This window comes from Falco rusticolus, chromosome 3, assembly GCF_015220075.1.
Source record: "Falco rusticolus isolate bFalRus1 chromosome 3, bFalRus1.pri, whole genome shotgun sequence".
Taxonomy (NCBI): Eukaryota; Metazoa; Chordata; class Aves; order Falconiformes; family Falconidae; genus Falco; species Falco rusticolus.
The window spans coordinates 3,664,874-4,818,306 of NC_051189.1; the positions used below are offsets into that span (position 1 = coordinate 3,664,874).

At 39.7% G+C, this 1,153,433-nt stretch overlaps 4 protein-coding genes and 1 long non-coding RNA gene across 9 annotated transcripts; 1 reads left to right on the plus strand and 4 right to left on the minus strand.

Moving 5' to 3' along the window:
• Positions 1-51,258: 51,258 nt before the first annotated feature.
• On the minus strand, positions 51,259-136,106 carry KCNK9 (potassium two pore domain channel subfamily K member 9). The gene is made up of 2 exons (XM_037380968.1): positions 135,215-136,106; positions 51,259-52,568 (listed from the first exon to the last, which is right to left on the minus strand). Exons 1-2 carry the CDS (start codon positions 135,798-135,800, stop codon positions 51,727-51,729), a joined length of 1,428 nt encoding a protein of 475 aa, XP_037236865.1. The 5' UTR covers positions 135,801-136,106; the 3' UTR covers positions 51,259-51,726.
• A 31,693-nt stretch (positions 136,107-167,799) lies between these two features.
• On the minus strand, positions 167,800-194,020 carry LOC119143967. The gene is made up of 4 exons (XR_005102908.1): positions 193,893-194,020; positions 192,070-192,378; positions 189,949-190,098; positions 167,800-169,351 (listed from the first exon to the last, which is right to left on the minus strand). It is a non-coding gene; the product is annotated as an uncharacterized LOC119143967 (long non-coding RNA).
• An 8,047-nt stretch (positions 194,021-202,067) lies between these two features.
• TRAPPC9 (trafficking protein particle complex 9) lies at positions 202,068-710,606 on the minus strand. 5 transcript variants are annotated; one of them, XM_037379006.1, is made up of 23 exons: positions 710,548-710,606; positions 708,307-708,907; positions 696,653-696,798; positions 693,438-693,566; positions 689,330-689,356; positions 687,818-687,939; positions 685,378-685,503; positions 678,830-679,046; positions 676,127-676,270; positions 658,331-658,457; positions 650,639-650,784; positions 645,098-645,183; positions 634,652-634,778; positions 632,931-633,063; positions 626,685-626,848; positions 616,246-616,398; positions 602,274-602,398; positions 528,892-529,034; positions 518,161-518,271; positions 466,441-466,594; positions 455,622-455,712; positions 212,810-213,033; positions 202,068-205,258 (listed from the first exon to the last, which is right to left on the minus strand). In XM_037379006.1, exons 2-23 carry the CDS (start codon positions 708,888-708,890, stop codon positions 205,079-205,081), a joined length of 3,459 nt encoding a protein of 1,152 aa, XP_037234903.1. In that variant the 5' UTR covers positions 708,891-708,907; positions 710,548-710,606; the 3' UTR covers positions 202,068-205,078. The 5 variants fall into 5 exon arrangements, with proteins under 5 accessions (XP_037234903.1, XP_037234904.1, XP_037234905.1 ...); XM_037379007.1 differs by lacking the exon at positions 710,548-710,606 and adding an exon at positions 710,293-710,491; XM_037379008.1 differs by lacking the exon at positions 689,330-689,356.
• Positions 710,607-727,463: 16,857 nt separating this feature from the next.
• On the plus strand, positions 727,464-730,396 carry CHRAC1 (chromatin accessibility complex subunit 1). The gene is made up of 3 exons (XM_037381570.1): positions 727,464-727,620; positions 728,242-728,368; positions 729,334-730,396. Exons 1-3 carry the CDS (start codon positions 727,486-727,488, stop codon positions 729,477-729,479), a joined length of 408 nt encoding a protein of 135 aa, XP_037237467.1. The 5' UTR covers positions 727,464-727,485; the 3' UTR covers positions 729,480-730,396.
• A 6,257-nt stretch (positions 730,397-736,653) lies between these two features.
• AGO2 (argonaute RISC catalytic component 2) lies at positions 736,654-801,579 on the minus strand. Its single transcript, XM_037379047.1, is given in 20 exon segments — positions 736,654-749,974; positions 750,313-750,512; positions 751,340-751,441; positions 752,836-752,970; positions 754,126-754,320; positions 755,512-755,548; positions 755,550-755,599; positions 757,512-757,678; positions 759,628-759,812; positions 762,730-762,863; positions 764,618-764,740; positions 765,095-765,214; positions 765,417-765,564; positions 766,650-766,737; positions 769,237-769,371; positions 769,504-769,640; positions 770,991-771,172; positions 776,289-776,409; positions 780,354-780,549; positions 801,286-801,579. Coding segments are annotated over 20 exon segments (2,595 nt in total). The 5' UTR covers positions 801,317-801,579; the 3' UTR covers positions 736,654-749,865.
• Between the last annotated feature and the right edge of the window lie 351,854 nt (positions 801,580-1,153,433).

A 1,153,433-nucleotide genomic window follows, 5' to 3' on the forward strand; every position in this document is an offset into this window, starting at 1 on the left:
TAGTAATCTGAACACTGGGAAAAGTTTCAACTGTTATTTCTCTTTTATACTAAAATCTGGAGGTAGAAGCATGAGTGCTGGGGAAAGCCTCAGTGGAAGATATATGCTTCTTTGCCATTTTGGTTCTTTGGGTTTAATTCAGTTGCCCAAAAATAAGTGTGTAGTGACTTTTGAGATGCCAGCAGCATCCAAGATGGCTTCACAGGTATGCCACAGGACCTACAGGAAAGACAGTTTCAGGCAGGATGCTTTAGTGACTCTGAAGTGATCCTAGATGCCTTTAATCAGGCAACTAGATGGGCCTCCTTTCCTCCTAAGTCAAAAACAGGAGTATAATGGGGCACAATTTCAAGCTTAGCTTATCACATTTCCCAGGCTATTATCTACGGCATAGCTAGCAAGGAACAACCTGGCACGACTGAGAACCCACCGGTCCTCCGATTCCCATTTGCCCTTAACTTCTGCTGCTGAAGAGAAGGAGTAACAACTAGGTCTTTCAGAACACCTTGTCTATGTGTAGCCAGATGGGGTGAGATCTGAGCAAAGAAAACCCTGTATTCCGACAGATTGTCTTCCAGGTTTTTCAGGAGAAACTTTGGCCATCACAGATCCTTTTTTGGCTTGTAGGGGAAAACTGGCCAACAGAAGGATGTGGTCCTTTGATCTTGAAAGTAGGAGCAGTCAGGCAAAAAAAAAGTATAGCAGAAAACAAAGAGAGGTGCAGCAGTTAACCTATTCCCATACATAGGAGGGTCACAGTAAAGCTAAATATGCTTTCCTGCTGGGACTATTGCCATGAAAGGGCACTCAGAAGACCTGGTATTTGCCAGTGCTGCTCCTGATAGGCCCTCAGTGGTGTGTCAGTCACTCATGTTTACAAAGGCACTTGCGATGCTAAACATTTCTCATTAAGTCTAAATGTCTCTCTCTATAGGCTGCTTTACCACCGAACTATCACTTTCCCTGGTGCCTTTACATTAATACAGCAAAGATCTTTAGTCTTAACGTCTTACAACAGTGAAGAGACTGGTTTTTACTGTCAACAGAAGAGTTGACATCGAGGAACTTTACTGGACTTTTGCACATGCAATCGTAAGGAAAGATATTGCCCAATAAATAAAGAAAATTAATGGATGCTTTTAATTACATAACTGATCTGTCATTATATGGCAGGTTAGCCTTGGCTAAGGACCAGAATTCCACCCAGCTGCTCGCTCACCTTCAGCAGGACAGGGGAAGAAAATAGGATAAGAAACCTCATGACTAGAGATAAGGACATGGAGATCACTCACCAGTTACCACTGCGGGCAAGGGAGGATCAAACTAGGGAAAATTAATTTAAATTCTTGCCAATTAAAGTAAATCCAGAGAAACAATGACAACAATTGAAAAAACTTCCCCCTCAAATTCTTCCCAGTCCCAGCTGCTCCCCGGGCTCCCGGCCCCTGTCCCCCGGGCCGGGGCCGGGGCGGGTCTGGGCCGTGTGCCGGCCCGTGTGAGCCCCTCAGCCCCGCTCCTGCCTCCTGCCCCGTCTCCCTGCTCCAGCGCGGGCCCTGCCCCGGGCTGCAGCCCTTCAGGGACCCCCTGCTCCCGCCGGGGCTCTCCAGGGCCGCAGCTCCTGCAGGAAAGAGCCCCCAGCTGCGGCCTGGGGCCCTCCCCGGGCTGCAGGCTGGGGCTCTGCCCCGGCGGGGGCTCGCCAGGGCTGCAGGGGAGCCCTGCTCCGGGCCTGCGGCACCTCCTGCCCTCCTCCTGCTGCGGCCTGGGGCTGCCTCTGCTGCTGCTCCCCCCTCGGCTGCCTCCTCCTCTGCCTGGGCCGCCTGTGGCCCTTGCGGAAACCTGTTGCCCCCCTCCCCGGCGCCCCCGGCTTGGCTGAGGGGCTCAGCTGTGCCCTGCGGGGGGGCGCTGGGGCCGGCTGGGACCGGCTGGGGCCGGACCGGGGCAGCCCCGGCCTCGCCTCACACAGGCACCCAGCCCCGCTGCCAGCGCCTGGGTACGGACGCCCACTACACATGAGAAGAAATGTCTTAAACTAGGACTATGGCATTTCAAGCGTAAGGAGCATTGTATATCTGTTTTAGCTCATAAATCAATCACAAGAATATGATACTAGCTGAATAAATTGAAGGAAGATTACATAATTGGAGTAAATGTATATTTTGTGGATCTTACTGGAGATTCATAACTTGGGATATTTGAAGACATGTCTGCACGCAGGTTTAGCCTCACCTCTTCAAACTGTGGGCTCAGCTAGGTAACTGTAGCGGTTCCTTATTGAGTAGGCAGGTCAGAGTTGCAGAGCTCTGATGATCTTCAGCAGTTTAAGGACAACAAAAGCTGTTATGAGCCTAAAGCAAACATGAATAAGTACAAGTTCGCTTCGTAGCCAGGAAATAAGCCTGCCACTGTTCACTAACCCCACAAAGCCCATCACACGGGTATGGCAATGAAGCAAGGTGGGCAACTAGCACACAGCAGCTCCTGCTCTTCTGCATGTGGACAAAGGCTGCTTGAAGAAAGCAGCAAGGATCAGTCGTAACAGCTCAACTTGCTCCTCAGAGCAACTGTGAGTCAGATCTTTGATTTGTTTTACCCACTGTTTGTTTCCTGCTGTACCACTGGGGTTCCGTTGAGTTCAATGCATGACAAGTTGCTAAAGTAGTTCTCAAGTAGAGAAAAAGCAAGTTTAACACACTTTGAGAACAGTTTTCTGGTCCTCCTTATATCTGGAAGCCTTGTTTGAAGAGAGGTAATAGATTGGCAGAACACTTGAATACCATAGTTAGACAGGCTGGACATCATCAAGAAAGATAACAGATGCCGAATTCCCAAGGGAAAAAAAGGTAGCAATGAAGTAAATAACCCAGCAATGCCTCTTTCCTCCCTCACAGTTCTGACAACAAGGAGATTAGCTTTGATGGTTTTCAATTCCACAACACAACTGAAACACAAAGGAAACAACTCTCCTTCTCTGAAATTTATCACAGTACTCGCAAATTCTGCATCCTAGAAAGGGCAGGCTTCATCTGCCTGCTCTTTTATCTGTCTCCTGTGCAGCTATAGATGTAAATTCTGCTTTAAAAAAAAAAGTTCAAGATCTTGGATCTTGTACCTCAGCCAAGATTCGATGTACTTTTCAACATCAGCAAATTGGAAAATCTCAGCCTAAGTTGGAAGTTGAAATAAATGAGCTCAGAGACCTCTACCTCGGTGGGAGGATTTGTTTTGTCTTTTCTTCTTCTTGGCTGGTTGTGAGTATTATTTTTTTTCTGGGCTTTCTTGCCTCTTGCCTTACTCTGTCACAAACAAAATAAAAAAGCATTTCATGGTGCAGTCTGTTAAGAGACTGAGAAGAGGGCAAATTGACTGCCCAGTTGAAGGTATCACAAGTGGATACTTTCTAGTGAAAAAGGTGGGAAATATCCAATTGCCTCTGCAGATGCCAGATCCAAAGACCCATTTCCAGACAGAGAAGCCTGCTTGCGAACAGCTGCACTGTGAAGTCAAGAGCAGGCATTAAATTATACAAGACAGCCCATATTCCTATGGCTCCTCCCACGCTGTGCATTAACCTTCTCTGTTCAGTCAAGACCTCATAAAGGTTCAGTCAGCCACTGTGAGGTTCAGGATGGCAAATCCTATTTTGGTTTGTAGTTTTATAGTAGAAACCTTGCATCTGGGAAAAGAGCTCAGGGTCCTGGCAGAGGGGAAGGATTTTTCTGAAAAGTATCTATAAAAGCCAGGCATGAAAGCCAAGAGCACCCATGCTAGGAAATCAGAAGTACTGAAGAGAGATTAATCCTTCTCTTCTTCAGGATCTAAGTGTCTTAGCGCAACATGCATCTAAACCCTCAAGATAGGAGCTGCCTTTCAAAGAGACCACTGGAAGTGTAAGGATCTGCCCAGGATGTAGATGTGGTATGAAACCTCTAGCAATGCAAGCTGGGCCAGATCCTGATCACTTCATTTCCCTATCACCCAGTTTTTCTCAGTAAGATCTTGTCCCCATAACTGTTCCTCTCTTATGCAAGGTGAGGAACCCTGCCTGGAAGAGCAGCCAGGATTATGGAATTAATGCCAAGCTGGTCAATGTCAAAATCTTATCAACTGTTTCAGCAGTAAGAGGATATTTTTTGAAACTGGGGAAAAACACACATGAAAAACAAGCCATGGTAATGAATTTTAAGAAGTAATTTAATGCTACTCATAACAGGGGTGCATAATCTCTCACACTGATGAACAGTCTAATTAAGACTAATTTATGAATAATAATTCAATCTAAATAGGCTTTTGTGTGTATGCATGTGCATGTGTGTCTGTGCAAATGGTGAGACTGCCTCAGCACTTGGTAATCCTGTGAGTGTTTTGGCAAGGGTGCTAATGAACCATAAAGTACAGAGATCTAGTTGTCTGACAATGCTTCATAATAAGAACAGGAAATGAACTGTAAAAAAAGGACTGGATATGAATGCATTAAATGTTACTGGTTTTTTACACTACTATGAAAAGAGTGAGCCACCAGTGAATGGAATTGTACCAGGCAGCACTGGAGGTGTTTCAGATGCACTCTTTGATCAGTCATGCTCCTGAAGCAGAGAAGGTTTTGTTTGTTTTGCCTTAGTTCTAAGAAACAAACACCAAATTCCTTGTTGCAAGACTATTAAAAATATTTTTATCTGTCATAAAGCAAAAGCTATGAATTCCCTGAGAGGAGAAATACACAAAAATAAATCCCTCCTATCATTTGTTGTAAAGCAATGGTTGCAGACCCATCATCAAGTTTTTATATGTTTTGGTCTCTAGTTCTTATCTCTTAAACAAGTGTTTCTAAGCAGGATTAGATTTATATTGTTGATAATTTGTAAAGAAAGGAGGAACCAAAAGAAGAAAACGTGTTTTCCATTTCTTTGTTTCTTTTCAAGGAACACTCATTAAGAACTTTGCTGAGAGATTACATTGGTGTGATCAGTGTCCTTTTTTTCCACTTAGGCATAAGATGTATAAGCAGAATAACATATATAGCAGTAGAAGAGAAGAATTTCCTACTTTTTTCATAGAACACTGGAGAAACCACTAGTACAGTGCTGTGTGCAGTTTTCATGTCGACACTTAGAAAAAAATAATTCAAAAAAGCAGATGGTGCTTAGTGGAGAGCTGAAAGTTTTCTTTGGAGTCTGGCAAACATGCCATGTGTATAAGCAATTGGATGGACAGTTGCACTAAAAGAGTTGTAGTCAACAGCTTGATGTCCAAGTGGAGACCAGTGACAAGTGACGTTCCTCAGGGGTTGGTATTGGGACCGGCACTTTTTAACACCTTTGTCAGTGACATGGGCAGTGGGATTGAGTGTGCCCTCAGCAATTTTGCCAAGGACGCGAGCTGTGTGGTGTGGTTGACAAACTGGAGGGATGGGATGCCATCCAGAGGGACCTTGACAGCCTTGAGAGGTGGGACTGTGTGAACCTCATGAACTTCAACAGGGCCAAGTACAAGGTCCTAGACGTGGGTCAGGACAATCCCAAACACAAATACAGGCTGGGTGGACAATGGATTGAGAGCAGCACTGAGGAGAAAGACTTCAGCGTATTGGTTGAGGTGGAGTTCAGCATGACCTGGCAATGTCCGCTTGCAGTCCAGAAAGCTAAGTGTATCCTCAGCTGCATCAAAAAAAGTGTGGCCAGCAGGTCGAAGGAGGTCATTCTCCCCTACTACTCTATTTTGGTGAGGCCCTACCAGCAGTACTGTGTCCAGCTCTGGGGCCCCCCACATCAGAAGGACATGGAACATGTTGGAGTGGGTCCAGGGGAGAGTCATGAAGATGATCAGAGGGCTGGAGCACCTCTCCTATGAAGACAGGCTGAAAGAGTTGGGGTTGTTCAGCCTGGAGAAGAGAAGGCTCTGGGGAGACTTTATTAGAGCCTTCCAATATGTAAAGGGGTCTTAAAATAAAGATGTAGAGAGACTTTTTGCCAAAGCCTGTAGTGACAGGACAGAGGGTAACAGTTTTGAACTGAAAGAGGATAGATTTAGATTAGCTATTAGGAATAAATTCTTCACTATGAGCATGGTGAGACACTAAAGGAGGTTGCCCAGAGCAGCTGTGGATGCCCCATCCCTGGCAGTATTCAAGGCCAGGCTGGACGGGACTTGGAACAACCTGGTCTAGTGGAAGGTGTCCCTGCCCATAGATGAACTTAAGGTCCCTGCCAACCCAAACCATTCTATGATTCTATGCCAGGGATGTTTGATGGGAAGGTTAAGAGGCTACAAAATAATTCTCTATAGGGTCATCTAACCTGACCTCTGGTGAACAGTCTGGTCCCAAAGTCAGCTGGCTCAGGAATCAGGCTAGAGAATGCTGTGAAAACAAGTAATAAGGATTACCATTTGGAGCTGTGGTCTCCATCCTTATTCGTGAAGAAACTGCAACTGAAGAATTTCCTGCAGACTTTGAGAGTGGGAAATCTGGCCTTAATGCAGGGATAGAGGATGCTAATTGCTCACTACAGGGTCATATTTAGAAGTCACTGGTTTAGTGCAGCTTTGGTAAAACACAACAGGGATATTCTAAACCCAATGTGATGAGACAATACCAAGAAGTGCTAATAGCATGGTCCTTTTTTGTTCTTTTGTCCTCTGCTCAGGTGGGACCAAACCCCTATTGAGAAAGACATGTCTACAGCTATGGTAGAGGTCCACACTCTCCTTATAATCTAGTTCAATCTAGTCAGTACAGTGAATGGACTCAAAAGAGCAATTTGGCTGACCAATAAGTAAGTGGTTACTTTAGGACGAACTGATTTTCTCTTTTTGACTAAGTGAGCAATTCAGTTGCCAAAAAGTGTGTAGAGCCACTTGAAGCATTCTAGGATAACCGCACAAGACTGACAGATATGACATGGAGAAACACTGCAAGAGAACGTCTAGGGTGGTGGTGGTAGTCAGGAGAGGCTTCCATGCAGTTTAGACAGGAGTCACCATCCTTTCAACCCTGCTTCATATCAAAATCTCCCACCTTCTTTTTATAGTAACTTGGGACCATCCAGTCCTACCTTCTTCCACACAAACAACTTAGACCCTCTGGTCACGCCAGACTTCCTGTCCTTCAGCCATCAGTCTTCTAGCAATGTAAGTTGTCTATTTCCTCAAAAAAACCCCACGTTTCATCCCACCTTCTTGCAAAGTGGCTTCTGGTCATACTCAGTGCAAACATGCTCAAGACCCAGTCCAAAATCCAGCAAGGATTCCCTTGGCCCTTCACTCTTCCGACATCTGTCCAACCTCTCCTCACTTCATACTTTCACAGCCATCACAGAACTGCCAAGCTGAGCTTGCTCATAGCTGCAGAGGGGTAAAAACAGGTGGGAACGGGGAGCTTGTTGTGGGTTAACTGCTGTAAGCAGCTAAGCTCCACGCAGTCCTCACTCCCCTCCAGTGGGAGATAGGAGAAAGAATGAAAGGGTGAAAGTGAGAAAATTTGTGGGTTGAGATAAAGACAGCTCAATAGACAAACAGACAAAAGCTGTCTGCACAAGCAAAGCAATATAAGGAAATCATTCACTAATTCCCATCAGCAGGCAGATTTTCAGCTGTTTCCAGGAAAGCAGGGCTTCATCATGCATGATGGTGACTTAGGAAGATAAATGCTGTAACTCCAAATGTCACCCCTTCCTCCTTCTTCCCTCCAGCTTTTATGGCTGAGCATGACATCGTATGGTGTGGGATATCCCTTTGGTCAGTTGGGTTCAGCTGTGCTGGCAGTGTAACAGCTAAAACATTGGTGTGTCACCAGCACTGTTATCATCAGAACTCCAAAGCATAATGACATACGAGCTACTATGAAGAAAATTAACTCCATCCCAGCCAAAACCAGTACAAAGTAGAATAGGGAGGTTTCAGCCTATCTCCCCAAGTAAGTGTCACAGCTGTTTGATAGGTGTGGAAGAGGAAGAAGTTTTGAGAGAGGTAAACAGGAAAAAGGGGCAGTGCAAATACAAAAAACACATGGAATTCCATTAGTGAGGGCTCCTGCCAAAGGCTTCTACACATTTCTCAGAGCATGAGAAGGACCAAGCCCTTTGCTTGTAACTTAATGCTTGGGAGTCATTAGGCTAAAGAAACATCTATTAAGCTTTTGCTTGTTTCAAAAGGGTGATTAGGTAGCTTCTTAAAACCTTTTTTTAGCATTGTTTTCTATTATTTTACTTGGGGTTTTTTTTTTGCAGTGTCTGAGACTCAGGCAGCTCTATAAAGAGACTCAGACAAATACAATACTCTTATAAAACTGACTTCTCTCTACTTAGTCCTGTAGCTAGGGAGTTACTTTCTTATATAAAATCAATTACAACTTTTTTGAAAAACTGATTGACTCTTCCAAGTAATCATAAAGCAAGTTACTCAGATTTACTTCATTTCAAGCCACATTCTTCTTCACAGTTGCAGTAGAAGATGAGAAACAAGGGAAAGGCAATATATATCAACTGGTAATGCATTGTTCATACACAGTAGCTCATGATACTCAGAAGTAGCACCTAAAAATAGGCCACAGAATGGGGAGAGAGATAAATATATACATATACAGATATCCCTTTAAAGTTTCAGCAAAAATTATATTGCCATTTCAGACAATTAAGGGGCGGGGGGAGATGCACATACATAATTTCTGGACTCAGACTTACCAAAAGTAAAGAACAGCTGGATGCTGACGTGCTCATTTTTTGAGGGAAGCAAGAAAGAGACATGGGATGATGAGAAGATGTCGCAGTAAGAGACTGCAATGGCTGGTGAATGAATACCAGGTTGGAGTTACGTTGGATAAAGTGACAACCAGCTCATACCGTACCAACTCCAGTACAACACAAATACAGGGAATGGCCTGGTGCTCTGCTTTTCCTAAAGGGCTGCTGTTATTACTGGGAGGATAAAACAGTTTATAGGAAAGAAATTATTCTAGGGAGATGCTGACTGAAAGCATCTGCTCTTCTCATAAGGTATTGCTGCAAGTAACTGCCTGCTTTATAACCAAGCAAAGGAATTTGGTGAATATAGGTTTACATAAGGTTTACAAAAGCACATTAAGATGTGAGATAGGAACTTAGTATGATCTACAAAAGAGCCTAAGAAGGGAATTTTAGAAGATTAGACACACACCCTACTTAGGTCCTTTTGCAAGTGCTGTGCAGCACCCTTTTCCGTCTCTGTATGTAGAAATCCCTTAGGAATCTCCCCAGGCCTTAATCATACCCCTTTAAGTGAAGTTTGAACCTTGAATTTCGAGTTCCAAGCACAGAAATGAATCATGAGTGGAATTTTCCCTTCACTTTTCAGCTCCTCTCTAAGCCTTCCCTTCCCCCTCTCAGCATCTTCGGTGAAAGACTGTACTTGCAGAACAAAAAAAAGGCACCTTTTTTTTTTTTTTTTTTTTTTTTTCTGGAGGAAAACAAGCAAAAGTGAGCTGTCGAGGCAGGACTGCATGTGTTCACTGATCTGACACATTTTGACTGATCTTCCCTCTTTGTCCCTTGTGTTTCTGTCTCAGCCTTCTTTCTTTGTCCTCATCTTCCATTAAGATCAACAGAAAATTTCTTATCACACCCTAACTGTTACTTGCAAACAGCAAGCTTGGAAGGCTTAAACATTTTCCCTTAAATGCATGCATTGATTGTGGAAAAAGCAGGGTCCTTAGAAAGTGTCAGCAAAATTTCTGCTGTTTGAAGGAATGAGGTAGAGGGAAGAAGCAGATTTGAAGTAATTTAAAGTAAAACTAGGGAAGTAAATCTTCCATAGCTTTAAAGTAATTATTTCACTGTTTTCATGATGATTCTCTAGCACATTCACGCTCACCTCCATGCTTCACTTATCAGTAGTGTCCTGTCCACTTTCCTTGTGCTTGATGAGCTGCAATTTCAGCAGAATATTTTGCACAGATCGTCTAGGTCCACCTAAAACACTCAGTCTAGCAGGCACGCTCCATTCCAGGTTTTGGGCCAAATTTTTCCTGAGGTTGCTTCTTTTGGCTGGTAGTGACAGTTATGAGACTGAAAGCAGGAAAGCTGACACCCAGGCAGCCAAGAGGAGCAGAATGAACAAGAACCAGGCTATGAGTGGAAATGTGATGAGGCTCCTGAGGACTGTAAGGTAGGGGAAGGAAAGAGCACTGAGATGAGCAGCAGACAATGTTGGGGCAGTGCCACAGTCCCCAGAACAGCAAATACAATGCCCTGAGCTGTACCATTCCCCTCGCATCCTGCAGTTTGCTGTCTCCATCCCACTGCAAGTGGGACACAAGGGAAAGCATGCAGCCTACCTATCGCCACATCACAAGCCCCCACTGAACCTGCACAGGGGGATGCATGCTGGTCCTTGGCCATCCTACACTCCTAAAGGTGAATCTACCACTTCTCCTGTGAGACAGAGGAGTATTGCAAGAAATATGGCCTGAGGGCTCCTGGCAAATTACAAATGAAGTTCTCAGATTGACAAGTTTAGCTAAGTCTGTAAGAGACCCAGACACAATCTTGTGCTGGGAGAGAATGGCAATAAAAAGCAATCTTGCTTTTATATTGCTGAGCAGAGGCAGCAAGCATTTAAAGAAATGCTCAGCCAGCAAACTGAAACAGCAACAGCAAAACACTATATTTTTGTCAAAATTCAAACCACCTCAAGGAGTAAATTAACACTAACCATTTCTGAGCTCCTCACCCCATCAGAAATGACAGTGTTGCCATATTTATTGTTTCAGTAAGCTTCAATTGCTGGAACAAGGAGCCCTTAAAAGAAGCCAGGCAATTTCAAGATGTGGTGGTTGCAAGTGCGTTAGTTGTGCAGATTTGTAGTTCTTTGCCTGAACTATTTTTAGAGACCATAAGGATTACTCATCTATGTTTAACACTGCTAGAAAAAGTATCAGTCCAGTATATTTCAGACGTCAAGTCAGCAAAGGAAACTGGAAGCCATGAAGGAAGTACTGGGGACTGTTTCATACTCAGCTCAGTATTCCAATCTAGTATTTGATCCCGCTTAGTTCAGTGATCAGTGAGAATATTTCTTAGTTACACTTTGAAAGTTATTTTTATGTTATAATCTCTTTAGGAAAGTCTCAGCAGGTAAGACAGGTAAGTTATGATTGCATTCATGGTGGAGAAGGGTAAAACAAAGCCTTGAGGAACCACATCTTCAATGGCAGAATTGAGAATAAGGACTGATGTCCAAGTCTTCTGTCTGCAGGTGAACTTCACTAACTCCGCCTTCAAATTGCACTGTGGCCAAAATTGCTGGCTTGCCTGCCTGAGTGCAAGTTTCATGAAAGAAGGTCATTACATTATGGGGAAAGCTAATCCTGACAAATAGCCAGAGTTACTGCAGGAAGAGCAAGTGTCTGTCTGGGCTCCCTTTTCACCTTCACCTGAATGGAGGATCCTGCTTCCTTCCAAGAAGCACATCAACTTAGTGTTCCTGATTTTCTTACCTATTATGGTTCATTACTATGGCTACCAGTAACAAAAGTGGTCTGGGACACTTTTTAATCAACACACATATTATTTGAGTTCCTCAGTGAGTGTACTGATTTTGGCTAGGATAGAGTTAATTTTTCTTCATAGTGGTTCGCATGGTGACATGTTTTGTATTTCTGATGAAAACAGCGTTGATAACCCAGGGATATTTTAGATATTGCTGAGCAGTGTTTACACAGCATCAAGGCTTTTTCTGCTCCTCATGCTGACCTACCAGCGAGCAGGCTGGGGGTACACAAGATGTTGGGAGGGGACACAGCTGGGACAGCTGACCCTAACTGACCAATATTCCATATCATATGACATCATGCTCAGCAATGAAATTGCAGAGAAAAAGAAGGAAGGGAGGACATTGGGAGTTAAGGTGGTTTTCTTCCCAGGTAACTGTCACACACGATGAAGCCCAGCTTTCCTGGAAATGGCCAAAAATCTGTGTGCCAATGGGAAGCAGTGAATAAACTCCTTATATCGTTTCACTTGTGTGCGCAGCTGTTGCTTTACCTAATAAGCTGTTTTTATGTCAACCCACAAGTTTTCCCACTTTGGCCCTTCTACTTCTCTTCCCCATCGCACCCGAGGGGAGCTAGCAAATGACTGTGTGGTGCTCAACTGCCTACCATAGTTAACCCACCAGAGTGATCAAGAAATCTTGCAAAATATTGGTTGGGTGTGAAAAGTAAAAAAAAAACTCAGTGAGATGCAGCACACCATCCAGAACCTGATCTAGGTGGCCAAATATTTCATACCTCTGACTAAAATAGTACAGCCACTCCTTTGAACATGTTATGGTAAGAAGATACAGCTTTTGAAACACTGCAGCTCACTGTTTTTTTTTTTAATGAATGAAATATTCATTCATAATATGAACGTATGATTCCTTGTGTGTATGACTATGATAATAAATAATTTATCATTTATTTATTTTCAATTTACAAATTTTTATTTTATATAGTTTATTTAAATTAAAAATAAATTTATTTTTAATTTATATATTCTATAATATATAATTTCATATAAATTATTCATATAATAACATATAATACTTATATATAATAATTTATATAGCAGTTATATAAATGTATACAATTTTATATATATATATATATGTATAAACACTATGAAAAAATATTTTTTTTCAAACAAATCCTTCCACTTATCCCCAACATCCTTTTTGGTGTCTGGGATCCTACCCTCTGCCACCTCATTTAGAAACTAGTAGGCCCTTGACCGGGAAGCCAATGAGTGTAGGTCCCATGTCCTCAAGTTACATTCCTGTGTGAATTCTCCTAGTAGAAGTTATGCCAATGACCTTTCTGTCAGGGTATTACTAGTGTCCTTTATACTATACACATGGAAAATTGAGATCTGACATCTCAAAATCTGTTTATGGTTGGCTATCAGGTTAAAGTTTATAAGGCATTAGGGGATACTGACTACAAACAGCCAGCGTCTCCACACAACTACATATCCTACTGATTTCAGTATGAACTCAGACTAAAAATAAATGTGTCATGATTTCTACCCATTTCTACCCATTCTCTTCGTTCTAATTTAGAGAAACTATTTTTGTCAGGACACAGTTAGGACCTCACTAATATCCAAGATCCTCAGGGTATTATTTAGAGAAGGGTGACTATATTCATCTTCCCTGGAGGTCCAGACTCCCATGTAAGTCAATACACAGCTCTCAACTTATGTGATCATATTAATTAGTAGCAGTTAACCAAAAAGCCAATCCATGGGCCTAATGAGCCATGACTATTGTTCCGGATTGTGTGGAGACATGGACATGGGACAGGCACTTCTATTTCTGTTTCCAAACTTCGTCCAGCTTAGGTGCATTTTCCCTTAAAAAAAAAACCAACCAAAAACAAACAAACAAAACCAAAAACAAAACAACAAAAAAAGCAAATTTGTTTTACTGTGAATGCATAGTGCACTTTAATGAAGAAAGTATTAGGAGTCAGAGGCAGCTAACCAGCTGGCAATACTTCTCACAGAGAAATGAGTCTGTTCTCAGAAGGTTATGAGCTTGGCTTGAAATAACAGCTTTTGTGAAATGCTGACCTCTGTGCCCACAGGGGGACCTCCATTCACGCAAATTTTTCTTCACGACAGTGTGTGCTAAAATTATTTGATTTAATCTTCTCTCTTGTCTTTTCAGATGAAAGTTGAGAGTATCAAGTCTCTGCTGTTGCTTCTGGCAGCTGGGACTCTCTCTAAGAAAAATGTCAACTATTATGTGACTCACAACTATGTCACAAAAGTCCACAGGAATACCAGTGCCACCATTCCAGCCTGCTTTTTTAAGTAGCCATATCATTTTTGAAGATATTCAGAAGTTCTGTTTTCTCCCTGTGCCTCCATTTACACTAAATCAGGCTAAAACATGGACAAGATCATGCCATCCTGCAGCCAGTCTTTATGGTTTAGTCATCAGGTTCCCCCATAGCATGATTATGGTCCATGCTAACTAACATGGGCAGTGCCTGTGCCTGCTTCCCAGAACACTGCAGCCTAACCACTAAGGTCAGGATGCACCATAGACTAGACTGGTTCCAATACACAATTTGGACAAGAGGACTGGGAAGATTATTTAATCATATGCATTTAAGTTGTGCCATGCCATCTGCTCTCACAATGAGATGCCGAAGCACATTTTATTATCAGGGAAGACACAGCTCTCCAGCCCAAATACAGAAGGTGTTCAAGAAGGGACTAATTATTAGCTTTCCTAAAGCTTTTGATTGGGCAATATTCAGATTAATGATTTTCTTAATAAAAAGGCCCCTAAGTGTGTTCACTATCTTGTCAGAGAGCTGCCAATCTGAATCTTTGCTTTCATAGTCATCTTGTATCGTGCAGTTCTTGAAAGCTTCTTGTCGTATCGCATTACAATTCACAAGATCTTTTGAGATTTCAAAACTGTATTAGTACTAATCTCTCTCTCTCCCTCTCGCTCTCTTTCTCCCCTCACCTGTGCAGTTAGCCAGATGGTAACTAAGGCAACCTGGATTTATAGTGGGATGTGCAGACCATAAAATGTTTTATAACTCTCAAACTCATAATATTTCTGTAAGAAACTGTGGCATAAACAAACCAGGAGTATAAGAGCCACTCATGAATAATACAGCTGTCCTAAGCTTCACCATGAAAACTTTAATGGCTTTAACAGAATCTCCAAATCTCTCTCCAGATACAGACCTCACATCTCCCATCTCTAGAGACTGCCTATACTACAGTTTTTGGTAATGGCACCTCACTTTGCCTTCAAACCATGAGTTAATCTCCAGCTAGTTTATTTCCAAAATTCTAATTTAATAATGTCAAGCAAATGTCCTTGGAGGAATCAAATCTTCTTGCCATAAATATTAAAACCCATAAAATTTAGGATTTCATCCCACTCTTACCTAGTTATTGGACAAGACTTTTCCCAACAGTTTGATGTCTTGCATGGCAGTAACACTAAAAAATTGAGGTGGGATGTGTGGAAGGTGAGGAAGCCATCCCTGCAGGTATTCATACAGTGGTGGAAAATCTGGGTGAAACAGGTCTTACAAGCAGACTATGTCATTCCCATATCTTAAGGCGGTGGAGTATATACCCTGTTAACGCTACAAGGGCAGCGCCCAAAGTAAAGGAAGACAAATTAAATTCAGGAGCCACTTGAGGCAAAAAACCTCATTCTGTTCCTCTCCTCCTTACTGCAGCTTTTTTGAGACTTGTTTCAATATGGTTTATGTGCCGCAACCAGAGGAGCAGAAACAAAGCACGTTGTTTCCATTATGGGTCTGGACAATGTCAGCCTAGAAATGCTTGTCTTCCTTTCAGATTGCAAAAGAAAAGACGCAAAAGCAGTCAGGGAGCTGCCTGGGAAAGGTTATTCAAGGTTGTCCAGATTTGGAGAAAGGTATTGCTTTATAGCAAAATATTGCAATATAATCACAAGCTAATCCAGTGTCTGTCTGAAGCCTAGGCACTCACTGAGCTAAACTCAGCAGTGTCTGCAGGGGACTGCACTCAATAATGTGATGAGACCCTGATCTCCCGCTGAGCAGGTCCTCACACAGTCTGAGGCTGCCTGGATACAGCAAGGCACAAATTCAACCCCAGTCTCCAGAACTACCTCAGTCATTCTTCATCTGTCTGCTCCTGCCTCATATTGCTCTCCCTCTGCTTTATATTTACAGGGTCTTTATAGCCAAACATATTTGGTGTTGCCTTCCAATGTTAAACATTACTTTCTTTTCACAATACAGTTTTTGCATTTTTTTTTTGCCCTGAAGCAAATTCTTTTGAGAACTGCAGTTGGAGCAGTGCTAGGGCATGGCTGTTTAGAGAGACTTAGCCACAATTTATCTACTGCCCTTCCAGATTCTTCCAAGGGTCACTGTTGTTATCACAGGAGCTTGTACACCAGCAAGGGCCAGTTACCAGCAACATTTCCTCTCCCAGGATATGTTCCATCACGGAAATCATCCATCTGGTGACAGCAAGACCTGGTGCAGAGCATCAGGACACCATCACACTGAAGCCATCTTCCAAATGCTTGTCCACTGTAGCAGCAACAGCGCGTATATGCAGGTCTGCATGACTCCCATTAATGGATGAGAACATCATTTTGCAGAAAATACTAAAAAAAGCCTGTAATAAAGAAGCCTCCTGTTTTGATGAGTGTGACATAACCTTCCTATTCAAAAAACTCTTGGCTGAAGTTTGTTTGCAGAAACACCTGAGCCGAATAAGGCTTTGAGCTTTGAGACAACGATGTCACCAATGGTTTGATGACGAAGACTGCTGCTGTGATGCTCTGTGAACCAGGGAAATAAATCTCCTGGGATCAGGCACAGAAGTGAAGCCATAGAAGTCGCTTGAGAAATGGAGCAGTCAGTGGTGTAATGACTTGAAAGCTAGAGGATCATGCAAGCGATGATGTCTGTGCTACACACAAGGAATTCAATCCCTTCTCCCAAATTAAGGGCCCCTGACAGATTGTAACACTACATTCTGGACAGAGAGATATTGTGTGTCTGATGCCTAGACTTTTATTGAAGTCCAGGATTATGAACTGTAAGTCATTTAGCCCACTTTAGATAAGTATCACTTTCAAATCGGATTATAATTTGCAAAGGCACAACATGTTCAGGGCAAAACTGTGTCAGACACCAAGATAAGGATTCCAGGAGGCTCTGCTGCATGGTAGCTTTGCAGACAAGGAACCAGAGCATTGGGAACATCGTAGTAACACATGCACTGACAAAAGAGGCATTTTTTAATTCAGCTGGAGACAAAGGTGATTTATCAGACATCCCAAGGTTATCACTACAGAGAACTGGGGAAAACTGTGCCACATGCAGCTGTTTCTGGTTGCTTGTGGTGCTTTGGCACACATATGCATTATTAATGCTGCTATTGCTAAATCTTATTTTCCTTTGTGTTGTGTGAAAAGCTATGGCATTCACTGCTGTGCCAGTGACCATCCTTTGAACATATTTTCATTTCCCATTTTCCCACATGATGCATTTGTCTATGTCCAGCGAAACAAACAAACAGAAGAGCCGCCAGCTCTGACTCAGAGGGGTGCTGGGTGCCACAGGCAGCTTCCCAGAGGAAGCGAGTGTAAAAGTTTCTCTACCACGGTCTCAGGCATGCTTTGCCAGCTTCACAGAAAATCTGGAATTTAAATGAAGGAAATGCCGGTCTCCCTCCTGCCCCTGCTTCTCTCAGAGATGTCGATGGAGTGAGTCAGTGATGAGTTGCTGTTGCTGTGTCATCACTGCAATCATTTGGGAGAAGCCCGAGTCACAGGGAGAAGCTTAAGCCATCGAGTTACTCCTCACCAGAGTGCTAAGGCGGGCAGGGGAGGATGACATTCAGCAGTGGGCTCAGAAGTAATTCCCTAGTAGGATTAAGCTACTTTGAAGAGGAGGCTTCCCCTTCCCCTGGAGTTACTTCCCCGCCAAGCTTTGCATTGACCTGCAAGAGCTTAAAGTCATCCACAGCCTGCTAAGGAAGGAGAGTTTTGGCTACAGAGTTTTAGCCTTTGATGCCATTGAAGAAAAGGATAAAAGTGCACAGACCCACAACTGTGGTTCAGTTTTAGGTCCAGCTACGTGTGCGGACACAGGAAGATATTAGAAGATTTGGATCTAGTTATTGGTTCTGCCAGAGCTTTGAGTGAACTGGTTAAACCACTGACACCCAGTTTTTTCCTATCCATGCAGGCACTTCAAGCTATTGCTTAGGCTTTAAGAGCGTACTGAAAACCACTAATCAGGCCTCACCTAACCTATGTACCTGTCACAGATGAGTGGTTTACATTAAGTCACTTAAAGAGTCACCATCAAATGTATGAACAAAATAGTTTTTATAGGAATTTGTGGGAGTTTGACATTGCGAGGTTTGATGGCAATGTTCACTCTATTACTTACTACACAGATAAATCCAATTAAAATTAAGCTGGAGTGATTTACAGAGACTAAAAATGTAAAAGGGAAGGGGAGACCCTCCTGCTGGGTCACAAGGTTCAGAGTGGACCCCCTTGCTTTCTAAACTCTTGATAGAGATTAGTTGTGGCTAGATCCAATCCTAATCACAGACCTGGTGGACGGTTTATGTCTAAAGCATATAAGGAATATTCACAGTTTAAGGTTCATAGAATTTTAGCAGCACTCAATCATTGACTAATTTATAAAAGTGGCTTCACTATGGATTCAAAATAGTAATATTTATAAAATATTTATAATGAGGTACCTAAATCAATTCACACACACATGCACACAGACGCAAAGGAATAGATATATAGAGGTAAATGTGCAAAGATATACCTGTTAGAATTTGCAAGTTCATGAGCTCTGAGAGGTGTCCTGCTAGAGGGAGATGCTGTTCACAGCCTGCTGTGGTCCAGGGAAGCTCAGAGGCCCTCACTTAGGACCACTGTTTATAGGTTTGGAGATGGTTTGCTTTAGTCATCAGTAATCTTCCATCCTGGCCACAATCTGAGTTGGTAATTAATGGAAAATTTTTAAAATTCCATTGACAGTGCTATCGTACCCCTTAGAGTCATAATGAAGAGTGTTCCCAGGCTTGTTGAGGGATGTCTGAGGCTGTCAGGTGGTGATGTTGTTCAAAAAAGGAATTTTTCTGGTACAGTCAGTACAGTTTCCCACCTCAGCCATGCAAGAGTTGATAGTACAGTCAAGTGACGCGTAACTGTCCAACTCATTGCACAGAGGCTAAGGCCTAATGGGGATTCCTGAGATTGTAAAGCATCCCAGGGGAGAGGGTGAGATACACCACCACAGTACCTTGGGGACATAAGTTCCTTCAGAGACATGCTCAAAAAACCCCAGTATTTGTCCGCTAGCTTCTGCTGATGAGCCATTCCTAGAGCTAGCCCAAAGCAAGAGACAGGTGCCTGAGACCACATCTGTCGTGCTTACCTTATTGGTAGGTCTGAATTCTGGGTATGGCACTTATGCTTTAAAAGTTTTATGGTACAGGAACACTGGTGAATATTTAGGGGCTTGTGGTGTGTGAGAAAGGGCAGAAGAGAGGAAGATATTGTTGGCATTAACTGTATCTTTCTAAACTCTACATAGTTACGTTGTGGAGCAGGAGACTCCAGGTTGTCTCTTGGATTCCTAAGAGGAAATGCTCAAGGGATTGTTACCTGATTGAAGTTTTTTTCTTGGATTGTTTCTTCTTGACCCAAGTTCTATATTCTGGCACCTGCACTTAACTATTGAATTTTTCAAGGATCAAGCATTTCTCTTGATTTATGAGATGACAGAGAGTGACAAGCCTGACTAATCGCTATGTATCTCAGTCTATGACATCAAACTTTCAAAAAGGTCAAGGAGGAGCTGCAATGAGAGTCACTGTCCCTTAATAATTTTTACATGGAAGCTGAATTTATATTAGCCAGCCCCACTCACGGCAGCATGAATTCCTGCCTATATCTGAAAAGCACAGGTATCATGGCCTTCTGCCGCACCAGTAAAAAGATCAGGGTCCAGAAGCACAGATCCACTGTATTCAGTATTTCTTCCTACTGTCCCTGAGTAAAAACCCCTCCTGTTTCAGTTTGTTGTCTAAAGCCTTTTCCTTACATAGGGGTCACAGTCCTGAAGTTTCCTGAGCCATTGTAATTGGAGAAGAAGACACAACAGGGCTTACTGTGGTCCAGTCTCCCACTTCATGTAAGGGAAGTGCTAATCCTTAGCCTTGGGGTAGCATGAGGAGTCATTAACTCATGTTTACATAGTGCTAAGTATTAATTATTAAGTCAAGCTGCCACTGAAGGGAACAAAAGCCCTTGGCTTTCTGAATAATAGGGCAAGCACTTCTTGGAAGACTCCCACAGCCTATTTGACAGATGCGCAGTGTGACATGGCATGTGGGAAACTGCAACCATGTTTTCCTTTAAGTCACATAACTAATTAAACTCATGAGTTGGTTCAAGCTTCACTGAATAGGATGGTGCTTTGGGAGGAAAGTTTTGTGAATAGCTGAAGCTCTGAAGATGGGGATTTACTGATGAAAACTACCAAGACAATATCACTACTAATCAAATGGTGAGTATTTTTCTTTTAACAGATAAATATTTTTTTGTGCTAAAAGAAGGAGATGCACGAAGAAGTGAACATTTCCTTTTTATGAATGCTTATTGTATCAACAATACAGCAGCATGCAAACCCCAAATAAAATTAGGACTCCACTGAAAAAGTTATTAAGCAGTAACGTAAAAGACAGCCCCTCTTCAGTGAGACAGGTCAATGTCTTCTACTCTGTAGCTGAGGAGACCAGGGAGCACAGACCGTGGTTGTGGGTTTCCATTTGCTTCACAGATACTTGGTAACTTCATTGGTGGGTGCACCCCTGTCATGACCGAGAATATGCCATTAGACTAAAAGATAGTTTATTTTCTAAAGACTATCCTAAGTAACAGAAATGACTGGGACTGTGCCATACCTGTAGCCACTCTTTCTGCCCAGTTCTGGGTCCTTTAAACTGAAAACAGTAAGTGTCAGGGGCCAGACAAGATCCTGACCTGGCTGTTCTATGTATACACCACGTCTCAGCACAACAATTGGCCCAGAATACTGTAAGGGTCAATGTTTTACAAAACAAGAGTGTTTTTCAACTTGGAAACACAGGGAGCAGCCAGGTACCTGGCTATATGGGCATCATTTCTGCTCTGAAAATTGTAAATGACCTTCAGAGACATATCACTCATCCAGGTGAACATGGCCATGGTCACAATTTTATTAAACAACACTAGCTCCAAAGCAACACCCCAGGAAACCCCCACATGGATAAACCACAGCTGTCCAAGGTCAGATGCTGCTGGGGAGTCAGTGCTATTCTTTTTATTCTTGCCATGGAAGTTTTAGTGCTCAGGAAGAATGAGGGATATGTCATTATTATTATTCCTTGTTGCTTTTATCATTAGCACTACTAGGTATTCTGTATCACCTGTATTAGAAATAGTACTAGTAGTAGCAGCAGGAATAACAATAGTAACAAGAGTACTAGTCCTAGGAGCCATAGTCATGACTTCAGCTTTACTCTTACCTGAAAAATAAATCTGCTAAAGCATCTCTGTTTAGTAGCTCTGGCAAAAGCAGGCAAGTCTGGGGAGGTGGGCTTGCTGGCGATGCATGTCTACTTGAAACTAGTATGGCACCTGTAGCACATTTCCCAAAGGTACCAAGGCACTATTGGATGGCAACAGCACTTCGTCAGAGCTAACCTGGGCGGTACCAGAGCTGGAAAACAAAATGCACTCAAACAAGAGAGAAGCACAAGGAGATCCTCATTGAAAGCATACAGGCTCTGCTCAGATTTACTGTCACCAGTTAACTGGTTTTGTAAGGCAACCACTTATGTGTAACTGATAGGTAGTAAAAAGAATTATTTGATGATTATCCCATTGCCTTTCCATTACTGGCCTGACCTGATAAGAAGCAGCTCCCCGATCCATCACGGCTGTGACTGGGCTAACTGAACTCATTTTTCAGACCGCTATCAGCCAGCATTGGCTATTTTTACTCCTAGATTTATGGGGCAAATTCATCCCCTAAATTCAATTTTCTTTGATGAAAGAGATTTTTTTTTCATCCTTTCTCCATTGTCTGTGAGTAATGCTTTACCTTCTCTGTCCCAGGTGTAAGTCCCAGAGGGTTATCTGCACCTGTAGGGAGATTGCATTACCTTTCTATATTTCTTTTTAACTACTTAAGTTATTATTTTTAGACATAATGTTTTTCATTCAAATCTCACTGTAAGCTTCAGGAAATCCTAAAACAAGCTAGAATCTGTATTTATGTATTGAGATGGGGGGGTTTCCTCCTCCCCAATAGACCAAATAGATCAGCTGGTGATCTGTGAGTTTCTGTAGATGTAAAGACATTGGTCAGTCACACGCTGGAGGATGCTCACCATTCACTTGCATTACTGCTTCAGTTATCCATTAATACCTACAGCAGACTTGGATACTGCTATCTGTGTCAGGCACGTTGCATCAGTTTGAATAGCAGACTAAGAGTGCAAGTGCAAAAAGAACTCCTACAGAAAGGAAGGGAGTCCTCAGGAAAAAAATAATTAGATTTCCCAATAACTCAGGCACATACTTGATTGGAAACGTCCTGTTCCCCTCTGTCAGCCTGTAGGGTTGTTGCTGCAAGCCCATTGCCCAGAGCTGAGTTTGGCTCTTTGGTAGAAATGTAGACACCTCCTATTGCAACAGCTCAGTATCTATCTTGCAGAAGGGAGATAAACAAGTTGCAAATGCACAAGTCTGAGTGAGAGACATGGTACTGAGGACTCCTTGGACAATCTGTACTGCATTTTAGAGAACTAGGCCATGTCCTGGATATGTAAAAAATATTTTTTTGAGGCAGAAAGCCCAGCCCTGCCCAGAAAACACTCACTGAGGGAGCAAAATCCAACAAAGTCCAGACTTCTGCATCCCCAGACACCCAAAATCTGGCTTTGGATGTAACGTCTTGGCTTTTACTCATCCTTGCTTACATTGCTGCTTGAATTATTAAAGTAAACGGCTTTACCAATTTTGAGTTTCACATTTCACTCCTGTCAGGCAGCGAAACCTCAGCTGCTTCGGTAAGTTGGCAAGGCAAGCACTGAAGGTCAAACGTCTCTTCAAGCCCTCTTGGCACCACATAACAAGGCAGGGAAACTGAGAAGGGATGGTATCCAATACTGCCAACCCTGACATTCAAAAACCTGGAGCCAGACTCGACCCCAGGGAACAGACAGCCAAATCTCCTCTGCCATTGGCATGGGTGCAGGTCAGTTGAAACAAAGGGCCAGATCAGAAGGTCCTTCTAGAGACTTACAAAAACCGTGTCTGACCTAGAATTTGTGACTTGGAAGTTTCCTGACATCAAGGTATGCCTCTTTCCATTGAATCTGCAGCTAGTATTTAGGATCGATGGAGATCCTTTGCTCAGCACTGCTGGGTTAGATACAAGGGAACACAAGCATTGCCAAAGCCCTAGGAGATCTCCATTTGTCTCCTGCCTTTGGCACAGTATAGACATTCAAAACCAAAAGCCCAGGATTCCATGTAGTTTCAGGGGATGCCTGCAAGCGAGAGATTTAGTCCCTCAATTCTGAGTTTTCAACTGGTTGATTTTGCCTAGCCTTTTCCAACAAAGCAGTAGCTTTTGTCTTGATTTCAGATATCACAGCTGCTTTTAAGAGAACAAATCTCAAGACACACACCCCCCCCCCAGCAATAATTTCCTGCAATAACCAGGTCACTCCTACTTTCATAGCAGTTCTCAATTCCTGTTTATAAACCATGGACTTCATCCCTGAGTGGTGACCACCTGGCACAAAAGAGCTGTAATGCACTGACCCACCACCCCAGGCAACCACCCGTTATACCATGGCATTATAACTTCCTGCTGTACTGAAACATCCTAATTCCCGACCTTCAAATCCCACCCATACCAAGATCTGGCCACAAGATAGCCCTGATTTAAAACATCTACAGAAGTTATGTGTAATGTGCTGATTACCCTCCTGCACTCAGCACCAATTCGGTGGGGAAAGCGATGACTTTGAAAGCAGCTTGCAAGCAGCTTGCTTGCAGGAGCGAGGAGAAGAGCAGAACAATCTTGCTACAGAGCACAGGTAATTGTTAACTGATACCACACACTAAAATAAAAGCTTGAGATAAAGGCTTTGCAGTGATAAATGGTGCCTCCTTTTCCCTCACAAGGTGCCCCCAGCTCCTTGCTTGATGCCAGTCCCCCTCGGCCATCCTGCTGTATCTTCCCACCCAGCTTCTTCTCACTGTTCCTTCTGGCGTTCCTACTGCCATCATTCTATACCGTACCTTTCTCTGTGTTTGTGTGTCTGTCTTGTGACAGCCACTGGGAACTTCACTAGATGATACTCTTTAGGAAGCAGCAGCTGGATTTCCACCTTGGGTTTGTGTTTGTAGAACCAGTATACTCCTGTGGCAGCAGCTGCATGAAGAGCTCCTCTCCCTTGTTCCTTCTCCATCCTGGCAGTGCACAGCAAGGCTGTGTCATCCACCAAGGAGCTCCCCGACAGTGTCTCCCCGTGGGAAGGGTCCCCCTCAGCTGCACTGGCACTGACCTTCCCCCTCCCTTGGCAGACAGGTCTCCCAATAAGGGAATGCTTTCTGGGCCCTGGTACATCCCTCCCTTGTCTAACACTCCCACACCCCCAACCCCCCACCTCAGCTCATCACCTTATGTGCTCTCACCCACCACTCCCTGCATAAGAGATGGTGCCCCAGCCAGTCCTCAGCATCTCAGGTGCTCTGTTTCCCTGGGAGCTATTGTTCAACTGCATTAATCTCTCTGGCAGAACGTTTCTCTCACTACATGGATAGTCAGCTGCACAACCCCTGAGGACCATGGGAATTGATTTTACTATTCTGCAGGTGTGGACCTTTGCTAGGACTAATCCTCTGCATTACACTGATCTGTTTCTCACTGAATAGGCTTTGATTGATTAAGGATGTAACTGTTTCTCACACTACCACTAACCTTCTTAACCTTGGCATCAAGAAAAGTACCGATACACTCAGGGAAAGAGCTAAAAACCCAACAGCATATACCTCCATAATCGGGCCTGATAAGCCCAGCTGCTTTTGGTTTACTGGTAGCAATAGCTGCTACAAAACTGCACTATGAAAGAAGCAGGATTGTCTCTGTGGCAGGTGCTGCACTCACCTGGTGATGCTGGTTCTCAGGAAAATTGAAGTAAATTAACTGTAGCCTCCCCAAACCCAAACTATTCATGGGCTTGTAGCCCAAGCATCTGGGCTCTGGGCCAAGCAATTCTTCCAAGGGAAAGGACCATCTTCTCGGGACACAGCCTTAGTGGAATGAGTCTGTTCCTGCCACATCTGCCTGTTGCCTGTGTCTCTGCAGTGTTACCTTGGAGCTGTTGCAAACTCAGTGGTCTCAGCACAAAGCTCCTGGGTCTGCTGCACGTCAGACCTTCTGGCTTACCAGTGGCCATGAGAAAGATTCTCCTTGCTCCCAAGTACCATGCTGCCAGGCAGCCTGTGGGGTGTGATGGGATTCTCTTGGGATTTTCTGGGAACTGAGTGCTTTTGGAGTATCTCAGCAACTTTGTTTTAAGGACTGGAATGCCAAAAGGATGAAAAGACTTGGTATTAGCCCATTATCTCTAAACCACTTTAATTCAAGCTGGGCTAAGGTAACAGCAAATTGTAGTAATACAAGATAGAGTACGAACTGTAAGTATAGATAATACAGTTCACAGAGATGTTGCTATAAATATGCTACTTTCTAGTCTAGCAGGTTCCAAAGTTTCTTTCACACTCTGTGATTCAGCTAATAAGCTGAAAGATGCTCCTCAGCCTTCTCATTCAAGGACTCACACAACCCATTCACCATCTGGCTGCCTCACAAAAGGCAACCTATGCATAGAGCCCTTCGCTCTTTTAAATTCACAGTTTCTTCAGATCCAAAGATTTCCTTATCAGTCAAGAAAAGTGTTGCAGCATCCTATCCCCACACCATGGCCTGACCCTCCTAGCATTTGAAAGAGTAACGCCTTTTGGATATAGGCTAGTGCAATTTCTATTTGCCCAGATGGTTAATAATGATGTTTAATGAATATTCCTGTGGTCAGAGGATAAATTATTAAGTCACCGTATAAGAAAACTATCTTCCTCCCTGCAACAGCTGTAGTTAAATGCCACAGTGAAGCCTTGTTATTCATTTTCCACAGAGCCATATAAACCGACAACCACATTTTATCTAGCTAAATAAATGGTACTGATGCATGTGGCCTACTGCTGAATTTTGATCAAGACTATACTGGGCTGTTAAGGAATTTGTGATTAAATGATTCATGAATTCTGGTTTTGAGGGAAACCAGCAGAACCGTGCTAGTCCCACTCTACCCCAATCACACTGTATCCCAGTTGGTGAGGTTCTTTATGACAAACATGAGAATACCATTAGAAAAAATTGGGTCTGAAGAGAGACTCGGCCATGGAGTCTAACTGGCCAGAGACAGTTCTGTGAACGCTGGGTGCAGGGCAGACCGTTACCAGCCTTGGGGGCATTACTCCTTCTTCAGCACATAATTTGCCAATGGATACCTTCTTATCTCTCACTTCTTTTAAAGATTCTTTTTTCTCTGAAGTCTTGGACTTTACTGCCCTTTCCCATTTTCAAAAGCTCGTTTGTTTAATTTGTCAATAGGACTGTGCATCAGCTAGAAGAGTTTGCTCAGGGCTATGTCCATTCATGTTTTGAATACCTCCAGGGATGGAGACTTCACAAACTCTCTGAGCGACCTGTTCCAGAGTCTGTCTCCCCCCCTGCCCCCAGTCTCCCCCCTTCCAATAGAAATGTTTTCTTATATGTTTAAATGAAATCTCCTCTATTTAAATTTCTGTAATTTCCTTTTGTCCTATCACTGGGCACCACCGAGGACATCTTGGACATCACAGGATGGCTCCATCTTCTTTACTTCATTCCATCAGATATTAATACACATGGATAATATTCCCCTGAACTTTCTGTTCTTGAGTCCCAGGTCTCTCAGCCTCTCCCTGTATATCACATATTCCAGTACCTGAACCATCTTTGTGGCCCTTCACTGGACTCACTCCAGTATGCCCATGTCTCTCTTGTACTGAGGAGCCCAGCACCAGACGAGCACTCCTGATGGGTCTCACCAGCACTGGATAGCAGTGAAGGATCACCTCCCTTGATCTGCTGGCCCAGGAGGTTGTTGGCCTTTTTTCCTACAAGGGTGCATTGACAGCTCATGTGCAACTTGTCCACCAGGACACCTATGTATTTTTCTGCAAAGCTTCTTTCCAGCCACTTGCTCCCCCTCCTTTACTGGTGCCTGGGGTTATTCCTCCCCAGGGGTAGCACCTGGCATTTCACTTTCTTGAACTTCATTAAGTCCTGGCAGCCCATTTCTCCAGCCTGTTGAGGTCCCTCTGAAAGGCAGCACCACCCTCTGGTGTCTCAAATATGCTTCCCAATTTTGTATTGTGTACATAATATAGGACACCCAGAAATCTCATACAGGACATTTCAGTTCTACTCTTAGAGCTAGAAGAGTGAAAATCAGATATCACAGATAGTAACTTCAGGGGTCTAAGTTCCTTATTAGTTCTGGATCTGAGAACCGCTCTCCCTGTCATATCTTGTTATGCTCCACTGCCCACTGAGAAGACCATATTTAAATAGCCCTGGTGCATGCACTTTATTCCAGCCTCCCTGTGTGTTAATATTATTAATATTGATTTTCTGAGGTTTTTCAGCAGAGGTGGCACAGGGGTCTCTCTGTCTCATGCTTTCTGCACAGTACTCCACTCACACGTCATTGCTTTCGCAAATATGAAAGCTCCATCCCAGTTCTCCACATGCCACAAAAATTTACTAACAATGAATCTTGAAAACAAACCACCTTACAGCGCATGGTTTGGGTTTGGTTTTTTTTTTTTTGTTTCTGTGTGTTTTTTTTTTTTTTTAAATTATCTGTTTGGTTTTGCATTTGTCTCATTGGACTGACTTTACTGACTTAGGTTAATCTCTGCAAGGAGGCAGTGAGATTCTGCTTCTTCCCTTACAGCTGATCAGAGGACAGCACGAGTGCAGATGAGCACTTCTGTGAATCTAGGGCACATTTCTCTCCCGCCTCTGCCCTTTGCAGGAGCTCCACTAGAAGGACTTCATTAAGAATTCTTACTCACAGCAGCTTCAAGCCATCTGTTGCTACAGAAGAAAGTGTTTGTTGAAAGCATTTCTTTTCCTAAATGGTTACTGAACAGTTGGTGCTGTCTGGTGTTTGGGGTACTCCTGGAGGGTGGTCAGTGTTCAAATGGGACCTGTCTAGCCAAACACATTTAGTCGTGCTTTTTGCTAAAACATAGCCAGCCTCAGGATCTGGCCAGATCCCAGTGGATGGCAGTTGAATCTACAAATGCCTTTCCTGGAGTCAGAACAAGACTAATGCTCTTTCTGAATTTCTTCTCAACAACTAAAGTGGTCTCAACCAAATGATTTGCAGGTCATTGTCTGCCTCACAAACAGTGGTTTCTTTTGCAGCACAGGAGGCAGCATTGTTCCTGTATTAGAAGATGGGGCTGTGCCAAGAGGGTTTCTATCTCACTTTTCTGATGGGTTATTCTGCAGGCCAAGAATCTCTATTACACTCCCTGAGCTTTAGACCCATGGGGATCCTTTAGCCCTTCCTGTGATGGGTTAAAAGGCTAGTAGGACTTGAGAGCCCAGCTAGTGACTCCCTTTCTGGGAAGGCAGGCACAGATTTTACTTAAACTATTTACTAAAATCAATGCCATTGTTTGTTTTAGGATCCACTTTCAACAGAGAGCATTCACAGCTCTTTGTGTAAACCCTTACACAGAACCACTCAGAAGGTGGTGAGCATCACAACCACCTTTCCTTCAGGATTACCTAAAGAAGCAAACAAGCTCAGTGATCACAGTCACTGTTCAAAGCACAAACCAGTGGCTATTTCACAAGAGACTGATGGGAAAGCCACTGTACTGGACCTCTGTTAACAGAAGCAGTCACAGGGTGGCAGATGGAAAGGCTGGAAAAGAAGGGGAAGCAAGAGAAATACTGATGGTATGATCCTGAGAGAAACAAGGAGAAATGTGGTGTTGCACTGGTTGCAAAGAGGTTATGAACTGAGCAGAGACACTAATAACTGCTGTGTTTGGAGAAGTGGTAATCTATACATTCATGAGAAAAATTCAGAGATGCATATTTAGTCTAGAACCACTGTGTGTTACAGAAGCATACTTAGTCTATAATCAATCACTAATAAATATAGCAATAAAATAAGACTGAGTATAATAATAATAACAATGAAAATAATAAATTAAGTGCAGTAAGAACAAGAACAAAGGGTTAGGAGTACAGCAGACTTCTTGGGCCCCATATCAGGACAGTCTTTGACTTGCAGAACTCAGAAACTCAGCTACTCTTCCTTTTGGTAGCCAGCTCAGAGTTATTACAGAAGCTGACCTATCACTAAAGATGAATTTTTAGGGGTTGAGTAAGGTCTGATCCACTGACTTTACAGTGAGGAAAGAGCTACAGATGCCTTTACACAGTGCTGTGGAGATTTTCATTCACTCATTTGCCTTCACATTAACAGCAGAGACAGTGTTCCTGAAATCTTGCCCACTTGAAATCTCGGCCCAACTTAGAAACGGGAAAAAACAGATGGGTATGACCCATTTAAAGAATAAGCTTCAGGTTTACTGCATGTAGACTGGGGAAAAAAGAAAAGACATCTCTATTTCTTTCCCAAGCCACAGGCAACATCCTCTTCTTATCCTTGTCATTGTTAAAGATTCCTGAGCTTTCATGAACGCTGCTGGGGCAAACATGCACCTTAGAGGATAAAAACTACCATTAGAGGGAAGGGTGGTCTTACCTATAGGAACTGGTCTGGGATTGAGGAGGTTGTGAGTGTGTTTTCCAACTGTGTTCAACATGCATCCTTCAGAAATGTCATGTAATTTGTCGATTTGTAAAATAATTAATATACTTTTTTTTTTAGTCTTCATTTTGTCTTTTTTCCCCATCTAGATTTTAGTAAGGAGATACTTTTTCACTTAAGGGGTTAGGACTTCAATGCATGCTACTAATAACAACAACAACAGATTACTATGTATATTTCCACTGTTATTAGAGAAGGTAATCCAATGCCTGTTAAATCTCAGGTCCCCTGACTCTTTTAAGATACTCCACACCTTTCCCTGAATCAATAAGGCTGTACAAATTGATTTCCATCACATCCTGTTTCAGGCTTGAGGCTGCACTAGATTATCTTCTGAGGTCCCTTCCAAAGTGAACTATCATATGATCCTGTTATATTATTGTAATTGGTTAATGATGCTTGGGCTACACATTTTATTTGAAAAGGTAACTCATGGTCTGGCTGTGGTAGCATCAAAGTTCTCCAATTACTGAAGTAAATAGTAAATACAGAGCTCAGTCAAGTGCACTGTATTGTGTCAGTCAAGGGCAATACTAAAACTGAGGAGAAAGGAGCATTGGGGAAATTTGACTTACCTATTCGGTATAAGCAAAATCTATGAAATTGAAGAATGATCTGCAAAAGGATGCAACAAAAGGAGCATCATTTCAGTTTCTTTAAATACAGACTAGGCTGAACATACAGTGCAATAGGGAAAAGGCTTCTTGAAGTGCCTGTGACAGGCAATCATAAAATAAAAAAATAATTTATGCTGAAAGCAGAACTTGATCATCTAACCTCTGAATAAAGCAGAGGCACCTTCAAAGTTAGATCAAGCTGCTAAAGATCTTTTCCAAGCTGCAAAGCCTTTTCCAGCCAGGCTTTGATTATTTCAAGGTTAGTAGTGGGGCAACCTGTTCCAGGGTTTGACCATTGTCATTGTAATTCATTTTTCCCTGGTATCTAATAGGAATTTAACTTGCTGCAGCTTGTGTCTGTTGCTGCTCATCCTATTGCTGCACAGCTCCAGCTAGAGTCTGGCTCCATCTTCTCCATCACCACCTACACAATGTGGGAATGGTCCCATCTTTTTAATGGTACAGCTCTACTGAAAATCAATGGAGTTGCACTGGGCTAAAACAAAGGGACAAATCTAGCTTATCCTTCTGTGGATTCAGAGTGTTGAAATGTTCTCATCCTCAGTGTGATAATTCTTCAGTGTCCTGCGTCATTTCCTGTCTTGCTTTTCTTTACATGTGGATCTCAGCATTGCCTTTCATGATGCAGAGAAAAAGAACTATTTAATACCTCATATCCCAGCATCTACTCTTGGTACCTCACTGGGATATTGCCATGGAAACAGGGAAAGTTTGAAATAAAAGTGAATACTCTCGCTTTTCTTATTTTTCAGTAGGGACTTCAAAATTTACTGCAGTATAAAACAAGCCGTCTACCATCTGCTTATTGAAAATTGAATGCAAATGTTTCTTTTCTTTCTTTTGGAGCTATAAATCACTGCCACAGCATATCCCCTCAGAAGCATCCTTAGAGGTGCTGCATGAGTTCATGCAGCTTCCTGTCCAGAAGTTAAGTAGATGAGAAATATCTTTGTCCTTCAGCCATGGATGGCACAGATAAAGAACAGACTGAACCAAAATGGAAGGCAGCATGTACTGGAGATGAGCAGAGCCATGAAATCAGCTTCTGGAAGAGACTCTAGGCTGCATAAGTCACACTGCCTCCCAGCTATGTTTTGGGAAAGGTAATTTTTTACATATGATAGGGAAGTGTAGGAGAGTCTCCACAAATATACCAGCACCATTTTTTCCCTCTGTGGTCACTTTCTCTGTGAATCAATTGAGTCAGGCACCACTGAACTGGAGAGTCAAGTCCTCTGTTTGCAAAAGCAGCAGCACGAGCCCTGCAGCTGATGTGACTGTGAATTACTCGGACTACCTTCTAATAAGGGGCACCAGAGCATGGTTTTCAATAAAGTCGATGGAGATAAGTAGTTACAACATCTAAGTCAGCTAACTGGTGGAGGCAAGGGTTCTGTGTATGGCACCATTCCTCTCCACTGCCTGCTGAGAGCTGTAAAGGATCTCAGTCTCTCTTCAAGTTAAATGCCACAGCAGAGGCTTAAGTCCATATTAGGAGGTGGCTAGAAGGAAGCTCATTTCTTTTCACATCCTTGATCTCTCTCATTGTATTGACATTTCTGCTAAGGAAAACTTTTGGCATCATTTTGAATGCTGCTTTTATAACCCAGACCCTTGCCCATTAATGACCTGTGTCTTTGAGGTGGTGCATTGCTCTCTGCACTAGAATCGCTGTTGTACACAGGGAAATTCCCCCTGACTTGAGGAGATCATCCAGACCCACCACTAAGCCTCTGGCAGCTTCCCAGGGGACAGGCAAGATGCAGCAACACTGATGAGTGCAATGGTTCCTTTGCTCCTCAGTCCGTTCCCAAGTCAGTGGTCAAAGACCTTACATCTCTTTATGAATCTCCATGGAGCAGAGGAGAGGCTGACTTGCAAACGTCCTTATGTACAGGGTCACCTCTTTTTCTAGAAGCAGAGGGAAAAACCCAGCTCCCTCTTGCAGTCTGCTCAGCATATAATGCTGCTTTGTAGGCAACTCACGGGGCTACACCATTGCAGGGCCATCCATCTCCTGCATGACTTCGCCTTTCCCTGAGCTGTTACAGGGGAGAGCTGTTTGGGTAGCAGTTGCAACCAGATTGTGTTTTCTGTTGCTGTTGCTCTGGTAATCAGACAGCTACACTAATAATCTTGTCCTTACAACCCTGGCTCCTGCTTATCACAGCCTTCTTTGAGAATGAAAGCACTCTGTGCCCTGTTCACTCAGCCATCCGTCACTTCACCATCCTGAATGATTAATGTCTGCCTACCAGAGCCTGCAGGTCTCCCTAGAAGGCAGCGCAGTAACATGTATGATGTTTTGGGCCCATAGAAGGTGGGTATGAATGTGTGATCATTACCAGGGAAGTCCAGGGTGCTACAAAAATGTCCATGAGAGGCTGTGCTTTGCAGGAGATTTATTGTAAGTGTGCTTAGATTATACTTCATTTAAGCTTCCTTCTAATTCATGAACCTCAGGTCAAATCTTCCACCATGTCCATTTGGAGTGACAGATCTACTGTCTCTGGAGAAGTGTTGCTGATGTTGAGACTATGTTTAAGTAGCCATTGTGTCACTGCTGTTATATCTAAGGGACAAATCTTGATTCCAGGTGTCTCCTTCATGTTACGCTGATTCAAACATAGTCACACTCTTATTCAGGCCGGCCGGGGGGGCGGGTGCACCTCAGGAGGTCTCTGCTTCAAGTTCAAGTTGGGCCAACGCTAAAGTCAGACCAAGTTGTTTAGGGCTTTTTCCACCACCACTCAGGTGCTGTCTTGGGTTAACCATGGCTTAAAGGGACAAACTCTCACTCAGCTGCTCCCTCACTGCCACTCCTCAGCAAGGCAGAGTAGAAAAATAAGAACGTAAACCTTGTGGGTCAAGATTCAGGCAGGGAGATCACTTACCAGTTACTGTCGTGGGAAAAACAGGCTCAAACTGGGGAAAATTAATGTCTTGCCAATTAAATTTGAATGGTAAGAAACAAAAACACCTTCCCCCTCAAATTCTTCCACACCCCCACCCCTACCCCGGCTCCCGGCCCCTGTCCCCCGGGCCGGGGCGGGTCTGGGCCGTGTGCCGGCCCGTGTGAGCCCCTCAGCCCCGCTCCTGCCTCCTGCCCCGTCTCCCTGCTCCAGCGCGGGCCCTGCCCCGGGCTGCAGCCCTTCAGGGACCCCCTGCTCCCGCCGGGGCTCTCCAGGGCCGCAGCTCCTGCAGGAAAGAGCCCCCAGCTGCGGCCTGGGGCCCTCCCCGGGCTGCAGGCTGGGGCTCTGCCCCGGCGGGGGCTCGCCAGGGCTGCAGGGGAGCCCTGCTCCGGGCCTGCGGCACCTCCTGCCCTCCTCTGGGCACAGATACATAATACAGGTGCTGACTCTGACCTTCTGCACTGGACAGTTGCTCTCCTACCCTTTTCATTCCTGTGGTGCCTTCATTCCATGTGCCTTGCTTTTGTGGAGTAGGTTTTGAATGATGATCTTCACCACAGACAGCCCTAGGGTGGTGTTCCCTCACTCTCTGACACAGCAGCAGTAGGATATGGGTGGGTTTTTTCCCCATTAGTTCACGGTAACACTCCCAGAAGAATGGTGCATATTAGCATATTAGATTATGAACACTCACAAGGAGCAATTTGTCTCAGTGTTGTCTGTGTACAACACCAAATTGAATGGCTCCACTTTTGCTTGGCATTAAGCACAACTGCAGTCAAAATGACATGTAATCATTACAATAAGACCAAAGTAAGAATAGGAGGCATTTTCCCTAGTCTATCTGGGTCTGCCTTGAAAAGCTGTGTGTTTAAAATAACCTTAAAATCATAGAATATCTCAAGTTTGAAGGGACACATAAGGATCATTGGGTCCCACTCCCTGCCCCTTGCAGGACTACCTAAAACTAAACCATATGACTACGAGCATCATCCAGATGCTCCTTGCACTCTGACAGGTTTGGTGCCATGACCACTTCCCTGAGGAGCCTGTTTCAGTGACGGACCAGCCTCTCAGAACCTTTTCCTAATGTCCAATCTGAACTTACCCCGAGGCAACTTCATCCCATTCCCTCGTGTCCTGTTACTGGTCACCAGAGAGAGGAAATCAGCATCTCTTCCTCTGCTGCCCTTAACTCTGCTGGTTAATCGGGTGGTCTTGTTAACTATCTTTGGGCATCCCAAACTTGTTATGATCTAGTAGCATTTGAAATGGAAAGAGTGTTTCTGATCCTGACCAGAATGGGGTTTGAGCTGGCTTCCATGTGTCTTTGGATATAGGGGTATAGCAGTATCCTACAGAGACTTAACCAGAGTGGTGCAGGCCAGATGGCTCCTCAATAAATATGAGGTAGAAAAAAATGTATATTTGTCCAGAAACACACACTCCATCACAAATGACTGGAAAACTGCACACAGTATGACCATGGGCTGAGGAGAGGTCCAAGGGCAGGTTTTTCAGCTCACCTGTTACATGACAGCTTGTTAAGGCACTAACTTCATGATAGATTTGCACCCTTGTGCTATCTCTGTGGCGATGTGAAATCTGGAGAGCTCAGGAACACCTCCAGACCATTGCTTCTTTCAGCCGTTCCACTAAAGGCCCAGACACAAAAAAGGTGATGCTTTTTTTACTGCAGCTCAGGACTACAGAATCCTTCTGTCTCTGCAACTCCTACAGCCCTGGACCCTATCAGATTACCTCAAGGAGCACAGGGATGTAATGGCAAATTTGAAAACTCATCTGCTACAAGAAACTAGATGGTTTCTCAGTGGTGAGGACTTTTCTCCTGATAGCAACAAAGCATGAATTTAAATGATGAAAGGCAGGCAAAAATCATCTTGAAATTACCCAACTGCCATCGCCACAGACTGTGTTTGACATTCCACTTACCAGGTGGGCTCTCAGAGCTCTCCCTTTCACTAAAACAGCATCTGGTCAGCTATTGTTTTTGTTAGTGCATCTGCCAGACTTGATTGACTTGTCTGCATTTGGGAATCCTGACAAGACCATGTCTTGCGAAGCTGTGTTGGCTACAAGCTGTTGCAAGGAGGTGGAGAATGTCCGCAGGACAACAAACACAGCGTGATTTGTGTTCTAGATTTCTCTCTCTCTCTCCACCCCTCTCCCCTGGGAGAGAAGACACTAATCATTGCCTGTAACAGCACCGGGTGATTAATTTCAGTGATTTAGCACCTGGGGATTCACTTTCACACAGAGATCGATGGTTTGGATGTTTCCTACATTATTACCCTTAGAGCAATTACCTCCCACAGATACTTGCTCTTGTGCTAATGAGCCAGAGAAGCTATTAGCAACCACATCCACCATCTACATGTTTTATAGTGGCAGGAAGGCTCTTCCTTGGTGACCACATCTTCTGAGCAGGCAAATTTACATAAACGAAAAAGCCTTTTCTGCAGACATTTTGGGAAGGAAAATAAAAAAAAAAAAAGACAAATTGTATTAACACTAGGAAAAGAAGTATCATGAGAGTGAAATCAGAGCAAAGGAGTCGGTGGTGAGAACAGTGCTGAGGTTTACCTGCTCAGTGCGAGTAGCCCAGGCAGGAAGACAATACAGGTAGAACTAGCAAGGTGTTATAACTTTCTGGGTTGACTCAAATAAGAAAAGTTCAGTTCCAGTGTAGGCTATGCCTAGATTAAACTGCTTAGTGCAATGCTGAAAAATTGAGGTAAGTTCTCTTATTAAGTCTGTCTAGTTAAATAATTCAGATTCTATTAATTGCTCTTCTACCCTCTCCTTTCTTTTTCACCACACCTGTGTCCAGCCAAGTTCTATCGCAGTGATGCTGGCTTTTACACTACCACCCAACAGTTTGGTTCATATCCCACAGGCTCTTGCACCAAAATACAGATTAATTTAACCCATCAATACAAATATTCCTCTTGTTTGCCGCATATCAGATTTATTCTGAAATGCATATCAGAGTGAGCCAATATCAGATTTATTCTGAAATGCAGAAAATCATAGTCAGAGCCCATGGAGTGTGGGGAGGTCCAGACTAACAGGGAAATACAAGCTGGGATCACTTGTACTGTGCAGTGTTTCACAACAGCAACATGAGTCTAGAAAGGAAGAAGGTTGCCTTCTTGCTCCACCTCTGCTCCTTGTTTCCTTTTGCCTCTTGGGAAAATTATTTCAGTTCATACCTTCAGAGACAGACAGGGACACCATTCCCAAAGAAATCTTAGAGGAGCAGGGTGATTGTATGTCTTAGCAGCCCCTTTTTCATACATGAAATTTCTTACATTTTATGAAGCAGAAATAACAAAAGAAAAACACAGCAATAGCACTAAAGGTAAGCATCATCAAGACACATAACTCATAGTTTGAGATCAAGGTCCCTCGCATTGCAAGTTGGCCTCTTTTCCCCTCACTTCTGTGTACAACACAGCAAACCTCTGTCCTAAAACTCCACAGATGTGTCAGCACCTTGCAGTTTGTCTCTGCATCCCACTATTCAAAATGCAGCTTGTAGCACTCATCATACACTACAACAGTGAAACGCAAGATAAAAGCTGTTGCTCATGATGTGCTGTGTGGTGCAGGACACCAGAGGATGGTGCAAACTGTTCTTCCTTGCGTAAAAAACTGCCGGGTTTTGTCTGGAGGACACCAGATTAAGCTGACTATGGTATGACATATTGAGGAGATGCTCTTCCTGCCCTATGGCACCATCAGTCTAGTATTTCCTTTTTCACAGGTTCTCTCCAGCACGTAAGTGCGAAGTGGAAACGTGTCAAAGGTCAGGTCTGAAACTCTCTGTGATTAAGACGTACCCTGTGCTCCTTTATTCAAACCTAAGTCTATTGTCACAGCTGTGGGTTGTTCCTTTTGGAAATACCAAGTTCATTCATATGACCTGAACTTCCCATGTGAAAATGGAGTCTGTTGTGACACAAGACCATTAGTGTATAAGGTCTGTAGAAGCAATGTGGCTATCAAAGGGGTTTTTTTCTTCCCCTCAACCCTGTCTAGGAGGTAGAAGGGAAAGATTAACCTCTAGGTAGAGCCCATATTTTCTGAGGTGGTATAAGTCAGTAATTTCTACCTCTAGCATTTCCATCCTCTTAGAAACCAAGCAACACACTTCCACCTCAGCCAGACCTGGAACAAATAAATATAGTGCGAAGACAGGACAGCTCATCTGAATCCGTATCAAGTGTTAAAGCCAAGAGTTTCCATTAATAGCCATCATGGAAGGGGCACAGTACATTTCCTTCATCTATAGGAACATTTTCTTCCTTTCCTTCAGCCGTCAAAATTTCCCAGCAACAAAATGCTAGAGCCAAGGGTAGTCTGAATATAAGCAGCAACAACTCTTTTATACCTCCTCCAGTGGCTGAACTTGGGCTGGTACAGACTGCAGGTCTTCCAGAGCTTTTGTTTTCTGCCTTTTAATCAAGTAACAGTTTCTTCCTGGCTCTGAACATCCTAGAAATATCCCTTTCTTTTTTTCCTAAAAAAAACCCACCTTCTCTTTCTTTAATAATGGAAATAAAAATATTTCCTTCTCTCAGTTCTAAATGTTTTGGTTTCTGTTTAATTGGGTATTGCTTTGTCCTGGGAGAGTGAGAAAGCACAACAGGGAAGAGCTCATTTACCTTTTCTGTACTGTTCATTATTTTATACACTTCCCGTACAATTCCCTCATTTGTCCCCTCTCAAAAGTCACTGTTTTTACAACAGCCATGCTGAACTGAAGACATTGCCTTAGGTGAGAAAGATGCAGAGATTTGGTCACAGCATGATTACAGACACAAACCCATTCTCAGTGACTGAAATATTTTGTTTGCTGTCATCCAAGCAGTTGATGTGTAATGAGCAGGCTCTTGCATTTTGCTGCAGGATGCTTAATTTCTTTCATCCTCTGAGACAGGATCCAGGCACATGGCAGGAGCCAAACCTGGAAGAAACAAGCATCCTTGACTTTGATTCAGATTCATAAAGATACATATATACCTATAGAGGAAAGGTTGGAGGCTTTTCCTGCATTCCCCATCCCACTCCCCACCCACCCACCCCCCGCCCCCATCGAAATCTAACATTCCTGTGGTTGCTAAGGAAAGTTCAGCACACAAAGTCTTCTTCAGATTCTCCTGGGCATGCTGCTGCACTACCTGGAGCCCTTTACAATGTGGTCTTCTAGTCTGTATGATCGGCTGCTTAATTAATTACTCTAAAAGGGTTTTTTTTTGTTTGCAAAATGGGTGGATGGGGTTCAACAACACTTCACTTGTCTGTGCGTGCTGGGCAAATTGAGATGATAGATTATGCTGGCAAATACCACTCCAAAAAAAGAAAGAAATTGTTGATCTTAATTGCTAACAGAGATATTATCCGCTGCAAAACAGAAAATGCATGTGAGATTGTTGGATATATTTATCTCTGTTGTTAAAGCTGTTTTTCTCCTGTCTATGCCATAAGAACTCCTGTCTTCACTGTCAGAAAATGAAGTTTTTACAAGCATTTTTGTTGTTGTTTTAATGGAGGCCAAGGACTGCATATAGGGTGTATGTAACACCAGTTGTGTCCCAACACACGGGATATGTTGGCTCTTCACTCATTGGCGAGTCTCGTACACAGTGTATTGGGTCTGGCTGAGCCCCTTGGCAGCCCTCACGGTGCTGTGCTTGTACCGGGAGCTAGAAAGGTGGTGATAACACACCAGGGGTTTGGGTACTGCTGGGCAGGGCTCGTACAGCATCCAGGCTGGCTCTCAACATTCCCCACGTCCCCGCCCCAGTGGGCTGGGGATGGGCAAGTTCTTGGGAGGGGACATAGCCAGGACAGCTCACCCAAAGTGCCCGAGGGAATGTTCCATACCATATGATGTCTGCTCAGGTATAAAAGCTAAGAGAAAGGACGAGGAAGGGAGGGCATTTGTTATTTACAACTTCTGTCTTCTGGAGCAGCGGCTACATGCACTGAAGCCCGGCATCATCACCTGCTGATGCGAAGTAGAGAGTAACATCTTTTGTTTTCCTTTGCATCTGCATATGCGCTTTTTGCTATTGATTCATTAAACTGCCTTTATCTTAACCCACAATTTTTTTTTTTTTCATTTTATTTTCCCCTCACTAGTTCTGCTGAGGAGGGGAGTGATAGAGCGGCTTGGTGGTCACCTGGCATCCAGCCAAGGTCAGCCCAGCACACACCGCAAGAACAGATGAAGGTTATGACAACATGCTAATCTTACTCTCGTTAGAATACAGAACACTGACTTCTACCGAGTACTTTCTGCGTTAAGGCAACGGTTTCTTCCTGTAAGAGCACACAAGGTAGTTAGTCTCTGTTTTATCACTGTGTATCATGGCAAATTTTCTGCAACCTGTTTTTTATTATAATGGTTAACTATTCTCACTGTTCATGTAGACATTTTCTTTCATCAGCATTGCTGGAAGGGAATATAAAAACTCTCATTCTCTGTCAGCACGCTGCTGGGATCAGCTTCTGGCCACAGCATCATCAGGAGGAAAAGAAGAAAAAGAAAAAAAGAGGATTCTTCCTATTGGTAAGATGTTTCTCAAATATGAAATAATAGCTTTGGAAATTTTTGGAGTTCTTCAATGAGCAACAGTGTGTAGAAATCACATCGTAAGAACAAAGTAAGGTCCTGACTTCACTTGTGACTTACCTGGATGGTAACAACAGTACAACTTGCCCAACGCTCCATCCCAAATGAGAAATCATGCTTGTGCCTGACAGCACCACCTGCCAGCTACAATTGGCACTGAGACCCACTTCCCCTCTTTTGCTAGGAAGCACTAGATTAATAATTTTGTGAGCAAAACGCTGATCTCAAGTCAGGAGAAGTGACATTGTTCACATTGGTGTCCTAAGATCTTGCCCTTTAGCTCCACAAAGTTAAGGTGGGGGGAGTCTCAATAGCTAAGTCCAGTCCACCACACACTGACTCTGCTCTTATGCACCCCCTGAGCACTTTCCTTTTGCTTATTCTGTACTGTCATCTTATGGGAACAGCATGGTTTGGTGTTTGATTAAGGTTCATACTTCACTCTGCACGTACTTTTGTCAAAAAAGCTTTTATTGCAATGCAAAATATCTTCTGTATATGACATCTTTCTCCCCACCCCACCCCACCCCCAGCCCCCTTAAATGTAATGAGTAATCCTTTCTGGGTTTGTACATTGTGATTCTTGTGTGTATGTATGAATATATATACATATCTATATATCTATCAATCTATAGGTATTATATTAATACAATCATATATAAATCTGGACCTATATAATTTTATATATACACACATATCACTAGATATATGTGTGTATGTGCATATACATATATATACATTACATATACACTATATACACATATATGCACACACATACATATTGTATAATCATAAACATCTGTTGGTTGTCAAGGGACTTTTTTTTAACAAAATAAGTTCCATCAGTGGATTTTACTTCTGTAGTGCAATTTTACAGGAAGTTAACATTTCCACATTCAATATAAAAGAAACAATATACATTTGAAAACGTGCCATAGGATTTTTAATGAAAAAATTAGAAAAGTGCATTATTTTACAACACTACAGTAAATGATTCTTTTTTTTTTTTTCTCTGTAAAGACATTGTAAAATATATACAGGGTTGCTTAGTGCATTCATTACAAAAGAAAGATGCAATCCCTTGCATAAATTACATATTGTACAGGGGTTCGCTGTCTACTTGGACTTGTAAACATTTGTGTGATACAGTTTTCATTCTTTATGTAAGCTGCAATACATCTTATTTTCATTTGACTGTTGTTGCATTCTGACTCCAGTACGGCATTCTAAGGCCATGTGTGAAGGCATCCCCTCCCATTACGGAGAAGGCCAGAAAAAGAAATGAAAACACAAAAGAGTCTTTAATTTGGTTCTTTGTAATCAAGTTATCACTGTTTTAACAAATCACATCTTGATGCTTATGACCTGCTCTTTCTCCTTTGCTAGGACCAGCTCAACAACTATGTTGAAGTTAGAGGTCTGAAATGAGCAGAGCAAACAGCTTCCAGGAGGTAAATTCCCAGTGCAGTTTCCACAGCCAAGCAGCTCCTCTTTCTAGATGACTGTGCTCCTAACGCTCTGTGGGCTGCACAGAAAATGTATCAGCCAGGGTAGAAATTTAGAGAGTTTTGCTCTATCTCAGGCTGTTGAGGGCCTTTAGAATGCCGTCAATACACCATCGGTAAGTCCACATATGCACATTCAAAGAAGTACAAAAATGCACCAAAAAGTGTCAAGAGATCCAAAAGAGACATAGCATCAACACACACTCACAAACACACACATACACACACGCTTCTGTCTGAGCAGGAAGGCTCAGTCTCCAAAGTAGGAATCACAATTGAATTTCAACATGTATGTGTGTTTGGAAGAAATCCAAGAATTTCCATATAAACTCCTTAGGTCCCAAATTGAACACTTTTATCCCTGTTTCTCATAGATGAACAGTTTGTTGAAGTAAGAAATTGCACCTTGAAGAGACAGTATCCACATTCTTTTGGCCTACTGGAAACAACTTTTAAGCCCTCCTCCCATTTCCCATTGACCTATCCAGCTCCAAATAATTTCCTTTGCCATCATATCACTAGTATCAAAAGTTTTAGTCAATGCTTCTCAATGGCAACAAACAGCCACACAAATCTTAACAAGTCAAGGGAAGAGGAAAAAGAACACTTTTTTTTTTTTTCCTTCTTCTTCCACAGTTCACTCCTGACCTTGCCAAAGCCAAAAAAGAACAGATGGCTTACTGGTTGTATAGCATACTATAGGAAATTGATATTCTGTAAAAGAAAGATTAGGTTTGCATTCTAAAGAATAAGCCAGCCTCTTATAATTGCTGCTTATTAGTTAGTTGTTTGTAGTAGACAGGAGTCTTTCTGAAGCATATACTAGTCATTTTTTCATACAGGGTCAACCCACTAGTACTTATACTCAAACTAACTTTGTATGGATTAACCTAGAAGAGTGGTGCTCAGTGTGGTACCCAGGAAATTACTTAATAAAGCCAACTTCTAGGTTAACAGCCTTAAACCTGTTGTAACCTGGACACTGAGATCCCTCTCTTGTTATGCAGGTACCATACTTTCCTCCAGTATCTAAATAATATCCCAACTTATACAGGAAGTATCTGCCACAATGTAAATGCAGCTGAGCAGTCGAAAAGAAGGTAAACTGGCATGAGAGGATCACTAAGTCGTGTTGAGCGTACCAGTTGTGCTGGTCCATGGTGACCACACCAGACTCTGCTGCACTAATCTTCCCAGGAGAATAAAAATGGCACAATATAAGCAATGAAGAGGAATTTCCTATTGCTGCCTCTCATGGCAGTATCTCTCCATGTTGGGATTTGAAAAGACACGCTAAAAAACAGCAATATGGGCTCCATCTTTTCTAGAAGACATGTGTGACAGTAAGAAATTCTTAAAGAAAAAGAGAAGTCACATGGAAAGACAAGTCACCATAGCTATGCAACTGGGGTTTAGATGCTGAAAAACATGGAAGGAATGTACAGTGAGGATAAAAAACCCCCACAACAAGTGACTGTGTATTGCTGAAAGGATCTCACATGTAGGTCTTCGGTCCTGTGTTGCACTTGGCCAATCTTTGGGCAAAATGACCACTGCCAGAGCAACCAGAAGAATTTGCCCAGGTTCTGGTGGCCACAACCACGATGAATAGTTATGAGCTGCCCCACAGATCCATTTGGACGACCGACACAAAGACAATAATGAGATTTGCTCACTGCTGCATGCTTAACAAAAAGCTCCAACTCAGCCACATCACCATTCAGAAGGGGCTCTCAGAAGAGCTTCAAGTCAGAGAGATCAGAGAAATGTGCTAAGTACTTCAAAGGAAACATTACAAGAAATGGCTATGGAGCTATCTGAAGGATCTGTCACCAAAGTTCTATGTTTTGGTTCCTAAGGAGAATGCTGCCCTGAGCTCTTGCCCACTGTGCAAGATAGATATCAGCCCTGTCCCCCATCACTCTCACCCAGAGGCCAGGAAGAAATCGGATCTTTTGCTCTGCCTTTTTAAACCTTGCTCAGAGAGGGTTTGAGAGAGGGATATGCCATAGCATCAGTGTCCTCATCAATCCAGCTTGTGACACAGAAACTCAACTGTATCTTCCCCATTCCCCAGGTGGTCCAGATGTGTTTGGACACGTATCCGGCAACCCTTTCTCCTAGAACTATAATCCACCCCAGAGAGCACAGCTGAGGCACTTTGGCCATTTATACCAAATGGGTACCAGAACCATGCTCCATCCTAAAACAGAGCCCTTTGCTCACCCATCTGCATCACCCTATCTCTCTAAGACACAGAACTGGTTCTTTCCTCTACAGGTAAGACAAACTCAAGCACAAAGCCTATTTCCACAAAGACATTTAAGCACGTATTTAGTTCAGTGGGAATTAAAGAGGCTCACTGCATATATCAGATCTGAGCTAAAATCCTTTCCTCAGATACTCCCACGATCAGCTCCACTCCAAGTGCCAAGATGCTGCGTGTCAATAGGACAGCCATGGCATGACCCCCATGTCAGCAGTGATATTACCAAACAGGCCTTTTGGAAATCATTCTGTAGACTTGTGATTTCAGGCTCTGGGAAGCCAAAATCATTTACACACTCTACTTCAGCTAATCCAATTAAATACTGTTATCAGATTAATTAGCCTCTTAACAATAATTATGATTAAAGAGATGCATACCCATGGTGTAGGGAGAGCCAGCAATAATGAATTAGTGTTACTTCTCTAAAGATCAATTTTGATTATGTTTTGACATGTAGAAACTGTCCAAAAACAGTCAATACAAAGAGGTTTGTTTGCTATATTGTGACCTCCTGAACCCAGCTGGAGAAGCTTAGCATTTCCCACACATTTATATGGCACAGCTCTGGGAAGATGCTATCAAAGATGGGCCAGTATACCACAGTCTAGGTTGTTCTGAGCCACAGTACAGATTTGTTGCAGCCAGTAGGAGGGATGGTGTAACTGATCTTTTCCAAAGAATAGTAGATGCTCTAGAAGACACAATTTTCCCTGCCTGATACCAACACTGGTAATGTGGTCTCAGCAATGACAACCCATCCCACCACAAACCAGCCATGGTCCATTGTTCCCACACCTCCTGCCACTCCTGCTTGGGAGGACGCTGGCAGATGACTAGCAAATAGACTAAACCCAGAAGATCCATGGCTCTTCCTTAATTTGAAACCACAGCACAGACCTTACCAATGATCTACAGCCGATGAGCCAAACCACTGTGTCTCTTTGCCTGCTCATGTCATTTGTGCTGCCCTTTCTCCAAGTGGCCTTCTTCCAAATGAACACACTCCCAAATTCTCCTTGTAGGCTAATGCATTGCATCCTGGCCAGTGGTTCTCACCCGTGCAGGTTTGTGTACTTTGCATTTTCTATTTGATTCCCCCCATATTGTTTTTAATCAATCTGTAGATTTCCTTTGTCAGTAGTAATTAGAGTGGAACATTTCCTTCCCCAGGGTGCAGTTCTGTAGCATAACGCTTTTCATTAATAGATGAGGGGGGAAAGTACAGAATGTGGTGATCTTGGGTCTGAACATACGTCTATGAAATGGCAAGCTAATGAGTTAATGTCTGGGTAGGAAAGCAGGGAGGGCATATGGAGAAAGCTGGAGGGCTGCTGTCTGTGAAATGGATCTCTCTTCTAGCCTCAAGTATAGTGCTCTGGATACAGCAATTACTGCAAGCTGTTCCATAGACCAGATAAACAATGAATCAGAGCCAGGCTAGTGGTATCAGAACTCATGCATGAGGAAGATGCATTATAGAGCATAGTTTCAATTATTGTATTTGCTAGCTCCACTTGTGAACCAGCCAGCTATGATAAATGTTATCATGCTGTTGTTTGCTCTGCATTTCCCAAAGTGAACTAAAAGACCACACAGCTTGGAACTGTGAATATTAATTACAAATGAAATTTCAGCATTAATCTTTCTTTTTCCATTCCCTTCCCCCCTCCCAGTCTGTTCTGAGTGTTAATGTATGGCAGCACTTCTTACATTGTCAGAGAGCAAGGTGAGGGAGGGCTTTGGGGTATTTATTAATTACAATATTCACAGAAGGACAGAAGAATGAAGGCTGAAGGCTCCAGGGATAGTATTTCCAGCCTAAAATTAGCAGGCAGCTTTGGGTGACTGGATTCTACAAAGCAATATACAGTTGCATAAATTACACTGGTTGACTGTTGTCTTTAGGTCTTTCTGCTCTCCATTAGGTTTGGGAAAGTTTGCTCATGGTAAGCAGCAGTTGGAGACACTGATCGGGTATCTAGCAATAAATAGAAAAAGCCTGACATTCCAGTTTCATTAAAGGAGTATAAATCAGGAGTCAATGCGCTGCACCCAAATCAGGTTACCATATTGGAAACCTGTGCAAGAAAAAACTAGCCTTACAGCATTTACATTTCTCCATAGCTTACCAATTCACAGCGCTGTAAACCCACCAGCTTCACAAAATAGTCCGGCAAGAGCCATCTTAGCAGCTGTAATATCCACCTAGGTCATGTGCAGACCCAGCCATCACGCATTTCCCATGTCTGCATTCTCCAAGGACAAACTTTGTGGAGCTCCCAGTGTAATGGGGGGCACAAATGCTGAAAGCTCCTCAATTTGAAGCTTTATGTTGGACTTTTCCCCAGAAGGAATTATTGTTGAGTACATGTACATGAGTTGGAAATTTGTGCAGAGGAAATTACGGTTTGACTGGGAGTCAGTCAGGGGCTGTGAAGAAGCCTCTTTGGGGAAAAGGAAAAAATAAGAGTAACAATCACCAAACAATTTCCAATTAAATGAACGACTCAGAGCCAGTTTGAATAAGTTTAGCTTTAGTAAACCATGCAGTGGCTTCAGCGGAAGGTCCTGCCACTCCAAGCTTTAAAGAACAAAAGAGTTTGCTTACATCCTACTGAACCCTTGTACTTGGAAGCATCCATAAAGGAAACAGCATCACTAACAGAACAGATAACAGGGACTAGCACTGCTCAGGATGTGCTGGCTGAATAAAACCCTGGTTTCAATGAAGACAAGCAGCAAAAACCTGACTAGAGAATCAGGAACTCCATGAATCTCCTTATCAGCAGTAACCAGTGAAACACTATGGCATAGACCTTGACTAAGCAGAGGACAGTCAGCCTCCCAGACTGATTTTACCCAGATCAAAGCACAACAGTCTTCAGTATCACCTCACGGTGGGTTCAGTTGGAAATAACAGGATTTATTCCTACTATTGAGAACAATTTATTTCTTTCCAACTTTCTTTTTTCCTTCCTACTGCTTTTATAGGGGTGAAAGTTTCTTTGCCATGTTCATTATCTGCATCTTAAATAATTGAAAACTGTATTTTGGCACAAAGTACCATCAGTTTTCATGGTTTTAATTCAGCCACTGAGCTCCGATTAACTAGCATAAGACTCCCAGAGTGCCTTCCATCTATAATCAATTTCTCTGTGTCCAATGTCATTATTCCATTTGTTTCGATTTTGGTGTATCATTATGATGGTTAATTCTTTTCATATGCTATATCTTGCTGAAGTTCCCAAAATAAAGTTTGATATTAAAGGCAGGCTGGTCAGAAAGGCAGTATTTCTTTTTCAGTTCTGTGTTATGGATCTCCAGTTGATGAAAGTAGTGGTGGTGTGATTCTAATTGTAATTTGTGCAATACTCCAGTCCATAATAGTGTCTTGTTGAAATATGCATTAAAAAAGTCTATAACATTAGTGTAATGGACAGACTCCAACACATCTCTCTGATCTGGCTTCTTCATAAAGATATTAAATGACTGTCTTAATTAGATCCTAATATTAACAGGAATATTACATAAAGCTAAATGAGAACATAAACTTCAGCTGAAAGCTACCTCCCCACAAGCCCCTGCCCTCTGGTCTGGACACACCAAATTGTTCTGGAACATTGTTATTCTCCATCTTGGTTCCGCTGACTGCCCTTTTTTAAGCTTTTAGCAACAGATGATGCTTCCTGCCCCCAACCACACCCAACAAAAGCTTTCAAATCTGTCAGAGAATACAAGGAATTACCTTGCTCAGGTTTGATTCACAATAATCTTGATTACTGCCCTGGCATTTCTTCAATTGAAGCACTAGGAAATTAATGAGACAACTACAATACAGTAAATTGGCCATTTCCCTAATTTCTTTTTTTTTTTTAAATAACGTTGATCTTGTCCTAATAGGCTGTAATAGAGGACTTCAAGCAGAAGTCTATTGATGAAGGTCCCTGTACATCTTCTCCATTCATTAACAACCAAGAAGCTATTTTGGACCCTTGAAGTAACATCCAAACACCCCTTTTAAAGCTGTCCCACTATAGCCATCCTTATAAAGCATATATATATATATATGTACAAAGTTCTGGCAAAGCAGAGCCAGTTAGATCAGTCAGAATCTTCCTCACGCAGTAATGAAGACGAAGCAGAGACTTGTGCCTGCATTGTTCTATTAAGTTTCCCCTTTCGTTTCCATATCACAGCGTGCTCAGCCAAAGCTATTTTGGTGCTTCAGTGATCAAACTGATTTTTCCCTTTGATGATAATATGAAATATGATAGGATAATAGGGTTGTTATATAATCAAAGTCGACAGCAGGGAGCTAAATTTGTGTTGTTTTGATGAAGAGCACATTAGTGTGACATAAATAGACTAATCTGATTTATTATTATTATTTCTAATGCTTAATAATAGGGAAGAGTAGGGGAAATGAGACTCTGGGGAATAAGAGTGCATCACAAAGTGATAGCAGACGTCTGTGTGCTACGGAAACACAGGTTAGGCATTTTGGATACTAGGATGTCTTGTCATAGCAGCACTACTACTACCTGCTTCTAGCTGAGTTTCAAAAGAGCCAGTAGCAAGCAAGAGAGGTTGTGCGGAAAGAAATGTCTTAAGTGGAAGAAAACTAACGTTGTATCAGAGAAAATACCCTGTGAAAAGCAGTGTTGTGGGAAGAAAACTGGTATTCATGTAGGGCAATAAGAGGTCAGAGAGAGAGCAGACAAAAATCAGCTCACCTTTCACTGACTGATTTTTCATGTGTAACTGAAAAGCTGGGATTAACCTTGAACAAAAGCTTCCCTTTCACAATACTTTCTGTTCCAGTTCCAGACAGCTCAAGTCATTATTCACACATCACTCAAGAGCCACAAAAATCACCAAAGAGAGAGGTATATTTTGCCTGGCATACACATGAGAGTTCTTTTATTTGTGGCTGCTCACAAAGCAAGGTCCTGCAGGAGCTCATGCAAATGTCTGAACGTGTGCAGTCTTGCAAAGGGAACGTCTTGCCACTTCAGAATCTCATGTGTAACAAAAATACAGATTGGACAGAATTGCGGGTTCTTCAGGTGAAAAATAAAAATAAATAAGCATATTTTAAAATCCTAATGAATGCAGAAACAATTTAGCAAAATACTTTCCCATATACAAACTCCTTACAGCTTCTACACTTAAAAGTATGACTATGGACATCTACTCTGGCTCCTTTGTCTCGACATACATACATTTCTTCCACTACCTCTATAAACTTCAGCAAAGCTAAAGCAGAGCTCTTATAAAGCCATTGAGGTTTAATGCAAAGACTCTAAGTGGCAGATAACCCACAACATGCTGAGGTAAATTGTTCCTCTAGTTAAATACCCCATGTTATTAAAATCTACTACTCATTTATGGCTCTAGAGGGGAGATTTAGTAACAAATCAGCTATGGTATGTAACAGCTTTGAACTTCTGGAGTTCCACATAATTTATAGGACGTTTAAAGATTATTTTTGTATGCAGCAGAAATAGATTTTTCCTCCTTTCTTAAAGGAAAAAGGAAAAAAAAGCTCACCAATGTTTTATGAGATGTAACAGGTTTTTGATTTGTTTTTGTTTTGTTTTGGTTTTTTTTTGTCACAAAACTGTTGAAAGGTTTTGCTAAGTTCTGTTGCAGAAGTTCATTGCTAGGCAGACAGAATTTAACTCAAGTTCTGCAAAACCCCAAACTTTGCCTGCTTTTCTCAAGTGTCATATAGACCCAGCAGTTGTACACGATATAGATGCGTGTATTCCAGGCATACTTTTTCTTATCTCCTTAGCAGGAAAAGAAAGCTACATCTATTTGCACTTCTGAGATGCCTCAAGCAAAGACTATGAAAGTGAATTTGGACAGCACTGTGAAACCTATGGGCCACTCTTGTGGAACCCAGCTTCCAGGTGGTAGTCGCTGAGGTGGTTTAACACATCCTGAAACTGGTTTTCTAGGTGTGCTTGCTTCAGTACTTCTGCCACCAGCATTTGCCTTTGGACATGGTACCAGCAGCACAGCATTACAGCACCCAGCATGCTCTCCTACTGTGTTGAAGGATGTTATCCCCACACATTAGGCTGCAAAAGTCCACCCTCATCCATCCTCATTAAGAATCCTAAATTATTTCTTCATTAATCTTAGTGGAGGTTTTCATGCCACAGCAATTTATAATCCCAAAGGAAGTTGCATAGGGGAGTCAGAGTCATGGATACTCGCTTTCCATCTACTTACTGAAACACAGCTATGGAAATTAGGAGAACATGAACACATTTGATGATACAGCTAGTAATTTAAAGCCAGGGAGAAGAGAACAGAGGAGGAATGACATTCCTTATTTCTCCTTATTAAAGCTCTTTATAGATGCCTCTTTGAAAGGTTATCAGCATCCATCAGCGCACAGAGCTCAAGAGGTGGGGCTTGTGCAAACACACACCATCCAGTTTTAAGAAAAAAAAAAAAAAAGATTATTGCTTTTACACTGAGAGCACAAAATGATAGAATCAGCAGGATGTGATTAGTGCCAAAAAAAAGATGGGGTTTATATGGTGAATTAACATTAAAGGTGATTTAAAAGATAGGATTAAATTAGAGACAAAGTGCAGGTTTATAAAAGTCCCAGTCCTACCCTTGTCAAACCAAAGATAAATCTCCCAAAGCACTAAATCCCATGTAACAATTGCAAATTCCTGTTGTCTTAGAAGGGAGCTGGATTAGGCCTCTAAATCAGTCTGTAAAGTCTGTTTGGTCCAGATGAACAACCAAGAGATGGACAATCTCCAAGGAACAACTCTACTACATGGTCTTAACATGCTGCACTACAACTTGCCAAGGCAATCACTCCCAACGGTACCCTCCAAACACTGGAGTAAAACTGCTTTTGCCCATTACTGCTAAATCCATTTTGCCTTTCTGCCTGGCAAAAAAGCAGTATCACAGCTAATCTCACAAGTTCCCAGTGAGCCAAACACAAGATACTGTCCCTTGAATTCTTCCTGAGACCAACAAAGGCTTTCCATTATTTACAAATCAAAAGCATTTAGAGACAATCATCTTTATTTTTTTATTTAAAACAAGGAATGCCCTGTCACTATTATATAAGAAAAAATATACATCCACCTATTTATACCCATCCTAATCCAAGCATTCCAAAAAATATAATTCCTATTCATGCAGGTAATTGCTGCACAAATTAATAATAATAATAATAATAATAATAATAATAATAATAATAATAATAATAATAATAATAATAATAATAAATAATAATAATAATAATAATAATAATTTTATAAATAAAATAAAAATAACAAAATACACTCTGTAATTCCAACAATTGTCCCAATTTCTCTTAAAAATCCCACTTGTAAATTGTTGGAACAGTTGAAAATGATAAAAGTAAATATAGTTAAATCAATAGGATAACTTGCTTTTGATTATTAATTCCATTGCTATTTTTTCTTGTGTTTTTATTATGCATACCAGTTTTACAAAGTGCATGCTTTATTTTATTTTTTGTTTTTTAAATTTTGAACTGGCAAGCTAAAATGATCCATCTTTTCCTGCCTTTTTTAAATGTTAGTACAATCTAAAATCTAGCATTAAAAAATTTATCATGATACACCTGGTATATTGACTGCTTATGGCGCATGCTTGTTTTGGCAAAAAACAAAACTGGCTCCCCTCCCACCCTCCCCGTTCCGTTTGGAAGCAATCTAAAAGTTAAAAGCAGGCTCAACACAATTGCTTCAAGGGAAAAAAAAAATAATACCTGATGCTTTAATTTTTGTCACATGGCACTAGTTGTGGAATTGCACGCGCACCCACACGCACACGCACCCGACACGCACGCAAGCACACACGCATGCTGCAACCTGCTCGTGAGGAAAATAGTTTATTAGGTCAGGAGTGCCAGTGGCACATGAAGGCTCCCAGCTGTGTGTGCAACTTTGGATTTGGTACCCACTTCACGTCACCTTGAATCCTCTGACATCCACCGAGGGGGTAATGTAAGGCATACTTTGCTGGAACAGTAATAATCCATGCGTCATGCTCAAAAGCTGAGTCTCAGAGGAGGACTGGCTTTCGTTGCTCCCTTTGGCCTCGCTCCGTCTCACTCAAGGAACAAAAAACCCAAAACAATGGAAAAGAACTGGGGAAAACAAGGAAAGCAAAGAAGACAAATCCCTTTAAATGGACTTTCGCCTTTTCATCAGCCTGTGGTTATCTGTAAAGCTGTGCAACCCAGGTGAGATGGAGCTGACAGGAGATGGGAAAAGGCTGTTTTTCAATGTGCTTGGCGAGATCTCCTCTATCTTGTAAGAGATGGAGTGAAAGTACTGGGGGTTCAGCTTTGAGCTGAACGAATTTTGGTGGGACACCACCCGGCTGGTGTACTCGTGGGACCTGTAACACATGCAGGAACAAACTGACTGAAGGTCTGTTACTTCGGCCTTGTACCGTGGCCGACCATGCTGGGAGTCCTCTTGGATGTGGATAATCATGCTGTTGCGGTTCCCTGCCAGGGATGCCCGTTCCTCGGCATCCCGCCTCTCGTCCTCGCTGTTCATGGTTAAGAACCTGAGAACAACCAGATTTAGAAATGCCCCGATGACTGTCAACCCCACTAGAATGTACATAAAGCTAAAAGCCACGTAGAGAGGCTTCTTCTGAAGGGCCCCTTTGGTCTGCAGGGCCACATAGTCTCCAAACCCTATCGTAGTCAATGTTATAAAGCAGTAATAGTAAGCATGGAAAAAGCTCCATTCCTCATACTGGGAAAAGGCTGCTGCTCCAATGCAGAGTGTTCCCATGCAGGAGAAGAAACCCACAGTGACCATGTTTTCCATGGAGACCTCAGTGCTCCTCATCCCACAGCACTTTTTGATGCGTTTCAAGAGGTACTTGACAAAGGTGTTCATCCGCTCGCCCAAGCTCTGGAACATGACGAGTGTCAGTGGGATCCCCAGGACTGCGTAGAACATGCAAAAGGCCTTCCCCGCGTCCGTCCCTGGGGCAGCATGTCCATAACCTGGTGGGGGGAAGGAAAAGACAGGACAGTCAGCAAGGCAGGTGACGACCACAGCTTCTGCTTCACACAAGCCACGTGTATCGCAGAGACTGATGCTGCAGCCAGATCCAAAGCTACAGGAACATTGCAATCAGACAAGTCGTTTTATCTTCTCACTCATGTCCCGGACCTGAAGCAAATAGGACATGACAACAAAGGGTACACACAGGGGAGGGAAAGATGAAAGAATGGGCAATCCATCCTACTTCAAATAACTGTGCAGTCTCCTAAAGGAGATTGTATCACGTTCGTTCGCTACAGAAATTTCACGTCCATCCTGCATCACATGCAGTAGTGGGAACTTTGAAAATAGGTGGACTTTTCCACAGTATTTTTCACAGGAGTTGGTGTTGCCCTGTCCCAAAACCAGAGTATGCTGGTGGCATCCAAATTCTGTGTCTGCCGGCAGCATGGAGTTAACAACCACAGGCCCACCAACCAAAGAAATTCCTTTTCAAACTCTTCCATACTGAAAAAACCTTTTTCCTAGAGACCCTATGAAAGCCACTCACTGCTGGAACACCACAGGACTTTGGGGATTTAACGCTTGCTCCATCTTTAATTATTGACGAATAAGCAACTTACCAGCTTGTTTTATAGTTTTACAGCTTTTACAGCTAGTCTGGCAAAGGCAATTTCATCAGGATGTTAAACTAACCGAGGACAGAGGATGTAGCATGTTTCACAGCATAGTTTACAGACGGTAAAATCATGGTTAAGACTTTATTCTAAGTCAAACCATAAGGGGGGAGGGTTTATTTTGAAAATTTGAAAAAAATTATCTGAAATGTCACTTTTTCACATCACACTGCTTGAAAAATAAACATTTCTTGCAGCCGAGATTCTAAGTGACAGTACCAAAGTCTCCAAAATAGGATGGCTGGGACTCACCTGGCCGTGGTGTGCATTGACCATGTGGGTACCGCTATCTAGACTCCCCTTAGTCACTGAATAGCAATCTTGGGACAGAACTCTCAGCTCGAGATGAATATACCTAAATTGTGGTATCTACATGTGTGCTAGGTGTCCAAGCGCCCATTATAGTTGACAAAGATTTAATGAGACCAGGCAGTAGTGAGTTATTTAACTGACCAACCCAAGTCTACCTTATGACAAGATGAAACAACAGTACTGGCTCTTCCACTGAGTGTATTCGTTAGGTCCTCATTAGACTGCCCAGATGTCTCTTGGCAGCAGAAGAATTTAGACACCTACTGCACAAGGGACAACTACATGCAAACAGCCAAATGCAGGCACCTTGATCATGAGTAGAGCTCTGCCCTTAGTGACTAGCTCCAGTGTAGGTGCCTGCATTGTAGACACCAAAGGTTTAAATCAGCTTTCCAGAAAGAGGCACCTGGCATCGTTCTCCTGAGGAGACTCCTGAGATACCAGGATATCCATAGGGGGCTGGCAGATGAAACATGGGGTGTACAGCAGACCCATGCTTTTACAGATCAGAAGCTGGAGGCTGGACAGCACCTGAGACCTGACTGAGGCAGGACCATTCCCCTCCTACTTCCTCAGCCCTGCCCATCACCTTTGGACTCAGGTCATGGACCTGCTGCTCTGAATTTGCCTACTACCTTTTTTTTAAACTGTTCACACTGCCCACCTCCTCAGCCTCCTTTGGCAACAGATTCCAGAAGTTCACTATCTGCTGTGGTGAAAGGTACTTCATAATTTCAAGCAATCTCCTTGTTTCAGCTAGTGCTGCTTAGCTCTGGTATTAAAGTTCTACATTGACCATATCTACCACCTTCGCGACTTCAGCTAAACTCAGCTTTATCTCTGCTCTCAGTTTCCTCCTGTCTGAATCGGAGCCACAGCCTTTTTAGCTCATATAAGAGAAATCACATTCCCTTGATCATTTCAATCTCCTTCTCTGGACCTTATCTAGCTCTACCAAATAATTTTTGAGGTGTAGAATTCTTCATAGCCCTCAGAATGTGGGTGCACCAGAGTCTGCAGTATTGCTAGATCAAAAATAGGAACACCAGGCAACCTTCAACATGAAAAGCAACAGTGGACAAGGAAACTAAAATGAGAAAACCAGCAAGAATGCCCTCCAAAAAGCAACAGGTACTTCCTTAGCTCAGCTGCTAGCTGTTGGCAGATGGATGGGATGTCAAAAACAGTTTACAAAAGAAGCACATAACTCAAAATAGGAAGTTCTTTCCAGGTTACAAAACAAACAGAGATTCACCTGTTGCACTGGGCCAGCCAGCCTGTTCATCATAAAAAGCAGTTTCCAAATTACCTGGAAAGGGAAGTATCTTCAATAGATTGATGATGGGTTTGTTCCACCTGACTGTCCTTCAATAAAGGCTATAATTGCCTCTCATTACTAAGATCAGCTTTTGAACTACAGGGGTGTTAATTAAACCAGGGACATCTTTCCATTTTATAGCTTTAGTTACAGCTGATAAAGAGAACGAAAGCTTCAGAAAATGTGATTTTCCAGATGGTTGCAGAGACGGCAGCTGGTGGAAACAACTTTCACTTCAGGTTCTAAAGGAAATGGTTGGGGTGAAAAAAGATTTCTTTTGATATCACTATATCCCTCTCACTAAAGATATCCACTTTACTGACTGAAGACAGTTTAGGGAAATTATAAAACATTAATATTACATGCTTACACAGTATCTCGCAATTGATTTTTTAAGATTTGCCACAGACTTTGTAACTATCTTGGGACTCACAGCTCTCCCATAAGATAGAAATACATCCATATCCCTGTTTTACAGATAGGAAAGCACAGAGACCAGCAGGCTTTAATTTCTTTCCAATTCACATTAGTATATAGAACATCCAGAAATCCTGAATTCTGTTCTGCCCCCATCATACTTACTTCCCACGATATCGGATAAATGGTTTTTACCATGTTTTCACCTTGAAGCTGGGGTAAAGAAAGGATTTTATTCATGAAGCTGGAATAAGACTTTACAAGTAGATTCATGCATAGGGGATCAGAGTCATACATTTCTCCAGTACAGTATGGCTTTAAGGAATTGGCACCTTAGTCATTGCCTTCAATACTCTGAGAGGTTTCAGAATACACCAAAGAAAGACTCAACTCTCTGTTACTTTAGCATTACAGAATCTGTCCAGCAATACAGAGAGCAATGCAAAAAAAGCAAACTCCAGCAGTGCATGTTCTCTGAAATTCAGTATATCTCAAATTTAAAACAAACTACTATCTCCTTAACATCAGAGACCGCCTCCAGGAAAAATGAGGAGGTCAGTAATTGCCAGAGCAATCGGGATGCAGAGGATCATTAATGCCAGGAAACAGCCCTCTGCAGTGCATACGGTTAGTCTCCAAGTGTTGGGTTTTACCTTTACCAAGGAAAGGCAGAAGCCGAAAGAATTGCCTTGGTGGCAGATTTCAGCTACCAAAATTCAGCCAAACTTTCTCCACATGAATGCCACTGCCCTCTACCATATGAAGAGATGACTCCATGTAAGCCATAAGAAACACAAGGTTTAAAGAGAAAGGTTAGGCATGACGTTGGTATTTCTCTTCTGTGGTGAAGAAGAAAGATCAAACAGAAGACCTTAAAATTAAGCAAAGCAAATGCATCCCCTAACAAGCCATGGGACTGAGATAATAGTGAGAAAGGTATAGATGGAGCTTTACAATAGACCACACCTAGGTAAATACTACCTATGCTACTCTAGTATACTAACCAGTTTGCTGAGGTCCCACAATACAGAAACATGACCACAGCAAGCAGGTTTGTCTGATATTTAATAAGATGTAATTTGAATGATCAAGGACAGTCTAAATAACTTTCACCTTGATTGGAAGTTACGTCATTAGTACTCTCTCTCTCTCTCTCTCCCTCTCTCTGTCTCTCTCTCTCATAATACCTCCCAGCTGCTTAGCCTTTCAAGACAGAGCTCATCTGGGTTGGCACCAAGAATAGTTTGGCATGAGGAAATGTCATGTCTCAGAATGTTACTCCAATTCTGGACTGCAGAGCACCAATGCACTGCAAAAAGGTCTCCTCCCAGTTATTGAAGCGCTGGGCTACAGACATCAAGCAGAACTGCAGGAAGGTGTAGGCAAGGAAGGCAAAGGGTCAGACTGTAAGGGCTGACACCAAGTAAGTACTCATGTCCTCTCTGCCTTTGATTTTTCCAGGATTTGTCCATTCTCCAGTGAAAACTCTCAAAGAACATGTGCAACTATATGCAATTCTAGAAAAGAAGGGAATACTATGTTCTTATTTGCCAGAAAGTAGCTATGAAATTCTGGAGAAAACACATTCAGCCTCTTTCAAAGCTTGTTTTTCCATGGTGCCTTTCAGATGAAACACAGAAACTCCTCATTACCATCTATGTGAGATCCATTCAGGAGGAGAACCCAAATAGCTTTCTCTCACTTCTAAGGGGACATTTTGCTGGGGTACAAGGCCACAACCATAGCGTGCCGCGGAACACAGGGCACAGCTACCTGGAATCCAACAGCAACCACAAGCAGACAGCTGAGGAAGAGTATAGGAATAGTATAATTAAATGTGACATTTCCTGCAAGTATTCATGTACCCAGCTTCATCATTTGGAGCTCAGGGATTTCCAAAGTCAGATATGGTGTCAGGGGTTTTAGTAACACACAATGGATTTCTCTTCCACGAGCTTGAGCATTGTCCCTTGAAAGTGTATAAACTTTTAGCACCTGCAATATCCTGTGGCAAGAAGGTCCACAGAGCAACCATCTGTTCTTTAAAAAAATCACCATTGCTTCTTCACTTCTTTCCCATTACTATCATCTGATGTCCCCACCTCCTCTATAGAAAAGACCAGGAACAATCATGCCCTGTTCTTCTGTGTGTCACTCATGATTTTATAGACATTTTATTTTATCAACAAAAATGCTGTGCCTGCATTCAGGCCCCCAGCAAGTTTCTCTGGCATTGTATAGCCTCATGCGGACAGACCAGCTTGCTCAGATCTACATCAGTGATCTTTGCACCACGCTCAGCTGCAGGGTATAGACAGGCCCATAACGTCTGTCTTGTCCTCCAATACAAATTCTCTTGAATAACACTTTGCTTCTGGGGCAAAAAAGGTCTCAATAAACAACTTCATGCTATTGCAATGAAGCAGACTGCCCAGACTAAGTAAATCCATACCAAAAATAAAACATTATGGGAAAAAATGCTGAATACTTTCAGTGTGTGGCATCTACATAGTAACCACCCCAAGTACTACAAGGTAATACTTACTCTAGCAAACTGAACTGGGACAAGGGATGGATTCCAGCACCAACTCATGATTGTCCACACTCTTAAATCATTATCACAGATCCCATCCTGGCCTTACCCTGGAGCAACCAGCACTGTCCCAGGCAAAGTCCATGCCTGGTCCACCCATGGAGGTTAACACTGGCCAGGGACGACTGCAGCTAAGCACCACTCTGGGGTGGTACATGTGTTTAGCTGTTACTGGCATCCTCCATGCCATCTCTGCTGATCTCCATGTCTTAGAAAACATAGGTCCTGCTCTACTTAGTAGCACAGATGGAGCCCGCGTGGTGTAAAGCAAAAGGTGTTTTTCTACACTGGGCTCTGTCAGAGATTGGGAGAGGTTTGTCTCTAGATGTGCATTGGTAACAGGCCAAATATATGGCCATTGTTCAAAAAGAACAGTTAAATGTGGCAGTGGCAAGTTATTTATAGGTCACGTTCAGGCCAGTGTGTAGCTGCAGAGCAGCAAAGCCTCATTCACATTCAATGTACAACAGGTTTTAGATGTCTTGAATCTTGAAGCAAGACTGCGTTATTCATGAGGGACACTTTATTTCTCTCAGAAGTAGGCTTCTTCCCTCATTCATCTACACATCATTCATCCCCGTGATGGACATTTGGGCCTGGTCATCTCTGACAACAGCCTCCGGAAAGAAATGAACTACTCCATCCCTGCAATTCAAACCTTTCTTACTCATGCTGGCAGCAGCCCTGGCTGTGAGATAATGAAAAGAGGATAACGGCACCTGTTATGGGCAAGCATAATTCAGATTAAAACATCTTCCTGATGTCACACACTTCAGAGGTTCATCTACATCAGAGAAACTGCCACAAAAAACAGGCTGGCTCTCCCTGGATTTGCTGCTCCTGCTTTCAGCAGGGAGAAGAAACAACATGGCCTTCACAGTGCAGACGAAAGAGGTTTCGGTAGGGATCAGGGAGACAGTTCATCTAAATAACTGGTAGTAACTTGTTTACCAGGACAAAGGCATTATCCTGTGAAGGACATTTGAGAGCACATCATGGATGCTGCTTTACCTGCATGAACGCTGCCATGTAACTACACCAGTCTCCTGGCACACAAGCACTGCTGACTGCTCCCTCTTCTCTGTCCTACATGTCTGGGCTTTCCCTGAATCCTGCTGCCTTTCTCCCCAGACATCTCCAGGATCTCTTTTTCTTTCACTGATGATGATGTCCCTGCAGCACATCAACTGAATAATCTCTCTGAGTTTTGCACAGCTTCCCCTTTCATCCTCAAAGACATCCTCCCCTTCCATGGTCAAAAGACAGTCTCTAATGTCAGGTCCACATGTGACACATGGCTCCCTACGGGAACACACAGCAATATGAGAAGATGTCATCCTGTGTTGTGAAGACAGGGACATCATGTGAGAGGAAGAAGAATGTGCCAACCACAGGTGCAACCTCAGCTCTGAAGGTCAGCACAGCCTCTCACACCGGCTCATCCCTGGTCTGTTATGATTGCTTCCATGTCCTGACTGCAGAGATAAGGCTGTGTCACCCTGGAAATTACACTCGCTGCTTCCTATCCTGGGCAGCAAGGATTCAGCAGGCCTCCCTCACTTTATTCTCCCCACAGTCATTTTTTCTCATTGATCTTGGAACAAAACTTTCAAGATGTTCATGAAAAACAGCTTCAAAAGCAGCTCTGATCAGATAGGCAGGCACACACATATGCAGAAGCGGTGTGCAGCAGGGAAACGAGGGGGAGAAGAAACAGCTTCTCTCTGTGATCCACTCGTGAGGATGCAGCCAAAGCTCGTCTTGCAGATGCACCGTGAGTCAGGACAGATGGGTGCCTCAGCCCTGGAAATTACCCCCACTGCCACAATCTCTGAAGCTCACCAGGCACGCTGAATGTACTGCCTGTCAGCAAATGCAGTGCGTGACAGCCCAGAAGCAGACCTGAAGAACTCATCCACAATGACTGATAAGACTGATAACTACCGCCAAGCCAGCATGATGCCAACTCCTGTGCCACTCACCCCTCTGCCACATTTCCTCACTCCCTTCATTGGCCTGGTCTGCAGCCATCCCACATTACCTCCCGCCTTATGAAACCTGAACCTCCCAGTTTGGAGCACTACTGATAGCAATTTTTTCCTGTAGTTTCTCTTCCAGCCACACCAAGTTGCAGTAAATACCAGCATGGTGACTGCTTTGTGTTGCCCAAACTGCCTGTTGGCATAAATACCCACCCTTGACCATTATCAGATGTTGCTAAACCATATCCCGTTGGAAGATGCAACCATAAGAAAAGTACTGTATCAACTGTGCTTCGGTAACTGCTGAAGAACACAGCCCTGAATGCTTAAGCCATGATAAAGCAAGAACTGAGGCCATCAGCTGCAACAGCCTTCTGGGTAGTCCTCTTGTGGGTGTAGCTTGGGAAGACAGCATGTTTCTCATACTACCTTAAATTATAGGGATCCAATTTAGTGAAACACAGCCATGCACTGCCACGCTTATTTCTGATTCAGGGTAGGACTTAGGTTTGGCTGGTTTCATCTGGAGATCACATGCAATATGGTCAGATGTTCCCTGCAAGAAGTTGCCTCTCTTGAGGAGACTTCCTTTGGGTTCTTAGATGATCAAGGAAAATAATGTGTCCCAGTAAGGCTGTCAGTAAGGTCACCTCCATGGGATGTGTTGGAGAACTGTTTCAGAGGTTCTCAGACTGCTTAGATTTGGGCTTTCCTCCTCCATCCCTGCCTGGACTTCACCACCAGCATGTACAAGGGATGGCCTGTCATGTGTCTTGTTAGATGCCTACCTGGGATGGTGAGGGGACAAACTGATTCAATTCATTGGGGCAGAGTAGCTGGAAGTGCTACTTATACAGTCACGTACCATCAGGGGTGAGTGCCCTGCAGTTTTCACCCTCTCCACTGCCAAAGAGACCTGGGAGCTTCTCTGCTTTCCCTCAAAAAGACCTTTTCCTCCTGAATTTACACCCCAATGGGACACAGTTCCCCCATTTTGAGAGCTATTGCTTCTAACGTTAAAGTACAGATTTGGTCACAACATTTGGCCCTTTCAGATACCCACTGGGTTCCCACATGGAGGAGCAGGGCCCTTTCAGATACCCACTGGGTTCCCACATGGAGGAACAGGTTTACAAGTTTTAACCAAGCCATAAGAAACTTTTCTTTTTTGAATTAGTTCTGGGTTTATTCTCATTTCTTGATAAGAATGAGCCACCTATATCTATATCTCTGCCTATCTGTCTTTCCTCGCCAATAGCTTTGAAGTTGTTCACCAATTTCCACCACTTAGAAGAAGCTGTAATGCGAACTTGATAGCAATCTGTTTTGCTGGCCTTGCCATCTGGCCAACCTGTGAATTCACAGAAAAGGGCCCAAAACTCACCACACACAGCGAGCAGACTCAGCTGCAATGTGATCAGCTCTTCCTCTGGCCAGTTACAGGAAAGAAACAGGATCTGGGGGTCCTGCAAGGTGGGGTGGCACGCAGAGGCATGGGAGAGAACTGCAGGAATAAGATAACTCGTATTACAAGACAGCCCTTCATGGAATACTTATCTGCCTGTGAGGATGAGGAGGCAGATCAAGGTTCAAGAGAACTGGGGGATGTTTTGGAGTTCACAGAAAAACAGGCTTGACTGCTGCTGCTGCTTCTCAAGAAACTACTTGTTTCTAGCAAAAGGCAAAACCTGAAAAATGTTGTTTTAAAAAAAAAATATATTTGAGTTCTGCATTTGTTTGTGTTGGGTTTTTTTCTTTTGCATGTGAACCTTTTCCATTTTTTTCTGTGTAAAAATTACACTAGAAAGGGTTTTACTAAAAAAGTAAATGAGGGAGAGTGGAAATTTTCAAATGGCCTCATGAAACCACTGATAATCTTCCTGCTCATCTATATGACACAGAAGACCTGATTCTCTCTGACCTCCTCTTGTTGAACTTGGCCTCTACTTTTGCAGCTTGGGTAAGAGAAGTCTGTGATCACTGGCAATTATTTTAAAGAAGATGACAGAGCATCCAAGGTAAGTGCCACCTGGTGTATCACCCCCCAGGAAAGCAAGGATGCCAACACTTGCCAGTTAATCTTGTCCAGAGACAGAAACATTATCTCTACTCATCTCTGAGACTTCCTCTGCTTCAGAAAAGAGGCTGGGAAGAGGGAAGATGTTCCACCCCAGCACTATGAGGAGACTAGCTTTGAAAGCAGCAGCAATTTGGGCTGTGTTTCTAGTATACCATTTCCCAACTCCTCCTGAAACCAACAGCCCCTCTGTTCTGGCTTTCCAGCTGGGCAGTAGTTGACAGTTCCCTGGACTACAGCTGACCTTGGCCACCTATCTGAAGAAATCAACAGCAGTACAAATTGGCAGCCAGGCACATCACCAGGAGGGCCTGTGTGCATCACAGGGATGCAGCAAGACAGATCAGCCATCAAGCTGGATTCTTGTAACTGCAAGAAAAAAACACATCCGAAGTCCAAGGACAAGCAGGTTGACTGTCACTCTTTGGGTTCATACATCTTGGAAGCTTTGTGGTAAGCACCAAACGATCAGGTCTTCTGGAGCCTGCACACCACCAGCTCAACGTTAAAACCTCTGCATCTGGACCACACTGTGTTTTATATCTCTTTGGCACTGAGACACCTGACTGCACCAAGCCCTGTAGCACTTCTGAGTCAACATTTTCCCACTCCCTCTTTCTGACTGCTCCTGCACGCCTTTCCTCCCCTTCCTCCTCTCCGTTTTGTTCTCTGAAACAGTCAGGGGATTGACCTGAGGCTCACATCACATCTAGTCCCAAGACAAATCATGCCCAGAACAAGTTCTCAATCTGAAGCGAATCACAGCAGCCACTAGGAAAAGACTTATCAGGTCATGTTATCCATTCCCAGGGGCCGGCATATGATTGTTCCCTACAATATATTCTCCAGGGCTTTGTCCAGTTTTGTTTAAATGATTGAAATAACAGGGTTTCTGCTCTGTCCCTTAGGAAATTATTCCCTTGAGTAGCAGATCCAGCTATTAGGAAGGGTTTCTTTGACACACAACTTGTATTTTCCTGTTGCCTTTTATCACAAATGTTCTTTTATAGCCCTTAATCCAACACATCCCCTTTCACTCCATCATTACTTGGTCCTTTACACATCTTGGAGATAGTCACAGCTTCACCCCTTAGTCAACATTAGCTATAAACAGAGCTCTTTGGGGCAGAGTCCTGCAGCAAGGAAGAAAATGGGTGTTTTACAGCATAAACCTAAGATTCAGTTTTTAAATGTCTCTTAAGAAGCAGCAACTTATGTGATCAATTTTATTTCGTTTGTTTGAGATGCCTCTTGCTCTTCAGAAACTTCTAGGATCTTTGCTAGAGTTGTACACAATCCTTGCAGATGCAGGACCACGGCAGCAGGTTACCAGTTCCCTGGAGTGCAAAATATCCTCTTTGGGTACATAGGTCTGACTGGTCATCACCTTAACATTATGTCCTCATCATATAAAAAACTTTTCCTGATATTTCACTTCTTTACATCCTAAAGGCTCCTTCTACTGCAAATATGTGACTGCAGTAAGCACTGTTTTTCCTCAGTCCCCTCTATAAATGGCCTTCTTGGGCAATTTTGATTGTTTTCTGTAATTAATTTTGGTTGCTCCCAGTTTATTGGCAATGATCTGAGACCTCTCCATGAGGGGGCAAGATGAAGGGCTCACCACCTGCAAAGCTGGCAGGATGATCCAAACAGCACCTAAATGGATCAGGGAAAAATACATCAGGAAGAAGTGTAGGGGCCCACGTCCTAACAGAGGCCAAAAATGAACGGGTTTCTTCTTCCTTCACTACACTGTGATGACAGAAAAGGGGCATGAGACATTTCTGACTTCTCTTTGTTTGAAGGGTTAGTTCTTTTCAAATTAAAACTCCATCAGGCCTGAGCCTTCACAGGGTTAACAGGATTCTGCTCTCAGACCTGCTGAATGCCTGAGACAGCTCTCAGTCTGACACTGCCAGGATCTCAACAAAAAACCCTGCTCAAGAAACGTTACCAAAGGCCAGCATGCAGCAAAGTGGCTCAGATCATTAATGACGCAGTAACCATCCTCTGAACCTGTGATGTCATTATACACTGCAGTCCACAGAGTTGTTTGCAAGTCAGTGTGACATCAAAAGCTGTCCAAGCTGGTCTGGTAAAACACAGCACATCCGGCGAGAGACACGGGGTGACATTAAAGGACACGGTTCAGCTGTGTTTCCACTGAAGCAATTGCATTTTGCCTCTGTGACTCTCCTCTCTATGCAACTAAGAGACAGAAAAGCACAGACAACTTGCCATGAGTTTGCTCACATATCTGGTTTTATTTTGTGCTGTATCTACTGCAGATTGTTCCCATGTGGAAGAAAAAAAATAATATATATATTTCAAACTTTTAGAAAATACTAATAGACACATGGCATTTTGAGCAGATTCTCCTCTGCTGTTTGAGAAACCAGGGCTTCCCCAGCTAATAGGGGGAAGGGTTAGCAATTCCCACTGTGCTCAACTTCTGTCCCATCTGGTAAAACATGCCAGCAAACCAGTTAGGAGACACGATTTTTACTAATGCAGATAAAGTGGTACAAGCTCTGATCTAGACAAAATTATACAGATACAAAAGAGCTTCTTCCAGGGTAGTCTCTGTCTCGGCAGGTGAACATCAAGTGTGGAGGAGCCACACTTCCCTCTTCTTTGCTTCTCATTCTCTGTCCCTTCATGACCATGATAAGGATGGATACAAGTTTTCCTGCTTCTAGACCTTTGCAATCATAGACTTCTTTACATCAGTTACAGTATTTATCATACTCTTCTTTAAAGAAAAGCACTCCCAAACACATCTGACTGTGGCTGGCTGCAGTTTTGGCCAAGGCTATTTTCCCTGCAGACACTCTAATTTTGCAGCAGCTTTATTACCTGAAACCTGGCCTCAGTGATCTAAGCCCAAGCAAGTGCAGTCCATCATAATTTCCCCCATTACATCACATATAGACTGAGCAGTGATTCAACTGGATTTATAGATAGATTTCATCAAAGGGGTACATGCACTTCATTAAAAAATGAAAAGAAAAAAAAAAAAAGAAAAGCATTTTGCTCAAATGCTTTGGATTGTCTTTATTTTACCAATGTGCTCTTTTTCCCAAAACAGGCTTATGCTTGAAAATACAAGCAAAAAGAGATTTCTCAATTTTCCTTTACAAATTTTAAGCATGTTCTGTCCATTGTCTTTGAAAAACTGAAATAATTCAGCCAAAGCTGCTGTGAAGGAAGGAGTTCAGTTCTGATTGAGAAAGCATTTTTGGAAGTTGAAACCAAGAAAGTTAATGGAAATATATTGCCTAACTCTACTGTCCTGTTCAGTTTCCACTGAGCCAGTACTGACTTCGAGGTCCATTTATCCTTGCATTTTGAAGACAGAAGAGCTGAGCTAAAATGTGAATGTCAAAGTTTTGCAACATTGTTCAGAGCTGTATACAGGAGGAGTTGCTGAAATTGCAGTATCAGGGTAATTACACCGCTGGAGCTAGACCGGTCTAACCCACTGGGTTGGCACTTTCCTCATCCTTTTTTTTCTGATAGCAACTTGTATTTCAAAGTAAGCACACACTAGGAGCATAAAGATGGTTGGCACCTTTCCACACCAAGATGGAACCAGAAGTGTTTCTTGCGGAATGCTGTTCCAGCCAGCAGAAATTGTCCATGTTAAGTCAGGTGTTTTAGGAACTTGAGATTAAGAGATATTAAACCCAGAACTGGAGTGCACATTCAGTGAAAATCTCCTTCCTAAAAAGATGGAGGTCCACCTCAGTTAGGGCTTCCATCTCCACTAATCAAGCTGTAAGGCTGACCCTAAACTCTGCTCTTACAGCTAAAAGTCTTCCTATTCTCAATCCAAACTTGTTCATGGTCTGTTCATTCTCATAAAAATAAAGTCTTTAGCTCAAACAACAATCATCCCAGTTTGTCTTCCCTGCTCCCAGTAGAGATCAGCCATACCTCACCAGCCTGGTTTTATTTCCTAGGACGAATAAACCAGTCACTCCTTGTCTGTTGCATTAAGACAGTTTCCCTTTCATAGCATTTTGCACCTTTGCAGCTTGAACTCAATTTTCTTGTACGTCTACAACCCAAATTTGGATACAGAACCACAGAAATTCAATGCTCCATTAGTACAGACTTCAAACAGTATCTAATGCAATTTTAGACAGATCTTGTATACAGCACTGATACAAAACATGAAAAAAAGTACTGCATCCCAAACCTACCTGTCTTTGGGCCACAGTGCTAAAAATCCATGAGATCTTATTTTGTCTCACACTGTTCAGCCTGGAGAAGACTGAGAGGGGAATCTTACCAATGTCTACAAATATCTGAAGCGTGGCTGTCAAGAAGATGGGTCCAGGCTCTTTTCAGTGGTGCCCAGCGACAGGACAAGGGGCAACGGGCACAAACTGAAACACAGGTAGTTCCATCTGAGTCTGAGGAAAAACCTCTTTCCCTTGATGGTGACAGAGCCCTGGCACAGGCTGCCCAGAGAGGCTGTGGAGCCTCCTTCTCTGGAGACATTAAAAACCCACCTGGACACAATCATGTGCAACCTGCTCTAGGTGTACCTGCTTGAGCAGGGGGTGGGACTAGATGATCGCCAGGGGTCCCTTCCAACCTGGCCAATTCCGTGATTCTGTGATGAAAACAGAGTAATCTTTCTTGATGAGTATAAACTCACAGCACTAAGTACACACGAGTCCATGGTTTCACTAGAGATAAGAATTTGAGCTGAGCTCCATGTCAGCATTAAACAGATGGATGCTAAAAAGAAACTTTCCATACACTGCAAGCATCTTTCCAAAAAATGACCCATGAAAAGCAGGATGGGGTTCATGAGCACTACTGAGTCTTGAAGCTGACAGGCATATCCCAATTAGTTATTCTAAAAGTGGCTCGGCTTAATCTCCTCAATACATTTCCAGTTCCCAACAAATCTTTTTGCTGAGACTAGTCTGAGATCTTTCACCTCCTCTTTTATTTCTTTATTGTTTACAGACATCTACCTTTTCCACATCAGCCCTGATAAGCACATCGAGCAGCAAGATTGCAGAAGGCAGTAGAGTGAGACACCATTTAATGCACCTGACTAGGCATAATCAGAGCAATCCATCACTTCAGTTTTCTATTCCCAGCCAACAGGAATAGTCAAACTGAGTACAAAGAAATGGGAAGCCACTCACCAAAACTTCAAATCTCCACTCCTCACTATTTCTCTTTTGCTGGGTGGAAAACATTGTCCTACTATATTATTTTAATACCATAACCAGATGTTTTCCATTTTATTTCATCTCTGAACTCCTCCATACAATGTAGCTCCAGAAATCCAAGTGACAAAACACTTCATGTGTTATTTAAAACCGCCTTGGACAAAACCCTGGCTACCACCCTTCAGAACTATTCCTGTAGTGATTTAAGTCTCAGTTTCAGCTTCATTTACAAGCTTTGAAGCTTAGATAAATAAGGAGCAGCACTACTGAGGGTCCATGAGAGTTCCTGTCTATAAGACATAATGATCCTTCACTGCACTAACCAGTGCGATATCATTTCACACTCCTTAGTTTGGGATTGAAGTTGCAGACACATGCTCAATTTTGGACTCTCACTAAGGATCTTAGCACAGTTTTGTGGACGTTTCCTCAACTGCACATTTCTGGGAATCAATACATATATAAATATATATATATATATATATATATAATCACGGGGTGGGTTGACCTTGGTAGGCCACCAAGTCGCTCTCTCACTACACCTCCATCAAACAGGACAGGGGGAAAAGGTAGGATGGAAAAACTTGGGGCTCAAGATAAGGACCGAGAGATTGGTCAACAATTACCATCATGGGCAAAACAGTCTCAACTTTAGGAAAATTAATTTCATTTATTGCCAATTAGTAACAAAGTAGGATAGTGAGAAAGAAAGCAAAACTAAAAAGCCCTTCCAAACACCCCTTCCTTATTCCCAGGCTCAACTTCACGCTATCATTCCCAACTCTTCTATCTCCTCCTTCCCTCCCCATTCAGCACAGGGGGATGAGGAATGGGAGTTGTGGTCAGTCCATACCACTTCATCCCTGCAACTCCCTCCTCACGCCCTCTCCCTGCTCCAGCATGAGGTCCCTCCCCAGGATACAGTCCTTCACAAACCACTCCAGCGTGGGTCCTTCCCACCAGGTGCAGTTCTTCAGGAGCAGACTGCTCCAGTGTGGGTCCCCCATGGGTCACAAGCCCTGACAGAAAACCTGCTGCAGCCTGGGCTCCCCTCCACGGGCCACTGCTCCTGCCAGGAGTCTACTCCTGCATGCAAGGGCTGCAGCCTTCTCCAGGGCATATCCATGTACTCCAGCATGGGGCCCTCCATGGGTTGCAGGTGGGGATCTCCTCCACTGCCAGCCTCCATGGGCTGGGGTCACAGCCTGCCTCACCGTGGGCTGCACCACGGGCTGCCAGGGAATCTCTGCTCCAGCACCTGGAGCAGCTCCTGCCTCCTTCTGCCCCAACCTTGGTGTCTGCAGGGTTGTTTCTCTCACATATTCTCACTCTTCTGTGCACAGCACTTTTTACCCTTTCTTAAATATATCACAGAGATGCCACCAGCATTGCTGATGGGCTCAGCTTTGGCCAGCAGCAGGTCCATCCTGGAGCTGGCTGGAGCTGGCTCTGTCTGACATGGGGGCAGTTTCTGGTGTCTTCTCACAGAAGCCGCCCTTGCAGCTCCTGGTTACCAAAACCTTGCTGTGTAAACCCAATACAGAAAAATAGCTATTTTTTATTTGCTTGCTTGGTTGCTTTTAAGTCTCAGAAGTAACAATTCTACTTCCAGACTTGCTATCTCATTTGCTGATGGGTCTCATTTGCTTTGCAAAACCATAAGCAATCGGATGGAGCTTTTCAAGTGTTCACACTGAGGTTGAAGCTGATTCTGAGTCCTGAAGACTTCCCGACTTCCTAGCTGTGGAGCAGCAGCAGAATTATAAACGTGGCAGTTTTATTTATCTCTGCAGTTGATCAGCTCTCAGCTTGAAAGAACCTGTCCCAGGGAGAAGACTCCAGTAGGCATCAGCACATCTACTGGGTAACCAAATTGCTTTTCTTACTAGGCAGATAGGCGGTACATGTTCTAAAGACAGAGAAGCTTAAAATATCCTTCAAATGAAAAAAAAACAAACAACAAAACATCTTTTTTGACCAGACTGAAATCTTAGACATCTGTACTCACTAGCCTATTTCTCCCATCAGTTTCTTCGTATTTCATACCCTCTCCCTTCTTGTTGGCCATATCCATTCCTCTTCTTCCCCTGCTCCACGTATATGTCACTCCCATGCCATTCTCATGCCTTCGCCCTACTTGTTTTCATTTACTGTTGTCCCCTTTTTTGGTCCTATTTCTCTCCTTTATTGCCCACTTTCTTTCATTCCCATCTGCCCCTTCCTCATTCTCCTCTGTCTTGACTATGGCAAACTCCTGCCTCCCTAGGCAATGCACAACAGTTAAAAGAACTTTATAGCCTATAACCACCCTATACAACAGTTGTTCGATGGCCATAATTGCCAACTATAAACCATCAGCCTTATCTTTGCAGTCAAGATTAATTCTGGCGTGGTACATTATAAAATTAGCCATGCTTGGCAAAGCTGCTGGCCTTTAGTTTTCTCAAGAACACAATTAAATGGCATTTGCACAGCCTAGCTAGAGCTAAAGCTAAGAGGAGACAGACATCAAGAAGTTATTAGATTAGGAAGTAAAACAACTACTCCTTGGTTAGATCAAACGTTTGAACACATTATGTAATGTTTCAGAGGTAATACAGGCAAAATAAAACCTCTTAGGCACTTTTCCTCCTTCCCTCCCCCCTCCCCAGCCAAACCGGTGGGGAAGCACACATAATAATAGCAGATTAGGAAAATCACTACCAGGTCTCCAAACTTTGGGTCTGCTCAGAAGGTAACTTGGGCCAACACCAGCGAAAAGGTTAACTCGGCGGGGACTCTGGAGCATGCACACAGCTTGCCGTCTTTCCTAATTAAACACACACGCACACATCATAATCAGAGCTGCTCCCTCACCCCAGGGCTAGATCTTCGGCTTCTGTAAGTCAGCAGAATGCCCCAGAGGAGCCACTTTGAGTTATGTTGGCTAAAAATCCAGTCCCAGAGCCTCTGTGCGTAAAAGATAATGTGTTAGCATAACTGGTGAGTATCTGGGCTTAAAGAAGCCTTGCTTACATGCAGATTTTCACTGTGCAGATAGGCACTTGTATATACATCAGTAGCAACTCAAGCCTTACCGCCTCTTCAAATCAGCTTTTGATTAGCCACGAGCAATGCTCTGGAGCTGGTGTCCACAAGCTCCATCCTGCTGAGCCAGTCTCCCCCTCACTCAGGGATACGGCCCAAAGGAAACAAAATTGAATTTGCTGAGCATGCCCTACTTTGTCATCACGGAGGTCCTCCAAATCACTGCATTTGGCATGACTTTGGAAGAAAGCTATAAAACACAGAACAGTTTCAACCCACCACTCCCCCGCCCCCAACCTGTGATGTGGTTTGCTGACATGAATTGGAAAAGTTAAACATTTCTCCAGCCCCTTTTAAACCTCTTTGCCTTGTTAAAAGGTAAGCACTGATACCACTATTAGGAAATCAAGGATCCTAATGTGCTGCTTCTTTAGAGGAAGGGAGGTAAGAGACACTGGCTTTAGGATAAGATCTATAGTCTTTTGGAGTCTGTCAAGGCCAGGCATCCCAGGCATTCAAATCATTACACAGTGATAACGCGTCCTCTGGGAACTAGCTTCAACTTTTGACGACCCACACAAGTTTTACGTTTCTCCACCCATCCGCAGCCAGAGGAGCAGACTGCCTTAATTTACTGCTGTTTAAAAACAGACACTGGCCCTCAATTTATCTCCATCAAGAGAAAAAATACCGAGCTCCTCAAATTAAAAGCCCTGCAGGATTTTGCCTGTGCAAATGTGAGATGGAGATCTGACAATAAAAAAGACATTTCATTTGTCTTATTAGTGGCTGACTACTGTGGAAGGTGTTCAATCAATTAAACTGATCTTGGACTCCTGAATTATTGATAGAGAGAGCTGGATTACACTCTCAAATGCTTTTAGCTTAATTGCCCAACCCATCATTGCTTCATTTTCCTTTTCTTATGTATACAAACTTTTTTTGTTGTTTTGTTTTTTAACGATAGCTGCTTGCCAGCTTCTGACCCCGTTACTGTGTGCTGTTGCCAGCGCTGCCGATGCGGATCCAGCGCTGAAGCCTCGGTCAGGCAGCATTTGCAAGGTGCAGCAGGCAGGCAACATCAAGGTGGTGCCAGCATCCCCTAGAGACCAAGTGGAACTTGGGGAGGGGAGAACAGTGGCTTCCTGCTATGAGAGACATACGCAGGGGTGCCCCTCTTCCACCTTCCGTCCACTCTGTACGTGCTATAGCTCTCAGTCCCCTCCCATGCCTTTCTCTTCATACATCTGCTCCTCTTTGTTTTCTGCCCACTTTCCTTCCCTCCCCTCGCATGCAGAAATGCAATACAGCACAGATCTGGAGCTTGTCTTGGCCAGTGTACCATCTCCAGCACTATTCAGGTGCCCAAATGGCCCTTCTTATCCCATCCTGACAAACACAGTTCCCCCCAAACATTCTTAACTTTACCTTCTCATTACCTCAATAACTCCCAGCCTCTTCTTGTGTCCCTCTCATCATCATTTCTCAGCTCTTACACCCTCTCCCCCATTTCCCAGGCTGGACTCATCCTCTCCTTCCTCCACTTGTAGCCCAGAGTGGGCAGCTCTGTGTAAAAATCATGAGGATTTGGGAACACAAGCAAAATAGGTAAACACGGCCAACAGAGATAACAAGTATCATTGCGTGCAGGGCTTTGGGTAATCCAGCGTGCACTCATTTTAACTCTTGCTGATGTACCGGGACATTAGCAGAGACAAATTCACTGTATTTGAGCGTGCTCTGTGTTTTATAGACTAAGCACATCTTAAATGCCTTTAAAGGCAGTTCCCTGTGACTCTTTTGCAAGCTAACCTAAAGCAGGGAGAGAAGCGCAAATGGATTTATAAGGACATGGGAGCTATTTCACACTGAGAAAGGAAAAAGGGAAAAGAGAGAGGGGGGAGAAGAGCAAAATGAGATGCGAAAGGGTATGAAAAAGAGATGAAATGAGCAGAGTGGAGAGGTGAAAAAGAAAAAGGAGGATATGAAGAAAGATAAAGGAGAGAGAAAAATAGAAAGTGAGAAGGACTTGCCCATGGAAAATGGTAGATAGGCAACGTCAGTGCTCAGAAGAACAAGAACTCCTGGTTCCAGATGCGAAACAGAGTATTTTTGTGATAACAGGAACGTGATATGATCAGTACACAGTACTGGGGAATATGATCTGTGAAAGAAATAAAAGCTTTAATGGCCAAACTGCAGCACAGGTGAATAACACGGTAGCTCATAAGGATTTAAAAAATGAGATCACGTATATGACAGGATCCATCTGAACACAACTCATTTTCTGGGAAGCTGTTACAGATCTCTGCCATTGGATTCACACATGATGAGATCTCTGGGAAATTATTAGATAAGTAATACTGGGAAATGTGTAATTTTTTCAATTTTCTAGATGGCAAGTGGAGAATTACTTTACTAGCAATACTTCAGTCCTTTCAGGATGCAATAGGCAGTAGATTTCCCCCCCCCCCCCCCCCCGCCCCCCGAAACAGCATCAGAGCCGGCAAAAAGCAATTTTATTCTATACTTGGTTTACATCAACAGTGAAGACGCCACGGAAAATTGTTTGATCAATTGTTCACTATTACTGTTTAAATTAAAAAGAATGATAAGCAAAAGCAGGTATCCAAGTCCTTAATTTCCGAAGCACAATGGTGAAAAATTAAAAAGATTCGTAACTGGATCACTCAGTATGAAGAACGCAGGGATGATTAAAAAAGCACCTTGAGATTTCTCCATGACAAATGCACAGAGAACACCAGGATTAGATTACAGTAATGCTTATTGCAACAGATCTTGCAACTTACTGCAAGATAACAGTAATACATATTGCAAGGGAAGAATTGACAGGAACATTTAAAATGAGTGTAAGGAAAGAAGACAGCTAGGGAACAAGGGTAGGATGAGCCATCCATTGGAAGAATACGTTGCTTCCACTTTCAGCAGAAAGGAGGTTAATGATCAGGCAAAGTTGAGATAAGAGACCAGTAATTGGGATAGAGAACTGGTAACAAGTTCTGAACAACTCCTCGTGTCCTCAAATGTAGAAAACAAATATCCCTATGTCAGGAATAAATAAATAAATAAAGCAAAAATAAATTTGCAGGTGTGTTTCTTGTTGCACTCCAGTGAGATTAATTAATATGCCCCACAGGGAATCCCTCATGAAAATGAGGGATGCTGAAGGATTAAATAAGAAATGTCAACACATCGTGTGGGATGGGAGAAGCCTGGCCCAGAAAAGAGTTCATGGCTGTGTTTCATCACTGTTTTTAAAAAGATGTCTGTGGCAGTTTATAAGCAAGAGAAGCTTTTAGTACAATAACTGGTAAGCGAAGAAAAGTCAGAGTAAGAAGCAGCAAAGGCAGGGACAGAGATGCCCAGATCTCAGCCCGCTGTGGATGCAGGCAGGTGCCAGGGCAACTGGCAGAGGTGCCAAAGCCCTGCTGGAGAGAGGTCCCATCCCTGCAAGCACAGTGGAGCTGCTCACAGAGGGGCCGATCTTAATTAGTATTTCCTTTCCTGGGACAGAAGTGGGGTGCCAGTGATAAAAGCCAGCTAGGAAGTCATGAATACATCCGCAGTAAAGGAGGGGTCTGTAGCTGATACCTCCAAGAAGTAAAGTGGGAGCACTGGGAAGGTTTGCATGGTCACCAAGCACCCCTGACAATACAGGAGGTGAATGTCTTTTGGGGGTGTAGGCTGCCAGCCCCTTCGCAGGAGGCTGGGAGAGCTGAAACTCAAAGAAAATTGTATCCTGGAAAGGTTTCTGTCTCCCCGGACTCAGAGCAGGGACCCAGCCCCACTCACCCGTGCCACCCCAGCCCCCTCCAGCCTCTCATCAACCCGGGCGAGCGTAGCAGCAGGTCCCTGCCTTGCAAGGCTGATCCCCGTCCAGCATCCGGAGATCCGGAGCTGCCTTCCAGCAGGTCAGTGCTAGCAGAGACAAACTGTACGGAAAAGAGATGCTTTGCTTACACCGAAGCACCCTGGAGAATGATTTCATTCACAATAAATCTCCTTTCTTAGCAGTGGTGATCACAAGAGCCTGGGCTGTTCTTGCATTTAATTCCCCTAATTGACATTACTCCCAGTTTTCCATGTTTTAAGCACAGAACTGAGTCCACGTTTTCTTTCCTACTACTTTATTGTATCTGCCTGTTTAAACTTTCCTCTGCCCGAGCTTGCCACGACGCTAGGAAACATCCTGAGAGATCCAGTCTTACACTGCACTGTCCCTGGCCACTGTCTCGGGCCAAGAAATGTGCAGTGTCTTGGCCACCGAGACACCTTCCCACTCTCCAGAATGAGGTGCTACATAGCCCCGGGGAGCTGGAGCTGCTGAAAACATGGGGACGGTCCCAGCCTGAGCAGGTCCAGCCGCTGGCACCAGATCTGGTTTGGCCCCAGTCTTTCGTGTCCCCCTTCCAGCCCAAGGGCTGGCAAGACGCTGGTGCATGCTCAGGTCTCAGATTCCAGTGTGTTCCCAAGTCCATACCTTGCTCATGACAGAAAAGCAAAGAGATGCTAATTGCTGGGTCACCCTGAGTCCCAGGGGCCAGAACAGTCCCTGCGTTCTGGATTTGAGGTGCTCAGACATTAATTGAGTGGGAGCACAGTTGACCGTGGGAATAAAGGCATTTGAAATTATTTTGGCATAGTATATTAAGAGAGTGACAAAGGAGAACCTGAATGAATGAACACAAGTTTGGGTAAAAAAACATGCAAGTTGTTGTTTTTTTAATTGAGCTTTAAAGAAAATGAACCGCTTTCCCCAAAGTATCTTTCAGAAGTGAATATAATTCCCTTCTTACCTGCTCGGGGTTGAATCATTTTGTATCACGGCAAAGTCCATGCACAAATACACATCTTTTTAGCCTTTAACATGCAAACTGAAACTCTGATCTTGGCATAGCACTCCAGGGGAGGCCAGTAAAGGATTCTTTTGCAACTAGCAAACCCAGTTATAAAGCAGCATGATGTCACCACGTGGCAGTGCAGCCCCCCCCCCAACACCGCGGAGTTGTAATACTGAACACATGGAGTATTAGCACCCCAGACCCTCATATTCCCTCGCTTACCCTGAGAATCTGCAAAGAAGTAGCCTGATACAGAAGCAAACTCCTCTGGCATTGTACTCAAAATGTCAGTGCAGCCATGCAGGAGAGGTTTTCTTACACAGAGCTACTGCCAAGCATTTTCCAACACATTTCTTCATATTACTTAAGCTATTATGACCATGACCCAAGGCATTTCCCGGGGACCAGAGAACAGCCAAAAGTACCAAGTACACAGACCATTAACCCCAGACTGTTGTTACCTGCCAGCTTGAGCGTCACAGCGTACAAGTCCCCCTACATGCCCGGTCAGGGTCTCCAGCTGCTATCACACTATAGATAAACATTAGCAAAGCTCCTTTTGCACAAGCAAACATAAAGAAAAGGAGAGAAAAGGAAAAAAGAGAAAAAATAACCTAGCACACTCTGGCCCTTGTGGGAAAAACGAGGCATACCCAGTGGACTGGGACAGAGGAAATGGTGCAGAGATATCAGGACTTGGGGGAAGCTCCACTTTTCCTTTCAACACATCCTCTGCCCTCTCGCACCCCTGTGCATCACACTCCCAGGAGCCGGGGGAAGCAGGCTCGTGTCATGAATAGGAGCCACCTGGGACTGCGCTGTGCTGTGCTTCAGCTCGATAGTCCCTGTCACTGCAATGCCTGGAAGAGAAAGCCAAGTTTGATAAAGTCCCAAGGGCTGAGATGAGGTCTCCTACTGCTAGCCTTGGATTTTACACTCACCTTCAAACTAGGGGAGTGGAAATACCAGACAAGTGAATCTATTACCTGCACTGCTCAATGAGGCTTTTATGATATCCCCCGTCCTTCTCACAGAGATGCTTAGTGTACTCTGGGGTGTTGAGACACATTCGGTTCCCTTTCCAATTCCCTTTTATTCACCATCCATGTCCCAGCTGCTGTACACACAGACACTCTTCTTTCCACAAGCGAAGAGCCTTCCTCCCCAGCCCCTTCATAAAAATGCCTCCCATTGATCCCCGACTGGCTGCTCCAAACCTCATTAACACACCTGGGGTAGGAGCACAGCTTTTCAGCTTAGTCCTTCAGCTCCTCCATCACCTCAAACAACCTTGCACCTACTTGTACTAGAGTACCCAGTGTCTCCAGTAAACACTGCTTTCAGCCCCCTTTTCAACAGAGACATGGTTTATTGTCCCCTAAGTAGCCCTTCACAGTTCCCCTTCTCAATCAACACTGGGTAATGGTTTCCTAGGGACCATAACACTTAGCAGCACAGTAATTGAATGATATTATTAACAGCAGCAGCATCTGTGTTGTCTGTTTAATTAACTGGAGAGCAAATGAGGCCCTAAGAGTCATTAGTCTGATCCTTTACTGTTTTCCTAATGATGTGCAGCTTCTCTTATTTGATTATTGGCTAAGGATCCCCTTTACCAAAAAATGCACTTTCAATAATATAATAACAGAACAACTCTCTATACTCCTGAATAACATATATTACTTCTCTCAAGCTGCAGATTAGATAACTGCAAACTTCTACTCGAAATACTCCAAATATACCATCACTACTACTGCTTGAGTAGCATAAGGGAAATAGGAGACACCAGCCTACGTTTCAAGGAAAGAAAGAACAAAACTGCAATAAACATTGTGTTGGTGCGGAGCTGGTAGGTGACAAAAGCAAAGCTCACCCTGCTATCAACTGTGGGAGATCTGTAGGGGCTGGAGGAGGCAAGACCATCTTTAAAGACTGCTGGCCACCAAAGAAGAGCTACGCTAACACAGCACTGACGATCACAGCATTTCATCCCACCTCTCCACTGAAAAAGGGGTAAGGACCAAACAAGAGACATCCTTTCCATCCCCAGTTGGGCTGAGTTTATGGGCAGTCCAACAGCAGCAGTTCCCGTATCTCCACCTGAGAGCTTCTTGCACAGCTAGGACAGCCACTCTGCAGCAGCCCAAGCCTACTGTGCAAGCAGTCATGCAACCCTGTTGTCACACAGAAGCAGGAGTCAGATGTGGATGTGGAGTCATCACTCCCTCCATACCCATTCAGCAGCCGTCCCGGTCGGGTATTTGGGCTGAGGTTCATTGCTTGACAGCTTGTTATTGGCTTCTCTGCGAGGGGCATATGGAAATTTCCATGAAGATGATCCCAAATGCAGTTACTTAGCTTATCAGGAAGCACAGACAATTGGTGTTAACCAATTTAGAAAAAAATCCCATCTCAGACAGGAAGGAGATCTTGCAGTTTGCATGCCTAAGATATTTGCTCCTGTGAAGTCTGTAAGTTAAGTTAAGCAGTAAAGGGTGTCGTATATAGCTGTATACAGAGTTGGAGACATACCACTGTGTGTTATATTTCATCTTCAATGGCTAGTCCTGGAAGTCTTCGCACTGCATAGCTTTTGTTTAACCTAACCTTGTGGAGCTGGTTAACCCCCTGCTCTGCTAGCCGCGACACCAACCTCCGACCATCACACTGCAGCAGGTATCTGGGCTGCCAAGTGTATGCACGTCAAACCTGGCTTCGCCCCAGCGTCGTGCTAGTAGCTTTGTATGCTCATGGGCTCGGAGGCGCTGTCTGTGCAGGTACTAATCTGGAGTCCACTCTGCTCCAACATGGACTTTAGGTAAGAAAGATACCACCTCCTTCATCGTCACCAGTCAAGACTATACAGATTGAGAGGAAAGGCATGGCTCCGGGGTTTCGTTCAGGTTTAGAGGTGTGGTGCTTGGGTGGTACTTTTTTACTGACATTTATGGGTCTGGCAATCAACAGGAGATCTCTGAACATCAAGTCCATGTTTTTTGTTCTTTGTTCCAAGTCCCAAATGCATCTCACTACATAACATCATCAGTACCAAGAGGTCAAAGCATATGAACATGACACACTAGGACCAAGGCTGAGGCTTTGAGGGGAACTATGGAAGGAGAGCTCCCTGTAAGTCCATGATCTCAATGCAAAATCCTCTAGGAGTCATTACCAACTTACCTGAATCATCATTAAGGAGAAAAATAAACTCATTTTCTCCTGTGATGGCCTCATTCAGTTCAGTAGCATGTTTCATCAACCAGCTTCTGCTTGTACATATTAAATAAATGCAGAATGAAGAAAGAACAGGACTGGATCCTGGGGTTTTAAAGAGACTGGGGAAATGACTGTGTCTTGTATGTGATGCTAAGAATAAACAGGAAAATCAAACGAGCAAGGAAGGAAAAGAAGATTTAATGTCTCTTGCCACCACTGAACTTATCTGTCTCAGGACAAATTCATAACTGCTCCAAGATCTGCAGACTAAAAAGGGTTGTGGTTCTCTGGACATTTCTTTGGAGCTCCAGACTGACTCTTCACTAGACCAACTTCTTAGCTAGGAGTCCCCAGCTCCTTAACAATTACAGATGTCTCTGTCTCTGACTTCTTCACCTGGAGATTCCGGTACTTCTTCACAAGGGACTTATCTGTAATCCATGATTTGCTGCTGTTCCCTCCCTCCCTGGATTCTGGTGCAACAGCTGTTGGCTGCTGCCTGCTCAGTGCAAGGATGAAAAATAAATGAACACATGAACTTTTGAGGCTTCCCATAAATTTAAAATATAGCAGCTCCTTGATGCTGGGTATTAACAGGTATCATAAGCCAAGAAAGCTGCTGTTTCATGGATGAAGTTGCCAGTGTGATTGCTGAAAAGACCTCAGACATTTCCCCTTTTGGGTCTGGAGAATCAACAGCTTCAAGTATTTTTAAAAAGCATTTAAAAAAATCTCAAAACTTGTGATGTAAATCTGACAGGTACAATCTTTCTTGTGATTCAGCTGGGGAGTACCCCCACTCCAACAGACAGCTTCCAGCAGCACTTTGGTAACAGCAGGTTCCAGTACCGACCAGAAAAGGAAAAAGAGAGATGAGCTTCAGAGACGGTATGCTTTAGAGAAAAGCCTAAATGGTATGAAATAGTAATTTTCTTCAGGTCAACTGCTAACCAACTAACTGACTACAGAGTCTTGGACTTCCAAGTCTTCTCTTTACTGCCTCCATAAATTGGCAAAACTGGTGTTTGTCCACCAGTAAGTGAAAACGGTTGTGGGATCTCTGAACAGCAAGCACCGGACATAAAAACGACCCAATAAATCCTGCTGATTTGTGATTTCTCCCATAAGAGTCTTCCTTGGGAAAGCTGCTTGGGAAGCCATCCTACTGGGTTCTGCCAGCTCTTCTGGGCAAAATACCCCTGGGTCTTCACAACACAACTTCGCATGCATTCGTATCTCAACAGACTTGCTCACACACCATTCCTTTCTCCAGATGCTCGTTCGCCCTTATCCTGTCTGTGCACTCACCTAGTTACAAAATGTCAACTAAGTGCCACACATCCCCAGGGGAGGTTATTCTCTAAACTAACACATCTGACTGCAGATTTGCACCGTACTCAACCTGGATTTTAACCTTCCATAATTTCCCCCCATTACTGCTAAGTGCTATGCCCTTTGACTAAGCCAAATCATTCCTCTCTTTCATTGTTTTTTACACCTATTAAATTTTTGTAGCTAGGTAGCACAAGCCCATTTATTCATCCCTTGGACAAGCTCCCTAGATTAAGCTTCCACTAGTATTTTCTATTGCCTTCCCACTGCTTTTTGTTGCATTTCCTGGTAACCCACATGTGGGTTTTAGCAACAGCATAAAAAGGTTTGAGTATCTGCCCTTACTGAACCTATGACTGGGGGACTCCCCTTTCTTAATAGGGCACAACACCTTTGGCCTCTTCCTTTTTCTTCCCGGTGGCTGTACTGGTGATTGCTTCTGACCACTTTGTGCTTGCAGGAAGTGTTGCACATTTTATATCACGGCATGAAGCCATCTACTCATCTCCTAGCACCTACAGCACAGCTGGAGGTCACACCAAGGGTCCGGGGGGATTTGCATACACGCTGCAATCTCTGAGCTCATCTGTGTAGCATCTTTCCAGTTGCATTTTGCAAAGTTAAAGACTGAAGCATATAAAGAAAACAGGAAAGGAATAAACAGAGAAGAAATCCAGCTCTGTGGGAGGGATGCAGGAGAGGCCCCTAGGAAGGTGCATTCAAAGGAAGCCCCAGCTTTCTACCAAATAATGAAACAGGTGGCCATGTCACACACTGTGGAAGAGCCCAGCTACTGCCAACGGGCAATGCAGGGAACCAGAAATCTTGGCTCACGGTCTCTGCTCTCCACATGAAGCCACTGAGCAAAACTACATAATCCACTTACACACGAGTCTCATTTCATGATCTCTGGATGTAACAAGGTGGCAAGATCAATGGCCTCATTGCCCATATTTGAAAGGTGCATGGGGAAGAGCTGTCTGACTTGGTTTTAAAGGGTGTTCCTTGCTGCATTTGTTGAAAGTGGATGTAATTAAAATGAGGAGAGAGCAATCCCCAACACAAGAAATCCATCAGGCAACTCAAATGCTATACTGGAATCTGCAGGACCTTACTCAGCCGGAGGTTGAATTTTAGGTAATTGATTTCCAGAAAACTTGTTCTTTGCCAAAATAACTATGTCACTGGCTTTTGTAGTCAAATAGCTAATTCAGATTATTTGGCAGATCTTTTCTTGTACGTCTGTGGAAAGGGGGACCAGTAGGAAAAAACTGCCATGCTGATGCAGAGCAGGGCTCAGCACATGCACATGCCATCCTCCTCCCTAATGGTGACCGTGCCACAGGGTGTCACTTCGCATTCCTCACCTCACCAGAGCTCTGCCTGCCTGACAAGTTAGGGACAGTGCTCCTCGCCTTTTCTTGTTGTGAGGCGGAGATCCATGTCACATTCATTTTTGCCTCTGGCCATGTGGGGCACGGCTGTCACAGCCTGTCGAGCCCTTCATGCTCTGGCTTCTGGCAGTCTGATCTTCTCCAGCTCATCTGAAAGAGGGGCTCCAAACCAAGAGAGGACAAAGTCTGACCCAGGGTAGAGAAGGTCAGCCTATGGCATGCTACAGCTGGTGATGCTGTGCTGGAGGCTCCTGGGATGACACGGTGTCAGTTAGCCTCCTGTTTTCTTTGTCTTTCCAAGGAGAAATGACTGGCAAGGGATACCAGGGATGTTTTGATGGCTGATCCTGGTCTCTACTTTCTCCTGGCACGTTCTGGCTAGCAGGTTGGCCACCACTGGTTCCAAGTCTGTCCTGCACTTGTCCTATTTATCTTCTCCTGCCTGCCTCTTTCTTTCCCATCTGCCCTTCACTTTCCCTTCCCCTTTCCACAGCAAACTGTGCTCCTAGAGAGCTTTCCAGGAGCACAAGTGACTACTGTGAGCTTCCTGAGGTCATTGTGTGAAAGGTTTCAGCCCCTCCACGGTGCCGGTTAGCTGTGGCAGGAAAACTAGCCACCTCCAAAGACCAGGGCTGGCTCCTGCACCACCAGGCTTTATTGGCCACTGGGGCTGCATCAGGTAACCCAGAAGCTCCCCATGTGCAGAACACTGACTCAGACACTTTGGCATAGAACCTGCTGCTAAATACTGCCTTTTGAGCAGGCGATGGATCTGTTTTCCCAATACAAGTCTGCCACACACCAGGGATATTTCAAAAGGGCCACTATTCTGCTAGATGATCACAGTGAGCAGATTTCGCTACCCAAGGGGGCACTGACTCCTTGTTTTACATAACTTTTTCCTATAAAACAGGCAGTCTCAGCTTTTGCTGCTGGACATCCTGGTACAGCTCCCCTCATCTTCTTTCTGTGGCCAGCCAAAGACATCAGGAGAGATCAGGGTGGAGAAGGCCAGGGTAGAGGTACTTTCCTACCTTCCCTAACACCTCCTAAAAAACACTTCCAGCTCTGTGATAAGCAGAGGCAAGAATGACAGCCTTACAGCTACACATACTTACATAGCTATACAAATACATATAAACACATACATATGTATATATAGCTACAGATACTGTAGGAACCAGCCTTGCTGCCAGCATCCCTCTCAACCAAGACCTGACTGGTTTTGCAATGAGTTCAAAGTCTTTAGCAAAACATTTTGCTGCCCATATGGCCACCTCTGCACTTGGGCAGCTCTGAAGCAGAACCAAGGCTGTGCAGGGGTGAGCATCAATAGGAAATGAAGGAGCCTGCGAGCCTGCAGCAGAGTTCGGAGCAGAACCCTGATCCGACAGCTCTGCCGGCTTTTAAATCACACGACTATCTCCTTCTGCTCAGGCACAGCCTAACTGGTGACTAAGCTGGCTAGCCTTGCTTTTTGCCCATGTCCTGACTCCATATGACTGTCTCTTGCATATAGCAGTATGTCCCGTCCATTCAGCCAGCATGCAGATCGCCTCCCCTGTGGTAGATTTTATGCTGCTCTCAACAATGACTGCTGACCTCATTCAGATTTACCAAATCGTTTTGTAATGCTGAGTGCTCTTTACTTGGTAACCTCGCAGCCGTCTCAGCAGGAACAGGCTCAGGTCCTTAATCTTTGCTGATATACAAGTAATACTTTTGTAAGCTGAATGCAATGAGCCCCATTATCAGATACTGGCCACCAGGCTCTGTATAGCAGAGGGAATGTCTCTCTGTAAGTAAAGTAAAAAGCAATCGGTTTGCACATTAATTCCCCCAAAAACTTAGCTGTAAGTTACTACACCTCTCCGGCTCTACCCGCTTGGGTACTTGTTAGCACTTGCCTGAACCACATATCGCATCGAGGATGGCCATACAGCAACCCTCAGTGCTCAGCACTCTTGTCAAAATCTGCCAAATGTTGGTATTATCAGCCACGTGGGGCCACGCCATTTATACTATTGTATTAATCACTTGTATAGTAATGGTCCCCCAGGGGCCATGGGCATAAGCCAAGGCCCTTTAGGCCTGGGGTTTTGGTAGGCATTAGAGCATGGCATACTTTGGATTAAGACACACAAGTTGTGACTGGAACACCCTGACAGATGTTGGCAGGTAACAAAGAAATGACTACTTTTCAAAGCAGGAGAAATCTTTTCCTGCTTTAAGAAAAGTTGGGCCGACTACATCGGTCACCAAGGGCACGAACAGTGTGTGCAGAATCCTGACAATAGCCAGGCTTAAAAATCTAAGAAGGGTTTGGGGAGCAGTATCTCTGACGGGATGCTCAGCACACGACTAAGTTTGCCCTGGCTAACACACTCCCAACGCGTGGGTTTTGACTTTGATCAATGTTGTCACATGTCCGCAGGGAAGTAGAGACACACTATTCACACAATGGCACAGAATTACACGACATGGAAACAAGGTCAGGCCCTATGGGGTTCGAACCATGTGACCTCTCCTGAAACCTATGGAAGTCAAAATTTTGCACAAAACAGGAAAAAAGTGCAGTTCTGTTTCAGTATCACGCTTATAGTAGCACCATTATCTGATGGTTCAAAGAAGCTCTCGTTATGTAAAAACACTTCCATAGTGGCTAATCAATATTTTACCTGGCAGGGATGCCATCTTTCTTGATCTATGCAGAAAACATTTTATGCTCTGAAATTTGTAACGAGAAATGTTATTGCTGCCCTCAAAATTAGTCAGCTACAACTCTAAAAAGCTGGCCTCATCCACCAAGCAACAGGCTGCTCTGCATGCTCATCAGAAGAGGTAACAGGAGGTAACAGACTGATTTCAGCACCTACTGTGACAGGAGAATAACATTTAATTTCCCTGGCCCCTGATGAGCCAGATTTCTTCCCCTGTCATATAATCAGCAATAAATAACCCATCAATCCTTTCACCGGGTGGCCGGCTGCAGAACTGTTCAGTTTAACATATGCAATTTACTGTCCCCGTTGCATCATTTCACATTAGTCCACATTTAAATGATATTTTCCATTGAAAATCTCACTCAGAAAAAGAGTCGCACATCTCCCAAAATCTACATTAGCCACCACCACCAGTGACTCATCCCCCTGCAGCAAACCGAAACAACTTGTCCTGTATAATCCCTTACATCTCCCTTTCTTCGCACCCCTGCCCTTCTGGTTAACCATTTCACTGCTGCCCCTCTGGGTTAACTTTTTGGGTATTAGACTGAATTGCCTCTGCATACTGACTGACTGACTCATGCCAGCACGAGTCAAAATAAGGCAAATTGAGTATTTCAGGAGATGAAAGGAACACTGTCACCATGCACCCACTGCATCCACCAGCCCACTGTAGAAAGAGAGACACTGGACTTCTGAGGCCGGGAAGGCATCACTTTATCACTTGCACTTAGCAATCTAAACTTGGCAGTGCTGAGAGCAATGCAGATCCCCTGCCAGGCAACACACTGAATTTGCCTCTAATAACATTCTAATTCTATATCAAAATTAAATGTGACTTGACCACCTTCATGCCTGCAACAGTCAAGGACAAACTAGTGGCCGGCCAGCTCCGCCTGCCCCAGACACCTTCAGCAGATCACTCTTCTCACACAGCATTGAAGAAGGTGGCAAAGCACCCACGTTTTGCTGTAGGCATCAGATGCCTCCACCAGCCCCTCCAGCTCTCCCAGGGCAGAGCAAGGAGGCTGGGGAGGAGTGGGGAGATGTGTTCTCATTTTTGTGATGGGCATAAACTGCAAATAGCCTCCTGGAAGATGAGTACATTAGTGAAGCATGACTTACCAAGCAGGAGAAATGTTTCACTGAGACAAATCTATTGCCTCTGAACTCTTCCTGAGACTGAAGAAGCCAGCACCAGGAGCAGCTGTTCACACCAATATGTTTTCCACCTTTACCTCAGGTAACCTCCAGATCCTCACTGAATCTTGCTGGGGCTTTGAGAGGAGAGAGAACGTCAAGGCCAGGGCCAGTACACTGTGCTCTACATGATGGATCAGAGACTTCCAGTTTGCTTAAAGTAGTAATTTGATGATAAAAATCCTAACAATATCCTGCTCCCTTCAACCTTAATACGCTATAATCTTACTTAACACATTGGGGGGAAAAAAAAAGAAATTTCATAGTGAACAGGCACCAGAGGGAATGTGGGCTAGAAAAGGATATTACAGTATCACTTTGGAGAGCACCATAAATAAATCTTCACCCGAGATGGGTAGGCAGATCAGTGCAGCACTCCACACAAAATTGCACTGCTCTACAAGACAGTGACTCATCAACTTCTCCACTTCTCATAATCAGTCCAACCAGGTTTTCATTACAGCAAGGAAGAGAAGACAGAGAAGGGAACCATCTTCAAGCTTGGCTAGAAAATATGGCCTCGCTGCCAGAGCGGGGAGTTGGGACACATGGGTCCAGATCCTGCCTCCCTTGATCATCTTCTGATGGACAATGTGGATGCTCTCCAAAGGACAGTGCTTGTAGCCAAGGCATCCAGTGCTGGGCTCCCCAGTACAAGACAGACGTGGACATACTGGATCGAGTCCAGCAAAGAGCCATGAAGATGATTAAAGGGATGGGAGTATCTGTCACACAAGAGGAGGCTGAGAGAACAGGGACTGTTCAGCCTGGAGAAGAAAAGGCTCAGGGGGATCTTACCCATGTTTATAAATACCTGACAGGAGAATGTAAAGAAGATGGAGGTAGGCTCTTCTCAGTGGTGCCCACTGACAGGACAATGGGCACAAATTGGTGTGCAGGAAATGTCATTTAAAAATAAGGAACTTATTTACTGTGAGAGTGGTCAACACCAGAACAGGTCGCTCACAGAGATTGTGGAGTCTCTTTCCCTGGAGATATTCAACCCCCGCTGGATGTGGCCCTCAGCAACCGTGCTCTAGCTGACCCTGCTTGAGCTGGGGACTAGATGATCTCCAGATGTTCCTTCAAACCTCCACGATTCTGTGATTCAGTGAGTCTCACCCCAATTCATTGGCTGTTCAAGGACATTAATATCACCTGTATAATGGATTTAGCTGTTTATAAACTGATACACATTTAAATAGTTGATGGACCCCAGTAAAGGAAAAGGACCTGAGGCTGCTGGTGATGACTGGCTGAACATGAGCCAGCAGTGTGCCCAGGTGGCCAAGGAGGCCCATGGCATCCTGGCCTGTATCAGAAACAGTGTGGCCAGCATGGCCAGGGCAGTGATTGTCCCCCTGTACTGGGCACTGGTGAGGCCGCACCTCGAATCCTGTGTTCAGTTTTGGGCCCCTCACTGCAAGACAGACATTGAGGTGCTGGAGCGTGTCCAGAGCAGGGCAATGAGGCTGGTGAAGGGTCTGGAGCACAAGTCTTGTGAGAAGCAGCTGAGGGACCTGGGGATGTTTAGCCTGGAGAAGAGGAGGCTCAGGGGAGACCTCCTCACTCTCTACAGCTGCCTGAAAGGAGGTTGCAGGCAGGTGGGGCTCTTCTCCCAGGTAACAAGTGACAGGACAAGAGGAAATGGACTCGGGTTGTGCCAGGGGAGGTTTACATTGGATATTAGGAAAAATTGCTTCACTGAAAGTGTGGTCAAGCACTGGAACAGGCTGCCCGGGGACGTGTTTAAAAAACACATAGATCTGGTGCTGAGGGACATGGTTTAGCGATGGACTTGGTAGTCCTGGGTTAATGGTTGCTGCAAGACAGCGCTGCAAGAGGACTGATCTCAAAGGTCTTTCCCAACCTTAATGATTCTATAATTCTATGATTCTAAATGTAAAATCCAGGGTTTTTATTCAGGTGTCCCTAAGTTTCTGATCCAATGCCTAGCCATGTGCTGCCAAAGAACCTAGCTGCAGAGAGAGGTCAGATGTTCAGAGCTCATTTTATTTTTCTTAAAGAATGTAAATTCAATGTACGAATCAAAGGTCTCCAGTGAAGACCCATTAGTCCCTGTAGGGGTGTTCTCTAGAGGCTATCCATCTGGTAGATACCCTCTCAGACGACTCTCTCTCCCTGCTGGATTACAAATTGTCAAGGAATCCACATGAACACGTTCTATAGTGTCCATCACCATAGTAACCAGGCACTGTTCAGGTATACATATGGAAAGCCACAACCTCAGTGTATGTCATGGACTATTCTGATTTTCTACTGTAGTTATAGGATGTCGCCTGTATAAGATGACTGATAAGTGCACAGCCAGCCATGTAGATTCAAGACTCCCAAGACAACCTGTTTGTCCTCAATTTATTGCCAACTTGAGTTTGCTCACTCCTGCATACTTTCTAACAAATCTTTTCAGCATTTTGACTCTACAATACAAAGTTATTGGTTGGGTTTTATTTAGTCTCCTTCATCTTTTGGCTAATGATACCCACCATCTCCTTGTTGAACTGGAACTGGCTCCTTTGCTCCTTGCACTATTTGACATTGTTTCTCAGGTTTCAGCAGGAGTGCACAGACAGAACCAACCCTTTAGTTCTCATCCTTTGCAGACACCTCCACTCAGTTCCTCGGAATGCATTATTTGTTTTGCTTTGTTTTGCTTTGTTTCAAATAACCATTTCCCTTAAGACAAACATCACTATTTTGTCACTCCATAACCCTAGACAGGTTAACTGCATCTCTGTAGAGCCCAGGATAAGTGCGCGTTCTGCAGGTCTAAAGCCTGTTAGCATTTTGTTTTCCTAATTCTATTCTCTTCCCCTTGCCTAGAACAAAGAGACACCGAAGCCAGATCCAACCACCCTTTCCCTATTTGTCTTTTCCACTTCCTTTCCTCCCAAGCTGGGAACCTTCTGCAATTAGCCTCCCGACACATGAGCCAGAAAAAGGGGACACCAGGCAATCAGCCCCTTCATTGGCACCTCTTCTTCCTCAGAAGCAGTATTGACCCCAAGGCTCAGGAGGCTGCTCGGGATGAACCATTCCATAGGGATTACGGGGAAAGCTACAACAAGGGACAGCCGCACTGTTTATAAGCATTTGCCAGCTTAATGCCAGCTTCCCGGCAGGATGCCAGTGTGGCAAGTGAGTTTTGTGTTACTTCTGCTTCCCTTAAAATTTCCTTTGGATGAAGCGTTCTGTACTCACCACCTCCAACCAATGTGTGGCATTGTTTTACGGCAATCAGACAATAAACCAGAACTTAGCTGGAATAAATCCTCAGAGCTGTTGAGATCATGTAGTTATGCCAACCCACACCAGCTGAAGACACAGCTTAGATTTCAAGGTGCCCTTAAAAGCAATTTATACACTCCACATCTGGGGAAATGATAACCCTTTGATGAGCTGGAGAGTCATTAGGATGACACTGATGACTACAAAAACACTCATACATTGTGATGTTACCCCTCCACCATCTTATCTGGACACCTCCAAATGACTACCAATGATTATTATTTTTTAAATATTCCACACGCTGTTTCCTTCTCTTTTTTTTCCCCACAGCATTTCTTCTTTCTTGCCCACTTGCACCTTCCACTAAATAGATTAAAAATATGTGACCAGACAGGAGTATGTAACACAAAAACTGCTACTCTGGGCCTTGGTCCATGCTTTCCAGCAGAAGAATAGGGCAATTCATACTCAGGGAAGGAGAGCGCTACATGCAGCGATACATATCACTTGCTCTGAAAATAAGGTAGTTGATTTCCAAGGAACAGCATTTCTACGTGCAGAACAGCTATTTAAGGGTGTTCACAGGGGCTTTATGGTTGTCTCCAAGCTCCGGAGAACTCAACTCACGGCAAGTAAAGCACCTGGACTTCCAGGTGGGAGGATGCTAATCTAAACCTAATTTTAATACATTACAGCTCTCTATAATGTTTGCAGAACAGTTTTTCTGTAAGACAGCATGCACAGAATGAATGTTAGGGGACAGAATAGGAAGAATTTGTCCGTAAATGTCTGCCTTCTGCAATTCTAGGCCCCCATGCATTACTTAACCCACCACCCCCACAAAGAGTGTCTCTTGCGTCCTATAAGGTTACTTTGAGTCTTGCATGGCATCAGGTAGAGGATAATTTTCAGTCAAATTACCCCACTAACTCAGCATAGTTAAAGGTCATAGGCAGGACGAGAGCAGGAAGGGAGCAGACCCAGGTGGAGAACCTGCATGAACCCCAGGGACTGTAATCCCAGGCAAGGGGAACAGTGCTGCAAGAGGACTGAGAAAAGAACAGGGCATTGCCCAGGAATGAACCATCCCATGATTTACAAACTCCGTGCAGCATAGAGCAGCAAATGGAAAGCCAAGGAGCAGCTGCTGTTTAACTGCAGCAAACTCCTGCAAAATCAGCTGGGTTATCCCAAAGGATATGGGGAAGAAGGGCGAACATCCTGATACACAGATGCTGAAGGGGGCAGTTTCATATGACATCTCCAGAGGCAAATCCAGTTAAAAAAATTCCCATGCCCCCCATCACACATTCCTGACTGCCTGCCTTCATCCATTCTTTATCCTGGTGCCATATACATCACAGTTCATCTGTCCAGCACCCACGCTTTTAGAAGGATAAGTAAACAAATATGTTAAAAAACCCAAGTCAATCACACCATGAGACTTCACCATAAGCTACTTATCTTTTCCACAACTTTAAACACAGTCATATGATTTTTTTCAGCTAGTTACCACTTTCCTATAGCTTATCTATCAAAGGCTACCAGTTCCAGTGACCCAAGCACCAAGACCAACATCCAATCAACTCTGGACAGACTGGAAGGGCAGTAAGTTTCCCTACTCAGCTCTTGGTTTAGATGTTCACTTCCCTCGCTCCCCTTGTTTTTAAATATTGTCCATCTGGATCACCAGCTCTTCAGATGAGGGGCTTTTTCTTCACATCACCGTGAAACTTGCTTAACCTTCAGTAGGGGCATAAAGGGGTGCTCAAACTCACATTTCAGTCTGCAACATGAGGCCATATTCCCCCTATCTTCATGCAAGAGCAAACCATACAGTGACACAGAGCAAGATTTCAAATCCAGCGCTGCATCACCTCACTGCTGTCTGTGGGACAACCTTGAAAAATGACAGAAAAACCAAGATGAGCTCCTCGTGCTGGGTATTTAGTGCAAGCACACTGGAGGAGAAGGAAGCTTTGCATCCTTGGCAATGGACTTCTGGCACTTGGGCACTGCATGCTGGGACAAGCTCTCAATTCCTGGTGAAACACATTCCTGAAAGGGATAAAGGTTTTCTGTTGTTAATTCCATGCCTTCTTACTTCTGACTTACCAAAAATAAGTTGGTAAAATAACTACTGTGCCTGGTGGTCAGGGCATCCTATCGGAGAGGTATGAATAAAAGTGCCAGGAACTCCTGAGTGTAAACCTGTGTCCCTGAAGATGCGACTGAGTGTTCACAACTGCAATGCTCACAAACTTGAACTATGGGCACATCAGTGGGAAATCACATGAAATTGTGCCTCCTTGTGCTGCGGGGCTGCTGGCATGTTGATGCACACAGGCATTCTGAACATTCAGTTACCATATCATCTGCAGAGCCACAAGCATCTGTGTTTTTCCTTGGTAGCCCTTCTGCATTTTGAGCCCTGATGATAGCCGTTCAACTTGCCTTCTTTGGTCTTGTTGCAGCTCTAAGGACACAATCCGTGCTTTTTTTCATGTAAATTGGCAGGAAGAAAGAGTAGAAGGGCAGTACGGAAAGACCAATTATTAGCTGAAAGCATTACATTCCTGACAGTGAGAGCATGTGCACGTGTTGCACGTGTGTGACTGCCTATGTCTCCAGTCCAGCTCAGTTATGTCCCCTCTTTGAGTCCAAGCACTTCAAGACAGACGTCTCCAGCCAGATGCCTCCTGGCATTCCTCCACCAGCCCCACACAGTGCCTCCAGGACAAACTATACTCATGCATTTACTTTCAGACTTATTCAACAGGTTGACAGCGGCTTTATCACCAGTTAGCAAAGAAATACCAGTGCAGGGCAATGTGGTTCGATACGACCTCCCCTGGCTTGCCGTTGCTCAACTGCCTGCAGTTGAGTTGTGCTTCAGAGCTGTTCAAAGGCCAGGGGTATGATGCCAGTCACTGCCCAAGGTGTTTCCAGGGTGGTCCGTGATCGGTACAAAATCACTGCTTCTTGCCTGGTTCCAGAAACCCCCCAGAGGCGCAGCAGCATGGATTGCAAGGGGCAATTTCAAAGTGCCCCATCTCCCGGTGACCTATCGTGCGTGGATCACTGACATGGCCATGAAGGCTTATCGAGTCAGCACATGCCTAAGGAAGGGTCTGAGCCACACAGCCACACACATGCGTTAAATCTGCAGACAAAACCCATCCTGATGTGATTAAGGCTGAATGGCAGTGACTGCTTTTGACCAGACCCTTCTTTTTTTTTTCTAAGGTTTTAAAATTATACAGAAAATTTCCAAAGGGGATTTATTAAAAGGAGAGACCAATGCCTTTTAAAAATATATTGTAGGGCATTAGAAAGTCCTTATCATTACTAACACTCGGCACTAAGAGAATTATTCATTGGAAAGAAAAGAATGTGTTTGATTCATTTTAGAAATTACCCATGATTAAAGAGTACTATTTCTGGATCATTGTTGTTATGAATTTGTGTAACAGCCCTGAAGCAAAGCTCATTCCCCACAGAGCACCACGGAAGGACCTGACCTGTCCATAGCACACATGGGTGCTAACACTGAGCATGAAGCAATGAGACACAGTGACAAACAGGCAGGAGGAGAAGACAGCCTTGATGAAGGGAAAGCCAGAGTCAGTTGCTGGCATTGAATTTCTTCATGGTGTGGCTTGGACATTTTCTGTGCCTCAGGTCTCCAGTGCTAACTGCAGGATGGAGCACTTTGCCGTCTTCTCAAGCAATGGGGAGACGTGATCCCTGTATAATATTCACTCAGTGTTTTAAGCACTTCTTTAGCATCCATCTAGACCTGCCTTGTCCTATTTGCTACTTTTGTGGTTAAGAGCAATATCAACACTGCTGCAGAGAAAGGAGGTGAGGCAAGAGGACAGCAGATGACTTCTCAGCACCAGCTGGAGGACCCCAGTTGGCATGAGGCTGGGGCAGCAAGCACCATCATGGGCAAAACAGACGTATCAGGTGTCTTAGGTGGTCACATCTTAACATGCACATCAAATGGCTTCAGGAAAAAGGAGAATAATAGACAGCACATGTTCAGTCCTCCAACAACCCGTCCCCACCAACGACACAGGGAACTGACATCTCACCCACAGCAGCAGTCCCACCCATCAGCAAGCATCTCACAACTGCCTGGAGCTTGGTGTCCCTCCCACACCAGCATGTGCATGCACAGCAGCAGTGTGCCACACACTGCCAGCACACACAGGAGCGTCAGGTCACAAGCAATTTCTCAAGGCACTCTTCAACTTTGGAGGAACTCCACTTTGTACCCCTTCAGGAAAATGATCTGGAACTTTGCTGCCCAAGAGCTGGGATGAACAGACCTGCCCATGTTTCATTCCTGGGGTTCAAATGAGCTCAAAACCTGAGCCTGTGCCTGCATCAAGGCTGCTGGGTCTCTCCCAGCTGCAGTCACACGCAGGCAAAGCCTCCCACCCCTGCCGAAATCATTTCAGACTGGTTTGAGACACCACACACTGGGCACAGGCAACTTCTAGATAGCCTGACCTAGAGCCCAAAACTGTCGTCAAATCTGAACCATGCGCAGTTCAAAAGGAGGTAACCCACACTGCAACTGCTGCCACATGCAAGGGTTTTTTGTGTGAACAGGGTGGCATTTCCAAAGCCTGCCATCCCTTTCCATTCCCAGTTCGACATCAGTATGCGCACTGCATGTTCACAGCCCAGCACATTTTCTTTCCTTTACAGAATAAAATACTAGAGCCTTTAAGTACTAGAGCCTTACCTAAAAATACATATATCCATTTATATATGTAAGCATATATTACAAAAATATACAGTTGCCTCCACAAAACATTTCCCCTCCTGAGGTCCACAAACTGAAAATAGTTGTCATGCAGCCTCTGAACAATTCTCCTCTCTGAAACAAACTGCCTTTAGCTTTCTTTGTACGTCTCTGTCCTCATCACTTCATAAAAAGGATTAAAAGACTAAAAGCAAAACCAGAGAGTGGCAGACGAGCTCTTCCCTGTGAGTATTAACCCTGTAAAATACGTCAGTTCTAACTTATTCATCTTCGTTCCTGATGGATTAAACCCCATCACTTTCCCTTGTCACCGTACAGAGGAACAACACGCTGCTGATCACTCTCCTTTTTTTCCTATTTGCTCTACCATTCCTATTCTCAACAAAAGGGCGGTCTGGACTCAATACAGCAGGTGGTACAGATGAAGCATTAGTTCATTGGGTTATTATTAGCCACATCATTATTATTAGCCACAGATTCGTCCAGCCATTCCTTAACTCAGCTGAGCAGTCTTTTCACCGCTGCAAACCCCCACTGTGTACTGCGTGAATCCCTTCTTTCAGCTGTTGGCAATGATGTCCCAAGGTCTGGAGGGTTAAAATAAATGCAGAAATTATCAGCATGTATGAAGCATTAAAACAGTCCTTTCAAGCAGCATTGCCTTGTGCTTGGCTACATTGAAATTCATGTTGGCAGTTTTGGAGTTTTTTTAGGCCTTTATGGTGTTGCTTTTATTCCTTTCTAGTCTTCACGAACCTGATTCTGGGCAGACCTTGTTATTAACCTCTTCCCATGCTGAGAATTGCACTCTTAGCCCTCCTCTTTCTGTCCCTCCTCTTCATCACTGTTGAAGCTATGCCTCTGCTTTCCTTCTCCTTCTATAGACACCAAATCCTATTAACAGCTTCTTGTAAGGGGCTTTTTCAAAAACATCTTGAAAATCTAAATTAACTCTATTTACCAGTCCTCCTTTATCCGCTCTGCTGTTAATCTTTCCAAAGAAATTGAGAGGTTATTAACATTAGAGATATAACTTATTATTTGTATTCAAGTGCTGCAGCGTTCAAAGACATCAGCGAAGATTAGGTGGCAACGTGCTAAGCTCTGTCTACACTGAGTGAAAGTCCCCATCTCTGTTTGTTCATGATCTTAGTAGATACAGAAATGCCAGTGAAAAGAACAGTTCTTGCCTCATCTCTCGAAAATCTGAATGAAAGCATGCAGGATTTTGCCCTTAAAATCCATGGAGTTTTGCTACTTCCAACTTATACTTACCTTGGTGTTCTATCGCCTGTTTTTTAATTGATTTCTCAGTTATTCTTTCAGCAACTGAAATAAGACTGAGAAGTCTATAATTCTTTGGATCACCCACAGTTCATATTAGATAGATGGATACACTGGCCTCTCGCCAGTCCTCCCTAGTCAAAGTATTCATCATAAATAGTATTTATTATGAATACAGCCCCACTTCGGTTAGCAGAAAGTTTGGGTACCATCCTGATTTTCTTTAAATATACTGCTTGTTTATAAGCACTTGGCAAATAGACCTTAAGTTATTTGCAAACAATTTCCTTTGTCTCTTCACTTCTAATGGTTGGTTTCTAGTTGGTTCCCCATGCCCATGATCTTTTCTAACTGCTTTAATAGAGAAGCCCCACAGTACACTGGAAAATCATTGATCACTGATAAATTGATTTATCACCACTGGACCTTGAAGACTGGAAGATGCTTTCCCAGAGCCTTTGGGGCTGTCAGTATACTTGCAAACAGCATGAATTGGACCAAGTGAAGAGCAGATGAGTCAAGAGCTCAGTCACTAAAAGAACAACCACCTGTTTTAATTGCATTATTATTCTGTTTCTCCAGCTGGTTTTGACGCTAAACAGCATAGCTATGCATCTCCCATGTGATACTGAATTGCTTAGCTCTTTCAGGACACCTAGATTTTCCCCACTGCCCTGATGTGTGCTTCTCTTCTGCAACCTGGTCCCTAGGAGCAAAACCTGTGCCCAGCCAACTTCAGTGGGGTACAAGGGAGATGTGCCCGTAGCGTGCTCCTTACTGCACTGCAGCCTTCCAATCCCCATTTGTTCCAATGCCACGTTGATTTTGGCTCCCTCTCTCAGCCTCTGGGTTGCCCTTCCCCCTTTGATTATTCTATTGGCAAAGCATGAGCAAAGAAGGAAAAATTCTCCAAAACAGGATCCTGGATTACATGCAGCCTCTGTGGCAGGATAGTCTTTTAGTTGCTTTGATGTGATGCACTCACAGGGGAGCCATTATGTCAGAAATACTCTGGCTCACAGAGCTTTTCTTGTGGGAATAGTTCAATGGTACTCAGAAATTAAAACTCAGAAGAGGAAAGGGATTCCCGCCCACACATCTCTTCTCACCCTGACGCCCAAACCCCTTCCAATTCACTATGAACAGCTTTGGAGTGAAGATTGATGCAAACAAGTAATTGAACTCCTCTGCAGTCTGTTTATTGCCCATGATCGCCTCCCTTTCATCTTGATGGTCTAGTATTTAAAGTCATTGCAACTAGCCTGTAACTAGGAGGAAGGAGGTGAATCAACTGTTTATTAACCCAAGCAGGAAATGAATTTGAAAATGATGCATCACTTGGAAGCCCACAAAGCTTTATAAGAAGCCTGCTCACCTCCCCATGAATGAATCCAGTAGGAGGGGTCCCCAGCTCTATGGAAGGAGGAGCTATAGTTTCTGGCTGCCTTGCTACAAAACCACAAATCAGCAGTAGGAATGCTGTATTTCACATTCATCTTTATACATAAATTCACCAATAAATTGGGGAGCATATTACTGCCATCTATTTATTGTCACTGTAAAATTTGTGTGTGCAGAATGGAAAAAAAAACCCAACCACCTCAACAGTTGCGGACTTCATCTCAGGAAAACTGATGTTGTGCAGCTTCCCTCAGTACTTCCTTACGGAAAGCACAAAAGCCGAAGGGAAGGGGGAGAGAAAGAAATACGGAAGAAGAGGAAACACTTGGTCTTGTTTCCATGCTGTTCACTGTCCCACTAAATTCAAAAATCTTTCAGGCTCTGATTTATTACCATTTTATGTACCCAAGTTTTCCCCTGACTTCCAGCAGTAAAACCTTTGAGGTCTGCAGTCACATAGTTCAATGGAAGCCATGCAACCTATGCTTTTATTAGCCAACACTCAATCCACGTGTGTTAGGAGACTTTTCAGCTGGATTATCTCACATCTATCTGTTTGATTTACCTTGCAAATAGATACTGCATCTTTCACAAGTCAAACAGTTGGCTGACCACTACCAGGGCCGGAGACTGCTAATAAGACCCAAGCTGGCTTGGATTGTATCCTTTGTACCCATTTACCCCTTTGCCAAGCAGCACGGCCACAATCTCAAGTGCTACTGCCCTGCACACCAGCTGGAGGCCACCACCTTTTCAGTGCTGACAAGTGCAAGTTGCCAGGTGATGGACCCCAAAGCATCAGCTGGATTTGGCTTTTTCTGTCATGGCTCAATGATGCACAGGCGAGGCAGCACACGGCGGAGAGGGCTGCATCTCAGAGAGGTGGAAACAACCTGTGACTCCAAGAGCACATAAAGAGGCAGACCCAGAGATGTGAGACAAGGGATGGGTGGTGGGCAGGAAGAGGGCTCCCTAAGGGCCATAGCTCTGAAGACCCTGCTCAGGTTTTACTCCTCACTTACACTGTCTTTAAACTGGAAATCTAAGTAGTTATGTATGGGGCCAACTCTCCTCATCTCTCTCTCTCTCTGCGTTTGTATAAACAAGTTTAAATCAGATTAAGCTTAAAATAAGAGTGACATACTGTTGTCACCGGGGTTACAGCTCATGCAAGATCGTGGGTTGTTAAAGGAGTGAAATAGCACTCAGCCTTTCACTGGAGGATTTCCAACATTTTATAAACACCAGGCAATCCGACCTTCTGACATCGGCAAGAGAGTGAGCTGCTTTGGAGGGGGAGGAGAGTGCTTACACAACCATCACAGCAAGTCAGGATCAGAACCGGGAGAAAGACACGACTGAACTAATTTTTAGCTTGATTCTCCAACCAGTCTATCCTTTTTGGGACCAAGGTGTCAAGAGATTCCTAGTTTTCCATCGGCTATGTCACCCAGGGTTTATACAAGGCACAAGGTACTAAATCTGTACCCTCAGAACAACTTTTGGACACTTTATCTGTATCCTCAGAACAACTTTTGGACACTTTAGGTTATTATTCATCTGATGAAGCAGAGCTGGTGAGTCTTCCCTCCCTTCAGATAAAGAGAAGCATGCTCAGCAATTTTATGAAGAGGAAGTATCAACAAAGAGAAAGAAATGTTAAGGAGTTACAATGCCACTGCTATGCCAAAGAAACCCCTGCCTGATGTGGAATAGGAGATACTTGGGAACTTTCAGGATTAGATGTATTCTTCACATTTCCAGTGAAGCCCACAGCTGAGCGGGTCCAGCACAGAGACAGTTATCCTCCACCCTCCTGCCAGCCCCTCACTGAGACCTCGGCTCTGCATTTTCAGAACGAATGGATCAGACATCCAGCCATATTCAGGATGACACCGAGTGAGACGTAGAGATCAGCAGATCCTAGAAGAACGCTGCAGGGAAAGCAGACTGACCATCGGCACCCAGCTGCACTCTTCTGCAAAGGCACGGCATCTACCGCCTGGCAATGGCATGATGTACTTAAGGGACGAAGGTCAACATTCTGCAGTCTGACAGGGGCTCATGATGTTAGCTTGTGAATTTTTCATGGCCTATCCGCACCTCTATCAGCCACGCTTCACTGGCCTGGCCAGTATTAACCTCTCAATCTAGAAGGGATTTTTGTCTTTACTGTTGCCCTCCCTCCCATCAAAACTCATTTCCCATTATTCTACTGTGCTCCATGGTGCCATCAGTTCAGACCTCTCCAGGAGACATCAGTGGGCTTGCAGCTACGATGTAGCCCCTGCTGGGTTACCCACAACGTTGTGCGCCGCTTCAGTGGCACATAAGGTGAGTCAGACACGCTGTGCTGCTATTTCAGGTATTCTGCAAAGCTCCCAGCAAGCCCACCTGGGACAGAGGTTGAGAGTTTGCTGCTTCACCCCTCAGACAAGGACACTGCTTCTACCCAGCCCCGAGGTGCTGCAGGGAGCTCCTTCTGTCAGAGCCCGTTTATGGGAGCAAAGCACAGTGAAACATTACTTCACGGAGCCTGTACCTCAACGTCAGCCCACGCATCCTTGTCCCATAATCTGGGCTGGCTTCATGTTTCCAAGTGGAAAACTAGAAACTGAGATAGCCTCTACTAGAGACTTCTCCAACAAAGATACTGATGTGGTCATACAAATGTGGTTAGACGGACGCAATTCCTTCTCTACAGCACTTGAGTTCTATCCTTGGCAAGGGCTGCCAGGTGAGAAATGTGCTCTTCTTCCCATCCGGAATAGCCAAGATCTAGGTTTGATATAGGTTTTGGTGAAGTCAGATTCTAACTCAAGAAAGCAAAGTCCAGGCTGTGGCTCCTGAGTAGCACACAGGCGGAATAGCTCAAGAACCACTTGTGTCAGGATCAAGGCCAGGTGAGCCACAGCTTTTGGTAAGCTGAAGCCTTAGTTTTACGAAGAATCACAGAAGCACAGAATGGCTGAGGTGGGAAGGGACTTCAGGAGGTCATCCTGCCCCACCCTGCTGCAGGACCACCTACAGCCAGTTGCCCAGAACGATGTCTGGACAGCTTTTAAACATCTCCAAGGATGAAGACTCCACAACCTCCCCAGGCAACCTATGCCAGTGCTCAGTCACCCTCACAGTAATAGAAGTGTTTCCTGATGTTCAGATGCACCTTCCTGTGGTCCTGTCACTGGGAACCACTGAAAAGAGCCTGCCTCCATCCTCTTTGCACCCTCCCTTCAAGTATTTATATACATTGATGAGATTCCCCCTGAGCCTTTTCTTCAGGCTAAGTAGTCCCAGCTTTCTCAGCCTTTCCTCATAGGAGAGATGCTCCAGGACCTTAACCACCCTTGTGGTCCTTTGCTAGATTTCTACAGGATGTCCATGTCTCTCTCATACTGGGGAGCCCAGAACTGGGCACAGGACCCCTGAGAATACCCAGGACTCTTGAGACCAGGCCGATCAGATTACCCAGCAGAGTTAAATGAGCAACCGACCCTTAAGAAACCATCATCATCTCCAACTGTAAAGTATTCCTGAAACCTCCCATCCCTTCATCTCCCAGGGACAATGATACATCCCATGGCTCACAGGCTTTGCAGAACAATTTGGTATGTGAGTCAGAAGATTAGGAAAATCTGTCGTCCCTATCCTACAGTTTGAAGAGAAGTTGACGTTTCTGAGGCAGATCCAGGCATACTTGTGCTTTGCATTTACCAGTTGGTTAGAATCACTTTAATTTTGCTGTCTGAGACCTTGGCTCTGTTGTGGGTATCAATTCTTGTGCAGATGCTTCTTTTAAATAAAAGGGCACCCAAGGCATTGGCAAGGCTATAATTCTGTCATCTAACGTTTAAATCAAAATCAATCTTCCCATCTCTTCACTCATTAAACAAAAAGAAACTGAAAAGTCCTCAGGTTCTCCGGGTATCTAACCTAGGTGGGAGAAGGGAAAATCGTGAATGTCCTTGATTTCATGAATATCAGCTAACATTTTCCCTTCCAGTCTTGGCAAGCTTCCACCTACCCAAGCAGACAGCGATATGACTCTAATATTGAGCCCATCCACGGCACTTCCCGGAGCCACATGCAAGGCTGAACATATGGACTGGGTTCTGTTTTCACACTAGCACACATGAGGATTAACCTCACCAAGGTCGCAGAGAACCTCAGCTCCAGCAATAAGCTACATGCAGCACTATTTGATGCAGTACCTAAATCACCAGGAAGAATTAAAGCACAACAGGACCTCAGATCTCCTACTGGAGAGGTAATTCCTTCCCAGTGCCATTTTAGCATAAGAAGGAGTGAGGCATCCACAAGCTTCAGTCACACGCACCAGCCTGTTCATTTATGCACTAGAACTTGTGGTTCAAGTTTTGGTATGGATGAGGCTATGTCTTGTTTAGACACCTCTCATCTTGTCATGTCAGACAAATGCAAAAGAATTAAGACCCAGAACTGTGCAATGAAATTCCACAGCCTTGGGGCAAAATTTGGTATGCCATGACACTGGCTTTCACTTTTATCTGTGCAGAAGGTTGGTAAAATGCTGCCAAAACAGATCACCTCTATGATTTGTGTCACCTGTTTGCTTGTGTAAATGATGGTACAAGGTGAGAACCAGGTTGACACGCACTGATTTAGAAAGATTGCACAAAAGATGGGAAGCTGCTCACAAACCTTGCACTAATCAGCACCCCTCGGATTTATTAGTGTCTCTGAAGGGTCTAATTTTGGCTCACCTTCCATTTCACATTACCCTCTTTCCTGGAATCATAAAGCCTCCACGAATATTACCTATCACTCACCTCACAGCCACCTCCCCATATTTCATGCCTGGTTCTGTGCTTTCCTTCAACCCCAGGTAGTTCAAGGTTGAATTCTGTAATAATTCTTCTCTAGTTTAAATGCTTTGACACCTTAGGGTTGGTCTCAGGTTAGTTACATCTGAATGAAAATGTTTCGTACATGTTACAAAAAGGGAGGTTCTCTAAAAAAGAAAAGTGCAGTCTTTAGGAGATTTGAAGTTTGGGAGTATGTTAATGAACTGATCTGATACCAGGAGACCACTCTGAATTCCTGTTAATTCCATGGAAAGATTGTGTGATTACAAAAATAAGTATCTCTCTATAGTAAGTAACAAAAAACAGTACCTTACAGATTCCTGAAAGTTTCATTCACACTAATATCCTGCAGTTCTGATGCTTACCCAGATATCTGACCCTCTTGGGTTTGTCAAAGTGCTCTAAAGAGAGAGCTGGGGTTTTTTAAGAGATTTTCAATATTTCTTTCATCATTGAAAAAAAATAAAATAGAGATCCTAAACAAATGTATGCTATTTTGCAGGATGCAAATTGTCCTGTTCACAAAGCAGGCAAACCCCAGTCAGCTGATGACGCTCTGCATAAAGATCCCCTTCCACAGAAGCACATGTTTATATATCCCTAAAGATGTCACAGGGTCTCTGAGGCTCAGGAGTAAAGTCTCTGCCCATCTCCAGAGGAACACACGAACCCCCACTCCAGCAGTAGACTCCTGGCTGCTGAGGATGTCTTTGCCAAACCTACCAACAGCAACACAGGGCTGAAGGCATTTTTTAAAAGCCATTTTACCAGGTGTTGACTGTGCAGAAATCCAAGGGAATTGATTCCAAGTTACCAGTATAAGATTAGCCCCTTAAGATCTCCACAGTTAATCCTTACAGGGATGGACCAGCCAGGTACCTTTGGTCATAAGGAGGCTGAAAAATGGGTCTGAGACTCAAAACATGCTAGAGTTGGAGTATTTATTTATTCGGGAATAAAAGCCATGAGGTCCTACAACAAATCTCCAGTCTGCTCTGACATTAATACATGTGTCATCCTTACATTACTACAGAAAACAGATAAACTATTCTCTCTTGGCCCATCTCTCCCACACTGTTTCTTCTTACACTATTATATGGAGTAATCTTGCTATGACATTTCGACTGAGAGGCTGCAAATCTCACAATCTCTAGCTACAGAGTAAGAGCAATTAAAAAATGGCATTTCAGTTGCCCTGAATGTCTTTTTCACATGCCGAACAGAGAATAAAATAGTTTATTTGCTTGTGGGAAAGAACTCCAGTGAGGCAAACAGCCCCTTTCTCAGCATAAACTCTGCACTGAGCTGAGTCAGAGCTGGTCCTGGGTCACTATGGCCAGCATGCAGGGAAGGTAAGCATCAGGAGAATTTCTTTATGGCAGACTTTGCTTTCTGTCAGAAAAAGACCGAATTCAGCTTTGAGCCTTCCCTCAGAGCTCAATTAAATCAGCACAGCCTGAAGCAGCCGAGCTGCTCCATTTGCCTGTGAGTGTAGCTGTGACATCGTTAAAATCTCTTCAGCAACTGCTCTTGAAAAAGACCATGGCTGGCCTCAGATTACCAGGGAGGATCAGATGTGGGCCTAAGCCCTCTTTTGTACCAGCAGCCGGAGGGCTGAGATGGAGGAAGCCCCATCATATGGGTCATCTCACATTTTCTTGAAAAAGCTGGTCCAGATAAGCCTGATTGCACAGGTTTCTCCACTCAGAAGCCAAGCTGGAGCTCTTCAGAACAAATGCCAAACTGAAAGCTGGGGGAAGACTGGGGTAGGAAGGAAAGTTCTGGAGGAGATCTCTACAGAGCAATTTTGCAAACGATGGAGGTGGTTGGGGCAGCAACTGGTGCTGCTGAGCATGGCCAACCCCCAACCTCAGCCCTGTCTTCAAAGGACAATTAGTCCCAGCTTTAAGCTGAAACAGCCTCTGAAGACGCCTGTCACTGCTTACAGCCATGAAGCACTGCCAGAGGAACGGGCGCTGGGGACAGGATGGCAAAGCCACCTAAGTGGAGCAAGCGCCATTAACATGCAATCAAAATGGTTGGTAGCCACCTGGTAGAACCAGGCGTTCTCGCGTGGTAACTGGGCTTGGCTGCAACTTGCAGCATTACACCCATCCTGTCTTGCTAACACAGGCTTTGCTGATGCATATTCAATGGTTTCACCGTTTAATATGTAAAAATACGCCAGGCTAATAACTCAATGGCTGATAAACCCAGCTAAGCAGGACGTTGGAGTGAATTGTTCTGAACATTAGCTAATTTGCCACTAGCCAGTTCTTCCAGCAAAAAAAATGCATTATTGTGCACAAAAGCACTTAATCACTTGGGTTAACAGTTAGCACTTTTGGAGATATTTCTTCACTCCCACGGAACTGTACCAACATTAACTAAATGGTCCTCAGCAAGGATTCAGAAAGGGAGGCAGTGAGTATGTTGCAGCTAGAGGAGGAAACTGAGGCAGCAAATTTAAGCCAATTGCCCAGAATGACCCAACAAAACAAAGAAGGAGCAAAACTAAGATGATCTCCACCCCAAATCTACCCACTAAACTGGATTGTCAGGTCAGGGACTGACCTTTCAGGGAGATTTGTCTGTCCTCCTGAATGCTTCTAGGGAGAAAGATACAGGCCAGGACACCATGACTGTGGCTACGCTGGCAGTTCTGACTTCTCACGTGGCTTCCAGGAGAAAGCTCCTCCCTCCCACTTTTTTGAGCACTAGTTTAATTTTGCTGCAGGTACTGGAGGCTTTTGTAATAGGCAGGGACAGACTTCCTAAAGCACAGAGAAGCGCTAGCTGCCCCCAAGCAACTTCACTAGTCCTGTAGTCCCAAGAGAGGACTCCATGGGATGGAACCATAAGGCCTGGGAGGCTTCTTGAGCTAGACAGCTAGTGCTAACAAATGAAGACTATAAGGTAACAATGGATTAATCACACATTTGTGTTAGAAACAATGGTTATTATCCCTACAAACTGGGGGACAAAAGGCTGGAGAGCAGCCCTGCAGAATGAGATCTGCGGGTTTGGGTTGATGGCAAGTTGAATAGGAGTCAACAGTGTGCCCTGGCAGCCAAAAGGGCCAACTGTGTCCTGTGGCACATCAAGCACAGTGCTGAGAGCTGGTGGAGGGAGGTGACTGTCCCACTCTACATGGCACTATCTACATCTAGAGTATGTATATGTACACATCTAGAGTATGGTGTGCAGTTCTGGGCACCTCAATAGAAGAAGGACATCCAACAATTAGAGTGTGTCCAGAGGAAGGTGACCAAGGCAGTGAAAGGCCTTGAGGCCAAGATTTACAAGGAGTGGCTGAAGCCACTCCGTTTGTTCATCTTGGAGAAGAGAAGGCTGAGGGGTGACCTCATCACAGTCTGCAACTTCCTTAAGGAGGGCAGCAGAGGGGGAGGTGCTGATCTCCTCTCTCTGGTGGCCAGTGATAGGACATGAGGGAATGGGATGAAGTAGTGTCAGGGGAAGTTCAGACAGGACATAAGGAAAACGTTCTTCACTGAGAAGGTGGTTGGTTGCTGGAACAGGCTCCCCAGGGAAGTAGCCACAGCATCAAGCCTGTCAGAGTTCAAGGAGCATCTGGACAATGCTTGTAGTCATATGGTTTAGTCTTAGTCCTATGAGTCCTACAAGGAGCAAGGAGTTGGACTTGATGGTCCTCATGGGTCTCTTCTAACTTGAGATATTCTAGGATTCTATTCTATGATTCCATGATTCTATGTAAATGTAGGTACTTCTAGAACTACTGAACCCATATGTGCGACTGGTTCATACCAAGGGTTTGGAGTGGAAGTTAGAACTTAGTTGAACTGACTGATACTCTCACACTGACTGATACTCCTAGTTGAAAGAGCAAACAGCAAGTATTGTTTCAATTTTAAACATCTCATAATTTTCAACTAACCTTTTAGTAGCACCTTTGCTAGAAAAAAACCCCAACAAACCAACAAAAACCTTTGTTTCTCTTCACTAGGTTTCACTATCTCATTTCCTCTTTTCACCAAACATCATATTGCTGAAGATACTAAAAATAGTCTCTTATGGTTATGATAAAGTAGTGGCACTTCTGAATAGTCAAATCAAGGGAAAAAAGAAGAGAAATAAATCTGTTGATGAAAAGTTGAATGATTCAGACAAGGGAATTGATTAGTTGAGTCAATTCCATCAGAATGTGAATGTCACTGTTGTTCTTCAATTTCACTTTCATTTATTGAAACCTTATGGTCTGGAAAGTAAAAAAAAAAAAAAATAATCATTACCTTAACAAAATATCAACAGAGACCTAATTCTGTATCATTCCAGTGGAAATCTTTGGCCATCTTGAAAATGTTTTTTACTTTATACTTAAAGGAAATACTTTGGTGTACATTTTCTCATGACTTCTTGTACTAAAACTTCCTTGAGTTAGAAGCAGTGCACCTATCCAAAATACATGTATCTTCCTCGTTGTTTTATGCTTTTTTATAGTCTTATAAATGCAAAGTATAAAAGTAGCATTGCCTTATTCTGTTTTATGAAACATCTATTAACCAGGTTATAATAAGATTTGCATTTACTTACTGACACATCCAATGAGGTACAGGGGTTTTTATTTTCTAGGCGTTTCATAGTCAGTAAACAGGTCAAATTTAACTAGATACTGGCTAACAAACAGCACATTTTGAAAGTGATATTTTATTAAGAATGAGATCTACACATACTGAAAATATTTTACATGGTATCATTGCCTTTTTAATCTAACACAGCATTACTACTCATGGCATTCAGAGGATTTAGCCACCAGCTCTTTATTTCTTGTTTACACATCACTGCCTGAAAGCTTGTTAGTATTTTGTAATTTACCAAAAATTTTGAAATTATACTTTAAAGAAGAAAAAGAAAAGCACTCCAATTCCATACCCACTGACCTTCATGGTTACATAGAAGAAGGGAATTTTGTTGGTAAGAAATGTCAAACCAGCCAACCTCAGGTCTGGTCTGCTCCAGTAGATGTTTTATTGTAACAGGTACCAAAGCCTCTGGGATGTCCACTGGTATTATTCTGCTGCCCAGTAGCTTCAGTGACCGAATGTCCAGGGGAGCTGAACTGGTATCAAATGTAGTTGCTGAAGAACATGTTCCACTCTTTAGCACTCAAGCCATAAAGGAACAAAACAAAACAAAAATGCTACATAAATCCCATTGATTAAAAAAGCATAATGCCTAAAAATGTACCTCCTCTTTTCTCTCATGCTGATGGAGAACCTCCTGACAGCACCTTAGAGATTTACTCTGGGTGACACACACAGCATGGAGCAATCTCCACCACAAAACATCTTCTTGACACATGAAACAAGCAAATGTCCTGAGAACATTTTCACTGACAGGGTTACTCAGGGCTTGAGCTCCAGCTTCCCAAACGGTCTCACATTGGTTCCCACTCTGCTTCAAATCTGCAATAAAAAAGTTTGCTATCAAGTGATGAAACTCCTCACCAGACAAGAGGAAACCACCTCAAATGCTACTCCCTGCCCATTACAAGCAGTTAAGTGACTTGAATCACACTGGGTGAGTGATTTCAAGCCTGTGCTCAAGCAGGACGGATCCAGTCAGACTGCATAAAATGAAGAAGGAAATACGAGGGAATAATCCTTGGTAAGTACATAGCCCATTGTAAAAATCTAGCCCAGGTGCCAAGAAGAAATCCAATAGAAAATCCGTCAGTCTGCATGTCACAGCTGAATAAATAATAAATTTAAAGAGGAAAAGACTTTGTCTACAGAGAGTCAAGCGAAAAAAAAAAATAGAAGCTGAGAAAGGATAGTCAAAAAGCCACCATCCTGAAATGGGAACTCTCTACAAATAAATTGGCATCCCCGTAGCTCCCCAACTGCACTTCGCTTTCAGTTCACTGACTCACCAGACTTGGCCAAGGCCTTGCTGACAATGCAAAGATTTCTGTCTTCTCCTTCATCTCGGACAGGCTAATGAGACCATCCGAATGTCACCATCATGTTAACCAAACACTGTAACACTGGCTTGGGAGACGAGTACTGACAATTAGTATTTTTATATATAATATATATAATAAATTAGTATCTCTTCCTTTAATCCTTTGCACGAAACCCATGTAATTTGAAGACCCCCTACAAGATACAGGTTTAATGCCTGGACCTTCCCTCTCCCCCACCGCACCCACTCACAGGGTTGATCAAACAGTCCCTACACTACAGTCTAACTGTTGTTGCTGTTTTCTGCAGCTCATTTTTCTTCATCGCAACAACCCACCCTTTTGGGGAGGAAAGGCAGAGGAGTGGGATGGTAGGAGGAATCAATCCAAAATTCCCCAGCAAAATCAGAAGCAAAACACAAGCTTAATCAAGCACATCCCTCAAACCTGCAGAAGTCCTAAACAAGTCAGCCAGAAACAAGTGTTACCTAGAAACAGAAGACTGTGCTCCCAAAAAGTGGGAGTTTGGTTTGGCCGGGAACCCAGAGCCAATAGGAACATCCAATATGAGGATGTCCAAATGGTGCATGAGGCAAAGCCCAAGTATAACCACATCCTTTGAAGGACTATGCACAAGCATCCCTTCTGCCTTCTATACCCTCTCTTCAGTGATGGCTTGTACTAAAACAGCCACTCTAAATGAGAAGTGTTTGTACACTCTCAGCCATCTGCAAATCTCTTTTAGCCTGAAGTCACTATTAAAAAGCTAACAGCAAAAATAAAGCAGTTAAAATTGCTTAAAATAAAATTTGGAGGGTTTTCTTGCTTGATTTCTTTTTTTTTTTTTATCCCAGAGTCCACAACAGGCTTAATGACTGCTTGATCAGAGAGTACCTGGGGCTGTGGGGTTTTTTTTTTTTCGTTGCAGAAGGTGGTGGATGCCTTATTCTATAAACAAAATCCACCCGCAGGGAAGGGAAATTGGGGGGGGGGGGGGGGGGAAGGGACGTATTTCTGCTGAAGATCAGGATTGCTTTACTTACCTATGGCTTCCTTGGGGAAAGAAAAAAAGGGGAAAAGAGATGGAAAAATAAGAAAGGAGTGTTCCAAGGCTGGCGGGGAGCGGGGTGCCGGCATGCCTCTGGGGGGAGCTCGGGAACCGCCGCTCGCCCCCCCGGGCCGGCTCCGCTGCGCTGGCTGCTGCGAAACCGGGAGAGGAGGGAGAAGCAGCTTTCTCTCCCCTTCTGTCTCTCGTTTGAGAAACAAGCATCCTCTTCCCCTGGAAATTCAGTTTGGAAACGCAGGTATCTATTTCACAGCGCTTTGTCAGCTAGCTTGAAACCAAACAGAAAGACAAGGGCTGAGCAAACCCACACCAGGCTCTGCAACGTTGCTCTCAACAACAGTGTCTCTTTGGGGTGCTACCAGTTGTACCTGTGTCTAGAATCACACAGACGTGGGCTGGATCCCCGTCTGAGGCATCCCAGGCACTGCTGCAAGCACCAGCAGCGATGCTGAAGTTGGTGGCACGTTAGCTGCCAGCTCCTGTGTGATCTCTTAGAGCCTTAGGCATTTTGAACGGCTTCTGAATTAATTAATCTCTAAATCTTCTATCTTGGTTACTCAGCACCTGTCCCAGTTATCTCCATCAGTATTACCACTGAGGACTAGAGCAGTCTGTTTATATGCCTCAGTGAAACAACTCCTTGAACACCTCTTGCTCAGAAAAGCCTATAGGGAATATACGTTAAGCATCCCCTTACTCCACTGGGGAGGTGAATCTGTGACCCTCCTGTCCCCCATCCCCCTTGCCAGTCTGACTTCAGGTTTTTAGCTGTGATGGTCCTTTATGTTAAGTTAAGCTGAGCCTGGGAAAAGCCATGTTTCTGAAGAGCAGAGGGAAATACGAAGGCCGTGGGTCAGCATGTTGCTCCTCCATTTCAGCCTCAGTTACAGACGTGGGTTGTGGTTCCAGAAGTCCCCAGTTCAATATGGTATTTGCTGATGTAGTTGCACCAGTCTTGCATTCACGCGTTCATCAGGGAAGGCAAAATTAAAACTAAAATCATTGATGAAATATGACTGACGTGAACGTTTTGGTGAAAAAAGAAGAGGTGAAAAGCTCACCTGTGATTGCTTCTCCACACTCCCCAGCCTAGAAAGGCGGGATAACCAATTGTACGAGATAAGGAAATACAAAGAAAGGCACAAGAAATTATTTCAGTGTTGGAATGAACTGACTAAAAAGGGGAGATTTAAAAAGTCAAATAAATATATAGTTTGACTAAATCCAATCTATGGTGAGGACTTTATAACAGCCTGTAAATACTAGAAGGATGTGAACACTTTACTTGAGGCAGTAAAACTACCAAGAACTGAAGGAATTTATGAAAAGCAAAATGCAGACTAAAAATTAGGAGCTCACTCCAAACGTTGAGCCTATAGTCCATCGAGGAAAGCTATCCTTCCCAGAAAAAGCAAAGATTTTATTTAATACTGACATAGTCTCTCAGAATCGTCTGACATCTGCGAGGATTCAGCCAAAACCAGTGGAGGAACCTGCAGGCTGCAGCGTGCAGCCTCACACTAACTGCTTAACATAGCATGTTTGCAAATTGTAACGCTGCTGTTACAACTGATACTGTGCAATTTTTTTTAGCTGCTCTACACTATAAGGAGGAAAAAAACATCACTCCAGCTACAAAAGGAAGGAGCTGTGCTCTGCTCCTTGGTGACAGATCCCTCGTTGAAGGCTTTCCGTTCCTTTTCTCTAATATTCATCTAGATGGATTCCTGGTCCCTTGCTCTTGCCCCTATGATTCTCTGGAAGTGCAAGTGCTGGAAACAGTCACGAGGGGCCTGAAAACCATCACGGCTAGTTAGAGTACAGCTTTGCAGAAAAAGATCTGGGGGTGCTGGTGGACAGTAAGTTGAAGAGGAGTCACCGGTGTACCCTTGCAGCAACCACACCAGCTTGCATTAGTAAGAGCATAAGTGGCATAGAGGGCTGTATACCCAGAGCTGCACCACAAAATGAGAGGCAATAGTCACAAATTGCTGAGAGAGAAACTCAAGTTCAGTATCAAGGCAAAGATCTTTACAACAAACACCAAACAGGAGCAGAGAAGCTGTGCAATTTCCAGCTGGTTGAAAATCTGCCTTGGAGATGATCAAAATGCAACTGGACAAGGCTCTGACCTAACTCAGGACTCGGTCTGCTTTGGGGAGAGGCTCGGACTGATGACTGGGAGAGGTCCCTTCTTTCCTAAGCCATTCTGTGGTTCCATGTAAGGAGCTCACTTGAACCAAAACTGGGAGTGAAATCAAGAGCAAGAGCCCTCAGAAGCATAAAATGGATTTAGAGCTGCATCAGAAACTAATCACAGAAATCATTCTCCTTCTCCCCCTCTCCATAACACTGTTGAAGACTCAAACTGGCCCAGACATCCACCTAAAATCCCAGAGACACAAATGGAAATCTAATGCCCCCTTTGCATGCTCCCCTTTGGGAATCACTCTCTGAGCTGCTACCTTCACGACACAGCACATCCCAACCTACAGATTCTGTAATGTTCAAGTGGAAATCCACATGGCCCTCCAGAAAGAAGGGAAATATTGCATACATGGTTCTTCTCCACCACAACACAGGCACAAACACATCAGCTTTGCACCACTATGAACTTTAAATATGCGTGTGGGAACCAGGAGAAAAAAAAAGGTAGAAGTCCACAGTAACCACCACGCCAAAGTGAAAAGCAACCCCTTCTTTCTCAAGGTGGCCAAATCAGGTCTTCTGATTTTGTTTAGAGGGACTGGGTTTTACTCTTCTTAGCACAATAGGGTCACTGGAGTGGGGAATGAACTGGTATCTAAACTGGCTCACATATCGCCAGTAAAGCTGTTTCCCATGTGCTGATTGCAGGATATTACTGGAGGCGACAGTCATGAGGGAGAAAGCACTGTTTGATTTCCAGAACCCAGCTGAGTTTATATGGTTGGCAGCAGGAAAAAAAAAAAAGATGACTTGAAAATCAAGCAAACCCAGTCTAGAAGTCATTGAGGGGGAATAAACATGGAGTCCCAAGATGCCTTTTATAGAAGCACTTTACCATGGATAAACACACTTTGGAATGAGGCATTTTTCCAACTCTTGTCTTCTTTGTGTCAATGTTACGTTTCTACCAGGAATAAGGAGCTTCTTACAGCTTTTTTTTTGGCAGTTAGATAAGAACTGGCTTTTGCTAAGTGCCCTCATCCCCATCTCACCAGGGACATTTCTGAAGTCCTTACTGCTCGAAAGCCAACTAAGAGTAAATGACTCCATATCATAACCCAGTCCCAAACCATCAGAGGCGAACTGTCAGGCTCGTTCAGGTTGGCTGAGTCACAACATCATTGCTTTCGTCTTTGTGATGAATGTCAGGGATAAAACAAAAAGCACTACAGTTACATTATTCCTGCTCACAGGATACTGGAAAACATATAAGATGACTTTTGAATTGGCTAAAGCACAATCCTGGGCTCCCTGAAGTTTTTCATAACGAAGTTCCTACTTCAACAGCCCAGGGTATGTTCTGGGAGAGCCCTTATTTGCCCATCAGGTCCTGCCTGTCAGCTGCCTTCCCCGGTGTCCAGGATCCCTGTGACTGCATCCACAGCTTTTGAAACACTATACAGTTGTCTTAGGCTCCTTTCACAGTTGCCTGGCTTACAAGTGGCCAAAAAAGCTCACTTCCCCGAACAGCCATAATAATGTGACAGATATTTAGATTACCCTCTGGGGCTGCCCAGCAGTAACAACTCTTGCAGAGCACGGGGAGCAGTCACTCTCCTGCCAACAGCACATATCTGAAGTGAATTTGTAAGGACAGACCTGTCCCCATCACTTGAGCTGAACAAGACATTCACTCTTTACTCTTCCTTTCTGCCTGCTTAGATTTTACCGAGGGATGCAGATCTCAGGGCTCCCCTCTGAAGTTCCCACTGCATTTGCAGGGACATTCTAAGGAGCCTGCACTCACTTTAGGAGCAGAACTGATGCACTGGCATTGCGCTCAACTCAGCACTGGAGAGAGGGCTGTTGTGTTGACACACAGGACACCCAGCCTGATTCCCTTGCAGCAGTGGGGACAGACACTGAATATACAGTAATCTTCCTGTACTTTTAATTAAAATTGTCTGTCAATTCAGCTCTTGCTCCCTGCCTGGGAATATACCAGTTTCAGCATACAGCAATTTCTTAGGTGCAGGATAAAATTTCAGGTTGAAAAGCACCATCATTAGAGTGACACAGCTCCATTCAAGAAGGATTTGAATTCTGCTATCCCACCATCAAGCTCCCAGTAACACTATTTCCTTCCCTCTCTCTTGGACTTATTCTTCTTTATGCATCTTACTGAGCCATTAGCAGAGCAATAATATGAATTTCACCCAAGTCGCTATCTTTACTACCAGACTAGTCTGGTAGTCCATCCACCTCTGGAATGCTTGCTCTCTTTGGAACAATGGCAAGAACAAAGAAGGACCATCCCAGAAAAAGAGACTGATTTGAAAGCCAGGGGATACCCACACATATACCATCACAATTGTGGTGTTAAACCCAAGCAGCCACATTCTGCCACAGCACTATTACCACACTGCCACGGTCTTTATTACTCATGAATAAACAGTCACAGGGCAGGAAAAACATTACCCCGTGCTAGGATTAAATATTCTCAGTTGCCTGTGAAACCTGGAGCCCAGGTCTTTCTGAGAATTTTATGGATGCCTCAGACTACTGCCCAATTTTGGAAGCTATGGAATAGTTCAAACAAGCATTAATTGGCACTGGTTTAGAGCCATCACTGTTCACCTACCAGCAACAGTTCTGATATGTAACAGCTGCCTGTGTACAACCCTTCAGCATCAGATCCTGGGTAGAAATTCCATGAACTAGACATAACATGGGCTAAGGATCAAAAAGAGAGTAAAGGGGCAAGGGGCAGGAATAGCTTGAGATATGGGGGCGAACGGGGGGCAGGGGCTGGGGAGGGACGTAATACAAAGGGAGTGAGTCTGTCAGTGAATGCTAGAGCAAGGAAGAACAAGTAGGGGATGATTTGGTAGCCTATAAATCTGCAGAGCATAAGGCTACCTTTTTTCCAAGATTGGCTTAGGCCAACTTATTTCCTACTCTACGAACTACAGACCCTTTCCTTTCCCATTCATCTAGTAGGATGCCTTTCATGCTGTTTTATTCTAACCCCACCAGCCAGCACTAAGAATAACTGATTATAAGCTGCCTTTGTGAGTACTCTGTAATATGAGTTGGAGCTACTGTTAAATAAATGCCATTTATAGACAGTTTGTGGCCACATCAGGCAGTAGGCATTTCTCTGATACAGAAGAGCTTCCACCATGCTGGCATGCAGAAGACCACCACTACTACACAGCACACAATGGGGCATTTCTGATTCTACCTAATACCAACCAGCTCCACTGTTATAAACTAGCTGCTTCCTCACAGCTCAAAGCACTTTGTAGTGCAAGCAGTAACACAGTACAGTGACGAGTTGAGATGATAATTTAGGCTGCTGCTCCTTCTTAAGTGTCTGGATTTTTACAGACTGTCTACTTTAATTCCCTCTGCCCATTAAAACCTCTTTGGGCAGCACGAGCATGAATTTGTAAAAGAAAAAAAAGATAATCCAGGAATTGGGAGAACAATAACAGGTGCACACAGAAATTGCAATAACACTTTAGTTCATTGGATTTGAGTTGGGCTTTTAAAACCCCAGCAACATCTATATATTACGCACTGCACAAATGCAGTAAAAGACAAGGGAAGTATTCTTTCACAGTGTAGACTGCACATGTAGGGGAAGAGGGAGGCACTGTTACAGCCATTTCACTTGTAGGAAACTAAAACACAGTAAAATTAAGGGTATGAGCAGTAAGGTCTTTGGGCACCCAGAACAGAAGTATAGCAATGCATATGCGTTATGTGTCAAGTTCATGGACTAAAATTCAAAACTTTGTCTTAGGAGCTTGGGAAATGTGGCTGTCATGAATGGTGAAATATTTTACTTATATAAAAAATCCAGAATCTGTGCAAAGAACAAAAAACAGAGTCAAAGACTCCCTCATCTAATCACCATGCGGCAGCATCACCTGCTCCCTCTCTTCCACTCCATCTTGCCATATCTTTTTCTATAGAATGGCTCGTTTTTAACAGCACAGGTAGAAAGTGCTCTTTCCCTACCTCCTCTTGCTTCAAGTAACCTCTACCTATGGTCCTGGGGTTGCCTAAATGTGTGTTAGGTGTTGACGTGGTAAAAGAGGGGTGGTTCTGCACTTATGCAAAACTGCAACTGTTGTAACTGGAAGAGCTCAAAAATTCAGGGAAAAAAATAAACAAAACAGCAGAGGCATCAAAAGAGTACAGGTTAGGTCACTTGAGCACCAGAGAGAGCTAGCCCAAGACATGGAGACATATTATCTGCATCTCAAACCACCAGCAAGTACAAGGTCATGGCTTTATGGCAGATGGGAGCTGGGAAAGGGAACTTGGTGGGACATCCTCATGTTTCTGGGATCATATGCCCCAGTTCTGAACCCACGCTCCCAGAGAGCTGTGTCACCTTTTCCTGACCTATTCAATCCCCCAGGCTTGAATTAATATCGAATTTGATTGTGCTGTTGCATCCACAGCATCTCCCAGTCGAGCAGAAGTGTGAGCACGCCCCTTGCCCATGTCCTTCATGACTCCTGTAACTAATGCATTCCCCCTTTTCCCTCTCCCCTTTGCATTTCCATTGCAGCTGGTCACTTGCCACAACAGAGAAAAGCAGCACAGACAGCACACCAAAGAAGCCCAGAGCCTGTGACAAAGCAGTGCAGAAGTTAACACAGCCCCGAGATGCCAGTCAGTTCTGCTATCTCCAGACAAAAGCAACAAGGAACCAAATCACTGAGATATTTCCATTCCACTTTTGAATTTGCCTTGGGCACTACTGACTTTTCACAGACTCGCAGATTGCTCTCTCCCTTATCAGCACCAGGACTCATCTTTCCAAGCTAGTCTGCCCGGCTGCCTTTTTCAAGAATAACACCACTAAAGCAATTAACGTTTCCTTTTAAGTTTTTGAGTCAAGGTAAAAGCACTCAGCCTGCAGAGTGCTGCATTTATCAGAAAGGGCTGTTGTGCTTTTCAAGGGGCACAAGAGGATCGTTAAACAACTAAATACACCCAAACATAGCGACAGCTTTGTAAGTAATAACTTGCACAGTGAGGTCTGGAAGGCAGCACATAAACAAGACCAGATTGAGGGTCCTGGCAACGGACATCCTAAGAACAGATGAAGGAGGGCAGCAGCAAAGCCATGGATTTTCCACCTAGGAGGGGAGGAGGAAATTGTAACCTCCAGGCAGCACAAAATAACCTTCTATTTCTGAGCTGCTAAATTTGTTACAAGTCCTGAAGCTTTTTGCCTGTAACAAAACAAAGCCACAGTACAGGAAAGGTGAAGTGCTGTCCTACCACATCCCAGACACTATCCATGCTCCCAATACGCTTGGCAGGCTGGACCCAGGAGAGGTGCACATCAGCATGTCTACGCTATGACACGGGGATGGGCCACAGTCCTAACACAAGACAGCACTATGCCTTCTAGTCGGCCTCTTTTCAGCATGCTGAAAAGGTGATGCCACATGACAGGCGAAAGTAGTCACAGGGACGGCTACGAGTGTCTAACACATGGGGATCACGGGGACAGCCAACCCTACCCTCCACATGCAGGGCTGACAGGCCAGCAGCATGGCTCAGCACCAGCCCTGAAGGACCACAATCGAAAATGAGACACACTCCATCTCTGCAGAAGGTGCCAAGGCAGGTGGGATCATATGAGGAAGAGATGAAGAGCTTGGCATGAGCCCTGGAGGGGGCTGGGCGAGGGGGTGGCTTTGAGCAATGTAAAAACCTGGCTGCCAGAAGTTGGACTGCGATCCACCAACTCATTCCACACAGCTCCCCAAACAGACACACTTCCTTTTCTTAGAAGCACAGATGCCTATATATATTTAAATCACTGCTCTAGTCAGGGGTTGTACTAGCTGTAAATTTTGAAACTGGGGGGAGGGGGAAGGCACTGAAGATTCCAGTATGTAATTTTCTCTTTTTTGGCTTATTAGATTATACCCTTGTTTAAGAACTAACTGTTCTTTTACTTGGTGTCCTTTTGGCAACCATCTCTACCTAGCAATACGTGGGTGTGTGCACTCCCCCAAGTTCGCTTGTACTTGCATAGCAAGTTCAAATGAAATACAGCTCAGAAATTGTACTCTCGCAGTCCAGGAGCAGGAGTATTTAGAGCAATTAATCACTAAAATGAAGAAAAGGCAATGACTGGCACTGTAGAGGAAGCAAAAAAAAATGTTAACTCAGAACACTACTGAAACGTGCTCAAAATAGACAATCCGGGGAGGAAGCGGCACGTCTGCCTCAGCGTTACAATGACAGCAGCTGAACATCATGGCAGCTTGGGGTTGTGCTGCTCACACTCAAAATTCTTCTTCGGGGCGATGCAGCCAGGAGAATGGATTTGGCTGGCTCCTTCTTCCCCGAGGTAATTTTGCTCTCTTCATTCACTCTAGTAATAACGACAATATTTAGTACTCCCTGAGTGCGGTTTAACCTAGAGAACAGCTCCAGGATGGCTTACATGGCCCTGCCCCCCAACTGAGAACAGAAGCATCAGTGTATCTGCCACACATTTGTGCCAGCCACTTCCCTCCATAGAGGTCTGTTTCAAGATACCCAAAGCTGAAAGGTGTCGGCAAATCCAGCTGAAGTCATTAAGATGTATCTGGGCTTGGAAAACGAGGACTGCAGATTATTGATCGACAACCTGGCTTCAGTGCCATAGGTCTAGCATTTCTACTTGGACATTGCCTAACCCTGCTGAGGTATGACTGTTTCCACAGCCAAATGCCTCCGCAGATCAGGACAGTGGGAAGAGTTTTACGATGCTGCCACCAGAGTTTTAACCCCAAGGTTTGCTGAAAAGTGTGGGTAACCATTAAAAAGAGCTATTATGCTAATGAGGCTGACGTTAGAATGCTAAACCTAGTGCAGAGAGAACACAGAACTTGTAGGTTTAGGCTATACTGTGCTGGGATGCTTCAGTCCTGCCTATGCTGCAGCTTTGTGAGCTCTGTGAACCTCTTATGTTGTATCAGACCGTATTAAAGATAGCTGTGCAGTGCAAATAGCCTGGGAACGTATGGTAGTGCTTAACTCTGGAGGCTTAAAAAATAAAATATGTAGCTTCAGACTCTTTCAGAAAGAACAGTGCATCCTGCATGCAGATCCCCACAACACGCAAGGCATAAGGAAAGCCCTCAGCCTAGTACAATTACCACTGGCACCCCAGGGAAGGTAAATCAAGCTGTAACTGTTCTAAACAGCACTCACACAAGCTGTGATGTTCTATACCTGCAGGCCACCCCATTCAAGTAGGATATCCTCACCTATCTTGAAAAAAATAATCAAAGGAAACCAAGGTCAACACTTCTATTCTGAGCAGCACGGTACCTCAAGAACTTTATCCTTCCTTCTCTATTGACTTTTCTTTTGCCCACATCTTCAAGCTTTTCATGACCACACAGCCCTGCTCCATCTTTCCCAGTTCCCGTTTCTCATCACCCACTTCCCCATCTGCAATGCCATTTGTGCCAGCTGTGACTAGCATTTTTTGGTTTCTTTAGAAAATGTCTCCAGGCATTGTTTCTCACAGTACCTTGGACACAAAAGATGTCCCTGAACTAACCCACGAGGCCAGTATCTTTCTTGGGATAAATTCTTCAGCTGGTCAGTGATGGTGGCAACTGAGAGCAATTAGCAGAACATAGCATTATTCTTTTCATTATTTCCTCTCCTTCCATCCTATTACTTGTTGCACTTCTTTGCATCTTGTTTCAAAGCAACTTCTCCAATGTGGTGACTTACTGCTGTGTTTTACAGGTATTCATCAAACTCCTGTGAGTATCAACAGGAGTTGGTACCTCATGAGTCAGCATGCATAAAGAGCAGTTTTAACTTCTATGTACAATGTACAAGCAGACCAGTACCTACTGCAGCTTTCATTAGTACTTTATGTACTCAGGAGTAACAGGAGAGGAGAATCTTCCAAGGGAAGTTTGTGTGCCACGTAGCTGAAGAGGTGGATTACTGGAGTTACCAGGCACCTGTACGCCTTTTTTTTTTTTTTAAAACTGTCCTGAAAGGCATATTTTTCACATGTTCTTCAATGACTTCACACCCCAACCAACCTGTTTTCTAAACCCGTATTTGGCAGGTATGAGCTTACTTGGCTTGGAAGCTAGCCTCCTAAGTGTAAAAGCTACTTTTGAAAATGGAGCTTTAGCTCTGTGGTCTTCTAGACACTTTTTTGAAATTACCCTGAATTTCATGCTGGTACAGAGCCCAGTTCAGCAGGGCTTGAATCCAAGGACAGGACCAATCATCATGACTGGCTCTAAGTTTCAGCGAGTGGCAAATCAGAAGGAAATCAGCATCAAATGCAATTGCAGATATAGGTGTGCTATTGTCACTGCCAAGTGGTGAGGCACACAGTTCAGCACATAGCAATTCACCTTCTTCTCAGGTGGGTCTTACAATCTGTTCCGAGTACCACACCATCAGCAACCCACTTAGGAAGGCTAAATCTAGCAGAGGTATAGCTGCTGTATGTTGTGATTTTGGAGCAGATGCACACTTGCATCTTGAGGGCTTCAGAAGACAGCACACAGGCACTAAGGATAGGATTGCATGTAAGGTAGGCACCTCCACTGGGTCCTCCGTATCAATAGCCCCCAATCGTTTTGGAGGAACCCTCAAAGATGGTGTCTCTTCCTCACCTCTCCCATCTCATGCTAAAATCTAGTCCGTTACACCACTGCCTCCCTATTCACTCCTGAAACTCCCGTGTCCTTGTTACTTTGATGGATCAAAGCAAGGCCACCACTGACGGCCACTGCAATAATCCTGGTGTTGAAGACATCTCAGCTCACTGTTAGCTGAAACAAGAGATGGGTGAGAAACAGGTGGGACTATGTATGCAGCAGAGTAGGGGCTTCTGCCTACCCAGCCCTGACACAACCCTGCTGCTGTTATCATGGTCATGGCCACCAGCCAAACTGCAAGAGCTGGCCCCCGACTCCAGTTCTTGTTGCACTGGGACCAAAGGAGTACCAGCAGCTAAAGCTGCACCACCTCCACCTCCTGAGTGCTGCCACCTCTCCACCAGGCCCTTGTGCCCAGCATAACCTCCAGACACCTGGAGGAGACAAGCCCAAGCCTTGTGACAATGCTCACCTCCACCCATTCCAACACATGCTTAGTCCCTCTTAGGTTGACCGTTATTACCTCCTTTTCCCCAAACTGAGGGGAAGTTCTCAACAAAGTTTCCCAAATTAACGCCTTGCAGTCTCAGTGTATTGGTATGTTCTAACAAAAACATTTCATCCTCAGACCTCCAACCAACCCTGAAAGGGAGCTGTACTGATTTCAGAATGCATGTACTGCTTTTGAACTAGATATACAGAGTGCGTTGATGTTGGCAGATGTGCTCCACCCTTTTGCCCCTTGCTAAGACACATATTTGGGATTAGCAAGTGGACCCAGCCATCAATCCATTCTCCCTGGCCCTGTCTCACTTCTATTTCTTTTAATCCTCTGCTTTACTCCAAGAAAGGAAGACGGAGGAAATCTTCCGCTACCCCAGTGTCTGGCCCAGAGCTTGCTGGTCCCTTCCTAGGGTGCTCTGCAGTAAATAAAGCTTGCACAGTGACATGAAGATTGGAGGATGCTTTGCAGCTGAACAGAGATCTCTGTTCAAGCAAAAGTTGGTCCTTCATTAGATCAGCCCACGGGTGAAATGAAAGTGTGGTGACATTAGTAAACACCCTACCAGAAGCAAAGAAAAGACTGCAGACCCACAGATGAGTCACGAAATCTGTCTGTTCCAGTGCTCTAATTACATTGCTCATCCAAGAAAAGCCTCTTTTGGAGCCATTAGGTCAGAATCCGTTCTCTCCTAGCTGTAAATCCCTCATAACTCAGTGAAGTCAATCGATTCATATTGGTGTAAGCAAAATCAAGTGCAGTGCACTTGCACAGCCTTTGATCTTTCTGTCTCTCTCTGAACGCAAGCTCACAGAATGCCATTAAAGAGACAAGAAGCCCAGGCCCCCAGGTCTCGCACATGCTGCAGGCACTCTGAGCAGCAAGATGGACATCAAGCGCTACAGTTGAGAGGTGAAGGAGAAGCCAGAGAAGACACAAAAGCCTTCTTTCTCCCCTTCAAGATAAAAGGCTGTGGACCTTCCAGAGGACCTATGGACACTTGTAAAAGGGTTGGAGCATGTCACATTAAAAGCTTACGTACAAAAGAAAATAAATTATCTGTCTGTCTGTCTATCCATCTACATTTCAGGTAATACCATCTTTCTAATAGAAAAGCAAACACAATGAAGCCGATCTCCTGTGGCTTTCCAGCAGACTTAGTAAGCATGCATACCTTTCCTGCTACACAGAACTAAACACTAGAAGACTGAAGACCACCAAAACCAGACATTTCTGTTTCAGGAAATCACCTGAATGAAGGATTCCAAGAAATGGTCCGTTTTGTCTTTACAGATGTTTCCAGCTTCTTTCTCTTCTTCAAAGTCTCTACAAATGTGTTGTGCAGGAAAACTTTCCAGCCCCTCCTTGGCAAAGAGCTCTGCACTGTGAATGGAAGCAAAAGTCACCATTCAAAAGACACAGGATGTTCCTCCAACTTTATGTGTATTAGGCAACAAACTAAAGAATGGCCCTGGGTCACAGGAGCATTTCCTCTTCTTAAATCTAACACAACTTCCACTGAGACTGGTGTTGACACAGTCTTCTGGTTGGGAAGACCATCAACCACCTGCTTAGTCCGCAGTCCTGACTCTTTCTATCTGGATCAATAGGGACAGCAAGTTCTCAAAGGAATAAAAGAAGAAGGAATGCCTTCAACAGGCAAGAGCAGCTCAGCTTGAACAAATTCAATAAGGAAGCCCACAAGAATAGCTTGAATATTGCTGATAGTGTTGGAATACATGAAAAGTAAGGGAAGAAGGCCATGAGGCATCGACTGGAAAGCATAAGGACATTCCTCTGTCTAGGATTCCCTCCAAGCAGAATAGCAGCTGAGGAATATAAAGCTTTTAGAATGCAGAAAGCTGAAAGGTTGTCCCCTCTTGGATGTCCTGAACTTAACGTTTGTTCTTACGAAGTCATTTTTTAAGTCAGTGGAGATGACTCAGGAAAAAAAGAGCTTTTGAGGAGTAGTTTCTAACAATATTGTAACACCTATTTAATATATACCCATGCTAGATATATAAATGGGACCTTTTGGGGGGCTGGAAAACCTCTTCTGTTATTTAACATGAATCTCAGTTGGGCCTTCTATCCCAGACCCTGCATTTAATATACCATCTCCAAAATCTGAAATGAGGTCCTGTGGGTTATATGTTTTCCACAGCACTGAAATGTATGCAGTATGATGGAGACAAAGATATCTGTAATAGCTGATACGGAACTATATTGATTTTGTTGGTTATATGATGTTTATTTACTTTTTTAAGCCCTGTTTGAGAACATTTTCTGTTCCTTTCAGGCTACTGCCACATTTTCCATTGCTACAGGAGCTAATATTGATGCTACACCGTGTGTGTGTGTGCATTTGTTGGGTGAGTAGGAGGGGATGCTTCCTTCAAAATACAGGCTCTCCAGACCAGATTCTGCACACATTCATCTCAGTTCAAAGCCAACAAATACACCAAAACAACCAAGTTCCACAGTATTTACAGAGAGCAGCTGTGGTCAGAATCCCTCCCAGTCTGTCAGGATCCACCATTTTTGTCTGTTGGGAAAGACGTAGGTGGTCTCTCCCACTCCCTGTTGATGGAAGGGGGCGGGAATACAATACCACATGGGAATAAAAAAGCAGCTTTACGGTGAACTGATACATGAACAGGAATTAGCAGGGTGGTGGGAAGGGAATGAATCAGCCAGTCCCAGTGAAGACAAAGAAATTTTTCAGACACTACCCTGGATCTCACCCACTCAAGGCACAGCATCTTTTCTTGGCCCCTGTGATATATCACCTCTTCCCCTCACAAAAAAAAAAAAAAAAAAAAAAAAAGTATTGCATTATCAAGAAAACCTATAAAAATGACCCTGCCAGGAACAGATCAACCGACCCTACACTCAACCAGTGACGTACAGTCAGTTCATGGATGCCAAGTCAGCCCAAGGCATCTAGAATTGTTTGTATGTAAATGAAGCCCAGACCAACACTGAAGTATAGAAATTATGGAACTCAACCAATGTTTGGGCATATGCACTTCCAGAATTAGGGAAGTCTTCATCGAAGCTATGGAACATGAAGAAATATATGGTCATGATCCCTAAGGTTATTTCAAGAATGGCATGTATTTATCTCACTTTTATAATAAAAGACACAGACTTGAAGCCCCTGGAGGGGGAAGAAGGTTTTGAAACACAAAACTGGAGGCTGTACAAAGGCTTAGAGGGCTCTTCTGGAAAAAAAGTGCATTTGGGCTTAAAATCTGTGTAGTAAATTATCTGTTCTCCCCTTGGTGCAGGCAAGTAATTCCTCTCACTTTAATGGACAATTTTATGGCTGCTAATAACATTTGTAGCTAAGATAATGACAAGGATAATCAAATCCCATGCTTGAGGGCATAAACTGATGGCTGCGGGGGTTAGCAACGAAATCACCATCACCATATATTGCACAGGTGTATTATGGGATAGATTTCTTTCCTCCAAAGTAGAAAGGCATTGGTGTCTGCCAAGATAACAGATTGGATGATTGTCTGTGTTATGGAAATTGCTGGTTTGTATGCATGGGATTTAGGAAAAGAAGAGAAACCTCTTTGTTTCAGCATGACAGAATTTGTAACCCAAAATGCAAAATGAGCAAGGGTTGCAAGATGCATATTGATGTCTGTTCTAGCAGAACAGCTCTCTTAAAGGCAAGTTCAGCCTTGACCATACAGAAGTCCACTGCCAGATAGCAAATGTTGCTGTACCTTTAGTGCCATACTTGGAAACATCCACAGAGTGTATAATCCCAGAAGCTGAGGGCTGGGAGAAACCTCAATAAGCTATTCGACCTGTTTCAGGATGCTTAGATCCTCAGTCCATCACTTAGGGGTTACTCAATTCATCACTCAGTGCCTGTACAGCAGCTATCAGCCACCGACTCCTAGGAATGCATGGCTTGCATGGACCTCAATGGGTAACCTAATCCGTTCAGAGCTGAGGCAGGCTGAAGTATAGCAAGTTCATGTGTGTTGGACAACTGTTAAACCCATTCAGATAAATATCCTACTACTGGCAATTTGGAGGTTCCTTACAGATCATGTTACAGCTGTTTTCACAGCTGACAATGAACTGCAATGAACAATGAACAGCAATCTGCTGTGCTGAAGAGTAAACCTTGTGTATATAAGTAGGAAAAACTTATTGTCCTCTTTACAACAACCTTTCACTTATTGAAGACTCCCTTCGTATATTTCTTTTCCAGACTAAACAATCTCTGTCCACTTCACACTGAATACAAGTCAAGTCTTCTCCGAGCATTTTGATTTTTCTCTTCTTCTCAACACACTGTGTGCCCAAAACTGAACCCAGTTTTCATGTTGAAGCCTTACCAATACCAACCAAACAGAATAGCTGCCTTCTCTGACTTCCATCCAATGCTTGCTGGTTTTGAATGTCTCACACCACAGACTCCTATTTAGACTGCAGTCCACTTTATCAGCATGATGTTGCAGTACTTGCATCTAGTTAGTTCATATCATTTTTCTATGTGTGCATTTGATGTTTCCTTCTGCAGTGTAATACTTTGCACTTGTCTTTATTCAATTTCATCATATTGATTTCAGACCATTTCTCCAATTTATCAAAATCATTTTGTATTCTTCTCCCGCCCTCCAAAGTGCTAGCCAGCCCTCTCACAAGTAATATGTGTACTCTCTGTTCTATCAGCCAAGCCATTAATGGGAAAATTGAATAGTACCAACCACAAGACAGACCCTTGTAAGACTGTACATGTTATGTCCATCCAATTTGACAGAAAACTAATGATAAATATTTTTGCATTTTTTTATGCTGTTGTGAAATTATCTGGTGGCAGATTTAGCAGGACACAACGGGGTTTGTTTTTTCTGTCCCATTTACAACCACCTGCACATATGTGCACTGTGCACTATGCACATAAAAGTGTATGTGCTTTTCACATGTGCACATAGTCCAACACATGCACATAGACAAGTCCAGCCACAGTGCAACCTCTAGTCCACAGTGTGTGTGTGTATCCAGACCTTCCACCTACCTGTGGCAATTCAATCCAGTCTATGTTTTTCTACTGTAATTACGAGAACTAAATGGCATTATAATGCCACATATGCAATAAATGCCACAACCTAATGCTCCCTCACTATCAGCTACCTATTGAAAAACAACAACAAAAAACCAAAAAGAAAAAAAAAAACCAGAGAAGTCCAGCTTGAGTTACTCAAGAAAAATCTGTATTTGTTCCAGCTTGTCCCTTCTTATCCCCTAGGTACTTCCACACTGATTGTTTAACAGCTTGGTCAAATATCTTTCAGAGTATCAAATTTAGGTTGACTGAGCATTAACTAACTCCCCATGTTCTCTCCTGTCCCTTTTTTAAAGATAGGCAGCATGTTTGTTTTTCCCTGCAACAGCCACTGGTAGAGCTGTTCAAACAGCAGCCATAAAAAGCTGGTGACATTGCTGACAGTGAACAGTTGCTGCTTAAAGAAGAGGTTTGATTCTTATCCAGATATTCAGCTGGAGACAAAATAGTAGGATGCACTGATAATCCCTCAGGGAAGCAGGAACCTTCAGCAAAAAAGGACAAGATAAACTTAAATAGTTCCCAAGCAAGATCCAAGACAAACTTCAAACAGCCTGTCTGTGTACAGAACCATTAAAAATAAGGCAGGAGGAGGCTAGTCCATACCTTGCCGCAAGGCAGGACGGTAAGCATTGGTCATTCTTGGCAGATGCTTGTCTATCCTGTTCTTCAAGACCAGCAAAGAAGAGCCCACACCCTCCCCAGGCAATGTATTTCAGTGTTTCACTGGTATCATTGCTAGAAAGATATTTTTTTTCTCTCTCTGTGGCCACTGTAATGCTTCCTTGCCGATGTTTAACAGCTTTTCTTATTCACTGTACCTACTCAAGTTCTTCAGGAACAGACCATGGTTTTGATCAGATTTGAAAAGCTCCCCAGGCTGGATTCTTTTCAAAGAGATATGGAAATATTTTTTTAACTGCTCGTCACTCAACCTGCAGTCAGGTTTCAGCTAGTCATCCAAATCAGGACCACATATGCTCAACAGCCAGCAACTTCCACTGTGATACCTATTGCTAGGATGCTCGGAGCCAAGCTTGCATCCCATGCATCTACTTCTTCAGTACCACCAGCCTTTACTGTGGCCCATCTTGACAAAAGAAAAACCTCTTGAAACCTTTCAAAAGAAACCTGTGTCATACCAAAATGCCAGCAGCTGACCTGCCTACAGTCATAAGGTCTGACTTCAAACATCACACAACAGCAATGAAGTAAGGTTGAGGCTTTATGAAAACTTATCTCTGGTGTCCGTCCAACAAGTCAAACCAGAGCTGAATGCAACCCATACAGATTAAGATATCACAAGCAGTGGTAGGAAGGCTTCTAAACGAAAACATAATTGAGGGTGGATATTTGGGAAGAAAACAAAAATGAAGACATTCTGAATCATACCTAGTGCTTCTCAAGCATTAAAATAAACCTCTTGGATGTGCAGTACATTCATGAACTGACTTACAACACTGCTAATTTGCCTCTGTTGGCCTATGTTAGTAGGTATCAGCTTAAGGTGTTTCCTCTGACTGGCAGAGTGCACCCGTTAAGGCAAACACATTGCTACTAAAGTCTAATTGTTTTGAAAAGCACCCTTTAAATAGCAGGCCTTTTACTACTAGGCAGGATGTGTTTTAAGAGCAAGTCATGAGCTTAAGCCTTTGCTGCCAAACGACTGAATGATCATTTGTTTGTCAGAGAACATTACCAGAAAAGAATGCAAAAGCTGATAGGGCATCATGACTGAAGAACTACCATCTCCTTCCTGTTCTTGGGATGTTCATTCCCACATGAAACAGCAAGGGCAGGAGAAACTCTGAAGGAGAGAGTTTGAGAAGATCACTGAATTCCTAATGTATCAGTTGAAAGGTCAACTGAAGAATTCAGCTCAAATCACTGGGATTTCCAGGTGCTTCTGATGGCACAGATCCAGTGTCATTGTTTTAACTATCAGCTGCCTATAAGTAGCTTTATCTTATCTCTAACACACCTAAGTAATACTGGGGGTGGGGGGAGACTGCAATGATAACACATATTTGGTGTCCAGGAGCATACAAATTATACATCAGGGACTTTTATGGAGGATGTGGCAGAGCAATGGTGGGCAGATCCCTTCAAATGTTGGGAGAGACTCTCACTCCCCAAACATTGATCCCTGCACTTTAACATCCCAAAATATGTTTTTTTCCTCTTTGGCAGTCTAGGGCAATTCGGGTTTTTTGACAGTCTAGTATAGGTGACAATCCTGAATAATGCCGAAAGGGCATCCTTCTACCATTTCCAGTCCTCAGCAGAAAATACTATATGCATTATAATGTAGGGAACTCTTCTGAAACTCTGGTCTCTCTGGAAGCCCAAGAAGTTTCCAAAGACCAGAAAAACTGTGGGGGAGCACTGAGACTTCAAGTCACCTCTGCAAGTATGAGGTGTTTCTCTGCTGCAAGATTGTAATGGCAAGTTCAACTGTCTTTATTTCATGAACAGCTTCTAAACATTCCAGATGCAGTGTCTTATATGACTCAGTCTGTATGCAGAGCCTTATGGTCAGGGCTCCACATCCTTTCTGCTGCTGGAGATCATTTTATTGCAGGTTCCCTAGTTTCCAGAGCAAAGTTATCTAAAGGACCAAACTGCAGATTTTTAAAGATTATTACTGCCAATACACTATTTTCACTGAGCGAAGTCAGATCTGTTTCACCATACAGTCCAAACTTAACAGCTAACAGCAACTGTTCATCAGTTCAAGTAACAGAGGCCTAAACCTTTGAAACAAGAGTATTCAACATCTTTTCCTACTGTGTCTGGTCCTAAAAAGTTCCAGACGGGTGTGAAATGCAGCAAAGTGACAACTCAAAGCTCCACGTGGTCACAGGTTTGTTACAACGGTTAATTTCTGGTACGGTTGCCATAGCAATGGTCTGTGATGGTTTAAACATAGGAGGAGGACATCCTCTCTAGAGGACATCAAAAGAAAAGAGGGTGGAAGAAATAAAATATTCCATCTGCACCCAAAACACCTCTGTAATGAGTTAATAGTAGCATGCATTGGAAATTACTGACAGTGCCAATTGCCTTGGGAGCAGAACTCTTTTATTTCTACGGTCCCTTCAACATGTCAAGAATATCCCTAAATTGGGAGACTACGAACATTTCCTCGCAGCTAATCTCCTGCACTATACAATTAGAGAGAGCTGCTGCAGGTTTCATTCATCAATCTGTGCCCTAAAGCTCTCTGTGAAATTTTCCTGTCTGAGAAGGCTCATGCAGCTAGCAAAGGGAGCAATCTTCTTCGATGGGAGAGCAAGGAGACAATCATCTTCCCATCAGATACCTTTTAACCCCACCACTCGCCTGCTTTTCTCTGAAGCTCTTCTTTCTTGCTGGTGCATGGAATTGAAAGAACAATACAGTCTATTCCCTCCTAATCATCCTAGTAAGTAACAAACACATGAATCCTTAATAGAGGTATGTCTTTCACTGACATGCCCTAATTGTCTCCATAATGAAAGCAGTCAAGAAGGATACTGAACCCTTTAACCAACTAATGATTGCATAAGCCTCTTGTGACAATTGGCCATATATTGAAAACAAAAGGTGACTTAACTCCTTAAAAAGAAAAAAAAACCCAACCAAACAAACAAAAAACTGCTAAAACACTTAGGAGGTTCTTCCCCGAAATAGAAAAGAAGTTAAGTGTGTGTTACACTCTAAAACCAAAGGAAAGGTGTCCCAGTGGATCAGAAGAGGTTGGCTCAGAAGAGGTTGTTAACTGTCTGGCAGCAATGAATGAAAGCAAAATACATTAAAAAAAAAACAACATACCACCAAAACAAATAAATGGAACAAAAAGCATCAACATTCTTCCTCAAGGTGTTTCTGTGCTAAACGTTTAAGGTATGCAGTAGGCATGTAGTTAAATGTTTCACTTTCGATTAACAAAATAAAAATCAGTATAATTGCCAAAGGCAATGTACATTTTAGCTCCACAAACTCTGTTTGCTTCATTATATAAAAAAAAATGAAATCTGAAAACTGCTATTTCAGATACATTTCCAGGAGTTGGTCTGTTACAAAATATAGCTCCTTGTGTTATAGAATTCATGTCAAATTATGGCCTCATCCAAAACTACTGTGACTCTTAATATTCTCTCCATTATTTACAACAGATTTGTTGTAAATATTTGGGGGGTGGGGGTGTCTAAAATTCTTAACTCTTAGACCCACTCCCTTTAATCAAAGAAACTGCCGTTACTACAACACCACCAATACCAATGTTAGCTGTAGCTACTCAAGTCACAGACACCTGGTAGGGTATGGGTAACCTGGGAGAAGGACTCTACCCATACATTTTAACTCGAAGTCAGTAGATTCCATAGACTATAATGCAGAGAAGGTAATGAATTCAAATTAATTTGCATCTCAGCAACCTATGTATGTGAAATTTCGGAAGTAGTCCATGGCTTTACTCAAAAATACCCACAAGCCAAAATGAGCGGTATAGGCTGCTACACACACGAAACATTTGTTGCAAGTCCACAATAAACTCTTAGTTCAACTTAGATGCCACAAGGACTCTTACTGATTAGTTCTGCTTCACCAGCAAGAATCCTTGCCAGCATCTGTTACAGGGGATGGGGATATTTCATGCAGTCTTTATCTGGATCTAGCCAAGGATCTTCATTAAAATCCATAGAAACTGGGTAACTAAAAACCTAAAGGGCCTTTGACAGAAGACACATAGTAATAACAGAGATAATTACCCAGAACTGTCTATGGTGCTTCACGTAATAAAACTCCAGGTTCTGCTATTACTGTATTTCAGAAGACCTAAACTGCAGGAGTTTGCTAGTATCACCTTGAATTCATTATGGATGTCTGCCTTTGATTCGTCTTCACTATTTAATCTGGCTATAAACTAATGCCATGTGGTCTGCAAGAGAGAGAAGTGAGTTGTTTGGCAATTAGAAATAGTTCCCAACCTGAATCTTCAGAAAGCCATTTTATCTTTTTGTCTCTAAATTGAGGGTAATTTTTACACAGTGGTGTTGTGAAGATGAATCACCTAATGTCAGTAGAGCATTCTGAATATAAAGTGCTGTGGAACTCCAGCTCGAAGCCATCAGCATGGCTTTCAGCATTTATGAAGGAATATGCTCCAGCATTGAAGGAACTAAGCACCTCAACTCAGATTGCTTTCAAGGGAAGACAACAGCATTCTGGTCCTTGCTTTGATCCAGACCAGCAGTGTGTGTCCCAAAACCCATGGTGTCCAAAAGGCAAACTCCGTTACTCCATAGATCTTTAGATCAAGCCTCATAGTTTTGATGCTGTTGCCACAGAACACAAAGAGATTTTTATTCTTTATAGTTGAAGCTAACAGCTAAACTTCTTCCCTTACCCTTATTCTAGAACATCTCCTCTCCCTCCCAGTTCTGCCCTGTTAATTTCTGCTTGCCATCCTCGGTATCAGTAGGATCATTTTCTTCTTCAGTTAACTTCTTCCCCAAAAGACTCACCCACACCTCTAATGTTTAGCCTTGTCAGTGGGTAAACACAGATATTTCTATGCTGACACTTGCCAACGTACATAAATGGTTTTACTGCATAGAACAATAATAAATAAACAAAGTGCATATAGCAGAGAAAATGAAATTTCAAAGATCTTTGGTTTTCTTTCTCAAGAAAAAACAAGCTAGCCCAGGAACTATTACAGCTCAAAACGTGGAAAAAGGAAGATTCAGAAAATCATAGAACATATGGCTGATAAAGACTTCAAGAGGTCAACCAGTCCATCTTCCTCCCCAAAGGCAAAACCAGCTATAACGCAATCATTCCTGACTGATTTTTGTCTAAACTCTTTTTAAAACCCTCCAACAGTGGAGATTGCACAGGCTCCTTAGGCAGTATCTTCCAGCATGCAACCACCCTGACAGCTGGAAAGAGTTTCCTCATGCCTATCTAAATGTCACTCACTTCTAGTTAAAGAAATAACTTATGAATAGTTAGGAGGAAGTGAAAAAGCACCAAATCCTAAAAAACTACAAGACACTAATTTCTCAAGCCTGGTCACACTAAGGAAATCTGCTGACACCATTACCCAGCTGAGTGGTTAGAGGTTTCTTGACACTTCCCCAAAACTGTTTTTCAGACTTTTACTGGATATTGCATTTGCACTACCAGTAAGCCATACAGTGAGAAGCTGCAGTTCAGCATCAGTCTGAGCTGTATTTTTGCCTCGCTTATCAGTGATTTTTAAAAAGCTTTTGCTAATGTGCCTCTGGCAGGAATTTGAGGTATCATTGCGAAACCAGTTTTCAAGAACTCAAGAACCGTTTCTACGAACATGTGAGCAAAGTGGCCACAAAGTCCCCTCTGCGTTAGCAGAACACTATTTTGGATACTTTATTTTTTTTTTTTTAATCTCCATGAGACAAAGAATGTAGTGTGAAAAGGTCTTGTAGAATATTTTAGCAATGCAAGGGAGCAAAATCCTATGCACAATTCATCTTCATGCGGCTCACTGAAGCTGACCTCATCCTTGCCTGGGAGATACCCCCAACAGATATGCAAGTCCTGATCATCCAGTATTCTTCACTGAAGCTTCAGATGGTGTGAATGAATAGATTTATTACCATCTACAAGCATTCATATCACCAGAAAATCTTTCACTCTACTTTCACCTGAGTTTATTAATTAGAGTACCTTTAATTGACTCCGTGCTCATTTGGGTTTTTTTACATGAGATATGACCTTCATGGTCTGGGCAAGTCACGAATGCAGCAGTTAAGTGACTGAAGCATTGGTGTCTTGATTCTCTCTCTTTCTCTTTTCATGTCTTGTTTTCTTCTTTTCTTTTATTTCTTTCCATTGCAAATTGTTCATCTGTCATGATTCCCTACTCAAAGCTTTTCAGTGGACTGTCTTTAAATATTACTATCCATCAAAAACCAAGAGCGGACTCAAAACACCAGAGGCTGGTCTTAAAGGAGCAATACTGACAAAATAATTCACACATGAAAACATGTCTTTTTCCAACCCATATTACAGACTGCAACACTACCAGCCTGGTATTTTTATACCCATTTTATGGAAGGGTAAAGTGATGCAGAGGGGGATATAGAGACTTAACTACTGTCCTGAAATGGATTTAACCATGTGTTTGCTTAGTTCATTAATGAAGATTCAGAATCCCTGTCAGGTCAACATCTGCCAGAAGCACGCAATCTTCTCATCTGCATGTAGACAGCTCATGAGTGTTTAGCTGTTCTGTAACCAAACAACTGTCAATAGTTGATATTCCATCACCACTACAGGTATTGCACCATATTCTTTCGTCTGTGCTGACCAGCATAGTTCAGTCACTGCTTGCAGTACATTTGAATCCAAAAACAAAGGTCTAAAAGCTAGAAAAAGTGACTAGCAATTCAGAGCACACACTGTCTTAATTTTGCTCCCCTTACAGTCGCTTCTCAGGAAAAAAAAAATAAAAAAATCCTCAATCTGTTTGTTGTTTCAGTTCATTTTAGGGTGACATAAACAGCTTTTAGTTCTTTACATTCTGCACAAGCCTCCAGAAATATTCAGTGTTTACTCGAGCTCAGTGGTGTTAAATCAAGTATGACTATCACCCTTTAAGGCCTAAATGATGGAGCGATATCCATACCAGTAACACATTTTGACAGTGTTGACACCTGCTTACTTAGAAGCAGTTTACTCACTCTTATAAACCTGTAGAAATGGGCATTAAAACTTACTAGGAATCCTAGGAGTTAAGTTAACTTTTGTTTTCAAAAGCTGGTGTTTTCAGTCATGGTATCCAGCCTTTTGATGAACTCTGTGACCTATTTTACAGTGTATCTCACAGAAGACAAGTAGCTGGATGAAGAACTTGATTAAATCACTCTGTCATCATTTTGGCTGTGTAACTGGAAACGGCTGTGTAACTGGAAATGGATAGGAAATTATACTAGGTAACTCTGAAGTGAGAACAATCCCAAAATGAACTCAGCAACTGGTGAGAGCCAAGAACAGCTTATTAGTTCTTTTTGACCACCTAAAACTTTCACAGAATTAGAACATGGCAAAAACTTTGTGAAAGCTGGGTATTTTTCTTTTGCTAATGGATTTTTAAGAGCAGAGTGATGCTGTAGCACCTGCCATGGTTGATTTTTTGTTGTTGGGGGGAAAAAAAAAAAAAAAAAAGGGGAAAAAACCCCGAACAATCCAAACACCAACATTGCACCTGTGGAGCAGAAAACAATGTTGTGTCCCAAGTGGAAAAAACACTTTTTCCATTTACTTGCTCGGCCCTCGCTTCTTTGTTTGGTGCTGGGCTTGGCAAATGAGCAACAACCCCCTACCGCCCTCTAATAAAAGCCAAATGCTATGGATTAGAGGACCTTCCAGTTCCCACACACACCCACACCCCCACCACCCCCACCACCCCCCCGGGCTCTCCCGCAGCAGCCCGCTGCGGAGGCTGCCGCCGCGGGGGAGGGGGCGCGGAGGCGGCGGGCGGCGCTGTCCCTTCAGCACCACGGCCCGCCCCGGCCCGCCCCGCCCCCACCGCCTGCCGGACTACACCCCCACCCCCCTCCCCGGGAGGCGATAAGCGCCCTTGATCAAATGAAAGGCAGGCATGGTATTTCGAATCACCACGGCGAAGAGGTAATCGCTTCAGACACGTTGCTAGCACGGCAAAATCGAGAAGAACAATTAAGTTCCACATAAATTAGTCACCTATCATATGCATACTGCCAGACTTTGCGGGCTGCTGGCTCCTGTGGGGCTTCTCCGAAGAGCTGTGGAGGTAGCTGTAACTCCACAGCAGGCAATGAAGGTATTTATTCACTCTCTTGTAAAAATCAGCCCTGCGATGGTTAGTTAGATGCACTTTTGCTGGAGCACCTACTGACTACAGCCCGTTCACCAAAGCATATGCCACCGCATGGGCTGCTTGGAGTCTGCCTGGAAGGTTTCAGAGGGAGAAGGAAATGTGTGTGACAGCGTGCGCGCAGTCAGATTAAAAATAAGAACCACCACAAAAGACGAATATGAACATTTTAGATCACTGCCCTGTGCAAGAAACATAATCTCTTATTTTCCTGAGAACTTAAAACATGGAAGGTCCCCTCTGTGAACCAAATCATTTTAGGATAAATAAGAAAGTAAAGAAAAACCTTCCATGCTTGCTTTTACAGACTACCAGTATATCAGATAACACCACGAAGCTACTTTAGTACCAAAGAGATGATACACAAAATAGAAGTGCGTTTGGCAAGATGCAGAGAGTAACTATTAATAAACTTTGGAAAGACGGATCACATATCCTCCTGGAGCTGAGTTTCCTAAATGAACAATCGTTAAATAATGTCTGTCTTTCTGTGCCATTCTTTATTATCACTCTTTCTCCCAGTGGCTCCCCATTGCTATACACGTTCTAAATTTAAACAATTCTGACATCCCAAAGTGCCTCTGCCTACAGAAATGCCCGCTATCTGCTGCACGTTGAGCTGCTCCAAGCTTCCTAAACAAATCCCAGCTCTTTGCAGGAGAAAACGCTAAAGCTTCACAAGCAAGTTGCACTTGTTTCTAGGTAAAATACGAAGAAAACAGGAACTACCATAAAAGCAGCCTTTTCTACCTGTCACCAACCAAGCTTAGGAATGCAGAAAGTATTGCAGCTCCCTCTTAGCAGGAGTATCGGGACCTATGAGGCATGTGCATGGAAGCCCTGTGCTAATCCAGAGGGGTACGACAGTCCAGTATTCACTGTTGCACAAATAAATGACAAGAGACAGATCAAGGAAGGGAGAATCAGTGACCAAAAGGGGAAAGAGAGTTCTGACATGGTAATGAACATCAGGAAATCTAAATCATCGGCCAAAGTTACATGCTACTTTATATTCTGTAGCCTATTAATACATGCATTTTATATAAATACATCTAAGAACAGAAGAGGAAATTACCCCTTAGAAACCTTATCTTTGTGAGGGCAAACAGGCTCTATACTGTCAGATGGTCTTTCAAAGGAAATTTGGTACTGCCCCAGGTATAATATAGTCAAATACAAACCTAAGTAGTCGCTGCTCAAAGGGTAGCAGACAGCACGTTCTGCTGAAAACTGTCAGTATCTTCAGGTGGCAATGTGCAAATTTATTGTAACGAGCCCTAAATGGTAAAAAGATTGAGTCCTTCTGGATTAGACAGAGAGCTAGTCTTTCGTGTCCTGTCCGATATAAAGCACTATCAAACAGTCACTGAGCTACAGAGGTCTTTTTGGATCTCCCCAGATGTTAGGGGGGGGAACATCTAGAAGTGCTGGGAGAAGCACATTACCAACAGCCTCAGTAAATCCACCTTTAATGAATACAAAACCAGAAAGAACAAACCTGCTCATCAAGCCAAAGCCAGAGTTGTAGCACAGTTCCGTGCGCACTCTGCAGCCTCTAGTTATTGTGGTATTTATTTTTTAGAGCAGGGAAGCAAACTTTATATGAAACGCTCCACTTCAGCTGCAGGGAGCAGAGAAGTACGCAGTGACAGCCTGTGGCTGTGTCCACCAACTATCCCTCGACCATCCTGGGCAATGGTGTTTCTGGGAAGCTGGGCAGCACGGATGTGACAGCGGACATCATTTTACCTGTCAGACCGCATGCCCACAAAGAGGAGACACAGATTGTGACCTGTTGGCACATCAGACACTCCAGCTGCAATAAAAACTTCAGGAACACGTTGGGAATGCCCGGGAGAGGCCCAGCAATGGGACCACAGCTGTGGGAACGCACCACAGCCCTTGCCAACACCAAAACAAAGTTTGCAAAAGCAGGGTTACACTCGGCTGCATCAAGGGCTTTCCCAGCTGATCCTGTTCCCATGCCCTCATCGTCCCCATCCTCATCCAGCTGCCTTCTAAGTTTTCTTCATGTCTCTTCAGGAAAGGTGCAAGGAGGAGCATGGCAACAGGGTCTCCTTGTTCCTGAGGGCAACCCCAGGAGAGTGTCAACCTGCCTCTTCCCCCCCTCCTCACTGCCACCCAAGCCACAGCTTGATGGTGGCCCCCTGGCCAGCACCAGTCCCCCCAGCCAGGACAGCCCCTCTCCTCTCCAGTCCCACCCAGGGGACGAAGTGTCCATCTCCGGGGGAAGAGGTGTGGGACACCCCAAGTCCAACAAGTGCTGATGAAGAGCAATGAATTACATAACGCAGGAGGGAAGCAAAAAAAAATTCAACCGGCACTTAACCCTTTGCATGCTACCGGCCCCCTGCCCCTCTCCCTTTCTCCCAGCCAGGGGGGCTTTTGCCCCAGCCCCGGCCCTGACCTCAGAGGGCCTCCCCGAGGTGAGACACTCACCAATGGTCGTGATGACCGTGATGGCAAAGTAGAAAGAGCCGGCGAATTTCCACTGGACGCCGGCCCGGTGCGGCTCAGACTGCATGATCACCAACTCCAGCTGCCGGTAGTCCTCGCTGGTGATGTTGTACTTTCCCTTGAGCCGGATCTCCTCGGCTTTGAGTTTCTCCTCCTCCCGCATCTCGTTGTCGGACTCCAGGGCATCAAAGACGGCAGCCCCGACCAGCAGGTAGGTGAACGTGCAGATGATGAGGGACAGGGTCCGCACGTTCTGCCTCTTCATGGCCGCCAGCAAGGGGCGAGTGAGGGGACCATGTCCCCCCCTGGCCGCCCGGGGATCCGACAGGCCGCAGCAGCCGCAGCAGGGGGGCAGCTGCCGGGGGGGGTGGCGGCGCCCGCCGCCGCCGCTGCCGCTGCTCCGGGGCAGCTTGTGCTGCGGCGGCGGCCGCTCTCCGCCCGCCTGCTCGGGCTCCTGGGAGGAGGAGAGGCACAGGAGGCTGCTGGAGCGCCGGGACCAGGTGCCCTGGAGCCTGGAAACTCTGCGCAGGACCTGCCCAAACCAAGCCGTCCCAGTGCGCAGGGCCATCCAGGGCACCCCCGCTCCTCCCCAGCACCGAGGCCAGGGGCAGGGGGTCCCCGCCGCGGGAAGGGGGCGCTGGGCGGTGCCCCGCCGAGGGGCCGGCGGCCCCGGCCGGAGTCCTGTGGCGGGCGGGTCCCCCCGCGAAGTTGCCGCGGCGGCGCGGGGAAGGGTCCCCCACAGCCCGGGCGGGGCGCGGCGGGGAGGCGGAAGCCGCCGCCGTCCCAAGTTTCTTCAGGCGGCGCGGCGGAGCCGGGGGGGGCCGGGCGGCGGCAGCGCGCCCATCCGCGGGGGGAGGGGGGAGCCGCGCAGGGGGGCGAGGTGGCGGCGGGCGCCCGGGTCCCGGCCGTCGGGGGCGGCCCCGCGGGGGGGGGCCCGACCCGCCCCGGCCCCGGCTGCCTGGGGGAGCGGCGGCCGGGCGGGTCGGGACGGGCTGGGCGCTCTATTCCTTCCGCCGCGGTGCGAGGCGGGCGGCGGGGAGCCGGGCTGCTGCAGGTGGCCGCGGCGCGAGCAGCGGAGCGGCGTCCGGCGCGGCGAGGGCGGCGGCGGCGGCGGCGGTGTCAGGCGGCGGGCGGGGAGTTGGGGGCAGCATCCCCGGGCACGGCGGGCCGCGCCGCCGCTCCGGCGGGAGGCGGGGGCGCCGAGCCGCCGGCGTGGCCCTGGCGGCGGGGAGCCAGCGCCCCGCAGGAGCCGCGCCGAGCGGGAGGAGCGGCGCGGAGCCGCCCCGGCCGGCAGGCGGGGGAGGCGGGAGGGCAGCGAAGCAGGAGCCCGCCGGGCGAGCCGGCAGCCGCGGAGCACCTGCCCGGGGCAGCGGCGGGGCGGGACGGCGGCGGGCGCTGCCTGCGGCCGCGGGCTGCCAGGAGGAGCGAAAAAAAAAGCCGGCGGCTTCCCCGGGGAGAGAGCGGCCCGGGAGCGCGGGGAGGGGGCTCGGCCCCAGGCGGACACAAAGGGAGAGATGAGGAGAAAAATTGGAAAAAAAAAAGAAAAAGAAAAAAAAAAAGAGAAAAAAAAAAAGCTACTTTCACGGCTGCTCCCCCGGCGCTTGGGGCTGGGGCTGCTTTATTTAGGATGATTTTAGAACAAAGCCGTTAAGAAAAAGAGCAACCGTCCTCCTCCTCCTCCTTCTCCCGAGCTCTTGACATCATCTCGGGGAAAATCGAGCCCGCGCCCCTCAGCCATCGCCTGCGCGCGCGCGCCTGAGCGTGTGTGTGTGAGTGTGTGTGTGTCCGTGTGTCCCCGTGCCCGCTCCGGCGCTGGCACGGGAGGCGGGAGCTCGCCCCGGCCCGCTGCGGGGAGCGGGTTAACCCCGTCGGCGCCGCCCTGTCAGGGAGAAGCCGCGGAGCTCCCCCGGCGCGGCTCTTTCCCGCCTCCCCCGGGCTTGGCCACGCCCCGGCCGCCGAGCGGGGCCGGGCGGTGGCGGCGGGGCGGGGCGGGCTCCTGGCGTTCCCTCAGGGGCAGCCCCGGTGCGGCCGCCGCGGCCGGTGCCAACCGTCACGGCGAGTGCCGGCCGGGACAGGTGGCCTGGCCCTTCCCCCCACGGCCGGCGGCCCGACGGGGCTCTGCCGGCGGGGGCCAGCGGGGAGGGAGGGAGCGGCCGGAGCGGGCTGCGGCTCAGGTAGCGCTGCGCCCGCCCGGGCCCCGACGCCCCGCGCAGAGCTGGGCTCACGCACGGCCGCAGCCCCCCGCCCACAGCCCGGCTTCACAGGCCGCGGCCCCTACACACGCACACGGCCACACACCCCACAGCCACACACCCCACAGCCACACACACCCCACAGCCACACACACCCCACAGCCACACACCCCACAGCCACACACCCCACAGCCACACACACCCCACAGCCACACACACCACAGCAAAATACACCCCACAGTCACATAACACCCCACAGCCACACACCCCACAGCCACACACCCCACAGCCACACACACCACAGCCACACACACCACAGCCACACACCCCACAGCCACACACACCCCACAGCCACACACACCCCACAGCCACACACCCCACAGCCACACACACCACAGCAAAATACACCCCACAGTCACATAACACACCACAGCCACACACCCCACAGCCACACACACCACAGCCACACACACCACAGCCACACACACCCCACAGCCACACACACCCCACAGCCACACACCCCACAGCCACACACACCACAGCAAAATACACCCCACAGTCACATAACACACCACAGCCACACACACCACAGCCACACACACCACAGCCACACACACCACAGCAAAATACACCCCACAGCCACACACACCCCACAGCCACACACACCCCACAGCCACACACACCCCACAGCCACACACACCACAGCCACACACACCCCAGCCACACACCCCACAGCCACACACACCCCACAGCCACACACACCACAGCCACACACACCCCACAGCCACACACACCACAGCCACACACACCCCAGCCACACACCCCACAGCCACACACACCACAGCAAAATACACCCCACAGTCACATAACACCCCACAGGCACACACCCCACAGCCGCATACACCCCTTAGGCACACACACCCGCTCTAGGCACACACACCCCAGACACAGACACACCCCCACACACACACCCCACACACACACACTTCCCCCCACAGGCACACACCCCACACCGCGTACACCCCATAGGCACACACACCCCATAAGCACAGACGCACTATAGGCACATACCCCACAGCCACACGCACCCCACAGCCAGACACATCACAGCCACACACCACAGCCACACCCCGCACCACAGCCACACACGCCACAGCCACGTCACAGCCACACACACCACATAAGCACACACATCACAGACACATACCACAGATGCACACCCCACAGCCACACATACGCCCCACAGCCACACACACCCCACAGAGACACCACAGCCACAGCCCACAGCCACACACACCCTGTAGGCACACATCACAGCCACACACACCCAGCCACACACCCCCACAGCCACACATACACGCCACAGCCACACACGCACCCTAAAGCCACACCCCACTGCCACACACCCCAAAGCTGCACACCCCACATCTTCACATCACGTGCGCGCACACACGCGCACACACAGCTCTGCATGCCACAAATCCTCTCCCAGAGCCACACACACGTGCTGACCTCCACACACGACAGGCCCCCAAACACAACCCCACACACCACAGCCCTCTCATGGTCCCCAGCCAAAGACACCACAGCATCACACCCCCCAAAGCCCGCCACAAAACACACAGCCGCACACCTACTGCACAACTACCCCGCAGTCCCCCCCACCCCACAGCCCCCTCCCCGACCACCGCGCTTCCCCAGGCACGGGCATGCACACTGATGTGCACACACAACACAGGGCCATGTTCCCCACGGCTCGGAGGAGCCAGCCCTGCTCCCTGCAGCCCAGCCCTGTGTCTCCTGAGCCACCAGCCTGCTGGGGGGACCACGATCCCCTCAGCAGCTCCTGGCTCTTGTCAGCCCAAGGCTTCAGGCCAGGACCCTCACCGCATCCTGCCCAGCTCCTCCAGGCACACCTCTCTCCTGCTCCACCACCAGATTTTCGGCAGCAGGTGTTCCTGCAGGAGCCTGGGGCTGCTTTCGTGTGTGCCCGGACACCAGGCTGTCCCTTATGCTGTCACCTGGCCCGTGCTAACTGTAGGCCTCCTCCTCTCTTAGAGCTGAGATTTTCAACTGGGCTGCCTCTGCCTTCTCTGAGCCTCAGGTAACGTCCCCTCATTTTAGATCTTTCTGCAATACTGGAACCCCAGGGCTCATTACTGTCATCCTTCATCCCTAAAAGCAACTCACCCTCCTGACTACAAGTTGTCTAAGGCCTTTGGATGCCCTTTCTGAGATACACGGGGGCAATGGGAACCCGGTGCCTTGCAAATGGATCAAGAAGGCTGAGAGGGCAGCTTCTCCGAGACTGAAGCTCTCTGAAAGGTGTGCCTTAGGTTAAGCAGACAGAACAGGTCATAAAGCCCTTTGTGAAACTCTTGGACGCAGGGAGGAGGAGAAATTCATTTCATTAACTTCAACAAACAGGATTTCACCCAGGGCAAATTCTGCATCGCATCACCTGAGCATTACCAGAATCGTTAGAGCACTGCATGGAGCAGAAAGTCCTGCCTGCCAAAGGAAGCCTGTACATAACAGCAACAGGGGGAAGGAGGGGAAAGAAGGAGAAAAAAGGAAATATCTGGTTTCGATCAGCTCCTTAAAAATAGAAGTCTGATTACCATTGCCCATTTCTGATTCCCCAAGGGAGAGCAGAAGAAAAAGAAGAATCTATAAATAGTTTGCAACACAGAGAATCCTATAGCAAAGTTGCTGGGAAAGATCAATAGCATGATTCAAGGAGGGCTCCAAATTACATCTCAGGGGAGGGAGGTGCTGAACAGAATTGATAAATGAGTTGCAAATGCTGTGTGTGTTGTGTGTATCTAATTAACAGAGGGTGACTGGGATCAATAGCAACGAAGGAGCTGGTCTAAAAATAGCACTCAGGCACGGATTGCAACCTGCAGGCAACAGCTGGGATGGAAATGTCCCCTGTAGTAATTAACCTTTAGCTGGCAAGCGTTGGTTAGCGTGGGGTCAAAGCAGAGCCTGTGGGCAGCTGGGAAGGGATGAGGTCTCCGTGGGACTTCAGTGCAGTGAGTGGCATGACAGTCATGGAGGGTACAGGCACAGCCAGGAGCTTGCAGCCTTCCAGTGGTCAGTCTGCAGTGTCAAGCTGCGGATTGGTGTAGTGTTTGCTGGGAAAATATCTGAGTATTAGCATTTTGCTGGGGTTGTGGAATGGGAAATATTTGTAGTTCTGTGTACTTGCAAATATTTCAACATTGCTTTGAGGAAAAGACACAGTAATTTTTTAAACATCTATTTACGTCTACAAGAACTTGGGATTTTCTTCTTTTTTCCTAACCTTGCTGCCAAGAGAGTCTCCACCTCTCTGAGGACCAGTCTTTGCTCAACCAGACTCACCAGCAGAAGTCCGTATTTGAACCACAGAGCAAATAACGTCCAAAGGGAAGTGTCCTTCAATCCTTCCATCTACAGCAGAGTAGTCAGGAAAACTTCATGGAGAAGGATTGATGTTGGACGGGATGGTCTGTGGCTCAGCTCACAGGCTCTGCTGGAGCACCAGGCTGAGCTGGCATCACCCAGGTGAGAGGCAGAGACACATATACCCAGGAACAGAAAGTTTCTTGTCAGCCTGAGTGCAGGATTGGGACCTGGGGCGTATGGCATGATGGAAAGAAAAAGAAACAATAAAGGTGAAGAATCTAGAAAATATCTCTGTAAAGCTGGCATGGAAAGGGTTGGAGGGGTAAGGGATGAGTGAAGAGCTTTTCTTTCCTTCATATAGATGGAAGTGGCTAAAAAGATCTTTCCTGGCCTAAAGTTTTCTCCATAAGGTAAAAAAAAACCACAACCTCTTCTATTCTGTTGTAGACAGAGCTACTAAAGGACCAAACCTTGTTTAGTCATGAAAAGGAAGGTTAACTGCAAGCGTCACACATATCTTAGTTCCTCTCAGTTCAGTCTAACTTGAGGGAGAACAAGCAGGCTGCAAGATAGCCTTGAGCTGTGTAGGGGTTGCCCTGGCAGGAGTGCTAACCTAGTGTTTCACCTACTCTCTCCACAAAAAGCCAATGGGAGTTAGAAGTCTCACACATTCAAGATAAGAGTGTATGGGTGCTGTTATGTTATAGCAGCTTTCCAGTTTTACCTTCAGTTCCCTCTGCAACGCAGGCATGAGCTAGCTGCAAGGTAACTGGCTTCTGGGTTGCGTTTGTGGACCTCTCTAGTTGAACTGTCAGAGATGCTTCTTCACAGAGATTTAATGTCTCTCTCTGTGCAAGAAGGGGCTGCCAATCCATGAGCCACCTACCAGCTGAACCACAGGAGTCACAACAAACCAGATAAGGAAAAAACCCAGAAAAACAAATGAGAAACGTGATCAAAACTAGAAAGAAAAAGAGCTAACCTATTTATTTTTCTGTACAGGTTATCAAGAAACCATTATCCTTCTCTTGAAAAAATGGCATGAAGATGATCAGAACAGCAATTCTGGTTCAAGGCCAAAGTTCATTTAGCCCAGAAATCTCTCCTCCACAGAGGCTATAGCAGACATGAGGGAGAAATGCATACAAAACAAGTATGTGTGATTCTTTTGCAATTCCTTAAATCCTCTCCCAACTTCAGACTGTTTTAATTCAGAGGATTTTCTGAGCCTCCGTTAATTGCTTTTAGTGACCCATGACAGATCTTTCTCCCAATAACTTGTCCTCTCTTCCTGAATCCAGCAAAAATTTTTGCATCCTCAGCAAAACCTCTCCTCCTCCCCGAAGAAGTTCAGCAGATCCATTATGCAAAGCAAGAAGAGCACTGCCTTTTATTTGTTCACACCAGGCTTCCTTTGGTGGTCCCCAGCCCCTGCACTGGAAGAGAGAGCAAATTCTGCAATTTCTCTGTGCCACTCATGGTTTGGTAGAGACTTGGAAGTTCAAGAAGGTAGCCCCTGTCCCCCGTGCGGGGGTGTAATGTCACAGCTCTGCGTGGCTTTACCAGCTTCCTGCCATAGCAGTAACAGTAAGAGGCTCTGTGGGTACAGGCAAGCAAGGCAGAGGCATAGCCCTGGCTCACTTTGCCCTATAAATTGTTTTTGGCCCTTTTGGGTGTTTCTTTGAATTCCTACAATAAAAGTACCATACGAGGCATTGTCCTCTCCAGGGCTGTATGCCCTAAGGAAGCAGGAGATATGTATTGACACTTGATGGGTGTTGAAATTTGCTGTGGATGTTCTTTTGCGTGACAATAGGCAATTATTCGTGGAAGGTGGTCACACACAAGGAGTGGTTGTTGCCATGCTGTTTACATGAAAGGAGTGCTTCAGATTTGTAGCAATTCCAACACCTGGCGAGATTGGCAATGCGTAAGAAAAACATTGCAATTTCAGTGATTATGAATAGCTCACCAGAGATCCCCCATAAAAATTCTTCCTTGTAAGTCTGCAAAACTCGTTTATTAAATGATCTGACCGTGAATGAAGACTGTCCAGAATGCGGCCACAGCACCAAGGTGAATGTTGTAATTCTAAGAAGTGGGAAGTGGCTCAGTTTAAAAATGCAATGCCTGACTCAAAGCCTATCATTGCCGTATCTATCAGCTCTGGTGGCCTTTGCATCAGGCTGTTATCACGAACACAAAGATTATTGTGACAATTATTAGAGACTGGATTGTAAGGAGTGAAACTTCCCGTCAGCTTCATAAGCTGTCTTCATGTCCTTTGCTTCCGCCAGCTGTGTGCATTTGCACAGTCACTGAAGTGTTTGTGGACCATGGACTTCTTTGGCTGACTGCGGGAGGAAACCGAGCTCAGGTTACCAGGTGAATACACCTGTGTCCGTAGAGCTGTAGCTCCGGGAAAATGACGGAGGAGGGAACCTTCCCCGTGCAGCTCTGATTTTATTCTTTGTACCTTTTCCCCTTGATGTTCAAAGGAATGCTACCTCTATTGGATACACTCAGGCGTGTCTCAAATGATTCAACAGCCTTGCCTTCCTCAAGCAGTGTTTATGCAGAAGAAGGTAGAACAGCGGGCTGGTGCTTTAATTCTTGCCTCCATCCCCCCTGTGCCTGCAACATGACAGCCCTCTTGAAAGTAATCAGCAGTGACAGAAAACATGCATGAAAAGTCTCATTGACTTAGGGAGAGGGTGCTTGCGTGAAGCAAATTCACATGTGGGAGAAAAAAAAAAACCAGAATCAGACCTACACTTCACATTTTTCCCACACTCAAATTTCTTTTTTCAGGGAATTCACTAATATTAAATCCACCTAGGTGGCAGGAATGTGAGCATCTGGTCCAACCAAAATAGTCTCTTCTGTTCTATTTTTATATTCATGTATCATTTTTATTCTGCAGAGCTTGTGCATGGAAGAAAGGGTGAGTTCACTTCTCAGTATACAAGCCAAAGGTCTCTTCCAGAACTGCTGTGAGGATTTGGAAGATGTTTCACTCAAACACAGAATTTATATATAGGCACAAAGCTTTCATTAAACATGAGCAGCTAAGGGGACAGCATCAGTCACTGACAGTAATGTATGCACGTCTTGTAGGCACACTATAAAGGAACAAGCTGCCTTGGAGAAATTAATACAGCAAAGGTGTTGATTTTTGATGCTTTTTCACTGAATTGTCTCCGCCTAAGTTTCCTGAGCCGATGTGACTTCCAGATCTATTTGTAGATTACCAAATGCTCACAGGGTGACTGTCACTTTTGCATTTACTGCAGCTGATGCCTCAATGTAATATTTGATGCATACTTTAGATGACTACCTTACGTACTAAAACTGCTACTGAATAAGAATAAGTCTCTACGGAGAACCCTGGCAAAGTAGAAAGGAAGAGCCCTGTACTGGCACACCCTTCTCCATCATCACCAAAGGTAACTGAGCTGCAAAGATGCAGAGCGGGTCTCTCTCTGGAAGAGACATCTTTCTGTAGCAACGGGTGCTATATTTTAATGTAACAACTTCTGAATGAATTTGTAGAAGTGTGCATTTTGCTAAAATCATCAGTGAAGGAGGAACTTGATTGCTTAGGGGGCTTACTGGCTAGTGCAGTAAGTTACAACTGTTACCCATGGAATGCCACTGTCATGGAAAAATAGCAGCTATCATGAATATTTGCTGTGGAGTTGTTCTGTCCAGAAGAAAATACTCCATGTTGCTTGGAATATTTAAAATAAGGCTGAATAAAATGTGCTGATTTACGTTCCTTCTCTGTGTTGACTGCTTGAGCAGCAGGACCTAGCTTTTATCTCCTTTGAATAAATGGTTGATGTATACACATCCTTTTTATTTGGTAGAGATTGAGTGGGCTCTTCCACACCTCCTCCTATTTTTTTCCTGTTTGAGGATACATGAATACACTCACCCTTCAGATACCTCTGTAATTTTCAGAGTGCATTTTGTGCTAACATATTTTCTCTGGCCTCTATTCCCATCATTTATGACCTGACTGCCTCCCAGTAATGGAAAAACTTTTTCCAGCCAACATTTTCCTCCTGCATATACCATTTTTCAGGCAGGGAACAGAGAGATTTACCAAAACCATAGAGAAAGCCTGTGCCAGGTGGGGTAGCCAGCTGCAGCCTTAGCCTAGATCTTTTCACAAACGAAGACAGACATCCCGTGGCATGTCCCCACTGCTACCACTTGCATCTCCTGCAAACCTGTCTCCATAGTTCAAGGCCTGCATACTCCAGTCTAATCCCTGAATATTCCAATTGTGGGTGCAACTTGGGACTCTGCCTAGGACACACTAGGGCCAAGGAAGCCAATCTTGCAGAGCAAGTGGAAGAGCAGCATCTTCTTTCCTCTCCACAGGCATGCTGGCTGGAAGTGTCAGCTTTGTCTCACCAAAATCAGGCAGTGGTTGGACTAACTAGCAATTAAGAACTTGATGCTAAATTTTGTTATTATTGTATCTGACTGCGTTGAAATGGAAGTAAGACCGTAACAGTAGCTTAAATCTCAGCTAATTTAATTACATTTAGCTGTGCCAGAGCCTCTTACAGCTATTTTCCAAAATAAATTCCAACCTGTATATACACACAAGACTAAACTATTCCTTTGAAAGGAAGATTATAGTTTTACTTGTACAGATCAAGCAGGATATATACTCTAGTGAAAACCTTTCCTGAGAAACTCAGAGAGTCAGGGCAAAGGCAGTACCATCTTGTAGAAGGAATTTCCTACCATCTCATATTATCACTTAGTTTGAAACTGGAGGAGGGAGGGAAAATGAACCACTAATAACTGCCCAGCTTTAAAACCAATTTCCGTGGTCAAGACAGCCTGTAAATACACAATATGCTTTAAAAAGGATTGATGCTGAGGAAAGTGAGGTGCACATTTTCCTGCTATTGAAGTCAAATAAAGCTTTTAAATAGCTTCCATTTTCGAGAGTGTGTAAGAGCCTTCTGGCTGAAGACAAGGGATTTGATTCTCAGCTCTGTTACACGCATTTAAATCAGGAGTAACCCACTGAGAATTGACCTGGTGTACATTTGTTATGAGAAAAGAATAGGGCAAAGACTTGTATAAAAAAATTCTAACAAGGACATAAATTACGATGATTTACACTTTTGGGCCAGGAGTTGAGAGTCCTTTTAAAACCACAATTGATTGATGAAGCCTCACAACATGCCTGTGATTCAGTAAGTACTATACTCAGTTTGCAGATGGTTGCTCTGAAGCACAGCACTGTTATATGGTTACAAGCCCAACAAATGAATTAGTGGCAGAGCATGAACCAAATGCAGGTTGCTGTATCCTAACTATCATACAGCCGTGCCTTGGGACAGCGTTTCTTCCTTGTGGTTGCTCAGTACAGGCCAGTCTTCCTGAGTAAGCTTATAATAATACCTCAACAGACTGAGAATGTCTGTGGGTTTTGTCTCTCTTGGCTACCAAAAATTATGACTTGGCGTCATCATGGTGCTGCTGCCGTTATACCTGCATCACCCTGAGACCCGTGGCTTTGCTTAACAATCTACACTCCATTTAAGTCGCTGAGGTAGAAATTGAAAAACCATGCTTACTAATAAGTTTAGACATTCTCAGCTGCTCACTGTTATTAGTAAGGCCATCTTGAAGGGCCAGCAAAGACTAGGGATGGCTGCTACTGATGGCTCACAATGCACATGTGCGAGACAGAAAAGATCAGCGATAGGGGCAGAATGAAAGAAGAAGGTGAAGAGTATGACAGTGATGGTTGTCATGCAGGGGATCTAACCTAGACGGTGGGAAAAATCAGACTGGAAAGAAGGTGTGGGGGACTGAGTAAGGAAGTAGACAGAGAAATTAGGAGCTGAGGATGTGGAGCTAGGAGAGAGATGGTTGGTGCAATCATCCACTTGGCACTGGGCAGAAAAAGATTGCAGTCAGAACTACAGGAAATGTTTATCAATGTCCACTTCAGCTGTGTCTGCAGCTTTTTCAGCTGTCTGGAGACTCTGGCTGAATCCTCTTGGCATTTTTTCTTGAAAGCAACAAACTAAAGGAGGGAACAGATAGCACCCACATTTTAGTTTCCCCAGGGGGGCAGGTAGTCTTTCATGAAGCATTAAAAATCTAGGAGATTCTTGGGAAAGGCACGTTCTGTTCAGTGAAGTTAGCGCTTACCGGCAGAACAAACTGGGCTCTCAGACCCGAACTGTGCTTCCAACAGGCATCGTGCCTTGAAGATTTCTGAGCAATCTCTTGCTAAGGCTTTTTTCTTGCATGGACGTAACACTGCAGACTTTTGCCTATGCTTGCATGTCAAGCTGATGTTGTGAGAAAAAAAGAAAGAGCAAGAGCTCCACCAGCTCCTCAGTTTTATGATCCCAGCTTCCCTGAGTGCAGCTGGAGAATCCTTGCGTGTGCTGATAGCTGAGGGGCATTAATCCTAACGCACCTCCCCAAGAACCCTTCCTGCCATTCTCCTGAAAAGACTGCTTAGGACACACACACTGTTCAGGAAGGAAAATTGCCATTTAAATAGACTTTCCTCAGGATTAATTTTATATCCACAGTAAATGCACTTCCTTAATGCTAAACTATTGTGGCAAAGCATCTTTGCAAGTATCCACAGATGCCTGCTTGCAAAGCAGAGCTTTGCATAAGCTTAGTAGCGTTTCCCCATCAGCAAAGCAAGCTGTCTGATTGCAGCACACAGCTTTTGCCGTATAACCGCACTGCTCTTAGGACTTGGTGCCAGCATAGCTAGACAGTCACGGTTCACACCTCCTTACACCCCTGGGCAATGTCGTTCGGTTAGCGCTGGCCAAGTAGTGTGACTGGAGCTGGCCCTGGTTCGACAGCATGTGTGCTCAGGGCACCACTGAGCTCTTCCTCGCTGAACCTACTCTAAAGCCACATGAAATAATAAACAACAGTTACAGGTCAAAAGTCTATGAGAAAATGGCAAATGGTGTTTCTGGCCTGCTGAGTCAGGCAAAGGAGATGGGGAAGGAGGAGGCCGGGACATTTTGGTTTTCCTTTAACATCATGTCTTGGCAAGGATGGTAATTTCTGGCAGACTGAAAAGATGGGCAGATTGGAAAGTCCTGAAAAGGCCTGCTTTGGGCAGATTGAAAAGGCAGAAATTTGAGCCCTGAATATGAAGCTGCTTGATAGCTTCATAAGACCACTTACTATCAATCTCATCCTCTTAGCAACTGTATGAACAGCAGGGCATGCAATTGAATGTTTTTCATAGAAACGTTGTGAAATAAGCCGCACTCCATTTCCTGCTGCAGGCTTCCTTCAACAGTGAATGTCAGGTGTGCAAGATAAAACAGGGCCTGAGATCCAGTGCAGATTGTGGCACCTCCTGCATTTCGAATATATGTAGAGCTGCCTTTCCACAAGCTACACAAAACTGAATTCATCACACTTTCCAGCACACTGCTAAGTGAAACAGATATACTACTAATAGTTGAGGCTTCTTATAGCATCCTCATCTGTTATCACATCCTCCGCCATCGTCCAACTTCTACTCCCACCTTGCAGTTACTCTGGCCCTCGTGCTCTGTTTATCTTGCTCTTCCTCTCCTGACTCCATGCCTGTTTCCATGCTTCTCACTCTCCTGGATTCAGTTGGCCTGCTGACCCCAATGCCACCAGCTACACAAGTCCTCAGTAAAAATCACTTCTGCCATGACACAAGCCAAAAGCACCAGGCGCCCTTCGTGGAATGCCACTATATGTCTGTGTTTCTGGCTCTGCGTGGGGTGACTGTATGGCATGGTGCAACTCTGCCCTCCTCTGGGCCTCAGTTTCTTCACATATGGGAAGAAGAACCTATAACCTGATGCCATACCCAAACCTCACTCAGGGCAGGTGCTTGAGTCTCTGTGTCTTGAGGTCTAGTAAATCGAAGTCTGGGATTTGGTGGAAATGGCTGGTTTCACTGAGAGTTTGCATGAGCAGAGACTGAGAATGAAGGAAAAGGCATTTAGGATTTAGCCCAAAGCATCCATTATGAATATGTCATTAAATCCATCCTAGCACAACTTGTGTGGTTAAGGAATGGGGCAGGAGCCTGACCTGGAGCTAGATCTGAGGGACCTGAGGAGGCAGGGAGCATTTAATTCTGTGGAAGATCACTATTAACTGTCACGCTGTCATGATACTTTAGAAGAAAAGAGAGGGGATGATTACAGAGGAAGAGCAGGAGCCACAAAACATCACTTCTAGTTTTCAAAGCCTTCCCATAGCTTAGCAGAGCAAATGACAACAGAAGTTAAAATGGCACTTTCCAATTTTCCATTCTGTATTTCCATGCGATTCTTCTCTGGAACTGCAGTTAGGATATTTATTTCCCTGTCTTGTGTTTTTTTCAACACAGAACATGGAATCGTTTGGTAGCAGATAGAAAAACGTGGCTCTTATCTCCATATAAATACAAGAATGCATCCCTCTGCAGGACTAGACCCAGGTATATGTGATGCTCATAGCCACTATTACTCTATTACCCAAACGCCTTGCATTAATGTATTTCTCCTTGCATCACTTGAATGAGGAGAAATTCAGTGCTGAATTACTATCCTCATCTAACAGAGAACTGCATCTTAGAGAAATTACAGCATTGACCAGGGGCACACAGGAAATCTGGGCAGATCAGAAACCTCAATCAAAAGCGGCGCGGACACAAAGGCTGTAAGCAGGAGCCAAAGCTGCCTCCCCGTGTACCTCTGCCTAGTACCTGTGGGGACCAGCATTCCCTGGGACTGCTCCCTGGCCAGGCCCACACAAAGGAGATTGCAAACCACTCCACGATAATCTCAAATCCATACTGAAATCTTTAGCTGACAGGAATTGGAGAAAAAGCATAGCTTCAGAGCTGCCAACAATGTCATTTTACACCTGCTGAGAATCTGGCCCAATCCATTCACTGCATCCAATTACACAGACAGTAAACCACTAAAATTGTCAGATATTATATATCTTTAATATAAGATCAAAGCAGTCTTCTAGACTGTAAGATCTTGGGGAATTTCTCTCTACCGGATTGGTAAGAACAAAAAATTTTAATGTGAGGCAAGGATTCTCTTTTTACAGTATTGCTACTAAATTTACTAGAAATAGGCAATTTCCTTTGTGAGGAAACATGTTCTCATGAGAAATTACTTATGAACAAACTTTCTGCTGGCTCTGTATTTCCATCAGATACCATTCAGGAACTACTTGTGAAGATCCTGATTAACAGCAACTTTCCCAGATCCATGTAAAGTCTGCCTAGGGAATGACAGTACCAGACCCCAGCTCTTAAGGTGATTTTGACCTCCCAGCTTTTAGGAAAGGTATTGACACATCTCACTGCAGTTATCTAGGTCATAGATCTTCTTGATAAAGGCAAAAATTATTAAAAAAAAAAAAAAAAAAAAAAAAGCTTGGAAAATCTGGCTCTAGCATGAGGTACATAAAGCAGGAGTTGATCAACCATCAAACACAGCCAGCCTTCCCATAGCACCATGCCCGTCCAAGTGCTAAATGAGCACCGAACAAGTGAGTGACTAACATCCCTGCAAAGCCAGTAAATATTCTTACACCCCCTTTTCAAGACTGTATACCAGCATTTTGGCCCCCCAGTGACACCAATGGTAAAACTGCAGCATCACGAGTTCACTTGGGGAATTTAAATGTGAAGTCCGTGCACCTAACCAATGGCTAAAGCAAAAGAAGAAATCAGCTTGTGTACGAGGAGGTACTTTGGTGCCAGAATGCTTTGCAGTTGTAGTGCTTTGGTAATTCTGCTCTGCTTCTGGTAGCAAAGGGATTGTGTAGTCCCATTTTTCTTTCTTAGAAACCTGTTTTCTGTTAACATTGTTGTTTGCCTGTTACAGTTGTTAGGCTCTCACAATGAAAATATGGGTTTCTTTATTAAAAAGAAAAAAAAAAAAAGGCCATGTGCCTGCTTCCCTTCCTGTGTGAATCTGATCAAATTTAACTTTACAAATGCAGAAATAATTCCATTCAGAAGAGAATCCAGAGATATTGGGGTGTGTGTGATATCTGATACTTTGTTTCAGAGCTGCAGGAGATAGAGAGGCTCCATTTCCCAGCACCAAGACTCTTCATCTCTAACTAAAGAAGCACATGAAACCTTTTCAGAAAACTTCTCATCTCCAAGCCTGAAGGCTTTTCCATCCATCTCTGGCTCTAGGTCATGTCCTTCTAGTGTATTGTCAGCTTTCAGGTCGTCTCACCTTTTCATTCCTATTTTCCTTTGCACTTCCTCATTATCTCTCCTTCATTCTCAGCAATCTAGTCCTTGGTTTAGGTAAATGTCAACTTTTCTCTCTGCTGGCATGAAATGATATTTTAACATTTATGTTCTTGCTTTGCCTCAGCTCATAATTAAAATGATCAAATTAGCTATTTCATTAAAGTCAATGGCCAGACTGCTAACAGAACCCCTCTTTTAGTATAATTTAACATCAGCATACAGTGTAATGAAGGTACCCACCACTTAACATGTGTCAGTATCAGCTGGAATAGCTACCAGTTAGTTCTGAATGTAACTGAAATAATTTTACACCGCTGAGCTGGAAAACAATGTTTTACACCAGTTGCTGTAGTTTAAGTACCTGGGACCAAGTATTCCAGTGCCTCCACTCAACAATATCACACAGGTTGTCTTAGCTTCTGTTCCAGATGTCTGAATTCAGCACAACAGCCATCTGGCATGCATCAAGATTGCTTTAACCTACTTTTCATACCCTCCTTGTCCTAGTGGTGGCCCTTTGTGTGCTCATGCTGTTGGTTAAAACAGACTCAAAGTTCTCAATAGACATCCCACGGTCCATGAATAGCCAGCATGCAGCACTTCTCTGCCCGTGATCTCCTTTTCCCCCATGAGACCTATCACAAGTCTCCAAATATGAGACCTGGATAGAGCAGTTCATTTAAAATGACTGTATTGACTCAGTGCCCGGGAGAGATCCGTGAGGGTTATGGAAAGGCACTAAAACAGCTGTACTGTAATGAGAATGGGTCTGACTAGTGACACACGTGTGCCAAGAATTTCCTTGAAGGGCTAGGTTAGTGTACACAGGAGAATAAGAGCTTTGGTATTTAACAGTTGTTTTATTCTTTGCTTTTGTAAAAATGAATGACTTGATACTGGTATATTCTTTGCCTTTTCAGAAATTAACGACTTGGTACTGATAACAATAACTGAACCAAGTGTGCCTTCTGAGGGCTTTGGTATCCTTTTCTAAATGTGCCCCATAAAGAGTAAAGTTAATTTTACACAGATAAATCTGAATATTAATAGCCATACTGGGGTCTTGCTGGTCCCAGTGTGGGAAAGGAGAGCTGGGACAGTGAGCTGAGAAGCCCCTCAGACAGCTAAACTTGGTGTTCATACTGCCTTCAGGGGGATGGAAAACCACCACCCATATGCCCTAAACCTGCATTAGCAAACCTTGTCCCTCAAGGCTCCAACACCAGCCAGCAGGCAGTGTGCACCGCTCCACTGGTACCATTAAAGGCCATAATACTGTAAGTGTATATCCCCAATGTCTATGCTAATCTCATCTGAAAGATCCTCCCTGGCAATTACAATCATTACAATGACTGGTGTAAAGCACTCTGAATTTATCCTGCTATTATATTGCTTATAGTGTGGCCTATGGAGCGGATTTACTTCCCACAGATCAAATACACTGCAGTTTCAATGGGACGTGGTGGGGTTTTCTTCCCTTCCTGTGGTGTGCTATATGGGAATCTTTTAATGCCACGAAAGTGTTGCCAGATTGCAGGAAGTTATGCATATTTGAGACAGTTTATGTCAATACTGCCTGCACACACAAAAGTGGCAGTTGGGCTGAGTGCTGGGTGTTTTGGAGGGGAGAAGGAGCTAGTAAGAAACACTACAGACATAGAAACTATTGTATTTATTAAATATGCCATTGTTTATTCTTACGCTTTCATGTGTCTTATCTCAATGACATCTGTGCTGATGAACTTTGACATTAGAAGCTGGGTAATATCCCGATTATTAATTCTATAAGTAGTTCACCTTTGGACATCACCTTATACATCCAAATATTGTTTCCAGTGTTTCATATTTGCCCTTTTTAAAGCTGAAAACTTCATCAACCCCTAGTGGGTGCTTACGAAACAATGGAACAAGATTCTTCTCAGAGATGCACAGAGAAAAGACGAGAAGCAATGGACACAGGTTGTAGTGAGGGAAATTCCAGTTATTTGTAAGGAAACATTTTTCACAAGAAGAATAACTAAGCACTGGAACAGGTTACCCAGAGAGGCTGTGGCATCTCCATCCTTAGGTACGTTAAACTCAGCTGAAGGGGACCTCAAACAAACTGATCCAGCTTTGAAAATACCCTTGCTTTGAGCAGAAGGTTAAGCTAGGGACCTCCAGAGGTACTTTCCAATCTATAGTAAACCCTGCTTCTGAAATATATTTGTAAGAAAATGTTATTGTCCCTAGTGCTTAGGCAAAGAGCAATACTATTCATTTTAAATGGCATGAAAGATGGAACTGGAGGCTTCTGTGCTTGAACTCATGGGTTGCCTTCAGCTTTTGAGTTGAAGAGCTACCAGATTCTTTATGAATGACATCTTTTGGAAGGGAACATGAAATGCGCTTTGAAAAGCTTAAAAGAACAGCAAAATTTAACTGAATCAGTCAGCAGGCAGTCTCAGAATTTGTTTTTACAGCCGGTTTTCTAGAAGGCTTCACTCTGCAATTTCCTGCCATCCAGTGATGGAGAAGAAACAATCCGTGTAACATATGTGTGTAGTCAAAGCTGCTTGACCTTTGTCAATCATAAATTCATTAAAAAAGTTCATGATAGATGGAAACACAGTGGCAGAAATTGTTCGGCACATAATTACAATCATAGCCTATTCATGGACAGTTTGTGAACAGAAGAAAAAAAAAAGAAAGGTAATATTTATCACAGAAATTATTGATGGCAAATTACTCTCCCAACTCTGTCTGTTCCCTATACTCCATTAATGTTACCTTACCTCACAGCTTGGAGGAAGGAAGGCTAATATATTAGCCAGGCTACTGTATTAACTGTCACTCAACAAATGAGCAAATCATTATATTTGCAAACGCTGCAAGCAAATCACTGTAAGCAATCTCCAGGAACATGCACATTGACTTCACTCTCACGTAACTCTTGGCATGTCTGCAAATAGAACTGGCACTGTTTAATTTAAAGTTTGATTTATCATTACTTTTATGGTGGACACGTGTTCCTTTTTTTTTTTTTTCTTTTAGATAAAAGCTAAATACTTTTCATTCAGCGTAAATTTGCACAAATACCTATAATGGCGTCATTAGGGCATGAAGGCCTAAATAACAACCAAGTTAGCACCAAATCTATAAACAAGTCCGGTTTTGTATTTTAAATGCACCTGTTCTATGTAAGCTATGATTACATGAAGGCTTCAGATCCTACAAATGCTGTTACTCTGCCCTCCCCCAAAACTTGCGTAATGATGCCAAAAAGCATGAAGTTGTACTTTGGAACATACAGGATGTACTGTGATCTAAAAGAGAGCTCAAAATGGAAAAAAAACAAACAAACAAAAAAAAAACCAAAAAACAAAGGAACTCAAGAAGGCTGTTTCATTGAATATACAGCTCAGACAAACATCTGGATGTCAGCTCCTTTCAGCTGAATCTCCTTACAGGATCCTGGTTGTTCCTGGGCTTCATGACATTGTTGAACAGGGATGGGACTACCTGTGCAGGCTTTTCCTGCTTGCTCCTGAGCCCTGGAGGTGGAGAAAAAGAAAAGGCTTTGTTTGCTGTCTGGGTGCCAGGCTGCAGAGTGATTGTGCCTTAAAATGTAGTGAGGAAGCAATTAGCACTCAATCTGGCTCTCTGAGCTCACCTGCAAATCAGTTCTGTGCCCACCTGTCTGCAATGAGGGGCTGCCCAGAGCCTCCCACAGCTTAAGTGTGGGGGAAGAAGAGAGCTCCTCAGATGAGCATGGAGGGAGTAAACAGCCTGGTGGAGTGTGACCTGGCTGCAGAGGTGCTTTGTTGTGTGTAGGCATGTTCCAGAGCAGAGCTTGGGTGGGTAAGTGATTGTATATAACCATACAATAAAGGATCTTACTTGGTGTCTGTGCCTTTGTATGCTACAAATGGCCCTTGAACAGGGGCTTGAGAAATAAAAACTGCAACTCTGGTAGTGTAGCCAAGCTGATCCAGGGAAGATGGATATGCAAGTGCTCTCATCACCACTGCAGGATGGCAGGTGAGTGACTGGGAATCATGGGACAATCATTAATATGGGAATAGAAAAGTCATATGGATGTTTGGACTGGGAAAGCTGAAATTGCCCCCACCCACACATCCTGCATTTGGGGCAAAACAGACTGAGTTGTCACATTCTGGTGCATTGTCTGAAGTATACTACAGTGCCTTAGACCAGTACAGAAAGGAGGCTATGCGAAAAGGAGACACAGAGTTATTCAGTGCATTCCATGTTTGATACCAGGCAGGGTGACCAGCTGTGTGGGAGCAACTCCCGTATGAAGCTGTAAAAGAACTCAGATGCTCAGTTAAAGATTTTTGGACTCAAATTGGCATATCCTATGAGCTTGTATGCTGCCACTGCAGAAGGATATGTTATGACCTCATATGATTGTAAAGTGCTGTGCCCTATGGCACTTCCCTCTATGCAGTGTACAGTTTGGATAACAGCACCAGGACCAAGCTACTGCGCGGACAATGGATAATTTGATGAACATGAAAAATATAGATCGAGGGCCTTGGTGGATCCCTGCTCAGCTCATTTTACTAGGTCATCACAAACCTCCTGCCAATGACAAGTCAGAGAATAAGACAGAATAATGTGGATTTTCCAGCTGCTTCTTCCCTTGTACCTGGAATCGCTGCCGCACAAGCTTTAACCACATTGAATGAGTTAGGATGTTGGCTGGCCAAACAGACCAATGTGACTAGTCTGGCCCTTGAAAAATTATTGATATGAAAAATATTGATGTGTGGATTTGTTGTATTGCTAGGATTTTTGGTCATTGTTATAGATCTACTGTGTTTGATGAACCTGATGTGAGCCATGGCGCAGAGGGCTATCCATCAAGCTATGACAGTTCGAATTCACACAGCCTTAACCTTTATCCAATTTAACAAACAAAAAAAGGGGCAAATTGTAAGGGCTTTTTCTGAAACCTGTGCAGGCTTTTCCTGATTGCTCTTGAGTCCTGGATGCGGAGAAAAAGGCTTTGTTTGCTCTCTGGGTGCCAGGCTGCAGAGTGATTATACCTTAAAATGTAGTGAGGAAGCAATTAGCACTCAATCTGGCTCTCTGAGCTCACCTGCAAGTCAGTTCTGTGCCCACCTGCCTGCAATGAGGGGCTGCCCAGAGCCTCCCATAGCTTAAACCAGGGGTCCTCAAACTTTTAAACCAGGGGTCCTCAAACTTTTAAACCAGGGGTCCTCAAACTTTTTAACCAGGGGGCCGGCGCACGGATGAAGCCGCAGGCAGTCATCTGTGGCTGCTTGGTTTCCACCCCAACCCCCGGCGGGGGGGTGTCTGTAAATACCGGGGGTCAGATTGAGGACCCTGGGGGGCTGTATCCAGCCCGTGGGCTGTAGTTTGAGGACCCCTGGCTTAAATCCTGATCTGGGAAGAAGTAGACCTCCTCAAATGAGCATGGAGGGAGTAAACAGCTTGGTGGAATGTGAACTGGCTGCAGAGGTGCTTTGCTGCACAGAAGCATGTTCCAGGGCAGAACTTGGATGGGTAAGCAATTGTATATAACCAGCACTTACGGATGCAGTAAAGAATCTCACGTGGGGTCTGTGCCTTCATATGCCACAACTACCCACCATCTGGACAGCGGGGTCTTTGAATAAGCCTTTAGCTGAGCGCCAAAAATTGCAGCAAAATATCTATTAGACTGTGTTACATTGTGTCTATTAGACAAATGTTGTGAAGAATTCTGAAGGTTTCTAGGTGCATCTGGGACAACAGTTCTGTACTCAAATAGAAGTAAGCAGTTCTCTGACACCCTACCTGGTACTCCTAAACTGCATTTCTCATCAGTGGATCATCACTGTCCTATATTAGTTTCTTCTGATCCATGTTCCATGTTGAGATTCTCCTTCTCACAGCTAGATCCCCGCGTGAGTCCACTTGTTCTCATGAGGCAACAGCTTTTGCAGGTGGGACCCAATATTCTTCAGCTCATTATGCCATTCTTGACATTGGCCAGAAGTGGATTCCTAAGAAAGAGAGAGAACTGAGTCAGCATGTGCTGATATTTGCCCAGCTCTGTAAATTGTCATCTAGGAATTTCTGACCCAGGCATTGTTCCTATGTATTTAATAGTCCTTAGCAGATACTTTCTTCTATCAACCTGCCTAATCACTTCCTGAACCCATGTAAACTTTTAGCATCTACAGCATCCCATGGGAAGAAATTTCACAGCCTAATTATACGTTACACAAGGGACTGTATCCTCTTGTTTGCTCTGGACCTGCAAACTGCAGCCTACTAGTTGCATTATTATCTCCCAGTCCTTGTATTGAAAGAGGACATGAAGAAAACTTTTGTTTTCTCCATACCACTCAGGTTTTAAAAAGCCTCTTTAAGATTTCATCTCTTCTGTTCCCTTTTGAGGGAGTAGAATCTTAGTCTTTTAGCCATCCGTCACACAGTTGACCCTTGCTGTGTCACCCTTTCTATGCCTTTCAGTTCTGCTGGACGTTTTTGAAGTAGATGCAACACAACTCTATAGAGTCATCAGGATGCGAGCAGTGTAGAGATACACAGGTATGATAAAGTTCTCCCCTATGTTGTCAACTCCTTTTTCCAACATATGATTTGTATTTTGGACCCCTATAGAGCAGCATAGTTATATTTTCATGCAAAATATTATTCTACCCCCCAAACTTTGCTCCTAAGCGATAATAAACAACTGTTCTGCATGTGCTCAAACATCTAATTTTCACAGGCTAAGCACCTCCTGTTTGAGACTCACAAAAGTTCCTTCATTTAGTTCATCTGATCTTGACCCAGTGGTTGGTCTTGCGTGTTGATCCCACATGAGGTAGTAGATGCTGTCTTCTGTCCACTATGGTAGAGGACTGCTGCCTTTTTTGTAGCTACAGAACTCTGATAGTTCTCTAGGTAATAAAACATTTTGCTTGCATATAAAAGATGTGAGTCTCCAGAGGGGCTTAAATCTACTGGCACGTTGTACTGGAAAGGATGAAGCACCACCTGCAAAACGCACACAAATGTTCACCTGTGTAAACCAGAAACTTTCACTATTGCTTTCAATTGAGCATGTATATAAGTAAGGTTCTTACACACCTTCCCCCACGCAGACATGCACTGGGGAGAAGTGCAATTGCAAAATCTGAAATAAAATGAAATATGGATTCATAATGATTCAGTTTCTGGGAAATTTTTGCATGGCTTAGAATAGAAAGGGCAAAGACCAGCACCATCCATGAATGAATCAGAAAAACAGCAAATGTGCAAGCATCCAACCAGAGGTATGGCTGGGTCAAGTTTGTTTCTCTGATTGTCTCTTTGCCCACTGGTTACAATGAGAGTAAAAACATACATGAAAATTCAAAATCACACTAGTTTTTGAGAGGTAAAAAACAACAATAAGGCCGCCCAGGCTGAGTGACCAGGATGGAGCCCTGGGTGGTCTTGCACTGAGATACATCTGCCACTTTCTTCAGCTGTTCTGTTTAGGTCACTGCCTCATTTTTGTGAAGTGATGTTAAAAAGAACATGTGGTATAAGCAGTGATGGAATCACTGAACCATGAGGCAGGGTGGCCATCTGAGAACCCCTTCAGTTGCATGACTGCTATTAATGCAGCATTATTCTAAGAGTCATCTTTAAATGGATGGCACCACATTCCTCATAGCTTCTCTGAGCCCTTCAGTCTATGGAAAACAATCTTTATACCGTACTATAAAGACAGAATCCTTTAAAAGTTACAGCTTAAGCTCCGTATCCAGACAGGCATTTCCATGTTTTGCAAAGTTGTGGTATATGTAAGACTTGCCTAATCTTAATCCTATATATAAAGCACAGTGAAGCATGACCCAAGATTAATCTAAAGTGGCCAGACCAAAAGCGGAGCAAGAAATCTTCCTGATCTTCTTGAGTATGTGTGTGTACTGTTCTTCAAATCCAGTTTATGCTGGAGCACACAGGTTATGATCTAGCAGCCGTTCTGGATACAAATTTGCCTAAAAGTTTGGCCACTGACTGTGGGAAGTATGGCTGCTGGGCAGGTGGCTCCAGCCTAGGCCGTGCTGGCACTGGTAACTCTGGGATCAGAAAATGGGCAAAGTGAGTTCTCCAAATGCACATTTACTACATTAAAGGATGCTTTTTCTCCTAATGCTTTTGCAATACTTCACTTAGATTATGATTATGGATAGCAATGAGAGTGCCATGAACCACAGTATCACAGAGATTGTAGACCAGTCTTTCAACAGAAAGGTTTATGTTTTTCCAAAACACCTCACATCCATGAAATATTTCAAAATACTAGGCTTTCTGTCTACATCTGCTGAATGGAGAAATGAATCTGGTGAGCTGTGTCTGCCAAACCACTGAGCTGGCAAAGATTTTGCTGAAGACTTCAGCAATTTGCAGCTGGCCAAAGGCCTGTTATTTATCTAATTTACTGACAGCAGTTTTATTTTCTTCTTCAGGCATCAAGCTGAAGGATATTGTAATGTACTTGGGCTGTAGCCCCATGAAAGACAGCAAAGATTTGATGTGCTCATTCTATGTCTTCCCCAAAAGTTTTGACAACATTTTTCCACTTGCCCTAAAAGCAAACTGTTCTGGTAGATATAAATACTGAGTTAGCTGATTTATTGTATGCCTGTAGGTTCCTTCACAGGTCCTACAGGACATGGTGTCCTTGGGATTTCCATTGTGATCTGACAGGTAAAAGTACTTCAGAAATTCTGAATTCTGTGCACTGAGCTTAGCTGGATATTAGCCACTCAGAAGAAATTGAAGTCCTGGAAAACACAGGCAAATATCTCATCCAACTATTCAGAGTGCTTACTGAAGGCTGAAAGTCTGTTCATTTCTCTTTTCTGCCTGAGAAGAAGGACACTGGAGCCCACATCTGCTATCCATAAAAGCACCCTATCTCCTCCTCCCCATAAAAGCAACCTCATGACTTCTACCCTTTGGGTAAGGTGAAGGAGCAACTCCAGCCATCAGCTGTTGAAATTGTTCCACATTGCAATTAAAAAAAATTCTAAAATACAAAAAAAAAAAAAAAAAAAAAAAGAAGAAGAGAAAGAAAAAATCCAATCCAGATTCACTCAGCACAAAGACAAGAATGAAAATGAATCACCAATTGAGTGATGAGTGTATTCTGCTGGGAGGGAGAGAGTTTGAGGCTCCAGCTCCTCTTCAGAAGAATGTGTTTTATATATTTGTGTGATGGACACTTCATCTCACATCTCAAGGCTTCCCCACTCCAGCACTGCACCAATTACTTGCCAATCAGACTATCAGATTAGTACACACACTTTTTTTGGATACCACCTCTGGTTTCCATAGAAACTGTTTTAAGCCTCATCCTTTCTCAATTAGAACTTTTTATAATTTCTCCACCCTTATGAAATCGTTTGTGGTTCCCATGGTAATCACTGAAAATTCGTTATCTCCCAAGTACTGCTTCTTAATCAGAGGCTTCACCCGTAGCAATGTCCTGCTGGAGCAATAAAAGGTACAAAGTTCTAATCCTCTTTCTGAGCAAGAATTGTGTCCTTTGCTCACCCGTAAGGCCATGTACCACAAACCCATACTGAGCCTCTTCACTGTGACGTCAAGGTTTTGGTCACTGTAAGATTTCCTTATAGTCACAGAGCATGCTACAATGTCTCCATTTTATTGATTGCAAAGATGATGCACCCAGATTTACACTGATTTTGCCCAATATGGTTCCACAGGTCAAGTTATCGCAACAAAGCTTTTAGGAAAATTCAGATCCTCTTTGCTGAATTCAGCTTCTGTCCAGTTCCCTTTTCACTGGATCACAGTGCCATGCACTCTCGTACAAAACGGGTGCTAGCGGTCCAAATGCCCCATGTAAAATGCATTCATGTTCAGGTGTTTATAACACCACACAGTCAACGCAAACCAAATTTTTACACATATATATACCCACCCACACGTACACATGCTACATTTATAATGCATTTTATACACTTTCCTGCAAGCCTAGATAGTAATTTCCATCACTGTAAATATGTCAATTCATGATTATAGGTCCTACTACAGTTCCAGACTTCGAAGGCTTGCTTTGACACTAAATGCAGTGATGTAGCTGATCTCAGCCCATTTTTTTTCAAAAATCAGCCCACATTCCTCATCCTCTAAGACAGTACTCCTCTGCGTCCTGTTCTGTTCCTTTCATCAAAGTTCAGAAGCAAGGCTTGTAGATAGTATCCTCTGGCCTTTCTGACTCAACTCCAACATTTCAGCAACTTCTGTCTTTAGCCATGCGTGACACTACTAGTCACCCTTCCATTAAAATACTAGTTGTACTTGCCTCTTACAGCTGATTCTGGAGTTCTTCTGGTAATGAGAGATAAAAAACAAATTATTTTTCAAACTTCAATTTAATATCAAATACACGTATGTGCATACATCTTCTGGATGTACAAGTTGTCACTTGATAGAGTTAAATCCCATCCTCTCCTGTTCTAGTGCAGCCAGGAGTTCACCCAGGAGTTTCAAGTTGAGATGGGACTACTGTAATCAGCCATCATGATTTCTAGCCAGTAACTGCTGCACCGAGTTCCTCCTTCTTTGAAATAAACAATATCTTTTAGAAAGATACCTACTCATGACTGAAAAAATTAAAGTGAAAGAACACCATTTTTCCTCTACAGAACTGTCCCTAGTAGTTAGTTACTAGAGGTATGCTTTTTGTTTGCAGTAAAATGTGCCACATGACACATATCGATCCTATAGAAAATACTATCTTGTGCATCCCTATGTGTTCAATACTTTTTCTCCTGCTCCCTCAGCACAATATATCATCCCACCAAGACATCTCAGACATATCTTTTTTTTTTAGGGAGAACCTCACCGTGTCTTTCAAATGTGGAATATCTTTCTCAAAGAGACATTAATCCAGCATCTGAGCTAGTGGGTTATGATCTCAGATCTGGATATATATGTACCATTATGTACTGGAGATTGCATATGTGTTGGGACCTCTTTAAAAACAGGGCATGTCATCTGCAGTACTGCAGACGGGGTTTGTTGATGGAGAAAATGATAGATAGTTGACAACAACCTCATGCAGAATTGCTCCATTTTGTTCATCAGCTCAGGTTATTTCCATGCCCACAGAAAACCAAGGTTCATAGGCTGTTCACAGCCCATGTCAGAAGTTACTCTTTATGTTTCACAAGAAGATAAATTTTCAAGATGGGATACTAGCTGCCTACCAGAAAGCTCCTTCAACACTCTGTTCTCTCTGTGGTTGGCTACAGTCAGAGATTTCCCATCAGAGGGAATTGTAATTATCTTGGTCTATATAGCTGGTAGGCCTTAGGAACTGTTCATTAGTACTAAACAGGGTATCATTTTAAAGCCTTATATAGCATTTAAAAACAACAGAATCCTAGGGTTGTTAAGACACATCAGAATTTCAGAGAAAGTTCTGTAGACTTGTATTCAAATAGGGAAGGCATCTTGAAATATTTGACATTTTGGTGGCTCAAAAAGGTTAAGTGAATACCTGATAGTCATGTAACTAAACACTGGCATCCATTTGATAACCAAATAAAGGTATTTGGAACCTACAGCAGATCAAAGAGCAGCAAACCCATTTCATTTATATATTGAAAAGCCAATGGATGTCACTTGTGAACAAGCCTCAAAAGGAAACAAATTCCACAGAGGTTTGTTAGCAGCTTTATTAGACACAGACAGTAAGCCCAGCTTGGAAAGAAAATAAGAATAATAAATAAAATAGAATTATTTTAGTACTGTTCCAGAAAGTCAGTAACTCATCACAAAGAACAATTTTTTTTGCACAGAACATGAAAGCTGCAGGTGGGTTTCAGTTTGGTCTGGTGTCTCCCCACAGACAACACACCTTAAAGAAAGAGCACGCCTCTTAGAAAAAGGAATTAAGCTTCAAAAAAATGTCCCAGGCATTTTAAAGGCTCTCAAGACCAAACTATCTGCAATAGAGAGTTTGAATGCATTTATTGGTGTTCTGCCCCTGGGAGATGGGGAAGGGCTCTGTATACATGCTGCATGCTTGTGTGTGTATAAGTCTTACAGACAGTGATACAAGATCAGAATTACCTTTTCAATGGTCCTATTAGGTACAGCTTTGGGAAGATCCCTGTTAAAATGGGCCTCTTTATATAAAAGGGTGTGTGCCCTCCATAGCGTGATGTGCCTAGCGTGCTTCCATCAGCACAACAGTCCTGCTTCCATCCCACTGTGCATTAATTAGTTCTACCTCACCCAGCCTCAGCTTTACCCCCTCAGAAGTATTGCTCAGCCTGATGCCAACAGAAAACAAACAAGGAACTAGACATTAAGAAATCCAACTTTTAATTAACATCTCAAATTCCAATCGAGTGTTAGTTTCTTAAATTGCCTGTATTTAACAGTGTAAGCATTTTCTGGTCCCCCAGCAAGGTTTGGAAATAAGAACTGACAGAGGTGAATGATGCAGGAGAACATACACATCATTGACATGAAAAAAAGGATATTGCAGCTGTTGTTTACCTAGAGGTAAGTTTCTCCAAGCCTGAATTAACAAAATGACAATGCTCTGATTAGATTACCCTGTTAATTTTGCACTAAACCAATTTGTGGCTTTTTCTCAGGCTTTTTCCATGGAAAAATGTAGGCATCATAATACTTGCCTGGTACGCAGGATCCTAGGCATCTAAGATCCAAGACCCAGCAGCCAGTGCTGATTCCCTGTAGGACTGCACAGGGAGACTGGGTACTTCTGCATCCTTTTATTCATCCTTCCTTCACCCAGCACAGGCAGTAGGAGGGTTACTTTAGCTTCTCAAGAACTAGAAGTCTTGAAGTCCCCCAACTCCCCCTGAAGAAGCCACATACGTCCACCCCCCAAAAGACTTGAGCAGGGGTTTCTTTCCATTTCAGAGCAATGCTGCACCACTCACAGTTGTCATTTCTATGTCTTTTAACAGAGATGCTGGGATCAGTGCTCCCCTCAAAGTAAGAGGTATCTTGCCTATGCCTGTAACTCCAAGCTTCAGAAGGAGACATCTCCACCCCTTGTGTCAAAAGAAGAAAGGATCACAACTTCCATTGACCCATTGGGCAAAAGCACAAGAGGGCTACGGTCTGCTCTGCCTTCACAGGGAAAGGGGAGGTCTGGGTTCCTCTCATGGCTTCTGTGCTTGTTAAATGCAAAGTGTATGACCAGCCCTGGGAGGAGTATTGGAACCTAGGTCTTCTGCTTCCCAGATAAGGCAAGGAATTTAGGGTTTTTTTGTCTGGATCCCAGACGGACTTTGGTGCAGATTCCAGGAGCAGAGAACAAGAACAGAGGAGCACTTTAAGAACCTGAAAAAAATTGGTGTTGAATACTCACTGGTTGAATATGTGTATGTGTCTAGTGGGAGTCGAACACAGGGGTTTAAGCTTGTAATTGCTTTGACTCCTGCTTTTCATGTTCGTATTCTTACTGCCAGAGTCAACTCCTACTCTTTTCACTCTCCAATACTATCTTCTGAAGTCAGTGAGTCTGCTGAGAAAGCAGATAACCTTTTATCGAGATCAACATTTGAACTGGGTCACCTGCAGCCAACATGCAAGAAAGGGAGTAGGATTCCAATCACCAGTCTTAAGTCAGCTTGGGCTTCACAGGTCCTGTGAATTTCTCTAGCAGAAAACACATTTTCAGCAGATTCTGCATTGTCTCAGCTGCAGCTGTAGCTAGAATCCCAGTATTGCAAAGCTGGGGGTAAAATTTCAGTTCCGAGAATAAACAAGTGCATATATACTTCTGTATAGCATGAGAGATTCTGCTCAAAAATTGCACAGGTGACTTTATTTACATCTGTGTCAGTGAGGTCAGAATCTCATCCAGAACGTTCAGCTTTTTGTCTCGGGTAGCAAAAATGTTCACACTCTAACTAAATCTGTCTTATAAATCACCTTGACAGAACTCATAATTCAACATAATAGGGTTCTTTGCAGAAAGAATCGTCTCTCAGCTGATGCAAGGGGATGGACAAGATAACCTAAGAGAGTTTTATGTCTATGAAAAATTCAGTTCTTGACCCTTTTCTTATTCCTCTGTGACTCTACCCATTCAGGAGCAGTTATATCCTGAACATTAAGGAGATTTCTTTCCATTAGCTCCCCAGATCTCTTTGCTAGTCAATATGCTGCAGCATTCTCCTGGTTAACATATTCTGCCTTTATATTCTTTGCTCCAAGACTCATTATTCTACAGTTATCTGCACCAAAGTGAATTTGTCATCTTTTTGCCCAATTACTTAAATGATCTAAGACCTTTTGTGTCTAACTGCATTGTTCTTCATTATTTACCTCTCCTCGCCAATTGCTGGCACCCAGAAATCTTCCTTTCAATACTATCCAAGTCACGTCTATAAATGATAAAGCATTTAAAAAGCCATGGTATAACACTCACAGTGAAATGCCTTCTCACTTGAGATGTGGAAAACAAACACAGTTTCTGTATGTTTTACACATCTTAGTCTGATGCCTTCCTGTCACTCACTACCTGCAGCCTTCAGATGTAAAAAGCACATATTGAAGCTGCCAATGCAAACAATAATTTATGAGCTGACTATCTCAAAGGCCATAAATCAAAGGAATATTTTCCACCTAAGTGGACTCCCTAGGTTGGAAAATAACCTTATGAGTACATTGATGGCTGTGAGACTTAGTAATTATGCAGATTCTTTCTGCTGCCTCAATTGGCCGGGAACAAAGGAGATGTGGTCATTTTCCTCAGAGCTACGTTTTCCCACCTAGCTGGAGAGACCCCCTTCTCCTCACTGATATGGTATCTTCTGTGATAAAGTCATGCCGGTCAGGTCAAACTCTTCATCATTCTCAGGGTAACAGCTCTGTGTAAAGCTTCTGAGGGATGATTTTCACTGCACCAAGTGCCAGAAAGAAATGTTCAGAAGTTTTTCCAAAAACATGAATCAATGTCACTGGTTTGGGCTACCTTAATTGGACTATATTTAGCCACCCACCAACACCAGATCAGTGCAGAATCACTGCACTACACTTTAAGGGTATAAAGGTAGTAGCACAAACATTGGAGAAAGCAATAAGCCACTAGAAAAGCTAATCAAATAAAAAGTAAAACATCTGCCATTACAGCATCTTTGCTTCTTAGTTTGTTCCTCCTCCCCTGCCCTATAGTTATCCAATACAGAAGATCCTCTAACAAGCTCATTCCTAATTTCTTGCTCCAAAAATTCCCTTTCACATGTGGGTCACTGCATAGATGAATCAGTTGGTACAGCTACATCAGAAGATAACTTATTTCCCAGTTCACTTCTTGATCCTGGTCCCTAGGTTGTTCGCAAGGCATAAACAATTCACCTCAAGCTGGAGCTCACAAAGATGAGAGGCAGAGGAGGACTACTAGATCCTGTCTTCCCACCAGAGTAATGGTAGGAAAAGCTGAGAGCTACAGGAAAGCTGAGAGCTCACGTATTTCCTTGGTGGGTCTCTTTGGCTGTTTCTGCCCTAGACAGCAAGCAACTGGGATGATCAACCCGATGCTGGAACCTTGGAGTTTCTTGACCTGAAGACCAGTATCGAGTCTCATAAAAAACCTGATCAATCACAAGAAGCTCATCTAACTGGAGAACAGTATTTTCTAGATGGAAAGAAAATCCATCAGGCCACAAGGTACCTGAATTTGAAAACAGAGATACCTTCCTAATGTCTTTTCAAGAGAACCCGATTTACAGTCTTGAAAGATGTACTCAAGAAAGTTCCATCTCCATGGAACTTTCAGGACTGGTCTATATTGTGTTTTCCAGTGCCTTTTATAGTAGAAATTTTAGTATTTACCAGAGCCAAGTGGAGACTATCACCTTTCTACTACAGTAGTCAAGATGGGCATACTGGATTTGTCTACATTACAGTTATAGTTTGTATTCAGGATTTGGAAGTGAATTTCTCAGTCATACTTGCTGCACTTCCCTTCACGAAACAGAATTGCACATGAAATTTCTTTAATTTAGGATTAAACTAAACCAAAATATGTTGTCTGGGAATGCATCTAAGGCACCTGAGCCCCAAATGGTGATCCATGAAATCAGTTTACAGGTACATCGTTATAAAACCCTCCACCTTTGTACCGTGTGGGTGTCAGGTATTCAGCCAGGCTGCTCATTATTTTATTGCTATGCTAGCAATTTGGAACTGAATTCTTGTATTTCCCATGAAAACACACCCGTAAAGTGGTTGCCACCTCCTGCTGTTTTTCAGTTGAACATATAAAATCCCTGTCAGAAAAGACCACAGAGGACATGATGGTGTGAGGACTGTAAATAGTCTTGTGAACTTTGTGAAAAAGCTGCAAGAGGGATTAGAGAAGCATGTGACTAGTGGGGAAAAAGAGACAAAAAAAGGAAAAAGGGTTTGTAGGGAAATCAGATGGATACTGAAGGAATGAAGAAAAGTTTTGATGCATGAGGGAGCCTGAAAGTAGGGAGAACAGTAGCAAGAGCTACAGGAAAGACCAAAAGACAGGTAGGGGAGCAAGTCCTCTCTTGGCAGCCAGAGAAGAAGATACATTTTAAGGTAATTTCTGTTCTTTGTGAACAGACAAAGAGTTATTTTTACTTCCAAATGCACTGTCCTGTTCTGTGAGCGGACAGCACAGCCTTTCCATTTCAAAAGACAGGAAGAGTATAGCCTATCTTTCTTAGCCGGGCTCATTAGTTTTGGATTCCTGTTTCATAGACAGAAGAGAATGAGCAACATACACACAGAGACACGCACACAAACACCAGACTAACTCACCACAAGTTCTGGTTGCTTCGACCCTGCTCCTAGTCTTTTCTCTGCTCACACTGAGAATCACATTAAAATCAGGTTGCAAGGTCTTGCAGTGTAGAAGCCGTGTCATAGCTATTAGTTTTCTTGCCTTGAAACTCCTCAGCGCATTTTTTGCAGGTTGAAAAGTAACAAATAATTTTCACCTATACCGGTGAAGTCTGGGAGCAGGCAACAACTGTGATAGAGAAGAGTAGATGCTGGAGACACATCCTCCACTTGTGGTGACCAATACGTGAGATCTTTCACCATCTGTAGCAATCCATTTCAGTCTTAAGTCCTTCTTAAACCTCCAAGTATATGATGCCACCAGCGAAGGGCACCTCCAAATAAAATACATTAGTAGATATTTCCCATTCCTCCCTTGACACCCTGAACAAACTCATCAAAGCCATGATGATCATTCGCATCTTTACCAGTAGCAATATTAGAATGATGAACATTGTGAAGTTACTGATAAATCTGTTGAGGCTGCTGGAAACGCCATGCGTAGAACTGGCCAGTGCTCCTGAATCTTCAAGCCTTTCCATATGTTTTTTCAGGGCAAGATGTGGAGATACTGACGGGACTGTCAGACCCCAGTATCCATATGCAGCATCCATTCACAGCTGAAGGCTGCTTCCCTCCCAATGCTCCTAATGGAAAAAGGAATCAGGAGCAAAGCCCTCCCTCTTTCTTCTCCTCCTCCCTTTTGCAGTTAGGGCTGGAAGAACACGCAGCAGAGACATGCTGTATCCCATTAAGGGTTGTAGCAGTAAACAGACTCTTGAGCAACACCAGGGATTGTCATGTTCTCAAGTGCAGTAGCTAACAAACAGCCGAGAAGTTTCTGGATGAGCAGTTCACAGAGGCTGCAAGAGAGATTACCAGTTTCGTCAGGCTTCCCACCGTTTGTTGCCAGAGATCGCTGCTCCAAAGGTCTCACTACACTGCAGATGCTGCTTATTGAGAGCAGCTTCTAAGCACTGAAATGCAGAGAGATGACAATTCAGAGACTAGGAGAGCACAAGGCATATATCAGGAGACCAGGGAATTTGCTGGTTGTGTATCTGCATCCTCAGTCTCTCACAAAAGTACAGAACTGCCCATTTTTTACTGTCATCCTTAGCTGGTCTTTGGGAAGTATCTCTGTGGATTGACTGTCCTTTCCTCTTTCTTGGGTTCTTGGAGAGGAATGTCCAAGAACAGCTATTTCTCCTGCTGAGGGAGTAGATGCACAACTAACTCTAAAGGAACAGCAGTTCTAAAGGAACTTGCAGTTCTGCAAGCATTTCTCAGTCCAGCTTTTGCAGTGAAAGTAATTTCTTCTGGTGTCTGCAGATCTTGCTTTTCCTGCCTGTTGGAGAAGAGAGGATCACCCCCACACCTTGCTCTTCCTGGAACTCATACAGCAGTCAGAAGCTGTGGAAGGAAATGAAATTCATTTAGCAGGCTTGGGAGAAAGGAGAATGTAGAAGCTTGAGACAATATTGGTGCTTCACCGGTTTCTTCTGGAGTGCCATTTTAGCTTCTTGAGGACTAGGTAGTGTCCATCATGAAAACAAATAAGGCAGGGATGTTCAGTGCATATGCAAAGAGTGACTACCTGCTGGCTTTCCTGCTGTTAATAAGGCATAGCTGAGCTAATTTAACAAGGCTGTTAGACCAGACCATCAGCAGATTATGAGTCTGGGAAGTCCAGAGCCATGGTATAAACTTGAATGCTGCAACTGAAAGCTGAATTTGATTGTTGTATTCTGCCACCCGTTTGACATTTATTTTAACAGTAGTCAAACCCACTTGAGTTTATGCGAGTCCATTTCCTCCTGGAACTGCCTTCCATAATTATTCTCCAAATACTTAAATTCTTCACCTTTGTTCAAAATTACATGTATTTGTCGGAGGGAGTTTTTTTTAATCACAGAAATGTGTCTTTATTTTAAGATTTTTTTTCTCTTAATCCTTGCATAATAAAAACTTGCACTGGCACCTCACCCCACCTGGCTAGCTTGATTCTTTCATAGATTTGCAGTTCCTTTCTTCTTTTCCTTATTTCATCACAGAAGTTGAAATGGGCCTGAAATCCCTAGTAGCTTGAATTAATTTGGGAAGAACTAGTGTCAAAAAAATCCACGCAGAAATGATGCTAAAGAAATGTTCAGGAAAGTAATTTCTTCCTCTAAATATTTCATTATGACAGATTCCCAGGACATGTTACTGCTCAATCCCTACAGTACTAGACTAATCAGTACCTTCAGGAAAAATTAAACTCAACTAACTTTACCTGCCTGCAATGTAGATGTCTGCACCTGAGCTTTTAATCTCCCATGGAGAGCTACTGGTGTTCCCACAGAGAGCTCAGAGTTTAGGATAAATCTGACCAAAGATATGGTGAAACGTATCATATCCTGAGCTCCACTGACCATACGGATCAGCTCTGCATATCTATAAAGGAACTGTGGCTTTCTCAGGTGGAGGTGGCTGCACTGTAGATTAACACATCTAGTCATATGTATTTTACATAGTTGTACACCCAGTCCTGCCAGCAAGGAGGTATAGTGAGGGAATAGAGCACACTGAGGGTGGGTGGCATCAGTAAAATGTAACATGCAGGCTCCAATGTATCCCTTCTGAGTACGGGGAAACAGGTATTTCAGCAGCTCATAACTAAAATTGATGGGGATGAATTTTAATAGGTGTAGCAAAAGGCACATCCCTGGCACAAGGAGGATGTCATGTCTGCTATGGAACATCTGGATGCACAGCTTCCCGACAGATCTCAGGACCTGGGCAAAACAAGCAGTTTTTCCATTTCCTTGTTACATCTTACAGCCAAATAATCTTTGCTGATATTAAGGCATAGGATTTTTTTTGGAAAAAATTAATTTAAAAAAACCAAAACACTAACCAACCAACCAAAAAGTACCAGAAAGAAGTACCTCAGAAATAGGCAGACAGACTATTTCAGCCAAAGCAGTTATGTTATTCCATGATTGTATGAAAGTCTGGCAAAACTTTTGAAAAAAGGGGTCATGTAGAAGTGAAATGTTAGATAGTTTTATGGGCTGCACTGTCAGCTCTGACTATGCTTGTTCCCAAATAAAGACCCAACAAAGATTTAAAGCCTAACATAAAAACTACTTTAATTTGCTCCTTCATTTTAAGAGTAGGTTTTTCCATAGACAAGAGGTTAATAATAAGATACTGGAAAGGGTACAGAAGGTGATTGCATAGCTTAGATTAAAGCAAGATTCACTGGTACACAATCATTTGCTCCTGTAATTGCATTCAAGTATATCTGTATTTGATTGCCCAGGTTTTCTTTCGCAGCGCCTTTAAAATGTTGTTCCACTACCTGTGGTGAAGGTACCTATGGAATGAATGGGACTTGATGTTTTAAACCACCATGTACTGAGCAAATCACTAACAAGGGAGATTTAATACTGTTTCATTATGTGTTTAATGGGATAAAGATCATCAGAGGTTATCATAGTTAAGGGCCTTTCTTAGCCTGAAATAACGTAGTTTAAAAAATAAATAAATAACTTCTACTGTGGTAAAGCCAGCTTCTTTAAAGTCTGTGGGAGTCTTTACTTACAATTGAAGCCACCTAGGGAACTGCTGTCTATAGTTTTACTCAGCCCTGAAAAAACTTTTCATTTCAGGTTGGATAGGCAGGTGCTGTTCTCCAGCCCTGGGCACCTGGACCACTGCTGACTGCTGTAGCATTTGCTTTCTCAGTGCCTGCTTAAACTTCCTCCAGACCTTAACTGTTCCCTGATATTTCTTCATTCAAGACTCCCTGAGTTCTTGCTCCTGGTCTGATCGGAGGATGTGCCCGTATACATTACGTACACACCAGCTGGTGTCAGTAGGACCGATCTTGTATATAAGGCCTTTGACACGTGTGTAGGGGAGGCATGAGTGGGACGTATACAAAAGGTATCCAGAGATGTGGATGAAGAGCATAGCAAAGTTCCCCTGCTGGAGAGAAAGAAGAGGTCACCTCCATTTCTTTGAATCCATGCTTCATTAACCATGAATCTCATCACCTCCATGTCTTCAGTGTAGCCCCCATTCACCACCTCACTGACCTTGATTTTGAAAATGCTAGTAAGCTCTCCTGTGCCCCAAGAGGAGCAGCCCTATCTAGTGTCCTCTACACATCTATTTGCTACAGGCCTTGCCGGTATCAAAATAAGCAGGACTGCAGGGATCCTGATCCTTTGTGCTACTCTGCACGGCATTCAGTTGCACAGAATCATCCACAGATTCATCCCTCTTCATTGCGCAGAACTCATGAAAGCAGATGTGTCCGATTTACTTGGTTTTCCTCCAGAAGTGCATGCCTTTACACATCTTCTTTGTGCATGTCTTCTTTGATTGGCACCAGTCAGGAGGTGGGTGTCAGAAACAGTCAAGGGCCTTGAGTCAGCCTGCGTTACTAACTGAGCCTGGGAAGTTGTTACCTGTCTCGTAATGTTGTACCCAGTGATATTTTCCACAGTAATTAGTGAATATAAATTTTTCTTTTAAAAGGCTCATATTTTCAGAACTGACAGACCCAAAGCTTGGTATCTATTTATCAGCATTCAGTCTGTACCTGAGAGCAAGGGGACAGAGGTGTAGAAGGACACAGAGAGCTGGCAGATACATGACATCATGTTGACCACTATTAGGTTGAATTGAGCCACCAGTTCAGTGTACTATGGTGGAATGCCAAGAGGATCTGCAGCATGCAACCAAATGGCTTATTTTCAATTTTGAGCGGGGCAGGGGAAAAGTAATTATGGAGCTCCACAAGATCTGGGTGAGTTCTTGCCATTTTGTAAAGCTCTGTGATCTGGAAGGCTATGGAGGGAGCAGAGGGTTGAATGGATGGGCAACAGCAAGCAAAATGCAGCCTGAATAGGTAAAAGGTAACTGATGGAGGTGAACCTCCACTTCAGAAAGTTTAGCCCAAAATATGTCTTTGACTGTGTGAAAGAACTTCACAGAGCCAGAAGTATTTTTCCCCTTTAACATTTTTCTTTTAGTTAACATTATGCTGCTACTGTATTATTATCACAATTACGTTTTCCTCTTTCCCTCTCTCTCCTTCTCTCTCTTGCACACACGTACACAAAATCGATAGAAAGAAATATTGAAAACGTCCTATTTTGCCTCTTATTACAAAAAGACTTTTGCAGCAGCCAGAGGTTGTGGGGTTTACGATTAAGTGGCATTGCTAACTGTACCTAGACAGATAGGAACATGAAACACAACAAAAGGCTGAAAATTATAACTAAATTTAGGACTGTCTGAGCCTTGGTTTTTCAATTCTGAACCCCTTTTTGAGTCTCTCATGGCCAGTGAAACAAGTTAATAGGGCTAGAAAATGAAAAGCCCTTTTTCTGTTTTGTCTTTTAATAATTTAAGGGCACCTCCAGCAACCAAAACAAATATATTTATCATTGCACACAAAGCCTTTAGGCGTGAACTCTAAAGAGGCACATTAGTGTCAGTGCATCTGGTACACTGTCACTTTCCAGTTTAGCTTAACTCTTGCTTCTCCTTTGTTCCAGACACTTGTATCTGAAGAAATGCTGTCTGCTGCTGCTTCCCCACCCCCACCCCCCACCCCCGAGGAAATAAAGAAGTATATAAAATATACACTGGTGCAGACATCTTGGTAAAATTCAATAGTCTGGCTATGCAAAGGATCAGGTTCAACAATTATAATGGATGCACTTAACCTAAGACCTATAAGATAACAGTACTCTTTCACTCCTCAGAAGTCTGTTTGAGTGTGGGCAGGCTGGATTCATTCACAACAAAGAAAAACTGAAACAGGTGCACAACACAACATCCCCTTGAAGGAATTTTCTCAGATTAAGTGAAAGTAATCCGTGAAGGATTACAGCAGCAGCCATGTTGTAGACAACAGGACTGCAAGCTTCAAGCTGAAAGGAGTGAAAAGATACAGCAACACATAAGTATCCTTGTGTTCGATATCTCTTCAGAAGTCGTACTACATGCTGGAATTGCACCATGGGGATCAGCTTGGGACAATGTTTCTTCTACATCATTACATCCAGCAGCCCACTCTGGTTCATGAAGCAAGTCAAGTGAGCAGTAAACAGGAAAAATTACCACTCTGCATGTTAGTAAACAGTCTTGGAAAGGTGGATCGCTGAGTATCTGTAAACCCATTTTTACAGATGGGAAAATAAAGGCAGACCATCTGGGACAAGGTCATGTGGTAAGTCATCGCTCAAGGCAGACTGAGATGTCAGCGCTTTTGGCTCCCAGAGCCATGCTTTGACCAGTGAACCAAGCCCTCTCTTTCAGCAAGAAGTAAAATGTTAATGTCTGAAGAACGGGGTGAGTTTGTCTTGGCACATCAGCAACACAGCAGGTTAATCAGGGTAAAATCAGAGCGAGTTGCACTCCCAGAAGCCAAGAGAGGCTGAACTACAACTGCAGTCTTATGACAATCTGTAAGGGTCAGACTTGCTTGAAGCATCAGGGAGACCTCTGTTAGCTTGCCCAAGAGCGGGTATCTCATGGGGGACCAGTGTATCAGCATCCCCAGGGAATCACTCTCCCAAACACAGACTGATCTGCAGGGCAAAAAAATCACACCAAGCACATGCTTGTTTTTGTCCAATAGACATTTGTGAGCAAACTCAGCACAGTGCAGTCCTAGAGCCAGAACGTGCCTAGGAGGTCTGGTTTTCCTGTCTTTAGCCCTAGTTTCGGTAGTCAGTTCCCTTGGCTTCAGTGGCATCAGCCATTATTTACCTTACTGTGAAAGAAGCAGCAACACAGAGGAGGGTTTCAGTTTCCCATAGGAGCTCTTTCTTGGACGCTGTCTCGTAGCCAGGCAGAATTATCAATCTTTTCTCCTGAAAGCTCTCTTCTCAGGGCTGGAAATCCTGAGATGCTGAAGGTCAGGAGATTTAAGGTACATTGGCAGAACTCTGTATCTCCAGCTTGCATTATTCTGGGGGCTGGCCAATGCTATCACTATCTTGCCAAAAAGGAATAGCTATTATGGCATTGATTTTCTGCCACAAAAAAAACAGAAAGTGACTTCTAGTTAAATGCCACAGTAGAAAGTGCTCCAGCCTTTTACTGCAAAAAAAAGGGCTGTGCCTTGGTCTGTGATGGCTGAGACTGGCCCTAAAACCTTTTCAACACTAGTTCTGCACCCAGGAGTTAGAACAAACCAGTAGAAACAACTAGTATGGAAAGAACAGATTTTAGAAGTTGTGATGGATTGATCCCAAATACCAGGGACTCCCAGTGGCAGCAAAAATTGTTAGAAAGCTAATAAATTGTGTTGGAATGCTAACATTCAACAGTGGGTTCAGGTCTGTACACTACATCCATCATAGATGGATAGGGTTGCACCCCAGCAGTGATCTTCTTCAGTGTGTCTCCCTGTTGAAAAGAATTTTATCTGCATATTAACAAAAATCAGTCCAGTCCAGACTGCCCTAAACACTTCACCTTTGAACAATCAATCAAAACCCATAGCGAGAATAAACATCAGTCACTTAAGTAATTCCTAAGCTTTGTTGATTCTCCAGATCACTTGGCTTCAGAGAATATATTTTCTTACTGGATTTCTAGCACTCCCACTCTGGTTTGGGTAAGAATGTATATAATCTAAGCTTTTGGGTTTGGCATGGTTTTTTTTTTACCCCCCAGGGCTTGGCCAGAGCACAGGGAATGGAAAAGTAAGAAAGAGATGGAGAGAGAGACAGACTTGTCAGTACAACAGAGGAGATAGCTAACCTGTTCTGAACTTTAAATAATCATCTGCTTTAATTCAGTTTGAGCCATTGAGGATGTGAAGGATCATGTTTTATTCTTATTTCCACAGATTCAAAGAAATCAGAGATAGCTTAAGCTTACATTCTTTAAGCTGAAAATGAACCTGAATTCATTGTATCCAAAAGCAGCCTAATCCATTAAAAAAAGAAGAGATAATTAATTTCAAAATTCACAGTGAGTTCTGCTGTTTGCAGTTTGTGAATAACGTTGGACATGTGCCACAGAACAGAGAAAACATGAACACAAACAGCACTTTAATTCCCATTTAGAAGTTTAGAAGGGTGCTTCTGGGTGGCAGTGGAGGGGAGCTGAGCCTCTGTGGCCCAGCCAGTCCATGCCAGCAGCTGTCAAGGTACCATCTGCTGTGATTTTATTTTTAGTTCTAGTAGTATTATGCACATTTTCGCTCAAAGACTGAAACTAGTTAAATATTTGTTGCCAGTCCTGCTGCTGCTGCAGAGGGTTTCCAGCGTCACTGACTGCGGCCAGCTGGGGACCAGCGACCAGGTCTCCATGCATTAAATCCTGCCTACATGGACCAAGGTGCAGATGCCGAGTCCCTCCTAACAGAGCAATTAAAACATGCTGCCAAATGTCAGCATTGTCCCAGCCTTCACCAGCACATACACTTCTAAATCCAAGGATGCACTCTGGATTCTAATGATTTATAGAGATAATACAAGTAGAAGACCTGGCAAAGTTTTCCAAGAGCGAATGCTGGCTAATGCAGCATCTCCGTAGGGTGACAAATGAAGTAACCCTCTTTTAATTGCTGTTGTATTTAAGCTGATCTACTCAGACACCCAAGACAAGCTGTGTTATCTCAACTTCTTTTCCCTTCCAAATGAAATGCAGTTTTGATTCCACTTGCTGCAATGCTCGGTGTTCTCACACAGATACGGTTCTCGCAGTCTCCCTGGTGGTACTGGCAGCGTTTGCACGGGAGGATGAGTTCAGGTGCAGGCTAACCCTTGTGAATGACTATCTGCAACTAAAGACACACCTTCAAACCCCTCCATGCATCTGATCTCAAATGTATTTATGCTTTGTAGAGAGCTTCTTAGAAGATGGGAGGAGTTGGTACCCCCAACCCCAGCATCCCTGCACACTTGGGCTCTCAGTCCCATGAGTGTCCCGGTCTTGGTGGGTGAGATGCAGAGCCAGTAACTCCTGCAAGACAGAAATGAAGTGAGGCCAAGATCACAACCCAGCTCTGTGCAGCAGTCTCACACCTCCTTCATCCACAGATGTATTTCTCAGCCCCAGCTACAGAAGTTGACTCCTGAGCTCAGCCCGTACGTATGACTCATGCCCTTAACTCTAGAGGTTTTTAATTCAATCCCAGGTGTCCTAACCATTGCCCATCATTACCAATATATGTGAAACAGCTATATTAATCTAGTTACAACACATGAAGGCGGAACAGTCATTGCTCAGTAATGAATTACAGTCATGGAGATTTGAACATGGGGATTGGAAAGAAAATTAAAGTCAGGTTTCCTGTATGGCTCATTCTCCAGCCCAGCGTAGACTTAGACAGGAGAGAGATTTCTTTTTGTGCATTAATAGCAGGGGCACATCAAGCGCCTCTTCCCATCCACCATACCCTGGCTTGGATGGTGGTGACCACACGATGCCATTCAGGATTGGTGTTGGAATCTCCCCAGCTGCTGCTTGGCAGTGCCTATGGCACCAGTGTGCTTTTGTCACACAAATAAAGCATGGGCTACTGACTTCAGAAGTATTTCGATGCGAACCTAAGGATTTTGGTGAACTAAAGGCTCATTACAAAATCTGAGAAGGAAGTTGGCATCCTAAATTAAACATCATGGGTCCAACCTGGCCATTACAGAGAGCCCTGGTCCAGGAGGAATAAGGACATATTCGAGCAGCTAGTTGCCTTTATGAAAACAAAACAATTTACTGCTTTTTCTAGACCTCTGGAATAATGAGCAACACAATAATCTTATTAAAAAGGACTTTAAGGGCATGACCAGCTGCCTTCAGTGTCAAGCATGACAGCCCTTGGAAGTGCTTAGTCACACTTTAACTCCCGTTATTATTTTCAAGCCTGTTGTTTAAGTCAGACAGAAATGTGGCTTTTCATCACCCAGTGCTATATGCCGGCATGTTTGACCATACCCACCCCACAACAGCAGAAGGGCAAGAATTGCATCTTCCTTCTTTAATGCAGGAGACACAGACTGACAAAATTGGCTCAAGGTTTAACATTGCCTTCCAAACATCTATTCCCAGGGCCAGTTTTTGCACTGATGTCCCTTTGATCTGTTAGGTGGAGAACTATCCTGAAAAAAATTGCCTTTACTAACTATCACAGGACTCTGGAGCTGTAGGGACCAATAAAGCAGAGAGTTTTCTGGGGGATAAACACAGGGTGAAGGCACAAAAGAAAAAGGAGAGAGAAACTCTTGAACATGCCACTGAAGGGTGACAGTTCCTTTTCTAGATAGTGTCATACAGCCTTAGCCAAGGGCTATTCTTTTGATTTTACAAGGCTGAAGATGTAGGAATGAAGCCAATGGCTGACAGTACTAGAAAGGAGGAATAAGATACTGTATTAACGCACCCAAAATGGAGGGCTAGGTATGAGAAGGGCTTGTATTATATTTGTAAGTAACAGGCAAAACTTCGGTGTCACCATATGTTTAGAGTCTGTACTGGGTAAATCCCTTCTCCTCTGAAGGGTTTTGTTGCTTTAGAAACTAAAGGGGGGTGGGGTGGAAAGACACAGGATGGGGGGGGACGGACAAGAGGGAGCAGAGGCAAGGGGTGGAAAGAGATAGCCTAATTGATATGAAAGTCCAGAAAATCAGAAAAGGGGAAAAGTGGACGGAAAGAACTACTGGAATTTTTGGGGAAAAGAAATATATAAATATATAGCTAGATACAGCAGAGAGTTCTCAAAAATATTTGAAAAACAGCTTTTAAATTAGTGTTTTCACAGCTGCAGGCTACAGAGTTTATTGCTTGCAGTATGAAACCTAATGATGTGATGAAAACAAAAATCTGAAATCTCTTCCACACAGCCCTAGACGGACTGACAGCCCTAGAGATCAATGTCCATTATTAACTTGCTGACTTCCTGCACAGCAAGGCAGAGCATGAACTTCTCTGGTTCTTTTCAGATTTGGCTTAATTGGATCACCTACAGGATGAGAGGATAATTTAGCATGTAGGTCCAGCCACATCTTCATTGCACCCCTGAGCCTAGAACAAAGGCTCTGGTTAGGTTAGGAGGATGTGGGTATCTAAGCAGTGAGATGCCTGAGACTATCTGTCCATGTCTCAAAACCCTCTGATCACACCAGAGAGGGCAACCGATCCAGTCACTATTGATCTGAACTGTCTCCAAGATTGTGGCTTGAAAGTAAAATACCCATGTCAGACTCTTTTTGAAGGAATTCTAAGAAGATGTCAAAGGGAAAGGATCACACCTCTACCTCCATACCATTCTCCTTAGAGATTTAATCTAACCCTGCTGAAAGCAATGGGAGTTTTCCATAATTCCAGTTGGTGCAGTATCTAATTGATGTGGTCAGAGATGGGGTGGGGTCACAGACAACAGGTGATGCATTTCTCCCCCTGGTCATCACTCAGAAACTGTGTCCTTACACAAGCATCTCCACCAAAGTCTCCTACTGGGGTTTCCATCTAGAAAATTAACAAAGGCCTTGTTTTTCTTAACAAATTGGACTTCAAAAGAGTTTAAGCCATCATATGAAATTTCACAGAACTGAGTTCACTAAAGTAACAAGAAGAGCTATGAAGAGTTTAGACCATCATTTAGAGGGAATGAGACTATTCATGTTTAGACACTGGTTTCTCAAAGGAAGGAAAGAAGCAGCTCTGTCACCTCGGCAGTGAGAAAGCCAGGGTCATTTTTATCCCGTAACTGCACCACCACCACCACCACCACGATCCCCACCATGGTTCTGGTCTCTGGCTGCCCAAACAGACCTGCTAGCAGAAGCCTCCAGCCTGAGAGCCTCAGCTTTGCCTGGGTGGCCCCTGTGCATCAGTCAGTCCCTGCAGACCCTCTGGTCCCTTCTTTGGCAGCTACTGGTTTGAACCTATATTGAGCACAGCACCAGAGTAACGAGGCAGGAGTTGTCCATACTGCCGGCAACACTGTTATCTCACACAAATATCAGGAGTGAGGAAATGGCTGCTGGGTTTTTAATGGTCTGGCAGAAGCCTTGTTGATAACAATTTTTTACTTGGGTTTGCTGGAAATTACAGCCATCTCCTCTATTCAACTCTATTTCTCAGCCTCTTGCAATTCTGTGGGAAATAGTTTTGACGCAGCTTCGCTGGCTTTAGTGAAAAAGAATAATGAAAAAAAAGCAAATTTCTCAGTGTTGAACATGCCCTGCTCTCTCTTAAGCAGAATAAATGAGACTCTCTGGTTTCTTATCTCTCACTCTCCTGTGTTAATGTTTAGGATTTGGTACTAAGGAGACTGTCTCTGTGTCTCAGTTACGGCTTTGGATTTATTCACCTGATCCCAGCACACTCCTGGATCCCTGATGGCAACTGACTCACACAGACCTCATCAGCACCCTGTGGCATGGGGTACTCTCAAAGAGACGAGCAGATGAAATCCTGCTTCTATCATGTAGAGCTGAAGTCAGCGCGGTGGCGGCACACCCCGTTCCCCGCAGTGCATTCCCCACATCCCACGTTGGGCCAGGTGATGCTCCAGAAGCCTCTTAATCTCATGCAAGATGCAATATTTGCCTAAAATCCCCCACTGTAGCTGAGCCTGCGCTGGGCTCCTTCCCTGCTGCTAGAGTTTTCTGTGCCAATGTTAGCAGCTTTTTTTCCCAATGTTATTCTGTTCTTTGAAAAAAAACCAACCAAACCACAACCAAAAAATAGAGACCCTGGCTACGTACTGGTGTCTTGTTTGGTGCAAGAGCAGTCTCAGCTGAAGCTCGTATGAAGTCTCTCAGGGGCTGGAGACCCAGCTGGTTTGGATATGAGCTCCTCATTTGACTTAAGCAGACCCATGACACATTACACCAAGTGCCGCTCTGCTTTTGGGTATTTAACTCATTTCTTCTCTAGAAGTTGTTCTGGCCATCTCTTGAGATGAGATTTTTCCTTGCAAGATGTCCCTTACTTTGTGCTTCAGGGAGAACTAATTTCTACCCTCTGTTTTAATGACATCCAAAATGGCTGTAGGCACCTCCCACCACAAACGGAAAGAGCTGGTCTGTCCCGCACACACCTTAAAAGCTTCAGACAGACAGTGAAGAAAGAAAACTGCCTGGTAACGCTGTTACTGCAGGCAGTGCATCAGTGTGGTGGCCAGGATGCTTGGCAAAGGCAGGGAGCTCAGGGAGGGAATGGCCAAGCTCAAACATGACACCTGTGTGGCAGGTTTCAGTGGCATGAAGAGCAGTGCTGCTTTAGACCTGGCAGAGAGAAGCCAAAAGTCCTGCATCACCCATCTCAGCCAACAGTGCAGTGTGTGAGATATCCGTACTCTGTGAGATCTTCTTCCATTCAAGAAGCAGCTATGAACCAGGAGGAGCAGTCTGAGAGTTGAGTGCCTGCAAAACATCCACCTAGAACTGTTAATGCCATCCATAGGGTCCATGGGAATCACTGATAGGAGGTAGTATGAGAAGAGGATGAATTTCTGTATGGCTCCAGTGGAAAATGGAGAAGGAAAAAAATGTATGTTGGTGGGACGGCCAGGAAAGGCAGAAGACTGGGAGCGTGGTATCTTGGGGAAGGCGTGGAGGCAAGGAGTATGGGACACGTAAAGAAATCTACTTGGAGTGAGGCATTGCATTGCAAAGGTCCTTAGCTGATGCTGCGTGTCTACCATAGGTAAAAGCATCCAGAAGGTGGAAAGCAGGAATGGGATCACAGAAGAGGGCAAGGGAGTGGTGAAGAGGAAGGGATTCATCATGGAAAGCACATACGTAGCCATTTGCTCAGCAAGAAAATCTCAGCTAATGTTTAGGAAGCAAAGAGGAACCACTTCCAGGTGAAACAGTCTAGAAAACATTAGAATAACTGTCTCTGAACCAAATAGCTTTCCGAGAGACTGTGAATGACAGGACTCAACAAAAGGTTGATTTTTGTATGAATAAGTTCACCTTGTTGTAAGCTCCCAGGCTAAAACAACAGCTACTTTCAAGGCCTGTCAAATCCTCTCTCCTGTCCTCCAGCTAGCAGGCTCAACACAACATGTTTGAATGTCATCTCAGCCCGTGCAAAGCCAAAAACTGCCAAAGACCCTTTACTGTCTGTGGACCCCTGAACATCAACTGTCCCATTAAGCTTGACACAGTCAGGCTCTCTAATTTTAAAACTAGGTGCCACACAGCAGAGAAAAGTTGGGAACTCTTTGCCTTACCTTCTATGTTTCATCCAAGTTGCTTCTGCAGGCAGGGACAAACACCTCATGGGTGAAGCATCCTACCAGCTTCCAGGCATCATGTCCTGGATTCCAGTTCATTTCTTAACAGGGTTAAACTCAAACCATTATTAGGCAAACTGAATCCAACACACACATGTTGCCAGACAAATTGAATTTGCTTTCACTCAGTTAATTAGGATAAGCTTCCATTCTCACATAAACTGTTTTGCATTCATATGCAGGCGCGGTCTCCTCTTCTGCTTCCTGCAATTGCCAGCATTAGGCCAGCAGATTTTTAGGCATACACCTCCTGCCTTTTCTGTGGCTGATTCAAACCTACCTCCTGGTTCTCACAAGACTTTTTCTAGACTATGATACCTAACATCTGCCACAGAGGTTGTCATTGTCACATCTCGGCCCTTAAAAAAAAAAAAGCAAACAAAACAAAACAAAACCAAAACAAACCCAAAAACCACTCCCCCCCCCAAAAAAAAAACCAACCCCAACAACAAAAACCACCAAACCAAACCAAACCAAACCAAACCAAACAAAACACCCCCCCCCAAAAAAAAAAACACAGAACGTTATGGAAGAAGAAAACATCTTTCTTTTTTCACCTTGTCCCAAACAAACAAATTGCTTCATACCTCTTGTAGGCTAGCACAGATTAGCTCAGGAAATAAGAAACAAGCAGTGGGCTACAAAACATCCATCCCAGGGCTTGCTGGTGCTGTGATCACTAGCTAATCAAAAAAGAAAGATTGTTCTGTATTCTTGTACCCCCATCTCAGTAGCAGGGATAGCCACACATACCTGTCTTTCAATGTCCTTCGTTACATGCTAATGCAAAGGTCCACGTAAATATTATTATTTTATTATTCTTACCCAAAGATTCCTGTTTGCTGGATCCCAAGGGAGGCCCAAAGAGTGGTTGTTGAAAGAGGGGAGCTCAGCTCAGACTGACCACCTTTCTTTTTCAAATTTTAAACACCGTATCAGATTTTCACATTTTTCTTTCCCTTCTCTCCTACATTTTCTGTAGACCTGAAGTGCCATGTTGTTTCTTTCAGCTGCCCAAAGGTCTGCAGGATAAGGCCCTATTTCCTCATCTACCCTCATCAACTGAGCCCACTTTTAAGATAGATGCAAACACACAGGAGCCTAAAGCGCTGCAAAAGCTGAATCTTAATCAGAGATATTTGGTTATACCAAGGACCCAAGAACATCCTTACCTAGCGGCAACCTTTGTCTTTCAACTCCTCTTCCTTGTGTTTTCCTTTGAATCTGTTAAGTCCATGTGGCTTCTTAATCGAATCACCAAAAATGTGTTGAACAAAATAATCAGCTTGTGATTACATTTTAAGGGATAAATAGCACATGACCAGCATTAATCACTCAGTACACCCCGGGTGGGTGGCTGATTCCCAAGGACTTTCAATAAAATCCAGAAAGTGCTATATTTTTCCTTGATCGCAGTAGCCTTCAACTGAATCAAATGGAATTTTTTTCTTACGCCTAATTTGTTAACACTGCAGATCTCAGAATAGAATTGACAATGCTACTAATAACAACATTTTAAAGTTATTATCCTCACCAAAGTCCTATAAGATTTTATTAGTTAATGCAATTCCCCCAGACTCTAATGATAAAAGAGCACTTTTCAAATCATCTTACAGGCGTATCATTGCCATTACTGTACTTATTGGTTTCCTTAAATACCAAAATGTATCAAGGAGGAGAAAGAGATTGTTTTGGCAGTTAGATTTCCTACAAAATATTGTGCTAACCATGCTCTAGCATACCTCTAAGATTGATGGATTTAAATCTGGGGAGACAAAAGCAGGAAAGGTCAGGGGATGGGTTATTGCAAACTAGTTGGTGATCAATCCTGGCTGAAGACATGACTTTTTTGTTCACATACCACAGAAAAACCCAGCCCCCATTGCATTTTGTTGTGTTATGCTCACCGCTTGTCCCATTATGCAATGTAGTTTTAAGAAGGGCACCCTACAGATTGTGACTGCTTTACTAATATTCTCATCAAGCTGAAGCATTCAGTTGTTGCAGTGCAGTGGGTGTAGGGGGGATATAATCTTCAAAAATAGATCCTCAAGTCTTTTCTTAGATTGCAAAAAAAATTCTTAAAAAAAAAAAAAAGAAAAAAAGAAAAAGAAAAAGAAAGAAAGCCAAGCTACCACACACTCCCCCGTTCGTCTGAAAGTGATTTGTTGGCAAGAATAGAAGTTTGGTTTCCAAGGTACAGTGAAAGAGCATGGAGACGGCCTGAGGTATGGGATAAATATGCCATATTTCTCAGTTACAGAAGGTGCTGTAGCTAAGGGGAGATGCAGAGGGTGTACCAAGATGAAGCTGCTTGCCAAAAACGCCCGAGAGCATTTGTATGTAGTGCCTTGTGTTTGGAAGTGGAGTACAGGTATGACTCATCCTGCCGAGACATGCGTGCCAGCCGCTCTGCAGCATATGGCTGAGACACTGCAAGGCTAAGAAATCCTTTACAGCTTGCTCTACAAAATCCATGTGCCAGCTCCCCTTGCCTGGGGACAGGCTTCCTCCAGCTTTCACGGAAGGACCCGGTGGCACTTGCATTGCTCGTGATCCTTCAATGGACCTGAAGCCTGCAGGAGTTTCTGGTAGTGCTGGCACTTTTGCTGCAAAAATCAGTATTTAGAGGCCTGCGGTCCTGCAAGGCCCTTTCACAGCCTGCTGTCTCTCATTGCCTGCAGAAATGCAGCCAAAGCTGCCAAAGTCGGGTGTAGGTGAAAGAAACTCAGAGCCTTGGGGTAGCTGTGTCCTACAAAGCTCCTTGCAAGAGAAGGTGGATTTCATTCCACTTTGCAGAGACCAAACTTGATGGCTCTGAGGCTCCTGCTGAGCCCAGAGCAAAACACTAGAGGTTACAAGAGAAGGGTTTTGATGAGCAGCCATTCCCTGTGCCAAGATGCTTCCTAGGGGTCACAGCCCATGGTGGGATGGGTTTCACCAAGACAGGAGCCTTCTTAGAGCTGTTTTCCACTGAGGTGCCGGTTCTCCTGCTCAACCTGCTGACCAGAGGCTCTCAGATGACAAACCACTCTTTAGGGGCTGGGGTCAGGCCTGCCTGCTGTCACCGTTGCAGCTTGGTCTTCACCATTTCTCCATGCAGGGTCCTCTGTTTTGCTCCTGTAAGCCCAGCAGGCCCTAATGCTTGACTGCAAAGGGCATGCTGTACCTCCACAGGGTGGGTGGAGCTGAACTAGACTAATGAGCCAGAAAGGTGAGGTAAGAAAACAGCACAAGGTTTGGAGAGGAGACAGCAGTGTCCTTCAGGGTACCTTGTCTGCAGAAGCCCTGGGAGGGCTCCAGCACATGAAGTAAAGTCCAGATTAACTGTGTGATCGTTATTTCATACATCATGGAGCGACTAATTTTGTGACCCAGCTTTCCTTGCCCAGTCCTTTCTCCAGACACTGTTTTTAGCATAAAACAATTGCTTTGTCTATCAATCAATCAGCCTCATTGATGTTGAACCCTTACCTTCACTGGGCTATTACCTGCTAACTGATACATGATGATGCGTATTGGTCACTCCGTTATATCTCAACTTTTCACCTTCAGGAAGAAGAGATCTCAGTTCTTGAGATCCCTTGAGCAGAGAAGACCCTCACCCCACACTTCCCATGCCACAGCCCATGTGAGCTTCTGCTCCAGCTAGTGATGATATGAAGGCCAACAAAGGGCAAGTAGATGCCCAGTATACACCACAAAGAAAACATCCAGAAGACGCTCATATATCCTTACCCTGTGATAACCACAGGTATGTTTACATTCTTATTTACCCCATAAAAAATCCCAGCCCTGGACACTTTTCTTTTTTCAAGTGGTCCCAACTGGAAGCTTCTGTGATGGGGTGGAGAAAGACACCAGCTTTCTGTGTGTCCGCTCCAAGTGTGTTGTTACAGTCTGTGGGAATGATGGGGGAAGGATGAATAGGATGAAAGAAAACAAGACCCAGACATACCCCTATCTCAATAGCCTATGGGGTACCCAAAGCTTCTTTCAGGTTGTTTTGAATCGCACCTTGTAGGTCAATGAAAACAAGCAAAAAAAAAAACCCCACCAAACCCAGAGGTAAAACGCCAAACAGACTTTCTGTGCTTCCACCTAAAACCATAGCCCTGAAGTCCCCCAGCTCAGTGATGCCCTAGCCAGAGAGAGCCTAACCCAGATACTTTCCCGTTGGACTGGGACATCCATCCCACAAGTCCAGAGCATCTGCTGCCCCAGCATGCAAATCCTGGTCCTGCCAGAGACTCAGCACTGGCACAGGGAGGCACAGAAGCTCCTTGCAGGGCCAGTTCTGGGAGCAAGGTCAGAGTAGCCTTCACACAACACCTTGGGGAAGGCAGTTATAACCTATTTCTGGGTGCAGGCCATTATCCTTGTTACACCCTGGGCTTCGTCTCCCTCCAGCCCTACAAATCAGCTTTATCTTGCACCGGAGTCAGTTTTCAGAGAAAAGCTGGTGGAAGCCCATCACCTGTGGCTTTGGGCTTAGGCTACTAGCTTAAGACAAGCTCCCTACATTCCACAAAGGCCCACATCTCTCCATGTACTATGCAAGTGCTACTTGCTTCCCCTTCCCCACCTCTCGCTCTGGCTTATTTCAAATGATTTTAATATATTCCTCTCATTTGCCCCCCTCCTGTTAGTGTTACTGTAAGCCTTGCCACCTGAGGCTCACCCACGCTCAGGGCAGAAAAGGTATGGGCAGTTGTGATGGATGCCCCGCTCTGAGTGAGCGAGCAGCACTTTGGGTCAGGCATCACCGACAAGTACACCTGGCTGAAATCAGCCCTGCTGAGCAAGCCCTGAGGACTGTGCTAGGCTGCACCTTCTCAGGAGCTAAAGGAGTCCTGGGAATATCTTATCAGGAGCTAGCAGTACCAGACCAAGCTGGGACTAGACAAAACTAAAACTGCTGCAGCTGCACATCTGCACAAGCACCAAAGGTGGGGAGGTGACGACGAGACATACGCTGTGAAAACCTGCAGCTCCCCTGAGCCCACTGAGCATTCCTGCATGGCAGCGATCTCCCCCGTGAGCAGGGATGCTTCTCAAGGTTATGCCGTGAGGCTGAGAGACCCCTTACCCCGTGTCTGATATCTAGAATGAGGTAAACAGCCTAACGTTAGGTCTAAAAGTATATTGTAAGCTAGTGACACTTAGATCTATCCAGCTATAGCTTAATTATTAGAAGCGTAGTAAGTGTTTGAGTGTTTGACCAGTTTAAATAACTAAATCATTTCCTAAGCACCATCTAAATTATAATTTAAATCATTGTTAAATCATTGTCCGATCATTGTCAAACATTGTTAAATCACTGTTTAGCTAACATACAATTATTGCTTAATCACCGTTTGATTGCCATTTGATTTTCATTCAGTCACCAATTAGTCACCATTTGATCATCGTTTGATTGTTAATAAAACCCTTTTAGTTAACCCCATAATGATGACTTCTCTTAATAATTCACCTGTGACAGGAGCCTTAAGTGCAAGGCGAAGGGTCACATTAAGCAAGGCAGCTATGGCACGTTTAGCCCTAAGCCTCACATCTGTCCCCAGAGGTCACCACGCTGTTACACCACACTCCCTCCACGGAAGCCGAGTTGGAAATGTACATGATTCACAGATAGCATTTAACTGTTGGGTTATTTTCCTTTAATAAACCTTTCCTGAACCGGAGTATTTTTCCTTTCTGTGTCCCCACCCCTCATCCTGCTTCCACATATAAAGGCATTTCCCATCGCAGCCACAGGAATGCTCAATCACTGCACCAGAATTTCCTACAGCCTTCCCAGCGTTTGTCCTCTGAAATGCTGGAATGCGTATGAAAGCTTTCATACAGCTGAATTACTCACAGAAAAACTAGGAGCGGAGATCATTAAACTGTTGAAAAGTCAAGCAACGCACAGCTGGGTCAGCTCTTCTCCCTCTTCCCTGCCAACATTTAGCATCACTTCTGCAGGGTCAGGGGTGGGAGCAGAGGGGGAGCAGGGTGGGCAGTGCTGGGTTGAAGCAATGGGCTGTCTCCCTCCACTCAGCAAGCGCAAGTTTCATAACCCACAGGCTTTCGTTTGAAATCCCTAATTTCCGTGGCATGTTTATTGATTTGGGCAGCTAATGTATTGGGTAGGTTGAATAATTTATTAACTTTCAGGAGAGTCACATTGCATCCTGGTTATATAATTTAGGGTTTTGTCACAGAACTATACCTAGTTTGGGTATAAACCCATCTATTTTCTTTTTCCTTTTTTTCCTCCTAACAGGTATGATCACGGGTTACTCCTGGATGGAGGAATGTTATTGCTGCAAACCTGGACTGTGCTGGCTGTCTCACCTGGAGCATGGGGCGAAGCTGCAGCTCTGGTGACATGGTCGGTGCTGTCATTTGTGTTTCTCTCACTGGAAAGGTCCCACCCCAGCCCCATTTGTAGGTGGCAGGTGGTGGTCCCTGCTGTAAGCTGATAAGGGGACGAGGGATGACGCTGGGTGTTCTGGTGGCACTGCAGGACTGGCAGTGCCCACCTGGCCCATCAAAGGGGCTGTGGGACCTGGTGAGGGGTCAGTGCAGACAGTTCAGACTGTGCTGTACAGCTCCTGGGGGAAGCAGCAGCACTGCACTTCGGCAGGATTTATTTATTTATTTCTGTGATTTGACTTTTTCTTGCCCATAAAAGATCACTGCAAACGACGAGCTTTTAAATTAAAGGGAGTTAATGAAAGTGTACCTGGGATAACTATTACCAGAACCCTCGTACATTCAACAGTCGCATTAAGATGATTTCTTATTGTCTCTATATCCATTCCAGAGGCATGTTCTCGCTGTTACAGCCCTCCTGTGCACCATCACAGGTGCAGGTTTGCTGCCCAGCATGGCAGATAAAAAAAAGGCCAACTGTATTGCTACAGCCCTGACTTGGTTTTTCTTTTTTTGTTCCAAGACAGATGAGCTGGGGCTTACCAGGAACCCAGCTCAACATTTCCCTCGGATAAAGTATGTTCATGTATCCACATCCCCTGGGCATTCTTAATGCAAATGGAGATTTCACCTAGAATGAGAGATCTTTCTTTTGTTATAAGAATAGCAATGCAGTTTTTGGCTGAGAGTGTGCCGCCTTGTACAAAATGGTATCAAACAAGACAAAAATGGAATATTGTGTTGGTGTAGCCAAGGCTGATGCAGCCACTTCGGTCCCTGGAGTTGATCAGGCAGGGTTTACTAGCAAGGCAGGCCGTCCAAAATATATTTGGTGCATTGTCAGTCACAGGTAGCCCATGAAATCTGTATCTTCATACAGCAGCTGCTTCATTCCGATTGAAGCAAGCATTCACCCCTGAGCTCTTCTCTCTGATACAGCTGGGGGATTTTGCCACTGTTTGGGGTCTGGTTTATTTACCTCACCCAGTTACCAGCCACAAGGTGGGTCACAAGCCAGAGGCCAGGTTTGCGTCTCCCAGCTTCGCTTTGTTGGAGTGAGAAATGAGTGGCCGCTAATTTTTCCTGCTGGAGAGAAGATGCTGAGGCACAGAAAACCCTCTCCACTTCTCACTGCCACTGTCTGCTACGGACCAGGTGGCCTGATCCTGATCCGCCGATTGTTGCCAATTAGCATAACTGCTTGGGTTTGGGTTGTTGGGGGTATTCCTTTACTGAAAGGCTGGTCACACACCGGAACAGGCTTCCTAGAGACATGGTCGATACCCCATGCTTGTCAGTGTTTAAGAGGCATTTGGATAATTACCTTAATAACATGCTGTAACTTTTGGTCAGCTCTGAAGGCAGTTGGACTGGATGATTGTTGTAGGTCCCTTCCAACTGAAATTTCTATTCTGCTCTGTCCCATTCCGTTCTATTCCATTCCATTCCATCTTGGTTTTGTAGGACCTACAAGCTACGCAAGGTTCACAAAGTGAGGGAAGGGCACGTGGCTGGGCAACATGCTCCCTTGCTCGAGTCACTGGGGTTGGTACACACTGCAGCTGTCACTGCAGGGCTGGACCCCCTGTAGCTCCAGGGCCTTTTCTCTTGATGTGAATTTTAGTATCACCAAGATGCAGGCTTGAAAACAGTTGTCTTTGTATGTTCAGGTGGAAGTGAGAAATAGAGCTGCTGAAGTGTTTCCTCCTGGGAAAGACCGTGGAGTAAAATTAAACTTTGGGTCAAACTAAGCAAGGTTGTATCTACACATATGTGCAGCAGCTGCCTTGCACTACTGGGGTCTGCAGCGTGGTCTGAGGAAAGTTGTCCTCCTAGGCAGTCTGAATCTGCCCCCAGACGCCATCCACCTGGAAATACCAGCAATATCTGGGATGTCCCAAACACAGCAGAGAGACCTAGCCCACCACCACTGCTTTCGCTAAGCACCAGGCTGCCATGGAGCTGCGGGGAGCTGCGGGGAGCGAGGGCGGGGGGGGGGGGGGCGGGGCGGGGAGGGGCGGGAAGGGCTGTGGCAATCTGCAGTGCTAGGACCTGATGAGCCCTTTAGTGTTTGGAACAGGACCTGGGAACCACATCACCAACACCGAGCAGGGAGATGTGGCATTTAGCGAAGCTTTACTTCTTGCTGCATGGCAGCACTTCGCATTCAGTATTTTACATGTAGCACTGGGACTGTGTATAAAGACGTTGTCACTAAGCAACAAAACAAGGATTTTGCAGGAGATGTATAGTAAGGTGATACTAAATCTCCTTTCCTCCTCCCTCCTCTCCAATGCACTAAGGTCACTGGAACCAGAGTCTTGCCTGTGTGGTGGCTGGAAGCCATCGAGAGGACTGATAATTAAGGGAGAAGAGGGCAACAGTTATCGTGGGCTAATTCAAACCAGATGTGCCAGGTTTGATGGGAGAGCTCAGCCAGGCAGGGGTCTTATTCTCCTCCCAGTGCCTAATGTTGAAATAAGACAGGCAGCAGATCTGGGCAGGAGGTGGACAAGCCTTGAGCAGGTGGAGGATGCATTTGAAAACAGACAGGAGGACTTCACCCATGGCACAGACCCTGGGTCTCTCTCTGACAGCTCCAAACCCAGAAACGGAGTGTTAGGTCAAATGGAGAAAATGGTATGGTCTAGTTGCAGAAAAGTAACACAAAGAAGAGTAAGGGATTACCAAATAAACAAATCTGATGTCAGAAAAAATCCCTGGAATTAAAATTCCGAAGAGGCAGGGGTCAAAAGAGGTTTGCAGCCAGGCCTTACAGCAGTGGTAAGCAGGGCTGATGCAGGGGCTTTTTCAGTTTTGAATGCATACGTCTGCCTGGTCTGTGATCTGTGCCCATCATCATTGCTTTTTGCATTGCCACCAAAAGAACCAGCCAATGTCCCCAGCGCAATGAGCAGAGACAAGTTAAATCCCAGTAACGGTGATTGCGGCACATTTCCATTAGCGTCCTATATGTGTAAACAGATAGAGCATCACCTCCCAGCTGCCAAAACACTGCTGCCTTATCTACAGTGCAGCAAGGGGTGCGGGGAAAACAGAGAGGGAAAATATGACCACGTTCGTTCGATAACAGCTCAAAATGCCTCTCAGCTGAGGGTCTCATCAGAGCAGGTTTGCACAAAGCCAAGATAAAGCTGCAGCAGGTTTCCCTCTTCCCCTGGACATTTACATCGGTGGTCCCCAGGAGAGCTGTGTTTCCCCATCATGTGGCTCCTTGCTGACAAACCACGTGATGCCCTGCTCGCCCGGAAGGTCACCGTGCACCTGGCCGATGGTGTGCATAGTAGTGAAAAGGAAAAGTACTGGGAATGAGCCGCAGTCCTGGCATTTGTAGGTACAGCAGCGCTGAAAAGCCCACGTACAAACTTGCCCCCCATGGAACTGCACCCTGAATGAGGATGAAAATGGTTTTGCTGTTGCTCACCTCCAAAGAAATGAGGCTCCTGTGCTCGTGCTGATTGTCTGCAGAGGTGTCTCCCTGCGTCCTTTTAAACACGTTAGCTAACTTCATCCACATTTGGCAGGGCAGGGCAGGAGGATTTATCTCATCCGAATGCAGTGATCTGGTAAGTGGATGTCTCCATCTCAACTAATCACCTTGGCCTTTCTTTATAGCCCCTGGCAAAAATCAGGCATCACAGGTTGGAAACATGGCTCTTCTGATGCAGGATGGATGTTTCCTCACAGAGCTCCTTTCTCCCTGTGGATTTCCTAGTGAGCACAGATGGCTGCCCTGTAAATCACAACAGTTCACCATATTTATATCTAGTGGTTTTAAATCGAGGCTTGTGTTAACATCACCAATCCCTTCTGTTGTTTCTCCCAACAAAGTTTGTGTGACCCCAAACCCCAATATGGATTGATCACAAGCTTTAGAGGACATGATTTTATATCAAAACCAACAGCAACATTTGGAGAGCTATACAAAAGGTAGATTTACCCAGTATTTGTATTGACATTACCCCAAAGCATTTGCATGTATTTTGTTTTATTTTTGTGCTAAATTTAAATGCACATTATCCAAGGGCTTTGTTCTGACACCACACGGAAATGGCTAATATTGATATACAACTCAAATACTACAGACCAGGGCCGGGTCCCTGAAATGCCCCCCCTCAAGAGACTTGTAAAGACACAGCCCTGGCCAGGACTCCAGCCAAGTGTGGAAGGACAGGAGCATCTTGTATCTCTTCCACTAATAAAGAGTCTTGTGGGGCTCAGCATCCCAAGGCAGTGAGGGCTGGCATGGGACGGGCAGGCTTTAGAACTTTACAGCTTCCTCCAGGCTTTTGTTTACATTGCAGATGCCACGGTAGGGATGGAGAAACCTCTTACTTGGTCTGCCTTGTGCTGGGGGTCTGCAATGGTGGCATCTTCTCTGCTGGCATCTTCTGTGTAAGCATAACCCACCGCTGGCTGTAGGGTTTATTTTAATGATTCAAATTATCCTGTTCAAGTCTCATTTCATGGCTCTTCTGTCTTGCTCTTTAGTTACTTTACCTTAGCTCTTGTGCTTCCTCTGGGGATCTGCAGACTCCCTGGCTGGCAAGGTGACATTCTCCTGGGGTGACATCCTTCCTCATCCATGGAGCCAATACCCCCAACATACTCAAAACGTATTTGCAGGCAGAGGGGAGTGCGCATCCAAACGCTGCACTTGTTCCATGCACCTTTTTTAATTCTCAGGAGCCTGTGGCGACTCTCAAGCCAGAGGTGAGGGAAAGCAAAATCATTATTAAACTGGCAATACGAGAGGTATTTAATTTTTTTTTTGAATGAAAAAGAAGATGAAAGGCGAAAAGTTCCCTGTTTCACACTTCTTAAGGTCACACTTCATATTAAGGTTCCATTTATAAAGAACACATAAATGCTTAATACATGTTTAAGTGATTGATGAATCATTTATTGTATATTGCTATTGAACTGTTGGTCTCTAGAGCTGTGACTTAACCATCTATAATACCTGCAGCTGCCATATACACAGCCATCGATAATGTTGGAACACAAAGTATTTGTGTGCATAACGTGCTTTACCACATCTAACATTTATGAACGCTTTATAAACAATTTATAAATGAAATCTTAATACACAGCGTAACCTATTTTTAATGTCGTGGCAGTTACATAACCCATTTGGCCTTGATTCGGCTCAGTGAACTTCAGGCACCTTGCGGAGGTGTCTTGGCTTGTAGCCCTGTACAATTTTTCCCTGCATTTCTACCTCCCTTCCTCCCACTGCTTACTTACCCCTGTGCCGCCCTTCGAGCGCTGTATATGTGTCTGTGAGGGACACTGCAACCTCCAGGCTTCAACAGTCTCTGCAATGATTGAGCAGCGCATCACCGAAGGAGAACACTCCCAGGCCTTTTCTTTCCCCTTTTCAGCCCAGACCCACTGCACGGGTTCAGACTGGTGTGGCCACAGGAAGAGGTAAATCGGGCGAAGGGACGGGGAGGGAATGGCATCTGTGCTCTGGGTCTGAGCCCTTGGGAAAGGAGGTGGTAGGCAGATTCCTAAGTCGGACCATGGCATCACTTCAGCCATTGGTGGACTGCTCCGTAAGAACATGGACAGACTTTGGAGAGCAGAAGGACCCTGTCTCTGACACAGATGAGTGATGACATTCTCATAGCCATTAACAAGATGCTCATTGTTAAACCGTTGGCCTGATTTCTTTCTGGCAGTGTTTACATTGTTTTTTTCAAACTGAATACATGCTGAAAAGGGGCTGAAATTGCCCTTCCTCAGTCCTGGTATTAGAGTACGCTGGGCCATGGTGAATTCTTCTCTTCAGAGGATCCAGCCTCCCCTCATCACAAAAGTGGTGCTGCATTTCCTCATGGTTAACATATGCCTTCCCTTATGCCAAGTCATTTCTGAGCAGCTCCTGGGGAGTTCTCCTGTGGAAGTGGAGGGAAGGAGGCTGAAATGACATTGGCGCAACTGGTGCTGGTACCAGCTCTTGAAAGAGGAACACTTGGAAGAGCAACTGCAAGCAGGAGGTGGTTGAGCACTGTCTCGCCTAGTACGCAGCTACTGGGCCCAGCCTTTGGATATAATGTGCTTTCTAGAACAAGAAAGTCTATGCATTATGACATGCCTTCAAGGTTAATTACTGTGGTAGGTACAGATATACATTAAGCACATACTGGTCTGGAAGGATCTTCTGCACTCCCAGACTTTTATGTATCCCTCACATATTAAAATGACAGTACCAGATTTTGATGAGATGTCTTCCCTTTGTACCAGGGCTCCTGGGAGCCAGTGGTGATGGTTTGACCTCAAATTTGCAGGTTCAGATGCAGACTGTGCATTCAGACACAGGTTTAGCAAATCCCCCAGGCAGGTGTGTGACTGAATTAGCTATAATCAGTGGGTCCATTAATGTGCTTATTAGGCACACGCTTAGATATCTTGACGAATCAGGAACACAGGGACAATAAGTAATCAATGTATGTTAAATGACATGTCATCTACATACAGCACTAGTCCCATTGGTGTTGTGGAATCGATGCGTCATGAATGTGGTAGCCTAAGTATCACTCCAACAAGCAACACCAGATGGTAATAAAATAAACAAGGTCCCATTCAACTGAAATATCTCAAGGTGCTTTCAAGAGAGGATATGAGAGTCAAACTCCAGTTTAACAACTGAAATAGCATTTGAAGTAATATTTTTCCACAGTAGATGACTAAAGTGTTAGGAGGGCTCTGATGGAGATGCAGAGGAAGAGGGGGGAAAAAGAAAGGGACGTGTTGATCCTTTCTGTTGAGCCCAACCACAGAAAAACAGTGAGTGAAAGAATGGGAAAGATGATGTAAGAGATGAGAAACCAAGAGACAAAAAGATGCTAGACAACTCAAGGACCCTGACCTAAGCCCCAGAATGGTCTAACATGCAGAAGTAACCATGCATCATTAAACACTGGACGTGCATGTTGTTTAGATTTGCATGTCTTCTGTTATTAAGAAAAGACCATTAGTGTTTACAAACATCTGTAAAGCATGTAACTGTAGGAAAGCCTTCAAATCCCACCAATGCCCAAACAGCTGAATTGTAAGCCCAGAGCTCTAGAAGGCATGCTTAACATTCCAGGGAGCTGGCACACAGCACTGCTCTAGCGATGTAGTACAAGTGGGATGGATGGATGGATGGATGGATGGATGGATGGATGGATGGATGGATGGATGGTCCCATTGCAGTGTGACACCAAGTGCCCACACTCAGGAAGCGAGCCAGAGATTCCAAGGAAGGGAGAGTGCAGCTGGCTCTCACTAGGGAAAGCTTAAGAGCTTCTAGATTGGGAACCCAAACACAGGAGCCTCAGGACTCTTTGGCAGAAGGAGCTCCAACAAGGCTGGATGAGGAGATTGAGGCACGGACTCCTGAATTTGACCAGAAGACCCCTTATTAGTCCAAACCCCACGCTTATATATCCTTGTTTGTTGTTCACGTGCAACGTACTAAAATATCATTGGTTAATCAATACTGTTCATACACTTCTCGGCTACGTATAATTGGTTAATTACTAAGTTACAAACACACTGACCTTGCTGCATTTTTTTTCTCTCTTCTTTCCTGTCTCTGTGAGTTTCATGTTCTCAGCCAGCTGCTGATGTGGCATTGCGCATCCGCTCCAGCCTCGCTTCATATCCCGTTTGTCTTCCGGGCGTTCAGCCAACCTGATCTTACTTTCTTTCTTCTTTAGCCTTCAAGGTTCTTCACAGGCATCGTAGCCTCCAGCACCTGCCACAAAGCTCTCTACATTTCCCCCTTCTTTATTTTTAACAGAAACAACTTACAGGTTAAACTGCTTTTGAATCATAGATCTTATACAATTCAACATACAGGGAATAATCATCAATTAACTACAATTACCAATAACAACATTCCTCTGTGTATTGTAAGCTCCTGCAACCATCTGGTGATTCCCCATAACTTAAGAAGATTGCACAACCAATCTCCCGATAGTTCATGCTGTAAGTCCTTTGACGTGTCCTTCAATTTTTGTAACTGACTGTGAATCGACTCCAAATGAACCGAAAGGTTCATACAACACATTCCTTAGCGCTGTTCACTATAGGCTACTCTCTATTGTTCATGCTGTTTCCTTATCTTCTAGAGGTGAGATCACATTCCTCCTTTCTTTCTGTCTCATCCTAGTTTCTTCTCATACTCTCTCAAAGTTATTTAACTCTTTGCTGCAGGATATCAGCTGTACATAGTCAAAGCAAGGCCACAGCTGCACATTATCAATGTCAAAATAACCCACTGTCTCCATTCTGTACAATTTCCCCTTCTTGGGGTTTTTGTGTGTGGGGGGGTTTTTTGGTTTTGGTTTTTTTTTTCCCCCAAAAGGTTGCTTTAACACGTTATGGACTGTTCATTCCTCTTTTTTTTAATCATCACTTAATTACCAATTTTAGCCTTATTTTATGTGTACATTTGTACATTTCAATCAGGTTCACAAAATGTAAAACTTGTTATCAGCGCATTTCATACACAGGTCAACATATAGGTTTATGATTATTTATAAGAACATGCAATAAGCTATGGAACTTTTATGAAAATATTCCATCAGAAACTTCGAGTGAAATAAATGAGCATGAGAAATTGTGTTTAACTTGTAAATTCTATATATAAGCTGTTAAGAAACATTTTCTATCCTAAAAAAAAAGATAACACCTACTTAAAAGCTCATGAAATCTTGCACTTGGGTGAGTGTTCCACTGTGCCTCCATTCTAAAACATGGAAGTGGAAATCATGTAGAACAAAGTTTTACTTTAAATAATTGTTCAACTGTTATTGCTGCTTTTCAAAGAACCTGAAAGCACACAATGAAAACTCAGAATTAAACAAACAGCTGAACAGACATCTTTAGATTGTTGCTGGAATTAAATGTATAAAAGTTTCTCAAAATGTTCTGGTTGCTTTGTGTTGGTTGTTTGTTTTTATAGATACCTATATCTATATAACTATACACAAACAGGGAAATAAAAAGTTGCTTAAGAAAAAGGAAAGATAATAGTATACAGTATTTACAGCTTAGTCACTTTTTTTTTTTTTTTTTTTAATATATGCAACCAGAGACACTTTACCGTAACAGAGAAGCCCATATTTACATCTCTGAGCCCAGACACAAACTGCAGCTGCATCCACCAGCAGGCTCAGGGCAGAAATCATTCATGCAGTTACATAGCTATGTATCACTACAAGCATGCAGACACCTATCATCACTAGATAACCATGTTCATCTTTCCTACTCTCCTTCACAATACCTAGCTGTTCTCTCATCTCTTGTTAGGTCAGATATTCTCCATCTTCCTCTCCTCTATCTCTCTTCAGACATTCTCTATCCTCCTTTTTTTTTGCTTGTTAATTGTGATGAGGCAAAGGTTGTGTGTAGCTGGGTGACCATGACCTGATTTACGTTACGATCAACTAAATGCTGAATACAGGAAAAAAGGCATGGAAGATAGAAGGCAAACATCAATAAGGTGGTTAAAGTAATTATAATAAATCCTGCAATACTTTTGAGCCATGGCCTAAAGTTTCCCAGCCGTGAGAAGAGACCAAAGGCATCCCACTCCTGGCTCTGCTGCAGATCTTTGTTTAAGGCTTGTAAGTTGTGTATGGTTTTGTGGATCGATTCAGAGTGGTCACTCAGATTCACGTAACACATCCTATCAAAGTCTTCACACTCGTGTCCCTGTGCTAATAATAACAATCAATAGCAACTCGGTTCTGTAGCAACATATGATGGACAGAATCACCATCTGTTTAATAAGCCAGAAAAAAAAAAAGAAATACTATTTGTAGTATTACTTTCTTTAGCAAGCTAGCAGCCTAATTTACTAAGCAAGTTAAGAGCATGTACTATTCTTACAGATGAGATTAGAGAGGCAAAAATGTGTTATCTGCATTCCAGAACTCAGCCTGAGAGTTACAGTCTGCTGTGAGTTCTGCATTATAATCATTTGACACATGTTGGGGTTGTGATTGTGAAAGTTGCCCGTTTACAATTTTCATTGGCATTATCACAGCTAGTTGTTTTAAAAGCAACCCTCGAGCTTCCTCATGCTCAACTTGTTGTTGCAAAATATTCTGAAGCCAATCAATAAAGTTAGTATATGACTCTCTAGGACCCTGCAAGACTGTGGTGAGACTCCCGCATCCGGACTGCCTTAATTGCCATCTCCTTCATTTGCAAACAGTTGTCCCTGGGATACCTTGCCTGAGTCACAGAATCAACACAGTTGTTTTCTCCAGCGAACTGCTCATAGTTAACAGCAATTCCCCAATTAAGGTTTTCAATTAAGGCCACTACACATAGCTCACAAAAATCAGATAACCACATCATATACTGCATCAGAGTTAGTACCATACAAAGCAATGACTTCCAATCATGCAGTGTGAGTGTATAAGGCTCTGCCATCCCTTCAGGAAGGGACATAGCAAATGTACTATGAATCCTCCCCTCCCGCACTGCTTTGCTTAACTCTTTAACATCCTTGTATTGCACAGGCTGCCACTTTGGAGGTTGATTTGTCTGATAAAATACTGAACGTGCCATGGCAACTGCCAAATCCCCTTGCTTAAGCACTTCGCACTTGCATTCCTGCCACCAATCCCTCAGACCCCCTTTCACCCTCCCCGAAAATACAGTCAATGCATCGGGGGGAGAGGAAAAAGGTCTAGCTCCTTTTCTGGATCTACAGGGCCTGGATCAAAAGGTTTATCAGTGTTAATTGGAATCATTGTCCAAGTTGTCCTGTTCCCATGCTTGGTCCTGTGTTGTGAGGGTCGCTGCAATCAGTGACAGAAGCTTTGAGGGCAGAGGAGGTGTGGACAGAATCGCCATCATTGACAGTGTGTTGAGAAGAGTCGCGCTGTCGGTGGAATTTACAGCCTCCCCTGGTTTAGCACTTGCGCTGTTGGTGGAATTTACAGCTTCCCCTGGTTTGGCACTATTAGTAGAATTAGTCCACACTTGGTGAAGAGTAGGTAGAATTTGCCACCAAGATCCTAAATGCATTCCTGACGCAGAGTCCCCCTCCACGGCAGCATCATACAATCATCTGCTGACTGCTTGCCAGGCAGGAATTTCAAAGTGCCATCAGGTGGGAAGTCCAGCACTTTGTCACAGATCCATTCTAAGAGAGTCACTAGCTGCGGACCCATCATCACAATCTCTAATAAAGTTTGTGTGAAAGAATATGGTCCATTTTGCATTACAGTTTTCCATAGTTCCTTAATCATTTCCCAGTGAAACACCTGCTACTGGCCTGGGTGTCTATCTTGTAATATCACAGGAAACGCGTGCACTCCCTCTTTCGTACTTTCCAAGTGCACTCCTGCACTCTTCTTTAATCCCTCTCCCGATATCATTTTCATCATCGCTACTGCTTTCCTTATTAGCACTCTGCCGCACCAGTTGCTTCTTCCTTACTTTTGACTGTTCCTTTTTTAACTGCAAATCTTCCAATCTTAAATTTGACAAATTTTCATCTTGTCCATCCTCATCTGAGTCCTCCGACTCTGGTCCTTCTAGTTCATCAGGAAAATGCTCAATTTCAGCCTCAGCCTCACTCTCATTTGGCTCCGTCTGCCTGAGCAACATCTTGCTTTATTACACTGCCTTCCCGCCCCTTCTCAGTCTCTGACCGAGCCTCCTTTAGCAATACCTGCAGGCTGTTTTTCTGCACGCATCTCTTTCAAACTCTCGAGCACTAATCTCCAAGTAGTCATAACTTGGGTAGCAGTTAAATCTCCTCAAGATGCCTTTTCCCAAATTTGCTCTCTTGCTGACTCCCACATTCTAACATCAAATATTTGTGTTGAGGTAGCTGGGGGGGTGGGGGGGTGGCTTGGCTCTTTAACCAAGCTAGCAACAGTCTCAAATTACTTTTTGCATATAGAATTCCTCTTTTGTGCAAAATATGTTGAAGCATCCTTAATATACTTTTTTCCTCTGAAGACATATGGGATCCCATTTTCTAAAGTTTCTAAAGATTCTAAAGTTTCTAAGGTCTCTTAAAATTTCTTAAAATTTCTTAAAATTATTAAAGTCTCTAAAGGTTCTTGGCTGCTCATCTGTCACAACGCATACAGGTTTCTAAAGCTTCTTGATTGCTCGCCTGTCACAATGAGTACAGGTTTCTAAAGCTTCTTGAAATTTCTGCAAATATTTAAAATCTCTAAAGTTTCTTGGCTGCTCACCTGTCTCGATGCATACAGGTGTTATCCCCGGGGTTTAGGTTGTCCGCCTGGTCCAGCCGGCAAGACGATCATTCAGCCAAGACGCCTCCTCCGGAACGCAGCCCTCTTCCACAAGCGGTCGTTTTTATTGACCAGTTCCGTCCCTATTCTTCCAAGACTTTGGAACACCACCATAGGGGTCACCATTTGAGGAGGTTGAGGCACGGACTCCTGAATTTGACCAGAAGACCCCTTATTAGTCCAAACCCCACGCTTATATATCCTCGTTTGTTGTACATGCGAAACATACTAAAATATCATTGATTGATTAATCAATACTGTTCACACACTTCTCGGCTACATATAATTGGTTAATTACTAAGTTACAAACACACTGAACTTGTTGCATTTTTTTTTCTCTCTTCTTTCTTCTCTCTGTGAGTTTCATGTTCTCAGCCAGCTGCCGACGTGGCATCGCGCATCCGCTCCAGCCTCGCTTCATATCCCGTTTGTCTTCCGGGCGTTCAGCCAACCTGATTTTACCTATTTTCTTCTTTAGCCTTCAAGGTCCTTCACAGGCATTGCGGCCTCCAGCACCTGCCACAAAGCTCTCTACAGCTGGACCTCAGATGGTGCACACAAAACAAGTGCTTCCACTCTTCCCAGATGTATGACCTCTGTAAGGGTCCTCCTTCCAGCCTTTGAGCTCTTTTTGTAGAGGATGGAAAGGGTCATAGAGTCATATAATGGTTTGGGTCAGAAGGGACCGTTGAAGGTCATCTACTACAACTCCCCTGCAACAAGCAGGAACGTCTTCAACTAAATTAGGTTTCTCAGAGCCCCATTCAACCTGACCTTGAATGTTTCCAGGGATGAGGCACCTCTCTGGGCAACCTGTTCCAGTGTTTCACCACCCTCATCGGCAACATTAGGAAACTCAGGCATAAGTAACTTTTCACGTGAGTGCCTCTCTCTCCCCTCAGCTTACAATTAATGGACACTGACACAGGAACCACACTATGGAGTTCTTTCTGAGTTCACACACATCTTTCTGAGTTCATCTACAAACAGAAAGTTTTGAGTGAAGCTGAAATTTCAGTTCCAGGGACGAATACATCCTTTCAGAGACAGAATGCAGCATCAAGAGATATATTATTATTACTATCAGTAAAAACACACAAGAACATTATCAATAATTATAGACAAAAGAGACAGGCAGAGGTGTAAATAACACAAGATAAGTATTTATTTGGACAGTTAAATTTACACAACTTATGCTTCACCAATGCACACATATATTGGACCAATGTTTGCTCTCAGCAAGGGTGATTTAAATTACAAATGATTTAACTCAACCAAGTGGGATCATATCAGATATACATCTGTGTAACAATGCAGTTTGGCTTATCATGTTCAAAATAATAGCTGGGTAGTTGAGAGAAATAAAAACAAGTTTTCAGTTGCAGAAAAGGAGAGCAGATCAGGAAAGTATTATCCTTTTTTCAAGCACTGCAAGGACCAATCCTGACAGCACTCCCAGTGATACAGTACTCTCAAGTACTGTCCTCTCACCCTTCTCCAAATTACGCTGACACTTAAATATTCTCCTCCTGGACATGTCACAAATAATCCCCAGGAGGAAGAATTTCTTGTGTTTCATCTCTCTCACCAAGACAAGTAGAAGTGTGAGAAAATTGGGAAAGATATCACAACTGCCAAAAGCAACTAAGCATCAAAGTTGACAAAGGACAGAGTGGTCTACTATATAATGAACAGATTGACCATTAAGGGTCAGCTCACACATAAGAACTTATATTTATGAGCACATATGGCAGATTTATAATGGTGTATTGGAAACCTAGGAAATACGCAGCTTGCTTTTGTTATAGTAAAACCTGCTTACACTCCAACAGCTTCAGCAGGCTGTGGATCAGGATCCTTTGTAAGTAAAGGGCACAGGAATGTTGTATCCCAGGACAGGCTTCATAGAACAATAACATCCCATCTCAGAGAAAGCTCTCAAAAATAAAGTAGGAAATGATCCCTTAGCTAGGTAAGCTGAAACATCCTGACTGCAACAGTATTTTTGTTTCAAATGCAGTGTGGTCCTTACAAAGCCTTAGCTATATTCCTTTCATCTGCAGATTACCTGCTGGGAATACTGAATACAGCCCAATTTGGATTTTGCTGCAACAGTGTTGTGTAACATAGTACAGACACGCATGTCAAAAGCAAGCTTTTGTGAAGAACATTAAGTTGTTTAATTCCTGCTCTCCCAGGACCTTATTTCCCTGCATATATACCTACCTAGTGCAGCCTCATGTCACAACCAATTAACCACGTTCCACCAACACAAAAAACATGCCCAACTCAGCTTGCTGGACGCTCTTTCCATCGGTGTCAGTGGCCCAGAGCCACTGTGCAAATCTATGGAACAGTTTTCCTACTGGACATGGTTTGCTGGCACCTGAGAGAGCAGTACACCATTGCAAGTAAATCTTCAGCTGGCCTTAGATTTCCGTCATTTTAAGACTGAAGACTTCCACTCTGACATTTAAAGCTGTGTATAGAGCCACAGCTCAAGAGCAAACACTGATAAGATTGCCACAATACAGGTTTTCAGAGATAATACCCTGCATATCCTGGAAATATAGCTATCATGCTATAGCTATAGTTCCCTCAAATTAGAAATATATTTGGAATGAATACATTACAGTCATTTGCAAACATGCAATTAATTGAGTTTTGAGCACTGTAGTTCCTAGGGAAAACACCAGTCACATCTGTAAGTACCACTGGGCATGGTGCAGAGAGCCAGAATGAGCTACGTGTGCTGGTGCTCCACAGCATGAGCAGGATGGACCACATCAGGCATGAAGTGGTGTGCTCACATCTGGATGAAGCCTGAACAACCAAAAATTCTGCAAAGAGGTTGTGCACGTAGATTTAGCACATACAGAGCTAAGTGGAGCTAAGTGGAGCACCCCTGACACACCTTGGTGCATCCACCCCCAAAGGTATCCTACCACCAAATTTAAGAGCCGCAGGCTGTAACTTTAAGAAAAGATTGAGACAGGTTTGAAACATATGGTCCATGAAATAATATATTAATCATACAGCTAAGACATCTCCCTGCTTTATGTGGGGTCAATACGGGTCTCGCTATACAAAAACATTATTCTGAAAGACAACAGGCTAAATTTTCAGTACATTCATCAACTACTGTTATGGTCAGGAATTCCATGGCCTTAATTGCCTAATAATTAAACTTAAGCATTCTAAATAAAACAAAGGGGAAAAAAACCCAACCACATAATCAAGCCCAGTCTATTAGCACGAAAAATGTGATCAGATGCAGAAATGAAAAAAATCATGCAAAGTGATATTAAAGACCAGCTGATAAATTCTGGTGGCTCTTTAAGTGTCTGCAAATGTTTCAAGCGATTGTGATTGTATAAAACAGAATTGCAAAAGCCCAAATTCACAGGCAAGCCTTAGACAACCCAAAAGTTGCCTTATTTCCTTTCTCAAGGACAAAATTCTTTAGCTCTTTATTGCCTTACTTCCTTTCTTGTTCATAGACCTATCGAACAGTGACTCTACCAGGAACAAGTGCCACCGGGCTCAGGGGAGGAGGAGAATAACTGGAGGCACATTTGCTATTCTTACCTTCAGTAACACAGGAAAAAGCATCATTACCGCTATTTACCATCAAAGACACCAAATAGCAAAGAAATGAACAAGAACAAGCCTGTGAACAAATCTAAGACAGAAGTACACCTCAAGGGTACATGCCATGGGTCCAGCATAAGCCAGGAGGAATTTCATACAGATACACAATTCTTGTTGAAAAATGCTAAAACGGGATTATTCAAGTTGGAATTGAGACCTTCAAACACATGGTTAAATTCAGCTCTCTTAACAGTCCTCAAGACCCTTTCAAGCCCACTGATTATTAACAGAGCATATGAAAGTACAATGCACATATTAGCAGTTTCATAGGCTTTTTGGAAACAGAGGAAAACTCTAGAGCAGTTATAAACTCTCTCTCTCTCTCTCTGAAATTAGCTAAAGCAGCTGCCCAAATGACTGTCAGCCAATTCAGAAAGTGTTCAGCTGTTCCTCCAAAGTAGGGCCTGTGGCCTGAGGTTTGACAGAAACAAGCTGGGGTCAAGCAGAGGATGTGCCAAGCATTTCTGCGCACTGCGGTTAACCAAATAGCACACAGTATATTTACAGCTTAGTTTGTCCCATGGGCTCTGTAGCACGGATGTGGACACTAGGAAGGCAGAACCAGGAGAGAGGCAGTTCCTTGCTGCAGTTGTCTTCATGGAATTTGATATTCAAGTAGAAATCGCCTGTGTAGAGAAAGAGGAGTGCTCCAAAGTACACGGAGTCTTTGGTCGGCTTCACCTGGAAAAGAAAATGTGAAAATCAGTATTAATTATTAAGCCAGCAACAAACCCAAACAATTGTATTTTGCCATTCAGTAGCTCCTTCAAACAATCTCAAAGTACTCTAGATTCACATCTCAATATTGCCTTCACACAAAAAGGAGTAAAGATCTTGTCCCTGTTCTAGCAATGGTAAAACCAGAGCACTGAAAATTAAACCCTGTATTATTCTCTCACGCAGCAAAGCTGTGGCACAACTCTGACCAGAATAAAAGTTCTTTAGGAGCCACTGATTCCAGAACAGAGTTGGTTTAAGGCAGAGGTCACCCAAAAATATTTCCTTAGGCTGCATTTATCGACATCTCCATTAAAGGTCTAAATCGCGTCTCTGAACTCAGGCTAAACACATGGTCAAACACCACTTAACAACTTAGCAACAGCTAAATTCATCCCCACTTATAATTCAGACACAATCTGACTGCAAATTCTAATCAAGAATCTTTAATATTCACTATCATTATAATAATTGAGTTTAGCAAGAAAAACCCCACAAAAAGTATCCACCCTGATTTAACTTGTCCAAATTAAATACAGAGTTCACACTGTTTCTAGATTCGTATATTTCCCTTCCTCATAAAACCACTTATGATCCATATCTTTACAACAAATAATGTATCTTAGTCCATCATTTCAGCAAGACACTGAAGTAATTTCTAACTTTGACACCCCCACGACTGTTCAGCATGTGACAATGTTTGAATTAATATCTGCTTCCACAGGATGTTAAATCCAGTTTCAGGGTGCCTAGAATTGTGTTAAAGTTGCTGCAGATGCAAAACACATAATCGGCACAAAGCCGTTTCATTGGATGGAATTTATTCAAAAGCTTGTGAAAAGGCAACTTCACCTCAGCAGAAAAGACCCAATACACAGCACCTGATACTCCTCAGTACTGGTCTTCCCTCAGCTAAGACCATCTAAGAAGCCTTTCTGCTCTTCAGACCCTGAAACCACCAACTCAATATATATTCAAGGGGTCATCCCTACTTTAACAGGTGTGCCCGTGTGTATTTTCTTTTTTCCTTGAATATTCATTGGTAATGGGCCTTTCTTTGTCATCTCCAAACACCTCAGCGTCCATCATGTTGCAGAGTGCAGTGCTGATTCCCAGTGACAGTGTGACAGACCACTGGTCAGCCAAGCCGAGACCCAAACCCAACCACAACACAAAGTCTGGTGTTGGATCCAGAAGCCCTGAGATGCCCAGAGGTGCTGCGCTTGATTGGATTCAGGGGGAGAAAATCTTTGCAAGCAAAATCACTAGGAATTGATGGGATATTACCACTGGGAACAGTGAAGGGATGCAGCTAATCGGGATTCTTGCCCACCATAAAAATTTTGGTCATATGGTGAACTGGGACATCCACAATGGGGTATTAACTGGGAAAGTGTCTACGGACATCCTTTGCTGAAGGGCATCTTGTCATTGCATAGGCAGACCAGCACAAGGATGATGACTAGACTATGGTGGGGGAGAGGGGGGAGATGAACCACTAGGAAAAGTTTCCCAGGGTGTGAGGCACCTCAAGAACATGTCAGAGAGTTGAAAATCACCTGCCACCACCTCCAGTGAGTAAGGTTCTTTGTAGCTCTCAGATGTGAGGGGAGTGAACTGTTTGTTTCTGTTTTCTCCTGTTCTAGGGTTTTTTTGACTTTCATTGCTGGGTCCTTTAGCCAGCAGATGTGCACCCCGTACAGTCCCCTGGGGTATCAGGCTTCTCTGTTGAAGAGCTGCTGCTCCTGCACAAGGGCCTGGCTGTTCACAAGCAGCAGCAGCATCAGAGCTGACAAAGCTCAGGCTCCCCTTGGCTTTGGTGCTGGGCACTTTTGCTGACCTACAGCAAACTTGTATCAGCATCATATCATCCGCACGAATGATCAGAGCAGCCACAGCTGTTCTCCTGACCCCTGTCCTTGGCATCTCCCCTCCTAGCTGGGTACAAGTTCTTGCCCTCTGGCATTGCGTCTGGACATGCAGAACATCAAACAGCCTCCCCTCCTGCTTCCGTCCCCTCCTCCCAGGGCTGCCTGACTTATTTCTGCCTCACTGGAACTGATGCCGACATGCTTCCAGAGGAGGACAGAGGTAGGCCCCAATGCCAGCAATGGCTGGAGGAAAACAGCAAATGAAGGCTCCTCAGGACCCATATCTTTTTCAAGCTCCCAGTCTGTTTTTCCTAATCTAGCTGCACCACAAGGAAACCTCCAAAACAGCATTGATCAGAGCCCTTGGCAAGCAGGAAGGTGGCTTCAGAAACATCAGCACTCATTTCAGGTTCTTCCTACATGGTTGGTTGCTCCTCCTGCCTTTGCAGCACAAGTCTCTGCACCAGTCACCAGCTTCTACAGCACAAGCGAGTAGAGCCAGCGAGGCAGGTAGTGGGATGTGTCCTGTTCTGCCTGCATCCCATCTCCCTGTGTGCAGTACACACAGACCAAACAACCTGGTTCATGGTTCATGGTCTGGGGACTATCCAAATGTGTACGGCCACTTGTACAACCACTACTTTGATCAACACTTGTGGTCTGGGGAAGAAACAGAGAAGCAAAAGTAGCTTGAAACCTTTGCACTGTTGAGATGCAAGTGGCTCTGCACAAGTTACAAGAAGTAACTAACTTTGAAAAGTAACGCTGCCTTTCTAGTGGGGCTGCCTACAAACATTCCCAGATTACCACAAGTACATCAGCAGCAGACCAGTAAGAAAAGGGCCAGATCCAACCCAACTGGTATTCCAGGCACAGGGTTAATTTTGAGAATAAACCACCTACATTTCGGTGTCTGCACACTAGGTATCTGAGCTTCTTCTGCAGTAAGAAGACTTCTAGTCAATGCAGCCAGTGGAGCAAACAGAGAATGCTCTACCTAGCCAGCCCATAGAGTCAGGATATAGTTGCCTAAATGTAGGCACCTCATGACATTTGGGATGACCTAAGGCATAAAGACGTGTGCACAGGGCTGGCAAGATGTACAGGATGATTTACAGGACTTCTGGCAGGAGATGGAGGCCAGATGGGATACCCACAGCACCCAAATGATGGTAGACGCCTACTTTTAGGCAACTGAATCTCACCCCAGTGTCTGTGTAGTGTAAGCCAGGTTCTACTGGCTCCAGACTACGCCTCCATTGACTAATGGGAGCTTAGCTGGCCAGCGTCCATGGTGACACCTACACATTCAGATGTCTCAGCCTGCAACTGAATCCGCCCCAATGTCTGTAAAGTGGATATCCACATCTGAGCCAGCTGTTCAACACGCAGATTCATCTGATCAAATGTAGAATGAGGTAAAATGTCCCCTTAACACCATCAGCCCTGGCGACTGGCTCTCCGCTGCCTGGGAAGGGAGCAAGTGCAGGGTGACTTGTTCAGATGTGTACATAAGTCAGACGTTTTCTGCCACAGCTGACAGCACACACCCTCCCACTGATCGCAGTGCACGATCCAGCTAACCTCCCAGAAACATGAGGAACACACACTCGTGCCTGATCCAGATGAAATTTGTATCGTCACTCCATCTAGCAGCACACAGCTCTCGTAGTGTCAATGCCTAGATATGTGCTTATATGTTGTGCCAATCTGAGATGCTGTTGAATACATGCTTGCTGAGACAAGTCAGACTTGAAAAAGGTTTTACTAAAATTCCACCAAATCATGGAAACCAAAGACGGGAAGCTTCTATCCCAGGAAAAAAAACCAAACCAAAACCAACCAAAACCAAAACCAACCCAAAACCAAACAAACACTGAAGATTCAAGAAAAAAAACCGCCCACATTACTCCTAAAAGAAAAAGAACCCAAAACCCAAACCCAAACACACACTGAAGAATCAAGAAAAAAAAAATGCCCACATTACTCCTCTGTTCTACTGAGATAGAAGAAAAATTAAGTTTCTAGCTCCATTCTAATCCTTCCCTGATTCAGGCTACCATGTGGGACTGTGATTGCTTAGAACTAATTACTACTTATTTATACTGCTGTAGTACTTAGGGAGCTCAGTTGGAGATTAGGGCTAGTGCCAGCTACTGTTCGCTGCCCCAAAGAGTTTACAGTGCAAGTAGAACAGTGCCAAGAAAACTAATTTGTTCCAGATGGGCCACAGAGGACTTGCCAGAAGTGAGCAAATGTTCATCATAGCTTCTGAGCTGATTCAAAATGACCATCTACTAATGAATTTCTCCTCATCTCCCACTACCGATCACTTGAGCCAGTGCCTGATAACACACACAGGAAAAAAAAGCCCTGCTTGAGAATAGTAATGGCAAAAGCAGGAACAAGGAAAGATGAATTGCTGGTAGTTTCAGGACTCTCCCTAGAAGATAATTTTTTTGTTTTTAATTTGCTAAGAAGTAACTTTGTCCTATCAACCAATTAGTCAAAAAAAGAAACAAATTCCAATATCGGTAAGAACTAAGAACTTTTAATAATATGGCTAAAGCTAGACTTCAAGTTGTGAAGTGAGATAAAACATAAATCAGTGCAATGTATTTTTAATGGGTGGGGGTCCACCGTGTTATGTTTCAAAACTGTGCACTGAACAAAAATGTCTATTATCTAAATCATAACTGAGGAAGTCACTTTTTCTGATAAATACAGACATAGAAAGGTAAAGTTAACCAAACTGGAAGTTGTGCTTAAAACTAAAGATTTTACTTAATTTAAAATGCATGGAAATACCTCAATACACTTCATTTTTTTCAGTAGAAGATTTGCTTTTTGAAGTAGTATCTCCCAGCAGAGGCTTTGTGACACAAACCCAGACTTCTGCGTTGAATTGAAGCAAGAGCACAAAAAGGTGAAAAAGCCCTTATTATGTTACTTCCAAGATAATTCATCTAACCTGGACTTCAAACCGCAAGAGAGAGAAATACAAAATCGTATGACTTTACCTTTTAAACAAGTTCTATTTATACTGCAAAGCAGCATGTGCATGAAAATCCCTGTATATATCCCCTGTCTTCCAGATAGCAACAGAAACTGCTTTGAGACTTTTTAGTATGGAATCAAAAATAATTGTGATTTGCTGAGCATCAGGCTAAATATGAAACTAACATTTAGGAAAGCAGAGGGGGGTTGGGTTTCATTTGTTTTTTTTCCCAGAGAAATCACGTTCAGTTGAGCACCAATAATGTACTGTCTGCATCAGCATGACAACAGACCAGATTTTCAGGACATAAGAAGTATTTTCTCTTGCTCTAATATCTGATGCTCCCACTTGTTCTTGACCATACAGTACTCATACACCAACCATATGCTAGTTCTCCATCCTTCCTCCCACCCAGCTCGGCAGCGCAATAAATCATGTCACCACCTCCTTGCCAGTGTCAGTGTAAAGTCAGCCCAATTAGCTTAAACTGCTGACGAACGTTGTTTTGGCTAAACTGGCCAACTTTGCACAAAAACGAATGCTCACACCATCGCTCCCGCTGGGTCTGCTGGGGAAGCGGGGAACATCTTCCTGCAGAGGGGCTGAAAAAAGCAGCTGGGAAGTGGTAGCATCTCAAGCCACCTCCATTAAACAAGCAAAATAATCGTGTGCCCGGGACCTCAGTTTATGAAAATCGTGGGCACGTGTTTAACAGCTTTGACAGAGCAGCACTGAGTTAACCAGTGACCAGCAGCAAACCTAGTCCAGTGTCTCAGCTTTCATTTATAAAAAAGAGAAATTCTAAACCTTTCATCTCACCCAACCATGTGCTTCTTTGGTTTCTTAACCAGCATCTGTCTGAGTTTCTGGCAAACTCAGAGCATGAACACAATTCTAAGTATGTTCATTCTTCCCTGAAGCATCAAATGCACAAACCAGGACTTTCTTCTTGTCCCCAAAACAAGTGCGGCTTTCTGAAATCTTTTTTCCATTACTGAATTAGTTATTATGGGGGATGAAAGGGACTCTGGCCGCATTAGATACACTGTCTGAAGAATTTTCTTCCATGATCAGGGCTCTATGCCTCAAAGAAATATGACTAAGCATTTTCTGTGCGAGCCTATGTATGACAAGTATCAATACCACATACCATGAAATATAACACTTCTTGTCTAAGACTCGACATTTTCTTAATTTCACCTGTTTGGACGACGAGGCGGACAAATGGGAAAACAGTGCTATTTTTAACTTATTAGGGACCATGCTATTGGAAACATGTCACAATACTGAACAGCAGGGCAAAAGCGGGGACCGTAACGTATGAGAAAGCTGCCTGGGTAGGCATAAGCAATGTGAACTCCTGACTTTTTGCCCTGTAGGAGACTCAGTCAGAAGGTAAGAATACATCACACTGACATCCCCCTTTCCCCTCATTAGCCTGGAGGGTCAGGTCTTTCAGCAGCTGGGCATCCAAACACTGCCACTCCAACTAAGAATTCCACATTGTCAGAAAGAGAGTCAAAGCAAGCCATCTCTTGATTATTTCTGTTGACATATTTAAATTATTCAGCTGAGAATATAGTTAGCCCCCATTAAAATTCAAGTTGATGGTCTATTCCATGATCATTAGCTTTCTGAAATATTTTCTCCCCATGACGCATAATTGAAAAATATGCATGGGGACTATCCCTGTGGTTAACCTTTCATTTTTTTCATACTAAGGTTCACTTACATATTCCGTTTTGACAAGTACATTTTATTTGTGATCCGAAGAGCTGACCTAAGCAAAGGTGCTAAGCGCTATCCCAAACACTCACTATCTTCTTCATGTTTATTTCATAAGTTACCAGAAGTACTGCTTATTCCACTTTGCAGTACTGTCTGTCTGTTTTTCAGTCCTGATTTTTTTGTTGTTGCAATTTTTGGGGGAAGGGTATGGGAGAGAGTAGTGTTATCCATATTCTCAATGTCTTGCCTTAGAAGCAAAAAGCTCCTAGACTTGAATGTTCTAAAGAAGAAACTGAGATAAAAATCAAAATCTCAACTGTTGTAAAAAGGGACTTTTTCTGTCTCATTTTAAGCATGCTTTCTATTTTTCTTTATGGTTTTACAGAAGTATGCTAAGCGACAAGGAAATGAACCAGCTCGTCAGATCGGTCATTACATTTAACATTTTCTTTTTGCAGTCTGTTGCATTTCCTCAGGACCTGACTAAAACTGATTTGCAGTGTTCCTTGGCTCAGCCTGGGGAGTATTTCTTATGGACTAAAGAGAAAAAGTTACTTACAAACTATTACTGCAGGCTGCACTGGATGGCTCAAGGGACTGGCAATATGGTATTACGCATTTTATCTAGGTTACCCATTCATATTTTGTCAGATCTAGAGCAACCAAAAGTCACTGTCTCTGATACTTTACTAGTGGTTTACATGATAGGAAATTACAGTCTAAAACCATTGCAGAGAGATGATTCCATATCCTCAAACCTAGCAACACCTTTAGCAATAGCTGGATTTTTTTTTTTTAAATTTCCGAAATCATGGTGCTTTCCAAAAATTAATCTGCCTTAGAAAGCACAATGGAATACTGAAGTCCTTTTCTGCAAATTCATGTCATCCGGCATCACGACACATCTGATAGACATACCGAATCGATGTAGAAGGTGTTGGATCCCACAAAGGTGATAGCATCTTGCAGCTCGTAGTTGTGCACCCCGTTTTGGTAATCCTGGTAGGGCATCACGGTGAGAGCGAAGGGTCCCACGCTGTGTTTGCTCCAGTTGGTCAGCTTCACCTCCAGCGGGACAGGGTCTCCCACCGTGCAGTTCACCACGATATCGCAGTCACAAAGCTGGCCATCAACGAGGATATCTGCCAATCAAGAAAACAATTCCACGTTATGCTGGACCCCTGCTTTAGAAATCACATATAATCTTGATAGGAAACTTCACAAGAAAAAGTAACCCGCGTGAAACCAAGGGTGCTTGGCAGTTAACCAACTCGGCGGTGTCGTGTAGGGTGGTGTTGCAGGGAAACTGCTTGCAAAAACCAGCTCATAAAGGCCTGATATCTGCCCACAGCTGTTGACAGTGCAATGAAAAAAACCAATTACACTCTATCCACAGGCACCAGAAGAGAATCTTTTTAGCCGCCGGTGTTGAAGGCCAGACCCACAGACAACTTCTCCTGCAAATCAACAGCATCAGGTGAAGGGAAATACAGACAGGAATCATCAATACAAATGGTAGCTACACAGATCCAGGGCTGGATGGCCATGTTCACATGCTACAGCCACAATAAATCCTCCTGTATGGAGGTGACCTTTTGGAGCACGACAGCCACCGCCAGAATTTGCAATGTAATACATATATTAAAGTCCAGATTCTAAGGGAAAAAAAGGGATTTTAAAATTATACAGCAGTACTACGAGCTTGTTCACTCTTCGCACTTTAATTCATTCTAGGATTTCTATTTTTAACTTCCTGCTTTTCTTTCCCTTACTGGGATAGTAGAAAATATAAAGCCTCTACATTGGTTACTGCAGGGACAATGACAGCCGGAGTAATGTGTCCACTAACCTTGCCCATTTGCTTACACAGAACCCAAATGTTTCATTACCAACACGCTACAAAATTGCTAGTCCAATTGCCCGCTCTGAAAGGGTTCCCAGTTGTGCAGTATTACTGTATTTTTCAGATGAGGGTTATCTCTGATGCAGTATTAATACAGGAACATTTCTGTTTCACTATGGGTTCATGTTCAGAGATAAGAGAAAGCCCTGGGCACATGTAAGAAAGCATCCTCTGTGTGAATACCCATCCCCACAATCGCACATGCCCATGAGGCATTTCGATCGCTCCAGCTCCTCCTCAGTCTCTTGCCTTATGACATACAGCATATTATTCCTCTGCCAACAGCATCAGATTTACATTAGTAATATCCCCTCTTCAAGAAAAGGCACTATTTTTATGCTTCAGGAGCTTTCACAGAAAAAAACCCCAAACCAACCACCACCAAAGTAATTTTTATTTTTTTGTACTTATTTTTGTTTTGCTGCCTTAGACAAAAAACTACAAAATGATGCATGTTCTTGTTATGTCCTGGTGTGTTGCAAGCTGAACAAGCCTTGGCGCAGCAACTGGAGGAAAAAAAGAAAGCTAGTGCCAAAAAAGAAAGGCGTTCAGAAAGGGACATTTATCCCAGAGGTCAGGTCTGCAAAGCTGAGCTACCCAGATGAAAATCCCTCCTTGACCAAAGCTGCCCAAATGCAACAGCAAGTCCCAGATACAAGAGGCTTGGCAGAGGGAGCACAGAACAACCCTGCAGTGCTCAAGCTGCAGCTATCCCAAACCCGTGCTGGTCCCAGTTGGAATAGCTCTCGTGCCAAAACTTTCCTTTCCAAAGGAGATGCCCAGGTTTTTTGACAACGAGAGCACTGGTTGAGGCCACACCTGGAGTACTGTGTCCCGTTCTGGGCTTCTTAGTCCAAGAAAGGCACGGACATACTGGAGAGAGTCCAGTGAAGAGGATGAAGGGACCGGAGCATCTCTCCTATGAGGAAAGGCTGAGAGAGCTGGGACTGCTCAGCCTGGAGAACAGACGGCTCAGAGCAGATCTTCTAGATGCATAGAAATACCTGAAGGGAGGGTGCGAAGAAGGCAGAGGCAGGCTTTTTTCAGTGGTGCCCAGTGACAGCACCAGAAGCAATGGGCACAAACTGAACCACAGGAGGTTCCCTCTGAACATCAGGAATTATATATTTTTTTTACTGTGAGGGTGACCGAGCACTGGCACAGGCTGCCCAGGGAGGCTGTGCAGTCCTCATCCTTGGTAAGTGCTCTAGGTGGCCCTGCTTGAGCAGGGGATTGGACCAGATGACCTCCAGAGGTCCCTGCCAACCTCAACCATTCTGTGATTCTGTGAAAGCAAGTTATAACCTTCACTGCATTTTTAGGGAAGGGCTAGAAAACCTGTTTGGCGTTGGATTTGTTTTGCAATAGCACACTCTAATGTTGTGGGCTTTCCTGCCCTACATGATCAGATTGCTTCTTGCAGGATTGCCCTAAGATCATGGAGGTGAAGTAGTGGTTATAATGCTATCCCACTATCTGGGATTAACTGAGTTGAATTTTTCATGTGTGTGTATGGATAATCTTTATGCTTCCCAGCCTCCTGCCACAGAAGTGAAGTCCAGTTGCTTCCTTCAAAACAAATTGCATTTATATCAATTCATTACTTCGTATCAGTAAATATTTTCAAGCTTCTCCATGCAAGGTAAGTGTTTTCATTAAAAAAAAAAAAATATCTAAAAACTTTTTTTCCTGATTCTTCCAGCCAGCAGGTCTTACAGCTGCATGAACGGTTAGCTCCCCACACCAGCATGAACCTTCAGAAATACTCAGTAAGCTAAGTGGATGAATCTTTATTTCAAGCTGCTCGTCAATTTTTAGCTTTAAAATTCAGTGCTCTGCTGTAGGAATTGTAAATGAACCCTTTGCCCTCCGCCTCCACCTTTGTATCTAATAATAGCTCAGAGCATTGCTTCCTAATATTTTCATGTGAAAATAGAAAATCCAAACAAAAGGGAAGCAATTAAGCATGGCTTAACCAGATGAATTTTCTTTCATATTCAAAAAAAAAATTCAATTAATTTAAGATTGATTCAAAAGCGTGCGTGCGCACCTGTGCTTGTGTACATATTGAGAGATTATTTCCTTCCCTCCCAGCACACCCTTCCCTCTTGCAGTACTGAAGCCAAGGATCTCAATGAGATGTCAGATGAGAAAAAACACATGGCTGGCGTGCAAAATACTATGGAAAGGAGTGTTTAAAAACAGTCCCCTTTCATCAGAGAACAGCTTGGTTTGACAGGCAGTTTTACTCCCTTTCTGACACAGAAAACATCTCATGGACCATACGGATTTGCTTTAATATTTTCATCCATGAACAGAGGAAAAGCCATGTGTACAGGGTCCCATTTCTGCAGATTCAGCTCGCTCACACAGATGGCATATAAAAGCTGAGACTGCTCACACCACTGCTGTGAGAGTGAATCATTATTGGCTTCAGTATACAGGAGCTCTGAATCAGAAGATACAGTTGCTAGCACAGAAGACAGTGGTGGCCATACCTCCATCCCCCAAAGATCCAGATACAAGAGAAACACTGCTTCATGAAATTAGAAGGACCAAGTTTAATGCAAATAGCATATATAAATTACATAAAAAAGGTGGAAGCGTAAACTGGCTGTCAGGGCAAAAGGAGCATGAAGACCTAGCAATCTCTTTCTAAGTGAAAGTTAATTCCTTTTTTAAGTACTTTAATAAGCCAACAGAATGCTGCTTCCCCCCCGCCATTCCTGCTCACTTACCTACACACATCCACCGTGTTGGCAGCCCTGGGCGCCAGCATTACCCTGCACTCCTTGATAACCATGAAAAAAGGAAAGAGACAGTCTGTCACACACCCGTTCATGGCACAGGACCGCTCTATTTTATCCCTAGGACCTTCTCTATGTGATTATTATACTAAGGAGAAAATGTTCTCCAACAAATTTTGGAAAGCAGAGGATGAGGATGTTACAAGGCACCGAGAAAGGTGGCTGGAAAAGCCTTGCTTTTCCACTGATGGCTGTAGCCAAGCCTTTTAGGATGTCCATGAATTAATCTAGCTGGAAAAACTACTTCATGGCCCAGCTGATAGGTGATGCTCACTGACACCACAGGAAGTCTGGGAGACCATTATATGAAAATAACGTATCAGAATTCTTACTGTGTCTTTCTTTCAGGATCTGAAAACCGTCAACAAAAGAGAATGAACGTTATAACAGGAAGACAACCACTATTCCACAAGAAAAACATAATTTACCATCACCTGTCAGGTGCAGTTCTGCCTACATAACCCAAAGGAGCAGCTCTGAAATGAATACCAAACATTATTAACATCTTGTGTTATTTAGTCATACTAACACAGAGTAAGTTGTTCTTGCTACTTTGTCAAGTTTCGATGCGAGCACTCGCAACTCCTTGGCCCATCTATACGTCAAGAGTCCTGAGTCACAGCTAATCGCACTGCCGCACCCAACTCCCTCTTTGTCACTCTGGAAGTTTGATTTTGGAAAGCTGCATACAAATACATGTTTAATCTCAGTGGAAATGCATATGCCAGCAATGTTTACTCTCCTCACTCAAGTTTGGGTTGATTTTAAAAAAACATTGGCTGCAGAGGAAGGCAGGGTGTTTGTGCTCATCTTTACAGCGGGGGATGGAGAAATTTCCATTGGATGTTTGCTTTTAATCTGGCTCTTGAATCCCCACCTGATGCAGATGCACTAGCCCCTGCCATTCACTGCAGCAGGGAACACGGCTCAAGCAAACACCTCGCAGAGGCATGGCTTTGCACAAACAAGCAGGTCAACAAAACTCAAGGCAAGAGATGCCCAAATGAGCAAATACTTCTCACGTGAAAGGTACAAGAGATTTCAAGCCCAGAAACGCAAGCCTTGCTCTGCTGTACTGTGTTAGCTTGGATAATTTTAGCCAATCAACCATTTTTTATGCTATTAGAACTGTTCCGAAATGCTAGTCTTACCAAGGTCTGTGAACCAGAAGAGCTGCGGTCTGAGGAGGGGAAAAGAACATCAACAACGCTGATGGCTCCAGATAATGTCCATCAGGTACACTGATGGAGGAAAGCCAAAGAGCAAGAGCCCAAGCTGGAGTTGCTGCAGTGAAAGCCTCACAGAATGATTCAGTTTTTCTGTGTTCACCAAATCTAAACTGCTGATTAAAATGTCTGCCCAGGCCAGCTTTACTTCTAATTGCCATAAAAGAGCAAGGAAAGGGCCAACCATGCTGTCTGGATGAGCCTTTACACTCCTCCACCCCCACGCCCCGCCGCCCTCTTCTGCAAGAATGTTTGTTAAAGGATTTTGCAAGGAACTTAACAATGCAAAGCGAGTTTTTGGGGTTTTTTAAACCATTCTTTTAGAAATACGTTGAACAATTCTGTCTGTTTCTGATCTTACGTATTACACAGATGGAAGAAAGATCAGAATGGAGAAAAAACCTGTACTACAGGCAAACTCTATGTACAGAGCAAGCTGATCCTGCCTGTCTCCAGACAAGCAAGTTCCCTGTCCTTCCTCTTGCTGCAACGTCAGGTCAGCAACAATTTTAGCAGCCTGTAATTTGGGGTTCATTCAGCTGCTTAGGGGAGCTGGCAGGTAACATGTGGCGTTGTGCTGTGACAACAGGCTCCTTGAATTTTCCTGTGTATCTCCTCCAATATATGAACCTAAGCACTGTTTCCGTTTCCCCTCTTCCCACTTGTTCTCCTTCATGTAGATCAGTTCCCTTTCATTTTCTAAACCATTCATGCAAACTATTTACACATAGAGATATAGTATTGATTTCATTTGCTCGTCCATTACAAGGTACTGCAGAATTTTCAGAGCTGAATACTTCCATACAAAAGATATTTTTATGAATATAAAACCCGTGTTCCCTGTCACTCTCATCACGAAAGCGCTGAATGGTTATTTAATAACACAAGAGCCTCATAGCCATTTGCATAAAACCTTCTGCATGTGGTTTGGATCTGCTTCTCACACTAAATCTGAGCATCTTAACTTGGAATAACATCCTCATATTCATTCATTGTTCTACTGACACAATACCGAGGCAGATCCATCCCCTGCATAATTTCATTGCAGTCAATAGTAACAGAGCCCAGAGGTATACAGATGTTTGTATTGTAATGGGTTCAAATTACATGAATCTCTCCCCTTGCCAACCACGGCTAGTCCTGTCCTCGAAAGTGCCCTTATACTCACAGCCTGCTGAGCCAAGAGCTCTACGGACCTGAAGAGTGCAGCTCCTCTTTGGGTCAAGGCCTTTGGACAGGGATGAATAAAAAATACAGGAAAAGATAGGAACAAACTAGTGTGGCTTCCTGGAAGTATCAACAACCCAGAGACCTTCAGCTAACACAGGAGCACGAACCTGAAAACAGGAAAGTTGGCAGAGGATGGGATGACTGAACATGAATATAGGCTAGTAAAAGAGGCAACTGCTTTCACAAGACCTGTGAGCTGCTGGATTTCTGGCAGACTTCCCATTCCCAAACATTTTACAATTGAATTAAGGACACTTTATTCGCTCCAAAAGCAATTAAAAAGAAAAACACATTTAAAATATAGTTCTACAACAATAAGCAATTAGTCTTTGATAATTGTCTGTGTCTTCCTATTTAATCACTCTTTTGCAGTGGCCAGTATGCTGATGACAGATCCCGACTGGTCCGATTATTGTTCTTGCCAAATTGTTTCGAGTTTGTGTCTGTTCTTAACTCTGTGATGACAACGGACTGAGGATGCTGCAGCATCCCCATAGGACTTGCTTGGAAAAGGATTTTTCAACATTGTTCATTTGCACTGAGTAAGCTTTCTTCCTCCAAATCAGTATAATGTTTATGTCCAATTTTAATCTCAAAATCTATCCTTGGCAGACATGTGATCAGCGTTCAATTTCAGTGCTACTTATCTTGGCTGTAAATGTTTAGATGTAGCACAATCTTCTTCAATTAAGTCTGAATACCAGGGTCATGCTAGCTGAAAAGAGAAGTATGAACATGACCAGCGCTCTGGGGTTCAACTGCCTTCAACTTCCACTTGGTATCTTAAACCAGCAAACATGAATGCTCGTTAACCACAGATTTATTAAAGAAATGTATTAAAGTTTAACCTCTCTGGATTTGGTGGGAGTTATTTTGCACATGCTCTTTATGACAGACATTGCTCCTTCCCTGGGAAATTGCTGGCATACGGATGGCACCTGCTTGTCTGGTCTCTCCTGTGGCAGCCAAGATAACCTGTCATTTGGTGATTTGCCCAATTTGCTATCAAAGCGAAAATCTCTCCTGAGTTTGTACTGCTTGTGGCCAGTCCTAATCTAAATGCTCAAAGGCAGACCCCTAAAATTTTAAAGGTCTCAAAGCTCTTTTTTCCAGGGAGCCTGAGCTCCTTTTGACTTATTTTAAAATATTCTGTGACATAGCCCTAGCTTGCTTGAATAGTCTCATTTCTGAATGTGGGCCAACCCCTTTTTATCTATTCATCACAAGCAGGTTTGTGGAAGACTTCTTTTTATTATCTGCTACACAGCCAGCAGGTCAGGCTGGCATACAGTGTATGCCTGTGTTTTGAAATTTCACAATCCCAGGATTTGCATGTTATTTTAGGTTATTCAAAACCTTATTTTTATAGCTTGTCTGCAGCAGGTCTACTTTCAGAGCATTCTTACCCTGCCTTGTGGGGAAAAAAAAATATGAAAGGAAAAAAAAGGGGGAAAAAGCCCTATATTACATTTAAATAAAACTAATCCATACTACAATATATCATATAACGCTATTTTTTGTATACTGGCAGCTTTGTGCAAAACCGCTCCAGGTCATGAATACTGTGCCTTAACCTACAGCTTACTGAAAGAAAATCACCTTATTCCTCCCTGGTTGCACAGACTTAAAATTTTCTCCTTCTTTCTACCATTCTGCAATGACGGATGTGAGACAAACCTCTCCCTCCACAGAGGAAAATTTTCAAGGTCTCATGCAAACTTTGTGAGAGTTTCTGACTTGTGGCTGAAAAGTTAATGGTAAAAAAAGGAGCTTTTTGGAGCCCTTATGTGCTGGTTTGGGAATCTGATCTCAAAGCAGGTTCAGCCTAGACACTGCGTAGACTGCAGACCTCCAGGAAGTGCTACCTTCTCTAGAAATCAGTGATAAGGATGCTGATTGTGGCCCATTCCCTATGGAGACAGGAGTGAGCTAGCACATGGTCACAAAAGAAGTAACTTCGGCTTAACAGCAGAGACACAAAACTAGGCTCCTTTACTCAGTTCTGCTCAGGCAAAGTCAAATATGTGGATTTCACCACGCAATGTACTCACCTAAACTCTTACTGAATGTGGCAATATGGAAGTGGAAACTATTTTTCTGGACTTTCTACTGTTTCACATGGAAACAGTATTTTCTGCATTATCCATTCAACAGGCACACAGTGGTGCTCTGGTCTCTTACATCGATAAGGATCATACCTAACAGGTAGCTGTATTTTAAATCGCTAGTTAAACTACTCCTGTGTGTAGTATAATTGTCATATTTGAGGCCTGTACGATGAAATATGCGATGTACTGTCTGAAGCAGAAGGAACTCAAATGCAGGTGAGAAGAGAGGTGAGACAGCAGGTATCTCCCTGCTCAGATGTACAGAGACACAGGGGCAGGATGCTTGAAGAACGCAAAAAAAAGTGATCCTGATTATTTAAAGAAAAATGATGGGTACATGACCCATTTTTCATGCTTGTCTTAAAAAAGAACTGTGAAATATTGCATCCGATGTCCAGGCCGCAAGAATTTTCGTGTCCTTGTAGAGCAGCCAAAGCCTGGTACAAGATAATATATAACCTCCTATTAACAGGCAGGTAGATGATTTACCACGTTTCAGTAACTGTGTAAATATGAGCGCCAGGACACTGAGCCTCATGAGCCTCCTTTAGCCCAACCACGACTGAAACGTAATGAGCTGAGCTAAATGAGAGCTATTAAACAACTCCAGGTACAAACACTGCATCACAGCCCTTTATGTACAGGGAAGGTGTGACGTGTGGTTACTAGACTACGTGTGGCTAATGTCTACAGACCGGAGTTGCTCAAAAGCGGAGGTGCACATTAAAATGGACATACTCTTTATAAAGGTTGGTTTTTTTTTTTTTTATTTCAGTCACAGCATATTTCAGTCTAACAACTCTAGGTTGGTTTATTTACCAGTAGATTTAGTTCAGCTTTTACTGTTTTCCTTATACATGGTTAGTCTGTTCTGCCACTTCTGCATCAAGACATGAGACAGTAATCCAGGTAGATGTGACTTGGAAACTATTAAGCCTTACTGTGGTGCTACGACTTCTTCATCCTGATTGCATCCTTCTTCTACATTATGACTTGTCTCAAAATCTAATTTAAATTCACAAAAGAACTGCACTAATAGATATACATAGATGGAAGTTTTCAGTTATCCTCTGTGACAAGTCCATATTCTTCCTTGCTAGATAGGATACAAACATACAAGTAACAATCAAACTTACTGAAAACAATAAACCATTAGGCCTAGAGTCATCAAACCAAACAACTTTTGGCCCTCTTTGAGATCTTGCTGTTAATAATTTACTACTTGCTAAAACTGAACATGCTCAAAACCTAGCTCCTGAATTTTTCATTAAGTCCTTTCCATACCTGTCTTAATTTCAGAAATAAAATCAGACTCTTTTCTGCCAGTCTTGGCTCTCTCTTTGAACTTGATCTCCTCTCATTACTCACACCTCCAGTCTGTGCAAAGTTCTTTCTACAAAACTCCTTCAAACTTGACCTTTTCACTCTGCCTACATTGCCAAACCCTTGTCTAAGATCTAATTGGATTATAAGCCTTACACAATTAAAATCTCTTCATCTCTGCTTTTGACACCTCCAAACTAGTTCTATTCACTGAAGACCTTGCTTCAAAGATCGTCCTGTAGGTCTGTAACCTGGTTATGTACACGTGGCACCTTGCACAGACATTGTTCCCAGCTTGGCTGCTTCCTAGCTGTAGCAGGAGAGCTTAGCCCAGGCTAAATCCTCACATACTGACCCAACTTTTCCCCTGCAAGCTGAAACCTGTTGCTGAGGTCATGCACTAATACCCAAGCAACCTGCTACCTGATTGCTACAGAGGTGGCAAGTTGTGCTCACCGCTACCTATGGGCTACAACTTCTCTGCCAAACTACTTCTCTAGCAGTTTTTTGTAGTACTGTTTATCTAGTATAATACCCTAGTATCATACTGTTTTCTTGATTCCTCTTCCCTGCTTTTTTTTATATTAAATATATACTTCTATAGTGTATATATATATAAATACATACGTATGTACACACATACCTATGTGTATATATATAATACTAGACTATAAGCTCTTAGGAACAACAATACTTATGCTCCTAACAGCTTAGCAGAACAATCTGTCGGCACTTAGAACTACACAGACCTATTTGCCTGGGATTTCCAGCCAGCACTGCTACAGAATTAGAAACAATAAAATAAATAACCTTAAATAAATAATAATTAAAAATATATGTATACCTCAAACCTCCAGGCTATCTGGTGAGATCAGGAAGTTTTCCATATGGGGACACTGAGACGTATTAGGAAGGAGTTAACCTGTCCTGCGAAGAGCAGTCAGGAGTCTTCAGTGAGCAGAAATGAATGCATAAGCTACCCGATAGAACTGAGAAGGGAAGAAAACTTCCAGAAGATAGAGAAAAACATCTTAATTGCAAGCTTTCAAAACCCCTGTGCTGGCTAATAGAGGTAGCAAGTCCTTATGGGAATAAACCTTACACTAAACTGAAGGTAGAACCTGAGGATTTATAGGACATGCAGGAAGGGAGAGAAAGTATAAAAGGAAACTCAACCATAAAGAAAAGTAAATTGAAATAAAACCAATGCTATTTAAAGGAGAATTCTTTGGCAAAAGAGTTAAGTAAGAGCCTAGAAACCCTCTCTTCCCCATCACTGCATTTTGAGGGAATGAACACCCCAGGTATCAGCACGGTGAAGTGCAGAGAGGATGAAAACTTTGTGTTTAAATACAAGTACAAATTAAATACTGGGGGCAGGGGAAAAGAAAAGAAACACTGAGTTCAGCTAGAGAAAGTAAAATCAATCCTCTCCATGCCCAAGGCTGCGAGCCATGCCTTGGGCTCTACCTGTCAAGTGCTGCAAAGCATTCCCGAAAAACCCCTCTCCTCTAACTGGCCATTCGGGTGGCAAAACCTTCCCTTGCTCAAACCCTGCAACCGCACTCCAGCCGGCCAAGGCACTGGAAAAATGAGCGATGAGCAAGTGTCAAATTCGATCCCTTTATCTCTGGCTTTTAAAAGACAGATATTTTTTTTTTTTTTTTTAAAGCAAATCAGTGTAGTGCGGCAGCTGATTAGGCCTCTTTTCGAAGAAGAATTTTCACAAGGCTCTGTGTGCATACTGGCCAGGGCTATCAGCTCATCTACAGGGACAGTATTGAGGCTGCTCTACCTTCTAGAGACCCACAGATGCATAAGCAGAGAAGAGAAATTAACTCCTCACCCTCCACGGCAGGCACAGCAACACTGCATCATCTGACAAGCTCTCACTGGTACAATATTTCAACGCTTTATGTATTTTCAGATGACAGGTATATCCTTGATACACCTCAGTGGAATGCCTATGAAATGAAGAGCGGTTGTAAAGCATAGGAATTTGACAAAACTGAAGCTAAAAGTCTTCAAAATTCAATGTATGGAAAGACTTTATGGCTTCCTTAGTTGTACTTCTGAAGTCATGCATCACTTTGTGGATACCCATGTGAAGTGATCCTGACTGCACCTTGTTTCCTCCTACAAGGCACAAACAAAAAATCCTCCCAAACCCCATCACCTCTGTACCTGCAGGGACCAGATTTTTACCTTTATCAAAATCCATGGATTTACATTACCTAGGGATATGGCAAAAGGTATTTCATGGAGGTTTTATTTGGCGGTGCAGGAAAAAAGAGTTGCTTTTTTAAAAAAATAAAAACATTTTAATAAATTTTAATATTTTTTTAAAAATTAAAATGTTTTTTAAAAAAAAATAAAAAAGGAGGAAAGGAGAAAAATAGCTTTTGCTGGTTTGAATTGATCTGAGAAATGATGCTGCCCATTTCATATGAAAAGAAAACCTTCCTTGCAGTCTTCATACAAAGAGTGAGGGTGCATGTCAAGGGGTCCTGGTTGCCATCCCAGTCCCCCAAACAGCTGTGCCAAGGCAATAAATGTCTCCTGATGCCACCTACAGCATTCCTGCTGTTCGGGCGAGTACAGCCTCCAAACTGGGATATGGGATATGCTCCTTGGTGCTAACCTATCACACTTACACCCAAACCATGAGAGGTTTTTTATGTATTCTCATTATGTGAAACAGGAGAGGCCAGAGGATAATTTTGTCCTGATCCTTTCTTTCTAAACTGCTCAAAACTAAAGAAGTAAAGTTTTCAGTGCAGGGGATTTTTTTTTCCCCCTGAAATTTTCAGGTCTTTACAAAAGTTTGGACTATCCTTTTCCATATGTATTTTTGCAGTAAGAGAGCAAAGAAAAGCTTATGAGTTGGTTGGAAAGTATATAAAGCAAACAGTGTCATATAATGGAAACTGTTCCCAAGAGCATTTGTGATTTCAGCAAGTACAGGGCACTGGGAGTTAACCACTCTGTTATGTGGTTTGTCTTCTCCAGCATTAATTTTTGAAAAAGTCTATCATTTACGCACTTGCAATCCAAACAAAAGAACAAATTAAAAGAACTAAGCACACAAACCATGCTGGGCAACAGAGTGTCACAGCCAAACGTTGCCAGTAATCTATTATTCACATTGTATTATACGAACTGACCCAGAATTAACTATGGCTGCCCTCTCCTGGAAAACTCTCTAAAGCAAATGAAGTTCTCTCTCATCCGTTTCCACTAATGGCATTAGCATGCTTAGTGGCAAGACCACAGCAGAACATGACAACTGGATAAACAGCTACAAGGAAGCATTAACGAGTGACAACAGAATTGAACTGTTTTTTCCCCTAAAGGTCCTGAATAGATATTACAGGGCCCCTCGTAAACCAGAGTGTACAACTGAGCTCACTCAGAGAATACAAACCGTGTGGTTCCTGGCCGAATGTTTCAGAATGGGTGTCAAACGGCAGGGTGGGAGTAAGAAGAAAACAACTTGCAGTCACTCCCTGGAAGATCTTTGCATTGAGAGATCTGACCGTGAGCTTTAGGAAACTTCAGCTGGGAATCTCATCTCCCTTCAGGCTCACGGATCGGACACTTGCTACACGAGCCCATGCAGGGTCCCCAGGAGGGGACTCGGTGCTGGCACCAGACTCAGCAGACCACAATGCAAGAGCCTGCTGGTATGTGTTTGTGCACCTCCAGGGAGCACTTACTCACTCTTCAAATAAAGACAGTATTCCCAGATGATCTGAGAACGAATGAGGATGGGGCAAGGAGGAGGTAGCCACCTGTACTACATGCATGGGGAGAAGCAGAGGACATCCAGCCTGACCTGGCATTGGTGATTTAAAGAAGAGATACTTTTAAGGAAGGGAAAAGGTGCATCCAGTCTTCATAGATGTATAGTCAACAACATGTCCTGACCCATAGCCTCAGATGTTATTGCCGGAATACAGTACCAGTGCATGTGCCTATATAATCCTGTCCATAGCTATATAATCGTCCATTATATACCATTGATAGGCCTTTTCTCTGAAGACATTTCTTGCTTGAGCCTACTCACTAAGAATCTCTTAAAATCCTCTCTTGAGAAATGACAGACAGCATAAGACAGTGATTTGGGAAGCTCACTGGCCAAATCCGAGTTATTGCTTCTTCCATAAGGGTATCACTAAGTTGTATGTAGTGATAAGAGCACATAGTTACATTCTAATATTGTAGAAACATGATGAGATTTCATGAGATTTAGATTCCAAATTGATCAATAGAATATCCCTGATAAAAAGAAAAAAAATCAGAGGTGAAAAATTACTTTTTTTACAAGAGGTTTGACTTTGAAAAGGTTCTAAAAATGGCATCAGTCTTAAACATATATCAGAGTAGGATGATCTGTTAAAGTGAAGCATCTCACTGAAAATTATGAAAAGCATCTGAAATCTATAAAGTTAAATTTGAGCATTTTAGAAGCTCAGGAGTAAATATCTACAGATGTAGAACTTTGCTACCTTTTCTGTACTGTTTTCCTCTCTCTCCTCATTGTTCTCGACCATTTCTAAACATTTCTCATATTTGCCTCTGACAGCAACTACGGCATACCAGGCACCGTGTGAAAACAGGCAAAACCTCTGTCCTTAAATAATCACGTTGTCACGTAATGACCAGTGAAATCTCCATGTATGCAAAGAGCCCTTTCAGATGCCACATTCAATTTGCCTCAGTGAAAAGTAGCTGCAAGAGAAAACAGATGCTCCACAAAGAGTTTGCCAGCTGTTGAAGTGATATGCAACGTTAAGCACACTGAACTCCAACCATTCAACCTTTCAGAATAAAGGGAACTCACTCCCCATCCTAAAAACACTGAGCCAAGATCTTTGTTACTGTAAAATGCAATGAAGTAATGCTACTCTTAAGTTTCTCACACAAGTACAAAAGCAACAAAGCCACAAAACAAAACACCGAAAAATTACAGAAAAATACTGGAGAATTGTCTGGGACAGGGAAGATCAATTCCAGTTTTCTTTAATCACCTGAATCATACAAAACCCAGCTGTAGCATCCATCCTATTGGTTTCCCCATTTTATTTGCAGCTAGGCTCCATTTTTACATTCCAGAGCATGGCAACCTCAAGTTAAAAATGCTTTTTAAGAGCAAAGGTCCATTTCCTCTGACACTTCTTTAAGATCTAATGTAGATGAAAATCACTATCGTCTCTAAAAAGTAGGATGAAAAATCCAGTACAATTGTTAATTGCTTGGAAATCAGGCAAGTTTGACCTACTCTTACTTCATTTAAGTTTTTGTCTAAGAAAAGAAACCAGTATCTGTCACAGTGTGCTGACATTTGTTACTAACAACTATGTGAAAATCAACTTTTTGAAGGGTGACACTAGCCAGAAGTGAATATTCTCTCACATCAAAGAACAACTACCAGTAAAGACCAACAGGACATCTACTGGCACTTACCAGTTTTATTTATTTTGTAACATCTCAAAGTCATTCAGCAGAATGGACTGCTGTCTCTACCATCCCAAAGCACCTCATTAAATGAGTGAGTTAATCAAGTATAATCTGCTAATGAGAAAACATGATTAAAAAAGTTTAGAGAAGTGTGAACGAGGAAAAAAATCAACAGGGCAGTCAACTTCTTTCCAACCTAGGAACATGACTGTGGTTCATAAAATGCAAGCTGCAGTCTGGTTAACAAAATACATACTGTAGTTATGTCTTCTGTGAGTAAACAGTAATTAACCTCCTCAAAAGTTCATGGAGATACATTCTGATAGGGGTCCATGGAGGTAATTTCTGTCCTGCCTACAGTTTGATCGTCTAGAAAGGAAGGGTCTTCCAGCCTTACAACGCAGAAGTTACTACAAACACATGGCTACACACCCTGCATGGCTTTGGCATCTGGGCCTCCTGCTTTTCTTTATATTTGTTATTTGTACCCTGCTGAACTCATGATATGTATAATTATCTATTTACACATCCACTAGGTTTATCGAGAAATACATGTAATCACTCATTCCTGGTATCAGGTTCACAGATAGATACCTAATCGATTAACTGTTATGTGCTAGTAGCTATCTATGCATACAGCTACACTGTACGCTATTTACCATGATGGGTTCCTCTGCCCATTGCCCCACCTATTTGAGAGCTGCTGTAGCATCTCAAATCTTGGATGTTTTCATATATCCATTGTCCATCCCTGTTTACGGCTCACTAGGTACAGAATTTTCTTCCAATTTATGCTTGTCCAGAAGGGCTCCATCCCATGCCAAATAACAGCTTTTTCTATGCCTAGAAGTCTAGTTATATCTGCAGAATTTCTACTTGACCCTGAGATGGAAAAAAAGGCTGCATTTGCTCAGTCAGCCTTTCCCCTGCAAATACAGCAGCATTTCACACACATCTTTTCTCATGCATTGTGAATCCATGGAATCAATAACCGCAACAAGAAATCTAAATATTGGAAAGAAATCATGGTAAAATCACTTTGGGCAATCCATCTGACATCAGCACAAGGTTCATTTTCTTGCAGTCCTTTACTTACACAAACCTTTACTCTCTGGTCTGACCTGCCTGTCCATAACACTGAGCAACAATTTACCTTACCTAGACTTACCATCCTATCAAAACAGTGCTAAATACTTGAATCCTGTACGAGAATATGCATTTTCTGGGGACTCTTGGATCATTTGCAGGCACGGCTCTTATTGCTTGGCCATAGGGTGATTTGCCAGCAAAGCCAGCAAATGTCATTTCCATGACTGCCCACTTGCTGAGCCCTGGGTAGAATAAAAATATGGCACAGACTGTATGTCCTGAGACTTGGAATGCGACCTGCCGTCTTTGGCTCTGACAGCTGAGCAATTTCTGCAGGGCAGTCATATGAATGGCCTTTCTGTTGAGATTTCCAAAGGAGCACAATACAGCTGTTAATTAATAAAATAGCTTGCTTTTCTGCACATTGTTTATACTAATAAGCAGAGCTGCTACTATGATCGTTGCTTTTCAAGTTACCATACTGCCTTCCAGAAACAGACCTGCGGCAATGAAGATCACAGACACACTAAAAAATGAGTCCTAACACTTCTGAAGTAGTTCTTACTCAAAAAGATCACTCCAGTTAAGGGAAGGGAAAAATTTCTTTCTTCTCCAAAGACTAAAAATTTGTTTACTTGTCTGGTTGGTTTCTCTTACATTTCTCTCCTTTATCTTCACTACATCACTGTCACAGGTCTGTTAAACAGGCAGCACCCAAACGGATGCCTCAGAAATCATTCCCTACTTAAAGCTGGTATCACAACACACCAAGAATCAGTGATCACTACACATTAGACCGTTAATGGTCTCCAAGAAAACGACTCAAACCAGCTTAACTCAAGTGGCAAAAGAGCCTGGATTTATTTCCTGGGCCCCCATTTTGCTCATACTACAGTTTCTTCGGATCCTGCCCCTGCCTGCCTACTCTCCACTACAAAAAAAAAGTCACAGCTGCTACTTCTGATGGTCCTTACAGATGTGTTCCCATCTCCATCCATGGCCACAGCCTTATTCTCCGTCACACTCTGCCCTGTCACCAAGGTTGGTCTCAAATGCTCTTTTCAGCCTTCTCCTAAAATGCCAGCTACACACGTGATGGCCTCTCTACATGAGACCACTAGGTAGCAAAATGACCTTGCTCCTCACAGCGCTTCCAGGACACCACTTTTGGGGACACTACTAGAAGATAATGGCTTGGAAGGTGGCCAGAAGAAATGACCACTATTTCTTTTTCCTGCCATTGCACGTAGGCAGAGTCTTACCCAACCTTCTCTCCCCAGGCTCGCAGAGAGAGCATTTTGCTCGCTTGTTGCATCTGCCTCGACTTCAGTGGGGCAGCAGAGATTTCTGCACGTGTAGTCAGATGTTGATTCAGCATCACAGGTGCTCAGATCCCACCACATACAGGTGCTACCACATCACACTTTCATCATCGTAACACAAGTTCCCACTGAGAATCAAAGGCACATTTCTCATAGTAACTCTCAAAATTCACTTTTATCGTATCATTGAGGCCCTCATAGCCATTCAAGGAAGAGATCTCTTGCTCTGCGTTCTGCATTTTTTTGTCTCAACAATTTTATTAACAATGAAATTAATGAAAACAATGAGCCTTATTAGTTCTTTGGGTAGCAAGGCAGAGAGCAGTCATAGTGCTCCTTGCCCCAGCAGGGGAGAGATGGAGAAAAATCAAAGCTCTGGTGGCTTCTGGGCTCCATTGGAAAAAAGCTACAGATGTCTTTTGCAGTACAGCTTTCTCAGGTTATCGTAAATACAAATACAGCATACCTTCTTCTCTGTAAATTCTCTCCAGTCCCACTGAAGGAGCTGGATAAAGCAAAAGACAAGAAATAGCCAAAATTTAGATTGAAAAGAGAGCTAATCTCCAACTGTAAGTAAGTCTATGATTGCTCCACATATACCAATTCTTCTAATTTATCCAGTGTAGTTGCAACTTCAAAATGATGAGACTTTCACCATATTCTGTAAGAAATACCTCCACGATTCAGCAGTTCTTACTGTCAAGGCTCCTTAAGTTTCAGCCTGAATGTTTCCATCTTCATTTTATTCCATTAGTCTTAGTTATAGCCTATATTGCAGCCTCAAAATAATTCCACTCCTACATATCCTTCCAGTATTTCTAGCCTTCACTACCCTCTGGCATAGGAAGACATTAGAAAAATAACTAGAATAAATTAAAATTGTCAGAAAAACCAATGAATGCCAGATAATGTAAAAATAAATACAATTAGAGCAGTTAAAAATGGAGAAGGCCTATTAGATTACTGAATGCATCTCTGAATACAGGATGTCTTAAATTAATCTGATGTTAAATGTGATCTAAGCCAAAAGGTCAAGAAGAATCTTGCGTGTCTTCTTTAATTTAGAATTTCTTGGCCTTTATATAGTATGTCTCAAATTGCTAATACAGCAGCACCTGAAAGTGTGTTAATTTATTTCCCCAAAACTGAGTAATTTTTTTTTTTTTTTTTTTAAGAAAATGATGTGCATTGTCTTACAGCAAACTTATCCCCAATGTGAAGATCTTGGACAGGACTTAACTAAAGTTACCTGTCAAGCCTGTGCCTTCTGCAAACTGAGTGGAAAAGGAAATATCACTGTGCCTGCCTGCTGTCAGGTAGAACTGCTGCAGCCAACGTATTTGAACTGCAGTTTCAACAAACACACATGGGAATGCAGTACTGGAAGAATATTTGATTGTGTTTGTTTACCAACAGTTTTGATGCCAAGCAGCTTTGCCTGGCAAAAAAAAGAAAAATGATGGAATTTGATTTTTAATAATACCGCAACTCTGATAGGAACTGTGTTACAAGAAATACCATTTCAGGATATCAGAAGACAGATGGTCTAAATGAAACAGCAATACATCAAAATCTCGAATCTGTAAGTCTTGTGAAAGTTATTTTAAAGGGAACATAAACTTAAACACATAAACACATGTTCCAAAAGTCTGACCATGTAGCATGACTCTGACCACCAGCAGCCCCAGTTCAGTTAGGTTTTTTTTTTAGGTTTTTTTCTGATTATACCTGAATTAGTTCAAGATACAAGTAATCTCATTTTTTCAGCAGAGGACCCTCAAAGAAGAACAGTAAAGTTGCTCTTAAAATCTTAAACCAGTAAACCACAGTTAGTCTCCAAAATATCTAATAGGCTTCAGCCTCTTACCGTCTGTATTTAGTTTTAAACATTTCTTGACCGAAGAGCTGCTTTGAAATATCAGAGGTCTCAGTCTAGAATGATCTCTGTTTCTTTGAATGATCTTGATACGCAAATCTAGATCTAAGGAAGCACCTTCTTTGTAACCAAACTCTTCATTGTTGGCTCAATTAAAAATAGACTCAAGAGCAAGTCAGGCTCCTTAGCAACTTAAACAAATGGGAAAACCCACAGTCATGGCTAACCACTAGAGGAAAACCAAGGTGTCTTGTCTCTTTGGCAAATTTCCTTCCTTTATTTTACTACCAGCCTCTTATATGAGAGACATTTGCTGACATACGTCAATGATTTCAGTAAGGATACTCCCATTCTGCTCACAAGGCACAGAGGAACTATGGCTGAGTTCAGGTCTTCCCATTTGCCTTGTTCCTGGAAAACCTGAGGCATGGTGGGCTTCTAGTGCCAGGTTGGACCTTCCATCCTCCCTTTTGTATAAGCAGCACATAAGAAGACATTTCAGATTCATTTCTAAATATTCAAAGTGTGTAATGTAAAAACTTCACCTATCCTGACAGATTACAGGACATCCCACATCTAAACCACCTGACAGTATCAACAGTCAAGGAAAAAATCATTATGCTTTCCTTTATGTTTCTTTAGCACCTGGTTTAAGATGGTCATTGCTTTGGCGTCTTGCTTTTAAGACAGCATGGATAGCTAGCACTTGAATAACAATACTCTGGTTTTTAAAGATAAAACTAGGGTCTACAGCAACAATGATGATGGCTTTTACTTGGAGACTGCAATGTAAGAGGTCCGACGGATTTTGAAAAAGAAAAATCCTTATAATCATGATGATAAAAGTCTACAGTGTCCAGAATATCTTTAAAAAAAAGTTCTTTTTTTCAAGATGTGCCTGGCAGATTGTCGCAGGAAGCATATGCCCTGAACATGCATTCAAATACTCATCAATCTTTGGAAAGTCAAAGGGATCAAGTCAGATTTTCTGAATTTTAATGCAGGGCCAATTATTTTTGCAACCAACCTTTAAAACAGGACTGACAGGCATAATTTTGATATCATTTTCACTCTTTCTATTCTGATTTTACAAACAGTATCCTGAGTCATGGGCTGTGTTTAAGAAGCTGTGTTCGCTTTGCCACACACTGCAGGAAAACATCCTCATTTTTTTTGTCAGTGCAAGTTAACTGATTGTTATCTTTGTATCAAGGTGAGAACTTAAAAAGTCTCAAATACACATACGATCTGTCAGACTTTGGAAAGAATCTAACTGGCAAAACCAGATGGGAATGGCAAAGAGACCACAAAACACTGGGAAGAATCCAGCCACAAGCCTGTTTTATGGCAATATATTTCAGAATCTTGCAAATACTTATCTTTTTTGCTGGACAGACAGGTTGAATCAGGTTTTGTATTTTTTTAAAAAAAATATTTAAGTGAATTCTATCTGCAGAAAGGAAAAAAGAAAAAAAGCCCTGGTAATACGCAGAAACTCTGCCATCCTATATATCACAGTGGTTTCTGTCTGTGAGAAGTACCGTGTTGTTTGAAATTATTCCTAATCTTTCTTAAGAAAGAAAGATGACTGAATCACATTGCCAACACACCAAAGCAGAACTGTGCTGCTGATACACGTCTCTTTGTGCAGCATGCAACAGCTTTCCTCCGTTGTTAATATTGTATACACAGCCTTGGCAGGCTGAAATTGTGGTGAACAGAATGAATCCACTAAGCCCTGGAAATGACAGCAATGTTTTCTATCACCTGCTGGATAAAGAAAAGGTTACTTTCCTTCGGTGTCCTTCAGTAGCATTTTGTATTATTAAATGTTAGACCACAAGGACTGACAGGAGAGAAGCAGATGGTACCTGCCTTTCTCCTAACTTTTTGCCTGTTTTCCAGGGGATGGTTGCCTTTTCATCCTCCTCCTTGGCAAAGTAACGAGCTGAGTTTTGCTTGCCTGGGGCTCAGGCTTCAGAGTAATTTTTAGGTGTTACATGAAGGCACTAAGTAGCTCATCAAATGAAGGGTTTAATAACTAGCATGAACAGGGTACCTAACTATCACTCCAGACTTAGAAAGCCAGCCTTTGGTTTTTTGCCATCATAGCAGAAAAGCATAATCTGGTATAATTATTATTATTACTAAACACAGCTGTTAACATAAACCTAAATTATCTTCTTTTCCTGACTAACCTAGGGCTTGCTTTTCTCCAGCATTTTACCTGGCGACACATAAACACCGCCAAACACTTTATGGTCCTGTTTTAAGTAGTATTTTTAATTTTTAACCCCTTCTTTTAAGGATTAAGTGCACTTGTAGCCCTGTAAAGTAGAAAGCTGAATAAGAGTAACAAATCAAGCTGCATGGGGTCTGAGCGTCATGCAATGGGGAGAGCTCAAGGAAACCTTGTGCTGCAGAAAGGTGCCCCCTTCCCCCATAATGCCCAGGCACTGGGTTGCTGCAGGTTTTACATGGAAGACGTGAATCCATCACACTTTCACATGGAAGACATGAAGCTGATCAGCTGCAACTGTTTTCAAGAATCTACACATAAACGCACAATTTTCAAGGGAAACATGGGTGATAGATCATCTTTGGTCTACCTCAGCTTCGAGCTGGATGAAGAAAGTTTCACCCTCCCTCCTAATCTGCTTTGTAATGATGCTTGCAAAGAACTATTTATTCTTGCTCCAGCGGCCAGTGACAAAATAGCACAGGGAACACACAGCAGCAGCCAAAGGGAGGAGATCACAGCCCCCCAACAGGCAGCCTGTGGGTTTATCTCTGGGTAAGCGTCCCGTTCCTATCTCCAGAAAAAAGTCCTGTTCCCCTCCATTAAACAAAAAGGTGGAAAGGAGGTACTTTAAACACAAACAGCAGGACAAGCAGAATATTCCACCAACACCACCATGTTAGACAAAGGGCACTCTTCCCATTTTTCCCATCGCTTCTGACATTTGCCATGAACATTAACCCTGTCAGAGGAACACCCTCACTGTAAGTGCTTTCCAAACCTGACCACCCTGTTGTTCATTTTGACTAATAAAAATGAAAGCAAGCAGCACACGGGCTGTATCCAGACATTCTATACTGCTCACAAATTCCCCCGAATTAACATCTCATCTATAGCGCAATGGTCTAGAATTTTACAGCCCTCTAGCAGCGAAACAAGGCACTATTTAGAACATTTTGTAAAGTTATCTTTCATCAAAATAATGGTACGTTTGCCAATGGGTTTTCAGTCCCTAGATAAGTTTTATCCATCTGCCCCAAAACCCTACCTAAGTCTTCAGTTTTTTTAGCTGATCCTCACCTACACAGAAGTATAAAAAACTCCAGTTTGCTGCTGGCAAAACGATGAGACACAACTGAGTAGATTTCCAAACTATGGCAAATTTCAAGAAAGGGGGGGGGGGGGGACGGGGACGGGACACACGACACGAGAATCCCATTACTTTCTCCGTGGTGTGCTTCAAGAGCCACAGGGAGAAACTGGGGTTGCACAAGCACGGGCTGTACAACTCAATTACCGACATCAGAAGGCAACTCACATCCTCAGACAGCATCTCTGAGGTTTCGCCATGAATGCCACCTGATCTAATTAGGAAACACTCAGCATCTCTGTGGCAATTACTGAAGGAAATAATTATGACGTGACCGCTGTCTTCTTTCAGATGGAAAAGCAGCAGAAAATGCCAGGAAATGGAAGTTGGATGGGAGTTAATAAACCAGCCTGTGGCAAGAGTGGAGAGAAACGCTGGTTCCATGAGAAGGTGCAACTCTCCCAACTGGAAAACGAGGAACAACCAGCACATTGCAAGCCAAGGACCAACAGAAAAACAGTCCATTTAGTCATAAATGAGCCATAGACTTACCATCATAAAGCACAGCTTATGCTTGCAGACAGCTGCCTATCACAGTTTATTATAGGAAAAAAGCCTTTAATGGGTGCCACAGTTACAGTTCGTGGCTGCACTACTGTCACACATTTGCCCTCAAGAGACACCAGGTGACAACGTGTTAACAATCCTACACCTATTAATGTTATGAATTAAATTTCTTTCAACACAGGAAGCAATTTTAATTATCAAAAATACTTTGAAGTTCCCACAGGAGTTAGTCTGGTGGTTACAACAGGGAACTGGAAAGCAACACTCTTAATTGCAGCCCAAACCTTAATCGCTGATTTGCTGCAAGAATTTAATCATGCAGCTTAACTGCCCTGCCTCAGTTTACTGATGTGTATAATATTAACAAGAGGCTCTGGAGTAATCAAAACATGGCAGACACTTTGCAACACAATGAAGATGATCAGTATGGTACTTACGCAACACAGAGGTGCGAGTCTTAATTAATGTTTATAAAGTGCCTGAAGAACTTGAGAGAGCTGGCACCGAGGGAATACAAAGTATCATTACATTTATTTCGCAAAGAGGTATGAATATGTAATTATAATTTTATTACCCACGCAGATTTATATGGAGGGTTTGAGCACAAAAGAAATTAAACTTTTTGACACTTTCTCTGCAGCGCAGGTTCATTATCGGGGCAGTGTATCAAATGTAAGGGATTTAATAACTCACTTCACTCTTAAGATCAACTACAGAATCACACCCAAATCTTCGCTATCTTCAAGCAATGTATAAGTAAAAAGCTGCGTGTGACAAAAGCGTTTAAAAAGTTAGGCTTCTTATGTGGATGTTATAGCATCGCACAATCTGAATACTTTCAGAGCATTCATTTACTGTATGCTGTAATTTCCCCTGTATTTTGATTATCTTGACATTTTCTAATCATGAGAGTTATAAATTTTAAAATTATATGGCAGGCTTCATAGGCTGCAGATTCACACCCCAAATGAAGTTACTTTTTTTATTAAATGTTAAATCGCTTTTGTCCAAAAGGAGAATTGTATTTTGGCCAATTTTTGCTTTTTGAATGCTGCCACAGATTTTTTCTGGTAATGCAGCGGTCTGAGTGACAGCACAGCACAGATTTTTCTTTTCAAAAATCCTGGATAAATATTGACCGAAGATGCCAGTTCTGCCTTTCACCACTGAGGTGAATTAGTTTGGGCACAAACTACAGCAGGGTTTTTTTCCATATAGCGTCCAGTGTGACTCAAAAGTTTCTAAGCTGAGCTTAGAATTTGCACAGATTTTCTGTCTGAGCAGCTCTAGCATTCTCAGGCATTATAGCCAGGGTCTGAAATTTGGCTGGGGAGGTACAGTTACCTCCATGTTAAGCATGATGCTTTTCCTGCTCAACCCAAATTCCTGTAAATTACTAGCTTTGTAAAACAACGGATTCTGTATTCGTAGTCAAAGACTTTTTATCCAGACACCCTCTATGTTCTCTTTACTGAGCAGTCCCATTTCCAGCACCACAAGATAGGGAAGGTTTCCCTCCGAAGTTCCATGTGCAGTCCAAACCCTTCACTCCTATCAGATACACTCTTTACTAATAATCAACAGCCAGAAGGAGCAGTGTTGTTCCTAACTCACCACCTAGCAGCATTACGTTCAACGCTGTTACTTCCATAAACAAGGTAAGGGGTATATTTTTCAATCCAGCTTTCCCTAATTCTGAAACTTCAACATGCAAGTTTTGACGGTCTTTTGATCATTGTGTCCTTTCTTCAACTGCAAAAATAACATTTGCCAGAATAACTCGAGCAATTGGCTAATGAGATCTGTCCAACCCAAGACAAGACAAACTGACACCAACGCTTCCAGGTTTTACAAAGGACATGTTTACAAACACTTTCCAGCCATTATATCTCATCTCTAATAGCTCTGAACTGATGTATGAGGCAACTCTACAACTCCTTTGCTTTCAGGCAGATTTATGGCACAACTGAAAGCAATTAATTAGCATGACCAGACTACACATCTCCTAACCTTCAGTCTCTTTCAGAAACTATTTGACTAATAACAACATCAGTCTATAATACAGTTTCAGTTGTAAATTTTAAATTTTTATTTTAACTTTTGAAGTGAGAAAGCTTTCTTTATAGGTACCATTTGAAATAAGTTCTTTCTTTTTTCATAATTATTTCATTGCTTAATAATTAGACATAAAGCATTAAAAAAAGAAAATGTTACTGCATGCCCTGGCAAAGAAACACCCCAATGTGTGACTTCAGGCCTCTGTCCTCGATCCACAACTCATGCGTTGGGCAACTGTGTATAGGACTTCTCTGTTTTGACAGATATAATCTAAAGATGAAAACATATTCCAGGGCAGAAGGGTTTTGGCTTTGAAACCACTAACATCACAGGGAGGAATGTGACCACTATTAGCCCTAGTAGCGTGATATAAAGTTGGATTTGAAGCTCATTTTAACTCTCAGAAGGGAAAGGTGCATTTGTGTACACTGAAGTCTTACTCTCTGCCAAAATGGAAAATAAAGAAGGTGCAGATGTCAGGTGGATAACCAGGAATGAGATCTTCAACCATTACTCAGAAGGCAACACTTAGCAAATCTGCACTGAATACTAAGGGAGAGCTTAAGCTAAGATTAACACACTGATTTCAATGCTGAGAGTCACACAGACCCTTTCGGCAAACACATCTGAAATATTCTTCCTTAGCCATCTTTTTCAACAGAACCCAGGCTTAGTCAGGTTGACCTACAACACCTCCAGAAAGTCAATGTACTGAGAAATGTATTACTTCTACCCATCCATACATCTCCCCAAGGATCTTCTCAGAAAAAGAGGTCGCATTGCAAAGTCTTCTTTGTTTGTGGAGCTCATTTGTCCTGCATACATTTAAAGTGACCAAACTCTTTGTTTAGACACACACACAGTTTCTCTCAAAATACGGCTATCTCAGAAAACAAACAGCAAGGTGGGAAAAGAAAACAGGTTGTCACTGCTGTCTCTGCAGCAGCACTGCTCTGAATGAATTCCCTAAAATACTTAACCCACAGATAAAAGCTCTGATGGCAACATCATCACCCAAGACCTTCACAGAGACCAATATGTGATGACCAAATGGCTATAAACACAAAGAACTCAAAGTTAGATTGCTTTACAGTAATCCAATCACATCACTCTGTACTATAATACAACGCCTTGGAGAAATAAAAGAAGAAACAGACTATTTTTCATTATTTTATGGTAGATGCTATAGTGTCCTAGTAACAGAACCGTATCCTTAAACTAACTGCAAAGCTTACAGTGCTGAAGCCTCTCAAAGCTACTGCAACTATACATGTTTTATAGCACAGCAGAAATAACCTCCTCATTTTAAATTCTGTAAGAAGGGGAAGGTGGTTTAGAAATACATCCATTTATGTATTCATTTCTATTCTTGGCAATTTAACAAGCTCTACGCAGTGAAAAGAGGATCGTGGGTAATAGAAGAAATATCCTCTTATACGTATGAACCACCAGCAACATAAAGCATAAAAACATGCACCAGGCACCAACTCTAGTTTATTTGGATTCTGTAGGTCTCAGTATTACAGCCATAATGCTTCATGCTGACTTTGGATATACGTGCATGTGTCCTCTTCTAAATTCTAAAAGAAGCCTTTGAGGTAGTTTGCTGTGCAATAACAGCAAGGATCCATACCTTTCATGGCTTGGTTCTCCAGTCAGACTGAAAAAGCTTTATGAAGGAAGGAAGTACCATTAGCCCTACTTAATAACGAGAAACAGGCACAGAGGGGTGAAACACCTTGCTTACAATTACACTGTACGCCAAAGATATAGGTGGGAATAGGACCCCCAAACTCCACAGCTCTGTCCACTGTGATGCACTTTAGTAACAAATTCCTTTGAACACACCTAAGAAAAAACTGTTTCCAAACTTCACAAAAGCGAAAGAACAACTTTACTTGCAGCTGGGCAAAAGAACCCTACTCAGTTTTCTGTAGAAGAATGTCACTTTCTAAGGTTTGTTTTCTTTCTTTCATAGTTTATTCCCTTTCAGCAGAGCAACCAACAGACTCATCACTCCTTCAAAGCTGCTTTCTTTTTCCCACACTGGCATTAGCTAGATAGATAATTCTTCTCTCCCCTTCAATAGGGAAGGGTGAATTGTACTAGAGCTGTTTGGCATAGGTTTAGGATACTATTTGCTATGTCTCTGTAAATAGCTGCAGTTCAATAGAGTTTCTATTTTTATATCTATACTTTCAAAACAACACAGTAATAAATAATAATGGATTTTCTAGGAATCAAGCAAGTGGAGACAAGGAAACACTGTCCTGTGCAAAACAGACTTCATGGCATGAGGCTGACAAGAAGAAAAAGAGAAAGAGATGAAAACCTGACATCAACATGAAGAGGAGGAACAGAGAGGGTGCAAGAGTGGAGACCCTGACATGATCTTGCAAATGAAGGCCAAAGGGGATGGTACAGAGACTAGAGGGGAAAAGGAAGTGGTAAGTCTCTGTCAGTGACAGAGTAGTGGAAGAATGAAAAACAAGCAAGCAAGAAGACAACCTTGCTGGTCTTTGCATCAACATTGGCTAGATCTTGCCATTGGAGAAAGAAGTGGTAGGAGGGGCCTGTAGGCACGAGTTTACACACAAGCAATATGCACTACATACAAGCGGAGGGAACAGACCAGGCATGCCAGTCAGACAATAGCTACAGTTTTGCTGCAAACTGGCAGCATGCTAACAGCGCCGGCCAAAGCTATGATACACAATTTCATATTACTTCATTGCTAGTGATCCTGAGCCCCAGAGGCAGAACATGGGAATGGGCCTCCTCGTTTGGCACTGCAGAAAAGAACTGATCCTATTTATATGTAAGGCAGCTCTGAAGCACTTGGCAACCACTTTTTTTAATTACAGCTGCTCTGGTCAAGTCTTTGGCCATCTAATCTACCACTTAACATGCTCCTGACTGACTGCAGGTAAGTTGGATGAATTCCTGGGTCTAAAGAAATTTTGTTACCAGGGCTGTCTTCAGTGCAAAACATGCCTTTCTTCAGTTAGTACTATGTTTAGTGTGTGATACTGACTTTCCCTTTGTTACGGTGTCTGATTTAAACAAACAGCTTCCTTTCCTGCATTCCTTGAATGGTCTCTAAACCATTCCTGTAGGTGCTAAACTTGCTTTTCTTAAACTATGTTTAATTACATACAACATATGAATTACTGGAATTGAGCACTTAGCAAATGACCTGTATTGAATATAATTTTTTATTGAAATACATGAATTTGTTATTCATTTTATACTGTTCTTTTCAGAAGAGATGTTGCTTTAACAGTAACACCAGCTATTCTCTGACAATGAACCTGTGAAATCTTTTCTCCAGCTTGAGCTGAAATCCAGATGTTTACCATTCAGCATCTGCCTGGTCATTCTCTTTTTGCTTTCCTTCCTGCATCCTGCAAGGACATCACATCACTTCATCTCTACAAACTGTACCAAAATCCTGTGGTCTATCCTGCCTTTGGAAGATTTCCAAATCTTTCAGAAAGCAGATTGCAGTGTACCACTAATTGCAGTTAAAAAGAGTAGATTGCTCAAGTAGCTGTTATTTATACATTTGACATTCTTAAACATACACTTCTAATACCTACAGAGTTTCAACAAAGCGTCAGTGAAGACTAAACCTGCACTTAGTTTTTTATCCCTGTAATTTGCAGGTCAGCCTTGTGGTTTCTTTTATTGCCAATAATTAAGCAATTCAAGGTAGAGTATTTCACTCACAAAAATTTACATTGCTCTAAGCAAATATGCTCTGGGAAAGCTGTGCTGCAAACCATTCCCATTTGTTGTCTCTTCCTGTAAATTCCAAGCACACCCCCAGAAAGCAGGTACCTTGCTCCTCACTGCTGTGTGCTGCTTCACTGATGCAAAAGAAAAGAAGGGATGTGGTTTCTCACAGAGCTGAAGAATCACTCAGGCTGATAGGGAACTCTGAGGATCATCTAGTTCAACCCCTGCTCAAAGCAGGGTCAGCCAGAGCAGGCTGCCCAGGGCCACGTCCAGCCAGGTTTGAATAGCCGCAAGGATGGAGAGTCCACAGCCTCCCTCAGCAGCCCACGCCAGTTTTCAGACAGTCATTGCAAGAAAGTTTTCTTATGCTTAAATGGCATTTTCTGAACTTCAACTTGTGCCCATTGCCTCTTTTCCTTTCGCTGAGAAGTCTGTCTCTGTCTCTACATCCTCCGGTCAAATATTTCTACATATGGGTAAGATCCTCTGAGCCTTGTCTTCTCTGGGATGGCTTCTTCCCCTTGTCTGAAGAAGGCCTCATCTCCTTCTCCCTAATCTGGTGGCTTGCGGCAAACACCCTCCACAGCATCACCTTCATTGGTCTGCTCTCTGAGCATGACCCATCAGTGCCCAGCTGGCTCATCACCAAGGCAGACTTCCACGCATTCCCTCTCCACTCTCATGTAAAGTGCAAAACCTGCTGTGGACCTCACTGTCCTCCTCTGTCGTTCCTATGATGCTTTGGCCCCACTTGGTCAGGCAGATCCTGTCTCTTTGTAGCCATCATTGATCCCCGAAGAAGATCCCATAGTTACAGAAGCCAGACTTGTTGACACCAGCTGTGCAACTATTTGCTGACCTACAGGGTCTGTCCACTCCTTCTCTGGCCCCCTCCCGCAAAGGCGAAAACCATCCGGGCCATTTGTCCTCAGCGATGACCGGTGAAACTATGTAGCCACACTTGATACGCTCCAGGTTTCCTTGACGGCATTGTTGGTGCTCAGGGGGAAGCAGATGACAGCCCAATGGCTGGACAGGCCTAATCATCTTGTCTACAACATCCCAGATCTAAGCCACTGGTAAGGAGAAAATGTCCCTAGAGAGCAGGTCAGATTGACAGATGGGGATTTCACCCCACCCCACCCCAGGAAAGAGCAACCCATTACTATCTGCCTGCCTTCTCTGGCTCAAATGCTTCACGGGACAGAGCTCCCAGCCCCCATCCACACCCAGGGAGCTGAAGCTCTTCTGTAGCTGCAGATCTGCAGGTGGAGCAGGAACCTCCTTCCAGAGGCCAAAAGTCACAGGTTTCTGCCTTTGCCATCATGGAAGTCTTCATTTCTGATTTGATAAGCACAGACTGCCAGCACATCCTTCCATACAGCTGTGGGTTCAGGCTTTTGTACCTTCAGGGTCATGGAGAAGAAGGTCCATTTCTTTCTGGACCACTTCTGCACCTGCTGCTGCATCTGGGACCTACTTTTAGGCCAGCAGCTATACAGGCTTCTCCACAGCATCTGCTGAAAGAGTGCTTGATGTTCCCTAACTAGGAGTCAGCTGGAAAAAAAGAAGCTCTAGAAGCGCCTTCTGATCAGGAATAGCTGGCAGAGCTCATCAGAAGCTCCTAGAGCCCGCTGGAAGACAGGCCTCCTGTAGCTCTCCTTTCCCAGCTGCAGCTGGCACCCTGAAAATCCCTTATGAGTTCCCAGGAGTCCTCTCACAGCCCTAGAAGTTCCCAGGAGATACCAAAGGAAAGCACCGAAACTGCTCGTCTGTTGGCTGCCTCTTTCAGCTGTGCTCACCTCATGAGTTCACTACAACCCTGATGACTGCCACGAACCACAGCAGCGTGTGCTCACAGCCCGCTTTTATTTGTGGAAGTACAGAGTACAGCTCTGCGGAGAAACAATACATAAGCTACCAAGCAGAACTTCTTAAGCTGCAATGAGAAAAGAGCTGCTAAACTCTAGCTCATCACTGGCCCAAACAATATAAATCGACATTTCATGGGAAATACTGCAAATCTCTTCATTTACATTATCCACTTTTCTCTGATGCCTTGATTTTCCTGTGTAACCAACAGCTGTTACAAATTTTTATGGGAAAAATAATATATTTTATTATTTTTTATGGGAAATAATATAATGATTTTTTAAAAAATGCAATAGGAGAAATAGCAAAACAATAATAAGTTTGCAAGGTTGAAATTATCTGATGTCCAGCTTTGAAATGCAAACTCACAAACATTAAGGGAGCACTATGGTAAATCAACAAGGCATTACACAAAACTCTGCAAATGAGGTACTGATTTGAAGCAGCACTAGAGAGGAGAGTATCTGAAACTTCTCATGAGATACATAATGCTGGCAGACAGACAACTGATTTCTGTTCTCTAACGCTGACATAAGGTAAGATACTTTCTCATTTGTTTGGAAAGAAAACACTTGAAGTTGTTCTTGTAACAATAGTTCGTTACTCTTCGAGGACTATAGGAAAAAGTAGAGATTGATGCTTTGCAGTGCTTTATTTATACATTTTTGCAGGAATGCAGAAATACTAATTCTCATCCCTCTGTCTTCCCATTTATAAACCAAAAAAATAATTCCAAGGGTACTGGTTGACCACAACTTTTTCTTGTGGTTGACTGAGTCAACATCAGCTTGTTTTGCGAAAAGGAGTCTTAAGGGGGGGACTCTAATCTCCTACCACTACCCCAAGGGGGGTTGTAAAGATTATGGAGGGAAACGCTTCTCAATCATGGGCAAGCGGCCCCAAGCTGGAGGCGCAGACTGGATGTCAGGAAAAGATTCTTCTCTTGCAGAATAGTGCAGTGCTGGAAACGGTCATCCAGGGCAGCCGTCAAATTTCCAGCTGCAGAGGTACTTGAGCCTTGCCCAGGCAAAGCTGACCTAATACAGTTTGGTGCTTTGAGAAGGAGGCAGGACTCCAGCAGCCCCTTCCTTCCAAGGGACATTTCTAGCTTTTATGATATGGGCTTGGTGGTACCTGCAAAGGTTTCTGCCCAGACTGGGCAAACATAATCTGCCAGACATAATCCCAGATGAGGCAGACAGCTGCCTGACCCGGTATTTTAATCCCTGCATTCTGGCTCCCACGTCACATTTATGTCCAAGACCCGATTTGCAAATTCAGCTGAGGACATAGGGCAGCACAGAGCAGATGGAACAGCACGTTATGACCTCAGAGTTGTATTTCTCCTCATGAACTGACTGACTTGAGAAAGCAAGTCACAATGTCAGGCTCTCCAAGATGCTAAAGCAGAAATCAAAGTTAGCATACAAAAACGTCAAGTGAAGGATGTTCTTGTGCTTTGTTGTCAGCCAGTGAGTTCAGTGGGAAACATCTAGCTGCCCATGTTGGGAAGTTGTTGAGGAGAGAACCTGAAAGTCTTACTTAATACTTCACATATTTAATTGGTCTCGTCCACACTTAACAGTAAACACAGCATGTATCCACACAGTGCATGAACTGATGTCTGAAATACCAGCCATTACATACACTGGGTTGAGAAAATGTAATTTTAGCTTGCCTGGAAGAGATTAACTGTCCATTTTACACTCCCAGGCAGGTTGCTGACCCAGTTGGTAAGGAAAAGAAGACAAACAGGACTCCAATGAGGTTTTTGAGCTCTGACTCTGTGTAACATAAGATGTCTTTTACTTACCACCACCTTTCACAAAAAATCCCCAAAACTTCCATGTAAAATCAATGCCAAAAGTCCTTATGGCTTCTTGACAACACCCTCGGGCTTGATAACAACTCAAAACAAGAAAGAGCTTTTTGATTGTCCTTTGTTTCGCTGTTTGACAAGGTTGGCTTTTTCTGCCTGGAAAGTGAGATCAGCTGCACTGTGAATGCCACTCATTTTTTTTTTTTTTTTTTTTTTGAAAGAAGTTCAGTACTCTTTCTTAATGATGGTCAAGGCTTGGATACACACCATCTGCCCACAGGCTCATTCCAGAGGTAGATTGCTGTTGCCACAAGTCCCTCAGCTGCAGCTGAACATGTTTGAAACTTTCTGATTCACCCCACCCCATTTACACTTGGGAGAATCAGAAGAAGTCTTGTTACATACTTCATTAAAAAACAGGCAGGTATTTTGTGCCTATCTGAAGCAATGTGAGATTGAGAGACTGACAGCATTAATTTTCTTGACCTCGGGGCCCCACTCCAAGAAAAAAAACAACCACTAAACAGATGAGGTTTGCTCGGGGTTTGGCATAAGCTCAGGGACTATCTCAGATAGAGCTACCCAACATCAGGCCAAGTGAATTCCACCCTAAACATTGCTTAATTCTTGGGTAGAGTAATCAACAGTACTTTGCTCATATTCTTTAAGACTCAGAGTATTAGTCAGGCAAAACCCACTGAGCCATTAAAAAAGCCACCCACTGACTGCCAAATTATTTTTTTTTTTCAGTCAAGAGGCTAAAATCATCTTTGGTAGAGATATGCAAGAGAATGGTGTAATACAGGTTTTCTTCTACAATGTTCTTAGCTTTTCCTACACTTCTGAGCTGAAGCATCCTCATTTCTCCCCTTTTCTTTATTCTTAGCCTCCTCTCCTAATTGCACAAGTATTTTATTCACCCATTAAACTCATTAGGCATTATTGTACAGAACTCTAAGCACAACATACCAGACAAAGACGGTGTGTGGGGGTGGGACCAAACAAGGAAGAGTGAGCATAACGGACCCACATGGGACAACAAAAATCTGTCTGTAATTATTATTAATGCTAAAATTTTATAGCACGACAGTGAGTTAAAATAAAAATACAGTGACAACAAGCATGCAAAAGAACCTTGATAACAAGCAACCATATTAAAAAGATAAAGAACAACAGTTAACATGTGATTCCTGATAAATTCGCTTGCCTAAATCACCATTCCAGGTAAACACCACCCTATGTGCAGTTACGTGGCCTTTCCTGCTACAGGCTGCAGTGCTGCCCTGTTCACTGCACTTCTTCTGTTTTAAGGTTCCTCACTGAACACCTAGAATTTTCCCATTGTGCATGACCATAAATCCTTGCTCAAATATGTAGGGGCACTGGAGGAACCACCATTACTTTCTGTTTTCTCCTAACATTTCCCCCTTAAATTTTACCTTAAAGTAAACCAGATTTTCATGTTCTTCCAGTTATTAAATTAGGAAATCAGAGCCAAGCAATATGCACACTTCCATCCTTTTAGGTCCTCAGCTGTTTCAACAGCCTTTTTTAGTTAAACAGTACAAGAACTTACTTCCATTCCTCAATTCAGGGCTCTATTCAGAATAATCTGCTCCCAGTAGCTAACTTAGGTATCATGACTGCTTTTCTCCACTGACAGTACAGCCAGCCGGGTCTGGCAGTGCTAGATTGTAGGTGGCCTGAATCACTGATCACTTTCTCAAATTCAGATGCTAAAGATAGGCTTCTGTAAAAAAACAGTCTGAATATGGCCCCGCATCTCTGCCAGTTTTTCTCCTGTGATTTGTGTTTGCCCAGCTCTGAACCTCTCAAAATCTCATCAAAGATGCTGCAAGAAATGCTCAGCACTCCAGCGTCTCTTTCCTGGAACTTGTACCATAACCGTGTCTCTGCTTCACAATTTCTCTCCCTCCTTATCAGTGCTTCCCTTAATTTGTATTATGTAATCCCTATTTGGAAATTATTTGTAGATCCTGTTTATTTTCTGTTTATTACAGCTTACAGGCTACTGCTTAGAACAGGGCTGGTGTTGCACTAAGTGTCACTGACCACGTAATCCAAGTGCCCTCCAACATGACAAATAGATTCTCTCATTCAAGCCACGATCTCCACTTGCTTAAGACCTTTTTCTCTTTTAGCATGTCTTCAAATTTTCCTGTTTTAGTTGAGTTCACTATTAATTCATCTGCTTTCTATTTACCAGACTTCGCTGCAGTCAGAGCAAATGTAATCCACTGAAAAGACATGAAATTTGGACTGAAATACAAAGGGCTGCGAGAATTTTAGCGCTTGATACTGCCAGCCTTTATTCTAAGAAGTAACCTTTATTTATAAAAAAGGTCACCTTTGAATGAGTAGCAACAATGTTTATTAAGAATTTGTAGGACTGAACCTTACAAATGCAATTTTTTGCAGGTTATTTAGAGAGAAAAAAGACAAACAGCCGATCAGATTTAGACACCTGTTTAAAGGCAACTCTGCAAATTGTCTGGAGACCAAAATAGATTATTAGCAGGAAATAAAGTTTTCTTAATATTGAATCTGATCAGGCCCTACTGAAAAGCAATGGAATTTTGTCCCAGACTTTCATGCAAGAGGGACTTAGCACATTTACTCTGCCAAAGTCCTGGCAGCATATACAAAAGCAAAGCTACAGCAACTGTCAAGGAGAAAGCTCAATTTGGATAAACCTTAAATTTCAATATAAATGCATACACGCTGGAGAAAGAAAGAAACATGGGAAGATACAAATGTCAGATTTGAGTGGCTGAATGCACCAGTGGAAACATTCAGCTTTCTACATGATCCACAAATTACCAAACCTAAGGGAAAGCAAAGAAAACCCATAATATTTAGGTCCAGAAGAGCATGGTTCCATGCAGAAATGTTCACAGGGGAAGAGTTGGTGCTTCTGTTAGTGATGCTATTTTCATTTTAGTGTCTTCAAACAAAAATATCAGAATACTTTACCAACGTCAATTAAGACTCAGAATGCTTCTGGGACACACATCCTTATTACACCCATTTTTACAGACTACAATGACACAGAGTTTGACTCATTAAAGGCCAGAAAATGAGTCAGCAAAGAAAAAGAACCCAAAAGCCTCAATCATCCACCGTCTGTGATAACCACCGAAAAACCTCTCTCTCCTCCGTCATTAGTCAGTCTTGGGAATAAAGTCACTTATCTGAAACATAAAACTATTCCACACTTAATGTTTGCCTTTTTTGTATGTTTGTTTTTCACTATGATTGCCTCCTAACATTTCCCAGCCTTGCACACAGACTGATGCACTTAATTTTGACAGACAGAAAATCCCTCTTAAATCTGCTGCAGTGTTTATACTGGGATGTATAAAAACGACTTTGTGAAACCGAGTCTCAAAATAGAAAAAGAGATTAAAAATATTTTGCACATGAAGACTTCTCTAGGCTATGAGAGAAAGAGAAGAATATTACAAACCTTACCCTCTTTCTCCTGATCGCCTAAAGGGGCCCCTACAGAAGAACTATTATCTTTAATCTTATGCTCTCTTTTCAGCACGTATTTTATTTTCTTCTCTCTGCTAACAATACCCTGGCCTCTTAATAGCTCCTGAGTTCACCTCCTAAAAAGATATTCCAGGATAAGACCGCTCTGTATTAGATTTGCAAAGGTTTAGAAACAGCTTGGATCCTCTCTGTGCTAACAAACACTTAGTGGTAAATGCCTTCTCAAAGAGAGTATTGCAGCAGTGATTTGGTCAGCATATGAGCCAGTTTGCTTAACAAGCATGAACCTCCCCGGCCTGCCAGTATTACCGCAAAATAGAATCATTTCCCTAAATGGTTTCATTAAAGGGACATTGTGAGGCTGAATAGGAGATATTGAATGAAAATGGACAGAGTGAATTTCTAGTCGTGCCAAACCAGTCTGTGGCATCAGTCACAAAGGTTTCACTGAAAAAAAAAAAAATGCCTCTCTTGCTTCATTCGGAGATGAACACATTTGCAATGATTCTGAAAGATTCGCTGCCACAGCCACTGTAGCTATACAGCCCTTATCAGCCACGATCGAGCCAATTTATCAGAAGAACCCAGGATGAGTTATTGTCTGACAACGCCAAGACTTACATTTGCTGTGGAAAATCATAATCATCCTGTTGCTTCAAACACTTCCAGTTGAATTGCCACCCCAACTTATCCATCCCAAACAAAGCCATGAGAGGAATATCAAGAAGGAAGAGTGAGCCATGCAGAGCAACGACAGCCTCTCCTCGAAGGGTCGTCACACCAAGCTGCTTAGAAGGTAACAACAAATTCTGCATTTTAATGAAAACCAGGAAGAGGAGGTCCAGGAGAGCACCGTGTGAGACAGCTGTTGCAATTTTCATTGTACAACGATGGCTGAGCACAAACTGAGCCTCCCATCTTTTGGGATTTTTCAGCTTTCTCTGGAAGGTGGGAGGATTCTCCTGAGGGAATTCCACCTACGCAGTAATTGAACATGGGCCATGGGCACTAGGATTGTTCTTGCTTCTTTTTCTGCCTGCAGCCCACATTTGAATTTCTGGAAGACTGAAACATATACCCCTATTGTCTTCAGGCTGGTAATAGTGCAGCTGAGTGACACTTGGCAGCCTGTGACAAAAAGAGTTGATGATCTATCCTTAATTTCTAATGAATCTATATGTGCATTTCCACACAAGAGAGTGCTTTAGTCAGGTACAATATACTTCTTCCTCAGACCCGTCCCACAAAATAAGTGCTACTACAATATTTTCTGAATCTAAGGCACAATACGGTACTAATATAATCATTCCCAGCAATAGGATTCACGTCCTCAACTGCAGCCATGTAAAAGCTCTCTAAGTACATGGAGATAAATACACTTCCAAAGGTGTCTCTGTTCTACTTAGCTTGGGCAGTTCTTGCAGGATGGAAAGAATTGCCCTGAAACTACTCATTTCACCCCACTGACAGTGGACAGAGCCTGGACTTTCAGGCCATTCAAACTAAGGAGATAAACATCACCTATAGGGTACAGGAGAGATGATTATGCACAAACTCCTACGGTCACAACTTTACAGTAGTTTTCAGTGGGATGCCTTTTTATTGTTATCAAAACTCTGAAGGCGCATTTCTAATGCCAAACCCATTTTCAGATAACACGGGCATAAAACCAGCTGAGAGGCATGTAGGTTGCAAGTGTAGGTGGGGTTTCTGTAATTCATCTTGTTTCACATCCACTGTAAAGATAAATAGCAATGCACAGCGACACTGCTGGTACTTGTTTACCTTGCTGCTGACTTAGGGCTTATTGGTCAAGAGAAATCAATGACATGAAGTTAGACTTCCACATAAGTAGTAATGAATGCAAAAATAAAATAAGGACAAGCAGATCTAAACTTTCAATGGCCTAGGGAAAATGACTAGTTTAGCAAATGTTTGATGTGATGCACAAATTCCTTTAAAAAAAGGGGGGGGAAAAAAAAAAGAAAGAAACAAAGAAAAAGAGCAAGCAAGCAAGAAGAAAGGCTGCCTTACTTCCCTGAACTCTCAGCCACCTTTCCCTCCAGCTTTCTCTATAATACAGAGCCAACATGCATCTCTGTCAAATCAGCCTACGTGGTCACACTGTAAGCTACTGTCCTCCAACCTGGACCCTGAAACAAAACTGAGAGACCAATAAATCATGTTACAAAAGGGAATCTCAAAGACCACATAGTTGGCTCTTTTTCCCCTCGTCTTTTGATTTCCCAGTGTCTTTTCCTTTTTTTTTTTTTTTTTTTTTCCCTGGCCCTACGTGATTGCTTCTTGCAAAGCCATTTGGTAGATCAAAAAAGCTCATACACAAAGACAATTAATCCTCATCATCCTTAGTGTGACTCGTACTAACCAATTAAATTTAAAATAATTTTCTTCATGAGACAGGATTGGATCAAACCCTGAGATTAGAAAGTGACTGAACTTTCCAGAAGGTCACTCACAGTGAGTTTTCCTGATATTAAAGAGTTTCAGTGTACGACCTCAAATATCTATTGATGGAATCCATGCATTCCAAATATTGACTAAACCTTCCAATTACTGTGGTAGGGATGGCTTTTCGGTAGGCTTGATTCTGGTGCTGCTCGCAATAATAATATATGTGTGCAACTTCTTTACATCTGTGTAGTTAATAAACTAACAGAGCCAGGCCATTCATTCACTGTGTCTGCTTATCTGGAGATCAATTTTGATAATAGACTGTGGTCTTAGCAACAGGACAAATGTTTCAAGGTGGATAAAATATGGGAAAAAAACCCCAAACAAACTAACAAGTGGCTACAGCATAGTCGGGGTGGAAGAAGAACCAGTCCTCGCAGAGGATTTTAACTGTCCTAGGCGGGAAACTTTAGCTACAGGGCCTATTCACAAAGTATAGAAAAACAGTACCTTGTGAAAATAAAAACAAATTGGTATATCCGACCAAATGCTTCACTTCTATGCTTAACAGATAATCATCAACACTAAAAATACATCAGAAAAAAGGCACTCTTGATACCTAAAGGTTTCTCACTCTCTCACTTCCATAGAAAACCTTTCAGTGGAGTCTCTGCTGTGATGACAATCCCATGTACAGAGGACTTAAATCTCCAGGGTTTTCAAGACAACAGTCTTAACCAAGACTACATTTCTTACTGCTGTGCAAATCATTGCCACCGTGGCAAAAAAAAAAAAAAAAAAAACCCAACCAAATTTATCTCTGGGCAAATATTCAAAACTTTTTGCTGTAATGTAACTTTTTTTTCCTTATCTGAAATAAGTTGTTCAGAGGCTGGTCAGAGTAGACAGTACCATGTTCCTTACTCCCAGCCCTGCGGTCCCAAATTTTAGATGCAATTACTCCAGTCAGCACTCTGGAAGTGAGAGGATAGTCAGACAGAAAATTTCAGTAAAACAAATTAAAAAGTGGATGATATTTACCAAAAAACAATTTGACAAACATGGTTCCGAGGCAATTTCACACATTGCTCTCCAGGATCCAGGGTTCTCTGTACCATGTTTTATGCAACTGCAGCTGAATGCCTTTTGCTTAGTGTGAAGTGCCCAATTTAGTTCACATGAGTTAGTTTGCCTCCTATATCAATATCTGCCAATGTTTTAGCATAAAAAGAAATGAGGATGTTAGGACTTTTTTTTTTTTTTCTTTTTTCTTTTTATGGAATCTGGTTGGCTATTGTGAAAATGCTAGGGCAGTTGTTTATATCCATTTTGCATTTAGTCTAAATTAGCCTTTTAGAATTAAAAATACCCTAGATTTCCCCCGTCTATCATTTTCTCCTTTCTGAGCTGATGGAAATTGCAATCAGAACACTGTTAACCTCCAACAAATTAAATATTGGGAGAATATATTAAGCTGAATACAAAAACCAGATAGACTTTAGATGAGTTGTAAAAGGCAAGAAACAAACTGGAATAAAAGATAGTTGGAAGGAAAAGTAAGATTGGTTTGTAAGGCTGAAATCTGATTTAGGCCCCGCACTCACTGGAAAAGACTGCAGGATGTAGGCCTTGCAGTATAACACAAAAAAAGGTAAGACTTAACATCAAAATAATAGTTTCAATTTCAACTTGTGTGGGCACAAGTAAATTTAGAAAATGTTATGCCTTCACAGTGGTAAATTAGTGCACTTTGCCCACACACATCTTTTTTTAAAAAAGTGACAAAGTGATCCAGAACAATATTTCCCTTTTGCAATGGCAAGTCATGGAGCCAGGTGTAAAGCTTTAAAGCTCTGGATTCTCAGCCCTGTGTTTAGACCCCAGAATTAAATGACATAATCTCTTTTTTTCATTTTCTTAAATGCAACTTTGAAAGTATCTACTACCTCAGGGTGCCCTGTTTTGTATTGTCACAGACAGAAAATTTTTGTAGGTTATCTGCTTTTAACCCCTTGCTCTGAACTCAAAGCCTGGTTGAGGCAAGACTACAAAATAGGACTGAGCCAGAAAATAATTATTGATAATCAGAGAGTTTCCTGCTTCCATTTGGGATACAAGAACAGCAATGACAGCCTTTTGCATGGCACTTCATTATCTACCCTTCCATTTTTGGTCTGAATCTGTATACAACGAACGCAATTTAAAGATAATTGAAAATCTGTAATCAACGAAAGATCACTGAAAATCTGGTTATCTTTCACCAAAAACATTTCAGAATACTTCCAAGAGGTGAAACCCATGACGGCAAGTCCTGAGGTTTAGCCAATACTTTCATTGACAATTTAAGTTGTAGGGCAGGGCAGGGAAAAATCTAAAAAATAAAGGAAAACTGATTCAAGCTAAAAGGTGCAACTGGTGATTTGGAGCACATGAAATAAAATGAAATGGGATTTTGATACTCAGCCCAAAAATGAGTAAAATGCAATTAATCGAAGATGAGGACAGAATATTTATCTTCCAGCAAGAGAACTCAAATGTAAATATCTAGTGGCTAAAAAAAAACCACCAAAAAACCCCCACCCAAAAACCTGGCTTAGGGACCAGCAGCTCCAGGAAGGCTCTCTGCTAGCAGATCGGATCATTAGGCACAAAAATACAGCAAAATACCTACACATCCCTGGTGAGCTGGGCTAACGGACGCAGGGAATCCAGGGGGGCACTGCTCCGCTGCGTGCAGCATTGCTGCATTTCACCACAAACACCCGGGATGGGTTTGGCCCACACTTTGAGACTCAGGACAGGTCAGTGGGAAAAATGTTCACAAGATGGGAACAAGAAGGGTAAGAAGCTTTCACCTCACCAAGAAAAAACCCAGAGGGAGTGTTTTTACTTACGCTAGAAAATGGAAAAAGGGTGCAAGTGGGAAGCGTGGTAGCCAGCTCCTGCACAGAAAGGTTTTTAAACAGAATGGGACTGGAGACCTCAACAGGGCTCAAACATTCAACATGAATCTTGTGTTTATTACATCTTGAATGTCTGTTTCAGGTAGATTGTATTTAAATCTAAGTTCTCAGAGAGACATAAATTCCCGCTTCTCATATAAATTTTTAATGCACTTCCATTATTAAACCAAATTTTATTCCAAGGAGCTTTGACTCTAAAATTAATCAAAAGATTTTTGCCTTACTCCAGATGAAGCAAACACAGAATTCCAAGAGCCTAACACAGAAACTGGACTTCTAAAAATAGACTGTGCAGAGCGTGATTTGCTGTAAGTCGAGTGGGTAGGTCACATATCACTTCTTTCTTGGCTGATCAGCATCGGTCAGGTGCTGCTTGAAAGGCAGACCAAGAGGGAAAGTAAATAGATTGATTCAGCACAGAGCTCAGAAACACACACTGATATGACAAGAGATAGCAGAAACTCCACAAAATAGAGTGATATCTCTATACATTTGAAAACAAGAGTTTGAGGTTGATTCCCCCCTCCCCCCGCCTGTTTATCACTCTGCATCCAAGTGCTAAAAATAAAACTTGTTATTTATGAATAGGTGGGACCCAGATCTACAACCAAAACAAAAATATAGCATAAAACATCTCTCTTGGTCTTCCCAATTTGAGCAAATTAATTCCTGTCAACAGCACAGACATTCTGCATGAGCAAAAAGAACAGGAGCTACAGCTGGGAACATAAAACCTAATGGCCTGTGCCCAAGGTCTCCCCTCTGTGCTGGAGGCGAAGCTCAGCAGAAGACCATGGAAGGGAGTTTCTGGTTTTGGAGACCCAGCATTGAGGCAGAAATGTTCAGCACAACAGCACACAGATGCTTTGGCACAAGTCAACGAAAGGATAATGATCTATGGGAGGTAACGGTGGGGCACAAAAAGGTGTTTGCAGATGCACAGCAGTCGTCTGCGTGTTCCTCCTGTCTGTGGGGCTACACAGAGCCACTGCTCACATTTGAGCGCCACATGCTATGGATTTTGTTGAAAACCAGTTTAAAAACGCTATCCCAATCCTCTTTTGCAATGCCTGTTTGGTGCGTGACGAATAGTGCAGAAATACCTCAATAAAGAGCAAGATACCTTTAGTGAGATCATCTCTCTCCCTGATAGGAAGAGGAATTTGGTGCAAAAATCAATCTTCTCCTTAATTGTTTGTATTAATAAAAAGGCTGACACATCAAAAAATTTACTTGGCTTCTCAGACATTACCCTCAGGTTACAGCCTTCAGCACAGTGCCCAGCAGAACACTTTGAAGTTTCCACAGAGGGGTTCAAATCCTGCTTGTGGGGACCAGTCCCAAAGGCTGTGGGGATGCAGCAGGTCCAGGCACCTGGCATTCAACCACTGACCTTCACTCACTGCTCTCGCATCCTTTTCCTTCAACCACATACTCAAAAAGGCCAGAGTCATCCTTCAATGCACTATTTCAGAAGTGGAGAGGGGGGAAAAAGAACATTCATAACCTACCCATTGAAGGTGTGTTCCACAAATGTTCTTTTGTGAGACTGAGAGTAAAAGGGAGACTAAAACTGTCCATGGATTTTACTTTAGTCTTACATCAGGAATATATAACACCCTCTGTCTGACTCCATTTTGGCTAGACGAGTCTGGCTTTCCTCAACATATGAGACAGTACTGGAGTGAGATCACGTGCCTGGTTCAGTTCCAGCTTCAATCCAAAATTGCTCTTGACACAAAACCAGAGAAAACTTGGCAGCAGCATCTCCCAAACTTGGGTTCAGTCCCGAGCAAAATTCCAAATGAAACACAAGGTCCCAAATCTGCATGGAGCAAACCAAAGAAAACGCTGGCACCGATGCTGGCAAAACTAGCGGCCAAGTTTTGCTGATATCCACACAGTGCTTCTCTTTCAGCTGCCCACAAAGAACTAATACTGCCTTATGCAGGCTATTTGCCCTATAATTGGTTCCTAAAACCAATGAGAGGAATGTCAAGGAAAGGAAAACTGCTGTCAGTTCTCATGGCAGATGTGTCCATGGGCCATCACCCCCGAGACCACTGCACACAGAAGTCGGAGCAAACTTGTACTGGGTAGTGCTAAAATTCCCAGTAATGAGAAACAAAAGGGAAATCTCAGGCATGACTAAGTATTTGATCCCATCAAAAGAAAGAGCTGAATTTTAGCCTGTGAGGATGGGAGTGACCACTTCGCATATTGTCTCTACTTATGAAATAGGATTGGGGGCTAATCTTTCCTGAGCATTTCCTGCGTGATCAGGCTAAAATCACTTAAACCACGACATCTTTGCTCACATCAAGTAGGATGTTTATGCACAGTGCGTCTACAAAGAGGTCGAAACAACGCTCTGAATGAGTAAGGATGCCAGAACTGCCTCGATGCTTTCCGTGATTCAGCCCTCGCTCCTCCCCGAGATGTAAGGCAGGACTGGTACACACCGAAGTCAAAACAGCGTCTTGCATGCCTAAGTGCCACAAAACTGTTGCACGGGTGATGCTGTACAGACACTAAATAAGCCTATGACAAGCTTTTTCCTCAAATACACATGCATTTTCATTAGTCTAAACTAAACGGTGACCAGAGGACGGAGTCAGACCTCTGCAGACAAGCACGCAGGAGGATGATGCTGTTAGTGCAGTGGCTTACAGATTGGGAGGAAATTTTTCATTCCCTAGAAGTGGGCAGAGAATCAATAGCTCATTTTTCATGTTACGGTTATTATGCCCAGTGCTCCACGGGTATTGTGTTATATACAGCCTCTATAGCAACGGCTTAGACTCCTCGCTCCTGTTTGCTCTGTCAGTGGCAATAATTGCAAAAATCCCCACGGCTCAGGAGCGTTTAGCTCCGATGGGGAAATACAATTGTGGACCCAGTAAAAGTAAAATAATAGCCAAAGAGAGCACCACATAAATATGAAAACAACTGTAGCACAACACCTTTCCAGTTCCATTAGAGTGATTACCCCAGCGGCAATGCAGCTCCTCAAAAAAGCATGCAGTAAATGGTGACTTTTTTATTAAAAGTGCCTTTCACCATCCACAAGAATTGCTCCTGAGCATTGTAGCAACATCACAACACTGCATACGCTGCTGAGACTCTGCTTGTAGACATCCCCCACGTTCCTTGAGCTGCAGGTTTAGAAAAGTTGATGAGGACCTGGAGTGTGACTCTCCCCTCCCAGGCTCACCTTGAGGCCAGCGCAGGAAAACCTCATCTCTGTATCACAGTTTTCAGCTTCTGTCAATCTGTGAGTGCAAAATGGATATACTGTGACTATACAGCGGGGGGCTGAGGGGAGGGAACAGGCTGGGGTAAACTTGACAACATCCTCTACCTTTAACACATTTCTGTCTACCTGAAGTGAAGCAGAGGACTTGCACTTTGCTCAGGGAAGGCCTGTGAATATATCTCTTTTGTGTGCAAGAGTAAAACGTGGCTCTGAAATATGCGGTGATTACATAGAAACTGTAAAGTACAGTAAGGTACTTGCCACTCTGGTGTATACCCTATATGTACTTGCCACTCTAGTGTATACCTGTATAGGGTATAGTCTACCTTACAAGTACAGCATCAGCATAAATATTAAAAATAACACTAGTAATAGTAACTGGGAATGCAGAGCTATAGTGAAAAGCAATACCTGAAGTTGGTGGCAGCAAGAACAAATATTGTCCGGTGATACACACCAACCTGTGGATCCCCCAGACCACAGTACACAACAGAAAAGTCATTATTTTGGTTTGCAAAAAGCCAGAGCCTCAGAACTGACAGCTAAGAGAAGTGTACAGGAGCAGCAGAGCTGAAAGCAAGCAGGCAATTAAATGCCCCCTTAATGGGATTGTCTTTCAGGTAAGTGAGACAGGGAGTTGAGTGTAAAATGGCTGTTTGGTGGCAAAGTCTTCAAGCCAGGTTAAGAATCATGGAATCATAGAGAAGTTTGGGTTGGAAGGGACCTTTGAAGGTCTTCTACTCCCCCCCTCCTGCAATGGTCAGGGACATCTTCAACTAGATCGGGTTGCCCACAGCCCCATCCAACTTGACCTTGAATGTTTCTAGGGATGGGGCATCTACCACTTCTCTGGGTAATCTGAAAAAAAAAAAATAATTACAAAAGCTTGTGTCAAGGGCTGACTCTCAACAGATTGCAGCAAGGGAGCTGCTCTGCTACATACAAAACCCTGGCCCACAACCAGGTCATCTACAAATGATTTAGCACTGAGCACGCTGCGATTATATGGTAGGTGACTGGGGAGAGCTGACATTGCATCTGCCCTCCCCGCTAGTCTGGACCATGAGTGGTGCTCCACACAGGGTCTGCCAGCACAGCGTGGGGGGGGCGGCTATCGTGAGCCCGCCAAGGCTCCGGTGGCTCTGCAGTATGGGTACATCTAGGTGGGATTCTCACTTCGAGCCGTTCAGTCATAAACCCGCAGAGGGTAGCCTCGCGCCAGTGGCTCCTCAGCCAAGCGCACGCACCAGGGGTCTGAACCTGCGGTTCCTCTCGTCCTGAGCAGGACTATTATTGCAGCAACATGTCATCAGTAGGGCACAACCAGCCTGTCTCATGCCGGTCTAATTGCAGATCATGTTCCCTGTTGGCGGGTGAACAATCCAATGTTTGGTGAATTCTCCTTCACAATGATATGAAGAGCCGACATCGAAGGATCAAAAAGCGATGTTGCTATGAACGCTTGGCCACCACAAGCCAATTATCCCTGTGGTAACTTTTCTGACACCTCCTGCTTAAACCCAAAAAGCCAGAAGGATCAGAAGGCCCCGCTTTCACGGTCTGTGTTCATACTGAAAATCAAGATCAAGTGAGCTTTGCCCTTCTCCTCCACAGGAGGTTTCCCATGATCCCTGAGTTTGCCTTAGGACACCTGCGGGATGCTGGTACCCTGCAGGGACAATGACAGGATATACTGACACAGCACACCCCTTTACCTTCCATTTCTAACTTCTGCAAAAGTTCCTTTGAGAGCTTGTGTAGCAAATACAAGTTATTTATTAAACTAGCAACCTTAAATTAGCAACTGTAAAATTCCAAAATTTCCTATCTCTACAAAACACACATATTCAATATTCTCATATATATCCCTAGGTGTAAAGAAAATAAGAATATTTCATTTTCACCCAGAGAAACAGTAGCAGGCTTGGAGCTAGGCCTAACAAACCTTTGCAGCCTACATGAAATTTGTCTCATTGTGTTTGCAGGAACACAGAAAACTGTTTCACCAAATTCCTTTGAGGAGAAACAAAAAAACCACTGGTGACTGAACAGCAGAATAAGAATGAGAAAACTGGCTGGACTCCCATGTTCATTTTCTCCTGACTGTGCAAGAAAAAGGTCTATCAATAAAACTGAAAGATAAAAATTGATAGGATAAAGCAGCACACACAGACTCTAATTCAATTAACCTGGAGAACTTCCTGCCAAGAGTTTCAAATCACAGCTGATTTTCCTGTGAATTAATATAGTTTTTACCATATCACACCCTAGATTTGAAATGTCAGAGTAGTTTATAGCACCAAAGAGTAAACTGATGGTTGTCTGGGCAAAAAACGGCAACAATATTCTACCACCATTAAATAGTAATTGCCTTATATGTGTTTTCCCTCTGCTACAGATATTCCGCTTTGGCTGTTGCTGGAGCAATACCAATTTGGTCCTGAAAAGATGCTCTAGTATTTGCTTTATACAAGTGACTTAAACAGGGGTATGCATATAAATAAAGGATATCAGAGGAAAGGTTTGCAGGCTCAGGAGCCGAGTGGCCAGATTTAGGACCAGCCTGTGCTGAAGTGGTAACGCGCCTGCTCAACCAGGTTGTGCAGCTGCACTGTATATGGCAGGCAGTGAAGGGGGCTGAAACGCCAAATTTCATTAAGATTCTCCAGCAACTGCTGCAAAAGGAATTAGCATGAGAAGCAGAGCACAAAGCTATCAGAAGAACGCTGCACAAGTGAATAGAAATTGAAGAAAAATGAGCTCCTTGTGAAATATTGCAATCACTTCTTTAAGCAATAAAGAGATGGTTTGTTAAATAATAGACTAGAACAACTCCAATAAAATAAAAATTGTCAAAGTACCCTTTTAAAAGTTGCTACACAATCTTCTAATTTTGCTTTCATTAGTAAACAGTAACAGATGATCAGATTTTGTCATAGTCTTGTCTAGACAATATCTTACCAGCATTTGAATATATTAGAAAATGAAAGAATACCAGAAGAAGAAAATTTAATATAATCACCACTTTTTGAAAATAGTTTGTGCCGAACATTCACTTAATATAGCTCAAATAAAGTGAGAAACACATCAAGGATGGAGAGACTGTTTCCTATTTAAGACCAGATACAAACAGCTTGTCCTAACCATCTCTTTGGCATCCACTTCCCTTCCCTGGGTGTTGAACCAAATGAGCAAAAATAATTGGGCCAAAAGAAATGGCACGTTATTGCCTGACCAGGAGCCTCAGCCTTAATTAGCCCAAGGATGACCTGGCTTCACCAGCCACGAACTTTGAATTCTTTCCCACAAACACTTCACAGAAAGAGAATGAAAGGACAGAAACAGAGAAACAAAATTTGCACTAAATTGTGTCTCATTGCCACGTAGCCTAATGTGCTTAAATCTGCTCTCCCCGCAGCCAACGAGTTGGCCACTACATCTTCAGAACCACAGTGCACGCTCAGGAAATTCATCCTCCTCGCTCCCCCGAAGCACCCCCGATGTGATGTGCTGCAGCAGCCACTCCCTTGTACAGTGCCCTCCCGCGCGTGCACAGAGGATATGTTTTCCTGTAACCAGAAGAAAAAAATGCCCAGGTTCCTGCAAAAGCTATGCTCACTGTCCCGTGTCCTGCACCATCACTCCTGCAACTGGCACAGCTCCCACCCAGTCTCTTGTGACCCCTTCAAGGGTACAAGAAACCCTCTTTGGCCTGTTGAGGTATTCACCTGTGCCAACTTGTAGGAACATAATTACTTTTTGAGATTTCTGTCCCATTTCAAATAGTGTTGAAATCAACCAGTGTCTTGAAAAATTACTGGAGACAGGCATACCGACAGCATTGCAGACACTGATTTCCTCTAGGAAAATAAGTTGTTTATTTTAGGAAATAAAGCTAAAACCCAGCTTCCTGCCTATATTGCCAGATAGAAGTCCCCCTTCCTTAACTCCATGTGTCTCCAGCTCTGTCTCCAGCAATCCTAACTTACATCCAAGGTAAAGAAACAAGCCACAGTCTTACTTACATCAATCATTAACACAAGAGCGGTGGATAATGCAAGTGCACACCATACATGTATCTGTCATTAGGACCGCAGATATTCTTTGGCTTTTTTTAAATTCTCAATCAGCAGAGAAACAAGTCACAGTTTTGAAGAAAAATCTGCTACATTGGAGACTTTCTCAAAACCTTTTACTACTGATTACAGAAAAGGTTGGTGTCATTTTCTCAACTAGTCTTGACTCTGTTGGGCACGGACTTGAAAGACAAAATGGAAGAAAAATTAAACACCACCTGGGTCACCAAATTTGCTCCGGGAACTGACATTAGAGCCTACTTTCATTTATTTGATATTGGAAAGGTGCTCCGCTCTAGCAAAGGCAGAATGACACCCAGTGGCAGAGGTTAAACCTACAGAAATTAGATTAGGAAAAGAAAGATGAATCATAGGGGTGGTTGATTTTTGAAGGACATGGAAAATTCAAAGCAAAATCTGATATCCTTCTGAAAATCTTGTAGTGCATCAACCAGAATTTACTGGGTGCAGCACAGAAATCTCAAAGTGAAGTAGTAGCATCTGTAATATTTAGGGACAGGATGACCACAGCAATTTTCTTTCAAACCTTTCAATCATCAGATCTGTGAAAAGAAGGGAGCGAAAAGAAATAGGATGCCTTAAAGGAGAAAGCTATTCTGGTGAAAGACCCTGGCACTGGTTCTGCAAAGAAATTTCACATGCAGTTTTTATTCCTAGTAGCTCCTTGATGTTTCTTGAAAATAGGGCACGACCAATTCCAGACCTCCCTGTGTCTCAGCACACAATGCCAGCGATACTATTGAGCACATAGTGCCACAGCAGAACTCTGAAAACCTGCATTTGGTTTAGAGCCATGCCACTGGTATTGCTGGGCCAACTGGTGGCTCACTCGTGCTTTGGCTTCACCGCTCATCAAGCGCAAAGATTGACCCTGATGTCTTCTGTTTAGTACTTCAAGTTCTACTGCTGAAAAATATTCTACTACAGCGATGTTACTGTTAACCCAGGAAACTTTTTCATCAGTTAATTGTAAATCTTCAATACAAAAGATAACACTGTCATTTTTCCTAAAATAATAGACTCATACTATAGCAGATATCTGCTTTAGAAATGACATACCTTAATCAAGTGGAGGCAAACCCCTTTGAAATGAGAACAAAATGCTCTCCTTTTTTTTTGTTTTTTGATTGCCAAATTCTTTCAATGCTTTTCTTTTACTCCTCTGCTGAAATCCAGAATTTCAAAAATTCCAAATTACGTACCTCCAGTTTTATCAATGGGTGCTTTGGATTTTTGTTTGAAAGACTGCTTACTTGCCACCCCCTCCTCCAAAGAGAATATAAAAGACTTCTTCTGCATTGATAATCTACATGTCAATAGTTAGGAACGCATTTCAGGGAAGGTCAGATGGCACATAACTTACTGGGAACCACTCTGCAGGATTGCAAGCAAAGTTACAGTAATGTCCTTTCAACAGGACAAATAACATCTCCATTCACTACGAGCCAATCCTGTCATGTTGCCTTACTTTAATTAGCCCTTTCATAACACAATATTCATGTGGAAATTGGGCTAAAAATACCCCCTGCCAAGGTGACTGAAGAAATGAAGTTGAAAACTTTATTTTGCATATTTTAAGATCAGGCTTTGTCCTGAAAAAATGTAGCATATTAGTTGAGTTTCATGTGGGGAAGGGAGAATGAAAGCAAAGGGAGGGAAGGGGGAGACAGGCCAGGAGCTATCACCTCTCCATCAATGATTAACCAGCCCAGGCTAAAGCTAACATGATCTTCCTGTGTTCCTCAGAAGCAGAGCACTGTTATTTAGCATCTTCGATTACATTAAAGCCATAAAAATTAAAAAGCCAGATGTTGGGCTTGGATGCTGGAGCACAACCGCTCAGCAGCATCCACAAAAATATAGGAAACTAAGTCAGCCCTTTGAACTGGTCCCAGGTGCAGAGGTGGACAGACACGGCACACACATGCTTTCCTAGGAGAAGACAATATGGCTTGTGGGGATGGGCAGAAGGGAGGTGGATTTCCTCTACCTGCAATTGTCACAGCAGAAGTCAACTGTCTAGGAAGGTGTTGTTAGGAAGAAGAAAAAGTTATCTCAGTCTGTTTGAAAAAGATGTTTATAAAGGAAAGAGAGAAGCATTGACTTTGTCTATCAGCCACACACGGCCATGGCATTACATGGTCTCAGAGCTACTCCCTCAACAGGTCTCCTTCTTAGCTTGCTCAGTTTACAAATCAAAACAAGGTATTTCATGTTGTTCAGCCACCAACCTCAGCCTGGTGCACCAGAAGATCAGCTGGTGACCTTTCCCCACCAGTAGCCCATCCTCATCCCTGCACTGAGGAGCCCAGAAACACAGCCGAGCTGGCGACCACACTGCTGATACGGGAAGCCGAGTGGGCACGCAGCTTGATCTTCCGCTCTCGTAATGGCTGCACCATGCTGACAGCAATGCAAATTTGTATCTGTCAGTTTATTAAATTGATCTAAGTACAAAGAATCACAGGCGACTGAGGCTGTGATAAGGAGAGAGCAGTTTTCCAGACCAGACCCGCACGATGAAGATGTCCCCCTTCTTTTTCCCCAAACCCTTCAATTAAATGCACATGATCTTTTGGCAATGTAACTCATCCGAGGCTCAGCATGCTCATCTTCCACAGGCAGAAGGACACATCAATATTATGCAGACCAGGACCAGTACTGGCAGATCCACACCAGTGGTGATGTGAAGTTTTGAGCTGGTTTTCGAAAGGGCCTTTTGTCTAGAGTAACGGCAGCAGTGCTTTTGACTTTCTGCAGCTGAACAGAAACAGATGAGGGGCAACAGCAAGCCTATTAGGACAAACCTGAATATCACGTTGCATGCAAAAAATTACAAGAATGATCATTTTCTGCCTTTTTGTGTAATAATTCTAGTCTACTACATTGCCATAAAAACCAGCAAAGAACATTCTCACTCAAAAAAACCCCAACAAACCACCCTGACACTAAGAATTGATCTTCCTCTTTTTAAAGGGAAAAAAGAGCCCCTCCTTGCTATAGCCGTTTTCCCTTTCCCATGTGTAAAAAGAAGCTACCTGACCATAGCGGAGAGCTGCTACTGATTCTGAACTTTTCACGAGCGGTGACAAGGGATGTCCTCAGGGGTCAGTACTGGAGCCGGTACAGTTTCCCGTCTTCACCTGGCTGATGGGATGCAATGTGCTCTCGGGAAGTTTGCAGATAACCCCGAAGTGGGGAGGGAGAGCTGTCAGGATACTGAAGGATTTTGCTGTTTAGAGGGACATTCAGAAGCTGGAAGAATGGGCTGCCAGAAACTGCATAAGCAAAGTCCTGCATTTGGGAAGGAACAATCTCAGTACAGGTGCCCAGGCAGTAACAACAGCTAAACATACGCTCATTTGCCTTCCTGAGAGTGCAGTCTGCAAGTCAATCACAAGTGATTATTCCCCTCTGCTCACCTGCCTCACCTGGAATACCATGTCCACTTTTGGGACTCCCCCAGTACAACAGAGATGCTGACAAACTGGACCGAATTCATATGGTTGGGGACCAGAGCACAACATGGATGTGGAAAGACTAAACAAATTGGGAGAGGAGGGTCAGGAGGCTTTTGACCATCAATATCCCTACATAAAGGGAGCTTACAGAGAAAGGTAGGGTCTGATCTTCTCAGAGGTGCACAGCAGAAGGACAAGAGGCAATGGTTACAAGTTACAGTGAAGGAAACCTTGATGAGAGGAACGGAACAAAACCATCCACGCTAGAAGAAAGCGTGGACTCTCCATCCTTGGAGATTTGCAAAACTTGATGGAGGCAGCTCTGAGCAATCTGACCTAACTGTGAGATTAGGCTCCCTTTGAGCAGGGGGTAGGACTACATGGCTTCCAGAAGTCCCTTCCTACTCCAAATTTTTTGTGATGCTCAATATCTAGGTCTGTACTCATGCACTCCTTTTTTTGTGATGGCTGTTACAGGAAAAGGCAGGCAAAGGAGTCAGGTTTCCATCATTCCTCTTTTCAAGGAGACAGAGATGGGGGTGCAGCTTACACTTGTCACAACTTATCCACACCTTTAAGCACTCCAGAAATGGAGGGATAGGAGAAATCCTAACCTAACTTAAAACCTAAAACCTTCTTGTTAGAGAAGAGATGAAGTGGCCTCCCTTTCTTCTGGCTTGAAGAGAAAGAGTGTCTTCAGCTCCCACGCAGCCAGGGGACCTCAGTATGACCAAAAGCAGCGGCTTTGTTGTGACTCTGTTCCCAGTTTTACTCTTGGGGAAGTGAGAAACAAAACACAGTGGGCAACAGAGAGCACACAGAAAATTATAGACCCTCTGTTCTTCGTAACAGCAGTTCGTCTGGAGTTAGATTAATTCCTTTAAACCATTCAAGAGAAAAGTATAATTCTGGAAATAGTCACTGGTAAGTACAGAGCAGACTGCGCTCTGGCGATCGGGAGGATAACAAATGAAAGGTTGTTGCCCCTTCTCCTAAGACTACCAGTTCAGACAGTAATTTGGGTGGCAAAAGTAAAATTCCTTTCCCTTTTTTTCACCAGACAGTCACTCGCATACCAGAAGAATAGCACTTATTTTATTTGGGGCTTTTAAAAAGTTCCTGAGGCATTAAGGTGATCAATGAAATACAAAATCAGAAAGGGAAATAAATAAATAAATTAATTAATAATAAAAACCCCCAACAATTTTAGTACCTTGCAGCATCGATCCTCAAAACTTGAAAGGAAGTGAGAAGCAGCTGAATTGAGTGTTGGCCATTTCTTTGCAATACTTTTCATACCGGGATCACAGAACATGTTTCATTTTTATGAAAGACACGTCCTTAGCAAAGAGGCATAGCTGAATGTCTGTATTTTTTGATCCAAATTTAGCAACTGGAATTTTTACAGAATATATCATGCTGTAGAGCACCGTATATATAGGTCTTTGACAACGGGATCTCTACTAAAAAGCTTCTGAAAAGGCAGTCTGAAAACAGTAATAAGGAAACAAACACAACTTCATAATAACAGAGCACCTGAAAAGCACCCAGAGGAATGCTCTATCTATATAGGTAGCAGAAAACTGAAAGGAAATCAAAGTATAAAAATGAAATGAAGCACTTCTATTTGTTTGGGTTTGTTTGGTTGGGTTTTTTTTATTTATTGCATGCATGCAATCTATCATAACTCTTTTACTGACTTTAACTGGTGAGTCAGAGAAGTGTCATTGTTCTATTGACTAATCCGCCTGGACCATCAAAACAGCTTTAGCGCTGCTATTCACTTATTTCATTAAGTGATGGATTAGTTGCGGCATTGCATTCCTCTCCCCTCCTCACCCCTTCTTTTTCTTTTTGTTTGTTTGGGGTTTTGTTAAGGTGTTCCAGGACACAGAGCTTTCATTCAAACCACAGAAATTCTTTGGCTTTTCACCTGTGAAAAGACACTTCTGATAACTCATCTCCCTACCAGTAATATCAAAGTGAGCTGGAAATTCAGGAAGAAAGGTAACAGGAAGATTTTTAATGATCTCCTCTAAAACTTTAAGACTACAACTAGACATGTAGTTCTCAATAACTGATGTTGTAGCAACAATAATGTCTTTACAATGCTTGGGTGAACCGATGCAATTAAAAAAGGGCAAAAGCACAAATGCAATTCCTTCTCCTGTGCACTATTTCCTTGCCTGTACTCATACAAAAAGTGTGACGACTTTCATTTAAATTGAAGGATTAACAAGACCATGGAAGAAGTATTTGTAACTAAGGAGAAAGGATTTGAGAAGGCAAACCAGCCACCATCAATCTTAAAACTCTAGTTGACCCCAGTTACACATGCAGTCCTTGTTGACACTCCTTTATTTCAGAGTTAAAAGGACTCATCCTCTTGCTAACATGATCAGACAGGAAAGTTTATATCAAAGCTATAAAAAGTAATGACAATTTAAGAAAACAGAGGCCTATTAATTTTTCTACAAGCTAAAATAGGTCTTTGAAGTGCAACCCAAAATTAGACACAGTAGGCAAAACTTCAATCCCTAGCGCTCTGGGCCCCTACAACATGTCCAGAATATTAAGAAAAGCATCCCAGAATCTTAAAAACAGAGAAGTTGCTGCCCGTGCAGGGGAAAAACTGGCAATGCTGGATTCAAAAAAGGGGGAGAAAAAAGAAAACCTCTATTCCTGAAATGAAATTTTAGAAATCAAATTTTTTTCTTCTCTGTTTCCTGCAAAAGGCCATCATCTTCCTCTCTTGGCAGCCTTATCACCGTGACATTTCACTCCTGCCCTGAAGGCTATCTTTTTAATATCTTGGTAAACCTGGACGGGAAACATACAACAAGCAAAACACTCCAAAATAGAGGCACTTCTGCTTCAGTAAGTACTTCAAGGATATATAAACTGCAAAAAATATCTCTTATTTCCAAGGCCAAAGGTATTTATAGAGCACTATCAGTGTGTCGGGAATCTGGTTCCTACACAGTAAAAGAAAACTAAACAATGACCGTTTGATTGACTACTGCACATGTTGTGAATGAGAATATCGTTATTAATACAACTAAACCCACCATTTCAAAATACACCAATAGTGGCCAATCCCTTGGAGTCTTTGAACACAGCCTGACATTTAATTAGGGATTCCAGGATATGGTAGGAGAGGCTTCCCAAGCAAGCATTAAATTAAATGATTGGTTAGGAACATATTTTAGTATCACTATGAAATAATATGCTGATCCCACCCACCTATAATGAACAGCAAAACAACTTTTTAAAAAATATATAGAAGAGATTTTCATTCTCATCCTCATTTTTCCTGCAGTGAGGATTTGAATATGATTTTTCTCATCTAATAATGGTTCCTTCGGTTCCTCCTCTTCCATGTGACAAGACAGAGTTGAAAGTCTCTTGTCTAAAAATTTTGTGCTGCATTTGCTGCAAAAGACACCAAATTAGCTGTATTCAGTTAGGCTCCATTTCTTGTGTAGCTTTTCTTTTGAAGAAGACCCTGGCTATGATTAACGGGCAAGCAGAATGCGGATTACTACTTTAGAGGCATTTTAAGGGGAAAAAAGATCAGCTTTTGACATTGAAACACTGGTCTAGTCATAAAGTGTATTTAAAAAATAAACAACTGGGGAAAAGACACAATGCAAAACCTCAAGGTCTTTAACACACTCAAGACTTCTAACTCCTCACTTTCATCTTTTCTGATCTGTTCAGTAGCAGCAAGCGCCTTGTGTGGTCCCTTCTGCTCAAGTGTGCTTGACAAGACGACTGTCAAGTTTAAAATGACTTCTTTTAAAAGATAACTTTAAAAATAATTCATTCCTACAAATCACGGGGACAGCCAGGGAAAAGAAGCAGGAAAGGAAAGGGGGAGAATTTACCACCCTGCATGCTCATAAAACCGATACTTTGAAGCAGCAGGACAGTAAATTTCTCCAATTTCTCCACTCGCGTTACCCTGTAGTGCAGAGCACCAGGCTCACGAAGCCAACCAGAGTTATAAACCCTGAGACCTCTTCAGCTTCCCCTCAAGCTGAAACCAGGACAACTACTTACCTGGCACTGTGGCTCCTCTAATCCAAGACACATCAGCCTAAAATCAACGTGGCACACCAGGCCATTCCTACCCAGTGCTGACAGTCTCTACAAACCCATATTCCTCTTGCAATTGCCAAAAAGATGGCTCAGGTGAGGCAATACTGATTGAAAAACCTTGTTTTCCTCTTCCTCATGCTCCCATGCATTCAGTGAACATTTATTGACTTGCTAGAAATTTTACTGGCAAGCTTTCTGGCTTCAAATAATATTTCTTTCCCCTTTTTTAGGTATGTCTATCAAGTAAAGCTTTAAATTCCACCTAACGCCTTCGTTCACTTGGACATCATCAGTTTAAGCTTTAGCTCTCAACCTTTTGACCAGACTGTAAAATAAACTTGTTAAAGATTATTTTATAAATCAGTGCTGGAATGAGAGCTGGGCGAATGCAGCTTCTGACAGGAACTGCTCAGGACAGCTTGTCAAATAATTGAGCACAGATGTAGCAGTAATCACCAAAAAAGTCCCTTACTAACTTACTTCTATTTGTATTACTTTATTTATCGTTTAATGGTCAAATATTTGTGAACATAGCTGAGAGTATTTTACTGAAAGACAATAAAATCCATAAGATACATTATTCCCTTGAGCAACATGCCTATCCTATGTATTTTAACATCTTTATGTCAACATTGTCGCTGAAACTATATATCCTTTTGAAAATAAAACCATCTTCAGCTTTTAAGCTCTTGATCTATGTGATTATATATACAACGTTCAATAATTTCAACTTAGGCTGCAGATTTCAGGGTTTCCAACATATGACCTAACACGCTATTAATAAAATCTACGTTTTTTTACTACTATCCTTTTTTCAAACACATACTGTACTTAAGCCACTGGTGTACTGGCAAGCAAAAGCAAGACTTTTAGCACTTAGGAGAATACACTACTAGTATAAAGAGATATTTGCTTGCATTAAGAAATGTTCTAATGTAAATTAAATGGCTTTTGAAAAGTTACAAAGTTTAGATTTCTAGCAAAACATAAGGCTCAGGTTTGCTCTCTGAGACAAAGTGCTCTTCTACTAGATTCTGCTGTTGTATTATATTTTGATGGGAATGTCACCCTGCACCCAAAATGTGAATTATATGACCTACAGCCATAGTTTTCAGGTGTGCATTTTGATTGCGTCCTGGCTAATGGACATAGGTGCTCTGCTCCAGAGTCCTGGTCCCCCAAAACCTAAAGCAGGGTGCTGATGGAGTGCACCATGGCCCCTCTCTTTTTGCAAACTCACTGACTACTGAGAAACTTAGAATACATCTTTATGACAATTATGAGATTTTAAATTTTTATTAGTCAGGAAGCATTTTAGAAGGCGCTTTTTTTAAGCCTCCATTTAAAACTTAACCATACATACAGAGATTGTCAGTGCAGAGTTGGGCATTTGCAGGCTTAGTAGTGACAATACACTGACTTTTATCTTTAAATGACCAACTTGAAAACATTATCATACAACAATAGGACCAGTATGAAAATGCTGAGGTGTTTCCGTGCAGTTCTACATGAACCATCACAGAAACTATTCTCACATACACGCCTTCCATATCACCTCAGCAGATGTGAAGATGAAAAAACCCGAGACAGGGATCATAGTGATTTCTTGGCTGTCTGGATTGGAAGGTCCTACCTATGGCCTAAACCTGTGCTGTCAGGTTTCCTTTACCTGCACCCTGTTCATAGTCCTGGATGTGTTTAAAATTAAAGCAACAACAACAATGGTAAAAAAGGGGTTTCTGTTGTACTTGGCTTTCAAGGCAGAAAAAAAGAACAAAGAAAGCGCACTTCCCTTTAATGCTGTGGGACTATGAGAAACCATCCACAGTGTGTGTAGATAGTACATCTCCACAGTTCATATCTTTAAAGTCCCATCTGGACAGTTTATTTTATCTTCATTTTTAGTGCAGTATAAATCCCTGTAAAAAGCAATCCCCAGAATGGGGATCCTGAGGAAGCAACACAAACCGCCTATGGATAACAAGACTTATTGTTTAGACTATGGAAAAAGGACAGAAATGGAAAACCATAAAAGTGATCCATGAGATTAAGTCTCTAAAAAACAATGTATCCCCATGGGAAATCAGACTTTCTTCACAAACAATGCATTTCAATATCTGTAATACCATTCTGAAAAAAAAATAATATGGCTACACTATTGAACAATCTCAGGTGATTATTTTGGTTCCAGTTGTATGTCATTTCTGTTTATCATACAGATGTTGGAAACACAAGTAGAGCCCACCCAATTTTCCAAAGTGTCACTTTTACTCTGGTAATCCCCCCAGTCAAACATACATGACTGCCACACAAATATTCACCAGGTCATGAGGCCTGAAAAGTGAAACCAGAGGTTTTAAAAAGCTCTCACCAACACATTCATGACCTCTCTTCTCCCCAAAGGACTGATCCTCTACCACAAACAGGAGACCTGACAATTAGGGCATAAATGAAGAAAGCAAAATTCTTACTTGTTTTTATTATTTGTGACCCCTAGCTTAATTTTTAGTGTATTAAGGGGAATGCAACACACTGGAGGACCTGACTGTACATGCAAAATAAACTCCCATGATTTACTGTAAAAATTTTGCCTTCCTTGCCCCAAAATGGTACCCACTATTAAAAAAAAAAAAAGAAGATAATTTTATGAAGAAAGAAAAATCATTCTTTCTACCTGGAGATACTCAAAACTGAAATTAATAGAGTTGTGTGCAGAAAGCCAGAGTGCACAGGAGCTTGGAGAGACCAGTTCAGAGATGAATGAGGAAGGTTGCTTCACTCCTCATTAATATGCTGCATTTTAGATCATGTCTTTGTCCTCAGGTAGTCACAGGCATTTTCTTTCTTCTGACTTTATTAAATTGTGCTGCTATCAGTTTTTCATTACTTTCCTCCCAGACTTGCTCTTAAAGCCAACCAACACAGTCACATTCCATCAAGACCAGACCAACACCAAAGCAGCCCATGTTTATGCCACGTAGTCCATACGATGCAAACTTATCCTCCCAGTGACAGTATCAAACCATCACACAGGGAGATGGGAGTTTGTTGAGAGAATGGGATGTCACAGGAGGATGTTAATTAGCCCACTGGAAAATCCATACTCAAGTTGTTACAGCAAAGTGGAGACACTGGAGACAGATTATATCAGTTTTTCATTAAATTCATTCATATTTCAGTTCCTCCTTGCATTAAACCGAAACAGCGCCTTTCAAACCTTTACTGTGACAGCTGTCCCCGTTCACAGTAGTAGTCTCAGAAATGTCTCACCCAAATGCCTGTGCCAGGCCACCAGCATGCCCAAATAAGAGCACAGTATGCTCACTTTTGTCATCTCCCCTCTTTCTCATCATTGTCAACAACTGGAGTCTCTTTTTTTTTCGGTGTTTAGACGATACTACGTATTCTCTGTTACATACGCTGTGCCTACTGCAATAAGGCTGCAAGCTCTACAATTATAGTAACACTCAAAAAAGGTGTTGAAATGGGGCGTTTTGATTAAGACTTACACTAAGCATTTGACTATAGCCTGTAATTACTGCTAGCCTAGGACTTCGTAGTATACAAGATCAACTTTATGCAATGAGGGACTGGGTTACCAAAATCATCTGGAAGTGGTAGATGTTTGTCAGGTTGATACTCTTCCACTATGTATTTTAACAATAGAGATATTTATTTATTTAGGATAGAGATAGGAGAGTATTCAAAGGGAGAATCAGGTAATTACAGGACTAATTCCATTTAGGAAGGAAACTTATTCACAGAGCACTGGGCAGAAGTTAGTTCATCTCCTGGCTGAACGGACAGACCACTTCATTTCCTAACCTGTGTATGTAATTGCCTTTATTTGCCACTATAAAAGTTTCATTAAGATTAAGTTTAAACTTCTATTAAAATTCAACCGATCATGACATCAACTACCACTGTCTGAATTCATACAGATGCCTAAAGGAACAGATACAGGCTAAAAAAACCCTTATCTCCTCCAATATTAGACATAACAGTCTGTCAAGAGTCAGTTCACAAGTTTATCTCCTAAAAAGTTCATCCCCTTGAAAAAGGCAGTTTAGTATGTGCATGGAGCAGAGGAAGAGAAACAACTCAATGTAAGAGGTCACAATAACTGACTGGGAACTTCTAAAGGGGGGGAAAAAAAGGCAGGATTATTCTTGTTCCCTTCATTGATTAAGCAAAGGCTTACAGAAATACCATCACAAATCATTGTGTGGCAGTAAGAGGAATCCTTCCAGGTCAGACACTCTCCCTGCAGAAGTGCAGAACACACAACAAAGCCTATCACGGTTCCCCACATCACACACGTTACTTCATCTCCTCCTTCAAAATGTCATACCTCTCACAGGACAACGAAAATAGAAAACCACAGGCCTTCTGGGAAGCCGGGAAGTTAGTTTCTCCAAGGAGAATCTATATAGTTCCCCTATTATATTAGACACTCTATCGTACAGTTCCCCACCCCCTCCACAAACCACCACCCCAAAAATCTAGCTGCTCTTTATAAAATACGCTCGTGGCTACTGAAGAAGGTCCTGTTGAAGTCAGAAGTTTAACACAAGGCATTGCAGAAGAAATATAGTTATGTCAGGGAAAAAAGCCTGTCTCTCTTCTCAGCCTCTTAGAATATTGCTATACTAGATTTAAACACAGCAAGGTCAATGGCTTTAGCTGTACAGAGAAATTACTACATATTTGCAAAATGAAACAGAATTCTGATTATAAGGAAAGGAAGACAGGGCTAAAAATACTGACCTAATACCAACCACTGAGGGATGGTAATGAAGAACTGGTCTCTGAGCACGCCGAGACACAGATCACCTTGTACAGAGTCCGCCACTTGGAAATGGGTACCCATCAAATTTCCAGCACTGTGGAGCACAGCAAACCATTTCCCTCAAAGCTGCCTCTGAAATGCACCCTCCCATAAGCAGAAAAGAGCAGATATATCATCAGCTCTCTACAACTTACAGACTTCCAGTATAAAAGATATTGTTCTGGGACTTTTAACTGTACTCTCAGAAACAGGCACAAATTGAAACACAGGCAGTTCCATCCGAATATAAGGAAGAACTTTACTGTGAGGGTGCCATAGCACTGGCACAGGCTGCCCAGAGAAGCTGTGTGGTCTCCTTCTCTGGAGACATTCAAAACCCACCTGGACATGACTGTGCAATCTGCTCTAGGAGAACTTGATTTAAGCATGGGGTTGGGCTAGATGATCTCCAGAGGTCCCTTCCAACCCCAGCCAGTCTGTGATTCTGTGATTTTTCATTAGAGAAGCTTGGGGCCAGTTGCCCAAGTAATGTCCACAGAGAACAACCAGTAGTCTCCTGAAATGGAGAGCTTAGAGGACCTCAGAAGACAAAACTGCTCTTCAAACTGGTAAGCCAGGACTGTACGTCTGAAACTTGGATCCAAATGTGGAGTGAATGGACTAGGAGGAACCTGCTGCTGGAAAGGCTCACCGCAACAGACAACTATCACATTATGAACTCATGCCTAAGCTCAAAGGAATGAGTCTCTGAAGTTGATGTAACCATGGGAAAACAGGAAGAACCAGAGTGCTGAAGCTCCCTGAGAAACATGTCAAATAAGATGTATCATCTTTCTCTGCCAGAGGTATGAAAGCCGGAGATACAGTAGAGCTCTCAAAGTGCTCTTTTTATCATCCTCATATGTCTTCAAGGTGCAAACTACCTGATGGTGATGGAAGGAGAGAGGCAGCATAAGGAAAGCTAAATGAGCTCCTGGATGGGTAGACATGCTATGCAAACTCACATCCTGCTGCTCCCATGTTCTGTCAGGAGGCTTTGAGTGATACGAGGAGTCCTTTAGCTTGGACATCTTCCTGTCAGCCAGAAGATACTACAAAACCAGAACTACACATCTGCACAGCCCAATTATATCACCATGCAGCCAGACTGGGGTTTTTTTCTCCATCCACTTGACTGTGTGAGAAGCCCAGGTTCCCTTCCTGGAGCTGACAGCAAACAACAGACTGGCTACAATGCTGAGGCCAGCTTGCCCATGGAGAGCGTGCAGCCTGGCAGAAAGAAAACCTGGAGAACCAACGACCTGCCCTGCTGCCCTGGAAGCAGCAACACATGAAAGCCCTTTCGGTGAAAACATAAAAGTAAATAAGAACTGAAAGGTCATTGCCTACCTCTTGTTTCCTCAGCTGGACACCTTTCCACCACAGGCACCGAGTATCTGAAGATTATTTTGCCTTACTACCGAAAGCTTGTACCTCTTCCACAAGCCTATGTGCAAACTGGCAAGCAGACCACGGCTGAGCTGCAGGTGCAGGCTCCTGACGTTACGGGTTATTAGGTTTCCTCCTGTTTGTTTTCCATCTCAGCACTTTGTAATGCTACCAATTAAGGGCTAAATTTATAACGGGTGCATTTTTGAGAAAGAAATTTACTCAGCACTTCTCATTTGTAATGTGATTATTTTTTCTTATGGTGTCCTAAAGTGTTTTACAAAATTAAAAATTATAGCTAGCTCCAAGACAGGAAAGAAATATTGAAACCTATTCTAAGCAGCACAGCATCAGCCACCAATTACTGTAAAAACCTGTTTATTTAATATGTCACGGCTAATTGTGGTAGCCCACCCAACACTTCCAAATAAATAATTAACAGCTGAATTTAGGAGCATGAGGTAATCAAATTACTCACTGCTTATGAAACGTTAAAAAAAAATATTGGTTTTATTTCAGAAGAGGAAAGCTTTTGCATAAAAAGCATGCTATATGTATATGTACGTGACAGGAGAGGGAAAAGTTGGAGAAAGAATAATTCATTACTTATTATTAGCCCTCAATTATTGAAATTTAGACAGAGAACTTATACAACTAGTTTTCTACTTTTCCCCTCGCCCTGTAAAACAGAACTTGGGGACCTAAGAGAAAAGTGGGAGAGCAAGTCTGAGTCTCTGTTACTACTTTGGTATGCATTTAGTTGCACCAAGGAAACTTTTAAAACAGTCCCTGTGTGGTCCTATGCAGGAAACATTTTATACTGTGAATAATTAACTATGAACTTAATTCTCACAGCATTTTTTTTTCTATTTTTTTGTTTTGTTTTGTTTTGTGGAGTAACACACAAGACTATTCTCACTCTCACACTGGCTTATGATTTTGGATCATCAGAACAATTGGAAATTCCAACAATTCAATTTTATTTTTTTAGAAATTAAGTGTTATTTTGATTAGCAGAGAAGGGAAATCACCTTCTCAAAATCCCAAAGTCACTACGTGGGATATTAATGGTATTGAGTCCCATCATCCATGTGGATTACCAATCTCCCTTACAAGAAACCACATTAAAAAAAAAATAAAAATGCAAAAGGTGGGGCAGATTCATAAGCTACTGCTAATGTAGCTCATGGTTAAATGATGCTTTATAAAGTAGAGAAAATCTTTAGATACACGGCTCTGCAGATCCTCTGAGGTTTCTAAGTAATGACAGATCTGAGAGTGGCTGATGAAATACTAAACTTCATGGTTTCACTCACAACAGCTCTACAAGACAAGCTTGTATTTTACCATCCTTGCTAGTACTGGTAAACCTTTGTCACCCCCAAATATCAGCTATAAGCATCTAAAAGACTCATCTCTCTTCACTCTGGCAGCCACCTATGGTCAGGCTCTAGACACATTTTTCAGCATATTGTAGGGATTGTTCCAAGTTTCTACATATGTTTCTTCCAGGTTTTGCACAGGTTCTCGTAAAAGGCACCTGGTTCTATTTGTAATAGGACTGTAAAAAGGCAAACACAGCACAGAGCCTGCATTATTCTTGGGTAACGTCCCCATATTCCTACATATTGGAGTAAAAATATCTGTTCAAGTCTACCTTCAGTGCTTATGGATAATGCAAATTCTGAAGGTGTCCCAGGAAGCACGGAGTTAACCAGTTGCCTTCTGAAGGGGCTATCTGACCGAGAAGAGATATAGTTCTTACACGGTTCTTAACTCCACTATTTCGAAATCCAAAATCCTCAGAACAATAAATAATATCTGAATTTGAAGAATAAATTCCATTAGAAGCAGCTGGGAAAAGAAGTCACTTCTGACTAACTTTTATGAGGAACTGAAAAGATACATGAACTATTTTTAACGGGTTTTTTTCCCTGCCACCCCCCACCCCCCTCCCAAAATTGTTGTCATTACCAGGTTCAGATGCTGCCTCTTCAAGACTGCAAAAACCTGCTTCTCTCCAAATATATTTTCTAATTTCCTTATGTAATTTCTTGGGAAAGTACATTCAGCGTTACACTCTGAACACTTCTAACAGACCAGTGCCAAGCAATTACCTATTATTTCCTAATGTTCTCAGTTTAATCAGATTTTTTTTGTTGTAGTAGAATACAGAACCGAAATAACTTGATTTTCACTGTGAGACTCTTTTTAAGGCTATGAAATAATTTGCAGGTTGGTTTCTTTCAAATTATCACCAGAATCTTGTTAAAAAACACACCAGCACCCAAACGCTTTTATGCAATGCTGTTGGCTTAGGAGCCCAAGCATATGGAACAGGCTACTCATCCAGGAGGTTGTCTTCGTGCCAGTGCATGATACAGGCAAGCAGAAACAGGATTTGCTTTTAATTTTTTTCCAACAAGAAGTTCATAACTGATCCTTTCCACACAAGTCAGTATTTGCAGAGCTGCTCTTACTGTGTAAAAGTGAACCCTTGATATTTTATATGGATAAGAAAGTATTTTAAGTATGCAAAATATAAAACTACAGTAATGGTGTATCAGTGGGTTAAGTTCACCTGCAGGCTTGGAGTTACAAAGACTTCCTCATCTGCCTCCTTAAAAGTGGAGAATGAAGGGGGGGTTTAGTAAGTATTAGGCATAGCAATCCTTTACATTAAAAGAACTGCAAGAAAGCTCATCTTAAGAAGATCATAAATAGATCAATGTTATTTGGTTAATCCTGTTTGAGTATCTAAGATTGCAAGCTGGACTTACTTGAGTGACGTTACTTTTACTGAGCTGTGCTTACTGTCAACCTGTCGGTGAGAAAAGGTATAAAAAAGACCAAATATCAAAGTTTTAAAAGAGGCTCATGAAGAAACTACTGCACAGAAATAATATTACATCCCTTTTATTGCTTAGCAAGCCCAGACATAATAACAGATAATGAGGACAGCGGAACTGTTAAGGACAACACAGACCACTCAGAGAGCTGGGCTCATTCAAAAAAGTGTTATTGTGATACAAACACACACAAACGAATACACCTGTATTTCTTCAAGTAACAAAGGTTATTCTTAGAGAGCAGAAGACCTGCCATGAAAATCTGTAGCTTTTAAACTGATGCAGAAGGGTTGTGATACAGATTCATAGAATCGCGAGTGACACGGAGTGAGCAGGGAATGACTGTTCGCAGTGTCTTCTATCAGAAGCAGCAAAGGAAGTCAAACAAAAGTAGCAGATGGCACACTGAAAACAAGGAAAGGATATGCCTCGCCACACAATCCACAGTCAAGCTTTAGAGTCTCTTGCCAAGATTAGTTATCAATGCAAATATTTCCTTGGGTTCAAGAAAAAGTAGGTGGACAAAAGAATGTGAAGAGAGTCACCGAGAGCTATTAAACACAGCACCAGTGCTTCTTGGGGGAGCCACAAACTGCTATGGCAGTCGCTATGAATTACTGTGCTCACTTGATTCTTGTACCGTTCCGTGGTATCTACCACTGGGTGCTGTCAGAGACAGGATCCTGGACCATATGAGTCTTTAGTCTGACCCTGAACAGCCATTTCTATCCTCCCACACATGAAGAGTTGTAGGAAATAAGTAACTTTTGCTTCTAATGCCATGTTGCATTAAAAAAAAAAAATATTACAAGATGCATAAGCAGGCAACAAGCAGAAAGAAATAATACACTTTTGTATTTGCCATTGGTAATATTAACACTATAATCAGAATGCTATTCTGGTGCCCCTTTTTAAGAGGGAATGTGGTACAATAGGGAGGAAAAAAAAGGAAAAAAATAACTAAAGCTTGGAGAAAATACTTTTCAGTGACCAGCTTAAAAAGCTTAATCTGTTTAGCTTATCAAAAAGATTGAAAAAAATTTACTTCATTAGTGTCTAAGTATCTCTACGGAGAGAAAATGAAGAGCAATAAAGGACTTTAATTTAGTGTAGAAACATGTTACTAAAAGTAATGGCTGGAAGCTGGAGCAGAAGTTCAAATTAGGCAGAGAACAGGGACTACTCCTACCCTGACCTCTTCATATGAAGACCAGTGCCTTTCTACAATCAAACTCAAGTTGTTGGGCACAACATATTAGCAAGGAGCGACAGGTAAGCTCCCAGAACATGGGGGAGATCAGACTGAATGGCATCTTTTCACTGAAGATGTTTCTAGGTCCCATGGAGTCCAGGATAACCATCTGCAGTGGTTAGTGGGAGAGAAGGGAAAGGCAGCAGTGAGCTGGGGCTTACTGTGGGATAAATGAGTGTTGTCAAAATCAGGGAAGGAGTCCAACAAAAAGGAGCACCTCGCAGATGTGAAGGGTGAAGCTGGAAAGTCTGGGTGGGAGGATGAGGTGTAAAGGATGTGAAGGGTGAATGCAAGTCATTCTAACTAAAGCAGTCACTGAAGTCACCCAAGCAGTGGTGACGAAAGCGGCTTTAGCTGGGGCAGCTTGGGTCAGGGAATACGAGGAAATAGCCCCTCGCTTGAGATAGACATTCAGTCCCTTGTGGGCTTCAGTACATTCCTACTCCTCAGTCACCTTCTGAAGATAAACAGTGGGGGAGGACAGAAGTCTGGGGTAACAGATGTTCATAAAGATATCCATGGAAGACAGAGAAGATGAAGACTAAGCATTATGCTAAAACAAGAGCAGAAATTATAGCTTATCTAGGTATCATAGATGTAAAACAGATGATATCCAAGCTGTTTTGGAAAAGCAGGAAGTCTCTGGCAGGGATCTAATTTTATTGAGTCAAAACAGCCGTTAACAAAGAGTTGTCTACAGAAAAGGAGATAATTTCCCAAAGATTATCCTTAAATATAACACTTTATAAAGAGACATCAAATAATATATTGGCTTGCATTGAATGTAAAAGGGAAAAGAGACCCAATCAGAGGTCTGCAAGAACTAGGAGTTTTTCCATCTTCTTGGACTTAAGAGTTTTTCATAAAACTGATTCACTGCTCACTCTCTCACATACTTACTCATTTGGCAGACTAGTTTTCCCAGAAGGCTATTTCAATTCAATAATGCCTGTACAGCAGAGACAAAAGCTGGTGAACAGGGAACGATGGATGTTCACTAATATAAGACAGTATGAGAATGGAATGGCAAACACCTCATCTAGACTTCCTCAAAACAAATAGAAGAATCTAAAAATATTCATTACCCACAAAGACAGCACGTTGAAAAACAAATGGGACTTAAAGAAATCCAGGGAGAGCAGCCTGAAGACAGGGGTGATGTGGAAGCAGGGATAAGTATGCCTGAACTTGTGCTACCACGCAGAGACGCCGTCCCTCAGAAGTGAGAAGCAGTTAATCTCTATCATGCAAGAGTCAGAAGTTGAAAACAGTTTGTTTGCAGCTCTTGCAAGCAGAGCATGGGCCTGAAGGCATTGCTGCTGCCCCTGCTAAGTGAAACTTAAATTACATTCTCTTATTCCATTACTGTATTGTGTTTCCTATATTGTTTTATGTCATTTTAAATAACTACACCCAGTGGATGTCTCAGCAGGCCGGTCCGTGGACCAAGAGATTTCACTAACAGCCGTTTCCTTCATTTTGCTTTTCCAAATACAATCACGTTGTGTGAAGTTACAGTACCCCATGCAACTTTGAGGCATTTCTGTGAACAGCTCAGCAGTGAGCAGGGGTGAACTTGATAACGTACAAGTCCTTCTCTAAATTAATTCCTTGACAGCAATTGGAACCCAAGAACAAATACAGGGAAAAAGAGAACAATTAGGCTATCTGAAGCTTTGTTGTGCCAACTGGAAATCATCAGATCCTACATCCCAGTCCACCTCACTGCCCAGTTCTCTAGTCTGTATTTCATTGGTTTGTCTATGAGAATGTTACAGGAAACAGTGTCAAAAACTGTTCTTCTGAAATCCAGGGTTGCGAACCTACTGTTTTTCTCACCTTCTCAGGATCCTGAACTTCACCATCCCATGGTCACTGCAGCCAAGGCTGCCCCTGACCTTCACAGCCCTCACCAGTTTTCCCTTGTTTCAAGTGTCAGGTCCAGGCAGATTGTGTCCACCCACCGGCTCCTCCATCACGCCTGTGGAAGCTTCTACCTGTGTACTCCAGAAGCCTCCTGAATTGCTTGTACCCCGCTCTGTTGTGCCTCCAGTAGTTTTGGAGGTGGTTAAGCTTCCCCATGAGGACCAGTGCCTGTCCATGTGAGGCTTCTTCCAGTCATACGAAGGTCTCATCTTCTCCCTGAACAGGTGGTCTGTAGGGGGACACGCAGCACAGCGTTGCTTGCATTGGTCTGCCCTCTGAACCTGACCCATCAGCTCCCAGCCGGCTCATCATCAGTTTATGTTTACAGCCCTTCCGTCTAAACGTTCTGCACTACTTAGCGGTTTGTTTAATGTTCGGTATTAAAACAAGAGAGTGACAAAGTGCTCTCGTTTATCTTCCCTATTTAGCTACACTCTACTGCTTCCTAACTGCACTTGCAGGGATGATGCTTAACCCATGTCAGCTTCAAATTGAAAATAAAAATTTAAATATAGAAGGCTCATTACAAAAATATTAAGAAGATACTTAGTAAGGAGCCACAGCTGGAAATGTTTGTTGACCATTGATATTTTGGAGTTTCCCTGATCCTACCGAAGTTCATTCCTTTCTCCCAGGGCCATTCATTGTGAAATCGGCACATTTCAGATTTGCCATTTCTGTATCCAAAAGCAAGCTCATGAATTTCTTTATTTTCCACTGCTTTGGGAAATTCTGCAAATAAAGTGTTGTTTTAACAGTTTGCATGAAAACATAGCAGTGACTAAGATCCATTACACTCCATTTCAAGCCCAGACACCTAGAGAATTAGCTAAATGTGCACAATTTACCTCCTACGTAAATGAAGATTATGGTTAACTCTGTTGAAGTCAATGCAGTTAAGTCAGTGTAAGATAAGATAAACTGGGATAAAGTCTAAAGCATTCATTTTAAAAAGTAGGAAATATGTAAAACAGAAGTAAACAGACCAAAGGCTTTCTGCTAGAGAGCACTAACAACCTCCTACATGAGGAAAAGTGGAGTAGGTGTGTGTTGGTTATTATTGGTATAATTACGATCTGATTTTAAAAAATACATTTTTATATACGAAAAAGTTACATAGTAAAAATATGTATCAGTAAGTTATGTTATTTTAACTATATAACTGAAAACTGAGGTTACACACCTGACATTTTTCCTGCAGATAAATCTCACAGGACACAGAAGTTGAATATTCCAGAATTTAATGTTGCCTTTAAATCTTTAATTTCAATATTTGACATCCTAAAAGTTGCAAAAACATCAGAGGTTTATATGAAGAAAGAGACTGCTGGACCTTGCTTACCTTTTCTGGTTTGTGGTTGTTTTGGTTTTGTTTTTTTTTTTTTCATCTAAATGAGGTAAACTGAACAAAAGAAGCCATTTCGTTCTCAGATACCAGTGTCCATGCAAAAGGCTAGGATGAGCTCGGAAAATCTCATACTGCCAACAGAGAGCAGAACTGGTAGGATGTAATGGAAAGGGTTGAAGGAGAGACAGGTGGGGATCACTGGAGGTTAACGGATGAGCTCAGGGAGCAGCAGCCAGCCGGCGCTGAAGTGGAGGTGGTAAATGTGACAAGAGTGGCTTGCGACTGGTGCCAATTAAAAGAGATGAAAAACTGTTGGGAAAAAGAATCGGGCATTAATTTAGGAAGCCTGACTGTGAAGCGAACATACTCCAAGCTAGGAATGAAACTATGCCTGTGGATAATAGAAACCACTGTAAATCTTATTAAGCAGGAAGTCTAAAGAGGCTTTTCTTTCGTTTTGTACCTAAGAGTCTGAAAATCATTGCATTATTAGATTAGCTTACAGAAAGGTAGTCATTCAATATTCCAATCATATCCACAGGGAAAAAAATTGCTGAAAAAGAAGATTTATAAAAACCACCAATGCCAAGGCCTATAATTGGAGGAAAAGGATGGTTTAGCCCAGAGTTGGGCTAACAAATGCTAGCCCAGGGAACACAGACATTGAGTTCAATGAGGATTATAAAGCTTAAGAAAAAGCAGTTCTAGTCAGCCATAGCTCAGTTTTTTCCAGCACTGAGACAAGAAGTAGTTGCAAGTGCTGGCTGCAATTGTTCCTACTCACCGTACACTTTCTGTCTGCCCTTAATCAGTCCAGGAGTAAATGTTCATACCTAAAATCAGTTCTCACTCCTCGGCCCGAGTGGGACTGAGCAGTTTCATGAAAAGAAATGAATCAAGAAGGCAGTTCACACATTCAACTTTTAGTGGCATTGCTGTAGTCAAGGATTTGGGAGAGCCAGGCTTCATTCCCCGCTCCGCCACAGTATTCTTGCACACCATAAGGCCTGCCATGAATTCTATCCCCTTGCTTCTAAGCTGCACAGCAGAGATAAAAATTCCTCCCTAATTTAGAAGAGCGCTGTCAGCCAAAAAATTGGGGGTGCCCAGACATAACCACACTTTAAAAAGTCAAATCTTAATATTGAAAATTCAGGAAAGGACTTGTATTCAAAAAAATGCTTAAGCACAAGCTCAACTTAAAGGTTTATTAAAACCACTACATAATAAGAAAAATTTAAGGGCACTTCAATTTCAGCACATTCTCATGTACTGTCCTAAACACAGATAAACTTCTTAAATACAGCAAAAATGTGTTTGTTAACTCCTGAAGACACACAGCTGTCAAAAGAAAAAATAGCTGAAAGGAATCCAGGAACTGAACTTCCAAACTAGTTTGAATTAGTTAGCACAGCAGAACTCGGAACGTACCAGAGGGTAAAAATAACTTTACATTTCATACAATTTTGGTACCAAAATTCAGAGTTGTCTAGACTATTAATCAATTTACTACTTAAGTGTAATGTAAGCTGTCTAAGTATTTCATAGTTAAAGAAAACCAAGCGTAGTCTCAACTACTGTGACTCACTCGGATGAAACAAAAAAAGATCATACACATTGATTACATTTTCGAAACCATCAACATATCATAACCAATCTGCTTTTTTCCAGTTGCTGAAGGACAGCTTCAACAACCAGATACCAAAATGGAAGGACAGTTAAATATTTTTCTATCTACTGTTCACAGCTGAAATTTAATCTCATACACTACATGCCAGGCATGAAGGTATTGGAGAGCTTCATGTCCATCACTTTCTAATCATATGCCTGCTACACTTTTAACCTCTTGTAGTAAACAAGAAAAAAATCCACTGAACTTACCTTAGCAGTATTTTGGAGGTCTTTTTGCCTATTTCCTATACATCAGCAAACATTCACTGCCAGGTTGTTTGATAGCCTCAATACCTTAACAGTTGTTTTATTCTTTCCAATGTTTCGCTTTGCTTTTGGTTAGTAGTGCTACTGTCTAAAGCTCTCTATAGCATTGCACACGAACAAAATAGGGAAAAACACACGGACTTTCACTGATAAGCTAGCAAAGAAGCCTTAACCAAATTGTTAGGCTGCTTGAATCTGAAGGGTTCACCGATTTTGTAACTGAGTAACACAGCGTAAGTTCTGCCCGATATCCTACATGCAGGCAGTACCTACTAGCAGAGGCGTAAAACATTTCACACATCATTTACACTATGGTAATTTTAATTGATTGCAAAAGATGCAGCGTCTCAGCGGGGTTTTCCCTTGAAGACCTCAATACAAACAACTGATAAAGTCAGAGGGCACACCTATGTCCCCATTTACATTGCTACACTTCACAGAACCACAGACTGGCCGGGGCTGGAAGGGACCCCTGGAGATCACCCAGCCCCCCCCCTGCTAAAGCAGCTTCATCTACAGCAGGTTGCACACAATTGCGTCCAGCTGGGTTTTGAATGTCTCCAGAGAAGGAGACCCCACAGCCTCTCTGGGCAGCCTGTGCCAGGGCTCTGTCACCATCAAGGCAAAAAAGTCCTTCCTCAGACTCAGATGGAACTTCTTGTGTTACTGTTTGTGCCCGTTGCCCATTGTCCCGTCGCTGGGCACCACTGAAAAGAGCCTGGCCCCGTCCTCTTGATACTCCCCCTTAAGATAATCGTAGACACCGATAAGGCCCCATCTCAGTCTTCTCTTCTCCAGCATAAACAGGCCCAGCTCTCTCAGCCCTCCCTCAGACGGGAGATGCTCCGGTCCCCTCACCATCCCTGTAGCCTCCGCCGGACCCTCCCCAACAGTTCCCTGTCTCTGGAACTGGGGAGCCCAGCACTGGGCACAGCACTCCAGGCGCAGCCTCACCAGGGCAGAGCAGAGGGGCAGGATCACCTCCCTCCACCTGCTGGCCACGCTCCTCCTGGTGCCCCCCAGGGTCCCACTGACCTTCTTGGCCACGAGGACACACTGCTGGCCCATGGGCAACCTGCTGCCCACCAGCACCCCCAGGCCCCTCTCCACAGAGGTGCCCCCCAGCAGGTCACCCCCAGGCTGTACTGGTGCGCGGGGCTGTCCCTCCCCAGGGCAGGACCTTACACTGGCTGACCTTCACCAGGCTCCTCTCTGCCCAGCTCTCCAGCCTGCCCAGGTCTCGCTGAACGGCAGCGCAGCCTCTGGGGTACCAGCCGCTCCTGCCAGGGCTGTATCACCAGCAAAGCTGCTGAGGGTGCCTCTGTCCCTTCCTCCAGGTCACTGATGGATGAGTTGGACAGGACTGGACCCAGCAGTGGCCCCTGGGGAACACCGCTGGCTACAGGCCCCCAGCCAGGCTGTGCTGCTGGTCACAACCCTAACTTCTTAAAAAAGCTCCTGCAGTGTCAGGATATGGAACAATACTGTATTTCTAGTATTTAAATATAAACCATCTTTCTTTATCTACATCAAAAATAGGAAAAAAAGGCCAATATCTTGTTTCCTTCTGGTAATACCACCCTTTTAAAGCAAAAATAATATATTCTTAGTTGAGAAGTAGTAACAAGTTTTTGTTGCCTCTAATTTTATTTCACGTTCCTCTTACTTCTTACTACCCAGTCTTTGATGATGTTTTACTTCCTGTGATTGATACAACTTAATAGGTTTTCTGTCAGTTCTGGTGAATTACCGACATGCATGAACAACTTCTCTATACCATTAATGTCACAGATACTTGATTACAATTATTATATTTTAAAGGAGGCATGATAAGCTGTTGGGAAAAGACACTGAATAACTTCACGTTGTAGAAAACATTGAGTATTTTTTCCTGTTGCTTTCTATATACTGTAAGAGACTTGATTTTCCTCTGCTGTGTCATTCTCATTCTATAAGGCAACAGGCTCCTCCATTATTAACAAAAGATCTGAATCACCTGCGTCTTGAGAGTCAGCATCTCCACAACAGAGATTTTGTGGAGATCCATCCAGTTTCTATTTCTAAACCACAGGATTGCAAGTTTTTTTTTTTTAATATTTTTTTTTTCAGAGACAATAATGACAGTGATGAAATAAGATTTAATGTATTATCTTGGGATAGGCGGGAAACCTTCTGGTACCCACCCCCCACCCCCACCCCCCCAAAAAAATATATATCTTTGAATCAAGAATGGTAATGTCATGGTAATGCCAACTGGAGAACATTTTCCCACATGAATCTCCAAAACTACTGTCTTCCTTTAGCTGTCTTTAGCTGTCATTTATGTCTTTGTAGTGCTTATGTTGCATTCTTTATTATGTTTATCTTCCTTGTAGACATAGATGGAGACCATAGCTGTTTTCCTCTAAGATCGACCACAAAGCAGAGGAAAAATGTGTGTGTGGGGGGAGCTATGTTTGTACATGCATTGAGCAGAACAAAAATAAAGCAACAAACCACCATGACTTCTTTATTTACAATACATGTGTGGTTTTTTCCTAAAGCACTGCTAAGGCACCTCTCACTGTGGTAGCTAAGCGCAAAAAGACACATTACCAAACCACGTTGTCTGCAAAGGAGCAGATGTACCCCACAAACAGCAAGAAATGGGTTTGGTTCGTTGCCCGATTCCACCCATTTGCTTAATCTCACTGAACCACTGATTTCCCTATCAACTTTCGCAACTTGAAAAGGCCATACAGAAAAATGCTGCCTTGTACAAATGCAATGGTTGCTAACAACCTTGGATCCCTTTTTGGCCCCAGTAGTTCTTGTTTTTGTACTTTTTCCTTCAAATGTATAGCCTAACATCTAACCCTAAACTGATCAGAGATGTAAATCAACATATTCTCCTGAAATTTACTTAAAGCCACAAAATTCTTCATTTAAAGTTGGAGAAAAACATCCTAGCACTGATTGCATGTAACTCCATAGTGTGGTCAATTAGCCCACTAGTGATTCCCAAGGCAGAAATGCATAATATCAAGATGACATTTCTTCTATAATTTTATTTCTGTGACTACCAAGCCTGCTCCAAGCTGCTCCAAGCGATTATCTAGCAGTCATTTTCACTTTCTTAATAATAAGTTGACAGCATGCTGCAGATAAATTGATTCACACAGCTACACAATTGATTAATTCCAACTGGAAGGAGATCGCTGTTGCCATGCAAGTCAGCAGGAATCTTGATTTTGCTTACTTCCCTCCTCCACTCTTTTTCACAAGCTCAGGCAGAAGGGAACTATGCTGGTTTTGTCAAGATAACTTTCGGAGGGATAAAAACAATTACCAGAGGCACAAAATGCTTTCACAGAACAAATAAATAGAACAAGCCTGCATGTATACACAGGGAAGTAAAAAGATTTGATGTCTAAGCCTCTCTTAAGGACCCTATCTGTACTGTGTCCATTCCAGAAAGGAAAAGGACACTTGTTGCAAGACATCGGTAACGTCAGAGGACTGGAAAGAAAGCAGGATGACTGTCAAGAATGTCCAAACCTCCCCTGTGTGCTTCCCTATATATACACACACAATTAGTCTCAGGTAAGGAAGCCCAGGAATCCTTGTCATCGTCACAGCAATGTGGTTTTCAAAATAAATTTTATATCTGAGAAAATGAAAATAAAGTAAGGAAACCTCAAAAAAACCATCATGATGCGTATGGCTTATTTGGGTATTGGGTAAAATTGTGGCATGCAAAGCAATGGTTTTGCTGAACAGTCTTACGGATGGCCTCCATACATCCTGCTTGGAGTACGGGCATGTAAAATAATAGGAGTTAGCATGAAGACATGGTAGGTCCTACATCTGTATTTTGAGTCAGGTCATTAAATAATTGGGGCCTATGAAAAGTTTCAATGTCCACCAAGATCCAAAGTCAGAGAAGAAGCCTTAATTTTTACATTTCCTAAGTCCTTGAAGATTTGACTTTGCAATTCAATCTTAACTTCCCTGACTTAACATTCTTTCAGTGTCATTTTCAGAAATGATAGAGGCGCACATTGACTCCAGCAGCAAACTGGCTTTTGTGTGTCTCATCACCAACACATTTTAACAATGCATCAAAGAAAAGCGGACCAAGAATTTCATTGCCGAGATTTATAACTACACAAATCACGGCCTCACCTTGAAAGTGTCTTGAATATAAGAAACTGAATTTTTCCTTCTATCTGTGGAAACTGATGTGGTCACATTATAGCTGAGGATCCCATGTCCCACGTCAGAGAATAAAGGTTTCTTAGCTGTGTTTAAATAAAATGCAGCATTAGACTGCTGTGGTATTTTTAATGACTAAGAAAAACTACCAAAGGGAGTTCCCAAGTAGTAATGCAATTTAGTAGACTAATATTCACTTGTACTTTGAAATAAAGCCATTAAATTATGTCAGAATAAAATATGCTGAAGAAATATTTATAATGCACGTACACAAACAAGTGACACAGACACATTTAAGCAAGGCTGCCACCAGAGGAGATTGTGTTGGGGTTTATTTTCAAACAATATCTATTGCAGGTGCTTGATGTGTCTGTGCAAAGGCAGAGGCTTTTGGTGGTGGGAACAGGAGACAAAGATATTTATTGGCCACAGGGGCAAAACAGTCATTGGTACTTCATGGCAGCCACTCTCAAAGCTCCCATGCTTCTAAGGAAGGAGTCCATACTTTCCAATACTTCATTCACCTCTCAGATTTGCAGTGATTTAAAACTTCCTTAACTGCTTTCTAATTAAATCAGGATGTTATTTTTCCTACATTTGCTCTGATTTAAATATTTGGTTAAATACTTTTTAATTAAGCCAGGCTAGTATTCATATGAAGAGCTTGATACTTCATTAACGATGCAAAGCAGACGGCTGCTTTTCTTTCCTAAGGAACAGTCTCAGATCACAAGTTTTTCAAAATTATAACCTAAAATCTGAAAGTCTGAGATTTATTCCCTCCCTGTTGACCTTAATGAAATAAACCTAAGAATTAATTTTAAAATTTGGTGTCTGGGGTGAAAAAGCCTTACTTCTTCAGAATACTGTCTCTCAAGACTACTTTTTCATGGAAAAGCCGTAAGAATTTCTGAAACTATGATGCATTAATTTTCCAGCAATCAAGCTGCACCGAAAATAGCCATGAAAATTGACATTTGACAACAGTATCAACATTGCATTATTTAGTGCTGACATTAAACAAGTAATATCTTTTGCTGCCACTGCAAAGCCTTATATTGCATCTATCAAGTGTTTTTCAGGCTCCCTATGCAGTCAAAATGCTAATCAAGTTAAATAGTTAGTGGGCACATCCTGATTTAACGTTTGCTTTGATTTCAGTAGCTGCAAACTCCACACTTGGTTTACAAGAACTGAAGTTCAAAGTACGCCATGGTGTCAAAGTAAAGGAAGACAGAGGCCACAAGAACGCAGTTATAAAAATGAAGGATCAGCTAGCAAGGGTCTAGAAATCAGCTCATTTGGACCCAAGTTAAACAAAAATCCCAGAGGCAGGGAGATGAATGTTAGGCCACACAGGCTTCCCATTCGCAAGATTAAATAAAGATAATGAAATAACTTCTTTTTTTCCTTCTGCACAAAATAAGTCAGCCTCTAATCTCTGAATGCTACTCTTATTATGCCACATTAATATGCAATACAATACTTTTTCACTATGTTGAAGACTCTGCAGGAGTCTGGTGGTAAATATCTCATTTTACAGAAGGCAACACTGAGAAAGGGATGGCAAGTAATGCACTCTAGACCACACAGCAAGACAGAAGCATCTATTAAGGTAATTGCTTCATCCTCAGGATATTACAGCGTGTTAATGCTTCCCAATGAAAATTCAAAGTCTCAGCCCAAACACAGCATGAAAACACCACGCACTGCCCTAACTCCTGGACAAACCGCAAAGAGTAAGGGCAGAAACTGTAGAAAATCCAGACTGGCCAGAGATGCCTTTCCAGCTGAACCATCACATTTCTGCAGGTTCTCCTGATGCAACAGCAAGAATCTGCACCACCTGTTTGCAGTGTAATGAGCTATTAGCACCTTCATTATAGTAATTCACTGATAAACCATGGCACAGCCCAGCACAGTTCTTCAGGGCTGTAAATGAAATTCCCGCAGCTGGCAGATGCTACCGTGACGGGGCTGTCTGCTCCCGCAGGCACATATTTTGCTATCCTGATTGTTAAACTCCATAAACCCCACTGGGGAAAGTCACGGCCATCTAAGCAAGTCCTATAAGGATGTCCATGTATTTTACAACTAATTTATGTGTTTCCCATTCAGAATTAAGACTGTGCTTTTAACCATAACTCTTTGCTTGTTGATCTCAAAACGATTTCAAAGCGCGGGTGTAAAAGGAATCCTGCAATGAGACAGAGCAAAATTCATCCTTTATCAGAGGGCTTGCTGGGGAGTATTGATACTGCGCTTGGTCTAAGCATCCTTTCTTTTCTTTAATAGATGGTCATGTAAAGAAAATAGTCAAACACTGAAGACAAGTGTGTCTAAATATTTGAGATAATCTGACATATAAAGTATTACCAGTCTTTTTTTCAGCAGGCTTCAAATAAGAAAAGGCAGCCTGAAGACAGATACATGCTAATTAAGGTATTTAATGAAAACTGAAGAAGCGAAAAGTGTCTCTCACTGCCACATAGTAATCCACTGTCCAGCCACAAGAAAGAAGGAAATAAAATCTCAGTATTGCCCAGAGGATGAGGCTAAGTCTCTGGCTGAGGTGGGATAAAGGACAAGTTGTATTTTGTGGAAAGCTGGAGAAAGTAGACAAAATTCACCCTGAAGCGGGAAAAGCAGATGTCACCTTAAAACCTAAGAGAAATTGGGAAAACCAGGATGACACAGAAAATTCCTCTGACATTTGGCAGGGAAGGTGAGTTCACTGACACATCTTAGAGCAGTGGATAAACACAAATATGCCTTCATTTGTGAAGATAAGAATTCAGCCCAAGCGATTTGCCTCAGGCCACTCAAAAGTTTCACAACATCTAGATGTCCACCCAGATACCTCTACCGAAAATCAGTCTCTGAATGGGAGACTGCCTTTGGTTGTCAGACTTGGTCTGGAAGATCAACATAGCAACAATTTTTTTTCTGATCCTCATCCAAGATGATCACATAGCCAACAGGACAACTCTCCCTATGAAAGGACTGATACCTCAATTTGTATTTCTTACAGCTGATCTGCACTCCACCGCTCATCTCTTTCTCTCCACTAGAAAAAAGACAGTAATGAAAGGATAATGCAAAGACTTTGTAAGTTTGATGCCATCAATTTTTGTGTTCCTTTCACTTAGATTAAGCTTTATCCAGGAACCAATTCCTAAATACTATAGTCTAAATAATAATGAAATTTTAACCGGGGTATGTCAGGTCATACTGTCTTCTTAATAAATATGGAATAAAACATATCAAATACAATATCAAATACAGAAAAAAATATCTCTTTTTACCAGATCCACTCTCCTTGTTCACAGATATAAATAAAGTGGAGATGGGCATTTCCTCCAAAATAAACGAAGAATAAGGGATCTTTTTTTAATTATTTTGGAAAGAACTCAAAATTACAAATCAGTGGCTTATTTTTGAATTGTACATTCATGACATCCTTTTTTTTCTTGATATTTTCAGAATACATTAACTCAGCAGTATCTGTAGTTTACAGTAGCAATTAGCATCCTGGGGAGTCAGCTGCAAATAACAAATTCATTAACAAAGTAGAATTAATCAAGTATAAAATTAAAAATAAGGAGGAGCTTGCATAATCTTAGAATGACAGAACAGCTAAGACAAGCCCTTGCTCCAGGCAAGGATGATTCTGTCAAAATTATGGTCAAATATTTAACTATGCTTCTTTTTCCTTAATGGTTTATGAAATTAATGGAGGTTAATTATATAATTAAATAGTAACTGTATTATGGCCTGTCTAACAATTAAATTGGAACCATAATCTCCTCACTAAACTTCAAGATGTCCTTGCAAGTTTTTTATTTCAGTAAGAGAAGGTATAGGGGAGACACTCTTAACGGGAAGTGCGTAGTGGACAGACAGTGTATGGTTTCTGGGAATGAAATCCCAAAGCACAGCTGTTCCTAAATGTCAGGATACGGTAGGAAGGTCTTCTGCCATTACGCCATTAGATGATAAAATCAACAGCAAGTAAAAATCAGCCCATGTTTTATTTTATACTCACAACATGGAAAGGGATGATGTGTAAGAACACAGCACAGAGCTACTGTTTTATCCTCCGCTTACTGAAACCTGCACTTAAATTAAATGAAACACCAGGATAACTTTAGTTTAGCCAGGCTTTTCTCAGACAGTGCTCCAATGTAACACTTCGTTATCATGTGCTGGACATCAGGATGCAAAACTGAATGAAGTACCACAAGTATTTTTTGAACTGCCGTGGGGGAAGAGGATGGACAGAGAGGAGAAGGCAAGGAGGCCGCTTGCCTCCTTTGCTTTTTCTTACAGTTAACTGGTCACATCAGAAACTAGAACAGTATTTCTAAATCCCAGCCATGCCGCTGCATTAAGTGACAACGCACTTCATAGTCTGCTGTGATTACATGGTAAACCAGGCCAAAACCATTGGCTAGTCCTCTACCTGGCTCCGTACCGCAACCTCCAACTGGAAGGCAACTACAATGCATTTCCACTGAATCTTCCATTTCAACTATTCATATCATCATGGCTATCATTTCATTGGCTGTAATTTTATTTATTGTTCCCTGTCTATGACAATCAGGGAAAAATCCTTCTTAGGGAGGATATTTTTAACAGAGCTCAGCATAAAACACAGCAGAGCTGGGGCTGCAGCACTTCTGACCTGCAGATTGGCTTTCCCAAGAATGCCAAGCTAAGAGCTGTTTTACTATCACGAGAAAAACTTGTAGGATTTGGGTTGGGTTTTTTTGTGAAGCTTACCCATACTTTATGTAAGACTACTTTAATGAGCATATTTATAAGGAAAAAGCCACTTGGAAGAAGAGTCCATGAAGTCTACCGGGACCCTTGTTGTGGTAAGTCTAATTCACCTAGGAAGTGCTGAAATACTGACAAAGATAAAAAAGTGAAAAAAAAAAAGAAAAAAAGAACAAAACCAGATCAGAGACAGAATCACTTCAGCTTGCCAGAAAGGCAAGTAACATTGTCTGTCTTGGAAACATACTCAAGAAAGTAGACCTTGCAAACTTAAAACTCACAAGTGCAAAGTTACTTTCATCCTGAAACAGTGGCAAGATGACACCGTTATTGAAGTGCTATGGTTTGCTTTGCGTGCCTATTTAAAATAGCTTCCCTTTGGAACAGCCTATTGAAAAGGAAGGCAAGGGCTCTGAAGCACTGTCGCATTGCCTTTCTTACGTTTGTGAGAAAACCCCTTTGTACCTAAGGCTGGTCAAGACCCACAGTATTTCAGGATGGCAAACCCTTCTTAGATTACCAGTCTCATACATGAAAGCACTGAGAACAATTCCACAACAGATTTAATAGATACAGTCTTAAAAGAGAAAAATCAAAGCAGCATTTGTCCATCTTTTCCTTTCCCCCCAATGAACACTAAAGCATTTACTAATTAGACTTCATAACACTCCCCCTGGCTAAGTAACAATTATCACTACCATTTTACAGGTTGCTAACCAAGGAGATTCACTCAATTAGAATGAAAGGATCAGTATCAGGCCACATTGCGACTCAAAAGGACAGACACTACTGCAACCTGAAGTGCCTCAATCCACTGGGCGGCAAGACAGGGTACAATTAGTTATGCATTCACTCTGATCAAAGAGAGAAATTTCTAATGGACTGCCCTGCTGCAGCTCAGTGTGCCGCTATCTTTCCTCTTTGTAATAGCAAAATTGCAGTGAAAAGAAACAATTTTCTACAAAGCAAGTCCTAAACACAACAGCGCAGAAGCTATTTTTGCAGCTAATGCTCACTGTTTCGTGCCATCTCTTTATCCTTAAAGCAAAGGGTGCATATTTCATCAACTGCAAGCTGAGAAGTGGATCCGTATACAAAATGAAGAGAACTCATGCCTTAACATATAGGAAAGCAGATGAGTCACTTTAAATTACAATCAATGGTAACAATAATCCTACAGCTAAGTCTTGAAAAATGAAGAGGTACTTTTCCAAAGTACTTCCCTAAATTTTCATAAGGGGCATATCTACCGCTTAAACTAATGCAAAAGCAAGGGATCAATATTACAAGACTTTCTGTATTTGACAAGGGAGATTTTAAAACTTTCCACTTGCTTCTGCATTTCAGTTCAAGCTATTCAAATCCTCTCTGTTCCCACTGTCCTTCAGCCACATACAACAATTAAATGAAGAAGCTCTAATTTATCTAAATATTTGCAATATTTTATTATTTGCACAACTTTATGCAAGGCATGTATCTTAATAAGGGTGTTTAAAGGATATTTATGAGCTAAAACAGAACTGATGAAGAGCTATATATCCCCATCAGTCATGAGGATGTATTTTAATTTCCCAGAGCCTTGTACTGACCAGACCTGACTTGCCAGGAAAACTCAGTGCTGGGCAGATGCTTCTGTTCTTGGCTATAAAAATACCTCATCTTCCTTCTCCTCACATTTCTTTCAGTCTGCAGCTTTCATTTTAAATCTCTGCAAAGTCTTCAGAAAGCAAAGCTGGCCTGATCATCAAATCAAAAGCCTGAAAGACTCTGGAATATCCTGTCACTGGAAGCAGCATAAAATCTCCTATATATCGTTAAAAAAAACCACCTTCCACCAGAGACTGTTCATTCAGTGTGTGTTTTACACACCATTCGGGACATGCCCAAAAGGGCAGCTGGACCATCTTGGCTGTGGCAGGGAGCTCGCCAGCGCAAGGCGCCGATTCACACTTTCAGTTCAAGTGTTCATGCTTCAGTCCATCATCTTCTGGCTAGGACTGTGATACTCTTATAAACAAAGAGACAGATTATAAGCTAAGTTGATATGTTGTAGTGATGAAAATGACATACGTGGAAACACATTTTTTTTTTCTTTTTTGGCTATGGCTCCTAAATTTCTCTGCCTTCCCCCATCATATGGTTTTTTCTATTTATTCTCTTCCGTATGTTTCTACATAATAGAGAAAGCACAAATAAACTAAGAAAAAGAAAAGAGAGATCTCTCTATAATTATAAATTTTCTTGCGTAAGCCTTTCTTTCTGGTAAGCATTTGGGGAAACAGACTTTATGAACAGGTTCCGTTATCAATAATGGGACAAGTTTCAAAAGTAATACAAGCTGGTGTACTTCAGAAGTGCAAAGGCTTCAATTTACAGGCTTCAGGCATTTTTTTCCTTTGCTCTGCAATAACTAAAACCACTAATCTAAAGAGTAAAACCTGCAGCCTTTCAGCCGGCTTCACAGTTTAATATAGTGGCCTTTGCCTACTTCCATAGTGACAAGTGCCTAGACTATAAATCTCTGCCCAGGCACACTGATGACATAGTGTTGCAGTGAAAAAAATATACTGTACTGTTTCCAAAGCATTATCAATTTTTTGGTCTCCAACACCACGGGCTCATTACCTCTGCATGGTGTTCAATTCAGTGCTCCAAGTAGACAAAACTACCCGGAGAAGTTAACCGATGTCAAAAAGCACATTTCATTTGGGATAAGAAACACAACAGAGGAGCATGTAAATTATCAGCACATTCCAGCTTAAGTCATTTCTACAGGGTGAAACAACAGCTTGCCAGTAACAGGTTTTAGCATGCTTCTCATCAGGGAATTATTGTGGACCTCATGAATGCCTCATGAAGGAGTAGACAGGGATGTGCATGGGGACTCCTCAAGCCAATGAAGATACCCCAGAGGTGTTCACAACCCTTGTTGTTGTGCTGGAAGCGGCTCCTCAGCATATCACTTACAAAAATTACATGATAGCAACCCCAAATTTGTGGAGTTCAAGATCCTTAGGGCAGCGAGGAGGGCACATGGCAAGATCACTACCCTGGACTTCAGGAGACCTGACTTTGGCCTCTTCCGGGATCTGCTTGGTAGAGTACCATGGGATAAAGCCTTGGAGAGAAGAGGGGCCCAAGAAAGCTGATTAATATTCAAGGATCACCTCCTCCAAGCTCAGGAGCAATGTGTCACAATAAAGACAAAGTTGGGCAAAAATGTTAGGAGGCCTGCATGGAAGAACAAGGAGCTCCTGGGCAAACTCAAACACAAAAAGGAAGCCTACAGAGGGTGGAAGCAAGAACAGGTAGCCTGGGAGGAATAAAGTGAAATTGCCTGAGCAGCCAGGGACCAGGTTAGGAAAGCTAAAGCCCTGATAGAATTAAATCTGGCCAGGGACATCTCTGAAAAGAAAACTAGAACAAGAAAAACTTCTATAGGTACATCACTGATTAAAGGAAGACTAGGGAAAACATGGGCCCTCTCCAGAAGGAAATGGGAGACCTTGTTACCAGGGACATGGAAAAGGCTGAGGTACTCAAAGACATTTTTGCCTCAGTCTTCACTAGCTAGCAACCCAGCCACACCACCCAAGTCACCAAAGGCAAAAACAGAGACTGGGAGAATGAAGAACTGCCCACTAAGAGATGATCAGGTTTGAGACCATCTAAGGAACCTGAAGGTGCACAATTCTATGGGACCTGAAGTGATGCATCCACAGGTCCTGAGGGAACTGGTGGATTAAGTGGCTAAGCCACTATCCATCATATTTGAGAAGCTGTGGCAGTCCAGTAAAGTTCCCACTGACTGGGAAAGGGGAAATGCAACCCCCACTTTTAAAAAGGGAAATAAGGAAGACCTGGGGACCTACAGGCCGGTGAGTTTCACCCCAGTGCCCAGCAAGATCATGGAGCAGATCCTCCTGGAAACTATGCTAAAGTACATGGAAAATAAGGAAGTAACTGGTGGCAGCCAACATGGCTTCACTAAGGGCCAATCATGCCTGAAAATTTGGTGGCCTTCTGTGATGGGGTTACAGCGTTGGTGGATGAGAGAAGAGCAACTGATGTCATCCACCTGGACTTGTGCAAAGCATGTGACTCTGTCCTGCACAACATCCTTGTTGATATCCCAAACTGTAGAGACATAGACTTAATGGATGCTTGGAAACAACCCTATGTGTGAAATTTTCATCAAACTGCCATCAATACTGTAAATTTTCCCATAATTTGGAGAGGGGGACAAGGTTCTTGTAATTTAACATCTGTTTACATGAAGGAACTGGAAAGAGAACAAAAAGTTTCTGTTGGGTGAAAAAAAAGCCAACCTAGTGCAAATGAAGCACATACTTCAAAGCATGCTCTGCATCAGCCAGCCATGCCAGCTAGAGCACGCTACTGCTGCCATCTGAGATCGGATTTGTCTGTCCACACCTGCTCTACACTTGGCAATACAGGAAAGCAAGCACTGATTAAAGGCATCTTCATGCCACTCAGACACGCACTTCAGAGGCTCCCTCTGTGCCCAGTTTCCTCTTATCCAGAGTTACTGATGGACCGGTTCTAAGAAACCTCCTTATTTTCTGCATGCATCAAAGTGCAGGGAGTTCTCTCCCCACCTTTCCGGGGTGTCAACATTGGTTGCCTGTGATGTCCTCAATGTCATAACCACGACCCAACCCTGCCCAATGAAACCCATTTGCATCCAGCTCCCTTCTCTCTTCTGGGGTGTCCAAAATGGGAACTGTTGGTCTAAGCCCCTTTATTCCATCATTCCACCTCTTTTATACACTGTGCAGTGATTTTCTGCAGAACATTTGTCTACCTCCATTTTGCCTCACCTTGTCTAGTATTTTTTTCCCTCTAACCAATTAGCCTGATCATCTTTGTCATGTAAGAATTTGCAGTTAAGCTCTACTGTAAATATGCAAAGTGCTTAAAAATACACTTGTGATAACTTAGCCAGACATATTTCTAGCTATGCATGCAAATCTACTGAATTTTGAAGTAGCTGGTATACCATGCCTCTGCTTTACCAACATACATCTCCAGTGCTCTTGCCTTCCCCTAATTCTTTAAAGAATTTAACACATGAAAGTGGATGGTGCTGATTTGCTTTCATTGTTACTCTTATTCAAGAACTTATTCAAGAACCTCAAATATGCTCTGATGATATTGAACAAGAGAGGCAGAAGCATGCCAGCAACAAGCATCACTGTAGCTCTCTCTTAGCAGGCACAGAGAAGTTTTCAACTATGTACTGAGGCTGAAGAAGACACTGCTTCTGATAAGCAAAGCCTGTGCTTAAGCCCACTCAGTAAATTTCAGAAAGGAATGCAGTGGTCTAATTTACATAACAATTTTGAAGTTTTTTTAAGGATGTTCCTTTATGATTGCCAAGTCTTCCTTTAAACTAAACTGTTCTTCTTTCCCTTCCACTGTTGTATTTATCATTACTGCACTTACTAATTTTTAAAGGTTGCCCTTCTTTGCAAGAGCTAAATAGGAAAAAATTGAAAGGTTGAACCCTGGCAGATAATATAAATTTGGCAAACAATTTCCTTCTCCATCCATATCTGCCAAAACTCAAAGCATCCCATCTTTATGACTTCATGTGCTTCTGGTGATTTAGAAGTGAAGTAGTAATTTGTCCACTTACATTTTAACAAACATGAGGAATGGCACATTGGCGTGGATGCTACTTTTTAGGAGTAATTGCCAGTCATCTCAGCTGGCCAAATATGCTTTTTTCTCCTTCTCTGGAGACAGAGAAACCTCCTTGCTGGCCTCTTTTGTGCAGAGTGAAGCAATACAAATTGAGATGAATCCTGTAACTTCCAAGCATTTTGTCAATTTTGAGCACCCTGAGAGTGATCAGAGCCAAATGGTTTCATACAAGAAGTATCAGCGGCTGCCCTGAGCTAAGTACTTGCCCCAGTTCTTTTCCACGCCAATATAGTTGCATTTATTGTTATGACATTGAACAGAACAAATTCCTAGACCAAGCCCTTCTCAGTGGTCCCCTAAGGCGGTACTTTAACACAGGTAAAACACGTTGAACGGTCTCAACAGAAATAACAGGTTGGGTTGCTTTCTTCTTCCAGATCATGGTGTGGGCTATGGGACTCATGGTGCCATTGTTTGATACAAAGCGCTCACCAAACCACTGAAGTTCTACCCAAAAGACTTTTTCTTTCAAATACAGTTAACATTGAAAATAACACTTTAAAAAACACATGCTTTCTCTTTTAGCCATCACCAAACATTCTTTAGAAAAACTGCAAAAGCCCAAACAAGAAACTACTGTAATACCACAAAAAAATTCTGCTTAACCCTTTAAGGGATGAATTATGCCTTACAAACTGTAAAGGTATTCAAGCTGTGAGTGGTGCACTATATAATCAAGGATATAACCAAGATCTATTTGCTTGTGCTTACTCAGGAATAAGAAAAATAATATTTCTGTCTACCATTCTGTTCAAAAGCAGATGAACAACTTTTACTCAAAGTTGAAATACCACGTATTAGTCCTCAAGCAGAAATCAGGACAGGAAAAACTTCTCGTCAGAGGGAAAATTCACGAATGCTGCAGTCAAGGAATTAGGATGGAAACATTCACACAAACCTAAAAGCGAAGATTTTTGCGGCGCTTTCTGTAATCAGTGTGGATGTATTTAGGTAAAATCTAATTTTCAAGTGAAATAATAAATGCCTCATTTTCATGAAGCCTGAGGGAGACTACATGTACCAGAGATAATACAGAGACTATATCAGGCATAGAAGGCAATATCTTTGGGTATAAATAACATGAGGAAGTGCAGATGCAATGTCATCAAATATCACCTTCCCAGACTACAGACAAGACTACACCTCCTCAATATACAGCTGAGCACCCTTTCTGATGCATTTAGAGGGCCCTCATTACAGCACGATTCCAAACTGTCCTGCCTGCCTTGTTTTAAAACATGCTTCTCACCTGCAAGGTGGCTATGTACCTTCTCTGGCCAGGCTGGGATAGCACTATAGATTGCTTTGCAAAACAGTACCTTGTGCTGGTAGGTTATAAAGTGCTTTGTATCCACAGTTTATAGCTCAGTTGATCTCTGTAGCTACAAGGCTGAATGCTTTAGCACGTGGCTAGGAAGAACCATGAGTACCTGCAGCTTTTCCTGATGTGGTTTTATTTCCCTCAAGAGAGGAACCAAAGAAACCTTTGCAGTAACTGAAGTACCATTGCCAAATGGTGTTCAGCCCAAAGTTACACAAACTACAAGAGAAATCTAAATATTTCCCTGTTTTACAAATACTAAAATGAACAGTCATTACCTGAGTGCAAATAGGGATATTTTACCCATTAGTAACAGGGATCTCTCTATTATTAATGCTTTCTCACTCCCCCCTTTCAGAAAAAGGTTGTGGCCCAGCTGCTTTAAAAATACTCTATTTTTCCTTCTTCAGAACCTCTATAATTACTTTTGAAAATTGTAGCTATAACTTGAATGAAGGACATGGAAGAACAGGAAAGTTCTGAGTACTGTTTCAGATCCTGGCAAACATATCTTGGAAATAATAGATCAGCCTCCAGACCACCAGCTGAGGAAGCGGTAGAAATCCCATTGCTAGATCTCCAGACTACATTAATAATAAACCCTAGGAAAGCAGCAAGCTTTCCATGGAGGGGCTGGAATAGGCCAGGTTTGGTTTCGAAAGTTCGGTTCTCAAAACCTGATAGAACTCCAAATTTAATCACTTACACGAATATCCTCTCTCTAGCCACACAAAGCCAGGATATCCATTTGTCTCCCAGTTTCTACGAGACTGTTAACTGCTTGGCTAGAGGATGACCTGAAATACACCTTCTCCAGGCCCTCCTTACAGTAGCACATCACACACAGCACTTTCTATATGCAGCTATAGAACCAGCAGAAGGGCTAGGGCACACACACAGGAAAGGAAATCCATATTCCCATGTGCTACTGAGTATTTCTTTAGTACACACAATCTTGCTTTCAGCTCCATAACATTTTAGAGGCCAAATCTTCTTTTGGAAGAATCAGATCAACAATTTTTGTCTTTTTTTCCTGCTTCCCTCTACACAAGATTTTTTTTTTTTTTTAATCATCTTTAGTTAGATTCAAATAGAATTTTTCTTCTTCAGAAATAGGTTTTTCATGTGAGACGTCACCAGCCTTAAGTGTTTGGTATGTCTGGCTCTTCCCTCCTTTCTCCCTCCCCCAAGAGATATTCCAGTAGACTTGGGAAAGCACAGTAGTAAGTCAAAGCACAAATGGAATAATGTCCCCTTCCGGCCACTCATGACAGCATTTTTGTTGGAATGATCCAGTCTGACTCATGCAGGAGGCACCTCGCCATGGAACTCAAGACAAATTGGCAGGAGTTTGTGCAGACAACACACCCCCTCTCCAGTCTTCTCAGGAGACCTGCTGAGATCCTCCCCCTTCACTCCTGTCGACACAATGCTTTGCTTATCCAAAGGTTTAATGACTGAAACATCAACCCACCAAAGGGCAATCACAGAACCACAGACTGGCCGGGGCTGGAAGGGACCCCTGGAGATCACCCAGCCCACCCCCTGCTAAAGCAGCTTCATCTACAGCAGGTTGCACACAATTGCGTCCAGGTGGGTTTTGAATGTCTCCAGAGAAGGAGACCCCACAGCCTCTCTGGGCAGCCTGTGCCAGGGCTCTGTCACCATCAAGGCAAAAAAGTCCTTCCTCAGACTCAGATGGAACTTCTTGTGTTACTGTTTGTGCCTGTTGCCCATTGTCCCGTCGCTGGGCACCACTGAAAAGAGCCTGGCCCCATCCTCTTCACACTCGCCCTCAAGATACTTGTAGACACTGATAAGACCCCCCCCCCTCAGTCTTCTCTTCTCCAGGCTAAACAGGCCCAGCTCTCTCAGCCCTCCCTCAGACGGGAGATGCTCCAGTCCCCTCACCATCCCTGTAGCCTCCGCCGGACCCTCTCCAGTAGCTCCCTGTCTCTGGAACTGGGGAGCCCAGCACTGGGCACAGCACTCCAGGCGCAGCCTCACCAGGGCAGAGCAGAGGGGCAGGATCACCTCCCTCCACCTGCTGGCCACGCTCCTCCTGGTGCCCCCCAGGGTCCCACTGACCTTCTTGGCCACGAGGACACACTGCTGGCCCATGGGCAACCTGCTGCCCACCAGCACCCCCAGGCCCCTCTCCGCAGAGGTGCCCCCCAGCAGGTCACCCCCAGGCTGTACTGGTGCGCGGGGCTGTCCCTCCCCAGGGCAGGACCTTACACTGGCTGACCTTCACCAGGCTCCTCTCTGCCCAGCTCTCCAGCCTGCCCAGGTCTTGCTGTAGCAGCAGCGCAGCCTTCTGGGGCATCAGCCACTCCTGCCAATATATGGCATTTAGAAAGGAAGATGAGATAGAAGACTAGGACCAATTTTGCCATCATAGTGTGATCAGCCAACACAGAATCCAGAAGGTATAAAGTTGTTAGAAGAACTAGTTCACCTTTTAGTTTTGGCCCTTGTGAGTATCGAACTGGAGACAAAGACACATAGTCATGACGGTTTGTATTAATGGTTCCTAAACTTTTCCAACCATAAATTCACTTCTCTGTGCAATGAACTCACTCACATTTAAAATGCCAGGCTCTTTCCACAAGTCTCAGAAAAACTGATACAACAGGGATGCAACAGGATAACCCATCACGCTCACAACTCAGCTCTATGATGCTGTGCTACCTGTAGGTTCCTACCAGGTATAGGACAACTCCTTTGGGTTTGACCTCATCTCTTCTCCAGACGTTAAAGAGCAGAATCATAACTTAAATCAGATTCCATAAACTGATGGAAAGGTCCTGACTCAGGGCAGAAAGCATGGGCAGGGGACGTCAGCACCAATAATCACTGGTACCTGGTTTCTCTTATGTTATAATTTTTTATTGGATTCTTCCTTCTTCTCAGCCTCTCACTTGCCATTAATATATACGCTGATATTAGGACTGTATCCCCCACCTAAAAATTAAGACCTGAATAATTTGCTGGGCAATGTTAGAGTAATTAAAGCAAGTTCAAGCAAAGAGAGCAGTGTTCTGTGGCCTCTGCCTTTCCTGGAGCTTTTTGGTAACTGTGTCTGATTTCAAAAGAAATTCTAAAATTCAATATGCAAATTTTACATACATGAAAACACCCCATGTTGATACCAATTAGCTGGTTTGTATTTTAGATGCAGTAATATCAAAAGACAACCTCAAATAAATGTTTTAAAATTATTTCTCCAAGGTATGAATACACAAAATGACTCAGGAAGGCTTTATGAACTTTCCTTTCTCTACCAAAGGAGTAGATTTTTATTTGAATTAATAAAGACGACATGGGAGAGTTGTGCATTTTCACCTTTAGGGGAACAGGTGAGACTGTGGGAGGGTTATGAAGCCACTTTGTCTTTTGGCAAGTGTTACCAGAAATTCCTGCTCACAGGGATGTTCAGCTTGGCTCACAAGACCTGGGAGAGCCTTGCCCTGGAGAAGGGACAGTGGGTGGCAAGGACCACCTGAGCTGGTGGGACAGATTTTCTGTTCCCTTTTCATTTTCCATCTACTGTCAAGCAGGTCTGCTAATGAGAAGACACAACAAACCAGAGGAGACAACCACCAAACTTTATCTTTTGTCTAAATATTACTTTTTGAGTTTTGTACTAAGACAATAAAGTAATGGGGGGTGTTTATTTATGGAGGGGAGACTGTGCTCAGTTCAGCACTACAATAAAACTGAGAGACAGTGAAGTGATAAATCAGGAAGGCTTGGTAGAAACTAAAATTAAAAGTAAGCCTCACTAAATCTTAAGAATGGGATGTCTACATAAGCAACTTGATGTATAGTTTCTATTGTTGTTTGCAGATAATTGTTATCTATTTTCTCTAGCTGAGAAGTGCCTTCTTTATTAAAGCACTATCACCATCATAGAACACTTGTGAAAATTAACAGCCAACTTCTCTTCTGAATATTAATTACTATATGAACATTCCTTGTCACACAGCTTTCAAAACATGCTCTCTCCCAGGATATTTAATTTCATGCAGAAAGCAATTTTAGATCAACCTACACAAATTAGTGAATGAAGAGGACATGGTGCATGTAACTGCCTGTTCGAACTCCAGGAAAGCACACCCCACTGTGAGTTACTAGACTTGCAATGAAAAATTAATTCAGGTTTTTATTTATAAACAAAAATTGGTCAAAGGACAAAGAAGAAGTGGTAATGGTAGATGGCAGTGGGTTGTTTAATAAAAACTAGAGCTACGAGGCAAATGCTGGACTTGGATTTAGTTAAAATGAAATGGTTTCATATATGTCATCGGAGTGAGTATTGCCGATACTGTAAAGATGGAAAAGGTTAAAATAAAGGTATGAATATAGAGTAATCAGAATTAGAGTTACAAGTATTACATGTGAGGGGGAATAACATAAAAAAAGATATTCAAGAGAAAACCCGTGAAAGCAGCAACACCAGAGCCCCCACCCCGCAACAAAACCATCAGACTAACTCAGACACAGCCTTATGACTGGCTAAGACAGCAAGGTCATCCAGTTGCTTACAAAATACATATATCAGCCCAGTCCAGACACACGTTAGTTATTCCTGTTCGGCACGGTGAACTTCACATCAAAACCAGTTCATACACTTCAGCGCATCTCAGGGCTGGAAAGATTCAATGATATTTCTGAGCACAGTCAACATTAATCATTCAAAAGCTGGAGTGCCTAAATTAGTCTGAAAGATACTGCAGTAAGCAGAGCTTGGCCAAAAAATAATTAAATGACTACTGAAAAAAAAAAAGAAAAAGAAAAAGAGAAAAAGAAAAAGGATAAAAAGACTCCTTCATTCGAGGAAGGGGGGGCAGCAGGCTGCAGAAGTGCTTCTAGCTGCTGGATCTTCTGCTGACCTTTTCTATATTAGTAACAAGGTGAACTAAAACTCTACTAGTTATTTTCTCTTTTTAGGCCCTAGCTCTAGAAACATTTATAAACAACACTAAATCTCTGCTTCTATACATCCAAGTTAAGGTTTCTGCAAAAATGATGCCAGGATCCTGATTTCTCCGCCTCTGCTGAAACTATACAATGGTTTTATCAAGCTGCTCATGAAACACAACCTGAAAGCTCATACCTTATTTCCCTAGCAAAAGCAACTGAAATGGTGCTTCGTGCTGGAAATTAATTTAGTTGTTGGTTCCTTTCACATGAGTAAAATACTCAAACCTCTGTTACTTTATTCTCATTTCCTTCCCACTTTTAACTGACATCAGATAGTCCACATAAAACATTTTGCACAAAATTATACTGGTCAAAACTTTTAAGAAAGAAAAAAGGAAAAAGATATCCGCTTTTTTAATCTATCTATCTATCTATCTATCTATCTATCTGTAAAGCCCCTATCTTCCTCTTGATGGTATGCTTATAAATAATTAAAATATATGAACAGCAATAATAGCAAAATACTTTCCTTATTAGGCTTGAACTCAATTTTCTAAGTATATTATCACCACAATGAGTCTCTATTTATCTTGCCTGTGGTAGTACTTTATAATGATTACATAAAGAGGTCTATTTTAGGAAGGTTGTATCTTTGATCTCTTTTTGTATACATAGAAAATTTGCAACTGACAGATCCATTACATTCGCAAATGATATTCTTCATCTGCAAATAAAATATTCTTTATAAACCACCTAAAGAATCATTTTGTTTCCTTCAGAAAAGTGCATCCCTGCTTCTCTCAGCAGATATAAATTGAATGCATACTGTGAAAATCAAAGAAGGTATTGATTCCTTAGGCAAGCACGTAGCATTCATCACCCAGGAAGTTTGTTATTTGGATTATATTTTTTTAAATCAACTGCCACATAAACGTATCTATTTATAAATTCTGTCTGCAAACAATGAGGCATTTCCAAGACAGGTACAGTTTGTGTGAATTTTCCATAAAGCAGAGAAACTGAAACTGATGAAGGAAGCTTTCCTAGCTGGCTTTATGGAGCGAGCCCACAGGCGCTCACTTTGAAGCACGACTTAGTTCACAGTACCACTGAACCTGCCCTGCCTCCACCGCCACCTTTCCCACCTTATTCTCCACCCCCCCTCTCTGCAGCCTTTTCTTACATACAGTCACTTTATTTTCCATGTACTGTCAGTCCTGAAAAAGTTCAGGCAATTATTGACAGAATAAACTTCCACGTGCTCTTCCATTGATGTCTTCAGTAAATGCCTTAAATAGCTCATGTGCATTCTATGCTTCACCTGACCATAGTTACAATGATACTAACTAGACGGCACAGAGGGCTTATGGGGACAAAGTTAAGAGGCCATCTTCTATCAAAATTGACCAGCATACCTCCAAAGGAAGAAAGAGGACAAGACCACTGGAGAAAGAAGTGTTTCACAGCCCTGCCAGGACCAGTGTACCAAAGCAGCAGTATCATCTCAGTGTCTAATCAACAAACTTCTGTCAGTCTCTACATGCCAAATAGGAAAAATAAGGTGAGGAAAAACAAGAAGGGGGACGAAAAGGTATTTCAAAGTGAGAAATACATTTCTGAAAGGGAACTACCCACGGCATCAGCCAGCTAACATTAGTTGAGGATGCTAACCTCAATTTCATGATTAACAAAGATAAACCCATACTGTGGCTTTTAAAACTTTGTAACAGAGCCTGTGTATTCCTTAGGTGGATGGATCACCATGAGCTTTGATCCCTGAATGAGACAACTCTTACCCATTTCTCAGAGTTTCAAAGGGAAGTCCTGGAAGTGCTATGCTGTTTTATGTTCATTCATACCACACAAAAGATATCCCCTAATTTAAACCAGATTTCATTGCTGCATAAAACATGGAGCATTGCTCTTAGGATGGCATAAGCTCGCGTACATTAGTCACAGTTTGATTCCAATGATCTGCGAGTAGTTTGCTACGATTTGATGGACCATACTGAGAAGACAAAACGAGCACTGCAAAGGACTTATTTATCTATAAATATGTATCTGCCCCCAAGAACAGTGACTCTGTCCAATATAAGCTCTAAACTCAAGAGATGGGGAAAACATGGTTTTGCTCCCCACTGGGGTACACTCTTTCTGCTGGAGTGTGACTAAATCTAATCTACTGACAGACTAGATTTAGTAATGTTCTTCTTCCCAAGAATGTTATAAACTTGCATTAACATCCTCAGGCAAAAGTCTCCACACAAATGAAAAGGAATATTGTTTCTATTTTAGAGATGCGATAAAACCCCTTAGCCAGCCACCTACATAATATTTCCACTCATCCTGGTTGCTGAAAAACCAACATTCAGATCACCTCTAAGTTTAGAATAAAGGTGTATTAAAAGTTAAACTGTTGAGAAAATTCAGGATTGCAATTACCTTAGTTGAAGTACAACCCTGACTTCCACTCAATTCTTACCAGAAATCTTCCTGTCATCTTTCCAGAATGAGTACACCTGACCACACAGCAGCTTTAAGGCATACAGCAAATCATACAGATTATATGGATTCTGGAGAAGAGATCCTTTCATATATCAAACCTCAACACCTCATTGAGAGAAAATTCATAACTAGTAGCATGGGAAAAAAAACCTACCAGAAAAATATATGTAAAAAATCACTTCAGCACTCGCGGTGCAAGCACAAGGAATCAAAGAGCTGACTCAAACTGCACTTCCCCAAATTCTTTACATTCACCTTCCTGTTCTGGATCTATTTTATCAACTACCAGAAAAATAGACCTCTGGGCTCAGTCACAGAAACTTCAGGCAAAGCTCTGGTTTTATTGTGGAACATGAAACAACTCATTGCTGATGCCTAAATACTATGAACACAAGCAAATTTAAAATAGGCTAAGCACCGGTATCTACAACAGCTACAGCTGGGCACGTTACCAGCACTTGCTGTGCAAGTTTCTGACTTACAGTTTTACTAACAGGCTTAATCCTTTCCTGTTTCACTTCTCTTTTTCAAAGCCTAAGTGTGAAACAGTACCAAATGTCGTGTAAAAACACAGTAATTCCCAGGTGCCTTATTGAAACACTGGCAAGGTTGCAGTAAAATCTGCTGGCAAGGCAGTTCTGCAATGTTCTATATTACCATGTGGTGGAAGGCCACCCTACCTAGGTATCTTCATACCTCTTCTGACTGATTACCTGCTCAATAAATAAATATATTCATATTTTAAATAGATATGGACATTGTGGATTCCTTCACTGTTTCTTCATCTTCACCAAGAAAAGTTTTTCTGTAAAAGAAGACGTAGTACTGAGCAGAGATTCACCAAAATCTTTCCAAGTGCTGTAATGCCACAGTGGCAGCACAAATGACCCATAAAACCATTTAAGCTGCCAGTATCCAAAACAGCACCTAAAGCCCAGGAAACTTAAAGGAATCACACCGATACTTATATAAAAGCTTATTACATATTCAAATTCCTAACATCAGAAAACTTCCCCACTGGCACCAAGTAGGAAACATTATATGCAGGGCCAGTGCTTAGGTGACACTTTACAAGCAAGAATAGTCCACTTGTGTGACACCTTAATAAATGGCTCTTCGGTTGCTGGGGAATAGATGCTTTTCTAAGATTCTTCAGAACGGCTAAATAACGTGGTGAATCCATTAACATGACCTGTCTGAAGTTCCTGTAAGTCTTTCTTTGGACAGTTCCTGTAAGTCTCTGTTTACTGCTGTATCTTTGATGCTCCACTGTACACTGCACGCTTGGCAAATACAGGCACGCAGGCAGGGGCATGGCATTGCTGGGATGCTGCGAGATGCTGTTCTTTGCAGAAAAAGGTGGTGGTGAAAGGCGTGAAATCGATAAAAAAGTTGGAGTTGATTTAAAACTGCAGCTGTGCATGTGCTATGTCTGCATCTGGTCTCCTGCCTCCCCCATCCTGACCCAGGACTGATACCTGGGCTTCCTGGCATGACCCCGAGCTGTCTCACGGCTCTGGATTTACTGGGCTGTGTGTGACACTGGGCACCATCTCTGGACCCAATCCTGACTTGCTGCCCCACGTCCTGGCTCAGCAGTCCTGCGTGCCTCACTGTCACCGTGGCTCCCCATTCCTGGTGGAGCTGCCAGCCACTGCTGCACCCTTTGGTGCTGTCACTCCTCATCACAAGGCACTTGAAATTCTCACAGATCTTCCTGAAATATTGCTGCTGAAAGCAAAGCAAACCCAGGGAAAGCATAGCAGGACCGTGATATGACACAGCAGTTAGTGCCTACTTACACAACTAAGGGCTGACAGATGTAGTCTGCTCCTTCAAAGTGATCTCAGGAGGTAACATTGAACGCTACCTCTGCCTGTTCTTGGAACAAAAAGTCATTAACTTGAATTTTTATTCTTAAGAGCAGCATGATTGCTAACACAAGAATGAACAGGTCCACATTCCTAGTGGTCCTCCAATTTCTGCAAGAGGTAAACAAGACCCTTTCCTAAAATAGAGACATTATACAGTGATAGAATTATTGAGATTGTACAGATTAAAAAGGCTTTTATCATAACAGACTATCATCTTCCTGTTTTTATTCTTAAGACCCATTTAGAAGTCAAGTTAAAGTTCTGCTTTTTTTTTTTTTTTTTTTTTCCTGCTGGCACTGTTATTTCTCCTGGCCCAGGTAGCTTTCCAGGAAAGTAAGCAATGTACAGCAGGGACATCTTTCCCGTAAGAACAAAATGGGTAGAAACATTAAACCTTGAAGCTTTTTGAGAACAAGCACCAACATGGGCACATATTATCGCCCTGTCAGCATGCCATTAACAAGATTAATCCACTGAGCACAAGTTCTTTTTCTTTTACACATGGTACCTGGCAACAAAGACAGAGATCCTGCTGTAAACTGAAATTCCAAATTGGAGTTTGAGTTGTAAAGCACATCCGAACAGTGGAACAACTTGGTGACATCTGTGATTCCAGATCCTCCAGTCTATTTTTCTTTCTAGCACAAATGTTTACCATTTTCCTGTGACCTCAAGTGGTAGTAGATAGCCCTTGCCCAGGCATATATTAGTCTGGAAACAGAACATGGAAAATTCAAACACATCTCTGAGATAACATTAAATCCATAAATTTCTTTGAAAACTAGATTCCCTTTTCAAAGTATAATTCATAAATGCCTTAAAGAATAATGAATCAAGGCCACACACATTGAATTAACAGCACAACTCTATTCTTGCTCATTTGTGGCAATTTCATGGTGAACAGAGATGAAATGTCTTCCTAAAGAGAGGATTTTTCTCAGATTAAAAGTAATATGTAGCTTTAAGTGGGTTGATATTTATGTTAGATCAATGCAGCAACTCTAAATACACAGAAAAATGTGACTCAAGCATTGCAGGAAACTGCAATTAAAAAATGAATTAAAATCGAATTAATCTTTGCCCTGTCCCAGTGTAATGCTTAAATTTCAATTATGAAATCGGTAACAAAAAAAAAAAAAAGAATAAATTATACATACAGCTGAACAATGGCAGTGAAAGCTAAAGGAGAAATGCAGCAACTCAATAATAAAAGTGCTTTGCTTGAGGTCAAAGATTATTATTTGCACTGGAGTTACTTGGACTCATCTGCATAGCTGAATATGACAATTTTACAGCAAACTTATGAGGTTTTGAATGAAGTGACTGACATTTGGGAAAGGATATTTCCATAAACAAATGTTGACACGTGACAGATGGATAGAAGGGCTATTTGAGGACTACTGTATGTATTCATGTTATTCATACCACACTTTTCTTTACAAGCTTCCTAGCAACAGAATTTCTAACTAGGTCCATAAGAAGCCACATGCTCTCACTGCCCTCCCCCCACAAAAAAGCATCTGTTGGGGGAATTCAAGAATTCAAGAAAATCATTCAAGAAAAGTATTAAACAAATGCTCTTCCTGACTAGCAGAGGAGGTACACGAGTGATCCAAACTGGTTCAGTTGAAATTTTTTAAAATATATTTTCCAGACAGGATTTGTTTCAAATGTGTTGCATTTTGTTTTATTAAAGCTGAGCTCTGAAAACACTGCCATTACCTGTGAGAGCACAAAACCACATGTGCTGAAGGTGTGATTGCTCAAAGGTTTTAGAGGGAAAATTCAGGATCTTTGGGCATGAGTAGGTAACCACCCATCACTGACCACAGGCAGTAATGCTGAAAGCTGCGAGCGATAGCAGGTGTAATACTCCTTGTCGGCCTCTATTTCAGCTTTTCAATTTCCTGTGTCTGCCAGCAATGCTGGCGATCTTGTCTGTGACCGGTGGCTTAGACATCACAAGGTTCAAGATCTGAGACCTAAGAACGGCAGCCCTGGAGGACAAGGCAAGGGGTAATGCTCAGAGAGTTGACTTTGGATCAATGACACTGAATTTAACATAAGCAAATCATGCAAGGTCTTCAAGGCATTAGACGTGTTACCCCAAATGACAAATATATACACTTCTCTGCAACTGAAAGAGGGAAGTGCTGTTCAAAAATCACTGGGAGATGATGAGAACTTCCTTCATTTACCAATGGAACAGTAAAAAATAACAAGTCAAACAATTCTGCTATACTCTGGTATTTCTGCGATTTTTTTTCTAAATTTCAGAATGAAAGATATTAGCACTGCACTGGAGGTGGACATGGTAAGCTTTCGGCCTGATTCCTTCTCACATCTTTAACACACTGCAGCAGACACACCACTTGAAGCCATGAATTCAAGACAGAAAACCTGAGGGTATGAATGAAAACAAGATGGGGAAAAAAGAGGATTATTATTAAATGTATTTATATTTGTAGCAATGAACATACTGGGTTGTTGCCTTGGGGCTTATTTATTCATTTATTTATATTTTTTTCTTTTTTTCCTTGAAACCAGCTAGGTTTTTATGGCTTGTCAACATACACTGCTCAAATAGTAGATTGTGAGTATGAAACACATCTAAGTTAAAACCATGGTTTGCCACTGACTCACTAACAGAGAAACAGGCAATTTCCCAAGGATCAAAGCATGCATTTTTAAGTCATAGAATGTGAATTTATCAGCAACTATTCTTCATTCACAGACATGTCATGAGGATCCCTTAATGGCTTTACCATGCATCAGATATGTGAAACTGCATAAGTGCCAAACACTACTATTACCATAGTATTAATATCCTCAAAAATCTTGAAGACACAGAGATGTTCCTCATGACCTCCCCACATCTGTTTCAGTCGCTACACCTTGTAAGACACATGCACGCACAGTCCTCTAGCATAATTTCTCAGACAGTGTGCAATTCCTAACTGAAATCTCCTGATCTTCCACTTTAACCGAAACATTATTTTCAAAAGCCTTAATTTTGACTGTCTAGTCTGCACTGAAAATTTGCTATTTGCTAAACAGCAATTTGCCTGGAGATCAAAACCTTCGAATAGCTAATTCATGTTGTACTTATTCTCATTTCCACTCTGGACGTCCTTTCTACAGAGTTGGGACAATGCTTCCTCCTGCTGTTAGTTCCAAAGGCCTTTGTGTTATTGTTCATTACTGTTATTTTTATATTAATATAAATTAATATATTTTGTATTACCATTTTATTATATATAATAACATGCTATATTATTATAATATAAATATAATAAATTAATATAGAATCAATATAAATATATTAATGTTACATTAATACATACAGAAGAAATCCACAGGCTGTCAGTTTATCTCAGAAGATATAGGGATCAAAAAGCATATTTTTTTCTTCTAATCAAAACAAATACATCAAAAACATTATGCTAAAATCTCTATCATACTCATACAGTCTAGGAAAACCAGATTTCTGCTGGGTAGACCGTAGTCTTTTCAAGCATCCTCAGCAAAAAGTCAAAACACAGATCACTGGAGGCAGTGTGGACAGGGATGGATGTGGCAGAACAGCACAGCTCTATCTCGGTGGACTCATTCACCTAAGTTCTTGCTATTACCTCAAATACCCCATTTACTTACATTAGAGCTAGCTTGGTTTTTCAGCTCTAGTTTCAATAATTCACATACTGTTTCAAATATATTACTGGGCATGTTTTCAGGTTGTTTTTTTTCCCATGGATTTGGCTGTCTCCCTTTATTGCCATGGTTTGGTTTTTTTTTTTTGTTTCCTTTTTTTTTTTTTTTGCCATATATTCATTATTATACGGATCATAATTTTAAGTAGAGAATCTATTACTCTGTAGTTCACCGAGGTATTTCTTAACCCCTGTCATAAGGAAACTCTAAGTTTTCGTATTTAAAAGATGCAAAAAACATCACAAGCTTCTGGAATAATTTATTGGATTTATGCCACTTTATGCTTTTTAATCACAATGCCAACGACAGGTGCATTCATCTCCTGAATGCTGACTGAGCCCAAGACACAGTGATATTTCATCTTAGACTTCGAACGTCATAACATTTACAAAGTTAAAGACATCTATCCATCTCTGGTCACTCACCTAGCAGACACTCCTAGCTCTCTCAAGAAAGTCTCTCTGCAGTAATGTTTAACTTTTCTCTGATTCTTATTGTATAAAACCAACTTACAGTGAAGATGTATTTAGCTACTTTGCCACGGGAAAGCAAAGCAATAAGGAATGCTGCATACCTTCAGGGATCAGGTTAATAAGAATAATGAATTAAATGGAACAAAGAAATGAAAATCCATCTGCTGTTGGGAAAACCAAGCCTCATAGACCTGAATCCCCCAAAAGAAACTGTACAAATTTGTTTTCAGGATTAACATCAAAGGCTGTTGGGAAAAGACACGTATGAAATCAAAATATGTACATATCACTGCATTTACCATGGTGTTTACCTTGTAAACTTTCTGGGGAAAAGAGCTGTGATTTCTTTTGCAAAATAGTAGGGAATATAGCAGGCTCAACCCCGCGGTATGTCCCCAAGGAGAACTCTGAAGACATTAAATCAAATTGTACATTGTTTCAGTTTTGATTGCTTAAAGGAAAACATATGAAATAAAATTGATTTAATGTACTATTAGTATTAGCTGCAATTATCTGGATGGTTAAATTCAGCTTACTGGCAAACACATTTGAAAAACTATTCAAATTTACTCACCTATGTTCATCACAATATTCCAAACCAAAATGTCTATCCCTAATTTAATTTTGCTAATGAAGGAATCAAGGCACAGTTCAATGGCCTGTCCAAGGCCTGCAAAGACACCAGTGACAGGCTCCTGCTTACATCTCCTACCACTGGATAACTTTTCTCCTTAGTACAGAGCTCAGTAAAGGACTTCCATCTCAAGATTATTTTTTAATTTCTCTGTCATTTGATATATCAGAAATGGAAACTTTTTTTTTTTTTTGTATTCCAGACCAGCACTTTCATTTTTCCTCTTTGAGAGAATAATCCTAATTGTACTGTATTTCCCGACATCACACATAAAACTGCATCTTGTTACTGCACTCCTTTATTAACTTCCTTTAAGCTAAACTTACAGTTTACAGCTTGGCTGTGAAAAATGTAACTGGAATAATATCTTCCAAAGGTGACAATTAGAAAAGAAAAAAAAAAAAATTACAGAGGAACCACATGGACTTTTAACTGACTATATGGCAATTATATTATCCCAGGGATGTTCATTGAAAGAAAGCATCCTTGCAATGAGACATTAAAAGAACTATACTTTGTCTTGGGCATCTTTTACTAGAGGTTCTCAGTGCATCCACAGTCATTCATTAATTAAATGATAAGAACCTTCAGTGTCGTCAAGCAATTACTGCTTATCTCCCCTTAGTAAATCTAAAATCACAGACAGGGACAGATAATTTTTAGGAAGACTTTAAATCTGCCCTTCCCAACTGACATTACTTTCATAAACAAATTAGGTTTCCTAGGTGGGTATTTGAGATACTTACAAGTTGTATGTAAAGCAAATGGGAGTTGGGGAGCATAAGCTGGGGCACACAAATTACGTGAATGCCTACAGCTACTTCGAGCCAAAGGCACTGCGGAAAAGTGAACCAAAGGAGTCCTGAAACAAATTCTAACCCTCCCTACTTCACACAATGCACAACAGCCCCATGTCCCAGCTTTCCCTTGCAAGGAAGGTTGCAATAATGGTTGAAACTCATAATTTCATTCATTTACAAAACAGGTCACATTTTTAATGTGCATTTTTTCCCAGCATGAACAATGTTTTCTTGAAGCAGTTTTTCATGATTATCATCCTTTTTGGCCTTGGATGCAAACCTGTCATAGTATCTTTTAGTAGCTTTAACGTCATACCCAGCTCTCTGGTAGTATCAGAATGGACTTCTGACACGAATGATACAAAGTCCTGCCTCCATCAAATAAACCAAGGACATGAACTCTCCTCCTGTCTGTTACCATTCAACTTCGCAAAGTATTTTAGATGCAGTTTGTGTGCTGGACTCTACACAAAATAAGCACTATTATTAGAACTAAAGATGCATAATATTTATTTATGATTTCTTACTAATTTTGTTTTAAATGTCTTCATGCAGCTGCCTATGAACACACTCATCAAAAGCTGACAAGAGTCAGGCCACCCCTTACGGACTGTTGTAGTGTTTGTTCCAACTTTTCACCTCCTACTTCCAGAAAACAATGAAGTTAGAGAAACTCAAGTTTTGTTTCATCTTAGGTGTTTTGAAACATGATGTTGATGAAGTTTTACTAGTATTAAGCAATGCATGACTGTAAACCAAGTGCCAAAAGCATGATCCAACAGCAGGCTCCAGACAAGATCTAAAGCTACTGTGCAACTATGATACCTCATCCTCCACTGCCATGAAGAAACCAGTAGTAAGGTGGCTACAGAAAACTCCAGTGCTGTCAGGGATACTGCTGGACATCCATGTCTCTCAGATGTCATTTCTTTGGCTGTTTCTCAGAATGACAGCTTTTCCTCTCAAAATTTTGTTGCCTTATGTCTTCTTCTTCAATGCCCAAGCATTGAAGTTGAACTTTGGGACATTTTAGCAGCTCATCTCTCCCATCTGCTACAGCTCAGTGTGATTTTCCTATGAAGATGCGGTTCTCAGTTACAATCATGGGTAAAAAAAAGAAAAAAAAAAAGCTCAAAATTAAGTATCTATGTTTTTCTTTTACCGGCGTTACGACCACTAGCATGTCACAGCCCACACCATCTGCAAAGCAAGACTAAATTAGCATACAGCTAAATCACCAAACACAGAGTCGAAGCATGAAAAAATCTGATTCACCAGCATTCAGTTGAGTTATCCACAGATAAATGGCATTACATCGTCACAGAGGGCACCAGACTGGTCCACTGAGTGAAATCTTAGAAAAGGCACTTCCTTCTCTCTGTTTCAATTTCTTATCTACAAACCGGTGTTAATGCCACCTGCCTTTTTATGGAGCCCTTTGAATGGTACAGATAGACAAAAACTATAAAACATGTTACTACTTTCAGCATGAGTTACACAATTTTAATCAAAGGAAAATATTTCCCATGGTTTAGGCTAAGGGAAATCACAGTCAGAGTAGCAGTGAGACAGATTTAATGAAAATGAAGTTTCTTAGAAAAAAAACAAGCCTAAACAAATCCCTTGTTAATTATCATTATCTTAATAGTTTTGAAAAAGGACGTCTGAGAAATTTCCTTTGTGTAACTTTGCTGTCAAGCAATCAATCAGCTCTGCAATAAACAGATCAAAAGTAGTAACGTAGCAGAGCCTGACTGAATCGGCGTGGTGATCTTGTTTTACGCTTAAGCCTTAAGTAGCCACTTGGCACATGCATAGGACAAGGCCTCTATTCCCTCTTTTCATACAGAATAGAATTGCCTCGTATCAGCAGAAATGGAAATTTCTCCGTACTTTAAAACCACTTCATTTTGTGCCTCTATATTCGGTACAAGGATCCTGTAAACTCCAACAGGAAGACAACACCAATCTTTGTTGTTGCAAAATAAACAGCAGGGAACTTCCCAGTTTTTCACATTCAGCAAGCAACAAATTTATTTTAGTCCAACAGACCAAAGACACACTCCTGCTAAAGTATACTTGCTCAGCAAAATACCAAAACCACTTTCAACACTGTGGACTCCCATTTTAAGTTCCATTTTTAAGTTCCATTGCATTGAACTGCATTATTTGGGGAAACAGGCTATGAAGAGCATGATAACAAGCTAGTCCCTAGGGTACCAACGAGTGCTTTTTCATGGACCTCTCCACTGAATAGTGTGGGAACATATGTGAAGGCAGCATGAGAATTCATTGTGTTACAGAGGCTTGCTGTGATACAGACATCTGAGCTACTTGAAAGTCCGAGCGAGTCTTTGTCTGAGAAAACAAGTAAATAGCTCTTTTTATTTGGCCTTTATTGGAATAATTGATGTTGCTATAGAGAACACAGTCATAAATTCAATCATGGTTCTCTCAGAAAACCAAAATAATCTCTGTAAAGAACAGTCTGAAAGCAAGCACAATAATTTAGCAGATAGATTTAATGCAATCATAACTGCAGAGCAAATTTACCTTGTAAATTAAGGACCTACATATCTAAATCTATACATTTAAAAGGGAACACAGTGTTACCTTTGCTCAAAGGCAGTTCAAGTACCAAGTGAAAACAGAGTTTTCGGATGTCAAACACTTCAAACATTGACTTTTTACAGCTAGTACTTACATAGGACAAAATCATCGCAAAGAACTAAGATTCCAATTAGACCTCAAATTTCTTTATCTGAGAACTTGGTGGCCAAAAAACTCTTTCACCTATGGGCACAGTAACAGGCATAGATTTTTTTTACCCAATATAAATTTCAGCAGATTTTCACAAAACTGTCCTGTTATCAATCCTTTGGAGTACATATGCTAGTGACCCCATGGAGAGGAGCTGAGTAGACACCCTGACACACACTTCTTGCCCTTGTTTGCTTGAGCTCTGTCTTGGGAACTGTTCGTTGCTCCCTCAGTGGTGGAGAAAGTTCACAACGTAGACAAAAGCAGGTTGTACAAGGCAGTCTGGGGAACCCAGCCATAAGTCTCTTTGCATTGTTTTTTTCCTTCCAATAGCAATTCAGTCAAAAAACAACTAAAATGGGCTCTAGGCTGCAAGGTAGACTTGAACCTATCATTATCTAGACAAAACCACCTCAACTGAAGCTTTCAGCTGGTTCTTTAAAATCTCTTCTGTCGAGATGGGAAAACGTAACCATCTCCCCACCAATATGACTCAGAAACATAAAATGTCACTTATCTTTACATCCTCTGTCAAAAGGAATCTATTGTTTCAGTACAGGAACAGAGACTCCTGTTCTCAAAGCTCTCTATCATCACCAAAATGGCATGTACCTTAGTCACTGGAGGAATCTAGAAAAGTCAAAACTTTGGACAGATTTGATAAGCAATATTGATGTTGTGATATGCATTTTCATCCTTTCTTGGATTCCTTACCAAGGCCTGTAACCTTCAGTGGCTGACAGCGATGCCCCAGACCCACTACATTCCAGTGTCTTAAGAGTGGAAGGAATTGCACATGCTGCTTCCTTCTGCCTCCTGTGACAGGCGTAGCGGACAGTTCTAAGTTTAAACAATATATGTTGAGGGAATTCTGTTGTTTTTCTTTTTTAAAGCATCATAAGGATAGGATGCCTTGGCAGAAGTTATTCATATAGATCAGTAATGCAATTTCATGGCAGTTTATGTTTGTGAAAATCACTGTACTGAACTGCACACAAGACTCATCTAGTCCAACACTACCTCTGCACCAGAGGGTTCAGAAGGGAAGGAAAGAGCTTAATCTTCTGGTACAGTGGAAGCAGGAAGGAAGAGAAAATGAACAACACACTCTTTTAATTCTTCTGCTTTGGTCCCAAGAAACCTGGCATTTAACAAAACTTGAATTTTCCAACAGAGGGCTGGAAAACAGTATTAAGCCTTTTGAAAGCTTCTTCACAAAACATCTACAAAACGTAAGGCCAATAGCAATTTTCCATACCCTTAACCATTTTCCAAAAGTTTCTCAGTTTTTTGAAATGCTACTCAGGTTCACATCAAATGTTTTAATGACTGTTCCTCTGCACGAAACCATCCCTTCCCAACCAGCAGAAAGAAGCTGGCAGTGGGACAAAACAGGATTTTTAAGGGTCTGCAGACATTACTTTTACAAGATCAGACACGATGGAGTAAATTCTCCCTGGATGAGCCAATGGGAATTGCATGTCAGCACATGCCCTTCACTTACTACAAATCACACGACATCCTAAGGATTCCTATACGAAACAGTTCCTCAGGCAAGATCTCCATTTACTCTTGCCTGAGGTAGCCTGAGTCAGATCTTCAGAGCTGGGCTCCTGGGTGCTCAGCGACACACAGGCAGAATGAAAAGCTTCTCCCAACCACAATGCCACATAAAGATGAAGGGCAGATCTCCTGAATTTCAACAGGAACATGACTTGGGCCCATAACTTCTGCCCTTTAGAACCAAAATACATAAATAAGTATTGGAGGGATTATTATTTTTTTTTAGTATTGGCAGCTTTCCCCAGAGAAGCCTCATCTGTTAATAAAGTATTCTTGGTAAAAATTCTCCAGTCTTCTTTACCCTTATAGGGTACAAAATCAAGTTCATAGCTCTAGTCTGGCCTGCTTCCAAAACTGAAACATCTGCAGACTTTAAACACCTTTTTACTATAAACTCAAAACAGGCTTCCTCAGGAAAGAGTTTGCACTTATTCTGGAAGCCACACAGTACTAAAAAAATAAAACCCTGAAATATTAATAATACCGTTCCCTGACACCAGAGTGCTTTGCAAAAATTTGAGCAAAAATAAAGAGTAATATCGCAGAAATTATAATTCTGCTTCACATATGGGATCTTGATTTGCATTCGAAATCCAGGAAAAATCCAAACAATAACTGTATTTCCTGAGCCCCGCCCCCCCCCCCAAAGCGAAGACATTTATAACTTCTGCATCTGAATGGAACAAACAACACTGATCTCGTCTGTTTTTCAAGAGGTTAGAAAGAAAAAAACCCAAACCCTTTCAACTGCACGTAGCTTTCTCTATACTACCCAATAAGCATACCTTCTCACTTCATGGTTAACCGTTGCAAAGGAAGACGCTGCATACCCACGCATCCCAAAGCACCTCCAGACAGGATAATGTGGTTACCTCAATGGACACTTTGCCCTTGGATCTCTGCTGCAGAACTCCACCAGGCCAGCAAACCCATAATACCAGAAACGGCCTCTTTTCCTGTGCTGGTTTTGGCTGGGATGGAGTTAATTTCCTTCGCAGTAACCAGTATGGGGCTGTGTTCTGGATTCGTGCTGGAAACAGTGTGGATAACACAGGGAATTTTTCATTATTGCTGAGCAGCGCTGACACAGAGCCAAGGGCTTTGCTGCTCCTCACCCCACTCCGCCAGCGAGGAGGCTGGGGGTGCACGAGGAGCTGGGAGGGGACACAGCTGGGACAGGTGACCCCAGCTGACCCCAGGGGTATTCCAGACTATATGACATCATGCTCAGCATGGAAAGCTGAGGCGAGAAGAAGGAGGTGCAGGGGGCTGTTCGGAGTAAATGGCGTTCATCTTCACAAGTCACCGTTACGCGTGCTGGAGCCCTGCTGTCCTGGGGATGGCTGAGCACCTGCCTGCCCATGGGGAGTGGGGAATGAATTCCTTGCTCTGCTTTGCTTTTGCACACAGCTTTTGCTTTACCTATTAAACTATCAATCCACAAGTTTTCTCACTTCTTTTTCTGATTCTCTCCCCCATCCCACTCGGGGGAGTGAGCAAACAGCTGTGTGGGCTTAGTTGCTGGCCCCACCACACCACCATGCCACCTCCCTTCTTTCTCCCACTGTACTTGATGCTGAAATAGACATTTTGCCCCAAAACAAATAGAGTTATTCTAGTGGGAGCAACACTGTCCTCAAAATTAATCACTTCATGCACCTTGGCACTATGCTGAAGGGCATTTAACACACACTGATGATGATCATCCCTACTTAAAACTGTTCAGTAATTTTAAATCATCAAGATACACACGAAGCACAGCATTGCAGGATCATCTCCCCTGTAGTCCTTTATGTCTACGGTTGTAAAGCAAGGAACATACCATTAAGTGACTGTTCCAACTCAAAATAAATGGATGGCAGAGACCAAAATCAACTTAAAGAGTATATTTAAGAGACTATGTTAGGTGCACTGATTCCCAGTAGAGTCCAAGCTACAATAATATAAAAAGTGTCTTTTAAAATAGTTTTTCTTTTTTTTTCCTATTGCCAAACTCGAAGTACCTCCAAGAGGAAGATGTCCCCCTCTTTTACAGACATAGAAAGTTGTCATTGTTCAGCAGAGCAGAGATAAACTTGGAAAACAAGGTCTCTCAACTCTTAGTCTAGCAATCCATCGATGCAACGGTCCCCCAATACTAAGGACTGTAAACGCAAAAACCCATTAGGGGTCAAAATTAAAACACACGCTGAGGATCATCAACTAACCTGAGTCACTGAAGACTGTTGAATCAGAGGACATATACCAATTCCCTTGAGGTAAAGAGCTTTACATCTTGTTCTGATATATATACCCTTTAACAGCAAGATTGAAGAGTGAGGGAGGATGATGGCTCTAGGGAAGAATGGGCATCTACTCTTTTCCACATATCTATTAATGGTCAAAATGTTTGGGACTGTGTGCGTGAAGTGTATGTAAAGAATGTTCAAAGGCTGAGAAAGAGTGTTATTTGGTACAGAAAATACACTTCTGATATTAGCAACTATGAGCTTCAATTAAAATTTGACTAGAAAAAAACTCAACAGAACCTTAAATATTATGTGGTAGAAGGTATTCATGATTTCTGAGCAATTATTTCTCAATGGCTTCCATCACAGAAAGGAAAGCGTGGTAACTGAAAACAAAGCATGCATACCTGCCTTCAGTGTAGTCCTGTGGCATAAAGACAAACATTATACTCAAAATCAGTTTCAGTTATATTCTCTAAGTTATAATTACCATCAGTGCTTTAATTACTGCATTTTGCAGATGACCCATACAATAACCACTGGAAAAAAGTCATTAAAGCTCATGAAAAATTTAATTCCAACGACTTCACTGGATTGGCTTCTAAGTTCAGCTTTTAGAGTCTTGGAATAAAACACTTTGACAGTTTACATCATTAAATAATTGAATGTCATATAAATGTCCTATTTTAGTCATCATTCGTTTAATTATCTCCACTGTTGAAATAATGAAATAAACCCATGCTGATCAGTATGACTTAGCACTCAGAAGCACAGACCTAAGGATACAAACACAGTTAACAGTATTTTTCCTCCAGAAAGATCAATTTCAGCTTCAGTGTATATCTTCTAATATACCTGATTATCAGCTCCTACTGTTGGGTTGACCATTCTACCTGGACTATACGGCAAATATATATATATAACATACAAAAAAGAGTCTTGCAAAAGGGTAAGAACTGCTAAAAATAAGTAGGGACTGAAGAAGAGAAGAATCTGTTGAAAAATGGATCAAATTTTTATCTTTGTATCTCTACAAAGAGACTATTTTCCCTTCTCCAGTAAGTCTGGAAGCCAGTCACCATTTGCCAACCTTCTGTCTCTGCAGTGTAGTTGGGTTTTCTCCTCTAAGACTCCATGGTAGCAAGCTGATCACAGTTAGCCCAGGTGTGCGATTCAAAAGTAGAAATACTGCTATGATTTTTTTTGAAGTGTATGTCTAATAAAAGTCAGTATTGGAGTTTTTAAGATATCTGAGTTGTAAGAGTATCTGAGGTACTCTTTGAACGGACAACATGATGCCTGGAAAACACTATTTCATGTACCATTGATTCGTAAATATACATTTTATTACGATTCATCCGCCACTAATGATTTTAGAATTGAAGGACCATAGAATCATTTAGTTTGGAAAAGACCTTTAAGATCATCAAGCCTAATCACTAACCCAGGTCTGCCAAGGCCAGCACTAAACCATGCCTCTAAGCACCAGTTACACAGTTTTTGAACACTTCCATAGATGGTGATTCTACCACCTCCCCGGGCAGCCTGTTCGAATGCTTGACCACCCTTTCAGTGAAAAAAAATTTCCTAATATCCAATGTAAACCTCCCCTGGCACAACTTGACGCCATTTCCTCTTGTCCTAGAAGACATATTTTTTCACATTTAATACAATTTTAAATAGTGGCATTAAATTCATACACCGAAGCATTTTAAACCACACTCACAGACACTTGCAAATATGGATTTATTTACATGTGTGCATCACTGCTACAGGTTTCTGTTTGCAAAACAGAGATCCTGCACGTGAAACAGAAGTACTGTTTCTCAAGGCCGCGAAGTCACTTTTATTCACCCTGAAAACTATCATGTACACTGATGTCTACCCAGAAGAAGCCTCAAGCTTTTTATATCCCAAAGGGATATTTCTGCTTCTGATCGGTTGTCCACTTGTAACAAAAGAATACTGTGACTTAAATCTCCACCATTTCCTTTTAAATATTTAACATTCGAATTTTATTCATCCTAATGTCTGGATTGTTTTCAGCAACTAATACAAATTAAACACAGAGCAACAAAAAAGTTCTAAGGAAAGCAGGTCCACTGGCAGCATGGAATCAATAACCAACCGAGAGTCTGAATTCTTATAATGTTCTTCTAATCTTGTACTAACTCCAATGAGGTATGAATGAGAAAAATTTTAACGGAATCCTACATCCTTCTCTTTAATCCCTGCAGACTGGTATAGAAGGAGATCTCAATTTAAAATGAAGATAAAACAGAATGAATACATCAAATCTGTATTTACAAAATGTCTTGACATATAATAGGCATAATTCTTACCATCAATAACTACTGGCTTTTTTAACTTTCTCTGGAAAACTCAGCCTATGGCATTAAGCTTGTATTGAAGAAAAATGCAAGCTGTGGCATGCTTATTTTCAGTCTAAGTCATGCAATGGGATGAATCATGCGCCTGAGATGGAGCAGAAAAGCTTGTCACTAAAAAGTGATTACCCATGTTGGCTACAATCTTTTCAGACCAAGAATATTACTTAGTAATGAAGAGGAGAACGGGAACACACACTTCATCCCTCCAACTGAACTTCATCTTCTTATGAGGTAGGCAGTGACTGTTCCTGTCGGTGTGCCTATTACACATAAGGGAACTAGGGCATTAGGAGTATTAGCAAAACATGTAAGTCCAGACAGCAATCACACCCCTGTGGAGATCTGACACCAGATCAACCAAATATTCTCATCCACAGATCTCACTGTCATTTCTAAAGGTTGCACCACCTCTAACACATCCACCCACATTATCCGCAACTCAGACAGAAAACAGATTCCCTCTGAACCCGCAGTGTGACCTATACAACACACACCACCAGATTCCCCCAATTTATTTGTGTTCACATGGGAACGACTTTTAGAAAAACATCAGGTGCTGAGCAATGGTAAATCCAACACCCTTCATGTGAGTGGTCCTGTGATTAGTGAGTTACTCTCCCTGTTCACAAAAGCTACTGGATTCACATCTGACTGTATCTAACTTCAGACTCCAGCCGCTGGATCTTTCTTTGCCATCACCGTGTTTTCTTTCCATCACTGATTTTCTGTTCCTCAAAATGTATGTATAGATTGTAACCAACATCTCACAACCTTGTCTTCTTAAAACTAAATACACCGAGCTCCCTCCCAATCCTTTCAACATATTTTCCTAGTTATCTGAGCGTTTCTGAATCTCATACGATTTTTCAAAACTATTGCTATTTTTCACTATAACAACAGGACTGGTGTAACCATGAAGGTCTAAATATGTAAGTACATCAAAGTCTGTTCGTATGTTGGGTACCTATATAGCTGTAACGTAACATTTAAAAATCTTTATTATAACAGTATTACTTTACAAAAAAGGAAACATAAAAATAACTTAAAACTGAAAATATGCAAAGAGTATATATTTTATATAGATATATATTTCCACAGTCAGATTTTATCAAGATTTCCATATTGCTGTTACCAAAGAAAACTGGAAAACGACTGAATTTGACGCACTGTACATGATGTATGCTGCCTTTGAACAATGAGATTTTGCTTGTTAATGTTTTCCCAAAGGCTTCTTCGTAAGGAACACGGGTCAGCTCAGAGGAGTTATAGAATCATAGAGTCATTTAGGTTGGAAAAAACCTTCAAGATCATCAAGTCCAACCATTAAACTTAGCACTGCCACGTCCACCACTAATCCATGTCCTTAAGTGCCCCATCTGTGTATTTTTAAACACTTCCACAGATGGTGATTCCACCACCTCCCTGGGCAGCCTGTTCCAATGCTTGCCCACCCTTGCAGTGAAGAAATTTTTCCTACTATCCAATCTAAACTTCCCCGGCGTAACTTGAGGATGTTTCTTCTTGTAGTGTTGTTTGTTATCTGGGCAAAGAAACCTACCCCACTTGTCTACAGCCTCCTTTCAGGTATTTGTAGAGAGCAGTGAGGTCCCCCTGAGCTGTCCCCTCTGCAGGCTCAACAACCCCAACTCCCTCAGCTGCTCCTCATAAAATGTGTGCTCCAGACCATGAAAGACCACGGCAGTTTTGGTACTGCTGCCACCTAAACAATTAGAAGAACTAAAACAAAATTTAGCTAATTGTAAAATGCAATTACCTTTCAGAGGTGTAAACCAGCATTAATGCTTCTAAGCGCTCAAATAAACATAAACGGGTTTCTCAGACATTCTCCAAGTAGGCAAGTAAAGAGGAAACTGGAGTATTAAAATGAAAGGAGAGCATCAAAAATCAGGAAAAAAAAAGGGGGGGGGAAAAAAGAAAGTAAAAGTTTCTTCTGGAAAATAGTAACAATCTTCAGCTCATAAACTGTATTAGTGTTGTTCTTATTTTTGTGATTAATACCACCCTGGATGTTACTAGCATGCTTCTTTGCTTCTGCATGAAATACATCAAGCTTAACTGATGCATTTTTTTCTTCCCTGGTGTTACTGAAAAGGGAGGCCGTACCTTGCTGGGTCAAGAAGTATGAACTCTTAAAGTTCATGCACAGCGCAATGGTGCAAGTAGGCACAGAGCATTTCACAAAGGATGGGCACAGACAACCTGAGCCTGGCAAACTGAAAACACAGACAGCTGGGTAAACCTCAAGTCTAAATCAACAAGTCTTTCTCAGCATGCAAACATTTAAGAAAGAAATAGAAATGTCTACAGTCTACCATAACTAATTTATAAATTATTCTTATTCTGGATGGGCAAGGGATAGCTGATTAAAAGGTACACATCAAATGTGCATCTGACACATGTGTGCCACGCCATACGGGTGTAGACACCCTATAAAATCTGCATCTTTCCTTGATGTGAACTTCTTTCAAATCCACAGCATTTCTGACATCAAGGTATTTGTCCTGTCTTCATAGTAGTTTCAAGTGATGAACTTCATGACATGATTACAACAGCAGAGTAGGAACCAATTGGACACTTTTAAGTTTACGTTTTGTGGGAGTAATGTCGATCAAGTGACTCCAGTTATTGGTGTCATAAGTAGATCTATGTTCACTGATAACAGAAAAATGCTTTGGATAATCAACAACCCAAGCAAAAAATATTTCTGTTTTATAGACTTTGAAATGCAGTTGCTTCCAGATTTGAAAATGAGCATTTGGGTGCAGTGAAATGAAAGAGGCAATTGGAAACCAATTAGCTGAACTGAAAATGGAAATGGTTTCAGCCCCAGATCTGCAATCTGCACTGAGCCTTGCATCAGCGTTCTTATTTTATCTTATGCTTTGAAACAGGCTTCACATGACGAAGAACTGCAAACACTCCCTGGTTTGGTAGAATGAGAGTATTTTGATATTTATCAACAATGGTAGCAACAAAACCACTACTGACATTTTGATTTATTCGTATTCCTACATTTATAGATGTTTAGACGGACGGTTTTTATGTCTATTTAGAGACACAAAATTCAGACCAGAAGGTTTCCACCCAAGGCTGCTCCTCCACATGGTGAAGTTCTGTGCAGATTGCAGAGGTTCATTCACCAACGGGACCGACCAAAGTATTAATTAATGTAGCCACTATAATGACAATACAGAAAGCTTCCCCTTCCTTCTTGCCTCCTTGGGATGGGTATTTGGAAAAGGGATGTTTTGGGATGGGGATAGAAATAGTTATTTCCCACAGGTTGACCTCACACACCTTGTAAGGAGCAGCACATGACATAATATGTACTTTTTGAAGTTGCGGAGGTCTGTTAGAAAGACAGCAGCAATGTGGCCTTCTGGTTCTTACCTCATAAGCAAACGTTATTGAAGGAGCTTGCTATCATGAACCAAAAATAAATATTTAGGGCAATCAGGAAGAAAATCTATTTCGTAGCTTAGAGGTATGTTGCTCAGTAGCCCCTCCTCAAATTAGAGTAATTAGAAGCTCTGATATTGATACATCCATAGATAAAACACATGTGAGAGGGTTCTGACAATGTCCCACTGTGAAACTCTGCAAGTTCCCACAGGTAAACATAGAGGTACAAAATTCTGTATTTTGTGTCATCTTTACTTAGTATATCAGCAATGCCCAAATATGAAAACTCTGGATATAATTGGGACCTTTACCTGTCCCCCTGTATCAGGTCTCCATGCCCAGGGAAGATAACATGCATTTAATTGTTGTCACTGTTTCTCTGGATCCACTTTAATTGGCAAGAAAATAAATTAATTTTCCCCAGTTCGAACCTCCCTTGCCTGTAATGGTAACTGGTAAGTGATATCCCTGTCTTTATTTTTATTGAAGAGCTTTATCTCTTTTTCTCTCCCCCATCCTTTTGAGGTAGAGGAGTAAGAGAGCAGCTGGGGGGTGGCACCTTGCAGCTGGCCAAGGTCAACCCACCACAGCCCTCCTCAGGAAAGAACTGCCTGTGTTCTCTGAGTAATAAGGAGAAGAGAATTTACTAGATATTAATTGGCTACTGGATAAATTTAATTCTGTGGGTATATCCCTTCCACATACATCTCGAGTTTTAGTATCACAGACATACTGAATGCACATGGTTTTCTTCAGAGACTATCATGTAGCCATGGCCAGACAGCAATATTCCATATGGTGTTGCTACTGTACCTATAAAAAGGCTTTAATGAATTCTGACATCATAGAGTCACATTAGTAGCACAGAAATGTAATGCCTGCCACATTTTGGTGGTCCCAGCCCCTCCCGCAGCCTGTCCTCCCGTGTCTTTACCTCTGTCATCCTGCACTGGATGGCCGTGCTCACCTCTAGCAGGCATGTGAGAACATTCCATGCCCATCTGTTTGATTTTAAATCAAGCTTTTTTTCCAAGCCGTTTCTCATGCTGCCCCTTGGCTCTTGGAAGAGTTATGTCGCTTCACCCCCTCCTTAAAGCATTTCCTTGGTGTGGTGCCCGCAAAGGCTTCACAAGGATAATGACATGTCAGAGATCACTCCCTGCCTATTGCGGTGAACCACAGCATCTCCTTGTTTTCTTGAACCATCCCCAGCTTATTCAGTTATTTTCTTTCATCTTTTACACAGGTGGTTATTCCCGGACACGGTCACCTGTTTTGCCCCATTGCTTGCAATGCACCAGTTAGCAGGATTAGAAGGATTTATAGTTTCTATGCTAGCAGACATAATAAATAACTATTAATTGATTATGTGTTTGGGAAAATAAATAAGTAAATTTGCCATTTTCCATGGAACATACTAAGTTACATTCCCACATTAGCACTTAATTAACTAGTCTTTTAAAAAATCAGTTACTATATTTAGGTTTCTCCTTATTTTTCTTCCCCCTTTTAAAGTAAAAAAAAAATAATATGAAATTCCTCATATAACTACAACTATTTCTATATATTAGAGAGAGACAAATGGAAATACAATCTAGCTTGAAGATACCAACGGGATTTTCCTTGTCAAATACGGACGATTTATATCTATACCTAGTGGCTGGCTTTTCAAAATCCCCACCAGGATTCATAGACATGGACAGAAAAAGCAGTGCTATTTTGGGTTGCTGGAAGGAGGCTGTTAGTCACAACGAACACTTTACAGTTGGTATACATTGCAGGGGCTGTTGACCGAATGAACCTTTAAAGGAAGGCAATTTTAAGCCCAGTAAAACTCAGACACAGGCTAACACTTGAGGAAAAAAAAAGTCTTAGGAATTAATGTGAAAAATGCTCTATTTTGTCACACAACTCAACATGCACAAGAAGCCTTCCTATGGCCACAGAACATGAGAATCCCACAGAAAGGCGACCTCAATATCGCAGGCACACAGTCTATTTAGAAGCTGCTAATGAACTCACCTCAAATTTCACAAAAGCTGTTTCAAACAGAAATCACTTTGAAATCCAAGTAATTCCTTACCTCAGGTATTTCAAATCTTTAGTTTAATTGTAATACTTTCTTCTGTGGGCATACTCTTGTTTTCACATATGTTTTACTGTTTGATTAGTACTAAATCCATAGAGAAAGGGGTTTGGGCCATTGATTTTGTGAGGTTTTGTAATAATTTCCTGGATCCGTATTTCATATGGTATTTTACCTGCGTTGCCTAGTGGCCGAGTAAGTCTTATAAGATATTCTGCCCAGTGAGCGAGGTGAAAGAATTCCAGCCTAAGCAGTCAACTGGAAGGAAGAGAAGGAAGTTATGAGGCCAAGACAGTTTGACCTGAATATTCCATTCTGGGGTAGGAATAGGCTGAGGAGTTCAAGCATATGAAAGTGGAAAAGGTTGGTCTGTATTTTCGTACATTTTTTTCCTAAATGATGGGATAACTACCACCTCTCCTGTGAGAAGACCTACCACACAGCAAGCCTCAAAGAGGCTTTCCAGCCCCTTTAGGCACTGGCAGGCTGCTGTAAGGTCACCCCGGAGCCTTGTCTTCTCCAGGCTGAACAGCCCCAACTCTCTCAGCCTGTCTTCATAGGAGAGGTGCTCCAGCCCTCTGATCATCTTTGTGCCCCTCCTGTGGACTCTCTCCAAGAGGTCCATGTCCTTCTTAAGTTGGGGGGGTCAGAGCTGATATCATATCACATCCTTATCCTTTTCCTTTTTTGCTCTTACTTTCCTTTGCATCACATAAAAATGCTCGGCACACAAGGCAGAAAAGCAAAGCTGAATAATGGAAAGTAGGTATTACAGAGGAACCAAAAGCAGAACTGTTACTGAACTTATAGAAATGCAGTATTGTACAGCAGAGCTGCCTTTTGCAACGCTCTAGGAAGAACCCAGCAGAGCTGTCAACAGAAGCTTCAGCTCAGGAGGCCTCATGTGTTTTGGAAATTAACTTACTTTCTCTGAGTAGCATCTAACTTCTGGGACAGAGTTTAAAATCAACTCTAACAAAGAAAGTTACTCAACTTCAAACCTGCAATAAAACCAACACCTCCAAAGATCAGCCCTCAGGGGGACAAAGAAAGGCAAACAAACATCAACAGTTTAACAGCCACTTTCACTTACTTTAACATTTTCAGCAAATTAGTGTTTTAATATTCCCTGGGCAAACTACAGTAGTTGTGCTGTCAGATTTCAAGACACAGTAAAAATCTTTTCCTCCTCACAACGTTGTGTATTAAGCAACCCATCTGGTTTGAGTCTGATCCAATAAAATTAACCTGCATCCTTCAAATAGATTTTAAATGCGACATGCTGGAGTTGTAACGATAACTTCATGAAAGCAATGCGCATTCTGCTCTTCCTACTCACAAAATCATGAATCAAGGGCTTGTTCACATTTCAGTGTTTAGTAGCCTAACTGTGTGTTCCTTAAATCCTGCCCTCAGATGCATTGGGGAATATTACACAGGGTTCCAGGCTTCCTAGAAGCAAATTTTACAAGTGAAACTTTATCTGTGAGAATAAACATTCCCCAAATTTGTTTCATTTACAAAGCAACTATTTAAATAGATTTCTTCAAATGATACTGCCTTTTGGTGTTACCAATCTTGTCTCATTTATAGCTTATACGCATGGTGCTTCCGTATTTCCTTTAACATTTAAATATTCGCATACTAGCGTTGCCCTGGTATGGCATACATGCCAATGACTGTTAGCAGGATGTAAAGCAACATTTGGAGTGGTAGTTAGAGCAAACCCTGCCTGACTTCTTAATAACTATAAAGATGTTATCATTATGTCATACTAAAGCATGCTGCATGGTTGGAGCTGTTCCAAGTTGTATTCTCTAACTCACAGAGCTAGAAAAAACCCCTTAGTTCCTTAGTACAGGAAACAAGGCAGATTTCAGCTGAGCAAACGTAGCTGGTTTTCACCAGTTTTACATCTCCCTGTGCTCCCTTCAAGGTCACTGGGGAGACAGGCATTCTTTGGTCCTGACCCAGACAACTATATAAGCCAAGGAACTCAAAACTTGCAAGTGCTTCTTACTATCCTTTCAGCATAAAGGCAGCCTAATACAACAGGATTAGATACGGACATCTATAGCAAATGATATGGATCTTGTCCTTACCGTTTCTGTTTGAATACATTTTCCTTTCATGGAATATTAACTGAGATAATTTCAAAACCCCCAAAATAAACAACATTTTTCATGGATGCTTATACAAACAAATAAGAAGTCTCTGGAATGCAAGGTTATTATTTACTCTCTTTTTAACTACTCAAATCACAAACCCTGTTTTGAATGGAATAAATTTGTTGATCTGTTTGTTTATTTCTACAGCTTATAGCAGTGATATGCCTTTCATCCAATAATCCTCCTTTGGGCTTCTTTGATGCTAAATGGATTTTTTTTAGGGTTTTTTAGGTTTGTTGTTGTTGGGTAGAAAGGGACAGGTCAATAGTAGCCTGTCAGAATGCGTAGCATCATCAGAGAGTACAATGTGATGTTAACCTGGCATGCAAGCTCTAGACAGGTCAGGAAATATAAAATTACATGTGCGGTCTTTCCTCTTTCATAGCTTTTATGTAGCTGTGCAGATCAGTGGGAAAATATCAGGCAGAGACATTTATCCTTTCTGCAAAGATAAACTGAGATTTCAGGTTCCTACATATCAAGTGGAGAGAAGGGACTTTGTTGCTGTTTGTGACGCAAAGAGGTCAACCACGAGCCCATCAGTTTGGCTTAAAATAAATTGAGCAGCATAACTACTTCAGATTTATGAATGTTTCCTTTCAGAGTTTGTCCCTGCTTCATAGACATTTCAACCAACAGGTAACATTATATCTTCTTCTTCTCCTTCTCTGACCTCTTTTACTTCCCAGGAAATGCAACTTCATTCATTTCTCCTACTGAAACTCCAGTCAATTGTGTTTGGCCATGAATCTCCGCACCAGGGAGTCTGGAGATTAAGTTTATGGTCTTCCTTTTCCAAGAGGTCACATATGAATCTCTCCTGGAAGATGCTGGTGGTTCAACTTCTTAAAGGAGCTATGACGGCCTTAAATACAAAATTAGTATAAACAAATAAAATTGACCAGGCCGGTAAGAGCCATGGCAAGTCTCATGTATGCAGGGTTACATTCTCTTCCTCCCCAAACCAGCAGAGCCTCATCCACAGCATCCCTGCAAGCGGCTCCTCGTTATTCCACTCTCTAAGACTGACAAGATGTATGGTGTGTTGGACTGCCAGCCATGCCTAGCAGAACTGCTGGCGAAACCTTTACAGATGCTGATACTTCCTTTCATAAAGTCCTTCTCATTTTCTGTAGAAAGAAATGGAAGGGAAGGACAGAAGGGGTGATTCCTTCAGCAGGAGTCAGCTACTCTAGTTCTCTTATTTGCCTCTATTATCAGCCAAAAAGCTAAAATAACCCGTCGTAACACAGGGGCAATGGGCTCATAATGGACATAGAGACTGGTGCCTTTGATTTTCTGGCTTTCCATCCCGAAACATCTGCTGGTAAAAACCCTTTCATGACAGAGCTCATCAAAAGGACTGACTTCCTCCAAAGTAAGTGCAATTCCAGATGTAATTTAGAACTGGAAAAACACATTATGGAGCCAAATCGTCATCTAGAAATAAGTATTTAGGAGTTTCAAATATGGTTAGGAACTTCCCTCTGAACAACAAAACCCAGCAGAACTAGAACTAACAGAGGTTCTAAAGACCCAAAGCTGAACTGTAGAAGGAACAGCTAGCTCCATTATGGTCCCTAAAAAAGCTGATTCACCTTTTTAAGGACCCGTGGGCCTGAGCACAATGTAGAAGGCTACGAATGAAGTTATTTGCTGCAGTTAACAGCATTAATAACACATAATACAATACAGTAAATACGATACTACAATAAATAAAGCATAAATCCAAGAGGGTGGGAAACTCTGACAGACTACGTAACATCCCCACTTGATTCAGAGCAGCAGAAGGAGAAAGTGTATTGTAGTCACTCCCACAGGGAAATTTCTTGCGTGGCAAAAAATGAAGCAGTCTGCAACGGGAATGCCTGGTTTAGGACTCTGTGGGAGCAGAAGGAAACAAAGTAGAATCTTTACCTCTATATTAGTTATTTCTTAGTTTTCTTCCCCCTCAGTCCTAATGTTGGTTTTATTGAGCTAATTTGCATTTATTAAAGTATAATTTATTTCAGATAACTCAAAAGGAAAATAAACATAACGCCTTGTACTAATGAAAGTGAAAACCAATATGACAACAACGTTGCTAATATGATAAAAAATGTGTATCTAACCAAGGCAGAATATCAATCCTGCTGTTTCTGGCCCACATTCGATCTTGTGAAGAGACAGAATGAAGATTTTTAAAAACATATTCATAAATAATGCACTAGCACAATCCAGTTAGAACAAAAGTTTCTTTTTCCAAGACCAAAAAAATATCACCAGGGACTCACACTGGGGAGAGTCCCAATGCTATCAGACATTTTACTTCTTTTGGGAATAAAGTGGAATATTTTCCCCATTGCACAGAGTCTTTTAATGACAATGGCCATGAGCCTTGCTGGGAGAGCATTTGTGCCTCTGCAAGTGCTGCCCAAGACAGCTCTACAAATGCCTTCCCATGTGCTCCCACTTGCCAGCCCTGTTAAACGGAGGATGGTGGGGCAAAAGAAGCCTAACCAAAAACCCACTCTGAAAAATTTATAGATACAGGAAGGACAACTGGAGTAAATGACAAATTTTTCCCTCATCTATTTTCACAAAGTATTAATAGACAAAGAGGAGTCAAGAATAAAAAGTGCTTGGACATACATTTCCTGCATTTGCAGCCAGTGACAATCAGATGCCTTAGCTTGGTCCCATCATGACTGGCAAATGGTCACAATCAGCTGACAAGAAAAGCAGAGAGAAAGCCAGAGAAAACCTCTCACCTCCCCAGATACAAGTGGTTCCAGAACCACTTCTGTCATTTAACATCACTTATTTGACTTGATGTTCACAGCTATCTGCCAGCACAACAGCACAATTGAAGGCAAAAAACCAAGCACTGTTCTTCATGCTCAAAGGCAGCTACGCAGTATGTAAAGTACTTCCAGGGCAATTACGTTACATGATGCTCTAAAATAAATTCAATTATTAAACAACACCATATGTCACTTCCCTCCAGCTGAGAACATAGCATACGGTTACTTTGTTAAAAAAATCAAAATCTGCTGGAGTAAATAGTATTGGATGTCACTACAAAGATTCCTTCTTTGCTGCCGTATGGGGTGAAAGCGTAACTGTGAATTTTGGTAAACTTTAACCTTCCCTCCGAGTGCTTCTTCAACATGTCTCTCATTTCACTCTCCTACCTGAAAAATCTCTGCTTCCCTAAGTTCCCACCTCCACATTTCTTCCCTAGCCTACAAGCGCGCTCATTCACGAGGCAGCCACAGCTGCTATGCAGCTAACAGGCAACGTCAACACAAACCTTGCTGCATGGTCTCCCAGGGCAGCCCCTAGACCTCACAGCTGGGAAGGCACATCACACACTAGCAACGGGTGAAATCCTTTCCCGCCCACATCTCTTGCCACGTCCGGGAACGTCGCTCCCAACCCTGTGCCCTAGCAGCCCCGCGATACCGCCATCCGCTCTGCTGCTTGCTTTGCCCTCAGTGTGGCGGCTGGACGCTCAGCAGGTCACATCACTTCCCTGCTTTGCAATTTACTGAGTATCAAACGCTCTTCCTACCAGCCCAGCTAAATCATTCATCTTTGCCCTGATCATCTCCCGCCTCAGTTACTGTGACTCCTTTCCTAGCTGGTATCAAATTCCCACATGCTTCCTTCCTTTCCAGGCTTCTCAAATCACAGCTGCTAAAATTATCCTCCTAGTCTGACAGTGGCATCATCCTTCCCTTCCCCCCAAGATATATATACTTTTACTGTACGGACTCCTCCCCTCCAGCCCAACACGTCATGCCTAACAGCAGCACGTGCATGTTCCCAGATCCTGATCCTTGCCTTGGGTCTCAGATTTCATTTCTTATTCTGGTCCTTTGCTCCTTCTGTAAGCAACCAAACCCACAGCCTTTATTTCCTCCTCGCTTTTCTTCTTACTGTTCCTCTGTTATCCTCTCCCAGCCTTCCACAGATGAAACTGCAGAGTATGACCCACTGCAAGGTCTTCCATTAAAGGACTCTTCATTACAGAAAAAGCTCAAGAATTTCCAGACAAATTGCTTTATATATACAAGTGGAAAGATTTTACATGTTATGAATTTAAAACCAGTGCTTTATAACATGAACAAGTTTTGGTTTCCAAAAAGTCTTCCTATTTTTCTCCTTTGCAGAAATCATTACCTGGATAATTTTTACTATTTCCTTTGGGGTTTATAAGGATACATATTATGATATTAAGGAACACTGGCAACACGGCGTGGCAATTTAAAAGCAAGTCCAGGTACTTTAAAATCAGTAAGACACACACTCTCTGGTATTCATCTTTTACAACCGTCTGTTAGTAGCATACAAACAGTTTTTTAATTTCTGAATTCAGCTTTATACTAAACTTGCAAAATGATTAAAAGGAAAAGAAATACTAAGAGACCAGGAGCCGAGCCTACAGTGTCACCACTTGATGCTGGAGTTTGAAGGGGGAGATGTCAAAACCTTCCAAACCTACCACTCCCTGTTCACTCCCTGCCTTTACTCCTTTGGTTATGAAACAGATACTCCACAGAAGGGAGCAATTACAAGTGCTATTCCCCCCAGAAATTCCCAGGGAGGATCGCAGCTCAGGATACCGCATGGTATTTGGCACAACATATAGTTGCTCAGCTGGGAAACAGAATATGTAGAAGAGACATAAAACAGGCTCTATGAGGAGAGAGGTCCCTGACAAGCTGAGATCAGAAATCGTACCTCCAAAACTGAAGTGAGGAGACAGGAGGAACTGGAAGTACAGTCTCTAAACTAGAGATAAATACATTTTAAAAGCTACACCTAAGACAAGACCAGTAACATAAAGATCACTGTAAAAAAAAAAAATAAAAATGGAAGAAAAAGGAAAAAAGAAAAAAAGAAGAGGTGCCCTGCTGAGAACATGGAAGATACAAAAAGCATTAAATAATAACATATGGTTGTAAGGCTTCCAGAGGAGAGATCCTATTAAATATTAAAGTAAATCCATTATTCTCTTCTGCCCGGTAAGAAATACATTGAACACTGCAGATACAAGATCACCCACAAATTTAGGGTGAAGAGACTGGAAATAATAACAAAGTAATATTCCTAGAGATTCAGCACACTTTTATCTAAAAACCGAGGACAAAAACCAAAGACTGAATGTTATCTGACAAAAATCTCATTAGCCCTGGAATTAAAACACAAGCAGATCTAAAACATTTTTTTAAAAAATAGAGAAGTGAGAGAGAAACCACACTTTAACAGCAGAAGACAATGTAGAGAAAATAGTAGGATGCTAAGCTCAAGCAAAAAAAGGGAAAAGGAGGCCACTCAGTTTATTAGGAATAGCAAGAAGTATCTGGTAACTAGTTCAGAAAAAACAGTAAAAGTTTTTGGACATGTTTTAGAAAGGATTATGTAGAACAGATACATCTCCTTTACACAAAAGACAACCCACCATCCCACAGATTGACACCAGCTTCAGTAGAAAAAGATGAGAGGATAGGACTGGATAATCCTATTATATATGATATATATATATACACAAATATTATATATTTTTAAAAATAAAAAATCCAATTATATATTCATATCTGCATGTTACATGCTTTAAAAGAGCTTTAAATCTTTTTTAGTAATTTCTTTCAGAAAATTTGGCAAAGTAAAAATATTTCGTTCCAGCTAAGGAAGGACAGTTGTACTTAGAAACTGGAATAATAGCTTGTTATATAAACCTATTGATAAAAATGTTGATGCAGAGATGTTTACCAAAATGTCAACACATAGAATAAAAGCTATACTAATGGGATTTATGCACATAGAAAAGGATTTATGGTACACACAAAAAACCTGTAGGTAATTGTAGCAGGTCCTTTAAGCTGTTATAAAACATGCATAAAAAATTACTTGCTGTGATATAGGCACCGAAAAACATAAGTGGTTTCAAAGACTAATTAGATAAATCCATTGAAGAAAGTTCAGCATGACCTAATAAACACAAAGCTATGGATACAACCTCTGGCTCAAAAAGCGCCTAGGATGCGGTTTTCCAAAACTAGAAGGGCACACATTTGGGAAAGCATTCTTTTAGACTTGACATTTCGTTTGCTAAAAAAGGCTCATGCTACGGGCCACTGTCAGAAAAGGGATACAGGGTTAGGGTGGCACCTCTGATCTCACCTAAACCAGATCTTGGTGTGGTTACTCTTCCTAGACCCCCAAAAGCTGCAGAGAAATATTTGAGTGCTTTAAGAGAACATTTCTTATTCTGTGTAACTCATGGACATCTATTTCGGAACTGTATAAAGGTCTTAGACCTGCTGGATGGAAATACAGGAGTCTAAAGGTGAGACTCTCAGCTGGGACATCCCACCAGCCCAGAAGTAGCGGAATGCCTCTGGGCAGTGCAGCCAGAGAGGGTAGAAAATGGCTTGTTATAAGTAAGCACCAGAGAACAAAAGTGGCAGAAGGACATCTAGGTTCTGAAAATTTCAGATCACACTGACTAGAAAATAAAGGAAAATCCCCCTTCTTTTCAAGATTAAAATCTTGAATTTCACATCTTCAATGTGAAGATGCCTTCACATCTCTGCCTAAATATGAGAAGTTGTGATCTTCTCATATGTCCTACTAGCTAACAGTTTCAAGGGAGGTATGATCTGACTTTTTGTGGGCCAAACTCTCCTGGGGAAGTATATGAAATCTTACTAAGAAAAATACACAATATCCCAAATTGGATAATTTTTTTCCCAGTGTCTTCCAAGGAAAAATTGTATCTTACAGACCTCCTTTTGAGGGACTGGGACACACAGACCAGTAGTTAATTTGCTGCTAGACTATGATCTTTTCAAATGTAAAAGGGATGAGCTCCTTCCCTTGCTGAAAACTTCATTTGTGCTACGTTCGAAGAAATCCTCGGTGCTAAAAGCGTATCGCAATGCCATCTGTCAGAGTAGCCAACTTTCTGGACTATGCGTTGTAAAGGCTGAAATGCAGCCTAGCTCGGCTTTCAAAAAAGATCCCAATGTGCTCAGGGTTTAAATGCATTTGTTACCTAACATAAAATGTATCAACAGTGAAACGATGCATAAAAGCTATCATTTGTCGTCCCACACAAATGCTGGTCTCGAACCATGCAACCTTGCAAGCCCCCTTATTCAGCCTATAATTGTTTACCCTGGAAAAATGCAAGTTTTCTATTTCCTCCCCAAAATGCAGTAAATTACATAAAGCACACCCACAGACGAAGAGCTCCCTATTTTTTCCTTTTTATTTTGCCTCCCACTGAACTCCCAGCATTAGGTGAGGGCTTCCAACAACAACTGGGCCTCTCAACCTTAAGAGTAAATAATTTCCTTGCTGTGGGCGAGTTTTCTAGAAGAGGCAATCACTTTGGTTAGACCAACTACTGTAACTGGCTAACGCAGGCATCTGAGGCTCTTCCTCAGATCCTAAAGGAAAACAGAAGAACAGCAATAATGATCCCATGAGCCACAAGACTGGCTTCATACTAAAAGACATCGAGAAGGCAACTTCTTCCAAGGTTCCAGAAAGTGCTGAGCCTCCTGTAAGAATGTTTTCACCATCTGGATTGGGATGGTCTCGATGAAGCTAACGAGGTAATCCTGTATAGGTTGGCAGTCTATGTTTTCTTATACTGGTGTCTCACCTTGATGCAAGGTTAGAACCTATGTTTTTCAAGAAAACAACAGAAAGGTGTTTTTGACATAAAATAAGACAGGAAACCCACCAGATTTTCCATTTTGGCAGAAGGATTCCAATGCAGGGTCACAAGCACTGAGCAAATTTCCATTATCATTGCTGGCAAACATCAGGAAACCATTGGAGATGGCCTGAACTGGTACAGGACACAGAGGGACCATTAGCCCCTGATGTAAATGACGTACATCAGACAGAACTGGGGACAACGACACACAAGATACCTAAACACCTTGCAGCCCAGCTGAGTCCAAGAAAGGCATTTTCATTTTATTTGTGCTGCAGATAATCTTTATTTTATTCAAATCTAACACCAGGCAACAGCCTACCCAAGAAAGATGTTGTAGTCGCTGCTTAACATTACAGGACACTTTGATGAGATGCAAATACATTTGGATGCGTGGGGTGGCTGACACACTCCACTCAAAAGATTTTCCTGGGCTCTTCCAATCTGATCTCACAGCCATGCATTGAAAAGCAATCTAAATTCACCCTAGATCAGTACCTCTGCTGTGACAGTCAAGGTCTGGAAGTTTATTGCACTGCCTATGGCAAAGCACAGCTCTCTGCTAATATGCCCGAGCAGTAACCTTGTCCACATAAAAAAACCCAACAAAAAACCAAAACAAAACACATCCCCTCAAAAGAAACATTTTGACGAGCACCATTTACACAGCACAGATATGTATGATTTTAAGGGTTACCTCTAGGCATCGGATGAGTCAGCTAACAGAGGCCATTTTTTTTTTTTTTTCTGTGGGAACTTAATTATGTTCCACGGCCGCCATACCAGATATCACAGCCAATCTTCACGACCATGTGCTTTAGACTCTGGGTGCTGGTAAACACACCAAACATCGCAGGTGTGTCTAGACTTACATATAAAAATTTGCCTGCAAAGCTACTGGGGATAAAACCGTAAATTGTCTGTTAATTAAGACAATGCTAAGAAGGCTAATTTTGTATATACATTCATTATCAGAAAGAGAATACAGGGAGGGATTTTCAAAGTTTTCTACATTTTCTAGTCATTACTATTTATTCAAGGTGATACACAAAGCTTGACTTCTACACCTGGATCCTCACACAGGTGTGAAGGAGCCATCAGCAGGGACTTGCTAATTGAAACGAGAATTTCTCAGCCTGTAAAATAAAAGAGCCTGTTTCAGATCTGCACCTTGCCTTCCCCCAGGTCTAGTAGCTCCAGGAATAATTCCACATTCCAGACATAAACTTTCACTGCCACAGATGAAGCAGAGTCTAAAGGAACTCCCTAATCTGGGTTCCCCCAGGAATTCATCTGTAAACCAGTGGGATACAGAAGTGGAAAACTGGGATAATAGGAATAGCAAAGATGAGATATCATTAAACAATGTGTGACCTTCAAGGCACGACACTGACACAAACGGCACTCCTAAAAATCAAATTCCGTCACTTAGGAGCAAACATAGTACCCCGTTTTTGTAAAAGGCACATTTCAAACAGTTTGACTGCAGCACACACCAGAAGACTGGGCACACCAACCACCCAAGACGTCACTGAAGTGAGGGCATCTTTGTAAAGCTGAACCTCCTTGTCAGGTTTGGTAGTAAGGAGTTGAATCCTGGCCAAAACACACTCTTCTCTCATCAGATGAGTTTCAAGAGTCTCTTTGTATGACAGGTACAGCAATGCCTTGTTTTCACATCAAATCCACAAAAAAGTGTGAGTCTTGCAGTGTTCGTAGCTTATTTTGAGTTAATTCAAAGGACCCACAGAAAAAGGCTGCAGAGATTAGTTGTTTCAAACCAGTTGTGAGATCTGGCAATTGATTAAAAATCTACGGTAAATACCAGTGACTGACACAGGAAATAGAAGAAGGCGACATCTCTCAAAAATTGGAATTTCAGAACATATCAAAAACAAAATCCTTTTCCTCCTGCTTGTAAGTCCAAGACCTGGAGGTGACCCTTCAGAACAACATGCTGTACTTACAAAGAAATAACACTTTGTATTTTTCTAAGAGTCTAAAACATAGCTAAGATTGAAAGTCTAAAAAGTTGAAAGAAAACATATGGCTGTTTTAAGCTGTTATTAGCCTAATTCAACTTTATCATTAGCTCAACTCAGAGGTTAACACATTTCATATTTCAAATTACCCAGTCATATCTGCTACAGGCATGCTGAACAAATACCATATAAATCACAGAGCCTGACAAGATTTAATAGAAAAAGCTTCTAAATTGACCTATAAATATAACGTACTACAATGCATCAGATGGTGTTGCCATTTTCTTGGAAACAGCGGAAGAAATTAGGCTAGTTGTCTAATACCCTCTTTCAAGTTTTTTACATGACCAGGGGATGAATATTCAGGACTTAAACCCAAGGAACCAATCCCACATCTAATGTTTTACATCTGAGTTATACTTCAATAATGTGTTGAAGCTTAGAGCGAGACTCCAACACCTTCCCTGTTCTAAGTTCTAATAATCTGATTTGGCTGAAGCAACGGTTCATGTCTTTGACAAGTGCACTTACAGTTATTTTAACATCACTTTTTTTGAAACCCAGCAGTTCTGCAAACTCAATTTGCTTTGAATCTCATTCCCTCTTTGCTGGGGGAGGCAGCATTTAATATTTATCATCTCTGCTCCTGTAAGGGAGTATTTGCAGTTCTACTGATACATGTTACTGGGTTAATCATCTTTTCTTTCTCAAATTGTAAGTATCTTTTGTTCCTAAAAGGTAATGAAGGAGAGTTACTCATCTTCATAATTAATCTTGAATTTTAATTAAAAGTATTAACTGAACATGTCAAATGTTTGTCACTCTCAAAGAAGCATAAAAATTACACTTAATAATAAATGTTACTTATTCACATCTTGCCCTGGGTTATATTGCAGCCACAGTATCTATAACAAGATCCTTATGCTTTTTTATTTGATATTAATATGATTTATTATGCTATAACAGATGTATTTTATTCACTCCTCTACCACCAGCAGCACAAGAATAAATTTCATGGTACAACATGCTGGTGTATTCTGTGCAGTACACCATTAAATAAATGAGCTTGCAATGACATATATACTTTCCCTTATCTTCCTTAACATTGTGTAATAAACTTAAAATGCAATATTTATGCATCTCTTACTCTGCAACCAGGCTAGTCAAATGAACAACTTACATGAATAAACATAAGGATATACAAAAGCGTTTCAAAGATCAGAGACCAAATTAGCAGGGTAGCGATATCTTTCCCTATGTTATTTGAATATCTAATAAAAGTACATGATATGAAGGACACTAGAGATGAGAAACAGACTCTGCTCTAAAAAATATTCCTAGAAAAACAGCCTTATGCCTTTCCGTGCTAAGAATCTATAATGCTATACTTAACGCATCGGTTCTGCTTTCCCCTAAAAGCTAGCGCTGCTTGATCAACTTGAAATCTAAAAAGGATCTAAAAGTCGACCTGCATTATCAGCTTCTCACATAGCATCAATAGTAGAGATCTCACAAGCCTAATTCTACACCAGTTGCATCACACAGCCCTACCATTCTTAACGCCTCCAAGTGATCTGCAGTCAAGACACCCAAAATATCACCAAATACCATCACTTCGGGGGTAAGAAATCCATTCCTCAGATACAATGATGCCAGGACAAAATTGCCCAAATCAGAGGACTGATCCAAAGCTGAAGAAAATGCTAGATGTCACTAGCTATGCCCTCACATTCCAAATATAGGTGAACTTCTACAGTTTGCCTTTGCTAGCAAAAATATATCGTGTTAATGAATTATTCACTTAAATAGTTCCTCTATTCCCTTGCACCAATCTTTTCTTGGGAATATGGCAAGAATACCAGTCATATTTATAAGATGAGATGTCACGATGGATGCAATACAGGTAACTGCACCAAAGGGAATAAAAGAGCATGTTTTTCAACAATCCCAGTACAGTCCTTTCTCGTAAGGTTATAAAACACTCGTGACGGAGATCAGAGGCATTAGCCAGCTGTCTTTGGTGAACTGGCTTCCAGGATCCCGAGTAACAAGCAGCAGAAAAACCACTTTGCTACACAAGTCAGCAGATGTAAGTATGTGAACAGCAGAGCCATGAGCAAGCTTTGAAGAGCGGCAGAGAGGTCCTTTCTAGGTAACTGGGTGAAACTGGGTATTTGCTGCTCCTTATTATATCTGATGAAGTAACTCCAGCTAACTTAAACAGCAGTCAGCTCTCTCTACGCTAGTATGGGAGTGTGCCAGTGTCATTTCAGTTTTCATTTCCATTAGTCTGTAGGGCTGGAGAACAAACCACATTGACATTGTGATGTTTGGCTATTAGAAATTAGTGCTTTCCCTTGCATTTTGATGAGTTTTGTATAAAAGTAAACATTGAAGATTTTAAATCAATACGGAGGAAAATGGGAGTATTCCCCCCAGGTCCAAAATAAACAAAAAATAAACTGCTTATACAGTGGCCTTTAGATACATTAGTATAAAGTACCCTGGTTTACCCTGTTAAAAACTGATGTGAACAGCAAACAGGTCTCTTTACCTGGGAGTCCAGGTAAATAAAAATTACATGAACCAGTTGTTTTACATCTTTCATAATTTTGTTAGTCAGCATCACCCCCAGCAACACCAAACATGAGAGACACCACTGTAATTCATAATCTTAATGGGTATATTCTTGTTCCATTACACAGATATTGATTTACTCTGTATTATGATGAGTATTATGGAAGCTTCTTGACACTGATCAGCTAGCAAGCTGGTAATCAAAGAGAAACAAGTATAATGACCAAATCTATAAAGAAGCTTTTTTTTTTATGATCAGGTAAGAGCCAGAGCAAAGCACGACGAGGCCAACTTCATGGAGATGAGGACAATCATACAACAGATGGATGCTCATACGGGGAATAAAAAATATCCAGCTAGACCCCTTCCTCTACCGATTAACAAAGCGCTAAACCCAAGGTGGCCATATGGAAGCATTTTAATTTGCATGCTTTGGAATTTCAGTGACACGCATGATTTGCAGAATTACAATCATACGCGTAACTAGCCCTTGGAAATACACTGAAATCGTAGAATTGGGGGTGGGGGGTGGGGGGAGTGCAAGCATTGCCTTGTATCTAAATAAGACTACAATAAGCAAAACGAACAAAAGGAATGGTAAGTGTTTAACACTAAAACCAGATGAACGCACCTGCAGATAGAAATGACAAGCTATGGCCTAAGAGAGGACTGACCTTAGGCTGGCAAAAGTGAGACCTCCTCGGCACTTTCAAATGCACCGTGAACGCCCTGATCAAGGCTCCAAGTAGCAGAAAAGGCAGAGGACAGACTTGCACCAGTTGTGGCCAGACGCAGTGAAGGAACTCCAACAGGACACCCTGCTGGAGACCAAGGGAGGTAACCAGATATCTTCTGCCAGATGCTTTGAGCAGACTTTCTTGCTTGCTCCACGTGACAGTCACACAGCCCTGGCTGAGTGCAGAGGCACATGACACACCTATTTGCATGGATCTCAAATTGAGATGGGGGGTGAGGGTGGCCACCGTCTTGGGTGCTGAGCAGCAAGTGGCGGCAGGCAGCGGCAGGTCTTAAACAACATGGCAAGAGAAGACTAAAGTTCCATCATGATTGGAGGCTTATTCATCTATGCTCACAAAGGAGAGGTTTTAATCTCTCGAGTCTAAAAAATTAATGGTTGGACTTGATGATCTCAAAGGTCTTTTCCAATTTAAATGATTCTATGATTCTGTGATTCTGTGATGATCAACTCAAACTTACATTCTTACATAAATTGCCTCCTTTTTCGACAACATTTCCAAATCTTTCCTAGGAGGCTGTGTGAGCTAGTCAGATGACTCCTCAAATCACTTTTTTCTCAGTTATTTAATCCAGCTGACCGGTCTTCTGTGACCACCCCAGCACACTCATAATATATTGTTATTGATATACCTTGATTAGATACAAAACATCTCTTCAGTATCTTAGTGACATACAAAAGACTGTTCTGCATAATCCTTTCTGCGGGAAAGTTTCTATTGACTATTAATAAATGTCTTATGTACAATCTGATCACTTCTACAGCAGGAACAACCCAGGACAGTCTTTGGGACACTCCATCCAGGCTGTCAATCAACCCTGTTAGGCATATAAATGGGACTAGGTACAGCAGGAGCTGCTAGGCAATTGCCCCTTTAACACCACTCGTGCTACAACCTGGCAAATGACAACCTCAGAGCACAAATTCATGCAGACAAAATCAAGCATCCTCAAAAAAGGCAAAAAAATGGGTTACATTTTTGTTACAGCTATCAGACCATCAACACGTCTACACGTAAAGTAGTAATTGTTGTAACTTCTTCCAGTTCACAGGTTTAATTGGGCACTTAGTAACACAGAACCTGAGCTATTTTAATCATCTCTCTTAAATAATTATTTAAAAAATAAAAAAGATGTGCGATCATCACAGAAAAAAACACGGTACAAGCAGCATTTATTCTCAAAGCAACTGCAGAGCGGTGAAGGCAAGCAAGCCCCCTCACCTCTTGCAGGAAGAATTATTTTTGTAAGCAGAGGACAATAGTTTAAACATGTAAAAACTTCAGAGCAGCTTCCCAGGACTTGCTCTGTGTGTCCATATACAGACTGACTTGAAACTTATCATGATATTTTATAGCCACAGAACTGGTTTAGGAAATTCAGACCGGTATGACTACATGTTTGGAGAAAAGCAGATAAAAACATAAAATCTACACATACAACCAAAAAGGAAGGAATAATTTGCTGATCCCTATGTGCAGAAAACTATTAACAGCAATATGTAGAATCACACTAAATTAATACATATTTCCAAAAACAAAGTACACAAACTAGAAAGATTAGATGAATGGAGTCTATCGCTCAAGATACAAATTAAGAGCAGCGTAAAACTTCAAGGGACAAACGTTTCCCCACGTGCCCTGACAAGCCAATGCGTGGAGCAGCACACTTGTTTATGGTGGGTTGATAAAAAGGATGTAGTGAAAAAGTTACAGATCAGCCAGCCTCATAAAGATACATACCAGTATCACTTCACTTCTTCTCCCCCTCCTCTTAGATACTCATTTAGAATAAGGAAGCAAACACTTTTTCAGCTAAGAGAAGTTTGTTTCTTTTTTCTCCTACAGAAGATACTGAGCAAGGATGCTAGAATGATGATTCACTTCAAGAGAAGCAGATGGATGTTTTTGGTCTGATTATCTGATGTTGTACCACACACCAGAGCTGATTAACTATTACTGCTTAGCATATGAAAAGACCAAGTCCAGAAGCACAGCCCATTCATTACTATGCTAGTTCACACGTACATTAAATAAATATTTTAAAAAATGCTGCATCCTAGCGGTAATGGATATGAAAGAGTAATCACCAATTTACAGGCCTAATTATGCTTACTCTTCTGTAAATGAGATAAGGGGTAATTAAGGGAACATTTTCCCTTCGTGCACAAAGCCATGCAGAAGGAATGCAACATCCAGAAGAAGTGTCCCTCACCGATCTACCTTGAGAAGCAACAAATAGCAACATACACACATATATGTGTACCAAAAATGATCCTAAAATCTTCTTCTCCTCAACCATTTCTTTGTCCTCCACCATGAAGTTATTCTGTTCTATAAGAACATCTCATTGGTATGATAAAATGTCCCTCAAATTCACAGAATTACACACGTACAGTTTATGCCTTAGATTGCGTAGGGTACACAGCAGAGATGGGCAACCGTGGGGCTGGTTCACTGGCTGTGTCGGTCTGAATTTATAGTGTGCACATGCCAGGTCGGATGGGGCTTGGAGCAACCTGGTCTGGTGGGAGGTGTCCCTGCCCATGGCAGGGGGTTGGAACTAGATGGTCTTTAAAGGTCCCTTCCAACCCAAACCATTCTATGATTACATGGTTGATATGAAACAGTATAAATATGGGGCGTATAACTATACACTCATGGGCATCTCCTTCTGGTAATGAAGAGAAGTGTGAATTTCATGTAACACAATAGTAATAATTAAAAAAACCCCAAAACTTTTAGGTGAGAATGTAATCAGGTGAGCTATATTCCTCAAGAAGTTCTTAACCTTGAAGGCTTACAATGCATAACATACACATTTATTTATTTGGGATGTAGAAAGGCGAAGAAAAAGTGGTAGCAGTGGAGGAATCAATACACACTTTACTGTAGCATTAAATCACGGTACTGCTTCACGTCCCATTCAACCCATTCTACTCAGACAAGCCTAAGAACATTTTGAGATTTAATTGGTACAGGGGACAGAAACAGCCATATAGTGTTATCATCATCTCTTATAGAGGACAATGGAAAAAGCCACGTTCAGGAAATGTTATCTACTTAAACAGAGCACTTTTAAAAAATTCGTTATTTATTTTTTATTGATTAAAATATCCTTTTTTTTTTTTTAAAAAAAAAAAGGTATTACAGTCTTGCCTCCAAAGGTACTTTATTTTGGAGATTTTTATGGCGTCTACCTCATTAGCCATTATAAATCCGTGCTTTGTGGTTCAGGAGCCTGAAATGACACAGCTTCCACAGATGTCCTGGAAAACACAGCCAAGTGTTCCCCACTCCTTACATCAACGATCATTTGAATACTTAATTTCCTGTACACCAAGCTGATGCGAGGAGGACAAGCCCCTTCTGAAGATGACAGCACCAGCTTTCCAAGGAAAGGTGTTCTGATATTCTAGTGACAGGTATACGCAAGGTAGGCACAGAGGTATTCACATCATATATAAGGAAATAAAGTGAAGCATCCAGAACAAGATTAAATTAATAGAACAGACAGACAACAGAGTCTATTTTTAAAGTTCCAATAATAACCACCTACAAGAAAAGAAAACAAAATACTAGTGCTTTGGGAAATCAAAGCTAACATCAGCTGTCCAGCGTGCTCCTGAACTTTAGGGACACTGACAACATGGAATGGGAATTTAAAAGCCATTTTGGTCACATTTGCACATACTTGAGATTCTTCCTTTCTTGATACAATATAAACTATCCGTTGATGACATAATTCTGCTGCCATACTTTCCCTACCAAACAATAGCATTTGCTTTACATTTTTAAATTGATAATCCTGAGAAAGTTCCAGGACTATATGTGCCTTATTTGCGCTGGGTTTGCAATGCACAGAGATGTAGGAATTTGATTATAAGGAAAGCATATCAAAATACGAGGTGTAATCACTAAGCACACAGAAGTTACTTCTTCACACGGAACAGCGCTATGGATGTTACCCCACTGTGAGTGTGATTTAACACATGTATTTTACTACTTGCAGAGCTTGCAGAGCCTAAAGAAGGGGCAAAATAAATGAGAAAAACCCCCATCTTTCCACCCTAACTGCCAAATTCTGAACTTCTCTTTCTGTTCCTTGGAGACAAGCAGTAGTATTTCTGGTTTTGCAGAAGCAGCTCAGAAATGTGTGAAACAGAAGACATGACTGGACAACATCCATGCAGCTCCATGCTGTATTTGAGTCTGCTGCTTTTTCCATACAGAACAGAAGGGCTCTTGCAGAGCTTAAGGGCAGGTGATCGATGCCAGGTGAAGTGCAAACCCCTCCGATCCCGTGACACAAGCTGAACAAACAATTAGCAAAACTGCAACCCGAGCACTGAGCGGCGAGTGCCTCATGCAGCTTTCTCCTCCTCTTCCAGATGGATTAATTTTTAAAGATAACTTGCTTTTCTTTTCCAGCAGGGAAAGAGTGGGGACAGACTTCCAAAAATAGGCTAGCCTGTCACAACTGCTAACTGTCACGCGGTGCCAAGATTGGAGCTAATCTCTTGGGGAGGCGGCTGAGAACAGAGGGGAGTAAGGAAGTAAAGAGTCATTTCTCTTTCCATCGCCCAGCCAGAAAGAAAATAAAAAGGCAACCTGCAATCAATCACAAATAATACATAAGCCAAAAAGCAGTCATTCCCACTAAAAATATATAAATGTATCAGTTTACCAGCAGTTATTAGCACAAGTGGCATATTCTACAGCATCAAAAATGATGCCCAAATGTACTCTCTGTCCAAGGTCTCACCAGGACAAATACAAGATTATTGCCTATTTAAGTAAATTGTCCCAGCAAATTAAACCAAAATGCTCTCTTTAAATTCAATTTTCAAATGCTGTCCTAAAAAGGCTCCTGTTTGCGTGGCCTCTGCAGTGTGAGACACACTGAAGTCACAAGATGACTACAAAAAATTATATTCATCCTTTTGTGAGATGAGGTACCATTCAGATTACATAAACTCAAAGCTTATTTAGAGAAAGATATAATAATTAAACCCATTTAAATCCAAGCAAAATTTGCTCAGCATTAAATATTTGAAGTTAGAAGAGAAGGTAGGGAAAAAACCTACAACTGCATCATTATTAAATGGATGAGAGTATAATCACATTCAACAGTGATCTTAGCTCTGTGCATTCATTTTATTAAGAGGTCTGAAGCAGAATATTTGAAAACAGAAATCTTATTAAGAAAGTCTTCATCATCCTTGCTGGCGTTTTTCCTTCCCACTGCATGAAGGAAATCTATTTTGTTTGTATAATCTTTGCCAATAACAGACTAATTTTTTTTCATTGCCTGCCTTAAGTCACATGTTGTGGAACATTAAATATTCACTTCATTAAGCTGCAACACCAGGTGTTTTCTGATGCATCTGTGGAAGATGGTAATAACGCAATCTCAGCATCAGGACAAAAAAAAAAAAAAAAAGACAACATAAAACTGGGTATCATCACTAATTCAGGAGTTTAATTTCCCTTTTTAGGTCTAAAACACTGCCCACTTGTCTGTGGACAACAATAAGGTTTTATTGTGTAGAGTCATGTCACACTCATTTAATAAGACTGAGACACTGACCGACAATGATTATTTCATTTTTTTGAATGGTGACCATACCTAGAGGCCCCACTAATAACACAACTGTGATTTTAGGTGCTGGCGACAAGTAGTACCAGTTTGCGTGGGGACAAGTAGTACCAGTGTGGGCTCTGCCTAATGCCCAATTCCTTCCCTTTCTTCAACGTGCTTGCTGTATTTACTTCTACCTAGCACCGTTACGACTTGTAAAAAATGTGGTAGCTATATTTTCTTATGATAATATTTCTTGAAGCCAATATAAAGCGCTGCTTTGCTCCAGACCTGAATGTGCAGTACAAACAGTTTACTATCACGTTCCATGGGTAAATACTCCAGTGCCGCACCAGTATTGCGCACCAAGAGGAGGCAGCTCCCACGGCCAGAGTCCAGGAAGGGCCATGAGAGCAACAGCATCAATACCTTCTCCTCAACAGCTGAGTCAAAGCAAGCTCTTCTACAAAATGTCTATGGCAACCCATTAAAGTGAGCCTGATTTTATAGGGAACAGTGATGAGTAAGGACTGTGCCAATGGCCAGCAGCATTACAGTCATCACAGATAACTGAGGGCTCTAACACAGGTGTATCAGAGCTTTTTCCTCCCCTCTAATCTTAAATTATCAAAATAAATGCCTACTTAAAGAAATAATAACCGGTGGCAATTTTTTCTTAACGTCAGATATAAAATAAAATTAATTCCAGTAAACCAATCCCGAATTGAGAGTCTGAAAGCTGGTGGATGAGAAATACAACACACTTTTTAAACAAGCCCTCGCCTGGAGCCCTTTACTTGCATACGGTAAGTGTTTACGAGAGTTTTTATGAGAGCTTTTGTAGGGCTCATCCATATCATAACAGATACAGAGATTACTGTCGGAGCGAGTGCACTAATAACACACATGGCAGCTTGCTGTAAGCCAAAAGACCATGGTGAAAAATCACACAGATCACAAAACAGCTGAGATATGAACAAAATAAAAGTTTCCTCGGGGTATAGCAGAAGAAATTCATCTGCAACGAAAAGAGGACCGGAGTCCTACGGCAATTACTTTGTTATCTAAAAGTAGCTTTGGAAGTCAGACATTTTGCCTCGAAACCCCAGCAAAAGCAGCGTTTAGATGGCTGCATGTAGGTACATTTTAACCATTTTTGGATACTAACACTTTTCTAACAGAAGTAGCTTGGGAGAACCAACACATGTGGTGTATACCACTAGCTCTTTGATGGTCTTCTAACGACAAATTAGACCTAATTTTAAATTACCTTCTGGTTTTATGTTAACGATAGCCATGAAATATTGGTGAGGTAATAAAAAGGAGGGGAAAAAAAGCCAAACAACTCTAACAGACAAGTTGTAAAAGACTGTATCTTTAAAGCAACTGATTCTGCACAAAATGGGGCATTTGGAAACAATTACTGCAATTTCTTCCCTGATTTGAATCTACTTAAAGGTAGTTCTTTCAGGCAGATGGCAAAGAAAAAATACTGAATGTACAACATGCCCACTTTCTAACTTATCTCCTGAAACACCTTGGCAGCCTCAAAAATTGGCACATCCCATGACTTCAGCTCAGGGACTGATCCTTACCGTGAATGTCCATGTTATATAGTCACCCTAATGAAAGAGCCAGTGCCAACAAAAAAACTTTGCAGTGGTGGGGAATGACCTCTCAATTCCATATTTCTGGGTGGAAGCAAAGGATGGAAATGACAACGCTGGAATATTGAAGTTGGGGATGCAAAAAAAGAATCCTCTTGTAGTTATTTTCTCAGGTCAAATCTAAAGGGTTGCCAGATTGCTTGGATACCAACATGCATTCACCAAAGCAAAATACTGATTCATTACCCTCACTGGAACGCACTGCTGATTAATAAGATTTGCCAATTATCTCCTCCCACCTTTCCATTACTGAGACAGCAATGCATATACCACAAAAGGTTTTGAGTGTGTGACAGAGTTTTGGCTACTGAAAAACAGTGCTGCACAATTTACAAAACCAGAAGGTTATTTCAAGACAAAATTGCCATGGAACACCGTCATTTAAATATTGAATGGCTATGCTTGCTTGCTTGATTTCTTTCTACTAAAATAATTTCTCTTGCTTTCTGTCAGTTGGCAACAAATACATCTTAACATTTGCATTTCAAGCAAGAAAAGAAATCCAGGCAGTTGCTCCAAAAGGAATGGAAAATATATGTAAACTCTAATACATACAGACCTACCACAGCCATCCAAACTTAGCCAGACAGGGCAGGCATCAGCAGTTTGTCAGAAATTCAGGAGGAACCCCAACTTTGCTTACAGGATCTGGAAACTGCTCTTATCTCCCATTTGAAAACCCTGTTCAGCCACGTCCTAGCCTGCAACATCTATTCAAACACTCGGATCAAAATGGAGCACCTCATTCTGCTCACTCTCCATAATCAACAGCAAGAGGCAAGAAATGTCCTTTGCATAATTTATGACCAAAATAGCCCAAATAGGGCCTAAGTTTGTTGTTGTTGGGTTGTGGGTTTTTTTCAGGGTGGTGGTGGTGGGGAGTGTGTGTTTATCACCAGCACTCACTGTAGAAATCACAGGTCAAGTGTTCAAGCCAAAAATGCCCATCTAGGCATCATCAAATAGGTCCAACTCTCATTATTATTCAGTGCAATTATGAAAATTAAAAACTGGTTCAATTGCTATCAGAGTTTGTATTTGCAAAGACTTAGTATCTACCTGAGACAAGCAAAAGAGCGACGTGGTGAGAAACCCTATTTCAGTTGCTTATATTGTTAGATAGTTATAGGGAGTGGGTAAACTTTCAGCAATAGACATTAGCACTATCAGTAAGAAAAAAACCAGGGCATGTGTTTGGGCAAAAGGAAAAAATAAAAAGAACAGGTTTTGTATAAATATTTTGCTATGAGATGCGTATGAAGACAAGTGGTCAAGCATTTTGTCTGGTAATTTAACTTGAGTTTGCTGCCTCATGGACTCAAAGCATCTAATCTAGAAACCATGTCACTCGGTTTCTTCCATGGGCATTTGTCAGACATGTCCCGGGCTGAAAGGCCACAGCCACGTCATGCTCTGCTGCCTTCCCAAATGGAAAGCTGCACAGAGCCAGGCTCCCTAATCATAAAATCCACCCCAAAGGCAGCCTCACCAGCCCTTTGCTGGGATGCTTTACCAAGCTAACATAAGAAGACAACACGGTAAAACAGACACCACCACTCAGGAATACTCTTGGATTTTCATAATCTAAGATGACATTAAATTATAAAATAAAATACATAAATACATAAAATAAATGTGGTTGCTCCACTGATTTACTACCACAACATGAGATCACCATGTAGAATTTACAGTATATGTTGGCACTTAATGGTATGTGATAAATAACAAAAGGAAGCACAGGATAAGAAAGCAGACTGTGAACGTGGACATGTGAATTGCACAACTTCCAATATACACACACATACATGTACACATGTATATACAGAGAGACAATACAGATCACACACATTTCCACTGTTGACTCTCAGCTTAGATGCTACCGTGTTTGGGTGGGATGCTTTTAAAAACTGTGCCATTTTATCTTTGTCTCTTAAGACAGCATCCTTGTGAAAAGAAAGAGATTATTCAAAGGGCTTTATTATTTATCTTCTCTTTTTCTGAGCATTCAGCAACCCCTCCATGAATTATTCTCATTGCATATAAACAGGCAAAATAAATCCACCACAGGCTAACTCCTAAGATCATCCCACCCACAAATAAATCCTAACTGTTGCCCACTTCCAAGAATAAAAGAATGCTAAACAGCAAAACCACAGACTTTCAGGATATGCTGAAATGAAAAGAGAAGTAACCTTCAAAACTATTTTAACACATGAGCATTAAAACCATAGAACAAAACCACAAGATACAGGGACACGTGCTTAAAAGTATTTCATTGAGAAGTTCTATAAAAGATCAGCAAAAAAACCCCCAACAAAACTGAGGAAATCCAGGTGTGAGAAAGCAGAGATTTCTTATCCATATTTTTTAAATTGGCACAATACTTTTATTATATATTATATATATGAAGATTGATGAAATTGTACAGGCAAAGGGTGGATGTGAGATGACCTCCAGAGATCCTCTGGACCTCTGTGCATTACAGGATCATGTGAGGGTGGAAAGTCCCTGCAGAGAAAACATCTTCCTAGGTACTTGAATAATTTATAGCAGCATGACGCAATGGTCACTCCAGATAAAATTCTGCCATACTCAAAGATTCCATGAATTCAGAAGTATTAATCCTTTTATATATTAAGCCCATTCTTCTGCATTAAGGCAATCTTTCTGAAATAAAAAAGCTTTCACAGTATCATATAAAATGAATGATTTTAATGGTCTTTCAAACACAACACCAGACAGAGACCCAACCTGCATAGCTTCAAGGGAAGAAAGGGAATTTAGAGGCTGCTATTTATTTCTCTCTTATTTTCCACTTTATTCCAGAATATAACACTAATTCTAAGGGATTACAAATGCAAAAACATAACAGTAAGGCCCATTTTCTGGCATAACTGTGTCAGAAAAAGGTGAAGAAATTAAACCACAAATCTCTCTCCTGCCTCATCCAATTGCTCTTTGCATTTATATCAATAAAGATGCACTAATTCAGAATGGCTTTTGGGTACGTTTTTTCTCAGAAACTGAAATAAATACCAAGACAAGCTGGAAAGATTCAGAACAATCCTCCCTGAGCTGTGATCCTGCATCAAGACACAAAGATAACATCCCCAACCAACAGTTATTAAAGAAAACGGGCAGAAAGCAGTCCTGTCATTAAAATTCGGAGGAGCAAAGCCATCCTCACAGATAGCTGCAGTACCCAGGAGATGACAGAAGTGTGTATAAAAGCTCACCCAACATCTCAAATTTCCCCAAACCAAGCAGAGCATAAACCAAACCGAGGTAACAAACCCTGAGTTAGGGCACAAGAGGTGAGGCATCTTTCTGTATGTGCATATTTATACATGAACACACCACAAATTCTAGGCATAAAATCCTACCAATTTCCATCAGATGCTCTCCAACCATTGCTCACTTTCACACCATCTGTTTCTTCATGACTTGTCGCCTTTTTCTACTCCTGTGAAATAAACTCACGGACAATGACAGCACAGATCATAAACTAGTTTTTACCTGGCTAATAAGAAATACTGGTAGTTCAGCCCGAAATCAGACTGTTCCTTTTTGAGATGTTGTGCACACAGATGCCACTTGGCTGGTTTCAGTACCTCCTGTATCAATGTACCAGGGCCCATCACAGCTTGCAAGAATGGCTGCAGACTCCAAACCCGACCAGTACAGCCTCACAAACCTGGCAGGGAGATTCCAGTGATCATGCTTCAATCTTTCAAACACTCACCACTGCTATGTTTTGCTATTTGCAAGGATACTGGTTAGGTTTTCTACTTGATAAAGCAAACCTGACACATTAAGCCAACCTCAATTAGGAGTTTATCAAGATCTTTAACCGAGTGATAGAAATTTATCCCTTGGATTATTGTCTCACGTACTCTGCATACCTGAGTATAAGCAGGGCTTCAAATTCAGCAGCAGAAAGACCCATCCCTCATGCCGCAGACTCCTCTGAAGGGTCACACCATCTATTTCCTTTCAGGTTCATAAAAACTTTGGTCCCATTGAAGAAGGACAACTTAGACATGGACACTAGACACGCCCTTCAGTACCTTGCAAGAATAAAGCTGGTGATCAGGACCTTGCAGCACAGTAGCTCTTTCTGAGGCAATTCCCTCCCCCCACCCCCCCCCATTTTGTTATCTAGAGAGTCACTCAGTCAATGTAGTGATTTTCCTCTCAGGATCCAGACTTATTTTTAAAACATGATTAATGGAACATAATGTAGTACCAGCTCTCACACTTGACAGAAAATAAAAATTTAACTGAACATGCTCTACTTTAAAAAATGAATAAGGGTAACTAGAGCAAAACCAAAGCAGTTACTTTCTGAGATGTCATCTCAGGTCTGCTCTGAGAAAGCACAAGCAAACTAAGATATATTTAGTAAAAATTAAGGTGGCACTATATGTCTGATTTATTCAAAACCTCATAGGAACTGAAAAAGACTTTTACGTTCATCCCTGCTTTTGTGCTTCCTGAAATGTTAGCAACCGTGGCTACCAGATGTCAGTCAGTAAGATCTCATTTTCATCACCAAGAAATACCAAAATGTAATATACACCCATGAAACTTGCTCTAAGTATTCTATCTTTTTAAAATGCTTCACATACTTTGGTGTCAGCTCTAAACAACAGAAAGGTGCTCCCACACATCCTACCTATTTTGCCTAAGAACTAGTGAAACCACCGCTTCTTAACCCATTGGGGAGATTAAAATTAGGAGTTATGGTGGTAAGAACTGGCCAGCATCAGTCTTAAAACAACCTTAAGACACTGGTCTTAAGTAACATCTGGGCCAACACAACCTAAGGAAAGAACGATGAAGCCCCCTTTCCTCAGTGCCCACTTCGTTTGGAGACAAGAAAATTAATAAACAGTCAAACGTAACCCCAGTGAGATTTAAACTGGATGTAAATGCCGGGAGGTGAACTTTCATCACCTTCAAACACATCTCGTTTTTCCCATTTCAGGCCAGAGCAATGTTTGCGGGATAACAGGCTGTCTGTTTCCTCTCCTCCCCTCTCCCAGAATAAGTGTCTGCAGCAGCTTAATTATCAAGTTACAAATAAACATATTCAGCTTGGTGCATACATTCAATTACAGATAATGAGCTCTAGACAAAAGCTATTGAACTATAACTGATACTCTATAAGCCGGTACACGACAAGCAATGATTAAATGTTACGGACTAGAGACAAGGAAAGAAATTTTTATTTTTCCCTTAGAAAGCATGCCAAGCAAGGAGATTTTCTGGGAAAAATCTGACAAAGGTAACTGGCAATACCTATTATTTTTTCTAGTCTCATCCATTTTTCATAATATTCCAGTGAAAGTTCAAGTGGTACTCAAAGTTTTCACTCTTAGTGGTGTTGTTTCAGTGAGATGTTTACAAATAAAAGCTTACAATGTTTGCTAAAAGTTGAACTTTATAGTACCTCATGCCACACACTTGCAAATAACAGCTTAGATGAAGTGAAGCCTGAAGGCACGTTTTGGTAACTTCAGTAATTTTTAAAGACCACGGTGACAAACCAAATAAACTCCAAATATGAGAAAGTCAGGAAATTCAGACTTACAGTTTACCTTAAAGGAAATGAAAACATCAAAGGTACAGACAGAGAGAAATGAGGTCAGTGGAAAACTCTGACGTCTGTCCAGGGCATCGGGCATGGTCAGGAGCGGCATGGATTAATCTTCTCCAGCTTCAAGACAATTTACAAATACCACATGTAGTGCTCTGAACACATTATGGCTACAAAAATGTTTTGCCTTCTACGGTTTATGACATAAAGAAGTGGTTTTTACGTTACTCTTTCTCCTTACAAAGTGAGTTTTCTTTTGCAATGGCGTAAGGATTCGAGGGTTCCTCATGCAAACCTTATCAGAAATATAGTTTCTTTATCTCTTCAAAAACGACTGTCGCAATGTTCCATCTGAAAGGTTTGCTGTAATCCTTCATCCTGGATTTAGCTTATTCAGATTCTAAATACAAAATAATCTGGAAATGTTAACAATTGCTGCTTCTTGGTATCTGACCAGTGGTTGCAAGTTCATCATTATTTTTCATTTTGGTCACGTCAGTTCAGACTGCACTCTCCTGATAGCACAAAATTAAAATCTCAAGTGCTGCCTCCTACTTCCAGCACAGCAAAACTAGGAGCACAGACAAGCAGAATGATTACAGATCACGGAGGGCTTTTGCGAGAGGTATTTCATGTTGTTACCTATTGCCAGAGGAAAACTGATTTCTCTAACCACAGCCTGTGGCTAGCTTTCAAAAGACCACAGCTACAACCTGCAAGCATCCCAGTCAGCCTCCAGTGAACTGGGATGAGCAGCAGCACTGAACACTGGACAGGACTCAGCTTGCCAAGCCTACTTCTTCCAAGTCAACAGGACGCTGACAGCTTCCTACAGCTCAAAGTGACAAGTTTCTCTTCTTTTCAGAATAAGTGCAACTAAGTGCCATCCACCAACAGCCAAGGACAGTTCACCTCATACAAACTCACATTTTCAGTAATCCTGGCGCATGTTACCCCGACAAAAAACATATGCTTTCTCATAAGCGCAACCCAACTGTCAGCCAGCCAGAGTCTTTGAAAATACCACTCCTTGAAAATAAGTATTTCAATAACCAATCCTCAAATACAGTCCATATTGAGCTTTGTTGCATCTCCTCTTGGAGCCATCACACTCTGCTCTTGGGGGGGTCAAGACCAGATGACTTTCTCCCCCCTCCTTACTGTTATAGCTGCTGACTGGAGTTGTATGTGGAAGTGGCCACGGCACCAAGCCTGTCAAGAGTTCAAGGAGCATCTGGATGATGCTCTTAGTCATGTGGTTTAGTTTTAGATGGTCCTGTGAGGAGCAGGGAGTTGGACTCGATGATCCTTATGGGTCCCTTCCGACTTACGATATTCTGTGATTCTATATAGACCTTCTTCTGTAACGGCTGACTCTAAAACTGGCAGCCGACTGCTGTCACCCAGGTCTTATTGTAGGGGTGAATAAATTTTCTTAGAAGATGCAGTCTGGATTAACACGGCTAAATATAGTGAGAAAAACTGGGCTAGAGAGTAAGATCAGGTCAACAGAAAGTAGAGTTTTGAGTGAAAAAAAGGTTGAATTTGCTCCACATTAATGGACTAGCCATTGGTTACTGCGTGGCAGTGCCCAGTGTATCAGACTTTCAAACGAGGAGGGAGCCAAGGAAGAACTTTGGATTTATTCTCTCTGTTTTGTAGCAGAGGACCTGATTTGTTTCTTCAAATGATCTGGTTCTCTCAGCTGTATCAATTCCTTGCTAGTGCTCCAATCTTGGCACTAGAGACATTTGATGTTTATTACTTTGTGCCCGGTACGTACTGTATGGCTTTCCAAGAGCTGAAATGCTCAAATCCAAATTACGCAGCTGGCCTCACACAGGCTGTCATTAAACTCAGCCATCAGTGGTGAGCAGTTGGAAAACAGATAATCCAACAACTCTTTAAAGGGGGCAGACATTGCTATTTGGAAGGATGGAGATCAAGGTATAGAGACTTCTGAGAAGACTTCCAACACCCTGCTAGACAGGTGACATCTCACTTGATGTACTGTTGGCAATAGCCTCTCTCTGAACAGGGGATGGGAGCAGATGACCACCGCGGGTCTACCATAATGTCAACAACTCTATGGAAGCTTAAATTATGTGAATACACAAACATATTCACAAATATCCAAAACCAATATATGAAAAAAATATCCACAGAAAATACTTCTTCTAGCCTTACACAAAGTCTGGCCTAAAATGACAAGCATGTAAGATAAAATGTCAGGAGGACAACGGAATTGGTAAAACCACAAAGGAGATACAGGTCCTTTGGCTCTATTGTTACTGTTCCAAAACCACTTTTTTTCCTGTGTTCATGCCTAAATTGTAACTGAAGGCTTGATTTAAATTCAACCTTTTGGTCAGCCACATTTAAACCTGTGTTACAGACTGAGTTAATTGTGATGTTTCCATGTCTCTACAGTATATTTCTAAAAATTATTTTCTACTTATGACCCTCCTGTTAGAATACTTAAAAGGAAAAAAACCACAAATAAACCACAAACTTGCTGCTCTCAGTAATGTGCAAGCACACAAAATAAAAATCAGTGCCATGGTTCCATTGTAACTGACATTTTCTTTTAAACTACTATCATGACATAATTCTAAGAACATTTGTGCCTTTAACGATCTCTGTTCCCAACAACATCGCACAGCTTTTTCCTTCTCAAGTCTTTCGTGTAACCTAAATAAGACAGAAAAGTAATATATCTGCTCAATGAAATACCAGGGTATGTTCCATGAATTCCTCCCAAAGCAAGACACAGATGAGCACACGAAAGCTCCAGAGTATTAACACATTTGCTGGGGCAGGCAGCAATGGGCAGAAATTGCAAAGATATTTCTTAAAATTATTTTTCTTGAGCTAAAATCTAGCAGTTACCAATGAACCAAGTCACAAGAATGCTGAAAACTCTTCCCCTAGTCCCACTAATTATCTCCACTTCGTTCTATTTATAAACTGTATTTGTTTGTGCATTGCTTTTGATGTACGGAAGAAGAAGTGGAAATCGAAGAAGCTAGATACGGTAGAAACTACAGCAAACCAAGGTGGCATTTACTCCACTACGAATAATATACAATGATGAACAGAGACAATGAGCATAAAACGACCGTATCTCTGTCAAGAACTGTATTTCCAGCTCCTGGTCACTGTCACATTTTTCAGGATGCAGTTTTAGAAATAATTTGGGGTCATTTCTGTAAGGAGTGGGAGAAAAAAAAATAGCATGCAGTGTATTTTAGATCTAATTCCAAGCAATAAGATTACTATTTAACTAAAAATAACCTAGCAGATTAAGTCTTCTGCTTCTAGAACAAGACAATGTCTGATGCAAACACTCAGTATGAAACAAATTTATAAATGAGCTTCAAAATCAAGCTCTATGGAACCAAAAGCAAAAGAGAACCACAAAAGCTGAGACAAGGCACACAAACTAAAGTGAGGTGCAAGCAAATAAGGTTTGGTATAGGTTTTGCATGAAATCACAGTCTGGTCAACAGAGGTTTAGAAAAGGGAAATAACCTTTTTACTCTCAATTTGAGCACAACAGTCCTGATGAGGAACTTGCGTGAACTTAAATGTGAGCCAAACAGTGCTACAATATGTTAGAGGCCACGTAAGAAGAAGAAAAGAGGCAATTATCTGAAAAGCTGAAAAAATGAGATCAGATGACAGCAGAGCAGCAGATTTAGAGCACGACTTGAGAGGTGAGGGCTGCACAGACCTCTGAAAGTGAAGCCAAAGCTCTTGTAATCTGGCTGGGTGATGAACTAGAATCCATGTGTGAAGTGTGTGATACAGTCAAATACATGAGTGAGCAAGTTCACTGTAGTGATTTCAGTTCATGTGATACCAGAAGGGTACAAAGGCTATCAAGGGGGTCAATTAATAGCATTTACAAGCAGAGGAAGGACCCTACCTTGAATCTCTCCAACAACCTGAACTCTCTATGTGTTTTGCATCCTGCAGCCAGTGCCTGGGAATACACTGAATTCAGCTCACTGCAGTGAGCCAACAAGGAATAAATACACCTAAGATATATTTCTACATCTGAGTAAATGTACCTGAGGACGGTCAAGATCTTTGGCAGCTCACTGTAGTGTAATCACAGTCCTTTGGAATGAGGAATGAAAGCTCTTCAGTAGTCCCTGGGTGGCACAACACACAATGGTAACTTTACACAAAAACAAAAGCCAAAAGCGTGTGTGAAGGAAGCTCCTGTTACCTGCCTTGAAGGGGATTTGGGGGATGCTAGCACTGCTGCACAGAAGTGTGCCCTGTACTTCTCATGCTCGTGAAGGGACATGCTATAATAGCAGACTGCCCAGCTATTGGAGCCACAGCTGCTGTCAATATACAATAATGTCAAATTATTAAATGAGGAACCTTAAATACATTTTCTGTCTTTTCTGTAACTGTTACATGACTCAAAAGAGGAACAGCAAGTAAAATACAGTAAAACCGTACCCACAGCATATTAAAATAACTGATTTCCACTGATAATAATAATTAAGTGTGCACATTTAATTTTAAAAGAAGTCAAATGAATGAAAAAAACACAGAGCACTCCTGTTGTATGACGCAGTACTACAGAAGGCAAGTATAGCTGGATCCACAAAGAGAAACAGATGTTCCGGTATTCCCTCTCATCATCTAATTTCAGTCTAGCTGAAGTCACACACCTGAACCGCGAAGTACGAAGGACACAAGGGCAGGTGACTTGCTATCACGTGGACTTCACAGACCGAGACCAGCTTCAGAGGAGACATCATGCTCAGCTGGGAGGAAACGTGGAGGTGACAGGTGCATCTTTACATCTTGCCCCTCACTGAGAGCAAAATCCTTTTAAAAATCAGGGAAGAAGTTTTATTTCCCTGAAAGCCACAATCCTGGTTTGTCTCTTGAGAGAAACACAAGTGTCAGCCTTCCTAAATAAACAGTCACAGTGTGAAGAACTTGCTTCATCAAATTGCTTGGATACTCTCAAAATGTGGGAGTCTGCTTCTCCCAGCATCCCCAGCATGAAAACTCTGTATCAGGAACCCGGTCTCCTGCTGCATCTGTTTTTGGGACCAATGAAGTCTCAATTACTCAAGAGAAAAGGGGAAGACAGTGAAAATGGTGGTGATGCACTGTATCACCTTCCAGGTGAGCTCCTCAGAGCCAGGTAGGTTGAAGAATCTCTACGTTGTGGGTGACAATAACGATTTTGCTTGCAAATGCATATGGCCAGTCTTCCAAAAATCATGCAGCTAGTGCAGTTAACTGCTTCCTACAACAAATCACTTCAAATCGTTCAACAACTTTGTCCAATCTTCTCTTCATCGCTTCTGCTAATAAGAAATTCTCTGCATATTTCACAAGTACTTCGGCCACAAAAATATCCACTTAAATAATAAGCAGTGAGATCTCTCCACTGGTGCACATGTATTATTCATCACTATGTAATCTCAACAGCTTGCTTAACATGCCAGGGGCTTCTCTAACTTCCCACAAAAAGGCTGACGGATAACTTTTTTTCTCATTTTTAAGCACACACAAATTAAGTTTAGTCCATATGCTAAAGCTTTCCTGCTTCCTCTTCCCCCAGCCCCTAAGCATAACAAATCACAGGAAAATCCATCACACAGAAGTTTGACTAAATGATTTCTCATTTCATCAACGGACGGTAGTTTCAATCTGTCATTAGAAATGGATAAACCCGACTGTGTTTGCACTCTTCCTGTTCCATGTCTAGAAGACAAAGCAACCCAAATAAAATTTTAACCTGTTCTCTGCACAGGAATTAAAAATCTATCATATACGATAGAAAACAACCTCATTTTGCTTCAAGAGGCTGAAATTCAAAATGGGCAAAACCCTCACACAAGTATTCAGAACACGAGCGCCACGACAGAGGAAGGGGAAGGAGAGAGAACCAGATGAGAAACTTCAGCCTGTTATTTGGGGCAATCAGCTGGGCTCAGACATCTTTTTCAAGGACGTATCTTTGGGTGAAAATACATCAGCATTAGCCACACTAGGTCTCACTCACCTAGTAGTCAGCAGATGCCTTTTCTTTTCTGAACTTTGGAGCTCTGAAATGTAGCTTTAACCATAGTAATGAGAGCTGACAATCCCAGAACAGGATTATTTCTACTTCCTACCCATTCCTGCAAAAGTTCCTTCTTAAAGTGAACCCATAGCACCAGCTACTCTAAACCAACCAAGCAGCCAACCAGAATATCTTCCCTGAAGCTCTGTAGTAACTGGTTTCTCCTACTGCAAGTGAAACCAGGCTGGGAAAGCAAGACTATTTTTGAGAATAAAATCCAGTCATTTTTTCCCATCCTTTCCTTATTTTCGTCTTGTCTTTCTCCACCCCAGCTAGAAGCATGTGAATGCTTGTTTTCAGCTCAATGCCCTTGCAATTCAAATACACCATGTTATTTTCCCAGGGTAATATGCTCTCTCCTTAGCCATTAAGGGATGAAGGATTCTGGGTTTCCCATGAAAAAAAATCTTTTCTTTCCCATCCCTTTTCTACACTGCACGGTAGCTCAAATAAAGGCCAAAACAGTTTTTCCAAATAACTTTGGACATGCTGACAATCTGTCATACCCCAGTGTGACTGAGCTGTATGCAAGTGTGTGAGGAATGACCCTGCCCGAACAGACTGCATTTAATGTTCTGCTACATCACTCAATAAGCACATAATTCACAATCACCTATTAAAATAATACTGAAAAAACACATGGATTTGATTCAACAGCAGCTGAACAGCTGAACAGCAAAGTACCAGTTGTGTGCAGCACATGAGAAGAAGCATGAAGCATCTTCTCAAAAGCATAAGTTTGGATTCTAAATGCAGATGGCTTTACAGGTTTTTTCTTATCAATTTATTTTTAAATTCAATATAGATATTTGTGATTAGCCATCAATAATGCAAATGCCTTTGAAATAAGTTATTCTTTTCATTCCACTATAAAAAGTGACAAGAACAATTTTTTTATGTTACACTGAGTTATGAAAAAAATTCTACTAACATAAAGCACATTGCACTGCAGCTAACCAAGTCACTGATTCCACAAAGAAGCCCTTCAATGACAGCTCAAAGTCATATGGCCAGTCAGGAAAGAAAAGCAAAATATCTCTAAAGATCGGAGCCTGGATTTATGGTCCTTCAATTAAGAGGTGACCAAGTTGTTGAAAAGGTATTAAGAAAACAGTCTGATTTGCTGTTAAAACTAGTTCTAGTTTTAACAGATCCCTTATTAATTATATTAATGTCCTCCAATATTAGACATATGGGTTGGAACATCTTTTTACCACATATGACAGTGTAGGTCAGACCCCAAAGAAACATGTTGTGAAGATCGGCATCGGTAGCAAAAATAACTGGGTCTATAACACACCTTGAGCAACTGCCAAAAATGTATGACTTTTATGAAGAAACACAATCTTTTTAAGGATGACTTCTGATGTCGTACAGCACTGCCCCATATGTCCAACCAAATGCCATTTTTAAACCTGGAGGATATTTTTAGCACAACATACATCATCCTACTGTCGTCATTTCATTGAACAAAGCAAAATACAGGAACATGCTAAACGATGCATCCTCAGTTTGTGTCAAGAGCATAGCAGCAAAAGTACTGCAATACCAAGGAAGTTTAAAATGGATTCAAATAAGCTAAAGAAACAAGCAGAAGATGGCACAACAGATATCAATGGATTTGAAGTATGAAGTCAAGAATAAAGAATGGAGACATAAAATATGCTGACATACGAACTATATCTGTTCCTGACTAATCTCTGCTCCCCTGCCATTCACATAAGGCACCATCTGATCTTTCAAGTTTCTGCATGCATGATGAGCTCTTGGCTACAGCCTGGGCTGGTGCCGCCAAATCTTTGCAATTCCACCTGGGCAGGACAGAATGCAAGTTATCACTTCCGACTGGCACAATTTCCCATGCCCAGAGTGACCCTGCATGACAACTATATGCCTCATTACACCAGCCAAGAAATTAATCTACATCACCAGCCCAGTACAGCTTATTGCCATCTCAGTAGAAGCTTGAATTCAGTTACCGAAATTCAAAACAACTGATGAGTTTTTTGGAGGTGGTTTGTTTGTTTTTTTTTCCAAGGGCAACTTTTCAGAAAGAATAAAATTTAACCGTTTTGGCTAAGAACCATAGATACCTTCCGTTATTCTATACTCGGTGTCCATCATGACAAACCATTTGTTCATCTCACCTTCCTGCTAATAAATTACCTTTCTGAAGCTGTGCTCTCTGAAGCACAGTCAATCATCTCGCACTGGTTTGTAAAGGACGAAGCCCCCTCCCCCCAGTGAACTGGAGAGCGCAACCCATTTTCTAGCACAAAGGAGCATCAGAAAGCCAAGCCAGCTAATTCAGCCTGCACTGAAGGATAGTAGCAAGTAAAACAGTTCTTGGCATGTACCCACGTATCACTGAAATGACACGGTTGTGGGTTTTTACCCAGTTTTTAAAGTAGGTTGTAGAATATGGGCTTTACTCAATTTTTAAATAGGGTATAGAAGGTACTTAAAGACACACTTCAGAGAGATACTTCACCATCTGATACTGCTCATCAAGCTTAAGGGGATAATTTTGTCCAGCACTTACCCACAACAATAACTGGTCTTTATGTTGAACAATATAAGCAAAAATATCACCTAGTGAAACATCATCACAGTGAACAGGCTTTTAAAATGAGTTTGAGTAGAAGGTACTGTATAGCCACAGGCTTGCTCACTCTGCTTGTGGGCAGGGTGCACTAGTCCTTGATGCATGTCAGGTGTCCACACCAGAAGGCCACTATTTCCTACACCAGTTTGTTCAGAGTTTGCTTTGAGACACGCAATAACTTGCCAAAGCAATGCCAAAAACCACCAGAGCAAACAGCCGAACTGCTGAAGCCTGGTTCCCCAGGGACATGTGCACGGCTTCTGCGCTCCTCTCCATCATAAGGTCACCTTCACTAAGCAAAAGCAATTCAGTGCTGGGGTTAATTTGGACCTATAAATTAGCTGCTTTCAAAGATGACACAAAATAGGTAAATTCTCCAGCCTCTTCCCAAGTTTGCTAACATTTCGGGTCTCCTTCTTCCATTTTTTGTAAAACTGGTAGATCTATAAATTACATTTGAGTACTCCTCCACTTTCTTAAATTTGGTTTAGGATCCCCAATAGTTTAAAAATGCAGGGGGTGAGGGGTGGAGGGTGTCAGAGATAAGCGCAAATGCAGAAAGCCTCATTCCACAGGATTCAGTCTAAAAATGCACATAAATGCAGAGAATAGCAGCTGAATTCATAGTACAGATGTGCAAAAATTGGATTTTGCTCTCAGCTGAGGTAACTGCCTAAAGACTTGACAGTAAATGAAATCCCTTCCCCCATAAATCATCTTAGTCAGAAAATACATCTTCCTTTCAAAATATATTTGGAGTTAGAATGGTTAATTTTGTTTTATTCATTGAATGCCCCAATCAAGACGCTTCTACTAAATAAGCAAGATATCTTCTGCATTGATTCAGGGGATTATCTTTACTGTTAGCTTGATGCACAGTTCATTCCAGTTCTTCAAATCTAACGTTATCAAGGTTAGATTAAAAAAAAAAATCCATATGTAGATTATTTTGAATTTTTACTGTATTAATTAAGGGAAAATGGTTCTCTCATTTCTCTCCATGACAGGCATTTTATTTCCCTTGTGTGTTTTCAGAATACATATCCTGTGGCCTTTGTTTTCTTGTAAAGTTAATTAAAGATTTAGTTTTACTTATAAAACAAACAAAAAAAAAAACCCCAACAAAACAAAACACCAAACTATTTTCATAAAAAATATCTATTTAAAACCTACAACATCCAAATCAAGTGTTTTCTGACATAGCAAGGGGCACACTGCTCACGGAAGCTCATTTCTGGAGACCATCTAGTATGAATTCACTAATTAATTCTCTTCTTCCCAAAAGCTTTGCTTATATTTTGCTGTTGTTACTAGCCCAGGTAGCAAGGGTTACTCTATACAGATTGTGCCTTGTCAGTCTGGGAGATCACTTCAGGCTTTAGTTGCGGAGGGGGGGTTAAGCATATCACGGTGCTTCAGACAATTCAAAGAACTCAGTAATTTCATGGGACAATAACATTTCTGCAGTGAAAGATCCCCCTGTTGGCTTTCCAAGCTGGTGGTTTCTCTTTGCAAATGTGCTAGGCCTGCATCTGATTTTTATGAAGATTTGGTAATGTTTCCAACTCTGCCACAGTCTGTTCGAAGTTTATTAATGTGGAAAGTTTTGACACGCACAGGAAATGATCACTAAGGGCCAGGTTCCCCAGTTCCATTCTGCTGTGCTCCCTGCTGCTGTTCTTGGAACAAAATCTCAATATTTTTTTCCTTGGCGGCACTTGTTTTGCTGTGTTTGCTGGGCCGCAGTGCTACTGCAGTCTCCAGAGCTCCCACTCCTGCTTACTTTCTGCCTATTGGAAACATCACTACACACCCAAGGGGGCTTTGAACTCTGCTCTTCTTGCAGGCAAGAGAAGTAAAACCCAAACTACCAAAACAACTTCATACAAACACAGAAAAAAGCCAGAGTGTGGAGATAAGAGTCCAGGCTCTCACCTATGGAGGGAGAAGAAAGCATTGCTCCGAGTGCCCACGTACCAGCACACCCGAGGTTCAGATGAAAGTCTCCCATCTCAGTTCACCACCTCTCATAATCTTGGCAGTCTCCTCATGATGTAGCAAGGGAAGAAGAAGAAATGAAGATTTCAGGGGTGAAACATCTGCATTTCAATTGGAAGAAGATCCACAGAGCAAACAGGGGATGGTGTTAGGGCAAAGAATAGAAAATCTCTAATAGGAGGCAAGTGGGAATGAGAGGATAGTCTATTTGGAGATCGGCAATACTGCATACCAGGTATACGGCCAGAAAAACAACCAGTGATAGCAGCACTTGTCATATATATTGAATATTTCTGCTACCTAACAGCATAAATCACCTAAGACTGAAACCTCACTACACAGCCTAGGCACAGGAATGGCCTCCTGGTCTAGACTGCCAGGTCCTTCAGATTATGAGGACTGAAATTTTCAGGACACAAGAATAATTTCCAAGGAGTCAGACTGATGTCCATAGCTTCAGACACAGAACACATTCATAGCAGGAAGGGTTGAAGGGCAGGGCTTCCTTGACAGCCTAAGGTATCTTTTTTCCTGTAGTGCAAATACTTAGATTTGCTACCCAGAATGCCTAGATTTGCTACCCAGAAAAACATTTTTTTACAAAGTGTGGCTTGACTTTCTCTGAATTCAAATGTTTTCTGTTGTTACAGCATAAAATGGAATACTAAGAATACAACAGCACTGCAAGACGAAACTGCAAGTACTGCGTGTACAGTCTACCTTGAGTATATGCATTGCCTACGTGTGTCACACAGCATCAAGATGACATATAGTTTTCTACCTCATTCTGGGAAGTATTAAATATTTAAAGCATGGTCGACCATTCTGTCCCAGCTACAGCAAAGTGAGATTTCCCATGAGGTGGACTTTCTCCTCCTCTCGTCGGTTCTTTCATGACCCCTTTGCTGAAAAAGCCTCCAAGTCTTTCTAAAGCACCGACTCCCATTTGGAGAGATGCCAGGATGCACGTAGCGTTCTACAAACAGTTGACGCCACTGCTTTGAAAGTAATGTGAGGAGATGAAAGACTCCACCTGTGTTTAGACAATAATCCCCTTATCTAATCACAATAATTCAGAGTTATGCATGCCACAGTAGCATGAAGCGTATCATACCATTAATCCCTGTTTTTAACTGTGACAGTGAGTTTAGAGGTTTTGTTTCCTGTACTGTATAACCACCTTGATTCTATTAAAAGTTATGAGAGGGTTAGATTTTCTGAGGTCAGCCTCTCCACAGTGCAGATAAGTCACTGAGATGAGCAGCCAGGCTTGGCGAGAACGTAATGCTGTACCTACATGTACCATTCTTCTTGCATGGTTATAAACATACCTACTAATTCCATCTAAAATAAGACTTTGCTGACTTCCAGGTCTTGTTCCATGCCTCTCTGGCAGATCCAAAGAGGCACAACAAGCACTTCAGAAGTTGGTTTTTCTTCTGGGGTGGTGTTGGGTTGGGGTTTTGGCTTTTTTTTCCCCACTTTTTTCCAACAGAAAATATTCAGGTTGTCCTCTTGGCCCCACATGTATAAATGCCATTAGATATATACTCTTCGTTACCATCTTCTAAGGGTATTGAAAAAGCCATTAATGCTAAAATTCTTACATTTTATAAGGAGTTTTACTGGAACAGGTTCTGAAGCACTTTTAACACTTAAACTGACTGCATAAACTATAAAACAAATTCTGCCTTTCCCCTCATATTTACTTCTGCCTCTGCAAGAGCCAGGGTAGAAGCCATGGTGACATGCTGAATTCCAAGGCTTGGACGCTCCATGTAGAGGACAGCCAGGTGTCCGTGCAGAAGAGACAGCATCATTTTCTCTTGGGAGTTTCCCTGTGTCCACAGGAGACTTAAAGCAAAACCTGCTTACTTTTTTCAGTCGTTGGTATAAAATGGTGATCGTGGAGCAGAGGAAGAGGTTCCAGGGTGAATTTCAAAGAGAAAGTGGTCAGAGGTTAAGTCAGCCTCAGCCAAGGAGAGAGGCAAGTGGATTAGGAAGCCCTCTACTGAGGACTGGAACGGGCCATAAAATCAGTATCTCAGAGAAACTTTTATGTCCATCAGCTGCCAGGAATTTTAGCATGCAGGTTCCACTCCTAGAGGTATTTTGTGGAACCCTCTTGGAAATAATGAGTAAGGAAATGGTTCATGACAATTATTCTCCCACTACTGAATGAGTGCTCCTGCCTGACCACCGGTTTGCGATGAAGTCCTGCTGTGCGAGTCTCTGCCCCCTCTTCCCTCTGCCTCTAACTTCTGCATTATGCTCCTAGGTAGACACACAGAGCAGGGGCTATACATTTACATGACTCACTGCATGATTCTGCAGATAGTACTGATGATTGTTGTTAAAAAGTACCAGCAGGCTGCATTCTGTTCTGAATTTTTGGCACTGACATGAAGTTTCCATTTGGTAATGCATCTGCCAGGGCTGGGAGAGCTGAAAGGTGGGACAGAGGGTTGTTTCCCTCATCCAGCATATGCTGCAATTATTTTGTGATTTCAGTATTTATTCCAATGTAGGGCTGTATGCAATCACCTCCTACAGTCAACAGGACCTTCTGTTTTGTGGTGTGCTGTATTTCTGTGTGTACTGTAGCTGCTCATTAAAAATGCAGCTGTGTTCCCTGGAGGAACACTGTTTTTAGGTGGAAGTCATGTTTGGGTATGCAGACCTTAGCAAAGCGTGTATTTTATGGCACCCACAGCACCTATGGAACTGTTAGATGTACAACAACCCATAGACACTCTGACATTTAAGTGTTCTATATGGTCTTCATAGGTTAACTACTAGTAAACAGCATAGCAGTTAGATACTAGAAAAATCAGGTTAACTCTGAAAAATCTTTAGCCCCAATCTACTTTAGATGCTTTTGCTTCACTGTGTTTTTCAATGGGCAAAAAAAACCACTTCTGTTTTTTTCATTGAAATACCGGTAGAAACTTTATTCTGTTTCCTTTTGTACTAAATACTGTCAATAAATAGCCTGAGGACAAATAAAAAAAAAAGAAGAGAAATAATTCATCCTGTTATCCTGGCTTCTGCTGACACCAGACTTCTAAGAATATGCATTTCCTACTCACAGTTCTGTTAATTCCTGTAGCACTCTTATGTTCATTAACTTCCTTTTAACACTACTGTAGATTATTTCCATGCAGTTGGGGAAAAAAAAAAAAAAAAAAAAAAGGTGCAAATGGAGCAGAAAACAGAGTGGGGACTACAGAAGTTTGTTAGTTTAACAACAGAACTCCAAGAGCAACAACATTTTCAAACAAATGCAACACAAAATCCTCCTACACTGCAGTGTAACAATCAATTTGTTTGCCTAGAAAACTCCTAAAGCGCTTGTAAGGGAAGAAAGAAGTCAGACAGACAACTCAACAATATTGGGAGATGGAATTTCTTAGCATAAAGTCCCTACAGCAAATTGCAGGCAAAAAATGAAAGCTTCCAATGAAAGGGCCATGTGTTCAATTAAAAACAATAATTAGCATTCCTGTCCTTACCTCAGCAACACTGGCTCCTTTTGCATGAGTTTTCATACAGGAAATTCTCAATAAAAATGTACCACAGTTGGGTTTTTTTTGCAAGAACTGTACTCAAAGACTTTCTGGTAAAAACTGGAAAGCTGCAGGAAATTGGAATGCTCCAACTGTACCTTCCTTCAGAAGCAATCAACTTCATCTCATCCCCAATGCATTAACTGCACAGTAAAACTATGAGTAAGACCATTCTTCCATGCAAATGCCCATAAATTCAGCCATTTTCACAGCAAAAATGAGAACATATACACGTTTGAGAGAAAGAGGGAGTTTACAGACATACAGAATTATATTATAAATAAAGGCATGAAGAGTGAACACATCACCTCTGATACTAGAACCTATGCCCTTCTTTCCCTAAAATAAGGTTCACTGCAAAGATGTATTTCATTATAAATGCTACAAGTTTAAAATAAATAGCTTTCCCGAATAAGAAATCTTTAATAAAAATACATGCTCTGCAGATGCATCACTGCCTGTTCGTTTTTCTCCCTTCTAATTAAAAGACCATTCTAACTTCTGGTTGAAATTCTCCCTGTTCAAGTGCAGTATATTCCAGAGGGTTGCAATGACATAACTTCACACACACATCCGAACAGGATTCCACATCTGCATTATGGTAACTTTGTCTTAGATTCCAATTTACTCTACAATATATTACACAGCAGAGATTCATTCAGATGATTTCCATAATGACAACAGTAGCTGGAAAAAAGTACTTGTCTGCTAAATTGAAATGTGACATCTATATCAAGGTAAACATCCGAGTCCTCTGAATACTTTATTGGCAGCCACACTATTTTAGCTTCAAAATAAATTTTCCCCAATAGCAGTTTTTATTCCATTTCAAATCCATCAGCTCGTCTAGATTCTAATTCCCAGAGCTGCCCCTTTGAGTTTTTAATCTTATCTTCCTAGTGTGAAAGTGCTGTGGACCAGCACTTTTAAACACAATAATGCAACAGTTTTTGAAAGCTATATAAACCGCGTGAAAGACTATCCTATTAATTCCCTTTCTCATTACCAATTTTTCTCTTTTATTTACAGGGCTTAGGGATTTTAAAACTCAGTTACTCCAAGGGAAAGAAGAACTTCAGTTTCACTGAGACCTCCCCTCTGGCTCTTGACATTTTCAGAAACCTGTTGGACAATAACATTCAGGTCAGCCCAGACATGGAAATTATGCTAAGCTTAAAAGAGATCGATTCTATTTTGTAGGCTCTGATAATGCCTTTGGGCTCAAAGCGCTTTACAGATACACTAGCAAAAGAAGATACTCATCTTCAGAGTATCAGACTGGTAGTACTAAGAAAACCCTGGCTGGAAAACAGGATGGTAAACTGATTAAAGAGCACCAGAGGGTAAAGAAGTAACTGGTTGTTTTATTCTACTTACAAAGACTTTTTGCTGAAAGAAATTATCCTGTGAGCTGGAAATAGACAACTTTCCTCTTTAGATGCAAACAACTACCAGTAACAGACACAGATGAACTGAAAGCAAATATTTATTAAAATACCATTGTTGAATTCAGCTAATTAACTGAGGGCGAGCCTAATGTTTTACGGGACTTTTGGTTTTTAAAAATGAATTCTTAGAGGGGGGAAAGGATTAAGATGATGCCACATGCCATTAACTGAAACACTTTGTCTTCCACTCCAAGTTAGGAAGACTGACCTAAGCTATCTGGAAGTTATGAATATTAAAGATAAACTAAAAACCTTGTCTCCAAGGCAGCAAGTTGTTGCTGATATTGTAACCTTTTGCACCACTCTGATCTGGGCCACAAACTCCTCCAGCCATCTGGATAAGGATTTCCCTAGACCAGCCTCCTTTTCCCTTTAGTGGTGCAGTGGCAGCTGGAAACCCTTTAAGAAAAAAATGTTTGCATCTCTCCAAGCCCCCTTAAAAGAGATGTCACACAGAAACCCTCTGGGTTTGCCTACTCAAGACAAAATACTGATTTTGCTAGAATATATGATCTTACAAACACTAACATCTGCAAGGGTGGTCAGTTTATAACACCAAATTACCTCCAGCATGAAACATGATGCCCACCCAGCCTCAGATCCCCATTTGAGGCAGTGTCCCCGTTTCACATATCTCCCTGATTTCAGACATCGATGGCATTCAGGGCCTTTGTGACTACCTAGACACTTCTGAAATTTCATAGGCTCAAAGTTTCTTGCCTGCGTCCCATCCAAAAATAAACCTTCAAAGACACGGGTACCCTTGGGCTGTGCTCAGTTCCTCCTTGTCATACATACATTCTGGTTTGCTGACAGAATTAATTGGTTTGTGGAGCATGAAGAAACAGAAATAGCAATGTGTACCTCAATTAGACTCTATTTTTTAAATAATTTTTAAATTATGAGACTTTAGGGACTTTAACAGGTTTGCTTGTTTCACTTCAATCAAACAAGGTTAGCAACTCCTCATACATCCAGCAGTTTAACAATATTAAAATATACTATCGAGTCAATCTTTCTGCAAGCAAATTCAAAGTGCACAGTAAGCAGATCTAAAAAGCCCTGTAATTTGCAACTGGCAATCACCGTTCTGGTAAAACTGTGAGGAGCTTCCTTAATTCCACTGCTGTTTAAACTCAAGAGCCAAAACACATCATAAGGTGTCTTTTATTGCTGTCAAGAACAACGATATAGATTCTCTTATTTAACCTTTTGTGACTTATTGGGATCCTCTGAGTGTGTCAGAAATGTTTGCTTCACTGAACAGTAGCTTGAGAGTCTCCCATTTTTCTGTTAGAAAGACACAGCACATAAAGTAACAGCCTTAAAGCCTGCAGTCAGAACCCACTGGCTCTTTATAAACAAACTTACATCAGTTCTTAATTATTAGACATTTCTATCATAGCAACGATAAGACAGTGAATGCTTCAACTCCGAAAGAAAATGCCACCTTCTGCCAGAAAACTGAGACTGCTTTGCTACGCTCTGCCAGTGCCTAAAGGGAATATAAATGGATTGAGGAGGAAATACACGATGCGTCACTGATAAAATAATCTGGCATCACAAAAGGACCAGCAGCTACGGCTCCACCAAAAGAATCAATAAATGTGCAAATAGCAGCTTCTTTAGAAATCATTGCTTTCCCTCCAATACGTGGTGACAAACTCTGTGATAGCATTTACTTCAGGCCACCAGCTTCATTAAGTAAATCAGACTATCCTCATCCACCCACAAACTCCAGATGTCTATGGAAAATATTGATTTTTCTTGACTATGTTCAGGTCAAAGATGCAATGCAATAAAATAGGTTAAGACAACTACTGCCTTTCCAGTTTGTAATTAGAGCCCCGAAACGGTGTTTCTAGGTCCTGGTTTGGGATCTGTTGTCAATTCACTTTGACCTTAGGCGAGCAAATTTCAACACTCAGCAACTTGCTCCTTGCTGTAAAACAAGCAGTTAACTTATCTCAGAAGGCTGGTTGTTTGGCTTTGAGACTTTTTGCTCTTTTTAAGTTTTAATGACTGAATAAAATCCATTTCAGTGTAAGTTCATTAGATACACCTCATCCGCAACCAAAATCACATGTGAAGGATTATGTATCTGAGGATCCACACTAGGAGCTGGGTCTCCCGGTATGTCAGGGGAAGGGAACAGCCTCCCCGCAGCACCATGCGCAGAAACCACCCTGCACCTTCAATGGGAGGATTTTTTCTTCATTGCTTTCCCTGGGAGGACCAACATCTTTTCCTGAAATGGATAAAGCTCTGAATAGCAAAGAGATACAGTTTAGAAAGTTAAATCAAGAAAACAAGAAATAGTGACTTTTATTATTGGCTTTAGGTAAGATGCAGAACTATTTCCCCGCTATTGCAAAGATCAAAATTAGCCAGAAAATTTGAGATACATAAATGGTAGTGAGCTGTGAGCCCATAAAGGTACTCCTGCTGTCCAAATCAAAAAAGCAATGATAGCAGCCACTTCATCTCACTGTGATCCACAAAACATGGTTTGGTATGAAGGGATACAACAGATTAGAAACAAGAGTTTATAATGAAATTTAATGCCCTCAGTTCTAATATATATATTCAATATTTAATACATAGCAAAGATATCAAAGCTTATTGTGCCAGAGCTTCCATAAAAGCTTACAACAGTCTTTATGGAACGAGACACAGAATTTAATCATATCATTTTTCTTATTGGATTATTTGATCCTTCTTTGATTATTTTTTTATCATTAGCAGTGAGCACAGTACAAACACCACTCTTTTCTTGACTCCAGATCGCCACTGATAGCTGAGGTAGATGCACCACACAACAACTACAAGAAGAACCCTTGATTCACATCTTATGCACACAAAAAGAACAAAAACAATCGCTTCAGGTTCTGAAAGATATTAGCATGAAAAATGTTCACTGTTTTCAGATGAGCAGAAGAAGAAAAAAACCGCTCACCTCTTCAACAGTCTTATTTGGACTTTTATTTCTCCTGAACTTTAGAGAGTGACTTATCAGGAATTCCTGTGTGATCTCAGAATTTTTGGGAGAATCCTTTTCACTAAAATCATGTTCAGATCAGCCTCAACAACAGCATCAGGTGTTCCTGTCTCCCCAGACTGGATGAAACAAGTATCCAAATTGTGGTAGTAAGTCTCCCAAATTCAAACTGGCAGTCTGCATTAGGATCAAGCAAACATGAGCCATCCACATGATAAAGTCAGCCTGTTCCACCCTCTTTCTTCATGTTGTCCACTTTCATTTTTGGACAAGAACCTAAGTTTTGTGGCATTTCTACAATAACTTCTTTCTATCTTAGTGGCTGAATGTTGAAGGCATAGCAGTGTGCCTTTTTGAAGTGTCAAGCATCCTTACTTTCCTTGCACATAAAAGATTCACAAATTCATACAAAGTCCTTGAAACATTTGGAGTTTGAGCCTCAGCTTTGAACCAAGGAAAGCTATCATCTTGTTTCCCATTTCTGAGAGCACAGCCCGTGACAGCAGTATGCTGACTGTACTTGCCTAACGCTGTGATTTCAAGGTGATTTATTTTTGGGGGGCACTGGACATCCACCCGCTGGGAGTTAAACAACACTTCCATCTTTCGTTACTGTTCTGGTAATCACGTAGCTCTGGAAGGAACCATAGTTCATATGTACCAAAAATATCACATGAAAGCAAATGTTTTTTCCCCTCTCTTCCTTGTGGAGAACAGAGGAATAAAAGGACAGTTCTTGAGTCCTAAAGTTGGTGCCAAGTCTATACATTTTTTTCAGTTTGGGGCTGGTATTTTCCCAGTAGTACTCTAAGGAGCAGCTGCATCCCAGATATTGTGAGCATCAGCTATGCAAAGTCTCAAGACTATTCTGAAGACAGAAATGTTATTCAAGAGTGAAATATCAAAACCATAGGATTTTAAATCTTCAGATCTCATTTTTGCTAGGTAGAATACAAGATGCACATTCAGGTCATTAAACTGTCTCTTCAGACTATATTTATAGGAGTTGTACCAGCAAAGAGTGGTCCCGCAGAGGCGAGGAGCTTGATTCCCATGGAAAAACACCTGCTCCTCCAGCCAGCAGAACAAGCCGTTTACTTGAGCTCTTGTGAAACCACACAGTTAATGTCAGGCTGCTTAAGGTCAACATCACATCCAAGAAGTGACAGGAGTGCAATATATAGATATACGTACATATACACCCCCCCCCCCCGCCTAAAGCCAGCTATAATCCTGTTAGCATTGCCCAGGCTGGCCCCAGTGGCACTGCACTGTGGACTGATTCACCTCTACTTTCCATAGCAGGATCATAGCATTGCATCAGGAGCACACAGACCAGAACTCCTACCTCCAAAGCAGAAGTCCTGTCTGAGTATGACATTTCTTACCATTAAAAAGAGCTCTGAGTGACCCACCAGCGGTATTTTTTTCCCAGCAGTGAGAAGACACAGTTTGATAACGCAACATTTCATGGTAAGCAAGCAAAGTGCCTTTTGGCTTCTCACTCAACAGATACTTGACACCCACACATTGTGCAAACTCTATGTCCTCGTGCAAACAAGACCATTTGAATTTACAAAGGATGCAAGATATAAAATCTAAGACTAACAAAAACTGTATTTTTTTTAACACTGTACATGAGGAAGCTCTGAAAACTGTTCAGAACAGCAAACTGCTACCAGCAAAAAAACCCAGAAAAATATAAAATAATACTGCATCACCTAATGAAAGAGCAGCTCTGAAGCCTGTTCTTTATGGGTTCTTTCACCACAACCTGTCTCAAGTGCTCTAGGCCCAGAACCTTCTTTTCATACCTATCTGGAAAAAACCTGCATAAAGTACTACTCACGGTGTAACAATCATGTATTCAGTTTATTAAAAGTTTTCTTTTATTTAGCTCAATGAAATGGCAGGAAAATCAAGAGATCTTTAATGCCAACACAGGTTCCAATTTACTACACTGCAAGTAGGCAAAATGCAGAAGGAAAAACAAGAACATGCTGAAACCTACATTTTCTTTTCAAACCATCGTTTTGAAACTGATTAAAAAAACCCATCACTGTTACTTGATAAAGTTTGAAATCAACAGTAGAAGCTATTGCAGAAAAGGCTGGTGTATAGCATCTCCTCATTATTTGCCTGCACAATAAAACAGGAAGTTGTGAATGTGCTGTGACACGTGGTGCTAGAGGGATTTTTATCACTCTCCTTTTGCTTATGGTTTGCTGTGTGTTATTGCCCCTAGTGATGCTAAGTGGATGTAAGAAAGATTATTTCTGGTATACGTGATGCAAAAGTACACATAAAAAATGAGGAATGTAAGAACGTGTGATGGTTGAGGTCAAGTTGTTCCTACCAATGCAAAGTATCGGCTAAAAAAAAATAATAGTAATAGCAGCCTTAATTAGAACAGTCATCTTAAAATATTACAGAGCTTGACAAAGACAACTAAGGGACAGTCAGAAGGGTAAGCAATCCCTGCTGGAAGCAATCCTTCTAACAGGCTCCAGCCGCCACCTGCCAGAAAGCTTGTACCTTCTCTGGGTGAGCTGGGTGCTCCAGCACCTCCAAGTGAGCTAGAGCCACCACCTGCAATTTAAAACAAAACAAAACCAACAGAAACACCCACACCAACCAAACAAAAAAACCCCACGGTAACAACCAAAAATAACCCTAAAAACCCAAACAAACTAACCCCAACAGCTTTTTGCCACTTTAAAGCTGATCCTGGTTGTGCTAAGGGAAATGCAAATAACAACTCAACAACTCTCTGACTTATAGGGAATTCCAGTTTTCAGCTAAGGAATAGGTTTATGCAAACTACATAGCCAGGGCTCCTTGCAAGCAGAAGAGCTTACAACCTCCCCTCTCTCCGTTTTTTGGGTTTTTTTTTTTAAGAAATTTGAGATTTTATTTGCTCTCTGCTTTTGAAACAATAACAAGAAGGACTGTAAAACTTCAAATCGAGAAAGGAAAAGAATACTGAATGAAGGCACATTTTATTGGCTATACAAATACACATAGATACACACATAGAATAACACAGTTTAAATAGGTTTATTTCAGTTCCAACTAACTAGCTATTCTTTAGCTCAGAAGAAATGAACAAACTCTTGGAACATCTGAAGAATTAACCTCAGAAGTAATTTAAATTTTAAAAATTTAAAAAACACTCAAGCACCTATCCCTAACATTCATGTAGCTGGTAAGCTCCACTCACTGATCCAAAAAGCCATTTTTTGAGTGCATACACTCCAGGAATTAAACTGATGTTACTTTTGCTAGATTCTCAAATCCAACCAGAACTCCAAGTCAAGCCTAGCAGCTTTGCAAGAAATAGAGGAACAGAAGAATAATCGCCATTTTCTGAAAATCTAACACTCAGCTTTTCTGATCCATAGGCAACAGCACTGCTCCTCTTGGCAAGGCTCACATGTACAGGCACCATCCACAAGACCTTGGGCTCCACAGGGACCTGCAGACCCCGCTCATGGCAGCACACTTTGGTGCCAGCAGCCTCCTCTCAGCCCCCTATTCTCTCTGGAATCCTCTCATGGTTTTATCTTGGTTTTACGGTTCAGATATCAGTAGTTAGCTTACTTGAACTAAAAATGTAAACAAGTGGTTACATGTAAACACAACGAAGACCACTAAAGGCTTAGTGTCCTTCTGTATTGTCATGTATTACTCAAATGCAAGCTTCCAGAGATGCGCAGTTTGGCTCTCAGCAAGTCTTAAACTATTATTTGAAAGAACTTTGGTGGAAAATCTCTCAGGTTTCTAAATTCCAACATGACCTGTCTTAGGAGCTCTTTGCTGTCCTAATCTCTCATTATTCCTTAGGTATTTCTGTGTAACCTCAGCACGTGGCTTCTGAGGAAAGGGTAAAAATAAAAACCTCCTACGGCTCCTTCTCCAATCCTCTGCAGAATGTGAAACCTAACTTCACTGCGTTTAAATCTGTACAGTTTACTACTACACATCCTGCTTCCACTGTTAATTAACGGCTCAAAATCAAGACATCCATGTTCTGAAACGCTGCTGGAACACAATTATAAAACACGATGCTGCAGAAAAGCCAAAGGTACTGAGCTACTTGCCATTATGCGCTGCCAGACTGGGTGTTACTAAAATGCAATACCAAAATAAGCAGGACAGCAAGACGTAGTTTCTGATACCGATGCCAAGTTGTCCATGAAGAAAATACCTATTGGGTAACTGAACCTTAGAAGGTATTTTGGGGACCAATGTGAGAACATCTACTGGAAGGAGAGGAATAAGTAATGGGAAATTGCTAGTAAAATGAGTCAAAGCAAAGGAACATCTCTGAACATTAAACCCTTATACTTATTTTATTCCTATCGTACATAGCAGCTACAAAATGCAGACTGAATATTTATTAGCGAACTGGAACAGCAGCAGCTTTGCTGTGCCTCTTCCATTTAAAATCATCATGATTCAAGAAGTGGCTCAAGGATGGCAGAAATCTTACAAGATAATCTACAAACTTGGAGATAAAAAAAAAAATAATCAATTTGAGCATACTAAAGGACAATTTCAAAACCCACAACTTTCCGGCTGATACTTCTGCCAAATATTATTTATCTGCATAAAAGTAAAAGCCATATTCCTTTCTGTATGCAGCAGACATGTTAACATCTGAATATTTTACAATTTTTTTGAAGAAGTCGGAAAAAACAGCTATTTCCTAATAAGACGGTATTCTCTCAGGAGCACTGTAATAAGAATTTTCTTAATCATGTGAAAAAAAATCAAAATACTTCTTGTTCATGCTACAGAAAGGTACCTTGAACACTGTTGGTTTTTTTTTATATTTCAGTAATTCAGCCAAATACATGTCCTGAGTTTCCTTGAATAAAGAATAAATAAAGGTATGGGACGCTAAACAAATCCCATTTTGATTCCATCATCATCCAGAAAGTCATTAAATAAATTAATCATTGCAGACTCTAGTTAGCAATGATTATTTCTAATCTCCAAAGAGCAAGAACTGACATTCAGATCACAAGGGGAAGTGAAAGCGAAAGAGCCGTTGAGTTTTCTTGAGCTGCAGCTCACCAAGATGCAAACATGAAAACTCAGCATTATGTGGTGGCACCATAACGCACAATGCCCCTGTAAGGAAAATCCTAAATAAGGTATCATTTGGAAAGGATATTTGGGTTGAAAGTAATGGAAACTACTTGTCCATAATGGTTTCATGCAAGGAAGGAATTCAAGGGAAATCCAGTGTGTGGTACTACCATTGGCTGGCTTTGACTGCATGATAATTTCCCCAATAATATGTTCTCCATCCTCCCTCTGTTTTTGTGGTTTGAATTTTAATTTTCTTTCAATAATAGTAAGAGACAGCATCGCCTCATGTTCTGCTTTTAGACCTTTCTGTATCTTTGCTCTCCAGGTTTTTTTGAAATAATTCCCTACTTTCTCACTACTGTCTACGAAGAAGCTGTCCTTCAAGCCACGGCACCGAGCACACTGATGTTCAGCTCACCCCCAGCTGCTTGCCTCCTCCACTCCCAATCACGCTATTCTATCGGAAGAAATTTGTGGCATGAAACATTTCTCTAAACAAGAACTATTTGGAAAAACTCTTTACAGATTCTTAGCAGTGCACTGGTTTGAACTTAATGCTCTTAGAAGATGTAGAACGGTCTTATTTTATTAGAGGCAAACTTTATAATATTAAATATTTTACAAGCTGCAGTTCAGAACTGCCCATATGCTAACCATCACTTCCTACATTTTCATTTATAAACTTTACAATATTATCAGAATCTGGATACTGTAGACATGCAGAAGAGGAATAAAAAGCAAAAAAAAGTGGGGGAAAAACCCCAAGATATGGCAGTCATGACTTCTTAAATTTTCCATTATTTATTATGCCCAAGCCTTTTACAGTCATACACGTCACAAAGGGACACGTGCTTTTCAAGCCATTTGAAATATATACATTAGGAAAAAAAATACCTTAATGGTTCAACTATCTGCCACTTGCCTCCTCAAACCTCTCCCAATCCCCTCTTCCCACAGATTTTCCTGGATTTCAACTGTATCTTTCAGGAACCCCACACTTCCCCAAGTTCAACATTAAGAGTCTGTCCAAGGCACCAGACCAAAAGTTACTGAGTTGGAGAGTGAGGAATAGAACCTAGAACTGGATTTTTCATCACTGCACTGGAGCAGCAGTTCTGTATTTAGCAATGAACACGTCTCTGTCAAAGATCCAACTGCCTAAATGCTCTTTTATCCCTGTGTTTACACAGATATCTTGGAATCTGCTTGCCACACACAATGAAGCCAGATTAAAGGTCCACATTTGGATTAATTCAAGCAAGGTGGTCCCAGAATGTTTCCATCTAAAAAGATCAGCGTTAATTAGTCCCACTTTATTTTAATACATGAGGAGGACAGGATTATGTTTTTGGTCGTCCCAAACTCATTTCAGCCACTGAATACGTGCTTCACAAAAGGGTTGGTTCTCTCTGACTTTGGCACATGGTGTCACACTCAAGGATTTGTTAAGGACTAAGTCAACGACTCAGATCAAAGTCAGTATCTGGCAGCCGAGGTCTCTCCTGAAGCAAAAAGGCTGCCTCTGACAGGGGGAAAAGTTGTTGCTACCAAAACTTCATTGCATCCATGTGCTCAGGGCAAAAATTCCAATTTTTCAGTTAACAGGACAATAATCAGAGTGCCAGATGTTACCATCAAGCAGAATTTAAACTTCAGCAGCATGCTTTGAATAGCAGAACCATTTAAGAAGCAAATCTATTTCTGGAAGGTAATATACAACACACGGTCAAGTTGTGAAAAAAACACTTAAATCCCCTTGTTCTTCCTCTTCCCTACATGATCATTTTCTTTCCCTTGTTAAAAGCATCCTTGCTCAGCCCTTCTGTCCTACGTTACTTCCCACACCTTTTTCCCTAACTCCTTGACAGGCATGTTATTTGCAAAATCTGTTATTTTATAGGAAAGAGCCATGAAGACACAAACCAGGGATGCATCGATGAGACGTAACGCAGGGAGAGCCAGACCCCGCTGTGCCGCCAGCACGCTCTGTAGCTGAGGCAGTCACTGCCAAAGAGCAGAAGGAGCAGAACTCGACCGCTGCTCCTTGTGGGGTTGAGTTTTGCTACGTACTTTCTTTAATCGGTTTTAAGCAACGCAGAGCAAAGTTCTCAGAAACACCATTAATGGGTAGCTATGGATCTCCAGCATTGCTGCCTGTCCTTCTGGAGCCTCTCGGTTATAAACAAGCTTATGAAAACCAGGAGATTGGAGTTAGGGTTGACACTGCCTTGAAGGACCCATTTCATCCTGGTTTCTGTGGCTCCCAGTCAACAGTGGGCAAAAAGGAATTAAAGGGAAACGAATTGCTCCATTTCTTGAAGCTCGTGTCAGGACCAAGTGTAACTCTGGAACCTTTTTATTTAAATACAATACTACATCTCATATAGAAGTGTCCTGCAAGAAGCCGACCCTGACTTCCCCTATTATATAGATGAGCATGCTGGCCTTTAGGCTGTCGCCAACCACGTCTACCAAAACATTATGATTTAAGAGGTAGCTCCAGTGTTGTTGTTTTCTTCCACGGGTTTGAAACCCAGCTACCTCCTCTACCATACAAATGAATTATGAAGAGTAGCCAAGGCGCAACCGCAATGAAAAAGCAAGTGTTTGTTTTGGTAATCAGTGCTCTACACAAGTGGCCAAAAGAAACCCTCTAAGATCAAGCTTCATTGTTTCAATATAGACCATCTTTTTTTTTACTTTTACCTGACTTCAACGCTCAAGTGCAGCAGAGCAAAGGTGATGCTGTCGGGTTGCTTGTACAGACAACTCCCTAATTTCTGGAAAATTTTAAGACACCACTCAGCTACTTGAAGTCAAATCCAAAGACAGACTTCTGGTTTTATTTCCTGAAAGCATTAAGGCACGTACACAGATGTAAAATTATTTTCTGTTCAGCTTATTATATAGCTTAAATAATAACAGCTAAATTATTTCTCATTTTTTCCATTAAAACACCCCATTGTCTTTCAAGGGAGTTTTGTAAGCAAGGGAAATTATTAATCAAGGGAAATTATTAATCAAGGGAGCATTATTAAATAATCTCAGCACCTGCTTTTCCTGTGGATTTTTAGATTTCAAAAGAAAGCTGCTAGCAATGCTTGGTCATATATCAAAAACTTCTACGTGTTGTTTTATAATTAAGCAAAATTTAATACCGGGTAATTAAAGTATTAGGTTGTTGAACACTAAGCTTCTCGCAAAATCTTATTTTCAAATAAACTGAAATTCTAAATACATTCTAAATGGAAGAGAAAGCAGCAAAGGAAGCCAATTTTCCCTATTCAGCACTTACAGTTATTTTTCCAAAGTTTTGCTAGAACAATGCCAACCTAATTTTTAGGCTGATATACTTCCAGCATAAACACTGCATTCTCTCTTACAGCTTTCAAATGTTAGCGAGTACATCCAAACATTAAAAGACAGCCTACTGAAGCTGAGGCACCACACAAACCCGTGACAGACCAACAGCTCCTGGTATTCTCCCTCCCATCCTTTTTGTCAATCTCAACGACTCAATCACACACAAAGTAATAGGCCTAATCCTGCTAAAAGACAGAAGTAACTTTTCCATTTTACTTATTTTCATCATTTTTTGCTTCTAGTAAAAAGACAGAAAGCTAAACACCTGAAAAAAAAAAAAGAGATCATTCAGTATTCAACATGTTTGTGTACATGTGAAGCCAGTGTTTTAGATGTTTTTATTTGAAATGTCTCCCAACTCTGCTGATGAAACCAATAGCAACATGTCGCGATTGTGACAGATTTTCAAACAAGTGGGTAATCACAGTTTTGCATGTGATTCTTCTACATTTAAAAAAGAAGACTAAAGGAAAGAAATACTAAAATTCAATTTGAATACATTATTACAAAAGCTACCTTAAATTCAAGAGTGAGCTGCTAAACATACGAGAAGGCAGGGAAGAATTTTTAGTTTTAAAAAGAAATAAAATATTATAAGGAATAACCATGTTATCCTCCATACCGCATTGGAATGATGCCCTATCAGTAGTAAATAAAACAGGAACTTTGAAACACACAGGCTTCTGCTTGCACAGCTTCAGTTAAACATAGAAATCAAGGTGTGGGCTGAATTTCACTGAATCAGTGGATTTATACTGACATAAAAATGCAATGAGAGCTGAATGGGAACTATATTCCTGCAGGCTCAGCTATTTCACCTTCTCTAATAATTTCTATAGACCACTGAGTTGTCGACATATTTTTTCTCACTATTAAGAAATACTGACAATAAGCATATAAATATATTTCTTGATGACAAAATTTTAATTTCTCTCACATATATCGCTTTTTCTCCTACATCATGTTATGACACATCTCCTGCGATTTTTAGATTTTTCTTAAAGCTCTTTTGTCATGCAGATTGTACCTCTTTATAAATAGTTTTTTTGCAGTGGCAAATCTCCAATGTGACAATTGTCAGGGCTTTGGTCCACTGAGTTATCTAACTTCAGTGCTTAATTTTAAACATATGAATAGTCTCCCTGAAATGTAATACTCATATACACTTAATGCTTATCATAGTTATTAATAAATAGCTTTTGTATCAAGCACTGCCTGGAAACATTGAGAGTAAAGCTTCATTCTTCAGAGATACATATAGGACTAAGATGATCCATACTTTGCAGCAGACTCAGTGCATCACAAATTAAAGTAGTATCAGAGGAATAACAACCACCTCGTATTTTGTTTTTCATTATTATTTGCTACATGTTCAGGGAACCCAGTTGTTTACGATTATTTACAAATTATACGCAACATATTGTAAAACAGCCCTGAAAAAGCCTCTAGTTAATTTGCCTAAGGTAAATAAACGAAAGCAAACTACTTTAAATTCTACACCTCTACACTTAGAGCAAAAAGGCAAGCTGGTAGGCTGTGCATATTGCCTAGCATCTTTTCACGGGAAGTTTTCATGATAATCAGTTTCACAGAAATTGTAGATTAAAAAGATCAGCAGACTCTTGCATTCACTCCCTTGAAATCCTGACAACTTCTGCATGTTCTCCAAGGTTTTCTGTCAGAGGAGCAAGTCCCATACATTTGGGCATGGAGATCACTGCTAAAGGTTGACATTTCACAGACCAGCTGGTACCTTCCAACCAACATGCTCGATCAAAAAAAAAAAAAAAAAATGGGAATAGGATTCGGCTCGAGATTAAAGACATCCAAATTTAGTCATCTGCATGCAGGTATGTCCTGTGCAGTTGGTGTTTACCATCCCATGCTAGTGAACGGAGACAGAGCTGCCGCAGCCGATGCAGGAGCCGGGCAGCCAGTGCAGTATGGCCTCTCGGATCCAGGGGATTGCTCTACCAGCCATATGTACTATCGAACATGGTTCAGCAGACACATGATCATGCTAAACAGCCCTTTTAAGATATATTATAACATCTATATCATGCATGATGTAACTTTTTAAATACATACTACAACACTATAACCTATCTTACCACATATTCAAAAATTGCCATTGATAACACAGGTTTTATACATTTTCACATGCTCCAGAAGTCGTATATATCTAGCAACCACTCTCATTATTAAGTCTGTAGATTAATCAACATCAGTCAATAAATTAGGACAGCATCCATCAAACAAGCATACAAGCAAGCAATCCAACCTATTTGGATTTTGGCCTCGTTAGTCTCTTGCTATTAAATGTAATACTCAGCACCTTCTTTTAAAGACATAAATGTACCCCTTGTGTTTCATGCTTGGTAAAGCCATGTCACTTCTCACACTTCCACTTGTATAAGAAGCCACAATTTAATACCTTTGAAGAATAGCTGACACCTTGTGGAAAATAAAAAAAAACCCCAACAACCCAACACCAAAAAGTCCATTTTGAAGGAGTTTTCATAATATCAGGTATGTTGTTGGCTTATTTGTGGTATATAATACCAAACTACTTTTCAAGGCAACACCTCTTTCAAAGGCCTTTTCCCAAGGAGAACAGCGGTTTCTACAGCAACCAGTTGTGAAATCTTAAGTCCAGGAGTAGCACATAAATAAAGCAAAGTGTGAAGAAGAAGGTTATTTTCTGCTAAAATTCTTCTTTAGTGAAGAACCAGAGAAAAACAGCATCAACAAGTAAGTCTAGTGGAAGAACCATACATTAAATATAAAGTCTCAGGAACTTTATCAGCTACATCAACTCACCACAAATGCCTTCAGTATTGCATCTGAAACATCCTCACCCTGTGTGCCATAACAATGCATAATTCTCAAAGCCTGTTCTTGTATCGTATTTATCTCATGGATTTTCATTCCGCAATATTTTAATGCCTCTTCCTGATTCTCCCCTTTTCACCCTGGCATAACTAAGCCGAGTTCAATCTCTCCTGGGTTCAAGCGTATGAGCGGTCTGGCACATGGAAAAAAAAAAATCTTTGGAGAAAGAGCTGTTAAGTAGCATCACTGGGGTTATAGAGATGGATTGACTGGAGGGGTACATGCAAGCCCAGAAGGTCCATGTGTGCCTGGACAGTAAGCTGAGCATCCGGATGCAGATGAGATGCTAGCACTGCATGAGAAGAGAACGCGGAAGGGTGCTAGAACACTTGCAAGGCAGTCGGGGTTATACTTTTAAGCAGAGATTAAGCAGCTCGTTAATTGATTAATCAAAACAATTAACTAGATGTCAAATCACCACAGCAGCGAATTTAAACAGTCAATTAATTCATATATTCAAAAGAACAGTAAATAATTAATAAGGAATTAAAGAGTTTGTTAATTATGTGGCAGTAGATTAGTTATGCAGAAAACTAAGTGAGAAGCAATTAATTAATTATGCAGAGAATCAAATGAGCCACAAAATATTTATGCAAAGAATCCATATAAATGGGCAGTTTAAAAGCAGATGGGTGGCAAAAATGCTGAGATATGTTAAAAAAAAAGTTTAATAAGGATCAATTACTAACAACTACAGTTAGCTAAGCTATTAAGAAAACCATTTGAATCAAGAATGAAGGTCAGGTCAGAAATCAATTGAGTGAGGACAATTAGGTTATCAAATAAATTCTAAAATAAAGACTCATCCAGACATTGGGAGTTATTGACAATTCCAAGGGGCAGGTTTGGTTTAGCAACACAGGTCAGCGGAACTGAAACGGACAGCAAAAATATGCCTCTGCCACAATATTTTAGTAACACAAACTTGCCATCCGCTTTGCCATCCGCCTTTGCTTACTGGCCCAGTGCTGTGCCCTGCCTGGTATTCAGTTTAGATTACAAATGAATTAGGATTCACGTTTTATATTCATCTGTAAATTGCCATGCATACAATTGTAGCATTAGACAAAAATAATACTCTGCATGAACATTATCTCCAAAGTTTAACTCCCCCAACATGCCTTCATTAAAATTGTAAATGAGCTGCATAATGGATCTGAGAAAACGGCCCCACTTACATCAGTTAAAGGGACAGAGATGTACATTATGGCATCACTGTAACTAGAAGGTAAGTTACACTGATGTGATGCTACAAACCTGCCCAAGCAGTGCCTCTGTGGTAACTGCAGACAGTATTGGCGATCAATAAGATACAGTATAATGTCCATCCGTAAGAAATATTTTATTTGAAATGTCTGTCTTATTACTCAGATGATTGAGATGATTTTTTAACACATCAAGTAATGCTAACCTATGGGGAAAAAAAAAAAACAAACCACCAAACACCACCACCCCCCCCCCAAACCAAAAACCACACCACAACAAAAAACACCACACACAAAAAACCCAAACCAGACTATTTTTTTGGTATAAAGTAATGCAAATTTTAAAAGACAAGGTGGTAAAGATTGGATGCAGTAGGTGCAGTTATAAATCAGCTGGGATTCGCCCATGTTTAAAGTTATTGGTGCCACTGGCTATCCTAGAGGAGGGAAGCACAAAGGCTTCCTTCATTTTCAAATCCAAAAGGCAGCCTGGGGATCTGAGAATGTGTCTATGTATAGAAATGCAGGAAAACTTTATGTGCTTCAAAGAAAAAAGAAAAAAAAACCCAAACCAACAAAACAAAAGTCAACCTCAGTAGTTGAAACAGATTCAAGCTGTGAACAGCTCCCGGCAGCACGAGCTCCAGGCTTGCCAGCAGTGTACGCCTCAGAGCATGGCTGCTCTAAGGATGACAAGACAAGGTTTACCTGCTTCCAGGACAGGAAAGACAGATGAAGGACTGTGAGAAAAACTGGTGTCTTTGGAAAGCCCTCAGGTCTCCTTGTTCACAGTATGGCTGCTACTCCATATTCCTGGGCTCTCCCTAAGCTCTCCCTCAGCTGGCCTGGCAAAGGATGGAGCAACAAACTCACGGTTGGGTTTTTGGTGCCCTTGGCTTCACTCCCCTAAACAACTGATTTTACTGCCAAGTCAATCACACAGTGCCATTCAGGGGTGAAATGGCATTAGTCTTTTCTAGCTTCACTTTTCCACATGTTCTTTATTACAGCAACAGGATTTGGAAGCAATGAGTACAAACATCCACAGCAATATGTCTCAACGTGGTCTGCACAATGAAAAAAGGTAAGAACTGATGCTGCCATTTATGATATCCAAAATCACCAATGTCAATTCCCAGCCAAAATAGCCTAGGAAAACTTTTTTCTAGAGACCATCCAAATTTCCATATCCAATGGAAACTTTTATCTCCTCAGGCTCTACCAAGATCATTGCCCATCACAGCGCTACAGCTCTGGAAAGTCAATCTCAACTTGTCTTGGGCTCCACAAAGATTTGGTTTAGCTTCTTTAGTTTATCAGCAAATTTCCTCATGAGCAGGTGGCTAGGCCTAATTTGTTTTATTTATCTTTGTATTTTATAACCATACATTTCACATAATAGCACTAACAAGTAATTATTTGGGGTACGATTAAGTATTTATGAAGATAAGTATTTATGTAGTAGTTTTTATGGCAATGATACAGCATGGAAGAATACAATCCTGGTATCACAGCAGAGGCCTTTGAAAGCTGGGACATGGGACATGGTGTGGAGGCCAACAGGCATGGGAGGAAAAAGGCCACAGGCTGACACTGGAGACCCAGAGCCATAAACAATTCATCAACAGGATTTCAAAGAAATGCAGACCTGGGAGTGGGAAAAGCAGTTTTAGGAGTAATAAAGAGATCAAAAAACATACTCACCATATGCAGCTAATGTATGTAAAATACACCACATATAGTGAATGCAATCATACCATGCAGTTGCACACCAGTTAAGAAACAATGAGGAGAAAAAGCATACCAGAAAACACAAAACCAGCCTCAAGTGGCCTGAAAAACTGCAGGATGCTAATAACTTGCCACAACCCCCAGCTGCTTCTTCAGGAATATGGGTACCATCGACCTTAGGACCCAGAAGGGCAAGAGAAGGATGAGTGTAACAGCAAAGAAAGACTCTACTTATACATACAGAGAATACGTGTATAACAATTCAAACTACGCTATTATTATTTTTGAGGCTCATATGATTTAAATAAACTTTTTCAGCCACACCGGCAATAAATTCTTGACTTCATAAATAAGTCATAAGGTAAATATATAAAATAATTTATTTTTGTCCACAGGGCAGATTTGTTAGGTATCATTCCCTTGGAAATTCATGTATTCACCCAACTACAACTTCCTATTATGGAGAACTGGATCCAAGGTCAGGTCTCATCAGTCTCCAGGGAAGGAAAATGAAGTGAAAAATGTGAGTGCTCATGCCTCCATGGAGGAGTTTCCAAGCAGTCTCCAAATTCCCCTTTTCTATCCCTTCCTACCTTCCAAGACAGAAAGGAAATGCCTTAGAAGTAGATGAGTTGCTTCTCTTTTTACCCCTTTCCATACAGCAAGATACCAACTTTTCTAATGGAAATAAGAACTGATCATATTTTTTCCATAATTACAGAAATTCCCCGGAAAATTTTTGTTCAGAGTTTTCAAATAAAGAAGTCTTTTCAGGAAAAGCAGTTAACCTCTTCCCCTTGTCCATATATACACAGCTTCAGAGAAGATGCCACAACAGCCTGATCCAAGGTCTGAAGCATTCCTCCAAAATGACACGCTTCAACAGTTGTACAAAATTTCGGATAGAAGCACTATGTATATTAAAGAGACATTTCATTGTTGGAAACAACTCAGAGCTTTGTGCATCTGTGCAGAGCCAAAGTGAAACAAATAAATGGTGAGAATAAACCACCATATTAACCTCTTTTGATTTAACAAATAACCTTCTACTATTATTTCAAGAAAAGTCTCAACAGAAACAGACAATTACCATAGCTGAAAAGGCCACTGTGCTCCCTTAATGGCTGCAATGAAAACCACTGTTAGAAACTGTAACTTCATCACCCAGCTGTTTTTGTACCTTATTCTCCTTGGTGTGGCTTACTGCTCAGCACAGGTTTTCAACTCAGGACAAAACCATAAGAACGTTGTGGAAGGCTCTAAGATGCAGTAACAACTTCTGCAGCAATCTTTATTTCCCCCTAGTGACTGAAATTTCCTTCCTTTCCCTAATACCTTCATATGCCACACAAGGACAATTCAGAAAATTTAAACAGATGGCCCCGCATTTTATCATGAAGCAAAAAACATCTAAATGTGTGTAATCATTGTGAAAGATATCAAAAATGGACAGTATCATCTTATTGGCCCTTGGAGGTCCAGGAAGGATGTTTCCTGGAAGTTGACTTGTTAAAATACCCATTTAGGGTGAATACTTGATACGTTACATTTACTGCAGTGAAAATCAAAATAATTTTTATTTGTCTGAGACAAATATGCAAACCTAGTATTAATAATGTTATAATATGCAAACTCGTCTTGTTATCTAAAGGCAGTTAGCAGCACCAGAATTAGAAAGTATATTCTGATGAGCATTCTCTCTCAGGATTTCTCTCCAGCCACTGCGACAGTCCTTTGCTCTACAAGATGCCAAGTCATAAATAAGAAAGAAAATAAAACCAGTAAATGATACTTAAAATAGTATTAGAGACAGAGTAGAATATAATGCTTGCCAAGTGGGGGAAACAAATAAATCAATATTATTTAACACATTTCTAGATTGCCAACCACCAGAGCACATAGGAGCTTACAACAATAAAAATACAACTCCAATATAGTACCAACAATGAGCAGCAACAAAATCGATCAAAACCTAAGTGAAATGCATGAAGCTTTGGTTCTAGCCGAGAAAGCTCTCATCTTCCCTGAGCAAACGGCAAAAAAATGGGAGTGGGCTCTGGCCAGAAGACGGCGGTTACGGAAAATCTAAGGAAAGCAAGGTTACAGCCAAGTTTTTAGATCCATTGTTAATACTGAGGAGAAAAAATGTTATTAAGTGGAAGAAAAAAATAATTAAATGTACCGTATTTCAAAGTGATTCAAAGAGAACAAGAGATCTGTTTTATGTGAATACTCCATAGCATTATTTTTCAAAGTCCTCTCTGAATTCATCATGAGCCCCCACATTAAGAGCTAGAAATACATACGTGAGTCAGGGACAGTCATGAGAGATTTAGGAAGGTAAACCTAAAACACAGAATGGAAAAGCCTACTGCCATTGAAGATATTACTGTATCACCTCACTATGCCCAAGGACTTACTTGGAGCAATGAACATTTCCTAGGCTTACAATTGAAAGAAATTAACTAACTGAATTTTAAGTGAAGAGTTATTTTCTTCCAAGTGTTCATTCATTACAAAATGAGAAATAAGCAAAAAACCCCAACCAACCACTGGATGCTTTTCCATACAGCATGCTTTATCTGACTGGGGAATTATATTTTTTTTTCAGAGTAAACAGCTTTTTACACGTACACTTAGTATCCCCCATAACAAATACATGTCTACATTGGCGTGACTCTTAGCAGCTCTGAGCAAGTGAGAAAAAATGGGGGCAATCTTAACCTTCTGATTTAGATAAGGGCTGACCAGGTTTCCCCAGATATCTGTACTAAGAAATGATGTTCAGATGAACTCCAAGGACTTCTGATATTTTCCAGATAGTTGAAAGGCAAGTCTGAGCTACTGACTCCATTTGGCTGCGCAGATATCCAACCCACAGTGCGTGAGCACATCAGCTACACAGGCAGCAGTTCCAAAGCACCCGCTGAGCACACATAAATAACACCCAAATGTGTATGTTGATATTCCAATGAGTCCAGAGCACATCTGAGTCAACAAGCAATTGCTGCATAATGTACAAGGACATTTCTCTCAACAAAATTCTGGATAGGAATACGTAGACATGTGCTATACATCTGATATACATATTCCAGCTGTTTCCCATTTCCTGTGTTGCCAGAGGCTCTGCCGCTCTGTCTCTGGCAGTTACAGAAGTGAGAGAAAACGCAGGACAAACAGATCTACCAAAGGGCACAGATCCATACGGTACAGAAAACTAGGGGAGTGCACCAGCATCACCACAAAACAAACGCAAAGTACTGCAGGGGACTGTTACCTCCAGGAAGAATAAAGAGAGAGGCACGGGGGGAAGACTCACAGCCAGGGGAAGCTGCAAGTGGAGGTTCATAAACCAGAAAACTGAAACGCAGGCAAGAGGGGCCCTAATCCCATTTTACCTAGTCACAGCAGTGTTTTAATCAAATTTAAGCTCCTCAGCTCAGGATCTGTTTCACTGGATGAAATGTAATGCTTTCAGCCTTAAGCTAAATGAACCTGTGAAAATGATAAATTTTAATATTGGGCCTGGCAGCATGACACCACTCGTGGCAGCGTCGTCTTCTCGCAACTCAAAACTTGCCTTGGTAATGTACAGAAGCAGAACATCTAACTAGCCAAACCTCCAGCTGGCCTCAAGACTTTTCCAGTTAGGCAGTCTTTATTAATACAAAGGAACATACGAGCCAAATGCTTTTATTGCTTTACTAATCACCTTTATTGATATTTGCATGAAACCTGACTATTTTCTCAGTCCATCTGTTCCTGTTGCTCATTTATAATGTGAACTCTTAATTCTGCCTTGTTAGAACCAGCTCATACGGAGGGAATACTGTCAGCAAAAAGAAAGGATCATGATTTTTAATGGAGAATGGGAAGCAGAAGCCACTAGATTTGCTATTAATGTCATTTCTAATAATCCTTAAATAGAACTGCTTGTACATACAGACCTTTTCAGGATGTATTGACTGTATTAAAAAGTCAAATAAATGTTTTGTTAAACTAAAAAGCAAATCTTTTAAAGAAGGAGTAAAAATATTATCTCTTGTAACCTTTCTTGAATGCAACCAGAGAAATAAGTAATGATTTAAGGTGTTTAGAGGACACGAAGCTAGTTTTGCTACGTATGTATGCACTTCACAAGAGCCACACAGGCATTAGACAACTCCTCATCCGCGTACTTCAGATATAAAAACAGTAACCAGAACTCTTCACAGATACCGTTGTCTGCAGATTTACGATAGGGTGCCCTACTGATGCTATTTATAAACTGGGCACAAACAGAAGGTCCCATTCTTTTCGTGGCCAGATCCCAGCCATTTAAATAATATCAAAAGGTGTGACCTAAACTATACTGCAAAGTTTTTGCCAGCACATCTTTAAAAAATACCAATTAGTAACATGGCTAACCCAGTGTATACACAGCCCCTAGTCTCTACTGGCACAACCACCTGCTTTAGCTGATGAACTGCTGGTGTTAACAAGACCTCCAGGAAAGCTGTTATATAGGAAGCAGTACAGATGTTGGGTTTTGTTTGTCTGAATTGAAAACTGAGCATTGTGTAATGGTTTTTTTTTGAGTTGTATTACAGCTTAGGTGTACTCACATACTGAGTGCACTTCAAATGGGCACCGTGAGGCCAATGGTGATCAGCATACACATCCACAAAGTAACAAAAAAAGGAGCGCAAGATCTGGATTTGCCTGAACTGCAATGACAAAGAGCACATGAGAAAGGGAACCTGAACGCCCTGACCACCTAGCTCAGACTATCTCACTTCAAGATGGTCAAAACAGCACTGGCTGGAGAAACCAGAGTATCAGTTGCCCAGGTCTTACGCACCTCAATTAATCAAATTTCTGCCTCAATAGTAAGGTTGGAATTTGCTCTCTCTCGAAGCTGAATGGATAGTATTGTAACTCTGACTGTAGGGCACAGCAGGAAAAGCCTTCCCCTACGTGCAAAATCCATTGATAAAGAGGTTGCTTTTCCGTATGTTTGGTACCTTTTGTGGAAACATTTAATTATACTAGCCAAGAAAAGACAATTTTTGACAGGATAAACCACATCTCCTCTCACCATGTGAGTAGTTACCCTGTTAAACCTTTGTAATGTAGACTATTGGTAATGTGCCATATTGTGCCACAGTGAATGTAAGATTTAAGCTTGCTTCACACATCTTTATCCGTATGCCCAATTTTAATTTTGAAATAAAGAAATATATATGAGAAGGACCTGAAAATTCCCTGGGCTAACATAAGGCCTATTCAGGACTCTATTAAATAAATTGTAGTTCATTTTTCACTGGGAAAATAAAATGCTATGTGTCAGACATTCACTACTTCATGGGTAACTTTCATATATTTCCAATGTGAAACTTGTTTCAATTTGCGAAGATAAATGCCTTGATTTTTCTTCTTTGCTTAGTAACAGCATGCAGGGTAATACAAGCTGGGAAAGTTGGCATTTTTCTTTGAGCAAATTCTACTCAGCAGGATCCAAATCCTTAACTGGAGAAAATCAGCATAATTTCTTGAATATTAGATGCTCAAGAAACGCTCAGTCTCACCTTTCTGAGAAATTCTGAAAAATTACTTTTTTTTATTAACAAGTTAGCCTGCAGAAAGTTAAAATTTGATTAGGATAATCAATATTGCTTGTAAATTGTGATATATAATACCAAAGTAGCTCTTTCCTAGAAAACTGAGAATGGAATGAATGAACACGGCACAGCCGCAATGCAGTGCTTCTTCCAACAGCGAGACCTGCAAACTTACCAGTTCTCTAAATAGCAGCTGTGATTTCTTTTTCTAATTACAATTCACTCTCTCTCCCCTCCTCCAACCCCAAACTAATTTTAACATAGCTTCTTGTTAATTAACTACGTTAATTGGTAATGCTTCTTGGCAAATTTAGCAGGTTTCTGCAAGCACTGGCTCTAATATCTGTGTAAATGCATAGTCATCCTGATAAAATTCATGAGAAGTCCCTCCCTCCACTCTACATACTTCTCCTCATTCAAAAATCTGTCTCCCTCTCTTACCTAAGGTCTGGCTGTGAAGTCCCAGAAAATTCAGAGAAGACCACTGCTGAATACACTATAACCCAGAAATCAAGTAAGAACATCCTCTGCTATAAAGCTCTGTTCCTCAGGATACTTTCTTAAGAGGGTCTTTGGATATGTCATAGTTGCCAATTTCTGAACTTATTAGGAAAAAAAAATAACATGCAAGTGCAAACTAATTTCATCCAGCCCTGCAAATACATTATTAAATGCTGAATCTTCTTCAAGGTTTGGAATTTAATGAATTAAGGAGTCCACGTTATCTGTAATGGCATGGAGCACTGTTATGTGCAGCTGAATTCAGCCACAACCATTATTGAGTCGATGGAAACCACTGGGATTTAGCTTCATTGAAAACCGTTTATTTATTTAAGTATGCAAATATTGGTTTATCCACGCACTGAGCTAACTATAGATTTCAAAATGTTGGCTTTAACTATTTTAAATTATTTTCTGAACACTTACCAACCTGTACATTACAGGAACACAACCAAACTATGTCATGACAGTGATGTTTTTACCAAGATCTAAGAGAAGGGAATCTTGCATCACCTCCCCTTTGATTAGCCAGCATCTCCTATCCCAAGACCCCAACACCTCACACTGAGAAAGTGCTACGGACGTCCTTTGCAAACAAATGCATAGACTGTATTGGAAATACTTCCAGTATGTTACTGCACAACTCAATATCCAGATTTTTTGAATTGAACAAAGGTAAAGAAACTACAGTAGCATCCCCTCCACTCTTGTCTTACCCTCCCTCCTCTTTTATGCTGTACGCAACCTGGACCTGGAGCAAGACAAAGGGGTTTTAGGAAGCTACTTTCTAGAAAAGGTGCATGCTTTCCTGCAATACTGTTCACTGCAGGAATGATTCTGCAGTATGTAGAAATTAGTAACCTCTTCCAGAAGTTTGGCAAGCACTCCAAGCTGTGATTTCAATTTGTGATAATAGGTATATCCAGTATGAACCATGCCCGCTTGCCTCACTGTTGCTGTTCTCGGTACAAGAATACTTCCAGTGTATTCTGCAATGAGGTTTGTTAACTGTAGCTCTGCAACAAGACTGGTGAGAAAAAAAGAGAGGACTTGAAAGCATTTGAAAGTCATTCTAGAATAAATCTGCAGCCCCATAATACTGCGCTGGGTTCTGAGAAACAAGAGCTGCCAACTCAGCTAACAGTAACTGAGTAAACAGTAGAGTGAAACTGCTGGAAAATAACTGCTAATAGGACCAGGAAGAAAAATGCCAACTGCATTTTTAACAGGAATCACATCGACAACACCATGTCTGCTTGACCTGTAGCATAACAAATAGTTCACAAGTCTTACAAGTAATGAATAGCTCTAAAAGCTGTAAATTTTTCAGTCCTTCATTACGAAGTGACAACCGTTGCCATGCCAGAAAGGTGTCATCTCTAATCTGTCTCTGCACCTCTCTAATAAGACACATCTTGATTTTAATGTATGTCTAAAAAAAACCCCATGTTTGCACTCTCTTTCTATTCATTTTTTTAAAAGAGTTTTAATGATTTTGTGTACTGTTTAAATTTTTCTTCGTGGACTTCAGAAGTAGTACTGAAGCTTCTTCCCCTCTTTTCCAGCATGGACTCTTCTTCCAAAAGCTCTTCAGAGCTGCAAGATTTTAGCTTCCAGAAGAGAAAGGACTGAAGTAGTATCAATACAAGAGGAAGAAACAACTGGGGAATAAACCCCACCCCGATTCAAGATTATTTTCAGCAAAATCTTCTGCGTGGCTCATCAGTCCGAAAGTCCTGCCAAGCTTAATCACTCTTGTTAGGATCCTAACCTACAGCACTGGGAAGAGTAGCCAAATACATCAGCAAACCAAAATTGTCAGTGAAAGTAACAAGTACACAGAAGAAGCTAACAGAATGTATCCTCAATGCAAACACAAATAGCAGTTGTGATTTCCCAGAAGTGTGTCACAACAGCATGTGATTCCTACCAAACTTCCCCAACAATTTCAATGTACCGCCATTAAATATGCGCCATTTTGTATTACAGAAAAGCTCTCTAACTTTTGGTATGACGCTATATTAACTTAATAAATTTCAAAATACGTCTTTCCAGACTCGAGTTCCTCTGAGCCAAAATTCCAAGAAATGTTTAAGTCTTCAAAATTAAGGTGGACGTTTCTCTAATGAATAGTCATACAAAACGATTTTTGCATAAACAGTATTTTACGCATTCAGTTTTTGTTATTTTTGCTTTTAGCTACTTCTGAGAAGACATGCAGTCAATCCCTAACACTAATAAGCACAGCCTCCAGGGGGTTCCACTTAAATCTTTCTAGCATGAAAAGTAGACAGTGAAAAAAAAGCTAAACTTCACACATTCAGCGAGATTCCTTGAATTTAACTATACATGGTTAAGTATCTGCCATACAATACTGCATCTTAGCTTGCAAAAAACATGTTGAGTTACTGCTACCCTGCACCTGATCTACTTGCAGGAATACCATGACAACTTGTATTCAATGAATTTGTACTGTGGCTAGGAAGGAGCAGCAAAGGGACCAGCAAAGCCTCTGACTCCAGCTCTGTAGCAAGCCTGGGTGCTAATTCATTGGATAGCCTGTATGGAAACTGGACCTTCTTTCCCTGTCATTGTTACTCATCAAAGCTTGACAGTAATAAATGCAAAGAAACCTACAATACTACAAACACCTGTGGTTCTGAACAGTATGCTCAACCACAGATTTGTAGTCAGCTCTGCCTGATAACAGAGAAATGATCTGCATAATTTTATTATTTTTTTTTAAAATCCAAGAGGTGTTTACTCTTTAAGTGCTAGAATTACACAGCAGTCACACTTAAAAAGCACCAGTGTTCAAGGGAGGGCACCCTGCCTGCCATCATTTCTGTGGGTACTTTCCTCAGATTGACAGAATTGGGCTTTTTCTTGGTGGGGGGGTGCGGGGGGATCAGCAACCTAAATATGTTGATGCATCTGGTAAACAGCTTACACAATGGCCATTAAAACTACTGCTGGAATACTACTAAAACATGTTTCAATACAGCCTTTTGATACGTAATGTTTTCTGGAGTTCTACTCTGCCATGGTAACATACACCATCATACAATTTAAGGAAATACAGTAAAGGATAATAAATATAGCAGCCTTGATCAGACAAAGTTTTGGCTTTGAAAAAAAGGATCATAAAACTGAAATATATCAACATTACTGCATTCTGATGGCCAGACTAAGGCCATAGAGCAAACCAACAAAGGGAAATTGCATTTATATGCATCTAAATATGGGGAATAGCAGATGATCGATAATTATTTCCTTGCTATTTTTCTGTCTAAAGATTCATAACACAGTAAAGGCTGCAGCAAAATATTATTGCGCAGCTTCATAAACTTTCCTCAAAAAAAAGAAAACAATGTGGCATCTTGCGTGTATAAGCAATACCTCAAGGCTGATGGTGATTCACCCTTAAATCCGCATTTAGCCCACAAAAGAGGGCGTACAGGCCCGGCCATATGAACCTCACAACCTGCGGACGCAATGAACTCTGTCCTAAGCAAGACAAAGCACGGAGAAGATGACAGGAGGTTACTTCAACACCTACTCAAGTCCCTGCTCTTTCTTGGTGGTAACATGATGGTGCTGAGAGCAACGTGCAGAAGACCAAAGAGAAGACCATCAAATTCTTTACATACAGATCACTGAAAAGCTTACAGAAGAGAAAGATGTTTGGCTATTGCAGGAAAAACGCTGTAAGTTTGCTAAAAATATTGCTCGCTTACCAGGTTTCCACATCAGGGAAACACACAGGGGACCGGCGCAGCATGAACGATTAACACATGATCTGGAAAATGATTGACTAGCATAGGGATGAATTTTGCTGACAATATAAAATTGTTCAGAATAATAAAAATTAAAGGCTTACTGTGAAAAATAGTAGCATTGCATAAACCTCCTAAGTTATGGGGTGATAAAATGGCAGCTGAAATGCAAAAGAAAGCAGATAGGTCTGCAGTCTGTAGTGGATTTGCATGGCAAAAGTTTTGGTAGCTGGGGTGGTACAGGGGTGGCTTCTGTGAGAAGGTGCCAAAGGGGTGGCTTCTGTGAGAAGGTGCCAAAGGGGTGGCTTCTGTGAGAAGGTGCCGAAGCTTCCCCCGTGTCCGACGGAGCCGACGCAGCCGGCTGCAGGACGGCCCCGCCGGCGGCCCAGGCCGAGCCCATCAGCGCCGGCGGCAGCGCCTCTGAGAGAACGTATTGAAGAAGCGGGAACAACCCGCACAGCAACTTGCAGCGGGAGAGGAGCGAGCTGTGTGGGAGCCGCGGCCCTGCAGCCCCCGGGCAGCGCCGGAGGGGCCGGAGCCGCTCCCGGCCCGGAGCAGAGATTCCCCCCCAGCCCGCGGCGCCCCCGGCCCGCGGAGCCCCCGGGGGAGCAGCTCCCCCCCCGCAGCCCGGGCAGGGCCCCCCCCGGGGCAGGGGGTTGCCCGCAGGGGGCTGTGACCCGCGGGCAGCGGCGCCGGGGCAGCTGCGGGCAGGGCCTGTGGCCCCGCGGGGAGGAGCCCGGGCTGGGGCCGGGCTGGGGCAGGGCCTGTGCCCCCGGGGGCGGGGGGGCTGGGGCCGGCTGGGCCGGGGGGGCTGCGCCCGCGGGGGGGACACGCTGCGGCAGGGGGGAAGGGCTGCGGCGGGGGGAAGGGCTCCCGCTGGAGCAGGGCAGGGAGGGCTGTCTCCCGCGGGAGGGACCCCGGGCTGGGCAGGGCAGGGGGTGAGGAGCCCCCCCTGAGGGGCAGGAGCGGCGGGGGCAGCGTGTGAGGGACTGGCCCAGCCCGGCGCCATTCAGTTGAGGACATAAAAAATTCAGGAGGGAAGAGGGGAGGGGTGGGGGTAAAGTGTTTTCAAGATTTAGTTTTTATTTCTCGTTATCCTACTCGGAATGGTAATAGATTAAGTTAATTTTTTTTTCCCAAGTCAGGTCTGGTTTGCCTGTGACAGTAATTGGTGAGTGATTTCTCCCCGTCCTTGTCTCAACCCGTGAGGCTTTCATTGTATTTTCCCTCCCCGGCCCAGCTCAGCAGGGGAATGATAGAGCTGTTTTGGTGGGGACCTGGTGTCCAGACAGGGTCAACCCTGCACAATAAACCAACTAAGTGATGGGGTGATAAAATGGCAGGTAAAATTCCAAGGCAGGCAGACAGGTCTGAGGTGTAATGCAAGCACCGACAGCTTCTTTAGCCAGTCATTAACCACTCCAGAAAGAGATCTTGGCTATGCGGTAGACAGCTCTCTGAGAGCTGTAAGAAATACAAATGCTTAGTAGACAACACAGAAAACAGCACGTAAGGCATTAATAAAGAATGGGATTGAAAGTGAGAGAGAAAACACTAGCATGCTACTGTACAGAAATCCACGGTGTGCCCCTAACTCAAGCACTGCAGGCAAAGCAATCTCAAAGACAGCAGAACAAAAAAAAATCAGAATGACCCAAAAAAGGTGAACCGTGGCACTTTTAACATGAGGAAAAACCTAGTATTTTGATCCTACAGCTGATAAAAGTAGGGTCCAATACAGATGTATAAAATCACTAATTATAAAGATGACCAGCAACTCTTTCACAGCTCCACATGACACAACAGGGACACAAATGAAGTTATCGTGTGACAAAGATAAAGCAAACCCTAGAAAATACACTTCAGACAGTGCTGCTGAACTATGGGACTTCACCACCACAGGATACCATAGGGCCCAAGAGTACAGAAGCTCAAAAAGAGATTAGGCTAATCGGTGTAGCATAACACCAGTACCAGCTATTAAGTTCATTGTAGCTGCAGATAAGAAAGTCCTGAACCTGCTTGTTCCCAGAAGCTGGGAATGTAAATCTTGGACATGTATATATCACCTTGGATTGCCCCTGCTCCTTAAACTCCCTTCTGAGCCACCAGCCACTGGCTGGGATTAGAAAAAAAACTCGTGGGGCAAATAAATCAGTGTCCTCTGCCTGCATGGCTGCTCCCATCACTTATCTGGGCCGGTGAACAAATGTCTGCTGAAGAGCCCAACTGCTCAGAAGGTGAACTACAGTGTCCCAAGGGGAACACAATTTAACTAGAAAATTGAAAGGACACATCACACAACCCCCCACTCACATCACACAACCCCCCACTCTTCTCCTCCCTCTTTTCGCCTGCAAAAGAGACTCTGGGTTTTCATTTACTAAGTAGTTCCTGCTCAGTTCCTCCTAGTTTAAGTACTCAAGTGCTGTGTGATCCTTTTACTCTCCTATTCAATTTCTGAACTTCAGATATCAGAGATACGTCTTCCTGCTCCTGCAGAGCTTCAAGACGGTCACTTCTTTCCCCACAGAGTATTTAAGGGCAGAAATATAGTTTATGATACCAAATTGTCTAATGCTTACAATTTGTTTCTGGGTAAGGTGGATCATTTTTCTATGCAATATTAAAGGCAAAATATAACAAATAGTAAGGGCTGAATAAATAATCTCCTCTCCCAATTTAAGATCTAGAGCATTTTACACCAATGTAATTTCACCTGAAAGGAAAATCTAAGTGGTCATTCATCACTGGGTAGAAATGCTGTTACGAGTCTCCTGCTGTAACAGCTGAAGCCTGTGAGAGACCATCACTGTTCTCAACAAGTCAAAATTGCCTTTTTTTTTTTTTTTTTTTAAGTACTGATACAAAATTCTGGTGCTTTGTCTTTTCCAGTGTGACAACTTCCAAGAAAATTTTAAACCTGTGATACATATTTAATAACATGGATACCTTACACATCATTAACTTCTGTTGACATTTTATCTTTTCCCCTCTGTTCCTTTAATAATATTTTAATTACAGAGGCTGATTTTAAAAGTATCATTTTTCAAATCTTAAGAGTACTGCTAATGCTTAACAGGTCTGCAAACACTCTTCTAAAGAAGACTTTGAGTTTTGTTTCTACTGTTGCAGTTGAGCTTAGACCCAAAGAATTTGTAGGCATTTTGTAGGCAACTACTTCAGATGACAATTAGAAGACGGCTAATTGGAGACTGCTCAAGTTCCCCTTTTTTCATTTTCTTTTCTTTTTGTAATCAATGTCTAAATTTAGGAACTTAAAACCAGAAGAGTATTAGAGAGAATGGTATATGTATAAATAAAACAAGCGAAGTGCTTCCCTTTTTAATAAAGGCCTTTAAAATGCACCGTTATAACCATGTCTACAGTTTTGTCAGCATCATAATGGAAATACAACTTCTGAGGGGACCTGAATGTCACAAGGAAAGCAGGCATTGGCCTGGCTAGAGGAGAAATAAAGACAAGAGCAGATTGCTATTCAGGAAAAAAAGGCAAGAAGGTTGAAATAACAAAGGTGATGGACACTTCCTAAAAAGCTAGAAACAGAGGGACTATGAAAAAAATCAAAGTATATGTAAAATAATCTGTTTCGAACTACAACAGCAGGAAAACTTTTTAAAGCCAAAAAAATATAAATTATAAGGCAGTAAAATGAAAAGCAAGAACCTCAGACATGCATAAAGCCTCTCATCTGATGATTCAAGCTGACATTGAAAGTCCAAGTCCTCTATGAAAGAATTCCAGTAAGTGTTTAAAAGAGTGAAATTTGAAATATTTCCACCTAGTAACATAGCAAACTTATTTCTATTCATTAAATTTACACTATCATTCAACACATCCACTACCAGTTTATTTATATGGTAAGAAAAAGGTCAACCAATTATAACATGGATAAGAAAAAGACCTTTTTGACGTGTATGTTATCCATTACTACCACAATTCTGAGTATAGTTTCCAACTTGAACGGTTCCTTGTTTCAACACTGTTCATCACACAATTTCAGAGTTCACTTTATCAGCAGTCTTTAATAAGAGAACATCAATCAAGATGCAAACTTCATTGCAACCACTAATAATTATGTATTGAAGGACTAGAGAAAGAGGCACTTAGGTATACTAGACGAGAGGAAGGTAATGTCTCTCAGAAGGCTTAAAAAGCACCTAAAAGTCTATAAAAAATTTATGACTTTAAAAGTTTTTATATGAGCAAAAGATTTTAAACTACAAGCCTTAAAGTTTTATGCATGCCTTTGATGGCAGAAGGTTAAATGTAGTTGCAAACTCTCATGGTTTTATGCTCTCTGAAATGCAAAACAGCAAGCTATGTAGAGACTGCTCTGAAGAATTACTACCAAACATGTCTACATCCTGACAAAAAAGGAGGCGGCCTCATATACGTGATTATCATCAGTAATGAGCTGGAAAGAAAAGAGGAAAAAAACCAAAACCTACCAACAAAACAGGCTGTCAAATCAGCTGCGGTTTTATCTCACTGCATATTCTGAGTTAGCATAAGGACCAAGTCAGTCCTTATGAAGAAAAGCCCTGATGTAGAAGAAAAGGCTGATTGATTGATTGATTGATTGATTGATTGATTGGCAATTATGCCATTCAGAAAAGAACTGTTCATAAGTAATGTCCATGCCACTTGGAAAATGTTGAAGTGCAAATTCTCCATTTAAAAACAGCCATAAAGAGGCATGTTTCAGAAGTCCAATTTTACCTCAAGACAGACTGTACACAGAGACATTTTAAACACTCAGGCAGAGAGCAGAGCTTTCCACAGCAACCAAATTGTGCCTATTAATGAAAAAAATCCTCAAAATCCCAAACATTATTTGAAAAGCACTGTAGTTTTCAGAACAATCAAGCTATAGTTTATAGCATTTTAGAGTCACTCCTGAATTTCATAAATGACAATTTCAGAGAAAAACATGGCATTGTCAGCATAGTTCAGAGCAGCTCCAACATTGTTATAAGCAAGTTTTACACATGTTTTCTGTACAGTACTTTTCAACAGCGTAACACTGTAATAATCTTAAATGTCAGTTAAGAAAAAATACTGAAGACATCTTATTGCCTAAATCCAGGAAACATCATTCAATACATAAGATGATGGCTAGGCCATCTTAACATCTGTCATCAATGGTGAAACCCTTGTTGTCACTCACCCAAAAATCCAATTCTTGCCAACTAAAGTAAAACCAGAATTTAATCTCTAAGTAGATCAAACCACACCATGGGATGGATTGCATGTTCTAGAACACAGAATCATTCAGTACCTGAGGAAGCACTTAGAAATACCCTGTCCAACAATCAAAAAGAAGTTAAAATTGTTTCAAGAAAATAATTCTCATTTTTTATTTTTATGAAGGGTGGTGGACTGAAAGCTCAGCAGAGTGTTAGTTGCTGCATTTTTGCAAAGATGATTTAAAAAAGGACCAGCAGGATAAAGTTTCCCTTTGTCACTGCTACAGTGGAGTGTCTCCCAGGAGTACAAACGTTCAGTAATTAAGAGGGTCTAATCAGCTCCCAGGGCCCACCTCACCATTTCATTTTCTTAGGACTGCCAATAAAGATGCCAATTAGAGCTAAATATAACAGAACAAGATACGCTCTTGTGAAGTACAAAGAAAGATCATAGCTGATTTCAAATTGGTCATCAAATAGCTAATAAATTGTAAAGGGCTTTCATCCCTTTGATTTTGAATACAAAAGAGTAAACTGCTTAAAAAAGCTCTCAGAGCAGTTCTAACACAACTTAGCCAACTCTGCAAAGTTTGGAAATGGGATAAGTACATCATTTATTCAAAGAAGAGAATAATATTTTAGAAGACATGTATGCTAAATTTCTTAATTCTCTCCAGAATATCAATAGCGGAATTGCTAGCCCATACCATCCTGAATGAAATTGTGGAAATTTAAATGAGATGATAACCACAGCATTTCACTTTGTCTTCTCCTATCAGCCTGGTCTGTTCTGAAGCACCAAAAAAATAATAATAAAAAACCCCTCACATCTTACCTGCTCTACTTACTGCCCAAAGAAATCTGGCTTAACACACTGGGCAATTAAATATTGAAAATAAAAGGTACTGACACTATTAGAACTTCATCCCCCCAGCCGAGTAGCTCTACAAGTAATGTGCAGAGCCTGCAATTTTGCTTTTACAGAAGGAAGTTGTATACCCCTTAGAGGCTGCCATAGCACAGCTGCTAATTTTGAACACCTCTCTTACAACTGGATCAGTAAACTCCACATGGGGCTGAATAAATAAGGTAGGTGGTGGATTTTAAAAGGCAAGTGAAACAAAAATAGAAGGATCTTTTTATAGTAAGAAAAGCCTGGGGGAGATCTCACCACCTCTTTTCCCTGCTGAAAAATGCTATTTGCTTTTTAATTAAAGCTTTCTCTGTTTCTTTTTGCGGCCCAATTTTCTCTGAGCACCAGCACGTCTGTGGAGATGAAAAATGCAGAGAGTAATGAATTTTAGATTGGGAAGAAGTCAGCTCTAGAAATAAAAAAGGCTTCAACATGTAGCCAAGATTTGAAGGTGAAGTGATTTAATGGCTGACTCGACTCATTATAATTATCATTATTCATGTTGTGGTGCCACCCAGAGGCTCTCTGTTAGGCACCGTACTAATAATATACTTTCAACAATAAATCTGTTTGCAAAACTATGCAAGGATTTAAGAGACCAGGCAGAATTTAAGCAAGAGGAAGAGCAGATGCATGGCAAGAAAATGGGAAATGAAGCTTCAGTAGACTAGAACTGAACTAGAACTAGAACTAACCAACATGTTAGTCATATGGCTTTGTTTGTTGAAATAAACTAAATCCTTCTAGGGAAAATAATCTGGCATAGGTCATTATCACAGGGAGCAAGGGAGAGAAGGCACCAAGAGTGACGCAGCCCTCAAATATTGCAGCAAGGCACCCACAACAGCATGGAATGAACCCATCTCTTTACTCCTGTGTTGGGGACCTTAACATTTAAACAGGTATGGCAGAAGAAGCATAGAAAGAAGGAAATACGGTATATACCTGCAAGTTGAAGAGAAGTGGGAAGTTCAAGGATGAGTAGGTGGGAGCAAGAGGCAAAAAAAACCCCAAAAGGCAAGGGCATGATAAAAGGCACTTGGAGCAAGTGAGGTTGCTGTACAGCAAATGCAAAAGGCTGGTATTAAACGGCCATTCAGGGATGTGGGTAGTTTATAACAACTCAAAACAAAAGAAAGATGTATGATAAAACTGGTGTAATGGAACAGCAAAAGGCAATTTGGTGCTTCAAGTCAAAATCTTTAGGCTTTTAATTTCTTTTAGATTATTCCTTGCCAAGTGACTATGCTAGGCTTTCTCCGTAGCAAATTTAGCAAAACTCTTTGCTGACAGCTGCCAATAACCCTTCTTACCCAAGAAAATCCACTTTTTACATAACCCTCTAAATTAATCATTAAAGAAAATTACATACAAATTCTGATCAGACATACCCAAACAAGATACATGCATCAGAGCAGCAGGATGGGGCATAGCTCAAAAATGTGCATAGAGGAGGGGGAGGTGTCAAGTTATTGTCAGCAAGAAGTGGTTTTTATGATGTCTGAAATTTTCCGGGTCATATCTTGTACTATGTCAATCACAGAGCTCATGTAAACTTCTCACCAAGACTTAGCTGTGATACAACTGACACGCAACTCAATTTTGTTAAATTGACAGAAATCTGACCTTAATTACAACAAAAAAGCCAGTAACTTGTTATGATGCTCTAGCTATGTCCTTGGGAACTCTGCAAGGCTTACTTATGTTTACTGGTTATCCTTGAACTCTCTTCAAAGGATATTCATATCTGTGATGTAAACAACAAGAATTAAGTTGTTTTAACTTTTGTGGTAATCAGATCCAACCGAAGGAAACAATACTTAACACTAAAATAATTCTAATTATTACACCAAAAAGCATGCTATTTCACAAGTACCTTGGGGCTAAGTTGTAGGACAGTAATATATTTGCCATGAGAACCTAAATTCAGCAGTAGTTATATTTTCTGCTTATTTTCCTTTTAATTTATCACTGCTCATCATTCACAAGTTTTTTTTTCAGGCCGTATTTGTGCAATCAGAAAGCTATCAAGTACCAAAAATCTTTAAGAGAACATATAACCAGACTATCCTCTATGTTTATTGAAGACACACATCCATCTATTCTCAATGGCACAGCGCTACCGGTTAAATAAAACATAACTGCAGTCAGTAATTCCCAGTCAGCCCTGTAAGGATACAAGGTCAATTATTTCATCCTTGTAAATTAAAAGCTGGAAGCAGCATACCAAATAACTAAAAGCCTAACAACAGACAGGCTGTTTTCATTACACTTCGTATCAATAACAGTTGTCAAAATGAAAAGAACTGAATTCAAGCTTCATTTGCTTCCTACAGCCCATTAGTAAATTTGTAAGTTTCTGTTTTGATAGGCAAGGGAAGCCTTTATAGTCTCATAAATGTAAAAATAAAAAGATCTAATTTATTCACTCATCAACAATGGAGGATACAGCTTGACAAGTTTATATGCCTGAACACACACCCACCAATTAAAATGGTGAGGATGGATGATCACATAAATTTCTGGTATGGCAACCTTGTGAGATTGTCACGAAAATTAGAAGATCTCGATCCTCAAGAAGACATCTGCTCCATCTCCCTTTCCCACAAGAGGATCTTGTTACACCTAATCATTCACGAGACATTTCTGTCTAGTCGGATCTCAGAGGTTTCCACGGTAAAGCCACTATGGCCTCCCAAGACAATCTCTTCCATAACTTTGTGATAACTTCCTATGGTGTTTTGGTTTTTTCCCAAATATCCTGAATATATCTCTTCTCCTGCAACTTTATTTCAACATTTATTTTAATCAGAAACACAATTAATTTGGGGTTTTTTGTCCTTTTTTACAGCAGAGGTGTTGCAGTTAACCTTAGTAAGCACTACCCAGCTGCTCGCTCACTCCCTCTCACTGGTGGTATGGGGAGGGAACTGGAAAGGTAAAAGTGAGAAAATCCACAGGTTGAGATAAAGATAGTTTCATAGGTAAAGCAACAGCTGCGTGTCACCAAAGCAGAACAAGGAATTCATTCATTACCTTCTGTCAGCAGGTTCAGCCCTTTCCAGGAAAGCAGGGCTTCATCACACATGACAGTGCGTTCCTTGGGAAGACAAACGCTTTCTCTCCTGTTGTTCCCCCTTCCTCCTTCTTCCCCCAGCTTTTATTGCTGTGCGCAGTGTTACATGGTCTGGAATACCCCTGGGGTCAGCTGGGGTCACCTGTCCCGGCTGTGTCCCCTCCCAACTCCTCGTGCACCCCCAGCCTCCTCGCTGTCAGGGCGGTGTGAGAAGCAGAAAAGGCCCTGGCTCAGTGTCAGCCCAGCTCAGCAGTAACAAAAACATCCCTGCGTTATCGACATTGTTTTCATCACAAATCCAAACCGCAGCATCGTACAAGCTGCTAAGAAGAAAATTAACTTTACCCCAGCCAAAATCAGTACAGGAGGTAACAGAGCGCTGTTCTGTACCTCCTGGTCCTCTGTCAAATTAAATAACCCCAATTCTCTCATTCTTCCCTCAGATCATGCTGTGTAGGTGTCTAATCATAACCATGACTATACTCTGAATTCTCTGTAATTAGTCTGTACCCTACTGGAAAGGCACACCAGAGAATCAACAAAGTGCTCCCACCTAAATTTAGTAGTTTGTCCTTGTTCCTATAAGAATTCTTACATTTTTGAAGTAATTTTGAATATTAATTCTCTATTCTGACACACTTGCAATCTCGCCCGGCTTCCTTGCATCTGCAAATTTAATAAGAATGCCTTCTAGTCCACCACCTGGGATGGGGATGAAAATAATGATCAGCAGCAGTCTTCTCTGAGCTCCATTCCACATATCCTTTCAGTCTCACATGAACCACTCATAATTGTTCTCTACAGGTGGTTTTCCAACAAGTTCTGCATTTGTTATACAGCAGAGTAATCAAAACCATATTTCTTCAGCTTAAAGTGTCATGAGAAGTAATGTCAAAAACCTCACCAAACACCCCAAAATACATAATCTACTGATTTGTCTCGCCTCCTGAAAAATCAGACTTTTCTTTTTGACAACTTCCTGCTCATTGATCATTTTCCCCTCGTTTGAGAGTATTAATGCCTTTGATTATTCTTTTTTAATTCAAAAGGTTAACAATGGTTTTACTCTGTATAATCGTTATAAATGAAGAGGTGGACATACCAATGTATCAGAATCTCTGTTACTATCAGTTTGATGAGCAGCACACATAGAAAATTCACTAAAAGTGCCAAACAGCAATTCCACATGGAAAATGAAAGAGCAGAAAAATGGGACACATTATATCCTTTACATCCCAATGAAGGGAAATAGGTTGCTGACCATTTTAAAGCATGAATGCAGGGCTCATTCTTGGTGGAGTTATGGTGTGTGTCTGCTTTTGTGCAGTGCATTATGGCTCTGCCATAAAAGACTATTTAAAAAAGAAAGTAATAAATGGCTTTGTAGGAACATTGACATTTTTGTGAGTCAATATTTCTTGTCTGCCAATGACTGTAGATCAAACCTGCTGAGTGTACAATTAACAGCCTACTTTTCCAATTATGTACCCTCGCAAAAACTGAAGTTGATATGGCTGTCATAAAGAAATAACACAATACACCATAGCTAAACAACGTACTATCTAGAAAGATATACATTTATATTTTCTAAGCAAAGAACAGCAAAATACAGCTACCTTATCTGAAAGCAAATATTCACCAGGACAGTTGCTAAGTATTCTTGAAACGTTTCTTTTTAATGCCAGAACTTAACCAGATTCTTAGTAAAAAATACTAAATGTCTTTTAGCTAGTTGATTTGAAACAGAAATTCAGAGAATGAGAAGCAGGAGAAGCAGGAGTATAGGGGTAGGAGCAGAAGCAATTGGGTAGCCACACTCTCGTTCAGAAACTGGGATTCCCTGGGTGAGTGCAGCTCTACATTCACTTTGGAGGAAAATTAGCATGAGAATATTAAGGAGAAATGGGGACTGTTTTGGCAGAATTATTTCAGTACTCCCTTCTTCCTGCCTGTACACACATCATCTCTACGAGCAGAGCTGTATGAAAGTGCAAGGATTTTAGAAAGTGCAGAGATTTAAGAAACTGCAGACTCCTTCTTGAGACAGAAATTCAGTTGAAAGTGAGAAGAAAAAAAAAAAAAAGTCCCACTTTTGTAGAATACAATTCACACTTCTAAGAAGTGAGTGAACAGAAATTCTTAAAGTTTCACATCACAAGCAGAGGTCTCCTTTAACACAGCTCACTCAGTGGAGTTTGCAAATCCAAAAGGAAAGGAAACTTTAGCTTTCTGTTAGTGAATACTGAGCAAGGTGCTAAGAAAGTATACCTTCAAGGCAACGGTTTTTGATGGAAGGCTGTTCAGCACTTCCATCTGCATGGGCAGATCAAAGCAAGTTACGAAAAGCAGGGAGTATTGGTCCCCAGTTGTGTTTTTTCCATACTTATTCCAGAGCGCTCAAGAGCACAGTAGTAGTTCTTAACATCTGCGCGTTGCAACAGTAAAAAAATTACAAATATTCAATAACATGCCATGAAGATCAGTAGTCACAAGAAAATGCCAAGTACATTAGCTGGAATGTCAGAGGTTGAACCTTCATCAAGGAAATGTGACACTTTTGATAAAAATCTCAGAGGTCAGCCACTATGACCCTACCTTTAGACATCTTTCTTTCTGCTCCCAATTCTTTCCTTCACCCAAAGCAAAAATTGCAGCAAACCAGAAGTAACAACAGTTTAACATACTGCAAGAGCCTTAAAACCCTAACAACAATCCTTCCTTGGATTATCAAGAAATATAAATAACTTTATCACTCAATACTTGTTTAGTGTGATATCTCATTGGGATGGGTGGCAAGAAAGACTTCACTGATACAGTCTCATTTTTCATTAAATGTTTTGTGATGAAAGAAAGCAGGCCCAAAAAAAATAAATTATATCCCATCTGTTTAAAAGCATACGGTTATTATCCTACTGTAACAAATCTTGCTTAGATCCAAAAAATTATACACTTTAGTACTTGTCCCTATGCTATGAAAATTACTTCCAGGGGAAAAACTACTGACACAATGTAATTTTATAACAGTGTGACATTTATAAAAAATTAATGTTTCTTCTAATTGATTGTCTAGGGAAAAATATGGAGACAATCCAGCTAAGTTGGAGTTTGATGACAAAGCTTGCAGGGGAAAAACGCAAAAATCCCTATGTATATGGCTTAGATATGCCCATGTGTATCAGGTTTCTTAATAAAACAGTTTATTCAATCACACGGTCTCCAAGCTAATTTGTCCATTTCTACTCTTTTTCTTTTAAAGACTTCTTATTATTTCAACCAAATTTGAAAAAATTAGTAGAAGTCTTAAAAGTATAATGTTCTGAACACCTTCTTGAAAAATGAATGCTAAGGAGCAGAGGAATGCCACCTTCCAGCTGCTAAATCCAACACTCTTTATGGTGTGACAAGATTTGCTTTAGTTTTCAGGTAATCCCCTGCAACCGTGCCTGCCAAGAAAAAAAGTAATCAATCTCCCTACATCTCTGAAATTTAAAATCCTGCCCTTGGTCAGATCTGGTTGACATGTTTCAAAAAAAAAAAAAAAAAAAAAAAAGGAACTATGTTACTATAAAAAGTTTAAAAGCTCTCTTAGCTCAATCTTGCATCTTTTTTTTTTCCCATTTTTCTTTTTTAATTTAAGCTCATCAAACTCAATAGCAGAGCATGTTTCTTTTCTTCTGACGGCTGTTGTGATTGTGAACGAATGACAAAAATGTATATAATGAAAATGTGAGGTTAGAGTCTATAGTAGACAGGAGAAGGATAACATTCAGGGAGAGATTAAGCAAGATTGCAGGAGGCTATAGGCAGGGAAAAATGCATCCCTCTGTCTTTTCTGTTCTCCTCCCCCTTTTCTTCATGCTTGATTAAGGAGAAAGCATGAAGTATCTCTCAGATACCTAACGGAACAGTTCAGCTGGATGAATACTGGATGAACTTCAGGCAGAAAAACTGGCCAAAGTAGTTGGCTTATGTGTGTATCCACAGAATTTCAATAAAAGATCTATTATACTTCTCACATGTTATATCTAGTTTAATAAAAATCCAAACCTTTCAATGCCATACTTTAAATACAACTTCTAATTTGCATCACAGTAGCTATGCCTAATGGTTAGAGGTTTGATCTTCACAGTACCCAAGAGTCCTGGACCTCTTATTGCTGAGACCAGCAGGCTTACTACATCTATGGTTTCGCCCCACTGCACATCTGCATTTCTTCCCAAAGACGGGCACACCACAATTTTGCTCCCACAGAACGTTACAACATTGGCCAGAGGATACATCTCAGCATCATCTGTGCAGAGCACTCTGGCATACTGCACGATAAAGCAAAGATGATATTACATGAATGCAAATAAAAGCTGTTACAGACTTTCCATTTTGTTTTCTACAATGTCTGAAACTGAAATGGGAGATACCAGAGTTGGTTCAGATCTGAAACACTGTCTGAACGTCCATTTTATAGGTCACAGCAACTTTTCCGTTCAGTTTTATTCTTTCACTCGCGGCTGAAATGGAAAAGAAAATGAGTATTTTGAAAAAGTAAAAGGAAAAATTGCTTCCTACGTCATTTTAAAAAATCAGCATATCAACATCATAAACAATAATTCTCTGAATCTATGTTGAAGCTTTCACTTTATAACCAACAGGAAAAGTAGAGACAACATCTGGGACTTGAAACTTTTCCTCTGCTGGCTTTCAGCCAGCTGTCTCCTCCTGTGCTGAAATTAGCACTAACTAGATACCTTCTGTTAGTTATCAATGATATATCTTGTATATTCATTTGGGGGTTCTTTTTGAAGTATTTCTTATCAATGCATTTTACTGCAATTATAGTTCTCTCCGCTTTAATTTTTTAAAAAATCTGATTTGCATTTCATTTGTCATTTCATCCTGACAAAATCCCATTTATTTAGACTTATATTGCCATGAACTATGATAAACAGTTCAAAATAAATCCACTTAGCTAAGTTATTTTACTACTGAATGCAATCGGACGTTTTTTAAAGCAGCCTTAAAGAAAATGCTATAACTGCTCATTACAACAGCAGTCGACAATAAGCAGGGAAATTTTTCTAAAAGCAGAGCTTCAGAGTGAGGTCATGTTTGCCAATATTCTGCTTGAATCTGGGAAAGAAACCTTACAGAACTTTCTATTGATAATTTCCTTTCCACGGTGATTGATGGTGACCTTTCTGCCAATGTATGAGATACCATTTGCAGACCAGAGATTTCTTCCCTCAACATCCTACAGTAGGTTAATAATAATATTTTCATGTGCATTAAACACAAAGTACCCAACTACAGCATCCAGTTATATTTCACCTTTCTAGCTCCAAACTGTTTTTCCATCTTATAACATATTCAATTCAATATTTTTTTTCCCCCCCAAGGGAATTCATGATGCTAATGAACACTTACAAAATAAAAACCACAGATTAAGTGTTCCCTCATCCTACCAATAAATGACAGCTTCAAGTCACTGGTTCAGCATCCTGCACATCACTAAGGGATTATTCCAACTGAGACTATGTGGATATGTTACAGACTATTAGACTTCACAAAATACACATAATAGACCATCATGTTTAAAGACAATAGAACATCATGCATAACCTTTGCTTTGTCTACACGTGCCAGCTGACCCAGGATAACTGATGACTTCCAAACCTATAGAGCAGACAAGCATACTCTTATTTTAGGAGCTGAGATTACCAAATGATCTGAAAAATTTGTATAACTACATGTTTCCCAGAAAGAAAACTGTATTATCAGAGGAAGCAGCCTCCGGCATTGTTACGCTGTAACAGACTATCACTTGAAATTTGTCTCTATTCAAAATATTCTTAAAATCTCCTACTTCAGAAAACAGGTTGAAATTATACTCTCTTCTTCCAAGTCTTATGAAAATTGATCTTTAAATAAGAAAGTACATACTGTTTTCTCTAAGCATCTTGCCCTTCACACAAATGACATCATTTGCAACAGGTCTGCATTGCTGGAGCACTGTAATAAAACTCCTCTGAGCCTTTATTGAATATTTGGAGTTTATTAGAAGTGTTAAGAAATGGACTGCTTCATAATAAAAATATGATTTCTTTATCTCATCCCTTTCTGACAACTTAGGATGCAAAGAACATAGTGTTCTGCAATAATCCCTTTTTCTGTGCTATGCAAACTTGCCAACGCATATGTAGATTCGCTACTTTCCCTTTGACATCTCATACCGATAAATGGACATGATTTTTTTCTGCAATTACTGTTTTTACAGCTGTGGTTGTATTTGACATTTACTTCAAAGCCAGGGGCACTCACAGCCACCCTCTTCCATCTTAGCTAGTCACAAAGCCCTGAACTGAAGGAGTTGACATGTAGCTTAGGAAAGATTGAATTAATGTATACAAGAACCACCTGCTTTGTGTCTCCAGATCTCTCTACTTACATCTGAGCCCCCGGCAACATTGCTTATCTTCAAAACTATCTATTCCCTTTGCTACCAAAACCCTCAGTAAAACACATCAGTGGTCTGAAACCAAGGAATAATAACTATTTGCATTATTAATGTATATCTCATCCATTTCTATTGCCATCAACATGTGAAAACTTCTACCTTTTTTTTCCCCTTTTTCCCTTTGCAAGACCATGTATTTCCTAGGAGTGCGAACACTGCCAAATTTAAGGTAAAAATACTAAAAAATAGATGAACATATAATATAATGGAACAGCCATGGGGATGAGTTAAAAAATATATTTATAATTTATTTATATTTTATGAGCAGGAATATTTTGTTATTTGCTTTGGGGATGAGGACAAGCACTTTACTTGATGCCTCTTAAAGTCAGCACACATTAAACAGACAGAGACTGAACGAGCTCCTGCACTCACGCTCCATCCCTCGAGTTTGTAGTTCCGTCGGTTTTACTTCTACTGATGTTTACTCCAGGTAACAACATTTCAAACTTCTAAAACAAAATAGCACACATATCTTGTTAACGAACTATGCATCTTCCAGTCTAATTCTGAAAACTAAAATTTCCTTTAATACTGATGATTTCTTGGAATTCAGATGCACAGAGGTCTCAGTTTAGGTTTCATGTATGGCAATCCTGCAGGGAAGGTCTGCTCAGAGGCTCCAAATGTTAATGGTAATTTTTGGAATTCCCATTCCAAAGTGAAAATCTGAGTACTACGGCTTCACCCCAAAGTGATTTTTTTTTTCTTTTTTAGTAGATTTAGTAGTTTTCTTAGTAGACTTTTTCTTTAATTCTTTTCTTATTTCTCTGTCTTTTGTTTTCCCTCTTTATTTGCAGTGCTGCGGCTGCACAGCCTAGCGTGTTCACTAAGAAACGTTCCACTGCTCTGCAGAGCCCACTTTCAGACACGAGGGTCACGTAGCAGTGTGGGTATATCTTTCTCCTGTACTGAAAAAAGTGTCAGGACATAACTGAAAGCAGAGGATCTGTCACTAATCCCCGTTTTTTACACTGCCTGTCAGAGAAAGTCTGACTTTGTGCCAAGTTTCCTGAGCGAGGTATAGGAGTAAAACACAGGTGTATAGGAATAATCACCACTCAAGAGATCAATCTCACAGCTGAGAAACGCTCTGATGGGAAACAACTGGTTGAATATGAACCCATTAAAGACACCACTGGCAAGACCAAATTTCATAGCACACGTTCGTGCCACAGCTGTACCACCGTGGCTGTTAACCTTCAATTTTAAAGAGAAACTCTGCTGAGATGACCATCCTATTTGTCCGTACTGTCAAGCAGCCACACAGACTACACATATACTGTCTAAAATATCGCTGGTTTATATAAAGGTTTCCAGTACTTTAAGAACCTTTTTCCTGAGTACCGAATCACCAATAAAGAACCAGAATAGGATGGTTACTTGACACCAAAATAAAATAATCTCTGCGGTCCTTCACATGTTGTGCTGCACATCATTGCAGGCAGCAACACATAAGTGCCTAAAAAACCCCAGCATTATGCACCAAACATTTTGACCAAAAAAATGACAACTTCAGCCACTACCTAAGACATCTTTGAGAGAAGTTAAGCAGTAACTCAAAAACAACTGATGGATGCTTTTGTAGAAAAACTTATCGTGATACTTAAAACTAGGCTAGATCTCACCTGAATTCTTCTCTAAAGTAAGGGTTGCTTTGCACATGGGACTGGACTGCACACTGAACCCAAGGATGTAATAAAGAGAAGAATCTTTTTTTTCCTGAAAGCCTCTTCAGTGTAAATTCCTTGTCTTGGACGAAAGACTACTGTAGCAAATTGTAAACTTGCAAGAATATGTCATAGCAAATAAAGCCCAATTTGTTGTAAGAGCTATCAGGGAAAGCAAGCATGAATATGATTGCAAATGCAGATGTGACGTGAGACAGGCCACAACTGTCAGACCTTCTGGTGGAATTACCACCACTACTACGTTCTCGTACAATACAAACAAGAAATGTACTTTAAATCAAGCTCACTTAGAACAACTAGATGAGAAAGAATGAAAACAGAGGTTGAAACAAGTCTTGCAGCCTTCTCCAACTGCTCTTCTTTCTGAATGTCTCCCTTTTGTATCACCTTTCTGAGTGACAACAGACTTGGTCCACTCCCATCCGAGCTACAGGGGCTGGCTGAATTTCTCCTCCCTTCTCCAGCAGCGTTTGGTTCAATGAGGTGCCCCTCTGCCTGCTCCCCGTTGCAGGAGGCAAATCTCCAGCTTGAACCCCTTTCTTGTTCAGAGGAGTAATCTTGCTCAGCCCCTTAAAGGACTCCACATTGCTACCCAGCTAAATCTTCGTATTAGAGCTGTGTACCAGGACTGCTTTAAGATCTCATGACCCCATAATAAAACCAGCTATCCTCAACCACCTCTGTCGTACTGGTGAATTCACTGTAGAACTGGCATCTTGGCTAACAGCACTCCTGTTTTTGAATCTGAAAATTACATTATGAAATTTTAAATTCGTGCAACCCCAGTTTCTGTCTGAGACCTGCATATACCACTTTGTGATATGAATATAGTACAAGACTTCATTTTCTTGAAAAACACAGTTTTTTCATTTAGTAATAAGTTATAAAGACTCTGAGTCTCCTTCCCGTTTCCTTAATTTATGTTAAAATCTGCAACAAATACACTCATTTTCTCTCTCTAACTTCGTTCACAAGCATCATGAGCACATGGCATTGCAGTATTTTATGTGACTATCACACTAGAGCCTGAACTTGGCTGCAGATGTAGGTGACTTAAGGAGGCAGAGGTCATGCAGTCCCCCGTTAAGGTTCTGAATGAAAATAAGATGTTTCCAAACAGTTTTACTTGAGAGCAATATCTGGCAGGCTGCTAGTTTTAACATCAGCATTATCTGAATGTGAAATAGCTGCCTTTCGCTTCACTTAAAAATTGCAGGAAAAAAAATGGGACGTTACATTGAAGAAAAAGTAACCTATCACCAGCGAACAATTTATGTAATAAATATGATTTTGTTGTCCCCGATTTCTTAAAATAAGACATATGCCTAGATTTAAGCCCTGAACTGGGTTGAACTTCATTCAATCCATTTATCAAATTTGGTAAGTTTCATGGTAAAAATCAAAGCAGAAAAAATGCCAAAGGAAGCAAGGCTGAGCTAAAAGTAAAGTTTGGACATAGTTACGTGCTGGTTTGCTCCCATGGGCAGCATGAATTGTGGCAGAGCAGTATCACTTCATGCCCTTTTCACCCACATATTCCCTATACTCAAGCAGTCAATCAAGTGTGGTGTCTTAACATATTTCAGGAAGAACTGATTCTTGATATTATGCGTATTTCTGCTTTCAACTTCTATTCTGTCAACTCCCTATGAGAAGGAGAACAGGCAAAAAGGTGGACATAGAAATTGTTTTTACTATCGACACAGAAAATAGTAGTGTATAGAAGATAAGCTCTCCTAGTATGTTATGAAAGAATTTGGTGCAGACAGAAACATTAAACAGCTTCAAGTAACACCTTTTGTGATAGTTTTGCTGCAGAGTTACAAACGGCATACAGTCAACAAAAAAGCCCAAGACAACAGAAGTCGTAGTGCAGTTCAGTGTGCACCAGGATAAGATGCCTAAATGAGCATCCCTATGAAAGAAAAATTAGCTCAAGTGTGAGACTGCTTCTGGTTTTAATTCTGATTTTGTTACAGGTCTCTAAAGATCTGTCTCCCATTTATGCACAGGGCTGAAAGAACTACACTGTCAGATAGTGATTTATAAATCGAGGAAGCAGTGGGAGACTTCCTAAAGGTCAATTTTCCTGCAAGAAATATAACAGCAAAAGCAATTTTTTTCAATAAAATGAGAGAAGGGCTGGTCTTGCAGGATAAGGCATAGAATGAGGAGCTGGCAGATAAGGACTTTATTGCTATGCTCTTCATTTCTTGGAGCAGAATTTGGGAAGTTTTTGACACACAGTGCCAGAATTTTCCCTTGCAAGTATTAGCAGAACCCCAAAATGACTCGAGGTCTGGATGCCCTTAGTTTATTTACACCTATCAAGACGCCGTGCCACCTGTAGACTCTCTGATAATATTAGACTAATGCTATAACTAATGCTATACAATTATTAAATAGTTCTTATCATGAAAATTGCTGCATCATTAAGACCTCTGTCAAAATACGATCACCTTTACTGAGAAGACCTCCACTGCGTTTCTCCCAGACCAGAGACAGAAGTCAGTTTTATTTCTTAATAGGTAATGAGAAGTCAAAAGAGCTATGAAAGGTCTAGGGAAAAAAAAAACAACAAACACAAACAAACTGGGAATTTATGGAGGCAGAAACAAAAATCCAAGAATTTGGCAACTATTCATAGTAAGATGGTAGCAGAGCTAACTTACGTGCTGCAGGCTCCCAGGTCTATGCACAGACTAAATAAAGCATGGCAATGCTCCAAACCTGGAAGGTACCTATTGGAAAAATGTGAACCACCCGTGCAGTTCAATGGGAACTTTTTGGTGTAGAATTACTCGATGTCCAAGTATTTAGAAAATTAAAGCTTCAATTATTTTGTTATTATTACTAAGGTCAGTCCGTTATGATGTATTTTGCAATTAAACATGTATGCCTTTAATGCACTTTCCATAGTATGACCTGCAGTAATCTCTACCATGTATGCTTGACGCCCAGAGTGGGTAAACAACTGAAATCTAGTAAAATACACCTAGACTGAATCTATCCTGGGGTATTTTTTATGGGGAAAATGGCCTTATTTTGCTTGCTTTCCTAGGCAGAACAGGAACTACACAGGATAACAGAGGGAGAGATATAACCAAAAAAAGAAGAGAACTTTGACTCAGTATGCATATAATTTTACACTTTGTTTTTAATAAATGTTTAAAAAATTGTTTTACTTAAATATTGCTTTGCTGAATCTAGTTTTATATTTCTTTCCTGTATATCCACACAATGAACTGCAACAAATACCGTTGCCCACTCACACAGCCAGAATTAGTGGAAAGCTAAATATAAAGTACATAGCAAGCAGGGGAAAATGCAGTTAATCCCTTCTTCTAAAACAAGGCTCAATGATACTAAATTAGAATGTATAAGCAAAACTAGTGAAAAACAAAATTGTTTAGAAACTAATCAAAATACTTAGTCGTAACTGTAACTGCATTAAGTCTTCAAAGTACATGCCTAGGGAAGCCTTGCCTTAAAAAAAGACTGGAGAGAATGTATTAAGAAAAAAAGTAAATCTCATATATTAAATTATTTTTTAAAATGGGTGATGCATTACTCAAACTTCTTCTCCAATTTCACAGAATCATAGAATGGTTGGGTTGGAAGGGACATTTAAAGATTTAGTCACCTTCCACTAGGCCAGGTTGCTCAACGCCCCATCAGCCTGGCCTTGAACGCTGTCAATGATGAGGCATCCACAGCTTCTCTGGGCAACCAGTTCTGGTGTCTCATCACCCTCACCCTAAAAAAAGTTCTTCCTTATGTCCAATCTAAACCTACCCTCTTTCAGTTGAAAACCATTGCCCCTTGTTCTGTCACTACAGGCCTTGGTCAAAAATCTCTCCCCATCTTTCTTATAAGCCCCCTTTAAGAACTGAAAGACCGCAATAAGGTCCCCCTGGAGCCTTCTGTTCTCCAGGCTGAACAACCTCAACTTTCTTGGCAGGAGAGGTGCTCCAGCCCTCTGACCTTTTTTATGGCCCTCCCCTGAACCTGCTCTAACAGGTCCATGTCCGTGTTATGCTGGTACCCCCCGAGCTGGATGCAGCACTGCAGGTGGGGTCTCACCAGGGCAGAGCAGAGAAGGAGAATCGCCTCCCTCAAACTGCCAGGCACGCTGCTTTGGATGTAGCCCAGGATACAGCTGGCTTTCTGGGCACAACTGCCCAATTTCATACTCTAATGGGTATTCTTATTTTCTAGTTTTACATGCAACACCATGTATTTCGATTTGGTAAAAAAGACATTGCAAAATTCTTTTTATTAAATTCTCTATGAACAAAAACATGCATAATATTTCATTTAAAGAGAGCAGTTGTTAAAATACTGATAGCTATTACTAATGGGGAAAAAAAGTCTTAAAAAAAATCTCCCTGTGATTAAATGCCTGTTAATCAATTTGATTCATATTTTCAAAAACACTTGTGCTAGCCATCATGTACAGATTCATTGCCAATTTGGAATATAAAGTCAGTCAAATTCAAATAGATTTTTGCAATTAACAGCAAAGAAAATTAATCATCCCAATATATATAATCTTCAATACCATTCCAAAATGTGGAGACACTCCTAATTTCCTAATTCTTCTCTTACTAATGTTTTTTAACTCATGACACTGCAACCCCCAACCTAAAGTGGCCCATAAGGGAGAAGGTGTCAAGACATGAAAACAAGTTTTCCATAATATCATCAGCAGGCAAATGCCACAGCATCTAAAATTAAGAATAATCTGACATTTCTGAATTAAAATCAGATCACTGCTTGTTTTCCAGATGATAGGACTTCCCAGATTGCTTCTCCTATCTGCTGTATGCTGATCCCATGTACCGAAGTGTCTTGCTAAGGTCCTGACCAGATGAGATGTGCTATGCAGGGTATTCTGCAGGCATTACACCAAGTTAAAATCAGCTTGAAAGGTTACAGTCAAGAAAGCATGTATATCTTAACCGGCACAAACTTCTTTTTAAGCTTCTGTGCATCACAGAATAAAATGAAAGTAAAGTTTGTAGCTAAAGCCTCATCATGAATACCTTAAAATGAAATACATGATTTGAAACTGGTGATTGTTCTTATGGTAGGTTGACAAGTATAATTAAAAAACTTCCTTGTAAGCCTGAAAGGTCTTGACTATTTCCCTGCCTAGTGATGAAATGACTGGAAAAACATTATCAGCTTCTGCAGATTTTTACATTTCTGTTAAAATAAGCAACTACTGTGCTCCTCTTGTGCTGAAAGAAATCTCTTATAAATCTGCATCGTAACTCGGTTAAATTTGCAAGTTCTTATGGATCTGCTGTTGGTCATAAATTTGGCTCAAAAGGAGTACCATCCATTAAATCATATTAAGGTGGCAATATATGGGGCTTCCAACTTAATTTGCTCTGAATCACCAAAGTGAAAACCAGGAGCTGCTGCTCTAAGTGCTGTGCTGGGCAGCGTGCAAGGAGAGCCGTGATTCAATTTGACCAGGGAAAGAAAATAAGACTTTTTTCTTTCTTTTGCTTCTTTCATTTTTTTGCCACTTTGGAACAGCTTTGAGGCCACAAGCACACCAACATTTTGGAATCCAAACCTCTTTGTTGCATTTCTATCTCACATTATTTGATCAAATAATGATAATTTTATTATAATAAAAATACAGAATGAAATTGCTAAATTATCAGGATTCATTTCCAAACTTTTCAGAAACATCTGGAAGTTTGATTTATTTCAAGTTCATATCTTTTACTGTTTACTTTTTTGATCTGAAATGCAAGCAGACTGATTTTTATTTTATTTGCCAGGGATCTGAATTTAAAATGAACTTTTCTTCCTGTGATTTACCCTTTTCTTAAAGCAGAATTACCATCTGTGATTTTTTTCTGCTTCACATAAGATTTCAGATATTATAACAAATGAAAACATTCAATTGATTTTTTGTTCCCTCCAAATGAAACAACATACATCGTTTTTCATGTGACTTTCCCTTTTTTCTGTTCAGTATTTCTTCTTCTTGAAGCTTTGGGAATGGAATTTTGCGACTAAAGTTATACTGCAGACTACTAGCTGGTGTTTCTAACAGCCTTTGTCATTGAGGAGGACAGCAAAAATTTTCACCTCAGGATAATCTGGAAAATAGAATTAAAGACCTACCAAAAATTCTAGGGAACAGAGGTCAGATAAATGCCAGTATTATGAATGGCCAAGCAAACAGATTGGGGAGAGGGAGATGAGGAAACAGTGGATACTTAATTATGGATTGTAATGAAACATTAAAATTATTTCTGACGTGAAGAGTGATACAGCTTGTTTGCTGTGGCTGATGAATGCCACCAGTTTTGGTTCAGTTTCACTTTGCTCAAGGGCTTTGAGAAAATTTCAGCATCTAAAACCACAGCAATAATGTCATTATGGCCCTTTTCTATTTTTGAGTTGGAAAATCACTAGGGTATATAATAAAATTCAGCAAACAAAGAGGTAAGAAGGTGACCTAGAGACAATAATTCGAGAAACAAATAATTGAAAAGCATTGTATTAACAGCATTTGCAGCGCATGCATTAGTTAAATAAACTCATTTTATTTAAGACTTGATTATAACCCCTAATTATTATGCAATTTATGTATTCAGCACAAGAATTTATAAGCTAATTTCCTGACGTTATTTTTAAGTCTTTGTACTGAGATCACATGAGTTCGTTCCCCCACAGATTCACAATTAGGGAAGAAAATCTTTATTTCATGGCGAGCCTATTAAAGGTTTTCAGGAAAAGAAAGTAAAATTATTCTAACTATTCTATTTTAAAAATACTAAACTAAATCAAGTAGAAATCCCTTTAACAGTCTGTTGCCAGTTTAGAACTTAAGTTCCATATTTCTGCCCTCTTCCCTGCATTGCTTTCCCATTCAGCCTTAGTCACATATCTCCAGCATACTTAAGCATATCTGAAATATCATATACATAAGCCAACTCTAAGCAAAAATACCAAGTCCTGGCACTGTACAAGGTCTCAATAATACAAGGAGCTTTTTCTTTCTTTCTGGCATTTCTGAATTTGTATCGAGTTTTGAACATTTTCTTTAATTATCAACAGTACATACATCAGATTTTGACAAAGATGGTAAGTGTACCTTACAGGATTTATGAACTACTCTATATGAAATGTTTGTAGAATTCAGTGCAAAGCTTAAGCAAGCAATACAGAAGTTTTAATCAAACACATTATTAATTTTATACATTTGCAAAGCAGCTAGTTAGAGCATATTTTCGTCCCTTAAGGATTTGCTTATTGCAGAGTAACCAAAATATTCATGATACTTAATTACTTTCTGGAGGAAAAAAAAAAAAAGAAAAAAAGGTTCTTCCTTTGAAATTTTCATGCATTTCAATATTTCTTTAGGGCTTTCTTACATCTTCCTGATACTCTAGATTGTTCCATTTAGTGAAAAGCCAAAATCCAACACCAACATGCTTTCTTTGCAGCAAGTATATATGCTATTTTCAGCTTTGGAAGGAACAGAGATGGGAGTCAGGTCACAGGAATGAGGGAAAACAGTTCTAGGCCCATTTAAAGCATTATTAGGCTATACTCTATATTCCATCTGCACTCATTCATCTGTACCTCTACTGTATGTTGGGGCATTAAACAAACAACATCTGAGCTAAGAGACTTGGGTACCTCTTTGGTGTCTACCCAAGCCGCAGAAGGTACTAAAATCCTGAGGTTGTGGGCCCCAGGGAGCCGGGAGTGCTTCACAAACTCAAAACCAGCAAGTTAAAATTACAGTGAATCCTTTATTCTTTTTTTCTTTCCTTTTTGGTGTTTTTTTTTGTTGTTGTTGTTGGTTTTGTTTTTTTTTTTTTTGTTGGGGGGGTAATATATGACTTTAATATAAATTTAATTTTGTATGCATTGAATGGTAAATCATAATGGTGTACCATAATCAAATGTTATTATGAAGAATGAGTTGCCCCTAATCTGTGTAATAGAACCACTTCTCTTGCTAATCCATCAAGCACTCTGCCAAGGACACTGCAGGGACACTAAAAGCACCAGTTTCACTGTGGCAGTATTTCTACTCAGCATGTATGCACTTGTTGGTATAAGGAAAGAATATAATTTGTTGTGACTAAGAGCTTTCATCGTCAGAAAAAAATATCACTACACAGCAAAGTTCTTTTCTATTGACCCATTTTTTTACCACCATTAATGTATGAAAGCTCGAAGGTTTGCAGGTATCCAGAGCTGGGCCCCAGCATAAGTTTCTCTCTGAACTTCAGTTCTTGACAGTTAAATCAAGAATGGAGGACTTAATTGCAATGCGACACTATACACGTCAGAGCAGAAACAACAGAAGTATACGGTCCACGGAAAGCACATCTTGTCAATCAGGTTGTCAGAATATTTTGAAAATCTTTTTATTAGCCAGCATCGAATTCTTTCAAAAATTCATTGAGATCATTTTTTTTTCTCTTTGAACTCTGCAGGAATCATCTTCAAGCAATAAAATCATACTGCCTGCCAGAAAGGAAAAAAAAAGGTGTACTTCTATACCACTCATAGCATTGCAACATTTATGAAGCAGTTCGCTTCAGTTAAAGCTGCAGCATTCAGCTTTTTCATAAAGCATGATGAGGTTTTCCATAAATTGCAGCCACGTCTCTCCTACAGGGATATGAATAAAGTCTATTTCTGGAATATTCAGCAAGTGAATGCCGGGTGAAAATATCACTTGTGTCTTCAAAGACTAAATTAGCAAGTTTCTTTATCCTGGTTTCCATAGTTTTGTCCACAGGCTTTTTTTCTCCTCCAAATTTTATTTTTGCACAGTCACACACTAATCATGTAAACTAAACTGACCTGCATACAGCCTCAGTACATTTTTTGTACATGTACATAAACACACATGCAATAGAAATGCTATAAATACAAACACATAAAACTGTGTCTAAAAATAGGAACAGCAATAAACACATTTTATAGCAAAATGTGGAAGCTGAGACAAAAAATATTAACTTCCTCAAATGAATAACAAGATGGTCTGGGTGAAGGAATAAGACCATTAAATCTTGCAAATGCACAATTCTCTCTGCCTTGGTCACTTTGATTTAGCTGGCAGAAACAGAAATCTCTGCTGCAATGTGACAACCACAGGTAATACTAATAGGAGTAATTGTTCACCAACAGTTCATTATGTGGTAAAATCCTATTTCTCTGAGGAGATCAAATCTCCATTAGTCTCATGCTTTGTTTTTACTTGGCATTACAAAAGAATGCTTGTGGACAAGGTGGGCATAAATAATTCCAAAATTATTTTGCAGAAGAATATAAAAGAATATACATACTCGGGAGCCAAACGCCCTCTTCCTACAACTTCATGCACTTCATACTAGCTAACAGCCAAGAGCTCGAGTGTACGTTGGTTCAGAATAATAGTCAGCAGTGTGTTTAAGTCAGTGATCCAAATACTGCTAATGCTGAAGCAAATGAACTATCGTCTTCCACAGGAAATTCAAATTTTTAAAATCACTTGTTTTGACAAGGCCTGAGGCTGTTAAAATTCCATGTGTGTTTTCTCCCTTGAAATGATATATGAAACCTTCAGTTGATAGGGTGTTCTAGGATAGGTTCTATTATTAAGCCATGCGAAGAGGCATTGGTAATTATTACCAATTTTATTTTAGGCATCAGTACAGAAAAGTAGCTGTAAGAAGTTCTTTTCAAGCAGTTCTCCCAGACTGATGTCCTACAGATAAAATATAACCATCTTCCCAAAGAAAATGTGTGGGTTTTCAATACCACAAAAGGTCAACCACTGGCAAAATTAAGTTCTTAGAAGTTCTGGTGTTCTCTAGTGGAAAAAAAACCCACTAAATAATAATAGCATAATGAAGTTAGCTTGGCAACAAGCTTCCAGAAAAGAACCGACTCACTAAAGAAAATGTTAAAGAGAAAAATCATTCAAATCTCCGAGATGGAAATGCTGACAGTAAACACTCTCAGGGTGCTCAGGAAAAATGTGAATTAAAATACATAAGAAGCTATTACATTTTGTCATAGCTGAGACAAAAATTAGGAATCCTAGCAGTATTGGAAAGCTTCCACATAATAGCTACAGAACTTTATTTAATAATGAGGAATAATTCTAGATGTTTTAACCCCACAGGATCAGATCCTTGGCTGAACAAAAGAACTGAATGGAAAGCAGCTTTCTTGCAACATCTTTAAGGCAAACTGTTCTGGTTTTCACATTTCCACAAGAGAAACAGCTAGGATATATTGGTCTCTGTGTCCAATAAAGCCAGACGCTAGCCCCGTCAAAGAAACATAAACCACACTCCAAACCTGGACCTGCAAAGGCCATGCATGCACAATTTTTGACATATGCAAACAGCATCACTTTTCTCTTGTTGCCTGGACATCCTTACATGCCTGTTGCGATTCTGTACACCATCAGTGCAACAAGACCAAAAATTTCTGTGATGAGAGAGAACAGAGCTAGGCAGGCCACCGCTGGCTCCCTTCTGTTGCACTGCATGATTTATTTACATATACTAATAAACTCTATTTGTAATAGTACGCATGCCAAAATTCAGGGACAAGAAGAAAAATACACACACGTAACTGTAAATACCACAACTTGTCCCAATGTGCTCAAGTAAATCCCAGTTATTTTCATATCAATGTGTTGATCAGTAGGACAAGACCCGGATACAAACACATACTGGTTTGGGTTTGGGTGGGTTTTTTTGAAAGAAAGATCATGTCGCCACATTTCAAACCAAGATGATGCCATATATTTTAACCAGATTAAATCAAATGCTGAGAAGCTAAACCACTGCTGAAAATTTTAAATACACATTCTTTTAAAAGAAAAGATGACACAAGTAGAAAACTGTTATCTACCAAAGTTTCCTGTGTTGATCTTGCACCTTGTTAAGACCTTAACTAAGGCAACAGATTCAGGGCTCCCATTCTAGTAAAGCTATTTAGCTTTCACAATTTGTTTTCCCTTTCCTTTTCATAACCCTGTGTCCTTCATCTCGCCTTAAATTCTAAATAGAAATAATGTTATGACTGAAGAAAAAGTACAGTGCACATAAGAGGCCTTTGCAGGTATTTATACGCAAGTTACCTAGAAGACAGAGTTGGGCTGGAAACACGCAGTGAAACCTGCCTCTGATTCATGGGTTGACCTTGGGAAGTTACAAAACAATGGTGACACTCGTCACACCTGCCCTGACTTGGCATTTCTTTTTCATGTTAAGATTGGCCCTGCTCTAAGTGGGGTCCAGACCAGATGATGGCACAGGTTCAGTCCAGCTACGTGGTATTGATTCCATACTGTACTGTTTAGTGCTTTTCAACTTCTTTACTTCTTTAAAACTTTCACAGCTCACTCACAATACTCCTTTCAACCAAAGTAAACAAAACCAACTTATTCAAAGTATCACAATAAATTTACAATAAAGGTGGAGGACAAAGCCAGCTGTTCTGAGACCTGGAACGTCAAGCCTATGTCAGAAATGTATTTATTCTTTCTCACTCCACTTTGCTTTAGTGCCTCCACCTTCAATCCAAATGTTGTATTTGGAAACCATGGGTTTGTGGTATTTAAGTGCATTTGCAAAGCACTTCAAAAGTGAAATGTAACTCGTAGAAATGATTTCATAAGTTAAAAATATCTATTCAGATTTTAATACATGGCATTTTTCATTTGTCTTTATTCCTGTAAATATTTGTTCCAAAATATGCAGCAACTGCTAAATGAAAGATGTTACAGTGCAGTCTCTACACAACATACAGAAGAAACTAGAAACAGTACAAATACTGAAAAAAGCCTTTCCATCTGTCATTGAGAACAAACTTCATACACAAGTAACAACTATACAGACATCCACACCCTCCCAGATCATTATGTGGATATCAAAATTGACTCCAATTCTGTATTTCCAGCCCTCTGGGACAAAGCAGAAACATCTGCCTTTATTTCAGCTGCCAGTCTAACAGTAAATTTTAAGATGAATCACGCTCTATGAATAATTAATACTGCTTTCTCAGATTTGTGATTATTAAGTCATTATTTGTTTATTTTCACTGATGATTACTCTGTTTTCCCTTCTCACATTTAGTCATGCAAGTCTAAAGGAAAATGAAGCTTCATCAGATAATTTGCAAATTCTGGTTAAAATTGAGCAGTCAGTTCTTAAGAGCTGTGTATTTTAAAAGATCTAGCTGAACACCGATCAAAGGATATTCTGCAACATGTTTCATATGCACAGAACCAGCCTGGTATTATAAAGTACTCCAGCAGTGGCAGGTCTTAACGTTGGTATGCTGAAGCCCAGAGAGAAGGGCATCAGTCATAAGACACAACTTTTAATGAGGATCACATACAGAAGGGACTGGGATAGGGATGAAGGAGGTTCTACTTCCTTAGGAAACTATTTCCTCTCTCTTTTGGGGAACAGAGGATCCGAGTCTGCAGTTCTCAAAGCAATGAGGGCAATCTTCCCACCAGCCATTCAAATCTCAGACGCTACAGAAAACTATCTGTCAGACTGGTGTTAAATCAGCACTGGGAAGTCTGGCAAGAAGCAAATCTGGAAAGAATTAGGTAGAAACAGTGCACGATGTAATTGAGGAAATAATCTGAAGGAAGACTTGACAGTGAGGGGAGAAAACTGTTTTCAGAGAGATCAACTCCTTAATTTGACTTATCCAACAGCTATACAAACACCAGAGCCAAACCCCAGTAGACAACTGGGAAGAGAGGAATGCGCAAATTCTCCCTTGTAGCAGCCCTCATCTTAGGTCAATTAAAAGTCCTCCTTCCACTGCACTTGAGGAAGGAGAAGGAAAGCAGCGAGCTGCATGATGAGGAGGACATTAGGGATTTGACATCCCACCTGAAGTTCCTTTGAACCTTTATACTGAACTGGGCTTGGAAAAAACTAAGCATGGATTTGTGGATGCTCTACCTGCAATTAAAAATAAAGCCTCTTCCTAGATGTGGGGTTTTTTTGGAATTCCAGGATCAGGAAGGTCTTTGGACAGAAATAATGCTGTGATGCTGAGGTGGATATTTGGAAGTCTTCACATTCAGAAGCCACTTCATTTCCAGACCAGTGGCAGCTAAAGAAAGTAACTAAAAAAGCATTGCTAAACAGCCAAATTACAAGCAAAAGGACTACTCTAATACACTGATGTGTAAATAAAGGTACTGGAAGTAATTCAATGTAGGAAAACATTTGCTTTGCTTATTAATCAGGGATATTGCCCGAGGCAAAATGTAGTCCCACAGTTTTAGTTTAATTTCAAAACTGGTGTGAAAAGCACACGGCATTAAACCCTGGATAGGAGGCACTGTTCTGACCAATCATTTTCTAATCTGTATCCACCATCAATCATTCCTAGTGCATTTGAAGCCAGTATCATGAGTCATTCACTGGTTAAACCGGGAGGCTGCAAGACTGAGCTTCCCACTATATTACTGTCTTGGTTTGTAGCCTGAGGCAAAGTAATGATCTTTTCTCAGTCTGTCTATATGTAATATGCACATTATGCTTCTCATAGGGATATGATTCGCTCACTGATGATAAAAAAACATTTCAGTGTTCTCAGGAAAACAGCGCCATAAATTCACAAGAGGTAAGCAACAGAGTGAAAACAACCATCTTCTTATACCAGTGCAGTTGGACAATTTGGAAGTTACAACAAACTTTCTACCTAGAGATACACCATTCTCCAGTATCAAGCTCTCCAAGAGTGTGGGGTTTGTTTTTTTTAAAACAAACAAAAAAATTCCCAAAACTACAAAAAAACCCCCCAGCTTCCAGTCTTATAATGTTGGCCAGAAGAGAAAAGTCTGAAGTTCATCCTGCCCTCAGAAAAAGACACCTGTTTGACTGTTTCAGGACTTCTAATCAGAAGCCAAAACAGATGAGGTCTTCCATGTCATCCCACGAGCCCTGACAGAGAACGGGAATGGCAAGACTTGAGTTTTGTCAGCTCTGAAGGACAACAGAAGCCAAGAAAAATGAAGGAGATGCTGGAGAGCATATTAGCACAAGCCAAACTGAAAGCTGACATGGGAGGAGTTCAGGGAAGGAACCAGATAAAATGGTGAAGAATAGGATTTTCTTCTGCAGTTAAACAGACTTGCTCATTTATTTTATTAAAATCCCACTGGAGCCTCGGTTGGTGATGCAGTAGCAGAGACTGATAATGATACCTTTCTTCAGCTATGCACAGTACGAAAGAGTAGCTCCAGCAGTTCTGCAGAGGAGAATTTTGCAACATTTTCCTCTGGGAACTAGTTAGGGACGAGTTATCAAAGAGGTTATCTGCTTATAGAGTCAAGTTTCTAGCTCGTATTTCACTTTGTTCATAGATGCAAAGCACAATACTCACATTAAACATCTTCATAGGCTTTGGCTCCCCCACATCATACCCACATTCTCCTTCCATATTTTTAAAAATCAGTTTGGGTTATTCATTGTATAGTCAGACTCATGAGTTATTGGTTGGAAAGGCAAGATTATTCTTTCATCTTCAACTTTTACCCCTTAGGAACAGATTTTATTTTAGAAGTTGCATCCATGGTTGAGGTATTCCCTTCAGAAGTGTCAAGGAATGTTCTGGAAGGAATCTTGTTGTATTGTTGTAATGTATTTTTGTATGTTGTATGTTGTAATGTAATTTTGTAATGTAATTTTGCAGAAACATGGTTTTCTGTGATGAAGTCTTAGCTTATTTCTCTATGTTTATGCTGAACATGATACAGAAAAAAAATCTGTGAATTTACAAAACAAATACATGTTTCCATGTAGTTGCTCAGACCTCTGTATGGAACAAGCCTGTAGGTGTATTTATGTAGCAAACAAATTACATGTGTGGGCACACAACAGTAACAGTACCTTTGATCACATCTTACCTACATTTCCAGCATGTCAACAGCACACAAGTCAGAATCTTGAACAAAGAGGAAGATTTTACACTGAGACCTAGTCACCTAATTGACAGCAACGACAAGGTTCATTTCCAGAGATGTTTTACCCTAAAGTATCCCAATTCAGATTTTGGTAGCATAAATTATACTGGATCCCAAACACTGAAATGCTATAGAGAAAGAGATGCAGACCGGCAAGGCTGCCTATACTCTTAAATCCTTACAAACACTGAATGGCAGCCAGCCACAAGTAGGAAACCACAGCAAAAATGCCTTACAATTCTTTCAGAGATCCATGCGAGCTTTAAACAGACAATAAAACAAGTCAGTAGTTACACTGACCATACACTAGCAGCAAGTTACTAGTTACACATAAAATGCATTCACTTAACAAATAGGACTGGAATCACAAGTCAGCCTAGCTTGCAATTACGGAGACAGCGTTAGCATTGACAAGACGCCTGAAATGAGCAAATTTAAAGGACAGGACAATTAAAATATTAGCCACTGCCTGAAGCTTTATTTGCAAAAGTGTTCTACACATTGCCACCATCAAAAATCTGCTGCTTCAGAGTGAAATGCAAAGATCTAGTACTTTGTTTTAATTTGAAATCTGGTTCTACAGCGTAGGCTCTGTATATACAATAAACTGAAGTCACAGATTAAGCTCAAACAGATAAACTCAACTCTCCAGATACTGCTCTGTACCAGCCAAAAGAGTCCAGCTGAAATGATGAGATTCTCCAATGTACGTACAGTTTTGCACAGGTCTACACACATCTCTCAAAGCGACTCCATCTTTCTCTAGTAACAACCCTTGATATTTCAGTTGTTGCGAGGAGATTTAAACTGAGATCCCTAAACTGAAACTTCAGCTGTGTCAGGAACCGTTAATCCTTTTATATAGTAACCAGGAGCCAAATACATTTTGTGATGACAGACTGCAAATAAAAGGAACTTGAAAGCCCATCAAATGTGCTAGCGGCATTGTTACAAAATGCAGCATAGGTATATGAGGTCAGAACTAGGCCACATTTCCATATTTCATAAAATTTGCCAAGTTTCAAATTGAAGGCAATCACACCATAAATCTCAAAACACGGCAGTAAGAAGAAAAAAATCCCCCTTGGACAACAAACAAATGAAGAAAAGAATATACAAGTCTCAGATACAGCAGAAAGGCAAACAGATAAAACCTCTCTCACATTTTCCAAGAAGAGTAATTACAGTCAAGTATTTTTGTCTTCACTACAGATACAGCTTTGACATTTCCACTCTCTCATGGAAACGATTGTATTTAAAGTGAAAATATGAAACCAGTAAAAGGCAACTGTCAATTGCTGCATGCTTGTTGAATCCACATCAATAAAGGCCAGCGTGTCTACTTCACAATTATTTTTAACCTATCTCTGCACATGGAAGAGATCCAGGTGAGAATTTAATGAAAGTATTTTAGTAACTGACTTGCATTGAATTTTACAAGTTTACAGCAAAGTTGAATGTCAATAGATACCAAAATTTACCAGTCTTCAACTTCATGCCAATGCATGACCATGCAGGAGCATTAGCCCATTAGACTCCAAAAAAGCTGCCTTTGGTTTTACTAACTAAAGTAACCAATGGTAAAAAAAGAAAAATAACCTTTGTTTCTCCCAAGAACATCGGGCTAATAAAGCAAATCAGGTAGTATGTGAACAGCTAACTTCAAGAAAGTCAGCTACAAGAACAAGACATCATAGTGATGCAAAATTGCAACGAAGGTACCACCATTCAAGTAATTAAAGCTAGTCTAAGCCCATATAAGATTTAAATAGTCTAGGAAAGCAAGAGAGAATGCAGCACAGGTAGGAAACCTGTGTGAGATTTCACAGGACTAGAGAGTACAAAAAGCATCAAGATTAATTAGAGAAGTTGAGGAAATCTAGAGTAAACAGCAGGATTTCCACAATACTCTAGTAGCTAGAACAGCAAAATCATGTATTTTCACACAAAATATCAACAATTGATTTTAACACTATTTTATCAGTCTGTGACCTGGAACTTTTTTTTCCCCCTCCCACAAACAACATGATTATCTCTACTGGATATGAAAGCTATAAAGAAATAACTTACTAATTTGCAGTTAAGATCACGAATTATGAGTTTATGTGGTTTTTTATCATATTCTCCCCTTTCTCTTACTGTAGTCTAGCTGTTACAGAAAGAAACAAAAAATATCCTGGATTATTTTTTTTTTGAAAGAAAACTTTGCGCTACCATCAAAATCTCAGGAATTTCCAGTTCTCCCAGTTTATTAAATCCATCACTGGTCTGATGTTTATAAAATTTCTCCTTCACTAAGGAAGTGTGTATATATACACATCATGAAGTCAAGAACTCGGAATAAACTCTGCCATTCCAAACACTATGTGCGTATCTCGCCTACGAGCAACCATCTCCCAAGTCAGGGTTAAGCCCCAGGTAGTGTCCTTCTTTTTCCAAGTCACGGGTATTCAAAGATAACAAATCACTACAAAGAAAAAAAATATCCCAGCACCCCAGGACCTGTAGCTATCAGGACCAGATACCAATGTAGGTTAAAGAGAGCTGGGATGGGCTAAGCCCTTTGTATGGTGTCAGGACAGGTTCGGACAGCCTCTTCCTTAGCGCGTTCTCTTCCACATGAAGACTGGCTGTTCATGAAGGTTTCCTCCTGTGTAACTGAGCCTCTCTCCACCTGTCGTCCCTGTTCCTCATGGCCTTCCTCAGACTTGCTCCTGTGTTTCCTACGACAGTAAGCTAAATTAAGAGCTCATCACCTCAGCAGGGAGTAGGAGAAGCTGGGCTCCCTCCTGCCCTCCTCTTCCGCCTGCGCTGGCTCCTCACCACCTGAGCCAGCTGCTCCTTGCCCCAGCACCCACCGCCCCCATTACAAGGCACACAGATTCAATCTCCTAACCTCACCCCCTCCCCTCTGAAAAAAAAAAAGATAAACTGCTATTTTTCTTTTTTCCTGGCTTTTTTTCCTGCCGTTTCAGTGAGCTGAATTGAGTCACTGTGCCATGAAGTGACAGAGCCAGAAACACGTGAGTTTCTTTCACGTAAGAGTGAGAGATGAGAGATAATGGGACTAAGCAACATCTGTCGGTTTTGACAGGAACAAGCCATTAATGTCTTGTCTTTTCATAAAGCCGTACCCGCCCTTTCTCTGTCATTCCCTTCAGCCAATGCCCATTTACCTAAATCTCATTCAATTACAAAAGAAAAATAATTGTAGAATTGAGATCTCTTCAGTTTCTCCAATTCTTTTGTGACAATCCTTCAATTTTTGGTTTATTTATGTATGAGATCCTGAGGACAGGCGCTGCCTATTAATGTGTGCTCACTCTGTGCTGCTGCCTGGCACGATTCTAGCAGACCGAACAATGGGCAAAGTCAAACACTGCCTATAGTGAAAGCCTGGAAAAGATGGTGTCAAAACCTGTTTTGGGTATGCAGAAAGAGTAGAATTAAAATAATTTCCTGATATAAAGGAAGTGGTTTTAAAAGGTAATGGTTTTAAAAGTTAATGGACTCCATGTGTCAGAAGATAACACCCTCCAGCAGCAAGACCTCGAAGAAATTCTTAGAGGAGAAGTACAATTGATTTCATTATACCTTGAGAAGAAAGTGTACCTATCCGTATTACTTTATTCGTACTTTTCCTATGCTACATAATGTTTGGTGAATACAAAGAGTTACATAGCAGCTTATTATTATTATTATTAAAAAATGATGACAGTGCCTGTGTCTCCCCAAGCAGCACAAAACTCCAGACTCGTATCCTCTGAAAAATCTTTTCATTTTTATAAGCCATCTGTCAACAGGCCATTTCTTCCCTACCTTTCCTTTGATCATACAGTCCTAATTTTCTCAATGTGGCAATTAATCTCTTTCTCCCCTGGTTTTTATATAAAGATATTAGAAAACCCTCTGAAGCCTCCACATTGTAGATCCAGCTAATATATGCAGCCGTGTATTCCTATAATTATCCCTTTTCCCCTCCTTTCTCTCTTCTCCCTTTCACGTATCATCAACCATATCCTGTTTCAATAGGACCACACGGTCTTTTTGTGCTTGCTGAGTACCTATCCAGCGTGCTACAAGCTGTCCGGTAGCAGATATAATCAACATCACCCACAATTCTGTTCCTCAAATTACCAACAGAAATCTCCAGGCTCTTTTTGCTTTGGCAAACTACACGTCGATGCTCTGTCTTCCGTTCATGCAGTACGCTGCTAAGAAAATGAATGGTGTAGATGTCAGGCAGAACAGTGTGTATTTAAAATTCTTCCCTATTTCAGCAGATTGCCTTTTGCTTGCATTAGGTCTTATCCCCTTTAATAAAACAAAACTTTCCTAGAATAAATCTTTTGAAGAAAAGGTATTGAGATAGATTTGGGAAAATGAAATCATTCGCTTAAGGAGAAGTAGAACATTTAATGTGATTGGATACATCGTCCTTCCCTGAGCATTCATTTCATGCACAAAATCCTTTTGATGCTTTATACCTTTAGTGTCACAATAAAGAAATCTTCTTATTACTGAAGAACGATATGAGAGTAAACAGCAGCTGTGTGATAGCACTGGTGTAGCAGAACATATCCCCGCGAGGATTCTTGACCTTTCAGCCTCGGTTTTCAATGCTGCAGCTAAAAATATCTTTTCTCCACTGACAAACATTACAGCTACATGCCGCAGAATAGCAATGAGGAGCTTTATGCTCTAATGGCTTTACTATAAATAGAATCTCTTCAATGCTAAAAGCTCTTCATTAAAAGGATTAGTGACTACAACACACAACAGGAACAACTGATACCAAACCTCAGGCTTTGTAGCACAAAGCTACATTTTAAATTTACTAGATTTAAGATTTCCAAAGTAACTGCATGATTTGGTGAGTAAAGCAGAATGAAAAAGAACTCCCTCCTCCCCATGCAACATTTTGGCGAGCTGTCTTTGATATAAAATTAATAGTTTGAGGAATTGGCTTCCTAGTATTCTCATTTTCTCCAGTTCAATGCCAAATTGACTGTATAATGCAATGTCAAAATGAAGTACAAAGTCACAACAAAACTGATGTCAGTACTTCAGCATAATAAATGATCAGTTATCTGCTAGAGCAGAAAAATCTTCTCTCCTACCCGGTTTAAGATAGGGACGCAAATTCTCACAAGGCTAGGCTGCAGCTCTGCAATGTTCAGCTATATTGCGGTAAAAGTCACTCTTAGTGACTGAAATAGGAGGGTGACAAAATCAGGGATGATGGGGAGAGAAGCAGAATGGGAATCCTACCTACCATTTCAGGGTAAACAATAAAGTCAGTGTTAGGAGGTTACTTTTGAGATACATTGGCAATCTACCATTAGACTGATGCTTCACAAATAGTATGCCAGGGGAAAAAGACCGGAGACAAGATGTGAATTCGGACAGAATTAAGGCATGTTTTTAAAGTCAGGAGTTATCCTAACATAGCAACAGTGAAAGACTGACTAGGAAGTCAGAAACTTTGAGGAAGAAGAGAAATATTACTTGCCAAACATAAGATAAATTAACCATTTAAATATATTAGAAATAACAATCTTGCTGAGTACCCTGTTAACAAAAGCCTGTCTGAAGCATTCAAAGATTTTTAAACTTCATTGATAAAAATCGTGGTTTCTGTGCAATCAATGAAATGCAATCCCCTGCAAGACTAATTGCATTTGAGGACACACAGTAAGCCTGCACATCTGCTGTGAAAGGGACCTATTTCATTCTCAGATGCAGTTTACTTGCTCCCATCTCAGCCTGGACTACCAAGCCATCTTTCAATGAACCATGCCTACAATTAGCAGTCCTTAAAATTGGCTTTACAAATGGGCTAGTGCATATTACAAGTACTAGTCAGGTCTGGGCCCCTACAAGCCGGGCTTCAGCCTCTAACAAAAGGGCGAGACTTTGGCATGTATGTGAAAATGTTATTCAAAATGCTCCAAAACACAGCACCAAGAAAAAAAGTGATCAGAGAATACGTACTGGAAGACTAGAGGGTGTATCAAGCTTTCCAACCACTGAGGTTGTTAAAGAAAGGATCCTCTGTCTGTGGATCCATTCTATGTTATTAATTGACAAAACAGTGCACCATCTGATTGCCCATCAATGAACTCTACTCATGGTCCTTTGACTTTTTTTTTTCCTGTGGTTCTGTAATCATGTTTTTGCTACAGCATTTTTAACTTGTTTGAATTAAAGAAAATGTGGTAAGGTAATTCAAGTATTTTTTTTTAAAAGGCACAGTTTTGATTAGTTGGAACTAACAGCACGTTGAACTATATTATGGGTTTTCCTCTTTTATATTTGTTTATTGTTAAAGAACAGATATTTCATCAAACATAAACCAAATCTAGATTACCAAAATAACTAAGGATGGCTTTTTCCCCTCTGACATTTAGATAATGGCAAATTTTCATTCCCTGCAAAAATTGCTAACGTGCAGAACTACATATTTTTTTCATTTTAAATTAGAGGATTTGCTACTAACATGCCATATGCTGTGTGATATGTTTAACAGAATGTTACACTTCTAATTGCATACCAATCAAGAGCTCATATTTTCCAACAATTAGCAGGGTAAAGTATAAATTTCCTGGTGTCACTGGTGCTTTCAGGCATCCAACAGAGCCTACAATATTTTAATCCACACATCTTCAAAATCACAAACATGATTTGGCTTCAGTAAGAGACCTCCACACACAGAGGAGACTGAAAAGGAAAGGATGGGGACAGAGGAGAATGCAAGATGTGTTTCTACTGACAGCACCATCCTTTTAACATCCTAGGATTTCCCATAAAAGTTCTAAGATACTCAACCTCAGAAATGGGGTAGAGATCTCAGGTGAGATTTAATAGGGTGGGCTGGGGGGTTGGGCTTTTGGGGGGGGTGGGGGGGGTGGGATGGTAATCAATGTATATCTATTCATAATGCCTTGACATTCCATAATGAGGTTTCTCTGCTAAAAGGAGATGAAAGGAAGAAATATGGACCTTACAGGAGTTTATCTGAACATTTGAAAAACACCCAGTTTCACAGGTTAGCCCGATAAACTAAATATTCCATATTCTTGCCAATTATAGCTAGATTCCCAATGGGTATGGGAATGGAAAAATAAGGAAACACCTACACAGGTAGATCTCGGGAACTTCCTATTCTTAGGCAGAAGAAGGTATCCAATCCTGATCTTCACTACACAGCTTTAGAAAGTTTCAAAGATGTTTTATGCTGACATTAGCTTGCTTTTTATTTGTATCTATTAACTTACTTGCTGATATTCAAATTTCACTAACAAGTGATGAGTCTTCCCATCATATCATTTATTATTTATGATGGAGCAGGAGTGACCTACTTAATGAATAGCACGATGACTCGGATTCACTTTAATCCCTGTTTCCAAAATAGAAAGAATCCCAAATGACTTTTCACCCAGACATTATTACATACATGTATGTAATTAATGAGCAAAATATTTACTTGTGTTTATGTCAGTGTTTGGAAACTTTAATAAATTCACTTTGCCATCAGAATATGATGTAATGACAATCAAAGACCATCTAATCACTGCTTATAAAGGTAGTTTTTATTTGCTATTAATTGCCAGATACCATGTACTCAAATTTAATTTCTAGTGAAGTGCTCAGGGCAATTCCACTTTAGCACTGAAAATATTTGAACCCGCACTTACATCTCCTGTTTCTTCAGGCTTATCTCAGAGCTCAGAAAAGCCCTTCATATAGCCTCCTCTCTAGATTTTAGCACATCAGGAAAAGCATAGGAGCCATCACTACAGTATTTCAGTTTAAAGCTTCTTCCCAGAGGTAGTTCAAAGGCTTTATTACTGCCAGTTTGTGTATAATTAGTACTGTCCAACAGGACTAACCCAACTATATCCAAAAAAATGGCATCCTGGGAATTTGCATGTTGTTAGCGTTAACTTTTATGAAAAATACCTGAACAATCAAAGGGTCACATTTGGAATCTGTCCAGCTGAGAAATGTCCACTATCCCATACAGAATTCAGTTAAGTTTCTAATTAGCAGAGCTAACTCTAATGTGTGATAACTGAAGGCACAGACAACCTGCTTCAAAAACCCAATGGACCAACATTTTAGTCAATATCTACAGACAACAAAATATGAATAAAATGTAGTTCCTGGGCTAAACGAAATCTCTGGTTTTCTGTAATGCTTTGTTCTGTTCATATTTAAATGTAGACATGTAACAATTTTTTGCTGAGTTCACACCATCAAACTACCCAACTTGCTTTGACTAAGGCCTTGCTGATTCTGATGGCATGCGGTAAGGCAAACAAACAAACAAAGACCAAACTCCAGATGAAAGTTAGAGGTGAACACCATCTGTGGTATTTTACATAAATTAGGTAACACTCTGGATTATTACCAAGCTGCAGCACGAATGCAATACAGAAGATACTTTAAAGAAAGAAGGATTAAGAATGATGCTATACAGTGTGTCAGAGTTCTTCTTAATCTCACACAATACATTGCCTAAGAAACAATTTATTATAAGAACAGAAGGAAATCTGTGAAGGTTAACTCTGCATGATGATCAAGTAGTTGAATTCTTTCACTCTCTCAAAACAATGGAAGAATTTCATTGTCTGCCACCATGCCTTTTGAAGAACAGCTTCCAGATTATGATCACCAACCTCTATTCCAAGCTGCCTCCTCTATCAGGCATGTATCGCTACATGTCACAGTCCTGGTCTGCCTCTGCTCATTTTTACTTGACTGAACAACGCACAGCTTTCTGAACAGATCTGTACCAAAACTATGTACTGTGACAGCCAGAAACCCAAAACAATTTTTTACAAGCAAACAGTCCTGTACTGTCTCATTTTCATTCCTTACCTTGCATCACTCTAGCGTATTTTTTACCTTTGTGTATTACCTATTGCTTTTGCAGAGATTTCTGAGTATTACTGGCTCCAAGGAACTGAACAAACTGCACTATGACCTCCCCAAAAGACAGTAATTGAAAGGGAATATCCAGATATTTAAGTAACAAACTGGGGTGGACTGACCTTGGTCAGCTGCCAGGTGCCCACCCACTTGCTCACTCAGTCCACCTCCACAACAGGACAGGGGAATAAAAAGGATAAAAAAGCTCATGGGTCAAGATAATGGCCCTCCCCGGGCTGCAGGCTGGGGCTCTGCCCCGGCGGGGGCTCGCCAGGGCTGCAGGGGAGCCCTGCTCCGGGCCTGCGGCACCTCCTGCCCTCCTCCTGCTGCGGCCTGGGGCTGCCTCTGCTGCTGCTCCCCCCTCGGCTGCCTCCTCCTCTGCCTGGGCCGCCTGTGGCCCTTGCGGAAACCTGTTGCCCCCCTCCCCGGCGCCCCCGGCTTGGCTGAGGGGCTCAGCTGTGCCCTGCGGGGGGGCGCTGGGGCCGGCTGGGACCGGCTGGGGCCGGACCGGGGCAGCCCCGGCCTCGCCTCACAGAGGCTGCGCTGCAGCTCCTGCCGCCAGCGCCTGGGCACGGGCACCCCACAGATTTTGATTTCCGAGATTCTGCATGTGCATGTGGTGAAAAACATAATTATTGTGTAATAAAAACGAACGTTAGTTTGAAATTAATCTGTATATATCTGGGTTTCCTAAGAATTGTTGGATTTCCAGCTAGGAACACCAAGGGCTACTGCGAGAAACATCTTTGATTCTACATTCATAAGGACTATACAAGACCCCTGGATAGGCAAATGTCACTTTGTCACTTGGAATACAAGCCTAGATAGCACGAAAAAAAGCTGTTACATATCTGACTATTTAGTGATCGAGCTGCAGGGATTAATCAGTTTCTTATGAGATGGCTGCCCAGGCACAGGCTTCATAGCCACAAGGGGATGGTTTTCTCAGTATCGGGGCACATAATGGCAGGGAAGAACCTTTTCTTCAGACAGTATCTTCTATAGCAATGTCATCAGCACAGTCAGGGGCATGTCACAGACCTGGCCAATATGACAACATTCCAGCTGTTCAGAGTAATGACTCCCAAAGTCATGTGGAGTATCTTCTTTACTGTTTGCTAAGAAAGACTTCAAGCGATGGAAAAAATTAGTAACACAGGAATTTCACATCAGCGGACAAACTGTACTCCACTGGAAATACTATAGATGCTTCACAATATGACATTAATACTGACAGAAATAAGGCCTGATACTCCTTTATGACACTATTGGTCGTGGTGCAAAGTATGTGAAACTGGAAATTTAATCAAAGTTAGCTTCTGAAAGTTTTGGTGGTTTAATTATTTTGTATTTACTCAGAGTGATTACATTATTATCCACCTTAAACATTCAAGATCCTGCTAGAGACAGGCTAGAGGAGACAGCAAACTTGCTGAACACTATGTTGTAGCCAGATTTTGACAAATTTCACGTTGGTCTTAATATACAAACTTTGATATGAGCCAGAAGGTTTAATTAACTGGATTTACTCCACCACTGCCTGTTTCAAAGCAATGTTTGTGAGAAAGGCAATGTTGGTTTTGATAGCCCACACCATGTTCTATGAAATACTAACTATTCACTTTATTTTTTGTGATTAATAAAGGACAATAGATAGTCTTGAAAATGAAAGCATAGATTTACTTTATTAAGGGAAATCATCAAGGATCCATGTCAGGAATAACGCTACTGAAGATCTAAGCTTGTGATACAGAACTAAGACAAAACCCACACTTTTATAACAGACTGACAAAGATAATTACCGGGTGGACAATAAAACACCACCCTGTGACTACTCTCTCGAAATGCGCAAAAGAAACAGCAAGAGTAAAAACAGGCAAACAGCAGAGGCTGAGAAAAGCTATTTAAACTAAAGAACAATATTGACATGAGACTGAAAGGGCTGGAAATGAGTCACAAATAAATTTAATCTTGAAATTCCCATTCACAGCAAGGTTCTCAGAAGGAGTTCAATAAGTTTACAAAAGGCTCTCCAAACAAAATTATATTGAGACACCTTCTGCAATATAATTCTGAATTAACATTAAAGATGTATATTTCATGTTATGAGATAAATTTCAAACCATATGCAGACAACACAATTCACTGTCTACTAAGTACCCATAAACAGAACTAATTTCCTTCAAATAGAGCTTAACTGTTTAACAAAAGTAGTTCATAAATAGCAAATAGTGAGCACACTGCTGATTAGTATCTTCATTAGGAACAGATGTTCAGAAGCTCACTGGTTGCTCCAGCAAGTTATACAAAATTATAGTCACTTGGAAACCAGAAGAGGTCATTCTGCATCTTCAACAGGCAAAGTTCAGGATGTTCACTCCAACTGACAGCTGTTTACTGACCTTATTTTCATCTGACTCTCAAAAACTTAGATTACATTTCACACACTTTTTTCATTTTTTTTTTTGCTTGACTACCACTATTTGGCTATTTCATTAGTGAGAGAAACCGGCATGTTTTCTTTCTGGAAGGGAAGCATGTATGGGAAAAACTGCGATAGTAAAGAAGTGCTGCAGATATTGGGAATTAAATGCCATGGAGAAGTCCACTAGGCAGGACAGAGTGAACAGCCATCCTCATGGGGTCAGCTCCCATTTGGGCGGTTTATCGTGGGCCTAAATTCCTGGGCAGAATGAAGGAGCTACAAATATATCTCATTTCAAACAAGGGCTCTCAATCCAAGTGGCGTAACCTACAGGTGCAATGTCCCATTTGCCCAATGCCCAGTCTGATATATAAGGCAAAGCCCAAGCCAAGAAGCTCTGCCAGATCTGAGCTGGTGATCCCTCCACTCAGCAGTGCTCCAGCTGGAGTCTGGAACTTTTGTGCAGCATAAAACCAACTCTGCAACTTCATGTCCTGCTAAACCAAATTTACTAAATGCTCCCACAGCTGGGAGTGCTGTTGGAAGACAGACCTCCAACCAGAACCATCTGGGGCTGGTAGCACCCATTTCTGCCCTAAAGTTTCTGATTTATGGTCTCCAACACTTTTAATACCTGGGCTTTTCCTTTAGCTTGAACAACCTGATCCCATCGTTCACTCAGACAACTGACAGTTCACTGTTTATCAAAGCACAGAAATGTAATTATCCCCTAGCACTTCTTTTAATTATTGAGGATTGCTGCTGCTGCCTTTTTTTCTTTCCTCAAGTTTTCACATGAGGTAACCAATTATTTTTCTCTGTGTAATTCTAGACGCTGCTGAGACATTTTACCCTTTCTATATACTACTAACATGTTTAATTAAGATCCTTCCTTATTTCATCTCTTGTGTCTGGCCTTGACATAAAGGTTCTGTAACAGCCCTGTATATGTCTGGTATTATTGAGCCACAACTTTATATGATACTGTACAAAACGTAATGACTAACAGAAAACAACTTGAGTATCTTTTGGTGAAAGCCCTTTTCTACAAAGCCAGCCTACAGAATGGCTCCGCTTTTACACCCTAAGATGCATGAAAATAGCTCTTCTCTTTCTGTAACTTTTTCTAATGTATCCATAGGTAGTAATAAATGTTATTAAAGCAAACCTGAATTTCTGCTTAATAAGGAAACAGACACTAAAATAAAAGGTCTAAGTTCACCACTGAGTATGATGCAGTATCAATAAACACACAGGATCAGAGCTCAGGAAAGGTTTTCTGTTTGTCTGGCTTCCTTTGCACAATCAAACCAATTAATGATTCAAATCAATCAAATGAAATTAACCTCTTTCTGACCTAAACCTGTACACTTTCTTAAAAAAAACAAACACAAAACCCCCAAAACAAACAAACAACCCCCTCCCCCCCCAAAAAAAAAAACCAAACACCAAAACCAAAACACTATGATTGCTTAATACAAAGGTCTGGGACACAAAATAAAAGCAGAAGTAAAATAAAGTTTTTGTCTGACCAAAAAGGCAATGGGGAGAAAGAATAGGCTAAGACAAATCACAGCATGAAGAAAAAAACCCTCTTATGCTAAAAATCAGACAATAGCTGCCAATTTTGAGTGAGAGACTAAAAAGGAGAAAAGGAGAGAACATGGAAGAGAGAGAACTTCAGTCAAAGCTTATGTTTCTTCATACAAATCTGTCTGTTCTGGTCTGTGCTTGTACTGTTGAGGCTTTGACAGTTGGAAGCTATTAATTTCAGTATTACAAGGCTTACTGAGGTGGATTTATGTTCTTTACAGTCATTAAGTCACTTCTGCTTCCTTGATGAAATAAAGAACTGCTTCAGAATGAACACTGAAAATTAAACCAACGTTGTGTCTCTTCAAAACATCTGTTTGCTGGAGAACTTCTACTGATGATAGGTCATGCTGGTCTTAACTGATGAGTCAAAACACAAGGGGGTGTGGGAAGAACAAATGAAAATACTTGGAAAATTTTGCTTTTAGTAAAGTAAAAAAATAAAAGGAAAACTTTCCATTTAACTTGACTAATTACAAAGTTTAAACTACAACAGAGTACATTTGCACTTCTACCAAGAAGATGTAATGGTCCAGTCAAATGATACTCTTCATGAGTAAAAAAGTTTGATCCAAAGTACAATGTGGTCAGTGAAAGACTCCTTTCATTTACAACATTCATGGCATTCAGTTCCAAGCATATGCATTATTTTTTCAATTGAAATGAAACAAAAGCTGAAAAATGTCAGAAGCCAGATAAGGAAAGCTTAGCATATGCATTCTGGAATATTGTCTCCCCTCTTGCTTACTGCCCCCAACCAATTACACGTTGAACCTGTCCTACATAGGCTATTCAGAATATTCCTCCACTACAATTAGCATACTTTCCATCTCTCATTCTCTACACACTTAACTGTACAATTCGTTTAATTACTGGGCAATTAAAATCCTGCCTGATCAAAGCATCTTTCTTGCCTTTCTTGTTAATACATACATCTTCTGATCTTTTTTCCTTTTTTCTTTTTCTAATTGTCCACAAGCTTAATTGTCTTTGTCTAAATTTTTATTCAAATGTTATCTTCTGTGTCCATCAAAGTAATAGAAATTTATTTCTCTGCAGATTCAGTGCAGATTTCACTTTTCATCAACTGCTTTACAAGACAGTTTTTTTGTCTTTTCAATCTTCTCCCTTACAATTATCTTCACAGCTCTTTTTGAAAGTGTAACCCATTTTCATAATTATTTTGATAGCTTTTCATTTTTTAATTTGGATGTGCAATTAATCTATTATTCAATTTACTTCCAACAATACCTAGAAAATTAAGTACCCTCATAACTGTGTAACAATTTATCATCATTATGGTGTTCCTCAATCACCTGTTATGGCTTAACTGAAATGTCATAAGCAATATTCCTATAAAGAAGTAAACTATGCATAGCTTTTTCCCCCCCCTTTAAAAATACAATGTTTTTGTAAATGAAATATTGAAAACAAAGTCACTCACTCAACATAAAAAATATATATTAGGCATATGTGCCTGAATCAAGCTTGAATCAGTTAATTTTCCTGCTACCACAATGCCCTGTTCCCTTTTCTCCTTTTCCTATCTGACGAAACACCATCATTTGGTACTTTCCTCTCCACCAGTACTTCTGATGTTACATTGTGTTGAAAACCTTAATGGTCTTTAAAAAAAATCAAGCCTGCATTTAACAACAGATAGCTCCCATTCAGAACTTACGCCAACATGTTCTTATGCCAACAGTCACCCTACTTCAGCATTGTTTTTCCCCTCCTTGAGACTTGGTCTTCTGATCAGTTCCTGGAGATCAGTCAACTCTTGATTTTGCTAAATTAAAGAAATGTGTCTCAGAGATACTGCAACTCAAAGCACGCAAGACTGTATTAGATGCCTAAGTAGTGAACACAGAACTCACCTGCCAGCTTTACTCAGCCTTTGAGAATTGATCTGATTTTATTCAGTGTAGCATCTCCATAGCATTAAGCCAGCAGTAAGTCTTCATTCCTTCATCACTACCAAAAATTTACTTTTTTCTATTCTGGTTTGATCTGAGCTCTTCGGTAAGAAGTTTCCTATGGGAGGTTTCATTAGAGGCTTGGCCAAACATCACATACACCTTTCTTCATAGCTGAATTACACTGGCAGCTCAGCATAACACTTAATCAAATCCTTTCCAATCACTTCAGACAGCTGAATTTCTAGGGGACTTCTGCATTACTAGTCTCAGAACAGATAACCTTTTTTGCTGGACTACATTTCATCCATTTTATTTATGGTATTTTGGTTTTTGAGATTATCAAAAGATTATGAGAAATACAGAGAGATCTTTTTGACCAAGACCTGTAGTGACAGGACAAGGGGCAACAGTTTTAAACTTTAAGAGGGTGGGTTTAGATTGGACTAAGAAAGAAATTCTTTACAATGAGGGAAGTGAGACAGTGGAACAGGTTGTCCAGAGAAGCTGTGGATGCCCTGTCATCGAAAGCATTCAAGGTCAGGTTGGATGGGGCTATGAGCAACCTAATCTAGTGTTATTGATGTGCCTGCCCATGGCAGAGGTTTGGATTAGATGATCCTTGATGGTCCCTTCCAACCCAAACTATTCCATGCTTCTGTGTAGTAGCCTGATCTCTTCCTGGAGAGATGGTGGTGCTTGTCTTTGAGCCATCAGCATGTATCATTGGTTTAATTCTCCTCCTCCTCCTATCTGCTTTCCTTTTTTCTCTTTTTTTTAAGCAAAAACCTGTAACAATCCACATTGCTGAGATTGGTCCTAGACCAATGCTTAAGACAACTCCATTAGTATTTATTACTCCATTTTCCCTACTGCCTCTTTTCACTGCTTTGTTAAAAATGCTGGACCTGCAGCTTCAGCTACCAGTTCTTTCAGAAATTTGATATGAAGTAACCACCGGCACTTCACCCAACCTGTCTCAAGCTATCTGTCTTTACACAAGAGGTTTTGTTAATTTATTTTCACTTTAGGATGCTCTCTTTATTCTTAGCATCTTGTCTTTGAAATCACTACTGGTTCAGTTATGTCTAAAACTCTCTCTACAATTTATTCCTTTCAGTTTAGAGTAACCAAGGCTTTGGTAGGAATTAGAAACAACAGCTGATTCAAAACATATCACACAATAGCATGTTTTGACATGCGAGAACATTATTCGTGAGCCAGATGCCCTAGTTTTATCAAGTTAGTCCATTTTTTCAATGTACTACCCCAATCCCTTAACACTTCCCAGTAACTAAAGCATGTTGCTTGTTTGACATTGCCAAAATATCCTCCAAAACAGCCTGCACACAAGCTGTTAAGATATGAAAGTGTTGCCACCTCTCCTGCATCTTAAATATAAAAATGAAAAACCTGAAGGTTTTTCTAAATGGTTGAGAAAGGTTGGTTACCTAGTAAAACCCATTTATCTCCAGATTGTTTCACGATTTCAGTCTTCCTACAAATCAGACTGTGATTTTCTACCTTACAGACAGCTTACTCTTGAGGTTTTCTGGCTAACACTCTTCATTTCATCTTTCTAATGATGATAATGGCCAGCCTACTGTAATTCTAAAATAGAAATAATTAAAGAATAATTTAGTTTGATGAATGAACAGAATAGCATTCATAATTTCTTTTTTGAAGGGCAAACCTTTATAGACCCTGCTGATCTCTCTCTGTTTCCAAACTTGTATCTATATAATCTACATGCTCCTGTGGAGGGCCTACGAGGGGGGTGTTTATTAAAAGAGAAAGCAGAACTACTTCCTTACAGTCCCCTAACACCAGCCTTTGAACAAACATCCAAGACAGCCTTGGAATTTCAAATATGGGGGAAGAGCAATACTGTACGACAGCCCCAACTAAAGCAAAACCATTGACAACGTTCATGTCTGCAGAGATCTGGTTCTTTTTAACTAGGTCCTTGGGGACAACAAGATGCCAGGGTGTCAAGAGAGCATCCAAAACACAGGCTTAGAGATGGATCATTTCCTCATCTACTTACTGACAGCTACTTTAAAATATTTTCCTATGTGTTCAGGATGCTGTGATTTGACACTGCCACAATCCCAAGAGGTAATCAGATAAATTGTGGAAAGAATGATTTAATTATGGTCTAAGGTCACACTGGAAAATGCAAAATAAAACGGGTGAGTAGTTTCAGTAATTAATTCTCAGATACATGAAATATATAAACTGTGAAAATGATTCTGATTTGGTGCTCTCTAAAACATACAATGAATTTATTAAGATTATGTGTTTTTAAAAGTAATGCTTCCACAAGATGTTTTGTGAAACTTAACCTGACAGAATTTCCAAATAAGCTGTCTTGAACCACATGCTCATAAAACACAATACTTTTAAATCTACCTCCCCTATTGATTCCAACTACCTGTGAGGGACAATTTATAACCATCCTACAGTCTGAAGTTTTTCAGTTTTCTCTTAAGCACAATATGCCCACATAACGCAGGCAGACACTCAATTTACTGTGAACCCGCAACAAAAGTGTAGCATTCTCTAGCTGTAAGTAAATAATTAAGACTTTGGTTATTAACCATCACTTTTCTTAATTACGATCTGGACAGCATTCAGCAGCAGTCCTGTTAAGTTTTGCCTTTAATCACACACTAGAAAATTAAATGCACTGCATTTTGAGAAGGTATCCATGATTAATTTAAACATTATAAACTCTTCTGGAATTCATGTACCTTATGAAGGAAGAAGTGAAGAATGAACGAAATAAAAGAATGAATGAATGTAAAAAGCTACTTCTGGACTTTTCCCCCAGTGAAGCTTGACAAATGTATGTTTCTTAGAATATTACTGCAAATACCATCTTTAGAGTTCATGTATAATCATTGATTATTCAATTAGTTTTTACAGGGAAAGAAAAGTATGAAGTATTTGCCTGATATATTAAAACATTCAGCACTTTTAGGTGTCTACAGTTCTAAATTCCTACCTCAAATTTCTCTAATAGATCTTTGCTCTGATACGAATGAGGATCATCAGGAAAAGGTATCTTTCCCTTGTAGTTGCAGGCAGTGAAGGAAGTTAGATTTGTTTTGCTTTACGTAGCAGAATTTAAAATAGGTTTCTGTTGTGAAATTTGTGTGCAGGATGCCAAGCGTTCACCTCTCGCTTAAGAGGTACTTCTCATTGGATTGTAGGAATATCCGGCGTCCAGCCTATTCCAGGTTCAATAACCAGTCTATTTCAAACTCAGTCTATTTCAAGTTCAGTAACAACATTTTGTGCATAGCATTTGTACCTATGATGATTTTGCTATGGAATGCAGAAGAGTACCATCAAACTGATGAATGTTCGGTCTCAGAATTTTGCTTGCTTGCAAAACTTAGCAACATAAATCAAATAAAGACTGAAAAAAATACCGCACAGCCAGCAACTACAAATGCTTCCATCTGATTATTTTCAAATCAAACCACAGAATTTGCACAACATATGCCTTTGAAGAGTCTTGGTTCTCCTCATTAAACTTTGCAGGCTATGTTTCCTTGATTTGATGATATTAATATATTCACCTTAAAACCACATCTATTCCTACCATTTGGTTTGTTGCCCAGCAGTAAAAAGAAAATATGTCATAAATTTTAGAGAACATTGAACTTGGTGGTGTTGAGCAAGATTATGTTTTCAATTACGTGTGATTTACTAACCTGCCTAATAGATAACTTCATTTTACAGATGTCCTAAATCTTAAAATCAATTTTAACAACATCTTAAGAACTCAGTCTAGCCTTTGACATATTTTCTTTTTCATGATTCCTCATGTTCTAAATACTTTTCCCTTCCCCAGTCATTTAATTATATGAAATCACAATCAACAGTGTTCACTAAGACGCACTTTTTTTCCTCAGACAAGCATCAGAATTGACTTCTTACCCTCAGAGCAAAACTTCAATGCCACTAACTCTTAATTCTACTTTTTCCCTTGCATGTAATGAAAAAAAGACAAGATTGTCAAATTTACATGAAAAATTATTTCAATATGCTTTAATAATTTTGGAAATGTAATATTAACTCTAATATGAATTAAATATGCCACATTTAAAAGGAATTTTGAAGTCCAGCTTTTATAAATTTGAACCAGAGCCAGTCCTTTTTTAATCAAAACCATGTTAAATATTCATTCATGTTTCACTGTGAGCACTTATAATAAAGTAAACGCTTCGGTGTAACCATCAATATAGCAAAAACCTTGAATAACCATAGAATCAATTTTACTGCATAAAGCTAACACAAAATTTTCAGCCACTATATTGAAAGATTATATTACAATGATGGCTAGTAGTAAAGGGTTCACATTAAAATGCAAGTTTTTCATAATACACAAAAAAGCAAAACTCAAAGCAAAGCAAAGCTGTGACTACAGACAGTGTGATGACTAAGAGGGAAAAAAAAATCAGGCTGGCACTACAATATTACAGTATTTTTAAAGTACCTTCTTATCAAAACCAAAAATATTATCAAAATATTGGATGAGGAAGGATGAGAAAAGAAAATCTGTAGACTAATGCCTTATTAATGATATATATTAAGATTATGGTTCACTTTTAGTAGAAATGTTAACAGTCAAAGAACTTTTAAGGTAGCTTGCATATGTTGATATCATTATTGGTACTCAGTACAGATCGCTACCACTAAAAGAGCTGATTCTTACAAGATAGTTAAGTTCAATCACTGCAAAACATCAAGAAAAAAAACCACAGGGAAAAGAGAACTCACATACACCTTCGATGATTTTAAACATGTAATACTTTTCCATGCCGAAAGACAATTTAAACTTCAAGACAGTATGTCACATTATCTGAATAGGTGTGCACTCACACACACATGCACACTCCTGACTGTCCAGACATTCCAGTAACTCCTTATTACTCCAACACATCAAACTGAAAAAAACCCAATTTTTTAATTCCTCCTCCGTCCACATTAATAAAAACAAAATTAGCCTGCACTGCCACGGTACATTTTCTGGAGGGACTGCAGTAGCTTTCCTCATGATGACTGCAAGTAAGGCTACCTGACTAAAACAGCATGAAACCGAATAGCAAAGATTTAACTGCTGAATAATTGAAATTATAGTTGATTAAAAATCCCTAAAATATTCAAATTTTGCTGTTGTTTTCAAGTAAGATTGGGCACTTAATCAAAATATATTTTCCAATAATCTCTGCAGTGACCTAAAGCTTCTACGTAGATTATTTTTTCTGTTAGACAAAATAGATAATATATTCAATAGTAATTTCAGAATAGTAATTTCAGATTGAGAAAAAATTAAGACAAAAAAATAAGACTCCTGCAAAACCAGTATTTTCTGCCACCAGAACTTTCCAAAAGGAAATATGTATAAGTTGTGGCAAACCAAGTATTTGACATCCCCATAGGATCTCCCTTTCCTTGCTTCATTTAATGTAAAAAAATTAGCATGTAGGCCATAATCAGCCAAGAGATTGTGCTTCAAAAGATTTTGCAGTTATGAGGCAGAGAATATCACAGAGTTTTGGCTGGTGTTCATACATTCTGAAAACTAAAGTAACTGGGATTCTTTAACTGCATTAAGCAACAGCCTGAGAAATGACCAACTCCACAGGCAATCAGATTTTACTGCAAATCAGTGCTACATTCATGTTACTCAATAAGTGCATCTAAGTACCTATCACCATTTAGGCAGGAATGCCAGATTAAATCCTACAGCTCTAAAAGCCTCTTTTACTAAGAAAATAGTGGAATTTGGGGGGAAAAAAAAGAAACAGGAAAATAAAAGAAAACACCCTACGGTTGTCATCCTTAAGGTGATCTCCCATGCAAAAGTGCCAAGAGAAAACTTCTGAACACAGAGCCCAGATTACAAATCTGTTGAAGGTCAATGCCACTCCACAGAACTAAGATGACTCCCAAGTGACCGGTCTGAGCTCACAACATCCACCTGACACGAACCACTTGCACTGATGAGGACCAGGGCAATCATAGCCAAAGCCAGTCATATAAGCAAGCGCTACCAAATCCTTGAATCCTCTGAAGAACAGAGGCCAGATAAGCATGATTTCAGAGACAGATGATGATGGTTGAAGGTTGACATGTTAACAACAAACTACTTTAAATCATTGCCAGATTTAATCTTCTCATCTATAAACAAAAATGTTTACAAGTTTTAACATATGAGTTGAGGATGATCCACACACTTGAAAAAAAACCCAAGCATCTACAAGAGTACACAAACATCACAGTTTTGGGTCATTTTAGTTTTAATAGCTAACGCAGACAATAGTGATGGATCATTGTTCCTTAAAACTGGTCTTCTCTAGGTCACCAAATTGATTAAAAAAGGAATATGGAGTTAAATTTCTTTAAAAGCAAAAGTTTTGAAAACAATTGTCTGATGAACTGGGCATTTTTTATTACATTTTTAATTGACACAGAAATGTTGGGAAGAGAACATCCCATGTTCCAAAGCCTCTGAACTAGCCTTGTTAACCTCAGAAAGAAGTCACATTATTATGACTCTTCAAAATTAAATGAATTCGGTATTTCATTGCTGGAACATCATTCTAAGTGCAGAATTAAGATAAATTGTTCTTACCCACTACATAGAGTAACAACTTTTTATGCACCTAAAAAGTTAGCAATGCAAACATCTCAGTCATGATAAGAAATATACCATGAAGTGTATTCCAGTTCCATAGGAAAGCATTTTAGAGAAATTACTTTTGAAACACAGTCAGGCAAAGGGAATATTTAAGTAGCAGCCACCTCTCATACAACCCAGCTAGAGCTGCAAATTACAAGAGAAAGTGCATACTCAGGTTTCATATTTACTGTCACTGAACAATGATACTTAAAATAGGTATCAATTTTACATTTATCTTCAGCCAAGTAAAATATCTAAAGGAAAATAAAATTCCTAACAAATTCTCCTGTATCATAAATGAATCAGTAAATATCAGTAAATGAAAACATTGTCATTCTCATGCTGCTAAAAATTGCAAGCCTCTAAAAAGACAATCAATAGATTTTGACACTACTCACCCCACTGGAGAGGAGCCAACTGTAGATGCTCCAGGACCAGTTGATTGAGAACACCTTCCACGCTTGCTTCCCCTTCACGCTTCAGGGAAGGGTAAATTGGAATTAAGGAAAATTTTGTTCCAGCCAGAAAAAGAGTATGTAATATGTGCAACTTTTATTATTGCAAATCAAAACTGCAAGCTAGAGACTCATTAATGGTTAGTTACATATTTTGTTTGTTAACCCATGAATTGACTAACAATAATAATTAGAGCAGTTGGTATCTTCGGAATAGAAAAAAGTTAATTCCACTGAGAAGTGTTAAATACAAAGATGTAAAGGTAAAATGTACCTGAACCATAGTAAAACACAAGGGGAAAAGAAGTCTGGAAGCTGTAAAAATGCAGAAACTGTTAACTATGTGGTGCAGGATCAGAATTCAAAATGACAAATTAAGAGCAATCTGAAAACAAAAAGGGTAAAATTTAATAGAGCAATAGAAAACAGAAGAAATGTGGGCTATGACAGCTTTCAGTACCAGCTCAGTGCCAGTTCTTTGGAGGTACAGGGATGTTAGACAATGCAGTGACAGTGTTGTTATCAGGGGCAAACACACCAGAATCACACAGGCACATAACCTGAAAGCTTCCCTTTCTACTCACTCCTGTATGAGTCCAGGAACAAGCTCAGACTGAAATAAGAAAAAATTAGGAAATTGTTATTACTCTAAGGACAGCAAAGCACTGAAATAAGCTGTCGGGTAAAGCAGAATCGCTGTTTTTAAAGGGCTTCAAAACAGGTTACACAAATGCTAAAATAAAATCATAGGCAATACTCAATGTAACACAAAGATAGTATTATCCATTTAAACAAATTAATAATAATTTCATATGATGCGTCTATTGAGATAGCATGTATTTGTAACAGGAAGATCACTGGATTTCTTTTTTCTAAGTCCCTGACTTCAGAAAGGCCCTGAACACAAAGGGCTTTGAAGCACACCCACATGTCAGCACCAGCTTCTGTTTGGCCAAAGCTGCATTGAGCAGCTTTGGTACAATTTTGTACCACGAGGAGCCCCCATCTCGGCTAGGCTGAGAGGAAGAAGTGGAGGTGAAGCAAGCACCGCTCCTTCAGAGGCACATGTACAGCATATGCATTTCTGTGCACTTACACTGGAATTTCTCTGGCAAAACTTCTATCGTCTTTACAGCTTGGCTCATGCTTCCCCAGAACGAGAGCATCATACAGAAACAGAAGTCGAGAGACAGGATCCTCTCCGAGACTTGAAAACACTCCTTTTCCAACTTTGTAAGCTTCAAATGACACAACCATAGGTGAAGTGATGTCCCACCATAATTAAGGGCTAAGCTCTTAGCAAGACTGATCAAAGTTTGAACCAACAACTCCAAAAGTACCGGAACCATGTTCCTCCAAAATAGATTTAAAGGACTAGAAGAATATCTGAGCTTTTATAAAGTGCTCCTAAAAGTGCCTTCTTCTGCAAAACTCTGGAAAGAGAGGCACAGAATCTGACTGATAAAAGTATGTTCTCATCTGTGTCATTTAAAAGAAAATCAACAAGTACTGCAGATAACTAATTTCTACCACAGGACAATTTTACAGGTTCTCCACAAGATATAAAAGAAAAGTCTTGAAACATCAGATCAAAACGAGATCTAACAATTATTGATTGAGACTCAACAGCTCAAGGAGATGACAGAAGAAGAAAATGGATGCATTGTATAGCATTCTCCCCATTTTTCTTTTTTTAATATTCTCATTATGCCCTGAAAAATGTCTTAAATAGCAGCCTTTCTTTTTTTTTTTTTTTTTTCCTCCCCTAAAAGGACTACAGATGAGGAATTCACAAACCCCAAAGAGTCTGGAAGCTGTAAACACCATTAAAGAAAAGCACCTCTTTGGAAAATTGAAGGCATCAGAGTATCACCTCAGGAAAACATTGCTGCTGAAAAACAAGACCCAGGATACCAGCACAACAGAATAATTACCATAAACCAAACTATAGGACAGAGAATACATAATTTGGATTACCTCATAGAAAGAGCAGATAAATAATTATGTTAACACATCTTCAATGTAAGGAATATAAGTGAGAAAAAACACTAATAAAAAGGCAGTATTTAAAATAGAGTGGCTGCCATTAAAGTTAAACTAACTTAACTGTAATTTACTTACAATTGGCTCACAGTGGTGCCTGGAATATTACAAATTTTTACTGCTTAAAACTCCATGGAAAGCTTAACGTCTCTGATACATTTTAAACTGACTATAAAATAGGTGATTCTCCATATTTTATCACTGGTAAATGCTATCAAAGCATACCCAGGTATTCACATGGATCTACAGAAGGATCTGGACGTGCTGGACCAATGGGCCAAGGCCAATTGTATGAGGGTCAGCTCAGTGCTGGGTCCTGCACTTGGGTCACAACACCACCATGCAGTGCTACAGGCTTGGGAGTGTGTCTGGAAAGCTGCAGGAAGAAAAAGGACCCAGGGGTGTTGGTCTACAGCTGGCATGTGAGCCGGCAGTGTGCCCAGGTGGCCAAGAAGGCCAATGGCAACCTGGCCTGTATCACGAATAGCACAGCCAGCAGGACTAGAGAAGCGATTGTCCCCCTGTACTCGGCACTGGTGAGGCTGCATCTTGAAGCCTGTGTTCAGTCCGTACGACAGGGATGTAGAGGTGCTGAAGCACGTCCAAAGAAGGGCAACAAAGCTCATGAAGGGTCCAGAGAACAAGTCTCATGAGGAGCAGTTGAGGGAACTGAGGTTCTTCAGCCTGGAGAAGAGGATATGCAGGCGAGACCTTATCACTCTCTACAACTACCTGATAGGAGCCATAGCAAGGTAAGTGTCGGTCTCTCTTCCCAGGTAACAAGTGACAGAACAAGAGGAAACAGCCTCAAGTTGTGCCAGGGGAGGTTTAGATTGGGTATTAGAAAGAATTTCTTCCCTGAAAGGGTTGTCAAGCCTTGGAACAGGCTGCCCAGGGAGGTGGTGGAGTCACCATCCCTGGAGGTATTTAAAAGATGTGTAGATGTGGTGCTTAGGGACATGGTTTAGTGGTGGACTTGGCAGTGCTGGGTTAGTGGTGATGATTTTAAGGGCCTTTTCCAACCTAAACAATTCTGTGATTCACAAGAAAACCACATATTGAAATTTCAAGTGCAACACAGCTATAGACCAACTGCTTCTTCGATTGTGTGCAAATAGTATGCTTAGCTATACCTCAACTAATTAAAAAAAAAAATCACATACCTACTGTTCTTAAATCCTGTGCCCAGTTTTACTTCCCCAGTTCAAGACACTGAAATACAGGATAAAATGCCCTGGAGGGTTACCAAGACAATTAGAGAGCTGGAGCCCATAATGTATTAAAATAAGTTGAGAGAACAGGTTTGTTTGGTCTTTAGAAGGAAAGAAGACAAGGAGAAATTTTATTGCTGTTATAGTGGGAGGGTACAGAGAAGACGGAGCCACGCTTTTCGCAGAGGAGCACAGTAATACAAACAGGGCAATGGACACAAGTTGCAGGACAGGGTGTTATAACACACCTGAAGATGTTCCTTCCTACCTAAATTATTCTACAATCAATGCAACCTTGCTATCTTCAGGTTACTCCACAGGAAGACCTGGCAGTGCCAGTGGCATTCAGTGCAGTATTCAGGCTGCCCCATAGGTATGGCAAAATAGACTGAGGCATAAGGTAAATGCCCAAATGGCAAAAACTGATTCAGAAAAGATGCTTTACCTTGCCAAAAAAAAAACACCCAAATACATACTTTTTTAACAAGTACCCAAAATCTTGCTCACAGAGTTTACTAAGCATCTAGTCCTGCTTAAGCTCTGCTGCCAAACAGACTCAAAGACAAAAATCACTGAAGTTCACAGAGAAACTCAGTATAGTTGCTATGGTCTAACCATTCCTCATACACTCGTAGCATTTTATATCATTGACCTCTGTCTCCTGACTCTGTATCAGGCCATTAGATAAAATTGCTCATTACAGTGCAAATACAAACCGAACATTCTGGCAAACTTATCACCTTGGAGATGAAAAGCAACCAAACTATGCAGTAATAAAATGTCAGAGAAAAAGAGAGAAAAGCCTAACTAAAGAGTTTGCCTCTTTTCTAAGGCAAGCCTTTAAAAGTCAATGAAAGCAAAGCAGTTGGAACAGGGGTTGCCAACATACCCTTTCATTCTTACCTCAAAGTCGAACCTGTTAAAAGACAAGTGCAAGATCCAGAATTTAAAATTCATTGAAAAAAAACTACACAGATTAATGGACAGTAGTTCAGACTGACAAAGTTAAGTTTGACCTTATGCAATCTATCTACTTATCCAGACCTCCAAACATTTTGCTGAAATCTCACTGTAATTACAAATCTGCTCTTTCATAGGAGTCAAATTGTTAAATGCCTTTGTTGACTCAGGTCCCATGTCTAACAGTAAAATCTTTGTTGTTAACACCACATGCAACAGCCAGAACTGAAACACTTGACTTCCAGTTTCCAGTGCAACTGTTCACATTTGGCAGTTAAGACATTTTCAATTGCACAATTACATGAGTTTCACTGGGGGCCTCAAAGCCAACAAACACACAACCATCAGATGCTGTTTAAAGGGAAAAAAAACCCCACCCTAATTTTTCACAGTAGACACCTTTATTTCATGTTTCTTTAGGAACAGATTGCATATGATACAAACTGTTCCATACTGAAAACCTGAATGACAGTCAGATGAACTAGTTATCTCCCCAAGGAAAAGGTTGGTCTTTTATACTATCTTGACTGTCTAACGTGGAGCTGGGTACCCACAATTATAACACAGCATGTACTGCTAAAAAAATTTAAAAAAATAAAAAAATTACGATTTTTAAAAATGGTTTCTATCTTAAAGTTACTTCTGTTTTTACTCTCTGCAGCATTCCACATCTTGCATCCTTCTAAAAAGATTTATTTTCAATAACATATTTCTCAGTTCCTTTGCAAATACAGGTGGAAGTGTGTACACAATCATAAACAAATTAGCAAATGTTTATAAATAAAAATTACACTAATGTGAAACAAATATAAATTATTAATGTTCACAGTTTATGTATAGCAGTAGCCTTAGTCATATTATAAGCTTTCTGCTTATTTGTATTGTGGTACTTCAATATTAAAACTAAGTACATGCAATTACTGAGGTACTTAAATAATAGTTACTTTTGCAAACAATTGTTGATGCTAAGAAGCTGCACCAAAATGTAAAGCTCCATCCAGCTAAAGCATTTCTAAGGAAACCTTTACTGAAGTACAAAAGTTCCACAACACCCAATATTCTCAAGAGCAAAGATTCATAATTATGATCAAGATGAAGTCATCAAAAGCTGAATAGACAAACAGAAAAGTAAATTTCAATAACAGTTATCAGTGGTTTGCTGTCAAGCCCAGACAGCACATCAAATGAGATGACTCAAGCTTTTGTCTGATAGATAATAATTTCAAAATTCTGATTGGCTACTTAGATGATGAGACACAAAAACATTCATAAAATTTATGTATTTGGAAAAAATGTCAGTGTTCACAAACTTAATAAATGAGTGGAACTTATGAAGATCACTTAGATGAAATTCAATGAAGAAAAGTTCTAAGGATCACCCTGTAAGGTATCAACAAATCAACAAATGAAGTTGTGAATAATTATTCAGTCAGTGATGCTGGACCACATGCAAAAAAAAATAATCAATCAGACACCGGACACTGACAAAAGAAGTCAAAAACAGTTCTCAGAGCAAGCACCATACCTGAAACACGGAAGGTATAGTTTTTATTCTATGAGAAACCTCACCTGAAGTATTGCTTCCAGCTTTGGGTTCCACATATCAAGAAAAAATAGGTATACTGCAGAACAGTATCAGCAATATGACTGAAAGAAAATGTGCTTTGAAAAAATGTTGGCACTGAGGTTTAAATATAGAAAAGAAAAAAACTGAAGGGGCACAAAGTATAGAATTTCCAAAATGTAAGAAAACATTGCAAATAAGACAGGTTTCATATAAATCACAGAAATTATTGTTGAAGTAAGAAAACAAAGTTTAACTATTAGAAGAGTTAAAAAAGTAACATGATATTTAAGGTGGCACTGGAAGTCTTATTTTTTAAAGGCTGTTAGGGCCGGGTTTAGAATATTTTCAAGCAAATTACTCCAAAATGTTAGTCTCATTTCACTGGAATAGCAGTTCTGTCACAGTACATTAGAAATTCTCTCTGGCTGCAATCAAACTTGGGGAAAGCAGGAGAAAGGAGAAGGAAAAAGAGTTTAGTTTTCAACAGTCATTCTCTGACCCAACCTTCTGCATGGCTGCACAAATCACAGAATAATTTATACTGAAGGGCAATTCCAGAGTCAGTGGCCAACCCTGTGCTCAAAGCATGGAAAATAATGAAATTGCATCAGGTTGTTCAAGGCCTTGTCCAGAAGTTTTCAATATCTTCAAAGACGTTAATTTTACAGCACTTTTGGACAAGCTGTTCCACTATTTGAACACCCTCATTGCGAAAGGGATTTTTCCTAGTACCTAACCAGAATTTACCTGTGCAACGTGCTGCAGTCACCTCATGATGTGCCTTGACTGAAGCGTCAGATGTACTTTGCTGACTGCTGCAACTCTTGGGCTTTGAGAAGGTTCCCCTGGAGGTCCATCAGCTCTCTTAGGCCCAAGGGCAGCCTCCTATGCAATCCTGCCTACCAGTTCCCCAAAGTCTCCTCTCCTAAAGTCCAGTCATTATTCTGCTACTTGCCTTCCTCGCTTCCCTAGGGATACTGAACTCCACCATTTCAAGGCAACTGTAGCCAAGACTGCCATCAAACTTTACCTTTCCAACTGGATCTTCATTATTTTCAAATAGCAGATCCTGCACAGCACGTGCCAAATCAAGCCATACACTTGTACACAAAAAGTGTCCTCAAAGTACTCCAGACACCTCCTAACCCACAAGTGGAAGACTTCTCCCAGTTGTTAAAGGAAGAGTTCACCCAGCTTCGCTTCTTGATTGTGTGGTCTGTCACAAATGTGTACCACATCACCGTGGGACTCCTCTGTCCTTGATCCAAAAGCTTTCTATTGGCCCATCCCTCATTTCCTAACAATTCCCTGTGCACTTCAGCCATCCTTTACACAGAACACAACAACCCCTCATCATCATCTCTGCCCAACCTTCTAAATAACCCCTAGCCACCCATTAGTGTACCCTGTTCACACAAATTACCCACTGTCTCTGAAATCCTGATGACACCAGAGCTCTGAAACTGCACACTGACCTCTAACTCCTCCTCCACATGCTTTGGCAAGTTCAGGTGTAAGCATGTGACACAGGCCCAGATCACATCTCAGGGCAGAATCGATGAACCTAAGCCACTGCTGTGTCCTGTCCATGCTTCCGCCTTCTTGGACTGCTCTACAGGCTTTGGGGCCCATCCTGCAAGGTACCAAGTTTAAAGCTAAACTCGCTAAACTAGTAAATTGCTGGCACTTCATCAGAGAGGTGACAAGAGGCACCCAGAGGTAGAGGACAGGGAAAGACTGTTCATTAAGCAGCAGCAAGAGGTATGACAAACAAAAATAGATATAAAACTGAAACATAAATAATTTCTTGATGTTATCCCTAGCCAAACCTTTCTGTGATTCCTATCAAGAACCCCCTCCACCATCTGAACATTGATAAATCTTTGTTTATTCTTCTAAAAATGACGATGATCTTCATGTGACCAAATTCTCTGAAATGATGTTCAACGTATTTGGATTTCTGAAGTTAAAACGTAGATGGCACAAATAAATGGAATAGTCTGAAGAGTAATAGTCTATGGTGGGTCTAACACAGTGTAAGGACCACAAAGAAGAAGTTTAACCTGCCCTTCATGTTCCACATTAGGAACATAATGTTTTTAACTCAAGATTTTGAAGAACTCTGGTACAAAGGATCAGTAAAAAGATTGAAATCTTAGAGCACTCAGCAAGACACACAGCACTTTAGGAACTTCAAAGGACACTTAGTACGGATGCCTTGATTCGCAAGTCAGAATGCACAGGAAGTCCCTAAAGAAAATACAAGTAATTATAAAAATATTTAGAAAATATGAAGAGCAGCACAATTTTAAAATATTAGCCACCTTAATACTACATATGCTCCGTCTGTTCAAATTCTGTGTTAAAAAAACGCCAGTTGTTAAGCTGATACCAGATGCCACCTAACAGATGCTAAAAAACAAGACAGCATGTTCTTAATTTAAATTATCTCAATACAGCTATTATCTCAAAGATACAGTAAATCACATTACTCTAGAATTTTTCTTAATTTAAAGGACATGGCAGTAAGCTTTCTCATGTCTATTTTCCTAATAATTTTAATTCTATCAAAAATGTACAAAAGGTTGATTTGAATAATACGCTGCTTTGTCTTTACCTTCTGCCTTCAGCCCCCCAAAAGTGTATTAAAATCGACCAAGCTTTACAGTATTTTCACACATGAAGCACTGAAAATCTCATCACTTGAAACCCTGAATATTTCAATGGATAAACCAGTAGAAAATAGATTTTCCATACTGGTAAATACTTCTGGTGCTCCTCAAGACACACAGATACAGCCTGAAATCCTCATACTTTGTAAAATATTTTTGGACCTAATGGGAGTTCTGTATAACTAACTTCTCATTACAGTCAACATAATCCACTTCAACTAAAATTTGAAGCCTTTGTTTATGTGACGGTTTTATATGGTATCCACCAATACAGCAAGAATTCAAGGAACTGTAAGCTAAATCATATAGTCCTTCCCTTGTAAACAATCTAAGATTACTTACAGTAAAATAGTCTGAGCAGTGGTCTTTAAAATAGACATTACTCTTCTCATGCATATACTTAGCAGAGAAAGGGTAGTTCAAAGTTGTTCAAAGATGGTACACACCAAAAAGATCACTCGGTCTTACCATTCAAAGGACTTTTGCAAAAATGTCTTCTCTAGTAAGAAATAAAAGCAACTATATGTATTTCTGCAAATACTTTTTATATCTTGGCTGCATTTAGGCTGGCTTCTGAAGGAAAACAAAGCTTCTGCAGTTATGCTCTCCATGCTCTCCATCCATTTCTCCGTGTGTCTGTCCATCAGTGTGGCTGAAAAACTCTGCTGGCCAGTGTCACGACTACTCTGGCGGAAGGACAGATGCCTCAGAAACAACATTTCTCAAACTTCACGGAAGTGAGAGGAGAATTATTATTTTTTTTTAATCATTCACATCTCAACATTGCTGTAAGAAATAAAAGCATGAGAAAGACTGACTCTAGTCGAGATACGAAATCTGGACAGCAATGTACATGTTTCTTCAAGAATTTTTAAGCACATGTGCAACTTGTTGGCTTTCATTAGAATAGTTTTAGTTCTAGGAACAGAGATAACATTCGTAACAAACCTTAAAAACAGAGAAACTAATGCTTGGACTGAATTTAACACAGAGATTTCATTAATTGTTCTGTTAGTTTTCCAAGGTACTGACTTAATGTCAGCCACGATAGATTTGGTATCAAAATTAGGTTTAAATATAGAACACAGAATGGATGTAAACAGTGTTGCTCAGCAACAGAAATTAATGAGCATGTATTTTTACACCCTGACAAAATTATTACAACTGTGAATTCAATTCCAGTATAAGAATTCAACTATGCTATTGAAGAATATTTATATCTTTCCATAACACAGAAATTTTCTCAGTCAGTTCTGGTTAAATATTGACACTTTTTCATAAATGGAACTCTTTCTGAAATGTTACTTAGGGAGCCTAGACAGAACCAGGCATAATCTCATTTATGTCTCAAGTCTTGCCTTTGACAAATCGTGTGCAGCTCATTTAGAAATCAGTAAGGCAAAATCATTTCAGATCACAAGATAAAAGTACAATTAGAAGCACAAAAAGATAAATCATGATTTGATTGCCACTCCTCTCATTTCCTGCCACCCACTAGCATGCAAATTTGTGGATGATCTGAGTGAAAAGTATAAATCTCCTGGAAGATGCTGAGTATCAAGACATGGCTTGGGGTGCTGTTGGCTGCACAGAACATGGCCCTGATTAAAATAATGAAAAAGTACATTTTTGACAAGCCAAGCACAAGATTTTTTTGTGAAAATCACAAAATTTACAGCAACACCATTGGTTTGTTTTACCTCCAAATCGAATGTATTTCTTTATTAATAATTGTAAGGCGATATTTTACTACATTTAGAATGATTATGGGGATTTTATGTTTTGAATGGCTAAGTCATCACACAAGTCCTTTCTAAGCCTTAAAAAGGCTACCTAAGATTAGATACATTACTAAATCTGTAAAGAGGACTTGGAAAAAATTATTCTAATAAATTCTGATTTGCTCAAATTCAACTAAATATATGATAACTCTCTAAATCCAGCTTTGTGTATTTCTTCATGGTTCAGTTACTTGGAGTAGGGGAGAACAGAAAAAACTGACCCTATAAAACTACTACTCATCAATCCTAACTATACTTCCTCAGTTCCCTAAAAGTTCAGAAAAACACGCAGGGTTTGTGGCAGGCTCAATGACTCAGAAAAAGCCGTTATAGTAAGACCCAAAGCATCATCTAAATAATATACAGCACAATTAACCTTAAACAGTCTATAATTATGATAAGCTTTATAGTTCTAATTACTTTGATTTTCAGTAGCACTGCTATACAGTGAGTTGAATTATAAAATAAAATGTGCCACGGGGCATCTATTTATATATTTTTAAAGCAAGTATTTATATGAAAGGATATAATTTTCCAGCAAATATCCAGCTTGCTGTTAATCTCCAGACCTCTTGCTTGTTGCCTTTCTTCTTCCAGCTGCTTTGCATTCGCAAACTGTGTCCCATCAGTAGGGGATTCTGGGAAGCTCTCAAAACTGAACTTGTCAACTTGGATAGCCATACTGTAGCAAAGGGAAAAGAAAGAGAAAAATCCCAGGATTTTTACTATAACAATTTTACAGATACTACTTCCGCAGAAAATGCAGACCACTTGAAACCAAGCACTACAATGTTAGTATATTTGTCTCAGTGACATCTAGTCTGTATACTAATGATATAGAAGCCATTTAAGCAGTTTATTAATCCCAACCTATACACTAGTGAAATAAAATTTTATATACAAAAATGTCTGCTGAAGCTAACAGTAACACACTTAGAAAGCCATTGTGCACTTCACTGGTTTTACAAGCCAGCTTCCTAAATTTTCCTTTAAAATTGTCCTTACAAACCTCAGGAAGGAAAGACAAAACAACCACAGTACCTGGGCCTAAATGTGGCCCTTGTCTTTTTCTTTAAGAAGATACTTCCATTTTGCTTAATGTATCTTCACGAATTACCGACAATACTAATTTCAGTATCATAGTATAATTTATTGGTAGTAAATGGTTAAATTTGCTTTATTAAATGTACGGTGAGGCATAAAAGCAAATTAAATTAAATACATTATGCTATAATGCATACTAAATACTTAAATGTTAAACTAGAATCACTAATCTAATACAAAAGGGAATTTAGACCAGCTCACATCACATGAAATGTGGTTATAGCAGATCTAATATACTGCGCTGCCAAAACAGCTTTAATTTCCTGAATTGTCTAAAATAAAAAAATAATTAGTGAAGAATAAAAATATATTGCTCTTGAGATGACTTCGCACTTAAGGAAAACCAAAGACCAAGCAACAGGTTTGGAAATTGTTCATGAAACACAACTACATTCTAAAAAGAAGTATGGTAAGGGCATTTAAATAAAACAGGGGATTACTATTATTCCTTTATATATTACTACATTAAAGAGCAAAACGTATTCTATAAATGTTGCCAACAGGAAAACAGTAGTAACAAAAGTCAACGAGAAAGGGCTTTGAAATCCCCCCAGACAGAAATGATTTTCTATAATTAGCATTAATTTCAGAGAATCTTGACCCTAAAAGGAATGGGCAGAAAATACACGGCAAGTACAAGAACAGGGAATAATCTAGAGCTTATCAAGCTTCCTGTGGAAAGATGAATTCAAACAGGCCCATCATGCTTCACCTGGAGCAAAAAATGACATCTCAGGAGGAGAAACTGGGAATTTTCCAAGACTACCTTCATCATTAAAAAGTAGAAATACAGCACTGAGACAAAGGTGGCACAACTACTGTTTCCATAAGCTACCTCTTTTGCAGATGGCATCTTTGCTGATCTTCACATTTAAAAAAAATCAAAAAAGGCAGAAGAATTAATCTATTCCTCTCTAAGGGGTGTTTTTATTTTGGCTATGTTTTCTACAGCAAGAGATCATTAGGAGTTTTTCATTTGCATGCAAAGACCATCAAGTGCTGGGCATATAAAAAAAGAAAGCAAATATGAGCTACGAAAGTGTATCACAGTAACTGCCAGAATCAAGCCCGAAATAATGTAATGAAAAACACCTAGATGCAGTCCGTAGAGTGGATTTTTTTAAAAAAAATATCAAGCTTGAATGACTAACACCATCAATTCTTACTGCAATTCAAGTACGATTTGAGTCTGAAATGCAGGCTGAGTTGGCTGCAGTCTGCATGGGCAATGTGTGTGGAAGACAGAGGCACAACTGGAATGCTACGAAATCATTTTTGCCTTTGTTTCTAAGATTACATCATTACTCTGTGGTACATCAGCAGGTGCAAACCCAGTACTTGATGTCTATTACATACGCAGGACTCTTTAAATTCTCACATAAATACTCACAGTTGGTTACCTATAGTCATAGTTTTACAAGAAATTATCTTAGTTGCTGAACATATTTAGAATCTATCACCCGATGGACCTGGATACCAGCTCTCACCTAATTATTGTGCCATACTTTTCTAAGTGAATGATATATTAGAAAAACATTCCTGCCTAACAATATTTAATATGAAACTGGGGGTATTCAGATTGCATTCTTCTGTTAATGGATCATTACTGGCAATATGGTAATTTTTTCTGGAAATTTAATATGCATGTAAGCACTTTCCCCGCCCCCCCCCAACAGTCTACAATAAATCCATATCTACTTCAGCAATACAGTCTAGATTACCCTTAACAATGGTTTATTTTACAGCTCTGCTCAATATAACTTTATTAAGCTCTAAGGTATCAAAAACTTCAGTAAATAAGGCTCCTAGTACTCAGAACCTCTACTAATTTTTCAAAATATTCAACCATGTTTTCATTTATACTGTGTATTTAGCACAGTAACACCTCATGTCACATGAGAAGATACAAAGCCTTCCCCTACAACATGCTCACCCGCTAGAAAGAGGTCCAAGTAAAGAAAACCACAGAGAAAAAAATACCACATAAAACAATATGATGAATACAGCTGTCGGCAGAATATATGAAAGCACCACGGAGAGAGAAAATAAAACTTTTCAAGACAGTTACACTCAAAGTAAAGCATGACAAAATTAAATCCAAGCTCTTTTTCTTAAACATAGATGCCTTTTATCATCAGCATTCTGCTTCCTCTTGTGCTAAAAATATTCATATCAAGATTTGTCTCTGCATTTTTTATCAGTAATGTTGCTTCAGTATTTATTCCTCAGCCTATGGAACGTGTAGTAAATGGGAAGGCTTTACAGGAAAGTCAAAACAAAAAATAAATACCATAACCTAAATCAGTCACTCATAGTCAAAAATGTACTGCTACACAAACACAGCTTCTTCACTTTGCTTCTAATATAATGATTTCTCCCGTCTCAAAAGATGCGTTTCACCAGTGAGGTATTAACAGACAAATGAGTCCCAAAGCCAGGTGGACTGAAGGTGAAAATGAACAGGCTGGACTTTGAGCAACAATCACCAAGCAAATAAAGGATTTTTTCAATTTTTAAGTGATCTGTAGAGATCACATGGGCTTTATTCTAAACGAAGCAGAAGGCAGTGAAAGGCATCGCCCAACTTTGTCACTGTACTGTGCATCAAAATAATGAAACTGAAATGTATTTCAGCTGTAAAAGTCTTTCTCAACTTGTGTCTACAGTTACTTTACAACCTGTTTCTTGCCAAGAGTTCTCTGCGCTTCTTTTCTCCCCAGATGTGTCCTTGCTTGTGATATACAAGAATCTACGGAATCTATATCGGAAGAAGTAAAATTCAGATTGAAACAGGCATTCTATTTATTACAAAGGGCTAGGATAATGATGGCTGCCGTTGTGTAAGGGTAACTGTATACACAGTACGTTGCCCTTCACGGTAATTACATAGCAGGGAAAACATCCAAGATCTTAAACCTCAAAAGTTTAAACATATACTTGCTCCAGGAAAAGGGACAAGAATTTCATTTTAACCTTCTCTGCCTCATGGGTAGCTATCCAAATTTCCTACAAAAAGAGTTTTCAGTAAATCATGAGATATTTGTATAAAAACACTTCATTATGTAAAAATATTAAATAGCCAATCCTGCAAATGCAAAACAGGTTTTATTTCTCTCTGGATAACCTTGCTTGTGCAGGAGGAGGAATAAAGTAACAACAGTTTTCATGAATAATGAAACAATCGTGTTTTGAAACTACTGGGTTCTGTCACAAAACAAGCCCAAGCCGTTGTGACAGCTATTCAGACAACCATGCATCATTACAAGGGATGCAAATTATTCAAATACAAATTAAGTGAACGAAGAGGAAAAGGTCAGCTCATTGGCAATGCTGATGATATGTTTGCGGTATCATCTCACGTTACCTGTCAGGATGACTTACAGGAAAAAAAAAAAAATGACAAACCCTCTGACGGTGCAGCATATATTTCAACAACAGTTATCTGAAGTCATATTAAAGTAACAGTGCACAATTATTAAAGACACCGGACAGTTCATTTCACCATTTCTTAAATAAATGATTTTCAACTTTAATGGAAATCTTAATCTTGACAACAAAATGCACCTCAGAAAGGAATTCATATCAAGGAAAAAACCTTCCTGTGACTGGCATCACGGCTACTCCTGAGCCAGCGCCTTGCACATCCCTCTTCACTAAAGCAGTGCCAGTTAAAATTAAGCAACACTGACAGTTTCACAGAAGTGGCAAGTAGCAGGCAAAATTACTAAGTGAAGAATTCCGTAGGGACTACAGCCTTTAGTGCTGTAACTCCTGCCCTTGCTCCTGGCAGGACAGTGGGCAGGTCCCAGGCATGCATCTCGGCTCTTCTGCTGTCCTCATCTCTTACCAGAGGATGAACCTATAAAGTGAAACTAAATATGTGACAGTCTCCAAATAAAACAGGTTTAAAAGCAGGCATGGTATTAAAAGGAAAGCAGCAATGTGGTTAACATAACTAGATTTCATCTTTCATTAAGTAAATAAAATATTGCTGCATAGGTTGGAAGAATAAAATCTAGAGATAGTCATTCAGTTCTCTTCAGGAAGAAACAATGTAACAGGAACCCAAAAACTCTTCCTCATGGCCAACTACTTATTTAAATACTATCAGCCACCGATGAGCTGGAAGCTGTTTCCATGATGAAGTTGAAAGGAGGCAGCTGGTGACTATTCAACATTATGCTTCCCGTTCATCTTCCTTTCTCACAGAAAGTAGACAGTAGGGACACAGAGCCAGACCATATTACTACTACTTATGCAAAATGCTTATCTATATGAGTACTCCCTGTATAGTCCATGACTTCAACTTTCAGTAAAAGAAGTGAGGATGATACTCTTGCTCTCACCTTCACAAGGGGAAAAAAAAAAAAAAAAGAAACACCCCCCCCCCCCCCAAAAAAACCCACATAAAGACAAGCCTGCTTTTAAAAAAAGAAACTTCACCAGATTCTTCTGTTGTGCAAGCTCAGTAATAATGTTTTTATAACATCATTTTTCAGGTGCACATAATTCCACCCTAAATACAAGTTCTGCAGCTGATATAAAAAATGGCAGTGACACCCCAGCATATAATAAATCATAGGCAAAGACAATCCTCAAGAATCAAATCTTTCGTGACATGAATACATATGTATCACTAGATGAAAACGAGAAAGTAATTTTAATAAATTAACATTAACCTTGTGTTTACTTCTAATTATATCACTGTTTTAGAAGTGCAATCTATATTTCATTCACTACTATAAAATACAACTGTAAAAATAAGTAGTTCAAGCGACCCATAAGTAATGATCTCTCCTCCTGGCCTAAAACTGACTTCATAAAGAAAAAGGATTGCTTTAATATCTGAACTATGCAAAGCAAAAGATAAATTTTTCCCATTAATCTCGGAAAGGTCAATTAAATTAAAAAATTTGCATTTAGAACTTAATTATTTATTTAAAATAATTGAAGAGGAGATAAAAGTCAAACTATATAGTGCTGAGGTCTGTAAAATTCAACAGCTTATACTTATCTGATCCCCAACATTTCAGACAATAAGAAGTTAAACTGGGAAAGAATAGCTCCACTGTATATAATGTAGTATTGGAAAATGGAACAGTGTTAAGAGATAGTTAGCTACATAAATCTTCTGTTTAAATGAGATTATACTATGGACACTGAGAATCTCGCTTTTCAATTCTTAACTCCAAATCTGAAAACCATAAACTGGAAACGAAGAGACGTAACAATTAACTTCACCTTGCATCTTTCCTCACTTGCCCATTTAAATAATTTGGACTTCTATGGCAATCATCATGCAACAAAACTGTTAGCTACTTAATGAAGTAAGACATGTAAAATAATAATACTGGTAATAGCCTGCTTTATAAATACAGCAATTTCTAATAGGGGGCATAAGAGATTAATGATCAATAGTCATTCACACCATTAGGAAATCTAGAAAAGCATAAGCATGATATTACTTGAAGATTGAGTTGAATATCTTTGCTTGATTTATCACAGCTGAACTACACAAGGATTATAATCCTGTCTTTATTCAAAATAATGTATCCAATATCCAAAAAATACTGTATCTGGTAACCCTCTCTCAGTGGACTATTAATAATCAGAGTAATAAATTTCAAAAGATATACATTCATCTTCAGTTGCTCATTTGGATAATTCAGTATTCCCTTTATATGGCAGAAAGTTCAAAACAAAACAAACGTAAATTAAAAACATGGAATTTTGTGCCAGATATAAAAACAAAGGCCCACAAAAATTTATTATAGTCATGCCTAGTTATCGTTGCAGCCCTCCCAATCTTCTCAGTAAAAAATTGAAAAGATTGCCCACCCCAAAACAGAAAGGAAAAAAAAAAAAAAAAAGTGGAATAACACTAGCACCTCTGTTCTGTTCAGAGCATCTTTCCCAGGTAGCCTTGAGCGGAGAAATCAGGTACTCACCTGCTGCAACCCTTTTATCATCCTTCTGACCCTGCACACACCTAGCATCGAGGGACACAGGACAAAACCACCACATGTCTCTGCTTCTGGAACACCACAAAAAAAACCAACCCAGGAAACACCGCTGAAGAGCACTTTGGTCAGGAATCACCACCAGATCACTTCACAGCATGGTCTCTGCCCTGTCCCAACACTGCTGGCTGTCGTTGGCCCCGGGCACAGTGCTACACAGGTGGAGTAAAGCTGGGTGTGGGTAAGACCTGCGTGGGACACCAAGACACACACAGCCTCTTGCACATGGTAAACCTGGAGCATCAACTCACTTTCTCTTTAGAGAAAGACTTCAGCATCCCCAATAAATGATGCAATTGATGGCAGTGTTCCTCTTTTAAAGGAGTAGGACTGTAACGTGGTGCACACACCTGAAAGGGTATCTTCAGCGAAGACAGAGGACCTAGTCAAAACGAAAGCTTGCTCAAAACACCAGAACAGCCTGTACAGAGGAATCATTCATACATGAAGCAGTCCATCTCAGTGATTACACAAGAGGAAATGAAGTGGTACAGAGCTTTATATACAACTTTTTTATAAAGGAAGCACAGGTTTTTCATAAAGGAAGTGATTCAAACATTTTTTGAGTAAAATGGTAAGATGCATGAATGCTCAGTGTGCAAGTGTACACATTTCACCGTGGACTGTGACTCCAAGATACAACTAGACTTTACATTCATAGTGAATTATTAATTTACTATCTACTTGCTTGTCTCCTTTTTTAGATATGCAAAGATAACATCTGCCCTTTTCCCAGAGCAATGCAGTAGAAGTTCACCTCGAGATGATTTACGTGATAACAAAATTCTTTTCCAAGTCACTGTTTACCCAAACCATTTCCCTTGCTAGATGTATAACCTGTATACTTCTGTCACACGTCTGACCTTCACGTTTTCTGGATTTCTTAAAAACACCATAGCTGTACAGAGCACTCTTTGGTTAGTTCCTTGAAGAGTCTTATATTCAAGATTTAAAATGTTTACTTTGCACTTGTTGATTCTTTTGGTATATAGTTACAAAGATTTTTATTACAGATTCTCAAGTCCCAGAAGCAAGTTTTGTGAGTGGTGCCATACTTCAACTAGCCTGCCAAAGAGCAAAGTTGGGGGACAGTCAGGACATCACCAGTTTAAGAAACCAAAGCACCAGTACAATAGTGAACATCTCCCACCGCTGCAACATGGGCCATGAGTTTTGACCTGCAGAGCTTATTTTGTAACGAGTACCAGGAATAACATTCACAAACATGAGTAGGGGCACAAGAAGCTTTAGTCATGCTCCCTAAATCTTAACTCCCAGTGAGTAAGCTTCACCTGAGGAGGTGTACAGGTTCCATATCAGTCAACTGCTCAGCACTATTAATAGAAATTATACACATCTCACACTTTCACACACAAAATTTTCACCTAAAGAATATTTTCCTCAAAAACACTGTATGCATAGGAAGGTTGTTTAATGCTTCCTCCACCAATAACACCAAAACATGTATTTAGAACTGTGCTCAGAAACAAGCTATTTTCAGAAAACAAGCTCTCCCACTGAGGAGTGCAGCAGCCTGAAAGCCCACGTTGGTCTCACCGTTTCTCATCAGCAGTTAGATCCTTAATGAATGTTAATGTGATAGCCTCAAAGCATTTCCCATCCGCCCAGGAAATAATAGTTAATAAACCAAGGCGTTGCTTCTATTGCTAATGATCCTTAGCCCTTGGCAGCCCTGAATCCAGCTTCAGCAATATGCAGAGCAAGGACTGCCTTCACTTTTATCTCATCAAGTTTCTATCGATTTACCTTTGCACACTTTGCCCCACATATTGCTGGGCTGCATTAGTTGGCTGATTTGTCTGATTAGTATATCAGAAAATGAGCCCAGCTCTAAAATGCCTTGTTATTTCAGCCAAAACTTCCCATTTGGAAACAACTGGATCTTATCAAATAACTGCCCTGCCAGTTGCCCTCTTACTCAGTGAGCCGCGAGCTTGAGCTCCCGTGGGAAAGCGCAGTGAAGCCGAAGGGCCACCAGCCTCGCATCTGAATGCTACAGCTAGAAATTTGTTTTTATTTAATCATTAAAAGGGAAAATACTTACTTTGGAGCAGTGGCCTACCATATTAACCTACCTAAGTCAATTAGGGCGGGATAGACCACGCATTATATACGGACAATCGATTGCGTGGCCCTGTTTGTGTGCCTGCCTAATGTCCAGGCAGCAGCACAACCATCTTCAAAGAACTAAAGCTAATTAAGAAAACCCATTAAAATCAAACTAGATCAAAGGGCTTTTTAGTCTTGTTTCCTACGGTAGTTTGAACATAGGAGTTTGAATTTTAGAAAGGAAAATTTCACCTGTGAGCAAAATCATGCTTGGGAAGCTTTTGCAGAACACGCAGCTAGTTTAAAAGAACTCAGATGTAAATCCAGGATTTTTGGTGCCACTAAAAAACCCAACAATGCTTATCTTTCTCATATATACAAATTTCTTACATGAGAATGGATGTCTTCACTACATTTGGAGAATGTGGAGGGATGGGGGATTATACATAATACATGTTATGAGCAGTGATCTAATGGTGTCTGAGATAAAGCCACTTTGGTTCTGAGAAGACCACCAGTGCAAGCTTTTTGTTACTATGGCAAGCACAAAGCCCCAGCTAAGGAACAATTTAAAACAAAACCCCCAAAATATGACCTTTCAATTAAAAGTTCACGCTGAATGTATCCATTTATGTATGATACCAAACTTTTTTAAAATTTTCATTATTTTTAAGTGTTCTTCTTAAAATGAGGAATACCCTAACAGGACTAAGGAGTGCTGTAAGTTTTTCATGTATTTCATTCATGTCTACTTTAAATAATGCTTTAAACATATATGAATTTACATTAATCCTTTCATTACTTCATAAACTGAGAAACAATTATTTTAAGTAAAAAAAAATAGCTTGGTATTATTTAGAAGCGTTGGTAGTGTTTTAAAATACGTAAATGTTGAAAGTAATTTTTTTTCAGCCTTTCTTTTTAATTTAGAAAATTATGAAGTCTGTTCATTCATTTAAGTCTACATTCTATGGACAAAGAAAAAAAATTCATCAAAATTCTGTAAACGTTTCTTTGTGGCATTCCTTTATAGCTAATAAAAGCTCCAAAGATGATGCTAGCTAAATTTCTGCAAGACATTTTTTCTCTTTTAAAAAATGCAGACTGCAAGGTAAAATTCAAAGGTACCAAAACAGAAAACAATAATTTGAGATCTCTTTCATGAAAATTATATATACTTTCCACTCACTGACTAGATCTTGCTGACTATAATAAAAACATACGTAGGCATATCTAGATTTAGGCATCCATTTCCAACTGGATCCCAATTTAGGAATCAGTCTTATTCTCTACCTTTGGGCAGGGGGGGTGGGGGGTGGAGAGGGAATATCAATATATTTTCACTTCCAGCTTATGAGAGAGTTGAAATTCACTTAAATATAGATCACAAACAATTTTCTTAAAACCATCTTGTCCCTCCTGGTTCCCAGTTCCTACAAAGAAGCTAAAACCCCTAAATAAACACACATCGGGGCACACATATTCACACACACACACACACAGAGCGTTAGGCCAATTGGACAGTTTACAAAACAACCAAAAAAAATAATCTTTTCCCTCTCCAAAGAACAATTTAACACAGCAAATCCCAGAGTCAGATTATCCCAAAAGGACAAGCTAGTACTACCAGACAAATTGTACCCTAGAATTTTAAAAACCTTCCCTTCCACAGCGGAGAAGCTGCCATGCTTCTGATATGCTAATTTGCTCTGGGTTATTCAATTATACAGACATAAATGGATTATAGGGTTAATATTAAAACTGGAAGCATATATTATTAAAATTGTATTTATATGTCCTATACTAAGCAAATACTACTGTAAATACACTAAGCAAAGATTACACGAATGGCTTTGTTCTGAAACTAAGCTTTTTATACAAAATATTTCCTTTTTTATTGCTTACTATTTTCCATTTCTTTTCTTCCATAAAACTAAAAAAGAGATGCCATCAAGCAGTAAATGGAGGAATAAAGCTGCAGAGATTTTTTTACTCCCATTTATTCCCATTGAGCCTCCCTCAGGGATATACAAATTGGAAATTGCTAAATTATCACCTAATAGGCAGAAACAACGTAGGCGAGACCAATTAAGTAAAAGGCAGAAAGTTGTATTACACATGTAATTAAATGAAATTCTTTGACTAGACTACATTAGAATCATTTCCCAAAAAGGACAAAACTTGACTTTAATCAGCACATGACACACTGTATGACATGTCACTAAAATAGCACATTAAGAGTTTTGATATTACTACAAAGAATAGTTTTCTTAATTGTAAATCAAGTTACTTCCAGGTGGTAGGAAATGGGCTAAATAGCAGCATTCCTTCCTAAATATACAGTACTCTAATGATGCATAATTGAGTATAAAGTCATAAAAGCGTAGGTGGGGTTTTTTTTTTTTATTATTTTAAGATGTAATATCCTTCAAATAGGTACCTACACGCATTTTTTCAGTTGGACTATTCTCTTACAGAAATCCACAGGCTACCATAGAACACAGGAAATCACTAAATCAAATCACCACCATAATTTCCAACTTTAACGCGAGTGACAATAAGCAGGGGTAATTTTGGCTTGTAATCACAAACATTAAAAAAAAAAATAACGCTGGGGGCGGGGGGGGCGGGGGGTGGGGAATGCAGTTAAAACAATTCTCATTTACAAGCTTTTGGGCTCTTCATCTCTAGCCATTCTCAGCACTGAGGCAAACTGCTGGTGGCTACAGGCACCAGCTCAGCAGTGGCCAGAGCCCTGTTCTCCTTGCCATTTCACAGGCACTTCGGGCCAGCCCCTGGCAGCTACTTCAGCAGCTGGAATGCAGGCTGGGTGAAAACATACTTCAAAAGGCAGATACAAGGGACTCTGTGGGGCTACAGAGGGCAGAGGAGGAGAAGAAGGAGGAGGAGGAGGAGGAGAAGGAGAAGAAGCAACACCTCTCCCCGTGGTGCTTTTCTACACCTGTCCTTTCTGAAAACTGTCTAAACCAGCCAAAAAGGAAGGCAGCTTTACCCCCACTTGGAGAAAAATACTGTATGATTCAGTTAAACCAGTAATTGTTCATCTAGCTGAAAATCAGAACATCAGATATGCATTAACAGCTCTAAGCACAAATTGTTTTTTGGAACTAAATGAATTCTGCAATGGTACAGCAAACAAGTGGGGGCAAACAGTTTCACAAACCTTGGACAACCTGCACACCCTAAGCCGAATTTTCCTTCAAGTAATTCCTAATAACACACTTTTCACCTACCTCTTTTTATTTCTTTAGATAACACCATTTCAATAGCAAATCCATGATCTTCTGACCTTCTGTCTCGAGAAAATTCCTGTCCTATTGGAATGTATTTGCCAAGCAGGCTTTGAAACCTTGGTTAAATCATTATCATTATTTCATTATTGGAAATACCAGTTTATTGTTTATTTCATACATTTATACAAAGTAAAATGGAAGCCTTGGAAAGGAAATAAAGTGATTTGCTTTCTCAATTGAACAGTATGGAAATGCAGAAAATTAAAAAGCCACATGGTTTAAATTGCCTTATTAAAAGAATAACCTGTTTATATCAAAAGAACAAACAGCTTACTTTTTAAAGAAGCTAGATTTTATAAAATGTTCATTATTGGTATAAATCAGTTCCTGTCCACAAGGGATTAAAAAAAATGAGTTTGTGTAGTTGATAGCAGCACTGAGAATAGCAAGAGGCAATATGAAAGACAAAAACCAGGGCTTGTTTTGGTGAGCGTGTTTTCAGGACAAGTAGTACAGACATAACCAACTGTCTAATGTCACCATGTGCTTGAAAATACCACTGTACAGGAGTCCAGCCTGCACAGCCTCCTAGATAATGCCAGATAAAAGACAAGAAGCTCTCCTTCCAAATTACAGATGGCCAGCCCCTTCCAGAAAAGGAGATCTAACATCAAAAGACAAGAGAGAATACAAGACAGAAGCTGACTTGAACCCCCGCAGAACAGCCTGCGAAACAATAAGGAGCACTGACGTAAGAACAGTCCGCATCTAGATTGAAATTCCGTGATTAAAGCCTGCACATATGTACTTACTGCCTGTTGCTACCATTTCATCAGTGCTCACTAGTCACTCTGTAACTTATTGCATGAAGTTCTCGATTTCATATTAAAGAGGTCGTGACTCTGAATAGTCTTAATCATTCTTAATTAAGCCCCACCCTACTCAAGTCACTGTGTATTCAAAATGAAAATAAGTGACAGCTGAAATAAGCTGCTAGTGATGCCCATCTTAGGATATGCTTTCCACCAATATACCGAGGGGAAAAAAGGAAATATTGGTAAAGTATGATGGATCTGTCGTGCCTGACGCTGCTGGGCATGGCCGTGTTGCTATGGGATGAGATGGGGTAAAGGCTGCTCATGAGTAACACAAAATAGGTTAATTAGAAGCAGTTTAGAGCACTGTTGACAGAACACAGCACAACCTCTTATTTTAGCCTGTGGATATTTTAAAAAATAATCTCAGTGACTTAACACAAACTTCACTTTCTAAGTTTCCTTCAGTACTTAACAAGCCTAAATTCAAATGAAACAAGAGGACCTCACCTTGCGACTTCAGGCATGACACATATGCTCTCCTATCTTTTATGTTTCCGAATTTTTTAACTTTCGCCTTTCATTTCATTTTACATATGTACTTTACTTTTCCCTCCAGTGAAAAACAAAGAATATACAATACAGAGTGTAATGCCTGGGAATAAATCTAAACTGAATTTAGGGCAGGAAACGCAACTAAATTGTTACATTCATGTCAGGATTCAAAACAGTAAGATCTGATCAAGCAACTAAAAATAGAACACTTAACACTCATGGACATCAAATATATATGCAAAAAAAAATCTAAACATTTTCAAGTGCATGGAATTAATAACGATGAAATATTTACTGAAACTATAGATGTCACTGCATTCTTCTACTCGCATTTCTTCCAAAGGTCAGTAAAAGTGATAAAGCAGTTTCTTTCCTAAGGGTGAAAATTTTGATTGTTTCATGATTTTTAATGTCATAAGCCTTTCCAGGAAAATAAATTACTCCTCCTTGTGACAGCTTCAGGAGATGTAGGTTTCCTGATCTCAATGTACAAAAACATTTTGTGTTTTGATTTACCCTGTTTAATTCAGTTCTATTAATAACTCAATATTATTCCTTTAATTTAATTTAATAAATAAGAAATAAATAATCATTAATTAGATTTATTTTTTCCTAACACACTGTTTTCTCAAAAATGTAGACATATCTTTGGAGAAAACTTCAGCCCTGCCCATAGATCCTCATTCTTTAACCTAAGTTAACATGAGGATTATAATACTTTAATTTGTACTTACATGCAAAAAAACTATCCTACGGTTTACTGCCTCAGTGACTCTAAATCAAATTTCTTTTGTTTATTGTTTAATTTCTCCCTTCCAGTCTTCTATCCCCACACTCAGATTATTAATCTTTATAACCTTTTTCCCATTCATCACTATCGGTAACACATTTTTCCAAAGCCTGCTATGCCCCGACGAGGAGGATGTGCAAAGGAAGGTCAGAACGTGGCCAGGTAACTACAATTCAGTTACCACTTCTGGAGGTAATACATGGTCCAGGCTATAATGAAACACTTTATCATGCTCTTCCACTCCAGTGGCTAAACACTTTTAATATTTATAAATATGGAATAGGAAGGTTATTCACCCAAAACTGGAAGTTCTTTTAAAATGTCCTGGTCCATGAGTGTTTATGTAGTGGTTACACTCACCCATATGATGTAACCTACTTTTTTAGCCTGAGCTTTATCAGCTCACTTCCCACCTCACTCTAGCTGTGACCCATCCACATGCTGCTGGAAAATGACCCAAAAAACCAAAGAGCATCCCTCCCTAACCCCCTTCAGCTTCTCTCAATGTCCAAACTAAATTCAACATAAAAAATGAGCCTGATAAAAGAGAAAAGTCAGCTGACTTTTTAAACTGCAGGTCTTAGAGAGTTTGCAATCAACTCCATCAAGCTCAGTGTTAGATTATTCTTTGGCCTCTTCACCACTTTTCAGAGACAGGTTGCATCTTTTCCTGCTATCAACAAAAACAGGTCTAGCCGATTTGGGGTAAATTTGCTGTAGCTCTGTGAGCCACTCAGTTAAGTGTAGAGACGCTCCCCAGACCATGCACTTTTGATCTGAACTTTTGGGCAATTTTACAGCTCAAAAGACTAAGCATCTGTTGGAAACTTACTCATGACAATATGAATATAGTTACTACAGCAGCTTCAACGCATTCTTCCTAAGGTATTTTCAGTAAGAGCTGGAATTGAGGAAAAGCATCCATTATTAGTTGCAATCAGTGAATCAGGAACACAAACCAGTGAATTAGAAAAACATCTGATCTGGGCCAGTGTAGTACCACAGCAGAGTCAAATCTCCGGTTGGTATCCAACACAAATGAAACTCCAGATGTGTTCAGTGCTGAAAATTAAGTACAGGAGATTATCTTGGATGTTAGCTCTTTTATTTGGAAGCCAGAAATAACTCAGACAAATCGAAATGCTTTGTGCTTCATTTTACACTAGTTTCCTGACTACGTATCACACGGTCCTGTTAGTACCCATGTGGACCTGCAATGTGATCACTGCTGATATATAAAAGAAGCTCAGAGCTCCACTGCACTTCCATGCATCAGAGATTTTGTGTCCTAACCAGGGAAAAACCACAACAGAGTAAGGGCTGAAGATGAAAGGCTCCTCTTCGCAGATGCTGGCTATGTCTCATCATCAAACAAAAAGCATGGCTCAAATTAACTTGAGTAAGTGAAAGAGCTGCGCAATCATCTCTAGGAATCTTTGTACCTGTCTGAAGTAATGACAAAAAAAGACCTCTACATAACCTGTGCACATAGCTACTGGTGCAGAGACCTCCATGAACAGCCTTAGAGTTACAGAGAATTCAAACTGCATGTCCTTGTAGCGACAGTGGTCTTGACCTATGAAAAAGGGATTCTATTTAGACAAGAACAAAATATGAAAATATGAAAAGTACATCATCACAGAAGATGGACAGAAACAACTTAGTTTTCCTCATGAAGTGACAGAATTATATTTCAACCACGGTTACCAGATTTAACTTGAACCACAAGAATCGCTCATCGCTTTCTGAAATTCAGAATAACTCTCAGATCTTTTTTCCCCTTTGTTACCAGAAAACAGCTGCTGTAAAGCTCCATTCTTCTCAAATGAGAGGAAATCTAGTGGGGAAGACACTTAGCAGTGTTTCTAAGCAGGCTTTCACGAGGAACGTTCCTGAAAAAGATGGAGAAAAACTGGTGGGCCAAGTAGTTATTCTTACTGGAAAGGGATCTAATTACCTCAAGATAAAGAAGCCTGTACTGCTGTCTACACAGGTGTTTAGACACCCATTGAACTCAAGGGAGGAAACAAAGAGGATGGTCCCTTGAAGATGTGGGATGCCATGAGGATGACCATTAGTGCTGTGGATCAACAACGCAGCCAAAGCAGATAAGGGAGATTGACAATCCCCTTGTAAAGCTAAATGTCATTGCTGGAGCCCAATTAGGGGGTCAGAGAATAAAGGACAGCTTTTGTCATGCTAGTTCCAGCCTCATAGACACTCATTAAGCACAAGGAACTGCATCTCCCTGTTCAGCTCTTCCACAATGGGGTTTCATATGGGCAGAGCACTTTGCCTCTTACCATGCTAAGAAAATAGTACCTAAACTGTCCTCCTCATCGAGCTGTGACCCAGTAAGGACACAGGTTTGCCTTAATTCAGTACATCGACTGTAACAGCAGGTATGTTGTAAATAATGTTATGGATGGGAATAATTCCAGGTATCTCGAGGATGCAGATAGATTATATACTTCTATTAACATAATTGCATTACCAAGAAAAAGTTTCCAAGATGTTTGTGGGAAGTCCTAGAAGTTTTAATGGTGCGAAAGTTCCAGGGAAAGACAGATTTCCCTGGAACTGTGCAGCGTAGGGCTCACTGAGGAACACCACGACCTGACAGAGAGCTGCAGTTAGGGCACTGACTGCAGAAACGCTCACAGCCATAAGCACCACCAGAGCACATGGAGATTATTTTTTTCCTCCTGTTGCGGCTGATAAAGGCTGCTTGACTGAGATCTGTTCTACCCCACACTGTAAATACCTAGAGGGCCATAAGGCAACAGAGAAGGTAATTCTGCTGTTCATGACAGAGCACTAACCAAAGACCTTCCTCAAGCCTGAGTATTCTGAAACTTTTTGCCTTTTTCATTTGAAAAGGAGAAATCAAGAAAAGCCAATCTCTGTGCTTTGGGATCAAACATCAAAAATCAAGATTGAGAGGCAGAAATAGATTGAAACAAGACGCTCAAAGCCCAACAGCTTCAAGGTCAATATCCAAAACTGCAAATCATCTATATAGTATTTTTATCTAAGCACTCAAGAACACAAGCAAGGCAATATTCTAAAAGGGACAGAAAGAAACCTAGAAAAACGCAGCTGCAGGGTCATGCGAAGAATGACACAGGTAGATGAAGTCTCTTTCAGGAGGTACCCACATATTTTAAGGGCATTAGTTCATTCGGTACAGGAGCAGTTAAAGTATTTGGTGCCAAGCTGTTGGAAACACACACATTGTGTTAGAAACCATACATGGAGCAATCACTCAAAAAAAAACCCCAACCAACCCTGTATTTTAACAAAAACAACAAAAAAAAATGCATCAAAAGCAAACTATACAAAGAGAACAGATGTAGTTGCTATAAAGCATTATTTCTACCGGCAGTTTTCATTAACAGAAAAATACCTGAAGATCCTAGACTTTGATCAAATAATGTGTGCAGAAGCAGCAAGCTATTTTATGAGATTCCAAGACAAGCTCCTCTCAATTCCAACAGAGGAAAAAAATTAAAAAACCAAAATGCAAGTCATTGCATGGTGAAACTGCCCCTGTTCCAGTACTTACACATCAGCCTTTCTCTGGGCTAAGTTTTAATTGTGAATTTGTTGTAAATGTAGTGATTAATGTGAGGATAGTTAGAGTATCCTTCCCTTTCCCTTCTCCCCTCTCCAGTTTAAATGGCTGAGTGGTACATTCAAACCTTAGGCTATTTTAGCTATAGATAGGGGTTTGGGTTTATCCTGAAATTGGATTGTTTTCCAAAAACATCTACAATGTCAGAAATGAATACCCATTAAAAGAGGAAAAGACAGCATAAAGATGATGCACAGTGCAAACTATACCTGGTCTTTTCAAGGGACAAATCCCCACAACCAGAGCAAGGCAGTCAAGTCAGAACCGAATTCCCAGAAAACATACAGTTGTATTGAATCATTAAGCCAGCACAGGGCTTAAAAGGATAAATCTCAGCTTTTAAGTGCAAAATAGAATTCAATTTTAACTACTAAGCCATGACCACTGCCTCTTTAACAATGCTATAAAAAGCTACTTGGCTTTTCAAATTTAAAAAAGTCAGTGTCACATAAATATGCTCACAAACGGTCTAAAAATAACTTTAAGCTGCCTACCCACAAGGTCAGAAGCAGCAGATGCAAAGAGCTTCCAATAAGGAAAATACTACTGACAAAAGTGAAGGTGTTGCCACTGGTTCACAGCTATTTCTAAACAGTTCTTCAGTGTCAACTTCTGCGGAGTTATACTCAAGCTAAAATGGCTTGAAATGTAGGAGTAATCTCCAATATGCAGTTCTCATCAGTCAACCACTTGACTGGTGTTGAGAGTATACTTACCTGAACTTACTAACTGAAATTAAACTTTGATGCATGTCCTTTCCACTCTTTACTAATTATGTACTAAAGGAGAATAAAGATAAACACACCTGAGATGCATTAAGGCAGAAACCAGTAATTTCCAACAACTCAGTGTATTCTAGTGTGCCTCATTACTATGAATACAGAGAACACACACAATGTTTTATCACACTACATCAGAAACCTTGTCCCTGTGGATCTTCCAATGGATTCTTCTCCAACTCCTGGTGGCAACTAAGTCAGCCATATCACAACAGAATCGTTACTTTAACGTACTTCATGCTTCTCAGCATTGAAAAATATAGTGGAAATAGCGGTAATGACGGGGACTCAGACTTCCCGGAGAGCTGGTTTGGCGTTTTTTTTGGCTGTGGCAGGTCTACACTTGGTAGAATATTGCATCGCAAGATAGAGAGCTCCTCTTTGTAGAGCCTGAAAAACAATCTAACATGACCATCAATAAGTGTGCTATGAACACTACTAAAGTGATTCACTGATGCAACAATTTAGGGACTTCGATGATTCTGCATCGAGGGGAGTTTACCTAGCTTGCAAAAGATGAAGGACTAAGTTAATCCTCCTGGGATTTGAACCTCTGATTTAAGAAGTCTAAATATTTCAAACCTGATGTTTCAAGCATTCTCCCATCCCCTCCAGCTATACTTTTTTTCTTACTATGCTTCTTTTAAACTTTAATGTTTTCCCTAGAAATGGGCACAGAAAGTATTTGAGTATCGAAGTCATGGGCTGAAACAAAGCCCTAAGAAATACTGCAGCCTGTCAAATGTGATAAGTGCCTCTGATTATCCTTGACTGCATTCCCTGGACTCAGCATTTCATTAAATAGCAATGCTCTCTTTTAAAAATAGATTTACCACCATCATGTTCTTTCATGTTTTTAGCTAAACCTATGTACAGAAATACTACTTTCCTCAGTAATTATATTTGCTTTTCAGTTTCAATGTTACTGTTAAGATCTGTTACGTTTGCGTAATATGACCTAAACCAAGTCAGGAACACTAAAACTGCTTTTTCCCTCTGTTTTCAGAATCTTCCTTCAACTGGATGAACGAGTAACTTCCTGGGAGAAATTATGAAATGCCTTAAGAATTATGTATGAAATTAAATGAGGTGAATTTGGCTGCTACATTCTTAAAGAAGGACAATACAGTCAAACATTGATGCATGTCAAAATAGATTAGGTTTTCTGCTCCATATTAGCAAAATCCTTCTAGCACATTTTAGCATAGAAAGTGTTTGCAGCACCCACTTAATAATGCCTGATCAAAATCTGTACTTTTTTTACTGATTATGATACTCTTTAAAGTAAAATGGCTGACCATGTATTAAGAATAAAAAATATAATTTATTTATATAAGTGGAAATCTTAACAAAACATTGGAAAGAGCAAATATATTTTCAAATTAATCTTTTTTCCTGATGTAATTGACATAAATGTCTCTGGTCTGCAGAATACTTATATAATTGGGGACAAGAAGAGAAAAGCTGAATTGATTTACTGTTAACTGAAATTTGGAAAACACCACTTTCCACAAGATGTCAAATTTCCATTTCATTTCTGCATTGGTAGAAGAGTTAACAAATGATAAATGAGGTTAATGCAACACTTCTAGAAATCAGGACAGAAAGAAAATGTAAAACACAATACTGTCTCTGCGAAGGAAATACAAGTTGCAGCATCCCACAGATAAGTTTAGAGTACTACCCAACTGCAGATTAATTATTTATAGGAAATACATAGTCAGAATTATCTAGCGCTTCCTGCAAGTCAACATGTTCTTCTAAACTGGAAACTAACTCAAATACTGCTAACTTTCGAAAACAGTTTTGAAATGGTCTACCATTACATTTGTGACATGGAGACAATCAGTTGTGTTTTAATTAAAACTTCTTTAAAACACTCCTGCAACTTACCCTAGTAGATGAAAATAAAAAGGCATATATTGAAGACTAAGGACTACCATTGAAAAAGATGGAAGAGGTCAAAAGAAAGGAATCAGCTTTGAGCTGGTATTCCAAATCAACAACTGACTGATTTTTCATTGAAAATAAATCTAGGACAACAGATAAAAAGAAACTGTATGGTAAAAACATGCAGTGTTCTGTATTCCCTTTTAAAAGTAAGTAACAGCAGCATTTTGAAATAAAGACCTTTTGCATCACTATTTCCTAAGATGTAAGAATGGATGCTCCTGTGGCTCCACTGTATGCTGTATCAATGGAGAAAATACAAGCTATAGGTTGAATTTAAAATTCTTGGAGAAAAAAACCTCCAAGAGTAAATAAAATTAATAGAGCGGGTATTACCTATCTTCTCTTTTGTCTAATTCTAACCTATAGCTGGAAAGGTTCTCCAGGTCACAAAGCCCAGCTTCCAGCTGCAATAAGCGATATATCACGTCACACAAAGTCCTGTCCCAAGAAAGCAATAATCCCAGGCACCAGTAGAGGCTGGGGATGACTGGCTGGAAAGCAGCTTTGCTGAAAATGTCCTGGGGGCCATGGTGGACAAGTTTCACATGTGCCAGCAATATGTCCTTGTAGCGAAGAAGGCCAGCGGTATCCTGGGCTGCATTCCGTAGACATTGCCAGCAGGTCGGGAGAGGGGATCCTTCCTTGCTGCTCCGCACTAGCGAGACACATCAGGTGTCCAGCGCTGGGCTCCCCAGTACAAGTGAGACACTGACATAGCCGAGTCCAGCCCAAGGTCATGAAGATCATTAAGGGATGAGAGTATTTGTCATATGAGGAGAGGCACAGAGAGCTGGGACCCAGAGAAAAGAAGGTTCAGGAGGATCTTATCCGTGTGAATAAATAACTGATGGGGGCGAGGAGTAAAAAAGATGGATCCACCTCTTCTGAGTGGTGCCCAGTGACAGGACGAGAGGCAACCGGCACAAGTCAAATACAAGACATTCCATCAGAACACAGTAGAAACCTTTTTTACCGTGAAGGTGGTCAGATGCTGAAAGGGTTGCTCGAAGAGGCTGTGCAGTCTCCATGCAGTCTGCAATCATGTATGTAACTCTGTAAACTTATTCATAAAATTATCAGTTCTGTCTTCAAACCATTTAGGAAGACTGGAAAGGCAAAAAGCCAGCCTGAAGGTTATTCCAGAATGTCTATCCTCGAATAGCTCCTCATATGTTTACTAATAAATAATTAGAAAGCAATGGGGAAAAATCTTCAAAAGATAATAAATAAAATATTCCCAAACATTAAAAGAGGCTGAAAAACACAGAACAAAACATTTAAAAGATTGCTCTACAGGAATAAATATTTATGTCACCTGCAAAACGAGAGCATTTATATTTATCAGGCGAAGTTATGCAGAGCTGGGTTGGTTTGGCTTTTTTTTTTTTTACATTCAAGTACTTGAAAGATTGCTTGCATGAGGCATAGTTAGCTCAGAAAACATGTTAACACAGTGCAAGAGAAATGTACAAAAGAATCTGTGGAATCATCTCCTGCTCATTATTTCTGCCCTCACAAAACCTGAAAGTTTTCTTGTCCATTCATTTCATACTGTTTCAATTAATTTCACAGAAATGAATTCTCAGTAAGGACATCTCCAACCTTCAGTTATTCCCAACACCTACGCACAATTTAACTGGGAGGGAGAGGGGAAAAAGAGGAAAATCTTTTCCTTCAGAGATACGTTCACTTGAGATGGGGATCCGCTTCAGGTAAAGGGGTAAGATGAAAACAAACGCTAAACTGGACAAGTGAGAGAGAGAAGGGGAGCAAGATGCAAAAGGGAAGCCCTGAAGAATTGTATAATGATAATTTTTATACACAGCTACTTAATGCACCCAGAACTGATGCAAAGTAGACATAATACATATATAATACACTATATAAACGTATAGTCTATATACGTGCAAGACAATCAAGGGATCTAGGGCCGGTCAGTGTGGGCCTATAAAAGGCAGGCCCAGCCTGATGAACCTAATCTTCTTTTACAAGATGACCTGCCAGGTGGCTGAGGGAAAGGCTGTGGCTGTTGCCTACCTGGACCTTAGGAAAGCCTTTGACACCGTCTCCAGCATTCTCCTGGAGAAACCAGCTGCTCATGGCTTGGACGGGGGTACTCTACGCTGGCTTGAAAGCTGGCTGGATACCTGAGTCCAAAGAGTGGTAGTAAATGGAGTTATGGTGTCTAGTCACAGGTGCTGTACCCTGGAGCCAGTCCCGTTTAGTATCTTTACTGACAATCTGGATGAGGGGATATGAACTCAGTAAGTCTGCAGATGACACCAGGATGGGTGGGAGTGTTGATCTGCTTGAGGGCAGGAAGGCTCTGCAGAGGCCAACTGTATGAGGGACCTGGGGTTCTTCAGCCTGGAGAAAAGGAGGCTCAGAGGAGGCCTTACTGCTCTCTGCAACTACCTGAAAGGAGGCTGTAGGCTGGGGGGTAGGTCTCTTCTTCCAGATAAAAATTGACAGAACAAGAGGAAACGGCCTCAAGTTGCACCAAGGGAGGTTTAGATTGGATCATTTCTTCACTGAAAGGGTTGTCAAGCACTGCAACAGGCTGCCCGGGGAGGTGGTTGAATCGCCATCCCTGAAGGTGTTTAAAAAACACACAGACGCAGTGCTTGGCAACATGGTTTAGTGGTGAACTTGGCAATCCTGGGTTAACGGCTGGACTCTATGATCTCAAAGGTCTTTTCCAACCTGAATGATTCTATGATTTTATATTCCAGGTCAAGAGCTGAGTATAACCCAGGAGGTAGATCTGATGAACCAAGTCTTCAGAATTTAGTACTTTAGCATCCAGAGAAAATAAATAGGTAACTTGAAGACAAGTAAATTCATACAGGTATGCTGTTCCAAATCTCCAAGCAGCTTTCAAAGTGAGCTGTTCACTTAATATGAGTTTTAACAATAAAGCCCAATCATCACAAAGATTGTGGAATTGCATTTTACTATGGCTTTTAGTTACTAGAGTCTTTAAGGTTGCCAATTTACTCAACAACACTCTGTATCAATAAAGCACATTATTTATGAAATACTTAATGAACAGGGAATTGGGTTCTAATGGGAATCTCCTGAAGTGCTAAGTTCTACCATGCAAGGAGGACGCTGCTGATTCAGAGTCGTAAGTAAAACTAACCATAATAGACCAAAATAGCTCAGATGAAATGCATCATTAAACTTCAGATAGATGAAGAATTTGCTGTAACAGTAAAAGTCCTATTCCCTTTTTATTTGAGAAGGTCATAGAAGTTAGTGTATCTAAGCTCAGCATCATTTAACTTCTGGCAGCATCCTGAATCACTAAGACTTTGGATGCAACATAGTCCTTCCTAAACTGGGAGTTCAGGGATGACTTTCTGCTGGATTCAGGAAAAAAAGGAAAATCCTCTTTGATTATTTTCTCAGATTGCTGATCATCATGAGTTATATGAACTCAAAATATTATGTTCAGTATGTGGTATCCATTCGCTCTTCATTAGCTGACAGCTCTCCTCCACCAGAACTGTAAAGCTTTTTATTTTTGTGGTCTCATTTTGAGTGCAATATCTGACTAGTACCACAGAAATACTGACAACAATCACTTCAGGAACAGAGGCTACTAAAAACACATCAAATCTGTACACTCACTCTACTACAGTCTCATAAGAGGATTCTTGGTGAAATTCAAGATCTCAAGCTTTATTCCTCAAAATGTCCCATGTTATAGCAGCAACTATCTGTAATTCTTTGATTACATAAACGAAGTGACTTTCAGGATAATGTTAAATGGTTAAAAATAATTTTCTCTAAAAAATAAAGTATTTCTTAATTTTTATACTTGTTCCCATTAATTAATTTTCTTTCACATAACTCCACAATTTGAAACATTTCAAAGTTTAGTCATAAAAGCAGATTTGTCTTTAGTGTCCCCTTCTCTTTATTGCTAATCGCAGCACCAGTTTGAAATGTCTATGTTAAGCAATTATTCTTCTTATTCTTCTTCACCTCCTTCTACATCCAAGCATATCAAAGAAGCCCTATTTCTTCTTCAACAGCAGCAGCTCCTACTGGATTAACAGGCCAAAACATTGGCTGCCTTCATTAACACTCTCCTGACGAACCAGGAGGATGTCTAAAAGACTTCACAACAAGAAACTTGAAAGAATCTATATTGGTTTAAAAAGGCTTAAAGAGTATAAATAATGTCATAGTCATTAATTAGTGCCCAGACTTTACTGCAGCTACCAAGTCCTTGACCAGTCTCATTATTACTTTTATCTAGAAGCCACTACATCATGTAATAATAAGTGTTCTCCAATGTAAAAGGCTAAAATAATAGAAATAAGGAGCAAATAATTAAAATAATTTTCTGAGGCTCTGCCAGTATGTTCAAAACAAGTTATTTAAAATTAATTACTACTGATGAGGGCAAGCAGACAAGACAGAACTAATGGCAGGCCATGTACCCCAAACATTAAATCACAGTTGTCCAGCTGATTCTGGATATGTCTTTTTATTTACTTTCTGTAACTTTTACTTCTAATTCCTGCACTTTCATATCACCAGTCAGCACAAAAAGGTAGAAAACAGTAATATTACTCTCCATCATTATCAGGCCTTATCTAACTTAGGACTGCTTAATTCCTTATTGATTCTTTCTTTTTTTAATCATACCCAAAATGAGACTGATTCTTTGCCCTCTCAAGACAAATACACAAATTTGCTGAGCAGCATAATAAAGACTATCACGTCTTATAGATAATACTCTCTGTAGGAGCAAACCTTTTCTTTACCTTGACAGATGCAATTCAAAATGGAGCCCTGTGTGAAATCAAAATATTGAAACTGTCAAATATAATCACTCTTCTGGCACACCATGCAAAATTGAACCTTTATTTTATAGACAAGAAAGATGTTTTATTGCTTTAGCAGACCAAGGTCTCAAAGATGACTCAGACTCACCCTGACGAACACAGAGTCTAGGAAGGAAAGTAAACACAACACACACAGACAAAGCCCAACCTTCTAGTGCGTGTCGGAGGGGAGCCTGCAGCTGAGAGAGGATAATTTTACTGTTGAGAACTACCACGAACACAATCTCAATGCCTAAATCTGAAATGACTGAATGTGTTAGGCAAACTTTCAAATTCATTCCCTTAGATCAGTTTTTGATGCTCTCCAACCCAATCCCTCCTTCTTCCATTTCACAGGGCTCACAAGGATTACAAACATCTCATCAAGACCAAAACTGAATGTCTGCATCACTACTGTCAATACTTGTGCTGTGTTTGACCCTTGCTGCTGTTTATTTACATCACAAGAGAGAGAAAACCACTTTACTCCTACTAGAAAATGTCTACTTTGTGGCAACTTTTGTTTTTGCTGTGCTTTTGTGTCTTCTTGTTGGGCTCCAGTTTCAATTTCCACTTGTGATCCAACCATCCAACCTAGCCAAAGGTCTGCCCTCGCTCCTGTCACACCACTACAGTTTTCGCTGTATTTCCAGTCTCCTGCCTTCAGCCTCACTTCTGCCCATGGACACATCTTATTCCTAAGCCTGTAGACCACTGAGGGTCTCTAATTTTTTAAGCTTCAGGCCAGGTCACTCCTGAACACATTTATTTGATCAGGCACTCACTCAATTACAACTTTTTCCTGTGTGAAAAACTGGGTTTAATCCAACTGTAATCCATGAGCCAGACACAATATCCCAAAGATCACATTGTCTACTTGGGATTTTTTAAAATAGGACATTACTGACTTATTGGCCGAAGGAGTTCTGCACCCTCCTTGCTTACCTGGATGTTATAAAAGCAGTTTAATGACAGCAGAGGGTCCAGTGTTGCTTGCTGAGAACTTTGGCTGAGTATATTATGGCTTTTTTTACCTTGTGCAAGTTGTTACAGTTTTCTAAAACTGTTTCTGAGAAGTATTGTTTCTCCTAGGTTATAATTTATTTCTTTATCAGCATGTTCTGCGCATTATTCAAGACCTTTGACAATAATTAGTTTTGCTTTAAACACTAACAGAACAAGCTTGTGTTTGGAAACTTGTCAGACTTCTTTCTGAAGTAAAGCAAGGAAAAACATGAAGTGCAATGAAATGTGTGCGCAACAGTGAATGATTTAAAAACAAATAATCTCAAACCAGCAACAGAATGCAGTCATAATATGTACTATTTACTTTAAATTATATTAAAACCCTGAAGATGATAATTACTTCCGCGCAAGATCATTACTTCTGCGTAAACATACTGGAATACTACACTTAGACGTGAATAGGTTTCATTTGTAATAACTAAACCAGACTTGAAAAACGATGAATTTCCGAGTGATTAGCTCTCAGCATGTTTGGTTTTCAGTAGATTCAGAAAAGCAAATTCGATTTGTTGTTAGTTTTTAATGCAGTGTATTTTCAACTACAGAATTGTAATTACCTATTTTTTTCATGGCATTAGTACTCCCGGTAACAGATCAGAGCTGAACGATGACATGCACCACAGCCCACAGGTAGCCTCCAAGGCATCGCTGGTCACTTGGTAGGCTTGCCAGGGACTGGCAGAACTTTTGGGAGCCTAAATCGAAATGAGACATGCTTCTGTCTAACTGTTCAATTAGCTCATCAGTGTAAAATACGTTAATGGAAAATTACAGCTTTTTCTCAGATTTGGTATATGCACCTCGTGCACCAAATTCTGCGGAAATAACTTCCTACTGGCTTCAGTTACATAGAGGATTATGGCTAAATTAGTATTTAATTGGACCTGACACAATCATTTCTGTGACACACGCAGCAGAGGTACCAAGGCTCAATCTTTTGCCAGAAGACAGTAGGGAGATCAGGACTGCAGAACCTCTTCCTCTTCCAAACATGACCCGAGACCCTACCAAGCACTGAATTCCTAAAGGTGCCCAAGCATACTGGCACTGGGGGATCTTCCACATCTAAGAGAACACAAAATATTACATTCTATCTTCTTCATATATCTATCTTCTTTCCTTACATGCGCAATCACTTTAACTGAAGTACAACAGTGAATACCCTGTTGGATTAAATTTTCTAATCTAATAGAATTCCATGTCCCTGGAACAATTCCTACAGTTTCTACCATTTCAGTTCTAATCATCTCCACAGTACTGCACACCAGATAAGGATAAAGTTGGGTTTTTACCCACTATAATGTCTTATATCTGAAATTCCTTTATATGATTCAGTATCTGTCATGCAGTTCCTACTTCTCCATCTGAGTGGTCTTAAAATAATGAAAATTAATTAAGATTTTAAAATATATATTAAAAATCGCTTCTTGTTCCCCAAATCCGATGTATTTTATGTATTTAGTACACTGAATCTGTGTTCTGTTGTAGAGCTTGGACAAAGCATCAGGATCCCACCGCTACTGCTGTAACCTGACATGAATGAGTTTAAATAAATTCAATGACCGTAAGTAAGCAGGAGTATAAAACACTAGTAACATTGCTGAAACTACTCGGGTATTAAGAACGAACAGTGGCAAAATCATTATATACTCTTTAAATGAACTTGTACTGAATAGAAATCTACAGAACTCGTGCTCCATGAAAATAAATGTGTTACTTTGATTCTGTGATTCATCTGCTCAGAGACCCTCAAACAAGCAGACTGGAATGATGTGCAAACATGCATGAGACTGGAATGTGCTGAGTTTGTCAGGAAGCCACAACTGGAAAACATTCATTATCAGGATACTGTATTGCGGCAGATGTTGCTGAAAAGCAAGATGCCTCCTCTTAGAAAAGCAGCTAACCAACGATTACACGTTGGCTGCATATATTGACTGCGCAGAACTGTAGAACAACCTGCTGCAGTTGCCCATGACCACGAGGACAGAGTCATTTTTAGACCGTGTGCAGGATTGCAACAAAGCAAGTTAACCACACAGATGATGATGCTTCAGAAATGGGTACGCAGAATTGATCATTCCGGTACTCTGTAACACTGTACCTGTAAATACTGTCTCACTGTCACTAAAGGAAAATGGATCTCTAATGCCTGTGCTTCCTCTAGTATCCTGCTTACAAGGCTTAGCCAAAATTTGGATGCAACACAAATATCTTCTAGAAAATAAAGTAATTTTGAAAACCTGTTAACTTCTTTTAGTTAGATGGACATAAGCTATTCGCTGTTTTTCTTCAATAAAACAAAGCAAAATATTTTACCTGAGAAGAGGGTACAAAACAACTTAAACGAAACCCAAATTTTATTTTAACAGTACTGAGGCAGCAAAGGCATCTCTTAGAATTTAGAAATAGTTAAAACCTTAATAATCTTGGGTCTTAGAGATCAGACATCAACCACAAGCACAGCCATCATTTGAAAATTACAAACTTATTCACATTTAATAAATTAGCTTTTTAGTTACGAATGTTTCTAGTTACCATGCACCACTAAAAGAAAACTCTGAGCTGAACAAGTAACTTCTGATTTTCCAATATACTTGCAACATGCCTCAAATAAAGGCTACGAAAACTAAGGGATACACAAGATGAAAAAATTCAAAAGCCTCCAGTGTGAAAAATACAACTGTGAATATATATATATATATATATATATGTATACATAGATATTCTACAAATGTGCGAGGCACCAATCGTTAACACAGGTCAGACCTGAACAGAATGGATTAAAGGGAATTGCAGAAAGCATGCCAATAAAAATGAGATGCCAATACAGATTTTGAGACAATCTGACCATGATGCAAATTTCCCATTAGATACTTAAAAACACTAATGTGTCTTTGCTAGTTTAAAGAAAATCCATGAAAGATACAGGGAACATGACACCATGAAAGCAAGGGTAAGAAACTCCTGCTTTTCTGGATCTAGGCAAAAAGACTGGGTAGATTTCATGTCCAATCAGCAACACTGACAAAACCATCTTTAAAAGCGATAAAGAACAGCTCAAAGAAACTGAATATAATATTGGAATGATTTGTTATCTTTGAAAGGCAAAAATCTCAAAAAATATCCATCAAACAAAACAAATGTTTTTAAAAATATTTTTTAGAGGAAAGAGATTTGAAATCTATAGGGGCAAAAAGTCATTAGGCTGGACCCCAGAAAGACCAGTTTTTATTGGGCACCATGTTTCCTGGATCACTGACAGTTACGGGAGGACTTTCAGCATCCTACACAACTCACTCATCAGCCCTCTGTGGGGAACCTTCCTACTTCTCCATTCACCTTTCAGTACTGAGTCCCATCAGAAGCAGAGATATATGCTTGGATTTCTACAATTGCTCTTTCAAAGTCATGGGAACAGAAGGCACGCAGGTTCTTAAAAAGAATCATGTCAGAAAACTCAGTCCTTAACAAAAAGAGTACATTTAATACTAGGATTGTTCTTTGTCGAATTACTACACTCCTTGAAGATAATATAACAAGTTGTCTCAGGTACTGAGATAAAAACTCAGAATCCTTTTTAATAAAACAGAAGCACAGGAAGCATTTGGTCAAAACCCTTCCCTCTGAGAAATTTTAGAGAACGCTACTTTTAGTCAAAGGAGTTATTTCATAAGCAGGAAGAATAAAGAAGCCTATTCCATAAGAATTTGTGTTCTTTGACTCTTCTTCATACTCTAACCTCAGACTTGGTTTCTCCGTGTTCCCCACCTACCAACCAAAAAGCTCCAGGTGTCAAATCAAACACACATTCACTCAATTCTGCTTCTTTCTCAGAACAGAGGCAATGATTTTTCTCTTTCCCTTCTACCCATCAATGATTTTGACAGAACGTTTAGGAATTAAATCTCTCTTTGAGACCTCTAGTCTTCAATTCACTGGTGAATTCAAAACTTCGTAGTGACAGAACAGAAAAATTAATAGCATCAAACTTGCGTTATTAGAAAACCAGATTCAAAAAGGCAGCTTGGAAGAGTCAGGCGGAGCACTAATCCTAGACATAACCACTGCATTCCAGGTTCTGATAATGAAAACAAAATCATAGTGTTTAAATCTTATGTGGCTTCATACCACATGAAGTTAATTAGCTTCTGCAGGATTTAAGCCATTTTTTTGGTAAAAGAAGGAGATTTAATCAGAGCTAAGTCTTCAGCCTCAGCTTCTGTCAGTTTGTAACATCTCTGGGAGGTACCCAAAATCATGAATGGTCTTCCCATCACTCCGGTCCTTTGGAGAGGCTGTACTCTACTGTTCAACAAGCGAGCACTCTCTCTGGTGGCCCGGTACTTTTAGCAGGTCTGACACCCAGCAGTAATAGCCCTCAAACCAACTTTTGTAGATCAAAGACAGACTTAAGAATCTTGAGTTAGCTACAGTACTTCTTAGTATCACATAGCAATAATGTTCGTACAAAGACAAAAATGCATGGGACAGAGTATATTATAAAGACCTAGTTTCATTCTCCACTAAAGGCCAGTCAGCCTCACCTCAATCCCTGGGAAAGCTATGGAAAAAATCCATCAAGGAAACCATTTCCAAACACATGAAGGACAAAATGGTGATCAGGAGTAGTTTGCATGGATTTATGAAGGGGAAATTGTGCTTTAACTACCTCTTAGCCTTACACAACAAGATGACTAGCTTCGTTGACAAGAGGAGAGCAACGAGTGTTGCTTCGATCTCAAAATTTGTAAAGCCTTTGACACCCCTTCCCAAAACATCATCATAGACAAACTGATGAAGCATGGGTTAGGTAAGTAGGCAGTGAGGTGGATACAAACCAGCTGAACTACTAAGCCAGCACACTTGCAACCAGTGGCACAAGGGTCAGTTGGAAGTCCATCACTAGCAGCGTGTCCCAGGGGTCAATACTTGGTCTGATGCTGTTTAACATCTTCATTAGTGACCCGGTTGACAGCGCAGAGTGCATCCTTGGCAAGTTCACAGGTTATTACATACTGGAGGGAGTGGCTGATGCACCTGAGGGTCATGCTGCCATTCAGAGGGACCTTGACAGCCTGGAGCAATGGACGGAGTGCAATCCCATGAAGCTGAACAAAGTCCTGCACCTGGGAAGGAATAACCCCAGACACCACTACATGGTGGGGACCAAACAGCTGGGAAGCAGAGAAGAACCGTGGTTTCCCAGCACACAAAAAGCTGACCACCAGGCAGTAACGTGCCCGTATTCCAACAAAGGCCAACAGCGTCCCGGACTGAATCAGGCAGAGCCCTGCCCGCAGGTGGAGGGAGGTGATCCTTCCTATCTACTCAGAACTGTTGAGACATACCTGGAGTGCTGGGTCCAGTGCTGGGCTACCCAGTACAAGAGAAGGACTTAGTGGAGTGAGTCCAGCGTGGGGCCACTCAGATGATTAAGTGACTGGAGCATCTCTCACATAAAGAAAGGCTGAGAGAGCCGGGACCCAATTCAGCTTGGAGAAAGGAAGGCTCAGGAGGGATCTCATCAATGCCTGTATGTGATATGAAATGAAGGTGAGGGAGACAGACTCTTCTCAGTAGTGGCCAGTGACAAGCCAAGAGGCACTGGACAAATTAAAACACATGAAATTTGATCCGAACATGAGAAAACACTCTTCACTGTGAGGATGGTCAAATATCGAAACAGGTCATCCAAAGAGGCTGTAGAATCTTTGTGGAGATATTCATAAGCCAACTAAACACAATCCTAGGCATCTGTGCTAGGTGACCCTGCTTGAGTAGGGGGGTTAGACTACCTGACTTCATGGGGTCCCATTCCAACCTAAACAATTCTGTGAATGATTCTATGAAAACATATTACATTAATATTTTTGATGGAGCATTCACATCCCGAATGGTCTTTAAAAATTTCCGAAGTATTTAAACCGTATCTATTCTCATCAATAATACAAAGAAAAAACTTTGAATGGCTCAGGCTGTCAGGAGCTTATGATTTATGTTTTAATGCATGAAGATAAAATTTAATGTCACTTTAAACAAATTATTTTTTTGTTGCAGATTTTATTAGACCATTACCCTCCATGAGCTTTCACAAACCACTTATGGTGAGTCATTCATAAATCGGATTCAAAGGGCAAGAAGGCCCAGAAATGTGTTAACTGCATGAGTATTCCATTCAGTTTCTAGAGTCTGCTTAGTTTTCTGGAATTATCTAGAACTAGAATTTAATACAGACTGCAAAAGAGATTCTGAAAAATCATACTGAACACCTATACACTAACTGAAATGCTTTTAAAATCAGGTATATGATTAACTTCCATTGACACTCAGTGTACTTTAAATTTTTCTTCAGCACCTTCTGCTTGTAAAGATTTGGTCAGTGTTCCAGTAAAAGGTGACCCTTCCTGTGGTTTCCACTCTAGGCCAGCCTTCTGCTGAGCTATTATGAATAGCTGTTCCTAAAAATCTCTCCCCCGGCAGCCAGACTCCAAGACTGTGCAAGGGCAGGTTGAGATTGGATATTAGGAAAAATTTCTTCACTGAAGGAGTGTTGAAGCATTGGAACAGTCTGCCCAGAGAGGTGTGAGAGTCACCATCCCTGGAGGAATTTTAAAAACACGTAGCTGTGGCACTTAGGGACGTGGTTTAGTGGTGGACTAAGGGTCGGACTCTATGATCTTAAAGGTCTTTTCTAGCCTAAACAATTTTATGATTCTATGACCGTAGTGGTCTTAGGATGAAACAGTGTATTATGAGGAATAAAATGTGGAGTTCATAATTCAGAACAATGCATCATATTTTATCACAGTATCAAAAATATTTTTTTAGTTTCCCCAAGAAGAAGCAAATTAGTATCTGACATATTAGACATATGCTGTATGCCTAAGTGAAAGACCTGAGACCACATTCACTGCTGAACTTAATTTAATAATTTCTTCCTTTTCCCTAACTTCGTATTATTCCTTAATCTTTTGTAATTCCTGCAGCAGCAAGTATAAAAGCTAAGTACTGATCAGAATCACTTTGTGTCAGGGAGAACACACACACACAGTAAAAAGACATCCTGCTGTCAACGGATTTATGAAAAAAATGAAGGTACACAATTGCTGAGAAGAACAAAAATTGTAGTTAACGGTCAACGTAATAGAAAAGTTGACACAAGAAGAAAAACTCTTCAGTAGGTGTTCAGCTACACATTCTTTTATGCAGCAAATGAGTATAATTTGCTATATAAAATTTAAGTTTTAATGCCTCAAAAGCTTGAAAAATTATAACAGTATGTGAATGCTGTTTTCTCCAATCCATATTTAATTTTAGATTTCCAACAGGGCTCTGGCATTTCCAGGACTGACCACAGGAAGAAACAATTTGTCTTTATCAGTGCTGTAATTTTCTACGTGACTGTAAATCATCATTTACATTTCAGGCCACTTTTGCTGATGTATTTAAAGTAAAAACTTCTGGAAATCTTCAAGCTGCTCTTTACACATCCCAGCCCCTGGTATGGCTGCATTCAGGTACATGGTACATATTCATCTGCTGCCAGGGTAATGAATTCAGCACTCAACAGTAACAGCAAACCCATAAGGGCAGATTGTGTTGCTGCTCTTGGCACTTTTTGGCTGAGTGATAGTGAGAAATTGCTTACCATTTTGCGTGTCAGGCCTGAAATCACAACATAAACCTCTTTATAATGTACTTAAGCATATGGACAAAAAAACCATGCGAGACACTTTGTTATTCCAGTTCACTACCTGTTACATTAAGTGACTGACGTTTCAAAAAAATGAGCAAGTATCAGTTCCGAGTTTTCTTCATGTTCAGACATACCAAGTGAAGAATATAGGAAACTCTAGAAAACTCAACAGTGTGTTAGGAATTGTAGCATGGAGTACATAAGGAAAGAGAATGAGGTTTCTACAGAAGCACACTGAACTGCCTTCACTGTGACAAAATACAAATTTCGAATTCCACAAAGCTCTGTTACCTCAGTTTTAAATTATATGAAAAGTAGACTTACTGTAAGCAAGATATAAATTCTGACCACCTACTTAGCACAGAGCTGTCCTCCATCTTATCCTTCAACCTGAAGGAGAACTAAAAATGCTGAAAGCCAATGACAATCTTCCAGAGCTTTCCATTTTGTTGTTATATTGAAAAAGAGGCTTCTGGTCAAAGATACACCAGAACAAACAATGCTAAATAAAACTTACCTCTGCATAGCCCTTGAGGAGGTATACAATTCCCAAATTTCCTCCCCCCCCCCCCCCCCGATTTCCATAGGGACATTTCTAGCTCTGCAGCAAAATTCCATTCCCAGACATGAATGTACAGTCCTTGTAAATTCCTTCTGACAAGCATGGAAAGAAAATGAAATTGTTCTAAGAAGCTCTGTTGGGTGTATTCTTGGGCTTGAAAGCAATCCAGTGCATCAGCCATAACATTTCAGAAGTCAACTGTGAATAAACATTTCTTACATCTTTTAAATTTGCTGTGGCCTAAAGTGCTGATCTACATCAGGACTGAATTGAAGATATTAAAGGAAGTTCAATGTTTAAAGGTTATGACATTTTAAGAATTTCTCTCGTGTATCTCAAAAGAAAGAAGGTCGAATGACTACTGGCTGCACCTGTGAGTAAACTCTGCCACGCAGAAACTAGCTAAGCTTAAAACAGTGGGTTGAACATGCATCTGTATCCTTCACCTTACCAAAAAGTTGAGAAACATCTGCCCCTTCCCTTCCTCAAATGACATGGCTGATTTACCATGTTGCCCTTACATTTTGCACTTTATCAAAGCTGTAATCATTTCTGGCTGTTCAGCAGAACTGAACTATTCCTTCCACACTATCAAAAGTTACAGTGCTTGGCAGCCCCCCATTCCACCTGTAACTTTTCTTCTCTGCAGCTCTACACTCATGAAATGGATACTCTGGGACTGCTCATCAAGTCACTGCTTTGCTGTCTCAGTCCTGAGCCTGAAAAGTGTAACTGAAGTCAATCGAGCAGTTAAATTTGAGAGTTCTTAGCCACTGGGAATGTTGTAGCAGTCATTCTCAAGAACACCTACAGGAAATTAAACAATGATATCATCAGCCTATGAATAACTTTTTAATTCAACCTGCTGTACCAGCAGATGCCAGGTAACTGCATTCATACTAACACAGCACCTGTCCCAGGTGCCAATATAGCACCAGGCTAACTTCTTATTCTGTCATCTTCTGTTTATTACAGACTGACTTTAAATTAGCTTTTCAGGTCTTCAGGATATGGCTTATTTCCTTGTATCTCTGCTGGTAGTAGTAGCTGGTGATAAACAACATGACTAATATTTGCCAATAAAAAATAGTAGAAGCCTGCATGAACCAAAACCATGTTTCAAGAGCATCTATATTATTTCATATCAAAACATTTGAAGGACAAAAGAGGTAACACATTTTAGTTACCACTGAAAGTTATGATTTAGATTTTTCTGACCAGACACTAAAGAACAAGACATAGAGTTTAGATGCCAATTAATCTGACTCTGAAAACCATTTTCTCACCCACACCCATTCTGCCAATTCATTCCATTTAGGATCTGTAACTTGAGGAGGAGGGGATGAGTTAAAAATAGCAGCAGCAAAAAAAGACAATTAGTAGGAATTGCCACAATAACCTTTGTCAGGATAAATTTAAGGTATAGGGCTCAGAGATAGTTACTATGGCAACCACAGGCACTTGCAAGGTACCATTAATGAGAAATGCAGTGTCTGTCAAAAAAAGGAAGTAGATGCAGCAGCAGCCTGACAGGCTATTTAAAGACACTGTTTTCTTCCCTGCCCCCTTTTTTCAAAGAACAGCAGGAAAGTAAACTGCTACACAAGTAGCTCTAATATGTGTATTTTTCTAATTTTGTATTCTCTTTTCACTTCTTCAGTCCCTGAACTGTTAAGACCTCAATGTAAGCCTTACTCAAACTGAACAGGTTAGATTTACAGATGTCACCCACGGTTTGTCTACCCTTTGCAAAATAAATCTAGCTCACGACTCGCACAGAAACTCCAAGCAGCAAAAAGTGAAACACTTCACCCAGGTACCCAAAAAGATATAGCCACAGGACTTATGGTAAAAATAATAGTTTTACTGTACTGTGAAACAAGACATGCTAAAACTACGACAAACGTTTGTAAAAAAAAAATGTATAAATTCTCTTACTTGCCAATACAATGTGAAGCTGTTATCTTCCCAAAAAATATTTTACCACCTGGAAATTATCTCAGATATGTCTCATACTTTTTCCAAATACACAAACCCAAACCCAAGTATTCAGTCTGAATAGCTTTAAAAAATGGTTTCTCTTTTTTCTACACAAAGTCCGTTCCACTTCCATTTCTAGTGTTTACCAAAAAAAAGCCAATTTCAAAGCACTTTCATTAAAGACAAGCCCACATTAACTCGTTACGGTACACACAAAATGACACAGTTCCCATCAGGACTTAAATAACGTATTTTGCAGGAATGTGAAAAAATAATAAAATGTGTGCTGCTGCAACTCCTTGGTATCCTACCTGGAGTACTGTGTCCAGCTCTGTGGTACGCAGCCAAGAAAGACCTATGGCTCTGTTAAAGCAGGTCCAGAGGAGGCCACAAAGGTGATCAGAGGGCTGGAGCACCTCTCCTATGAAGACAGGCTGAGAGAGTTGGGGTTGTTCAGCCTGGAGCAGAGAAGGCTCCAGGGAGCCTTACTGCAGCCTTCCAATATGTAAAGAGAGCTTAAAAGAAAAGATGGGGAGAGACTTTTTGGCAAGGCCTGTAGTGACAAGACAAAGGAGAACGGTTTTAAATGGAAAGAGAGTAGGTTTAGATTGGATATTAGGAAGAAGTTTATTACAATAAGGCTGGTGAGACACGGGAACAGGTTGCCAAGAGCAGCTGTGGGTGCCCCATCCCTGGCAGTGTTCAAGGCCAGGCTGGATGGGGCTGGGAGCAACCTGGTCTGGTGGCAGGTGTCCCTGCCCATGGCAGGGGCTTGGAGCTAGATGATATTTAAGGTCCCTTCCAACCCAAACCCTGCTATGAATCTATGACTTCAAACCACAGATACGGATGGAAAGGTTTGTTCAATACTATGATGATTCTCAAAACCTGGGCCAGATGAAAGTGGTAACTCAGCTATGCTGGAACCACAGGGATTCACCTGGTTTATAAACAGTGTCATTCACTGCTCCTACCCCGATACGGTTCACTAAAACCAAAAAAGTTCATACCATTTGAAGTTTCCTCTTGATCAACTCTCATTTTGTTCACATCAAACTGAACCTTCATGTAGTAGAAGAATCCTACTAGAAGGATCGTCTTTAGAGCTCAGAAATTATTATCAGTTAATTATTACTAAACTCTATTTTTTTACCTTTATCAATCCCCAAGTGGCAGCTTCTCTCCTTTTAAACACTGAAAATTGAATACTAAAATCTTTCTTCAAATAATACATCTCCTAACAACAATTCACTCGAGAACACACTGCAAAACCCAGATCAATGGTAGTTTGTGAATGAAAGAGGTGTCGTGGTTTAACCCCAGCCAGCAATTAAGTACCACACAGCCACTCGCTTACTCCCCCTGGACCTGGTGGGATGAGAAGGAGAAGAGAGAAGAAAAAAGAAAGACTTAAAACCTGTGAGTTAAGAATAGTTTAGGAACTGAAATAAAGTTCTTACTAACAATTATGATAATAATAATAATATAGGAGCAGTAGTAGTAATAATGATAGTAACGAAAAGGAAGATAAGAAAAAGAGAAAGAAATAAAACCCAAGAGACATAAGTGATGCACAATACAGTTGCTCACCACCCGCTGACCAATGCCCAGCCAGTCCACGAGCAGCGATCAGCCCCTCCTGGCCAATTCCCCCCCTCCCCCCGCCCCCCGCCAGTTTATATACTCAGCATGGCACTCTGTGCTGTGGAATATCCCTTTGGCTAGTCTGGGTCAGCTGTCCTGGCTCTGCTCCCTCCTGGCTCCTTGTAAACCTGCTCACTGGCAGAGCATGGGAAACTGAAAAGTCCCTGAGTTAGAGCTAGCACTACTTAGCAACCACTAAACATGAGTGGATCATCAACATTATTCTCATACTAAATCCAAAAAACACTGCAGCGTACCAGCCACTAAGAAGAAAATTAACTCTATCCCAGCCAAACCCACGACAATAGGCTCTATGTGGTCTTGGCAACTAAGCAGCCAAGATTTTGCACTGGTATTAGCAGGTACCAGATGTCCCTGAAGCTGCGAAAGCTCTGCCAACTCATCAGGAGATGCACAACTCATTAAGACAATTTTGATATAAAAGACAGGGCTGAGAACAAAGATATCCTGATGAAGTAACCCTGGAAGGAAACTTTGCTGGTCAGTACGTATAACGTACATGTTTGGCTTTCATTTTTCAAAGGGAAAGGTTTTAGCTGACATACATCCATGGCTGGGATTCTGCCACATGTTTCACAACAACTATTAAGAGAATGAATATTCTGCCATGTGTTCTGAGGAGCTGACTTCAGTTTGAACTTCAGAAAAAAGACAAGAAATAAACACTTCAGGAAAATACAAACAACATAGTAAACTGTTAATAGCAGGATTAATTCAGAGAGAAAAATTTCCCCATGCAAGCAATGACTCAGTAGATTCTTTCCAAAACAAGCTTAGTTTCTAGAGCCTTATACAGCAAAGAGGAAAACTTATTTTAATTCTATTAAAGGCATGTAGCCATGCTAAACCACTGGCTAGACTCTACGATGTTATACTATGTAGTTTTAATACCTACCTGAATTTATCTAGTTTGTAATTTTAAATTTTGTCATGTAATTTATAACACTTTCAGCTGACTGTAAAAATATTAAATAAATAATATTAAAGCAAAGATTGTTTGTTCCTGCTGTCTGCTGCTTTCCCCTCTCAGTTAAAGGACAGGCCTATGACTAGCTGATTGACATCGGCACAATTCATAGGAAAGGAGACTCTGAAAGGAAGAGGAGTATAAGTAACTAGGGAACAGAGAAATATCTTAAAGAGTATTTGAAGAATCTGAAAGAGCACCTCTCATCAGTGAGGAAAATCTCTATTCCATCCCCAAATATTGTAGTATAAACAGGCTCCAAACCATTTCCAGCTGCTCCCCTTAAAGCTGCACTTCAGCAGTGCAAATCCTGCATTAACTGCTTGTGTGGAAATACTCCAGAAACCTCCAGGTCAGGAAGAGACCAGTGGACAACAGCACAACCTTCACCAACAAGTAAATAACTTAATTTGTGAAGATAAGAATCGATAAATCAGTTTCCATTTAACCACCTTACCAACAGTTATACCAGACAGAATTTTAATCCCATAATTGGAAGGGGGGGGGGATACAATCAATAATCTCGGGGTATTAAACCTGAAATACTTTTATAATTCATCCTTCCATTTACAAAGTGTGCTTGCTTTTTTTCTCTCCCCCCCCCCCCTCAAGTGCAACAGCATCTACACTCCTCTCTCATGTTGTTCCCTTTTGAAACTATTTTCTTCCTAGCACTTCCTCTCAAATAGTTTTCAAGTATCACCTTCTCATTTGGTGAGACTGTACCAAAGAAGTTAAAACTTCCCACATCTGCACAAAAAAAGAGCATACAAGGTAACGTGGGTAAAGCTCTCCCTGGGGAAGATCCAGCCATCAAAAGAGTGGGCTGGAGTGGAGAGACAAAGTGGCCAAAAAGGAAAGATTACAGACTTACCATCACAGTATTCCCTGCCAAGATGACACACTTCTACGGGGCAAAACCTACATTGTATTCAAATTTAGGAGAAAACTGTTTTGGATTTTTACTTTAGAACCTATAAATCCTTGCATTAGTCCAAAGAAGACTTCAGTCTTTTGCCTCTGATCCCAGTTAGCATAGTAGTCAGGAGAAAAAACAGAATACAAAGACTCCCCTTCAAACCAACTTTTGAAGACATCTTTATAACTGCAAAATGAAAATGTCATAAAAAGCTGGCTTTATATACTTTAGCATTGACATTTTTCACTGATCTTTCCAGATCACTGTTGGTTTAGCTTTTGTTTCCAGTTAACGAAGGAAGAAGTAAATGGATGTCAAGACTGAAAAATAAATTCAAGCTGCTGAAGAACTAATATTAAATGACTGTTCTCTTTGGAGAAAAGACTCATAAAACAGCTATTTTAATTATACTTTTGATCATCTAAAATAAATTAATGGGAATTGGGTATTTTCATTTCTAACTTCAAGAAATCTATGCTGTACCATCACGATCTTTTACAGAACATCAGAGAGCAGGCAGGAAGCCAAATCAGTGCAACATCAGAGTGTAACTTTAATAAATCCTTTGGCCATTAAAGCAGACATAACTGGCAGCCACTCAAGACAATCTTTTTTCATCCTATTAATGCAGTCACCATGTCACCACAGCTGCAAAACACAGCAAATGCTCCTAAATACAGATAGTGCTGTAAGGCTAAATTAATCTATTTATCTACAGATATCGATCAAACCATGTGTGACCTGGAGCTGTACTACCTACACCCAAATGCTCACTTTTTTACTGGCAGAATGAACAAATATGTCCTGAAATGTGTTAGGTAGCTTTCCCCCCAAAAACAGAGACAATGCTTAATTCAGAAATGGACTAAAACTATTTAGTTATCTTTAGCATTAGAACCTACAACCTCTAAAGGCTCAACATATCCGGAAAACCTTCACTCCTTATTTTGCAAGTCTCCAAATAACCATACGAATTTATCAAGAAAATAAATTCCGCGGCAATTTTCATCTGTTAGATGAACATACAAAGCACCAGGGTTTAGGTGTGAGTGAGCAGGAAAAGTGATGCATTTCATTGGACCTATGAAGGAGGATTGTACGAATACACGCTACTCCCAATAACACACTACTTAAAGCAATATATATGAGTTTGGGGACCAAGAGCCTCAACATAAACTGACGACTGGCAATATGCCATCTGTTAAAGTAGAAAAATAAAGGAAAGCTAAGGAAAGGAATTCATCCTCGGGGGGGGGGGGGGGGGGGGGGGGCGGGGGGAAGACAACAGAATTGGACAAATGTTGCAAAGGCAGAAAGACTGCAAACACAAAGAAAAGTGGCAGACGAACCAATTCATATGGGCACATGCCCATAAGACTGTTGGCTTTGTGAAGAACAAGCAAGTTTATCCATGAGTAGGTAGATTGCCAAATCAAAGAATACTGTAGGTTGGAAGGGACCTCTGGAGGTACCCAGTTCAAACCGCTCACTCAAAGCACTGCTAACCTGGAAGCTGGCCAAAGCCCCATGTTAGCTGCAGAGCAGCATGCAAGTGATACTTCGTTTTTGCAGCCCTGCTCCCACCCAGGCACACAGCATAGCACCGCTCCCTTTCGCCTATCATGCCTTAGGCAGTGCCACATTCAACTAACACAAAAGAATTATGAAATAACTTCTGCAATAACAATGTTTGCAGCCTACCGTGAATTTACACTGCAAGGCAAGTGTTACAGTACTTTGGGCCATGCCAGCTTTATTAGTAGAGCTACAGATATGCACCTTCTTACTCCTCTGTGCTCATCTGTATGGCACCTCTTTTTACCTCGTGGTTCTCTATCACATTCCCAGGTTTCCAAGTTGGACTTTACGAAAAAAAAAAAGACTGCAACAGCCTATCTCAGGTGTCCTGACCACTGAGTAGATTCAGGACAAAACAGAAATTTTGATTGTTTCCATCTCAGAAATATGACAAACTTTGGTAGAAAAAACATGTTGATAAACACAACTTACCTTTCTCCTTCAAAAATTCCACCAAAGAAAGAACAGACAAGCACTTAATTTCCATGGAATCATCCCTACCTGTGAATATTGGTATTTTTTTATTTAATTCTGATCAGGAGGCTAATGCCCAGTGAAAGACCGATAATGTTTACATTCATTCTCCATTTTTTGCCATCATCATCGATGTTGAAATATGATTTTCTAAAATGACAGTTTGAATCTGTTGACTTCAATACGTGTGAATTAAGGGCAAGCACTAATCATTTCAACTACGATTTCCTTCAGGAAGCAGTATTTTTTTCTGTTTAACTTGTTGCTTCATTGTTATCAAACAAAAGAATCATTTATGAATTTCCTTACATTCTTAACTTTTTTATCTTACACAAATACGAAATCCCATTTAAAAATATTTGCACTTCAGCCAATTTTTTAATAAACCTTTAATTTCTGGAATGCTTCCACAAACGTGCTTAGCACCCAAAAATTTCAATAAATATATCGTTTTTCTAAGTATTTGTATGGGGTTTGCAGGGCAGGGTAGGGTTGTGGTAGCAGGGGAGCTACAGGGGTGGCTTCTGTGAGAAGGTGCCAAAGGGGTGGCTTCTGTGAGAAGGTGCCGAAGCTTCCCCCGTGTCCGACGGAGCCGACGCAGCCGGCTGCAGGACGGCCCCGCCGGCGGCCCAGGCCGAGCCCATCAGCGCCGGCGGCAGCGCCTCTGAGAGAACGTATTGAAGAAGCGGGAACAACCCGCACAGCAACTTGCAGCGGGAGAGGAGCGAGCTGTGTGGGAGCCGCGGCCCTGCAGCCCCCGGGCAGCGCCGGAGGGGCCGGAGCCGCTCCCGGCCCGGAGCAGAGATTCCCCCCCAGCCCGCGGCGCCCCCGGCCCGCGGAGCCCCCGGGGGAGCAGCTCCCCCCCCGCAGCCCGGGCAGGGCCCCCCCCGGGGCAGGGGGTTGCCCGCAGGGGGCTGTGACCCGCGGGCAGCGGCGCCGGGGCAGCTCCGGGCAGGGCCTGTGGCCCCGCGGGGAGGAGCCCGGGCTGGGGCCGGGCTGGGGCAGGGCCTGTGCCCCCGGGGGCGGGGGGGCTGGGGCCGGCTGGGCCGGGGGGGCTGCGCCCGCGGGGGGGACACGCTGCGGCAGGGGGGGAAGGGCTGCGGCGGGGGGAAGGGCTCCCGCTGGAGCAGGGCAGGGAGGGCTGTCTCCCGCGGGAGGGACCCCGGGCTGGGCAGGGCAGGGGGTGAGGGAGCGGCAGGGACCGGGGGTGAAGAACAGACCACAACCCCCATTGCTCGACCCCCTATGCCACTGGTGGGAGCAGGTACAGAACTAGGGAGTGAAGCTGAGGTCAGGAAGAAGCAGTGGGAAGGTGTTTTTAAGTTTTGGGGGTTGTTTTCATTATCCTACTCAGATTTGATTGGCAGTAAATTAAACTTCCTTCCCCAAGTCAAGCCTGGTTTGGCCATGATAGTAACTGGTGAGTGATCTCTCCGTGCCCTTGGCTGGATCCATGAGCCTTTCCTTTACATTTTCTCTCCCCTGTGTCCTTGAGGAGGGCAGTGACAGAGCGGCTTTGTTGGGCACCTGGTGTCCAGGCAGGGTCAACTACTCATCACAGTATTGAAGAAATGAAGGAAGGAAAAAGTCTGGTTTCTTCTTAAAAAAAAAACAAAAAGCTTGCTTTTTTTCTTTTTTTTTTTTTTTTTTTTTTTGTAATTGCTACATCTGAATTCTGAAATCAATTATTCTGACTCTTTTTTCAAGAGACAGCTTTTGAACCCTGCACTCCCCACAAAGTGTAATCTACTTACGATTTAAAGGGAAAATGAAAATTTCTATTTTGGATTTTGAGTAATTTATAGATCACCTAATACTAGGATAGCAAACTCGTACTATATCTGTGTGATGTTTTGCGTAAGGGCCAACCTATCCAGCCATGTTTAGCCTGTACCCTATTAAATTTAATAAATTCTGTCAGAGACAAACTTGGCCTGCACTCAACAAACTTCCCATTTCCCTGGCTGCATACACAAAATGTTATAAACAATGCAAACTGGGTCTCCTGAGGTTAAGTCAATGTTCAAAGAGGTCAGAAAAATTACCGTGCAGGCTAAATCCAGCAAGCTAGTCACCTCTGATTTAGGAAAACAGTCAATTTGCTTAGACCTAATTTTGAAGAAGTGGGAAGAGAAAAAAAATGAGAAGTCATATAATACCAAAACAGTTGCCTACCCAGTGTAGCATCCTCCGACTGAGCTGGGGGAGGACAGAGGAAAGCAGAAATATCTAATACAGAGACATCTGAGATAGCCTACCCAAAAGGAAAGTCTCCATATGAGAATTAGAGAAGGGAGGTTTATCACTGTTCCAAGTACCTGTAGTTTTGACAGAAACAGAAACACTAAATTCAAATGCAAATCATAGGAAAGAGATCCCCTTGTACATTGCCTGTAGAAACACACCATAACTATATATTCAGAACAAAAGGATGATATTGCACTGGGGAGGGAATAGAGGGAGGAACAGGCGTCAATTCACATTATTTGTTGCTGTAAAACTTACAAAGGCATTTGGTTTTCCATCATCAATTACAGGGACAGAACCCTGAAAAAGTCTTCCTGTTGGGAAGTGCAGCAATTGCAGGCAGATCCTTAGCAATTCCAGGGAGGACACCTTAGAAGCAGCCAGGTTCTTTTGCCTCCATTTCTCTGGGAGGGAGACTGCTAACAACCCGATGATGTCTGAGGCTTGGAAATCTCTTTATTATTAGCCATATACATAGACAGCTTAAAGCTCATTGTTTCTTGGTGTCCTCACCTCCCTTAACCTTTAAAAGCCAGCCCTTCTCTGCCCTCGACTTCATAGGATACATTAATAATCCCTTTTAATTTTGCTGCGTTTATCAAACCAAGGTCAATGTCTACACTATTTTCATCAGTTATCTGCAGCTTCTACTCTTTGATCTCCTCTTTCTTGTGTATGTGTGACAAGAACTGAATGTCGTAATTCTCACTTATTATTCCCTATTTCTATTTGCCTGTCCGGTTCTCAGATCACATTTGAGTTTTTTTCAGTACAGTTACACTGAGGACTCACACCCAGCCTGCGCTCACCCACCATTCCTCTGCACCTCACCAGAGAACCAGAATCACAGAAGACCCAAGGTTGGAAGGCCTTAACCTCGAAAAAGCAGCTGGACTAACTTACCATGGGAAGCACGCCCCTTTCAGCAAAGGAATTCCTTGAGTGCTCTAGTTATAAAGCAGTCCATAACTGAAAATCCTCTTTATTGTAACTTCCATTGCTCTTTTTTTAATTATTCTTCTATGGATTATTTTTCCAACCTATAATTTTTGCAGATTCTCCCTGTAACATCTTCAATTTTTGAAAAGTGCTTTGAGATAAATATGAACGTTAGAACTGGATCATACTAAGCAACTGACCAGTGCTAGATATAGCACTCTTCCCTACCGAAATAAACAGTACCTTTCTAATTTCTTTGTTGAAAATAACTACTTATTCACTCAAAATTATATAGTATATTTGAAGTATATTTAAAGATTTGTTTGGCTATTAATAAAAAAGGCAAGTCTTAAAGAAATTAGATGTGTATTTAACATATGCCAAATAAAAGATAAAATTAAATTTTTTTTTTCCTTTTCTTCACCCCCCCCTTCCTGATCACGGCAGGTGATTTGCAGGTTTTAGTGATTACAACATTTGCTGTTTCGGAATTGGACTTGAAGGTATCAGAAACTTCCAGTTTGCCATGGATTTAACGTGAAGACCCAGGGAAACTGCTGTGAAATTTTATTGTCTTTTCATGACAGCATGCAAAGTCTTAGTCACAGCATCTTTGTCTTTAAAACATAAACTCTAACAGCAATATAAGGAAAGAAATCATTAATCTGTCATACAGACAACATGCCCTGTCATAAACAAACACACAAATTAAACACTGACTTGACAACTATGAGAAATAACAGTCATGATTTACTTACACATGGACAATAAATTTATTAAAGGAACTTATGCTTTACAAGGGGACAGAATTTTTAATCTCGTGCCCTTTGGAAGAGGATTTATTTTAAAATGTTTTCAATATGAATGTGCATTGTTAACTAATACTGCAGAAATTGTAATAAACCGTATCACAGACTTCACAGATCAATAAATCAACACAATTGAATAAAATAATTAAGCAGTAGTCAACGGACCTAATTAGTAGTATGCACACAAAGGACTTTTTAAAAAAATCTTTACTTTCCATGGATGAAAAAAAACGCCACACTGTGAAGAGAGGTATAAAAATAAAAATAAGTTGTTTCTTTAATTATTCTTGACTCATTAGAATTTAACAAAGCAAGTATTTAAAAACAGGAGAAATCAACACACACAAAAGTTCACTTATCAAAACTGAGAAAAATAACTATACTTCTGCTGACTTAAAACAAAACAACCAACCAACCAACAAAACTTCCTATAGTGGATATGTATAAGCCAACTCATTTAACCCTATAACCCTACTGATAGGCAGGAACTGCTGACCTACCAGGAAGCTTGGGAGGTGTTAACGTCTGAGTGCTGACTTTGTTACTGTAGTATTTCTTTAGCCTATATTTTCTTATGCAACTCCCAATTAAAGAAAAAAAAAAAGGGGTGGGGGGGTGGGGGAAAATTCCTTCATGCTCTTTCACATCAGCACTCACTCCCATGGGTCACCAGTACTTGTCAGAACAGTTTTGCACAAAAGCCTCTGCCATTTGAATTACCAGTAAAGGTATTTCCTCATTTACGACGGCTTGTACCAGTGATACACCTATCCCTGAGCACCGGGGGTACTTAATATTCTCAAGTAAACACAGTTCACGAAACATTTTAGATTTCCTTCCAGCATCTAGTAGAGAAGATACCCCCTCTGGTGGGGCAGATGCCTGAATGATGAAGAGACTCTTCACAGCTCCTCCATGACTGACAGCGTTTGACCCTTCTTCTTCTCAGCCTGTTCTTACCCAGGTCCTGTTTGCTCTTCATTTCTTAACTCCTCACTCCAGTCCCATTCCTGGGCAGTCCCAAGTCCCTATAGTCCTCACACCAAGGCCAAAAGAGTCTGAAAGCTCTAACATCTAAAAGTGTGACATCTACAGCCACCGACTGTGGAGTCATATATACTTAGAAGACTTTAACAACTCACTTGTGTTGTACCACAAGGATAGATGAGAGGATTGATCTACTCAGACCGTCACCATGATAAATCTGCCACTGACAATGATGTTTGCTGTTCCCAAATGCCAGACACACTGTGCACAGAATAGAAATGTAAAGGCAATGCTGGGTATGTTGTACAAAATCAGATATCCTGGGGCACATAATGAGATAACATCTATTACCATAAATTATGAAGTGATTTACGCATAAATGAGGGTTGCCATGAAATTTAATTTTAATGGTTTGATAATCAAGTAACAAACACAATAATTATCATACCTAAGTTTTTCAATAAATTAAAATCACTGCTAGTGGCAACACTTTTTTTTGTTAACATACATAATACAATTCCCCTCCAAGGGCTGTCTGCTGTATTCTTCCATTTCAGAACAACTTGTTGAATGGCACATCACTCTGATAAACAAGTTCAGTTTTACTGCTGATTACATTCAAAACATTTCTACATTCACAGCAAAGCCTCTTCAACAGTGTGCAGTTGCCTACTTCAAGAAAAACAGCTTTGCAGACAGGAGGCTCTGCTAGTCTAGAAAAATATCTGAAGGCTGATTTTTCCCATAGCACATATCAGAGAACTTTTTCCCCTATCACCACATGAAGTATATTCAACCACACATATTAAACAAAACATACTGACACCACAGTGTGGTATATCAAACATTTTTTTATGAACTGAAGACACTGTCAGCATCTCAGCATCACTGACTGCAGCCAGAACTTCAGCAGAGTAACCTGACAACTTTTTGTCAGGACACAAGTTGTCCAATCTATTTCCCTGTCTATATTACAGCACAAACTCTTGCAGATGTAAAGCAGCAAAAAAATAATTTGATTTTGAATCTAGCCTTGCAATAAACCCTAAATTTCTTTTCAAGAGTTCAACAAAGGACCCTCCAAAACCCTTGCTCCTCTCTTTGCTTCAACAGACAACCTGACAGGTGCGGGAGGGCAGATTTCCTTCTTTCTCCTCTCCTCCAAATGAATCTTAGTTCTCTCACCTCCCCACCACAACCTTGCAAGGAAAAAAAAGACCTTGAAGTAGAACATACCACTAACTGTCCCACAATGGGACACAAAGGAACATTTCAAGTCATACTGAAACCAAAGAGAGGAGTATGAAGACATCTTGGGATATTAGTTAGTAGGGAAAAAAAAAATAAAAGGCTGAGAGTTTCCATTTCTGTGTCTGTAGAACACACTACAATAACAGACAGAAAAACGAGTGAACAAAATCATCACTGAGCCCAAATTATCATTTCTTACTATAAAATGACAGGGAGCAAAGCATGTGTTCTTCTGTCCTGAGATAGAGGGAAACCAGTGTTGCTTCTCAGAAACATTGCTTATATACATAACCAAGAACAGTTACCATGCACATACTAAATATATTCCCAATCAATGGCTTAAAAATTACAGTAAATTGTATGCGGAAGGTTTTCTGAAAGCTAAAATGATAATCTTCGCTAGTCAGCAGAACAATCTTACTGTACAAAAAGGCATATATTTTCCAGATAGTATTTTAATGGCCTGAAGGATGTCACTTTTCCTTAATAGTATAATACCATTTTTTCATACTGTATGCAGTGTTACTGTAACAGCTATTATGTCCCTATCTCCAAGTTAATTGAAGCAAACTTCATGTCAGACCTTAAAGTAAAAAGGGCGTGTAGTATTCTATGCATCTGATCCATTTTACATAAATGCCATTAAGCAGGAGAAGAATGCACCAAATAATATGGATACTGTAAGATGGATACCAGGGACCTCTCTGCCTGGACCCAGCAAGATTTGGCAGTGCCAGTACTGATCTGTTGATGATCCCAGACTTTTGGGGGCATTTCTGCTTCCATCTCCTCCACCATCCCCAGTTCCAGCACCATGGCCAATTGTATATCTCCATTACAAATAAAGTATGTTACAGAGAGTGCTTTAACAAGTATAGCATCCAGAGACTTCTATCACCGTTCTTCATTTTATATAAAAGCAATGGCAGAAGTGCCTGCAAATTCCCTCTCCCCAGGCACGGGAGGGCAAAACTTATATTCTACAGCAACGGCTCCGTAATATAGAAAAGAGAAGCAACACATCAAGAAAATTCCAAGTTATTTTACTTTCTAAACATCAGAAGTGGGAAGCAAAGAGGCAGGAGTAAGCAGGATGCAGCACTATCCTTTTTTACAGGTCTGTAGGCAGAGAATATGAAAATACTTATAGTCTCCAGCAATAAGAGCAAGAATGAAGAAAACAATTTCCTGCTATCTACACTGTCAGGACAGGAGATTTCAAAATTATGGTGATGAATGGAGGGAGAGTAAATTACAAAAGGAAGTGAGAGTGACCAAAGCTTGCAAAGAAAGTTATCATTTAAATAAAAGTGGAATGAGGAAAACAGTACGAATGAGGACAGAATCAAGAAGGTACAGGGCAGAGAAAAAGAAACTAAACTTGACTGAAGAGATTCTCTTTAAATATTAATCAGATAGTAACAAAAATCTATGTAAAAAAAAATAAAAAAGATAAAAGGAGAATCTAAGAGTAAGCCTTGTTGAAAGCATTGTATTATTTGGAGTGAAAACGCTTGGTTCAAATGCAAACTCCTGAGAATGACTGTCCTATGTTAAAAAAGAAGGATCTATAACCAGTGCTCAAAAAAGGAGAAGATATCTGATATTATTTTTTTTTAATAAGATTAACAAAAGCCCTTTGCTAGGAGGAGGGAGCTAATTTTAAGGCCCAATGTATGTTCCACCTAAGCTTCGCTAGCTGATCTATCAGAATAAAAAATAAAACTCGAAAGTAACATAGGAGCTATATACACATTGTTACAATTAAAAGCATTTATCATTCAAGAAATAAATAACAAATGAGTTTAGAACTGATAGAAGACTCAGTGCAATTTCTAACCAAGGGTAAAACAATAACATACTTTGCAGAAGGAAAAAAAATCACTATCCTTAAAAGGTTTAAACACTTGCAACAAATACACAATCTGCCTTGATAAGCAACTGTTTCAAAAGACTTATTGAAAGAATTTCTATCCATTACAATATAATGATTTAAGGATATTTAAACTTCAATTATTAAATCCACAGGAAAATAAAAGTAATTTAATCAAGGTATGCAAATTTTATAACCTTATTTGTAGCATTATTTCTATCAGTTACATATTGTCCCAAAAATTGGAAGTGACAAATTTCAAGGGGTTTACCAGCTACAAAAATGAAAGGAAACAGCAAGAGGCAGAAAAGCAAAATAATACAGATAAGAACATGAACATTTCATGAGTATTTACACTGCTTAAAAAAGAAAAAAACAAACCCAAAGGGAAAAAAAAAAAAAAAAGAAAAAAGCCAATTATTTCTAAATAAAAGGAACAAGCACTGAATGTTACTGATTTTTTTTTTGTCCCTTCCTCGATAAAGTAAAATTGGGAAAATTCAGCCTTGGTTTGAGCCAATGTATTTTCTCGTGGCTGTGCTTTCAGAGTCACCAAGGCAAGAAGTATTCCAAATTTACTGCTATAGTTACCTATTCTATACTTCTTCTTAACAACTGCATTCCCTGCAATTGATGTGGTCTTACTTTGAACTAATATTCAGACTGAGATTTGAAGACATGAAAGTATTCCTCTTTAAGTAAGTTTATCAATTGCATGATTTAAAACTGCAGCACAACTCTCCTAAAGAGACTGTGCAGATAGCATGACCAAACAGAAACATTTAGTTTTCCAGAGTTTCATCTTTTTAAGATGAAAGTGGTGTCATCTAGCGGTAATGATCATCTGAAGGAGACAAATGAAGCCACCTAGGGTACCCCCTGCAGTAGGAATCCTAGGTAGATATTTATTTTAAATAATGGTTATAGTTAGCTACAAAACGACCTTTTTATCACCATAGTAGGGTTCTAAGAACCAATACATGTAACAGCCTATTTAATCCAAAATTTTTTTCCATAAAAATATTGTGATTGCTTTTTTTTTCAATTCTGTTTTTCTTTTCTGCAGTTTTCTTCCTACCAAAACTGATGAAATGAGTGGGGCACTACAAAGAAAAGATTGAAACTGGGAAAGGATAACAAAGTAGTGAGATTAGGTTTTAACATCAGCACTACATTCAGAGTACATAAAAATATTAGAATATTCTACAAAAACAAGTGAGCTGTACACATCAGAACCAAATACTTTGTATTTTGTTATTTTCAGTACTACTAGATTCATAGCCAAAATAAAGTTGACATATTGCTAAAACTCAGTGACGCACCTTGAAGGAAGTAAAGCTCTTACATTCCTGACATGCACACAATGTTTAAAAAGAAAAATAGGCCCCAAATATCATCAGTTGTTTAAAAATAAATAATAGGGTTAAAAGCAGGGCCCTTTTAATAATGAAAGTACTTACCGTTGACATTCCCCAGCGTGAAGAATTAAATCTTCGTTATTCCAAGCACTGATGGTCAACTCATGTTCTGTAGAATTGAAGACATCAAGAAGGAGATGGCATTGCCGGGTGCTGTTCAGATGGGAGGGAGGAGAAGAATAGCACAATTTCAATAATTCAGTATATTTATCATATTGAATAATAATTTACAACTAAACTCAAATGCCAGCCATTACAAAGGCAATTAAACTCAAGAAGTGCCAAGAGTTTTAAGAACTACTCTTCTACTTTGGGAACAGGTTCTCTGGTCCATAATACAACTCTTCTGAAAATCAAGAGATAGCATTTTTCAGAGCATACACAGGAGCAGCTGTGTTGCTACCTTGCAAGCTCTCAAGACAGGAACACTCACAGGACAAGCACGGGAAGTTAAGGTTCAGGTCACAAGAGGGATAACAATGTCACATGCAATCAGGCAGTAAATGATAGGCAAGCACTGCTTGGGGACAACAGCATGTCTCTTAGCAAAAGTAAAGAGCAGAAGTGGGGGTGGAGGCTTTTTTTATGTATATTTTGAGGGTTTTCACTCTGCCTGGGTAAAACCCCAATGAATACTGAATATAGAGAAGAATGCATGAAGGTAGCTGAGTGCCTGAAGCAAACATGTCAAAACTCAAGAATTTAGAACCAATTAGGAGTTATGCTTCTTATTAGAAACTCCCTTTGTTAACAGCTGACAAGAAAGAAATATCTGGAAGGGCAGTATTCAAGTCAGTACCTATCCAGTTACCTGTAAGGCTAAAAAAGAAAGGGGAAAAAAAGCCTGGCTTCTGTCTCATCACTGGGAGAGTGGGACAAGACCTGTAAAGACACAGCAAACTTCTGCCTCTCCAGCAGATACGAAGTTATCATCTGCAAGAGAGACTTCCAGTGTAGACTAGTTTACAAAATTCAACATGGAAGGAATTTCTTATTTATCCCACAGCAAACCCAAACAAGTCTCTGAAATAAAACTGAAGCCTTGTGCAATATCTTTTGGCAGCAGAACCAAGGTTTTGTAAATAAAACAATTCATGCCATAAATATAAAAAACTCTTCAGGACTAAATACCATCACTAATACTAAAAATTCACATATATGAACTCCTGCACTATGCAGTGAAAATTATTCATCTTCATGACATTTAGTTCATCCTCGTCAAACACTACACAAAACAGACATGTAGGGGAAATAATTCTTTACTTGTCCATTCAAAGTTAATTCTCCAGGGAAATCTTCAATAAATAAATAAATAGATAAACCAACCCAAAGTTACAGACTTATTACAGTACGTTGAAAACTTCGAGGAATAAGTTACAGGTATTGGTTAAATAAAAAATGAGACTAGAAAAAGACAGCCTTAGATGTTCAGAGTAAATACAGGACAGTATCAAGGACACTATTAGAGCAATGAAAACCAAACACAATTAAAGGTTACAAAAATATTTGAATTAAAACAGTAAGCTTCAAATACTGGAAGCTGTATCCAAGTAAACAAACCAAGAAAAAGCATTAGCTCTGGAAAATTAGAGGTAACGCCATAATAAAGTTAGAAAGGAAAAAAGAAACCCTCAAGCTGTTAAAAAGCAATTTGCTAAAGATCTCAAAACTAGCATGATTTTTTTTTGACATACTATAATCAGTAGGACTGTGTAGAACTGATGATGCTGAGTTATGATCTGGGTGAAAGTGGAATTTCCAGGAAAATAATTAGCAAGAAAGCCACATTAAGTATTTGTATCAATTTTCACCATCCTTTGTGGGACAGGAATTAAAGAACCTATCTCAAAGTGTCAGTAAATGAGATTTGAGAGGCAAATCATACACAAGTGTGATAAAGGAACTCCAATATGATTCTGCTGAACTACTACACAGAAATCCAGTCAGCAATCTGTTGCTTAAACTAAGCTCCCTACCAGAGAATATCAAAACATCATATTGTTTTAAGGATTTTATGGCAATTGAGTAAATCTTAGACCATTAACCCTGGCCTCCATACTACGTAAATTAACTTTGGGGGGTGGGGAGAAAGTGTGTAAGCTTTTAAAAAACTTGAATTGTTCAAAATCATAAATGGATCTAAAGATGATTAAATTAGATACCATAATGGTCTGCTGAAATTTTTGACTGAGAAATACCAGTCATAAGCCAACAGATTCCTGGAACTGGGAAACATTATTCCACATTTACACAATTTATTCTTCCTATTCCAAACAATCCACCATCATGTAATAGTTTACACTAAATACTTAGTGGGCTGGGGAGGGAGGTATGGGGTGAGTTACTGGGGGAAAAAATGCACTTTGAGTGGATTTTGAGTTCTCTAGGACTAGTTAAGTAGATGTTACAGTTCATCCCAGAGAAGGCAAAGAACTCCATCTTCAACATTTCCACAACCTGCAGGGTCATCAGTGGCTTCCCAGCTTTTTAGAGGTTTTGGGTCTTCTTGTTGTTATTAGCTCATTTTTAAAATTTGGGTCAAACAGATCTAAAATAAGTCAGTTTGTGTTTGGGTGTTTTGGTTTGGTGGTTTTTCCTCCAGAACATCTATTGAGATAGCATGGTATCATCACACACTAACACACAAAAAAATTAAACCGTCATCTCATTTTATTCCATATACTTATGGACTTACAAGCACTTAAGAAAACAACATGAATTAGTACAGAGCTTCCCATTTCCGCAAAACCCAAATAATCCACTCTGTGGATTATCCTGGAAGATACAGGAGAAAAATACACCATCACACCACAGAAATCTCAACTTCCATATAACCACGTTCTGTCTCCTCATCATACAACCCCCCTTCCCCAAACGTTCTCACCCATCCACCAACCACAGTGGGCAGCGCAATGTTTTTGGCTGGCACAGGGAACCAAGCAGGTAACTGCTGATGCCCTGCTTCTGCCTTTCCTCACTGGGACTTAAATTAGGATATCTCTTCTCTGTCCAGTTACCAATCTGCAGGAATATATTTCACTTTTTCCTCAAGCTGTCTGAAATTAGTTTAAATGTACCTAAGGGAGAGGGGTAAACAGCTTAAAGTGATCATATAAATTTCATCTCCCTAGGAAATAAAATATAAGATTAGCCAGAAAAATACAGCAGGCACCACAAACGCAACATCTGTCTTTTCTGAATGGAATGATACAGAAATTATTGCATTATGTTAAAAGTCAAAATTAAATGTAGGGAAATTAAACCTGTACAGGACTGTAAATAGACACCAGGATAAAGAACAAAAGTTCTTTAAAACTCTTGTTTTCAGCTGTCATTTCGACCGCTAACAGAAAAGAAATAAGCTTGGGTCAAACAGTTTCAGAGCCTAAGTCAAATAACACTGAAAATCACACATGTGCCAACATCTGCCATGTCAATGATCTTTCTTATTTGTCCATGATGTTTCCTTTAGAAGAATATACCATAAATTTCACATTCAAGATTCTCTTTTTTAAGTAACACAACAGTCTGTACATCGGAAGGTTGCACAGGTGAAAACTAGAATTACAAGGAAACATTTTCAGTTGATTGATTTATAATCTGAAGGTCTCAGAGGAACGTGCAAATTTAAGTCAGTACTCATTTCAAATAATAAAAAGTAAGAACTATTTTTAATTGAAAATTGAATTCAACAGTGTCTTGAAGATTTATTGTATAAATTAGTTTCTGTTATCCTCTATTGCAGAATTCAGGATATAACACAAACAAAAGTTAGTGGCATGATGAATCATGCTGTATTTTTGAAATCTTGCAATGCTAGTTATGATTCCCAAAATAGTCACAAAACTAGGGCCATGGGACCTTAAAGCAAGAGACAATTACACTGTGATCTAGACATTTCTTTCAGGGGTATCCTGATTACTATTCCAATCCTCTCTGAAATGACAGCAGAGGATAATCTTCAGTAACATTTAACACAGTATTAAAAACCAGATGCAGCTGCCATGCTGTAATGACAGCTCACTTCAGTGAATAATCATATTGCAGTTCTTTTTCTAGCTTAGTTTTAAAGTCAGTTTAAACAAGAAATACTCAGGAGGGGCTGGCAAGTTATCTACATCCTGACTCAGCTCAGTTTTCCCATCAACTGAAATCATGGCGTGTTTTCAAATCCTCGCTTTTGTATGTTTCTTTTCTATTTTCTTTTAACCGGCATCCCTACTCAAAACAAGGCATCAGAAAGCAGCGAGAAGCATTGGGAATGACAACAGGCAATGGCGTGCCAGATGATAACCCTCTTCTCCCAAATCCACTGACAAACACAAAGAGCAGAGTAGCAAAAGAATGTTCTAGAGCATCTTCGTTGATGCTATTCTGTTTTCAATACGGTTTCTTTAATTCAATTTTGATTTTTATTAAAATCTCTAGATGATTAAATCAGATTATTCACTTTACTGTTTAAAGGTCTTTTCACTTATTCCAAGAACTGTCCTTATCTGACTTCTCCAGTCGTAAACCTTTTCAATTATGCTAAATATTCCTATCACATCTATAAATATTTGCAGATTTATGTTCTCGCGCCTTTGTATGCCAAACTGTACATATTTAACATTTTGATCTCAAAAATCAACTCTCTCAATCTGTAAGCTACTTTTTGTTGCTCTTCTGTGAACCCACTGCAACATTATACCATTAGCAGAGTTTAAGGTTAGCAAGACGAATTAACTATTGGATGTAACCTCCCACATGTCATGGGTTCCCACGCAGCAGAATCTATACTGAGCTCAACGGTGTGTGTATAAATGAAGAATATATTCTAGAAAGACATCTAACACTAATTATTTTCTCCATGTAGAAACATTCATTCATTTTACATAGGTCATAACTTAGCCCTCCTCCGAACTAAACTGACTGCTCTTCAAGCACCCAAACAAGAGTTTTTCTCCACTCTTCAAAGCTCTATGGCATTCAAACACTGAAATGCTGCAAAACAGAAGACTAGAAACAGCTGCCTTTCAGTAGGTAGCTGATTCTCACGCTGAATGTAGCAAATGTGAACATTTAATTTAAAAATCTGGTATATAAAACCAAGAAGTGTTTCAGAAAATGCTACCGAACTTTCTTATTGTGTAACAAAAACGTCTCTTGCAGCACAGCTGAAGATATATACTGTTTACTCTTTCCCTGGTATGATTTGTAAATATATAATGATCAGAATTTCTCACCCGAACCTGACTGCTGAAGAGGCTGTGTTGCAATTTATTGTACTGAAAATGTGGGCAACCCTGGAAACTAGAATGGAAATTCTGAAAATTATGTCTGATTTCATTAAGGCCCAAAGTTCTACCCACCGAACTGAGGATCTCCTGAGAACCCTCAACATAGTCAAGATTGTTCTTTTCCAGGCTCTAAACACTTTGCTGAAACCAAGTTGGAAAAACTGGATCCTAACTTTAAATATAAAACAATGAAAGGTCTCAAGACTAGGAAGAATGCTGCAGGCTTATTATGAGCTGATGCCTTCTTCACAAAACCAAAACAATTAATGAAATAATATACATTCATGGTACAAAGGAAAATTAATTTGAACCCACAGTTATATGAACTGAGCTGCTGCAGTTCCTTTTTTTTGTCCTCTGACTCAGTTACAAGAACAGAGTCACAGCCTCTGCACTCATCAAGAGATCCACAGCTGATGTTTCATCAGCTGTATAGTGGTTTTAAAACAGGAAGGACGCTGCCTCAAAAATCGAGTAAAAACTATACCTTGTTTATCATCTTGAATTTGTAAATTTAACAGGTAAGAACAGTCTTACATATCTGGCTTTTGAACTTTGCCCAAAAGTGAAGGCAGAATCCCTACTGCGCTGTGGATTGACTTCATCTACAAATTCAGACTGCCTCACTACCTTTGATATAAGCAAGACCAAGATTTTCCGACCTTTGTAGATGGCTCTTACTTTAGACACTTTTGTACTGATGCTATAATGGCAAGGGACACAAGGAGACCAACAGGCAACTCACAGCATACAGAGCACACATTAACTTGAAATCTTACCAAATGTGAGGAGTGAAGCAGTATTTTTTTTTTTTCTGGCATGCTCTCTGCTCTTTCATAAAGGCAATAAAGGAGGACATTCAATGCTCACCAAAATTGGCAGATAATGCCTTTGAGAGCATCAACACGCATAAAGGAGATAGTCCAAGACAATCGAGCTAGCACAAGCTTCAACTGCAGACTTTCTTAGAGCTAAGAGTGTGTCAAAATCAAGAGGTATATGACATGAAACTCTGAACAAAACACTTCCCTTACACTGAACCGTTAGCATCAGACCTTTGCTGGCAGTCTATAATCTCCTGGTAATTGAACTGTTTTGAGGCCTGCAATCACACCAGTAGTCTTGGGGCTAAGAACTGATAAGGAATCAATTAACATGGTATCCCCAATTACAGAAGACAACGAACACAATTTTACTATATAGATTTATCTGCATATTATGGTACATAAATGGTTAAGCAACTGGATCTTTGAATCCCTTCATTGAGCTGTGGGACAGACTGTGAGAACTTTCAACATTCACTCCTTATCTCTTATACCCTATGTCAGGGCTGCTTCAGACACCTACATTCTTGATTATGCCTGATGGGACAATCATCTCCCTGCAAGCATAAACAGGCAGCATCAAGGATTACAGGTAACCCGATCAGAGGTAAACAATTTCCCAGCACAAAGCTGTTCTGCCTGTCTTTTCAGATGTAGGCAACTGAGTGAGCATAGGTTGATCTACACAGTGAAAAACCTTGGAGCAGGTGACGACCATTTACTGACAGAACATCATCTCTTCTGACAGGACAGCTGGTATCTGCATCAGAATTAGGCAACAGATTAGGCACTGCAGCATGTTAAGGGCTGCATCAAGCTAACCACAGATTCCTCTACAGACCAGCACAGATAAAGGTTAAAAAGACCTGCTGTCTGGATTAAATCTATCTTAAGATACACTGAAGAGGAAGTTAATGAAACTTCTCCCTATAAAGCAGAACGCTGTGCACAAGTGGAAGACACAATTTTGGCTATATATTTAGAAAAACAAAAAAGAAACTGAAGTCCCCAGTTGTTGCAGTGATATTTCCCATGCTTCTCTGCTCAAGCAGCTAAATAAAAAAAATACCAATTAAGTTTGGAAGACTTTTACATAAACCATAATCTTTATGTTACAACTGGGGGGGAAGAAAGTGATTTCAGTAACATTTCCTGTTTTTTTTCAGTAAAGGCCTAAGGGAAGAATCAATGTTTAAAGTTTTTTATTTTGCTTTGACTTTTTAAGCCCAGCAGCTATTAAACTATTGTTTCTTACTTGTGTTGAGGTAAAATGTAAAATAAAAACAATAAAAACATAAAAGAAAGGGGGAGAACTCAATCCATAAAATGAAAGCAATGATAACTTTCATTCTGAAATGACAGCTGAGAAGGTAAATTATAAAACACAGTTTCTCATAATGACTAAACAAAAATAGCTCAGCACCTCAGACAGAATTTAAGCAATGAAATCTCAGCAGTAAATCAAAAGGAAATCATATTCAATATTTTAACTGAGCAAGTACAAAATTTGACTTATAATTTGCTGTTATCAAGTCTCAGATACTGGCAGAGATTATCAACAGCCAAAAAACAAAATTTGTTTCATTTAATGATAAATAGTTATCCTTAGCAGCCTGGATGATGACTTATTTCTGCTATTTTTCACTCTAAAATGTAGCATCACATGACAGGTGACCCCTTCTGATGGAGAATCTACACAGGGAAGCACAAGAGTAAAGGAGCGGTGTTACTGACCGAGCCTGTTGTATGGAACAGCCAGCAAGAGCTAATAAGCACTTTAAAACAAAATGCAATCATGACTTAGCAGACAATACGTACCTAATGTAACAAAGAAAAATAGGTTTGAATAGCTTTTTGACAGGTCTTGCAATAAAACATTTCTGGCAGAAATTTAAATATTACAGTATTTTGTCTCAACTCAGTAAAGCTTTAAGGCACCCTAATTAAAAGCAGTCACATCTTTAACTCCACCCCCAATCAGCAAATCACAAAGTTTCCACTGACTTAAACGCTGATCAGTATGATGAACAGGCAAAGAATGAATCACATGCATACAATATGAGCTGAAGCACTTGGCTGAATTGGAGCTACTATATACAGCACCTGCTGCTACAAGACTTGTAGAACTGTACACAGCTGAACAACACATACATTCTACATTTGAATTAGCACCTCAATCTGTTTTTAAGGTTTTCAGGATTAAATACTTTCCTCATATAATAAATTCCTGAGAAGAGATTGACAAGGCAGGGGTAGGATAACCTTGACTTACACAAAACGCAGCTGGAGAAACCTAGCACAAAAAACCAGTTTACCAACAAGAGTTTCAAATAAAAGCATTATGTTGTATTTGGAGCTGTTATGGAAGCTTGGCAGCTTCACACTCAAGCTACTCTGTGACTATAGGAAAGTAACCGCAATGAACCAAAAAGCAGTCATCCTGTCCATCTAGCGGTATACACAGAGTGCAAGGCTCCTATGACAAGGAACAAAAAGGACTATGCATGCAAATAATCAATGAAAACTGAGTATTTTAACCTGTATAATGAATCTTCCTGAAAACAATTGAAAAGTAGATGCTGTAGTACTTCCAGGCTGATAAAGAAATATCACTTTTTACTCCTTGAAAACCTTACAAAGGCCTAAGGATGTGCCGCTGCAGGGACGAACTCTGAACATCATTAATAAAGTTCCCGGCATTTTGCAAACAGCTGTTCTGGGTACTACGTTCTGACTTCGCAAGCAGCATTAGATCTACCTTACTAGAGCACTATTCCTAAAAGAATAAAATTATGCCTGTCATGCCATACTTTCAAGCAGCAAAATGCTTAATGAACTTGCTTACCAATAAAGCCATAAAAAGAGACCTAAATCTGTGTAGGAGCTGAACACAATCTACTCAAAAAAAAAATCCTGTCTCATTTTAAAATTTTTTTTACAAAAACTATTTCAGTGTTTCATTATCTTTGCCTAACCTAAAATTCCCTTGCTATATGCAAAGGTCATAATTTAATGTATTACTTGCTGTGAAAAACAGATAACTAACCTCTTGGAAGTGCCATTTATGTAATTAAAACCTTAAGTCCCCTGACAGTCTTCTCTTTTGCTTCAGCAAGACCGAGAGTTTCTTTAAACTAACTTTTCAGCTTAAGTCAGATTTTAACACTCTTCTTGCTCTAGACTTTCTCCAGCTTGTCCACTTTTCTTCATGTTTCCCAAGTTCAAGCCCCAAACAGTTCTTGAGATTTTACTTCTTTTGTTCACAGGAACAAAAGAAACAATGTTTTGCAAGCTATTTTGCTTGCATCCTTTGACACTTCTGCAATGGGATGATACTGGTGACTCATTTCTTGCCTTTGAAAATGAAATATGATCCCCATATCTCCCAGGCTTATACTCCCTTCTTGCCTATCTTTGGGTTTTATTTCTAAATTCCACCATGAAAAAGGTCCTGGTACCAACAGAAACCGCTTGGATCAATTAAGTTCACTCTCAACTATTAGTAGTATTGCGTAATTGCACTGATCAATTTCAGAATTTAAACCAAACAAAATGCTTGCTCCCACAACACTTTCTTTTCAATAATCCTGCTACTAGCTAGTTGGTTGCTGATTATTACAAGGGGACTTGTAATAATAGTATACTCTTATCTGATTTCTAACAATTTTTTCTTGTACTAACTCCATCCTTCGTCTAAAAGAGCATTTTCTCCTCCTTGATATTTACACCCCAGAAGTACTTATGCACTGAAACAAAGTCCATTCTCAGTCTTCCTTCTTCCCAACAAACTCAAGCTCATTTATTCATCGTATGAATGACAGCTATTCAAAGGCCACTTCTGGAACTCCCAGAGTTTGAATATATCCCAAATATTTAAAGATTGTGAAGTCTTTAACTACAAACATAGCTGAACATACGCCAACAAAAAATTATTGATTAAGGATTGGTAAAATCATTAACTTACAGAATTAACTTTTCCAAAAGCTGCTTTGCTTAAGCAGTATGTAAAGCAATATAAAATTAATAAACCCACACAGAATAGGAACTGTGTATTTAGCAGTCAATGAAGACAATTTTATCCAAAAAAAACCCCATACAAATTAAACCTGATTGCACCCAGTGGCTGATGAATTTTAGGCAATCACATTTTCATGAGTGTGGCATTTGACCACCATCAAGTGTTGCCGTGGTTTTTAAAAAATCACAACAATATGTGAATCTACTATGTGGCTTACAAGACAAAGGAAGCGCTAAAGGAGAGAATGATTACAATTAATTCCTCACATCCAAAGACAATCATGCATTTTGGGTACGATTCTGTTAGACAAACACAAAATACTGTAATGCACAACCCACCACAACAGCCACAAGATACAGAAAGAAGTCATCAAATTTTACAATAAACAGGAGATATTCTGTCCCTGGTAAAACAAACCATCATGAAAAAATGTTTAAACCTTAGAAACTGTCCAATGCACATGGATTGCTTCAATCATAGCCTGCAGTTAAAGGAGGCTAGACTCCTATATGAGAAATTTCAAAAATTTGTTCATGTAATTCTTTACCTACATGTTGCTGATGTTATTGTAAATTTCCAGCATGGTCTTTAAGTTCTAGACAATATAACAGAGACAGTAAGTTAAACAGACAAGAGTCAAAACAAAGCTTACCTTGATGCTGGAAGGGTACTAACACGTGTAAAGAAAACAGATGGCTCTACTTCTACGTGAAGGCCTAGTGAAAGGTTCCGGTAATATCCTTCAACATGTCCTGGTCCACCAGAGTACTTAAAATTCAAAATGGCTTCCAGCGTCTAGAGAAAAAAAAAGTAAATTACTTATTAGCTATGTTTCATTACTGTGCGTTTCACAAGTTCAATTGAATTAGACCATAGAAGTGATTTACCAACAAAGTTTCAATGCTCTCAAGAATCTGCTTTTCTAAACCATCCATTCTGTTATCTTAAAAAAACAAAAGGGCAATTTAACAACGGCACCTTAGGTGAACAGTTGGGGTTTTTTTTCCTAATCCTTTCAAAAACTGAAGAGTACATAACAAAGTTAGCTGGACTTCCCTTCATATCATTCCTCTCCATACCACATTTAACATAGAAAAAATGAAGAGTTTATTTTTGCTTAGAAGACATTAGGGTTTATCACAAGATATGCTCTTTCATACTTTTGACAAATATTCACCACTTCATTACCCTCATAATCAAATGGAAAGCCTTTGAAGTTTTGGAGTGTGGACAGATGAAGATTATACAAAACTAAAAGTATCTGGTTTCTCAAGAATTCATTGTAAACTCACCTCCATTAACTAATGGATAAAACAACACTGCTGACTAAATCTAGTACATGAACCTTGTCTGTCTTTGACGATCAGTTTATAGAACATGATTGGTTAGCAAGTAGTAAAAATAAGAATGATTCTCTAGCATTAGTCTTATGCATTATACTCAGTAGTACTGAGCCTTTACTTCTGTGATTAAATTTCAGACTTTGTGACTTTTTCCTTAATGAACAGCATGTGGGAAGCTTCCCAGCATACCAGTCCCCACATTATCATCAGTCTTCAAGCTCAGAAGAAACCTTTGATTCATCCAAAGAAATTATGCACCACCTTTTCTTTCCTTACATTCCTGAAATCCTGAAATCTGCTGGAAGCAAGACAAGTGTTTGGGAAATGTCAATGGATATTTTTTTTCCCCTCCGTTTTTATTCTGGTCCCCAGGCAGCTGCTATTGCCACATCTCAGAGAAAGGACAGAGATAGTGACAGACTTCTACCCTAACATGGACATTACCAGATTATGCTGAAGCCTATGTCTAGAAGGACAGCTGTTTCTTAAAAAGATTTAGAAACCATGGCTATCTCTCCTCTTTGATTGTTTTTTTGCTAATTATTTAAAAACAAACAAACAAAAAAACAACCAAAAAACACAACACCAAACCTCAAGTCAACAACTTATCTAGGAAACCAAATATTTATCAGATGTCATCAATCCTCAAGACAGTTAAAGTACTCTCCCTTTCAACTGCAGATTTACAAAACAATTTATGAAACCTGTTAATTTTTTTCAGAAGCTCTAAGGAACAGTCTAGGATTTTCTAACTTACAAAAAGACATCTATGTTTGATACCATGCTGTTTCTAAGTTTGGCTGAAGGAACAGAAACAAGGATACAATCATTTTTTTAAAGTAACCCTAATCTAGTCATTTAAAGAATACCAAAATCAAGAGTTTAACTTTTTGCTGCACATGCACGCTTAAATGTTTTGCCTATTTCCAGCTTTCTCTTAAGTAAAGCGGACTAACTCTAATTTCAAATTTAGTTTCATTAAAATTCATGAGAGTCATCTGGTAATGCAAATAAAAACCTTCACTGGGCACTGTGGACATACCCATCTACTCTGTTTATATCAATTCCTAATTTGTAGTTAATGAACTCAAGTTTATGTTACATCAGGAGAGCTAATCAATATTAAATACAAAAATAAAAAAGCACAAACCCATTCAAAACATACTTCATTCTAATTAACCATCTGCACTGTTTAATAAAGATCAGAGCCAGACACCCTAAGTCCAGGGATCTGACACTACTTACATCATAATGTGAGAATGGATTTCAATTTCAATTAGGAAATCTGTGAAAACTCTAGCTATGTATGTTCTGTATGGCAGCTGTAATACAGTATCCTGCTCGGGAAAGCTACTGTGATAGGGATCCATGGTTCATTCTCCACAGGACTATGCCACAAAGCTGCTTTATTCAGCCCAGTCCCATATAATTACAGGTAAATATGCAATAAATGTTAGTTTAAAGGTCACAGAGCATTATCATTCAAGATGCAAAACCCTTCATAACATCCTATACCAAACAAAAAACAAAACCAACCAAACGACAACAACAAAAAACTCACAAAAAAAGGCTAAAAAATACAACCAAGGCATGCCATTGATAAGCCCAGGGGAGTTCAAGGGCATCTTCATAATCTTGGTCCCTGTTGTAGTAAGGAATTTGTCAAAGAAAACTTGCTGATGACACTGTGTGTCCTCCACATACCATGCTAGAAAAGAGGAGAAAAAAACCCAACAGTCTTCTGTTAATCTAGACAACAGGAGGACATCTCACCCACAAGGTAAGGTCTAACTTCAGACTTTCAATACTGAGGACAAAAGCCAATTTCAGTTTCTCTGAGAACCACAGAACATCCAAACCTGTATTTCTTCTCTGGCCATGATAATTTGCAGGGTTCCTAGGAATGTACACACACACACACACAAAGATCAAACATCAGGCAGACTTTACACCAGGACTGTAGACATATGTGTAGGGGCAGTGCATGACTGAAGGAAATAATTTTTTTCAGGAGCCTTCAGGTGATCAGAGAAAGCTTTATTGCTTAGGATTCATATAATATGAACAGAATAAATAAAAAAAAAATACCACAACAAATTTAATCTCCTTTAAATCCCTCCACGCACACGTACCTTGGAAAGGACTTCACACACATATAGGAAAGATTGATTTTCTATCTCTAGGATGAGGAAGAAAAACCACCCTACTTTCATAAACTTACAAAGCTCCAATTTAAAACAATTTACCACTCTGTCCCACAGCACCTGCAGAGAACGATCCAAGTGCTACAGCTCCCGACTTAAATAATTTTGTACACTTACTCCAGTGGCCTTGTCAAACCTACACAACGAACAGACTGAGCTGCAGATTCTATTAATCTTTACAAATACCAACAGAATTTATTAGATTTCTCTGAACTGCATCACTGCAGACCAAAAAGAAATGTCAAGGTGTCACTACAAACATGATTGTGCCTGGGGACGATCCATAAAAAAGAAAATGAAGGAAGGACTGGGTGCGGCGGCCTCCCAGGACAGGGAGATAAGGAAAAGAAGCCTATTACTAACTGAATACATCTGGAATTCAAAATATCTACGGACTAGGCGGGAAGGATTCTTGCTTTTAAGCAGAGTTCCATTCTTGAAACTCAGTAGTAAAAATATGGGTAAGTTGTTTAACCTATCCAATGACTCTAGATTGATAATTTTTTTTTTACTGTTTCTTTGGTCTTTCCTTCTATTGGTGAAGGAAAGAAAATGAAAGTGTTTCTGTGTCTAAGTTCCAGGTGACAAGATCCTTAACCAACAGCACCAGACATTAACACTACCTACTATATTGACAAGAAGTATTTTACAGATAAAACTATCAAAAAAGTCTCATTTTGGTTTCTCTCACACATGTTGTCCTCAAACATTTTCTGCATAGAGCCGGTGCCAGCTTTTTTTAAAAAACAAACAAAAAATCATTCTTTCCAGTCTGTTCCTGGAAATCCTTTGCATATTCACTTTCATAACAGAATTAAAAGCCAAATTAGAAAAGAACTTCTATTTGAGTACTATGCTGCTAATGAAAAGCAAAAAGTTGGACACTGAATTTTTCTAAGTGACAGCAGTTAGCACCCTTCTGCCAATCCCTCAATTGTGACTCTGTCTGAACAGTAATACCTTTTGTATACCGACTTTTAATTGCCAATTCAAACAATTACAATCTACATATCAGACCAATTATTTCTACTGAACTACTATGATAGTACTTCCTACCCAGAAGGAGAGAGTAAAATCTAAAGAGAATTTCTATATAATTCTGCAGAATATTGCTACTTACACAGAAGCTAGAACATGACTGATCTGATAACAGATCTCCTCAAGACAGCTAATGGCACGAGAAACACACACATGAATGGGGAAAGAGCAGCCATGAAGGGAATTTCTTGTGCTGAGAAGTCAAATATGGTGCCCAACCCTTTCTGTATGCTTGTGCTCAAGTCAGGGGGTTGACTGAATATCCCCATCAAGATGCCTCATCCCAGAAAACTGTTCAAATTTGTACATAGCAAAGAACACTATTTTAGCTCAAAAAATTGGCTTGGACCGAAGTATGTTGAGGTATCTATAACTCGGGATATAAGAATCCACCTGCAGAGACACTAATCATTATATGTTGCAGGTAAAGGAAAATAAACATTCCATAGAAGAACACAAAATATTAGCAACTCTCATAAACTGTTTTTACAAGAAAAAGATCCTTCAAGATATGAAAAACATTGAAAGTCATTTTCTCTTAAAAACCAGGAATAATTACTGAACAGCTATATTAGTTATAGTCAACAAAGAAACGACCAACAATGAGAACGATACACACAAGTAGTCAGGAAACTCAAATTTATAGTGATATATTATTAATGAGTAAACAGTCAATAAAATAGTCATATACTTTCCCCTCACTGCAGAAAAATACTTCTAAGCATCTAAGTTTTTTGTTTTATAAAATTTACAAAGTTGGAAACGGTTCAGGTCAGGGGTTCCCAGCTTTAATTCTTACATCGTCTATTTTGCATAGCAGATTTGTTTCTTTATTCTTTGTTTCTCTATTCTTAAGCAATTTTACTAGCAATAACTGATTTTATCCCTGTATCTTGCTACGGGAAGAACCAGAAGATTCCATTTCATTTTTATTCTTACAGTACCACATTGCAACAAATACTGCATTTTGTGTTTCAGACAGCAAAGCAAAATTTTGTCCTCGATTTTTTCCAAACTGGAACATTAATTTTTGAAGTATTTAATATCAGTGGCTTCTCTAATTAAATTAACAAATCATACTCTGTAAGAAAGGCTCACATTTTCAGGTCTTTTGTAAATTCCCTTAGTATAGTAGCAATGAAACTAAGTAGATCTCGACATTTAATACAAGATGAAATGCCAGTACTTAGCTACAGGCAGTTTGCTCCTGAGACTCTGCAGATACTGACTGCAAAAGCTCTGAAGAAATACCAGAACACACCATTGCAGGCTGCCCGTTAAGATACAACATTTTAATAAGGAAGAAAAGAAAAAAAAGAAAAAACAAAACACAAACAAGCAGCAGTATGAGGACCAGACTAAAAATATATAACGTCAAAATATAACCTTTCCATTTTAGTTTCTGAACTGCTTATAGAAAACAATTCTTACTAATCAGTATAATTTCTCATGGGATTAGGGTTTGAAATTTGAAAAATAACTTATTCTCGGTGTGCAATCTTCAAATATACCTTCCCTTAACAAAAAAAAAAAAAAAATATTACTTGCTCAAGGGTAGACATGTTTTCTTCTAAATCCCATCATACTCCTGATCTGCTTCTCACACAAATTAGCATCAGCAGGACGTGCTTCCTACATTCATGAGTGTTTCGCCATTCTTTCTGACTGTCAGCCCTTTTTCTCATAGGATTCCTTTTATTTTCTCATTTGTTTGGGTGGGATTTTTCCTTAAACAGACTATAAACTCCAATTTTTTTAAATTTTCTCTGCCTCCTTCCTTCTCCTTCTCTGACCATTCCACTCCCATATTCAACTCTGATGGGCAATCAGTGATATTTATCAGTAATAAAGACAAATAAAAATGCACTACTTCACCAGTTCCATCTCACAAAAGGCACCAGCATACCTCTCTCTAAAAAATTAATTTCTGAGTTTCATCCATTGGGTGCCATGCTTAAATTTTTTTAAGAGCTTTGAGGATTGTGTACATAAATCACAGACCAGGAATTTCAGCTGCCTAACTAACTAATTAAATTCTCTGGCAGTGTGAAAGAGAAAGCAAATTTCTCAAATTAACCACACACTTTTCAACAGCAGCAGGTAACCCCTAGCAATAAATTTGCTAGTAACAACAGCAAATAGGTGGCCAGCCAAAAGCGTGCTCAAGAGTCCCAGGGTGGCTGACAGGATGGCACCTCACAGCCTCAGCGCGGGGGGGTGCAGTGATGCAGAGCTGGTGGCACCTTCAGGCCTCTGCCCTGCCAGCGCTTCCTCGCTGCTTCTGCGTTACAAGGCCAAGCTCTCCGCAGGGCTGTCGTACTGGCAGAGCCCCACAGGCTCCTTGTGATGCTTCAGGCTGCGGACCAGGGTTCCAAATGGCGTGTTCAAACCTTCTCATGCTCCCTGCTGCCTCAGGCCAGTCTTATTTGCTCACCTTCATTCACACTGAGAAGCCGCATGGTTTATCCCCATCCACACGGCACACCGTTGCCACAGAGTGGACTAGGTGGGTTTTTTGCCATGGTCAGACTAATTTTTTTATCCTCCTTTCTATATGTGGCTCCATACCTCAATTTCCTATCTTTACTATAAAAATTACCTGGCCTAAGCATTACTGGACCAACCCCAAAAAAATGTCCAGCCTTGGAGACTGCCAGCTTTTGAATCCAAACACATGGGATATGCTGCTCCAGCAACATGGTTCATACAGAAACGCAGTACACTGAACACTGCTGAATCTTTTTTCAGGGGAAGACCAGAACGTAAGCACTGGGAAGGAAATGGAGATGCCTACGTAGTTGAAATCAAGGAAGATGGGACTCAAAATACGTCAAGCTTCCAACTGGACTGATTTGTGAATGTAAAGACTGTCTATGTTTAGGGTTGATCTCATGAGAAAATTCAGTCCTGGCATTTAGAAATGCACACATCTCCGCCTATATATTCACTTGCCTATGAAAACCAGTTTAGATTATCACTTCCTTGAGTTTTAATTTACAGTAGTCTAACAAAAGACAAATACTTGTGATTTTTGCTTGTCTCCCATCACTAAGCCTACAGTCCATGATTCCACAGAGTAACCTGACAAAGGATAAATTCTGTAAAAAAATCAGGCTTGAAGAATAAAATCTGTGTTTAAAAAAAAAAAAAAAAAAAAGAGGCAAAACACACCCCCACACCCCACTAGAGATGAAAAGCAGAGAAACTGCTGACTACCTAGAGATTCTATAATTCTTGGGAGGACAAAAATGTCCAATCTAATAGAAAAAAACTCCACCTAATTGTCAATAGTATTGTGTTTTTATTACTCTGTTGATGAGAGCTAAGCAAAGCACCACATAACTGAAATCGGAAAGCTTTCGTGACATACTTTATGGTTTCTGAGATACACATGCTTCTTAGCATTGACTTTTTGGACCAGTGTCTTACTGCAAAACTCAGACCACAGGGACTTAGATGTTGCTATCTTCAAAGCTTCTTCCGTGCAGGAATTCACGTCATCCCCTCAAACACTCCAGACCTTCCTCTACTTGAAATACTGGTATTGCAATGACATTTGGGAGGAGAAGTAGAGTATGTAATTTGTGATAAGGAAAGCACTGAGCCTTTACCACACAAGGTTTATTTCAAGCTGGGTATTATTCCAAAACTGAAAATAATTTAGTCCTCCTCAAAGTCTTCAGTGTCTAGCTCAAATATCAGGCTGCCCAAGGTCCACAGTAAGAAACAACGATCATAGGTGGAATACATGAACAACCATATCTAAAATTTTCTACCTCTAGGAAACACCATATGGTTCATAAAAAGTAAATTATATCGTAAGTTGAATTGTTACATCAAAATAATCGATGGAATGAGTACACAGTGATTATAATGCAACTTTGCAGAAAGAGATGCATTCGTTGCTCTCTCTCATTTGAGAATATTAGTCTTTTCACTTACCACCACCCTTTCTGATTTTCTGATACACAAAATATATTTTAGGTTTTCTGTATCTTTATAAATGATACGATTTTTTTTCCTGTATTTTAAGGAGATAGTAAACAGCCAGGAAAGGACAGAAAGTAAAGTACCTATACATTTCTCTGAATGCAAATCATGAAGCATATCTAAATCTACTGGAATATTTAATTGATCAAGGCAGAATTCCTAATTTTCGCAGATAGGAAAAGGAGACTTTCCCAGTAGATACTGTTCCTTCAAGCACCAAATGGTATAGAAATTGACAGCAAGAGCCCCAATACATGCATTATAAAAAGGATATGTATATGTAATCATCTTGTAGTGCATATGTAATCATCCTCTAGGACTGAACTGCAGCAAGCATTCTCCATACTGATTTTTTTTTCCTCTGTATTCCACTAAAAATTTAAGTGTCAACTACAAAAGCTAGGATAAAATTTTTAATAACCGGTTAAGTAACAAAATACATTGTGCCACTGCAGTAAGTCAGACCTTTGTATGTACAAATACAAACAAAGCCCACCTTGTTATTCCTGTTAAACTACTTTATCACTCTAAAGCAAAATTAAATATATTTTTTAGCATGTGTTAATCAGGTGAATTTACACAATCAATCTTTTGAACAAGATGCCTGTTGTGTTTGTGTTTTAGTGCAGTTTTACTCAAGTACACCTACTGCATACTCACCTTCAGTAGCAATTTTTGTGGTATGCCAATGTTTACCTAGCTCATCCATCTACATTTATGTCTAGTTAAGTCCCTGAACAATGAAACTGCTGCATCCCTTTGTAAAAATAGCACAATGGCAATGACAAGTAGCTGAAGCTAAATATAGCTCCTGCAGGCATATGCTGGGAATTAAATAGTACATTTTACCCCTCCTCAATCCTAAATCAGTAAGCTTCAACAAGGAATCTCTAGCGAATACACACTGGAGCTCAATAAATCCCCCTTAAGCTTACAAGGCATATTCTGAATCTGTGCTAGCTAAAAATAGCCGTGTTTATAATGAGAATGGAGATGTGAGCAGAATAATATTAAGTTTAAAGGCAGGCATGCTATAGTTATTCCGCATTAATGAACAGGGTGAATCAAAGGTCATCCTATCAAACAGATATATAGATTGACAGATAAAATACAATAGACAGCAATCTTTTACTGAAGAGCATTCATCTCACATTAAACTGTGCGCTTTCTAATTGGCTGTTGTAGCCACGCTTTCACAAGCTATTTTGTGTTTGTATTTTAGCTAAAGCACAAGCTGTTACTTCCAAAAGATAGAAGAAAGCTAGGAGCATACAGCATTATTCCTCTGAACATTATTCCTTCCTAGAGTTTAATTCCCCTCTGGAAATATTCACAAAGTATAACACATATTTCTTCTTGTAATATTAATCACAGAATTCTGCTTTCTTTAATTAAAGGTAAATTGCATCCAGGCCTCCAGGGCAGTACTATTGCAGCCGAACGCCCAGGTGGCTGATGCACGTTCTTAACTGCCTCAAAGCTTTTACCTCCGTCCATTTAGACACAAGCACTGCTGACCACAGCTATCACAGAATCTTACTCTTGGCTGAGACACAGATGAGAGATTAAAAATAATTTAAATGCAAGTAACTTCTATGTGGAACATTCCCATTGAGAGTTTTCTGTCTACTGACACTAAACTGCAGAACCTCTCAGAAACAAACATGTGTTAGGAAATTAGGCACCCTTGGTTTCTCTTCTTGTAGGACCTGGAAGAATGCAGGGGCAAGTCATCACATGTCCTCAATAACTTCTCCAAAATCCTGCCCTGATTCTGAAGTAGGAAGCTACAAAAGGAGAGTAAATTCAGGGAGAGATGTTGATGAACAAATCACACACACCTTTCGAAGGGGAAATTTCTCTCCACATAGACCAACAACTCAGCCTGGTCCTCCCGGCAGTGGCTATGTAACAGGTTGGTTGCTGTATAGAAGCATCACTGAATGGATTTCCTCAATGAAACCTGTTTATTACACCCTGTAGGCAGAGTCCCCAAGAGTGAAGGCACAAGATGCTGGCAGATAACTTCTCACTACTTGGCCATAACAGTGCAAAGAACATGCATCTAGCATAAACACTCCACATGTCATGAAATCATAAATGAAATAACAAGATAGTATAAAAACAGTCACAACCCCAGAAAGAACACCAGGGAAAAACAACAAAAACAAGTGCTGCACAGGTGACTCCCCAGCTAAAAATGACACATCTGATCAATGTTGCTACTCATCCGCAAGCAGGTCATCTCTCACTTTTGAGAGAGCAAGCACACCACTATTTATAATTGTTATCCACCACATCTTGCTACTGCACACTCAGCAGTCAAGTACTACCTTTCAGTATGTATTTTGACTTAAGCAAATGAGAATTTTAGAAAGGTGTATGTCACTGTTAACGTTTGCAAGTGTGAGCGTGATGTTTTTTTCCCCCAACCCTCCCACCCAGGAAGGAAATCAAAGCAACAACACCAAGCCCAAATAGGCTCATATGCAAAAACCTGAAGTCTCTGGGTAACGCAATGAAGTTTTCCAGTTTAAATTTTCTATGTCAAACACTTCCACACTGTTTCACAATTCCTCAACACTAGCCCATCCCTTCTCTGTTCCTTCTACTTCTACCATGTCATTTGTGAGAAAAGGGGATGAGGCTGCACCCAAAGTGGGGTTAACATAGAAGAAACTTCATGGTTTGCTCTCTATCCCTTTACTTTCTGTTATTCCTAATGTTCTATTTGCCTTTTGCATTGCTGCTACAAATTAAACTAACATCTTCGCAGAATGTCTCATACCTCCAAGATCTCTGTCTTGAATAGCAATGGTTAATTCAGAGCCCATCGTTGTGTATTTGGAATTAAGACTGCATTTCTTCATGTGAGTTACTTCACAAAGCACACGCGGATCAATACAGATCTTCACCTCAAATTTTAACAACTCACCTCTATCACAGAATAAGCCTGTAATCCTTAAAAGTTGGTTTATCATGTATGCTACCCTTGATAAACTTTGACACAATGCTAATCACCCTGTTATCCAGATCCTTTATGAGCATGCACAGGCACAATACAGAGCCAGATAAATTAGGCTGAAGTCCACCTTTCAGTGAGTATACAGGCCATCCATCCTACCTTGAACCAGCTCTTGACTCATGATGAGGCCTCCGCTTTTATCTCACAGCATGTTTGTTTCTCTCAAAACAGAGTGTCTTTTTGGAAGTGTTTTAGGAAATCAAGCCAGCAGTATCCATGATTTTCCCTTTGTTCATGAGCTCTGCATATGCTTCAAAGAAATCTGACAGATTTGCTTACCATGACTGCCCTTCATAAAAATAATTTTCATCAGTATCCCAACAAACATACATGATCACCAACATCATTATCATATTATTATTGTTGTTGTTGTTCTTGTTGGTATTAATATTATTGTTGTTATTATTAACTCTGCTGCTCTGGGTTTACTATATTTACCAGTAATACGAGTAAAGTAATTTTATTAGTTATGCAGCTTCCCCAATGACAATACAAAGTTCACAAACTTTTAAAACACCAGAGAAGATTATGTCCCAAAGACGGGTCACATGCATCTCTCTATGGTCCAAGACCACCACCATGACCCAAGTAAACAAAATTTAGAGTTTCTATTTTACAACACACAAATCCATCCCATACAAAGGGCACACAAAAAGTACAAATGGTTTCCTGAAGATCTCAAATCCATTCACTGTTCAAAACAGTCTGAAGAACCCGGCTCCACTGCCTATTCATATACTTTTTATTCATAACATTGCTGTATTGTACTTAAACAAAAATAATACAGCCTCAAAAGATAAAAACAAACCCTCCTTTGCAATAGCTGAAGTACCTTAAAAAGAAATAATGCAAGCAGCAAATCAGGGAGAAAAAAAAAGATCAACTAAAACACATAATAGGTCCTTGAAAGTGAGTAATTAGATTTTTATGTGAGAGCTCTTTGGTATTCTTGTGTTAAGCAGTCCTTCCCCCGCCCCCCCCCCCCCCCCCCCAGGAATTCCTGTGATTAGAAGGGATAAGCCCAATTAAGCGATTGTTCAAAAGTAGGAGCAAGTGAAGAAACAGCTTTTAAAACACGAATGCTTGAACAACTTAATCAATAGATCTGTTTATTCAGCACAGCCATTACCATATAAATATGGAAGACTGAGTACTTCAGATTTTTCAGCTGCTACTTGGGTTTGAAATAGAGGCTCTAGTAGCACAATCATTTTCAAAATCAGTAAAGTTATTGAGCTAAATTTACCACTGATTTAGTGAATTTTATATGGAATGAACATTGCAAATTCCTACTCTTAATATGATGACAAAAACTAACAGAATAAAAAATAGTGAAATCAATTTTCAGGGACTAAGGATTCAGAAATTAAATTTGTCCCATAGTTTAGCTAGAAATTGGGTCCTAGAGTTGCAGAACAGTAACATTTTCCATTCTAATGCATCTTATTTCTTTCACTGGGCATGCCACGTGAAAGCTAATATGCCAAGCAACCAAGCATTCACTCACATTATTAAAACATACAGTTCTCTTAATAAACTCAGTGTATGGGATTTCCTCAAATGTTTTTTCCCCAATACAGGGAATTTGGACTTAGCTCTTCAGTAAACACAACAAGATAATTGCAGATACAAATCAGAAGCAGAGCTGACACTAAAATTCATTTCCTCTCTTCGCTGATCCCATTTTTCCGTAATTCAGCCAGGTCCGTGCCAACAGGCTCCAGCACCATTGCCTGCTCCAAGACCCACCTGCACTAAAGATTCCTGAAAGGCTGAGAACACACTTTAAATGCTGTGATGTTACAACAAAACCAGGTAAATTTTACAAAGGCAAAGGTCTTAAAGCAGATGAAAGGCATCACAGATTGTTTTCCCAGAAATACAGATTTACAAAAGGCTCGTCACTGACAATTTGAACAGCGTGTGTCAGACTAGCCTGCAGAATGTGTTTACTGATTTCTGAGCATGATCTCACAATTTCGACAACACTTGGACCATCATTGTTTTTGAGCTGCCACTACTTACACATCTGTATTCTTCCCATAGATCAATTATGCTCTAAAAGCATCAGAGCATCCTATAAAAATAACATTTAAAAAAGGCTTGACACATGTTGTCCCGTTTTGGTTTGCCCCCTCCAACAAAATACATTCTCAAAAGTCAACTGGAGGTCATTACCATTAGGTCCAGTAACTCACCATTAACAAGAATCAGCCGATTCAGAGATCTTTTGCTGAAGGAAATATGACAAATCTAATTCTAGAATTTAAGTTGTAAAACCATCTAAAACCATCATATGCTAATAAATCACGAGAAGTCTCTACTTTCTAACAGAAGGAACAGAAAATCTTCCTCTATGAACAGGAAAGTCTCTGATTCTTTCCTTTTTTCTCTGAGACAGTCAAAAGCATTAAACATTCTCCCACCTTCCAACAACTGCTTACAAATAAATAATATTTCAGCAAAATACTCTTTCTCATGTGACCACTTTACTCTCTAGGGATCCCCCCAGGGGTGAAGTAACCTAAACAAATTCTTAAATTTAAAAGATAGTTGCAAGATACTTATATACACATTTTATATACAAATATAGCATATTCAAGGAGCATGTGGATGATGCTCTTAGACATATGGTTTAGTTTTCGGTAGTCCTAAAAGGGGAAGGGAGTTGGACTCAATCCTTATGTGTCCCTTCCAGCTTGAGATATTCTATGATTCTATGGTATATATACAGATAGATAGAAAGATAGACAGACAGACAGATATAAGGTACCTGATCTTTAAATCACTATTTTGATTTTATTAGGGATGCTAACTTGATTTCCACTCTAAGTGGTTAGCACACATTTAAAAGGATTACAAATGCTTATTTAAAAACACACTGAGTCAGCTCACTCAGAGAACTTCATAAATATGCAGCAGGAAACTCCCAAACAGTGACTCATAACTTCAGAGGTTTAAAACAGACAAATAATCATGAACGTTCCAACTGTTACTCATACTTGATTAAATCCTAAACCAAAACCATCCTGCTTCTGTGAATTCCACTTGACCATCCATTAAGTTCTACAGAAATAACTGCGTTATGGAAAAAGACAACCAAAAGCAGATAACTGGGAAGAGTGCTAATTCTTAACAGCTTATATGGAAAAACTATTTCATATAAGCATACATTGACTAATTCTTTCCTTTACAACCAATGCCTGGCTGGATTTCGTCTTCACCTTATCTAAGAATGAATGACTAAGCTGGGAAAACAAAAAAGCAAAACCCAACTTTAACAACTTTTAATTTTACTTAGAAAAAAGAAAAATGAGACATGCTAAGAATATGAAACAATCTGGAAGTTTCTTCTCACAGAACGCTATTTGTGTGTATCTTTCAACAGTTGCAATTCAACAATCCTGTCATATTCCTGGTTAGACAATGCACTGACATTCTCTAGCTCCCTGTTCTTACAGAGTTATGATAATTAGAATAGATGTTTAAAAGGTTACTGCTAAATATCATCATAATACTCCTGTTTTGTCTTAAAATGAAGGTAAGTATCATCTTAAATTTAAGTGTTAAAAATGTCACTACTATAAACATAGTGATTTCTGTAAAATGAACAAAAAGAATGCCTTATAAACTCATTCTTGCAAATCTTAGTAAAAACTGGCTTTTTTTACAGACATTCAAGTAATCATTTGGCCAAAAGGCAAGTTAATGTATGCACAATGTAAAAACCATGTCAATGCAAATCAATGTAATCCATGATAACAAAAATCAAAATATCTATCCGTCCCATTTGTCACTCGAATGACAAAACTACTGCACAAGATGCAAAGAAATTCACAGGGATTCATTTTAAACAGAAGGGTCAGACACCTACCTGATAGCCTATCATGAATTATTTAGCCTAAAGATATTCTAACTAACCACTAACTAAAGCCTATTTTGAGCAGTTCTGTGAAAGCAAACGACGCCCCCAGGACTGAAGGAGCACACTGTATGTAGAACTGAACAGAGCCCTGACCTGCTCCATCCTGTACTACGCACTCACTTCCCACAGCAGATCAGGACACTATGCTTGGTGTACTTGCATGCAAACAGGCCAAATACTTCCCAGTTACTGCAGCAACACTGGCTAAAAGTCAGGAATCATTTCTGGTATGATCCCACTCGATGACACAATAGTTAATAGCCAAAAGAAATCCAGTATTAGCAAGTCTGTATAAAATACAAAGGTTTGAGACAAAAAAAAAAAAAAAAAAAAAAAAGCAATTAAAAAATTATGATAGAATCGTGATTTTATTTTTCTACTCAAACTGCTTCAAGCTGAATGATGGTGCTTTGCTTCATTCAAAACCAAATCAAATGTCTTCTCTTAAGTTTGTTGGGGGGAGTTAAAAGACAGGACTAATTACATGAAAATTAGATTTGGTTATTGAAAGTATCAAAATAGTGATTTCAGCCATTCAAATGTCCTCCAATGTCCACTCCACTTTAAGCTAAATAATTAAAATCAGGTGATGATTCAATTTCTTATTTGCTAAAAAACATGTTCCCTTCCGATTCACAGGCTCATTCCTTTTTAGTTGCTACCAGGAGAAATTATGAACACTGAGTATTACATATCCATGTTCTATTACACAGAGTTTTACTGAATACAGTTAGGAACTGTAACATTTAAAAGTAAAAAACCTGTTTACCAATATATTTGTATTATACTCTCTTCATCAGAAGATAAATAGTAGTAAAAACTTGCTTTCAAAATCAAGCAACAATGTAGCATAAATAGTTGTCTACATATTCTTGCATCTAGATGACAAGTGTTACAACCTGCTTTAAAAAAAATAGTAAGATTACAAAGAATCAAGTTGTTCTTGTCCATCTCTAACATTTTAATTTTATCACACCAAATGGTAAACAATCTGTTTGGCAACTTATAATCTATTTTTACCAAGTAACATGAGTATAACTTTTTCCTATTGAAAGAAAGACACATAAGAACTCAATTTAAATATATAAGCCTCGCAGTTTTGATATAGGAAAACTGTAAATTATTCCTAAGGACTCTGCTTGAGGGTCTATTTGTAATTGTTTGCCTAAGGCAACCTATCTGCATTCAACACACATCAGAGAAAAAAGAAGCTATATGGATTTAAAAAAGGAAATCAAGTTTTCCAAAGCAGACAAGAAATCCAAATGAGTTCTGAAAAATGCAACTTTAACTAGAGTTACATGTAGTATTTCAAATAATTGGTACTAAAAGTGTGGCAAGGTAACTGCAGCAGGCACCAAATTTTAAAAAGAAAATATTCAAGTTTAAAATACCACAGGATAAAATTAACCACAAAATTATGATGGGACCTCAAGTCAGCAAAACCTTTGTGATAGACTTCTATCTAGACCTCTCTCTCCTAAGAGGCCCTTAGAAGTTGTAAGAACCAACAGAATGAGACAGAACGTTAAAAGCTTTGTAAATACATTCCCCGTGAGTATGATATTCTTTCACATTTTCGATTAGTCCACCTTGGTGTCCCTGTATGAACTCTGCATAATCCACTGTAGGTCTTTATGGGTGCATTTGCAGGATTTAGTTTGTCTGGATCAGGAAGGTCCTTTTGTGGGCAGCCCTCCTACCTGTTCTTACTTACTAAGCCTTTGTTCACATTGTGGAGTGCTCTTGAAGCATGCAAACTTGATTGTTTCAAGCTGAATTATGAAGGGCCGTGTACGAAAGTCCTGCCAGTTGGTTAAGGGCATCTTTCCCCTCTACTCAGCACTGCTGAGACCCATCAGGAGTGCTGTGTCCAGTGCTGGGCTGCCCAATACAGGAGGGATATGGGCATAATGGAGCAAGTCCAGCCCAGGGTCATGAAGATGACCAAGGAATTTGAGCATGCAACACGTTAATAGAGAGGCTGAGAAAGCCTGGAGCGTTCTGCCTGGAGAAGAGAAGGCTCAGGGAGATCTTACCCATGTGTATAAATACCCAATGGGAGGGACCAAAGATGATGAAGCCAGGCTTTTCTCAGTGGGTTCCAACAGAAGGAGAAGGCAAATGGGTACCAATTAAATAGAAAAAATCCCCTTTAAATACAAGGAAGAGCTTTATTTTTGTTAGCCTAATCAAAAGCTAGAACAGGCTGCCCAAAGAGCTGGTGAAGTGTCCATTCTTGAAGATACTCAAAATCTGACTGGACAAGGCCCTGAGTAGCCTGCTCTAGCTGACCATGCTTTGATCGGGTGTATTGGACTAGACCATCTCCAGAGATCCTTTCCAACAGAAACAATTCTAATACTAAATTGGAAGGGGTACTCCATCCACTACCAAGCATTCAAGCCCATAACATGAGATTAGAGACAGTCTAAAACAAAATCCACCATCCCTCCTCAAAAGCACTGATAGCATAGGCATCCTATCCTTACCAGCAACTGTTTCACTTTAAAAATCTGCATTGTTTGGCCACATCACTCACTAATGTAGACAGAGTGCATTCTGTCACCAGAGAGAGCTGACAATCCAATTCTCGCTATTCCCAAGAGTCTCTTTGGCTGCTGAGGTCTAGGCTTCCTGACGGCAGAGCTCCCATCCTTTCAGCCATTCCTTTTTCCCCTTCCTCATCCCTCCCTTTCAAAACTCCTTTCCTTCTCAGGCCTTCCGACCTGCTTCCCCAGAAGGAAAAAACCCTCCCTCCCCAGAAGGTTCAGAACCACTCAGCATGCTGCAGCCAGGACACAGTAAGCAGGGACCTTCCGGCTGTCTGCCCTGCTACCCAGCCAACCCCTTGTAAAGCAAGACAGCCTGCAGCTACCCTCAACCTCAGTAAGTTTGTGGGGGGTTGCGTAACACAGGTGAATGACTCTGCATTTTTAAGTATTATAGTCAACATGTGGTAACACTGCCACTTTAAGAAAGCGCTGTGGACAACAGTCTGCACCATTTTAAATATATCCTCAATTAATAAAAATAAATCATTTGTGTCCTCGGGCACTGAAATGTAGCGTTTGTGCTTGATTTATGGACTCTGTGCCCATCGCTGCCTTTTGCTTCGCTGCTTTTTTTCAGTTGGCTTCATTAGAGCACCCTTTCAAGTAGAAGAACCCACAAGCCTTTGACAGCGTACAGCAGTCCACAGGTCAGGCTTCAGCCATCTGTTTCACCAACCACAAGCCTCTAATGTTTTGAGTTAAAAATACAAGAAAGAATTCTTTTTAAGTTTATTTCTTAGTTTTGCTCTAGTTTAATTCTTTCCAGCTGAATGAGATAAAGGAAGATATCCAAGCATAAGACAGGAAAGTGTTCATGTAAGATTATATAAAAGCACAGTACAGCTAGAAAGCATTTCAGCGTGTTCCTTGTTATAATATTTAAAATCCTATAGATAGAAAAATAAGAAAAATGGTAAGACAACTCTTAGAAATTTAAATAAAAGCCTTTGACATATAAAATTCCACCTTTTCCAGTTACACAACCGCCGCTTTTCTTGATTATTTTTTTTACAGGAGACTCCCAGTTTTGATAGGCCTGTGATGTGCCCTGTCAAACAAGCTTGTAAGGTATTGTAAAATTTGAACAGGAAATTATCTTTCTATTGGGGTGTGGGTATGACAGCTTTATGAATGACGTCAAGGAAAACCACTGTTCTACAGTGCAAATATGTGACAAGTTATTATACATATTCGCCCTCTGCCCACATTACTCAGACGCTGCAGGCCTTGCTCTCCTCCTCCTGCTTCATAAAAATGAAATTATTTTTCATATGCTAGTTTAAAAAGATAAAGGCCAACACAACATACAGCTTAAGCTTGGCAGCTGGAGAAAAAGTAATTAGGGGGTTTAGCCACTTTCCATGTAATGGAGATTACAATACAAACTTAAACTACCAAACGTGCTAGGAGTGGCTGTGTGTTTTCATTGATTTTCTCAAAATTATAATGCCATGGTATATGAACTTCCACATTTTGAAGTGCTTTTTTGAAACGTTTGATGAAAGAATCAATGTATGAACATACGAATATAAAATAAAGTAAAAGCTGGTTTGCGCCAACAGCTCTAATACAAAGCCAGACCTGAAGTTAAAGATCAGCACAATAATGTAAAAAATAGATGCTTTTTACTTCAGATCTTTTGCACGAGAAGATCCAACTCCTGGCTATCTCTCAGTACTTGCTAGGATGCATCTTAGAATCACAGAATGATAGAATGGTTTGGGTTGGAAGGGACATTCTAGATCATCCAGTTCCACCCCCCCTGCCATGGGCAGGGACACCTTGGGATGCTAAACCAAGCTGCTCAAAGCCCCATCCGGCCTGGCCTTGAAAAATATTTCTTAAAAAATGTTTACAATAATGTGTTTTTAATGCTCATTTACTGCTTTTTCTTCCACTAAGCAGCGTGTCAATGCTTTCCCTAGATGGGCACCTGTTCACCTAAACTTACTGAGATTCACTAACATAAATTAACAGCAGTCTTATAACTAAGATAAAATTTAACTGATGGTAGAATCTGCCAAGAAAAGTTACGAGTTTATACCTGTAAGTGTGCCCACATACAGCAACCAAACCAGGATGAGAACAGAGCAAGAACACAAACTACTTCCCAATCCACCCTCCCAGCCACAAACAGTATGAGACTCCTTGAAACAAAGGTGAATTCTACGTATTTAGTAACCCTCCTTGAACCTCTCTTCTCTGAACCTGTTCAATGTTTCTCTGTACCCAGAAAAACTTTCACCATCTCCTTCCTTCAAGTGTTTTTTAACATCTTCAAAGAACTCCAGTGTGTGGAGCATATGGACTGTGAATCACTGACTTTAAATAAAAAAAAAAAAAAAAGCCTTGTCCCCAGTATATGGGACATACTCTTGTGTCCACTGGATTACAGTTTCTATCAGTGTGTCCAATAGAGACATCAGGCTTAGCAGTACGCAATGTCGCGGATCTGGAATTCTCAGAAAGTACTGGCATCGTATTTGTCATCTATCAATCAATCCTCAAGTACAAAGATGGTTGAAAGCAGGAGGTGACAAACTACAGTTGACAACTTAACCGTTAGAACACTTCAGTCCACAGAGGTACTCTTGTTGGCAGTAATATTAGTTTTGTACATTCATACCATGTTATTTTCCACATAAATTTGGATCCTAACAAAAATGTTTTAAGGCATTTTTGAAAGATATCACCTTCCTTTTAATGTGCTCTTTTGCCTTACTCTTTAGGCATGCCAACTTCTTTTGCCCTCTTCTCATCATTCTTGATAGGTAAAAGGCTCTTCCTATGGAAATATTTTTGTACTGTGCTTCTGATAGGATGCCCTCGAAAAATTTCCATGCCACCTACCAAGATTTAACTCTCACCTGCTCTATTTCTTTCTTTTCAACAGCTTTTCTGATTTTTGCTTTTAAGTAGCTTCAAGCAGCAGTGCACTACTTCATTGACTGTTGTTGCTGTGTCCAAGCATACCACAATCACTACTACAAGGCAGCACTTCAGCCTCACATTTTGAACCAGGTTCTGCTTGCTCCCCAGGAAAATGTCAGAGATTGACTTTCTCTCTTTGGCTTTCTAATCAACTGCTCCACAAAACAGACATGTCTGCAAATTTAGTCTGTCTCATGTCCTGGTGCAGCACTGGTCCAATTTACAAGAGAACAGTTGGAGTCATCTCCTACTATTGTATTCAAAATTCACAGCCTCTCTAATTTCCCGTAAGATCCTACAAACAGTACCATCACACTGACCAGGTCGTAGTGTTGATTCACTCCCATCATCTTCCTACTTAGGACTGAAATTTCACACTCAGAATTCCGTGTTATTTGCTGCAGCTATTACCAAAGAGTTCAGTGTTACTCAGTGATACAGTTGATTTATTAATCTGATTTGCTTAAAATTTTCCCTAATTCGTAACACTGTACAACCATCAGAAAACCTACTCTGTATTCACTGAGATGCCCACCATTGCAATGCAGAGGAAATACTCGGAAACTTTATATTATGTTAACAAAATTTGTGATGTTCTGCAGTTTCTAATTATGCTAGAGAATGGTCTGGTACAGCATGGTCCTGGACTTCAAAGCTCAAATATCTGCAGACTTGTCTAAAAGGCTTCCTTATCCCACACGCAGCGAGTGTTTCTCACTTCTGGAATACCTGTCCTGCACTCATCTCTAAGCCTGGAACTAAGTGATAGGTAATAAATTCAAGATTAACCTAATACATTTTCAAGTCATTATTATTGGAACCCGCTAATCTGCCTGCATTTCAAGTGCTTTTGTATCAGTCAAAACATAAGAGATGTGACAGACAATTCAGGCATTCAACGTTCCAGGTTGCTGATTTATATATAGATATGGAATGTTTTCTTCTACTTCAATCAATTTAAGAAGTTGCTGTCAAATGTTTTAATGTATAGAACTACTTTAAAAAAAAATCAGCTTTGTACTGCTGTAGATACACAGCACCACACGGAGGACAGCACTAGGAACAGGAGAAAGGACCGTAGTTTGATTTTTGGTCTGATACTTAAAAATCGTACCTTTGAAAGAAAAAAACACTTTCTTGTATAAAGCCAAACTTTATATAAACTTTGTATAAACTCAAAATATGCCTGCAAATGCTCTCCATACAAATTTTCCAAATACTCTTAACAGCAAATTGCTTGTTAAATTCACAGCTACACAAACTAAAATGTGGTTCTACTATTAAATTAGCAGTTCCTTTGAATGATCGTGATGGATGCAACAGGTGTTTTGCACCTAGAGATATTTTCATGTTTTAATTAAACACATATTCAGCAGAGCTCTCAGAAGTTTTTTACTGCATCACCTCACAAAGGATCCGTTTTTTCTCCATTACCTTTGGCTCAACCTGAGTGTCTAAGGAATTTTATCAGGAAGATCTGACAAGAAAATAGCCAACAATGGGAGGAAAAAAAGCATCTAAGTTTAGGGCAGAAGTTATCTGTCGACTGAAGGCTTTTTTATATTATTTCATCTGTTTTCTGGCTGTATGGGGTGTCCCTGCCCAGGCGCTGGCGGCAGGAGCTGCAGCGCAGCCTCTGTGAGGCGAGGCCGGGGCTGCCCCGGTCCGGCCCCAGCCGGTCCCAGCCGGCCCCAGCGCCCCCCCGCAGGGCACAGCTGAGCCCCTCAGCCAAGCCGGGGGCGCCGGGGAGGGGGGCAACAGGTTTCCGCAAGGGCCACAGGCGGCCCAGGCAGAGGAGGAGGCAGCCGAGGGGGGAGCAGCAGCAGAGGCAGCCCCAGGCCGCAGCAGGAGGAGGGCAGGAGGTGCCGCAGGCCCGGAGCAGGGCTCCCCTGCAGCCCTGGCGAGCCCCCGCCGGGGCAGAGCCCCAGCCTGCAGCCCGGGGAGGGCCCCAGGCCGCAGCTGGGGGCTCTTTCCTGCAGGAGCTGCGGCCCTGGAGAGCCCCGGCAGGAGCAGGGGGTCCCTGAAGGGCTGCAGCCCGGGGCAGGGCCCGCGCTGGAGCAGAATCAAAGCAACCTCTTCAGAACACCGACAAATATGGACAATTTACACACACAGTAAAACACCAAGCCTTGCCCCTTTGCTGCTTTACAAACAACAAAAGATTGCCCACAATTATTCCGCGTTCCGGCAATGTCCAGTCTGAGTTTTGCCCTTTACCTCTCCCAACTACCACCACCCCACTGTGCTCTTACATATTATTCTCTCCCCCCCCTACTGGGGAGAAGGAGCAGCTGGGAGGGGGCCATCTGGCAGCCAGCCGAGGTCACCCTACCGCACTCGAATTCTCCGTAAAAACCTAATTTTCATTGTTCTTCTTATTAGACCCCAAAGAGAAAATTTGCTTTTCTCTTAAAATGACCTTACCAAAAACTGCAGTCAATAACAGTCCAATGTGAGTTCCCTTCTCCCCCGATTTGTTCATATTCGTGAATTAAATTCATTCAATGTCATAATTTTAAACAATTACTGATAGAGTCTAGTGTAATTTTAAATACTAAAGTGTAAACAAGAAATAACCAGGAAAAACAAGCACTGATGTTCTGATTGAGGATCGTAATAGCAACTCAAAAAGGCTAATAAAATACAGCATGCAGTCTTAAATTTTCATTAAAACAGTATATTCTTGTACTTGTAAAGACTGTAAAGAACTATCTTTCTGGGTTTTCAACACTATTGCTCATTCATATCTGTGTAACCAAAAAAGTTAAGCATTCAGCACTTCACAGATGTCAAGCTGACAGATTAGAATTAACAATAATACTGCTTTCAATATTTACTTTAAATTGTCTTTCCTAACGTCTTGCCATTGAATCCTGTATTTTCTATCCTTTTCAGATGATTTGTTCTTCTGTCCCAGCCCATGTGTCATCATGGAGAACTGCTGACTTGGTCTAAATGCAAGCAGCTTGTCAGAAACATCATCAAATCTGAGTTAAATATAGGTGGTGAACCATAATAAATGTGCCACTTACATTGTACTCACCCTTACCAGTTCCAAAAATTAAAGGAACTATTCGCATTCTACATTTTTATTAAGAATGGAGGCTTTGTGCACTGTAAGTAGAAGTAGTCTGTGGGAAGTAGAAAACAAAACATAACGGGGGCCAAGTTACAGAAAGGTTTTAGAATTGCATTTCAGTTGTTGAAAAAAATAACATACATTAAAAGTCTATAATGCAGTATAAAGAAAGGAAATCCTTCAATCTTTCTTTAGGACAAGGCACTGACTTTATATCCTAGTATAGTATTTAAATACATTGCTGAAAGCTTTATATGTCTGATGAGGCCCAAAACTGGAACTCTGGCCCCCATTCTGAAAACCTGACAGTTGTTGCAAGCAGAGAAGTGTTAACCATGTTTTGGCTAAATTTCCTTTGGATAATTATATTCCAATTAACTACTACTGTAATTTCAAATTTTTAAGTGTCACCAAAACAAATTACAGCATACCTTAGCTCTCAGACTAGAATATAGGGAACTAGAAGGTCAGTGAAATAAACAGCAATAGACTGGTAGACAATATTATACGTCAGCAACACAATTTTGTGTAGGATATAAAATGCAGTGGAGAGTTAAGGAAGTGTTTTTGAAAATTACGCTGAAAAGTATACGGGTTCTTTTGTAACAGTCATACGCACAGGCTGTGGACTGCATTTGTTAACCCACAAAACCCGAGTTTTAGTTTTAGCAGTAGCTCCTTTTACAGCCTTTATTTACTAACAAAAGCTATCCTCCTGTTAAGCTTAGTTCCTCTCTGCCCTTGGGCCAAAGAAAGACCGGTTACGTGGGCATAATCTCTGTTTTCAGACAGAAGAGAGTGGAATAAGTGTAATTCTTCAATATTCCTTACAATACAAGGAATATCACAAGTGCAGGAGAAATGCTACACGAGAGGGAAACAAGTAAACAAGTAGTAAAAAAAAAAATAATACAAAATACACTTTAATGACTGTTCACATGCAAGAATGAAAAAATTACCTAAAATACCTTTGAAAATGGGTGAGATCAAAGCAGCACATCACTTAGAACTAATCAGGCAAAATAAAACAAATACAACAGACTTGTTTCATTTGTTATAAGAATTAAGGCTATAATATCAAAGGTAAAATTTCACACATTAGAAAAGCTTGAGAAGGGACAAAATACAATGTGATATTTTCGTACCACTGGTATTTTTCACATAAGGAGCTTGGTAAGTTCAAATCAACTGCATGCAGCAAGACACCAGAATAGACAAGGATATTTTCATTGTTTAAAAAACAGGGCAAAACAAGGGTTTTTGTATAAGGAAAGAAAAACTCAAAAACTAACCCCAACATTCTCTATTTGAAATGTAACAGGAAAGTTTAGCCCTTACACTACATTTCTTAAGTTATCAGTCATTTGATATACTATATCTGAAAAAGTTGTATAGGAAGTACCGGGAAAATAAGAAAATATTTTCCTAGTCAATTTGTTTACTTCAGATCACTTTCAAGATACATCTTGCATTGTCATTGGTGATATAAAATATCCTACTAAAATAACTTATCGCTCATCTGAATAGTACATGTAACCACTGAAACAGCGCTATACTACTTGACATCCAACTACACCCATTATTCAAACCATAATCGTTCTGCTGAAAAAGCTTCTAAAGCCCCGAGATGTTTATGTACTCATCCCAGAGTATATTTATAGATATGCTGTATGCTTTGACATAATAAAAGTGTATTGCATTTATCTTTTTGAATAAATTAAAATCTAATGTAATAATTCAAAAGGCTGGTTTCCTTTAGTAAGGAAGAGATCATCACTTGGTTTTTGACTAACACTCTACTCTTGATGCACCTCAAACTTACACTCTACCATTTAATACCACATACATAGAAGCCATCTTTTCAAGGACTTCACTAAAACTGCTCTACTTTTTAACCTTTGCTGGTAAGCTCACTTGTCTTCAAACATGGGATTCATGTTTTCCCTTGGTTAACTTAATTTCTATAAGTAACACCTTATCCCATCGAACATTTCAATAATACGTAAATAAACAAACAATGCGTTTTAATCCTGATATACAAATCTGACTTGTAAAAGAAGAAGCTAAAATCTATAAAACAATTTTTAATTGTTTTGAATATATTTGTTAGCTCCCTCAACACTTTAACAAGCTTTTTTTCCAACTCAGTACTGGGGCCAGTTGTGTTTAATATCTTTATTGACAATCTGGATGAGGAGATCAAGTGCACCCTCAGTCAGCTTGCAGATGACACCTGGCTGGGGGGAGTGTTGGTCTGCTTGAGGGCAGGCAGGCTCTGCAGAGGGACCTGGGCAGGCTGGATCGATGGGCTGAGGCCAGTTGTATGAGGTTCAACAAGGTTCAGTGCCGGGTCCTGCACTTGGGTCACACCAGCCCCACACAGCGCTACAGGCTGGGGCAGAGCGGCTGGGAAGATGCCCAGCAGAAAAGGATCTGGGGGTGCTGGCTGACAGCCAGGTGAACAGGAGCCAGCAGTGTGCCCAGGTGGCCAGGAAGGCTAATGGCATCCTGGCCTGTATCAGAAACAGCATGGCCAGCAGGACAGGGGCAGTGATTGTCTCCACGTACTTGGAACTGGTGAGGCCGCGCCTCAAATACTGGGTTCCATTCTGGGCTCCTCACTGCATGACAGACGCTGTGCTGGAGCGTGTCCAGAGCAGGGCAACGAGGCTGGTGAAGGGTCTGGAGCACACGTCTTGTGAGGAGCGGCTGAGGGAACTGGGGTTGTTTAGCCTGGAGAAAAGGAGGCTCAGGGGGGAGAGACCTTATTGCTCTCTACAACTCCTTGACAGGAGGCTGTAGGCAGGTGGGGCTCAGTCTCCTCTCCCACATAACAAGCAACAGGACATGAGTAAATGGCCTCAAGCTGCGCCAGGGGAGATTTAAATTTGGATATTAGGAAACATTTCTTCACTTGAAAGGGTGGTCAAGCACTGGAACAGGCTGCCCAGGGAGGTGGTGGAATCACCATCCCTGAAATGTTTAAAAAACATGTAGATGTGGTGCCTTAGAGGCATGGTTTAGCCATGGACTTGGCAGTCCTGGGTTAGTGGCTGGACATTATGATCTTAAAGGTCTTTTCCAACCTAAATGATTCTATGATTCTACGTTATATTAAACATTTGCAGCGTGACAGTGAAACAGATTGCTCTGTAATATGGTAGCTCCTCATATAAGCATTTTACAGTTTTAGTACAGCCATTTTAAAGAGGCTTGTTAACGCTTGATTTGTTGTGAACGCAGTTCATTCATGAGAGACTTGTAAAACGCACCTATGCACTGCTTAGGCAAGATTAATTTCATAGTGCTTTCTTCAAGTCCTCAAGGGAGTTCTTCCATTCTGACAGGATAATTACAAGAAAGCAAAAAGATTGTGTTCAAGGTACTCACCTGGATACCAAAAGTACGACTTCAAAATCAGATACTCAGACTCACAGAACTTTGGATTTTGTAAAATAGCTTTGTGCTTGTCAGTGAGCTTAGATCAAGGCACAAGAAAATTCAGGAACCCCACTCTCTCCTGCCCATATGCACTTTCATACAGTCCTTCTGACTGATTCCCCTAGTCTCACACGGCTAGGTAATTTAGAAATCAGGCCACAATACCTGGAATATTATTAATTTAATAATCAGTTAAGAACAGCTAATAACTAAGCAGGATACTGGAAAAATATCTAATTACGTTGGTCATCAAATTAATGTTCTCATGATGTCATGAGTACTTGTTTTCAAAGCAACAGTTCGGTTTGCTTTTCTACGATGGCCAATCCTGTACTTTAGACCTGGTGTTTGCTTGACCTTTCACATCTACAAAAACCTAAAACACTGGGAGTAAACTGAGTCCCAAACCTATTTAAGTTTGATGAATTGTGACGTGGCATATTACACTTCAGAAATCACAGCCAAAATCAGTATTGCACAGGCCAACCCAAGCAGTACTGGGCAATCTTGCACTGGAAGCAGTATGTTCATGTGCAGTCTCAAAAAACCAGAATAACCCAGCAGAAGAGAAAGCTAGCTCAATGAATTGGCCAGAATATTAATTTTGAAGCATTACACCTGTCTCCATTCTCTGGAGAGATACTGTATTATGCATGAAAAAGTCAATGTGTGCCTTAAAAGGTTAAGAGACGTAATACATTGCTGAGACGCAAACAGGATCTGGAACTTTTTTTATGCTTTCATTAAGCAAGCTCATAGCCAATAAACACTGTTTTCAAAAACTCTGAAAAAAACACTAATACATACCATCAAAGGGACAGCAAAACTGAAAGAAAAATAAAGGCCTTAAGAACACCTACAGAAAGAAGTTTCTTAAAAGTACTTACCCAGAGACAACTACCACATTAAAGAAAAGGACAGAAGCGTAAGCCACTGAGCTAAAAGACAAATAATAAATAAATGAATAAATATAAGAACTAAAAGTTCCAGTGAAAAATCATATTCGGATAGCCAAAGCAAACGGGCTTTTTGCAGAGTATCAACCAAATGCTCCATCTCAAGTCAACAGAATTCTGGAAGTACAAAGTCCAAGACAGAAAAACACTATCACACATATACCACGCATCAAAGGAGAAAGCACACAGAACCATCATAAAATCATAGAATGGTTCGGGTTGGAAGGGACCTTAAAGATCACCTAGTACCAACCCCCTGCCATGGGCAGGGACACCACCCACCAGACCGGGTTGCTCAAAGCCCCGTCCAACCTGGCCTTGAGCACTGCCAGGGATGGGGCATCCACAGCTGCTCTGGGCAACCTGTGCCAGTGTCTCACCATGCTCACAGTAAAGAATTTCTTACTCATATCTTATCTAAATCTACCCTCTTTCAGTTTAAAACCAGTCTCCCTTGTCCCATTGCTACAGACTCAACTAAAATGTCTGCCCCCATCCTTTTGTATACCTACTACCTAGTTCAAAAAAAGCTCCAGCCTGGAGCACTTGATGGTGCACAAGTCTACATTACAAACGTGCATTTAGATATTTTCTATTCAAAGACTGCTTACTCAAGATTTTAATTTTCTATAGTATAGCTGGAATCTCAAGAGAGCTTCCATTTCTTATGTGTGCAAGTAATGTAAACACTTTTTGCTTCTTTATGGTAATAACTATGTAGTTGATCATTTCAGGAGCCAGGAAAAAAATAAATGTAATTAGTAATGTCAATTGTGAGCAAAGTATTATAGGTCAGTCCACTACACCTAACTAAAAATATTCTTAGAAACCAACAAACTATCACCATTTTACATCTGAAAATCTAATGAAGGATACATTAATATTACCATGCACATAATGCAAACGTGTAGCTATACAGGAGTAAGTTATCTGCTTTTCTAGGTTATTTTATGTAATTATGTACAAGAAAATCAAGAACTGACAAACAAATCAGATGACCACTGAAGTTTGGGACTGTAACTTCAAACAACCCTAAGGACTTTACAGGTCCCCATGTAATCCCAGATTAAGTTAAAAAATGTTTAAAAATATGTAAAAGGATTAACACCTACACTAAAATACATAGTTTAGCCTCTAAACTCTGCAGAAAACATTAATCTTGGCTACACTTGGGAGAAATTTGGCATCACTAAAAGATGTATTCTATTAAATCTTTCCTCCCTGCAGGAAAACATTGAAAAGGCAAAGCCATCACAAACAGCAAGACCTTCCTTCATATGTTATCAAATGCAACAAGAGATTTCAAGCTGAAGAGCGCTTTATTCCATATTCCATCCGTATTTCCAGCAAGAAAGAGCTGCTGTTGATACAAAAAACTTCGTAACTTGAAAATTACTGACTTAAAGGCACACTTAGCTCAGAGTGAACATGGATTATAATTCCTTCTAAAATATTTATAACTTTAATAATAATTATGAAAAAATGTTTTCATTTGTAGAAAATCATTCAATATATTCCTTCCAAGGTGACAGCTTAATAAGATAACTGCTCAGGCAAACTGAATAACCGGCTTTATGTATATCACCCTGCTACTTCAAATTTTTTTAAAAAAATCAGTCTTCTTTGAATTAAAATGTCTCCATCAATATGCCAGTTTTTATCAAAAATAACAGAACTAGAGCTCAGTGGGTATTAAATCTTTCACAAGGAGTAAAAATAAATTTCATAAGCGTATGTACTATGTATAAATAAAATAAACCCTACATTTTCACACACTTTCAGTATACAGTGTGAACTTGGCCTTGCTCAAAGTATTGGTAGCGGAAAAAAAATATATACACACATAGGCAACCAATATATTCAATGTTATCCATCTTTATCTCTGCAAGGAACCATTGTATGTAATAATCAATTGATCCAACATTTCATCTAAACAATATCTAGGACCTTCAGAAAGGAAGGGAGGGAAAACAAAGAAAGGGAAAGAAAAGTGAGAGAACATATTGTCCAATTTCATATTCCTCTTTCGTTGTGAAGCTTTACAAATTGCGATCGATTAATGCAACTGAAACTGATGATGGAAGTTTAAAAAAAACAGAATTAAATGGAACTTATGAATAATTAATCCATATATTAAAGGCCAAACTATTTAAATAAAGGACTATGTTGAATTGAGTTTCCATGATTAATATCGTTATTGGTTGTCTTAGTTCAAACATACACAGCGCATTTCTTGTCAAGTACTGTGTATGTCAGCATTACGTACTACTCTGTCAGGTCATTAACAAAGTCCATCATAATTTTTTATGCAGACTATTCCACATGTTTACTACCTCTTGCAGTCTGGTGAAGTAATTTAAGAAACATAAGGGGAGAATACCTTAAATTCCAAATCAGTATAACACGCATTTATTTTCTCATTTTTTTTACTGTTTTGTGACCCTTCTGCCATAAGGTACTTCAGTCTATAAAAGCCTTAAGAAAAAAAATGTGTGTCCTTTTGAATAAAGTGTTAAAATAAATTGCAACTACATGGCACCCGAGAAAATAAAGGCATTGTAAACACTGTATCACAGATGAACAATACAGTTTGCCCATACTTTCTCAAATATCTTATTAATAGGGCTCACTGACCTTCTTTCTTACTCTATCGCTTAAAAGCCTTTTTAAAAGAAATACCGTATTGCAGAACTTTTAAGAATTCTACTGTTGCTAAAATTAGTTTGTCTTTGTTTCACAAACTAGTTCATTACACCTGACAGTTGATGGCAAAAAAAGCACACAATTATACCGTATTATTCAACTTATAAGCCAAGTCATTCTGACATCAAGAATTTGCCAAACCAACCATTCATCTGCAGAATGCCAGATGCTGGTTTAAGGGTTTTTTTTAATCCATGGAAGCAGTCTTGAATCTGCTTCTTGAATGGACCACAGTTTTTAGTTACAGCGCTGTTTTTTAAAATTCAGTTTTGTCTTCCATTTGAAACAGCTTGCTGAGTATAACTTCAACACTCTCCACTACAGGAAATTAAACTAGCTATGCTCAACCAGACATAGCAGAAGATCATCTCGAATCATATTCTGCCTGAAATGACAACGTTAGATGTCTCTCCCAAAGTCAACAAATGAACTAGTGATTCAGTCTTGAATTAGAACTCTAGCTATTTCCTATTTAGAGTACTTTCTCCTAACTTGTATGGCTCAAAGAGGTTTGATAGAAGAGATGAAATAACAACTTTTAAGTACATAAAATTCTGATGCACAGAGGACAGGAACAGTTTACACTGGGGGTAGGAAAAATCATGAAAAGGAAGAGCTATCAGAGAAAAAAGGGAAAGTTTTCTATAGCTTTCTGCAGTGGCAAAGGCTAGAAATGATTAAATAAGTGTTGTAGAGTTTCCATCATTACATCTACCAGAACGGCCTAGGCATCACCCCTCTGCAACCTGACCTTTGAGGCAGCAAAGATAGAGACTCGATGTTCTCTTCAAAGTCCCTCCCAGCTCTACTTCCTGTCATTCGTTTAGCACCTCTTGTACAAACATGGACAGGAAAATTTATTAACTGCAGCCGGAATATTTAAGAAGTCAGTAATGAAACTGAGTACAAGGTAACTGAAATCCTACTTTCTCCCAGAAATCTACTTTCTCTTCAGGCCGAATAGGAAGTTTTTTTAAAAGGTTCTGATAAAAAAAACCCTTATCATAAAGCAGTATTATTACCTGAAGCTATTTTATTTTAATGACATACACATAAAAGAACAGTACATTCACTTTTTGTTAACCAGGAATTTTAAAATAATTTAGGTTTTACTGACTTTCAGGTGTCAGCCACAAAAAGACCATAAATGTGTTCAGCAGCTACAGAACAGATAAGCTTGCCTCTTTAATGAGAGGAAAGAAGACAGTCAGGAGTAAAGTATAACGAGAAACATTTTGTAGTAATGCTGTCTCCACATCAGTAATCTCGTTTGTGAGGAAATACGCAATTTTTCAAATTCTAACCCTTGAACATATTACTATGCTGAACACTCATAAGATCAAGGAAACATCAAGTACCAGGAAGCATCTCATGAATCTAAAGTTTAAACAGAAAAATCCAATGTTACTGATACATTAACTGCCAATTGTACAACTTTCTGTCAGTGAATGACTAATACAATGGCTGTAACTAACATGCACATTTTTCTCAGCAAATATAAAAAAAATAGTATTATTTTAATCTTTAGGGGGTAATGAATTGTCACGGAGTTGTCTGAAGATATAAATGCTTATCTAAAGCTGGGACACTGTATTTCCTATTATATTATTACTAAAACCTACACAGTGGAAAAATAATTACAAAATTTTCAATGTGATAAAGTACAATAATGCTGTTAATAGATGCATACAGAGATGTAACTGACATTTGTCTCATTGTTCCTAGACAAAAAGATCCCAAATACGAGACAAAAGATATTATTCTTCATACAAAAGATACCAAAGATTTTCAAATACAGAACATTACAACAGCCCTGTTATCTTACTCATTCTTATCCTAGAAAACTGCGTTTTCACTACTTCTTCCAGTATTTAAGGTCAGCTCTGATCCTGCTTTAAAGTTACCTCCATGGTGCATTCATCTGTGCGTTCAGCTATTTTGTGAATCACAAAGTAATTAACCTTTATTCAATACATTTATCATTCACTGACAAGTGTGGCATTTCTCCCTCAAGCCTTTCTTGGAAAAAAGTGCCATTATAACTGTTACCAACACTGTATGCAAACAAATGCTGTTGAAATGTAGAGCAGTACACACAAATGTAAGAACAGTCAAGCAAAAAGTAATTTTCACCAGCTGCCTCTGATTTCCCATATTTGTAATTAGGTCAGAAAATAACCTTTTGCACAGATAATTCTGAGCACAAAAAATCTGTAGGTTTTTTTGTGTGTGAGAGTTTTTTTAAGTTTTAATAATATTCTTCTTTTTTACTTTTTTCACCACCTAAGCGGAACACAGTAATGTTTCCAATTTTTAAGCTCAGTTTTTCAACAAGTTTCAAATCAAACAGGGTTTTAGCATTTCTAGTACATAACCATTTCAAACATTACTCAATAGCCTTTCTTCAGTCATTCATATTCATAGAAGTAAACAGGAAAAATGATTGTCAACAGAAACGTATCAAAGTTCTCTGGCATAACTTCCCAGTGGCTGATACACCCGCGGGTGGATGGACTACATATAACTTCCATTATACAGGACGAGTCTTTAGAATTACCTTCAAACTGGAAGGCCAGTAAATTTTAGAAGTAATGAGGAAAAGAGTACCAAAAGGGGGCTACAAAAAATGATCTGACGGCTGCAGCACCTCTCCTATGAGAAAAGGCTGAGAGCGTTCAGCCTGGAGAAGAGAAGGCTCAAGGGAGACCTTAGAGCAGCCTGGCAGTACCTAAAGGGGGCTGATAAGAAAAATTGAGAGAGACTTGTTACCAAGGCCTGAAGAGACAGGACAAGTGGCAATGGGTTTAAACTGAAAGAGGGTAGACTTATAGATTTATAGAATTACTGAATCATTTATGTTGGAAAAGACCTTTAAGATCATCGAGTCCAGCTGTAAAACTAGTACTGCCAAGTCCACCACTAAACCATGTCCCTAACCACCGCATCTACACGTCTTTTAAATACCTCCAGGGATGGTGACTCAACCACTTCCCTGGACAGGTTGTTCCTAACTCAATCTAAACCAATTTAGACTGGACATAAGGAGGAAATTCTTTACAATTAGGGTGGTGAGGCACTGGAACCAGACGCCCAGACAAGTTTTGGATGCTCCATCACTGGAAGCATTCAAGGTCAGGTTGGACAGCGCTTTCAGCAACCTGATCCAGTGAAAGATGTCACTGCCCATGGCAGGGAGGCTGCATTGGATAATCTTTAAAGGTCCCTTCCAACCCAAATCATTCTGTGACTGTCCGATTCTAAATTGCCACAATGGTATTCACATTAGAGACCTACATGAACTCACATACAAACTGGTGAATGACTTGTACAGACTATCTACAAAACAGGATGTCCAACATGTCTTTTCTTGTTTTTTAAAGGAAGGAGATTCTCAGCAAATGATAAAGGAAATTAAAGATCTGTAAATGACTTCTATACCAGGGAAATGGGCAGGAACCATAAGAAAAAACAAAATTAGTGGACAAATGGATTGAAGTGATAAATCAAAAGTGCTCACGGTTTTTAAGGTCAGAAACGATGTCTGCCAAATCTATTCTACAAGGAAGTCAATGTCAACATGAATAAGGATGAGTATGTCCGAATTTACCAAAAGCTTCCTAAAAAGCACTTAAGGAACTGAGGTACATGGGATAAAAGAAAAGCTTTTCCTCACAGAAAACTGGTTCAACAGACAGTAAACACCACACAGGTGCAAAGAGACGCTTATAAAACAGCACAGGGAGATACTGCCATGGGGGTCAAGATGGTCCTGTCTCATTGGATGCTACAATACAGTCACGTAATCAGAAATGAGGTTGCTAGTAAGTGGCAAGTTTTACTAATAATATGTTGATATAATAATATATTAAGTATTGAAATACAATTACTGGTTATAAATGACAGCTTAACCATTGTGGGTAGTGCTCTAAAAACAACTGCTAAGTAGTTAGCAAGTTCCAAAAGGAGAGATTCAATAGACTAAGACTCTTCAGGTAGATAGAGACTACTGAAATGCAATATGAACACAGTCCATCAAATAATAAACACTGTGCAAAAAATTAATATGGAATGATTACGCTACTTTTTTCTTTTTTTTTTTGGCGGGGTGAGGAGAAGCTAACTGGAAAACAACAAATTCTACATACAAAAAAAAACCTGAACAAACCCACCAAAAAACATACACCATTTTCAGCAGGATACTTTAGAGGCCATGAACTCTATAAGGGATTTCAAAAATTCATGTAAAAGATGCCTAAGTGATAGGTTTTAAATAATAATGATCAGCTACACCCTCTGTTTAGTGAAGTCAGTAATAACTAAATATTGAAACCTGAAGAAATGGAACAGATAACAATAATTTTTTAATGGTATCTTTCCATATTATTTCCTTGAATAACTTACTAATGGATTGTATTAGGGATGCAATACCAGCCTAGATGGAATTTTCTTAAGTACAGGTATTCTTAAACTTTATTCAGAGCCCTACTTCCAGCAACCTTCTTTTTAAGGATGCTTGGCATAGGGAAATCAAAGCATTAACAAAAAAAGAAACACAATGGCAAGTAAAGAATTTCTTCTTTGGAAACCTGCAACAAGGCAAGAATCATATCCCCGAACTAGTAGGTAACAACTAGAAAGACTGTCACATGGAAATATAAATACAAGTAGAAGTGAATCTCCATGCTGAGGTTTGAATATTTTGGTTCTTGAAAAGCGGAAATTCAAGGCCATTTGTCCCAGGCAGATGCAGTATATGACCTCTCAAAACTGTTGTCAACTTCAGCTTAACTTAATACATGATTTAAGAACAGAGTGATTTTAGTGATCCCCCAAGCAGTAAGTCCCACATCTCTCTGCCAGACTTTAGATATCCTAGTAAATGTTTGTAACAAAACAATGTTATTGAGTTTCAACTGTGCATATAGTAATAAAACTTCTGATTCTGACTAACAGAGGCACTCATCTGCCTGGAAACATATTGTTTGCTGTTCACTTTGTGTCCTGAACGCCAAAGATTGCTAAGGCTCACATACTACCCCTCATTTCCCACTCCTGTGGGCACAAATGGTGCTACAAAGGGACACTTAAAGCACAGATCACTGGCAACTGCAGGGCTTTGCTTCCCCCTGGATCCCGCCACTCAGGTGGATGGACACACTGGCAGAAGTGGATGCGTCCAACAGATGACCATTTGGCAGCACAGCTGGTTTTGGCACCTGGACTTTAGCTTCTATGTCCATAAGACATCTTAGAGAAACAAGAACAACTTCACGGACACAGGATCTACCTCATGAACAAGGAAAGTACACCTTCATGAACAAACTCTCTTAATCTCTCTAAGGGAGCAAGGGCTGCTTCTCAGCTAGGTTCGCTGCAGGGTGGAGACCTGAAGAGGAGTAGGTGAGTGGATGGTAGATGAAAAACAAGCATAGAATCAGATACCAAAGGAGGCTTTTGCACTGCCCTTGAGAAAGCACTGCAACCCAGTGCCCTAAGAGGTGCCTGCACACGTCTTGGGAAACAAGGAGAAGAAATGAGAAGCCTGTGCCTAGCAATAAATAGACCTACAATACATTTGGGATTCCAGAAACTTAAGTGGGATAGCTCACACAACTAGAGTGCTGCACTAAATAGATACAGGCACTCTGAGAAAGAAATGTAGAATAGAGATGAAGAGAAAGAACTTGAATACAAAGGCTCAAATACATGGAGCTACAGAAAGAATGACCAGCCAGGATCAAAGGGGAGACCTGCAAATAATGTTACGGTGGGCATTTTATTACAGACTGACTGACCAAAAAGAGGACAAAACCTTATTTAAACAAATCAAAGACATCTCCCAGTTGCAGTCCTTCTTCTAATGGAGGCCAAAAATCTTCCAGCATCTGCTAGGAAGGTAACATGGCAGGACACAAGAAATCCAGGAGATTTCTGGAATATGAAAGGGAGGATTTTTTGTCACAGATGTTGGACAGGCCTACTTGCTCTAACCTTGTGGCAACTTCTGTCTGCTTAAAAAAGTACTGTTGCTGTGTGTCAAATAAATTACTTTTACCTTGGTAAAACAAATACGTTTTGCACGGATCTGCTTACACAGTGCTTCTGAATAGACAGAGTACTCTTGGCTGCTCTTTTATCAAGAAAAAAGATGGATGTCCTCACGTTAAGGCTATAAAAATTAGTTCTTCATACTTATGACTCAGAATTTTCTGAAGAAGCTTACTCCTTTTTCTTAAAATGGAGCACTCGGCTTTCATCAGCAGTACTACCCCTAATGATCCTAAAACTGACAGTCTAAAAAACATGATGAGTCCTTACAAGGAGTCTAGTAGCAATTATCTTCTCTTAAATATCGATAGAGCAGATAGATGCTGAGCTAGCCACAAATTTTCAGACAAACAAGAACTCACTAATGATGGATTCTTGAAACTATGAGGAATGAGACAGTGGGATAACCAGTCAATTGCAGGATTTCTCTTGCAATGTAACAGTGCCAGTTCTGCTAGAAAAAAACATAGCAGGGAAATCAAGGTTTCTGGAAGACAAGATGCAGGTGTCAACTTTTAAATGTCACTAGCAAAGGATGTACATTAAAAAGTTTTGAGAAAGATATTAACTTGTAATCTCAAAGAAATATGACCTAATAGTCCATCAGTCTTCTTTAGCTGACCAGGATGAAGAGAAAGGCCTTTGTGATACTTGTTAGAACATCCAAGACCCGGGCCCGTATCTGCAGGGTGAGAATCATGTTCCTTCTTACTTTTTTCCAGAGACTGGGCATTAGAGTTTTTAACCTGTGCCACAGTATTCAGGAGTTGCATAAGTTGATTTAAAGGCAGGGTCACAATAAATACAAATAGTAGCCTATGATTCTTCGGACTACAGAATAATGATTAATTTTTTGGGGGTTTTAATTTCTTTACAGAGACCTGAAAGAGACAAAAAGGATGGTCTTTTTTAATCACTGATACTTTCTTTAAAGGAAAGAGAGAAAAACAAAATCAGCAAATCAGACTAGCAGAACAAAGGGAAGTTTTCCAAATTCATGTATGTTACATATTTGCTACCAGACATCATCACAAGTTATAGTTAAAATAAAAAACCCAAAACATTCCAACTGCTGTTAATCTTATATAAAACTACGCAGTACCACAAACCCCTACTACTACAGCCAAAAGGAACAGAGAAAAGAATAGTCAAGGCCACTTCACACCTTTGCATTATAAATCTTTCTCTCACCCAAAGAAGATCTACTCTATTTCTTTCATACTTGATGGAAGCATGGAATAGAAACTCTCCCATCTATGGCTGAGCAGGCAAACTACAACTGCTTAGCACTTGATGGCTGCTCATATCAATTCTCTGTAAACCCAGCTGCTCAGCTGTATTGCTCCCTTTCAGTTCCCCACAGCACTCTCACATTTCCATTCAATAATAAAATACGGTGAATGCTTCTTGATGTTGCTTTTTTTGACATATGGGACATCCCTCTGAATAACCAAGACCAGGAAACCATCATTTTGAACTACAAAGAGTTAGAATTGTCTTCATAGTTTTGCATGTTGTATACTAGTTTTTAAACAGATAACAAAAAAGTCACCACAGAAACTAGGCAACGTCTGCCAAGGATTATTTTGCAAATTACATTTCTACTTTGTCCAAGTACATACAAAACAAATTTAAGTGACAGTTGCGTAAAAATGTATGATTTCTATGCACACATGGGTGAATTCTTAATGCACAGCTCAAATAAATGGAGTTGAATACCCCTTTATGAAGTTTGTAATGTTTTCAAAGACTAAACAGTATTTTAGGCTTACATTTTTATACAACTTCACCTCTTTCAAATTATAATTCAAATATAGAGGTTCTCCCAGGTATTTGCTTGAGACCTGTAGGCATTTAATTGATGAAGTGCTTACAAAAAACTACAGTTCAGAACATCTCAGTACAATGTGGATATGAACACTGCTGTCCGCCACGCATATTTGTTAATAACTGAGCTATGGAAATTATTATTTCTTAAATGGAAATAAATTAATATGCCAAGCAGCAGATGAATGACAGCAGCTCAATCTCAAAACCATATCTTAAGAATTCTACCTGTCCTCAGTCAAGAGAACAGGAAACTGAGATGCACAGATGCAAATAATGTTGGTCTTAGGAGTCCAAACAGAAATAAAAACCATTCTGAAAGGTAATGCTCTTTCCAAAAAGCTATATAAATGTGTTCTATTCAGAATACTAAACAAAGGAAGGTACATGTTGTACCACAGACACACTTCTGGTAACTGAAATTCAATACATCTGAAGACAAAGGCACAAAAATGACATTTGACATCATCAGCTAAAGCCAGCATCTCATCAGTAAAATAAAAGCAGAAAATTGCATTTTAAATGAACATTGGATGACTCTTTTTTTTCTTCATCTCCAAAAAGGAAAAGCAACAATCTCAGCCAAGCATCATATGTCTTAACTAAATGCAGCTACACCTTCTTGAAGAAACAAATTCCTGCCTTCTCATCTCTTCCCCTTAGTTACCCAGTGTCATGTTTCAGTTAGGATGAGTTTCAGCCAACAAGCCCTTAGCCAAAACCCAATTTCAGTCACACATTGATCATCTAAAAAACCTGACCATCTGTGTTTCATGAAAGGGAGATGTAAAAATGAATATTAGCAGCATATTGATGAAACTGCAAACCAATCTGTCACAACCTCCTTTGCAGTCTCACATAAAAGGCAAGGCTGGCAGGAATCGAAAAAATTCCGTGGGAAAACTTCTGGAAGAGAAGAAACAACTGCTTCTAACAACTCAGTTGTCTGGGAGAGAATATAAAGAGAATAAGTGAAGTATGGGTCTGCCAAACACTAAGGTAACACGGAGATCTGGCAGTCATCTATTATGGCCAGTGAGATCACTCACGCTTGACATCTTCCGCTATTAACACAGTATTGTTAAAGCAATAAAACCAGTGTGATTTCTGCATGTTAGGAGGAAGTAGATTACATGAGTTTGAGAACTTTACAATGATCAAACTTGTTTTACCTCCACAGAGGACTCCATAATATATACAATCAAGAACAGCTGTCCCTTATTCCCAGTGAGGATACGCTCTTAGCTTATATTAAACTTGGCATGCACTGTGACTACAAGGATCATTTCATTAGAAAAACTTTGCATTTTTCCTTGCTGAACTTCTGAAATTCCTATTAGCCCCATCTCATGTTTCTCAAGACACCACTTACAATGCCCACCCAATGCTCAGTATCATCCACAACTCTGCTGAGGACACATTATTTCACTGTCTGGATTGTTGATAATGGATGATAGCAGCTCCAGTATCATCAAAGAACCAGCCATTTCATCCAAGAAGGCAATCAGGTCTGTCAGGCTTGAGCTGAGGTTGGTAAGTCCCCACTGACTGTGCTCGACTATGTTCTTGTCTTTCATGTGTTTGGAAAAGCCCCCGTTATCTTTCCAGAAACTGAAATGAGGTTGAGCAGCCTATGCAACCTCAAATCTGCCTCCTTATCTTTCCTTTAGATGGGCACAACATCAGCTCTTTTTCCAGTCATCAGCAACCTTCCTGACTTGCCAATTTCAAATTCATTTATGTCCCTTCAGTATGAAAAACACCACATCCTTCACCAGACTTCAAAAAAAGAAACTGCATCATTTCAAAAATCACATCTGGGTGCCATCTGTGGAATGTTGCTCAACAATACAGTAATTCTTTCCTTCAGAGTTCTCATCTTTACCAACACATTTTTTCATGATCTCTAGTGTAATCTTGACAAATTTATGGGTTTTACCATAACTTCATCTTCAGACATTTTTTTTTCTTTTTCTATACATGCCTAGAACCAAACACCAAGTTCTCCCACTTGTTTCTAGGTGCATACATATACAAATACATACACACACAGATATAAATACATATATCCAGTAAATTATATAGGCGTATCTATCCAGAACTTCGGGCATGACAAGTCAACAACTAACACAGTGAAGTTCTTCATTGTCCAATAAAGTTTTTGTCCATTACTTCATACATGTTTTTTCCTGTTGTCATAATAAATGAACATAATGTGATAATATTCCTATCTCATTAAAAAAAAAAAAAAAAAAAAAAACAACCAACACCGTCAGCAGTTCAGATATTACAACCTTACAGACACTTCACTTTACAGCATCCTCTCACACTTTCATTTCAAGCACTTCTGAAGCACAGGCAGCTTTAATCACAGTCAACTTCACTGTAATACATAATATAGCTTTGATAGCATTATAGGATTAAGACTAGTAATCTCACAGATGCAATATCCTTCAAGGTATACATCATGTATAAACTCTTCTCCTGCCAATCAATTACTTTTTCTTTTCATAGAAGTAAAATCACTATTAATCACTAGCATGACATTTTTCCTGCTCCTTTTTTCTCCATCTGAAGGCAAGTGCAAACCCAGGATATAAGGTTCTTATTTGCTCTCCTGATTTTCACACACCACCTTTCCAACACATAAGCCTCTTGTACATTCTAGAAACCACACACAAATTCTAAGGAGTGCACATACTGAGCATACCAATCCATATTTAGTCCATCTCAAACTGGATTTCAATCTTTTTTTTAATATAATTTTGCCTGAATTATTTCACATTCACAATACAAGCTGGATACCTGCTTCGTTTGTAGACAAAACCAGGCACATCCCAACTCCAATAATAACTAGAAATACAAACTGCAGTATGATTCACATTTCTGGTGCAAAATTTGAGAAAACTAGGAAAAGAATCTGGATTTGGATTTGTTCCTTCCTCATCCCCCTAAGAATTAGAAGTTACAGATTACTTGCCGGCACTGTTTACAACAAAAGTTACCCTCAAGAACAATAGTAAAATTAGTAATTGCTCTACCATCGACATAAACACATCCACATTACCGCAACTTTTTTTGAAAGCTTTGCTGAAAATTATGCAAAAGTAAAATTATTAGAGTAATGAGCCAGTATATTTTTCTTTTTTTTTAACTGTTCAACGAATCAGTTATATGTGACAAAACCTACTCAATAGACCAATACGAAGTATGAAAAGCCTTAAAAATAGAAAATTTCCTTTGAGCAGCCAATCCAAACTTGGCTTTTGTATTTCAGATATACCAGTAAGATGCTTTCTGATATGCTGGATGACCTGTTGTTGTGGTTTACACCCAGCCAGCACCTAAGTATCACGCACCTACTCACTAACAACCCCCACACACACCCTCAGTGGGACGGGGAGGGCAGTCTTCGAAAAGGTAAAACCCATGGGTTGAGATAAGAACAGTTTAATAATTGAAATCAAATATGATTATGATAATAACAACAATAACAATAACAATAACAGCAGCAATGACGAGGGAGACAACAAAAAGAGAAATAGAGAAATAAAACCCAAGAGAAACAAGTGATGCACAGCACAACTGCTCACCACCCGCTGACCAATGCCCAGCCAGCCCCTGAGCAGTGATCGGCCAGCTCCCCCCGGATTATATACCGAGCGTGACATTCTATGGTATGGAATATCCCTGTGGCTAGTTCGGGTCAGCTGTCCTGGCTCTGCTCCCTCCCAGCTTCTTGTGCACCTCTTCACTGGCAGAGCCTCTTCACTGGCAGAGCGCTGGAAACTAAAAAGTCCTCAAGTTGGAGGTAGCAAACTACTTAGCAACAATCAAGACATCAGTGGGTTATCAACATAATTCTGATACAAAACCAAAAACAGAGCACTGTGCCAGCTACTAGGAGGAAAATTAACTCTATCCCAGCCAAAACCTGGATACTTGTATTTCTTTATTTTGTAACAAAATCCTTTTGCTGCATTGTGCCATTTTGCCTTTTTTTTTTAAATACACATCTTATCTCACTGGAACAAACCAGACATTCATGTAGGATGCAGAGCTACAATGGACAGCAGGAACTGCTTAAGGAGGAATATGACAAGCAAGGCAACAAAATGATCATCATTCTCATTTATTCTCAGTATCCCCCAACAAAAGTTTTTAGCGCAGACATTGCATTTGGATCACCCAGACAATTTCTACCTATCAAATCCAGTTTTCCATTTCTTTTCTCCCATGTTGAACCTCTCTATTTTTTGGGCCTTCCTAACAATTTAGTAGCCATGAATTCTACAATTTAAATTATGCACATAATGAAAACAAACTTCCTTTTGATTACTTTAAAACTTCACCTGGTAATTTCCACAGCTGAAGAAATCAGTAATACTGATGCTATCTTCTTCAAAATCTTAAACTTTCCACACACTTCCTACAAAAACAAAGTTTGTTTTGATTTCAATTTTTCAGATAGGCATGATCTGTAATTCATGTCAACATCTAGCAGAAAACTGATACATTCAATGACAAAGTACTGGAAAAAATATTGATCTTTTTATGATTATAATAGTTGTATAAATGTCGATAGCTTTTTCTGGATCTCTACCTAATGAATTTAAAGGCAAAGAAAAATTAACCATGCTGTCCATGATTCAGAGAGGCCCTTTCCCCAACTCCACAGTAGTAACAGGGTAAAACTAGTCTAGGTCATCTCTTTCCCAGCATGGTGGATGGTAACACATCATCCCAAAACCTGTATCACCATTATTCAGAGCCTTTCGCTGCTCCTCATGGCCCTACAGTCCAACTCCCTGTCAATCTAATAGCAAAAAAAAACAAAAGAAAAAAAAAAACCAAAAAGATCTCCAAAGGCCTGACAGCTCCCCTACCATGCAGGTCTATACCCTTTTCTAGTCCCTTTGTCGGGCATGCTGCAGTACTGCGGGCACAGCACAGTGCAGCCACTACAAACACAGTTTATTCAAATGTGGGACCTGACGCCCTCACTCCGGTCAGACTTTCTTAAAGCCTCCTCTGTACTTAGCCAAAGCTAATACAAGCATTTGAGCCCCAGACTCTCTCTGTATTATCACTTCAGAAATATTTACCCAAAAAAGTCAGGTACTAAGAAAGCTGCAGGACCTCGGATCACTTGGCGTTTAGGCCCAAATGGAGGAGTATCCAAGGCTTCTATATGATACCCAGCCTCAGAAAAGCCCCAGGTGTTTGCTGTGATGCCAGGCAGTCATCCAGAGCCACTGCTGGAGGCCTTCCAAAGGAAAGAGCATCTCACAAACCCACGCTTGGAGCACAACACACAAAAATAAAGCCATGTGAAATTTTTCGTATCAAATTTCACCTTTAAGGAGATGAATCTCTAATTTAGTATAATTCTGAATTTCTTAAAAGGCGTAACACCAACCCCATCAGCATAGTGACTTTTTAACAGTACTGAAAGCATGTCTACACACACTCATACTGTACCTAAGCATCTACACATCAGCAACTTGACATGAAACAAAAACAGTAGTCAAACTGCTTACATTTAAAATAATTGCCATTAAAATGCAGTTAAAAACCCTTACACAGTTTCTTTCATACCCAGACTTCAGAATATGTAATACTAAAGAAGTTACTGTATTTTCTTAAACAAATAATTACATTAATTTTAATTCTTTCATGTGTTTTTCTGCATGTATTATTTCTTTTAAATTCGTATCTAGCATTGTTCTTCCTTGCAGTGTAAAAATGTGTTAGTATATTAAAATGTTACTAAGTGTGTACAGATGTATAGCTTCTATTGGAGCAGCTAGGGGAATGGTAACCATGGCACTGCTTCCAAGAATAGAATTATCATCTGTAACAGCACTCATGCTGTGGCAGTTGACAGAACGGTTATAAATATATCTATTAGCAGCCTGAGCTGAATCTTTAAACAGCACTATAGGGACAGCAGCTGGCTAAAAATAGCTTGACAATATTGCATTTGAACACTTGTCCTCAGAAACACTTTGTCACACACACATAGCGAATTTCAATTTTTTTCTGCATGAAGCTGAAAATGAACATCTGTGGCACAGAGGAGACAGACAGTATGACATTTTTTGACCCCCCCCTCCTCCCCGTAACGCTAGAAATAAAAGCACAACAGTAAGAATCTTGAAAAGGTTGCTATAAAACATGAAGTAATGCCTAGAATTCAAAGCACGTGAAGGAAGGGCAGAATCAAAAATCATTTTACAAGAAGAAAAAAAAGAACACATGGCAATCAACAGCACACAGCTCATCTGTCTGCACCGCTGGAGCTCAGCTTCATTCTAACATACTTTCATAGAACTGAAACAAGGAAAAGATGGTTACACAGTTGTTACTAACAACTGTGTGAGCTACCATTCAATATGAATAAAGGAGAATTATCTGAAAACATATTTCTAAATTCAGTAGTCATGAATCCAGATACCCATTCTCCAAAAAGGTCTGTTTTGCTTGCTACTTTCAGTATTTTCATCATCTGAAGTCAAGATTTTGTGATGACAGTTGGTAACAGTGGAGTAATACCATTGTGGCCAGTTAGGTCAGCTGACTAAAAACAAAGAAGGTACCTTTATTATTCATGGAAATGTTTACTTTTTTTTATTTGATTTGATAATTTAGAAAAATGTAAGTATTTCCCTAAATAATAAAAGAAGCTTGTTTGTAGACTGCTAATTTCCTAATAAGCAACCATACACTGGAACATGTAGCCATTTAAAAAAAAAATGGTACAAATGATGCAGGTTTTCATGAAGAAAGATGTGCTTGAAGAGTAAATAATGCATATATCCATAATATTTTAGCTGATAAGAAATCTCTGGAGGTTTTCTCATGCAACACTCTGCTCAAAGCAGGGCTAAATATTACAGCAGGTTATTTAGGAGTTCATCCAGTCAAATGCTGAACACATCTCTGAAGACGGAGATTCTACAATATCTCTGAGCAACTATTTTGTGTTTGAGTCCCTTCCTGTGAACAACAACCTTCCTACTATTTTGACTGTAATTTCTTCTGTCTCAGTTTGTGTCTGTTGCTTATTATTTGGGTGGTGCCCAGTGACAGGACAGCAGGCACAACCTGAACAGACAGGACCAGAGGCAGAGGGCACAGACTGAAACACAGGAGCTTTCCTCTGAACATCAGGGAACACTTTTTTTGCTGTGAGGGTGACTGAGCACTGAACAGGTTGCCCAGCAAGGCTGTAGAGTCTCCCTCCTTAAAGATATGCAAAAGTCATCTAGACATGATCCTGTGCAACTGACTTTAGGTGGCCTTGCTTGAGCAGGGGGGGCTGGACAAGATGACCTCCAGATGTCCATCCAATCTCAGCCATTCCATGATTATTTTCTTGCTATGCACTTCTAAGATTAGTCTGGTTCCCTCCTCTCTACACTCTCCTATCACCTAACTCCCTTAGCCATCAGATTGCAGAAACCCAACTCTCCGCATGCATCATGGACTCCAACACCCCACCCCCACATGGAGGTCCTCCACTGGACTACTACAGCACGTCCACGTCTGTCTTACACTGAGGAACCCAAAACTGGGCACAGTACTCCAGAGATCACCTCACAAGTGCTGAACAGTGAGGAAGAAAAGCTTCTCAGCCTGCTGACTACACTTTTCCCAGTATACCCCAGTATGGAGTCGGCCTTCACTGAAAAGGCACACACACTGCTGACTGCTGTTACATCTCTTGTCCACCCCTCCTTTTCTGCAACACTACTTTCTAGCCAGTCTGCATCCAGCCTCTACTATTGCCTGGAGTAATATGGTATAAGGTAAATTTTTAATTTTATTTTAGAAGCGTATATGTGTGGATAAAGATTCTGTAATTCTGTTTTAAAAGGCATTACTTACATTAAAAATAAGAAATTAAAGTTAAGCATTTGTGTTCTTCAGCAGTAAAGGCAAGACCTTTGACGTATACTTCCAAATGCAAGTGAAAAAAAGACACTAGGAGAGAAAAAGTATCTCCCAGCCAAAATGAAACACAGGTTTTTGAGCAGGTTTATATTATAATTTCCATGTTTCTTGAAGATTATTTAAGAATGAACTAAAATTTCAGTAGAACAGCTTCTATCAGTTGTATCCTTCTTAAAGCCTTATTTGCCATATAAATCTTAAATATTGAAAAAGAAAACTATACCATAGTATGTAACTTCAATTTTCAGGCAAGGAAATTAAGCTTTTGGGATAATTAAAACTACTGTTTTCATAAAGTATATGGGTCAGCTTGATCACAGCAGTAAACTTAGGCTGCAAGGCAAAAAGAATTAACAATTCTGGCAGAAGACCTCACCAAGCTGTTCTCCATGATTTACCAGCAGCCCTGGCTAACAGGAGAGGTCCCAGCAGACTGGAGGTTAGCCAGTGTGACACCCATCTACAAGAGGGGCAGGAAGGAGGATCCGGGGAACTACAGGCCTGTCAGCCTGACCTCGGTGACAGGGAAGGTGACGGAGCAGCTCAGCCCGAGTGCCATCACACAGCACATGCAGAACAGCCAGGGGATCAGGCCCAGCCACAATGGGTTTATGAAAGGCAGGTCCTGCCTGATGAACCTGATCTCGTGCTATGACAAGGTGACCCACCTAGTGGCTGAGGGAAAGGCTGGGCATGTTGTTTACCTGGACATTAGTAAAGCCTTTGACACTGTCTCCCACAGCATTCTCCTGGAAAAGCTGGCTGCTCACGGCTTGGATGGCTGTACTGTTCGCTGGGTCAAAAACTGGCTGGATGGCTGAGCCCAAAGAGGGGGGGTGAAATGAGTTAAATCCAGTTGGCAGATGGTCACAAGCTTGGTATTGGGGCCAGTTCTGTTTAATAACTTTATCAATTATTTGGATGAGGGGATCGAGTGCATCCTCAGTCAGTTTGCAGATGACACCAAGCTGGGTGGGAATGTTGATCTGTTGGAGGGCAGGAAGGCTCTGCCGAGGGATCTGGGCAGGCTGGATCAACGGGCCAAGGCCAGTTGTATGAGGTTCAACGAGGAGCGGTGCCAGGTCCTGCACTTCTGTCACAACAACCACACACAACGCTACAGGCTTGGGACAGAGCGGCTGGAAAGCTGCACAGCGGAAAAGGATCTGGGGGTGCTGGTTCACAGCAGGTTGAACATGGGCCAAGAAGGCCAATAGTATCCTCGCTTGTATCAGAAATAGTGGCCAGCAGGACCAGGGCAGTGATTGTCCCCCTTTGTTCAACACTGGTGAGGCCGCGCCTCAAATACTGGGTTCCATTCTGGGCTCCTCACTGCATGACAGACGCTGTGCTGGAGCGTGTCCAGAGCAGGGCAACGAGGCTGGTGAAGGGTCTGGAGCACACGTCTTGTGAGGAGCGGCTGAGGGACCTGGGGATGTTTAGCCTGGAGAAAAGGAGGCTCAGGGGAGGCCTTACTGCTCTCTGCAACTACCTGAAAGGACCTTGTAGCAAGGTGGGCGCAGGTCTCTGCAGCCAGATAACAAGCGACAGGACAAGAGGAAATGGCCTCAAGTCGCACTAGGGGAGGTTTAGATTGGTTATTAGGAAAAATTTCTTCACTGAAAGGGTGGTCAAGCACTGGAAAACACTGCCCAAGGTTGGTGGTGGAACCGCCATCCCCGAAGGTGTCTAAAAAACACATATAGGTGGTGCCTTAGAGGGATGGTTTAGCGGTAGACTTGGCAATCCTGGGTTAGTGATTGGACTTTATGATCTTAAAGGTCTTTTCCAACCTAAATTATCCTATGATTAAACTCAGATTTGTCAGTTATCAACTACACATCAGTTCTTTCTTTATAAAGTTTAAACACTTCCAATCTTTTTTCCAGATTTACCACACAGGAATTAGAACACAGAGCATACATTATGACTCTGAACTTCTGAAAATTTATATAAATATTGACAGTACTACTCCATACCTCTCTAGGATTTTTGCATATCTGCCAAGGGATATTACTGCCACTAAGAGTTTTAGTCAAGCAGCCAAAGTGTGATACTGAAGACTAAAGGAAAGTGACGTCAGATCTGGTCAGGTATTTTGTAAAACAGAAAAAATCATGACAGAATAATCCTTTAGAATGAGCAACAGCTTGACTGATAGCATTCTTTTAAAACACCAATTAGATAACTGATTCTTACAAATAAAACAAAAATTAGATGAAACCTCAGTGCAAAATAAAGTAATTTTTGTTCCACTTCAACATCTACTACAAAATTGCTTTTATTCCAAAGGTGATAAAAGGTTAAATAGGAGTTCCAGTTAAACTTCTACCACAAATTTAAACAGAATACTATGACTATTATTTTATGACTCCGTTCTGGTACAAATCTTTGGTCAAATAGCATTCGACACTGATCAGAATGGTGGTTTTCGTCAAATTATTTGTTGCATGTATTCCCTCAGAAGCAAAAGCAGTTCCCTGAATTCATTATAATTTAATCAGATAGTATAAAATCCATCGTTAGCAAGTATCAATTGGATGGCTCAATTTATAGAAATGTTTTTGCTTCGATAAACCAGCAGCTCCTAAGCTCTAGCAACTGAAGCTAAGAAAAGGTACAGTTCAAGTTCAACACATTGGAGGAAAAAAAAGGAAAAAAAAACAACAAACCACCCCCCCACCCCCCACTGTTTGCTATAACAATTTCAGAGAAAACTAACATTTATTCCAAGATCTAGCTGACTGTACTTACGGTTGCCTTGTTTAAATTTCAGTCACAGTGCCATCTGGTGACTATTTATACTCTTATACATTTTAAATAGATGGTATGTTTTAGGCTCATCCAACCACTCCATGTCATCCGTTACCCTATGTTAACCTCCTCCCGTTAAGTTTTATCTGAAGATGAGGACAGAAACAATTCTCTATAAACTGGAACGGTTCAGGATTTCCAATCTGGATGTTCTTCTTTCAAACTTAAAAGCGTACTAGGAACACAGTGGACTTAAACCATTAAGTCATATGAATATTACCACAAAATAATAAAAGGTTTCTGTTGATGGAAGCAAAGAGCATGATCTCAAGAATGATATAAATGGAAGCGTATGCTTTTTGTTTGCTGTTCCCTGGCATTTTGCCCCTAAAAGCCAGCTATGCAAGGAAAAACATTGCTGAACTTCGTTTTTTTCAAGTTCTGTTGGTAAAACTACATTAGCTTTCATTTTAAAAGTGGTGGCAGACAAAATTGGTGAAGATAAATCAGAATACCAAGTATAAAATTTATTGATCAGCTTACTGTGTTCACATATGAAAAATTCAAATAGACTTCCCCAGCTCCCAATATATTTTATCTAACAATTTATAGAAGTAATGAGCCAAGTTTTGACACTTTGATGAAGACAGTAACATGGAAGAAAGATTTTTCGTATTGGTGCTGGCCTTTGTTTTTCTCCCCTTCCCCAAACTCATAAGAAATATTCCCATCATTATTCACCCTTCACCCCTTCCCACAACAAAATAAGTGGCAAGACTACAATATATAGCATATCTATAAAAGAGGACGACCAAGGGAAATACTGTCTCATACTTGGTAAGATTCTTCCTTAATACAGACATGCTGTAAGAATAATAGTGATTGGAAGTTAAGACAGTAGAAACAATCCCACCAGAAACTTATATTAAAAAAGACAGCTATTGAACAAAAGCTACAAGCAGATTTCTGTCTCTCCTTCCTTCTTGAATAAAAGGATGCCGTGTAATACTACATCTCTTTTTCAACAGGAACAATCACATCTCAACTTCATATGAAACAAACTGTGCGTGCCTGATGAGTTAGAAAATGAATTCGTATCATTGGTGCTTATGATCATTAATACTACCTAGGTTTCCAGTCCAATATCTCTCCTATTATTAAATATATCCACAAGGAATCATATGTGTAAAACACTAAATATTACTTCAGATCAGATGCCACCATTTTCCTTCAAAGTAGTAACAAAATGTTTCAACCATCTGTGAGAGACCGTATTTCAGACTGATCGTCTCAAACCTTGTTTGCATTCGCAATGAGCTCGCTGCAAGACTTAACTCAGCAGCTGTGAACAGATAAGGAACCAACAGTTGCCCAAAATCACTTTTTGGCCCCGGTCAAGGAACAGCCATGCCACTGTGAGGGATGCATCTGGACATGGATGACCACCCCTACCTGCCGAGGCACGTGCAGGAGTCACATGTGCCCCATGGAGGAATGTGGTACATGCTGCTGGCTGGGAAATGCCCCCCCCGAACACCCTATAAAGGACTGTGCGATCAAACATGAAGTGGTGATCCGGAGACCCCCACCACCGACGTGAATGGAGATTACAGGCCAACGGGATGCCGCTGGATCCATAGTGGTGATTATTTCTTGCAACCCTGTCCCAACTGCTTGCTAGACTTCCTTCTTTCTCATGTTTTCCTTCCTCTCCTATCGCTATTTTCTTACCACAACATGTGAATGTTTTGTTTATATAAGTGCTTAATAAATTTCTTTGATTAGCATCATTTGATCCGTTTGTGTCTTAATCTCACTCTGGGTATAACAAAATCTTCCTGGCTTGGGTCACCCTGGACCAGAATGCTATCCTATAAGAAAAATAGCTGAGACACTCAAAGAGAGCAACTATTTCTTATTTTCTTGAGTAAGACATCGTTACATTCCATTTTAGGTAAGAAATTTCAGCAGGCATGCTATTCACTGTACAAAATGGGAAAGGCTGTTGCCAAAAAACATAATTCACTGCTTCGAACAGTTTTACTGGAAGAAACTGCTCTGATTCCACACTCAGTAAATAGAATTTATTCTGCACATACTATGCAGGTCAACAATTTCTGATGTTTTCTTTCCATAAATTGAATTATCAATAATTTTGCCATTGTTCACTGTTTTCTAGAAAGCGGTTCACACCCAAAGATATAAGGTTTGTTGTTGAAGGATAATATAACCTATTCCTGACAACAATGAGCATACACAACTATTTGATAAATTGGTGGGGGAAAAGAACCGATTTTTCTGAAAGAATAGTAATTCAATTCACCTATTCTCTTATATTAGTATTCTAGAGTCTCACAGAATCATTTGCTTGAATGAACATTCATTAGAGAAGGGACTGGAAGTCATGTCCACCTCCCTCACGTACTAATCATCTAAAACAAACTTTGTCTCACCTAAGCCGGGCAGTCCTGTAACACCACATTGTCCTAGCTAGTAACGGGTCAGAAATGGTATTTCTTTTGCATTGTATTGAGCTCGCAAGGCCTTAGGCTGAGGTTTGTTCAGCTTGGTCTGAACTCTTCTTGACCCAGTTGCACCTCTGTTTTATGAAGTTTAGCTGCCACAACTATTTGTCTAATCTATAAGGATACTACGCCCAATTTGTTTTACTTTTTTCGGTTCAACCACAATTTTATACAGATAGTTCTAAGAAGCAATTACTCTATGTAGAATGAAATATTTATGAGTAAGACACTGACGTAGTGTAAGGAAACACAGACCTTGCATGATGATGGACGCTTGGAGAGGTGGCTGCAGCACAGAGGAGTATAGGCATGGCATAAGAGACCTGACAATGGAAACCTCAAAGGCTGTAAATAACTCGCCAACAGTGAGATACAGAAACACAGATCCAGAGCTGGACAAAACCACTATTTATTCAGGGGTAACAAAGAGAACAAATACTAACAGATGTAAAAAGCCACCATAGTCATTTTGGACATAACATGACGCTGCAGATCAATGAAGAGAAAGCAAGGTGTAAAAAAAAAAAACCACATTAGCAAACATATAGAAAGGACCTCGAGTGTATCCCAGAGTAGAAATTATCTATGACATGTTCCTCCCAGTGAAGGATGTCAGTAACTGGCAACTCACCAGCACTCAGAAGAGACCGACCTTACACCCAGAGGAGCAGTGGGAGGGTAAGCGTAGTTTCTACCCCTTCTCCTAGTCTTAAGAAGTCAGCGTGTAACAATTCAAACTCTATTATAATTCTTTCTGTAATTATTGGATCTGGATTAATAATGTTTAAAAGTTTAAGATTTTAACTATACTACTAATAACTTACTGGCTTAGATATGCAAGGTGTACTTTCTCTTTGCCTATAAAACAAGACTTTGAGCACAATAAAGCATAGCACCTCCTGACAGTTTGAGACCTGTGGACTGTACCTTTTCTGACTGTTGGTACATATGCAACAACTTTCTTAACAAACCTGCAGCCATAGATATCAGAGATTTTTATTCTTGTACTTCCACTCTTCCCTGTTGCCATATAATTGTCAGTTTTGTCCATAAGTTTTTACATCCTCACAATACACACGAGGGATCTTATCAATGTATATAAATAACATGAAGGGAGACTGCAAAGAGGACAGAGCCATACTCTTTCCAGTGGTGGTCAGTGCCAGGACCAGAGGCAAAGGGCACAAAATGAAACACAGGAGGTTCGATCTGAATACCAGGAAACATTTTTTTACTGTGAGGGTGACGAAATACTGGCACAGACTGCCCAGAGAGGTTGTGGAGTCTCCATCCTTGGAGATACTCAAAAGTTGTCTGGACGTGGTCCTGGGCAACCGGTTCTAGGTAGCCCGGCTTGAACAAGGTGTTGGACCTGCTGACATCCAGAGGGGCCTTCCAACCTCAACCATTCTGTGAATGTTGCCTTATAAATAAATAGCTGGATAAATAAACAGATGTCATTGGTAAGTTTCGTTTCACTCCCTGAGTTACGTCCTTCTGCCTTGTCTCAGACTGACAGCTGTAGTGTATTTTAGGCAGATACCATTCTCATTTGTGCTGTGCAGCTCCCAGCCAGTAAATACAACTCAATAATGCAACTACTCATTTTCCTTAATGAATTAGAACCTGGAAGTTCAAATAATTTAATATTTTTACCTATGTTTTCCACTCCAATAGTGATGATTATGATGTAGAATATAACTAGCATCATACATTCTTAAGACTTTTTCATGTACTGCTGAAAAATGCCACAGGAATGCTGCAGATCACTCAAGAGAAATTCAGAAAAATTGTAACACAACTAAAAGAACACACTGTTTGATTCTCAAAAATGCCTTTCAATTTTTTCCTATTCAGCACTTTGACCTTGAAGTTCTTGGATGAAAAACTACATGGAGCAACCCATACTAAAATGGAAAACTGGTCTCCTAAAAGCGTATACTGCCCTGCACTGGGCTAAGGTCCTTAAAATGAGACTTTTCACCCAAAATGACTGTGCTAAGCTAAGAGTCTTCCACTGTCCCCAAAAGTATTTATGCAAAGAAAGAACAAGTAACAGAAGGTACCAGCCAAGTCAACCCTTAAAGTGACTTTCATAACAAGGGAAAAATTTATTCAGAATCCCTCTCTTGCTTGATTCAGGCTGAACTACTCCAAGTAATTGCCCTTTACTACCAGCCTACTCATGTGCCCAGGTATCGGTAGCTTGTTGCAACAAGGAGCTCCCTACTGACAAGAGAAATTTACCACAAAGCTGCATGCAAACTGCCACATCCTAACCACTCTGTACCACGTAAGCTTTCATAATTAGAACATTCCACACAAAACCACAGGGTAAAAATTCAGTTTACAGAATGCTTACAGTGGAAGGATTCATACAGCTTCTCAGGACTTCCAAGCAGAAAGCGAAAAGACTTTCTATAAATATATATAGCTATACGCATATAATTTCATGTCATTACTCTAGAAACAAACTAGTCCCCGAATTCATATTAAACAAATAACAGTGGTTGGTTTTTTATTCCACCTTCAAGTTAAAACTAGAAAATAGGAACACTGGAAGACCTAGTTAGGCACACAATTGAAACAGATTCCTGAAAGTAAACTGCTTGACTTAAACTTTCACCTAAATAAGCATCTCCAAAAGTAGCACATTTTCAACCATGTGCTAAACAGAAACAGCAGCAGCCAACTTTCAATTTTAAATGAACAAATTTGTAAACTTGTTTACAAAGAAGTAAATTAAGAACTGACAAAAATGACAGCTGAAAGTAGTAGAACAGTCACAGATTTTTTCTAAATATAAATCAAGTAAGACTGAAATACCTTCAGTTTCATTTATAAAAGCAAGTTACAGTTCTCTTTTTTTAGATCTACCTACTTGTATACAATCTTAACTGATATTAATCAGTGTAAAATTGTTTTGTAATGTTGAATTAATTATCTTGCAATTTCCAAGTTATTTGTAGTTTACGTGGCTCAGAACCTCAGCCATAGATTAGAACACTAAAAGCACTGATACATATATTTAATGAAAGTGGTACAATTTTCAAGGGAATATACCATACAATTATACGACAAAAAGGAAAGGACACAGCAAGACAACATGAAGGCTCCATTAAGCAACAATCTCAGCTTACTAACCAGGTAGCCTTCATTAATATCACTCAAAAAATGAGTAGGTCCAAGTATCTCTGCTCCACACCTAAACATTGTACTCACTCAAATACATCTATTGTACGCTTATAAAGCCTTGCTTTCTTTGGGGTTTCTTCCTGCAGACTGCGTTGGTGTATTTTTATATACTCAATCTTGTATTTGAATCACTAAGGGAGAGCGTAAGTCTAGACTACTTAGGCTTATAGGTGTACCCTGGGCACTAAATAAATTGAGGTAAACCACTTCTTCTGTAATAAAGTCTAGAGAAAAACAGTATTTCTGGACACTCTTCCAAATTATATAGCCTGACTATTCCAGTATTGTGTTGCTGCATTACTTTCTTCAGGTTTTTCTGGTATGCTCTATTGAAGTCCTATGAAGTATAGAAAAACATAAAGGCCTTAAAACTGGTAATTTAAGTCCTTTCATTGCAATTATTTAACACCAGATAGATCAGTTACTTCCAATAAAAGCATTAATGTGTCTGCTAAAGATTTCTTCTCTTCTGTATTATCTCGGGAGTTTTCTCCACATTTCACAGTTCAAACCTCCTATACGCATGCATATGTACATACCATTTTATTTAAATTAAGTACTCCTGTATGTGACATATGAAAAAAACTACTTCCAACAGAACATGAGTACATCGTCCAGATGAAACATTTGCACGTATTTATGACTGAATTTAGTCATGCACAATTCAATCACCTTGTGATATTAAATTAATATTAGGGATTCATGTTTAGAGCATATATAATTTCCTTCCTTGCAGTATTAAATTCATATTAGGAACTCCTGCTTAGATTATACATAAATATCTTAACTTAAAAATGTAATATGTAGTTCCACATAGGTAATTACTCTTTTCAATTCCCAGCAACCATTTTTCTACAGTCATCTCTTTAAAATCTATCACAAGTCGCTGTCCTACTGACAGGTAACCTCCAGGTTTCAAAGCACAGTGAATTTAGGTATCTTTTTTTTTTTTTTAATAGTCATGGCTACCTTGAAGCCCAACAAATGAGATAATTTACCCATGCCTTCTCTAACTATCACTATTTTTATAATTTGAACTCACCTTTATCTTAAAATATATATTAATGGAAACCAGAAACCTGTTAAAAATTTAACTATTATAGGGAAATTTGAGGAAATTTCATTTTGGTGACATTAAAAGGCTTGACTTTCAATCAGATTTCTTTAAAAGAAGACTCAGTCTCACACACACACACAAAAGAAAAAAAAAAAAAAGGGAAAAAGAAAAAACACCAGAAGTTGCTGGGATGCTGTGATAATTGAAGCTGAATTTTATCCAAATAGCATGCAAGTTTTGGTAGGACAGAAGGTTTAATGCATTTAATACTTGCCAAGACTGCCACAATACTGAAATGTCCTCTTGAATTAATTTCAGAACAGGTGCATCACTACATTTTCAAGACTGAGCACTGACATACACATCAGTTTTAACAAGATTGCTTTCAAAAGGCCAGTGACATAAATAGACAGTTACCTATGGCTCTATTGACAACGCTGAAATTGTTGATGTGACTGTTATCACAACAGTGGTACAGAACTATGAGTTTCAGAGCCATAACCTCTTCTTCTAAGTTGCTAAATGAAAAAGTAATGGAAAAGTGAAAAGCTACCCAGAAGCAAACTAACAAAACTACATAATTGTGATGGGAGTGTTGACGATTCACTTCTGTTTATTTGCAGTTAAATAACTTTGTTTATAATACAGATTAAAACTTCTAGCTGTAGAAAAATCTTGATTCTTTCTATGAGGTCATAGATTTCTTTTTCACTCTGTGCCCTGAGTATTTATTAATAAACATGCAGGGTAGCAATTTGCCATAGTTTATATGATCATAAACTCATCGAAAGATCTGAAGAAGTGGCAGTGGCAGGCAGTTATGGGAATTCCTGAGAGGGGGAGGAAAAAAGAAAGAAAAAAAAAAAAACCAGTAGCAATCACGATTATTTTAAAGACCTTGGACACTGTCATAGGATATAAAGAAAAAAGGCAGGTAATACTCAAATTTCAGTATTTTTTCATGTTTATTTTCTTACTAAGCCATAGTTACTCCCTCTATAATTGATTACTACTGAGTTAATGTAGCTAAAAGCAAGGATAAGCACACCACAAAACAGTACCTGAACTGAATATGCGTAGATGAGACGCATCATACTAACACTTAGTTCAATGAGTGAGGTGTATTCTTGCCCTATCATATATAAAGCACTGCTCAAATTATAAACCATGTATGCACTTGAGTCAAATACTCAGGAAAACTTAAGCTATAACCTGATTTGTATGACAGCAACCAGAAAATCCTTTCTTATCCTGTCTTGTCAATTTTGGTTCCTGTTTGTCTTACTAAAAAAGTATTCTAGAAATACGGAAAATATTATACAACCACAGTATTCCTTAAAAAATGTACAGATACCCCTTATCTCTTCACCTTAAAATTTACTTAACAGTAGACTTCATTCAATCCATATTCCTTTCACTTCAGAATTCCGCGGACAAATCTCAGCTCCCAGGAACCCAGTGCTTCTCACACCCTGTACTGAAAATCCACATTTTATATTCACCACTACAGCCAGCTGCTCCAGAGCTGAACCTACGCCCCAGCTATAAATGCTGCAGAGAAAGCTGCAGAGTAACAAACTGTAGTGTCTATTTTCCAGTTAATTGCTTTCAAAGCAAACAGAGCCCTGAACAAAACCCACAGACAAAACTGCAAGGAAATGTATTTCCAGTCACACAGAGCATAATATGGAAATCTCTTTTTCAAATATGCTACTATTCTTGAAGGTTTTTTCAATTCATAAAACAGCAATAAAAAATAAACCAGCAAGCTAGTCACAGAGACAGAGCATGAAAAGCTTCAGTTTATGGTGTATGAGCTAAAATTCAAGGCTTATTTAATGGTTGGAAAAAGTAAAAGGCCCAACATAACTCCAAACAGGTAGCCATGCAAAGATGAAGGAATAAATTCTCAAAACACAGGAACTAAATGATCAAAACAATATTTACCTTCCTTTAAGGGGGGAGTGGGGGGTGGGGGGTGAGAAAAAAAGAAAAAAGAAAGAAATAAAAAAAGACGGTACGGAAACTGTGAAATTGTGCTGAGGTGTAGCACTGCAAGATATTCGATCCATCACATTTGTTTAGGTTAGTCCAATGCTAACCTTCAGCAAGGCTGACAAAATTTTAATGAAGTGTTTCACTATAGTGGAGGACTTTAACCATGTGAGCACAAAGGACTAACAGTTCCTCATTTTTCAGCATTCCAAATTTTTCTTTTCAGCTTCTTCAAAAAAGCGTGTCTTGTCTCAGAGAACTAGTTTTCACAGAGCATTTTCATTTGCTTTCCTAATCCTCTGACTTGAAGGTTTCTGTTTACAAAAGCAAGTTCCACTTTTATGTATTTCAGATTGCCTGCAAGGAAGGCATACTGAATAGTGACTGAGCAGTCTCCTCTCTTCCCCAAAATACACAGAAAGACTTTCTAAGTTGGTTTTTTTTTGAAAGCAGTTAAATGTTCATTCACTGAGAAAACTGCAGGAAATTTTTACTTCTGGGTCCTTTTTTTGCAGGGACATGAGCCTGATAAGAACACGTTACATTCACCATATCTGATACTTTATACTACTGTTAAACCAACTAGGGGGAAAAAAAAACCCAACACTTTCAATAAAACATTCAGTATTAAAGGTACTGTATGTCTTGTTTAAAAGACTTTAAAGAAGTTAAATTACCTTTTTTTTTTCTTTTAATAAGAAGGTTGAAAACTTTTAAGAGTAAATTTAAGTACACCCACCATTTTGATGATTGTCAACTCACATTTGAGTATATTCAGATACATGAGAAACTGAGTTGTGAACCCCAAACTGTATGGTCTCATTATACTGTAGTCTAGAACATACACACCATGAGTATTTTGAAACAGGGAGATTTTGTAGAACTAAGAAAGGAAAGTAAAAATGATGATGCAAAATGAAAATGCACTACAGTCTCAGTTACAGACTGACTTCTATTCCCATACAATATCCTTCTACATATCCTTAAAAAGCCTAATGCTCATACAGTTTATTTCCTTTCCGAGTAAGATGGCAAGCCTGTAAGCTGAACAAATGAGGAAAAGAGAACATGAGCTGAGTCTTACCAACTTTCACACATTAGGCTAGTACAAGGTACTCAACAGATGGCAAGATTCCTGAAAAAGAAAGCCAGAGTTTTGTACGTGGCAAAGCACTTCATCAAGTAGAAAATACTATGAGACACGAGAAGAGATAAAAAGAACAAAAGGCAGAAAAGCTTCAAACAACTTACTATAAAAATATTAACCTACCTAGCAAAGACAATTCTAGAAATGGGTAGACACATGCTACTTATGAAGGAGGAAAATCCTAAGTGAAAGGGTAAGGCAGTGGTATACATGTCTGAAATCACAAACAGAAACATGTAGATATAGAAGTGGAAGAAGACGCTTCTACATCAGTGACAAAGCCCATGCTCTTCCATATGTTCCATGTGCATGGGAGACACTCTCCGGGTATCAGAACTGATCTGAGCCACTTCTGTCACTGGACAGTAGCAATTACGACAGCTATTCCCTGTTACGAAGGGCAGTCGGAGCTATCTCAGCTTACTGCTGTCAAGTTACCCTTCTGGCACCATTTCCCATACATTCCTCCCTGGAGTGAGCTGGACATCACAAGAACAGAGATTAAAGTACCACCTGTAAATTTTGCCCAGAATGCAGAAGGTGTTCTTCTCACAAAGCAAATTACGTAGACGTCTGAATTCCTCCTCCCTTTCTCAGTCAGTACCCACTACAAGTTTGTTCTTGGAATATAAATACCCTATCTTATGCCTTACTCTTCCAGGGCAGATTCAACACACGTGACTAGGAGAGCCTAGCCTGATGTACGTGCAATCCAACCTGGCACTGCAGAGTACAGACAGATGCCATGTCTTGTTTTGCACATAGTTATGTCATCATCTCTAATTTCCAGGGGGAAACCAGGTCCTCTGTATACAGTATATAAAGGAAGAATGTCCACATGCTCACTGTCACGCTTTTCAATTCAAATTCCAAGTGCCTTGATAAAATATATACTGAAAAAAATGCTACTAGGTAACTGTTAGAAACGGTCCCCACTGGTGATACCGCTTCCACTGTCATCTGTGACTCACATATCCACAGGAGTTAACTTCTACAGTGGGGATGTTTCAAAGCGAATGACTTTCACAAAAAGAGGTAAGTTGAGCAGAGCTGCCACTACACTAGCATCCAAGGATTAGGGGGTTTGCTTTTTGTGGTTTTTGGATTTTTCCTCCACAGAAATCATAGCCAATGTTACTATTCAGTTAAATACAGGGTTATAACTGCTCAAATTTGGGGACAGCTTATTCTTTTCCTCAACTGAATTCTCTTAAGTTCAACAACAAGCACTCTGAGCAACACCCACTGAATTAAGTGGCAAAGAACATAATAAAATTATTACTACTTTCATTAATTTTTCAGTTAAAGATCTAACGATCGCCTAACATTTCAATTCCATTCCATCTAGACTGGGAGATCATAACTCACACTTGGATGCCAAGTACAAAGAACAATCACAATTCAATCAAACTATTTTACTCCTTTTGTAGCAGAAAAATTATCTCGGTGAAGTTATGCATTATAGTTGCATGACAGTACAACCACAAAGAAAACCCAATAGGTTAGCTTTAAAACCGCGACATTAAAAATGTTCATTATAATTTATAAAACTTTAAAATTTTATAGAGATACAGTCTGAATATCAAAACCAGCACTTTTTAGGAAACGATCACTGAGCTGCATAATACTGCTGGAAAAGTAGTGCTCTCCTTCCTTCTGAGTTTGACATCTCTGTCATACACGAAAGTTCAGAATAAAACTCAAAATAATTGGTCTCACATGATCTAATTTACAGTAAGTAGAGAAAAGATACCCAAGACAGGAGGCCTTTTACTTGCTCCAAAACCCAGTGATGGAAACTGAAGATGGGCAAATTAAGGCTAGTGGGAAAATGCACTCTTGAATGGCATGGGGAGGCCACCACTAACGTAACTGCTGTAAGGATGTTGAAAGTTTTCCACCACAGAAATATTTTAATAAAGTCAGATTACTTCCAAAACCACGTTTCTGCTCAGAATTCTTGGCTTGATGCTAGAACGTCTAAGGTAACTTTATCAGGATCAGATTAGCTGGAACATCAGTAGAAAGTTTTCCACCAAGGTTAAAGCAATAGATTCACAGCAGTGGGATAACGTTCCATCTTTCTGTATTTCAACTAATTTGCTCTCCATTTATAGCTATTCTCCCCATGCTAGACTGGAGCAGGAGCTAACAATATAGTCTGTAGGTGGTTACCAAGCAATCAGATAAACTCAGGGAAAGGGTTTGGATTGACCACAGCACTGCACTGACCAAGCAAGAGGTAGAAAAAAATATATAAGACGCAAGAGAAACGGACACGCAAGAATTAAAACGAACAGGCAGAGATAATTACCCATAGAAGACAAGCACTGGGCAAGGGGCAAAATCTAGAAATGACTTTTGGAAAAAGTATAAAGATGCTAAGCACAGAAAACTTCACACTAAGTTTCTCCAGCAGTGAAGAATGTGGGATTTTTTTATTATTATTTACATTCCAAAGAAAGGATTACATCACTTGTTTCTCACCCTAGTCATGGTAAGGAACATTTCCTGCTTATATCAAAGACATACCTAACTGTACATCTTGGGCAAGTCACCTACTCATTGTTCTGGACTGTCAGCCACGATACCAAGTGGCAGCAATAGTAACAGAACTGTCGGTTACTTGCATTTGCATAGTGTATAACAAAAAATGAGTGGAGTTTCATGGAATGACGTAATCCTAATCAAGTTACTTGTACAGTACTTGAGATTTATTACTCAGCTTGCTAGTCATTTTATACAAAGATATAACACAACTGAAAGTAAACTTAATAAAATTTATATAGATTATCTGCCACCGTGAAGTAATCTAGAAGCCTCCTTGCTCCTGAGAATCACTTTAATAGGAAAACATGCATTTCAATTGCTTCTTGTCATTTGGCTTTTCCTCTTACTCAGATCTATTTCAGCTAAATCAAAAATAGGTGTTGAAGTCCCAGGTTTAAAAAAAGCTAGTCATTATGAGTTGTCGACTTTTACAGATGTAATTGCAGAGAATGATATATTAAGTTCACTGTACTTAATGGCTACAGACAGTTTATGTATATTCAAATCACTTAAGAGTAATATTTATACTAATACATCATCAAACCACAGGATCTCTAAGTCAAAAGGCACGGAAAATATTCTAGACCCAAACGTGCACCAGTGCAAAGCATTAATTTTTCTACAGGAACAGTTACAGTACTTTTTTCTACATCTTCTACCACCAGATTTTTATTCCATTTAAACACAGTAATGTTGGAAATTTCATTTACTGTAAGTTTACACCTACAGAAAAACAGGTCTAAATCAATCACAGAGAAAAATTAAGAAATTACACCCTAATTGACAAGCATCTCTAAATTCCTGCACTTTTCCCTCTTCATAGATGGATTTTTTTCATCAGCTGTTTTTCCTCTCTCACCTCATCAGTCACTGCAATATACAGCAAGAACAGCAGTTTAATGACAAACCATAGAAACCGCTTTCATAAAATGGCCAAAAAATGTAACTTGGATCTATTTCATGTAACACTATTAAAAATATATTTATTTATTTCTCGTTTTTTTCCCCTCTTATAAGAGGATTTCCCCTCCCCTACTTTTGACAATTTTAGATAATTTTCATTTCCTGGAAATTTAAAGCTTTTAAAGTCAAACTTCTACTTACCCTGAGAGTCAGCCTTTGACACTGATCAATGATCAAGTTAGCACAACATCATTCTTAGTACTATACTAAGATATAAACGTGCATAAAAACTTAGGGATTTATGCCTGTTTTCACTGATAACAATATAGAGCCTTAAACAAATAAATAAAATCGGAGTTCTCTTAAGCAATCCCTCAATGAGACTATTAGCCCAAACCACCTTACTAAAAAATTGCAAACTATGACATTTAAAACCTGTTTTACCTCATAAACAGTAAATGTGGTGCTTGCTGTGATGATTATCCAGTCATTTCCCAAGGTGAAACGAAGCTGGTAAAGTAGATTCTGATGTGCCCTTTCAAAAATGGCTTGGCATCAGTTAGAGCCATCACATTCTGTGCTTCCAATTTCTTCTGAGGAAAACTACCACACTTGACCTACCCTTTTGAAGTCCCCACAGTGATAAATTACTAAACTTCATTCGCTTTCTCATACTCGTGGGTAAGGCAGCTATTAAGAGTGCCACTTTCAGCTACACAGAAGATCTGCAATATACTTATTTACCAAAATGCTCGAACCCCTTTGGCTAGTTGCCCAAAAAACAGAACCAACCTCCAATCGTAACTATAATCTGTGTCTGTGATGGAGAAATTAAGACTATCTCAAAAAGAAAGTTATTTAAAAATTAAAAAACTGAACTGGCTTGCAGATAATATTATTAATTCCTAAATTGACAGAAAGAGAACTAATCTAGGTATTTTAAAAACAACAGAATAAAACCTTGCAATTTTAAACTAATTCAAGGATATGCTGCTATGGAAGTCCCACATGCGGTACACAGCATTTATCGCAGACTTCAGAAAAGCTATTCTTCATTATTTGTCAATACACTGGGTCCCTGTGGTTAAAAGACCACAGAAAAAGATTAAATTGATAAAATTATATGATGTCAAAAAAGTTCCATCAAACATTTGGCAAGAAGAGATTATCATATGCAGGATGAGCAATATTTAAGCAAAAATGTAACATGCGGTTGAAACCAACTTCAGCAGCAAATTTCTAGATCATTACATTTTTAACTTGACCATTTCATAATGTCAGAACTGAATGTTAGTGATCAGAACAAAACACTCCAAAGAGAGGTAAAAGAGCCTAAATTACCCATTCTCATCCATGTCTTCTTCCATATATTCAAAGCTATTACTATTTAGGTCTAGAAAATAGGTGTAAATAAAAAACACTAATAGCAGCAGCAACATAAATGAATACAACTAGGCTGGAGACAGTGTTTGCTACTACTAGCTAGTAATGAAATTAAAGCCTAAACAGGTGGGCCTGGATGTGAAAAGATGACTAGGATGCAATTCCTGCACAGTATCGAAAGTGGTATTACATTAACGGAGTAACTGTTCCAATTACTGTAATTTGGAGAGCATGCCTCCTCTCTCACAAACTACTCTTCCAGAGAAGTCATCGTTTTTATTCCAAACAGCTCCTTACCAGTTCATTTGGTTATCACACCTGAATGATCTTTTTGAGGTAGGGGATTTGTTATTGTTTCAGGGAAAGATTTATAACAGGAATACAACATCATTATAAGGACCTAAGTCAAAGGACTATAATGTATATTCATGACTCTGCATGTAAACTTCCATTTCTTACTAAATCGTTCAGAAGTTAGAAAAATTATTTCCTCCAGGTAGCAACTTTCCCGAACTATAACAAGGTAGTCTCCCTTATTTTCAGGGACAAAACAAGAAGCAAAGAGATACCAAAAAAGTAAACAACATATGAGTACTATTTATTTGGTACGTGATTTACCTACTAGGGTCTAAAGTTATAAACTTTTATAAGTTTATATATAAAGATTTTTTAATAAACTTTATAGCTATGAGAGAGTAAAGAGATTTTAGAACAATTTAAAAACCTACAAGCTGAAAAGAGAGGAAATGGAGGAACAAAAGGGTGAACTAAGCAGTAGACAAAAGGCAAGCTGGAGAACTGCAGATAGAAGGCCCTTTGCATTGCCAAGGCAGCTGGGGAACTGCACAAGTTCAATTACAGTAGAACAAAAATCGTTCCAGTGAATTCTCAAAATACTGATAGTATTAGAGCAGTTTGAAAGGATTAAGACTGGAATAACTAGCTAAAAATGAAAATGCAGCCATGAATGTTACTGAACTTACATGGAACAACTCACAAATGCAAAGTTACTAACCAGAATGTACAGATGGTCAACTGAGGACAACTTTGCAACAGGATTTTGAAACAGATGAAATAACAGTTTCAGAGTGAAATAAAAAGCATGATTCTATCTATTCCTTGTATTCAGCATGTTGCTTTCCAGAAAAGAACCCAAATCCATTAAATTACTTTTAATACACTTCCAGCTTTGCTCCAGCTGTTTGCTGAAAGATATACATTACATTCAACCTCTAATCTTACATTGTATAACATTTTCTTCTGTGCATAGATCTAAAGATGTGAACAAAATTATCTGATACTGTTAATTAAATGGTATTACCCTGACCTAAGTGTCAGGAACAATAACACCCTCGAGGCAGGTTACAGTTAACTCTAGTAAGACAGCACCTGTATGACACTCTGCATTTAATTTCACACTCACACAGGCTGAAATAAAATCTTTATTTTGCTTCCAAAAGAACATGAACAACTTCACTGGATCAATTTATGTAGGCACTGAGGAACCTTCTGACTGACCAGAGCTGCCCTCTCCCTTAATCTCCCCAGTTCTATTTTCTTGTGCATTTCAGCTTCTGCCACCACATCGTCCCACAGGAGTAGCTACCTGCCTTCCAGGCAATTCCACACTTCTAGTAAAGTTAAAACACTAGAAATTAACATCACAAGCCTAGTAGAAGTGAGCATGGCAAAATTCTATGTTCACCCACACATTAAATGCATGAAAATACTGCACAGATCTTTGTAAGGATGAAGCATGGAAATACATTTGGCCATAAATTTAATGTAACATCCCAAATATCCAGAACTTATATTATAATTGAAATCTAAGTATCAAATGCTTGAAAGAGTGTCTACTTACAACAGAATGCAAGTCTCTTCCACATTTTCTTACCTACAGCTTTTTTCATGAACACATTTGAGCTCCCTGTGTCCAGAACTTGGTATGACTGAACATGAGTCAGTTAAGAACTAAAAGATGTGTAGTCAAAGAGGAATTATATCACTATGAATAAAATAAGCACTGTTGAAAGAAAGGGTTTATTAGCTGAAGCACAGCGTGATACCCAAGATGCTACTAGGCTTCTGATTCAGACCTGGATTATACACTCTCATTTTAGAAGCACATAAAATGAATCAAAACCCACCTGCAGAGGAAATGAAAAAAAAACCCACCTCTCTTTAAATTGGACATTCAGACCAAATCCAAAGTGTGAGCAGAGAGGTTAAGTACTGACAAAAGGCAGTTCATTGCTGTGAGTTAAGTCTAATAAGTAGAGCAAGTCTTCAGAGGCTGATCAACTGCACTCTTCATGCTTGGCGCTGGAAGTCTCCATTTGGCAGAAGCAACCATGAGGACTACTGCAGCATCTCTTCATTGCCAGAGGGTCCACAACTCAAGAAGTATAAATGTACAGAGACTGAGAAACAAGTAAATTAGGTACCTGAAATGGAGTAGTCTTTGGTCTAAACCCTGTGTCTGACCTACCTCATCTGTTCTCATTATGAGAGAAAAACTAAAAATGCAAGAACTCACAAGACCAACATTGAAGTACATATATCCAGGGGTATTCTGACTTTGCGATGACATTTGGCCATGTGGCACATTGCAGTTTACATTCTGAGAGCTCTAGGCAACACGTGACCTCTGTCTTCTGGAAGAGCTGTTGTGAGGAAATGCATCATCCAATGCACGCAGAGCATTCAGACAGATCTCTCCATGTCCATTTTTTCTTAACATTTCTTACAGACCTGACTGGACTTTCACCACCCTACTCTAAATGTTTGTTCCAACCCTCTCCCCACTTCAAGTTTCCACGTCGGCAAGTCTTCACATAAGCCCATCTTTTCTTTTTCTCCATTACTTTAACCCAGTCACCTTCCCCTCCATTTCTTCCTACATTTTCTCTACAGTCAATGCCCTCCTACAGAAGCCTACTTCAATATTAAGATTTTCTGCTTTCTTCTCATAATGTCATTACGGAAGTACCCACCTACTGCTGTTCTGTTTGTAGAGAGCACTTCTTAGGCATTACCATGATAAACAATCCAAAGTAATGTTTGGAGTTGACACTGATCTCAGGGTACCCCCCATACCCAAACGGGTTCATCTACTGTTACCTTCTTTCCAAGGTACAACAGCTGCTTAGAGGGAACTCCTTTTGTCTGAAATATTTCCAGTGCTGTCACACTGGAACATTCTGAACAGAGGCAGCAGATACATACAAATGGTGCCTGCTGCTGATGCTCAGACTATATTAATTACTCAAATGTAGTCTGGCAAGCTGATGAAAAACTACCAGAATTTTTTTGTCTCAAAAGATACTGACACACCCTAACTAGAGCAACAGGATTGTACTGTAGTTGAGTAACCAGGCCAACAACAGCCATGGATCACCCTCAGGAAAGAAGCTTTCGTGACTGCAGAGTCTACGGCTGTTCACAGAAGCACTGTTTATTGTGTTGATGCCAACTTTAATTTTTCTTTGTTCATCTTTAGACAACAGAGAAAGAAAGATGAAATGTGGTTTCTATAGTAGATTGTACCTGCTGCAGGTACCCCTGATGAGACATTTGTTTGGGTATAAGCAGGCTATCATCTCTTATTTATTGAGTGACAATGAAAAAAGCCTTGAGAAAATGGTGCTTTAACAGGCAGATAGTGAATCTACATAAAATTTTTCTATCAATACTACAGGAAAATGTTAATGCTTCTTTCATGTCAAATAAAATGGCAAAAATAGGAAGTTCTTCAAGTTGTAAAAACGTGTTGAATTGAATCACTACTACAGTGATAATACCAAGTACTGCTACTGCTACACTACTACAGTGATAATACTGAATGTAAAATACCAGATGAGATTAATTAATTTAATTTTTTCAAATCCAGGGGGGAGTAGCAACTTTTTTCCCACCACTGCTCTAGAGAATAGCTTTAGTAAAGTATTTTCTTTGTGTTCTGAAGTAAAGTCCTCTCCAGAGCACAGCAGTGTTGCTTTCTTGATGGAACAATTCACAAAAGAGGAACAGCGTTGGTGATTAGAAACAGTGCTAAACACTCAACTATTTACAGAACCCAAAAGCACTGAAATGAATATAAGCAATGCCAAACTGGGCAGGGAAGGAAAGTTAAGAGTGTCTACACCCAGCCTACTCAAAAACTGCAGGCTTCCATCCAAATCCAGGTCATAATCAAATTTTGCCAGGCAGGTACCAATTACCAAGAATTGAGCTCTCATTTGCAGAACAACTCTACTTTTATTATCCACTTTATTTCGAGGGAAACTGCAATTCTGGGCCAGGAAGGCAACAAAAAACACCTTGGTGATCTGGCAAAGGTTGATTTGGCTTATGGCTCCAATCTCAGCAGACTTCAAGAAACGTGACTGGCTTTCTGATACTTATTTCACAAATGTCAATTAATTATTACAGATTTATATATCATTTTGATAAAAATTAACTTGATAAGTGAAAGAGCTTCGCTTGGGATTTTTTATCTTCTCTTTTAAAGGTTTGAAAATTATTAGGGAAACGAGAAACAGACTTGCATCTTCCTTGGTTTTTTTAATCTTCATAAGACTTGACGTGTTTAATACAGAAGGACAACTCAGAGCCACAGTATTTACAAGCACTGTACTGAATTCCAAAATAGGACAGTGTGGAAGAAGAACATCTAATTTGGGTTTTATGGTTTTGCCTAAGATCTCATTCCTAAATTCACATTTTGCCATCAAAACGGAGTAATCTAAATTTCAACTGTGCTCTATAGATTCAACATCCCCACTAACTTCAGCAGGATCCAGAATTCTCTGAAAGTTAAAAAAAAAAAAAATCCAACTTGTTCTGTATAAGGGCTTAAACTTAGAATAGATGTAAGGCTTACGGGTAAAAGGAGTTAGAGCTTAAAGCAACAACAACGTACAGTTTATCTCAGTTAACAGCATGCTTCCATACTAGAAGAGCAGAGCCCGAGAACTGCACGGAACAATCCAATTAAGGCCTCTATCTCACTTCAATACACTGCTGACTAAATCAGAAATGATACGCTAATGACGGTGTATTAAATTAGATTTGCTCTACATACTATACTTTAACACTTCCTACCATTTACTGATAGTGCTGGAACAGAGCAGTTGCATGAGATTACTTAAACCTCTCCAGTTTCTGCAGTTGCATCTCTAGAATTACAGCTGATTTTCAGTATGCAGAGGCAAATTCTCCTGGACATACAAGTTTGAAAACAAGTCAGTCAGTCAGCTGAGACCCTCAAAAATTATAAATCAGCCCTCAGTCTGCCATGCAAATGGCCACTCATCAGTGTCTGTGTTTAACAGCTTAAATCAAGAGAACCACAGTATTTTTTTGAAGTTTTCTTCACCCAACTAAAAGACTTCTCCATTTCAACATTTGATTTGGTCTTTTGTCCAGTTACGGTCATGCAGCATTTCTTAATCCCAGAAGATTTATTCCAAAGTAACCATGCACATTATGTTGAGGTAAAGTATCTTGATGAATAAGTCTCCTTTTCACCTTGTAACAAAAAGGAATTACTAATGAATTACCATTACTTGATGGCAATCACTGTAACATTAAGAATGAAATTTCCATGGATCATTTCCTCAATTCCATAATATGTGGCATGGAGTAAAAGTGTGTTTCTTCCACCACTGAGAAGAACCAGACTAAGCCAAATAATCTCAGCTTCCAAGCATGAAAAACAGTAAAGAATTCATCAGGTTAAAAATAACACATTGTTTGCTGAGAGATTAGGATATTTGTTTAAAGTTCTTACTGCAGCTTTTGCATTAATACATAGAATAGTTGAATATCTAAACACACTGCAGTGTTACTCAAGAAGTAACACATTCAGCCTTAAAATAGACTATTTCACCTATCAGTATAGCCACAGCAATGCATAGCTAAGCAGGGGCCAACTCACTCTGCCCTACAGATGCACCCTAGAACGAACAAGGTTTTTCAACAACGCCTAACACAACTACTCAGTAGTGAACAATAGGAGAGAGTACATCTGAACATAATATTACACCATGACATTCTATTCAGCTTGAAGGTATAAGCAAGTTTTATGACGAGGTCATAAAGCAATTTTTATACAGAATTTATAAGATCATTATAACAGTAATTTCCACAAGCCAGTGACTGGTTTATTAGAAGACAGCCTATAGCAAAACTGAAAGCTTAGATTCCCGAGAAGTTCAACTTCAATACCAGCAATATCCAAGACTGAAGCACAAAAATTGGGAGGAAGGTTTAAGCATAAAGACTTATAAATAACCAAACAATGACATTTCAGAATCAGCAACAAAAGAAGTATTGATTTACATGAATTTTCATTTGAAAAAAATCACCTTTATTTGAAGACTAGCTTATGCACAGCATGCAGGATCGAAAAATAACTACTACTCCTGAATATTCACAACAGACACCTACTGCTAAGTCATTAATAAATGACAGCAGAGCACCTTCACCACACATACAAATTGTCTAAGATAATCTTGTTTCTTAACTTAAAAACTCCCACTTGCTTCTTACATTAGTCCTTGTCAAATCACTTTAACTGGCTTGACTATTTACAAGATAAACCTTTAAACATCATCAAGCAATCAACCAGACCAAAAGGCACGGTGCAGGACACTGGCAATAGCCCACACATCCAGGATTGTTCTGCAGAGAGAAACTGAAGTATCTTTTAAGGAGGGCCTAGGGAACTCAAAAAGATACATAAGTATCAAATATTTTGAGACTCAGGTTCAAAAGGAACTTTGGATCATCTCTCTCAGATATATCCCAGCGTGCTACGTTTTAGACAAGAATGTTCCTACTGACCAAAACTGCTTGTGTCTGACAACAAATATCTATTTGTGTACTCTGAAAACCCAGCCTAAAACCAAGCGAGTCAAAACCAAAAATCTAGCCAATTCCTCAGAACCCAGCCAAGAAAACCAGACCAGAACACATTCCAATTACATCTATCAATGCTTAACTGACTCAATATACAATAATTTTTCTGGAATTTGTCTAGCTTTTATTTTAAGTTACTGGTGGCTCGTACATTTCTTCCTACTAAAGAGTACTTGTCAAAGTAGAGAGAAGTCACAAACAGACAGTATTAAACAGAAGTAGTAGCCAACAGGGACAAAAGCTGGATATAATACTTTATGACAAAAGGACTAGCAGTCAGATGTAATGTAGTCATCTAAATACACAAATGTGCTCTCTTCAGTCATGAAAGGTAATTTCTTCTGGTCATTTGCCCAGCACCAACTACATATGTCCATATACACAACCACTTTATTACTTCGATAGTCTGGTGAATGGAAAACTACTTCTAAGATACTCTAAATAGTTCTGAACTTCATAAGTATTTCTAATCCAGGTAATCAAATGATCGGTTTATAGTAGTTTAACCGGGACAAGCTGCAATAAGATTATTACTTATGAGTATATGAAAATGGTAAATAGAAATGGAAGTTATAGAAATGGACATTTGTTAAAATGGAATGAGCCATGATAATAAATCATCCTGCAGATGGTGATACCTTACTATGGTTTTCTCTCTCCTCATCTACAACAGATCAATCTTACAAATATTGGGAAGATTTAAGTCATATTTGTCCTATCACGAATGTAGTCTGCAAATACATGATCAGAACGACAGTAATTTAAGTGATTAGAAATACAATTTTGTAGACTTCCTCCAGAGCTTTAACCTGTTGGGTATTTTAACAGCCTGATTTTTATCCCCGCCCCCCCCCCCTATAAATCATCTCTTCTAAACATTACAAAAAGTGCAAGGTTAGTGATTAAGCCAGTTTTAAAATAGATGTTAACACAGTAAATTGTTCATTTGGGGCACGCTAGGGGAGCTGTACAGCAGTCACAACAATCAGGCTCAAAACACAGATATAAGGAACTCCTTGATACTAACAGAATATTTATTCTCTATTGAACACAGTTTTGATCACCTGCAAGGTCCTTCCATCACAAAATACCAACTCATTAAATGAAAATTCATTCCATAAACCTAAAACCAGAATCAAGCATATGCATTCCCACCAGACTGTTTCACTATACACTGTTAAAAACCAAGTTCTTGCTTTACAGCTCTCCAGCATCCTTGTAATACCATCACATAGATAATTGTGAACCTGCAACTCCTTGGTTGCCAGGACAACTGGTTGACAAGCAAAAAGTGCACTAAAAGGGTTTTTTTTTCATGTGTTTGGTGCAAAGAAATTCTGGATTTTTAATCCAGCTTCAAAAGAACATTCCCCTTGCTTTCTTAAGTCAGAAGTGTCTATAGGTCAGACATTCAACACAAAGTTCTAAATTTAAAAATTAACGCTGGGCATTTTACCCACTTAAATATCAAATTCTTTCCTCAGTCATGCTGATTTATATTTATGAGCAACTGGGAAATACCTTGCTATGTCATAAAATAAAAAGAAAGGCTTTACTAATTTTTTAAACGTCTTTCATGTGCTGTCATCATCCTTTCTTTACTGCAGAATCAAATGATGATGAATTAGCAGTGCTAAAGGTCCAAAAGAAACACACTTAAAAATTAATAGCTTCACCTGTTTACTGATCAAATAGAATTGTAAATAATCTCACTGGGAAGGAAGCAAATACACGTGCAAAGCAAATTACTAAGAAAAGCAAAGCCTATGTTTGCTTCGCAAAAACATGCTAAGCCAAATATTGCATTGCACAATGCTTGATATAAATTCTGAATGAACAAACCGAAACAGAACACCAATTCATGTAGGAAATATACTGAATTCTACAAGGCATGTAAGGCATTCACCAAAGCTATGGAAGAGACCACTGAAGTGCTACAGCACATTTTTTACAATTTCTGTTACTGTATCTTCAGCGAATCTGAAGAGTACCAAGCTGTTCTTATTTCACTGCTCAAAACGACATTCCCATCTTCAACCAGTAAGATCTTCAACAGAAAAATAAATGTAGCTCACTCCGGGGAAGACTCTTTCTCAGTAAGCACAATGCAGCTTCTACCTACACAATTGTTCTTTCATCCTGCTTTTATTTACTTTTCTTCTGGCACTCTCAACTATTCTGTTTTATTACTTAAACGAACACCACTAAAAGGCTTACTACTGGAACTGTGAAGATAAGCCTTTGATCCCACATGTTCAGAAGGTACAAAAACTTCCATATATTTTAATATAAAACCACCAATAATTCATATAGAAGCACCTTCCTGCAGAGTACACATCATAAGAAAGCAACATGAGGTAAAGAACCGACAGTTCCTTGAGTATATCGTACTGATAACCAGCCCTTTACAATTTCTACTGTTAGCCTGATCTTGTTTCACCTTTTTGTTTGTTCTAATATAACAATCCAAACACAGAACATCAAGCTGTTCTAAAAAAGATAAAAAGGGGAAAAAATGAAGAGACAAACTTTTATTTTTTAATCACACAACAAACCATACCACAGTCCAATGATGTCACTTACCTTCACATGACTGAAGTCACCAACTTTGCTGCTTTCTTGGGGGTTAATAGGTTTAGTCTCTACTCTTGGTTTGACAACCTGCCGAAAAGGACTGGAGAGCGGAAGTCCTGTAACACTGATTCCATCTAGAAACAGAATAAATGAAATTACTTTTGCTTGTCTAATGCTATGCTTTATTCCCATGCATCTCGATCTGTATTATCAAAGTGCGAGAAAATACACAAGAGATACTAACATTTTATACAAAAAGGCAAAAAGTAAAGATTATTTGCTATGTTTTTCTCTAGAAGCCAAAAAATCTCAAACAGGACTACATCAAAAATCAGTGAAGGTCACAGGAAAGGAAGGTAACCACATCTAAAATATCACAATAGAAATGTCAAAGTTAATAATATAAAACTAGTTTTAATATTTACAATATTAAAAAAAGAACAATAAAAGTTCATGTTTTTCCATGATAGTGACCCTAACAGCTGCTTAGTATCTTTTAAACTAACTTCCAGTTTTGAGGCCTGAGGGTTCTTTTTTCAAGCATGGGGGGGGGGGGGGAGAAGCCATGTTTTTTACCATCTACTGATGTATAAACATATATAATATTTCTCATGTATAACAAAGGCATAATGGTAACTAAGGTTCACATTGTAATAGTCAACAAAAAGCTTAACAGAAATTGATATCTTTAGAGGAGTATCCTCAGTTTAGTATTTACTAGCAGTCCGTGTACTGACATATAGTATAGCCATAAAAGACAATGTGACAACTTAGTAGTATCTTTTATTGCTGACAAGTTTCTATAAGTTGCAGGTAAATAAATACACTGCAGCATATTTGGATTTCTCAGCCTACCAAAGATACATTCTAAGCACAAATCATTAAAATGTGCCAAAATTACTGTTGAATCACGAAAAGTCAGATAACAAGAAAATTAAAATAATGAAGCTTTAATGTACATTGAAACTAGATTCACAATTTGTTATTATTGAGATTTACATCCAAAGTCAAAACAAGAGCAGAGGGTTATTTTTCATTGTGCTCTTTCAAGGAAATGCAATCCACAAAACACCAATTAAACATAAGCAAAAGCTCATATATTGCAGCAGAGGCATATATCTAAACATAGGGGAAACACCAAATTACTACACAAAACCCAAACATATTCCCTTTTTGGAAACTCCTCCTATCAAATTATATTTGTTAATATCACACTCCAATTCCATGGATGACCTCAAATCTGGACCTGTTGAGGATACATTCCTCAAAAGAAGAAACTAGAAGAACAAGATGGAGCATAAAATAGTTTTGTTTCATTAAAATCCAATTTCCCAGGTATCCAAATGAGAAAAAAAAGGGCACATTCCTTTACTTCCAATTTCCTTCACTAACTAGCTTTAAAATGCACCTTAGTTCAGCTTTAAAGATACAACACTGGGATAAACATTAGATTAGAAGATGCTGATTCAGGAGGATTAATAGTCAAAAAATCCTTAAAATACTTTAATTTGCAATTAAGTTATCTGAAAAAAAAGGTGAAAAGAAAGATTACTATTTCTCAAGAAATTAGTATTTCCACCACCAACAGTCACGAGCGTCATCGACTTCCTAAAAGGTCAATAACCTTTACACATTATAGTAAAAGATGTATTCACATACACCGATATCCTTCACGTCAGCAAAGCCTGACTGGATGCTGTATAGTCGTACTGGGTTTAGCTGGGATAGAGTTGATTTTCTTCACAGCAGCTGGTATGGGGCTGTGTTCTGGATTCGTGCTGGAAACAGTGTGGATAACACAGGGAATTTTTCATTATTGCTGAGCAGCGCTGACACAGAGCCAAGGGCTTTGCTGCTCCTCACCCCACTCCGCCAGCGAGGAGGCTGGGGGTGCACGAGGAGCTGGGAGGGGACACAGCTGGGACAGGTGACCCCAGCTGACCCCAGGGGTATTCCAGACTATATGACATCATGCTCAGCATGGAAAGCTGGGGGTGGAAGTTGGCAGGGAGGGTCACTGCCCAGGGACAGGCTGGGCATTGCTCAGTTGGTGGTGAGCAATTGCTTTCATTTGCATCACTTGTTTTTGGGTTCATTTTCCTCTCTTTCCCCTCTTTTCCTTACTTTTTTTTTTTTTTTTAAATTATTAAACTGTCTTTATCTCAACCCGTGTGTTTCTTTGTCGATTTTACCCTTACAATTCTTCCCCCATCCCACTGGGGAAGGGGAGTGAGCGGCTGTGTGGTACTTCATTGCTGGCCGCAATATTCCACATAAACCACAACATTCTCAAGGCTTCAACGGCCTTCTGCAGAGGATTGCTGGAAGCCGAGGGAAGATGTGCAAAATGCGATTCCTGCAGTTGCCACAGAACGTTAACTGGCTCCTGCAAGGGCCAAGGCACTGCTCTTCAGAAGATGGTATGAGATACTACCACTGAAGTAGCAGAAGGAATGATCCAACTCTCATAACATTTCTAAGTGCTTTAAAGAAAGGGAATTTTAAGAAAGGAAAATTTTAAAGGAGGGAAAACTATTTTGATGGTTCTGGTGACCTCCACACATAAACAAAAGAACTAATTGTTAAATGAAATACGTATCAACTTTTGTGTGGAGTGCATGAAAAATCGCTTTTTCCCTAGAACCCACAACACAAGTTGTCATATTTACGATTAATGTTCATTTGATGTATGTCTTTGTGCAACAGTTAGGATGGACTTTGGCACACCTGTTGTTTTGCTGCATGGCTGAAGCAAATATCATCATCCCCACTGGGGTTTGCAGAGCAATTTCAGTGCATGCAAACTAGATTATTTTTGGAGTAAACAAAAATAAATCAAAGACTGCAATCCCAGAGAACAGGCACTGTACTGCAACCTCTAATGGGGACATAATAACCTGAACCAACAAGCAGCCCTTCAGACAGATTTGGGTCACACATGGAGGGGTATTTTATCCAGAAGGCCAGGGTAAGTCTGGCCACAATGTAATGGAAGAGCTTTTAGCAGACTGCTTCTACTACCAATCTACTCCTACTGCATCATCTCAATCTAGATACAGCCTTTAGTCACTAAATCCAGCAATTCTAAATAAGGAATTATAATGAGATCACCAGGCAATATAAGAATAGAAAAAAACACTGTGATCAGAAATTATACAGTTCATATTTAAGACCAGGCATTTAGTTTCATTAGATGCAAGATCCAAACACAAAAAAACCCCTAACACATTTTCAGAACCACACAACTTGCAGTCTACCTAAATTAACCCGGGTTGCCAACCATCTGATGGAACCAGGTTTTGCCAGTCAGATTAGTTTCCAGCCCTCAGAACAGACAGCACAGATCAAGCATTTCTCAATGAACAGTCTGAAAGAATTTAAAAGCAAAAGGCTAACAATTTATTTTCTAATGTTTTATCTTTGCTCAAGAATATTGCCAAAGCACTGAATAACCTGTTGTATCAACTACCGAGGGAGAGCAGGACAGGCAGATGAGAACACCCTGCCTGTGCAACATAGCACCCTGCCTGTAGCAATGTCATTCACTAAGAATTAATCAAAACTTACTGTGCATAACTTTCTTTGTCCACCTGAAAACACTGCTTTGGACTGTTCAGTAACACATTTATTAACAAGTTACTGTTAAGGGACAGACATTAAAGTGACTCGCGTAGGCTTACCAAAGTAAGAGAAATACACGATGTAATAACAGTTCCATCTTTTAGATGGCAACACAGGTAAGAACAAAGACCACGATGTCCAAATTCAAGCAATCGTAGAATCGTAGTTCCATTTACAAATCCCAAAGGTTTGTACCTTATTACCTTGGTATAATAATCCATGCATTTTCATAGACTGGTTTGGTTTAGAAGGGAGCTTTGAAGATCATCTAGGCCAAACCCCACTACACCACCTTCTTTTAAACATCACGATTCTTTTCCAGGTTTACTAGTTAATGACTTATAGATTAAAACACAAGCAAACAAAAAAAAGATTAAAAACACAAGCCCTGAAAGCAACCAAAACATGAAGGAGCCATGTCCACATTGTACGACTCTGAAGCATATGCAGCATTAGTGTGGCTTCCTCATTGTTAAATTCTACCTTTATCTCTATGAATGCTGAAACTAGGAGTGTTTATTAACATTAAATATTCAAACTTATTTGTTCCACGTGGGTCCACTGCAGAAAAATCAACCAGCAGCATCAAACTTATAGAAAAAAATATCAGAAGGGCTAAGTCTGAGTAGGATAGCTACAAATGGGAAAACAATCATATCGGTTATTATATCTAGAAAACTGAAAAACATATCAGTTAGTCATTTTTATGAATATTTGACTAAATTTTCTGAAAGTTCAACTAAAATTAAGCCTTTTCTCTTGTAATATAACTACATTAAATCATCATGTAGTAATCTAGCCCGGGAAGACCAAGGGAAAAGGAAGGGAAATTAAAGCACAGAATAGTAGGCGTTGAGTATACCCCTCAGCAAGTTTGCCAATGATATCAAGCTGTGTGGTGCAGTCAACACGCTAGAGGGAAGGGATGCCATCCAGAGGACCCTTAACAGGCTCGAGAGGTGGGATGGACTAAAACTCATGAAGGTCAACAGGGCCAAGTTCAAGGTCCTGCACGTGGGTCAGGGCACTTCCGAGCACAAATACAGGCTGTGTGGACAATGGATTGAGAGCAGCATTGAGGAGAAAGACTTCAGCGTGTTGGTTGACGAGAAGCTCAACACGACCTGGCAATGTGCACTCGCAGCCCAGAAAGCTAGGTGTATCCTCAGCTGCATCAAAAGAAGTGTGGCCAGCAGGTCATTCACCCACCACCCGCCACTCCACTCTGGTGAGACCCCACCAGGAGTACTGCATCCAGCTCTGGGGCACCCAACATAAGGAGGACATGGACCTGTTGGAGCAAGTCCAGAGGAGGAGCATGAAGATGATCAGAGGGCTGGAGCACCTCTCCTATGAAGACAGGCTGAGAGAGTTGGGGTTGTTCAGCCTGGAGAAGAGAAGGCTCTGGGGAGACTGACTGCAGCTTTCCAATATGTAAAGGAAGCTTAAAAGAAAATGGAGAGAGACTCTTTGCCAGAGTCTGTAGTGACAGGACAAGGGGTAATAGTTTTGAACTGAAAGAGGGTAGTTTTAGATTAGATACTAGGAAGGAAATCTTCACTAGGAGTGTGGTGAGACACTGGCACAGGTTTCCCAGAGCAGCTGTGGATGCCCCATCCCTGGCAGTGTCCAAGGCCAGGCTGGACGGGGCTTTGAGCAACCTGGTCTGGTGGCAGGGGGTTGGAACTAGATGATCTTTAAGGGCCCTTCCAACCCATTCTAGGGTTCTATGAATTTAGTATGGGCTAATAGGAATTTTATTTCTAACTTGCACAAGAAATATCAAGGTATCAATCCACCCCTAGACCAGCTCTCAACATCCCTTAGAAACCAACTGATATTAAAGCAAACATTATTATTAGCCTAAGATTTGAGGAAGTAATACACTAAAAAGCTTAAGAGCTCACCAGCAAAACTTATCATACCTGTATTTGATCACAGGCTTTGAAATCTTTTTTTAATGACAATAACCTAAGGAAAGATATTCTTTCCAAATTGATGAATGATTTTCACCAGTCCTGTATTTAGAAAAAAGCTGACAGTGATTTTCTTTGCAATTTCATGTACCAAACATAACAAGAACCAAGCGTGAAAAACTGCATGGTATTATTCAGATTTTCCATTTTGTATATGACACAAGTTTTCATTTCTTTGAGAAAGGAATAGATATTACTTAAAGCAACATCACAGGCATACAACTAATGCCTGTCAATTTACCTTTTAAAAACCCATTCTATTGGGGGGGGGAGGAGAGACAGGAGAAAAAGGTTAGTTTAAATTTTTTCTCTGGTGAAGAAGGATTTTTTTTTTAATCTCTACATTATACTGTGCAAGAGAACTTCTCTGCCAGAGGCCTCCAAAAAACCCGATGTCCTCTTGCTAGTGATTTTTAATTATTTACCTTTTTCTGTTCTTTTGACTGGGTAGCAAAGATTATTAGACACTGTCTGGCTCCTCTGCAACACATTAAACAGTGACCACAGAATGGAAAAACATAAGCTGTTACAAGCCCTGGTAGGCTGCAGAACTTAATGATGGCAGGAGAAAACAGGTAATTGGAAAGTTTAAAGCATCAATGAAGTAGTTCACCAGAAGTTTTAAATTACTTTATATTTCTGGGTTTTGAGACTTCCTAAATTTTATTTTCTCACATGAAGTTTAGAGATATGAAGATGCTAGGTCCTCCACAGCTTTCTTTCATCAATCCATACTGTCAAATATCTTGTGCAGCCTTTTACTATAAAAAGAACAATTGTCTTTCTACTCTGTCCAGAAATCTTCCTAATTTCTAGAACCCACACTGAATATTTCCATGGTAACAACACATGACCAACACTTTTTCCATGGTAACTGCAAAACCACAGCTTGCCTTTCCAACATCACAGTCACTGCTGTCACAACAAAGGCAAAATCTCTTACTGGCATTTCCACTCTGCTTTCAAAGGGTAAGTAAATTGTCAATTTAAGTTCACTAGACACTTCGCAGAACAATCCCACACCATTTCGTATTTGAATGAGGGAAAGTTTACTAAGGGAGTTAAACCTGTACGACCTGGTGACTAAGCACTGAAGCTGGCACAGGATAGCTTCTGTCCCGCTCTAACCCATTGTTACCCCTTGTAATGCCATGGGGTACAGCGATTCCTGGTCTGATTCAGGTGACAGAAACATAGACACCTTTCAACTGGCACATCACAACTACAGTGGTCTCAAACTCTGTTGCAAGGAAATCCAGGATACCACAAAAATTTTTTGCATTCCACTGCATCTACAGGTAACTGGCCATACAATGTCATGAGATGCAAAAGCAGCTAAGGTTATAGGTTAAAGCTGCAGCTTCTCTGAAGAAGAAATAATTCCAACCCAGTGACAGTACAAACCTGCTTATTGCCGTTTTTTAAAAACACATGAAATGCACTTAATATTATATACAGGGCTGTTTGTGCCCAGGTGCTGGCGGTGGGGCTGGGGGTGGCCTCTGCACAAGCCGGGGGTGCCGGGGAGGGGGGCAACAGGTTTCCGCAAGGGCCACAGGCGGCCCAGGCAGAGGAGGAGGCAGCCGAGGGGGGAGCAGCAGCAGAGGCAGCCCCAGGCCGCAGCAGGAGGAGGGCAGGAGGTGCCGCAGGCCCGGAGCAGGGCTCCCCTGCAGCCCTGGCGAGCCCCCGCCGGGGCAGAGCCCCAGCCTGCAGCCCGGGGAGGGCCCCAGGCCGCAGCTGGGGGCTCTTTCCTGCAGGAGCTGCGGCCCTGGAGAGCCCCGGCGGGAGCAGGGGGTCCCTGAAGGGCTGCAGCCCGGGGCAGGGCCCGCGCTGGAGCAGGGAGACGGGGCAGGAGGCAGGAGCGGGGCTGAGGGGCTCACACGGGCCGGCACACGGCCCAGACCCGCCCCAGCCCCGGCCCGGGGGACAGGGGACGGGAGCCCGGGGGACACCTGGGGAGCGGGGAAGGGGTGGGCAGGTGTTTTAATGTCTTACTTAGTTTCTCACCATCTAATTCTAATTTATTTGGCAGTAAATTACATTGACTTTCCCCAAGTCAGGCCTGTTTTTCCCACGACAGTAACTGGTAAGTGACCTCCCTGTCTTCACCTCAGCCCATGAGCTTTCTCCCCGTTTTCTTCCCCCGGCCTGCTGAGGAGAGGGGAGGGAGTCAGCCGGCTTGGGGGGGTGGGGCTGGGCGTTTGGCCTTTAGTCGAGGTTAACCACCTTATATTATACATATATATATATATATAAGCATTATAGTAATTTCTTTCTTACATGAGTGCTTTACAAGCATGAAAAAATAAGAGCTATGTCAGAGTTTTTGTAAAGTACACGAGCATAAAACATGAACACTAAATACCCCCTCAACCCATTTGGTTTTTGTCAGTCCATTACCTGATAGATATTTCAAAACAAAAAGCCTCTTGGTAGGCAACCTCTCCTACGAACAGTTCAACATTTTTAAAGTACTTTCAGCATGTAGAAAAAAAAAGATTTTAAGAAACTCAGGACCGGAGAGTATGTTTGCTAATTCAGAATATGCCTTTTTATTTTTTTCCCCTAGAAAACTAGAACCATCTTGTATTCTTCTGAAAGTTGTCGGAATTCTAGAAACATGCTGTCTGCAGCAACAAAGAGGGGAATAACAGAAGAGTAGAGAGTTTCAGGCAATATAATCCACTTCACCCTTCACAGTATGGTGGGCATTAAGGTGCAGTTCCTTCTCTCTCTCAAAAACATGCTTAGGAGTATCCATCACACAGGAGACCACAGATCACAGCACTCCAGACAGAGCTACCAGGAACGCATTAACTCTCTGGCTCCCAGGAGCAGGGCAGAGACAACAAATAGCAGACTAAGCACATCTCTGAGACTCCATTGAATCTGAAGAGGATGGTAATAGTAATTAACAGTATCAAATGCAGTATACATAACGATTCCTTCCTGAGGCTGGTGAACTAACTAAACTAGAATTCGAAGTTAGATTTAAAATAATGTGAATACAAGGAAAGGGAGCAAATGAAAGGTAAAGAAATTCATAATCAAAGACCAGAGATTATCTAAGCACGCTACATTAGTGAGAAAATAAAGTGCTTCAGCAAGGAAAGAGAATAACAGGATGGCAGGTCAGTTAGCCCATGTGTGCCAACAATAAACGTACTGCTATTTGCCTCATGTCTGTCTTGGCTATTTACATTGTAAAGATTTGGGGCCTGAAATACCTGTTATTACATATTTGTGTAGTGGTTGGTACAACTGATACAGGCTAAGGTCCTACAGCACTTAGGTACTGTTAAAAAAAACCCTGTATCAGTCAAATTATGAGACAAGACTATTTATCTAGATTAAAAGGCAGCTGGAAAAGAAAAAGGCACCTTATCTTCTGTAAGCACTAAAACTGGAATTTAAGAACTCTGTAAGAAAAGTTCTTATAAAATTAAGCGTATTTTTAAAGGTACAGGGTGATGAATTTATGGAAGAAACAGAAGTGTTTGTAGTTAAAAAAAAACAAAACAAAACACCCACCCACAACTCATTTGCTCAGATTAACAGCGCAACCAAAATGAAAACTGACATCTTCAAACAGCAGAGAGAAAAAGCTTCTTAGAAATGAAGTCACTTCGAAAAAAATATTCTGAGTGATTAAATGTAATGAAGACAACCAAGCACAGTAACACTGAAATGATCACACTGAAATATCTCTGAGGACTTCCATCATCATCATCATCATCAGTAATACCATTACCCTAATAAGAGTCCTCTAGGGTACTTAGATTTTCAGATGACTTGTCAAGATTACATTTAAATACAAAACCACCTATCTTTCTAACAAAGAAATATATTGCCTATACACTATGTACGTGTAGGAACATTTTAAAGTAAATAAAATCTAGCCATTTAAGTAGAAAAGCAACAAAGTGAGTATGAAACATACAATGGTCTTGCATACCAATACTAAAAAATATTCAAGATCACTGCTTTTAGAAATATGCTGTTATTTCTCTGCAACCTCTTCTCCCTTAGCAGAGACTTAAGGCTTAGATTTGCTTCTCTCTTAGCATGTAATTAATTAGTTCCTTTGATGAGTTTATGAATTTAAAAATTCTCACACCTGTCTTTAGGTTCCCTATACACAGGATGAATGAACACTACCATTTTACGTAATGAAGTACTCATTGTAGATTAATTCATTAAGCTTTGTAAAGCATTATCCCCATGTAACACAAGCTTTTATTAAAGAGACTACTTCCCCAACAAGTTACCATATATAATGCAATCCAGAAAGAGCAGCTATTGTTCTTTTCCCATTTAGTGTCGGGGAAATACTGGATCTCAGAAATTAAAGTATGACTGGGAAGGAGCGTTCATTATGCTAATAGTGTGAGCATCCCATTGACCTCTTTATGTCACTTTAACAGGTGACACAGACCTTACTGCTTAACCTCCTTAAGTCTGGCTGTACAAAGTAGACAGACTAGGAGACACCAGGAGGAAACACTCTTAACAGTCTTAGCATCAAATTAAATACACATACTGACTTTCCTGACCAGAGAACCTAGAACATACATAGAAAGAACCATGAACCGTCCAGCTAAGGGACAGGAGATCTAAAAGTTCATTAGCATTTGCAGCAAACAGATCTCCTAAAAGATCTAAATCTCTAAATCCCAGTCAACTGCCTTCAAGATGTAAGCCCAGTTTTTCTTCATCCTAATTAATGAAATGTCTCTGGAACACCTGCCCAGCTGCTCAAAGTGCTTGCCAAGTAATTAATTCCAAAGAAAATAAACCCAAGGCAATCCAGATTGTGACAAGAACCCTAAATGACATGCTTTAACGGGAGGCACATTCATCTGCAATGTTATCTGGCACGTAATTAGGCTGTATTTGCATAAATGCAATTCCCAGCATGGAAGCTTATACAACACAGGATGGCATGTTCCTGGCATCACAGCTAGGACCTTATGAAATCTAATGACTGGGCAATAAAATGTCAAATGAAATTCTGTATAAATAAATGGGGGAAAAAAATCCTAAACTTATGTGTGAAATAAGAGGCCCTCAGTGTGTCAGACTGTTCAGGAGCAAGATCCCGGAGCTGTGGTTCACAGATTCATGAATCTACCAACTTTATGTTCAGCAACAGTCAAGAAAGTAAGTGACAAACTGTGCATTACTGTATTATTATAAGGAAAGTAATATAAAACAAAACAAAGAGCATCATTAGGTCACTACACAAATATGTAGATCGCCCGTCAAATAGTGTATACAGCCTACTCAAACATACAGAACTGAAAGAGTTCAGAAGGGAGAAGGCTAATTGATGTAGAACTGTTTCCCTAACAGGGACAACTAAGCCAGTCAGAAATCTTCGGTCTGCGAAAGAGACCACTGTGACAATAACATGAGGAAATGTCGTAAAATCATGACTGAAAGTAGGGTGTTTAGAAGATAAACTGTTACCTGTTCCTTGCAATACAAGAACCAGGTAATATAAGGAGGACACCAGTAAGTGCAAAGCTGCTAAAAGTAATGTAGCTGTGATTCTTCTTGCCACAGCATGGTGTACAGTGCTGACAGAGAGAATGAAGAATTTTATGAAAGAGAAACCCACCAAGAATGACTAACAATGCCTGAAACCCTATCAGGCTCTGGAAGTTCCTAAGCAAACAACAGTTGGAGCCCAAAAGCCTGAATGGAAGTAGCATGTAGGTTCGTGATTTTCCCTATATTCTCCTAGAGGCATCTGCTCTTAGCCACTATCACAGCTAGGATAGTGGACTAGACTGTCATTGATCTGATCCTGTACAGCCACTCATGTGTTTTTGCTTCCTTTAATCTAGACCACCTAACATTTTTCTTTATGAGACAGTATACCATCAACACACAAGAATCAGATCAGCAATTTTGATTGATAACTTAGTTTACTTTCCAATTGGATAAGTGTATCATCAGAAACACCAGTAATTTACCCTTTCTGTACTATGTCCTGATTACAAACAGCATCGAAGGAAACAATTTTAGCATCAAATGAAAACAGATCAAAGTAACAGATGCCTTGCTAAGGGCATTACTTTTAAAATTATTTTGATCATCATTGTAAATCTGGTCTTCAAAAGAAAAAGGTACCATAGCTACCATAAGCTTAAAAGTCATGTCATAGTTGCCATTGATTTTTCTAGCTCTTTACTGTTCTTTACATCGGGATCTTACCTGCCTCTTCAGAAAGTACAGTATTTGTAAAGTTAAAAGCAATATAGCAAAATTAAAGTAGCAAGTAAAAATGTCGGTGTACTTAGCATCTCTAGTAACACTTTCAAAGTACACACAGTACAGAGCACCCAAAGATACCAAAGTTCTAAAGAACCAATAACAGATTCTACTCCTTTATCATCTCAATGAGAAAAGTTTGAATTGCTTCCAGGCTTCAGTTACACAACCTTTCAAAGAAGCTGTAGACAGAAATAACAAGGTAAAAATGTGCAAAGACTTTGTTTGTATGTGGTCCCATAAAAGTTAGATACTGCTGAAGAAACAGAGGCCCAAATCCAAATCTCACAGCTGTTTGATGCCAATACTGAGAAGTATGTATGTCATCTTCTCCTTCCATAGAATATTTTATCTGTATGTTATTTCATCTGAAAAACTGCTGGGCAAGTGCACCTTCAAAATGTCTTTAAAGCTTTTTGGAGACATGGCAAATGAAGACAATTTTTTTATATATAGAGAGAGAGATATATATACATATATATATTTAGAAGTTACAAAAATGAGATCAACAGAACTGACACTAAAGATAGTAATGTCTAGGTTTTAAAATACTGACTTTGGTAATTATTTTTCAACTTAACATTGATAGAGTTCTTTCTCATTTCCATGACTCTGATTTCTTTCCTATTAATATGAAACTGTCAACATACAAAAGCTAAGTTTCCAATAATAAAGTTCAATTTAAATTTTGAATCAACTTTCCTATACCCTTTCCATACAATGTAATAGATAAGTTGAATTATGGTCTAAGAAAAATTCTTAAAAGCAAGCAGTAAGCCATTAGAAGTTCCATGGAAAAGAGAGGGGTCATCTATCCATAGGGTACACAAGGACCAGGAGTTCAGGAATCTGTAAGTAATTCAGTATCATCTGCTCCTGAAACAGTAAAATCATCCTACAGTTAGCATCGGATCTGCACCCCTGCCCCCCAGTTCTGTGAATTTGTAGCATAAACTTGTACTATGCAGAATTACATCTCCTATCAAGGGCATTTCTCAAAGCCTCAATTCCTTGGCAGCTGTGTTTTCACAATAATATCAGGGTACAGTCTTCCTCCACTATCAGCTTTTTCAAAAAGTTCTAAAGTAAACCTCAGAGTAGCAATGCTATGGGGTTTGTACAGTTAAATCCTACAATGTTTTTATAATTTATGTATTTTACACCAGTGATTTTTGTCTAAATGCATTTGCAAGATAACTCACAGAAATCAGTCCTATTCAACTTGAATAACATATGCATGTGACCTTATTTTTTTAATTATTTTTTTTTTTTTTTGTAAAGATTAACTATACTGACAACTCATACCTGCAACTGGATCCTGGGAAACAGTCAAAAAAATAATGGTACTTTTTTTATTGTTGTTGTTAAATACAGGAATAGCTTGTTTTGTCAAGTTAATTCAATCAGTGCAAATACATCAGGCAATTGAAAAAACACAGAGTACAGCATTCACTCCAGTGAGACTGTATGTTTATTATAAAAAGGAAATCCTTATCACAAGTATGTGGTACTTGTAATTCCAGATAATTCTAATACAAGCAAGCATTCTGAGTTTTTTAATTCAAAAGAAGCAATGAGTTTAAGCACATGAAACCTTCTCTACCGTACAAATAGTAGGGGGATTATGCCCTACATTTCAGTAGGTCGCTTCTGGCAAAACTGCTGTCTGCCATGATTAAGAATTTCAGATACTTTGATAACTAAATAATCAACCTTGTTATTTCTTTTTAAAGCCCACTCATTCTCATTGAAGCCCACTCTCTTTGAAGCCCACAACTCAATGGTGGTGCAAACTATTCTTCTTTACCTTCATAAAATAAGGATACAAAGAGACACATCAAAAACACTCTCTGTCAAGAAGGATTTGAAAAGATAGCAGGGCAATCACCATGGGAAAGTATGGTCAGATGATCATGCTCAGAGTTGTGACAAAAATTCAGTCTTCAATCCATACAGCTCACTGAAGAGTTGCCTTTGCATTACAAGACAAATATGAAAATACACATCTACATCACACACTATATTTTAGAACAAATGGCAAAACAATGGGTAAGTGTTTCTTAGAAGTACTTACAAACTTCCTAAGCAAGGAGAAATTAAGAACTCACCATCACTGAGATCTTGCAGAAGGTTTTCTTGGCATGAAAAGTCCAGCTTCACTTTAATGTTTACAGTAAACGTTGCAATCTTCCCAGGTTTCAGTGGGAACTGGGAAAGGGTATCTTCTAGCTTCCAACTCAAGAAGTCTCCATACAGCTTCTCTGCATTAAAATAAGCAAATATTTCATGAGCATAACCTCTGTGTTAAGGAAGTTTATAACTGTTGTAGAGAATATTAACTGATTCGTCATTTTCTGTTTAAATTCTAAACTATTCATAATTAAGGCAGTACAAACGAATTTAACCTTAGAAAGATATCAGAGAGGTTACTGATATACACCTAGAAGCATCACAAAGCTCAAAATATGAAATTAAGTGAAGACAAGGAAAAAAAATGTTACACAATAGGCAGCATAACATACATAGACTTTGAATACCGCCTGAATGGGACCTAGAAGTTCATAGAGTTTTTGAATCATACAGACTTCAGCTCAGGAAATGCCAAAAAACATTTAATCCAAATATTACACCAGAATAAATCAGTTAAAATTCTGAAGCACCTGTAACAACATTATTTATTTAGCTGTTGAGCAACGGAGAAGACTAGGAATACTATTGTCTTTCTTTTTTTTTTTTTTTAATAAAATAAAGTCCTTTTTGAAAACTGAGAAGCATAAAGTATACAAACCCCAAACATTAATGATGTTGCCAGACAGGATTACTTTGTGTTAAAAGATATTTGTTTGATACATTATTTATCATTGGTCCATATGAGACAGGGCACCTGTAATTATTAGCTCTTCTCTCCTAAGCTTAACATGCCAGAAAATAATATGAGGAAAAAAAAACCCAGGAAAAATATGAGGAAAAAATATGAGGAAAAAAAATTTACTGTTCATCAATACATTGAGATACTTTATCCAGTTACTCAGTCTCCTTAGTACTCCGGTAACATCAAAAGATACATCTTGAAATAAAGAGCAGCAGAGGGTTAAGTCCGCTTCAGCAGCGTGAGTTAGTTATGTGTTATTTCAAGTTCTGTAGTATGCCAAAAGCTAGAGTGATGGACATTTAAGTACCTTCAGCAAAAACAATCCAAAAAGTGCTATTCCATGAACTTTATGCAAGAGGAAAAAATTTTTTTAGAATGACAGAAAAGGTTGTTTCATGCTAGAATGGTACAATAATACAGTGACTTCTTCCTGAATTAATCTTTCTTTAGGTACTAAATAGGCTCAAAAAAATATTTGCTCATCTTTTACTTCTTTCACGCACTTCATGGATAATCCTGGGGAGCAGGGGGAGGAAATCCATTGTACAGGGTCTGGCTGAGGTGGAGTTCATGAAATTTCTTCAAGCAGCCTGTATGCTGCTGTTTTGCATTTGTGACTAGAACAGTGCTGGTTAATGCACCACCTTTTTGGCCGTCGTGCCCAGTACCTGCACAGCAGCAAGGCTTTCTCTTTTCCCACTCCGCCTTGCCAGCGAGTGGGCCAGCAGTGGGCAAGAAGCAGGAAAGCAACACAACCAGGCCAGCTGAGCCAGATCAACCAAAAGGATATTCCATACCTTAAAATCTAACGTTGTTCTGATTTTTAATTCCTCTATCCTTTGCTTATTAAACAATCTTTATCTCTACCTGAGTTTTCTTACTTTTGCCTTTCTGATTCTCTTACCCACCCCACTGGGGCAAGAGGATGGGGAGAGTGAGCAAGCAACTGGATGGGGGCTTCGGTTCTGGCTGGGGTTAACCCACTACGTCCATAAATTCATTAATATTTGCTAGACTACACAATGCTAAACACTGCAGAAAAGACTATTAATACATAAGTAAATATGACTGTTTGACTGGAAGAATCCTAAAAATATATTAATTTACTGTAGCAATGCATACTATCTCCAAAGTACGCTGAATAAGTCTTCTAAAGGCTCATTTAAATACCTTTGTGTTTTAAAGACCCCGTGCTTTGTTTAACACAGGGACCACTGAAAGTCACACAGTTCACCTCTACTTCATACCAGGCTACTGTATTTCAGAGCCTTTCCAAAACCATCATCTAAGATCCACGTGTGAGAAAACAGGGTGGGAAGACTGCCTCAACAACTGCCATCTAGAATAAGGATCTTTCAAGAAAAGTAGTACTTAGAATTCCGGTCCAAACTTGATTTGCATAGAAACAACTGCATCTAGGGAAGGTAAAAAAAAAAGTGAGTATTTTTCCATCAACTTCTAGCTAAACAGTAACTGCTTTGCCTGAGATATATTTTTTTCTCACAGACCATCAAGTGTTGTCTCTTTCCACATCAAATCAATATTATAGACTTCTTTATATGAGCAAAGATGAGGTGAAAATAAAAAAAATCCTAACAATTGTTTCCTTAAAGTCACCTCCACCTCATATAATTGTTTAGCTGTAACTGTATCACTGTTCTGATTTTCTTCTATTTTCAAGAAAAAAAAGGTAGCTTAAGTACAGCAATCTCTATCCCCTTTTCCTGGTAAGGAAGACCATAACATGCTAAAGCGATGTTTTTCTTTAGTGTAAGCAAAGAAGAATGACATATCCCAAGCACTTGAGTGGTCTTCAGTTTAACGAACAAATTGTTTCCAAAATGTATTTTCATTAAATAAATATAATTTGAAGATGAGTGAAAAGACTTCCCAAGTGAGAACAGCCTTTGCAGATACTCTCTAATTTAACACCTGTAATTACAAGACAAGGTCTAAACGTTTGAGCTAAAAGTTAAGCTGTAGAGAACAACCTAGTTTATATTTATCTGACGGTGGCTTATAGTTTAATAATGTTTTCTTCACCTTGTTCAGTAATCATTATTACAGTGAATTATACTATGGCAAGGGGCTTCAAAGCTTTCAGTCCAGTGGGAAAGAGTTTTATCTGGCGCATGCCTGTGTTCAGTTGCAGTTTCAGTTTATACTTCAGAAAGTCCAAAAATTTGTGTTTTGCAAACAACCGAAGTTATAACTGACTATTAGTCAAGAGTTCAAATGAGTAACTTGTTTTATCAATTTACTGGATACTAAATTACTACAGTCATAACAAATATACAGTAGTTTACCCACAATGTAACTTTGGGTTACCTTAACCCAACTTGATTTTAGGGTCTGCCAAAAAATCAATCCCCACTGGCATTTTGCACAGAGAAACCTGATAGAAAAGCAAGTCTTTTGAGATCACAAGAACATCAGTTCCTCAATTCTTTTCAGTCTTAGGCTCCCAGGTAAATCTGTCTTTTTGCCATGGTTTATTTTAATGTAAGCGCATCTATAAAATTCTTTACTGAAATAATTTCGCTCTTTGATTGGGTATTTAACTTTACATGGCTATTAAAACGATTATGAGAAGCCATAATCTGTTTGTGCCTTCCCACCATCACAAATTCAAGCTATTGTATAGAACAACATGTATTAGGACTGCTACCACTTTTCCAAAATTATTTTCTCAAGATAAGTGAAGAAACAAAACCATAAAATGACGAATTTAAGAATTACTTAATAGGAACAAATTCAAATTAAACTAGCAATGTGTATTTAGTATTTGGTATATTTGAACATTAATATCTCAATTGCATAGATTGCAAACATGTAGATTTATGGGCTACCAAGATTTTAGTTTCTTTTTTTTCTCTTCTTAAGAACAATAGTGTAGACAAAGACATTTCTTTCAGTAACATTTTTTAAGACTATCAGCATTAAATTGTTCTGCAAATTACATCCACCACTTGACCAGATTTATTTCCAAAGTTTATCTTAACTAGATTTCAAAATCATATAGGGAAGTAGTACTGTCAAAGGCAAGAAACTAAAAAGGACCTCATGAAATCAACTGAGTAGGCAAAAAAAAGGACTTCAATATAAATAAAGGTAAAATAATACAACTGGGGCAGGGGGAGGGATGAGCTATGCGCGGTACATTGAACCTAGAACTGGCAATTAGAACTCCACAAAGAAATCCTAGAATCACCATTGATTCATGGAATCCCTACAGAATCAGAGTATTGAGCAGTAACAGGAAAAAAACCCCAAACCAAACCAACAAAAAAACCCCACAAACCATACCAAAACAAAAAACCAGGATGTCATTACAAAGAATGCTGAGAGCAAGACAAAGGGGGAGAATTTTGCCACTGTACAAAATCCTGGTGGGCTCACATCCTAAATGCTGTTTGCAGATTTCATCTCTGTACTGCAAGGAGAACATACTAGAGCCAGAGACAGTCCAAAGAAGGGTAACTAAATTGATGAAGGGGCAAAGCAGCTGCCATGTGAGCACAGACCCTTCAATTTGAAAGGACGAGCAGGGGAAGATGACTGCAGAAATTTACAAAAATTAGAAAAATATCACATAAAGTGAATGCAGAACTGCTGCTCACTAAATTCCCTGGTATGAGAACTAGAAACACTTGATAAAACTAGTAGGAGATCAGATTAAAAGAGAAACAGCACTTCTCTACCCATGCAGTAGTGAACTATAATCTGTGGCTACAGGAGACTGAAGAGGCAAGCAGCACCAGCAGCTTCAAAACAGAAAAGGCAAAATTCATGGGCAAGTCCACAAAGGGCTACTTCAAAAGCAATAGTTATGTACAGAAACTACAGATGCTGAGCAAGCACAAACACCGCAATAGTTGCTCTCCCCAAGCAACAATTCCTGATGTCCTGTGCCTACAGAGCTAGGTGGATAATCAGCCCTAGTAGGACACTGCTTGAATTCTCATGTCTTTGTCTGTCCATGGGAGAATGGGACAGGATGGAACTGAATTAACTACAGCATTAAGATCTGCAAATATCCTCAAAATTGCAAAACTCAAAGCATCAAAGAAATTGTATATATGTGGAACAGCGTTCTAAGATCACAAACACAGATTAAAAAAAAGAAAAACCACACAACAAACCCCCCCCATCTCGGGGTTTATCCCCAGCCAGTAATTAAATGCCACACAGCCACTCACTCACTCCCCCCTCACCCAGTGAGGAGAATCACAAAGGAATGTAAAACTCAAGGTTTAAGATAAGAACAGTTTAACAATTGAGATAAAATAAAACCAAAAGAACAATAACAACAACAATAGCAGTCATAAAGAAAAGAAGGGAGAAGGGCAGAGGAATGCAATCCAAAGGGAAGGGAGAAAAGAAACAAGCATGCACAATACTACGGCTCACCACCCACAGACCAGTGCCCAGCCAGTCCCTGAGCAATGACCCCCAGCCCTGGCCAATGCCCCCACCCCCAGTTTATATACAGAGTGTGAAGTCCCATGCTATGGAACACCCCTTTTGCTAGTTTGGGTCAGCTGTCCTGGCTGAGTCCCCTCCCAACTCCCTGTACTCCTCCAGCCCTCCCACCAGCAAGGCCTAAGAAACCAGAAAGTCCCCAAGCAGCCTGTTCCCACCCCAAATCCAACACAGCGCACCACTAGCCACCAAGAAAAAATTAACTCTATCCCAGCAGAAACCGGGACAGCACAGAAGGATAAAAAGATGATACAGATGATGCCTGGAGGTTGAGCAAGATGGCTCGCAACACTACAATTGAACTGGAACACTTGGAAAACACTTGGAGGAAAGTTTAAAGGTAAGGACAAAAAGAAACAAAATAGAAAGAAAAATGTAACAGACTACAGCTGAAAGGTAAAGTCTGGGTGGAACACAACCCAACCAATTGCTGCTTCTCAAACTGAGCTGCTGATACAAAATACAAACACACCAGCAGTTTCCAACTAGCACAGAAGGGTAAGACCAGGGTACCCCACATCTCTGAGTTCAACATGCACAAAGGTACACTAAATGCAAGTATGATCAGACACCTGGTGACAGAAATCTGATGTGCTTCGAGGTATCAAAGTTCCTCAGACTTCTATGGTAATCTGCATGTCTGATTCTTGATGCCTCCCCTGCTGAAGTATACATTCCTAGCAGAACACACAGGGCCTCCAAAAAACTATTGGTTCCAAACACACAGGCATTGGCAGTCATACATCTTAACTTCTCCAACTGCAAGAAATTCTAGTAAAAATTAAAGTTACGTATTTAGCACTGCAAAGTATCCAGCACCTTTTTGTAAATGAGGAACTGTGGGGTGTGCACAACAGAAATACAGGATTCAAAGTACTAATACTTCATCAGCTTTTAGGCAGTGTACCTATTATTAATTTTGAGATTGGGGAAAACCAGCCTCTTTCAAATTGAGGAGACAATCCAGAACATTCTTAACTCAGACCTGGTAGACAGAAATGAACTTGCAGGACTTGTTACATTCTTTACAAAGCAAATGTATCTAGCAGAGTTTCCTCTGGGCAATTAGCAAGTATACCTAAAAGGACAAAAGAAAATGCTCTACAATCATGAATGATTTGGTATTTATCCTATGAGCTGAAAAAAAGTGTTAGTAAGAATCATACAAAATCATGATCTCTGTCAGCCAGTGTGGGCAGAGGGGAAGAGACTTGAGCTGAGAAACCTGGACAGTAAAACCACAGCAGCTAAACTGGGGCTGGATTACCAGCACTCTGTGTCCTACCTTCACAAGGACATTTGGGCTAACTGGAGAAAAGCCTACCTGCATTCACAACTCTCTATGCAACATAACCCAGCTCCAATTTGAAACATTTTACAGTTTTGTTTGGCAAAAGAGGTACATGGATCTATTCCAGGATATTCACCGTTCTTAAAATGGGTTACCTGGACCTCAAAGTAGATTCATTTGTGGTCTGGCACAGCTGAACAACTGAAACCATACGCAGATGTATTCAAAGATCGTAGAAAGAATACAGCTAGACAGGTGAATTTATTTCTCTCTGTTTAAATTCCAGAGGTATTCTTTAAGAAAGACCAGCGAGGTTTTGTTTCACCATCCAGGTTCATTCAGTGTATGCAGCTGATGCTCACTACTATAGCCTAACCATCTGCGAGGCTGGTAAAAATGCCTGGCACACTCCTCTCAGTGCCTCAACTTTGAAAACAGTGGTGTTACATTTGCCCCTGAGTGGATCAAATAGTTGGGTTATCATAGCATTATAGAATTGTTTAGGTTGGAAAAGACCTTCAAGATCATCAACACCAACTGTTAATCAGCACTGCCAAGGTTACCACTAAACCATGTCCCTAAGCACAACATCTACAAGTCTTTTAAGTACCTCCAGCAACGGTCGCTCAACCGCTTCCCTGGGCAACCTGTTCCAACGCTCAACAACCCTTTTGTTGAAGAAATTGTTCATACTATCCAATCTAAACCTCCCTGATGCAACTTGAGGCTATTTCCTCTTATCCTGTCACTAGAGTGTACCCCCTAACTGAGATATAACAAGCTTCTGACAAGAGCTGACTAGAAAAAAAGGACGGAAAGGCAACCCCCTTTGCAAATGTTATCATTCTAAAAAAAGTATCAGACCATCTGACCTGGTGAGGGATAGTACAAGGTGACACAGAGCTGACCTTGACAGTATATGTGTGATGTCCAACCTACAGATACCACCGCCTGGTAGACAGCGGTGCAATGCGACATTAAAAGACATGACAGACATGTTTATTGTGGCAGCATGACAAGTCCCTTTTACTGATTTGCCTAAGGATCTGTTCCATAATGCATGGCTGCTAAAGGACTCAAAAACCCCGTGATGTCCTTTACGAACTGCACAGGGTGAGCTGCAATTTCTGCTCATTTATCTGAAGGCCAGAGTGAAAAAGCTAAAGAGCTGCACCTGAAAGAAACAGAAAAGAGGAAGCAAGGGAAGGCAAGTTTGCAAGCCTGATCTCCAGAGGCTCTCATCAACCAGATACCACTGAAAACACTGCCAGAGAAGTGGGCTTCCTCAAGAAAAGTGACTGGCTATAGCTAACACAACAAAGGAGGGAGGTCAGGTCACTGCACTGCAACAGGTAATCCCACCCAGTCATTTCAGTTTAAAAAGTGAGAATGTTTGCCATTTACCGCATTCACCTTTGTGCTAAAAGTTGTGGCCCCAGAAAGAGAAGGTAAGGAAATGGAAGTCAGACAGGCAGGCATGCAGGAGCTGCAAAAGATTTACGAGCAACTGCCAAAACTACAAGAACCAAAGCAAATCAGGTGAAACAAAAGAATGATTGAAAGCTCTTCATATTTGGCTGAAATGGACAACTTCTCCTGGGCTCTCAACAGTTGACAGGCAAGCTGTGGTCATGGCAGACGAAGATGCCCAACAGCTTTGAAGGAGACCTTGAGAAGTTTAAATCACAGGCCCCTTTCATCTGGGGAGTAGTAAAGAATATCCAAAAGATAACTTCTTAACGTACTACAGATAGTTCATAAGCATCTGCATATGCTCTCAACTTGCTATATAACATCAAGTTAAGAGTTTGTGTTGGTATTACAGATGTTTTGATGCCATATCCACATTATTTCCATGCATGTAGTATTTACTGATCAAAACGAGCTACTGACATCATAAATCTTTAGTTCCCTGTTGACCGCCAGAATCCCACGTCAAATGTCACACTGTACCATGAGTCCATCCTTATGCATTTGTGTAACTTTATGGTAATAATTAAAATGGAATAGAGTCCATTAAAAAAGGCAAAGGTCCATCCTTTGCAAGACCTACACACAATCACATCTGAAATAACATAATTACATGCTTAATGTGGACAATCAGTTCTTTTGCCATGGACTGTGTTTTTCAGTGTTTTACATCACATACACTTTTTACGTGGTGTAACAAGTCATACTTATTGTCCTCCAATAACATGGTTCATCTTGAGCATAGATTTCCAAATACAGGGGCATTTCACCTCTGTGATACAATGCAAGAAACTGAAGATTATGTTATCCAGGGTCCTGTCAAGCTGAATCCAAAGTTTTGCTTTAATATTTAAGATAATTTCCAGCAGTCCCTGCCCACGTAGATTTCTCCAATTCTATGATTCTGATGGCATGGTTCTCACACTCTCAGAACAAATATCATTTGATGGTTCTCAAAACTCACTCTCATTTCTGGTTTTCCAAAATGGCAATTTAAGTCTTGCATTTTTTGAGTATGCATATCTGTAATTTACTCAAAAGAAATTTTCCCTTTTCTGATAAAGACAATTATTATCATGCTTAATAACATGTAAGATCTAAATACAAGAGAGGCTTCATTGTAAACATTTTCTATACAGAAAGAAAACGAAGGATGAAGTAAAATTAAAGTTTTACTGAACTCATAGCTGAGTGTATCAACTCTTCTTTTTCCCCATTGTTTTTAACAAAAGTTTTAACTGAGAGATAATGGCTTTCAAGCTGACAAGACTATCTTTCAAAATTCTGAATCAATTAACTGCATAATGTTATGTACTCTAGAGTCTGATTAGCATCTGATTCAAAGTCCCATATATTCCACCCTTTAATACATTCCATACATTAACTCCACCATTTAATGTGTATGTTGTATTTGGTCTCTCCGTTCCATACGTGCAGGACCTAGCACAGTAGAAGCACGCTGGAATTACTGAAATAAGAACAGTAAGTCATCATATGTTTCTGCTTCTAAAATTATTTTGGTAACAAGTCTCAGACAGAAAATCTATTCTTAGATGATTGGCAACTCCTCTTAGGTTGTAGAGAAGAGGATACTCAAAACAAAAAAATCACAAGCATAAATACTGAAATGTACAAAAATCACGAGGTATCACACTGTTTTATATTCTGGCACTGACAGAATAAAATAAGGTATTTCTATCATAAGTAAGGATTATCTTCCTTGTCATCTGCAGTTCTGTTAATATTCTGTTAATATCATTTTTGTAACGATGCCTCAGAGGACAAAACAAAAACTGTAAAACACATCACAAAACAAAAGCAATCTTCACCTATCAGACTACTTTATTACTAACATGTACAGAGTATTTTAGGAGAACTAAGTGGAAGAAAGAGATGTACTGTATCTCCTCCATACCTTCAATTATTCTTTTAACTCCCCATAGCTTATTTATTGCCTTGATTTTTAAAGTCTTTTATCCTGTTTTTTTCTGATTGCTCACTGAGTGACATAGAAGTAGGCTTATTTACTTCCACCCCCTCAAGTAGGACAACATCACCGCTAATGGTAATTTAACTAATCAGTATATTTAGACATAAGGAGAAAATAATTTAGACTCAAGATTCTTGCTTTTTACTAGTCATTGCCTCAGGATTTTTTTTCCCCAAGTAACATTAAAATGAAATCTAGATTTCCAAAAAGCAGGTGACCCTTTGACACACAGATGGTTCTACAATTTCTTTCATTTTCTTTCTACATTTTCTTACATCCTCTTTCATTTCTATATTCCTACAATAAAATCCAACTGAATGATTCCAGTTCCGTAACAGGGATTATGGTATTTAAACTGACCTAAAAGTAGTATAACAGTAGTCCCCTTTTATAGGAGAAAAAGTGATCAATATAATTCCTAAACATAAATCAGCATACACACCCTTAGTGTTGACTGTTTTTGCTGTGACCTCTAGTTTCTCCAGTGGTTCTGTTCCAATATTTTCTAACTTAATGATAAGCTGTTGGGTCTCTCCATTGTACAGCTGGACAGACACATTCGTAGAAATTTCATCCCCTGTAGAAGGCTGAAGCGTATGAGCAGACCTACAAAATGTGACACAAAGTATTATGATAAAAATATTAAATTCTATCCAAGTTACCATACTCTAACTATTCTTTGAAGACTCAGAAACTACTGCTCTGCAATCTTGACGATACTAGATACCATTTCCCATTCTTAATTTCACCAGAGTAATTTTTATAACCATTGAGGACAAACATTAATAATTTATGCACATGACAAGTCAGATTTCAAACGATATAAAATATGTATTCCTAAATTTGAAAGCTTGTTTAAAATTGCTGCAAAAACTGTAAGAAAGGGAAAAGAGAAAAAGTGCAAGACCAGGTCGTTAGAATGAGCAAACTTGACAACAGTGCTATCTGAGCTACCAGTGTTTGTACACTGGGGTTGAGTAACAACAAGTATCAAAAGCTGAACACAAAAATAAAAACTAAAAATGAGGAGAATAAGAAGTTGAGCACTACATAAGAAATGAGGGTGACAGTCCTCCGCAAGATCCTGAAGTCCGTAAGGTGCTCCGACCAGCACATAAAGATTACAAAAGTGAAAATGAAGTCAACCAGTGGAAGAAACCTCAGAAAAGGTTAAAACTTTGTACAAGCGAGGATACATTATCTTATGTTATTAGGCATTCCCAAACTCCACCAACATAAGATAAATGCAGAATGAAGACAAACACCTTTAATGACAGGTAAGTAGCACCGTTTTACACAATTGATCCAGAAACTGGTTTCTTAAGGGATCATACACAGTATCTGAAATATGAGGTAAGATATACTTAGCAGAGCAATATATATTGTAAAAATAACTTCGAGATGAAACAAAAATTATTCTTTGAGAAAATGCATGGGTATCTAAAGCTTCAGAAACATGAGAAATTATTTAAATAAGTATCAAGCATTTCATTTTAAAGTAACAAATGTGTCAAAGCAGCCAATTACTGAAATGGCAGATATGCACAGTGCTATGGCAACACATTATGGATAAAGGAGAATTGAACAGTAACCTTGACCTTTGCTAGGAAGTAGTAATACAGGAGTTGAGAGAATGCAATTTTAGTGGACAGCAGAGGGCATAAACCTCATAGGAGTGGATCCTGGAATAAAATCACTCTGTGGAAGGTGAAATTGCAAATATAAATGAACTCTTTAGAACATGAACAAGGGAAGGAGGATTGCAGAACAAGACAGATGGGCAGAGGTTCAATTTCTGACTGTATTTTTCATGCTAATGCAGAGTGGTCAGAAGGCATCAAGGATACAAGGGCAAAAGCTATGAGATTAATGACCAATAAATCTGTTGATAAACCCAGGTTCAGTAACTTCTTTTGGCAGGTATTTCTGTTATCCTTCCTTTTGATCCTACCCTTCTTTAGCACAAGATAAGCAGCCTCCACAAACAAAAGCAGATTTTAGTCTTTCAGAATGCATCTATGACAACAAGTACTTACACACACGTTTTTTGATATTTAAAATTTACTGTCATGTACAGTTATCATTGCAGCACTCTGAAGCTTGGGCATTTGGAGCGACAGCAAAGAAAGAATTTCTTTTCTCCCCTTACATTTATCAAGATACAAAAGTATCAAGGTATTGCATACTAAAAAACCAAATAAATGGCATTTTCAATTACTGTATAAATGTACATCTGAAACATGAGCCCAAGCTAATTCAGGTTACACGTCCTTTTCTGAAATACAGCTTCTTAAATTAAAAACCATCTCAATTCTTGTTTAAGAACTGCATAGCCACCAGCCTTGTTTTGAACTGGAAAGGCCTTAGGACTAAGGCTTGCCATGGGGATATTGGTGGATGAAAAATTAGATATGACCCAGCAATGTGCGCTTGCAGCCCAGAAAGCCCATTGTACCCTGGGCTGCTGCAGCAAAAGCAGCATGGCCAGCAGGTTGAGGGAGGGGATTCTCCCCTTCTACTCCGCTCTGGTGTGACCCCACTAGGAGTACTGCCTTCAGCTCTGGTGTCCCAGCGTAAGAAGGACATGGACCTACTGGAGCAGGTCCAGAGGAGGGCCACAAAAATGACCAGAGGGCTGGAACAGCTCTGCTGTGAAGAAGGGTGGAAAAAGCTGAGGTTGTTCAGGCGGGAGAAGAGAAGGCTCCAGGGGGACCTTATTGTGGTCTTTTGGTTCTTACAAGGGGGCTTATAAGAAAGATGGAGAAAGATTTTTGACCAAGGCCTGTAGTCACAGGACAAGGGGCAATGGTTTTAAAATAAGAGGGCCAATTTAGATTGGATGCAAGAAATTTTTTTTTACGATGAGGGTGGTGAGGCACTGGCACAGGTTGCCCAGGGCAGCTGTGGATGCCCCATGCCAGGCAGTGCTCAAGGCCAGGTTGGACGGGGCTTTGAGCAACCTGATCCAGTGGAACCCTATAGCAGCAGGGGTTGGACTAGACTGTCCAACTGTCCAAGACAAACCATTCTGATTCCATGCCTGCTCTGAACTTGTCCTGACCTGCCTGCAAATTTGGTTTGACTTACTGTAGCTGTAGCTGCAGTTTTTCTTCTGGCTTGGTGGCTATGCTATTTATTGCTTTATTTCTGTTACCTCTGTATGGCACAACCATAACTTTACATAGGTAGTAGTAACAAGAAAGTGTACTAGGTAGAATGAAATATTTATGGCTAACACAGTGAAAGAAACACAGGACTGGTATGACAGCAGAGGCATTGCAGAGGGGAGACACTGAATGCAAAGGCCTACTGGCATGGGATGATAAGAGGTGGGGCACAGGCTTAGCACTGCACGCCCCACAGCTATAAACAATTCACTAACCGCCAAAGAAATGCAGACCTGGAACTGGACAAGAAGAGCTTTCAGGGGTAACAAAGAAAACAAGAATCCAATATACAAAAAAAGCATCCCATATATTAAATTTGGATGTAACATGGAGCTTGAGTTAATAAAGTACAAGGCATTAAAATGTGTTAGCAAACAAAAACTATCTCAAGTGTTTTCCAGAATAGGAAAAACAATTATCAACATCACATTCCTCCCAGTGAAGGTCTCCAGATGCTGTACCACCATATTGAAAAGGCCAATCTTAGAATCCAGAGGAGCAGTGGGAGGGTGAACGTAACACCAGGATAACAGGTAGAAAATGGGAATTGTGTGGATAATAATTTTAAGTGTATTTATTAGTGATTCTTCTTCTGAATATTTTTCTCTTTTTCTTCCTTCTGTAATAACTGCATCTGCACTAATGATTCCTGTATTTTAGGCTGTTAACATACAAGCGTCAAATTCTTAGCTTTATACATTCCTCTTTGCCCACAAAAAAATTTTGAGTGTATGAGTATTGCAAATTATTTCAGTATATTGGAAAGCAAGCAACCTAATACCTGGCACACTAGCATGCAGTTTCAAAAATTTCTGGTTCCTGTGGAAGTGATATTTGTCTAAGGTCATCCATATTAGAAGTCTTTCATTATTTATAAATCTGTCATTTTCTTCCCTCCATTTTCTTTCTTTATAGGCTTTTTCCATCAAGACTGTTTTACTCAATAATGTACTATTTTATATACTATATATATGATACATATAAATTTAAGCATAATTATAAATACTTATAATATAATGATGATAATATATACCGACAAAGTCATTCTCAACCCACAGCAAGCTTCATTGCAGCTCCTGCTAAAATGAGCTTATTAAGTTGACCCTCTATAACACAGATCAATAAAAAAAAAATTTACAGTTCTAGCAAGACGTTATGGTATGCCTAGAAAGGCCTGGAATTATTCTTGCCAATATGACTATCACCTCAAAATTACTATTAGATAATTAACTACTGAAGAAATTATTAACAGCTATAGATCATTAACCTTTCAAACAAACCATTTCCTATGTACCAGCAGTCTCACCTACAAAAAAAGCAAGGCAAGAAATACAGTATCAAGATTATCTCAAAATACTTCAAAAATAAATACATTTGGTAAAAAGTTAAGAAACATCAGCTCCACTACAGCAGAAAGTTCCAAAGACAATCAGCTATAAAAACTACTGTGCTGTGTTAGGAAAGGACTCTCAAGAATAGATCATCAAATGTTGGTAAGATGGGTATCAACAAAAATGTAAACGCAAAGCAAATCAGCAAGACAAAAGGGCAGAAATCGGTTTCAGATTTTATCCTGCAGTCTGCAAATCAAGAAAGTTCTTTCTTTCATTTCTTTACCATGTCTTCTAGAAGCACATCATCCTCCAGAGTACCCAAAGGATAAATGCTGTTGACAAGATCACAGGAGGCAATTTGCTGATATCATAGAGGCTGGGAGAAGGTGTAAATGATGGTAAATAGAGACACCTCTGGCATACTGTAAGGTAGCCAGAGGCACATCTGTATTCCCAGGATATCACAGGCCTCGAGACTGAGCAAACTAAAGCATCCGAAGAAACTAATTCAACACCAACAAAAAAGGCAATATACACCAATATACAAAGAAGAACTCATTAATGTTTCACAGCATCAGCTGAACATATATCCACAAAAAATACATGATATGTTCATTTAAGAATATTTGCAATTCCCTCGGTATTTCAAATTCATCTTGTTCTTTAATATATGCATAACTTTGGCTAGCCAATATTAATTGTGGTTACAGCCAAACCACACACACTCCACAGCTAGCAGAATTTTTATAGGGAAGTTACCAACATGTAATTCAATTGCAGCATTTTGTTATTCTGCTGTCTTAACCAGGATACTACTTTACATCTTTCTAATATGATGCCATCAACACAGTCCATTCCACATTAGAAAAGTAGAGTTCAGCATGGAGAAGTCAGAACCAAACTGATTCCTTTGCTTTGCTAAGTAAACCATACTGAAGAACAACATAAATTAAAAAATTACATGTATATACACACATATATATCTTCGCATCATATGATACTGATGACCATCCCACCAGGGATCACAAATGGAGCTGAAACTGTCCAATCAATAGAACAGAAAGAGGTATGACGTATATAATATGGTAACAAGTAACAAAAGGTTGTTTCCTGATCCATAGCTAAAAGACATTAAAAAAAAAAAAAAACCAACACACACACCCCTACTTTTACAGCTATTCAGCTATTTGCAAGACAGTAGATCGATAGTGAGACTCTGAAATACAGTGACCAACATGCAGCTTAGTGGGTAAATGCTCTTGAACCTTTAAAGGTTCTAAAGATTGAACTGAATCACTGTCTTACCAGCTCTCTCTAAACTCATGGAATTAGTCAGCCATATGCTTCATAAAAAACAAAGCCACACAAAACCCCCACACTACTACTGCGTCTTTTTTGGTGAGTGTATAAGGAAGTAATTTCAGTTGATTCTTCCTGTATGTCTTAAACATATTCTGTATGTATTCTCTTAAACATTTCTGTAGGATGGTATCAAGTTTGGGCCCCTCCTGAACAATGGAAATATTTATATATTGGAGCAAATCCAGGAGAAGGTTACCAAAATTATTAGGAGGCTAGAGCACATGACATACAAGGACAGGTTCAGAGAGCTGTGTTTGTTCAGTTTGAAAAAAAAGAAGAGGAGGTGATTTTTACTTTTGAGAGTGTGTTCAGATATTGGAACTGATTTCCCACAGAGGTGATGGAAACACTGCCCATGGAGATAATTAAAACTTAACTAGATCATGCTCTGGGCAACCTGATCTAACATTTAAGTCATATCACTTCTGAAGGCAGGCCCTGCTTTGAGCAAGATCCTTGAGCAGATGACCTCCAGAGGCACCCTTTCCAACCTACACTGTTCCACGGATTACCTCTTTACTTCAAAATTTTAGAACATTTACCCTTTAAAGGATTCATTCTTTTAAAAGTATGACTTTAATAATGAATAACCATTACATTCCCTCAATTAATTAAATCTCAAAATATTACCTATGAAATCCCGAGGTTTCAAGCAGTAAAACAAAAAAACTTAGCTTTATGTTCCAAAGTAGATAGCACAGGTATAGTCTATGTCTTAGTTTACTAAAGCACTGAATATATACTCAGACAAAGCAGTTTTTATTCAGCGTGTGACTAACGTTTAGATACAACCAAATAAAATGAGCATTTAATTCAGTTTCTCACCTTGGAAGGGAGGTACTGATCTGCAGCCTTGGCAAAGCTGGAATCACTTCGACAGTACAGCCATTGGTCTTCACTCCTGGCAGATTGTCCAGAAGGCAGTCACTGAAGACTCCAAAAACTGAAGTATGGTAACCTGATTTTTAGAAGAAGACACCACTATATTGTGAATTTTTCTGTTTCTTGAAAAGTTGAAAAGTACTAAGCTTACTAGCGAGATCTCACCAGTCTTTCTGCTACCCAAACCACCCACCACCTTCTCTACAGCAGAATCTTCTCAGCACACAAAAGTATGTAAAAGGTTTTCAAACGCCCTAAACAACATTTGTAACTACACGACAGCATACAAACAACACATGTATGCCCTTGTATCTGTGACATATAAAATAAATTTTAAAAAGGCCATGATTTCTATCATGCATTATGGTAAGAATCCTTTACAAGATCAACATCACAAGTCATAGCGTAGACCAGCATTTTATATCACATCACCTAATCCACTGGTCCGCATAAAACTCGTTACCCTTCAACATATGTTAACAGTTCCCTAATTCCTCCAAAAAGCATTTATAGGAAAGAGTCTCAACTGTATCCAGAAGCAAAGGATAAAAAAAAACCCAAAGGAAATTAATTAGGAAAAAATAAGTACACATGCATACACACAGACACCTGCCATAAAAGACCATAGCTTATCCTCTGAAAGTTCAATTTAGTAGGGAAGCACCTCTACAACAATTCCTTACCAGGCAATATATATAAACTATATCTGAGGGAAAATTTGATACATTGACACACAAACGGTCACCAGGTACAAAAATCAACTCCTCTACTTGCAATAATTTTTTTTTGCATGTGGAACTAAAAGCAGACAACTACAGCATAAATGCTCTGAATGTTTTGATGCTATTCTGTATTTACTGAAATAGTTTCTGAGAGGGGGAAAAAAAAAATCAAATTAAGAGTTATTTTATAAGCAGACAGAAAAGCACTTAAGAAAAACTCAGAACAGTTTCTTCCAGTTCAAAGCCATCTTCTTTTGGTGTTTAGCTTTATTAAAATGGTTCTTTTCCTGTAACTCTGTATTCCAGGAACATGTACCTAAAATTGTGTTGGTAAGATGATTCAGCCCTACTATGTGCTAAAGCTATCATCTTCACATATCCCTCCTTTTCCAGGAGACTGATCTGCTCATTTTCTACAAAAGCTCTTTACTTCTCTTTACTCACTACAGACACAACGTTATTTAGGCTTCTTAATGAAATGATATCTCAACTGCAACAGACTACACACATTGGCTAAATCCTTTCTACAGAAGAAATCTGCAAAAAATTTCTGTAATCTTACATGAACATGATTAATTAAGAAAAACTAACTGCAAGATTATCTTCTGCATTCTCATGAAAAAATTCAAGTAATCCTCCTCAGAAGCTTTCCAAATGAAAGCATTAATAAAGAGGAGTTTGAGTTCATTATCCTTTTGCTCTCATACACAAGATACTGTAAATATGTGTTCATTACTGCTGTTGCAACCAAGTGCTTTATCAGGCTATGTTTTTAATGCAGTCTAGTAAAGAAAACATTTATGGGTTTGGGTTTTTCTTTTCCTTACCCAGAGGAATTCAGAGTGGCAAATACTTACGTGACATACAAACTTACATAATCCACAGAGATGTAAAACACATGGTTGTTTCACTAGGAAGAGAATGACTAAGGATACTGCTTACCATTGACAGTGATCTGACCAGTAGTTTGAGGAACACCGACAAGAGTTACTGGATAGAGACCAGATTCTGCAGGTAAAGAAAGAGCTGCAGGAAGAGACTCAAATTCTACTCCTGTTGTCAAGAGACCCTGAAAAAGTCAAGAGAATCACAGATAAATCCACTTATGATATACACTAACATTTTTATGATATATACTTAAAATTCTAATGTCTTGCATTGTATCACCCAAACTTTTATGATTCATTCCAATTTGCTCGTAGCAGTTATTTTGGTTTTTAAGTTCCAGTGACTGAAGCATGCCTCTAGAAATATGGCAAGATCTGTATTCAATGTGTTTCAGAGTCTCAGGTGGGAACAATGTATGAAAAATAAAAATTTATACCCAAGCACAGTAAAAATGAGTGATAAATCTGCATGTTGGTGTTTTGTACCTAATTTAATTGTACCTGTGACCTTACTTATATATTTGCTTATATTTTGGACAGTGGCAATCAAACATCAATAGTGGCTCTTCTTAGCTTTAATTAAAGTTCCTGGGTAGAAAATATTTATCCATGGGGAGGAAAAAAAAAAGTATTTACAGATAATAAAGCAAGACTAGCTTTACCATCCAACCTTAATGTTTCAATGAGTTGGAATAAGGCATTCATTTTGCTACACTGATCCTCTATCAAGCCTACATGCCCGCAGTTGCACTGTATGATTTACTCCTTTAGTGTCAGGGAAATCTTTTAGCATCCTCTATTTAAAACATGGGACAAAAGAAATTAAGCAGAAAGAAAAAAATTATGTAACAAACTTTTTAAACACAGCATTACTGTACTTAGCAGACTGGGGGTTATTTTAACCTTGGTTAATAAATTTGAAATGCTTGAACACAGAACATACTGTTACAAGTAAGAAATGTAATGTTGTAAAGCACGTAAGTCTAAGTTACCAGCTGCTTTTCTATACACATTTTTTTTTTTTTTTTTTTTTTTTAATAAAGACACCATCTAAATATCTCCATCAATTAATGCAGAAAGTACAGCTGGATTGATCCTTAACTCCATGAGAAAGCTTCACAGGAACTCAAAACTCTATGAAAAAGGTACATGCTATGAACTATAAAACCCTACAAAAAAAGTAAAGATAGATGAAAAAATTCATTTTTCGAGCCACCAAAAACCACTAAGAGACTGAGGACTGAACAAGGAGTTTAAGCAGCAGCAATGCTAGCTGCACAGTGCCACACCACCAGCACTGCTTCCCTCTGAAAACATCTCTATCTGCCTAGTTTTTAATTCAATTGGGTTTTGAATGGTGCACCTCTAATGTTCGTGTCAGCTGTAAAAGGCAGACTAGCCATCTGATGTTTCTAATTCCAATTAGAAATTAGGAAAATTGATACTTGTATAACAAGTACTTAAAAAACCACAAATGGCACCACCAGAATTACTCAGCCAGTGACCGCAACCTGACCTGTCATATATATTAAGTCTTTAATGGCCTGATTTGCATTTGGAGTAACCACCAGCAAAAGTCTTCTTCAAGCAATTCCTAGATATTACCCAAAATCAACCTACCAGCAGTCAAAACCCAACCAAATTAAAAGCTGTTACCAGAATTTATTCCTTCCCAGGAAAGCAGTGTGCCTTCTGGAAAATTAAGAACTATCTTTATGTACATTCTACATAACTAAATACATGCTTTGTGACTAAGATTTTTAACAGCAAAGTTCTAAACACACCAGAAAGCAAACTGAACACCTTTGTGAGGTTCTCTTGATTCCTCTCCTACCAAAAATCTGATGTCATCAAGACTATAATATACCCAAAAGCTGTAAAATCCTTCATTCTAGAAATTTCTTCTTTGTAGACTCAGTACTGTTGATACAACACCCAATTCCTTATCATTGAACAAAATCAGATTTCATCAATTTAATTATAAAAAAATGCTGGGTCAAACCCTCATTTCTACTGAATTGTAGTTTTCTCCCAGTTTCACGTAAGAGACTTCAGCTGTCAGAAACAATCCACAAAAACGTAAGTAAAAACCTACTTCTGTCTTCCTATATATTCACCATGCAGCCTATCAGAGCACTAACCCTTTTTGATTCCCACTTCACAAATGCAAGCTCGATCACTACATTTCAAAAAGGTATGTTTATGTAGCTGGGAGTTTAAACAGGCCGTATTTGCACTCTTGGTGAAATACTCCTCACAATATTTCAGGATAAGGCTATCAAAGTAATTACTTCAACAACTAGCCAATAAAAACTGATTTTAGATATGATGAAACATAGTTCATTGCATACGACTGACCATGAATCCTTTCAGTGGGATTCATTCCACAGGAATGGGGTGAGCATTCACACTTTAGTACTGACTTAACCTGAGTCTTCATAATAACCATTCTGCTTTCGCTGAAGCAAATCTTAGAACATGAACAAAAGGTGATGCCACACACACTCCAAAACTCACTTTTAAAACAGGTATAGACGGGTATGTAAGATTATTTCAGTCCCAAAAGCACTGAAGTATCACTTGGCCAAATGTTCAAATATATCTGGATTATTCAGTATTTAACTAAATTCAAGGACTTAAAAGTCCTAAAAAATCAATGATAAAAAAGCCCCTCCAACATCTTCTTTAGTACCACCTATAGCAAATGTAAACAAACAGAACTGACAGGGACTCCTAAGTATTATCCGACCCATCTCCCTACTCTGAAGCAGAACCAACTCCACGTGAACCATTCCCAGCATGTTTATCTAGGAAGTTTTGGAATTTCCCTCAGTGGTATTCTCTAAGGGATTAGGTAACTCAATTGTGGTGGTGTGCTCCCGCCCCCATGCTGACCTTTGTTCCTGTGACAACGCTCCAAGTGATAACCCCCTGTGGCGGTCAAAATGGCTGCATCTGGTCATGCTGGCTGTGTCTGGCTCGAAGTGGATAATGACACGATAGGCAAAGTTTAATTTGAGCAATATACCCCCTAACACTGCTGGCCAAGGTCCAACTTAAGCCCAGTTTGAAAGAAACCAACTTCTGTAGTCAGTATGCAAATATGACTATCAATCAATCATCTTACTCCATCAATAGTGGACAGCTCAGGGCCTGGTGAGCTCTCCTGCACGGCAGCAGGCTGCACACCAGGATCTCCCCTTGAGCAGGGGCACCTCTCAGAGTTACTCCTCGAGGGTAAGAGATTCCTTGCTGCAACAGGTCATTGGTAAGTGATTAACAGCATGCTAAACTTTGAAATCTTAGCTAAGCGGTATAAAGGATAGATTGTGCACATACAGTCCTTTAGACATAAACCATTGACCAAGTCTGAGACTAAGTCTGGATCCAGCTACAGCTAAACTCTCCCCTGAGAAGGAGTTGAGAAGGCAAGTGGGTCCTTTCTGAACTCATGACTCAACGGGAGGGTCTCCCTGACAGTTTTGTCTGACCCTGTCCTCTGTGCAGTAATTACTCAAGTGCACCTTGCCACCAGATCTTATTAAACCACTGTCACATTTCCTATCAAACTTTGTTAAATCGCTATTTCGTAACAATAAACATATTGGTACTTCCCTCTTTTGAGTGAGGTGTGTCACTCCATCCGAGACATTAACGCAGCGGTTAAACTGGAAAGCCTTTCCAGTTCAAGCTTTCTCATAATACTACACTGAACTTGTCTTGTAGCAATTCATACACACCATTTTTTCCATTCCTAGCTAAGTCCCCAAACCAGCCAGTATACCAAGTGCCTATAAATATATACAAAATGCTAAGAAATTACAATGCCATTGCAAAACTACAGTCAGGTCACTTCTCTGAAATATGGGAAGTTCTTTGTTAAAACATGGTCCCAATTAGCCCAGTTTTCCTTAGGGCAAGGGGTAGAGGGAAGCAATGAGTAAATACAGCCTTCTCTCATGTTCTTACTTCTCCACTTCATATTTTTACTCAAGCTGCGTGTCAGGACATACATTTATACATCCCTTTCACTTCCTGCAGTATAACCAATTTCGTGCTCTTACTTCATATGAATCAGTATCCCAACCCAGCAATTAGGCATCCTCCATGATCAAGTTGGATTGAGGGGATGTGTGGGAAGACACTGCCCTGAAAGCCTTTCAGGGTTCTGTAAAGGAAAAAATAACCTCAAGGCAGACCATAAAGCAGCACAGTCTCAAGAATCACATCTGAAGTGGCCATACATGCACATATACAAGCTGCCATACTACCCCAAAGCTGCCAGCCAAAAACCTCACTGCCCAGCCGCAGTTTTGATCTATGACACCTATGAGCTCCCTCATTGCAGGGAATTGAGGCTTGGAATGGATCAGGGCCAAGTAATCCTGGAGAAACTAAAAGATCACAATAGGGAAACGAACTCAGAAAAATTAAATACATCAATGGTAATATGGTAATATTTTTAAAGGCTAATGGTCAAGGTTCAGGAAAAACAATGATTACAACCCAGCTGTCAGAGAAGAGCACCTTCCTCACCAAAGGTTTTAAATTGAGTATGTTCAGAGCAGAAAAAATCCAGAGAAAAATCAAGATAAATACAGGCAGTAACAGACAAATAGGTACATGAATGTATCTGGAGTACAATCACCCCAAATATGCACATCCTTATGGACAAGATGGAAGAGTTACTATTATGAGAAATTGCAAGTATTAAAATGATTTAATAACCGCGGGGGGGGGGGAGTTGGTATATACCGTGTACATTCTTCCCTAACCCCTGAAATTATATGACACCCTTGGATCATGCCGATCACAAAAACAGCATTGTTGGTCACAAGTAACTGCTAAAGCAAAGTCCTGAGCACAACGTATTTTTCTTGTAATGCATTAAGAATGCATTCTCAGCCTACTCTCTAACAACAAAACCCATGAAAACAAAAAGATTTTTCTAGAGAACAAATACAATGCAAATGCCAAAACACCTGCACATACCATGACTGGACTAGAAATTGAAGAGCCTCAATTGTGTTACCACACAAAGGAGAATACAGCATTTGTTTCTCTCATTATGAGAGTTTTACTTTTCAGTAAAACTTCAAGTTTTTAGAAGTAAAGATATAAAGAAAGCATAAAAAGTCATCAAAATCGAAAAAAAACCAATATAAACCTCAACTAGGCTTTGGAGTTCCAGCTATGAACTGAAATCGAGATACTTACCCTTAAAACATAACCCACACAAGTTTTAAAAGACAATGACATATCTAGAATGTCTGAAAGACATTTTCAATATCGGCTTTGTTGAATAGCAGAATTCAGCAATATTTGCCCAACATTGCCCTCTGGTGCCTAACAAGTTTTTAGTTTAATAGTGAAAATCAAGGCTGAAGTACTGTCCTATCCTTTACCCAAACAAAACAAAATAAACAAATAAAAAAAATTATTTCTATTATGTTAGATTTCTTCTCTCTAGAGCCTTATACATTATTTCAAGTAACAATATTTAGTAATCTTTAGTAGTCGCTGCTCTTTCTGGCCTCACAGGAAAAGTTTACCAGTACACAATTTTCCTCCAGGGAATGTATGAATCACACGAAAAAAACCCCACAATTTTACATTTCCTTGTATTCTTATAAAACAATTTAAATTGTCTTAGAGTGAATACATGCATGCTATTATCACACATCACTTCAAACCTCGATTTAGTTTTAGAGAAACAACTCATATGTAAATGGTAGCGTTCAGGGATGCTGTTAAAACCACGTATGTAACTGCTTTTTTTAGGCTTTACTTACAAATCCTGAAAGGCAATCATTCTTTTTCTAAAGTAACGCTGCCCTCAAAGTTAGTTTTCCTGCTACACATACTTTGTATATTGTTACCTAATACTTCACACAAAAATCACCAATATTTATTTAAAAGAAAATTTTCCCCCTACTATTTCTAACAAGGTTCTTTTAGGCAGACCTAGAAAACACCAAACACAACCGTTTTTATACTCCTCCACCTTCACCTTTTTTGTATACAGTCTTGCCAAATATAGCTTCAAATAAATGTAGTGTATCAGTAAGTAAATATTCTCTCAAGATGGCAGAAACAGTACGAAGATGTGAACGCACTAAAGAGCAGCTCATGGAAACAATTTAAATGATAATAAGCGAAGTTACGGGACTTTTTTATACATAAAAAATTATCAAAATTTTAGATGGTATTTTTACACATCAAAATAGAGCTCTGGGCTAATGGTATAGTTTTGCAGTTTATGAAAAAAAAAAAAAACAGCCATTCTTATAGCATCATTAATCAAAATACTACACTTAAATCATCTGCAAATAACTACACACTCCTACAGAGAACTACAGAACCAAGGCTTTCTTCTTGAATAATGATTTAATACTATAAATTACATTATCCACGTGTTTTGGGGTTGTAATTTTTAGTTTAGCAGTATTAATTTATTAAACGCAGTTTACACTGCTCTGCATATATTGTAGCCTTCTTAGAGCCACAGCTATATTTTCTACAATAAGTGTAGAAAAAAAACACTTTCACTCAAATAACATTGCCTAAAAATTTCTCAGGGTTTTTGGGGGTTGGTTTTTGGTTGTGGTTTTGTTAGGGCTTCTTTTTTTTTTTTTGGGGGGGGGGGGGGTGCTTTTAATAAGGTAAACTTATTTTTCAAGTTTGAGAAACAGGAAAAAGTAGTTGAAATCTTAGAGGGCAACACAGTTTGCAGTGCATCTTCACATGCATTTTATTTTAATGGTAGAACTCATTAGACTGTACCATGATTTACTGCTTTAAACATTTGCCCCAATATACAAAATAAATCCATCAAAGATTTCCCAGGATTTTTTTGAAGGCCAGAAATCTGAAGGTCATTTTTACCTGGACAGAAAAAAAGGCTTAGTAAAACTGCAAAAGATGTAGAGGCTATCATTCACATACCTGAACAAGTCTATACAGAAATCAATATTCATGGGAGAAAAAGTGTGTACACTTACTTACAGCTGAACATCACATCTCCTGTTAACCTGGGCTCCACCACCAGGGTAACAAAACTATTCAGTCTAATGCATTGCAGTCAAAGCTAGTTAGGCTCATTTTTGTGTGTCTCTCACTCTGTTGATTTAAGGTACCTGCTAGATTTTATTAAACCATTTCCTCTGATCACCGCTATGATCTCCCCTAGTTTGCTTTATTGACTGAAACACACAGTTGTTGGACCTAACCACTTCCATATTCCATGAATAAACACTTGCATTTGTCATTTTACAAATGCTATTCCACCTTTCAATAGATCAGCCTTCTAATTATATGGACAAAACAAAAGCATACAATAGAACAAGACAAGAAAAGTAACACAGAAATGGGACACAAATGAAGATCAGATATCTACACAGCATCCCAAATCATGAATATGCATGACAAGGAATAAACAGCAAGAACAAAGACCGGCAAAGAATTTTGACAATAATAAAGTAAAACAACAACAAAAAAAATCAACTTTTCAGACAGTACAGGGGCTTACCATCTGAGCAACACTGACCGAAGCCTTGCATTCACAATCTCGCGTCAAGTCTAAAAATTCAATTTCTTTTACTTAAGCACACCTTAATTAAACTACATGTACTTAGCATCAATACTTCCAACAATGAAAAAAGCTAGAGAAGCCTTTCAATGAAAGGGAATTGTTCTGCTCAACAGCTTGTGCTCAGTACCAAGTTGTTTACCATCACAACTTTCAGCCATACCAAACAAGAAGACACATTAGAAAGTTTGGATCAATACTTCCAGCATTCATTTAACATGAAACAAGTAAGCTAGCAGACAACAAATCATAAATTGTAAGACGAGGGAAAGGGGAAAATTAGAAAAAAAGGAATAAGGCTACAGATTTCAGGACAGTTAACGTGTTGCTGGATGGTGAACCATTAAAAGGATAAAGAACAAAGGAATTCAAGCAATGGAGAACTGAAAGAACAGCCAGTCACTGGAAACAGGCTTGATCAAGTAGTCATGCAGCAAAGGTAAGGTGCTGAGTCATACAGATGGAAAACAGTTGTGGGATAAACAAGCTGAAAATACCACTAAATGACAGAAAAAGATATGCCTGCTATGAAAACTATTCTATGAGACTAAATAATATGAAAGAATGTGATACATGATGAAGAATCAAACAAGGGGGCATGGGGACTGCAGGCATGAGTACATGTTAATAACAAACCAAAACATTTTAAAATATTAAACACCGCTTTGAATTATTAAAATAAAAACAAAAGAGCTTCTTCTGGTGATAAAGTAATAACTATTCGCATATTCTAGAAAGCTCACAGATGTGACTGGAAAATTAGAACAATGTTGGCTGGAGGGAAATGCCAGAAGCCCTCTTGCCCAGCCCACTGCTCAAAACAGCACCCATTGAGGGTAGTTTAGGGGTTTCACTGTCCTATACACTCAAGTTTTGAAGATTTCTAAAGATGAAGAAACCACATTCCCTCTGGGCAGCCAGTTCCAGTGCATTAATTATCCTCATGATTGCAAAAAGGGAATGTTTTTTTTTATTATTATTTGGAAAGTCTTCCAGTGCTGCAATGTGTTCATTGACTCTCACCCTTATGCTGGGCACCTCTGGGAAGAGTCTGGCTCCATTTTCACTGCACCTTCCCATCTGGGGATTGAGGAAAGCAATAGGAATACCCCAGTATTCTTCTCTTCTACAAACTGAACAGATGCGGATCTTTGACCATGCCCTCATCTGCCATACGCTCCAGCCTGCCAATCATCTGGTAATGCTGCTGGACTAATACCAGTATGTCAGTATTTCTGTTACACAGGGAGCTCAAAACTGGCCCTAGTTCTAAAGACATTGTCTCCCAAAGGCCAAATCAAAGGGGAAAATTACTTTCCTTAACTTGGTGGCTACAGTCTTGATACCACAGACAAATCAAGCAAAATCAACTAATTCCTACCAATGAGATGACATTAGCACACAGCAGAATTCCTCAAAGCACTCTTTATGGAACACTGACTAAAGAATTACGTTAATCACTTCAATTATTTGTATCTAGTTTGCATGCCTGCTTCCTCTTATGCTTACCAATGAAACTGAAATTTAGTATTAATTCAAAGATAGAACTTTATCACACTAACAGTAAAAAGGAATATTCATGTTCCTACAATTAATTTGCTGAGGGAATCGATGGAGTGTACATCTATGCAAATAACTGTATTCTCAGTTCTTAAGTGCATGTAAGCACTCATAAGAAATTTCCCCATTAAGAAATTATCCAAACCCAGGTTTTTTAATATACAATTACATCACTGCTTACACAATACAAATTAGACCACAAATCAAAATGTTCTTGTATAAATTAATTCCTATATAAAGTCCTTTCTAACGCACAGCTTTACAATTACTTTTTCTATTCACTTCTAATAATTTGGAATACTGTGAGAGTTAAAGAGAAAATGCTGCTGAAGAAACCAGGTTATTTATTAGCTTCCAAGAACGAATTTTATAATGCTGTAAGCACAATCTTTGGGCATATTCATTTCCCATGGAAAAATGCTGTATTACCGTGGCATATCATCAGTAATTTAGGTCAGATTGTTTGACTAGCCACTGCAGTAGACCTATCAATATAAAAACAAACAAAAAACCTGAGCATATAAATATGCACTGATTCACTTAGCCCAAGAGAACAATGGGCTTTAAGAGACGGGATTAATTTTTTAAAGCAATATTGAAGGTAAAAATGTTTAACATAAATGACAACACTGGGTTAGGACTGAGTGGAGATTAAGTTGGTTTAACCCTTCAATGGGTCACAACAACAAAAAAAACCCTGTTAGTTGGCATAAAAAGAGGAAAAAAAAAACAATTTACTTTCTTTCAGGATACACTGCAAGCAGTTGACTGAAGTAGTAGAGGGTTTGGGCTTGATGCTTCTAACCTAACATTCTTCTCTGGTATTCTCGTCTTTTTTTCCTCCCTCCTGATCATTTTACCATACATTGTTTTCAAATAACATATATCATTGGGAACAGCAGATGTGTGAGCGGAAGCTGCTATTAAAAAAACCAAAGCTTCTCAGAACGATCTTAACTCCTCAGATTTTTAAAAATGTTGTCAAACTGGGAATTTGAAAAGCTGGGATGAATGCAGGTTTTTTTTAATTACAGTAGCAATTATCTGGGGTTTGGGGATATAATTACTACTTGAAAACCAGTATATGTAAATTACGTAGCATGAGTTCTAGTCAATGCAGGAAGGTACATGTCTAACAGTAAAGCATTTAAACACTGAGTGGCAGAGATTTTCATTCCAATACCTCATCACCAACAAATGAGAAAACTGACAGTACTGCACTATTAAACTGAGGTTATATTGGGTTAAACCATTTTTTTTAACTTTTTGATTTATAGAAAACCTTATTTCAAAGTCCAAATGAGATTTTTTTCAGAAAAATAATAGAAGGGGAAGATTTATAAAGATACATACCATGTTTTCTACGCGGAGCTCAAAAGGCATAGGGTTGTACACCATCAACTGAACTTCACATACGTCTCCCTGGACCCACTGGAAGTCTACATGAAATAATTATAGAATTAATGCAGAAATTACCTAATCATAGCATTATATAAAAGTAGCATCAGCTCAGCTGTCAGATTGCTATATTATCTTTATGGTCTTGCAGCCCAAGTCCTATTCAAGTGCACTGTGGGACACAAGCTATAAATCCCAGGCAAAGCAATGGGTTAAAGGACCAGAAGCATTCATTACTACTGGCAAAATTAACTCAGGCATCAATTCAAAACAGTACTTAAAGACATCCTTAATGTTTAACACTTAAAGGCTTACATACTTGGAGTCAGGTACAGAGTACACCTCACTTTGGATATGTAAGTCTCAGATAAGAAGCAACCAGACAAGGCATGAGCATAACAGAAAGAAGGAAGTTAAAAATAACAGAAACAAGTCTTCATATAGACACAGCTGATGATAGGGAGTAAATAAAAAATCATTCTAAATTAAGAGGGAAACAACTGCTCACCGGCAAGATGCCACCTCAGTTTCCTCCTACTAGTTTTCTTTGGGAAACAGTAAGTAGTTTGGGAGATGCTGTGGGAAGGGGAGATGACACTAGGTCTTATAGATACAGATTTTTTTTTGAGGTTCACAGAATGGAGACTTAAGCAATAACACAAATTATTAGGTAACTTGTGAAAACACTCAGGGAAGACCATGAACAAAACCAGGTCAGGTAGTATGATGTCCTTCCAGTTTATATCTCGCTACAAGAAACAGGTTCAACTTTAAAGACATTTCACCCTGTCAAATTTAAAATTTTGGCGTTTGGGTTTTATTGTTTGGGGGTTTTAAATTTTAGAAAATTAGAAGTTTATGGAAGTGAGTTCAGCAGCAGCGACACACGTTCTGAGGTACTGTTCAATGCAGAAATATTTACATCAGCACTTCACAGACTTTTCAGCCCACAAGATTCAGTCTACCTTCTAAATGTCTCAGTTAACCACATGCACTCGACGTTCAGACTTAAAACTGAACATGTCAAGATTCTCCACACAAGCTGAGGACCTCCGGTCCAAATAAACAACAGGTCATTTAACTGTATTTCTCAAATAAAACAGAAGATAATCCATAACATACATGGATTAACTTTTACTAGTAAAGTCAATAATTTTAACATACATTACTAACACCTTTTTACTAGGCTATTAGAAAGCGTCCCGTAAAAAAAACAGTATTATTAAGACTCTAATTCACAGTTGAAGCCATCTGTACTCTAATTGTACTTTCACAATCATTTACTATCTGATTACATTTTGCAAGCAATATTAGAGAGCTCAAGGGAGATGTACTTAATGCAAATGTTTTAACTCTAATTAATGCTAGTCGAAATTAAAAACATACATTCAGAGACAGTAACAGGTTATATTACTATGAAACCTGAAAAGCAAAACTGTTGATTAAAATAAAACATTCAAAAGCGCAACTGCATGAAATGCTGTGTAAATTTCTTTTTATTTAATTGCTTATCAGTCCGTGGAGTCTTATACATTCTGCAGTCCCCAACACAATGAATTACTCCTCTGAAGAAGTATTGTACAGAGCTTCAAAGGTATCTAAGCACTGAAGCCCCGTTACGGTTAACTGTACCAACACAGGCACTCATAGTAGCCAAAGTAGGTGCTTCAATCCTTCTGAATAGATTTGCGTATTGTAAGAACTACCACAAGATTGGAATGTCTTTTGTGAAAATACTTTCAATGTAACCAGTAAAAAGTGGTTTTGAAAATGTCGGTGACCAGAAAAAACATTTCGGAAACCGGATTTCATCTAAGTGCTAAATCTAAACAAACGCAAACCATTGATTTGTCTGATGCTTTAATAGGTCTTCCCTTCCAAAAAGAAAGGATTCTAGGCTCATTTCTTAATTTTTACAGATATGTTCCCTTCCTCAGCCTAGAATACTCCCTGAACTACCCCTTACAATAGCACTGCAACCAGGAGAAGCCAATACCAGCAGCACAAGCAGCTGCTGCCATGTGCTGAGAGGAGTGTCAGGCTTGTGAGACCCCCACCAGGGGCCTGAGGGGGTTTCTGGGCACCCAACCTTGGGCCATGTGTGGGAAAGGCAGAGGCTCTCTTTCCACAAGGAACCACATGGAGAAGGCACATGGTAAGGGGTACAAGTTATACCAGGAGAGGTTTCACCACAAATATAAGAAGGAAATTTTTTACAATGAGAACAACCATTTGCAGGAACAACCTCCCCAGGGACATGTTGGAGTCCACATCATTGGAGCTTTTCAAGATGCGATTGGACAGGGTGTTAGATAATCTCATCTAGGCTCCCCTTCCTGTGAAATGTTGGACCAGAGGATCTTTCAAGGTCCCTTCCAACCTGTTCTGTTCTAGGATTCTATGATTTATTTGCAGGGGGTCGAGGAAAAAAAGTAGTTAAAAAACTCCTACATATAGTCTCCTTATTCCACAGGAAAACATTACTAGTCCCTGCCATCACCAAACCTCCGGTTTCCTTTCCAAAAGGTCTAGCTGCCCCATGTAAAAGATGCCAGGGCAATGCTACAGAGTTACTTCCTTGGGGTAAAAGCTTTTGAAAGGAAACATAAAATTAGTTTATATGGTCCTAGGTAAACTGCTATTTTTATATCATCTAATATAGGTATGACATTAGTTGCCAGATTTACTAATGAAACTATATTATACATTCGTGCTATCAGCATTTTAAAACAAAAAAACACTGTCAAAAATCAGTATGTTTATTTTCTTATGACTAGCGTTCTGTTAAAGCAATTTTACCAGAATATAATTACCCCATTTATTGTTTCCAATCAACCTGAAAGCTGAAAATGTTTCCTCAAGACTTTCTAAAAGTGTTTTGTTTCCCTTTGTTTTGTCAGCAGTACTTGATTTTCTTTGCTCTAACAATAATTTAACCTAAATACAGCTTACATATTTCCATGTAAGAAAAACATAGTTCATTTGTTATTGTCATTGGTTTTAATTAAAGTTAAATACCTGTCATTAAAATGTTCTCATTAGTTTCAAAGTTTATTAAATTTCCCAGCTTCTTTCAAGGGAAGTATCTGCTTTTATTTTTTATATTCTTTTGTTTGCAAAACCTTGCATGAAACATTAGAGGCTTTTAAAAGTGAATGCACTGTGCATATACTTCAAAAGACAAACGTTTTACAGGATCAGAAGCCGTTCAGGCATCTCCTTAGGATAAATAAAAACCCAAAAGGAGAAACTTTCCTGTATAATATAAAACTCCTATGGTACACACAGCACCAACAAATGTGTTTCAACAAATGCAGGTTCCTTTAGTATCCATCAAGGAACGGGAATACTGCATAATACAACTGTTTGACAAGATCAGCAGTAAGGCTATAATTAAATGAAAAAAACCCATAAAATCATAGAATAATTTAAGTTGGAGAAGACCTTTAAATCAAGTCCAATCATTAACCTAGTACTGCCAAGTCCAACATGACTAGGTATACCCAAGAGATTAAATGTCGAAAACCTAATTGTGATCAATTTTTAAGCAAATTAAGAGAAATAATATAAGCTATTTTCCAAATAGTTCCTTAATGAGAAAGCACTTTAAGATCTTCCCACGTCTATATTTTTAATATTTTTTACCCTTTACTTAATTTTTATTTATTTTTTTTAATTTATCCTTTACTTTTTGAAATCGAAGTAGTACTGCAGCAAAGTAACACTAATCCATGTCCATCCAAACTGCCAAATAATAATTCATACCTCTGCATATCTCCTAATTCTTCACGTTTCAACTATTTATTGAAAATACACATCATCATAAAACAAATTAGAAAACGTGCATGTTCTTCTCAAGGTGAGGGATATTCATCTTAATCGTAATCGGGGCCCACAGCATAGGCACATTAAGTCCAACATCTAACCTAGAAGATAGTGTTGAAGGCAGCTGTGGCCCCACATGTTAGAACAAAGAAACCATACTGAGAGAGTCTCCGAGTATGGCTCTGCAGGCCAGGCACAATCCTGATGGGACAAGCCAAGTGTCTGCTACACCACTGGAGAAAATTCATTTTAAAAGTAGATGAAAGAGGACTGCCAGGGTGAAAAAGGAGAGGCACAAAAAAGGAGAAGTCTCAGAGACCAATGCAATACACTGCAATACAAATATGCTATCAGTAACAAGAAACAGAGAATACAGGAAATGGAAAGCTTTCCCCGCCTCTCTCATAGACATTCATGCTTGACAGAGGCAGGGAGCAGGGGACAGAAAGTTCAGGTGCTGAGGAACACACATGCCTGTCCTACTCCAAAGTTTCCGCCCTAGCTTGTTCCTGAACTACTTATTTGAGGAATTAGTTGTAGCCACTACTGACAATGACCTGCTAAATGTTTAGTATTTTGTAATTCAAAGCACAATACAGAAAATCTAACAAACCTTGATGACATTTCAAAGTATTGTTTCTCTACTATTCCTTTTATTTTTGGTGATTACACAGTACTAAAATCAGTGACTTAAGGAGCCAAGTTAAGATAAACAACATTCTGCAAATTTCTTTACGGAATTTTTTTTACAGTTCTACCCCATAGGCACACAAGACTTTTGTGCTGACACTAATGCTTATGTTAAAAATTATCATGCATGTGGTATGCACAAAAGCAACAAAACGGACTACCAATATTTGCAGCTTAATCCAGGATTTTAAACAAGCCTTGTAATCTATTTCCAGTGGCACAATTACTGCACTGAACAGCTTTTTAATAGATGAAATAATCCTCTAGCAGAAAAATACCAGTATTCCAAACATTGTTTACAGGGCTTTTTTGATTTTTGCTGAACTGTCTTTAAGAAAAACAGATTAATCAGACAGTAAGCTATTCTAACTTTGAGTCCAGTCACAATAGGATATCAGCTAGATGCATTTTTGTTCTCCTGAAAGAGATAAACTGAAAACCCATTTTAAAATCCCAATGCTTTACCATTAGGATTCTGTGGGGGATAAACTAAGGCAGTCCCATTTCCTATGGATTTGCATCTTTTGTCCAAGAAACTGCAGTTCATTCATCTTAGTTTCTCTGTGTTCAGGATGATACACTTATCAGAAAAGGGGAAACCCCGTGCATCTAGCTCAGGACACCACACATCATAACTGGCTGAGTTGGCTGCTGCTAAACAGAGAACAGAATGTGTCAGAATTAAAGTTTGCCCTGATTTTGCTTTTGTTTGAGAAGAAGATAAAACTAGTTTATCTCCTCTGAAAATTAATTTTATTGTCTATGACAATATTCTATGCCTATGACAAAATGTCTATGACTTTATTCCTCTTTTGAATGTGAAATTGTCCCATGGAGAACAAAGCTTTTCTCCTTCAGGACTTTAGGCTAAAAACCTGATTAATTCATATTACAGAAAGTAATGTTCAGATTTGCTTCACCTGACCAAGAAAGATTTTCTAATTTCATAAAACAATGGAAATTACTGAAAAATATTCTCACCTATTTTCTTATTTCGTTCTTCCCCACGGCTGTGCGCAATAATTGGAGAATATATGAAGGGGCTTTTTGTTGACACATTCTGACCAAGTAGACTTTTCATTTTGTGAGGTCGGAGACTGGTTGGGAGGTTCAAGAGCTTCACAGATCTGTTGAGTAAAAATAATTTTAGATTTTATTCATTCTGGTTTAATTTATAATAGATGGTTGTGTTAAAAATTAACTGGTAACTACTAAATTACACTCTGAGCAGGTATGATTAAAACACCTGAAATGGGAAGCATGAAGTAAATACCTACAGTACAAATGTAATACCAACCCAAGGAAACCGAAGACAAAGTTTCAGAGAGCTCTCAGAAAACAAATACCAAAGGAAAAACATCTGTAGAAACCAACAATACCAAAACTAGGCAGGTTGGTGATTTGCAATCCAGCCATTAATTTACAAATTAAGTGTAGAGTGAACAACAGATGCACAAGTCCAGTGCAGAAAACAACCAAATATTTCATTTAAACCTAAAATAAAAGCCAGATAAAATTTCATTGGACAATGATAACGTAAATAAAGAACTTCTCCAAGGTGAATAAAACAGATTTTCAAACAGCTTAAATGCACAGAGTTGCTTCTGGAAGGCCCAAAACATCTTAGAAATTTGAGTGGGTCTGTTAAGCAGCCAAAAATAAATTAAAAACAGACGGAAAATGAGTAATTTATTAGACTATATCCCAGTTAAACCTAAACCCCTCCAATGCCATGCAGTGAAAACACTGGCCTTCCAATGCTTATGGTAAATTAAAGACCAAGTAGCGGGCATAAGAACAAGCAATAAATTAGTGGGTATTCAGTAAAAGCAGCAGCATTATAAAAGCCCGTAAGGCTCCTTAGTTACTTAGAAGTCAGGAAGCAGAGAGGAAAGGAAACACAAAAGGTGAATAAAAGCATCATTCAGAATCACAGCTATTTTGCTACAGTTTATTAAGTTTGAAGTATTTGTGCTTTTAATTAAGAACATCATCAAGAGTCAAGAATCTCCCCTTTACAATCACTGATGGATTAATTCTCCAACTTCTTTAAAACTTGAAAATCAGGTAAAAAAAAAAATCCTACAGAATAAAACTACCATTTTTGCTAACTGCTAGAGGCATCCCACCATACTGAGGTAGACAAGCAAGAATAAAATAAAATGCTTACGTAACTTTCCAGCAGCAAACTTGCAAAAGGTACTCAAAGATATAGTAGGCATATACCAAGACATAAACAGCAGAGTCTAGCTAAGACCCTAGGAGACTTCTAAAACCAATCAAGAAGCCAAGTGCAAGAATGCTAGAAAATCCCAACTTCTTCAAAGATAAAATCCGTTCTTCTCTTTCCTTCATCTACCTACCACAGTAAAACTTACCTCACTGGAATTATTTGATAATGCCATAATAAACCAAAGAGGTTTTATATGTTACAGTACATGATTAAGTTCCGATGTTTTAGGAAGTTCTTCAAATACTATGACAGGTGCTGTCATGGTTTCAGCTGGGATAGAGTTAATTTTCTTCTTAGTAGCTAGTACAGTGCTGTGTTTTGGCTCTGATGTGTGAACAGTGTTGATAACCTCACTGATTGTTTTAGTTGTTGCTGGGTGATGTTTATACCAAATCAAGGACTTTTCAGTTCCTTGGGCCCTGCCAGCCGGAGGGCTGGAGGGACACGGGACATTGGAAGGGGACACAGCAGGACAGGTGACCCGAACTAACCAAAGAGATATTCCATACCATATGGCATCATGCTGAGTATATAAACTGGGGGAAGAAGAAGGAAGGGGGGGACATGTGGCATTATGGCCTTTGTCTTCCCGAGTACCCGTTACACGTGCTGGAGCCCTGCTGTCCTGGGGGTGGCTGAGCTCCTGCCTGCCCATGGGGAGTGGGGAATGAATTCCCTGCTTTGCTTTGCCTGCGTGTACAGCTTTTGCTTTACCAGTTAAATTGTTCTTATCTCAACCCTTGAGTTGTACACTCCTTTCCGATCCTCCTTCCCATCCCTCTGGGTGGGGGGGAGTGAGCAAGCGGCTGTGTGGGGCTTGGTTGCCAGCCGGGGTTAAACCACAACACGTGCACTAATAAAGAAACCTGCCACCTTCAAGTGTAAAGATCATAAACAGAACTTAAAATCAAGTGTCTTCATTTTGTAAAGCAGTTAAGTATTTTGAAAACAATTCTCCATCTTTCACAGGGTATCACTGAAGTAATTCTTTTCCCAAAGCTACAGAATTATACTTAAATTTCAAAACAATAAACTCTTACTGAGAACATGAAAATCAAGTTCTCAGCACAGTACAGAAACGTTATATCATCATTGCACCAAAGTACATACATACAAGAAAACCAAGATAATGTGCTACTAAAAACAACGAAGCTCTAAGGGTAACACTACACAGACATGTTACCTCTGTGATATAAATAACACTACAAGTATTTTGGAACAAGAAATAAAGCACATCCATATTTAACTGTTGGTGATACTTAGCATCATCATTCCAATCAGTTGCAGAATAACAAAAGAAGAAGCATGAGGAATCAACTATGGCAGATTCCTGAATATTTTAAAACCTCTTCTGATCAAATTTTGTTACAAATTAGAATGCCACTTAAAGCAAAATATGTGTACAATATTTATTTGAGGAAAAAAAACATTAAATTTGATAAATTCCTAAAAAAGGAATTTTATTTTCTATAGAGAGAGAAGAGAGAAGTACTTTGGCTCATACATCATTGCTATATCAGTACTGGTGGATAGGCTGTTTTATCTTAGTGCATGACAGCAGAAGGAATGTTCTTCAACTACATATTAGACAGCTATACCCTCGCAGATCATACACAGAACACAGCAAATTTTTAAATTCCTTTGTGCAAAAAGCTTCAATAATGTAAATTTTCTAGCTCATGACCAGGACCAACTGAATTCAAATGAGTGACAACAAAATAATTTCACTAGCTACCCAGAAGATCAAAATCTTTTACATGGAAAAAAACTGTATTAAAAACAGCTTTGCTTAGCGGGAAATGAAAATAATTAAAAAAAAAAACAACAAACCACCATTCTACTAAGTAAACAGAGGGTAGGAAAAAAATGGCACCAGGTATATTTATAGTAGTAAGAAAAGTAAAAAGGGACAACTAAAAACCTCAGTGGTGTAAAGAGGAAAATTCTTCTTTTAAGTGTAAGAAAAAGCATTTTAACACAAGTAAGTTATGAAAATTCAAACAGTGCATCTATGAGGATAGAAAGACAATAAATTCTTCTGTATTTTATTTGAGAAAACACTAGATGATGATTTCACAGTATGCTGTAAGGGCATGCTTTCCAATTCAACGTGCTTTTAATTTACAAACCTCCATTAAAAGAAATAAAAATTCATCAAGGAGACCACAGTACATTAAATGTCAAACAAAAAATTCCCATAATTCCAAAGGCTAAAAAGAAAATACAAAATAATATAACAATATTTAAAACACATCAATAATAGACCAAGCAGCTAGTTAAAGGCCATGAAATGCACACCAAAAGCCTGCCGGGGGGGCTGACCTTGGCCGGACGCCAGCTGCCCCCCAGGCCGCTCTGGCACTGCCCTCCTCGGCCGGGCAGGGGGAGAAACCTAACTAAAAGCTCGCGGGTCGGGGTAAGGACAGGGAAACCACACAGCAACTACCATTACGGGCAAAACAGACTCACCTTGGGGAAATTAGCGGAATTTTTTACCACTGAATTCAGAGCAGGGTAATAAGAAAGAAACCCAAAACTTAACAACGCCTTCCCGCCACCGCTCCCTTCTCCCCAGTCTCAACTCCAGTCCCCGGCTCTCCCCCTCCCCGCAGCGGCGCAGGGCCGCGGCCGGGCTGGGCCAGTCCCTCACACGCTGCCCCCGCCGCTCCTGCCCCTCAGGGGGGGCTCCTCACCCCCTGCCCTGCCCAGCCCGGGGTCCCTCCCGCGGGAGACAGCCCTCCCTGCCCTGCTCCAGCGGGAGCCCTTCCCCCCGCCGCAGCCCTTCCCCCCCTGCCGCAGCGTGTCCCCCCCGCGGGCGCAGCCCCCCCGGCCCAGCCGGCCCCAGCCCCCCCGCCCCCGGGGGCACAGGCCCTGCCCCAGCCCGGCCCCAGCCCGGGCTCCTCCCCGCGGGGCCACAGGCCCTGCCCGGCGCTGCCCCGGCGCCGCTGCCCGCGGGTCACAGCCCCCTGCGGGCACCCCCTGCCCCGGGGGGGTCCCTGCCCGGGCTGCGGGGGGGGAGCTGCTCCCCCGGGGGCTCCGCGGGCCGGGGGGGAATCTCTGCTCCGGGCCGGGAGCGGCTCCGGCCCCTCCGGCGCTGCCCGGGGGCTGCAGGGCCGCGGCTCCCACACAGCTCGCTCCTCTCCCGCTGCAAGTTGCTGTGCGGGTTGTTCCCGCTTCTTCAATACGTTCTCTCAGAGGCGCTGCCGCCGGCGCTGATGGGCTCGGCCTGGGCCGCCGGCGGGGCCGTCCTGCAGCCGGCTGCGTCGGCTCCATCGGACACGGGGGATGCTTCTAGCAACGCCTACTCACAGAAGCCACCCCTGTAGCTCCCCTGCTACCAAAACCCTACCCTGCCCTGCAAACCCCATACAAAAACTTAGAAAAACGATATATTTATTGAAATTTTTGGGTGCTAAGCACGTTTGTGGAAGCATTCCAGAAATTAAAGGTTTATTAAATACTAGTTAACTTGAGCATATTGGGTCCGGCTGAGCCCCGTAGCAGCCCTTGAGAGTGAGAGAGGTGGTGTTAACACACCAGGGGTTTGGGTACTGCTGGGCAGGGCTCGTACAGCATCCAGGCTGGCTCTCAACATTCCCCACGTCCCCACCCCAGTGGGCTGGGGATGGGCAAGTTCTTGGGAGGGGACATAGCCAGGACAGCTCACCCAAAGTGCCCGAGGGAATGTTCCATACCATATGATGTCTGCTCAGGTATAAAAGCTAAGAGAAAGGACGAGGAAGGGAGGGCATTTGTTATTTACAACTTCCGTCTTCTGGAGCAGCGGCTACATGCACTGAAGCCCGGCATCATCACCTGCTGATGCGAAGTAGAGAGTAACATCTTTTGTTTTCCTTAGCATCTGCATGTGGGCCTTTGGCTATTGCTTCATTAAACTGCCTTTATCTTAACCCACAGGGTTTCTTTCCCCTCCCTAGTTCTGCTGAGGAGGGGAATGATAGAGCAGCTTGATAGACACCTGGTGTCCAGCCAAGGTCAACCTTGCACAATGAACAACAGAATATAAAGATTTTGCCAAGCCAAATCGTTTCTACTACTTTACAGGTGTGGGGAAGAAAAAGGTAACAGTGCAACTACGTTCCAATTTCACTGTGGCATTTCAATGTTTGACAGTATTTTGATTATGAAATCTGCATCCAAAATAAGCACCCCACATTAAGTGGATTAAAAACTACTAGACCATGAAATGCCAACAGTAAATAGAAGCCATCATCATCAGTAAACGTTTATGTTTCTAGAGGGCTTTAGCATGGATTGAATCATAAGCTTAGGTTACTCAACACTGCTCAAAACCACATTTCCACACCTTATAATTTATGTCTCAAAAATTAGCATGACTTTTGCTCAAAGAGCTCTGCGGTCTTGTGTCACAGCTACTTTCCAAGTAGCTGGACAGCTGTACAATACACTCGGTCTGCTGTGTATATGTAACTGGAGGCTTTATATTTCGACACAACTAATATTTTGTTGGATTACAGATTTTTATCACTATGGCTTTTTTACTTTCAGAAGACAAGAAGAAAGGGATAGAAGAAGAGAAGCATGAACAGCAATTCTTCGCTGTTAAACAATGTTGATGTTGGGCTCCTCACCCCATAGCAAAACCGCAGCAACTATTTTCAACACTCACACAAGCCAATAGTGGAAATAAAAAACTGGATGGTGAGCAATTTCTTAAAGCTAGGTCTAGGAATAACAAGTAAATACAATGTGCTTGTCCCCTTCTCTCAACATACAATACATTTTAAGTGAGGCACAGCCTTTCCCATTGCAGTCTTGATAGTCTATTGCCAAAGTTTTGCCTGGCCTCTATATGCACGACTCCTATAAAGAAAAAGGATCAACAGGCAATTCCCGTATGTTCCAGACTTGAATTTTCTTCGGTATTCAGCATGGAGAAGAGTAAGAAAGCGCTATGCAATATATCCAGTACAATCCACCTCCTGCATGGTTTAAAATTTAAGCAAAAAGCAAAATCCTGAGACTAATTCCAGATTTAACACTTCACAGCTAAACACCATGCTGCTTTTTTAGCACAAGTTAAGGGTTAGACTCATAAGGGAACTTTAGCATCACATTTCTGCAGCTTTGACAACCAAGGCAGACAGATACCATACACAATCAGATTAAGGAAGGTAATTTTGGTTTTATACTGTGTAATGCTAAGATTATTCCTAGAGCAGAGATCAGCAAGAGGCACTAAGTGCCTGACAGCACTCTTGCTCTCAAAACAATTCTACCTTAAAAATGTTTTCTTGGAAGCTTTTGCATTAACTTCTCTCTACAATCACATAACTCAAGTATTAGAAAGGACTACACAAGTCTGCTTAATTAGCTTCCATTTTTTTAATACTACTTATTTTTTCTTTCTTAAAAAAACAAGGCTAGGTTAAAATTTGGACTAAAACTTTCAGGAGCAGAAATACAGGCCTCTCATGTATTTAGCTGGGAATCAGCCTTCAGCATGTACTTACCAGGGAATTCACTTAACACACAGACACAGTCTTTTTCTTCAGTAAAGGCAGGAAAATAATTTTTTAAGAAGTTACAAAGTACGTAGTAAAACTAGTTGTACCAAGAAAAATGGTCAGACTAAAATGTTAATTTTCATTTTAGAGACTAAAAGTAACCTGAAAATAAATAGAATTTTCACTCTTCGGTAATACACTTTACTATCTGTTTGTGATACTAGAACTCTTGCCTCATGAGATGTCTGATGACATCCCACCGAAAGCTCAAATCTCTCTGAGAACTCCTTTCAATAACTTCTACCGTATTTTTTCTGAAGAGCAATTAAATTTCCTTCAAAAAGCCACTTCTTGACAAAGGGGGTATTTTAGCCTTTTATTATTGATGCCCAATGACTGTTTTGTCTCTCTAATACTTAATGCTAGGCTTTAATAAAACAAAGTATTATTCATTGGACTGACTGCACGATGTGCACACAGGCACAAAAAGGAATATAGATTTAGAATAGGCCAGTGAAGATGCCAACATGAAAATGCAGCACCTGTAAAGGAACAGCTATAAAAAAGCATCAGTTCCAGCTGAGTTCCAAGCTCCATGATGGAGACAGCATCCAACTTGGATACCTAATCACACTGAAGGTCCACCACTTAAATCTCAGCTGCAATTTCAAAATACTTCTCTTGAATTGTATCAGAAACTCTTGAATGACAATTTAAAAAAAAAAAAAAAAAACCCAACTCTCTCCTTCTGAAACTAAAGGCCACAGAAAGTATTTTCTGCTCAAAGGCTCTATTTTTGCCAAAGAACTTCTCAAAACAATTAGACATTTTGACATTTTAACATGTTATTGTGAACAACTTACGTAAACTGAAAAGACTACATCCTTCTAGTATCCTTTAAAATTTGACAGGTACTGTGGAAAAATTGAAGTTTGTATTTTGGAGTCTTACCTAACTATAGGCAATTTGGTGAACGGAACAGGAGGTAGCTTCAAACCATCTGGAAGAGTGATGAATTCCATTGTACCAGGGCATTTCGCTGTGTAGCTTTCCAGGCTCTGTGTTACATCTTTCTTTTCTAGAAAATAAATTTGTTTAAAATAAAATTAAAAAACAATTTCAAACTTAGATGCACTAAAAGTTTAAAATGAAGTTATAACTTGAAGTTCTATTTGTCTTTCTGTATTTATACAAAGTAACTCTAATGGATTGCCAACGAATTTTTGCATACAATGCCTAGAGTTACGCTCCAGAAACCTTAATGGATGGATCAAATATAATTAAGTCATCAAACAAGACAGTTTTCTGGATTTTTCAGAAATTTTAAAGTGACAGTCTATACCTACTTTTGTTAATTTTTTCATTGTCAAAATAAAAATTTCTACAGTTTATCTAGTACATCTACATATCCAACACAATTGGCTTTAAGCATGTTAAGGTTATTAACTGTTATGTGAACAAGTCCTGCTCTGAAACATTAGATTAAGGCAAAGAAGAGAAAAATTACTTGTGGTGTTACCTTGTGTTAACTAATTACCTAATTTTTAATATAATTGTACTATGTTATGCTACTAAATCATAAGAACTGGTAAGAAAACTTTTATTTGGTTTTGCTTAAAAATACAAACAAACATTATCTGGGTTACCTTCAATAACATATAATAAACGCTTATGAATTTTATCCAACAACTGTTTTCAACATGGTATACATGGTTTCTCCAGAAAAAAAATGTATGTCTGGAAATACATGGTTGCCCTGGTTTCAGCGGGGATGGACTTAATTATCTTCTTAGGAGCTAATGCGGTGCTGTGTTTTGGCTTTGGCGTGAGACTTTGCAGTTCCTCAGGCCTTGCTAGCAAAAAGGCTGGAGGGGCACAAAGAATTGGGAGGGGACACAGCCAGGCCAGCCGACCTGAACTAGCCAAAGAGGTATGCCATACCATGGGATGTCACTTGTGGTATATGTACCTGGGGGGTTGGCCGGGCGGATCATTGCTCAGGGACTGGCTGGACATCGGTTGGCAGGTGGTGCGCAGTTGCATTGTGCACCACATGTTTCTTTCATCCTTTCCCTCTGGATTTTATTCTTTCCCTTCCTTTTTTCATTACAACTGTTATTGTCATCATTGTTATTATTGTTCTTTCATTTTTATTCTGCTTCAATTATTAATTTGTTCTTATCTCAGCCCTCAAGTTTTACATTCCAACTCTCCTTCCCATCTCTCTGGGTGAAGGGAGAGTGAGCAAGCGGCTGCATGGTACTTAATTACCAGCCGGGGTTAAACCATAACAATGGCCTGAACACAGTTATATTTCTCTGATCAAAGGGGAGCCTGTGAATGGAAAGAAGCCTGAGAGTGCATGTTTAGAGGAGAGAATGAAATAGCTGAAAAATCTTACACCTATATGGTTTTAAAGCACAGTGAACATTCCTCCATATATGTGCTACCAATAAAAATAACTATCCAGCAACTACACTGTTTCTAGAAAATACTTCAGAGATCAAAATACTCAATGATAAAACAAAATAGAAAAGGGAGCAGTCACAGCAAATACTGCTTTCAAAAAAAACTGCTTAGACAAGTGTATTTGGTTTATGCAGCAAGGTTTTTGTAGCAAGGGGTGCTGTAGGGGTGGCCTTTGAGAGAAGAGACCAGGAGTAGCTCCATGTGAGAGAGAGTCAGTTCCAACCAACTCCAAAACGAACCTGCTGCTGCCCAGAGCTGGGCCTATCAGCTATGCTGGTGGCACCTCTGTAATAACATATTGAAGATAGGGTAACAAATGCTGCATAGCAGCTGTGAGAGGAAGGAATGAGAAAACTGTGAGAAACATACCCTGTAAACCATGCCACTGCCCAAAACACCACCTTGGGCCTTGAAAGGCACAGACATCCACTGATGTTTGTGCTGCCCACATCAATCCAGCTTAGTTTGTAAGCTTCTAAGGCCATGACTCTTTCAAAGCAAATAAACATTGATTTTAATCACCTTCGCTGAAACTAATGCCAAGTAACTGAAATATTGCCTTGCTGGTGTCTGTGCTTCACTGAACTGTCTCGAGCCACTCACCACCTTCTATGTGCATGCAGGAAACATCTCCAAAAACACATTATTAGACATACACATACACTCAGATGAGCATAGCACAGCCAGGATTTGTACTTCAAGACTGTGTATTTTCATACAAAATTTCAGGCTACAGCATTCAGGTTGTTATTTGCCATGTTACATAAGCAAGGGCGCATGGTATGAGTAGAAACCACTGAGATGGAAAGCATCGCAGCTACCAAGAATGATGAAGACAACACTACAGTATGCGCTTAATTCTGCTTGAAACCACAGGTCTGTCATTCTGGAGAACCAGCTTTTATTTCCTAGTGTGAAACACTGCCAATTACTGTATTCAAAGAAAGCATGCCGCCACTTGAGAAATAATTTGTTTATTGATTTTAGGGTCACATTTTTATTTCACACTAGAAGCTGAGCATGCTTTCTGCAAAGGCAAGGCTAAAACAAGACATTTTTCTATGCTGACATTGTATGAAACGCAGTTTAAAGCATGCTGTTGCCAAGCCAGCAGCTGTATTACTTTTTATTTAGCACTGCACCTCAGCAGAGATGCTAAAGGAATCTACATCAATAGGACATACCAAGAAGCATTCACAATGCATAAGAGCAAGAGCTGTATAATCTTGCCTGAGAGCCACTTCTGCAAGCAAGTGTTGGAGCCTTTCCCCCTTGACTGAGCACCTCTGCCACCTGACCTCTTGGCTGTGAATCAACAATACAAACTTCTCTACTTAGTCAAATTTGCAAAGCCTGTCAGTGCCAAAAACCTGCTACAAAGTACTACTTTCAAACAGCTCTGAATTCTCCTAGCATCTGCCTGGTGTCTTTGTGTTTTGACACAATCAGAAATTTCAAGAACCTCCTGGGAGGATCTATTCAACTACTAAGTCTCCTGACCCATCGTTTACAAGACTGCGATTGAAACTCTTATCACTGGTACTTCTCTTTTAAAAGATATAGAAAACAGCTACTCTGGGAGGTCTTTACCCACCTAGCCTCTTCATGCTTGTATACCTCAGCAGGAAAGCACTTGATCCTTTGACCCGTGAACTCACCTCAACAGCTTTAAAAGCCTGCAATGCAGCTGGAAACACTACTGGATACTCTTGTGTAGTTATTACAGAGGCTCATTTATTGAGTGAGAAATGATGGGTTATTTTCTCATCTGGAATAACTACATTTGTTAATTATTTTTTGCTCCAGTTTCTCTACAGACTTATTGCAAGATCAGGATCATAGAACAGCTGCAACAAAGTAGAACAGCTAAACGGAGCCATAGTCTGTACTGCCACTCAAGCACAAACTTTGCAGTCTGTTCAGTACAGCCTCGTAGTACAATTTCCTCATTTCACAACAAATTGTTTTCATTACTTTGGGCTGCTTCTGACAGCTAAAAATTCTGCAAGACCACCAGTATTCTTGGTAATGTTTTCCTGAACTACTTCACATTAACACAATGAACATTGGTTTTGTCCCAAAGCTCCTTCAAACCTTCTAGTAAGAGATCACAAAAATCAGAAAGCTTTGGTTGCACAGCTAGAAACCATTTGTGACTGGAAAGCTACTAAATGAAAAAAAAGAAAAAATAGTTTTACAATCATGTTTCACATAATATTATTTCACAATAACCAGCCATTGAAAAAAATCAGACAGGGACAGGAAAGAAGGCCAGTGTCGTGGTTTAACCCCAGCCGGCAACCAAGCACTGTGCAGCCACTTGCTCACTCCCCCTCACCCAGAGGGGTGGGGAGAGAATCAGAAAAGAATGTAAAACTCAAGGGTTGAGATAAGAACAATTTAATTGGTAAAGCAAAAGCCACACACACAAGCAAAGCAAAGCAGGGAATTCATTCCCCACTCCCCATGGGCAGGCAGGAGCTCAGCCACCCCCAGGACAGCAGGGCTCCAGCACGTGTAACGGGTACTCGGGAAGACAAACGCCATAATGCCACATGTCCCCCCCTTCCTTCTTCTTCCCCCAGTTTATATACTCAGCATGATGCCATATGGTATGGAATATCTCTTTGGTTAGTTCGGGTCACCTGTCCTGCTGTGTCCCCTTCCAATGTCCCGTGTCCCTCCAGCCCTCCGGCTGGCAGGGCCCAAGGAACTGAAAAGTCCTTGATTTGGTATAAACATCACCCAGCAACAACTAAAACCATCAGTGTCCTATCAAAGTTGTTCTCACACCAAATCCAAAACACAGCCCTGCACCAGCTACTAAGAAGAAAATTAACTCTGTCCCAGCTGAAACCAGGACAGTCAGTTATAGACTTAACATTTTTAAGCACTTCAGTAACCATGATTTAATGGTATCACACAAACAGTATTCCATGCCTTGGCCGGTTACAAAGAAAATTAGAAGAACACAATTGCTATAACTGTATGTCTTAGCTCTTCAATATTAGAAGAAATTTAAAGTATCTGTACCTGGGCTCAGTCAGTACCCATTAAAAACTAAATTAAATATTAAAAATAACAATTAATTTTTGTTCTCTGGCAAACAACTGGTTGATCTCATTCAGATCAAGTCATTATGTCCCTTGCAGAACAACCTACAGCAAGGTAGAATGAAGAAAGGGAACATTTTATGTCTGACCTGCCAATTACACTGGAAGACAAACAACTTTGTGTTTCCTTATGCAACTTGCTCAAATGTTGAAAAAGCAAGTTGGGAAACAGCCAGCCAAAAGCCTTCTGACTTCAATTTTCCTCTAGTGCTAAGCCCAAAAGCAATGTTTTAACGAAAAACCCTAGTGCCTGGGGTTCTTTCTGCTGGCTGAGCTTTTCCTTCCCCCTTGAAAACAGCAAATAGTGTTCACAAAGGAGAAGTTCGAGGAGAACTTCTGCTGCAGGCAGCCCCTGAGAAATGGCAGCCAGCTGGCCTACCCAACGCTCTCACGAACAGTCTCAAATATCTCCTTGATAAATTATTAGTAACACATAACAAGACAGAAAAGTCAGCCTGACAGAAGAAAAAGCAAAAGTAGTTTCTCCACCCAGAAACACAGATATTTCCTTCACACACGCACACAAAAAAACCCTACCTCCACCACACCAAAACCAAGAAAGATAAAGAAAATTGCTTGGTGAGCCGTTTTAGAACTAAAGGAGAAAAAGTCAGCATCTGCTGCCAGGGAGATCTTCAGCATCACCCTGCCATCAAGATGCAGTGTATTCTTTAAACTATAGAATTTCAAAAAGGCCATAGAACATGTTAAGACCCTCACAAAGGCTTAAGTAGAAATTGAGTATTCATTGACAGTAACAACTACAAACTTCTTCTCTTGAAGTTAATCACTAGAGTAAAGCATGTATGCAAAAGTCTTCACGAGCTTTCAGGTAGTCCCTCAGCTCTAGTTTCAGATAGATGCAGACGGGCTGTAAACATCCTATTTGTACTCAGTGTATCACTCTTCACTACCACAAGCAAGCTAATGTCGTAAGTGAAGCACCTTAGCAAGGCTTGCATTATCAGTCCTCTAATTCAGTATCTCAGTTGTTTAATTCAGCAGAACAGAGAAGGCCACCTCTAATTTGCAGGCAAGCACCACCTGTTTTTCCATTACATTAAGTCTGATATATATTAGATGACAGTATTTTCTACAGGTTTAGTAAACAAACAACATCTCTAATATTTTTCTGAAAAATCCATGGAGCAGGTAAACATGACTTCAAATTGCAATAAACCTCAGCATTTAGCAACATTTTCACACTGCCCTGATCAGCCACATTTCAGGCTCCTATCTATATTCTTAAGTTATCGGTTAGACAGGAAGCACACACAGGCTGCTGACTGGCTAACTGGATGACAATATGACCAAAGCAAGTGAGAATTAATGGTCTTTTCTTCTTTGCCTCCTCAGGGCACCGTTAGTATCTACTTTTTCTGTGTATAAACCGGTGTCATGAAACTGGCACAAAATTAATATCTCTAATCTGTTCTCCAAACCACATTTTGTCAATAGACTCAAAAGCCATTTTTACTGAGAAAACAAGAAAGGCACCGGCAGACAGCATATTATATGACTCTTTCTTTGGAAAATCAAGCAAAATCTGTAAATAAACATACTGAAGATTAAAATTAATAAAATTAGTTTGACAAGGAAAAGAGGAGGAACAACAAGAAAATAATCAATGCTACCCAGAGAGCTAGACCTACTGTCATGAACAGATGGTCATGAACTATAGAAAAGAAAGTGGCTCCATCCACACAGAGGAGAGAATGAGAGCAAAAGAATTCAGTTATTTGTTGTGTAATAGCTCACCTTTGGAAAACAATTTATTAGCTTTACCACTAACTTTGCAGGAAGAAGAGGGGAAGAAGATAATCTTTTCCACATAAATAAAAATAGAATAGTTGTCTGTTAGAAGCTGAAGGTTTTCTACTTCTAAGACAATCACCACAGAGAGAGAGAATGGGAAGAGACTGACTAAACACATCAGGGTCTTCTATTACAAGATTTTTAATAATTATGTGAAATGTTTACACATTAAGTCACAGACAGTTTGAAATTCACAGCTACCACAAAAATATTTTTAGTTACAAGTCTCATTAAAAGTTGACATAGCTGAAGTTGAAGTTCAGAAACATGGCATTAAAATGTCAGTATCTAGTTCTCCACCATATCTGAGAACTTCGGATGTCCATATATTTTGAATACTATAAAACTATTTTGTACATACAAAATCAGTATGTAAACCACTAAACAACATTTTTTTTTTCATGTTAAGAAATACCAGAAGACCTACCATAAAGTGGAGCAAATTAAGCATCGATAGTTTCCATAATAATAAAAACAGTTAAGGAGTGCTCCAAAGCTGCTTCTGAGTAAAGTAGGCTTTGTAAAAATCTGCAGATACAATGGCATAACTGTTACACACATCTGATTTTGTATTTTGGGTGGAAGAATCATGGAGACAGAAGATGGCAAGAACACCACACTCATTTCTGTGAGACACTTTTTCCCTGATAAAGTATTATGCAAAGTCACAGAAATTTGGCCAGACAGGATTATCATGATTCAAAGTTTCAATGCCTCCACTGGCACAGAGAAGAGACTCTTGCTTGAGAACAGGACAGTGTAATAGTTTAAAAAAAAAAAAAAACCTAGACAACTGTCTGAAAACTTAAAATAAAAACATGTCAGCTCTCTACTAATACATTGTTGAGTTTTCCCATCCTTTTGAAAAAAAATTTCTTCGGTATCACTCCTAGATCTTACTCTTCTTTTCTTAGCACATCCAACCATATTCAATGGACATCATATGGGTAATTCACCAAAGAACATTGATAATCCTCTTTTAAACATGAATATTTCTTTTTATATATAAAATGCTACTTCCAGTAGCAGGCTTGATTCCAGTGCCTTCATTTGGATTTAGGCTAAAGAGAGCAGTATTGTTAAGTGTCATATAAAATTATTTGAATTTTAGTGATAGAGCACCTCCTAAAATAAGTTCCTTCAGTACAAAACTATTAGCTCTTAAAAATGCAGCACAAATTCTTCATATTGCCAATTAAAGCATGTCTTCCCCCAAGGATTCTTTTTTTTTCTGGAACAAAAATAATGCTCAACTTGTCTTCACTTGAACACTTGTACCTTTTCCCTCACTTAATCAAATCAAGCTTCTTCAAAAGTGAGAGGTATAAGATACCAATTTTGAGCTAAAGCTCAAAAATTTCATTCTGTTCCTGAAATACCTCAAACAAATTAATAGGGAACTTATGTCATAAAGAAATGTACTTTTTCATTGTAATGATTGATATTCTGCTTCATGTTAAGAATCTGGATATGCTATCGGCTGGAGGTTTTGTCTGTACCTTATCAACACACAAGTCTAAACAAAGGTAAATCATGTGTGAACAACTTTCAAGTTTGTTTATAATGCTAGGCAATTTGGATCAGTCTTCATTTTATTCCCAAGACATTATTTTTTCTTTCATATAACATATGACTTAAACTGTTGGTCTTTACACTTTTTGCTGCACAAATTAATGTAAATCTTTTATCGCTGTTGCTACTTTACTCAGTCTCATTTATTTATTCCCTTAAAAAAAATTCACTGAATTAGGATCGGAACCAGAGTTACTCAAGGAACACAAGGATAAGCAAATCATTATTTGAAATAGATAAGCATGTATAAGTATTGTGATTTTCCTCAGAGCAACCTTCACTTTCTACATAGCCTAAAAGATATGTATTTCAGGAAAATAAATTACACCTTCTTAAATAAAGCAGTTTGAGTGAAGTTACTAAATAAGCTAGTTTATCTCTAAGAAGTACCAGTTCCAGAGAGAGATTTTAAAAGAATTAAACAAGCCCAGAGACTTTTACCCTGCTGCTACTATTTTGAAACTTTTAAAAAAAAAAAAGGGGGGGGGGGAGGGGGAGGGGTAGGTATAAAAACCAGGGGTAAGTGTTGCAGATAAACTCCCAGGAACATCAATATATAAAAGTGCTGAAGTCTTCTACGCAACTGAAGAAAACACAGAACTAGATGAAAAGCAGCAAAATTAATGGTACTGCAATGAATACGAAGAGTTAAGTGGCTTCTAAGAAGCTTCCTTCTACTTCATGTGCAATCTCAACAGTCTTTTATTACAATGTCAAAAAGCATTTACATTCAAGCTTTTTTTAAAATATATTCATTCTTATAGCATATTGTGCCACTGCTATACATAGAGAACACGAGATGAAAAGTCCGTTCGATTACATATATATAGATATATATACACACACACATACAATATTTTATATATACGTACACAGGTAAGATACAGCACTATGCTGAAGCTGTAAAAAGACTTCCAATTAATGACTAAGAACCCACCACACTACTATAAATATTCCCTGGTGATTATATTGCAGTTTTCAGTCTACATCCTCAAATCAGTTATTTTTAATATTAGATGACCAATCAAACTAGCCCCCTTTTGAAAGATTCATTAGTTAAGCAAAAACTTGCAGGTACTTTGTCAACTAAAATACAATGCAGTGCATCACAACCAGTTCATTAGTGTCAGTTCAGTTCACTCACTTCAACTCAGAAGTTTACTCAAGTTTTAATTTGCATTATATTCTCTATTCAGTCTGATTAAAGCGTCATTCTTTTCAGGCCTTGAAATGAGTAACTTTTACCTTTCTAAAAAATTCATTTGCACACTATAGAGGATCCTAGGGGAAATGCTGTCCTAATTTAAACACAGTATTTGGAAATAATGTTCCTTATGGCTATAAAACATTGTAAAGTGGTGACAGGCCATGCCTATACTATCAAGTATTGCAGCACAAAAGGAGAGAAGCTATAGAGCAAAGCAGTTGGTGCCTACATTAATGCAGACCTGCGAGGTTTACAACACAGGATCTCTTACTTTCATCTCTCAAGAAATGATAGCACAATCAAGCGTACTCTAGGAACTCTTCTAAATAATCCTGGCTCAGCAACGAATTGTGATACTGCCATTTTTGCCCATTTCCTAATAGCTTACAACTGTTTTGAAAAGCAAAAGCCACCTGATTAATAATGTCTTTCCTCAACTATACAATCTCATTGACTTCTTGTTTCTTTCTATCTTTTCTAATAAATAATTTATGTACCAAAAGGGATTTTTTTTTTAATTCAGCAATACTGTATCAACTAAATTGCACTCATTTAAATGCTCCTTCATTCCTTGGAAATAAGTCACACTCCAAAGATCTTCCAATTCCTTCCCATTAGATCACAATTACCCATAAGCCTATTACTATTTGTTAGTTTCTTGTAATTTACCCAGTACAGATGAAAAATCTACTGAACTCCAGATGGGTTCAAAGGATGAAATTTGGTTTACTTTCATTCAAGAGAAGCATCAAGGGTCAGGAACAGGTGCAGACACTTTGTCACTACTGAGATAGCCACATATGTGTAAAGGCAGTAATGAATCTTGTCACAACAATCACTGGGATGGCCAGGATCATCAAGATGACTAGGATGCAAACGTCTACACTGAAGACACACTCACCTCAGAAGAACTTCCAGCCCTCTCTGAACTCTTTAAAAAAATGCAGATGCATTTGCCATTTGTAATTTTAAAGTGAGAACGAAGACAACTTAAGCAATCCATTAACTGCAACTCTTAGTAGTTCAACTATTTAATTTTAAAATTCTTTTAGCATCTTTGAACCTCATGTGGTACCTGAAATATATTACTACTCATTTTACAGTTCAGATCACTCCCCACCATAAATCATTTCTAATTAGACTTTGAAAGAATTCCACAGATTTATTGTCTGTAGAGGAAGTACCAAGCCTCAGCAGGCCTCCTGCTTCTGATACGTTTGAAGTTATTAGCCTTCACGAGTTCAGCAAGCTATGCCTCAAAATCTTCTCTGGGCTTATGTCCTGGTCAATCCCTGCCCTCCCTTTATCAGGTTTGACATTCCCTGCTACTTTCTATGTTTGGATACAACATCCACTTCTATACAGTAAACTTTTTTTTTCTCTCCGTATCACATTTATTTTGCTAACTACCCTTATTTTTTTCATTATTTTTTTATTTTAATGGAGGAATACACTTAATGAGAATCTACCATGACATCTTTAAGCAGTCTCCAGCTACCAGCAAACATACTACTCCTTTTAAATTTCTTCTAATTAGTTTCTTTTCTTTATCTCCTCCTTTCAAAGTTTAGTACTACTGTCAAGGTGGTTTGCTTATTTTAACACCAAGCAACCATATTCATTTATCCTACGTTTTATTTCTAATACTTATAAACTTGTTTCCTGTGGCCTAAATATGAAGAATAGGAATATAAAAGAGGAGCAGCATATGGGAATCGGCAGGAGGAATGGCAAACAGAGGGGAGCAATGGGGAGCAACCAGCTCAAACTAAAAAATACGCTGAAGCTCTCACGAACACTTGCTACAGCAATATAAACAGGGAAAAAATGAGAAAGTCATAGTAAGACATAAAGAAGACAACACGATACAGCTAGGTGAACATACAGTAACAAGTTGCTCGAGCTGTCCCTCAAAACAAGAGGTGGTTTTAAATTATTCCACGCTCTAGAGCAACAGCAATTATTTATAGGTTTATAGGTTATTCTTTTCCATTTCTCCAGTGAAATGCAGTTGAGTCAAATCTGTGCAGGGAAGTTAACTCACAAAGTGCCCATACAGCTTGATTTCATCTTCCCAAGTGTTGGGTGGAAATTCAAGACAGTGTTTTAAGTAAAGATCCTCAGAAATTGAGTCAGGTCTTTACTGCTGCCAATGTAGGCTTGGCAGAAGGGTTAGACTTAAGGGCATTTACACATTTTATTTTGGTCTAGTTGACAATTTTTACAACCCCTGTTTAATATTCTTATTTCCTGTATTTCCATACAGCAATTTGAAATAAGTATCACCAAGTGAATGTATATGCAATCTGTTCTATAAATAAAAATGTCTGTAAAATACTGCATAGTTTCCTCTTTCAAGCTGTGAGATAGAAACGTATATTTTAAGAGTTGCCAGGCACCACGTCTGACATCATCAAATTATGATCAGTCCAGGCTTAACCATAATTCCTAAAGGTAAACAAGGTGTGGGGATTTTTTATTATTATTTTTTTTCTTAGATCAAGCTCATCACTTCTTTGCAAAAGGCACAGACCTCACACCAGCAGTTGACGGGGCAGTTGACATATCAGCCATCACCTGAGCACAGCAGTCTTGAAAGGAGGATGAAAAGGTTCTGAAAGCAATCTCAGATTACTGGCATGCGGTCCCTGGTCCTCCAGCTACCAACAACTCTAAGCTGTCAAGGCATCAAAGTGGTCTGCCCAGCCAACACTGACAAGTCCATCACAACCGATCTGGAGGATATGGGGAACTGAAATAGCATTCAGCATAAATTCTGGCAAAAAATCTTCATCAGGGAGAATGATCTCAGCACAGGCTAAGAATAAGCACCTTCTGGAAGACGAGAGACTGTTTTCAGGAGGAAACAGCCTGGAGCCAAACTTAACAAACCTCTAAGGTTTGCATGGCATGGATCAACATCTCAAATTATTTCAAAGTGCCAAGCAATAGCCAGTACTGCAGGAGGGATAGAATCCTGCCTCTCTGGAGTTCAGAATCACACTAATGAAATTTAGATAACTAGGGATATTTCTGAAAATTCAACCCAGGACATTTGAAAGTAACAAAAACCTTTTTCTTAGGTAGAGCTATGTTTTCATCATCCCAGTGACCAAGCGCAGGCATGGCATGCAGTTGCTATCTGAGATGGACCAGAAAAACAACTCTTCACCAAATAATAAATCTCAGGCACTCCATGGCACTTCCTATGCAGTGCCTGTATGGAAATACACGAAGTAGGTATACTTCATGAAAATCAAAATCCACACACAGAGATCCCTCCTAACAGAAACTGATGAATTCTGTTGATAAGGTTTGCTTCTGGAGATAAAATACTCAGCTACAGCAAGGAAAGCCCCTAAGTCATGCATCACATGCAGGACCTGGTCTGTCCTCTGATTAAAAAGAAGTGTCATAACAAGTTACGTCTTTCACTAAAGAGTTCATGTTTTTCGACAGAACAATGACTGTGGCCAGGGTGACGAGTATCCACTCTGGGGAGGGCATGCCTCTAACAAAGAAGTATTTGGAATGAAGCCCAGGATAACATTTTTAGTTTGCTAGGGCTAAAACAAATTTCTTCATGACATCAGCAAGTCCAGAAGAGGGCCACAAAGATGATCAGAGGGCTGGAGTGCCTCTCCTGTGCAGGCAGGCTGAAAGAGTTGGGGCTGTTCAGCCTGGAGCAGAAAAGGCTCCGAGGAGACTTTATTGCAGCCTGCCAGTACCTAAAAGCGTCTACAAGAAAGCTGGAGAGGGACTTTTTACAAGGGCCTGTAGTGATAGGACAAGGGGGAATGGCTTTAAACTGAAAGACAGGAGATTTAGGTTAGATATTAGGAAGAAATTCTTTACTGTGAGGGTGCTGAAGCAGTGGAACAGGTTGCCCAGAGAAGCTGTGGATGCCCTATCCCTGGCAGTGTTCAAGGCCAAGTTGGACGGGGTTTTGAGTAACAGGGTCTAGCTGAAGGCATCCTTGCCCATAGCAGGGGAGTTGGAACTAGATGATTTTCAAGGTCCCTTCCAACCCAAACCATTCTTTGATCAGTAGAAAGATAAGTAAGCTAAAACTGTTCAAAACCTTATACTCAATGAGTAGAGAAGCCCTGATGACCGGACCAGCAAAACTGGAACAAGTGTATCTTATTTGTGAAGCTGCCAGGTATTTTGTGGTCATGCCTGCGGAACTTAGCCCATTTATTTTTGGTCTCTGCTGCTGCTGAAAACACTGAAGCTAAAGGTCATCACAGAAAGGTTCTGAATTGCATGATAGCCGCTATTCTCTGTCTTTCTGATGCTGAAAGTTAAACATGTACATACACAAGAGGCCACGTGGCCGTTCTCCAGATTGTTAGCCAACACTGTTCTGTTTCTAAAGACAGTACTCATGTTAATCTAGGGAATAATTAGAGCAGCAGAACAGACATTTTGAGACACCAAAGGCCATGCTAATGCTGAAATAGTACCCGTGCTGACAATGCAGTTGGCTAGAGAAGCACCTGAAATGTCCCCAAGAAAGCTCAATCACGTAGGCTGCATCCAAAATTCATAACCATGATTGAGAGAAGAAAAAATAAGAAACCATGTCACTTGTTTCGTTACCTTTGCCTGTTGACTATTCAGGACCAACAGTGTCAAAAGGCCAACATACACATTGATTGTAGCCTTCACAATCTCAACCCCCTGGCCAAATTGCTTTGGGAACCAACCTCTGTCCTAAAGTCTTGGTAACAGTGGATGCAGCTGGAATGAACAGTGGTGTCCAATGATATAGGAATCAACTACACACAGGAATGACAGGAAAGCACTGTAGGACGTTTTAGGAAGTACTTCTAGATATTGTTCTCTCCATCACCTACTGTCACTCACCTGAAGAATAAAGACATCCAAACACTGGTCAACAGGTGCAAAATGAAGAACAGCAGGCATGACAGTTGGAAACCTACTGAATGTCTGAAAGTGTAAGCATGCAGGGGTGACAGACATACTCTAGGAATTTCTGTCTGGACAGTCACATTTCAGTAATAGCTATTCCCAAGCAGCTCTGTGTTTAGACGGGCCTTAATAGATGAGCTAACTCAAGAATCATTTGCACACAATACAAATCACAGTGCTTCTAAATAGTGTGAATATTATCAGTAAAGATCCATAATAAAATACTGGGGTTTTTTTCCAAGTATCTGACCTTACCCAATGTGACCTGTACCCATAGTGTTCTGTTTCAAAAAGCATTATGTAAAAGAGAGAGATTTAATTCCAAGTAACTTTGCAATTGCACATTTTAATTCTTATTTAAAGAAAGAGGGATTCTCAAGGGCTTGTTAAAACATAATGGCTTGAGATTAGAGCGCTTTTATGCAGAATTTGGTGCCTCTTTTTGCTAAGCAGAAAACTGCATTTTACATATTTATGTAACTAAACAGCTTAATTTTAAATGAGACTCTTAGCTTCCATGTTGTTAAAATAGTGATTGACATCTCCCATTTATTTGATGATACTTTTTATTCAGATTTACCAGGCTGTGTGGTTGGAAATTTAATTCAAGTAAGCATATATGGAAGTTGTATTTTAAAATAATTATCAAGTGTCATTCCATTAAAGTAAGAAAATTTTGTTTTAAAACACAAGCCAATTTTGACTATTTTGTGTTACGTTAATAGAATCAAGAGCTTCTAATTAATAGATCTTTCATTGTAACTACTAAATCTCATCTTCTGAACTTGAAGTGAAGAAGAAATCCTTTTTTTCCTGTTTTCTGAAGTCCCAGTATTTCACCTTCATCCGAACTAGTAAATGAACAGAATTAGATTGAGGGACTAGAACAAGAGAATATTCCTTTTTTGTGTCTAGAGGCAGCTAATCCTGAGACAAAAAGAACTAGAAGATTAAGTTCCAATGCCAAATATTTAGCTGGTAACCTTCTTTCAGCTTGGAGTTTTCACTTTATTTGTTCTGGTTTTAAAGATGATCTGCAAACTACCTGAATCTTAAATACAAGTGTAGGATTTAACATATATTATCAATTACAAGCTTTAAAAATAAGAAGTTTATTTGATTTAAGAAAAACCACATGCAGGTAAAAACTTAGTTTTAAAAAGAGTGAATTCTCCTCTACCTAGTAACTAGTAACTTGGCAACTTTCTATGCAGAAAAAAAAAAAATTAGCATTCTTGAACTGCAATGCTACTGTATTACTTCAGTTTCCTAATTGAAACATTACCTGGTTAAGAAAACCTGGAAGTTTCAGTCATGTGATTATCAGAGAAGAATACAAATTACACAACTTCAGAAGTTCATAATATAAGGGAAACAGTTCACCAACTTAAAGTAGCATAATCCTATGCATTCAAATCATCTTATCATAGAATTGTTTAAGTTGGAAAAGACCTTTAAGATCATCAAGTCCAACTGTTCACCCAGCACTGCCAAGTCCACCACTACACCATGCCTCGAAGCACCACACCCACACGTCTTTTAATACCTCCAGGGACGGTGACTCAATCACTTCCCTGGGCAGCCTGTTCTAAGGCTTGACAACCCTTTTCAGGGAAAATTTTTTTCTCAAATATCCAATCTAAACCTCCCGTAGCACAACTTGAGGCCATTTCCTCTTGTCCTATCACTTTTTACTGGAGAGGAGAGACCAACACCCACCTTGCTACAACCTCCTTCCAGGTAGTTGCAGAGAGCAGTAAGGCCTCCCCTGAGCCTCCTTTTCTCTAGGCTAAACAACCCCAGTTTCCTCAGCACTCTTGCTTTTGTCCTTTATTTACTACAATCCAGCGTTGAAGGGATTTTGTTTATTTTTTCCTAACGTTCTGATATTTTAAAAAGAACTATAAATTTAAAGTAATTTTCTGTGCTAAACGGACCCTTGCACAATATACACAATACCCATCTAAGAAGAATTACAAAAAGATTACAAGCCAGAAATACATTTCTGGCACTGTCATCCACACTTTAGCTAGTTTGGAACACCACTAACCAACCGTGTCTGAGAAACACGCTATCAATAAAAGACTTCCAACACAACAGCAAGTTCTATTTTGGATGTCTTCAGGAGAGGAGGAGAAAAAGATTCAGCTACTTTTTAAACACATTGGAGAACATTTAGTTTGACTTTTCAAAGACACTAAACATCACAATTACCATAGTTCTAACGAAACGGGAAGCTTTACTTATATAATGTCTGCAGACAAGAAATATAAAAGTTGCTTCTCTTAAGATTTCAAACCCTTTTAGGATTAGGGAATAGCAATATCATATGTGCACATGCACAGCAGAAGAGCTTAAAACCTTGTTTTCAGCCAAATTTTCCATACATAAATCAATGACGTTTCACTAAAAGTCCTGGGAAATCCAAGGACCTTTTGACAGCAAATAAGATCTACAGACAGAAAGGTAATTTATTCCAATTTATCAGTTCTCTCAGTTACTCTCCTTCCTGCACTACTGATTTGAGCCACTAAACAGATGGAATTCACTGGCAGGCAAAAACCTAAAGCTCACTAGCCAAGCTCTTTGCTGTAGGAGTCACCACGGAGAAATCTTTGGCCATAACAAAAGGAGAAAAATGAAAAAAACGATACCATTTTACACCCATCCTCTCTATTGTGAAGATGGCAATAACTGAAAAACAGGCACTTTTAACCTAGCTTACTGTGAATCAAAAAATATTTAACACCTTTCATTACTAGCTCAGTTTCAACTTGGGTGATAAAAAAAATATTTGAAATAGTTTTCCTAAAAAACATAAGACAAACATAACAGTGTCACTTTTTGGTTTTCCATGCGATTTTGTAAATACTTCATGGCCCTCCCTTGCAAAAGGTCCTCACATACGTCATTACCATTCTTGAAAATCATCTATAGACACGTTCACTCCATCCTCATCCACTGACAAATTTAATAAATCCCACTGAAATTTATTGCTGAATTAAAGAAATTTTGTTTTAAAGAAGCCACAGAAACTTACAGAAACTTAAGCCTACTGTTCTAGTTAAACTGTTTAATTCCATTGTGTTCAGCTGCTACAAGTTCATTGTCTCAAGTACAGAAACAAGGATGCCTACTTGTATTTTGTACCCACTATATGAATGTTTCATCAGAAAACTCATAGTAGATGCAGTCTGAACTACCATACACTCTTCTGAATCTACTTTTCACCCTCAGCTCTTCTCAGTCTCTTCATTAATAGCACTTATGAAAGCTGCTAGTATTTTTATATACTTCTCTTTTTTAATTCGCACATAAATTAAGCCCTTTGATCATATTCTTAATACTTACAGAGGAAACAGTGCATTAGGCTCGAGGCAATCTACAGATGGAAAACATTAAAGGAAGTTCTATTTTAGATACTACATATCAAGGTCAGAACAATACTATTTAAAACTAATAACACTGTATACATAATTGATTCCCATCAACAAGCTACTTCATGTGTACACTGATTTCCCTAACTTCTGTGCTCTCTGTTACTCCTGAAATCAAGTATATTTCAACGCAAAGTCACATCATTTGACTGTAGGACAGAAGAAAGTGCAAATATCCCTTTCCTTTAAAAAGTCATACCTTGATCAGAAAGAAAATCCAGCATGGTCTGGAGAAGGAAAGACAAATGCCTGACGCATAGAGCTGGATTACCCATTCTTCTGGAAGCATACACTAGTTCATGAAGCAAACGCATCTGCACTGCAGCCCATCCTCTGTGAGTTCCTATAAAGTAAGCATTGATTTAATACTTTTTAAAGCTAGAAGTCAACACAAACCAACTGGCTTTTTTTCTTTATAGACTAAGCAGCAATTTAATTACTTATAAAAATCATCCGATGGAACCAATAATTACAAAATCCAAATCTTGTACTCCAAAGAAAAATTAGGATCTTTCAGGTTTTTTAATATTTAAATATGAAACCAATTTTTGTTTTACATGCTTCGCTATCAACTAATAAATTTATCACTAGAATTCAGAAAATGCAGTTGACAATCCCCATGAAGTAATAACAAAATGATACACAAAACCATTAAAGTTTTGTATGTTCTCTGAACAATAAATTCACAAGATCTCATACAGAATTTCATTTTTATCCAAATCAAGTACTACTAAACTCACTTTAAAAATCAAGCAAAAGATATTTTCTCTAAATGCTTTCCCAGTCATTAGAAGTCAGTAAAAAGCAATAAAATTACAGGACATGAAGGATATTTTTTTATTTTTCAGTCTTTAAAAACTACGTTTCAGACTATAAATTATTTCATATTTGTGAAGTATCTATGGTAACAATAAATAGATCATCATAACACTAACTTCTGTTTCAAAAACACAGTATCCAGTACTCTTCATGAAACTTAACCTGGTTTTAGTATTAGCAAGAATAGTAATTTTTAAGTAACAGATATTCCAAGATGTGCAATACTTCAAACTTCTAAACAGCCCTTCTTCTAATATTACCCTTCAGCATTTAGCAAATCTTCCTAGAAATATTTGCTGCAACCAAACCTTGAGAGAGTTTATATTTTTTACACAACAGTCTCATAATTTTCACATGTGAAATGTCATTCTTATCAAGTGGTTCTTATCAAGTTTACAGTGATCTTTCCACATGTCTCTGAAACAGCCATTTTAGGGGTAAAATCTGACAAAGCACCTCAGCGCAACGTAAGGTAAGGTAAGGTAAAAATGAAAGTTAAAACACCAATCGTGTCATTTTCCCCACACCACACACCCCCAATTGTCACTTTTTGCAGAGCTTCTACAATCTCTTCTCCTACCACAGTCCCATCCCAGTTTTCCCCTTTTCTATCACAGGCCACAGCATATTTTTTTCAGCAGATTCCCTCTTCCTAGACTCTTTGTATCTTTCCATCTAGTCCACTTGGCATATTCTGTCTTCTCTCACATATCGTTTCTTTCACTACTGCTTAAATCTCTGCAGTTTTATTTTAAAACTAACTATCCACATGTACAGTGGGTTGTCTACATGCCTGTTTTCATCAATGGAGCTAGAAGAGCTTGGAAAATATCACCTAGTGCCTAGTCAGATGGGTTTTTCCATATTCTCCCTTGACTAAATTGACTAGATAGCTCCATTATTTCAATGGCTAAGTCACCTAGCATATACAGAAACAATTAAACTTACAACCCAACTCACAAGACAACATCAAACTGAAATTCCAACAATAGTCAATGTACTCTCACAAAACAGAGAAGAATATTCCAGCTGCTGTTCGTTCACATTTAAACCCGTTCAGAGTTTTCATACTGGTGAACGCCACCTCCTTTCCACCAGTGCATGCTCAGCCCATTGCTTGCTGCTCCTCTCATGCAGCTACAACATTTATTGAATGGTCCCCAAAAATGCTACTATACAAAACAATGCAAGTTTTTGGGCAACATGGAAAGGTTTACTCAAAAGCAGTTCCCAAGCAGCATATTAGCTGTCTCTTCCTTTAGGTGAAAAATGAAGCACAGTATATTAAAACCAAGACAGCTTTTAAAATTATTACTTTACATACAGCTTTAGATAACATTGATGAAATTTATGAAACACAGCTTAGCTAAAAGGGCGGCAAGCAGCACACAACTTGCAGAAAGTGAACATGCTAACAGCTACAAGAAGTGGCATGTGTTCTCATGGACTATTTTTCCTTTAGTTTTTAACAGATGCAATAAAATAGTAATTCAAATTATATATAGCATCTAAAAACTGTTGAAATGTCTTACCAAATGCTAGTCTTACAGAAAACATCACTGATCTAATTTTTGGGGAAATATGGCATATTTGACCCTACAGATACAGATATAATTCTATGTTTGTGTATGTGTCTACATACAAAAATATGTAAAAATTTTTTGTTCTTTCACTATAAGATCAAACAGCAACAAATACCAAAAGAAACACAGAAGCTGAAGGCACTTTAATTGAAAAAATACCCAAAAATAAAATACCACCTTGTTTGTACTGGTAAGTGTATAATCAAAATCAAAGACAATTTTGAAAAAGAACAGAAGTGAAACTCTGAAATGAAACTTAATTATTTGCTGCAAACAGAGGACTACAGTAAAACATTCAGCAGTGGCTTGCAGAAAATGTGAAATTATTTAAAGCACCACCAAGAAAAAGTGATGGTACAGTGTTAAAGAACTGCTCTATTTGCTGCAATTAGTTTCAGATAGGTAAATGATTTTAGTTTAATTTGAAATCTTTTAATTAATTATACAAAGCCAGTTGAGTGACCTACCAAGCTAATCCATACTTCCCCAGAAACACTTACCTTTGCTGAAATCTTTAGGATCCAATGACAAGCTATAGCCAGGGAGAGTTTCCAAAAGCAGTTTGTAGCAGGCCCTCCACCCAGGTTCTGGGATGCTAGGTGCAGCGCACTGCATGGCGGCTATACGCTTGAAAAAAGCAGACTTTCGGTGAAAACCAATACGTTCATACAGCTCAGAAAGAATGCTGTAACGCTGGATTTTTTCTTCTTCTGAAAGCTGATATTTAAAGGGAAAAAGAGAAAAGGATTGATTGTAATCAAAATTTTACAGCATATATCTGAGTTTAAAAAAATAAATAACAGGAGGAAAACAAAATGTAGTAGACATATCTCCAGCACTACAGAAGGCCAGTGATTTTGCACACAGCCAGTCATGACAGCTTGTACTGCCAGGAAAACTTAAGCTTGCTTCAAGTTGAACAGCTAACAAAGCAGCAGAGAGAGTGTTCTTTAGCAACTTTATTTGTCAGTAGTACTAAAAAGTAAATAGCCAAACCAGTCAGTAACAGCTAAACAGCTCCACATTTTATAGAAGATATCTAACATGATGTTCATGGGCATAATAAGAATGCAAACAAACATATACCACTTCCAAAATCAATTGATTTACCAAGTTGAACATTTTCAGCCCTTGCAAATTAAATCTATTTATTGATCTTGAAATCTCAAGCTATGAAAGCCAAGAAACTACTGTCTCCATTTTTCTATGTCTCTGATCTTGTAAACCACAAAATTTTCATTGCATGATGCTATACATATGCAGACTGCCAATTAGTGAGGAAGAATTTAGTAAAAGCCCCATTAGGCTTAAAGTAGAAACACACTTGGTAAGGAAGTACCAACCCGTGCTTCTTCAGCTTATCAATATATTGGCACAAGTCCCAATAACCATTCTTTTCCCCTTTGATACAAATGACAATCTGGCTTTGAAATCAGCCACCTAAGAAGAAACTGCCGCAGAAACTCTGGAAGCCACCAACTATTTCAAGCCTACATCCCAAGTAACAAGCACCAGAGTTCTGAAGGTGGACCAGTGCTGACACCTCGTGTACAATATCTGGCATGCACAACCAAAAGCAATAGACATTTTAAATTACTCTAAAGCTGCTAACATGTTTTGCAAAGGCGTTTAAAATGACAAACTTCATACAAAAATAGCACTAGAGGACAGAAAACAGCGTTTCTGCAACTCATTCTTCAAAACTGAAAGTATCAATCTGTGGATTCTAAATCTTAAATCTTGAAAAGTCAAAAAGGAGATGCTAACCACGCTGGTTAACTTTTACAGAAATAATGAGATTGTAATAAATGAAGCCTCAAAACATCTTTTAATCACTTAAATCCCAACCTAATTAAAAAAACAGTCTGTTTTCAAAAGTCACTTCTAATTTTGGACGTAAGGATATGAAGAGAATTCAAAGAAGCGTAGATTTTCAGAAGGCACCATGACCTTATCTGACAGTTCAGATATTAGTACTTCAGGATATGAAGAGACAGATAGATTAGCAAATAATTTTAGAAAGTTTCAGACGATTTTTGAAGCTGAAGTTGCTACTTCCCTCAGAACTGACAACACAAGACAACGCCCAATGCAAAACCACAACCCATCCATACAAAAAAACCAATCCCTGTAACTTTAGTTGCAAAAAGGCAACTGCACCACGCTGAAAACTTTCATGAATCAATGTAGCTGGAAAGAACAGGAGGCCCAAAAAGAAAATACAGAACATTTTTAAGCCAGTTTATCAGAATACCCAAAAGCTATCATTCAGAAAGAGCATGAGGTGTCAGATTAAGGTGACCTACTCTAGCAGAAAAAAGCTGCTCCACCTTTTTCCCCTTTTTTTTTCCGTTTATGTCATTTTAAAATGTTAGCACAATAAAAAAACATAGCAGCAGAGTTGAAAAGGGCATGACCCCATGATCATGTACTAAAGTTAGAAAAGCTTAAAAAAAATTCTAAAGCTATTCCTCAAATACATAATACTGTCAATGTTCACACACCTATGAAAACTAAATTTAAAGATGAGAAAAGACAGGGTCCTTTCATACCTGTCTTTTCATAGTTTCATCATACTTAGGCAGACATGAGCACTCACTAATATTTAGAACTGTCAGACAGGAAACACATTCTTAGAAAGTTTTATTTTTATCATATCTGAGTAAGTTTTTAACACTGCTACCTAACTTGTTGCTTAATGGCTGTCCACAAAGTTACTCAAATACATGCTACAGCTGCAGGAAACTTTTTTCATCACCACAAACATAGCAAAATTGCATTTTCCCTCAGCATAAATAGTTATGTGTTACCACCCAGGAATCTAAAAGAAGGGAAAAAAAAAACAAAAACCACCCACGCAACACACACACACACACATATCCTCCAAGTAATTAATTTTGGGAAGACTGCAGCAGGCATTCTGCAGGCCATTAGCGCAGCATTCACCAACATCTTTCCTGACCTTACAAATTTATAAAAGCACAAGGCCTATCAAGTGGCTGCAAAACAGCCAACACCTGAAGCACAGCATATTTTCCCTCTGGTTAATTTTCATTTAACTGTTATAACAAACCAAGTTTGCAATTGCATCTGTAAAGGCTGTAGTTCACTATCCAAGCAACTGAGCAATCTTTTTTCACAGGCTTGTTTAAAGACAGACTTTCAGGAGAGTAGCTTTTTATTTGTTCTTTAATTATTCCTTACTATATTAAAATTCAATAATCTCATTTTCTTTGTAATTAGATGTTATAATTTATTCCTCATAACTGGATGCAAAAATAAGTCTTATTACCCCTGCAGCTCTCCTATAATCAGACAACACCAATTAACATTATGTTACTAGACTGGGTAGGAGGTTGAATATATGGAAATAAACTCGTTTTCCTGTTTATCAGAGGCATACATCTTATCCTGTAAGGTTTTTTTCTGCTGTCAAAAATTAGTTGTGCTCACATTCTATCTACCTGCAAGAGAAAAACACTGTCCTACAATTTGTTTCACCAACCCATCAGAGGATGACTCTTCATCTGAGTTAGTCCAAATTATAAATATAACTATTATCTGCTTCCATGTTATATACAGTTAATCTTGAGGAGCTGTAAATGTAATTCCCAGCCAGACCCCTCTTTGGGGAAAATACATTTCCCAATACTGGAAAAATTACCTTACTCTTATTTCTCATAATAACGCTTTCTAGAAGCACTTCCACTCAAAAAGCTTACAAAATAGTAGTTACAAACTAGATGAATGATGAATGTCATCCTTGGTTGAAACTGATAAAGGTGAAGAATGGTGAGCATCTCAGAAGTGGGTCTCAATGCCCAAATACTCAACATTGTTAAGGTGTCCGTTTGCTTGCGGGTTTTTTAAGCAGCCATATACTAAACTTCTACAGCGGCATAATGACAATAGCAGATACAACTGACATCAGGAAATGAACAAGTGATCATGAGGTATACAAGGTACAGCAAAAGATTCAGCGGAAAAGACCCAACTGAAACTATTAATAAAAAAAAAATAAAAATCAGTGCATACCAATATCACTTCAGGAAAAAAAATATCACGCTCCTTAGTATCCAGTTTAATATATCTTTTTTTCTAGAACACATCTACTGAGTACCATCATCTAGCTTGATCTCACACATTGTGCAAATGAGAGTGGCATTCAGTGATACAGAATCATCACAGAAAAGCCAAGGCTGGAAAGAACCTTGATCCTCTGGTGCAATATTTTGTGGAAAAAGGAGACTGGATGAGATAGTCTAGCACCCTGTCCAGTAGTGTCTTGAAAACCTCCAGCAATGCAGACTCCACCATAGAATCATTTAGGTTGGAAAAGACCTTTAAGATCATCAAGTCCAACTGTTCACCCAGCACTGCCAAGTCCACCACTACACCATGCCTCGAAGCACCACACCCACACGTCTTTTAATACCTCCAGGGACGGTGACTCAATCACTTCCCTGGGCAGCCTGTTCCAGAGCTTGACAACCCTTCTGGTGAAGAATTTTTTCCTAGTATTCCAATCTAAGTCTCCTGTGGCGCAACTTGAGGCTGTTTCCTCTCGTCTTCTTGCTTACTACTTGGGAGAAGAGGCTGACACCCACCTCGCTACAACCTTCCTTCAGGTAGTTGTAGAGCGCGAGAAGGTCCCCCTGAACCCCATTCAGCCACTTCTCCCAAGGCTTTTGCTCTAGACTCTTCACCAGCTTCACTGCCCTTCTCTGGACACACTCATGTTCCTGTAGAGGTTGTTCCAGTGAACAATTGTTCTTTCTTAAATTGCAATGCGATCTCCCCCAGTGCAACTTGTACCCATTGCCCCATGCTTTCTCAATGTGGCTTCTGGTGAAAAGAGAGCCTCTGTCCTCTTTATAGCCACCGTTTAAATATTGGAATACTGTGATGAGATCTCAAGGCTTCTCTTCTCCAGAGAGAAAAAGACCTAACTCCTTTAGTCTTTTTCCTCATAGGGCAGTTTATCCACCCCTTTGGTCATCTTCATGGCCCTCCTTTGGATCTTCTCTAGTCTGTCCATGTCTGTCTTGAACCGTGGCAATCAGAACTACACACAGGACTCCAAGTGCAGCCTGACAAGGGCTGAGTAGAGTGGGATGATCACATCGCTGTCTCTGATAACAATGCCCCTGAGGATACAGCCCAGGATCCAATTTGCCTTCATTGCTGCAGCAGCTCGCTGCTGACTCCTGTTCAGCCGGTTGTCCACCAGGACCCGCATGTCCCTTTCAGCAAGGTTGCTCCCCAGTCATACTGATACCCCAGCCTGTACAGGGCTCTTTGGTTATATCATCCCAGCTGCAGGCCTCTGCATTTGTCTTTGTTAAAGCTCAAACAGCTCTTGCTAGCCCATTCTTCCAGTCTGTCCAAGTCTCTCTGATGTGTCCACCTCACCACTCAGTTTGGTGTTATCATCAATTCCATCATCTGGATCATTTTGGAAGATGTCAAATGTTCAAGGTTTTCCAGACAGTGGGAGATCAGGCATTTATCGATTACATCTTATATAGCATGACAATGCATACTGAGGCATGCTTTACATGCACAAAGATTTATGTGCTGGGCATACATCAAGTTCAAAGGGAAAAACAAAGCAGACAAAGTGACCAGCCAGGAAGAAAAGTTGTGGGGTCTCCAGAACACCCTTCTCTGGTTCTCTAACACAGCAGGTGACAAAAATAATGATGCTTTCTCACCATGCTTTTTCACTAGATGCATTTCATCAGGACCCACTCTTACATGCTTCCATTTGGGACACTATTAGAGCTGGCTGGGGCAAGCTTTGATCAAAGCACACCTTGCACACTGACTAAGCTGCCAAGCTTTGTGCTTGTGTTTTATTAGGTAATACTTATCAGCTATTTAAATTACTTATAGACTTCCTCATTCACCAAGTCTTTTTTTTTTTTTCCTTTAATATAAAGTGAAATTTGCAACCCCAATGGCGTCAGGGAGGAGAACAGGGAATTCTCACAATGACAGTAATTGCTTCCATAAGAAAAACAATGTGACAGCAATATCAGAGTTTGCAGGCCACAAGAGTAACCGCACAAGAACAAGGGAAAAATACTGGCACAGCAGCTTATGTGAAAGGCTACAGAGCTGCCAGCAAAAGACAGACTAGAATTAAAGAAAAGGCCCTTAGTACTACAAGGATTACAGCAGTTAAGGTAGTCTGCAACAAAATTGATTTTTATGATAGCTTATCAATTAATTAATTTCTCATTTATGTTCGGTTAGAAAATTGACCAAAATGATTCTCTGCAAATTAAAGTATTCAACCTCCCTCATAAATCTGCTGTCCACATCTGCGCTGAATAAGCTCAATGGTGTGGACTTAAACCGCTAGTCTTACCAAGATGTAAGGAGCAAAAAAGGAAAAAAAGGTAAGAAATATGAGAGCATTTATTGATTCTTTCAACCACAGTAGTCTCTCTGTAACCACTGACACTAAGCTTGAGACACTCAAAAAGTATTAAGTCTTGTTCTGTGGTGGTACTGAGCATTTTTCTTAGTTCCAAATACTGATTTTACTCTCCGAATTCCTTTCTGATTTGGCCTAACAAAATTCACACTACACAACAAAAATTCAATTAACAACACTAGTTAGACTCTTAAGGTCACTTTGCAACAGGCCATTCCCGATTCGCTCACTGTTTCATTGAACAAGATACAATTAAGGTTAAAAAAAAAAAAAAAAAAAAACAATCATTGCCAGATCTATCCCAAGCAACAATTCTTCCCTGGTACAACATCACAATACAACAAGAATGGGATTTTTTTTCTTTCACATGGGAGAATAACCAATAGAATTCATCTCAGACTAAGTCCTCCTATTTTCAGATGAACTCTGAATACCTGTTAAACCAGATTCATAGATGTGAAAATCCTCAGAAGTCAAGTCCTAGTGAGAAGGAAGGCGGTGATACAGAAGATAAAGCTGTGGAGTCCCCTGAATCTAAGTAACTTTCACACTTCAGTATAATCTCTCAAACGAGAAATAAAAAATAACTGGACTTTCTGCACTGACCTGACGAAGGTTGATATAAACTGCGTTCTGAAGAAACTCAGAGGCTTCCATGCTCCTTTTCTGTATTGCAAGGACTCTCACTGCCTTCACACAGGCTTCCAGTTCAATCACACCAGCATTCTTGTACTTGAAGAGGGAGAAAATTAAAATAATATTGAACTATTGCACCTGTTAGATTTGATAACTATTTCTGCTCAACACATAGATCAACTGTCACATCTTCCAAACCCAGCAATCCCTTAACGCTGGTGACTATACTGCTAAATTATAAACACATGCCCGACTGAAAATTAAGGCATCATGCAAAACAACATTTTTCAGCCTCTTCACTCACTCTTCTTATTTTGAGACACAGCACAGCTTCATCTGAGAGTTCAGACAAGGAGAAAAGTTGGAAGTTAGTACCATTTTGGATAACTTCATATATATGGTAGGTGTGGGTGGTGTGTCTGCAACAAAGAAATAAATTCTACTTTCACAGTGTAATGGGTATGTAAGCAAAAAAGGTCACTTCTACAGTAATTCACCACCACCTAAATCTGTTCTATCATGATAAAAGAATTGATTTTGCCTTTTCTACTTAGTACAAAATACACTATATAGCACAGGAAGCTGTAGCAACACAGCTTTAGTTAGACTGCATCAATTTTCTCTTTAGTTAAAACAGTATCACTGACAAGAGAATTACAAACCATTCTGAGTTTTCTAGTATCTATTTACAAAACATTTTCTGTAAATGACTTCCAGTTATTTAGCTTAAGAAAAGCAGAGACAATGTAGATGTGTATTGATTTGTTTGAGCTCAGACAGCAAACAGGCAATTTTCTAGACACACAATCTGATCAAGTTATTCCCTGAAACAATATCGTTATTGGCTCTTTGAGTTTGCCTGTCTCCTGCTGAAGTTAAGCTTTGTTCAGGTATTTATCATGTTTGAAATCCAATGAGGGAAATAAAGCTCAGAAAAAAATGCAAGAGTTACTCCACCAAAGCAGTTACATATTCCTCTCCTGCGCATTTATATGAGTAAAAACAAACCACTGGAGATGGAATCCATTTTAGAAGACATTACAAAAGTTTCTTAAGCTCAGTGGTAACACAAAAAATACACAGAAAGTGCTGATTCCTCAGCACTAGAGCTAGGAGTTACTCTGTCTGTAGGTCTTAAACACACAAAAGCTAATTATGCTTGTCTTGAACAGTTATAGACCAGTCCCAAGACTTAGCTCTTCGTCATTTGCAGGTGAAGCTGCAGTGAAGCATAGTTGCTATTTGCTAAGTGCATGATGTCTGTTATTATAATCAAAACAAATATTCTGCCCTAAGTCCAACAAAGTCCAATAATTTTATGCTTCTAAAAGAAATCATACTCTTTCTAGATGAGTAACTTACTCTTAAGGTAACAAAAAGGTTGAATGCGTACTTCAGAATAATTATTATACTGATGGTTCCAAATTTATCCAAAACTATCCCCAAAACTATCACCTTTCATTGCTCCTGATCATAAATTAACTTGTGCACAGTTTATCTCGTGTCATTTGGAGAGTCTCCTTTCAATGCAGACACGGAATGCCACATGATACTGACATAGCTTAGTCTAAAAATACTTTCAATATCAAACAAGAGAGATAACTTGAAATTAAGAAGTGGATAAAGCATAATAACTACTGTGCAATACAATTATACTTATCTTTAATGCTGATGTGGATACCGAGCCACTTGTCACAGTATGAAATATATTTTTTTTCCTCTTCCTATTACAAATGCAAACATTAAGCTACCTTACTATCTTACGGTCTGAGCTTTTACACAAAAAAAAACTAAAAAAATGCCACCATTGAGCTGAAAACTGTTTTATTTTTTAAAATCCTTTTTTAAGAATTTTTGTCCTTCATATTTCCTCCATGACTCCCCAGCTCTCTGCATTTTCTAAATATTAGCCTCCCTGAACAGTCCTGTAAAATTATATCCATCATCAGCAACCTCTTCATAAACTCCTGAATTCCCCCAGAGATCATTCCAGCAGGCACAATAAACAACCATTCAGCTTATACAGCTCATCTCTGGAGCTTATAATGTACCTATTAAAGGACCATAAACATACATAATAGTTAACCATCTGCAAATATCTAACACTTCTGTTTAGAATGCTTTAAAAATATAAGACAATTAATCCAAAACCTCCAGGTATAGCAGGCACAGTAAACACTTTACTCAGCACATTGCTGGTTTAGGTGTTGTATTTGACCAAAGTTCTGAGATTCCCAGACTCTAAACAAAGCACTTAGTTCAACAGTATAAATTATTCCCATTTCTTCCATTATAATATGTTTTACAAACTTTACTGCACATGCTTTAGAAGATCTTCCGAAATCAAAACCACAGCAGTTCATTATTCACAAGAATTCCACTGAAGTTTCTTAAAAATAAGTAGGATTACCTTGCCATAGTAAGAAATGGCTTCTTTATATTTATCTATGATGTCTTCAGGACTAAGGCAATTCTTGGCACGTCCTATCTCAGCGCTGGTGTCTGCATTTATACCATTTGAAGTCAGTGCACCTAGAACAGAACAGGGTAAGAAATAAGCAGAAGGAAATCTAGCAAATACTAAATATCTTAAGACAAAAAATAGGATACGCTGTAGGTTTGACTAAAGCATATACAAAGAACACTTGCCCTGCCTAGAAAGAAATCATGTCCTACCAAGAACACACTAGTTCTGTTTTACTATACTATTTTAAACAGTACAAATTAAAAATGGATTCAATCATGAATGAACAAACAGGAAATAATGTCTCACTTAGTAAAAAAAAAATATATGCATAGTCCTTCACACTTTTCTGAATATTTAGACTATGTATAAAATATTAGATTGCTAAAATTAGATTATGGCCACATCTGAATATGTAGGTTTAACCTTTGTATTATTCCTTGTTCTATTTAAAAATTTTATTTCTAAAGCACACCTATGAAAAAAATGTGCAATTTTTTTATAAACTCAGTATTAGAACAGTGACTTTCTCCATTTGAAACGAACACTTCTCTTCCTATGTCTGATCACAGAAAACCAAAGGCCATCAAATCTGAGCCTTCCACGTAAAAAAAATAGTTACCTGAGGCTCAGACAAAACAGCAAGAAGTTGCTTTTCTTATATAAGAAGGAAGGTTAGAGACAGAAAGAGTCTTTAGATACAAAAAGGGATAAGAATCTGAAATAAAAGACAAGGAAATCTTGGATACTGCAAAGAACATGAAAATTTTATTTCTTGAATTTAATTTTACTGCAGAATTAACAAAATAACATTGCAAACATACATGAAAGGTTTGACAAGGCTCTATACTTTTTTACTTAATCTGTAGGATTATAAAGTAATTTATTTCTCCAAGAGGTTTCTCTACTAAGAAATTCTTTGTGTTTCAGAGCTAGACCTAACTCTTAAAAAGACAGTTAAAGACTACTGTGAAAGATACTTTCTACTCCCTTTATATATTTTAAAACACGTTATTTTACATGCTGAAGTGCTAAAGCGAATTTTTTAATATGTTAATCAACCTTAAAGAATCATATCAAGCACCTCTGTAGATTAACACTTTAGGGTTTTATTAAGTGCAAAATCTTTGTTAGTGATGATTGAAAGTGTACCATGACACTACAAGACTACATGTGACTATTCAGGTTTGTCAGTTAAAAAATATTTTTAAACCCTCACTAGTTATGAGAAGACACAGTCTTGATTAGAATTTACAGGGCCACAATAATGGATCTACGTAATTTATTTTGTGCCAGTTACCCTTCAATCTCTTTGCTTCCTCAAGATTTATAGCCAACAACTGAAGCATCAGGAATCAGTACTAGTTTTGGCAAGTGGCAGTAACTAACTATACAAATGCAAAATGTATGCAAGTAATGAAATAAAATACTTTGGAAACATGCATGAAAATAATGTACCTGGATCAATGAGAACTTCTTGTGCCCCTAAAAGGAGGAACAAAAATGATTTTTTTTCAGCCTTAAATATAGCCAACAAAATATATTTTATAACTAACATCAGGCTTGAACAAAATTATGTTTTATTAGAATCATTGCTATTTTGAAGGACTACCAATTATAATTCAAGTAGTCACCATATGTTAATCTCAGTTTGTTAAAAAAAAAATGTAAAAAAAAAATCACATAAACTTGCAATGAATTCTGAGACACATCAAGAATTGAAGAATTTTCAGTGTATAATTTAAAGCCATATCCTTTTTCTCTCTTTTTCTTTATCCTTGTTTTAGTTACCAAGTTTCCATCACCATCTAGTTACTATATTTCAGTATCAAATCCTACAGTACTTAGATCTTCTTGTGGGAGCTCATTTAATCTACACAATACTCCAAAACAACATTTTCAAGTATTTTTATCCCCTTCCATTGTCCTTAGTTTCACTCCATCAAATTTTCTGAATAATTGAGTCATGCCAACCCAACAAGCCAGACTCTCAAAATAGTTGCCAAGAGTATTGCGAAGTTGAATTGTCAGATATATAACACCAAGGCAATAAAATAGTCAAGATCAAGGCTTTAGGACTCAAGAACAATTGCTTTATGAGCAAGACAGGACCCCCCCCTGCAGTTCATTTGCTCAGACTGCTGACTAGTGAAGTAGAAGATCAAACAGATACTCCAACACTTCACTCAGGTGTCCTAATTCTGCTTGGGGAAAGAGGAAGGTCAAGTGACAGTATTACCAACTCAGCACTTTAAACACGTAACACACAATAAAAGAACCCAAAACAGCTATTAAACTAAACATAAGGTAAGCTACACTCAGCTTATCCAACACGGCCAGGTTCCTGGCCAACAGGAATTAAGCAACTCAGAATCTTTTACACTGAAGGCTGCAGAGATTAATCCAGCCATTTAAGGGGACACAGCCTAAAGCTCTTCCCCTACAAATAGAAGGTTTTAGGAACGTGAGAAGAAAGCAGATGCCACATTTTTTTGAGTAGCCAGGCCCTGTGCTATAGCCTAAAATGCCAAACGGTGAAAAATCAGGAGATCCAAGAGAAAAATGTTTCTCTTGACTGGGTCCAGGTATACAGGCAGTACCAAGAAACCCCATCCTGTCAAGGCTGACATACAGGCACAAGAAGAGGAGCAATACCAGGCACATCAGGAAGCAATAAAAGTAGCTCTCACACCTATATGCCTCAAAAGCAGGCACGAATTGAATGTCAGATCCAAGTATGGCATTTCTTGACTTGCAGAAAATTTGGAAACCTCTTGTTTCTGGCCTTATCCTACAGAAAGATACACTAGCATTTGTTCCCCAGATTACATACTGTCCTCACAAAATTAATCAGAACAAAGCAGATTATAAACAAAGGTGCAGTTTGAAAAGATTTTAAATGAAAGGCACTGCAAAGTTAAAAAAAGGTATCGAAAAGGAACTTTCAGAAAATCTTGTAGGAAAAAGACATCACAACAATAGCTGTTAGGCTAGACAGAGTTCAGCTGTTCAGAACTCGAAACATTAAGAGATCATAACTAGAGCTAGGGAACAGCATCTAATGGACCATGAAGTAACATTTTCATCTATAAGGACTGACAAAAAAACCTGTAAATGCATTTTCTTCACACGGAAGTCCTTTGGAAAATTTTGTCATATGAACTAAAACATTTTTAAAATACAACCACACTAACAAGTTTGCTAACAGGACTTTGAATTACAAGACAACTTATATAGAGAAGCAGCAATAATTTACCCAAAATACATTTTATTCAAGTATTCCAATAGCTGTTACTTACTTATCACCTTCTTCAGTAACAAAGAGTACCCATTACAAACAAACAGATCGCAACATCTACTATTAAATATTCATTTAAAAGTGAGTAAATATGTGAAATTATACTATTAACAGCCAACATAAAATGCACTCTTAGGTCGTGGCACCCATTGCACAGATTTTAATGACTAGATATTACACAAAAAATTAGTATTGTCTCCTGAAATAAGGTAATTTTACTATTACAATTACCTGGTGTTGACATACAGTTTGTAATGAAGATAATACAAAGCACCTATTTACTAGATTGTGACTTATAGACGAATAAAGGATGGGTGGTTGGTGTTTTTAGATGAAGGAATTCATTTTGATCACATTTCTCACAGGAGTACTTAACACCAGCGCTTAAACCCAGCTTCTGTTTGTTTCAGCACTTTTTAAGAACCTGAGTATATAAACAGAAACGCTGCACTTGGTTAGACCAAAGGCCTGTCTAGCTTATCAATATCAATACCTTTTTCATTCACTACCCTAGCCAGCCTCTCCTGGAAGCCAGAGAGACTTTCAGGAGCCTTAAGACTGTATGTCAACTGTTAAGTTATTTGATTAAAGGCTCATGTCCACAAACACAAGGGTGCACAGAGGAACAGTAACAATCAGTTGAACCCAAATAACCTAATCAGGGCCAACAGAGCTGTCCTGGAGTGAAATCCATCCAGATCATTTAACATGAGCAGCTCTCTGGATCACCTTACAGACAGACTGGGGGGGGTGTGTGTGGGGGTGTGTGTGTGTACTGTCTACAGGGATGTGGGGCTCATTATAGTGAAAGAACATCTCAGGACTGCACAAGATTTCTTATGAGATGTATAGGGGACAAACTAAAGACAAGGAAAAGGAGGGATCAAGGCAGTTTAGGGAACAAGCATGGAAAAATAGACGGATAAGGGGTACTTAGACCTACACGCACTCCAACAACTGGAATAGGGCTCTGGGTCTTAGAGGCTTGTAGGTCCCGGTGCCAGTAACTGGTGCAATCCAGCAGCCAGCTACTGGATAGACTGATTAAAACCAGCTACTGGATGGATTCACGCTAACAGGCTTTCATCCTGATCAGCCAGAGAGGGGAGCAGGACCAGGCTGTTACCGCTGTCTGTGTTCATACGAGCGCTGTGTTTTCTGTCTGTATATACACTGTGTGTGTGCGCCTGTACACCTGTTAGGAACGCATGCTCAGTCTCACGACTGGCTGGACCTGGGGACATGGAGTTGCAGCAGCCTTGACTCCTACCACACTACCAGATCTGATAACTCCTAATGCCAAGGAGTTCCACGTCATACCTATATATTGGATAAAGAACAATTCTTTTAATTTGCTTTTCCACCTACTAGTTCTATTTGGTGTCCTCCAATTCTTCCACCGGAAGAAACACTGAACCTCTGATCCCTATCTATCCTCTTCCACAAAGTTCACCATATTACAGAGCTTTCCTTTATTTCTCCTCAATCATCTCCTTTGCAAAACTGACGAGTCCTATGCTATTCAGTTATACTTTGTACAGAGACCATACCAAGATCATCTTCGTCGACAATCTGCAACCTCCTTCCAGTAGAAAAATGTGAGATAGGGAATATGAGCACCCTTTTGAGATGGAAAACTGAAACTGCATACAATATTCCAGATGCAGGTGAACCACATAATTAATGATATTTTCTATTTTTTCTCTATTACTCCCCTAATAATTTCTAAAGTACTGGCAGACCGTGTCTCAAAGAATGTCTATCATATCAATGTTAATACGATCTTCATATTAGTTATGCAATCTGAGAGTTTAGAAAAAGTATACTAAACCTTAAAAATTATGTTGGTTCATTGATATTTAGTTAACCAAATCTATTTATTGAGTGTTCACGTTAGAATAGCAGATCCCCTCTGAATAAATATATTTAACTTACTCTTAATATGCACAGCTCTGCCACATCAGATCTAGCTTATGAATACTGTCTGCATCTCCTCCAGCAAAATTCAAACTAATGCAGACACTATTAACAATCAGATGAAGAAATCCAAAGCTTTGCAACTCTCTGCAAAGCACACGTCAACATTAACACCAAAACAATAGGAGAGTCATTAATGTAAAAATCTTAAAAATAAATACAGTTCTCCCCTCCCACCCCCCTCCTCCAGTTTATCCTGTCATCAGTACAATTTTACAGTTAGGAAGCAGGGAGGACATTTCCAGATGTTCAGTGGTGGCAAACAGAATTCACATTGAATCCTGTCCTTACCTGGTCTGTGCCTGTTGCCTGCCTCAGCAGAAAGAGAACCTCCTTGTGCCCTGCGAGATCCAACTTTACCTCCAGTACCACCTGGATAATGATAGATGACTGATGCTGAGCATAAACCCTCAAGAGCAGCTATAGAGTAGAGAAAAAAGCCAATGCATTAGTAGAGATACTTGCAACAAGTATCACATAGTAAAATCTATTTATACAAACATAAAATATGCCTCGAATTGGAGACCTAGTGATAGTGGTCACGGAAGAGCCAGAGATACTCAACATCCTTTTTATCTCTGTTTTCACTGGTAAGGTTTACCCTCAAACCTCCCAGGTCCCCAAGATACTACTAAGATCTGTAGGAGTACGCAATAGCCACAGTAGAGGAAGACAGATATATGAAACAATTAATTCAATTGGATGAAAACCCCCAAAACCAGGTAAGATGAATCCATGGATGCCAGGAGAGCTGGCCAACGTGAGGCCACTTATCACCTCCAACAGGTCATGCCAACTGCAGGAGGTTTCTAATGACCAGACAAAGGGAAACATCAAGCACCAGGAGTCTACAAGGCAGATCAACATCAGCTCCCTGGAAAGGCTATGAAGAACTTCTAGAAGCCATTTCCAAGCACATGAAGGACAAGGTGACTGGGAACAGCACAAAATGATTTACCAAGAATAAATCAGTCCTTGGCAACCTCACTGCCTCCTACGAAGAGATCATTAGCTCAGTGGACAAAGAAACAGCAGTAGATGTTGTTTATTTTGACTGTCACGAGACCTTTGGACATGGTCTCCCTTGGCATGCTTATAGCCAATTTGAGAAAATTTGGATAGCTGGCCTATAAAGTAGGTGGAAAATAGGCTAGACAGCCAGGCTCAAAGGATTGTGATCAGCAGTACAAAGTCCAAATGGTTGCCCGTTAACTGGTGGTATCCGTTGGGGATGAATACTGGGCACAATACCCTAGTGTCTTCATTAATAGCCTAGATGATTACATAGAGCACTCCCAGAAAAATCCTGAATGATACCAAATTGGGGGGAACAGTAGGGCAGGCCTTCAATGCAGAGACATCTTGACAGGCTTGGAGATACAGGTCAACAGGAGCCTCACACGCATTTCAAGCAAGGCTCATGCATCTCATATGGGATATGCCTATGCAGCCTGGGAGCTGACTGGCTGGAAAGCAGCTTTGCAGAAAAGGACCTGGGAGTCCTGGACGAACAAGTTCACAGCAGTTAGTAGTGGGCCGTTGCAACAAAAGTGGCCAACTGCATACTGGGCTGTAACAGCCACAGTGTAGCCAGCAAGTGAAGTGATTATTCCCCTCAATTCTACACCTGAGAGACCACATTTGGAGCAACGCATTGAATCGGAGCAAGGTCTTAAAGGATTAATCAGGATGAGTTTGGTACCATGCTCTGGGCAATGCTCCGGGTATGCTGAGATATAACAGAGGTGGCACGGCCTGTTATGTTCCGCTGACGGTACTAAAGTAAGAGATGGCAGGAATGTACTCTGAGCAATCTAGTAGTCATAAATAAAGATAAGGTGGGCATTTGAAGATGAGAATGCCATGAGTCAGGAGGTTTTACAAGCTCCAGAAACAAGTTCAAGTGAGGAAGAAGAGTGAACGACCACCCAAAAGTCTCCCTGAAAGATGATTCTAGAAGACTCCGCCTCAAGCTCCACCTAAACCCCGCCTATTATGAATATGATAATTAGATGTTGAAATTACATGAGTATGTATGTAAAGATTATGTAACCTCTCACAAAAACTGTATAAATTACCTGACTTTTCACTGAAAACTTTGGAGCTAGTTTGTCCAGTGCGAACCAGCTAGCTCCCCAAGGTTGCACTAAATAAATACCTTTGCTGCTTAAAGACAAAATTCGTCTCTGAGCAGTTACTCTGTGCTGTTTTGGAATCAGCATCTACTTTTACCCTCCCTAGTACTAGAAAGACATTAACATACTGAAGCAAGTCCAGTGGAAGGCCATCAAAATTGTCAGGGGGCTGGAGCCCACGACATCAGAAGCAGAGCGAACTAGGTTTATTCAGCCTTAATGAAAAGGCTAAGAGGAGATCTTACTGCTGTCTTTAAACACCCAGTGGGAAGGTACAGAAGAGATGGAGTCAGATACTTCTCAGAGGTGCAGTGATTGGATGAGGGTCAACACAACCTCTGTTTTAATGTAGGAATAATATACGCTTTGTTGTTGGGTGTTTTCATACTACAAGCAACAAAATGTTACAACAGTTTGCTCAAAGATTGTAGAACTTCCATCCTTAAATGCACCTAAAACTCAGCTGAACAGGTCCCTGAGCAACCTGATTTAACTGGATGTGATATGAGCAGATCAGGCTTTGGGACCTCCAGAGGTCACTTCCAATCCAAATTATGCTATGAGTCTGTAAGTATAATTTGGTAGTCCAACAGATGGGCTTTAAAATATTTTCATGCTCTGCACATCGAGAGAAGTTCTCCTTTCCTGCTTGAAGAATCTTGAGCCATTTAACCTTTTGTAAGAGCAGAAGGAAAGAAGGTCAGAAGGTGTTAAGGCTTTCATAATATGTAACCCACAGAGCCATTAGGAAGCTAAATGGATTTTCATGCAGAATGAGAAAGCTAAAAGCAGACCTAGAGACAGCAATTGCCCTGAAAGTGCCTGAAATTGACAAGCAGAAATTGTGCTCAAAGATCACCTGTATATCCAGTAAATAGAAAAAAGCAGGAATGAAAAAAGAAAAGGATGAAGGAAAAGGCAGGGGTGAAAAGTGAAGCTTAGGACCTAATGTGAAAGGAAGTTAAGCCAGCTTAAGTTAAACACTTGTGGCTTTGGTAGAAGTAAAGAGAAAAATCTTTCCCTAACAGTCCATGGTAGATATTCTCAGGAAAGATTTTTTTTAAGCATCTGCATAATCCACCAAAAAACAAAACAAATATTTTCCAAAGAATCATTAATAAGTCAGATACAGACTTACATGTTTTACTACAGTAAGCATATTTCATGCTGCAGGTTTTCTTAAACACATTTCTTTATCATGTTTATTAACAAATTTTTATTTCAACTTCATTTTTAGGCACACCTGATACTCATATTTTGGTCACCGAAATCATTCCTACTTTTCACAATACAGGAGAGTTACAGAAGATAGTTTGATTTACTTGGCTTTAGTAACTAATTATTTGATTCACTGTCACCACTTATTCCTACCTCCAAGCCACAGAAAGTCATTCACAGACCGCAGAAGTTCCACCGCCATATGATAATGCACCAAGGAATCTTGTAACATTCCAGCTTGTAAACACAGGTCACCAACATGTTTCCGCATCCGGCCTTGACAACGCTTCTTATAGTGTCTGTAAAATAAAAGGTACAATTTACAGTTATTTACAGGAAACTCTTTATTTGAGGTAATAAACACCTAAAGTGAATTTTCTTTCCTCCTTAATAGATCAACATTTACTTTCTTTTTTCTTGAGCAACATCTAGTATGAATTGTAAGCAGCATAATATGCAAAAGTAAAAGAACCAACAATTTGAGGATATATTGAAAAAAAGCAATGTGTCATTGGTTTTGGCTACATAGCATTTATTCAGATAAAGTGACAAAGTTGAAAGACTGCACCTCAGAGCACTTTAATAGCCTTGCCACAAATTAAATACAACAGAGTTGTAGAATTGCTCAGGTTGGAAGGGACCTCAAAAGATCATCTGGTCCAAGTTTTCATGGGAAAGGCAGGCTAGATGAGATTATCTAGCACTTTGTCCTGTCACATCTCGAAAACCTCCAAAGCAAGGTTCTTCTAGTCCTCAATGGGTATCTGGCTGCCTTTCCACAGCTGACATGCTGCTTTTTTGCTTTTAGGTACAAGTACAACCAAAGCTCATTGTTAGCCCACGGTAGTCTCTTGTTCTGCCTTCTTCCTTTCCCTCAGCCGGGAATGGACTGTTCTTGAGCTTCCAGTAGACTGTTCTTGAATAACTCCCAGCACTCACAAGCTCCTCTGCCCTCCATGGATATTTTCTATGGAATCCCTCGCATCAGGGCTCTGAGCCTATAGAACTTAGCTCTTCTAAAATGCAGGGTCTTTGTCCTGCTACTGGTCTTCAGTGTGCTCAGCAGCATCTTAAACTCCACAATGTTGTCACTGTATTCAAGGCTACCATCAGCAGTTATGCTGTCAAGAAAAGTCTTCTTGGTGAGCAGTAAATCTAGCACTGCTCTGTTCCTAGTCAGCAGCTCCAGCATCTATAGCAGGAAGCAGTCCTCAATGCATTCCAGGAAACTGATGGACAACTTGCATACCACTGTGCTGCTATCCCAACAAATGTCCAAGTGACTGAAGTCACGCATAAGGAGCGGGTTCTGTTGGCCTGAGGCTTCCTTAAGCAGCCAAAGTAAATTTTATCACCCTTGCCATCCTGACTGGGAGCTTGGTAACAGATACCTGACGTAAGATGTCCCCTGGTGATGATCCCTCTAGTCTTGATCCAAAGACTTTTGACAGAACTTTCATTGTCTCCATAGCTCAACTCCACACATTCAAATTTCTCTTTCACATGAAGTACAACTCTATCCCCTCTTCTTCCCCTTCCATATTTCTGAAAGTGCTCGTAGCCATCCACTGTGGTCTTCCAGTCATGTCAGTATTTCTGCCACATTTCTGTGGTTCCTATAACATCATAACTCTCAAACTGGGCATAAAGCTCCAGTTCCTCCTTTTTGTTGCCCAGACTACCTGCATTGGTAGACATGCACTCAAGGTGGCTAAACTTAGGATTCCTGCCTTTGGAGAGAGCTGGGGAGCATTCCTAACCACTCTCACAGTGCACTCATCTGTTCTGTTGCACCTGAATATGCAGGTGTCACAGTTTTGAACACTACCACCACAAGTTAGTTTAAAGCACGATTCATGAAGTCAGCCAATCTGCTAGCAGACATTCCTCTGCCTCTTGTAGGTACAGGTAAATCCTCTCTCTCCCCAAAAGGCTGTATTCATCAAAAATCTATCTGTGATCATTGAAACCAAAACCCTGGTGACAACATCAGTCACAAAGCAGGTATTGAGCTGCATGATGCATCGACTTCTGCCTACAGCCCTAGCTCTGACTGGCAAGACAGAGAACAAAATCACTTGTACACCTATCCTTTTCACTTGTGCTCCCAGGGCTCTGCAGTCCTGCTTGATCTTGCCCAGGTTTTGCTTTGTCATTGGTGCCCAAAGGGAAAAGTAGTAGGGCACAGCAGTTGGCGATTTTAACCAACTGTAGCAGTCATCTCTTTGTGACATCCCAGATCTTGGCTGCTGGCAAGCAGCAAACCTCCCTTGACGGTATACCAGGCTGGCAGATAGGTGCCTCAGTACCTCTCAACAGTCACACATTACTAGCACTTGCTGTGTCCTTTGCAGCTTTTCCTGTGTGCTGCTGGTGGGGCTTCTCCCTGTGAATTTTGCTTATGAGTTTTGTCCACTGCCAAGGCTTCGTGTCTGTTGCTGGTTGGTACATAACAGGCAGGGGACTGAAGCGATAGCCTGTTCCTGTTGGTCATAAGAGACCATGGTACCTCCTGCTCCAAGGTGCTGTCAGCTGGCTATTGAAGCTCCTTGCCCAGTAGTGTCTGGAGGTCAGTGCTACAGGGCCCTAGTACTTCATGCGAAGTCTCAAATAACACTATTTCTTGTTCATCCTCCCTAATACAGCATAACCTGCTAACTTCCTCCTCCGGCTCCTCCACCCACTGCCTGAGTGATCCCACCTGAGCACAGCTGGCACTTCCACACAGGAGGCAGGGGTGCAGCCCCCCACCTGTCCAACAGCTGCTCTGGCTGGGTGGCTGCCCTCCACTCAACCCCGGCTTGCCTGGCAAACCGTCTGCCGCAGAGCGCAGCCCTTGCCTGCTCTCTACCACCAAGCGTTTGACAACCTCAAAGCACTGCCTACCAGCCCTTCTCAGTCACTGGAGACATCAAGGTGCTGGGTAGAGCAGCACAGCCACCAGCTAGCTGGGGTGACTGTCGGGGCAGCGTGCTAAGCCCGGCTACGCAAAGCAAGCAGCAGCAGAGCACACCGCGCTTCCCGCGCCAGCCGCTGGCCCCGCCCCCCCTGCGCGCTGCCCGCGCCGCTCCCCTCAGCGCGCGCCCTGCCGGCACGCCCCGCCTGCCGCGCGCCTGGCGGCCGCCGCTTCCCGCGCTGTGAGCGGGGCCAGGCGGCACCGCCCTGCTCCGCCCGCTCTCCGGTGGTGACAGCCGCCGCCTGGGCCCGCTCCGCGCACGGCCACGAGCGGCGGCTCAGGAGCTTCCTCACAAGCCTCGCACTCCTCTCGGCGCGCAGCAGCTCCTGCTGCTGCTGCTGCCAGCGTTGGCTTCCCACGGTTTGTGAAAAGTTGCTGATATTCGTGAAGAAATACGATCTTTTCAGTAATGTCATGGTCCTGAAACAGGTACATTTTTCTTTTAAAAAAGGGTTGAGCAGTGAAAGACCTATCATTTAAGGCAAGAACCGTCAAGAGTTTCTTTTGCTACTTTTTTTTTTTTAAGATATTAAAATAAATGGTGAAGATCTTTCCTTTCGCAGACAAATAGCCAAATCCAATGAAGTCCTACTGAAAATATTGAACACTTCGGTACCACTGAAAAGGCAACGTGGGCACAAATCCATGTGATAAAGGCACTATCCTTAAAATGTATTTATTTTTAGTAAGTTGCAACTGAAGAAATACAACAGATGAAAAGTAAGACCCACTACACTTTCGAAGCACTTAAGTCACAGTTCAGAACAATGCTGCTTCCCTCAGCCCATCAGCAATTCTCCTGCTCTCCGTTCTGCAAAAGTAGACCCTAGCAAGAAGGTCCTTGCTCCACCTTATAAAGTTGTTTTCTCAGAGAAAAATTAAGCATCAACATAGGTACTTTATTCATGTATCTACATTACTCTAACAGTATATCCTTCTCTTCTATGTCTTAAGCACATAAATAACAGAGGCATACAATTTCACAGTCCAAACTTAATACCAACAGAAAAAATATTTTTTCTTTGGATGGTTTAAACTAAAAAAAGTCACCTGAGAATGAAAGTCTAGTTAAAAGTATTGCTGTAGATAACTATCTTTGTTTCTTTGTTGTCTACATTAGTATCTCCAAAAAGAATCTGGTTAACAGGCGTTTCCAAAAATACAAAGAACCATCTCAGATTAAATGTCCTATTTAATACATTTGTAGCTTTTAGCTAAATTTCAATTACACTAAGTACAACAAAATGTCTTTTAAAACATTACAGATGCTGAACTCATACTCTAGAGCAAGACTTTTCGAATATAAGAGGAAATGCCACGATTATGGAATGAAGCAGAGAAGCAGAGTTGGGGGGGGGGGGGGGGTGTCCAGCAAAGAACTTCCCAGAGGATCCTAGAGATTAATTGAATTAAAGTGTGGCTGAAAATCTCTTACAACAAATCTGTACAGACTGTCTTCATAAAGGCAGGGGGAGGGTAAGAATAAGCATATTCATTTATTGCCCTCAGATTTTAAGGCAGAAAGGCCAGGAGAAATAGTAATAATAAAAACAATTACATGTTACTGGTTTGTTTGCTTTTGAGGGTCTTGGTTTGGTTTTTTAACACCGAAGAGAAGCATCCCGTCCAAAGGATAACCACTGCATTCAGCCACCAAATAATGTCTTATTCCTTGTAGCAGGTTCCAAAAAAGAATAGTTCATCAAGAAGATGAAGAGAAAGTAACTGATTTATATGGATGGACAGAATTTTTTTAAAAGAAGGTAAATGGAAACATATTAAATGTCCCTATACAAACTGAACAGAAAATCAATTAGTACCAGAGTAATTGTTTACAAGAAAAGCTGGAAATTATAAAAGGAGACAAGAAACATTTTTCCTATTGCTCCTCTCCATCTAAACAGTTACAAGTAACTCCTATATAAATGCTTCCACTTTTCTGATCTATCAATTCTACTCACAATTGATGCAAAGACTACTACTTTAAATGAAGCTAAATACAACTGTTGTGCTTTATCTTTCAGATACGCAATATTTCTTACCTTTTATTTTTCAATAAGCATATACTTTACAAATCTTTTTAAGAAAAAAATTATATTTTTAAGAAAATTCAAAATGAAAACTGAAGCTGCTCTGCACAAACTATGGAAGGACACCGAAAGTTACTAAGATTTCAATCTGAGCTTTGCATTATAAACACCTCCATCAAAAAGTTATTTTGTAATCTTGAATCAGTATTGTACAGGAAAGTATAAAATGTTCACAAGTCAGGTTTTACTAACCTCTGCATTCCAGAATAAAATTAAGATTATAAATGCTTTTTTTTTTTTTTTTTACACAGAATAAATAGTGTAATTGGAGAATCATTGTTTCCTCTACACAGCTATAATTCCTTTCAAAGATGCTAACACTTCAAATTTCCTCTCTCCACACTTTCAAGCAATCTCTAGGTTTATAGACACTGCATTTCCTAAGCGTTTCCCAGATTGCATACAATTAAGTTCATAAATATGAGTCATACAGCAAAAGGAAAAGAGATGGTGCCAGACTCCTAAATCAGAACCTAATACCAGAGTAGTTTCAATCATACTGCCTCACCAACAGCTCTTCCTAACCAATACCTAATTTTGCTTCAGGTTTATGCCTGTGTCAATATATGCAAAATTTGAATGCATTCACTTAGACATCGATAAACATTGTTCACACAAACTCTTCTCTTTATTTATAAACCAACATAATTTATATCTGGTGATGAAGAGACTGAATTCATTCCACCTACTTTTAGGTTCTTAAATGTGGTGCCAAGATAGGATCGCTCTCCTGCAGTCCCTGCTACCCTTCACCATCCTCCTGGAAAACATTTTCTCACTGATTATAGAGTAAGTTTGCACTGTACAAACGTATAAACTGTTTACTAATGTAGCACTCACAATTAAGTACAATGAATTCAGGCTCCCCGCACCACCCCAATTACTTTAAGTGTGTCCAAAAAGACAAAAGGCAAATATTGCATTGAAACAAAACGTATTCTCCACAGACAGCAAAACTGAATTTACTTTGTATTTGGGAAGCCTGTTTTGTAAAAAAAAAAAAAATATATATATATCTGCAGTGTCAGGTCTTTAAGTGACTAATGGTTTCTTCAATGCATACTGGGGGGCAAGCTTAAAGGAAAAAACATACATGCATATATATATATACACACCAGCATAACAGTATGATTATTCATTAATACCTAGCTAGTTTTGCTTCACAGCTTTACCTGAAGAATATGGTCACAAAGCTGAAAGTGAGAAGCTCATAGATATCTTCTAATTTATTTTTTATTAAAACACTGTTTAATTATTTTGGTTCTCTACTGCTTAATCCTAATCTATTTGATGGCAACAATTCCCCATAAATTAACTGCTACTTTTTCTAGGATAAAATGACAACCTTTTTCTAAGTCAGCCCCTTGTAGTACCGTACTGCCAAGAGCTCTTTCTATTTATTTTTCATCTGGAAGATCATTTAAGACATTAAGTTACAAAGACACACCTGAGTCTCACCCAAAGACACACTGCAAATCCCTTCAGCAGTGTGATGCACTCAGAAATATCCTCAAGGAAGGCAATGCCACATAATGCAGGATCACACATGGAATACTCCACAGTGTCAGGTATCCAAACTTCTGAAGAAGGTGCTCTCCTCAACACATGTACACATACAGTTGACTACAAAACTAGCTTAAAAATCTTGTCTAAAGTTACTTGTGTTAATTTGGTACCTAACACACTCTTTCTGTTCTCCTCAGAATAATAACCACAATCATTAGCATCAGTGACCACTACTGGTACCTCAAACTGGAGGACAATAAACCTTTTCCAGGAACCAAAAAGCACTATGCAACCTCGTTTCCATTTCTACCTCATTTGCTATATAGGATATGTGCTTTACCCCTTCATCCCCCACTCTGTTCTAGGATCCCAGGATAATCTTATGGAAAATTCAGAGCAAAAATATTGTATTTCAGGACAGAATTTATTTTCACTACAAACCATCCAGCAACAGGTCTGAAGGAATTTCTGGATCCTCAGAATTTCCAAGTGGCTAAATTTAAAAACAAGAAACATGCAAAATGAATTTGCAAAAGTATTCATGCAAAATGCTTCAATAAAAGTTTCCATCAAAGTCCGCTAATTCCAATTAGCATGCAGAACTATAGATATCACCAATCGTAACATTACCCAGACTTAAGACACAGCTACAGCATTTGATTGACTGCCAGAACTTTTGGATTTGGAAACCAAACACAGGCAGCAACAGCTTCATGGCTTTGGAGTTTAAAAAATGAAGCAAATTCCAGAGGCCAGCAGCCGCCTAAGCAAATTATGTGTGTCCTACAAAAAAATACAGCATTGCTACCAAATATAATTGCCAAATGCGCCAAAAAGGGTCAACCACAGTAGTAAGGCTCCAGGCAGCAATTATTTTTGTGTGTACTGAAAAATAAATATAAAAAGCAACACTAGAATATGCAATGAAGGCGGAGTGGAAAGGCAGTACATGGAAGAAAGCTAACTATTTTTAAATATACGCAATCACAGCCTACCTTTTTAGACCCAACAACAAACTCACAGGGCAGTATGAGAGAAGAAGGAAAAAAAAAAAAGAAAGGAACAAAAAAATTAGAAAGACAGAGAACAGAAAGAAACAGCCAAATACACATACTGAGATATCATAAACTTTGATAAATCAGTGAACAAATCCCATCTACAATACTGTGTAGAGAAAAACACATCCATAAACAGAGCCCTCCTTTCTCATCACTCAACCGTATTAAATGGATGCCTTACCAGTGTAAGAAAGAACCTAAGACACAAACTGACGCAAACAACATTAAAATGAGCTTATCTGAGTAGATTTATAATCATACATAAGTATGTTTATTTTTTTAACTGAAAGCAAAAATAAAATAGAACAATTAAACAAATGGGATTTCTGGTATTTCTGGCAAGTATGTTTCCTAGTTTCAAGTTTGTTGGACCTCTGTATCACCATGAGAACATGAATTTCCTTCTTTTTAATTAGTCTTGTGGTCTTTACAAGTAACTGTCAGGTGCAACTGATTTTACAAACTTTTTCAATTATCCTCAGCAGCCATGTGGCCACACAAATATTTTACCTAATTTACTGATGAAGAAACAGAAAGAAAAATTCACAGATTTGCCAAGATCACTTTGTTGGCTGAGTGCTCTAGGAATTCAACCAAGGTCAGACTCCCAGTCCCACAACTTCTATTTAACAGGAAAATCTTTTTTAAAAATTTCTTTGGACTTAATCCCATTAATTTTTCATATGTTAAGTTTTCTACCAGCCAAAAAAATTATTCTAAGCCAATAATATAGTGAGTTTGTGTATATTGTCATCTCAGTACGAGTTCTGGGAATGTTGTCTCTTCTGCTCATTATAGTAGCAACTTGCAAAAGACAAAGATCAGCTCCACTTTTTCTGAGAATTATCTTATTAGAAATGCAGATAATTCATCCTCCTAATTTATGAACTCTGCATCTTAAAAGAAGCCAATCACGTTGCAATTTTTATGCAACCAAATTAACAATTGTCTTACTAACCAGGTAAAAGAGAAGATCAGTTCTGTGTATCTAGTCTGGATCATAACAGAAGTATTAACCCTAATATCTTCACCAAATTACTTGCAGAAAAGTCTCCTTTAAGATACAAAAGAAGTTCAGTAGTTTTAATTAGTCTTCAAATCACGTGATCATAATTCCTATGTTCCATGTAACTTCTTAACATATTTTCCCTTAACGTATCAGCCCAGTTCATTAGCACAAGGTTACAGCTGCACTCTAATAAGACCTTTGCTACACACCATGAAATTAAACTTCGATTTTAGAAGTTACAGGAAAAGATACGTGTATTTAGTCTAAGTGAACTTAGGCTAATGTGCAGCTATATCAGCAAAGACACATACTCTCTATTATAAGCACAGAAAACATGCCTTCCACCTATTTAATGTAGAGTATTTGTGCTTTTTAACCAGTGAGTTGCACACTGACTGGGTGGTCCTGATATATTACATAGCAAAAATATTTTAACATGGTTGGGAGGTATATATATATATATAAAAAAAAAGAGTAAGTAGACTTTCTTTGCCTTTAACACTTTAGAAGTTTCCACTTACTCTAGAAAAAGCTGTTTCATTTGCCTCAGTATCTCAATAATGTGGTAATTTTCTTTCTTTAAACTCATGCTGACAGACTCAAAACCAACAAAGTAACAAAAGTTATTCTACCATATATTCTCATATGTCCTCCATGCACTCAGACAACTTTTACCCCTCCCTGCACAGAATTTTATACAACATCACATCTTACAAGAACAGAAACTGGACTCTGTCAAAGGCGGTCCTTTCTAGCCATGTATCTCCCCGTTACGACTTAATGCAATGTTTTCCCCTGTCACTGCAAAAGAGAACATGCTAGAATAAAAACCTTTTATTGCAACCCAAGTAATAAAATGCCATGTACTACCATTTCACATCTAAAGACTTAGGCTTGAAAGTGTAGGTTAGTTTAACGAACTGAGCTTAGTTCTACTACACTTCATGGTCCTGAACTTCTGCTAAAAAAGATGCATCATGCTATATGAAAGGTGCCTAAAAAGGTCCTTGTGCAGAGCAGCTCAGGTACACTATGCACATGTATTTCTAACTCAAGGACAACTCCTTTTCTGACATTTACTTGGGATTACATAAATTTCTCCTTTCTGTTACAAAACTCAAAAATATTTTTAAAAGCCCATGCATTTAGAGTATTTTCTTACTCATCTTTACATCATCATATGCAAAATACTAAACTGAATATAAAGATCTTTTAATTCAGCTTGGTTATGCTATTCATATATAAATCCTAAGTTTTAAAACAATCAGAAGTACTAACTAGCAAAATAAGGCTACAAAACTCTCTCGCTATTGAACTGAAAGAGGAGGGATTACAACATTTTAACACCTTTTCTTCGAGCAGTTACATGCAGCAAACATTCAAAGTGTATCCATTGATCTAGACTGACTGCAAAACTATTTGGTATTCAAAGCACCCAACACGGTTGTATGTATACCTGAACCAGTGATTAACTCTGTATAAACCCGTACGTTTACACAACCAGGGTCATACACTTGCCACTATGCAAAGAACTCAAGCATCATACTAAATCTTTTTCAACTCTTAAGTGCAACAGCATAAAATACGTTCTAGGACACGTGTGGACAAACGTATCGCCTGTTATTCAAGCTCCACACCAGTTCAGTACTTCACAGGAAATACTCAGCCACTAGCTACACCACAGCCACTGGTCATAAATAAATAATTTAAGCAAGGAACTGACTTCCAAAGTACAATTTGGAAGCATGCTATTTGGAAGACATAATTGAACAGCATAATTAATTCTGATTTTGAGATTCTTGGCCAAAACTCATAGTTTTCTTAGCTAACTGGAACAGGAAACTTCGGTGATTACATTAAACCAAAATTCATCCAAACTGAGTAATTAAAGCTGAGATTCTAAAAGGGCTCACGCAGTCTACAAAACTTTACCGCCAGAGCACAAAGAACAGTAACAACTTTAACCTATTGCTAATGAAAGTTGAATAGTGCAGGGACTAACCAGAACACTGAAAAGAGTAGCTCGAACGGAACAGCACATCAGAGCAAGTTCAACTGCTCACCAACAAAGAAAGGTACTGATGGTCCTTCAAGCAACCGGAGATAATTTAATGGAGGGCTTCAAGCTCTTTAGAAACTTAGAATTCTTTATTCCAGTATATCACATTCTTATCTAGAGATTCTGAGGCTAGGACTAACCATGCAGGCAGAGCTGATGTGTATGACCAGAAGACCTGCCTGCACAGCTCTGGACAACCCTGCCTGGATACCTCTGAGCTTTTACACACAATAATGACTGCTGGAATCCCTAGTAGTAAAAAAAGTAGTAAAAAAAGACAGATGTGAAAGATAGTATTCCCACCTGATGGGAAGCCCTATTTGTCTTTCCCAGGACAAAAGGAAGACAGTTGCTTTCATCCTTTGGATTTGACTGCAAACAGGAGAGTCAAACAGATTTTGCACCTGCCTGGAGCTAGCAAGCCAGAATTACTAATCCCTAATACAAGAACTACATAACAAAGCTGAAAGCTGAGCATGCAAATGATTAGGAAGGAAAGATGTGGGGGGAAAAGAGAATGCCAGCAACAACAACAAAATCTTTAACATACACAAAACCAAAGAGAATAGTTGTGAGAAAAATGATAGCAAAACAAGACGGGTCAAGAATATCACAGAATTAAATAAAAACAAAATACAGCAGAAGTTGAACTCAGTCACCAAAATAAGTGGTCACTATTTGATAGGATGAAAAAGTAGACAGAGGCTGACAAGGGAAAAAAAAACAAACTACACATTATGTAGGATTAGTCAAATACTACTCAACAAAACATTTTTTTTTTATTTATGTTAACCGAATTTCTTTATTAATACTGTGTATCTACAAACCATTTGAAGCTTCCCAGCAAAAAGTCTCTTCATAGCAGTATATATCAAACCTTTCCTGTGACTTCTTCCCACTATTTGATTAGCCTCATAAATTTATATATATTTATATAACTCAAAACATAAATATGGTCACACTAGAAATTAAGTCTCTTAAATTACAGCAGACATACATAATAAAATAGAGGCACAACCTTTAATGAAACACAGTATGCTTTGTCCTTTCTAATAGGCTTATTCTAAAGGCTAGCAATTGTCACAGACATTTTTTCAAAACCTGTGAGCTGACAACAATAGCTGCTTACCTGCTATCGGTGTCCAGACCTACAAAATCCTTCTTCTCAAAAGGAACACAGAGGAGCGGGATCTTGTCTCCAGATTTATCAGTGGCTCTGTCAAGCCGCTTAGACTCCAACACTATGAAGAGGGATTCAATAAAATCTTCTATCCTCTTCTCCACGGTTTCACATTCATCATAACTGGGATAAAATGCCACATCTGTGCGGGGCTGCTCTGCAATCTCTCCTTGAAGCCCAAAGACAAACAACCGGGAATCATAGAGAGTAGAACCATACATTTCCTTCTGAAGATGGAATTTTTCAAAAGTCTGAGGCCAGTCCTTTGCAGAAGAACAGTCCGTAATAGTTATCAGCCCCACAACTTTCCGGTGTGTCTGAAAATCCCCCCACTCATTGTTCTCTGGGGGATAATGGTGCCTGTAACGGATATACAACACACGCTGAGAGTCACGCACGTTTACTTGACTCACTGCTGAAATTCGCTTGTAGATCCTGAAAAAGCTCTCTTCGGGTACAATGCCAATTGGCTGAACCACAACCAGGAGAGTCTGATGATCCTCAGCACACTGCATGTAGTCAGGAACACTCATTTTGCACCAAGTGCAGGCTGGTAAAAGAAAAACTTATATTATTTTTTTAACATTCAGAAGTACCCATGTTGCCAAATCAAACCAGAACTTTGATGCCAAACACTCCTACCTCCTGTATACATGTGCTGCGATACTAATACTTTCACCATTCTACTAAATCTTCAGTCACACAGCCTCCTGACAGTTACACAGTGCACAGGAAGTGTTTTTAGTCACGTATCAGTACGGCCACAAAAAGCTGTAAATTACGTTTTTCCAACCGAATTTCCAACATTCGGTGTGCAGCTACACAAGCCAACCTAACACACGGGGCAGCAGTCTCTCCCTACCACAGAATAAAAGCTTGCCAGAGCACCACCTCAGAGTAGATGTTCTTTGAGGCTCTCCAGTCTGCCTCCACAACATGCCGCAGGGAACCACGGAAAACTGCGTAAGGTGGGAGGTAAACCAACACCAAAATGGCACGACTGAACTTTACACAGCTGTCAGTGCTCACACATGGCCAGGCAGAGGAAAATCAAGTCCAGAATACATTTTTGAGAAAAAGTGAAGTCATTTTCTCAAAACACACACAGGTTCATCAGAAGAACCCGGCAATATTTTCTGCTTCTATATTTAAATATTTAGAATTCCTTCTCCCCTGAGCTATCTAAAATTGGTTACTGTACTGCAGCTGCAAAGTGCTGTGAAGCTTAAGTGAAGACGTGCATAGCTATGCCTTCACACCCCCTCCGAGCCCTCCTGGACCACACAGATCCCTTGGTGGATTTCAGCTCCAAAGCACCCTCTAAAACGTACATTTAGCAAAGAGAGAGAAAAAAAAAAAAAAAGCATCCACCCCAAAACCCCCAAAGAAACAAAATAGTAACAACAACAACCCGCAGCACGCTTTAAACCAGGGGTCCTCAAACTTTTTGAACAGGGGGGCGGTGCGCGGATGAAGTGGCAGGCAGTCATCTGCGGCTGCTTGGTTCCCCCCCCCCCAGCCCCCGGCGGGGGTCTGTAAATACCGGGGGCCGGATTGAGGACCCTGGGCCCCGCGGGCCGTAGCTTGAGGACCCCCGCTTTAAACTGACGCTGCTGGTTTTACCAAACAGAACGAAGAAAAAGAGTTCCGAGCGCGGGAGCGCAGGTGGCCCAGGAACAACTGGCTGAGGACGAGGGGCTCCTTATAACCACTGACACTGCCAGGACCCGCTCATGTAAACCCCCTCTCCCACACCCCGCAGCCCCGCGCCCTGCCCCCGCTGCCCGTCCCGCCGCTTCCGACTCAGCGGGAGGCCGCGTCCAGCCGCAGCGGGCGGGCTGCTGGGCGGGGAGCGCTTCGGCCCCCGCGGCCGCTCTGCCGGGGCACCGCCGCCCCGTTTCCCCCCGTTATCCCTCTCCGCGGGTAGATCCTCACGTCGGGCGCAGCGAAGTTTAGGAGGGGAGAAGAAATAAATTGTAAACCAAGAGACAAGCCCAGAGGAGGCGCGGCGGCAGGCACGTACGCCCCGCAACCCCGCGCCCTGGGAGGAAGTGGGGTGACGGGCAGCGTGAGGAGAGGTGAGGCCCAGGGCAGCGGGGGAGACAGTCTCTGGGGAAGACGGGGGACCGACCTCCTCAGGGCCGGAGCGGGCTCTGGGGTGGGTAACGCGGGGAGGGGGGGGGCACTCACAGCCGGGACAGGAACCGCCCCCGCCTCCTCCTGCTGCCGGACGCGCGGGGCGGGCAGGGGCGGGGCGCGGCGGAACTGACGGCAATGGGCGCTCGTGGTCCCGCCCCGTGGGGAGGGCGGCGCATGCGCACTCGGGGCAAGGAGGGGGAGGGGGTGGGCTCGCTGGGTGGTCGGTTTCCCGCCCGCCGCACGCGCGCGATGCCTCACCTGGTGTTTCCTCAGGGACTGCGCTTCTGTCTGTACAGTCACGGGAACATTCAAGAGGAATTCACTAAAAGGAATGAGCATCAGCGGGGCGGGTGAATTCCAGCTGCCAATATCTGTCCCTACTGCCTAACTGAAAACTTCAGGGGCTCAAACACTTAGCAGTGGCCAACAGTCAGCCTTCGTAGCATGTCCAAATCCTGAAATCGGTCTTCGGTCTCTTGTAGCTTCAAGGGCAAAAATCTTGAAGACTCTGGGGGGAATTTGCCTTGCATGAGAGTTAGGCTGCTTGCGTAGTGGAGGATATGGGAACTTCATGAAGTTCGACGAGGTCAACGGCAAGATCCTGTATGTGGATGGGTCGGTGGAACCCCTGGTAACAGTACAGGCTGGGGAATAAGTGGATTGCAAACAGCCCTGCAGAGAAGGAATACTGTAGGGATACTTATGGATGAAAGACTGGATGTGAGCTAGCACTGTGTGCTTGCAGCACAGAAAGTCACTTGTACCCAGGGCTGCAGCCAAAGCAGCGTGGCCAACAGGTCAAGGGAGGTGATTCTCCCTCTCTAATCCACTCTTGTCAGACCCCACTTTGAGGGACTGCATTCAGCTCTTCTTGCAAGCCCTCGCTTGCCAACTTTGCTACTCAGCCAAAAAGTAAAAACTGCTCTTGGCCTCAGTCTGCAAATGCTCTTGCATGGGCACATTCTCAGACTCTATTTTTCCAGTGCAGGTGCATGTTGGAATAGAAGGGAGCATGTCATGACTTTAAGTAATGGCACTCCAACAAAATAACTTCAATAGATTTTACAGGTTCTTAAGACTTTGCACTTAGATAGAATCATAGAATTATTTAGGCTGGAAAAAACCCTTAAGATCATGGACTCCAGCCTAATATTAACCCAGCTCTGCCAAGCCCACCACTAAACCATGTCCCTAAGTGCCACATCTACATAGCTTCTAAATGCCTCCAGGATGACTCAGCCACTTCTCTGGGCAGCCTTTTCTATGCTTGACAACCCTTTCATGGAATAATTTTTTCCTAATATACAATGTGAACCTCCCCTGCTGCAACTCGAAGCCATTTCCTCTTGTTCTCATCACTTGTTACTTGGGAGAAGCAACTGACACCCACGTCACTACAACCTCCTTTCAGATAATTGCAGAGAGCAATAAGGTCTCTCCCCCCTGAGCCTCCTTTTCTCCAGGCTAAACAACCCCTGTTCCCTCAGCCGCTCCTCACACGACTTGTGCTCCAGACCCTTCACCAGCTTCATTGCCCAGCTCTGGACATGCTCCAGCACCTCAACATCTTTCTTGTAGTGAGGGACCCAAAACTGAACACAGTGTTTGCAGTGTGGCCTCACCAGTGCCGAGTACAGGGGGACAATCACTGCCCTGGTCATGCTGGCCACACGGTTTCTGATACAAGCCAGGATGCCTTTGGCCTTCTTGGGCACACTGCTGGCTCATGTCCAGCCAGCTGTGAAGCAGCACCCCCAGGTCCTTTCCCACCAGGCAGTTTTCCAGCCACTCTTCCCCAAGCCTGTAGTGCTGCATGGGGTTATTGTGACCCAAGTGCAGGACCTGGCACTGCTCCTCATTGAACCTCAAACAATTGTCTTTGGACCATCATTCCAACCTGTCCAGATCCCTCTGCAGAGTCTTCCTACCCTCAAGCAGACCAATGTTGCAGCACAAGCAAGCTATCGGGCTGTAACAAGGCTTTCACCATCAGTCAGATTCTACCATCTGAGCTGTTTCTCCTTCCTCCAGAGCTCAGACCACAATGTTCCTCCTCCATCCAACCTTTCCCCCCCATCCTCTGTGCTATTTAACTACTTAGCAGGAATGAGCTACAACTGCACATCATCCATGTCAATCAACCCACTGCTTTGGAGGCAAGGCCACAGGTGCGTATTATCAATGCTAATAAACCCACTGCCTTCACTCCTCTACAATTCCCCCTTTTTGATTTTAACCAAAAAGGCCATGTCTATCATCCATTGTAGGGCGCTTGGCAGGATGTGTGGGAAAGGCTGTTCAGGCTGAGTTAAGAAGGCACAAAGCTGCATCTGATTCAGGCTCCGTATCAGGGTCACCCGGATGTTGTGACTCCCCTCTCAAGGGGTCTGTAGAACAGCCGGTATCTGATGTCCTCTTGTCAGTTCTAGGATCCAAAACAGGCTTAACACACCTAGCGGGAAGCCACCGCGGCCCTGCATCTGTGGAGATGCAAGCATACCCACATCCCCAGGTAATTAAATCCAACAGGCCTCTCCATTTTCCCGTTTGTAGGTCTCGCATTAAGACCTTTGCTCAGATAGGAGGATCTCCTCCCTGCAAAGACAAGAAATGCAAGATAATCACAGGACACTCTTTCCCAGCCAGCACAGTCAAATAATTCAATGCGTACACAGCTTTCCATAGACGAGCATGCAGAGTTTCAGAACCCATTCCCCCTTTTTGTTTTTCAAGAAGCAATTTTAAAGTATGATGAACATGTTTCACAATGGCTTGGCCAGTCGGAGAATGCAGCATACCAGTAACATGTTCCACCCCGCGAGGGGTAAGGAACTTGGCCATGTGTGCAGATGAATATGCTGGTCCATTGCCTGTCTTGAGACGCTTTGGAACCCCCAGAGCAGCCCAAGCCTGTTGAAGATGTGAAATGGCGTCTAGATCCTTCTCCCCAGTATGGGCCGATGCCCACACAACTTTTGAGAAGGTGTCGACAGAGACATGAAGATACTGTAAACAACCAAAAGAAGGTTTGCCACAGATCCAAGAACTGATACCCGCGTCTATTGACCCTTTGTGGAAATGTCAGTTCAGGATCCAATTGCTGACACTCTGGACAAGCAGCGTGACGGATTGTGCATCTGCAAAAGATACTTTAAATTGACAGACCAGTGCCCGAGCCCCCTGATGAAAAAATTGATGAGACATGAGGGCCTGTCATTTTAAATCCAGCACTGGAGGAGTCCAAGCGGGAGCTGCAAGAGTGTCAGCACAGGCATTTCCTTCACACACAAATTCTGGCAATCCAGTGTGACTGCGGATGTGCAGAATATCATATCTGTGTGTACGCTGGTTCACCATCACCCATAATGTTTTTAATCAAAAAATAGTTGTTCTGAATTTACCTCCTTAAGCAGCGCACGGTCAATGCATCGTGTGACATCCGCAACATAAGCGGTGTCTGTAACAATGTTTACAGCACATCGTGAAAACATTTTAAAGGCAACAATGACAGCACGAAGTTCAACCAATTGAGGTGATCCCTGTGTTATCAATTCTTGCCATTGCTTCCCATCATACCAAGTGACCACCGCCTTCCCCGATTTCCCAGAACCATCCGTAAAGACTGTAGGGCCTTGTACCAGGCTGTCTGCTGCCAGCAGCTTTTGAAGTATTTGTATGTCCAAATAAGTTTGTAACAATACATGACTGGGAAGATGATAGGATATTCGCCCCTTAAATCCTTCCAGAGCCAACTGAAACAGTAAACCGTTTGCCAAACACCAGCTTATGTAATCATGTTCCATGGGAATTATCAGGTAATTGGGATCTTGGCCCATGCACCGAGTACGTACTTTGGTGATGATTTTTGATACTAGTTCAGCCTGAGTGCTCAATGTCTTTCATGGTTGTACAGATAAAAATAACCATTCTAAGACATGCAGCAGATCCTGTCAGCACTCATTCCATTGGCCCAACAATCCCATGGGATGATAGTTAGCAATGACAATATATAAACTTATTGGATTTTCTAAGTCTATACAGCGTACCCTTTTTTGTTGCAGACCATTGGCCACCCTCTCTAGGGCTAAGGTGGCTTCTTTAGTTAGTGATCGGGGAGACATTAAATCAGTGTCACCCTTCAGTAGATCAAAGGGTGGTTTCAATTGTTCTGTTGTAAGGCCCAAGTATGGCTGCGGCGAATGAAGAGACGGGACGCAGCTTGATGCAAGCAAATGTCAATTTATTGTACAGAAGCACGAGTTTATATACACTTTCAGAAGCTGCGCGTTTTAAACAGATTGGTTCTTGAAGCTAAGCATTGCATACTAGGCAATCCCTGACTGGTGGTTAACTACCATCAATCAACAGCAAGGTGTTACCTTTCCTTGGCGCCGTCCTTGGCGCCATCGTTCCTCATTCCCTTATCTTCTCTCAGCATGACTCACCCTGTTGATTGTTATCCATTCCCATTTCTTGTCCTCCCAGGGTTTGTGGCCTACAAGCTAGAGCACATTCCTTTCAGCTAACATGGTCCTGATTTCCAGGCCCCCTCCTGCATATGGCCTTACTCAATTTATGGTCCCTAATAATTTTTGCAAATCATTTAGATTTCTGACATTTACTCGGAGCTGGATAGACTGTGGCTCAGGTGTTTGATCTAGCACTTTAACTCCCAAGTATTTCCAAGGGTCTTGTTGTTGAATCTTTTCTGGTGATATACATAACCCAAAGATGGCCAACGACTACTGCAAAACTGGATACACTTGCTGAAGTTCAGCCTTATTTACAGCTGATACAAGAATATCTTCCATATAATGATAGCAATATACTTGTGGAAATTGTTCTTGTATAGGTGACAAGCCTTTGCTATATACCATTGACATAAAGTAGGACTGCTATATGCATCATATATATATATATCTATTGACTGCATCATACCCTGGGGCAACACCATCCATTGGTATCGCTTATAAGGAGCCATATTGTTTCTGGTACTGAAAAAGCAAATTTACATTTATCAGCTTCATGTAAAGGAATACTGAAAAAAACGATTGTTTAAATCAATTACCAAAATATCCCAGTTTCCCAGGATGATCGTCAGGGAAGGCATGTCTGATTGCAGGGCTCCCATTCCCTCCGTTACATCATTTACTTTCCTTAAATCTTGTAACAGGCACCACTTGCCTGATTTCTTTTTTATCACAAACACAGGGGTCTTATAAGGACTATGGGAAGGTTCTAGGTGACCTTGTGCTAATTGTTCTTTGACTAATTGTTGGAGGGCTACACATTTTTCCTTAGGAAGGGCCCACTGTTCCACCCAAACAGGGGTATCTGTCTTCCAAGTCAAAGGCAGAGTAGGTCTTTGTATGCCCTCCATCACAGTAGCCCCTATTAAAAATCCTTCTGGGTACCAATGATAACTCCCCATTGTCCCAAAATGTCCCATCCCCACAATTCAGAGTGACGTCAAGCACGTAGGGACGGATTGTTGCTGTCTGGCCCTCAGGGTTTCAAACTTGCACCATATACTGACTTTGGACACTGTGTCACACCACTCACTCCTGCCAATATGGAACCTGCCGAACAGATAGGCCAAGAGCAAAGCCAGATGTGCGCAGATATAATAGTTACATCTGCTCCTGTGTCAATCATTCTGGTCACCCATATAGCAGAAGGGGTCCTTTTGGCAAAGGTGATTTTACGGGTTAGAGTTGGTCAAGCATTTTGAATGCTCCAAGTCCAGGCAATTTGTGGTGTTCCTGTCAAACCAAACCCTTCTTTGGCCTGGACTTTGTCATGGGCAAAATTAACTTGCGCCCAGAAAAGAATTAATTGTGCAATCTGGATTCCTTCAGGAACTGACATGGAGGGGGTGGGTGTCCACACCATTGCTTAAATCTGACCCATATAATCTGCATCAATGACTCCTGGTAAGACTAACAAACCTTGTCAAGTTACACTAGAACATCCAAGCAACAGCGCACTCAATTTATTGTGAATGGGTCCCACAGCATTCAGTGGGACCTTATGTACTTTATCATCCACTACTGTGATGGTGGTTGCTGTGGTAACATCCAATCTGGTGCTCCCTGAAGTTTGGGCTGTGAGTTGGCTGCATAAACCTGGAATTGTTGTGGAGGACTCATTTGTATTATCACGCAGTTCCTCCCCACGTTCCACCCCCCGTTTCCCTGCTTTCTGTTGCCACCTGCAAATCATTGTCCTTGAGTGTTAAATTTAGATCTACAGTATTGCGCAAAATGCCCTGATTTGTTACATCGATGGCATACCAAACCAGAGCCATCAGCCCTTCCCAGCCTCAATCTCTTTGGACAGTCCCTCTTTAGGTGACCTTCTTGCCCACATGCGTAACAATGGCAGATGACCCTAACTGCATCAGCAAAGGTCTTTGCCAGATGCTCTGTTTGGAAGGCAGTGGTTCCTACCTTCCCACATACATCCATTAATTCTATTAAAGTGGGATTACAATGCACCTTGCCTGCAATCACCTTTCTACAATCCTCATTTGCATTGTCCTTAGCTAACTGAAGTAACAATGCTTCCTTAGCAGCCCCATTCTGTATTTGCTTATCCAAGGCATCTCTCAACCTTTCTAGGAACAACACATACCCCTCATTTGGACCTTGTTTTATTGTGGTCCATGACTGTTGTGGAGCGCCATGACCTGGGACCTGCAATAAAACTTGGAGAGCTAACATTTCCCTGCTGCAGGACTAAAGGATGTAAGCGAGCTTGTAACTGAGGAGAGTTAACTGGAGCCTCCCCCATCAATTGTGGAATCCCTGCCCCAAAACGCGGGTCATCCTAAATGATAAACGCGGGGGTATTCTAAATTCATCAATGATTGCTCATTTGCCAAGCACCTCCAATTTGACTCAAAAAGTAATATAATTGCATAGGGGTCAATTTAATTTGCGCGATCATACGGCAATCATGAGCAGTAAGCTCTGCTGCGAAAAGACTACGTAAGAATGATTGAGCATAGGGTGAGCCTATTCCATACTGTATACAGGTTGATCTTAACTCTTTTATCGCTCCCCAGTTGAAAGGTTCCCACTTCGGGGGAGCATTACCATCCCTTCAAAGCACTGGGCAGGCTAACACCCTGCCCCCCATGGCAGTTGGGGCATCAGTATCCCCCCTTCTGCAAGTGCTTGCTCCTGCATCTTTTTCCAGAATTTGGCAGGATCTGGTCTCAGTGCTCTAATTTGGACTGGTTGTTGAACATGACCCGAGGTCTCCTCCAATAAACCTATCACAGGTGGCTCGGGATCACAGTCAGGCAACGGAACAATGACCAGATCTCCCTGGCACCCGGAAGGGAACAGACTCTGCCCGCTCGACCTGGCACTACTCCACTCCTCCCACCAGCCCCGACTGCATGATTCAGGTGATGGCGGAGAATCTGATGGCACTGAACGTACCTTATTAGGCATCATCTCTGCAACCAGGGATGTAGCTATTTCAGCTGCAGCCTTTGTCTCCCTGTCTGCTTCTGATTGTTCTAGTAAATCTAAGACCAATCTCCATGTTGTCGATGACGCTGTAGCAATTTTGTCCCCTCTCACGGCAGCCCCAAAATGTAACATTCCAGTGCTTTGCCATATCTGAATGCTGGAGACATTTTTCACCATAACTGGCAAATCATTCTTTTTACACCACTCCAGCAGAGTGTCTCTTATTGCTGTCTCATCATACTTTATGTCTCTGTTTTCAAATATGTCTATTACCATTGTTAATATAGGGTTTGTCTCTCCATCCACTTCTAATTGTTCTAGCGAATCTATGATCATTCTCCACGTCGTTAACGTGGCAGTTTTGTCTCGCCTCGAGGCAGCCTCAAAAAAACTTTCCAACATTTTGCCGTGTCTGAATGCTGAAAACCTTTTTCACTGTAACTGACAAATCATATTTTTTACACCACACTAGCAGAATTCTTATTGCCTTTTTATCATACTTTACACCTTTTTTAAAAAAATATATCTGTAAGCATTGCAAATATAGAATTTTTCTCCCTGTCCACTTTTAATTGTTCTAGTAATTCTAAGACTAATCTCCATGTTGTTAGCGATGTTGTTGCAATTTTATCCCTCCTTGAGGCAGCCTCAAAAAGTAATTTTCCAGCACTTTGCCATGTCTATGCATGAGACATTTTTCAGCATAACTAGCACATCATTTACTTTGCACCATCCTAGCAAAATTCTTATTGCCTTCTTGTTATACTTTATGCTTCTTTTCTTCAAATATATCTATAAGCATAGTTAACATAGAGTTTTCTTCTTCTGCACCCGTATCAATAAGTTCCCATCCACACTGGGCACCAAAAGTTGCAATTTGAGTTAAGATGGACAACAAATATTGCAATACATCTGTATCAATTAATTGTCAATGGCTGACATCTCAGAGTGTCACGGGTCATAGGTTCTCCCACTTGTGTCAGCTACATTGGGTACCTGTTGTTGTAGTTAAGAGTCCAACTCAGTCAGCATCACACAGGGCAGCAACTGTTGCAGCACAAGCAAGCTATCAGGCTGCAACAAGGCTTTCACCATCAGTCAGATTCTACTGTGCAAGCTGTTTCTCCTTCCTCCAGAGCTCAGACCACAGTGTTCCTCCTTCCTCCAGAGGTCAGGCCACAACCCCCCCGCCCCCACCCACACGCCCACATGCACAACACGCCCACATGCACAACACCCCCCCCCCCCCCAATCCTCAGGGCTATTTCACCACGAATGAGCTACAGCTGCACATCGTCCATGTCAATCAACCCGCTGCCTTGGAGGCAAGGCCACAGGTGCATGTTATCAATGCTAATGAACCCACTGCCCTCATTCCTCTACAGATCAACACTCCAACCCAACTTGGTGTCATCTGCAAACTGACTGAGGGTGCACTCGATCCCCTCATCCAAATAATTGATAAAGTTATTAAACAGAACTGGCCCCAATACCAAGCTTGTGACCATCTGCCAACTGGATTTAACTCATTTCACCCCCCCTCTTTGGGCTCAGCCATCCAGCCAGTTTTTGACCCAGCGAACAGTACAGCCATCCAAGCCGTGAGCAGCCAGCTTTTCCAGGAGAATGCTGTGGGAAACAGTGTCAAAGGCTTTACTAATGTCCAGGTAAACAACATGCCCAGCCTTTCCCTCAGCCACTAGGTGGGTCACCTTGTCATAGCACGAGATCAGGTTCATCAGGCAGGACCTGCCTTTCATAAACCCATTGTGGCTGGGCCTGATCCCCTGGCTGTTCTGCATGTGCTGTGTGATGGCACTCGGGCTGAGCTGCTCCATCACCTTCCCTGTCACCGAGGTCAGGCTGACAGGCCTGTAGTTCCCCGGATCCTCCTTCTTGTAGATGGGTGTCACACTGGCTAACCTCCCGTCTGCTGGGACCTCACCAGTCAGCCAGGACTGCTGATAAGTGGTGGAGAACAGCTTGGTAAGCTCTTCCACCAGCTCCCTCAGTAGCCTTGGGTGGATCCCATCTGGCCCCATAGACTTGTGTGTGTCTAAGTGGTGTAGCAGGTTGCTGACCATTTCCCCTTGGACTGCAAGGGCTTCATTCTGCTCCCTCTCATCCCTGTCTTCCAGCTCGGGGGCTGAGTACCCAGAAAACAGCTGGTCTTACTTTTGAAGACTGAGGCAAAGAAGGCATTAAGTACCTCAGCCTTTTCCTCAGCCTTTGTACTATGTTTGCCCTCACACCCAATAAAGGGCGAGATTTTCCTTTGCCCTTGTTTTGTTGTGAATGTATTTATAGAAACATTTTTACTGCCTTTCTACTGCAGTAGGCAAATTAAGTTCTAGTTGGGCTTTGGGCCTTCTAATTTTCTCCCTGCATAACCTCATGACATCCTTATTGTCCTCAAAAGTTGCCTGCCCCTTCTGCCCAGGTCTCCTTAGCCACTGTGGCACAAGCTGCCGGTTCTTGGTGGGTCTCTGTGTTCCCCTGAGCACCAGAGCACTCCACTGCCAATCATGCCAGTAACAGGGTTACTTGCCTCCACTTTTAACAGGTGTAAATTGATTTGACATGAATTCAAGGGTGATACAGAATTAACTGCAATTTTTGAATACAGCAGTTCTGTGGAGTTCAGAAAGAATACAAAGCTAAGAAGCTGCACACCCCTTTTGGGAGAGAAGATGGGTATGTTCAAACTTCACTAAATTTAGCATGGAAGGGACAGAGAGCAACAGTTTTAAATAAAGAAAATAACGGTGTTTTTTTTTTCTCACAGAATTTTACCAGGGATCTAACTAGGAGCATTTCTCACAGAGAAGTGTGTACATTTATTTCTGCAATGTTGATGTACTAACTGGGTGGCAAACGCTGACAATGTATTTGGTTGTGTTATCAGTGATACCAAAATACCTTAAAGATTTGGTTTCATGTGAACACAGCCAATGGTCAGCATTATTGTTGTGTTTAACCTTGGCTGGCAACTAAGCCCTATCCAGCCATTCGCTCACTTCCCTCCGGCTGGATGGGGGAAGAGAGTCAAGAGGGTAAAAGTGAGAAAACTTCAGGCTGAGATAAAGACAGTTTAGTAGGTAAAGCAAAAGCCATGCACACAAGCAAAGCAAACCAAGGAATTTGTTCCCCACTCCCCATGGGCAGGCAGGTGTTCGGCCATCCCCAGGACAGCAGGGCTCCGTCACGCTTAACAGTTACTCGGGAAGATGAACGCCATCACTCTGAATGCCCCCCCTTTCTCCTTCTACCCCCAGCTTTATATACTGAGCATGACATCATATGGTCTGGACTGTCCCAGCTGTGTCCCCTCCCAACTCCTTGTGCACCCCCAGCCAATTCACTGGTGGGGTGGGGTGAGAAGCAGAAAAGGCCTTGGCTCTGTGTAATGTTATGGAAGAAAACTGATTAACTGTACTCTTATTCTCTCTGAATAGTCTCGTTTAGCATTAGGGACTTAGCATTAGCAGCTAAAATAGCTGAAGCTTTAGGCTGCACGAGCTGACTAAGCATAAAAGTTTTGATAAAACTAATGCTGCTAACAAAGAACTCACTGAATTCAGAAGATAAACATTGAATGAAGATAATAAGGACCAAGGAGACAATTCCAAGAGAATGAAGTAACTTCAGAAGGCCAGCCCAGTGACAGTGAAAACCAGTAAGAAGTCAAGAGACCACTGATCAGAATGAAGTGATTGGACTTGGAGATCAGGTGATAGGTGATACAGGTATAACTGAGAGGCATGAACTGGGGTAGAGGTATCTCCAGAGGCACCCAGCTTGAACTGTAACCTAAGAACTAACAACAGACTAATTGGAAACCCTCACTTGGACTTTGCATTCCCAGCGGGATCCTAGGGTCAGACCCTCTTATGGGAGCTGGCATGTGTACATTCGTAACAGTAAGCACTGCTCGGCAATAACGAAGACATCCCTGTATTATCAACACTGTTTTCAGCACAAATCCAAACCATAGTCCCATAGTAGCTACTATGAAGAAAATTAACTCTATCCCAGCCCAAACCAGCACAATTATTTATAAATCTACCCTCTAGCATTGGCTGGAGAAGGTTTTAGAAACATTTTTTACATGGTTTATCTCAGCACTTTATTGTTGTTTTACTTCTTCCCTATAAGACAAAAAGATGACGATAATATGTGGCTTGCATTAATTAAGGTAGTTATTACTAAATATACATTGGAGTATCTAATTTTTTAACATCTCTAGAAGATAATTTAGATTGTGGCTCTGTAAACGCTGTGTTCTAAAGCTTTCTCATTGCCATTAAGCTACTCAGTCTCCTGAGATCCTCCAGGATGAAGGTATGTGATGTTCTGAATAATTCCAAGTGGTAGAGCAACTCTGAAGAGAAGTTCCCTATATGTGTATGTATCAAAAATGGAAATGGGAGATTACACATGGTATTGTCTGCCTTAAAGCTCAGCTTCCGTTAATTTATTTCTGCTTTTGAAAATCCTCATTGCACCAGCTATTCTAATGGAGGAACTCCTACACTGAGAGCCTTAACTGACACTTCCAAACGTTTAGGTATCTTAAAGTGACTGTTGTCAGTTCAGTCATTTTCTGTATGCATTGTGTATTAATACATAATTCACCAACCATTCAGATTTATCTCATATTTTGAATACGATGCAACCTTCTTATCCCCACCAAATAACACTTCATCAAATCCCCTCAGAACAGCTTTTTTTGCATTGGGCAAGACATACTTCTGCTTCATCATGAACTTGTCTGTTTTTACCGTTTATAAATGCTGCCTCTACTGCAAATTTAGAGAACGCTACTACAGAAGTTAATTTATTTTGTTACAGTATGCATCTTGTGCTAGACAGCTTTCTTGTAATATAACCTTACATTTATTACAGTGCCAACTACTTATCCACATATTGTGTTTACGCTTTGCCAGACTGACTTCAGCTCCTTCCCTTGTTTGCTGACACAGGCAGGTTTTTTTCTCTATTCCCGCACTTACCCACTGTCTTTACACAATCACGGTGAATTTAATTATTTTATTTTGTTACAAATCATAAATAATTACATCTCTAATTAGTCTATCCAAAAGTATATGAATTGGTTTTAAAATGTCAGTCAGCAACATAGTGGCCAATCTTTTTAGTTATGCTCTTGTTTTGTATAAAAAAAAATGCATTCTTCAGGGGTTTTTTTGGCTTTGCCAAGCAATGTACAGTCCTCAAATTCTTTCTAGAATAAATGGAAGCTCTTCAGCGCAGCAAAATTGCCTCATGCTCTTTCTATAATAGAATCATAGAATCTATTATCATAGGACCCATGAAGATCATCGAGTCCAACTCCCTGCTCCTCACAGGACCACCTAAAACTAAAACATCCAGATGCCCTTTGAACTCTGACAGGTTTGGTACCGTGGCCACTGCCCTGGGGAGCCCTTCCCGTGACCAACCACCCTCTCAGGGAAGAACCTTTTCCTAATGTCCAATCTGAACTTACCTTGATTCCCCATTTCTGTTGCTGGTCACCAGAGAGAGGAGATCAGCACCTCCCCCTCCGCTGCCCTCCTTATGGAAGCTGCAGACTGTGATGAGGTCACCCCTCAGCCTTCTCTTCTCCAAGCTGAACAAACCAAGTGACCTCAGCCACTCCTCACAAGTCTCGCCCTTGAGGCCTTTTACAATCTTGGTTGCCCTCCTCTGGACACACTCTGATAGTCTGATGTCCTTCTACTGAGGCACCCAAAACTGCACACAGAACTCGAGATGAGACCACACCAGTGCCATGTAGAGTGGGACAGTCACCTCTCTCCACCAGCTCGCAGCGCTGTGCTTGATGTGCCACAGGACACAGTTGGCCCTTTTGGCTGCCAGGGAGCACTGTTGACTCATACTCAATTTGCCATAAACCCAAACCCCCAGAGCTCTTTCCATGGGCTGTCTCCAGCCTCTCATACCCCCTTTGTGCATCTAAACAGGATTACCCCATCCCAGGTGGAGAATCCGGCCACTTGCTCTTGTTATATCCAATGTTTGGTATTGCCCAGCTCCCTAGTCTATCCCAATCTGTCCTGTAAAGCCTCTCCACCCTTGAGGGAGTCCACAGCTCCTCCTATTCCCTGTCTTCAGCTAACTTCTTAATGTACATTTGATTCCTGTGTCCATATCATTTATAAAAACATTGAGGAGCACTGGCTTTGAAACTGAGCCCTGGGGGACCTCACTGGTGACTGGCCACCAGCCTGATGTAACTCCATTTACTATACTTGCTGTTTCTCCAATAGTACTCTGACTTCTCACAGTAGCTTTTGGGAATTCATCACTTTCTTCAGATTGTCTTCCATAGGGAATTTTGATTATACCAGTTTTATCATTATTTTTCTTCTAATATCATACAATGAAGATCTGATACAAAGAAGTACTTTTCAATGATTCACCATTCTTCCCTGCTTTCAGGTAGCTCACTAAGTACCTGTGAATAAGTTCTCACTTGAGCAGATTATTTATTGGACCAAGTTTTACTTCTGCAGTTGCTGTATTTCCTCTCAGTACAGGAGAGTAGGAATAAAATTACTTCAATTAGGTTCTGCTTCAGATTCAGCCCATGAGTAAATTTGTTCCAAGGTAGTTCAGGTTCAGAGCTCTAAGAGTTCCTACCAGTAATCTGGAATTTATGCACCCCACCTCACATAAAACCAATTAAAAGAATGAGACTGTAGCTAGGGAAAGGTTTTAACACCATCATCCTGTTCTCCTTCTGGAGCTTGCCCTGTACCTACTGCTAACAGAGCACCACAGTTTCTCTTGAGTTCTCTAAATACGAAACAGAGGTTGAGAAGCCTAGAGAAGCCATGGCACTGTGCTGGGTACAAATTGCAGAGGGGAACTGAGAGACAGAGGTCAGAAGAAAGAGTCTAATCTTTCCTTTTTTTTTCCTGGGAGATTTGTGCATGTGCTTACGCACATATTTACACAATGAAGTGGGGAAAAAAAAAAAAAAAGATTGCCGCAGGGAAGCCTACAACTAGTTGTCAGTAATAAGAATAGCATCTCTGGTCACTCCTTTATTAGACCTCATTTAGTCCAGAGAGCTCTAACTGAGCAGTTTCTTACCCAGGTCTGCAAAACACAGCAAAAAGGACAACTCTAGCACAGACTGGTGAGTCAAGTGAGAGTAGAAAGAAAAGGGAGACTGAGTTGTGATGCTGCTCTGCAGTGTATAATTAGTACAAACAGTCCCTATACTGAACAGGGCTTATTAGTTTTGAGGCAAATGCTTGTTTTGAATTTACCAGAGGAGAGATTTATTTTACCTGCGTTCCCAGTCAGGTTTAACAAAGAATTCTTAATAACAATACCAGCTCAGTTATGATTCAAGAGGAGTATTTCTAGTATGAAATGCTCTGTGGGTTGGTTGGCTTTTTTTTAAATTAGGAACAGGTTCAGCTCCATTACTGGTATGACATAGATTTCGCAATTTCAAAATATACTAAAATATACTAAAAAAAAAACCTATTAAATACTGCAATGTCATGGTATTCTCAGAGTGTGTGCACACCCACCTTATGCTATGCAGCTACACCATGATTCTGTCTCCCACAAACTAAAGCTGTGTTAGCAGCATGGAGAGATGCCTTGAGTTTGCTGTGCTCCTGCTCCTATTCTCTATCAGCTGAAAGCCATCACCTGCCCAGCATGGTACTGAAGAACGAAAGAGTTGTCCTACATGTGGCCTTTCAGGGAGCACTGTGTGGGAAAAAAGCAAACATCTGATAATGAGATAGAACCTAAAGGAGAAGAAAGGGTAAGCCCTGGTTTGCCCAGACCCCTTTAAACTGCGTTTTTCACAGCTCAGTAAAATAACTACCGGCAGGTACCTAAATCCTATGGGATCTATATGGGTCCTAAATCCGTATCCAAATAGCTCCATACCCTCCGAAATCTTGGTAGTTTGATGGGGGTTTATATGTATGGTGCAATCATGAAAGACCCCAGTAGTATCTATAAGAAATGCACTATCATGGTAATGTCAACTGCTTCCACAAGATGTCACAAGACAATAACCATCAAGGAAGAAACTAAGCCTGTTAGATATCCATACAGCATGGTAGGACATCATGCTTCACCTCAGATATAACTTACACAGAATGGCCTCACAGAAGTTGTAACCTCAAAGGAATTATGCAGTCTAAGAGATGTAGATTACCTGTAATAGCTAACTGTAAAAGACGTCTCCAAATACCGTAATGTTGGAACTGATTCCAATGAACACATCGCTGTGCTATCCTTGCAGCAGGTGCTTACAACTGCTTAAGGTGCTGTCTTTTATTAATAAATTTTATTAATAAATCAGTAATCATCTGTAGGAAAGCCTTGTCCTTATGTACTGGGCAAATTCTATGTAAGCTAGTATACTCAGTTAACCAAACTCCCTGTATTCTCCATTAATATGGTTCTTTACAGGTACATCCCTTTCTGCCCCTCAATTCTATGTGACTTATTATAATGTACTATGGAGAAGCTCCCGTTCTTCCCTCTCATGCTAAGCAGCGAATCAAATTAGCGTGCCTTAGACCTCTCATGATCAGGCCTATTGTTTGTAAAGCATATTGGAACCTTTTATTTAAGCTGTAACGAAATGCAAGCTAGCATCGTGATTTCTGGAAGTGCTAACTCACTCTCAGTGGAGTACAGTAGCTCTTCCCTCAACAGGTACAGACAAACTCCTGGAACCAATGCTCTCAGTAGCAAACCGCCGTTGCCTTCAAGCAGACCTAGGCCGACATGTCAGCCATCGGTGCGTTCCAAGCTACCTACACAGCAGGACACACAGGGTAACATTCAGCGGGGAACGTGTCAGTAATAAAGGCATAGCCCTATAATCACTTCAAGTTTACATGTGCCCTCACACCCTCAACGCACCTCTGACACGCGTCAGGATTACCAGACAGCATTCCCTCTTGCTGTACCACAGCAGCAACAGAGGTATTTAGCAGCCTGCAATTACAGTTTGAGTTAACAATTTTGTAGCCACTGGCCTGTAATTGGGATCTGTTACAGGATGAGCCTCTTTGCCATCAAAACCAAGTTCTCAACACTCGGGTGCCAGCCTGGGGCCAGGGCCCGTTGTCGAGGGGCTGAGCAAGGGAGATCTTGAGGCCGCTCCCGCTTGTGCTGGGGCCGGCATCTGCCTGTGGAAACGCGCCGCCGGAGCGGAGCCTCCGCCACCCCCCGCCACCGGCCGGCAGCGCCCGCCCCCCCGGCGCGCGGCCGGGTGCATGCTGGGGAGCGCGCTGCCCCGCGCGGTGCACCATGGACTGTAGTCCTCCGGCGGCCCCGAGGCTTCCCGGGACTTGTAGTGCCGGCGCGGCAGCGCGCAGGGCCCCTCCGGCAGCGGAGACCTACAGCTCCCAGCGGGCGGCGCCCCGCGGCCGCCCACTGCTCACCGAGCTCGGGGGGAAGGGTTGTGGGGCGGCCGCGGGGGGGGACGGGGGGGGGAAAGATGGCGGCGAGGTTGAGCGGAGGCGAGAACCGGCTGGTGTCGCTGCCCCTGTCGCGTATCCGCGTGATCATGAAGAGCTCGCCGGAGGTCTCCAGCATCAACCAGGACGCGCTGTTCCTCACCGCCAAAGCCACGGTACCGCCCCCCCCCTCCCCTTCCCTCTCAGCCGACCCCGCTCCTTCCCCGCCGCGCTGGGCTCTGCGCCTCCCTGCCGTGCCGCTGCCGCCGGGCCGGCCTCCCCGGCCGCTGCCCTCTCCGCTGCGGGCACCCCTCGGCCCCAGCCGGCGGCTCCCCCGCGCCTCTCCCCGCCTACGTGTGTCTGCGGCCTCGGGCTTCGGGCTCCCGCGGCGCCAAGGGAGGTTTAGGCGCCGTCCCGTCCAGCTGGGCTACCAGAGGCGGTCAGCGATGCGGCAGGTTCTTCTTTCCACCGCTGTCCATCAGTATAAATTAGCCCGCGTGGAAATGTTACCCTGCTGCTTTCTGATCCAAAGTGTCATTTGCTAGGCAGGGGACAGTGTTAAGAACAGCGCAACTGAAGTTACGGACCGGCACCCCAGCCTGCAGTCAGTGTGCCGAGGAGATGCAACTGTATCCTGCCCTTAGGCTTTTCTGAAATTAGTGACCCTCTGCGCAGAGTGCCCGGCATATGTGCAGTTACATATGGTCCTTGTGTCTTTAAATAGGGATTAAAGAAAACAGTTGCCAGCTATAGACATGAATTTAGATTGACTATTTGGTTTTGTTCTAATTTTTTAGGAGCTTTTTGTTCAGTATTTGGCTGCGTACTCCTACAAACATGGCAGAGGCAAGGAGAAGAATGCTCTAACTTACAGTGACCTGTCTCATACTGCAGAAGAGTGTGAGACCTTTCAGTTCCTTGCAGGTATCTATAGTGTCATGGTAAATCTAGTATGTAATTTGGAAAATTGAATCTTGCTCTCATTGTTTTGTGAGGACACAATTCTTCTACTGGTCATTAATCTCCTGTGTAACATTAAACTGGAACTCATAAACTACATCACTGAAAATAGTTCTTTGTGAATGGGACTCTTTCTGGTGCTTCAAAATTTTACAAGGCTAATTAGCTCTCGGCATATCGCCTTAAGCATTTCTTAAATTCCAGCAACTCCATCAGAAAGCTTTCAGCCAATAAAACAAGATCACTGCACATCTTTGTGAGAAGTTATGTGCCCCCAAAATTACACATTTAAATCTGTAAATCTTGTTTCTCAAAGTTATTCATCATATGGTTCCACTTTCCTTTTATATATATATCTGTTCAGACATGTACACACACGCGCAGTTTTTCTGATACTTGGATTTCTGTTGTAATGCTTAGCTCAAGCATTATAGGTCAAAATACAGATACTCCTAGCCGAGTTCTTGTCAGGGCTCCCCATGGATTATACTTTCAGAGCACACAGTTCTGCTTGTCTCAAGTCCATCATTAATGCTGTGATCAAGTATCTTACCTTAATGCAGAAAAAACATTTCTACAGGACATAAATGGGATAAGCGGCTCGTTGAATCTGTCTACGGCAGTTGAGTAGTTGAGCTCTCTATTTTACATCACATAAATAATGTTCTAAGCAGACAGTAAGACATTTGCCAGTAATCAGTTGTAAATATATTCCTTATCTTTGGTTGTCTTGTACCATAAGTGGGCAATTCCCTCTTATTCTTACGCTGTATGGTCAGACTAACTTAACCTGGTTTATTCGCATTAAATAATAATTTTTCAAAAAGCCTCTTTTTTACTTCATTTCATTAGTGATATGGGTGCAACAGTATTAATGAGGCAATATAAGTATTCAAACTGACTATAAAAGAAAAAAATCTACCTTCCAGATATCTTGCCAAAGAAGATACTAGCTAGCAAATACCTAAAAATGCTTGAAAAGGAGAAGCGAGATGGAGAAGTGGGGGAAGGTGATGAAGAGGATGATGACGAAGAGGATGAAGATGAAGCTGTTGATGAAGATGTTGGATCTTAAGGCCAATGGAGAATTGCTTCATAGTTGACCCGTTTTCTGTTGTATAAAGGATGTTATTTTTGTGACTGAGAATCCAGATGCTGGATATATTTATATACTGAGCCATCTGCTTTTGCTTTGTTTAAGAGTATAGAAAATTGAACTTTATACTTGGTGAAGAATGGAATTCTTCCCTCTGAAACATGGCAGGGTAAGGAGACCTGATGGGAAATCTGATAGCAGAACTGCTCCAATGATTTAAAATTACTTCTTCAGACAATCATTATCCAAATTTAAAATTTCTTACAGGTAGCTTTGAGTCCAAAAGCTCTTTCACCCTCTGACTAGGAGGGAGCCCCTCTCCAGTTTGTGTTTCTCCTCAGAGTGGAAGATGAGGTGAGAGGAAGTGTTTTACACAGGGTCTACTATCCTCAGCCTTCTCCTCCCTGGGGAGCCAATAACTGATCAAACCCTCCCTCGGTTTTCTGGAGCAGTGCCAGGACATTAGCAGCGGACCAAGCCCATTGAAAAAAGTCTTCTGTTAAAACAGCTACTTCTGTAATGCAGCCTAAATAGCTATGTTGGCACAGAAACAGGGTAGAGGATGAGATCCATTCCAAGAGCTAATGTGGTTCTGTGGCTGTGGTGGTAAAAAGTACATATTAGATAATTATGTAAATATGTACATCTAGAACCTTTTTCTCTAATGAGCTCTACTTCTGCAGTTTGTCTGTGGTGTTTTGCCAAAATGCACGTTGAAGTCTATTCAGTGTGGATTGTTGAGAATGAACAGCCCTTTCACCATTTGAATCATGAGGGTTGAATTTTTCATTGGGTTTTGGTTTTTTTTTTTTTACTATAGGAATGGTAACCATCCTATGTAGAACTTTATATGCAACTTTTTAAAATAAATGTTTTGTAGGAAAAGTGACAATTGATGCAGAGACTTTCTATAGTTCTTTCCAGCTTCAATCACGTACATGATCAGTGTACAAGCCTAGCATGCTCACGGTTCACTTTCCAGGAAGAAAGGGCGGACAGAAGGGTAAGTGATCATTGGAAGAGTCTCTTTCAGCAATACTAACAAGATCCGGTCTGCTTTGGGAGTCTTAGCTGTGTTAACCAGTAGTCTCTGCTGGTACACAGCTAATGTTTGCAGTGTGTCATGGTGAGAGCGAGAGAGAAGTGACCAAGGTCTCTCTCTGGGTGTGAAGAAGACCCTGACTAAACATGGGAGCATCACTAAGGAATGAAACCTCCCACACTAAAAAGCTGGACAGCAACTTGCCCTAAATCAGTCAGGAAGGGAGATGGTTTAAGCAACACCCTAGTTTGGATGGTGTGATAGAGTTCCCAGGCAACTCTCCTCCTCGTCAGGATACCAACAGCTTTTCTTAGGCTGAAGGCACACACTAAACTGCTCTTAAAACAGAAGGCAGAAAGCTCTAGCAACTCCGTTATCTGGCCTACTGCAGATTTGTTCTAAGAAAGCAAGAAGGGGGGTTAGGCAGGTAGGATCGAAGACTGGCAGAGGAGTAAAGCTACTGAACCACAAAAGAAATCTTCTTATAATTGTAAAAGATCAAAGGATATTGCACTATAAAAGAATTTCCCAAAGTTACCATAAATCAAAAACGTATTGTATCAGGAACACTGCTATGAGAGCTCAGTGATGCTTTATCCCTAGAGAAATTCCAAAGTGGGTATGCAGAACTATACTTTTGTTGAAAGGGTTGTTTTGCTTTTTTAAAAATATTATTATTAAGAGTGCATGGAAATCTGTGGGAAACTGAGGGCTGAATGCTGTCTGTGTGGGGAAGGGGATTGCCTGCAGTAGGGTATGTAAATGTTGTGGCATTGCTCAACACTTGGCTGGTCTAGTACTTGCCAGCTTTTTGGGATAAAAAAAAAGCTACTTGTACTCCAGCACAAAATCACATGGTAATTCTGCAGAGGAAACAGGGTAGAGGGTAGCAAGATAAATCAGGTCGGGGGTGGGAGGGGAAGCATAAACCGCTAGCCAGCACACCAGTTGTGTTGGAGTCACAGATGAACAGCCTGATCCCAGAGCTGGCATCTCTGTTGTTTAATTCAATGGTACCATGGCTAAGGCTGAACAATGTCTAGTCTGCAGTTACATCAGGTAGGGCACAACCAAAGAATGCAATGAGCATGACAAAGAAGAGGTTGTTATGCTGGGTGCATGTATTTTGAGGTAGATGGCAGGGCTGGTAAGTTTTAGGGTCCACACATTTATAGAAATTACAGTTCTGCTTAGGTTTAGACCTGGCATTTTCCACCACTAATTCTGTCTTTGCAGCCAATCCAATTGTCTTTTATGCAGAACCCTCTGAAAAAGTGGGGTTTTTCCAAAGCCAGTCCTGGTGCTATGTATAGATTTTGAGGGACAGTAATGGTGACTTGGTGAAAGGTGCCAAAACAGCCACCAGCCCCAAGTATCTCCCACAAAAAAGAATAATCGGCAGGGGCTGGTCATTCCTGGAGTTTTGGCACTTTGGTTCAACAGCCTCTCAGCTTGTCAAGAGACGGTTACCACTGACGTTTGGTAGGTAACACAGAAACTCTGCTTTTAGATAACCCAAAAAAAGGAAGAAAAAAATAATCCACAGCACGCTTTCAGCCACTGGTCTATGGCCCCCTTGTGAGCCTGGGGAGGGGAGTCTCTCCGCGTGATCAGCCAACGTGTTCAGGACAAAAACTAACACCATGATCCAGTACACGTGTGCCTGTGCTGGCACATCTGGGAGTATTGGTATCCTGGGACTGAAGACAGAACGATTTTACTGGGACATGATAGATCATAGCCAGTCCTATGAGAATCAACTGAACGGGGAAATTCTGCTGCTCTGGTCAAAGGCCAGTGCAGTGCCCGACCCTATTATCCATGTACCTGGGCTGTGTTCACAACTGGCAGAGCTGTCCCTGGTCACAAGTGGCTTCCTTTGTCCTGCAGCCAGTGTCACAGCAGAGGGGAATGCCTCCTTTCTCTCTTGGACCTGTAGCCCCAGCAGTGGCTGCGCAGCTGATTCAGCCTACGTGGGAAGAGAACTGGTATGAGCCACGTCCTCACACTGGCCCTGGCAGGAGCTTTCTCCCTGTAGCCAGGCTGCAAATTGCCGTGTTGTGTGTGCACCTGGGGAGAGGGAGCACGCGCAGCCGATGAGTTGTAGGGTTCTTGCTTTACACAAGCGGTTTCTGAATGGCCGGCGAAAGACATGCTTGGGGGGGAGAGCAAGAGAAAGAAAAATCCAGCTGGAGGTGGCTGGGTGGAGAAGCCCTGCTCTGTAAGGAAGGACACCCACAAGGAAAACCAGAAGGATGAATCACTCCCGTGTTTCTACTTGTTACACCCTGATTACTCCTGTTGTTGCAGCACCTGTCCTGGTCTCCCTCTAAACACCCCTGATGGTGCGTTGTTCCCTCTCAGCTTCCCTCTCCTGTCACACTTAAGAGCCTGTCCACAGCAACACTGACACAGGTGCCAAGAAACCTAGTGTACGGGAGTGCCCCGCGCCCAGGCGCTGGCAGCGGGGCTGGGGGCCTGTGTGAGGCGAGGCCGGGGCTGCCCCGGTCCGGCCCCAGCCGGTCCCAGCCGGCCCCAGCGCCCCCCGCAGGGCACAGCTGAGCCCCTCAGCCAAGCCGGGGGCGCCGGGGAGGGGGGCAACCTGTTTCCGCAAGGGCCACAGGCGGCCCAGGCAGAGGAGGAGGCAGCCGAGGGGGGAGCAGCAGCAGAGGCAGCCCCAGGCCGCAGCAGGAGGAGGGCAGGAGGTGCCGCAGGCCCGGAGCAGGGCTCCCCTGCAGCCCTGGCGAGCCCCCGCCGGGGCAGAGCCCCAGCCTGCAGCCCGGGGAGGGCCCCAGGCCGCAGCTGGGGGCTCTTTCCTGCAGGAGCTGCGGCCCTGGAGAGCCCCGGCGGGAGCAGGGGGTCCCTGAAGGGCTGCAGCCCGGGGCAGGGCCCGCGCTGGAGCAGGGAGACGGGGCAGGAGGCAGGAGCGGGGCTGAGGGGCTCACACGGGCCGGCACACGGCCCAGACCCGCCCCAGCCCCGGCCCGGGGGACAGGGGACGGGAGCCGGGGGGCAGCTGGGGAGCGGGGAAGGGGTGGGCAGGTGTTTTAATGTCTTACTTAGTTTCTCACCATCTAATTCTAATTTATTTGGCAGTAAACTACATTGACTTTCCCCAAGTCAGGCCTGTTTTTTCCCACGACAGTAACTGGTAAGTGACCTCCCTGTCTTCACCTCAGCCCATGAGCTTTCTCCCCCGATTTCTTCCCCTGGCCTGCTGAGGAGGGGAGCGAGCAGCTGGGGGCACTTCTGGCCAAGGTCAAACCTCCACAACCAGAAGTGCTAAACCAGCACATGAACACTGGGCTACACACCAGTGGAAACGCATTTCAAGTGAGAACAGATGTGCAGACAGACTAACCAATACAGTGGGACTCTAGGACAAGACTTCAAGTAACACAGCCCAGTCCACTTGCAGCACACCTTTATTTCTCGCAGTAAATCAAAAGCCACATTCACAAGCTATTAAAAGCTGCAGCTATGAACTGCATCACTTAACATGAACTTCTGCGGGCTGGTCCAAAAATCATGGAGAAGCACTCCAACAAAACAAGGCACAGAGCCTGTGACTTACTCTGCAACCAAATAGCCTAGCCTCCACTGAAGTACCGCTGAAAAGACTGAGAAAGTAAAAAGGAGTGATTGTCTCAGACTTCTCCCTTCACAGCTCAAGGTTTTCTTGCCCACCAGCACCAAGCTCTCCATTGCTGTTGAAGGTCTCAAGCAGATGATGCATAGCTTGAGTCTCTGTGATCCCTCTGTTTTGCCACAGCTGCCCCCACTGACTTTGAAGGACTTCTTTTTCCTCCTCCCAACCTTTGGGGTGAGGAGCATGCTGCTTACGGACCATGCATCAGAACTATGAGTACTTCGACCAACAAGGCCTGGGCTGACACAGCCTCTTTCTACACCCAAAGGAGGAAAAGGAAAGCCCACGAGGCCCAAGACAACCTTCCTTCAGGAAGCTGGAAACTGGAAAGCTGCGATCAAGTCCCTGTCTATCCATAGCTATATAGGAAACTTCACTACAAACAGCTAAATCTTGACAGAATTACAGGCATCCTAAACCCGGGGCTGTAGTGGAAAGCAGCCAGCTTTGCTTATGGGACACATTGAAAACTAAAAAAAGAAAAAACAAAGTTTGCATTTGCTGCATGTTCCTGAGCTGCAGAGAAGCCAGATGCCAGGCAAGACGCTGGTGGTACTACTAGGGGTATCATAGCCTGTTTAAGGTGTTCAGGGATTTTAGACTGTGGAACACAGGCCGGGGACACTTTCCAGCATTAATCTATTATCATATACATATTTCTTTTTTTTTTCCCCCAAAAAAATACTAGCTTGTGAGATCCTTCTCCCCCAGTCAAGGCTTCTCAAAGGAGATGAAGCTTCCTAAGCCTGCAAAAATGGCAAAGGAACTGTGGTTACTAAGTATAAATTACCACATTTCATCCTTCTTAGAAGTTCCTGTGGGATGATGAACATATTCTGTCAATTAGTGAGGCCACGAGGACTTGAACACCCTTCTGGATTCATTCAGCCAGAATCCTCTGTGAGGACTTCAGAGCTGCCACAATTTGCCACAGCCATCTCCAAGGCCTTGCATCTGCCAAAGCTTGTTGCCATCAAAATGAGTAAGTGGCATTTGTTTTCCCCGAGAGCTTGACACAGAGCAAAACCACATCCAATTCAAAATATACTTCAAAACCAAGGGGAAAAAAAAAAAAAAAAAGTTCTGCCTGAAATGGAAGAGATGGCTGAGATGTTATTTCATATTACTGAGTAAAGCTAATCTGCATTTGCAGGGTTGGGCTCTCAACATCAGCTCCTCCACATGCTTGCAGTGTTTTTTGATACCGCCCCCTTGTACCCGACGCTTTATAGAGAAGTAAGCGCTTGGCGTTTACCACCTAAAAATTGAGCCCTGCAGGTATTCACTCAGAAAGCAACAAAATGTGGGACTTCAGGCAAGTGATTTCCAAAATGCTGACCCTTCCATAAATAATTTCAGGATTATAACTTGCAGCGGCACATACAGCCTCTGGAAATCTGGGCACAGAGCAGGTGAGTGCCCACCAAAACACCTGAAATGCACCTAAAGTTCTAGTCTTTTGCCAAAGACTAGAACTTTTTGGCTTTCAGGCAAGAGAGATCTTTTCTGTCACAAATAACCCCGCCAGACCAGCACATTTAAAATTGGATTACAGTTTGACAGAGCAGAATTTGGTATAGAATATATAGCTAAAGTACCGTCTCTAATCTGTCACCAGGACCTTTAATAACTATTCCTGACCTACAGACCAAGTGATCAATCATTTTAGATTTGATTCTGAGCTCCAGCAGTGAGAAAAACACAGCACCAACGCAGCAGTGTAACTGCTATTTGCATGGTACACAGGGACTTCCTACCTGTGTCCTGGGATTGCTCTGTTTAGCGGCATTCCACAGCTCCTCGCTCACGAGATGTCATCTCATCGCTCTTCTGCTCTAGAAGACAGACTTGGAGGTGCTAGAGCATGTCCAGAACAGGGCAATGAAGCTGGTGAGAAGCCCAGAGCATGATTCTTACGAGAAGTGGCTGAGGGAAATGGGGTTCTTCAGCCTGGAGAAGAGGAGGCTCAGGGGAGAGAGACCTTATCACTCTCCACAGCTGCCTGAAAGGAGGTTGTAGGCGGGTTGGGGTCAGTCTCTTCTCCCAATTAATGAGCAACGGAACAGATGAAACAGCCTCAGCTGCCTCAGGGGAGGTCAGATTGGATATTAGGAAAAATGTCTTCCCTGAAAGGGTTGTCAAGCGCTGGAACAGGCTGCCCAGGGAAGTGGTTGAGTCACCGTCCCTGGAGGTACTGAAAGATGTGTAGATGTGGTGGCTTAGGGACATGGTTCAGTGGTGGACTTGGCAGTGCTGGCTTAACAGTTGGACTTGATCTCAAAGGCCTTTTCCAACCTAAATAATTCTATGCATCTATGATTCTCTATACTCACTATGGAAAAATGTTAAGGCTATAAATACATCCCCTTGTGTGCTCACAGGGAAAAAACCCAACCAGTCTCACAGTGCACAAGTAACTGCAGAAAATGGCCAAATTCAATAAAAAGACATCAAACAAAAGCTTGTAAAGATGAGGAATTTTATTTTCTTGACATACTATGAGGCAAAACAAAATTGACACCATACAAAATAACTTTATAAAATATCATTCACATCATTATTTTGTCAGGAATTACAGCATTCTGAGCTTGTTAGAAGACTTATGTTTTGAGGTGAAAAACACTATGCTAAATCTTTAGTATTAGTTGTATATATACAGTAAGAAACCAAAACAGAAACTGTTAGGTTTTTCATGAGTTTATTGCAAAAGTAGTGCAAACTATTTTACCTTGCAAGCTGTAAAACAAACTTGGAAAGGACCCACCTAAGCTTAAAAACATGACAATAAATGCTCAATTTCACAGCCTTTGAAGCTTCCTTCAACGGTTCTCAACAAGAACTCCCCATCTCGCACATTTTTAGATTTTACTGACTCGGAAATGAAGAAGTAGACAACGCACCCACACTAGCAAGCGGCCAGAGCAGGATGGATCCTGCTCCGACATGGGACACAACTCTTACCAAAGCCAGCATTTGGGCAATTTGGCACACAGCGTGGCCGAGCCCATGTCCCACCGCTTCTCCATCACCCCCAAAACATCGACCGACAGGGCAAATTTGGTCAGTTTGGTTTTCCTCCGTTAATAAGCTCCCCCTCTCCACACTCATATTTGAGAAAAAAAGTCAAGAAAGCGGTACAAGCCAAAAAACCCACCAAACCAAAACTTAATTAGGAACATGTATTGTCTGTTTTAGAATATAGTATCCTTTCCTGACGTCTACATAAAGCGTATTTCCTCACGGTCCCCTCCCCCTCACGTACACAATGCAGGGCAAATCCCATCCTGAACTACTGCATGAAACCAAGGGAGGATACTACATTCTACGAGATCAACAGAAACAATGGTCTAAAATGCTACAGGGTCCCCCCAAAGCAAAACAGGTAGCTAGTAATCTAATAAAAAAAAAAATAAAAGCAAACAAATGCTACATGAAAAATGTTAAAGGAACAAAATGCAGCATATTCAGGCTTTTTTTTTTTTCTTGAGGTACCTGTATAAATATTACCTTCTGCCCAAAGTACTATTCATTTTGTTAAAAAACTAAAGTCCTTATCATGAGCCAATTGCAGGGCATACATTATTATTGAGAAAGTGCAACCATGCTGATAATTTATATGCAGCATATTAAAGGATGATTAGGCTTTAGAAAATATAGCTTAAGTATAGACCTGATGGAGCAGTTTTATAAAACATTTAACAGAGGCATTTCCTTTTGTTCGGGGTCTCTCTGCAGCAGAAAGCCTTAGGAAACATCTTGAAGTCCTGTCACGATGGAATGTCAGCACTTTTAAAATTCCATTTATAGATTTTTTTTTTCTTTACACTAAATATAATTTTACAGAAAAAAGACTCCCCCTTTGTATTAGGTACTGGTAAAAAGTCATTATTTTTTTTAAACTTCAAAAAATGATAGCATATCACAACTTAAAATCTTCCAAAAAAGGAATTATTTTTAAGTAAAAAAGGTTCACATAGTAGAAAAACTTACACATAGTTGTAAACTGTTACATACAAAATTGTGGAAAAGTCAATGACAGTTTATTCCCTTACCCTTACATGTGTATCCCTTCATTTTATATATATACATGCACACACACACACACAATTGTGTACTGTATGCGTGTATTATATGCATATATAGATACACACCGAGATGTATGTATCTAGGGTTGGGATTTTGCATTTCAAATAATTCTTTACTGGGTATTTATCTTTGCCTAGGTCTGCTATGATACTGTACATTTTATGACTTGATACACTGAGAAACATTTTAAAATTTTCTAAAACTATGTTTTATGGCCTTTTTTTTTTCCTACTTTGTGGTTAAAATTCATTTGCTGTTTTTAATTAAGAATACGACTTTTGATTGTGATGCACTGGGAAAAAACACAAAGGCACAAAGACTAAAACTCAAATACAATATTGTCGTCTCTGAACAATAAACCCCGAGGTTTTGGTTTGCAGAATGCTGCCTCTGAAGAGGTCAGTCATCACACGCAGTTTGGTCGCTTCTGCCAATATCATCGACAATTTGAATAAATAGCACCCAACTGTTTAAATGAGGTAGATCCAAATCGGGAAAAAAAAAAAAAAAAAAAAAGAAAGCTGGGTCCCCAACATTTTATTTGCCTCTATTTAAAATGTTTTAAGGATTATATTCAGTCATAAGAGTGGAAACGATGGCACTATCTGAAGCAAGCAGAGAACTCAAGAACGCTTTTTTGGATGTAAATTTAAGTGTTAATCACAATCCTCCTTCAGGCAGAGATTTCCTAGCAGGGGGAGGGAGGAGAACATGTTCAACAACATCAACAACAAAATAAGCTGAGATTTGAGAAAGCCTGTTTTCGGTAAGCTGCCAGAGGAATGCCCGAGAGCCCAGTTTCTGCAGAGCAACGGTGACAGCCAGTGCCTAAAGAGGTCAGTCACAGTATATACAGATCGACCAGCTTTCCCTTTATTTCTCAGGTGAGAAGACTGTCTTTCCTACTGGTTTAGCTTTATAGGAACATCCTACTCTCATTAAACAGTATTTTTGCATACTCTGAGAAAAATCAGACAAATTGGTCAGTTTGTTAAGGCTTAATTTAAAGTGGCATTGCCACACAGCATCATGCAAGTGTTAAAACTACTTTAGCAAGATACATACAATGTATTTAAATACACACAGCTACGTGAAACCTCATGGTTCGAGTAACATGAAGCAACGCTTACAATCTATGTGGTAAATTCTACAATGCCGCTGATGCATTTAAATGTCAGTCACGGGTATTTCTGCGTCTGCTTTTTGCGTTACAAGTGCTACTCTTACCCAAACAGCACTACATCATTTATATACTGCAAGCACAAGACATTTTAATACAGATGCAACACACATACAAACTACTCAACATACTTTTAGTACCACTTGAAATGAGGCCCTTAACGTCATCTTTTTGTTTTTCTTTCAAAAAAAATAGCAAACTTTAAATGGTCATAAAAACTTTTTGATTCAAGGGAACGTTTACAATATCAAATTTCTAATTTTTGGCTCTTTTTCAGTTATTTTATAAAAAATAAGAAAAAATGGAAAACTATTACACAAAAGATTAAAATCTTAACAGCTGTCAGTTAAATCTGCAGTGTACCAAAATTAAAGGAAAAACAATATGGATTTAATCAATACATTCTGTTTTCCATCTCACCCTCCCGAGATCAAGTTAACCACTTTGCTGCACAGAAATCCGGGACTGGATCTTTACTTACAAACTGCCCTAAACGTTGCGGTTTCTGTGATTGTACAAACTAATGAAGTACTGTGGAAGCCAGTGAAATTGTGCTTATTCTTTCCAGCAAAATACCGTCTTTGTATCTTTTATAAACAGTCCCGCTTTCCTTTCACTAATGTATGTGTGCGTATACACATAGGCACATATGGATATACACACACACACATATATATATGTATAAAAAAATCTCTACTAAATTTTATCAAATTATAGAAAACAAGTGGTTACACTCTCCAGGATAGCACATAACTTGCCAGATATATGTCCTCATTGCACCTAATTTGATTTTCCAAGATATATAATTCTGAAACTTATTCCTTTTGTTTGCTTGGTTTAGGTTTGTTCATTTCTGGTTTTGTTGGGTTTTTTCTCCTTTTCTTTCTCCCCCCCCCCCCCCCCCCCCGAAAAAATGCCTTGCTTTTGGTCGACTGGTTAGTCCTTAAGTAAACTTAGTTAAAGAAAAGTATATCACATCTAACACTTCCCTGCCCATGTACTCAAATTATTTCTACTGCCCATAGCCCAGGTAATAAAGAATTGGAAAAACACAACAATCTCTTGGTGGGAAACATTCTGGGGGTTCAACTTTGACAGACAAATGAAGATCAGTTAAAGATTCAAGTCGGTCAGGCAATTAAGAGACATGTTATTTACTTCAAAATAAAATTACAAAGTTGTCACTTGTAAATGAGATGAGCAATGAGCAACTTAAGGGCTCAGTCTTGCTAAGCTCCATGAGAAAACACACCAGGAACAACAAAATTAGGGTCAATCTACCTTATTCTTCTACAGCACAGAAACAATAGGATCTGAGCTTGTCACAGCTGATGCAGAATTAACTTTGGTGAAATCTAGAAACAAACCTGTTTGTACGTTCTGTTGATACATGATAGGTTTGATCCTACCCACAGCACAAGATCAAGTAACTGAGATTTTGGAGTGCCGTACAGCACAGACCAGATCTGCTTTGAGTTAAGTACACGGCAGGCAAAAGCGTACAGTCTTACATATACTGGCACGAGTGAAGTTTCTTCTATTCGTGGATTTAAAAACAGGAAAAGCTGTTAAAACACAGAATAGAATCCACATTAAATATATTATTTTTTTCCTTCACAGGAAATCTAACCTAACAAAGCAAATACAGAGAGCACCAGCCAAGGGATTAGCAACTTCCAAGCTTGCTTGCTGACCTTTTTACAATTCACACTTGCCAAGCACACTGAAAAAACTATAAAAGGCCGGTAAAGTCATAAAATTTTATTTCAGGGAGAATTCCTAGGGTTGCTCCCAGGTTAGTTTATATCTTTAACCCCTGCTGATGATTACATAGTAGTTATTCCAGCAGGTATTTCAGTTGTGCTTAAAGGTGGAAGGGTGGGGGAGTAACAAAACTAAAGCAGTCTGATACAACAGCACGTCCAAAAGGCGGGGGTGGTGAACCTAAAATCTGTGCACTCGTCAAAACCACGTCGAAATTAATAGGCCCTTTAATATGGATTTGTAATGCAAATACTAGGCTCCTTAAATCAACACAGGTAGGCTGGCTGGCTGGTTGAAGAGTAGCCACAGGGAGTTTTAAGATTCATCTGTTGGGGCCACGCATGGACCAATTCAAAGCAGTTACTCTTTTGAGGATATTTAGATGGCAGGAGCCAGCCTTCATCTTGTGCTGTGGGTCCACTCCCTTACCGCTGCCACCTGCAGAACTCCCTTGACCAGCTCTCGCCAACCTCTCGCACCTCCAAATTCAGCGAACACCCCTGTCCTTGCTCCAACCAAGTCCAAACCCCTCTGACGCGGAGGGCTGAAAGCAGAACTCTTGAGGGAACTGCCTACCAATACTCCCCTCCTGGGGAAGGGGCCAGTGGACATGTGTGGGCTGGGGTTCTGCACTCGGGGCCCGTCAAAGGGAAGCCAGAAGAAAACCCAAGAAAGTGGTATTTAACTGTCACCTTAACACGTGCTTAATTAGTAGTTTTGCAAGGAAACATCTCCCCTCACACCCTTATCTCCACAAGGGACGGGGTAGCTGGCGTAGCACAGATGGCACTTCTCTTCTAGGTAGGCATGACAAGCATCTGGCACAGGGCTCTCTCCTTGCTCCCTCCCAACGCTCATTTGGGTTTGCAGACTTAGTCTAGAAAGCACACGACATTCCTCTTGGCGCCTCACAAGGATACGCTCATGGAAAAGTGCGTTCAGCACACCTGCGCAGTGAGACCCCTTCCAGGCCGCAACATCAATAGTGTCTACGGAGCTGTAGTAAGATGTAGTGAAATATTTCCTGAAAAGCAGCCGTTTCCCCAAGAGCAAAACCCTGTACTTCACACTTCTGTGGGGAGCTTTGTTAAAATTATAACTGAGAACTGAAGAAAATTCTCAGGATTCTGCCCCATTCATTTATTAGTGAGCTTATTTATTCAGTCACTCACCATTGCTCCATAAGAACTGGTTTCCAGAAAGTCAGAACTTCAGCCATCCTCCCTGCCATCAACAGGCTCCATTAGTGTCTACACTCCAAGATTAAGATGATGAAATTGCAGGGAGCGTATCATCCCAGCAAACCTGCTTTGGAGATGCCAACATCTGTAGCATAAAGCCCAGTTACTTTTCAATACCCCCCCCCCATAACAATGCTATGAAAGCACACCAGCGCCTTGTGCTTAAACGGGTAGTATTTCTGTCAGCAGAGTGGTTAATTATAAAATGAGGAAGCTTGTTTGGATTCATTGTAAACAAAGTATGATCTGTTAACACAGTTTTCTACAGTTTCACTTCAGGTTATTTAAAGCACCTTTAGTCCCCGTGTGCTTATTTCAAGGTTGAGTTACAGCCAAGGCTTTGCACATAACTGACACTAAATATTCACAATATGAATATACTCAAGTTTGGGGTTGGTTTTTGGTGTTTTGTTTTGGGTTCCCCCCCCCCCCCCATTTAAAAGTTTATCGTGATCTGAGCAGGGAATATAGTATTTTTACTGTTAGTCTCAAGTCAACTTCTCTAAAAAAATACGTTAAAAAAATATTCAAATACACAATTTTTGCCTCGGATTCAAAATACATTTCAAGCACCTTCATGTCATTTTCGGTGAAAGCATGACCTTTTTCGACCAATGCCTAAAGTACGAAAACCTTTTTCATTTGGAAACAACAGTATAGAAACTCAGCAAGTGAAGGGACAGGTAGAGAGAGTCACTGCTCTCAAGCAACCCTGCGCAACAGCCAACGTGCCCGCTGTGCGACCTGCCTTGCCGCTTCCGATACCTTCTTAATACCATGCATCAACACAAGCCACGGCTACGCCTCGGGAAGACAGAAGGAGCGACAAGCAGCTACCCAAGATCACAGTATGGCACTGCTAGTTCTCCAGCAAGAAAACACCACAGTAAAAATACAGTTTGTTTGGGAGCATTTTGGCTGCTTAGTAGTAGGTTCACTTTAAAAATTAAAGTCATCTGCAGAGGATACAGGAGGTAGCCTTTAACTGCATCTGCTTGCTAACTAAAAAGCATTACAAAACCACATTTTGTAGAGATTTGGCCAAGCCATTACATTCATATTAACACTGTAGGCAAAGAAACAACACAGAAAAAGGAAGTGAAACACATGAAATGAGAGAAAAAATGGACTACGCGCCACACCAAGCACACAGAAAACCAACCCTCGTAGCCTTCAGATTAAGACCATCTCAGAGGAATGCATCTTTCCAGTCATCAACCCTCGAAAAGAGGAGGCAAAACGTGGCTGTTTCACATCCTAATGCTAGATGGGGCTGGAGTTTGGGGGTCTCCTGTCCCTAAGAGTTACAGAAGCAAAAGGCAATTACTGATGGAGAGGAGATCGATGGTTTCCTCATGTGGGCAATCCGAGAGGCAACACTATTCCTTAGTTCAGAGCACTAAAACATCTACTGCACTTGAGAGTCCCACACCCATGGAGAGACAGAGAGCAAGACATTGTAACTTGGATCCCAAATCCCTACTATTCCACGAGTTGTGCCACACCGACCAGTTCTTCTTCATATATGACACAAGAATCAGATACTGGAAGAAGCAAGGAAAATGCGTGACAGCTAGAGTTGATAGTCTGGATATTACGTTAATGCTATCAGCCGTCTAAAAGTGGTATCAAAGACTGGCATTTGAACATTGCACAGACAACAAGCACATTGGCAGCTTAAAAACTGTCTTTGTATCTTTATGGTGTGGGAAAAATGAGCATAGAGGAGAGAAGGAAGAAATATTTTTTTAAATTCAGACAAACCCTAAATATTTCTACTGTAATAAAGCAACTCTGCCCTTGGATTCATACCATAACGCAAACAGAAAAGTATAACACTTAAACCCAAAGCTCCTATCTCAATACTGTAAAATATGGCAGATTTCCAAAGAAAATATAAGAACAACAAGGAATGGTGTCCACAGCATTTCAGTATTTGCTATACACAGCACTATTTACAGTATTCTCAAATAGCAACAGCAGATGCAAAAAAGAAGTCTTACAGTAAAAAGGGAGTTAAAAAAAAATAATCAGTGCAATTACCTTCTACTTGAAGTTTTCCTTAGAAAAGACTGCATGTATGCATCAAGAATCATACTACCAAATGTAATATAAAAGTAAAAAAAAACAACAAACGTACTTCCCTGCATTAGAAATTGAAAAAGCCACACCACCAGGACAAATACACAAGGAGAGATGCTACTGGAGGAAAACAGTATTAAAAAAAAAGGAAAAAAAGTGTTTTTATTACACTGGTATTGAGTGTGAAAAATACTGAGAACTTTTTTACATTCTTTTCTTTCATGTGTAAGGTTTCTTCAAAAAAAAAAAAAAAAAAAAAAAATGTCCTTTATGGGTTGGTTATGCCACCAGAGATGCTTACTGGATTACGTCAAGAGGCAAGTATGTCCATCTACACCTCCCAGGGTCTCAGCTCCACATTTCTAGTACTTGTCTTGAGTAAACATGACCTGCAGAACCAACCTGTTTGCACTTCAGATAATGAATATTCTTCCTCAAAACCAAACATTTTGCACGCACACTAAAACAACCCTATAACGACCCACTACATTTGGCTGGGGCGGTGTTAGCTGTATTTTGGAGATTCACTGGCTTGAGAAAGGCTGGAGTTTCTCCAGGCAGGATGCACGTGACCACTGTATTTGAGGAGTCTGCCGCTGCAGTAAAGCGAACAGCATTGGCAGCAATGCGCAAAGCCCCCCGGATCACAATCTTGTATCTCATCGATGGTGCATGTACACATATGACTTGCAGATAAAAGCTTCCGAAACAACTCTATTAGAAATGTCAATCTTTCCAGAAAGTAACCCGAGCACGCAAACCCCTAAACCCCCACACCTACCCTTCAACAGTTTAAATTTAAAATCCTTGTGGAAATATTATCTCATCTTAGTTATAAAAATGATCCACTAACATGCAAACAAGACATCTTAAAAATCATCAGTAACTCCTGCAAGCCTCTGTCGGAGACAGAATTAAGACTAAACTTTCACAACGAGGGAACATTGCCTGGGGGCCTGGATGAAGATCAAAAGTATTTATTATGGATTTCTTGTTTTAAACATAAGTTTACTGTAAATCTTCCACACTGGCTCCAGCAGATTAAGACACAACACTTTTCCCTAACAACCGCAGTAAACAACAAACTCACCCAAACCCTGACAAATCTAGAAACGAAGAAATGAATGTGCCAAAGCTTCTGTAACATGTAAGATCATTGACTGTAATTCAGCAAACTCGATACGGTTGCCGATATATTCTAAACCAAACCAAGCCAAACTGAGGAGTTCCAACAGAAACAAGCCATCTCACTCCATACATCAGTGCATATATACAAACTAAAGTGTTGAGATTGCATAGGGCTATCTTGAATGCCAAACCCATATAAAGGCAGAAACAAATCCACCTACATCCAACATTTCACAACAGGACATTTCCTCCTAATGATCCTCCTAACAGGATCAGCTGTTTCCTAGGTGCTAGAAGAGGTGGAGCAGACACACTGTTCTATTCAGCATAAATTTCCAAAACCAAGCAAACCTAATTATTGCATTATTTTAAGAAAAGACAACAAGTATTTTATGTTTCTTGATACTATTTTCCACTTCCCAATAGAAGCATTGCACACTTAGTGCTGCTGCTGCTGGTTTTCGGGGGGTTGCCCCAGAATCATGTTTTGGAACAGCTCTCTGGAGATCTCTGGTCCGGCCCCTTGCCCAAAGCAGGTCCAGCAAGCCGAGACTGCGTGGGGACCTGCCCAGCCAAGTCTGAGCCTCCCTGAACTTTGAGTATTTTTGTTTCAACAGTGTTACCATTTCCATTAAAAAAAAAAACTCAGAAAAAACTAATCTATAGCCAGCGATTCATTAATATCTGTTCATGTCTTACGCACACTTCTTGAAAACAAAAGAAATACTGCAGTACTGGCAGCGGTCAGTCTGTCCATCACACTGCTCCTGCCTGCAACAGGAATGAGAGATTTTTGTCACTGGGGTGCAGTTACTCAGTTTTCAGACTGCTGAGCACCAGGACCACCTGCACTGATGGCCGAATTCAAGCAAAAGGTCATTGCCAGGAACGTAATGGAGAGGAAGAGGAAGGCAAGGGATGAGGTCCAGCCCAGCACTCTTTCACAATGGGAGTCACGAAACTCCTTTGCGCAGGCTGAAGAAGGAAAGAAACCCAACCCCAGCTGCCAGAGGGTAATGGACATTTGGTTACTGCTGACCTGAGCTGCATAGTGACTTAGTGGTTATAACTGTCTGCCTCAACTGTGACTTCAACAGCAGGAATGTGTGCGAGATACAGTCACCGTGAGCTTTGTGTTTACCTGAGATGTTGTTCTTACCAGACGTGTGGGAGGTAAGGGAGGAAAAAACCCAAAAGCAGAGGTTTAGGCGTTCGTGGTGGCTTTTTTTGGACAGGAGACATTTTTGAATAGTTTTTATTAAAATATTCCCAGAAAGATAGCTGCTGGACTTACAGCACACTGTACTTTTCAAAGTATATAATTGGTCAACAGGGTTTTTTAGAAATAAACTTCAAATTATTCACCAATTCACCACTCACGGGAGGGTGGGAGTGGATGGGAACAGAAGGAGAAATCAAGCCATCAAGAATTAGCTGTATTAGAAGGCTTAAAAAGATCTGTAAAAGGTAAAAACGTCCCTAGCCTGAAATGAATATAACCATCCCAAGTTCTTCATGCTCAGGGAAGGAAAGCTACACAAAATTTCTGTTTATTCCAAGAGGATACACAAACAACAGCTACTCTCAGGTTAAGGGTCCACCTAATACTCCTTTTCTCACAAAAAGGAGCTGCAACAACTACTCCAACCCCCAAAATACATCCTAAATAGGACACAGCAAAGTCCCACCGTTTGCTTCTGAAATAAGATTTGAGGTCAAGACAGATTCTACCCCCCTCGCCTCATCTGACCACCTAAGTCATTTATTCCCGATCTGCACAGAGAGGAAAGAGGAGGATGAATTTCACATCCAAGAGGTCTCTGCATAACGAACAGCAAATAAACTAAAATGGCATCTTAAAATGGTTGATCTTTGAATTTGTTAAGAGTAATTCATATAAAAAAATAATTCTTATATAAAACTCTGCCAAATTAAAATTTTCACTGCAATATGAACCCTTTCAAGCAAACGCACTGAGAAGTGCAACACACCCACTGTGGAAAGGGTTCGCAGTTTAGCAGTACTGCAAGGGAGGTATGCACAACCTGGCTGGAACACAGGAAGACAGACAACGCGACCTGGAATTTACTTTCTGTTATACCAGCGTAATTTAAAAAGTGGATTTACATAACTGTGATCAAGAATAAAATCTAACCCAGCAGCCTCATCACCAAATTAATATAATACAAATACAATTAATCTATTAATAGGTTTTACATTGTTACTTCGCCTAAACACCACCGACAACCAACATGCTGCTACAAGGTGAAGATCTGAACTTGCACAGAGTTATGTACCTAAAACTCTTTCTGCAGCAAAAGTTGGGCGTTTTCTAGCTTATTCCACAGCAACCAGTTATAGTCTATCTGCTATATGGCACAGACCTCCGTATTGGTTAAAGCTACTTGCCCGTCTCAGTGGCTAGAGGTAAATTATGCAGAACAGTGACCGCGCATCTGCTAAGAGAAAAAGAGAAAGGACAAAGCCAAATGAATCAGTGGAAGAGAACGAAATTTTTAAAACCTGCCTCTTAGCATGTTATTTCAGTTATCTGATGAAAAAATAAACAACATCAAGCCAGCATAAACCAGTTTCCTGGGCTTTTCCCATTTTCTTCTAAACCTGCTCGTGGCATCATAATTAGTGCAATGGTTTACATATGCATTATGGGGTTTTTTTATGAATCCAGTGTGCAAACTAACAGAAGCGTTTGTCTATTAATTATCAGCTTTAATTAATGCTTCTCCTAAGAGAACGGCAAAACTCTCACATTTACTATTTACCTTATGCATAATGAAGAAAGTTTCACCTCTCTTCATAAGTAAACTTCAGTTTCCTAAGATTTATCTTTACTGCATAGATTCTCTGACTTTTGTCTAAATTACAAACAGTGAGCCACTCTCCTCTATTAGAGCTCCCGCTTTACCAATATTCAACATATAAATAAAATACAATTGTTTTGTGCTTGAAGGAATGTAGAATGTTGGTCTTGTGTGCGTCTGTGAACTGCACAGGAAGAACCTGCCATGTTGCGTGCATGCTTAAAAAGCCTTTCTACAAATCACAAGCTACACAATATACACTGTATGTATCTCTGAACTCTCAAAGTCAATTGCATATTTTTGCATTTGAGTAGTAATGTCCCCACGATAAGGTTTTAATTTCTAAACCCAAAGCATTTTTGATATGTTAACAGACGTATAATGAGCGAGCACTCCTTAGTAAATAAAAATAAATAATAGCATCTAGTCTATCACATTAATACTGTGAAACATATATAAAATTTACATTAACTCAAACAGTGAAAAAGGATTGTACTGTATTTATCACCACAGACCCGTATTCTTTAGAGACTTTGGAAAGTAAATGTCACAGTCCTGTATGACAAATTCTAAAGTTAGCTGTCAGTATGATTTAAAAAAAATTCTTTACAAATTTGTTTTTTTTTTTTTAAATGGCACATCTTCCTTTGCCAATCTAACTGGACCTATTAAAAGCTTAGGTACAAGTCGATTCTTTTTTAAAATTCTTTAGTCTATGAAAAACGTTTTCAAATGCAGCACAATAAAAAACATTCAAGAACAAGCTTCAGAAAATACATTTGCCCTTAGACACACAGAGAATAATCTTTATAAGACAGTTGAAAACCAGAATTTTGTTACTCTTTTTTTGAAAATAAAATTTCGTAAATGCATCTAGAATAATCAAGACTTCATAAATAGTCAAAAAATGCTTTGCTTTCCTTTGTAGTAAAAGCTAATTCACAGCATTTTAGCCCATCAAACCTCAGTATGAATTAGACCTTTTCCAAATTATTAAAAGCATTTCAATGAATAGCAAACTGAATGAGGAGTTTTGTGGGTTGGGTTGTTGGGGTTTTTTTTCCCCATAAGCCCTGAGATCACAGCTCTTGACTTAATTACAAAATCTGGGTCTGTTTTATACCAAGCAGCTTAGAGGTTTTTGGCAAACCACATTTCCAACAATAGTGGGGTTTGGTACAAGAATGTAGTTCATAATCAAGTCTGAAATTCTGGACGGAAGGCTTTCTTGCAAATGGGAAAGAAAAAAATTTAAGATGCATCACTCATTGCTGGCTGTCACTGTAGCTTGGGCAACTGTTGGTCTAAGTGCAGCTGGTCTCACGTGAATCCAACTCTGTACTGTACTGAGTTGCTAAACATTAAAACATGTCAAGCAAAGTACATAGTGCGCAACGTGTCCTGATGAACTTGAACTGCTTTAGCAAGTGCTTGATGATCTCTGCCATTACTCTGACCGGAAGTGTGGCTTCCTTCAGCACTGAAAGAGAAGGGAGGTGGGGGGCAAAAACAAAAAAAGAGGGTCGGGGGGAGAGAAACCCTATTTAAATCTGCCTCTCCTCGCACATTTTCACATCATTCATTTCTTCTGAACAGAACAGTCAAAAAGTTTGTTACCCTTAAAACACCACTGAAATTCTGAAACAGAAAAATAGCGCAGAAGCTTATGGGAGCATCTTCTGCTTTTTTCCCACAATATAATTCAGAGGTAAGATCAAATTTACCTTCAAACTGCTAACTGAAGACAACACTGACCCCAGAATTAACACCCCCCACTTCCTTTCAAATTCTGTAATAATTCAAAACTATGCAACTCACCTATCGTGCTCTTTATCCACCAGATGATACCTGGCTCTGAAGGCAACCAGGTGCGCGTAATATGCTGGTGCAGGGATGGAAACAGAACGAGTACAACGTACGTATGTATGACACAGCTGATAGGTAAGAATCTGCAGTTCATCTGAAGAGAAACGATTGTCATCCCAGAGGACATGGTAATGAGAAGGTCTGCTTGTTCCCTGAAGGCAGATCACACAGGACATCAGCATTTCAAAAATACATCTTGAAATTTCCCACCCCCCCCTGCAAATGAATTGCAGTATAACCAGCCACTGCCTCAAAACCCACGTGTGAACAATTCTACATACTTCAGCAAATTATTCCTTTAAAAAAGGCAAACGCCCTCCTGTCTCGCTCCCCATATAAGTAATCTGTTTTCACTTTTGGTTAGCTTACATTTTCTAGAATTTCATCCCTGTTACTGAAATTAAATTATCTTCTTGAAATGCACTTTCATCTTGTGAAACTTAAGATCTGACAAAAAGCCATCACATAAAGTAACTTTAGGTAAAACATTAAGAGCTAACAGCAATCTAACTCATGCCCCTGTTGAGTATGCTTTTTTCGAGGACTATTACATTTTGACTTTCAGTACTGTTGTTTAATAGCTTCTATTCCTGACTTGGAAGAAGAAATCAAAGGAACTGCGAAACCACAACGGGGCTATCTAAATGTGATCCGTTGCTTCCTAGGAACTGGATGCACATTTCTAGAGAACTCGATGCAAGAGGCAGCTGTATAAAATAGTCCAACCACCTCGCTACTATTCAAAGTGGTACACAGACAGGAGGGAAGCACAATAAATTAAATGCACAGGGTGTGCTTCCTAACTGTTTATTATTTCTTTTAGATTTTAACGATGACAGAAGAGCACTGTCGATGGCATGAAAAGCTGAAATACAGAGATGGAAGTTGTACCATTTGTCTCCTGTGCAAAGAACGCAACAGGAAATATCAACAGCCAGCGTTACCTTTGCGAGTTACCATCCCACACAAAATTCTGTACCTGAATACCAGCGTGACTGCAGAGGTAAAAGTCAAACTCTGATGGATGGGTGATTTTTGTGTCCACTGTGGTACCAGCAGGAATGTTTCCGCTTTTTCCAACCTGTGTGAAAAGAAAATGCAAATATAGCAAGGCACACCAAGTATTTTCTTCTCAGCTGTATAGTAAGGAAAAAACAAAAGGGAAAAAAATCTGTAAAAAGCAGAAAGTCGAAAAAGAGTGAGCAAAACTGAACTTTCGTTCAACTGAAAATCTGGAGTGTCTCTACTACAGAAGGGGGAAATAAAAAGAAAAGATGAGCTGCGAAATCTTCTTAGAAGTTACCTACAAAGACTTGCTAATTAACATAAAAGAATTTCCTCTTAACTAATTTGTCAAATTCTTTTCATCTTCCCATTCCAGGACAGGTTATTCCTCTGCACTTCTTGGTTATACAACTATGGATTGTCCTCTTTCAGGTAAGACAGGCCTCTTCTTCCCTCAAAAACACTTTCCCTCAAAGCAGAACTTAAAAATACTCTTTAAGACAATTTGACAGCTATAATCATAGCATCTCATCAATAAAAGAACCACCTGCGTGTCAGCATTAAAAGTTATCAATTACTGTCCTGAAGCCTTGCGGGCTTCAAGTGCTCATGCAGAGAAGCCTGACAGAAGGAAAAAGAACGTGAAACCCCATCTGTGAGCAGAGGTTTGCCATTGTGAACGCTTAATTTACAGCAATGACTCCATCCTAGCAGACTTGGGGAGTCTCCTCTCATGCAGAAAGGTGGAATCAAGTATTTCTACATGTACTTCACATAGATACAATAGTGACTATGAAACACTTCTAAAAATCTGAGATGTTCAGTACTACAAACACACGCTACAAATGTTGTGACACTTGATATGCCCAAACTGAACTCCACGTGCCTAAGACATTAGACACCCAAGATCCCTTAGAAGTAGCATTAATGGAAAAGAAAGTATTCTCAAAGTTTAGGGTTCACCTTACCCAACAATTTCAGTGTCTACACCTCAGCTAGTAACCCAAGAGTCACTCTGTAGTCAATGGCAACCGAACCAGTGAATTTACTAGTTCTAGAATCAGATGGAACATGCCTTTAAAGTGTGTTGGGAATGCTAAACAGATCACCATTTACAACAAAGAGTGCCAGAGGTAACTTCCAGACACTGACATTATAAGCCCTATACTACTCAGATGAGCCTCAACCCTCGAGGATCTTGAGACAGTAAAGAAAAAAAAATGAAAAGAAAGCTGAAAGCATTGATGAACTTAAAAACGGATGGGCACACTTGTTGAACGGCACATCCTGCCGATGTTTCATAAAAGCTTCTTACCCATTTATTATATGGGACAGAAAATGAAGGTTTACCTTTCCAGGTAGAAAGATCTCACCCGCTATGTTATGTAGTTCTACAAACAAGTCTCTTGCTGCTTAAATAAGCAGTAATAGGTAACCTGGCTGCCTGCTAGATACTGGCCGGTCACATACCCGTTCATTTTTATCAGTACAGAAGAGTCTGGTGTGATGCCTTTTCTGCACAACTATAAATGTAATTCCAGGCTGGTAATCCTTTTCTAGTTTAATGCATGCTTCTCTGATAGCCAACAATTCATGATGGAGAACCTGAATCATAAACATAAAAGATACATGATAAATATGAAAGATAGCTATCTTACTAATAACTCTTATTTATCTACGAATTACTCTTATTTATCATGTTACTTCTTGCATTGTCACTCAGAGTAATGAGATGTCAAAGCATGCAGGATCAAACCTTAATTTCTTCACTTAATGAGAACAAATTAGATCACCAGTTTTCTGAGCCAGGCGAGAGCTGGTTCCATATTTGTTCAGCTCCAAGCATGAGGCTTGGACTAATAAGCTGTATGTCAAAATCTTTTTAACTGCCAAATACAAATGAACATTTAATAAGGTTGAATATAAACCAGCCTAATTATTTTTCAGGCTAGTACAAGGGATAAAATCCAGAATTGCTCAACTGCATGCTCCTTCCCAGCTCTGTGAAGTTTCACGCAGGACTACAGGCATCCATAAAAAGAAGAGAAAGGGAAGTGCAATAAAACAAAAAGCAATGGATTTGGGATTTGGGTTAATTATGAATTCAAAGTTTAGTGAAAAACAGTGATAAATGCAAAAAAGAAATTCGTACAAAGATAATATTATTAATTCAAGTTTACTAAGTGACATTATTCCCTGCCCCTTGGATTTTGAGAAGCTGACTAAATTCTGTTATCTTTTAATTTACGTATAAGATACTGGAAAGGAAAGCATATGTAAATATCTTTAAAATATATAGGAAACTATTTCATGAAATATGATACTTGTAAGTAAACAAAATAAATACACAAAGTATTTGCTGAATTTTATCGGAATGAATTAGAAGTGACAGCGTGAAAATACTGCATTTATTAATCCTGGTTAAAAAGTAAGAAAAATTAGCTTACGCTTAGTTTTTCTTTACTGTCCAAGTTCAGTTTACAGTTAGGGGTTACAGTTTGACTAATACACCTTTAACAGGTCACAGATGTTTAACATAGCTCGAGTGCTAAACCTATACTTTATCATTTATAATTTGCAAAGGGAAGTATTTAAAGTGGAAAAGTATTAAAATAAAGCTGAAACACTTTCCCTGCTCTGCTTGGTTAGAATCCAACAAATTTATTAAGGCTGTACTTCTTTTTGTAACTCCAACTACATAACACTACATTACTACCAGAAAACCACTTTATCAAAATATTTCACAAAAGAAAAATTAACCTGTTGAAATTGCCCCTCAGAAACACCATCTCTGTAGAAGATAATACGAGTTGGTTTAAATCTAGTTGATTTGTAGAACTGAATAAGCAACTCCCTGACCATGGCGGCCAAATCTTGGATGATTTCTTGGCGGTGCTGCTGGACCCGAACAGTGGCACAGTATCGATTAGGATGAGCATCCATGCTTCCTACAACCTGTTGAAAAAATGCTCAGTATCAAACCAAACTGAGAAACACTTTATTAAAGATATTTCATGAAGATAACTGCACTACCTTTTTAACAGTACCTTGTAAACTAAGCGGTTGACCTAGCAAAGATGTAGTCAAAATCATAATATGCTTAGAAAGAGCTTTCAGTTTAGTCTGCGTGTGGTAACATATCCTGTTGAAACGGGAAGCTTATTTAATCTAGAAGACTAATTTCCTATTTGCAACCTACATACAGTTAAAAAACCCCCAAATATGCTTCCAGAGCATGGACGTGAAACCATCGATTTAGTTTGGACTGCAGCAATTTGAACTCCTGAAGACAGAGTCCCCCTTCTGGGACAATGTGGATGAATCTCTAAAACTCAGATGGTGAGGCACCACAGAATATCCACACCAAACAGACACCGCTCGCCAAGGGAAGGGATTTTGTATTTATGAAATATTCATATATTGTAAAAAATTACTATTCATATATTGAAAAAAAAATAAAAATTTGTTAAAGTAGTGCGGGACTCAAAAAAACAAACAATCAAAAAGATTCCAAATTCCCTATGTCAGCATCACAGCTAAGCACATCTCCACATGCTTTTCCCTGGCCATATACGTGTAACTTCTTAAAACAGTTACTTGTTCATTTAACACCACAGGCTAAGATGCTGCACATACTGCACCGAAGATCTTCATTATTAAATAAGCCAGAGCAAACATTACAGGCGCTTGACATAATCAAAGGCCGTTCCTGTATTTAAGGAGCACATTTTCAAGCGATTACTGCACATTTTGTGTTATCAGGAAGCCTGAATTCCCCAAAACCACAACTGAGCCAGCTTAGTTCCCCATCAGTAATGGATAAATTCTTAACATTTTAACTGCTGAAAAAGCAGATTTAAACATGCACCACCTTATTACAGGTTGCTGTTAAATATCAGCTAATGGAAAAGCTCCTCTGTGTATTAGCAGTTCAGGTATTTTACAAGCCAATACACACTTTTAAGTAATTAGTATCAGAGCAAGCTCTCCAAAGTTTCATGAGATACTTGCAAAAAAATCTTTTATACTACTATGATTAGGCAATCTGAAAAAAATGAACCGCAAAAGAAGTGAAAGTAATAAAATGCATTACAGCTGAGCAGCAGGAGAGAGCAGGGGTTAAAGATCATTCCACAATTTACTCACTGCGGCAATAGAAGGCTTTTTCCATCTCCAGCTGGTGATGGGTTACATCTGCTCCAAGGAATATGACAGGCTGTTGAAATACTGGCGGCTGATAAGAGAAATCAAATTTGTAAAAGCAGCAAAACTTATGCTTAATAAAGCACACTAACTCAAGCAAATAGCACTCTATACTCTTCAAGGGAATTAGTCAACTATTTGCACTTGATCAGAGTTGGTCACTTGTATTGTGACAGTAATTAGAAGTCCAGATAACCATTTAGTGTGAGAATCCTCAATATATTTTTAAAGCATGGCTAGTTGTTGTTTAACATTAAAAATGAGGAAAAAATTTCCTTTGTAACTTGGAGAATTGCAGCCTTTATTAATTAGACCACAGAAAGGAGTAGAAGTTGATTCCTTAGCATCAAATAACATTGATGATAAAATTAAGTAACGGTGCACATATACAGATGCTATGGTTTTGTTTCATTCCCACCCCTTCAACCAACAGAAGATATTCAAAAAGATTTCTATTTAACTGCTTAAAACCTGCACTTTTCCAGAATGTCTAGGTGTTGTGTGTAGTTGTGCCATTTTCCTCCTCCCTCTACTGAACTCCATGTTCATGAATGCATAGTTTAATGGTATAATGAGCAGAATTCAACTTTCTGGCCACATTATTTGTCAACACGTGCCATTTAACATTTAACAGAGTACTTATGTTTAGGAATACATAAAGCATGGAACTATTTATATGGGGTGCGCGTGTGTGTGTTTCTGTTTTGTTTCCACAGCAGTATCTCTTAACTCCTTTTTGAAAAACTAAAACAAACCAACCCGCTGTGCCTTTGAAACACATGCTCTGCAATATGATGATTTTTAATTGCTTTAATAGGATCTCCAACAAGCACATTACCCAGGCTGAGTATATTTAGTTCAATAAACAAAATTTAACAAGATACACAAAATATATATGCTTTCTGATAATGTGTTCTTTTTTTTCCCCTCCCTAAGTACTTGTTGTTGGATTACTTTTCAGCAGCTGCCTTCCGACTAGCCTAAATATGCCAAAGTGAAAACGTGCTTATCTGTGCAAAACAGAATGTTGACTTCTTTGAAACAGGCTCCCAAGAACGATGTAGAAAGTTGTTCCCTGAGCTCCCTCTATAACTTGAAATACAATGATTGTAAAAATGCCATCTTTTTACTAACATAGAAACCTAGCTGTTCATTTTGACTAAAGAAACTTGATATATATATTTATGCTAGCCTTCTCTATTCTGCACTGGTAAGTCAGAACAAGCTGTATCTTGTTCATTCTTCCATTAGAATTTCTTATTGCTTATTTTTTCAATAAAACTGATTAGAAGTTTCAATTGAAGAACATTTGTTTTGAGATGACACACAAACCAAATGTAGTCTTTAACAGCATGGTCCCTCCTTTTTAACAAATAAGCAAGACATTTCTTTCACTCCCACTCAACTATATGCAGAACTTCAGTGACATGTCAGATACAGAATTAAATAGCATCAAAGCAACTTCACAGAACATAGTCACAGTATGACTAAAACTTATCAATGTAATCCAAATAAGAAATTGCAAGATAAACTGGACCTGGAAACCAATCAGTACTTTTCTGCTCCCAGCTTTTGGATTTTTAAATGTCTATGTAAATTAAGACATACAACAAAATGAAGGATCTTGACCACAAGGAAAAGGCACTACTATTCAAGACTGTCTAAATTTGTTTCTGAAAACTCAAGGCAAATAAAATACTATAAATTTTTCATTCAAATGAAAGTTGCTATCTTCAATGGTCAGATTTCAAAATGGAACAAGGGCTCTTCTCCAGTCTTTGTAACCTAACTTTTGCAGGACAACTTATTAGAAGCCGAACAACAGGTTCGTCAGAAGAGTCACTTAAAACTATGGTGCTACGACTACAGATAAAAGCACACAGTTATCTTAATATGACGCACGTTCTCTTTACAATACAATACCCTCTTCATCTCTGAAAGACAGCTTACCTTCCCTGTGGCAGTAAAATATTATTTACACCTCCTAATTTGACATTTATTTTTAAGCAAAGGTTAGACAGAGTTTGCGGTGTTGTTCTTTGAACGTTTTTCATCTGAACACACTGCGTAGCCATTCCCAGCACAGTGTCACCAACACGCTTCACCTCCGCTGCAAAACAGAGAAAAAAACCCCAAAATATTTGCATATTGCAAATCAAACAACATAGGAGACATTAATTCAGTGACAATTAATTACATCTAGAGTTTTAAGAAACAAGAAAAAACCTAATCCCCAGACTCAACCCCAGCCTTCAGTAAACCTCCTCCCACTTCCATACTGCTTCGTCTGCCAACAGCGCAGTGACTGGGTCCTAAATATAACTAAAGGCACTGTTGCTTCTTTTAACCAAGAATACTTTTTTTTTTTTTTGTGAAATTACACTAATTTTATAATGACAGTGTAATTTATAATGACATAATCAGCATGGAAGAACCTTTGGCTAATAAAGTAGGTAACATGAAAAGCATTAGGATGATGAGCACTTCTTTCATTATTGAACACTGAACTAGTACTGCAAACTTAATAGTAATGTGCTGAGTAATATTCAGCCAACCACTTTTATCAGTTCATCAGTGCAAGTTCACCACTTGCATAAGTGGCTAGTTTAGCAAAGGACAGCCCATAAAAACTCCAGAAGAAACTCAGCAAGAACTGTACTATTCAAAAGGTTAGAACAAATCTTATTGGTACCAACAAAATCGAGACTTAAAGGCTTTAGGAGAGCTATACTCTTACACTCAGGAAAAGAAGAAATTTAGGCTCCAAGGCAGGCTCAGAGAACAGCGCACACACACACCCACCCCCCCTTCTCCTTTGGCAACAAGAAAGGGAAAGAGGCTTTTTGAGGAGAAGGGTGAGAAGACAAGACAAGATGTGGTAAAGGAAGTGCAAGACTATGGAAGAGCACAGGGAGAAAATTAAGAGATGATTAGAGGGGGCAGAAAGAACTATAATTAAAGATCATGACAAGGAAAGCAGATGAGAGTGGTTCCACATCCTCTCAGCGGTTAAGTAAAGAGTCTCTTTTAATGCCAAGCAGCAGAAGTGAAAATGTCATTTTGCACTGAATTTCTATTGAACAACTTAAGAGATGAGCCACTTTCTTTGCAAGGCTGAATTCAAGGGGATTTTATTAAGGTTCCTTTTTAAATCTCTTTTTATCTTACATGAGATAATCTTGAGAAAAGAAAGGTAGGAAATTACTTTCTGCTTTATTAAATTGGTAAGGGTGGGGAATGGGATGGGATAAAACAAATCTGCAGCTGTTTGGTAGATCTGAGCCATTAGAGAAGAGCCAGTCCATGAAGCTATGGGAGAAAAATAGCGGATGGTACTGCAACTAGGCAAGGGAAGTGAATAAAGGGGAAAGGCAGGATAAGAAAATGAGCAGTCTTGCCTATAGGAAGGGCTAATTAAAACTAAAATGCATGGTTTATCTGAAACATTTAAAAGCTATGTTTATGTGCTATGTAAAATGCCCTAAATGTCAATCTCTTTCAAAAAAACAGTTTAACTTGCTGAGTTTTCACCTTCCATGCATCTGTCTCCTCACAACCCCAGACTCAAACTGAAAGAATAGGCAAAAAAATCAATTGGTGGAAATCTCCTTCACTAAACTTTCTTTGCCAAAGGTGATGACGTAAGCAACGATGTTCTAAAAGCTGCACAGTTCTTGAGGGCATTACTTCTTCAAATCACTTGGTATGCTTCACAAACAAGTTATAGTAATTATATTTTAATCCACTGCGTAACAATTTCATCAAAGCCACAAAGGCCCTGGTTTAGCTTTCTCACTCACAAACTGCATCTCAAATGCAACTAACAGCAAGAATGTGGCAAAGCAAATGAAAAGCACAGACAAAAATAATTAAAAGAATTAAGGTCTTAATATAAAACATCATGCAGCACAAGAACAAGAATAAAATTAATTTACAGCCCATTCCCTAAATGGAATTTATATAGTTAAACCAGAAAGAAACTTCTCTCATTCAGCTACTTCACAAAAAAATACATGAAGTTGTGACTGAAACACACGCTCATGATTTGCACTTACTGACCATAGACTGGTGTTTTTCCTGGCAAAATTACTACAACGAGCTGCAGCCCAGTGTAAGTGTTCTTGAGATGTCTGAACATGGGCTCCACACTGTCGGCTCCCTGCGCGTATTTACAGAAGCACGGCTGCCCCTGGATTGGCATTCCTGCATCTCTGGAAATCTTCCTCAGTTGCTCTGTAAAGGACCTAAGGGACATAAATAAATAGATTAGTTTCTTAGGTAGCAAACCCCATCTTGCTTGTTCTTATTTTTAATGGAACAATTCTGTTAAGCCTGTAGAGTTGCGCTGTCCAAAAACCTGGGAATTTACCCCACGCACATCTTTAATTGACTATGCCTATGTAGTCACTGAAGGAAAGACAGGGGAGGAAATACACAGCATAAGTAACACCATTAATAAAAGCTTAATTTCCAAAGCAAATTCCACCTTATTTGATCTTTCTACTGCACATACAGTATAAGCTACTTTTTGAAAAAAAAAAACAAACCACAATGATGATATTTTGGATAGCCTGCTCTTCTATAGTACAAACTTCCGTCTGGTACTTACCACTACAGAAATGGCTGGAGTTCCTTCTTTTTCTTGGTAAGAAAAACATCCACCAGAAGTTACCAAGAATTGTGTCTCCATGAACTGATCAAATGTCAACAATAATGCACAAGAAAACCTTGCTAGATCTCAGAGAAAAGGTCTATTCTGGAGGTGAACACAAACCTTCATAAGGATGATGTAAATAAGTCACCCTTTGATGGAACCAGTCAGAAACCTGATTTTGTCAAGAGGCTTTTACCAGTGAAGACTGCCCCCGGCCCCGTGCTTGCAGCTGTGTTGCAGCCTGCCTCCTTCTCTGGGCTCTAGTTGACACGGTAGCGCTTGGCCATCTTTCCTTTTGCAGGGACACCAAAAGGACAGCGTGCCTGCTACAAGCAAGACAATCAGAAGTACTCCAGTGTAGATGCCTAGGGCTCTCTAGAGTATAACCAGCCTGGAAAGCATCTTCAATGTCATGGCTTCTCCAGGTCAGATGCCTGCAGTCAGTGGTGCCCGAGTAGTCTGTAAGTCCCATCCCCACAAAACAAAGACAAGATGAGCAAGTAGTGAGGTGTCACAACGCAGACCAAACAGAGTACTTGGCGCCAAAGGACTAGCATCCATGCTCTATGTTTCTGGGATTTCTCATCAGAGTGGCTTGTCTGCTGCCGTGGGCTGAGCATCCTTTAGTGGCCGAAGCACATCCTCGAGCCCAATTTTGTCAAAAAAAAAAAAAAAAAAAAAAAAAAAAAAATCCATACTGTACACTCAGACTGCTCCTTGATGCAGAACATGGTAAGGCAATTGGTGACTATAAGGAGAATGACATCAAATACACACTCCTCATCCAAACTAAAACACTAGTGCAGACATACCTAGAAATGTCCTTTGGCTCTTGGCTTAATGACCGCCACAGTAAACATGACCCCTGGCAGCAACGCCTAAGTGACATAAATGCTGATAAAGAGCCCCTTTTATTATTTTGGAGTGGATGCCCCCATAGGTGTCTAAAAAGTTGCTCGTCTTAACCACAGGGTGAGAGATGATACAGTCTTACCCACTTGAGAGGGTGTGAAGATTTAGTTTCTTCCAAACCCATTGTTAACTTTAATGAATCATAACAGTCTATGAGCTTCAGCCCCGCAGCATGTGGCTTCTTGCAGAAATAGGTACATTAAGCGTCTTCCCTGGCAAAACAGGCACTCACCACTAAGCAGAAAGAGTCAGCGGCAGAATATGCAAGTCTAAAACAGCACAGTTTTTGAGCCTTTAGAAGTCCATCTGCAAGTATGGTGTCCAAGAGGAAAGGTTCTCTCCCTGTTCCTGAGAGGTAAACCAGGATGGTTTTGAAGACTTTCAGGGATTTTGAAGGTGTTTACTCTGACAGATCTACAGCAGCAGAGTTCCAACTTGCTCAACAAGATGTAACAAGAGGCAACAAGATGCAGCTGGATGCAGTCATATTCCTAGTATGAAGGAATGTCCTTTCACAGTGAGGACAAACTCCATCTAAACCAACAAATAATTTTATTTTGGCTTATTATGTTGAAGACTTCTGTCTCTCTCTCAAAACTAACTTCTATGCAGCATCTCCACTAGAAGCAACAGCGTGGAAGGGAGAATTCTCTGGCAGTTTAGTTCCTGTTACGTACCTGGAGAGAACAAGTCCCTAGCCTTACACAATAGGAAGAAAAGTAAAAGGTAAGATTCCCACTGTTTACTCACCACTTGTTAGGGGAAAATTCCCAAGATATTTGGCAAATCATCTAAAGGAACACTGTTATGGCAATAGTATTGTTATGAACAATCACTGTCTTCCGTTCACCTTACAAAGAGCCGTTGAGTCACCTGCTAGTCACCTCTAAGAGCTGCAGCACTTGCCCATGCATGAAGAGAAAGCAACTGCTTGCAAAAAAAGGAATCAGACAATCCATCTACGGAGTCACGCACTTTCCCTGATCTAAGAATAGCAGATGTCACTTCTAACAATAATCTTTCAACAATCATGTTCCATCCAAAGACAGAGAAACCAGATTTGACTTGGAATATTTGAATGAATCTTTCAACAAAACTAGTCCTACTCATCTTGTAAATACAGCAACTTGCACGTAAGAGTAACCTTGTTAGTAGACAGAAGTTGGATTCCTTTTCAAAATTTTCCTTTTAAATAGGTTCTGCATGAATAAATCTATTCCATATAACCAGGAAAAGAACTTAAGACAACATACATGTTAGCTTTCACTCCTGACAAATACTTAATGATAAATACTCATTATGACATCATTTCAGTCATCTTAAACTTTGTCCTAAGACCTCACTGGTCAGAAACCTGCCATATAACACAAATTGCTTTTGGTAAGTCTGACTTAGAGGATTTCATGATGCTGGCACTGAAATCGTATCGGCATCATTCAAAACACAAAGACTCAGAACTCCAAAAGCACTGTCAAAGTTGTACTATCATATGTTAAACAACTTAAAATATAATTTCACTTATTTAGAATATATATTTTTGTTGTCATACTAATATTCATAAATAATAAAATCACCATCTGATGAAACACACTTACTTAAGATGAACTTCAGTGCATTGGCGCTGGGGAGCAAAACATGCAATCGCCCAAACCTTTATTTCAATTCCAGTATGAAATTGTTTATTCCTCATGTCCCAGACTCCTTGAACTGGTGTAGCGATTGCTTTGTTCTGGAAGCGTAAGGGGGGAAAAAAAAAAAAAATGCTAAAGCAAAAATTGATTCATACTAACAAAAGTCAGTTATGCTTCTACTTCTCTCCAACTAGCAGGATATTTATATTTTTAGGCCTTTTTCTCCACTGTTACATCATCTAACTTACCTTATAAAGAGCATTCTATCACTGTAGCAAGACAGTTTGCTTGCCAGGTGAAAATAAGGCTCATAAAAATAAAGCTCATATTGTTAATTTTCATTGTTGATGGTTTCCTTTGGTTATATAAATCAGCAGCAGATAGAAATTACATATGGGTAGTAAGTCAGGTTCACACTTGGTATGTAAAGTTAACGAGAACATACATTTCTACAGTGACTTTACAACCACTTAGTGAACTTTGCAAGAGCAATTTAAGTATTATCAATATTTTAGACATCACTAAGTAAAGGCAAGTAGTGGTTCAATGTCACTCACACAACTCTAGAAAGAAGTGAACAAGCTGACAAAAGATGATCAGGCATTCAACTATGACCTGTGCAACACTTTTTCTCCCATTAAGCAGACTCTACTGTGATGGATTATCTAGAGGACAAGGGATATAATAAGATGACTAAAGTAATCCTGGTGATATTCATTACCTTAGTAAGTATTAGTATCCCATAGGTGTTTTAGACAAGTTACCATGGTGTCCACCTTCCCATTTAGCAGCAAAAGCTAAAATTAATGGGAATTTTTCAGGACGGACACACAGCTCTGATAAGTCATTTTGCAAAGAGTTATGTCTGCTGAATGCAGTACCCCCCTGCTTGGACTTCCCATCATTGATCTGCCATTAAACTCTTGCTCCCCCTGCTCCCCCGGTGCCAGAACAGCTCATGGGAGCACCGTCCCTAATCAGGATCAGGCAAAGACAACTGGGTTATCTTAACCTTTCCATCAAGAAAGGTTTGAGCTAATCTGCCCAATTGTGTGTGAAGAGCTTTAGACAGAAGATGCAAGATCTTCTTCTCCCATTGCAGGTTTATGGAGGTAACAGAACTCTCTTCAGCTGGCAATACATGATCTAGAAGGGATTCATCATAAGACTCCATAAATTAAGCTATCCCAGCTATCAAAGCTTTCACCTTGCATAAAACCAAGACACATTATATAATTGATAGAAAATCCTGTTTCTCAAGCTTTTTTTGAAAGATATTACAGTAGGACGATTATGTCAGAAAGGCCATCTGAAAAGCCCTTGTAAAGAAAGAAACTGTGAATAAATACTCCCACAGGAAGAGATGGCTCTAGAGAAGTATATGTTGATAGATTTAATATCTTAAAATAGTCCTAAACATAGATGCTCCACCCAGAAGACTCAAAACCAACCAGAAATTCAGAAGATTTCAGTTAATGGAAGAAAATATAAACAGCAATAATTAAAGTTGTTTCTGTTCATCTCTATACACACTGATCTGAACCACTATTTGCAGGTTTCTTCTTGCAACACACAGTAAAAGAGTGCATGAAAGAAAGACACGTTTCTCTGAAGTTTACATAAACATATTTTTAACTTAGCTTTACTTTCAGAAATAAAGCAGCAATTGAGTGAGATGCAAAACGGACCATACATTTAAGGACTTTCAAACCTTAAAAATAAGTTCTAAACATTACACCTACAATGACTTCATCCCATTACATCCAACATGATCTAAAACAATTATATTACAGAAATTATCACAGCTGGTAATAGAAGCTATCACAGATTGTACAGTATCTGTTCAACATACCCTGCCTCCGTAGAGGATTGAAGGAGGCTGTAGGACTCTACCGGTCACATCTGTCATTTCGTCTTTGACCATTATTCCAAATTCACGAACATAAGGGTCAGTATTAAAACTCGCACTCCGCATCTGAAATTGAAAGGAATGATGATATTTCTTGCAGAAAAAGAAGTTATTTTTATGAGATCAAAACTTTTTGAGATCACCTGTATTTGGGCACATGCCCCTTATATATGGGTGAAGCCACACATGCACTGCCTCTACTAATTCTACTGGGATACATGGATGCCTCAGAATTTGAAACAAAGCACCAAAAAACCCACTTGAAAACCTTTTGTGAGAAAGTACTTCTAATTAATGGAGAAAGGCTTATAAAAACAAGCTCATAACCTGTGCGTAGTGCAAAAAGCATTCAGTATCTGCTAATGGTAAGAAAACCAAAGTCCATTACTACACTTGACTCATGTTTGACGGAACACTCACCAATTTGCTTATCTCTTCTTGACGGTCAGGTGCTGATCTGGCAGTTGCTCGAATCATAGTGGAAGTTTGATTGTCAGTGAGTTTCTTTATGCATCTTTGTCCTGCCACTATGTTGCACACCTAAAATAATTCCACACGAAGGGAGTCAAAAAACCACAACGCAACTGTTTTTTTTTGGCTGCTGGGTGTTTTGTTTTTTTTTCTTGCTGTACTATAGTATTTCTAAAGTCAGAAACTAAAAAGTTTGCCAACATTTGTGGTTTTTTACCTCTACCTCCTTCCCCCATTCCCAGAATACAGTATTATCTAAAAGTTTACTTGCCTCAAGAGGAAGGTATGTGTGTTTCTGCTCCTGTCCAACTTGTAAACATGGAAGGTGAGGATAGCGTAGAACTAATTTGTGCCTGTCCTTAAAATACTGAGCTACAGTGCATTCAACTGTTTGTCCATTCTCCTGCTGAAGCGGGAATCTATTGGAAATCAAACATGAAAACAAGCCTTTACTTTATGTAAAATACTTTCCCACACTTGCTCAATACATTCTTGGCACAAGTTAAGCTTATTGAGATTACACCTACCTTGCTGAAATGATGCAAGTGTACTTCTATAATTAAGATTCCATCATTGCCACTACCGTCTGTCTTCTAACAGTACAACAGAAGACTATTTCTCTAACATTCTTCATACCTGAAGCTATAAATTAATTTCCTAAGACTGGGTGCCTTGGAGACAGACTAGCGTCTCCTGTTTATTTGGGATGTTCCTAGTATTACATTTTATGATATTCCACACACAAAAAAAGGCAAGCCTGCTACGGGAGTCACAAAACCAATTCTTGCTTCAGAAATGCATTTCTCTCTTTCCGTACATTACAAATATATTTTGGAATATGCACACACATCTGCATATACATCAAAGCAGCACAAACACTATCCTTTCATTAAAATAATGCACCACTGAAAAAACATAACACAAAGCCCAAACATATAATTACCAGATTTAAGTACTGATCAGTTATCTCCTTGTGAAAAGCTGGTATGTTTTGTTCCTTATGCTACTTCCTTAAAAATGAGAATAAATACCTCCACATTCAGGTTACTTGTACATCTCTGGTTAGTGATAAAAATAAACATTTATTCCAGAGGAAGAATAGATCGGTAATAATCAAGATTACAAAGTTGATCCCAATTGGCACTGCTTTTCTACTCAACTGTTCTAGGAAACATTATGCTACCAATAGGGCACCCTGTTCTTCCAATGTTGAAGAAATCCATAAATAAATAAAAAAAACCCAAAACACAAAACAAAAAAGACCAACACACCACCGAAGATTTAAAATAAAGCAATTGGTTCAAATGCCATGATGTTGATTAGAGAATAGAAATAGACCAAAAACAACAGCAAAACTGTGAAAATTACTTGAGGTGCATTTTAAATGTACTGACCAAAGAAAGTATTGTTTTTCAAGACAACTTTTCCTGTGTCAGTAAGGTAGGCAAGATACTTTTCCAGCCTGAGCTTAGACATAAGCTTAAAAAGAAGCAAAATACTTTACGTTTGGTGACTTGCTGGTCGTCTGGTGACATTGCACACTCTGTACTTCCTTTTCATTTGTCCACAGTGTGTTATCTCCACCTTTAGACCTACAAATTGGAAAATATGTATCACCATTTCTTCAAAATCAAGGTGTTAGCCCCTTAAATTGCTGCACAAGACCACTTAAACTGTACGGTAAAGCTATTTGCTATTTAGCACATTCTCTGAGCACTGAAGGGTATATCCCAGACAGAACTCAAAAAACCCGATCTGTAGTCTTAAAATTCAAACCCCCTGAGCTTCAGCCAAAGCTCAACAACAAATTCAAGAGAAATGGCAAACCCCAAAGCCCCAAGAGTTTGCAGATGAAGCTGAATGCATTTTGTGAATTCCAATTCTAGACGTCTAAGGAAGTCCAGGATGGTGAAAGGACAAAAAGGGCACACAACTGCCTTATACTTTATGTCTAAACATACAACGTCTGTGAGACCTCCAACTACTGCAACCAACTCTGAACTAAGGAATTGGGGTGGGGAAAAAACCCATAACATTCTCTAGGAGCTCACGGGAAATGAAGCCACAGAGCTTCATTCTTTGTGAAGGCAAAGATCTGCTGCAAACTCCCCTGACGGAAAAGCCAAGCCCACCTGAAAGCCAGCAACTTCCACAAGAAGAAATTATCCACCTGAAATCAGCACAGCACAGCTACCTGTAAAGAAGCGTTTCTAACTGACCACTACCCACAAATATAAGCTTGAATGCAGCATTTTCCTGCTTTTAGTATGTTCAGACAGAAACAGATGTATGTGGACTATTAGAGACAGAAGCTGAATGTGCAGGGATAGGAAAGAGGGGGCTGTAGATAGGAAAACTTCTATATCTGCACATGTATATAAACTCAGGCTGCTGCTGAGTAACAGTGCATATTTCCCCTATCTGCCAAAGGCACTTATAACTTGCCAAACATAGTAAGCTTTGCACATAATTTCTTAGGGTTCTGAGTGTCATCTATTATGAAACCATCAATAAAGTTTTCCTGAGTATCTCTGAAATCTGTATCACAGTACATTTACCTTTTAATAAGATAAATTTTTACCTCAATGCCTCAATTTACAGCTAGCTTTGCTGCAAATTTGAGATGAGTACTTTATCTGAGGAACAAAAATCCTCATGGAGAAAATTACAATAGCAGCCAGCAATTCAGTGCCTCATTATTTTTTCAAAACAATTACAACCAGTACAAACTCAGGATTTATTTATACTTCTCTTGCTAACTACTTCTTGGGCAAAGATGATTTTGTGGAAACAAGGAAGCTACATGATATATTTATGGAGTTTTTCTTTTTTAACGTGCTTTCTTCCTATCAAGCATATCATGAAGGAAGAACCTTGATTTTCCAGAAACCTGCAGTGAACAAAACCAGTAAGATCCATTCCTCCTATTCTGATTCAATTATTACATATTAGAATAACTGTAATTTAATTCCAGGAAAGTATATGTATGGAATATACTTAAGTATGCAAAAAACCACTGCTCAAGTATTAGTAAAATCTGGAATATGAAAACCTTGACATCAGTAACAGGAAAAATTTAAGATCAGATAATGTTAAAAAACCATGAAATCCCAGTTGTTGTGAACATTTTGAAATCATCAGATTAGTAACTGAAGTATTTCTGTCATGGAATGGGATTGGCACTACCAATACGCTTCAAAAGTGAAAAATAGGAATTTTTTGTATTTCTAACTTAATTTGTATTTAATTTAGAGATGGGGGTACTTCGAGAAGAGTAAAGCACTAGAGTAAGTATAACTTCTAAATACAATAAAGCAATATTCATGTGGGAAGATAAACTGGTTTTAAGGAGACTGACATAATAGGGGATGCTGCTCTACATGCTGAAAAGATCTCAGCAGTAGCTCTGCGATGAGATGCTCTCAGATGCCACCACAGAGCAGTAATAAGAACCTACACTTAAACAAGAAGCTTGCACAAGTCACAAGCCAATAATTAATCTCGCTAGAATAAATTATCATGCATCTGCTAGAAAGTTTTAGTTCAGCCCACCACTTGGGAGTAAAACGTATCATCTTCATGGTTTCACTGAAGAACTTTCATTAAGGGCAAAGCTAATTAAACCACTCTGTATTTGCCACAGGCAAAATTCATGCACATATATAGTTACTACAGATTCTTGAATATGTAGTAATTATGTGCATACCTGAGCCCTAAATGTGGCTGGTTCAATAAATAAACAAATATGCTCACTTCACTTTTTGTACTAGCAATTCATCAAATCTGAACCCACATACTTACGTGAACTGACCCAACTTTGCTTCTATTCACAAAGTGACTCACTCAAGCTACAGAGATTAACTGATGTCGTAAGAGAAAAAGTAGACTTAAACATAACACTGACTTCTGAACGTCTTGAAATACAAGTAATAAAATGACTCTTGCTTCTCAGTTTTGCTCAGAAAGTGTACATGCCTTGTTCACTATGATGATCTGTCTCCTAATAAGGCAACCACTACAGAAAACATTCTGAATATGTAATGGTAACACATCAGACAGAATAAAGCAGTTTTATGTAATTTAATTATTACCTTTTATTTCTTTGGTAAACTTTACCCTTTGGGAATCTGTCAGAGGTTTTTGTTGTTCTTCAATACTTTTGAAGTCCAAAACTTCACATACAAACTCGATAACTGGCTGTGCTTTGTAAAATGCAGTTGCAGATACTGTAGACAAAAACGTTAAATGCTGTAAGACAACAAGACTGAGGAAATTTTTAAGAAACGCTAAAGGAATAATTTTTTGCCTTTCCATTGAAACAGAAAGAAGGAACAGGGAAATATTTTTATAGGACCTACCATCAATATTTAACATCATTTTCCATAATGAAGGTCTGACTGATTGATGGAAGCCAAACCAAACTTCTCTGCCACCACCCAATGGATTTGAGCACCCTTCTGATGCTGTAAAAAAAGATCGCCCCACAGGAGTATATCTGCAATAAATAAATTCAGATCATAAAACTAAAGCCAAAAAACAATTGCAGTAAAGCCATAACTATTGCAAATTCCTACAAAAGCACAGAAACGTCAGTGTTTCAAATGGCCAATAATCTGAAATTCCTGTCACGGCTCAAGTTATGCCTCTCAAATTCCAGCTAGTTACAGTAAGAAATCTGCTACTCCTCATGTTTACATTTATTTTCAATATATTCCTTAATATACCTACTAATTAAAACAAAAACACATTAATAACATTTTCTGTACTCTATTAAAAATTCAGTTATGCTTCAGTAAGAAAATAAACAACTCTGCTATTGAGCAATGTAATAATCTCTCCCTTTACTTGTGAATAGCTTCCTCCGAAATCCAGGGAAATTTTGTGTGGGTAAACAATAGATGTAACAAATATTTTTGACACATCTTTCGTCTTGGTAATTCCATACTGCATGCTTAATAGCAAACTAATCAAAACCAGCACCAATATTTCTCTGAACAAAGATGTCTGACTAACTAGCCTGAGCTGTTTTCTGTGTTGCAAAACATGACTGAAGTGATTTTTTTTTTTTATCCTTAACGTGAGGATGAAGTAAACGTACTAAAAGACTATTTAATGATATTTAGATAAATTTAACAAATTTCCCCTGTTTATCCCTTCAGAATGTGAAAGTTCAGCCCTACTAAGCTTTGTTCCTTACTTTCCAACTAAACGTAATTTGAACAGTGGTCTTGAGCAACTTGTTTCACAGCAGCAGAATTAAACCCAGGATCTCCTGGGTTTGACTGCAAATGCTGTAAATCCTACCTGCTCAAAAAAAAACCCCAAATAATTTGCGTATTTTTCTTTTTTATAAAAACCGCTCTACTAGTTGACAGCAATACCCGCTCCCCCCAGGACAGCATCTTTTATACAAAATTGGCAATAAACATCTGCCCAAGGATACAGAGGAACAGGGTAACACGTTTTAAAACCATTCCTACAGATCTATCAGCTTCCAACCATTTTCCACTTCAGAAAACAGCCCTCCACAAGAAGGAGGGCTTCCTTCTCTGAGGCCTACAGAGAAACGGAGTGCAAGTGAGATGGTAGGACACCGCTGACCTGAGAGCACACAAACATGGAGCGGGTCTGAAGACCACTGCCAAAAGGGACTTGTGTTCAGGCTGGAGGCTACTAATTCCACCAGATGAGCAGAAAAGCACGGTATTAGCTCCTGCCTAAGCATGCCATTGCTAGATAGCTATTATTTTGGTTGAGCTGTGAAAGCACATCCTACCCAAAAAGCCTCTGAAGCGATTGAAATAACAATGCAACCTCCTAAACAACATCAGTGTCTTCCCCTCACCTCATCGAAGGCAAGTGCCTCATCACTACATCCAGTGCCTGGATGGTTTCAAATGGAACACTTGGCAGCCGACCAGAAAGAGCATCATGTAAAGCCTGCAAACTCACACAGGACATCCACTTTATAGCCACCTTAAATATTCTGTCCTTTCCTTCTCCTGGCAGCGTGACCTCCAGCTCCACCTGCAACAATGCCAAACAACAAACCAAGATGATTCTTTCCATTTAAAGGGGAAAATGGAAGGGGCTTGGAAGGGATGATGGATTCCTCCAAACAGTGCTATAAAGCATGGGAGAAGACAAAAAAGCAATGATGAAGAAACAACACACATTAGGTACAGCCTCTTTTTACAGCTAGATCTTTCCAAAGGTGTTTCAAAAAGCTGGCATGCTTCCCAGCTGGCATCTATCTTCCTTTTTGAGGCAACATTATAATTTGGAAGTGCTTGAATATCAACTGGGAGGTCTTCATGAAGATCCGATAACTCGAGTTCAGATACCTAAGACATACTAATGAATCATTGCTCATGTCAGATCCTGCATGCTTAAAACAAAACACGGTCTATCACTACCTGCCAAGATTCGTGAATTACTGGTATTCAATCTCTAGAGGCCAGAGTACTTCATATACTATTACTGTAGACATAGTTCAAACAAGAGAAAATAAAATCTACAAGGAGCTTTCAAAGAGAAAACGAACACACACCACTTCCCCCAAACAGAAGAAAAAACCTACAAAACCCACCAACCCAAAACCATCTTATTTTTGAGTACCAAAGAAAAAATAAAGGATGACTCCCAAGTACTAGTGATGCTATCAGACAGGAAATAAGGGCACTCCTTTGACATGTTGTGCCCTACTTTGAATTTTTTTTGTCTAAAAAACACTGGCAAACTACACTACAGTAAGTTAATTCACCCAGTTACTTGTAATTACTTGCAATGCTGATTTCTCCTCTTTGTTAAAACAAAGAAAGCCTGAGCACCAAAGTTCTTACACTGACTAAAATTTAAGCTTGTTTGAAATGATTAGCAGTTCTGGGAGTGACTACAAGAAATAACAAGATCAGAGTATCCCTTTGTGCTTGATATACACAAAAACATTGCATTTTCCTGTCCTAAGGAACTTACAATTTAAATATAAAAGGCATCCATTTAACAGACAAACTGTGATTAGTGGGCTAGCAAAACTAATACATCGGTAACACCAAGCTAATACATGTAATCATCTAGTCTTTTGCGACAGTAAGCTTTTTCAGTCGAAAAATAGGAAGAAAAAAATGAAACACAAATAATAAGCCTTCCTGTACACCAAAAATACGAGTTGACAATTTATAGTAGGCAGTCAAAATGAGTATTACAGTTGCATCTCTCCTGTAGTACAAACATCATTCACCAGGAGGCTCGAGCAGAGGAAGGAGCTGTATGCTTGTGGGAGAGCAACAGGAACTAGAATCTGTAATTGCAGGGTCACTGGTCTGAATCTGGCTCGGGTGGCTAACTGCTGAAAAGCTGTGCAAATAAAGGTTCAGGTTTTCGGCCGACAGGTTGGAAGCTTTCTATGAAGTCTTTTTTTTCCACTACATCAAAAGTTCCTCATCTTACTTCTCATTTACAGCAGATGGAAGACGTCTGTTGCATCTGAACTGCATTTTCCTTTTAAATTTCTCCAAATCAAGGTTCATAATTTCTGCTATTCCTGGTACTGTTGATACTTAACTAATCTGATTAGTAACAACTTTGGTACCCTTAATCTAAAAAAAAGATTTCCATTTGTCCCCTCTCCTGGTTTCAATTTACAAAACTCCTTCACTGCAATGGAATGAAAGATGATGAAAAACGGCACTACCTGTGTTGCAGTATCCATGTCTCTGGTAGAAATAAAAGACCCAGGACTGAAGAAATTCTATTCCAGTTGCTAAACTGCAAATACCAATTAAGTTTAGCATCTGTGATGGTGAATTCGCACTGCTGTATCTGGCCCAAACAGCTTCTGCCGCTGGGTCTAACCCCACTTCAAAACAGTTCTATTAGAGTCACTGCTCAAATAAGTAAGGTTTAAATCCAACTTTCCAGCTTTTTTTCCTTTAATATCTCACCCAATCCTACTGAAGAGTTTGTTTAAAAAAAAAAATATCAAATCAAATAATAAAAACACATTAGGACCAAAAATGCATCCTTTAACCACATCAACAAGATCACATATACTTTTCAGCACTGCTAATCAAAATATTACTAAGAGATTTAAACTATTTATCCCACTCTACATTTTAAGGGCAAATAAACACTCATGTTTGACAGGGTAAGAAAATATGAAAAATTTCAAGACAAAGTAGTTTTAAATCGGAATTTTACCATGTACTTTATTATTGAGAATTAACTCTAAAGACAAATCTAATGTTTTTATTTCCTACAGTTTCACTGGTCACCTGGACCTGCTGTTAGAACCTATGAGGAAAGAGGAACCTTAATATCTTCATACCTTGACAAAGTCCTATACACCTCTTTCTTCTCCATGTGTACAAATAAAAACTAAGAAAATATTCTGTTAATAGATTACATATTCCATATTTGTTCCAAAAGGTCTAAAGATATGAAGGAATTAAAGAGCAAAAATAAGGTACAATACAAAAGGAATGAAAATAAGATACGATAAGCATGAAGGCCAAATAGAAAACAGAAAAAATTATAATAAGTAGGGTTGTCAGCAAGGTCAAACAAAAAAACCCCAAAAACCACCAACCACCCCAGAACAACCAATTCTGACAAAAGATGAGGACAGAGTGCATTAATTAAAGAGCAACAGGAGAGGGGGGGGAAAAAATGTTGGCAATTTAGTGTCAGTCTTCTGTTTAGCATCCGTTCTTCTACTACAAATGCACACTGCAAGTAAATCAAGGCCTTCTTCCACTGAGATTAAGGATCACCTCATAATCATTGTATGTTCATTAATCTTTTCAATATAATCCTAAATGTAATCAGATGTGCAGTAAACTTATTACATTTATTATGCACAGAACACCCAAAAAAACCCCCAAAGAAACCTAATCTAATTACGCTGGAGGAAAGTCCTAATACCTAAAAGCTTTTTACTGGTTTAAATCATGCTTAAACCAATTTAGCATCATGTAAAAATTTCCCTTATTAAGCTAAATTTCCCCACGTCCGATTTAAACCAGCTGAAGATTTATCTCTAGTAGCTCTCTTCTCTAAGGTAATAACATTAATATATGTATGGCAGAACAACTGACAAAGTCCTATATCCCATGGGAAATGGGAAAAAATGAGTTTATTAAAAGCAAGCCTAAGTGTGACCCACAGATGAAACTATCTGAACCATCTTGTGCTAACCTCCGCTAAAAACTGTCCTCATTGACTGCCTTCTGCAAATAATCATCACTCTGGCTAGGTAATTGTCCCACCCAAAATGATTTAACAAACTCATTGAAGTCAACCTTTTCCCAGGTGTAGATTACAACATTCATTAGCATGGACACAAAGGAACGGGGGCATCGAAAGCATTTCCTGCTGACACACAGCCGCCAGACTTCTTTTTTTACCATGTATGATTTAGTACACGGGCTTCAAAATCCAAATAATCGAGAATTGAATTTTATTTGGTCAGCAGGCATTCAGACACAGAAGGCACAGGATGAGGAGGTCATCTTACCCCGTTCCCAATCAGAGTAGGGTCAGCTTGCATCTCACAAAGTCTCATTAGATCTAAGGATTAATTTGATCCCAGTTTGTTTATCCTCCATAGGTAACCATTTTTCATTTACCCTTACTTAGTAAATGCAGGACTTCATACTTGTCGTAAAATATATCAGATAACCACAACTGGGAAAGTATTACAGTTATAAGGTAACTCTGCATGCATCCAGAGGACTTGTTTAAACCCCTAGGAGACACTCATTCCACACCATTCCACCTTTGGCAAACACTTTGCACTCTTATGTGTCAAATCTGTAGGAACTGGAAATACTATATGTGAAAGCGGAGACAAAAAAAAAATATCTCCAATACTTGTAATGATTTCTTTATAGTTTTCCCAGACATTACCTAATTGGTTAATGAAAAATAATTAAGACTGGAGTAGAGACTGACCTTTACTGGATGACATTCACTTAAATACATTTGGGGGAAATCTCATACGAGTCATGTTTATTAAGAGCTTGATTCAGGTAGAACTATTAACTATGTCAAGCACTGCACAGGCACACAATGAAACAGCAAAGCACAGTATGAAGTATTTCATAGCACACTGCTACTGAATTTTAGAAGACTTGAGCTCTGTTCCCAGTTTTATCAAATAAGCAAATCTCCACATTTCTCTGTATTGCCCTTTCCCCCTGTAACATTTTACTTTTGTATACTTGGGCTGTAATCGATTTCTACTGGATAAGACAGTCTTCCTCTGTAACTGTGCATGCCTCACTTTGCACCGACACCAGAAGGGTACAACGGCCTCTGGAAACTATTATAGTACAAATAAGCAACAAGAACAACCGTATCCTCAAGTGTTCATTGAAATAAGAAAGGCCACAGGAAATTCAATCTGATAATAGACCACAAATACGTAAGCTAAATTGTTTTATAGGGTTTGTGTGTTAGCATGTTCCAACAGAATCCCTTCTACTTCACCAGTCAATGGTCACACATGCGGGTACACATCACAGCTACAACCGGAGTGACTGAACAAAGAGGTCACCGCCCCACATACAGCGCTGGCAAACAGAACATGTCAGTCTTCTTCAGCTGCCTCGAGGTTAAGCTAGCAGGTCTCAACCTGTGCAGTTTAAATTAATTTAGCTCTCACGTCGTAAAGGATTAAGGAAGATGTTCCATACAGGCAATACAGGGATGGAGGCGTTTCTTCCAGCTAGTGGATAGCAAGAATCAGCTTACAGTGGGCTTTGATGAGATTAACAAGCTGACACAACAGCTTGCTGCTGCCCAGAGGGGTGCTTCTGCTCCCCTCTCCCAAATTCAACTGTGCTTTCACTTTCTCCCTAGTGCCAGTATGGAGCTTGTCTACTGTCTTGGGCAATTGAACCATCTCACCAAACCACCTGAGCGGTGAGAGAGGGAGGAAAGAAGGGATACAGAAAGGGGAGTGACCACTTTTGATGGCAACAAGCTCACACTTCTGTCCTGGAAAGCCACACCCTGAGCAAAGTGGCAACAGGAGGAGACACCTATTCCAGAAATATAAATTACTTTCTATCGGTTAATATAAAGGTTCTACAAATATGACATTAAAAATCCCAGATTAAAAACTTTTCTATTTAAAACTTACTTTATCTCTCCCAATGGGAAGCGGCATAGCTGTATAAAGGTTTTTTCTTCCGTCAAACACTGGTTTGCGATCCCCAAAAATCTGGGTTTTAAAGTGCTGAACCATATGCTCCACTATTTCTCTGAAAACACAAAAAGATTATATTAATTCAACTTCTCAGTGTTAAGCAGCAATACACACTAACACCAGTATATATGAATGGAGACATTAGGTAAATGAAAGGGTTGCCCACTGCTGGGTATTAAAGGCAAGATTTGTTTCACTGATCTCAAATTAGAGCAACCTTTTCACAGATGAAACTGTTTTCTTTAAGCAGCTATTTTTAGCATTTTCAGATTAAACCTTCCCTTCCTCTTTTCTGTGATCTACTAGAAGTGGTAAAGAGAAAGCTCATGCTCTATCAAGCTCAAAACGAGAGGTGCTTGGTATTCTCCTGGGGCTTCTGTTCCCCTCTCTCACAGCTCTTTCTGCAAAAGACTACGGACCAAAAGCTCAGCAGTCCAAGAAGCTTTCAAAAAAACATCACTATCCAAGCTTACAGCCTTAGTGTAGTGTAAGGACAATAGTTCTATGACAAAGTGATAAGCAAACTTTTTTGCATCACACTGAGAAAGGTTATTTTTAGATGCAATTTTTTCACATACACAAAAAAACTGGGATCCACACAACAAAAGTGGATATGTGCGTTCACTAGGACCTGTGCCTATTAAAAATACATATTCATTTAAGCATTGCCAGAATTAGGTTGCATGTTTGTTATGAATGCAGTAACCACACAAAGGTCTTGTCAAACCACAGTATTTACACACTGGTCATGCAAAGCAGTTCAACAGCCGATGAGAGTTCTGTTGGAATAACAACACCCCTTGATGCCAAAGGTCTTTGGTCCGAATGTCCCAGAGACGCATCCCTCAGGCTACCTGTATCACAAGGCTACAGTATCTGAAATCCATCCGCAGCCTGCAATACACTGCCTACAAGATCCTTAACGCACAGCTCGAGGCAAAAGGGCATGAAGAAGTTAAACCGACACAGAAAGGAAACCACTGTTTCTTCACCACCAGAAATCAAGTAGCTTCAATACCACTGTCAACTAGCAGCTCACAGATCCTGCAGGTGACTATTTCATACTACTTCACTTGGAAAGGTAATTAACTCAGCATAAAGTTAAGATATTATAGTGATGCAAAGTTATGAGATGAAACACTGAATGCGTTCAAGAAAAGAATGAAGACACTTCTAATAGTTTCTTTGCTGTGTCCTAAGGCTTTAAGGCAAGATGCGACCACCAAAACTTGTCTGACCTCCTGAAAAGTATGAATAAAACAACACAATAATATCTGCCTCAGGTCTACAGGCTCTGACTGAACAAGTACATTATTTGGAGGGTGTTTTTCAGCCTTGAGTTAAAGACTGAGCAAAGGAAAACCCATTCTCTTACTGACCAAGTTCTTCCGGTGGTGAACTAGTTTTATAAAAATGAACGCTTCCATTTCATTAAGGTTTTCAAGCATCAAACCACATTTAGCAATGGTCCTTCTCTGCTGTAGGTGGAGATATCTCAGTGAATATAAGTTATTTTCTTCATGTGATGTTAAAAGAAGAGTTACCAATTCACTAGCTTCAGCGCTTTGGGACTACCATTCCACCAAGATCACGCAAGCACACCAAGAACTCTGGGCCAGTGACTGCAAGCACAGTTCATCTTGAACCTTGTACGAGTCCTAGCTCCCCTCATGAATTAAACCAAGGACATCCTTGGTGCAGAACCAAACTCACATTGCCCATTCTGCCCCCTTTAACTATCCAAATAAGATCTGGCCTTTCTGCGACATGTGAAGAACTGTAGCCAGACCATAGTAATTTGGCACAGCAGCACACTGACTCAGCTGTGTGTTTTCCACTCCTGCTCCAGCTCCAGCTCATGTCTCATCAGCATGGAACCTGCATGTACACTGTACACATCCCTGCAGTGGGTCTGCAGGGTCACGGTCCAAGATGGAGTAAGTCCTGGAATAAAACTGAAGAATGAAGCTGGGACAGAAAACAGAGTAACTTAAATGAAAATAAAATCCCCCTCTATCCTTTCTATAGGTTACAACATATAAAGTAATGATTAAAACTATACTATAAATCTACATCTGAATTATATAACCAAAATACTAGGTATACGTAAGCCAGCTGAAAAACCTATCATTTCGAATTGTACTACATGTGCATCCTGCATAATTCTGTGTGTAAACACAAAAATATAGGTATACATGTAGGCCTGAAAGGTTACAGCTCACAAAAACCCAGGCACAAGTGAGTGCGTGTACAGGGTATCACATATAGGAATAAGCACTCAAAAGAAATAAAACGTACTTCAGTAAGTGAATCCCATTCGTATTCTTCCCACACTGTACTAAGAAACATGGACCATACCACTGTTGAATGTGTTTATGACATCTTTGTTTACTGCAAAAAGCATTTAATCTTATGTAGATTTATCCTTGCTCCTGTTACCGCAGCAGAGGGAGTGACTAGTCTGACAAAGCAGAGCAGGTCAGAAGCTGTCAGTGGAGAAAGAACCTGCTACTGAATATAATCTGCCTTTTCAGTGAGAAAAGTTGCTTTATTATTTAATAATTATGCTCTCTGCTATTGATGAGCAAGCACACACATGCTGGACCATAACGGACGTGATCACACGGAACTACAACACACACAAAAGCTGTGCAGCTCTCTGGTCCCTGAGAAGCTAAAGAAGCATGGCGATCTGCATCAGTCAGCAGCCTGCCAGTTGCCAGGACTGGAGCTGGTGGCAGGATGTACTGGGGATATTGGTTAACGAAAGCAAAGCCCTCACAGCTCCCACTACTGAAGAAATGACTGCTGAAAATGTTTTTCAGCACTTCAATGCCGTAAGAGTATCTTGGTGAAATTAGCAGGGCTGCCCTTGGGCAAGAAGACAGTTCAGCCTAATACACTTACAACAGTGTTTGCTTTGAAAATTTAATTTAATTCTCAACTAGCTTAAAAGTTAAATTTATAATAGATCACCACAGAAAGGAAAAACAGGACAGCAAACCATAGTGATACTCTTTATGGAAATGCCATCAGTGACTTTTTAGTGTAATGATAGATAAAGCACTCCTGTTTATTAATTCATGTTAAGAAAACTTTGTCTTTCAGGTGGCTTTTTTGACTGCACACTTTGTTCGTGTTCATGAGTGCATTTTACCCATGTGACCTTTTTCAATATGGAAAAGTTTTGCTTTTGAATATATAAACATACCATTCCAATCCTCTGCAGTCAAGATGTAGGTAGTTATGAAGATGACACTTGCGGTTTCCAGTTAGTGCCAAGTCTTGTTCTCAAGTTTCACTTCTGGCAACACCACACTCTTTCAAGTCAATGAGGTTGCCACACTCTGACTAATAGGGCACATATGCAAAATACAAGACCTAATTGGTTGTTTCCTTAGCCAACTGATCCACGTTTTCACCTTGCTGTTTCAGGAGCATCATCTTTCCCTTATATAGAATCTATTGATGAGGGCCAATTTCTTACCTAATTTAGTCCGTCCACGATCCTCTCGCAGCAGCACAATCAAATGGGGTTTGCCTCCCCGTGTCAGTAGGGGAGGGTGGGAAAACAAACTGGTAACACAACTCCCTGCTGAAGGACCTGCCAGCCAATTGCACTCCAGTATTTAACCAAGGAATACCAAGTAATAAATACTAATGTTTATCAAGTTGGCTTATATTGACCTAGTTCCGCTACAGTTAGAGTTTATCCATCTGTCATCTGTGGCTTTGATCAGCAGCATCTTAAGATGCTGACAAGTGTAAATCAGGCAAAATAAGGGACAATGAGCACTGAAATCCTGGATTGGTACAGAAAGACTTGGAGAAAAGAAGTGCCCGTTGATGGATATGCAAAATTTGAAGCTATCAGTACAAACAGTGACTAAAGACAGACACATCCTGCAAGACAGCAACGAAGCCAGGCACATCGCTCTAGCATTTTCAAAGAAAAACAAGAATGTTAATAAACTGAGGAAAAGCAAAGCACAGTATTACCTGTTAACTCTTCTAGGACATTTTTCTGGCTTTATATCCAATTCATAATGATAGATATCTATTTTAGGAATGTCCATTTCAAAGAAGTTGGCCTGCAGTTTGATTGTTCTCCCAGATGTGCCAAAATCTGGTCGAGGAGGGGGTTTGAAGGCATATCCCTGTATTGGTGGTGGCAACGGTGGAGGAGGGGCAAGCACTGAAAAAAAAGAAAGCACAGATTAGACATCACCTATATCAAACTGACAGGTAAACAAATTTACAGGCTATTTGACCAACGAAGCACAGCACATTTAAACCAGTGACTGGTTTAATACTGGGGGAAAAAAAAAAAAAAAAAGACCCCAACCCTGCTATCAGGAGTCCATGAATTCTGTCTTCATCCATGCTGGTTCACCATTTGCTGTATTTCCTAGCCCTGATTACTGAACAAAATCTTTAAATCAGTTTTCCTGATTTTCCTACACTACAAATCAGCTGGGTTAGAATTTGAGAGGCCAAGTGGGCACTGCTGGGAAAGTGAGAACCTGATCTTCGTTGCAGGGAAGAACCTCCATTTCAGAAAGGACACTGAAACAAATCACCTAACTGTGTTTATTTGAGCAAACACCTATAAGATGGAATTTCTACCACTTAAACCACCTTTGTGATCACATTTGGATGAGGTGCATGCATCTAAAGCGAGTACAATGCATGTATTTCAGCTAGATACATTTTACTCTAATGACCGTACTGCACAGCTTGCTGAAGAGGTGAATGCAACACAGGAGCTGTTCCGACACACTGCAGCTCTCTGGAAAACGCTATGTATTAGAATTAAACTATACCCTACTGCTTCCTTTAATCAGAAAGCAAACAGCAAATAGTTACTGCTGCCGTACTGTATTCTTCAGCTCAAAACAGCAGCTGTAGATGAGACAATGTGAAGAGAAGCATAATAGCTGCCTGCGGTTTTTTTAATCCCGGAAATCCTATTAAAAATTCACAGAGAAGTGCATAAGGTACCAACTAGAGTATTTAAGACTCCTGCAGTGCCAGTACTCAGGTTTTCTGTGGTCTAGAGCAGTAACAACTTGCAGCAAAGCCTCCACATGTGAAACAACGCAAGAGGCTTCTCATGACTGATGTAAGAATCCAGGTGTGGTTTCCTGGGATTATCAAATTCAGTCCTCTGCTAGCACCAGAAACAGTATGCATCCCTTCAGTGACAGATCAGTCACCACTTCTCCACCCTCACTTTCCCTACTGGAAACCTGTTCTGGAACTGTGATGTTCCAATGCTCAGAAACATCCATTTTTATTTATTCATTGTCAGGTTATACTCACTGACCTTCAGCTTAAGTACTCATTTTATTTTTAGATTTAAACAAATTCCCATTTAATTCTTAATTCTAGGCTATACTACTTCTATTAGTCTCTTCTCATAAACTAGTCTACATTCTCATCAGTCTGGTCATTTTTCAGGCTAATACATTTTCAGCCCACCTTTCCTGAACAAGACCAAGTGTTATTCCACACAAGGTCCCATCAGGGTCCAGCACAACCACACTGATGCTTTCATCTCCCGACTGGAAACACCAGGTTAACGAGCCCTAACTTGCTTTTGCCTGTTGTACTACTGCTTTAGAACAGCAGCTCCTGGCCATCCAGGGACCAGTCGGCACATGTGTGCCCATCTCGGTTGTTTATGACTGATCATCTCCCAGTTCACTATTAACTCCCAATCACATGATCTTTAAAATGTATATATATATATATATTTTAACCTATATGTATTGCCCTGCTGCTTTCTGTATGATGCTCAGGTCCTTCTGACAATGCCTCCCATGCCCCATGGTAAAGTCTCATGTCCTTATTCCTAACATTTGTGCCAAGATTGTCAATGAAATAATAAACAAGCCCATTCCCAACCTTAGTAGCATCACTTCCCTGCTTTACCCTTCAATACTCCTCATGGCCAGTTTCCCACTGATCAGTATCTCCTTACTTTACTGTTCTACTAACCTGACTTTTAGTACCAATTTCCCCACATACCTGATATTTCATCAGAATCCAGATAGTTTGGTTTGACATTAGGAATATGATAGGGGGGTTTGTTAGTTATTTTATTTATTTAAAAAAAACACTTGGGTTTTCTCATTTGTTTTACATTTCGGAAGCTTGTTTCAGATCTTGTCTTCCAAACATTGAGGCATACACCCTTCTGATGTCACATTACAGAAGTTAAATTTGGGGTTTTCCTCCCTCTCATACACATTACCATTAAAGTCTGTGATTCTCCAAAACTAACTTGCTCAATATTTTAAAGATGCTTGTTGCTAAAGGCTTGCATTTCCATGCTAAAACTTCAGGTTTCTGTGATAAAAGATTATTCCATCTCCCTAATTTGAGTACTCCTTCAGTTCTGCTTTCAATGGAAATATAGCAATCCTCAGTTGAATATTATTCTTACTGTTTGCCTTTGCAGTGTCAACATCTGTAAAGTGAAGTATCTTCTTGGGTTTCGCACAATAGCTCTAGACTCTTGTCTATGCCATCTGCCTCTGCATCTGACCTTTCCTATTTACATCCCTGAAGGCAAGTCCAAGTACTTAGCTGACTAATTCTGCTAAATTACTTTTTTTTTTTTATAAAATTACTGCACACCTGGACTTCTAAGACATGAATTTGTCATCTTTTCCTAACATTTAGAGGGCCTCTGCTTACTTCAAATATTTTTCTGAAGATGATTAACTCACTCGGGTGCCACCACAGTCATCATATCCTCTTGCTTGGTATGACAAATTCACAAAGTGTTCGTGTCATTAAGTGGAAAGAATCCTCTGCTTTGGATATGACAACTAACCAAGTTATTTATAGCATTATCACTACAGTTGGAAAGTAACGTCAAAAATACTCCCACAAATATTTATACTTGAAATATGACAAAGCTTTCCATTACCCACCTCCAAATCAGATCAGGAAGATGTGCACCAAGCATCTACCTCTACTCCACCAGAATCTTCTTTACCATCATTTTCCCAAAGAAATCTGGCTTCCACCTATGATTTCAGCTGGCCTTAACACTTTACAGCTCATCACTGCACGTATTTTTATTGCCATCTTTCTGTTAACAGTACATTCCCATTTGAAAACCACGTCCTCATCATTAACATTATTCTATGATTTCTTTGTGTCGTTCCATGATCCCCATAGCACCACCCATTCGAAAAATATTTTAATTTTCTGCCCAGGCTCCTGGTATTTGTATTTTAACACTTCCATTTCTTGCTACCCACACTCTGCATTTTAACTGCATTATCTATTGCCTTACCGCTAGCACCTGGTCAACTATTTTCCCATCAATATTAAGCATTTCCCTTCTCTTTGCCCATTCATTTTTATGCTTCTAACATTTCTGTATTTACTGCCACATCCTAATTCCCCTGTCCTTCCTTTTCCTGTGCCAGATTTGGTATATCACAGCCAGTTTTCAGAAATACAAAAAAAAAAATTAAGATTACAAAATTTGGAAGTGCAAAGGCTAGCATCATGGAGGGGGGAACACACCTCCCCCAAGCTATTTATGCTGCAAAATTTAGTAATTTCATAATTAAGCAATACATCCTCCACCCTCTATATTAAAATGGGGTTGTTTAGTACTTCTCACAGGTGTGTACTGAACCCGTATCTATAAGTGATCAGGGATCAACACAAACGCGTGTTGCTCAACACCACCATTACATTCCTCCACTGGAGTTTTTGTGACAAACAGTAAATAAAAATGTGAGTGCATATACTCGGTTTTAGTAACAACATGAAATGCTGAGAGAAGCACAGACTCCTGGAGAAAGATGTGACCACACAGTTTTATAACCTGCATGTCTGATGGAGAAAAAAACCCCAACCCCAAGCTGTTCAGAAAGCAGGACTACTACCACCCTGTATTTTCATGTTAAACATTTTGTCAACGATTTTTTTTTTTTTTTAGGAGCAATAGAAAAAACAATTTTAAGAAGGAAGCTATTTCTGGCTCACCTCCCTAATCAAACTTATTTAGGGCAGGGTGTTGCTTCAAGGAGATAAGTACTGTTTATTGAACACCAGCACTGACCCGATAAGCAGTCAACTTGTATTTTTGCCACATAAAAAAGATACATATGCATTAACTATAGAACTGAAGGATGCGAATTGAGCTTCAAGGGAAAAAACTGAATATTGCAACTGTTGATCTGAATTCACTTTTTGAACTACTGCCTCAAATTAAGGTAGCAAAATCAAACTATTTTGTGTAATACACATTACAGCAACCAGTTGTGAAGTGTAGTCACAAAATACTGAATTCTGTGCCGATAGGAGAGGATACAGTCTTATTGCTCTGTTCTATTAAGAGAAAAACCCATGAACCTCAATCGTAAAACACAACGGCTACATCCGAAGTGATTCCGTTCCCCCAACTCCTTGTTCAAGCATGCCTGGATAATTCCCATCACTGGCTCGCTTCTAAACATGACAGAAGCCATACCAATACGAGAACGCTTTTCGTAGTGCAAAAGTTCATACAAGGGAGGATTTGCAGTGTGGTGAGGTGTGTTACAGAAGATACTGCCGGACACCAGGGCTTGAGGTGATGCCCTGCCCAAGGAAACATGCCAGAATTCATACCCCAATGCGTGTTACTTGCTCCATTCCTGTTTTTCAGAGACTCCTTCATGAACACAGCTGATGCTTTTGGAGAGACAGAATTTCAAAGCATCAGAAGATCTACATGCATACCTGGATTTTACTTTTAAAATGCTGTGAAGGGAAGAATGAATCAGAAGAAAGATGAAAGACTAATAAATCAGAGCATCCATGTGATAAGTATCAGAAGCTCTTCGCTCATTTGCTAGATGACAGTATGAATAACGAGAATGTTTCAGCCTTGATATGATGACTGAGACCATCAAGAATCCCGTTTTAACGGTGTGAAATAAAGTTAAGCTGGGTATTGAATAGTAAGGTGCCAGTAGACTGTTATTAGGCTTATTTTTATCATGAAAAAAACGACTTCCTATTGTAATTCATCAAATTTACATAAACTAAACATCCATAGTTATCAGTCTTAAAAACTTCAATTTCTACCAAAAAAAGAAATCTGGAAAAAGACAGATACTAGAAAAATAACAGTATCATGGCAGTTTTCTGAAATAAAATTAATAATCAAGCAAAACTACTCTGTCAAAAGAGAGTGGCAAGGGAAATGTGGGGGCAGAGGAACTCTGCACAATCACAGAAACACTGTTCTAGTACAGATTTTGCAAATTGAAAACTATTGCAAATGCAAGGCTGTCTCTGTGCATGCTCCTACTCCAGCACTTGTTGTGGTTCAAAACCAGAGATAAGAGAGCAGTGACTCAAGGAGTCAGCTGGCCAAGACACTCTCAGTATGTAAAAGGTGTGAATGAGCCACTCTCATTCAAGAGACTGGCTCAGCTTGTCTACTCCAAAATCTATACTATTATGTAATGATAATTTTTCAGGGCCATTTAATTTATAACCATTTCCCAGACTTGGAGCGTTCCTTTCTTTTGTCCTCCCCTCTTCACCATTTTTTAAAGCTTAACTGTTTTTTTCCAGGGTCTGCTCAGCACCCTGGAAGCACTACCAGTCTGCACTGAACTTGCACACTGAAGTTTTTCAGCAAAGAATTACGCAATTTTAATGTGCAGTCATAGGCCTAATGAGTTACTAAATAAGAAGGGGCCAAACTAGTTGCATCTAAGGGCTTGTCGACACAGGAAACCATCTGAGCATAATTATACTAGCGTAATTATATCAATAAGTTTCCTTCTGTGGCAAGTCCTAACACACATTTAATAATCAGGTGATGTTTCACAACTCAAAAGTATGTTTTAACATTGAGCTAACACAACTTACATCTGTCATAGGAAGACTCTCTAAAACCATTTTTCTAAAAATATATAGTCTCTAAATGAACTAAAAGGAAGGAAGGAAGCCTTATTTGGAAGCTCCACTTTCAGTTAAGGTTTCTAGTATCAGACAGCAGGGTGACTCTTCTGGATCATCACTACAGGTGTTTTCAGATATTGCTGAGCAACAACAGATGCACTTTTCAAAGTATTTGAGATACACTGACTACTTGATACCTAACTATTTAATAAAAAAAGGCAAAATGTCATGCTAGTATACAGATTTTTAATTCAATACGTAATGCAGTTCTCCTGCAGACCTTGATTTGATCTACCCTGCTTGCCAACTCCAGTCTTGCAGACACCATGGACTATACAACCACTGCACACATTGCCTCCAGGTCAGTTACTGATTCCATCACACAGACACAGAGAGAAAGCATCGCTCCTTGGAAAAAAAAGGGGTGTAATAACTTGTCCTCAACAAGTGATCAGCTATTTCACCTCCAGAACTGCAGGAAACGAAAAAGAGACAAATGCGTTTATAACAATCAGGTTAAAAAGAACCAAGAATGGCAAAGGAAGAGACACATCTTCTGGAAAAGGCTCTCCAGCAGCCATTGCAGAGGTGCCAAGTATCATGAACAACAAAATAACAGATGTTGGAAGGGACCAGGTTGACCTGTCCAGTCAAGTTTTGAATATCTTCAAGGACAGAGTTTCCATAACACCTCTTACAACCTGTTCCAGTGTTTGATCACCCCCATGTTAAAATAAACTCGTCCTATACTCAACTGGAGTTTCCTGTGTTCGTTTCTGCCTCCAGCCCTGATCTGGTGCACCTGCCACAAGTCTGGCTCCATCGCCTCCATAGCTTTCTCTTAGGTAGTACAGACATCCAGAAAAACACCTTTTAGCCTTCTTAAGGTTGAACAAGCCCAATTCTCTTAGCCTCTCCTGGTATGTCATGTGTTCCTTCCCCTAACCACCTTGGTGGCCTCTCACTGGGCTTGCAAACAGGCAATGTCCTCTGTTGGGAGTACACTTTGAAGTGGGAGAATGGAAGACTTGGAGAGGGACCACCCCATGGTGGGAGAAATCCTGTTTCCAGAAACAGTTATTCAAATACCAGTAATAGAGGGAATTCAGAAAGAACGTGGAAAACGCCCAATATGATCTGTACAGTAGTTGTATGCATTTTATTTACACATATATATGGTCAGAGCAAGGAAAGGAATACAGGGAGTTCAGCCTTTTCTTGTTAGGTCCCAACAAAAAAAACACAAGGCACCTTTGGACTGTCTTCCAAGTTTTCTTACAGTCTGGGTTTTATGGAGAAGTTTAACTTTTGCAGTGCCTTTCTGTTAAGAACTGTTACAGAAAGATAGGCGAAAGGCTGGCCGTGTTTGCTACAAGATAAGGAAAGCTCAAAGCTGCAGCTCATAGTCCCTTGATATTATGGCAGCAGAATAATCTATATTGAACCTCTACATCTGTCTCTGACGTCCATTAAGCATGTTTTAGAGCATGGAAACTAAGAGTCCTTCAGTCAAGCTATAACATTGTTGGATTAGATGATGTACAACAAAGGTAACTGACATCGATTATCCCCAAGAATTCAACTAACCACGAGAAAAGTGCTGGAGGGAAGCAGAACGGATGATGTAATCAGAACTGTAGTTAAATCTAGTATCTGTTACAGCGTTATCTTAGATATCAACTGTCTAAGGTTCTTTACTAAGGTGTGATTGCCAGAAGATTTAATGAGCTTTTCTGCTAATAATGCATCCTCAAGAAAAACAGTACTTGGTAGAGCCTAGTAAATAACCTGATAAGACAACTGGAAGGGAATGGAAATATGTAAAGAGCAAAAGGGAGAAACAATTCTTACATTTTTCATGCAAATAAAGCATACGTAAGACTTCTTAGGACAACTCCTTTAACCTCTTGCTGAACCCCCTGTATGCCAGTAAGTTGTACAGCATGCAAAGTGGTCATTGGACACATCAAAATCGGCTCCTGACGTCCTTTTACTTCGTAGCAAAGTAAACAGGCAGCACTATTAACAATGCTTTACAACTCTTGTTTTATTTGCTCAGGGCCACATTTCTGCTTTGAAACTGGCTGCAACTCTAGCTGTATACACCTCTGCATGCTCCAGCACACAGGTTTAAGGTGTCATTTGTATCCATCATTGGGATCACTAGGTCTGCAGATCTCCACTTCCTTTTCTTAAAGCTCAAGCTTACTTACTCCTTGTTTCTCTCTCCTGTGTCTGAGGCTAGATTTTATACCATCTTTGTCACCAGAGTGCCTTCCCCCTCTGAACACACAACTGGTAATCCTTCTCTCATATTCTCCATGGGTTTCCTACACATGTATCACCCCACAACTGGTAAATTGTTATTTTCCTGGAATGGTCCCTAAAATGCTATCAACAGCTAGATCTCTTGGAGATACGGTGTCTCCACTCCCCATCACATTCAGTCTGCTCCTGTATTTCTCTCAAACACCTGCTCAGCCCAGGCCACCATGTGTCTCCATTTACACTTCGAAGCCAACCCTTAATGACACTTAGCTCAACTATCTTCCTGCATTCCCCATTTTTTCTGCATGTGTTACTTTCCTGTTACTTCTTTTCTCGCTCTGCCCATATAAACTGTGCCCAGATCCTGTCAAGGATTTGTATACAACTCCTTTCACATAATTTTTGATGTAGCCCCTCTCTAAAGGTTCTTCTGGTCTCTCAGCGAGCAGCTAACACACTTTCTAGCCACAACACATTGCACATGCCAAGGTGGACGATCAGAGCTAGAGCTGCTTCAATACCAATGAGCAAAGATGAAGGAGCTGTCCTCATATTTCATTACATCTTAAGTCCCACATATGACTATTGAGACATTTAGGGATCCCACTCTGCCAGACTGCTTCCGATTCCTTGGTGTTATAGTACAAAATTAAATACCTTAACAAGGAGTCAAAATGCCAGATGAACAGCATTGCCTTCAAGCCTGTATCTCATTAATGTTCTGTAGACCTGATCCAGACATGATTTTTACTGAATAATTGCCACTTACTGCAAAAGAATTCAAGTAATGTTAACTTTCAAACCAACCCTTTTATCTGGTGAAAGACATCCATGGCAGGCAGGTTGGGCTAGATTATCTCTAAAGGTCTCTTCCAACCCAAATCATTCTGATTGTTTTGCCTGGAATAAATAATCAGTTACAGATCTATTGCCCCCTTGGTTACCCTGGTTAGGTTTTGACCTCTGTAACATAGAGATGTGATGTCTTTATAGTGCCAGAAGTGCTACGATCCACAGAGACCAGAATCACTCCCAGACACCAATGCTGTGAGCAGATGTTGCAGTCAGAGATGAAAAGAAACAAGACATTAATCCAGTTTGCTTTGTATTGTTATAACCACATTTCAAACACAAATATGTGAAAGACTACAAGAACAAACTGCCAGAGAACCAAGAAGGAAGAGATCCGCGCCTTAGCAAGAAAGCAGCAGGTGAGAAACTAAGAATGGTTCTTCCTAGTCCACACTGTCCCTTCTTTGGGACAACGCCAACTAGCAGCAGACACCAAGTGTTAGTACATTCTTTTTCCTCCCACATTCTCCTTGCAGCCTAGATCTTCAAAGCTATCCTCCACATTTTCAAATACTAACAAGCTGGTTCTCGCCACTCTACCAGCCACCTGCAAGTCGGGTGAGTGACAGAAGAGCACCATTAGAGCACACAAGGAGTCTACAGAGTGTAAATCATCGATCCTTACTGTTAATAAACCAGGTGGCTTAACTGATCCCTGTACGCAAAACTGTACAAAGTACTACTGAAATCCTTCTTAATGGATGCAGAGAAATGCTTTTAATTATGAACTGCAATGTTGAATTAAGTCATCCAAATAACGAGCCTCATCCAAACAATAGAGGGGATGCTTATGGTTTACCCACAAGTCAGCAACCCTGTTTAAAATTAAATGTGAATCCAAACTACAAAATAACTCCATCTTCAGACAAACCTCTACTCAATGAGGGGGGAAATGGAGAACATTTAGTGCTATTTATCACACTTGACCATAATTGTTCATTCACTTTCCCATGCCTTAGAAAATGATGTTGAACTAATTCCAGATGCCTTTTCTAGAAATTTGAAATAAAGGATATAATAGTATTTTCTGCATTTGTAAAGAGCAATGCCTCCGTTCAACACACTCACACTTCTCTGCCACTCTAAAAAGCCTATGTAGTGAATGCACACAACTCCTACGAGAAGAAAACCCCACCCACTAGCACCTATTCCTCCTTTCATGCTGCCTCTTCTCTACAGAAGGTGAGACAAGACATTCTGTATTCATCATCCCACATTACTCTTCCCTTCCCCCTTTTTTGCTGAAATGTTTCATTTAGGCTAGGAAAGAAACATGGCTACCCCTCCTTCTGTATTAGCTGACACTTGCAACTGCAGAGGCCTGCCAGAAAGGGCATAACCTGCCCTCCACTGTCTTGTCTTTAGTCTTTTTTTCTTTTTTTGTTGTTGTTGTTTTAAGTCTCTAAAAGGCTGGTAAAGCATGACTTCTTTATACAATATTGACTCTTCCAATAATATTTACTTCAATGCACAGATTAAGTTTCCATCAAACTACTTGGTGTGAAAATCAGATGAATAAGCACTTGCATTCGGACCTGAGCAGAGCCCCCATTCCACCTAGTGCCAGGTGCACAACCGAGTTCAGCGAGGGGTACTCAGCCCCAAATCCCCTGTATTAAGTACTTCAACACCTTTTGCACGCACAATCTGCCATCAAATAACAGCATTAGGACTGTACACCTTGCTATGACACTCCATTACCTCTACACCTCAACATCTTGCTACTTCTATATTCCTCCCCCAGCCCCTTAGAAACAGTAAGAATTATAGCTCGTGAACAGATGCTGGATATATTAAGTCACCTGAACCAGAGTTGTAGTTCTCAGCACAATGTGGGTCCCCCAACCTTTCTACCAACACCTTTTCTTTCCCTTGCCATTACACCCCATGCCTCTCCTCCAGCCTTCTGTATTACTAGACACATTAGGGCCCACGTGCACTCAAGCTCCACTAAGCTTAACAAGCTCGAACGGCTTGGGCTTTACTCTTGCCACTGGCCTATCTTTCCAGCATACTGGGCCTCACCAGCTGGAAACTAGTGCCACAGAGGCCGCACATCCACATTCCCTGGGGTATTCACATTGTATATAATTTAATGAAACACAGAAATTATTTGTGCTCAGCTTATTAAAGAAATAAGCTGGGATGGCTGTATTTTGCGCTGTACCGTTGCAAGCACATTCATAGCCCCACAGATTTTGCCTAGCATTATTTTTGTATAAAATCTAAAAATAAAATGTTTAAGTTGTCTTCATGCCTAAAATATTTTTAATTTACAAAACTTCACTGTTGAACTGTAACTCAGAAGCAGTCATGCCTTCTTTGAAAAAGAAACCTTTTCCCAAACCCACACTGGATTAATCTACAAAACCATGAAACTTCTCATGGCTTAGTTTCAAAATAGAAATCTCACAGTTAAGAGCTGAGGTTATGCTTTATTTTGTCATTTTAGATAGTGAAAGCAGCTGTAGGAGCATCTTCAACATGCAAGAGATCTAACAGTATCTAATGCGGTTTCAAGAGATAGGGTTGTGGTTTTCAGCATCGCTGAAACAGAGGGGTAAAATGCAGCTTCAGAATAATGGAATAACTGAGATATGATGGGACTGTAGGCTTTCAGCAGAACTCCCCTATGAGAATTTTTTTTCCTATTACATGTTGGGTTTTTTTTCCTCCACCTGTTTCTTGTAAGCAACTTAAATTCTCGCATTAGTTGATACAAACCAAAACTCAGCTGTGGCACTGTGCCATCCCAGTCATGACAGCAACGCCATGGGAGGAGACAGCAAATTTTGTGAGACCCCACCTCAAGTACTGTTTTCAGCTTGGGGCGCCCCCCAATATCAGAAAGACATGGACCTGTTGGAGCGAGTCCAGAGGAGGGGTACAAAGATGATCAGAGGGCTGGAGCACCTCTCCTATGAAGACAGGCTGAGAGAGTTGGGGCTGTTCAGCCTGGAGCAGAGAAGGCTCCTGGGAGACCTTATAGCAGCCTGCCAGTACCTAAAGAGGGCCTACAAGAAAGCTGGAGAGGGACTTTTTACAAAGGCCTGTAGGGATACAAAAAGGGGGAATGGCTTTAAACTGAAAGAGGACAATTTAGATTAGGTATTAGGAAGAAATTCTTTACTGTGAGGGTGGTAAGACACTCGCACAGGTTGCCCAGAGAAGCTGTGGATGCCCCATCCCTGGCAGTGTCCAAGGCCAGGCTGGACAGGGCTTTGAGCAACCTGGTCTGGTGGCAGGTGTCCCTGCCCATGGCAGGGGGTTGGAACTAGATGATCTTTAAGGTCCCTTCCAACCCAACCAATTCCACGGTAAACAATGGCATCTTATTATAGGGAGATAGAAATCCTCACAGATTATTTTTTTTCCCCCTCTGGAAATAATTAATGTTCTCCTGCAGTGTCACTATCAAAACACTACTCCATGTGGCACCTAGTCCCGTAAATTTCTATTTTTGGTCTGTGCATTTTTTTAAGGATTCTGTGAAAGTTAAGTTTAAAAAATAAAATGCACATAAAAGTTTCCTACAGATAGGCCTATACCTCCACTGAAACTTTACGTTAAAGGGGATTTGCAAGTCAGAAACAATTAAAAAAAAAATACCACTACTGTATTCTAATCACATAATGAGACCCAAACAATGAAGTTTCACTTCCTTGCCCTGGTGGGAAGTTTCCACCTTCTGAATGAAGCTCTCACCTTTTAAAAAACACACCCTTATGCAAATATTCTGAATTCATACAAATTATTCCTAAGCACTCCTCATTAAACACTGAAGATCTTCCCAAGAAGTATATTGGTTCACAAAGACATTCATTATTCTGTATTGTCATTTCTACCTGAACTTGGGTTTCTTCTCTATTTTATTTTTGTTTTGTTTGTGGTTTGGAGGGTTGGTGGTTTTTTGGGTTTTCTTTTTAAACCCATGTCTCACATAGCTTTCTCAACAGAAATATTCAAGTCAGAACAGCTGACGTTGACAAGCACTATTGTTTGCTAAACCTTACATTTCACGGGCAGTTAAAAAGCACAAACAAGAAAACCCCTGCTCTCCCAATGTCCTGTCCTCCACATGGGAACAAATGAAAATTTCAGAAACAATGGAGGAGTATGATGGAGCAAGAGAGCACAACTAACAGAGGGACTGATTAAAAAAAACATAGAAAGGGAGCATTCACTGCAAACCACAAGTTCCATGAAAGGACAATGAAATAAGTTCATTATCAAAGGATAAGCAAAGCCAAGAACACAGCAACATTTAGATAGGAATTTACCCTCCATATGAATAGACGCCTGTCCTTTAATAGTAAACACTTGCTAAACAAGTTTCAGAAGGTATATAATGAGGCCCCAGTAATAATTATGTTTAAAAGCTTTATTCATCTACATGACAAGTTTAACTTCAAACAATTTTTAGATTGATCTAGCTAAGCCAGTGAAACCTCCCCTCTTGGGAATTCTTCTAAAATTGGCTTATTTAAAATAAATCTAAATTAGACCATCCACACACACTTCCTACTACTAAATTAAGATTTAAATTTCATTATTTTCTCACATTAATAAGCTCTAACTTAAATTTAATGACTGAACTAAGAACACAAAAAAAGCATCACTAAGACAAAAAGTTCTAAAGCTCCAATCTGACATTAGCAGCTCAAACAGCCACCCACGTTATCTAACACAGCCTGCCAAGTCAGATCCTTGCCTGGCCAGAAAAAGAGTTACAATTTTTTTTCTAGACTACATATAAAATCATCAATTTGACTGCCTATACACAATCTGTACTGTAAAGCCAACACAGTTTCAAAAGTCTATTTTCAAGCTCCCCAAGATGACATGCTGAGATTAGTTTATTCCTCAAAAGACTAGAGACTTATTTTTTGCTCTGCAGCCACCCTGCTTCAGTCACAACCCAACACAGGTTTGAAACGACATAATGAAACATAAAATTCACATACTGCTTAAACACACGTTCTTCAGACTTACACATATTTTATGGAACTATGTGCTATGTGATTTAACTCTTCACACAGGTGAAAAAGTTAACATTAAGTATATTCTCCATCTTCTGAGTATAAAGCAACTTGTGCAAAGGAATGTGATCAGGTTGTTGCCAGAAGAGCTGTTGGGAAGGAGATGTGGAGCCTAAGACATTGCAGATGTGCGTAGTTATTCTGTATCTCTGAAAAGTTAAATATTTTAATACTTCTGTCAAAGACAAAGACTTTCACAATGGCAGAGCTATCATGGCACACATTAATGCTGGGACCCAGGCCATAACAACTTCACCTCAGGCAGTAATAAGCTCCCACACAACTTAAACTGGAGTAAAACTGAACTAGCACTGAAAGTGAAGTCCTGCCCTCATGCAGCTGTTCACTCTGCCCGATGATCCCAGAACGTGTGTTATGAGTGCTCCTGCAGAGAAGCAAAGCAGCTAAAACTAACTAGGAGAGGCTATGAAGGCAAGGAATGAACGGGACTTGGTTTCAGTTGGGATTGGTCTGCCCAACAGTACGCTCCTGCACAACCATTTCTTTCTGCAGCACGGCTGAATTAGCCTAGTTTAAGATGAATGTAAAATTACAGGCTGACACACAGACAACTTTTAAATCTACTTTCAGCAACAAAGTTTCATTTTTCAGTTGCTTGTTTAATTAAGGGTGAACAGAGCCTAAGACCTACAACAAAGACAAAATACAGTTGAGCAGCTCTGGCAAAAAATGGAAGAGGACTAACAAATGATAACAAGAGAATGAATTACTCTTGCCAGCCACATCTGTGATAAAAAAAAAGTTAATCTGTTATACAACCCAAATATAAACAAAATTTAGCAGCACTGTGGACAGCTCAATGAGAACCATATTCAAAAAGACAACATTGATGGCAGCAAGAGAGAAAAACAGCAAAAGCAGCTTTGGACTGTCTTGATTATATCATTATCAACAGTACTTTCCCATCTAAATCAGTGGTTTGCTTCTACCTTGGCTGTGCCCAGTTTTGTGAAGTCATGCAGTTTAAAAAAGAAAAACCCCAAACTTTTCTTTCTAGAAAGCCTGGTCACCAGGTACCACATTGCTTCACAGCTGCAGCAAACCCGTAAGAAAGATTTAGGAGAAGTGTTTTTCCTCAATACAAAATACAAAGCAAGACTACAGAAACAGATTAAATAACACTCATACTAAAACTTTTAAATAAAAAGCACTAAGTTTACTCTGAAAAGAACAGTAAAAGCAAAAAACCATCTTAAAATGGAGAGGTTAGAATGAATTACACTAACCTATGGTGCTCACTAAATACAATGAAAGACACCATCTATTAAGAGTGTCACGAGTATACAAAAATGTGGGCAACACCTCAGCCTGAGGATTAAAAAAACTTCCTGAACAGTACTAAAAAGATCTCTTTGAAGCACTACTACTTAGAAATGGCTAGCAAAAAGAAGTACGTACTAACAAATTGCAACAAAAAAAGTGTAAGACATGAGATACACGGCACAAGTCCAGTCTATCTGGGGATGATGCTGTTTGGGTCTGTCTTTTACTTTTCCCAATTTTGATAGCATAAAATGCATAAGGAAACATTCAAGTTGAACTTTGGGTATTACAATAACTGTAAAAAGAAAACAAAAAAAAAACCCCTTGCACTGAGTTGGAAAGTACTGCACTTCCCCAGTCGATAGGATAGGAGATGCTTTATATTCTAGTGGGCTGCTCTGTGTGTGCATCAGAAAGGATGCATGACGCTAAAGCAAATTAATTAGACAATGCATGGAAGAGATCCCTACCCATAGCCACCACAGTTAAAACTACATAATATTTTCCACCAGCTATTTTTTTTTTCTAGTTCATAACTTAGCAAAAATAAGACACTGGAGGTTGGCTTTTCTTCATTTTCAAATGTAGTAATATTTTCTGGTAGTCTGAGTATTAATAATTCCATCACTAAAAATCTAACCAAGTATTCTGCTAACACTTGAAATAAAGGAGGCAATACACAACAAAATTTTTACAAGTCTTGCAAGTTTTGTAAAGATATTGTCAGCACATGCTTAGCTGACACAAACGAGACTTTCATTAGGCACGTAAAGTTCCTAATTAGTTTGAACTGTGCGTCTGCAAAGCCAGTTTAGCAGTTAGAACTTTACTGCATTCATCAACTTGATCCCTGCAACTTCTGGAAGGCCAAAAGTATTTAGATAGGCTGCTTTCTGAAATCAAAAAATCCTTCCCTCCTGTACTGTTCCAAGTGGGTAGAAGAACAAGACCATACTATGATAATCCAAGACATATTTTCTCTTGCAGAGCTAAATCATTTTAACACCCTTTCCCACCCTTCTGCACAATAGAGGGACTGGTGGCAATAGCAGTGCAGGAGAGGGTATACAAATTGTGAAAGCAGTATTTTCCTGGAAGTCAGGAAGGTTTGGCTGTTCCTCTGTACTCTTTCTATATACATTACAACACACCACTAAGTATGTATCAGTACATGATGATTCTGCAAAAGTGAAAAAACTTTGAGACAAAGGAAAAATCAGTGTACAAAATCCCATGTAACTGCAGTCAGTAAGAGAATCACTGCTGGAAAAAATGTTTCACTTCTCATATAACAAATACTATACTTCAGTTCACTAAGGAAAGGAGAAAGTTTGGTTAGCACATATGAAAACATCAATTATCTTTTCGGCAAATGACTACCTCACCTTTAAGCCACGTTAAGACTACACAGCTAGCCGAAGCAACATAATACACAATCTTTTTCTTCCTTAGGAAAATACACTGGCCATGACAACACTACACTTGAAAAAGTTACACTGCATTTTGTAGGTTGCAACTGTCAAATGCGATTTAAGGGAAAATTCTCACACAGTACAGGAGAGCGCTGAAGCTGTACACTAAATTCTCATTTCCTCTTCTATGTATGGCAGCTTTCGATGAATTCCAGCATAATTTACTGTCTAAAATTAAGCCAAAGAAACTGGGCAACTCTGTGATACCAGCAGAACTAGCACAGTAAGAACAGGTCCAGATCTACCCCCGAAAGAATACAGAAAAGCCTTTCTAAGATGAGTGGACTTAAATTCCATGAGATGGGGTGGTAGAAATGGCAACACCACAAGCACACCCCTCCCTTCACCACATTTAGGACTAAAGAGTTCTAAAGAGAATCAATATCCAACCATCACATAACTTCAGGAAAATATACGGGCATTAACAAGTACCTCCACTGAAAAACAAGACAGACTTAAAATTTTCAACTGCTTATTAACAGTTTTGAAGAGTAACTTACAACTAAATGACAAGGGAGAAAACAACCTTAGTCTCACTAGTTTGACAGAAGCCTCAAAGTTGTTTCTTGTGCTAGGAAAAAAGTTTTTATTTTACATGCAAAGCCATAAGCCCCTTCACGAAGACACTTTTTCAGACAACTGTTGCTTCAACAATAAATTAAGCCCTTGAGTACCAGGCAAAAGTTAAATATCCTTTCAGAGAAAAAGAGAATCTACAGCATGCGAGGTTCAGAATTATAAATACCTTGGTATTCACATAAGTTACAGAAGTTTACACAAGTTTTAATCAATTCTTTAAACAGCAGTATTTTTACTATGCCACTTTGACATTCTTCTGTCTTTCAAGAAAAAATACCAAATGTAGCAGTATCAAACTTCTTAAAAAAAAAAAAAAAATCTGTTTGGATTTTTTACTTTTTACAGTTTCTTGAAAGCAAAAAAAAGTGTATGGACACAATGTTTCAGCAAATTCAACACCAATTCAAGAACTCAAAACAGTATTTGGGAAACAGGCGCACTGATCATCGGCTCCCTAACCATGAAAACAGTGATTTCATGATGTCCCAGTCTTATACAAAAAAAAAATTAAAAAATAAAAAAATCTTACTCCCCATGTAACAGCACGTTTGAACAAAGTTTCCACATTTGGCAGCAATTTTTTGAAATTAGTCAGATATGGCCTCCTAACTTGCTTTACACTGTTTCCAGAAAAAGAATTAAGATTAAAATAGCAAACCCTGTGGCAAATTGAGCGATTACATTGGCAGGAGGCCAGCACCACAGGCACCCTCAGAATGGGGTTGGCTGCGGTGTCCAGTTTGGCAACAGGAGCTGGAAAAGCAAAGTAGCTTGTCTGCATCAGCAACATTTGGAGAAGCAAACGGCGGTGAGATCTAAGTTACAGGAGATATGAATGGAGCATTTACACAGTGTCAAGGATGTGCTGACAGACATGTAGAGGCTGGAGCTCTTGTGCATTCACAGCAGCTGCAGCTCAGTGTGGTTTACAACCATCCACTTCTTGCTCACTCCTCTGAACAGGATTTCAGCACACATTCATTTTATAGGTATCAGATTAACATACAGAAGGGGACTTTCACTGGCAGCTCACGGGCCACGTAGCCTTACACAAGACAACTAAGCATCCTGCTAACTGCCCCTATGTCCAGACTAGTTTACAGTATAGCCACGCTCTCTTAAAAGACTCTACCCAAGTGCCCTGCCTTATGATTTGGTGTGGAACAGGAAGCTATCTGGACTGCTAGAAGTCAGTGTGCTGCTAAGGCTCTCTGTGGATGATTTGACAGGAAGGAAACGAAGAGCCTCGCAATGTGAAGAGCAACTCACAGCTCATACCCTAGAACAGACGCTGTCACTGCCCAGCTCTGCGCAGGGGGAAAGGGCTGAGCCACAGAGATAAACTAGGAAGTAAACAAGACAGAAGATGAGCTTGGCTGGACGAAGCTGAACACCAGGAGCCCCAGACACACACCAGTAACATGTACAAACCTAGGACTCCGTAAAAGCATAGCACTTGTTCTGTCAAGAGCCTAAGGGTTGTTCCAATAAGGGGCAAATATCCTTACACACCGAATGTCAGTCCCTGATGGTAAACAGCAGCCACCAACACTGGTGCTGTGAAAGGAAGATCATTCCAAGTGAAAGGGAGAGCGGTAGGATCAGACAGAGAGCAAATAAATGATGATAAAGAGACTCCCACACATAAAACTACTCTCAGCCCATCACTGGCAATATTTCAATTATTTGCCTCCTTACATACAATTTTGAAAAAGATCTATCAATAGGAGGCAAACATAACAGCCTTGACAACAACAGCATAATTTGAGCACCGTGAATACCTGTAAACTGAAAATATACCTGTACCTAACCAAGAGAGTCTGACACTAGAAGCCACCAAATGATTACATCAATAGTTATACACAGTAATTGGTACTGAAACGTGCAAATGATGTTATACATAAAAGCAAAATCTTGAACATCAGTCTGGATACACACAGCTGCAGAGACCTATCCTCCTGGTGTGCCTAGTAAAAGCCTTCACACACTGTAGAAAGAAAAGCAGGAAAGTAAAAACAGAGAGACTATACTCCTAAGAGGAAAACAATCATTCTGATTGTCCTTCTAGATTCTTGTGCCTTCAAGAGAATGAAATCAGAGAAAAAAAGAAGCCCAGCATCTAACTGTGGCTTCCAAGGTATAGAAGCATTTGTAAAGAGGCAGTAAAAGACATCTCAGTTACAGGTCCTATTTTTCACTACACTATTTTTTGCTAGATTATCCCTCTAAGGGAAAAGATTTTATGCAAGCCTGTTAAGAACCTTAATATAAAGTTCCACTTATTTTGAAACTTTTCTAGAAAAAAACCTAGGTACCAGTTACCCAAACATTGTAGTTTCTACTTAAAAATTTTCACTACTGAAACAGCCTAACACTAGAGAGAAAAAGCACTGTCCCATATTAACTGCACAAACTCCCACAGTATTTTTTTTTATTTATATCTTTCCCCTAAATAATATTAAACGTCCCCGAGCAAGCTGGTAACCTTTCTTCTCTCCACATTCATTCTCCCTTCGCTCCCAGATTTCATTACGTGAGAGAGCCTGAAGACATCTCACGAAGCCGATAACCTCTCCCAGCCCTACCCGACATCTGGATACGGTTTACCTACCCCAACCCCCCAAAGCAGCGCAGCACAGCCGCTGACAAACACGCTGCCAGCACAACGCGGCCCCAACTCCTGCGCCCGGCGCCACGGGTCCCCGGGGCCAGCCCAGGAGGCTCAGCCGCTCCGAGGAGCCGGGAAGGGAGGAAATGGAGACCCCAGTCCGCCCCGCGCTGCCAGCAGGAGGCTGAGTTGGCAGGAACAGCCGAGCGCCGGCCTGGCGAAGGCAGCACGTAGCGCACAGCCGAGGGGACACCCCGGGGACTGACCGGCGGCGGGCCGGGGAGGGGGGCGGGTGGGTTGAGGGCGGCGGGGGGGATCTCTGCCGTCTCCCACCGCCCCCAGCAGCCACCGCTACGGCTACCAGAGCCCCGCGAGGGGACCCCTCACCCGGCAGAGGGGAGCAGCCCCCTCGCCTCACCCCCCTTCGCCCGCCCGCCCCTCCTTCCCCGCCGCCTCGCTGTTCGCCTCCCCGCCCCAGGCCGGGGCCAGCCTCCCGCCGCGGCAGAGGGAGGGAGAGGAGGGCAGGGGAAGGCGACCCTCCCCTAAAAGGGGCCTCCGGACACGCAGGCTCGCTCACCGCCCTCCCCGAGGTGGCGGCGGCGGCCTGACCCCTCCTTCCCCCGCAAGCACGGCCGGCCGCGGCCTCAGCGGCTCCAGCCAGGCCCGAGCGCTGGCGGGCGGGGGGGGCGGGGGGCAGAGCTGGCCGCCGGGGGGGCTCCTGCCGCCTCCCGCGCTGACTGACCGCCTCGTGCGCCAGCGGTCCCCCTCCCCCGCCCCGCACACAGCCACGCACACCGGCCGCCGAGCTCCGGGCCCGCCGCCCCGAGAGAGAGAAAGAGAAAGTCGTTCCGGCGGCTCGGAGCAGGCCCGGAGGAAGGAAACGAAACCGGCCGAAAGCTCACCGGGTCCGGCGGAGGTGGCTCCCGGGTACATGTCTCCGTGTGCGGCGGCGGAGGCGGCGCCTCTCTCCAGTTCCCTACCGCGGCAACAGCTCGAGGGGAGGGAAGGGGGGGGAGGGAGCGAGCCCGAGCCCCGGCTACGCTGTCGGGGGAAGGGGGAGGCGGAGGAAGGGGAGGGAAGGGGGAAGGAAAAAAAAAAGGGGGAAAGGGGAAAAAAAAAAAGAAAAGAAAAGAGGGAAGAGGGCCGGGCCGACGCCGGGAAACCAGGTTACTCGGCGGCACTGAGGAGCGGGGAGGTGGGTGGGGAGACGGGCGGAGCCGCGGGGTCACGGGGCAGGGGCGCTCCGCCCGCCGCCACCGCCTCCGCCCTCCTGCCCGCGGCCCCCGCGGCGGGCGGGAACCCGGGCGGCCGGCCCAGCCCCAGGGCCCCGCGGCCCGCTCAGCGCCCTGGGCCCGGGCCGAGCCGTGCGCCCGCCGCCTGCCGCCCGCCCTCCTGCCGCCGCCCCCTCCTGCCCCGCACATCCACAGCAACTGGATCCGAACAGCTCTGCCTGCAGTGCCCACGCACGTCGTGCTTTGCTCTTCCTACAGTCTGCCAATGTGGCGAACCGGACACAAACCGCCCGTAGCAGGAGCCTTTCTAGGCCGTGCAGTCACCCACCAAGGTGAACCGTGGCTCCTTTTTACCAAGCTTCTGCCTTAGGCAGGTGCAACATCAACAGTCAAACTACAACAAAAAGTGTGTGCTGCACCCAGGACTGCTGAGACTTGTTCTGCCTTTCAATGAGACCTTGGAAAAGAACTGCGTGCCTCCAGCTCGCTCTCTCCTGCCTCTCCTTTGAGGCAGTTTGCCTAGTTGCATGCTTAAAAGGGATGCTGGAATGGCATCAATGTTACACATACTGCTTGATCTTGAGGGGCCCCTTTTACTTGAAAATTGGATTTGATTACACCCTATGAGACAAAGGCAACGCTGCTGTGAAAACAATCACATCAGTTACCTCATGGATCTCACACCTCCATAGGACATCCACTTCTTGTTGTATCTATGAGACCCAGCTGTGGTGGTGTAGCTCACTGCCTTGTACAACCAGGGGATCTTTGGTTGTATCTATGTATAGTATGGGGCATTGCCAACTAGCAATAGTGTGAAAGAAGCATAGTATTGTTCTGTATGATGCACTGAGACCCAGGAGGTATCAGTGATGATGATTCCTGCAGGATCCTTTTGTAATCACCTCATTGGTACCTCTTCCTTTCAGGAGGAGAAAGTGGGGAGAAAAAAATCTTAAACCTGCTAAGGAGGCAAAGAGCAAGTTAATGATGCTCGCTTCCACCAGAAAGTGTTACAGAATTCCAGCATAGCAGTGAGGATCCATACTTTCATTCACCTGCTCCATTTTGATGTGGAAGCCTTTAAAACAACAATGCAGTTCTTATCCCAGAACAGTCAAGCCCCTTCAAAGAACTGCCAAAGGACAAGGCAAACACACAGTTTTTATGGTTCATCAAACCAAGTAATATCCTCCTTCACCAGCTATATTTGCAGTGATATAGAAGCATCTCACTGTATGTTTACTCTTCCCTTTGGGTCATACTTGTAGATATTCAAGGGTTGCTACTAACACTTCAGCTTTCACTTCAAGTGTACAGTTCCTGAAGCCATTATCACCACTAGAGTTTCCACTGGAGTGATTTTGGATTTGTCTGCATTCCAAGCTCCTCAAACTACTGGAAAGTAAAGATCTACCAGTAACTATAAACAAATAAAGGACAAAATCATGGGTCAACTTTAATGCTAGAGTAAAGCCAAGTAGCTCTAGCAAAATTGTAAACAATGGAGCTGGCAAAGGGGTTGCTGTTTTCCTCTCTTTGAGGAGCTGGGTAACATTTTTGCACAACCACCAAAAATTTCTGGTTTATCTTATATAACCTTACTAAAGGCTGAAAACAGGGGTAAGAAATACCCAAAACTATGAGCCAAGAGAGTTATCTGAGGCAAATTTGGCCTTTTATTAGTTAGTAATTAGTTAGTGCTAAATGCTGAGGTGACAGGGAAACCATGCAGTTCTTGTATCAACATCAAGGGGTTTTTAATACTATATTTAATACTATATTTATATCAATCTCTGCAGTCTGATTCGGAAGGTAGCTCCCTCTGACAATTATGCATACTATCATGCCTGTTAGACCTCTTGCATTTAAGTACAAGAGAGCATAAAAGCACACCGACAGGTTTCTAGAAAAGGTCACTTGACTAATTTGGTCACCCTGACTAGTAGCACTGAAGCTGACCTCCATCAGATCGTGTTCGTAGACGTGTGGAGTAAGCTCAATACAGACTTCCAGGAAAATGGCTATCTCTGTCCTATAGATTGACAAAACCCAAATTGACTGTGGGACACAAATACAATGATTGCCTCACCTTTCTACATCGTTCTTGTGAAATCCTGTCCTTAAAGCAACAGTCAGTGAAGCTTACATGCTAAAGGGATGTACCCACATGGAACTTCATCTGATACCTCCCACAGCTGCAAAAGAGAAAAAATAAAAAAACAAGTTAACAAGCAACAGAAGATAGGTGAAATATTAGGGGAGCTTTCGCAAAACACTAAACGCATATCCCACACTTCTCTTAGGCTCCACAGGATACTCTGCAATTGATTTCAGAAATTCCCTGGAAAACAGAGATGCCAAAACCAGCAATTAATACCTGGAACATCCTAGACTGCAATATACTTGTATTGATTGAAAGCTGATTTTTGTGGATTTAGCACTTCATAAGCAAAAGGGCTTATCGCTGTTTATACATGACTGCAGACTTGCACAATCAGTGAAATAATAAATTAGTTAAATAGTTTTATTTAAGCACTGTTTTCTCATGTAGAAGTCCTGCTGTTCTTGCAGGCTATTTTCATGGAATTGCACACTTCCAGCAGCATTTCTGTGCTACGAAGGAGAGTTACAGCTCTTCTGCTTGCACACTCATTTTGGGCCATATCATTTGTTTTATTTCTAATGCTTTCTGTCACTGACAATTCATGTTTTGGAGCACAGTGAAATCTAATTATGACTTACTGGGCAATTTCACCCAAAAAGACCTCAGTTTTTGAAAAGGTTTCATTTGAGATAGTGGTTTGAAAGCTCTATAAAAGCATTCTTTTACACATGGTCTTTATATGCTGCATTAACAATTATAGAGTAGTATAAGAACAACTGCTTAAACACTTAAAATAAGTTTTCTTTAAAGAAAAAATTGAGTGACTGTTGGACACAATACCTATCATAACTGCTGGATTGCGAGCTGACATTTCCCAGACTGGTATGTCAAAGAATGAATTATTAGTTGTGGGAAAACTGAGCATGCTCTAAACATTTCGGAAGCAAAGACAGCGTTTAGGAACAGCTTTTAAAAATCATTTACATCATCAGTGGCAATCTGGGGTAAGTATTTTATACATGAATAGGCTATTGACAAATTATATGGCTTTCCTTCTGATAAGAAAACAAACATTGAACTCACTAAGTAACAAGCTTTCCCTTTTAAAACTAAATTAATTAAAAAAACCCAGAGTTTATAAATGTCTTTTAGTCATCAATAACAATGATACAGTGGCAAAAAAATTTACTTGGAGCAGAAATATGTAGATTTTATTCCTGACTCTGAGGGAATTTAAGCTTACATTTTCCAGCTCTCAACTAGCCTAACTTTTAAGATGTTACCCAGGAGTCCGGGCGTTAGACTTCTCACATACTTTGTGTTCTGCTTTGCATAAGAATATAAAATCAGAACAAAAGCAAAGACAACTATGATTCTATGGTCTAATGTGTTCACATGGTTACAAAGGCTTTGAAGGTTCTGGTCCCCTTCTCAGGGTCTGTTTGTTATTTTACAATTACTGATTTAGTCACAATTAATCCATGCTAGGGGGACCAAAACCTGCTTTTTGTCTTTCTATTACCACATGACTGTCCTAATTACTAGGCTACAAAGTCAGACTTGATTTATTTTGCCAAATAAATTGCAACACTTACTTATAATAATAAAAAAAACCAAAACCCAAGAATTTATTTTTATTAGGTTCCCAGCTTCAGTTCACTCAAGAAAGACAACTTCTCTAGGTGATCAGGGCCAACAATACAACAATTAAACACTATGAAAAAGCTGCAGCACCACCTATTGGGGTATGTTATATTTGCTGATTATTAGAGTTTTAACAGTGTTTTGTTCTTTGTTGTAATAACGTAGTTATAAGGAAACAAAACCATAAACCCATCTAAAGAGAAAAGTAGTTTCCAAAAAGAAGATGAAGCAAATATGGGACCTGAGACTGTTCATGAACAAAACTGGAGAAAAAAACTTAATGGTGTAAACTGTTTTCTCAAATTAAAAAAAAAAACAAACCACCAAACTCAGAATGGCACAGTAGGCACAACTGCAAAAAGTAGTGGCAAACAATTGCAGGAGGGGATGACTGTCCTCGTGAATAGCACATAAACAGTGACTCAAAGGAAATCAGGGCAACTTGATTATCTACCAACACCTTCCCTCCCTTGGGAGTCTTTGACGTGTTGCCTCTGGGTGAAAGTGTTGGCATGAATCATAGAATCATTTAGGTTGGAAAAGACCCTTAAGATCATGGACTCCAGCCATTAACCCAGCACTGCCAAGCCCATCACTAAACCATGTCCCTAAGCACCACATCTACACATCTTTTAAGTATCTCCAGGGATGGTGAGTACCTCCAGGGATGGTGACTCCACCACTTCCCTGGGCAGCCTGTTCCAAGGCTTGACAACCCTTTCAGGGAAGAAATTTTTCCCAATATCCAATGTAAACCTCCCCTGGTGTACCTTGAGGCCATTTTCTCTTATCCTATTGCTTGTTACCTGGGAGAAGAGACCCATGTCACTACAACCTCCTTTCAGGTAGCTGTAGAGAGTGGTAGGGTCTCTCTCCCCTGAGTCTCCTTTTTTCCACGCTAAACAGCCCCAGTTCCCTCAGCTGCACCTTACAAGACGTGTGCTCCAGACCCTTCACCAGCCTCGTTGCCCTGCTCTGGACACGCTCCAGCACCTCAATGTCTGTCTTGCAGTGACGGGCCCAAAACTGAACACAGCATTCAAGGTGCAGCTTCACCAGTGCTGAGTACAGTGGGATGATCGCTTGCCTAGTCCTGCTGGCCACACTGTTTCTAATACAGGCCAGGATGCCATTGGCCTTCCTGGATACACTGCTGGCTCATATTCAGCCAGCTGTGGACCAGCACCCCTGGATCTTTTTCCATCAGGCAGCTTCCCAGCCACTCTGCCCCAAGCCCATAGCGCTGTGTGGGGCTGGTGTGACCTAAGTGCAGGACCCGGCACTGAGCCTTGTTGAACCTCATACAACTGGCCTCAGCCCATCGATCCAGCCTGTCCAGGTCCCTCTGCAGAGCCTTCCTGCCCTGCCGATGATGATCGACAACCTGAAGTTCATCACTGTGGTTAATTGTTAAAACCAGGAAATACAGGGTTTTATAGCCAAATTAGGATCCTCCCAGGGCCAGTGAACAATCTAGGCCATTTGAACAGCTTAAAGAAGAAGAAAAAAAATTAACTACTAGAGAAAGAAAGGGAATTGTACAGAGATTAAGGTGGACTGCAGTTAAGAAAGACAACCTAAAATGGCTTATCTACTTTTAAGTCCTCTCTCACTGTCATACAGTGATTGCTTTTAGGGGGCTATGGTGTCTATAGAGAAGAGGTAAGTAATTCTGGTAAATACATACCCAATGTAGAGACTGAGGAAATCTTGCCTTTTTTTTTTTTCTTTTTTCTGTCAAGCAGTCATATCTTTTCTCCTTTTTGGGCTTGCAGATGACTTCCCTACCTGCTGCTCTTACACCTGGTCAAGTTTTTAACTCACATCTTCTTTCATGTTTTGAAATGTTGTCTTCGAGTCACAAATATGAGACTTTGCCATTTCTCCTGCCCTGCTTGTTCTTGCTTCCTTAATATCCTTACAATATAATGTGGTTTTCCAGAACCACAGAACAATCACTATGCAGACTTTAATGCTACCTTGTTTTGAACCCAAACAAATGCATGCTAATGCAGTGTAACTATATAGGAAACTTCGTACCCAATGTCTGGTGAAAATAGTGTTGTCCTGCTACTAACAGGTCATAGGCCTTATACTAACTCCAAAAGACCCCGATCTTGGTTTGTCAGACCTGTTGCCGGCCTATGTGAGAACTTACCCTGTGAACAGGAACTCGATACCAGGTGTCTCATGCTGTTAACTCATGTTTTAAGTGTGGGATAATGGCAAGGGCCTTGAAGCTACGGGTACAGGCAGAAAGCAAAGGCCCCCAAACCATCAGTGACCCACTTATGGTCAGTTATTAGTCGCTGAAAATGTGCAACCTTGAGAGCTGGGAGAAGGCTGTTTAAAGAAAGGAAGAATCACATCAGGAAGGTTAAAAGCAACAACAAAATAAACAGTTAAGCAAGGGCAGGGAAAGAGAAAGAAAATGTCAACCTCAGGTCTCCATGGTGAAGACCTCTTGAGTTTGATCACTTTGACAACTACCAGTGACCTTAGTCATGTTCTATTGATAAGGCATCAGCTCTGTAGTATTATATACTCACAGCTAATTTAGGATGAAGTTTTAAGGACTGACTGCCTTGGGTATGTAGTGATAATGACTGATAAAGTGTTGGAATGATTATGTAGTGATAATGACTGTGAGAACTAATTATCAAAGAGGGTCCCCCATGGAGAGTTGGCCAAGTCACGACAATCACACCAATATGGCTACATGCCGTGCTCACTTTATTAAACAAACAGGTCATATTTATAACCTAAACCAACCGCTCACACGACTTTACACACAGGTGATTGGATAAATGTTTCTGGTCACGCGGGCGTCCGTGTCGCTGATCGGTGGGCATGCTGCAGGCGCCTGATCAGAGTGTGCCGCTGAGAGTGTGTTGATTTCGCGGTTCCCAGGACTTGCTCTGCACCTGGCTTCTTGTTTGTGCATAGCTTGTTTTCTTTCTCACACTGCTTGTTCCAAGGACAATTTAAAGTTGCTCTGCAGCTTCAACTAACAGGCCTGGGTTGTCCAACCTGGACAATGGTAACATATGTCCTCGGTCCTTTAAAAATCCCTCTACATATCCCCCTTTTTCTTTTTGGACAATCCATGTCTGTTTCACAATAGATGTTAAACCTTTCTTCAAACAAGAAAATAAAAAGCTAAAAATTAAAAACATTAAAACAATGATTATAACAAAGCGTATTCCTTCCATCAATAACATCTTTAACCAACTTCTTATCCTGAATTCTCTCAACCATTCATCGAAGGGATTATCATCAACAAGAATATGCTTCATGTTTCCCTGCAGTTGTGACAACTTCCTGTGCATCGATATGGAATGATCGGGAAGGTTCATACAACACATCCCTTCAAAATCCTCACAACTGTGTCCATGTGCTAATAACAAAAAATCTATTGCAGCTCTATTTTGTAACGTAGCATGCCTAACACTATCTACATCAAGCAATAACGAACTTAAAATCTGTGATGTAAGATTGAATTGTTTCTCTCCCCGCACGCTAACCTTCATATATTCTTAGCATTTAATGCTGCCATTGCCCCTGGCATAAATATGGAGGCTAGGACATTTGCTATTACGGAATGTAGATCAACTCGGTCATTACGCGTTTCATCAAAGGTGCGCAGTGCCCTCCGTGATCTATGAGATTATTGAGTCATTTTTAGTAAGTCTTTCATATGTGGAGCAAACAAAGTCAAACACCCTAAATAACATGGTCCACCGACAGGAATCAAAGGAATCCCTGGCCACGCTCTGTCCCCACATATCAGAAAGATTCCCGGTGGCAACTGATAACCCCCTGATACATCTATATGGAAACCCCCAGTTTTCAATTCACCCTAAACAGGTGAACTGGTTAGATTTTGAAACCCTGTATAAAACCCCCGTTCACCTTGACATGTTAGCCATAACTGCCACGGGTCACCAAACCAAATTACTCCAGTGCCATTCACGGGTTGAAGTGGTGATGACATGTGGGTACAGTCTGCCATATCAGTTGCAGTAACATTAACATATTCAACAGGTACAACGCTAGCCAATGAGTCTAACTCCTGCAAAGGTAAATGATGTGGCTGATTTAAATTCTCAATAACCGTCTTCTGCCACACTGCATTAAGCATAGAAGGCCGAACATATTGCCCATTTGGACTCATACATGTACCGTTCTGATTGGAAGTCATATCCACTGTTTTAACATTCCAAAAACCATCAAAATTTGTTTCATTCTTTTGCAGGGGAATACCAATTAAACAAGTTCTAAAGGGGTTGTCTGCCTGTTGCAGACTTAAACAAAAGTCTGTTACCCCCATGATATTTGCCCATGTCACCCATATGTTTGTCCTAGGCAAGATGTCAAAAATACTTTGGCCAATGGGTAAAAAATTCATCAAGACGTTAAACCAAGTCCACCACCACTCAAACACGTTTACTCCTACAATTTCCACAGTTTATTTATTTATTTTTTTTTACATTCCACCCCACAAATCTGTGCTTTCACAGATTCTTATGGTGTATACTGTCTCCAAGCAGCATGGTATTACAGTAGTCATATGTTTTCTCTTGCTTCATGCCCGGTTACTAATCAAACACATACACTCTTTACACCATTTACATTTAAGCTTTGGCTTACAGAACCGTTTTACCCCACATAGCATACATTGGCATAATACCCGCGGGTTACATCCCTTACAACATAATTTATTCTATCTGCTCGCTCTGAGTCTTCTCTTCCATCTTCTGATCTTGACATACAGGTCGCACAAACTTGCTAGGGACCCATATAGGTCCTTTATCTGTGGAGATACAAAAATAACCTCTACCGATAAATAACACCGGATTAGGTCCTTTCCATACGCCTGAAGCCATATTTTTATACAAAACATTCAAACCAGGAACTGTAGTTGTTTGGTTCCCTCACGCTGTTTGGTGATGTATAACAACAGGTGGTCCCTCTCTATCCTCTGTAAGGGAGAGATAGTTTAAGGTAAACAACATCTTAGTCAACCGTTTAGTTACATCTATGTCCTGCGGTACTTTCTGTCTCTGAAGATAATCCTTCAGGGTACGGTTTGCCCTTTCAACAACTGCTTGCCCCATTGGGGAGTGAGGAATCCCTTTAACGTGTTTAATTCCCCAAGTTGTCATAAACCTAGCAACTCCTTCACTACTATACGCTGGACCATTGTCTGTCTTTATTTCTACAGGTACTCCCATGACAGCAAAACAAGACATTAAGTGTCTCTCCACATGTAATGCCTTTTCACTGGTTTGTGCAGTGGCCCATATAAAATGAGAATAGGTGTCAATTGTGACATGCACACACTTGAGCTTCCCAAAGTCAGGTATATGTGTTACATCCATTTGCCAAACCTGAAGTGCCTTCAGACCTTTTGGGTTAGTGCCCACCCCTAAACCATGTCCATGGTGACTACATTGAGGACAGGAGCAAACAATACCCTTTGCATCTGCTATGGGTATTTTATACTGTCGATGTAAAGACTTTGCATTTTGATGAACCATCTCGTGGCTGTTACGAGCTTCTTCAAACTTATTTGTTGGAGGAGTTATTGCCAGACAGCTGACTGCTTCATCAGCTCTAGCATTACCTTCGCCCAAACCAATGGTCCACTGATGACTTCTAATATGCATAATACAAAATTCATGTTTTCTCTGTCGAAGAGTACTACGCAGTTGTAGAAACACTTCACCAAGATGTTGGTTCTTTGTCTCTCTCAACAAGGCATCTTCAATGCGCTGTACGACACCAACTACGTACAATGAGTCTGATGCTATGTTTACAGGTGTATTGTTCCAGCTTCCCAACGCCTAACGTACTGCTTTCAGTTCTAAGGTTTGAAGGTTGTCCCATGGTTCACCGGTGATCATGTGTTTCTGCCACTGATTATTGGATTGCCAAACACACGCAGCCTCCTTCATCTTTCGCCCTGCATCCGTGAACACCGTTGGCCCTTCAACTGGTCTTTTTGAGCATAATATCTTGCAATCCACTGGTAATGTTCTAACATCTTCCAGAGAGGTCCTTTTGGCCGGTTGTTGTGTACAACACCTGTATAACCCATCAAGGCTTCTTGTATGGCTGTTGAATGTCTCAGGAGCCACTCATAATCATCACCACAGACTGGAATACTGATATCTGCCAGTTCAGTCCCATCAATTTCAACAATCCTGTCTCTTCCTTTTCTCACCAAGGCCGCTACCGCTTCAGGACGACTTAAAATACGATGTCTGGGTTGCAATGGCAAAAACAACCACTCTAAAACGATCGCTGTATTTTCCCCCTTTTTCTTTGCCATTGTAAAATAACGGCAAAAGGTGAAGTGGCAACATTACAAACCAAAAAAGATAACGGATGATTCACCATTCAGCGACCACACCAGCCAGTCTGAGTCTTGCGGGACACAACTTCTAGGGCAGCCCGCTATTTTGGTGAACAAGTTCGAGGACTGTTGGCTTCGGTGCCATGCAACCAGGATCAGAACAGTTGCAAATCATCGTTAGTGAGGCCAACTATATTACAAACCCACTGTAGGTCTCCTAAAAGCCTTTGAGCATCATGCAGATTAGTTATTTGTGTAGTAAGAGTTACCTTCTGGGGTTGGATTTGAGCATCTGAGATGAGCCAGCCCAAATATTTCCATGGGGCTGAATGTTGAACCTTCTCAGGCACCACAATCAAACCACATGATAGAAGGTAGTCAACAAGCCATTTCATTTGATCATCTGAAATCCCTTGTTCAGCGGCCAATAAAATATCGTCCATATAATGATAGATCAGGATGTGAGGCCAACGTTGTCATACCGGAACAAGTGCCCAATCTACAAAAGTCTGACACGTCGTAGGAGAGTTCTTCATTCCTTGTGGTAAGACAACCCATTCATACCGTTTGACCAGAGTGGCACGGTTTATTGATGGCAGAGTGAATGCAAATCTTTGCATGTCATCAGGATGTAAGGGAATCGTAAAGAAACAGTCTTTCAGATCTATCATAACAATTTGCCAATTCTGAGGGATCATTGTAGGAGTTGGAAGACCAGGTTGCAACGCTCCCATCGCTAACATCTGATCATTAACCTTCCATAAATCATGTCCCAGTTATATGCACCAAGATTATTAACCACTACGGGACAAGCTAACGAGCTAGTCACCTGTCAGTCACCCTCCAAAATAGCATCACGAACAATACTGGACCAACGCTGTAGAATTGGATCTTTTCTCGGGTTCAGCATTGGAGGTGTAGTTGGGCTAAGTGGAGGGACTACAGGTATTGAAGTAGTAGGCAGGTTCATTTCAACTCGCTTTTCCAGTTTTCGTAATTTATCTATTATCTCCTGCAAGGATTTCTCTGTATTGTTATCACAAAGCTTCTCCCCGCCTTCCTCCTCAAATTCGTCCGACGTTGTTTCAGGAAGAGGAGGATACGACATCGGACAGCGCTTTCGCCCGCCCTGACGTGACCTACGAGCTGTGGCCACCCTCCGCTTTGGTCTTGCTCCACCCACAGCTCCGACTGGTGCAGCACGACTCGCTGCTCTGCCTCCCTGGGGAGGCTCAACAGGCTTTTCGGGTTTCGGCTCAGTTACAACAGACCCCCGAGGAGTAACTTCCGGTCTGTCCGCTGTCTTATCTAAAAACTCCTGTACTGTTGAACATGCAGAGGCTGACATACCCTTCACAGGACGAGCATGCCCAACTCCGAAAAATGTAGCCAAGAGAGAAGGCTTAGGTGAATCACCGTTCTGCTCTATTGGCTTTTCTACCACATCTCCTCCCAACGCTTCTATAGCTGCTGCCACTACTTTTTTTTTTCCGCCTTCATAGATACCAGAGTGTTAACTATCGACCGCCATGTAGCTCCTAACGCTTTAGATTCTTTTTCTTCTTTACCTCCCTCGATCGTAGTACGCCAGAGGCAATTTCCCACTTCTTTCCATTCTGTAATACTAAACAATAACACGGGCTCGGGAATCATCCTTTTTTCATGCCCAGCGAACTAAGGCCTCCACTTCTGTTTCTTTAATGCTCTCCCCTCTCTTAAAGAGGATACTAGTTAAGAGCTTAATTGCCGCGTCTAATTCCATCGCGGTCTTCCTGAGTGCTCCCCCCTCTCTCAGAAGGGTATCAGCGGAGAGCCCTGCTGCATTTTTTTGGTTTTGTTTTTTTTTTTTTTTTTTGTCACGGTATTCCTTAGTGCTCCCCCCTCTCTCAGAGAGGGTATCGGTGGAGAGCCCTTCCGTGTTTTATTCGTCGTGGTCTTACCTCCGGTGGGGGTGTGATCTGCAGCTCTACACCGAACTCTGGACTCCACTTTTCGCCTTCCAGGTTGCGCCCACCTCTGACCTCCAGCTCCCTAATCGGACAACTGCCCTTCGGGTCTGATGCACAGAGACTTCTGCATTTAAGCGAACAGCAGTTAAGCTAAACCCCATTTAAGTGAACTGCATTTAAGCAACTAAATGGGTCCCTGTTCGGGCACCAGACGAAGAGGGTCCCCCGTGGAGAGTCAGCCAAGTCACGACAATCACACCAATATGGCTACATGCCGTGCTCACTTTATTAAACAAACAGGTCATATTTATAACCTAAACCAACCGCTCACACGACTTTACACACAGGTGATTGGATAAATGTTTCTGGTCACGCGGGCGTCCGTGTCGCTGATCGGTGGGCATGCTGCAGGCGCCTGATCAGAGTGTGCCGCTGAGAGTGTGTTGATTTCGCGGTTCCCAGGACTTGCTCTGCACCTGGCTTCTTGTTTGTGCATAGCTTGTTTTCTTTCTCACACTGCTTGTTCCAAGGACAATTTAAAGTTGCTCTGCAGCTTCAACTAACAGGCCTGGGTTGTCCAACCCGGACAATGGTAACGTATGTCCTCGGTCCTTTAAAAATCCCTCTACAAATTATTAGCATGGAGGGTTTTCTTAATGAATATTAAGGAATGGTATGTTTGAAATGTGTGTAAACTCAAATAGAGTATAGTCTCTGTTGGCAGCAGCAAGGACAAATAGTTCCCTAAAGGAATGGGAGCCAAGAGCCAAGCATGGTAACATCAGCAGCAGAGGCAATGGGCTCACCAGTAAGGGCCCTATCCTGCAGCACCTGAGAGAAGTAAGAAGGCCAGGAGTTGTGATGATAGCTATCCCCAGATGAGAGTCCTGATGATCAGAAAGGGTCCACAGTGATAAGATAGGTCCAAGGTCAAGCCTGAAAATTGAGTCAGCAAGTCAGGATCAGGCCTAGAAACAGTAACTAAGAACAGCCACAGCCCAGTGATCTCTGGTAAGTCCATTGTGATGAGGTCCTTGGTCCACAGGTCAGGGTCTGGATCAACAAGTTCCACAGTCAGGCCCAAGACTGGCTGTGAAGCAGCTGAAAATGCAGTGCAGGCAGGGGTTGAGGGTGAGAGCCTTAGCCTGAAAAGCAGCCTCCAAGAGAAGGCAAGGCAGCTCTCATTGAGTCTTCTAGATTTATTAAGAGCAGCTTTATCAATGGTTGCTACCTGTGCTCTTTCTAAATTGGCCCTAATCCAGGGAGACAAACCCCCAAGAAAGGGGAAAATGAGATCAGATCTCGAACAGCCTCTGTCCCCTCGACCAGAGTAAAAAGATTGACTCCAGGTCTCCCAGGAGTCTGAAACTAGAACTGTTATTTTTAAAAGAGGCTTGATCAATCTTTGCATGGTTTTGAAGGTGTTTAAGGCCTAGCTTCAAGATGGGAGGTGTGATCTTACAGAGGCAGAAATATTTTTTGCAGTTACAGAAAAACTTTTTTTTCTGCTCCTGGAGAAAAGAAAGATTTAAAATACACCTCTCTGTATCCTGCTTTCTGCTGTCAGTGAGCTAAAAATATTTTGGTGAATCTAATTCTCTGATATGTGACTGTTCTAGGTTTTTTTGTCAGGGAAGTCATGGTATTAAATTCAGGTTTACTGCTTCCATTACAATGGCAATGTGTGTAAGAATTAGCTGTTGCAGCTTTGAGTGTTGCAAGACTCATGGTCTTTCATCCATGTAGTTCCTCTTCATTTGTTTAAATAAACAGGACTGGAGTTTATAAGAAAATGGTTTACTGTAAGATAGTACCTTAATTCATGTTTGTTTCATCTCCAAACTGAAAATAGCCCTGCAGGGAGGACCCCATAATATTCTGTGTAGCAAAGCGATAATTCAGAAAACCTTTTCACTTGCTACTTAGACTGTCTAGCCCATGCACTACAACAACTTAGCTGCATGCTTGCACCTCCGTTAGGCTAATTTGATTTTGCTATATGATTAAAATACTAATCCCAACTAAACTGATTTTATCCTTCCTGACTGAAAAACAGGAAGCACTGGCAGAAGGAAAAGCAACGAGAGGGTATCAGAGGTCCCTTATTAAACTTAGTGACACTAATGCTCTCCCATGAGTACAATTAAAGGTAAAGTGAGATGGTGGGGCACTATACATATAAGCAAAGAATTGGCTAATAGGAAAGAAACCATTTCAGTAAAACAATGAGAAACCTGTTCCTCTGAGACTTGCTGTGGAACTAACATGCATAATTTTTCATCTGTTTCAGAAATTTTGCAATACTAATAGACCATATAGGAAAAGAAAATCATTAAGTGTCCAGCAATGAATCCTTGCCTATTTAGCAACATTATGAACTGAAAGTAAACCTCTTTAACTGCCTCACGTTTATTCTATTACACTGATAGTCTTATTAGTATGCTGAACAGTCTTAAATAATGTTATTTTATATTCAATTAATTGTGAAATTGTGAATCCTAGTTTACTTAGTACAGTTTTAAAACCAAATTAAATTAGAATAGGAAATAAAATTAGACCATACATTAATACTCAGCTGCAGGTATGACACTGTCTCTGAAGAGTTTATATGTAGAACAGCCCAAACTATGTCATGATTTCTATGCAAACAAATGATTTAAAAAAGGAATATTAACAAATCATACATGTTATAGATCTCCCTTCCTCCCCCCTCCCTTCTCCCTTCCTTTCCCTTTCTTAAAGGTTTGCTTGTGTATTCTAGGTTTTTTTTAATACATCTGTGTATGTATACATACATATATTTGTAATAAAAATAAAATACATCTATAAACATAATATAAATTAATATATTTTTCATTGATTGTCTCTGTGGGAAGATATTCTTTGTATAATCAAAGTGAAACAGTGCTTCTTTTTTATATTTACATGGGAATTAGTCCAGTTTTACACTTTATAACTCACTGATGAATGTTTCTTTCAGTCCACCCTTGACAAAAAAGCTTAGTGACACTAAATGGACAAATGGACACCTGCTTTGAGATTATTCCATGATAGCGCTCTGAAACAGAACACTTATTCTGGTGGATTTAGAATTTTCCTGTCCTCCTTTTTTTCTTTTTTTTCTTTCTTTTTTCTTTTTTTTTTTTTAATGGAACATTCAGCTTTTGTGACTATGGAAAGCATGTGAACTTCTGCTGGCTAACTCTTCTCCCAGTCCTTTCCTTTCCTGGTCCAAGTCTTTTAAATTTATAGTGTCAAGTGAAAGAAGTCTGAGTAATATCTGACAATTTTCAATAGAATTAGTCAGCTGTCAGTGAAGATGGAACATAGTGAGATAGCAACACACTTAAATTAAGCTTTCAGAAAACTACTGCATTTCATGTTCAGCATTAGTTATGCACTCATTTGCATAACACTAATATTTGCTAGCATTAGGCATAGTAAAGTAAGAAGTTCCGTGAAGGTGGCTAGAATATTAGGTTGGTACATGATGTGCAGAGTGTGTGAAGATCTGTTTGGAATTATTCATAGAATAATCAAATTTGTTCCAGACATAAGGAAAGCAGAAAATTGGTTATGCTTAATATTTCAGTTGCATTCAGGTGAGTTTTTAAGAGACTGTATGTGTGTATAAATATTTGCATCCTACCACTTCTGAAAGACAGGAGTGTAGTTAGTCCCTTCTGTCCTTATTTCTTGCAAACAGAGTATTATAAAGTATGCACATTCCATAAGAGGATTTTTAGGATTCAGATAATCTCAGGGGATTGTTCTCTGCATAAGAGTTGTTACAGGCTCTGAAAATAGCAATAGAGCTGGAGAAAAAGGCAGACCTTCCAGTCAGTGGGAGCTGAACCTTTTTTCCAATGTTTGAATCTTATCAGTAACACAACTAAAAGCTTTCAGATTTCACAAGCCATCAATACCACTTGACAATACACAAAGTAACTCCCTTTTGAAAATACATTGCTTCTGCAACAAAAAATTCCCATGACTCCTTGCACTCAGGGAACCAAAACTTACATTCCTGGTCACTGCTGATGTATCTGTGAACCTCACAAGAACACTAGTGTCACCCAGCAGCAGCTGGGACTCCCGGATCTGTAGCCCTCAGGGGGCCTTCACATACCAGAATTGTCATGATAACCCTGGATCTCTGGAGCCTTCCTTTTTTTCAGCAGCACTGGGCTGTTAGTTTGGTTCACCCTGTCTTGTGAAACCACGGCCTCAGAAGAGATTAATCGAAATATTTCCAAGTAATTTTTTTTTCCTATTGAAAATGGAAGGTTTCATCAAAATACATTGCTATTAGCAATTTGACAGTCTTAATGAAGTATGAATAGGGAGTGTTTCTCAGAGACAGAAAGGAAAGGGGAGGAACAGACCAGAAGAAAGGAGGGAAGGTGGGCAGTAAGGGAAACTAGCACAGCACAGTGAAATTTAAAATTCTCGTAGGATTTCTGTGAGAGTTCTATTAACTCCCAGCTCTTTTGAGTTTGAGCTTCAGGTAAAACTATTTAATAATTACTGCTCCAAGGGGGAAAAAAGAAAAGTATTTGAAAAGAGGTTTGCCCTACAACCTAGGAGAGAATTTGCATAGATTGTCCCATTCTAACTGGATGGAAGTAAGACTTGAACACCAAAATCTTTCTGTAAGGCAAGTACCATAATATGCAGTTCAGTTGCTCTGTTCTCACTTAGATTGCTCTTGTGCTTTTAGTGTGGGAGGGGGACAGGACAGAAAAAAATCCACGTCTTTTTTGCACACTCATACCACTACAGAACAGAAACAACTGTTTGAATGTTAGAAAACTGTCATGAAATAAAAATGTTTTTTCTTAGGCCCACTTATCTTTTTTCCCAATAACTTTGTCCTGTGTTTTTTTTTAATGTGTTTTTATTTTATTTTTATCATATCACATTGTTTCTCTATTTCACATGCTGTCTATCCTTTTTTACTATTCCTGCTCTATTCTTAGGTCTTTATGTTTTTCATCACCAGCCATTCTTTTCCTTCTTTTTCTCCCTTTTCTCCTTTCTTGCCATTCTCCTCCTCATGTATCTCCACGTTGTGAAGGAAGGAAACAATAAAGCAAATGCAAGTAAAAACATACTGTTGCATCCATGGGGGACTTTGTAGAAGTAAATGCAATGAGCTGGTGATCTGAGGAAATAACATAAATCAATTAGAATTAAAATGCCAGCCATAGAAAATGCAATATCTTTTTCAATATTGTAACTCAAATATTTATTCAAAGTGAATGAGTGATTACAGTATCTGTTCCCCTCATCTGTCTAGCTTTTAACTGGTACAAAATCCATTTAGTTTCTTTAAATGAAAAATGGATTATATAAAAATAGTATTTCATTATGAGATTCATTCCTTTGTGAAATAGTTTTATTTATTTGTGAACTAGTTTCCTAACTAGAGCTACTTGTAAACACCATTAAAATGAGGCGTATCTGAAAAACATGTACAAATGACAATGTACTGCTGCCAGTAGGCTTGGAGGGAAGATCCTGTGTGACCTGTATTACCCTGAGAGATGTAATGCTTTGGAATTGTTTATATATCAGGGTTTTTTACATGGATGTTATTCCTTCCAATCATTCCAGTCAGACAGGTACTGTATTTATCAGCAGGCCAATCTATTGGTTTAAAATACAAGTTGGAGTAAGGTAAAATGGGGAATAAAATTGCTTCTTCACAAATATGGCGTCAATATCTTTCTTACCTTTATTAACCGTTATTAGCTAATTACCTAACTAATAATTAGGCTTGGAGGAAGAGGGTTTGGGTTTGTTTTGTTTTTTTTCCCCAGACAGTCTTTCTTTTTTTTGCATGGTACCTTTTCAGCTAGATTGGCCACTGAACCAGTTAATGAGTAGTCACACAAGTATGGGTGCAAGAAAGGGGTAAGAAGACGCAGGATGAAGGGGTCTCTGAGATTTTGGTAGTGTGTAATATGTTTTGTCTGAATCTAAAAAGGACCCTTACACAGAAATTATTTTTTAGTGGAAGAGGTGAACTTTTGTATACAATCTTATATCTGAAATTTCCCTGATAGACCAGACAGTCTCTAGCGTGGGACCCTCTCGCCAGGGGTCCACAGGTCCTGCTGGAAGCCTGCTCCAGCATGGGCTTCCTATGAGGCCACAGCCTCCTTCAGGCATCCACCTGCTCCAGTGTGGGGTCCTCGCTCCACAGGCTGCAGGTGTATATCTGCTCCACCATTAACTTTCATGAACTGCAGAGGGACAGCCTGCCTCACCATGGGCTTCACCATGGTCTTCAAGGGAATCTCTGCTTTGGTGCCTGGAGCACCTCCTCCCCCTCCTTCTGCACTGACTTTGGTGTCTGCAGACCTGTTTCTCTCACATGTTCTCACTCCTCTCTTTGGCTGCAGTTGTGCAGCCTGTCATTACTCCTGCCCATTCCTAAATATTTTTATTATGGAGGCACTACCACCATTGCTGATGGGCTTGGACTTGGCCAGTGGTGGGTCTGTCTTGGAGCCGATTGGTATTGGCTCCATTGGACATAGGGGAAGCTTCTAGCAGCTTCTCCCAGAAGCTGGATCCCTTATAGCCCCTCTGCTACCAAAACCTTACCATGCAAACTAAATACATTAAGGTTTTTTAAGAACTAATTCAATTTACTTGCTGGCAGGAATACTTAGTTTTTTGACAGATTCTTTGTCAATGAGCAGAAATGATTCCTGGAATGTTTTGAGGAGGTCTAGAGCAGAATAGAGTGATAGGATGAAGTGGTTTAAAAGATGAAAAGTAGGACTGGAACATTTCCACAGAGGCAAGTGAAGAGAGGGGACCTCTCAAACAGCATTACAGGAGAAAGTTTGATTGCAAAAGGCAGTAGCGACATTAGTTCAGGTTGCTGTGATACAGTTGTGCACATACTTTGTGAAATGCCTGTGTCTTGGGTCAATTTGTAAATTAAAAAACATTCTTAAGATAGGATAATTAGCTGTTTACTTGCTCCTAACTTTAGTCAGCCACTTCAAGTGACAAAGGATTTGGGGAGAGGGGGACATCAGCAGGTTTCTTCTCAGGTTACATAATTATTCTTTTCCTCAATAGGTCAAAGTGAAACAAAATATTGTGTTTGACTCAGAGTATTTTTCTTTTAGTTTTTTCACTATAAAAAGAAATTTGCATTTGAGTTAAACTTAAATCTTACTTACCAGCCTCCAAACCAAGAATTTTTCCCATCACTTTTGTGCCTTACCTTTTATGTCCTCGGCATAGTAATTTCAAGTATCTAAAGGGCAGCAGACATCCCTAGATGTTTTGTCCCTGCCAAAGGCCAGAGAGATATAGATTAAATACTTCGTGAAAAAAGTAATATTTTTATTTCGGTGTAGATTAAATTTAAACCTATATTCTGCTAATCTGTCTAGTGCCCTCTTCAGTATTCTGGCTTCTTATCTAGGACAGAAGAGTTACTAGCTACTAGTCGTGGATTGCAGGAAAACAAGCTTCTGAAATGTTATGACAGGTACAAAGATTATTTCTTTTCATTCTTTTCTGTGTCGAAAAAAAATAAACCCTTCTAGAGATGTATAATGATAAAGGCAGCAACCTATGCAGCTTTCTTGCTAGATTTCTTCAACCAAATTCAATAAAGAATGAGTTACGTGAGTTCGTCTTTGCTTTCCCCACTGAGGTGTCAAAATCAGGATGAGTGAATGCATGCTTTGAGAGCACAGATTTTAGGGATAAAAATAGCTCTTACTGGTAAGTTTGCAGATAGATACATAGGCAGAATATGAGCCAAGACATTAATAAAATAAAATTAAGCTTGAATAGAAGAAGCAACTTTCAGTCTTAGGGAAGGCTTTGTTTGCAGAGTAGTTGGCAGTTCCTTTGAAATAATGTGATTACACTGGCACTAATAGCCATGGTCAGAGGAATTTCAGATTGAAAAGCAAATGTCACAGAACAAAGTAAAACAAAGGTGTTACCGAGTCCCCTACTTTCAAACACAGGGGGATGTGTCAGTGTAAGAATAATGTGTTCAGATCTGCTCAGCAATACCAGGAGCGCCAGACTGCGAGTTTGATCAGAGACCAAGAAATTCTCCTGAGAGGTCTGTTTCTTTATCAAGTTAGGGCTAAGGCAGGTGACTAGCTGTAGCTGAAGGCTTCTCAGGCTGTCTTGATTTTTATACAGTTCCTAAATGTATTACAGAATCATTCTCATAGTGGTAAATGTAACAGTGAATGAGAGCTAAATTTGTTATTTTGTCGAATGCTGTTTTTCAAAGACAGGTTGTTATTATGCTGGCAGACATACACAGTTTTCTGGGGTTAGTTTTGTTTGGGGTCGAGGTTTTTGTGTGTGTGTGTGGTTTTCTCCCTATGACCAGAGCTTGTGGTGGGTGGCAGACTCACCTTGGAAACAAGAAAATTGTAAGAGAGTGCTCAGAAGGAAGACATGACCTTCATTGAATCAGCTGGATTTTCCCTAAGATTACTGGTAGGCAAGACTTAGTTTCTGAAGTTTGTTACCATTTACTTGTGCATGTTTCTGTTTGCAGGAGTCTGCAACAGATGCATACAGTGCTGCTTAGGTTGGGACTACACAGTAAATTTTAATGTACTGACAGACAGTGCTTTCTTTGTGGCCACACCCTTTACTTGCAAATGCAAGCACTTCAGAGTAAACAAAGTCACCTTCTTTCTTTTCCTGCTGGTAAATGTTCCAGGGTTTCAGCCCAAGAAGTCACTTTCCTGTGAGCCTGGCTCTTCAGTTGGTTACTTTCTCCACCTAAGGAAAACCCAATAAGGCCCTAGTAGTCATCTCTGCACTCGATCTGGAAATTCTGTCCCACAGAGTGGAAAAAAAAAGGGTTTTCGTGTTGGTGCAAGTGACATCAGCCACCTGGAGAAGGCAGAATGAAGGACCCTATGGACAACAGTCTTCCCCAGACAGCTTTTTCTCCCCAAGTTTCTTTCAAATGCTGTATATGTTAGTCTGTAATGCTACACCAATCACAGTTGTCAGCAGCAGTATATAATCACAACTACCATTTTACGCCAAACACCCAGACAGTATGCAGAGAATTGTAATGAGCTATTATGTATTTATCATCAGATCTAAGAAATACCAGTGACCATTCTCATTTGTTATGTAATGTCTTTGAGCTGCCTTTGAAGAGCAAGTTAAAAATAAGTTACTCAATCATTGATAACGAAAAGGGGGGTTTGTTTCAATTTTTTTGTTGTGTTTGTTTGTTTTTGTTAATGTATTTGCTTTGGAAAAAATGGCGCTAATAGTTACTCCATATATTATTTAAGAATTAAAAATTACAAAAATAGGACCATAGAGTTGTCAAAGAGTATTAATCTGCAAACAAGTTACAGTACTGAAAAATAAACCACCTCTGAAACAAGGGGGTTCTCTGACGTTCAGAAGTTTTCATCACTGTATTGCAGAAGGAGGTACTGGTTTATTATGATCCTAGCGTGAAAGGCACTTAGACTCTGTAAATTATCCTTTAAAATGGTGTTTGTTAGAGCTAATGCTGTAAAGTGAGAGAAAATAGTCGAGATTATTTTGTCCCTTCACATGCTGGGGACCCCAAGGTGTGCAGCACCTAATGGGCCTCCACTCAGTGCTCAGCAAGCTGTGCAGACGCTGTCCGATAGGTTTCCCCCATTATAGTCATCTGATCTACCCTAGGATTTTTCTTGTAAGATAGCAGCTCTATTCAGTATTTCAACAGCCAAACAAAAAAGGATGTTTACATGAGAACATCTTGCTGTGCAAGGCCATGCAGGTGGTATTGTCACCAGTCCCAAGAGGGACCTCATCAGACTGGAGAAATGTTCTGACAAAGCTCATGAAGTTCAACAAGTACAAAGTCCTGTACCTGGGTAGAGACAGCCCCATGCACAAGTATATGCTGGGAGCCACCCAGGGCCGCCATGCTGGAGAGCAGCTTTGCAGAAAAGGACCTAGAAGTCCTGGTTAACACCAAGCTGAATATGCACCAGCAATATGGCCTTGTGGCAAAGGAGTTAATGGTATCCTGTGCTGCAATAGGCAAGTATTACCAGCAGGTTGAGGGAAGTGATCTTTCCTCTCTGCTCAGCACTGGTGAGGCCATACATGGAGTCCCTGTGTCCAGGTCTGAGCTTCCCAGATCAAGAGAGACATAGACATACCAGACGGAGTCCAGTGAAGTACCACAAAGTTGATGAAGGGACTGGAGCATCTCTCCTATGAGGAAAGACTGAGAGTGGTGGGACTGTTCAGCCTGAAGAAGAAAAGGCTCAGTTGCCCAGAGAGGTTGTGGAGTCTCCATACTTGTGGATATTCAAAAGTTGTCTGGATGTGGACATTGGCAACATGCTCTAAGTGACCCTGCTTGAGAAGTGGTGTTGGACCAGATAACCTCCAGAGGTCCCTTCAGACCTCAACCATTCCATGATTCTGCATTTCTGAGCTGGCTGGGCTGGGTTTACCTCACAGACAGGGGATTGCACAGCACAGTACAGGCCTGGCGGCTTGCTCATGGGAACTGTTATGTGGATCTCTTAACTCCTCCATGTGCAATGGTCTTCTAGTCAGGACTACTACAATGATTTAACCATGCTGGATTCACATACAAATTTTTAATAGCTTGGAAATTCTTAAACAAATGTGATTGATTGTGATAGTACACTTTTACTCAAGCATAGGCCTTGCAGGACTAATACCTTTTATATTCAATTTGTGAAGTGTAACAATTTATATTTGGAACATACACAGCTTCCAGCAAAGCAGGATACCTTGTTCTAATTGAACCTCTAAATTCCTGAACTATACTTAATTTATAAGAATATGGAACTCATTATCGCTAAACTCTCACATATTACTGTCACCTTTTTTTCGCCCCCCTCCTCAGAGGAAAGAAATCTGACATGGTTTTCCATTTACTGTAATTTGCTCTGTTGTCAGAGGAAGAATATATTCATTTCTTTTTTCTTTTTTTTTCCATGGAAAATCTGGTGAAATTTATTATTTGGATTATGGACCAAGCAGTTCTTCCTTGCAACATATGCGTTCAAGTGTCCAGTGGGTTGTTTGTTAACAAAAGAGGGAAGCAGTAAGTGTTGGGGTTTTTTCTGAGCTTGAATATAAGCAGATTTTGAGGATTTTCTTTTTTTGCAGCTTTTATCAGGGTTGTTACTGTATCAAATTTTGTTGGTATTCCCTGCAGTAAGAAGGGTTTAAGAACTTTTTTCTTTCCTGCAAAAAAAAAAGTTTTGAGACTTAGCATTGCCTTCCCTATATGTCTGATGTGTCTCTGTCCAAGAGATAAAACTGTCACGCTCCATCCTGGCTTTTGTACATTGCAATAGCTTTCTCTTTCCTTAATTCAGCTGGAAGGTATGCAGACATGATATTGGTGTTCAGTTTCCTTCATAAAAATTACAAGTATTGTTGCTTCATCTGATTTTTAGATATCTCTTTTCATTCTCAGAATGAATTACTAAAACTTGAGAATTTCAGTTTGCACCTCTTGCTTTTTTTCCCCAGTTCCACGTGAAAGAATGAATTTTTGGTTTTCTTACTGTTTTGCAATAGAGTGGGCCTTGCATTTCAGTGCTTTCCTTACTCTGCAAACTTTTTCAAACTAAGAGTTGCTACGTTGACAGGTCTTAATGGATCATTTGAATTTCTGAACACTAGTTTATCACAGCTCTTATGCTGTATCAGCAAAATACAAATGCAGTTTCAAAACCTGACTTGGGAAATCAGTGGTGAAACAGTGCTGCAAACAAAAGTCTCATACCTTATCCTATGAATATTTTAGTGTTGTTCAGTATTGCCTATTGGCTGAATATAGTTAACTAAAAAACATCCATCCTAATACTCCAAGGGTAAATTGCGATAAAAATGACTAAGGAATTGCTAGAATTAAATGCTATATATAAGTCTACCTGCAGGGAAGCTTTACTTTATGCACTCATTTAGACATTGACAGCCTGAAGATATGGGTAAAGCCATTCTTGAGTTTTGCAGTATTTTCAAAGTAATAAAATTGTGTTCAAATGGTTCTGGAGTTTCCTGAAAGTCAGTTAGTCCAGTTTTATTGCTTCTGGGTATCCGAGTTAAAAATGAATATGTATGAACTAGAAACAAGCATTTTAGGTTTGTATTTACAATGTTCAGGGATTTTCTGACACTTGAAAGATTAAAATGATTTGTAGCTCTCTACAGATAAAGTGTACTATGTTCCTGATGTTTTCTATACAAAATTTATTTGCACTCTAATGGCTTTACACCTATAAAAAGGCAGAATTATTTATATTAACAATACAGCAGTAGCATACATTTCTTTCTAACAATATGCTAACCATTGTCTCAGAGACTTTTAAAAGGTATTATGCATATGCTTTACAAATTTCTTTATACATTTCTCAACATGTTATCTTTTTGTGGATATTTTAGAGCAAGGATAAATTAACTTAATAACTGTGTGCCTTCATTTTAAAAACCTTGACTATTTGTCTCCTGAATAATTGCTGTATTGGTGATCATTTACAAAAAACATTTACAACTCTGCACAGTGAATAGATTGATAAGAAAACAAAATGTACTAAATAATTTTTCAGTCTCCCAATCTGTGATAAATGATTTTGTTTTAAATACAAACAAGAAATACATCTAGTCCAGCACTACAAAATAAGCAGCAATTTCTTTTTCTAGAATGAGTCTTTATAAATATAGCTACAGCACCATGCTTACAGCTCAGTAAGTTGATTTTTCTTACTATACTTACTAATGTTGTCACTTACCATACCATAAGTGACAATAAAAGACAGTTAGCTCTACACAATCAACCATGTGCATTGAACCAAGACTTATGATGTGATAGTGTAAAAAGAAATATTGTCCATATAAGTTGAAGGCGTTATAAATCCTTTTGTAAGCATATAAAATATTTTCTATAGAAATTTCCCTAAGAACTCTAATGCAATGTTTATCATCTTCAGGATTTCTTCATACAAGCTACACTTCTAGAAAGACACTTAATTGCAGTGCTACGCTACAACTACAGACAGTGCAGAAGTTCCACAATGACCTGGGTTGTACAACTCAAAATCCTTTCTATTTGTTGAGTCATCAGGGACAGGATGATATTCACTTGTCTCAGGTGAGGCTCTGCGTGGATTTGAAGACACAGTTTAAAAGGGAGCAAGTGTGAATGGGAAAATGAGTAAGCTTCTTTCAATTATATGGCTTGGCTTGACAGGGAAGGAAAACTGTAAGCAGGTGGGATGCCGGATATCATGAACAGAACATTATGATAACTGAAACAAATTGCTACAAATTGGAAGTGAATCTAGAGAGAACTCTCTGGAATATTTTTGATAGGTATACTGCTTGGAATAATAATAAAATCCATATATTAATATTAATAATCCTATTATGGCCAGCAAAGATTTTAATTACTGCAAAATCATTGCTGACTGGATATGTTGGATAAATACTTTTGAAAATCCTTCACAGCATTTGTCACTGTCTTCTTCTGTTTGTCTGTCATTCATCATTGTGTGGCCTTTATCAGTATAGATAAGAGAGGGAACCTTCTTATCAAATTGATGAAGTTGTTCTTGCAGTAACAAGGGCAAGCTGCAATATAAGTCTCTGAAAAAATCTTGGAGTCTTGCTGAATACTTTTATTAATCTTCAGTTGGTAATGCAAACAAAGTTTTAGAAAGTGATAAGCCATAATGAGGCAGAGCAGTGCTCTGCTTCCTCCGGTGTCCTGCTTGCAATAGTGGTCATTAGCAGGTTCATAACAAAGGATTTATGCTGAAGGAAATGTATTTCTTTTGAGTAACCTTTCATGTTTTAGTGATGTGTGTCTCAGATGCTTCCAGATGTTATACCTCTGTATTCAATAGTCCGGTAAGGTTTGTCTCTGTCAGTTTGTCTAGTCATGTTTTGAAATCACGCTGTCAGCTTCTACTACATCATCTGGCATGGAGTTCCACATCTTTAACTATATATTGTCTTCTCTTTGTTTTGGCCTGTGTGCCTGTTACTATGTATGGTGAATCCTAATACCTGGGTTGGAAAACACAGTGAACACCACATTCATATTCAACCTCTCCACTCATAATTTCGTATTCCTTTATGATTTCCCACTCAGTCGTGTATCTTGCAGGCTCAAGAAACCAGCCATTCAGGTTTTCTTTATAGGAACTGTTTCATCATTGCTGATGCCTCTGAGAGAAAAAGACTGGAAATACACGTAATATTCAAATTTTTATGTACCATGGATCTACACAGTTAAACAATGATATTTTCTTTTCTTTTTCCTATCCTTTTTTCTAAGAGTTTATAACACTTTTTTTTTCTTCATTTGACTGCATGTTGTAACTCAAAGAGCTCTCTCTCACCTGAGATCTCAGAAGCTCCAAGCACATCATTGCACAGATAAAACAGATATTGCTTTATCAGTGTGCCTCACTTTGTATTTATCTACACTAAATTTTAGCTTCCTATTTTTGCCCAGTTAGTAACATGAATGTCATTTCTGTGGTTCTTTGAATCAGCTTTTGTCTTTTCTATTGTGACAGATTTGTATTGCTAACAACCTTTGCTACCACTCTGATATTTCCTTATCAATTATGCACATGATACAGAGCATACCTCATGGTGATTTTACTGGCAACTTTCCTGTGCCATGGAGATTATAATTTGTTCTATGGCTTTTATCTTTCCACTGCCGTTTAATCTTTATGAAGGCTTGTTATTCCTTAGCCATTTAGCTTCTTCAAGAATTATTAATGATAAATCATGTTGAAAACTTCTTGGAAATCCAAGTAGACTATAACAAGTAGATTTCCCTTATTCATGTACTGACTTTTTCAAGGAACTCTATCAGGTCTTTGATGCCTTCAATGTGTCTTACAAAAACCATGTTGACTTTTTCTCAGTGTGTCATATCTATCTACTAAGTTCTGCTCCTTATTATAGTTTCTAACAATTTTCCTGGTGCAGGCATTAAAGTCAATGGTCAGGAGTTCCACAGAACTCCTTGGAAAAAGGAGCTTAACAAACAGGTGTCACTTCAGCCATCTTCCAGCCTTCTGGTGCTTGAAAAGTGTCAAGGGAAGGGTTTTACACCACAGCAGTAGTTCATTGTTTTAAGCTCAGATTTTTCTGGAAGTGTCAGATGGATATATAAACAGGCACTTACCAATCTCTATCGGTCTACCCTTCTACCAACTTTGTGTTTCTGTTTTCCTTTTTTTATTCAGGTTTTTTTTTTTCACTCCTTGCTATATTATGCATATGACTATGTTATGAGCCCTTGAAAGTATCAAAAGTCCAACTTGATTTCTAACATGTTACATTGAAAACAAGCAAAATTTTAAAAGCTGAAAATAGATGAAGCCAAGCGAAAATACCTAAACTCACAATTCTAATAAACAAAAACAGTGTGAAGATGGAAATCAGCAGACCAAGGCTAATGTCATGGATATAGACTTAATAAAGCAAAATTTATTATCATTATCATTATTATTATTATTATTATTAAATTAGTTTTATAATTTTCATATATTTTATTATATACAAAATATATATTTTATTATAGAAAATATTTTATTTTTTTATAAAAATATGTAAATTATATATATATATAGTTTTATAATTATCTGTTAATTTGGACATCCCTAATTTGAAACCGGTTCAAATAAAAACCAGTATCTTATGGACAACAGTAAATAAGCATTCAAATAACAGCTGTCACATCCACTGCTCTGGGGGATCTCACATGAGAAATGTCCCCTTCTCTATACCATTCCTGGAAGAGGTCATGAGAAAAATGACCCACAAGAAAGGGCCTGGCTGACACTGAATTACTGTGGGCTAAAGCTTAAGGCCATGTGTTAAACATGTAACCTCTGCTATATAGCTCCTAGCTCCTGTCTTCTTACTACCATTTTGCAACCATAACATATTTCCTGTCTTTCCTATTTCTTTGTTTTCTGTTTAATAGGATCCGACCTATTCAGTCAAAACGATCATGAACTGTGACCAGAAAAACAACTACACACACTGTTATAACTTGACACAGATAAGATTTTGTTTATGGTTGTTAAAGTGAGAAGAGGCTAGTAGCTGCCTCTCAAAAGCAGCAAGGTTACAAACAGCAGTAAGCATCATATACACAAATGGCATCTTATTTCTCTCTTTATTTTGTTTTCTTCACTTTCCTGTGCATCTGTCTTCGAAGCAGCAGGATTATTTTTCAGCACAAACCCAGCTCATCTCACCTTACTTCTTTGCCTCAAAAAGGGACAGTTTTTTTCATCTTTAGCTCTAATACATGCCAAACTGTTTTTCCCTCTGCAATTTCTCTGAAGTAGTGAGGGGAAGAAAGCATAAGGCATTGTCAAAATAAAAAGCAAAATACTTTGTATTTCAAGACTTAACTGTTTTTCCCATCTTTCATTGTACCTCTAACAGGAATGTAGCCAGCTGAGACTCGTATTCAAAACACTGAATCTTATTTAACAGTTTAGTGTTGTTCAGTGACAAGGTTGTCTTTATCTTTGCATCTCTGTGTGGCACCTTGGGCTCAAGTGTTCCATCAAAGTCTACACAGTTCCTCACAGTTGTCTTTATTCTGGGCAGGCATCCAACTTCACTGTGAAGAAACAAACATGTAAAGGCCAACTGCCTTCGGTGGCTGCTGCTGGTTTAGACTTGACTCTGCCACCCATTTAGAACAGAAACTCTGAAAACATGAAGCAATACTCTATGAAGAAAATGTGCCCTTCAAAAGGACTAGATTTCACATCCTGAAGCATCCTGAAGCATACTCTGATAGTAAATTTAATAAATAAGTAGAAAAATAGACCAAGACTTGTCTGACAGCTCTCTCTTTCTAGAATGTGAACGTGGGAACAGGGGTGACTATTTCAAGGAAAGGATGTGTTTTATAGGTGTTAAAGTTGTGTTTTGACTGCTAAGAATGGCCAGCCTTTAACATATTTATCTTTTGTATTCCCCATTCACCAGGCCAGTGTTGGACCACCATTTTGTGGGTATTGCAGAAAGGTTTCACAGTGAACTCACAACCTAATTTAGGGAAAAAAAAAAAAGTCAGAATCTTAGATTTAACAAAGGAAAGGGAGGATGAAAGAAACCACAGCAAGAACATGGTTTTTGTACTGCTAGACTCAAATACTGAGATAAATGACATCTTATGTGCTGGGCTGAGTGTAAGCAGCTGTTCTGCTAATTGTACTTCTTCCCATGTGTGCTAGTGCTAACACTATTGCTTTGGAAAGACAAGAGATAGAAGCAGGAATGTCAGCAAAAATACTTTTTTTTCAGTTCTTTTGTCCCGTTTAAAGAAGAATCTGCAGTAAATAGTCACAAAGTCCTTTGCCATTTCCTTCAGTGACAGAAAGAAAGCATATCTTACTGTTTTGTTGAATGTTTTCTTTGTCCAATATTTATATATTATAGGAATATCTAGAATTTAATATTTTACAGGGATTTTTTTTACTCATCAGTTGGGATTTCATAGACCTGTACTGATCTCTATCGTGACAGTAATTCACAACAATAAATGTATTTGTTTTTAAAGCCCTGTGATACAGCCAATTTCTCCATTTTATGAATGGAAAACAGGTACAGACATCAGACAAATGTCTGGCCCAGTCTCAGAGAAAATATTGATGTCCAGTAAGGAATACACTCAGGAGACCCTGGTTCTTAAAACTGCTATCTTAATCACTTGTTCATTGGTATTTTTCTTGTGCATATGCTGAATACAAGCACAAAAATGACTGAACTGGACAAAACCCCTATTTGGTTGCCTTTACAGTATGCAGCAGTAGGTAGTATGTAGAGTTGCATCTCCTGAATACTTTCACAGTTTTGGGCTGTTTGTTGCTCAAGGTATTTGTGGTTTTGAGCCACAGAAGGTGTCTTTGTATTTGATACTACTCAATAGAGCTTTCTTCCAAAAGGTAGACTAATCTACCTGCAAAGTAGATTACCTGTAAAAGAAGGTATGTTTCAAACCTTCAAGTGTTTGAAATACACTGTAGAGATGAATTACAAATATAAATGTACATTTCTCTTTTGAACCAGGTACCTTTAGTTTTATCTAATATTTACTAGTTTTTGCTCTGGAAAATACTGTGAACAATAATTTCATATTCATCTTTTCCAAGTCAGTTATAATTCTTTTAATAACAGTAAAAATAAAACAACCTCCTTGGTTGCCCCTTTCCAGTTAGCGTTCTTGTCTTTGTAACCACACATAAGCCATCAATGTTGCCCTTCTCTGTTCCTGCTCCAGTCCAGCTATAGCCTTCCTGAGATGGGAAGATCAGAACTGCATTGAGGATGCATGATGTGGTCACATTATAGGTTTATATTGTTAGTTTATGCTGGTTTGTGCTCCATTTTTTTTCCTAATAATCCCTATTAGTCTGTTGTTTGGTTTTTGTTTGTTTTTTTTGTTGATGGTGTGCTTTTTTTCTCAAATAATGCAAATACAGGAGATACAAGCAAGCAAGCAATCCCCGCTCCAGGTTTTTTTATTCTTTTGTCATTAAAAAGCATTCATGATACTTTGAATACCTGATACCTTCCCCCCATCCCCCATCCCCAACCCCCCTTGAAGAGCTATGTAGGAACTGGAATTTTCTCATCAAGAAAAATGAATCGTGGTTTTTTTGGTTTGTTTTTTCTCCCCCCCTCCCCTAAGTTAGAACAACAAAGGATATAGGGTAATTTCCTAAGAAAGAGAGTTTTCAAAACATCCATTTCTTTCTAGAACCTCTCATCCACACTCCTGATTAGTCATTGAGGTGAACTGGACACAAGTCTGTAGCTTAGATCAGATAAATTTTCAGAGCATGAAAAGGATAGAAAGTCAGATTAGCATGCATTAGAAACCTGCATTGAAATTGGCTTGTTCTGGTAAATCACTTCCCTTTTAATATTCTTTATTTTCTAAAAGAAAATGTTTGCGAGGGAAATACAAAGCAAATTATTTTTTTACTGAGCACTGTAGAAGTATTCAAGTACATTTTTTAATTCTCTGCTAAGTAAGACCTCCCAATACGGTGTTATGGAACAGAATAGAATAGGATAGGATAGGTTAGGGTAGGATAGGATAGAACAGAATAGAACAGGATAGAACAGAATAGAACAGGATAGAACAGAACGGAACAGAACAGAACGGAACAGAACAGAACGGAACGGAACAGAACAGAACAGAACAGAACAGAACAGGACAGGACAGGATACGACAGCTGAGTTGGAAGGGACCTAGAATGATTATCTTGTCCAAGTGCCTGACCAGTTCAGGACTGACCAAAAGTTAAAGCATGTTATTAAGGACATTGTCCAAAACCCTCTTAAACACTGGCAGGCTTGGGGCATCTACCACTTCTCTAGGAAGCCTGTTTGAGTGTTTGACCACCCTCTCCATACAGAATGCTTCCAAATGTCAAGTCTGAACCTCCTCTGATGCAACTTGGAACCATTCCCATGTGTCCTGTTAGAGGATACGAGGGAGAAGAGATCAGCACCTCCCTCACCACTTCCTCAGGAAGCTGTAGAGAGCAAATGAGGTCACTCCTCAGTCTCCTTCTCTCCAAACTAGACAAGCCTAAAACCCTTAGCTGCTCCTCACAGGACACTCCATCCAGCCCTTCCACCAGATTTGCTGCCCTCCTCTGTACACCTTCAAGTACTTTAACATTCTATTTAAATTGTGCAGCCCAGAATTGCACACATTACTAATGATGAGACTGCACCAACACCAAATACATGTCAATGCTAAACACGTGACAACACTGAGTTAAGGAGTAGGGCCTGAAGGTCAAAAAACCCCTGAAAGACCTTGCCCCTCTTGTGCAACGCAGGAAATACTTAAGCTAATGCCAAAAGAGCTGATTCAGAACCAGAGTTACTCCTAGTCAGTTACATTACCCATATGTTGTCCTGACCTATACCTACCATAAGGCGGTACCTAGCACCTGCACACCTACCACCTAGCTAAAGGCCAGCTGAGGATCTCTACACCAGGCTGCATCATGATGCATTGTATCTTTCTGAACTTCTGAAAACAAAGCTAAGAACATGTACTACTACATCCATTTAGCTGCTTGTCTTTAGCGCGGGTTTTTTTTCCCCTTGTGCATTCAGCTCTCTGGTCTGCTACATATTCAAGAAAAGTTTTTTGATATTGTTTCATTTTTCTTTATTTTTTTAGTCACAAGCATAAGTAATGAAAAAAAGAATATGCCTTTATGGCTGTATAGCACCTGGCACTGAGGATATTTCTGAGCAGCATATTGCAATTAATACAACTGTTCCTGCTACTTACCCACAATGTGCCCATTGAAGCCTTTGTTTTTCCCCCTCATGTGCATCGTTTCATATATAAACTGCATAAAAATGCTGCCCCCCACAATTAGTGGTTTAGAATCTATTTGAGATGATCCGATGAAAGGTGAAACTGTAGAAGAAACGATTGGTATTATTAGCAGTAATGTTACAACTAGTTCAGTATCATTGCTATAAAAGAGCTTTAAAGTGTTCTTGTAGTGGGAGTTGAACTTCCATAAAGATACAAACAACGTGCAACTATTCTGGTCTGTGGCAGTTGTGTGCATTATATGAAATGAACAGAGGAAACACAGTAAGCATGATCTGCATGCTATTTTGGGAAAATGTTCCTTTCTCAAACACCAGATGATTACAAAAATGTCACCACTATAATTCTTGTTCTGAATAATTTTTTGCAAAGACTTTTAATAAAAGTTAACCATGTTCTGCAGCCCATTATTCTAATTGTTACCAAACTATAAACAAATTGGCTAATTGATCTTAAACCAAAAATGCCTATATTGTATGCAATTTTGATTCTCATTCATTTATACATGCATACAACTTGGTAAATCCTGTAATGGACTAAATTTATAGTATGCTAATCATTAAGTATGATGAGTTTTCATTTTAAGGTTTTGCCATACTTTTATTCTACACATCTTGCATGTATGAATATTGTTTAATATAGTCAGTATGCATGACTGATTTTTACTAAGCACCAAGCCAGACAGAATATCTAATGAATCACAATGTTTTTCTTTATACTGCATCTTGATAAAAACGCTTTATGATGCAGATCATCAGCCTAGCTGCAATTAATGATGTGAGTATGTGAGAACAGTGTCTGTACTACCAAAGCTTGTTGAATTTTGTAAATATTTTTGGTAGTTGTTAATCTAACTGGCAAAGACAAAGTAAGTAAAAAAAAATTCACAAAAACCCTCTATTTATCTCCTGGGGCATTTCAACGTGATCTTCTACTGCAGCCTTCTGCCCAAACAGTATAACTGCATGGAAATATATTACATGGTTACAAGTTTTGCCAGATTCTAGCATCAGAGTTCACAAATATTGTTAATTGACTGGCAATACTTGAGGAAAATTCAGAAATCAATGTATTTTTGTAATCTAGTTCAGTTTTTAGCAAGCATACAGGGAACTATTAGAGTACATAAAATTAGCTGTGAGGAGCTGAGTAAATTATTTAAGCTAAAAATCTAAAAATAAAAACCAGAAGTCTTGAATTGCTGGAAAACATCTACAGTGCTGTGTGATAGAAGTTCTTACTTCAAGGTGCTTGATGACATTTGCTTTCTCTGTTAGTAACACAGTTTCAGAGTTCTGTATCCATCCTTAATGCTGACTTTGTGTTCTTTCTCTTTGGAAATCATCACTAATCACAGCTCAGGTAGGCATATGCAAGCTTGTTGCAGGCTACCAGTAAGCAACTGAAGTGCAATAACACAGAGTTCAGTGTGAGCTTTACAAACCCTCCCAGCCCCGCCAAGTAGTTAATAGATGACTAGATAATAATAGTATTTAATAGGTGCATAGTTTTGTGGGGGGATTGATACAGGAATCAAAGATTGAAAGATTTTTTACTCTATACAGATAATTATTTGTCAACTCCACAAAAAAGTCTCTGCAATTTTTTGTGTATACAACTGTGATGAAAGAGGGAAAATCTGTAACTGTGAAGGGGATAGTTAGTTGATGGTCAAATATGTAGTTTACACAGGCCACAGAAGAAGCTGCTAATTGGCTTGTTCCGAGTACCTCATCCACCTCCATCTTCCCAGTAGTCTTGGGCTATGTGTTGTTGATTGTATCTCCCCTGGCTCCTGGCCAGCCTTGCTCTCCAACATGTGATAAGTTGTCAATGAGCCTTTGCTAGACAAGGTCAAGACTATGCCCAGATGACGATTTCCAAAACTATCAACGTGCGGGGTTTGAAAATCAGCCATCTCAACAGTGACAAATGAGAGCCCATCACTTTTCCTGGCTGAAGTGTCTTCTGTCAGAGCTCATACTTCATTTTGTGGTCAAAACACATTTCCATCTATATGGAAAAATCAGTTGCTGAAATAAATGTAGTCAGCTGTCCAATGAACTCTGTGAAGAAAATAAATTTCATCATAGTTAAGTCACAAAATAAAAATTTGCTTGTACCCTGTCATCCTGTCAAACAAGCATAATGAATACAGCAACTCTGTCACTTTGTGTCCATGAAACAGATTGAGGTATTATACTATAAATATGGTGCAAAACTGAAATATTTTTCCCCTTCTGACATGGTAGATATTAATGAAGGTCATTCTGGAGGTAATGTGTGAATCTGATAAGTATTACACAGAAAGACATTTTTTTATTGATTGTACAGACTATAAAGAGTGTAGTATATTTCTTCAGGTTAGCAGCTTACGTAACATTGTACCTACATGCAGTATGTTTCACCCAAATTCTTAAATACTTTTTTTGCCATATATTTAAAATACCAGTTGAATTAAAGTCAAAATCGTTATGATTTTGAATGAATTATAGGAAGTCTTTGCTTAAGCTTGTCAAGCATGTTATGTCATGACACTAACAAACACTTGGAGTAGATCAGAGGTTCATCAAAGAATGGTATTCATGTTGAAACATTAAAAAAAAACCTAGAACTAATTAGATTTCTATAAGTTGAAACCTTTTAGAAAAAAAATATGAATGTAAATCCTGGAAATTATTTTGGAATGTCAGCATTTTGAAGGAGACTTTGAAACTTGAGTCAAATTTTACTGAAAATTTTAAAATTAAGTAAAATCTTCATTGGAATTAAAACAAACAAATAAATCAGAACTTCCCTGGAAATCAGTTTCAAGTTTTGAGAAGCCAAGTTTAGTTACAAAAAAGTCATGTAAAGGATATTGCAAGCATCATGTCACACAGAGATATATTGCACGCATCTATACAAAAGGAGGCCCAAGGTATTTTCTAGTTGCATCTGAAGCTGGAATTGTATTTCTGTGCCTAGATCTTAAAGCAGCACCACAATCTTATCAGTAAAAATCCTAAAGACATTTTTTTCCTTATTTTAAAATGCTAACCACATCAATGAAGCAGTCATGACTGGAATAATTTCAGACAGTAGAATTACTAAATAATATATTTAGAATATGACTCATAAGCATAATTTAAAAAAATAGATATAAGGTGTTTCTTTATCTTTAATTAAACTTACTTGTAAAAACACAAAATAATGAAAATATTAAAATCTGAAAGGAATTACCTGGAATAAGATCAACTGCATTAGTACTGGGGAGAGAGATGATTCTGTTATAAAATATATGTGAAATTTATACAGAAAACTGCAACACGCTCCTCTGGTTTGATTCAGGTAAGTCTCAGCATTAGGGTTATGCTTTGGAGTGGAAATCTAAAAGCACATGCTGCCACTATGAGTAACTGATACATTTTCTTAGTAGTTTAGCTAAAGCTTTGCTAGTGTGATGAAGAAAGTTTCATTTTAATTAACTCAGGATTTAGAAGGATTTGAAGATTTTCAGCATTAGTCTACCCCCCTGTTCCTGTAGAAACAGCATCTTTCATTGCACTCATTCTGTAAAATGGAAGATTTAATCCCCCTGGAATTTTCTTCTTTGCTTATCGTGAGTATTAACATGTTCTTTAGAATTATACGACTCCACTTCATTTTCAGAGACATGTTGAAAGCAGGTAAGAAAATTAAGGCATTTCACTGCTTATATGGATGGTTATACTGCAAAAATTACATATTAGTAATACTAATTTGTATTACAGTAGCACCTGGAGGTCCTTTCTGAAACTAGTGCCTTACTGTGCTAAGCATGATACTAACATACAAAAAGATGGTTCTTCCCCTTAGGAGCCTTGCAGTCTTAAAACCTAAGCCTGACAAAGGCTAAAAGAAATTAGGAAGTAATTCACTAAATTTCAGAGATGGAAAACTGTAGCACAGAGAGTTTTAGGGCTGTCAGATTTTGTTTGTGGGTTTGGTTTCTTTCCTTCTGACAAAGTTTTGCCACTGTGATTTAAAGTATAAATTTAAACTGAGATATCTTAACCAATAACCAGTATAGAATCTTTTTGAACAGTGACAATAAAATAACTCACTTATTTCAGCATAGTAGAAATCATTTGGGAACAGATTTACTTAAACCTGAATAAACCACTCTTTTCCCTAAAGCATAAGGTCCACACAATCTTTTGCATTCACTTAAAATCCATTTTAATGATACAATTCCCATGAATGCATGTCTTAAATAACTTGTAAGTAGTCTCATAAATAATCTGAAGGCATAGCTGTGACTTTGACCTGGGCTTTATTGTTTATGACTTGTTGTTTATGACTTGTTGGCTTTATTGTGTTTGTCGTGAGGCCTTCTCTTTCTTTACATATCCCCACTTCGGTATCAGGATAACTTTTTGAATTTAAACCCGAATCACTTTGTCAGCTAAAACAAAGTGTTCAAAAATGACTGCTCAGTGCACTAGTCTGTCCATTGCTTATCATCTTTTGTGACATCTTTCCAGACTGTCATCTGAACTGCCAATTAATTTATTTAAACTTCCCATTAACTTTATAGGGGTGAACTGAATAAAGTCAGTTTCAGTGGAACTGCTGGCACAGTAAATGCTCATGCAACTTAAGCATGAGCAAAGATATGTTCAAAGTCTGGTGTAAAACTTAGAACCGAGCACAACTTACAGCTTCTTTCTAGGGGGGATTGCCAATATTTTAATTTTAAACTATTTCTTCAACCCAGTCAGAAAAAAACCAACCCCCAAAACCTAACCATCCAACCAATCAACCAAAAAAAAAGCCAGCACTAACAAAAATCTTCTGAGGGATTAGAAATATCCAAGAAATTGCACATCTGTTTGATTTTATGACACATTAAGTTGTACAGTTGTAGTTGTCTCTTTTTCTAAATAAGGGACCAGTAGTCCTGTGAGGGGCCACAGTTTGATAGAAGTACTGGAGTAAGTCTGCAGATGCTACAGTCCAAATGAGGCAGGGGGCCACAAAAGACAAAAAAAAAAAATGCCTTTTAAATGGCATTAATGCAGACGGACTTAATGTTGAGTCAAGGCAAAAATGCCTGATTTTCTTAACTGGAAATTGACAAGCATCATTAAAAGCAAGATGTGCATCAAAAGATATTAATTGTACATAAGTGCTTTCTATCACAGAAGAAAATAAAGGAGAGTTCTAATGCTGCTGAAAGAACATTGATTATCTTGGTAATAGTATAACATGTTGAACTTGTATCAGCTACTTATTAGAAATGTGACATTTGATTTGAGGGTTAGTTTGTACGATGTATGACCAAGATTTTGTAAGTGACTACTGCTTTACATACCTCCAAACAGAAGGAGGACCTCTCTTCAGGGTCTCTCTCTTCAGGATATTCTCTGATACTCTCAAGATACATACTATCAGATAAACAATAGACAGTTTTAATAGTACACTCATAATTGTCTTTACATCAGTTAAAGGCATTTAATATTTTACATCTAGTTGTGTGGGGTTCAGACTTTGCACAGTGACATTAGCGAAATTTGATTTCACTAATACTTTCAAGTTACTGTCGTTGCTCTTTTAGGAAGAACATCTGATCTTGCAGTGTGTATAAATGCCACCAATAGCTGCACACATCCAGAACTACAGAGATTTTAGAAACTTCTTTCAAAACAAATTTAGTTTATAATTTGGACAAAAATGCAAGACGTATTTATGATGTTGATCTTGCCATACGTTAGAAATGTGATACTTACATTGTCATAAGAAGTTTGAATACAAGGGAGACTCATAGTACAGTCCAAAGAGATTTTGTTAAATTAACAAAAAAGAAGCTGCTCAGACTTTGATAAACTATCCCTGGAATGATTCACAGTTTTTCCATTATATGCAGTTATAATTTCAGTCCTTGTCCTGACAAGTGTTGCTTACCCATCTATGGCTCTGACTGAAGTGTCTTTCCTGGTCTTTTCAATTTCTTCTACATTTGTAATACTTTGGGCTTACCTCACTGTTTTTCTGGGTATTTGTTTACAACTGACTAAAAAGAAGAGGTAAGTGCAAAAAGTATTATTTCTCCCTAATTACTTCTAGCTACTTTAAAAGATTATTATTTTTTTTTCTTTTAGGATTTCCAAAAGGTACGGTATATTCAGATACTGATCTTCTTATAAATTGTAATTTTTTAATTGCATTCTGATTATCTCCTTCTTAGATTATCTCTTCTCTGATTATCTCCTTTCTTGTCTCTCATTCTGCCCCTTTTCCAGTACCTGCTTTGTCTTCCCCTTCATATTTCCATCCTTTACATTCTAGGCTATATGCTTTTTCTCTCACATGATATATATCCATATGAACTACCCCTGTATTTAGGGAACCCTTTAATTTCTGTTTCAGAAAGAAATAACAAGTACCTATGAGTTCTGTGAATGTTTGAATGGCTGAGTTGTGATGAACTGACAAAAAGCATTCTAAAAAAGGAAGATGGTGCTTTGGATGGTATTTTACATTGGTGGCAAATCACCATGTGTTGTCCCAATGACTGGTCTGTGCAATTTTGTGTTCAGGCAAAATGCACGTAGATTTTAATAAGGGCTTCAAAGGAGTCTGGCTTGGAGGATATAGACTCATGATACTAATAACAATACTTTCTAGAATACAGAGAAGTTCTGTATTTCTTTTGTCTGCTATGTATAGGGATGGAGATTAAGAAAAACAAGAGACAATTCATGGACAATAAAGTTTATCAACATATGTCAGATCTTTCTTAGAAGACTTATTTAAAAATGCTGATGGATAGAAATCATGCTATCTTCCTACCAAAAGCTCAAGAAATTCTGGCAGTCTCTTATAAGCATGAGGAAAATCACCTCATATCTGACCCGATGTTGGGGCTATGTAATGAGTGAAGGGGGGTGGCTTACTTTCTCTCTTATCTTTTCAGGGAAGGAAATACAAGCAGAGGACAAAGCAACAAATGTGCATCCCCCCACTCAATAACACTTTCTTGACTAAGATCATTGTGTGTACAGTACAGCTAACAGACAGAGCCAGCAAAGTGTGCCAATGCCTTATCTCTCTGCTAAGGTCATCCAGGATGTTTGATGAAGCGCACTCAACAAGAGTGAACAGTGAAGATAACAATGAAGTGCTTCCACCCTTTAAGTTTTGCAAATCTCATGCCATGGGACTGTGGAAACTGCAAAGAGAAATCCCCTCCTACCTCTCCCTCCCTTTGTTTCTTAGTGCATTATTTCTTTTCCCTGTGGAAAAGAGGGATAGTTTTATATCTGGATGCAGTGTGAAATATTTTGCTGGGTTTTAAATTACAGGTTTCTGATTGTCAAGTCCAGAAAGCTATGCATCTGTATTTCATAAAAAAGTAGTGTAAACTCAATGAATTAAAGATGCCAGCTGTTTCTAAAACACCCTATAAATGTTTCTTTGCAAACATACATGTAAAATGGTGCCGGGTGTAGGATGAAAGGCAGCTTTGCTGCTTGATCTTGGCATTGATTAGCATTAGAATAAGGTACAGCTCAAGAGCATATTAACATTTTCAAAGTCTATGATTTCCATTTCTTATCATAACAAAAAAAACCCACCCAAAACCAAAACATAAAAACATAGAAGAGGACAAGGTGAAAAAATAGTATTAATTAATTTATCAACTACCTGAAATGCTAAGTGGAGCTGAGTTAAACTTTTAGTAATGTAAATCACTTCTGTCAGTCTTAAGTAAATCTCTGCAAACATTTGTTTTCCTTTAAGCTTCAATTTTAATTTAGTATGTTTCTAATGATGATCATGTCCTTGATAGATGAGGTAAGGCATGATTTCTAAAGACATTTGTCAGTGATCTGAATATTTGTACTTGAGATATTACAGCATAGATAAAAGAAAAGTGAGGTAGAAAGCAACAATATTACCTGTATTCTCTGTCAAAGCTGTCATCATCTGGCATTGGTGCTTGCACTGTTCTTCCATCATGGGCCTCTGGCAGCTGCTGTTCATGAAACTAGCTGAAAAGATTGATACCAACCTTCATTTAAATAAAATAACTTTATTTCTGAAAAATGGTTGGAACATACTTAATCATGAAAGGGGAAACATCTAGACTGTGTGTCACGCTCATGATGTTGAAAAATGAGCCATGCTGTGCAAAAGCTATATGAATGTTCTTCATAGATTTTTTATTCCAGTTGGATCTGATATAGAAGCTAGGGTTGCATATCAGGACTTGCAATCACATTTTTAAGCATTTACTAAACTTGTGGTCCAAAAGAATTTCAGGACTTTATTACATTGGTTCTGTGGAATAAAGTTGCCTGGAAATAAAAGCAGAGTGGAAAGCAAAGTGAGGCAGTAATCCAGATGTTCCATATTATGTTTTCTATCAGTAAATACTGTTAAGATATTCTGCTATAGTGTTGGGCAATTAATATTATTGGCTAATTATTTACTTTCAGTAATGTAAAAGAATGAGATTTCCATTAAAGGAAGATAGTTAATAAAGGTGTAAGTAGTAAGATTATAAAAATAACAGAAAAAGTTGTAATATACAACTGAATATCCAGCAGGTGGAGCTTCTTAACTCTAAAATGTGTCATTTTATTAGAGTAAATTTAACTTTAAGGCGGCTGTTAAGATGTGGTGCAAAAGTAAATATAAAAAGTACATCAAAGATTGTATCAAAGCCAACTAAGACCAGTGGAATGATTAAAAAGCTTAAACTGTTTTTAAAAGCACTTGTTACTTGCTGTCCTTCCCTTAGTAAGGCAGCTACTAATGCAAAAATAAGTTATTTTGATTAGGAAATACTAGACAAATGGACATTAGTACAGTTTCCCCTCTGTTTTTGAGGGAGGCTTATATTTAGATTTATATATTAAAAGGACAAGCAGTAATTATTAATTTCTGCAGATTGTAGTACCAGAGAGTACAAAGTAATATTTTTTCAGATTTCAGAAAGACATAATGAATACTGAGTTGAATATAAGTCAGAGAAATATTTTCAGAGAGTCTGCATGGAATTAATTAGCCATGGTTTCTGGTGAGGAGATATTGAGGGGAGAAAAGAGGCTATGTCAATGAATTTTTTATGAAATATTATTTGAAATTAATATTTTTGAGGAGAACTTAAGGCGACTTGAGGATAGGCTAATATGTCTGTATTTCTGCTGTAGAATGGTATTTGACCTAGCCTTTAGTTCAATGAAGGATGACATTCAAACAGGTTTTTTATAATTGTCCAGAAAGCTGGAACAGTGGCATTATGGTTGAAAGCTTACTTGAAGGAGAAATAAATGTTTTTGGAAAGATAGGCATGGCAAACCAAGGGAAGGTAGTTATTGCATCTTCTTAATTTATATTCTAGGGGCATATTCAGTCATTTCCTCTGCAGTATTGTGGATTCAGCTTCTGATGCTTGAAAAGATACCTAAACCTCAACCTATGTTAATAGAATTCCACCTGGGGTAGGCATAAAGCCAAATACCTTGTATCAAGTGTCTGTGTCAGTCAGACCTAGATATTGGTAGGTATTAAAGACCTCTTAACAAATAACAGAGTTCATTAAGAGTGGCAAGAACTTGGTGGCCTGTGGCTGTGATCTGTGAAAAGTAAAGGTTAGGTTTGGTTTTGCTGGGGGTTGATTTGTAAATGACTTTAAAACAAGAAGTGGTGAAAAAGAATATAGTATATGTTGTTGTTGTAAATGATTTTTCATTAATATTACACAAGTATCTATGAAATCTGGTACTTTTTGAATGCTATTATATACAGTTCAATGTCTCATTGCATTAAACCCTGAGTACATTAGGATTTCTGCACGTATCAGCCAAGCTTTCAATCTGTGTTACTCAGAAAGATAGAAGTCACAGGATAGATCTTCAGACCCTTATTAATAACCCAGATTTGCATTGGAAAACTCTAGAAAGGCAGGGAGTAGCTTGGATGTAACATGCCTTTGAATCTTGTGAAACAGAGCACATTCCATCCAATTCAGATTTGCAAAGTGACTTTCACACTGTCTGTGCCTATCAGCATATATGTGTCCTAACCTGTTTCTGGCTTTTAAGCCATTTATTGCATATTTACAGGCTGGAAGCCCACAGAAGCGGGGAGACATCCTATTGGTGATGAGATGACTTATGAATGACTTCTGAAAATAATGACAAATTAATTTTCCCCCCGCCCCCAAGTTTCTTGTGAACATGCTCATGCCCTTGCAAGCACAGTGTTTTCACCCAGGAGGACAAAACTGCTATAGATTTTAAAATGCATTAAGAATGCAAATCTTTTTTAGGATTCCCATTTCATGAAAATGCTTCTCTTTGTATTAATTCACTTCTGATCATTACTGCCCTTAATGTTCCTTTTTGGGCATCCAAGTATGCCCCTCAAGAAATAAGAACTGTTCCTGACACTCAAAGTAACCCCTTCCTTCCCAGAAAGCCATTCTTCCTTTCTCTAGAGAAAACTGCCACTCTTCTGTCTTTTCCTCTTCCCATTCTTTGCTTTCTCCATTGGCAATTGTCGCTGTGTTGATGGAAAGACTATTTTTCAATGGATTCCCATGGGGCAGACTAGCACCTTCCCTGTAGGTTTCTGTTCTCTGTGTGAGTCCAGGCAAACACAGAAGGAAGCTGTGCTTGCTGAGCTCCCCCGCAGCGGAGGCCAGGGGAAGATGCTGTGAAGAGTCTTCCTTGTTCTAGTACTGGACAGTGGACAGTGTAGGGATTAGGTTCAGCAACAAAAGCCAGGGACGCTGTAGGAAACACTCGCTGTTTTGGAGTCTCTTGAGGTCAGCGACAGAGGTAGAGATGTTCATGCCAAACAGACATGAGTCCTCTCCTCTCTAATTCCTGTTCCTTTAGGGCCCTTCATATCAGTGCTGGCAGAAATCGACAGAGGAACTGGCTTTGAAGTTTGCAGAGAAACACACAGGCTAGAAAGAAAAGAGAACTGGACTTGTCAGTTGGAACTGGAAATTCCGTACAATCTTTCAGGGGTCCCCGAGGCCTCTGCTTTCAAATCAGAGAAAGAACAGCTCTGTGTGAAAGAACAGGGGCCAGCTGTACTCCAGAGAAGGAGAATGGGCTCCTAAGGCTCTGCTGAATGAAAGGGAAATGAAAAGGAGGGAATGCTGCTCCAAAACACTATCTCTTGTGCTGTGGAGTTCAGCCACCTCCTACTAGTTCAGAGTAGGGGATTGTACCTTGACATGATGGAGGTTAAGGTGAGACGAAAGGGCAAAACGACAGAGCCATAAGCATAAAAGGGTCTGTTGAAATGCTTTGCCCAGGACCCTCCAACACTCAGTGGTGGTGATAGCAGGAGTGACTATTCATGCTGTATTGCTGAATGGGGTAGGATGCTTTCAACAATTTCTTTTAACATGCTTTGAAGGAGAAAGGGTATGCAAAGCAGACAATGCTAGTAAGTGGTTTGCAAAAAGCATCACAAGATGCAAGGAATAGATAGAAAGAGAGCTGGATGTTAAAGGAACCATTTATTCATATTATTAACTCATAAACCAGCCAGAATGTAATAGCTGGGAAAGATGTGACTTATTTATCGTTCACGTTCTCAGTTTGCATAAATCTTCTTTATTACTTGGTTCAACATTATATACATAAAATGTTCTAAACTTTTTGAAAACCACATAGCAAACCACACAACAGAAAATCTAACCCCTATTGTGCATGTACTTCAGACAATATAATTTTAATACCAACATCTGAAAAAGAAAATGCAGAAGTGGGTCAGCAACCCATTTAAATGACTTTACAACTTACTCAATGGTGTACTTTGAAGAAATGCAATTAACCTGACTGCTAAAGTACACTGCAGTAGGCCTTTTCTTACAAGACAGAAATCTGCACACTATAGCTAGCTGTATTTTAGTGATGCAGTAGCATTAGATAACTTTCATTTTATGGAATGGACCTACATTTTATTTGGTTTGGTTTGGTTTGGTTTTTGAAAACCTGCAATTAAAAGTACTTAATTATTTCTTAGTGTGACTGCAGGTGATATTTAACTGAAAGCAACCCACAAAGAAACAAGCTTGTGAAGCTATAAAGGAATCAGAATAATGCAGATATGGTAGTTAAGGTTTAGTGCAAAACAGTTCAGAGAAAGTTGGATTGTAATTTAAAATAACATCTCATTAGTTAGTTTAATTACTCACTGGCAGCTCTAATTGATTTTTAAGGCTGGAAACAGAAACACTTATTACTTAGGAAAAAGAATTTTTACCTCTGGTAAGTTGGACAGAAGATGAAGGTTCCCTTGGCAGAATACAGAATTTTGGTTACATTTTTTAGCTACTTTGAATTATACTGATGATTCAGTATTTGGAAATTTAGTCAAACGGCTACAATATTGATTTTATATTTCTATAGACTTTCCTTAACTTTTCCTTATTAGTAGCAAAAGTAATTTAAAAGTAACTATTCTTAAGACTCCTATTTAGATAAGCAGTTTACCAGGTAATGATATAATGTGCAATATGCTTCTTTCTTTCCTCACAAACGTTCTGAGAGGGGGTTGTCATCAATCCTCTGTCATGTGGTAACATGTATATGCAGCTGTCAGAGACCATGGCACATAGAGCTTGCTGTGTGGTAACGAGAAGAAAAAGACCATCCCAATTCCCCAAAATAAGATGAGCAATCCACCTAGAAAGTGAGTAATAATGAGAAAATTACTTATTTTTAGGGTTTATTATTCCAGTATGAAACTTATGTTAAATCTTGAATCAGGGTTAGGGACTACAATTCCCTATGTATTTGAGCAGAGAACTGTATGGTTTCTGCAGTCAAAACTGCTCTGTGGAAGAACTCAGCCCTCCCCTCCAGGTGTAGCCTGGTCCAGGCAGACTCAGATGGTCTGTTGTGTTGTGTTTGGCACTGTCCAACGATGGCATGGTGATACACTATTACCTCAGCACTGCAGCCCTTCTGAGCATTAGCAGAAGTAATGTTCTGGGCATCTTGTGAGTTTTAAAGAGAATAAGGAGGATATAAGACTTTTTTTTTTTTTTTTAACAAGACTTCTGTTCAAATTTTTAGTTATTTTCTGATGTGAAAGTAGTGTTTGATTTTAAAACAAGCAGCATAAGACAAGACTGAAGATATAAAGCGACCAGGAGAGTGGGGGTCTTCTTGAAGACAGAAATAAAGATTCTTACTGGCTACCTGTTCTCTCCTTCTCCAGAAGTCACTAAAACATGTATTTAAATGAAGTCATTTTTCTTCTAAATGAAGCACATGAATGTATATTTCTTCTGTTGCTTCTATCATGTAATCAACTGTGCTACTTTTAAATAATATTCATATCCAGAAAAAGCAACAACAGCAAGAATACTTTGAGTTAAAGCTGTCGGTAGTTAATTTATTTGCATAGTAAGGTGCTGAGAGGCTTCTTAGGCACGCTGCAACCTGCATAATTTGTAACAGACATAAAGCCATGACTTAAGCTTGTCTGCTCCAAATTTAGTGATTCTTGATTCTGTCAAAGAACGGGTTTGGGTATCTAGCTATTTTCATAGCAATACAATTTCATGTTCAGATACTCTTCACAGGAATGAAAAGTAATTGTACCTGTGTATGGCACCGCACAAAGAAAAAAAAAACCCCTTTTTCATGTTAAGATGAAATCTATTTACAACTTTTGTTTTTTATTGTTGCAGGAAAATTACTTTGGGGTGGAATTAGAGAAAACTGGGACCTAATAGAGGCGTAGTATAACAGAAAGTTGTTTAGGGTAAAATACAGCTATCGCCTTCAGGATGGTTGGCATGTATGGAATCTACATCACCACAGCTCCCTAAGCAACACATCCTGCCATCTCAGCACATGCTGATAGGAGTGACGGAGGATGGAGCAGAGTGGAGACACCACAGCCAGGCTTTTGTGCTCCCTGCAGGAATGGAAACTTGATGTACCACACAGCTGATAAGCTGCATAGCAGTTGTTACATGAAGAATAATGAGATGTCCACTGCTGAGCCAACAATTGTGGTGAAATTACTTTCCTCAGGTGAAACAACCATCGCACGCCTCCATCACAAAGTTACCTGCCTCCAAGTTACTACCACACCTCGCTGATACCCATCAGTAACAAAAACATGTATGACTGGAGTCACTCAAGCTCCACATAAATGTAAAGAAAATGAACTGGTCTTGGACTGAAATAAGTTCAAAAGGAGAGTTCTAAAGTTGTTGCTTCTAATGAAGAGAATCAGCCTTGGGAAGGGCAGGAAACAAAGAATGGATGGTGAAAAGGTCTAAGTTGTTGCAGAAAGAAGACTTCAAGTGAGGAAAGCTCTGGCTGCAGGAGACAAGTGGATAAGGTGTTGTAATCCACAGACATCAACAGAAAATTAGTTGAAAGCAGAACAAAGGTAATTGTCGTAGTAGGAGATCATGACCTCCAACTCAAATAGCCCCCCTGAAAGAGGGCAAAACCCTGCTTGGAGAGCATGTGTAGTTAGTGAAAAACTTTAGTAGTGCTATCTGAGGATGCGCACTAATTTGTATTAGAAGCAAGAAACTTGTAACTGATCCTGTATATGATAATTAATATGCAATGTACTACAAAGTGTAAGTAAGAAAGGAGGGGAGAAGTTAGGGAAGACTCCATCATAACTTCTGGGATCAGTCGATGGGCTGAACCTGTCTTCTCCCCCATAGGGACATCTCCTCGGTAAGAACTTTATTCTATGACTAACTCACACTAGCTGTTACTAGATGTATTGTTTTAAGCTTGCTTTGCAGTCAGTGTATTATCACCAGCAATGTTTGAACCTTTTTCTGTTATAAATTTGCATTTTGTATTATAAAAATCTTTAGCTGACTACCATTTTGTTTAAGTCTCCAGGGATTTGAGTAGTTGTTGTAAGGGATTTGATTCAGTGACACTGTCAGCGGGTCTCCCTGAATAGATTAGTTGAGTCACCCTCTGATACAGTGGGCTGCCAAAGCACAGGTAGGGCACAAGGGTCTTGTCTTTCTTGGGAAACTCACAGGCTGATCAAATATAAAGGGTTCAAGTAAAACCCCCTTTTTAACGTGACAATTTCTTTTAATAATTTGAAATATATTCTACTGGATTTTGAAAAGGTTGAACAGGGTTTAAATGCTTGATTTTCCAAGCGATGACTAGGCAGAAGCACTTCCCAAGTCTCATATAAACATTTCTGATTTGTCACCATGATGTATAAACTCAGTACATCATGTAAAGACAACTGTGATTGCACCTTAAGTAGCAACTTTTCTAATGGACATAGGTATATGCTGGGTTTTTGCTTCTTTACCCTCAGTTTTCTCTGCTTCTGTGTTGATTCTAGAGATGACAAATTTAAAAAAACACTGCAAAAACCCAAGCAAAACTCAGCAAATCCTCCATCACTTTGCTAAGAAAGTGTCTGGCATTTAGGCCTGATGTACACTATGTTAAGTTTGTTTCTGAATAGGCTTTATTCATTCATTTCTTTCCCCTTGGTCCAGAAATCCAGAACTCTTGAAACATTAGTTTTCCTTTTAATTGAAATCTTACACATTCTTATTGTTCCAGATGCTACGGCTTTCATGAGAATAATAAATATTCTAAGATAGCATGTGAAACCACAAAAATGAACATAAGTCTATTATTCTCTCATAGGAAAATCTCCCATATCAAGTCAAACAGTGCTTTACCATCTTTAGTTAGATCAAATACCTTAAAGAAAACCACAGAATCAATCTTTTAAGAGGCTTCTTGGAAAATCAAGGATACATTCTGTAATCACAGCTTGTCTAGTTCTAAAGGGGTAGGTGCTTTTTTTTCCAGCTCAGTTGCAGCTAGTGTCTCACTTTTGACATTGACCCCGGTCAACATTCTTATACTTCCCCTTAACCACACAGCCCTACTTCTGAAGGTTTTCTTCCCGAGTTTTCCCATAAGATGAAGTATTTCTCCTAAGGTGATTTCTTTCTGTTCATACTTACAGTGCTTTCTTGGTCCTTTCTGCTTTGGAATGCATACATGAAACTGTCGGAGATTTTGCCATGTAGTTGGGAGTCTGGCTATGCCAATGCCATTTGGTTCTTTGTCTCACTCCTGTGTTAATCACTGATTGCCTTCACTCATGGCTGGAGAAGATTAAGGCATTCACATTGGCTGGATGAATGAGGTACCGAAGGATTCCTGAGCGCACTTTATTACTTGGATTTGCAGTTCAGGGTTCTGATTAATATCTTAATTAGTGTTAGTGTAAACAGTAGTCAAAATGTTCTTGTCAAACATCTTTGAGCTAAAATATCTTTTTCAAAATTAATATGATGTAGGTGTTGTTCATTTAAGTAAATATGTTCCCCATGAAGTTTGTAAAACAACATAAAAAATCATTGTTTTGTTTAACATTTGAATTTGTTCACATTATTCAAAATCAAAAGTATCAGAACTTGAGGATACCAGGATTTGAGGACCTGCTTTTTCTAAAATTTCTGAATGTTCATTGGTTTTCACCTTCAGATCTCTAGCTGATTTTGGACTACTTCTTTCAAGAATCTGTCTTTTTGCACAAACTAACTGTAAAAAGTTAGTGGAGCTCAGTCTGGAGTCCTCAGTTTCAATGGATGAAATGTTTTCCAGGATCGGCCTTGATCATGACATCAGCTTTTCTCTGGGCCCCCATATCCTTTGAAAATTTCAAGGCCAAGGTATTTTCTTATGTCTATGGTGTGAAGATGGGATCATTGCCTATTTTGTTTAATTCTTTGTTGAGTCAGTCTTGGCTGGTAACTGTAGTGATGCTGTCAGTTAAATATTGATTATGTATATAATTATTATCAGATCGGCCTATATATAGTAGGTGCTTTAAAATGGTTTTTATATATATATATAAAACTAAGGCAATAGGATAATAGTTAAAAATTACATTTATTTTTCAGACAATTGAAAAAAAATTACAAATACTCTTTAAGCTTTATTTGTAATTTAGATGCATTTACAGTTTTGAATATAATCTTCCTGGCATGTTTCCCTGAAGCAAAAGAGAAAATGAGAGAAAGAAACAACAAGGAAACTAATTATAGTTGCTTACTTGCAGCTTTTAGATTCTCCGAGGCACCTTTATGACCATTAATGATACGTCCTCATTTCAGAGTTAATAAACCAAAAGGATGAAAGTTGTGTCAGTTCTACTTCCACCCTTGCACTTGTTCCTGTTCTTCAAGTATTCTAAAGGGCTGAATTAAACAAAACGCAGATTTGTTTGCTGAATACTAAAAGCACTATTCATACTAACAGCAACCTTTGATGTAGTTGTTTATATGTGTGAACTATGTGGAAAACAAAAGCAATGACAAAAAATGGGTTAAAAACAGTTAGGCACCCTAAATCTTGAAAGTCAGCTCCTGTGAAACATACATTTTTATCTATCTATCTGATGTTTTAACATAAAATACAAAGATATACATGCACAATGTAATGAGACAGTTAATAGGTTACATTCCTGCTTCAAGAAAAGGTTATAAATTGAGGTGTTTAGAAACTGCATTATTCCTTTACCCTTAGCTACTAGATAATGCCCTTATAGGCAATTACAGACAAAATATCTACCAGGGTATTAGTCGAGCACTAGTAGAACTTTCCAAAAGATGTACTACGTTGTTTTGTTACTGGTGTAAGTGAACTTTGAAATAGATATGGTGTTCGGAACATTAGAAGCTAGAAATGGAACAAAAAAACAACTCACATTTGAGTTCTGTGACAGAGAAAACATTGAGTGAAGTGGAAGAGAGAGTTTCTTCTTTATCCATTATTTTTCATTGCTGTTAAAGATAGAATATATTTTGTGACCTGTATCTGCCCTGGATGTCAGTACCATTCTACCTCAAGAAATTTTTTGCTCTCTGTCAGCCCAAATGGCACAAAGATGCAGAACTGAAAGAATGCAGGCAGCAGTAGTTAGGCAGGAACTGGGCTGCAACCTCAAAGATTGTTTTAGGGTGGTACTAGAAACAGAAGTAGTGACATCTCGCATTTGGACAATAGTCTACTGTTATCCAAACTATAATCTACTTTTTCTACAGCCAAGGCACATGACTGTTCTGCTGGATATGTATAATCCTCTAAATAGAAAGACTTCAGTTGGGACCTCTCTCTAACAGCTAAAATGAAACATTATTTGGGAGATTAAGCCACCCTTAACAGAAAAGCCAGCTGAGAAATACATTTTTTTTATGTTGAGATTTGCAAAGAAATGTAATGAAGGACTTGTGGAGCAGTACCCAAGTGTGAAAACTTGGACCAAACAAAGCCCCAACACCCATTTCTTCAAACAACTTTTTAACTTTCAGCTTCACATTCATGTATTTTCTGAGCAGCAATGACCCAAAATAAATGATACTGAGCTAAAGATTTCCCAGCTGCACACCATGGAAGAAGTTTAGGCCAGAAACTGTTTGTACTTTCTTTTGAAACCAGAATATTCAGAAGCAAAGAAGATTAGATATCAGTGACAAAGAAGAAAAAAGACCTGACAGAGGCTGCAGTACAGTTTGCAGTATCCATTTAAATTATTCCTTCTTCCCCCTGATCAAATAATAACTGTCCCAGTTCTTCAGGACAGTAACTTTGATCATCTTTCTTTTTCCCCAGCAAGCAGTTACTATGTCACTGGCTTTCTAAGTGACCTGAGTAGCTTGCTAGACATACATACCCTGTGTCTTATAATGGAACTTTTGTTTTGGGGTAAAAAATAAAAGACAAATCCATGTGAACCACTTAAGTCCCATTATATTGACTGCAATAAAGCATTGTACATTTTTTCTGGGGTAGATTATTCCTGATATGGCTAACCAAGCTAATTTACTTTCTGACTTTGGTGAAATTATCCTGAAATATTATTTTTTGTGAATCATAAAATAATAATTAGGAAGCAAAATGCTTAAAGGTGTTACTTTTCTTTGTAGGATTAAGAGACATTTGCTTATATGCATGACTATGTGCTTTGCCTCCAGTCGAGTATAAAAATAAGCATCTCATGAGATAGCAACCGTATTATGCTATTTTTTTCTGGCTGCCTTAAAGAAACATAATAAGTCAATTTGCATTTTGAAATCTACCGAGAGCAACAATGGATCGTTAAGTTCTTCTGAATTCCACCTGGTGGAGCGTGTAGATGGGTCCCCTGCAATATCATATAGTGACACTTTCATTATCTGAAACTATTTCTGCATGCAGACAAAACTGTTCCTGTAATATTACTGTCTCACTGTGTATTGTGTATATGGAAGACTGATTTGCATTGTTATTCTTGGGTCTTTATGGTTCACTAAGGGTTGATGAAGTCATGTGTGTGCACTGTGGACCTTGGTGAGCCATATTATTGCTTTGATAGTATTTAGTGTATGAATATGTAAGGATAATAAGATTGCAATTTTTTATTCCATAGTTTTCTGCATATTTGTGAGAGAATTGTAGTATGGTACAACAAGTAAAAGATCTTTTATGTTCATATTTTAAAATAAATGACTAAGATAAGTATTTAAACTAACTTTAAAAATTACTGTATATTAACTGTTAACTACCAGTAAGTTATACAAGTGGAAGAACATTACATGCCTTTCAGTTTAACTTTATATTTAAAACTGTATTTCCAGATTCTGTTTTCAACATCTAATTTAAAACTTATACAATATACATATATATATATATATAAAATTTCTTATTGATGTCACTAGCAAAACAAAAAAAGAAAACCTGCACCAATATTGTAAATTTTCAATATATTTCTACTGCAGATTAAAAATTAATTTTCTAGAACTATGCTGTTAGTACTAGTGCTGTCCATGATACAGGGCTTAAAATCATACCTACCAGGTATCAGTGTGGGGATATATGAAAAAGAATCTTGAAAACCTGTCTTCCTGGTATAATGAACAAGCCTGGACCCAGAGGAACTGTTAAATCAAAATCCAACACATATTAGATATTTTTCTTTTATTTTTTCTCTTTCTAAAAGGAAACATGGGCATCAATGTGCCCTTTAAATCTAATTCTACCTCTTATTTGTTTCAAAGTTTATTTTCAAAGGGTAGTTACGCATCTAAATCTTTGTTTACTTTGTGTCCAGTTCTTATTTATTGGTGTGAGTGCAGCTATGCATTGAACCATAGTGTTTAGGTGATTTTTGCTGTTGCCTTCACTGGGACTAATCTCACAAGTAATTCTGCTCATCCATTTTTTATTGGATTCACTCTTGTCTTTATGAAAAGTTTCAAAATTTAGTAATGTCTTCTATGATTCCATTCTAAAACAAATGAGGTGAGAAAGGAGTGATTTTTTTTTACTTTAATCCCTCAGACAAAGTAAAAAATACTTGCTGCTTGACAAAAAAAAAAAAAAAAAAAGAGAGAGATAGGATCAAAGCCTCAGAACTAAGCTTTAAGCGTGAGTGTCTTTGAGTTAGCAAAAACAAGAGACAGAGTAACTGATTTTTTTTAGCTGAGATCACATTCTCTTTCCTTTCTCCTAGGAATCAGCACTTTAATTCACAAATTATTCCCAAAAACTATTAAAATTTTAGAAGGGATACCTTGGGATGCCTTGTAAAATCGGCCTGCATTTTATTAGAATATAATACCAACTCTTAAAGATCAATAACTAGACAGAATTATTCTATTTTCTTGCCTCCTTACTCAGTCTTGTATTAAAAGTGTTTCTCTCTAATGGAGTTCTTCCAAAAACTTAAGTCTATCTTGTATTCTGTTTCCACATTGTTTGATTTTTCAAGACTTCAGCTAGCTTTTTTTAATGTACTGATGACTGAGTTAATGACTTTATTTCTTTTTTGTCAAATGTACTTGATTTCTGCATTTGTTAGTAATTAGAAATCAAATGAATCTCATTAAAGGGGTCTTGTAACCTTTTTCTACAATGAGAAAGGGCCAAGATTTCTCATCTGAAAACCTGCACAATTGTCAGCACCTAATGGGTATGTCAATGTTATTAGAAGTAAATAATAAACAGAGAAAATGACTTGACATTAACTTTTGCAAAGGATTTACAATAAGCTTCAGAACACAGATCAATATATTTCCAAGAGAGTTGTTACTATTTATTGAAGACACCAAGGGCTTTGGTGAGAGAATACGAGTATTTTTCGTGCTCAATTAGCCTAGATCCATTTCCAACATGTAAAATGGAAAATGTTGGCAGATAGCTAAAAAAACCCACACACTTTGCTAAAGTGTGGTTTTATTTTTTCTCATTTAGGTAGTAAAGAACATAGGGTTGTATTAGGCTTGCATGGCAAGGTTTTGGTAGCGGGGTGACTATAGGGGACCCAGCTTCAGTAAGAAGCTGTTAGAAGCTTCCCCTATGTCTGATGGAGCCAATACTAGCTGGCTCAATGATGGACCCACCACTGCCCAAGGCTGAGCACATCAGCGATACTAGTAGTGCCCCTGGGACAAAAATATTGGGGATGGGGAGGGATATGGACCTGTGCAACTGCAGCCAGAGAGAGGAGTGAGAACATGTGAGAGAAACAGCTCTGCAGACATCAAGGACAGTGAAGAAAGAGGGGGAGGAGGTGCTCCAGGCACTGGAGCAGAAATTCCCCTGCAACCCGTGGTGAAGCCCATGGTGAGGCAGGCTGTCCCTCTGCAGCCATGGAAGTTAATGGTGGAGCAGATACCCACCTGCAGCCTGTGGAGAGAGGATCCGATGCTGGAGCAGGTGGGTGCACCCAAAGGAGGCTGTGACCCTGTGGGAAACCCATGCTGGAGCAGGTTCCTGGCATGACCTGTGGACAGAGAGGAGCTCATGCTGGACCAGGTTTGCTGGCAGGACTTGTCACCCCATGGAAGGCACACATGATGGAGCAGTACATGAAGAACTGTTGGAGAGTTCTTCCATGGGAGGGACCCCACACTGGAAAAGGGGCAGAGTGTGAGGAGGCTCCCCCTGAGGAGGAAGGAGTGGCAGAGACAACATGCGATGAATTGACCGTCCCCCTGCACCGCTGGAGGGGAGGTGGTAGAGAACATCAGGAGTACAGTTGAGCCCAGGATGACAGAGGGGTGGGGGAAAGGTGGTTTAAGATTTGGTTTTATTTCTCATTATCCTACTCTGATTTGATTGGGAACAAATTAAAGTAGTTTTCCCAAGTCGAGTCTGTTTTGCCTGTGACAGTAATTGCTGAGTGATCTCTCCCTGTTCTTACCTCAACCCACGAGCCTGTCGCTACGTTTTCTCTCCCCTGTCCAGCTGAGGAGGTGAGTGACAGAGCAGCTTTGTTGGGCACCTGGCATCCAGCCAGGCAGGGTCAACCCACCAGAAGTGTGAATCAATTATATTATAATAAGATATTTCATATTTTTTGACTGTGTTATTTTAATCTGTGGTCTTTGCATGTCATTATACTTGAATTTCTAATTTCTCAAGAGCTTGCCTCCTCTTCTATATGATGATATAATCTTTATTTTATTAGATATTTTCACACATTAGACTATGGTATAGGAAATGAATGCATATTCATTCATGTGCTAGTAAGGTTTGCAAATACTAAAATAGTTGAAGTTAATTTTTTCCCTCTCTCCAGTCAAAAACATACACCTTGACAGCTTGAAGCAGTCTTTCCTTCTGAAGGGACTAGGAGCAGCTATTCTGTCTTCAGAGCTGATTTACACACCCAGAACTTGTGGCAAAATCTGGCTCACAGCTTCAGTGATGATACTGATGGTAATTCTTTTAATAATTTTATTTCTATTGTCCTTGATCAAAGAATAGATGAGTTCGGACTTGGTTCTTAGGACACAGAAGAAAAAATAGCATTTTCTGTATGGTGTTTTGAAGATGTAAAGTGTTATATAATTGGTAAGACTAAAGTTATTAAGATACAGGGTTTAAAGGAACTCAACTACAAAGAAAGATCAAAGGAAAACTCTGACGTTCTTTATATATTACAGGATCGCTTAGTCTTGTTTTAAAAACCATATACATACAATGTACTTTATATTTAAATCATACACATATATATCTGATTAAAATTATAGTGACTGCCTATAAGAAACAGAAAACAAGACTGCTTTATTAGAAAAGTGTTTCAGTTGTTTATGAGCTGTTTACAAGACTGCCAAAATTTAATTGGGAGGAATCTGAAGGCTGATTTTCTTCCTCAGGCTAACTTTTTGGGAAGTTTCAGTGAAATGATCAAAAAGTTGCTTCTAATTATTTTAAGGAAATAACTTTTTTTTTTTTTCATCTGAAAGAAGACCAAGAATATTCTGTTCTATTTTTTAAAAGATGCATACTTTGTGGCATGGACATGAAAATCAGCAAGCTATCTCGTTTGGAAGTAAAGGGTGAATTCTGCTATTCTACAAAATTTGTACTTAAGTTGCTACCTCTGGAAACTCCATTTTGTATATGCCCAGTAGTGGCTTGTGTACTGTGTGTAGCTCCTATAGATACCCTGTACAGACATATGCCTGAGTATAACCCATCTCTAAAAATGGGAACAAAGCAAAGTTTGCATAGCAGCTGCTCTTCTCACAAAATTAAGAGTGGAATGGGATATGGAAGTGACCACAATGGTAATGAAGTAGGAAACAGGAGGATTTTCTTTGTTCTTGGTCTTTCCTTCAGTGGTGCTTGACTAAGAGAAGAGACGATCTTAAATATGAATGATGAAGAAACTGAAGAGGTGCAATCTCACATTGGTAGAGAAAAGGAGGTGCACAGGCAGTCTGTGATGGCTGGACACAGCAGATGAAGGCTGATAAAGCTAGTGGAGATAAGCCAAATGTGGATATGTTGTAAAGAAGTATTTCACACGTGATGCAGAACTGTGACTCATAAAAGGAGGATGGACAAAGATGCACGTATAAATAATGATGAAAAATCTTAATTGTGACATTGTCAAAAAATTCCATGCTTCTGCAACCTTGTTGGGTTTCCTTTCTGTGTTTGTGTACTATAGGGTACCCAGCTACATTTTAACGGATGAAAAAATACAAGTTCAGAGAAAGTTTTCTTGCTAAATTTCAATTTGTATTTTTATACCTATCCGTAGGCTTTGGCTCAGAAATATTTTCACTAGAAGCAAAAGACTACAGCAACAAATCTGCACAATATCTACTTGAAATGACAACTAGATTCATTGCATTTGTGGTTAAATCTTGAACAATGAAGAAAATCAGTCCCATTGGCATTCACATCTTTTGAGGCTGTAACTAGGCAATGACGTGTGTGTACAGCAAACTCCATGCACAGGACAATTTAAACATGGGCACAACACACATTAACGTAGTCCTGTACATAGGATGATGTCCTCCTGACAGAGTGAGAAAACAGAAGAATGAAAACACCTCTCTGAACTCTTAGTGCAGGAACAAATAACAATACTAATGTTGTCCATAACAAGAAACTATTTTGTCTTCATTAAAATACAATTAAATTATTCAATCACAAAATTTCATGTACATGCTAATATTGAAAAAAGATAAGGAAATATTAAATCCTCTATCATTTATAATTTATGTTTGTATTAATGACTAATCATTTCTAGAAAGTGAGGGTTTGAAGCTTTCTGTAATTGTTTGAGGTTTTATTGGTATCATGTGATGTTAAACCAATGCCCTTATTAAATTTGAAGAGTATAGATTTTTCTAAAACATATATCCAGATTGTTGTGGATCTCATAGTTCATTCAGTCTTGTTGCTTCCATGTATTTTCAAACTGTAAAAGTTTCTTCAAGCCTTATTCTGAATGAAACAGAAGGACCAATAATACTTGACATGGGTGGCAGTCACAACTGACCAGAAAGTTCAAATGTTGAGAATCTAATATGTTTTGTGAATTCCTAATTCATCTAAGTACTAAAAAAATGCAATTTACTTAAAAAACCCATACTGTTTACAACAACAACAACAATAACAATAATAACAATAAAATAATAAAAATAAAAATTGAAGCATGGTAAATATTTCCAGATATCAGCAGCTTAGTCCTTAAAAACAGGACATCCCAAACCCAAAATATTAGTATGATGGTGAGAAAGAGAGTTTGCTTTTGAGATGGGAAAACTATTTGGAATTAACTGGAGGGAGTTATATTTTAATTATTTATTTGATATTTTCTTGTATGAATTATCATGAAACAAGACTTTATTCAGCTGTTTTCTGTTGGAAAGTGGGCAGGTTTCCCAGGATTTAGGCATTTGCTGTGATTGTTTAGTGCAGGCTTAACTGATGGCTTATGTTGGGATTAATGAAATAGAGAACAGATTTATGAAGGTATTCCCCTACATATTCTCAAAGGGCTGAATACTTTCACTTACAGAGCTCCAGTTAATATCTGTACTATAGAAAATTAATTTATGTTAAAAATGTCATATTTAACTGTACTTTTCTGTAGCTACTGAACCTCTGGTCAGTGGGGATCATCTCTTCTCTAAAAATGGAGAGATGTTAATCTTTTGTAAAGTTCTGACACAGGATTCCTCTGGTTTTCCTCTTATGTTATTGGGGTCTTTTATAGACTGTTGCTTGAAAAAGTGTAATTAAAACCCTAATGTCTTCAGTAAAATGTTAGAACTTTGCCACCAACTCAGCTAAACAAACTGTCATCTCTATATAGAAATTTTTAACTTCTTTTTTTATATTGTTTTATATTATACCATGACAAACTATATCAGTGTTTTGGCTTAACGCAAGAGAGATCAGTGCTGGGAATCAACGCTGCAGCCAGGCTAGTTGCAATGAGCAGCATTTCACGGTGCCTGGGAATTTGGCAGCTTTTATCTGTTACACCTGCACTTTGAGGGGCTGGGAGAAGAGCACCTCCTTTCAATCCTTTCAAGCTGTAACAAGAAAGCTTATTAGGGACTAATTACAAGTTCTAAGTAAGCTTTTGAAATAAGTAAAAAGGAACCATAGGTGTGCACTTCAGTTATACACAGATGTGAATGAAGAATCGAGGAAAGTGCTTTCTGGGACTCCAAAGTCACTTGCTATTGGCTCGCAAGCTTTCAACCTGAAGTTTAAGAAGTTTCATGAAGGGGACGTTTTTTTTTTGGTTTTTTTTTTCCTTTTACTAGATTCAAATTTCTAAAATGTTTTTTAACAGTTATTTAGCACTGCAGATAGGAACTATTGAAATCTACAGGTAGCAAAAATCCTTTAAACTTGAAAAAACCCCAACACCCCATCCAAACTGAAGGGCTTACGAACACTGAAGGTTCATTAGCTGTGTTAGTGCATTGCACAAGCTGTTCTGATGACACCCAAGTGTAACAATTGGCTGGTTTTAGTAAGATGTTGATTATGAAGAAACATCATAGCTTTGATTTTTGTCAAAGGTTACATAATGCTTTGGATGGAGTGCATAACAAGGCTATGTTACATCTATAGGGAGATATTCAACAGCACTACAGTTCACTGAGGACTACTTTGTTATAACTAAATCAGTAAGTAGAAAGATGAAGCCATACAGACCTGATTTATCTGTAAGCAGAAAGAAGCATGATGGGCTGTTAATTGTATTATTCTTGTTGATAATTAAGACATTAACAGTAAGTCCTGTCGTCCTTAGGGAGAACTATGAATGCTTTTATAATCTCTTTACACACTAATAGGACAAACTGTGTCATCATTTTAGTAAACATTTTGTTAGACACCTAATGTCTTGGGATTTTAAAAAAATAAATCAGTGGGACTTGGAAAGAGCAGAAAAACAATATCAGAGGCAGCAATGGCATGTCTCTTTAAAGGAACAGATCTGGAGACTGCAAACTTCATTTGACCAGTCACCAGAGTAGGCAATGCTGCTGAGTAAAGTGCAACAAGATTCTCAAGCTTATGTGGTAAATCTGCCTTCAGACTTTGGCAAGGAAACCTGAAAGAGACGGGAAGATTATAAAGCCATAAAAGAAGAAGAAATAAATGTGAATGGACAGAACATAAAAATATATTGTGGCATTTCTAGTCTCTTTTTATCTTCTTTAATCTAGGGCAGGGTTTTAAATCTCAAGGAATATAAAAGATATTTGTATGGTATGGGTAAGTGATCAGTTAAGTGCATAACCGAGTAAACAACCCAACAACCAAATGGATTGATGAGTAGCTGATGTATCATGCTAATTTCTTTGTTACTGTGTTAAATTGCTTTCTTTTCTATACTGTAAATTTCTACAGGACAGTTGAATGGCTTTTTCCATGACTCTGTGGAAAATTCTGGTGGTCCCATTCATTTAACATGTATGATATTCTAGAAAATTGATTTTGAAGCTATTAGAAAAAACAGTGGATGTTGTGGACCAAACTTAGATACATGTAAAAGTAATAGATGTATGGTACACAGGTGCATTATTTGAAGACTTCCAAACAGAAGCTTATGATAATGTATTTTAAATATTCATGTTTAATCTTTGCATGGAAATTGTATTTGTAGTATACCATCCATCATAGGAACTATCTCTTGAAACTCTTTTGCCAAAAAGTAGATTATAAATTTGACACGCATGGATTCCCTCAGACTCCAGTTCATTAAGGGCATGCCTTTGATGTTTGTGGGACTGTTCATGCTTATATTTATGTATGTTCTGTGAAACAGCTCATGCTTGCATTTAGATGTATGCCTAAGTACATGGCAAAAAGAAACACAAAGGAAAAATAATGCACTTTTAGCTGAGAATAATCTGTGAGTAATACAATGGAAGGACTCACACTGACTTTATTATTTTGGGGATTAGGCTTCATCAACTTTTATGGGCAAGAGGGATCACAGTGTGAAAATGTGTCACTGTAAAGCCCCTTTTTTGACTAAGTTAAGTTCAGACCAACAGTCTGTTATCTTGGCTTAAATTCAAGCTATGTGTTCTCATATACTAATAAGAGAAGAAATTTGAGACACTTAAATATTTTCTTTTACTTTAAGAATGGGTTGCAATATTTCCGTTTTGTCAGGGAACATTGTTTTACATGCTTACTCTAACATTAGATGCCTCTTAAGAAATGCAACAACCCAGTCACTTAAGTTGCTGTAATATGAGTGACTCAGTATTAGTGAGGTTTTACACTGCATGAGGATTAAGATCTTCACCATTGGTGATCTCTTGGGACATTTCTTTTATTTATTTTTTTTATTCTTTGTATTCGATTGGTATAGTAACACTGTCATTTGAGTTGTCACTTAGATTCCTCATACAGAAAACTGTGTAGTCATTAAGGGGGAAACAACAAACTGTCTCCACTCTTAGGTGAGAAAAAAATTAAAAAAGGAACAGTAATAACATGTTACCATTTTATCATGACCAAATTAAGATTGTGGTTAAAACATAAAGTACAGGAAAAAGCACACAAACAAGTGAGTTAGCTGTATTTTGCAGGAGCCATGAACATCTTTCAAGATACATTATTGTATAAGAAGATTGGTTGATACCTTTGAAAATCATGTCGTTTACTTGCAATATAAAACCCATGATAATTTGCATCTAAACAAATACGCATGCCTTGGTTAGGTTAGGCTATTGTACCTGAATCAAAGTGATTAAGTCTTCTTCACAATCACAAATAAATATTTCTTGCTTGTCTCCTGCATACAAGGAAATAAATTTGATAGGCAAGAGCTGTAAAACTAAGACTTGATTTGGCAGCATTTGTGAAATCACTGGGTATGCAGAAATGCATATACTGAGAATAAATCTACTTCTGCTATCTCTCATGACCATAAAAACACCAGCTTACGTTTATGTGATATGTTTTATCTAAAAAACAATGTAGGTGAAACCATTGCTCATATCTTTTTTCACAGTTGTTCAAACTAGTGAAAAATATTCTCTTCCCCCACAAGAAACCATACCAAATACATGATACTAATGTGATCCTTCAATGTACCCTCAGCCATTAAACACATATTTAACATTTATTTATTGATGTTTTTGTTCCTGCCATAAGCTTAAATTCTGTGTTAGAGGCTGTCCACTTCCTCTGCAGACTTGGCAGGGCACAGACTAGGTGAGGAGAAATAGGGTGTATTTTTTACATCTTCTGTCTATTCATAATTGATGATAACTTAATTAGAGTTCCATAAAACAGATAAACATATAGCATGCTTTTCCCAAATCATAGTGGAAATCTGATGGGTCATTACAGATGTAATCTGTTTTACCAGCAATGAACATTTTCACTGACTTTCTGTTCAGCATTTGTGCCTTACTGTACTGGTCCAAGTAAGTATGATGTATAATCTACTTTATTCTTGATGAAATATTAAAAAAGTTCTGAAAAATACATTTTTGCTGTAGTCTTCCTTAAATCAAAAAGGTAAGTCAATAGTCATCATAAGCTATTGACATCAAAGAACAGCTTCCATGCTCTTGGCTTGAGACATCCCATCAATAATATTGAGTATTTCTTTATTCATTAATTTCTATCAGTCTGCAAGATACACTCAGTTGTACTATTCTCCTTGATGTACGTTGCTGTGGTGTCATTGTTCTGATATCTGAGAACTGAAAGAAAACCCTAGTGGGTAATTCCAGCTTTCCAAAAGGGGTTACTGACACTGTGTCATGATGATAAAATTGTATTTGGATGTGGTCGCTATGCATACAAAACAGATAGTTTCACAGTATTCCTACATCAGCTTAAATGTTTTCACCTAAGAAAACATAGTGAAAGTGCTCTCTATAAGCAATATGTCTTTTTCACAGCACTGCTGTTATCAGTTTCCTGCTGTCCTGGATTTCTGATAAAGTGCAGTTTGAAGAAAATCTACCAATTTGAAAAATGATGTGTCAATATCATCCATGCCCTGGATTTAAGGTCATTTGCTTTGAAAGGTCTAAGTCATAGCAAAATGCATAGAAATTTAGAATTCAGAAATTCGTTTGGTCTATCAGAGCTACTAAAGTATTAGGCATAGTGGCAGAAAGCTTCTGGAGCTATTCATAGATCATAGCTGTTAGTTGTGTAGGAATTTCTAAATGGTAAGCAAACATGGTATCTTGCCAAACTGATCATTTAGACTATTCATGCATGGAATTACTATTAAACTTAAAGGTAATCTTCCTGAATTGATTTACTAACGGCTTCTGGGGTTGAGTCATTATCGGTTATGAATCAATACATATTTTTCTGAAAAGCATATCTGATGAAGAAATATCTTGAAGATCTTAGTGTTTGTGAATTTTCTCACAAAGAACTCTGTGAAAATTTAGCAGCTGTAAGAGTATTTGAAACAGAAAAAGAGATTTCAGTCTGCCATTCTTTTTAGTAGTAGCTTGAGTAACGTATATCTAAAACTCATCGTGCACTGGTTGTACCAGTTACTTCAGTGTACACTGTTCAATACAATTTATCGCATACCTATGCAATTAAATATATGCCAGAGACAAATTCAGGTAGGCTGTAACTGCATTACTTGCCCGCTAACTGTCCAAGCCCTAAGTGAATTCTGCCACAATCCTGGGGACTTGGCAGTGAGGGCTCAAAGCCAGCTGTGAGGCAGCTATTTGGCCTTGATGCTGCCTGAGAAACCCTGGCAGGGGCTGGCCCCCTCTCACTCAGGAGCTGTGTGTACCCTGAACTGCTCTGCCGTGGTCCCTGCCCGACCTAGGTTGCATCCACGCCTCTGCTTGCCATGCACCTCGCTGGTCTGACCAGGACGCTCGCCTGCAGCTTCGCTGCAGATCTACATCATCACCGTGAATTTGCCTGGCAAACCCGGGCCAGTTAGCTGACCTGCTCACTGCCCTGCTCCACTCTTGTCTGGGTGCTTTGGTGCTGTGCTCTTGCCAGGGAGGCCACTGCCTTGCCTGCCTTGCTGTCACTGCTGGCTCCCCGTTTGCCTTCCCTCACGGAGCAGAAAGCTGTCGGTGCTCCCTGATGCTAACTCCTGTCTTTTATTCTTATCATTTAAGACCCTGGACAGAAGACAGTCATACAAATGCATATTGTACGCATACACACAGTAATTAAACACTTCATCTTTTCTCTAAAGAAATATTCTTTGCCTCTTTCCAGATTACAAAACCCTAAAATACATGGCGTGGAAAATTAAACCTTTGACCATCGTTAAGTATGACATGTATGAATACACGTGAAATATATAGATCACAAGAGAGAAGGTCATAAATAATAAAGAAGGCTTCAGCATATAAGTGGCGATCTTGCAGATGGAGGAAAGTTAGGCACACGAAGGATAGATTTTCAATGGTCACTGCAGAGGTAGGAATAAAATCCAGATTTCATGAATGTCAGTCCACAGCTGTGTTCATTAAGCACTGCAGCCTCCGTTCCTGCCCATGTTCTGCTTATTGCTCAATTATATAGGCAGAATAATACCTTTCCAGGAATGGTAGAAATAGTTGAAATTCTGAAGAATAAAAGATTAACAAAGTGAAACAATGAATTTCAGCTAACATGACTCCACTGCTGAAGTACAGCCAGCTGGAGGTAAGAAAAACCATGCTGAAGACAGGGATGAGCCAGTGATTGATAGCCTTGTTTGAGAGATGGATGAGATCAGTCTGACAGTTTCTGGCACAAATTGTATTTCCTGCTGTTCAGGCAACTTAATTTCATTTATGTTCATTTATGCCAGCTGGATGTATCTTATTCTTCTCTTCCCCCTTCCATGCGCGGTAGTTGCACATTTTTTTCCTAAATAGCGTCTCTACCTTTGGTAAAAAAAAAAAAAAAATAATTAAAAAACAGTTATTCACTTAATCCATCTTACTGACATTTCTTTAGTTTTCCCTTTTGTGTGCTCGATAAAAAAAGGAAAGTTTTATGTGCTCTTTATGATGATTCTACCTGGAGATACGCAATTCAAACCACAGGCCAGTGTCAGTTTATTGACAGTGACCTGTGAAATATTTCCTGTCCTGTTATCTGTCTGTTCTCTGGCTTTCAAGGTCTGCATTCCCTGTGACTCTGAAGTTACATATCAGCTAGCAGTGGGAATGCTGCCCCCTGCGTGCTGTACAGGAATGCATCAAATATGCCATCATTAAGATAAATTATGCCCTTTTGTGAACATTTGAGACTGTATTTTTCAGTACAAAAAAGCAGCTGTGCTTCAATTTGGATTTAGGATTTCATTTAAATGTTGGGAATAAATTGATTATTTACCACAATTTCAGCAAGGGAATCAGGCTAGTGTTTTCTGTAACATGTATTTCTGTTCTAACACTGAAGCAGAAATAAAACGGAAGGAAAAGAAATAAAAATATTAGAAATAAGCAACTATTTTTAAAATATAATTCAGATTTGAATTATGAAGTTACAAAATTGGTAAATCTGCAAACATTTAGCAAACCTGCTACATCTTGCTAAATGTCATTTGTCCTAAATCTGACCTGCAGAATGTAAGTGCTGAAAGCAAGGCAAGGGTGTGGGGAGAAAGATGAAGAAAATTCATGCTCTCACATATTTTTTAAACATACCTATTTTTATGTACAATATCTTGCATACTAAATATGTGGATCTGTGGGGATATTTATGTACACATAAGCTTATGTGAATATTATAATGATTGCTAATCAGATTGATAAATATTCACCATAAAAATATCTTCCAATATTAGAATTAGCACTGGCATGTGAGGAATCAAGAATTCTGTTCACTGGAAGACTGAAAAAGCAGACAAAATGTCTCTGAGTAGGGAAATAGATGAAGGACTAGAAAATGCCTTACAGGTCACATTTCGATGATATACCAAGTGTATGAAATATGAAGGTCTGATTTTGCAAGTATGCCAAAGAAATTTACAAATCCAAAGCCATATCTTCACTTCTTTGTGAGGGGCTCCTATTATAGCGTTAGTGTCCACAAAAATGAGCAGAAGTGTAGTCACTCACAGTTGTCCCTGACCACGGATATTTTGGCAAAAGAGGAAAGGGAAGCAGGGAATGAGAGTGAATGCTTCCGTTCCTTTTGCTTCTCTTTACTCCATGGGCCAGCAGTATGGCTTAGTCATTATTATTTCACATCTTGGAAGGAGTTGGGGAAAAGCGGGATCAAGTGAACAGGAACTCTGATCCACAAGTGACTAGACTTGATCAGGGCTTGTATGTGACTGCATTCCTGTTGCAGCTGCTATACGCTCTCATTGCCTTCACCTATGGTTAGAGCAGGCTCTAGAAGCAAGGTAAGCTTCTGCTAAAGGTTTGATACAAATTTAAAATTAGAGTGACTTCAAAGTTAAAAATTCTCATTGTAGAACATTATAGAGTTATTGAAAAAATACATTAGGGAGGTAATACAAAAAATTCCATCTGCTTTCTCAGAGAACAATAAATAACACATGATTCAATAGGCTAGCCTTTTATTATATTATGACTCTGTGAGACATATTAGTTTTCCAGCACACATTAAATTCAGTGTGTGATGTTTGTATTATGAAAGTCTGTGCAAAGCCTCTCAGTTGCAAAGTTACAGGGCCAGTTTTGATGGTTGTGTCTAGATATTCTAAAATATGTTCTTTCCCACCTTATTCCCCTTTCCCAGGTTTCCTTTAAATTTCCTATTATGTGATTTGCTGCTTTTTAGAGGAGTTCTTTCCCCTGTCCTTGCTAGCTATTATTTTTGAACTGTAGGAATAAACAGAGATTTTTGTCAAAGTGGAAGCACTCATTAAAGATTTCTGTGAGTGTGTATTTTGAATGTCACTAGAACAAAACTAGTGTCTATGCACTTAGTATGCTAAGACTTCTGATCTAGCCTGTCTACAGGATAATAATAAAAATAGTAACACTTAAAAAACTACATATCTACTTGAGAGTTGAAACAAATTAGTTGAGAGGGCTAAGAACTGACGCTCGTTGGACTCCTTAGAAAGTATAAGGTCCCTATTTTTGTCAGGTGGCTCAATTCATTGTTCCAAATTAAGTTACATGGGAGGTGAAGCTTGGGATTTTATCTTTAGAAATAACTGTGAAAATTAAAATACTACTCAGCCGCTCAAAAAAAAAAAAAAAAAAAAGAGTAGCAGAGACAGAAAGGAACATCAGGATAGTTTGAAAAAGATTTAGTAAAGTTCCAAAAAGTGAGCTCAAGACAGCATTAAACAAGTTGTACTGTGATTATGAAAATGTGGCAACATTGTGGCTTTCTGTATATTAGTGTTATGATGGCATGCATATATATATATATATATATATATATATATATACTTAATACAACTTCTTGGATTTTTCTCTCATCCTTACTTCAGAAAACACCCCTAGCTGAAAGTGTTCACTAATACAGGATGTATTTGAATTCTGACATACCAAAGTATAAAATGGATGTACATGGTTATGGTATCTTGTTTTGCTCCAAAGGTTAGTCTTGGCAAATTACAGACAGCTTCATATGACCAGAAACAAAAATATCTACAGATACTTTACAGATACTTAAAAAAAAAAATGAAAAAAAATAATAGGTGAGTGTAAGATTATAAACATAATCACAACATTATACAAGATTGCAAATTATATTCTGATAGAATGAATAAATATTGGAGAGTAAAAGGGACACTTGGATAAAGTGCAACATGGCTGTTTCACAACTGAAACCTTTTAGATTACTCTGATTTCACTAATAGCAAGTTTTCAAAGGAAAATTGTACTGGGTTTGGCTGGGATACAGTTAATTTTCTTCATAGTAGCTAGTAGAGGGCTAGATTTTGGATTTGTGCTGAAAACAGTGTTGATAACACAGGGATGTTTTTGCTATTTCTGAGCAGTGCTTACACAGAGCCAAGGGCTTTTCTGCTTCTCACCCCACCCCACCAACAAGCAGGCTGGGGGTGCACACGAAGCTGGGAGGGGACACAGCTCAGACAGCTGACCCTAACTGACCAAAGGGGTATTCCATACCATAGGACGTCATGCTTGGTGTATAATGCTTGGAGGAGAGAGCAATGGGGGGACAATATTCAGAGTGACGTGTTTGTCTTCCCAAGTAACCGTTACGCGTGCTGGAGCCCTGCTGTCCTGGGGATGGCTGAACACCTGCCTGCCCATGGGGAGTGGGGAATGAATTCCCTGCTTTGCTTTGCTTGTGTGCACGGCTTTCGCTTTACCTATTAAACTGTCTTTAACTCAGCTGAGTTTTCTCTTAGTCTTCCAGTTCTGTCCCACATCCCACTGGGGTGGGAGTGAGTGAGGATCTGTGTGGGGCTTAGTTGCTGGCTGGGGTTGAACCGTGACAGTCCTTTTAAAAGAACTGTGGTGGGTTGACCCTGGCTGGATGCCAGGTGCCCAACAAAGCTGCTCTGTCACTCACCTCCTCAGCTGGACAGGGGAGAGAAAACGTAGCGACAGGCTCGTGGGTTGAGGTAAGAACAGGGAGAGATCACTCAGCAATTACTGTCACAGGCAAAACAGACTCGACTTGGGAAAACTACTTTAATTTGTTCCCAATCAAATCAGAGTAGGATAATGAGAAATAAACCCAAATCTTAAAACACCTTCTCCCCCACCCCTCTGCCTTCCTGGGCTCAACTGTACTCCTGATGTTCTCTACCTCCTCCCCTCCAGCGGTGCAGGGGGATGGGGCATGGGGGCTGTGGTCAGTTCATCACAGGTCTCCTGCCACTCCTTGCTCCTCAGGGGGAGGCTACTTACACTGTGCCCCTATTCCAGCGGGGAGTCCCTCCCACAGAAGACAGTTATCCACAAACCTCTCCAACGTGGGTCCTTCACATGGGCTGCAGGTCTTCATGTACTGCTCCAGTGCGGGTCCCTTCCCTGGGGTGCAGTCTGGGGAACGGACTGCTCCAGTACCTCATGGGGTGACAAGCCCTGCCAGCAAACTTGCTCCAGTGTGGGCTCCTTTCTGTTCACAGGTCATGCTGGGACCCTCCTCCAGCACAGGCTCACAGCATCCCATGGGGTCACAGCCTCCTTTGGGTGCACCCACCTGCTCCAGTGTGGGGTCCTCGCTCCACAGGCTGCAGGTGGGTATCTGCTCCACCATTAACTTCCATGAGCTGCAGGGGCACAGCCTGCCTCACCATGGGCTTCACCACAGGCTGCAGGGGAATCTCTGCCCCAGCACCTGGAGCACCTCCTCCGCCTCCTTTTTCACTGACTTTGGTGTCTGCAGAGTTGTTGCTCCCACACATTCTCATTCCTCTCTCTGACCACAGTTTCCTGACCTGTAATAAATACATGGAGAATTTTTTTTGTTTCATATGTTTAGGATTTTTTTAATTGTACCCCTGGTAAACCTAAGAAATTAAAGTAAAATCCTAGGCTGATGACAGTCTTCTGTTTTGAACTACTGGTTTGAACCACTTTTTGAATTGCTGGTTTGAACTGCTATAAATTAGATAGATTTGTACAGAATTAAATTGGGCCCAATGCTTTGGTTCCTTTGCTTACAATTTCCAGTTTTACTGGAATAAAACTAAGCATCAGCTCACAGGGGAAAACAGCTCAATGAATAGGTGACAGATGAATTTTTATTTTCTTCGCTATTAGTCATAGGATGGAGCTGGTACTGTGAATGATTACCAGCAGCACTGGTTATGCCTCCAGTGAATGAGGAAATAGGGAAGGGTTTCTGATGACCCAATCTACTTTGCAAAGCTTAGAATTTGGGATAGCAAATGGGACAGATTATAAGGTGCTTCATCTACTGTTTTTCAGCCGATGATCTGGACTGTATGCTTTGCTATGCTAGCCTCATATTAAGCCCTTCAAAAATTACTAGGTTCACTGAATCCAGGAGGTATTTTTACAAATATAAAAGTGTTCACCTGCATAAATGTAGGTCCAGGATCTAAAGTAATGATAATAAGAAGCTAATAGAAGGCTGGTATCTTTTTAACTCCATTTTAATATGATACATCAATATATTGAAAGAATTATACATTTCCAGCGTTTCCATGGAAGTTTTCTGCTGACATGTGGAAAGGTAACAGCCATGGCATACCTATGAGTGGACTTGTCAAAGGGCTTCTCTTCTACTTCAAGAATTTCTGAGGTGCAGCATCAGGAAGATCTATTTGACGATGCATGTACATGATAATTTTGGAAACATATTCCATGTTTGAAATAAAACAAAAGCATCTTTCTGGAAAAACTGCATTTTTTCACTGAACATTGTATTACAGTTTTCATTTTCTGTTCCACAGTAATGAACATACATTCATAAGTATCACTGGCCAAAAATAATTTTGCAGCTGGTTTTGTGCAAGATATTGTCTACTAAGACAAATGTGTAAAAGCAGAACTAAGGAAATTTTTTTTCCCTATATATAAAAATAGCATGACAGAACAAAAGGCTATAGGATTTGTTCCATGTTCTGCCAGCTGCCACATTAAGAGAAGTGAACTAGAGATTCTATGAAATATTAGTTGTCAGAAAGTAAAATGTAATTGGGTATTAAAAACTCAAGCAAATATTATTAGCTCTGGGACATTTAATAGTCTTAAAGAACCATGTATACTACTTACATAACCAAAGGCAAATTGGGTAGAAGAACTGCAAAAAATGGTTGTTTTCTCACCTGATAATTTGCTCTTGATTAAATTAAAGAGCATTACATGTAAAGTTTTTACAAGTTTACATGTTAGTAAAGTTTTTAAAGTGGAAATTGTAAAAGAAAGGGAAGATGCTGGCTATTTTGATGCAAAAGGTAAGAAAAAAACCTGATTGCAGTAAGGTTGTAAGCCCTGATGATGGTGAAGGTAACTGAATACCATACGGTGACAGAGAAAGATGGGGAAAACAAATGCATAAGATTGTCAGAAGGATTTAGATGTGTTTTCCAAAAAGAGGCTGGAGATATCACTACTACAGCACTGTGCAAGCCCTTTGCGTTGTCACCACAGCTGCTTATAATTAAAAGGAGGATGATGTGTAGAGATATTGACAATTTTTTTTCCTTCCATCCATTTCTTCATAATCTACTGGAGGAAAAAAAAATCACACAATATGAGTTTTACTGAAACTAAATTCATCTCTGCCTACTTATGATGCTCCAAATGCATGTAAACTGTGTCTATGTGTACTGATCTCTGCATAGTCAGAAAGCAGAAGGCTTAATATCATTTACCTCCCACCAGCAAATCTTATGACTCTGGACAGTTAGCAAGAGTAAGTCTAGGACTAAATGACGGGAAAGTCATATTACTCACTAAATAATTATGTGTTACTATGAAGTTCTATACAAATTAACCAAGGACTTGAGGTAGCATAGGCTATTACTGTGGTGCTCTTGTATTGCATTTACAGGTCAATTAGAAAAAACATAAAATGTTTTAAATTCTACAGTTTGCAGACTTTCTTTTTACAGTCCACAGAATACAAGAAATGCTAGAGAATAACAAATACATAAACAAAACTAAAGAACACCACGTGTCAAATGAGGCTTGTTAGCAATTGAACTGCTGTTCTGGTCTGTTTATACTTTCCTGTATCATATGCGTTTAGCATATATAACAATATTTGCTCAGTCCTAGAAGCTTACAGGCAGCTTTTTCTGAATGAGGAAACAACTTTAGGGAAATAATTTCTTTTTACCATTAAACTAAATCCAGTCATGGTATATATGAGGATTGGAACCTATATGCATACAAGTCAATGCCTGGGACCATTCCTTAGCACTGAGGACAGTTGGCACAAAAATTGGCACAAAATACTATGCACACATGCCATTAGATATCCCAGCATGGCAAACAGATGGCTAGATGCAACGTGTCTGGTAAGGACAGTCACTTAGCCATGCTGACTTCAGAGTGGTGCCAATTTGGAAGAGTGCTAGCTAGTCGAGCTGCAGCAGTCCCAGCCACAGTCGTAGCAGTTTCCCAATGCACACATTTAAATTCCAGTCCTGGGATCTGATTTATTTCCTAATGCAGGCAGGTGTGAACTTCCTCTCTCTACCCTGTCTTCCAACTGTCATTAAAGGAGACAAAGCGAACGCTGTTTCTTACTATGTGTCTAATGCAGTGACTTGCACAGGGATGTTGCTGATGATGGCATTCCATTGAATGGAAGTTTGCCACTCACCAAGTAAAATTTCCAGCAGAATCTAGCAAGTTTTTTGTCAGGTGAACTGGATGATTGTAAAGCCTCCTAAAAATTGCAGTGCTAATCCTAAGATTATTAAATCCTTCTATAAAACTGATCTTTCAAAGCAGTTAAGCAGGGACAAAAAAACTCCAGGGGAAAAAAAAAAAAAAAGTACTCTTATTTGAGTTTAAACAAGTGTCTTTTGGGATGACAGCCTAGAAGGCATATGCATAGAAGGACAGAGTGAGGCTTGCAGTGGAATTCTTAATTTAAACTTTCATTTACAGGAAGAAATCGCAATTTTAGCAAGCCTTTAACATGTGTTTTCCTACTAAGTTATTAATTTTGCAGTATAGTAAAGGCTTGCTTCTGTTAGACAGAAAGTAACTGAATAAATAAGTTAGATATTTTTCTTTAAGTCCTGAGCATTCATGTCGCATAACTTGTTTAATTATAATAACTTTTTTTTATCCCCTTTGAAGTAATTGGTAAAATATTCTTGCAAGATTTGAAAGAGAAGAAACATAAGGTTTGAATTTTTCAGCAGAGAAGGGTCTTATTAATTTTCTCTTGGTACAATAATTGTAAAAGTACAATTCTGTTTCATCTTTAATACAAGGTAGAGAAGTGGAAAGCAAATTTTCTGCCTTAGCAAAGGGATTACTAATAATGAAATTACTGCCTTGCAAATATCAATTTTCTCTTTAGGAATGTGCTAACACATTGTTTCAGACCCCTATGATTTAACACACCAGAAGGAAGAAAGTATGGTTGTCATTTGAATTTCTGCTGCAACTCATCATATTACATGAAATGCAGGTGAAAAGCTTCATGTAGGCAAATGGCATGACACTAATAGCAGCAGCATCTCCCCAAATCTATTTGCTTTGGAAAAATCATTAATTAATACCTGATACCTAAAAGAATGATCTGTTTTGGTCTGTGAATAACCCCTTACCTTCCTGTCTTCTTCCAAAATCTTCCCACATGCTATTGTGCTTCTCCTGCTAGATGTAGAAAGGTTGTGAGAGATGAAGATGCCATCTAAAGACATCATACTCCCTTTTTCTAAGCCCTCTATTTCTAAGGGGAGCAAAGAGGATGTGGTAGGCTTTTTGAGGTAAAATTAGGTGACAGCTCAAGGTGTCCAGTACATTCATTAGAGAACTGCATATACCATAGGTTTTCCTTTTTCCATTTTCCATTTCCATATACCATAGGATCTACAATTGTCTACTCTGAATTTTGACTCTATGGGCAAAGAGAGATCAGTGAGACATGGAAGAAACATGTCAATGGAACCAGCTCTGCTCACTTAAATTCTCTTCACACTCCCAGATCACAGCTGAAAGAAGGTATACATTAACAGACCCTCAGAAACATTCACTGTCAACCTCTTCTCTAAGCATCAACTATGACATTCATATTCTCCAGAGCCCAGAACAGTCCTGTGAGGCTAGGAAATACATGATCTGAACAGAGAAAAGGAATTCTTGGCTTTTGCCATAAGAAAAAAAAGACATGTAGAGTAATGGGCACAAGAGGAGAAACATCATGCGCAAGAAATATTCAGAAACTTTCTGAACAGAAAAATGTTCATTCATATTGGGTCATAACAAGTAAGGAAAAATACCACCTTTATTATTGTTCTTTTTGAATCAGTCTTTACAAATGCCTTGAAAATTGTTTTCTTCACAGCGATTTTAGCGTTCATAGATTATTCTTATTTTTTCTTAGTAGTGATTAGCCACATCAAATTATTTTTGTAACATGCCTCTTTCATTACTTTTCTGAGACCAGAGATGCAGCCTTTCGCTAGTCTTTAGTCAGGCTTTAATGCCACAAGCTACCCATTTTTCTGCCACACTTTCTAAGTGTTGAAATCAAATAAGCTGAAGTTTCCCTAAAACATTTCTCAGAAATAATTTGCTGTTTATAATGGAAAAATGAATCTTTGCATGTCCTCTGAAGTGCATTTCAGACTTTCCCAAATAATTCTTCCAGCAGAAGAAATTCAGCTACTTGATGGAATGACATTTTGATATCTTATATATTACAATTGTGCAAGGAGAGCATAAAAATGGTTTTAGAAATCATATTAGCACTATAACCATATGTGGATGTAAAAGAAAGGCTAATTTATTTTTAACCACATTCTTTTTTGATGCGAAAATGGTACAAGTTGTAACCTTTATGATCAGATGCATCTACACTAAGTTATTTAAAAAGGAAGGGGTGTACAGACATGATCCTCCTTACAAAACTGAGGATAGTTAAGTACCTTCTTTTTTTCTTATGACATACTAAGCGCTTATTCTAGATCACCACAAAACCTGCTAGGACTGTAGAAATATGACTAGTAGGAGTCAGGTTTGTCCACTTGTGGAAGACTTCCTACTACATATACATCAGGATTTTCACCGCTGTCTGTTCTATGTCATCTACATTAAACCTCTTAGAACAGTGACATGTGAGCTTACTTACTATTTCTATTCTGACGTCAAAGGCAGATTGGTTAACATCATGCCAATTCACATTTTATGCTGCATTGCCAATAAATCTGACTTCAGACATTGGATGAAATGAGCTACAAAGTCCCATGGAGGCTCAGAGATATTTTTTTACAGAAATATACATTTTATTTTATCATTTTTTTCTTAGGTTCTGTTGTAAAAAAAAAGCCGATCAATACTGATACCTTGAGATGTCACCATTTTTATTTTATAAGTCTAATTTCATCCAGAATTAGTTTTTTCTCTTATTATTAGCATACCAACATTTTTTTTATTATTTTTATGAATATGTTTAAAGCCACAGCAGTGCAGTGACAGCAGAATGCTGCTGAAGTTGCTGTGTTTCTGAATCAGAGAGCTACTGGCCCTGAAATATTCCAACTTCTTCTACAAGTTGTCAAGTTCTTTAATAGCATATATATTAAATATTTTGAGCTATTTCACTAAGCTGCTATGAAAAAAACACCCTTGGCATTTTCTCCAAATAATGTAGTTATTGTGTGAGAAAATGGGACAGTTATGGTAGTGGAAGTAGGGCTGCACAATTAAATCTAACACTCCAAAATCTGAAAATAAATAGATGAACAGAACAGAAGAAAAGTGAAGGTATAACAGATAGGTGAAATGGTGCACAACTTGGTCTAGGTTTAAAAAAGCTAATTATGTTAAAATAATCCTGTGTCAGTAAACGAACTCGTGGCTTTAACAATACCCATGTAGTGGAAACAGATTTCAGAAAGCATAGCCTCATTAGTAAATGTAGACAGATGGCCCTTCTATTTACCGTTGTTTCTTCCTCTGACTCCCCAAACAGCCTGAGGAAACTGCATTTACCAAGATCTCCTCAGATGGCTTTGGCAAGCAGAGCACTGCCCATCAGTATCGGAATCACAGCCCTCTCTTTCATATCATATTTTGAGCACATCCAGTAATCTGACCTGTTGCAGGCACCAGCCAAGTGGAAATGACAGTGAATGACAGTAACAGACCAAATAAGATGGCTGCCAGGAGTGCAGAGAGACCCAGGGACCTCAATCAACTGAGCCACAAATCCAGTAAATGATTTAATTTTGTGTGGCCAATTGTGGGGCAATGTTTACGGCAGGAAAGAGAAATATATGCACAAAAAAAGTAGAAGTATGTATAGGAATAAACTGTCTGAGAAATAAAAGTACTCTGAGAGGTTAATCTTACATGCCCAATTATTCCCTTTTTTGGAAGATGCTACAAACTTTACATGCACATGGAATAAACTGTTCTGTAATATGACCTTACATTTTAGAAAATGATTCACATATGAAGTTGGTTTTGACTGGGAATGCAGAAAGGTAAGAAGCCACCATGTTCCATGAAAATAGGATTGTCAACTTGATTTTTGTTTGAAGTCGTTTTCCTATCACTTTCATTTTCTGGCTGGCATTGCAGTTGCTGAAATGCAGATAGAATATATTTTAATCTGAATTAATGTTACAGCTTTATTCATGTATACTAATTTGTTCCAGGCTCAGCTTTACATCTCAGGTGAAACTTAAAAGCAAAACTGGTGTAAACGAATATGGCACAATATCATACCTGTGCTTTTAGATATTATAAAATTTTATTTCTTTTCATCCTTTCTATCAAAGGTTAGTTTGGCTCATTCTGTACTAACTATTTAAACTGCAGTTAAATCTAGTTAAAAAACCCAAATTCCCAGGATTTGCCTACACTGTGCTTTCTGAGCATCTCATAAGGAGATAAGGTGAAGATCTATTGTCTCCCCCTTTGCTGTGTCAATAGCATGGTTTTAATACACGATCAACTTAGGCATTAACTCATGGCAAAGAAACATGTTAAATATCAGTTATGATTTGGCACTATTCTTTCAACCACATAAACAGCTTGTAGCTGGAAAAAAATGTTTATAAACCATACATAACATTTAGGAAGGTCATTTTACTTTTGGGTTTTTTTGGGGCAGAAGGGAGGGTGTTTGGGTTTTGTTGGGGGTTTTTTTTGTGGTTTTTTTTTTACATTTATTGTATCTGCTTAGGAAGCAAGATATTTTTGTTTAATTAACAACAGCCAGATATGCCTAGTTGAAAATAAATTCAACACATTACTTTTTTATAATTTTTCAAGTTATAAGAAAACCCAGATCAAATACACATGTAGTGTAGCTGCAATGCAACTGATAGGACTCTATAGAACACTCCAGACAACAGTATATTTTAAGGCTAGAGACACGCATTAAATGAAGTTTGAACAAAGCCTCTGTAAAGCTACACAACTGTGTGATCACACTGTGTAACATGTGCTTTTGCTAATAAGCAGCACCTTCCTCCCATTGTAAACCCAAGACTATGTTAGATTATTGAATTTTCTCTTCTGAATAACAAAAGTAGATAATTTTGTCCAAGAAACCAGGCCTTTAGAGAAGAAATTTGCAGGGAGTGGGTTTCTTTGTAGCAGTTTTTTTCTTTTACACTACTTTATTCTGTGAGAGAATTTTAATTTTTAGCAGGCAGCTCAACCCCCCCCCGACCCCTATAGGAAAATACCATTTTGTTTTAAGTTCATCAAATTTTTAACTGTCAGTAAAAGGGCTCTCAGTCAGACTTTCTTACCTTTTAAAAGAAATTGCATGTCACTGTGATACATCAAATGGCATTCTGTGCTGCATTTTCAGAATATGCCACTAAATCAAAAGATACGTTTCTAATAGATACATTTCTAATGTTTTGAATGAAGGCCAAAACTACCCTTCTGGGTATATTGAATTGGATTCGTGAATGTGCTGCATGAATATTAGTCTATGCTCATTTAGAGGCTTGAGATGAGCACCAGAGTATGGTTCTAGGGGTAAAACTGCAAAATCAAATACACACTTACTTGCAATTGATGAACATTTATTCGATCCTTTGTACAGAGCCATGGGCAGATATGCTGGTTGCAAGGCTTTTCTTCCACTGTCTCCTGCAATGCCAGTAATACTAAAAGGCAACTGGAGCTCAAATAATTCTTACAGCACTGTGGGTATATAACACAGTCCTGCACCTTGAAATGGGATATGAAGATGACAGATCGGAAGCATGCTGGGTTTCAGCTCGGTCCTTGGCATGACCTCTAGTGCAAACACAAGCAAAAGAACATAGGAGGATAAAAGGAGTTCTTTTTCTCACATATTCTAGCTGTCCAATATAGCTGAATATACTGTCTCACATACCTTTAAAATTTATCTGAGTATATACAGTTACACACACTCAGATATTAATTTATTTTACCCTCACTGAAAGCTTTGTACTAGTCTAAAGGGAAGCTTTGCATTGTTAAAAAAAAAAAAAAAAGAAAAAATTCTACCAAGATAAACTGAGATTTTTTTTCAGAAGAATCTTATGTAAGTTTATTACTCTTTTCCCAAAGAAAATTTGGAAATTTTAATTACGTAGGGTAATTCAAATAGAGCCAACAAAACTGCTCAGTCTCAGAGCCAGAGAACTGTAATTGCTGCTGTTTTACTTGCTTCTAATATGTTGCAAATACTGGCCTATTTCAACAAGCAATGTGAAGTGTATCATTAGATGCAGAAATACTTCTGTTCATGGATTTATCTTTTTCAAGACCAGATTTGCCTGTGTCTCTGCCTGTAGATTTTTTCTTTTTCTGGAACTATAAATTAAGTCCTCCGAATGACCATTTACACTTTGATGCATACTACTCGATATAAACATGTAATTTTATAATTAATTCTGAACTAATTAACAGTAATTAGCTGTGTCATTTAGAGTATATTACTTGTCAGTCAAATATATTTTAATTAAATTTTGATAGCATTTCTGGCTCAAATTAACAGAACATCAAAACCTTGCTACCATTTTTGTGGATGTTATTCTAACATATGTGAGGAAGGTACTATATGCATATTTATGGAAGAACATTTCCAACTGTGCTACTAATACTATAGTGGCTTAAATCAAGAAAAATGCATTATCCTCACGTAGCTAAATCATAATGAGTTGAACTAGAAATACAATACCTAGTGAGGAAAACAGAGATATAAACTACTTTATGAAATCCTAAACCAGAATTAGAAAATATAATTCTGTTTTCCCTTTTTTATATATAACTTTTATGATACTACTGATTTTGTAGCTCATAAATCATTGCTTAATAGTATCTTCAAATTAAAGTTTTTGTAGATGGTTTTAAATTTTTGGTCCAGGCTGAGTGATGCAGTTGTACTTGGCTTCAGAGGATATTTTTCCAGCCTGTGAATGTTACCAAGATCAAGCTGATAATCTGATCCTTTCCATGTTATTGTTAGAGATGAAGCTTCATTAGAATTATGAATAGATGAGAAATACAGCAATGAACAACTGAAAATGTATAGTTATTCTAGATTTATACCAGCTCTTGTATACCTGTGTAGTTAAATGCTGTTAGCTAATATTCTGACTCCGCATCTAAAAATAAAGCACCTCTCCAACAGATAAGTAAGTACAATCAACTTTTTCAAAGACAGGGATTCTAAGAAAGTGAATCCCTTTCCAAGAAGCAGTAGCTCAGCTATGGGGCAGAAGGCCACAGAAACCTCCTTCCTAGTGTGGACTGACTCGATGAGAGTCACCTACCATTCCTTTCCATCACTGTTTGTGAAAAATGATGCTGTGAAGGAAGAAAAGAGAATAGGAAGTGATTCCTGGGTCTGGAATCCATGCTTTAAGAGGGGCAGAAATGGAATGGATTGAAGATGGGTCAAATTTAAGGTAAAAATGTTGCTGTTTTATGGACTAAACAGCAAACTTTGCATGGAACTACACTGCTAAGAACACTTTAGAGGACAGATGGTAAAATGAAAACAAGAAATACATCCCAAGAGGCAGCCCAGGTCTCTGGCCATATGGGGCTTTTTGAACGTGAACCTGTGGTCGCCTTTATAACTAAGAGGGCATTTTATCCTCCAGACCAAGCAAAATATTCTCTACGTGAGAGTGCACTTTTTTTCTGGACTTTTCCTCTCCCACAATCTTTTCAGCATTTTTTATGAAAGAAGAATCATCCAGTTTCTGGCCATTAAGTCATTCATGAATATTAGGTAATTAGAAAAATTATGAAGGAAATCCCCTTTCAGAGAAGAAAAAACAGTGACTTAGCAGATAAACAGATTTGCAAGTCTCTTCCTAAGATCATTCAGTGTGATGTTACCTCTCAAAGCTGAATTATTCTTTTTTTTTTTGTTTGTTTGTTTTTTATTATCTTTTTCTGCAGAAAGGGAATCTCCTGGGTTATGGTTCTGCCTCTGAGGAGTCTACAACACTCCAGAGACTTAGATGGAGCTAAATGCTTTATTACTAGTTTTGTCTGAAACCACAAGAGCAAAATAACACACCATCCTCTAATTTCAACACTGACAAGAAATACCAGTGCTTCTCTTCAGAGATTTGCTACCAGGAACATGTCCATAAAAATGTGAAATCAGATCTTGAAGGCTGAACGTGACCTTGGAATGTAATTGGAAAAAGCTGTACAGATTCTGGGAGAAAGGTATTTGCAGAAGTAAAATTACACTTTTGTTGAAACCTCTAAGTATTTTTTTTACTGTAGACTCATACTAAAAGACTGACTCTTTGAAAGCATAATCTTGAACCCCTTCCTCATTCCTTTCCCATGTTTTGAATGAAAGCTTTGTTTAAATATTAAAGTAAATTAAAAAAGAAGTGGCTCAGGAAAAAAATAATTTCAAAAAAATGTTTCTTGTTAGTATACAGCCATCCAGAAAAAAAGGGAAAAAAAAGTGTCAACCAATTATTTTTTCTTCCCAAACATACCTCATAAATTTATTTAAAAAGCAGTAATAATTCCTTAGAAAAAAGGCCAGTACAATGTGAAAAACAAAGAGACCAGGATACATATAGGTTATCATAATGTGTCAGGCTTTTTGCACATTTCTTCCATACAAAATACCTGTTTTTCTGAGCTTGCAAATGAAAACATCTTAGGGCTTTAGCTCACATTTACTTAGCATACAGTTCTAATAATACAAGATGGCACTGCATGAACTGTTTTTTATTATTTTTCTCCCTTTCCTTTGTCCTCATGTTGATAAAAACTTTAAAATGAAACACATGCCCACAGCACCATATGAAGTACAGAGGCTCATCTTAAGCTACCCATCTCCTCCGCCAACAGAGAGAGTAGCATGAATGGACACTGCATTCCAGGAGCACCTGTCTTCAGTACAGAACATCTTCCTAGTGTATTGTCTCACTCATGCTTCATTTCCTGCTTTTTTTTTTTTTTTAAAGTTTATATCTCCAAGCTAAAAATTATAATAGAATAAGCTAACACAGTGCCCACAATTTTTTAATAGAACAACTGAATATCTAAACAATTGTTTCTACATGTAATTAAGTGGTTAGATATGTAGCCCATCTGCATAAGCTTAATCACTGCTTCTCCTGGGTTTTGCGTCATTAAAACTTGAGTACCTTTATACATTGATGGATTGAGATGTTTGGTTTAAGACCAGTCCATGGAAAACATGCTTTTCTCACTTACTGTCTTAATTTAGAACAACTTGGATGAATCTGCACTTCCAAATGTGGGAAGGGGAGCCACTGTTACATTGCTGAACTTGCACTGATTTTCTTCTTTCATTCTTCTCAGCCCTATGCTGGAGACTACACAAAGGAGAAGAAAGATTACTAATGAAGCTTATTTTTAGCTTATTACATGACCAATAAGCTAAAAAATGAATGGTGTGCAGGAAATGGCAACTAATGGCAGCTAAGCATGTCTCCTCACTCAGGCAATGCTGTGTCAGGGATAGATGAGCTGGCTAGAGAGAGGGCACAGATCCACAATTTGGTGCAGTGTGGAGGTGGGGCTCTCTAAGGAACAAGGTTAAAGCTGGGTTAATTGTGCCTGCCCCTTAGAAGGACTAGCAAATGTGGGTAAAGCATGAGCCTAATACAGCTTTCAGATCAGGAGCTAACAGCCAACGCTAAGTAAAGGTATTGCTGCACACTACTGTGTTCACAGTGTTGCCACATTCTCACAGTCTCAACCTGCTTTTTCTGACTAGAAACTCTTAAAGCCAAGGGTTTGGGCCACAGATCCTTCCTGTGGATGAGAATGATAGGGACAGCATTAGAACCCACCCCCAATCTCTTGCATCTCAGTTGCATATTTCTGCTCTTTTCCTATTGTGTAATTACATACTGTGTAAGGAAATTATTCTGAATAGTCAAGAAGTCATTATTTCCTATTACACTGATCTTAGGAAGTAGAGATAGTGTTTGTACTTCCATAACGATAATTTCAGAACAAAGGTCTACATCTGGATCAACATGCAGATTTAGTATTCTGTGTAATCATATCATGCTTAGGTAGTACTGAGATCATTTAAATATGGAGCCAAACAACAACTTTCCTAACTCCTCCTTTCCCCAGACAAGATGTGGATCCAAGAGAGGATCAAAGCATTTTTGGTTAATCTTGCTCCTGAACACTTTGCCTCTGAAACCAAAGCACCTAATGTGAAAAGAGGCAAAGAGCCAGTGATCGCTGGTACAATACAGAATCTGCTGTTAGGATGACTTTTCATGGGAGTGATTCCCATTTTCTTTACTACATATTATATATTCTAACAGGTTTATCTTTACTGTACAGAATGTTTTGGTTAAATGCATGGTAAACCACGGAGGAAGTCTAACTTCCTTTGAACTCTTTCTGGAGACAAATGTTTATGTTTAATTATAATTGCTACCCTCTTTCTTTCTATTTGAAATTCTCCAACTCTTCTAATTAGGCTTCCCCAAAGGACAGAGAACATTAAGAATCTGGGCACAGTCTGGCTTTCTGAAGTGCTCAGAATTCTACTGTTAGTGCTATTTGAGGAAACATAAGAGAAACCCAACTGCCCTGGCTAGCACGGAATTATTAATAATAATAGCTATGTAGTGATGACAGATCCAGGTTAATTGCATACTAATTAAAGGCTACAGTAAAGCAAATGACTGTTTGCATTTGAAATGATGGCTTGTGGCCACAGTAACTCACAGAAATTTGCTGTAGCCTCTTGGCAAGATCGCAAATGGGAATTAAATTCATTTGAGACATGTACACGTGATCTAGTCTGAGGAGTCAAGAGCTCTGAGAAGCTATCGCAGTGAGACAGCGATAGTCATTAATGAAGAAGAGTTTGATATGAGCTGAAGTTAAGTTCTGAAAGAGTGAATGGAGAAAGCGGCTGGCAGAGCTGGGAGTCAATCAAAAGATAATTAATGGACAGTGCAGAGTACAAGGAACTATTCAGCATGAAGAATCAGATCTTTAGTTAGGGGAAAACAGGGAAGGAGCCAGGAGGGGAGTCCCTCAGTTAGCTATTCCGGAATGCTTAGAAAGAAAATTAAGGAGCTTGTCAGTCGAAGGATAACTGGCTGAAAACAGTGCTGGTCAGCTAAGAGCTGTATTAGAACTCAGTGCTGTTCACAAAATAGTCTGAGGCTTTACCTGAGCGTTTTTTTAGTGTGCTGTGAGATAAAGCGAAAGTGATAACAGGCCGTTTCTGGGGAGGAAGAACATCTGATACATTGAGTAATCAAAAGCTAAACTGAACACTGAAGAACACCTCATGTTAGTATATTTGGGGAAATAGTAAAGACGTCCAGAAACACAAATTGCAGTCATCACTACCAAGTACATAGACTAATCATAAGTCACCATCCTGGATTTCTCCTGTGTCTGATTCGTATTACACTTTGGCCACATCCAAACTAGAGCCACTCCTTTGATGAGTGGGAGCAAAGAAATACAGGAACTGAGAGAAAAGAAGAAAGAATTGGGTTCGTATCTAGTGGTTAGATTCAAGTACCACTGAAATTCAAAGGGTTTTGGATTATATACGGTTTTATTTACAGAACAATTAAATAGAGAAATACAACATTTGAAATAAAATAACAAAAACAGTGAAATGAAATAGTTACCTAATGAAAAAAACCAACCATTATAATGATACTTACTTTTCAGTTTTAGCCTACAGGCTTTATTGACGTGCCTCAAAAACCAAATCTCTCCCACAGAACCTTGCTAGAATGCATAGTCATGTAGCCCTTCAGTTGTATTTAAAGTAAGATTGAGTAAATGAATTCTAACCTTACAATTCTAACTTTGTTTCCTCTGTACATTACTGCAGCTCTTAGAGCAGATCACGTATACATGGGGCTTTAATATTAAAAAAAAATCCTTATATTAGATATTTCCTTCTATGCATTTTAATGTTTCATTATTTGATTGAATTAGGAAAAAAACCCCCATTTTAAATTATTCTGTGCTACACTGGAAAAGGCAAAGTAATACCCAGTTGTTTAAGAAGTTGTGAATATTCTAACTAATATACCCTGTAGAAAACAAATTTTGTGGCTAGCCTTCAGAATTTCTTCTGATTGAGCAAAATGCTTAATCTAAATCAAGTTTTGTGAGGATGCTCCAATAACGATGGTTTTAAAGTCAAAACTAATGTAAACTTTAAATACTTTATTACCAAGTATAACCACATTTGTAAAAACTGAATTAGAGCCATTAGTTTCAGTGGATTTGGACATATAAAATTGTTTAGTCAAAAATAGTTTTTTAAAAGGTGGGTTTTAGCCAGAAAAATAAACTATATTACCTTATCAGGCAGCTAGAGAAGCAGCTGATGTTAGTTGACATTGTAAATGGACTTCAGCAGTGTAATGGTGACTGTTATCAGTCAAAGAGTTGGTCCAAACTGTTAGTGAAATATTAAATACGTCATGTGTCCTATATAGGTTTGCTGTTTTGTCTGTAAAACTCTACAGCGCCAGCTGCAGCTTTTCCCAGTTATTATGGGCTTTTTTTCCAAGAGAAAAATAAGTGACTCATTCTTGCAGTTGAGTTTCTAAGAATGTGTTTTAAAATCATAAATAACAGGATATTCAGTTCTTTTAGTAGCTTAAGTGAACTCAAACTCTGGTGTCAGAATTTAAAAAAAGAAAGATAACTTCATACACTTTGAAATCAATGTGGCAAATCTGAGAAACCTTGATTAGGCAGAAGAAGCTGAAGGGGCTGAAACTTCGCGAGACCTGTGCTAGATAAATGACCTACAGCCTGCAAAGCCTCTCATTTTCTAACATACACAGTGACAAAAGATTAGGATGTAAGTGGCAAGCTTATTTAAGCAGAAGGGAAAAATACAGTTTTACTGTTCAGGGTATTTGAGGCATAGTTTTTCTGAGGAATAAGCTGTTCACAAAAAGAAAAAAACCCAACTTTCGGGAGAAGCCTGGAACCTACTGAGGCAAATGTGAAAGGCAATGACTTACTGCTGACATTAAGAAACTGCTTTTATAGGACAGGAATTTAAAGAGATCATACCTGAAAGACACAAAGAAAAGTACTACCAGAAAACAATTTAATGATAGAGTAAAACAACAGCAATATCTGTCTACCTCCCAAAATTTAGAAGTTAGAAAAGCATGTTTAAAACAATGATTTACGAGTCTAGAGAGATGTGCTTTACCTTCTCCTTCTTCCCACCTCCCCCAGAGACCAAGACTTACAGTACCAGAACGTCAAAAATTCTTTAAAAGGTGACTTTAACACCAGTTTTCATTTTTGCTACGTAAGTAACAGAGCACTAAACAACAGATATTAGTGTTAGCCCAGAAGAACTATTAATACAGAAATCGATGCTGTTGTATGAATAAACAAGATTAAGTCCTACTCATGGCTTTGAAGCAATACTGCCTTCATAAGTGAGATGGAAAAAGTAGAAGAGCCAACTATTCTGACAGAGAAAATACCATGTTAAGTGTAGGGACAATGACAAATCTAAACTTCTATCTGAAACTAACAGTGAGTCTGAAATGCTTAGAATCTTTAAATTTTAGGGGGGGGAATAATTAATTATTGTCAGTTGGTGCTATAAAATTACATTTAACAGCAAAAGAAATTTAAAAAAGAGATATCCAAATGTTCCCGAAGACATAGAAAACCTGTCAAGACATTGTAAAATAAGGCAGCAGAAAATCATGCCAGGAGTATGAACACTGCTGTTAACTGTGACGCTTGACGTGAAATATAGTGCAGTTTAATAAATTGACTAATAAATTGCTAATGACCAGTGAAAAGAGTTTCCTCAGTAAATACAGTAGTAAACAGAAACATCAGTCAGAATGCACATTAGCCCAGAAGAAAAATAATGGATTAGTACTTTTGAAATAGTACAGCATCAATACCCCAGGACAGCATTACTTGGACAGTCTTAGCTCTAAATTAATGCGGTGTATTAGACACTCACTTGTGATACTTGCCAACTGGACTGCTGTAACTGTGGGTAAATACTTTCACTACGCTGTTCCTCACTAGAGTTTTGAAAGGCTGCTCCTCAGTGTATCACCTTCACAAGGAACATGTCAGGAATAAAAGGCTGCAAGCATATTGGAGGAATCAATAGAATGCAAAGTCACTGGTGGTAGATAACATGAGGGACATGTAAAAATTCACTTCAAAGTACATTACAGAAAATTGAGAGCTCTCCAGGAAAGATAACCACCCATTAGTTGTTTAACTATCACCTTTTGAAAGTGCTCACATAACTGACACTTTAACCTGCAAAATATAATTACACCACACCAGGACCATCCTCACCAGGTATACCATTTGTAATGAGATGCTTTTACAGGACTTAGTCAGAGGGATGATTTAGAAAGTAAGGGCTTGTCCCTAGAAGTTTGACTGTTTGCATTGGCTTCAGTCTATTGGACTATCTCAGAAATATGCGCAAACCTGAAATAAGACCCACTAGGGTATTTAAGATATTTACCCCAGTTCATTAAACTAACAAAGCATGCCTGCGAAACCCTAGGCTATACTTCAACTAAAATTAATGAACTGCTGTGTGGGCTTTGCTGCAGCTGCTAACAATACTGAGCTTTCTCTTAGGACCTTCTGTTGGAGCGATGTAAAACCTGGGTCCCTAACGCTGCTTTGAATCAGTAGAAGAAACCACAGAACAGAAATTACACACGAGGTAATGTGAGAAACTACTGAGATAAAAAACATTTGCACTGCTCCTGGTAGTGCAACCCAATGCATAGTAGAAATACAAATGTTAATGTTTGTACAATAGATTAAAGTAACTATAATTCTGCTTAAAAAAATTCTTTTAACCTGCACTAGGTTTAATATACTTCCATCACAGCATGTCAGGCTCCTGCTTTGTTACAGTTTTTGAAAGAAAGGTTTAGGCTAATAGTTTCCTCTCACAGCTGGCATATTGCGATTACTACTGCAGAATTTTAAGATTTCTATCACATAATGGTAAATCCAATGCTTATGTGTCATACTGGATTACCTGGTTATATTTACCACTACCTGCAAAACTTATGCTAAGCATTTGTAAATCCAGTCTGAAATGGTGCTTAATGCTAGAGAGGAGTTACTCCGGAGTTTTACAGAACAAAAGGGTAAAGCCTCTTTTAATAGAAAACATGCTATTGGCTAGCTTTTACAAACTAAATTTTGAATCTGGTACAGTGTTTAAGGAAACATTGTCATTTTATTTCAACTTGGTTAATTTGATTTAGTTTCTGTGGTGGGTTGGCCTTGTCTGGTTGCCAGACACCCAACCAGCTGCTCTTTCACTCCCCCTCCTCAAAGGACAGGGGAGAAAATGAGATTAAAAAGTCATGGATAAAGATAGGGTCATTGCTTATCAGTCTACCATCACTGACAAAACGGACCCGGCTTGGGGAAACATTGAAAAAACAATGTTTCTTGCCAATTCAAATAGAGTTGTAGGTTGAGAAACACAGCCAAAAACCAAAACACCTTTACCGCCATTCCCCCTTTTCCCAGGTTCAACTTCACTCCTACATCCCAAACTCCTCTACTCCCTCTCCCCCAAGCAGCACAAGGGGATGGGAAATGGAGGGCTGTGGTCAGTCCATACAGCCCCTCTCTGCCCCCCTTCCTCCTCAGCTGTGCCCGGCTCCGGCTGGGCCCTTCCCAGGGGCCGCAGGGAACCACCCGCCCGCTGGGGGCTGCCCCGGGCCCGCGGGGGCGTCTGTGCGGGGGCGCCCGGAGCCCCCTGCCCCCTCCCGCTCCCCCCTCGGGGCTGGCCGGGCTGTTTCTCACCCCGTTGCCCTCAGCCCTGGCTGCCGGGCACCGTTTTGCCCTTTCTCAGCCCGGCTTTCCCCGAGGCGCCCGCCCGTGGCTGCGGGGCTCAGCTGTGCCCTGCGCTGGGGCCGGTGGAGCCGCCTGGAACCGGCTGGGACCGGCTGTGCCCGGCACGGGGCAGCCCCGGCACCGCCTCATGGGGGCCGCAACCGCAGAGCCCCAGTACCAACACCTGGACACCAGCAGCCGGTTCAGTTTCTAATCAGTTTTCTGTTCTCCATTCAATCAGTTTGTAGATTGAAAAGTCACCTCAGCTGCAAGGCTTCAGAGAGGCATTCACTAGATACTGGCTCCCACTGGCCCTTTAGGACAGAAGTTCTCTGAGTCAGGACCTAAGGATCAGCTCAGCCCCGCAGCCTGCTTGAGTGGCTGACATTAGGTAAAGGTCTTCTTTTTCAGCCTGCCTCCTCCTTCGCATCCTGAATATTAATAAACAAAGGAAACTTTTAATCACCTGTGACTTTGAAAATCAGCTGGATCAAGATAATACATAATAAAACCTGTGCTGAAGATATTGTGTCTTGATGGCAAGTAGTGTTGGCTTTGTGCATACTTGTTTCTGGCTGGGCCAGTAATGATTAGAGTTATCACAATACAAATATTTATCTTCATGTAAAATGCTCAGTAAGAACTTATGCCTCCAAAATGTCATAACATATTCATTTCTGTTTATAATTTTTACAACATATACTTGGAGAACTAGTTTTATATACTTTCCAGGTAAAGAATGTAGCCTACCCCTAGCTCAAGATATTGCTAGATTTAGACAATTTAAACCTTGTTAACAACAAGAACAAAATTTTTCAAAAAAATACACAGTAAAATCTAGTATTAGGTTTTCTGACTGTTGTGGTTTAACCCTGGCTAGCAACCAAGCACCGTGCAGCCACTCACTCACTCCCCCTTCACCCAGAGGGAATAGGAGAATCGGAAAGGAATGTAAAACTCCAGGGTTGAGATAAAAAACAATTTAGTACATAAAAAAGCCCTGCTCACACAAGCAAAGCAAAGCAAGGAATTCATTCACTGCGTCCCATCAGCAGGTAGGTGTTCAGCCATCCCCAGGACAGCAGGGCTCCATCACATGTAATGGTTACTCAGGAAGACAAACATCATAATGCCAAATGTCCCCACCTTCCTTCTTCTTCCCCCAGTTTATATACCCAGCATGACATCATACGGTATGGGATCTGCCTTTGGCTAGTTTGGATCAGCTGTCCTGGCTGTGTCCCCTCCCAATTTCTTGTGTCACTCCAGCTTTCTTGCTGGCAGGGTCCAAGAAACTGAAAAGTCCTTGACTTAGTATAAATATTACCCAGCAACAACCAAAAAGATGTGTGTTGTCAACATTGTTGTCACACCAAATCCAAAACACAGCACTGTACCAGCTACTAAGAAGAAAACTAACTTTATCCCAGCTGAAACCAGGACACTGACAAACAAGTGCTATGTAACCAAAAGTGAATTTTGTAAAGCTCTCACAAGGTGCAGGTGTGATATTTTTCTCAATAAAGCATCACAAGCTCCAATCAGACTTTGCAAACAAGTGCAGACCTCCACAGTTAAGCCTGACTATTAATTACAAACATAAATGATAACAGAGCCAATTTTACAGATTATTTCATACTACTGACAAAATTATACACTGATAAAATACACTTCTTGGCAAACTGACTACTAAAGAAGGTGATGGAGAACAAGTATTCCATGGTTTGGAAATAATCTGCTCAGAACTGAAGCTAACTCATCTTTCGCTGCCATACAACCATGGTTTAAAGCTGCAGTTTTCTCTCAGACCACTATATTTAATATTAACAGTCTTGAATACCACGCATTTTTATTCTCTGCACAGTAAAGCAAAATAGCATTTATTTTAGGACAGGATGACTGCAAAGAAACACACATCCTTAAATAACAGTGTCTAAACAGGTTAGGTTTTGAAGTGTTTTTCTTATGTCCTTGGAGTACGGAAGTGTATGGGTACAAACTCAGTGTTCTAGTCTACATCTCTGGATACATCACTCCCACCCCCATTAATGGGTCTCTCTGAACAATTTAATAATCTGTTTCTTAGCCTCTTGAAGGAGAACAAATAGATAAAATTTTCTACCAAAGTCAAGAGCTCCAGTATATTTTCTGAAAAATTTGAGCCAACTCCTCAGGAACTCGGAATCTCATAAGTACAGCTCTGACTAAACTCCAGTCTCTTTTAATATCCTTTGTTCCTTGCAACTAACATAGTATGCTAAAACACTCTACAAAATTTCCATATTTTTTTAGATCTGACTGACATATGTTTCATCACTGACAATTCTGAATCACCAAAAGTTGCAAGGTGTTTCTCGGTCATCTGTCTCTTGCCAAAAAAATGCTGGTTAATCTCATGTGAATCTTTTATTTCTTCTATGTACTCATCACTGTTACCCCTCTAAACTGACTCTTGAGCAGCATGGTGAAGACTGCACTGCTGCTCCACACACCCCTGTTCCTGTATTTTTATTAGATATGACTGTACTCTGACTCAGCTCTTTGGGACTGAACTTTTCTCACTGTTCCTAACTGAAAGCAAGTACTGTCAGCATAAAACAGTCACCCAGGCTGGAGCTATTAATTACCTGAATATACCAAAATATCTACTGTTTGAATGAAAATGGCTTCATATCTTTTAAATAAATTGCTGATTCATGTAAGCATGCATCTTCAGTGTTAATACTCCTGTAGATGCTTGTGAAACAGTGAGAATTGTCCATTGTTCATTTATTACAAATACCACACTTCTATTGAGGAAGACAAACAGAGGAATTCTTGTCTTATTATTAAAGAAGGCAGAATAAAAGGTAGACTTTTGCCCTAAGTTAATATCATTTGTGTATCCATACCACAGAACATTTTTCCTGTAGTTTTTGTAGTCCCTCCTCCCTTACCTTTAAAAAATAACACAGAATATTATTTTTGTTTTAGAAGTTACAGCAGTTAACACTGCTCTGGAATTACATTATTATATTCCCCTTGAATTCGTAGATTGAAAGCTGAAGGAAGATACGTGTGGTAGAAGTATTGATAGGGCTTGTTTCTTCTCACAGCACTCTTTCTACAAATTGGCTGGAGTAGAAGTGTTTGCCAAAGAAGGGAGTTCTGGTGAGTAGCTTCAAAATACATAGGTAAAATATGGTATATCATGAGTTCTTTCAAATTAAATGATCTCACTGCATTTTTCACTGAATATCTTCTGTCAACAACTCATCGCTACTTCTCTTGCTCACCTGGACTTTTTGGAATATGTCAGACCAGTGAAGTACAGCTATGTCTTTCTGTATGGTGAATACCTGAAAGACTAGCTGATGATACTGAGCTTTGATACACTCAGTACATTAAAACTTTCATAACAGAGGCATTCAATAAATTAGGTGTGGAAATGGAGAAGGAACCAGCAAAGAAAGCTGAAAGCCCAGATGAGATTTTCACATGCACATGAATTACAAGATTTTACTATATGCCTTTTTTAAAAAAAGATCAAGGCAGCTAATACTATATTGTAACTCTTCTCCAGTTGTTTCTGTGTCTCAGCAGATAGTAATAATTGGCTAACATCACTTTCTGATCCTCTTAACCCTTTTATGCCTGACAAATATATCAGATGCTTTGGGAAATTATTGTTGGCATTCCTAATCTCTTTGGTATTGTCTGCACCATATAGATTTGACAAACTCCTCAACTTTTGATTAAATCAAAACAGAATGTTACACATTCTCTGGACTGGATATAATGACCTGTTAAAAAAAAAAAAAAAAAGTCTCCTGAATAAATAATAGGCAAGGTTTTGTATGCACTGAAATCAATAATACATTCAGAATTGATTCAGATGGAACAGAAAGTTTTCTACACAGTACTTGAAAAATATTTGAACATAAAAGATGTAAAATTTCCAGATATAAATAAACAGAGATGGCAAACAAAATCTAATGGAAATACTAAATGAGCTTGATTTTTATATTTCATTGGAAAGTATTTGAAAATAGTCACACAGAGAAAACTATTATCAGCACTGTATTAATCTACATTCATTGATGGATGAATAGATCTAACAATTTGTGCTCTTTGAGTAGGCGATAAAGCAGTAATTGCAGCATCTTGACCAGAATGCAGCAAAATGTCATTTGCAGTGGAAAAATGTTATTTTAATGAAATATCTAGTCCTTTTTATGGTGCAGATTTTGGCCCAAAACACAGACTGCTTATTGATCAAAGTAGTGTAATGAATATGTAACACATCCTCTCAGACACATCTTTCTACTGTCTATAAAGGGGCAGCTAGGCTAGCCATTTCCAACTACATTGTACATGTGGCAAGGTTAGATGAGAAAAAATTCACTTTTTGCATCTGAAATTTACAGGTGTAACTAAGACCATGTTATGTGGCAAAGAAGGCAGGCACAAGTGTAAGCTAAATGCTGGCCACAGTACCCAGGGATTTTCCTATGGGTTAGCAAGCAGGCAAGTAAGCAAAGGATGATTTCTCAAGACTCTGCTACTGGAATATATTTAGCTCAGTTCCTACAGCCACAATAACTGGGATAATTCAAAAAGAATGTAGTCATTGTCAGGAACTGAGTTTGCGTTGTGTCTTCTGGTGACTACTGGAGGAGGCAGAACAGCAATACAGCACCAGTATTTTTGGTGTTTATCCAAAGTGTTTATGGCCACAGCCACAGTTTTGTTCCATATTAGAACTAAGCTGAAAGGTATTGATAATTAGTTTTAGCTATCATCATATTAAGACCAATAGGCTTTTCACTGTATTGTTAAAATTTGTCTCTGAATTTTGTGTCTTGGCCTGAAGGTATCAGCAGCCCTGACTGTCCCTGCCCAGTGCTTACAGCTCCTTCCCACCCTGCCCACGTCCTGGGACCCCATGTCAGCCCCTGCCTCAGCAGCACCACAGCAGGGCTGATCTGCAGCTCCCCACAGCCCTGCCCCCGCCTGCCCACGGGCCCCCAAGCTGGGCTGTCCTGTGGGCCCTGGCTGCCAGCTCGTGGCTGGGCCGGTGGGGTGGCCCTGGCTGCCAGGCCCTGGCATAACCTACACAGTGGGACCCCCAGAAGCTTATGGCCCCAGGGTGTTGCTGGCCCCCACACTGCCCTGATGAGATTTCAGTGCCTGGCCCCATGCAAATCAGCTTGCTATGATTTCTGCCAGCCCCCACAGAATCTCGGTATTCTGTGCTCTCATTTTAGTAACACCTCACATTAAATATACACCTGTGTTTCATCCCCCACTCCTCTAAATCTTGCTCAGACTGGCTATACTGTACACCTGAAGTTTTTAAAAGTAAATGACAAGGGAATGAAAATAAATGTCGTCTTGTCAAATGAGATCCACAATGCCACAGGTTAGCTTCATCTTTCTTAAGGCAATGCATCTAATTGCTGAAGCAGTCAGTAAAGCATTATTTAAGAATTGTCCTAATTAAATTAGGCTACTCCAGTTTGGTTAAACACATATTAATCTTTCATAATGATATCAAATTTGCAAACACCTTAGGGAAAAATTCTGCAGTAAATTAATTTGTAAATGTAATAAATGTTTAACCTGTAAAATAATATGTGAGGTAGAATACTTCAAAGCAGTTCTAGTTTATGACTTTTTTTTGCTTGAATAAAAAGGTGAATGAGAGCTGCTTAATAATTTCATTGTATCACTCATGCACAAAGTCTACTGTGTTGTATTTGATTGATGGGAAAGGGGGCAATTTGTAGTATGTCCTAAACATAAAACCGTTTTTAAATGTTCACATTTTAAAAGTTCAAGTTCCCTCATGTTATACTTCCGTAAAGTACATAGAAGCTGCCTTGTTTTCCCACTCCAATTTAAAACTGGAACTGGGAGAAACTTAATTATGATTAGAATAATGGTTAATGGCAAAAGTATATCGATTATAAGCTATAACACAAGAGATACTACTTTTGGTGCCATGGCCTGAGACTAGAGTTAGAGACATGACCAGTGTTGGAAGGTAATTCAGCAACATCACTTCCAATGTTTGTATCCAGCCTGAGTTAACTTTGCATGCAGTTTACTCTCAGAAGTGAGAGACAAGTGGTGGCATTAGAAACTACACAGCAAGTCTCTGCCACTCCTGTTAAAAGTTGGCATGGTGGACTGCACAGTGTGTGAGCTTTCTCTTTCAAATAGCTAAACCACAGCCCTTTGCAGAAGAATTGGTAGTAGCTGTGACTGCTCCATCAGGTGGTGCTCATCATCTCACTGAATTAGACACTGTGAGCAAAAGCATCCAAGTGTACCAGAAACTGAAAATGTTACACTGTTCTAGAATGAGACAAGTGGAAAATATATGCTATGGGCATGACCATACATTGAAATGATGTTCACAATTTGCATGTATTTGGTTTTCTCTGAACAACCCTACAGAAATCCCTTTTTGTATGCAATGAGTACTTGATAGGAATCCATCTATTTTTGTTTCTGTAAATCACATTCTTTTGTAATGTATGTTTTGTATCACTTATTTGCAGAAGTGATTGTGTGAGAAAGTGAGCCTGTAGATGACTGTGTCTGCATCCAAACTGAATAGCAGATGTGTGCTACAACACCACCTGAGTTTTTCATCAGTCTGGGTATACCCTGCATATTCTGTGACCTGCCCATACCACATTATATCATTCTTTTAATATATGTTAAGATTTCTTCTTTATAAATACCAGGGTGCAAACATGGCACAAAAATGATCTAGAAATAAGAAAAGCTTTTGTGTCCTGCAAGTCTCTGATTATGACTACAATTGCAAACAGTTTGGACAAGCACAAATGCTGATGCTGAGAAATTGATGTCCATGTTGTAACTGTCCTCTATAGAGTGCAACATCTGATCCTGAGGATCTGACAAGCATGCTATACACATTTCAAACACTTTCTTTGATTTTTTTCCTGACCTTCAAATTAGATTGGTTCCATTAACTGGCATTAAATCTGCTCCTCAAACAGTTTCTGGTTTAAGGGTAACTCTAGAGTGAACCAAAGCATAGTAAATGGGAATTATCAGAAGCTTTGGTTCAGAAATAGCCATGATTAGAACTCCTGTGTTCATGTAGATACATTTGCAGTGAGTGAGTCAATAATATACAACTGGAAATTAGATTAAAATCCCACGAAGAAAATTTCCTTTAAAATTAGGCAATACAATCATGATGAGACTTCCTCTTATTGTTTTTTTGGGTGTATACAAGTTCAGTATGTAGTTTACATTAATTGTTTAGGCTTCCAATACGGGTAACAGGACCAGAGACAATTATGGTGAATAAAAAAGTTGGATTTCTCATCATTGCCTTAAAATGGGTGAAATTATCTTTCGGATGTATCAGGCTGCTTTCATTGACATTAGAGAAGTCTAGAGCAATGACAAGATACCTAATTTTTGGGCAGCTCGAAGAAGATGGTCTCCATCCCAGTTCTAGTAACATCTTTTAAGAAACTTTTAAGTTCTCACTGCTTTTTGGTGATTTTATAGCAGAAGGTTGTTTGTATATAAAAAAAATAAAGTCTGTGGTTTGCAAACAGTGTTGGCAGTTTCTGATTTTCAGAAGAAATCATGCCCTTTTGAACTTTGAGGAAAATGAAGCCAGCCAGTTGTTCAGTTGCTCAGCTGATATTCTAGAGATGTTTGAATGTATTACCATGGTTTCACAAATAACTGAGAACTAAACTGAGTTTATGGGTGAAGTGCTATTATTAACTATTCACACACAGAAGTGTTTCGGGACTTCATATGGGGTATCTGGCCAATTTGTGTCATGTTTCATGTAAAGTTAATAAAAAACAATAACTAAAAACATTATAAAGAAAGCCTTTGCAAAGGAGACTTCCTGGGGCATAGTTTTCCACTTACAATAATGTATAGAGGATTCTGATGTTCACTTCCTATTGAGCGGAGTTATTCATTTCAGGTGGCTGTTAATCAGTCATAGAGGGAACACAATGCTAGATTTCCATAAGTTTCCTCAAACTAGGTTATTGCTGTGCTCTAATTGATTATCTTTTCTTATTTACTTCCTCCTGACATAAACTTTATCAAAACTGATGTGTCAGAATGTTTCAGCTTCGGTGAAACAGCATTTCTTCCTGTCTATTTATCATGTTCATGTCAATGTTAAATTTGCTGATGAAAAATCCAATTTGAACTAGCATGAAGTTTTCTGAAAAGGCCTGTTCAAAATCTGTAACTTAAGAAAAGCTTTGCTATCTGTAATCCTTCCCATTAGCAAGCAAAACCTGTTTTGTGGATTGGGGAGACTCCAACACCACTCATGCGACTATCCATTCAAATGTCCAGTGGAACTGTATAGTGAGACTTTCCCAACAGTACTGCAAGATCTAGAGCATGCAAAAAAATTGCAAGAAAAAGAAATAATTCCAAGAGAGCAGGACTGCACCACCAGGAAAGACTAAAATTATCCGTATTAAGAACTATCTTTTGGATGCATATCAAATTTTCAGGAGGATGCTTATGAGATTCTTTTTGACAATGCTTGTACCTCACTATATTTTAGGTGTTTTGCTAAGCATCGGCCCTTTCACCTGGCATAAAGAGTTCAGAGCAAGCATAAGAATCCCACGCTTGCTTTTTACATTAATTTCTAAGCTCTGTTGTTTGCATTAAAGTCAATAATAGAGTTCCCAGTTTTTCAGCAAGATCAAGATACAAGCATTCTACTTTCCTATGATTTTTTCTTGAATATAGAATCCAGTAAAGGACTACATTTTTTATATTAGAAGCCATAAGAAAACTTGTTTGCCCAATTAGAAAGAACAGACAAAAAAGATGTTCATTTTCATAAATATAACACAATGTTTATTACTTGTTGAAAAAACATTTTCACTAACACAATAATGCATTTAATACAATTTTATTATCATGTCTAGTAATTTAAGGGAGAGGAAAGCCATTTTCCTATAGCATGGGTCCCACATGGTCTTGCACTAACATACAGTACAATTATATGTCTCAGATGAGGATCTGATAATAATTGTGACAGATGGACAATGGCCTGGTAATAAATGAGTATTTCATAACTGAAGTGCGTAAGGGAAATTTCTTTCAACTTTAGGGAAAAAAAAATAATAATCCCAGCCAGATGGTTTAACTTCAAGAGCAGTAAGTGAACAGGCTGATAATGAAAGCATGCTTTCTAAGTTAGTTTGCCCTGAGAACAAGTCAGCTGTTCAACAGTCTTCCATAATATGCTGAGATTTAATAATCAGGCTGACTATTTGTGGAGCATTTGAGTCATTTCTTTTGCCTTCATCTATATTCTTCATTCATCCAAAGAGCTAGTAAAAGAAGTGGTCTATGTCTTTGTTAAGATGACACTACAGCTCTGTAGCTGATCTACAAGCACGCTGTCTAACTTAATCGGGTTATAGGCAATGTGGGTTTAGTTACTTTAGGCAAACGTTTTGTGTGAAATTCTTCCTCCCTAATCTTACAGAATATACTTTTGAACAGCTGTATCAAACAGTTGATCCCTAAGGAGAAAAGTTCACTGGAGAAAAGGCCAAAAGTTTTAATGGTATATTAGTCTGTTAGCTTTGGGATATGATTGCCTGGGGTGCGAGTTCAGATCCTTTGAGTCTTTTGAGTTACTGTTAACAAAACATAAATTATTATGGTATCACCTGTACTGCAATGCTATTAAACCTTTTTGGCAAGGCATTTGAAGAATTTCATAATACTGCTGTTGAGGGCAAGACGTTCTTTTTCTGCCCTTATTAATACCCATCTTGCAATGGTTAAGGGGTAAGAGCCTCTGCTTGGGTCAATTATCGTTCCCTAGAAGAGGCTGTAGCAAAACCAATGCTGAGCATGCTTGCGCTGCATTGTAATTTGAAGTTCTGCTACTTTCAGACAAGTTTCTTCTTGTCTGTTACTCTTCTGAGACCCACAGGAGCTCTGTTCTGGCATTTCCCTGAAGGGCAGGAACAACACAGGCTGTGTGGGACCAAAATGTGTTCTGCTTCTAACTATTCCACTTCCCCAGCAGAGAGGCAAAGCAAGTATCAGGGTTATTGTTGCTGTTCTGAACACAGGTTATGGATACTGGAGCACAACAAAGTAAACTGTATGAGAAAGTTCAAATGACTGCGTAGAGCAGGGCACAACACTGGTATTGCTACAGAGGATGCAGCAATGTAGTAATAACAGTACCTAGTAACTGGTGTCACAAGCATCTAAACATCATTATAACAGTGTTATAATGACATAGGCATACTAGCTATTACCAGTACTATGATGAGATATACCTTTGAAACTGTTAACTTAATCTTTTGGGCTCCTGTTATTTGTTCTAGTTCAATTATTTGCTCTTTTAAGAGTTAGATCTCCAGCCACACTACTTGCAATTAGCTCACAAAATCCTGTCTTTCTGACAAGATTGTACCATTTTAGTTGCTTACAATAAAGGACAATGAATTTACAAGAAGTACAGGCAACTTAATGAGCATATCATCAGTATATCTCTGTCAGGGATATATTTTACTTCTCTTCCTTGCATGCAGCAAGATATTTGAGCTAGTAACTAGACATCCCTTTTGGGACACAGAGCACTCTTGTAATCTTGAAATTGTCCCTGGTTTTCTCTGCCATTCTGTTCAATATACACATGAGCTATTCAAGAAACTTCCCCACTGGCTCCCTAAAAAGCTGTACGAAATTACCATCACCATCATATATGGCTAGATATAGCAGGGCTGACCTTAGTACCTTATTTCTGGGAACTGCCTCTTAACTTTTGAAAATCCTTTTCTTTTGTTGTACAGTTGGTAATTCAAAAATAGCAAAAAGAACAAAACAATCCTAAACCAAAAAAAAAAACCACCCAACAGCTGAGTAAATGCCAATATTATGATATTTAAAGTTTTTGCATGGTTTTTTTTTCTTTTTGATTTTTTTTTCTTTCTTTCCTAATCTATTACAGGATTTTTCATTTTGTTAGCTGAAAGTGGACACACAGATAATTATGGCTTTGGTAGCTCATTAACAGCTCTGCCTTTATAGATCAAAACATTTAAATAATGAGCTGGTCTAATTTGATTTCCTTGTTGACTACCAACAATTGATTTTCTTCTCTCTCTTAATGAATGATTCTGTTCTTTATTTGGGAAACTAGTTCCTGGGCTAGTCCAAGAGGTAGATCTTTCATGATTGCATATGCTTATGTGCTTTTCTTTAGATATGTCATAAATCATTATTTTATGGTATCTTGATTATTTATTCCACTATAAGCTTTATGGAACTGAAATGTGTATCTATACATAGATACTTCCATGGATGTGTGTTCCACATGTTCACTGTGAAATTTATTCTGAACAGAGATAGGGAGGCCTGTAACAACCTTTTAAAACCATATCTAAGCTGAAACGTAACGATTGGTTTGCAATATATAGGGGTCACAGCAGTGATAAATAATCTTTATTTCAACCAATACATAAACAGAATTTTCACAAGCACTGTATTTTTTAAGCTCATTTCTGAAATGTGTTGAGACCTCTTTCTCTTTGTGAAAGATGGAAACATCCTTTGATACTTATTAGTGATCTGAGCAAAAAGGTGGAGTGATGACTCAATAGCCCAGCATGTTTAGATGTTTCAGAATGTCATGGTACAAATATTTTGAGTTTACCTGTTCTGACACTGCCAGAAATACAGATATTTTCACTCCAGTAAATGTTGCTGCAAGAATTAGAGATGTTACGGCTCCCCATTTTCTGACCTGCCTCACTTTTGAAAATTATTACCTCCATCACAGAAGGGGCAAAAGGTTGTGCCTGAGCCACTTCAAGTTGTCTTTTCAATGTCTAAACTTAAGCCATAGATGATTGTGAGTTTGAACTAAACTAGTAGGCTTAGCAGTCGGTAAGATACAATTACACTCCTGCTGCCTTTGCTTAGAAGAGCTGCTACTAGTGATGTGTGGGCAAGCTATAGCAATAGCAGGGACTGTTGGTGCCTGTCTGCCACTGCCAGTAGAACTGACCTCTATTGTTAAGTTCTGCCAAGATGGCAAAGCTGTGGGGAAAGAAAGCATATGCCCCACTTAATGCAACTATGCCTTCAAAACTCTTGGTGTCAGTGAAGCTTTACTGAATGTGGAGTGCTTCTGTCAGTTTAACTGTTTCTGCTATTTCAGGATGATACAGCTGAGCTGGCAGGACAACTGGAAGTACATACTTCCTCTACACTAGGAGGAACTCTGCTGAGAGAACTATTTTATAGTCTCCAGTGTAGTCATGTATACTTTCAAGAGGCTGTGGTATGTTCTTCTGTCTGTAGGTATCGAGAAAACTTGTATCAGAAATGGGATTAATACCAAAAATAAAATAAAAACTCAAATGTAAAAGTCCTTATGGTATTATTTGATACCAACCTACTAATGTGAGAGAAATCACAGCAGGAAGGAGTAAAATGGAAAAAAAGTATGAAGTCTCATCTTTTTAGCAGAACCATGGTTTTGAGAATTTTGTCTGTAGGTGAGATAACTGGTTGAAGGCACCCCTTGATCCCTATTATGACAATATCTGTTTCTTTATCTATTTCTTAGAGTTGCCTACTGCCCGTATGAGTTAATGAGCTGACACTTAAATTACTTTCTTTCTATGAGAAAAAAGAACAAAGTGAGGAGGAAAACAAGCAATGTAAATGTGGGAAATAAGGAACTGCATACAGCCTCAAGCTGAGATACGGATAAATGCAACGGAAAAGTTTGGAGAAATGTGGAAGTGAAGAAAGGTCTCATACTACTTCACTGTAGTATGTGAAGAATGGGGAAGAAACAAAAAGATGTGCCAGCAATAGAAACGATGTGTATAGTAGCACTTACATACATTCGTGACCGGCAATACAGTGGTGCAAGGCATAAAAAACTCTTCGTAGAAGACTTCTTATGATACAGATCACTGAGAATAAGAGCCAACAAATAATGATCCGGTGTTTTTTGAAATCAATGTAAGAACAATTACAAAGACTTTGAAAAAATAAACAATATAAAAGACATCTTGATATAACAGTCAGGAAGGGCTTTCAGGAAAATGTTTGCTTTGTAACTGAATAAATGGGAAAGTAAGAGAACAAGTATTTGGATTTGCATAGATCTGGAGACAGGTTGTAAAAAGCCAGCAGGAATCCCATACAGGATGTTCTTAATGAAGCACTAGAAACTTTTTTTCCAATTTTCTACCAGTACCAAATGCAACTTTAGCACTGTAGGACTTCTAGGCTTCTCTGGTTCATAAAAAAGAAATGCAGTGTTAGTTTTAGGCTTTGTGCTACCCAGTGTCATTCTATGCATAGTATGCCAAGACTATGTAACTTCTAGTGATCCTCAGTGGGGCTGCCAAAAATGTAATTATCAGGCCCACCTGCAGCATATACTAATACTGGAAAAGCAAAACCTAAGTTAGAATCATAGAACCATTTAGATGCTTTCCTCTGCTCTTTCACCTTGGTTCTTCATCAGCTGAAGTTCTGTTGAATTTGGTATGGAGCTATAACTACCATGGCTGATATAATTGAAAAATGTCTAATAGTATCAAATTCCTTAAAGTGGATTGCTGTATTAGTGCAGAATACTTTATCTTTTTACGCTATTTCAGAAAACTTTGGAGAGTGGTTAAATACATGCTATCATACTCCTCTCAGAGAGAGCAGAAGCTTTTATTTACTCAATACTTAGTGCTTTTGGATGGGAGGGAAGTTTTTCAGCAACAGCTACTGTAAACCCTTTTGAGACATCAACACTTTAATAAGGCATGGCTTCTAATAGGATCTAATGAATAAAGCATTTTGCACTGTTTCCCATGACATGCTGTACAAGCACGTCTGCTGTAGCTTTTGCAAAATTACCTTTTCATAGGTTAGGTAAGCAAAACTAGTCCAAAAGTTATTGGCACATTAAATTTCACACCACTATTTCTTTGAAAAATTATCACATCTAAATTATTTGTAGATTTTGTTAGTTTTATTAACACTGAAAGGTGAAGTGATATTGCTTTGGCCAATATGATTGGGCAGATGCAAAATTGTTTTGAAATGTTCAGTGCTCAACCACTTAATGAAAGCACAATACCAGGAGAATGCAAATGGCTGGAGTATTTTTGTTTTTCATATAGTATAGTGTTTGCTTTTTTGTGAAAATTCCATGTGCAAATACTGAAACAAACTAGTTAGGTTGGCTTGGTTTGTACTTTGAGCCCCAAATTCTTACTGAAGAGCCTAGTGAAGAGGAAAAGAATTGTTCCTTATACTTACTTGTGCAATTTCAATTAAAAGTCGAAAAGGAAGACCTACGTTCTATGGCATGTTCTCCTTCACAAAGCTACAGCTGTTTCACATGAAAAAGCAAGGGAGTAAGTAGTGCTGCCCAGGTAATCTGGCTTCTGTGCACAAAGCACAATGCCTGTGAGTGTGATATGAGTAAGCTTTCCTGGGGAGGGGGTGGGGGGGTAGGGGGGTGGGGAGTGGGAGGGAGACTGCTGTGACCAGAACCTGACATCCCACTGAGAAAAACTTCTAGCAAAATCTTTTATGCCTGCTAGAGGGAGAAAGAGTGAGAGAAACAATTGAGAGAAACAATATTTTTTAAAAATAAATAATCAGTTGTTCCTCTGTCAGGATTAGCAAATGAATATTTCTCTGATATGAGGCTGACCTTTATAATTGTTAACTTTTAATATAAGTCTTCAGTTAGGAATAGTCATTAGGCTGACAACTAAACATTCTTAAAAAAAAAAAGAAAAAAATCAACCCCCAAAAGAAATTATTACATTGAATATTTCAATATTGAAATAACAAGGGGGGAAATGTCTGTCCTTCCACAGCTAGTATAGGAAAGTACTTGTATTTGTATAGTCACTTCTACTAATTTTCCAGGAGAAAGACATAATGGAATTGCTACTAAAAGAAAAGTGAGATGAGAGGAGGGTGAGACAGGAGAGAGAACTTTTTGAGATGTGGATAATTTGGCTTAATTCTAAGGGGTGGTGAGTTTAAAATGCTGAGTCCCTTAAAATTCAGTGGACTTGTAAATATTTGTGCAACTCAGACTTGTAAAGAAAATTGCTTATATCTGAAGAGGTCCAAAATGAGTAAAATGAAAGAGGACCTTCAGAGAATAGCCTGCTAATATTAAATACAGTCTGGTAAATTAATGTATTGAGATTGCAGCTTAAAATCATGCATAAATAAATGTAATTTTAATTTCAACTTTCTTTCACTCTTTATCATGTTATTTACTGTCACTTGCTGTACAAGGGTCCTGGGACAAGACGACTTCCAGAGGTCTCCTCCAAACTCAACCATTTTGTACTTCTGGGATTTAATCTGATGTCCATTCACTAGTTCAGGTGATGATTAGTCCAGGCTTGTGGTACTCAAAGACATTTTCTGTCTTCTTTTCCCCTTCCAGAGGTGGTTCTTTTCTGCTCTGGGTGGGGTTCTGGAGTTTTCTGGCTCTATTTATGATTTGTTTTCTGCTTTCAATCAGAGCAGTGGCTCATGTAATAAGTAAGAAAGTGTTAGTTGGCCTGAATACAGTTCACTGAAATGGATCTTCAGCTGATTTTTTTCTTGCCTTTTTTTAAATGTATTTCCTTTTTTTATTCATTTTATATTCTCATCTGTGACTCAGACATTAGAACATGTTGACAATCTTGCTCAGCTTTATTTTGTATATCTCATTTTTTCTCTCCCAACTATTCCAGAGATTTGACATTCACTACTATCTTGCTATTATAACTCTAACTATTGAGACAGGGACAGGAGTCTTGGCAGCCATGCTTGCTAAAAGCAAGCTGAAAAAGCGATGTGGAGCTGAAAGAGAGCATGGTTGGTATGTGAAGTGGTAGATTTGAATAGGCCTATTTGTTGGAACAGTAAAAACATACAGAGGCCGTGGCCTTTCTGTGATTTAATGGAGGGCAAGATTGGTACTTTCCCATCAGGTACTTGTATTGCAAATGAACTTTTCAAACCTGACCTGAGTATTTAGCCACACAACATTCATTAATTTTCTTAAGAGTTAACTCCCATGAACTCATCCTACCTCTTTGGGGTTAATTTTTGTCTTCAGTTACATTCATATAGTGTCACTGCCAGGTTCCTGAAGTATTGCCAAGAAAAGACAATTGTGTATCCAAGGCCAGATTTTTGTTTAAAGATGCTCTAGCTGACAAGGGTCCTTATAAGCAAGTGAACTGGTAGTGTGCTGTGTAATAGCTTTAATTTACTGACAGAGGTAAATTTTCTTAACTGAAAACAGTAAGCCAAATTAAAGTACTTATGTGTAGTTGCTGTTTAAGACAAGAATATATATATTAACATACTTTGTTCTTTCTTTTCTGATAAAAAGCAAGGGTTCATTTTCCAAAGTGAAAGAAACAATGTACCAACTTGTCTATGCCATCACTGTCATGGTGTTGCTGTGACTAGGATTTAATGTGGATACTTTCTAGAGACCTTGCAGAACTTAATTAATCTTAAATGTTTATTTTTTCCTACATGTTTAAGGAAAGCAAATTAATATATAGAAGGAAAGTCTTGATTTGAATTCAGTTAAATGTCAGCTTATCACATATTAAGTAGCACTGTGGGAAGACTGTTGTGCAATTAAAATGGCTTGGTGTCAAGAAGTATTCATGGTGATACTGAAATATTAGCTGGGATTTAAAGATGTTTATAAACTGGTCTCTTGATACCTTCTCCAAGTTATTTCCTCCAGCAACTGCGTTCATTTCTAAAAACTTCATTCATATTACTAAAATCAGTATTTTCACAGAAATGTGGATCACCCTGGCCTAAATAAAAATGTATTTACTTACTTCAGTTTCAAAATTGGGTATTCATCTGTCATTTTATCTATAACATCATCAACAAACAACACAGCTTTTCAAACCTTTGGGATATTAAAAATCAATAAGAATCTCTGGAGTCATCCAAAGTGTTCCTCCGAAATCTATCGTAACTAAGACATGTCTAACTACGAAGAGAAATAGAACAAACTCCTAAATCTGTCTGCCACATGAAAGCATACCTATTTGCTCATTTTCTGTGGGCAAAAGCAGATACTGACTTAAGTCTTGGGAAAAATAGGTGTGGCAAAAAGCAAAACAGGCCAGAAGTGTGTCAGGGCTATTTTCAGTTGTATACAAGATTACAGTCAGGTCCTGGATGGGGCTTCTGCATATCGCACAAAATACTTTAATATAAAAAGTTATAATCAGTGTCACAAGCACAGATAAATTTAGCTAGTATATGGATAGGAAATACAGACCTTAGGAAGTCTAAGACAAGATGTCTAACAAACCCAGGAAATTTGTTCCACTAGTCTTTCAGTTGTCAAGCCACCATTATTTCTGTTTTCTCCAGCTATGTTCTGAGATCATATCCTTACCTTAACATCTGACTCTACTTGTTCTTGCAGAAGAAAATTCCTTCACCTAAGTGTAAGCATGACCACATTAGATTTGCAGAAGATAACTTGCAATATTTTTTCTGGCACTGAATGTTGAACAGGGTACTTAGCGCACTGTGGAAATGCTGCAATGCTTGAGACCATGTTACTTTTATACATTACCAAAGGAATTAGGAATTATGTGTGGTTAATTTTCAGCTTCTTAAACAAATGCCCTAGTTCATCAGAAAAGACATGTAAGCTTTGTACCTTGATTTGTGCTATGTTGCTTAGAGATATTGTGAAATGTGTCAGGAAAGAAAAGTCCTTGAATTTCTTCTCCTTCACTTGCGAGTCTATTAATAGAATGGGCAGAGAATTGTAATGCTTCATTGCTTTTGGCTGATGGAGGGGAATACAAGGACCTTACTACTTTCAAAGTGGCTTTGAAATAGTATTACCAGCAACAAGGCATCAGAGGAGTTCAGCACTGTAAAGCAGAAATTGTATTAAAAAAAATATATGTATAGAAAAATGCAATTTTCTCCTTACTTTTACTTTATCAGCAGGAAACTCAGATAACTGGCTCTGTCATTTTCCTTATCTTCTGGAGCTTGAAATGCATGGGGTCATAAAGATATACTAATAAACAAAAAACTTAATAGTAAAAGATTTCTGGTAATCATCTGATTAAAATGGACACTGCACGACCCTGTAGAATAATCGTGATCAGTTACTAGCCTAGTGACTAGGAATAAACAGCTGATTATATGATTACACAAAGCTTCAAAATTTTCATAGCAGCTGAATCCCCTGTGTATCTGAAATATTTCGCGTGACCTTGTGTAAGGTATCATTTCTGTGGGCTGCTAAGGTCCGGCAGTTTTCCATTAAGCTAAATGAGAAAGTCTTGACCATCACAGTTTGGGCACCATTGGGTCCATTACCTTTTGCCTTACAGGTGATTTGCTATGTGTTTTATTACAGAAGACAGAATATTGTCCTGCAGACAGAAATGTCAAAGCTTATCCATACAGGGGTACACTGATACTTTCCAAGTTATACAGTAGAGTATAGCATGATTCTCATTGATTTTTGTAGGAAGTAGATAATTTAATATCAAAAAATGACTCTGAAAAGGAGTTAGAATTATTTTTTTTGATGAAACAAAGCATACAAATGCATACAGAAATTTTTAGTTGATTTAACACAGTATCTTTGGCCCTAAAAGAAGAAAGAAAATCTGTTATAACTAGGCACATAGCTAAAATACAGTGGCATGTGTTGGCAGACTAAAATATTCATGCAAGTAGCCAATATATCAAAATGGCTGTAACTGTACAGAATTGCTCAGAGCAGATCCAAACAGCATTTCGACCAGCATTCTTATTTCTTTTCTTCTGACAGGTACTAAACATCTCAGTATTCACTGATGAACTGTTACCCTGTGACAAATGTTGACATGTGACTAGCCTCATGCAGTTCTCTGACTTAATTCTGTGCATTTGTGTAGCAACTGCAGGGCTGACGCCAGGCAAGGTTAGGAACGTGTTAGTCAATATCCGCAATAGCCAGCAGGGGGAGCTGCTGCATCGGTTTTCAGTGTTAGTCACCAATGTAAATGCTGGATATTTTTAAACCCACGGATGAAAAGGTGCCATTATCTTAAAATGAGAGACAGAATATGTATGTTTGCCTGAGGAGTTTTTGTCAGACTGTGCTTGGGATGACTAAGCTACTCAAAAGTGAGAAAGCAGAGAATGAGTGATGTACAATGGAACAAACAGGTACTATTTAGTGTTTGAATTCAGTATGTCTTATATATTTACTTAGACTGCTGAATACAGGAGACTTCAAAAGCTGGCTTAATATAGATTCCGTGATTTAAGCAATTACTAGATGATAGTCCTTGCTCCATGTGCATAAGAGAAGTGCTTCTGTAGAAAAGATGCTGGACTGGAACAAGCCTGGGTTCTGTTCTCAGGCTCGTCATGACAAGTGTCAGAAAGTCATTTGGGCTCCATTCAAAATATTTTTCTTAAGCACATGCTTATGGAATTAACATCTTAATCCATCTGATGTTCGGTCTTTCATCTTTAAACAACAGTACAATACTTTGCCCTTCCCAGCTTTTTCCTCATATTAAAAAGCGGTATGTTTCCATGCCAAAAAGCTGTAGTCCTCCAACTGGTCTGAAAAAAACACAGTGTCTTAGCACATACTTTTACTTTATCCTTAAAACATTATAGGATCTTATGAGACTTCGAAAGTTCAAGGACAAACACCATGAAACGGATTATTTAAGAGAGCTGTAGACCGAGAAATTTTTGCCAAATTTGTCAGCTGATTTTGAACTAACTGTGTATATGATCCTAAAACTAATGCTTTAACTAATAATGCATCTTTTCTTTTCAGTTTCTACCAGGACAGGATTTGTATGAGTATTATCACACTGGTAAACTGGCAATATTCCCTTCATACCTTATTAATAATAGATGTGTCAGATAGTGTGGTAGAAAAGAGGTTTTAATTAAGCATGTATGGAAGCTCTGCAATTAGAAAGGCCATTGTCAATTCTAGTATGAACCTTGCCTTGAGGCTGTATTAACAACCCATGAAGAAAGTTTTCTCGTGAAATCTAATATTCTTTTTTGTCCAAATGAATGATATAATCATAATTCTCATTTAATTCTAATTCTAACCTTTCTACTGCATGAAAGTCCCTCAGCAGGAACTGCAAGATTGCTAGACATCTGAATGAAAATTATTACTTCACCTGTAGGACATTCATTAGTTTAGAACTGACTCTTTCCCATCTTCAACTGCAAACAAATGGATTTTCTTTTTCAAATGGAAGTTTGTTTTGAAGGTGCTTATAGATGTATAGTGGGGATTAACTTGTAGTTCTGTCCAAACTAATGCATTTGTGTAGCAAATGACAAAAAATTACTGTGTGCTCAGAGGTTGTGATGCTCATGACCATAAATGGCACATGTCCACACATAAGTTCAGTTCTACCCTGGTAGCAACTGAGGGAATGGCCACAATTTATCCCTTAAGATGACAGGATCAGCTGGTAACTTATGAGTAATAAAGGGAAAGAGAAATTCCTATCCCCTACCCTGCAATTATTTTCATGTTATGAGCCCTTATAAGAATAAAGATTATTTGTATTACTCTTCTGTCTTCAAGGAGATTAAACTTTACTTTAGAAATTGATTCAGCATATATTTCAGCTCTAATAAATGCTGTATACTTATGTTTCTAGAGAAGTCAAGACACCCAGAAGTACTGCTGGAGAAAGCTTAACCATTTAATTTGTCTATTGGGGAAAGCTTTACCAAAAACGCTAAAAAACAAACCAGCAAATGTTCAACTGGTATAGCTTGAAAGAGACTACTTGGCACAATTTATTGTATCTGTTATTTTCTAAGCTGTTTGCTCTTGTTCAAATAGATAATGCAATGCTGGAAGCAGGGAAATATTAGATGCAGGATAGTGGCAGGGACTTTTCCCCAAGAAAATATGGACACCATTGCTGGGACACCAAGTTATGGGGTGGACTCAATGACCAGGCTTCAGAATTAAAAGCAGCTTTAGAGGAACCATGGCTGTGGGGAAAATACCTTTATGCAAACTATTTAAGAGATTCAGCCTCTTCAGTTTAATACAGAGAAATGACCCAAGATTTATGTCGTGATTACAGCCTATAAGCACCTCTAATGGAGGAAAGATTTTCAGCAGCTTATGTCTCTAAATTTAGCAAGTAATAGCACAAAAGGACTAAACCTGGCACACAAACCTTGATACATTCAGGGTAAAAATAAGGGGCATAATATCTTAAACTACATATGTACCCATATTACAGTTCCCAGCTTCAAGTTTTCCTGTGGACTTCTCAGAATGTTTTTCCTAGTTATTTTTTGTTTTGACAGTAGTGTTTTTAATTGATGGAGCCTGATCTATTTTATACAGAGAATCAAAGAAGTATCATTCATTCTTTCTAAACAGCCTGTAAACATAACAGCAACTAAACAGTCTCTAAATATAATTAGTAAAAATACTAACATTAGCCAAATGATGTCTAGAAACAATTCTGTCACTAAATCCTTACAAATATTCCTATTTCCCCATTCTATAACAGAAAGTAGCATTTCTTTTCTATCTGCTGTAATACAAAATTTCTAGTTTCCAGTTTCCTTCTCAGTATTCATAAACTTTCTATCACCTTTCCAATGAACTATCTGTCCAACACTTCCAAAACACATATGGATGTACCAGCTTACTATCTTGGATGGTTTCAGAAACAAAACTAGAAGCCTTATTTTGAAATCACTTCTTTTTTATTTTCCATGTTATACCATAATTTATTTATAACTACCATTTGCACTCCAAACCCAACTACTTATATCCATCTCATATTGCTTACAGGAATATATTAGCCTATCTTATTTTACCCCAGCATTCATCTGTCTCTTCCATGTGCTTCTTGCTATATCTTATATAACTGAAATAACTCCATCGTACAAAAAAGTTGAAGTACTCAGGTACCTATTATCCTTAGGGGGAAGAAAAAAGATTTTATATACCCTTACATAATTCTTATCCTTTTAAGTTTTAAGTTAAGTTACATTTTATATTTTTTCTTAGTTGAAGGGACTGCCTGTTTTAGATAAATACTGAAGGTGGTTTCTAAAACATCATATATGTAGTCAAGTTAGGTTAAATATGTATCTGTTCTTCACATTCTTCAGCACTTCTCTTCCTACCTTCTGACTCTTTTGACAGGAAGATTTGATTAGAAGACATTTTTAAACTCCTTTTAAATAAATGGTGAATGGTTACAGTTACAGAGCAAATGTTTAGCCAGAGGCTGAAAGCTTTAAGCAATAAGAAGTTTCCCTTTGGAGTAAGAAGCCCAAATGTCTCACAGGGAGGAAAAAAATTAATTTCAGAAAAGACAGTGCTCAAAGTAACTTTAATCTTTCTGATAAGTTTGAGCATTTCATATCTAGAGGTTTCTGTAAAGATCCTCAAATTCTCACCGTTTGACTAACATGATCCCAGATATGCCTCTAGAATTAGTTCCTATAGACTTGATATGGAGAAACCACATGACTAGAAGCAGGACTGCACCCAGAGTCAGTAAATACCAGATGGTAAAATAGACAAGTATTTTTGCAGAAAGATCCCTGGGCTCAATATCTGCATCAACAGCTGGAAGAGGGTATTCAATATGGTTAGTGTCTTCTTCTGTTTGGATACCAACTGCTACTGGCCTTGTGCTGTGTTTACTGAATACTATGAAGAACCTTGTTGCATTTGAGACTTTATATATAATTTTCAGCTTTTCATACATGGCAGATGTTGGCTGAAAACAAGGCAAAAAGCAACTAGATTAAAAACTTTCTCAATAAATTATAATTTAAGTGGGAAAATTTACAATAGACATCTACTCAGAATAATTATGAAACAATTACCTAATAATGAAGCTTCAAAGTTTTTTCTAACAGATGGTCAGAAGCGGAAATATATTGGATCATAGATAATCAGCGCATTCAATATGCAGGATAAATGCAGCGATCTATCATCCTGCTTTAACCCACTGTACTATAATGTACTTATTATAATTCCAAGATCAGAGGAACATGCCAGGGTCTCTAATCTAATACAGAGGCGATACAAGGGTTCAGAGGCAGCATTTCAGAAAATTGTCTAAACTTGTAGCTTTGCAGCAGCTACATTTTTTACTTACTACATGTTTAGTTATGTCACCTTAAAAACAGTCTTAAGACAATTTCAGGACTCGTTATGTTTCAAGTCCAAATACTATAGGAATACAAGTCACTTGCTTTATGTTGTCGTTCTAGACAATGATAGCTGTTTCTAGTTTTAGGTGAATTTTATATTAACACAGAATCACAGAACAGCCAGGGTTGGAAGAGACCTCTGGAGATCATCTAGTCCAACCCATGTTAAAGTAGGTTCATCTAGAGCAGGTTGCACAGGATTGCATCCAGACAGGTTTTGAATATCTCCAGAGAAGACTTCAACCTCTCTGGGCAGTCTGTCCCAGGGCTCTGTCACACTCAAGGTAAAGAAGTTCTTCCTTGTATTGAGAGGAAACTTCTTGTGTTGCAGTTTCTGCCCATTGCCCTTGGTCCTGTCTCATTTGGCACCTCTGAAAAGAGCCTAACCCCCTCCTCTTACCACTCTCCCTTAAGATTTTATAGACATTGATAAGAACCCCTTTCAGTCTTCTCCAGGCTAAAGAGGCCTAGCTCTCTCTGAATTTCCTCATAAGGGAGATGTTCCAGTCCCTTAATCATCCTCACAGCCCTGCTTTGCTGGACCCTCCCCAGCAGTTCCCTGTCTTTCTTGAACAGGGGAGCCCAGGACTGGACACAGCACTCCAGACACAGCCTCACCAGGGTAGAGCAGAAGCAGAGGGTAATCTCCCTTGATCTTCTGGCCATGTTCGTCCTAATGCCCCCAGGATCCCATTGGCCTTCTTGGCCACCAGAACACACTGCTGCCTCATGGTCAACTTTCTACCCACCAGAACTCCTAGGTCTTTCTACACAGAGCTACCTTCCAGCAGATCAACCCCTAGCCTCTACTGGTGCATGGGGTTATTCCTCCTCAGGTACAGGACTTTACACTTCCCTTTGTTGACCTTCATTAGGTTCCTCTCTACCCAACTCTCTAGCTTGCCCAGCTCTCACTGAGTGGCAGCACAGCTTTCTGGTATATCAAGTGCTCCTCCCGGCTGCGTATCATCATCAAACTTGCTGAAGGTACGTTCTGTCCCTTCATCCAGGTCACTGATGAATAAGTTGAACAGGACTGGACCCAGTACTGACCCCTGGGGAACACTGCTTAGCTGCAGGCCTCCAGCTTGACTTTGCACTGCTGATCACAGCCCTCTGAGCTCTGCCATTAAGCCAGTTCTCAATCCACCTCACTGTCCACTCATCTAACCCACACTGCCTGAGCTTACCTGTGAGGATGTTATGGGAAACAGTGTGAAAAATCTTGCTGAGGTCAAGATAGACGACATGGACTGCTCTCCCCTTGTCTACCCAGCCAGTCATTCCATCACAGAAGGCTATCAGGTTGGTCAGGCATGATTTCCCCTTGGTGAATCCATATTGACTGCTCCTGGCAAACTTCTTTTCCTTCGTGTGCTTGGAGATGACCTCCAGGATGAGCTGTTCCATCACCTTTCAGGGATGGAGGTAAGACTGGCCAGCCTGTAATTTCCTGGGTCCTCCTTCTTGTCCTTTTTGAAGACTGGAGTGACATTGGCTTTCCTAGTGTCCTCAGGCACCTCTCCTGTCTGTCCTCCCTGACCTTTCAAAGATGATGGAGAGTGGTTTGGGCAATAACATCTGCCAACTCCCTCAGCACTCGGGGGTACATCCCATTGGGGCTGTGGATTTGTGGGTGTCAGGTTTGCCTAGGTGATCTCTAACATGATCCTTCTGAACCAAGGGGAAGTCCTCTTTTCTCCAGACTTTCTCTCTTGCTCCCAGGGTCTGGGATTCCCGAGGGCCAGCCTTGGCAGTAAAGACTGAAGCAAAGAAGGCATTCAGTAACTCCACCTCCTCTGTGTCCTTTGTCACCAGGGCACCCACCTCATTCAGCAGTTGGCCCACATTTTCTGTGGTCTTCCCTTTGCTGCCGACGTACTTGAAGAAGCCCTTCTTGTTGTCCTTGACATCCCTTGCCAGATTTAATTCTAAAAGACCTTAGCCTTCCTTATCACATTCCTGCGTGTTCTGACAACATCTCTATATTCCTCCCAAGTGGCCTGTCCCTTCTTCCACATTGCCTAAACTTCCTTCTGTTTGAGTTTTGCCAGAAGTTCCTTACTTATCCATGCAGGTCTCCTGTTCCCTTTGCATGTTTTCTTACTCATAGGGATGCCCTTATCGTGAGCTTGGAGGAAGTGTGATGTTTGAATATTTGCCAGAGATCTTGCTAAATGCTAAATAAAAAGGAGTATGTATTATATATCGGGAAAACAAAATCTATATTGTCATATCAGTGTGTGTGGTGTGTTGACCCTGACTCGATGTCAGGTGCCCACCAAAGCCACTCTATCACTCACCTCCTCAGCTGGACAGGGGAAAAAAAATATAATGAAAGGCTTATGGCTGGAGATAAGGACAGGTAGAGTTCATTCAACAATTACCATCATGGGCAAAACAGATTCAACTTGGAAAAAAACACTTAATTTTTGTCAACAGAATCAGAGTAAGATAATGAGAAATAAAAATGGAATCTTCAAACACCTTCCCCCCACCCTCCCTTCTTCCCGGGCTCAACTTTGCTCCCAGTTTTCTCTACCTTCTCCCCACCTAGAGCAGTGCATGGGATGGGGAATGGGGGTTTCAGTCACTTCATCACACATTGTCTCTGCCATTCCTTCCTTTTCAGAGGGAAGAATCCTCACACTTTTCCCCCGCTCCAGTGTGGGGTATCCTCCCATGGGAGAGAGTTACCCATTAACTTCTCCAGTAGTTCTTCACAAACTGCTCCAGCATGGGTCCCTTTCCTGGGCTGCAGTCCTTCAGGAACTGTCTAGTCCAGTGTGGGTCCTCCACGGGGTCACAATTCTTGCCAGCAAACCTCTTCCAGCGTGGTCTCCGTTCTGTCCACAACATCCACAGTTCCTGCCAGAAGCCTGCTTCAGCATGGGCTTCCTATGAGGCTACAACCTCCTTCAGGCATCCACCTGCTCCAGTGTCGGGTCCTCTCTCTCTAGGCTGCAGGTGGGTATCTGCTCCCCTGTTAACCTCCATGGGCTGCAGGGGGCCAGCGTGCCCCACCATGGTCTTCACTACGGGCTACAGGGGAATCTCTGCTCCGGCACCTGGAGTACCACCCCCCCCTCCTTCTTCACTGACCTTGGTGTCTGCAGAGCTGTTTCTCTCACATGTTCTTACTCCTCTTTCTGGCTGCAGTTGCACAGTTCTGCACCCCCCTCCCCCAGCCTTCTTAAATATGTTTTCCCAGAGGCACTACCAGCGTTGCTGATGGCCCCAGACTTGGCCAGTGCCGGGTCCATCTTGGAGCCAGCTGGCATAGGCTCTATTGGACATAGAGGAATCTTCTAGCACAGGGGTCCTCAAACTTTTTAAACAGGGGTCCGGCGCACGGATGAAGTGACAGGTAGTTATCTGTGGCTGCTTGGTTCCCCCCCAACCCCCGGCGGGGTGGGTGCGAGGGGGTGTCTGTAAATACCAGGGGCCGGATTGAGGACCCTGGGGGGCTGTATCCAGCCCGTGGGCCATAGTTTGAGGACCCCTGAACTAGCAGCTTCTCACAGAAGCCAGCGCTGTAGCCGCTGGCCCCCTCCTACCCCCACTACCAAAACCTTGCCATGTAAACCCAATACAATGTATAACAAAGTAATTTTCAGAGTCAACTACTGATCACTTAATAAAAATGGAGAGTTCCTGTGCCTTCAGTATGATTCATGAATGACCAGGACATTGCAGAAATGTTTATCTAAAGTAGTCATGAATAGTAACTACCTAGAAGTAAGAATACTTGAGCCAGCTTCTGTTTCATTTTATAGTCCTAGTCTGTTCCAAGCTGAAGCTAATGTGATAATGTAATTCTTTTACCTTCTGTATGCTGGTGTCTTGATCTGATATAGTTCATCCTTGTTATGACTAACAAGCAGTTTGGATTTCCATGTCTAATTCTGCACTTCAAAGCTGATACCAGTATGGTGTGAGTGAAGACAGCAATACATTACACCTTAATGAGCAACTGTTCTTTGAATCATGCTAAGAACCACAGAAGGAAGACACTAATATGAAGAAAGATGAAAAACAAAATTCACGCTAAAGGGTGTTTAAATCAGTAGCAGTAACATTTCTGAGAGAAGGTTAAAAGTACATTTTTGTTAATTTGATTTTTATCTTTATGTTTTCACCACTTAAAAATAGACTAGGTTTTCCCAGCTCAGCTGTACAGTTTAAGAGTGTCATCCATAAAACCTGAATAGCTCAGTCAAGTGAGTTGACTTGATGTTGCTGGAAGATATGTCATATATTTCAGTGTCATTTTTTTGATCCAGAACTGAAACAGTCACCACTTCTACAAATAAATTTAACAACACTTAAAACCAAACTTAAGAATTCAGTTGAGGTTATAGTTTCAGGTCTAAGATATTAAATATTGAAAAGATCTGATCAAATTACTGTAATTCAAGCCTATGTAAAGCTGATCTACCATTTCCTAAACTTTACCTTCATATAAAACATAATCAGAAACCTCAGCATGATCCTTAATCTATCTCCTGCATATACTGATTAACTTTAAAGGCTACACAAAAGAGTCCTCTACATCAGAAGTCAGAATAATCCATTACTTAGAGGTAATAGTAGAGTCAGCTTAGCAGGGTGAACATATAGTAGTGTCTATCTGTATAGATAATACTGGAGCTTGGTCCCCTTGAGCAAGGCAGCAGGGAAGGAAATAAGCAATCTGACTAAAGTGTGGCAGGACAGCAGTGCTAGCAACTGCTGGTTAAGACCCATACATCAGAAGTATAAATAGATCAGGACTAAAATCCAATGTTCAATCATGTTATGATAAAAGATAAAGATTGTAAATACTTAATGACCTTGATTTATTATCAATAAATAGATGTTAAAAGTTACTCCAATGTGATTTATTAATAATTATTATACTTAAGTAATATAAATTTATACACCTCAAAATCTGTCATTTACTGATGGTAATGTAAGTAGTTCTATGCCTTCTGCATTATGCAAACTACTATTCTACTCCATCTGTACAGTTAGTCATATGGTAAAGCCAAAAGGACAACCGAGACTTTTGATTTCCATATTTATAAAAAAAAATATACTTAGTAAATTCTTGATACTATTTTCTTGGTAAATTGCACTTATTTCCTATATGCTATTATAATCACTTCTGGCAGGCATTACATCATTGTATTTGTAGGCTTTCTTTATAATATCTTAGGTGTAGGAAAAGCAGATTCATAAGTATCACTTCCTAAATGTATTTTTCCATGTATATATAACAGACAATCTGTGAATAAGGTGTTTAATGCACAGAATTATAGATTCAGAAAGGAGAAGCCACAGTGAAAATAATCATGTGGGTGTCTTAAACAGAACATAGGGTGACTTTAAGCATGTAAATGCAAAAAGCCATCTAAAAAAAGTCTCTTTTACTATATCACTGCAAGTATCCAAAATTTGTAGGCATCTTATTTTCACTTTCTGTATATTCTCTGGAAGCTAGCACTTCTCTTTGCTTGCCCTGTTCATGTGAGCAATGAGAGGCCTTTTCTGTTGTTGAAATCCAGGAACCAGATTGAATGAAGCCTGTTTCCCGAGAGTATCTAGTAAATGCATTTAAAGCATACCCAGCACAAGCTGCTTATATAGGGCTTCCTGGAAATGCCATTAGAGCGACTTTATTTTTTCAAGTGAAGATGGTATATATAGCTTCTGTAGTACAGAAATCACGCAGTTCAGGAGGTAAATAGTCTACCTTGCAGTTCAGTAACTAGAATACCTAGTAGATGAGTCCTCATTTCCCAGGACTACTGTTGCTTTAGCCTGGTAATGTTTCAAGAGAAAATGATCATCTATACATGGGTAAGTATCCCAACCATAATGATACAGAATTATTTTGCTCTATATCTTTCTGATAGCATAAATGTTTGCTTTTTTTCTCAATACTAGAAAAGAAAGCAATGAATAACATAATTCTGCTGTGTCAGCTTCATGAGCTTCCCTTCACCTTTTCAGAAGGCAAAGATGTATGTAGAGAGTGCTGCTTTTCCATCTAAACCCTCAGGTATGTGTATGTTAATTCTGAGGCGGTGCATCACTGCTTTTGTGTAAGAGCATTGCCATCTACACAGCGCTTGTCGAAAAATACAGTCCAGCTTTTCCATACACTTCCGTACAGTTTTAAATATTCTGGAAAAGCACTACTATGGGCCCTCTGTTTTATATTCTGATGAACAACACCACTTCCGGCTAATCAGAGTTTTGGAGCTCTTCTTTTCTTGCTCAACACCTCGTGAGGCAGCTAGCTTTTGGCACAACACTCCTTGCAGCCCACAACCTTGCAGTACCTCTGACAGCTTGTTTTCTAAGCACCCCACACTGTATCCCACTCAGCTGCCAGTCACTTCTCTGCTTTGTAATCTGTCAGCATGAAGCATTCCCAAGCACAGGTCAGGAATGACCAGTCCTGGGCCTGATCACTTAGTTAGAAATCCATTTGCTTCACATAGGCATCTTGGGCAGAGACCTAAGCCATGCTGGGGCAAAGCCTTTCTACTGGTCATGTAAAATTTTGAAGAGCTGACCTTCTACATCCATGCATCAAGGACAAATCCTGATTGCAACCAGTCTGGCACAGTTGGGTATGATCCAGACTAACATTTCTGCTCATTTTCATCTTTGAGATGGAAGGTTGAATAGAAGACGCAGATGAGAGGATTTCAGGAAAGGTAATGCCAGGCCCTCCCCACCCCCCACAGGCACACAAGCGCACCCAGGGGTGCTGCAGTGTGTGCAGAGCAGTAGCCTATGGAACCAGGAGTGAAGCAATGTCCCCACAGGAGCAAGGAGGGACAGAGGAACCAGCTGAGGAGCAGTCACACAGGTGCCTCAGGAGAATATGGGAGCTCCCTGCCCCTCCCAGGGTGCTGGTGCCCACACTGAGGCCTAAACTCCTGTAGGGCCCTTGCCGCAGGGGTCACTGTGGCTGGTGACCATTCCCTTGACTGCAAAGGACTTGTCCACAGTGCACAGAGGGAGGGTGTCAAGGCAGTTCCTGGGCTGATATCCTGCAGGGCCTGTCTGACAGTTTGCAACCAGGGACAGGCCTAGAACAGCAGTAATGTTGGAGTAGCACACATCTGGACACCTGGCCTCCCTGGCACCCTCCTCACCCTGTGGCCCCCAGCCCTGATACTACCACTGGCTCTCCATTGTTTCTGTATTAACATCTATGGACTCATTTTCCATCCGGTAGCAGGGAAATGCCCCAGGTCCATGTACCACCTTAGGTCACTATTCCCAGCATGCGATGCACAGGACCAGGTGACTTCCTGGGTAGGGGTTTGGTGCTGTGGGAGGTTTCTCTCCACTCTGTGCAGCACCAGCAGCACCAGCAGCATGCTAGGAGACCTTCTGCCATGGGATTAAGATCTGCCCAAAGAGATGAGCACGCTTAGGAAGGGTTTTAGTGGCTTCAATTAGAGAAATGACCAGTAAGAATGATAGACTGTCCAAGAAGTTTGTACATAAATAGAAATATCCTCAGCTGAGGTCACCTAGACTAGCTCCTACACAACCGATGGAAAGAGATATCCTGGCTTGCATCAAATACGGATGATTTGATACTGCTTCAAAACACCATGTACAATGGAAATGATCTCACCCTGTGGGGAAATGTTAGAAAGGAATCTTACAAGGCCAGTTTAGGTTACGGTTGAACAGGGACCTGAGAAGATACAGTGTTTGGTTAATATCATCTTATCTAAACTGAAACCAACCGCTTGATGGTCCTCCCTGTCACTGGTTTTCTAAGCAGTGGTAGCACTGAAATTCTCTTGAGTCCTGAGATTCTGTGGTTGCTCTTGCCTTTGGAGTCCTAGGAGTGAGCATCATGATTGCTCATATCCTTTTGCTCCTGTATTGATTTATAAGTATTTTGCTGGGGTATTGTGATGGAAGTTAAAAGATGCAGGGATAAAACATGTTAACCTGCAGTTTCCAGTTTCCACATGTCACTACACTGGTGTGTTCAAATGTACCAAATAACAAAATGAGACCTGTAGAGATTAATTACCAAATGGCAGCAGTAGCAAAAAATTGTGCTACTGGTTGTTTAGAGGCTTGCCATGGCCTCAGTGTTTTTAGTCCTGTTCCCTGTACATCATTACTCCCATAAGAATGATGAATATAGTACAGGTGATTTAATGCTATTACTTCTTTAACTTTGGGGGGGGGGAGAGATTTACATAGATAATTAGAGTTAAATTATTCAATTAAACGTAGCTGTAAAAGCAGAGGCAGATGAACTAAGTGGCAGAACTGCTGCTGTGTGAAAGGAAGTGCAGAAGCAAGTTTGGTGCACCTGTTGTAGGCAGGGTTTGAGAAGAAAAGGGACAGATGTCTGAATGTAGCAAAGGTTGACAGTTTGTATGAACTGGTAGAATAACATCTGAGGAATGTAAATTAAATAATATTTAAATTAGAGAATTATTTGCATATTCAGGTGCATACTCATTTGTGCATGGACAGCCAAGTGTTAAGTTGATGCTGGAGGAGGCTCTTATTTTGCTTACTGTAAGGCATGTGAAAACAAGCCTTTTGTTGCACAAGTAGTAGCTTCTCCATGTCAAGTAGCACTGTGAAACTAAAGTAAAATGTAAAAACGTCTTCCTCTGTATGTTTATGGAGAGGTCAAGTATGTGTAACTGCATGCACCTGTGTAAAGGTGCAGCTCTTACACTAAAAAGTGTGAGACACATTCTCGTTGTTTCAGGTGTTTTGTTTATAAACAACAATTCCAAATTTTATACAGAATAATTTTTTTATTGAAATTCCAAAATATTATGGTTCATGATAGTTTAAATGCTTCAGGTTACCTTTTATACAATGCTGCTCAAAACATGTTTATGTAGCTCAAAGATCAAGACAGGACTTTAATAAATGCATATTTCTTTTAAATGAAATTATTATATTTAATACAAATATGTTGTTCAGAATACAACATTTAGATATTTTAACTTTCAAAAAATCCTTTTTGCCCCTTTTTCCCAAAAATCTGTTGAAATCACATTATTTCCACAAAATAGTACCTTGCAGACATTTCTTTGTCTGCTCTTATAACTTCTGATTCTTCATTGTTCAAGAACAAAGTTACTTATAATCCTTTTTCATAATATGCAATATGAAATTGTGCAAAAGTCTTAGACTTCTTATAAGAATAATCTCAAGAATCAGCATTCATTGATAAATACTGCATGATGTACCATATATTGACACAATGCAGAAAAATCAAAAGGTTCTTTTTTCCTCTCAGTCAAAATTCCTCTGTGAACTGCTGTAGATACTAATAACCTTCTGTGCATCTTTAAATAACTGTGGCTATAGAAAACCATAGTCTAGTCCTCTAGGTAATTTGCAGAAGATAGTAAAGGGCACTTCAACAGCAGCCACATGTCAAATAATAGTGCTTAGGAAATCTCTTCCCTATGCTTTTTAATAAAAAAGGATGCATTCAGGTGTTTATTTTGTTTAATATAAAGCTTTAAAAACAGTGATACTGAAATCTTAACATTTCTATTAAATTATTTAAATGAATCCCATTGAGTTCAGAAGTAGATTTGAAAGACACATCAAAAGTACAGTTAAAAACCTAAAAAATACCCCTCAAAAACTGAATTAATTCCACTGCTTCACAAAATCTTTTATTTAATTTTTTGTGTTTTGTCTTTTTTATGGATCTTTGCTTGAAGCAAGAGGGAACCATAATTAACTAATTAGGTCTTTTACAACCTAAATGATTCTATGATTCTGTAATTCTAATTAAGATTCTAAGGTTCAAATATTATTGACCTTTTCTTTTTTGCAGTATTGGTCTTCAAACTTAAAAAAAATTGTCTTCTCCTCATCTACTTGGGGCTCTTCAGGGCGTGACTTCTAATTGCATTTTCAGAAATCATCACCTCTAGTAATTTGAATATAGGGCATATACCATTATTTCCTCCCTGCGTGGTGTTTGCTGAGCTAGCAAGCAGAAAGACACAGAAACGGGAAGACTTGAGAATGAATACTAATTGCATAGGGACACATCTTAGTATTTACTCTACTGTTGTATGCAGGAGAGGAAAACTGCATTTGGTATTCCTGATATTTTCAGAGGCATGCAACCTTTTCTTAAACAAAGCAACCACCTCCCACCCTGTAAAAAAACCCTCAAACTATACATCAAAAACAGAGTAGAGACACAGATGGATGTTCTTCTTTTACAGATCAACTTTGAAGAATCACTTTCATTCTGACTACTACATTTGCATTTTTTATAAAACAGTCTTAAAATCAGATGTTACATTACTGATGAAAGGTCAATAGCATACAGCTCAGACTGCTGTTTAGACATTACCTCTGAGGCAAGCAGGCTGTTCCAACAAGAGATTGTCTAACTTGTTGCAGAATCACCTGTAAATGTGAAGTAAACCCATGGAGCTTCAATCATTTCCTTATCTATTCTATTGCCCACAGGAGAGTCATTACTGCAGTATTTACAGCTGTCACAAGAGTTAATATGATCTAGGCATAGCTCCTTGTTTACTCATTGATGTGATGTGACAGTTAAATAATAACCATCATAATCACAGGTATATAAAACCAGAAATATTTTTTACTCCTATGGAGATGCTGCTTTCTTCTTCTACTAAAGGTATTGCATGCAGTCTTTTAAATTATTGCACCACACTGGAGGCATTATAGGGTATTTTTTGCTTTATCGGCAACTTTAAAAAACACTGGTTTTTTCTGTTTCGCCAAAAAGGAAGAAAAAAATGGCACAGATTCTGTTTTTTTTCAGACAACATGGGATATTAATTGGTAACAAGTAAAAATGAATGTTATCCCAAAAGGTGAAAAAGAAATAAAATCGGTATAAGGTTGTTAAATCCTAGAAAAAGAAAGAAAAAAAAAATGACGATTTACTATGACAAAAAACCAGATCGGTTTCCAGCATACCCAAATGCACTCATTTACTGCTACAATTACTTAGCATTTTGTCTGTTTTCTCTGAGGCTCAGATTAAATGGATAATTTTTAGCTGCAGTCTGAAAGGAAGATCCTTTGGTGGCCGATGGACAAGGTTTCTATGGGTACAAATTTCGCTATTTTGTATGACTGATCCCAAACCTCCTCACCCCGCCTGCCTTTTAATCACATACAACACTCAAAAGATGAGAAAATGTTAGGCAGTCAGACAGTCCTTCATTTCTCTTTCATAGCATGGTAAAGCAAGAAACTCTCCAATGGTAACAGAGCAGACCATTGCATTTGTTAAGCTCTTAATCTTAGTGTCAACCAAAGCCTCACCAGATGAAATTTTTTGTCTCTTACAGTTGTGTGAACATTTGTACTGTAGAAGCTCACTTGAGATACTGCAGTTGGATCTCATGTCTATCCGTGACTGGCACATTAAAAAGCCAGAAATAAAGCCCTTGTGCGGCTACTCAGTGTGAATGAATTGACAGATCCATCCAGGAAAGAATTACACTGAAGGCTTTAAATGAAAGGCAATGAATTTATAACAGGATTATACAGCAGCTTGAATCAAGTTTGTACAATGCTGAGCTGAGAATTCAAAGAAAAACAAGAGAAGGCACAAAGTATTGGCATTTATAATTGCCTAAAAAGACTTCAGCAACACAGGAATTTTGCAGCAGCAACAGATTCTCATGTAGTTAGAAAGACTGAATACGATTTTAGTTCTTGTGCTTTGCCAGTTAGCTTTACTAAAAGACAAGTCTCCGAGTGGCAAGTTACGTCTGGGTTTTTTGCTCCTCAAAACCCACAGATATTTTTAGTCAGAGTATTTTTTTTGGCTGTTCATTCACATCAGGTCTGGCTTAAAGTTTGTGAGAGTTTTAGACCAGTAGCATAAAGGCTGATTATCAGCTGATCACAAGCTGTAGTAGAAAGCTTTCAGAACTTTCCTAAATTAGAGGTGTTTCATACCCAGAATGTTTACCTCCTTGTGCTCACTCTGTTTTAAAAGTGAGCTTGGGGCTTCTTTCATAATGGTAGAGATAGAATAAATAAAATATTCTGTATAGATTTTTCATATAATCCAAATCCCAGTTGATGCAATTACCAAATTCAATGGAAAAACATAGAAAAGGGAGACAGAAATTAAAAAGTACAAGATTAAAAGGAAAAAAACATTTTCAGCCAGGATATGAAATGAGATGTTGATAAGGCAAAAAGATAGAGGAAGGCTGTCATTTCAGGTATATGGTAAACATTGCTCCAATTAAAAGAAAAAAAAAAAAGTCACATTCTATTGCACAGGCTTTCAACCAGAAGTGTTTATCCTTCAGCTGTCATCTCAAATGACTATTTACATGTTGTAATAGGCAATAAATTCAGCTCTGATACTACAGAACATCTTACCAGAGATTGGACATTGGTGAAATAGTCTCTTTGGTTTTTTCACACAAATACTGCATAGAAAAAGCTTTCCATTGTAATGTTTAATGTAGTAATTTTTGGATTTTCTACTGGGAAAAAAATATCTATAGAAATCTTGAGTAACTGACCCTCTGCTTTGGAAACGTCACTGTCATGCCAGTGAAAAGTGTGGTTTGGAAAACAGTAGTAGTTGCATCCCTGGAAAGCAATCCGTGTAAAAGAAATTACATTTAGGAACAGGTATTTAATCTTTAGTTCTACATTCATGCATAAACATCCCAAAGAAGATCCATCTTTGACTACTTATTACTAGCTCTCACAGCAGGCATCTTTGACATGTCATTTTCCATGTCTGGGATGTGTCACATGGTTTTTCTCTAACTATGTTGCCTATGGGCAGTTGCATTTGCTTAGGTTGTTTGAAAGGTGTCTGGAAGAAGGAGGAGGGATTGAACATCTTGTCTTTGCAGGACAAACTCCTGTGTCCTAATAGTGTCTGCTATCCCAGAGGTAAATCTGTCCTTTCTCCTTTAACAGCCTGGGCCACAGGCAAAACCAGTGTCACCACCACTACCTCCTAACTGACCTCCACCTTCATTAGTGCTGCCTAGACCACCCTCTCCTCCTCTAACAAGTCACACAATGGTTGTTTCATGCAGCACTTTTAGAGCAGATATCCCATATTTTCCTCCACTATGACTCCAGGTTGATCCCCTTCACCAATTCACCTTCATTTGCCCCCCACCCCAAGCAACCGTGGTCTTATTCCTCACCCTTTCCTAGACTATCAGCTTCTTTCACAAGATGCTTTTTGTCTTTAGTGAGATTCCTGGTCTGAGCAGCAGCTGCAGGCCTAACTCTCTCATTACAGTAACTTGGAAGTAATCAAACCTGGTAAATGGAAACTTACGCTATTACGTTCTGAAAATGCATGTCATTCAAAATGTTAGAGTAACCTCACCTGCATACATTTTTTGGAAAGCTGAGGAGGGAGTACAGGTATTAGTATAAATAATTTAAAGCTGTGGCCAATTAAATTACCTTTTTTGTCATTTTTCCCTCTATCTTCTTCCGTGCTCTCAATTTTTCAGAGAATTTGTGATGATTTGGCCACTTGAAAAAATGACAGTCTCAAAACCTGGGCTTGGAAGTGCATAAATGTTCTTTTCAATTCTGAGAGGAACATTTAGCCAAGGAAGTTAAGGCTGTGTTTAGAAACTATTAAATCTGTCACTTTAAACTATACCTACCCTCATGCTGACACTGATAAGGAAGCTCCTGCCGCCTAAGTGTTTTAAAGGAAATTATTCTCTTGAGGAATGTCAGACTCACTGCTTTAAATGTTGCTTCCCACTGCAGTGTGATTGAAAAGTCTGTTTGCCAGGATTATAAAAAAAATCCATGTAATTCCTTTTCCTGTGGACATACATACCTTGAAATCTACCTGTATTTGCAGTTACCATATTAAAAATAGTAAGTGATGCTTTTCTTTCACTGACAAGGGCATCAAACTTTTATCTGGTGGCACACCAGCAAATAAGCTTCAGTGAAACCAGTGGCATGTTTCTGATGATTCAGTGACATAAGACTGAACCTCAGTAATTTTATTCTATGTCAGGCCTAAATGTTTAACAATTTTTACAGCAGTCAATCAAGCCTGTTTCTTCTTATCTAGTTCTTTCTTTCTCTCTTTCTCTGGTGTAAACTGGGAACAATCCTCTCTGAATTCAGTTGAGTTAGAATATAAGAAGAGACCAAGACCACTTTTGTGCTAGCTTTGCTCTCTGACAACTGCCTTAAAATAAGCAAGTAGAGTATAAAAACAAAAAAAAAACCCAAAACCCCCCACAACAACAACCCTATCCAATACTGACAGTGTATGACAGAGGTAGCCAAACTACTGAAAGTCATAAATCCTGCCAGTCAGTGTGATGACAGCTATGACTATTCTTTTTTCCTTTGGCCTGATACGTGGCCATTTTATCATGACCTCAGGCTACAGTTTTTTTCTGACATTATACGGTACCCAGAGGTATTGACATATCTGTTCTATATCCCTTTTATATACATAATTCTCACTGAGTTATTTGGGGAATTACTTTTCAGAATTTTGGTGGATTATCACAACTCGTTTTGAAAAATAACAATGTCACTCCCATTTTTGTGAATAGGTGAATATTATTAGATAATACTAAATTTTCCTTGTAATTCTTGGTATCATGTCTCCTTGCTTATTTTTAATACATTTATTGTACCATGGGCACTTTTTCTTCATGTGGATGGAAGATGTGTAATGTGTTGTGCCATATGACAGTGTCACGATTTAACCCCATCAGCAAATAAACACCACACAGCCACCTGCTCACTCTGCTCTGGTGGGAATAGGGGAGAGAATCAGAAGAATAGAAGTGAGAAAACTCATGTGTTGAGAGAAATAATTTAATAGGTAAAGCAAAAGCCATGTGTGCAAGCAGAGCAAAACAAGGAATTCATTCACCATCTCCTATCTTCAGGGATACACAATGCAATTGCTCACCACTTACCGACCAATGCCCAGCCAGTTCCCAACAGCGGGCTCCAGCCAGCTTTCCCCCTGGTTTATATACTGACCATGATGTATGGAATATCCCTTTGGCCAATTTGAGTCAGTTGTCTCCTCCCAGATTCTTGTCCCCCCACGACCTCCTCATTGGTGGGATGGGGTGGAGAAGCTGAGAAGTCCTTGACTCTGTGTAAACAGTGCTTAGCAACAAGTAAAACATCAGTGTGTTATCAACATTATTCTCATCCAAAATCCAAAACAGAACACTATACCAGCTACTAGGAAGAAAATTAACTCTATTCCATCCAAAATCAGGACAGATAGGGAAATGGAATACGTGACATTTCAGGGTACTTATTTTTCATACTTCCCTATTTATAACAAAAGGAACTTCTTGGAATATGCAATACACTTGCATACTGTCTTCACTGTGTCTGTATTAAGAAGAGGTAATATAAATATGGTAGGAATTCTAGAAGAAATTCATAAATATGTGTATTGCAAATCTTTTGTAGAAAAGATTGAGAATATTGCAATGTGTAGGTGTTATTTGTTTCTGTGTGGTATAGCTGAATTTTAACTGGCTTCATTTCTCTTCAAAAGCAGATATGCGGGGTCTTCAATTACATCTTTCACATTTTCCAATTTCTTTTATAATTTAAAAGTGAAAGTGCTTTAATTCTTTAATCAAAGTATTTTTTTATTAAATTTTGTGAGACATTTTTCATTGTTAATCTTAGTTAAATGGGCTTACTAAATGCTTCTTTGGAGGATATGTATCCTCTCCAGATTCTGCTCTTCCTCAGTGCAATGGAAATTGAATTGGTCATTTAAATTACCTAGTGTACTGAAAATAAAGAACCTTTCCAGAAAACTGATGGAGTTCATAAGTCACTTGCCTATGAAGTACAATTTAATTTTCTTTTTGTTACAACAGTGTAAATTTTTGTACGCTAAAAAGGTAGTATAGTAAAAATGTCATGATTATCTGATTCTGATACACTGATAAGGTACATGTAACTGGAATTTCATCCTCTTTTAACAGAAATCTGCTCTATTTTGTCAGTCTTCTCTGCTGCTTCAGGCAACAGGAAGGAACATAATGAGAATACCTCCCTGGACTTTTCTGTAGGTTTTAAAATTCAGTGTGAAATTTGCTGCACAATATCTTTTCAGCAGGAGTCATTGTCAGTGAGCTCAGAAATGCTCAGAAGCAGTTCTGGTGCAATGACCATTTGCTAAATCCAGGTGGCCATTCCTAAGAAACATGCTTAGATTCTTGGCCTTGTGCAGTCCAGTGCCTAGTACTTTTCACCAGGGCTGACCAGCTCTTCTCTTTCAGCTGCTTCACTTTTTTTGGTGTTCACAGAAAATGTAAAAGGAAATAATTTTCACTGAGCAGCTGATAGTATCAAGAAGTTTCAAGTCTGAAGAAAATAATTGCTTAAAATATCCAGATCAGTCCAATGCCTGGTCTGCTCTTTTGTGCTATGCTTTTAATAGTAATCATTAACAGATGCTTACATGTAGGTGTATAGCTGCTTATAGTGATCCTAATCATAGAATTGTCACAGGTGGGGAGAACCTTGCTATGTATCTGGAGGGATTAGAGCCATGTTTCAAATCACAGACAGTGACATTTTGTTGGTTCTTCATGAACTTCAAAACATCTAGTTTTTTCTAGCTATGTAATAGGAAAGATCTGGATTTTTTTTTTAAGAGGTGAGAAAAGAGAAGATCATCCCTCAGACCAAAGCAATCTTGTTCCATGGCTGCTGTGGAGCCAGGGACATAAGGATTTCAAGGAGTGTGCTGCAAAAGCAGCATTCTAGAAATACTTAAGCTGCTAATCTTCAATTTGTAGCTAAAAATAAGAAACAAGGTAAGGAAAACTTTATTCAAGTGTCATTGTTGAGATGTACTCTGGTGAATGTTCTGTCTTCATTATTTAGGGCTTTTTTAATGCATGTAGTTATTGGTTATTGGTTAGTAGTTATTGATAACTGTTTAGTTTTTAATAACTCTTTAGTTATTAAATTGTTAGTATATTAAAATATACCCTTGTACCCACTTCGTGAAGGTATTTTTAAATAAATCAACCAAATATATGTCAGCTATAACTTTTAAGTTTAGAAGTGGAAAGAGTTCCTGATGAGGATTAAATGGAAGTGTACTTTTCAAGTGAAAAAAGATTGCAAGATTTTATTAGTGTAGGCTTTAAAATTTCAGTATTGTGAGGTAAGAAATGATGGTGTTAAAAGTTTAAAGAATTTAAAATTATTTTTAGATCAAACCCTATAATTTTTAAAAGGATTTTGAAAACTATTTTTAATCTTTAGGCCTCATCATTTCAGATTTTTCTGAGTAATCTTGAGAGAGATACTTTTAAATGAAATTTCATACATTCATAAGAACCGAGATTTTAAAATGTGCTAAATTCAAGAGTTAGAATGAAATATCTGGTGGTGGCAACAATGTTGTTTCAGGCTCTTATCAACATCTCTTACACTTTTAAAACTATCTTATGCCTTAGGACCTTTCATACCATAAGCAGAGATTGTTAGTGAGTTTGGGATTTTAAAACTTGCATCTTTAAGGTAAAAAGCAATTAAAAGAAGGTAGCTGTGGCACAGTACTTGAATGAAGAAGACTCACCCTCTCTCCAACATGCAATTCATCAAAAAAGCTTTTCTTTTCAAATTCATTTTTGGGGTCTATAGTGTATCATGAAAATATGAACTTCTGTGAACTTCCAGAAAACAATAAAGAAGCCTGAGGAACCCAGAGCATTGCAGCTGCCGAGTTTCTCTATAGCTCAGTTGAAAGGCTACATAAAAGACAGGTTTCCACAGCTGCTGAATAGGCAGACCTTGCAAGGCTTCTGTGACCCTTAATCACAATGGAGAAAAGCATGTATTTATAAGGATACTAGGTGAAGGGAGATTTACAGATTCAAGGAGACATACTCCTTGAAGTATGGTGGTCAGGCTTCAGGGGCTGTAGTTCAGCTATGATTCCTCCCAGTTTTTTGGTCTCTCCAATCCAATTATTTGTTCTCTATTCTTGAAAACTTTGAAAAATAGCAGAAAATTCAGAACTGTCATCAAGTTTGTGACCAATTCTACTTCAATTACTGTTTAGATTAGCTTCCCCGTCACCCCTCCCCACCCACCCCCCGCCATCCTTATCAGAAGACCTGTTTTCAAATTATACAAAATAAAGAACAAGTGGTGCAAATTCCCCTGTGACTCTTGAGTTTACCGCACTCTAGATTAATCTGGGATTTAGAAGCCCAGGAGATAAATTTTAGGTGACAGGACACAGAAACAGTATACAGGTCTGTGCTCCAGACCTGTGCAAAATGGGTTGGTACAAGTTGTGGACATCATGCTTCATTTTGTTGAATATTTCAGTCTCTGTAGTTCAGTATCAAACGTTAAGTGTATGAATACTCAAAAACTTGAGAAATAACATCTTAATAGAAGAATTTCTTTAAAAACTTCTATTACATTTTGTAGAAACATGTTGCATCATGCTTTTACATCAAAGGATGATAAATAAAGATACAAATAACTCTAGTTAAGTCTTGAAACCAATATATCAAAACATTAGGGTTTGTAATTAATTTCAGATTAAGTTCCGTACAATGCCGTTTCTTGACTTCTAATGTAAGCCTGCTTGCTTAGCTGTTCAGATATCTTCTTCTATTTCCCATTAGTGGGGGGAAATACTCAAATATACCTTAAAATAGCTGGAATTGTAGATTAGAGTTTATAACAGCACAGAATAATACTATTTTACCAGATTACTTGTTCTCTGTTGTTTTGATTTGGATCTAAGTTTGCTGTAGGTTCTGAACTTGCTTCCAGAACCCATATGTCAAAGGCAATGTGTACCAGCAATACATATTTATATACTAATATAATCATTCTATTATATTATAATTTATAATTATTTATAGCAATAATAATTATATAAAATTGCAATATAAATATATTATATTTAATAAATATACATCATGTGTGCACAAACAGTTCCAATTTCAGATGCACGTCAACGTTGCTAATACTACATCCTGTCACATTAGTAAGATGGTTTCCGTTAGCAGAGCTCCATTTTTAACAATTAAAAGGATGCTTCCAAGATGCAGGATTTGCGCTCATGCATTTTAGTAAACAAATGAAGACCTGAGTTAGCAGATTAATTCCTCTAGAATTCTTCCATAGTCCAGGGGACCACTTCCACTTTGGGAACGGAAGGACCCCCAAGGTTTAGGTTGGATGAATTGCCAGTTGGAGTTTTGTATTTCTTGAATGACTTGTAGATACAGGGTAAGATAAATAGGCTTCTAACTTGCACACCTTATTTAAAATTGCCTAGAGTTCAGCCACCAGACAGAGCACAGCCACCAGACGCAATAGTCTCTGCAGCATTTTGTGCAAAAGGGTGTGCAGCAGGGGCCAGGGGCTCTGCTGGAAACATCATTGCGGGGCTCCACAATGGGGTGATGTGCCATGGCACAGTCCCCAGTACCAACTGGAGCAACTTTTCCTGTAACATCAGAAGCCTTAGCTCAAACTGAGCTCCTGAGTGAACTCTGCAAGTCTGGGCCTGCAGTGGTGACTGGGGCATCAGGAGATTGTCTTGTATGCAGGTGTGTGTTGTTTAAGACATGTGTCACTAAGTAATGGTGCTGAAGGAGGAAATCAGCAGACTTTTCAGGAGGAAAGCAAGTGACACAAGTGGGAGACTCTCTACTACAGGGGATGGAGGCCCCCATCTGCTAACCTGACTGTCTTGTCTAGGGGGTTTGCTGCTTGCCAGGGCCTTGAATCTGGAATGTTGTGAAAAGACTGCTGAGGCTTGTCTAGCCCTCAGACTGCTATGCCCTGCTGCTCTCCCTTATAGGTACCAATAAAAGCGCCAGGGGTGACCTGGAACACATCAAACATGATTACGGGGAACTGAGGTGAAGGGCATGAGGCCCACAGTGAGTTGTTTGTTGTTTTTAGGGGGGTGGTGGTGGTGGTGGTGATCCTGGCAGTGATAGGGAAGAGCTTGAGGAAAAATGGATGGATGCTGTGGGTCAGCAACACTTTGCACAGCTGGTGTCAACAGCAGAGGTTTGATTTTTATGAGTGGACCCCTCTTTGAGGATCAAGAACTGCTAGGAAGGGATAGGATCTGCCTGTCTAGGTAGGGAAGAAGCTTTTCTTATCTGGTGAGGAGAACTTTAAAAAAGAACAGTGGAGGAGGGAGAGGATGACCTGCAGTCAAGGGAGAAAATGGTGAACTAGGTTGACAAGCAGAATCTGCGGTGTGATGTGGAGAAGGCAGACCTGATAACCAATGAAACAAGGCTGAAGGAGCCCCAGTTCAAGTGTTTCAAACTTTCAAAACAAGCAATCAGTATCCTGGACTTCATTAGGAGGAACATTTCCAGGAAGCAGAGAGGCTGATCTTCATCTGCTTTTAACCCTGGTGAGACATATCGGGAATGCTGGGTCCCTGCCAGGAGTCTTAAGTACAAGACAAGAATGGAGATCTGAAGTGAGTGCAGTGAAGTGCTACAAAGATGATTAAGGGTCTGGAGCATCTGATAAATAATAGGAGATTAAGAGAGCTAGGACTGTTAAGCCTGGAGAAGAGAAGGCTCAGGGGGATCTTACTAATACATACAAATACCTGATGGAGTGAGTAGAGAAAATGGAGCCAGATTCCTCTTAGTGGCACCTAGTGACAGGAGGAGAGGCAATTGGAACAAATTGAAATACAAGAAATTCCATTTAAACATAAGAAAAAAAGTTCTCTTTTTATCATGAGGATGTTCAAACACTGGAATAGTTGCCCAGAAAGGTGGTGGAGTTTCTGTTCTTAGAGATGTTAAAAACCTGACTGAACATGGTATGGTTCTGAACAACCTCTTCTAGTTGACCTTGCTTTTAGCATGGAGTTTGGACTAGATGAGCTTCAGTGGTGTCTTTCAAACTCATGAGTAATTTTGTGAATGCCCATATTTTATCAGGATAGATTTGAGCCTCTGACAAAAAGATACTGAGTAAAAGAAGGAAAGAGACTACAGTATATGCTCCCTTTCACAAACTTACCAAACAACATCTTAAAAAATACATAACCTGAGGGTTTTTTTCCACACTATTAATATATATCACACTATCAATATATAAGTACAGAAACTATTCTAGAAAGCACCTGCTGGAATTTTCTCAGAAAGCATTTTTAAAAGAAAAAACCCCATACATTCATTAAAGTCAAAACATCTTGCTGAATAGCCTTCTGTTTTCATGAAGAGATGGCTCTGACCTATCTAATACACACATTTCTGACAGAAACTTGCCTAGTTTGTAGCTACTTCATGGTGGGATTTACAATTCCTACACTTCTAAATCCCATAGCTACAGCACAGCAACATTACATAAAGTTGCACATCTCTTGTACAAGAAACTTGATAGTGTGGACTCCTTTCACAGACGAGAGGCATACAGGTTACCTACAAGTCCTGAAACCCAGAGTTCTAGACCTCAGGTCCTGAAGTGGTTATTCTTATGGCTCCATGAGATCTCTCTGGGTTGTCCTTTGGAAGTTGAAACGTACAAGAAAAGTCTCAAGCAATGTTTTCTTGAGGAAGTTTATCATGTCTTGTGAAATGCGGGTTTGATTTAAGACTAATTAATGTTGAATTTGCAAAAAATAACATTTTTCATTGTTAAGTGCTAAAGACGTTTTCATTTACCACATCTCCCATAAATAACAGATTTATTTACTTATCAAATTGTATTTATTGAGTAGTCTAGCTGTATAACATAGGTAAGTTCTACATAGTGATGCTGTTTATAGGTCACTATCATTCAGTTAAACTATAGTGCATTCCTGACCAAAAAAAGTCTTAAAGGGGAGAATCCAAGAAAAAGGTGTGTTCTATTAACATCTATTAAAGTAAAGATAAATGAAAGAAACATTGGAAAGGCTTACAATATTTTTATGTTAAGTACATTGCTATGTTTTGTCAAGAAACTTCTACTAAAGCAGAGAAAAAATGGTAAGAATATAATTTTGGACCAACTAATTATAATTTAAAATTTCCTAGGGTAAAAGGTCATGTTAATCTGTAACAATAGTTCTGGCACTGGGAAGAAGAAATTAAAGGACAGAAGAAATTTAAGAAATTTTAAGAACTGAGGTATTTAAGAAATTAATGTACAGAGGAAAACTGAACTGTTTGACTGCTGCAGCTAGCAGAAAAAGCTGTTAAAGATTCTCTAATATATAGAAGATTGTGTCAGTGCTGAAGTACCATGTTTCATTCAAGTAAAGAACTGAATTAACAGGAACCATTACCAAAGCTACACATAAAACTTTACAACTGTTTTTGAATCACGTTGTTCAGATAGCTGGAGTCCAGCCTTGGGGAGGAGGAAGGCTGCAGTTTGGGTGTGGAGCAGAGCACACTGAGGAAGGACTCAAAAGTGGAGCAGGCACAACTTGCACTACTGGCTGAGCAACAGCTTGAAACCTAGCCCTCCTGCTAGAGACTTAAAAATCCCTGTTATGTGAGGTGTAGATAGAGGAAGAGTGAAGCAACTATTTAACCAAGAAATTACCTTGGATATAAAAACCAGGACTGAGGTATAATTGAAGTAATGCTTCAGGAATCAGGAATTGAATGGTATTGTTTTTCTGTTTAGTTCTTTTCTCCCTTAGTAGAATGCTATTAGGTAAGCAAATTGATTGGTATTTGTGAATGGAGAAAATGAGCTCATCAAGTACAGGTTTTAGCTTAAGCTTTCCTCAGCTTCTGGGTGAAGATTCGAGCCACTGTTTTGTCAGCACACTTCAATACATAGGCCAAGTTGCTCATGATACAGGTTTGAGAGGTAACATGTCTGGATCTTTTTCAAATTGCTGAGCTCTTTAGTTCCCATTAAAACTGCTGATGAATCCTGAACCCTTTAGAGATTTTGGAACAATGGATAGACTTACAAAGAAATCCTGTAAACAGAAGACAGTTACCTAACTTCTACTGAAATGAATGGGAAGTAAAAGCTTTTTATAATCTCCCTGATGTTTATTTGTGTCTTCAGGCATATAAATTCCTAGCAAATTTTGTCTTTGAGAATCTTTAAAAAATCATCAAAAACCCCCAAAGACATACTTTTATCCTGATAAATAACCAGAAAGGGTCTTTGAAGTAAGCTGAGGAAATCTCCCCAAGAACTGGAAATATCTGTATACTCCTAAAAAGATGGAAATAGAAATTTATCAAGTATTATGGCAAGTAATAAAGGAGGGAAAAATACAGGGGGCGGAGGGAGGAAAGGAAGTGTTTGTTGCAAAATCAGTAATTTTTCATTGAGAGAGTCTACCTATAGTCTTGCCTGGATTACTGTTGAATTAAAAAGTTAGAACAGGGTAAACTTACACCCTGTCGTATGCAAATACTCACTTGGGGCAATTACATCTCTGCACATGTTATGTCTTTTCAATGCAATGGGTAACTGGTTTAATTTACTTAACAGGCTGATGCTTTAGACATACTGCTCCACTGGTTTGCACATGATTCTATCTTTAATACTTTTCTAAAGTTTAAATTAGAATTTTGACTGCTGCTGAACTTCTGAAATTACTTTATCTGATATGTAATTCCAGTAGCTCAATGCCAGTAAAAATGCTAATTATTACTTAAGTCCAAATGTAAGTTGAGTTTGTGAAATGCAATAAAGTCAGATTTTATAAGTATTTTTATAATGTCCTTTTGCAAATGTCATAAAATTTTAAGATACTAATAATTCTGCTACTTGACAGCATCATGAATTATGAACAAAGCATATTCTCCTTTCATTCCTTTTTGAAGGATGTTTTTAATGCAAGTAATAAGTGAAGATTTCAAGTTCTTAAAATACAGCTTCCTTGGTCAAACTGGCTTTAATAAAATCAAGGCAAGCCCACTCTGAGCTTCCACAGTCAGACAATGGACATAAATGAGAAAAAATCAATTTACGGTGAAAGATGAAAGTAAAAAGAGTAAATGTTTTTAATTAATGACAATTCCACTATTGCTGTAGTTTGCAAGAAAAAAGGAAAAAAAAAGAATCAAAAAGCAGATGATCTAAATGTGATTCATAGTGCTTTTGTTCTTAGGGTTTTTTTAATTTTGTACCAAAAGTCTATCAAACACCTGAACCATGACAGTGATGGCATTAATGCCTTCTGATGTCTGTATTCACCTATTGGTTTCAATTAGACTTGTTCTAGGCTGGATAGAGCTCATGTTGGTGTACTTCTGTGTGCATTTTCCAGTTTTCTCAAAAAGTAAACTAACATGCAAAGCACTGAACAAGCTTTATGATTCACAGAATGCTAATGAGCAGTAGTGAAGAGGTTGACATTTTTCTGTTTGGTCTGAGAACAATGGGAACATCTATCTTAGATCTTAGGACAATATCAACTACATTTTAAAATAAGCCTATATTCCTTTTATTTGTCTTTGAAAACCTAGTTGAGTTTAAGTTATGCATCTGAGCAATTTCATTGAACTATTCCTTGTCTTCCTCCACATTTAAGAAAAACATTGTAATTGCAAGAGTTTCTAAGTTATCTGACTTGGATTGGCAACTAACTGTTCTGTCTCTTTCTGGGACTTGGGATATGCTGTCAGATTCAGCGAAAAACAAAGCCTGTTCTCGGGATGAGGCACTCTGCAATCTCTAACCTCCTAGAAAACAAAAGTTTCTTACCTTCCTTTCTCTCTCCAGTAATTTATAAGAACTTTCCCCACCATCCAAACAACAACTTTTGGGTATTCCAGAGTTTTCCTTTAATCCTGGGGTAACAAAAAATCGGCAAAAGAAATTTTTCATCACTTACCCATTTCACTTTAATCTCTTGAGAGTTAGCCAACTGACTGACCACTCCTTTCTCTCATTTAATCTATTCAACCTTCACTTGAGGTGGAAGTCTCATGTTCAGTTCCCTGTATGATACGATATAGCTTTCTGCTGTACCAGCCAGCAACCTAAGCCATGACCAAAGCTCTATTGCACAAGGTGCTGTAAAACCCACAGATCTAAACCATGATTTCTAGTCCCCCAAAAGGGAGGCAAACAACTAACAGGCTTTTGCAGACTTTTTACTTGGTTTCGGATCATTTGTAGGAGCATATATTCTGTACTTTGGAGATGGTAAATGAAAACTCTTACTTGATATAGGGCCCAAAAAGATATTCATGAAAGGAGAATGAAAGGAAGCAATAACTAAGAAACGGTGAAAGGAGCATCCTTTTGACTGAAATAGCTTGAACTAATCACAAACAAAAAAATCCGAGTATTTAGAAAACAGCCTGGTTACAAAATTAGGCTAAAAATTTGACTTAATCTTCCCGAAGGCATGCAACAAGTTAGAGTTATCCATTTTCCATTCAACATTAAAACAGTCTTATTTTAGTGATTTGATAATAAAAACCTGACTGACATAATGTTCTTCACGTTCACTCCAAGGTTTCCACCTGAAGAAGTGATGATACCCTTAATATTTTACAGGTTAACCATCTAAAACTTAGGTAAGACATAGGAAATAAATCATCAATGTGTACTTTTCAGAACTTAACATTAAGAATCCTTTCTTTCTGTTAAATCTTTAATACTGTATTTTATTGTGTGTTTCTATTGTGTGATCATTTACTGTATTATAAAATCAGTATTTTCAGAATCCTTTAACAGTATTTCTTCAGAGACCTTGGCTTTGGATAAATTCCTTGAGCTCCTGTTATGGGATTCTTGTCAATAAATGAGCAACGTGCTGTGTCTATATGATGCCATCTGTCTTTCCTTTTAAGAGCTGTGTCCTGATCTCCCTGCCCTGGGTGGTTTGAGTCTTTCCTTGTCATTTTTTCAGGCTTTGAAGAAGGCAAAAGGTTCACCATGCCATGTGACTACATTTGTAGCCAAGAAAATTGCTGAGGCACTACATTGGTTGGCATTTTCCCAGTGAATACAGTGGAAAGGGTTATCAACAACAAGTGTGCAACATACATCTGTATTGTATACATATAAATGTTTTCAGCATGAAGTTCAAAATGGACTGTTTAGGGCAAAATGAAGTTCCCAGTGTGATACAGTCTGATCACAATCTGTCACATCAATTAATGACAGTCAGATGCAAAGACAGTCTTAATTAGTCAACTTCCAGGAGAATTCCTGAAAAAGTAAGAATTAAATCAATGCTTGGCAACACTTAGAATAGGCTTTTAGAATGAAGAGTAAATTATCTTGACATTAGTAATGTGATGCTTAGAGGGAGATGAATTACCAGTAAATTAGTACTTAAAATATTTCTTCTCACATTTAAAGTGTTATTAAAATTTGTTGTTTTGATACAGAATGAGTTTGTTGACATATCTCTTATGAAAGATCAGTCATAAATACTATATCTTTCAGTTCAAGAGTAGTATGAATTTGATTGTTAACTTCCCTTTCAGGTTTACTCAGAAATGCTCTTTAAACTATTTATTTTGATGAACATCTTTCAGGGCCACTGGGAATAAGCTTAGGTCAAGCAAGAGATCTGAGTTCTTTATTTGCTTATCATGAGAGCTGCTTAGTTTCTGATAATCTGTAGTAGATCTAACACAGTATCATAATCCCTCAGCCTGTGACAAGATAAATTGAAAGTTATGATTTAATGACCCAACAGATACATTATAATATCGGTTCCCATTTTCATGCCTGGAGAAACAAACAGGTATTTTTCTACTTTGTTTTTGAATACCTAAGATGTTTATGAACTCCAGCAGACAATGTATGCCCCAGCCAATATTGTTTTAATATCATAAAGCTGCCCTGGAGTGAAAATATCCATTTCTGTGGCAGCTTACTGGAGAATTCTAGTCAAACCCAATTATCTATAGTTATTTTCAAGCTTGCAGTTCATTCATTATTAATGGATGAGTTAATTAAATTAATTTCAGTGAAAATGTTGAGACAGCAATTCATGTTGAGGTGATATGCCAGGATACGCCAGGAGATGTCTGCTTCTTCATTAATTTTGTCTTGATTGAGGTTAGGTGAATCCTTCTGAGAGTCTTTTAGCAAGCTTCAGTCCTTTAGGTGAGAATCAGTTTCTGCTAAAAGCAGTCGTGTGTAGTGGAGATTTGTTTTTCTTGTAGCTCAAACAAGAAATTGAGAGTTGCGTTAAGCCTTCCTATATATTGACTGCTTTTAATTAGTTAAGCATGAAGATTAAAGCTGTCTCCTTGCACAAAATGTATCAGAAGGTGCTGCCCTTGTGTTTTCTGGTGACTAGAATAGATTCTATAACCCTGAGTTAAGTTTGACCACTGGGTGCATATTTAAGGTTTTCAGCTTCTGTTTCAAGAACAGATAAGTGGAAGCAAAGTAAATTTTTATTAACAGGAGAGGAATTCCCCTGAGCTCCAGCTGCTCTAGACCATCAGGCAGGTCTGAGCAGCGCTGTGCAGGTATCTCGTGGTACCTATTACAGAGCTTTCACCATTTAAATTTCTCAGCTTGCCTTGTACTGCCAGAAAACATGACCTAATTATTTTTTCATATGTTTCTCTGTTCACCAGGAGACACACTGACAGTGTTGCTGAATTTAAGTCGATGTTGAAATATTTTCAGTAGTGACCAGAACTGGAGATGTGCATAGTGGCAGAGATTTCCCACCTTCCCTGGTGGGCTCAGCCCGTGTATGGACTGGGATCATGCTCTTCCCCACCCCCCCACCCCCCACCCAGTGAATAAGGCTTTTCATAGAGCATGCTGGAAGTCCAGACAGAACTTAAGACTATGTGGTCTTCTTATACGGTCCTTACAGCCAATACAAGGAGCTTTGATGGGATCCTCTCTCAGTCTTCTCCCAGCTGAACAGTCCCAGCTCCCTCATTCTTTCCTCATAGGAGAGATACTCCAGTTCCTTCATCATCTTTGTGGGTCTTCACTGGACTCTCTCCAGTGTGTCCATGTCTCTCTTAAAACGGGGAGCCCAAGACCTGGGCACAGTACTACAGGTGTGGCTTCAACAGTGCTAGTAATCAAAATTATTTCTGTTTAATTAATGGCAAAATTGAAATGATGGTGAATTAATTTGCATATAGCTGGACACTAAAATCCTATCAAGAGTACCAGGGGGTCCAGTGGCTCCCTGTGGTTGTCAGTGAGCGTCAGGGGCTCCACCAGATGGGTCAGGGCAAGGCCTGGCAACTGGGACCCATCCCACCACCTCAGCCAGAAGCAGGGCAGCCAGGGCCATGGACTGGAGCAGCCGCAATCCTCAGCATCAGGCAGCTCACTGAGGATGGGAATGCTCTGAGGCCAGGCCATGACATGGGCCCATGGGTGAGCCAGGCTCTGTGGGGTGCATGGATGAACAGGCCAAGGCTGTGGAGAGCTAAACTGGCTCTACTGTGGCATCACTGGGGCAGGGGCTGGCAGCCCCAGGGTGCTGACATGTGGTTCTGTGCTGTGGGCAGTGTGTGGAGGGTAGCCCTGGGGGCCTGGACAGAGACAGTCAGGGCTGACAGTGTTCTCGGGGACGTGACCAATCCTTAGAGTTGATTTTGTTTTTAGGCTAATTTTGGTTTTATATAGAGCTTTGAGATTGTCACTTTTATCTAAGAAAAGTACAGTGTGTTGACAGAAAGTATTATATTCTACAGTTCTGTGTTTATTAGGTAAATATGCCTTTTTTTTTTTTAACAGCTGACACTAATGATTAAAACTGCTCAAAAAAAAGCACTGTGAATCTTATTTTTCTTGTGTATGTTTGCTGTATTTATCTGTTTGGCATGGAGCTGTTTGGATAAGGGAACTTTGACAGGGTGATTTCTGATTTCTCATAAAGACAAAAGTGAAGAACAGAAGAGGCTTTGCCCAGAAATTGATCTTGCACATATCCTATTAAAAAAATTTTACACCTAGAAACAGGACATAAAATTCAGACAACTTGGTGTCAATTTAAACTCTTTTTCTTTTTTCCTTCTTTTCCAAATGAAAAGACAATAAAATGTATTTAATATGCAAGCCTATGGAAACTTGCTGCACACAAGCAGTTACAGCTGATAATCAAATATTTTTGAGGTTTCAGTCTATGCTGGACAGAAGCTTGGACTGAAGATGCAAGCAGGATATATACAAAACAGGCTCGTGGCTGGTGATGGCTGCTAACTGCATGACAGCAGTGAAGGTGACAAGGTGGTGTTACATGAATTAGGGCAGAGACAGCACTGCTTTCTCCCTGCTGTAAGGAGGAGGGGAAACGGTAACTAGAGTCGAGAGGGGACAGGCACTTTAAGAAACAGAGGGGACTAAGGGGCCAGGGAGTGAGATCACTCAGGAAAATGGATCTGGGAGAGAGATCTGCGTTGATGGGAGAAATAGTATGACTTTATGAAGGCAAGGAGTCATTTTAAAATGGGCATAAATCGGTGATGCTGCAAAAATCATCTCACTCTACTTCCATCATTGACTGCTAGTCTTCACACACTCTTCCTGCTTTCCAGTCCATTAACCTGCCAAAAACAGGTTTCATTTTAACCCAGAACAAGACACAGTGGGAGTGGAAATGAGACCCAGGGAGAAGGAATGAGGTGTTAAGATTGCTGCTTTTCATGCTGCATGGCTTCCGTCTACTTGTCCTGAAACTACAGACTGGGAGGAACTGGGAGAAAAGCGAGTGAGTGATAGCAATGGGTATGAGATGTTGAAAGGGAAAAGATGAGATGTAAATGGGAGTGTCCTGGTTTTAGCTGGGGTAGAGTTAATTTTCTTCTTAGTAGATGGTGCAGGGCTCTCTTCTGGATTTGGTGTGAGAACAATGCTAAACCACAACAGGGAGCTAAAGGCTACAGCCAAGAAGAGGCTGGAGCAAAGGGGTACTGTGGAAGGCATAGGAAGTGCTAACTCCAGTGACTCTGCATTTTCTTGTGTAACAGTGTAACACTTAATGGAAAATGTTTCCAGTTTCCATGTGTTGTGTAGCTCATGTAAACTGTGAGACTCATTATGATTACGTGCCCTGTTTCCCCAGGGGATTAAGTTCTGAGTATCTAAAAGTTCTTAGATTCCTGCTGATCAATTATTCCTGAGTCAATATAAACGGAAACATGCCAGAAATACTTATGCCAAGATTTTTTTAAAAATAAATATCATATTTTATAATAAGTATTTCATAATCTGATTAAAACTTGCACATGAAGCACAAAATAATGTCAAATTGAGTTTCTGTTGCTCCTGGCTGACTGTGTGGGATAGACAGCATACATAGAAGCAAAGCAACACCTACTGTTTTCTCCTTGCTTGGGTTTTATTCCAGCATTAGTCCGCATTGTTCGGACCCAGTTCTCAGTAATGAAGTATTAATTTCCCTCTGCAGTTTTCTGATGTTTTTAACAGTTGACTATCAAATGCTTTGGGCAAATTAATTTGTTTTTACATTGTGGAGGAGAAGCAACAGTTAAATTAAGTTTAGAAGCTTACTTGGGAGACTCTTGCATATACACAAATATGAAGTTTTGAAGGATTATCTGTGGCAATACAGTCTGGCACTTGCTACTTTTTTGATTGTTTGGAGAACAATGTTCTGTAAATGTATCTCGTTTGTATAAGAACTCCTTGGGCTCTTTATAGTTTGTTGGGTTTTTTTACACCATTTTCAGCTAAAACCATAGGAGAAAAATAAAATATTTTTCCTCTTCTTTAGCAGCTTAGCAAGTGTCTGTGGGAACTATTCACCTGTTTAACAGCATACTATAGCAGAAGCGGTCATTGAATCAAGTGAACTCTTCTAATTGTATTAGCCTTTGTCACAGTTTGTAAATGTGGAATTTCATTGCAGTTTTAAATGGTGTGATATATCTCTGTGTTCAGTTTGAATTACACACAGACGAGCTCTTTTCACGTAACTGAAATCCGGAGGTAGTACACAATGCTGTAGTATAACTCACTGACAAGGCAGACTTCACATCTGCTTTTGAATATGGTTGCCACATGCTCAATTAATATGGAAGGGTTGTAAACACGGAAGCTAACCATGAAATGGAAGGCATATAAATGTGTCAGGTTTGAGATCTTCATTGTGAGAGCATGTGCTACTACTTTAAATTGCAGTCAAAAACTCTGCAATTAAGATATGACATGCTTTTCTGGTAATGAAGTTTTCCAAATTATGTTAGAAGCATGTGATTCTCTTACAGAATCACATGATTATTTAAGCCCACTACTTAGATCCAGAAGTATTATGCCCAAACTACAGGCTGTTAATTTCACTTTAATTAGAACATCATCTTAATGTCCAGGTCCAGTTTTAATGACAAGGAGCCCTCAAAGTTTCTATTCATTTGTTTTTTCTTATTCAGATGCATTTAATTTTAAAGCTTATTAATCCACTATCATTTAAGGACAGCAATATTAATCAGTTAAGAGTCTACTGTATATATTAAGAGCATTTGCTCATTCAGATTGTTTAGTGTTTTTATTAAAATCTATTTAAAACTGATTAATAGGAATTTATGTATTAATTTGTTCATGTGAATGTAGATAACATCTAATGAAAGTAAAGCTCCCAAACATTTAACTTAGATAAGGAGTCACTTAATGAGCTTCTTATAAAACCCAAGCTACTTAGCATAAATAATCACATTATGATTTATTGCACTTTTGCATAGTTAAGGGAGCAACTCAAGAACTGATTAATTTCTGTTCTTAACTTTAATTTTTTTGCAAAGTAAATATTTTTGCATTTAAAAAAACCCCAGTATATTCCTACATTGATGTAATTATTTTTCATAATACAGGCACAAACTCCAATGACTCTCCTATCTTAGCCTTTAAAATAAATAGAATTCAATAGATAAAAGCAGATAAACTGAATTGGAATAATGGATGTTATGAAAAAAAGTAGAAACAGTCACATTCATTTAGAGGACATATGCTTGTACCTGGAGCACAAAAATAGAAATCTACCCAAGTAATTTGCTCTGATGAGTATGCAATACATTAATAGTCAGCTTAAAACATTCTGAAAGACATCCACCTTCCACAGAAAACCATGATTATGGTAGCTGAAGGTGTTTCTTGGTTGTATTCTTCTACCTATAGCAACTTTGCACTTCATAGAGCCATCTTATGTAAACTGGAAAACCTAATAGAAATTCTTCCCTAGATACTTCACAGAGTCACAGACCAGTTGCTGAGTTTGGAAGGCACCTCTGGAAATCCTCCAGTCCAACCCCTGTGCTCAAAGTAGGGCCAGCTGGGGAGCAGATTGCTCAGGACCGTGCTCTGTCATGTTTTTAGCATCTCTGAGGATGGAGTCTCCAAACCTCTCTGCACCACCTGTTCCAGTGTCTGACTACTCTCATAGTAAAAATGCTTTTTTTTTGTGTTTAGAGGGAATTTTATGTATTTCAGTTTGTGTCCGTTGCCTCTTGCTCTTTCACTAGGCATCACTAAGAGTCTATCTCTGTTGTCTTTTCTTCCCCACAACCGATATAAATGCATTAATGAGATTCCCTCAAATATTTTCTTCTTGAGGCTAAACAGTTCCAGCTCTCTTAGTCTTTCCTCATGTATCAGATGCTCAGATCCCTTTAATCATTTCATGGTCCTTTGCTGGATCTGCTTTGGTATGTCAACACCCAAAAAAACCATCTAGAGGGTTTGTCACTGTCTATGCTTTCTGCCAGAATTAATCAATATTGTACACGCATTCTGTCTTTCCTCATTTTCAGTCATTTGAGTCTGAAGTAGCTTATTATTATTGAATTTTCAAATGTTTAGGTTTTGTTGCATGTGATGCTTTCAGAAGGCACAAGTTAAAACCAGTTTTAAATCTTCATAAACTTTTATTTTGGTATATTATCATTATTATTATTAACATTATTATTATCATCATCATCATAATTGTTGTTGTTATTGTTGTTATTTTTATTTAAAATATTATTAGTGGTTTTAAAGAACAGCTCAAAATGAATCTATGTCAATGAAGCATTTAATTTATATAGTGTAATTTATAAGTCTGTTATTACAGAGTCATACATCTGTAGGTACTGACTTGACCTGGAAAACATGTAAGTCCCACCACTGTTTTAAATCACCTGTATCCTACTAATGACAGTGAGGGATTGAAGTAGACTGACATAATGGGAAATAAGAAATGTGTTTAAAACTGTGGTAACTCCAATCCTACACTATTTAAAGGGTTGTAATTGATGTCTTTCCTTTCACCAAATGTGCTTGCTATGTCCAATATTACTTTTATTTAAATTATTCAGTAGTTGAAGGCATACCTTTAGTGAGTTAAATTTGAAATTCCCAAATATTATTTTATGGCAAGGATCATCAACTTTAGCTCAAGTTAATTACAAATGCCAAAGTGTGCATTGAAATTTCAATGAATATTTCCAGTGATAATTACTCAATTTCTATATTTATAAGGGAATTGGCACCTCATAAATATCACATTGTGCTATTATCTCCATATGTGCCTGTTCCCTCTAAATATAGAAAATCAGCAATTAGCACTGAAATATTCATTAAAGTTTGAAGGTAGATAAATAACAAGCAGGAATGCCATTTATTTATTATAATTTACAAAGCAAAGAACATCTAACTGCTTCTCATTTGATTAATGTGTCCCATGCCACCAGTTACACTAAATACTTAATCTGACTGAACTATGACTAGATAAAATTCATACTAGTTAGCATGACAATATACTAAATGACCTGTCAGTTTTGGCATGGCACAACGTCTAGTTAAATTTTAATTATCCTCACCTCTAATGTTAGGATTGCAAAACCATCATAGAGTTACTTTTTTCCTCCACATATAGAACTGTCTGTTGGTTGGTTTTATTTTTGGTTGGGTTTTTTTTGTTTTCAAATAGAAAAGAAAATCATGAGGTGCACCAGAGGTATACTTTATGTCAGGAATGTTGTCTCTTCCTTGGTTTTGACATGTTATCTGTCAAATCTTCAAATCAGTGAGCTACCTGTACTGAAAGTTGAGTCAGACTGGAAGGTACAAAATTAAGAAAATTGGCTTCATTGTGCAACATATCTTCAAAATGCATTCTCATTATAATTTCTGTACCATGAATAATCTAGCTTGTTTCTCTTTGCACATACTAACTGTTGCTCATTTGGTGCTGCACTGCCTGCTACGTGGAGCAGGTGATATGAAAAGTTCTCAATACTTGTCCAAATATCAATCTTAAGTGCAAAGATGATAGAGTAAAAAGTTCTCATTTTCTCTAACAGTATTCATGTCCCCCTTTGCACCAAAGCTCAGGGCAGGTGAAAAGTCAAACCGCCGTGTGTAAAATAACCTGTAAGCAAGGGTATCTTAGGCTTAATAAGCTGCCTTTCCTACTTTTTACCCTCTCCTTGACAGCAGTTTGATTTATGACTTGGATGTCTTTCCACATAGCCTCAACTATTAGTGATACTTTTGAAATACAAAATTATTTTTCCTAAGCAATTCATTTTCCTATAAGCATACACTCAACAGAAAACATTAAAAAGAAGTATTGATTTTATGTGTTCTTGGAAATCAATTATTTTTTATGAAAAAAATGGATAAAGAAACATTCAGAAAATCCTATTGTAATCTCAGACTGATTTTCATACTGTCTTAAGGTTTGTTTTCTTTTTTACCAGTGTTAGGGCTTAACATGCAGATACTTATATGTTTCTGAGGAAATAATTCCAATTTAAATGAGTTTCACATCTATCATAAGCCAGTATATTTAAATGGTATATGGCTGCTTCATTTATACTGGACCCAACTTGTTTTCTGTGAGTGTGTAAAATGACTGTGTGTTGTCAAATTATTGTAACAGGTACCACATATGAAAGGTTGTACATTTTCATCTCTAAAAAAAAAACCAACAAAACCACCAAAAAACTTTTAGGAATAAGAGGAACTTCCAGATAATATCCTTATCTGTCCTGAACACAAATAGTACTTACAGCTGGAAGTATAGTAAAAGAAAATGTTGCCCATTCATTATTATAACAAACTTCTTTACCCAAATGAGCCTGATTGCAAGTGTCTGTAATGGTAAAACAGACTAGAGATTGGGAAGAATGGGAATTTAACCAAAGTGATAAGGGGTATTTTTGTGTGAAACTTTGGCTACGTTAGTTAGGTTCTTAGGAAACAATGTCTGTCATTTTACACCAGGAAAACCTCTGATACATTACTGAAAATTTTGTTATCCCTCAATCTGTGCAAGAATCCATTGCAGGACAATTGCTTTGAGAATGTAATTTTCTGCAAAACCACAGTAAAGCAACATCAGCATTCACTCTGTGATTTTATCTGGCTGATTTTCTGTAAAAAATATTGAAAATGTGGGCATATTTTCATGCCTAATGATCTGAGGTACCTAACTCTGCCTCCAGATTTTGACAGAAACAGATAGCCTGGCTATCTTTCAGTTTGAGAGGAAGTCAAGCACTCCAAAGACACCCCCCCCCCAAAAAAAAAAGAACCTCTGTGGCACAGGGAGAGTCACCAAAGGTGAATCCATGACTGCCTCTTATTACATAGGAAAGAAGAGAAATTATTTGCCAATAGCAAAGGAGAACACAACAGCTGGGACTGAAGGCCCGAAGATAATAGACATCAGGATGGTCTGAATAGGCTACAGCAGCAGCCTAAGCTTAATTGTTATATAATGCTTAAGAATAATAAAATCTTTGCTACAGATGTGTCTGTTAATTTTACCTGTGTTCTATTTGTAATTGACTTTTGCTTTCTCAAGTGTTATTTTATGGCACATATCTGATAAAGCATAATACTTGTATAAAGCAAACATTGCCATACAATTTTATTTCTATGACTTATCAACCTTGTACATGCATGCTTAATATTCTCAACAGGTATTCTCACCCTAGCTTTTGAGAATGTGTAATGCATTTAGCATTTTAAAGTAGGATAAGCAGAAAAAAATAAAAAGTGGAGGAAATTTAAGCACTTAGGACCAGACTGTGAAGCTAACCATATTTAAAGCAGGTGGTGGCAATAAAGACAGTTTTGCTGGCTAAACTAAGAGTAGAGCCTACTCCAATGGAAGATTGGGTATGTTTTCAGATGCTTTGGAGTGTGTAATGATGTATGGACTCATAATATACTGCAGCACTGCCCTTAAAGTAAAGATAAGCCTTGATATAACAACATCACAATTTGAAAGAGAGTAAATACTTAGAAGCATTGTATAACTTTCACCCTTATATATAGTTCATGCTGTTGGCTTTAGAGTACTTCACTGTGCATCAGAAAAGACTGCCCCCGACTATGCTTTAAATTTACTGTCTTTTTTTAATGCATTGCTGAAGGTGAATAGATGTCAAGAATGATACATTAGCTAATGGCTAAATGTATTCATATCGAGAAATTGAAGGACGGTTAGTTAAATGCAGCTGGACAGCAGGAAAATAAATGACTGCGTTCTCAGAGTGTCACTTAGAATTTCATGGTTGTCAGTCATCAGAATAAATTCCAGTGTGTCTATAATGGGGACTCTAATTATATACGTAAGAGGAAAGCTGGTGGGTTTTTTTTGACACTTAATGAAAAAAAATATCTTCCAGTATTAACTCTTCTTTTAACATTTATATATACATATATATATATATATATATATGGACGTAATCTGTAAGTCATCTGTACTAAGCTTATTGTATCTGAGCACTTTAAGTATCAATGTACTTTAAGTATCAATTTAAATTACTGCTTTGGGTCCATTATACCATTATATAATTTAATTATTATTAATCGGTGTAATCTCTGGTAATACATGATGAATTAGACTTGTTGAGTCATAATTCTGTAAGAAGATTAAATGAAATCTTTTTATTTTCAATTGCTTACCAATAAACATGGTTATATTATTACTGGCAGTGACCAGATACTAGTTCTACTCTTGGTGTAATGTTCATTACATGAGAGCTCACAGGCAGTTGTGGTCCTACAGGCTGGGCATGCTGAAGTTTCTGAGAAATCGGAGGATTCAGAAATAGTTATTAACCTAAATGTCTCTAGCTTACGGAACTTAAGTAATGCGCTGCTGGTTACAAAATATTATACAGCCTTATCACCCTTACTGGTGATTACTGCCTTTGTCAGGATCTACTCTACTTAACTCCACTGTGCCCCAGTCTGTACAGATTGCAACCTGTCCTGGCCATAGGTGCTGGCAAATGGGGGCTGTGGTGGCGGCCCAGTGAGGCGGTGCCGGGGCTGCCCCGTGCCGGGCACAGCCGGTTCCAGCCGGTTCCAGGCGGCCCCACCGGCCCCAGCGCAGGGCACAGCTGAGCCCCGCAGCCACGGGCGGGCGCCTCGGGGAAAGCCGGGCTGAGAAAGGGCAAAACGGTGCCCGGCAGCCAGGGCTGAGGGCAACGGGGTGAGAAACAGCCCGGCCAGCCCCGAGGGGGGAGCGGGAGGGGGCAGGGGGCTCCCCCGCACAGACGCCCCCGCGGGCCCAGCCCTTCCGGAGCCGGGCACAGCTGAGGAGGAAGGGGGGCAGAGAGGGGCTGTATGGACTGACCACAGCCCTCCATTTCCCATCCCCTTGTGCTGCTTGGGGGAGAGGAGAGAGTTGGGATGAAGCAATGAAGTTGAACCTTGGAAAAGGGGTAATAGGGGAAAAGTATTTTTAGGTTTTTGTCTTTTTCTGTCAATATCCAACTCAATATGAATTGGCAAGAGATTAATGTTTCCCTGAGTCAGGTTGGTTTTGCCTGCAACGGTAACTGATAAGTGATCTCCACTTATTTATCTTGACCTTCAATGAGCTTTTCCATCCTTCTTAACTCACTGACCACGTAAACTAAACCATTTGCAGAGATGGGGTCCTTGAAAGTTTCCTCCAATGCAAAAGCTTGACTACACTGCCTATTTCAGGGCTGTAAGAACCTGCAAATCCAGCTGTCAGTGTCTCACTACGTGACAATGCTCGGACAGGTATTGTTGGTGAAGTGCAATATGATGCAGTAGCCAGCCATTAATCTGCTCAAACTTCTGGCGTCATGTTAAGATGGCCAGGTATTTGTTGTGCCACCAGTCCTACAATAGGAGGTCCTGCTTGTACTTGCTGTCCAAGCAGAGAGTTGATTCAAGGAATTGCTTCACTGGGTCATGGCTGCTGGATTATTTCTCCTTCTTAGTCCCTTCATGAGTCAGTTGCTTTGCAGACTGGTAGCAGTCAGTTATGGATCTGCACAGCACTGGCCAGGAGGATGCATACAGCCCCTTGCTAGGCTTTCTGTGGAAAAGGTGGCAGGGGACAGCAAGACCTGCACTGCTCTGCTTCCCTTTTCTGTCATGTTCTGTAGAGAAAGAAGGAAATAAAATGGCCACTTCTAGCATCAACACTTACATGATCTGTGGGGAGCTGTGGAAGGCTTGAAGGTAGGTAGTTTTGGGGCGTACGCTATTTAACAGCACAATCTGATCTATCTGCAAGCACAAGTGATTGCCAGTTTTCCACTGACGTCCTCTCAGCAGTATTGTCAGGTCAGAAATTTAAGTTTCCTTAATCTAAGGCTTGTCTGACTGTAACACTGTTTTTTCTATGCACTAATCCCCATGTACTAATTTTAGTAGGTGTTGACAGCCTTGTGGCTGTATGATTTTTTTAAGAGTTAAAACAAGATACATCATAAATTGTCAAGTCCTAGGGTGGGGAAGTAATCTGGGGCCAATCCCTGACTGGCAATGAAACTATTATAAATGAGGAGGTGGTATATAATTTTGTGGCATAGTGTTTTTGTAGAAGGGTTTTATGTGTGAATGCCAAGGAAGAGAAAGATGTGTCAGGGAATGGTGAAAAATTTATCAGAAGGCCAGTACTGCTTCAGGAAAACATCTGTGCTTATTTCAGCTGCATGAAGGGGATGCTGTGGAAAGGACAAGTCCTGAGACCCTGAACTGCCAGGTTAATAGAAAGTCCATAACCTTTACTAGTGGTGGAAAAATCAAATGTGCTGAGCTACATCCCTTCGCACACATAAAGGCCCCTTTCAACCCAACAGCTTGTGATTTAACCACCTTGGGTATTTTCAGTGCTTTTGATGGTTAAGACTATGTAATCAAACACAACTGAGCTAATGTTCCTAGAGGCCAATGTCAATACAGATATTTAGGTCTATACAAAAATTGTATGATAACTTTATTTTGAATTCTACAGCCTCTTTCTAGCACAACAAATTTATAGGAGGAAGTTCTTTAGCAATATTAATGTAGAACTCCTGAAAAAAATATTTTAAGCCTTAATTAGAACTTTGAAAAACTAACATCTTTAAGTTATATATGCTTAGCTTTCATTTTTCTGTAGAAGTGTTCAGCTCTGAAGTAATTTAGTTGATTTACAGTGCACATTTTAATAGCAAACTATTATCAATAAGGAATTTCCACGTTTTCTTTTCTTTTAAGCAAATAAAACATTACAAATTAGGTCTACTTAAAATATTGGCAAAAAAGGTGTAATAAAAATATGAACAACTGCAGACAGTACTAAAGGGTTTATCTGAAAGTTTTCCAATGTTATTGTTAAAAAAAACCTTAACTACTTCATCTGAATACTTCAAAGGTTGTATAGAATACAGCATTGAATTATTTCTTCCCTGTAAAAATAAAAGACAAAACAAAGCGAAACTCTGATATTTTTACTTCATTGACATGAGTATTTTTTTATACTATTCTTTCAAAGTAAGTGCACAAATATTATTGATTTTATCAGAAAGATTGACAAAATGCAGAAGATTGTACTACTATACTGCTGGTAGTAATACCTTTTCTCAGGATGCTTTCACTGTTTTGTAGAACTAACTTTGCATACACCCAAGGTAAACTCATGTCTCTTTTCTGAGCTAAGAGGCGGTACAGAGGTATGCCTCAGCACAAGTCATTAGAGGATCATGTCCTAACCATGTGTTGAACTTGATTTTGAAAGACAGTGGGCAGTCTAACCTGGGTGTAGCCAAGAGTTTAGACAGATTATTAAGACAATAGATTTGCTCATTTTTCAAATATTTGTTTACATTCTGTGCTGGTTTGGATTCCAGCAACTGGAAAACTCTCAGAACTTTACAGTAGCTAACCCTTTAATATTCTCTACTCAAGGTAACACTTTGCTGCCAAGCAATTTGATTTGATTTTTAAATACGAAACATAGGCATTTTGTATATGATTTTAAATCTTAATTTTCCTCATCTGTTCCCCTTGGGCTTACCATGACTTTGCAAACAGTTCTGTTTTGCATTTCACTTTTGTTTGCTACAATGAACTTTTAGGAAAATGCCTGGCTGACTGAAGAATGCAAACTGGTAGATGCCAGTTCATTGCAGATGCAAAACATTTTACAAAATGTAAACTCAAGATATTATGATCTGATCTTGTTTTCTAATTGCAAAAAACAATTTTAGTGGTAAGAAAATGTGCTCCATCTGGCTTAAAGAAAAAAGAATATGTAGTAAGGCTTACTGTAAACACATGCTTAAATCTGCAGATGCGGATGATCATTATAACTTTTATCATGGACAGTGGGCAGTGGTAGATGCCTAAGTAAAGGGAAGACAGGGCAAATGCATAGTAATAGTTTTGCAGGTCCCAGTTGTGCAGATGCAAGCACTTTCTGACTTAAGAACTTCTTGAGGTCATATCCCTGTTGCTGTTTTAATATCATTAGTAATTTTCTTTCCCTCACTGAATGTATCTAATTGTTTGGGTTGAAACTCCCAGTGGTTTCAAAAGGTTATGGCTCAAAGGCATGGCCACAGAATTTACATAATAAGCACACACTTGCTTTGTCTAAGTGTGTCAACCTAGGAGTTTTCCTGGATTATTAGGGACAAAGATAGTTTTAAAACAAAAAAATGCCTAATTTTATCAAAAGAAAAACATCTTATTTGTTCAACACTGTAATTTAGAGCTAAGAATCAAACAGCTGGTGCATAATATGCTTGTTGTAATTTGAATTTCTTTTACCTGACAAGATTTTATTTGGGGAAAGAGAAACTTAGCTGTTCTTTCCTATATAGTCTCAGTGGAATCCAGAGGAAAATGGAAATGGGGACATTTATCTGGAAGATTTTTGCATACAAAATAAATGGCAAAGTTTTAAGGGCATATGCATTTGAATACTATAATGAAAATGTCATTTAATGCAAATTCCAAAAGTAGTATCAACATAGAATTATAAATTTGACAGTGAAGTGCCTTTCATGAATAAATAGTTAAAGAAAGGTTAGGATATTGCTGTCTCTATCATGCTTCTGTTTGCTCTTCATAGTTCCTGCTATTTCAATTTGTTAAAAATTAGGTGGTGTTTAAATCCTCTTTTTTTTTAAAAAAAATTATATTTTAGCTATCGGCCACCACTTCTCAGTATTCTTCAGATATTCAAACATATCATTATCCTCTTAAAAGGCAGAAATAATCACACATGTAAAAATACGCAGTCAAGACATTGGGCTTATCCATTAAAAGAATATTCTGTGAAATCACTTTAAGTGGGAAGTGAAAGGGGTTTTATTTTTAAGCTTGATAAAGTGTGTATTTTAAAATTGGAAAAGCAAAGTGGACCCATCTTAATTTCATGGTAATGCATTCACTGGAAAAGGGCAACATTATAACATATATTTATATGTTCCATCTGTGCTGAATTTTCCTTATTGGATAAAAGATAAAAATAAATGAATCATAGAATCATTTAGGTTGAAAAAGATCCTTAAGATCATCAGGTACAAATGTTAACATAACACTACCAAGTCCATCACTAAATCATGTCCCTAAACATCATGCCTGTATGTCTTTTAAATAGCTCCAGGGATGGTGACTCAACCATTTCATCAGTAGCCTGTTCGAGTGCTTGACAACCCTTTCAGTGAAGAATTTTTTCCTAATATCCAATCTAAACCTCTTCCTGCACAACCTGAAGCCATTTCCTGTTGTCCTATTGCTTGTTACTTGAAAGAAGAGACCTACCCCCACCTTGCTACAATTTCCTTTCAGGTAGTTGTAGAGAGCAGTAAGGTCCCCCCCCATGCATCCTTTTGTCCAGGCTAAACAACCCCAGTTCCCTCGGCTGCTCCTCACAAGACTTGTGCCCTAGACCCTGCACCAGCTTTGTTGCCCTGCTCTGGACACACTCCAGCACCTCCATGTCTTGCAATAAGGGGCCTCAAACTGAACACAGGATTCAAGATGCAGCCTCACCAGTGCCAAGTACAGGGGGACAATCACTTCCCAGGTCCTGCTGGCCACACTATTTTTGATATAAGCCAGGATTCTATTGGCCTTCTTGGCCACCTGGGCACACTGCTGGCTCCTGTTCACCTGGCTGTCAGCCAGCACCCCCAGGTCCTTTTCTGCCAGACAGCTTTCCAGCCACTCTTTCCCAAGCCTGCAGCATTACATGGGGCTGTTGTGACCCATGTGCAGGACCCAGCACTTCTCCTTGTTAACTCTCATGCAGTTGGCCTTGGCCCATTGAGCCAACCTATCCACATCCCTCTGCAGAGCCTTCCTACCCTCAAGCAAATTAACACTCCCACACAACTTGGTGTCATCTCCAAACTTACTGAGCGTGCACTCAATTCCCTCATCCAGATAACTGATAAAGATATTAAACAGAATTGGCCCCAGTACTGAGCCCTGGGGATGACCAATTATGACCAGCCTCCAGCTGGGTGTAACTCCTTTCACTAGCATTCTTTGAGCTTGAGTTTTTCACCAACCAGCCAGTTTTTCACCCAGCACAGAGTACAGCCATCCAAGCCGTGAGCAGCCAGCTTTTCCAGGAGAATGCTGTGGGAGACAGTGTCAAAGGCTTTACTAAGGTCCAGGTAAACAACATGCCCAGCCTTTCCCTCAGCCACTAGGTGGGTCACCTTGTCATAGCACGAGATCAGGTTCATCAGGCAGGACCTGCCTTTCATAAACCCACGCTGGCTGGGCCTGATCTCCTGGCTGTCCTGTGCACGCTGTGTGATGGCACTCAGGGTGATCTGCTCCATCACCTTCCCTGGAACCAAGGTCAGGCTGACAGACCCGTAGTTTCCTGGATCTTCCTTCCTGCCCTTCTTGTAGATGGGCATCACAGTGGCTAAACTCCAGTCTTCTGGAACCTTCCCAGTTAGCCAGGACTGTTGATACGTGATGAAGAGTGGCTTTGTGAGTGCTTCTGCTTCCTCACTACCCTTGGGTAATTCCCATGCAGTCCCATGGACCTGTGTGTGTCTAAGTAGAGCAGCAGGTCACTAACCGTTTCCTCCTGGGCTATAGGGACTTCATTCTGCTCCTTGTTCCCGTCTTCCAGGTCAGGTATCACAAAGGAAACATGCCTACTGTGCTGGGCAGGAATCTGTCACCAATGTCCCCTATCCCTTAAGCTCATCACATTCTGCAAGTAGAAGAGAGAACAGGGAATCCTCCATGGAATCCTCCATGCCATGTGTCCTGTCTGCTTTTTGGGCCTGTCCCACGGAAGGTAGGGAGCAGTTCCAGTAGTCTCTCTCACTTGACTCCCTGATACTCCTCAACTTACTCACCTCTTCCCAGAGCTCTGCTGCTAAGCAGGGAAGTTCCTGTACCTGGGCGCACCTCCCACAGCTGTGCTTACTGCTGCTGTCCAATACTGCTGTAAGAGCAGGGCACAGCCTGCAGCCCGGCTCCTGGGTGGCAGCATGTTCCCACTGGAGCTCTGTCTGGGCAGCTGTGTCAGTGACGGCAGGTGCAGTTTAGAAAAGCTATGGCTTTCTGCCGGTTGGAAAACGTTGTTCCCTGGTCAAGCTGGCAGTTACAGCACCCTTCCTGAATGCCCTTCCACTTGAACTGCTGCACGACACCCTGTCTGCTAGTGCTCCCCAGTTGGCTGGCTTCTGGTAAATGCATTGGTAAAAGAACACAGCCAAAAGACTTAGAACATACACAAATCAGGGTTTCAATTATTTCATGTTTTTTTCATGAAATTTCATGAAATTCAATTCAATTTGATTCATGTATTTCAATTCAATTTCATGTATTACATTATTTTTACAATCTACATGACACAATGAATAAAAGAACAATCAGTGGAAGGAATTAAATAAATAGGATCAATGGAAATTAAATGGTAAGGTTTTGCATGGGCAAACCATGATAGCATGTAATACAAATGATACTTACAAATCCATTGTATCGGTAAATTAAGGAATGTTAGGAAGGTGACAACGAGTTTTACTCATTTTACATATGCTGAAAAAAAATGCTTAATATTCTACAATGTGCAATAGGGTTAAAAAGCCTTTAAAGTTTACCTTAACTGAAGTCAAAGGCTAATCTCACTAAATTTTCGATTAGTTCTGACATATTGACAGTATAGTTATGTAATATAAGAACAAGCCTAAAGATCAGAACTTCCACAGGTGCTTTTAACTAACTGCTGTTTCAGCTAACTGCTTTGTTAAATGCTTTCCACATTAAGATATGTGTGGTTTTTTCCTCAAGCATGTAACACATTTTTTCTATTATACTTCAAAGAAGGCAATCTTTGAATGGCAAACACCCAATATGGACTAAGGTCATAGAAAACTTTCCATTTGCTTCAGTCTCAAAACTTCAAGCTCAGATTTTACTGTTGGTTTTGGGGACTGTGCTCCTTCCATCATAAGCTTATGATGATGTTTTTGTGTGTATGCATGTGTCTCTAACCTTTTAATACTGAACAGTACTTGCTTCATACATGTATAGTTAATATGATTCTGCTGTGTTGTCACCTGTCTCTAAGAGAACATGACCTGAGTGGTCCTGCTTCCACCCAGAAAGAAACATTTCAAAATGTCAGAATTTGTTGGGTTTTACAAGAACTGTGCCTGAATGTTTTATTGGCAGCTCTTTGTTTTCCTGTTAATATGATGATGCAGCTTACTGTTATATCATGGAGTATACATTTGCCTTGGAAAAGTTCTGATAGGTAGTGGTTGAATCAATATTTTTTCTGGTGAAACTAGGAGTGCTAACACCCAAACATGCATGGCTGCAGGCCCAGGAATGCTTTAATTTCCATACTTTTTAACATTCCATAGAAACAAGCTAAACATTTTTCAAATACTGGTGAGGGAAGTTGAGGGAAGTATTTGAGGGTGTTATGTCTCTAGAAGAACATAAAATGAATTATTGAGAGAATCTTGGTGTTGGAAGCATAGAAAGCCAGAGAACAGGTTCTGTCCTTTGATTAGTCCTGGAAATTGAGCCGTTTGTAAATCATGCCAATATCATAATTAAATGTCATACAGCGGAGACTTTGGCCTGTTTCAGATTAATTGGTAAGTGTTTGGAAAAGGTGAGGAAAATGGAATTTCATAATTTCTGTGGTAGTCTGTGTCTTAGAAGAAGCCCAGGTTGCTCAGAAATACAGTTTGCAGGAAAGATAATGTCAAGAGCCAACTAACTTGACTAATCCTCCCATCACACTATAATAATGCACGGTCTGTCAGACACTGAGATAAAGAGTGAAAGAAACATCATTTACCAAGCTGTCCTTTCTCCCTTCTTCTTTATAAAAAAATAAACAACAGAAAGCCTTATGATTATGGGAAGGAAGGTAAAATAACTGACAAAATACTTCTGGCAGAATTTTTTAAAATTAAATAAATATTTTCAAAATAACTTCATATATTTCTGTATGTTATGGTTTAACCCCATCCAGCAACTAAAGCACCACACGGCCACTCCCTCCCTCCCCCCCAGCTAGAGGGAGGAGAGAACTGGGAGAGTAAAAGTGAGAAAATTTGAGGGCTGAGATAAAGATGGCTTAATAGGTAAAGAAAAAGTTGTGCATACAAGTAAAGCAAAACAAGGAATTCATCCATCACTTCCCATCAGGTGCTCAGCCATCCCCAGGAAAGCAGGGCTCCATCAAGTGTAATGGTTACTTGGGAAGAAAAATGCCATCACTCCAAACATCCTTGTCTTTCTTCTTCTTCCGCCAGCTTTATATATACACAGCATGACATCATATGGTATGGAATATTTCTTTGGTCAGTTGGGGTCAGCTGTCCTGGCCGTGTCTCCTCCCAACTTATTGTGCACTCCCAGCCTACTTGCTGGTGGGGTGAGGTGAGAAGCAGTGCTTGACTCTGTGTAAGCACTGCTCAGTGATAATGGAAACATCCCTATGTTATCAACTCTGTTTCCAGCACAAATCCAAAACCTAACCCCTACCAGCTACTATGAAGAAAGTTAACTCTACCCCACCTAAAACCAACATACTGTAGATTGTACTATGTAAGAAATACCCAGACCTTTTCTCTTACAAAATCAAAATCAGTGAAATATATACATTCTAAGAGCTATTTTGATATATTTTGAATTAGGGGGAAAAAAACCCAAACAAATTTACAAATATTATATATTCTGATATGAGATTCTATCCCAAGAGGTTTCAAGTTTCATTAAGAGACTGAAGCATTTTTAATGTCTGAATAGCTTTAAAATATTTTAAACCTTTAAATTTATTTACAGCTTTTCATTATCACTTCATTATCTTAAAAAAACAAACAAACAAACAAAAAACCTGAAAAGTGAGAATTTTTTTGCCCATCCTTGTGTAAGTGTAGTCTGCTCATGGCTCCTCTACTTAAACATTATAGACCATGCTTCTGTTTCAAGATGAATGTGGTATCTGTAGTTACTGAATGATATTACATTAATCAGAAGTTAGAAAGCAGTGTTTTTCCACCAATGGCATATATTTCTCTGGAGACAAGATACAGGAAATATGCTCTGACAGGGATGAGAATATGGAATTCACCTTTATCATAACACATATTCAGCATGACCACTCAGTTCACAACTTGCCATAATCTTATCTTGTTTTGCTTTTGATGAACACTTTCAACTCCTCCAGCTTGCAGGAGAATGTGATTTTACTTTCATGCAACTAGACAAGAGCACACAGATGTCACACAAACAGGAAAATATAGTTTAGATATTCCCAGAGCATGTGTGATGAATGGAGGATTAAGAGAACCCTGAAGTTCTTGATAGATGCTTTAGGAATTCATGCTCATTATAACTTGGTCTAACACAAAAATACTGGTCTTTCCTCATGCTTTAGCAAAACTTTATTATCAGAATACTCTGCTAGGGATTCATCATGAGATTTTTTTTTTTTTTTCTAAAGTTGCATAGTTCAGCTTCTCTTAAAAGTAGTAGCTGCCCATGCAGCTTATACCAATATCTTAGTCTTTGCAAAACAGAATATAATTTGTGGTAGAGGAGCTGACAATTCTTACAAGAACTGTGATTGTTACTGATTATTTATGACAAACTATTTTCAGCATAATAGCACCAAGGGGTCATAGCTGTAGATTGAGGTTGTAATGTAGTAATCGCTGTGAACAAAATCTAGAATAAAAGGACAGTCGAATGTAAATTGATGCATACAACTGAATTTACAACATTATCTCCTTTAATGTTCATCTAAACTGGTGTCCTTATCCCAGTATAAAATACGGTAAAACTCTCCCTGATATAACTAATTGATCTTTGCTTACTGGGTAGTTAACTTCATTACTCATTTAGAGAATTTGATTCTGTTAGAGATGTCAAAGAGTTTAATCATGGCAAATGTGTGTATCTTGGAGTCTGGGGGACCAGTCTATGGCAGGCCCACTATGTACCTCTGTCTTTGTGTATAAAGATTTAAAAACACTTAAAATGAAACAGCATTTATTGAAAGAGATTGAAAGTAAGATTTTTTTATTATTATTCTCCTATTGAAGGGGATGCCTGGTTATGGTGCTCTTCTTCCTAGGTTTTCTGAAAAAAAGGAATCTTCCAAACAGTTAACAAATAGCTTCAAATTACAGAAAGGAGAAGTGACTGGAATGTTCTATCCACCATTTATGCACAGGACTTGCATGTACTCTATTCATGAGTTTAAAACTACAGAGGCACCATAAGAAAAAAAAAAATATATTTAACCTTGGTAGAGTAGGAAAAAGGTTATTAAATGTTTAGAAATTCCACCTCAGTATTGCCTTTGTAATCTTTTCCTGGTGGAGAATTTTCAAAAGAACCTGAACGATTTAAATACTTAGCCACAACTTTCATACAATAAAACATAAGAATCTTGTTTACCAAGATTACTTTAAGATATCTTCCCTAATAATTTTTGCCGGTAGTGTTTAATGGTCTTTTCTTGATGTTTGCATATTGCTGGCATGCTTTAAAGATGGTATTTTTGATCTCTGGAATTTTTCTTTCATTAGTTAACACACAGTTTTATGTTTGTTGAGTTTAAAGATCAATAGCAATAATAGCCTGTCTTGAACCCTGGTTTGAAGATAATGGAACCCCAATTCAAATTATAGACAAATAAATCCTGTGCCGTCTTTCCAGGTAACTTGTAGCCTAGATGCAGTACAAAGCATTTGCCCAAAGTTGTCAGAAACCTATATAATTAATACGTCTAGTTTTATTCCACTTTTCAAATTACATGAAGTAGTGCAGTTTGTCAGAATCTACTGTTAATTGTAGCATATCTTGGCTTATAAAAGTAATCATTCTGTGATTATTGACAAAACGAAAGGGATAACTAGTAAAAACACTGTCAGTATTCCACCTCGGGACACAGTTTAGGAATTTGTGATAAAAGCAACAGTATCTAAGAAACTGTGGTAGCTGTGTGTGTTCCTATATGTTTCACAAAAAAAATGGCTGAAAGGAAATAATTAATTATATCTGTAGAGTGAAGCAATATCAATCTGTCACTCCAGCTAGATGAGACTGCTGTACTAAAAGTGCTAGAAGTCCACAAATTCAAAGGAATCAAAATGTGTCTGTATTTTATCATGTTATGGTACACTGGCTGGTAAAAACATAACTGAATAATTCAATACTTCTATCTTGAAAATAAACCAATAATTATGAAACTTAATTTCTTGACTTTTATACCGGGCATATAACAAATCTCCTTCAGTTGTATATTGAAATCCAGTAAAAGATGGATTTAATGTGAACAATGATATTATTGAAATTAGATCTATAGGTGTTACACATCTCAAAACTCATCAGGATATTTTCAGCTGAAATAATAAATGAGATGAAAGACTAATTTATTTTATCAAAGTTGGAAATTACATTCATGTATATTCTTTAGGAGAAGAGACAGAAGTATAAAGAAGTCCCGTTTCCACTTGGTTCAAAGAGAAGTCGATGTTCAGTGACTTGTCACAAGCTATATGAAAAGACTATGGCAGCATCAGGAACATGAATACTTTTCCTAGCTCACAGCATAGTTCAAACTGTACCCCATCAAAGTTATTGACTGAAAACTAAACCAGAAATAAATAAAACACAAACCTAAACCACATTCCAGCTAAAAGCCAAGGAGTGTGTAAAATAAATCTGACTGTGGTTGTTAAACTTCAAGTCTGTTTCAATAATTAATATTAACTAACAGTTTAACTGTGCTTCAATTCTAAATGGAAAATGCTAAGCCTATTTAGGACACTTAATTTAATACGTTTACCTAATTGAATCACTATACCAATTCTGGTAAAGAGCCAGGCTCCAAGTGTAAGGAATTCAGAGATGGAGAAATGAGTAAGAGCACTTTATGCATGCAGGCAAAACTTAATAACAGGATTTCAGGTTTTTTGCAAAGCTCTACGTGCTTTCATGCTCAGCACCCTTGTCTTAGATTTGGCAGACCCTGGTTTCATTCTGTCAGAGGTATCTGAACAACTGCTTCACATATTTCTATTGATCCACATGATTGATATGTGCAGAGTATCTTGAGTCCTTCTCAACTTTCCCTGATAGGCATGAAATATTTTTGTATAGAACTTTTAAAGACTCCTTAAAGACTCTCCAGGATGATGGCTATGGCATTCACATAAAGGTAGGATGCCTGGATTTAGTGGAAGATTATGAAGAACAAAGCAAAACCTAAGAATATCTGCCCCACATTCACAAGCAAATATATATTGGAGTACACCATGGTCTGATGGTTGAGGATCTGCCCTACTGGGGCAGATAGAAACCTTCTCAGATAGAAACTAGTCTCCCACATTCCTGGCAAACAGGGTAAATAGCAGTCATAAAAGGAAACAAAGCCATCCTAGAATACTGGGGGGAATTTTGATAAGAAATACATTATTTTATTTGTATTTCATAAAACCTGCATTATTTCATTTTAATTTTACAAACTAAACTTGATTGGTTAATGTGGAGAATATGAAAGAATTTACTTGCACAGAGTGTTTTTCAAGAGCAATGACAACATAATTCAAGTTGGTAGAGGCACTTGGAAGTCACTGGACTGCCAGCCCTCTCCCAGCTAAAAGTTTTCAGCTGATATATTATTTCTTTCATGTACTTATCACTGAAATAGAACTTGCATTTGATCTCAGAGAATACGTACTCTCATTTTTTTTTTTTTTTTCATTTTCGGCTGCCACTGGTTCTTGTTCACTTGTTCTTTACTGCCTGATTTAGAGTTAGGTCATTAAATGGAATAAGATCATAACTATAACCATTTGAGGTTCCAGGGGACTGGAGTCAGGAGCCTTTTGCTTCTGTTTAGAAACCCTAGTACGAAAGGCACCATTGAAATCATAGGTAGACATGTTTAAATACCAACAACATAGAATGGTATTCCAGGAATGTTCTTGTAGTCAGTTCATAAAACTTACAATTTCACATAGACAGTAGGTTTATGACCAAGTTATTTCAGGAGATCCTCAGAATAGTAAAGGCCCGAGCCCTAAATCACCACTGTTCTTCAGAATATGCAATAATTTACACTAGAGCAACATGTTAATAAAATGTTACCATGCTGATCTGAGAGCATTACATGCTTACTTTAGATGTGTTACTGATGCTTGCACAACATCCATAGGACTGATGATGAAGAAAGTCTTCGCTGCTCGTTATATTTATAGGCATCCAGGACTGTTGGCTTGCACAATATTTGCAGAGTTCCTTTCAGACCACTCACAGACTAAGAAGCAATCGGTAATTTCTCAACAATTCTGAATGACATGCAGTAATTTCATATATGCTTGCCATGATTAAAAATCAGAAAAAATAGGTTTTATCCATAGAAAAATTATTTAGTAGGAATACTTTTTCAAGTGTTAGCTTTTTAAAATTACTCATAAGAAAACATGCATTAGCCTTAAAAAATTACTGTGCACAGCCAATCAGTTTCTTACAAAAACTGTTTGTGTCTGAGTAATCATTTTGTTCAGTCATTATTTCCTGGAATGCATGAATGGCAATTTTTTTTACACAGAAAAAGGGAAAAAAAGTCAAAGGTGAAGCTCTTTTATAGTTGATGTTAACTAGTAGGAAGGATGTGATAGAGTTCACAATCCTTAGGAAGAAGAAAAGCAGAATAAAAAGAATAGACTTCAAAAAGGTGGACTTTAACAAACTCAGGACACAGAAATGAAATTAGTGAAAAATGAGTTAGGGAGTGTCAGCTGATTCCTAAAGAGACAATATTAAGGGCATAAGTGCAAACTATCCCATTACGGAGGAAGAACGGAAGTATATTAAGAGATCAAATTACAGAAACCATGAAAGAGATCATACAGGCTATGATATGCTAGGTCAGCTAGAAACTTGGAAAGGTAAGAAAAGTAGCACACATAGGTAGGAACAACAGAACAGAAACAGCCCAAGAAAATACAGTTAGGAAGTAACATGCAAGAGCACTGAGAAATCATTCTGTAAGTACATTTAAGGAAAGAGAAAGACAGGGATAGCAATGGTCTATCAAAAGGGGAAATTGCTTTGTCTTTCTATCAGCATTCCCTGAAATGCTCAATTATAGGCATAGGTGATGTCAAGGATCAGTTTTTACTGCTAGAGAAAAAATAAACTGGAACATACTTGGAAAAGGTGAGTCTGCTCAAATCTTTTGGCCCTGATGATATGTATATTAAACTGCTCTAAAAATGAATTAATGTCAGAATTGTTGGCCATTATTTTTGAGGGTGCGTGAAAAATTAATCACGTGTTAGAAGACTGGAAAATGAAAAACATAACATTTTCAACAGGAATAGGAGGAAGAGATGGGAAAATATTGCTAAATTATTTCAGTTTTCAGCTCTGTTCCACACTTTCTTCTCCCCTAAAATGGTGACAATCAAATGATCTGTAAGATTTTAAAATATAATGAAGTAACAAATAATTTGGATTTAATGTTTTATGTATAGTAGAGAATCAAAAGATACTATGTCTCTTGACCTTAGTAAGATTTCTGGCAGTTTCATGTTTTTGTAATTAAGCTTCGCAGATACAGTATAGATGAGACCACCTTATAGTGAAACTGATCACAGGATGGTATTGAGAGAGAGACTGTCAGTGGAAGGAGCTTTACTTCTAAGTAAAGCCCTTCAGTGGATCCTACTTGAATTCTCATTTATATTTCATTAATATCCTGGGTGATGGGATAGAAAGTATGCTTATTATGCTGTCCTGGTGTAAACTGCAAGCATATTGGAAGTCTGTATTATAATGCAAAGTAATTTTAACAGGGAAAAAATGTTTTTAAATGTATGATTCAATTCAATAAAGATGACTACAGGCTTCTACTTTTGAGTTGTAATATCAGATGCCTGAATACAGAGACAGCAGTTCTACATGAGTTGATTAGATAGCAATTCAACCTCGAAGGATCTGAGGATAATCCTCAGCAGATCATAAGCCACACATCAGTCAGTGGTGTCATGCTGCTGTAAAGGAGAACACTGTAAATCATGCTGGGCTATGTAAATGAAGTACAGCTTACCAAAAAAGCTATGCAATTCTTCTGATTTGCTTATCATATATGAAACCTTAGCTGGAGTACAGTAACCTGTTTTGGGGGGCATTTAGACCCATCAAGAAAGCTATACACCAATACTGCAAATAGGTCTCAGGGAAAAATTAGTTTAATTGGAGATCTGGATAATTCTTCTATTGAGGGGAAAATGTACAATTTGGGATTGGTCCTTTGAAAGAAACCAGTAGTTTCAAGACTATTCAAATATGTAAAATACTACTTGAAAGAGGAAAGTAGTTGTCAGTTCTCTGTGTTAGTGATGTCACAATAGGTAATTAATAGGTTTAAATAGCAGTTTAATTTACATGTTGAAATAATAATCATAATGATATATTAGAATAGGCCAGTTTCATTCAGAGTCTGTGAAGTCTGTGCTGTAGAAAAGCTTTCAGAACTGGAAAGAAACATCTTGCACATAATTATTATACTTCTTTCCATTTTGAAGCAAAGAGATGTACCAATGAATTTGTGAGATCCCTTACAGTTCAGTTCTATAATTCTGTACTCATTAATTCAAAACCTGAAAGTTTATAAACATTTATTTATTTATTTTTACTATGCAAATGGAAGCAAAAAAAAAAAAAAAAGGGGGGGGGGGGTTAGAGCAAACTTCCTGGTGTAACTATGACACTTTAAGAAACAGAGGAACTGACAGTTATTTCCCCAAAGACTGGGTTTCTACGTTGTCTAATTGTTCTACATTTGCAAAGAAATATAATTGAATCTTAAGGCAAATATATGCATTCAAATCCTGTTAGAAAATAATGGGATTCAGATGTATAATTTCTCAGCTCCTGCACACAGCTTTGAAAATACCCTGAAGTCTAAACATAAAGGTATCCATAGTGACAAACTCCCAGTTTAAAAACAAACATTAAACAGTTTTGTATCTGTTCACACAATAAAATGCCACATTTCATAAAGACCTGCTTCAGGTGGAGAAAGAAGGGGAGATATTTTCATATCCAAGAGTGTTTATCAACAACCAGAGTCTGCCCTGAAGCAGATGACACCAAATTTAACAGTCACTGTTCACTTCAGTGGGATACCTCAGCCCACCTCTGGTTGTTAATTAAAATGATTGATTAACTCTGCTTAGCACAAAATAAATTTTGGTACTGTAAGAAAAATGGGAACTACCAAAAAATCTCACTTTATTTCTTGTGGTGTCATGGTTCTATGATCAAATGGATCCAACATATATTGCTGAATGGCAAAACCCCACATAAATTAATATTCAGTGTTTAAGTAATGTGGTAGTTACATGCATTAATTCAGCTAATTAAGCAAACAATTAAGAGCTTGCAATATTAACAAGTAATTGTATAATAGACATTTATTGAAGTTTGTTTGTAAGTTTATGTTATAGGCATTTTAATGATTTTCCTAATTGTACTGACACATTACACAAATTAGAATTGGACCAAAAATCTGGAAAAAGCCCTGGACAACACTAATTCAATCTTCTTAAGCATTTATGGATAGCTTAAAACAATTATCATTGATTTAACTAATTCTATTTGCTACTTAATCTAAATGGAATATTTCACTGCAGCCTGAATTGCAAGTTTTACTGGCAGTTATAACACAAAATATTATGCAGATAATTGGTAGTTATAGTACTGTTGTTACAGTAAGACTTAACAAAAGATTATATACAGCTTTTATAAAGCTCTAAGGTTGAACTTGGAAGAGAAAATTTTTATTTAGGTCACAGTATTGAATATTACAGTACAATTATCAATGTTTTATTTTAGAATTTAATGCTTTCATTTTAGTCCTTTGGTATTTTATATCAACAAGAGATTCATTACATCACAGAAATAAGCTATTTGTGCAGTTTTATGTCATGGGAAAGGGATCATATTTCTGTGTGCTAATGAAGAAATTCGAAGGTGTTGATCTAACAGAAGAAAAAACCCAGACTCTTCCTACTCTTTCTCCTCTACCTCACTTTTCTTTTACTGCTGCATTGTTAGTTATGTATTCAAGAACAATGGAACCTAAATGTATTGTTCTTTCTTCAGAAATTTAGCATGTTTCTATGATGTACTCTTTTTAAAAGAAATGAAAAAACAATCTCATGCCTGTAAACCAGATCTTTTTTAAATGTATATATTGGAAACCATTTGATCCTAAGAAGTTCCTCTCTAGCAGTAAGTAATTTTCCATATCAGGTTTTTTCCTGTATCTTGCATTTTCCTGTTCTCCACAGAATTCAAGAAATAAATTTCTCATAATGCTAAATTACTGTATTGACACAAAATGCTAGTCTATGTGAGGGGCTGATGAATATCCAAAGAGACCATAAAAGCATTTAGTTATTTAATTTGCTTTTAAAATACAAACACAGTATTACGTATTACACTACAAATAACAGCATTACACACAAGTGTCTGAATGACCAGGCAGTTGCCTGTTCGGGGAAAGATACTGGAGAACCATTTGCGTATGAACTATAAAAGCACTATACTGTAAGATGTAGCATGTCAATGAGAACAACACCTGAACAGTGATTGGAGTATGTTGAAAAAGAACTCATGGCTTCCCCCTGTCATGTGAGAGGTCTGCTCTGTGGAGCTAACAAATAAAGCAAAAAAATCATCGGGGAAGGACAAGTGCCCCATCCCTCAGAAAAGAATAGCCTTGCTCAGTATGAGGCATACTTCCTGGAGATAAGTGACATGCATTTAAATTGTCTCGCAAATAACTTGGGCTCTGTTCTGATTTTCCCTAATTTGTGCTCTGGGATCTTTTTCCATCAATCTGTCTTACAAAAGGAGGCCGTTAGAGCTGTTGTTCTTATATGTAGGGAGAACACGAGAAAGGGCAAAGCTCAGCTAGAGTGGAAACTGGCCAATGTCATTTCAGATAACAAAGAAAGGCTTTTTAAATTATGTTAATAGCAAGAGGAGGTCTAAAGAAAATATTGGACCCATGCTTGTTGAAGATGGTAATTTGACTGATATGAAGAAAAAGCAGAGGCATTCAATGCTTTTTTTCCCTCAGTCTTTAGTAATACTAACAGACCCTGGGCTGCCCAGTCCCCTGAGTCAGAGGACAAGTGCGGAAACAGTGACTTTTCATTTGTGGACACTGAAATTTTAAGGGACCAGCTGTATCAGTTGAATGTTCAAAAGTCAATGGGGCCTGATGGGATTCGTCCCAGAGTTCTGAAGGAGATAGTGGATGTTACAGCAGGACCTCTCTCAGTCATTTACCAAAGGTCCTGGGAGTCTGGGGCTGGGGAGGCCCCACTGACTGGAAGCTACACATTGGTATTCTAATCTACAAAAAGGATGTGAGGGAAGACCCAGGGAACTACAGACCTGTTAGACTAACCTCATTCCTGGAAAAAATGGGTTTACAAAGGGAAAGTCCTGTTGTAACTAATTTGATAACCTTCTATGATAAGGTCACCCAGCCAGTGGATGAACAGAAGGCAGTGAATCTAGGTTTTTTGGATTTTAGTAAGGCTTTCCATACTGTCCTTCACAACACCCTCCTGGACAAGTTGTCCGACTGTGGGATGAGCCCATTCACACTGTGCTGGGGGAACTGCCTGAAGAGCAGCGTTGTAGTGAATGGGGCTACATCTGGCTGGTGACCAGCCACCAGTAGTGTTCCTCAGGGTTCGGTTCTAGGGCCAGTTCTGTTCAATATATTTATCAACAATCTGAACGCAGGATTTGAATGCACCCTTAGCCAGTTTGCTGATGATACCAAACTGGCAGGTGCCTTTGACTCTCTTGAAGGACAGGAGGCATTGCAGAGAGATCTGGATAGATCGGTGCATTGGGCTGTGATTAACGGGATGAAATTTGACAAGTCAAAATGCCAGATTCTACACCCAGAAGAGAGCAACGCAAGGCAGAAATATACATTGAGAGAGGACTGGCTAGAGAGCAGCCCTGCAGAAAGGGATCTGGGGGTGCTGGTCGGCAGCTGGCTCAGTAGGAGTCAGCGCTGCACCCTGGCAGCCGAGAGGGCAACCCACGTCCTGGGGTGCATCAAGTACAGTGTGAGCAGCCTGACAAAGAGGTGATTAACCCGCTGTATTCAGCACTAGTGCATCCTCGCCTTGAATGCTGTGTGCAGTCCTGGACACCATCATTTAAGAAGGGTGTGAAGGTCCTTGAATGCATCCAGAGGAGGCAGCAAAGCTGATGAAAGCGCTGAAGGGAATGTCCTGTGAGGAGTGGCTAAGGACTTTGGTCTTGTCTAGTTTGGAGAGCAGTAGGTTGAGGGCTGACCTCATTGCTCTCTACAGCTTCCTGAGGAGGGGAAGGGGAGAGGGAGGTGCTGGTCTCTTTTCCCTGGTATCCAGTGATAGGATTCATGGGAATGGTTCAAAGCTGTGTCAGGGCAGGTTTAGACTGGACTTCAGGAAACATTTCTGTACTGAGAGGGCAGTCAAATAGAGAGGTGGTTGATACCCCAAGCCCTGTGTTTAAAAGGCATTTGGACAATGCTTTAGGTTGGTCAGCCCTGAACTGGTTATGCAGTTAGACTAGATGATCATTGTTGGTCCCTTCCAACTGAAATTATTCTATTCTATTCTATTTAATTCTATTTAATTCTATTTAATTCTATTTAATTCTATTTAATTCTATTTAATTCTATTTAATTCTATTCTATTCAATTCTATTCTATTCTATTCTATTCTATTCTATTCTATTCTATTCTATTCTATTCTATTCTATTCTATTCTATTCTATTCTATTCTATTCCATTCCATTCCATTCCATTCCATTCCATTCCATTGTACTCTACTCTACTCTACTCTACTCTGCTCTACTCTACTCTACTCTACCTATTTTTTGGATCTTGAGATGAAAGGGTACCCCCCTCCTATGTTCTTTAAAACACAGTTCAGATGACCCCCCTCACAGAAAATTTCATAGTACAAAGTCCAGTGTGGACGATTTTATAGAGTAAAGCGTTCAAACAGCAGAGCAGTAGTTTGCAAAGTGATAGCTTTGTCTTCTAGTTTTGCTACTGTCTAGTTCAGATGAATGAAAGAGAAATTTAGGTTTTGGATCATATATATGGCAGGCAAGCATGTATGTCAGAGGTGCTATCAGCGTACCTGCTAAATTCATTAGTTCCTTTCTTCGTGTGAACCTTATTTTGTCTGGTCCCTCTCTTCCTCATCTGTAAAATGGTAATTAGAAACAAACAGGGCAAGATGATGTGATAGGGGGTGGAACAGGGATAGGGGAACAACTGCATGCCTAGGAAAGACAGTTGCCTGATAAATTTCTTGAGCTCACCTCTACAACATCATTTTTATGAACTCTTCTGCTATGAAATACAATCTCATAGAAAGTTTTGTATTCTCATCTCTTCTGCTTTTCTATCCCTTGCCTCTTTTCCTGAGAGGAAATTAAGACTGAACTAGTTGGTTCTTTGAAAAGAAAGAACTGTGTTTGCATCATGACTCTCAGAATACAAAAAGAATCCTTCTGTCTCACTGAAAAAAAAAGTATTTTTGTAATTAAATCATATAAATAAACATATTTTATAAGCTAATGATTGATGTCATAATGTGGTTGTTAATGAGGAGTCTGAGCTTATAGCTATAATGTTTTCAGTGTAAAAGAATTACAGTAAAATACTGGAGAAAATCTTAGGAAAGAAAAGGATTTGTGTTTGATTCACTCAAACTGTTAACTGTCTAAAAGCAAGCAGTCTGTATCAAAATATTTCAAGGGATGTTATATTTCAGAATAAGACTTCTAAAGAACTAGATATATTATAGTTAGGCATAGTTGTGGATGACTGTCAGTACTTTACCTGAATTCCAATCTGTATCACTCATACTGCAGAAAACTGTTATGCTATTGGTTTTTATAGGAACTGGCTCTGTGGTTTTGTCCTGAAATTTTCATTTGGCTTTGGGAAACCTTTCTAAACGAGAATTTAATGGAAGAGAAATAAGTTCTTGCAACTTAGTTCAGTTTTCAGGTACTGAAAACCATTCCACTAGAAAAGAATTAGACAGATAAAATCCTCGTCCAAACCTAGTGTAAATGCCTGGAAATGTTAACAAAGCAAACAGGCTCTGGAAGAGGTACATTTTTGAAAGCTTAGATCCATTTTCCCAGTCAGACAATCGTCAGGCAGCTTGTAACATTTACAGTTATTCTTACATGGCAGAGGCAGCTCCATAGTTTCAAGGGACATAAAAGCTCCTGTTGGCCATACCTGACACCCTGAACCAGGTTATCAGGCCTCCTTTGCATTACAGAGAAAGTCACTTATACTTCTGGTGGTCTCAATAATTCAAAATCCTGCAGCTGTTGCATAAAAGTTTGAAAGATTTATCGTACTTAATAAATCTCTGATTCATGCTTTCTATTTCATGTTAACCACAGCAGGTAGAAAGAAATAATTTCAGTCTTGTGAAAACTGAGAAAAAAACCCTCACATCATAAAGTGATAACTAAATATTTAAAAGATTGACTATCAATATGAACTAAATGAGCTAGATCTTAAAGTTTGAAAAATATGTAACATTTTGTTTTATAGAACCATAAATTAATGCCTTTGGAATAACACTTAGGAATAGATGATAGGAAAGGGAAATTGAAGAGCATATTATTAACATGAAATGTGTAATTTTGCTGGGTTGTTAATATTGACAGAGGCATAGAATAGTTTTTCCATTTGACATTAGTGAAATTTTTTTAAACTTGAGAGCAATTTCACTTAGGCTACATGCAGTATGCAACTGCTTCATCAACAGAAAGCAGTATGATATAATTTTTTGAGTGGCAATTATTTTCACTTGTGCATCCACCTTCACAGGGTTTATCTTAATGTTTCAGAACTTTTGGTACACAGCAAAGCTTTTATAAGTCTATCTGCTCAGAGGAGGTGTATTGATTATGCAAACTTGCTAAATGTTGCTCACAGTTACAGGGATTCAATAATAGCAAATACTCGTTGTTTAGTTGAGCTGGTCTTTCAGTAAAGGTCTGATGAAACCAAATGTTGAGGCTATTTTAAAATAATTTATTTCAAAAACAGAGAATGAAATGGAGTTATGACTACAGACTGAACTTTATAAATTGTCATTATATCCCATTTATTTAACAACCTATAAATTGAAAACAGTTATTTCTTGAATTATTTCTAAATGTTGTTTGGCATTTCTTTTTAAACATGAATCTTTCTACTTGACTGGAAGCCTTATCATTGGATATGATTTTTCTACACTATTTGACACACAGTGACATTTAGAGGAAATAAATATCAAGGTTCTTAAGAATTTAATACAATAATTTTGGTGTCTCTGGTTTGTCTAAGCTTTTTTTTGCTAGCTAAGGGCGATATTGTCTGCACGTTTTGATGGTGTGCAGAAAATAATGTCAAATACGCAGATTGCAGTTAAAAAACCCAAACAAATGAACCTTCTGGAATGGCTACTTGTAAAAGTACAAACCAGGGTGCTTGGTTTAATGAGATGGTCCTATTACTGGATCTGGAATTGCAAACTCTATTTAGTCCTGAAAATATTTTTTTTATTTATTTTTTGGTCAGAATTCAAGGCAACACATCTTTTCACGTGAGACCTATAGATGACTGTTTCGAAAACTGAACACATCTTTTGAAATTCAGCAGTTTTGGATGTTATACATAATTTCAAGTAATACATACAGACATCAATTTCAGAGCTCTTTCTCCCCAGTAGTCCTGAGATATAAATCCTTTATAATCTTATTGTTCTACCACCCTTACTGCTGATTTCTTTGTCCTGTTGACATTTGTACTTATTCACTGAAAGTATGGACGATCTGACAAATTTTAAGTTGCCTGGGTTTTCTGAAGTACAGAGAAACAGTGGGATAGAATTCTTTTTAGTTCATTTCTTTCTGTCTGCATTTCCATATTTAAATTTTATCGGAGAAGGGGAGAGTTTAAGTTGGCACTAGTTGGATTATAACTACTAAAAAAGTGAAACCAAATCTAGGCTATATAATAAGTAATTGTAAAATAACTCATATTATGATACTCTCCCCAGTGTAAGAAGTCCTTCATATGAACAAATTGTAGTGTCCTGGAAAGTATTCTTTAAAGGAAAGTCCTGTAATGAACTAATTGCATTATATCTTATCTAATATTTATAATTCACAATGCAGCACTGTATTGTAGGAGTCTGCACATCTTTTGGCTCTAGTCCAAGACATCAATTATAGCTATACAAATGTATAGGTATGATTTTATAATAAGTACCAGCAAGAGTAGCGTGGAATAGTGAAGCTGGTTGTAAAGCTGACAGTGGGAATCCACAAAGGTCCATAAAGTGTAGGACATGAGCACTTAACTGAATGTACACTACCATGGTTGATGTGTCAGCAGTACTGCTGATTTTCAACAAAACAGATCATTAAGTATCTCATTTGTATATTGTGAGAAGTATAAACAAAATCTACTGTTTGTGAGCATCTATAATACTAAGTAAAGTTAGAAATGCATGGAATATTGCAAGTGAGTTGTTCTTTTTTGTCTTTAAGAGATGCTAAATTTTATTAGGAATTAAAGAAAGATGTGCAAGGGTTTCCTACAAATAGGTAAGACAAGAAATACTAGATTTCCTAGTTCCTAAAGTAGCAGTTCTTTCTGAAAGGAAATAACTGCTTTAGGTTTGAAAACAACTCAAAAGTCAAAATGTTCAAGACAGAATTTATTGTCTCTCCCAATTTTTCTACTCACTCTGGTAAAGTACATTTGACAGAGAAACTTCTATGCTAACCACATAAATACTGGGAATGCAATTACACTCCCACTGGCATCAGTCACTGCAAATCAGTAGGGAAAAAATGTTTTGTGTAAACGCAGTACCTCTCAACATGTTGTCTTCTGCTTCTACTCTTTTGCTTTAGAAGTGGAAAGCATGAAAGTTGTCTTCTGAATCAAAGTTTGAGTGAGTTCTGTAAGCAAGAATGGTGAGCTGGCAACAGAAGCCAAAAGCACTCATTGCCAGTTTTTCTGAAGACATAAAATGGTGTCTGTATGCTTCATAGACCATTCTGGAACAAAGTATTATAAATTATTAATGTGTAATGTGATCCGTAGAACAGGTCTAAAAGAAAACGTTTGACTAACTTGAAAGGGCTCGAGAGATGAAAATTTTAATATATTTTCAGATCATTCTTAGAATTTGACTAATTTATTGGTTTTTTTTATTTAAGGAATCCAAAAGCTGTCTTTTCAACACACTGCATAATTTTTAAGCCTCAAAAGCATTGTTTTTCCTCAGCAAACATGTTAGTTGTCACCTTTGTTTTACTTTATCTCTCTACTGCTATACATTTCCATTAGCTTGGTTTCTTCATAGTTCAATTATACCTGAAGAGAGATAAGCAAGGTATCAATCATATGAACAACATTTCATGTAATACCTTACTTTCTAACTCCAGCAAGGTTTTGGTGAGGTGACATATTCACTACTTAAGCTTGTCAATAAAAATAAGAGTAATGGAGTGCTCGCCAGTTGTCATTAGATTTTAGTATCAAATGGTGATGGGACATGATTGCTCTTGGAGAAGAAAAATGAACATTGGATTCTTTCAAAAATACAATGCTTTTAGGCAACAGTGACATCAGACATTGCACAGCAGAACATGCCCTGAATTTATTGACTGTGTCACCTATCTTTCCATGTGTAGGTGCCTGAATATTTGGATAGAGAAAATATTGGCAAGATCATTCTTTCTTTTGTTTTCTGGGTAAACCTGTGAAAGTCTGTGGCAAGGTCTCCTTTGTCTCCGGTTAGAGAAAGGAGAAGGAAGGCAGCTTTCTTTTCCAACATAAAAGCAAGTCCCACTGTTGGTCTCCCTTCCCTTCTGAGGGGGTAAAGGGGGTTCTATTATCTTATTTTCTCTCCTGGGTTTCACTTCTTTCCCATCAGAAAAGGGAGGGGTGGGGTGGGGGTAGGGGGAAAGCCAAATAGTGGAATTTTATTGCGGGCATTTTTTATTTGATTCAGAACATTATGTTAACCAAGGACTGAAAAGAAAAATGGAGAACATTTGGAGAACAATGCATTTCTTAGTAATGCTTTTTCTGCATTACTGAGGTGGTTTCCTCACCTGATTTGCATTTTTCAGCACTCAGTGGAAAGGCAGAGGGCTGGGCAGCTGGAAGCCTGAAAAGGAGGAATGCTGCATATCCTGATAACCAAAAAGAGACAGAGAAAAAGGAGTCTTTCTGTTCTGATCAGGTAGGAAGTGGTATCCATTACCACTGGATTGACAGTGTCTGTTACAGCCTAATTTCTAGTCCCTTTTAGATGATTGGATTGATTTTTCCAAAACCAAAGCACTGTTGTATCACTAGATCGGTAAGCAAGCCTTTGATGCTTTGTATTATGTATTTGCATTTGTAGCAAAACAGTGCTGCTAAGCATGGAGATCTGTCCAGACTGATCCTGTAATGTGTAGGTCAGTTTTATTGTTTTCCAAGCATTTTTACCTTTATGAGTATAGAGAAAAAGAAGTTGGAAATCTCTAATTAGAATATTAGGCACTATTCCCAGCTCTGCATAATAATGGTTACCATTAATGTTACCGTAAAAGTCAAGCAAGAAAGCAAAGTATCTTTACCCAATATAATTACATGAGCTATTTTTCTTCAATAGATGTTACAATGCTTCATTTAGTCTGGTCACTTTGGTCACAACTGCTGCATCTCCATTTCTTGACATCTTTCAGAGTTTTTTTCCTCCCACATTATGGTAAACCTTAATTAACATCTGTGTTTGTCTTAATTTAAATCCTCTAAGCTCTTTTGGGCATATGTTACCCATGGAATATTTGCTTATGTTTCATTGCTGGAATAGGAAGGCATGTTTCTCAGGCCACTACCAACTTTAAGGTTGGTTTCCTCCATGGCCAAACAGCTTTGGTAGTAACAGGGGTTAATTAGCATTAATATCTTTTTTATTGTTTTGAAGTTCAAAAAAATCCCATATAGAAGTTAACCAAGAGTTTTAACATCACAATATGGTCATAGGATGTAATTACCCAGTAGATTGGTAAGATTTGAAAATGTTAAATGTTATATTCTCAAAATGTACACTCATACAGCCCCAATTGTCCATCCATACTGATGTTTCAACCGCATAAGCAGTTAAAATGCAAGCTCTCTCATTGCAGTAGGACCTTGCTAATTTGCTCATAGCTTCTTACAACATTCATCATTATTGAGCATGCATGAGCATTCACAGCACTTGGCCCATTGCCCTACACGCTATGTAGCCCATGAAACAGCACTCTACCTGGATGGGAAAATGTCTGCTATGTGAAAATGACCCAGAAATCCTGATAACCACACATGTGACCACATCTACTTGTCCAATGTCGCAACTTCTGATGTCCTCAGGATGGTAAAAGTCCCTCTTTCATAAGGAACTAAATGAAAATTTCCAATGCTCAAAAACATAGGCAGTCCTTTTACAACACATTGCAGCCAGTCTGGAGTAGTTTCAGCTGTCAGGAAAGAGGAGAGCAGACGTGGCGTTTTGGGAACGCTCTCTTTTATCCACAGAGCAGGAGCAGAAGAAATAAATGAAAGATTAAAAAGAAACAAAGTGACCTTCAAATACTTTTCCTATCAGTAGAAACACCCTGTGCACACCCTTCTGAAACCGTTGCTAGAATTTCAGTAGTCTTGACAAATTTAAGCAGAAACTTCCAGCAAACAAATATGACTAATTTTATAAACTCAGCTGGAGAGACTACCCATTAGAGAAAGCACCTTTTAATGTCAGATTTGTGATTTATGTAACTGTTTTGGGGGCATAGTGGCAGAATATGAAAGTGCCCCATATGACTCCAGAGGTATGATAAACCAGGTACAGGACACGTACCATTATACATTGCTATCTAATCAGGCTGACGTGTGAAAAACAGCCAAGTGCAATGATATATATTCCGTGTTCTCTTACCCAGAAGGAAACTAAGTTATGAGGTTAACGTAACAAGCAAAAAAGGTATACTTTGACCTTTCTATACAACAGTTTTAGAAGGAACTATTTGTTAACTGCCATTGGGATTGAGTGCTCCAGAGCGTGTTAAGCCTTGCCAGCCCACTGGATTCACTTCCATGGATCAGAGGTCAAACATGACAAATATGCCTATCAATGTATTCCTCGGAGCTACATGTGTTTCTGTATTTTCAGGACCAGCAAGCTTGTTAAGTAAGAAGTTATAGGAACTATTTATACAGATGTTGTAACAAACTATTGTTCAATATAAGGTTGAGTGTTTAATTTATTTATTCATTTCGGGAAGAAAGTAGGACAATTTATATTTTGAACAGCTTGGCTATAAATATACCGTTATGCCAAGATAAATGGTTAAAACAGTGGTTATAAATTTTATTTTGGCATTGCAGTAAATTGTGTATATTCTTTCCTGAATGTATGTGTGAATTAGCATTTTTCCGTATCCATGACGTGACCTTTAGGATTTAAACTTTCTTTAGGAAATTGTCCTGGAATCTTTATAGTTCTTACCAAGTTCTTACTGAGATGTGAACAAGTGAGGTCAGTGACATCTGTCCCCTACAATTTAATACTGTATTTTGTGCAGTCTCAGAAATTTTAACTCATCATCTTTTAAAATTTTCTCTCAATGCTCTTTTCAACATCTTTTTTTTTTTTTCCTGTAAAACACACTTTTCAAATAAAGAAATACAGTTGCTTGTTAAAAAAAAAGTATCCTTGGGAGGGAGTAAGGGTGAATCAATAAAAAAAATATTATTATTTTCTGGTTTTCCTTTCCGAATCAATTTGACAGTGAGTTGTTCTGATAGGCAAATGGTTGAGTTCTCTTTTGTTTGTCTTCCATTGGCTGGGATGGATGGAGTAAATCCAGGGCCTCATGCATGACCCCAACAGTAGTCTATACCAAGTTACACTGATGTGCTTCAAGAAGTGCACTTTTCACAGAATATATACTAATGAAAACAGGAAACTGTACTGGATATTAATTTCCTTACTGGATGCCATAAATCTGTCACAGAAAGATAATAAGGCTAATATTTGTCTTTAGTGATCTTCATTTTTACTTTAAACATATTAAAAAAATTAAGAAGCTTAAATTGAACCTCATTTCAGTGTCTGCCAATCAATCAAATGGGAAGAAAATTCATACAAAGGATTAAAAAAAAATTTAAAAATTTTATTATACTGAAAAGATGCATGTTAAGAATCTTGTTATTTGCTTACATGTGGAACATATTTCAAAGGTCACATGTATTACTGATGAGCTCATTGTTTATCATTAAAAATATTTGTCAGACTGTGACACAAATATTTATTTTCAGCATATTAGCTAAAACATTAATTATTTTCAGCTATTAGAACATCCTAATGAGAAACTAATATTAATATGTCTAACAAAGTTCACTTTTATTTGAGACACTCACTGAGGTAATTAGTAGACTCCCTTCATTCATTAACATTTCAAATCTCATTAAAATGTAAATGGGAAAAGTTTTTGCGTATTAGAGGGTATTGGCATTCATCATAGTAAGTAATTTGGTCTTCATTAATTATAAAGAATATAATAAATAGTCATTTACTTTTGTGAAAACAGCTGGTTAAAGGTTGTTGTACTTGTGTTTTTTAGCGTTGCAATCAAAATGGATGATTCTTTGTATAGGTATAATTAATCCTCAGCACTGCACTAGATGGCACACAAAGTGAACAGACTGTATAAAGGGTTCTTGTTCCTCGTGCAGCTGTGTATATGCAGGAGAATTACCTTGAAGTAAAGGGCTTTCCTCTCAGAATGTGGATGGGTAAGGTTAACACAGGATATTTGATAATGACTCTGATGCTCACATTCTGCTTGTAAAATGGTATTTCAGAAAATATAGTTTATTTTCATAATCAGACCTATTGAAATGTTTTCATACAGATGTCCTTTACACCTTCCCCTTCTGGATGTCAATATTATGTTGACCACCTATTTGCCAAGCTTTTGGAGGAATTCTAGATCAATTATTTCAGTCTGGATAGGATCACATAAGATTTGAGTTGTATGCTAAAATTTAACAGGCTTCTAAAATAAATTGTTTCTGCTATCATTTTAATGTAATAAAAAACCCAGGGTTTACTTTGGTATATAATGCTTGACCTTTACATACTCTTCCTGTCTTGCATATATCAGGTAATTCTGTATCAAAGCAACACCTATAAATATGGAGATGAAAGAAAAAGAAAAAAAAAAAGGAAAAAAAAAAGGAAGAAACTGTAAGACATAGAAATGTTAAGAAAGTGTTTTATGTACATTTCTGTAAATACAATTCCAAGTGAAACTGTTGTTTTGATAGCATTTTAACACACTTTCTGTCAGTTTTTCATAGTTCCGTCCACAAAGGTCTGGTGATTGTTTTATCTGAATCGTTCTGTATAGGTATAATAATTGAATTCAATTTGACTAACACTTACTAGAATAGATTGATTTTTTTAGAATTTATTTAAGGTTAGTTTCTCAATAAATGAGGGTTTATTTCAAAATATGTGGCAACAGCAACCACTAGCTGTTAAGCATAATTTATAAAATAGTAAGAATATGAAAACTGATGTCTTTTCCTTTTTCATAACACTTCTCAGAATGAAGCATTTCCTTTTACATTTCTTAGGATACCAGCTTTTATTCATAGTCTGAAATGCCATCCTTAGACAAAGGGGTTATAAGCCAATTGAATTAACGAGCATACATATATGAGTAGCTTTTTATTGTGGAAGAGCACAACATGCCTTTTCATTTGATAAGCACAAGAAGAATTGTTTGGAACATATGGGCAACACGGCAAAACACCAACCTGCTGAATAACTGAAAAGTAAGAACAAAGAACACCACAATCTACTCAGGTACTATAGAAATGATTGAGGACTTATGTGTCCAAATTGGGACTTACAGAGTTTAGGTGCTAACATGTGCACTGTTACGTGTTCATTCAAAACCCCTGCCTAACTAAAGTCCAAGCCTTGGAGTGTCAGTGCTCCAAAACCTGCTGATTTCTTTTTCCTGTCAGATTCTACAAGTACTTTGAGTTGCACATCTGCTCAGCCCTTGAAGTATTCCGTGCTACGTAGCTTAATATCAAGTCCCACCTAATGGAAAAACCTGACATTTCTTTATCCTCATGTGCCAGTCTAGAATGTGCAGTGCAAGAACCACTTAGGACACAGCCTGCCACAGGACACATTTTTGGCCAATATTTATGTCACCAAAATTGTGGTTATGATTCAGTCTACCTTTTGCTTAAAAGACTGGGTACACGCTCAAAGCTTAATTTCAGTTGGAAGGACACATCAATAAGTAGCAAAGTCAGATTCTTTTTCTTACTTCCATTTCTCCAAATTTCCTTTTTTTTTTTTCCTTTTTTTCTTTTTTTTTAATGTTGGCACAGTCATCAAGAAAGGGAGAGAAATATAACAACCAATATATACTACATCCTGGAAGTTAAAGCAATATCTGGTTAGTAAATATGAACCTGAAGTATCTTCAGACTACTAAAGCAATTATACTCATGTCTCTTATTTCCTCAGTAGGTGTTTTGCTTGTTATACTACTGCATGGAAAGAGGAAAGAGATGCATAGGTTTCAAGAGGAGTGTTTGAGCTCTACTTATGTCTCTGAAGGAAGATACATAGACCTGTGAATCTGGAGGATGGATCACTAGTGCAGGATTTTAGACTTGTTCTCTTATAATTTCCTGACAGATAACTCCTGATTGATGCTTTGCTAAACGCGGTGGCTCCTCAGGATGCCTACATTTACCCCTTTGTAGGAGCTGTGTGTGCTGTTCAAAGAAGCTTGGCACCAGGACTGTGTAGTCCACCGTGGGGACAGTGTGCAGAATTTGGGGATACAGTGCCTAACTGTAAGTATTGAATTATCTAATTGAATTTGGATCTACCGCTATGTTCAAGACAGAGTTTCTCAAGGTCTCCAGTGATGTGCCCTTTTTTCTCTCTCTCCTTTTTTTTTTTTTTTTTTTCTTTTTCTTCAGGAGCTTTTTTTCTTTCTTTCTTTTTTTTTTTTTTACTTCGTAGGTCATGCATCTCCTCACTGAGTTAGATGGGTATACTGAAGAAAACCTTTCTACCATGATTCAAGCAAACTGTACACTATATGTACCCCTAAGTGGTCTGCTTGCCTTTTCAAAATATTTCCTGTGATGAGCCTGCCTGTGTTAGAGCAATCACAATAACACTACTTTTGACTGTTTTCTGTCCAGTTTGTTGCTTAATCACTTGGCTTTTTATCAGAATCTCCCATCATGCATTGTTTAGTGTAAAGGTTATTTCTTCTTGTATTTTCATAAAATACTAAAACAAAGAGATGGGGGCTTTTAGGTATTCTTGTAGAACCGGTAAGGAAGTTAATAGTTAAGATACTACAACCAGTTTTATGCTGAAGATGATAATTACTGGTGTATTAACTTGAGAACCAAAACATCTCTGATAAAGTTGGTTAAAAGACGTTTCAATTAGTGGCTCAGACTAGAATCAGTTACTGAGTGACTTAACATAGTTTCAACAACATATTGAAGATTCCCTCCCCTGAAGGAAGACTGTCATTAGAGGAAAGGCATGAAGTTGATAATGAATCTCCAAGTACCTGTAGTAAAGAGAGATGTCACATCCCTGAAAAAATCCTACTGGTACTTTCTCACTTATGCTTGTCAGGAAAAGCCCCTAACTTCTCTAAGAGAGTTTGGGAGTTGACCTAAAGGGTGACATTGTGTTTGCAACTAAAAAGGATAGAGCAGAGACAAATGTATGTTTTTTTCTCTAATGCTGAGTTTTCACAGTAATCCTTTCTTTTCCTTTAACTTCACCTGATCTATTCCAACAGTTTAAAATAAGCATTCAGAAAACTGAGTTCATAAGCAAGAAAGTTACCAGAATCATGCCATTTCCATGTGTAAACCTTCCAAGCTGCAGATCAAATCTGATGTGACTACATTTCAGTCTTGAAAAAACATTATATGGACTTGCTTGAGGCAACATTAGCCCAGGAATTTCTGTGTTTCCTATTCTTTCCTCAGTGTAGACCCTTGTCCTACAACATATTATACATATTCTTTGTGTTAGCCATAACATACTATTTCCTGATTCTTTATTACCTTTTCTACACTAAATAATTGGGACTTTTTTTTATAGCCAAGAACAAATCTGCTCCAGCATTTTAAAGGTGCAATGTGCAAGTGTGTTTTGCTTCTACATTACTCAATCAGATACATAACTCAAAGGTATTTATCTGTAAGTATATTAGGCCATGTGTTAGATTGAAAAAAGCCATTTGTTTACAGATGACTAAAATTTATTATTCATTTCACAGGAAATACTGGTAGTGATTTCATCTGTTTGAAAAAAGATCTCTAAAAAATTCTTGCTAAACAGAATTTTTCGAAAAACAGATTGACAAAATACCAGCTTCCAGTCTATAGAAAAAAGCTATTGTTTTTTTCTGTCTTGACTAATGTAAGGCTAATGACTAATTAGGCTATAGAAACTCACCTAGGAAATGCTGTTTGGAAGGGTATGTAGACAGATTCCAAGACCTTAAGCCTAGCCCAGGCTTCCCAGGTTCCAGCTTCCAGTTTCTGTAGCAAAAAGCCTGAGCATCCTGATACTTTTAATTCTTGGTGACTGTCTAGGTGCTTCCAAGCCTGTGACAAGGCTGAAAGCCAATGCTGTTGCAAGTGTGTGCTCCTTACCTTGTAGCATTGAGTTTGTATGGAGGTTGCTCTAAGATGAAACTACAGATATCTCCACCCAAAGGAAGCATGAAAGGAGGGCTACCCTGTGATGTCTGATGGCCATGCTCCCAGGCACTGAAAGTTGTAAAGGCATGGTCGTAGGGGCAGTTTGACTGGTAGGTTTGACACAGACATTCTGTGGGAACCCTGACTTCTGATTTGCCATAAGTTAAATTGGAGATATTTAAAACGATACACTTTTGTCTTTTAATAAAGTGACACCTTTTACAGCAATTTGTGGGAAAATTACTTGGGACGGGGGGTGAGAAGGGGAGGGAATTAGAGAAAACTGGTTCCTACTAGAAACATAGCATTACAGAAAGCTTTTAGGGTAAAATACAGTTATCACTTTCAAGATAGATGACATGCACAAAATCTACTTTACCACAGCTCCTTAAGAACACACCCTTAGTACATGCTGAGAGGAGTAACAGAGGATGGAGCAGAGTGGAGACACACAGCCAGGCTCTGCAGGAATGGCAACTTGATGGTACCATGCTGATGATAAGATAAGAAGATATCCACTGCTGAGCCAGCAGTTAGGTGAAATTACTTTCCTCGGATGAGATCTCATTGTAATACCAGAGCACACCTCCATCCCAAAGTTACCTGCCTCCAAGGTACTACCACACCTCACACAGCACGTGATACTAATCAATAGCAAAAACATGTATGGCTGGAGTCACTAAAGCTCCACCTAAATGTAAAGAAAACGAACTGATCTTGGACTGAAAAAAATCCAGAAGGGAGGAATTGTCTAAACTTCCAATTTACCAAACCGATTTAGTGTTTAACTATATGTTAAACTTTTCTGTGCACAAAGTTTAGGTCAAGCTGACTCACACTCTGAAGTCATCAAGACTGACGAATGAAAGGACTTATAATCAAGGGAGTCAACCTTGGGAAATAAAAAGATGGGGAAAAGAACACTGCTATCTAAATTATGCAGAAAGGAGCCTCCACATGAGAAAGTTCTGGCCACAAGAGGAAACACGTTAATAAGGTGTTGCAATTCTCAGAAAATCAGTTGAAATTAGGACATAGGTAATTGTGGTAGTGGGAGATCATGACCTCCAACTCAAATAACCCCCCTGAAAGAGGGCAAACCCCAGCTTGGAGAGCACGTGTAGTTATAAAACATTTCGGTAGTGCTACCTGAGGATGTGCACTAATTTGCATTAGAAGCAAGAAACTTGTAACCAATCCTGTGTGAGAAAATGATGCAAAGTATAAGAAGTAACAAGGGAAGGAAGAAGTTAGGGAAGACTCCATCATAACTTCTGGGATCAGTTGATAGGCTGAACCTGTCTTCTCCCCCATAGGGACACCTACTCAGTAAGAACTTTATGACTTACTCACACTAGCTGTTATTACGTGGATTGTTTTAAGCTTGCTTTGCAGTCAGTGTATTGTCACCAGCAATGTTTGAACCTTACTCTGTCACAGACTTGCATAATAAAAATCTTTAGCTGAAGTTCATTTTGTGTAAATCTCTGGAGATTTGAGTAGTTGGTATAAGAGATCTGAGTAGCTGTTGTAAGGGATTTGACTCAGTGACGCTGTCAGCAGGGGTCCCTGAGCAGTTTAGTCGAGTCACCCTCCGATACAGTGGGCTGCCAAAGCACAGGTAGCGGGCAGACTGGTCGGGCACAAGGGTCTTGTCTTTCTTGGGAAACTGGCAGGCTGATCAAATATAAAAGGTTTGAGGAAATCCCCCTTTTTAACACAAGTTAATTGTTTCTTTGAAAGTTTCCAGCTCGTTTTGCATGTGTGCATCCCTTCAGAGGCAGTGTTAGATGGTACATTGCAGTCAGTTAGTAGCCGATGTAAAAGGAAGAAATTATTAAGAGCTACTATAGACAGGTTGTCAGATGCTTTTTCCTGTGATTGGGGAAAAAAGGTGACATCTCCTTATATCACATCCTTACATTCTACTGACAGTTTTCTGTGGAAATGAGGCTTGGAAAAATCACACAGTATTTCTGTCTGCCTATCAAAGATACCATTCACGGTTTTATTTACTCCTTGCATACTCTTGATGCAATTTTGCTGTGTTTTCCAAAATTACTGCTGGGTTCTCACATCACAACTTCATAAAAGTTTTGGTTGGTTTGTTTTTTTTTTTTTTAATTTTCTTTCTTTTCATATTCAGTGTAATCCCTGAAAAATGGGTAGTTCTGCTTGATTTGTTTCTGAGTGTTTGATGGAGGCCCAAACTAGCTTTGTTTCACAATTTGATGTGTAACCTTTAGATTTGGAATTTGACTCCCAGGACTGCTAATAAGATCTGAAAGCAGGCTTATCTTTGCACAATTGCTGTTGTCAATTCGTAGAAAAATGAAGGGCAAGCCACATTCTGCAGTACATGTGTGAGGGAAACAGAGCATTCTTCTTCCCCTATGCAATCCCAGTACCAATATTTTCTGAAAAACAGGCAAGGAGGGATGAAAGAGTCAATGCTGTATAGTTCCTAAGGCTGAGAACCAAAAGACCTGTCTTGTATTTCCAGCTCTGTCACTGACCTGTAGTGTGAATTTATAATCCTTTCTGTAAAGTGCAACCTGGAGTGTTTGGAGTTTGATGACTTTGTGTATTTGTCAGCAGTCTCCGCTTCTGCTCGCTGTCAGGTTGCTATACCATAACAATGACACCTTTCTCCCAGGATTAGGCAGAGCTTTTCCTTTTTGCTTTTTGATTTGAGGACTTTTATGGTTCCTGAGCTTTCTCTGGGACAGAACTCCCAGTACAAAGTTATACTTTAAAGGGCATAACATAATTCTTGATATTAAAATTAACGTGATTTCCCTCTAGCCAAAATTCTCCATATTCTGACAGAGCCCAAGAATGTGAAAATGAAACCTAACAGAAGGAGAGTAAACTGCTTTATTCGGACAACCAGGCACCAGTGTAAAATAAAAAAAAATAATAATATTGTGTATTAGTTTATCCCATTAAAAATAAGAATGGTATCAGATGATGAAATATAATACATCAGAAATACCAACAGCAAAATTTAAAATTTGTGTCCAACAGCAAAATTTAAAATTTGTGTTTTGAATGCCTACTTTAAAAAGGTCCTTTGGTATGAAGAAAAGCAATGCTAACAGGTTTTGAAAGCAGCTGAAGCACATTTTCTAATTAGCTCATAGAGAAAGGGGGTCATGAGATGCAATATGCTTATAGTTTTGGTTCTTTTTCTCTATACTACATACAGTATATATGTATATACATACAGCTCCTTTTTGTTTGGAATAGCAGGAATGGTCATTCTTCCATATATCTGTCCTTACTATCATGACAAGTGTTGATAGTCATCAAATAATATAGAATTTAGTAGGTAGCATGGGTATAAACAAGAACATACTGCCAACTTTTATTGGCAAAGAATTTTGCTTAAAGCATTCCTCATTTAATGGATATAAGTGAGTGTCACTTTAAAGTACATTTTTGATGTTGACACTGCTTATTATAGCAGCTGGTTCTTTGTCAAATTTGATAATAGTCAAAACAGGATTTTGTTGTCCTTTTTCTTCTTGCCATCTGTTGCTACTACAGACATTTTTTCAAGAAATAGCTTCTAAATGAATTAGGTCACATTGTTAATGTGTTCTCTTTATGAAATGTTTAAAATTAAAAGCATAAGGAAAATTATGGTGTAACAAGCTCATAGTATAACTTAATATAGAAATTTTTTATTAAAAAACCAACAAACGTTTCTTTTTAGATATATGTTTTCAGCTGATACAGCTTGTGACTTAATCTTATAAGAAATCTGATCGCTTACAAACCTGTAATTCAGTTTGCTATTTGAACACCAGGCAAAGTATATAAAAGATAAAATTAGGTGCTGAAATAAAATAAGAACAAAGGAAAAATACAATCCTGAAATCTGTTTTTGTTATACAACCTGAATCCTACTTCATACGTGTCATTCAGCATCATTGAACAGAGTAAATAAATTCTTTAGATCCTGAGCTCAGCAAATCTTACCAGCATATGTGTCTCTAAGCATGCAAGTAGCTTTTTTCACCTCACTCTACCTCGAGTTCCTGCATCATCTAATTATTTTAAGGATGAACTATTAAATTATACTGGAGGGGAGTATTACACATGCAGAAGATTAAAGGTCTTCATGTCTGTCTCTACCACAGCTAAGCATTTTTTCAAAAGGAGAGAGAGGATTTGTTGGATATTTAAGGCCTCAGCAAATATCTTGATTTCATCTTCAGAGTACAGAGTACCCTGAGCCCTGAATGAAACACAAAGATGCAGAGAAGGTAAGTGAACCTGTTTTTAAATATACAGTCATATTGCACAAATAAAGAAAGAACCATCTTTTCTAGTTTTTAAACACTTACCATTGCAACTTTAAACATGCTTTTACTGTAACTTTAACTATGCAATGTATACTTAAGGACATAAGATGTCTGAGCTGGAACAAGCTTCTTGGAGCAATGTTCATGTTGTATGCATGACCTGGGTCAGCACCCAAGGCTGCATTTGTAATGCTTGCTGCATACAGAGAAATAAAAGGCATGTGGCAAAGCCCCTGTGAATTGCTACTCATTTGCAATACCTGATAAATGTGATAAATGCCATTAATTTCCTCTCTGAAATTAGTGTAATTTCTACAAGTAGATCAATGATTGTAACTACTTTTATCTTAGCAAACACCTGACAGAAGGCAGAGTTTCACAATATGGACACACCTGTGTAGAATGTGCAATGTGTTGCAAGTGCAAAAAGGACTAGCCGGGCTGACTGCTTCATTAGCCAGTATTTCCAGCCATGCTCCATTTAGTGAAACTACCGCTTCTGTAGTGGTAGCTAACATTTCTTACCAATTAGTACATATTAATTGTCACAGTCCTTACACAAGCATGGGCAAGCATCATCTTTCTAATTCCTGGCTAGTAGTTAATTTTAAGATGAGGGTTGCTTTTCTCATGCTTAAATAATTATTTGATAACTGGTAAAGTGTCAGATGAGTAAAGGGTTATAGCAAGTCTGATGTCTAAAACTGAAGGAAGGTGGGAGGGAAATTGCTGACCCTCAGCATCACCAACTCAGAACAACACCAGAACAAGAACTCCTTAGACTCATTTGCCAAGCCTATTTTCATTGATTACAGTCTGAATCTGAAAATGGTCACTGAAGTCTTGTGCTTCTAAGCAGCAAGTTTAGAAATGCAAAGTCAGGAGGCCTGGATCCTAGTATTCAAACTTTAGGTAAAGATGGGTAACTACTTAAGCCTTGAGATCTGAACTCCAAACAGCCTAAATTGAAGAGTGCCTTGGGTTAGGTTCAGTCTTTTGCTCCCCAAACTTCCTCCTCATATAATTTCCACTATATATTGTGGAACTGCAACTTTGAAGTACTTTACGGATTTTGGTTCCTTTTCTCCTGATGGAACACTATTACAGGTATTTATTTCTCCTGTGGCTTGAAATAATCTTCCAATGATCAGCTTAAATTCCTCATGGCCAATTTATTCCCATTTGATCTGTACCAGTGTTGTTCTTCAGCTAAAATAGTTCTCTTTCCTTGGAGTTTTATTGCCCCAATTTAGTCTCTTAAGTCCTTGTGTTGCTTGCTAATTTTTATATGACAGCTTCCTTATTCCCTGATGATCTTACTGTCTTTTCTCTGTATTGTTATGTGTTTGAATTACTTTTTTTCTGATTAATTATTGTCACTATATACCAAAATTCTATCAGCTTGTATTCCAAGTTCTGCAGGTGATACACAGAACAATGGTAAGCAGTCCTAATTTGCACAGTAACGAAAGAACTCTGCACTGTATGTGGTTATACTGATCATACAGCAAATATTTCAATGCTTAAAGACAGTGTGTCGGTCCACAACTTGGAAATTGCATGTATGCACCAGTTCATATTAATTTTAACTAGTATCTTGCACAATGGCATCAATAGTTTCCTGTTATGCTTGAAACATACCACCTGATTCACTTCTGTATAGTTTTACATCTATACACACACACATGTATTTTATATATAAGGAAAATACATATATATGTGTATATATATCTGCACCCAATTACAATTGTATTGTGTTTCAGATTTATAATTATGCTATTGCCAGGGACTGTTCATGGGTATTCTTCATTCTCTGCCACTTGTAGCTGATGAGCTCTGAGCCTGTAACAGCAGTGTTTCTTTGTCCATGTGTACACTGTATTCCATGTTATTCTGTTGAGCTGTGGTGGACTTGGCAGGGCTAGGTTAATGGTTGGACTTGATCTTCAAGGTCATCTAGTTCTTTCAATGTGCTTTTGTCATCCCCTTTCCCACTGGAGGGAGCATACCAGCCTTTTGTTGTCATCATATTTCATTAGTCTGAATCTTTTTCTGTACCATGTCTGTTAATAAAAATACTAAAAATGATAAATTTCAAGGCCAAACCTTAAGGAATTGTCCTGGTCACCTCCTGCTGACCAGACAATTATCCTTTCACCACAACCTGACTCTGCCTAGCTAATTCTGTATTTTAGAATTCTTTTGCTAACTCCCAATTTGGCTAATAGTTTCCGATGAAGAACCCTATCAGTACTTTTCTGAAGTCCAAATACATTAGATATATTACATTTCCCTTGTTACTCTATTCTCTGCTAGAAGTCAGTAGCATATTGGCAGCGTAGTCCTTTTATACATATTACTGCTCATAGAACTGAATGTATTTTCATCATTAATATTAGATGTCTCCATACTTTGTTAATAACCCTTGTTGTTATAGGTACCTGGTGCTTTGGGAAGGATTTCTTGTGTTTCTGAAGTATTTGATAAATTCTGTTATTTATCAAATAGCAATCATATCACAAGTGATAATCAGAGGTAAGGAAATATAGCTTAGAAATCTTCATTGGATTTTTCAAGGCTCAAGTCTGCAGTGTTTCCAAGTCTTCTAGTCTTACTAAAGTGGGAAGCTAAGATCTTTTGAAACAGAATTAATCTTTGTAAGAAATATTTGGCTTCTCAGAAAGCAGTTATTTTATTTGAAGCTTTTAGACTCCATACTGGCAATTTCTGTTCCTCTGAAACAGCTTTTCCATCTGCATCTAGAATCTGCCTATAATGTCATACCTTGCTCAGGATTTATTTTTTTTCTTAGTTTTGGGATTAAATTTTTGTTGGAAGGGTGGGGGACAGTTGTTGGGGAATTTTTGTTGTGGAGGTAGGGTTTTTTGGGTTTTGGGGGGGTTTATTTGTTTGTTTTTTAACCTGAAGTGTAATTTTTGCTTTTTGGCATATTATTTCATTACAAAATCCTGTTCACCCAGCAGGGTTTTTCACTATGTGAAAGCAGAATTATTATAGCTGTAAACTGGTAATGATGGCATAAGGAAATATAAATTGCCTTCTACAAAAGATTTTACTATTATGGGGAATAACATTATTTTAAAGAGCAAATAAAATCTATCATCTTTTTGTTCTGTGTCTGAAGTGCATTAATAGTCACTGTAAACTTTCGGAGCTGATGACTAAATTAGGCCTGGAAGATCCAGCCCCACAGACTTCAAAGTGTGCAGAGTGAAGAAGTATTTCAGGGCAGCCAGGCAGGAGGGATAAGTTATCTTCTGCAAAAGACCCTAAACCAAAGAAATAAAAATAAATAAATAAGCGCACACGCACACACAAAATTCAACACACACACAGACGAAAACGAATTATAAAGAGGTTCCACACATTTTCTTAAATAGTCTACTGTTGAAAAACATCAGATCATATTAGATCAGGTTGATCTAAACCATGAACCATGTTAAAATCAAACTGAAAAAATCAGAACGTGCATATTGTTGTGATGGTAATTTGATTGTTGTAATTTTCTTGTCAGTGAATGTGCTCATTAAACAATGATCATGCTCTCACTAACAAAATCCTTCTCTATTCCACTTCAGCAACATTTAGCTATTTTTCAAGGCCTCTACGATGACTTCAAACTTCTCTGGTTAATTAGTAGACTCAAAAGGATATTATTTTTAGACAGTAAGGCCTACTGTAGTACATTTTATTTTCTTGTCAGAGGTTTAGTCATTAAATAATTGGATAAACCTACACATAAATAATTATGTTCTGACAGATCGATTTTTTTTAGTAAGACTTGTTTATTTCTCTGTGTTTAAGCACAGGGAGTAGATAAATCAAATTAATAAAAATGATCAAAATGAACAAAATAATAGAAAGGTAGAATACAATCAAATATAAACAGAAGTGAATATATTAAATAATTTTATTTGCTCTGAAACTCATGTATGTAATTATTCTGATGTTTCATTCATGAAAGCATTTTTTCTAAACTGTAAATACAATTATATGCTATATTTACTTTTATGGCTGTGTGCAGGATTCACACACTGGTCTTCATGAAATGTCTTTTACACAGCTATCTGGTCATTCATGTCTACATGTTAATGGGTACATATGGTGATATGTATGTATCTGAAGTAGCTTCACAGCTGGCTTCTTAGTATATTAGCTCCAATTAAAAAGGAAAAAGGAAAGAGAAAAAAAGTTTTTCTTTTTTACTGCTTTTCCCCTACACTTCTAGACACTGCCCGTGGCAAGACACATATTGTAAACATCAGGATATGTTTTAAGTGGCGTAATTCCAAACAATTTTCAGTTACATTTTCTTATCCATAGTTCTTCATCAAAGTCACAATTATTTTTTATGGGCAGGAACATTGTGATTGAGACGGATCACAGGTCATTTCTGGTACTAAATTTTCAGTGCCTGTGGAGCAACAGATACAAAAAATGTTTGAAAGGATCTATCTTCTCTTAGCCAGGCTGGTTATGTATATGCTTTTAATGTGACATGCCACTTTTCTGATTTGTCACTTCATATTTATGCTACACAGCCATATGCTTAATCATTTCATGAGGAGTCTTGTCATGGTAACTCACCCTAATATAAAATGAAATGCAATTAGCATGTCTAGATACAGAAATATGAAATACAAAAAACCATGTAGTATTCTATGACTTTGATATGATTAAGTAGCACACTGAGACCTAACAGAGCATGTGCAATAAAATTAAAGATACTATTTATGAAAGATGAAAGGAACATTCTAACTCTTCAAGCAGTTCCATGGATTCAGTGTATTAGGATATAAGTTCTCTGTTTATGGGAATTTTGGTACATACATCACTGGAACTGGACTCAGGAAGTTTCCTCCCATGTCTTCCACAGTGTTGCTGGGTAACAATCACAGTATCTAGGGAGTGTATTCATTCTGTTGGCTTTTCTGCTTGAATTATAACTGCTGAAGAATATCCTCCAGCAGCTTCACTTTAGCATCTGCCTAAAAAGTTTAACAAGTATATGATTTTGGGTTTGTTATACTCCTAACTCCTGAAGACCTGAAGAATTGAAAGAGAATTCAAATATTTCCCAAACTGCCTTCAGCTCCTGATTTTTAGAGAGCATAATTTGTTTGGAATTCTTTAATTTTACAAGGTAAAATTCCATTTCACTAGAATCATAAATTATGCTTATTCATGTTATACATTCAGTTAATCCCTATCCTTGCTTAGGAGGAGTAAGATCACCATTGCAAGCCCAAAGTTTCATGCTTTTACTTTCTATTGTTTTCTACTTTTCCTTCAGTATTAAAGCTATTATTATTTCACCTCACCAATTCATGTTCAAATTTTAATAAATGTTCCATTTAATTTTGGTTAATTTTTCATTCACTATTACTGCAACTTTGTCCAGTTCTCCCTCTGGAAAAACAGGGACAGCTTTCATTCCTTCTGTATGCTCTGCATGTCTGCAAACACTTGGATGTTTTGCAAGTGATGTAATCCAAGTGTCTTTATTCTAGATCTCTGTCACACCTCTCTTTTCAGGTTCGCATTTCTCCCCGTCCTCATCAAGCCACCCTCCACATATCAAACTTACAAAATTGGGTGGGAATTGTATCAGTCAGAACCAATTTTATATTTCTTTCCCTCTGTATTTTGTTTGAAAACATCTCTCTCCTCTCTCTTCCTGGTAAATGTGCCACACTTTTTTTTTTTTTTTTTTTTTTTTTTAGTATCATATCTGTCTTCCCCTGCTTACATTAACTGAAACCTATAAAACTTACTAACTGAAGACATCAGGTGTCTGAGGACTAGCAGTAAACACTTTCCAACTGTCAGTCTTTGTCCAAATTCATTGAGTGCAGATACATTTTTTTAATATATCTCTGGGGAACTTTAACCTTGATAAAAGTTGTAAGTACACCATTCCCACTGCCTGGGGTATTGCCTTGGTTTTACTGCTGGTGATATGTATTTTATAATGACCACTCTGAGCAATGGAGACAAAGACAAATCTCCCTCATTCAGTGCCTGAATTTAACTGATGCATGATGGGTAACAACTTTGCTAAGCTTTTCTGGCATAATTTTATTAGTATTCATAAAAAGCCATCCCCACTGATGAATAATCTTTCAATCATGAACAAATCAAACTCAGTTTAAAAAATATCATGTGGGAGCAAACATATTCTTTTACAGTGCTTAGAACTGGAGGGATTACCTAGTTTACCATATGAAACATTAACAGACATCTATCCTCTCCAATATTAACTGCAGTCAAAAAATCAATGTACAGTCTGTTGGTCATAAAAGAAAATTAGGAGGCTTAAACTCCAACAGCACAAAATTAGCATCATAACAATATGTATCAGACCTTGGTGTAAGATAAAACAAAGCAAAGGAGCACTAGTTGGAAGAAAAAAGAGCCTAAGAGGAGCAGAGACATGTTTGATGTGACAGATACGTGAGTGGAGCATGTTCCTCAGTAGGAAACAGATTGAAGGGCATTCAGACCAGTTCCTGGAGATACCCAGCAGTGGCAACCAATGGTTCCCAAATCAAAGTGAGTGGAGGAACAAGTTTCCCCCTGCTTTGTATAGTCCTCAGTGGGGAGAAAGAAGGCAGAATCCCATCCTGCCAGGTTGAGAGTAAAAAGACAGGTATTTTACTCCTCTCATGTCTAGGAACAGCTGGTAAACTTCATTCCTGGTGTTCTCCATGTAATGTCTTCTTCCACTTACTGCAGCACTGCCTTGGCTCTGCAGCGAGCCAGGAGAGAGGTCATACCACTGCTGCGACTCCTGGGGCACATGACAGCCTCAGTGTTGATGGGATGGACCTACCACAACAAGGTCTCCTAGGACAAATGAGAAAAGTAAAAATAATGCCAGCTTATCCTGCTTGTCTGTCTGCTATGAGACAGAAATCTAAGTCATGTACAGTCTTCTCTGAATCCCCCTGGCATAGGATATCTTGTTGCTATGTTGCATAGGAACAAGAGAAAGGGAAAGCTGTGATTGTTTTTCTGGCTCAAATCTCTAAGTTAAGATAAAAAAAATTTTAAAATCCTCCCCCCAAAAAACCCCAAAAACCCTCCACCACCACAAAAGAAAAAAAAAAACCCACACCCAAAAGCACACACTCACACACACCCTTCCTCAGGAAAACAAAAATAAAAGGTCTGTCACCTTCTGTCAGATGGCTGCTGGTGTTACCACTTTTCTCATCAGAGCTATGTAGAAGTGTTCCTGTTAGGCCTTGTCTCTGTTGATTCCCTACTCAGGTCCTAAACACATGGAAAAAGTAAAAGATGGGAGAGAATATTCTGAAGAAAACAAAGGGGTTTATAATTCCCAGCTGCATTAGGTTCAGGTACAGCCTAGCCCTATATTACTCAATTGATTAAAGAAAAAGTAATTGATATTACCATAAGTAAATGTTCCCAGAATCTCTCTCCAACAACAGGCAGACACTGAACTGAATTTATATTTGAAGTAGATATTGCTTTTGTGCTAAGAACAGTGAGAGCTGGAAAAGCAAAATGTACTGCTCTTGACATTTGAAAAACAAGTGTGGAGCGGAAGATGGGGAGGTGGTGGTAGAATTGGGATGAGCAGAGCTAAACCAGGAGTCAATCCTTGACTTCTGTGAGACACCATAATCCCACTCTTAATAAAACTACATTCTTTTTTCAGGACATTGGCTACCATTCATTACAGAGTTTTGTGAACTTACTGCATGCTATGTGTGAAGCAACTCATTAATCTGAACAGGGTATAGCAAAGCCTGTGTTATTACTGATCAGCACTGGGCATTGCACTGATTGCTTTTTAATTACAGGAATAAACATGCTGAATGTGGTTTGGCCATTTTTGCAGTGTTTGTGGTACATCTACTGCACATGTAAATCCATGTGTTAGTGCCAATCGCAAAATTACCACCTTTCTGAGTATAAATTAATGGTTGTTCTTATACAAATAGATATACATGTAGATTCTATGAAATAAATACATCTCATAGAAAATGAGTAAAAATTAACACCCCCCCCAAAAAATTACCCCAAAAAAAGTATTTAAAAAACATTTTCATAGCTCATATGCAGCTAAATAAGGGCCTTATTCAAGAATAAAATTCAGCTATATCAGCTCTGTAACAAGTGATCCCTCTTTTATGTAGTTTGAATTGACTAGCTGCAGCTTGTTCTTGACCATTTAGATCTTCTCTCCCATCTTGCCTGAGAGTTTCCTTCTTTAAGTACTTGGGCTGAAGCTTGCAATATGTCTTTGCAATATAAAGGATTTCTGTCTAATTTAAGTTTTATCATTTATAGAAGAACTAAGCTATTCCTGAGAGAGGGAGAGATCAGAAAGTGTATTCACTCTCTCAGCTTTGAAATATTGTGTTTGAAACTGCATAATTTGGGGGACAAGAGTTAAAATCACAAAGACATAGGTCAATAAAAAACACCAAGGATTCTTTCTTTCGGAGTACCTGGTTTATCATATCAAGTATAATTCAATGTTTCTGAGGCACAAATGTGTATCATACTGAATATTTGGAAAAAATATGGTCTAAAGATAAAGATTAAATCCTGAAAGTGAGAGATTTATGCTGCTCTTTCTTATGAAGGGATATGAAATATGAGACAGTACAACAGGAAAAAAGGTGAACATGTTCTTGTACTGATAGGTAAAAATACAGCCACTTAAAATAAATTTGTTTGTGTTGAGTCACTGGCCACAGTTTTTGGTTCTGTAAATATAATGAAGCCGAAGTCTGATTCACTCCATGAGCTCTTTCAGAGCTCCGTTAACTCAGTAAAGTGCAGAAGACTTCTTATCCATTGATGAACATACAGTATCTGGGCTTTGAGCTGTCTTCCTTTGCCTACCTCTGAGGGCAACTTCAATTTATTTCTACATCTTGCTAGGTCCCGCTCCAGCTCCAGCTCCAGCGCTCCCCAAAGGAGTTGTATTTATCTCCCTGTATTTGCTGAGGTTTGTGGCCTCTCACTGACATAATAGTTCACTTTGTTTGTTTGTTTGTTTGTTTGTTTGTTTGTTTGTTTGTTTGTTTGTTTGTTTGTTTGTTTGTTTGTGGGGGTTGTTGGTGGTGGTGTTTGTTTTAGTTTTCTTTTTCTGGAAACTGAGTGAATTCTACCCTTCTTTGATGATCTCTTGGATACAAGAATCTGAAAAGTGACCTTTTTGTTTGCCAGTCTCATTCCGCAGAAGAATTTAAAAATCTTTAATGATCTTCTCTTTTTTAGTTCCTAATTTTTTCTGAAGTAATAGGTGTTGCAAACAATAACGGGAGAAGTTAGGTGTAAAATCACATTACTCCAATCACTTAAATCATCAGCTTGGAATCCCAGTTAAGGAAAATATGCAAATATTTGCTTGGAGTTCATTTGAGACCTCTGACATTACAGCTTTCTCCCCACACACATTTTGTAAAACAACTGTAATTGACACTGAATATGCATGAGGAGATGTCCACCCCATCTCTGGAATGAAAAATTTGGAAACTTATGATGGTAAGTGTAAGGAGCATGTAATCACCAAGATAAATAATTGTAAATAAATAAAATTGAATTAATTTGCTCAAAGGAATATAGCTAGTTTGGAAATTAAATTTTCTAATGGTTAATTCATTGGAGAAACACTTTTGAGTTCCTAAATTCAAGAAGAACTGTTACATCTAATTATTTTTTTAAGCTTAAAATGAGGATATATAATTGTAAACACTATCTTTAAGGCATAACCTCTATGCCAGGGACATATGCATGAATTGAAAGGCTTTTGTATGAAAAAACCCAGCTAAAATGTTGGAGGTATTCAGCAAAAAAAGTAACAATTGTTTATTTCTGTAGTATTCAAAAGCTACCAACAGGTTATTTATATAACGATTGTTGAGTTTAACTATAAAAATGTGCACCTTTACCAACCTAAATTATTCTGATTCTATAGTTTCATATAAGTTCCTGCTGTACCCTATGTAGGCATGACGTTTTAATATGCTGTGACATGTATATATATACACCCAGCAAGAAGTTACAAGATTAACATATCAGAAATTCAGAAATCTCAAGTGAAAGAAGTAAACTTGAACCCTTCTACGTGTGTGTGTGCTTACCTAATAAACTAGAACCTGTGATAAGAGAAGGAAATGAAGAGACTGAAACGAAATATTCAAAAATAAGAAAATATCAAACTTACTCTGGTCCAGTCAACATAGAATTTCTGGTTTTGGCAATGTGCATGTTTCAGATATATCTTTTATATTTCAGTGGTCTCAGTCAAAATAAGTTTAAAACAAAACTTTAGAGCTACATCTAAAGACAAAGGTTGCGCAACAGTAAGTATATCAGTCCTCATCGGGAAACCAGAGGAAAACATTCTGGAACCTTTTCACTACTTTTTATTTTTGCTCCATAGGATTTCCAGTAACTAGCAGTGTACCACAGGGTTCAACATCTTCATCAGTGACCTGGATGAAGGGACAGAGTGTACCCTCAGCCAGTTTGCTGATGTAACAAAACTGGAAGGAGTGGCTGATACAGGAGAGGGTCGTGCTGCCATCCAGGACCTTGACAGGCTGGAGAAATAGTCTGACAAGATATATATACTGGGGGCAAATGGCTGGAAAGGAGCTTTGCAGAAAAGGACCTTGAGAGTCCTGGTGGACACCAAGTTATACACGAGCCAGCAATGTGCCTTTGTGGCTGTCTATGGTTTATGGGGCTGAGGAAGGGCTGCAGGAGTAGCTTTTCTGAGATGACTCCAGAAGCTACTCCCATGTTGGACAGAGCCAGTCTCAGCTGGCTCCAAGATAGACCTGCTGCTGGCCAAAGCTGAGCCAAGCAGCGATGTTGCTGGAGCCTCTGTGTTAACATATTTAAGAAAGGGTAAAAGATGCTGTGCAGCAGCTGTGAGAGAGGAGTTAGAATATGCGACAGAAACAACTTTGCAGACAGCAAGGTCAGTGAAGAAGGACGGGGAGGAGGTGCTCTAGGCACTGGAGCAGAGATTCCCCTGCAGCAGGTGGTGAAGACCATGGTGACACAGGTTGTCCCCCTGCACCCCATGGAGGACTGTGGCAGTGCAGATATTCACATTGCAGCCCATGTAGGAGCACACATAGGAGCAGGTGGGCATGACCTGAAGGAAGCTACAGCCCATGCCAGAGCAGGATCCAGGACTGAGGCCCATGGAGAGGAGCCCACACAGGAGCAGGTTCTCTGGCAGGACCTGTGGCCTGTGAAGGATGCATGCCAGAGCAGTCTGTTTCTGAAGTACTGTTCCCTGCGGAAAGGACCCATGCTGGAGCAGTTCTTGAAGAACTGCATCCTGTTGGAAGTACCCAAATTGGAGAATTTTGTGAAGGGCTGTATCCTGTGGGAGGATCCTCACACTGGAGTAGAGGAAGAGTGTGAGCTGAAAGGAGCAGCAGAGATGAAGTGTTATGAACTGACCCCAATTTCCCATACCCCTGTGCCACTTGGGAGGAGGAGGCAGAAGAGTTAGAAGTGCAGTAGAGCCTGGGAAGGAGGAGTAGGGGGAAGGCGGTTTTAGTTTGTTTTATTTCTCAATATCCTAATTTATTACAATTAATTTGCAATAAATTAAATCAATATCCCCAAGCTGAGTCTGGTTTGCCCTTGATGGTTTTACTGAGTGATGTCCCTGCCCTTTTCTTACCCATGAGCTTCTCATCATATTTTCTCCCCCTGTCATATTGATGGGGGCGGGGAGCGATAGAGCAGCTTGGTGGGCACCTGACAGCAAACCAAAGTCAGCCTGACACACTGTCAAAGGCAACTGATAGCATCCTGGGCTGCATTAGGAGTGTTACCAGCAGGCTGAGGAAGGTGATACTTCAGATCTACTCAGCATGGGTAAGGCCACATCTAGACTCCTGTGCCCAGGTCTGGGCTCTCCAGTTCAAGGGAATTGGACATACTGGAGACAGTCCAGTGAAGGCCATGAAGTTGATGAAGGGACTGAAGCATCGTTCCTATGAGGAAGGGCTGAGACAGCTGGGACTGGTCAGTGTGAAGAACAGAAAGATCAGGGGCATCTCATCAATGTGCACAAGTACCTGAAGGAAGGGTGCAAAGAGAATGGAGCCAGGCTCTTCTCACTGGCACCCAGTGACAGGCCCAGAGGCAATGGGCACAAACTGAAACACAGGAGGTTCCCTCTTCATAACAGGAAAAACTTTCACCAGGAGAGTGACTGAGCACTGCTACAAGTTGCCCACAGTAGTTGTGGAATCTCCCACCTTGGAGGTATTCCAAAGCTGCCTGGGCGTGGTCCTGAGCAACTGGTTCTAGGTGGCCCTGCTTGAGCAGGGATGGCAGACAAGATGGCCGCCATGCTATGATTCATTAAAAAAAATAAAACGGAAAAAAAAAGAAAAATGTAAAGAAACTGTAACTCTAAGAAAAGCTTTTCAATATGTATTAGACTAAAAAAGATCCTAATTGCCTGAATGTTTTCTTTGGTCTTTAATTAATCTGATCCCCTTAATAAGTGTTTTTGGGATTGTTTTCTTTGCTGAAATTATGGAAATAATTTAAAGTATGAGTTCTTTGTCTCTTACAATGTCTCTACACATAAATTAGAAATTCCCCATAGCTTTTTATGGTTTTCTAAGTTTTCATTTCACACAGGGGAAAATAAGCAAAACTTGGAGCACTTTGAATAGAAATGGATACAACTGACCAAAAAAGCAAAATACACATTCAGATACCTGAAGACCAGTTACATCTGTGAGTAGTAAGTGGTTACCATTGACAAAAATTATGGCAGGCACTAATAACAGCATGTTAGATAATTCTAGTGTTATATTATTTATGAAACCAAAACTCCTAAACTAACACCTGAATGTCATAACATTCAAGAAAGGGAAATGCCAAGTTCTGCACCTGGGAGGAATAATCCCATGCACTAGAATATGCTGGCAGCCAATCGGCTGGAAAGCAACTTGGAAGTAGCTGGAGGTCCATGCAGACACCAAGCTGATCACTACACAGCAATGCGTCCTTGCAGTGGAGAAGGCCATTAGCATCACGGGCTGCATTAATCCATGTTGCCAATGGGTTAAGGGAGTTAATCCTTTCCATCTGCTTAATTCTGGTAAGACACAATTGGAGTGACAGGTCTAAGTCTGAGCTCCCCAGTAAAAAGTGGAAATACTGGAACAGGTCTGGACCATGACGATGGCTGAAAGCAGGAGGGTCTGAAAGGTTAAAGACAGATCTTGCTCCTGCCTACAAAAATAACCTAATGGAAGAGTACAGAGAAGATGGAGCCAGACTCTTCTTGAAGATGAACAATGATAGGTTCCTCTATTTACTGATAGCAGTAAATACAAGCTGGAACATGAGAAATTCTGATTAGATATAAGGAAAAACTTCCACTAAGAGGATTGTCAGACACTGGAACAGGTTGTCCAGAGGAGCTGTGGGGTCTGTATCCTTGGAGATACATGAATTCCAGCCAGACACGGTGCTGAGCAAATGTCCTAACTGGATTTGCTTCAAGCAGGGGTTTTGGACTACATGACCTGCAGGGTCCTGTTGCAACACAAACTATTCTGTGACACTACATTATTATTATTATTATTATTATTATTATTATTATTATTGTTGTTGTTGTTGTTGTTGTTGTTGTTGCTGTTGTTATTTTGCATATTATACAAGGAAAGCACAGCTGAGTTGAAATGCAGCACTGAACCATACAATTCTCTGTTAAGGCTTTTATGCCGCCTACAACTTTTTCATCTACCTCTTACTAAATGACTACTTTTGGGAGCATAAAAAGGAGGGAATTTTGCAGTAAGAAGCTAGGGAATACATGCTACCACTCAGTAATGATCACTGTTCCATGAATTATTTTTTTAAAATGTGTATTTTACTCTAAACATACAATTTCTGAACAAAACTCCATCAGCTTAAAATTTTCATCTGTAATAAAAAATTAACATTATTAGCATATTACTCTTAATATGTCTGAAAGGAAAAGATTAAATTGGTTTGTCTAGATGGATTTGGGACAATTTTACCATACCCAATTAAGATTTTTATCTGCTTCAGACATTGTGCACAGGTGATGGACTATGATTTCATGTTCACAAAGATAAGTTTAAATGTCATTCCTCCCAAAACATCAAAATATCTAAACATAGATGCTGTTCTAACCTTGACCATGTCCAAAAATCCACTCTGTCATGTTATATGCATTTTGTTCTTTCCTTTTTCCCTTCAGATCTCTTAATCTTCAGTCCAAATAGTTGTAAGGACAAGGACGTGCAATATAGCAATTGTTTATGCCTTCTACCGGGTAGGCACATTCTGTAACTCAGCATTCCTGAACTGCCATAGGGTGTTTCATTACAATGTGTTTACTAAGCCTTTAAACCAAATTTTATTTACAACAGCTCAGATCTTGGTAGTTTTTGAGCAGCAGTAGGAAGGTTTCAAAGGACATAGAACAGAAACCTGCCATAACTAATAATTACAATCTCAAAGATACCAAGGAGTAAGCATTTGTGTTAAAAAAAGAAAAAAAAAAAAAAAAAAAAAGGTGGGTGTTGAGGGGGTGGGGGTAGACTACAGCCAAATGGAAAACTGAAGCATTACTCTACACAGAATGTAAAACCAGAAAATGGTTCATTTACTCTCTTTCCATTTGTACAACGGTAATAAAAATGCCAAACAGATTGATTTTCAGGCAAGCTCTATATTGCAGTAAAGTTAAAATTACAAGAGAAGATGTATTAATACAGCATTTTTTTCTTGCAGTGCTGCATTTTTACCTTTCCTTCAAGGGCATGCCTATGTCTATGTTCAGTTTAGTTTTAACTGGGTACCGTCATTTACTTTTTAATATTTATGTGATGACATGCCTTTCTTTGAGATAGCTGCATAGAATTTGCATTTCACAATTGTATGTGTTAAGCATTCTTTCCAGAGTGATTAAGACTATTGTCAGAAAAACACACAACTGAAGCAAGGAAAAAATACCTGTTCCATTGAACTGGTCACCAGATGCCTTGCTTGATTTATGTATTCTAAAGCTGATATAGAACATTTATATATTCTAGAGCTGTTACAGATTCAAGTCCTTTTGAAGACAGAACATAGCAGAAAATGTCACTGTTACTTTTTTTCCCAAAGGGATCTCAACATTATCTTACGTAGAATTTGACTAGAAAATCTAAAAGAAGACCATTTCTCCTTAAAGATGTCACAAAGCTAGCTTTTTTCCCGAAAAAAAAAAAGAGAAAAAAGAGCAGCAAAACAAACCACCCTCAATAAAAAAAAAGGACAAAAAATCCCTAAACCAACCCACCCTGAAACCATCCAAAAAGCTCCTATAAGATAACAAAAATCAAGGTATGCAAGAAATATTAGGCCAAAGACAAAGAGATGAAGAGACAAAATGTAAGAGAAGGCCTCACCCTAGATGTGTGAGGGAAGGGCCTCTCCTGTGAGGTGCAGCAGTTTAACCCCAGTCAGCAAGTAAGCAACATGCAGCATCCTCAGTGGGATGGGGAGGAGGATCAGGAAAAAGCTAAAACTTGTGGGTTGAGATTGTAATGAAAAGGGGGGAGAGAGAGGGAGAGGAATAAAATCCAAAAGGAAAAAACCCCAAGTGATGCTCAATACAATTACTCAGCATCACCTGAGTGATGCCAAACCAGTTCCCACGCAGCGACTGGCAGGCCCCGGTGAACCCCTAGCCCAGTTTATATACTCAGTGTGACATTCTACAGTATGGAATATCCCTTGCACTAATTCAGGTCAGCTGTCCTGGCTGTGTCCCTTCCCAGTTTCTTGTGCCTCTCCAGCTAGCAGGGCCCGAGAAACTAAAAAGTACTTGACTTAGTATAAACACTAATTAGCAACAACCAAAACCATCAGTGTGTTATCAACATTATTCTCATACTAAATCCAAAACACAGCACTGTACCAGCTACTGAAAAGAAAATTAACCCTATCTCAGCTGCAAGCAGGACAGAGTGCTCATCCTAGTGTCTGAGAGTTAAGCATTTTGCTAAGGCATAAGTTTAATCAAATTCTATTTAAGAAAAAGTGGATAAAATGTGACTGAAGTAAAGAACCTGGGATTCTCCTAATTGGTAGTTGACAGAATCATATCCTTTCTTGATTGCTCTGCTGAGCTACATAAACTGTGCATCCTTATGTGCACAGCTGCAAACTCAGCAGGAGAATGGGATTTTTCCTGGCTATTCTAGTAAGATGTAGGGAGTGGTACACTGGAAAATTGAAAAACAGATACAACCAGAGCAACTCCCCCTCATTAAATCTAAAGCTTCATAAGTTCTAAAGTTTCTGACCTGAAGTGCAGGAACTTCTATTTCTCAAGTAAATGCACTAAACTTCATGCAGCCAGATCCAATGGTATCTCGTGTGCTAGCAGAGGCTGCACCTCAGAAGAGGTTGAGAGTCCTGAATCCAGGCTGGATGAGAGGGTAAAGGACAGCCTGAAGCCAAGGGTCCCTCACCAGTTTGATTCCCTATCAGTGCATAGCTGAAAGCACACATTTCCTAACAATCTATGGAGGCAAACAGTCAATGAGAGTTTCTTCAGTTAGGACCTCTGAATTGCTCCTGAGAGGTGCTTACCTCTGTTGACAAAGCTTAGGAAGCCCATATGTTTATCTTATGTTCTGAGTCTCTGTGTTGAAACGAAGCACCTGTCTTTCAGGTGTTGTGAGGCTTACATATGGATCCTTGAGATGCTCAGAATCTGCCCCATGGTATCTGGCACAAGTCAGCTTCTTTTGTGTGTGTGATGTGATGGAGTCCTATGTGGGAAATGGTATGTTCTACAACCTTTTTATGCATATCACTCTGCCTAGGCCCAGGTTATATCCTTATTCACTTTGAGTAGCACCTGATTTCAATAGTCTAATTAAAATAATTAAAATTAAAATAAAGAAAATCACAGTTATTTTCATAAGCCAGCCTGCAGACAACTTATAAGTGTTCTTATTGAATAGCTGGAACAAATATTCCCAGGTGGAAGACCTCCATTGTGTTTGCATGCCTGTCCTTTCACACTCATTTCTAGGTATAACTGCTTATAGTGTTATTAACCACCCTATATTCAAGGACATCTGTCTAGAAAATGACAGCCAGATCCTTCTGCCATGATTGTCCAGAAGTGACCATCCTATTGCAGAGAAACAGCTAGCAGGACAGACTGTTCAGCTCGTTACCAAGAATGGAAAGCCAGAGTCCTGAATAGTTGCAGAAATGGGGGAAATACCAGACCTAGACTGAAACAAGACCTGATGTTAGTAAATATGCTGATGAGTATATTCACATGAACACACAGTCTTAACCCATCACATATTATGACACGAACATGTTTTATATAATGTTATGAATCTAATGAAATACTATACAATACTGAACAATGGCCTATTCATAATAATAGCATATAGCTTCAGTTTTGAAAATGTCTTATATTTTAACCATTCACTAATCTGCATTCTTTTATGACACTACTTTTTCTTTAAGTTAATCATATAGCAAAATATGTAACTCAGGAAATTTTAGCTTTCTATGTAACTGCTTGTTTTCCTATGAGTATTAGTATAGAAATCTCTGAGATATTTAAAGTTGACTGTCTTCCTGGAGACAAATCTCTGAACAGTGCAACTTTCTATTTTTATGGACCTTGACGTCAGCATACATTAATGTTTTCATCTTGTCCTCTTACTAGAGGCAGAGAGATAATTTAATGACACAAGCCAGAGTCTCTTAATGGGGTAAGGTTACATAGTCAAGGAGAGAAATTATGGCTAGTTATGAAAAAAATATGCTGTGTTTTTAAACCATATTGAGTTATTTAATGAACAGCTTTAGAAAAATGGATGGTACTCCATCATGCCATTTAAGCATATTGAGTAGCTCTAGGGGAAAATGTTGTGTGTAAGCTTTAATTAATTTCTACTTTCAAATCATCACAAGCACCAAAATAAAAAAGTCTGACACATGCTCTTGACAGTATACATGGGAAACATGTCCAGCAGGTCAAGGGAGGCAATTCCCTCCCTCAGCTCCACTCACATGAGACCCCACCTGGAGTACTGCATCCATCTCTGGGGCCCCCAGATAGGAAGGACATGGACCTGGTGGAGCGAGTCCAGGGCAGGGCCACGAAGATGATCAGAGGGCTGGAGCACCTCTCCTATGAAGACAAGATGACTTTTGGAGAAGAGAAAGCTCCAGAGAGATCTTATAGCAGCCTTCTAGTGCATCAGAAGGGCCTAAAAGAAAGTTGGAGGGACTTGTTACAAAGGCATGTAGGGCAAGGGGTAATGGTTTTAAACTGAAAGAGGGTAGATTTAGATTAGATACAAGGAAGACATTCTTCACTAAGAAGGTGGTGAGACTTTGGAACAAGTTGCCCAGAGAAGCTGTGGATATCCCATCCCTGAAAGTGTTCAAGGCCAAGTTGGATGTGACTTTACGCAACTTATTCTAGTGGAAGGTGTCCCTACCCATGGCACGGACTTGGAACTAGATGATCTTTAAGGTCCCTTCCAACCCAAACTATTCTATGATTCTATGAATATGGGTATTATGATCAAGAAAACAAATATTTATCAGGAACTTTGTTTCACATTCTAAATGTGCATATTAACCAATGATTGTATGGGCTTTTCATTGGTATAAATTAATAAAGACTTTTTTTGTTTCTTCTCTCCAGTCAATACAATTTGATTACAGTAGCTCAAGCTTTACCTGTGATAGCTAGAGTTTTGAAACTGCTCCACCTCTTTTTTTTTAAGGGAGTACACTAAACCAGAAGTGTCTAATCTTTAAAGCTAGGTTTTACTGGAACAAAAAATTATATATTAGAGCAGAAAAACTCTTTATGTAAGGAAATCTCAGATAATCTGTGTGAATAGGATTGAACAGAATAGTTTAAAACAAATCTTACCACTACCAACTGCCTCCTTAAAGGGTAATTTTTTCCACCAAATTTGTTGCCAGTCTAGCAAATGTTAGAGGTTCCATTGGTCATGAAGATTTCGGTCTCCTTACATTAAAGATACGTTAATTTTGGTTTCTAGACAAGCAAACTGCTCATATGCTAGCTGATTTTTCTTATTACATGTTCTCTGAAAAGAAGAAAATAGTTTCAACGGAGGGCAAAAATAGATTCATACCAGCAGCTAGTTCAGTAGCAGTCTCCCTGCACTAAAATTCTGCTGGTTTTCCTTCTTTCTTCTTCCATCCTAACTCTCAATAAGTCTCTTCTGCTCTGAAGGCTACATACTTCAATGAATGTAGCAATTATCTTCTGTAGTTCTGAAATTCCTGTCTCTTTAGTCCAGATTTTGAGGGGCAGATTTTCAAGAGGAGGGCTTCTTATGGAGGACATAAGGAGATTTCTAAGATTTTTCACATTCTTGTGGCTTCAAACTGGCTTCTTCATAATATCTTGGGAGAGTCCCTTAGCCCCAGAAGAGTGCACTCCTCCAGCCCTTCAGCTCTGCATTCACAAGGTTCAGGGTGGTGGATGGGAGTGTCAGTCTCTGGGTTTTCTTCTTCAGAAGATGAACTTACTGAATGTCAAATGACTTGGTCTTTGCAACACACCCTTCTGAAGCCCTGGATGCACCCTGAGCTGCACCCAGTGGAGGACATAAGCATGGCCCTAGCTTTTAACACAATGGAGAAGTTCCAGTGCTGGAAAAGATCTTTGCTGAATTATGGCAAGGGTACACAGAACCTTAGAGGGTAAAGACCCATGCAGGTTGAATAGACGCCCTTGGATAAAAAGTAAAGCCAAATAATTGGCATGTGTTACAGTCTCATTGCACTAGAGGGTTTAAAAAAGGTAACACTATGCACATAATGTAAATTTCAGTATGTTATTTCCTGGCATTAACACTCCATGAAAAAGACAGCTACAGAAACAGGTATGAAGCTGAAGTCACACTGAAAGGATCAGCCTTGTTATGTTTATATAAAACACTTTCACAGAAATCCTGACACCCATAGCATTTTTCACGGAAGTCTGTTGCTTATATAATGGCATACCTAATAACTCCTCTATCCTCAGATTTTTACCTTAAAAACAGACCTCAGTATCAGCTAATACGTATGTAAGTATATATTGTATGGGTATCATTCAGAGCCTAGCTATCAAAATGCAGGCAAATGCTTGCCTGGCCGTCAACTACATTAATATTTTTTTTTTTAGAAACAAGATTTCTATGAGTATAAGTAAGCAGATTTTGGCATTTTGGGCCACAAACTCCCTGAATGCTTAAGATCAAATATCTTTAAATTACAAAGTATGTTACTCATCAAGCAGCAACTCGCTTCTTTCAGTTTTGTTAAATTGAAATGTTTGTAGTAAAAAAGAATTTTAGCATAGCTACAACAAACCCTGTTTTATCCAGTTTTGCTTGTTGTTAAGAAAAAGCATATTTTCCCCAAAACAATGAAGCAACATATTATTTCTATGCACCTGGCATAGGAAAGTACTATTGTGTGCTGTCTCAAAGCACTAAACTTCCATAATATCAGTTAAATTTCTGTGTCAACTGTGAACAGTCTAAATGAGTTGAGATTAAGAAAATGTCTGTTACACAGCAACTGAGAGTTTTTCTATGAATAACTAAAATTATTTATATTCATCATAAACTTGTACCGATAAAAAAAAATCAAATCAAGGTTTGTCAGATAAAATTTTATTATCTAGTTATTGTGAAATGTTGACCTGTGGTAGCTGTAAGAAAAGACAATGCCCTTGTGAATCTTTAACTCTGCTACTGAATATAATTTTCAGTTTGTATGGTTTCTGCAACTGACTGCTGTGCCTTAATCTGATTCCATAAAAATATGTTGGGGAAAGAGAGTGACAACTGAGAAGGATCACTGTTAATTGAGATAATGTCTAATCCTGTGAAATGAAGAGCACCCTCAACCTTCCTGATAAGAACCGATGATTCTAGGTGCTATCTAAAGATACTCAGTACATGGCAGAATTTTTCCCAAGAAGAGAAACAAGAATATGGCTCTGGTTGAGAGTGAAATGAATTTATGTACATGAATATTCAGAAGAGTAATTCAGAAAGGCCTTGTGAAACATTGTCTGTAAATGAATTGTGATCCTATCATTAAACAATATTTTCAATATATGGGAAATTTCTGGGTTTATTAGTTCTAAATAGTTGAAAAATACACTATAAGTTTTAGTGTCTTGATTTTGCATCACAGAATAAATACATTTCATCTAGAGAGAATATTTGGAATCATAGAAAAGCCCAGGACCTTCAAAAATCATCTGGTCCAACCTTTCTTTGGATAAGGAGCCTAGATCATATTATCTGGTACCCTAACTAATCACATCTTGAAAATCCCCAGCTATAGGGACTCTACCACACCCTGGGCAGGTAGTTCCAGTGAATGTTTGTTCTTACTGTAAAAAATTTCTTTCTTATGTCAAGATAAAGCTTCTCTTGGTGTAACTTGGACCGGTTGCCCCTTGTTTTCTTGATGTGATTCCTTGTAAAGAGGGAGTCTCTGACCTTTCTGTAGTCACCTTGTAAGTACTGGAATACTGTGATGAGTTCCCCCAAGCCTTCTCTTCTCCGTGGAGAAAAGGCGTGTAAACATACAGACATTACATCCAAGAAAGATATCAGATAAGGTACATATGACCAAGGAGCTAGGACCAAGGGTTTAGCCTTCACAAAAAATTTGCTTTATTCCTTTCACAGGTGTTATGGACAAAAGTATGTGACATATGAAGATGTCTTTTAACACAATGTTTTTCTAGACAGTATTTTAATGCTGTTAAAGCTTTAAGAAATTAAAGAAGAGGTCTGTTGTCACTCTTATTTTCAACAAGTTCCTTGAAAAAAGATCAGAGTGGAAAAATGCACTAGAAAAATACACATGGTCATGGACCTCCTCACAGGTCTATGGGTTAACCCCTGTAGGAAGCTGGCTTATGCCCCTTCTCAGCAGGGTGGAAGGCAAGAAAAGTGAAAAAACTCATGGCTTATGATAAACAGTTTAATAACTGAAGGAAAATAAATAAAATAAAATAAAATAAAATAAAATAAAATAAAATAAAAGAAAAGAAAAGAAAAGAAAAGAAAAGAAAAGAAAAGAAAAGAAAGAAAAGAAAAGAAAAGAAAAAAGACAAAAGAGAAAAGAAAAAAGAAGAAAAGAAAGAAAAAGAGAAAAGAGAAAAGAAGAAAAGAAAAGAAAAAAAAGAAAAGAAAAGAAAAAAGAAAAGAAAAGAAAAGAAAAGAAAAGAAAAGAAAAGAAAAGAAAAGAAAAGAAAAGAAAAGAAAAGAAAAGAAAAGAAAAGAAAAGAAAAGAAAAGAAAAGAAAAGAAAAGAAAAGGAAAAGAAAAGGAAAAGAAAAGGAAAAGAAAAACCAAACCAAACCAAAACAAAACAAAAGAAGTGGTGCCAAAGTAATCCTTCAGCACCAGCAAACTGATACCCAGCCAGTCTCTGAGCAATGGCTGCCTTGGAAAAAGTCGCCCTGGGTTTATTGCTGAGCATGATATATGGAATATCTCTTTGGTCAATTTGGGTCCCCTTCAAGCCTTTTACCCACCTTTAGCCTACTTGTTGCGGAGGCAGGATGGGAAACAGAGAAGGCCTTGGTGCTGTGCAAGCGCTGCTCATCAGTAGCCAAAACTGTTTTGGTCACAAAAGTAAAACATAGCACTCTATGGGCTGCTATGAAGAAAATTAACTCCATCACAACCAAACTCAGCACAATGCCAAAGCCCTTTGGAACACAGAACAGAGAAACAAAGTCATTCTGCAGTTATAAGTTTAGAATACTTATCACCTGGTTCTGCAGATTTTGGCATACAGTCCAGAACTGGACTAGAATGATGGTTAACGCCGTTGGATTACTTTCATGGATGAAAAAATTCAAAGTATTGTTTAAGATGAGTTCAGCAAAAGTCCATGAAAGCCAATAAATCCAGACACTGGGCATTAAAGGAATACATAAATGGCATAAGCCAAGCTAGTATCTGCATTCCTAGGGAAGCAGTGTATGTACATGCAACCTTAAAATGCAGAAAACACTTGAGGTATAAAAGCTGATCAGCTGCAAACCAAAACCCAAAACATGACCCAGGGGAAAATATGAAGAACAGATGTACCTCCATTAAAACAGCAGATGTGTTATAAGTAAAATCACATCATTATGCGCATCTGTGCAAGTCCAAAAGAATGGATGACTTTAATGAAGAACACAGATTATGTTTCAGAAGAAGCACTCGGTGTGGCAATACTTTCAGTGCTTCAACAATAAGCTAACTGGCTAATGTCAGCAGTTGGTAGACATGGTCCATGGGGAGAGATGTCAACAAGTTAAGATTAATTACACATGAATATGCAAATTACTGTAATCCTCACAAAAGTATAGATGTAGGTAAACATCATTGAACACCTTCCTGCCTATTATTATGCACTGACTGAACGCACTGCTTTGAATAACCACAAGTATCTAAGCTTATTCATACTAAGCTCAAATACTAAGCAATATCAGAACTTCCATGTACACTCTGGGGGAAGCATCACTTTGTACTTACCTTCGTATTTGTGTCATGTTCTTAAACCATTATAGACTGACACTGTCAAAACTAGGACACAGCTCTGTAGATATTGGATCAGGTCCTCCTTTAGGTATTCTTATCTTTTTGCACGTCTGTTCTCTAATGCATTAGTTTCAAAGAATGTTTCTAGTTCAGGATCCATCAAGTTCATCAGGGTGGTAGAAAATACCCCCAGTATGGGAACTGCATTAATCTTACAGCACTTACATTGCAGCGACATACAACAAGGAGAGATGTATTTTCAAGCATAGAAGACAAATATCTGTAGAATATTTGCACTGAGGATCCCATAGAGGGTTGTCCCCTATTGTAACTATACAGCAAGCTAAATGATAACTTGGTTATGGGGGCTTCAAGCTCCAGTTCTTGAAGAGCAGTGATTATATATTACTTGGTTTTATTTGTTTTGGGTTTTTTTCTGTTTACTTTTGGTTTTGGTTTTGAGTGTGTTTTATTTTTCATGAAGCGTACTTCTAATTCTCCTGTTTTTTTACAAAAAAAAAACCACATTGAAAATGTGACTGTAGTGTCCCATTATAGGCTTAAATATTAATTAAGCAAATACCAAGATGCATCGTCCATTTAAAAAAAAATGTAGTTCTTAGAAGTAGGCCACATAAATTCAATTCCGGTTCCTTGTATTTCAAATTTATGGTATTTGAAAAACCTCCACTGACCTTAGAAAATGTTTAATATTAGGATTATGTGCCAAGAAGCTCCTTTTCCAACCTTTTATTTCAGGCAAGGGGTTTTACAAGTTGTTTAACTACAAACCACATTTTTTTCAGTCATAGGCTACATTTGGCTAATCTGGAATTAAGTCTTATAGGTACTGAGAAGAGTAAGAAAAGCTTATATGCAGCATAATTATACACATTTCTGTTTTTTTTAAATTAAAAGTGAATATATCTTCATTCAAAAACGGAAGATTAATATTGGCTATCATCTGAGGTTAAAATTCAACATAATAAAATTGAATAAATATTTAATTCTGGTGCAGATGTTTTTAGTCTTTGAGAAAATCTATTTTGTGAAGTGACTCTGTAAGCACTATTTTGTATAGCTTTTACCAGTAACACCCTTTTGACTCAAATAAAATATTGGATGGTGCTTGTTATAGCAAAGCATGCAGTCAGTATTACAATTAACTGATTTTTTTTTTTTGTAATTTACATAAAGCAGGAAATAACACCTACCCACTGCTTTGTTTGATTTTGACAACTACAGGAAAAATAAAAAAACCAAACAAACAAAAAATCCAAATACCAATGAATCCACCAGCCTACCTGCATCCACATAGGCAGAATTAACCAGGGAGAGTATTAACACATAGAAAAATATACTCAGTCCTCCTATGGGCAAAAATCTTGTCATGTCGCTCTCCCTGGAAAGGTTAGAAAATAATGAGATCCACACTGTCTCCTAAAACTGGCCTTGGGTCCAGAGTCAAGGGAAAGTAATGTACCGGCAAACCCAGAAAAAGATTTGAACTCAGAATATTGATCATAACTGTGGCAATACTGTGCAAAATAGGAAATCCTTCTCTATCCTCATGCACAATTTATTTAAATATTGTTCAGTGTGTACAGGACAGTACAGGACAGAGTGTTCACTAGCAACATAACAGAGGTCTCTTGCAAGCATTACTTGGGGGATGAACCATCTACCTTGTACCGTAGGCTTTTGGAGTTTGAATAGTTGTCCTGTAAACCAGTCCCAAGTAAATTGAACCAGCCAAAACATGACAGTAATTGAAGTAGCTCAGTAAAAATACTGAACTGGTGCTGAATTTTACACTGCTACCACAGTTCTGCTTTTAAAGTTTGATCTGGCTGGTTCTTCTAAATACTTTTCACCTCTGTATCAATCCATTCTCTTAGGAGTGGCCCTGGCCATCCTTCCTAGGAGACCCCAGCGGCTGCTGTATTTGTGCAATTGTGCAGGGTGCCAGGTAGCCGCTTGCAGCACAGCCAGCTGGAGAACCCGCACAAAAGTTCACCGCAGGTGGGTTCTGACTGTTATTGCAGGAGGTGGGAAGGGTTGTAAACAGGCAGAGTCCCCGCTTATGCATCTGCGAAGTAGCTTTTGTGCTAAACATAATGTTAGAACTTCCTTTCTTTTCTCTTTTGTTGATGTTTCTTTACTTTCTTTTTCAATTCTCTCTTGCTTCATTCATTATTATTTTTTTTAGAAAACATTCATTGAGTTATGCATCTTCCCCAGCAATGCACTTTTTCCAGCCTACTGAGGTTGTAATTTCTATCTTGTTTTTTTCTGCTTTAGGACATAGCAATTAGGACCATGTATTGTGTGTTCAGATACATTAAAAAAAAATAATGAAAAGGGTATATACACTTTTAAAAGTTGGCAAAACATTTAATTATAAGACAAGAAATCAGCTTGAAGAAATTAAACACTTTATTTAGGGTAATCCCACAGATATTCTTCTTGCTTCCTGATGTAATTTTGGTGATAGGAAACAGGGATACCCTGTTTGCTGAATTGTTCTGTAGTACTGGTCTCTGTTAATAACCAATACTGGTGCAGAAAATTCCTCCTTGCCTTAGACGTGGCACACAGCTGCATCACAGAAAACTGCTTGTGCAATTTCGTTTTATTACAGCATTCACAATGCCATGTCAGAAAAACCCTTTACACTGCACAATGGTAGTAATGGGATATCGTGGAGACTAACTGTAATCAGGAAATTCTACTCCACTTTCTATCATTTGTCAAGCACTTGTATCTGTTTTTTTGGAAGTAGTGCTTCAGTACTATATGCTTTACCTTTAATTTAGGGATGGACAAACCAAATAATAGGTTTGGAGAAGAACATTAATTTTAGTGTTTTACAATCAGATAAATGTTGCCAGATAGACAAAGTCATATGGTACATTTAGGAAGGAAATGTAAAAAATGAATGAGTAAGAATGACACTCAACCAATATGACTCAAGGGTTCTAAAGACTGAAGGAAGATATATTTTCACAATAGAGACATGGAATGAAAAAACTCAAGGGTTCACGACCACAGCCAATAAATTATTTCAAGGTGACAATAACAAGGAAAAGGAGTATGATTCACTGAAGGTATATGGGATTTTCAAAACACAAGCCAAAATGCAAAAAGAAACCAAAAAAGAAGAGATAATTTATGCAGCAAACAAGTAGATAGTTGAAAACAGGTTAAATACAATTATCAACATGGTTTTACTTGGACAACTTTTAGCTAAATGTCACTATAACCCTTCTATAAGTAGGTAAAACTAACACTAGAATAAAGCCAAAATAATCTTAAGAGGCTTTTACTCATTATAAAAATAGACAAGTTAATAAACTGTCATAATTCAGATGGTGAGCAATAATAAATATTTCAAGTAATGAGTCAATGTTTTTCTTATGCAATCTCCAATGTTTTTGCTTCTTTAGGAACCTGTACCTATGAACAATAAACATAATGTTCAACCATTTTTTTCTGCATATATATATAATTACAGATTTTCTTGTTAAAGATTTTTTTTCTATTTTATGAAAAATACTGGGTGTTAGATCTCAAAATTATCCTCAATCTTAATCACAGAATAGCAAAACAATTGATCACAATTTGATACCTCAACTATGACTATGATTTTTGGTAAAAGCACACCTAACCTGCTCATTTTTCTGCCCATTCCAGTCTATGTTGTCCTCTGTACCCAGTATCATGAAGACTGAACACTGAAAACTCTTAAATGGATTTGTCACAATTCTATGCTGTCTTACTACCTCAGATCTGGAGAAAGAGAAGCAAGGCTCAGACAGGTCAAAAAAAGGAATGTAGATTAGGATTCACTGAAAATTACGTCACCTACTTGGGTGCATTAGTCAGGCATGAAGAATGGAGGACAAACACCATGTGTGGCACCTACATTCACCATCAGACAGTTAGGAAGAGTTGCATGTTACATAGCTCCGGATCATTTTAGAACCTACCTAGTAAGAGCAGAGCAGTTAATGGTTATTCAAAAGACAGTGTTGAGGAAAGAAATCCTAAAAGAGGAGATAAAGACAGCACATGCTACTAAATCCACCTAATGATTAGGTGGCCAGGAGACATGTGGAAGACTGAGGGTCAGGTATCCTGCCTGATGGACTACAGATGAAATTCTTCCTGCTCTTAGAGTGCTGTGATTACCAGAATATGAACCACTATAAAGGGAGAAATAAGGCTCTGCTTGTTCCTTCCCATTGAAGCTCTTCAATTCTGCAGAAAAGAACTAAAGCTTGTGCAAGAAAGTAGGAAAGCAGTAGCAGTGAGTTGGATACTTAGGTTTAGAGATTTTTGGTCAGTATTGTTGCCCAGCCAAAGGGATGGTGTGAGAATGCCTGTGGTCTTAGCCCAGCAAGACAGGAACAACTCTTTCTGGCCCTGACAGTACGTTAGCCATGTGCCAGGGCTGTCAAGACAGAAGGACTTTTCTGCATGCTCAGAAGCACAAGTGGGTTCTAATGCAACATTAATATCAGTGCCTGATGCACTTAGACTTGTTAGGTTATTTGCAATTATAGTTTTGAATTTAGGCAATGAATTTCTGCCTGAATTTTTCTTTGAGAACTTGAGTCTGGACTTTGGCACTTTGCCCAAAATCCTATCAAGAGATTTGTCAGAATACAGATTTGAAAGTCCTGGAAGTGCTACATAAAAGCTCCAAGTAACGGAAACAGCTTTGTTTTCTTGCTCTGTATGGTAGCTTTGCTGTATTTATTCCACAGAGACCCTTCTGATGAGGTTTCTGTGTGGTTATGTATCCACTACAAAACAGGAATTCAAAAACTTGAATTCTGACAAAAGCTTTAAGGCCACTGCTGAGCTGGACATAAATCGTCTCTCCATGATCAACATAAAATATGCTTTTTTTTAAAAGACATTTACTGTTGCCATTGTTATTCCCAATATTGTTCTAAATTCTGTATATCTGAACATACAGGATGGTAAAATCAGGAAGTGCTAACCATTTCTGGCTTTGGTAATGTACAATTGAGAATTATTATGCTAAGCTTCATTGTCAAGCAAAATATCATCAGCCAAAAGGGAAGCTTTTTTCCTTCTCAGAAAAACTAATAATCTAATGATCAGCTTTCAGACAGAAAGCTGCTTCTCAGGTTCTTTTCTCTTTCAGTTGCAAAACATATTTGACTTTAAGCACTGAGATCTTTTCATGTCCACTCATAGGAATACATATGTTATAACAGTGGCAAGACAAACCTAATATGAAAGACATTTTGAAACATTAAAATTTCACTTGAGAGCTTTTTGCCAGGATCATGCTGTTGCTTCTCCTTGAAAATGCTTTGAAATATGGGCATTCTATTTTTGAACTGGAAGAAAAAGACCAATTAAATTATTTAAGTTCTATCAAGACAGCTTTAACTACTACTCAATCTTTTTTCATTCAAGTATTTTTATAAATTTCCTATGAATTGCAACAATGTTGTTCTTACAAAAACAACAGCAAAAATATCCATAATATAAGCAACAAAATGTTGATGTTGTTAAATTAAGAGCAACATCCCCTTTTCTCAGTTTCTTTTGCTATCTCTTTTCAATGAACAATGACTATGAAAAGGGTTGCTAATTGCTTTTTCTCAAAATTTGCAAAATACCTTTGTCACAGGCGTTGCCAGATATGGGAATAGAAAGTTTCAAGCATCATAAAATCTCCACAGATGTTTGTATTTTACTCTTTGCATTAAAAAATCTGTAGAGATGTTTTTATCTTACTCTTTGATCTTTGGTGAACTATTGTGCTCTGCCAGTGTTTGCTGTTGAAATAAATGCATGTCTACTTCATACTTGCTTTCTTGGGAATGGAAGAAAATACTATTACAGATTGTAATAGTATAATCCATACTAATAGATTATAAAATCCATTGTAAGATAATTTTCTGCAACTAAGCTGGAGTGTCAGTCTTTAGGACAACATAAAACTCAATTAATCTTGATTTTAGGGTGTTCAGTGATGAAAGTCTAACACCAATTTGAAAAGATGTTCCAGTGATTCACACTTCTAAAAATTTGTCTTGATTTGTAGCCTGATTTGGTCTAATTTTAGCTTCCATTATCTTCTTACTGCCTTCTGGATTTAAGAAGCATTTTATTTTAGAGATACAGTGTGATCAACTTTGATAAATTAGGAAGATTGAGCTCCCTTAGGTGTTTGCTGCAGAAAAGTTTCCCAGACCTTTAATTATTCGTGTGGACTTCTGAGCTATCTCCAGTCTTTCAAAACTCCAATTGAGCTGTGAACATTTGCAGGCTTGTAACAGTCACACTGTTGTCAAAGATGAAGAGAGCACATTGACTCCGATTCACCTTTTCCTATTTGTCTGTGAATTGCTGTAACACAGAAAAGTAAGTTCCACAAATGAAGCATTGTGATTCTTATGTTTGTTTTTTAGAGATCTTTACTGCATTTTGTAACTATGTCCACATTTCTTGCTGTGACAGAGAACTGATAAATCATTTCAAAGCTGTATTTTACAATTTACAAAGGAAAATTTGCCAAAGCTGAAACTGTACATTATAATTTCACTATTTAAAAAAAAAAAAAAGTGTCTTCATTCTAACATAGAATTTTAGGTATTTAAAACACTTGTGTATTAGTATTCTTGTTTTGACACAGCTCAAAATTTTAAAAATCCAGAGCCTATTCCCTGCTCTGCTTCCTTCAAAAGCTGGACTTAAAAAACCCAAAACCATAACAAAACACTACAAAAATATCAAGAAAGACATTTTGTCACAGCATTTGTATTAAATCTTTGACTTCTACCTAGAAATAGACCTAAACTGATCAAAAGCATTTTTTCTTTTTAAATCTGCAAACTATTGTTTTTTTTTATCTGAAGGCCTCTCTTATTTCTTCAGCAGAATCAAATCTTTATTATGTTGATTGCTATCAACCTCTTTTCCTCTTCCCATTTATAGTATCTACACAGGTGTCATAAATAATCACTGCAAAACATGACTCAAAGGTTACATTCTAGTAACAGTTTTAGGTTAATGTTATAGAAGAATGCCTTTATTTGTGTGTTTGCTCTCTAGGTCATTTTGACTATATCATCAAAGAAAAAAATTCTCCCAATTCATCCCTTATCTTAGTATTTTTAAATGACAGTACTGAATGTGACAGCAAGGCAATGACAAGTATGAGAGATCAGATATAAGCATACATTGTTTATTGTATCGATAAGCTAGCTGACATTATAAAATTTCTGAGTATATCTAATAATAGTTGTACTTGAATTCACCTAGATTTCTTGTATAGTTTCTTAATATAGACTCATTTTTTTCACTTTGTGAATGAGGACAACTTATTTATATGAAGATAATGGATATTTCTAATATTATTTGTTGATTATTCATAATAGATATAGAAAAGTTATCTGAAGAATTTTATAAAGAGATTTTCTCAGGTTGGCAAATATTTTTTTCCCAATTCTTTCCTTGAAAAGAAAGAATTGAAATGGAAAAAATGATAGACTGGAATAGTTATTTTAGTGTTAATTTTCAAAGTAGTCTAAGTGTATAATACACCCTGTTACAATATATCTTCTTAGCACAGAGTGTGATAGCGGTGCCTACCTCCTGGAATTTTATTCCCAAGTTGCAATCTTATGAGTGAATGCAGCCTCATCTGAATTAGTCAGTGATACATTAAATTTCTTAAATACAATTGTTTCATTTGTAATATGTCAGCTCAGTAGCATTTTTTTCTAACTCTTTCTACAAGTTAGTTATAAATGTTATTACTCTCACTGCATTTCATGGAAATTAAATAAAAGCATAATTATGTCATTGTTTAAAGTTCTTTAATGTTCTTTAAAAATTATCTCATCATATGACATTATTAAATTATGATAAGCAAATTATCAAAAAGCATAAAGACAACAAATAGTGTGCAGGTTGTATGTTATAAACTAATAGAATAAACATAGGACTTAAAAATAATACAATCTAGAAACTAGGAGAAATCAATAATTAAATCATAGCTAAGTATATATAGAGAAGTAATTTGAAGATAATAATGTTAAAGTAATTGAATATGGGCTCTTTATTAACCTAAAACACTGATATTTTGAGTTTAGAACGTAGTTTTAGACATTTTTTCCTAAGAAGTGTAAAGGGGATAATTACAAAATTGTGCTCTTTCCATAAAACACACACAAAAAAGTGCACATAATTTATACATAAAACGTTAATTGTGTCTTTAAAGACAGCTGTATATTATGGCTACAGTTACTTCATTATTTGCTGTAAATGTGTACAGGGTGAAAGACCAGGACAAGTATGTTTGTGCATGCACAGATCTTTTATTCATTGAAATTTGTACAAGTGCCTACATGAGCATGACTGACTGACTAACAAAGAACAGCCATTCACAAAGTAACATTTTATATCAACACATTAAATATGCAACTAAACTTAATACGAATCATCTAATAAAAAGGATGAGTAAAAATGGAGAATCTCAACCTCCACTGCAAAACCAGATTTTAAATAGATCACAAACTGCTTTACTTACCATTAAGAAGCATCAGGAATGGCAGGAAGGGAAGCCAAAATTGTCCAGAAAGAAATGAACATGACAAATGCTCTTAATTATGCTTATTAAGTACCTGTAGGAAACCAACCAAACATTACAGAATTTCACCTCATAATGAACAACTCATACTTCAACATTATGAAAGATAATTTTAGGTATTTTTAGTCATATTTAAATCCATCAATATTAAGACTGTCAGTGGCAGTCTGCTTCAGCATGTATTTATATGCATAAATGCACATGTTTCTTTATAATCTAGAAGTAGAGAAACAAGCTGCATTACAAAATCTACTTTATTATTTCATAGTACTTTCAGAGTTTCCACTAAATTTAAATAAGCTTCATGGGATGCTGTCGTGGTTTAACCCCGTCCGGCAACCAAGCACCACACAGCCACTCGCTCACTCCCCCCACCCAGAGGGATGGGAAGTAGGATCAGAAAGGAATGTAAAACTCAAGGGTTGAGATAAGAACAATTTAATAGGGAAATCAAGAGCTGTACATGCAAGCAAAGCAAAGCAAGGAATTCATTCCCCACTTCCCATGGGCAGGCAGGTGTTCAGCCATCCCCAGGACAGCAGGGCTCCAGCACGCCTAATGGTTACTTGGGAAGACAAACGCCATAATGCTGGATGTCCCCACCTTCCTTCTTCTTCCCCCAGTTTATATACTCAGCATGACAGCCTATAGTATGGCATACCACTTTGGCTACCTTGGGTCACCTGTCCTGGCTGTGTCCCCTCCCAGTTTCCCATGCCCCCCCAGCCCTCTGGCTGGCAGGGCCCAAGGAACTGAAAAGTCCTTAATTTAGCATAAACATCACCCAGCAAAAACTAATAACACCAGTGTCCTATCAATGTTGTTCTCACATCATAGCCAAAACACAGCACTGTACTAACTACTAAGAAGAAAATTAACTCTGTCCCAGCTGAAACCAGGACAGATGCAAAATAAATAAATGCACCCATTAAGAGGTCAAACCCATTTGACTGTTTTTAAATTCGTGAAATGCTCTGTTACTGTTTTCCAGGAGACTAATTTTATTTCTAAATAAACTAAAATATTTATTGAGAAATAAGTGTCAAACACAATTTGCTCAATAGGGTCATGAAAAAATGGGTTGTAATTTTACTCAAGAGAGATTTTAAGGATGAGGTTTTAATCCGTTTTAGAAGACAACATCTGACACCAAACTGATTTCTATCCACTGCCCTTAGCCCCCAAAAGGCAAAATATTGTCTTATGATCACTTGAATTTAATAACCTCTGCTACTAATACAAGATACTTTATGGGACAAAGTATGAGAAAAATGGCAAGCCATCAAGGACATGCAATGGAGTTTAATACTGGCATGTGCAGAAGCATGGAGAAGTGAAAACATGAAATAGTAGTTTCAATTACTATCACTGTGTTTGGGTTGGGTACAGTCGCTGAATGCACATGGTATATTCAGAATCATGCCATCAGAGACCGGCTTGGGTTGGAAGGGACCTTTAAAGATCATCCAGTTAACTCCCCTGCCATGGACAGGGGCACCTTCCACTAAACCAGGTTGCTCAAAGCCCCATCCAACTTGCCATGAGCACTTGCAATGATAGGGCATCTCTGGGTGTCCTGCTCCAGTGTTTCACCACCCTCCTTGTAAAATATTCCTCCTTGTATCTAACCTAATTTTACCCTCTTTAAATTTAAAACCATTTCCCCTTGTCTTGTCACTAGGGGTCAATCTCACTATGTCATTGATGAAGATATTAAATAGCACTGATCCTAGTGTGGATACTTGAGGGACGCCACTTGTTACTGAGTTTTTGAGAGTGAAAGCGCTACTCCTTAGCTCAAGCCCAGGCTTGAGCAGAGCACTCCTATTCCAGTGTAGGAACAGAGGAATGCACCTCTCATTCCTAGGAAGGATATTTCCACCTTGCAGTAGTTTCCTGTGACCAACATCTGGCAGGTATGTGAAACATGAAGTCCCTCTCAGAGTGCCCTGTAGTCATTTCACATTAGCGAACTGCTGGAGAAATGCCAGCTTACATCATGGTTTACCATAGCTCTAAAACACATAGAGTTTTCATAATTTTCAGGGATTATCATAGTGCTTAAAGCAACATTGACTGCTTTGGTCAATTTGACTGCAGGAGTTATACCTAAAGCTGACTCTTTAAAAAAAAAAAAAAAAAAAAAAAAAAAAAAAAGGCATACAGAAGAATTTGCCAGGAAGTGGCACTCAGTCTAGGGTGTTAGTTTTGGGTATCTTCAAAGCACATTGTTGAGATTTCCAGGCTGTAGTTCACAAGATAGGTTAGTATCTCACAGTCAACTTTGCCAGAGCACTGAACATTTCTGTAAGCACTATGATAATCCTTGAAAATATAAATACTCTTTACATTAAGATTACTAAAATGCTTCTGTTATTGCATCCACACAGAAATGTGGGAAGGGTAATAATGGTGTTCACTGTTAAATGACGGAAGAAAGACGACCTGATTTCATGAATACCTAGCTTTCCAGATAAAAAAGCTGTCCTTCCTTAAATGTTGGCATGATCATTCACAAGACTTAAACTGGTAAATAGTCCTAATCTGGTTGTGTAGCCAGCAGTCGGATCTTTCAGTAGCAGAAGGTTTTGCTCTGCCATACATTAATTTTCAAACTGAAGTTCCTCTCCGACCCACTTTGTAATCTCAAACCAACAGAGCCTGGAGGAGCAAAACATCTTTCCCACCTTTCCACAGTGACTTTGAGGCCCAATTTAAGATTGCAAACCTCTATAGATGCGATCTTCATGTAAATCATGAGGCTGGGATAAGCCTTTGCAGTACTGGAGAGAAGAGACCAGAAGTGATTCTGACAATCTCTACTCTTTCATGCAAAATACATCTTTGTTTTTATGAAGCTATCAGAACAACTGTCTGTTTCTTGACTTTTGCATCAGAAAATACAGGCTTTTCCATCAATTCACAGTCCAGGTCAGCTCACGATGTCAAGAATCCATTTTCATATCAGCAAAAGTTATGCTGTCTGCTCTCGATCCTTGAATTGTATTTGTTGAGCTGCAAAAAAGTTCAGGTATCAACATGACCTAAATAAAGAACTCTACCCCAGATATGCACAGAAAATGCTGAATGTAATTGATGATTAGTTTACTTTTGCTTTAAATGTTACAGATTATTGAAAAAGGTATATATATCAAGACACCTATTAGTCAGGAACTGTTCAAATGCCAAGAAAAGTAAAAATGATTTGACCATGATGAATTCTGAAGGGAAAGAGAGAATGAAGTTTTTAAAAAAAAGACGGTGTCTTGGTTTTGGCTGGGATGGAGTTAATTTTCTTCTTAGTGGTTAGTACAGGGTTGTGTTTTGGCTCTGATGTGAGAACAATGTTGATAGCACACTGATGCTTTTAGGTGTTGCTGGGTGATGTTTACACTAAGTCAAGGACTTTTCAGTTTCTCAGGCCCTGCCAGCAAGAGGGCTGGACGGGCACAAGAAATTGGTAGGGTACACAGCCAGGACAGGTGACCCGAACCAGTCAAAGAGGTATTCCATACTATGGGATGTCATGCTTGGTATATAGTCTTGGGGGCTTAGCTGGGGCCTGGGGATTGTTGCTCGGGGATTGGCTGGGCATCAGTCACCAGGCAGTGAGCAGCTGCATTATGCATCACTTGTTTTCCTTTCTCCCTTTCCCTTTGGATTTTATCGTTTCCCCCACCTTTTCCATTATAACTTCTTTTTGTTGTTATTATTGTTTTTCTTTCCTTTTTATTCTGTTTAAATTATTAAATTGTTCTTATCTCAGCTCTCGAGTTTTACCTTCCCTTCAAATTCTTCTCCCCACCCCCCCGAGGTGGGGGGACGGAGCAAGTGGCTGCATTGTACTTGGTTGCTGTCTGGGGTTTAACTGCGACAGACAGTGACACTTAAATAGCAGGTTTCATTTTGTTGTAGTTTGAAATAGAGTTCACTCAGAGGCATTCCCTAAATTGGCACTAGATCATGAGAAAAGCAAAGAGTTAGATCTCCCAGTACCCACTAAGGAAACAAGAGCTGCTATTAAATACCTTAAAGCTGAAAAAACGCTCCTGGGATTGAGAGTCCTCTGCCTGTTTTGCATTTTCTACAAAAGTACTGTTTCTACTAAACTCCTACAATTAAACTCAGATTTTTAGTATAAAGCCCCACTTGGCTGGCTCATTTAACTGTTAATTATTTTTTTTTTTAAAACAGCCAGAATAAACTCAGCTGACTGAAAAAATAAAGGAAAAAAAAAATCCATAACTTTTATAGAAAGATATGTGCTGTGTTTTTGCAGTGATGTTGAATGCTATAATGCAGAGATTTTATATTCAGATCAATTTATTCAAATGTATTAATCTGTGACTCTGTAACTGAATTCACAAAGGCAGCTTAAGTCTGAAAAGGCATTTTACTATGTTGTAAAGGCAATACCACCATGTTGTTAAATGCTTTGACTAGGAGAAAAATTTCACAGATCCCATTGTTGTATAATTACAGTAGAACAACAAATAATGTATGAGATTTATCTTCATCGGATACTTACCAAGTTATTCCCTCTTTAACATTTCCGATTCACTCAGGAGACACTGAATTTTTCAGTCAGTTACAAGTTGGCTGATGTAGTCAGGACAGACCAGATTTCTGGTTGTCTTTTTTTCCCTGATTGTGTTCAAGTGATGCCTTGCTGCTTTAGTGCATCAGTGTATCAGGTGGTAAGGTGTCTTTGTCCAACACTGTCTCTCTTGCCGTGTGTACTAATCCAGCTGCGGCTGCCGCAAAAGATGCCAGATAACAGCTAGTTAGAAATCAGGATCACTAACCCAATAGTGAAAATAAAGAGGGGAGAGGAGCTGGCAGGACTATGGACAAAGAAGATACAATAGCACAACTATTCCAGTGGGATTGTTGTTAGTGTTTGTCTCAAATTCTGAGTAAGTCTGAAAAAAAAAAAGAGTGAATTTTCACACATGCTTCCAGCTATTAGCATGCAACAGATAAAAGGAGTTTTACAAATTTACCTCCCCCCCTCCCCCCCCCCACAAAAAAAAAAAAAGGAAAAAAAAGAAAAAAATATTCTGTATGGAACATCAAATTCTAAGTCTCACCTTGCTTTTTGCTGAAGATGATCTGCTTGTCTCCAAACAGGAGATATGTATTATCATGTAATACTCAGAGGAATTAAGTGGTTTGCATTTATACACCAGGGAAACTGAGATGATTTATGTCAGATGTTCCAAATTACATTAGGAAGAATAATAATATCTTGCAGCATTATTTGATATAGAACTGTTCCCCCTTAGGACCAAAATAAATACTGTTCCTGACTAAACACCACTGAGAAGGTTGCAATAACTTCTGAGAGATTCATCTTTCTACATTCTGAATCTATTAAAACATAACACATTTGGGCAGAATTTATTGCCTTTTTTTTTTTTAACGGTGTAATGTACAAATACATATATAGTGTAGAATTCTTTTTACAATAAATTACCTATGCTACTAATAACTTTAAAGAAGATACATCTGAATTTTTGTTTTTATAGGAAAGTTTGGTCCAGTTTTACAACTGCTTTATCCTTCTGACTTGAAATTCATGCATCTTACACTCAAATCACAAACACATTTTTGGCGAAGAAATGGATTTTTGTGCCTAAAGAAGATGTCTTGATACACTGTATAACCAATCATAAAAACAAAGGTAAAATAAAAAATAATGTACCAATAATAACACATAATGTGTTTCTTCATTATATCTACCAACATTTTATGAAGAACAAATTGATTATTACCTTTATTTAATCACTATCAGCAAAATCTAACATTTCATCTTGATTAACGTGTCACCACTAGGAAAACATACAATACTTAGAGCCTAAAAACATTAGCTAATTATCTAAAAGCACCATTTAGCACCTTCTTACAATTTTAAATTACTTTCTTAATATTCCGTGACTGTGCACTTGAGTAGGCTAAGAGAGTAACAGTTTTAATCTATGTAGCTTGAAACAGTTGTTTGTTTTATGGGTTTTTTAAATAAAAAAGCTTCTGTCTCGAAGCTTTAAACCAGTTCTTCTTTCTTGGAGAGTTCTACTTATGGATGTTTGTATATAGTACAGACAAATCACCTTATAGCAAATTGCTCTTTTTATGTGTATGTTTGTCTGTACACCCACACAAAATCAGGAATCAATAACTGAGCCATCAAAATAATTGAAAATAGAATGGTTGGCTTAGCTCTGAGTATGACATTTTACTTAAACTGAATTTATGATGTGTATAGATTAATATTTTTTTGTATATGGCCTGAATGTGTTCTTTCTCTACTGTCATGTTTTTGTGAAAACAGACAAATAAAATATTAACTGTTTGCTGACAGCTTATTTAGGGTATTGTTTTAAAGTCTAGTTCAACATAGATGCCTGCATATAGGATAAGTATAAAGATATGTTCAAGACAATAAAAATACTTCTGTCTCTTTTGAATGCCTGAATCTGAATAAACATTTACACCATTTCAAAGGATTAAAGTAGGCCATATGAGGAAGCTGCTGTGGCTGTGAACAATGAAATTCTTTTAATGTTCAGAGCATATATAGAACATGACCCATAAAATTAAACCATTATCTTAGTCCCTGTCATTGTTCTTGACACATGTCCAGGCAAAAGGCAAAGAAAAGGGATGAAACAAGAAAATCACACCTTGCAGCACTATAGACCTGAGTCCTTTCAGACTATTAGGATAAATTAATCATATCAAAATGGCAAATCTAAATTCTTTCTTTTAGAATCAAATCTAAAAAAAAGTATCTTTAGAGTCCAATTTTAGGTTATTTAGATTCTAATTCTAAAAAGTCTCGAGTGCCTCATCTGGCTTCATTTACTACAATACTACATAAAGAGAACAGATATGTTTCAGCAATCAAGTGTTTTAAGTCATTGCCTTGAGGTGAGCAAAACGCCATGTGGTTCTTGAAAGAGTGGCACAATATATAATTTTAAAAATAGTTGCAACGTTCTGTTCCCTGTAGAGGCTTGAATATTTAAAAAGCAGTCATCCAGGGGAAAATAAAATAAAAATAAAAACAAGTGCAGGAAGAAGTAAAGCCATGTGATAATTGATGCCAACAAAGAGACTAAAAATATCTGCATTGCAAAGAAACTCCCAGAAATTCTTTCCTGAAGATTAAAGACATTTCTTCAATGGTGAAAACAGAAACATTTTCACTTAAAAGCTCAGAAACGTCTAACAAAGAACACTACCTCCTCTCACATCACAAACTTGCCTAGCTGCTGAAAACGTAAAAGCACTGACCTAGCTGAGCCTGAAAAATTCAACTGAGGAATGTGACATGTGAGATGTTTTCTGGAAGCTGCCTGAGGTGGGTACTTTACTGTAGAGAAAGGAAGGAATCGGGAGAAGGCTTGGTTGTTGTGCTGAAGAGAAGGAAGACCGTGTAGGAGAGGAAGGCTAGAGGCAAAAAAGGGAAAAGTGGGCAACCTTTTGCTCTCTCTGTATCTAATGCCTCAGACAATCTCTTATGACATTAATTGTGCATCTTATAATTGAGATTAATTATAAGCCTTAGTAGATTTTGTCCAATTTCTAAAATGTCTTTTTTTTTCTCTTTGGAAAGGAGAACAGTGGCTGAAGGCCCTGCTTCAGTTGGGTTTTCACCGTTGTCTGTTAATTTTACCAATACCTTAAATGGATTCCAATAAATTACAAGCATAGAAGAAAAGTCTCTGTGATTGTGGTGGATTAAGCTTGGATGGCTGCCAGACACCCACCCGATCATGCTCTTACTCCCCTCCTCAACAGGACGGGAGAGAATAAGATTAAAAACTCATGGGTAGAGATAAAGAAAGGGACATTACTTGCCGGTTATCTTAATGGGCAAATCAGACTTGACTTTAGGAAAATTAATCTATTGTCAATTAAAAATAAGAGTAGGATGATGAGAAAAAAAGACAAGAACCTAAAATACTAACCCCAAACCCCTCATCTTCCCAGGCTCACCTTCAACCCTTTAATCCAGACCCCTCCAACTCCTGCCCTGAGCGGTGCAGGGGGATGGGGAATAGGAGGCTGTGGTCAGTCCATACAGCCCCTCTCTGCCCCCCCTTCCCCCTCACACTTCTCCCCAGCTCCGGCTGGGCCCTTCCCAGGGGCCGCAGGGAACCACCCGCCCGCCGGGGGCTGCCCCGAGCCCGCGGGGGCGTCTGTGCGGGGGCGCCCGGAGCCCCCTGCCCCCTCCCGCTCCCCCCTCGGGGCTGGCCGGGCTGTTTCTCACCCCGTTGCCCTCAGCCCTGGCTGCCGGGCACCGTTTTGCCCTTTCTCAGCCCGGCTTTCCCCTGCCTTTATTACTCTGGGTGACACAGCACCATGTGCAGGCCCACAGGGAAGACATTTCTGAGCCAGCACAAACCCACACTGGTATATACCCTCACAGCATAGCAGAGCTCAAGCTTGAGACTCAAAAGCAGTAACACCATCTCATAAAGATATTCAGATGAAAGCAATGAAATTGTGAATTGTGGGATTGTGTTGGGTTTGCGTGGCACACTGTTCAATTTTATGGGGCTTGAAAGATGTTAAGAACATTTTTAAATGGTCTAAAATGGATTTCATTTTTTAAAAGAGGAAGATATTATGAACATTTGATCTGATGTCTTGTCTTCTGGAAACTGCAGTGTTGCTGTCTGGGAAATAAGTATTTCTTTCATATGAAACCCCATAAATTAATAAATTTTAATCTCAAAATCTCAAAACATTAAAGTCCTCAAAATGAAATCTGCTTCTAACAAGTTCTTTTCATCTGTGTTTCCAGAAGAATTGACAGGGTAGTGAGATAATTTCATGGTAAAGAAAAAAACAGGGCTTTTTTCTAATGAATCTTAATTCAAATTCTAATTGTAAAGTTATTCTGATAAATACCATTGAAGGTATTAATGTGATACAAGTCAGAGATGGATTAATGGTGAGAGGACAGTCAGTATAAACAGCGTATGAAAAATCTGTTTATAGCATTCGTAATACATGGTGTGTATTTAAAAGCAAAAAGACTGTTCAAATCATTATTCCACTGAAAATACTTTAAACTGTTTTCTGAATATTTATTACAGTGTGGTTGTTGGAAAATGGAAACCATTTCAAATCCAGTATCTCAATTGTTTCTTAAAAACAGCACACATGTAATTAATCTGTTTAGTTCTTTTAATAAATGTAAAAAAAAAAATCCTATACAAACTATAGTTATAATACTACAGTCTGGTCGTGCATGGCCCAGCTAAATAAACTGAAGGACATCAAGTTCAAAATCCCAGTCTGTCAAAGGAGAGACTTTGCACCTTTATATTTATGTATTTGGAAAAAAACCTTCAAATTCATCATATTATGGCTAATTGCTGGAATTTATTTTAACATTTTTCTTAAATCGTGGCTGGAATTTTCAAAGGTGCTGAAGAAAGATAAATACTCATTGAGGTTTGAAGTTCACACCTAACTTGGATGGGGTCCTTTGAAATTCCTGGCTGTAGGTACTATAGAATTTTGTCTGGAGATACCACAGAAGACCTGGTGAGATCCTGAAAACCAAAATCCTGACAGTTGTCTCATCATCATAAAGCTCCATACTTTAGAAAGGAAATTATGTTTTAACTGCGAAAAGTAGGCAATAACTGAGTTTAAAAAGTCTAACCACTGACTGAAGAGAGTTTTGACAAAGAACAGTGAAAATAGCATTTGTGTGAGTGCTGTGTGTGGGAATCCATACATACGACCATTTCAAGGCAGCAGTCATGGTAAACTGATACACAGTTTGAAAGAACTGGGAAAAGGAGGGGGAGTAGTCAAATGACATCTACAAAACTGGGACTATTAAGTTTAATCTGCAGCTGTTACTCTTGTGTGGATTTATGATGAGAAACAACAGTAATTATTAAAAAGGCTTTGTAGAATGTGGGATTACTTTGAATGAAAAAGTGATTATGTTAGTGGAATAAGCATGCTGAATTTCACAGCATAATGTAAGCTATTAGGTGTCTGTTAGTTTGTTGTTTAACATTATTTGCACTCATTTCCAAGAATAATTTAGTATATTTTATTTCATCTAGTTTCTGCTGTGTTTTAGTAATGCCAAAACAATAAGTGCAACTTTGCTGTCATTTGCTTTATAGACTTCTGTTTTCAGTTGCTTACAACTCAGGCGAATAGAAAAGGAAACATTCTTCACTCAGACTTCAAGTACAGACTGCAAGTAGGTTTTTGACTAGTAAGGGCTTTCATCTTTTGGTCTCTGCAGCTGTGCTTTCTCAATCAATTGTGCATTTGCTTTTCCTGTACACAAGCCTGTGTTAATGATAGACATACACACATAAAATTTCTAGCATTCTCCTTCCGCATGTAAAAATCTACAGACAAAAAAGTTAGCAAGGTCAAGGACTAAGTTTATAAATGTATGCACACTTGGATAAAAACCTTACTTACAAAAATTGGTATGAAAGAGCAATGAAATTTCCAGCAGAAAGTAGTAATCTGCTGTGTTTTCCTCTGCTAGTTTTAAGTTAGCCATAGAACTTTAGTTTTATTTTCAGCATGTGCCAAGGACTAAGTATCTGAAAATCAGCCATTGAAAATTAAGAATGCTTTATTGCTCATACTTTCTTTAAACAATCCTAGCTGCAATTTTTAATAGGTAAAATCTGTTGTTCCTTTGGCATTACAATTGGTAGACTCAGGTATGGAAGACATAAATCAGCATTGCATTGTACCTTAATGAATAGAATTATTTACAAAAACTTTACTAAAGTTAAGAGTAAAAACGAGTGTGGTCCACAAATGTATTACCTTAATGAAGCGACAAACATTATGATCATTGTGTCGGGTCTTTTCTTCATAGAGTTAAAGATGCTGTATAGGCAGGAAGTGAGCGAACTCCTGATTTGGCACCATTTAGCAGGTTCCTAGAAATACTGAGGACAGAATTGACCAATGAACCATGTAAAGCAGCCTGAAGACCCGGTGTATTCTGTCTTGAGCCAGATCCTGGAAGTTACTGCATTATTCACAATGTTATACACGAGACCTGGAATCTTTTCACAGAGAAAACCTGAACTGGTTTGATATAATTTTGATCTGGAGTCTCTTTAGAGACATGTATTTATTTCCTAGTTGTATTTTAGAACCTTAAAACAGTGTGAATATTTGTTTCAGTATTTTTCTGGTTTTTCAAACTGAACAAATCACTTGTACCAGTGTTAGTTTTCTTTGGCTCCTCCTTTTCTCTTGCTATTAAAAAAAATTTTTAAAAAGGAATTATATTTTCCTTTTTCCAGTCTTCTTCATGAATGTAGTTAATCTGATCACAGTAGTTCTCACTTACGTTAATAAATGAAGGTGGACAGCAGACCACTGTATGGAATAGGCATCAATATTAAACATAAACATTGCAAAATTGAAGAAGTAATAGGTTTGGGGGTAAAGACTGCTTCTTTGATGAGTAGGAATAGCATCTATGACAAATGTGCTTAGGAATCAAGACTGAAAATAGCAAGTTGAAGATATTAGTAATTTATTAACCCCGGTATTAAAAAGTAGTAAAAATTGCCTGTAATACACTTTTAAGTTAGATGCAACAAAAATTCTGTCTAAAAGGTGTGCAGGTCTCTGAGTTAAGAACAAATATACACTGATTATAATTTTATTGTATCAAGAAATAGAGGTTTGGGATCATGAGACATTTTCTTATCAATGAGTATTTCTCAAAAATGACAATGAGTATTTCCCCCAAAAAGTCAGTTCATGAAACACTTTAATAAACACTGGGGAAAAAAAAAAGGCTTTAAAAAAACCCTCCCCCCCCCCCCCCCCAACATTTGGCACACAAAATGTGATTACAGTTCATCAAGATTCAGAGGAATAATCCAATATATGGAAACCTTCTGTTTTCAAAATAATAGTTGCCAGTAAATGAGGAAGGAAAGAAGAAAGGTGAGCATAACGTGCTACTGAGGCTTTCCTTTGCACACCCACCTCCTCCTCTTTTTCCATCCACACCTTTTGCACCCAACAGCAGCAAACATACGAAAAAACCAAAACATGGAGAGGTCAGTTTTCATTTGCTTGAGATGGCATATATGAAGTCTTCCATACAGCTTCATGTTGGGAAAAAACCCCACAACAAAACCCCAAACACAAAACCTATCAGAATTAGAGCTGAAAGTTATGTGATAAAGATGGGTTCAGGTAAAATGTGCCTGAAGAAAGCAAACATCCTAAGAATGCAAATGCAAGTATTCCAGCAATGATGAAGTACCTGAAAATGCAAAGACTGTACTTTCACATTGCCTTGAGTCCTGAGCTTAGACTGAGTCTATCATATCTGCCTCCATGCATCTGTGACTTGCACTTTCATTTGAATCTTGCCAAGTAGGGAAACCTGAGCACACAGCAAACTTATATTCTTTCCATAAAAGTGTGAGTGTAATTGACTTAAACCATTTTATTCTGTGATGTTTAAACTAAATGAGGAATAGGTACTAAAGCAGTATACACATAATCTAAAACGATTTTACCTTCCTGAGACAGAATAGTTCTTCCTGAGACATTTGCAAGTTGTGCAGTATTCCTACAGGCAGTTTCGGGAGTGCTCTGTACCAAACCTCCCCTCCCCCAAATACATGGCACATACGGAGACAGAACTCTCCAAAGTTAGTATCGGTAGAAACCAGTAGTATTTTCCACAGATAGCTGAATCATTTGGCATTATTTTCTAAGAAATATATCTGAAATGGTTTTTTTTGGGTTTTGTTTTTTTTTAAAATAAATAAATAAATAAGAGTTCAACAAGCAATGCCTACTTGCCAGAATTCAAATGGTGAATTTGTAAGAAGGCTTAAAAATGAGAGGATCCACAGCTTGAGGTATTTTTCTACTTTCAGACCTTTCTTAGACATGAACCAGAATTTTAGCATGTCCCTTTCTTAGAGTTCCATCCTCATCCTGCTATCAGTCCTACTTCATCTTCTTTAGCTAGAGTTTCTTCCCCTTGAGTTGAAGTTTGCGCTTCCATTTTGATATTTAACAATTCAATGCCTTACTTTTATTTACCTTCTGTCCCATGGGAAGTATTTCCTCTTTTTTAACCTTTTTTTTTAAAATATATATTTACCTTTTCCCATCTTCTTTATGAATTACCTCCACTTGGGTCATCACCTTCGCCTTTCATTTTCTGATGTTTACTTTTCACTGTGATGCACCTATTCTGTGCAACTAGTATACCAAGCTTGAGAAACACTTGGCAAATGTTCAGTTAAAGAGCAGTTATTAGTGTACCTGGGTGTTGTCTTTTAACCCTAGCAGGCAGCTAAACACCACATAGCCTCTCACTCACTCCCCCTGCAGTGGGATGGCGGGGAGAATCAGAAGGGTAAATGGGAAAACTCAGGGGTTGAGATAAAGACAGCATAATAGGTAAAGCAAAAGCTGCACACACAAACAAAGCAAAATAAGGAATTAATTCACTATTTCCCATTGGTAGGCAGATGTTTAACTATTTCCAGGAAAGCAGGGCTCCATCACATGTAACAGTTGCTTGGGAAGACAAACACTGTAAATGAACATACCCCAGTTCCTCCTTCTTCCCCACAGTTTTATTGCTGAGCACAACATCATATAGTCTGAAATATCCCCGTGGTCAGTTAGGGTCTGCTGTCCCAGCTGTGAACCCTCCCAGCTTTGTGTGCACGCCCAGCCTACTCACTGGTACGGCAGCATGAGAAGCAAAAAAGGCCTTGACACTGTGTAAACACTGCTCAGCAATAACTAAAACATCCCTGTGTTAATACACTGTTTTAGCCACAAATCCAAAACATAGCATCACACCAGCTGCTACAAAGAAAATGAATGCTATCCCAGACAAAACCAGTACACTGGGAATGTGAAGTCTTCCCCCCATTTACCTGCCTTACATCCCAATGACTTCATTGAGACAGTTTCTGCAAGCATACCACGGAATAATCTGTGTCAAGCATGACTGGAAACATAGTAAGACACAACACATTAGTAATGATATCCTAAAGTGTTTATTGGAGCATGAGGACACTATGTGCTCTATGTGCCTGTGCTTCTAGGTTTGATGTCTGGATGATAACAAATACAACCTTGAGATCATTCTCAGGGTTAAAGTACAGACATAATGATGACGTGCTTTCTCTAGCTGTGGCCAGTAAATAATTCAGCCATATGATTTAAAATTATGTGGGCAATTAATTGAACAATCTGTTGGCAACTCTATATGGAAGCAAAGCACTCCTACTCACTTATTCTGTCTCCATCTCAAAGCACTTTGCACTGTAACAATCGGCATTAGTGTTGCGTTCTTCCTTTCAAAAAATGAAATCTTTAATTAACCGAAAGAGTGAACTATATACTGTGGTTTGCATTAGTCTTAAATTAACAAGTCATTTAATAGTCATAAATAATAGATGCAAATAAAAGCTTTTAGATGAAAAATAATCTATTGAACCTTTTAAAACATTACTTTTCCCTAACTTTTAGCTTTGACATGCTTTAAAGACACTTTCAGCCTTGTAGTTTTTTAACCAGCATAAAATATTATTCACAGGGCCAGTCTGGTTTATTTAACTTTAGTGACCAAAATTTGACATCCAGAGCCGTAGCTGCTTTTAAACAACCCAGTATCACTGAAGCTGACATTTCGCTGTATTTACTAACATTAGAGAAAGAAAGATCTTTTTCAGCTAGATGACTCCTTACCTCTATGGATTCATGTAGAGAAGACAAGTTTAAACTGAAGTTAAACAGGATACTTCTACCATATTGTATATCCCCAAAACAAGAAAGAAAAGTTTACACATAGTACACTGTAGAATGCATTGTCTTTAATTTGAGACTAAAGAATTCAGCAGATTGTATGAATCACAGGATCATTGAATGGAAAGTGGCTGACTCCTATGTATCACTCTGGAAGCTGAGCTGTAACAGTTGGGGGAGTATTGAGAATACCTTTTGGATTTCTTTCTTTTGTCTCAGGAAAGTTCACATTGCGGGACATGTCTATGGCACCTGTTAGGAACAGAGCGAACTTCAGTTATTCTCTGATCTTTCTGGATCTGTCTAGCCATGTAGAAAAGAGATTAGAAACTAGAGCTTGAATGATTGTAATATTACTCACCTCTGTGACTAATCAAAAGATGAAATAAATGGCTAAAGTTTTTATATTTAACCACATATGGAGAAAGATATCAAATATAATCTGTCTTTCTGTCTTCTTTGACTGTCATCATTGTGGCATGAATGTCAAATGTTATGTTAATGTGTTTCTGTTCAATAAATACCATCTCCAGTGGTTAAAATTTAACACGATTTGCAGGTGTCAGTATTTTACAGGTGCCTACTGCTGGATCATCACTATTGAAGTCAATCAGGATTGTTTTCCCACTCTGGTAATTCAGTTCTTAATGACTTCATGGCCAGCAAAAACAAATGGCTGAGATGGAGCATAAGACAGAAAATGACAATTAGGACTTTGAGCTTTCCAGTTACAACATCTTCTGTCTGAAAATTTTAAGTTAGAGAAACTGAGTGCAGTTCAACAGGAGGAGAACAGTTGTTTTGATACTCACTATGGGATGAATTTTGAAAGCATGCCAGATCCATTCTAGTTTGAGCAAGCGCTGATCAAAATGGTACATCATTTACCCTACCCATGAAAAACAGAAAATAGCACGCACATACTTCGGAGACTAATTCCAAAGCCAACTGACAGCAATTGGAGTTTCTTCAATTGCCTTCAATAGGTTTTGCACCAAACCCTAAGTGCACTAAACAAAGATAATAAAGATAATGTTGTATTTTTATTTCACTAGAGCTGAAGGACTTCTTGCATAACTTATTACGTGAATTAAAATCAAATATACTTAGTAAATTAATTGATCTGAACAAATTTTTCATTCTGCAGACAACCTATAGAACTTCTTGAACCATTTATGACTATTTGTGCATATGTATATCCTACAGATGTGCTTAGAAAAGTTGCAGGTGTTTTTTTTAATTATTATTTATGCACATGGTGCTACAACTTTGGGACTAGTAGGTATGGTATAGGATAAAAAAAAAGCTCTGCTTTTGGTGTTTGCAGCTCTTGAAATATAGAGCTGAAAGCTATTTAATAGTGCTTGTTGAGCTAAGACGAGTGTTTTAAGGGGAAAAAAAAGAAAAGAAAGAGAAGGCTTTCCATTTGTGGACTGAAATTGCAAGGGACTAGCTGTATCACCTATTTCCCATGTCCATGGGGCTAAATGGCATTCATCCCAGAGTTCTGAAGGAGCTAGTGGATGTTATGGTAGGACCATTGTTGATCATCTACCAAAGGTCTTGGAAGCCTGAGGAGGTCCCCGCTGACTAGAAGCTAGCCAATGTTATTCTAATCTACAGAAAGGGCATGAGGGAAGACCCAGGGAACTACAGACCTGCTAGTCTAACCTGACTCCTGGAAAAATTATGGAGAAGATTATACTGAGTACTGTTGAAAGGCATTTAAAGAATAATGTAATCATAAGGCACAGTCAACATGGGTTCACAAAGGGGTAGTTACAGAATGGCCAGGATTAGAAGGGACCTCTAGAGATCATCTAGTCCAACCACTTGCTAAAGCAGGTTCACCTAGAGCAGGTTGCACACAAACATCCAGGGAGGTCTGCAATATATCCAGAGAAGAAAACTCCACAACCTCTCTCAGCAGCCTGTCCCAGGGCTCTGCCACTCTTAGAGAAGTTTTTTCCTTATATTGGGATAGAAGTTCCTGTGTTGCAGTTTGTGTCTGTTGCGCCTTCTCCTGTCACTTGGGCACTGCTGAAGAGTCTGGTCCCCTCCTCTTACCACTCTCCCTTAAGATATTTATAGACATTGATAAGGACACCTTTCAGTCTTATGCAGGCTAAAGAGACCCAGCCCTCTCAGACTTTCCTCATAAGGGAGATGTTCCAGTCCCTTAATCATCCTTCATAGCCCTGCTTTGCTGGACCTTCTCCAGCAGCTCCCTGTCTCTCTTGAACCGGGGAGCCCAGAACCGGACACAGCACTCCAGATGCAGCCTTACCAGGGCAGAGCAGAGGGGGATGATAACCTCCCTTGACCTGCTGGCCACATTCCTCCTAAGGCACCCCAGGATCCCATTGGCTTTCTTGGCCACCAGGGCACACTGCTGGCTCATGGGCGACTTGCTGTCCACCAGGACTCCCAGGTTCTTCTCTGAAGAGCTGCCTTCCAGCAGGTCAGCCCCCAGCCTGTGCTGGTGCATGGGGTTATTCCTTCCTAGGTACGGGGATCGTCCCCTCCCAATTTGTTGTGCCTTTCCACCCAACTCTCCAGCCTGTCCAGGTCTTGCTGAATGGCAGCACAGCTTTCTGGTATATCAGCTGCTTCTCCCGGTTGTGTATCATCATCAAACTTGCTGAAGGTACGTTCTGTCCCTTCATCCAGGTCACTGATGAATAAGTTGAACCAGACTGGACCCAGTATGGACCCCTGGGGAACACCACTAGTCACAGGTCTCCAGCAAGAACCCTGCACTGCTGATCACAACCTTTAAGCTCTGACATTTTCTTGGTTTCAGCTGGGACAGTTAATATTATTCTTAGTAGCTGGTGCTGTGATGTGTTTTGGATGGTTTTGGTTGTTGCTGGGTAATGTTTATACTAAGTCAAGGACTTTTCAATTTCTCAGGCCCTGCCAGCAAGAAGGCTGGAGGGGCATGGGAAATTGGGAGGGCACACAGCCAGGACAGGTGATCCAAACTAGCCAAAAAAATATTCCTTACCATATGATGTCGTGCTGAGTATATGTAAACTGTGGGAAGAAGAATGGGGGTGGGGTGGGGGGGTGGATATTCAGCATTATGGCATTTGTCTTCCCGAGTAACTGTTACACATGCTGGAGCCCTGCTGTCCTGGGGGTGGCTGAACACCTGCCTGCCCATGAGGAAGAGTGAATGATTTCCTTAGTTTGCTTTGCTTGCATGTGTGGCTTTTGCCTTGCCTATTAAACTCTCTTTATCTCAACCCATAAGTTTTCTCTCTTTTACTTTCCAGTCCTCTCCCCCATCCCACCATGGAGGGAGTAAGCAAGTGGCTACATGGCACTTGGTTGCCAGTCAGGGTCAAACCACAACAGCCATTCAGCCAGTTCTCAATCCACCTCACTGTCCACTCATCTAACCCACGCTTTCTGAGCTTACAAATGAGGATATTACAGGAGACAGTGTGAAAAGCCTTGCTGAGACCAACATGCATTGCTCTCCCCTTGTCTACCCAGCCAGTCATTCCATCACAGAAGGCTATCAGGTTGGTCAGGCATGATTTCCCCTTGGTGAATCCATGCTCACTACTCCTGGCAAACTTCTTTTCCTTCATGTGCTTGGAGATGACCTCCAGGATGAGCTGTTCCATCACCTTTCAGGGATGGAGGTAAGACTGGCCAGCCTGTAATTTCCTGGGTCCTCCTTCTTGTCCTTTTTGAAGACTGGAGTGACATTGGCTTTCCTAGTGTCCTCAGGCACCTCTCCTGTCTGTCCTCCCTGACCTTTCAAAGATGATGGAGAGTGGTTTGGGCAATAACATCTGCCAACTCCCTCAGCACTCGGGGGTACATCCCATTGGGGCTGTGGATTTGTGGGTGTCAGGTTTGCCTAGGTGATCTCTAACACGATCCTTCTGAACCAAGGGGAAGTCCTCTTTTCTCCAGACTTTCTCTCTTGCTCCCAGGGTCTGGGATTCCCGAGGGCCAGCCTCGGCAGTAAAGACTGAAGCAAAGAAGGCATTCAGTAACTCCACCTCCTCTGTGTCCTTTGTCACCAGGGCACCCACCTCATTCAGCAGTTGGCCCACATTTTCCGTGGTCTTCCCTTTGCTGCCGATGTACTTGAAGAAGCCCTTCTTGTTGTCCTTGACATCCCTTGCCAGATTTAATTCTAAAAGACCTTAGCCTTCCTTATCACATTCCTGCGTGTTCTGACAACATCTCTATATTCCTCCCAAGTGGCCTGTCCCTTCTTCCACATTGCCTAAACTTCCTTCTGTTTGAGTTTTGCCAGAAGTTCCTTACTTATCCATGCAGGTCTCCTGTTCCCTTTGCTTGTTTTCTTACTCATAGGGATGCCCCTATCTTGAGCTTGGAGGAAGTGATATTTGTATTTTTGACAACTCTCTTGGATCCCGCTACCTTCCAAAACCATTTCCAATGGGAGTCCTCCAAGTAGTTCCTTTAAGAGGTCAAAGTTAGCTCTCCTGAAATCCAGGGTTGTAATTATGCTTGTTGCCCTGATTCCTCCACACAGGATCCTAAACTCCACATCTCATGGTCACTGCAGCTAAGGCTCCCCCCAGCCTTCACATTCCCAATCAGTACTTCTTTATTTGTGAGTACAGGGTCTAGGAGCACACCTTGCCTTGTTGGCTCTTTCACCATCTGTGTCAAAAAGTTGTCATCAATGCACTTCAGGAACCTCCTGGACTGTGTCTGCCTAGCTGTGCTGTCTTTCCAGCAGATATCAGGGTGGTTGAAGTCACCCATGGGAACCAGGGCCTGTGGTCATGAGGCTACCTCCAGTTGTCTGTAGAAGGCCTCATCGATTTCCTGATCAGGTGGCCTATAATAAACACCCACAACAGTATCACTCATGTTGGCCTGTCCCTTAATCTTTATCCATAAGCTCTTGACTCAGTCTGCATCCACCCGTAGTCAGAGCTCGATAAATTCCAGTTGCCCTCTCACATAAAGAACAATTCCACCACCTCTCCTTGCAGGCCTGTCTTTCCCAAAAAGTACATCACCGTTCACGACAACATTCCAGTCATATTAGCCATCCCACCACATCTCTGTAATTGCAGTGAGATCATGGCCCCATGACTGCACACAGATCTTTAATTCTTCCTGTTTATTCCCCATGCTGCACGTGATGGTGTACAGGCAGTTCAGAGAGGTAATAGAGCATGCAGGTTTCCCAGGAGGGCTGGAAGTGGATCTGCCATAGCTGTACACACCCTTGAGGTGACTGAGCTTCTGGTAGTCATATTGGGAGACAGCTAAAGGAACATTTTTTGCAGCTCTGGTTGGCCTGGCTTATTCCCCAATGGAATAATGTGGCATGAGCACTGCCATTTTGGACCCCACCCTGCGAGTCCTTCAGTTTAAAGCCTGCCTCACCAAGCTGACCAGCCTGCAGCTAAACATTCCTTTGCCTCTTCTAACAAAACAAAGTCCTGTTGTAACTAATTTGATAACCTTCTATGATAAGGTCACCCAGCCAGTGGATGAACAGAAGGCAGTGGATCTAGGTTTTTTGGATTTTAGTAAGGCTTTCCATACCGTCCTTCACAACACCCTCCTGGACAAGTTGTCCGACTGTGGGATGAGCCCATTCACACTGTGCTGGGGGAACTGCCTGAAGAGCAGCGTTGTAGTGAATGGGGCTACATCTGGCTGGTGACCAGCCACCAGTAGTGTTCCTCAGGGTTCGGTTCTAGGGCCAGTTCTGTTCAATATATTTATCAACAATCTGAACGCAGGATTTGAATGCACCCTTAGCCAGTTTGCTGATGATACCAAACTGGCAGGTGCCTTTGACTCTCTTGAAGGACAGGAGGCATTGCAGAGAGATCTGGATAGATCGGTGCATTGGGCTGTGATTAACGGGATGAAATTTGACAAGTCAAAATGCCAGATTCTACACCCAGAAGAGAGCAACGCAAGGCAGAAATATACATTGAGAGAGGACTGGCTAGAGAGCAGCCCTGCAGAAAGGGATCTGGGGGTGCTGGTCGGCAGCTGGCTCAGTAGGAGTCAGCGCTGCACCCTGTCAGCCGAGAGGGCAACCCACGTCCTGGGGTGCATCAAGTACAGTGTGAGCAGCCTGACGAAGAGGTGATTAACCCGCTGTATTCAGCACTAGTGCATCCTCGCCTTGAATGCTGTGTGCAGTCCTGGACACCATCATTTAAGAAGGGTGTGAAGGTCCTTGAATGCATCCAGAGGAGGCAGCAAAGCTGATGAAAGCGCTGAAGGGAATGTCCTGTGAGGAGTGGCTAAGGACTTTGGTCTTGTCTAGTTTGGAGAGCAGTAGGTTGAGGGCTGACCTCATTGCTCTCTACAGCTTCCTGAGGAGGGGAAGGGGAGAGGGAGGTGCTGGTCTCTTTTCCCTGGTATCCAGTGATAGGATTCATGGGAATGGTTCAAAGCTGTGTCAGGGCAGGTTTAGACTGGACTTCAGGAAACATTTCTGTACTGAGAGGGCAGTCAAATAGAGAGGTGGTTGATACCCCAAGCCCTGTGTTTAAAAGGCATTTGGACAATGCTTCAGGTTGGTCAGCCCTGAACTGGTTATGCAGTTAGACTAGATGAGCATTGTTGGTCCCTTCCAAATGAAACAGTCTATTCTGTTCTGTTTTATTCTGTTCTAATGAAGTGCATGGAGGGGGGGTAAGGAGCAGCTCTGTGTTTGGTTAGTACCTAACCTTCATCTAGGAAGTACCTAGTCTTCAGCTATGACTGGGAATCCTAGGCATTAATACAAATAAATAACCATGGTTCTATGCTTTCACCTCTGTATGAAGAAGATAAAGCAAATTCAAATCTAAACTCTTGTCTGTTTCAAAGTAGTTATTTCATAACCTTCAAAAATTCCTTTCAGCTCTTTGCATTTTTATATTCTAATATACATAATGAGTCATTCCAATTGCTGCATTACAGCGCTAATATAAAAGTTTATTCATTAAAGCTTTTAAATCCCATACTTTATATACATACATATAATATGTATATTTTATACAGAACCATGTAAGTGCCTACATGAGTGTCACAGGGTGATCACGTACCTTCATGAAGACTAGGGCAAAAATGGAAGTTAAACCCTATATTTCAATTCTGATAAACCATTTTATGGCCATTAAAAACATTTTTATTTTAATGAGACAATAAATAAGAGTACTTCAAAATTACTCTAATGTACTTCTGAGATCTAAAAAATTCTATAAGTGAATACCAGTCAAAACTTAAAAAATAATCTTTAATGAACTATTAGGTTGGAAAATATACAGAATAAGATAACCTGCCTGAAAATAACACAGGATGCTGTTGTATGTCTTTTTTCTGTGAGTAATGGCTTTACAGTACTAAGTATTGTATACTATACATGATATACTAGCCTAAATAATTTAGTGGGACATATTTAAAAAAGATCTATAGGAAGTGAATAATATATATTCAGGGTAGGTGAATGCAGAAGCAGTAGTAGAGTATAAAATTTTCATTAACATTCATTTTGAGATAATTGTATTCCTTGTAAATTGAAAAGCCCCAGGTGAGTTCCATCTTTTTCAAAATGGGTGAACTAAACACTCTACCACATAAAAATGCTATGTATCCTCTTAAGATTTTTTTTGCCCTCTCCCTGGGAAAATATTTCTACAACTTTCTGAAACTGTTTCAAACATTTTTATTGGGACTTTTATGCAGACATTCTTTCAATTTGATAGCTTCACAATTATGAGAGCAGCATACTCTCCAAAGAAAAGCAATGAAGCTGTCTAGAGAACAAGTCTTATGAGAAGTAACTGAGGGAACTGGGATTGTTTAGCCTGGAGCAAAGGAGGCTGAGGGGAGACCTTATTGCTCTCTACAACTACCAGTAGTGAGGTGAGTGTTGATCTCTTCTCTCAAGTAAGAAGCAATAAGACAAAAGGAAATGTCCTCAGGTTGCACGAAGGGAGGCTTAGATTGAATGTTAATCTTAATTTCTTCACCAAAGGGGTGGTCAAGCACTGGAAAGGGCTGCCCAGGGAAGTGGTTGAGTCACCATCCCTGGAGGTATTTAAAACATATGTAGATATGGTGCTTAGGGACACGGTTCAGTGGTGAACTTGACAGTGCTAGGTTAATGGCTAGACTTGATCATCTTAAAGGTTTGGTGGTTGTTGGTTGTTTTTTTTTTTCCAAACCTAGACAATTCTATGATTAAAATCTCTGAAAGAACTAAAAGAATCTCTGGCGGCAGTAATAGATGCATACTTGTAAGAGTTGGTCTAAAGAGAACAATGCTGTCTCAACATTGCCAACAGAGACCTGGAGATGGAATGTGGTCCTCATGGACACCAAGACACAAAGACCCTGGGAAAGAGAACTGCACGGTACGAGGAGTACTATGCCGCTCCCTGCAACCTGGGACTGAAAGGAACAACTACACCCTGGGAAGGAGAACTGCACAGTACAGGGAATACTGTGCCGTTCCCTGCCACCTGGCATTGAATAAGGCCACATAACAGCTGTCCAGAAGATGGATCACAACTGTGGTCATAACAACCAACCAGAAAACAATACTAGAACACACCTCCTGGTCTGAAGCTACCCACCACTGGAGCAAGATAACCTGGCTTGAGAGGGCGGAGACTGGTGGAAGTCCATGGACCAGAGGAGGAGCAAGGTGTGTTGCTTGGCATAAAAAGATGCCTTCTTAGCAACTGAACTTTGGAGATCTTCCCCACCAAGGATCACGATGATCAGAAGGACTGGCGGGACGCTGCCTGGACCTGGGACCATAGGGACGCCTTGGACCCGTGGTGGTAGCTATAATCCTCTTTCCTTTTCTTTTTACTTTACCTTTTATTCACTTTCTGTCTTTCTACCTATCGCATGCCGCTTTATGGGCAAACAATAAAATTGTGCTGTTTGACTGAAGCATAACCCCTTGGCATGGTTGCCTTGATTTTTGTGCTTCAAGATCATAGTTAACAAACCATCACGAGTCCACTGAGTGGACCGTGACAATACTATAACGTTCTCTCCAACCACCACCTTCTTTTGCTCTCCATTTACCAGTATGATTGTCCTCTTTACCTCTTTCAAGACACCAAACCTTATATAAAATCCTTTCTTTTTGCTGGCCCAGTATTTAACAGCAACTATGCTGCACTGCAGAACAGTTTGGCTTTAAAAAAAAACATGGAGAAATATGGAACATCACTGAAATTTGCACACTGGAAATAATGTTTGAAGTAGTTTAAGAAGGAAAGCTTTTAGTTAGCAGAGTGCAAAACAGATGATCAAACAGAAGAGATAAGCTTACTTCATTTTGTGATCCCATTAGCCAAGATATATAAGGAACACTCAGTTTGCTTGAAATTGCTTTACATATTAGAAAGTCTGGTTTTTTCGTTCTGCTATTCAAAAAAAATTCAAATATAGCATTAAGTACTTGGACTGTTCTAGAGAAGCAATAATATAGAAGACAAAGATAGTTTTCCCAGGTGTTTTTGAGCTGCATAAGTGTCACAACACAAGAAAAACCAGCAAGCTACAAAAATGCTTTACTGTGGGTCAGATTCTACTGTCTATGCTGTTCCTCCATCCTCCCGAGGCCAGACCACCCTGCTCCTTGTCTCTGCTATAGCTGGGTTCTTCCTTCTCCAGGCTCCTCCTTCACCCAGCCTCTCTTCCTATACTCCTCAGGGCTATTTCACCACTTTGCAGGAATGAGCTCCAGCTGCACATCATCCATGTCAATCAACCCACTGCCTTCAAAGCAAGGCCACAGCTGCATATTATCAATGTTAATCAACCCACTGCCTTCATTGCTCTACACATAAGTAGAAATTAAATGACAGAACACACTTTAAAGTATTGTTTTAAACATGGATGTTATGCACAGGATTTAACAGCATATGCATACTGGTTCCAAATCCCTGATCATTTGTAGATGTTAAACAGTCTAAGATTTAAGGAATTGATAAAGAGAGAAAAATCTGCTAGAGACTTAAATACTAAAAATCTATTGATATTACACAAGTCCATGCCTTAATTCAGTATGTGCTTAAGTGCTGGTGTGTAACAATGGATCAATTATGTAGACTTATATTTATTTTCTCCTTTTCTCATGTGTGGTTTTGTTCATGAAATTTTATTGTAAACTTGCAAAAGAAAATGTGAAAAGAACCAATAGCAGAAGACAGAAACTTCACTACTTCACTTAGATGTTAAAATAAGTGGCAATTAGGAGCATTTCTAGCCACCAGAGTGAATTGCAAAGGAAGTGATAGATCTCTTGATATGCTAAAATTAAAACTGGATGCATTTCCTATAGTTATGGTTTAGGTAGATAAACATTATGAAGCATAGTCATGGGGCTCAGCATGGAATGTTTATTTGAGATCGTAAAAGACTTATAGATTCTAGGATCTTTTCAGTTTATGTAATGCTCTGAATCTATGTAAATATCTGAATGATATTTAATCTCTAACATAAGGCAGAGGTCAACATCTGATCACTTCACAGTACACACAGGTACAGTTTGCACACCTATTGGGACATGGAACACTGAGTCTGTTCTTTAATGGAGGCTATATATGTTAGGCAAGTACTCTCACTGATGAATTCAAATTTGCTTTCTGTAATATCACAGAATGAATGAGGTTGGAAGTAAGTTCTGGAGATCATCTAGTTCAATCACCCCTGCTCAATAGATTCAGTTACAACAAGTTAACGAGCATTGAGTTTTGATTATCTACAAAGACAGACACTCCACAACACCTTTAGGCATCATGTTCCACTGTTTGACCACCCTCACAGTAAAAAAAAATTCTTCTTATGTTTAAATGGAATTTATTGTATTTCAGTTTGTGCCCAGTCTTTCTTGTCCTGTCACTGGGCACACCTGGGGAGAGTGTGGCACTGTCTTCTCTGCTCTCCCTATCAGGCATTTATACGCATTGATAAGATCCTCCTAAGCCTTCTCTTCTCCAGACTGAGCAGCTCTCTCCCTGTCTCCTCATACATCAGATGCTTCAGTCCCTTAATGATTTAATGACTTCATGCTGCTGATAACAACACTTTGACACCAGCAGCTCTGTCAGTTTTCACTCCACGTAAATGTTTGTTCATGGGATCTGCAATCCATCAGTTTGTTAGCAAGGATGTTATAGGAGACTGTTGAAAGCCTTACTACAATCAAGATAATCAACATCCACTGCTTTCCTCTCATCCACCAAACCAGTCATCTAGTCTTAGAAGGCTATCAGGTTCTCTACTCTTCACTTAAACCAGTTTTTTCAATAAATTATTGCTTCTTTTATACTCATAGTAGATGCACTGATACAGAAAGATCTCTTCTTAATTAAGTGAATAGTCACAGAAAATGTTTAAAGATATCATTCATAATAGTCCTTTAAAATAAGCAACATGTGTACCTTGATTTTACAGACATAACAAGGTGAATCTGGGAAACATAATACCTAAAGGGATCCTTGAAATGGGAGTTTGGGAGGAAGAAGGGAGTAGTTCATGCAAAACAGATTTCCCATAGCATAAGAGATCCAAGAAAAACAGTTTGCTGGAGAGTTCCCGGAAAGGAAGATCTGAGCAGTCCTTGAATTCCACCTGTTTTTGGAAGGGAGCAAAATAAATCATGTAGGCAACCAAGATGGAAAGAAGTGCCTGAAATATTGCCCCAAATCAGAAAAGACATACACCTTGTCAAAGAAAAGGCATACTCCATACTAAGTTGCCACCAATGGAGGGGAAAAAAAAAAAAAAAAAAAAAAGCAAAGCAAACAAAAAAAGAGCTATGGAAACAGGAAACAAGTCAGTGGCTGTACTGAAGCAGAGTAAGTAAGCTTTATGCAAAATTTACTCAATGTGGGATAAAATCCTGCAGAAACAGTTATCCATTTAAAGAAGACAGAAAGCCCTTCCAGATAAAGGCAATTAAACTTGCTTTGACCAGCCTTATCCACATAATGTGAATACTAAACCCCTTCATGAAATCATAGCTGTTTAGCTATGGCTTTTGAGAAGTTTCAGTGTATTTATAACCTGGTAGATCCTTAGTCCAACATTAATTTGGGTTTTTGGAAAAAAAAATAAATTAGCTACACACTTGACAATCAAAAATAATCAGTCTTGACACATGATAGATAAAAATAGAAGTTTTTACATAGTACTCAATTTGTTTTCTTAGCTAATGTGAGTGCTATAAAGATACAGAGAAGAGCAGAAAGGGATATAATAAAGATGTTTAATGCATAGAAGTTTGATAGGTGATTATTTTCTCTTACTAGACCATGGTGTCAAGGATTGGAATCAGATCACCATTAATTTTCTTTTTGACTCTGCAGGCAGAGTATCCACAAGTTGCTGGATTATTCTTGCAAAGCTGGTGAAATGTTGGTATTTCCTTTGGGTATTTTTTGGTTCAGCATATATAGAGCCTTCTGAGTTAGTAAGCATAGTTTATGATTTTTTTAGAAATGGTGACCAAAGAGCTCTCTCTTTCCTTGCAGTTTTCACTGATAATGAAGATATTTACCATCCAATCCATTTGCATAATGCCAATAACAATAAAGAGTAGTAAAGTAATGAAAATATAATGGTCTAATAAAATGGAATAAATAGTGGTAAAGTTATCTATTCAAAGTTAATAACAATAACAAGAAAATAAATAATGAATGACAATAATTTCACTTTTGGCATCTAGACAAACTTAGTAACAATAACTGCTCATAGTTTTAAAGACTTCTGCAAGTATGAAAATTCATATCATGTTACTGTATTTGGTAAACAGTTTTGCCATAAATTCTGCCTAGCAGTTTAAATGTATACTTACCACATGTATTAAATCTGACAACGCATACCTACACCGTATTTATGGAAAGAAGATAGACTGTACAAGGGAAACTTTATGAATATTAAGTATCTCTCAACATTCACAGGTTCATCAATAGGAAAATCTAACGACATAACCTGCTTAATGAATTCCTAGTGAATCCCTGTGTTTTGTTTTATGATGAATAAGGTCTGAGGTTTGAGGAGTTTTCTACCTGAAACATGAGTGAATTATAAAGAATGTGATCTAACACCATTTAAGCAGATAAAAACCAATGGTGTTTTCATCTTACACGCAGCTTGAGAAGCAAAAAATACTAATACAGAAAGCTGAGAAAGACCAGGTAGGAAGATGGCAATTGTGCCTTAGTGGCTGAGAGTTGAGTTTCATTTTGGACAGTATCTGGATAGACCTACAGAAAAATGTACTGAATTGTAGAAATTGTCACAGTGGGGAGTAGCACTGGCAAAGAATAGGAAGAGCTATGATAAAAGGACTGCACTTTGGAAAAAAAAGTGAGCTGTATAGCATGTGGCTGAACTGAAGCAAGTACATATAAAGTTGGGCCTTATTCTTAGAGCAGACTCATGGCCCTGCATAAAGCGCTGTGCATACACAAGTAACAATCTTCCAATTCTCAGTAAACTGCAGGAGCAGGAAAGACAGGACATACTCCCGGGTTACAATAACCAATTCCTTCTCTATCTGTCCATTCTTATACCACAAGAGGAAAGAAGGAGATGAAGGGGAAAATACAGCAAGATGGAAGTGCAGGGAGAAAAACTGATCATTGCTGCTGATATCTCCAATCTCTTCTTGCCATTTTGGTTTTTCATAAAATTTTTCTTGCTTTTAGTGTGTTTATTTCACTTTTTATTTTTTTTAATTAGAACTACATTTTAATATTTGCTTTGGTTTGCAAATTGTTGTCATGTCTACATGCCCATTTCAGATAGTTGTTCTTCTTAAATTGCTTTCATTTTCCTCAGTTTATTGAACCTTCCTGTTTGCTAAAGGTCTTACTTTTATCCACTCAAATTTAAAGAAAAAGAAAGGTAAAATATTTGGATGAAATACTATAGTAAATTAAACACTTAACAAATCCTACTGAATTGATGCCCAATTAGTCAAAAGTAGTTAGCATAAAGAGGCACAATTAAAATCATTGCCCATGTCAGCAGACAAATCAATATGGTACCTATATAATCAGTTAGTTCCTCTCAATCCATAAAATTAATCAGGTGCAAAATGGCACTTACTGCACTCAAGAGATGCAGTGAATGTTCAGAGCAAGGAATTTTTAAATAGCCAGAGTGTCCAAGCAATTACTCTTCAAGACTGTCATGTGTGACATGGAGGTAAAATTACGTGGCATGCCTTTTTCCTTCAGCTTCCATCATCATCCGTGGTGCTGTCTATGGGTCAAGCCTACCAGTGTCCATTTTTCTCTATAGTCTTTTCTAGCTTTGCAAACAGGTCATAGGAATAACGTCTTTCATACATAAGCTTTCAAGCAATTTTGAAAGCAAGATTTTTGCCATCTTCAGGTTTTCACATATACATTTCCAGTCAATACAAGCAAAAAGGAGGTTTTATATCTCTCTAAACTATAGGAAAAGGTATTTTCACATGTACCAGGAATAATGTCTGCTGCCAAGAAAACTCTAGGGAAGTAAAGTACATCTGGTGTCATTGGTTCCACCTTTTCAGTGTTCCATATTATAATTACCTGTCCTTACTGCTAAATGCAGAGGAATTAAGAGGAAAGAAAGTCATATAACTTTTGCTTCCCTCTGATTCACCATGCTTGCTGAGCTAGATTAGGAGGGAAACAAATATAAAATTAGGGAAGTGGTTTAGTGGTGGACTTGGCAGTGCTAGGTTAATGGTTGGACTCTATGATCTTAAAGGTCTTTTCCAACCTAAATGATTCCATGATTCTGTGAAAATCACCTGATTATTTTTTTTTTTCTAAAGGATTGTATCTTGGCTAGAAACTGTAAGTATAAAATAGAGTTCAGGATGAAAACATTATGTTTTTGTTGAAACAGGAAGCCTGCAGAGGTGCTAAATCAAATAGCCAGCATCTTAATCAGTATGACAAGGACTGAAGATCTGATCCATGTAACATTTTTGTAAGGCATAGAGTAGTGTCATGTGAGCTGGGGACCTGAGGTCTGCTGCTGCTATTCCTACCTGCTGAGGGTTGGTACAGAGGGAGGCCAGAAAAAAACTTGCACAAGTAAGGTTCACAGTTTTCCTATGATAAAGGGCATCTTGATTTTTTTTTTCTTGTCCCTACTTTACTCTCCACTCCTTGCTGATGCAGTCTCTGCCTTTAGACTCTGAAATCTGGGGTATGTATGTGGGAATCACCTACCTTCTGGGCAGACACAAGTCAGCTCACAGGAAATTTGGCTAGAGTGAGATATCTGTGCAGGGGAGATCACTGAGAGGACATCCAGCAACATTGCTAGAAGAGAACCCCAATGGTAACTAAGAAGGAATCCGTGCAATTGGGCTGTACCAAAGAGGCTACTGGAAAGAGCAAAAGCAGCAGGTCCCTCTGCTTCTTGGGAGTCACCATGAGACAAGAGATGGCCAGTACATTTAGAGTTAAGAACCATTCAGCATAGATGTTCCCAGCAGCAGTGAGTTTCCTCTTCTCCTGTTCTCTGTGCAATTGTCATGTGGATGGCTGACTAGCTGTCTGTCATTACATGGCCAGGAACCTTAGAAGAAAGGTAAAACAAGCTAAAACATTGCCTTTAGTGAAATCTTTAAGGAGACCAGTTATAGTATCAGTCTTCATGCTGGGGTTCTGGCTTTATTGGCTTGAACATAAGTATGTGTTAAACAGCTGTTAAACGACAAAATAAATGTGTAATGCTGAGGTCTTACAATAGGTGTATCTACTGTTCTCATCATTGATTGTGATATGTTCAGGGAAGGCATTTACAAACACCCAGGTAATTTAGGAACACGTGCTCCATTGTATTTCTCTTTACTTAATCTTCATCTAAATGTTTTTGAAAATACTATTCAGTTATGGTATGGGCAAACAATGGGATAGAAATAATATTTTTTTAAAAAAGCCAACTAAACCCCCCAAAATAAGGTAGCATTGAAAAAAATGAAGAGGCAAGTTTTTTAAAGTCTTTGATAAAAAGGCTGAATAACTGCTGCTTTGCAGGAGTCGATGTAGATGCTTAAGGATGCTATGGAATTAGCTTAGGAACTACTTTTCATTTACTGAGAGAATAGATTAAAATTGCAAATTGCAAATGTTACTGTGTCAAATAGTCTATTTAATAATTTAGCTTCCTTGCTTCTCAGTGAAAAAGCGATATTTTCTGAGAGGATAGAAGGTGATAAAAAAGTTTCATTATACAGAGTGGTCAGTATAGAAGAAATCAGTAGCTCTGAGAAAATAGGCAAGTATTTCATTATTTATCTACACATAGTTTCTGATAAGGCAAAACCATATGCTTTCATCTCTGTTGTTCATCTTTTCCTGAATGTTAAGCATATGACCTTTAAATCTTCAGACTCTGTGAGAGAGGGTAATTTAGACTAAACTATGAAGGAAATTACAGGGGTTTATTTGCCATATTTCTAATACGACAGATTGTTCAAAGAGGCTTGTGAAATTTTTGCCCTAATTTTTGAATCTTACTGAAATGTATTTATCCCCTCAAATTAAGTTTTTCTTAAATTTTGCTCTCTTCCTTGTGGGCGAGAATAATACCACATTCGTGTAAACAAATTGTCTATTTTTGCATACGAACTGGGTAGATTTTTACCAAGATTACGGTCCAGAATGTGTAGAAATCCATCACGACCTCAGAGCAAAAGTAACTATTAACTACATAGCTGGCACGCACACAACAGTGGTGTCTTTCAATGGGGACACTGCAGAAAGCTCTAGGCTACCTCAACCCTCCTGCATATTAAGCATATATACATGAAGACATAGTGCAAAGAAAACAGTGCTATTTAAATTCAGACCCTACCTTTCTACTTGGTAATTTCCCCTGCATATTTCTGTATACAGAGTCAAATTTTATTTCGTTGTTATGTAGTCCCATAGCAGGCTTGTCTCAGCTTCAAGTGAAGTTAAATGACTGATATTGAAGATAGTTACTTTGATGGAAGAAGATAGATGTAATCTGAACCTAGGCTAGAAATACCATTAATGAGAATGTAATTGCTGCCTCGAAAACACTTGTCATGTATATTTTCTATAAATATTACCTCCACTCAACCAGTGAATTGTGACGATTGAAGGCCTTGAAGAAAGGGTTATTGGGGGGACAGAGGATGGACAAATCCTGAATGATTTAAAAATAAGCATGTTATTCTAGAGAGGTTTTGAATATCCCTGCAGACTTCTGTTTCTTTATCTCACTTGTCTTGAAGTCATGTAATTTATTGGTTATGTAAGCATTGTTTGGAAACAAATAATTGCATGAGAAAAAACCCTAGACACTAATCTGTCCAGAATTTGCACTATGTATGTGTACATGCATACATACATATATATAATAAACTACAGATGCTTAGCTTAGCTTTTGGTTTGGTTTGGTTTTAGCATTTCCTTGTATATCAGTAAGAATCTAGGAACAGGAGGTGAAGAGATTTTCAGAGGAGGAAATCACCACAGATTTTCACTGACTTCTAGTGGGAGCTATCCATCTTACCCTTCTCAATGGCTAAAAATCTTTCTGCAATGTATAGAGCTGTGCAATCTGTTCAGTGTACTCCCTATATCAGCTACTTGGAATATTACAATACCAAGGCATCGCAGTAATGCAGTGAGAAAGGTGGCGGGGGGGGGGGGGGGGGGGGGGGGAGTTGTGTTTGATTTTTCTATTTTATCAAAAGATTTGTAAGCCTAAAGCTGATACAGAATATGTGCGTGTTCTCACAGTACAAGGTTGCTAAGTACTGCAGAATTTTTCCCATGATGGTACAATGAATGATTATTCACTGTCTCGTCTCACACTTCACCCTTAGAGGGTCCTAAAAGGCTTCTGGCTGTTCCATGCATCTCTTAATCTAAAATACCGTCTAGAATGAAAAATACCCACCTTGCTGTTTGATTTGTGAATATACTGTGGGGTGAGAAAAAAACCACCACATTATCAACTTTTGAAAAGCAGGTTAGTTCTTCATTTCCCAACTTAACGAACAACAGGATGTCAATCCCCTGCTGAAGTCTCCAGGCACCACCACAAAACTGAAAATGCTTCAATAAAACCAGTTACTGAGACAAGAAGGTGAAATTTACTGACCTGCAATATATTCGTTTTAGACAACATCTGACAGATGTTCCCTACTTATTCTTTAAAAATCGATGAATAAGAAATGTTTTTGTAAAGCTAGTTGTTTTAACTATAGCTGTATCAAGGAGTCATCATAAGCAAATCAGTGATAGATTCATAATGATGTCAGATCCCCAAGAGGTTTATTCTTTTTGTTTGCTATTATATTTTCAAAATTACAGTAGTTTATGTCCTTAATTGGCGTTATACTGTCCTAGTCACACTAGCACTTCTTATCACTGGAAAAATTTATTAGTTAGGCACTGAGAGATGAGTTCTCAAAGTTTGTACTAGTCTTACAGTAGTTCAAACAGTTTTATTTCCACTAGGTGGAGCATTGTTATCGCAGCAGAATCTTTAAGTTAAAAAGGGGCTTTTGAAGTCAAAAGAAAAAATAGACTTGGAGAATTTAGATCCAGATCTAGATAAGTTTTTGTGAAGTGTGTGAGGGATAAAGTATGCAAACTTCTGTATTCCAGCTTGATTGGTCTGACTTCTTAACTTGTGAATTCTGTCTCCCTGGTTCATCATTATCCTTTCAGGCTTTGATTGAAAAAGTGAATATTTTAAGGTAAAAGACACGGGGTTCTGAGTCCTTTCAGCATTACTAGTCTGAAAAGACATCAAGATGGCTGTTATGGTTCAGATTTCTGTGTCTAGAGGATGGGTTGGCAAGAATTTAAATTAGGATGGTTTAGGATACTATATTTAATTACTAGTTTTGTAAAAAACACCATGAATTTGATGCCATTTTATTTCTAACAGACTCCAAAGGGAGTAAAATTGGAAGCTAAAAATTCACTGCTAAGAGCTGCCTTTTTTGAAATGGGATAAGATGCAATTGAAACTGGGGAAAGAGTAAGAGTAGCTGACTTAGGTTTCTCAGGCCAAACTGGAAATTCAGAGCTTTAGCAGATCACTATTAACTTTAAGTGCACTCAGAAGCACAAAAATGCTAAGATGATTGCACAAATGCATGACAAAACATGGATGCTATATTCACTCATTTTAGAGAGAATTGTGTGTAGATACTCCTGGCTGTCACTGTTGACACGTCCTCTTGTGTTTTCAATACTACTTTTAGCTGAAATCAGCTGAGTATGAGTGGTGGATCATCTGTTTCTGATGTCTCTGTGGTGGAGCATCACATCCTCAAGAAAGCCTTGTCAAGGCTCGTACATTTTCTTGTTGCTTTTTCTTGGTTGGTTGCTTTTTTCTTAATTTTTAGCCCAGTATAAAAGAGTTAAAACACTTTGTAGGTGTGTATAACTATTTAGGTGCATTGAACCTAACACTTTGTCCCACACACAGGAAAGTATGAACAAGTCTGCAGTGTGTAGTTGGGTCACTGTAGAATTTCCAAAGGGATGAACCTGGCCATATGGGGACTTTCAGTTTCCAGTAATTTCAATTAGAAATGGCACCTGCAGCAGAAGAGCCTTCAGGAGCAGCTGGTTTGTGTTGTGTTGTTAAATAAGCCACTCTGCATGCAGCAGCAGATGACAGGTAGGCTGTTGCAGCTGAAGTAGTCTGTGTCTGCTCAGCAAAGTAGACAAGTTTCTGCTTGCTAATATTGTGGGTGGATGCATGCATGCACCTATACTGCATTAAAACCTGTGTGCAAATAAATGCAAATTAGCTTAAAGTAAATTAGTTCAGGTAGCAATTGCAGTATGGACCTCAGCCTTGGCTAGCTGTCCAAGAATGAATGTGCTGTGTTGCTGAGATGTATCTGAAGGCCTGAGCTCTTAGAGCACTGAAGGCTTTCTTCCTTTGACCTTGTGCCTTTCTGACTCCAGCTGAAGGCATTATTTACTCTAATGTCCATTAAAGAACACTTGTCATGTTTACAGTATCCTGGATATTTGATGTAGAGTCCTCCTGTGTTAAAACTGAGTAACCCTTTGTAACTGGATATGTATGGATCTTCTTAGGGTAAAAGAACAGTAATGAAATGGTAAAGTGAACATTGACAGACAGAGGTGTAATAATTTGTAAACCCAAGCAATGTAGCTTATTAATTACATTTCTCCTGTACATTCTTGTGTCAGTAGAGAAGAAAAAGATGCTTAACAACTTGATTATTGCTTCAAATATGTCTTAGAACAGGCAACTTACCCTTACATCACAACACTGGTCCACTCTGAGGGGTGACTAACTAGATTAGTCAGTACTTTAAATATAACTTCTTTAAAGACAGTTGCATAACTTCTTAAAAGACAGCTGATGACTGTTTTGTCATCAAACAGTTGACAAAATGGTAGATACCAACCAAAATTATTTTATTGGGCTTCATGTCCTTTTCTGGGATGTTACTTTTTACAATATATCTGACAGCCTAGCATAATGGAGGGCTATTGAAAAGGAGAGTAAAATTTTGAAATGGTTTCTTCAGCTATGGCTTTGTAACTCACCTAAATTGTCCTAAATTGCAGGAAAATACATATTATCTATTTTGTAAATAATAGCTGAAAAACCCAACTAGATATAGATTGAATTCAAAGTTAATGTTTTGCCAGATGAGAGAAACCCAATGTGAAGAAGCTTTTCTGCAACTATCCACAGAATAAAAAGTTTGAGAATACACAGCACTCCAGAACCTTGTTTGGTCCCCCTGCCTTTCAAGTCAATCATGTTATCAAATTAATAATAAAATTTTTCTTTGTGTGAGACCTGATGAATAACATGTAGTAGATTAAGGAAAACATTCCAGTTTCTGTAGCCAGTTAAGTCCCTGTTTGTGTAGTGTTTTGCTTGTCGTCTAGTGATAATTGAGAGCTATTTTGTTTAATACCTTGGAATACAATTAAATCAATAAAATGTTTATGGTCATTGTTAAAAGAGTGAAGTATCTTCCACCTATTGAAACATAACTGACAAGTTTAGTGTGAAACATTATAACAAAATACACTGCCATTTATATTTGTCTGTGCCATTTCTAAATGTGTCTTAGAATGTGGTGTGAAGTCTGTGTGATCTACCGGTTGGCAGGACAAAAGGAAAGACAAACTACATGTTAATTTGTATTATGAAGATATCATAAGAAACTGCATCAATATATAGTCCAAACTCAGTTTTCACATACAATGACTGATCAAGTACAAATTTTATTATGAGATTGAAACATTACATGGGACTGCTAAAAAGGTTAAGGTTTACGGTTTAGGGAGACTGTAACAGTCTTTCTTGGCTTTACAATATATGACTCTACAGGCTCTTTTAGGTGTTACTGAGTGTCATCTATGGGACGAGCACTCTCAGTGGCATTTTTTTTTTTTTTACTGGGCTCTAAGAGTGCCCTACTTCATCCCAGCTCCATGATGGGAGGAAAAAAATCACTGGTATGTCCAGCTTCTCTTAAAGAGACATGAACTAGAACAAATGCAAGAACAAGAAAGGAAATCTATTTCTTCCATAGATTGTCTCCTGGGTATGATAAGAACATGAGTATTTCAGGATACCCCAGAATCTGGGGACTGAGTCGTCATTGCCATTTTCGTTTTTCCTTCACCCATTGTTTACATAGATTTATTTGTAGCTTGTATTTCCTCTTCTAGCAAGAAAGTTATTTAAGCAAAACTTTTTTCAGTTTTTAAATTACAGACATTTAAATTCAGAATTTTCATTCTCAAGTTCTTCACATTTCTATTTTCCCCTTTACCTTAAGCTTTTTCAGGACTGTTTTCAGCTTTGAAGAGGTGACACTTTCAAAGAGCCGGGAACAGCCTATTTCCCTCTATGCCACTGGTCAGGTGTCCCATTTTTCTGACATTTCCTTAATGGCTGACGAGGAAGCAGAAGTTCTTCCACTTGATGCTTTTGAGGCTAGGTGATGAGATGGTCAGAGAAGAGTCTTTCCACCTTTACACCTAAAACATGGGAGCGTCTTGTGTGGCTTTTCTTTACCTTTGCTTTCGGGGAAAAAAAGCTTTTCCTGCCCTTCTTTTGATACCTACTAAAGCACAGAGAATTCCTATTCAGTAACATACAGGTAGGAGCAATGGTGAAGGTAACATCTCTTTTTTTCCCCATGGAGATAGAAACACGAACGAGTGTCACTCCACTTCACTATGGTTGTAAGTCAGTAGAGGGCAGCAGTGTGCATGCCCACTAGTTACTACACTATAACGTACATTTTATTGATGTTTTAAAACGGATGGCTTACTATATTTATGATAAAATTTATTACAGGACATAGAGTTCATCATGCTGGAACAAACCATTTCGTTCATCTTGTCCAGTAAGCAGTTGACAGGGGCAGTGAATAGCTGATGTCTCAGAGCAAGCATAAAAATATGCAAGATGCACTTAGCCCGTTGTGCAGTGCCAAACCTCTGCAGGCAATTACCTAACACCCTCAGGCATGAAATCTGATTACCTTATTATCATCTTAACTTGCATAGGCATGGAGTCTTAGCAATGCTATTAGTTATCCATTTCTCTTTACAAGGTAAATGTACTGTTTGCCTCAATGAGTTCCTGTGACAATGAATTTCACAAACATACGATGCAAACTTTTCTTTTCCCTTTTGATCAGTCTTCTTAACTGAATTTCAACAGCAGAAACATATGTTCATATACAAAAATAATAGCTGATACTTGAATAGGTAATTAGTTTTAAAAAAATTTTTAGACTGAAAATTTAGTCTGACCTTAATTAAAAATCCTAACATGGTGAGTTTTCTTTAGTAATAATGATTTTAAAAAATAACAGAATTTGGAGTTTCTTTTTCAAAAGAGAGAGAGAGAGCTTTTCTCCATGTCCTACAAGGACTGAAACTCACACTACTTTTAAAATGAATCCTGAGATTCTCATGTAGTCACATGGAACTAAGAGTCAAGGATTTAAGATAATGATGAAACAGGACAAGACTTGCAAAATTCAATAAGTTGATAACAGTGGCTTTATAATAGCTACATAAAAGGAAGCCCATCCTAAGCTACAATGCCCTTGACAAACTTACATTTACTAGTCTTAAGCAGGCTCGATTGATTAACCACTGACAGTCCTACCAAAGGAAATATGACAAAAACCTAACAGGACTTGCAATCCGAACAGCTATAGTCTCGTGACTTCAATTCCTTCCCTCCTCCCCTTTGCAAGCAAGCTGGGAGAAAAGATATGCCTTGAAAAACAGCTTATAAGAAGCTGAGTTTTCTGTGTAGTCAAACTTCTTACATTACTGTTGATGAAATTTGCATATTTGGACTTTAAAGAACAGGATTGAATGCCTGTTCTTTGGTCATTTTGTTGGAGTATGACCATGGCTAACCATCTCCCACTCCAAATCACCCGTGGTCTGCTATGAATTTGAAATCACATATGGTTAATGTGGTGGCTTGATCCTGACTACACGCCAGGTGCCCACATGTCCTGGTTTCAGCTGGGAGAGAGATAATTTTCTTCTTAGTAGCTGGTGCAGTGCTGTGTTTTGGATTTTGTGTAAGAACAATGTTGATAGCACACTGATGGTTTTGGTTATTGCTGGGTGATGTTTATACTAAGTCAAGGACTTTTCAGTTCCTTGGGCCCTGCCAGCCAGAGGGCTGGAGTGGCACGGGAAATGGGGAGGGGACACGGCCAGGGCAGGTGACCCAAGCTAGCCAAAGAGATATTCCATACTATAGGACATCATGCTGAGTATATAAACTGGGGGAAGGAGAAGGAAGGTGGGGACATTTGGCATTATGATGTTTGTCTTCCCCAGTAACTGTTACACGTGACAGAGCCCTGCTGTCCTGGGGATGGCCGAACGCCTGCCTGCCCATGGGAAGTGGGGAATGAATTCCTTGCTTTGCTTTGCCTGCGTGTGTGACTTTTGCTTTAGTTATTAAATTGGTTTTATCTCAACCCTTGACTTTTACCTTGCTTTCCAATTCTCCTCCCCATCACCCTGGGTGACAGGGAAGGAGCAAGTAGTTGTGTGGTACTTATTTACCAGCTGGGGTTAAACCATGACACCACCAAAGCCTCTCTATCATTGCCCTCCTCTGCTGGAGGATTGCTGGAGGGCAACTTCATATAATGAAATGCTCGTGGGCTGAGATAAAGACAGTGAAGGATCACTCACCAATTACTGTCATGGGCAAAATAGGACTTGGAGGAATTAATTTAGCTTATTACCAATCAAATCAGAGTAGGATAATGAAAAATAAAACCAAATCTTCAAACACCTTCTCCCCCTCCCTCCCTTCTTCCTGGGCTTAACTTCATTCCCAGTTTTCTCTACTTCCTTCCCCACTGAGTGGCACAGGTGGATGGGCAATGGGGGCTGCCATCAGTTCATTACACATTGTTTCTGCTGCTCCTTCCTCCCCAGGGGAAGGACTCCACACACTCTTCTCCTACTCCGATATGGGTCCCTCTCACGGGAGACAGTCCTCCAAGAACTTATCCAGTGTGAGTCTTTCCCATGGGCTGCAGTTCTTCATGAACTGCTCCAGCATGTATCCCTTCCATGAGGTGCAGTCCTGCAGGAACAGACTGGTACAGCAGGGGTCCCTTCCATGGGGTGACAAGTCCTGCCAGCAAACCTGCTCCAGCATGGGCTCCTCTCCACATGTGTTTACAGGTCCTGCTAGAAGCCTGCTCCAGCATGGAGTCCATGGGTCATAGCCTCCTTTGGGCATCCACCTGCTCCATTGCAGGCTCCTCCACAGGCTACAGGTGGATGTCTGCTCCACCATGGACTTCCATGGGCTGCAGGGGGACAGCTTGCCTCACCATGGTCTTCACCACTCTCTGTTCCAGCGCCTGGAGCACCTCCTCCCCTTCCTTCTTCACTGACCTTGGTGTATGCAGCATTGTTTCTCTCACACATTCTCACTCCTTTTTCCCACTGCAGTTGCTGTTGTGCAGGGTTTTTTTTCCCCTTCTTAAATATATTATCTCAGAGATGCTACCACTGTCACTGATGGCCTTGGCCTTGGCCAGAAGCAGGTCCATCTTGGAGCTGGCTGGCATTGGCTCCATTGGACACAGAAAGCTTCCAGCAGTTTCTCACAGAAGCTACCCTGGTAGGCCCCCCTGCTATGAAAACCTTGCTATGCAAATCCAACACAGTTAATTACTCTTTTCATAGGTTTCCATATGCTATATCTTCTCTTTTAAATGCCAGTGAAATAGCACTTTGCTGTAGACTTTACTGCAGTGCATAAATCTGGCATCATTTTCTGCTGTAAAGAAGCAAGGAAGTGTCAGATGTCAGACTGCGTATAATGTCATAAAAGGTCCATGCAGAAAATGCAATAGTGAGTTAAGCATCTGGTTATAAATATCTGGATTTTTATTTTTTGTTCCACTCTTTTTTAAATTTTTGTATCCTACGGATACAATGCTAAAAGAGTTGAGAAAATAGATATAAGGATGAAATAGGAAGGTCTATTTGAATTGCGCAGAGAAAGAGACCATCAGCATGCTGAAATGAAATCTTCCCCTCTTAGTGTCTTTACTTCACGGCAAAAAGAGAAGCTGACAGAAACAGTACTTGCAGTGTCCTAGAAATAATGGAGATACCCCCAGATGACAAGCTGAGGTGCATTAAAGAAAAGGGGAAAATGAACAGTACACATCCGTGGTTTACCTCCTATTCATTCATTGCTTTCAGCAGCACAGATATCAGAAAAGCAGACACAGTCTTGTGCCTTCTTCTTCTCACCACTTCTCCCAGGACCATATGTATTTCACATTAAACAGTTGTGGAGTAAGCACAAAAGCAGTCCTGAGTGCTGGAAACTCATACTCTTTCACCTGTGTGTGCTAGGCTCTGGGATATGGAGTCATATGCTCCTTTTCTCACCTTGCCACACTGAATATTGCGTCATCTTCTGCATATTCAGCTATTTGGACCAGAGTACGTATTTTTTGGTGGTTCTGAGAGCAGACATTACTGGAAAAAACATAGATTTCTAATGTCCACAGTGTAACTACACTGTTCTCTGTCATTATTTGCTGCCTGCATATGGTTGAATTTGGTCTCTTTACAGCCTGACAGGTAATCTTAGACCTGTTACCACAATAAAATTCCATGCCAGCATGAAGTCTCAGTTTCTATAGTTTTGTCAGCTACATACATAAAACTTTTTCCTTTGGTCTTTGCCATTCTGCCTCATATTACAAAGTTAATTTCTATAGACCTTCCCTGGAATGGTTTTGATTCTTTGGGGGTGGGGTCATGGGGTGTGTGCGGGCGGGAAGGGTGGTGTTGGGTTTTGGCTTTCAGCCTTTCCAGTAATATAGAAACTGGGGCTCCAGATACTATTAGGATCTTTCCCATTAGATTTTAAGTCAGATGCTGCTGGCTGGAAGGATATTTCAGGTCCTGGGATTTACACATAGCTCATGTTTTCGCTAATCTGGCCACTGCTGGTTACATTTTGGACAAAATAATCAGTAAAATGACCAGACTTCTGGTATTTCCAGCAGTAGGCAAATGAGCCTACTGTCATTTGTTTCTCTGTGTCATTTGCTACTCGACTTCAGAGCATGCTGAATCACAACTAGGGTGCTGCCTGGTTCCTCTTCACTGGAAACCTGCCTGTCTCAGGCTGTGGTTGCTATGGAGTTACTTTCTGTCTTCCAGCCTGGAGATGTCCGACTTCCTTAGCCACTTCTACCTGTGGCATTTGATTCTCATGCTGATCCCTTTGTTCCAAGCCTGTGACCGGGAGCCCTGTGTCCTAGCTCGTTAGTACTGCTCCTTTCGAGCTTATGGATCCATTCCATTTCATATGTCAACGTAATAGCTTTATTAAGCAGCACTCAACTGCTTTTGGCTGCAGAACAGCAGTTACAAGGGGACCCTGTTCGAGAGAGATGTGCATTCCTCAGGAGATGAAGCCATGCATTTCTAAACAAGTAAAGGATTTATATAGAAACATAAGCTTTTTTAAAAAATACTGGAATTTGTTTTCTTCTGTTCTTTTAATGATTGGACTTCAGATGGAACAAACAGAGAGACAGGAAGGACATAATACACCATACAGAAAAATAAGTGAGAACAAAGGGAGTGATTTGAGAAGAAAATTGAAAGCTTAGTTTTTCAGTTCTGTGGCTCTGGTAATTGTCTTCAAGAATGTAAATACATTTAATTTCTTCTGAAGGAAAGAGATTTCTTTTTAATAAAATTTACACCACAGCAAAAATCTTTTTCCTTTTTTTTTTTTTTTAAATAACTCTTCAATACTTCAATTTATGCCTTGCATACCAGATAGTCTCATCTTTCCATTATATTTAATACTTGTGCTGAATGGTTTTCATTTGCTAGTTTGCTACTGTAAATGGAATTCATTAATCTGAGGCAAAAGTAATTATAACAAAGAACATAAAATATCAGATTATTAAGATGGTATCTTTCTCTGTCAAGATGGGTTACTTCAATCCATTCATCATCTCATAGAAACACTAAGTTACTTTGGAAAGAATGTGTCCTGAATCTAAATCTGAGGACATACCTAAGTGTATGTCTTGTACTTAAGAAAAAGAAACACTCAAGTATAATATCTGCAGTATGCCTGGTATATTAAAGGTTGATTGTTAAATGTCTGGTTATTTCACTTCTGTTTTAAAATGTGACTTTCACATGGAATGAAACTTCACAAAAGTGAATTTCATCTCTGTCCAGAGGGTCAAAATGAGGCATGAATGATAGAAGGATATTCAATAAGTTGTGGTAGCAACTGTTTTCAGTGTGGGCAATGACCAGTATTTCAACCTCTACCTTCCAGTGAATGGGAGAGGATCTCCTCCACAGTCCAGGAGGGCCCAAGGACTGCCTGATTTTTTGGAATTACTACAAAACCTGGCAGTGGAGCCCACTACGCTTTCCTTTCCTTTCCTTTCCAAGTGTCATGGAAGCAATCTTTTCAACCTTGGGGCTCATGTCACAGCTAGAACAAGGAGGGCGAGCTCAGCAATAGAGACCCAGCTTTGTTTCCCCAGGACCCTTACACTTGCTGTGCCCAGAGGGAGGCGGATGGCTTTGCACAGCTCATGGGGATAGTACCGCAAGCAACCAGGGCAAAATGAGCAGCATCTGCTGTGGGTCGCTGTTTGCTGTATTGAGAGACAAGCATGTGCACGTGTTTGTACACCATCCTGCAAATGACAACTGTTTCCTTTGTTATATATTCTTTCCATCACTGGAACCTCTCTTCGTGGAAAACACCACAGCTGAAAAAATCACATGCAATATAAGTTTCTGTAACCTTCTTTTTCCTCTGAATTATTTGGATCCTGAATAAATGGCATATATAAACATTGCACAAGACTCTTCTTTTTACTATATATGACAAGATGCCAGTAATGGCATGGAGGAGCAGCTGGAGAACCTGGGGTTGTTTAGTCTGGAAAAGAGGAGACTTGGGGACAGGGTGGAGGGGTGGGTGGGATGGGGTGGGGGGTGAGGGGGGGGCATTGAGGGAGTGGGGTACATCTTACTGATCTCTACAACTACCTGAGAGAAGGTTATGGGCAGGTGGGGGTAGGTCCCTTCTTCCAGATAACTAGTGACAGGACAAGAGGAAACGTCCTCAAGTTACACTAGAGGAGGTTTAGATTGGATATTAGGAAAAAATTGTTCACTGAAGGGGTGGTCAGCCATTGGAACAGCCTACTTAGGGAGGTAGTGGAATCACTATCTCTGGAGGTGTTTAAAAAACACGTAGATGCAGTGCTTAGTGACATGATTTAGTTTAGTGATAGACTTGGCATTCCTGGGTTAACAGTTGGACTTGATGATCTCAAAGGACTTTTCTAACCTAAATGATTCTGTGATTCTATGACTTTCTCATCGCAGTGGTGAACTTCATGCTTATTTCACGTAACACATAAAAAAACTGGGTGAAAAAGAACACAAACCCTCTGAAAACATTTTTAACTGTAGCTTCCAGTAAACCACAAAAGTTGTTGATACTCTATAAGTTTTAGAAGTAAAAAATACGTCTTACAAACATACTCCTTGTGAGACATCCATTTACTACCTTTATATGAATATCTATTTCAGTATTTTCACATATCTATACATATTAAAGCATATTTTAAAATTCAGATGTATACCCTCAAAATGTATAACCTTGAAATTGTTGCTAAATCTGACAATGCCAAGAGAATGTCTTCAGAAACACTTGACTGGTATTATTTTGCTGAAAAATGTTTCGCTCCTTTTTCTATAAGTGAGGCCTCGTTTCTAGAATTGAAGACACTGCAGGAAATAGTGTTCTGCCCTGCCACTTGGCTGGGACTAATCTAACATCATAATACACTTGGAATTAAATCCTTTTATAGAAATGTGTATTTGTATGAAGCAGACTGAGAAAGTCATCTTATGCAGATAAAAGTACTTCACTTATAAGAACATACTCAAAGGAATACACAGGATCTCTTGTTTGTTAAAGAGCTTGCTAGCTCAGAAAGGGATGTGCAATACTACAGGAAGTAATTTTACCCTGCACGAATCTTGATTATCCAAAGAAGAAATCATCATCTTGTTCAGAAACCATGAGACTCTAAAAAAACCCTGTAAAAATCTAAGTATCCTTTACTTCATATTTGTGTTAATAAGATTAAAAGTTAATAAAATAAGTTATGATGCAATTATTACATACTTATAATAAGTTTTGTTAATAAGATTAAAAGCATATTTGTATTTGATGCTGCAGCTGAAATTCAAAATTTGCATGACATATCAAAGAGAACAGCAAGTATAATTACTCTGTCATTCAAATAGCAAGAATAAACTGTGTGGAGTAGATTAAATCATCCAAAACCAAGGCAAAAAACAACGAGGTTTTGTATTTTTCATTAAAGTTCATGTCCTATTACAAATTCTTAGTGATATGCTACAGAATTAAGGGATGGCTTCACTACAAAGAAAAGAAAAAAGCGAAAAAAAAAAAAAGGAAGTGGCTATATTTACGTTTTTTAAAGGGATTAAGATTGTGGATTCTCTTAATTTTAATTATTTCTCTATTGAAAGTAGAACCAGAATGCAGTTAGTGTGAAGTCTTTTTTATCTCTAGGCAATAATCAGTTATCATCCATTTTCTGCCCCTGATTGTCAAGAACAGATTGAAAAATATCAACAGCTTCCAGTGATAGTTCAGCCAGGTGAGAATCAGAGCACAGTCCCTTAAGAAGTCCTGAGACTGTGATATTGTGTTATTGTGATATGTGCTGTATGTCATGGCATTATCAGACAAGATATTTATTAATGTCAATACCTGTCCAGGAAAGTCTAGGGCCATAGGAAACGCAAAAAGCAATGTATGCATAGCACCATGGCATCACTAATGCATAGAGCTACCCATTGAACAACTTGTAAGAAAACTGTACTCAAAATGGACAGATTAAAATATTTTGATCGCTCTCAAATATTATTTACTCACAGATATTTATTATTTACTCACTTTCAATCAGAAAAAAATGAAAACCTCCAAGGAGTTTCGATAAAGAAATTTAAATTTAGTAAAGTCTTCATCTACTATTCATATACTAGTGCAACTTCCTTGTCCAGCTCATAGGTGTCATAGTACCTAGTTATAAAAACAAAATAAAATTTAAAACTATGATTGAAACCGTGATGCTGGATATTTATGAAACCTGTTCACGAGAGGTGAGAACCTCTATCCATCTCTGGCATCAGATTCTTCTCTGTGCTGGATGTAAGTAGAATTACACTGTTACTTGCGGGTGAAAGGGAGACAAATGTCAAGATGAAGGGACTTTAGGGACAGTAGAGCACAGTGCATCAGAAATTGTGGTCTGTAAGCATGCTGTGGACCGGCCACATCCTTGCCAAAGCAAAGACCTAGATTCTTCTCATATTTACTTCTATGTATAAATACTAACTTTGTGTCTGCAGGATTTTCTGAGGACAGTATCTGTCCCAATTTGCTTAGCAAAAGGATAGTTATTAGTTTTGCTGGAAAATACTTTTAACTTCAGTCTGGCAACTAAACCAGAAACCAATATCTAAGCTGACTACCAAAAGCTGAATCAGTGTTACTGATTATGTAATGTAGTTATACTGTGTTACTGAAACACATTTTTAAAATTAGCAATAAGTTTTCTTTAGGTCACACACACGTCTTAGGGTAAAAAACAAAACCAAAACCAACCAACCAAACAAACAAAAAAAACCAACAACCAAAACCCACACCAAAAACAAAATCAAAAAACAAACTAAAAGAAAGGAAAGATTTTGGGTGAGGAACCTTCATATATTGCAGTGATTACTTTGAGAATAAAAGCTTTTTTATTTTCTTTTAGCTGAACAGTCTGAAAAAAACTTAAATTTCCCATTTGGTGCTTTTCTTCTGATTCATTTTTGGGTGATAATTTATCAAATTACTCATCTGTTGGCAGGGCCCCAGGAGTCAGATATCTTCACTGACTGAAATAGTGTACAACTGTTTCCACTTCCACAAACCAGAGAGGAAGAATGCACATTGAGTGCTTTACATAATGAATGGCACTTAGATTTGTTCAGAAAAATCCTTTCTGAAACTGTAAAATTATGAAATTAACACCTTATTTCACCTTCTCATCCAAACCCCCAGCAAATATACTGAAAACTGAAAGCACAGATGCCTATATTTAAATGGGCTGACCACAAATTAGGTGGCTATCTCTAATGATTTTTATATAAGTTTTTATGTTGTGGTCAGTAGAATGATACCCATGTGCACTGGGTGCTGGTGGCAGCAGCCAGGGGTGGGGGGTGTCTGCAGTGGCGGCCCCCGTGAGGCGGTGCCGGGGCTGCCCCGTGCCGGGCACAGCCGGTCCCAGCCAGTTCCAGGCGGCCCCACCGGCCCCAGCGCAGGGCACCGCTGAGCCCCGCAGCCACGGGCGGGCGCCTCGGGGAAAGCCGGGCTGAGAAAGGGCAAAACGGTGCCCGGCAGCCAGGGCTGAGGGCAACGGGGTGAGAAACAGCCCGGCCAGCCCCGAGGGGGGAGCGGGAGGGGGCAGGGGGCTCCGGGCGCCCCCGCACAGACGCCCCCGCGGGCCCGGGGCAGACCCCGGCAGGGCACGGAGAAAGTGTGGTAAGTAAGGAGTATCAAAAGGGAGCTGTTATGGACTGACTGTAGCTCCCTGTTCCCCATCCCTTATTGATCAGGATTAAAGGGAGGGCAGAAGCAGGGACAGGTGACATTATACTTGGGGACTGCTACGGCCCACCTGACTGAAGGAGATGAGGCCCTCTATAGACAGATAGGAGCCGCCTCATGTTCACAAGACCTGGTCCTCATGTAAGACGTTGACCTCCCTGATATCTGTTGGAGGGACAACACAGCAGAGCATAAACAATCCAGAAGGTTCTTGGAATGCATTGACTAACTTCTGTCTCCAAGTGATAGACGAACCAATGAGGAGAGGTGCGATGCTGGACCCTGGGGGGGAATGTGAAGCTTAAAGACAGCTTTGGCTGCAGTGACCACAAAATGCTGGAATTCATGATCCTTAGGGCAGTGAGGGGGGTGCAAAACAAGATTGCTGCCCTGGACTTCAGGAGAGCAGACTTTGGACTCTTCAGGGATCTGCTTGGTAGTATACCATGGGATAAAGTCCTGGAGGGAAAAGGGGCCAAGAAAGATGGTTAATATTCAAGAGTCACCTCCTCCAAGCTCAGGGGTGATGCAATCCAACAATAAGGATCTCCTGGACAAACTCAAACACAAAAAAGGAAGGCTACGGGGCATGGAAGAGAGAACAGATAAGGCTGGGAAGAATACAGAGAAACTGTCTGAGCAGGCAGGGATCAGGTTAGGAAAGCTAAAGCCATGGTAGAATTATCAGGCCACGTATGTCAAGGGCAATAAAAAAAGCTTCTATAGGTACATTGGTGATAAAAGAAAGACTAGGGAAAATGTGGGCCCTCTCCAGAAGGAAAAGGAAGACCTGGTTTCTCAGGACACGGAGAAGGCTGAGGTGCTCAATGACTTCTTTGCCTGGATCTTCACTAGTAAGTGCTTCAGCCACACCACCCAAGTAGAAGAAGACAAAGGCAGGGACTGGGAAAATGAAGAACTATCTGCTGTAGGAGAAGATCAGGTTTAAGACTATTTAAGAAACTTGAAGATGCACAAGTCCATGGGACCTGATGAGATGCATCTGTGGGTCCTGAGGGAACTAGCAGATGAAGTGGCTAAGCCACTGTCCATAATATTTGAGCAGTTATGGTTGTTCAGTGAAGTTCCCACAGACTGGAAAAGGAGAAACTTAACACCCATTTTTAAAATGGTGGGAAAGACCGTATCTCAAACTGACTGTCTCAAATCTTGTTTGCTGAGCTCCTGCAAGACTGAACTCACCAGCTGAGAACAGATGAGGAACCAACAGCTGCCTGACATAATTTTTTGGCTGGGGTCAAAGAAAGGCCACAGCACTGTGAGGGATGTGCCTTGACATGGGTGATCACCCCTGCTTGCACAGTAATCGCATGTGCCTCACAGAGGAATGCAGTACATGTCATTGTCCAGGAAACAACCCCCCTGAACACTCTATAAAAGACAGTGTCACCAAATAATAAGTGGCGTTTGTGTCTTAATCTCACTCTGGGTACAACAAAGAATGTCCCTGGCTCAGGTCCTGCCAGACCAGAACAAAAGGGAAAAAAGGAAGACCCAGGGAACTACATGCCAGTCAGTCTCATCTCTGTGCCCATCAAGATTATGGAGCAGATCCTTCTGGAAATTGTGCTAAGGCACATGGAAAATAAGGAGGCTGTTGGTGGCAGCCAGCATGGTTCACTAAGGGCAAGTTGTGCCTGACAAATTTGGTGGCCTTCTATGGTGGGGTTACAGCACTGACGGATCAGGGAAGAGTGATTGATGTCATCTGCCTGCACTTGTGCAAAGCTTTTGACGATGTCTTGCATAACATCCTTATCTCTAATATGGAGAGACATGGATTTGATGGGTGGAGCACTCAGTGGATAAGGAATTGGCTGAATGGTTGCAGTCAAATAGTTCTGGTCAATGGCTCAATGTCCAAATGGAGATGTGACAAGTGTGTCTGGTGCTGTTCAACATCTTTGCCAGCAACATGAACAGTGGGATTGAGCGTACCCTCAGCAAGTCTGCTGATGATGCCAAGCTGTGTGATGTGGGACATGCTGGAGGGAAGAGATGCTGTCCAGAGGGACCTCGACAGGCTTGAGATATGGGCCTGAGCGAACCTCATGATGTTCAACAAAGACAAGTGCAACGTCTTGTACTGGGGCTAGGGCAATCCCCAGTATCAATACAGGCTGGGCATAGAATGGATTGAAAGAAGCCCTTAGGAGAAGGACTTGGGAGTGCTGGTTGAAAAAAAGCTCAACATGATCTGGCAATGTAAGCTTTCAGGCCAGAAAGCCAACTGAATCCTGGGCTGCATCAAAAGAAGCATCACCAGCAGGTCAAGGGAGGTGATTCTCCCCCTCTACTCTGCTCTTGCCAGACCCCACCTGGAGTACTGTGTTCAGCTCTGGAGTCCTCCGTAGAGGAAGGACATGGACCTGTTGGAATGAGTCCAGAGGAGGGCCACAAAGATTATCAGAACGATGGAGCACCTCTCCTATGAAGACAGGCTGAGGGAGCTGACGTTATTCAGCCTGGAGAAGAGAAGGCTCTGGGGAGACCTTATAGTGGCCTTCCAGTACCTCAAGGGGGCCTACAGGAAAGCTTGTGAGGGACTTTTTACAAGGGTATATAGTGATAGGACAAGGGGGAATGGCTTCAAACTGATAGAAGGTAGATTTAGATTACATATTAGGAATAAATTCTTTCCTGTGAGGGTGACAAGGCACAGGAACAGGTTGCCGTGAGAAGCTGTGGACGCCCCATCCCTGGTGGGGCTTTGAGAAACCTGGTCTAATGGAAGGTGTCCCTGCCCATGGCAGGAGGTTTTGAAGTAAATGATCTTTTAGTTCCCTTCCAACCCAAATGATGCTGTGTTTCTATGATCCCTCTGCACCACCCATGCCTATGGGTGTCTTGCATTCAGTCAAGTCACCACACCATGGAACCAGAGATTTTTAAAAACACTCAAGGATGCTTCCTACTCCTAGGTTTAAAGTTGTTGTCCACATTCTACACTAACTCCCACTTTAATAAAAGTTGATTTCCACTCAGAAGAAGTAGTGCTTTCAATCTATGCAGAAGGTGTAATGCATTTTAAAAGGATGCTGATCTAACGGTTAGATGTTTTGACCCTTGTGGCAAACATGGATTGAAAGGTAAGCCCAAGCGGCTAAGCACTCTGACTTCCCTCCAACAAAGCATTTTAGCACACTCCTCATCCTAGATTGTTTCTAGAGCACCTGACTTCAAGTCCAAAGGCCATAAACACTGATGATAGTGGATAATCTCATAACCATAAGGAACATTGTAAATGAAGTTTAGTTTTCATGGAAAAATATTAATGTGCATATTAAAAAAATGCTTCAGAGTAGATAAAATAACCACACATTTAATACAACCAAGTAAACAATAAGATTAAAGTTGCAATCAATGCTCTTAATTCTTCTGTAAGTATTTAAGAAGGCCATTATTTTTAAGCATCATTTGTTATTATCGCCACACCATTGATAAATAATTATTGTGCAAAAGCAACAAGGCGCATTTGCAATGAAATGCTGACAAACATCTTAATTTTAAATCTCTGAAGATCTGATTCATATTACTGTGGAAATTAAATTTTAAAAAGCTAATGCTGGACTTTGAAGTCAGTTATGCTGCATCCCAAGCACAATTTGACACAGATCATAATCATCAGTATTCTAGAGAAGGTTGCCTTTAGTTCAGAAAGTAATGGCCTATTTGCTTAATATATGTATATTAGAGATATTACTGTTTCAGTAAAATGCTGGAAACTGCACCTTTACTAAAGCATCCCTGAAACCACTGACTTATACCTGGGCTATTACTCAGTGTGGATGTGTCATACAGCTCACACTGGGATTCCAGCAAAAGGATTCTATGTTGCCTGTGGCTAGCTGTGGGCCATTGAATTTCCTTCCTTTAATTCATGCTGGTTCTGCCTACTTTGAGGGCAGGGATTGCTCTGCAGTGTGCTCCGGATACTCATTTTCCCTTCCTTAGCCAGGTCAGGTACTTGGCCAGGCAATGCATAATAATAGTGGAGGAGATTTTGTTCCAGCCTCTAATCTTGTCCCAGCAACCAGGATGCACTCCCAGTTCCACAGTTACAGATACAATTATTCATAAGATAATTATGATAACAGATTTCAAAATAGGTATATTTTTAAATAAATAACAGCTTGCATCAAAGTAGCGAGTCACCTACTTATACCTAGGAAATAGTGTAATCCAGCCTTCTTGTACTCATATTTTTACTTAAAATATTATGATACCTTGTTTCAGCACTCAAGAAAGACTAACAGGAAGGATCTGGTCTACATGGAGCTAGTGTCAGATTCAGACCATTAACCTCAATGTGCATACTGCACCATGCAAGATCAGAGCTACAAACCAGTCATGTGGATTTAACAATGGAAACGGGCTGAATGACTACCATTGCACACTGAAATGGAGATCTACTGGAGACTTAAGATACCTTCATGTGGAAACACTGCCTCTCTTCTGGGAGCTCGAAGCCTCTATGGCTGAAATGGTGCTAGATCAAGTGAGTGCCAGGCATTTCATGCACCAGTGCTATGTACCAAGCAATGAATCATAACCTGGGTCTCTTTCTGTGAGTGCAGAGGTAAATGATATCTTTTTTTCCCATAAAAATTCTCAAACTTCCCAAAGGCATATCTTCCAGAAAGGACTGGATTTTACTTAGAAATCAAAACTCTGGAGACAACTATTTCCAAAAAAGAAGTATCATTTGCATTCACAGCTTCGTGAGGAGATACAGATTTCACAAGGAGATGCTTTTAAATGTTGCTCTTTGACAGAAATTTTCAGTACTCTGTAGATTTTTAAGAAGTATCTTTAGAGACATATCAAGCATAGTCATTTAGACAGGTAGATAATATACACATCTTCATGATATATGTCATTTTCTGTCTTAAGCCAATCATTCATTTAAAATATATAGTATATTATAATTCAGGAAATCCTAGTGGAGGAGTCATTCTAATTAGCAATCCTGAGCTGCAGACTTGCCAAAAGAATGGTTTTGTGTTCATTTAAGACAAGAGATGATTTTTCTTTGGGAGTCATTCTTTCTACCACTCTCTTTTCCTCATCTAAAGCCAAAATTTCAAGCAGCTTGTCATCAGATGTACCTAAATATATTCCTAATGGATGGTATCTGATAAATTCTTTTCAGTGCCTTACAGTAAAGGGCAGCTGCAGCAAGCACCTGCAATCCGTTTGATGTTGTTCATCAAGGTTTCATTAACAACAAATGGCACATAACCAGGATGTGTGTATATCATCTATCTTTGAGTATTCTAACAGCACAACATAAAAGGGCATGACAATTTTTATACTGTTGGATGGGATTGCATAGAAAGGACTACTGTTTGACTGGGTAATAGGTTTTATATAAAAATATGCTAAGATAGTACTTCAATTTAAGATTATTCTTCAGAAGTTTCTTTAAATTGACTGATTTCACATACTGTCAGCGAAGGCAATATTTTCTGTAGAAAGACTTAATAAAATATCAGGACTTAGAGGAAGGAGGAGTTTATTTTCCTAATGGGAAGCCTAATAAGAATATGAGTTATCTGAATGTCTTAAAAGCCTTTCAACCAGTATTAATGAATTTCATTACCGGATTTTCCTGTCTAGATTTGCCCTGTAGGCACAGTGACCAGAGAAGGTGTATTACAATAAACACCTAGACTACATGGTGATAACATTGTATAGTGTTTTGAAAAGCTAAATCAATAACTCAAGAACAGAAATTTCACTACCTGAGATGGTAAATTGATGAAGTTTTACAAAGACATCTGCCAACAGACTCTATTTAAAATATCTTTGATGCATTCATTGCTTAGCAGCAAATACTCTTTTCTTACCCTCCCATTTGATGTATTTTTATATTATGACACACTTTACATATTTATTGCACAAAAAATAATCAAAATTTAAAATATATGTTATTTGCTTCAATGTACAATCAACAAGGAAAACAAGTATATTACTTGTTCTAAAAGGTATTTTCTAAAGTATCTAAATGGATACTTCAGACATAACTGTTCTTTTCCTCTTCCTTCCCTTTCTTCTAAAAATCGTCACTTAATCAGTCCCCTACAAACTCCCCTTCTGTATTCTTATTTTGGCCGGCACATGCTTCCAGCTTAATATGTCTATCACTTTAACTACATTGCTAATACATATTATTCATTAGTAATGGGCACAGGTATGAGTTCCAGAGTAACCCTAGATGTGGATGATGCAGTAAGCCATTGGACACCTGCATTTCTTCTGGCTTTAGCCATGACTTCTTGTACTGAGTATGACAGACTCACATGGCATTCATCTCCAAGATTCCTCTTGATAATCTGCATGCAGAAATGAACTCTCTTTACAAGGCAGAAATTATCTAGAGTTAGTTGTCTTATTTTTGGCACAGAAAATCTAGCAATGGAACTTACGGTTTTATCTGTTGCTACAGTTCTAGAAATAAAAAGATGAGTAATGTTTTCTTAATTCTTCCCAAAAAGTTGTACAAGCTTGCAAAGGTCTGTTTCAAACTGCATTTTCTTTTTCCTGCAGAAGTGCTCATGTTATCAAACTGCAAAAATGTCGTCAGTGCTCTGTATGCCTAAATCCTAAGGAATTCCTCATTTTCTTTTAATGTAAAAATCTTGTCTGAGTGTGTGTTCAACTTCATTACTACACGCAAAGTTTAAAGCAGTAATTATGATTGATTTACTGTTAGCATTTGTGTCATGACATATATGCAAAATAAGGTGAGTTCTCCTATACTTAATATTTCAGAAATTCAGTTTTCCAAGATTAGTCTTTTGCTAGTATGCAAGTCACATGTGGCAGATCTTTGACATGTAATTTATCTCTGAATGTTTGGGGTTTTTAGTCTGTCAATGTATAATTTGATGAAGCTTGATTTGTTGGTGGAATTGCACAAAGTATTTCAGTATTGCTGGACCTTTTGACTTGCAGCTTTTTTTTCCTCAGAAATAGTGCTTGTGCTGGCTTTTTGTTGCATATCTCAGCATCTTTTATTAATAACTCCCAGAGCACAATGAGGTCTATATTAATTATTTCACCTACAGCATCTTCTTGTCCTGATGGTCACCAGGAATGTTCCAAAAGTTCTGCAAGTGTTTTGTTCAGGCTGCTGGTATAACAAAGGGCCTAGGGATGATTTCTACAGCATCCACAATCCATACTGTCTTGTAACCCAGAAATGTCTTGTTTGTTTTTCTGTGTTTCACCTAGTATTGATGATGCCTAGAGGAAAAAACACTACAGTATTTCTCAAATGTCCCACCATTTGCTTTGAGCACCAGCAAATGTGTTTCTAAATACATTCCTGTTTCTTTGAATAAAACTTTCTTTCCTAAATATTCAAAACTCCTTTTTTTGAGTAAATGTCTGAGAACATTTTAAGGGCATCTGGTTATACAGTTTCTGCAAGGAGAATGAGAATCATCTCACACTTGAGACAACTCTTTTTAAAATCATGATACATTTATCCCTCCAGTGACTTCATTAAGTTATCCAACAACATCTGGTGGGATTATCTGACCAGTTGATAGACTGGCAAGATCTGTCTGGTAATACTGGATTATTCAGTTTTCTCAAATATCTCATGTAAAATCTGAAACTGTCCTCACTCTTTTCAAATGCCAGACTCCTAGATATCTGCAGAAATTATTAATGTTTTGTTCAGTTATGTCAGATTTCTCAGCAATCTTATAGAAGTGCTCCATTGTTTAGGAATTAAGTAGTACCTGTTAAAAAATTCTGTTTAAGACCAGTAGTCTGAGTGGGTTTGTTTGCTGTCTCTTCTGTTGCCTGATGTATTAGGATTCTCCAGTCTGAGCGAACAAGCTTCCAAGCTGAGTAGCTAACAATTACATCCATTATCTCTGCATAGCCACATAGTACATAAGACAAATAGCTTGGATTATATATCAGAATTCATGGCAAGGATGGAATTCACACAGAGCATCCACACTCTTTTCTCATGTCTCATAAACCTAAGCAAAACTTCAAATCAGTATAAGAAATCCAAAATAATGAAAGGCTTCCATTAGCATCCTCTCTTAGATAACTGAGGTGCCCTTCAAATAGATACATGTTTTGTGAATATGAGTAATTATAAAAGACTTAATCAAAAAGCACTTAACAGATGTTATCTCAAGCACTGAAGATTCATTTAAGTGCATCTTCCAAGTGGGCAACATCAGCAATGCAATTATCTTGTAGGCAAGGAGAAAATTCACTCCATGTTAATCTCAGAAGTGTTTTTTATACAACAGCAGCACTACATATTCTCTAGTGACTGGTTCATAACAGCTGATGAAGGGCAGGTTTATTTTAGAGGAATGAATAGTCGAACAAATAGAAATTCTTATCAAAGCTCACTAAAACAGCACCACAAACCAGCAGTCAGATTATCTCATAAACTAAGTCTGGGATTACTTTGGTATGGAAGCAAGCAAGCAGACATAGGAAATCAGTATGTCAATCTTTTTTTTCCTTTATTCTATGCATTATGTTCTTTTGCTTTACTGGAAATGGAGAAGGTTTAAACCTTTCTGAGGATTTTAATAATACAGAAACAATATGATTGCATTGATTATTCTATATTTACCTTTTGCACTATTAGCTAATGCCTTTCTGGATGATGATCTGGTAAAAGGAGACAGAAAAGCAACTTTCTCTACATGAGGCAGCACTCTTTCCTCAGATCTCCCATTTTTATTCCAAGCTGGAGTTGCTTCTGTATAGAAAAGTTGAATATTTGTTGGGGAATAGAAGGGTTGTATCTGTCCCTGTGATAATTCAATTCCATCCACAATGTTCCAGATGTCTGAATGTTCAGAGTGTTCAGGATGTTCTTGAGTGTTCACATTTTACATGTTCAAAACAAAATATTTTTCATTTTATAATGGTTTTTACTCATGTGGTTACAGAGTCCTGGATGAGGGATGTTAATATTTATTTTACCTAGATTGATAATCTGGGCACTTCCTCTGTCTTTATGACAGTGTTAAACCATCTAGTTGGAACACTTACTTTTATTGAGTATTCAGTTTTTAGAAGGAAGGAAGCCATGCCTCACTCACATTTTGTACTTAAATATCATCTTTCTACTATAAACTTGCTTTACTTAAAATTGCTTGTGAGTCTGATATTTTTGATTAGGATACTTTCAATTCCATCTTTACTAGTTTGAGAATGCTTTCTTGGGTAAACAATAAATTCTCTTTTTTTTTTTCAACAAAAGAATGTGTAGTATGCCTGTAACTTCCCTTCAAGTTTGTGATGTATGTTCTTGGATATTTTTTTAATTCATTGATTTTCATATGTCATCTAAACAACACTAATCCTTCTGTGGGGTCAGAAATTTTAATATTTCCAAAGTAGCAAAGAAATTATTTCTGATGAAAAAAATTTTCTTCACAGGCTGCTTTTCAGAATGTTCAGAATCTAGATTATATCAGTCTCTTCTCTGTGGTTATTTTGATTTCTTTACTGCTGGTACACAAATGTGCCTTTTAATGAGAAAAAGCTTTTTCAACAATGTTTACTTTGTAAGTTGATGAACTCTTCTACCTTTTTCTTCATGGTACAAATTTGCACATCTCCACCTGCACATAAAGTATTTTCTTTCACTGTATTCTTGTTCCTTTCACTTAGGTACTTGCTTTTCTCACCTAAAACATCTCTTATGTTAAATCATCTGGATCCTCACGACTTTCTCTAGTCAGAGTAATTTTTTACTTGTACTTTTGACAGAAGAATGTTCAAAAGCTGGTTAATGTGAATATGCTTCCTGTTTCTGATTATATCATATCTGCATTATTTCTCCCTTGCTGAAGTTTCCAGTAATGCCAAAACTGGAATATGACTGTGAATCTCAGAAGGGGATGCCATTAATTTATGTCCCAAAGTGACATTCAATTGACATATGAATCTTCTGAATTTCTGTCTTCTGAATTCATGACTTTCATGTCCATTTGAAAGATGCATATAGGATCTGTCTTCACTGTCTAATTTCATAGATGAGACAAGCTTCAAAACTGCAATAAAATGTTGCATTGATTATAACTTACACTACACAAATGAGAGTAGCAATATATAAAAAGCACACTCTTGTGTTGTGACATCAAATTTTAGTTCACATAAAATAGAAACTCAGTTAACACATAAAAATAATCCTCCCTGACTCAGAGTTTGCCACCTCAAATCATAGTTGTTATGATCACTTTGTTGCCTATAGCTGTGAGTTAGAGAGCTAGAAATAGTATCACTGTAATGAATGTATATTACATATTCAGTCCAAAAACATGTTAACAGAAGCAATAACCCTCCTTCTGAATGATTCCTGGGGTGAGATTCTCAAATTCAATTTATTTCTTATGGTCTAAGGAAATACAAAAAAGCTCGAAAAACTGGTTATCTGAATCTGATCACCTAAATATGGTTTCATTATGTACTGGAAAGAACACAAGCTCAAGCAAGGTATTTTTGTGTGTTTTGCTTGTCACCTGTACAATGAAGGGATAGTTTCTGAACATTGACGTAGCAGGTATTTTAATGTCTGGCCCAACTATATTTTGTCATGGAAGAACACTTCTATTTCATGACAAATATATGTTTTCCATGTCCTAAATAATTGGTTTCCACCTTCCAAACAATTACTTTGCAAAGACATCATTTTCCTTTGCAATAAAAATTATTGGAGGTAAGAGAAGATGTTTATATAGTATAAAGGAAAAAAAAATAATCACTAAAAGGGGTCTTACCAACTACCAAGTTTCACAAGAGTGCAATTGCCTGAACAAGACTTAGGCCTATTACAATCATCTGCTGACCCATTATGAAGCCAGTCTTTTCCTAAAGGCTCCAGAAACCACTTTTAGTTGCAACACCTGTTTTCTTGGGGACAAAACCAAAATCAAACAAATCAAATCCACAAAAAAAATCAGTCAGAATATGCTTGCCCTCCTATACCTTTTTCTTTTAATTTCTTGACTTTGAAAGCCACAGTGTGAGTGATATGTGGTTGATGAGAGCCCTGCAAAAACTTAAGACTTTGGCTGCTGTAGGTGAGAAATGTAAGCCCACAGTGAGAACTGCCAGGGGCATCAGGCTTGCCTGTGGAGAGCAGCTGACACACAGCAGTTCCCTGAGGAGCAAGATCTGCAGCAGTAGCAGCACACCTTTTTTTCTGCCAGGGCTCTGGCATTAACATTTTTGCAACTCCTGTTTTGTGGTATCTGGCAGCCAGCTTGCTCTAATCAATTACTTCTTCTTTTGCCTGTGTGGAAAGCTGGTGCTGAAATGGATCTGTACATTTGTGGCAGTATAATATCAAAACAGGTCAGTTTGCTTAAGATATAGTCAGGGACAAGTCACAAACAATTCTGACATTAGCTGTGTAAAGTAAGTGCATATGCAGAGCAATGAACTGAATCAACTAAGTCACAGAGGTAGTTTTTCCTTGTCAGTCTTCTCATAGCTGAGCTTCCAAATTAAAAGAGGTCATGGAAAACTGTTAGGGATAACAAGATCAACCATGCAGTGTTTTTTTGCATATCTTGGGATGTGACAGTAAAGAGCAATCCATTGGTCAGTTATGTGAAAGAGGAACACAAGCCCAATCTAACTGAACAAGGGAAGAAATTCCACATGGCGTCCTTCAGGAGGTAGGCACGGACAATGTCTTCTGTATTTAGATCTGACATTAACTCAAAGCTTCCACTGAAGTGAAGGGATCCTTAGATACTATGACTTTTTTGCAGGGGGGAAGAAATCCAGTCATCTATTTTAGGCAATCAGTTAAAAGCTATGATTATGCATCCTTTTCCTTTCAGACAAAACGTGATAACATATGGCCTACCTGATTAGTACTTCATAAATCACTGTTGTATTTGATCAGAAATAACACATAAAAGGAAACAATGGTTTAATACTTTGTACCTACTTTCATATTGCACATGAGGTTCCACTCCCAAAAAAAAGCAGAATGATAATGCCTGGTTGCTACCTCCATGACAAAATTAACAAGCTCATACAAAATTCTAAATCAAGCAAAGAGACTGTATCAGCAGGTGTTTTTGTGATGTAATATACTCCGAGAACATAGAAGTGCTTGGTAAGGATACTTACTATACAAGGCTGTCAGTGTCACACTGGTTAAGAGAAGCGTAAATGTATCTGAAGGAAGGATGAAAAAAAGTTAAAAGGTGTGGAACAGTCTAGAAAATTTGCATATTATTTGGGTAAAGAAATCTTTTGTAAGCTAATTCAGGTGAACATTTATGCATTTAAGCATTATGGTAGCTTCATAAGTGAGTCTTTAGAGAACAGGCTTAGCTCTCTGGTGGTGGCTTGCATTTGGAAACTAAACTAATCCATATGTTTAATTCAGAAGCTTATTTTATACAAGTGAGATTTTCAACTTTTCACATGGTATGTTTGAATCACTAATTGCTAATTGCAGATTCCTTCACTGTTCTTTTTAGTGACATATTTGTACCAGCCACTGAAAGATTACATCGAGAACATCAATTGGTGCATAAATATTTATGAATACTTAAGTGGAATAATCAAGTGTAATAAACTCTCTAGAGATACTGCTGGTATCTGAAGCGAATTTTAAGAATCATATAATGTGTACATATGCGCTGTGGAAAAGGTTAACATTTCCCTTGCCAGAGTCCTTCTCTTATTAGAAGAATTAATGCACTTTTGAGATTTCCAAACAAGCTTTTCACTTAAAACACTTTTTGAGGTAGGGAAGAGATCTCTAGGCTAGTAAAAGTATTTTTACTCACAGTTTACTTCTTTAGAGATAGCAATGACAGCTAGCTTGTGACTTAAAATTTCATTCAGGTTTTTTTTTCCTTCAGCATTTCTTATGGGTTTATTAACATCAGAGGATAGTAGGCAACCATGTTCAGAATGAAAACTAAGCACAGAAATAAGCATCTACAGGGCACTTTGTTCCACCCCGTGAAGAAACACACCTGCCTTTCAAGTGGAGAAGCCTTAAACAGTGTGAAGGGGAAAGAGTTGTTCTCCATTCTTGCTTCCCTTTACTAGGATAGCAAGATATTGCTGCTGGATAGCTGGAGGGATTTGCCATTGTTGTTGCTAATTGTGTGAAATTGCCCTGGTCCTTTCCTTGCACCGAAAATGAAGTATTGATTATGAAATTTATATCAGATATGTGTCTGACAACTCACTTGCTGCTAGGAATGATAACCACAGGTAGCTATTATATCGCATATGTAAAATACAAAAAACCCCAGACTCTGTATCATTATGACATTTATGGAAGGTTTTATGGAAAAATGATTTTGACATATTTTAACAGAAGCAAAGAGGTGGAATGCAGATACAGCCAATCCCACACATTTTTTCTTGCTGCCAGCATGCTTAGCCTCTTTAATTCATTGTTTTAATACTCCAGTCATTCCAAAATCTTTCTAGTCACTTGTTACTTCCAGACCTGTCAACTTGTAGGCTCCACAGACAAAGCTGTAACATGTCTACCTTACTGGAAAGATGGCATTATCCAGGAATCCTGCCTTTAGGCTTCATCATCACTGTTCCTGGACCACAGCTTTGTCTAAGGGCTTGGACTATAGTCCTTTACGTTTCTAGTCTTAAGGACTGATGTGTTAGACTTTAAATCTAGTAGTATGACATTTAGGACTGAAAAAAATCCAAATTCTGCAAGTGAATCCCTCCAGCCTTTTGGTACAGAGACTGGAATTTGGATTCCAGAAACTGACATTCCCCCTCTGCCCCACTCCATAAAAACTTCCAAGAATTAATTAAAAAACTAGCAATCCATTTGGCTTATTCCTGTGTTACTCTTTACGAAATCTATGTCACTGTGCTTTCAAAGTTTCAAGAGTCCTGAATATTATTTTTTTGATGATACATAACAGTACTGATGGCCCAAATATCCTGATTCCACCTTGGCAATTCTAGGCTATGCTCTTGCAATGAAAGCAATGATAACACAGATAATTGCAAAAGTTGGGGATTAGGAACTGACACAAAGCGAAAGCTAAACAGATCAGGGTCAGCGGTGTGTATACACCAAAGAACTGATTCATGTGCTTATATCCTATTAATTGTTATTTAATGCTGAAGTGATTTGCTGCGTTTGGCCCTGGAAGATTTGCATTTCAGCTCGTGCAAAACAATAAACACCACAGCATGTTCCCATTAGCCTTACAAGAACCTGGTAAAACATTGACATTCAAAATGAGCCAGATCACTATATTAAATAAAACATATAATATTGAGTTTCTTCATGATAACCATATAATCCACTTTGCACCACATCCTCTCTCTGTAGTTCATGCAAGTAGTTGTTATGGGTAAGGTACTTAGAAGAAACTCTTCATTGCTTGTGCTATATCTATTCACTACATAAGAGACTTCAGCATCCAAACCTTGGTCATGCATATTTCATTGCCATTAAACACACAGAGATAAATGAGAGGTCTGAAGTTCCTTTTTTATTTTAATTTCCAAAGGCATTTCATAAAGCTCTGTCATGCATGTTCACCCAGTGATACTGATTCTCTTTAAATACCTTTCAATACGAGTAGTGACATGATAATCTCTTTTTCCATTAAAAATATTTTTCTCAGTGATAAATAATCAGCTTCAATGTCAATTACTTTGACTCCATTTTTGTGGAGAGATGGATGGACCAGGCACAGATACTTAGTTGCAGAACAGGTTCGTGTGAATGTATAACTTTATTCTATTAGTATACATCCCTAAATAATAACAAATATATACTTGTAACTTTTTTCCCTCCTTTTCGTATAAGAGGAACATCATTTAATGTGTTGCTTTAAAAGATAGAAACAGAACTACTTACTAACTAGGCTTTTAAGCCTTCATTGAATTTCCCTTTTCTCTTGGGCCATAAAATAACTCATGAAATATAAGATATTTAGTATGACTAATTAATCCCGGTCTGATGTTTTTGCTAATATTATTACCATATTAATTAGCTAATTACCCTAACATTGCCAATGGTAATAAAATGAAAGCAATACTGCAACCATTCAGTTGAGTTGTAGTCTGGCAAATGTCCTTGCATTTAAAGTATTTCTGAAATAACATAGAGTTCTAGGGAGGAAAACAGGGTAAGACTTGCAACCTATATAAATCTATTTGTTTGATAGCAACTGAAACTCTAAACTGTAAGGCAACCACAAGGCAACATGCTTCTTACACTGATATGTTTAACTTTGGATAATGATATTCCCTTTTCCCAACTATGAAAATAAAATGGGAATCAAATGATACTTTCATCTATAACACAAGGAGGAAACGTCTCAAAAATTCAACGTATTGCAATTGAATACACAGGTAGGTATATAGATAGGTATCAGTTTGGTAATCAGAGATTGTTGTGATGGGAGTGTTTAGAAGACTTACAAATCAGGCCATTTTTCAAGCTTTACTGAATGAATTAGCGGCACAATTCTTGCTATGGTTGTATGTACAAATTACTAAACATGATGACTGCACAGGCAAAACTGTTAGTCTTTTATACCTATGTTCTGAATTATCTGTGGGTATACAATAACATGGACCTGGTGATGTATAGTTAATAACAACAGCTGTGCTTCTTGGTGTTTTTATTCATTGACGTCCAAGTGGTCCCACTGGAGAGTTCTTTGATGAGAGGCCAAAACCAAAGTAGTTTTGTCTGCTTATTTTTTTATTTTCTGCACTTACGTCAGATGTTTTTATGACACTATCCTCTCTCCAAAAAGGGGAGTCTAATCTGTCCCAGTCCTGTTTATCTAGTTTCCTTTGTTTTGCCATTCATCCTTTTGAGTATCCAGTGCATGTTATTTGAAATCCTTTGTACTTACCTTTTCTCTGTCTTGCACTTTTGGATGCCTTTCACATGTTACTTCATCCTTCTTTGCTTGCCCCTTTGATGGTCATACTGCTCATAAATTTAGCAAAATGCTAATATATTGTGTCTGGTTAGACCATGATAAAAACTACAAGCATACTGTTGTTAAACTATTTTAGTTTGTTTATAATCAGATTAAAGGCAAGTTAATATTATTTACATCTTTATCAGCACACTTCTAATTTGTAGGTGTTTTTGTTACAAAGGTTAGGCATCAGAGTGTCACCTTATGTTGACTGCAACTTAAAACAACTACCTTGACATTTTTGTATGGTAGCTATGCAAAACATGTTTGGTTAACTCACCTCAGTGAAGAATGAAAACATGTTTATGTGTATTCAGTGTCTGAGTTCTGAAATATAAAATTGTTTTGTTTCATTACACTGTTGGCAAAATAAAGACAACAGGAGCAAAAACATCACTTTTCTTTGACTAATAAACATCTCTTAAAAACAACTTTCTTCTCTGACTACCTGCACAATGTTAACAACAGTCCTGGTTGTAGTTTTAAACTTGTAGAGATAGAAGAGAGCCTTTCTGATGAGTTCAGATTTCTGGCCTAATAATCTAAACTGAGTCCATCAAAATAGTCTGTTTGGTGCAATCCCACAAAAAAAGGGAGGGTGTGTCAAAGTGAGGCTTGTCCTGGCACCAGTTAATATTTCCATGCAACCTTCACTCCTTACTCTGTCCAAGCGCTTCCCTAGCTGTGTTCAAACTGCTTATACAAGCAAGTGCTCACCACAGTGTGAAAGGATCAAGACAGCACAGAAATGTTCAGTGTTTGCTTCTCAGTTGCATAGCTCTCCTCTGAAACAACCTGAATCTCAGCAAGACCCCCTGAAATGGGTGATACCACACTATCAACACAGAACACATGCACTACATTAGTCACGCTACAGTGGCATTTAAAGTGTGCTTGCTTATCTTAAGAAAAAAAAAATCATAAATCCTACCTTAAGCTTTCCCAGAACTTTCTGCTCCTAGCTTTTTCTCTGCAAGTCCACCTTTATTATCTTTTTTCCTCAGGTGCTTTCTCCCACTACCTGATAATCCTAGCACATGATCTATTGCCTCCACAACCACATGGCAAAACTTGCTCTTAATGAAATGTTTTGTTTGTGTTTGTGTTCCATTTTTGTGGACAGCTGAAGGAAAGTCTTTGAATAAGAAGTGTTATTTTCCTTCATTATGTTCTTCAAGACACTCTGAGAGAGACTCTTCTGTGCTAATGAATGCATTAATCTGAGGGTACCATGAAACAAAACACCACAGGAATCCAGAAAGAAGCCTATTCTCTGACTTTTGTCTAGGATAACTTAGGTGATGATATAGGGAATCTTGACTACTTGTTTGTGCAAAGCTACTTTATATTCTTGTGAGGTGTCACAGTTGAATCTCATTCATTTACAGCATTAAGAATTATTTGTGAATACATCTGAGAATCAGAAAGTAGTGGAAGTGAATTTAGTCTCACATTATCAGCTACACAGACTATGTATTTCTAAGGTATTTAATGCTTTAATCAATTATTGTGTTGTTTTGCACTTTGAAAGTTGGAACTAAAATGCTTTGCTTTTGAAAGGTAGAAATGGTTTACAAAAATGTATTAACTTCTTTTCTCTGTCTTAAAAATGAAAAAGCAATTACCCTGCCCATATGACTCAAAGATGAAAAACTATACTACAGCTAGCAAAGATCTTTCTCAAACTCACATCTCTTGAATGTCAGCTCCATGTTATGTTTATTTCAGTTACAAGGTTTGCTAAAATGCTTTTAAGAACGTCCTTTAACATGTTACATAACAATTGCCATTGAATGAGTTTTTGTTGACTGCTTGTTACTGCACAATGCTTTTATGGTTGCCATATCAACCAGCACATTGGTACATACCATGTGCTGGTTGATCAAACTTCTCTAAACTTTCTGATATTGTGGAGAATGCAAAAATTCTCAGCAAAAAAGTCTTCAGCAGATTGAGGGGGAAAAAGGATTTGTTACTAGAGCTGTTCAGCAGAATAATGGTCACTTTCAAGTTAAATGTTTACTTTTCAATCTACTTGCCAAGGAAGGTCTGTAACTTATTCCCACACCATATAGGAAGCTATTACCTCCCATATGGGTTATACCAGAAGAACTCCCAGAAGATAACCACTGGGTTGGACAAAGGGTCCGTTTAGCTCAATATCCAGTCTCCAACTGTGGCAAAAAAGATGTCACTACAGAGAGAATAAAAGCTTGGAGGCTCTGTGCAGCCTGTTGCCATCAGATTTAAGACTATCCTCAGTTGTTGGACAAGAAATGTCAGAGGACACGTACATATCTGCCTTGTCCTCTTACAACCTATTTATGGACCTGTTGTCTATGAAGTTGTTCAAACATTTGCTGTACCTGCTGATGTTGTCTACCTCCAAAATATGCTTTGCAACAAGTTCCAGGAGATGCTTATTGTTATTTACTTTTTATGTTTTAAAGCATCTCCTGTTAGTTTCCATTGCCCTCTAGTTTTACTGTTAGATTTTCAATCTATTAATCAATTTATGGTTTTGTAAATCTTAACCCTATCCCTCATCAGCTGCACATTTCCAAACTATCTTAGCCATTTTAGTCTCTTTTCATAAAGCAGCTGGTTCATCCCCTGATCATTTGGTTGTTTCTTCCCTGAAACATCTCAACTCCTCTACACCCTTCTTGGACCAGAGCTGTACACACTACTCAAGAGATAGGCAAAACAAGGTTTTTATCAGAAGGAAAAAAGCTTCCAACACTTCCATTTTTTTTTTGGAATACCCTTTCTGATTTTATCTAACATTTTTTTTTAACTTTTTTACCACAACACACTGAACTAATGATTTCAGAAAATTGCTAATGACAGCTCTGAGATCTCCTTCCTGAATTATATTTGCCAGCTCTGACTTCAGCTTTACTTAAATATGACTGAGATTGTTTTCCCTAGATGCATTGCTTTTCATTATCTACATTGAATCTTACTTGCAACTGTTTTATTAAGATTCTACCGAGTATCCCTCTGACAGACAATATAGGTCAAATCCAGGTACCTTTAATAAGAAAGTTAACTTGTATTGTTCTTTTGGGTTGAATTTTAATGGGTTGTTGTTTAACTGAGGCAGAAATACTGAAGGTATTTTTTATTGCAGTTATCACTAATATATCACTTTTATAATGAGCAAACTTTACCTAGCTAGTTGTAAGCAAAGGTACTTTACATATTTTTCCTATAGATGTGTACAAGAAGCCTGGTTCTTCAGAATCAAAGCAGAAATTTGTTTAACTGTAGCCTTGAAATTCTCCTTTGTCTTAAGAATAATTTGGGTTGGAGGAGTGGCAACATTTTTACTTGTTGATAGTGCCACATACAAATCAAGCTCTCAATAAATTTTCTTTCCCAGTGGTCATAGAGAACCTCTTATTAATCTTATTATTATTTAAACACATAATAATGTTGAAGGAAATCCAAGGATTTCTAATGACTGTGAACTCATCAGTCCTTCTCACACTAAATACACACAGACACCCTTTCCTCTTGAATTTTTAAAAATATGTCTAAAAAAGCGCTAACAAACACACCATGTATTGCAAGTATACCAACTGTTCCAGATTGTTCCACATCTTTCAGTGTCTAAAAGGTACTCTGACAGAGTGTCCAGTTATCAGCTCCTCTTTCCCTGAGGATGATGCCTTTTCAGGACCTGACAAATATCATTCACCCACAGGATCAAGCAACACAGAACTGTTTCAGCTGCAAGTTCACTTAGCAGGGATATAAGATATCTGCAACCAGAAACAGGGTAGTGAGTAAATCCAATCTTAGCTACTCCAGGGATCTTACTTAGCTGGTCCTAGTTTAGGAGCCTTGGCTCCCTAGGTAGGCAAGGATTCACCGAACTCAAGGCAAATCCCAGTCTGAACAGTGAGAGTGCCAGTCCTGGCCCACGGTATGACCTACTATTTCTCCTGGAACACCCTTCGGACCAGAGGAGAGAATATTTTTTTTCTAGTTCTTCTTTACAGGACAGGTATGTTCTTAGATCCAGTAAACACTCATAGGCTGCAATTATTATCAACAGCAAATCTTTGCTTGAGACCTCTTTATTATAATCCTAGATTCTGCTTCTGTACACCAATGTAAATCGAGAGCATCAGACTCATGGAGAGCAGAATCTAACCAGTACTTTCAATTACCTGGTTCTTTTTTCTACTGAAGATAGTACAACGGCCTTCAGTATTAAATATGACCTTTCTATTTTTCTGAGTCTATGAATGAAGATATCATTCGGTAGCTCCAGCTCTCTGCAAATTATGATATGATTATATATTCTAAATATATATTCTAAAACCTTTGAATTCACTTCGAAGAAATTCATTAAAGCTCAGAAGACAAGGGTGTCGTATCCATGAGGGTAGATGCAACCCTGGAAGATGGGCCTAGAGCTCCCAGCAACAGCACACAATGCACTTAATTGTGCTGTAAAAATAACCCCCAAACTTTTCTAAAAGGAGATAATAGGTCTGTTGTTTGTTTCAGAACAGTTCTTGGAGGCCGAGTGTCTTGAACTGTCACAAAATGTTGCATCCATCTTATCTATTAACAGCCTAGGGAAGACCATTTCCAGAATGCAAAAGTTTGAGACTGGAGGTTCACTTCTCAGGGTTACAGCTTTTAATGGACTGACTGTCACTGATAAGAAAATGATGGAGAAGCACAATGTTCTCACAATCTCATTAGCTGGATGTACTGTGTGATGTTAAAGTACCAACTTGCAGAATACTAACACACACCAGCTGAAAAAGAATGAGGGGAAAAGCAATTTACAGTTATACACGAAACTTTTATTCTCTAGCTATTGATTTGAAATAACAGTTTACAGTACTTTTTAATTATTATTTATTTATTTTTATTCTGTGCTTACCTTTTTCAGGATACAGTTTAGTTCTTGTTAATAATAATATACAAAAAAAAAACCCCAAACCCCTCAACAACAACAATCAACCAACCAGCCAAAACCCCTGCAACATGAACAGAAACAGACTGTTTCCTGAACGTGTTTCTTCTTCCAATGATTATTTTTTTTACTACATTTTCCCCCCTTGTGCCAAATATTTCAGTAATGCTGTGTTCTTTTTGAGAAAAGGATGTGAAAATACCCAATAAGGGGTAAATCGGGATTCACTCCTTACAGTGGCTTGACTGCCTAATACAGTTATTAGAGTGTAAATGAGACATTTCAAATTTCTTACCTAGGGGAAAATCTACAAAAAAGGTTGACCTTTAGTCATTTACACATCTCCAGTAAGTCCACCACTGACATTTTCTAATTGCCTGTCACATGTATTGTTAAATATGATGTAAATACCCCTCTATACACCTCCAACCTAATCAATAGTTTTCCTATCAAGATAAAGGACTTTTTATGCAGTAGAAACTTTCAATAATAAATCTTTCTTTCTAACTAGGATGAAAGATGTCAACTCTGCAAAGGGAACATGGACTGAAAAACAAGAACCACTGAAATATTTCTGTTTTTTCCTTCGATCCACTCATTCTTGAGATGTATAAAGTGGGGTAAACCAGACATTTCAGGCCATGACACTTCATAACTGTTAGTGAAGAACTGTCTGTGATAGTTTTGTTTGTGCACTATCTTTACAATTTTGTGGCAGTTCAGTGTATGTTCTTAAGGACTTTGCTCATATGGTCTTGTTGGCTCTTCTGTTTCATGGGTAAATTAAATTACCTCTAGAGTCTGCAGTCATCTGATTCTGGTGATTCCTTCCCCTGAGAGATGCTGACATCTTCAGCATACATAAACCTTTAGGTGAAAAATGCACACGTGCTGGATATAACTGTTCTACTACATCCTAGGGCTATCCTAGCAGCAGTAGCTCACTCTCCCAGGTGGTTCAGGAATGACCCATGGGAACATGCTAGAATAAAGGGGATAATAATCAGGTTAGAATCAGGTAGGGAAATTAGTGTTCTTTACTGGCAGGTAAGAAGAACTCTGCGTGAAAATGAGGTGTATAAACCTTTGTTACCTTAAAAGGGAAGAAACATACATCTGAGAATGCAACCCCTGAGAAAGCAGGGGAATCTGCAGCCAGTCCTCCATGGGGCTCTTAGCATGCTCAAGTGCTGTTTGAACCAGAGGATTTTAAAGTCTTACCCATATTCTCTGCAGATGATCCCACAAAACCTATTAAGCATATGGTAGCAAATTTCTTTTAAAAGAATTGTAGTCCATAGTCTCTGGGGCCAGCTCAGATGTCTGTAAATACTAAGTTTGATTTTTGATATGTAACAGCACCAATTGCACCCATGCATGCTCATCTGCATGTCACTGAACTGTAAAGATAAAACCTTTTTTATAACGTAGATGATTTTGATGCAGAAATGGAAAAATGCTGCACTCGAATTAGTGAAATCAAACAGAAGGGTACGCAAGAATGTATCAGAGCACACAAATATTTGTTTCCTTTCCCTACAAGTGATGTTAGAACTGTGGAACCACAATTTAATTTTTTCCCTTTATTGTCATATGCAGAACTGTATGTCCTATGTCAATGCCAACAAGGGACTCTTAACACTTAGCTTCTTAGATTAAAATTTCTCTAGCCTTTGATCTAGTGACTACTTTTGTTTTCTAGAATGCTCTCTGCAATGTCTGGTGCTTTTGCCATCAAAACCAGGATACTCAGCTAAAAATCACCACCCTGCTCCAGTACAGTATTTCTACTGGCACTTGTAATGTAGTAAGGATTTATTAGAATAATTTGTATACCAGCAGAATACAGGTCTTCAAAACATTGCTTGTAACTTTGTTTCATTTTTTTTTGGGGGGGTGGTGGTGGTGGTGTTGTTTTTTTTTAACCCAGTAGGTATGGTAAGATTAATTACTTTCCCTATGGAAACAAAATCAAATGAGAAGACACTTATATATGTAAATGTCACAAAAATCTTACCAAATACATGACAATTCTCACATCACATTTGTTTTCTTCAACTAGCGAAAATCCAGTTTCTCAATGGTCACAGAAAAGAAATAAGGAAGACTTAAGCCTCTCCATACCTGTAACACAGCCCTCTTCTCTCTGCAAACCCTTTGATTGTAACAGCAGCACACTGCACGTTTGTGGCAATATCACAACAGACTTGCTTCTCCCAAACACCGGAGGACTGGAGGAAGTATTTTTCCATGAGAAACTAGCACCTATAGCACCTAGAACATTTTTGAATCTAAAGTATACAATAGGAGTAAAAGCTAGAGAAATGGAAGCTAATATTTTCAAAACTTTTTTTTTTTTTTATTAGTTAACTGTATTCAGAATTCAGTGCCTAATTTAAGGAAGGTTTTCATTAGGCACTTTTTTTCCTATCCAGATTGAGAATGCTGTGAGTTTGAAACAGGGGTTTTGAGCTAAACAGAATCAAACCTATTAAGCCTTCTGAAGGAAAAGCTAATATGTAAAAGATATTTACTCTGGATGATTTGTTTGATTTGTTTGATTGCAAGCCTTAATTCTTCCTTTGAGTATTATGAAAAGTTCCCAAATTTCCTGCACTCCTCTTTCTTTTGAACTTGCCTTTCTGCTTTCCTCTTTCAACTGAATTTGGTTTAAGGTTCTCAATGGCATGTTCACTGTCTTTTCATTGAAGTGAAGCCCAAGTCCTTAAAGTCTTAAGTGGTGAGAATTTGTTAGTTAGAGAGAGTGGGAAAGAGTAATTTAGAGTTTTCTGATATTCTATCTAATCAGAAAATGTTATGAACCTTTCCCTACACATGTACTTCAAATGAAAAATTGTCATTAGAGTTTTAAATTTGAAAAATGCTGACAAGTCTACTCTCAAGACTCAACATTTGTATTGTATCTTGTTTGTTTGTTTGTTTTAAGGAGCTTTGAAACCCCTGTGGGATAAAATGAAGTCCCTGTACTGAATATTAATTGAAATTGGTCACTGCATTCTGTTAGGTAAAAATCCAACTCAAGCATGTGTTTCAGCCTTACAATTGCACCTCTGGATGGCCATAAATACATTTTGAAATAAAACTCTTGGTTGCTGATAAAGGGTGTTTTAAACCTGTCAGATGTCAGTGACAGAACTTTATGAGATAATTTAAGTTATTTTTGTCTCTAGCTTTTGAAGTATTTGCACTCTTGAGTGCTTGTTATGTGTTTGCTTTGCTATTTTTGTCATAATGAATCAGTTAATTCAAAAAAAGAGGTTGAGTGTACTGGAATATGTAACAAACTTCACTGCATCATGTTTCACTACATGGTAGGTGTCTTTCCATGAGAGATGTATGAAAGAGTATTTATATGAAAATTGTCCTTTAAAACATTTTTGCTTTTATTTTTTAATTCTAAATTGGTTACATTTTTTAAAAATATCCCTCATGTCATCAAAGAAAGGAACTCAGAAATGTTCTGAGATGTTTTTGCCCCAAGTACAGCTGCAATTCTGATTTCTTATTTAGCTCATTTTTTTCCTACAAACTTGTTAACCAGTTCTTCAGCTGACAGGGAGGGGAATAAATCTCTCCATTAATATTGTTTAGAAATTGTGTAAGAGCTCACTGTATAATAAAAGGAATACCTATATATGACAATTCTATTTTTTAATCTCTTAGCTAGATTGTTGTATCTTCTTGCTATTGTAGGCCCTTGCCAAGTATGCTGCATGAAGTATTGTTGCACGCTTTTGCTGCTTATGAGACTCCATGTCACCATGAGTAAAGCAGCCCCTGGCAGATACCAATGGTGAGCTGATTCCTTGCCTCTTTCCTCAGCTCACCCTTCACTCACAAAGAAAGTGGAATTATCCCAACTTTTTAAAGCTCATCAAGTCACGATGAGCTAATTAACTAGGATCACTGAAGAAATATCATCAGCAAGAACTTTATTGTTTTTAAAATCTCCTGTCTGTGGTCCTTCTGCATAATTTTCAGGAACAAACAAATGTATTCATACATTCATCTCAACAAACAAAATTTTAACCTTCTGTCTACATGTTTGAGAGTACATTATGGTTTTGTTAGCAGGACTGATAAAAAAAAAAATCCATTTTTAAGCTAGTGTTAATTATCCCTAGGATAATATCAGTAACAGCAGCTTCATATAAGATGATTATTAAATGTTGATTTCTAATTAAGAGGTATTTGCAATATAAAAGGACCTTTCATCTGTGTAGAAAGTATGCTTAAAATATTTTAATTTCTACTAGTTACACGGTTCCATTTTTTATTTACTATCTTTTCTTTTATAGTGAATTTTTGCGATATATAAAATCAAAATATATTGCTTCATAACACCTTTTTGATAGTTACTCTTATAAAAGCTGGGCACTCTGACCCTAATTAACGTCTTATGGTATTTTACACTGCATGAAGGGATCAGCTAAATTTTCATTGCCGATCATAATCAAAAGCCTGTTTGTTTAGCAAGGATTGTTATAATTAAAAAGTGAGAAAAGGAGAGAGAGACTATTTATATAAGTGTCTGTGTCTGTACCACAGAGGTCTGCTTTCAAAGCAGAGCACAAAGAAAAAGCCTCTCAGCTCCCAGCAATGCTAATGAAAGTTCTCCAACTAAATCCCTGAACATCCCTTTGAAAACATACCCCTAATGTAGATAAAAGTGTGGATTTCTTCTTTCTTTCAGCAAAACGAAATTGTAGTAGGATTTATTTTGCTCCTCCTCTCATTCTGATACACTATCTTAGGTGGGCTCTGTAGAAACTCTACAAAGCGACATATTTATGCTCTTCCTACAAAAACAATTCCCCTTGGTTCATAAATAAAAGCAGGCTTAATCAGCACTCTTCTTTTTTCCTTCCTGCCAGTAAGCTCTCTTTTTCTTTACCTGAAGAAGATATCTATGAAGGAGAGGTGAAACTGTGATATAAACTGCTGCAACGTTTGAGGGAAGTCACCTGGTTCAGGTCTTGGAGTCTCCAAGAGGGAACACTCTAGGAAATGCTGGGTCACAAGCCAAAAGCATACCCAGAGAAGAAGTAGGTTTAATTTTCTTTAAAATACCCCCCACTCCCCACCCCCACCCCCCCCCCGCACCCAGTAGGGATGGACCAGTTTCCCATTTGAAAATCAGACTGCATGAGAAAGTTGAAACAGTTTTTCACTAATGACTCAATTTATGTGTTTTCCTCTCAAGAAGTTTTTTTTTTCTTTAACATCATTATTTTTTTACTGTGTTTAATAACATGATATAATTTAGTTTCTGGTATCAAATTAACTTATTATTGTAAATTATATTCATAGTTTGTATGAGTATCTATATTTTATATGTGTAAAACAATTTTTTTATGTTTCTGTTTTCTTTTCGTAAGACATCTTAAAATTTCATATTTCCACTCCAATTTGGAGTGGAACTAAGCTTTCAGTTGGCAGATTTTCCCAGGAAAGGTAATTCCACTGTTTTGGCTAATTCTACTTTCTATGATGGGGTTTTGAGTATGTGTGCCAAAAAAGTAAAGTCCTGGGATTTACAGAATAATTGACTATTTCAACTGAGAAGTTAAAAAATGTATAATGATTATGAATACTAGGAAGGAAAGAAAAAACAAAACTTTATTTTCTTTTAAAAATAAAATCAAGAGAAACATGCATTTTTAATAGCTACATTTTTTTGTAACATAAGGGTTGATGCATTCTGTTTACATCTCATGGTTAATTAGGCCAGATGGAAATATTGTACAGGAGTTGTGTTGTTTTTTTAATATTCAGAGTTACTTCTTAGTAGAAGGAATATGGCAACTACATTTTCAGTTTGAGTTAGAATTTACTATAAGACAAAACCTAAGTATATAAGCTAAACAAAGATTAAATGGATACAAATATATATATATATTATATCTCATTTCTTTCTTATGTCAACATTGTATGGAGACAGAAATCCTGACATGCAAGAACTTGAAACTGTGTTCATTTACATATAGTAGAAAGCTTTACGTAGCAAAATCAATCCAGCCTGCATACTTCCAGGATTACAGCTGATGAGTAAGGAGGATTTTTTTGAAAAGGGAAGACTGTTCACAGCATGTTAATTTTTTTCAGCTTTAAATAAATACTTTTCAAATTAAAATTCTGCCTCTCCTCCTTCAGAGTACCCATTTTAATTGTCTTATTTATAGGCACACTTGTGAAATAAGATGTTTAGGTATTTGTGGAAATACAGACTGTAATTAATCAATAATTTTCTTTTAGATAACCTCACATTCATGGGAGACTGGAGACTGTTGAGTACAAAAGGCAGCATTTATACTTTGTGCTTTCTGATTTCTGCTTACAGTTTACAGAAAACAGCCTGTACCTCCCACAGATCACCACTATAACAGGAATGCCTATTAGTTAAAGTGCTTTTTGTCTTTGTTTTTATTCATTTCCCCTTCATCAAAAAGAACACAGATCTATTCTTCAAAGTGCAGACTTGCATTCATTCTTTCTAGTGATAAGGTATTTGCCACTCAAATTTAGTTGCAAATCGTCACCCATACGTGTCAAACTACTGAAGTTTTACTTTGTTTTTCTAATTATTGAAACTGTCTTTGATGAAAAAGTATTCACTGCATGGGTTAATAGGAAGCAATTTTCCATTATAAGCCCTGTACTGTCTTCTATCAATTTTAAAGAGTTACTTGATCATTTACAGCATACATTAAGACATATTTTAAAACCGTAAAGACAGTCACTGTTTGTCACAGATGTTTCAAAAGTACCCTCAAAATATTTAAAGAATATTAAATATTCTTTATTTAAAAAAGAAACACAAGAATACTTAAGAGCTCCAATTCCAACTGTTGTACAGCCCAGTTATTTTTCAACCCCATAACAAGCTCAGACCTCACAGACCTTTCTTCCCTCTTCCTTGCTTCCACCTCCCTGACTCCAACTATATACAGCCAGAGCATCTAAATTTACTTAACTCTGCCTAGATGAATCTACAGCTGACTATAAATTATCAAAGGTTTACACAGAGCTAAATGGCTCAGAGTTAATGGCACATGATGACTTTAAAAACATTCATCCTCCAAAGGCATTAAAAGACATTTAAAGCCATTGTGAAATCTACGTGTCCTAGTAGACCTTAAGCATTTACTCAGGATAAGGATAGATGGTGGATCAAAAGCATTCTCAAAGGCAGTTTAGGTCATGGCAAACTGGAACTCTCATGAGTTGCTAAACTCCCTCATTCTTCAAGAAGTCTCACTGCAGATTCACCACAGATTTTACTTAAAAGACTAAACATAAGCAGTTGTACATTAATTTATTTTCTACTATGTGGCTGTCTGGGGTGGAGGCTGTCTTCTAAATTAAAAATTAATGATGAGGACAAAAACGTTACACAGGTTTAATTATCAGAAAGAATCAGTAAATCCCTGGCAAATTTCTAATACTCTCAGATTTCAACTCTGGACTCAGGGATTCTAGTCTCAACAGTTATATACTGTTTCTCAGGATAACCTGCAAAGAGCCACAAGGTTAATAAAGGGACTGTAGCATCTTTCATACAAGGAGAGTCTGAGAGAGTTAGGACTGTTTAGCCTGGACAACAGAAGGCTAAAGGGATTTTATTTTGTATGCACATCTGATAGAAGAGAATAAAGAGGGAGCCAGATTTTTCCCAGTGGTACCCAAGGGAACAGACAAGAGGCAAAGGGTACAAGTTGAAATTTCCACACCCAAACATTTGTTTTTCTTTTACTATGAACATAACCAAACACTAAAACAGCTTGTCCAGAGAGGCTGTAGAGTCATCATCCCTGAGGATATTAAAAATTCAATGACAAGATCCTGAACAACCTGCTCTAGCTGACCTTCCTTGATCAGGATCCACTGCTGTTGCACTAAATCTCCAGAAGTCCCTTCCAACCCCAGCAGTTCTGAGTCTGTAATGCTGCAGCTCATAAACTTACAAGAGAAATCCTGGCCCCAGTGGTGAAAATATAAACTTTTTTTGGCATTGACTTCAATCATTTTATTCAGTATGCTAGTTTTTCAGTAACTTTTTGCAAAGAGAAATGCATTCTGTAAGCTTATTTTTCACTTTTGTTCTCTGGTAAACGACGATGTATCAGCCTTGTTAACTGAAGCAGATAGGTTGATGTTTATGGCCTTTATCTCTAAGTGGACTGTATCTAATCTTTGCGGGAATATGCCCACTTTTCATTTATGGAAAACTTATCTCTACTATTTTGAATGGCTTTGCTTAATCTAAAATAAATCATCTTCACTGAAATTCAACATTCTTCATGAGAAGGGCAAACCGCACACACACAGACACACACCCCGCTCCTCCCACCCCACCCCTTGGTTTCAATTCACAGAAATTTCTATGAATTTTTCCTTGAATTTACTTTGAGAAATATTATGAACTTTTCAATTTCAGCCTGTGCATAACTATTAATATTCTAAACCTTCTAATACCAGAAAATGTGACAGTCTTCTTTTTTCCATCTTCCATGCTACAAAAGGTCACATAAAACAATAATGCGCTCACCACCTAATAACAGAGCACTGTTTTCTTAACACTTCTTGAAACTTCAGGTTAATGACTGACAGAATAAGGTTACGAACCGTGCCTTCTCAATACACATCTAAACACCGCCAGAACCTGACTGCAATCACTAGTAATGACAACCTAACACCTGCAATCTTACGTGGTGGCAGAAAAAACACACACACACAAAAAAAGGTTGTGGCCATTCCTGCAAATAAATGTGAAATGAGAAAACATACAACCCTTCTCTGTTCTGATTGTTACAGGAAGAGTGGCAATTTCCTCCTGCTCAAGTTGCCAGCCCAGCCTTTATTACACTGCTTCCCAGTTCTTTCTGCTAATATAAAAGAGGCACGCAAGGTGCAAATGAAACCCACCATTTTTATGGAAGTGAAAGATGAAGTGTTTGAAGCGATATTGTTGGTTCTACCTCAAGAAATGGGCCAGCCTGTCCCTTGAGACTGAAATCAGGGAATCTGTGTTTATTTATAGCTTAAATACTTCTTATTTAATCGGTCATTTCCACCTCAGGACCCTGTGTTTATTTTGTTACCTAGCTTTTTCCTGTCTTTTCCCCCTCTTTTTAGTATCTTATTTGGATATTTAATGCTTGACATTGAGAAGGTACTAGAAAAAAAAAAATCTCCCTTTGAAGGACAGAGATAGAATTAGTAGAACAGCATGTTTCAGAGGACAAAAGAAAATTCTGTCCTCTATTATTTTGGGATTTATTTAATAAAATATAATTTTCTCAGCATAAATAAATTATCTTTATTTTTCTCAGTTTCTGCCTTATAATCAAACTCCTTTGCAATTTCATGCAGATACAAATTTCTGAATTATCCAGCTTATTTGGATAATGGGAGTCAATTAAATTTGTACTACAGGAGTTCTTCTCTGCATGCAACACTATTTCCCAGAGGATTTTTAATTTAAAAAAAAAAAAACAAAAAAAAACCCCAAAAAACAAACCACAATGAACAACAACAACAAAAAAACCCCAACCAAACAAACCACAGCCTTTTAAATATATAGAACAGACCTGGCTAAATCAAAAGGAGTCTTTGTACAGAGTATTGCTACTCAACTCACTGGAAACCTGATAAGCCCTTTCATAACTCTAAATTACAGTGTATTTTTGTCAGTACTTCAAACCCTTGAAAAATATTTCACTTTAAACTTTGTCTTACCTCATAGATCTACCAATCTGGGTTTTTGCATTGAGGACAAATGATACCAGTAAAAAAATCCCATACTGTTACAAAAAGGCTATATGGAAATGAGCAGAATCACTATTAAAAACAGTTTAATATGTACCCCCTCTGTTTTAGGAAAGTGATAATCTGCTGTCTTGCATGGTAAACCCTGCAATTTTTCCTTTAGCCTTCAAGCAACTCTTGAAATTCTAGATACCACTGTTCTTAAAGATCACAGCCACAATGTGATCCTTATCTGAAATCATAAAGTTGAAAGAACTTTTTTCCAACAGCACTGTTTACAAACCAATTTTAGAGCTGTGTCATCTTATTTTAAAAAAACAAAACAAAACAAAAAACAAACCCTGAATTACAGTGAATGTATCAGTAATGACAATAACTCTCTTTCTTTGCCTGTATGTCTTCCATTGCTTATATTTATTCAACTTTTGTGATGAACAGTTACCAATGCATTCCATTTCACTAGAATTGTATTTGTTGAAACAAACAGCAGGGAAAAGGTACATTATTTTTAATAAATTTCAGTGCTGTAACTTACATAACAAACAGGCAGAGAGGAATCTAATGATTTTTCACTGTGCTGAGTTGTGTAATTTTTCTAGACTTTGACATTTAAAAATAGACAGTATCAGATGTTCTACATGTTTAGGCATTTTTGTTGATGTCACTAAAATCTTTTCAGGTGGTACTTTCTGATTTGCCATGCCTTTTGATTTGGTGTAGAAGGTCATATGCTTAGTTTAGTATGGTGGGTGCTCACAGGTGAGCTCATGGGATGTACTGTTATCTGCTTCTTTCTCTTTCCCTGTAGCTGGATTTTTTTTCAAAAGTGCTGTAAGAAGTAATCAGTGAGATTTTTACTGATAATGTTATCTGGAGTCTGAATGGATTGGTTGTATCAGTGCCAAAAAGGCAAGACTTCATATGATCGTTCCATGTTCTTATCCTGTATACATCAATAAATCTGCTTTGCTTTCCCCAGCCATATAATTAACTTCTGTAAGTGGAACATATCCTTTTTGAAAACAACTAATGTATAGGAACTCTAACCAGGACCTTAAGATTTATTCTTTCCTTTTCCTCTCCTTACCTTCATTTAAAGTCCATAATGTTAGGATTGTTGTATTTCATGGCTACACTTCATAATCTAGTTTTTCTTTGACATTTCATATCCTCTTTGCATACTTTTGGGTGGTTATGATATTGATTGTTACGGGGTTTTTTTGGTACTACTACCAGCACAGAAAATCTCAAGCTTAATTCAAATATTTTCCTTGCTTGTCCTCATCAGCCAACTCATTTGCCCTTCCAAAGAGATGCGATCTGCTTCTTGTTGCATATTTAAGCTTCTGTACCATAAAATATTTAAATTGCAGTATAAGGGACATGAGTAGCCTCCCTGACTTGTAAGTTTTTGAATCAAACAAAAGCAGCATATTTGTGGTCAAATAACATGTTTCTTCAGTATCTCAGAACAGGCTTTATCCATCTAATTTCTGAAATAACTTATTGTGCAAGTCAATAGCTGTAGTTACTCCAACAACACATCCTCTTTCTGTCACAAAATTGCTACTATTTTCTTCATCTGGCATATTTTCCATCTCCATGATGGGGCTATTTTCTTTATTTAGTTGAATAAGGGTCGTTCTTTTGCTGTTACATGAGTATATTACGTACTTTACTGAAATTCAATAGAAAATCTTCAGTTAAAGTTACTAACTTTTCTGAATCATAATTATTTTTAGTACCCCTAAACCATGCATTGTTTAAAAAATAGCTCTTATGCACAATGCAGTAAATTCTTCAACCCTATATTTGAAGCACTTCATAATAAAAATACAGTTTATTTTCACTCTCTATGGCTCCTTTTGTTCTGATTGACTGCACTAACTGATATAGTCTCACATCAAGCATGTGATTTCTTTACGCATGGCTGCTTTGCACATTGCCTGGGACACAGTGCCCCTGTCTTAGTACTGAGTGAACCAATGTGCAAACCAACATTAGATGGGGAGAAGCTTTTCTTGATCTGGAGATGACCTAACTTACTGAAAGTGCAAAGAAGTGGAGAATTCTGTGTGTAGTAAAGTGTCTCCATCATGGAGATGATCTTTTATACGTTTTTATAGGGTATATATTGTACATGATATAATTAATTCCTTATTTTTCACAGATAAGTAAAACAAATCAAAAGACTATGCTAACAAATATTTCCAAACCCACAAATAAGCTCCATTTTGGTTTTTGCTTTTCAACAAAATAAAAAAACCCTCAAGAATTTGATCTATACTAAAAAAAAAATATTTCTAGCAAAAAAAAAAAAAAGAAGGGTCAGTAATAAAGTATTAAAAAGGAGATGTTATGGGATATAACCCAGCATTCCATTGCTGATGAATGATGAAGTGGCATTAATGATAAAACCACTAAAACTGGAGTAACCAAAGCAGTTATTTTGGTGAAGTGGTGACAGCTTTTATAGGTGTGGCTTACTTAATCATCTGATGTTGTTTCACCATTTCTCAATGGACTGCTTTTAGTAAAAACCCTTACTGGATATACTTAATTGTGTGAAAGTAGAAAAGTTGTAAGTTCCTTTTCTATCTTTTAAAAGAGTTAGAAACCTTGTGTGCTGCCACCCTGACATGTGAAGGAGGTAGGGGTGTTACACAAACAAAAAGGGTGAGAAGTTCAAGGAACCTGGTGAAGCAGGTGTTGTTCATCTGCTTGGTCCTTTCTTAAAGCTCACTTGGTATTACACAGAAATCAATCAGAGAACAGTATCTCTTAAATACTGAAAATCTCAAAGTGATGATGAGTCATTACTCAGATTAATGTAATGAAATACAGATCCAACAATTAAGATGAACCAAAGGCTGTATATATAGGTTGTGGAGATATAAACTAGCAGATTTTTCTGAGGCTCTTGTGCACAAAGTATTTACCAAGCTAAATCACAGCTCCAGTGAAGTCGATGGGAGTTTACAAAAAGTCTATTATCTTACTCAAAGAGTAAGAGCAGGAAAATCATATGAAATTTATGTATGTTTTTAAAGCAGAATATAAGAAATAGGCACCTGAGAAGTAAAAGGTAGAACCTGCATTCTTGTTAGTATGAAGCTACTTTCTTCCCTTTGATGCTTATACCATGTTCCTTGTTGCTGGAATGCTTTTTTATGTTTGTCAGCTACTCAGGTTTTCCTGTATTGTGTTCTAATTTTCCTTTCATGATTGGATACTAGATCTACCCTGTCAAATTTATTTCTTTTATTGATTATTCTAACTCTAATTATAGCATGGAACACATGGAATTAGTCTATTAAGACTACCTGCAAATAAAAGCTTCTATATTCCTTAGAATCATAGATTTTTTGCTCAGACATAGACATTAATCCCAATTACAGGGTTTTATTGACTAATTCACCCCCATTTTGCAGTTAAAACCACATGGATATTGAATTGGGGGTTTGTTTCTTCTAAAACCAATCCTTTAAAGAGCCTGTGTGGTTGCAACACCAAGCTTAAAGTATTAGTTAGGTGACATCTATTTTTCACATCAAATACATTATTGGATCCTTATAAGTAAATAATGAATACAAGCTTGCATAACCTTTTTTTTTTCTCTTTGGTTAAATTATTTTGTCTTATCCTTTTCATACTTATGGGTTCCTCAACGAAATGTTCCAGGTAGAAAAAATTCTTTAAATGCTTATCACAAATTATAGCTTCTTTAAATAGGTTAATTTATTACAACTGCACAAAGGGATTTTATTAAATATTCAATTTCTTCTATCTGCACTGATATTAGTAATTTAAGTTTAGCTATAGTGTAATCAATTACAGTGAAACATGCTGTGAGAAAGTGAGCCTAGCACATTAATTTAATCTATTTTAGCTACTCCTGCTGTCTCTGAAATCATTTCTATGGTTACAAGGCATTTGTCAAAGATTTCTAAAAGAAAACATCCTGTGTTGCTGATTCGTCTCTAAATAAGGCTAACATTTTATTATTCTCTCTTGAAATACCTAGTTTGGGATTTCTGTATCTCTAAACATTTCTCACTTCAGAGAAAAGAATTAAAACATTGTCATCAATTGACATTTTCTACACACAAAATACATGGTAGCTGCTTGTAAAACAGACACAAGAAACATGCAAATGTTTATAAGTAGCTAGGAGAACTTGACATGTCTCATCTGAGATATCAAAGTACTCAGTTTCTTTTCACCATTTCAGGAGACATACTGACATATTCCACCATGGGTTTTAGCGCTGTTTGTGTTTAGTTCTAGGCTGAGATGAATATAAATCGGTACCTATAATATCAAGAAGGGAGGAAGGAAGGGGCTGGAATGGTAATCTCTTAATATGAATCCATACCAGATTTGGTCCTGCATTTGATACAACTAATGTGTGGTTCCAAGTGGTAGAAAACGAATAGGAAAAGCTATCCTCTTGAGTGTTGAATGATATTGGCATCAACCTTATACAGATCAGTGTTGTGAGAAATACATTCTTTTGAATCATTTGACAGAATAGAAGTTGCTCTGAAACACCAATAAGAAATATCACCAGTAGCTTAGAAATAGGGCATGTCTACTGACCACTTTAATCTTGCACAAATTTGCAAGACTGCCCAAAGGGTCAATCTTTGCCTCTTCCACTTGCTTTCTTCCTTGTGCCAGAACAAAGGTTCATGAGTCTGAATAGCAAGCTGTCTCTAAACCCTTATTTTGTGTTAGACTCCACATAAAAAAGTCATGTAGCAGTCACCCTAATTAAGATGCAGACTGAAACGTTGCATTTTTGTGCTTTATTTGCAGGAAGATTGAAACTCCATCCTCCAAATCAGTGTATATGTGTGTGTGTGCATATATATGTATATATGTATATATATGTATATATGTATATGTATATATATATATGTATTTACCACAGGGTGGTGGCAGTATTGTTATTTACTCATGTAATGGCAAAGCTCAAAAATCCAGTTCAATATGAAGCCTGCAAACATGACTATGATTATAAGACACCATAGCATAAGCTAGGTCAGAAGTTACCTCTGGACCCCCTAGTTCATCCCCTGTTCAAAGCAGGCCTAATTTCATAGTTAGCTTGGGTTGCTGAAGGCTTTTCCCAGTTGGATTATAAAAAACTTCAAGGACTGAGATTTCATAGCCTTTCCAAGCTTCTGTCTCAATCTGTAACCACTCACATGGTGTTTATTTTTTTGCTTATGTAGTTGGGATATGCCTTTTGGAATTAATGTCTGAAGTCTGTTGCATTCTTCTTTATAGCAACTCATTAGGTAGTTGAAAACAGCAATTTGATCCTCCCCTGCCTAGTCACTTCTCTGCACTAAACAGATCCATTTCCCTTTTCTTCATCTATCACCTGCTCCTCTAACCATCTCAGCAGTATGGTACTAATGAGTATATCACTAAAAAAGTAAAGATGATCAAATAAGAAAGAGGAAACTAAAAAAAAAAAAAAAACCAACAAAAAAACAACTAACAAAGTGATCCAGATAGTGCTAAGCACAAGTCTTTTCTTGGAATGAAGAACTGCTATTATTTTTCTGGGGAAAAATTTTCAGCCGCTTCAAACCTTTTTCTGAAAACAATCAACCACAAAGAACTTGGGGATTAACTTCCAGAATTTGGACAACAGGCTCTCTCCTTCGCAGAAACTTGTTCAGCCTGCAACTTCAGTATAAAGAGCTCACCATTGTCTCCAGGACATTTATATGGAGCTCAGATTGCTTGAAAGGTTAGGAAGCTAGAATAAGGCTTTTCCTAATAATGTTGTGGTTATAGACTATAGTCACTGTATTTCAAAATAGAAGAACTAGTATTTTTTCATCTAATTCTCAAACATTAAATACACAGTTTGCCAGAAGGAAGCAGTGACAGAAAAATAAGAATTTGATGGTGAAAAAAAACCCCTTTCAATATAGAAGATTTACAAGATAAAACTGACTTCTTTTCACTGTGCAAATTCTGACTTTAATAAAAAAGTAAAACCCCAGACCGCCCTCCCAACCCTAAGTCTCATGAAACAAGCACCAAAAGTACCTTCCACATATTTATCTCTTGCCTAGATTAATGTTTGTGCTACAGATGTAAATGCAAATGAAATCTTTAATGAAAATTAATTATTTCTTTTCATTATGTACACAGAGCTATGGATGTTTTGAGGTCAGGTGATAGCAAGCCTATGAGTAACCCCCAAAAGCTGACAAGAATCCAATCCTAATATTAAAAAGAAAAAAAATACTGGAGCACTTTTATAAAGTCAGGATTTTACTTGTTCCATTTAATGTTCTTTGAAATATGTGGAATATGAAAAAGGACACTAATTCATCAAAGCAAGTTTGTAATAATGAAAGCATTAGCTTCACTTAATATTAAACTTTTTGGAAATTTGAAGAGTGGTGCTTACCAGTTCTAGGTGAATGCATATATTCCGAAGAAGAGGGACTTACTCTTCAGTCGTGCTGCATTAATCTAAATGATAAAGATATGATTAAAAGATAATAATGACCACCACTCTATCACTGGAATTTTAGCAGCAGTCACTGCAGAATGTACCATCTTGGGCATATTTGTGTTTTATGATTTGTCAGTTTAACCTTAGAGACAATTTCCCAGAGTATTCATTATGATGAAGAGTTTCCATGGATGCAAATGTTTCAAAACCTAGCCATACCATTAAATTACAAATTTTCAAAGAAGTGGGATCTAAACATGCTCATCCTGGTCATTCAGAGAGTAAAACTAACAATCATAGATAGAGGATTAAGAATTTGTTGGGATTTTCAAAGACATTCTATTGCTAATATAGGTCTACTCTTATTTGTATCAGTAGGATGTATACTGTCATCTCTGGCACTGTAACAGAGGAAATTAAATGTTGAATACTTTGGAAAATACTATAAAGTACTCTTAATTCAGCATTTTTGTTATTTGTGTGATTTAGATGCATTACCAAAAATCATGAAAGATAGGCCCTGCATATTTTCATGTAGAAAGACCCTGTTTCAGTGCAAGGGGAATTTTGCTTAGGGAATAAAGTCAGACCTCAGCTCTCAGTTTTCCAAAACAAATCTGGTTATTTGAATTACTATGAAAATAACAGGGGTGTTAGAACTAAAGAAGAATGTATAACACACAACTTATTAAGTTTGGATTCTGTGGCAGAGTAGAACATTTTTTTCTAGATATATAGATTTTCTACTGCTTTATGGTTTTAGTACCTTTCTCTTCAAGCAAACAGTTACACTTATGAATATAAACAGTCATATCAAATATTTGGCCACAGTCCTTTGATCACAGATCAGATTATTTCCTTCCCTCTGGTCACTGACAGTAAAATGCAAGCTGAAAGGCAAGGAGGATACTGCCTTCACCAGTCTCCAGGTGCTGCACCACAGACTCTGGGGATGCCAGTCCTCAATTGCACCAGCTTTTAACAACTGCAGATGACTTCTGTAATGGGTGTGCTTTGTCAATTTTTATATATTTCCTAGCAAATGACAGCAATTCCCTACTTTGTACTTCAATTACTCCTTTTTTTTGGTCACTGGTTCACTTGCAAAGAAAACCGACTTTGAGAACCGGTGGAGATCTGATGAATGACACCTGAAGGTTTTTCCACTGGCCCCAATAAGGTATTGAATAACTATATTGATTCATCTATGAATTATCAAGAGTTCCTTAAAAGATCATGGCAAAATATATATTCTTTCAGTCAGGATGCAATCTTGGAAGATGTAATTTTCTGTCAGTCTGATGTAAAAGGTTCTGCATCTTTTTCAGCACAAATGCAGAAATTAACTCATGGGACTTGACCTGAATGCAGCTAGGAATCTCGATTTAAGATTACTTACTGCTTTATGACTCAAACTTAATATGAACACACTGCGAAAGCAAAGGCAGGGGGGTGGGGGTGGGGGTGGGTGTTGCGTTTTCTCTGGCATTTATACACTGTGAGAAATAAACAGCTGGGATACACAGCAGGCTTTTCAATATGTTTTATTTATTTATACACAGAACTTTAAGCATATGTCATATTGATGGCATTTACATCATAATATATGTTGTTCCCTATAGCTGTGCAAATTCATCAAAAAGTGTCTGAATATCTACTGAATGTTAAGGCAGGAACAGCTTACCAAACTTTTTTCCCATCTGGTTCATATCCCGCAGGCTCAGCTTTTCTGCGTAAAGCACACAGTGAACGAAATGTGTGTTTTAAAATGTAATAGTCTGCATCTGAAAGAAGGTAGTTCCTTCTAGCGGTCCAAAGTAAAGCAGAAATAGCAGAATCTAGTTTGTTCCAGCCACAAAACCAAAAAGAATAGAAGGGAAACATCCACAGGTAAAACTAAGTAAGAGGATTATATCTAGATTAAATTTAATAAATTATAAAATGTCATTTTGTATAACACCTTATACAACAAATACACCTTTTCACTTGTACAGGTCCATTATAGATATTATATATATACATATATATATATATTCAACAGAGCTATTGATACAGAAGTTCTGTTCTTTAGTTTTATGCTCTTTAACACGTTAAGACTTTGCCCTTCATTTTGTTGTGTCTAAGGTGTGGGTCTGCCAAAGCCCTAAGCCCTCAGCTGTGTGGCTATAGCCCGAGAATTAATATCAGAAAATACTGTACAGGGTTTCTATTGGTATGTAGGACTGTAGTCAGTCCATGCATGCTTCACTCATCGGTCCCAGGGCTGCTAACTGCACTAGCCAGGCTACGTGCTATTGAATATCTACCCATCCAAATTAGAATAAACAAATACTCATTTATTCAGTCTCGGTTGTTCCAGAGTCTGTTTCTATTCATAAAAGTTTTTGGTTTGATTTTGTTGGGTCTAGGTCAAGCCTGCTCCATGCCTACCCAGACACAATCAGTTTCAATAAAAATTGCACAAGTTCAAAAAAGTGGACATTTTTTTGTGTTCAATCCACAATGTACCCAAACCCTGTGTTGTATTCAGTTTTGCTCTGGAAGGTGCATGGAGACCTACCTTCTGTGTATTATTCTTCACAGCAAGTGGAAATGCATGCTTTATTTAATGGGATGTCTCCAAGGATGGGAAAAAAAAGCTCCCTCTGCATTAAATGATTAAGATGTTTTCTTTTAAGTAGTAGATAACTTGAAATTTCTTTACATAGCAGCATAACACCATGTGCCATTTGCTGTCTTGCATAAGCACCATAACAGTAACAATCCACTTACTCCTACAAAATGCAGGCAGAAAATATTCAGAAAAACTGAGCTAGTGAGTAGTGCCATAACCATGGCAGCAATCATCTGGTATCTCACACGTGTAGTACGGAATGAGAAGACACATACCTTTCCACTCGCGGGGATACACTGTCCAAAAACTAATGACTCATCTTCTTTTTTTTCCAGCACACAGAGGAGTGATGATTACCTATTAAGAAAGATATGACAAGTCTGAAATACGACAGATGAAATGGAAACCTAGATAAGATAGAATCTTCCCTTTATTCCCAATAGATAAACTCTGTTTATTTCCTGGCAATGTAAAGATATTCAAGACTGAAGACAACATATATACTTTTTATCCTATGTAGCCTGGAACCATAAATCTTAAGAAACATGTTATCTTCTCAGTATAAGTTAGTTTTGCAATATGCCTGCCACCCAAGCTGTACAATAGTCAGTGTTCAATAAAATTTTTTTCTTAGCACACAAACTTTTAGAAAGCATACAAATTATGTCATGTGCCTTTAGTTCTAGAAACATCTTGATTTCTGAAATTAGGACACAGTTTTCTGGCCTCCAGCAGCAATTTCAAGAGTATCTACTTTTTACATTAGTCATTCACTGACTCACTGGCCATTTTAATATTTTTTTTTAAGAAAAGAGAAAACCACAGAAAAAAAAAAAAATTGGTTCCAATTACATGGTTGGCACCTGAAGTTTTCTTCCTTGGGCAATGGTATCCAAAGTTATGTGCTTAGCTTGTTAAACATTCACAAGCTCAGTGGGAAAGCTGGAAACAAACATGACATTTTGTCCTTGGCAAGACAGATAATAAGCTGGGAGAATTCCTTTTTACCATTCCAAAATCATTCTTTGTTCTCTACCTCATGTTTATTTCTGCAAATAATAAAAAGAAAGTACTCTGGTTTCAAAATCATCTAGTAAAATACAGAACAAAAAACCAGCAGCTGGAGAAAAGATACCAAGTCATTGAGCTTATTCACAGTCCTATAATGTTGTAGCTGAGTGAAATTCTTTCACTGATACAAGAGTCCATATAAATGCCAACATAATATGAAAATACATGTATACTATAATTCAGTGTCATCATCAGAAAATTATTGTGAAATTGGTTTCTCTAATGAAAATTGGCTGCTATGCATCCCATTTTATAGAAATCAGAAGATATTACTGAATCAAGTAAACCTGTAGAAGTGGGCAAAATGCTGGCATGTGAATTTTGCTGTTCATAAATGCAAGAAAGCATCCAGTGGAGTGAATAAAATATTACATTCACATATTAGATTTGAATATATCAAAAGAATGATCAGTGTACTTCTCTAGATTGCTCAGCAAAAACATTTTCTCACTATGCAGTGCTAGAAATGAATCAGAGAAGGATTAACAAAGAATAGATAATACCTAAAATGAAGAAAAAATAAATAAATAAACATGAATATTGTTTACATAATGTAGACCATGGAAAACAAGAGCACTTGGAGTACTGTGCTTTGTTGTGGACATTAAAATATATATGTTCTAATAACAGAAATAAACATGGTTGTATCAGAGGCACAATAATGAATGTCACACAAAAAGCAAATAAGATGACTGAATAATTTGACTTGAATTAGGACAAGGAAGACGCAGGCAAAAATCAGACAATTCCAAGAATATAAATGGAATCTTGCTGTCTCAGAATAGTAATAATAAAACCTTTCAGTTAAGTAGATCCATTCATCCTTCAGAACCTGTTTAAAAAACTGTGTTTGTGGCACATAATTATTTTTTGGAACTTTCTTCCATAAATTTAATTAGACCAACAAATTTAGTAGTATACCTGTATCAGTATACCACTGAAACAGGATATAGGTTTAGGAAAATCTCCATGGCTAAACCACATTGACTAAAATATTAATTCCATTAATTCCTATGATTCAAAATGTGCCTTGCCTTCTGATTGTCAGTGAAGAAACTTCAGCTCAGCGTAAGTTCAGCAATAGCTGCCTATTGAGAATTTTCTTTTGCCTTTCTCAGAAGTGAGTCCTGCTGGCTGTAAAAAGACACAGAGCAAAGAAAGACAACACTCACTCAAAATGACAACTGCTACTATGTCTTCTTTTTATTTTTTTAAATATTAGAGCTAGAAAAAGATGTTCATTCTAACTTCATTTTTAATTTAATGCATTTTTGGTGACATCCAACTGCAGAATAAAATTAGCTAAATCTTACTCTGTTGTATATTTAGACAAAACATGAATCAAGATAAAATAGAAATGAATTTATTTTTCAGCCATTACTTTAATTTTAATTTTATTTTTAAAAGTTTACAGCTATTTGATATGAGAATGAAAGATGTCCCTTCTGGTCTGAAAAAAACCCACAAAACAACCAATAAACAAATCATGTTTTTTTAAATTGCCAGAATAATTATCTGACTTTTAACATGTTGCTTTATAATAGCTCTGTGCCCAGGAATGCTACTGCTCTGCAGAGCTAGATCAGTGAGGGATAGCGAGGACTACACATTTCTTCTTCCAAAAGAATATCTTCTTACAGACATCTCATTGAGAAGGAAGATAACAGTCAGGGCAACAAATACATACTAAAAACATTTGCCTTTTCTCACTGCACTCTTAGTCACACTGTAGGAAAACCATCATAGGTGATATTATTAGAGGTAAGTAAGTAACTTCTCAAGTACTTTTTGCCATAAACACATTTAGATAGCTATGAAACATTTTTTTTCCTACTAGTCCCTAAAGTAAATAATTCGTTCTTGTGTCTACGGTAAAAGACAAGTGAAAAATATTTGCTTTGGCTAATAGTAATAATAATCTGCCTGTAGAGATCCTACAGGAATGATTTAACAGTAGCCAGAAAGCAAGTAAGCTTCATCTGAGGCGTGAAAATTAAGTGTAATCATACCTTGATTTATTTTGTGGAATTTTAATGAGGTATTCCATACAAATCCCAGATGTACATCACTGCTTTAATTGTTTAACTTTAATTATTATTTGTGATATGAAACATGTTTTTCTCGGTAACCTCACCTACCTGAATATCACTTTGAAACATATGCTAAATGACCACCTTGCAATTAGGCCAAGTGATTAAGATGACAGCCAGATGGTTGTTTAATTTAAATGAATAACTTTAGGAGGATTTTTTAAAGCGTATTTAGTAACACTTAGAGTTTTTGTGTTTTATGTTATTACAAAGTCTGGCTGATAGCCTATTGGTGTTGGTGGATTTTCAGTGCACCAAGAGATGGTCAATGTTAATTTCTCTACAGTAGCTTCTGTTTGATATGAAAATCTTTTTCTTTTTTTTTCATTTTGATTCTTGAAATGCTGGTTGGACAAAAAAAGACAAAAATCCTAAGAAAAATGATATATATTGATATACTAATTTAGAAAGGTAATGAGCAAAGTTCATCTCCATGAGCACGTGAGAGTAATAAATGCTCCTTGTTTAGTGACATAGAAACTTATAATTCACACGAGAATTGTAGAACTATCAGTCCTACAGTGTAAAAACATCATGACTCGGATTGTCTGCATGATCATCAGGTTGACCTCAGTTAAGAAGCTTAAAAATTTTATTCAAATATTTGTCAGGAGGCTTTTTTTTTGGGGGGGGGGGGGGGGGAGGGGCGATTAGTTGGGGTTTTGGGGGTTTTTTTGTGGTTTTCTTTTTAATGAAGACATTAATTTTGTATGGCTTTCAATCTGAATTTCATCCTTAAATAGTCCCATATAGAAGTACGTTTTCAGGACTGTTTTCATTCAAACTTAGTTTGTTTCTTCTTAACCTGTGGACTGATGCTTTTATATTTCTTTCGATGTTGTTCATGGTTACTCATAATTGGAAGGGCTGTTGAAGTTTCCTGAACCCATTCTTTCGTCCAGGCAGATTTTGAAAACTTTCTAGCTGTAGCTGGCATTTCCAAACATGCAGCTGAGAAATGCACAACAACTCCGGACAGCCTTCAGTTTCTCTGGAAATGACAAATATGAATCTGATGTATGTAATTATCTTTATAGAAGCAACATACATTTGTTCTGTACATATTCAGTATGATCAGCATTTACTAAACAAAGCACTAGAGCTGTCATTTATGAATAGGATCTACAGGTATGTGTGTCCAAATGCATCAGAATTTACAGAACTTATGAAACATTGCACATGTACACCTACATCTGCTGAGGCATTCCCAAAACAGATATATTTTAATACTCTCGCTGCCTTCACTGCAAAGACCATTGGAAAAAAAATAAATGAATCATTGATTTTAATGCGGTAATGCATTTTTCTCTTTTCAATAAAAGTAGAAAAATTAAGTCATTACACTAGGTTTCTTTAAACCAGTTCCCCTCTCTTTCTGATCTACCAATAACACAGTTTTGTCCTAATAGGTAGGTAGAAGCCTGAACCTGTGGAGCAGAAATTGTCTTGCTGTTAATCAAAGCCACTGTTTAATATGATTTAGGGCAGTGAAATAATGCTTCTCTGTGCAGCTTGATTGCTGGTACTGACATCACCACTTTTATTACTTTCACTGCTTTGGAAACCAACTGACATTCAGTTCAGAAATAACTCTGTTTACTCAGCCAAACTGACTTCAATGCTCTCTCTGGGAGCTGACAGCTGGCTTGCAACAGATGATGATGAGTAATCAGCTGATCATGGCTGAAAACAGAACCATGCACCTGGAACCATCTTAAACTCACATTTCTATTACATTTGGAATAGTTATGGAGGACTCAAGAATTGATATGATACCATCATATCTCTTGTCAATATTAGCTTTTGCAAAATCGGTTACTTCCAACTCAACTTGCATAGCCGAATTTACTTGTGCACATTTGGGGAACTCTTCTCTAGTTCTGAAAATTGAAGCATTCATACTATCTTCAACATTCACAATTTTTTTTTGGCCAGAAAATGTTTCATCAAAGTGAAGTAAAATAAAGATAGTTATCGTCAGACATTAATGTCCCTACATTCAAACAAAAATTTGAATAAGCCTCCTATAGGCTTGGAACAGCAACCTAATCTTTTACTTTCAGGATTTTTTTTTTATCATCTCTCACCATGTCCTCCATAACTATAAATCTTGGTGATATTGGCATAAATTGTGTCTTAGCCACTGAAATGCTTGTTTTGAATATTTTTTCCTAAGTTGCACAAGTGTAAAATGGGGAAATGAAGTATTAGCTGATTTTGTTTGTTGACATGTCAAATAACAAATGGAATAACAAGCTTTTCACTTTGTGAGACTGTTGCCTAATTTCACTGGTTGGATTGCTGCAGCTTATGCCTAGTCACATATTTAGGAGAAGTAACAAACAACATCCAAAAATAGATAGCTAAAGACCAGCATATATATCCCACTGTGATATATACACCCACAAAGATCTCTGGATTTGTCTGAACTGTAGGAAGAAGCAGCCCACTAAAAAGGAATTCTGTGTTCTTCGATTATCCAAGGACCTTATGACTAAAGGAGCTGTTAACTGATGTTATTGATATTAAATTATTCATATAGCCTTAATTTGAGTCATTATAGTATATGCTACCAGGCTCCTGTGTATAACCTCCTTTGGTAAATAAGCAGTAGGCATGTGTTTTTTTGAAAATGAAGGAGTCTTTCTAGAAATTCTAACTGGAGGTTACACCCCCGTTGTACCTTCCAACAGATATTTACCAGGAAGTAAAAAGTTTTATGGTAAGGTTCTGTCTGAAGGAACAGACATGCAGCTGCCAGTGAAAGAATTAAGTTTTTGTATTTTAAATTGTCACATAAGATATTTCATCTGGGTGTTTCAATGGGCTTGGAAAAATAATTTAAAAAAACCACTCTGTGACATCCTCTGTATTTGATTTTCAGTTGTCCCCAGTGTTGTCATACTACTTTTAGAAGAGTGGATTTTGTGGCACAGGGATTTTATCAATGTGTAAAAATACCTAATGGATGGGAGTAAAGAATGAGGAAGCCAGAATCTTCTCAGTAGAATCCAGCGACAGTACAAGAGACAATAGGCACAAACTGAAATACAAGAGATTCCTTTAAACATGAGAAAAAGGTTTTCAGTGGGGAGTGGTCAAACACAGGTTACCCAGAAAGGCTATGAAATCTCCATCCTTGGAGACATTCAAAAGCCAACTGGACCCAGTCCTGACCAGCTTTTCCTGTCTCCAGAAATCCCTGCCAATCTCATCACTGACTGTGACTATTCATGGAAGGACCTCTGCTTTGGAGAAAATCACAATTTTCCTGGGAAGCAAGCATGTCTGCTCAAGTTGAGGAGCTCGCAGGGACTGTAGGATGTTGAGAACAGAATATATGAGACAGAGAAAGGTCAGAACCTCACACAGGACCTGGGAAAGGGGAGAAGGGAGGGAGTAACCAGTAGCCAGGCCTCAAGGACAGAGGAGAGGAAACTTCTTGAAGTGCAAATACTGGTACTCTGGGCTTGGTTTGGTTGTCACAAATGAACCTACGCATTTAATTTTAATGACCTCATCACCAAGATGATATTTTAGAGTTCATTTTCAGTTTTATATAATCATATATTTAAATTCTGGCTGCTGATGCACCAGCTACGTTATGAAGTCTAATCAAGTCTTCAGACACATGCATATAATCATCCATACATCGCAAATACAAAACCACTAACTTTCTTTTCCTGACCATTTAATCTATTGTTGCTTTACCTATTGTCATTGTGTGTCACATCCAGAAGCTTTCTCAAAAAAATCCCATGAGATTTTATTAAAGGATTTCCATCACATCAATAGGAAAAACTGGACTTGTGAATTTGTCTTAACTCTTTTTCAGCCACTTTGAAATATCAGGATATGTTTTGCATGCAAACAAAGCAGCTGAAAAGTGTTTTAATCAACCTCTATAATCAAGGGTATGTCTTCTGCTTGTTCAGTGTAATGGCATCACAGTGATAGCAGATAACATGCATTACTGTTTTCATTAGAGAATTCCTGTTTTCCTCTTTGTTTTGAGGGTAAATGAAGGTTCAGCACATCATGCAGTGTACACCTTAGTATTCTAAAGAATATCAACTGCTTTGTAGTGACAATGAAGAAGCTTTGCTCTCCCTCAAATTTATCTCACTACTTTTTTCAGTGAGAGAATCCCAACTGTGTGAAAACTTCCTTTGTTTATTTAGTGGAGAGTAGATTGCACTTCAGAGCTGAACAAACAGAGGAAACAAAGTGTGCTGTCACTATATCTAGAATGTAGAGAATCATTTAAATACATCAAGCCAGGATAAGCAGGAAAAAAAATGTCTTGTTTTCCAAAAATATGTTTGGGCAAGAGTGTAAGTTACAGCTGATGACAAATGTCAGAAATAGCAATCCTATGAGAAACTAGCGTTATGTCATTGCTGTGGACATTAGCAGAGAGAGCTTAGTACTGGAGCTGCCTGAGGTTGATTCCAAAGTATAGTATGCCCCTTCTAAAACAAACACACTTTACCTGTTCGTTACTGCCTAATGAGTAAGAACAGTACAAGACTTTGGCATTAAATGTGCTTACAGAAAAAGTATTTTCTAAAAAGCTAAAAGCATTTAGCAACTGTCTTGGTTTGATATAGCCACTGCACGCCTTCAATGGCAGCACAGAATGTGGCAGAATGTTATATACATTAGTCTGGAAATCAATTGCCTCTCTTTTTTCTTTCTCAGACAATGGAGATTTTTCTCCATTATTTTATGCAAACACTTGGACAATAACAATGCCATAAAAAACCTTACAGTAGATGTCTCTGTGGATTCCAAAAATGACGGGATTAAAATTACAGTCTTTCAAAGAAGAGCTAAATATCATGAGATCATTTAGTCTAACCTTTCTTCAGCCCCTTCTTTTTCTTTCGTAAGAGTTACAAAGAAAACTGGTGAAAAGTGCACAGACAATGAAAAGAAGTAAAGTAAAGTGGTGCCTTAAAGAAAAATCACTAATCTCAGCAGGAAGATGGCGTGGGACTGAAGCAAGAGTAGAGACATCCTTTTTCAGAAAAAGAGGACAGCTCTTGAGCCTTTCCTGGGGGGAAAAAAAAAAAAAAAAAGACATGAGGAAATACTTTAACTGCATGTTAACTACAAAAGGACAGGAGAAAAGAGAAAGAGAAGGAAGTCAAGTATCTGGGGCCATCAAGTGACTAAGGAGAACAAACTGTAAATTAATAGGGCAGCTCTCCTTTCTGCTATAACAATCTAGGGTAGCCACCTTCAGTGTACTCTTCAGTATGATCAGCTACCCCCTCCCAATAATGGCTCTCTTGCCGTTCATGTCATGACTGTTAATTCACCTTTGGAATACTGCTGTTCCTCATCTATTTTTACTTCCAAATTAATGCCCACAACTGTCTTTCCCCTTTAAAACTCTCTCCTGATCATGCTTCTTGTGTTCTCCAACACATCTCTTACCTTGCACCTCCAGGATTGCTAACGCTAATTTACACAATTTTGGAGACAATCCCTGAGACACTGCCTCCTTTAAAGCTTCATGCATTGGAATTAAATGTTTATTTAAAACCCTCAGTTTTCACCTTCGTTATATTTATTTTATTCATAATTGTATTTCTAATAGCAATGATCATCAGGCCTCAGCCAGCCCCCCCAGTTTATATACCAAGCATGATGACATCCCATGGTATGGAGTACCTCTTTGGATAGTTCAGGTCACCTGTCCTGGCTGTGTCCCCTCCCAATGTCCTGGGCCCCTCCAGCACTCCTGCTGGCAAAGCCTGAGAAACTAAAAGTCCCTGACCACACTGTTCCCACATCAAATCCAAAACAGCTCTGAGATAGCCACTGAGAAGAAAATTATTCTGGCTGAAACCAGGACAGATATTTATAACAGTAATGTTAGAATCAACAATTTTGGATTTACAGGTTCTTTGCAGAAGTGGTCAAAAGGGAGAAAGTCTGCTTTGTTGTAAGAAATTTGGCCTCTATTACAGCCTTAACTGGAGGGGGAAAAATATTTAGATAGATAGATGGGTATATATATGGGCAACTTGTACAATGCCAAAGCACAGCAACTTAAAAACACTTCTTTACTTAAAAAGTAGGATCTATTTCCATACCTGGGCAGGAATGTCTTAATGCTACCCTAGCATAACTCAGGAGTAAAACCAATAAAGTGCATTCAGACTCTCTCTCGCCAATTTTCTCATTTTTTTCAATTTACAGGGAGCCTTAGGAGGCTAACAGATATTGGTTGTCAACAGAAGTTGGACAGCACAAAATGCTATTATCACTCAGCCCTGGAATAAATAGGGTAGATCATCTATGCCTGCACTGGTGTAGCAGTAGCTGACAGAGACATGGGGAGACATCTAGTGACGTTATTAGCACCAGCAAACTAATTTTAATCTATTGCCAGAGGTTACAGGGGCCCTTAAAGTGCTAAGACTTTGCACACATTCAGCACTTCCACCTAGAGTCTGAAACAAAGAAAAATCACTCAACAGCAAATTTATTACTGTTAAACAAGTATTCTTTATTAACAGTGCAGGATTCAGTGGGGATAGTTGGACCTAATGTGCAGAGCTCCCTTCCCTCAGGTAGTTCTTTTTATGCAGCATATGTATACATAATAAATTTCCCAGGAAAGACATACATATTTGTGAGATTACCCAATACTAATTATATAGTATTTGCCCTGCCCCTCGCAAATGCCCAGTTGTCCAGAGCAGGGGTCTTTGGTGGTCACACGAGGGTCTGCAAATCCACCCACTCTATTCAGTTGGCTAGAATTCTCTTCGTAGTCCCCATATATGGTCTTAAACCAGGTCATCTTGGTCTCTTACTCTTTCTTGGACTAGAATCACTGGCCTTGGGCTGGTTTTCCTTCATCTTCCAGGACTACCTCTTCATTAGAACATGAATTTATTGCTTACATTCATACAAAGACTAGTTGCAAACAATTAAGGTATATAAAAAAGTCAATTGGCAAGAGATCAAATTATTTACAAGATTTTGCACCCCCTTTTCAAGTCTTTACAACAAAAAGATTTGGTTTGTTGGCAAGGTATGATACCAAACACCATTCTTCTGAGTACTGTGCAAGCATTTGCATTGGGGCTAATCAGAGCTAATGTACAGTCATGTAGTTTGGTATGCAATAGGAAAATCTAGAAGGTCACTTGTTTTAGACAGCTTCAACCAGGAATTTGCTTCAGAGGTGAACAGCTGAAATATTATATAGGCAAGCTTAACTTTGATGTTTAATCAGTGCCTGGATATGCTACTTTGGAGTGGATACTTCAGAACTTAGTTTCTTGTATCTGAGAACATGTATATGGATCCATTAAACTAGAATACATACAGAATAAAAAGAAAAAAATAAGAAAAACACCAAACTATCCATTTTTTAATATACAGAAATTGTGCTAAACATCTGATATCAGTCAGTTATCTTCATGAAAAATTTTTAACATTGTTAAAAAAGAAACCAGGTTTAAAAATTATTTTCCAAATAAGAAAACTATCACAATTAGTTACATTTCCATTCAGTAACTTGATTCTTGTATAAGAACATAAAACTGCTGTAAAACAAAACCTCAGTTTGACTCTGAACATTAGTAGTTGTCAAAAAGAGGTTTGTCTTGATTTTATGAATTGTAGTTTCTGTTCCTGGGTTTTTTTCTTTAAAACTCTTTGCAGGATTTTTTTTCTAAACTTTGTTTTAGAATTTTGAAGGCAGTAAGAATTGTACCTTCTCAGCATCTGGAAAATTTAACTGCTTATTATAACTGCAGTATTACCATAATTTAAATACTTACACAGAGATATTTTTGATTGAGGAACAATGTTTTGCATGTCAACACTTAATCCAAATTTCTTTTTTAATAAAACTTAAGCATTTTTTTTTCAGGTTGGCACATTATGCCAGATGATACGCAGTTTTTATGCAAGATTCATGAGGAGAACACAACTATTTAGAGCATGCAAACGATATGTAAATATGCCTCTGCTTTCTGACAGAGTCATTGATGCTCAAGGATATCCTGCCTTCCCCAAATGAGATGCAAAGAATGGAAAATGCTCCCAAGTTCAGCAACTGCCAAATTCCACATCTAGTACAGCAGCGTCTAGCTTTCCTGGCCTTGCAAGCTGCATAACAAAATCACCACGTCTGAAAAGCATGACACATATATTCTTTAACTAAGAAGGGCAGACAGGTCGCTGTGAATGGTTCAAAGGCAGAAGAGAACAAAAGGTATAGGAGACCTCCCTAGGAGATCTCACTGCTGTATTAGCAGGGGGAGGATGGGTGCACACCTTGATCATTGGATGACCTTTTGATTTCACCTTCAGAAGAGCCTTGTGACTTCACATAGCTGAGGATTTGGATCAGGCAGAACACCATGTGCTACACTGTACTGTCACATTATGCACCCCTGCCTTAGAAAACTCACTTGAACTTACATACCACTTGAGCCTACTCCAGAATTAATACTTAAATGAAAAAGGTAATTACATGGCCAGCCAGTCAGCAGGTGTCAGTTATATTTAAAATAAAAAATTATGAAGAAAACATCTTATAATTCTAGCAGTTAGGTTTGCTTACACTAGTATTTGTCAAACTGTTATCTCGAATCTGGATTCTTCACTGGGTATGCAAGAGCCGATCCACACACAGAGTCAAGTTGTTTTTTTATTGCATGTCTGAGCAGAGATGGACGTTAGGTGGTAAATCCACGCAGCTAGCACACCTTTTAACACGTGGTAACCCCTTTTATACACTTTCAACAATTGTTTACAATTACATTTAGTCACACTTAATTCTGTTTGGTTCTTACAAGCCTCGTCCCCATGTAAAGGTACAGCATTCTTTCTTTTCACCGCACATGTTCTGTGGAGAGAGGGCTTTGTTACTAGGGCGCTTTCTTTGTTAGAGGGTGGATCTTCTACTATGCTAATGAGGATAGTGCACACATAGTTTTAAGTAATTTTCTGTTTGGTGTCATTAACTATGTGGCTCTCCTTCAGTTTACCTTGTTACTTCTTAGCTTAATGTATTTATGGTGTTTTCTCCTTCTCCCAAGGAGTCTTGTTAACTATTTACAAAATTAACTAACATCCTCTATTTTCCAAATTCTTTCTTGTTTTTCATTATAGATATTTACTTTTTTATTTTAAGTAAATAATTCTTGTATCACATTGAGCAATGTCCTCCTTACCCCAACTACTTACTATGCTAAATGCACGTTCAGCTTGTGCAAACTGTGCACTAGAGCTGCATGAAACTTGCAAAATGTTACATATCCACAGCCTATTTCTGTATATTGTCCTCAGATCAACCAGGTACACCCCCAAATTCAGTGGTTACTCATCTCAGTCACACACCAGTTTTGGGAAGAAGTGACAGATAAGGACAAACAGAAAAATCCTCCACCTTCCCAGTTGGAGAAACACTGGAGAAACATTTCTCTAGGCTGTTTCATCTAATTCTTTCTCCCTCATCCCCATGCCTGAATATATTTAACTGAGGAAGTGGATTCAATTGAACTTAATCTCCACTTCCCTACATTTTTTAGCCCCTTCATACATCTTTTCCTGTAAATTTATTCTACTAGTGCTTCTTTATCCACAATACTGGCTTTGCTCCTTAGTGAAATTCAACCATGATGGATACTCTGAAAACTTCTACTTCCTCTGTTACACCTGAAAGCAATTTCCACTGCCATTTTAATCTACCCCTCTAAATCTGTTAAAACTTTTCAAGAGGTGGTGTAATATTGCATCAAATCTAAAATGAATGAAACAAAGTCTTTTTTACGTAATGCTTCAGCTGCTCCTCTGTTTTTGATACAAGTCACCTCGTAATATAGTCTCAAGGATGCTGGATTGCTCAGTGGTTTCACTGTTTGTCTTACGCTGAGGGAAGGATTGGAGGCAGCTGCTACTCTCACTTTTTTGTTGCTCCTCCTGCTCATCCTAGAGATGCAGCAGCAAGTGGAGGAATAAGCAGCTGAAAAGCCTTACTTAATCCAGGAATAAGACTCATTTTTCTTGCTCTTGTAGGTATCTCCCAATGTGTGGCAAAGAGACTGGAAGGGGGAAATATTCCATATGATTGCCAGAAAGCCAAATTGGAGAGCAGAAGAAAGGAGGAAAGGGCTGAAATCTCATACTAAAAATTAAAGGCTTTAAGAGCCCTTTTTGGAAAATGTGCTGTAATTTGTCCCTTCTGCAAGGTGAAATCCCCATGCAGTCTGCTCTCTCTTGTACATTTTTGAAAGAGACAGTTCAATACCACCTGCCACTAGAGTGTTGTAATTGTTCACTACATTTTAGATGAGTTTAGAGTCAGGATTCTTTTCCATTTCATCTACTTCTTTAATCTCTTAAAAACAAACAAACAAACAAAAAGTTCTCAGTGCTTAATGAAAAAGAAAAAAAAACAAAGTATGAGCTTTGTCACATAACTATAAGAAGCCCTTCGATTTTTATGTTTTATGGCTAGGAAGAAAAAATACAAACTTCCTTTTTGTACCACATTCCCATTTCCATATAAAATTTACATGACATACAGTAAATCAGCTTAAAGATAAACTGTTAATATACTTTACTTGCAAAGGGCAGACCATTAACAACAAGTTTACTTTAGCCCTTTAAAATTCTTCTCCTATCTTCCACTCTTTCTGGCTCTGAGTCCTCAGGGGATGTAATCCCTTAAAATGCAGCTCATCTTCAATTAGCAGAGAGAACATATGTATGTTCTTCACTGAAATCCCCAGGTATCATGCAATGAAGTTTGCTTCAGATTTTACAGTTAATTAAAGCCTCATACACATTTTCTGATGCTCCAGCTGGCACTGGAGAGTTTTAAAGCTTAGACCACTTTAGCTATTGCTCTGCTAAAAAGCTTGCTAATAAACATTAATGTCCATGTAGCTTTCTTGCTGACCAACACACTGTAATGGGAAGTTTATAGCTACTGATCTCATAACAAGAGGACGAGAAGAAACTGAAGTTGCAGGAAGGACAAGAGCTGGAAGTTTCTGCTTAAAGATAATTCCCTATAGGCATCAGTAACCAGAGTTCACTGGGAAAATGTACCTTGAAAATGTGCAAATGAACCCTGAGGAGAGCTTGGAAAACATTTCCAGGTTATAACTTTGGAAGATAATAAAAAAAGTCCTTTTTCTGAATAATTTGCTTAGTCCTTGTGGTAAGATGTCACTTACTGAAATTCATAAGAATAGATGACATACATTTTGAAGGAAATAAAGCACTTTGTTTTCTGACCAACCCTTTCAACAGTAACTGAATGTAGAGTATGTCTTTAAAACATTCTTTTTTATTTAGTGTTCTCTGTAAAGAATACATGTATAATAGTTACCTCACAGCTCTTACGATGAAGATTCAGTGCTATTTTTTTTTTCTTAAGTAGACAATTTCTCAGTCCTGTTTCTCTTCAGAAGAGTAATCCTGAATAACTCAGTGCTCCTTCCTCCTTTTTTTTCTTCCTCAGCTAATATTGATCCTTCTTTTACCAGGTTGCTCCAATCACCTTTTCAATCTCTCACTCCCTTCCCCCCCCCTTCTCACTGCTGTGTCTCTTTTCCTCCACATTTCCCCTATCTTCCCTCAATATCCCATTTCTTTCTCTTTAACATTCATGCACTTCTCCTGAACTTTCACTGGAGTGAAGGCCCTTGATCATGGCACAATCTCATGCTTTAAGAAGTTTTTCTCTGAAGAAAGACTGTAAAAATGTCACTGCACTGTGATTCTCCAAAGCATCTTGATGTGTGGCTGATCTTCATATCAACTGGGCTTTTGTTACAATTTTGTTACAATATTTTCATTCTTATGTTTAAAAATAGCACAGTAAGCCAGGTGACTGCAGACATCAGTGTTTCTGAAATTAATTCTTTGATTTTCTCTCTCTTATTTTTTAATTGAAGTTATTAATAAAGTCTGCCAGGCACATCAAGTGCTTGGAAGACTTAATGAAGACTTAAGTCTTCATTCTGTTTCTGCTGTTGTCAAATCACATCCTTGATCCTTGTATAAGAAAATCCTTTGAGGTAAAACACCGAATACAAATATAACTAAAGGGCCCTTGTATTCACAAAAGTGAAAGTCTTGTGCTGTCTTCTTACCTGAGTGGCCTCTAGGGTGGTAAGAAACTTTTTTTTTTTTTTTTTTTAATAGGATGATCAGGGAAACCATTAGAAAATTAGCCCAAACATACATTTTTGCTTGAGGGACACACTCATAACAAGCTTTCTTCAAAGACCATGGGGATACAAGTCACCAGCTGTCAGTGTTGGTTGCAGAACAAGGGTTTTGCAAGAACAAGAATGCACATTGCAAAATAGATTTGCATTCCTATATATCCCACAAGATCCAAGGACACATAAAGCCACACCCGGCTTAATGCTCAGCCTCTTTGAAGTTGAGAAAGCTTATGACATAAGAATGAAGAGGATTTTTTTATACTTGAAATATTTCGTTTCTTAATGTGCCAATAATAATGTATTAATAATTGTATTGATACATAAGCAGGATGGTAACCCACTTTACCCTTTCCTAACTCTCATGGTTTTCCTGTGGTAAAAGGCATGTAAAAGGATGTATGTATCTGAAGCCATTCATTGTGAATAGTCAGAATGTACTTGACTACTTTGGGAATGGTGTTCTTCGTAATTTCTTTTCCAATAAACCTGCTCTCTAAAACACTGGCGATCTGAAAAATACCTTGCCATGGGTACTAATGTCCTGTGCACCCTTGCTGGAACATTTCCTGGATATGCATTTTTTTCAGACTATTCCTGTGACTCCAAGTTCAAATGATTTATGACAATTAATTTCTTTGTCCATGTCTCTTATTTAGTCTCATTCAGAAGCACTGCATGTATTTCTTTGATCTAGAAAAGGGATTTGCAAAGTTAGGAAAGACTGATGTCTAGAAATGTCAGATGATATAAATCAGCATATTCCTACTTATTCCACTTGATCCATGCACATTTAATTTGACCTGTTTCTACATCTGCAATAACTCACCTCATTTAATATTCTAGATCTTTTTCTTATTACTTGTTGTGGTGGAAGTATTTGAAGTTAAGAAAGAAAAACTACATTATTCTATAAGTTTGAAACTATTTAAATAAGAACAACTTTTGCACAGAAAAATTATGGTACTCCGTAATTTCCTTTTAAATGAAACCTTATACATCTTTATAGGTCATTGTGTAAATAAAACGGCTTGTACAACCTGGCATTAGATAGCTAGCTAGTCATGGAAATAAACCTCCCAATTCTTTAATTCTGAGATTACTTCCAGTCAGAATAGCAACCCACTGTAACTTGACAAAGTGAAGTAGGAATGTAGGTGAGCCATAAATATTTACCCTTAACAAAATAACAGGTTTGTAACACAGGTGTCTACAAGATCAGGGGAAAATTATAAAACCACAAAACCTTAGGCTTCCTGTTAATATGGTACAGTGGTATAACTTCTTACAACTCCTCTGCCACAGATTAAGAATGCTGAGCATGTTTATTACTGATTGTCATTTAATAGCCAATTGGGAAGGAAGACAAGGAAAGGAAGTACTGTATTTTCCATGTAAAATGAGTATTTTTCTGCTCACTTGGCTATAAAGTTATTGCTGAGCAGAGAGAAATTACAGAAAGAAATGTGTTCCTTCTCTAGCAATCCATGAAAAAATTTCACCTATATATAGGGGAGCTTGAATACTTGCTGCACCCATTTTTCTATTAGTCATCTTTGATTTTTCCAGATTCTAGAGATAATATGATATTTTTCTATAAAGTACATTTAGGATTTTATTTTAGGGGCATTTCTTTAATAGGATTAAAATTGGTAAAAAATATGTTTAACTTGGTAGCAATACCAGAAAATGGGCCTAGGTTCTGAATGCTGCAAACAGTCTTTTTTGCTTGATGTACACAAAGTTTTCCTTTCTCAACAGTTTTTAAAAATTAACATATTCACTGTATCATTTTAGTCTCTTTTGATAACTGAGTGTAAGAGCAGTGAACAGACTAGTGGAACTGAGAAAAATTACATGGGTAAATAATAAATGATGAAGAAAAGCTTATATATCATTACAGAACTATTAGACCTGCAATATCTAAAGACTAACCAACCAGCAGAGAAACACATTCAGATCATTAAATTATTGTTTCTTATCTTAAAGTCCAGAAAAAATTCAGGAAGAATTGTATGTAAATTCTCTATAATCTATATAAACTGGTCTTAAGTTATCTTTTAAAATCTGTAATTAATGTCAATACAAATGTGCCTACATTTTTAAGATACACGGGAGAGGATTTATGATGGAGGCTTGGATTCATCTATACCAAATACATATATGGATGACGCCCTTAACTGCTCAGTGATGCTCTGAATGCTTCTGATATGGTTAGTAATGTACATGGGCTACAGGAAATAATTTGTTAAGGGAAGGTATGTGATTACTAGTGTGAGCATCATAGGAATGTGAAGCCAAAGCTGTGCTCTGAAAGAAACAGTAATTCTCTATAATTTGTGATTGCAGGTATAAAATTTGGCAGGGGGTTCTCCTCCTCACTAAGCTCACTAAGAAAACCAGACATTGAATCTGGAAGAATGTATGTAAGCAAGAGAGGGAAAAGGTGATTGGAAATCAGTCGCTGTGAGTGTCAATGTTTTGTCAGCAGTGGACAATCATCTGCTAAGGCTTAGCCCTTCTCTGACCTTGTGATTCTCACTTTGGTTCTTCATTTGTGTCTGTAATAGCTCACCTGCTTGCCACTTTTTGGCTTTGTATTTAAAGAAAAATACTCAACACTTTGATTTTAATAGATCTGTGATTTTTTTTTTTTTAATTTAGGGTTATCTTTAGTCTGTGTTATATGTCTTTTAAGATTATTTTAAGAATATCGGTCAAGGAATAACAAGGAAAAGGCAAATTCAGTTAGAAAGTGGTATATAATCCATATAATTTATGGTTTAAAATAAATCCCTGTTAAAAAAATGTTAGAATTTATGGTTCTTCACAAAATATAGTTTATACTGGAGACTTTTTCATTTTTACTTTTAGGCCCTACTTTAATCTTCCTTTCACAGGTAGATTTTCATATTTGTTGCAGAGGATTAAAAATATTTCCATCAGCACCTGATAAATCATTTAAAATCTGCTCATTTTGTAGGGGTTATATTGTTTCACTATTTATCACAGCACTTTCAAGAAATCATAATCTGTGCAAGTTAAATGTATTTTCTGATCATCTTCCATTACATTTTCTTTAATTCAGTTATTTAATATAGAGAATATGGGTTTATTTTATAGTGAGATTGATCTGACAGTTCTGGGTTCTAAAACACACATAAATTTCCATATGTTATATGTCAATGAGAACATGCACCTCTGACAAATAAAGACATGCAGCCATGTTTCCTTTGCAGTGTTAGCCCTGAAGGAGACAGGGTAACAGCTGAACTCGTTGGTACGTTTAGATCCTAAACTTTAGTTACAGTGAGTAAACAGAGACTCTTCTCATAAAAATTCTAAGGTTTTCTTCTTGTAAATGTACCAGATGTTGAGTCACATAACGTAGGAGGTTTAACATTAATTATTTAGATCATTTGTCTGTCAATATACTCCCTTATACCATACAAGTTTGGAGGTAAATGTGTTAGACAAAGATAGAGTTTTTCCAAGAAAAACAAGTTCATACCATCTTTGTTTAAAACTTCTATGAAAAAATAACAAAATCAAGGGTGGGGCTTGTTTGTAAGACATATAAATGCTTATTAAGTAATGGACGTATACAGATTGTGCAATTGCAAGTGGAAGACAGCTGCTTCTTTCTGAGATTTTATTTTATGGTGTTTCAGATTAAAGGGTTAGATCAAGAGTTTTCTGTATCTCAGAGTAAAGATCACTGAAAAAGCCAAAAGAAACAAAGACCTGCACATCACTGAGAATGAAATCTCAGCCACACAGGGTGCTGGGAGACTGCAGGGGCAAGAATGAAGGGCTGCATTTCTCTGATCCATGTCAGAAGGCTTAGTGAGTAATTGTTTTAAGAAAATGGTCATAGGCTAGATGACATTTTGAAAAGAATAAGGATATAAGGAAAAGTAGATGATGGGAGAAAGTGAGACATGGTTGCCGAAAGAAATGATTTGTCATAGAAAAAGGTTATGGTCTTAATAGAATTATAAATTGTTAATTAAATCAACTTTATATGATAAAATATAAAAACTGCTCTCTAGTTACTCTTTCATACACTACTTCCATGGTATAACTTCCCAAATGGCAGTGAAGGTGAGGGTGGGAAACACAAATACCATTCCTTTTTTATTTGACCAGGCATCTTATTAAATGGGAAATTCAGGACTGGTCTTTACTAATCCATCTATAATAATTACTCAACAGAAAAATATAACAGTGAGATTTCCAACAAAGGAAAGAAAGAAGAAAGGTTTAAATGACAAGGCATGTTTATAAGAAGATTGACCTAATATTCTAATAAGCACTACTGCCCCAAGATAAAGATGAAAAAAGAAGCTTTAAAGGCGAGCTCAGCTTTGGAAAAAAAAAGAGAAAGAAAGTATTCTGCAGTTTGCACTCAGTCTTTTCCTGTCTATCTTCTAATTTATACAGTGTGAGTTAAAGTTACAAGCGTAAATAGGGCACATAATATACCTTTTACAGAACATATCAAAGTTCTCAGGAAGCCAGATTTAAAACTTAGACAAAGAGACATGGTGATCTATTTCTGAAATATTCCTTGCTCTCCCTTTTAAAGGCAAACAAAAGAGGTAAACTGGTACCCTGGAAATAAAAAAGGAGGTACTCCATTTCCTGAGCCATAGTGTCAGCTCAAAGCAAAACTGGCTGCAGAGCCTAACGCCAGTGTATGTCAGGGCCATGAATGACACTGGTGGGATGTTCTACACATATTCCAGAAATACATTTCCAGAATGTGATGGCAACAATGTGAAGATCATGTCTAGCTACATGGTGGTATAGTTGGTATATTGAAACAGTTAGGTGCTGTAATGAATGATAAAGACAACCTTTATGAGAGGAAAATGAGGGGAAACCTGAAAACTTGGAATGACAAAAAGTTGATTGCTACACTCAGCTTTATGCTGAGCTCAGCTTGTGTTAAAATAAGGTTATGGACAGTAAGGACTCCCAGGAACTGTTTGTCCTTCAATATTTCATAAAAAAATAAGTGGGTCACAGTCTACAATGTACTAACAAAGTACCTCTGCCATTTCTCCCCAGCAGAAATTTACCATCTTAAATGAAAATCTAGTATTCCTATTGAATTGAATGAAATTCTTATTGCATTTATTTAAATATATGTGTAATTGTCTTCCTCAGTATTTGAAACACTAATTCAGAGGCTACTGGGTTTGAATTTTTGCTGGAGGTTATATTGGTGGTGTTTGGAATGAACAACAATGGGTCTTTAATTTCCTTCCCCAGTAAGCTTCATATGAATATATTAGACATATATTTGGTATATAAATGTTATAGCTAAGTAGTACTAATTTATTTTTTTCTTAATGTTGGCAGGCTTCTCTGAGAAATACTATTTATATCTGATTTATTGATTTCTTTCATTAGGGGGTGATCCTGAAGAACTCCAACCCATGAGAAAAAATCCTGTTAAATTATATACAACTATTCACGTTAGTAAGAATCACTCTTTTACTAAGTACTTCAGTAATGAGTAACTCAGAGGGTAAAGCTCAATTCACATAAAAGACTTTTCAGACAAATATGGACTATAAAGAACTGAAAATGTTCATTCATGGAAAATGTGAAGCTGCTAATTAACCTATGTGACTAAAGAATGCACAGAGCCCTAAATTTGTCACTGAAAATTCCTTGATACTCAACATGTAAAAAAAAAAAAAAAGGTTTACCAGACTCTGTAATTTGTCAATTTTAAAAACATCACCATTTTACAAATAGATTATATTTACTTTAATTAACACCATGTTCTGATGACAACACACCATGCTGTCCATATGCTCCATTTTGACAATAAATGAGGCGCTAACTCTTCCTGCTTGTAGTATTATGGCAGATGCTAGTCTTACCATGCCTTCCTTGCTGTCTTCAATTTTTGTTTTGCTGGTTGTGTGTTTGTTTGTTTTTCTCTTTCTTTGCTTTCATGCAGATATTTTTTTCAAATGTAAAATATCAGAAAACTGTGATTTCAATAAATAAATAGGGTAAGGAAGACATAAAGGAAAGGGAAAAGGAGGAAGACAAAAGGAGTAAGGAGGAAGAGGGAAGGTAAGGAAATGGGAATAGGAACAGGAAAGATGATGATTCAAGGCAAGCAAAAATGAATTCCTTAAGCAATGAAGCTGCTCTCATTGTAAAGATAATGCCTGCATTCTGGCAAATGCATCTAAAAGTGTTATCTTATGAAAATAAATCAATATAAAAATAACCATTTAACCACACCAGAGGATGTACAGATTTAAAAACCACCTTGACCATTGCATACTACTCCTATATTTTCTTCCTAGTATCATTGGAAAACCTAATCATAATGAGTATTGTTATACGTGTGGCTCAACTTGATTTTGAGGTTTTGATGGCTTCCTTAAGAATAGAGACTTCTTGTTTTTTCTTTGAGACCTGTCCTTCATAGTATGCATAATACAGTTTTCAATCGCGAAAGCCTTCTTACTCAGAAGAACTAAAGGAAGACATGAACTTGGAAAAATAATAATAATAAAAAAAGATACAAAAAGATGGCAATGAGGAATGGTAGGAAGATAATGAAAGGTCAGTAACAAGTGATTCAAATACAGGATCACTTGCAAAGCTAATTGAGGGCAAGGGCAATCTTTCCATTCATTTAAAGGAACTTTGGATGAGATCCAGAAAGAAAGAAAATGAAAGTTTATATTCACAAATATTGACCACAACAGTATAAAATTTGTTGGGGGGGGGGGGGGGAAGAAAAAAGTTGCAAGCAATATATGCACACTAACACTTTAAAAAAGTTGTACTAAAATCTGTACTGTTTATTCCATCATTTCTTCTGTACCAGTATAAGCAATAATGATTACATTCGGTAACATAAACATATCTTAACAATTTGGCCACTTTTATAACAAAGTTAACTAGAAATCCGCTCCTGATCTCATATTGAGTCTGGAAATATTTTTTTTTCTTTTTTTTTTTTTTAATGCAGTAGGCATTAAAACCAAACGAAAAAAAATCTCCTTAATATCTAGAAAAAAAAAAAAAAAAGTGGAAAAAGAGGAACACATAATATAATGAAGGGGTGGCATTCTGAAAAATGTATTTTGTTCAATACAGGGTATTTTGATACTTTTTTTTAATGGTGGCTTGTTCAATTTGATTTCTAGAATCCTGTACAATGGTTTGGACTTTCAAAAGAAAAATGGGGGAAAAAAACCATTACAAATCCTTTTGTTGCACAGTCTTGTTTTTACAGACGTTACTCACACATTTTAAGCATTTTTTAATGACAAAGTCGTCTTAAGAACCAAGTAGCCCTATTTCATTAAATTTCTAAAAGACAGATTATGTCACTTTAAATTTGTATATGAAGGATTCCTGCCCATTACCCTATAGTGGTACCTTATGGAAGAATTAACATTGCAGGAGGTAACTGTAATGCTTCTACACAGCTCTCTAATCCACAGGGACTTTATGAAAAGGAAATGAAGGGCAACAATATTGAATCACCCAAAAACCAGCAGATCTGTCACACTTTGTTCCCAAGTTGTAATTCCACACAATGTATATCCCTGTAAAGACAACAAGTGTGTGGCTTTTTTTTTTTTTTTTTTTTTCTCCTATGTGGGTGTTCCTTTGGGCTAGCTGTGGGCAGAACTGGTCTGAAGGCCAAAATGACTCATCCTGGCTTGTTAGGTGAGACAGGTTTTAAGTCCAGTCACAAGAAACACAAGAAACACGTTCCAGAGCAAACAGATTTGGCTGGGGGTCCCTGGCGCAGGCACCCACCTCTTTGACAGTGCACAGAGGCTTCCCTGAATTCAGACCAGCCAGCAAAAAAAAGGCTGATCACTCTCCAGAGCCACTTCTACTGTGGCCAGTTTTCGCCATGCATCTGAACCATCTCCAAGGATACAGCAGTACAAAACTAGTAGTAAAATGTAAGGCACTATAGAAGCAGGTAAATTTTAGTTGGTGACTGTGCAGACAAAGTTATCAAAGAAGCAGTAATGAGCAGGCAAAAAAATATCCTGAACTGGTTAGTACTCTTCTGTGGGAAGACATCATCCGAGACACCCGTGCCCTTTGGAAACTGAGACAGTGTCTAGACTTCAGCACAGTAAGAAGGCAGTAATTCAAATGGCAAAATACTGAATGCTGCTCCTGTAATGCTGTTCAAATCAATTAGAAAATGTAGATCAATAACATCAGATTAAATTGCTTAGGGATTATTTAGATACTTCTCTTTCCCCAGCAGTCACATGTTTAAGGACTGTCACAAATCGTTCCAAGTACTAGGTGCATCAACTATTATGTTATAATAAACAAAAAGTTATTATTTGCAAATGAAGATATGCTAAAATAACAGCTAAATGTAAGTAATATTAATTCATGTCCTGACAGCTGCATAGCTAAAAAATTAATAAAACTTTTTTGGTTGTTCCCTCTGGTCCCAACCCACCCTCTACTTAGACTGTTCTGGAAAACTTAACTCTGCCTGGGACTTTTGGACAGTCTTTGATTTTCTTCAGGACTCCAGTGAAGTCAAGATTTTAATTTCTTAGTTATGCTGCCAAAAGTGACGGAAAGGGTTGCTATAACCTAACACCTGACCTTTCTTCTGACTCCTGGCTTGCTTTTTTTTTTAATTTATTTTAGGCTTTCTAACTGTTGCAGCCAAAATACTTGCATTATGGTTCCTTCCTTTTCCTTTATTCTTGGCAAAGTGATTTCCCTATTTATCTGAGACTATACTTCTGTAGTAGTGCTGCCAATTGCTATATTTAATCATAAACCTAAGCATGATGGAGTATTTAATTGTCTTTTTCATGAAAGGGTGATATGAAGCTGTCATACTTTACTTATCATGGCTACCATCTCCCATTAATTAATAAAAATCCTACTACCTGCTTTTATTTTGAATTATGCTAACACCATTTGTGACTACATGTCAAACGGCTCTTCCTCTTTGACCTGAGGCAGGAATAACTATGATTATTAAGAGACTTAGTATAAAACAGTGATTGGTTAATTTGCTTATTGCAACTGGTGTGTGGCCAAGGAAAAGAGATTTGTAAACTTGAATTCCCAAACACATGGCATGAGAAAACAGAGTAAACTTGAATTCTCAAACTTCAGGCATAGGGATCCGTAAACTTCAACTGTATGAGAAAATCGGGAAAGAAGGAAAAAAGGGAAGAAGAAGAGAGAAAGTATTCACCACCCTCCATCCCCGCACTCTCTCGATCTGCAGCTGCCGCAGCTGGCAGCTTCCCTCAGGCCACGGACACCCACGGCACCTCCTGAGGCGCCTTGTCACATCCTGGGCCTGGGCCCGGTTCCTCCCCTGAGGCGGCCACTGGGTGTAAGCACACATGCGCATTAGGTGTTGTGGAAAGTTCTCCAAATGAGGCAGGGGGTGGTGTGGGGGTCTGGGGTGTCTCCAGACCCCTGCCAGAATCAGCTTTGATTGACCTTGACTTCAGCACACAGGCGCTTTGCCTCTGAGCCTGCGTGACTCCTGGGCTGGGTTGTGCACATGGACAGCAAAAAGTGCCCCCCGGCCTACCAGGAGCTGTAGCTCTCTGTGCCTGTCATGGTTTAACCCTGGCTGGCAACCAAGCACCACGCAGCCACTTGCTCACTATCCCCTACCGGAGGGATGGGAAAGAGGATTGGGGAAAAATGTAAAACTCAAGGGCTGAGATAAGAACGATTTACTTGGTAAAGCAAAAGCCGTGCAAGCAAAGCAAAACAAGGAATTCATTCACTACTTCCCATCAGCAGGCAGGTGTTCGGCCATCCCCAGGAAAGCAGGGCTCCATCACGGGTAATTGTTACTCGAGAAGACATATCCATAATGCTGGATGTCCCCACCTTCCTTCTTCTTCCCCCAGTTTATATATACTCAGCCTGGTCCCATGGTATGGAATACCTCTTTGGTTAGTTCGGGTCACCTGTCCTGGCTGTGTCCTCTCCCCATTTCCCATGCCTCTCCAGCCCTCAGGCTGGCAGGGCCCAAGGAACTGAAAAGTCCTTGATTTAGTACAAATGTCACCCAGCAACAACTAAAAACATCAGTGTCCTGTCACCATTGCTCTCACATCAGAGCCAAAACACAGCACTGCACTAACTACTAAGAAGAAAATTAACTCTCTCCCAGCTGAAACCAGGACAGTACCTTTCAATTTGTAGTATGCTCAGGCAAGGTGGATGTTTAAGGTATTCTGATGTTACTGTGTCAATTCTGAATTCACAAGGGGAAAAGAGGAGAATACAGACTAGGTACTAGGTCTCTAAGAGAGTGAAGCACTGCTGATGCTGCAGTTGAGTGTGTAAGAGGAGGAGGAGGAGGAGGGATGATATCCAGAATGTGAAGGATAGCAAGCATTTCAGGTGGAATTCCTAAAGGACAAAATGTTGGGATCTTTTTGCATACATGTTTAAGATGGGACTTGACCTTTAGGAGATTTCATTCTTTTTTTATCCATTAATTTTCCTTAAAAGTAAAAAAAAAAGAATAAATGAAAACAAAAACCTATAGAAAATTAAAGGTCTCAATTATTTTAGAATATCTCATTACTTTTGAATCATTTCAAGACCCACAATACTGCTTTAGGTTTCCCTTTTGGCTTCACCAGTGATTGATGTTAATGGCACTATTTCTGTTCTCTTAAGTTGAGCAGCATTTGTAGGAGATGGAGGAAAATGAATAAAATAAAATTGAACCAGAAATATTGCAAGAGGAGAGAACAGCTTTCAATGAAAGATAACTCTTTCAGTTACTATTTATGAACAAAGATTTGATATCATTCAATCCTGTGCCAGTGTCTCGGCACTTCTGTTAACAGGTCCCTCACTCTGGATCAGATTTCCAAGGGTATTGCCTAAAGGAGACAAAATGCTCCTACAGCTTCTCACCGGAATCCTTAAACCATGTTTTTTCCCCTTATCTGGTTACTATTTCTTGTTCAGGTGTCAACACATATAATGAATACTTTAAATAGAAGGTTATTCTTCTAACCTGAACCTCCTTGTACAATTAGCACAGAGACGTGATTTTATTAATGTAGTTACATTTCTACCACTCTAAAATCTCCATTGTACTATATGTACTGGTGTACAAAACATTTAATGTAAAACACTATCCCTTGGTATTCAGCCTTCCTGTTTTCCTCTAAATAGGATGGTAACATTCTCAATGTTTTAAAAAGACCTGCTTCAAAGGATGCCTTCTGAAGTAGCATGCAATTCTGTGTCACTGACTATCTCCCCGTTTCCTGTTTTGTGTAAATACTTTCACGCTAATTCAACTGATCTTTCAATGAAGCTTTCCAAACTAAGAAAGTATGATGGATATCCCTGAAGTTTTCAGGGACTTTTAAAGACATCTGTTTGTTTGAATTCAGAGAGGCTCTGACTTCAGTTAAGGATGTATGCCTGCCAAACATTTTACATAGGTATATGCCAATGTTTTCTATCATGAATACAGGCAAGGTATTCTAAACTCAAGAGACATATTCCAAATCACAGAAATTCAGATCACATTAAGGATTAATGATTATATGTACCATACAAAAATACCCATAAAATTATAAATTAGGAGATTAATCCAGGTACACTGAAAAGCTATTATGACAGAACTGCTGTTGAAAAAAAATCAATGCAAAACAGGCAGAAATCTTTTTCATTGTCTCAACTGCAACATCCAGCCTGTAGAATCTGATACAGTTGAAACTGATAGAGAAACTCTGATCTAACAGAGCACCCTTCCCCTCCCCCTTCCCCGCCTTCCTTTTAACAAGCACTTTATGTACAAAAGTAAAATGACTTGGGAAAACCATGTTTGTACTCTTTTTTTTCTCTTCCATTTGCTATATCTTTTTCCTTTTTACAGTTCTTTTAATCTTTGTAAATGTTATTCATCCATGTACTCACCAAACTTGGAGCAGATTGGATATTACTGAGCAGCATCACCTTGTCAGGGCTGAAAGGGTTCCCTAGCTATCACATGTCTGGTGGTTGGTAAACATGAAACACCAACCTCACTCCACTCTGTGGGCTGTTTCTCACCCTATTGCTGTTCAGTTTCTCACACCTATTGCTGTCAGTCAACCTGCAGGGAGTAATTAAGGGTGAGTACAAGTGACAAAGGCTGTGAAAGTAGCAGGAAAACATTTTACCAAGCTGATATTTCTCATAATTATTACAATTACTATTGTTATTATTTCTTTCCTCTCTGCTTTAACAAAACAAGTTGCTTCACTTCCCCTGCAGTGCTCGTAGTCAAAAACAGTGAGGTGAAGGCAAATCAAATAAAGGTCAGTCTTGTTAACCAGAGAAAATTTTCAGGTCACCCATTACCATGATCATAATTAATCAGTGTATCTTGGAGATAGTTAAAGGTTAAATGAGTGGAAAGAAGGGGAGTAAGTGTGCCGAAAAACAAGGAACAAGAAAGAGTTGTAATCTTTCAGGAGGTTAGAGTTGAGATATCACAGTTTATTATTGTACGAGTACAAAGTCACGGGATTGGAGAGCCCTGGAATAGAGTGCAGAAGTTGCCCCAACACTTCTGAAGTAGGACATAGCTATAGTGATATGGAGAAGAAATTAATTCTACAGAAAAAGTAAAGTATTGTTTATTAATACATTAACATACCAGTGAATTAGACTTGTTAATTATTAGCTGGTGAAAGGACATTTATTTTTATGTGCCCAGTGGACAGTTTCTTCCTGGAGCTTTAACTAGCAGAAGAAGGATACACTGAGTTAAAAAGATAGGGATTTGCTAAAGCAATAGCTAAGGGAACTGCAGGTTGTCTTTCTATACACACAAACATAAACAAAGATAAATACATATACTAAGAAACCCACCTGGCTGATATGCTCAAACATAAATAGAAAGTTTTGTATTAATGCAGTCTGGTATGTACATACTCTCCTAAACCTGTGAGGTTTTAGGATTTATGAATTTGTTACTGAAAATGTTACAGAAAAAACTCTCCAAATCAAATGATAGTTTAGAAAGCCAACATTGGTTTATTGCAGCATTGAGTGCATGGGGGATTTTTCCTTCTAACATGCACACCAAGTTACTCAAGAGTACACATTTTATACAGTACAGTATTTGCATACATTGCATATTCATTTTCATTTACACACAGGATTGGTTACAAGTTTCTTGTTTCTAATGCAAATTAGTGTGCATCCTCAGGTAGCACTACTGAAGCTTTTTACCAACTACACATGCTCCCAAAGTGGGGGTTTGCCCTCTTTCAGGGTGGGAGGGAGCTATTGGAGTCAGAGGTTGAGATCGGCCATTACCACAATTACCTTTGGCCTACTCTCAACTAATTCTCTGAGGCTTGCAACACTTTACCAGCTTGTTTCCTCTTGTGGCCAGAAATTTTTTTCCCTTGGGGACTTCTTTCTTCGTAATTTACATCAAGGTGTTCTTACCATTATCTGTTCATTGTCTCCCAAGAGTGACTCTTTTGATTAGAAGTCATTTATTCATCAGTTTTGATGACTTGAGATGGTGGGGACTTGAGAGGGCGAGTCATTTAACGACTAAGAGGGTAAATCAGCTTGAGGTAAACTTTGTTCCCATTCTTGTTTAACTAAATCAGAGTTCAGTAATTCGGGAGTTTAGGCAACAATTACCCCACATACTTCCACCCTCACAGAATAGCTGTGTCTCCCTGTGTAGTTTAGTAAAAATACTGTGAGGGAGAGGCCTGTTGTTTGGTTTTGATTTGGGGAGTTGTTTTTGTTTGTGGGGAGGGATTTTTTTATGTTTGTTTCTTTTTCTGCTTCAGTGAAAAAAATCCCTAAGCAATGGCTTCTTTGAGCAGAATATGCCAATCATGCCTCCTTTTAACTAGTCTTCTGTATATGTTAAATATTTATTGTACCTTGCTGCACAACAGGCATTTGTTCTAAAGCATGATCCTAGTGGGCCAAGGAACATCTATGCATCATTTATCTAATCATCTAGATAAATACATGTACTAAGAAACCCACCTGGCTGATATGCTCAAATGCCTATGTCATGACAAAAAAAAATAAAAATGCTAAACCTAACCTAAAGTACAGCAATGCAAATCATGTGAGCCATCACTTACAAACCAAGTACCTCCATAATTTTCTTCCCCTGCTACCAATATTAGTTATACCTGAGATGAGTTGGAGCTATAGATTTGGAGATGAAAAAGTGAAAGATATGGCTGACAAAGTTTTCTCTGCTTTAGCTGAAGAAACAGTGGAAAAGATGTTGTCTGTGGAAGGAAAAGGAGGGGGGCTATGCACCTGCTGAGAGCAGAGGAGGTGTTATGGCTGGTGAAGGTCAAAAGGAAGAATCAGACTGAAGTCAGTCTTTGGGGAATCTCTTCTCACCAGAGCTAAGTAAACTAAGGCTGGGGTGTTGCAAAGAAGAGGTTCAAGTTCACTCTGCTCCAGCTGTTTGTGCTGTTCAACCTTTTTCAATTCCCCATTTCTTCACGGCAGCTGATTCCCATATGCTGATCAAGTCACCCCTTCTCAGACATATTCTGTGATTGGCTTCCAACGAACAGTCCTTTTTCCCATCCATTCACGGCTATGAACCCTTCTCCTCCATATCATCCTGGTCCTGTAATAAAAGTTAATTATGCTTGAATTGAAGGCAAGTATGTATCTTTATGTCTAGACATGAGCAGTTTAGAGCCAAATACTTAAAAAGCAGAGACTTTGCAAAGGCAATTTGTACCTACAAAAGTATCTTTAGGATGAGGCTCAATCACACTTCTTTTTACTTCTTTCCTCACAATCTAGAAATTTATTAGTGCAAATAAGTAACTGTAAGCAGTTCCTTCTCTAGAAAGAATAATGTTTCTAACATCACATAATAGTTAGCTAAACCATAATTTCAGTCACATATTTAATATGTTTGCAATAGAGACCATGTCCTTAAGCCACAATTTTTTGGCTGGCATCACAGTAAGTACTTTTTCTCATTCTGTACCTAATGTATAGATATATAACCACTGACTCATAGATTAATGCGAGGTCAGGGATGTCTTTTATATATTGTTAAATATGACAGGTTAGGAAAAGACTGCTTGATAAATATATGTTTAGCTAGCTAGGTGCTGAATCTTTATTAATTTACTTACACATCATTAGAAGAATATATAATTACTTAATAAATAGAGTCTGACAAATACATTAACAAAGTTAGAATACAAAAAATCTAGGTTCAGTTTCATTTTTATATTTGTGTGTTCTAATATTTATTGAAGGAGGTAGAATTTGATGTATAATGACAGTACCAGAGATTATATTCTTTGCATTTTAAACATAATACTTCTGCTGTTACTAAGTTTTATCACATTAGTTTTTGAAACTGGAACAGAGTACAAAACATTCACTTTTTGAATCGTCAAAATTATTGAGGCTGTCCTTTTTTGGGTAATTGGGGTAACTGCTGAAACAGGAACTAGAAAAGAATTATCATTTAAGACAGAGACACATGAAAAAACTTGCCAAAGAAAATCTGAATACCAACCTCCTGAAATTTTACGTATCCAGATCTTTTCAGGCACAATCACATCAGTACCTTGATAAAAAAACAGTTCTTCCCTGCAACTACAATAGCAAACACTTCCTTTGTCCTGCTTCTCCAGGTGATTCAGTCTTACTCTGAAGTTGTCACACCTACCCACATTTTAAGTGTAGCTTGGACTCAGCATCTGTGAACACTTGGTGTGTTTGCCCAGTGAATGGCTAAAACCACTGGTAAAAAATGATTATTTAGTTAAGTTCATGATGTTGGCATAAGTCCAGTGTTAACAGGATGGATATAAAACTTCTGATGAAGGTTCCTAAAGAACCCTCTGGAAAGATGAAGCCTTTTGATTACTATCAGCTTTATCACTGTAGGAGAACACAGTTAAATTATTTTTCTGACATGAATGGAAAACTTTTTTTTTTTTTTTTCAGAAAAGCTTTTAGAACCTTTAACGCATAAATTATTAGACCTACTTTCAGCACATTTTAATTTACTCATCATTTAAATGTAAGAATTAAAAAAAAAAATTAAACCTCTAACTAACCCTCTTGAGATCTGCATAAACCTGTTAAATACAAAAACTGTCTCTCAATTGAACTCCTGTCTTTTGAGTTTCTTTTATGCTTCCTTTTTTAAAATATAGCTCTAACCTGTAGGAAAAAAAAAAAAGAAAGATTCCAAAATTCCTACATTGTTTTTGAAGATCATTTTAGAAGAGGCTACATACTATTAGTCTCTGATACTAAAAATACAGAGAGACTGTTTAAAATGAGCTTTAAAAATTTTTCAAAAGAAATTTTAGAGTCCAATGTAAGGTAGCTTTTCCTTACCAAATATTAATGTCCCTCTCTTTCCCCCATCCATATAGCTGGGGTTCGGAGCAAGAATTGTAGGAATGAGAGGGAGACCTACACTGCCTGGTATGCAGGACAGTCAATATTAAATCCTGGATTAGTGAGAGCTTTAAGTTTCAAAATTTCATAAACCATCTGACTTCGAATGGATGCTTTATCACATTAGAAAAAGGAGAGTCTTCACTTGCGATGAGAGATGGCCATCCTTCCTAGGTCTGGCAGGCTGGAAGATATTGGGTCATAAAATCGTGACACTGGAAAGCAATCTCAGGTAATATTTAGAGGCCTGCACTGTTTGTTGTTTATAGCTTTTCTCTCCCTCTTACCCTGCAGAGTTTAATTCAAGGTTCAGTGTTGGTCTAGAACAAATAAAGAATAGTCATAACATTAAAAAAAAATATTAATGCTCTTCTGATGAAATATGCAACAGAATAAAAGTAAACACAATGAAAATATAGAGGTTTTATTAACATTTGTGTTGCTTTATCTTTCCTTTTTGGAATAATGCTGACCTAACACATATCTCAAGATATGCGCAAACACATATGCCTAAAAATTACATGCCTCCAGCCACTAGCAGTCAAAAAATGTACCTCAAAAGAGATTCAGACTTGATAGACTTACATTTCAGGCTCAAAATTCATTGAACAGCATTTAAAAAATATTAAGGTTTCCCATTTTATACTCAAAAGTTAAAAATAAAAAGTATCCTAAGACAAGACAGAGAAATAAATGTAGTAGCAAGAAAAGAGAGATAAGCAGAAACTGAGAACAGAGGGAATCAAAATATCTTTTTGCTTATTAAGTGGAATTTGTTCTGGAAACACCAGGAGACCTCAAACATGGAGCCTTTAGATTCTGTTGCAGCAATTCTGCTTTCCAGCTGACAAGCACACTTGAGTGTACAGGACATCTTCTTTTTCAAACCTGAAAATAACCAAATGGAAACACTAACAACTTAAATTTTCAAGTAAACATCTGGATTAACAAGAAGCATGGGACGTTTTACCGCAAAGAATATTTTGTTAAAATATGAAACACACATGAAAACATGAGCTTTAAAGGAAGGTGTTTTCTCAGTCACAACAACTATATGATATTGAAACTGCAACGTGATAACAAAATTTAAAAATAAATACATATTATAGTAAGTAAAAGAAACGCGCATTCATTTTTGCAATGCGTGTCATATATGTGTTTGATTTTACATATAATCTATAAATATCAAGTATAAGAAATATGAGTTTCTATTTATACTCCAATAGATTATTAAATTATTGTGTCGGTATTTCATTGTATGAGTATGCACTCATACAGACACATTTACATGTACGGATATTAGATTAAAAGACCATTACATTTATAAAATATTTTAAATAATCATTTACATGTACAGGTTTAGATATTCATACTCAGAGTGATAAGCAGGTAGGCTGAATATATCTGAAAATGTAGTGAACCAAGTTCTGTTCTTGCTAATACTAATACACTTTCATTTAGGTAAATCTGAAAAGAATTTCACCCCACTGCTGTATCTGTAAAGACTAATCAAGTAAATCTCTTTAATAGCATTAAACCTCATTTTGAAACCTCACAATTCATAATTTGCTATTTCTTTGAAACTGGTAGCTAAAAATGTAGTTTCAGAAAAGCTTACAGTTCAAATTGTAGATATGCATGTAATAATTTTGTCCAAACATGCCAGTTTTAGACACTACTCACAAATGAATATTAAAATCTACATGATTTTAAGTATTTGTTTTGATAAGAGCATTAAGTATTAAATAATAGCTTGACCTTTAAAAAAAATTGTATTCAATACCAAAATTAAAGAACAGGTTTTAAGATTCAGTCACTAATCTTTATAAAAGGGCAGAAAGAAAGAAAAACAACCCAAAATCCCTTGCAGTCACAGTCATTCTCTTTCAACTATTCTTCTGGGTTTCTTTCCCTTACATTTATTTCTATTTCATTATATGTAGAAAGACTAATTCTTCAACAAACTGTTTTGATTTGGCTCATTTATTTTACCCCACTTTGACCATTAACTTTTTTTTACCCTAAGGCATTTTGTAACAGAAATCATTGTAATTTAATTTGGTTTATTAAGCTAAGGTTTTCCAATGTTTTAAAATGTAAAAGAGATCAAACAGTTACTTCACCTTGTGAGGTCCATAGGTCTTGCAGACCTACTAGTGATATGTGAAAAACAGATTTTTATTTATTTTTCTTTGTATGGAATAATATGAATCGATTTGTTGCACTATATTTTATTTTTTCTAGCAACATTTTTTTTTTTTAATGCTACAATGAGCGTAATTTTTGCCTTTGCTCCATAGAAAGGTAGTTGTCTGCATTTTGTTTTGGAAAAAAAATCTTTCATCTGAAAATTCTCAGAATTAAAATATGAGTAGGACTGAAGATCTGAATCAACAAATGGGTTGTTCTGTGTGGGGTTTTTGTTTGTTTTGTTTTGAAGATTAATTTCATTTGATAAATGATGTGAACAATGATACAGAGACAGAGATAATGTCTTAGTCCTAGACTCCTGTCTTACTTGGGTAATATGTTTCTTGCTTTTGTTTGTTTGTTTGCTTGTTTGTTTTTTGTTCGTTATGTTACATGTATGATACATTACTGTCTCAATTTATCACCATCTTCATTCTTCCAGGAAGATCAGAGAAGGGAAAAGGAGAGCTCGCTTCTCCTCACCACCTTCTCTGCAGATTTGCTCAGTATTCTAGTAAAGAGGAGCTTAAATTTGCATCTGGTGACTGATGGCAAAAAGCCCTAGGTAAGCATGTATAGCAGTCACTCAAACAATAAAATAAACAAACAACTTGGGCAATAATATCATAGGAAGAACAAAAAGGTAGTCTGGGATTAGGGACGGCTCTGGCTTCCTGCTATGTGTATTGGTACTTTATATGTCTAATAAAATGAAGATATCAAAAGTTTTAGTATAGAAGAAAATTATGATTTAATAAGAATAACAGATAGAGAAATTATTCAAACAAAAGTGATTTCATATTAAATGGTGTGAGCTATTTGGGAAGGATAGTGTTAAAAAAGAGAAGTTATTCCATTGTATGTCAAGGATGTGATTGTACGCTCTGAACTCCGATATGTAGAGGAATTTAGAACTGACGAAAGCCTAGAAAATACCAGGAAGAAAGCACTAGCACAGCTGGCAGTATGCTGGGGATGTACTATAAACCTTGAAACCAGATTCAGCTGAACAAGGCTTACCGGTGATTTCCAGCATAGGGTAAAAGTTAATTAAGAAGCAGAACTTGCAGGATTTCTAACTACAGAACCAACCTTAAGATAAATAAATACTTACTTATTATTTTCTCTATATTGTCACATTGTTTAATATACCATATTTAATGTTAATGGAATAATATAAATTCTATGCATCTTGTGACTTTATAAATATGACATATATTCAAAACATTAAGTAATTTATCTAAAGCATTGCTTCCTTCAGGGCAGCAGACCCCTGTATTGATACTGAATTTTATTTTCCAAATTTACTAGATAGGGATTATTCTAGCCTGTATGCTAAAGCATACAACTCACATTTCCCTGACAAGAAGTCTCATACAGTTCAAAAAGCTTAAAACTGCCTGACTCAGTCTCTTGTTAAAGGAGATTTAACTATGGAGGAATCTGCTGAAAAAAAATAATAAAGAAAGACAAATGATGTCTAGTGAGTTTTTCTTGCTCTTCAGTGACAACTTTTTGATATAAAAACTAGAAAAACCAATCTAGGTGTGATGTCACCAATCAGTTGGAAGTAGCTAGTTAAGGTGAAGACAAGGGGCAAGACAGATAGAGGAGAGACCTTTGGCAAAGGGTAAAAGCATAACATTAAACCAAAGGCAGACATCTTCAAAGAACATCCAGAGAATACAGGTGGAAATCATAATCTGCAAATATAAAGGATATGGGACAACTGGTTGTAATACTGAAGGGGAACTGGACATTACAGCAGGTCAAGAGCAGGTGTTAAGAAGGTGATGCTATAACAGAAGGCAAACAATGCAATACTCAGATGTACAAACAAGGGGGTTATTGCCTGTGAAAAACAGAAGACAATCCATCTGTTTTATCTCACAAGTTCCTAAGATTGGTCACTGGGGAGAGCACTGCGTTCAGCCTTGGGAATCCCAAGCTGGGAGAGAAGCAGATGACTTAGAGTACTAGAAGATTAATAAGAATGAAGACTTGCTGAAAAAGTGTGATGTAGGTAGAAAGAGGGGAAAAAAACCACAATAACTACTTGATCCAGAAAAGAGTAGACTGAAGAGCATGAGGAAAAGCCATCGTAACAGCTTTCAGATACCTGAAAAGCTCCTGCAAGGAAGGGTGTCCACTCTGACCTTCCTGAATGGTCCTCCATAAACATGTGGTTCCATGTCTGTGATCAATAGAACAAGAAGACTTGGGATTAAACTGTAGCAAAGGTCATTTGGGTTACATAAAAAAAAATAATCTTCATAGCAGTAAAACACTGGTATGGATTTCCTAGAAATATCATTACTACGTTAGACAACCATATCTGAAATGACAAAGATATATTTGGTCTTAGCTGGTACAGAGGATGGACAATGTGATGGTTGAAGCTATTCTCAGATTTACATTTTTGTGATTTTTCTGGATTGACAGAGATATCAAATGGAATAAAACTAACTTTTACATATATCAAATGTTATTAGATGTAAGAGAGAAGCAAAAAATATCCACAAATCTCACTGAATAACGTTCTGTAGTGTCATTTTCCAAATGATTGTGTCACCATTATGGGTCTACATGCTGCATGTATAGATTCCACATAACTTAGCTGAATCAAAAGCCAGCCAAGAAATAATAGACATTTAGAGATGTATAGCCAATTGATGTTTCTATTATGGAATTACATAATGAACTATTATGCTAGAGTCTCATCCAGGATAACGTAAATCGTACCTGCACATAAAGGAAATTATGCTTCTTAGCATTAATGTGTTACATGGGCCTCTGTAGTTTGCTGCAACAGGTTTCAAGATGGAAATGCTCTTTGGAAGCTTTTCTAACATCTACATGTCCCACCCTGAACCAACTTGTTGGCTGTGACTGAGTCTTCATTTTGCTGCAGGGGAGGGTAGAATTTGTTACCACTGTGTGCACTGGTTCCTTGCCTCAGTGCACGAGAGAGTAGTCAGGGAAGAAAATGTGACTTCAAAAACACTAAGGCATTTGAAGTGCCCTGGCTTCCTCTACTGTTTGTTCCTGTAATATGTTGCCTTGGGAATGCACAAAGACAACAGGTTTTTTTTTTCGCACCAGTGATCGGCTTGACAGGAGGAGCACTGATTAGCTATCAGGGAGCTATAAATCATCTCCCAGTTCCATCAACCAGTTAATATTCACCCCAGGTGGAGATAACATGCCCCTGAAGAGCTAAAGTACAACAGAAACTTATGAAATGTCCATTCAGACTACAGGACCTCATCCCTCTCCCATACCCTGCTTCTGAAACATTCCCTGTGCAGAAGCCACGGAGTTGGTTCCATCAGTTGTAGAAGTGATGATTTTTCCAGCAGGAGGATGCTTTGCTTTTGCTCCATTCTGACCCAGTTACGCTGCTTGAAGGCAGTCGACATGGCTATGTGTGTCTAAAAGGTACCTGCTGAGCTTCTAACAGACCATCAAGAACTCTGAGCAGTCAAGGTCTGCTGCTGCTGGTTTCAATAGGTAACAGGTCCGCCCTTTGGCCTGCCACTTAAAGAAGGGAGAAGGAAAGTGGGTGACATTGAAAAAGGATGCTTGCTGGTGCAGAAAAAAGGAGAAGCACTGCTCTCAAATAGGAAGAGACAGATCACTGCTAGAGGGGAAATCTGTGAAGAGGTCCTGAACCTGGATCCAGCTGCTGCAACAGGCAACATGGGACCACCCTGCTCCAGAGACAGCTTCCCTGAAAAATAAAGGAAAAATGATTGCTTAGGGACAGGACTTCATGGGTACATAGTACAGTAAGCTGCCTAATAGCTAACTGTTAAAAGTGCTAGAAGTATTACTGACGGTGTTAGCTGTTATCACTGTCTACGTTACATCATATGTCTCTGAAAATCTAACCCTTATTTGGCATTGGTATGTGGTCTTGTGAAATACCAAATATATGAAGCAAATCAGCTGGGGCATTGCATTTATTGAGTTTAAATTCAGAAATGTTCTAATAAGTCACTAATTAAGTCTTACTAAATTGAGGAATAAGTGAGAAGAGCAGGGGCTCAGTGACATTTTATATATATAATACTCAAGTCCTTTGTACTTAATACTTCGGCTTGTTCTAACTTTTCCTTTATCCTTGCTGTCACAAACATGCATTTTAAAAGCTTGCATGGGATTTATTCTTTTTGTTTCCATGGCAGCAATAAGACTGATCCCATCCCTCAGATATGGAAATCTCAGTTTATGATGATTTTTTTTCTCCTCTGGCAAAGTTGCCTTGGATCAAAATCCTGCAATTGACTATATAGGAATTTTATCTTTACATATATAACGTATACATTTCTTTTTGTATGTAGTCAAGGACAGAGGCTTTTGGCCAGCTTCCTGAGCTAGCAATTTTACTAGCTGGTGCTTTTTTTGTACTTCAATATCTATCTTTAATAACAAGTTAACTATTTTGCTGGCCTTTGGATTAATACAACCACATTTTTGGCTGTGCAGCTTCTGGCATTTCTGTTTCCAGCAAAACAAATGCAAATTTTGTTACTTCAACAAAGGAAAGCAAGAACACATCTGCTATTTAGCTTATTTGATCATTTTAGTTGAATGATGATAGACTTTGCAGAGAATTATTTATTTAGGTTTGTCGATTCATCTTCCAATCAGTTATTCAAAACCTCACAGGTTATATTTTTGTTATATTTATGTTGGGCCCCACTTTATTTTACAAAGTTCTTAATTAATCTTGCAAATCAATGGGAAAAAATCCCTTTGCCTTGCTTGCTAAGCCATCTATTTTATTTGTAATTCCTTCTTATCCTTGATTAAAATTGAAATCAGACAGTTTTACCTGCAAGCATGAGGGAAATCAAGCTGACACCTGAGTAGAAGTGAAATTGAACCAGGAATAAATGCTTTTAGGTTAGCAACTGCAGTGAGATAAATGACAGAGGTGGGGGTGAAAAAAGAGAAGTTCTGTAACCATGTCCTCAGTGTTACCCATGGTCAGCAGCTCTGGCTTTTTTTTTTTTTTATTCACTGTGTACTCTTTCGATTTCTCACATTGTAATAGGTTAAGCTATGAAATGTCACTCATTCACATGGGGTAAAATATTTAAATGACTTATAAAGAAGCTCAAAGCATTACAATTAACCCATCACAAAATATAATGTACCAAAAATGCTTTTTAAAGTTTAATCTACTAATGATGCTCAGCATGCATTAACATTTTCCTCATTTTTTATGTGTCATACATCAGTGGTTAGATAAACACTCTGATTATCATCAGTTTTATGTCACTTTGAGAGTCCAAGCTGATAACTGCCATTAATCACAATCTCAGCGGCACAGCACTTTGAACGCATCTACCACAGAGCTCTGACAGCAGTGACAATAAGAGACGTAACTTGTTCTGCTGAATACAAAAGACGTGCTTCATTGCTTTATATCTGCATACCATTTCAGCCACAGAGAACCTCCAAGAACTATGAATATTAGGGAGGCTGTTTGTATGCTTTGTACTCAGGATAGTTTTTTCCTTTGAGAGCTAAAATACAAAATTATACTGATTAAACTAAGAATGGCTTTGTTCATGCTGATTCATGTTGTATCAACTATGATAAAAGCCCTCTGGCCTGTGAGGCCATGTATTTTCTAATTGAGAGTCAGAGAGAGATAAGCTGTGGCAGGAAAAGTAAGCTACTTACTAACAAATTGTTAGAAAAAATACCAGTACGGGGGACATCATTATCAGGAATTGTTCATAAGACAGTTTTGGTCCTGATTCTGCAATTTTTACAATATTGTCAGTTTAACAATGAAACGACTACTGGACATTAAGCTTCTGAACAAGAGACAAAATGCAGCGTGATTTCAAGCTTCATGATTTTAATAACTTGGTTGTGGTTTTGTTTTTGGTTTTGTTTTTGTTTTTGTTTTTTTTAAATGGGGACAAGAAGGAACTAGTTTATGCTTCTTTGAACATTGAGCTGGTGCTACTGAGTCTACATATACAGATGTTCTGAGCTGTCAGATCTGCCATGATTTATGTATAAGAAAATGTGAGTACATTCACATGCATTTTGGTGACTACCTGAATGTCTATATACATGCTATATTTCCCTTAATATATGGCAAATCCATTATATATTTAAAAGACATTTTTTCTTGTTCTCTAGCCGCTTCAACAGTTCACATGGAACATTGCCCATTAATAGGACACTGAGGAAGTTACAAACTGAATCAGTTGATGTTTGTCTGTAAACCAGTTATGGTAACATTATTCAATAGGGGAAAATCAATTGCTGTTAATGTAATTAAAAAATCTGAGGAGGAAGATGAAGTAAAAATTAAGCTTTATTATGACTTTCTATGTGCCATGTTAAAAAGATTGCATATGTACTAAGAATAATAGAATAATCATTATAGTACTTAATGCTCAAACTTTTTATTTCATAAACTGTCATTCCTCAGTTTGAACATCACTGTTCAAGGAAGATTAATGTTGCTGAATACAACATGAGCACTAAACACAAAAAATGTAAGACAAACTTACAGATTTCAGAGCCTTATATAATAAATTTATGGGATGTCATCCTGGTTTTGGCTAGGGTAGAGTTGATTTTCTTCCTAGTAGCTGTTATAATGTTATGTTTTGGATTTAGTATGAGAATAATATTGATAGCACACTGATGTTTTTAGCTGTTGCTAAGTAAGGTTTATACTAAGTCAAGGACTTTTCAGCTTCTTAGGCCCTGCCAACGAGAGGGCTGGAGTGGCACAAGAAGTTGGGAGGGGGCACAGCCAGGACAGCTGACCCGAACTAGCCAAAGGGATTCTATACCATGTGACACCACGTTCAGTATATATAAACTGAGGGGAAAGCTGGCTGGGGTCTGCTGATCACAAACTGGCTTGGAAATGGTCAGCGAGTGGTGAAATTACCCTGTGTATCACTGGTTTTGTATATTCTAATAATAACAATTATTTATTATTTTCTTCCTTTTCTGTCCATTAAACTGTCTTTATCTCAACCCATGAGATTTATCAGTTTTCTAATTCTCTCCCCGCTCCTTCTGGGAGGAAGTGAGCAAGCAGCTGTATGGTACCTAGTTGCTGGTTGGGGTTAAACCATGACAGATGTATAAAAAAGCTGAAGAAGCATGTGAAATTGAAATTCGTTGTCCTTGAAGGTGTTTAAAATTGGGATATATGTCACTATGAATAGAAGTTGACTTAGTCTATATTCAGTCTTATTTTTAGACAGGATATTAATTTTTTAATTTTTAATATTTACAGCCATTCTTCTCCATTTTAAGTGACTGACCTTCCTCATGGTTCATTAATGTAGAACTTTTTATTGTCTTTTGAACTGACCATACTTTTGCCCTAACATAAAATGACAAAAATTTTCATGGCCTATGATACTGAGGAGGTCAGTCCAGATTAGCTAAAGGTTTGTTTTGGCAGTAACAACCTCTTATGTAGCAATTTTTTGCTGGAATTGTCATAACAGTCCTGTCTGACTGCATGTTATTAAATTAATTTATAAGCTTATTGAAAGCTAACTTCTTTCTTAAAAAGTACAACTAAATAAAAATAATGCATTTAAACATGAGGCAAATTTTGAGCCCTCTGTCTTTTTCTTTTCTAACTAGTTTTTTACCTACTAGCCACAGTGACTGTCTTTCTTGCAGGCATATGCTAAGGGATACACTTCATGTGTGAATCATCTCCTCAGGCAAAGAAAAGTTTGTACTTTCTTTACTGAAGTAGTTTATTGGTAAACATTTCTGTTTTTTTTATTTGTAGCTTTCATTTTTTTGTAATATGTTGTTTTGTTTCAAGTTCATATGTAGCTATCCATTTCTTTAGCTAGAAAAGTAAAATTAGAAAAAAAACGCACAGCCACACCTCTCATCTGAATAGAAAGTATTAAAATACATAACAACCTTTAGGTCCTAGGAAAATTTGGCTATTGGTAAGTTTCACCTCCTTCGTAAAATGATTTTACCCTCCTTGAATAGAAAGTCATGATGATCATGATGTCTGGCTTGGAGGCATTTTTTTTCACTGTCCTGAGCCCCAGATAATGTAGTTTTGGTGGTGATAAAGCACGGCCATAATTTCAATTCCAAAAAGTCTACACAACAGCAGTCACTTTCTAAAGCCCTGTCCTCCCCTTCTGTCTTACTTTGCACAGATTTCTTTTATTCATGCAAACACTGGGTCAGCCTTGAAGTAGATCATGTGGCTTTACACTGCAGTAGGCAGACAGGTTTACATGACATATCCCCAGGTCTCTTGAGGGTTACATGCAAATTCTAAAAATATATCAGTATTTGATCCTTGTAAGGAGCCTAGTAATAAGATAGACAGTATCCTATTACAACACAGAGGATGGACCTTTATGGGGGGACCAAAACCATTCTTAACATACTTTTCCATTAAAGGGAAGTGGTAGGATCCGCTAATCAGATCAAGCACTATAAAGATGGTGAGGAAAGGAGGACAGATGTTTTCCTTTTTCTGCTCACTGGATGGATCATCCAGCAGTGCCATTCTGCTTAATTTCCTTGTCCTGGAATGAATTCTAGTTGCACCAGATGCAGATAATTAGGTGCATACATGTAAAATATATACGGTATCTACCTTATATGCACCTATACATTTCATACAATATGAAAGACAGGCATCTGGTTAGCTTCTGTGTGGGTATGCTCATTCTGCAGCTGATATCTGCTCTGTGTACATCAAACTTACTTTTCAAACTGTGAATTCAGTGATCCTGCAACTGAAGACCATAACAAAGGTATAGGTTCTGAGTTCGGAAGAATTAGCTCACTCTCTGTCTCTTTTCACTATACCACAAAATATGTTCTTGAAAATAACATCAAATAGAAGGTATTATAGAGATACATTCACTCCAGTTTTCACTTGCATTCATAACATTATTAATTTTTCAGTTTTAATTTTGCAGTATTCTGAATCATAAGGCAGAGACCATGATGTAAAAGGTTAGATAAAAATAATACGGTATTGCTCTATTCTTACTGCCTTCAGTCTAGAGTGCCTCCTGCTTATATTTTTCCCAAAACTTTCCTTTACAAATGAGTTGGAGAATTTCTATATGTTTTTTATTGAAGTTCAGACTTTCATAAATGTAGTATTTAAATTACTGCGTGGGGAAAACTAAAACACAACTCACCCCCCCCCCCCCAAAAAAAAAAAAAAAAAAACAAACCACCAAAAACCAGAACCCCATTAGACATTGAAATTTTGATTCATTATAAAAATATACTGATTTTTTCCTGACTTCTCAACAAAGTATGGGCTGAAGAACAATGAGTTTGCCTCACACAAAATCAGAAGAAATATACCACTTCAAAAATTTGCCAAAATGTAAGGATTTTTTAAAAGCTTTGTTCTTGCATTTGTGTTGACAGTTTTTGAAATATCATAGTGTTATGACTGTGGCAGTATTGCTATGTGGTTATTCTTTATCCTGACATGGATGTTTGTTTTAAGCACTAATAGTTTTAATTTTAGTTTGTCTATATTTAAAGCTCTTTAGGTGTCTCATGCAAGACTATTGATAACCTTGCTAAAGACATGTAATCACCTTCGAGTTCAGTCTGTTATGCAGGGTAATTAAGCACAAATATTTGACACAATTTTTATTTTAATCCAAATCTTTTTACATATCTGAATTATAATCCCAAAAAAGTGAAAAATATCCTTAGGCCATCATTCCTGTTCTGCCTAACCTGAGTGCTGGAAAATTTACTGAAATTCCTTATTAGCAAATTCTTGAACTATATACTTGTGCTGCAGGTACTTCTACGCTACCCAGTTTTCTGCACCCGTAGGTTCTCTCTCAGGAAAAAACCCCAACAGGTTCAAATGTGTTTTATGATGTCTTAGCCTGAGTCATTTGTCTGAAACAGGTAAGTTTTTCAGAAAGGTTGAATCAAAAGGTGATATTTTCTGTTTTCTTCACTATCTGTGCTAAAGGTTGTTGAACGCATCTTTGCCAAAGCAGAGGATTTGGCTCACAGACTTTAAATGGTGTGAGCATTTTGGTTCTAAATGTTACTATCACTTCAAATGGGATTGCTGGGAAAGATAAGTTCTCAATATGCAATAGTTTTTTTCTAGATAAAGGTAATCACCACTTCTGTGGCACTGCGAAGTGCCACTTGGTTTTACTTGGCTTTATGAGTGTTGTGCATTCAGCTGCCTGCTGCTCCTACACTGTTAAGCAAAACCCTAAATGAAACTTTGTGTGGAAAACATCAGAATTTAAGATCATGTACGTGAACTGTACTGTTGGAAATGTTATCTATCAAGTGATATATACCTTATGCTTCAGCTGCCCTCTCTCAACTACTATTCTTAATATCCAGGATCCTCTGCAGGATAACTTATGGTTTTTCAGTCAAAGGACATTTCTGTATGGTCATTTTGCCCTAACCCCAGTAGCTTCTTGTTCATACTTGGTATGGCGTTTCACCTTTGAAATAACACATGCTGCAAAAAAATTGAAAATAACAGGTTTTTGTGTTTCAGCTGCTGCCAACCAACTGCTCATTTTTGATTCTGTTGAGTGCAGTAAATAAAAAAGATTATGTACCATGGTTTCATTTGTTCCCCTCAGAGTAACCACCATCTGGTAAAAATTAACAGAAACACTGAATACTAGTTTTACTCAAACTTATTTTAAGATTCAATGTCTGTTAATACCTGATAGGGCTGTAGCAAGTTGTAAAAGATTTAAAAAGAAATCACTGACTCCTCCATTTACCATATACAGTAGAAAATATTAAATGAATGAGCCTCAATGGCTAGTTTTCTTCTTGGGCACACTCATGAATTTCTGTACTTACAAAGTCTCCCTTATTTCTGGATGTCTAAGGAGTAAATTGTAATCTATGTTACTAGTAATAGAGCCACCAGAAAGGATAATATGAAAAAGAAAAAAAAAAAAGATTCAACTGTCTTTCACTATAGAAATATGGTCTATGGTAGAAACATACATTAATACACACTTTATATATATATGTATAGAAAAATAGGCAATGGATTTCAGACGCCATATTTTCATAAGGTAATGATAGAAATCAGTAAAGTTTATGCATTTTCACCTCTTCACAGTCACAGACAGTATTATTGCATTTAATTTGAGAGCAGAACAAAACTATCCATTGTGTCTGAAGGACACTGAGCTATCCTTCTACATATACATTTCTCCACACAAGTTATCTGTGGAAAAATATCAAATAACTTTCCTCTAACAAATGCAGAGGAGAAAGCCTATGATATCAGCTTAGTCAAGTGACAATAAGTTAAAACATGTTCTTACTTTACTGAGGGATAATGTTATCACTGCAGTGCTTTCAGAGTAAGATGATTCATCCTGTGTATCCTGGAGCATTAATAGTGAGCATCGTGCTAACACTTCTAACACTTGAACTTCTACAACTTATGTTCGAAACTGTTGCTAGTTTAGCAACAAGTAGAACAATTGTTCTTGAATGATCTTGAACGAGATGAATCCTTCTATTCTGGGCAGTTATACCCTTAAACAGGGAGTGATTGATTCTGAGTCACATTTAATTATACAAGTGTAGAAGTTAGACATATATAAAGCCTCACTTTACATAGTGTTTTCCCATCACATACCTTATAGCATGTCAACATGACTTACATTCATCATCCTGATGCTACTTGGTCTTACGGTTCTTTACCTGCAAAAAAACCCTATTAAAGTCATTAAACCCATTCAAGATGGCACCTCCAGAAATGAAGGCTAATATGTTTCTCTTGCATTGGTAATGAACATGTACTTACAACCCCTGCAAACCAATACTAACACAATCACTTCACTCTATTCATTCTTCTAAACTAAGCCTCCTGAAAAACTTCAAAGTTTACTGTTGCCTTTTCCGAAGCACTGAGACGTACACACAGAGGGCACATTAAAACAACTGTGTGAGGTGAAGTCTCTTCTGCAACCCCAAAACAAATATAATTCAGCAAAGGTACATTTACAGAAGACTGACAGGAAAGATTGCAGTGTAAGTGACACCCATTTCTTGTTTTAATCCTTTTTTTTTTCCTGTGGTATCTTGCTTGAGCTGAGTAAAAAGTTTTGATGTGACTAAGTTTTCTAAGCTACTGTAATTATCTGTCTTTAAAGGCTTTTGGAAAACACAGGGTTTGTGTCAAGTCCATCATAGCTGATGAATTGAAACATTAGAGGCCAGAGAAAAGTAGTATCCACCGTCTCCGATTTTGTATTCAGTGCAGTGCAGAGTAGCAGCAAAAGCTGTCACTGTGGGGCCTAGGCATAACTTTCCAACTTACTCCCTCTTCATTAAAAAAACAAACAAAAAACTCCACCAAAAAAACCAACCACAAAAACTTAAAAACACTCATAGAGAGCAAGGGAAGAGAATGGACAAATGATTTCCCAGCAGTCACAGAAGGGAAGGTCAAAACAGATGTGTGAATGGAGGTCTGCCAGGCCCTGGGGTTAGCATCACCACTGCAGGAAAAGCCGTCCTCTCTGCAAGAGACGTGGTGTAATGCTGATTGAACATCCACACTAGAACACCTATGAAAGCTTGATTTTGAACCCTTTGTTCCCTTTACTATTTTCTTTTTGATTAAACACCACCCATTGTTATATATTCTGAGAAATGGTGGCCCTGCAGCAGTTATAAATCGATAGCTAGGTGTTGAGGAATAGGAAGGAGAAGAAAAAAAAAGAAAAGGAGGAAAGTTGCTTGCAGTTAAGTCAGAAAGAAGTTAATAAAAATAGGTCAGGCAATTTCAGCCCTTTCTCATGTGAAACAAATGGGCTAATCCTAAGTAGGAGTCACACATCAGGATCTTCAGTGTATCTGGGGCTCATCAGGCAATGGCATATAAGTAGCAATACAAGAATCATTTTTCACTGATATCAGGAAGTTTGCAGCATAATACATTATCCTGCAAAGAACGTGTATTACACCTGGGTTTTTACCTAGGACCGAATAAATATTGCAGAAATTAAAGTGATCTGTTATCCAGGTCATGTACTCAGTAATGATTAAGCTGAAGAAGTATATATGAAGAGATCAGAATTTTTGTTAAAACTCTGTAAAACTGTAATTTAAATGGACAAAAAACCCGAAAGCAGAAGATGATATTTTTTCATGTCAAAGGACAATCACTTTACTTGCATAGTTCCTGGAAACAGGACC

Coding starts and splice junctions, on each gene's coding strand:
- KCNK9 (XM_037380968.1), bottom strand. CDS start 135,800: ATGGCCCTGCGCACTGGGACGGCTTGGTTTGGGCAGGTCCTGCGCAGA. Junction 52,569..135,214: donor CACGGTCATCACGACCATTG/GTGAGTGTCTCA, acceptor TCCCCCCACCAG/GTTATGGACATGCTGCCCCA.
- CHRAC1 (XM_037381570.1), top strand. CDS start 727,486: ATGGCGGCGAGGTTGAGCGGAGGCGAGAACCGGCTGGTGTCGCTGCCC. Junction 727,621..728,241: donor TCCTCACCGCCAAAGCCACG/GTACCGCCCCCC, acceptor CTAATTTTTTAG/GAGCTTTTTGTTCAGTATTT. Junction 728,369..729,333: donor GACCTTTCAGTTCCTTGCAG/GTATCTATAGTG, acceptor TCTACCTTCCAG/ATATCTTGCCAAAGAAGATA.
- TRAPPC9 (XM_037379006.1), bottom strand. CDS start 708,890: ATGAGTGTTCCTGACTACATGCAGTGTGCTGAGGATCATCAGACTCTC. Junction 626,849..632,930: donor ATCAGTACCTCCCTTCCAAG/GTGAGAAACTGA, acceptor CACATTTTGTAG/GTCTGCTCATACGCTTCAGC. Junction 602,399..616,245: donor TCTGCAAGATCTCAGTGATG/GTGAGTTCTTAA, acceptor TTCTGTTTCTAG/ATGGAATCAGTGTTACAGGA.